At 41.3% G+C, this 1153433-nt stretch overlaps 8 protein-coding genes, 1 long non-coding RNA gene and 4 pseudogenes across 18 annotated transcripts; 7 read left to right on the top strand and 6 right to left on the bottom strand.

The window, feature by feature from the left end:
* The first annotated feature begins 121335 nt into the window (after positions 1 to 121335).
* On the top strand, positions 121336 to 158307 carry VSIG4 (V-set and immunoglobulin domain containing 4). The gene is given in 9 exon segments (XM_081080816.1): positions 121336 to 121523; positions 125488 to 125844; positions 126547 to 126828; positions 150252 to 150314; positions 150850 to 150927; positions 154489 to 154593; positions 157593 to 157614; positions 157930 to 158120; positions 158123 to 158307. Coding segments are annotated over 9 exon segments (1200 nt in total). The 5' UTR covers positions 121336 to 121465; the 3' UTR covers positions 158167 to 158307.
* A 104643-nt stretch (positions 158308 to 262950) lies between these two features.
* MSN (moesin) lies at positions 262951 to 351850 on the bottom strand. The gene is made up of 13 exons (XM_081115217.1): positions 351607 to 351850; positions 292345 to 292428; positions 276978 to 277073; positions 275454 to 275728; positions 273981 to 274064; positions 273166 to 273312; positions 272077 to 272173; positions 271018 to 271181; positions 268938 to 269068; positions 268522 to 268682; positions 266792 to 266884; positions 266215 to 266439; positions 262951 to 265130 (listed from the first exon to the last, which is right to left on the bottom strand). The coding sequence occupies exons 1-13, from the start codon at positions 351616 to 351618 to the stop codon at positions 264966 to 264968; spliced, it is 1734 nt and encodes a 577-aa protein (XP_080971343.1). The 5' UTR covers positions 351619 to 351850; the 3' UTR covers positions 262951 to 264965.
* LOC308511138 (succinate--CoA ligase [ADP-forming] subunit beta, mitochondrial-like) lies at positions 281220 to 283437 on the top strand (annotated as a pseudogene). Its single transcript has 2 exons — positions 281220 to 281397; positions 282222 to 283437. The product of its transcript is annotated as a succinate--CoA ligase [ADP-forming] subunit beta, mitochondrial-like (transcript).
* On the top strand, positions 304956 to 320737 carry LOC308510955 (small ribosomal subunit protein uS5-like; annotated as a pseudogene). Its single transcript has 3 exons — positions 304956 to 304986; positions 310005 to 310122; positions 319971 to 320737. The product of its transcript is annotated as a small ribosomal subunit protein uS5-like (transcript).
* Positions 351851 to 380623: 28773 nt separating the features above from the next.
* Positions 380624 to 410084, bottom strand: LOC308510781 (potassium voltage-gated channel protein egl-36-like). 2 transcript variants are annotated; one of them, XM_081080819.1, is made up of 4 exons: positions 409577 to 409864; positions 409079 to 409299; positions 407960 to 408493; positions 380624 to 381653 (listed from the first exon to the last, which is right to left on the bottom strand). In XM_081080819.1, exons 1-4 carry the CDS (start codon positions 409710 to 409712, stop codon positions 381612 to 381614), a joined length of 933 nt encoding a protein of 310 aa, XP_080936945.1. In that variant the 5' UTR covers positions 409713 to 409864; the 3' UTR covers positions 380624 to 381611. The 2 variants fall into 2 exon arrangements, with proteins under 2 accessions (XP_080936945.1, XP_080936944.1); XM_081080818.1 differs by lacking the exon at positions 380624 to 381653 and adding an exon at positions 390057 to 391048 and having other exon boundaries at positions 409577 to 410084.
* LOC308510954 (voltage-gated potassium channel KCNC1-like) lies at positions 405374 to 407739 on the bottom strand (the record flags this gene model as incomplete). The annotated part of the gene is made up of 1 exon (XM_081081002.1): positions 405374 to 407739. The coding sequence occupies one exon, from the start codon at positions 407737 to 407739 to the stop codon at positions 406900 to 406902; it is 840 nt and encodes a 279-aa protein (XP_080937128.1). The 3' UTR covers positions 405374 to 406899.
* A 29044-nt stretch (positions 410085 to 439128) lies between the features above and the next one.
* LOC308510787 lies at positions 439129 to 446028 on the bottom strand. Its single transcript, XR_013995434.1, has 3 exons — positions 445489 to 446028; positions 440709 to 440913; positions 439129 to 440213 (listed from the first exon to the last, which is right to left on the bottom strand). It is a non-coding gene; the product is annotated as an uncharacterized lncRNA (long non-coding RNA).
* Positions 446029 to 446701: 673 nt separating this feature from the next.
* On the top strand, positions 446702 to 472856 carry LAS1L (LAS1 like ribosome biogenesis factor). Of its 5 annotated transcripts, XM_081080811.1 has the most exons (14): positions 446823 to 447036; positions 447869 to 447994; positions 449192 to 449261; positions 450064 to 450145; positions 451030 to 451311; positions 451591 to 451637; positions 452477 to 452586; positions 454307 to 454392; positions 454747 to 454797; positions 455086 to 455292; positions 455638 to 455785; positions 464626 to 465134; positions 469668 to 469818; positions 472549 to 472856. In XM_081080811.1, exons 1-14 carry the CDS (start codon positions 446846 to 446848, stop codon positions 472670 to 472672), a joined length of 2184 nt encoding a protein of 727 aa, XP_080936937.1. In that variant the 5' UTR covers positions 446823 to 446845; the 3' UTR covers positions 472673 to 472856. The 5 variants fall into 5 exon arrangements, with proteins under 5 accessions (XP_080936935.1, XP_080936936.1, XP_080936937.1 ...); XM_081080809.1 differs by lacking the exon at positions 447869 to 447994 and having other exon boundaries at positions 446702 to 447036; XM_081080812.1 differs by lacking the exon at positions 454747 to 454797.
* An 8979-nt stretch (positions 472857 to 481835) lies between these two features.
* ZC3H12B (zinc finger CCCH-type containing 12B) lies at positions 481836 to 920204 on the bottom strand (the record flags this gene model as incomplete). The annotated part of the gene is made up of 11 exons (XM_081080808.1): positions 919763 to 920204; positions 750911 to 751102; positions 630912 to 631078; positions 601596 to 601757; positions 601167 to 601211; positions 513809 to 513929; positions 503817 to 504580; positions 496499 to 496638; positions 485177 to 485411; positions 484440 to 484546; positions 481836 to 483256 (listed from the first exon to the last, which is right to left on the bottom strand). Exons 7-11 carry the CDS (start codon positions 504425 to 504427, stop codon positions 481836 to 481838), a joined length of 2514 nt encoding a protein of 837 aa, XP_080936934.1. The 5' UTR covers positions 504428 to 504580; positions 513809 to 513929; positions 601167 to 601211; positions 601596 to 601757; positions 630912 to 631078; positions 750911 to 751102; positions 919763 to 920204.
* On the top strand, positions 740206 to 740754 carry LOC308511674 (protein jagunal homolog 1-like; the record flags this gene model as incomplete). Its single annotated transcript, XM_081081636.1, has 1 exon — positions 740206 to 740754. One exon carries the CDS (start codon positions 740206 to 740208, stop codon positions 740752 to 740754), a length of 549 nt encoding a protein of 182 aa, XP_080937762.1.
* Positions 920205 to 933660: 13456 nt separating the features above from the next.
* LOC308511673 (transcription factor BTF3-like) lies at positions 933661 to 934201 on the top strand (annotated as a pseudogene). Its single transcript has one exon. The product of its transcript is annotated as a transcription factor BTF3-like (transcript).
* A 122425-nt stretch (positions 934202 to 1056626) lies between these two features.
* On the bottom strand, positions 1056627 to 1057343 carry LOC308511423 (ATP synthase subunit gamma, mitochondrial-like; annotated as a pseudogene). The gene has a single exon. The product of its transcript is annotated as an ATP synthase subunit gamma, mitochondrial-like (transcript).
* A 2921-nt stretch (positions 1057344 to 1060264) lies between these two features.
* On the top strand, positions 1060265 to 1133307 carry ZC4H2 (zinc finger C4H2-type containing). Its single transcript, XM_081080799.1, has 5 exons — positions 1060265 to 1060421; positions 1127857 to 1128028; positions 1129561 to 1129733; positions 1130579 to 1130741; positions 1131849 to 1133307. Exons 1-5 carry the CDS (start codon positions 1060369 to 1060371, stop codon positions 1131960 to 1131962), a joined length of 675 nt encoding a protein of 224 aa, XP_080936925.1. The 5' UTR covers positions 1060265 to 1060368; the 3' UTR covers positions 1131963 to 1133307.
* The last annotated feature ends 20126 nt before the right edge of the window (positions 1133308 to 1153433 follow it).

Genomic DNA, 1153433 nt, shown 5'->3' with positions numbered 1-1153433 from the left:
CTCCATTTTATTTAATTCTTTCAATGGGGATTTATCCTATTCTTTAATTTGCAGCATATTTCTTTTTCTCACCATTTTGGCTGCCTATCTGTATTTGTTTCTGTGTATTAGGTAAATCTCCTATGTCTCCCACTTTTGGTATGGTGGTTTTATGTATTAGGTGTGTCTTGTGGTGCTCAGTGGAAAAGTCTAACTACCTGAGCTAGGTACTTCAGGAATGCCTCTTGTGTGGCTTATGTAATCACTCTTGTTGTAGTTGAGGTTTTTTTTTTTTTCTTTGTTTTTATTGCTTAAAGTATTACAAAGAGTATTACATATGTGTCCTTTTTTTCCCCCCACCCTTGACAATCCCCTGGTCTCTGCTACCCCCCAGTGTCTTATGTCCATTGGTTATGCTTATATTCATGCATACAAGTCCTTCGGTCGATCTCTTACCCCCATCCCTCCTACCCCTCAACCCTCCCAGGTCTTCTGGCTGCAGTTTGACAATCTGTTTGAGGCAGCTCTGCCTCTGTATCTATTATTGTTCAAAAGTTTATAATGGTCTCTATTATTCATGAATGAGTGAGATCATGTGGTATTTTCCTTTCATTGACTGGCTTATTTCACTTAGCATAATGCTCTCCAGTTTGATCCATGTTGTTGCAAATGGTAAGAGTTCCTTCTTTTTGACAGCAGCATAGTATTCCACCATGTAGAGGTACCACAGTTTTCTAATCCATTCATCTACTGATGGGCACTTGGCTGTTTCCAGATCTTAGCTATAGTGAATTGTGCTGCTATGAACATAGGGGTGCATATATCCTTTCTGATTGGTGTTTCTGGTTTCTTGGGATATATTCCTAGAAGTGGGATCACAGGGTCAAATCAGAGTTCCATTGTTAGTTTTTTGAGGAAACTCCATACTGTCTTTCATAGTGGCTGCACCAGTCTGCATTCCCACCAGCAGTGCACAAGTGTTCCTTTTTCTCCACATCCTCTCCAGCACTTGTCGTTTGTGGATTTGTTGATGATAGTCAGTCTGACAGGTGTGAGATGGTACCTCATTGTTTTTTTGACTTGCATCTCTCAGATGATTAGTGACTTTGAGCATGTTTTCATATGTCTCTTGGCTTTCAGAAAGATCTCTTTTGAAAGGTGTATATTTAGGTCCTTTGCCCATTTTTTCATTGGATTGTTTATCTTCCTTTTGTTAAGTTGTATGAGTTCCCTATAAATTTTGGAGATTAGGCCCTTATCAGATATGACATTGGCAAATACGTTTTCCCACACAGTGGGTTTTCTCGTTGTTTTGTTGATGGTTTCTTTTGCTGTGCAGAAGCTTTTTATTTTGATGTAGTCCCATTTGTTCATTTTCTCTTTAGTTTCAAGTGCCGTAGGAGCTGTATCAGTGAAGAAATTGCTTCGGCATATGTCTGAGATTTTGTTGCCTTTGGATTCTTCTAGAATTTTTATGGTTTCCCGTCTTTCATTTAAATCCTTTATCCATTTTGAGTTTATTTTTGTGTATGGTGTAAGTTGGTGGTCTAGTTTCATTTTCTTGCATATATCTGTCCAATTTTCCCAACACCATTTATTGAAGAGACTATCTTGGCTCCATTCTATGTTCTTGCCTCCTTTGTCAAATATCAATTGAGCATAATATTTCGGGCAGATTTCTGGGCTCTCTATTCTATTCCATTGCTCTATATGCCTGTTCTTGTGCCAGTATCAGGCAGTTTTGAGAACAGTGGCTTTGTAATACAGCTTGATATCTGGTATTGAGATCCCACCTACTTTGTTCTTTCTCAGGATCGCTGCAGCTATTCGGGGTCATTCTTTATTCCAGATGAATTTTTGGAGAGTACGTTCTAGGTCTGTTAAATATGCCATTGGAATTTTAATGGGAAGTGCGTTGAATTTATAGATTGCTTTGGGCAGTATGGACATTTTAATGATGTTGATTCTACCAATCCATGAATACGGTATGTTCATCCATCTGTTTATGTTTTCCTCGATCTCTTTTTTCAACGTCCTGTAGTTTTCTGAGTACACGTCTTTTACCTCTTTAGTTAAGTTTATTCCTAGGTAGCTTAATTTTTTTGGTGCGATGGTAAATGGGATTGTTTTTATAATCTCTCTTTCTGAAAGTTCACTATTGGTGTATAGAAATGCCTCAGAATTCTTCGGGTTAATTTTGTATCCTGCTACATTGCCAAATTCATGTATTAAGTCTAGTAGTTTTTTGATGGAGTCTCTAGGGTTTTGTATGTATAATATCATGTCATCTGCAAATAAGGACAGTTTTACTTCCTCTTTTCCAATTTGGATGCCTTTTATTTCTTCTTCTTGTCTAATTGCAATGGCTAATACTTCCAGTATTATGTTGAACATGAGTGGTGAGAGTGGGCATCCTTGTCTTGTTCCTGTTCTTAGGGGAAATGGTGTTAGTTTTTGTCCATTGAGTATGATGTTGGCTGTGGGCCTGTCATATAGGGCTTTTATTATGTTGAGGTATGATCCATCTACTCCCACCTTGCTGAGAGTTTTTATCAAAAATGGGTGTTGGATTTTGTCAAATGCTTTTTCTGCATCAATTGATATGACCATGAGGTTTTTTTCTTTCAGTTTGTTTATGTGATGTATCATTTTTATTGATTTGCAGATATTGTACCATCCTTGCATCCCTTGGATAAATCCTACTTGGTCATGGTGTATGATCTTTCTGATGTACTGCTGGATCCGATTTGCTAAGATTTTGTTGAGGATTTTGGCATCTATGTTCATGAGGGATATTCGCCTGTAATTCTCTTTCATTTTGTTGTCTTTCCCTTGTGTTGGTATTAGGGTGATGCTGGCTTCATAGAATGAGCTTGGAAGTGTTCCTTCCTCTTGAATTTTTTGTAGTAGTCTGAGGAGGATAGGTTTTAGTTCTTCCTTGAATGTTTGGTAAAACTCCCCTGTGAAGCCGCCTGGGCCTGGGCTTTTGTTTGCTGGAAGCTTTTTGATGACTGCTTCAATTTCTTCCATAGTTATTGGCCTATTGAGATTTGTAGATTCTTACTTATTGAGTTTTGGGAAGTTTTATTTTTCTAGGAATTTGTCCATTTCCTCCAGGTTGTCTAGTGTGTTGGAGTAGAGCTGTCCATAGTATTTTTTAACAATCATTTGTATTTCTTTGGGGTCTGTTGCTATTTTGCCTCTATCATTTCTGACTTTGTTTATTTGGGTCCTCTCTCTTTGCTTCTTGGTGAACCTGGCTAGAGGTTTGTCAATCTTATTTATCCTTTCAGAGAACCAGCTCTTTGTTTCATTGATTTTCTGTATTGTTTTTTTGGTCTTTATGTCATTTATTTCTGCTCTAATCTTTATTATCTCCTTCCTTCTGCTCACTCTGGGGTTTTCTTGTTGCTCTCTTTCTAATTCTTTGAGTTGTAGAGTTGGATGATTTACTACCATTTTTTCTTGTTTTTTGAGATAGGCCTGTAGAGCTATAAACTTCCCTCTCAGAACTGCTTTCATTGTGTCCCATAGGTTTTGGATTGTTGTGTTTTCATTGTCATTAGTTTCCAGGATGTTTTTAATTTCTTCTTTGATCACATTGGTAACCCAATGAATCCTATCTAATAAAAGGGAAACATGGTAATTGGCTTACGACTGCTACCCTTCCCATTGGCTAATCAGGGATATATGCAAATTAACGGCCAGCCAAGATGGCGGCCGGCAGCCAGGCAGCTTGAAACTAGCATGAGGCTTGCTTGCTTCAGTGACGGAGGACTCCAACGTTCCCCGCCTGCTGCTGCAGGCCTCTGCGCTGGCAGTTTGAAACATAGTTACAAAATTAGAAGCTAAAGAAAACCCCAAAACCAGCTTTTAGCCAGCCAGGATCGCAGACCTCGAGTTGATACAGTGTTTCGATTGTAGAACCTTAACAAACCAGATACCTGCTTTCAGGAGCCGAGGCCTAAGAGCTGGAACCTCAGAGCTAAAGCTGGTTCAGAATAAAAAAAGAAAAAAAGAAAAAAAGGATCAGTTGGGAGCTTCAGTCCCAGACTGAAAACAGCCCTCAGCCCCTCAGCCAGACTGGCCAGGCACCCCAGTGGGGACCCCCAACCTGAAGGGTGTGTGACCAGCTGCAAGCAGCCATCATCCCCTCATCCAGGCTGGGCAGGCACCCCAGTGGGGACCCCCACCCTGATCCGGGACACCCTTCAGGGCAAACCAGCCAGCCCCCACCCATGCACCAGGCCTCTATTCTATATAATAAAAGGGTAATATGCCTCCCAGCACCGGGATCAACTTAGCCGCGAGGTCTCCCGGCACCGGGATCAGCATGACAGGGGGAAGCACCCAAACCCCCTGAATGCCCTGTGGCTCTATGTGTGACAGGGTGCAGCGCCCCAACCCCCTCACCCCATGGGCCCTGCTCTGTGTGTGACGGGGTAGAGCCATAACCTCCCCATTGGCCCTTCCCTGAGGGTGAGAGTGGCGGCGCCCCAACCCTCTGAACGGCCCTGCTCTGTGGGTGATAGAGGGCGGTGCCACAACCCCCCCCCCACCCCACGAGCCCTGCTCTGTGTGTGATGAGGTAGAGCCATAACCTCCCCATCAGCCCTTTCCTGAGTGTGACAGTGGCGGCACCCCAACCCCCTGATCAGCCCTGCTCTGTGGGTGATAGAGGGCGGAACCCTAACCCCCTAATCTGCCCTGCTCTGTGTGTGACAGCGGGCAGTGCCCTAACCCCCTGATTGGCCCTTCTCTGTGCATCACAGGGGGTGGCACCGCAACGTCCCCATCGACCCTGCCTTGAGTGTGACAGAGGGCAGTGCCCCAACCCTTCAATCGGCCCTATCCTGAGCGTGACTGAGGGTGGCATCCCAACCTCCCAATCCGCCCTGGTCTGTGCATGACAGGGGTGGCACCCCAATTTCCCAATTGGCCCCACTATGAGCCCGACCAGGGGCTGCACCTAGGGATTGGGCCTGCCATCTGCCACCCGGGAGCAGGCCTAAGCCAGCAGGTCGTTATCTCCCGAGGGGTCCCAGACTGCAAGAGGGCACAGGCCAGGCTGAGGGACCCCCCCTTCGCCCCCGAGTGCACAAATTTTTGTGCACTGGGCCTCTAGTATTTAATAACATGCTATTCAGCTTACAAGTGTTTGAGTATTTTGGACTGTTTTTATTGTAGTTTATTTCTACTATTATGCCATCATGGTCTGAGAAGATGCTTGGTATGATTTCAATCTTCTTGAATTTGGGGAGACTTTGTTTGTGACCCAATATGTGGTCTATTTTTGAATATGTCCCATGAGCCTTTGAGTAGAATGTATAGTCCGTGGCTTTGGGGTGAAGTATTCTGAAGATGTCAATTAAGTCCATCTGATCTAGTGAGTCATTTAGGACTGCTGTTTCTTTGCTGATTGTTTGTCTAGAGGATTTATCCAGTGATGTCAGTGGTATATTAAAGTCTCCTACTATGATTGTATTGTTGTCGATCTCTCCTTTGATATCTTCCAGGAGATTTTTTTAAGTATTTGGATGCTCCTGCATTGGGTGCATATATGTTTACCAGGGTTATATCTTCTTGTTGTATTGATCCCTTTAGTATTAAAAAGTGGCCTTCCTTATCTCTTGTTATGGCCTTCACTTTGAGGTCTATTTTGTCAGATATAAGCATTGCTACCCCAGCTTTCTTTTCCTTTCCATTTGCCGGAAAGATATTTTTCTATCTCTTCCCTTTCAGTCTGTGTGAATCCCTTCTTCTTAGGTGGGTCTCTTGTAGACAGCTAATGTATGGGTCATGTTTTTTTTATCCATTCAGCCACTCAATGTCTTTTGGTTGGAGCATTTAGTCCATTTACATTTAAAGTTATTATTGAAAGGTACTTGTTTGTAGCCATTTCTTTTTTTGTGTGGCTGTTTTTTTTCTGAGCTTTTTATTTCTTCTTTTTACACCAGTTCCTTTAGCATTCCTTGCATTGCTGGCTTGGTGGTGATAAACTCCCTTAGCCTTTTTTTGTCTGTGAAGCTTCTTATTTCCCCTTCAAGTTTGAATGATAGCCTGGCTGGATAGAGTATTCTTGGATTCAGTCCTTTGCTTTGCATCACTTTGTAAATTTTTGTCCATTGTTTTCTGGCCTGATGTGTTTTTGTTGAGAAATCATTTGATAATCTAATGGGAGATCCCTTGTATGTAACTTTCTGTCTCTCTTGCAGCCTGTAAGATTCTCTGTTTGTCCTGAACATTTGCCGTGGTAATTATGATGTGTGTTGGTGTGGGTCTTTTTGGATTCACCTTGTTTGGGACTCTCTGGGCTTGTGTGACTTTTTTCTTCCCCACCTCAGGGAAGTCTTCTGATATTATTTCTTCGAATAGGTTTTCTAATCCTTGTTCATCTTTCTGTTGTTCTGGCACCCCTATTATTCGTATGTTGTTTCGTTTCATGTTGTCCCAAAGCTTCCTTAGGCTCTCCTCCTGTCTTTTAATTTTTTTCTCCAATTGCAGCACAGTTTAGGTGTGTTTTGCTTCCTTGTCTTCTAATTCACTAATTAGTTCCTCCCCTTCTCCTAGTCTACTGTTGATACTTTCAATGGTGTTTTTAATTGCAGCTATATTGGTGTTCATTTCTTCTTAGTTCTTACATAATTTATTGATTTTTTTTCATCTGTTTCTTCTTTCTTCTAGCATAAGTTATTGATTTTTTCATCTGTTTCTTCTTGCTTCTTGCATAGGTAGTTGACTTTTCATCTGTTTCTTCTTGCTTCTTGCAGAAGTTGTTGATTTTTTTTCTCCATCCCGTTTATGCACTCTAGGGCCCTTATTCTGAATTCTTTTTCTGTCATGTTGCATGCCTCTGTATCACTTAGCTGCTTTTCTGGCGAGTTCTCCTTTTCTTTCCTTTGGGGGTTTCTTTGTCTACCCATGTTTGATCTCACTGACATATCTAGATAGTGAGTCATTCAGTGACTGCTCCCTGGGTGGCAGTAGCTCCTTGGGCTGTGGTTGCTTCTCGGACGGTTGCGGTAGCAGCTGCTCTTCAGTTGGCAGCAGCTCCTCTGGTGGGTGCTTCACAGCTGTGGTGGCTCTTCTGGCTAGTGGGGGGAGGCTTCACGTACAGCTGCTGTTCCTCAGACAGAGGGTGTGGTGCTCACGACGCTGCTGTTGCTTGGATCTGTGGCACTGCATGGTCTGGTCAGCTCTTTAGGCTGCCCCCTTTAGGCTCAGTCCTCCGTGATCACAGAACCCAGATCTCAAATCCCCTGGCATCAGGATCTCCTTTCCCCAGTCAGGGGCTGTTCCTGTCCCAAGGGACTTTGCTGTCTGCCACGCGGTCTCCCTCTGACCCTCTGGGCTCAGAGGTCTGGCAAACTTTCCTGCCCAGATCCCTTTTTTTTTTTTTTTTTACCTTTCCAGGGGAGCTCTGCCCTTCCCGGCTGCAAACTGTCTCACCAGCTGAGTAATTTCGCCAATTCGGGGTGGGTGTTATTAGTTTCAGCTGCTTACTCCAATTGCTCCGGGACACGACCTGGGACGAGTCTGCCTATATTGCCACCATCTTGTCTCTCCTTTCGTGTTTTGATTGTTCTTAAGCCATCCATGGATGGGGTTGACCTTCAGGCTGGCTGGCTATGACAATAAACCCTGAGAACTGTATACAAGCTGCTCTGTGGGGGCTGACCACATGAAGCAGAATTTTCTCCAGCAGAGTCTAGTGCCTGACAAGATATCTCTTTGGGTACTACTTATGGAGTTTATTGGGTTGTTATCTGAAGTGGTCTGAAACTTGTCACTGGGTATATTGGTTCTGGGGACTCTTAGGGGGGGACTCTGGTTTAGGTCAATGTCTGATGTTGCCAGTGATTGGCCCTGAGCTACTGGTATAGAGCTACAATGTGATCAACAGTTTGTGACTGCCTCTGCTGGCCTTGGGTGCATGTGTGAGAGCCCCAGCTGTATACCAAGGCCATATTCCACCAGCACTGAGCCTTGGGGAAGGTCAGCAAAGCCCAAGATACCCCAAGATCTGCCTCTACCTACTGGCTGCCTGTTAGGCTAATTCATTGAAAGAGCCCTGGCTTTATGCAAGTTTCATGAGGTAAGTACTCAGTGAGTAACCAGGTAGTGGTGAATGGTGTTCACCAGGTTGATACCAATTGAAACTCAGCACCAATGTTAGTTTTGAAGCCACTCAGCAAGTTTCAGGATACACCAAGGTCAACTGCCTCTTGCTAGGGACCTATGGACATTTGTGTTGGATCATGGTCACAAAGAGTCATCAGTTTAAGGCCAGTGGAGTTCATCAGGCCAAAGCAGACTACGATTGGGCCTTGTGGAGGGAGGGCTTTGCATAGGAATGGTGGCACTTATTCGATGTATGATGGAAAAAAATGGTCCCCACCCTAGAGTCACACAACTCATTCTCTCCACATTTGTTCCTGCTACTCCCTGAGTTTGCCTAAATGTCCTTGAGACCCTTCCAGAAAATCTGCATGGTGGACCTAAGATGGCCACAGCTAGCTGTCTCCTCTGAAGAGTGAATGTTAAGTAGGGTGGGACCAAAGATGTCGGTAAGGTGGGGCTGGTGCACTTCCTAAGTTGATGTATTTTGAAGGAGCATGCTGGGCCCAGGAAAGGTGGTACCTGTCGAAAGTATGGGAGAGGGACATTGCTCAGGGACCTCGGTGGCTGCTGCTTTCTCCAGAGCCACACTACATAGTCTCTCCCTATATGACTCTAGTTGCTCAGAGCCACCTTTCCTCTGCCAGAACCCAGGGTGAGTGGCCACAAATGAGATTTTGTGCATTGGCGCTTTAAGGGGGCACCTGTGTTTCTAGCAGACTCCCATCTCTCCCTGGCAGACAGAATCCCCAGTGAATTTTACATCCAAATGTTATGTGAGTTCTTCTTTCCAGCTCTGGTGCTTTGGACTCAGGAGCCTGGTGTGGGATTGAGCCCCCTCAATCCTCAGGTGGGGATCTTTGCAGCTGAGATATCCTTCCAGGTTGTCAGCTGCCACACATGAGTACAGGCTGACCCTTTTCATGAGGTCAGTCCTTTTTTCATCTCCACCCTTCCTACTAGTGTCAATGTGGCTACTTCTATAAATTCTTGGTTATAACACTTGTGTTCAGGTAGTCTTCAATTGGTTATTCAGATTGGTTGTTCTATAATTTAGTTGTAATTCTGGTTTGCTCCTGGGAGGATGTGAATGTGACTTCCTCCTTCTCAGCTGCCATCTTGGATCTCTTTCTCTAGTATCATGTCCTTCTCAAGACAGTGATCCAATTTTCATTAAAGACAAATCAGTCACTCAGTGCAACAGTATAAAGTACATGCAATCTCTTCCTTCCTCCACTTGCTTTTAATTATTTTTTCCTATTTTTTAGTCTCAAAAGTACTTTGGATAGGACTGAAGAAAAAAGGATATTTCAAAAATAGCTTGTAGAATCTTTAAGGATTAACTTTGTCCTTTCTTTTCTCCTTTTTTATCTGAGAAGCCCAGGAACATCATTTAGAATAGTTAAGGGGACTTGGTAATCCAAGTATATAGCTAATGACTTCCTGAATCTAGCTGAAATGTAGCAAATTTCATGCTATACTTCTGGTTGTACACTGAATCTATACTAACTTTGAAACCTTTACCTATCAGACTTTTTTGGGGGAGGGTACTGAATTATGGTCAACGCATACCAGGACTTAACTCTAATGGATGGCTTATGCTTCTGAGGAAATCTGGATGTTGATTTTTAGACACATATATTTCTAGGATTAGAAAATTACCTGTTAGCCCAAAAGGTAATATTATGGTTAGGGTAGTGAGACATGATTTAGGAAACATTTGCCTTGCATCTCCACTCTCAAATATTATCCATGTTTCCCATAATACCACATATTCACTCTTTGCTTCCCTAACCCTTTGTTCTCTTCTTAAAACAAGAGCCAAACATTTATAGTGCAAATTCCACTCTACATCTTATATCTAAAATTAGCTTTTTAAGTAGGATGAAACTTCCTGCTTGGTACAGAACTGTGGGGGGAAAATGATGTCTTCACTTCCTGAAACTAGGAGGTTGTGTGTGCTTCAGCAGAAATACTACTAAGTTGGAGCCATAAAGGCACTATCGTCAGCAAATCTCTTCCCATGAAAACCCTGAGTGGTATGTGGAGGAGGAGTGTCTGCCTAAGTTTCACCTTCATCAGCAGTGCTTGCATTTGTCGGTTTGCATGCTTTACCATTTTATATTTATGCTGTTCCATTCTACTGGCCAACCCCAATAAGAAAAAGGTCAGATGTGGGCCTTGATAGTTCTTTGCACAAAAATAGTTTCCTGAGAAACACACTCAAAAACTGGTCCTGTGATATTTTTCAGCATTATTTCAAATTTCACTGTAGACCATACAATTAGACCTGTACCAAATGGAACACTAAACAATGAAATGATCTTCATCCTTCAGGGCACTGGAGCTCGTCAGAACCTTAACTGATCATAGGAGCTCTGTCAGTTGTTGATTAATCTTAATAGCTTTAACAATTACTGCCTGAGTTGGCCTCCAAAGCTGAGTTCAAGCTCTGCTAGAATAGATTGAGAATGTTATGAAAAAGACCAAAGGGCTATAAACATCTAGTGCAGGGGTGGGCAACCCCTGGCATGCGTGCCAAACATGGCACACCAGTAACTTTTGCTGGCACGCGAAACCCTCTCTTATAATCTTCCATTTACAATTTTTTTCTTAATATCGACTTTTTTATTTTTCAGATAAATTCAGTGTAGGTGCATCTTAGATAAATAAATAATTTTACATAACAAGTTATCTTAAAGACCATAGACATGGATTGACGAGAGAGGGGAAGAGCAATTACTATGCCTCTGCCTTAACTCTCCCTGCCTTCCTAGATCCGACCAGTGTTTTGGTTTCATCCACATATGCTTGTGAATCTTTGTTCTCAGTGATGGATTTTGTTAAGTCTCATAATAGGAGTAGCCTGACGGATGAAAGTAGTAGCTCGTGCATATCTCTGAACGTCACGAAATATAAACCTGATGTAAAATCTCTGTCACCAGTGATGCAGCAGCAAAAGTCCCACTGATTATATCAAACGGAGTCATAAAGTTTTCTGTCGGACTATCAGTGTACATGTATACATTAAAAAATAAATGTATTTTTCATCATCGTATACTGTGTTTTTGTTGCTCAAATAAATTTTATTATTTCTTCAAGGTTCTTCACATATGTACACCTTAAGAGATATCAAGTAGGCGTAACATGTTCTCAAAAAATTAGGGTTGGCCTGCAGAAGAATTCTGAGTCAGAGATATTGCTGGTTTGGGCATGCACTCACAAAAAGGTTGCCCACTTCTGATCTAGTGGCATCTGGGCCTCCTGAAACAAAATTAAATTATGTTTGAAAGTAATACCACTAATAGTCCTAAAAGTACCTGCTTTTCCTAATGAATGTCACCATAAATGTGCCATATGGTAAAGTCAAAATATGCAACTTTTTTTTTTACACACTGGCAATTGATATGTTTCCCTCCACCCTATCTGAGGATCTCATCTATTTATGAGATTCCCATTGAATGCTGTTCACTGGGAGGAATACAGTCATCTCAAAGTGTAAATTTCATGTATAGAGAATCATAAACAGTAAGTTATTTGAATTAGGTAGCTACATTGTTGCAGTACCTTGTACCTCTCTTTGTTCTGCTTGGGGATAGTGAAGTAACTTATTATCTTTACCTGGCACCACATGAACAAAAATGCATCCGTTAGGCTGAGCACTTTCCTCAGTTGAAGAGTACTTTATTTTCTGAATTCCTAGGATCTAGTCTAGACTAAATTATAAATATGATTACTTACTTTTTCCTCCTTCCTTTCTGGGCCTCTTCAAGTTACAAACTCTGGCATGTTACTTGGAAGAGGTCTACTCTGGCTGAATTATAGCCAGTGAATAATATACTGAAATCTTATAAATAACAGTATTGTCTGGAAGTGAAATATCTGTAACTGGAAAATGCCATATAGTTTGTGGTTTCTTGGTCTAGGACCTGCCACAATTTGTGAGCGTTATTATGTTTGGATCTTTTTCTTAAGATTGACTCTGGTATTAGTCTCAGGGTTGTGTGTCTCTTGGCAGTTACATTGCCATTTTTCCATCCTTCTTGGCAGGAGAGTTTATTAATTTCCCATGCATGCATTTGTCATTTAAGAGATGAGCTGCATATACAATGTATTGAGGCTAAGCTGGTGGAGCAAAAATTATTGCTATGTAGGAATAAAGTAAATTATTACCCTGATCATGTCAGTAGATAAGTCTATTAATTTATTTTTGAGACTTTACTGCATTTATGGCGGTTGTTCAACAAAAAAAGAGGATGATATATGACAACTGACACTGAGTATAATATTAGGCCTGAGTATTCAAAAATATCTGAATTATTATATTGACTTTTTTACCAATTTAGTGTAAATGGTGTTTATGTCTTGGTTTTAGGAACTGAAAATTGAAGAAGCTGTTATAGCTTCCCTGCCCCATAGTAACACCATGACTTATTTGTTATTATGCAGTGTTTGGTGTTTTTAATTGCTCTAACAACTTAAAATTAGTCTCCATAAAAGTAGCTACTGTGTATAATTGTGAAGCTTTAATAATAGTTTTTCATGTTTCCAAAATTCTGCTTCTTTTCACATTATCTTATTTTACACAAAACTATTGTGTAAAATAGTTTTTCTCTATGATAACTAAAAGTTTAACATATAAGTAATTGTATTTTTTTGTGTGTGCATTATTATTATTTTGTTGTTGAAAGTGTTACAAATAGTAGTACATATGTCTCCTTTTTCCGCCATTGACTTCCTCCCGGCCTCCTCTACCCAGCCCCCTCCCCGGCACATGACCTTACCTAGCCCCCAGTGTCGGTGTCTATTGGTTATCCTTATATGCATGCAAATAAGTACTTCGGTTGATCTCTTACCAACCCCCCCAACCCTCCCCTGCCTTCCTGCTGTAGTTTGACAGTCTGTTATATGCTTCTTTGTCTCTGAATCTATTTTTGTTCACCAGTTTATGATGTTTATTATATTAAACAAACGAGTGAGATGATGTGATATTTATCTTTCTCTGACTAGCTTATTTCACTTAGCATAATGCTCTCCAGTTCCATCCATGCTTTTGCAAATGGTAAGAATTCCTTATTTTTTACAGCAGCATAGTATTCCATTGTGTAGATGTACCACAGTTTTTTAATCCACTAATCTGTTGATGGGCATTTAGGCTACTTCCAAATTTTAGCTATTGTAAACTGTGCTGCTATGAACATAGGTGTGCATATATCCTTTCTGATTGGTGTTTCTGATTTCTTGGGATATATACCTAAAAGAGGTATTATCAGGTCAAATGGCAGTTTCATTTTTAATTTTTTTGAGGAGGCACCATACTGTTTTCCACAGTGGCTGCACCAGTCTGCATTCCCACCAGCAATGCACAAGGGTTCCTTTTTCTCCACATCCTGTCCAGCACTTGTCATTTGTTGATTTGTTGATGATAGTCATTCTGACAGGTGTGAGATGGTACCTCATTGTTGTTTGATTTGCATCTCTAGGATAATTAGTGACTTTGAGTATTTTTTCATATGTTTCTGGACCTTCTGTATGTCCTCTTTCAAAAAGTATCTATTTGGGTCCTTTGCCCATTTTTTTTATTATATTGTTTATCTTCCTTTTGTTAAATTGTATGAGTTCCCTGTAAGTGCTGGAGGTTAAACCCTTATCAGAGATAATATTGGCAAATATGTTCTCCCATGCAGTGGGCTTTCTTGTTGTTTTGTTGATGGTATCTTTTGCTGTGCAGAAACTTTTTATTTTGATACTAGAGGCCCATTGCACAAAGAGATTCATGCAATAGGCCTTCCTTCTCCTGGCTTCTGGCACTGGTTTTCCTCTAGCACCCGGGACCCAGGCTTTTGCTCCAGCCTCTGCAGAGAAGCCAAGCCTGGAGGCTTCTCTGCTTCGACCACAGCAGAGAAGGCAAGCCTCTTCAGTCTACAGTCACCAGTCATCTTCAGTCTTCAATCGTCTTCAGTCTTCACTCTGGTGGAGCCTTCAGTCTTTGCTGCGTGCCTGCATATACAAATTAACCGCCATCTTTGTTGGGTTAATTTGCATACTCATCCTGATTTGCTGGTGGGCGTAGCAGAGTGACACAAATCTGCATGTTTTCCTTTTATTAGTGTAGATATTCCCATTTGTTTATTTTTTTGTTTTAATACTTAAAATCTTTATTTGAAAATTTGATTCTTATGGGAAAACAAAACATACCTCAGGTGGACATGAAGCTGATGAAATCCCAGGTCTTTTTACTCCTGATAACTTTCAGGCAGGCATGTCAGAGTGCCTGATAAATTTTGGTGAAGAGGTTCTTTCTGAGAAAGCCCTTTGAGACCACAGCAGTCAGCACACTGTTCTGTTCAAAAGCACAAGCAGAAGCAGATGCTAGAGATCCGTGAGAGCTGCATTCAGGAAGGAATGCTCAGGGGAGTGAGAGACTCTCCTTTCTTTTCAATTACCACTGACAGACGGATGCACAAACATAGTGGACACAGCAGGGGAAGAGCACCTGCCTGTGTTGGTGAGGTTTGCTGATCAAGCTCTTGACCTGAGAGAGGAATCTGTGGGTTTCCTGCTTCTGAAGCTGCTGCCAAAATTTTGGCTATGAAATTTCACACTATGAGACCTGAGAAGTGGGGATTAAACATGGAATATTTTCGTGGCCAGGCTTACATTGTGTCCAGTGGATATCCTTCCAAAATGAAACTTGTTGTTTCTAGACTTTTGGAGAAACATTCTTTCCCAAGCTGTCTACACACTCTGCTCTTTCTATTCTTTATTTTTTTAATCTTTAAATTCTTTATTAGTTAAGGAATTACAAATGTATCCTATTCCCCCCCATTAACGCCCATTCTCTCCCCCCCACTCATGGTCTCATCCCCCTGTTGTCCATGTCCATTGGTTTGGCTTATATGCATGCATACAAGTCCTTTGGTTGTTCTCTTCCCATTACCCACACCCTCCCCTACTTTCCCTCTGGGGATTAATAGTCTGATTATTCTTTCTCTGTCTTTGGATGTATCCCTGTTCATCAGTCTATGTTGTTCTCTATAGTCCACAAATGAGTGAGATCATGTGTTATTTATCTTTCTCTGACTGGCTTATTTCACTTAGCATAATGCTCTCCAGTTCCATCCAAGCTGTTGCAAAAGACAAGAGTTCCTTCTTTTTTACTGCAGCATAGTATTCCATTGTGTAGATGTACCACTGTTTTTTAATCCACTCATCTGCTGATGAGCACTTAGGCTGTTTCCAGATCTTAGCTATGGTGAATTGTGCTGCTATGAACATAGGGGCACAACATATATTCTTTCTGATTGGTGTTTCTGGCTTCTTGGGATATATTCCTAGAAGTTGGATCACAGGGTCAAATGGGAGTTCCATTTTTAACGTTTTGAGGAAGCTCCATACTATTATCCACAGTGGCTTCACCAGTCAGCATTCCCACCAGCAGTGCAGAAGGGTTCCTTTTTCTCCACATCCTCTCCAACACTTGTTGTTTGTTGATTTGTTGATGATAGCCATTCTGACAGGTGTGAGGTGATATCACATAGTCGTTTTGATTTGCATCTCTCCTATAATTAGTGACTTTGAGCATGTTTTCATATGTCTTTTGGCCCTCTGTATGTCCTCTTTCGAAAAGTGTCTATATAGGCCCACTGCCCATTTGTTGATTGGATTGTTTATCTTCCCATTATTAAGTTTCATGAGTTCCTTGTAAATGTTGGAGATTAAACCCTTATCGGTGATATCATTGGCAAATATGTTCTCCCATGCAGTGGGTCTTCTTGTTGTTTTGCTGATGGTTTCCTTTGCTGTGCAAAAGCTTTTTATTTTAATGTAGTCCCATTTGTTTATTTTCTCTTTAGCTTCCATTGCCCTAGGAGCAGTATCACAGAAGAAATTCCTTCGACATATGTTTGCTATTTCGCTGCCTATGGATTCCTCTAGTATTTTTATGGTTTCCCATCTTACGTCTAAGTCTTTTATCCATGCTGAGTTTATTTTTGTGTATGGTGTGAGTTGGTGGTCTAGTTTCAATTTCTGCATGTATCTGTCCAATTTTCCCAACACCATTTATTGAAGAGACTGTCATGACTCCATTGTATGCTCTTGCCTCCTTTGTCAAATATTAATTGGGCATAGTGCTTTGGGTCAATTTCTGGGTTCTCTATTCTATTCCATTGATCTATATGTCTGTTCTTATACCAGTACCAAGCTGTTTTAAGAACAGTGGCTTTGTAATACAGTTTGATATGTTATTGATATCCCACCTACTTTGTTCTTCTTTCTCAGGATTGCTACAGCTATTCGAGGTCTTTTTTTTTTTTTTATTCCAGATGAATTTATGGGCTGTTCATTCTAGATCTGTGAAATATGCCGTTGGTAATTTAATGGGGATTGCATTGAATCTATAGATTGCTTTGGGTAGTATGGACATTTTGATGATGTTGTTTCTACCAATCCATGAACACGGTATGTTCTTCCATCCGTTTATGTCTTCCTCTATCTCTTTTTGCAGTGTCCTGTAGTTTTCAGCATATAACTCTTTTACCTCCTTAGTTAAGTTTATTCCTAGTTATCTTAATTTTTTTGATGCGATGGTAAATGGGATTGCATTTTTAGTCTCCCTTTCTGTAAGTTCACTATTGGTGTAAAGAAATGCCTTAGATTTCTTGGCATTAATTTTGTATCCTGCTATATTGGCAAATTCATTTACTAATTCTAATAATTTTTTGATGGAGTCTTTATGGTTTTCTATGTACAGTATCATGTCATCTGCAAATAAGGACAGTTTTACTTCTTCTTTTCCAATTTGGATGCCTTTTATTTCTTCTTGTCTGATCACAATGGTTAGTACTTCCAGTACTATGTTGAACGGGAGTGGTGAGAGGGGGCATCCCTGTGTTGTTCCTGTTCTTAGGGGAAATGGTTTTAGTTTTTGCCCATTGATTATGATGTTGGCTGTGGGTTTGTCATATATGGCTTTTATGATGTTGAGGTATGATCCTTCTATTCCTACCTTGCTGAGAGTTTTTATCAAGAAAGGGTGTTGAATGTTGTCAAAAGCTTTTTCTGCATCAATTGATATGACTATGTGGTTTTTATCTCTCAATTTGTTTATGTGATGAATCACATTTATTGATTTGCAGATATTGTACTATCCTTGCATCCCTGGGATGAATCGTACTTGGTCATGGTGGATGACCTTTCTGATGTGTTGCTGGATCCGATTTGCTAGAATTTTGTTGAGTATTTTGGCGTCTATGTTCATGAGGGATATTGGCCTATAATTCTCTTTCATTGTGTTGTCTCTATCTGGTTTTGGTATTGGGGTGATGCTGGCTTCATAGAATGAGCTGGGAAGTGTTCCTTCTTCTTGAATTTTTTGGAATAGTCTGAGGAGGATATGTTTTAGTTCTTCCTTGAATGTTTGGTAAAACTCCACTGTGAAGCCGTATGGCCCCAGGCTTTTGTTTGCTTGGAGCTTTTTGATGACTGCTTCAATTTCTTCCATCATTATTGGCCTGTTGAGATTTTTAGAATTCTCTGGATTGAGTTTTGGAAGATTGTATTTTTCCAGGAATATATCCATTTCTTCCAGGTTGTCTGGTTTGTTAGAATAGAGTTGTTTATAGTATTTTTTAACAATTCTTTGAATTTCTGAGGGGTCTGTTGTTACTTTCCCTCTTTCATTTCTGATTTTGTTTTTTGAGTCCTCTCTCTTTGCTTCTTGGTGAGCCTGGCTAGAGGCTCATCAATCTTGTTTATCCTTTCAAAGAACCAGCTCTTGCTTTCATTGATCTTTTGTATTGTTTTTTGGTTTCTATGTCATTTATTTCTGCTCTGATCTTTATTATCTCCTTTCTTCTGCTCACTCTGGGCTTTTTCTGTAGTTCTCTTTCTAATTCTTTGAGTTGTAAAGTTAAATGATTTACTATCATTTTTTTCTTGTTTTTTTAAGTAGGCCTGTAGTGCTATAAACTTCCCTCTCAGGACTGCTTTCATTGTGTTACATAGATTTTGGGTTGTCGTACTGTTATTGTCATTAGTTTCCAGGGTGTTTTTAATTTCTTCTTTGATCTCACTGGTAACCCAATCATTATTTAGTAACATGCTATTCAGCATCCAAGTGTTTGAGTTTTTTGGATTGTTTTTATTGTGCTTTATTTCAAATATTATGCCCTTGTGATCTGAGAAGATGCTTGGTATGATTTCAATCTTCTTTAATTTGGGGAAACTTTGCTTGTGACCCAATATGTTGTCTATTTTTGAAGATGTCCCATGTGCACTTGAGAAGAACGTATATTCCGTGGCTTTGGGGTGAAATGTTCTGAAGATGTCAATTAAGTCCATCTGATCTAGTGAGTCATTTAGGATTGCTGTTTCTTTGATGATTTTTTGTCTAGAGTATTTATCCACTGATGTCAGTGGTGTGTTTAAGTCCCCTACTATGATTGTGTTGTTGTTGATCTCTACCTTGTTATTTTCCAGGAGGTGTTTTGTTTTGTTTTGTTTTTAATTAAATCTTTATTTTTCAGGTTATTACAGTTGTTCCTCTATTTTCCCCCCATTGCTCTCCTCCACCCAGTTCCCACTCCACCCTCTGCCTTTACCCCTCCCACTGTCCTCATCCATAGGTGTACGATTTTTGTCCAGTCTCTTCCTGCACCCCCACACCCATTCCCCCAAGAATTGTCAGTCCACTCCTTTTCCATGCCCCTGGTTCTATCATATTCACCAGTTTACTCTGTTCATCAGATTATTTATTCACTTGATTTTTAGATTCACTTGTTGATAGATATGTATTTGCTGTTCATAATTTGTATCTTTACCTTTTTCTTCTTCCTCTTCTTACAGAATACCTTTCAGCATTTCATATAATGCTGGTTTGGTGGTGATGAACTCCTTTAGCTTTTTCTTATCTGTGAAGCTCTTTATCTGACCTTCAATTCTGAATGATAGCTTTGCTGGGTAAAGTAATCTTCATTGTAGGTTCTTGCTATTCATCACTTTGAATATTTCTTGCCACTCCGTTCTGGCCTGCATTGTTTCTGTTGAGAAATCAGCTGACAGTCGTATGGGTATTCCCTTGTAGGTAACTGACTTTTTTTCTCTTGCTGCTTTTAAGATTCTCTCTTTGTCTTTTGCCCTTGGCATTTTAATTATGATGTGTCTTGGTGTGGCCCTCTTTGGATTCCTTTTTTTGGGGGGCTCTCTGTGCTTCCTGCACTTGTAAGTCTATTTCTTTCACCAGAAAGGGGAAGTTTTCTGTCATTATTTCTTCAAATAGGTTTTCAATACCTTGCTCTCTCTTCTTCTGGCACCCCTAAAATTCGGATGTTGGTACACTTGAAGTTGTCCCAGAGGCTCCTCATGCTATCTTCATATTTTTGTATTCTTTTTTCTTTTTGCTTTTCCAGTTGGGTATTTATTGTTTCTTCGTATTTCAAATCTTTTTCTTGATTCTTGGGATCCTCTTGTCTGCTGTTAGATCTCTGTATATTATTATTTATTTCAGTCAGTGTGTGCTTAATTTCTAGTTGGTCTTTTTTCATATCCTCTAGGGTCTCACTGAATTTATTGGCGGTTTTCAGAAAATTCTTGAAAAACCTTTTAACCGTGGTTTTGAACTCTATATCCAGTCATTTGCTTGCCTCCATTTCTGTCATTTGTGACATGTTTCTTTGTCTCCACAGTTTTTATGCTTCCCTGTGTTGGTAGAGTGGCTTTGTGTGCTAGGTGTCATATAGGGCCCAGTGGCTCAGCCTTTCCAATTACCTGAGGTGGACACTCTTGGTACACCCCTTTGTGGGCTTTGTGCACAGTCATGTTGTAGTCTTGTTGTAGTTAAGCCTTGGTTGTTGTAGTTAGCACTGGGAAGAATTGACCTCCAGGCCAATTGGCTGTGAGAATCAGCTGTGTCTATGGTGGGAGAACTTCTGTGCTGAAGACACCCTTCTTGGGCAAGACTTGCTTCAGTGGGGCTTTGGTGCTCATGAGTCTGCCTCCTGAGTGTGTCTGTTATGGGTCTGAGGAGTTGTATTCTGGATGGTCTCACTCTGACCACTCGGTACACTGGCTCTTGGATCTAAGGAGGTGCTAATTTAGCTTCTGCCTGAGGCTACCCAGCAGGTGCTACAAAGAGATATGTTGATTCCCCTTCCTTTTGGGGGGTTTGGAGGTGCCCAGATGAGGCCAGCTGTGAAGCAATGCAAGCTGCTGTGGGGCCTTGAGCCTTCTCTTGGAAGTTCTGGGTCTGTCTGGCCCAGCTTCAATTTGTTAGGTTATTTCCAGATTGCAAAGGGCCAGCGCATTCATATGCAAAAGCCTCTGCCACAGCCTGGGTGGGTCGGGTTCTCAGGGGATCAGAAGGGTGGAGCAAGCAGCTATGTCTGACCCTCAGCCCTGCCCAAAGGGGCACCGCGTCTCAGTGTCCTGGTAATCGCTGCAAGCATCTCTGAGAAAAAGCCACCCTCAAGTTCCGAGTTCTGCCCACAGCCGAACAGTCCAGTATCTCCCTGTATGAGTCCTGGGTCCCCAGAGACTTCCTGGAACTGGAGTTCAGAGCAGTCGGGAGCTTGTGACTCTCTCCCGATTCAAAAAGAAAGCCGCATCCTCAAGTACCAGCTCCTTTCCACGTGCTCGAGCCTCCATACCTCTGCACTTTACTTCCCCACCTCCTCTGAGTCTCAGTGTGCTTTTCTCTTTCCTTCTAGTTGTAGAATTTCCACTCAGCCAGCCTTCCTGTAGTTCTCTCCAGGAGGTTTTTTATGTATTTGGGTGCTCCTGCATTGGGTGCATATATGTTTACAAGTGTTATATCCTCTCGTTGTATCTATCCCTTTAATATTTTGAAGTGGCCTTCCTTATCTCTTATTAAGGCCTTCACTTTGAGGTCTATTTTGTCAGATATAAGTATTGCTACCCAAGCTTTTTTTTCATTTCCATTTGCCTGAAAGATATTTTTCCATCCCTTCACTTTCAGTCTGTGTGAGTCCCTTCTAATGAGGTGGGTCTCTTGTAGACAGCAAATATATGGGTCATGTTTTTTTATCCATTCAGCCACTTGATGTCTTTTGATTGGAGCATTTAGTCCATTCACATTTAAAGTTATTATTGAAAGGTACATGCTTGGATTCATTTCTATCTTCATGCCTGTGTTCTTTCTTATCTTTATATTTCTTCTTTTTACAGCATTCCTTTTTGCATTTCTTGCAGTGATAAACTCCCTTAGCCTTTTTTTGTCTGCAAAGCTCCTGATTTCCCCTTCAATTTTGATTGATAGTCTTGCTGAATATAGTATTCTTGGATTCAGTCCTGTGCTTTGCAACACTTTGTATACCTCCTTCCATTCCCTTCTAGCTTGTTGTGTTTCTGTTGAGAAATCATTTGATAATCTGATGGGGGATCCTTTGTAGGTAACTCTCTGTTTCTCTCTTGCAGCCTTTAAGATTCTCTCTTTGTCTTGTACATTTGCCATCGTTATTATGATGTGTCTTGGTGTGGGTCTTTTGGGGTTCATCATGCTTGGGACTCTCTGTACTTGTGTAACTTTTTTCTTCCCCATATCTGGGAAGTTTTCTGACATTATTTCTTCAAATAGATTTTCTAATCCTTGCTGCTCTTCTTGTCCTTCTTGCAGCCCTATTATGCGTATGTTACTTCGTTTCATGTTCTCCCAAACCTCCCTTAGGCTCTCCTCCTGCTTTTTAATTTTTTTTCTCCAGTTGCTGTTCAGATTGAGCTTGTTTCTCTGCCTTATCTTCTAATTCACTAATTCGGTCCTCTGCTTCTTCTAGTCTGCTGTTGAAACTTTCCATGGTGTTTTTGATTGTAGCTATATCACTTTTCATTTCTTCCTGATTCTTGCATAGGTTGTTGATTTTCTAGTCCATCCGGTGAATGAATTATACAATCATTATTCTGAATTCTTTTTCTGTCATGTTGCATGCTTCAGCTTCATTAATGTCTTTTCTTGGTGAATCCTCATTGTCTTTCCTCTGGGTGTTGTGTCATCTCTTCATTCTGATTATCTCCCGATGGTTCAAACGTCGAGTTGCGTGGGCCTGGGCCGTGTGCAGTAGGAGCCTCACTCCACCCTAGTGTCACTGAAGAGCTCTGACACTAGGACCTGTGGTTGTGGTGGGTTGGTGGGAACCAGGCTCACTCTGAGTCGGTGTTGCCAGCGCTCAATGTGGCCTCGTGCATGCTCTTAGAATCAGGGACCATGCCTGCACCGTGCTGAAACAGAGACCCCCCTGGAGCGTGTTGAAAATCAGTGCCCCCTCAGGTGCGCCAGGAGTCAGAGTTCCCCAAGAATCGAGTATCAGAGTCTCTATTGCTTTGCTTGACCTCGCATTGAGAATCAGGGTCCCTGTGTGCCCTTGCACCAAGAATTGGAGTCACTGGCTCTTAGTATGAATGCACAGGGAGACAGGGATCTCAGGCGCAGGTGATAAGAAACACAGTCAAGTCACTGGTGCTTGGTGCTGCCTCCTGCCCAGAGAATCGGGGTCCCTGGGCCTCGCGCTACACGGGAAAATTCCTAGTGTTCTCGTGATTGCTCCCAGCCCAGGGCTCCTGGAGCAGGCAGTGTGTGCTGGACCAGTTCCCGGTGTTCGCAATTGCTCCCAGCCCAGGACTCCTGAAGCTGGCACTACACGGGACCTGTTCCAAGGTGCTCACACACTTCCAGGCTAAAGTTCCTATGGCAGCACTGAGGCTAGGGCAAGGGGTGGGTCTATCAGTTACTATGGCTACACCCATGCGCCTGAAGGGAGAGGGATGGGCTCTGTTACTCACGGCTCTGCGGCAGGGATTTCTGAACTTTTGGCATCCTCAGGTCTGTAGCTGTGGTCACAGGTCTCTTTCCCCAGTGGCTGCAGTGTCCTGGTATGCGTCTGAGATCAGACTGGGTGGTGCTGAGTCCAGGATCCTTGTCTCAAGCAGCTCTGTTTCCCAAGATGGCGTGGTCACTGTGCTGGTGCTGGCCGCCCAGGAGTGTCCGTGCAGGGAGCGGGGCTCCGCGGCCTAAGACTGCCCAGTTTGGCAGCCCCTTAGAAGACCAGCAGAATCTAACTGTTCCTAGCTCATACACACACACACCACACACATCCACACACTACTCTATCACTTCCTTGCGCTTTCACACTCTCTCCTTCCCTACCTTCCTGACAGTCGCCATTTTTCTCTTGAGAATCCACTCTGCTATTTCTTGTGCCTGAAATATGTGGTAGACAAAATCGGTGCCTGTTACAGGAGTGTCTGTTGCGTTAGGAACAATTGAGGAAGTTTGTTCTTTTTTTCATTGATCACCACAACTGCCTTTAGAGCTTGACAGTGTCATTTCTGTCCTCTTTCAGAACAATGAAGAAAGAGGTAAAAAACTGAAGGAAATTTGCCATTCTCAGTGGACAGGCAGTCAGGCAGGCACAATGCCTTTGAAATTGTGGTGGAGCTCCTGCAAGTGCTTATTTTCTGTGTAGGTGGTATACATAAGGACACACATAATAGATGGGAAAACTGTATAGGGCCGAGCATTTGCACTCTGCAGTGCAGCAACAGATTTTGATTTCGTTGTTACCGTTGTCATTCTTAAAAATGTTCTACCTTTTAAAAGAGCTTCTGGGAAAAATCTCCAGGGTCAGACCTCTGATGTCTTCTTTGCAGCCAGTAGCTCGACTGCAGTGCTGCATTCGATACATGAAGTGATGGAAGATATTGAAGTTTATCATGAATTTTGGTTTGAGGAAGCCACCAATTTGGTAACCATACTTGCTATTCAGATGAAGCTCCCTGGGAAATTCCGCAGAGCTCAGCAAGGGAACCTGGAGTCTCAGCCGACCTCTGAGAGGTGCTATAAAGAAGCTCTAAGTGTTCCAACAGTGGAACACATTGTTCAGGAACTGAAAGAGATAGTTTCAGAATAGCACCCCAAAGCTCTTAAATGCTGATCTCTGGTCCCCTCTGTCACGGGACGGCTCAAATTCAATACACCGGAGGAGCACCAGGCTGACATGTACAGAAACGACTTACCCAATCCTGATGCACTCTCAGCTGAGCTGCATTGTTGAAGAATCAAGTGGAAACACAGAAGATAAGATATAGAGCTTCCATCCACCATGTATGAAGCCCTCCACCTGCCAGACATCAAGTTTTTTCCTCATGTTTATGCATTGCTAAAGGTCCTACATATTTTCCCTGTGATGAAGGTTGAGAACCAACGCTATGAAAATGGGCGAAAGCGTCCCAAACCACACCTGAGGAACATTTTGACAGACCAAAGGTCAAGTAGCTTAGCTTTGCTTAACATAAATTTTGATGTGAAACATGATTTGGAGTTAATGGTGGACACATACAGCAAACTCTATACAACTAAGTCAGAGCTTCCTACAGATAATTCCGAAAGTGTCAAAAATATCCCAGACACTTTTAAATTGTGTTTTCTCTTATATTTGATATTGAAAAAAATCTAAGAAATTTGAAAACATAGAAAAGCTGTAAGATATAGGTAGGTCAGTTAATCACTGGATATCTTGAGTACATTAGCCATTGATAATCTGCTTAAATGGCCCCTGTGTGAACTCTCATGCTTTGGAGAACTAACTGTTCTTCCAGAGGGTGGCATTGAAAGTGCCACGTTGCACTTCTGCGTGATCTCTGCCGATGGCACTTTGGACTTGTTTTAGTGAAGTCATTGTAGACATAACATTCATTATCACAGTTCTTGGGTATTGAGTTATCACTTCTTTGTAGAAATAAATTTTGAGAAGGTGTGGGAGGAATCTGTTTCACAAAGTTGTGCAATGAAGCTCATGACTAACCTTTGAGTAGCAGGAGTTTTAAATATACTACGAGAAATCTGTAATGAACAGTGAAATTACCAGATAGTGAAAGAAACCTGAGCTTGCCAGACAAGGATTTCGGTGTAGATTTTGTCTTTATTACATGATCTTAAACAAGTTACTGTGAAACATTGAAGGAAGAACCTGCCATTGTTCCACCCACACCTGGGTGTTGCTGTTTACATTTCTTTGCTGAGCCTATATCTTCATAAGCTTTTTAGCAGGAATATGTTGAACACTTCTGTTTCATGGTCAAGACAAGATCAGAGGCCATGGATACTGACAACAGATTGGTTTGTTTCATTCTGTCTTTTTCCATGGTTATATCTACTGCCGCATCTTGATTTATAAGCGAAACCTAGACAACCTACAGAAATGTGTTTTGTAGTTTATGTCTCCTCCTTTGATAGTCATGTATAAAACAAAGTGTCGCCCGGTCGGTTCTGGTCAGTGGGTAGAGCATCAGCCAGGGGACGAAAGGGTCCCGGGGTTCAATTCCAGTCAAGGGTGCAGGCCCGGGTTGTGGGCTCTATCCCCAGTAGGGGGTGTGCAGGAGGCAGTGGATGGGTGATTTTCTCTCATCGTGGATGGTTCTATCACTCTCTCCCTCTCCCTTCCTCTCGGAAATCAACACTTGGGAGAAATTAGACTCAGGGGGTCCCTCCAGGAAAAAAAAAAGGCTAATCTTCTTTGGCAACCTAGCCTGTCCCTGCTATAAAGCAGACGAAGGAGAGGTTTGGCCAGTTCCTGGCACCATGGGGTTGAATGCTACCCACTATGCCTGCAGCTAGACCTGTTTTCCCATTCCTAGGGAAACGAATGGAGAATGAAGCCTTCTTAGATCCGTGTGTCTTTTTCCATTCACATGAGTCCTTATGACTCTCAGGAATGACCCTCCTCAGTTCTAGACTCCCTGCAAACTAGATCACTCTATAATGGCTGCAGAGCCTCAGAGAAAAACATGCTCAAATAGAAAGTCACATCTCCAAAACGGGTGAATAGACTCGTTAGCCCATTGCCAACCCTCGCCAAGCTTCGAGGAATTAAAATAGCACTGTCCTCCTTTGACAATGTGATTGGCACAGGGTCAGAGGTGTGTGGCTCTAGAATCTCAAAGCGCACTACATCCTCTTACCGCCTTAATGCTCCGGTGCAGGGTTGAGCAGAAAGAGGCCATTGTGGAAAAGCACCTAATTCAACAGTGAGGCTGGGGGGGGGGGGGAGGGCGGGGAGCCTACAGGAGAGCAGAACCGGCCTTCGGCCTTGCAAAGTAACCCAAAGTAACCGCCAAAGATGGTCTGAAATGAAAACTCTGTCTCTTAAAAGCACTGGATGGAGGTAGCCATTTCCTAGGCTAGAATCTTCCCCGCCTTGACAAAAGTCCACCTTTACCTTCACTAAGCCAGTCTATTGTCTTTTGCCCAATAGGAGAACTGTATCCTTTGGAATGTCAGGGGCACGCCTGTCTTTCCAGGCCCTTCTGAGCACTACCAGCCTCCTTGTTTTCCTTATCATTGTTGGCTCAAATACACTCACAGGAAGCAAGTCAGCTTTCCCCCTGCCTGCATGATTTCCCCTGCCCCCCTTTCCCTCCCTCCCCACCCCATCCCCTGGCCCCAAGCCCAGAGGTGGTCCAGAGGCCCAGAGGCTCAGTTCAGCACTTAGAAGGAAACCCCTAACCTGAGGGCTGAGAGGAAGGGAGCTCCCATTTGTTTATTGTCTCCTTATTTTCCATTGTCCTAGGAGTTGTGTCAGTAAAGATATGGCTACAACAAATGTCTATTTTGCTGCCTATGACTTCTAAGATTTTTATGGTTTCCCATCTTATGTTTAAGTCTTTTATCCATTTTGAGTTGATTTTTGTGTATGGTGTAAGTTGGTGGTCTAGTTTCATTTTTTTTTTTTTTGCAAGTATCTGTCCAGTTTTCCCAACACTATTTATTGAAGAGACTGTCTTGACTCCATTGTACACTCTTGCCTCCTTTGTCAAATATTAATTGAGCATAATGGCTTGGCTTGATTTCTGTATTCTCTGTTCTGTTCCATTGGCTTTGTTGTATAGCTTGATATCTGGTACTGTGATTTCTCCAACTGTGTTCATCTTTCTCAGGATTGCTGCAGCTATTTAGGGTCTTTTTAAAAATTCCAGATGAATTTTTGGAGAGTTTGTTCTGCTCTTTGAAGTATGCCATTGGTATTTTAATGTTGATTGCATTGAATTTATAGATTGCTTTGGGTAGTATGGACATTTTAATGGTCTTGATTCTACCAATCCATGAACATGGCATATTCTTCCATTTGTTTATGTCTTCTTGTATCTCTTTTGTCAGCATCCTGTAATTTTCTGAGTACAGGTCCTTTACCTCCTTGCTTAAATTTATTCCTAGGTATCTTATTTTATTTGTTGCAATGGTAAATGGGATTGTTTTTTTAGTTTCTCTTTCTGTGAGTTGATTATTGGTGTATAAAAAAGCCATAGAGTTCTGGGTGTTATCTTTGTATCCTGCTACATTGTCAAATTCATTTATTAAGTCTAGTCATTTTTTGATGGAGTCTTTGGGTTTTCTGTGTACAATATCTTGTCATGTGCTAATAATGACAATTTTAATTCTCCTTTTTCCAATTTGGATACTTTTCATTTCTTCTTTTTGTCTGCTCACCATGGCTAGTACCATGTTTAACAGGAGTAGTGAGAGTGGGCATGCCTGTCTTGTTCCTGTCCTTAGGGGAAATGGTTTTAGTTTTTGCCTGTTGAGTATGATGTTGGCTGTAGGTTTGTCATATGTGGCTTTTATTATGTTGAGGTATGGTCCTTGTATTTCCTCCTTGCTGAGAGATTTTATCAAGAAAGGGTGGCCTTAACCGGTTTGGCTCAGTGGATAGAGCATCGGCCTGCAGACTGAAATTCCCAGATTTGATTCTAGTAAAGGGCATGTACCTTGGTTGTGGATACATCCCCAGTGGAGGAGTGCTCAAGGCAGCTGATCGATGTTTCTCTCTCATCGATGTTTCTAACTCTCTATCCCTCTCCCTTCCTCTCTGTAAAAAAATCAATAAAATATATTTAAAAACAAAAATGGTGTTGGATTTTGGCAAATGCTTTTTCTGCATCAGTGGATATGATTATATGGTTTTTATCTCTTAATTTGTTCATGTGGTGTATCATGTTTATTGACTTATGGATATTGTACCATCCTTGCATCCCCAGAATAAATCCCACTTGGTCATGGTGTATGATCTTTCTAATGTAATCCTGGATTCAATTTGCTAGAATTTAGTTGAGAATTTTGGCATCTATGTTCATGAGGGATATTGGCTTGTAATTCTCTTTCTTTGTATTGACTTTTTTTTAAATTGCTTTTTATTGCTTAAAGTATTACAAAGAGTATTACATATATCTCCTTTCCCCCCCCCTTGACATCCCCCTGGCCTCCCCTACCCCCCATTTTTTTGTGTCCATTGGTTATGCTTATATGCATGCATACAAGTCCTTCGGTTGATCTCTTACCCCCCCCCCCCCGCCTCCCTTGAATTGGGATTAGGGTAATGCTGGCTTCATAGAAAGAGCTTGGAAGTGTTCCTTCCTCTTGAATTTTTTGGATTAGACTGTGGAAGATAGGTTTTTTTTTATTTCTTTGTTTTTTTAATTAAATCTTTATTGTTCAGATTATTACATTTGTTCCTCTTTCCCCCCTCCATAACTCCCCTCCTCCCAGTTCCCACCCCACCCTCCGCCCTCACTCCCCACTCACTGTACTCATCCATAGGTAAACGATTTTTGTCCAGTCTCTTCCCTCATGCCACACACCCCTTTCCCGCCCCAAGAATAGTCAGTCCATTCCCTTTCTATGTCCCTGATTCTATTAGAATCGCCAGTTCATTCTGTTCATCAGATTATTTATTCACTTGATTCTTAGATCCACTTGTTGATAGATGTGTATTTGTTGTTCATAATTTTTATATTTACCTTATTCTTCTTCTTCCTCTTCTTAAAGGATACCTTTCAGTATTTCATATAATACTGGTTTGGTGGTGATGAACTCCTTTAGCTTTTCCTTATCTGTGAAGCTCTTTATCTGACCTTCAATTCTGAATGATAGCTTTGCTGGATAAAGTAATCTTGGTTGTAGGTTCTTGGTATTCATCACTTTGAATATTTCTTGTCACTCCCTTCTGGCCTGCAAAGTTTCTGTTGAGAAATCAGCTGACAGTCGTATGGGTATTCCCTTGTAGGTAACTGAGTTTCATTCTCTTGCTGCTTTTAAGATTCTCTCTTTGTCTTTTGCTCTTGGCATTTTAATGATGATGTGTCTTGGTGTGGTCCTCTTTGGATTCCTTTTGTTTGGGGTTCTCTGCGCTTCCTGGACTTGTAAGTCTATTTCTTTCACCAGGTAGGGGAAGTTTTCTGTCATTATTTCTTCAAATAGGTTTTCAATATCTTGGTCTCTCTCTTCTTCTGGCACCCCCATAATTCTGATGTTGGTATGCTTGAAGCTGTCCCAGAGGCTCCTTACACTATCTTCGTATTTTTGGATTCATTTTTCATTTTGCCTTTCCGGTTGGGTGTTTTTACTTCTTCGCATTTCAAATCTTTGACTTGATTCTTGCGCTCCTCAGGTCTGCTGTTGGGAGCCTGTATAATAGTCTTTATTTCAGTCAGTGTATGCTTAGTTTCTAGTTGGTTCTTTATCACAACATCGAGGGTCTCATTAGATTTCTTGAGGATCTCACTATATTTATAGGCAGTCTCACCAGTCTTTTCGAGGGCCTTACTAAATTTATCGGCGGCTTCTAGACAGTTCTTGAGAGACCTTAAAAGTGTGGGTTTGAAGTCTATATCCCCCATTTCTGACATTTGTCCTGTTTCTGTGTCTCCACATTTTTTATGCTTTCTTGGTGCACCCCCTAGTGGTCACTGTGCGCAGTCTTGTTGTAGTTAAGCCTTGATTGTGGTAGGTAATACTGGGGGGTATTTGACCTCCAGGCCAACTGGCTGTGAGAATCAGCTGTGTCTGCAGTGGGAGAACTTCTTTTTTTATTTTTATTTTTTTTTATTTATTGCTTAAAATATTACAAAGGGTATTACATATGTGTCCATTTTATCCCCCAACCCTAGACAGTCCCCTAGCCTCCCCTATACCCTAGTGTCTTATGTCCATTGGTTATGCTTATATGCATGCATACAAGTCCTTTAATTGATCTCTTACCCCCCTACCTCCTGCCCCCCAACCCTCCCCGGCCATCCGGCTGCAGTTTGACAATCTGTTTGAGGCAGCTCTGCCTCTGTATCTATTATTGTTCAAAAGTTTATAATGGTCTCTATTATCCATGAATGAATGAGATCATGTGGTATTTTTCCTTCATTGACTGGCTTATTTCACTTAGCATAATGCTCTCCAGTTCCATCCATGACGTTGCAAATGGTAAGAGTTCCTTCCTTTTTAGAGCAGCATAGTATCCCATCGTGTAGATGTACCACAGTTTTCTAATCCATTCATCTACTGATGGACACTTAGGCTGTTTCCAGATCTTAGCTATGGTGAATTGTGCTGCTATGAACATAGGGGTGCATATATCCTTTCTGACTGGTGTTTCTGGTTTCTTGGGATATATTCCTAGAAGTGGAATCACAAGGTCAAATGGGAGTTCCATTTTCAGTTTTTTAAGGAAACTCCATACTGTCTTCCATAGTGACTTCACCAGTCTGCATTCCCACCAGCAGTGCACAAGTGTTCTTTTTCCTCCACATCCTCTCCACCACTTGTCGTTTGTTGATTTGTTGATGATAGCCAGTCTGACAGGTGTGAGATGGTACCTCATTGTTGTTTTGATTTGCATCTCTTGGATTATTAGTGACTTTGAGCATGTTTTCATATGTCTCTTGGCTTTCTGAATGTCCTCTTTTGAAAGGTGTCTATTTAGGTCCTTTGCCCATTTTTTGATTGGATTGTTTATCTTCGTTTTCTTAAGTTGTATGAGTTCCCTATAAATTTTGGAGACTAGGCCCTTACTCGATATGACATTGGCAAATATGTTTTCCCACACAGTGGGATTTCTCGTTATTTTGTTGATGGTTTCTTTTGCTGTGCAGAAGCTTTTTATTTTGATGTAGTCCCATTTGTTCATTTTCTCTTTAGTTTCAAGTGCCCTAGGAGCTGTATCAGTGAAGAAATTGCTTCGGCATATGTCTGAGATTTTGTTGCCTTTGGATTCTTCTAGAATTTTTATGGTTTCCTGTCGTACATTTAAGTCCTTTATCCATTTTGAGTTTATTTTTGTGTGTGGTGTAAGTTGGTGGTCTAGTTTCATTTTCTTGCATATATCTGTCCAATTTGCAAAACACCATTTATTGCAGAGACTATCTTGGCTCCATTCTATGTTCTTGCCTCCTTTGTCAAATATTAATTGAGCATATTGGTTCGAGCCAATTTCTGGGCTCTCTATTCTATTCCATTGATCTATATGCCTATTCTTGTGCCAGTACCAGGCAGTTTTGAGAACAGTGGCTTTGTAATACAACTTGATATCTGGTATTGAGATCCCACCTACTTTGTTCTTTTTCAGGATTGCTGCAGCTATTCGGGGTCGTTTTTTCATTCCAGATGAATTTTTGGAGAGTTCGTTCTAAATCTCTGAAGTATGCCGTTGCAATTTTAATGGGAAGTGCGTTGAATTTATAGATTGCTTTGGGTAGTATGGACATTTTAATGATGTTGATTCTACCAATCCATGAACATGGTATGTTCTTCCATCTGTTTATGTCTTCCTCTATATCTTTTTTCAACGTCCTGTAGTTTTCTGAGTAGAGGTCTTTTACCTCTTTAGTTAAGTTTATTCCTAGGTAGCTTAATTTTTTTGGTGCGATGGTAAACCGGATTGTTTTTATAATCTCTCTTTCTGAAAGTTCACTATTGGTGTATAGAAATGCCTCAGATTTCTTGGGGTTAATTTTGTATCCTGCTACATTGCCAAATTCATGTATTAAGTCTAGTAGCTTTTTGATGGAGTCTCTAGGGTTTTGTATGTATAATATCATGTCGTCTGCAAATAAGGACAGTTTTACTTCCTCTTTTCCAATTTGGATGCCTTTTATTTCTTCTTCTTGCCGAATTGCAATGGCTAACACTTCCAGTACTCTGTTGAACAGGAGTGGTGAGAGGGGGCATCCCTTTCTTGTACCTGTTCTTAGGGGAAATGGTGTTAGTTTTTGTCCATTGCTTATGATGTTGGCTGTGGGCCTGTCATGTATGGCTTTTATTATGTTGAGGTATGATCCTTCTACTCCCACTTTGCTGAGAGTTTATGTCAAAAATGGGTGTTGAATTTTGTCAAATGCTTTTTCTGCATCTATTGATATGACCATGTGTTTTTTCCTTTCAATTTGTTTATGTGATGTATCACGTTTATTGATTTGAAGATATTGTACCATCCTTGCATTCCTGGGATAAATCCTACTTGGTCATGGTGTATGATCTTTCTGATGTACTGCTGGATCCGATTTGCTAAGATTTTGTTGAGGATTTTGGCATCTATGTTCATGAGGGAGATTGGCCTGTAATTCTCTTTCATTGTGTTGTCTTTACCTGGTTTTGGTATTAGGGTGATGCTGACTTCATAGAATGAGCTTGGAAGTGTTCCTTCCTCTTGAATTTTTTGTAGTAGTCTGAGGAGGATAGGTTTTAGTTCTTCCTTGAATGTTTGGTAAAACTGCCCTGTGAAGCCGCCTGGGCCTGGGCTTTTGTTTGATGCAAGCTTTTTGATGACTGCTTCAACTTCTTCCATAGTTATTGGCCTGTTGAGATTTTTAGATTCTTCCTGATTGAGTTTTCGAATGTTGTATTTTTCTAGGAATTTGTCCATTTCCTCCAGGTTGTCTAGTGTGTTGGAGTAGAGCTGTCCATAGTATTTTTTAACAATCATTTGTATTTCTGTGGGGTCTTTTGTTATTTCGCCTCTATCATTTCTGATTTTGTTTATTTGGGTCCTCTCTCTTTGCTTCTTGGTGAGTCTGGCTAGAGGTTTGTCAATCTTGTTTATCCTTTCAAAGAACCAGCTCTTGGTTTCATTGATTTTCTGTATTGTTTTTTTGGTCTCTATGTTATTTATTTCTACTCTAATCTTTATTATCTCCTTCCTTCTGCTCACTCTGCGCTTTTCTTGTTGCTCTCTTTCTAATTCTTTTAGTTGTAGAGTTAGATGATTTACTACCATTTTTTCTTGTTTTTTGAGATAGGCCTGTAGAGCTATAAACTTCCCTCTCAGGACTGCTTTCATTGTGTCCCATAGGTTTTGGATTGTTGTGTTTTCATTGGCATTAATTTCCAGGATATTTCGAATTTCTTCTTTGATTTCATTGGTAACCCAATCAATATTTAATAGCATGCTATTCAGCTTCCAGGTGTTTGAGTATTTCGGGTTGTTTTTATTGTAGTTATTGCTAATATTATGCCATCGTGGTCTGCCAAGACGCTTTTTATGATTTCAATCTTCTTGAATTTGGGGATACTTTGCTTGTGATCCAATATATGGTCTATTTTTGAATATGACTTATGAGCACATGAGTAGAATGTATATTCCCTGGCTTTGGGGTGAAGTGTTCTGAAGATGTCAATTCAGTCCATCTGATCTAGTGAGTCATTTAGGATTGCTGTTTCTTTGCTGATTGTTTGTCTAGAGGACTTATCCATTGCTTTCAGTGGTGTATTAAAGTCCCCTACTATGATTGTATTGTTGTCGATCTCTCCTTTGATATCTTCCAGGTTTTTTTTTTTTTTTCATTTGGATTATTTCTTTTTTTTTTAATTTATTGCTTAAAGTATTACAAAGGGTATTACATATGTGTCCATTTCATCCCCCAACCCTAGACAGTCCCCTAGCCTCCCCTATCCCCCAATGTCTTAGGTCCACTGGTTATGCTTATATGCATGCATGCAAGTCCTTTAGTTGATCTCTTACCCCCCTACCCCCTGATATCTTCCAGGAGTTTTTTTTATGAATTTGGGTGCTCCTGCATTGGGTGCATATATGTTTAGCAGGGTTATATCTTCTTGTTGTATTGATCCCTTTAGTATTATGAAGTGGCCTTCCTTATCTCTTGTTATGGCCTTCACTTTGAGGTCTATTTTTTCCGATATAAGTATTGCTGCGCCAGCTTTCTTTTCCTTTCCGTTTGCCTGAAAGATATTTTTCCATCCTTTCACTTTCAGTCTGTGTGAGTCCCTTCTATTGAGGTGGGTTTCTTGTATATAGCAGATGTATGGGTCATGTTTTTTTATCCATTCAGCCACTCGATGTCTTTTCTTTGGAGCATTTAGTCCATTTACATTTAAAGTTATTATTGAAAGGTACTTGTTTGTAGTCATTTCTTTTTTTGTGTGGCTGTTTTCTTTCTGAGCTTTTTATTTCTTCTTTTTATACCAGTCCCTTTAGCATTTCTTGCATTGCTGGCTTGGTGGTGATAAACTCCCTTAGCCTTTTTTTTTGTCTGTGAAGCTTCTTATTTCCCCTTCAAGTTTGAATGATAGCCTTGCTGGATAGTGTATTCTTGGATTCAGTCCTTTGCTTTGCATCACTTTGTAAATTTCTGTCCATTCTTTTCTGGCCTGATGTGTTTCTTTTGAGAAATCATTTGATAATCTAATGGGAGATCCCTTGTATGTAACACTCCGTCTCTCTCTTGCAGCTTGTAAGATTCTCTCTTTGTCCTGAACATTTGCCATGGTAATTATGATGTCTCTTGGTGTGGTTCTTTTTGGGTTCACCTTGTTTGGGACTCTCTGGGCTTGTGTGACTTTTTTCTTCCCCACCTCTGGGAAGTTTTCTGATATTATTTCTTCCAATAGGTTTTCTAATCCTTGTTCCTCTTTCTGTTGTTCTGGCACCCCTATTATCCACATGTTGTTTCGTTTCATGTTGTCCCAAAGCTCCCTTAGGCTCTCCTCCTGTCTTTTAATTTTTTTCTCCAATTGCAGTACATTTTGGGTGTGTTTTGCATCCTTGTCTTCTAATTCACTTATTCGGTCCTCCACGTCTCCTAGTCTACTGTTGATACTTACAATGGTGTTTTTTATTGCAGCTATATCACTCTCCATTTCTCTTGGGTCTTACTTAAGTTGTCGATTTTTTCATCTGTTTCTTCTAGCTTCTTCCATATCATATTGATTTTTTCATCTCTTTCTTCTTGCTTCTTGCATAGGTAGTTGACTTTTTAATCTGTTTCATCTTGCTTTTTGTAGAAGTTGTTGATTTTTTCCTCCATCCGGTTTATGCACTCTAGGACCCTTATTCTGAATTCTTTTTTTGTCATGTTGCATGCCTCTGTATTACTTAGCTGCTTTTCTGGAGAGTCCTCCTTCTCTTTCCTTTGGGGGTTTCTTTGTCTACCCATGTTTGATCTCACTGACATATCTAGACGTTGAGTCATTCAGTGGCTGCTCCCTTGGTGGCAGTGACTCCTTGGTCTGTGGTTGTTCTTCAGGCAGTTGCGGTAGCAGCTGCTCCTCAGTTGGCAACAACTCCTCTGGTGGGTGCTGTTCACAGCTCTGGTGGCTCTTCTGGCTGGTGGGGGGAGGCTTCACGTACAGCTGCTGTTCCTTAGCAGAGGGTGTGGTGCTCAGGAGGCTGCTGTTGCTTGGATCTGCTGCGTTGATTTAAAGGCACAAAATACAACACAACAAGGCACCACGTACCAGGCACTAAACACAAATATATTCACGATATTAATAACCCCAAATAAAGGTTACCACCCGAATTAAGAGAATTAGGGGATAAGGAAGAAGGAAGAGAAAAAGATAAAAGAGAAAAAAGAAAAGTAGGGACTGAAAAAAGGAGTGCAACAATGAAATTGGGAAAAAGGAGGGGTGAAAATAAAAGCGAGAAAAGAAAAAAAAAGCGAAAAGAGAGAATGAAGTGGAAGAGGGAAGAGACTTTTTATATGAGGAGAATAATCCTATAGAACAGCCATTAATCCCAACAAATTCCAGCAACAGCTCCCTGGAGATGAATGCAAACTAGAAACAACCAATAATATAACGATGAAAATAGAATGGAGAACACTAATCCCAAAATAAAATAAAAAGGAAATAAAATGGCACTTTAAAAAAAATGGTAAAATGGTAGCAGTAATAATACTGGTTAAAAATAAGAAGGTAGTAATTAAAAGGGTAAAATCAGGTGATGGAAAAAGAAGAAGAAAAAAGAAGGAGAAAAAAAAAGAAAAAAATTGGTTTCTTAGTTAAAAGGTGAAAAAAGAAAAAAAAAATTGCAGTAGTGAAGGTCCTTTGGTTCTTCTATTCTTCAGTGTGGCTCGCCTTAGACCTGCCAGGTATTCAGGAGAGTGTTGAGTTTCCCTGCTATACACTGTTCCTCTGTGTTGTAAACCACAGTCCTTATTTTGAAGCAGACTGCCTTATTTTGTGTTTAACAAAGGGTCAGTTTGTGGGTCAGCCTCTGGGTGGCAGTGTTCTGGGGTTGGCCTCTGAGGCTATAGGGCCTCTCTGTCTAGTGGAAGTTCACTGCCCAGAGCTGGCTGTGTAATAGTTAGTTACCAGCGCTGTGTTGTTGCTGGGATTGAAAATCCCTCTATAGGCCAGACCCTGTTAACTCGCAGGGACTGATCAGGTTATTTTAATCCTTGATCTCGTACAGGGTGGAATCTGGGTGTGGCTGTGCTCCTTGCCTGGGGGTTGGGGGGAGGAGTCTCACTCTCTGGAGAGAATGGCTGCCCCAGTCTTGGGCTCAGGGGTGTCTCAGCACTCAATTCACTGCCACCTTTCCCGGTACCCCTTCTCTCCTCAGTCTCTCCCCAGATTCCACTCCTCCGCACCCTCTCCCTCTCTTCAGCACAGGTGAGTGTCTGTATCCGAAATGTCCCATGAGCAGGATTCAGTGAAAACAAACAATCAAACAAACACCGTCGCGGAAACGGGGAAGGCTTGGTTTCTGTAAGCTCTTCTCTTACCGGGACTGCATGGTCTGGTCAGCTCTTCAGGCTGCCCCCTTTAGGCTCAGTCCTCTGTGATCACAGAACCCAGCTCTTAATTCCCCCGGTGGTGCCAGGAATCCCGTGGTTCTCCTTTCCCCCTCAGGGGCTGTGCCTGTCCCAAGGGACGAGGCTGTCTGCCAAGCGGTCTCCCTCTGACTCTCTTGGCTCAGAGGTCTGGCAAAATTTCCTGCCCAAATCCCTGGTTTTTTTTTTTTTTTTTTTTTTTTACCTTTCCAGTGGAGTTCTGCTCTTCCCGGCTGCAAACCCTCTCACCAGCTGAACAATTTCGCCAATTTGGGGTGGATGTTATTAGTTTCAGCTGCTCACTCCATTTGCTCCCTGCAGTGGGAGAACTTCTGTCCTCTAGGGAGGTGCTAAACTAGCCTTTGCCTGAGGCTATCTGGCAAATACCTCTGTGCAGGGCTTGGGAGGGGCTGGTCCCATGGGATCAACAGGGCGGGTGGAGGGAGCAGTTATGGCTGCTCTCAGTCCCCTCCCCAGAGGCTCTGCTTCTTAGTGTCCCAGCAATTGCTGCATGTACCTTGGAGAGAAAGCTGCCCTGGAGTTCTGACAGATGCCAGACAGTCCCGCTTCTCCCCTTTGAGTCTGGGTCCCTAGAGACTTGCCCGGATCTTGATCTCAGAGTCTGAGACTCCCTCCCAATTGAAACAGACAACTGTGCCTTCAGCTGCCAGCCTGCTCCACAGGCACCTCCATACCTTTGTATTTTACTTCCGCACTGCGCCTGCTCTGAGTCTCGGTATGCTTTTCTCTTTCCTTCTAGTTGTAGAATTTCCCCTCAGCCAGCCTTCCTGTGGTTCTGGGTGATGTCCGTTCCATCTTTTTGTTGTATTTTTGAAGTGGTTGTGTGAGGCAGCAATCTCCGGTGTTTACCTATGTTGCCATCTTGGTTTCCCCGGAAGATAGGTTTAATTTCTTCTTTGAATGTTTGACAAAACTTCCCTGTGAAGCTTTCTGGTCCAATGCTTTTGCTTGTTGGAAGTTTTTTGATTACTGCTTCAATTTCCTCCATAGTTATCAGCCCATTAAGATTTTTTTTATTCTTACTGCTAGAGTATTGGAAGGTTGTGTTTTCTAGGAATATGTCCATTTCTTTTAGGTTGACCAATTTGTTGGAATAGAGTTGCTCTTAATATTTTTTATGATTCTTCGTATTTCTGTGGGGTCTGTTGTTATTTCGCCCTTTCATTTCTGATTTTGTTTATTTGGGTCCTCTCTCTTTGCTTCTTGTTGAATCTGGCTAGAGCAGTGGTTCTCTACCTTCCTAATGCCTCGACCCTTTAATACAGTTCCTCATGTTGTGGTGACCCCCAATTTCATTGTTACAAATTGAACATAATTAAAGAATAGTGATTAATCACAAAAACAATATGTAATTATATATGTGTTTTCTAATGGTCTTAGGCAACCCTTGTGAAAGGGTGGTTCGACCCCCAAAGGATTGTGACCCACAGGTTGAGAACCGCTGGGCTAGAGGCTTATCAATCTTGTTTATCCTTTCAAAGAACCAGTTCTTGGTTTCATTGATCTTTTTTATTGTTGTTGTTGCTTTTTGTTGTGGTTTTTTTGTCTCTATGTCATTTATTTCCACAGTGATCTTTATTATTTCCTTCCTTCTGCTCACTCTGGGCTTTTCTTGCTGCTCTCTTTCTAATTCTTCAAGTTGCAGAGATAGATGATTTATTACAACTTTTTCTTGTTGTTTTTTGTGTTTGTGTCTGTGTGTTTTTGTTTGTTTATTTGTTTGTTTTTGAGGTAGGCCTGTAATGCTATAAAATTCCCTCTTGGGACTGCTTTCACTGTGTCCCATAGATTTTGCATTGTTGTGTTTTCATTGTCATTTGTTTCCAGGATGTTTCTTATTTCTTCTTTGATCACTTTGGTAACCCAGTCATTGTTTAATAGTATGCTATTCAGTCTCCAAGTGCTTGAATTTTTGTGATTGTTTATATTGTAGTTGATTTCTAATTTTATGCCATTGTGATCTGAGAAGATGCTTGATTTGATTTCAATCTTCTTGAATTTGGAGAGACTTTGCCTGTGTCCCAATATGTGGTCTATCATTGAAAATGTCCCATGTGTGCTTCAGAAGAATGTATATTCTGTAGTTTTGGGGTGGATTGTTCTGAAGTTCTCGATTAAGTCCATCTGATCTAGTGAGTCATTAAGAATTGCTGTTTTTTTATTTTTTTTTTTGTCTAGAAGATTTATCTAGTGATGTCAATGGAGTATTAAAGTCTCCTACTGTGATTGTATTTCTGTCAATCTCTCCCTGATATCTTCCAGAAGTGTTTTGTTTATTTGTTTGTTTTTGTATTTGGGTGCTCCTGATTTGGGTGCATATATGTCTACCAGAGTTATATCCTCTTGTATCAATCCCTTTAGAATTATGATGTGGCCTTTCTTGTCCCTTGCTATGGTCTTCACTTTGAGGTGTATTTTGTTAGATATATGTATTGAATTTTATTTTTCATTTTCATTTGCCTGAAAGGTATTTTTCCACCTTTTTATTTTCAGTCTGTGTGAGTCTCTTGTTCTGAGGTGGGTCTCTTGTAGATAGCATATATATATAGATCATGTTTTCTTATCCATTCAGTCACTCAATGTCTTTTGATTGGTGCATTTAATCCATTTACATTTAATGTTATTATTGATAGGTACTTGTTTGTAGTCATTTCTATTCTTTATACCTGTGTTCCTTCCTCCCTTTCTATTTCTTCTTTTTACAGCATTACCTTTATCATTTTTCTGACATATTGCAAGCCTCCATTTAACTTATTTCCTTTTTTGGTGAATCCTCTTTTTCTTTCCTTTGGGGATTGTTTCATTGTCTCCCCATTCTAGCTATCATCAAAAGGTTCAAGCAGTGATTTGTGGGAACTGAGCCATGCACAGAGGGAGCATGGTGCCACCTGAGTGTCACTGAAGAGCTCAGGGACCGAGATGTGTGGCTCCATGTTTGTCAGGAGCTGCATGTGCCGAAAATCAGAGTCCCACATGCCTGCGCTGAGAATCAGATCACAGGTGGTCAGTGTGGCTTCGTGTGTGTACCAAGAACCAGGGTCCCCACATGTGTGCTGAGAATCAGGTTCCCTGCGCATTGAGAATAGTAGTCACTGAAGCTTGGTGTGGCTTCCCATTCCCAACTGGAATCAGTGTCCCTGCATGCACACGCCTAGAAACAGAGTCCCTGCGCGCATATTCCGAGAATCAGAGTCCTCATGTGTACTTGCTGAGAATCGAGAATTGGCATCTTTGGAGCTCAGTGTGGCCTCCTGTGTGCTCCAAGCATCAGAGTATGGTTGCGCGCATGCCGGGGTCCAACCCCAGCAGGTCCAGAGGTTCCCAAAGGCGTAGACGGAGTCAGCGAAGAAGGAATGACACGGAGACAGCGTTCAGTTGATCAGCAGCCTAGCCAGGATCTCCAGCCAAGTTCTGGTCTCAATCTCCAGAGAGGTTCTGCTCTTTATTGTCTTGTTACATCCGTATTTATCCCAGTTGATTTTAATCCTGTCAATTTCTATTACAAAGGTTAGGGCGTTTCTTATCTCCATTCCAGAGAGTAAAGATTATGTAGCTTAAGCATGATTGTTTGTAGTGATTAACTACCCGCCTGGCACTTAGTTAAGGAGTTTAATCCCCTCCCTGACTTCAGGGAAAAATTCCTACCTGGGGAAACAACCTTTCTCAGAGAGGTGACCTTGGTTAAAACACACAGCGCTAAGGGGAGCAAACATATTAAGAACAGTATGCTATATACGCCAGGTCCCTTGAAACATATGCTGTGCAGATGTTTCTTTCCTGCAGCGACTGTGTCAAGCAGCAAGGATGGACCGGCTTCCGGCACGCGCACTGAGGATCAAAGTCACTAGTGCTCAGTGAGGCCTTCAGCTTGTGTGCCAATTATCAAAGTCCCTTGCCTGCTAGGGGGGCAGGGTTGCACAGCCACCCTGTGTCAGTGGCAGGCCCACTCACGCACCACTGGTCGCACAGGCCTTATGATGCAGTGGTGGGCCTGCAGGGAGGAGGATGCACTCTGTGACACACAGAAATATGCAGCCAGGATGTCTGGCATCTCGGTGTCCTTGGGTCTGCAGCTGTGGTAGCAGGTCTTTGTCAAGAGTGGCTTTAGGGTCCCTGTTTGTGTCTGAGGCCAGTCTGGGTGGTGGTGAGGCTAGAATCCTAGTCACAACAGTTCTGCCCTTCAGGAAGGCATGGTTTCTGTGCCAGTGCCAGCCACCTGGGAGTGTTTGAAGCAGCAATGAGGTCTCGCAGTCTTAGACTGCCCGATCCACCAGCCCCTGATAGTTCTGCAGGGTCTAACTGTCTCTAGCTCACACACACACTCATCACACATGTCCACACACACCCCTTTCACTCCCTCTCTCTCTCACACTCTCTTTCGCCCTTCCATTTGCCAGTCACCATCTTCCTTCTCCTCCTAAGTAATTGTATTTATAATTTTACTTTTAGCCAGTCAGTTCTGAACTTCCTACTTTGATAACAAGTGAAAATAAACTACACAATATGAAAGTCAGAGCGAAAATAGATGTAAGATCCATTTCTCTACTTCTTTTTTCTCTTTTTAAAAAAAATATATTTTATTGATTTTTTACAGAGAGGAAGGGAGAGAGATAGAGAGTTGGAAACATCGATGAGAGAGAAACATCGATCAGCTGCCTCCTGCACATCTCCCACTGGGGATGTGCCCGCAACCCAGGTACATGCCCTTGACCGGGATCGAACCCGGGACCTTTCAGTCCGCAGGCCGACGCTCTATCCACTGAGCCAAACTGGTTTCAGCTTCTCTACTTCTTTATATATCTTCTTACATACTACCCAGCTATAAGGAGTTATATTGCACCCATTTCAATGAAGACTGCCATGAAAGTAGGTTAATAGCAGGAAAACCTTTCAGTTAAGTGAATGAAACAGGATAGCTTATGGCATGTCATCTAGATGATCTCACTGTCTTTATCATGCCTTTTTTCCTTTACCTTAATATTTACTAATTACAGAAAATCCCATTCTAAATTAGTAAATATTTTAATACTTTATTATTTTGGTATATGTACAAGATATATCAGAGACCAGCTTAATGAAGTAGAAATTTCTTTGTTCACACATTTGCAAATGGCTACTGATAAAAACAATTGACAAGTTCTTTTAATAAAATTGTTACTTTTCCTGACAATTGTTTTCTTTTAAATTATACAGAAAAGACATTTATTTTATTGTCTGTCTAATTGCAACCTGGAAAATATATAATCAAACTGATTTTACTATGGTTACCATGCTGAATAACAGAACTTTCTTGAGTACTTGTTTCTTGTGGCTAAGGATACTGTGAAAATTATTTAAGGGAATATTTTGTCAGTCAAAAAATATATATGCATTTTAATCACTACCATTAGCACATTACCCATATGGTGGAGCAAATGTCTTTGCTTCTAGGAAGAAAGTGATTTATGACTTTGATCATGTCAGTAAGGTAAACCTGTCAATTCATTTTAAGACTTTAGTGCATTTATGGGGTTACTCAACAAAAAAGAGGATGATATATGACAAATGGCACTAAGTATAATATTATGTCTGGCATTCAAAAATATTTTAATTCTTACCTTGGTTTTTTCACCAATTTTGTTTATGTTTGTTATTTTTAGCATTACTTAATAACTTAGGATATTCAGACCATCTTTTAAACCATACATTTATGGCCACAGGTGGCATTTTAAGGATAACATTTATTTTTAATTTTATTGGGGTGATATTACTCAACATGAACATATAGGTTTCATGTGTGGATTATGAATTTACAAAATATGTATATAGAACATTTGATAAAAGAAGAATTTGTGCATTTTATTTTATTATGAGAGGCCCAGTGGATGAATTTGTGCACAGGTGGTTTCCCTCGACCTGGCTGGTGATCAAGGCCTATTGGGGGGCCAGCTGGCCAGGGGGAGGGGTTGTGGAAGGTTGGCCAGCCAGGCCCCCTCCAATTGGGGCCGATGGGTGGGTTGGCCTGCTGGAGGGAGTGGCCACGAAAGGTTGGCTGTGGGAGAGCACTGACCACCAGGGACCAGCTCCTATGTTCAGCGTCTGCCCACTGGTGGTCAGTGCACATCATAGCGACTGGTCGACCTGTCGTTCCACTCATTCTGGTTGTTCAGTCGTAATGGTCATTTAGGCATATATATATATATATATATATATATATTCCTTAGAAATGTTATTTTTAACATATTTTTATTAATTTCAGAGAGGAAGGGAGAGTGAGAGATAGAAATATCAATGATGAGAGAGAATCATTATTTTTAATGAACTTGGTTATGTTTTTATAATTGTATTTATTGGCATGACATTGGAAGCCACTGAATAGTAGAACATATTTGCCAATGATACATCTGAAAAAGGGTTCATTTCAAAAATATGCAAAGAACTTATACAACACAACACCAAGAAGACAAATAACGCAATTAAAAATTTGGCAAAGGACTTGAATAGACACTTCTACAAAGAAGACATACAGATGGCCAATAGACATATGAAAAAATGTCCAACATCACTGATCATGAGAAAGATGCAAATTAAAACCATAATAATAATCTGTATATTTCAGACTGTGACACGGTTAAGTATCTAAATGGTAATTACACTGTACAAATATTGAGTAGGTAAACAAATTTAAGCTATACAGAGAAACCATGCATTTTGACTAGACTGAGTCAGGTAGTAATTACAACGGAAATTGTTAGAGCAGGGGATCTGCTTTTTAAAATATATTTTTATTGTTGATAGTATTACAGATATCTCCCATTTACACCCCCTTTTTACCCCCTTCCTTCCAGCCCCTACTCTCCCCCAGTTCTTCACTACCTTATTGCCTGTGTCCATGGGCTATGTATATAAGTTCTTTGGTTTATCTCTTCTCAACCCCCAACCCCACATCAATGTATGTCAGTCTGTCCTATGCCTCCATGCTTTGGGTCTTATTTTGTTGGTCAATTCATTTTGTTCATTAGATTCCACAAATAAGTGAGATCATGTGATATTTGTCTTCTTCAGATTGGCTTATTTCACTTAGCATAATATTTTCCAGGCCCATCAATGCTGTCTCAAAGGGTAAGAGATCCATCTTTCTATGTCCACATAGTATTCCATAGAGTAAATGTCCCACATATATTTTTATCATTCATTTATTGATGGTCACTCGAGCTGTTTCTAAATCCTATCTGATGTAAATAATAGTGCTATGAACATAGGGGTGCATATATTCTTTCTGATTTGTATTTTAGGGGTTTTTGGATATATTCTTAGAAGTGGCATTACTTGGTCAAACAGAAGTTTCATTTTTAATTTCTGTTTTACTATAAAAATTTTTAAATGAACTTTTAATTTTTTAATATTTAAAAAATCTTTATTGTTGAAAAGTATTACATAAGTTCTCCTTCTTCCCCCATTGACCTCTTCCAGCCTGTTCCCCCCAGGTCCCCAGAACCCTGTGATCTGTGTCCACAGGTTGACATATATGCATACAAGTGCACTGGTTGATCTCTTCCCAGCCACCCTCCCATGTCTTTCCTCTGGGGTCGGACAGTCTGATCATGCTTCCATGTCTCTGGGTCTATATTTGTTTGTCAGTTTATTTTGTTCATTAGATTCCACATATGAGTGAGATCATGTGATACTTATCTTTCTCTGACTGGCTTGTTTTGCATAGCATAATATTCTCCAGGTCCATCCATGCTGTTACAAATGTCAAGAGTACTTGAGGAAGTTCCTTACTCTTTTCCACAGTGGCTGCACCAGTCTGCATTCGCACCAGCAGTGAATTAGTGTTCCCTTTTCTCCACATCCATGCCAGCATTTGCTGATTTTTTTAATGATAGCCATTCTGACAGGTATGAGCTGATATCTCATTGTGGTTTTAATTTGCATTTCTTTGATGATTAGTGACTTTGACCTTTTTTTTTTTCATATGCCTCTTGGCCATTTGTATGTCCTCTCTGAAGAAATGCCTATTCAGGTCTTCTGCCCATTTTTTAATTACAGTGTTTATCTTTCTTTTGTTGAATTGCATGAGTACTTTATATATTTTAGATATTATCCCCTTACCAGATGTATCATTGACAAATATGTTCTCCCATATAGTGAGCTCCATTTTCATTTAGATGGTGGCTTATTTTTCTGTGCAGAAACTTTTTTTATTTTTATGTAGTCCCATTTGTTTATTTTCTCCTTAGTTCCCTTTGCCCTAGGAGATGTATCCATAAACATATTGCTACATGAGATGTCTGTAATTTTACTGTCTTTGCTCTCCTCTGAGATTTTTTGATGCATCCACTTTTTACAACTGGCTTTATTGAGCTCTTCCTTAACTTACTGTGAATAGCAAGGAAACTTAATTCCTGGCAGGTACTTGAGTTTAATACTGTTCTTACTTGTAGGTTTCTTTCTCCTAGCTTAATAAGGTCTTAATTTTGTTTCTATTTTGAGACAAAGAAAAATAAAATAAAACTTTTCCCATAATTGTTTTCTCCAGCTAGGGAAGATCTAGATGAAACTATTCTTGTTATTAATAGGAAATGTAACTAGAAGCTGATATGCATTGGTTCTTGTTATATTACTTAGTCAAGATGACTGGAAAGAAGTGTTATTTTCTTTCTGCTAGATAGGCTAGGTATGTTTGGTGAGTCTCATCGTTCAGGTCCAAACTTTCAGGTTCAAATCCAATATTTACTATGTTTGTTTTTGTCTTTAAGTTACACATTGGTCAATATTATTTCAAGCTAAATGACAGACAACTGGGCTCACATCCTACAGTTGGATGTCACTGCACAATCAATTGATTCTAAAGAACAGTTAGTACAGAAAACTACAATATTTAAAAATAAATAAAGAGAAATATTCTTCCTTCAGTTTTTTAATCTCTCAATAGATTAAATACTTTTACCCAAAGTATTTAGCTTTATCTCTAAAAATTATTGACTTATAAAGATACCAGTGCTACTCATCACTTTGAATATTTCTTGCCACTCCCTTCTGGCCTGCATAGTTTCTATTGAGAAATCAGCTGACAATCTTATGGGTACTCCCTTGTAGGTAACTAACTGTTTTTCTCTTGCTGCTTTTAAGATTCTCTCTTTGTCTTTTGCTCTTGGCATTTTAATTATGATGTGTCTTGGTGTGGTCCCCTTTGGATTCCTTTTGTTTGGGGTTCTCTGAGCTTGCAGGAAGAGGCTGGAAAAAAATCGTACACCTATGGATGAGGACAGTGGGGGGGGGGGGATAAGGGCAGAGGGTAGGGTGGGAACTGGGTGGAGGGGAGCTATTGGGGGGGGGGAGAGGAACAACTGTAATAACCTGAACAATAAAGATTTAATTTAAGTAAAGATATCAGTGCTTTCTCTTTCTATTTAGAATCTAAGCTTAATAAAAATTGATGGAGAGGTAAGTCCCCTTGAAGTCAATGGGGAAAAAGGTATGAAAGCATACTTGAAGAAGGATCAAAAAATTTATGTTCTAGTCCTAGCCCCACCACTTACTACCTAAATGACTTTGGGTGAGTCATTTAACCTTTTTGAATCTGAGTTTACTCTTGTGCTAAGTACAATAATAACTGCTTTTCTTGCGTAGTAAATTCGTGTGAATATCAAATGAGACAATATATATTAAATGTCCTTGAAAACTACTATATAAACTTAAGAAAAATATATTATGATGTTTCTGAATTTAAGGCAAATCATGAAAAAAATTATCAAAGGAATATACTGTAATTAGTTTCAGTTTTGTGCATGCCATCCAAAGAAGTTCTTTCTTAGAAAGTACCTAAGTCTTGTTGTTTACTAAGTCTAATCCTCCACAGCTTGCCTTAGATTTTTTGGGAAATGTAGATCCTGCAGAGATCTACATTTCAGTGGTTAGTGTTATTCTGAAATCACTGGATATTGAAACAACTACATGAAATATCTTTATTCTTCTGTAAAAATATCAAGAAGTTTGAAATAATGCATACATTAGGGAAAGCTGATGTTAGTTTCTAAGATCAGAGATGAAAGTACATTATTCATGGTTGATATGCCCCTCCAATAGACAGTTTAGAGAGTATAACTCAGAAGAGTAAAAGAATAACACTAATCTTGTGCTGTGATGCACTTGGCAGTATAAGACTTGTGGGTAATACTTTTTTTTAACACCATTTCTACTAAATTATGCATAAAAAAATCACTGTCTTTCTACAGACAAGCAGGTGGCACAATACAATATGAAAAATCCCCTGCTTTCCCTGTTTAATGAGGTGTCATTAGTGACTTTGGAGAAAGATTTCAAAATTATAGTTGCCTGCTTTTGGATATTGATCAATCTATCGAATGTCTTACCAAATTTGCATGACTATGATTATATATCCCTGAATGTGTCTTCTCCCTAGAATATGTTGTAAATCCATTTGAAATATTTAAACCCTAGATATCAGCAAAAACCAGTGGTGGATTCATGCTATTTCTTTAGATGTTTCTCAACCCTGTTGCCTATTTTATTGAAGAGTACACAAAAATTGAGGTTTCTACTTGAATATATTTTGAGCTCTCTCTCTCAAATCTATCTTCCTGATGGAAAGTACACAGGAATCACACTACCTTTGGCTGTCCAGTGTATTTCCCTCCATTTCCTAAATGCTGTAATTAAAAATGTAGTTAAAGTTGTTATTACCTGATACCTAAGCAAGATTTAATATCTAGGATGAAATTCAGACCACACAGAAAAGATGGGGAATACATCACAGTTGGGGGGGGCATAAAAAGGTTTTTTTTAAAGTTCTGAATATTCTTCTAATACCTCATTAATATCTAGGACAGAAATTTGTTCTAAGTACCCCGAAGCATGGCTGTTTTCTAAAGAATTACCAAATCCACGTAGCTTGATTCTTCTTGCAACAAATGAGTTATATCATTCCAGGTTTTTATGGGACAGTTAGATCTGTTTTTGAAAGCATACTGCTTTTTAATATTTAAAAGATAAGACTAAAGTTTTTCTCAAACTTATTAGTACATTTATTTTAGTTTTTATAATTAAATATAGTTTTTTATATATATACAGTTTTTATTTCTTATGGAAAATTTAATTTTCAGTGGGGTGGGGCCTGGGTGGAAGGGGGCAAAGTGGGGGAAAATGGGGAACATCTGTAATACTGTCAACAATTTAAAAAAATAGTCAAAACAGCACTGAACCTGATGTAATCAGTGATGGGCAGTAAAAGAATAAACTAATATTATTTTTTTAAAAAATTTAAAAACCAGCAATGCCATACTGAGTAAAGAAATGACATTAAATGAGCAAATATACTTAAACAATTTATTTTAAAAAGCAAAAGAACTTAATTTTCAACATAAAATTTTAATTTTATGTATCAGTGACTATCTGTTGCTCCAGTCAAAGGGTTTTCTTTAATCAATGCCTTGGATTCCACTTAAAGCCTTGTGGAATATCTTCAAGTCATATTGTAACCAAGTTTTCCCTTAAGCATAAGGAAATCCAAGAACAAGTAGTTTATTAGAAAAGAAAATGACACATTCACAGTCAATAATTTCTCCATTATGTCTCCCATCTCCACAGTATCTAAAGTTCCTTCAAGTACACTCTGATATATATAATTAAGCTTCAGAAATATTGTGATATTTTTCAACAACCTGGAACAATCTCTATATAAACTTATCCTACATCAGCATTCATATTTGTGAAACCAGTGGGAACCACCACACTTAGAATCTAGATGATCTATAGGTTAAAGATAATATTTAAAACATTTTAGTTGTTCAACATGAAATGAAAACTTCAAGCTAAACTTTTAAGAAATCAGTTTGTACCACTTTCTTACCCTTTTATTCTCACCTGCTAAACTGCCCTTATGGATTTACTTATTTTATGTTCCTTTTCTTTTACAAAGTTCTACATGTGCTTTAATAACCTGTCCAGTGAAGTCAATTTCAAAGGAAAAAAAGGTTTTGTCATTGTCTTCAGTCAATATATTGTATAAGGAGCATGTTTGTTTAATTAAATATAATGGTTTACAGAATTTTTAAAATTCAGCCGAAACCGGTTTGGCTCAGTGGATAGAGCGTCGGCCTGCGGACTGAAAGGTTCCAGGTTCGATTCTGGTCAAGGGCATGTACCTGGGTTGCGGGCACATCCCCAGTAGGAGATGTGCAGGAGGCAGCTGATCGATGTTTCTCTCTCATCGATGTTTCTAACTCTCTATCTCTCTCCCTTCCTCTCTGTAAAAAATCAATAAAATATATTTAAAAAAATAAAATAAAATAAAATTCAGAAGGCCAGATTTCATTTTACTTAGGACTGGTGTTTTGATATGTAAGATTGAATCCAGCATATTTTATAAATTGAAAAAAGTGTGTTGTCACTGTAATGTTGTTCCAAATGTTACATAATTAATAAAACATGTAATATGCATTTATATTATCCTTTTCTTTGTGGGAGACTGGGCTCTATGTAAAAAAAAAACCCACAAAACGGTACAGCTTCTAAACATTTGTGCATATAGGTATGAAAGGTGTAAATTATTAGTATATATGAACTTCTATTTGAAGCATTTTATGCTTCAAAAAATGTAGAGTGCCTTTTGATTGTGTGGTTCTATGCAAGTTAAAAGCATTCCAGAGTCATATGAATCACAAAGCAGCATGAGCAAAAGTGAGCTGGATTGATAGACACAGTATACTATGTTAACCAGATAAGTAGACTTGAAGCTTAATTCTTTTTTTAAGGCTTGGTTTTTGAAGGCTGTTAAGACTTTTAAATAAATAACAAGAATTGGAAGTGAATATGGCATAGCTAGGACAGAAATTACAAATAGGAACAAAGAGGTGAATAAGAGGCAAAGTAAAGCAGTATTCCCAAGTCAATAGTTCAGGAGTTTGTATTTTAAAATTATAAGCAATAGGAAGCAACCAAGATGATCCAAGAAGATGAGAGGAAATTGGCATGCTGGTTGTACTTTGGATAGCTTTAAGAATAAAATATTCATAAATCTATTAAATGTTTTCTGTTTTCCCAAGGTCCACTAATAGGTAATGAAATAGCATACTTTTCTGCTAGACTCAAACAAAAGACCAAATAACTGAGCAGTATTAATGTTTACCAAGTAAATGTTAAACTGGGGATATTTTTTATTTGTTTTAGTAAGTTTTTTTTTTCTAAACCTATCACTGCATTGATTTGGAAAACCTATAGAATACAAAACAAACGAACAAACAAACAAAACCACTGTGCTGAATGTTATGAACACCACAACATAATCTGAGAAAATTTTCCTGATACCAGATTACTAAGTGAATTTCAAGAATGTGCACGTTGCTTCTCTTCTCCCTTAAATAGTCGTGATACCTTTTCCAAGCCAGGCAAATGCCCAAATGCTTTCATGGACACTCCTATAACGGCACATATCTGAAAAAGTTTAAATTTGGTCATTAGATAAAATATCAGTTATGTAAAGGGCTGCAACACCCCCCATAATAGAATACCATGTGCCTTATGAAATGTATAATGAAATATATGTGCTTAATGAAGACTTAGAAGCTAACAGCTGCCCTGGGATTGGAAAGCATGAAAAAATTTTCACTCAAACAATGGAAAGTTTTCTAGCAAGTGCCTTCACTTATTTTACTTTGTGCTGAGGGCATTGTCCTTCAGAAATGGGAACTGGTAATTCTAATTTTAGAACAGTGGAAGATCTCTGTTCCCTCTCCTCAAGGGCCTTATCAAGACACAAAATCTTTAGGCAAAAATAAGTCTTTGCTGACTGTTTGACTATTGTGCTATTGACAAAGACAGAGTAAAATGAACAAAGTTGTAAAACGCATCAATTAAAAAGATGATAAACCACCACCTTCTCTTCTATTGCTCTGAGTTCTTTAATTTAACAAATATTAAGTACCTACTGTGTGCCAAGAACTGGAGATAGTGGTGAATAACACAGGACTAAAGACTTCATAGAGTTTAGTCTATTGGCAGCATCATATTAATCACACAAATATGTAATTGTGTTAAATGCAAAGAAGAAAAGTAGAAAATGAAATTTATTTTATTTGTTTACAAAGTTGACTAGAAAATACATTCCTTAAAATAAAATTTTAAGTAACATCAGTTTCCATTAAAGAAATACATTATAAAAGGAAATCATAGACTAGGAAACTTACCAAATAACTGATTAATATTGTTGTATCCCTTTACATAGGTGATAGTATTACATAGTAGTAATATAGGGTCTGCTATGGTGGGAGGGTATTTGGAATATGTTATCTAATTTCAGGACCTTCCCTTACCATTTACTTTATTTACATGCTTTCCCAAATCATAAGACCTCCTTCCATGCCTGGTGAACCCCTGGCTCTACATTTTGATCACATGCCCCCTGAGGATAATACTTAGTTTGATTTCACAGGATAATATTTCTTATGTGTGCCCATAACAAAAAAGGGGAAGAAAGAAGATGGTAATCCATGGAAATCTTGCTAGTTATATCTGTTATCACAGTAACTCAAATAACATTTGGATTTACACAATAATTACTCTACTGCAGTGGTTCTCAACCTTGGCTACACATTGGAATCAATTGGGGAGCTTTACAAGATACCAATATCTAGGACCCACTCCTAAAAATTTCGATTTAATTTGTCTGAGGCAATATCTGGGAATTGGAAGTTTTTAAAGTCCTCCAGATGATTCTAAACTATAATCAAGACTGATAAACACAGGTTTATCTATTTGATTAATTTGACACTATTTGCTTGATAGTGACTTCCTGGATTCATGAAGTTAAGAACCTACCCAGAAGAAATTGGAACCAAACCAACCCTTGAAGATCTTCAACCAGACGCAGCATAGATATATGTCCCAAGATAGAATAAAAAGTATACTTTTCTTCCTAGTACCTAAATATATACAAAATGTTTATTAAGCCTTTAGAAAAAGAAAGTGCTCTTGAATATGCTTTTTTTTACACATTTCTGCAATATATAACTCTCACTTTGAGAGAGTATAACAATTAAATGGAGACGATAGTTGGAAATATCATTAACTGCAAGGCTCTGAAACATTTCCTTGCAATGGCTTCCAAATTGGAGAAGGAAAAGAGCTGTGTTTGAGTTATGAGGTCCATGTATATTGAAGAAAGTAGCATCTACTGTTGGAAACATTGTGCCTCTTCACATGATACAACAGCAATACAGTTCCATTAAGCCAGTTTGACACAGGTAGATGGACATTTACATCTATCTGTTCATGACTCATCCTCAGTAGTATGCCATCCAGGAACAGTGTTACAAAGTAGAATAGTGATAAGTGTTATATTACCATTCTTCAACTAGATGAGAATGACTAAATCAATCAATGAAATGCATTTGTTAGTGACCTCTGCAACTCTGGGCATTCAGTGATTCCTTTTAAGTCTGTCTTGGTTATTTTTTTCACCTGCTCTGTCTGTCCCCCAACTTTACCCTATTGCTACATCTTCCTAGTTGTTCCATTCTCTATGAGGGTGGAGGGCTGATTTCACTATTATGTCATCAAGGAAGTTTCTCCATCTCAGTCAGCACACCCTCTGAGAATGCTTTAATTTCCCAACTTCCCAATCATGAGGTTGACTATCTCAGCTTACTAAAATAGTCATTAGGAAGAAAACATCATAGGGATTCTCAAAATGTGATCAAGGTCATGAAACCATGATCTCCGAAGCATGTTAATGGAACTGGAATTATAGATTATACAGAACAAAAGGCCGGGAAGAATATTAATGGAAGGGGGCATCTTTGCTAGCAGTCATAAGAACTATGCTAAAAAACCAATTTTGTGCTAACACTTTAATGAGATTAAGCTGCTATGGGGAAGATATATTATATTGATATTTAAAGGCACTATTAAAGGTGACATTAAATGACAGAATAAAAGGTGATCTCTCATCTTTTTGCTTCAGCACTATTTATTATAGGTAACATGGCACTTATTTTATGCAGCCTAGAAATCTAGTTAGTTGCTTTGTGTCTAGGTTCCACTCTAGAGTCTGGACTCACTTGCAAGCAATAATATTTTTTACTCAGTTTTGTATTTCTGGCACTAGCTAAGGTTCAAATGCATAATAGGCACTCAGTAACTGAATGAATGAGTACAGGAACAAAATAACAAATTTTAGCAGTGAACAGTTTTAGAGACTGGGCAAGTTTTTTGAGAAAAAAAATGTAGGGTCTTATTTCTTAGAATACATGACCTGCAAGCTTTAGGGACAGGTTTGATACTTATTTGAACACTAGAAAGAAAGAATGAACTACAAGTTCTTAGAATGTTCAGTCATTCATTTAACAAATATTTACTGAGCTCCCTACAGCTTCTAAGCAGTGTTCTAGGTGCTTGTGATATATAAAAAATACATAATATACAAAATTCCTCTATCATGTTGCTCACATTCAAGCAGACAATAAAAATAAGTAAGTTTTATTTGTGTTTCCCACTCTTACCTGCCCTTCGCTATAATATTTAAGTTCAACTTTATGAACTTGGATGATAAAGCCAGATGATGGGGAAGAGTTGGAAGAGTTTTGAAGACTGAGAAAAGATGGTCAACATAGAATGTTTGGTGTAAATTTAAAGATAAATCTGGGATAGCTAAGTCAATGAGAAAAAGCTTTTATTAGTCCAGCTATAAATTACACAAAACCTCAACAAGCAATTTGACTACAAGGATAAAGACAAGAGAGCCACACAATGAGTCACCTGAAAGAAGAGAGATAAAAGAAAGGAAAACTACCTAGTATCTCTAAGTTAAGAATAATATAGGGAAAAGTATGAAAGCAGAGTTAATTTTAGAATTAACATTTACATTTGTCATGTTCATGAGGGAATATTATTTGTGTCCATTTCAGTATTCCTGTTCCAGAAGGACATTGTCAGCTTTTGCCACTTCTGCTTTGCTCCCAAACCAGTGAAATAGAGGAATTTTGTTTGCTCAAGGGTTCTCAATCTCTGTGTCAGTGAAAATCTATGACCTAACAGGACACATAGTTACTCTTGGCTCAATCTGGAAATGCCTCAGAACAAAACATAGGGTGGTCCCACGTCTGCATTACAATCCCTAAAGAAATGATCTAGGTGTGTGAAAAGTGACAGCTGTACAAAGGACTTATGGAATGCACCAGGGAATGTTTGATCACTCTCCACTTGAATTAATCTAGATGTTGTTGTGCAATATGAAGGAGCACAAACTTAGAATCACACAAAACGGTAAGATTCCTGGTTTCACTATGTGTGACTCTGAGCAAATTACTTAACTTCAGAGCCATTATTTCACCTATAGAGTGATGTTAACAATTGACAGAGTTGGGATAATGCATGTAAAAATACTTCAGTTTCCAATAATCTCTAAGAATAGAGAAATAAAGCTTTCCCATCCAGGGAACTCCTATTTAGTATGCATGTTACTAAATATTCTGTTCCCCATAGAAAGGTTTTATACAATTTCTGCTGACCTTGCTTGCTACTATGACAAAGTCATCAAATCATTATCTAAATGTGAATTGTCTATTTTTTAAACTTTATTTTTATTGACACTTTGACAGATGTCCCAATTTCCCCCCTTTGCCCACTTCTACCTGGACCCTGCCCTCCCCCACTTCCCTCTGGCCATCACCACATTGTTGTCTGTACCTATGGTTTAGGCATATATGTTCTTTGACTAATCCCTTCACCTTTCATCTAGAACCCCCTCACCCCTTCCTTTTGACAATGGTCGGTCATTTCCATGTATGCATGTTTCTGTTTCTGGTTTGTTCATCAGTTTATTTTGCTCATAAGATTCCACATATAAGTGATATCATATTGTATTTGCCTTTCTCTGACTGGCTTATTTCACTCAGAATGATAATCTTCAGGTCCATCAATACTGTCACAAAGGGTAAGAGTTTCTTTTTTTACAGCTACATAGTATTCCAGGGTATAGATATACCACAACTTTTTATCTAATGATCTACTGATGGACACTTGGGAGGTTTCCAGATTTTGGCTATTGTGAATTGTGCTGCTACAACATAAGGGTGCATCTATTTTTTAAAATTTGTGTTTCAGAATTCTTAGGATATATTCCAAGAAGTGAGACCTCTGGGGCAAAAGGCAGTTACATTTTTAATGTTTTGAGGAAATGTCACACTGTTTTCCACAGTGTTTACACCAGTTTTCTTCTATGATTTTTATGGTTTTGTGACTTATATTTAAGTCTTTTATCCATTTTGAGTTTATTCTTGTGTATGGTGTAAGTTGGTGGTCTAGTTTCTTTTTTTTTTTTTTGCATGTACCTGTCCAATTTTCCCAACACCATTTATAGAAGAGACTGCCTTCCTCCATTGTATGCTCTTTCCCTCTTTGTCAAATATTAATTGACCATAACGGCATGGGCTTATTTCTCGGCTCTGTTCTGTTCCATTGTTCTATATGCCTGATCTTGTGACAGTACTAGGCTGTTTTGAGTACAGAGGCTTTGTAGTATAGCTTGATATCTGGTATTGTGATTCCTGCAACTTTGTTCTTCTTTCTCAAGATTGCTGCAGCTATTCAGGGTCTTCTTTTAGAGTATTTGTTTAAGATCTGTGAAATATGCCATTGGTGTTTTATTTTATTTTATTTTATTTTTATTTTTTTATTTATTGCTTAAAGTATTACAAAGGGTATTACATATGTGTCCATTTTATCCCCCCGCTCTAGACAGTCCCCTAGCCTCCCCTATCCCCCAGTGTCTTATGTCCATTGGTTATGTTTATATGCATGCATACAAGTCCTTTAGTTGATCTCTTATCCCCCTACCTCCTGCCCCCCAACCCTCCCCGGCCATTCGGCTGCAGTTTGACAATCTGTTTGAGGCAGCTCTGCCTCTGTATCTATTATTGTTAAAAAGTTTATAATGGTCTCTATTATCCGTGAATGAGTGAGATCATGTGGTATTTTTCCTTCATTGACTGGCTTATTTCACTTAGCATAATGCTCTCCAGTTCCATCCATGACGTTGCAAATGGTAAGAGTTCCTTCCTTTTTAGAGCAGCATAGTATGCCATTGGTGTTTAAATAGGGATTGCGTTGAATGTACAGGTTGCATTATGTAGTGGGGACATTTTAACCATGTTAATTCTTCCAATCTATTAGCACAGTATATGCTTCCACTTGTTTATATCTTCCTCTATCTCTTTTTTCAATGTCCTGTAGTTTTCTGAGTATAAGTATTTTACCTCTTTGGTTAAGTTTATTCCTAAGTATCTTAATATTTTTGTTGCAATGGTAAATGAGATTGTTTACTTAGTTTCTCCCTCTGATAGTTCACTATTGGTGTATAAAAATGCCTCCCATCCTGGCCATGTGGTTGGGTGTCATCCCATGCACCAAAAGTTTGCCCATTTGATTCCCAGTCAGGGCACCTGCCCAGGTTGTGGGCTCGAACCCAGGTAAGGGGCGTGCAGGAGGCAGCCAATGGATTTTTCACTCTAACATTGATGTTTCTCTCTACCTCTCTCTTCCTTTCTCTCTAAAATTCAATTTATATACTTTTTTTAAAAAATGCCACCAACTTCTCAATATTAATTTTGTATCCTGCTACTTTGATAATTCATTTATTATATCTAGCAGCTTTGGGGGGAAGTCTTTAGGGTTTTATATATACAACTAGAGGCCCGGTGCACAAAAATTTGTGCACTCGGGAGGGGCGTCCCTCAGCCCGGCCTGTGCCCTCTCACAGTCTGGGACCCCTCAGGGGATGACCACCTGTTGGCTTAGGCCTGCTCCCCGGGGGATTGGGCCTAAGCTGGCAATCAGACATCCCTCTGGAAGTCCAGAAGCCCTCAGGGATGTCCACTTGCCAGCAGGGAGCAGACCTAAGCTGCAGTCAGGCATCCTTAGTGCTGCCGATGAGACAGGAGAGGCTCCCACCACCACCGCTGTACTGGCAGCAGTCAGCCTGGCTTGTGGCTGAGCAGAGCTCCCACTGTGGGAGCGCATTGACCACCAGAGGGCAGCTCCTGCATTGAGCATCTGCCCCCTGGTGGTCAGTGTGTGTCATAGTGACCAGTCATTTCCAGTCTTTCTGCTGTTAGGGTCAGTTTGCATATTACCCTTTTACTATATAGGGTAGAGGCCTGGTGGCCGGGTGGGGGGGCCGGCTGGTTTGCCCTGAAGCGTGTCCCAGATCAGGGTGGGGGTCCCGCTGGGGTGCCTGGCCAGCGTGGGTGAGGGGTTGATGGCTGTTTGCAGCTGGTCACACCCCCTTCAGGGTGGGGGTCCCCACTGGGGTGCCTGGCCATTCTGGGTAAGGGGCTGAGGGCTGTTTTCAGGCTGGCCTCCGACTGAAGCTCCAAGCCTCTCCTTTTTTTTTTTTTAATTCTGGGATTTATTTACCTTCTATAATTGAAACTCTGTTGCCTTCACTGGCGCTCCCAGCTCTGAGGCTGTGGCTGGCTGAAAGCAGGTATCTGGGGTTTGTTTGGCTTCTATAATTGAAACTTTGTTGCTGTCCTGCTCACTCCAGCTCTGAGGCCACAGCTGGCTGAAAGCAGGTATCTAGGGTTTGTTTAGCTTCTATAATTAAAACTTTGTTGCTTTTGGAGCTGTTGCTTTTGGAGCTCAGAGCTGGGCCGCAGCAGGTGGGAACCTTGGCTTCTTCCATCACTGGAGCAAGCAAGCCTTCTGCTCGCTTCAGCTGCGTGACTGCTGGCCGCCATCTTTGTTGGCAGTTAATTTGCATATCTTGCTGATTAGCAAATAATCGCAGTTTTACTTCCTCCTTTCCAATTTGAATGCTTTCTATTTTTTCTTCTTGTCTGATTGCTGTGGCTAGAACTTCTAGTACTATGTTGAATAAGAGTGGTGAAAGTAGACTTCTCTGTCTTTTTCCTGATCTTAGGGAAAATTGTTTAGTTTTTGCCCACTGAGTATGAATTGTGTGGTTTTGTCATATATGGTCTTTATTATGTTAAGGTATGTTTTCTCTATCCCACTTAGCTGAGAGTTCTTATAAAAAATGGGTGCTGGAACCAAGATGGAGGCACAGGTAAAAGTCTGTACTCACCATCAACCACAATCACATCAAAATTACAACTAAAATACAGAACAATTATTATCCAGACCTGCAAGAAAGCACATGAGGAGGAATTGGATTGTCTGGCATCTGGGCAGGAACTTGGGGGTGGCTTTCTCTCAGGTGGAGGTGCTTGCAGGGATCATCGTTTCTATGCTGGAATCTCCCTGGTCATAGGGCTGATGCAGCCATTTCTGTTTGCTCTGCCCTGGTGATTCCCTGAGACCCTGCTTCATCCAATTTACAACCCCACCCAAGGTGCATGCAGTGACTTTTGCATATGAATGGCATGTTCTTGCTCAGGCTAAAATCTCTCAAACAAGCTTCAGCTGGGTCAGGGAGTCCCAAACCTATCAATAAAAGGCCCAAGACCCAGCACCAATACCAGCCTGCCTTCTTTCACAGCTGGGTTTCATCTGGGCACTTCCAAACCCCATACAGAGATAAGGAATCTGAAGATCTCTCTATAGTTCCTGCAGGGTGGCCCCAGGCAGTGGATGACTTTGTACCTCCCTGGAGACCCAAGTGCCAGTGTACCCAGTGGTCAGTGTCAGACCATACAGAGTACAACTCTACACATCTATAAGTGACACATTCAAGGAGTGGACTCATTGAGAACCAAAGCACCTCTTAAGCAAGTCGTTCTCCATAGGATGTCTCCTGCACAGCAGCTCTCCCACTGTAGCCACAGCTGTTCCCCATAGCCAATTTTCCTGGAGGTCAATTCCTCCCAGTGACAACAACAGGAATCAAGTCTCAGCCCACAAAGAGGTGCACCTAGAGTTCTCAGCTTGGGTGACTGGGGAGGCTGAGTCACTGAGTCCTATAGGACACCTACTATATAGAGCCACTCTACCAACTCAAGGAGATATAGCAGCTCTACCAAATACGTAGAAACAAACCTAGGGAAGCAGAAAAAATGCAGAGACAAAGAAACATGTCACAAATGAAAGAAATGGAAGAACAAAAACTACTGGATGTGGAGTTCAAAATCATGGTTACAAGGTTACTCAAGAATTTCTAGAAACCTCCAAGGGACATAGTAAGACTTGTAAGAATCTTAGTGAGAATGAAAAAAAAAAAAAAGGACCAGTCAGAAATTAAGCATATACTGATGAAATAAATAATAATGTACAAGTATTCAACAGTAGAGTACAGGATTCTGAGAATCAAATCAATGATTTGAAATATGATGAAGCAAAAAACACCCAAACAGAAGAGCAAAAAGAAGCAAGAACCCAAAAATACAAAGAGAGTGTAAGGAAAATGGCGACCAGGAGGAAGGTAGGGAGGGAGAGAGTGTGAGAGCGCAAGGAAGTGATAGAGGAGTGTGTGGACGCGTGTGGTGTGTGTGTATGAGCTAGGGACAGTTAGACTCTGCAGGTCTTCTAAGGGGCTGCTAAACCGGGCAGTCTTAGGCGGCGGAGTCCTGCTCCCTGCACGGACACTCCTGGGTGGCCAGTACAGGCACAGTGACTACGCCATCTTGGGAAACAGAGCTGCTTGAAACTAGGATCCTGGCCTCAGCACCACCCAGTCTGATCTCAGATGCATACCAGGACCCTGCAGCCACTGGGGACAGAGACCTGCGACCACAGCTACAGACCTGCGGACACCAAAAGTTCAGAAATCCCCGCAGCAGATCCCTGAGTAACAGAGCCCATACCCCCTTCCCGCAGGCTTGTGGGCAGCACCAGAGTAACTAACTGATAGATCCAGCCCTGGCCGCGGCCTCAGCACTCCAGGAATTTTAGCCTGGAAGTGCGCGAGCACCTTGGAACTGATCCTACTCACACTGCCAGCTTCTGAGCCCTGGGCTGGGAGCAATAGCGTGAACACCTGGAATTTGTCCCGCATATCACAGGCCCAGGAACCCGAATCTCTGGGCAGGAGGCAGCACCAAGCACCAGTGACTTGACTGTGTTTCTTTTCACCTGCGCCTGAGATCCTGATTTCCTGTGCATTCATACTAAGAGCCAGTGACTCCAATTCCTGGTGCAAGGGCACACAGAAACCTGATTCTCAAGGCAAGGTCGCATGAAGCAACAGAGACTCTGATACTGGATTCTGGGGAACTCTGACTCCTGGCGCACGCTAGGGGGCTCTGGTTTTCAACACGCTCCAGGGGGGTCTCTGTTTCAGCACAGTGCAGGCAGGGTCCTTGATTCTAAGGGCGCATATGAGGCCACATTGAGGGCTGACAACACTGACTCTGAGCAAGCCTGGTTCCCACCAACCCACAACAACCACACATCTTAGTGTCAGAGCTCTTCAGGGACAGTAGGGTGGTGGGAGGCTCCCACTGCACATGGCCCAGGCCCACGCAACTCGACTTTTGAACCATCGGGAGATAATCAGAATGAAGAGACGAAACCACACTCAGAGAAAAGACAATGAGGAGTCACCAAGAAAGGACATTAATGAAGTTGAAGCATGCAACATGACAGAAAAAGAATTCAGAATAATGGTTGTACAATTCATTCACCGGATGGATGAGAAAATCAACAACCTATGAAAGAATCAGGAAGAAATGAAAAGTGATATAGCTACAATCAAAAACACCATGGAAAGTTTCAACAGCAGACTAGAAGAAGCAGAGGACCGAATTAGTGAATTAGAAGATAAGGCAGAGAAACAAGCTCAATCTGAACAGCAACTGGAGAAAAAAATTAAAAAGCAGGAGGAGAGCCTACGGGAGCTTTGGGACAACATGAAACGAAGTAACATACGCATAATAGGTCTGCAAGAAGGACAACAAGAGCAGCAAGGATTAGAGAATCTATTTGAAGAAATAATGTCAGAGAACTTCCCAGATATGGGGAAGGAAAAAAGTTACACAAGTACAGAGAGTCCCAGGCAAGATAAACCCCAAAATACCCACACCAAGACACGTCATAATGACGATGGCAAATGTACAAGACAAAGACAGAATCTTAAAGGCTGTAAGAGAGAAAAGGAGAGTTACCTACAAATGATCCCCCATTAGATTATCAAATGATTTCTCAACAGAAACACATCAGGCCAGAAAAGAATGGACATAAATTTACAAACTGATGCAAAGCAAAGGGCTGAATCCAAGAATACTCTATCCAGCTAGGCTATCATTCAGAATTGAAGGGGAAATAAGAAGCTTCAGAGACAAAAAAAAAAAAAAAGGCTAAGGAAGTTTATCACCACCAAACCAGCAATGCAAGAAATGCTAAAGGGACTGGTGTAAAAAGAAGAACTAAAAAGCCCAGAAAGAAAGCAGTCACAAAAAAAAGAAAAAAAAATAGAAATGGCTACAAACAAGTACCTTTCAATAATAACTTTAAATGTAAATGGAGTAAATGGTCGAATCAAAAGACATCAAGTGGCTGAATGGATAAAAAAACATGACCCATATATTTGCTGTCTACAAGATACCCACCTCATTAGAAGGGACTCAGACAGACTGAAAGTGAAGGGATGGAAAAATATCTTTCAGGCAAATGGAAATGAAAAAAAAGCTGGGGTAGCAATACTTACATCAGACAAAACAGACCTCAAAGTGAAGGCCATAACAAGAGATAAGAAAGGCTACTTCATAATACTAAAGAGATCAATACAACAAGAGGATATAAGGCTGATAAACATATATACACCCAATGCAGGAGCACCCACATACATAAGAAAACTCCTGGAAGATATCAGGGGAGAGATCGACAACAATACAATCATAGTAGGGGACTTTTATACACCACTGCCATCACTGGATAATCTGCTAGACAAAACCTCAGCAAAGAAATAGCAATCCTAAATGACTCACTAGATCAGATGGACTTAATTGACATCTTCAGAACCCTTCACCCCAAAGCCACAAAATATATGTTCTTCTCAAGTGCTCATGGGACATCTTCAAAAATAGACCACATATTGGGTCACAAACAAAGTATCCCCAAATTCAAGAAGATTGAAATCATACCAAGCATCTTCTCAGACCACAAGGCCATAATATTAGAAATAAAATACAATAAAAACAACTCAAAATACTCAAACACTTGGAAGATGAATACCACGTTATTAAATATTGATTGGGTTACCAATGAGATCAAAGAAGAAATTTAAAACATCCTGGAAACTAATGACAATGAAAACACAACAATCCAAAACATTTGGGACACAATGAAAGCAGTCCTGAGAGGGAAGTTTATAGGTCTACAGGCCTATCTCAAAAAACAAGAAAAAATGGCAGTAAATCATCTAACTCTACAACTCAAAAATTAGAAAGAGAGCAACAAGAAAAGCCCAGAGTGAGCATAAGGAAGGAGATAATAAAGATTAGAGCAGAAATAAATGACATAGAGACCAAAAAAACAATACAGAAAATCAATGAAACCAAGAGCTGGTTCTTTGAAAGGATAAACAAGATTGACAAACCTCTAGCCAGACTCACCAAGAAGCAAAGAGAGAGGACCCAAATAAACAAAATCAGAAATGATAGAGGCGAAATAACAACAGACCCCACAGAAATACAAATGATTGTTAAAAAATACTATGGACAACTCTACTCCAACAAACTAGACAATCTGGAGGAAATGGACATATTCCTAGAAAAATACGACATTCCATAACTTAATCAGGAAGAATCTAAAAATCTCAATAGGCCAATAACTATAGAAGAAATTGAAGCAGTCATCAAAAAGCTTCAGCAAACAAAAGCCCAGGACCAGACGGCTTCACAGGGGAGTTTTACCAAACATTCAAGGAAGAACTAAAACCTATCCTCCTCAGACTACTAAAAAAAATTCAAGAGGAAGGAACACTTCCAAGCTCATTGTATGAAGCCAGCATTACCCTAATACCAAAACCAGGTAAAGACAACACAATGAAAGAGAATTACAGGCGAATATCCCTCATGAACATAGATGCCAAAATCCTCAACAAAATCTTAGCAAATCAGATCCAGCAGTACATCAGAAAGACCATAGAGCACGACCAAGTAGGATTTATGCAAGGATGGTACAATATCCGCACATCAATAAACGTTATACATCACATAAACAAATTGAAAGAAAAAAACCACATCGTCATATCAATTGATGCAGAAGAAGCGTTTGACATAATTCAACACCCATTTTTGATAAAAACTTTCAGCAAGGTGGGAATTGAAGGATCATACCTCAACATAATAAAAGCCATGTATGACAAACCCACAGCCAACATCATACTCAATGGACAAAAAGTAACACCATTTCCCCTAAGAACAGGAACAAGACAGGGATGCCCCCTCTCACCACTCCTGTTCGACATAGTACTGGAAGTATTAGCCATTGCAATTAGACAGATGACATGATATTATACTTAAAAAACCCTAAAGACTCCATCAATAAACTATTAGACTTAATAAAAGAATTCGGCAATGTAGCAGGATACAAAATTAATGCCAAAAAATCTATGGCATTTCTATACACCAATAGTGAATGTGCAGAAAGAGAGACTAAAAAAGCAATCCCATTTACCATCGCACCAAAAAAATTAAGCTACCTAGGAATAAACTTAACTAAAGAGGCAAAAACCTCTTCTCAGAAAACTACAGGACATTGAAAAAAGAGATAGAGGAAGACATAAACAGATGAAAGAACATACCATGTTCTTAGATTGGTAGAATCAACATCATTAAAATGTCCATACTACCCAAAGCAATCTATAAATTCAACGCACTTCCCATTAAAACACCAATGGCATATTTCACAGATCTAGAACGAACTCTCCAAAAATTCATCTGGAATGAAAAAACGACCCCGAATAGCTGCAGCAATCCTGAAAAAGAACAAAGTAGGTGGGATCTCAATACCAGATATCAAGTTGTATTACAAAGCCACTGTTCTCATAACTGCCTGGTACTGGCACAAGAATAGGCATATAGATCAATGAAATAGAATAGAGAGCCCAGAAATTGGCCCGAACCAATATGCTCAATTAATATTTGACAAAGGAGGCAAGAACATACAATGGAGCCAAGATAGTCTCTTCAAAAAATGGTGTTGGGAAAATTGGACAGATATATGCAAGAAAATGAAACTAGACCACCAACTTACACGATACACAATAATAAACTCAAAATGGATAAAGGACTTAAATGTACGACAGGAAACCATAAAAATTCTAGAAGAATCCAAAGGCAACAAAATCTCAGACATATGCCGAAGCAATTTCTTCACTGATACAGCTCCTAGGGCACTTGAAACTAAAGAGAAAATGAACAAATGGGACTACATCAAAATAAAAAGCTTCTGCACAGCAAAAGAAACCATCAACAAAGCAACAAGAAAACCCACTGTGTGGGAAAACATATTTGCCAATGTCATATCTGATAAGGGCCTAATCTTCAAAATTTATAGGGAACTCATACAACTTAACAAAAGGAAGATAAACAATCCAATCAAAAAATGGGCAAAGGATCTAAATAGACACCTTTCAAAAGAGGACATTCAGAAAGCAAAGAGACATATGAAAACATGCTCAAAGTCACTAATTATCCGAAAGATGCAAATCAAAACAACAATGAGGTACCATCTCACACCTGTCAGACTTGCTATCATCAACAAATCAACAAACGACAAGTGCTGGAGAGGATGTGGAGAAAAAGGAACACTTGTGCACTGCTGGTGGGAATGCAGACTGGTACAGCCACTATGGAAGATAGTATGGAGTTTCCTCAAAAAACTACAAATGGAACTCTCATTTGACCCTGTGATCCCACTTCTAGGAATATATCCCAGGAAACCAGAAACACCAATCAGAAAGGATATATGCATCCATATGTTCATAGCAGCACAATTCACCATAGCTAAGATCTGGAAATAGCCTAAGTGCCCATCTGTGGATGAATGGATTAGAAAACTGTGGTACATCTACACGATGGAATACTATGCTGCTATAAAAAAGAAGAAATTCTTACCATTTGCAACAGCATGGATGGAACTGGAGAGCATTATGCTAAGTGAAATAAGCCAGTCAATGAAGGGAAAATACCACATGATGTCACTCATTTCTGGATAATGAACAAAAATAGATACAGAGGGAGAGTTGCCTCAAACAGACTGTCAAACTACAGCAGGAAGGCTGGGGAGGTTGGGAGGGCAGGAGTGGGGCGGTTAAGAGATCAACCAAAGGACTTGTATGCATGCATATAAGCATAACCAATGGACATAATACACTGGGGGGTAGGGAGGTCAGGTAATTGTCAAGGGCGGGGGATAAAAGGAGACATATGTAATACTCTTTGTAATACTTTAAGCAATAAAAAAATAAATAAATAAAAAGAGAGAGTGTAAGGAACCTCTGTGAAAACTTCAAGCATACTAACATTCACATTATGGGGGTGCCAGAAGGAGAGAGAGAGCAAGCTATTGAAAACCTATTTGAAGAAATTATGACAGACAACTTCCCCTACCTGGTGCAAGAAATAGACTTACAAGTACAGGGAGCACAGAGAGTCCCCAAAAAAAGGAACCCAAAAAGGACTAGACCAAGGCCCATCATACTTAAAATGTCAAGCGATAAAGACAAAGAGAGTATCTTAAAAGCATCAAAATAAAAGCAGCTAGTTACATACAAGGGAAAGCCCATATGACTGTCAGCCAATTTCTCAACAGAAACTATGCAAGGCAGAAGGGAGTGGCAAGAACTATTCCAAGTGATGAATAGCAAGGGACCTACAACCGAAATTACTCTACCCAGCAAAGCTATCATTTAGAATTGAAAGTCAGATAAAGAGCTTCACAGACAAGAAAAAGCTAAAGGAGTTTATCACTTGGGACAGGCACAGTGTCTGACTGTGGAAAGGAGGTCTGCAGGACTCCTGGAGGCAGGGGATTCTGGATCTGGGTCCACAGTCAGGAAAGACTGAACCCAGAGGGGGAAGCTTCAAGGGCTGACCAGACTGCACAGTGCCAGCAGGAGAGGAACTCTCAGAGGCACAGCCTTTCCCCTCTCTGTGGCCTTTGCTTTTCTTCACTGAACCTAGTTCATAGGACCTTTCAGATACAGACACTCACCTGTGGCTAAGGTGTGGGAGAGGGTGCAGACATGTGGAGTCCGGGGAGAGACTGAGGAGAGGAAGGGGTCCAGGAAAAGTGGCATCAAGTCTGGTGTTGAGTCATACCTGAGCCCGGGACCTGGGCAGCCATCTTCTTCTGAAAAGATAGCCCCTCGCTCCAGTTTCCAGGCAACCAATACAGCCACACCCAAATTCCACTCTGAATGGTACAAGGGATTTAAAAAAAATCTGAATAGTCCCTGAGAGACCACAGTGTCTGGCCTAAAGAGAGGCCTTCAGTACCAGCAACAGGAAACTGAGAAACCACAGACAATACAGAAGACTGAGATCTTAAGCCAGCCAAAGGAATGAGACTTCACTTTTTCATTTTTATTTTTTTATTACTATTTTGTTATCTCCTTTTTTTTCTTTTTTTTATTTGTTGCTTTATTTTCTATTTTTATTGCATTATTTTCCCATCATGCTATTTTATTTTTATTTGCTATTTTTTTTATTTTTATACCATTTTTAAATCAATCTTTGTAAATTTATTATTATTATTACTATTGTTATTATTATTGTTTTATTCTTGTTCTCTTTCTTTGTATACACTCATCCCCTTTCTACTTCCTCTATATTGAATTTAGGTCCACCCCATACTCCAATATTCATCCAATTCTTAACCTTATTTTCTGTATATAAGCTCAGCCTCTACAGATTCTGCCCCAACCCTCTTTGCTGGGTGTTTGGTGTTTGTATTTTTTGGGGGGTAGGGGTTATCTATTGGCTCTGTGGTGTTTTCTCCTTTTAAATCCTTTTTCTTTTCTCTCTTATCCTTTTTTCTCTCTTTAAGATCATTTGTGCTCTCTTTTCTCTCCCCTAATTCTCTTTCTTCAGGTGGTCACTTATATCAGGGTTATTGGTGTCATGAGTACATTCGTACTTTGTTCCCTTTGTGTCGTGTCTTGTCAAGGTGAATTTTATTCTGTCTGGCCAATGTGCTAGAGAACGAGCCTCATAACCAGACACACGGAGAGGAAACTCCATCCACGAACAGGTCAATAACACTCCAGACCCATCTACAGAGACAGGAAGAAGACAGCAGTGAGGGAGAGAGTATGACTGAGTGAGGGAGCAAAAGAGGAGTGTGTGGTCATGTGTGTGTGTGTGTGTGTGTGTGTGTGTGTGTGTGTGTGTCACCGTTAGATCCTGCAGGATCTTCGGGGGAAGGCTAACTGGGCTCACCTAACTGGAGCAGCCTCTGCTACCATTGTAAACAGTACCAGGAGGCTGGCTTGTCCTCAGAGGCCTAGCCTTTTTGAAGGGGAGAGCTGTTGTAACTGGGAGCCCAGCCTCACCTCCACCCAGGGTGCCCTCAGATAACACTTGGGACTCTACAGTCACCCCTGCCAGGGACCTGTTACCTTGGCTGTGGTCCAACAGTCACCAAGTCTCCAGCCACCCCTGGTGCAGGCTCCTGTGAGCTCTGAAGTGCACTCCTCTCTGACCCGCCCAACACTTTAGCCCCAGGCACTGCGACCACGTGAACAGCAGAAATGTGAGCAGACCTCTCCTGCCCAAGATGCAACAGCCCTGCGAGCAGCCCACCCCAGGCCTAACAGCAGCAGCCTCATGTGGCCTGCCCCTATCCAAGGAGCAGAAGCTGTGTGAGAAGCCCGCCCCATCAGAGGAACAGCAGCAGCTGTGTGCAACCCGCATCCTACATCTGTCTGAGGAGCAGCAGCTGTGCCAGCAACCTACCCCCATCCTAGGAGCAGCAACTATGTGAGTAGCCTGCCCCAATCCTAGTAACAGCAGTTCCACGAGCAGCCCATACCCATTCAAGGAAGAGCAGTCACCCGAGCAGCCTGTTCCAGTCCAAGGAGCAACAGCCACACACAGCCTGCACCCATCCAACAAGCAGCAGCCAGGGGAACAGCCTTCCCCCATCTGAGGAACAGCAGCTGCACATGCAACTCACTCCTGTTCGAGGAGCAGCAGAAGTGCAAGCAACCTGTCCCCTGTCTGAGGAGCAGCAGCTGCATGAGAAGACCACCCCATACAAGGAGCAGCAGCTGCATGAGCAGCATGCCTTACCAAAGAACAGCAGGAGCGCACAGCCAGCCCCTACCAAGGATCAGCAGCCACATGAGCAGTCCACCCTCCACCAAGGAGCAGCATCGATGTGAGAAGCCTGGCCCCGTCCAAGGAGCAGCAGCCGCGTGCAGTCCACACCCATCAGAAGAGCAACAGCCTCATGATCAGTCAACCCCTGTCCGAGGAACAGCAACTGTGCGAGCAGCCTCCTGCCATGAGCCGGAGGAACCACCAAACTGTGAACAGCACCCAACAGAGGAGCCGCTGCCAACTGTGGAGCAGCTGCTAACGTGATTGCCCAAGAAGCAACCACAGGCTGAAGAGCCACTGCCACCCAAGGAGCAGCCCCTACTTTACTCGACATCAAGATCTTTGGTTAGACCAAAATAGGTAGACAAAGAAACCTCCAAAGGAAATAAAAAGAGGAATCACCAGAAAAGCAGCTAAGTGGAACAGAGACACAAAATATGTTCGAAAAAGAATTCAGAATAAGGGTCATACAGTTCATAAACCAGATGGATGAAAAAAATCAACAACTTATATAAGAATCAAGAAGAAATGAGGAGTGATATAGCTGCAGAAAAAAACCACAAAAAAAAAACCCATGGAAAGTTTCAACAGTAGACTACAAAAAGTTGAGAACCAAATTAGTGAATTAGAAGACAGGGAAACAAAACACACGCAAACTAAACTACAATTGGAGAAAAACATTAAAAGACAGGAGGAGAGCCTAAGGGAGCTATGGGACGACATACAAATAAGTGATGCCAGAACACAGGAAGAGGAACAAGGGTTAGAAAACCTATTTCAAGAAATAATGTCAGAAAACTTCTCTGATTTGGGGAAGAAAAAAGTCACAAAAGCACAGGGAGTCCCAAACAAGATGAACCCGAAAAGACCCGAACCAAGACACATCATAATTACCATGGCAAATGTTCAGGACAAAGAGAATCCTGAAGGCTGTAAGAGAGAGACAGAATGTTACATACAGGGGTCTCCCATTAGATTATCAAATGATTTCTCAACAGAAACACAACAGGCCAGAAAAGAATGGAAGGAAATTTACAAAGTGAAGCAAAGTAAGGGACTGAGTCCAAGAATACTCTACTCAGCAAGGCTATCATTCAAAAATGCAGGGAAAATGAGGAACTTCACAGACAAAGAAAGGCTAAGGGAGTTTATGACTACCAAGCCAACAATGCAAGAAATGCTAAAGGGACTGGTGTAAAAAGAAGAAATAAAAAGGTAAGAAAGAACACAGGCACAAAAAATAAAAATAGCTACAAACAAGTACTTTTCAGTAATAACTTTAAACATAAATGGGCTAAATGGTCCAATCAAAAGACATCGAGTGGCTGAATAGATAAAAAAAAAAAACCCCAAAACAAACAAACAAAAAACAAACAAACAAAAAAACATGACCCATACATTTGCTGTCTACAAGAGACCCACCTCAGAAGAAGGGACTCACACAGATTGAAAGTGAAGGGATGGAAAAATATCTTTCAGGCAAATGGAAATGAAAAAAAAAAAAAGCTGGGATAGCAATACTTATATCTGACAAAATAGACCTCAAAGTGAAGGCCATTACAAGAGATAAAGAAGGCCACTTCATAATACTAAACGGATCAATACAACAAGAAGATATAACCCTGATAAACATATATGCACCCAGTGTAGGAGCACCCAAATATATATATAAAAAAAAAAAAAACTCCTGGAAGATGTCAAGGGAGAGATTGACAACATACAATCATAGAAGGGGACTTAAATACACCACTGACATCACTGGTAAATCCTCTACACAAAAAATCAGCAAAAAATCAGCAATCCTAAATGACTCACTAGATCAGATGGACTTAATTGACATCTTCAGAGCATTTCACCCCAAAGCCGCAGAATATATGGTCTTCTCAAGTGCACATGGGACATATTCAAAAATACACCACATATTCGGTCACAAACAAAGTATCCCCAAATTCAAGAAGATTGAAATCATACCAAGCATCTTCTCAGACCACAAGGCCATAATATTAGAAATAAAATACAATAAAAACAATCCAAAACACTCAAACACTTGGAAACTGAATAGCATGTTATTAAATATTGATTGGATTACCAATGAGATCAAAGAAGAAATTAAAAACATCCTGGAAACTAATGACAATGAAAACAACAATCCAAAACCTATGGGACGCAATGAAGGCAGTCCTGAGAGGGAAGTTTATAGCTCTACAGGCCTACCTAAAAAAGCAACAAAAAGTGGTAGTAAATCATCTAACTCTACAACTCAAAGAATTAGAAAGAGAGCAACAAGAAAAGCCCAAAATGAGCAGAAGGAAGGAGATAATAAAGATTGGAGCAGAAATAAATGACATAGAGACCAAAAAACAAAAACTAAAACAAAAATGTCAATGAAACCAAGAGCTGGTTCTTTGAAAGGATAAACAAGATTGATGAACCTCTAGCAAGGTTCACCAAGAAGCAAAGAGAGAGGACCCAAATAAACAAAACCAGAAATGATAGAGGCAAAATGACAACAGACCCCACAGAAATACAAATTATTATTAAAAAATACTATGAGCAACTCTACTCCAACAAACTAGACAACCTGGAGGAAATGGACATATTCCTAGAAAAATACAACCTTCCAAAACTCAAACAGGAGGAATCTACAAATCTCAATATGCCAATAACTATGGAAGAAATTGTAGCAGTCATCAAAAAGCTTCCAGCAATCAAAAGCCTAGGGCCATAGGCTTCACAGGGGAGTTTTACCAAACATTCAGGGAAGAACTAAAACCTATCCTCCTCAGACTATTCCAAAAAATTCAAGAGGAAGGAACCCTTCCAAGCTCATTCCATGAAGCCAGCATCACCCTAATACCAAAACCAGATAGAGACTACACAGTGAAAGAGAATTATATGCCAATATCCCTCATGAACATAGATGCCAAAATCCTCAACAAAATCTTAGCAAATCGGATCCAGCAGTACATCAGAAAGATCATACACCATGACCAAGTAGGATTTATCCCAGGGATGCAAGGATGGTACAATATCCGCACATCAATAAACGTTATACATCACATAAACAAATTGAGAGATAAAAATCACATAATCATAATAATTGATGGGGAAAAAGCATTTGACAAAATCCAACACCCTTTCTTGATAAAAACTCTCAGCAAGGTGGGAATAGAAGGATAATACCTCAACATAATAAAAGCCATATATGACAAACCCACAGCCAACATCATACTCAATGGGCAAAAACTGAATCCATTTCCCCTAAGAACAGGAACAAGACAGGGATGTCCACTCTCACCACTCCTGTTTGACATAGTACTGGAAGTACTAGCCATTGTGATCAGACAAGAAGAAGAAATAAAAGGCATCCAAATTGGAAAAGAAGTAAAACTGTCCTTATTCACAGATGACATGATACTATACATAGAAAACCTTAAAGATTCCATAAAAGTATTATTAGACTTAAATGAATTTGGTAATGTAGCAGGATACAAAATTAATACCAAGAAATCTATGTCATTTCTATACACTAATAGTGAACTTATAGAGAGACTAAAAATGCAATCCCATTTACCTTCTCACCAAAAATAGTAAGATACCTAGGAATAAACATAACTAAGGAGGTAAAAGACCTATATGCAAGAAACTACAGGACACTGAAAAAAGAGATAGAAGAGGACATAAACAGATGGAAGAACATACCGTGTTCATGGATTGGTAGAATCAACATCATCAAAATATCCATACTACCCAAAGCAATATATAGATTCAAATACCATTAAAATACCAACAGCATATTTCACAGACATAGAAGGACTTTCCTAAAATTCATCTGGGGGAAAACAACAACAACAAAAACAAAAACAAAACCCAAATAGCTGCAGCAATCCTGAGGAAGAACAAAGTATGTGGGATCTCAATACCAGATATGAAGCTGTATTATAAAGCCACTATTCTCAAAACTGCCTGGTACTGCCACAAGAACAGACATATAGATCAATGGAATAGAACAGAGAACCCAGAAATGGACCCAAATCACTATGCTCAATTAATATTCGACAAACGGGGCATGAGCATACAATGGAATCAAGACAGTCTTTTCAATAAATGGTGTTGGGAAAATTGGACAGATATGTGCCAAAAAATGAAACTAGACCACCAAGTCACACCATACACATAAATAAACTCAAAATGTATAAAGGACTTAAAGTTAAGATGGGAAACCATAAAAATACTTGAGGAATCCACAGGCAGCAAAATCTCAGACATATGCCAAAGCAATGTCTTCACTGATACTGCTCCTAGTGCAATGGAAACTAAAGAGAAAATAAACAAATGGAACTACATAAAATAAAAAGCTTCTGCACAGCAAAAGAACCCATCAACAAAACAACAAGAAAGCCCACTGCATGGGAGAACATATTTGCCAATGTTATCACCAATAAAGGTTTAATCTCCAACATTTTTAGGGAACTCATTCAACTTAAAAAAAGATAGATAAAAAACCAAATCAAAAAATGGGAAATGGACTTAAATAAATACTTTTTTAAAGAAGTTATAAGGAAGGCCAAAAGACATATGAAAACATGCTCAAAGTCACTAATCATCCAAGAGATGCAAATCAAAACAACAATGAGGTACCATCTCACACATGCCAGAATGGCCATCTTCAACAAATCAACAAATGACAAGTGCTAGAGGGGATGTGGATAAAAATGGAACCTCATGCACTGCTGGTGGGAATGCACACTGGTGCAGCCACTGTGGAGAACAGTATGGAGTTTCCTCAAAAAACTAAAAATGGAACTTCTATTTGACCCAGTGATCCCACTTCTAGGGATATATTTCAAGAAACTAGAAACACCAATCAGAAAAGACATATGTACCTCTGTGTTCATAGCAGCACAATTTCCCGTACATAAGATTTGGAAACAGACTAAGTGCCCATAAGCAGATGAGTGGATTAAAAAACTGTGGTACATCTACTTATTGGAATACTATGCTGCGGTACAAAATGTAATGGGGCGACCCGCAGAGACGACCACCAGGGGCTCAGGTCAAGATTTAGGAGCCTTTATTAAGCTGGCCAGCAACTACAGTTACAGCACCCTGCTGAAGCAAAGGCTGAACTGCAGTGCTGACTACAGGAGTTACATTTTATTATTAAATTCTGTGCAGGCCCAGAGAAAAATGCGTCTTTCAAATTCTGGGCCCCCAATATGGAGGAAACTCTCTTTATTTATACTTTTTCCAGTCCTTTGCCTCCCAAATTTGAAATGAGACTTCCGGGCCTTCTGAGAAAGAAAGACTGCATGCTGGGAAGGAGCCATGAGACCATATCTCAAGGCCTGGCAACTGTCTGGGTGTCAGCACTGACAACTCTGTCTGGGGCATAGTTTACGGACTCTCTGGAATGGGAGTAGTCTTATTTTCCTTATTATTTAAGACAGAAGCCATACTATCAGGGTTAACATTTCAAATAGCAGTTCGTATATAACATGGATACTTCACAAAAGAAAGAATTCTTACCATTTGCAACAGCATGGATGGGACTGGAGAGCATTATGCTAAGCAAAATAAGCCAGTTGAAGAAAGATAAATATCACATGATCTCATTCATTTGTAGAATATAATGAACAACATAAACTGATGAACAAAAACAGATCCAGAGATAAAGAAGCATCCATCAGACCTTCAAACCGCAGAGGGAAGGTAGGGGAGGGTGGAGGTAAGGGGGAGAGATCAATCAATGGACTTGTATCCATGCATGTAAGCCCAAGCAATGGATACAGACAACATGGGGGTGAGGGCATGAGAGGGGGTTTGGGGATATAATGGCAGAGATAAGGACACATATGTAATACCTTAATCAATAAAGAAATATAAAGAAAAGAAAAGAATAGGAAGAAGAAGGAAAATAAAAAGACAAAAATATGAACAACAAAATAGCAACACATACCTATCATCAATTTAATCCAAAAATTGAAATGAACAAATAATAAATCTAATGAACAGAATAAACTTGTAAATAAAATAGAATCAGTGGCATGAAAATGGAACAGACTAACGATTCTCAGAGGGAAGGTGTTGCGGGGGAAGATTAAACAAAGATCATATATGCATATATGCATTACCTTTGAACACAGACAATAGAGTGGTGCAGCCCTGGGATGGGGCAGGAACTGGGTGGAGGGAGGAAAAAAGAGTGACATCTGTCATAATCTCAACAATAAAGATTTAAAAAAGAAATTAGTGACGAGCACACAGTGCCAAATACAGATGATATATGATAGAACTTGAAACTTATATAATGTGTTAACCAATGTCACCCCAATACATTTAACTTAATTAGAAAATGGGTGCTGGATTTTGTCAAATGCTTTTTCTGCATCTATGGACATAATCATGTCTCTAGGATTTTTTCCTCCATTTCTTTATGTGGTGTATCACATTTATTGACTTGCAAATATTGTACCAATCTTGCCTCCCCAGGATAAATCCCACTTAATCATGGTGTCTGATCCTTTTAGTGTATTGCTGGATTCAGTTTGGTAATATTTTGTTGAGGATTTTACCATCTATATTCATCAGAAATAATGGCCTATAATTTTCTTTCTTTGTAGTGTCTTTATCTGGTTTTGAAATTAGGCTAATGCTGGTCTCCTAAAATGACCTTGGAAGTTTTTCCTCTTTTCAAATTTTTGAAATATTTTGAGACTTATGGGTGTTAATTCCTTCTGGAATGTTTGGCAAAATTCACTTGTGAACCCATTCCCTTTTATTTTGGGGGAATTTTTTAAATTATTGCTTAAATTTAATTCGTTGTAAACTATTCATATTACTTGATTAATTTTATTTAGTTTTGGATGATTGTATGTTTCTAAGAATTTATCCTTTTCTTACAGATTGTCCAATTTGTTGGCATATAATTGTTCATAATATTTTGTTACAATTCTTTGTAATTTTTGGTGTCTTTTGTGTCTTCTTTTCTTTCATTTTATTTATTTATTTATTTATTTATTTGGGCCCTCTCTCTTTTCTTCCTGATGAGTCTGCTTAAATGTTTGTCAATCTTGTTTATGTTTTCAAAGAACCAGGTCTTCATTTCATTGATGTTTAGTATTGTGTTTTTAGACTCTATTTTGTTTATTTCTCCTGTGATCTTTCTTTTTTCCTTCCTCCCACTCATTTTGGGCTTTGTCTGTGTGTGTGTTTCTCCCCAGTTCCTGTAAGTATAAAGTTAGATTGTTTATTTGACATTTTTCTTGTTTAATAAGGTAGGCCTGTAATGCTAATAATTGTCCTCTTAAGACTGCTTTCACTGTATACCATAGGTTTTGGGTTGATGTGTTCTCACTTTCATTTGTTTCAAGGTAGGTAGCTTTTTATTTCTTCCTTGATCTCATTGTTAAGCCAGTCATTGTTTAGTAATAGGATATTTAGCCTATTTTTCTACTTTTTTTTCTGGTTTCAGGAACAATGCAGGAAAATTATTAAAAATTAGAACAGTACAAAGCAGCATAGCTAACATTAGTTGAGCATTTTCATTTTATTGTCAAGAAAACCCCATGAAATATGTACACCTTTTAGCTTTCTCTTACATATAACTACTGAGGCTAGAGAGATAAAATAACTTATATGAGGTCCCATGCCTTAATAAGTAGCTACTGTAGGATTGATGAAATCTTCCTCATTAGGAGAAAATGAAAATCCCCCATAAATTCACCCTATCAATTACAGTTTGTCATTTGCCCTACCAGTGGTTCTCAACCTTCCTAATGCCGCAACCCTTTAATACAGTTCCTCATGTTGTGGCGACCCCCAACCATAAAATTATTTTTGTTGCTACTTCATAACTGTAATTTTGCTACTGTTATGAATCATAATGTAAATATCTGATATGCAGGATGTATTTTCATTGTTCGTGACCCATAGGTTGAGAACCGCTGAGAGTTGTACTATGCATATATTAACTTATTTGTTTATTTTTAAATGGACTCATATTATGCATTCTCTTTAAAAATTGCTTTCATCAAATAAGTATATGTAGTAGACATCTTTCTGTATTTGTACACATTATTTACCCCATTGTTTTCAATAGTTATATTGTATGCTTTTTTTTAGGAAGTTTAAATATTCATTTTTTTTCTCAGTGATATATTTTTACATTTATCTTTGTTATTGAAAGTATTACAGATGTCCGCTCTTTGATCCCTCACTGATCCCTTCTGCTCCATACCTGCTGTCTACCCCCTAGGCCAGGGGTCCTCAAACTTTTTAAACAGGGGGTCAGTTCACTGTCCCTCAGACCGTTGGAGGGCCAGACTATAGTTTAAAAAAAAACTATGAACAAATTCCTATGCACACTGCACATATCTTATTTTGAAGTAAAAAAACAAAACAGGAACAAATACAATATTTGTATTTGCATGTGGCCTGTAGTTTGAGGACCCCTGCCCTAGGCCTTCATTGCACTATTGTTTGTGTCCATGGGTTAAGCATATATGCATATAAACTCTTTGGTTAATTTCTTCCTATAGTATTATTTATTACTAGAAGCCCAGTGCATGAAATTCGTGCATGGGGGGGGGGGTGTCCCTCAACCTGGCCTGTACCCTCTCGTACTCTGGGACCCCTTCAGTGATGTCTGACTGCTGGTTTAGGCCTGATCCTGCAGGGATCCTTGTGGGATTGGGTCTAAACTGGTAGTCGGACATCCCGCCCACAATCCAGGACCACTGGCTCCTAACCGCTCACCTGCCTGACTGCCTGATCTCCCCTAACCACTCTGCCTGCCTCATCACCCCTAACCACTCTGCCTGCCTGCTTGATTACCCCTAACTGCTCACATGCCTGCCTGATTGCCCCTAACCACCTTTGCCTCTGCCCCCACCACCATGGCATCATGTGGAAGGATGTCCAGAATGACATCTGAAAGGTTGTTCGGCTGTCTGGTCTAATTAGCATATTATGCTTTTATTACTATAGATATTGATGAACTAAATAATTCTAAATTATGGTTCAGATTGATGGACATATTCACTTCCATATTGATGGACATTTAGGTTGCTTCTATTTTTTTCTTTATTGTAATCAATGATGAACTAAGCATCCTTGTTTGTATTTCATTGTACACTTGTCTAAATGCTTCTGTAGAAAGAATGATATTCTAAAACTTTAATAGCACAGTAAATCTGTTTATCTTTATAAATATTGTGAAATTGCCTTCTAAAACATTGGCACCAATCTTATACTCTGGTCATCCCCATGAGAGAGTGACTCTCCTCCACTAACAATGGAAGTATCCATTGTTTTCATCTTTCTTCTATTATAAGCAGGGCTTTGTTTATTACCATGTATTTACTAACCAAGTATATTATTTCTTGGGCAGGTTGTCACCTAATTATTGCTCATTTTTATTGATTATTTTAAATTATTTTATTTATTTGTAGATATAATGAATATACAATGAATATTTCATGGTATTTTTAATGCATTCATTTTTTTCTGAATATTAAAATAACCAAACCAGTATTATATGAAATAGATAAAGAGAACATTTTTATAATTACAAAATGGGAGGGGGTTGGGGGACTGGGTGAAAAAGGTAAAGGGGTTAAGAAGTACAAATTGGCAGTAATAGGATAGTCACAGGGATGTAAAGTACAGCATAGGGACTATAGTCAATAATCTATCCTAATATATAAAAAGCCAGGGGCCATCACTACCAAAAAAACCTAGACAGACGATCGAACAGCAGGCTGCATTGGGTGACCAGGCTGGCACGGGGGTTAGTGAGGGATGACCAAATGACTGAACAGCAGGCTGCGTGGGGTGACCAGGCCAGCGGGGAGGGGGGCAGTTGGGAACAACCAGGATGGAGGGGGGGGCAGGTGGAGGCAACCAGGCTGGCAGGAGGGGCAGTTAGGGATGATCAGGCCGGCAGGCAGAGGCAGTTAGGAGTGATCAGACTGGCAGGGAGGGAAGTTAGGGGTGATCAGGCAGTCAGGCGGGTGAGCAGTTAGGAGCCAGCGGTCCCAGATTGTGAGAGGGATGTCCGACTGCTGGTTTAGGCCCAATCCCCCATGGGGTCCTGGATTAGAGAGGGTGCAGGCTGGGCTGAGGGGACTTCTCCCCCCACCCCCCGTGCACGATTTTCATGCACTAGGCATCTAATCTATAATAATAAAAGGGTAATATGCTAATTAGACCATATGTCCTTCCGGACATCATTCTGGACATCCTTCCTGATGAAGCCAGGGCAGGAGGGAAGACAGCCCAGGTCCCAGGTGCCTGCGGCAGCCAGAGGAGGAAAGCCCACATCCCAGATGCTGTAGGAAAGCCTGTGCAAGCAGCTGGGGGAAGGAAGGCCTATTCTTGCATGAATTTTCATGCATCAGGCCTCCAGTATATATATATATATATATATATATATATATATATATATATATACAAAAGCCTAAGTGACCAGCCAACTGGCTGATAGCTATGATGCACACTGACCACCAGGGAGCAGACTCTCAACACAGGAGCTGCAGAGCAACAGCAACTTTGCAGAGTGCCCTCTCGCACTCCGGGACCCCTCAGGGGATGTTGGACTGTTGGTTCCAGCCCAATCCCCACAGGCCAGGCCAAGGGACCCCACCTGCCAGAGGGACCCTCCTCACTCTGCACACACCCTTCAAGCCCTGGCGCTGCACCAGGTGCAGCCGGCCAGGGAGGAGCCGGGGGAGGTTGGCTCTAGGGCATGTCCTGCCCATCTTGCCCAGTCCAGCCCCACTGGCCACCTTCTAATTAATTTACTTTAAATGTGCATGAATCCATGCATTGGGCTTCTAGTATAATAATATTTTCCAACTTTAATTAAAAATAAAAATGATTTAAAAATAAAAATTTATGATTCAGATAAAATAATGAATTTTAATTGTAGAAAAACTGACTTGAAATTTATGGAAAAAAAACAAGTACAAAAGAGAAAATTTAAATTGTTTTTAACCAATTAAAAACAAGTATTAACATTTGATGCTTATTTTCCACATATATAATTATAAAAAGAAAACATGATAATTGAGATAAAGGGAAAATACAGAAAACTTAAAAGAAAAAAATTAAACACAAGTTCATCACGTTTTTAATCTAACTGGGATTATGCATGTATAGTTTCATATTCTTCTTCTTTTTTTTTTATTGCTTAAAGTATTACAAAGGGTATTACATATGTGTCCATTTTATCCCCCCGCCCTAGACAGTCCCCCAGCCTCCCCTATCCCCCAGTGTCTTATGTCCATTGGTTATGCTTATATGCATGCATACAAGTCCTTTGGTTGATCTCTTACCCCCCTACCTCCTGCCCCCCAACCCTCCCCGGCCTTCCCGCTGCAGTTTGACAATCTGTTTGAGGCAGCTCTGCCTCTGTATCTATTATTGTTCAAAAGTTTATAATGGTCTCTATTATCCATAAATGAGTGAGATCATGTGGATTTTTCCTTCATTGACTGGCTTATTTCACTTAGCATAATGCTCTCCAGTTCCATCCATGACGTTGCAAATGGTAAGAGTTCCTTCCTTTTTAGAGCAGCATAGTATTCCATCGTGTAGATGTACCACAGTTTTCTAATCCATTCATCTACTGATGGACACTTAGGCTGTTTCCAAATCTTAGCTATGGTGAATTGTGCTGCTATGAACATAGGGGTGCATATATCTTTTCTGATTGGTGTTTCTGGTTTCTTGGGATATATTCCTAGAAGTGGGATCACTGGGTCAAATGGGAGTTCCATTTTCAGTTTTTTAAGGAAACTCCATACTGTCTTCCATAGTGGCTGCACCAGTCTACATTCCCACCAGCAGTGCACAAGTGTTCCTTTTTCTCCACATCCTCTCCAGCACTTGTCGTTTGTTGATTTGTTGATGATAGCCAGTCTGACAGGTGTGAGATGGTACCTCATTGTTGTTTTGATTTGCATCTCTCGGATGATTAGTGACTTTGAGCATGTTTTCATATGTCTCTTGGCTTTCTGAATGTCCTCTTTTGAAAGGTGTCTATTTAGGTCCTTTGCCCATTTTTTGATTGGATTGTTTATCTTCCTTTTGTTAAGTTGTATGAGTTCCCTATAGATTTTGGAGATTAGGCCCTTATCAGATATGACATTGGCAAATATGTTTTCCCACACAGTGGGTTTTCTCGTTGTTTTGTTGATGGTTTCTTTTGCGGTGCAGAAGCTTTTTATTTTGATGTAGTCCCATTTGTTCATTTTCTCTTTAGTTTCAAGTGCCCTAGGAGCTGTATCAGTGAAGAAATTGCTTCGGCATATGTCTGAGATTGTGTTGCCTTTGGATTCTTCTAGAATTTTTATGGTTTCCTGTCGTACATTTAAGTCCTTTATCCATTTTGAGTTTATTTTTGTGTATGGTGTAAGTTGGTGGTCTAGTTTCATTTTCTTGCATGTATCTGTCCAATTTTCCCAACACCATTTATTGAAGAGACTATCTTGGCTCCATTGTATGTTCTTGCCTCCTTTGTCAAATATTAATTGAGCATATTGGTTCGGATTGATTTCTGGGCTCTCTATTCTATTCCATTGATCTATATGCCTATTCTTGTGCCAGTACCAGGCAGTTTTGAGAACAGTGGCTTTGTAATACAACTTGATATCTGGTATTGAGATCCCACCTACTTTGTTCTTTTTCAGGATTGCTGCAGCTATTGGGGGTCTTTTTTTATTCCAGATGAATTTTTGGAGAGTTCGTTCTAGATCTCTGAAGTATGCCGTTGGTATTTTAATGGGAAGTGCGTTGAATTTATAGATTGCTTTGGGTAGTATGGACATTTTAATGATGTTGATTCTACCAATCCATGAACACGGTATGTTCTTCCATCTGTTTATGTCTTCCTCTATATCTTTTTTCAACGTCCTGTAGTTTTCTGAGTAGAGGTCTTTTACCTCTTTAGTTAAGATTATTCCTAGGTAGCTTAGTTTTTTTGGTGCGATGGTAAACGGGATTGTTTTTATAATCTCTCTTTCTGAAAGTTCACTATTGGTGTATAGAAATGCCTCAGATTTCTTGGGGTTAATTTTGTATCCTGCTACATTGCCAAATTCATGTATTAAGTCTAGTAGTTTTTTGATGGAGTCTCTAGGGTTTTGTATGTATAATATCATGTCGTCTGCAAATAAGGACAGTTTTACTTCCTCTTTTCCAATTTGGATGCCTTTTATTTCTTCTTCTTGCCGAATTGCAATGGCTAACACTTCCAGTACTATGTTGAACAGGAGTGGTGAGAGGGGGCATCCCTGTCTTGTTCCTGTTCTTAGGGGAAATGGTGTAAGTTTTTGTCCATTGAGTATGATGTTGGCTGTGGGCCTGTCATATATGGCTTTTATTATGTTGAGGTATGATCCTTCTACTCCCACCTTGCTGAGAGTTTTTATCAAAAATGGGTGTTGAATTTTGTCAAATGCTTTTTCTGCATCAATTGATATGACCATGTGGGTTTTTTCTTTCAATTTGTTTATGTGATGTATCACGTTTATTGATTTGCGGATATTGTACCATCCTTGCATCCCTGGGATAAATCCTACTTGGTCATGGTGTATGATCTTTCTGATGTACTGCTGAATCCGATTTGCTAAGATTTTGTTGAGGATTTTGGCATCTATGTTCATGAGGGATATTGGCCTGAAATTCTCTTTCATTGTGTTGTCTTTAACTGGTTTTGGTATTAGGGTGATGCTGGCTTCATAGAATGAGCTCGGAAGTGTTCCTTCCTCTTGAATTTTTTGTAGTAGTCTGAGGAGGATAGGTTTTAGTTCTTCCTTGAATGTTTGGTAAAACTCCCCTGTGAAGCCGTCTGGTCCTGGGCTTTTGTTTGCTGGAAGCTTTTTGATGACTGCTTCAATTTCTTCCATAGTTATTGGCCTGTTGAGATTTTTAGATTCTTCCTGATTGAGTTTTGGAATATTGTATTTTTCTAGGAATTTGTCCATTTCCTCCAGGTTGTCTAGTTTGTTGGAGTAGAGCTTTCCATAGTATTTTTTAACAATCATTTGTATTTCTGTGGGGTCTGTTGTTATTTCGCCTCTATCGTTTCTGATTTTGTTTATTTGGGTCCTCTCTCTTTGCTTCTTGGTGAGTCTGGCTAGAGGTTTGTCAATCTTGTTTATCCTTTCGAAGAACCAGCTCTTGGTTTCATTGATTTTCTGTATTATTTTTTTGGTCTCTATGTTATTTATTTCTGCTCTAATCTTTATTATCTCCTTCTTTCTGCTCACTCTGGGCTTTTCTTGTTGCTCTCTTTCTAATTCTCTGAGTTGTAGAGTTAGCTGATTTACTACCATTTTTTCTTGTTTTTTGAGATAGGCCTGTAGAGCTATAAACTTCCCTCTCAGGACTGCTTTCATTGTGTCCCATAGGTTTTGGATTGTTGTGTTTTCATTGTCATTAGTTTCCAGGATGTTTTGAATTTCTTCTTTGATTTCATTGGTAACCCAATCAATATTTAATAGCATGCTATTCAGCTTCCAAGTGTTTGAGTATTTTGGGTTGTTTTTATTGTAGTTTATTTCTAATATTATGCCATTGTGGTCTGAGAAGATGCTTTTTATTATTTCAATCTTCTTGAATTTGGGGATACTTTGCTTGTGACCCAATATATGGTCTATTTTTGAATATGTGTCATGAGCACTTGAGTAGAATGTATATTCCGTGGCACTGGGGTGAAGTGTTCTGAAGATGTCTATTAAGTCCATCTGATCTAGTGAGTCATTTACTATTGCTGTATCTTTGCTGATTGTTTGTCTAGAGGACTTATCCAGTGATGACAGTGGTGTATTAAAGTCCCCTACTATGATTGTATTGTTGTAGATCTCTCCTTTGATATCTTCCAGAAGATTTTTTATGTATTTGGGTGCTCCTGCATTGGGTGCATATATGTTTATCAGGGTTATATCTTCTTGTTGTATTGATCCTTTTAGTATTATGAAGTGGCCTTCCGTATCTCTTGTTATGGCCTTCACTTTGAGGTCTATTTTGTCCGATATAAGTATTGCTACCCCAGCTTTCTTTTCTTTTCCATTAGCCTGAAAGATATTTTTCCATCCCTTCACTTTCAGTCTGTGTGAGTCCCTTCTAATGAGGTGGGTCTCTTGTAGACAGCAAATGTATGGGTCATGATTTTTTATCCATTCAGCCACTCGATATCTTTTGGTTGGAGCATTTAGCCCATTTACATTTAAAGTTATTATTGAAAGGTACTTGTTTGTAGCCATTTCTTTTTTTGTGTGGCTGTTTTCTTTCTGGGATTTTTATTTCTTCTTTTTACACCAGTCCCTTTAGCATTTCTTGCATTGTTGGCTTGGTGGTGATAAACTCCCTTAGCCTTTTTTGGTCTGTGAAGCTTCTTATTTCCCCTTCAATTTTGAATGATAGCCTTGCTGGATAGAGTATTCTTGGATTCAGTCCTTTGCTTTGCATCACTTTGTAAATTTCCGTCCATTCTTTTCTGGCCTGATGTGTTTCTGTTGAGAAATCATTTGATAATCTAATGGGAGATCCCTTGTATGTAACTTTCCGTCTCTCTCTTGCAGCCTGTAAGATTCTCTCTTTGTCCTGAATATTTGCCATGGTAATTATGATGTGTCTTGGTGTGGGTCTTTTCGGGTTCACCTTGTTTGGGACTCTCTGGGCTTGTGTGACTTTTTTCTTCCCCACCTCAGGGAAGTTTTCTGATATTATTTCTTCCAATAGGTTTTCTAATCCTTGTTCCTCTTTCTGTTGTTCTGGCACCCCTATTATTCGTATGTTGTTTCGTTTCATGTTGTCCCAAAGCTCCCTTAGGCTCTCCTCCTGTCTTTTAATTTTTTTCTCCAACTGAAGAACAGTTTGGGTGTGTTTTGCTTCCCTGTCTTCTAATTCACTAATTCGGTCTTCCGCTTCTCCTAGTCTACTGTTGATACTTTCAATGGTGTTCTTTATTGCAGCTATATCGCACTTCATTTCTTCTTGGGTCTTACTTAAGTTGTCGATTTTTTCATCTGTTTCTTCTTGCTTCTTGGATAAGTTGTCGATTTTTTCCTCCATCCGGTGTATGCACTCTAGGACCCTTATTCTGAATTCTTTTTCTGTCATGTTTTATGCCTCTGTATCACTTAGCTGCTTTTCTGGTGAGTCCTCCTTTTCTTTCCTTTGGGGATTTCTTTGTCTACCCATGTTTGATCTCACTGATGTATATAGATATTGAGGCGTTCAGTGGCTGCTCCCTAGGTGGCAGTGGCTCCTCGGGCTGTGGTTGCTCCTTGGGCGGTTGTGGTAGCAGCTGCTCCTCTGTTGTTAGCGGGTCTTCTGATGGGTGCTGTTCACAGCTGTTGTGGCTCTTCTGGCTGGTGGAGGGAGGCTTCACCCACAGCAGCTGTTCCTCAGACAGAGCGTGTGGAGATCAGGAGGCCGCTGTTGCTTGAATCTGCTGCGTTGATTTAAAGGCACAAAATACAACACAACAAGGCACAACATACCAGGCACTTTCTGTGGAAAGAAGCAGAGTTCCTCTGAGTTCACGTAGTCGCGCTCCTTGAGAGCCGTTGTTGCCGGGTTAGTAGCTGGTCTCTGGATGCCGGTGACAGTCACCCAAGATGGCACGGTCTCTGCGGCTGTGCCGGCGCACCTGGAGAGGTTTCAGCCTCAGCCTCTAACCGTTCCCTTTATCTAGGATTTCTCTGTCTTTCCTGGCTGCAGACTGTCTCAGCTGTATCTCCTCTGCTTATTCGGGCTGTATGCTACCCGTTTCAGCTGCCCGCCCTTATCTGCTCCGGGACAAGGCACCGACACGTCTGTCTAAACCTCCTCCATTTTCTTCCTCCCGTTTCCTATTCCTTCTAACCTCCAAGCCTCATTCCAGTTTTTGCCCCACCATAAGCAACTGTCCTTTCTTAAATATTTTAAATTTATTTTAGAGAGAGAGGGAGAGGGAGAAACAGAAACATCAATTGGCTACTTCCTGTACTCTCCCGACTGGGGATTGAGCCCACAACCTGGGCATGTCATATTCTTCTTTATTACTTGACATTGTATTGTAAACTTTTCCCGGGCCATTAAAGATTCTCCAAAACTGTAATGAATTTTTAACAGCTTTATTGAGATGTAATATGCAGACCAAAAATACACCTATTTAAAGATTACAATTCAAAGATTTTTGTGCAACCATCACCATAATCAATTGTATTATTATCTTTTTTATTTATTGATTAAGGTATTACATATGTGTCCTTATCACCCCATTGCCCGCCACCCCCCACTCATACCAAATACTTTCATAACTCCAAAAGAAACCTTGTACCTATCAGCAGTCACTCCTCATTCCCCCTGTCACCCAGCCCTACGCAACAGCTAATCTATTTTCTGATTCTACTAATTTACCTATTTTAAAATGAAATTTTAATGCTGGCTTATTTGTTTCTACCTACCAAGATGATCACAGACACCTTCTTGAAATCCTCAGGGAATGTAAACTTATGCTTAATACAGTAACCATTTTATTATATGGTGTGCTATTACATAGCTTTCGGTATACCATGGGTCAAATCCTGTCCTGTGGCAAAACATCTGCTTATGTCTTAGGGTTGAAGTCTGAAATATGAGGCTATAAATGCTGAAGAGAAAACCATCCATCTACACACAAATGGCCCCACTCCACCCTTAACTTTAACTTGAAATAATCCCCTTAATTGTTCCCAGTTCTTCCTATATAAGACCTACCAAATCTTCAAAGTCTATTTTAAATGCCATCACCTCCTCCTCAGTATCCTCCCTGGCCCTTTGGGGATTTAATCCTTCATTCTCTTATTGTTTTATATTACTTTAAACTCCTAGTTATATTGCCTTCCACATTCATTTTGTGGAAGGTGATATAACAAATACTAAACACATACCAGGCCCTGACCTGGGCTCAGAATTACAGAGATGGACCTCATAGTACAAGATATAGTCTTGAATAGTGGTAGCCAGAACAGGTGCTCATAGGTTCCATTCCCAGCTCCACTTCAAACTAGCTATGGAGCCTAAGGAAAGTTATCTACATTCCCTGAGCCTTACCCTTGACATATGCAAAATGTGAGTAAAATTAGTACCTTTCTCATAGCCTTGTTATAAGGATTAAGTAAAGGAGACAGTTCCTGTAAGTAACACAAACCTGACACAAGTCACTAATAAAACCTTTTGATTAAATGAATTGTAATTAAATTGAAGGTCCATTCAGGAGGTGGTGTAGGGAAAGGCTGGTATCTCCAGCCTGCAAGAGATCTTCTTAGGCATTAGGCAGTGACTCTTGCTTAATTCTCCAAGTTAATGGGGAGAGTGGGTGGGGGTAGGAAACTCATGAAATTTGTACAGTGTGTATATATCACATCCACCCACTCACAGTCACCACAACTGTCTAACTTCCTTTTCTTTGGTCACTTTAAGAACCAGAGTCCAAGAAACTTAGTAAAAAAGCTGGTGGCATACTCTTGCTTCATCTTTTTGTTTGTTTCCCATTATTTGTGCATGTATACAACCAGTGGATACAGTCTTGATCTTCAAGTGCATGCTTTGCTGTTACAGTAGATTGACCAATTATATTGGCTTTATATTTAGAGAGAGAAATCATGGCTCAGTAAAGACAAAACAGCTCTACACTGCCCAAGGGTTTCTTCCAAATACACTTCTTAGGGTGATTGAACAGAATCTGTAGAATTAGGGGATGTATAACATAAGTGGTAGTGTTATATATTTAAAACTAATGTGAGTTCTAGCCCTTCCTCTGACATTGTGTAATCTTGAATAAATTCCATTTTCTTTCAAGGCTTCACTTTTTCACACCTGCACAATTGAGGCAAAGTGGGCCACATCATAATTTCAAAGGGTCCTCTAGGCTTCAACTTCCTATGATTCTAAGTATGGGTCTGGAATTGGTGGCAAACGAGGGATTAGGTTCCTATAGGAACACACACTTCTCCATTCTTGGCTCTCTGCTTTTTTTCCACTCTCCTCTCCTCATGGTATGCCAAGCTTCCATGGCTTGATTGTCAAATATCTCCCTCTTGCAATGATCTCTTTTCTGTGCTTTGGTCCCTACCATATTTCCCTTAGGAAGACATCTCAGTGTGGAAGTCCCATCACTTCTATTCTCAATTGGCTGGTCTCAAAGTATTGCCTGCTAAAAATACCCTCTTCTGCCTGGATGGTGTGGCTAAGTGGTTGAGCATCGACCAATAAACCAAGAGGTCACTGGTTTGATTCCCAGTCAGGTCACATGTCCAGATTGCAGGCTTGATCCTCAGTAGCAGGAGGCAGCCAATTGATGCTTCTCTCTCTCTCATCATTGATGTTTCTATCTCTCTCTCCCTCTCCCTTCATCTCACTGAAATCAATAAAAGCTTATTTTTTAAAAAATTGCCTCATCCATTCAGTGTTTTATGAGTCTTATTTGTGGCCTATTGTTGCCCAGGCTCTCCAACTCTATCACTTGAGCAGTATCTATGCTTTTCATTTAGCCATGATTCATACTGACACATAGCCAAGTCCTAGTCACTCTTCTTTTCCCAATCTCTGGTATTTACTTCTTCTACTATGATTTAACTGCCATGATCCTATATTTCTTCATTTGTTGCCCCTCTAGAGTTTACCATAGATAAGCCAGAAAAATTATATTAAAACACAAGTCAAATAATGTCATTTCTATGTTCAAATTCCTCTAATCATTCCTTATCTCAGAGTAAAAGCTAAAAATTCTTTAAATAATCCTACATGATATATTCCTCTTCAACCATACACTTCCCCATCACATCCTCTACCAACCATGCTCCCTCCTCAGGACCTTTCCACTTACAGATCTTAATTCCTGGAATTATCTTTCCCCAGATATCTCCCAAGCTTGTTCCTTCACTTCATTCAAGTCTCTATTCTATGGATGAAAGGAGCCACATGCTAACCTGACAAGCTCAGGGGAGGCCTGCGTGGCAGTCTTGCAAACTCAGAGACCTAAAATAACCACAAAAGGTGGTCTAAAAATTAAATATTTAACTACAAACAGGTTATGGTGGGTAGTCATGTCCTAGGCCAATATTTTCCCTGACAAAGATCAACTTAGATCTTTATTGAGACCATTTGCCTTTTTGCCTCTAAGATAACATATCTGTGAGATGTCTGGGAAACTTGTAACTTCCTTTTCCCACCCCCCTGGATCCCTCAGGGCACAACAAATGGCACAAGGACATTCCCTCATTGTTATTGTTACCAAGTCAATTGTCAACTGTTAATTATGTTAAATTATCCTGTATCCATCTATGTAAAAGAAGCATATGTCCATCATTTCACTTTTTATCCTATCCCAGAGGTTTCCCCACTTTGCTTTATACCACCTCCTTAATCTATCACCAATTAATTTCTTGTAACTTACCTATGTCCCTTTCCTTTGATTGCTATGTATAAATACAGATGTAACCCTCCATTCTCCAGAGCATTATCTCAATTCATTGAAGTTCTGCTTCCCAGCATATGTCGACAGGTTGGCTCAAATAAATTCACAAAAATTCTTTGCAGGTCTGAATTCTTTTTTTACATTAACATTACTTGGTGTAGTCGTGGCAGGATTCCAGAAAGCTCACCCAGGACTACCTTGTGGACTCGGACTCGGTGCTAGGATCCAGCAAGGGGCCCATTAAGTCCACCGGCTCCCCACCATATCAGGTGAATTTGGGTGAGTTGTCTCTTGGATCCAGGACCTTCCCTTGCTTTGGTAGAGGGTCTGACTTTATTTGAGCTGTATTTTAAAATCCTGGAGGTGGAACTAAGATTAAGGGTTAATAGAACCTAAGGGTTAATAGCCTAAGGCAAGACTGGAGAAAAAATACAAAAAACAAAAAAATGGGTGGCTGGTTTTGATTTCGGCTCTTCAATTGGAATTGCTTTCTGAGAGTCTGAGCAAAACAAAACAAAAACAAACACAACAAAAACAAACAAACAAAAAACCTTCACTGTATAAATGAGAGCTGAACTCATTCAGCTCCGAAGATAAAGGGGCACATCCTCCCTCCTGCCTGATTCTCAGGTGTTCTTAGGTGACTAAGAACCTTTGTGGAGGTGTCCGAGGTCATCTCTCATGACGTGCAGGAACCCCACAGGGAAATTCCAACTCAACTGTAATTAACTGACTGGCTCATCCAGAGGAGCGCCCTGGATCCAGGTAAGCCAGCGCCCTGAGCCCTTTTGTCTGTCTTAGACAGCCAGGAGAGAAACTGAGACATGTAAGAGGGTTGAATTGCAGCATAAGGGGTGAGAGCTTCATGGAGCTCAACCCAGAAGCAGTACACTTTGCAACCCACTATGTAACATACCTAGAAAATTTGCTCAGACTCTGCAGATATTCAATAATAAATTTTAAAAGATGGGAAATTGCACCTCTGAGGTTGCTAAACCCCAAGAATCCCAGCCCCTGTTAACACTCCAGCAGGGTACATGTACAATTCATATGGAATTTCAACTTGCAAGTATCTAAAAAAAATGGGAAAATTTAACTAAAAATGATATCAACTTGAAATGGCCAAAGTGGGGAACTTTTGACACCTCCAAAGTGATTTTTTCTGCGTGCTCAATTATAAAAAGCCGGTTCTAAAATTAAATTAAATGAATGGGAAGCTTATCTTGACTGGAAATTAGAGGCTTCTAGGAGAGGATCGGATAAAATATCTTCCCTACATGAAGTTAATAAGAAAATTTTGGAGACTGTCTCTGAACTAAAGAAGGCTTCTGAAGCAAGTAAGTGCCAAGACCCCATTCCCCTTCCTCCTTCTACTGCTCCTCCACTATACCCTTTGTTCAGACTTGCCCTTCACCTCTCTTCTTCCTTCTTCTATATCTCCTCAACTACCATTCCCTGCTGACCTAGGGAAAAATGAGAATTCAGAGAAAGATAATTCAAGAATTCTAGCAGCTGCTTTCAGGGAAAAGCCTGTCTCAGGTAGAAAGGATGCAGCAATTGTATATGTTCCTTGGACTAGAACAGAATTAAGAAACCTAACTAAAGATTTTTCTGACCCTCTACAGGACCGTGATGGGGTTGCAAAGGAATTTGATTTAACTGTTAGACATATGATCCTGCCTATACTGACCTGTTCCAATTAATACAACTACTGGTTTCTGAAAGCAAAACAACAGAATGGCTGAATAAGGTTCACTGGCATACTCCTTTAGATGATTTTTTAAAACAGAAAGAGACAGACAGAGAAAAATGCAGGGAATTGGCCCACCAGCTTTACCAAGCCATACCTGAAATTTTTCCTCGGAGAATGGACTGGACAAAGATCCAGCAATGTAAAAGAAAGCCTGATGAACCAGTGCTTGATTTCTTTGAACATTTTGAAAAGACTTTCAAACGATATTCAGGTCTGTTGCCAGAAAGTTTCAAGGATCATCAAAATGATCCCTTACTAAATTCAGCATTTTTGGAAAGACTAGATTAGTGGTTCTCAACCTTCTGGCCCTTTAAATACAGTTCCTCATGTTGTGACCCAACCATAAAATTATTTTCATTGCTACTTCATAACTGTAATGTTGCCACTGTTATGAGTCATATGTAAATATCTGATATGCAGGATGGTCTTAGGCGACCCCTGTGAAAGGGTCGTTTGACCGCCAAAGGGGTCGCGACCCACAGGTTGAGAACCACTGGACTAGATAAAGAACTTGTAACTCTGATCAAACAACATAAATTAAACTGGCAGACTACCCATGCTGATTAACTGGCTATTCTGGCTGATCAGCTATCTAAAACTGTCCAAAGGAAAGAAAAAGATAAAGTTACCCAAATTATGAACTTACAGCTTCAACAATTAAGCAACCAAGCCAGTTCTACTTGGAAGTCTCTTAGAAAAGGAGAGAAAGGAGTCTGTTTTTACTACAAAAAGGCAGGCCACCATAAGAAAGATTGTAGAAAACCAAAATGGGATTTACAAAGAGAAAACAGACAGAAGCAAGCATAGGGCTGCTCTGAGGACTATGAGAGGGTACTTCCCCTTCTCCTTACTAATATTTTAGGACAGTGATGGCGAACCTATGACACGCGTGTCAGAGGTGACACACGAACTCATTTTTTTGGTTGATTTTTCTTTGCTAAATGGCATCTACACTAATAAAAGAGAAACATGGTAATTGGTGTACGACTGCTACCCTTTTTATTGGCTAATCAGCGAGATATGCAAATTAACTGTTAGCCAAGATGGCCGCCGGCAGCCAGGCAGCTTGAAACTAACATGAGGCTTGCTTGCCTCAGTGATGGAGGATCGTTGGAGGAAACCAACATTCCCAGCCTGCGGCTACAGGCCTCTGAGCGGGCAGTTTAAGAAACATTGTAACAAATACCGTTGGACTTCAGCCAGCAGATTCGCAACATTGTAAGCAAGGGCCAGAAACCTACTTTCAGCACCAGAGGGAGGCCTAAGAGCAGGAGCCAAGCCTCAAGGTAAAGCTGGCCCAGAATAAAAAAGAAAAAGAAAAAAAGGAGTGGTTGGGAACTTCAGTCACCCCCAGCCTGAAAACAGCCCTCGGCCCCTCACCCAGACTGGCCAGGCACCCCAGTGGGGACCCCCACCCTGATCCAGGACACCCTTCAGGGCAAACCAGCCTGCCCCACCCATGCACCAGGCCTCTATCCTATATAGTAAAAGGGTAATATGCCTCCCAGCACCAGGATCAGCGTGACAGGGGGCAGCGCCCAAACCCCCTGATCGCCCTGCGGCTCTGTCTGTGACAGGGGGTGGGGCCCCAACCCCCTGAGCAGCCCTGCTCTGTGCCTGATAGTGGGGAGCTCCCCAACCCCGCCCCCCACGGGCCCTGCTCTGTGTGTGACGGGGTAGAGCCATAACCTCCCCATCGGCCCTGCCCTGAGTGTGAGAGTGGTGGCGTCCCAACCCCCTGATGGGCCCTGCTCTGTGCATGACAGGGGTGGCGCCGCAACCTCCCCATCGACCCTGCCTTGAGTGTGACAGGGGAAGGTGCCCCAACCCCCCAATTGGCCCTACCCCGAGCATGACTGAGGGTGGCATCACAACCTCCCAATCTGCCCTGCTCTGTGCATGATGGGGCAGCGCCCCAACTCCCCAGTCGGCCCTGCTCTGAGCCCGACCAGGGGCTGCACCTAGGGATTGGGCCTGCCCTCTGCCACCCGGGAGCAGGCCTAAGCCAGCAGATCCTTATCTCCTGAGGAGTCCCAGACTGCGAGAGGGCACAGGCCGGGCTGAGGGACCCCCCTTCCCCCCCCCCCCCCGAGTGCACAAAATTTTGTGCAAAGGGCCTCTAGTTTAAATATATAAAATAAATATCAAAAATATAAATCTTTGTTTTACTATGGATGCAAATATCAAAAAATTTCTATATGTGACATGGCACCAGAGTTAAGTTAGGGTCTTTCTTTCTTTTTTCTTTCTTTCTTTCTTTCTTTCTTTCTTTCTTTCTTTCTTTCTTTCTTTCTTTCTTTCTTTTGGTTTTAAGCTTTTATTTTTTTTTAATTCTTTATTAGTTAAGGTATTACAAGTGTGTCCTCATCCCCCCATTAAACCCCCATATTTGCCCCCCCCAAGCATGCTCTCCCCCACCCTGTTGTCCATGTCCATTGGTTTGGCTTATATGCATGCATACAAGTCCTTTGGTTCATCTCTTCCCCTTGCCCCCTCCCTCCCCTACTTTCCCTCTGGGGATTAAGAGTCTGATCACTGTTTCTCTGTCTTTGGATCTGTCCCTGTTCATCACTCTATGTTGTTCTCTATATTCCACAAATGATTGAAATCATGAGGCATTTATCTTTCTCTGACTGGCTTATTTCACTTAGCATAATGCTCTCCAGTTCCATCCATGCTGTTGCAAAAGGCAAGAGTTCCTTCTTTTTTTACCGCAGCGTAGTATTCCATTGTGTAGATGTACCACTGTTTTTTAATCCACTCATCTGCTGATGGGCACTTAGGCTGTTTCCAAATCTTAGCTATGGTGAATTGTGCTGCTATGAACATAGGAGTGCATATATCCTTTCTGTTTGGCGTTTCTGGCTTCTTAGGACATATTCCTAGAAGTGGGATCGCTGGGTCAAATGGGAGTTCCATTTTTAGTTTTTTGAGGAAGATCCATAATGTTCTCCACAGTGGCTGCACCAGTGTGCATTCCCACCAGCAGTGCAGAAGGGTTCCTTTTTCTCCACATCCTCTCCAACACTTGTTGTTTGTTGATTTCTTGATGATAGCTATTCTGACAGGTGTGAGATGATACCGCATTGTCCTTTTGATTTGCATCTCTTGGATGATTAGTGACTTTGAATATGTTTTCATATGTCTTTTGGCCTTTTGTATGTCCTCTTTTGAAAAGTGTCTATCTAGGTCCGTTGCCCATTTTTTGATTGGATTGTTTATCTTTCTATTGTTAAGTTTCATGAGTTCTTTGTAAATGTTGGAGATTAAACCCTAATTGGTGATATCATTGGCAAATATGTTCTCCCATGAAGTGGGTCGTCTTCTTGTTTTGTGGATGGTTTCCTTTGCTGTCCAAAAACTGTTTATTTTGATGTAGTCCCATTTGTTTATTTTCTCTTTAGTTTCCATTGCCCTAGGACCATTATCAGAGAAGAAATTCCTTCGCCATATGTTTGCGATTTCGCTGCCTGTGGATTCCTCTAGTATTTTTAAGGTTTCCCATCTTACGTTTAAATCTTTTATCCATGTTGAGTTTATTTTTGTGTATGGTGTGAGTTGTTGGTCTAGTTTCATCTTTTTGCATGTATCTGTCCAATTTTCCCAACACCATTTGTTGAAGAGACTGTCTTGACTCCATTGTATGCTCTTGCCTCCTTTGTCGAATACTAATTGGGCATAGTGGTTCGGGTCGATTTCTGGGTTCTCTATTCTATTCCATTGATCTATAAGTCTATTCTTGTGCCAGTACCAAGCTGTTTTAAGTACAGTGGCTTTGTAATAAAGTTTGATATCTGGTATTGAGATCCCACCTACTTTGTTCTTCTTTCTCAGGATTGCTGCAGCTATTCGAGGTCTTTTTTTATTCCAGATGAATTTATGGGCTGTTCATTCTAGATCTGTGAAATATGCCGTTGGTAATTTAATCGGGATTGCATTGAATCTATAGATTGCTTTGGGTAGTATAGACATTCTGACGATGTTGATTCTACTAATCCATGAACACGGTATGTTCCTCCATCTGTTTATGTCTTCCTCTATCTCTTTTTCAGGTGTCCTGTAGTTTTTCAATATAAGCCTTTTACGTCCTTAGTTAAGTTTATTCCTAGGTATCTTAATTTTTTTGATGCGATGGTAAATGGGATTGCTTTTTTAGTCTCACTTTCTGTAAGTTCACTATTGGTGTAAAGAAACGCCATAGACTTTTTGGTATTAATTTTGTATCCTGCTACATTGCCCAATTCATTTATTAAGTCTAATAATTTTTTGATGGAGTCTTTAGGGTTCTCTATGTACAGTATCATGTCATCTGCGAATAAGGACAGTTTTACTTCTTCTTTTCCAATTTGGATGCCTTTTATTTCTACTTCTTGTCTAATCGCAATGGCTAATACTTCCAGTACTATGTTGAACAGGAGTGGTGAGAGTGGGCATCCCTGTGTTGTTCCTGTTCTTAGGGTAAATGGTTTTAGTTTTTGCCCATTGAGTATGATGTTGGTTGTGGCTTTTATTATGTTGAGATATGATCCTTCTATTCCCACCTTGCTGAGAGTTTTAATCAAGAAAGGGTGACGGATTTTGCCAAATGCTTTTTCTGCACCAATTGATATGACTGTGTGATTTTTGTCTCTCAGTTTGTTTATGTGATGTATCACATTTATTGATTTGTGGATATTGTACCATCCTTGCATCCCCAGAATAAATCCCACTTGGTCATAGTGTATGATCTTTCTAATGTATTGCTGAATCTAGTTTGCTAGCATTTTGTTGAGGATTTTAGCATCTATGTTCACCAAGGATATTGGCCTGTAATTATCTTTTTTTGTGGTGTCTTTATCTGGTTTTGGAATTAGGGTAATGCTGGCTTCATAGAAAGAGCTTGAAAGTGTGTCTTCCTCTTAAATATTTTGGAATAGTCTGAGAAGGATAGGTTTTAGTTCTTCCTTGAATGGTTGGTAGAACTCCCTGTAAAGCCATTCGGACCAGGGCTTTCGTTTTCTGGAAGATTTTTGATCGCTGTTTCAATTTCTTTGGTAGTTATTGGCCTAGTCAGGTTTTTTTATTCTTCCTGATTGAGTTTTGGAAGTGTGTATTTTTCTAGGAATGCGTCCATTTCTAGGTTGTCCATTTTTTTGGAATATAGTTGTTCATAGTATTTTTTCATAATCATTTGTATTTCTGTGGGTCGGTTGTTATTTCACCTCTTTCATTTCTGATTTTGTTTATTTGGGTCTTGTCTCTTTGCTTTGTGGTGAGCCTGGCTAGAGGTTCATCAATCTTGTTTTTCCTTTCAAAGAACCAGCGCTTGGTTTTGTTGATCTTTTTTATTTATTTATGTATTTATTTTGGTCTCTATTTTGTTTATCTCGACTCTGATCTTTATTATTTCCTTCCTTCTGCTTTTGCAGGGTTTTTCTTGTCGCTCTCTTTCTAACTCTTTGAGTTGTTGGGTAAGGTAATTTATTACCATTTTTTCTTGTTGGTTTTTTTTTTGTGTGTGTGTGATAGGCTTGTATATCTATGAACTTCCCTCTCAAGACTGCTTTCTCTGTGTCCCATAGATTTTGGATTGTTGTGTTTTCATTGTTGTTTGTTACCATGATGCTTTTTATTTCTTCTTTGATCTCTCTGATAACCCAGTCATTGTTTAATAGGATGTTATTTATCCTCCAGGTGTTTGATATTTTTATTGTTATTATTGTAGTTGATTTCTAATTTTAAGCCTTTGTGATCTGAGAAGATGCTTGGTATGATTCTATCTTCTTGAATTTGAAGAGACTTTCCATGTGACCCAATATATGGTATGTCTTTGAAAATGACCCATATTCACTTGAGAAGAGTGTATATTCTGTGGCTTTGGGGTGAAATGTTCTGAAGATGTCAATTAATTCTATCTGATCTAGTGAGTCATTTAGAATTGCTGTTTCTTTGGTGATTTTTTGTTTAGAGGATTTGTTCACTGGTGATAGTAAGGTATTAAAGTCACCTACAATGACTGTATTGCTGTCAATCTCTCCCTTGATATCCTCCAGAAGTCTTTATGTATTTGGGTGATCCTGTATTCGGTGCATATGTGTTTATCAGAGTTATATCTTATTGTGGGATTGTTCTCTTTAGTATTATGAAGTGGCCTTCCTTATCTCTTGCATGTCCTTCACTTTGAGATCTAATTTGTCATATATAAGTATTGCTACCCAAGCTTTTTTTTTTTTTCATCTTCATTCGCCTGAAAAACCTTTTTCCATCCCTTCACCATCAGTCTGTGTGAGTCCTATCTTCTGAGGTGGGTTTCCTGTAGACAGCAGATATATGAGTCACATTTTCTTATCCACTCAGCTACCCTGTGTCTTTTGATTGGGGCATTTAATCCATTTACATTTAAAGTTTTGATTGATAGGTATGTGTTTGTTGCCATTTTTATTCTTTATTCCTGTGTTCCTTCTTTGCTTCCTATTTCTTCTTTTTATAGCAAACCCTTTAACATTTCTTGCATGGCTGGTTTGGTGGTAATAAACTCCCTTAGTCCTTTTTTGTCTGTGAAGATCCTGATTTCACCCTCAATTTTGATTGATAGTCTTGCTGGGTACAGTATTATTCGATTCAGATCCTTCCTTTGCATGACTTTGTAAATTTCATTCCATTCCCTTCTTGCTTGATGTGTTTCTGTTGAGAAATCAGTTGCTAGTCTGATAGGGGATCCTTTGTATGTAACTTTATGTCTCTCTCTGGCTGCTTTTAAGATTCTTACTTTGTCATTGGTGTTTGCCAATTTAATTTTTATATGCTTTGGTGTTGGTCTTTTGGGGTTCATTTTGTTTGGGATTCTGTGAGCTTCTTGGATGTGTGTGAGTTTTTTCTTCCCTATATCAGGGAAGTTTTCTGTCATTATTTCTTTGTCATCATTTCTTCAAACAGGTTTTCTATTCCTTGCTCAGTTTCCTCTCCTTCTGGCACCCTTATTATGTGGATGTTGTTTCATTTCGTGTTGTCCCAAAGTTCCCTTAGCCTCTCCTCCTGTTTTTAAATTTTTTTTTAGATGCTGCTCTGCTTCAGTATTTTTTCCTACCTTGTCTTCTAGCTCACTGATGCAGTCCTCTGCTTCTTCTAGTCTAATGTTGATGCTTTCTATTGTGTTCTTTATAATAGTGATGTCATTTTTCATTTCTTCTTGGTTCTTCTTCATTTCCTCTTGGTTCTTACACATATTGTTGAATTTGTCTTTTTTTTTCTTTTTAGCAATGATTTCTTTTAATGTATTTTATTGATTTTTTACAGAGAGGAAGGGAGAGGAATAGAGAGTTAGAAACATCAATGAGAGAGAAACATTGATCAGCTTCCCCCTGCACACCCCCTACTGGGGATGTGCCCACACCAAGGTACATGCCCTTGACCGGAATCGAACCCGGGACCCTTGAGTCCTCAGTCCAACGCTCTATCCACTAAGCCAAACCAGTTAGGGCAGCAATGATTTTTTATTTTGACACCAAAGCAAAGGCAAGAAAAGCAAAAATAAAGTCAAATACATGGTGACTGAAAATAACTTGACTTTGAGAGGTGAGCACACAATGCAATATGAAGATCATGTACCATAGATATGTACTCTTGAAACCTACATAATCTTTATTATTATTATTATTATTATTATTATTAGTTAAGGTATTACAAATGTGTCCTCATCCCCCCCATTAACCCCCAACCTCCCCCCTACACACACACTCATGTTCCCATCCCCCTGTTGTCCATGTCCATTGGTTTGGCTTATATACATGTATACAAGTCCTTCGGTTGATCTCTTCCCCTTACCCCCGCTCTCCCCTACTTTCCTTCTGGGGATTGATAGCCTGATCACTGTTTCTCAGTCTTTGGGTCTGTCCCTTTTCATCAGTCTATGTTGTTCTCTATAATCCACAAATGAGTGAGATCATGTGGTATTTATCTTCCAACCTTTTCAGTGACCTTATGACCATTTCTCATTATTTCTCTGACATATTGCTTGCCTCTATTTAGTTTACTTCGTTTTCTGGCAATGCCTCCTTTTCTTTTATATGAGTGCTTTTTCTTTTTCTCCTCATGAACTCTCTTCTCCAGGTGTCTGGTTATGTAGCTCTCTCTACCCTGCATTGATTTGAAGGCACAAAATACAACACAACAAGGCACAATGCACAAGGCACTGAACACAAATGTATTCACGGTACTAATAATCCCAAATAAAGGTGACCACCAGAGAAAAGAGAATTAAGCATAAGAAAAAAAAAGGAGTGCAAAAATGATATTAAGAATAGGGAAAAAATGTAAGAGAGAAAAGAAAGAGAGTAAAAAGATGGGGGCAAAAGCTATTTATATGGGGAGAAAACTCCAATAGAACAACCACTAATCCCAAAAAATGCAAACAACAAACACCCAGAGATGAATGCAAACTACAAACAACAACTAATAACAAGCGAGGAGAGGAAAAACAGAAGCAAAAAACAAACAAATACAAACAAATAAAAATTTAATCAGTCTTACACACAAGCACAATTAAAAAAACTATCTAATTAACAATCAAACAAAAAACAATAGGATAGAGAGAAAGCAAGGCAAAAAAAAAAACCACAAAAAAATGCCAAAAAACAAAAAACCTAGAACACAAAACCAAAGCAAAACAAACAAACTGTAACAACAACAACAAAAAACACACACAAAAAAGGGAAGATAGAAAAAAATGGATAATGAAGAAAGAGAAGAGAGAGTTTTGTATAGACTTAGATCAGCAGATTGGAAATTAGATATGTAAGTAGGATAAATTTTTAATAAGTGGTAAAAAGCAGGAATAGGGAAAATCTAAAGCAGGAATAGAGTAAGAGAAACAGGACAACAAAAGTGGGAAAGTGAGGAAGAGAGTGTTGGCATAATGGTAAAGTTGAGATAGAGTAAAATGATGGCAAAGGAAAAATGAAAATAGAATGTAGAACACTAATCTCAAAATAAAATAAAATAAAGAGAAAATAAAATGACACTTTTTTAAAAAGGTCAAATAGTGGTAGTAATAATACTGATTAAAAATAAAAATATAATAATTAAAAAGGTAAAATCAAGTGAGGAAAAAAGAAAAGAAATAGTTTCTTAAGTAAAAGGTAAAAAAATAAAAATGTGCAATAGTGAAGGTCATTCACTTCCTCTACTGTTCTGTTTGGCACGCCGATTTCCTGACAGGCAGTCAGGACAGTATTAAGTTCCCTGGGTTCCACTGCTCCTCTGTGTTGTAAGCCACATTCTTGATTTTGAAGCAGGCTGTATTTCTTATTTCTTAGACTCCTTTATTTGTGTTTACACAAGAGTCCATTTGTGATTCAACCCGTGGGTGGCAGTGTTTCTGGATTGACCTCTGGAGCTATAAGTCCTCTCTAGCCAGTATTTAGCTTTTGTTTTTCCTGTCACACTATTCTGGTTTGGGAGAATGGACTTCCCCAGAGCTGGTTCTCTGATTGTTACTCCCCACTCTGATCCCCTGGTTCCACAAAAACAACTTTCCCCTGCAGTCTCTTAGAGTGTCCCCAATTGGGTGATCCTATGTACTGGGCTTAGTACTCAAAAGCAAGGATTTAAAGAGAAAAAAGGAGCCAGAGTAAGTGAGCAAATTCGCCAGTTTTACCGTTCAGCACTGCAAAAAACTCTGTGAATTTCTCTGTGCAGTCTTTTTTTCCCCTGGCACTAAGCAGCCAGCACACTGGTAAAATTTCAAGCTGCCTTTCTGAGCTCAGTCCAGCTATTGGTTGATCTTTAGAGTCCCCTTCTGCCAGAAGCCCTGCGGATCCCCTTCCACATTTGTAGATCACGCTAGCCCCAATGGCCGCGGATTTTTTGTGCCGCAGACTTCCTCCAAACCTCTAGATCCCATTGCGTGTTTCTCTCTCCAGCCTGGATCACAGACCTCAACTTTCCTTAGGCAAAATCTGACCTTTCTGTGAGAATGTGCAGGGCTCATCTGAGTCTGCGTATTCACTCTGCTTGAGATCCAGTGTTCCTGGGTTTGCAGCTGATCCCTGAGTATTGTGGTTGTGGAGTCCCTGGATGTATAGGCTTTTGATAACAGCCACTCTCCCCTTCAAGGTGGCAGGTATCTGCGGCAGAGCCGGTGGCTCTGGGAGAGATTTCAGCAGCAGTGGGGGCTGCATAGTCAGGGGAGCCCGGTCTGGCAGTCCCCAACAGTCCTTTGGAGTATAGCTGACCCTCACTCACAAATATACATGCTCCGTACGTCCACACACTCTCCTTTCATTCTCTCACACACTATCCTGCAGTCTGCCTTCCCATCGGCAGCCATCTTCCTACTCTATCTTATTTTTATTTGCTTGCACCTGTTTCTTCCTCACTTCTCTTTTATTCGTCCCATTTTTCTCCTTTCCCAGTTTTAGTTTTTCTCTTTCTTTTTTCCCTTTTCAAAAATGGTTCTTCTTTTTTTTTAAATTAAATCTTTATTGTTCAGATTATTACATTTGTTACTCTTTTTCCCCTCCATAACTCCCCTCCTCCCAGTTCCCGCCCCACCCTCCGCCCTCACTCCCCACCCACTGTCCTCATCCATAGGTGCACGATTTTTATCCAGTCTCTTCCCGCATCTCCCACACCCCTTTCCCCCCCAAGAATAGTAAGTCCATTCCCTTTCTATGTCCCTGATTCTATTATAATCAACAGTTCATTCTGTTCATCAGATTATTTATTCACTTGATTCTTAGATTCACTTGTTGATAGATGCATATTTGTTGTTCATAATTTGTATCTTTACCTTTTTCTTCCTCTTCCTCTTCTTAAAGGATACCTTTCAGCATTTCATATAATCCTGGTTTGGTGGTGATGAACTCCTTTAGCTTTTCCTTATCTGTGAAGCTCTTTATCTGACCTTCAATTCTGAATGATAGCTTTGCTGGATAAAGTAATCTTGGTTGTAGGTTCTTGGTATTCATCACTTTGAATATTTCTTGCCACTCCCTTCTGGCCTGCAAAGTTTCTGTTGAGAAATCAGCTGACAGTCGTATGGGTATTCCCTTGTAGGTAACTGAGTTTCTTTCTCTTGCTGTTTTTAAGATTCTCTCTTTGTCTTTTGCCCTTGGCATTTTAATTATGATGTGTCTTGGTGTGGTCCTCTTTGGATTCCCTTTGTTTGGGGTTCTCCGCGCTTCTTGGACCTGTAAGTCCATTTCTTTCACCAGGTGGGGGACGTTTTCTGTCATTATTTCTTCAAATAGGTTTTCAATATCTTGCTCTCTCTCATCTTCTGGCACCCCTATAATTCTGATGTTGGTACGCTTGAAGCTGTCCTAGAGGCTCCTTACACTATCCTCGCATTTTTGGATTCTTTTTTCATTTTGCTTTTCCGGTTGGGTGTTTTTTGCTTCCTCGCATTTCAAATCATTGACTTGATTCTTGCGCTCCTCTGTTCTGCTGTCGGGAGTCTGTATAATATTTGTTATTTCAGTCCGTGTATGCTTAATTTCTAGTTGGTTCCCCAATATAAGATCGAGGGTCTCATTAGTTTTCTTGTAGATCTCATTAAGTTTATCGGCGGCTTCTAGACAGTTCTTGAGAGACCTTAAAAGTGTGGTTCTGAAATCTATATCCTCCATGGACAATTTTGTCCTGTTTCTTTGTCTCCGCATTTTGTTATGCTTCCTTGGTGCACCCCCTAGTGGTCTTTGTGCGCAGTCTTATAGTTAAACCTTGATGTTGTAGCTAATACCAGGGAGGGTTTGACCTCCAGGCCAAGTGGCTATGAGAATCAGCTGTGTTTGCAGTGAGAGAACTTCTGTCCTCTAGGGAGGTGCTAATCTAGCCTTTGCCTGAGGCTATCCGGCAAATGCCTTTGTGCAGGGCTTGGGCGGGGCGGGTCGCACAGGATCAATAGGGTGGGCCGGAGAGAGCAGTTATGGCGGCTCTCAGTCCTGTCCCCAGGGGCTCTGCCTCTCTGAGTCCCAGCAACGGCTGCAAACCTCGGAGAGAAAGCTGCACTCGCTCTGACCGAAGCCAGACAGTCCCGCTTCTCCCGTTTGAGTCTGGGTCCCTAAAGACTCGCCCATATCTGGAGCTCAGAGTCTGTGACTCCCTCCCGATTGAAAACGCCAACCGTGCCCTCCGCCGCCAGCCTGCTCCGCGCACTCCGCACCTCAGAATTTGACTTCAGCCCTGCGCCTCCTCTGATTGTCCGCATGCATCTCTCTTTCCTCTTAGCTGTAGGACTTCCACTCAGCCAGCGTTCCTGTGGCTCTGGGTGATGTCCCCTCCGTTCCTTGGTTTCACTTTTGAAGTAGTTGTTCAAAGCAGCAAACTCCGGCATTAACCTATGCCGCCATCTTGGTTCTCTGAACATCTCAAAAATGGTTCTTCTTTATCTGCTTCTTTAATATGCTATTATTCTAGTCTCAGATGGTTTATTCATATATCTAATTTTCTCTTCCCTGCTCCTACTCCGTTCCATTACCCCTTCTTTTTCTTCACTACTCAATATTTTTCTCTCTTATTTTGCTCCTTTCTTCTCCTAAATTTTTAATTTGTTTCACTTCCCAAAATTAGGCATATCTGCTCTCTCCTCTATTCTCCTTTTCAAAAAAAAAAAAAAAAGTTTTTGGGTTGTTTTTTTTTATTTTTAATTTTTTTCTTCTTGTCTTCCCATTTCTTTTCTCCCTCACTTATTCTAAACCATGGTCCTTCCCTATTCATCCAATTCCTTAACAATAATGTCTATATTTCAGCTCAGCATCTACAGATTTTTCCCTGCCCTTTTTTCTGGGTGTTTTGTTGTTGTTGTTGTTTTTAAATATGTTTTATTGGTTTTTTACAGAGAGGAAGGGAGAGATATAGAGAGTTAGAAACTTCGATGAGAGAGAAACATCAATCAGCTGCCTCCTGCACATCTCCTACTGGGGATATGCCTGCAACCCAGGTACATGCCCTTGACCGGAATCGAACCTGGGACCTTTCAGTACGCAGGCCAACGCTCTATCCACTGAGCCAAACCGGTTTCGGCTCTGGGTGTTTTTGTTTGTACATTTTGATTTATTTGTTTGTTTTGTTGTGTTTTCTCCCCATATTCTTTATTTCTTTTTCTCACTATCATTCTTGCTGTCTTCTCTTTCCTAATTCTCTTTTCTCTGTTGGGCACTTTTATTGGGGTTATAGGTGTCTTGTGTACATTCGTGTTCTGTTCGTTCTATATCGTGTCATGTTTTATTTTGTGCTGTTCGGTCAGTGCCTCCACAACAGTTGGTATGAGGTGGTAGGGAGCGAGCCACATAACTCTGAAATGCCACAAATGGGACAATAATATTCAAGATCCAACAACATCAGAAGAACCCAAATATCTCAAATAGGGGGCCTCCCTGGAACACCCAGGCCTGTAGATGTGAGAGACTGTACCACAAGGTCCTGCAAAACACATACTACATAAGACCAATTAAAAAAAATTGAGTGGCATAAAAGTTCAATTTAATACATAGAAACAATTACAAAAGGACAGCAAAAATAGTGATAAAAAGGAAAAAAAAGTGAAAGAAAAGGAAGAATCACCAGAAGAGGAGCTAAATTAAATGGAGACAAGCAAATTGTCATGTAAAGAATTCAGAGTAATGGATATAAGAATGCTCACACGTCTAGATGAGAATTTCACCAACATGTTAAAGAATCAAGAGGAAATGAGGAATGGCATAGATGTAATAAAGAACACATTAGAAGGTTTCAACAGTAGATTAGAAGGAACTGAGGATCGAACCAGTGAGTTGGAAGACAAGGTAGAAAAAACGTCCAACTCAAGCAGCAACTGGATAAAAAATAAAAAGCAGGAGGAGAGTTTAAGGGAGCTTTAAGACAAAATGAAATGAAACAACATTCGCATAATAGGGGTGCCAGAAGTAGAGGAAGCCAGTCAGAGAAAGATAAGTATCACATGACTTCACTTTTATGTGGAATCTAATGAACCAAATAAAGTGTTGATCAAAAATAGACCCAGAGTCATAGAAGCATGAACAGACTATTGAACCTCAGAGGGAAGAAAGGGGAGGATGGGTGGGAAGAGATCAACCAATGAACTTGTATGCATATATACATAACTGGTGGACACAGATAATGGGGTGGTGAGGGCCTTATGGCAGAGGGCTGGGGCTGAGGGAGATGGGTGCATGCTGAAACAGGTAAATGGGGGGAAAGGAGGGCCTATGTAATACTTTCAACAATAAAGATTAAAAGAAAAAAATAGAATAGTGTCAACAATAAAAATAAAGTTAATAGAAATAAATTTTAAAAAGATATCTAGGCCCAGCTGGTGTGGCTCAGTTTTTGAGTATTGACCCATGAACCAAGAGGTCACTGTTTTAATTCCCAGTCAGTGCACATGCCCAGGTTGTGGGCTCAATCCTCTGTAGAGGGCGTGCAGGAGGCAGCCAATCAATGATTTTCTCTCATCAATGTTTCTATCTCTCTATCCTTCCTTACTACTGTATATAAATAACCACAATAAATAAGTATGTGTGTGATATTTAATTCATTGTCTCATTTCCAGAAATTGTGACAAGTTGTAAAGGTATTTTAATATTGGTAAAAATATCTTGATTGCTGATGGTAGAAGCATTAATAGTTCCTATCTCTGAAACAGAAATTTATTGAATATTTTCAAGGATAAGTGTTGTTCCTCATGCAGCAATCAAAGTATCATCCTTTGCAGCTTCCACAGATGCCAGAACTGTACTTCTAGAGTGAATACGTTTTTTTAGTTTGATGTGTTTTAATATGTTTGGCAAGGTGGTCACCTCTCATAAAAGATTTTGTACAACAAACAAAACATCAATTGAGTAGTATATTCATTCCAGAAAAGTCAAAAAATAAAATTTAGAAATGTAAAAAGATTACATCTCTGAAGAAAAAAAGAAGTCCCAGCTTATGACATTTGCTAATTTTTGTAGTGTAAATATTTCCATCATGTCCAATTTCAAGCTACCAACATGATGTTACAGAACATGCATTTGGAAATAAATTTGCACAATCAGCTCCCAGAATTCAACTTGGTTCCAGCACCCCATTGGTTGAAATAATCACCTATACAGCCATCTCCCCATCCCCTCCGTATTACCCCTTATAATGACACTCCTAAAGGACCCCTAAGGATCTCCAGAAAATAGTTTTAAAAACTGTAGCTGAATATGACATCTTTAGGATACTGATGGAAACACTGAGGCCCAGAGAAGGGGATGAACCCAGGTCTTCTAATGCCCATGCTAATGACTTTTTTCTTGCATTATGCTTCCAATAGACTAATTATTCTCCTCTTTACCTCTTCCATTTTCCCCACCCTATTCCATTGGTATTATGCCAAGAAATTTGGCCCTAAAAATACTTCTTTCAGCATCAGCATGTCCTAGCTTTACTCTAAAACTTTCTATGGCTCCCTAGACCAAGTTTAGGCACCTTGGCATTGTCTTCAAGACTCTCCACAATCTTGGCAAACTTTCCATCTTTTTACCTTTCTGCAGAAGCACCAAGTGCATGTATAACTGATTTTTGCCCTTTTAACCAGTTTTCTTGCCCATACTACCTCTGTGCTTCTCTCTCTCTCTCTCTCTCTCTCTCTCTCTCTCTCTCTCTCTCTCTCTCCTTTCTTTCCCATTATATTTGCTTATACAATGCTATCCAAACCTTAGGCTCCAGACCACATTCTAGCTTCTCAGGGAAGCCTTCTTAGACCACTAAAGTCCATGGGGTTTGTTGCAATCTTTGTACTCCCATTACATAAATTAGTTTCTCTCTTTCCCTCATTCTCCTGACCCTTAGTGTGTGAGGTTTGTTCTTGTTATTAGCTTTAAAACACATATGCCTAACTTTTTATGTATCTTTGAGTTAATGTTTATATGTGTATATGTGTGTTTATATCAGTATTTATATACATACTAGAGGCCCAATGCATGAAATTCGTACACTCAGTGGGGGGGGGGGGGGTGGCGCTCAGCCCAGCCTGTGCCCTCTCACTGTCTGGGAGCCCTCGGGGGAGCAGGCCTAAGCAGACAGTAGGACATCCTTAGTTCTGCCTCAGAGGCGGGACCACCACTGCACTCACCAGCTGTGAGCCTGGCTCCTGGCTGAGTGGCGTGCCCCTTGTGGGAGTGCACTGACCACCAGGGGCCAGCTCCTGTGTTGAGCGTCTGCCCCCTGGTGGTCAGTGCACGTCATAGGGGCCAGTCATTCCACCGTTCGGTCAATTTTCATATTAACCTTTTATTATATACACTAGTGGCCTGGTGCACGAAATCCATGCACAGTAAAAGGGGATTAATTAGAGGAAATATTTTAATATTGCTACTTGCCCTTTCTCTATAATAGAAGTGTCAGAGATGAAATAAAATTAGTAAAATGTATATGAAAATCTTCCTCCTGTCAGAGTCTGGGGTGCACCACAGGACCCAGAGTCAAGTCCCTGCCCACCCATGTGTGCCTCAAAATAGCGCGAGACCCAGACCCGGCCAGCCCCAACCCCATTGGGCTAGATCTAGATCCAGCCAGTCCCACCCTTGTCATGCCCCGCCAGGCTGGGTTGCAGCCTCAGGTCCCCTGGCCAGGCAACAGGTGGGGGGCACAGCCTGAGGTCTCCTGTCAAGCCCCACCAGGTGGGGGGGCAGCCTGAGGTCCCCCAGCACCAGGGCAGAGGGCATGCCTTGAATTCCCCCGTCAAGCCCCACCAGGTGGGAGATGCAGCCTGAGATTCCCCATGAAACCCCACTGGGCAGGGGGAGCAGCCTCAGGTCCCCTGGCTCAGTGCTGGAAGGGAGGCACAACCTCAGGTTCCCCATTAAGCCCTGCTGGGTGGCGGGGCATGGCCTGAGGTCCCCCGGCCCAGCACCAGGGTGGGAAGCGCACCTTGAGGTGCCCTGTCAAACCCTCCAGGCAGGGGACACAGCCTCAGGTGCCCCAGCCTGGCACCCTGCTGATTGCTCATTAAGGCTTGTTACGGGAACTCGGCCTCTGCTGTGGGCTCAGCCATCTTGTGTTACAGGCCCCCCCCCCCGAGCCTCTGCTGTGGGCACCACCATCTTTGTGGTGGAGTGACAGTCAATTTGCATATTCCCTCTTTATTATATAGGATACTAGAGGCCTGGTGCACGAATTCGTGCACCAGTGGGGTCCCTTGGCCTGGACTGTGGGATTGGGCTGAAACCAATTCTCTGACATCCCCCAAGGGGTCCCAGATTGCAATAAGGTGCATGCCAGGCCGAGGGACCCCACTGGTGCACAATCGGGGACAGGGAGGGATGCAGGAAGTTGGCCAGATGGGGAGGAACCATGGGAGGGCTCCAGGGCATGTCCGGCCTGTCTCACTCAGTCCCAATTGGCCAGACGCCAGCAGCAAGCTAACCTACCTGTTGGAGCATCTCCTCCCTGGTGGTCAGTGCACGTCATAGAGAGCAGTTGAGCAGCCTTAGTGTATCATTAGCATATTGTGCTTTGATTGGTTGAATGGCTGACCGGCTAACTGGACACTTAGCATATTAGGCTTTTATTATATAGTATATGCATGCATTGACTGCTTATGGTCTGCTTGGGTATCTAGATCTGGGTTTCAATGTTTGTTTTTGTGTGTCTATGTGAATGTCTATGTCTATTTGCTTGTCTCTGTACTCTTTTGGATGTCTGTGTGTTGTGTTCTCTATCTCTGAATGCATATTTTGTTTTTTTGTGTTAATGTGTTAATATTTTATGCCTATGGCCATTTTCTGCACATATGTATATCTATATGTATATTTATATGGGACCATACGTACCTGTGCAACTTTATATGTGGTGTTTCTGGGTTTGTTTGTATGCATGTTCGCGAACAGGACCTGTGTGGATTTTCTCTGTACTATTGTTTTCCTCTAGCTTAGTCAAGCACAAGGTACACATGAAAAAAAAAAGGTCTCAGCTAATATTTGCACACTAATGTATTGCCCCAATATGCCCTTTTTCTAGGAAGGTGGGTTATGTGGGTGGAAGTAGGGACAGAGTCAGTAACCTTCGAATACTACCAGACCTCAAAATATATGGGTCGTTTTCTCTGCTGTTCACCCACAATTAGTAAGCTTTTATTACATGCATACCATCATCCCAGGAAGCACTGAGTTTGAAGATAAACAAAAGGTGAACTCTCTGGATTAGAGCAGCTATGCATCTTCCTTTCCTCTACTCTTCAGCCACCTCATCTTTCTTGGTGCAGCTCATGTGTTGCCCTAAGAAGTGGAGGAGAAAGGTTCAGGCTTTGGAAACAAACCAACTTGAATTGGAAATCTCCCTTCTGATACTTATCAGCTGTATGACTATGAACATGTCCCTTGGTGTCTCTAGGCCTCAATTTTCCTCAACCAAAATAAAGAGAAGAGGGATTCATGATGTCTTCTGTACAATGTAAGGACTAAATATAATGTGTCCAGCCCAAAGCAGGAGTTCTATAAACGTTAGTTTTCATTTACTTCCTCTAGGACAGGGGTGGGCAACCCCTGTCATGTGTGCCAAACATGGCACACCAGTAACTTTTGCTGGCACGTGAAACCCTCTCTTATAATCTTCCATTTACAATTTCTGTGAACATTTGAATGACTTAAATGTTAAATTACAAGGAACTGGCAAGACACTTGATGATATGTTTGGTTGCATAAAGGCTTTTGAAAAGAAACTGGAAATCTTTAAAAGGGATGTGGATGGTGAGAGATTTAGATATTTCCCAAACCTCAAGAGGCACATCAAAGACCTCTCAAAAGATGACAGAACAGACTGTCAAAGCCTTCAAACGCTGTTTTTAAACACCATCGAGTCAACTATTGAGCAGTTCTTCTCAAGATTTGCGAAATTCAGAGAACTGGAAGAGACAGCAAAATTCATGAGGTTTCCAGACAGCATGAAACTGGAGGAACTAAACTTACAAATGTTTTCATGGATAGACATGGCTGACTTTAAAATACAGCTGACTGAATTTCAGAGTAGCGCAATTTAGAAGCAGAAATTTATTGACCTTAGAGTTGACTTGGAAAACATTGAAAAAGCGATTTGAGACAGGAGTACCAGAGAGACATGTCAAAAACGAACTATTGAGGACTTGGAATGCCATTCCAGAAAATTTTTTTGTTTAAAAAACTTTGCAACAGCATTACTCTCCATGTTTTCATCCACATAGGCTTGTGAATCTTTGTTCTCAGTGATGAATTTTGTTAAGTCTCATCATAGGAGTAGCCTGACGGATGAAAGTAGTAATTCGTGCATATCTCTGAAGGTCACGAAATATAAACCTGATGTAAAATCTCTGTCATCAGTGATGCAGCAGCAAAAGTCCCACTGATAATATCAAATGGAGTCATAAAGTTTTCTGTGGGACTATCAGTGTACATGTTTACATTAAAAAATAAAATGTATTTTTCATCATCATATACTGTGTTTTTGTTGCTCGAATGAATTTTATTATTTCTTCAAGGTTCTTCACATACGTACACCTTAAGAGATATCAAGTAGGCTTAACATGTTCTCAAAAAATTAAGGTTGGCACGCAGAAGAATTTTGAGTCAGAGATTTTGCTGGTTTCGGCACGCACTCACAAAAAGGTTTCCCATTCCTGCTCTAGGACAAGCATGTCAAACTCGAGACCAGCAACGAATATTTTTGTGGCCCAGCCAATATAATGGTATGTAAGAAACGTTTTAATAAAAATTCATAACTTAATTTTTACAATACCTTGTTATACATAATTATTAATAACGAACTACAACATTCACTAATGACTGATTACTATAATCATGTTGCAGTCATTTCCTTTACATGCCTTATGCACAGGCACACCATTTCTCTCCACTAATACTAGCAGTGAATATTTTAGCAGCCAATTGCCATGTCATTAGTCTTGTACTGACTTGTTTGGTGTGAGCAACGGGAAATATTTCACTTTCAGTGAACAAGAAAAATAGGTTTATTTGCATTATGCTTATTAATTTGTGCAGTTATTCAGTGTCTGGTAAGTTAATGTTCAATAAAGAATATTAATTTTTATTAAATTAATATTCTATTATTCTGTTCTATTATTGTATGTTAACAATAACTCATTTACTTCAGCCCTTTGTATTCAGCATGTATCTATCGAAATAAACCTACATTTCTATGAAAATTGAAGCTTTTGTTTTTTGCAGCCCACATAAACTTAAACCTTGTTTATTTGGCCCATGTTAGCCTTTGAGTTTGACATGTTTGTTCTAGGAAGTCTTTTCACATTGCAACGTTTAAAGCTCAATAATCCTCCTAGTATAAGTGTGCAATGTGTGTGTGTGTGTGTGTGTGTGTGTGCCCATTGGTGTGTCCATATATGTACATCTTAACTCTATATATACTAAAATATCACTAAATCAGGGATCATGTTTAACATTTCTTCTCTCTCCCTTACAACATCCAGAGAAGGGTTGGAAATGCTTTGTAAGTGGTCATTAAAGATATGCAGGAAGCAAAATAGTGTGGTGCTTAACAGTATCATTTGTCGAAAACACATGAATATGGGTTTAGATCTTGTTTAAGCATCTTCTATAGAGGTAAGTGATTTCACTATTATGATATTTACCAGCCTCATTGGGCCTCATCCTCACTTGCAAAATGGTTATTTATTCAATTAATTCATTTTAAAAATTATTGAGTGTCTATTAGATGTCAGGCACTGTTTTAGGCATGGAGGATATAGCAATTAACATGTAATACAAAATTTCCTGCTTGCATGGGCTTACATTCAAGAGTGGAAGACAAACAACAAACAAGTAAACAAGTAAATATACACTATATCAAGTAATGGTGAATTCTACAAAGAAAAAGTAAATCAGTGTAAGGGAGTAAAGAGTGACAGAAAAGACACAACAGTAAATACAATAATAGCCACCTGAGGGGTCATAAATATCAAATGAAATAATCTACACAAAGTGCTCAGTACAGTGCCTGGAAGACTAAAGGATTAAGAAATAGTAAAGCACTGTACATGCAGGAGGATCATGGGAATGGTATCTCCTTGAGGCTGTGTTATAACTCTCTGGGCTATGGTGCAATGGCGTGTTGGTCCATTACCCTGCCAGGTGCACCTCCGAGCAGGCATTAGAGCCCAGTTACATAACTGTTTGGCTCTGGGAACCTGTGTGTTGGGGGTAGCATCTGAATCGACCAAGAGAAGGTGGGAGAGCTCATGGGTGTGAGGCTCAGGTACTGCCAGTTGGGTAGCATGAGTCAGCAGCGGCCAGCTAGAAAATTGATCAGCCTGCTGATGGACCAGCAGAGGAGATGGTACACAACCATTGCTGAGATCCCATCAATGTGGAGGGCCTGCTGCCTTCAAAAATAAAGATTAATTTTTAATTAAAAAAATGATTAATTTAGAAGTTACTCTGCAATATGTTGCCATGAGTAAAGCTCTAAAAGTGAAGAGACCTTGTTTTCATTTGTCACTGGTTTATTTAACTCAAAAATTTATGGATCTTGTCAGCAATGTTCCTGGGGGTATTTTTGGGGTTTTTTTGTTTGTTTTTTTTTTTAAAAAAAATTTTATTTCTTAAAGTATTACAAAGAGTATTACATATGTCTACTTCCCCCCCCCCTTGACATTCCCCCGACCCCTACCCCCCCGGTGTCTTGTGTCCATTGGTTAATCTTATATGCATGCATATAAGTCTTTTGGTTGATCTCTTAATCCCCCCCAAACCCTCCCCAGGCTTCCCACTGTAGTTTGACAGTCTGTTCAATGTTGCTCTGCCTCTGCATCTACCCCTGTTCATCAGTCTATACTGTTCCCCATTATCTGTCCCAACCTCACTGGGGTCGCTTCAGCCTCACCGGAGCTGTTTTAACCTCACTGGGCCGTCCCTACCTCACCGGGGCCGTTTCAACCTCACCGGGGCTGTCCCGACCTCACCGGGGCCGTTGCAACCTAACCAGGACCGTCCTGACCACGCCAGGGTCGTTTCAACCTCACCGGGGCCGTCCCGACCTCACCGAAGCCATTTCAGCTTCACCGGGGCCATTTCAGCTTCACTGGCGCCATTTCAACCTCACCGGGGCCGTCCTGACCTCACCAAGGCTGTTTCAGCCTCACTGGGGCCGTCCCGACCTCATCGGGGCCGTTTCAACCTCACCAGGGCTGTTTCAACCTCACCGGGGCCATGCTGACCTCACCGGGGCCGTTTCAACCTCACCGGGGCCGTCTCGACCTCACCAGGGCCGCTTCAACCTAACCAGGACTGTCCCGACCACACCGGGGCCGTTTCAACCTCAGCGGGGCCGTTTCAACCCCACTGGGGCCGTCCCTACCTCACCGGGGCAGTTTCAACCTCACCAGGGCTGTCCCTACCTCACCGGGGCCGTTTCAACCTCACCGGGGCTCTCCCGGCCTCACCGGGGCCGTTTCAACCTCACCGGGCTGCTTCAACCTCACTGGGGGTATTTTTGATGTAAATAATATTACAACAAAAATGAGAGTATGAAAATGAAGCCTGTATGAAATCACCAATGTCTTAAGTAGAATTGACATGTGTGTGTGTTTTTTTAAATCTAAGGATCATATTTGATGGATAGGGTCTAATCTTAGCAATTCTGGAGCAGTGCTTCAACAGCAAAAAACTGCTGGAGGAACTTTCTGACTAATCAGCAATGGAGGATGCTCTGAATAAGTTAAAGGTTGTGCTCCACAGTTTTGTGTTAACAGGTGACAAATAAAATAAAATACAAACATATATGACATATCAAGATATTCATAGCATTAAAGCCTTCCATGAAAAGATTGTTATTGCAGTTAAAGTTCCAGCAGAACTCAGACTGGACCTTTCAGTTGCCAGAGAACACTCCATCACAGTATGTATAAGGAGCACCAATGGGTCCATCGCTGTCTATTTGTGTGAAGTAGATCCAGATTACTCAAGTAATAAGGTATGTGAAGGTATAGGAACCTCCTCATCTAAAAAATATCCACCCAGAATACCCTGAAAAAAAAAAGGAAATATTGGCCTTGGCCGGTTTTCCTCAGTGCTTAGAGCCTTGGCACACACCAAAGGGTTGCAGGTTCGATTTCTGGTCAAGGGCACAAAACTGGTTTGCAGGTTCAATCCTGTCCCTGGTCAGGGTGCATGTGGGAAGCAATCAATTAATGTGTCTCTCTCACATTTCTCTCTCACATTTCTCTCTCACATTTCTCTCTCTCTCTCTCTCTCTCTCTCTCTCTCTCTCTCTCTCTCCCCGCTCTCCTCTTCCACTCTCTCTAAAAACATCAATGGAAAAAATTTTCCCTGGGTGAGGATTAGCAAAAAGAAAAAAATAAAAATCCTCCACAGCAAAGTGAAGAAGTGCTTGAAGTGAGCAACTGATAGGATTTAAGAATTCATTTAATCAGTGTTTTTGGATATTGTCAGAAATTCTTATCAATGACCTATACATCAAATTTGATTCTCAGAGCAATAAATGACCCATGAATTTCCCTCATTCTCAGTAGCAACATTAAGGCCAGTAGTTTTTTGAGCAATTCACTACTTACATTACTAGAGAGTTATGGTTTTCACATTATAAAACAACTTGTTTTATAATTATTCACTGATTTTTGTCAATGAAATAGACATCATGCCTACTGAAATAACCTCATCACAAAGGGTATCATTAAAACACATGGGCCCACTCTCACCACTCCTGTTCAACATAGTACTAGAAGTAGTACCCATTGCAATCAGACAAGACAAAGAAATAAAAGGCATCCAAATTGGAAAAGAAGAAGTAAAGTTGTCTTTACTCACAGATGACATGATATTGTACATAGAAAACCCTAAAGACCCCATCAAAACATTATTAGACTTAATAAATAAATTCGGCAATGTAGCAGGATACAAAATTAATGCCAAGAAATCTATGGCATTTCTATACACCAATAATGAACTTGCAGAAAGAGAGACTAAAAAGCAATCCCATTTACCATTGCACCAAAATAATTAAGATACCTAGGAATAAACTTAACTATGGAAGTAAAAGACCTATATGTGGAAAACTACAGGACACTGAAAAAGGAGATAGACTAGAGTAAGACATAAACAAATGGAAGAACATATTGTGTTCATGGATTGGTAGAATCAACATCATCAAGATATCCATACTACTCAAAGCAATCTATAGATTCAATGCACTCCCCATTAAAAGACCAACGGCATATTTCACAGACCTAAAAAAAAACTTTCCAAAAATTCATCTGGAATAATAAAAGACCCCGAATAGCTGCAGCAATCCTGAGAAGAAAGACCAAAGTAGTTGGGATCTCAGTACCAGATATCAAGCTATATTAAAAAGCCACTATTCTCAAAACTACCTGGTACTTGCACAAGAACAGACATATAGACCAATGGAATAGAATAGAGAACCCAGAAATTGACCCAAAACATTATGCTCAATTAATATTCGACAAAGGAGGCATGAACATACAATGGAGTCAAGAAAGCCCCTTCAATAAGTGGTGTTGGGAAAACTGGTCAGATACATGCAAAAAAAAAATGAAACTAGACCACCTACTTACACCAGACACAAAAATAAACTCAAAATGGAAAAAGGACTTAAACATAAGATGGGCAACCATAAAAATGCTAGAGGAATCCACAGGCAGCAAAATCTCAGATATATGCCAAAGCAATTTCTTCACTGACACTGCTCCTAGGGCAATGGAAACTAAAGAGAAAATAAATAAATGGAACTACATCAAAATAAAAAGCTTTAGCACAGCAAAGGAAACCATCCACAAAACAACAAGAAAGCCCACTGCATGGGAGAACATATTTGCAAATGTTATCACCAATAAGGGTTTAATCTCCAATATTTATAGGGAACTCATACAACTTAACAAAAGGAAGATAAACATCCCAATCAAAAAAAGGGCTACAGACCTAAATAGATACTTTTCAAAAGAAGACAGAAGAAACACCAAGAGACACATGAAAACATGGTCAAAGTCACTAATCATCCAAGAGATGCAAATCAAAACGACAATGCAGTACCATCTCACACCTGTCAGAATGGCTATCATCAACAAATCAACAAATGGCAAGTGCTGGCGAGGATGTGGAGAAAAAGAACTCTCATACACTGCTGGTTGGAATGCAGACTGGTGCAGCCACTGTGGAGAACAGTATGGAGTTTCCTCAAAAACTAAAAATGGGGAACTCCCATTTGACCCCGTGATCCCACTTCTAGGAATATATCCCAAGAAAACAGAAACACCAATTAGGAAGGATATATGCACCCCTATGTTCATAGGAGCATAATTCACCATAGCTAACATTTGGAAACAGCCTGAGTGCCTATCAGTAGATAAGTGGATTAAAAAACTGTGGTACATCTACACAATGGAATACTATGCTGCAGTAAAAAAGGAGTTCTTACCATTTGCTATAGCATGGGTGGAACTGGAGAGCATTATGCTAAGTGAAATAAGCCAGTCAGAGAAAGAAAAATACCACATGATCTCACTCATTTATGGAATATAATGAACAACATAAACTGAGGAACTAAAACAGATCCAGAGACAGAGAAGCATCGATCAGGCTATCAAAACTCAGAGGGAAGGTACGGGAGTGTGGGGTAAAGGGCGAGAGATCAATCAAAGGAATTATATGCAAGCATTTAGGCCTAATCAATGGGCACAGACAACAGGGGGTGAGGACAGGAGTGGGGGCGATAGAGGGTAATGTGGAGATAACACATATGTAATAACTTAATCAATAAAAAATAAAATACACTTCATTTTCAAAAAAAGGGGGAAAAACAGATGGTCATTCAGTAGATGAATGGATAAAAAAGCTGTGGGACATTTGCACAATGGAATACTAGTAGCTGAAAAAAGAGAGATCTCTTACCCTTTGGGACAGCCGGATGGACATGGAGAATATCATGCTAAGTGAAATAAGCCAATCTGACAAAGACAAATATCACATGATCTCACCTATTTGTGTAATCTAATGAACATAATGAATTGACCAACAAAATAAGACCTGAAGCATGGAAGCATACAACAGACTGACATACCTTGATGTGGGGATGGGAGGATGAGAACAGATAAACCAAAGAACGTGTATATTTATGCATAGTCCATGGACATGAGCAATAGGGGGATGAAGACCTAGGGGGTGGGGGCTTGGAGGAGGGGGATAAAGGGGCGAAGGGAGATATCTATAATAATAATTATATATATATATATATATATATATATATATATATATATATATATATAATTATTATTATATATATATAAGAGACAAACATGCAAATTGACCATACCTTTGCTATGCCTTAAGCCATGCCCACCAGCTAATCAGAGCAACTATATGCAAATTAACCCAGCCAATATGGCGGCTGGTAGCCACAGAGCTGGAGCAAGCAAGAGGCTTGGTTTGCTCCAGTGATGGAGGAAGCCAAGCTTCCCGCCCACCCTGGCCAGCTCTGAGCTCCACTCAAGGCTACAAAGTTTCAATTATAGAAGGTAAATAAATCCCAGAATTAAAAAAAAAAAGAAAAAAAGGACAGGCTGGGAGCTTCCATCACCAGGGGGCTTGGCCAGCCTGAAAACCGCCCTCAGCCCCTCACTCAGACTGGCCAGGCATCCCAGTGGGGACTCCCCACCCTGAAGGGGGTGTGACCAGCCTGCAAACAGCCATCAGCCCCTCACCCAGGCTGGCCAGACATCCCAGTGGAAACCCCGACCCTGAAAGGGGTGTGACCAGCCTGCAAACAGCCCTCAGCCCCTCACCCAGACTGTCCAGGAACCCCAGTGGGGACCCCCAGGCTGAAGGGGGTGTGACCAGCTGCAAACAGCCATCAGCCCCTCACCCAGGCTGGCCAAGCACCCCAGCGGGACCCCCACCCTGATCGGGGACACCCTTCAGGGCAAACCAGCCGGCCCCCACCCATGCACCAGGCCTCTATCCTATATAATAAAAGGGTAGTATGCAAACTGACCCTAACAGCAGAACGACTGGGAATGACTGGTCACTATGACACACACTGACCACCAGGGGGCAGACACTCAATGCAGGAGCTGCCCCCTGGTGGTCAGTGCGATCCCACAGGGGGAGCTCTGCTCAGCCACAAGCCAGGCTGACTGCTGCCAGCACAGCAGTGGTGGCTGGAGCCTCTCCCGCCTCCTCAGCAGCACTAAGGTTGTCTGACTGCAGCTTAGGTCTGCTCCCTGCTGGTAAGTGGACATCCCCCGAGGGCTGCCGGGCTGCCGGGCTGCCAGAGGGATGTCTGACTGCCAGCTTGGCCCGATTCCCCAGGGAGCAGGCCTAAGCCAGCAGGTGGACATCCTCCGAGGGGTCCCAGACTGCAAGAGGGCATAGGCCAGGCTGAGGGACCCCCCTGAGTGCACAAATTATTGTGCACTGGTCCTCTAGTGTATATATATATTCAGGAACTAAAAAAACAACCCCCTCCCAAAAAAAAGGTGGTCAGAGCTGAAATGGACAGTTCTTCATAAACTCTACCCCTTCCTTTAATGATCATAAAAGAAATTGCCTTAACATGGGTCATGTCTGTAATTAGCTATTGTACATTGGTTGGGAGTACACAAGAATCTAAATCTGATGTCTTTGTATATATCTGCATAGCATTTAGATTACTTACAAAATATTTCTAAGGAAAATCTTCCCCATTGCATAATCCAAATACATGTATATATGGAAAGTAACAAATTCTCTAATTTCTGTGATAACTATAACTTATTAGATTCCTCTGAATGAGGGTTAGAGGAGAATTATTTTCCAAGCTTCTACATGTAGAAGTATCATAAATATGCTATACAATTAAAATTAATGGATTTAATTAAAGAATTTCAGTATGATTCTGAATGCTAGACCTGAATTTCAAAATACTTTCAGTTATTGTGTTTCAGCGGACCAGTGGCGTGTCCCAAGCCTTTGGGGGCAAATGTGGAAATGCCCTCAAGTAGTGGCTTAATTGATTGCAAGACAGGAATTCAATCATGGTAAAAATTGGAAACTATTTTAACATTTTTGCCAGCAGATTTTATAATATGTTTCTGTATGTAGCCTTGCTCTTCAATCAAAGTAGTTTACTTATGATGAGTTAGTTGTACCCTGCCCTCTCTCCAGGTCTAGTCCCCCATTTCCAAGTATCTAGCTAGTCCTATCTCACTAGGTAAGTCATTTACCACTCTGAGCCTTGGTTTAATCAATACTTTAGTATTAGACAGTGAGCTCCTTGAAGGAGTTTGTCTTAATCATTGTTGTGCCCAGTGTCTTTGTCCCATGCCTGGTACATAAAAAGTGTTCCATATATGTTTAAACAAATAATAAAAATATTAGCTGTGATTGCTATAGTTGTTATTATATGTATAGTTTGATTTTAAAATATCTGAAGAGATACAAACATCAAGTCTAATAGTGCTCATGTTAAAATTAGGGAAGCTGAGGTTCAGGGAGACTTAACTTGGCCAAAGTCTCAGAATGAAGTAAATGCAGAACCAGGTCTATCTCTGTGCTTCCTGACTTCCCCTTCAGTGCTCTTCTTGCTCAACAGGAAGCCCATTGTAGGACTGGAAGTCTTTGCCAGAAGAATGCTATACATGCTCCCCTGTATATTTATTTATCTTCAGATCTAGGAGGTTCTAACAAGAGGCCAGAGGGTAGTTTTAAACATACAAATCCACCAGGCCAGTGCAAAACTGAGATCAATCTAATGGGGCATGGGCCTTCAGATCTTCATCATGTAGAGCAGGGGTGGGGAATCTTTTTTACCCCAAGGGCCATTTGGATATTTATAACATCATTCGTGGGTCATACAAAATTATCAACTTAAAAATTAGCCTGCTATATTTGGTCAAACATTTAATTAATTCACTCCTAATGCCTTTGCAGGACCAGACCAAATAATTTTCTGGGCCTTATATGGCCCATGGGACAGATGTTCCCTATCCCTGATGTAGAGGGAAAAGTGTGTGTGGGGGGGAGGAGGGGGGCATGAGCGTGTGTGTGTGTGTGTGTGTGTGTGTGTGTGTGTGTGTGTGTAGATATATGGTGGTAGTGGTGTAAGGTATTGGTTGGAAATTACAAAGTTCAAGGTTCCATGAGCAAGGACTCAAGAAGAATGACTAGAAGATCCAGAGAGGTGAACTGAAGGAAGTAACCAAAAAGCAAGGGACAATTAGACAAGGGTGATTGAATCTGGGAATCAGAGGGGACTGACAGAATTCCATGTGATAATGTCAAGGCTTAAAATCCTGGAGCCTCCTCTTAGCCCTTGCAGAGCCCCCAATCATGTGTATATAATCACCCCTTGGCAAGCATATGAAAGAGATAATGTTTCCCTGTGGAGTCTTACTCCACCTTATTGCAAAGCACATCCATCCTCCAATCAAGATGTCTGTTATTCCTCTAATTAAAAAGAAAGGTAAGATTATATGTTACTTAGAAGTCAGTATGAATTTGTTGAATGAATTCCTCCTTTTGACATGGTTTATTTTTGAAGCTTCGTAGACTGTGGGCAGTGCCAAACCTAGATGTAGAGTGCTGGTGGACTTACAGTAACTCTGGAGCCTGTAGAGAAACAATTAAGCTTCCTGGGAGGCTTAATGTCATTCTCTTGCAGTCAGGGATCTGTATTAATGGAAAGTCGTTGAAAAACTCAATCCAATTGACTTAATTTTCCCTTAAAAATAAATAAAAGATCCCTTATGAGTACTATTGGAACCTTTCCCACCAAAGAGATGAAACTGTAAGAGAAAGTGGTTCATAAAGGGTATTGTGCTAAGTAAAATAATTTAGTCAGAGAAAGACAAATATGATTTCACTTATTTGTGGAATCAAAAGAACAAAATAACCAAGCAAACAAAACAGACTCATAGATACAGAGAACAAACTGGTGGTTGCCAGAGGGGAGGAAGGCTGAGGGGCTGGGTGAAAAAATTGATTAAAAAGCATAAATTGGAGTGACAAAATAGTCACAGAGATGAAAATTACATCAGAGGGAATCTATACTAATAAAAGCCTAGATGGCCCTCGCGCCCTCATGCGACATCCTCATGTCATCACAAGATGGCCGCCCCCATGTCGTCACAAGATGACCACCACAAGCTGGCTGGCAAGGGAGGGCAGTTGTGGGTGATCAGGCCATCAGGGAGGGCAGTTGGGGGCGACTGGGCTGTCAGGGGAGGCAGTTGGGGACAAACAGGCCAGCAGGGGAGGTCAGTTGGGTGCGATTAGGCTGGCAGGGGAGCAGTTAGGCATCAATCAGGCTGGCAGGCAGAAGTGGTTAGGGGCAATCAGGCAGGCAGTCAGGCGAGTGGTTAGGAGCCAGCAGTCCCAGATTGGAGAGGGTGCAGGCTGGGCTGAGGGACAATACCTCCCCCCCAGTGCATGAATTTCATGCACTGGGCCTCTAGTATAGTCAATAATAATGTAATAACTATATATGGTATGAAGTGAATACTGGGAATATCAGGGGAGCACTTTTAAAGCATATGACTGTCTAACCATTATGCTGTACACCTGAAAATAATACAAAATAATATTGAATGTAAACTGTATTAGATATAGGGGTATATTCCTCCATGATATCCTTATCTAGCTGAGCAAGCAGGAGTTAACATCATGAGGCTGAATATTGCACCAGCCAGCAAAGTTGATCTCTTTTCCCTAGGCCCACCAGAAAGGTAAATACTCCAATACTGAAGGAAGCAGACTTATCCCAAAGGTCACCCTCAATCTATATTTTTTGTGTCGGAAACCCAGAATAAACACATCCTGGGAACTTTAAGGCCAGAGAGCCCTACTGGCTCCACAGAAGTCAAGTCAATACCCTAGCAGGGAGAGAAATTGCTTCACTCACCATCAAACCTCCAACCCCAGGCAAGGAAGGGAGGGTAATGCTCATGTGACTTGTGCTGAAATAGGGAAGGAAGGGAAATGTGAGATGGGACTGGGAGTCAAGTGAGAGATATAGGGAAGGAAGGGAAGTGAGCAGGCACAGATACTGGCAGCCATCAGGAGTTCGAGCCTCTTTGACAGCAGGAGGCAGGAAGAAAGGACAGAAGTGGCTCTGGCTATGATGGGGCTCTTGCTGGGTCTGCTGTTCCTGGGCCACCTAATGATGGTCACCTATGGTAAGGCAGAAAATTGTGGCCTGGATGCTACTGCTGGCATGGGCAAAAGACTGGGGTGTGGGCGGTAGCATTGAATGCCAACTGAGGAAAGACTATTTCTGCTGAGCAGGAGTTTCTCAGCCAGTACTGCAGACTCTCTCAGCTTTGGTAAGAAGAGAGGGAGGTAGTTGAAGGCTGGTGAAGGATCCAGGAGGTAAAGAAATGGAAAGTATCCACATACTTTTATGGTTCTTGTTTTTATCTCTGGGACATTCAGAAGGTACCTAATGCTTCCCAAATCCCTCCACCGTCTGCTGTCTTTCAACTGAAATTCTACCATTATAACTTCAGGCTTTGATCCCTGTTAATACACATATCTCCCAAAGAAGGAATGTTGTTGAAGAGCTAGATAGGACCTTAAAAGTAATCTTGAGTCATCCTTCACTGTTATCTGTTCACATACTTCCAGTGACTGCTAGTTCACTACTTTTCCAGGCCATCTTGTTTATTCAGGGGAATCTCCAACTGTTAGAAAGTTATTCCTGATATTAAACTAAATCCACTTCCCTGTGACTTCTCTCCAAATGTCCCAGCACTGTTTCTTGGATACACACAGATCATATCTGCTTCCTCTATACTGTGACAGCCCTTAACATTTATGAGAATGAACATCATGTCCCCTTGACCCATCTCTTATTCAAGCTAAACAGCCCCACATCCTTCAACTTGTCTTCACAGAACTTAGTTTCTTACCACCTTCTTGGGTAACTCACTTCCCTGTCAACATGGCCAAGATTGTCTGGGGTAATAATGGGAAATTAATGTTGGACACATATTCCTAAAGAGGTCTGACCATAGCATAGTAGCATTATTTCCTTGGGTCTTCTTCCATCTTTATATCCATGAGAATTGAGATAGTCTGTTAAGAAAATAAGACTGAGTAATAACTAAATGCAACCTATGGTAGGTCAAAGGGGTTCCTGCTGCACCCCTGCTTCTTTCATATTCTTAGATATAAAGGTTGGATGGTATTAGCTTTGTGTCCTTTGTACGGTCAGAAAGAATCCAGCTTACCATAGCTGACTCAGTTAAGGCTATCTTATCCTGGGGCTCTATGATCCATCAAATTCTAGAACTTCAAGCTAGAATTAAGTCACCTAAAAGGGAAAAGCATTGGTGGCAGAATTAATGTTCCTATAAATAGTGTTCTTTCTAGAACTACAATATTTTCATTTTCTAACACCTTTTACAGTGCACTTCCCTACCTTTCTTCAAATGTGTTGGTTTGAGGTGGAACTTATAAAGGCAGGGCTGGGGCTCATGGAAACATTTTTTAAAAGTTAAATTTAAATCATGTGTGGGCATGCACATGAGAGCTCATATGTTTATTGTGTCATCCCCAGACTCTGAGGTCCTCCAAACCTTGGAGCAGGGCTTTCATTTGAGTGTAGGGTTTTACAGTATAAGACCTGAGATTCAGGACATACTGAATGGCCAATAATGCCTTTCTCTCCCTGGATCTTAGCATACCCAGCTCATTTGTACAGTGAGGGGATCATGTTAGCTGGCCTCAAAGGACCCTGCCAACTGGACAGCTCTTTAGGACTATTTGGTTTCACTTCTGAAAAGCCTCTAGAGGCCTGAATCAGCTATTAAGCTTAAGACACATGTTGAAATAATTATAATAAAAGTAAATAATAATATTTGAATTTTATGAACATTATAAAATTTTATAAACATTTATTATCTAAGTTAATACTCTATCTAGGAGGCAACACAAAAAAGGAAGAGTGGCCAGACATAGGAATGTGGGGTTATGGGAAGATCTCACCGTCTGTGTAATGGTAGGAGGAACAAGATTCAAAAAGGGATCCATACTGAGTTCTCTAAAGGGGTCCACATCCAGAAAACTAGGTCTTTCCTTTCTTTAAGGCCATTACACAGGCGCCAGACTTTTTTTCCCTAAGTCCAGGTCCTGGACTAGAATGGGCCCCGTATTCTTCCCTCTTTCTAAAGTTAAACCCTTTTCCAACAAGCCTCTTGAGTCAATGCTCATCCTTGGTATTTCTCTTGAAGGGAGCTAATATTTGAATACAATTCAATTCTTTCCCAAAGGAAAAGAACAAGGCTCTAAAGTTCTAGGAAAATATTTTTAGAAAGTAGCCAACAGATGGGAGAATTCTTTTCCAGGCAGTCAGGGGATATTATCCAATCATAGGATAACATCCCTTTAAGCCATGCCAAGTAGGCCCAGGTAAGGGGGTTGCTGGCTTTAGCCACAACTGAAGCCAGAAACCCCTTAATAAGTTTAATAAGTTAAGAAGGTAAGAAGGCAGTAGCTTCTGAAAGCCTTTATTCTAGGCCTTGAGGCCAAGATCTGTTCCTGCTATCTGTGTCACTTCGGATAATTATCTTTCTCTCTCTGAGCCTCAGCCTTGCCCATATGTACCATGAGGGAATGTGACTAAGTGGTTTATAAAAGCCCTTAGATGTATGCAGTTCTAGAAATCTTTAAAACACTATCTTACCTGGTCTCCCAAGACCTGTTGTACTAAGTACCTAACCATTTGGTGGTTTTCATGGCTCCATAATGTGTAGAGCATCCACTCAAGTGTTGAGGCTTTCCTGAAATAGATTTTCCCTAACCAATCTTCCAGGAAAGTCAGGAGTATTGGTTAATTTGGCCAACAATTCACATTGACTTCCATGCCAGCCCTGTTTTTGGAAGCAGAGGCTACTGTGTGCTTTTTGGCTACCCTACACACAAGGGATGGCCTATTACCTGCCCATAATTTGGTGAGTTCCATCAGGTTGTGAAGGGTGACTTCCTTGCCTGCTCATGCCTTAACTTTTCTTTTAGGTCATTATTAAAGCTGACTATGATCCAATCTAATTGATCTATCCACCTTAGGGAAAACATAGTGAAGATTTCTGTAGGATAAGAATCAAGACCAATATGAGAAGTTTCCCTTGAAACATGGGACAGGATTGGCATTTATCCAACACCTACTGAATGCCAACCACTATTCTAGGTGCTTTAACACCTATGAGCTCATTTTATCTTCATAGTAATCCTCTGTGTAAGGTTTATTATCACCTACGTTTTATGGATAAAGCTCAGACAGGTTTAGCAATTTACCCATGGTCACACAGACAGATATATGGTAGAGCAGACCTTGGATTTATATTGGTGTTATTATTCTTACCCATCATGCAGCCTTTCACTACCCTCCTGAATTTACTAGGCACTCCTACTCAATGTTTTTTTTAGGTTCTCTGAGTACCACAGGGATTGTTGGAATGTGTAAGTCAATGCTATTGAGGTTACCTTCACTTTGTAAATAAAAGTATTTGAGAAATAGTATAAAGTTACCTTTCCTGTGATGCCCTGTGCCTACCATATACTTTCTCTTTATTCTACTACTGAACAAGTAGGAAGAAGAGGAGAAAAGAGCACTAAAAAGAAGGAGGACAAAGAGGGTAAAGATGAAAGGATGGGTGGAAGAAAAGAGAGGGGAAGAAAAAAAGTGAAAATGGAATAACATGAGATTATTAGAAGTCTGGTTATGAACTCTGTCCCATAACCCTATTCTGAGGTGGAAAAGTTATGTTTGACCCAATACTAAAAATGACTTCCAGGACTGGGAAATTGGGACTGGCTGTCCTTGTTCTTGACAGAACAGAGTGATCTATGTGAGAATCCCCAGCAAGTTCCCAGAGAGGATAATGTGAGCCAGGCCTTGCAGTTTCCCCAAGGTTAGAGGGAAGACATACATATGCATAGACAAAGGCATTTTCAGCTGCTCTAGGTGTCCTCAGAGCAGAATTATGCTCTGTTCCCCAGGAGGGGAGTATGAGAATGATTTTAGGAAAAAGGAAGGGAGATTTGGGACAGCTGGAGGAAGATTAATAGAAAAGAGCCACCCTAGCTCCCAAGAGGGTGTGCCATCTATGTCTGTATTTTTTCTCTGTTGCCCATCTTCAGGCCATCCCATCCTTGAAGCACCTGAGAGTGTAACAGGACCTTGGAAAGGGGATGTGAATATTCCTTGCACCTTTGCTCCTCTGAAAGGCTACACTCAAGTCTTGGTAAAGTGGCTGGTACGACGTGACTCAACCCCAATCACCATCTTCCTACGTGACTCCTCTGGAGATCATATCCAGCAAGCAAAGTACCGGGGCCGCCTGCACATTAACCGTGAGGTTCTAGGAGATGTGTCCCTCCAACTAAAGACCCTGGAGATGGATGACCGGAGCCACTACACTTGTGAAGTCACTTGGCAGACTCCTAATGGCAACCAAGTGGTGAGAGATAAGATCATTGAGCTTCGCGTCCAGAAACGTGAGTCACTGAGGGGGTAGGAAAGTACTGATAGACAACGACTCAATAGAGGACTATAATCCTAGGAAACCCTGAGAAACCCAGAGACATTTGTTCTAACCAGAGGGAGTGTACAGGCAAAGTTTCCACAGGAATACTTTCATGGCATAATTTTAAAAATGTTAGGAAGGGTTCTTGGTGTTCAAATCTCTACCCCTTGAGTGTCATAAAAAGTTTTGCATCCATAGCTTTGTTGTCCTCTTTGGGCTCTGGGTCTTAAAACTCATAAAAATGAGGATATCTTATCAGGATATTGGATATTGAATTGATGTTGACAGAGAAGCTCTGGGGACAGGGATGCAAGGGTCAGCTAAGATGAGTTTTGTTGACTTGATAATTTTACAAATATCTCCTGTAATTCAAAGGCTAAATAATCCCAAAACTTCTAGAGCTTAAAAAAAAGCTATATTATCTTTTTACAGTCAGTTGATTTTTAACTCCAGGTAGTCCAAAACCCAGATAATGCAAAACAGTGCCTAATCTTCTAAAGGAAGGTATTTTTATTTACATTGTCCTGTTTGCTTCTTTCTTCCAAAGTCAGGACCCCCTTTTAGTTCCCTTTGCAGATATGTACATATCCCTATACCCTGAAAATATGTTTCAGTTTTGTGTCCCATATTCTTGTAACTTACCAGAGCCTCTTCTCTTGTCTTCCCTTTGCAGTCCCTGTTTCCAAGCCCACAGTGACAACTGGCAATGGCTATGGCTTCACAGTGGTCCAGGGAATGAGTATTAGCCTTCAATGCCAGGCTCAGGGTTCTCCTCCCATCAGTTATGTTTGGTACAAGGAACAGACTAACAACTCAGAACCCATCAAAGTAGCATCCTTGAGTACCTTACTTTTCAAGGCTGCAGTGTTGGCTGATTCAGGCTCCTATTTCTGTACTGCTAAGGGCCGGGTAGGCTCTGAGCAATGCAGCAACATTGTGAAGTTTGTGGTCAAAGGTGAGCAACCCTCTCTCCTGGTGAGCATATCCATGGACAACCTGATTCTAGATACACCTCAGTAGAATGTCTATTCCAGAGAAGAAAGATTGATGTGTGTGTGTGTGTGTGTGTGTGTGTGTGTGTGTGTGTGTGTGTGTGAGGGCGGGGGGCTGGAGCGGTATTGGGTTGTAAGACCACAAAGAAAGAAAAATTTTGGACTGGGGGAAATAGGGCAGGAGATAATACTTGTCCTGCTGTAGGTTAAATAAAGATGGTAAAGGGGAATGTGACATTTACTAGATACGTAGTTTCTTTCAATTTTCCTCCCTTTTCCTAAAGCCAACTATAAGTTCTAGTTCAGGTGTCAATGAAGACTAACTCTGGTTAATCAAGGTCTGGCTATTTCTTACAACATTATCCTGGGAATACTACAAACTGTGTACATAAAGACTGTAGGGCCCTAGTTGGTTTGGCTCAGTGGATAGAACGTTGACCTATGGACTGAAGGGTCCCGGGTTTGATTCCAGTCAAGGGCACATGCCTGGGATGTGGGCTTGATCCCCAGTAGGGGGCATGCAGGAGACAGCCAGTCAATGATTCTCTCTCAATGATATGTGGATATCCCCTCTCATCATTGATGTTTCTATCTCCCTCTCCCTCTCACTTCCTCTCTGAATATATATATATATATATATATATATATATATATATATATATATATATATATATATATTAGACAGGGGTTTAAATGAACAGCTCAGCAATGATATATCTAAATGAGTCTTGCTGCCTTCCAAGAGATTTCTTTGGAAGGGAAGATGTGTTTTCCCACAAGCCTGCCATTGCTCAAAACATTTTGGGAACAAAATGTTTTTAGGGAATTGTCATCAGAACCTCCTAAAAATCACTATCCTCTGAGGATAGCTCTATATAAGGAATGTCATCAAACTTGCTCTCACCAATTGTGTTAGGAGACTGATGTTAGTTTGAGACTCCTGTGTTTGACTGAAAGGATTTGTTTTCCAAGTTGAGTTGTAATAACAATGTGCATGCTGTAGGTTTTGGTCTATTAATTTTGGAGGAAACAAGTGTTGTCTTACTCTGAGATAATTATATGTATACTGGCCCAGTTCTCTGAGATTTTACAATCTGGTCAAGCAGAGAGAGCAGGGAATGTCCAGAAAGTCCAAGACTGTGTAATTTAAAGAGAAACAAGTTGAAATTTTCACCTTTCTGTAAGTTAGTTCCTAACCCATCTGGTTAGGAACTTGATCACAACCAATCAATCTGTATATTTCTTATCATAGTCCATGCTTACAAGCAATAAAGCAATGCTCATGATTTCCTTTACTGACAGATAAAGAAACTGAGGCTCAGAGGAATTACTCTGAACCTTCCAACTTTTCTGCTCACTGATCCAAGCTTCTTTCACTTCAATATTTTTTTTTACCTGCCTCCTTCTCTACTTAAACCTTGTCCCGTGAATCTGTTCCCCTGTTTCATATCTGCCTTGTTTAGCTCTCAGCCCCTCATCCCTCTCCCTCAACCACTGTGCTGTTTCTCAGTTCTGGAATAGACCATGTCTTTGCTCATGCTCTTGGACTACTGAGCTCTACTCACAAAAGAATACAGATAAGCATTACCCCATGTTTGTTTTATGCTCTGTGACATCCAATTATTGTACCCATGCTGTATGCCAATAAATTTGCTCATTTTTGTCCTATTCCTAATATCAGTTATTCATCTTCTCCTTATCTAAGAAGATCAAGGTGAATTTTTTCAACCACCTTCTCTGCCTTAACTTTTCTGTACCCATTACCTCTTGGATTAAAGTAAGATGTGTCATTCTTCTCTCCACAGCAAACTCTCTACTTGAGGTCTTCATTTCAGCAACTCCAACCCACTGTTCCATCCATTATTCTTGACCTAATCCTACTATGTGTGTATATATATGCCTAACATATGTATGTAAGCCTAGTATATATATGTAAATAATATATATCTACACTAATAAAAGAGAAAGATGCAAATTAATCATCACTCCACCACTCTACTACACCCACAAGCCATGCCCACCAGCCAATCAGGAGCAAGTATGCAAATTAACCCAACTAAGATGGCAGCAGCCACGGAGCTGGAGCAAGCAGGAGGCTTGGGTTGCTCCTGGCGATGGAGGAAGCCAAGCTTCCCGCCTGCCTTGGCTGGCCCTGGGCTCTGCTCAAGTCTACAAAGTTTCAATTATAGAAGATAAATAAATCCCAGATACCTGCTTCCAGCTGGCTGTGGCCTCCGCTCAAGGAGGCACTGAAAAAAAAAAAGAAAAAGAAAAAAAGGAGGAGCTGGGAACTTGGGTCACCGGGGACCGTGGCCAGCCTGAAAAGGGCCCTCAGCCCCTCACCCAGGCTGGCCACACCCCCATGGGGGTAAGCAGACCAGCAGGGGGGCCAGTTGGGGGTGAGCAGACCATCAGTGGGTGTCAGTTGGAGGTGATCAGGACAGTGGGGGGGGCAATTTGGAGTGAGCAGGCCAGCAGGGGGCAGTTGGGGGTGAGCAGGCCAGTGGCGAGGGAAGGTGGGGGCGAGAAGGCCAGCATGGGGGGCAGTTGCGGGTGATCAGGCTGTTGGGGGGGGGCATTTGGGGGTGAACAGGCTGGCAGGCAGAGCAGTTAGGGGCAATCAGGCAGGCAGGGAGGCAGGTGAGTGGTTAGGAGCCAGCAGTCCCGGATTGTGAGGGATGTCCGACTGCCGGTTTAGGCCCCATCCCTGTAAACTGGCAGTAGGACATCTTTCAAAGGGTCCCAGATAGAGGGTGCAGGCTTGGCTGAGGGATATCCCCCCTCCCCATGCACAAATGTCGTGCACCTGGCCACTAATATATATATATATATATATATATATATATATATATATATATATATATATATGCTTTTTTTACATTCAATATTATTTTGTATTAGTTAAAACTGCATAGTGGATAAATGATCATATACTAAATGTTTCAAGTGCCCACCTAGCACCACACATAGTTATTATGATATTATTGATTATATTCCCCATTTTGTACTTCACATCCCCATGACTATTTTGTATCTACCAATTAGTACTTCTTAATCCGTTACTGAGCCCACCAAACCTTCCCCCCGCTCTGACAACTATCAGTCTGTTCTCTGTATCTATAAGTCTATTTCCATATTATTTGTTCATTTATTTAGTTATTTAAATTCCACATATAAGTGAAATCATATGGTATTTGTCTTTCTCTGACTTATATTGGCTATTTCAAGTAATGCTGCAGTGAATATAGAGGTGCATGTATACTTTCAAATTAATGTTTTGGGTTTCTTTGGCTCTATAGCCAGAGATGGAATTGCTGGGTCATAAGACAGTTCTATTTTTAGTTTTTTGAGGAACCTCCATATTCTCCATAGCCGCTAAACCAATCTGCATTCCCACCAACAGTGCATGTGGGTTCCCATTTCTCCACATCCTCAACAACACTTCTTGTTTGTTGATTTATGGATGATTGCCATTCTAACAGGAGTGAGGTAATATCTCATTGAAGATTTTTAAATTTTATTTTTGTAAAGAGAGAGGAAGAGAGAAAAACATTGAATTGTTGTACCACTTATTTATGCATTCATTGGTTGATTCTTTTTTAAAAAATATATTTTATTGAATTTTTACAGAGAGAAAGGGAGAGGGGTAGAGAGTTAGAAACATCGATGCGAGAGAAACATCGATCAGCTGCCTCCTGCACACTCCCTACTGGGGATATGCCTGCAACCCAGGTACATGCCCTTTACCAGAATCAAACCTGGGACCCTTGAGTCCGCAGGCCGATGCTCTATCCACTGAGCCAAACCGGTTAGGGCTCATTGGTTGATTCTTATATGTGCCCTGACCAGGTTCATAGGTTGATGACCTCTAAGTTCATAGGTTGATGCTCAACCACTGAGCAACACTGGCTGGTCAGGGGCCTTCATTTTAATTTGCATTCTCTGGTGATTATTGATGTTAAACATCTTTTCATTTATCTACTTGTCATCTGTATATGTCTCTTCAGGTCCTTTGCCCATTTCTTAATTGGATTGTTTGTTTTTTTGGCATTGAGTTATATATGTTTTTTTAAAAAATATATATTTTATTGATTTTTTTACAGAGAGGAAGGGAAAGGGATAAAGAGTTAGAAACATCAATGAGAGAGAAACTTCAATCGGCTACCTCCTGCACACTCCCTACTGGGGATGTGCCCACAACCAAGGTATATACCCTTTACCAGAATTGAATTTGGGACCTTTCAGTCTGCAGGCCAACGCTCTACCCACTGAGCCAAACTGGTCAGGGCAAGTTACATATGCTTTTAATAAATTTAGTTATTATCCAATTATCAGATGTATCATTATGCATATGTTCTTCTATTCAGTAGGTTGTCTTTTCCTTTTTCTAATGGCTTCTTTTGCTGTAAAACTTTTTAGTTTGATATACTCCTGTTTGTTTATTTGTCCTTTGTTTTCTTTGACCAAGGAGATCTATAAGAAAAATAATTGCTGCTTATGTTTTTTTCTAGAAGTTTTATGGTTTCAAGTCTTACATTTTAACTAATACATTTTGAGTTTATTTTTGCTTATGGTGTTAGTGGATATGTTTCTCTCTTTTTTTTGCATTTATTTGTTCAATTTTTCCAACACCACTTATTGAATGGACTATTTACCCCATTGTATGTTCTTGCCTCTTTTGTCATATATTAATTGACTATATAGGCATGGGTCAATCAATACCTATTTCTGGGCTCTCTGTTCTGTTTCATTGATGTATGTGTCTGTTTTTATACCAGCACCATGCTGTGCTGTTTTCTTTACTCTAGCCTTGTAGTGTAGCTTAACATTAGGTATTGTGATACTTCCAACTTTGTCATCCTTTCTCAAGGTTAGTGTGACCATTCAGGGAATATATTAATTCTATGTAAATTTTTGGATTATTTGTGTTATTTCTGTGAAAAATGTCATTGGTGTTTTGATAGGAATTGTGTTGACTCTATAGATTTCCTTGGATAGTATGGACATTTTAACTGTGTTGTATGTGGTTTCTTAATTTTTTTTCTTCAATGTTTTATAACTTTCCAAATACAGGGTTAATTTACACCCTTGTTTAGATTTCTTTCTACATCTTTTTTATGCAATTGTAAATAAGATTGCTTTTAGTTTCTCTTTCTTTTGATTCATTACTGGTTTACAAAAATGCAACCGATTTCTATATAATTATTTTGTACCTTGATACTTAATGAATTCATTTATAAGTTCCAGTACTTTCTTGGTGAAATCTTTAGAGCTCTTAAAATCTATTATCATGTCATCTATAAATAATGGCAGTTTAACTACTTTTTTCCAATTTAGATGGCTTTTATTTATTCTTCTTGTGTGATAGCTATATGTAGGCCTTCCAGTACTATACTGAATAAGATTGATGAAAGTGGACATCTCTGTCTTGTTCCTAATCTTAAGAGAAAGACTTTTAGTTTTTCTCCATTGAGTATGGTGTTACCTGTGGGTTTGTCATAAATAGCCTTTATTATGTTGATGTATGATCCTCTATTCCCATTTTGCTGGAGTTTTATCACAAATAGATGCTGGGTTTTATCAAATGCTTTTCCTGCATCTATTGATATGACCATATGACTTTAATCCTTTATTTCTTTTATGTTGTGTATCATGGCAATTGATTTGTGGATATTGAACCATTTTTGCAGACCAGGAATAATTCCCAGTTGATGATTGTAGTTGATCTTTTTAATGTATTGTTGAATTTGGTTTGTGAATATTTTGTTGAAGATTTTTGAATCTATGTTCATCAAGAACATTGGCCTATAATTTTCTTTCTTTGTAATGTCTTTATCTGGTTTTGGAAGCACAATAATACTGGCCTTGTAAAATAAGTTAGGGGGTACTCCTTCCTCTTGAAATTTTTGGAATACATTGAGACAAATAGGTGTTAGTTCTTTGAATCTTTGATAAAATTCATCTGTGAAACCATCTGGTCCAAGACTTTCATGTATTGATAGGTTTTTTCATTACTGCTTAGATTTTGCTTGTTGTAATTAGTCTGTTCAGATTTTCTATTTATTCTTGATTCAGTCTTGGAAGATTGCATGTTTCTAAGAATTTATTCACTTCTTCCAGGTTGTTCAATTTGTTTGCATATAATTGTTCATAGTATTTTCTTATAATTCCATGTATTTATGTGGTGTCATTTATTTCTTCTCTTTTATTTCTGGTTATATTTATTTGGGTCCTCTCTGTTCTTTTTCTTGATGATTTTCACTAAAGGTTTATCAATCTTGTTTATCTTTCCAAAGAACCAGCTCTTGTTTTCATTGATCATTTGTACTGTTTTTTTAGAATCTATATTATTTGTTTCTGCTGTGATCTTTATTATTTTTTTATTATTTTTATTATTTTTTTCCTTATAGTAACTGGATTTGGTTTGTCCTTTTTCTAGTTCCTTTAGGTGAAAGTTTGGATTGTTTATTTGAGATATTTCTTGTTTCTTGAGGTGGCCTGTATTGCTATTAATTTCCCTCTCAGGATTGCGTTGCTGTATCCCATCGATTTTAAGTTTTCATCTTCATTTGTATCAAAATATCTTTTTATTTCTTTATTGATCTCACTGTAATCCATTCATTGTTTAGTAACATGTTATTTAGCCTGCAGGAGTTAGAGTGTTTTTCAGGGTTTTTTCCTTTTAATTGATTTCAAGTTTCATACCATTGTGGTCAGAGAAGATGCTTGATATGATTTCAATTTTCTTATACTTATTGAGACTTATTTTGTGTCCTAACATGTGCTCTATCCTAGAAAATATTCAATGTGCACTAGAAAAGAATGTATAGTTTACTATTTTAAGATTAAATTCTCTTGAAATAGCTTTTAAATTCAACTGCTCTACTGTATCATTAAGGCCACCATTTCCTTGTTTTTCTCTCTGGAAGATATATCCATTGATTGCAATGTTGTGTTAAAGTCCCCTACTGTGATTGAATTACTGTTGATTTTTCCTTTTATGTCCATCAAGTTTTGCTTTATACATTTAGATGCCCCTGTGTTGGGTGCATAGACTATTACAAGGGTTATATCCCCTTGTTGGATTGAATTTTTATTATTATGTAATCTTGTTCTATGTCTCATATATAGCTTTTGCTTTAAAGTCTGTTTTGTGTGTCATAAATACTGCTATCCTGGTTTTTATTTTTGTTTCCATAAAACATATTTTGCATAACATATCTTTTCATCTCTTTGCTTTGGTATGTATTTTGATCTGAAGTGAGACTTTTCTAGCTAGCATATATGTGAGTCTTCTTTTCTTATCCATTTAGCTACCCATTGTCATTACATTGGAGCATTTATTCCATTTACCTTTTTTAAAATTTTTTTACTGATTAAGTTATTACATATGTGTCCTTATTCCCACATTACCCCCCACCCCTCACTCATACCCTCACACCCCTGTTATCTATGTCCATTGATTAGGCCTATATGCATGCATATAAGTCCTTTGGTTGATCTCTCCCCCTTACTCCCACCCTCCCTTACCTTCCCTCTGAGGTTTGACAGTCTGATCAATGTTTCTCTGTCTGGGGATCTGTTTTTGTTCATCAGTTTATGTTGTTCATTATATTCCACAAATGAGTGAGATCATGTGATATTTATATTTCTCCAACTTGCTTATTTCACTTGGCATAATGCTCTCCAGTTCCATCCATGCTCTTGCAAATGGAAAGAACTCCTTTTTTATTTTAGAGAGAGAATATTTTTTATTTTATTTTTTTAATTAATAAATATTTATTGTTCAGATTATTACAGCTGTTCCTCTTTTTTTCCCCATAGCTCCCCTCCACCTGGTTCCCACCCCACCCCATGCCCTTACCCTCTGCCACTGTCCTCATCCATAGGTGTAAGATTTTTGTCCAGTCTCTTCCCTCACCCCCCACACCTCCTTCCCCCTAAGAATTGTCAGTCCATTCCCTTTCTATGCCCCTGCTTCTATTATAATCACCAGTTTATTCTGACTTAATTTTTAGGTTCACTTGTTGATAGATATTTATTTGCTGTCACTTTGTTGTTTATAATTTTTATCTTTACCTTTTTCTTCTTCTTCCTTTTCTTAAAGAATATCCTTAAGCATTTCATATAATCCTGGTTTGGTGGTGATGAACTCCTTTAGCTTTTTCTTATCTGTGAAGCTCTTTATCTGGCCTTCAATTCTACATGATAGCTTTGCTGGGTAGAGTAATCTTGGTTGTAGGTTCTTGCTATTCATCACTTTGAATATTTCTTGCCACTCCCTTTTGGCCTGCATGGTTTCTGTTGAGAAATCAGGTACTCTTTGTAGGTAACTAACTGTTTTTCTCTTGCTGCTTTTAAGATTCTCTCTTTGTCTTTAGCCCTTGGCATTTCAATTATGATATGTCTTGGTGTGGTCCTCTTTGATTTCCTCTTATTTGGGATTCTCTTCGCTTCCTGGACTTGTAAGTCTAAAATGCAGAGACAAAGAAACATGTCACAAATGAAAGAAATGGAGGAAAGCAAACTAATGGAGGACATAGAGTTCATAACCACAGTTATAAGGCTACTCAAGAATCTTCTACAAACCTCCAAGGAACTTAGTAAGACCTTCAAGGATCATAATGAGAATGCAAAAAAAAAAAATGGAAAAGGACCAGTCAGAAATTAAACATACACTGACTGAAATTAAAAATAATATACAGAGATCCAACAGCAGACTAGAGGATCCCAAGAATCAAGTCAAAGATTTGAAATATGAAGAAGCAAAAAATACCCATCTGGAAAAGCAAAACGAAAAAAGAATCCAAAAATATGAAGATAGTGTAAGGAGCCTCTGGGACAACTTCAAAAGTACCAACATCCGAATTATCGGGGTGCCAGAAGAAGAGAGAGAGCAAGATACTGAAAGCCTATTAGAAAAAATCATGACAGAAAACTTCCCCTACTGATGAAAGAACTCCTTCTTTATTACTGCAGCATAGTATTCCATTGTGTAGATATACCACAGTTTTATAATCCACTCATCTACTGATGGGCACTTAAGCTGTTTCCAAATCTTAGCTATGGTGAATTGTGCTGCTATGAACATAGGGGTGCATATATCCTTTCTGATTAGTGTTTTAAGTTTCTTGGGATATATTCCTACAAGTGGGATCACTGGGTCAAATGGGAGTTCCATTTTTAGTTTTTTGAGGAAACTCATTACTGTTCTCCACAGTGGCTGCACCAGCCTGCATTCCCACCAGCAGTGCATGAGGGTTCCTTTTCCTCCACATCCTTTCCAGCACTTGTCGTTTGTTGATTTGTTGATGATAGCCATTCTGACAGGTGTGAGACGGCACCGCATTGTAGTTTTATTTGCATCTCGTGGATGATTAGTGACTTTGACCACATTTTAATTTCATATGTCTCTTGACATTTCTTCTGTCTTGTGTTGAAAAGTATCTATTTAGGTCCATTGCCCATTTTTTTTATTGAAATATCTTCTTTTTGTTAGGTTGTATGAGTTCCCTGTAAATGTTGGAGATTAAACCCTTATTGGTGATAATATTGGCAAATGTGTTCTCCCATGAAGTGGGCTTTCTTGTTGGTTTGTTGATGGTTTCTTTTGCTGTGCAAAAGCCTTTTTATTTTGATATAGTCCCATTTGTTTATTTTCTCTTTAGTTTCCATTGCCCTAGGAGCAGTATCGGTGAAGAAATTGCTCCTGCAGGAGTTAGAGTGTTTGGCATATGTCTGACATTTTTCTGCCTGTGGATTCCACTACTATTTTTATGGTTGCCCATCTTATGTTTAAGTCCTTTATCCATTTTGAGTTTATTTTTGTGCATGGTGTAAGTTTGTGGTCTAATTTCATTTTTTTGCATGTATCTGTCCAATTTTCCCAACACCATTTATTGAGGAGGCTGTTTTGACTCCATTATATGTTCCTGCCTCCTTTGTCAAATATTAATTGAGCATAGTGGTTTGGGTCAATTTCTGGATCTATTCTATTTCATTGATCTATATATCTGTTCTTGTGACAGTACCAGGCTGTTTTGAGAACAGTGGCTTTGCAATACAGCTTGATATCTGGTTTGGAGATCCCACCAATTTCGTTCTTCTTTCTCAGGATTACTGCAGCTATTTGGGGTCTTTTTTTATTCCAGATGAATTTTTGGAAAGTTCATTCTAAGCCTGTGAAATATGCCACTGGTCTTTTAATGGGGAATGCATTGAATCTATAGATTGCTTTGGGTAGTATGGACATTTTGATGATGTTGATTCTACCAATCCATGACCACGGTATGCTCTTCCATCTGTTTGTCTTCCTCTATCTCTTTTTCCAGTGTCCTGTAGTTTTCCACATACAGGTCATTTACCTCTGTAGTTAAGTTTATTACTAGAAAAAAACCAAGATGGCGGCATAGGTAAACACGGGAGTTAGCTGCCTCGAACAACCACTTCAAAAATACAACTAAAAGATGGAACGGACATCACCCAGAACCACAGGAAAGCTGGTTGAGGGGAAATTCTTCAACTAGAAGGAAAGAGAACAGCATATGAGACTCAGAGGAGGCGCAGTGCGGAAAATAAAAAGGTGCGGAGGTATGCGCAGAGAGGGCTGGTAGCTGAGGGCGCGGTTGTCTGTTTCAATAGGGAGGGAGGCTCAGGCCCTGAGCTCCAGTTCTGGGTGAGTCTCTGGGCACCCAGACTCAAACGGGAGAAGCAGGGCTGTCTAGCATCGGTCGGAACGCTAGGGCAGCTTTCTCTCCGAGGTTTGCAGTGGTTGCTGGGACTCTGAGAGGCAGAGCCTCTGGGGACGGGACTGAGAGCAGCCATAACTGCTCCCTCTGCCTGCCCTGTTTCATCCCGTGTGACCCGCCCTGCCAAAGCCCAGCACAGAGCCATTTGCCGGATAGCCTCAGGCAAAGGCTAGATTAGCACCTCCCTAGAGGACAGAAGTTTTCCCACTGCAGACACAGCTGATTCTCACAGCCAGTTGGCCTGGAGGTCAAATCCCACTAGTATTAACTACAACAATCAAGGCTTAACTACAACAAGACTGCGCACAAAGACCACTAGGGGGTGCACCAAGAAAGCATAAAAAAATGCGGATACAAAGAAGCAGGACAAAACTGTCAATAGAGGATATTGAGTTCAGAACCACACTTTTAAGGTCTCTCAAGAACTGTCTAGAAGCCGCCGATAAAGTTACTGAGATCCTCAAGAAACCTAATGAGACCCTCGATGTTATGATAAAGAACCAACTAGAAATTGAGCATACATGAACTGAAATAACGAATATTATACAGACTCCCAACAGCAGACCAGAGGAGCGCAAGAATAAAGACAAAAATTTGAAATGCGAAGAAGCAAAAAACACCCAACCGGAAAAGCAAAATGAAAAAAGAATCCGAAAATACGAAGATAGTGTAAGGAGCCTCAGGGACAGCTTCAAGCATACCAACATCAGAATTATAGGGGTGCCAGAAGATGAGAGAGAGCAAGACATTGAAAACCTATTTGAAGAAATAATGACAGAAAACTTCCCCTACCTGGTGAAAGAAATAGACTTACAAGTCCAGGATGCACAGAGAACCCCAAACAAAAGGAATCCAAAGAGGACCACACCAAGACAAATCATCATTAAAATGCCAAGAGCAAAAGACAAAGAGAGAATCTTAAAAGCAGCAAGAGAAAGAAACTCAGTTACCTACAAGGGAATACCCATACGACTGTCAGCTGATTTCTCAACAGAAACTTTGCAGGCCAGAAAGGAGTGGCAAGAAATATTCAAAGTGATGAATGCCAAGAACCTACAACCAAGATTACTTTATCCAGCAAAGCTATCATTCAGAATTGAAGGTCAGATAAAGAGCTTCACAGATAAGGAAAAGCTAAAGGAGTTCATCACCACCAAACCAGTATTATATCAAATGCTGAAAGGTATCCTTTAAGAAGAGGAAGAAGAAGAAAAAGGTAACGATACAAATTATGAACAACAAATATGCATCTATCAACAAGTGAATCTAAGAATCAAGTGAATGAATAATCTGATGAACAGAATGAACTGTTGATTATAATAGAATCAGGGACATAGAAAGGGAATGGACTGACTATTCTTGGGGGGGAAAGGGGTGTGGGAGATGCGGGAAGAGACTGGACAAAAATTGTGCACCTAGGGATGAGGACAGTGGGGGGACTTAGGGCAGAGGGTGGGGTGGGAACTGGGTGGAGGGGAGTTATGGGGGCAAAAAAGTGGAACAAATGTAATAATCTGAACAATAAAGATTTACTAAAATAAAAAAAAGAAAAAGAAAAAGAAAAAAAAAGTTTATTCCTCGGTATCTTAATTTTTTTGGTGCAATGGTAAATGGGTTTGGCTTTTTAGCCTCTCTTTCTGTAAGTTCATTATTGGTGTATAAAAATGTCATTAATTTCTTGGCATTAATTTTATATCCTGCTATATTGCCAAATTCATTTATTAAGTCTAATAATTTTTTGATGGAGTCTTTAGGATTTTCTATGTATAGTATCATGTCATCTGCGAATAAGGACAGTTTTACTTCTTCTTTTCCAATTTGGATGCCTTTTATTTCTTCTTCTTGTCTAATCGCAATGGCTAATACTTTCAGTACTATGTTGAACAGGAGTGGTGAGAGTGGGCATCCCTGTGTTGTTCCTGTTCTTAGGGTAAATGGTTTTAGTTTTTGCCCATTGAGTATGATGTTGGTTGTGGCTTTTATTATGTTGAGATATGATCCTTCTATTCCCACCTTGCTGAGAGTTTTAATCAAGAAAGGGTGTCGGATTTTGCCAAATGCTTTTTCTGCATCAATTGATATGACTGTGATTTTTATCTCTCAGTTTGTTTATGTGATGTATCATGTTTATTGATTTGCGGATATTGTACCATCCTTGCATACCCAGGATAAATCCTACTTGGTCATGTTGTATGATCTTTCTGATGTACTGCTGAATCAGATTTGCTAGCATTTTGTTGAGGATTTTGGCATCTATGTTCATGAGGGATATTGGCCTGTAATTCTCTTTCATTGTGTTGTCTTTATCTGGTGTTGGTATGAGGGTGATGCTGGCTTCATAGAATGAGCTTGGAAGTGTTCCTTCCTCTTGAAATTTTTGGAATAGTCTGAGAAGGATAACTTTTAGTTCTTCCTTGAATGTTTGGTAAAACTCCCCATGTGAAGCCATCTGGCCCTGAGTTTTTGTTTGTTGGAAGCTTTTTGATGACTGCTTCAACTTTTTCCATAGTTTTCAGCCTATTGAGATTTTTAGAATCTTCCTGATTGAGTTTTGGAATGTTGTATTTTTCTAGGAATATGTCCATTTCCTCCAGATTGTCTAGTTTGTTAGAATAGAGTTGTCCATAGTACTTTTTTTTTTAACAATCCTATGCATTTCTGTTGGGTCTGTTGTTATTTTGCCTCTTTTATTTCTGATTTTGTTTATTTGGGTCCTCTCTCTTTGCTTCTTGGTGCGCCTGGCTAGAGGTTCATCAATCTTGTTTATCCTTTCAAAGAACCAGCTCTTGGTTTCATTTATTTTATATATATATTTTTTGTTTTGTGGTTTGTTTTGTTTTATTTTGTTTGTTGTTGTTGTTGGTATTTATGGCATTTATTTCCACTTTAATCTTTATAAACTCCTTCCTTCTGCTCACTGTGGTATTTTCTTTTTGCTCTCTTTCTAACTCTTTAAGTAGTAGAGTTGGATAATTTATTACAATTTTTTTCTTGTTTTTTCATGGTAGGCCTGTAGAGCTATACACTTCCCTCTCAGGATTGCATTCAGTGTGCTCCATAGATTTTGGATTCTTGTGTTTTCATTGTTGTTCATTTTCAGGATGCTTTTAATTTCTTCTTTGATTTCCTTGGTAACCCTATCATTATTTAATAACATGGTATTCAGCTTCCAAGTGTTTGAATTTTTTGATTCTTTTTATTGTAGTTTATTTCTGATATTATGCCAATGTGGCCTGAGAAGATGCTTTATATGATTTCAATCTTCTTCAATTTGGAGAGGCTTTGCCTGTGATCCAGTCTGTGGTCAACCTTTGAAAATGTCCCATGTGCACTTGAGAACAACGTATATTCTGTGGATTTGGGGTGAACTGTTCTGAAGATGTCAATTAGATCCATCTGATCTAGTGAGTCATTTAGGATTGCTTTTTCTTTGCTGATTTTTTTTGTCTAGAAGATTTATCCAGTGATGTCAGTGAGGTATTAAGTTCCCCTTACTATGATTGTATTTTTGTTGATCTCTCCCTTGATATCTTCCAGAAGTTTTTTGTTTGTTTGTTTGTTTTGTTTGTTTGTGTGTGTGTTTTGTATTTGGGTGCTCCTGCATTGGGTGCATATATGTTTACCAGAGTTCTATCTTTTTTTGTATTGATCCATTTAGTATTATGAAGTGGCCTTCCTTATCTCCTGTTATGGCCTTCACTTTGAGGTCTGTTTTGTCAGATATAAGTATTGCTACCCCAGGTTTTTTCTTATTTCCATTTGTCTGAAAGATATTTTTTCATCCTTTCACTTTCATTCTATGTGAGTCCCTTTGAGGTGGGTCTCTTGTAAACAGCATATATATGGGTCATGTTTTCTTATCCATTCAGCTCCTCAATGTCTTTTGATTGGAGCATTTAGAGTGTTTACATTTAAAGTTATTATTGATAGTTACTTCTTTGTAGCCATTTTTATTTTTTGTGCCTGTGTTCCTTCTTCCATTTTTATTTATTCTTTTTACACCAGTCCCTTTAGTATTTCTTGCATTGCTGACTTGGTAGTGATAAACTCCCTTGGCTTTTTTTTTTTTTTTTTTGTCTGTAAGCTCCTTATTTCCCCTTCAATTTCTAATGATAGCTTTGCTGGATAGAGTATTCTTAGATTCAGTCCCTTGCTTTGCATCACTTTGTAAATTTCCTTCCATTCCTTTCTGGCCTTATGTGTTTCTGTTGAGAAATCATTTGATAATCAAATGGGAGATCCCTTGTAGGTAACTTTGTGTCTCTCTCTTGCAGTCTTAAAGATTCTCTCTTTGTCCTGAATGCTTGCCATGGTAATTATGATGTGTCTTGGTTTGGATCTTTTTGGATTCATCTTGTTTGGGACTTTCTGTGCTTGTATGACTTTTTTCTTCCCCAAATCATTGAAGTTTTTGGACATTATTTCTTCAAATAGGTTTTCCAAACCTTGTTCCTTTTCTTGTTGTTCTGGCACCCCTATTATTTGTATGTTGCTTTGTTTCATGTTGTCCCAAAGCTCCCTTAGGCTCTCCTCCTGTCTTTTAATTTTTTTTTCTCCAATTGCAGTTCATTTTGGGTGTGTTTTTCTTTCCTGTCTTCTAATTTGCTAATTCGGTCCTCTGCTTCTCCTAGTCTACTGTTGAAACTTTTCATAGTGTTTTTTTAGTGTAGGTATATCACTGTTTATTTCCTCTTGATTCTTACATAAGTTGTTGATTTTTTTCATCCATCTGGTTTATGATCTGTATGACACTTATTCTGAATTCTGTTTCTGACATATTTTTTGCCTCTATTTCACTTATCTACTTTTCTGGCTATTCCTTTTTTCTTTTGGGGGTTTCTTTTTCTCCCCATTTTTGCTGTCACCAAATGATCTAGGTGTTGAGTCACACTGGGGCTGCTCCTCAGACAGCAGCAGCTACTCAGGTGGCAGCTGGTCCAAGGGTGGGCACTGCTCATGCAGCTGCTTGCAGCAGTGATGGCTCCTCTGGCTCGTGGGGGTGGGCTGCTTGCACAGCTGCTGCTCCTCGGACAGTCACTGGCTGCTTGTGCAACTGCTGCTCCTTGGACAAATACAGGTTCTTCTCGGATGTGGGAGGGCTGCCCGTGGCTGCTGCTCCTCAGATGGGGGCAGGCCACTCATGGCTGCTGCTCCTCAGAAGGGAGCTGGATGCTTGCAGGGCTGCTGCTCTTTGGATTGGGCTGATTTCACAGCTGCTGCTCCTCAATCGGGTATAGGCTGTTTGCTTGGCTGCTGCTCATGTGCTCACAGTGTCCAGCGCTAAAGCATCAGGCCAGCTGGAGTGGAGCCCATGGCCAGGGTGGCTCAAATCTTGTTGTCCATGGGACCACAGCCAAGGCAGCAGTTCCCTGTCGGGATTTGCTGTAGAGTTCTAGGTGGTGTCTTGGGCGCCCTGGGTGGAGGTGAGGCTGGGCTCTCAGTCATAGTAGCTCTCCCCTTCAAGATGGCATGGCCTCTGTGGTAGAGCCAGCTGCCCCGGGACTGTTTGCAGTGGTAGCAGAGGCTGTCCGGCTAGAAGAGTCCAGTCCACCAACCACCGCAGGTCCTGTGGGATCTAACTGTCCCTCACTCATGTACACACACAGACACACACACACACACACACACAGCACACATCCCCACACTCCCCTTTCGCTCCCTCATTCATTCACACTCTCTCCCTCACTGCTGTCCTCCTGGCTACCATCTTCCTGCCTCTGTAGTTGGGTCTGGAGTGTTATTGACCCATTCATGGATGGAGTCTCCTCTCTGGGTGTCCAGTTAAGTGACTTGCTCTCTACCATGTTGACCAAACAAGACAAAATCAACTCAACAAGACATGACACAAAGGGAATAAAACACGAATGTACTCACGGCACTGATAACCCCAATATAAGTGACCACCAGGGAAAAGAGAATTAGGGGAGAGAAAAGAGAGCACAAATAATATGGAGGAGAGAAAAAATGGAGGAAGTGGGGATCCGTTTTACAACCTAGTTACCTAAGTCTCAAGGCACCACTTAGTGGATTAGTACCTGGTGCAACCATTTTGTAGCCAGAAGTTGCCAGTGACCTGCGCTATCAGAATTCACACAGCTGCTTCTACCAGGTTGCTCTGCAATGGTGGGGGATGGGAAAAAAGCAAGGGAGCTTTGTGTATTCTGTGTCTTTGCTCTCTCCAGTGGGTTTAATTGCAATAAGTACAGAACACTTAGGCTAAAAGTTTGTTTTGTTTTCCCCAGTGTTTTCATGAGTATTTTACTGTCGGGTGGGCCACAGAGGAATGATGGTCAGGTACATGTGTCTGTAAAATGGTTTGTCTGCTACTGATGAGCTATGGAATGCTGGAAACTTTTGCACTGTCTCCTGCTCCTGACTCTGTGCCAAGGCTCAATATATGATAGTAACTATGGCCTGACTGTTCTCTCACTCTGCTTCTTTGGTTTGCTCAGTAGTTATGGTTTGTACCATGTGTCCACCACCCAAAGTCAAATCTTCTCTTGTCATCTTATATTAGGACCCTCTTCTTCCTCTACCTCTTTCTCTCTAGCAACCACCACACTGCTGTTTGTGTTCACGAATTTCAGTTTTATATCCCACATATGAGCTTTTTATGACTGACTTATTTCACTTAACATAATATTCTCAAGGTCCATCCATTTTGTTGAAAATGGCGTTATTTCATTTTTTCTTATGGATGAGTAGTATTCCATTGTGTATATGTACTACATCTTCTTTATCCAGTCTTCTATTATGGGGCAATAGTTATTTCCAGTCTTGGCCACTGTAAACAATGCTGCAATGAACATAGGAGTGCATATATCTTTGTAAATATTTCTAGTTTTTTGGGTATATGCCCAGTAGTTGGATTGCTGGGTCCTATGGTAGCTCTATTATTAAGTTTTTGAGGAATTGTCAGACTGATTTCCATAGTGATTGTACCAGTCTACATTACCAACAGTAGTGAATGAGGGTTCCTTTTTTTTCCCACAACTGCTGCAACACTTGTTATTGTCATCCTTTATTTTCAATCCATTTTCATTTTTAAATCCTAAATATACATGGCATGTAATTTATGCTCTTGTATTTATTTTCCCAATCTCTGTTTTTAAATTTAAGAGTTTAATCTGTTTACATTTAATGTAATTGTTAATAAGGTACCATTTCTTTGAAATTAGTTAATTTTTATATTTTGTCTTTATTATTCCTCTATTTTTCTTTATTGCTGTCTTTGGTGTTAAATAGATGTTTTCTAGTGTACTTAGTAATTTCTTTTTTGTTTCTCGTACCATATATTTTTAGATATTTTCTTGGTGGCTGCCCTAGGGACTACCATTAATTATTAATGTACTATAATCTAGTTTGGATTATAACAATTTCATTTCCATAGTCCATAAAATTTGTGTGTCTATGTAGCTATATTCTTCGTCTTCTTATGCTGTTATTGGAACAAATTTTATCTTGATACATTGTAATCACATCAGCATAGATTTATAATTATTGCTTTCTGTATTTGTGTTTTAAAGCAGGTAGGAAAAATGTTACAAACAAAAATATATTTATAATTTCTTTGTACTGAATAGTTACCTTTACTAGTGCTTTATTTCTTCATTTTGATTCAAGTAACTATCTAGTACTCTTTCATTTCAGCCTGAATAATTTCCTTTAAAATTTTTCATAAAGCAGATCTGGTGGCATTAAACTCTCCCAGTTATTGTTTATCTTAATATGCTTTAATTTCTTCTTTGGTTTTGAAGGTAGTTTTGATAAATATAAAATTCTTTTTTAAAATATATTTTTATTGATTCCAGAGAGGAAGGGAAAGAGAGAGAGAGATAGGAACATCAATAATTACAGTGAATCATTAATCGGCTGCTTCCTGCATGCCTCCTACTGGGGATCAAGCATGCAACCCAGGCATATGCCCTCACCAGGTATTGAACTATGACCACCTGGTTCATAGCTCAATGCTCAACCACTGAGCAACACCAGCAGAGCTAACTATAAAATTCTTGACTGATAGTTTTTTAATTTTTTTTATTAAAATTTTATTGTTCAGATTATTACATTTGTTCCTCTTTTTCCCCCCATAACTCCCCTCCTCCCAGTTCCCACCCCACCCTCTGCCCTCACTCCCCACCCACTGTCCTCATCCATAGGTGCACCATTTTTGTCCAGTCTCTTCCCGCATCCCCACACCCCTTTCTCCCCCAAGAATAGTCAGTCCATTCCCTTTCTATGTCCCTGATTCTATTATAATCAACAGTTCATTCTGTTCATCAGATTATTTATTCACTTGATTCTTAGATTCACTTGTTGATAGATGTGTATTTGTTGTTCATAATTTGTATCTTTACCTTCTTCTTCTTCCTCTTCTTAAAAGATACCTTTCAGCATTTCATACAATACTGGTTTGGTAGTGATGAACTCCTTTAGCTTTTTCTTATCTGTGAAGCTCTTTATCTGACCTTCAATTCTGAATGATAGTTTTGCTGGATAAAGTAATCTTGGTTTTAGGTTCTTGGTATTCATCACTTTGAATATTTTTGTCACTCCCTTCTGGCCTGCAAAGTTTCTGTTGAGAAATCAGCTGACAGTCGTATGGGTAGTCCCTTGTAGGTAACTGAGTTTCTTTCTCTTGCTGCTTTTAAGATTCTCTCTTTGTCTTTTGCTCTTGGCATTTTAACTATGATGTCTCTTGGTGCGGCCCTCTTTGGATTCCTTTTGTTTGGGGTTCTCTGCGCTTCCTTGACTTGTAAGTCTATTTCTTTCACCAGGTAGGGGAAGTTTTCTGTCATTATTTCTTCAAATAGGTTTTCAATATCTTGCTCTCTCTCTTCTTCTGGCACCCCGATAATTCGGATGGTGGGACGCTTGTAGTTGTCCCAGAGGGTCCTTAGACTATCTTCGTATTTTTGGATTCTTTTTTCATTTTGCTTTTCTGGTTGGGTGTTTTTTGCTTTTTCATATTTCAAATCTTTGACTTGATTCTTGCGATCCTCTGGTCTGCTGTTGGGAGTCTGTATAATATTCTTTATTTCAGTCAGTGTATGCTTAATTTCTAGTTGGTCCTTTATCATAACATCGAGGGTCTCATTAGATTTCTTGAGGGTCTCATCAAGTTTATCGGTTGTTTCTAGAAAATTCTTGAAAAACCTCAAAAGTGTGGTTTTGAACTCTATATCCAGTAGTTTGCTTTCCTCCATTTCTGTCATTTGTGTCCTGTTTCTTTGTCTCAGCATTTTTTATGCTTTGCTGTGTTGATAGAGTGGCTTTCTGTGCTAAGTGTCCTATAGGGCCCAATTGCTCAGCCTCCCCAATTACCTGAGGTAGACACTCTTGGTGAAACCCCTTGTGGGCTTTGTGCACAGTCTTGTTGTAGTTAAGCCTCGATTGTTGTAGGTAACACTGGGAGGATTTGACCTCCAGGCCAATTGGCTGTGAGAATCAGCTGTGTATACAGTGGGAGAACTTCTGTGCTGAAGACACCCTTATGGGGCAAGACTTGCTTCAGTGGGGCTTCGGTGCTCACTGAGTCTGCCCCCTGAGTGTGTCCCTTATGGATCTGCAGAGTTGGAATTGGATGGTCCCACTCTGACCACTGGGTACACTGGCTCTTGGATCTAAGGAGGTGCTAAACTAGCCTCTGCCTGAGGCTACCCAGCAGAAGCCAGTTGTAAAGCAATGCAAGTTGCCCTGGGGCCTTGGGGTAGGTGCAGTTTGTTAAGTAATTTTCAGATTACAAAGGGTCGCGCCTTTCATATGCAAACGCCTCTGTGCACGGCTTGGGCTGGGCGAGGTCCCAGGGGATCAACAGAGCGGGTGGAGCAAGCCCTATGGCTGCTCTCAGTCCTGTCCTCAGAGGCCCCAGCAATCACTGCGTGTGCCTCCAAGAGAAAGTTGCCCTCGAGTTCTGACCGATGCCAGACAGTCCCGTTTCTCCCATAGGAGTCTGGGTCCCCAGAGACTCACCCAGAACTGGAGCTCAGAGCCTGAGACTCCCTCCTGATTGAAAAAGACAATCGTGTCCTCAGCTGCCAGCCCTCTCCGCATGCACCTCCGCACCTTTGTATTTTACTTTCGCACCGCACCTCCTCTGAGTCTCGGTATGCTTTTTTCTTTCCTTCTAGTTGTAGAATTTCCACTCAGCCAGCCTTCCTGTGTTTCTGGATGATGTCCGTTCTGTATTTTAGTTGTATTTTTGAAGTTGTTGTGCGAGGCAGCAATCTCCGGTGTTTACTTATGCCGCCATCTTGGTTTTCTCCCTACTTAACTTTGATAGTTTTTTTTTGTTTCAGTACTTTGAATATGTCATCCTATGAGCAATTAATCTTATTTAGAATCCCTTTATAAAATGACTTGCTTCTCTTTTGCTGCTTTCAATATTTATTCTTTGGTTTGTCTTTTGATTATGTGTCTAGGTGTGTATTCTTTTTTCCTGCCTATAGTTCATTGAGCTTTTTTATTTGCAAATTAAATGTTTTTATAAATTTTTATTTTTGACATTTTAAAAAAATATTATGTCTACCCTTTTTTATCTCCTATTTCTAGAACTCCCATTATTGTATTTTGGTATACTTGATGATTTTCCACAGATCTGTGAGGTGTTGCTCATTTTTCTTTTCTGTCTTTAAATATATTTTTAAATTTTTGACAATATTATAGATGTCTCCCATTCCTCCCCTTCTGTCCCCCTCCATTCAGCCCCTGCTCCAACTCAGGCCTTTGCTACACTACTGTCTGTGTCCATGAGCTATGCATATGTGTATGTAAGTTCTTTGGTTAACTCTTCTCGTCCTCCCACTTGCCCCCCCTCTGAGATCTGTCAGTCTGTTCCATGCATCCATGCCTCTGGACCTATTTTGTTCACCAGTTTATTTTGTTCATTTCTCTTCATTAATTTTTTTTTCTATTCCTTGAAGTGGTTCATTTCGATTGCCATATCTTCAACTTTACTGATTCTTTCTTCTGATTGTTAATATTTGCTCTAGTACAATTTTCTCCCCACTAGTAATTTTTTTTTCCTTTCCACTATTGTGCTTTTCAATTGCAGCATTTCTAGGTGGTTCCTGTTTTATAATTTATGTCTCTTTATTGCTTTCTCTATTTGGTTTGATCTGTTCTCATCCTCTCAGTTCTTTAGACATAGTTCCCTTTACTTTTTAAAACATATTTATAATAATTTAAAATATTTTCCTAGTACATGCAATATCTGTGTTTCCTCAGGGACAGTTTATATTCATTTTTTACCCGTTTATGAGCTATATTCTCCAGTTTCTTTACATATCTCATATTTTGTTTGAAAACTAGACTTTCTAAAGTGGAGACCTTGTAAATATGATTTTTTCTCTCTCTCTTAGCAGGGCTTATTGCTGGCACTGCTTGTTGTACCAGTTGTTGTTTGTTTGTTTCATGACTTTTCTGAATTTATTTTGTATAGTCTATAATATTCTTTGTCATGAGTGTCCACCAAAGTATTTACTAGGTTACCCTAGTATTCAGCTGATTATTGAATAGAGATTTCCTTAAATACCCCAAACCAATAAATCTCCAAGTCTTCATTAAAGGGTTCTATTGCCTTCTAAAATGTCTTAAACATTCACCCAGGAAGTTTATAACATCCCATAGCCTTAATTTCCTGCTTTTCAGATCCTGAAGGCTATACAGAGCTAAAAAAACAAAAAAAACAAAAAAAAACAAAAAACCTATGGCCCTCTCATGTCTTTTGTGAGCATGTACACAGCTCTATGCATTTGTGTAGTCTTCTACATTCCTAGAAAAGAGTCAGGGCTTTGCAAGTCCCTCTGGACATCTCATTCCTTTTAGTTTTTCTTGTTAGGCTCTTGTTTCTGTGAACTGTTATTCATTGCCTTAACCAGCTGTGTGATAAATTCTTCCCCTACCTGGGGAGAGTTTCCACACTGAATGACCAATAAAGGCAAGCCTTTTGAATCAGGTCTTTCAGGAAAGTGCAACACAAGTCAAATAATGACAATTTTATTTGGAATTAAATCTGTTATGCTTACTTCAACACCTGAAATTGGGTTTAATTTCAAGGCTAGTACTGGACTGTTGTGAGGTAATGGGGCTGGAGTAAGTTAAAATACCATGAACTGTGCATGCTTTTAAGAAGACTGGGGTATTTTTCTTCCATAAATGCTCCCTAGGTTGATGCAAACCATTAGGTAATTTCTCAAATTCTGAAAAATAAGATGATTATAAAACTGTGTGTTATTTTATTGCTTTTGTGAATAGGTGAATAGTCAGAGGTCATCACTCTACTATTTCCACTGATATCACCCAGCGCTACCTTCTTTGTGATACTTCTTAAATTTCTCTCAAGAGAATGAACAGCAAAATGTTAGTTCAAAGTTAGTAAAAAAATGTTTTTCTCATACAAGTTGAAAGACACTATGGACTCTAGCTATACCATTCTTGTGTGTCTATGAGCTTGGGGTTAATAATGCTGCCTTAAAATGATTTTAAGTGTAAACAGGTAACATCATTATGAGAGAAGTGTTGAGACAGGTCCAAGTATATACATCACTGACCTTTACTTACTTCCCAATTTTTCTACGTCATTCAACTGTTAACTCAAGGGTATCAGGAACCTTGACTGAGCTCATTTTTCTTTGCAGATTCCTCAAAGCCACATAAAACCAAGAGTGAGGCACCTACAACCATACAATTCCCTTTAGAAAGTAAGTTTTACTAGGGTTATTTTTCACTGATAGAGATCTGAAATGGTGTCATGAAAGCCAAGGGAGAAGGTCCAATGCCATTAGATGGGCAAATAAGAGGTCACTGGGTTCCTCGGAAAGAACATGGTAATAATGTAATTGAAATAAAAGAAAGATAGCAAGGATTTAAGGATTATAAAGAAGTGGAACCATGGATATATATACTTCTCATTGTGAAAACTTTTGAAGCAAAAAGAGGAGAGTTAGAATAATCCCATGGGAAAAGAGAAAACTAATCACTTCTATCCTGCTCCTAATCTCACTTGCTGTGGGACTTTGAATAAGTTGCCTTCCCTCTTTGGGCCTTCTTCCTACTACCAACAGTAATAAACTACGGTAATTCGCCTCATAGTACTAGTAGTCAATGATATGGCCAGAAATTCTGGGAAGTTCAGCACTGATGTCCAGAGAAGGATCCCAAACTTGGCAGTTGCTCTCCACATTAAAGCTCCTGGACATAAAAAGGCCCTCTGATCCTAATGCCCTGTTGTCATAGTAATGCCCACAGTGAACTCAACCTGGGGTTGGACCACTGAAGTGCATCGCCACCTTGGGGAGACCAATGCTGGACCAGGTAAGAGCAATGTCACAACTTCTATCCTTCCATTTTGGCTTTAAACTTTGCAACTAACACTTTTCACAATATACATTATTCTATAGCATTCAACTCTGCAACCAATGCTTTGGTCCAGCTAATGATAAAAAAAACCCTGGAGATGAGGAAGGTAGGTGGGATGAAGAGGGAGAGAGATATATCCAGGGATGAGCAAAGTCAGATGGGGTTAAGGAAATTAGTAGATGTGTTCTTAGCTGATTCACTGTTAATATACTTTACAAACATTTTAAGCAAGAATAGAAATGGGTCCATGACTTCAGCCAGCTCTCCTAGAGATGAACATTGAGCCAGGTAAGGGTAATGGCAGCTCTTCACCAGGGTTCACTAAGCAGCTTGCAACTGACTTCTGATTCCTCCAAAGCAGGGGTCCTCAAACTATGGCCCATGGGCCACATGCAAATACAAATATTGTATTTGTTCCCATTTTGTTTTTTTACTTAAAAATAAGATATGTGCAGTGTGCATAGGAATTTGTTCATAGTTTCTTTTTAAACTATAGTCCGTCCCTCCAACGGTCTGAGGGACAGTGAACTGGCCCCCTGTTTAAAAAGTTTGAGGATCCCTGCTCCAAAGTTTCAAGAATCCCTGAATCATGGTTTCAGAGATCCAAATCCCCATGAGAAGCTCTTTTGTGTTTCACCTGGAGCTGATAGTGAGCTCTTGTGCACTAGTATGACTTGATTGTTAAAATAATAAAATAATTTTATACTAGTTGATAATTTGTTGCTTCCCTTAATGCTGAGCTCCCCATTATCACCTGGGCTGCCCTACTCTATTTCTCAGAACTCTCCAGACCACCTCAGAATCCTTCAACAAAAATCTCAATGCCTAGTATTGCAGGGGATTTCTAAGACTCCAGTTCTATAATAAGCATCTGTTTTGATTCATTGGTGTTAAATAGTTTAATGACTATCACTCATGATATCATCCTCTGGCTGCCTATAATTGATGGTGGACTATTTAATGCTCCTGTACTTCTTCACTCCTGGTTGCAGAGCTTCTTGGATGTCTCTGGACATAGCCCAAACCTATTTGGTTTGCCACCTTTGCATTGCCACCATTGGCTTGAAGGCTTTCATAACTTCATGCCTCTCCCAGAGCAACATCCAAATGGAAAAAGGCGGTTAGAAGACACATTTTAGAGAGTCAGTTTGGGAAAATGAGACAAAAGCCCTGGGAAGAATACACATTCTCAGATGTTGGGTCTATTCCTTATATCCTTTATCAAATTTTTCATTGCTTAAATCTTTCCAAGGGGGAATCCTCCTTTTGTATGTATCAGTTGATAGCTTGGTATCTCTCAGCTCCAACAAGAGTTGTGAGGCAAACAAATACACAGTTTCTAAGACAGAATATTTAAGGGTCTTGTGAAAACAAAGTCAGTTTCAGCAGCAAATTCCAAGGACACTGAGATTCCTTTACCTATTCTTCTTAACCCTTTGATCATGCCCCTAAATTCAGAATATTGTAGCTGCAGTATATTAGACATCATCCAATCTTTTCATTGAAATTATGGGGAAATTAAAACCTAGTCAAGAATTTGACTAAACTTACTACATTTACTTTTCAGTGACTGCTATAAAAATTACCCCAAATTGGTGCTTTAAAATAATACAAATGTATTATCCTACAATTATGGAGATCAGAAGTTTGATACAGTTAGCTAAAAATCAAGGTGCCAGCAGGGCTGTGTTCTTTCTGGAGACTTTGGGGAAGAATCAGTTTATTTGCCTTGTCCAGCTTCTAAAGGCCACCCACATTCCTTGGCTCTTGGTTCCCTCACACTATTTTCAAAAACAGCAATGTTGCATCCTTAAATCTCTCTGACTCTTATTTTACTTTCACTTTTACAAAACCCTTATGATTACATTTAGCCCGCACAGATAATCCAAGATAATATTTTCATCTTAATAGCAACTAATTAGCAACCTTAAATAAATCAGCAACCTTAAATAAATCTGCAACCTTAACTCTCCCTTACAACATAAACTAACATATTGATTCTGGGGATTTGGATGTGAACATCTTTGGAGGATCAATATTCTTACTACCACATCAATACAGCAAATAAATAACAGATCCAGAACTTGAAACCCAATCTAGGTGTTTCCTTCAGCTTGTAGACATGATTGGAATAGGTAACTCAGGGGACTCAGTGGAAATAAAGGGTGTCCCAAAATTCATGCAAGAAGTAATTTTAATAGAAAACACAGGTTTATAATTAAAATTGTAAATTTTTTATTGATTCATAAAGCATACAGTATAGGGTTGTGTATGGAATAGCATATCAAGTAAATGGCCTCCACAGCTCTGCTGGCACATATGCACTTTTTTGTTGAAATTGCCCATGACTGTTTTGCATAAATGTGGCTGAATTTCATTGATACAGCGCTCAATTGCCTCCTTCAAGGCGTGGGTGGTCGTGGGTTTGTTGGCATAAACCTTAGACTTCAAAAAACCACAAAGAAAAAAGTCCAATGGTGTTAAATCGCATGATCTGAGTGGCCAATTCTGATCACCAAAACGGAAAAATTACACGACCAGGAAATGACTCATGAAGTATGGCATGTGGCACCATCTTGTTGAAACCACATGTCGTCCATATCCATATCTTGCAATTTAGGCACAAAAAAGTGGATTATCATGTCGCGATAGTGAGCACCACTAACTGTTATTGCCTGAGCAGCCGCAATTTCAAAGAAGAATGGTCCAATGATGCCTCCAGCCCAAAATCTGCACCAAACAGTGACATGTTGTGGATGCATTTGTTTCTCAACAATCACTAGTGGATTTTCTGAACCCCAAATGCAACAATTTTGTTGATTAACCAAGCCATCAAGGTGAAAATGAGCCTCATCGAAATTCAGCCACATTTATGCAAAACGGTCATGGGCAATTTCAACAAAAGAGTGCGTATGTGCCAGCAAAGCCGTGGAGGCCATTTACCCAATATGCTATTCCATACATAACCCTATACTATATACTTTATGAATCAATAAAAAATTTACAATTTTTAATTATAAACCTGTGTTTTCTATCAAAATTACTTCTTGCATGAATTTTGGGACACCCTTTATGTTTGAAGAAAAATAAACCTGAATTCTTGGCCAGAGAGTGTGAAGGATAGATTTTTGTGGTCAGAAGTAATTGACAAGGATCTCAATAAGGTAGCATTTTTGTGAAGCTGGTAAGTCAGGGTACTACTTTCTCCTCTTTAAGAGAAGGTGAAAACCTTGTGTCTTGACCCCATGGAAAGCATGGAGGATGAGTTAAATGCTGAGGCCTATCAAGCCATCAACCAGTGGGTTTTGAAGAACTTGTTTATACCTGGGGTCTCTAGCCTCTCTCAAGTCATTGTCATGGGCCTGGTATTTTGTTTGTCTTTATGACTAGCTAAGAAATTTAGAAGATGGAAAATGGAAAATAAATAGGTGTGGGCTAATCTGGCCTGATTATTTTGGTCTCTGTTTCTGTAAAAATTTTTAACCAGATACCACTTGGTCTTATTTTGCCTTCTAGGAAAGGGCCTGCCTATCTTTGCCATAATTTTCATCATCATCCTGTGCTGTGTGGTGGTCTTCATCATGACTTATATCATGCTCTCCCGGAAGACATCCCAGCAAGGTGAGTGATGAGTATGACTGGGTGACTCTTGGTCATTCATTCATTTTGGCAGTATAGTTAAGTATAAACTCTGTCACTGTGTTAGGCACCACAAAGAGTTCCCAGCCCAGTTTAAGAGTGAGAGTAGAGGTAAATAAAGTCAGACATGCAAGCTAACACTAATAATACAACTTATAAAAATTAATTTACAAATCTTTGATACCCAGGCTAGTACAGCCATCTCTGTAATGGGTTGTCTAATGATGATACAAGAGAAGGAGAAGTCACAATCTTTGCCCTCAGTTTGCTTACAATTTATTTAGGGGATTTAATATATAAGCATGGAGTTTATCAATAATGATACATAGCAATAAAGGCTATGGAGTGAAAGCCTGAAGTTCAATACAATAGATGCTAAAGGGATCCAGAAGGGAGAAGAGTCAGTTATGGCTAATTAACAGGGACTTTCAGAAGAAGGTGGTACTACTATCAGGCCTTGCAGAATGTAAACAATTTGGAAAGGGGTAGTATTTCAGGAAGAAGGAACTATACGGGTAAAGGTGTAAAGGCTTAAAAAAATAACTGCTAATGAGGTTATCAATAAAGAAAATGTATGTAGCTAAGCAATGGGAAAATACAGGGAAAAGGGAAAGTTAATGACAGGTTAAGGAATTTAGAGTTTCTTCTCTAGGCCTTGCAAATGCATTAAAAGACACCAAATATGTTAAAGCAAAGGGGTGACATGATTAAGGTGCAGTTGTGAGGGGAATTTTACAACTGTGAGCCAACAAAGAGGAAAAAGATTATTTAGATGTTAATTTCTAAGTACAATCTAGCTACACCTCAATACCTGCTGCACTAGCTGTTTTACCTACCATTAGTGTGCCTATTCCAGTGTCGCAGTTCCAAATCCCAAATAGCCTGGTTTCCACTTGGGTCTCTCCAATCAAAGAAGGGAAGGGAGCTTTGAGTATCTCTGTTTTCTAAATCTTAAGTATCAGCTTTGGTCTTGGCCAGTTAGCACGGCTATGAACCATGAGACTAAACTTGGAAGTGGAGATATCTCAAGTAGCCACAAATCCCAAGAGTATTAAAAGTAAAACATTCATTCATAGTCTCAATGAGACTGGTTAAAAATTGTAACCATATCAGGTAGTTTCCCTTCCAAAAATTTTCCAGGTCTCCTCATGGCCCAGGGACTAGAAGTCAAAATGTAACATTTCATTAAAAGGCCCTCTGTAATGTAGCTCTATCTTATCTTCTCTATTCCCACCACTCCCTTACACCAAGGTTAATTTCCAATCACTGAATTCAAACAGGCAAATAGGCTGTATACTTCTCACCTTTATGCATTTTCCCTTCCTGGATTGCCTTCCCCAAATTCCTGATTTTTACCTCTTATACGGGAGATGATCTTGAGGCATCCATTTAATTCAACATGTAGTTAATGGGTATTTAACATGTGCCAGGTGCTGGGCATATAAAATGTAATAGACACAATCCCTGAAGTAAGGGAAGCTATCTGGCCAATGGAGGGGGTAAGGCATGGAAATACAAGGCTCTATCACATGACAAAAGGCTGGCTTCAGCATGCCACTTTTAATTTGTTGTGATGTAATGCATGCATTCCAGGTTGCATCCCTGAAAGATTATAAGCTCCTAGAGGACAATACCAAGAGACATTCATCTTTGTAGCAGGCTATAGATCCTTTAAACCTGCATGGAATATAGATGTTCCCCCTAGGGGGCAATAGTGACCTATCTCAGGACCTTTCCTGGGTGCAGGGTAAGGGTGAGTGCCTTTGGGAATGGCTTAAGCCATGGTTCTTGACAACAGACTAATTCAGCCCCTTTTGTCTAGGCTCTGGTCAGGCTGCCAAGTTTCCCACAAGGACTCCTTAGGGATCTCCAACAAGATTCCTGAGTGGGAAGTGGATTCAATTTCAGTGTCCCTCTCTCCATCACACTAAATAACTGCTCCAGCCTAATGTCCTGAGTCAGAATATGCCAAAGAGGACAGTTACCAACAGTGCTTCCTCTTCCTTTCCCTAAGAATTCTACATTCCTGTGTTTCTTTTTTTAAATTAAGTTTATTAAGATTTCATTGGTCAATATTAATGCATAGGTTATAGGTGTGGGTTTCTTTGTTACAAGATCTGCATTCACACTGTGTGCCCACCATTCAAAGTCAAATATTCTCCTGTCACCATATATTAGGACTCCCTTCTCTCTGGCAACCATCATACTGCTGTTTGTGTTCATGAGTTTAAGTTTTATATTCCACATATGAGTGAAATAATATGGTTCTTAGCTTTTTATGAATGACTTATTTCACTTAGCATAATGTTCTCAAGGTCCATCCATGTTGCTGCAAATGGCACTATTTCATCCTTATGGCTGAGTAGTACTCCATTGTGTATATGTACCACATCTTCTTTATCCACTCCTCTATTGTAAGGACCCTGGTTGTTTCCATATGAACAGCCAATAGATATATGAAAAGATGTTCAACCTCACTGGTAATTAAGGAAATGCAAATCAAAACTACAATGAGATACCACCTCACACCTGCTAGAGTGGCCATTATCAACCAGACAAGCAATAACAAATATTGGAGAGATTGTGACTAAAAGGAAACCCTTATCCACTGCTGGTGGGAATTAGACTGGTACAGCCACTATGGAAAGCAATCTGGTGATGCCTCAAAAAATTGAGAATAGAGCTACCATACGACCCAGCAATCCCTCTCCTGGGTATATACCCAAAAACCTCAAAATCATGTATTCACAAAGATATATGCACCCTTATGTTCATTGCAGCATTATCATGGTGGCCAAGACATACATCCCTGTGTTACAACTCACCTTCCCCATACCTCCCAGTCATTGGAAAGTTGAACTTATTGAGATCCTCCTCTACGTCTCCTCTTCCTTCACCTTTTGACCGATACTCAAGGTCCATACTTGGCCCTTGTTTACATCCCCTGGAGAATTCTGACCTGATTTATCCTTCTTTTCTAGAGCATGTCTATGAAGTGGCCAGGTAAGATAGCCTCTCCTCTTCTATCTTATAACTCTTTCCTTTCCCTCAATTATGTGGGTCAGTGGTATAATAGAAAGGGGGTTTGTCACAGACATAATCCTAAGCCCAAAAGTCTTCAGGGTCAGGGTACAGAGTTTTCCCTTTCTGAAGCACCTCCTGATGCTCTGTTGTGACCCACCAAACACACAAGATAATTCAGGTCCACCAGCACCTGTTCCCAGAAACTCTGGATGACAAGGATTAGGGAAGAAGGGTTGGAAACCAGGGTCCCAGCCTTAAGTCCTTTCTTATGGGTGGTGGGCTCTTGGACCACAGGGTGCATGCCAGGGAGACCAGCAACTCTGGTGAAACCATGAGGTTGGCCATCTGCGAAAGTGGCTGCTCCAGTGAAGAGCCAGCTACCCGGACTCTAGGCAATGACTACTCTGATGAACCCTGCCTGGACCAGGAATACCAGATCATCGCCCAGATAAATGATGACTACACTCAGCTGCTGTCCACAGTTCCCGGGATTATGAGCTCCTGACCATCGAGGGCAAGAGTGTCTGCTAAAACTGCCCTACTAGTTTGCTGACATGATTATCTTTTTGCCCCTGCCTTCTGCATGGTCCCCTTATCTTCCTGGATAGTACAACATGTCTTACCTGCCAACATTCAGATTCCTAAATATGACTGGCTTTGCCTAAGCCCTAAGAAGTTGCCATGTGCACACACGCAATCCTGTTCCTGGGTTGGGCTCTGAGCCCTTCCAGTATCTCTGCCTGCACCTTTTGCTACTTCTCTCCAAGCACCAGAGGGAAGTTCCCATAGCACTAAGACACCAATTAACTTTGGCCTCTTGTCACTGTAAGACCAGAGGGAGGCTCAGTTCTGCCAGCTAAGGGATCAGTTATGTCCATAATCACTTATTTTTTTCCAAGGCCAGAATGTTTTTAATTGAGATTGTCATATAACAGGCCAGGGTTCAGTTCTGTTCTTATGCTGTGAATTTATTACTCTGTATTCTTTTGGTGATTAATAAATATCTAATCATAATAGCAACCTTAGTTGTATTGGTCTTCTCTCAAGGACCTACTGAGAGTGATTAAAGTGAGTCCAGTTGAGAAGGTTAGGGCTCTGGGAGCATAAATAGCACCTTTGGTTTTTGTTTTCCTCCTTCCTACCCATGCCACCCTTACCTCACTTCAGAGGTAGGTCCAGCTAGAACACAATGATTCTTTGGTAAAATAGTACTCATCTGCCTTCCATTATCCCTTTACCAATTGTCCTGCCAGCTCCACCTGGATGACTCTTCCTAGGTCAATTAAAAACCTGAAAAAAAAAATGAGTCCCCCTTTTTATGGCATACAGCAGACTTTTTTTTAATGGTACATGGAAAGTGTAGATAGATTGAGGGAGGTATATGTTAGTCCCATTTGAATAACCTAGTTAATTGAAAGAGAATATTAGATACTCCTGCTTTTTAATCACTCAGCCAATTTACTATGGTAAATCCCATTGGCCACCATTCTCCACAGTCTCCAAGCTTTTCGCCATGTTGCATAGTCTTGCCCGTCTGCTAGCCCTTCTCCATCTCTTCATTTCTCATTTGGAGAGCAGGCTAGCCCTCACTTTTGGTTTTGTGCTGCCTCGTCACAGACAGTGTTCTCAAAGCACTTCTTAATTCACCCTTCCCTTACTCTTTGATCTAACAAGTAACATGTTCTGCGAAGATGTTTCAAAAGGAGCCTTATTCTGTGGACGTAGAGATAAAGGGTTGTCCTTCTTTCCAAAGTATAGATGCACAGCCCTCAAGGTTTCCTACCTCCTGTAATCCTAAAAATTTTGGAATAGTTGTGTTTTTCATCCCTAGCTCCTGGTCCCTTCTTACAATGTGGAGTGGGGCTCAGAGCAAAGAAGTATTTCTCCTCAAATAGGAGTGGAGAATAAGAATGTGTGTGTGTGTGTGTGTGTGTGTGTGTGTGCTCGCGCGCTTGTGCACACATGAATACCTTTAAATCAGTCTCCTCTGAACAGCATGGGGGGATCTGGAGAGTATTATGCTAAGCAAAATAAGCCAATCAGAGAAGACAATATCACACGTTCTCACTTATATGTGGAATTTAATGAACAAAATAAATTGAAGAACAAAATAGATTCAGAGACATGGAAACATGCAATAATCTGAGGATCCTCAGAGGAAAAGGGGGGTGGAGATCAATGAAAGAACTTATATGCATATATGCATAACCAATGGACACAGACAATAGTGGGGTGAAGGCCTGGGAGGGGCTGGAGTGGGGTGGAAGGGTCCAAAAGGGGGAAAAGAGGGGACATCTGTAAAACTTTCAACAATAAAGTTAAATTTTTTAAAAATTAGTTTCCTCTATGAGGACCTGTCTAGGACAAGTCAACACTGCTTTCCCTCCCTCATGTAATTCATGTTAAATCAACTTATCCATTCATCATGGAACCTGACATGTTGCCACTTTTATTTCCAACACAACCTCAACATCAGCTCAGGTTTCAACAGGAGTTCTTCTCCTTTGGGAAGAATATAGAAGTCAAACTAGTACACAAAAGTGAACAAGAAGTCCTCCACTTCACCACCACTAACCTGCCAAGTCCGTGGTAAAAAACTCAGCGTTTTCCTCATCTCCAGATGCTCATGAAAGGAGCAATATTTTCTTCCCCATCATGCTTACAATCCTCTGAAACAGCCTCGCACAGTGGAAACCTCAGCTTCCTTAATTAAACATCTTTGTTTCCAGACCCCCCACAGCCTTTGAAAACAGCCATCATTTATTCTTACTATCTTTAGAGAAAGGAATTACTGAGGTTGAAAAGAGAATCCTTGTTTCATGTGTCTTGATAAAAGGAGCCCCAGATCCAGGCACTACCCCCTCCTTGGACCCCCAAGGATAACTCAGAGTCTCTTGTCTTGGAGAGCTTAGAGATTGTTGATTCTAAATTTCCCATAATACAGATAAGGAAGTGAAGTCCAAAAAGAAAGAGTGACTTATATGAAGTCAAACACATCAAATCAATGGTAGAACAGAGACCAGATTCATGTCTGTGAACTGCTAGGAGAATATATTCATTGCAGCAGAGAAACTTCTGGAGATCATCTGTGTTCCCAAACTGAACATTTCCCCCCACACACATGACAAGCCAGTAAAAGAGTCCTTGGTATAGGGCTACCCCAAAGCTGCAAGATAAGGCTAAACAAAAATGTAATGATAACATAGGATCTATCTTAGGTAGGTGGCTGGTCAGGAGAAAGCAGATGAGTAAAAAAAGGAGACCTCCAGAAGAGAGGGAAAGTATGAATTTCCTCTAGGGCAGCTTCCCAAGTTTTGTTCCATGGAATAGTAGACCCAGGATATGGTCCACAGGAAAAAAAATCACAATCAGATAGGTATGGGAAATGCTTCATTCTATAGCTCCCTCTTGGAAATTTCCAGTGCAATATTAGAATATTAAAGGCTCTATAATATCCTGAAATAAATTACCTGTATAACTTTGTGTTACCAAGTAACTCCCAAAACATATTTGCCCTCTCAACCTACTTTTTAAAAATCTCTTCCCGTAGCCCATCACCCAATTTATCAGGAAGAAATCCCATTCATGTTGGCTATACCTTGCATGCCTTACAGCATTGTGGTGAGCACACTTGAATTTTTTTTTTTTTTCACAAAATGCCTAGGTGGCATGTGTCCCAAAGACCAAAAGCTAATGAACTAGTGGAAAGTCAATCAATCAGTAAAACTTTATTGAATATTTTCTGTAACCAGAGTCCTGTGGGGTAGGAATGGAATGGAGAGACAGCAATCAAGGAAACATGGTCTTGTCATAAACAAAGTAGAGGATTCAAAATATATTCTGAAAAAGATAATTAACAATTTAAGCCGTGTTATTGGGCAGTAGGAGATAAAGGTGTACATAGAAGGACCCAGGCAAGAAGTAATTTGAGAATGAAGGAAAAAAGTATAGATTTATTTTTCAAAAGTCCCTGCAGAAACTTGATTTTGCCTGGACAAGGAAATATGGGAAGAAATTGGATAGGCAGAAATAAATGGGGATGATGTTCTCAGAAGGAGAAAAAGCATGAGGAAAAGGAGAGAGATAGGTAAGGTCAAAGTGCGTTTAGAGCTAAGACTGAGTGTCAGAAAAATGGGCTTCTAAGCCCTGCCATGATGGTTGTGTGAGACTTCTGGTATCCTTGCTGGGATACTCTGGAATGGGGAATGTGAAGAAAAAAAAAATAATGAATCAAGTAGCATTTTCATCCCTGGGCCCTGGATACCTTTACAAGGCTACCTTGCCCCCCTCAGGCTCTCACAATATATGTAGGCACCACCCAGGGCTGTGGCTCTCAAAGCTGTCTGACTTTTCCACTGGAAACCTCAGATACAATGCTTACATTCTCTCAAAGTTACCTTAAAATAACCTGTGAGAGCTTAGTTGGTATTCGTTGTGTGTTATTTTATCCTGCTGATCATCTATTTGTTGTACCCCAACTGCCCTGGCTTGGAGCTGCTAGGCACATGCCTCACTTGGGGTATTTGACAAACTGACACTCTACCACATGGAGTGTCCAACTCAGCTTGTCAAATACACGGAGCGTGGCACTGCAGGAGGCCGAGCCAGGTGCTTCAGTGGGGAGATGAGATCTTCTTGGGAGATGTAGGCCTAGAGGGAAAGAGAGAGAAAAGAGTCACACCGTGGCCTCCAGGGAAACTACACAGGCTCTATGGACTAGCCAAAGCACCATAATAAGGGAAGTGAGCAAAATAGTCATAAGGCTCCTATACAAAAGAGGGTCCCTGCGGGTAGGTAGGGAACTCCTAGTTGAGACTGCAGGTGAGACCTCAGTGCTCAGCTGGGGATTCCTCAGGCCTGAGTCTTATAGCTATGACATTTTAAGGGTCCCAACCCTAGTGGGATCCTCTATGTAGCATAGGGAGAACAATTTCATTAACATCTTGCCTTCCTAACCTCAAGAAGGGACCAGGGCCCTTTCCTTCCTAAATCTCCCAGATAATGTTTTATAGTATTGTCATATAAACTTAAGAACTGAGGCTGAACATGGGCTTAAATCCTGGCTCTGCCATTAATTAGCTGGAAAACTTTGGATAAATCATTTCATCTCTTTTTGCTCCAGCTTTTCACATCCCCAAAATAGGTATAAATATAGTAACCTAATAAATTATAGTGAGAATGAAATGAGATAATGTACATAAAGTTCTTAGCTCATTATTTGATACACCACAAATGCTCAAAGACAATGGTGGTTGTGCTTCCAGAAGGAAATCAAGGGCTAGTGACAATTGATTTAACAAAGTCAAGACAAATGAAATAGAAATTTCTGATAACCTCAGCCTTACCTAACAATGTGTCCTTGTACCATCGGGACTCAAGAATGGCAGCTATAAAAGAAATAGCATCTAGTCTCACCTACTCATGTTATAAATGAGGAAATGAAGGCTCATGTTGAGGAATAAAGTTGCTAAAGGTCATATAAGTTGCTCACAGTTTGGAGTTGTGTCATATATTAACCCATTGTGCCTTCCAACGTTTCTCATCACTTCTCTTACCTTTTTGCTGTACTTATCTCTCTGGGAAAAGGGAGACACATCATCAAGGAAGTCAAAAGACAGACAGCAGTCTTGGCAGTGAGACATTGGAATCTTTCAATCCACAGTCATCTGGGGAACAAGGAAGCTGCCAGGATCATTGTCAGGCCTGGAATTTCTGAAAGAATTCCCTTGGCAACACCTAAATCCTGTTGTTAAACATTCCAAGATGTTTGTGTCAAATTCACCCCCTTCCCAGAAGTGGCAGTTTATCTGTTAGAAAGTAGTTGGCCTATAATGAATATTGACATGAAAAATGGCACAGTAGAAAACTGCCCCATGAGGCCAAGGCAGATGACTTGTCTTTCAGGGAGAAAAAAGTAAGTTGTTTTTTTTTTTATTTTACTATCTTAACTCTTAATTGAATGTATGTTGGTAAGGGGGTGATATGCCCCTCTAATTTACGATCTTGGAGTGACTTCAAACCTCAAAATTTAAAATGTATTTCTCACTCCTTCATTTTTCTCTCTACCTACCCAATCCATCCCAAGCCATCCAGAAATGTGGCTCTTTTAGCCAAAACAAAAATCGTTGTCAAGAGTATGGTAGAGTGAAAAGAGTCAGGCAATCTTGGATTCTAATGCTGCTTTGGGCACCAACTAGCCAATTATGGTATTGAGAAAGTCTTTCTTTGGGCCTCAGATTTCTTCTCAGGAAATGTGGATAAAAAGACTTACCTGGTAGATTTGTGAGGAAAGTGTTCAATGAGCTTTCCAGAGCCTCCCAAAAATTAGTCCACTAGTATGTTGGCTCAGTCCTTGGACCTGTGAGTGGAGACCAGCCAAGGAAGCTGATTAATAAAATTTGCATTCAGGGTGGCAGAGAAGACACAACTTGTGATTTCATCTATCATCACCCTCCGTGGCTACAGCCCCAGTGAGAAGACCTGGATAAACTGGGGGTGTTCACAGCCTCCTGAACATCTTATCTGAGTTCATAAAAAAGGAAAAAAGATATAAGGGTGGTAAAGATTCCTTCTTAGACCACTAGAAGTTGAAGAGCCTTAAAAACCATATTGCCCCCATATGAATGGAAAGGGTTGGTGGCTGAGCTGAAATTAGTATTATTTCCACTCTTGATGTTCTAATGCATGCCTTTCCAATAGAGTGTATACAAGAAAAGCAGGTTCAGTTGAGAAAGGCTGGCCAGACTCATAAGGAGAAGAGGTGGAGATTTACATGAAGCAATATTGAGGAATTCCAAAGGTCTTCTCATGATCCGTCATGCTATATAAAATGTCATCATTTGTCCTATGCTCTACTCTGGAAGGGCTAACACAACAAGCAGCAGGACCTGCCATGAAACTGACTCAGCTGGGCCTTCTCATACTAGGAGCAGTCTGGATTTCTTTCAGATACAGTTCAACACCCTGTTCAGCCTCACCCAGAGATATTTACTCAGCATTACTTTCATGACCTTTCTCAACAGAGGGCTTACAACCATCAAAATACAGGATATAAAAACTAAAAGTGTCTCCAGACAAAATCTATCTCATCCTCCCCCCTCCTCTTCTTTGCAGAATAAGCAAAAAAGTGAGTCATATAATGTAGAAAGGACTTGCTTAAAACTACACAATGGGTAAATGGCACAACCAGGACTGTTACTCAAATATATTGACTCCTGATTCCAGAAAACATTCCACTTCCATGTGTTTATCTCCTAAATAGCATATTTGGGAAGGAAATATTATTCTCCCTTCTCACAGTAGAAGCTCCAGAATAAAAGGCCGATGGTAACCTTCTCCCCCACCCTTAACCCAAGATCCCTGAGGAAGGTTCAAGGAGAATGTGGTGGGCAGGTCTAAGCAATCTTTGCTAGCCATGAACACATTTCTAGCTTGGGAATCCAAACAAAGAGGAAAAATGAATACTATACCTGTTACTGGAGTGGTGCTTTAGTCTCAGAGGAGGCACAGGTTCCCTGGTGATGAGCCAACCTGCAGAGGCCAAAGGGAACTGGGCTTTATGCTGTGAGCAGGAACATCATGTGTTTTGAAGGGCCCTTGGTGTCTTCAAGAGGAAACAGAAATGAGGAAGATAAGGCTGAGGTTAGCCAACGGAAATCTGGGTGCAAAATGACAAAACAGTGCTGTTGTGAAAGGGTCTGCTAGTGCAGCAACAATCCCCACCACCATGCCCCCACCCACTCCCAGGCAACCTCCAAAAGATACTGGCTCTCCAAGCTGCAGAGAGTCAGAGAAAAAAGCCCCTGGCTGCCCTACCTCTGTCTATGGGCCAAGGAGGTTCTCCAGAGCTACTGAGGGAATCCTGAAATTGAGAAATTGAGCCTCTGAAGGATGAGAGAAAATGTCTGATAACAAAAAGAGAATTAGTGGCATAACTGGAATTTGAATCCATTTCTATTAACTCCAAATTGTGTGTTCTCTCACTCTCGGAATGCCTCCTAAACCCAAAATACCCTTTTTACTTCCCCTGGCACAGCTACTCCCCTGGCACAGCTGCATAATTGACAAAGTCCAGTCCAAAATGAAAATAAGGGCTTCTTGTAAAAATAAGGAATTTCAAAATGGCAACAGCAGAACATTAATCCAAATGTGGGGTCTTTCAAAGCATGGGGCCCTATGAAACTTTATAACTCCCATGCTTATGAAACTGGCCCTACTGGCACAGCTCTGACCACAGGCCACATTCTGGCATCCAAGAGCCTTGCAAAAGGAAATAAAGAAATTTATATGTATTAAATAACTTTGTATGTGCTTTACATTTGTTATCCCATTTAATCAACAATCCTGTAATATGATATTTCCATTATCCTTATTTATAGGTGAGGAAGCTGAGGCACATAGAAGTAAAGAGACGTCCTTAAGGATAAAAAACTAGGAAATAATGTAGAAAAAAAGATCCACATGCAGGTCTTTCTGGCTCCAAATATTTGGCTTTTTCTACTCCTCCACATTGGCTATCAGGAGAGGGGAGAAAAGTAGTTAATTTTAAGAAGGAAGAGATGGTGTCAAACCCTTGTCAGACTTTATAGGAGACATGAAAGATATGATAAGGAAGCAAATTGCTTCCTAGCATCTTATTTTGCAATATTTTGGCAGTCCCCATTCATGGTAAGGAAGGTGCTTGATTCCCATTATGCAGTGCTCTATGTCATGAATCTTGATGGCATGGCAGATGAGAAAGGCAATTACTGCAATGCTTTCAGGATATATTTGGGATCACCTTCAACGATTGCAGTGCCCAAGTCCCAGTCATTATTCTATATAGCAAAAGTAGATCCAGAGAATTACTTAAGCCCCAATGAATAATCTATCCAAGCTACATATAGTCTTATAAATCCAGGTTCAAGAGAAAAGACCGTATTCCATGAACCAGGAGTTCTGTGCCTGAGCTCCAGATCTGCTAACTGTGTTCCCTCTCTTAGCCATGGTTTTCCATTTAACCATCAGAAGTTGGACTAGATGATCTTGGTGACCTCTTCAACTCAAACATTCCCTGGTTTCTTTATAAAGTGCTCCATCATTGCCACCCCTCATAGTGAGCTTTCCTGTGAAGGCCTAGAGACTCTAAGGACAGCCTGGGATATGGATTTACTTGTACTCACACTACTTGGCAGTAACTTCTTTCTTTCAGAATAATGTAGTGGCTTAGTCCTCATGACCTGTTCCCACAGATCTTGCATCTAGAAAGATTCAGTTCCTTTTCCTTTTTGGTTTCTGACTAAAGCTTGGAGTGGAAGCAGGATTGCCCTGTGGGCACTTTCTTAGGGAAGGACCCCTTCTCCTTACACACAACATAGTGATTAAGTTTATCTACACACTTTTTCTTATTTTCTCATCTATCAATTAAGGTACTTTATGGTGTGTGTTTTTAATAGGCACCTCTGAAGACACTGTCTTCATCTAAAGTAGTAATTAACAGTGGCCACTTTGGACCCCATAGTAGGACCATAAAAAAGAGCGCATTAGGAGCATGGAGGACCTACAAATCATGCCACCTATGCAGAAGACCTGAATTAGTGCAAAGGGCATTGAGTTCCTTGGAGTTCTTCTTTACCTTAAAACACAAAGCATGCTAGGAAGGGCCATGTGTGTAGCAATAGCACAAGGTACTTTTTTTCAGGTCTGTTGTCCATCCAAAATACAAAAAGTCCTCCCATTTTGGATGTTCTCTGAATTGGCTATGCTTATAATGGGGGATGAGTGAGAAAAAAATTGGATGGGGGGCTCAGGAAAGTAATGCTGAGATCCCGTACTGTAAATACATTCATTTATTAACTTATTGCTAGGATGAAAAGAATGCTAAATTTTGAGTCAGAGACCCTGTGTCTTAGGACCTAGGTTATAGTCTGTGGTTTTTAGACCCAGTTCTGTAACTCACTAAATTCCCTTTAAAAATTATGCACAGCCTGTCTGAGCCTTAGCCATCACATCATATTGAGGGATCCTTGGGCTGGGGGGGAGAGAGACACAAGTATGCACCCAAAGAACTATGACTTTCTACAGTATGAGGAAAGTTATTTGACACAGGTATAAGTGCTATAAAAATGTGGGTAAGGAAAGTGTAACTCTTCCAGGGTAGAGGGCAGAAAGGTGATGGTATTTAGAAAAGTTCTTAGAAAAGTGGATTTTAGCTAGATCTTAAAAAAATGGAGAGAGAAAATAACAATGCTCACTGTCTCTGGAAAGCCTTCTCTGACTATCCCTCTCTCAGCAAAATTAGTTACTCCTTGTTTTGCCCACATTGAGTACTAAAAATATTTCAACTCTGCAAACTTATGTGTCTGTTTCTCACAGGAGACCAAAAACTTCCCAAAGTAGGGGCTGTGTCTGTTCCCTTTCTTTTTTCACAGGGCCAGGAAAAAGTAGTTGCTCCGGACTCTGAGTTGAATAAATGAATGCGTCAGTGCATAAGCAAATGAAGAACTCCTTAGCCCAAGGTCCCCATATTCCTTAGCTTACCTCACCTCTGTGAAGGAAATTAGAAGGCCCCCCTGCAACTCAGTTCATCTTCCTGCTTACCTATCCCCACCTCCTTTTAGAAGTTGGTAAAGAAAAGGCCCCAGGGACAATTGCAAAGCTGAGACCACTTCCTGTGCAAGAGGCTGGTGTCCACATACTCCACCTCAACTCTGGTTATTGCTGTTCTTATGATTGCACTGGGGCTTCCTCTGAAAGGAAACCCAAAGGCTGATGCAATATATAGGGCACTCCCAGGCCTGGGTTGAAGAACTTCATGTACATCTGGGCCTGGAGACAAAGGGTTCACCGTGAGGTTCCCCACAAACCCAGTGATATCGCCAAGGTAGTTAGCAGCAGTTAACCTACCAGCTACAGCTCAACTTTATTCAACAAGAGATTCAGCAAGAGTGTGTTGAGTACCTACTGTCTACAAAGCTTTATGCTTGGCACCAATGGGAAAAATAGATATATAACAGAACAGTAATATACATCTAATAGAAATGTAATACAGCCACATTAAATTTTTGAAAAACAAATAGGTGAAAGTAACTTTGAGAATATATTTTATTTAACACAATGCATCTAAAATGTTATCTTAACCTCTTAGCAATGTAAACATTTTTAATGAGATATTTTACATGCTTTGAAGTATGGTGTCTATTTTATACTTACAGTAAATCAATATTTGGACTAGCCATGTTTCCAGTGTTCAATTGCCACATGTAGCTAATAGCAACCATATTGAACAGCACAGGTATAAGATGTGATCCTTACCCTGGCCAGGTGACTAAGTTTGTTGGAGTGTCATCCCATACATCAAAAGTTTTCAAGTTCAATTCCTGGTCAGAATACATACCTAGGTTGCAGGTTCGATCCCAAGTCAGGATGGTTATGGGAAGCAACTGATCAATGTTTCTCTCTCACATCTCTCTCTCTCTCTCTCTCTCTCTCTCTCTCTCTCTCTCTCTCTCTCTCTTCCTGTCTCTCTAACATCAGTAAGAACATATCCTCAGGTGAGGATAAAAAAATGTGATCTCTGCCCTCAAGGAATTTATAGCCTAGTCCAGGAGCCAGACTAATACATATGTATGTACAAGAAATAAGTACTATAGTGGAACTGCACATATGGAAAAGAGCACTGTATCAAAGTCAGGAGACCTAGGCTACAGTCTTTTCTCTGTCACTGATTCTCTGTGTGACTTTGAATAAATCCCTTTACCTCTATGAGACTCCATATTTCTTTTTTAAAATTTATCTTTACTTTTGAAAGTATTACAGATGTCTTCCTTTATTTCTCCCATTGACTCCCTCCACCCTGCACCTGCCCCCCTCCCCAGGCCTTCACCACACCATTGTCTATGTCCATGGGTTATGCATATATATGCATATAAGTTCTTTGGTTAATCTCTTCATGTCCCCCCTACCTTCCCTCTGAGATCTGTCAGTCTGTTCCATGCTTCCATGTCTCTGCATCTATTTTGTTCATCAGTTTATTTTGTTCACTAGATTCCATGTGAGTGAGATCATGTGATACTTGCTAAATTAAATAAACCAGTCAGGGACTCCATATTTCCATCTCTGCAGTGAGGCTCGACTAGATTTATTTGCTCAACAATTACATGTTAAGTGTTTTCTAAGTATTAAGCATGGTAGGAAGCATTCAGAATACTGAGATGAACAAGACACATAAGATGCCTGCCTTCTTAACACTTACAGTATGGTGGGAATAGGTATTAATTCCAGGTAAATATGACAAAAAATGAGGAAGCACATAGAACTGGGAGAACACATAACAAGGGAACCTAATCTACTAGGCCTGAATATGGTCAAGAAAATATCTCAGAGGAAGTAACATTTGAAGTGTTACTAAAGAATGAGAAGGAGTGAACCAAGCAAATAATTGGTGAAAAGCCATTCCAGGCAGAAGAAACAGCAGGTGTCAGGCTTCAAGATGAGAAGGAATGAGGCCTAGTCCAGGAAGATAAGGAGGTTAGTGTGGCCTGTAATAGACTGAGCTAAGGAAAGAATAGTAGGAGAGGTAAACACTGGGACTTAACTGAGGGAGGCCTTTAGTGCTATATTGAGGGTTTGATACTTATCTAATAAGACATGAGAAGCCAGGGAAAGTACAATGATGCAGTGCCCTTCCATCTCTAAGACAAAGAATTTTGGAGTCTAGGCTATGGAAAGAAAAGTTAATTCCAACTGTTTGGACTAGAAACTTCACAGAAGTGCTAACATTTTAAAAGACCCTTGAAGGATAATAAGATCAGAGAATGGCATTCTAGGTAGAGGGATGAATATGAATAAAAGTACAGAGGTAGGAAAGAACATAATGAATTTGTGTGAATGGAGAGACCACTGATACAACAGGATAATTATAAGCCTAAGCATATCTTTGATATCTATAGATAGTCAAGCACACCAAATGTGTTATTAACGAAACCAGATAAAGACCTTGGACCTACCAAAAGATTCATTTTGTACTATAATGATAATAATAAACACATACTGTGAACTTACTAAGTGTCAGGCATTGTTTCAAGTTCTTTACATGTATTAGTTTATATAATATCTTCATGACAACCTTATGAGGGAGATACTATAATTAGTCCCATTTGGTAAATGAGGAGCTGATGTTCAAGGAATTCATGTCATTTGCCTGCAGTTAAACAGCTAGTAAATGGCAGAGGCAGGAGTCAAATGTCATGGAACAATTTATGAAGGGTAGGGCTTATGAATCAATCTACAAAAATATATAATATTGCTCTAGCTAAAAAAAATACCAAATTCAAGTCAATTATCATCTCAGTCTACAAGGGCAGTTATATCCAGAAAAACCTCAATTAATTTCCAATGTATTGCCATTAGCTAGGCTAAGCTGAAGTGAACTTTTGTTTAGCTTCTTCTACTAAACAATGTAAATAAGGTAGGAGTTCCAGAGAGTTATTAAAGACTAAGAAAAACAAACTGGTTCCACTCTTCACTCCCTATACTTTATTCCCAAAGTCTTTCAGAAGCTTTCATCTATGACAAAAATAACTGAAGTCACCCTAACCAATCATTGTTATCTATTTCCTACAATAGTCCACCTAATCCCCTAGGCAACAGTTTTGAATGTAAAGGGAAGGCAGGAAGGAGGAACCAACTTATGATAGCTCATTGCCTATATTTGGAAGAAACAAAACTGCCTTTCTTTAAAATACATATTCTCTAATTCAGGCTGGAAAGGGTGTCCCTGGAATTATTGATTTGGCATAGCAGACCATTTTCATCTTCCTATTATTTTCTCTGACTAAAGCAAAGGCAAGGATGGTGCATATTGTGGGGACAAAATATAATTTAGGCCAAACCCTTGAGCTTATACCACAACTAAACATCTAGAACTAGGATGCTAGAACTTTGTTTAGCATTGATTTAGGAGGCAATTGATTCCTACATACTTCTCTCTAGGGTTAGTCACCAGGACACTTGCTTAATGTTTCTGTCCTATATTTGCATGTGTCAGTTTCCACAGGCTCATCTAAAAATTGTCAACCATCACAATTTGTGTGGCAATATGTAGTGCAGAATTTCTAATCTTAACTTTTTTTAACCTCAACAGATTTTATGATGTAGATGGCCAAATGTTTCATACTGTTCAAGAGTGTTATGACTAGAATAAGTGAAAAATAAAAATATCAAAGATGCTTCTAGTGGATTCTTGACTGATGACAGGTATTGGTGGTTGTCACATGAGGCCTGTTCTATAGTGACAAAAGCACAGCATGAAATAAAAAAACCTGTATTTGAATTTCAGTTGGACACTTTCTAGCCATGGGGCCTTGAGTAAATTACTAATATTTCTCACTATCTATTTCCCCATCTCAAAATTAAGCTAATAAATAAGTATCTTATGAGATTTCAGGAAAGTGGAATACTTGAAAGCTCCTGTATTTTACCTAATACAAGGTAAAAAGGTTTTTTTTTTAAAAAAAAAAAAAAGCTACATATTGGCACAAGAAGGATTTCTGCTCCTCTATTCCTCTACTCAGTTCTTACAGCATGAGAAGTGGAAAATAGAAAGAAATAAAAAAGCTTTGTTGAGTGCTTGTTATGTGCCACATACTCTCAGGTCTATTATATCACTTATTCCTCTCAACACCCTGTAGAATAAGAATTAGTCTTATTTCACAAATGAGGACACTGAAGCTCAAAGGTATTAATTCCCTTCAAAGTCATATATTTAGTAAGTAGCAGAGCTTAGATTCAGACATTTATTAGTTGTTCCCCTAATAAGGTATGAGAGCAAAGATGTGTTTCAGAACATGAGAGTTCTCTAACTACATATTAGGCCCACTTCTATGACTCATTGATGTTATCAGACATCCAGGAAGCTCCCTAGCTTGCCTCAATGCTTGGCAATGGAGGTAGTAGAAGGGGTACATTACAAGTCTCTCTGGTCAACTCGACTTTCTCCAGGAGATGGTCAGCTCTTGGATACTATGGCATGAATTCCCAGAATCCACAAGTTTTCCCATCTTATTATCTATTAAGAATCAGCAGGGTAAAGAAAGAGGTGCATCTAGAGACCTCTGCACACTGTGTTGATAAGACTAAAAAAATTGAAGTGGGAAAAAAGAGCCAAGAGTTGACTAATGGCTACTATGTCACAGGCATTGTGCTGAATGCTTTAGCACATCATCTCATGTAATCTTCACAACCATTCTAGGAGGTGGAAGTTGTTCTCCGCTTTCAAAAGATGAAAAAAAAAATGAAGTTCAGAAGGCTCAAATGACTTACTTCAAGTCACTCAGTAAGCATATAGTACAAACCAACTTCCCTGCTTTCTTCTGTACATGCCACTAGGAAGAGTCATTTTAGTACTTTCCACTGCATCCAGACTGGACCATACCGGTTTTTATTCCAAAGCAAAGATATACTTGTTTGTAATTTTGAGGGAATTGCAAATATAGAGATTCTCTCACTTCTCATACCATGAGTTATGCTCCTCTGGCAGGAAGTTGATCCTTTCATCTAATCTTACCCATGCCTGTTGTGGTTTAAGTCAACTTCCTCTCCCCTTATCCTACTTATCCTCCAAGCATTCTTCCTTGAGTTGCAATCTGTAGCCTCCAACATTTAGTACATATTTTGAACCTCCCACTTTGACCCCTACACCAAGCAAAGGGGTTTCAGAACTGAGGCTAAGGCCATTCCCATCTCTCCTGCTTCTATTAATCCACTGGCTCTGCTCTCACAAAGTCCATTGATCCAATGGCCTCTTCTTAGATGTCATCCTATTTATTCCTTCATCTGTTGATGTCTCAGCTTGCAGGCATAGTCAAGTCACAACCAAATATCTTTCCAATGCCCACTCAATACAACCTATTAAAAAAGTAGTTTCTAAAGATCACTGCACTGTTTAACCTCCTAATCCACTATAACTTAGCTTTTTATTTGTTCTCTATCTCAATTTCTTCACTGGCCCTGCTATCTGGTGCCACCAAATTACCATGAACTCCTAATCAACAAAGACAAAGCCTCTCTACTAGCTTCATCTCCCTCAATGTCTGCCAAAGATGACTGTCAGCAATTCTTTGTTTCTTAAAACCCTGGTTTAGAGGATACCCTTCACTCTTCAGGCTGAATTCTATCATGAAAAGCCAAACAAGCATGGTTCACATGAGATATAAAGATCAACTCTCTGCCAGACCATCCTAGCTCATAGCAGGGATCATCTTTGTCATTTGTTTCCTTACTGTCTAAAACAGCACCTGATCTAAAGTATTGATCAGTGAAAATTGTTAAATTTGTTTGTCTACAGTCCTCTGATTCACCCATCTTCCTGATCACTCTCCTTGGTGCTCTCTATAAGCTCCTCTTTTTTTTCTGCTTCTTATTACATGTTATTGTTTTCCAGAGCTATTTTGTGTGTATGTGCATATATCTGCATGCTTGTTCAGTCTCTATCTCACATCTCCAGATCAGTAGATTCAATGGAATACTGAACATATACCCCTAAATGTCTAAGTCTTCACATCCTTGACCCTACACCTCAAATAAACCTGCTCATCATCCTAGAGATAATCCATATTTCCATGGAGGTAATCCAAGAGAGGAAGATTAGTCGCCTTTGACCACATTATATATGTTTATTAATATGATTATTACTATAGTAATTAATGTTTCTAATATTAATACTGATTCAAACATTTACTACCTTATAACATGATATTTTATGTCCCTGCATTTGCCTTTTTATAACCTGGAATTGCCTCAAGGACAGGGGTCCCTGTCTAAATTAATTTCTGTATCTCCAGTTTTTGACACAGAGTAAGTTATTGTTTAGAACATGTTAGCTAAATGAGTGAAGAGTAACTAGGTCAGCTCCCAGAATGCCTTTATTTAGAGAGTCAATAATCTTATTCCTAATGATTAAAATAATTTTTAAATGAACATAATGTTTAATTTTCAGTCAATAATATCTTTCTCTTTAAATGTTGGTATTTATTGTCAGGAAGATCTTTTAACAACACAGCTTTGATGGTGTTACTCCACTACTAAAAATGGATCACTGGTTCTCCATTTCACAACGCAAAAAGTCAGTTTCACAGCAAAATGGCCAGTACCCTTTACAACCTGTCCACAACCTACATCTTCATCCTCCACCCATATTATATTACAACTACAACATATGCTATATTCTAGTACACTTCTGATCTTTCCATGTGCCTCTATGTGGACCTGAAAATTTGATTGGTCCCATCACATCTATCCTGCCAAAAGATCTTGTGTTCTTCAGGTCCAGCTCAGTTATCACCTCCTCAGCGAAACCTCTCCTGTACAAATTGTCCTGTACTTTTGTGTACCTAAATTATGGCCTGATCACATTGCATTTAGGTTATATCTGTTTATATGGCTAGAAAGTGAGTTATATCAGGCAGGGGCCTTGATTTACTTGCTTTTGGACTCCTAGAGCCTAAGAAAAGTTCTAGCATGAAACAGTCTTTCTGCAAATTCTTGCTAAATCAAATTAAAATACCTATTGAAAGATTATTTCCATACATATTCAGTCATTAACTCCAGTCTTACCCCAGTCCAAATCTTTTCACATGGCAGAGTCTCTATTTTCTTAGGCTTCATACCTAGCATGCACTAGGGTCTTAGAGAAAGAGCTAGAATCGGCATCTGGCTAGAGGTGAAGATAAAATGGCACAGCAACTGGGTTATTTTCAAAACCTCTACTTCCTTCCCATGGACATACACAGATAAAAGTAGAAAAGAAACACAGTTTCAATCAAGTTTACCTTACTATCACTTTAGGTAAAGAGAATGAGGGAATGAAAATCAGAGAGAAGGAGAAAAGGGTGAGGGTGCTGGAAGGAAAAAATATGTCATATTAAGTTAAAAGGCAAAGCTGTGAATAAACCTCAGTCCCTTGGGCAGTTACTGGAAAAGTAACTAGGTTCAACTGATCTAATAACTATGTTTCTGAGAGTTTACAGAACTCCTTATCATGAATTAGGAGGTAATAGGCAGATTGCAGAATGCAGACACAGAATGTTGTAGGACAAAAGGTAAGGTCCTAAATCCTGGCTTTGCCACTGACCCTCTTTGGGCTTCAGTGTCCCCATCTGTAAAATAATGAGATTGGCTCTATAAATTTACATAGTGAGACAGAAATACCTTTTAAAGATATGTGCTTACTTTTTAAGCAGAGATCTCTCACCCTGGGACACATCCATTTTTGACAAGACACTTGAAGTCTACCTGATCATATTCCTTGAATTCACAGGAAACAGATATAATTAGAGGGTTTTGTTTTATTTCATTTGTTTTTATCTAATTCCAGGGAAAATATAACCCCCAAACAGCTGGAAATGTTCATGTTGGCTGAACAACAATTTCTTACTCAGAAAAATCTATTCTGAGAGCCAAATTAATCATAAAGTTGCTTGATGAGCACACAGAAAGAACAAAAGAGATGAGATGAGCTTAATTAATTCTTCCCTTCCCCATACTTCCTCAACCAAGATGGAGTGAAAAGGAGGTTCAGGGTCACCTATTTTTTGTCTGTTGTACCCTAGACACAGAGTAAGTGAATGACCACATTCAGCTTTTGGTGCTCTTTTCCCCCCATTGTTCATGCAGAACACCAACCCACCCTTCTGCATTGTTTTTGCAGATAAATTAATCCTGTTGCTGAGGCTTCTGTAACTTCTTTAACATTCAGTCAGACCGCTTGAGATTCCACCTTAATTAGATTTATGATTTCTAAGAGAACTTGTTCTTTCCAACTATGATTAGTGTGAGTTATTGTCCCTTTAAGAACTTTTCCAGGTGGCTAATCTGTTATATGATAATTTGTGGGGGGGTGTGAAAACTCAGAGGAACCTTTTACTTTAAGTCGAGAGAAAGGAGCAGGGAGGTCTCACTTTACCCCTACTACTATGCACAAAGAGCTCTGCCTTCTCCTCTGGTAGAAATAATGAATGGGCTTGAGGAGCTCTGAAAGATTCAGTGGATTTGCAGATACCTTTTATTTCTGTTGACATTATTGATTTGAGTAACTTGCTAACTACAGTGCTTGGTTCTTATCAAGGTCAAATACTATTTCATGGGAAAAGACAGAAGTTGCTTCAGTGGTGAGGCAGGAAAAGAATGTTGTCTTTTCCTCCCCCACCCTACTCTTCTCTCCTCACCTTCCCTTCTTCTACTCATCTCTCTCTTATCTGCTCTTCTTTGTTTATCTTTTCTTTCTCTTCTTCTCCTTTACCTTCTCTTATTATCTAGTTCAAGTTGGGATAGATATTAGAACAAGTTTTGGAATAAGCCTGAGCCTGGGGTTATAACTGGATGTAGCCACTATGAGCACTTTGAGTTACAGAGAAAAAGGAGGAAGGGGAGAAAAGAAGGTTAATGGAAGCAAATGGAAATGTATATGAAGGCCCAGGTTCCCTCTAAGGAAATCACATAGACTTGGGGCTTTATAGCTAACCCCATTCCAAGGCCTCTGCCCCAATCAGGGTGAGTTTTATCCACCCGAGACACTGCACTGCAGTTTCTGTTCTTCCTGGAAATGTATGCTGCTAAGAAAAGCTTTGCTAACATCCAATGGCACAACCATACTGTCAAAGGCTCACAAGATGATTTCCCCTCCCCCATCCAAGATGGAGTACCCCATCCACAACTTCTTTCTAGGCAGTGCTGAGAGTCTGGTACATCCATTTAGTTTTTAGTTCAGATGAGACTATTTCAGTCCTACCCTAGTAGATTAGGCCTCAAGTTGATGAGAGATGTACTTATCTATAGGACAGCCTGAGACAAAATCACTTCATCTTCCAAAGCTTCAGCTTTTTAACTCAAAAATGGGGTCATAGATTGAACTAGTTTATCTTTCCAGGCTATAAGAGCCCTCAGGGACCAAATATTCTCAATTCTTTGTTTTACAAATGAAAATTCTGAGACTGAAGAAAATTTTTTTTAAAAAATGGGCAAGGAACAAGCTTGCTCCTGGCACATAGTATACACTCAGTAGATGCCAGTTCCTTTCTGCTCCATTTAAAGAACTCTTAACAGGAATGGATCTAAAAGCAAGGGGATTCATAAGGTTGCATCCAGTGCTATTATTGCATACTACACTGTTTCCAGATGGTTATCAAACCTAGTCAGCTAGACTATTTACACATCTGACTCTTATCTCTGGCCTTTGGACTTACCTTGGCTGGCTCCTTCTCATTCTTTAGTTCTTAGCTTAAAATATCCTCTTAATGGAATGACCTCTCTATGATTTGAATCCTAGCTAAAGTAGTTCTCCTTACCGCTTTTCCCTCATATACTCAGCACCCTACTGGTTTACTTCATAGTACTTCCTATCACTTGGGATAATTTATTGTTTGGTCACTGTACATGTTTATTTCTAGCCATCTTACTGGTTTTGAACACTGTATTTTGTGATTGGAAACTCTGTGAAATAAATGGAAACTGTGTTATATTCATTGATGTATGAGCTAGTGCTTAGCCTAGTATTTGGCATATGGTAGGAGATATTACATAACATTTAGTGGATAAATGACTAGTGCCCCTGATACAACATAAATCAGGATGAGAGAAGTTTATATTACTTGGGTCAATGTTATGATTAGGTTGAAATGGAGAAGTTGAAGGCATGGAAAGTTTAAAGAACTGTTAAGTTGGATGGACATGAGACTCCAGTAAGAGCAGAGCTTAGTATCTGGCCATGGAAAGACCATTAGGTGAGGGAGTTAAACAGTTGAGAATGGGAAAAGTTGCCTTATGGTCCACTTTTCTGGACCTTGACACCTTCAACTGTAAAATAGGTCATAACTGTTGCCCTACCTACCTTATAGGACGGCTGTCAGGTCTGATATAATAATAGTTGTGAAGGAGAAAAGTTTGATGTGGATAGAACTCAAGAGTGAGTGGCTTATCTGCCACCCCTTCTAGCCCAGGGTTGTCCTGAGATGGCCTCTGTAACTGCCTCCCCAGCCTCTAGACTGCAGAGTCATTGTGAAAGAGAAGTCCCTGCAGCAACAGTCTGGACTTCTAGCCCTTACCTCCTCAGTTGCTTAAGAATGACAGTTAGCTTTTGCATCAGTCTGTCTGCACACTCTGTCCCCCACCCCCATACTATCTCCCTAAAGCCTATATGTGGCAATTTCCAGGTTAGCATTTCACCACCACTATGGCAATGTTTTGGTCTCCCAATCTCAGGGACCCCAGGGTGGTGATGGTAAGGGGAAAAACTAGGTTTCCTGGACCCCCTAACATGGCACCTGGTCTTTCTGAGAACACATCTATCAGGCTATCCTGCCCTCCCCTCTGCTACTTATAACTTTGGAGGGGGGGGCGGGTTAGGTTAATTTGACAACTTGGGTTGGTTTGCTTAGGGCCCAGCATTGGAAAGTCAGCTTAGATCAGGTCAGATCCAATAACTGGTAAACATGCTAGAAACCTAGACCGAACTGTACCTAGTTCTACCTCATTCTCATCTCATCAACTTAATCAAAAAAATCGTGTTTATCATGTTAAAAGGTGGGAAATGGGAAGATACTCATCCTTGGCAATGTCTTTTTCCTATTATTTTATTTCATTTATTTGAAAAACACATGACTATTTACCTTAAGTCAGGTCCCTGTGCAATGAGAAATCTAGCCAAATAAACAACGTGTTCCAATTAGGCCAATGTGCTCATCACTATGATATGTCCAAGTATAATATATATATATATATATATATATATATATATATATATATATATATATAGTATGTATAAGCTACAGTGGCAAAACAGAAGTGCTCAACTTTCTGGAGTGGGCAGGAAACATTTAACACAGATCTGAACTGAGACTTTAAGGATAAATCAGATGAGAGTGATAGTTTACAGGTACAGGCAAGAAGAAGCGCACCATAGACATTCTAGAAGAGTATCCTAAAATAATATGTGCAAATATGTGAATATATTACACATACAGGTAAGTGTAGGTGACTAAAATTCTGTGTGTTTTGAGTGCAAGATTTATGTCGAGGAGTAGCAGAAGGTGAAACTGGATAGATGTCCAGGTCCCCATCACTGAGGACCTTGAATGTCAGGCTGAATTTAGAATTTGTGCCCCAAACAATGAAAAGTTATTGAAAAGAATACTAAACTCCATTTAGCATCTCCCCAAAGTATGTCTTTAGAAACACTTTGTATACAAAGTATATTTTCAAAGTAAACTCAGATTTAAACAAGCAGTCTGACAAATGTGCATGTAGTTATGAGAACAACAAGACCAAATTTTTGGAACTGAAGCTATGCTAGGAAATATAAAATCTATGTAAACCATACTTATGATTACCACTGCCTAAAAATATAATTGTATATTTCTGGATCAAAATATATAAATATAGACCAGCTTTATTTTGCATATGTGTTTCTAAAAAGTCAAGAGCCCAAACTTTTTCAAAGAATTGAATAGCAAGGAAAAAGGAGAAAGGAGACAGTTCAGCAGGAAAAGAAAAAGATTAAGCTAGTAAGGCTGCCAAGCAACCCTGAGATTCTAGATCTGCTTGGTGTAAAGGAACTGGAACACAGGGAGAAGAGGTGCAGATACTAGATGGGAATTAATATTTTGGTGCTTACCACCTACATTCTTCACCTCAAAAATATCTCCTTTATCTGTCTCTTTATGCAGTTGTTCTCTAGTTACTTAAAACTAAAAAGTGGATTTGTTTCAGCCCAAGCCCTGAGGAAGAGGGCAATGTTATGAGCTGAATTGTGCCCTCACCATTCATATATTGAAGACCCTGATAATGTGATTGTTTTTGGAGACAGCCTTTAAAGACATGATTGTGTTAAAATGTGACCAACAAGATTGGCCTGGTGTCCTTATAAAAAGAGGAAATTTGTACACAAAAACAGATACCAGGGATGTATGCACCCAGAGGAAAGACCATGTGAGGACACAGTGGAAAGATGGCCGTCTACAAGCCAAACCTGCAGATACCTTAATCTTGAAGTTCTAGTATCCAGAACTGTAAGAAAATGAATGTATTTTTAGAGCCACTTAGTCTGTAATATTTTCTTATGATACCCCAAAAAACTAATACAGCCAGAGACCATTTTTCAGTCCACTGTTCACTGATCCCTCTCTCAAGATACCATGAGTCCCTGGCAAAAGGAGGCCTTCTTAATAGTCTGGAAAGGTCTCTCTCTTCCTCTTTAACCACTATGACCAGGTCACCTCAGGGGCAGCAGAGCCTAAGAAATGAGGCCAGATTTCTTGTCCTCTACTTTAGGTATGGATAAGGTGCCAAGTGATTTTCACTGGCATATTTTGTCCCCAGAAATGGTCAAAGACAGGATAGTGCCTGGCAGGAGCACGATAGGTAGGAGTTCCCAGTAACTTCTAAATAAAGCCAATGGAAAGGTAGAAAATTCCTGGATTTTGAGTCAAGAGACCTTCTGTGTTCTTTTCTGCTAGTAAGTAGTTGTGTAACTCTTCAAAAATTGTTTAGTCACTCTAAACCTTGGCTTTCACATAAATAAACAGGTGATAATGTGTATCTCACTGGTCTATTATAATGACTAAATGGAATGATGTGCAAAAGCTGACTATTATAAATTCTGGAGGAGTTGAACCTGGGATAGTTATTATGAAGGCATGCCAAATCACACAAGAGGCACACCCTTTACCCAATCCTAGCTCCTCTACTTGCTCGTGAAGAAACCAAGTTAGAACAAACTTGATTCTTTTTGGAAACTGACACAAACAGAAACAACAAGAAACATATAAGCTTAGCCCTTTGCAGAAAAAGTTGAGCCTGAAAAAAGAATTTGGACACATATTACTAATGTGACAGGAATCAGATGTGTCCCAAGTCTCCATCAAGGAACAAGGTCATGTTCCAACTCCAATCCCTAGAAAGACATAGCAGGAACGGAATTTGGTATACAAAAAACAGTAACCCACTCAATTATGTTGTAACTTGGATGAAGTTACTGTTATGTTGTCATAACAGAGAAGGTTTGGGGGTGTGGGGAGTCATAGTCTCCATGGAGGCTAAAGAAAGAGGAGACAAAAAAACAAAAGAATGTGTCCATATGGCACTGACACTGTCCAAGGAGAGGGGCCACTGAGTCTATGGTTCAAACTGTGTGCAGAGACAGAAATCTCCCCAAATCTGCAGAGTCCAATTTATCCAGCTACCCTAGCTATAGGGGTATGTCTCAGAAGGGTGTCCAAGCCCATTTGTCTTAATCCTCTGTTCTTCAAAACCCTCTTTTGCACTCTAGTCTGCTGTCCTAATTAGATTCACCCTAGATCAGAGCAACTTGGATAAATAGCAGGTTAGGGTAATTCAGGTTTGTTTATGAAGAATGGAAATTAATTCCTCTGTGCTTGATCAACTCTGGATGAAGCTTCTAATCTTGCCAAGCTAAATTCAGACCCTGAACCCATGGTGACCCCTCTCTGAGGCTCACTCTCTGCCAGGAGTCTCTATTGGTAGTAGCACTTGATTGGTGGGGCCTTCCTTGTATCAGTTCTTTTTTTTTTTAATTTTTTAATTAAATCTTTATTGTTCAGATTATTACATTTGTTCCTCTTTTTTCCCCCCATAACTCCCCTCCTCCCAGTTCCCACCCCACCATCCGCCCTCACTCCCCACCCACTGTCCTCATCCATAGGTGCACGATTTTTGTCCAGTCTCTTCCCGCATCACCCACACCCCTTTCCCCCCCAAGAATAGTCAGTCCATTCCCTTTCTATGTCCCTGATTCTATTATAATCACCAGTTCATTCTGTTCATCGGATTATTTATTCACTTGATTCTTAGATTCACTTGTTGATAGATGCATATTTGTTGTTCATAATTTGTATCTTTACCTTTTTCTTCCTCTTCCTCTTCTTAAAGGATACCTTTCAGCATTTCATATAATCCTGGTTTGGTGGTGATGAACTTCTTTAGCTTTTCCTTATCTGTGAAGCTCTTTATCTGACCTTCAATTCTGAATGATAGCTTTGCTGGATAAAGTAATCTTGGTTGTAGGTTCTTGGTATTCATCACTTTGAATATTTCTTGCCACTCCCTTCTGGCCTGCAAAGTTTCTGTTGAGAAATCAGCTGACAGCCGTATGGGTATTCCCTTGTAGGTAACTGAGTTTCTTTCTCTTGCTGCTTTTAAGATTCTCTCTTTATCTTTTGCTCTTGGCATTTTAATTATGATGTGTCTTGGTGTGGTCCTCTTTGGATTCCTTTTGTTTGGGGTTCTCCGCGCTTCTTGGACCTGTAAGTCCATTTCTTTCACCAGGTGAGGGAAGTTTTCTGTCATTATTTCTTCAAATAGGTTTTCAATATCTTGCTCTCTCTCATCTTCTGGCACCCCTATAATTCTGATGTTGGTACACCTGAAGCTGTCCCAGAGGCTCCTTACACTATCCTCGCATTTTTGGATTCTTTTTTCATTTTGCTTTTCCGGTTGGGTGTTTTTTGCTTCCTCGCATTTCAAATCATTGACTTGATTCTTGCGCTCCTCTGGTCTGCTGTCGGGAGTCTGTATAATATTCTTTATTTCAGTCAGTGTATGCTTAATTTCTAGTTGGTTCCCCAATATAACATCGAGGGTCTCATTAGTTTTCTTGTAGATCTCATTAAGTTTATCGGCGGCTTCTAAACAGTTCTTGAGAGACCTTAAAAGTGTGGTTCTGAACTCTAGATCTTCCATTGACAATTTTGTCCTGTTTCTTTGTCTCCGCATTTTGTTATGCTTCCTTGGTGCACCCCCTAGTGGTCTTTGTTCGTGGTTTTATAGTTAAATCTTGATTGTTGTAGCTAATTCCAGGGAGGGTTTGACCTCCAGGCCAAGTGGCTATGAGAATCAGCTGTGTCTGCAGTGAGAGAACTTCTGTCCTCTAGGGAGGTGCTAATCTGGCGTTTGCCTGAGGCTATCCGGCAAATGCCTCTGTGCAGGGCTTGGGCGGGGCGGGTCGCACAGGATCAACAGGGTGGGCCAGAGAGAGCAGTTATGGCGGCTCTCAGTCCTGTCCCCAGGGGCTCTGCCTCTCTGAGTCCCAGCACCCGCTGCAAAGCTCGGAGAGAAAGCTGCACTCGCTCTGACCGAAGCCAGACAGACCCGCTTCTCCCGTTTGAGTCTGGGTCCCTAAAGACTCGCCCGGATCTGGAGCTCAGAGTCTGCGACTCCCTCCCGATTGAAAACGCCAACGGCGCCCTCCGCCGCCAGCCCGCTCCGTGCACTCCGCACCTCAGAATTTGACTTCAGCGCTGCGCCTCCTCTGAGTGTCCGTATGCGTTTCTCTTTCCTCCTAGTTGTAGGACTTCCATTCAGCCAGCGTTCCAGTGGTTTTGGGTGATGTCCGTTCCGTCTTTTAGTTTCACTTTTGAAGTAGTTGTTCAAAGCAGCAAACTCCGGCGTTAACCTATGCCGCCATCTTGGTTCTCCTCCCTTGTATCAGTTCTTATCTAGTTCTGAATTCTGTCCTCTCTTCCTCTCTTCCTACCAAACTTGCTTAGTGTGCGTGCATGCACACACACACACACACACACATACATACATACACACACTTCCAGGATGGAGGACATGTGGTTTAGAAGCAGCATGTGTTGTATAGCTTAAGAATTTGGGTGGACAGTGAGTTCAGTGTGTTAGTTTTGAGTTGTGGCAGCCAAAAACTAATGCCATTTTTTACTGCATTGACAAATATGCAGTGTCTACAACAAGCATGTCAAACTCAAAGGCTAGCATGGGCCAAATAAACAAGGTTTAAGTTTATATGGGTTGCAAAAGCTTCAATTTTTATAGAAATGTAGGTTTATTTCGATAGACACATGCTGAATACAAAGGGCTAAAATAAATGAGTCATCGTTAACATAAAATAATAGAACATTTTAATAAAAATTAATATTTTTCTTGAACATTAACTTACCAGACACTGAATAACTGCACAAATTAATAAGCATAACACAAATAAACTTATTTTTCTTGTTCTCTGAAAGTGAAATATTTCCTGTTGCGCACACCAAACAAGTCTATCCAAGACTAATGATGTGGCAATCGGATACTAAAATATTCCCTGCTAGTAATAGTGGAGAGAAATGGTGCTCCTGCACATAAGGAGTGTAAAGGAAATGAATGCAACACAATTATAATAATCAGTCATTAGTGAACGTTGTAGTTAGTTATTAATAATTATGTACAACAGGATATTGTAAAAATTAAGTTATAAAATTTTTATTAAAATGTTTCTTACATACCGTTATATTGGCTGGACCGCAAAAATATTCATTGTGGGCTGCATGCGGCCCACAGGCCATGAGTTTGACATGTTTGGTCTAGAACCAGAGAGGTGACAGTCTTGTTCTACTTAGCACTGTTCAAACCAAGGAATGTTTCCTTTATGGCAGGGGTCCTCAAACTTTTTAAACAGGGGGCCAGTTCACTGTCCCTCAGACCATTGGAGGGCCGGACTATAGTTTAAAAAAAAACTATGAACAAATTCCTATGCACACAGCGGCGGCAAAAACACCCGGCGGGCTGGATAAATGTTTTCGGCGGGCCGCATGTGGCCCGCGGGCCGTAGTTTGAGGACCCCTGCTTTATGGGCATCACACTCTGAGAAGGACGTTGATAAACCGGGAACCCACATTTCCCTAGAGATGGCTGTGGGTTCAAGCTTCCCCCTGGAGCAGCCCTAGCCTCCAAGTTCACCACAGCCCAGCCCTGCCCACAGCCTAGCCTCAAGTCATATTGGGACACCCTCATCATCCAGAGAGCCATGAGTCTTGGATAATTTTGGGTTTCATATTCTGCCTCTCAAGCTGTAGGGTCTTAAAATCATGAATCAAAAGTGAAGGTCATTCTATTTTCTTAAAAAGCACCATAAATAGCAACCATTTAAGCCACTGACACTCACCACAGCCTAAACTGTCTTCTGTCTTTGGAAGACTTTTTATATCCAAACATAGCTAAGTCTCTCACACTCAAGCATGGAAAGGATGGAAATGTTCAAAACAGGGGTTATAGAGGTTCAAATAGATCACTTCCCAAAATTCTTTGGAATCATCCTCATATAATTGTTTGGAGCAGTTCTTGCTGGGCATTATGATTTTCCTCATGGTTGTTGGTATCTCTCCAGTGGATCATTGAAGTTTAATGGATCACACTCTGGGCCACACTTTACCCTCCATTTCATGTCTTGAGGTTGGAGGTGGCTTCTCAATGTAGAGCATGACAGAGATTGCAAGCATCCTAGAGCATGATGTTTCTGTCTTTAAAAGGTAGATATGCCAGACCAGTATGGCTCAGTGGTTGAGCATAGACCCATGAACCAGGAGGTCATGGTTCAATTCCTGGTCAGGGCACATGCCCGGATTGCAGGCTTGACCCCCAGTGTGGGGCATGTAGAAGACAGCTGATAAATGATTCTCTCTCACCATTGATATTTCTATCTCTCTCTCTCCCTCTACCTTCTTCTCTCTGAAATCAATAAAAAATAGAAAAAGAAAATTTTAAACAATACAAAAACTTCTGAGGTGCCCTTGTCATTCCTGTCCTTATATTGCCTGTTGATGTGGTTGATGTTGTTCTTGCTCTTATTGATGTTGTTGCTGTGTTATTATAGGTCTTTATATTCTTGCTATTGCTCTGAGTTTTACTTGCTAATATTGTTGGTCTCACTGGTGTTGACAGTGCTATAATGGAGAGCAGAATACTACTGGAATTCCCCAATTTACAGTTTTTCTAATTTCTTCAAAAGATACTTGGTCTATCTATCTATTATATGTTTTTGTGGCTTACCTAGGATTCTGGCAGTGAATTTGTCCAGGGGATACAGAGGATAGTCTCTGCCTCATTGTTAGCTAAAGGTTAATATTGAAATGTCACATCACCCATTCAACCAGTGCTTTTATAGCCAACTTTATTTCATAAAACAATAGCTTCCAAGCAGATTGTGATCCTAAAGCAAACTAGAGACAGCATTAGGAAGTGAATGTCTTCAGGATATGAGAGATTCTCTCCTATTGGTTCTGGCTCTTTGAATGGAAGCAACTGCTACTCACCCTTTTTCTATTTCAGCCTACCCAATGGTTCATCAGCCTGACTACCTCAAGCCTTTTGGTTAAGGTACTTTTATTTAATAACACATAATTATTTGTAACTATATATTTACATGTGTGATCGCTTAATTGTCTCGCCAACTTAGATGATAATAATTTTCATGAGGGCAGGGATTATCTCTCTTTAGTTCAACATAATATATTCTGGAGTCTGGAAGATTTCAGGTATTCAACAAAGAGGTGAATAAAAGAAACAAATGATGCTAATAGAAGTCCACTTGCCTCTTGACATTCAAAGCACTAATATAAGCTCATGCTGTGCATGTTTATTTAATGGTATTTCATTTACAAACATCTAATGTGATTAAAAACAGACAAACCAAAATGGAAAAATTGGCAAAGTATTTAAAGAGGCATTTCACAGAAGGGAAAAAACCAATAGTTGTTACACATATGAAAGGAGGCTTAATTTCACTATTAATCAGGGAAATGAGAATTAAAGCAATAAAAATACTATTTCAGATTAGCAATATTTTAAAGTTAAATAATTTTAAGTTTGGCAAAGGGACTGAAAATAAGTAATCTCAAACACTGCTGGTGAAAACATAAATTAGTCTAGCCATTTTGGAGGCAATTTTTCATCATATACTAAATTTTAAAAATATTCATCCAAATGATATGATTTGCTTTAAAATAATCCAATGTGTATTGGAAGGGGTGGAGTATACATGAAACAAGGTTGGTCATGTCTTGATAATTACTGAAACTAAGTGTTATGCATCCCATGACTTACTAATATCTCTGCTTATACCTATCCTAAAGGAACATTCCTACACAAGTGCACATAGAGACCTTCCAAGCATATCTGTTAGTGTTGTTTGTAAGAGTGGAATTTCAAAACATCTTTAATCTACATCAATAGTGATATAGTTGAATAAAAAAATGGTGCATCAGTACTGCACAATAACATACATCACTTAAACAGAATGAGATATGTCCCATTCACTTAAGCAGAATGAGATATCTAACTCACGTTTTTTAATGTGAAAACAAAATTTCAGATTAATGTGTACAGTATGATACCATTTGTATATAAAATAAACATTATGCATAACATCCAAAACATATATATAAGAAACTCTTCAGAGAGCCACTTCCACCTGTAATGCATACCAAACAATAATAGTGATATTTTTCTGATGAATAAGAAAGAGGACTGAGACTAGGGTAAGGTGGGAATAGAGGTTAAAAAAGACATTAATTTTATGTGTACATTTTATATATTTCAATTTTTACAAGGGGAATATATTAAAATATTTTTGATACCTATCTCAAAATGGCAGCATAGGTAAACACCAGTGTTTGCTGCCTCTCACAAACACATCAAAATTACAACTAAAATAAAGAACAACCAACATTCAGAACCACCTGAAATCTGGCCAAATGGAGTTCCTACAACTAGAAAATAAAGAAAAAAGTACATCAAGACCAGCAAGAGGAGTGGAGGCCCAGAACAGGCTGGCCCAACACCCACACATGATGTTTTTATTAATTAGGAGAGATATATCCACTGCAGAGGCCCCCCCATTGGAAGCAAGTGGTTCAAGCCCCACACCAGAACCCCAGGCCAGGATTCCAGAGCAGGGAAGAGAAGTTCCCGTAACTTTAGGTTGTAAAAAACCAGCAGGGATTGTAGCTAAGTGACACAGAAGTTGCTGGAAACCCAGGCAGTTCCTCTTAAAGGGCATGAATTTACACTCAATCCCCCTAGGCTCCAGCCTGGGGCAGAAACTTCAAAGGAATCTGGGACATTTGAGGAGGAACTGGATTGTCTGGCATCAGGGCAGGAACTCAGGGGCAACTTTCTCCCAGACTGGGGTGCTTGCAAGTGTCAATGTTCATGTGCTGGGACATCCTCAATTGCAGAGCTGACTGGCAGCAATACCTGAGTTTTAATCAGCCTGGCTCACAATGTTTGCTCTGCCTTGGTGATTCCCTGAGACCCTGCCCCATCCACTTTGCAACCCCACCCAAACTGTTTGCAGTAGCTTTTCCATATGAATTGCCTGACCTTGCTCAGTCTTCAGACTTTTGTAAAATCTCTCAAACAAGCAGCAGCTGGTGTCTGTGTGCCCCAAAACTCCCAATCAGAAGAGCAAAAAGAAAAAAAATAACCCCCAAATTAGAAGGTAGTGTAAGGAGTCTCTGGGACAACTTCAAGGATACAAACATTTGCATTATGGGGGCTCCATAAGGAGAAGAGAGAGAGCAAGATCTTGAAAACCTATTTGAAAAAAATAATGACAGAAAACTTCCCCTACCTGGTGAAAGAAATAGACTTACAAGTCCAGGAAACACAGGGAGTCCCAAACAAGAGGAACCCAAAGAGGCCCACACCAAGACACGTCAGAATTAAAATGCCAAGGACTAAAGACAAAGATGAAATCTTAAAAACAGCAAGAGAAAAGCAGTTAGTTACCTGCAAGGAAGCACCCATATGACTGTTAGTTCATTGCTCAACAGAAACTTTGCAGGACAGAAGGGAATGGCAAGAAATATTCAAAGTGATGAATAGCAAGGCCCTCAGGCAAGATTACTCTACCCAGAAAAGTTATCATTTAGAATTGAAAGTCAGATAAAGAACTTCACAGACAAGAAAAAGCTAAAGGAGTTCATCACCACCAAACCAGCATTACATGAAATGTTTAAGAGTTTTCTTGAAGAAGAAGAAGAAGAAGAAGAAGAAGAAGAAGAAGAAGAAGAAGAAGAAGAAGAAGAAATATCAAAATATGAATAATAAAATGGCAATAAAAATCAAAGTAAATGAACAAGGAATCTAATGAACAAAATAAACTGGTGAATAAAATAGAACCAGAGGCATGGGAACATAGAACAGACTGATGAATCTCAGAGGGAAGGTGGGGGATAAAAGATTAACAGAGATTTCACATGCATATGTGCATTACCTATGGACACAGACAATAGGGTGGTGAAGGCCTAGAGCAGGAACAGGGTAGAGGGTGGCATCTGTAATACTCTCAACAATAAAGATTTTTTTAAAATCATTTCATAAAAGCATCCAAATTGGAAAAGAAGAAGTAAAACTGTCCTTATTTGCAGATGACATGATATTATACATAAAAAGCCCTAAAGACTCCATCAAAAACTATTAGACTGAATAAATGAATTTGGCAATGTAGCAGGATGCAAAATTAACGCCAAGAAATCTATGGAATTTCTATACACCAATAGTGAACTTACAGAAAGAGAGACTAAAAAAACAATCCCATTTACCATTGCACCAAAAAAATTAAGATACTTAGGAATAAACTTAACTAAAGAGATAAAAGACCTCTACTCAGAAAACTACGAGACATTGAAAAAAGAGATAGAGGAAGACATAAACAGATGGAAGAACAAACCATGTTCTTGGATTGGTAGAATCAACATCATTAAAATGGCCATACTACCCAAAGCAATCTATAAATTCAACACACTTCCCATTAAATTACCAACAGCATATTTCACAGGCCTAGAACGAACTCTCCAAAAATTCATCTAGAATAAAAAAAGACTCCGAATAGCTGCAATGATCCTGAGAAAGAACAAAGTAGGTGGGATCGCAATACCAGATATCAAACTGTATTACAAAGCCACTGTTCTCAAAACTGCCTGGTACTGGCACAAGAACAGACATATAGATCAATGGAATAGAATAGAGAGCCCAGAAATCTACCCGAACCAATATGCTCAATTAATATTTGACAAAGGAGGCAAGAACATACAATGGAGTCAAGATAGTCTCTTCAATAAATGGTGTTGGGAAAATTGGACAGATATATGCAAAAAAATGAAACTAGACCACCATCTTAAACCATACACAAAAATAAACTCAAAATGAATAAAGGACTTAAACATAAGATGGGCAACCATAAAAATACTAGAAGAATCCAAAGGCAGAAAAATCTCAGACATATATCGATGCAATTTCTTCACTGATACAGCTCCTAGGGCATTGGAAACTAAAGAGAAAGTAAACAAATAAGACTACATCAAAATAAAAAGCTTCTGCACAGCAAAAGACACCATCAACAAAACAACAAGAAAGCCCACTGCATGGGAGAACATATTTGCCAATGTTATCACCAATAAGGGTTTAATCTCCAACATTTATAGGGAACTCATACAACTTAACAAAAGGAAGATAAACAATCCAATCAAAAAATGGGAAAAGGACCTAAATAGACACTTTTCAAAAGAGGACATTCAGAACGCCAAGAGACATATGAAAACATGCTCAAAGTCACTAATCATCCGAGAGATGCAAATCAAAACAACAATGAGGTACCATCTCACACCTGTCAGAATGGCTATCATCAGCACATCAACAAACGACAAGTGCTGGAGAGGATGTGGAGAAAAAGGAACACTCATGCACTGCTGGTGGGAATGCAGACTGGTGCAGCCACTGTGGAGAACAGTATGGAGTTTCCTCAAAAAACTAAAAATGGAACTCCTATTTGACCCCATGATCCCACTTCTAGGAATATATCCCAAGAAACCAGAAACACCAATCAGAAAGGATATATGCACCCCTATGTTCATAGCAGCACAATTCACCATAGCTAAGATCTGGACACAGCCTAAGTGCCCATCAGTAGATGAATGGATTAGAAAACTGTGGTACATCTACATGATGGAATACTATGCTGCTGTAAAAAAGAAGGAATTCTTACCATTTGCAACAGCATGGATGGAACTGGAGAGCATTATGCTAAGTGAAATAAGCCAGTCAATGAAGGAAAAATACCACATGATCTCACTCATTTATGAATAACAAATACCATTATAAACTTATGAACAAAAATAGATACAGAGGCAGAGCAGCCTCGAACAGACTGTCAAGCTACAGTGGGAAGGCCGGGGAGGGTTGGGGGGCAGGCGGAAGGGGGGTAAGAGATCAACCGAAGGACTTGTATGCATGCATATAAGCACAATCAATGGACATAAGACACTGGGGGGTAGGGGAGGCCAGGGGATTGTCAAGGGTGGGGAAAAAAAAGAGACATATGTAATACTCTTTATAATACTTTAAGCAATAAAACAATTTAAAAAAATAAAATAAAAGCATTTCATAACTTGGAAAAATTTTTATATTAAACTAGAGGCCTGGTACACGGATTCAAGCACCACTCCCCTACCGGCCTGATGGCCTCCATCTGTCCTCCCTTGCAGGCCTGGTTACCCCCAACTGCCCTCCCCTGATGGCTTGTTTGCCCCCAACTGCCCTCCTCTGCCAGCCTGATCGCCCACAACTGCCCTCCCCTGCCGGCTATCTTGTGGCAGCCTTTTGTGATGGTCATCTTGTGGTGGCCTGCTTGTGGCGACCATCTTGTGATGACATGAGGTCATTGGGCGAGGGCTCAAGGACCACCTAGGCTTTTATTGGTATCGATATTGCTAAGTGAAAAGAAATAGGTTACATAACAACATAATCACATTACAAGAATAAATATACACACAGAAAAATGTCTGCAGGGATGTACACCAAAATGTTTACATGGTGATCTTAAGGTGGTGGTGGTAAAATTTTAGGTAGTATTTTTTTTTTTTTTGCTTACGTGTATTTTTGAATTTTTCTGTAATAAATATGTAATATTTGTATAATCACATACAAGTAAAAAATAAAGTATAAACATAACTGAATTTTCCTATCTAAACAGCCTTCATTTAAATAAATCCACTGATCCCTGGCCAGTGTGGATCAGTTGGGTGAGCATCTTCCCATGCACCTAAGGGTTGCTTGTTGAATTTCTGATCAGGGCATATGCCCTGGTTGTTGGCTCAGTACCTGGTTGGGGTGGATATAGGAGGCAACAGATCAATGTTTCTCACATCCATATTTCTCTTTCTCTCCATATTTTCCCTTTCTCTCTAAACTCAATGAAAACTTTTTTTTTTAAAAGAGACCAATGAAAACGCATTTTAATATTCCATGCTAACTGTATTCAAATTATTAGCTATCCTGGAGTGTTTAAGGAAAGTTTTTTGGAGAACATAAGACTTTGAATAAACCTCTAAATATATGATTAGATACAGAAAAATACAAAGAAGATGGTGGGGGATAGCAGCATAAACCAAGACATAAAGATTGGAATAAAACTTAAGTATTAGGATAATTGAGTGGAAAAAGGGGTGAAATAAAGTGTTAGGGACCCTGATGCTAAAATTAAAAGCAAGACAAAATGGATGGTGCTTTAGTGTACAGGCTCCAGAATCAGACTACTTGGGTTAAAATCTTGCACTCTTCAAACAGTTTTGTCAATGGCAAAATGGCACCAAATTATTACTGGTGATTAGACCACTGTCCAGCAACTTCGGTAGTTGTGTTCTGGCTAAGAAAGAATTCAAAACCAAGACTCAGATACAAAAGTTTATTTAGAAAGTCCCAGAGGTAGAAGAAGGGAGCCGTGGAAGAAGTGAGCCAGCTTGGCTGCATGGTCTCAGGAAACAAGTTACAGAGTACAGAGCAAACAGAAACTTAGAAGAATGAAAACAAGGACATATGCACCTAGGTGAAGGAGAAGGGGAAAGGCTTGGGCATGCTTCATGGGAGAGAGAGGGGGAGAGAGAGAGATGCTGGGCCCTCTGTCCTGAGGGTTTTTATCCCTTCTCTGAAGATGGGGATTTTAGGGGTGGTCCCAAGGGAGGATCTCAATAGAATATTCATCAGCTTTACCGGTGTGTCCTTTCAGGGTGATGGTGCTAGGGCAGAAGGCCATTAGTCACTGCAACAGGTCCTGATGTCAGCCATGGCTTCACCCCACCTGACCTTGCTGTTTTTCTGGGCCTGGAGCTGAAACACAACTGAGGCCTAGATGATATCTCTAGTTTGACCAAAATTCTGTCTCTGTGGTCAACAGACCTGATACTTTGTTCCTAAGATTATTTAATGCTGGTCAGAACCTCATGGTTTTAACGGTTTAATGCTTAAGGGGGTGGTTGTGCAAGGGCTTGTATGGGAATCTCATTAGGCTTTTCTCTGGCCTCCTCATTCCTCCTCTAACGGGCTATACCACATGACTAGCAACATGGCAGGGGAAGACAGATCAGGGGAGGGTCCAAACCACATGGCTGGCAGTATGAAAGGTCAGGTGCTCTAAACTTCATGACCTGTGACATGCTAAGGAGTCTAAACCACATGACCAGTGATATGCCAGGAAAGAAAAGGTCACCCTGGGGTCAAGGTCCCACCTTACAATTTTCCATTGCTAGGCACCTTAGGTGGCCTTCCATACCCACCTATTATCCTTGCTTTGCTCATGCCTAACTGCCTACTGCAGTTTGACTTTGGACAAATAATTTAACCTCTCTGGGCATCAATTTCTTTATCTGTTAAAAAAAAGGGTAGCCCTGGCCAGGTGGCTCAGTTGGTTGAAGCATCATCTAGAACACCAAAAGATTGCAGGTTCAATTCCCTCTTGGTACACATACCTAGGTTGTGGGTCCCATCCCCAGTCAGGGTGCATACAGAATTGATGTTTCTCCCTCCCTTTCTCTCTCTCTAAAAATCAATAAAAATCGATCCTCAGGTGTGGATTTAAAAATAGAGTAATAATGCTAATGGTGTTTTGTAAAGATCTAAAAGGAATTATAGATAGATTAGATGATAGATAGATAGATAGATAGATAGATAGATAGATAGATAGATAGATAATAGATGATAGTGTCCCAAAAAATGTATACACACTTTAACAGCTGATAGCTCAATTGATGTTTCTCTCCTTTCAGATTTAAGCCATTGGAATTAGTAATTATTCAAAGTGTGTATAGTTTTTGGGGGACAGCCTGAATATATATATATATATATTTGCTTGTTACCGCATAACGTCATGAGGTAGTTTCAGCACAGAAAAGACAAGATCTCTTAGAGAGACAGTAATATACACAGGTATGATAGAAACATAAGAAACACAGGGAAAGAACATTTAGTGAAGAACAGTTGCAGATCCTTAAACCTCATCTTCTGAGGTTGGGAGATACAACGAAAGGCAGTTATCAAAGAGAAGCAGCTAAAGGCATATGAATGTCATTGAACAACTCAGAATGGCAAAGACTGTTTTATCTGGTGGGGGGAAATAAATAAATTCTTTGGTAACATTTCCAGATCCTGGAGCCCTAGGCATAAATGCTGCTAAGCTGGCCTTGTAGTTCAGAAAGGCCTCTCATCCCCTAAAGAGCCCTATTTTGCTGAGTAGAAATGACCTTTGTTAACATTTTGGCTCAAAATGTAAATGTGTCACACTTGTCTGAGCAATGGTTCAGTATGACTCTTCCAGGTTTTAGGACTCTGAGTTGGGAGAAAATGTGCCAGAAATAAAAATTAACTTATGGGGGATTTTTAATGAAAGTGTTAATGAGGGAGAGAACCAAGATGGCGGCATAGGTAAACACCGGAGTTTGCTGCCTCGAACAACCACTTCAAAAATACAACTAAAAGACATAACGGACATCATCCAGAACCACAGGAAAGCTGGCTGAGGGGAAATTCTTCAACTAGAAGGAAAGAGAACAGCATACTGAGAATCAGAGGAGGCGCAGTGCAGAGGTGCGGAGGTGCGCATGGAGCGCGCTGGTGGCTGAGGGTGCAGTTGTCGTTTTCAATCAGGAGGGAAGCTCAGGCTCTGAGCTCCAGTTCTGGGCAAGTCTCTAGGGACCCAGACTCAAACGGGAGAAGCGGGACTGTCTGGCATCGGTCGGAATGTGGGGGCAGCTTTCTCTCCGAGGTTTGCAGCGGTTGCTGGGACTCTGAGAGGCAGAGCCTCTGGAGATGGGACTGAGAGCAGGAGCAGCCATAACTGCCCCCTCCGCCCGCCCTGTTTGATCCCGTGCGACCCGCCCCACCCAAGCCCTGCACAGAGCCATTTGCCGGGTAGCCTCAGGCAAAGGCTAGGTTGGCACCTCCCCAGAGGACAGAAGTTTTCCCACTGCAGACACAGCTGATTTTCACAGCCAGTTGGGCTGGAGGTCAAATGCCCCCAGTATCAACTACAACAATCAAGGCTTAACTACAACAAGACTGCACACAAAGACCACTAGGGGGTGCACCAAGAAAGCATAAAAAATGCGGAGACAAAGAAACAGGACAAAATTGTCCATGGAGGATATAGAGTTCAGAACCACACTTTTAAGGGCTCTCAAGAACTGTCTAGAAGCCGCCGATAAACTTAATGAGATCTGCAAGAAATCTAATGAGACCCTCAATGCTATGATAAAGAACCAACTAGAAACTAAGCATACACCGACTGAAATAAGGAATATTATACAGACTCCCAACAGCAGACAAGAGGAGCACAAGAATCAAGTCAAAGATCTGAAATGTGAAGAAGCAAAAAACACCCAACCAGAAAAGCAAAATGAAAAAAGAATCCGAAAATACTAAGATAGTGTAAGGAGCCTCTGGGACAGCTTCAAGCGTACCAACATCCGAATTATAGGGGTGCCAGAAGATGAGAGAGAGCAAGATATTGAAAACCTATTTGAAGAAATAATGACAGAAAACTTCCCCTACCTGGTGAAAGAAATAGACTTACAAGTCCAGGAAGCGCGGAGAACCCCAAACAAAAGGAATCCAAAGAGGACCACACCAAGACACATCATCATTAAAATGCCAAGAGCAAAAGACAAAGAGAGAATCTTAAAAGCAGCAAGAGAAAGAAACTCAGTTACCTACAAGGGAATACCCATAGACTGTCAGCTGATTTCTCAACAGAAACTTTGCAGGCCAGAAAGGAGTGGCAAGAAATATTCAAAGTGATGAATGCCAAGAACCTACAACCAAGATTACTTTATCCAGCAAAGCTATCATTCAGAATTGAAGGTCAGATAAAGAGCTTCACAAATAAGGAAAAGCTAAAGGAGTTCATCACCACCAAACCAGGATTATATGAAATGCTGAAAGGTATCCTTTAAGAAGAGGAAGAAGAAGAAAAAGGTAAAGATACAAATTATGAACAACAAATATTCATCTATCAACAAGTGAATCTAAGAATCAAGTGAATGAATAATCTGATGAACAGAATGAACTGTTGATTATATTAGAATCAGGGACATAGAAAGGGAATGGACTGACTATTCTTGGGGGGGAAAGGGGTGTGGGAGATGCAGGAAGAGACTGGACAAAAATCGTGCACCTATGGATGAGGACAGTGGGTGGGGAGTGAGGGCGGAGGGTGGGGTGGGAACTGGAAGGAGGGGAGTAATGTGGGGAAAAAAAGAGGAACAAATATAATAATCTGAACAATAAAGATTTAATTATAAAAAATAAAAATAAAAATAAAGACACGGGAGAACACAAAAAATAAAAAAAAAGGAAGTGTTAATGAGTCTTCAAAAAGTTTGAGGCTTTAGTGTTCCTTTGATTACATTTCCTCAGAGGAACTGAATGGATGGCAACATTACTGAACTTGGCTTCCTGCTCTGCATTCTTCCCTTAGCTGAGGTGGGGGGAGGTACATCTCTGAAACGTTGTTTTCTCTTCTGCAAAACAAGGAACTGAGTTCACCTCTTAACTTCCCCCCTTGGGGTGTTGAAGATTGCAATGGTTGTTACAGGATTTTGTTTATGGGAAGTCACATATATGTGGACTTTGGAGGCTAATAATTATTAATACATTCACCCAGATAAAAGATGGAAATCAAATGAGTACTATTTGGAATAAATATGAGAATTCTTATGTGGTTTGAGGCTAATATGTTGTGGCCTGCCTGTTCTCAATGGAACTGCAACTATCTCTGAAAATATTCTGGAGATCAGTGGATAAATATGCTTTGGTGAATAAACATTTTCTTCTCACCAAATCTCTAGGCCTAAAGGTAAAGCAAAAGCCAAAGCAAACAGCACATAGTCTGCATATTGATTTACCTGAGGCTGGTCCAAATGTCTGTATCTGTCTCATTTTTTAGTTACTTTCTCCACATCAACCCTGTCCCCTCAATTTTAATCAACATCAGCAGACCTAGAAGGCAGGAAACCAAAGTTTGGACCCCATTCAACCTGGGTTCACATTATGCATCTGGGCAAGCTTAAAAATAATTTGTTTTGTTATTTTTGACCTGCCTGACAGATAAACTAAATAGCTTAGTTAGTTGAGGGTGGGGGAGTGAGAGAGAGGTAGTGATAGCCTAGATAAATATTTGCTTATAAACTTTGGGAATTGTATAAATAGAGAGACGCTAAAGTCCAAATTACTCTTTCCTGGCACACAAAGGCTGTCACAATATCACAATCTGGATTTGGACCTCAGTCCCTCCTTTGCCCCTTACCCTCTCTCTAAAAATGCCATATCCTTTTTCTCAAATTTATGCCTTAATACTTGCTGGTACCTTGGCCTGAAACCATCTCCCCTTTCCTCCTTCTCTGACAGGTAAATTATCCAATATCCTTGGTGACCCAACAATTTCTGTATGACTCTATCAGTGCTCTAATAACATTGGGTTATATTTATCATGTTTGTCTGTACTGGGAGAGAGATTGGGAGCACCTCCTAAAACCAGATCTATTAATCTCCAGGTCTTAACACCATCTTTGGCACTGAGTAGTCACGTGGTATTTGTGGAAAGAAACAAGGTGAAAGAAAGGAAGTGTAAAGAGAGAAGGGAGGAAGAAAAGCTGCCTGGAAAAAAACAAGAATTTTAAGTCAAGTGATAAGGTTTGAATTAAAATACAGCTAATTTGTAACTGAATGATGTAGAACAAATCACTTCACCTTTCTAAGCCTCAGTTTCCTTATCTGTAATATGGAGCTAATTACTTCTAGTTCTGTCTGCTTCACTCACTCCACCATGAAATAAGGAAGGGGGAGAAAAGAGGAGGTAGAGGTGAAAGAAAAAAGGAGAGACATAAAAATATAACTCTGCCATTTGTGAGGAAGGGGATCAGTTTAAGGTTGTGGTTGTGTACCCCTGGTTGTAGGAAGAACAATAACCACTAGAGAGCAGTATTACATAAGGGAAAATGTTTCCAGTAGCCTAGAAAACAGCCCACAGCTGGATGGGCCAAGTCACAAAAGAGCCCGTACTGCTGGAGGCTCAGTCAGAATTTACAGTTCCCTGTTAAGTTTGGTACATCATATCCCAGGTGATTGACACTACATATATGGGTCACAATTGCCTAGTGTTCACAGCTGGAAAGACTGATATTATTTGTTAGAAATAAGGCCATCTCAATGAGACTGTTGGTACCTATAACTAAATTATGATGTGTTTGAGTTCTCACAATCATGCTAGAATGTTGCTGTTCTGCCCTCTCACAAAAGCGTCCAGGGTGTGTCTTCTTGTCTCTGAGGCTGTCTCACATCACTTCCCAAGCACTCAACCCCTCCTCAGCCCCACTCCCATAATTCTCCCATAAAGCACACCTTATTTTATAGTACTTACCTACTCAGAAAACACCAGTAACTCTTCATTGTCTACAAAAGAAAGTTAAAAAGTCTTAGCCTGGTACTCAAGGCTTACTATAATCTGCTCCCAAAGAACCTTTGCCTGTCTTCCTCCTCATCTTTGCATCAATCTCCATGGTATGGCCAAGTTGAATTTTTCCCTATCTCTGAACATATATACCCCTTCCCTGTATAGTTCTATTGGCTTGACTTGGCTCCCTCCATTGGAATCTTCCACAAGATGAAACTCAATAATCTTTAATGACACAGTTACATAACGCTTTTTTCCATACAAGCTTCCCTAATTCCACTAGCCACAAGTTTCCGAAGCCAGAGACTTCTCTGTGATTTATATAAACTTCTCACTTATATTATATTTGTTTCATTCATTTATTCTTTTGTTTACCATGTATTGATTGAATATTTATCACTTGCCAGGTACCATGTAAAAAGCTCAGAAATGGCCAAGGCTTTACCATGCCCCTTCAGGAACTAAGTGTACACATGGAGAATGGCAGACGTATCATACCCTATTAGTTGTGCATATGTTGTGTGATAATATGGGTACAGGGGTACACAAAAGGACTGAGAAAACTAGGTTAGAGCCAGTCTGGATCGAATGCCAGATAAAAGAGTTAGGATATGAAGACAGAGAATGTTTCTTTGGATTAATGTTTCTCAAATACTTAGCATGTCAACATGTATTTGGCGAATCACTAAATACAATATAAAATGGGTCATTTGAAGGAATTTTTGAGTTGAAGAGAGGGCTGAGGATTTGTGACTTAGGCCAAGGATTCCAGATGAGGTGAGAAGGACAATGACAGTAAACATTCATTTCCCCTACTAGATGTGAAATTGTTTGGAAGCAACAATTATGCCATATTTAATTATACCTCATAGCACCTGTAATAGGGTGTTTATTATTAGAAGTTTATGCATTTGTAGAGTTTCAGTGTTGGAAGGGACCGTAAGGGGATGTATCTAGCACTTGTTCTACAAATGAGGAAAGGAAACTGTAAGAAATGAAGTGATTTGGCTAGAATCATCCAGCTTATTCGTATAAAAGTTAAGACTTGGAACTCAAAGTTCAGTGCTCTTTTAACTCTTTTGCACCTCATATTTCAAAACATTCAATAGTCCTCATTGCAGCTAAGACACTGGAAGTAAAGATCTGAAATATATCTCCAGCATATTGGTTTCAGAAGGAGTGCTAAGGAAGATCCAGATCTCATTGTATACATGGGGAGACTGAGACCCATAGAGGAGAAGTGACTGGCTCAAGATCACAGGTCTGGAGCCAGATCTGGGGCCAGAACTCATTAGATATATTTGTTCAGTATAATTGAACAAATTCCCTCTAATCAAGGCATCACATCTTACATCAGTTAACAAGTGATTACTCTTCACTTTGGAGAATAAACAGGCCCCCAACTGATACCATTTGTCATTTAGTCTTAATCTTGAACATGTATATTTTTTGCAAAAATTTGTTCATAACCTAGAACATTTGCCTTAGCCACAAGCATAATAACCAATGAGCTACTCCAAGGTATATAAATAATTTGTAACTACCCAAAGAAAATTTTCCTTGCTCCCTCTGCTTGGCTCTTCTCTGTCTTCCCTGCTATCACCAAGGGGAAAAAGAAAAGAAAAGATATATAATAATTTCTAGACAGTGGTTTTCATTGTGGAAGTTGAAAGGCTGATTTTTACAAGTTATGGGAGCAGAGGGCATGAAGCTGAGTTGGGCAGAGGGAGAGCAGTTAGGCACCAGGACCTACCAGGCCTGGGTGTTCAGATATTGGGTTGGAGTAGAAATAGAACTGTTTGGAAGAACAGGATTTGGGGCACCAGGTGCTATACAAGGCCCTGAAACTAAAAATACATTTTGGTTTTTAATAAAATCTAAACCAAATTCTCATTACAACTTGACATAAGCACCAAAGGCTGAGTTATTCCAGCCAAGGTAATAACATCTCTCTATGGTCTCTAAAAGTGATTAAAATGTGAGCAAGATTTATAAGAAGGGTCATCCTTATATTGTAGATATGTAGTTCTAAAATCACACAAAGTTTGATTTATAAGCGACCTTGAAAATCCCATTTTATAGGCATAAAGTTGAGGGTCAGAGTGGTGACAAGATGTATCCAAGATCTTACTACTGTGTTGCAGAGAAGATACTAAAAACAGGGTTCTGATTTAAAGCTGAGTGTCCTTCCATAACAACAAATGTTCAACATTCTTGCCTTTACCCTAAACCTTCTGGGTATAGAGACACTTGTGGGTCTGGAAATACCTTACTCTGGCATGTCTTTCCTGTTTTCCTCCCTCTTCTTTTAGATTTCCATATTTGTCTGGTGCAGATGATTATCTTGTTGACTTTCTGGACTTCCCTCATATGCACAGGCATACACATGCACACAAACATATGTGTGGTGATATGAAGGATGGTTTCCAGGTTCATTTAATAAAATAAAATTATATCTTATGGTCTCCAAGTAAGATTTAGGTATTAAATCTATTATGTTCCCTTAGCTCTATGGATAAGGCTTCCTGAGTCACAGGCCTCTTAGTTCGTGGTACAAGGGAGGCAGAGGAAATGAATTGAATGTGACAGCAAGTCGATGAAGTTTTGGGGTCTCTTACCAAGCTCTTATAGCCAGATAGATTATTCTTTTCCCACCAGAAGGACAAAAGTTCAGGTAATTAGGTAGTTAAGTTCAGGGTATTAAATTTCTTATTTATTCTGTGGTGTTAGGCAAGTCATTTAGACTCTCTGAACTTCAGTTTCCATTTCCCACCGATTGTCCTACTGCATCTTCCCAATCATGCTTAAATGTCAGTGCGATGAAACTGAGGCTCAAAGTACCTCAATGATCTTTACACAGATTTGAGCTTCAAGCTAGCCTAAAAGTAAAGATTTGCTAATTAGCTGGTTTATACAGCAAAAAATTAATGAACATGTGTGTATATGTGTGGCTAAGTATGTGTGGCAGTATGGTGACAGGCTTCTGCCCCTATATGTGACTAAGTGTGGGGCCAGTTATAGTGGATGGTTTGGAAGGTTGATGCAGTTGACTCCAGTGACTCGAGATTTTCTATATTTAGATCCTTCATCTTGCCAGGTCCAGGATATCCTTTAGCCACTCACAACCCAGAGTAAGAATCAAGAGAGTCCTCAGAACTGGAAAGGAAAGGCAGGGTGGTTGGGGTGCCTCTAGAGATCTGGAATTCCAGCCCCAAATAATGAGGCCTCTCCAATCCACTGTTCCATAGGTTATAGCATCCATCCTACTTCCCCCCAAGCATTTGAGAAAGAGGTAGGAAACCCTCTGAAGTAGTGGAATAAGATTTGCATAGGGAGGGATCAGGGCACATATCAAAAGTCCACATATTTTTAGCCACTTTAAAGTACATTCTTATACTTTTATTTGAATTATAGCCCCCTAAAGAGGGCATTTTTTATTCTATTTTATTTTGTACTTAAGTAAACTACATATATAGTCAAGTGTGCCAATCAAGTGTACATTTGATGAGTTTTGACCAAAAATATACACATAGGTAATCAACAACAAAATCAAGATATAAAACATTTTCAACATCCCCAGAGGCTCCCTTGATGCATAGAGACAACCCTTATTCTAAATTAAATTACCAGGGATTAGGTTTGCTTATTGTTTATATAACATATGAATATATGTAAAATACCTGTACTTTATATAAATGTAATCATACAACATGTACACTTTTGTGTCTTGTTTCTTTCATTAAGCAGGTTTTTAAAATCATTTCATACTGTTTCATTATATTAGCCATCTATGGTTCTGTAATATTACCATAAAATTAGCAGATTAAAATAAAACACATTTATTATCTCATGATTTATGTGAGTCAGTAGTCTACGCATGAATTTTTTGGGTCCTCTGCATCAAGGTCTCATAAAGCTGAAATCAATATGTTGACCAGGGCTGGCAGCCTCAATTGTGGCTTGACTAGAAAAATATTTACTTCCAAGCTCACATGGTTATTGGCAGCATTAGGTTACTTGCAGGTTGCTAGACCAAGGGCCTTAGTTTATTGCTAGCTATTAGAGGCATATTACTAATGAAGCTCTAACCATACGTTTCTGTTGGTGTCTCTCTAGGAGTAGGAACTCTGGTTTATACAGCACACACAGTTTTAGCTTTAGTAGATACTTATATATTACTAGAGGCCCGGTACACAAAAATTTGTGCACTCAGGGGGGTCCCTCAGCCAGGCCTATGCTCTCTTGCAGTCTGGGACCCCTAGGAGGATGTTCACTTGACGGCTTAGGCCCACTCCCTGGGGGATTGGGCCCAAGCTGGCAGTCAGACATCCCTCTGGTAGCCCGGCAGCCCTCAGGGGATGTCCACTTGCCAGCAGAGAGCAGACCTAAGCTGCAGTCGGACATCCTTAGTGCTGCTGAGGAGGCGGGAGAGGCTCCCACCACCACCACTGTACTGGCAGCAGTCAGCCTGGCTTGTGGCTGAGCAGAGCTCCCCCTGTGGGAGTGCACTGACCACCAGGGGGCAGCTCTTGCATTGAGTGTCTGCCCCCTGGTGGTCAGTGTGTGTCATAGTGACCAGTCATTCCCAGTCGTTCTGCTGTTAGGGTCAGTTTGCATATTACCCTTTTATTATATAGGATAGAGGCCTGGTGTATGGGTGGGGGCCAGCTGGTTTGCCCTGAAGGGTGTCCCGGATCAGGGTGGGGGGTCCCGCTGGGGTGCCTGGCCAGCCTGGGTGAGGGGCTGATGGCTGTTTGCAGCTGGTCACACTCCCTTCAGGGTGGGGGTCCCTGCTGGGGTGCCTGGCCAGCCTTGATGAGGGCTGGTGGCTGTTTGCAGGGTGGTCACACCCCCTTCAGGGTTGGGGTCCCTACTGGAGTGCCTAGCCAGCCTGAGTGAGGGGCTGATGGCTGTTTGCAGGCAGGTCAAGCCCCCCTCCCCAGTGGGGACCTGCACCCCATGGAGATTTGGCCAGCCTGGATGAGGGGCTGATGGGTGTTTTCAGGCTGGCCACACCCCCTTTAGGGTGGAGGGGTCCCCACTGGGGTTTCTGGACAGTCTGGGTGAGGGGCTGAGGGCTGTTTTCAGGCTGGCCAAGCCCCCTCCCCCCCACCCCACCCCAGCGACGGAAGCTCCCAGCCTCTCCTTTTTTTTTTCTGGGATTTATTTACCTTCTATAATTGAAACTTTGTAGCCTTGAGAGGAGCTCAGAGCTGGTCAGGGCAGGTGGGAGGGAACCTTGGCTTCCTCCATCACAGGGGGCAACCCACTCCTACTCACTCCAGCTCCATGTCCACGGCCGGCTGAAAGTAGGTATCTGGGGTTTATTTACCTTCAATAATTGAAACTTTCTTCATCAACAAATCAACAAACGACAAGTGCTGGAGAGGATGTGGAGAAAAAGGAACACTTGTGCACTGCTGGTGGGAATGCAGACTGGTGCAGCCACTATGGAAGACAGTATGGAGTTTCCTTAAAAAACTGAAAATGGAACTCCCATTTGACCCTGTGATCCCACTTCTAGGAATATATCCCAAGAAACCAGAAACACCGATCAGAAAGGATATATGCACCCCTATGTTCATAGCAGCACAATTCACCATAGCTAAGATCTGGAAACAGCCTAAGTGCCCATCAGTAGATGAATGGATTAGAAAACTGTGGTACATCTACACGATGGAATACTATGCTGCTCTAAAAAGGAAGGAACTCTTACCATTTGCAACGTCATGGATGGAACTGGAGAGCATTATGCTAAGTGAAATAAGCCAGTCAATGAAGGAGAAATACCACATGATCTCACTCATTCATGGATAATAGAGACCATTATAAACTTTTGAACAATAATAGATACAGAGGCAGAGCTGCCTCAAACAGATTGTCAAACTGCAGCAGGAAGGACGGGGAGGGTTGGGGGGCAGGAGGTAGGGGGGTAAGAGATCAACTAAAGGACTTGTATGCATGCATATAAGCATAACCAGTGGACATAAGACATTGGGGGATAGGGGAGGCTAGGGGACTGTCTAGGGCGGGGGGGATAAAATGGACACATATGTAATACCCTTTGTAATACTTTAAGCAATAAATTAAAAAAAAAATAATTGAAACTTTGTTGCTTTGAGTGGAGCTCAGAGCCGGGCCCTGGCAGGCGGGAAGCTTGGCTTCCTCCATCATTGGGGCAACCAAGCCTCCTGCTTGCTCCAGCTCCATGGCTGCTGGCCACCATCTTGGTTGGGTTAATTTACATATAGTCGCTCTGATTTGCTGGTGGTCATGGCTTAAGGCATAGTGAAGGTACAGTCAATTTGCATGTTTGTGTTTTATTAGTGTAGATTCTCAATCCTCAATAGGGAGATAGCTAGCACTATATTTTATACATGAAGGATCAGAAGCTTAGAGATAGTAGGAATCACACAAGATAGTAGGAATCATCCAAGTCAAGATTCCAACCAAAGTCTTGCTGGTTCCAAGAACCTTCATACCACAGCAGTATCTCACAAACTTCAGCCATTTATATAATGCCTTCATCATTTCTGCCAGATCCTAAGCAATAATAATCCATAAAGTTACTGTTTTGATCTGATAGCAATTTTTCCTAATACACACACACATACACACCACACACACACACACATACATGATATATATATAAATTAAAAACAGTCATCTATGTACCACCTAAGATTATCTTGCATACCACAGATGAGTGGTGGTTGTACAATTTGGTAAATACTTAAATAGTTGTCTTGCTATATATTGCAGCTTGGAATTGCATTCTTCTTCCAGCACTATGGCCAATTCTCTGTGTCCTTAGACAAGTTCCTTCCCCTTTCTGGGTTCCACTTTCCCTATATATGCAATGACATATTTAGAATGAGTCATTTAGGGTCCCTTTTAGGTCTGCCTTGTGTTCTGTGTCAGAGATAGCAATGCAGATGCAGATGAAAAATTGGTAACATGGGTAATAGGATGGTAATGCTTAAGTTCATCTCTCTCTATCCCTTTCTCCCTCTCTCTCTCTCTCATGCAGTGGCAAAACATTTGCTTTCTGTCATTCACATCTGTGTGCACATTTGCTCTTTTGAACATGGAGCATGCACATACACACACATTTATTTGCTTAGGTCAGTGATGGTGAACCTTTTGAGCTCGGCATGTCAGCATTTTGAAAAACCCGAACTTAACTCTGGTGCCGTGTCACATATAGAAATTTTTTGATATTTGCAACCATAGTAAAACAAAGATGTATATTTTTGATATTTATTTTATATATTTAAATGCCATTTAACAAAGAAAAATCAACCAAAAAATGAGTTCGCGTGTCACCTCTGACATGCGTGTCATAGGTTCACCATCACTGGCTTAGGTAGAGGGGGATTATACATATACTAGAGGCCCATTGCACAAAGAGATTCATGCAATAGGCCTTCCCTTACTTTGGCTGCTGGCACGGGTTTTCCTCCGGCACCCAGGACCCAGGCCTTCGCTCTGGCCGGAGCCTTCAGTCTTCGCTCCACTGCTTCACCCCTCTGTATGCAAATTAACTGCCATCTTTGTTGGGTTAATTTGCATACTCTCCTGATTGGCTGGTGAGTGTACTGGAGGGACAGTTAATTTACATGTTTGTCTATTATTAGGTAAGATGTGGGTGGGTATGAGCATTTCTATTACATGACACTCCTTCCCACCATCCACTACACCTACAATGCTTCCAGTTCCCCAGCTTCACGTGATTTGAGCCTTCTAGCTACTTATATTCAAAGAGTAGAACTATTGTTTGTCTTTTCAGACTCAGGTGGCATCAGTAACTGAGTTGTGTAGCTTAGGAACAGGGGCTATTCCCCCAACTTTCCTGTGAACCTAACTAGTGCTTTTCCCCCAGGGGAGATTCACTAAGGCCCATTCTTTGGGCTTCAGTTGTACCACCAACATGACTCTTAGTAACTCTGCCCCACCAAGGTAAAATCTGGAACAGATTGAGCTGTGTGCCACCACCAACCCTGAAGCATGACCTGCTTCTCCACCTCACAAGAGATCCACTAGCACCATTCTCCTGGAGGCCCAGCCCTGATGAGCTCTGTGTCCTACTGGCAGAATCTGGAACAGACTGATTTGTGTGGCTATAGGGCAGAGGCCATTTTTCCCTCACACACCCTACCAGAATAGGGCCCTCCTTTCACATGGCAAAATATAGGTGTGTGAGCCTGATAAATTCCCTAAGATCCTGCCCCAACACAAAAGTGTATGAACACCCAGGGGGTAGTAGCTAGACTTGGTATATCCAGTGACATTTACTGAGTGGCCTCAGACACAACACTCGCACTGACTTTGAACCTGTATCAATCTGGTGAACACCACTCACAGCCACCTGCTGACTCACTGAGAACCTAACTCATCCAACCTGAGTAGTGTCAAAAGTTCTTTCAGTGAGAGAGCCTAATGGGAAGCTGGCAGGGGAGGCAAGCAGAGGCAAATATATCTCAGAGTGTCTTGAGACTTTTGATAACTTACCCCTGGGCCTGGTGCTAGGAATAGCCAGTTTTGATGCATAGATTGGTCATTCACACATTCCCCCCCATGCCTGGCAAAGGCAGCCACAAACTATGGATCACTTGTAGATCCAAAGAAGTTATCCAGGGCAAGTCACAGGCAGTGACTAACATTGGCCTGCACCAGAGTCTGTCCAAAGAGGCTTAGAACTAATATATCCAGTGGCCAGTTTCAGACAACATTAGAGAAAGGTCCAATTAATTTCAAATGCTGAATAGTCAAGGGAGATCTCAGCAAGCACCAGACTTTTCTGAGGTGAATTCTGCTTAATGTGGTCAGCACCTGCACAGCAGCTCACTTGGTATGGTCAGGGTTGAGCCTTACAGCCAGCCAGCATGAGGATCAATCTCACACATGAAAGGGCCAATACCAATAAAGACTCAATAGAGCACCCACCTCAGGGACTCAAAAAGACTACACCACTGCACCCCACATGACACCAACTACATAAGGCCACCGCACAAGAATGTGAGTCAAAGCAGATCTATGAAATACACATAAACAAACACAAGAGGCAGCCAAAAGAAACATGCCCCAAATGAAAGGACAGGAGAAATGTCCATAAAAATAAATAAATGAAATAGAGGTAAGCAATTGCCAGATATAGAGCTCAAACCAATGGTTATAAAGATGCTCAACAGCATGAAAAAAAGACATAAAAAACATAAAAAATATTCAGTCATAAATGAAGAATACACTGCTAAGAATAAGCCATGGGTGGGATAAAGCAGAGAATCAAATCAGCAATTTGGAAACAAGGTAGAAATAATGCGAAATTAGAGCAGCAAAAAGAAAGAAAAATTTTAAAGAATGAGGTTAATTCAAGGGATCTTTGTGATAACATGAAGAGTAAAAACATCCACATTATAGGGTTATCAGAAGGAGAAGGCATCAAGAATTTATTTAAAGAAATAATAACGAAAAACTTCCTTAACCAGATGAAGAAAAATGACACACAAATCCAGGAAGTACAGAGAATCCCCACAAAAGTGAATCCATAAATGCCCACACTAAACCACATAATTAAAATGGTAAAAATTAAAGGTAAAGAGAGAATTTTAAAAGCAACAAGAGAGGTATTTCTAATGACAGCTGAATAGGCAGACCTTTCTTGCACTTTCTTCCAGGGCCAGACTGGAAATAAAACTAAAGTGGGGAACACACACCCAGAATTACCAACTGAGGTCCAGCTGAGGATAAACTATATCAAAGAAGAACAGAAAACACCTAGAGACCTGTAGGAAGGGTGAGGTCATGAAAGGGGCTGACCTAGCTTCCAGGGTGGCAGGCTGAGAATGAGGAGGGTCTGTTCCCTCAGAATATTGATGCCTATAACCCAGACGGGGCTTCACCTGAGCCCAGAACAGCAGCCCACATAACATCCAGCTTTGAAAGATGGCAAGGCTGCTGAGCACTGGGGAATGTAGAACCAGTGGGAGAGAATGCCTCAGTTTCTGTTTTTGTTTGTTTTTTAAACCAAGAGAATAGGAGTTTTGTTTGCAGCTACTTACCTGAAGCTTTGGTGCAGGAAGGGTGGTGTGGACTCAAGGTGCCTAAGGCGATGCTGGGATGGGAAGCATTGAGGGGAAATGTAGAAGACCACCAGTTAGGAGCCCTGCATTCTGTCATATCCCCTGAAACTGAAACTCCCATTTTTCCTAAGAGGAGCTAGCTGCTCCCAGAAGCCACAGCTCAGAAAAAAGGAAAAAACACACACACACACTCTAGGTGATACAACCCGACACAACCTCAGGAGCCCTGTTTGACACACTCTACATTTTGAACTCTTAAGAGAAGACAAGAGCCAAGGCCAAGCCTATGTGTTTGAATAGCCTCAAGAAGCTTCACTGACTGGATTGAGGGAGGGACTATCAACCCCACTGTCTGGGGAACCTAACTGGTGCTTTCCCTGCATGGTAAAGCTGATAGAAACTCCAGGTTTCCAGCTGGTCCCACTGGACTGCATACGAGGATCTCTGACCAAGAGAGGGCAAAGTAATATTCTGGGCCACTCCCAGAGGAGTATCTCTGGGACAGAGAAACACACTTACACTTTTCCTGAAATCTGAATGGGACCTCTCCCTCACAGGAGAACCAGAGGTCTAGATTCCTGATTCTGCCTAAATCTCTTTCAGAAACATACTTTTGAATGATTAGGATTGACATCTGGCTGGCAGACTAAGGCAGACAGAGGCCAGGGAATCTGGGAAAGTTTGTTGACCCAGCCCAGGACCCCATTCTGCTTTAGAGGGCAAATTGACCCCTCCTGCTTGTAGCCAAGTCCTGTAGAGACAGGCACAAATTGTGGCTCACTTGGAACTCCAAGCAGGTTGTAGAAAGCCAAAAGAGGAAAGTTTCTGACAGTGCTGAGCACCTGAGTACATCCTGGAGAGCCCAGAATTGCCAGACAGAAGAGTCATCCAGTTATCAGAGGAGGATACAAAGGAGAACCCATGAGGCACTAAACATACTTAAACAAACACCACTTCACTTTTTTTTCTTCATTTATTTTTTTTCTCTTTTTCTCTTCACTATCTTTTTTCATTTTTATTTATCTACTTTAATTACCTGTTTTATTGATTTATAATTATTTTACTCTCTATTTTTTATTCACACATCTAATTTCCCTCTTCCCTTTTCCAACTAAATATATTTTTTTCTTTATCTTCTGCTTACTCATATTTTTCCCTTTTCTATTTTGGGTCTATCTGCTTTCTCAATATACCTTTTTAATTTTTTTCTTCCTCCTTTATTTTAAACTGTTTTCCTTCCCGTATTCCCCTAAAACTTTAGTCTCACTTTCTTTCTTTCATCTCTGCCCCTTCATATTCCTTTTAATCCTCAAGCTTTTTTTATTTGAGTTTTTTGTTCCTTTGTTGGTTTTTTTCTCCTTGTATTTTTTATTTATTTCTTTCCTTTTTTCATTATTGCACTCTTTTCTCTTTCATAATGTTCTCTTCTCTGATGGCTGTTTTTTTGTTGTTGTTGTTGCTGTAGGGATCTTGGGTATGTTTTTGTTTTGTTTCTTTGATTATTGTTTTGTTGTGTTGTATTTTGTTCTGTTTGGTCAACACCTCCACAATAGCTCACACAAAGTGGTTGGGGATGAGACACATAGTCAGCCAGCATGAGAGGAGATTGCATTCACAAATGGGAAAACAAAATTCAAGACACAATTATAACAGGAGAACCCAAATAACTCAAGCAGAGGTATTTCTTAGATTAACCATCTCAGATCTAAGAGACAGCACCAGTGGATCCCACAAGACACCTACTACATAAGACCACACCACAAAGTAGGGGAGGCATAGCAGTTTGATCTAATATGTAGAAAAAACATACAAAGGGACAACAAAAATGGTGGGATAAAGAAAAAAAAAGAAAAAAGGGAGGGAATCTCCCAAAAAAAGGGAACTAAATGAAATGGAGACAAGTAATTCCTCAGATAAATAATTCAAAGTAATGACAAATGAACAAATAATGGCAGAAAATGCCCCTACCTAGTGAAGGAAAAAGTCACTCAAGTTCAGAAAACAGAAAATTCCAATCAATATAAACACCAAAAGACTCACACCTAGGCACATATTAATTAAAACGGAAAACATTAAGGACAAAGAAAGAATGGTAAAGGTTGCAAGAAAAAGACAAAAAGTTATCTCTAGAAGAGGTCCCATTAGACAGTCAGCTAATTTCTCAATAGAAACATTTCAAGCCAGAAAAAAGGTGGTATGAAGTATAAAAAGTAATGAAAACAAATGGACTGAACCCAAGACTACTTTACCAGTAAGGCAATTAATAAAAATCAATGGTGAAATAAAGAGCTTCACAGACACATAAAAAGCTAAAAGTGTTTATTACCACCAAACCAACACTGCAAGAAATGCTAATAGAACTGTTCTAAAAAGAAGAAATAGACAGGTAGGAACACAGGCATGAATAATAAAAATGGAACCCTACCTTGTTTTCTCAGTGGATAGAGCATCAGCCTGTGGTTCAAAGGATATTGGGTTTGATTTGGGTCAACAGCACGTACCTTGGTTGCAGGCTCCTCCCAGGCAGAGGCCCTGGTCAGATCTTGTGCATGAGTCAACCAATTGATGTATTTCTCTCACATCAATGTTTCTCTGTCTTTCCCTCTCTCTTCCACTCTTCTTAAAAATCAATGAAAGGAGTCAAGATGGCAGGGTAGAAAGTAATGAGGCAGGACAGCAGTGAGGGAGAGTGTAAGTGAGTGAGGAAGCAAAAAGGGAGTGTGTGGACATGTGGTGTGGTGTGGTGTGTGTGTGTGTGTGTGTGTGTGTGTGTGTCAGTTACATCTTGCAGGAGTCTCAGGGGCTGGCAGACTGGACTCTACTAGATGGGGAGCCCCAGCTAGTGCTGAAAACACTCCCAGGGCAGTCGGCTTTGACACAGAAACCATGCCATCTTGAAGGGGAGAACTGCTGTGACTAGGAGCCCAACCTCACCAATAGCCAGTCTGTCCTCAGACACCATCCTGGACCCTAAAACCACCCTGGCCAAAGACCTACCACTTCACCACAGACCCACAGACACCAGGGCACCAGCCTCTCCTCTCACCAAGCCTGTCATTTCAGCCACAGACCCTGGGTGACTCAGCACCTGTACCCTTCAGTGAGAGCAAACTGGGAAGACAAAGGAACAACTCCCAAAGGAAAGAAAAGAAATCACCAGAAAAGGAACTAAATGAAACAGAGGCATGCAATATGTCAGAAAAAGAAGTCAGAGTAAGCATCAAACAGGTACTAAATCAGCTGGATGAGAAAATCAATAACTTAAGTAAGAATCAAGAGGAAAAAAAGAATGATATAGCTACAATAAAAACACAATAGGAGGTTTCAACAATAGTCTAGAATAAGCTGAGTATCGAGTTACTGAGTTAGAAGACAAGGCAGCAAAACACACCCAATCTGAACAGCAATTGGAGAAAAAAAAAATAGAAAGCAGGAGGAGAGCCTAAGGAAGCTTTGCGACAACATGAACTAAAGAAACATCCATATAATAGGGATGCCGGAAGGACAAGAAGAGGAGCAAGGATTAGAAAACCTACTTGAGGAAATAATGACAGAAAACTTCCCTGATATTGGGAAGAAAAAACTCACACAAGCACAGAGTCCCAAACAAGATGAACACAAAAAGACCCACACCAAGACACATCGTAATTACAATGACAAACGTGAATGACAAAGAGATAATCTTAAAGGCTGCAAGAGAGTTACATACAAGGGATAGCCCATCAGATTATCAAATGATTTCTCAACAGAAACACATCAGGCCAGAAGGGAATGCAATGAAGTATACAAAGTGATGCAAAACAAGGAAGTAAATCCAAGAATACTCTATCCAGCAAGTCTATCATTCAAAATTGAAAGGGAAAGCTGGAGCTTTACAGACAAAGATAGGCTAAGGGAGTTTATCACTACCAAGCCAGCAACACAAGAAATGCTAAAGGGACTGTTGTAAAAAGAATAGAAAAGGAAGAAGGAACACAGGCTTGCGGGAAGATACTGGACAAAAATTGTACACCTATGGATGAGGACAGTGGGTGGGGAGTGAGGGAGAAGGGTGGGGTGGGAACTGGGTGGAGGGGAGTTTTGGGGGGAAAAAAGAGGAACAACTGTAATAATCTGAGCAATAAAGATTTAATTAATCAAAAAAAAGAATAAAAATGGCCACAAACAAGTACCTATCCTATACAATAAGAGAGAAACATGCAAATTAATTGTCCCTCTACTACACTCAAGCCACGCCCACAAGCCATGCCCACCAGCCAATCCAAGTGACTATGCAAATTATCCGACAAAGATGGTGGTTAGTTTGCATATGCAGGTGTCAAGTGCCTCAGGAGGTGATGGCGGCCACGGCTGTGGGCTCCTTGGAACTTTGCCAGCCCCAGGAAGCGTGCCAAGCCATGCCCGCAGGCTCCCAGGACTTTCGCTAGTCGGGGAGCCAAGGACGCCCGTGCCTAGATATGCCTGTGGGCTCCCGGGACTTTCAGCGGTCGGGGAGCCAAGGCTGCCCATGCCTAGCCATGCTTGTGGACTCCCAGGACCTTTCCAGCAGAGAGCAGAAGGTTTGGAGGACTTGGAAGAGCATGAGGATGCTGGACATAGAGCAGAGCGAGAGAGAGGGCGGCTTGGAGGGCACGGCTCCCTCTGTCACCCCAGCTTCCTCATCACAACTGTGGAAACTGACAGTAAGGAGAAGGAAGTCCCACCCCCCACAGAATCAGCCAGAATCAGCCACTGGTCAGACAGCGCTCAGCGGCCTGATAACCAGGTCTCTCGTTCATCTGCATCTCAGACCATGACAGCAGGGAGGTGGGACTATGACTAAAGAACAACTGTTGATACAACGTAGCTCTGCAGCCGAAAGATGCAGGCGTTATCGACAGAAAGTGTCTGCAGAGCAGTGTGAGTCTGATCTTGACAGAAGGCGGCGCCTGAGACAGGATGTATCTAAACACCAGCTACTGGAAAAACGTCACTCTGATGCCAAAAAAGAAATAGTACTATGAAAAAAGAACAGTCTGAGATAAAGAATGACACAACACAAATAAAGAACACATTGGAAGGAATACACAGCAGATTAGGGGAAGCAGAGGATAGAATCAGTAAATTAAAAGACAATTTTGGAAATATCACTCAATCAGAAAAGAAAAAAGAAAAAACAATAAAAAACAGGAGGAAAGCTTAAGGGAGCTGTGGGACAATGTGAAATGCAACAATATTAGAAAGGCAGTTGTGCCAGAAGAGGCAGACAGGAAGAAAGGTATAGAAAAGTTGTTTGAAGAAATAATGGCAGAAAACTTCCCTAACGTCGTAAAGGAAAAAAAAAAAAATCACACAATGGATTACTATGCTGCTGTAAAAAAGAAGGAGTTCTTACCATTTGCAACAGCATGGATGGAACTGGAGAGCCTTATGCTAAGCGAAATAAGCCAATCAGAGAAAGATAAATATCACATGATCTTACTCATTTGTGGAATATAATGAACAACATAAACTGATGAACAAAAACAGATCCAGAGACAGGGAAGCATTGATCAGATTGTCAAACCTCAGAGGGAAGGTAGGGGAGGGTGGGGGTACGGGGGAAAGATCAACCAAAGGACTTGTATGCATGCATATAAGCCTAACCAATGGACACAGGCCAGGGGGGTGAGGGGATAAGTGGGGGGTGGGGGGGCAATGGGGGGAATAAGGACACATATGTAATACCTTAATCAATGAAGAAAAAAAGAATTGCTTTACAACCTAAAAAATAATTACTTTATATATTTAAGTGCTCCTTTTTTATGGGCATAAATGTTTACAAGGCTTATATACTCTTCTTGGCTTGCTCCCTTTATCATTATGTTGTGTCCTTCTTCGTCTCCTACTATAGCCTTTGTTTTAAAGTCTATTGGTCAAATGTAACTATTACTGCCCCAGCTTCTTTTTTCAGTACTATTTGCATAAAATATCTTTTTCTTTTCCTTTCTGCTTTTAGTCTGTCTGTGTCTTTCATTCTGAGATGGCTCTCTTCTAGATAGCATATACATGGGTCTTGTTTTCTTATCCATTCAGCTACCCTATGTCTTTTGATTTGAGCATTTAAGCAATTTTTGTTTAAAATGATTATTGATAGGTACATATTTATTACCATTTTATTCTTTTAACTAAATTCCTGTCTTCTTCTTCTCATTCTTTTCTCCTCCTCCTCCTCCTCCTCCTCCTCCTCCTCCTCCTCCTCCTCCTCCTTCTCCTCCTCCTTCTTCTTTTTCTCCTTCCTCTTTTCCTCCTCCTCCTCCTCCTCCTCCTCCTCCTCCTCCTCCTCCTCCTCCTCCTTCTTCTTCTTCTTCTTCTTCTTCTTCTTCTTCTTCTTCTTCTTCTTCTTCTTCTTCTTCTCCTCCTCCTCCTTCTTCTTCTAGAACACCCTTTAATATTTCCTGTAATACCATCAGGGTGGTAATGAATCCTTTCACTTTCTCTTGTCTGGGAAACTCTTTGTCCTTCAATTTTAAATGATATTCTTGCTAGGTAAAGCAGTCTAGGTCCCCTTTCTTTATCATTTTGCATATATCATGTCAATCCCTCCTCGTCTAAAATGTTTCTGTTGAGAAATCAGATGTCACTCTTTGTGTGGGCCTTTTTGGTTTCATCTTGCCTGGGACTCTCTCCACTTCCTGTACTGATGTGTCTTTTATTTTAAGCAGGTTAGGGAAACTTTCAGTCATTATTTCTTTGATCCCTTGCTCTCTTCTCTTTTTCTGGTGCCACTATGATGCATATGTTATTGTTTCATGTTGTACAAAAGGTCACTTACACTATTATAAATTTCTTTTAATTCTTTTTGCTGCTCTGATTGGGTGTTTTCTGCTGCCTTGTCTTCCAAATTGCTGATTTGATCATCTGCTTCCAACAACCAACTATTTATTCATTCTAGTGTATTCTTCATTTTAGATCTTGTATTCTTCTTTTCTGTTTATTTTATGGCTTTTTTAAATTTTTTTTAAATTAAATCTTTATTGTTCAGATTATTACAATTGTTCCTCTTTTTTTACCCCATAGCTCTCCTCCACCCAGTTCCCACCCCACCCTCTGACTTTACCCACTTCCACTATCCTCATCCATAGGTGTATGATTTTTGTCCAGTCTCTTCCTGCACCAGCACACCCCTTTCCCTCCAAGAATTGTCAGTCCACTCCCTTTCTATGCCTCTGGTTCTATTACATTCACCAGTTTACTCTGTTCATCAGATTATTTATTCACTTGATTCTTAGATTCACTTGTTGATAGATATGTATTTGCTGTTCATAATTTTTATCTTTACCTTTTTCTTCTTCCTCTTCTTAAAGAATACCTTTCAGCATTTCATATAATACTGGTTTGGTGGTGATGAACTCCTTTAGCTTTTCCTTATCTGTGAAGCTCTTTATCTGACCTTCAATTCTGAATGATAGTTTTGCTGGGTAAAGTAATCTTGGTTGTAGGTTCTTGGCATTCATCACTTTGAATATTTCTTGCCACTCCCTTCTGGCCTGCAAAGTTTCTGTTGAGAAATCAGCTGACAGTTGTATGGGTACTCCCTTGTAGGTAACTGACTTTCTTTCTCTTGCTGCTTTTAAGATTCTCTCTTTGTCTTTTGCCCTTGGCATTTTAATTATGATGTGTCTTGATGTGGTCCTCTTTGGATTCCTTTTGTTTGGGGTTCTCTGTGCATCCTGGACTTCTAAGTCTATTTCTTTCACCAGGTAGGGGAAGTTTTCTGTCATTATTTCTTCAAATAGGTTTTCAATATCTTGTGCTCTCTCTTCTGGCACCCCCATAATTCAGAGGTTGGTGTGCTTGAAGTTGTCCCAGAGGCTCCTTACACTATCTTCATATTTTTGGATTCTTTTTTCTTTTTGCTTTGCTGGTTGGGTATTTTTTGCTTCTTCATATTTCAAATCTTTGACTTGATTCTTGGGATCCTCTTGTCTGCTGTTGGATCTCTGTATATTATTCTTTATTTCATTCAGTGTATGCTTAATTTCTAGTTGGACTTTTTTCATATCCTCCAGGGTCTCACTAAATTTATTGGCGGTTTCTAGAAAATTCTTGAAAAACCTTATAAACGTGGTTTTGAACTCTATATCCAGTAGTTTGCTTTCCTCCATTTCTGTCATTTGTGACCTGTTTCTTTGTTTCCACATTTTTTATGCTTCCCTGTGTTGGTAGAGTGCCTTTGTGTGCTAGGTGTCCTATAGAGCCCAGTGGCTCAGCCTCCCCCATTACCTGAAGTGAACACTCTTGGTGCACCCCTTTGTGGGCTTTGTGCACAGTCTTGTTGTAGTTAGGCCTTCATTGTTGTAGGTATCACTGGGAGGAATTGGCCTCCAGGCTAATTGGCTGTGAGAATCAGCTGTGTCTATGGTGGGAGAGCATCTGTGCTGAAGACACCCTTATGGGGCAAGACTTGCTTCAGTGGGGCTTTGGTGCTCACTGAGTCTGCCCCCTGAGTGTGACCCTTATGGATCTGCGGAGTTGGAATTGGATGGTCCTAGTCTGAGCACTGGGTACACTGGCTCTTGGATCTAAGGAGGTGCTAATTTAGCCTCTGCCTGAGGCTACCCAACAGGAGCTAGGAAGAGATCTGAAGATTCCCCTTCCTTGTTTGGGGTTTGGAGGTTCCCAGATGAGGCCCAGCTGTGAAGCAATGCAAGCTGCTGTGGGGCCTTGGGCCTTCTCTTGGAGGTTCTAGGTCTCTCTGGCCAAGCTGCAGTTTGTTAGGTAATTTTCAGATTGCAAAGGGCCAGGGCATTCATATGCAAAAGCCTCTGCTGCAGCTTGGGTGGGTCAGGGTCTCAGGGAATCAACAGGGTAGAGCAAACAGCTATGGCTGATCCTCAGTCCTGCCCTAAGAGGTCCTGTGTCTGTGTCCTGGTAATCACTACAAGCACCTCTGAGAGAAAGCCGCCCTCAAGTTCTGCATTTTGCCCACTGCCAGACAATCCAGTTTCTTTCCGTATGAGTCCTGGTTCCCCAGAGACTTCCTGGAACTGGAGTTGAGAGCAGTCGGGGGCTTGTGACTCCCTCCTGATTAAAAAAGACAGCTGCGTCCTCAGTTGCCAGCCCTTGCTGCGTGCGCCTCCGTACCTCTGCACTTTATTTCCGCACCTCCTCTGAGTCTCAGTGTGCTTTTCTCTTTCCTTCTAGTTGTAGAATTTCCACTCAGCCAGCCTTCCTGTAGTTCTGGATGATGTCCATTTTGTCTTTTAGTTGTATTTTTGAAGTCGTTGTGGGAGGCAGCAATTTCCAGTTTTTAACTATGCCACCATCTTGGTTTCTTGTTATGACTTTTTTTGTTCTTTTTCATGCTGTTGTAGTTATTAAGTTTCTGGAGCATTTAAAAAACATTTTTGAATTCTATATCTAATACATTGCTTGCCTCCATTTCATTTAGTTCTATTTATTGTGATTTTTCCCTGTTCTTTCATTTGGACCATGTTTCTTTGTCTCCCCATTTTGCTTCCTCTTTTTTTATGTATTAGGTTGATCTGCTATGACTCTCAGTCAAGGTAAGGTGGCCTTATATATATTAGGGTCCTTTGGAACCCAGTGGTGAAGTCTTCTTGATCTCTTGAGCTGGTTGCTCTAGGAATGTCCTTTGTTTGGGTTATGTGTCCTTCCTATTTTAACTGAGCCTTGATTGCTATTGGCCCTTTCATGTGTGGGGTCGACACTCAGGCCGGCTGACTATAAGGATGAACCCCGACCACAATGTATGAGCTTCTCTGCCAGTGTGAACACACAAAGTGAAATTCACTTCAGCAGGGTCTGGTGCATGCTGAGTTCTTTGGATTTACCACTTGTGAAGCTAATGGGTTCCTGGTGTGATGTTATCTGAAGCTGGCCACTGGGTGTGTTTGTTCTAGGGCCTTTTCTGAGGAATTCTGGTGAAGGCCAATGTCAGACACTGCCTGTAACTGGCCCTGGACAAACTTTTGGTAGCTATGAAATGCTCCACAGTTTGTGGCTGCCTCCTCTGGGCCTGAGTGTGTGTGGAAAGGACCAAGCCTAGCATTTTCCATCAGCAGACATGGGGGAGGGTAAAAAAAAAAGTCCCAAAGCACCCCAAGATCTGCCTCTGCCTCTGCCTTCCTCTGCCTGCCAGAAGTTTGATAGGCTACGTACCTAAAAGAACTTCTGGCTGTATTCAAATTGCATGGGATATGTTCTCCAGGTATGGGCAAGTTGTGTTCACCAGATTGACATAGGTTCAAACTCAGTGCAAGTGTTGTATCTGAGGCCACTCAGCAAATATCCCAGGGTATTCCAAGTTTGTGTTACTGACTGCAAACTTTTGTTGTGTGGCAGGGCCTCAGGGAGCCAGGGTGAGGCCAGCAAAGTTTATCAGGCCCAATAATACCAATGTTTTTCCATGTGAAGGGAGGGCTCTGCATTGATCAGGTGTAGGAGTTAAAAATAGCCCTTTCCTAGAGACACACTACTCAGTTTGTCCAAGACTCTGCTAGGAGTCTAATCTTAGCAGGGAGGGAAGGTCGACCAAGAGTAGGGAGGATGGGGCTGGTGAATCTTCCATGAGGGAAAGGTGCTGGTCAGGTTTGGAATAAGGTGGGAGAGTGAGCCCTGCAACTCAGTGTGTCCTGCATTTGGGAAAGTGGTGCCCCCCTGAAGCCTAGAGAGTGGGGATAGTGGGTCTCCCACGAGGGGAGGCACCAATCAGGTTCACCACCACACAACTCAATCATTGACACCCTCTCAGCCTGCTCAGAATTCTACACTCTGGCCCAGGCAGGTGTCTGCTTAGGAGGGCCTAAGCTCTGCAGGACTATATGACATGGAGTCCTGAGAGTGGGTCTATTTCATTCCCCCAGGCTGATGCCTTAGGGAAGGAAGTGCTCTACCCAAGAAATATGGCATTTGTAGTGTGGGAGAGGAACTCAGCATAGGGATACTGCCTACTGTCTCATTATCTCTCTTCCCAGAACCATACACCCATTTCTCTTCACATGATTCTAGTTTGCTCTGCCCTTCTTCCACCAAAGCCCAGAGTGAGTGGCTGTGAATGAGATTTTGTTTTAGGCCCTTTAAGAGGGCATTTGTGTCCTGGCTGGGTGGCTCAGTTGGTTGCAGCATCATCTCATTCACCAACAAATTGAGGGTTTGATTCCCAGTCAGGGCATTTACTGAGGTTGTGATATACTGAGGTTGTGAGTTTAATCTCCAGTTGGGTCATATATAAGAAGCAACTGATCTATGTTGATGTTTCTCTATTCTCTCTCTCTCTCTCTCTCTCTCTCTCTCTCTCTCTCTCTCCCCCCTCTCTCTTTCCTTTACTCAATCTAGAAATAATTGAAAACATATCCTCTGGTGAGGATTAAAGGAAAAAAGAGGGTTCCTGTGTCTCTAGCAGACTTCTATCTCTCCCTGTTGTTATAGAATCCTCACTGATTTTCACAGCCAGATGTTATGTGGATGCCTCTTTCTGGCTCTCGTCCTGTGGTCTGGGGAGCCTGTCTTGGGGTTGAGACATGCTTCTCAGGGGAAACCTTTGCAGCTGAGATATCCCTCTGGAATCCCAGCTGCTCTCCCTGGGAATTGGGCCAGCCCCTTTTGCATCCCCTTCTTACCAGTCTCAATGTGTCCTCTTCTGTAAATCCTTGGTTATAAAACTTCTCTTCAGACAGTCTTCAATTGGTTATTCCAGTAGATTGCCAGAATTGATCTATTTGTATTAAATGGTCAAATTTATGGTGTAAGACATCCTATCACTGTGCTGTTCCTCCAGGCGTAGAGTTTCAAACGACTTAGCTTTTACTAACCACATTTCAGAATTCTCATTTGTTGCCTTCAGGCATTTTTTTAGAGTTTATAGTTGTACTTGACAGGGAGAAACAAAGAAAATGTCATTTTGCCTGGTTTATGCCATTTTATTGGGACCAGAAGTCTCAAGAGGGTATTTTTATACTATGTCAAGTAAAGGCATTCTTCCATGTGGAGTTTCCTAGGACTCCATCCCAAAACAGCCATTCTATCATAGCAAGGTTTGAGATAGAAGAAGGTGGGGATATAACAGATACTCCAAAAAAGTGGACTCTGTTGGCTGAATTTTAGACATTTTAATGTGTAATGGACATGTTTGTAAGGCTCTGACGCTGGGTCTATGTTCCCATAGTTTGAGTTACCATTCATACTTGTGAACCTATTCTCCTTTGGAAGAGCCAAAAAGGTTCTCAGCTTTATTTTGTGTCTGCAAGTTTGGGCTCTGGTTTTCCAAACATTACATGGTCTTTAAACTACCAGGCTGGGATTCTAGGTCACTGAATAAAGTGTGGGAAACAGTTACAGACCTACATTTTTCACATGTGGACAACTTGGGGCTAAGAGGCTTTACTTGCAGCTAAGGATATGTTATTTGGCCCAGACATTCCTACTATAAAGCTAGTCCTTCATTCTCCATCTGAGTTTACTATTTTATCTTAAACAAAGCCATGGGATTTTCTGACTGAGAAAGTATTCACAAATCAAAGAGGCTATCTTTCTCAGCCTCTGGGGAAGCTGAGGCATACAGAAGAGAAGAAGCCTACATGAAATAACCCAGTGAAGCAGTGATATAAGATATAAGGTTCCTGACTTTCAACGTCCTTCCAACAGAGTTAAACATTGGTAGCCACAGATTTTTGGTGCTGGATTCAGTTTGAGGAGATTTTATAGTGAATGGACAAACTGGAGTATATCCAAAAGGTAGTGAACAGTCTGTGAAAAGGGCTTCCAATAAGGACCACGAGGAACCTTTGAAAGAACTAAACCTATTTAGTCTAGAGAACAGTTTAGGGACACATTTTCTATGCCTTTAGATATTTAAAGAACTATCATGGGAGAAGAGAGCCAGTTAATAAAGCTAGGGCCTGTGAGTGGAAGCCATCGGAAAATATATTTCAGTTTAACAGAATAAATAAATATGTATTGGGCAGAGTTGTTCAGAGATGAGATGGGCTATCTTAGACAGGAGCAAGCTTCTTGTCACTGGAATGTTACTGGAACTGGAAAACCATTTGTAAGCGCATATAAGCCTAACCAATGGACACAGACAACAGCGGGGTGAGGGCATGAGTGGGAAGTGGCGGGGGGGTGAGGGGATAAGGACACATATGTAATACCTTAATCAATAAAGAAATTTTAAAAAACCATTTGTAAGCATTACAGTAGGAGTAATTCAAGGCTTAAATGGGTGGGGATTGAACCAACAGATCTTTAAGGAGATCTCCAATTATGTGTCTGTGTATCTGTTATCCTGACTAAATTGTCTACTTATGTAATCTGAAGCAAATCATCTGACTATTTGTGATTCTATCCCACCATCCTATTCCCAAAGACAAAGAAGACAACTGCATCAGGAGGAAATAATTAACCATCCCAGAAAGAGAAACATTTTTTTTTCCTACCATACTTCCAAAAAAAAGACATATGTTTATTTTGAGGAATCTGAGTTGTCTTCAAGAACTGATTGAATCTGAGGTCACAACATGAGCCCTGGATTTACTGAAATTTTGGCAGTAGTATATAGACCACAAACAAATGTCACTTTGTGCATGCTTATATCCATACTTCTGGGAATTCAAAGGTGTTTCTATAGAATGCAAAAGCATTCCATAAGGTTGGAGGGGCAGAGGTAGAATGATTCATCCCACTATTGAGACTGGGACATTGATACTCAAAGGACTGGTCAATTCAGGCTTAACATTACATATAATCTCCATTCTAGAATCTGATCCTAGTTTATTTTTGCAATATATCTTCCACTACCTCTTAATCCCCTGCATTTATAATAGTGAAGTGCTCCTTTCTTGACTTCTCCCTCTGCTGGCCTGTACTAAGAGCGGCAGGAGAGCAGAAACCTAAACTTTTTCATCCCTGTATTTCTCCCACAACCTAGCACACAGTGAATACAGCTTTGATTGAATGTCTTGTCTTACTTCAGGAGTTACATTTAGGCATACCCCTGCACACACAGCTTGGTATCATGGCATATTCCTGATCCCCACTGAATTTTGTTATCCTCAGTTCTCCATCCTGATTTCTCCATTCTGTTGAGTGATAAGAGCTAACGCTGAGCTTTACTGAATACTTCCTATTTGCTAGACAGTATTCTGAGTACTTATCATGCAGTAACTCATGATAATCTTCCTCAAATTATCTCCATTTGACATATGAGAAAAATGAGGCACAGAGCGGTGCAATGACTTGTTCAAGGTCATGCAACTAAGAAGCTGGCAGTGTTTATCTTTGAACTGAGGCAACTGGATCCATAAGATACAAAGGCACAAGGGCCTTGGCATGGGAAATATAGGCTGAAGTAGAGAATAAGTTAGTGGAAGTTTTAGAATCCATGTTATAGAGAAAGTTTGGTTTGAACAATGGGGAAACATGGAAAAACAATAAAGCAAGTGCAGTATTTGATCAGATCTCCCTAAACTGACATTTTTAAACATTTATTTTCCAAATCACCCCACCCATGAAATTTTAATACCACAATTTTACTGTTTAACTGTTCATGGACTGTGACCTTTTCTAGGGCCACAAACCAGTGTAATAATTAAATTTCTCCTCCCAAACCCTCAAAAGCCAATTTTCACCTGTTTGGGGACTATGTTGTCCAAGTTGAGAATGCATGCTAACAGGTTGCTACTCAAAGTGTGGTCCTAAATCAATGACATTGGCCTCACTTGGAATTTGATAGAAATGCAGAATCTCAAGCCAATCCCAGACCTAGTGAATGTGAACCCACATTAAAAAAACCTTCCAAGCCCTGATCGGTTTGGTTTAGTGGATAGAGCATTGGCCTGTGGACTGAAGGGTGTCGGGTTCGATTCCGGTCAAGGGCATGTACCTTGGTTGCCAGCACATCCTCAGTGGAGGGTGTGCAGGAGACAGCTGGTCGATGTTTCTCGTCGATGTTTCTAACTCTCTATCCCTCTCCCTTCCTCTCTGTAAAAAATCAATAGACATATATATTTTTTTTAAAAAAAAAAAAAAACCTTCCAAGTGTGCCATATACATTTTAAATTCGAAAAGCACTGCTCTTCAAGGCTTCTCCCCAAAACACAAAGCTGATTATCTCTGGTTAAGATGGTTAGAAGCAGTAGCATCCACATAGACTGAGAAAATCAAGACTGAAGTTAGCAGGTATCTATTCCATACCTTTCCAAGATTTCTTTTAGAGATCCCTTGTGTTAAGCTAAAATTATTCTCATTGTGGCATTTACCCTTGTTTCTGTCCTCTGGGACCAACCAGAATGTACCTACATTCTTTGTTCCATGACTTCTTCAAACTCTAAAGACAGAAGCCATGTCTCCCTCAGTCTTCTTTTCTTCTAAGCTCATTCAGCCACTTTTCATAGGGCATATTTTCTGCTTTTTTCTCCAGACTGCTCACTTTCTTCTGAACATACATTAGTCGGTCTGGGCCACTATTAATGGTATGAGGCCTGGAGCTGGTGTAGGCAGTATCTCAGATATAGACTAAAAAGAAGTAAAGTTGGATCATCACCTCCCTTCATCAATACACTAGACTTTTATTAATTCCCACTATGTTTAAAGTACATCACGCTATTGACTTATATTGAATTTATTATCAAATAAAACCTCTAGAAAGTTTCCACATAAGCAACTTTAAAGTCATATTGATAGCTGTCCTTTAGTTGAGTTATGTTACCTGAGTACAGATCTTGGCATTTATCTACACTGAACTTCACCTTGTTAAACAATTCATGAAAAGATGGTGAAATCCAAGAAATTCAAATTGAAGTAAATTATGTTATTTGGGAAATATTAAATTGGCAAAGAATTTTTTAAATGTTAAAATCCAGTATTTTGGTGGGTACAAGACAACAGGTATTCTGTGGAAGTGAAATTTAGTGCAAACTTTCCAAAGGGCAATTTGGCAAGAAATAACACAAAAAGAGGCTTTTGTAAGGCAACCTTGTTACCCAATAATTCTACTTCTAAGAATATATCCTAAGGAAACAATCAGAATCATATAAGAAATATGTACATAGATGCTTTTTATAACATTGAACAAATGAGAAAAACCTAAATATTCAACAAGAGAACATTGGTTAAATAAAAATAAATAAGTGGACAAGGTAAGTCCACAACATATGTAACCTTTTGTAACTTGGTTAGCAATTATATTAATGTTCCTATTCTATTCTTAGCTCAGTGATGACTTAATAGTGTGAAATAGTTAGCTTGCTGCTGGGGTCTGACTGATTGTGACTGAGCAAGCAGGCCAGACACACCCTGGAACTCTCCCGCAGTCCCTCCCTGGCTGGCCAACCTCCCACATCCCTCCCCAGCCCCGATTGTGCACTGGTGGCATCCCTGGGCCTGGCCTGAGCCCTCTTGCAATTCGGGACCCGTCGGGGGATGTCGAAGAGCTGGTTTCGGCCTGATCCCACAGTCCAAGCCAAGGAACCCCACTGGTGCACATATTTGTGCACCGAGCCTCTAGTCATATATAAAACCATTAAGTACATTTAAAAAGTTTATATTGTTAAATTTTAAAAGTATGTTACAAGATAATATGTACAATTTGTTCTTTATTTTATAAAAAATATATACATATGTGTAAATATATTTAGTTGCATAGAAATTTCTATTAAACTATATGCTTCCCCCAAATTAATAACAATTACCTCTGAATTATGGATGTTATTGTCTGAATGTTTTTGTCCACTCAAAATTTATATGTTGAAGTTCTAATTCACCATATAATTGTTTGTGAAATGGGAATTTTCTGATGTGATCAGATTTAAATGAGGTAAAAACCATAGGGGCCCCATGAAGGAATCAATGCCTTTATACAAAGAGACCAAAGCACTCTCTCCATAATATGAAAACACAGCAGGAAGGTAGCCAACTGCAAGCCAGGGTTCTCACCAGGAACTAAATCTGCCAGAATCTTGATCTTAAACTTCTTAGTCTTCACAAGTGTGAGAAATAAATGTGCTGTTAAAGCCACCCAGTCTCTGGTATTTTCTGATGGAAGTCTGAGATGACAAAGTGAGATTAGGGGTAATTTTTACTTTTATTATTTCTCAGTATTTGCATAATGTTTTTTTTTAATATATTTTATTGATTTTTTACAGAGAGGAAGGGAGAGGGATAGAGAGTTAGAAACATCGATGAGAGAGAAACATTGATTAGCTGCCTCCTACACACCCACTACTAGGGATGTGCCTGCAACCTAGGTACATGCCCTTGACCAGAATCGAACCCGGGACCCTTAAGTTCGCAGGCCGACACTCTATCCACTGAGCCAAACCGGTCAAGGCTGTATAATGTTTTTTAATGAGCATGTATTGAGTTTAATAGTTAATAATTATTTATATTTTAAAACATTTTTAATTCAGGCTACTAACATACCCTGTTGAGATTTTTTTTAGCTCAACTCTGTCATCCAAAACCTGACTCACACTTCCTAGCTTAGATGCCTTGCATCCATGCATCCAATCACCCATTCCCTCATTTAGGCCCCATTTAATACAGTTGACCAGAATATGGGTGAGTAAAGAAACTTGTGGCATACCATTGGAGAGCAGCAGCAATAACATTGTTATGTGATGGGGAAAAATCAGATTGAGAAAAAAGAGACCTTGTTTTCAACCTCCATTATTTGTTAAAATCTCTCTGATTTTAAGCAAATAACTTTTCTCTTCTGGCTCTCTCTTTCCTCATCTGTAAAATGAGCTGAGCAAGAAGTTGGACTAATTTCTAAAGTCTTTCCAAACTCCAAGATATTTTGAATGTGTGCTTCAAGGAAATTGATGGGCTAGGAGATAGAGCTAAGAAAATGATATGCCAAGTGACAGATGGAGAAATGTATAGATGGATTGATATTTACTATATAGTAAGTATAGTAAAATGTTAAAGGTATAATCTAGGTAGGGCATAGAGGTGTTCACTATAAAGTTATTTCAACTTATGTATGATTAGCAAAATAGAGATAGACTCATAGATAGAGAGCAGGCTAACACCTCTCAGGGGATGGGGGGAAGCAAGGGGTCTGGAGAGACTGAGAAAGGAAAAAGAGAGAGAAAGAACCAATGGACATGGACAACGGTGTGGTAAATTGTCCAAGGGTGGAATGTAAGAGGGTATAGGGGGGCTAAATGGTGATGGAATATATAAAATAAAAATTTAAAAAGAAAAATATGAATAGTAAAATTGAGGGTTGAAAATCCAACAGCTGTGAAAAATACAGTTTTATCTGGAAAGTAAAGGAACAAGGAAAAAGACTGAGAACTCTAGGAAAGAAGGAAGATTAGGAGTGTTTTCTGGATCACCTTTGAATGAAACTTAGCAACAATGGGTAAAGAAGTGATTAAAACATTAAACTTACTTCGATTCAACATAAAAATCATTTTAGGGTGCATCTACTGTGTGCCAGGCAAAGTGCTACAATTGATAATCCAATGATGATAAAGATATGTCCCTTGACTTGGAGAAGCTCTAGGTCTAACATGACAAACACATATATAAACAGATAATTTGACTATATTATATAAGCCTAAAAGCAGGAAAATGATTTCAAAATATTACAGTGTTTTCTATTTTATACTCCTGTTGCTGTAATAAAATTAAAATGTCAAAAGAATTATCTATATAAATAGAAATGTAAATGTTCGTTTGTTCAAAATCTTAAATCTCCGAAAGTTCTTCACCGATTGCTTTGAAATTTTGTTACAACGTTGCATTCGAATACCCGCGTGTTTTTATATGCCTATATACCTACTATTATATAGATGTCACACCTGTGACAGGTAAAAACCTGCTTTTTTGAAAAACAGCGCCATCTGTTGGACGTAAAAGCAAAACACGCTATACTAAATATTTTACGATTCCATTTCAATGTTTCTGTTTACAATTATAAATTGTAGATAAAATTAACTACAAATATGCGTGTCCAGCTGCAAAACGACCGATCAGCTGAGATATTCTCACATCAATTGCTGGAAATTGGGAATGGAAAGGTGCCAGTTGATCTGACCTCAGGACGAATTTCATTGCCTCATAACTTATGCAATTTAGTGACGTCAAAAGAAGAATTGGTTGAAAAAGTATTTCCCAGTATTCAAAGCAATTATAAGAATCACGATTGGCTGAGTGAATGAGCTATTCTTGTGGCCAAGAACAAAGATGTCTACAAACTTAACAATATTATTCAGTCTAACATTCAAAGCGAGGCAGTCACATACAAGTCCGTCGACACTGTTGTGGAAGCAGATGAAGTGGTTAATTATCCAACAGAATTTTTGAATTCACTCGATCTGCCAGGGATGCCACCTCACGTAATGCAATTGAAAATCGGCATGCCAATTATCATGTTGCGAAATATCAACCAACCAAAGCTTTGCGATGGCACGTGGCTTGCAGTAAAAAAATTAATGAGCAACGTCATAGAAGCAACAATCTTGACAGGACCTTTCAAAGGTGAAGATGTCCTCATTCCTCGCATTCCTGTGATTCCAATGGATATGCCATTTCAATTTAAGAGATTGCAATTCCCAATTAGATTGGCGTTTTCAATCACCATCAACAAAGCTCAGGGCCAATCTTTGGAATTGTGCGGTTTAGATCTAGACAAGGATTGCTTCTCACATGGACAATTATATGTTGCATGTTCTGGAGTCGGCAAACCAATCTCTATATCTGCACAGACAATGGAACAACAAAAAATATTGTATACCCACAAGCATTGTGAAATTAAACATATTAGAAACGTGTGCTTTCTCTTTTCTTTCTTTTTCATTTAACCAGACTAAGCCACAGCAACGTGTGGCTGGGTACAGCTAATATTACATAAAATTGAGCTCAAACTACAGTAAAATGCTAATTGAAAATGTATTTGCTAGAACTCACAGAAAGGTGTTAATGCTCTCCATAAACCTGCTTAAATTTTCACATGACTTGTCCCATGAGTAACCAGGAAAAATGATTCTAAAGCCACTGATTTTGAAATTCAGTTCATTAAGAGACTCCCCTGACACATGAGCAAAATGAAAACAAGAAAGAAAATATAATTCAGACAATTCTTCAGGTGAAATATGGCTCTCTAAAAACCTTCTTAGGTTTAGAACATAAGACTCCCTAAAACATAGATTTCTTAAAAATATGTTCCATTTTTGTCATTCATTAATAGAAAATAAAAGAATGTGTCACCTGGAGAGTGTTGCTCAGTGATTGAGCATCGACCTATAAACAAGGAGGTTACAATTGGATTCTCAGTCAGGGCCCATGCCCGGGTTGCAGGCTCAGCCCCCAGTAGGGCGTGTGCAGGAGACAGCTGATCAATGATTCTCATCAGCTCGCTCTCTCTCTCTCTCTCTCTCTCTCTCCCTTTCCCTGCCTCTCTGAAATCAATAAAAATATATTTTAAAAATAAAATAATGTGTCGATTAGTAAACATTAACAGTGCTCCTTTGGTGTATTGGCCCATATTATTAACCAAACATGCTTATAAGGTACATATCATCTCTATTTTTTGTTAATCCTCACCTGAAAAAAAACATTGCCTTTCTGTATACTAACAACAAAACTTCAGAAAAAGAAATGAAAAAAAATTCCTTTTGCAATTGCAACCAAAAGAATATAATACCTAAGAATAAACTTAACAAACAATTTGAAAGAACTATGTACTAAAAATTATAAAGCATTATTATAAGAGATTGAAAAAGACACAACAAAATGGAAAAATATCCTGTGCTCATGGATTGGAAGAATCAACATAGTTCAAATGGCCATATTACCCAAAGCAATATACAAATTTAATGCAATCACAGTGTCTTTTTAAAAATAAATCGAATGAGAAATCATCAGATTTGTGTGGAACCACAAAAGACCCCAAATAACCAAAGTAATTCTGAGAACAAAGAACAAAGCTGGTGGTATCATGCTACCTGACTTCAAATTATACTACAGAGCTATGATAATCAAAACAGCATGGTGCCGAAACCGGTTTGGCTCAGTGGATAGAGCGTCTGCCTGCGGACTGAAAGGTCCTAGGTTCGATTCCGGTCAAGGGCATGTACCTGGGTTGCGGGCACATCCCCAGTAGGAGATGTGCAGGAGGCGGCTGATCGATGTTTCTCTCTCATCGATGTTTCTAACTATCTCTCTCCCTTCCTCTCTGTAAAAAATCGATAAAATATATTAAAGAAAAAAACAGCATGGTATTGGCAGAGAAACAGACACACAGATCAATGGAACAGAATAGAGAGCCTAGCCATAAAACCATATGTATATGGACAGATAATTTTCGACAAATGGGCCAGAAATGCACAATGGAGTAAAGATAGTCTCCTCTTTGCTGGGAAAACTGGAAAGTCACATGAAACTGGATTAAAGTTTGTCCCCATGTACAAAAATTAATTCAAAATGGATCAAAGACTTAACTATAAGACCAGAAAAATAAGTTACATGAGAGCATGTGCTGAGGGGTAGGGGAGGCTGGGGGAAGGTCAATTGGGGGAAAAAAGGAGGCATATGTACTACTATTTGTAATACCTTAAGCAATAAAAAAAAAAAAGAAAGAAGAAAGAAAAAATAGGCACCAAACTTATGGACCTAGGTCGTAGAGAACATTTTATGAACTTGACCCCAAAGGCAAGGTAGGTAAAGGCAAAAATAAATGAATGGGACTGTCCAACTGAAGAGCTTCTACACAGCAAAAGAAATAAACAACAAAACAAACAGGCAGCCAACCAGATGGGGATATTTGCAAACAGTACCTCTGACAAAGGTTTAATTTCCAAAATATATAAAGAACTCATAAAAATCAACACCTAACAAACAATCCAATCAAAAAGTGGGCAGACCTGAAAATATACCTCTCCCAAGAATATATGAACAACCAATAGATATGTGAAAAGATGTTCAACCTCACTAGCAATTAGGGAAATGCAAATCAAAACTATACTAAGATACCACCTTATACCTGTTAGAATGGCCATTATCAACAAGACAAGCAATAACAAGTGTTGGAGAGGTTGTGAGAAAAAGGAAACTCTCATTCACTGCTGGTGGGAATGTAGACTGGTACAACCACTATGGAAAGCAGTCTGGTGATTCCTCAAAAAATTAAGAATAGAGCAACTATACTAACCAGAAATTCCTCTTCTAGTTATATACCCAAAAAACTCAAAAACATGTATCTGCCAAGATATATGCATCATTATTCATGGTGGCCAAGACTTGGAAACAACTAAAGTATCTTGCGATAGAGGACTGGATAAAGAAGATATGGTCCACATACACAATGGAATACTACTTGGCCATAAGAAAGGATGAAATAGTGCCATTTGCAACAACATGGATGGATCTGGAGAATATTATGCTAAGTGAAATAAGTCAGACAGAAAAAGCTAAGAACCATACGATTTCACTCATATCTGGGATATAAAGCTGAAACTTGTTAACACAAACAGCAGTGTGATGGTTGACAGAGGGAGGGGTGGAGGGAGAAGGAGCTCCTAATATATGATGACAAGAGAAGATTTGACTTTGGGTGGTGGGCACATGATGCAATATATAGATCGTGTAACACAGAAACCCAAACCTGAAACCTATATGATCATGTCGACTAATGTCACCCCAATAAATTAATTTAAAAAAAAGACTAATAGGTGGGGCAGACATGCAAAACTGGTTAGTGCCATATATCCATGAGGTAGTTAAGAATCAGGAGGGATAATCTTGGCTGTAAGATCTCCCCTGAGGAGTAAATGTTCCCAGCCCCACAACATGCTCCTCAGCATAGACCACCACTGCTGGGAAGGTGATTGCCCACAACATCTGTGAAAATGGGAAGCCCATCCAGGTGAGACAGAGGGCTGCTGGGATCCCAGACATTCTTATTAAAAAGCCTGTGCTCAGACTTACTCATTAATAGATGCACTCACTCTGCATTCCAACACTGAGCTTGAGTAACACCAGTGACATATGGGAAAAAAATAAACTGTCTGGCTTCATGGAGAGGGTTAGAGGGGCAGATCTGTCATCCATTTTGTTCCTCTGTTGTGCCCTCCCCCAACAGAGTTGGCAGGGGCAGGAGAGTGTGAATCATTAAACTTGTCCCACCCAGATTATTTCCTGAGAACTACTCCCAGCCAGCTCACACACAACGGCTGCTACTCACAAGTAGCTGGATTCAGCGCATGCTGTGGATTTCCATAAAATCTGTGAAAATTGTTCAAACCCCATATAATAGTAGCTGGCCTCAGTGTTCCCTGTACCACATGCTTAGCTTCCCCCAGTTGGCCTAGTGGCAGCCAGCCTCCATTCAGAGCATAGTTTCACCCAAACACCTCCAAATCTAGCACAGGCAGGTAACAATAGCAGATTTTTTGTAATTCTCACCAGGTGGCACCAGGCCAGGTCCAGGCAGGGGCTGACCTGGACCTTCTCTAGAGACCTTCCAAGTGGCCCCAGAACCAACACACCCAGTGACTGGCTTCAAACCATACCAGAGGACCACTTAATTAGCTCCAAAAATGACACACCCAAAGGGTGGACTCAGTAGATGCCAGAGCCCTGAGCTTGCAAACCCCACTCCATTGCATTAGCCCACACACAACAGCTTGTCCACTGTATTCACCCTTAGTTCTCACATGCAGTCAGCCTGAGGGTCAATTTTACCTTCTGACGTGCCAACATTAATCAAGGCTCAACTACAACAGTAACACAAACACAACCCACACAATGGATACCCCCATAGAACACACAGCTTTGATGACCAGGACACTGCACCATTGGAAACCATAGGGCACCTACTAATTAAGACTGCTTTACCGAGAGAGAAACCAAGATGGCGGTATAGGTAAACACCGGAGTTTACTGACTCAAACAACCACTTCAAAAATACAACTAAAAGACAGAACAGACATCATCCAGAACCACAGGAAGGCTGGCTGAATGGAAGTTCTACAACTAGGAGGAAAGAGAAAGCATACCGAGACTCAGAGGAGGCACAGTGCTGAAGTAAAATATTAAGGTGCGGAATGCGTGCAGAGTGGGCTGGCAGCTGAGGGCGTGGTTGTTGTTTCCAATCGGGAGGGAGTCGCAGGCTCTGAGCTCCAGTTCCGGGTGAGCCTCTAGGGACCCAGACTCATGCGGGAGAAGCGGGACTGTCTGGCACCACTCAAAACCCTAGGGCAGCTTTCACTCTGTGGGGCTTGCATCGATTACTGGGACACTGAGGAGTAGAGCCTCTGAGAGCAGCCATAATTGCTAACCTCGTCCTGTTGATCCTGTGGGACCCACCCGACCCAAGCCCTGCAGCGAGGCTTTTGCTGGATAGCCTCAGGCAAAGGCTAGATTAGCACCTCCCTAGAGATCCAAGAGCCAGGAAGTCCAGAGGTCAGAGTGGGACCACCCAGTTTGCAGCTCCGTGGAACCATAAAAGACATACTCAGGGGGCAGACTCAGTGAGCACCAAAGCCCCATCGAAGCAAGTCTAGCCCCAGAGGGGTGTCTCCAGCACAGAAGTTCTCCCACTGCAGACACAGCTGATTCTCACAGCCAATTGGCCTGGAGATCAATTCCTCACAGTGATAACTACAACAATCAAGGCTTAATTACAACAAGACTATACACAAAGCCCACAAGGGGGTGCACCAAGAGTGTCTACCTCAGGTAATTGGGACACTTAGCACAGAAAGGCACTCTATCGATACAGCGAAGCATAAAAAGTGCTGAGACAAAGAAACAGGACACAAACGACAGAATTGGAGGAAAGCAAACTGTTGGATATAGAGTTCAAAACCACACTTTTAAGGTCTTTAAAGAACTGTCTAGAAGCCGCCGATAAATTTAATAAGGCCCTCGAAAAGACTGGTGAGACCGCCGATAAATGTAGTGAGATCCTCAAGAAATCTAATGAGACCCTCGATGTCGTGATAAAGGACCAACTAGAAATTAAGCATACACTGACTGAAATAAAGAACATTATACAGACTCTCAACAGCAGACCAGAGGATCGCAAGAATCAAGTCAAAGATTTGAAATATGAAGAAGCAAAAAACACCCAACCGGAAAAGCAAAATGAAAAAAGAATCCAAAAATATGAAGATAGTGTAAGTAGCCTCTGGGACAGCTTCAAGTGCACCAACATCCTAATTATAGGGGTGCCAGAAGAAGAGAGAGAGCAAGATATTGAAAACCTATTTGAAGAAATAATGACAGAAAACTTCCCCTTCCTGGTGAAGGAAATAGACTTACAAGTCCAGGAAGTGCAGAGAACCCCAAACAAAAGGAATCCAAAGAGGACCACACCAAGACACATCATAATTAAAATGCCAAGAGCAAAAGACAAAGAGAGAATCCTAAAAGCAGCAAGAGAAAGAAACTCAGTTACCTACAAGAGAATACCCATATGACTGTCAGCTGATTTCTCAACAGAAACTTTGCAGGCCAGAAGGGAGTGGCAAGAAATATTCAAAGTGATGAATACCAAGAACCTACAACCAAGACTACTTTATCCAGCAAAGCTATCACTCAGAAGTGAAGGCCAGATAAAGAGCTTCACAGATAAGGAAAAGCTAAAGGAGTTCATCACCACCAAATCAGTATTATATGAAATGCTGAAAGGTATCCTTTAAGAAGAGGAAGAAGAAAAAGGTAAAGATAAAAATTATGAACAACAAATATGCATCTATCAACAAGTGAATCTAAAAATCAAGGGAATAAATAATCTGATGAACAGTATGAACTGGCGATTGTAATAGAATCGGGGACATAGAAAGGGAATGGATTGACTATTCTTGGGGGGGAAAGTGGTGTGGGGTGAGGGAAGAGATTGGACAAAAATCGTGCACCTATGGATGAGGACAGTGGGTGGGGAGTGAGGGCAGAGGGTGGGGTGGGAACTGGGTGGAGGGGAGTTATGGTGGGGAAAAAGAGTAACTAATGTAATATTCTGAAAAATAAAGATTTAATTGAAAAAAAAAGACTGCTTTACCAAGAGTGGAAGATATAGCAGAACTATCTAATACATAGAAATAAACACAGGGAGGCAGCCAAATGAGGAGACAAAAAACATGTCCCAATTGAAAGAACAGGACAAACTTCAAAAAAAGAACAAAAGAAAATGGAGGCAAGCAATCTACCAGATGCAGAGTTCAAAACACTGGTTAAAAGGAAATTTAACCACCAACTTACACCGTACACAAGAGTAAAGTCAGAATGGATAAAATACTTAAATGTAAGTCACAAAACCATAAAAATCCTAGAAGAAACCATAGGTAGCAAAATCTCAAAAATATCTCGCAGCAATATGTTTATGGATACATCTCCTAGGAGAAAATAAACAAATGGGATTACATCAAAATAAAAAGCTTCTGCACAGCAAAAGAAACCATCAGCAAAATGAAAAGAGAACGTGCTGTATGAGAGAACATATTTGGCAATGTTACATCTGATTGATTGTTAATATCCAAAATATATAACAAACACATACAACTTAACAAAATGAAGATAAACAATCCAATTAAAAAATGGAAAAAAAGATCTAAATAGACACTTCTCCAAAGTAGACATAAGATGGCCAAGAGACATATGAAAAAATGCCCAAAGTCACTCATCATCAGAGAAATGCAAATTAAAATGACAATGAGGTATCACCTTACACCTGTCAGAATGGCTATCATCAACAAATCAAGAAACAAGTGCTGGTGAGGATGCGGAGAAAAAGGAAGCCTCGTGCATTGCTGGTGGCAATGCAGACTGGTGCAGCCATTTTGGAAAACAGTATGGAGTTCCTCAAAAAATTAAAAATGGAACTCCCATTTGACCCAGGAATTCCACTTCTAGGAATATATCCCAAGAAATCAAAACACCAATCAGAAAAGACATATGTACTCCTATGTTCATAGCAGCGCAATTTACAATAGGTAAGATTTGGAAACAGCCTAAGTGCCCATCAGCAGATGAGTGGATTGAAAAACTGTGGTACATCTACAAAATGGAATACTATGCTGCTGTAAAAAAGAAAGAACTCTTACTATTCACAACAGCATGTATGGAACTGGAGAGCATTATGCTAAGCAAAATAATCCAGTCAGAGAAAGAAAAATATCACATGATCTCACTCATTTGTGGAATATACTGAACAACAGAGAAGCATCGAAAAGACCATCAAACTTCAGAGGGAAGGTAGGGAAGAGTGTGGGAGGGGGAGTAAAAGATCAACCAAAGGACTTGTATGCATGCATATAAGCATAACTAATGGACACAGACACTAGGGGGTGAGGGCATGTGCTGGGGAGGTTGCCAGGGAGAGGTCAATGGGGGAAAAAGGAGACATATGTAATACTATATGTAATACTTTAAACAATAAAGAACTTTTTAAAAATTACATACGTAACTGCCATTGACCCAGTGATTCCACTGCTGGGAATACATTGTAGGAAACCCAAAACACCAATAAGAAAGAACGTATACACCCCTATTCACAGCAGCACAATTTACAATAGCTAAGATCTGGAAACAGTCCAAGTGCCCATCAGTACATGAGAGGATAAAATAACTGTGGTACATTTACACCTATGCAGCAGTAAAAAAGAAGGATCCCTTTGAGATAGCATGGAGGGACCTGGAGAGTATTATGCTGAGTGAAATAAGCCAGTTAGAGAAAGATAAGTATCACATGACCTCACTCATATGTGGAATCTAATGAACAAAATAGATCCAGAGACATAGAAGCATGAGTCAGAATGTCAAATCTTAGAGGGAAAATGTGTGGGTGGATGGGAAGAGATAAACCAAAGAACTTGTATGCATATATGCATAACCCATGGACAGAGGCAATAGTGTGGTAAAGGCTTGGGGCTGGGACCCAGGGTGAGCTAGATGGTGTCAATGGAGAAAAAAGGGAGGGCATCTGTAATATTTTCCAAAATAAAAATGTAAAAAAACTAGAAAAAGTACAAATAATGCCTGGCCAGTATTGCTCAGTGGTTGAGTGTTGACCTACGAACCAGAAGGTTATGGTTCAATTCCAGGTTAGGGCACATGCCTGTGTTGTGGGCTGGATCCCCAGTTGGGGGCATGCAGAAGGCAGTTGATCAATTATTCCCTCCCATCATTGATGTTTCTCTCTCTCTCTCCATCTCCCTTCCTCTCTGAAATCAATAAAAAAATATTTAAAAAAAAAACAAACAAGGATCAAAGTCAGTAGAAGGAACAAAATAATAAAATTAAATAAGAACTAAACAAAATAATGAACAAATAAAGAATAGAAAACATTTCTGCTACAAATAGTATTAAAGGTTTGAAAACTTTATTAAAATTGGCAAGCCTCATGCTAGACTAACTACAGAAATAAGAGAAAAAACTCAAACAAAATCAGAAATGAAAAAGAAGTTATAAGAGACATCACAGAAATACAAAGGACTATGCAAGAGTGCTACAAAAGGCAATATGCCAATAAATTCAGTAACCTATAAGAAATGACTGAGCTCTTAGGAAAATAAGGTCTTCCTTAGATTGAATAATGAAGAATTAGAAAATCTAAATATAACCATAAACAGTAAGAAAATTGAAACAGTCATTAAACATGTCCCCAAAAGTAGAAGTCCTGGACCAGCTGCCTTCACTAATGAATTCTACCAAATATTCAAAGATTTAATACTCTTTGAGATAGCCTGGCAGGACCTGCAAATTGAAGACTTTCTCAAACTCTTCCAAACAAGTGAAAAAGCAATAATTCCTAATTTCATGAAGCCAACGTTATTCTGATACCTAAACGGCAAGGACAAGGACAGCATAAAAAAGATAATTACAAACCAAAATCTCTGATGAATATAGAGGCAAATATTCTAAATAAAATGCTTGCAAATCGAATTCTACAATACATTAAAAGATAATACATCATAATCAAGTGGGTTCATTCCTAGGTCACAAGCATGGTTATAAATATGCAAATTGATCAATGTAATATGCCACATTAACAAAAAAAGAATAAAAATTATATGATCCTGTCAATAGATACAGAAAAAGCATTTGACAAGATATAACATTCATTTATAATTAAAACACTCAATAAAATGCGTATGGAAGGAAAGTAACTCAACATAATAAAGGTTGTATAAGACAAACCCTTAGCTAATATCATGCTCAATGGTGAAGAACTGAAAGCCTTTTCTCTAAGGTGAGGAACAGGACAAGGGTGCCTACCCTCACCACTGTTATTCAACATGGTACTGGAACTGCTACCTAGAGCAAAAAGGCAAAAAGAAATGATACATTTTTTCAACATTAGGAATGAAGAAATGATACATTCCACATCCTATTAATAAAAGGCTAATATGCAAATCAACCAAATGGAGGACTAACCGGTCGCTATGATGTGCACTGACCACCAGGGAGCAGACGCTCAAAGCAGGATCTGCCCCCTGGTGATCAGTGTGCTCCCACAGTGGGAGCGCTGCTCAGCCAGAAGCCAGGCTCATGGCTGGCAAGCACAGCGGTGGTGGCGAGAGCCTCTCCTGCCTCCAAGGCAGCACTAAGGATGTCTGACTGCAGCTTAGGCCCACTTGCAGTCGAACATCCCCAAGGGCTCCCGGACTGCAAGAGGGTGTAGGCCAGGCTGAGAGAACCACAAGTGCACAATTTTTGTGCATCGGGCTTGTAAAATTGTCACTTTTTTTTAGATGACATGATTGTGTATATAAAAAACCACAAAGACTACACTAAGAAAACTACTAAAAACTAAAGGTGCATGGATTACCAAATTACAAAGCCACTGTTCTCAAAACTGCCTGGTACTGGCACAAGATCAGACATATAGATCAATGGAATAGAATATAGAACCCAGAAATCTACCCGAACCAATATGCTCAATTAATATTTGACAAAGGAGACAAGAGCATACAATGGAGTCAATACAGTCTCTTCAATAATTGGTGTTGGGAAAATTGGACAGATACATGCAAAAAAAGAAACTAGATCACCAACTTACACTATACACAAAAATAAACACAAAATGGATAAAGGACTTAAATGTATGACAGGAAACTATAAAAATACTGGAGGAATCCAAAGGCAGCAAAATCTCAGACATATGCTGAAGCAATCTCTTCACCGATACAGCTCCTAGGGCATTGGAAACTAAAGAGAAAATAAACAAATAAGACTACATCAAAATAAAAAGCTTCTGCACAGCAAAAGACACCATCAACAAAACAACAAGAAAGCCCACTGCATGGGAGAACATATTTGCCAATGTTATCACCAATAAGGGTTTAATCTCCAACATTTATAGGGAACTCATACAACTCAACAAAAGGAAGATAAACAATCCAATCAAAAAATGGGAAAAGGACCTAAATAGACACTTTTCAAAAGAGGACATTCAGAAAGCCAAGAGACATATGAAAACATGCTCAAAGTCACTAATCATCCAAGAGATGCAAATCAAAACAACAATGACGTACCATCTCACACCTTTCAGAATGGCTATCATCAACAAATCAAAAAATGATAAGTGCTGGAGAGGATGCGGAGAAAAAAGAACACTCGTGCACTGCTGGTGGTAATGCAGACTGGTGCAGCCACTGTGGAGAACAGTATGGAGTTTCCTCAAAAAGTTAAAAATGGAACTCCCATTTGACCCAGTGATCCCACTTCTAGGAATATATCCCAAGAAACCAGAAACCCCAATCAGAAAGGATATATGCACCCCTATGTTCATAGCAGCACAATTTACCATAGCTAAGATCTGGAAACAGCCTAAGTGCCCATCAGCAGATGAATGGATTAGAAAACTGTGGTACATCTACACGATGGAATACTATGCTGCTGTAAAAAAGAAGGAATTCTTACCATTTGCAATGGCATGGATGGAACTGGAGAGCATTATGCTAAGTGAAATAAGCCAGTCAGTGAAAGAAAAATACCACATGATCTCACTCATTTATGGATAGTAAAGACCATTGTAAACTGATGAACAAAAATAGATACAGAGGCAGAGCAGCATCGAACAGACTGTCAAAGTACAGCAGGAAGGCTGGGGAGGGTTGGGAGGCGGGAGGGGGAGTAAGAGATCAACCAAAGGACTTGTATGCATGCATATAAGCATAACCAATGGACACAAGACACTGGGGGGGGGGGGGTTAGGGAAGGCCGTAGGAATGTCAAGGGGGAAAAAAAGGAGACATATGTAATACTCTTTGTAATACTTTAAGCAATAAAATAAAATTTTTAAAAAGAAGAATAAAACACTCATGGACACACACAACAATATGATGATTATCAAAGGGAAAAGGGGTGGGGAGATAGAAGAGGGTATAGGGGGATAAATTGTGATGGAAGAAAATATGATTTGGGGCAGTGAACACACAATTCATTATACCGATGATGTAAACCTGAAACATATATAATTTTATTAACCAATGTCACCCCAATCCTATATAATAAAAGCCCAGTGACCGAACAGCAGAACAACCAGAACAACCACTTGACCAGTCGCTTTTACATGAAATGACCACCAGGGAGCAGACGCTCAACACGGGAGCTGCCCCCTGGTGGTCAGTGCACTCCCACAGCTGGAGTGCTGCCCAGCTAGAAGTCGGGCTCCTCTCTCACCTCCACTGCAGTGCTAAGGAGCAGCAAGCCAAGTGGTAAGGAGCGAGCAGGTGGGCGGTTAAGAGAAAGGGGTCCCGGATTGTGAGAGGGCACAGGCCAGGCTGAGGGACACCCCCTCCCTGCACGAATTTTGTGCATCGGACCTCTAGTAAATTCAATAAAAATATATATGCATACTAAAAGAAATAAATATAGTAAAGTTGCAGGATACAACACCAATGTACAAAAATCATTTGTGCTCCTATATACTAACAAATAAATATCACGAAAAAAAATGAAGAAAACAATCTCATTTGTAATTTTAAGAAAAAGAATAAAATACCTAGAAATAAACTTAGCAAGGGATGTGAAGGGCCTGTGCACTGAAAACTGTAAGAGGTTGAAAGAAATTGAAGGCCTGAAAAATGAAAAGATACTTCATGTTCATGGATTAAAAGAAACACCATAGTTAAAATGGCCATATTACATCAAGCCATATACAGATTTAATGAAATACCCACCAAAATCCAAATGGCATTTTTAAAGAAGCAATAATCCCAAACAATTAAAGAAACAATAATTCCTAACTAATCCTATCTAATAAAAGACCAAAAGGGTAATTAACTGTACCTCCGCTATGCTTCCCACTGGCTAATCAGCGAGATATGGAAATCAACTGCCAACCAAGATGGCAGCCGGAAGCCATGCAGCTGAAGCGAGCAGGAGGCTTGCTTGCTCCAGTGATGGAAGAAGCCAAGGTTCCCCGACTGCCACGGCCTGCTCTAAGCTCCGAAAGCAACAGCTCCAAAAGCAACAAAGTTTCAATTATAGAAGCCAAACAAACCCCAGATACCAATTTCAGCCAACCGCAGCCTCAGAGCTGGGAGCACCAATGAAGGCAACAGAGTTTTAATTATAGAAGGTAAAAAAAAAATCCCAGAATAAAAAAAAAAGAAAAAAAGGAGAGGCTGGGAGCTTCAGTCACAGGCCAGCCTGAAAACGGCCCTCAGCCTCTCACCTAGACTGGCCAGGCACCCCAGTGGGGACCCTCCCCCCACCCTAAAGGGGATATAGCCAGCCTGCAAACAGCCATCAGCTCCTCACCCAGGCTGGCCAGGCACCCAAGCAGGACCCCCACCCTGATCGGGGACACCCTTCAGGGCAAACCAGCCAGCCCCCACCCGTGTACCAGGCCTCTATTCTATATAGTCAAAGGGTAATATGCAAACTGACCCTAACAGCAGAACGACTGGGAATGACTGGTCATTATGACACACACTGACCACCAGGGAGCAGACGCTCAATGCAGGAGCTGCCCCCTGGTGGTCAGTGTGCTCCCACAGGGGGAGCTCTGCTCAGCCACAAGCCAGGCTGACTGCTGCCAGTAGAGCGGTGGTGGTGGGAGCCTCTCCCACCTCCTCAGCAACACTAAGGATGTCCGACTGCAGTTTAGGTCTGCTCCCTGCTGGCAAGTGGACATCCCCTGAGGGCTGCAGGGCTGCCAGAGGGATGTCTGATTGTCAACTTAGGCCCAATCCCCCGGGAAGCAGGCCTAAGCCAGCAGGTGGTCATCCCCCAAGGGGTCCCAGACTGCGAGAGGGCACAGGCCGGGCTGAGGGATGCCCCCCCCCCCCCCACCGAGTGCACAAATTTTTGGGCACTGGGCCTCTAGTTGAAGATATAAAACAAAACAAAAAATCATTAAATTTGTATGGAACCACAAAAGATCTTGAATAGCCAAAGCAATCCTGAGAAAAAAAGAAAAAAACTGGAGCTATCACACTCCCTAAGTTCAAATTATATTATAAAGCTACAATAATCAAGAGAGTATGGTGTTGGAAGAAAAACAGATGCATACACCAAGGAACAGAATTGAGAGCCCAGAAAGAAACCCACCGGCATATGGATAACTAATTTTCAACAAAGGAGCCAAAAACATACAATGTAGAAAAGATTATATATATATATATATATATATATATATATATATATATATATATATATAATGCCTAAGTGACTGGACAACCGGCCAACTGGCCAGTAGCTATAACACACACTGTCCACGGGGGCAGGGGGCAGACGCTCAACGCAGGAGCAGAAACCACAGGCATGGAAACATGGAACAGACTGATGAATCTCAGAGGGAAGGGGGAAGGGGGAGGGTGGGAAGAGATTAACCAAAATTAACCAAAGATCTTATATGCATACTAGAGGCCTGATGCACAGATTCATGCACTAGTGGGGCTCCTTGTTCTCGCCTGTGGGGATAGGGCCAAAACCAGCTCTCTGACATACCCTGAGGGATCCTGGATTGCAAGGGGGTGCAGGCCAGGCCAAGGGACCCCACCAGTGCACCGGGCCTCTAGTTATTCAATAAATGATGTTGGGAAAATTGGAAAGTCACATTCAAAAGTATAAAACTACACTTCTATTTGACACCATACCCAAAAATTTACTCAAAATGAATAAAAGACATATATATATATATATATATATATATATATATATATATATATATGATCTGAAACAATATAACACATATAAAATATGGATACTAAACTTATGGACCTTGGTCTACAAGTGATTTTATGAACTTGACCCCAAAGGCAGGGGAGTAAAAGCAAAAAATAAATGAATGGGACTATATCAACCAGAAAAAGAAACCATCAACAAAACAAAAAGGCAACCAACTGAATGGCAGAATATATTGGCAAATTATACTCCTGAAAAGGAGTTAATATCTAAATTACATATATAAAGAACTAATACAACTTTATAGCAAAGCACAACCAATCCTATTAAAAATGGCCACACGATTTGAATAGACACTTTTCCCAAGAACACATACAAATAGCCAACAGGTTATGAAAGGATGCTCAACTTAACTAGGTATAAGAGAAATGCAAATCAAAACCACAATGAGATATCACTGAACACCTGTTAGAATGACTATTATGATGAATAGGTCAAGGAATAACGTGTTGGAGAGAATGTGGAGAAAAGGAAACCCTCATACACTGTTGGTGGGAATGTAAATTGGTAAAGCCACTATGAAAAACAATATGGAGGTTCCTCAAAAATTAAGAATAGTGCTACCATATTACCAGTAATCCTTCTTTTGGGCATTTACCCCCCAAAATTGAAAACATTTATTTGCAAAGATATACACACCCCTATGTTCATTATTAAGAGTGGCCAAGACATGGAACTAACCTGTGTCCTTTGATAAATGATTGGATAAAAAAGATGTGGTACATACCTACAATGGAATACTCCTCAATTATAAGAAAGGATGAAACGCAGCCTTTTGCAACAACATGGAGAGTATCATGCTAAGCATAATAAGTTAGACAGAAAAGGATAAGAACTATATGATTTACTCATATGTGGCATATAAAACAGAAATCAACATGAACAAACACAGAGACACAGACAACAGAAGGATGGTTACCAGAGGGAAAAGGGGGAGGGTGGAGAAAGAGTAGGGAAAAGGGCAACAAATATCGGGTGAAAGAGGAAGATTAGACTTTGGGTGGTGATCACAAAATGCAATATACAGATGATATATCATAGAATTGTACACTTGGAACCTATATGATTTTATTAATCGATGTCACCCAAATAAATTTGATTTTAAAGAATAACTGAAGTAAAAGTTCATTAAAGTGCGTAACACTGAATGTAAACTGGCAATAAAAGAGTAAGAAACTTTAAAATACGCTGATATATATTATTTAACCCAAAGAACTGTGAGAACTAGATAAAGAAGAAAAATAATCAGTCTCAGGAAAAATTGAGACACCATTAAGCCACCACTTACATTTAATGAGAGTACCAAAAAGAAAAGAGAGAGAAAAGAGCCAAAAAAAAATCTTTAAAGAAATAACAACAAAAATTTACAAATTTTTATGATAAAGGAATAATCTATGCCTCTATCAATGTCAACAAACTCTAGGAAGGATAAATGCACACACACACACACACACACACACACACACACACCATTGTAAAAATGCTGAAAGACAAAGATAAAATCTTGAAAGCAGCAATGTGAAATCTACTTGTCACATATAAAGGAAACTTAATACAGTTAACAGCTTACCTCTCATCAGACACAATAGAGGCTAGAAGGTACTAGGATGGCACATCCAAAGTGCTGCTAAATTTTTTTTAATTGTCAACCAAGAATCTTATATCTTGTAAAACTATCAAAAATTAATGTTGGCAAGGAATTGAAGCAACAGGAATTCTCATACATTGCAGGTAGGAATGCAAAGTGGCCCAGCCACTTTGGAAGACAGTTTGGCAGTCTCCTAAAATTAAACATAATCTTACCATATCTAGCAATAGCACTCCTTGGTATTTACTGAAGGAGTTGAAAACCTATCTCTACACAAAAACCTGCACACAAATGTTTATAGCAGTTGTATTCATACTAATTACCAAGTCTTGGAAGCAACCAAGATGTACTTCAGTAAGTGAAGTGAATTAATAAATAAACTGTGGTACAACCAGATAATGGAATAATGTTTGGCACTTAAAAGAAATGAGCTATTGCCCTGGCCAGTTTGGATGAAGGGTTGTGGGTTCAATTCCTGGTCAAAGGCACATTGCAGGCTCAATCCCCGGCTCCAGTCGGGGCATGTGCAGGAGGCAACCAATCGATGTGTTTCTCCCACATTGATGTCTTTCTCACTCTCTCCCCCTCTCCTCCATTCCTCTTCACTCTCTCTTAAAAAAAAAATCAATGGAAAAAAAAATATCCTAAGGTGAGAATTTTTTTTAAAAAAGAAAGAAATGAGTTACCAAGCAATGAAAAAACACAAATAAGCCTTAAATTCATATTAGTAAGTGAAAGAAGACAATCTGAAAAGGCTACATACTGTATAATTTCAACTATATGACATTCTGGAAGAGGCAAAACTACGGCGACAATAAAATGATCAATGGTATCCAAGAGCGAGACAAGGTAATAATGAATAGGCAAACCATAGAAGATTTGTAGGGCAGTGAAAAATGCTCTGTATGATAAGAATGGATACATGCTGCTATACTTTGGTCTAAAATCATAGAATGTAAAACATTAAGAGTGTATTCCAGGGTAAACAAAGTACTTTGAGTGATAATGATGTGTAAATGTAGATTTATTCTTGGTAAATAATAGAACATTCTGGTGAGTGATATTGATAATGAGAGAGGTTATGCATGTGTGGGACAGGGGTTTATTAGAAATCTCTGTATCTTTCAGACAATCCTATATAATAAAGAGGTAATATGCCAATTGACTGTTATGCCCTTGCACAAGATGGCCACCCCCATGTGGTCAAAGATGGCTGCCCCCTGTTGTCACAAGATGGCCTGCAGGGGAGGGCAGTTGGGGGTGACCAGTACAGCAGGGGAGGGCAGTTGGGGGTGACCAGGCCAGCAGGGGAGGGCAGTTAGGGGCAATTGGGCTGGCAGAGGAGGGCAGTTGGGGGGGGACCAGGCCTGTAGGGAGGGCAGTTGGGGGCAACCAGGCCTGCAGGGGAGGGCAGTTGGGGGCAACTGGGTCTGCAGTGGAGAGCAGTTGGGGATGATCAGGCCAGCAGGGGAGGGCAGCTGGGGGCAAACGGGCCAGCAGGGGAGGGCAGTTGGTGGTGATCGGGCTGGCAGGGGAGCAGTTAGGTGTCGATCAGGGTGGCAGGCAGAAGTGGTTAGGGGCAATCAGGCAGGCAGACGAGTGGTTGGGAGCAAGCAGTCCCAGATTGGGATCGGGCCTAAACCGGCAGTCAGACATCCCCCAAGGGGTCCCAGATTGGAGAGGGTGCAGGCTGGGCTGAGGGACACCTCCTCCCAGTGCATGAATTTCATGCACTGGGCCTCTAGTTTTGTCATAAAGCTACAAGTGCTCTAAAAAATAAAATATTTTTAAAGAGGTGAAATAAAGATATCCTCCTATAAATAAAAACTTAAAAAACGTATACTAGATGGGTTTGTCTCACAAGAAATACTAAAGAAAGTTCTCCATGCTGAAAGAAAATGACTCCAGACAGTAAACAAAGGCCACTAAATGTAACATCAGTCATGAACTGGAGTCAGGAGAGGAGCATACAATATAGTACAGGAGGGAGAAGGGGAGGACAGGCAGAAAACTCCTGAAGAAAAGTGAAACTGAAGCTGGTCCTAGAATATTACTTGTTGGAATTGATGGGGTTCAGGACATGCTATCCCAAAATATGGTGCCATGGCATATTAGATATATTAAACTGAAAGGATTTTTTAAATTTATTTATTGATTAAGGCATTGCATATGTGTCCTTATCCCCCCACCTTTCCCCTCATGCCCTCACCTCCCTGTTGTCTGTGTCCATTTGTTAGGCTTATATGAATGCATACAAGTCCTTTGATTGATCTCTCTCCCTTATCCCCACCTTCCCCTACCTTTCCTCTGAGGTTTGACAGTCTGATCAATGCTTCTCTGTCACTAGATCTGTTTTTGTTCATCAGTTTATGTTGTTCATTATATTCCATAAATGAGTGAGATCATGTGATATTTATCTTTCTCTGACTGGCTTATTTCACTTAGCATAATGCTCTCCAGTTCCATCCATGCTGTTGCAAATGGAATTTTTTTAAATGGCAGATGCAGAAAATTCACTCTGATCTCCTGCTTCTTCCCTGAAGCAAGTCATAAAACTCCCAAGTAAAAGGTACCCTCCTTGTATCAGAGGGAAGGAAGACAGTCTTATCACCAGAGACAGGGAATTTGGGGCCTGGAAATCTGTATAAACAAACCTTGTTAAACTCACCCTTGTCTTCTTAGTTACTTCCTCACCATTCACTACCCCTAGCTGAACCCCTTTGTCAATTCTTCACAAATTTACTGTTTCTTTGTCTAAAAAATAAAAAAAGCTTTCTGCTTTGGTCACTTCTTCAGGTCTTCATTCTCTTGTTAAGACTCCCATGTAAATCTAAAAAATTAATAAATTGGTATGCCTTTCTCCTGTTAATCTGTCAGTTTAATTTTTAGAACCATCCAGGAACCCTTATAGGGTCAGGTAAAACTTTTTTCCCCCACTAGAATTCAGAAAGAAAAGGGGAGATCATCCCAAGTAGAAAAAGCCACATTCCCAGTGAGGAGTCATACAGTTATTCAACAAACACTGAGTACCTACTATGTGCCAGGTAATATCAAAGGATACAGATGTGAACAAGAGCCTCTGCCTTTGTGAATCTCATATTCTAGTTGGACAAGACAGGTAGTAAACTAACAATCAAGAATTAAATTAGATCATTTCAGTTAGTAAGATATGAAAAAATTAAAACAGCATAAATGAGATAGAGAATGGGTTCAAATCATGGCTCAGCCACTTGTGGCTGTGCAACTTTAGGAAAATTGCTTAACTTCTCTGTACCTTAGTTTCCTTCTTCATCTATATGGGTAAAAATATTTACTTTATAGTAGCACTAGAGGACCAGTGCACAAATTCGTGCATGGGTGGGGTCCCTTGGCCTGGCCTGTAGCAATCGGGGCCAATTGGGGCTGTCTTGCCCAGTCGCGATCAGGGCTGATCAGGGCTGATCAGGGCTGGCCAGCTTGGGGGAGGGACCGCGGGAGATTGGCCAGCCGCGGGAGGTTGGCTGTGGGAGTGCCCTGACCACCAGGGGGCAGCTTCTGCATTGAGCTTCTGCCCCTGGTGGTCAGTGACCATCATAGTGACTGGTTGACCAGTCATTCCGTCGACTGGGCATTATGGTCACTTAGGCTTTTATATATATAGATAGTGAGGATGATTTAATATATAAAGATCTAACAACAGTATCTGGCACACTAGAAGCCATAGTATGAGTTCCTATAGGTGTGTATGTGTGTGTTGGGAGGTAGAAACTACTTTAGATAGGGTGGTAAGGGAAGGCCTCTATGAGTTGGGACCCGAATGATGAGGAGCCAGTCATTGGAATTCTTCTAGAAAGACCATTCCAGATAGACAGTGGGACAATTAAAGGTCCTGTTACCAGATGAGCATAGGATATTAATGGAACAGATATAAGAACCAGGACAGGCATGATAGAAAAATCTGAGGAAAGAAAAGGGTGTAGGGTTTTCTGGTAGGTGACTGGAAGCAAAGGGTAGAAAGACAAATTGGCAATCTAGTTAGCAGAACATGGCAATGGTCCCAGCATCAGAAGAGGAGTAAGTATATGTGGCATTAAAAAGTTATTTAGGGACTAGAATAGGAGGCAGAAGGATTGGGAACAGGGACAGAGCAAAGAGAGGAAATTGCCAAGGAAAATATACAGGTTTTTATTTTGGGAAAAAGAGTGCTGAGTGAAAGGTGGACATAGGAGGATGAGTAGAGTAGAATGTAAATAGAGAGGATATATTTGATTATTAGACTTTATGACTTTGAGACACCAAGAAATATTCAAATTTTGCCTCCATCACTCCAAGCTGTGTAACCTTGGACAAGTTACTTAATCTCTCTATGCCTTGAATTTCTCATCCTATATAATAAAAGGCTAATATGCAAACTGACTGAATGGCAGAACGACCGGTCGCTATGATGTGCACTGACCACCAGGGGGCAGATACTCTATGCAGGAGCTGCCCCTAGTGGTCAGTGCACTCCCACAGTGGGAGTGCCACTCAGCCAGAAGCCGGGTTCACGGCTAGTGAGCGCAGTGGCGGTGGCAGGAGCCTTTCCCCTCTCCGTGGCAGGCAGACATTCCCTGAGGGGTCCTGGATGTGAGAGGGCGCAGACTGGACTGAAGGGCCCCCCACCCCCCAGTGCACAAATGTCATGCACCAGGCCTCCAGTCTGTAATAATTGCCCTTGACTCAGAGATGTTGTGAAGATAACATGAGGTAATAACCGTAAAGTCACGGAATAGTGTCTGGCATAGAGTAAGCACTTAGTAAATGTTACTTATAATTTTTATTGCAAAGGCATGTAGATATTAGCAAGTCTGAGATGTTAAGGAACTGGAAAGTTTCTACTATACCTGGAATGTAAAGTGCATGGGATACACAGATGATAAATAGTGAAAGAAAAGACAAGTCAAGTTATGAAGAGTCATAAATGCTTTTTAGGTTCAAGAAGGGAATGGGTGTTCTCAGAGAGCAACAAATTTGGAGGCCTCCATTTCAACTCTAGAAAGGAATCTGGAAGTTGTGTTGTCTGTTTCCATAGGATCTTGACTAAAAACTTCAAAAATCGTCACCTGTGCAAATACATGAAAGGTGGGAATGGAACTTTCTTTAGGAAGAGGATAGGAAGCAAAGAATCTGAGACACTAAGAGTGCCCCATGGTAGACTGTGTATTGGTCTGAGGCAGAGGTAGGAAACAGTTCATGGTCAAGTCCTGCCATTGTGACTGTGGACAAGTGCCTTTGATTCTTGGGCCTCAATGTCTCACTCTATTAAATGAGGAGGAAGGATTAAAACCAGGAATCTCTTCTAGTGCTTCCTGTTAAGTCCTTTTAATTAAGGAATATAGGAAAGCAGATAAGGGAGCACTACTCCTGGATAGCAGAGAAGGCCCATAGAAAAATCAGGAAGCAAGCTCTAGACCCACATCTGCCCAACTGATTGTGTAACCTTAGACAAGTCCCTTCTTTCTCTGAGACTCCATCTGTACCAGGAAAGTGTTGGTCTACTCTATACTCTAGAGCAGTGGCTTTCCAAGTGTGGTCCATGGAACAGAAGCATCAGTAGCCCCTGGGAACTTGTTAGGCAAATTCTCAGGCTCTACTTCAGCCAACTAAATCAGAGGCTTTGGAGGTGGAGCCCAGTAATCTGTTTTAAGAAGTTTTCTTCTTCTTTTTTTTATTGTTTAAAGTATTACAAATAGTAGTACCTATGTCTCCTTTTTTTCCCAATTGACCTTCCCCCAGCCTCCCCTACCCTCTGGCACATGCCCTCAGCCCCCTCCCAGTGTCTTGCATCCATTGGTTATCCTTATATGCATGCATACAAGTCCTTTGGTGTAACCGAAGGACTTGTTTTAAGAAGTTTTAATCACAGTTCACTGGCAGAGAGCGCAGTGAGAAGCAAAGTGCAGCCTTCTCCTCTGGGCTCCTTCGGGGTCCTCCAGGCCCCTCCAGGGCCTTCCTACCTGGCCAGCGAGTGAATTGGGGGTCCGGGGATGGGCAGCGGGCTCTGTCTTGCAGACCCAGAGCCCTTCCTGCGGTTCCCCACTAGCCAGGCCCATTCTTGGAAGCAGCAGCAAACCTCTCTCCCCACCCCCACCTCCATCTCTGTGATCTGATGACTGTGGCCTCCCCCAGGCGCATCCTGTGGACTGCAGGGTCTCTAGGCCTAACCTTCCGGGGCCTAAGTGGAGCCTCTGCCAAGCTACCATGACAAGTCCCAGGACAAGACCAGCTGCTTAGGCTGCGCTACCTTGAGCATCGGGTGGGCGTTGTGGGGCGAGAAGAATGGTAGCGGCTGGGATGTGCAGAGGGAGGCCTTGAGGGCCTCGGGCGGGTCTGTGTGGACACAGCTCCCACCCTCAGGGCTTGAAGCAGTGGGGATGGGTGCCTGGGTGACTCCTCCATTCCGGTTGGAGGAGACCTGACCTTGTCCTGACCATGATGGACAAAGGACTTAATGGGCAGAAAGTGAGTGGACCTCCATCCACTGGCAGGTGGTCTTCGTTCTACTGTAAACCTTGGTTTCAGAAGAGAAATGGCAGAAGCACATGCCACATTGGCTAATAGGAAGTGCCCACCACCCTTTGTGAAGATTTACTGACCCTTTATAGGCGCCTGTGTATATAATATGAAAAAGTTGCTCTCAACTTTCCCCCTAACCTTCCAAAGGAGAACTTTGCTACATCCAGGCCTTCCAGATGTAAAGAGGTTGCTGACATATGATAAAGTAGAGTTAGGAAATCACACGTCTTGCAAACGCCCATTTAAAACAAAAAAAGCAAAAGAAGTGTCTTCTGGAAATGACTTTGAGATGGAATTGTCAGACTACCTCTAGAAACGTCATGCAATGTCAGGAATGACACGCATCCACATTTGCCCTGTGGGTTAGAGGTCATGAAGGAGACCTTAAGAAGGAAGAAAAGATGGTTCGATGCCAGACTGGTCATATTTAGAAGACATTTTCATATTATAGCCATTGTTTTATGTGTGCACTTTATTCCTCACTATTGTATAATAGCTGACAATGCTAAGTACTTTTTAAAAATATCTTTCTATATTTTCTGAAGTGCCTCATAAAAGTAGAGGTTGTAAAAAAAGACATTTTAGTCAATATCTTGTTAAAATTCGTATCAAACACTGTTATTTTGGGAATGGCCAAACCACCTCTTTGACAGTACACATTTGTGCACTGGTTCAAGGGAGAAGGAAGTGCAAAGAGCTGGATGCCAGTGTGTTTCAAGATGAGGCAGATTAACCATTGTCCTTTATGCTCATGCATTGTGTTTTACTTATGGACAAATGAGTCCTAATTTTTACAACATCTAATCTTTCTAGATGTTAAAGAGGTTGCCAGTGTATGACAGAAATAGAGTTAGTAAACTAATGCATTTTGTACATTTGTGTTAAAATTTCTAGGAAAAGATTGTCTTCTGAATATTTGAGCATTATAGCCTACATAGTTGGTGGAGGAGGGAAAGAAGGGAAAGATAGTCTTAGGCTACAATATCCATATTTCAAAGACACTTTCAGATTATAACTGTTAAATATGTGCAGTTTATTCAAAACTGTTGTATATATAGTGGACAAATTAAGTCCTTTTTTGAAAGATCTGGTCCATCTAATGTTTAGAAGTGCCCAACGTATGTTAAATTAGAGGTACTAAAATATCACTTTTGTAAATATATTTTTACTAAAATTCATAGGAAATATTATCTTTTGGGAATGGAATTGTTAACCCACCTCTGTGAGCAATATATTATAGTCTATACTTGTTCAATAGTTTGGAGGAAGTGGGAGAGAAAGAATTTCCAAAGGTAATATGTTAGTGTGTTTATATTTGCACATTTTCAGATAAAACCATTTTTATATGTTATGTGCCTTTTGTTTTGCTGTGTATATAATGGACAAATAAGTCCTAAAATTGCAATATCTAGTCTTTAGATGTTAGAGAGGTTGCCAGTACATGAAAAAGTAGTTAGTAAAATTATCATATTGTGTACACTTTGTGTTGAAATTCATAGGAAAGCTTGTCTTGTATAAATGCCTTGGATATGAATTTGTTCAACCACCTCTAAATATTACACACACCTTTATTTGTCCACTGGATTGGTGGTGAAGAGAAGGGAGTGAGAGGGAATGGTTCAGGCCAACATGGTCATATTTAGAAGATTCCTCAGATTATAACCATTGTTAGTATGTGCAATTTTTACAGTGTTGTGCACATAGTGGACAAGTAAGTTCTTTCTTTAACATGCATGCTTTTAAATTGTGGAGTGTATATTTACATATGTTTAGAATATCTGAAAAGATATATAAAACTATGTATAATTATTTTCAATTTATTATGACAAGTAAGTTCTTATATGAAATATCTAGTCTTTCTAGACATTTAGAAGTGCTTGATGTACTTAAAAGTAGTAGTAGAATAATGCTTCTTGTAAATAGCTTTTAAAACCTAATAGAAAATATTGTCCTTAGAAATGGAATTGTTGGATTCTGTCGAGAGAACCAAGATGGAGGCATAGGTAAATGCTGAAGTTTGCTGCCTCAAACAACCACTTCAAAAATACAACTAAAAGACAGAATGGACATCATCCAGAACCACAGGAAAACTGGCTGAGTGGAAGTTCTACAACTAGAAGGAAGGAGAAAAGCATACCGAGACTCAGAGGAAGCACAGTGTGGAAAATACAAAGGTGTGGAGGTGCATGCGGAGCAGGCTGGGGGCTGAGGGCGCGGTTGTCTTTTCCAATTGGAAGGGAGTCTCAGACTCTGAACTCCAGGTCCGGGCGAGTATCTAGGGACCAAGACTCAAATGGGAGAAGCGGGACTGTCTGGCTTCGGTAGGAACTCGGAACTCGAAGACAGCTTTCTCTCCGAGGTTTGCAGCAGTTGCTGGGACTCTGAGAGGCAGAGCCCCCGGGGACGGGACTGAGAGCAGCCATAACTGCTCGCTCCGTCTGCCCTGTAGATCCCCTGGGACCCGCCCCAACCAAGCCCTACACAGAGCCATTGGCCGGATAGCCTCAGGCAAAGGCTAGATTAGCACCTCCCTAGAGGACAGAAGTTCTCTCACTGCAGACACAGCTGATTCTCACAGCCACTTGGCCTGGAGCTCAAATCCCCTCTAGTATTACCTACAACCATCAAGGCTTAACTACAATAAGACTGCGCACAAAGACCACTAGGGGGTGCACCAAGAAAACATAAAAAAAACGCAGAGACAAAAAAACAGGACGCAAATGTCAGAAATGGAAGCTATAGACCTCAAAACCACACTTTTAAGGTCTTTCAATAATTTTCTAAAAACTGCCGATAAATGTAGTGAGATCCTCAGGAAATCTAATGAGACCCTTGATGTTGTGATAAAGAACCAACTAGAAATTAAGCATACACTGACTGAAATAAAGAATATTATACAGACTCCCAACAGCAGACCAGAGGAGCGCAAGAATCAAGTCAAAGATTTGAAATGCGAAGAAGTAAAAAACACCCAACTGAAAAAGCAAAATGAAAAAAGAATCCGAAAATACGAAGATAGTGTAAGGAGCCTCTGGGACAGCTTCAAGCGTACCAACATCAGAATTATAGGGGTGCCAGAAGATGAGAGAGAGCAAGATATTAAAAACCTATTTGAAGAAATAATGACAGAAAACTTCCCTCACCTGGTGAAAGAAATGGACTTACAGGTCCAAGAAGCGCGGAGAACCCCAAACAAAAGGAATCCAAAGAGGAACACACCAAGACACATCATAATTAAAATGCCAAGAGCAAAAGACAAAGAGAGAATCTTAAAAGCAACAAGAGAAAGAAACTTAGTTACCTACAAGGGAATACCCATACGACTGTCAGCTGATTTCTCAACAGAAACTTTGCATGCCAGAAGGGAGTGACAAGAAATATTCAAAGTGATGAATACCAAGAACCTACAACCAAGATTACTTTATCCAGCAAAGCTATCATTCAGAATTGAAGGTCAGATAAAGAGCTTCAAAGATAAGGAAAAGCTAAAGGAGTTCATCACCACCAAACCAGTATTATATGAAATGCTGAAAGGTATCCTTTAAGAAGAGGAAGAAGAAGAAAAAGGTAAAGATACAAATTATGAACAACAAATATGCATTTATCAACAAGTGAATAAATAATCCGATGAACAGAATAAACTGGTGATTATAATAGAATCAGGGACATAGAAAGGGAATGGACTGACTATTCTTGGGGGGGAAAGAAGTTGGGAGATGCGGGAAGAGACTGGACAAAACTCGTGCACCTATGGATGAGGACAGTGGGTGTGGAGTGAGGGCGGAGGGTGGGGTGGGAACTGGGAGGAGGGGAGTTATGGGGGGAAAAAAGGGGAACAAATGTAATAATCTGAACTATAAAGATTTAATTTTTTAAAAAAAGAAATGGAATTGTTAAACCAACTCTCCGAACAGTGAACTCTATCCACTGTTCACTACTAGGTTGAGGGAGGTGGGAGGGAAGACATTGCAAAAAGATGTTTTGCTAGTGTGTAATAGAAAAAATTTACCTTATCCTTTGCCACCCTATATGTTAAATGCATTTCATTTAACTTTACTGTATATATCATGACTATCCTGGACAAATACATCCTAATTTTATATTATCTAGTCTCTAGATATTAAAGAGGTTGCCAATGTATGACAAAAGTAGAGTTAGTAAACTGGCACATTTTGTACACTTTGTGTTAAAATTCATCGAAAGACTGTCTTCTGAAAAGGACTTTGGAAATCAAATTGTGAAATCTAAGTGGCACATGTGCTTATTCAACCCATTGAGTTGATGGTGGTCAGGAGGAATTGAGAGAAATGAAGGCTTCCAGACTAGACTGTTCCTATATGGAAGACACTTCCAGATATAACCATTGTTACATGTGGTCAATTTATTCAACACTACTGTGTATATAGTGGACAAACTTAAGTCCTTATTTGAAACATCTAGTCTCTCTAGATGTTTAGAAGTGCACAAAGTATGTTAAAAGTAGAGGTAGTAAAATAACATATTTTGTAGATATCCTCTTGTTAAAATTCATTTCAAATACTATGTTTTGGAAATGGGATGATCAAACCACCTCTCTGAGCAGTACCCATTATTATATTTGTACTGGTTCAGGAAGGAAGGAGAAGAAAGGGCAAAGGGCTTTATACAAGTATGTTTATAGTTAGGCACGATTAACCATCTTCACTTGTGCCTGTGCATAGTGTTTTACTTAACGATGTATATATTGTATGTAAAGGACAAACTGTTCTAATTTACAACATCTGGTCTTTCTAGATGTTACAGTGTATGACAGAGTAGTAAGTGAACAAATACATAGTATATAGTTTGTGTTAAATTACTAAGAAGGACTGTTCTGAAAACATGAGAAGTAAAATTGTTAAAATCCCTTTAAGCATTACAGATGGTTATTGTACTGTCCACTGCGTTGATAGAGATGAGAAGGGGAAGGGTTCTAGGCCAGAAAGTTCCTTCCTATTCAGAAGACATTTTCAGATTATAGCCTCTATGTGCAGTTCAATCAAACTTAAATCCTTATTTGAGATGGCTAGTCTTTGAAAGTGCACAACGTATGTTAAAAGAGTTAAAGTGACACCCTTTAAGTATTTTTTCTGTTAATTCATAGGAATGGTGGTATTTGAGGAAAGGAATTGTTGAATTTGATGTCTTGGAGAGTATGCTGACAGTTCACAAGGGAAGGGGAGGGAAGAAAGTACAGAAAAAAGGGTTCTGTGCCCATGAGTCTTTAGAGAAATTAAAATTAGCTAATCATTGTTACATATGTGCATGTTAGTTAATATTGCTATGTATTCAAGGATAAACAAGTCTTTTAATGCCCGAAGTATATTAAAAGTAGAGGCAGTAAAGTAATCTATAATAATAAAAGCTAATATGCTAATTAGACTGGACGTCCTTTCAGACGACCTTCCAGACGAAGCTGGGGCTGTGAGGGAAGCCCAGGTCCAGGGTGCCAGAGGGAAGCCGGTGTGGCAGCCGGGGGCAGGAAGGCCTACTCTTGTACGAATTTTGTTCATCAGGCCTCTGGTCCCTTTATAAAAGCCCTCTTGTTAGTTTTTAGAAAGGACTGTTTTCTGGGAGTGTCTTTGTCAATCCACCTCTTGGAGCCAGGTGTTCTGTCACTGAAGTGGTGAAGGAGGGAGAAGAGGAAGGGTGAAGGGAAGGGCTCTTTGCTAATATCTCCATACCTAGAAGAATGTTTTAGGTTATAACTATAGGTCTATATGCATTTTTATAAAATTCCTGTGTTTATTGTAGACAAGGTTCTTTCTTTATTTTGCAACTTTGGAGCTTTTTAGATGTCCTGAGGTGACAATGTCTGATAAAAAGTAGAGCTAGTGAATTAACCAATTTGTAAATATTTTTTTGTTATAATTGTTAGAAAAGAGGCATCTTGGACATAGAGTTGTCGAACCATCTCAGAAATGGACATCAGGATTTGTTCATGCAAGGGGTGTGAGTGGATGTGTTCATATTCACATTGTGGTGATAACCACTGATGTGCATGCATCTCTTTGGGCTGTTCTATGGGAATATGTTGTTAAGCACTTCAGTCAAAACTTGCTTTCCTGCTAATATTTTAAATTATAAATCATAATTCTCTTATAGAAGCATTATACTTTGTGTACTCTTGCTTTGGGTCTCATTTATAATGAAATATTAAGAGAATCCAGTATTTTATTATTCTTTTTTTAAATTTCTTTCTTTTTTGGACTTTTTTTTATTGATTAAGTTATTACGTATGTGTCCTTATCCCCACATTACACTCCATCCCCCCCACTCATGTCCTCACCCCCCTGTTGTCTGTGCCTATTGGTTAGGCCTATATGCTTGCATATAAGTCCTTTGGTTGATCTCTCCCCCTTACTCCCACCCTCCCCTACCTTCCCTCTGAGGTTTGACGGTCTGATCGATGCTTCTCTGTCTCTGGATCTGTTTTTGTTTATCAGTTTATGTTGTTCATTATATTGCATAAATGAGTGAGACCATGTGATATTTATCTTTCTCTGACTGACTTATTTCACTTAGCATAATGCTCTCCAGTTCCATCCATGCTGTTGCAAATAGTAAGAACTCCCTTCTTTTTTACAGCAGCGTAGTATTCCATTGTGTAGATGTACCACAGTTTTTTAATCCACTCATCTACTGATGGGCACTTAGGCTGTTTCCAAATCTTAGCTATGGTGAATTGTGCTGCTATGAACATAAGGGTGCATATATTCTTTCTGATTGGTATTTCTAGTTTCTTGGGATATATTCCTAGAAGTGGAATCACTGGGTCAAATGGGAGTTCCATTTTTAGTTTTTTGAGGAAACCCTATACCAGTGATGGCGAACCTATGACACGCGTGTCAGAGGTGACATACGAACTCATTTTTTTGGTTGATTTTTCTTTGTTAAATGGCATTTAATTATATAAAATAATTATCAAAAATATAAGTCTTTGTTTTACTATGGTTGCAAATATCAAAAAATTTCTATATGTGACACGGTACCAGAGTTAAGTTAGGGTTTTTCAAAATGCTGACATGCCGAGCTCAAAAGGTTCGCCATCACTGCTCTATACTGTTCTCCACAGTGGCTGCACCAGTCTGCATTCCCACCAGCAGTGCACGAGGGTTCCTTTTTCTCCATATCCTCGCCAGCACTTGTCCTTTGTTGATTTGTGGGAATGCAGTATTTTAATTGTAACTTTGTGAATATCTTTTATCTAGAGGTCTGTTGCTATTTTTGTCCTTTATGAAATTTTTGTCACCAAGGAAGGCAGGATTACATTTTCTTCCAGATTGAGTTGGTGTAGGATATTCTCATACCTTTGGGACTTTGAAATGGTAAATATTCATGATGTGTGAGAAAGCATGATACATAACTGTGCCATCTTTACATAAAAATGGAAGCTTAGTTGTGTAGATACACAGGACTTAGAAGGACACGCCAGACTGCAAACTGCTTGTGATTATGGATGGCTTTGTCTTTGCTTGTGTTTTTCAGTTTCCTATATATGCACATGTTAACTTTGAAAAACTAAATGTTACTTTAAAGTCTAAAAAAACAGAATTTTTAATCAGTAATTCTGATACACACTAAAATTTGAGAAGCAATGTTCTAGATATTTTCAAACTTTTGCAGTGAGGGAGCCACCTGTTTTTTCTTTCCTTATTTGAGTTGTAAGTTACATACAATGGGATGTTTTTTACAAGTTTATATCTTGTAACCCCCACACAAACCAAGGCTATTTTCAAGACCCCAGAAGATTGTCTTATATCCATTTCCTGTCCATTCCTCCCACCGCAGCTCCAGACACCATGTCTGCTCTAGAATTCTATATAACTGTAATTATACAATGTTCTCTTTTGTGTCTGCCCTTTTTTGTACAATCTAATGTGTTGAGATTCACTCATATCATTGTTGTATGCATCAGTAGTTCATTTACTTTTATTGCTGAGCAATATAGCATTGTATGAATATACTGTAGTTTTGTCCATTTTCTAGTTGATGGGTATTTTGTTGTTCCCAGATTGGAACTACTGCAAATAGTACTGCTATTTCCCTTGGTGCACAGAAGCACTCATTGCTCTTGGATATATATTTAGGAGCACCTCCCCCTTTTTAATTAAATATATTTTATTTTTAGATCATTATAGATTCATATGAATTTATAATAAAAAAGAGAGATCTCATGTACCTTTTACTCGGTTTCCCCCAATGGTAACATCTTGCAAACTATACTCCAATATCACAACCAGATAATTAACATTGATACAGTCAAGATAAGAATATCACTGCAAGGAACCCTCATATTAGTCTTATAGCCACACCTACTTTCCACACCTCACCCCCTTTCCTTAACTACTCACAACCTGTCCTATTCTCCATCTTTATAACACTGTCATTTCAAAAATGGAGAATTCTGAGAAGTGGATAACAATGTTGTAGTGGCTTAAAAGAACACATATTTATTTATTACCTAGAAGTCAGATAGAAGTCTAAATTAGGCTTAAATTCAGCTTAAACAAAAATTTTGGCAGTACTGTGTTCCTTCTGGAGATTCTAGGGGAGAATGCTTTTCCCAGTTTGTAAAGGCTACTTGCATTCTTGTTTTATGTCCTCATCCTTCATCTTCAAAGCTAGCAGCATAGCATCTTCAAATCTTATTCTGACCCTCTCTCATCATTTAAGGACCCCTGTGATTGCAATAGGCCAGGGGTGGGCAACCTTTTTGTGAGTGTGTGCCAAAACCAGCAAAATCTCTGACTCAAAATTCTTTTGCGTGCCAACCCTAATTTTTTTGAGAACATGTTACGCCTACTTGATATCTCTTAAGGTGTACGTATGTGAAGAACCTTGAAGAAATAATATTCATTCGAGCAACAAAAACACAGTATATGATGAAAATTACATTTATTTTTTAATGTATACATGTACACTGATAGTCCGACAGAAAACTTTATGACTCCGTTTGATAATATCAGTGGGACTTTTGCTGCCGAGGGAAACAGAAATTTATCCCCCTTTTGTTAGTACTGGTGGGCAAAGCGAGAGAAAAGGTTTCATTTTTACAGAGTGAAATTTTGAATAAGTAAGTGAGGCGGTTGTCTTGTCAATGAAAACCCGTTGCAGCTGAGGCTGAAACCAAAACACTGGTTGTATCTAGGAAGGTAGGGAGAGTTAAGGCAGAGGCATAGAAATTGCTCTTCCCCTCTCTTGTCAATCCATGTCTATGGTCTTTAAGATAACTTGTTATGTAAAATTATTTATCTAAGATATACCTACACTGAATTTATCTGAAAAATAAAGTCGATATTAAGAAAAAAATTGTAAATGAAAGATTATAAGAGAGGGTTTCACGTGCCAGCAAAAGTTACTGGCGTGCCATGTTTGGCACACATGCTAGGGGTTGCCCACCCCGGCAAGAGACCCACTTGGATAATCCAGCATCATCTCCCTCTCCCTATCTTAAAATCCTTAATCACATCCCCAAATCCCTCTTGTCACATAAAGTAATGTATTCACAAGTTCCATTATTAGAACATGGATACCTTTGTGGAGCCATTATCCTGCTTCTCACATCCATCTTCCTGGAAGCAGAAAGTCCCTCTGTCTTCTTTAAAAAATAATTAATTACAGATATATAGCCCCACATACAAAGCATACAAAAGACATCCTCTGGTTGAAGTTGGAGGGGACTTAAAGCTTCTTCATTCCACAATACAACAAAAGTTGGGACCATAATTAGCAGAAATTCCTAAGCCCCTCTCCTATACAGTGGGGCATTGACTTACGAGTTTAATTTGTTCCGTGACAGAGTTCGTAACTCAAATTACTCGTATGTCAAAGGAAAAAGTGAACGAGTGAGACACGTGATGCTGGGCTGATGTTGTGGCATTCACGTTGGCTTTTGCTGCGCCAACTAGCGGTGGGGTATCTGAAGCTGGCTCGTAACCTGAATTTTAGCTCGCAACTCAAAGAAAAAATCGGCCGAGAGATGGCTCGTATTTCAAAAAACTTGTTAGTCGGGACACTCGTAACTCAAGGCCCCATTGTACTTATGTTATAGAGCCCTAGAATTCTATTTGCTACCTTAAAATTGAAGTATATCCTATTCCCAGTGCATGCCCATCTTCTGTTGGGAATGGTAGGGAGAAAATACAGCATAGTGGTTAAGAGCACAGGTTTATGAACTAGACTGCCTGTGTTCATCTCCTGACTCTACTATTTCTAATCTCTGTAACCTTGGACAAATTAATTCATCTTATTGGGCCTCAGTTTCTCCATCTGTAAAATGGGATAAAATACTCTATGTTCAGAGCAGTGGGTCCCAAGTTTTTCTGCACCTTGTAACTATCAAATACTATACTGAAGCATGATTATAATTTGATCTGAGGACATGATCTGGGCTTTGGGATCTTTAAAATTCTAATGTGCAATCAAGTTTGGAACCTCTGCCTTAAAAGGTTATTATAAGAATTTAGGCTCAAAGAATATGTAATTCACTTTTCCTTGCAAGTACTGGCCTACCAAAAGGGCTGGTGAGAGAGTGTGCCAGGTTCAAAATGTCCTGGAAGGCTTATATGAGTCTCAATTTCCTCATCTTCAAAATCAGGATAAACATATATAGGCAACAAAGTTGACATGTTTTATAAACCATAAACACTGCCTAGCAGCTTTTGTACATACATAACAACCCACCCTCACTTTATACCCCACTCTACACCACCTTTTGCAACATGGCTCAACGTAATTTATCTGACCTTCACTGGCACTTCAATAAATGAAGGTAGTAGAAGGTCAGCAAGCCTAGAGGCCTTGCTGACAAGGAGGCAAGACAGGGCTTGACCACAGGAATAGTAGTTCAGAGATAAAAACCACCCCTCAAAACAGCCCCAAAGCCCCAAAACTAAGCGAGCCCAAGAAACATTACATTGACCATGTGCAGGGTCCACCTACACTGGAAAAGTTGGCCTGGAGCTATGAAAAGGACAGGCTATTAAGCTAGACCAGCCGTGGGCAAACTACGGCCCACGGGCCGGATCCGGCCCGTTTGAAATGAATAAAACTAAAAAAAAAAAAAAAAAAAAAGACCGTACCCTTTTATGTAATGATGTTTACTTTGAATTTATATTAGTTCATACAAACACTCCATCCATGCTTTTGTTCCAGCCCTCTGGTCCAGTTTAAGAACCCATTGTGGCCCTCGAGTCAAAAAGTTTGCCCACCCCTGAGCTAGACAGTTTTGTGCTCTTGGGCAGTAATTCTACTTCACAGCCATTTGTTACTCTATAAAATGAGGATAGTCATATCCATTCCCCATAGGACTAAAGTGAGAATGAAATGAGACCAGAGATTGTGGTCTAAAGAGTGAAAATTATAGTGAAGTGTCTTATAGTCACCCACTCAGGCTAGAAAGAAACATCAAGTCACAGTGAAGTCTTCCTAAATTTTATTGGCAATGAAATAGAACATGGATTGAGCATAAACCCCTCCAAAAAAAAAAAAAAAAAAACACAACAATTTTTAAAAACCTCAAAAATACATACCCAAAAACCTGAATACAAAATCTAACTTTTCTCCCCAGCCTCCCTGGGGGTGCGTTACTGATCTTAAGGCAGCTAGATTGCCCCACAATTACAGGTTTAAATTTAGCCAATCTACGGCATATTACCAAGAAAGTGTCAATATAATTCACAGCAATGCACATAAAACTCCCCAAGATCAGGCGGAAGTAGGGAAAAGGGGGGAGGGATCAAAGCCATGGGTTCTGGGCTAAGGACACTGCATGCAGGGACAGTATGCCCCTTGTGGACTGAACTCTGGGGAGAAGGCAAAAAAAGGAGAAATAAAACCAAATGCCAAGTACTTTAAGAATGGATTGTATGACCTACAGTGACAGGTGATATCACTAATACTGAAAGCTCCTTACATTAATGTTTCTGGCAAAATATTCTTTTATAATATAGTATATGCTTCCCAGACGTGGGAGTGGTAAGGGAATTTGGCCAAAATGACTGCTCCGACCTTCAAAGGATTCACTAGCAAGACATGCAGAAATTAATATTGAGTTAGATGTCACTAGAATGTATAATAGTGGTAGAAAAAAAAAGAACACTCATGAAACAGAGAGAAGGAAGTGGCTACTCCTGAGTTGAGAGTCAGGGGTAGGACTGTGAAAGGGACCAGGCCAGAGCCCCCAATAGTTCTCTGATTTACAGCTCCAAGGGTCAGCACAACTGGTGGCAAGATCTGGGTTAGAGGTTTGTTAAACATAGGCAGGTCCCAGTCACCAGCTTGGAGGTAGGTGACAGGAAGGGGCTATTAGGCACATGATGGAGTCAAGTAAACTGGGGTTCAGGCCATGGACTTCTCTTACCACACTCAGCTTCTTCTATCCACTCACCAATTGAACCAATTGGCATCAGCATCCTGGGCTCACCATACCAAGGTCTGGATGCCCCTGAAGCAGAAGCTGTGGCCCAGGTAGCCCTGATAAGAGAAGTTGCCTGGGATACATGGCAGGGAAAATATGGAAGCCAGGTGTGAATATTTCCTCCCTCTGGCAAGTCCTAGATAGGGCTGGAGTTTTTGGGTAACCACCCCTACTGTTCTAGCAGGAAGGGATTTGAATGAGGAGGAAATCCCAAGAAGGGAGGAGGAACCCAGAATAATAAGGGATACTTGGGCCCATAGGGATAACTTGAAACAAGGGTAGGCTCCCATATGATATTGGGGAAAGGATCTTCTACCCAGCCTTGCCTGGACTGAATGGCAAATAGCCTTCTAAGATGTTAGTAAAGTCTCTTGAAGGCACTGTCTTCCCCATCTCAACCTGGGGAAAAACTGAGTCCCTGAAGTCAAGGACAAGGCTTATTGGGACTGAGTTTATAACAGGCCCAATCTGGGAGGTAGAGAGAATAACTGAACATCTTTACAGCCTCCAATCATTATAAAGCCTAAATAATTCTAGAAGGAATGGACAATTGACATCCTAGAGCATATAGCCAGGGTCCTGCCTCTTTCCCAAAACCCTGTGATGCTCCAATTCATCAAATCACAGGACCCTGAAGAGGAAGGGAGTGGTGGGAGCTAGTTTTCAACCTACTCAACACTTGACACCTACAGAACAACAGTAAAAGTAGGGAAATTTCCCAAATCAAGTGGGAAGTGCCTCTGAGCTGTAGAAGTGGTCTGTTTTAACAAGATAGATTGAATGGGACAGAGAGGGAAAAGAGTGTCCCATTGGCACCAAGGTGAGCTATTTCTCTGTCCAGGGAAATGAGTGAGGGTTGAGGGGCTCGGTTTCATTCCATGGCTACAGTGAACACTTAGCATGACTCCAGGGCTGCTCTAGTTAGTGGCTCCAGCACAGTGTGAGTTAGGCGAGAGTATAGGAGTCTGAGGGCAAAGAAGAAGGGAGGAGGGGTCCCTAGAGGCTAGGTGCCCATTACATGGACTCAAACTCATCTATGCGCTGCTTGGTGTTGCCCTGCCGGATCTGGCGCAGGGTCTTGTATTTGTCTCGGCCCAGTCGCATGTTCTCAGCATGGATCATGTCATTGGCTGTCTTCTTGGACTCATCGAGGGCATTGGCCAGCTCTGAAGTGAGGGCCTGTGAGGATGCATGGGAATGAGAGGTTAATGGATCCCTTTAATTTTACCTCCCTTTATTTAACCAGTTTTTCCCCTCTTCCCACTCCTCTCTCCCCATTGCTTCCTCCCTCTATCTTCCTCCCCCTCTCTCCTGTCTTCCTTCCTCTTCCTTGCTTTTTACACACACACACACACACACACACACACACATTTTTTAAGAGCCTTTTCTAGTCCTATTAGGATTGCAGTAGTGCGAGAATAAAAAGGAAAAACAACAACACAAACTTATGGGACCAATTGCAATTGATGACAAATATTCCCTGAGAGTAGAACAATGTACCAAAGATTCAGGTAGAAATTGTGTCAGTTAAGTACTTCTTCAATATAAGAGGTAAACAGAGTATAGGTGGAGGGTTAGGAGAAACAAGAGGCCACTCAGGGTCTGATTAATAAATAAAGAGGTGGCCCTGGCTGGCAGCTCAGCCTGTGCACTGGAAGGTCATGGGTTTGGTTCCTGGTCAAGTGTATGTACCTGGGTTGCAGGTGTTCAATCCCCAACCCAGGTCAGGCTGCATGTGGAAGACAACCAATTGATGTTTCTCTCCCTCTCCCGTCTCCCTTCTTTTTTTTTTATCCTCACCAGAGGACATTTTTTTTTCATTGATTTTTTTTTTAAGAGAGAGTGGAAAGGGATAAAGAGAGAGAAACATCAATGTGAGAGAGACACATCAACTGATTGTCTCCTACACCTGACCAGGGACAGGGATTGAACAGCAACCCAGGTACATGCCCTTGACTGGGAATCAAACCTGCTCTAACCACTAAGCAACTGGCCAAGGCCCCCCTTCCCGTCCATTCTCTCTAGAAATCAATGGAAAAAATATCCTCACTCCTCAGGTGAGGATTATAAATAAATAAACAAACAAACAAACAAGAGGTACCTCTCATTGAGGCCCTTACTTGGGAAAGGCTCAGGCTCCCATACATCCTTGAGACAGGCTGCTCCACCTACCCCAACCCTCCCTGCCATGAAGATCTAGGGAAGACCATGGGCTACTAAATCAATGCACAGTCTCCTTGACTCTTTGGCCCTGCCTAGATACCTTCAGGTGCTTCTGCACACGCTCATTCTTCTCTGCTTCAGTGGTACGTTCCTCCTCACTGCGGTCCTTGGCCATGGCGTCAGCTCGCAGGTCAGCACTGGCTTCTGCCCCATTCTCATCCTGCTCATCCTGATCATTTTCGGCAGGCTCTGCCACATGAGGAGTACTCATGGCAGTCTTCAGCTCGGCGCGGGTCTTCTCCAAGTCTTCTTGTACCATCTGAGCCTGTACAATAACAGAGGGAGAGATGGACAAGCAATCAGAACAAGCTAACTCACAGAATCCTATGCATGCCTAGAATGGCCCAGCAGAAGACAAGCATCAGGTAGACCAAGTCATTTCGTCTGCTTAATCCTTAGTTTCCTAAACTATATAATAGGAGCTATTGTACCAATTTCCCTAGAGCATTGAAAAATTTTGGGAAGTTGAGAAAGCCTTGAGCTCCTTCTCCCATAATACCTGCTGTCAAGGAAGGCTTGAAATGGGAAGGAACCCAAACCTAAGGAATCTATGGAACTGGAATCTATGCATGTAGTACCCCTTCCCACAATGCTTTGCTCTGGGCACTCTGTCTTACCTTCTGCTGCCATTCTACAGCCTCACTTTCTTTCTTCTGTCGGGCCATCTCCAGCTGGGAGATCCGAGCTGTCAACTCTGCCATTTCCAAGGCCTATGGATAAATTGGAAGCTTGTGAGAGCTCAGCTTTCTGGTCCTCAGGGCCCAGGTCCCTTCAACCCCAGTTCTCCTGGGGAATCAATGGGGACCCTGCTGCTCCCCCTGGACTTGCTTGCTGTCCTGGAGGTTTATTTTAACACTCATTCTCCAGGAATCCCAGAAGACCACTCCTATTCTCAATCTACTATAGCATTCTAATAACTTCAAATCATTTCATTATAAATCAGAGTTCCCAACTTAGAGTACAGACCCCCTGAAAACAAATAGCATATCATCTGTCTCTTCCTCACCTTTCCAGCTCTCCCTCCCTTCTCATCCCTCAGACCTCCCCCTCTCAGTATTACCCACAGTGCATTAGAGATCATTGTGTCACTGCCTGAAGTGGCAGACCCTTTCTTGTTATCCTAGAATGCTTAGGGTTCCACTAAGACTCTTCCTAGGTCAAGTATAGGAAAGACACTCAAATATCACAAGGTAATCTGAATAAGGGGAAAAGCTTATGCATAACCTCACACCTTGAGCAAATCTAGAGAAAGCTTCCCCCTGAGAATTAGGTCTTAGTTTCCTGCATTCCCACTGCAAATAGCACAGTGAACAACATATACAAGGAATTTGGGTCACAGATTGCTAACTTCTGAGTCACAGAACCCTGAAAATTATTAGTAAAGTATTGATGCTCACCTTCCCCTCCTGAAAAAAAATGTATAGGCACATATGATTTTAGGGAGCAGACCCTTCAGAGAGGCCAAAAATGGTTCTCATTGTTAATCACACTGTATGACCTTTGGGAAGTCTCCTAAACCTCTCTGAGCCCTAATTTCCTTATCTGGACATATATTCCAACATGGGTTAATGCCATGGAGATTTCTGGAAGAGGAGTAAGAAAATAAGAGGGAGCCCTAACCAGTTTGGCTCAGTGGATAGAGCATTGGCCTGCGGACTGTGCCTTGGTTGCGGGCACAACCCCAGTAGGGGGTGTGCAGGAGGCAGCTGATTGCTGTTTTTCTCTCATCGATGTTTCTGGCTCTCTATCCCTCTCCCTCTCTGTAAAAAAATCAATAAAATATATTTTTTTTAAAAAAAAAGAAAAGAAGAGGGAGCCCTAGCCGGTTTGGCTTAGTGGATAGAGCATCAGTCTGTGGAGTGAAGGGTCCTGGGTTCGATTCTAGTCAAGGGCACATGCCTAGGTTGCGGGCTCGGTCCCCAGTGGGGGACGTGCAGGAGGCAGCCAATCAATGATTCCCTCTCATATTTGATATTTCTATCTCTCTCTTCCTCTCCCTTCCTCTCTGAAATCAATAAAAAAATATTTTAAAAAAAAGGAAAAAGGGAAAGTTGTAACACACATTAGGTAGTCAAGTGGGAATCCCTTCTTCTTCCTCTCTTTCCTTTGTCAATTCATCAGCTCAGATCCCCAAGGGCTAAGAAAATAGAATAAAAGTAAGGATTAGTTAGGGAAGACTGCTTGCAAAGGTTTCTGGTCCACACCAGTGACTTAGCTTGCTTCTGAATTAACTATTTGCTTGAGGCCCTGCTGGAAAGAGCCCTACAGGCAGATGTAAATGTGAATAGGTAGTCAGAGAGGTAAGAAAACTCAGGTCCTTCAATCCCAGCCCATTTTTTAGTTTTACCAGTTGCTCCTGGGTCTTCTTCTGGTCTCGAGAAGCCTGCAGCAGAGCCAGCTTGGCCTCTTCAGCATCTTGACGCTCTTTGGCCAGTTTTTCAGCCTCACTCTGGGCACGTTTCCGCTCCTGTTCAAGTTCCAGAGCCCTACGGGTCTGTTCTTCCAGTTCTTGGAAGAGAAAATGGGGGAAAGGAGGTGAAGAGTGCAGAGATGAGAGACACCTAGCTTCTTTCTTAGAAATGTTTCATACCAGGGTACAGCTGGCAGAAAGTTCTGGATACTCTTTTCCTATCCCATACTTTATCTATTCTGTAGCCATATGTGGATTATGTGGCCTGAATCTGCAGCTCAGGCAGAAGGGTCTCCAGCTCATAGAGTTAGGCTCTGGAAAAACCTACTCTCCAAGGTGACACCAAGTCTTACCTTGCTGAGCCTTCTTAGTCTGTTCCTCAATCTGCTTCAGCTTCTCCATCAGTTCCTCCTTCTCTCGTTCAATCTTTTCCTTCTCCTTTTCTGCCATCTCACGCTTCTTCTTCTCATTTTCCAGCAGAGCACTAGGAAAGGAGAAAGAAGGGATTAAACAGGATAGCAAGGTCACAAGGATGCATTGGGATCCCCAAGGTTCCCAGGCCTTGGACCCTCAGTCCCCACCCATTTAACTGGGGATTGAACCTACAACCTGGGGCTGTGCCCTTGACCAGAATCAAACTTGTGACCCTTCAGTCCACAGGTTGAGGCTCTATCCACTGAGACAAACCGGCTAGGGCAGCCGTGGGCAAACTACGGCCCGCGGGCCAGATCCGGCCCGTTTGAAATGAATAAAACGAAGAAAAAAAAAAAAGACCGTACCCTTTTATGTAATGATGTTTACTTTGAATTTATATTAGTTCACACAAACACTCCATCCATGCTTTTGTTCCGGCCCTCCGGTCCAGTTTAAGAACCCATTGTGGCCCTCGAGTCAAAAAGTTTGCCCACCCCTGGCTAGGGAGTCAGCAATTTTTTAAAGAATAAATGTGAACCTTGGTGTTTAACTTCTCATACATGGTGTCATTTTCCAGCCTACTGGATTAGAAGCCTCCTGAAGTTCCAAGCTCTTTTTTCATGAAATGTATAGGAAGTAGAGAAACTGGAACTCACATACATTGCTGGTGGGAATGTAAAATGGTTCACCTATGATCTTAATTTTTAAATAACTTAATAAGGTGATATTAACATAAAATAAAATTAACCATTTAAAAGCAAACAATTCTGTGTCATTTAGTACTTTTATAATGGTATATAATTACTACCTCTATCTAGTTCCAAAATATTTTCATCACCCCAAAGTGAAAACCCACACCTATTAAGTAGTTTTTCCCCATTTCCTCTCCCCAAGACCCTGAACACCACCTGCATTCTGTGTCTATAGATTTAATTATTTTGGATATTTCATATAAATTGAATCATACAAAATGTGACTTTTTGTGTCTGGTTTCTTCCACCTAGCATGGTTTAGAGGTTCATCTATATTTATAGTTTCTATCAGTACTTCATGCCTTTTTATGGCTGAATTATATTCCATTGTATGGGTATATAATTTATTCATTCATCCACTGATAGACATTTGGGCTGTTTTCTCCTTATGGCTAGTGTAAATAATACTACTATGAACATGTGTACATATTGTTGTTTGAAAACCTGTTTTGTATTCTTTTGAATAGGAGTGGAATTATGGGATTATATAGACATTCTATGTTTAACTTATTGAGAAATCACCAAATCTTTTTTCATATCAGCTGAACCATTTTACATTCCCACCAGCAATGTATATGAGTTCCAATTTCTCTACTTCCGTGCCAGCAGCTATTATCTTCTGTTTTTATTATATCCATATTAGTGAGTATGAAGTGGTACCTCACTGTGGTTTTGATTTACGATTCCCTAATGATTAAAGATGTTTTCATGTGCCTGTTGGCCATTTTCATATCTTCATTGGAGAAATGATTACCTAGAATCTCAAGATGCAGATTCTGAATCAATAGGTATGGGATAAAGTCTCAGATTCTACCTTTCTAACAAGTTCCCAAGTTGATGCTGATGGTGCCTCTACCAAATTCCGCTCAAAAAACCCCTATATAGTCTAGGTTTAAATGTGTATAGAGCCTTCTGCTATTGTCACTTTACTGATCAGATAGCCTGAAACAACCCAGAGTTTGCCTAGAAGAGCAATGGCATGAGGATCATAGATAATGGGGGACTATGAAATGACTCTCCTTCCTATGAGCCTCTGAAATCCTAATTCTGATGCCTGCTTCTTGGAGGGGGTGTCATCATTGTACAATAGAGTGTGCTCTCGTTCTCTCTCTCTCTCTCTCTCTCTCTCTCTCTCTCTCTCTCTCTCTGCCCTCCTCCAGTTCCAGGATGACTTCATGTCTGTCCTGCTTTTAGCAGACTAGACTTGGCAATTTAGATAGGTTTCTTTGGCCTGGTCCTGGTCCCACTCCATCTCCACATCACTTACCGCTCCATCTGCTTCTGGTGCTTCTCCTCCCGGGCCTGTGCCTTCATCTGCTGCACCTCAATGGTGTCTGGCTTGCGACGGCGCATGTACAGCTCATGGTTCCCCATGCACAGGGCCAAGATCCGTTTATTAATCCGCAGCCGGGGAGCATAGAAGACAAAGTCCTGGTGGGAAACCAGAAATTAGAAAAAGTTTGGAGGGATAGATAAAGGTGAACTTCTCTAAGTCCAAAAGCACTGGAAAGATAATTAACTAAATGTTACATTACATATGATGATGCTAATTATCAGAATGGTGAAATTACTTGCCCAGGGTCAAAAGGCAGTTTAGTGGCAGACCCAGAACTACAACCCAGGCTTGACTCTGAAATCAGTGCTCTTTGAACTAAGCACAATTTCTTTCAAACTATACATCCTAAAATACCCTCAATCTAGTTGTAAGTCAGGAATTGATTTTATCTTCTAATTTAGGGATCCTTCTTGGTCTCAGAGGCCTCTCTTTGAGGCCCAATAATCCCTTCAAAATACACTGATGAGTGTAGTAATGTATGGGTGGCTGGACTGTTTACAGTTGTGAGTACACAAAACAAAGAGTTTATTCTTGAATTGTTATGAATTATTGTATTATTTTTCATAGGAACAACTGTAAACCTACTTTTGCCACCTATATATCAACAGTTTCCACTTTCTGGGGCCTAGAGGCTTTAAAAGATAAGATAGGCTATACTCTTTGTTTCCACCCAGAGCCCCGGGGCAGCAGAAGACAGTGTCTAAGAGGCAGCACTTAGACTGCCTGTGGCTCTCCCTCACCCATGTTTCTCCTGCAACATAGGCAGCAGGATGGCACAAGGCACAGAATGCCTCCTAACCATTTCTTGGCATCAACATCCCTTTCCATCACCAACCTCCTTTTGTGCCTCCTGTACACACACACACACACATACACACACACACACACACACACACCCCAGAAAGGGAGAGGGAAACTATAATTACATGATTACTTCTAGCATTATCCCTTGGCAAGTACGTGTCTTGGCCAGTTGGAGGAATCACTTACCGGGGCTTTTTTGTCAATGGGCTTAATGACAAATTTCTTGTCATTGAAAGAGATGTTCCTGATTTCACTCCAAGGGAAGCCTATCTTGGGAGTCAGTCTGTAGAAATGGAGACCAAGAACATCAGGACAAGGGCAAAACAAGAAGGACATAGAGGGTTGGTGCCTTGCCAACTTCTCCTTTCAGGAGGTAGGTTCATTGCCTGCTCAGCCAATGTCATGACATGCCACCAGGTCAGTTTGTCAGCACTGAGGCTGCACAAAGGACCTCCCAATACTACAACCAACACATTACTCTTTGTCCCAATCTCTCATATTTGTTTTATTATATGTGTTGTGTGGCATGGACCTTGTAATAGAATCCCCACTCCTATTTAACTGGGACTCTTCCATCCAGGTTGTAAAAGTTGGGGAGAAAGTAAATAATGAGATCCAAGATTCAGAAGTTACGTGGAACAATAATCTATTGATCTCCATCCTCAACAAGAACAGACCACAGGAGAAAAAATAAGCAAATAAGACAAGGTTGTAGCGAGAGAGTTTATAGGCCAAAAGGCACTTACTCATTATATAGGGATTAGATTAATTATAAATCCTGACAAAGTAGGTTCTAGGCCAGTGTTGTCCAACAGAAATATAATAAGAGCCATAGGTTCTGGTAGCCACTTAAAAATCGGTAAAAATAAACCGGTGAAATTAACTGTTATAACAGTTAATTTAACTCAGTATATCCAAAATACTATCATTTACAAATGCAAAGCAATATTTCAAAAAATATTAATGAGACATTTTACATTCTGTTTTTTATACTAAGTCTTCAAAGTTTGGTGTGTAGTTTATATTTACAGCACATCTCAATTCAGAGTAGTCACATTTCAAATGCTCAGTAGCCACATGTAGTCACAGTGAATAGTGCAAGTCTAGTCAATGCAAGATTTAAAGGCCTGAGGGAGGTTATGCAATTATCTGGGCTGGTCTAAACTAGGTAGAAAAAGAACTATCCAGGTGGGCCCTAGAAGGTACAGTCTTACTCTCTGGTGAGCTCTAAATGCCAGAGTGGTCCAAATAATCTAAGAGACTTCTGAGATATACCTGTCATTCTGCTCATAGATGTTGAGACCCAGAGCATCCACTCCCAGCCACAGCTCTGAGCCTTTCTTGTTTTTGATGCTGAAGTAGTTCACACCATACATCTCCAGGTCCTGAGCAATCTTCAGATACTCCAGGACAGCATCCTCCCTAAACAACAGAGTGGGAGGTTACAGAGGGAAGCCTGTGAATCAGGCCTAGGGAGAGAGAAAGCCTATCTGCTCTGCATTTTTGACAAGTATCTTGCCAATAGGGATGCAAAAGGGGATGGAAGGTTAGCAGATGATGGTAAACAGAACACAACATGAAGCCTGAGGTCTGAAGTTCCCAAGGGGAAATAATGATAGGCTGAACCTTGCATGTTAGCTGCCATAGAATCTTCTTTTACAGGCATGTTCTCAGGAGAGCCCAGATGGAATGCTGATGGCAAAACAACAAGATTTGTTCCTCAACTAGAGAGCCTCCAAGTGGTTTGCCATGAAAGAGCTCATTCCCTGTTTCTTTTTTGGGGAGGAGCCCCTAGTGGCCCACATGCTCCCTAAGGACCCCAGGGGCCCCTCCATTTCTTTATGGTCAAAACTATTTGGGCTATCAGTTGCTATCATTCACAAAATAATATAACTTTATACTATAGCTTTATACTGGTTCTGATTAGCCTTCTATATATTTCTAAATTACCCTGTACACTGCATTTCTCTCTTTCAATCTCTCTCTCCCCAACAGCCTCCAGTGTTCCCCCAGTTTTCTGCCTCTTATGCCCCCAGAGCCATTCTCCCTGCAGGGGCAGTGGAAGCTCACAGTTGCTAGGTCAGGCTTACCTGAGCATGCCCCGATGCTCCTCATGCCACACCTGGATCCGTTCCTCCCACTGGTCCTTGTTGAGCTTGTGTTGCTCCAGGACCCTGGAAAGAAAATGGGTATTGAGTAGTTTAAAGCACAAAGCCCAAATTACAGGTGTTAAGGAACGCCCACTTATCTCTCCAAGGGTTTAATGTAAAGGGGTTGTAGAGTCAGCCCACTGAGGTCACACTGAAAGGAGACTGAAATTACAGCAGGAGGTATTAATTAGACATAAGGAACTGCCTGAGAGGTAGAAAAGATACGAGAATGAGGGACTAAGAAAAACAATTCGAACGCTTTCCTTCATACCTTTAACAGAAAATCCAATAATGTGCTGTGTTCCCCAAGCAGAGCAGTAATGTATCAAGAATCTGTGCTGGTTTGTGGGGCTTAAAGTAGGGATGGGCCTCACAGAGGCCTGCACACTCTCTTCTAGATCCTTGTGGAACCAGTAGTGTGTTTGTGAGAATATTGCTCAGGGATTTGATCACAGCCTGTGGCTTTAGAACAGAGAACTAAGCTCAAATGGCTTTGAAAAAAACTAACAGGCTCAACCTCTCAAATCTACTAGATCATAAACAAGGTTTGTTTCAAACACCATTTCAGACATCATGGCAGCGACTCATGGAGTCGCTGGGCACACAGGTGTAGTCCCAGGGCACAAGCAATATCCCTAATACCTTCAGGTAAGTTGTACATATGCCACAGTTCCAATGTGGTGGAGGCTCCCAGAATGAAGCAGAATTTTTACTTCCAATCCCAAAAAGCCTATGAAAATGGTAATTGAATACAGTGGGGGGAAATCCAGGGTTAAATATTCAAGAGACTAGGATTCTAGGTCCAGCTCTGCCTCAAATGAGTTGTGAGATATTGAGCAAGTCAGAGCAAGTACCTCTGCACCTGTTTCCTTAACCAGGAAATAAGGATAATGCCTAACTTATTTTGTATATTGTTGTGATGCTAAAACAAACATAATGAATTTTTAGATCATTCAACTGTGAAGTTTACAAAAGCAAAAAGCTCTGGACACTGATTATCAATATTAAAGGACTGCTTGAGCTACCATATCCCTGGCTTGCATAGTTCTCTCTCTCCCCCTATGAACCTGATATAAGAGGTCTAAATCAGTGAAAAGGATTGAGAAAAATGGAACCAAGGACAATAGAAAATCAATCCATCTCTGGTTCTCAATAAAAGAACCAGTTTCCAGGGTAATGAAGTTCTGTAATCAGGCAAATGGAATTGGGGGAGCTTTTTATTTTGCGAGCCCAAGAAATAACAACAGGGCATGGTGCTATAAGCAAATGTCTCTCTCTGACTACCATAATGTCATGGTCTTCAGACAGACCCTAGGTGGGAGGAACAGATCTGACAACCCCTGTGTAATAGGAATTGGTCAGCCTTAGGCCACAGGCCCTCTGGCCAGGGCAGATAGCCAGTCACAACCTTACCTCTGTGGAAGCAACTTGTCCCCTGCCAAGTAACCAGACTTGTGAACTTCCTTATTGAAGTCACCATACTTGGATTGGACAGCATAGGAGGCCAGCAGCACGGCAGTCTCAGGTGGGCAGTAAATATCATCATTGAGAATGCCCTCCTTTACTTGCAGGAAGAACAGGCGCTGTGTGATATCCTGGATCAATTCTTCAGATACATCCTCAGGGTAGAATTTGGCCCGGAACTTGAAGAGCAGGGGGCTTTCCTTCCGCACATCCTGGGCAGTCACCTGGGAGCAGCAAGGAGTTACGGGTTCTCAAAAAAAATAGACTAGAGTGGCTTTAGGGTGGGGAGAAGACACTGAAAGGTCATAAATTTGGGTAATCCCAAAGAGCCAGAGGGAAACTCTCCTGGTAATTCAGAAAAGAGACACATTATTTTCATTGGGGAAACAATCCCATGTCCACAATTGCTTTCTGATGAGGATTTGTACCTGAAATAAAGATGGTCAAGGGGGGGGATAGAGCGGTCTGGAGGGGGTCAATGGGGGGAAAGGGGGGCATATGTAATACTTTCAACAATAAAGAATTATTTTTTTAAAAAGATGGTCATAAGTCCCAAAGCCACCATCATCTGACAATATATCCAACTGCATGCAAATTCTAAAAGGATACCTAAGAAAGCACCTCTTTTAAGGCTCCCCCAACTCCATAAATTAGCAAACGAAAGACCAGGATACATGACTAAGGCCTGGGAATTGGCTAGGTAAGAGAACAAATTAGGTTGCCTTTTAAAGCCTGAAATTGGCTCCCAAGGATTCTACAATTGTCCAACAAAAGTCTCCACTCTTTGGGAAAACAAAACACTGCTAGCCAAAAGTTGAGGCACCTACCTCCTAGATACAATCAGACAAACAATTCACAGGACAGAATGTAGACCTCCAAAGACAAAGACAGACTGTTTGAGGATACTGAGTTGAATAATTGCCACGTTCCTGCAGAGATGCTACTTAGAGGTAGAGAGCAGATCATCCCATTTGGAGATCAACTGAGATAGAAAATGAAGAAAGCACATCTATATGGAGTTAAGGCATCAGTTGACAGGTTTGAAAAGAGACAAGATAGGTTATGAGACCTTTGAGATTCCAGTTCAAGAGTATATGACTCTCTTTTTAACAAATTCCTAAACCCCTTGACTTTGAAAACAAAAATGGATACCAATCTCCTCTTGAGGAACCGCTATGGTTAAGGTCTAAAAACAAGTCAAAATTCAAGACAGAGCTTCCAGTAGGAAGGGAAAGATACCTTCCTCCTTGGACCCTGGCCATTCTTGCTATGAGAAATTATAGTGAAAGCAGAACAAGATTACCTTAGCTAAATCTTCTTTCTGCCCTTATTCTGATCCTGTGGTCAACAGACTTCCCAGTGGAAAACACAGACCTAGGTGTCCTGGATTTGCCAGCTAGCACATGTTACCCCCCCCTGAGCAAGATCTGGAAAGGAATGAATTCCAAACCCAAGAGTGGGGTAAGCAGTTACCTTCTTATTGAGTTTCAGCCAAGTGGAGAAACCCTTAGTGTCCTGGTATTGCAGACCAAAGAACCAAACTTCCCTCAGGCCAATAGTTTTCACCACCTGGAAGAGAAAACAAAACAACCACCGATTGAATGCCTAGCCTGTACCAGACACAGAGGACACAAAAATGGAGCTCATTTGGTCCCTAACCTTAGAGAACATAAGGTGCCCAGGGTCTGGAAAGAAAATACACTTGAGCAACAGTCAAGAAGTGAGGTTAGCATCTCTTTGCCCAAAGTACTTCGGAGGTAGGGAATGGATCTATTATGAGTACTACCACACCCCAATAACTTTATATATATTATCCCTTTAATTTTCCCAAGAGCCCTCTGATAAGATTATAATTAGGCCCATTTTACAAATAGTGAAAGTAAAGTTCAGAAAAGTAAAGGTTCGGTTAGTCAGTAGCAGAGTCAGATGTTTGACTCCAAACCTATTCAAATCTAGTGCTTTCTGTTACTTCCCTCCCTCTATTATGCCATGCAGCTTTCCACTCCCAAAATGGATTAAAAACTGAAGGTAGAGATTGTTGGCTTAACTCCTGCATCTTGTTCCCAAGTTGCTCTTTTATCATTAGCAACTAGAAATAACGCCCACACCCTTCAGACTGAGTCCCATTTACAGTGCCCTAAGAAAGAACACCTGAGGAGACAAAGCAGGGACTGTGATATCTATACACCCAAAAGTTGTGCTGTGTCTGGGGGCTGAGATGCTTCTTTCCAGCCCTGATTAGAGCCCAGCCATGATTTACATTACCACTCACACAGTTTAAGAGTGGGACTGAGGGTGGAAACAGGGTGAGTACCTCAATATAATAGCTGAGGAACACCCTGATGTTCTGGGCCTCTGGGCTGAGCAGTGGGAAGGAAAGGGAAGTCAGCCAGGAGAATACATGTGAGATCTATTTTCAAGTCCCTGATATTAGCATGTTAATGGTTCTGGCAGGCAGCTGCACACCAGCATGCCTATCACTGGGGGTGAAGGCAATGAAGCTGAGCCACATCCTAATGAGGTCTTGCTGGCATCCGGCAGTTTTCTTTATTTTTTTTAATTTTTTTTATTTTTGGCAAGGACAGGGGAAGGGTTGAAAGCAGTAGAGGTGGAAGGGTGAGATGAAAAAACTTACTTGGAGATACAAACAGGGAACAAGGACACAGTGTTGCTGATGTTCTTCCCTATGAATAAATCACTATTTCCCCCTCAAAACACACACATACACCTCCACTGTATCCACAAAGTTTCTACTATGCCTCCAAATCCAGGTCCCCCAGTCACTCTCAGATCTTACAATCTACAGCTTCAGAGGCCCCAAGGAAAAAGTAGCTCATATGTATTAAGTACCTATTATGTGCCACTTAAAAACCCTGCAATAGCTATTATCTCCATTTTATAAATGAGGAAGCTAAGATTTAGAGGCAATCTTTCTAAAACCGTAGAGCCTAGACTAGAATCCTGATGTGTATGACTCTAAAACCTATACCATTCTTCTCTACTATGCTTTCTCTTTTAAATATGTGTGTGCGTGTGTGTGTGTGTATATATATATATATATATATATATATATATATATATATATATATTATTGATTTTAGAGAGGAAGGGAGAGGGAGAGATATATAGAAACATCAATGATGAGAAAGAATCATTGATCGGCTGCCTTCTACACTCCCCCTACTGGGGATCCAACCCGAAACCTGGGCATGTGCTCAGACAGGGAATGGAACCTTGACCTCCTGGTTCATAGGTTGACACTCAACCACTGAACAACACCTCCTAGCTCTACTATGCTTTCTCTTAATGCCAAAGGCTCATAGGAACTTAGGAGCCCTAGGGTTCTCAAGTGACTGCTTTATCTCTCTTTTAGTCCATATATCCCAGCCAGATAATGAAATTTGACCACCTCTGTGTATAGATATGATTTCTGGCTTTCCCACCAGGCTCAGTCAACAACCACTTTGGAGAAAAGCCACATTCCCATGTCATCAACCTTCACTGTTCACTGGGGCAGTGAAAGTTGATGATCTTACCTTTCGTATCTTAAATCAGATGTCAGAAAACCTGAAAATCTCACTTGTGTCTCCACTTTGCTGTGTGATCTCAAGTCAGCGCATTTCCTTCTTTCCTTCTCTAGCCTCAGCTTCCCAATCAATCCTGCTTCCCCATCTACAAGTTGTGTGGCTTAAATGGCCTCTTTCTTCTCTTGAGCTTTATCATTCTACTAGGAGCCCAGCAGAGCGCCCTGGCCCACGCATCTGCAGCCTGGCCTTGACACCCAAACCTGTCTGCAGAGCTCCAGCGCGCCTGGCCCAGCCCCCAAACCCTCTGGCCGCTTCGAGCCCCGCCCTCAGTCCCTCTAGTGGCCTCGGGCTGGTCCCACCTTCTCTGGGTGCCTCCCCGCTTTTGCCTGTCTCTACAGCAATGTGGCGGCTCCGCCCCTTCATGGCGCTGGAGGAGAGCATGGAAGCCTCCCGCCTGCTGCGCGCTGTGCTCCTTCCCCTGGCAGGTGGGCCACGCGGCACTCAGAGTGTGAGTGGTGGGTGGCAAAGGACTTGTGGTGGGGGGTTGGGCTCTCACCCCTGCCCTCCCTGGCACGGGATGGTCCCGCCTCCTCCTGGCGCCTCCCTGCTTCCACCCTATCTGGTCTCCGGAGCAATGCCCCAGCTAATATGCTAATGACCTGGTCTTTACCCCTTATGGTGTATCAACCATTCATTAGCGTATTAGCTCTTTATTAGTATAGATTAATCAGGTTTTCATAAATGACTAAGAAATACAATCCCATTTACCTCTTGCTGACTTGTGTAACTAGGGACATGTTTAGAAAAGATAAATTGGGGGTAGGGGGTATAAGGCAAGATCAAAAGACTTGCAGGATTCAATGGCAAGGATTCAATTCTAAGTCAATAAGCAGTAAGAACTGCCATCAGGTTTTAGATGGAGAATACAAAATGTTCATGTTGAAATGTGACATTGGCTTTTTATTTTTGCAGAGGATAGAGGGATAGTGTGTGGACAGGAAAGATTGTTTAAAGCACCTCTTATCTCATCCTAGGTATAATAGGGATCAATTAATAATTCCAATTATTTTCCACATGGTTGCAGAAGAATAGTGTGTCCAGATACAATCAGTGAGAAGTAAGTTCCAAGGAACAATTCAGCCCCAGGAGAGAAAGAGACCTACCAAAAATGCTGAAGATCAACAAATAGGGCCAGGATACTAGGTGGGGGGAGCAGGGAGAAGACATGGAACAGAGCAGCAACTGGCCTTTGCCTGTGTCAATAGCCCCATTGTAGAGGCTCAGAGACCCCAGAATTAAAAGGGAGTTCGGCAGGTACAGACAACACAACTAGTCCCAGGAGTGAACTCTTTAGCCTCTTTTTGCACCATGTTGTCTGGTTCACTAGTGAGATGGGTAAAACTGTGATGAGAGGCAGATTATGGGTGCCCAAATAGTTCCAGGATCGGCAGTATCTCTGAGGAAAAGTTGGACAAATAACTAAAGTGCTATAAAAGAGACATGTGTACTACTATTTGTAATACTTTAAACAAGAAAATTAAAAAAAAGAACGCACCTAGAATAGTCCAAAAACAAAATAGATTTCAGAATCAGTAGAGAATTTTTAATCTATGTAAGCAGTGTCTTCCCTTATGAACACAGAGAAATGAGATGTATATAAATTTTCTACTTCTTTAGGCTCCAGTGCTTGAAGAGATGAGCAATGTCTCTCAACCTACTGAAGTTCCAAAGTGAGGTAGTAAGGCGGGGGGGGGGGGGGCAGGAAATATGGTCTTAAATCATAATTAAGGCTAAAAAAAAATAACAAAAGTATAAAACAGATGACCCTTGGACCGCAGGCTATAAGGAAATCTCAAGACTTGGAAATGAGGCCAAGCTTTGCTTGCTTTCAGGTGAGATGCCCACTTCAGAGGAAAGAGAAACCTCATTTCCTAGTGGGAGATCATATCTAGATCCTGGTTCCAGGAATAATATCTGTAACTAGGATCCTACCCTTCTACTATGAGAAGTGGCTCCACCCCTGAGGAAAAAAATTCTTTCTTGGCTCCCTTTGACCCCAGACTGCCAGCTTATCTGGCCTGAGCTAGTATTTCTCAAAGATGCCATGCAATAAAGCTTTAAGCAGCATTAAAATAAAGGATGCTAGCTGTGTCTGTGCAGGCGCGAGGGGTCAGGGTCGGACTCAGAAATGGCAGCCTCCATATTCTCCAGCCAGCTGATGGCTGACACCACCCTTAGGAGCCACCCGCCCTGGATGGTGCTGCGGGCCGCCGCTCAGGTTCTGGGAAGTTCTAGATTGTTTAACAACCATGGACTCCAAGTACAGCAACAACAACAAAGGAATTTCTCACTACATGAATATATGAGTACTAGTGGCCCGGTACATGAAATTCATGCACATTAAAAGGGAATTAATTAGAGGAAATATTTTAATATTGCTATTTGCCCTTTCTCTATAATAGAAGTGTCAGAGATGAAAGAAAATTAGTAAAATGTATATGAAAATCTTCCTCCTGTCAGAGTCTGGGGCACACCACAGGACCCAGAATCAAGTCCCTGCCCACCCACGTGCAACTCAAAATTGTGTGAGACTTGCCCTGACCGGTTTGGCTCAGTGGATAGAGTGTCAGCCTGCAGACTCAAGGGTCCCAGGTTCGATTCCAGTCAAGGGCATGTACCTTGGTTGCGGGCACATATCCAGTGGGGAGTGTGCAAGAGGCAGCTGATCGATGTTTCTCTCTCATCGATGTTTCTAACTCTCTATCCCTCTCCCTTCCTCTCTGTAAAAAATCAATAAAATATATTTTTTAAAAAATTGCATGAGGCCCAGAACCAGCTAGCCCCACCCCCACTGGCTGAGATCCAAACCCGCTGGCCCCACCCCGTGAAGACCCACCGGATAGGGGGGCACAGCCTCAGGTCCCCCATCAAGCCCCACTGGGTGGGAGGCATGGCCTCAGGTCCCCCGGCCCAGGGTGGGGGGCGCGGCCTCAGGTCCCCATCAAGCCCTGCCCGGTGGGGGGCGTGGTCTCAGGTCCCCCAGCCTGGACCAGTGCCACACCACCTCAGGTCCCTGTTGATCGCTCATTATGGCTTGTTATGGGAACCCCACCTCTGCTGTGGGCACAGCCATCTTGTGGCAGTGTGAGGGAGTGAGGGTCAATTTGCATATTACCTCTTTATTATATAGAATGGAATTTTTGCAAGAAGCTGGAATCGCTATTCCCAAAGGACATGTGGCTAAGTCACCAGATGAAGCTTATGCAATTGCCAAAAAATTAGTTTCAAAAGATGTTGTGATAAAGGCACAGGTTTTAGCTGGTGGTAGAGGAAAAGAAACATTGAAAGTGGTTTCAAAGGAGGAGTGAAGATAGTTTTCTCTCCAGAAGAAGCAAAAGCTGTTTCCTCACAAATGATTGGGAAAAAGTTATTTACCAAGCAAACAGGAGAAAAGGGCAGAATTTGCAATCAAGTGTTGGTTTGTGAGCAAAGATATCCCAGGAGAGAATACTACATACTTTGCAATAACAATGGAAAGGTCATTTCAAGGTCCTGTATTAATAGGAAGTTCTCAAGGTGGTGTCAACATTGAAGATGTTCCTGCAGAGACACCTGAAGTCATAGTTAAAGAACCTATTGATATTGTAGAAGGCATCAAAAAGGAACCAGCTTACCAGCTTGCACAGAAGATGGGATTTGCACCTAATGTAGTGGATTCTGCAGCAGAAAACATGGTCCAGCTTTACAACCTTTTTCTGAAATATGATGTAACCATGGTAGAAATAAATCCTATGGTAGAGGATTCAGATGGAGCTGTGCTGTGTATGGATGCGAAGATCAATTTTGATTCTAATTCAGCTTATCGCCAGAAGAAAATCTTTGATCTCCAGGACTGGACTCAGGAAGATGAAAGGGACAAAGATGCAGCTAAGGCAGATATCAACTACATTGGCTTAGATGGGAATATAGGCTGTCTAGTAAATGGTGCTGGTTTGGCTATGGCCACAATGGATATAATAAACCGTAATGGAGGGATTCCAGCCAACTTTCTTGATGTTGGTGGTGGTGCCACAGTCCATCAAGTAACAAAACCATTTAAGCTTATCACTTCAGACAAAAAGGTACCAGCTATGGTGGTCAACATTTTTGGAGAAATCATGAGGTATGATGTTATTGCACAGGGTATAGTCATGGCAGTAAAAGATTTGGAAATTAAAATACCTATTGTGGTACGGTTACAAGGTACACAAGTGGATGATGCTAGGGCACTGATAACTGACAGTGGACTTAAAATTCTTGCTTGTGATGACTTGGATGAAGCTGCTAAAATGGTTGTAAAGCTCTCTAAAATACTGAACTTAGCCAAACAAGCCCAGGTGGATGTGAAATTTCAGTTGCCAATCTGATCTGAGAATCCAGTGGATGGCTGAAGGTTTTAAATGTTCTATAATCATTAAAAATTCTGTGTTCTGTATTATTGTTGTTCCTTTTCTCATTAATGGGTGAAAATTATAATTGCCATATAGGCATAAAAACTTTTAAATCCATTTGATCTGCATTTAATTCTATTGAGAATGGGCTGTTTGTATAAAGAATGTGTAATGCAGTTATCTAGTTTCTTTTGTTGCAGCCTCCTTTTTCACTTTTACAAAATGCCATTTCCAATATGCCAGTTTATTTTTGTTGGATATAACATTCTTCATTAATATGAGTCCTATGAATAAAATAAATCTGAAGATAAAGCTTTATTCTTTAGTGTTAGAAATAGTATATCTAATAACTAGCCTTATTAGTAGAGCAATGTATTAAAACAATGTTTTATATAAGAAGTGTTTATTTTCAACACCAAATTCCTAACTAAATATATCAATCACTATTTATAAACAAAGCTTTCAAACACTCCTCAGAATATTCTTTTAAATATTTCAGTGAAGTAACTTAATTATTTGAACATTATCTTAATTGTTACAAAACACCGATAACTGCAAGTCTTCATGATCCTGTGGTATTGAGAAGAACCTGTAGGGTTTCACCAAATAAAGGCATATATACTAAGGACTTGTCATACTAAATTAACAATGTCAATTTAAGTTAATAAAAATCTGGATAATGTTAATAAATAATGGATTAATGTTTTCTTTTTTAAGTAAACATAGTAGAAGGAAGGTGTTGTGTTTATTATTGCACCAAACACCTCTAGGAACTGATTTGTAGATCATGTATTGAAGCATGACATTACCTTACATATTATTAAGCTGCCTGTGGATATCTCACTTGAATTCTGTTTATGTGTGCCATCTCGTACCTTCTCCAAAGATAACACTTTGTTCTTTGTGTCTCTATGTGTGTGTGTATAATCTTTTTTCACTGCATAAAACAGTGATAACTATTAATAGTGTTAATACTATGTGATATTAATAGTGTATATACCATGGAAGGAAATATCAGCCAAGAAGTAGACTATGAATGCAGTAGTGATGAATTTGAGAACTTTTGATCAGATATACATACTGTGAGAGGTATCATACATAGCATAGTGATTATGAGCACAGAATTTGAAAGTAGACCATCTGGCTTGAATCTTGGCTCCACTGCTTACTAGCTATATGAATTTGAGCAAGTTTCTAAATTTCAGTGTACCTCTGTTTCCTTAGCTCCTTTCTCATTCTCTAAAATTATTTAATGGGGGAGAGGGAGAGAAAATTATTTGAGAGAACATATAAAATATATACTCAAACCATCTACATGAATATCACTATCTGTCCAAGTTGATCATTTATTTACCTACCTACCTATCTTCCCTGCCATATGAAAGACTAAATGGAACCACACACAAAAAAGTAAATAAATAAAGGATGCACATACCCAGGGACCAAAAGGAGGGAGCAAAGCAGGGGATGATATAAATAGATGGTTGCAAGCCAGAATTTCTTTAAAGCCTCAGGTTTAGTCATAATCATTTGTTGTAAATTTTACAGTCTACTGTTTAAATAATGATGTTTTAAAAATGAAATAGATAGCATCTATAAGTACAATTGCTGCTCCCAGATACTAAATCCCATTCATCCCACAGCAATGTGTACCTCCTAGATTCTGACACATATACTATAGGGACTAGGGTTTCAGTTTGTAAGACACGGGTTGTGGATTATATTCAGCCCTACAATACAAATCCCTCAAAGAGACTCTGGAGTACTATAGCAGTGGTCGGCAAACTGCGGCCCCTTGAGTGTGGCTCTTCCACAAAATACCACGAGCGGGCGCGCATGTACAGTGCGATTGAAACTTCGTGGCCACACTCAAGGGGCCAAAGAGCCGCATGTGGTTCGAGAGCCGCAGTTTGCCGACCACTGTACTATAGGGTTCAAGCAGCATAAACTGGAAAACTGGGACCCAGTGAGGGGAAGAGATTTTACCTCTGAGAAAATCTTCCCTAATTACCTGAAGTATTTGGATGTAAGAAAGAACCCCCTTTTGCCTATCTTTCTTATGTGAAGGCTGCCTATATCTGAGGTCTGTGGAGGAAAGGGGAGATCAGGTCAGTTCTGAAGCCCAGAGCACCTCCTCCCCATATACCCAATGCATCTATCTAATTAAACAAATTAGTGACAGAATCAGCCACTTCAGAAGCCCAGAGCAGGGTCAGAAAGCAAGGCTGAAGCTTCAAGAGGAAAGGTGTGTGAAGAATTATTTGTAAAACTGCGTCAATGCCCAAACACCTGAAGCCCATTGAGATCCCATTACAGGCTTGGCAGCAGCTACATCAGCCACCCACCTAAAAGCAAATCAATGCACAACTGTAAAGTTCCAGGAGGGGTTACTGCCATTAACTTATGCTACTCCACACTGCCTGTGCTCAAATGGCTACCTGCTCTATACCACAAAACATACTCAGCTAGAGTTCTAAGTTTAGGGACCAAACTTTCCTCCCCTCACAATGGGAACAGGCAAAGAAAAAGGAGGCCACAGAGGACACAGTTGACAAAAGGCACTGGGAAACTGAAAATGGTATGTGGCTTGATTCAAGGCATTATACTACTTCCTAGCTATCCGACCTTAAACAGGCCTTCCCCCCCCCCCCTAAGCCTCAGTTACTTATCTAAAAGATGGAGACATTACAATTGTAATAATAGATATCCATTATTTTATAAAATAAAATGCAAGAAAAAAAAGAAAGGGCTGCTGCCTTCAATGCAGAGTCCACAAATCTTAATGACTTTACTGAGTCAGAAAAGCTACCTGGTTTCATGGCTCTCTTATCTGAACTTCCAGGGCAATTTTCACCTACTTATTTAGCCCTGAATAAGAATAACCAACATTAGAATGCCTGCTATGCACCAGGTACTTTGCTTATTTGGGGATTAAATAAACCACAAAAATATCTGAGATTAGTGTGATTACCATTTTACTGAGGAAAGTAAAGTCCTAAGGGGTTAAATGAGCCATCCAAGTTCACACAGCTAAATAGAGCAGCAATTTTCAACCAGTGTGCTGCAAGAATTTTTAAAACATGCAAACCTGACTGGTCAGGGGCACTGACCGCTTTTCCCTTAGATTGTCAAATTTTAAAACATGACAACAGCCAACACAACAATAGCCATCTCGTGTGAATGAATCAAAGCTATACCTATTTTTGCCCTAGCTGGTTTGGCTCAGTGGATAAAACATCAGCCTGTAGATTGAAAGATGCAGGTTCGATTCTGGTCAAGGGCACATGCCTGGGTTTCAGGCTCAATCCCCAGTAAGGGCGTGCAGGAAGCAGCCAGTCAATGATTCTTTCTCATAATTGGTGTTTCTATTTCCCTCTCCCTCTCTCTTCTTCCCTGAAATCAATAAAAATATATTTAAAAACAAAACAACAAGAAACTACACCTATTCTTTTTTTGTCAGATTGGCAAAAATATGTGTGTGTGGGGGGGGTTAATTTTTTTTTTGCTGTGCTGCAGAATTTTAGTAATGAGTTAATGTGTGCCTGAGATGAAAAAGGTTGAAAATCACTGAAATAAGAACAGAATTTGAACCCAAGGCCAACAGTGAATCCCATGCTCTATACACCATCTCTATATACAACCTGAGCTCCAAAAGTGTTTCCTTCATTCTAAGTGGGGCAGAGTTACATTTATTTCCCTTAAGGGCAGAGATAGTGTTTGATGGGTGTAGAGATCTTTCCTGATACACAGTAGACTTTCAGTCATTATTGAGTAAGCCAATGAATAGATGAATGAATGTATGCTCTGAGGTCTCACCTCTCTTCAAGAGCTTATAATCTTGAGGGAAGGGGGTAGGTAAAGTTAGACTAGAGGCCCAGCTGGTGTGGCTCCATGGTTGAGCTTCGATCTATGAACCAGGAGGTCATGGTTTGATTCCCGGTGAGGGCACATGCCCAGGTTGCGGGCTTGATCCCTGGTAGGGGGACATGCAGAAAGCGAGATCAATGGTTCTCTCTCATCATTGATGTTTCTATCTCTCTCTCCCTTTCCCTTCCTCTCTGAAACAAATTATATATATGACAATTGCATTCTTAAAAAAAAAAAAAAAGTTAGACTAGTGGTAGAGCTAGAGCCCCTGGCTGGGAAGGAGCCAAGCAGAGGTTTCTCAAAGTGGAATTCATGGTAGCGGCACTGCCCCCTAGTGTCACCGAGGTAATCAAGAACCATCTGAAGAACTCTAGGCTTTAGACAGGGAGTTAAGTGACAGAATGCTGTTGTAAAACATGTTCTCTCCCCTTCTTACCTGTGAGAAAAAACAAAGGTAAAGTGGAGGAACTATGAACCTCAATACCATTTCTCAGCAGTCCTTGGGCCTCCTCAAGGTAGGGCTTCCCATAATTGCCTGTTGTTTATTGCTGGTACCAACAAGGTGCTTCCTCTCCAGTTGGCTTCCTCTCTGATCATCAGCTAGATAATCGCTTGGTTCCAGGATGGCCCTAGAGCTTTTGTCAACCCTCCCAAGGGTCCAACTCCTTCCTCCTAGGCCCAGTTCCATAGGGAGAGCCTCCTTGAATGATAGGTCTCAAGGCCAGACAGAATGAATTTCCGTATGCCTCATCAATTTAGTGGGAAGAGAGTATACCCCTAATAGCCTATGAACACATACTTCTGTGGATTCCTGCCTAGACTTGCCTTGGCCCCAAAGGTGTCAGATGCTCAATTCCTTCTCTGAGTTCAAATCTTTCTCCTGGAAGATTTTTTAAATAGATTTTATAGAGAGGAAGAGAGGGAGAGAGAGAGAGAGAGAGAGAGAGAGAGAGAGAGAGAGAGAGAGAGAGAGAGAAGAGAGAGAAACACCAATCAGTTGCTTATGTACCCTAAGGGAATCATACCCACCACATTTTGGTGTATGGGGCAACACTTCAACCAACTGAGCCACATCAGCCAGGGTTTCCTTGTAGTTTTCACCTATGGACTTCCTTCTGATCTCACAGAACGACTGCCCCTCTCCTTCCTAAGAGAGATCCTCAGAGACCCCAACAAGAGAATACATCTTCTCTTGATTGTTCTCCAAGCCACACAGCCTCATTTACCCTAAGCAGAGTAGTGTAGTGAGGAAAAGTTTAAATATTGCAGTCAAGTCTTTATTTTTGGAACTCCATATAACAACTTATAGACTAAATAACATAGAGCGTGTTCTTCACTTATCTTAGGGAAGATCATGGTGAGAATTAAAGCAGTTAGCCAGGGCTACTCCATAATAGGTGCTCAGTAAATGACATTTCTCAAAACATCACTGATCTTCCAGATGGGAAGTCATAAACTTCTTGGTTTTCTGCCTTTCCTTTCCTCAACCAGTATGAAAGACTCAAGTCTCTCAAAGGCTTTCTTTGGGAAGTAGTATCTTTCAGAACTAGCATATCAATCTGGCCAGGGCTCCTTACCAGCTGGGCTTCCCTCAGAACCACACCTACAGTACACAAACCAAACCAACACTACTTGTAAACAAAGAATTGCTGGTCTTGTAGCTTTCTGAAATTAATAAACTTTTTTGCTTAAGGATTTTCCTGCCCTAGGCTCTAAATTATGCCTTTCTCACCCTCCACAACTATCTTCCCTCCAATGCAAATGAACAAAGCCTCCAGTGCTGAGGGCAGGCAATGGCTTGAGAAGGGTAGGGTATAAAACCAGGGCTCTGGGAAGAAGTCTGGGTAAAGTCTGAAGAAGCCTCTGGTTCCCAGCTACACCATAAAATCCACACTGACTGATACTCTCCCCTCTATAGCAGCTGCTCAGATTGATATTGCTTTCTGAAGCAAAGGTCCAAACAGCCTTCTAGTGTATGGACACTTTCTCCCTTTTGTTCCAGAGACATTAAGAAGCCTGTCCAGGAAGAAATATTCCACATTCCAGGTAACTTCCCCTCTCCCCACACATATGCCAACTGCTAAGCATACTCAAGCGAGGCATTCCCCTCTTTTTTTATAGAAAGGGGCCATATGAACTCCAAACAGTGGGTTAGAAATGGAAAAGATATGGAATGCAGAAACAAATGCTGGAGATAAATTTCTGAAGGATAACCAGACTTGAGAGATCAGTTAGACATTGTACAGATGGGTAAACTGAGGCCCAAAGAAGGAAGAGGTTTGTGTAAGGTATCAGGAGAACTAGCAGTAGAGCCAGCCTTAGGGCCCAATATTTCTAACTTTCTATCCAGTGCCCTTTCAATTTCACCAGATTGTTCCTTTAAAAGTCCTCCAATATAAAACCTTCATATAAGGGGAGAACGAAAAGCTTTAACATAATCAAAATGCATTCAGTCATTCCAGACTAGCACTGTAATCACTTGTAAGCTATGTGAATGTCAGCATATTACTTTAATTGTAGTAAATGTGTGTTTAAATGTTCCTCTGACTAGTTTGTAATTTTACAAATTAAATATTAATGATGACCCTTCACTATTCAAAACAAAACTCCAAAGAAGAAGCAAATTACAGCTAAATTCAAAGTTATATACTCTGAGGATCTTCAAGCCCCAACTCTATGTGATTAACAAGACAAGAAGTTTCATGGCATTTGGGAGTTATCATTTATTACATCTCTGCTAATCCTTGCTGGGTTAGTTCAGCTCGTTAGAGCACCATCCCGATACACCAAGGCTGCAGGTTCAATCCCCAGCCAGGGCACATACAAGAATCAACCAATGAATACATAAATAAATAGAACAACAAATCAATGTGTCTCTCCCTTCCTCTCTCACTCTCTCTTCCCTATTTGTATTTCCTTATTGTTTTTCTCAGCTATTTCTAATTTATCCTTTTGAATTTTATGTATCATTATAAACTACTATAACAAATTTTTGGCTAACAAGTGAGATATAAATAATATACTCTTTTCATAACCTCAAAAAGCCTTTTAGTTAGGTATTAGACCACCTTTTTTGGGGGGGGGGGGCGATGAAAATACCAACCAGGAGAGGTTCAATAATTTCCACAAGGCCTAGCTAGGAAAATGAAGATTCTGTTTCTTCATCTGTAAAATGGGGCCAGTACTAATTTCTATACTCAAGGGCTTTGTGATAGTCAAATGATATAGTATACAAAATGTCTATCACAGTACCTGGCATAAAGTAAGCCCTGAACAAACGTTATCTTTCATCTGTATTCATCATAAACAATAATTTTTTTCAGTCTACCATGTGACATCAGGGACTTGAAGGGGCATGCCCAACCAAGGTTTCCTCAGATTTCCAGCCATCCCTTCCTTCCTTTTACAAGGAGAGCTTGGTAGAAAACAGCCCCTTACCATCACTATCCTCTCCTTGTCTTTCCCTTCACCACTCAGAGATATCATAGGAATAGACTCATCTCATTTAAATATAACATATTTTGTCTTTCTTCTTTACCTTCCCAACTCTAGGGAAGTTCTCAGACTATAGAGGGACTCTGAGGGCAAAGGAAAAGGGGAAACAAGAGTGCTTGGAAAATGCATCAAGGTAATATATAATCCTAACATCCTGGACAATGTCAGACCACCACCTTACCAGAGGCTGGTGAAGAAAAGGAATAAAAGCTTATCTAGAAGAATCCCAGCCACTGGAAATGGGAACCACATTTTCAGTCCTGAAAGTCTGGTCACAGATGAGACATTTCCCTTGGTCCTTGGAGAGTCTTTGAATGTTGAAAAATTCTGTGGCCCCCACCTGGCTGTTATATAGTATATCCCTTCTGATAATGATGATTTTCAGCAAAGGGATACCACTTGGATTGGAAACAGGAATAACCACATCAATATCATCTCCATGGCAAAACTACAGGAGATGAAACACCCTCCTATTGCATTCATCATCTTCAAGAGTGTTATAAATCCCAATATTCCTTTGAGAGAAATGTACATAGAGCATACAACCTCAGCGATAATAAGTTAGTTTCTGTGTACAAGGAAACAACAATGAATATGTGACAGAAGCCATGTGGTGCAGTACCAAGACTGTGGGGTTTAATCCCAGCCAGATACCAGCTGGATGCAATTAAGTTATTTAATTTCTTAGCCTCATCATTAAAATGGAGAACAGATCACTTACATTCTTCAGAGTGTGCTAACATATTTATTTTCTTAATTTCATTTTTCAATTGTAGTTTACATTCAATATTATTTTGTATTAGTTTCAGTTGTATGACATAGTGGTTAGATAATTATATACTTTACAAAATGTTCCCTTGATATTTCAAGTTCCCACCTACCTACCTGGCAACACATATAGTTAATACAATAATACTGACTATATTTCCCATGCTGTACTTTACATCCCTGTGACTATTTTGTAACTACCAATTTTTTTAAATATATTTCTTTATTGATTTCAGAGAGGAAGGAAGAGGGAGAGAGAGAAACATCAATGATGAGAGAGAATCACCGATTGGCTGCCCCCTGCACGCTCCCCACTGAGGATCGAGCCCACAACCCAGGTATGTGCCCTTGGCCAGAACTGAACCCGGGACCCTTCAGTCCGCAGGCCAACGCTCTATTCACTGAGCCAGACCAGCTAGGGCCAAATTTCTACTTTATCCCTTCACCTTTTTCACCCAGTACCTGCCCCCAAACCATCTTCCCTCATTTTTAGAGCATCTAGCACAGAATAATACCCCACTTGCTTCTCCATTCTGCCATGTTCATGATCAAGGATAGAATTAATCGGAGCCATCCAAGGTGCAGGTTGGCAAAGTTAAACTTTTTCTTCTTATTATTAAGGCCAGGGTTAGCCTTTGTCTTGACCTATCTTAGAGGAGTGAGTAGGAAAAGAAATTCTCAAGAAGCAGGCATTGTGGTGGGAGCAATTAAGAGAAGTGAAAGAGGCTTAAGGGCAATAGGTTCATCCCTTACCTGGTCAAACAACTGCTTGCCGGTGGTATTGGGCTGGATGGCAAACTCCAGTTCTGCATCCATGGTGGTCACACGTACATTGATCTAGGATGAATCAAAGGAGGCAAGTTAGTTGTCTGGGTCTGTGCTCAGCAGAGCCTGGGACAAGTGTATCTGCTCAACCACAGAAGAGGGAACTAGGTGCTAAGAACCTGAGCAATGTATTTTACTTGAAATATGTTTTTATTGATTTTTAGAAAGAGAGAGGAAAGAAGAGAAAGATCGATGAGAGAGGAACATCATTAATCGGCTGCCTCCTTCATGCCCCCTACTGGGGATTGATCTCGCAACCCTAGCATATGCCCTGACCAGGAATTGAACCAATGACCTCTTGGTTCTTGGGTCAACACTCAACCACTGGCTACACCAGCCAGGCAGAACCTGAGCAATTTAGATATTGGTGGCAAGGAAGGGAGAATATTGGAGGAAACAAACAATAACACAGCCCCTGCTTCCAACCAGCTTACTACTAAAGACAAAACAACATAGCAACAGAGCAATGCTTACCAAGGGGCAAACAAATTTACAGCTTACTATCAAGAGGAAGCAAGTGCTGACTGTGTTTCTTCCAGGAAGCCTTCCCAACCTACTCTAGCCAGCACCTACTCTAGTCTGCAGCATCCTCTTTACACCTCTGATTTACAGCCTGGATTTTCTGAAGCATTGGTCTTTGCAACACGAAATTAAGGACAGGATAAAGAACACTGCATTCCAAGCCTAGCACTACAACTGACTTAATCTATAACCTTGCATATATCTTATGCCTTTCCTGGACTTTAGTTCCCCTCATCTGTTCTAGGGCATACATGGAGATAAAGATCAGTCACAAAAACTAGGCGATATCCAAGGACCATTTTGGTACTGATACTAATTTGCATTGTTAATACTTCTTGTATTTATGTCTCACTGGTCTCCTTAGGTGCAAGACAGGAAAGAAGCCTCAGCAGAGGTAGGTATATTAAAGAGGTGCTACCAAAGCCAAGTCAGCAGACAGAAAAGGAACAGAGAGAGGCCCAGATTATAAAAACAAAAACAGGCAGCCATTCGCAGGATTTCATAGTGAAAAGAATTCTAGGGGCAAAAGAAGCAGGTTTAGAGAATCTTAGGAATAAAGAGGGTCCATGGGGGAAGAATGCATAGGTGAGGGCTTGGAGCCACCAAAAGGCATACATTCACAGAGAATAGAAAAGTGCCACAGGATAAAAGGAGAGGAAGACATACTTTCACAGAGAATAGAGAAATGTTGACAAATACTGGAAAGAGGGAAACATGTTCACAGGAGATAGAGAAATGTTGCAAAATAAGGGGGAGAGAAAGAGGAGAGTACTACATGGGTTTTGGACTTTGAAGCTGATATTCTGCAAAAGAGTGACCAATTAGAAAAGCACAAAGTCATAAAATGGGGAAAGGGTCCAATTAGAAGGGAACATGAAGAGGCAAAGAACTACAGCAATTATAAACCTTAGAAAAAGGGGCTTAGTTGGTTACCCCCTTGGGAACCCTTCCCTGCGTGGGAGTCTGTATTTGCTTCCAATAAATTTCCACCCTTTTACTAACAAGTCCTTTTAATCCGCAAATTTTATTCTTCAAACTTCATGAGGCTAACCTACAAGGAGAGATCCACTCCCCAACTTCCACGTTTCAATAGGCGTTAGCAAAAGTACCCTCCACCTTTATGAATAGATCTCTTAGCCCAAGTCAATGATAGCTGAAATTTCATCAGTACAGATTTGTTCCTTTGGCTGAAAACTTGGTAGTTTTCAGGTGGTAATAATAGTAATAGCAACAATAAGTAGCAGCTTTCATGTATGAAGACTTACTAGTCACTATGCACTTCATATACACCACCCAATTTAGTATCAACAATCACCCTGCCCTGATTGATTTGGCTCAGTGGATAGAGCGTCAGCCTACGGACTGAAGGGTCCCGGGTTCGATTCCAGTCAAGTGCATGTACCTTGGTTGCGGGCACATCCCCAGTTGGAGGTGTGCAGGAGACAGCTGATCGATGTTTCTCTCTCATCAATGTTTCTAACTCATCGATGTTTCTAACTCTCTATCCCTCTCCCTTCCTCTCTGTAAAAAAGTAAATAAAATATATTTTAAAAACAAACAAAAAAACAATCACCCTGTGTAGTAGAAAGTATCATCTCCACATTGAGGATGAAGAAGTAGATATTTGTCTAAAGTCACATTACTAGTGAGGAAGACATGGTTTGAATTTAGATCGAGGTCCAAACCTCAACTTTAAGCCAATATGCTACACACTTCTTATATAAAAATGTAAAATGTCTCTCACTAAAAGAAATCAAAGATCTTTTTAAAATTGTTGGACATTTTACTTAAGTACTCTATATGGCACAACCACAAGATAGCTTGTTATCCTATCTAATAAAGACAGAATGTGCAAATTGACCATCACTTCACGACAAAGATGGTGGCGCCCACAGCCAATAAGGAATATGTAAATTGATGCGACAAAGATGGTGGCGGCTGGGCCAGGACTCTCCGGGCCTCTGAGCAATGCGCGAAGGCGGAAGGCGGCTCCGGGCCAGAGCGAAGGCAGAAAGGCGGCTCCAGGCCAGAGTGAAGGAAGAAAGGCGGCTCTAAGGCAGTGCCAACAGCCAGGGGAAGGAAGGCCTATTCTTGCACAAATCTTTGTGTATAGGGCCTCTAGTATAATCTTATAAAATGTTTATGAAGAGTATTTTATACCCAGAGAAAATACCTCAGTAATATGAAGTGAGGAAGAGTAAGTACCAAGATTGCATGAGCTCAATTTTGTAAAAACTAAGCATAGAGAGATGATTGGAATCATGTCCAAGTGTTAGTTAGGCTTGGTTTTAGGATGGTGATCTTATGAGTGTGTTCTACATTTTCTAGGATGCTGACTTACTGTTTATACTATTGGGGTGGGGAGAGACTAAAAGTAGAATTGTCAAATATGCAAATCCCCATGGAATGGGTAACACATTAAGCCTTATCAGTCTTTGACACCTCTAAGTCTTTCCTGAGCCCAGGGGTCAGTTAGTGGGGGAAGTGGAGGCCAGACAGCCATTTTTCTAGCTAAACAATTCAATGAGGACTAGGCCTGGGGAACAACTTTGTAAATAAATCTCACCAGGGAGCCAGGGAGGAAATCTATTTCAGGAATGACAATGGGACAGGAAAGGCCCTGAAGGCAGGAACAAGTTAAGGCAAGTACCCTAGTGGGAGGCAATGGGCAAGGTTAGCCACCTAGACTCAGTGTTACCCTAGGCTTCTTGCCAATCCAGTGACCTCCTTAGAATAGGGCCTCATAAGGTAGGGGGAATGAGGCCCAATGTGCTGAAATTTGGCCTCAACATCTAGCCTCAAATCACCATTGAGCTGGGTCAGGAGAGACCTCAAAACACCAATGATTGAGGGAATAGGAAAAAGCAGAAATGGGAGAGTGAGTCTTTTAGTACACTAGACTTCATTCTCACCTCAAGGTTTCTGTCTTACTTAGAGTTACCACTCCAATACCCAAGGCTATGTTAACACACAAGATGTTGGCTAAGTGAACAATACTAAGAAAGGGGATATAAGAGACACATATAGCATAGCATACAGATTCAGAAGTGGGAACATTTTACATCTTGACCTTTTTTGTGACATGGGCCATTTTTGGCAGTATGGTGAATTCTATGGAACCCTTTTCAGAATATTTGTAAATACATGAAATAAAGTATATAAAAAGAAGCCAATTATATTGAAATAGTTATCAAAACTTACTATGTGCTTTATTATAATTTTAAGTAATTACCTAGGACTTGACCTTATTAGTTATTACTGCTATAATTTCAACTTTGTGTTGAGCATGTTATGCCCAGGTTTCAAGAACCCCCAAAGATCCACCAGGGAGCACCAAATCCGATGCAAAAGCAGAGAGTCTTTAATACAAGCTCGCTTGGTCCCCCCACCCCCGCCTCCATTACTGGATGCAAGAGAGAGCCCCGAGTTCCAAGAAAACAAAGGTTATATAGGGCTAGTTATTTGGGTGGGCTTAGGGGGTGACGTGGGTTACAGAGATTGGTCATTTAGGTCAGGGTTTTTCATCAGGGTCTTACAGCACAAAGGTCAGGAAGTGACCAGCACATTCTGAGGCTTGGGCCGTCCCCCACTATAGCCTTATCAGGACCTTAGCTGCATTCCTGGAGCTTCATTGGTCCACTCAGGTGGTGGTTGGGGGAGTTAGGTCAATACCGGCATTCTTGTGGTCACTCAGAAAAGGAGGGGGCTTGGGCTGAGGGCCCAGCCCTACAAGGCAAGATAGGGGAGAGGGAGGAGAGTATGTTTCTGCTTTGTCCTTTCAGAGCATACATAATATTTTGAGAAAGCTACAATAACTAAATTGTGATATAAAAGTATCTTTGATTTCCATTGGTGACAAAGTCACAGATATTGCCATTACTACTTTTTTTGTCCTACATTCACAATTGAAAGAAGGACTACATTTCATCAGTGAGAAGTTATTGAAAACCAATATGTAATTTTTCTCCTTCCAAATCAGATACATCTGATAAGAGGTTAATATCCTTCACACTTCATATTATATCCATGGATCTCATGGAGACCCAAGGATCCCAGGTTAAAGAGCTTCCTATAAATTTTCGTTTACCCAGTATTAATGGAACCCTATGTTTAAGGAACTATGAGTTAGAATAGAGGTGTAGGACCAATTCCTGACCCCAACACACTTACTGAATAATAGAAAACTGTTATATAAAAGAAAAACATCCTGAGAAGTGCTGTAGTAGAACAGAAAAAACCTTTTGTGGAAATAAAATACCACAGTTCAGTGGTATTTGTGCTGATCTCTAAGGATAAGATGGATTTTGGAAAAGGGAGACTGTGGGAATGGGGGTAAGAGTACCCAAATGTCCTAGGTAGAGATGTGTGATGCCCCAGAGGAGGCAGAGATGCAATGGCCTGCATAGAAGCAGACATGCAGGCCTACTCCAGGGTGAATGAGGCTGACAGAGTGAAGAGTAGGCAAGAAACTGGGAAGGTAAGTAGGTGGAGGGCCTTAAAGTCTATACTAGAAAGCTTGGCCTTAATCATGTTAGCAAAGGCCAGGCAGCCTGGAGGTCCTGAGCAGAGTGGGGCCAAATCTGAACAGGATTTTTTGGAAGAAAGCACCAAGGGAAGAAACTGAGGAAAGGGATGGGACTTCAGGGCCACATTCCATAGCCGATGAGTTCTCTTTAATAAACACTATTGGAGCCGTAGCCGGTTTGGCTCAGTCGATAGAGCGTCGGCCTGCAGACTGAAAGGTCGCAGGTTCGATTCCGGTCAAGGGCATGTACCTTGGTTGCGGGCACATCCCCAGTAGGAGGCGTGCAGGAGGCAGCTGATCGATGTTTCTCTCTCATCGATGTTTCTAACTCTCTATCTCTCTCCCTTCCTCTCTGTAAAAAATCAATAAAATATATTAAAAATAAAAATAAAAAAAATAAACCCTATCGGGAAGGTTTTTTCAAAGTAAATAAGCCAGTGTCTCTTGCATATCATGTCAGTCAGGGGTTATGTCAATTTAGTATCTTCAGGGCTTAGCCCATAGGCCCAAATATTGAACAAAAATATTTGTTAAAGAAAAGAGATTAAGAAGTACAAATTGGCAGTTACAAAATAGCCACGGGGATGTAAAGTACAACAAAGGGAATGAATTCTCTTTAATAAATGGTGTTGGGAAATTTGGACAGGTATATGAAAAAAAAAAAATGAAACTAGACCACCAATGACACCATACTCAAGAATAAACTCAAGATGGATAAAAGACTTAAATGTAAGTTGTGAAATCATAAAAATCCTAGAAGAAACCATCTCAGACATCTCTCATAGCAATGGTTGCTGATACTTCTCCTAGGGCAAGGGAAACTAAGGAAAAAAATAAACAAATGGGACTACATCAAAATAAAAATCTTCTACAAAGCAAAAGAAACCATCAACAAAACAACAAGAAAGCCCACTGCATGCGAGAACATATTTGCCAATGATACATCTGATAAGGGGTTAATATCCAAAATATGTAAGGAACTCATACAATTTAACAAAGTAAGACAAACAATCCAATTAAAAAATGGGCAGAGGACCTAAATAGACACTTCACCAAAGTAGACATACAGATGGCCAAGAGACATGAAAAAATGCTCAAAGTCACTAACCATCAGAGAGATGCAAATTAAAATGACAATGAGGATCACCTCACACATGTCAGAATGGCTACTATCAACAAATGACAAGTGCTGGCGAGGATGTGGAGAAAAGGGAACCCTAGTACACTGCTGATGGGAATGCAGATTGGCACAGCCACTATGTAAAACAGTATGGAGTTTGCTCAAAATATTAAACATGGAGGAGAAACCAAGATGCCATAGGTAAACACGTGAAATTGCTGCCTTGCACAACCACTTCAAAAATACAAATAAAGACAAAACCGACATCATGCAGAACCACAGAAAGGCTGGCTGAGTGGAAATTCTACAACTAGAAGGAAAGAGAAAAGCACACTGAGAGTCAGAGGAGGTGCGGAAGTGAAGTGTAGAGGTACAGAGGCGCACAAGGAAAGGGCTGGCAACTGAGGACACGGTTGTCTTTTTCAATTGGGAGGGAGACACAGCTCCCAACTGCTCTGAACTCCAGTTCTGGGCGAGTCTCTGAGGACCCAAACTCTACAAGGAGAAACTGGACTGTCTGGCATCGGTCGGAACTCGAAGGCGGCTTTCTCTCAGAGGTGCTTGCAGCGATTACCTTGGGACACTGAAACCCGGGCCTTCTTAGAGCAGGACTGAGGATCAGCCATAGTTGTTTGCTCCGCCCTGTTTATTCCCTGAGACCCTGCCCCACCCAAGCTGTGCGCAGAGGCTTTTGCATATGAATATCCTGGCCCTTTGCAATCTAAAATTACCTTAACAAACTGCAGCTGGGTCAGAGAGACCCAGAACATCCAAAAGAAGGCCCAAGGACCTACAGCAGCTTGCATTGCTTCACATCTGGGCCTCATCTGGGAACCTCCAAATCCCAAACAAAGAAGAGGAATCTGCAGATCTCTCCGTAGCTCCTGCTGGGTAGCCTCAGGCAGAGGCTAAATTAGCAACTCCTTAGAGATCCAAGAGCCAGTGTACCCAGTGGTCAGAGTGGGACCATCCAGATTACAACTCTTCAGATCCATAAGGGACACACTCAGGGGGCAGTCTCAGTGAGCACCAAAGCCCCACTGAAGCAAGTCTTGCCCCTTAAGGGTGTCTCCAGCACAGAAGTTCTCCCACCATAGACACAGCTGATTCTCACAGCCAATTGGCCTGGAGGTCAATTCCTCTCACTGGTACCAACTACAATCAAGGCTTAACTACAACAAGACTGTGCACACAGCCCACAAAGGGGTGCACCAAGAGTGTCCACCTCAGGTAAGTGGGGAGGCTGAGCTACTGGGCCCTATAGGACACCTAGCACACAAAGCCACCCTATCAACACAGAGAAGCAGCCAAAATGCAGAGACAAAGAAACAGGTCACAAATGACAGAAATGGAGGAAAGCAAACTACTGGATATAGAGTTCAAAACCACACTTATAAGGTTTTTCAAGAATTTTCTAGAAACCGCCGATAAATTTAGTGAGACCCTCAATAAATCTAGTGAGACCCTCGAGGATATGAAAAAGGACCAAATAGAAATTAAGCATACACTGACTTAAATAAAGAATATTATACAGACTCCCAACAGCAGACTAGAGGATTGCAAGAATCAGGTCAATGATTTGAAATACGAAGAAGCAAAAAACACCCAACCAGAAAAGCAAAAAGAAAAAAGAATCCAAAAATATAAAGATAGTGTAAGGAGCCTCTGGGACAACTTCAAGCATACCAACATCCGAATTATAGGGGTGCCAGAAGATGAGAGAGAGCAAGATATTGAAAACCTATTTGAAGAAATAATGACAGAAAACTTCCCCTTCCTGGTGAAAGAAATAGACTTACAAGTCCAGGAAGAGCAAAGAACTCCAAACAAAAGGAATCCAAAGAGGACCACACCAAGGCACATCATAATTAAAATGCCAAGAGCAAAAGACAAAGAGAGAATCTTAAAAGCAGCAAGAGAAAGAAACTCAGTTACCTACAAGGGAATACCCATAAAATTGTCAGCTGATTTCTTAACAGAAACTACACAGGTCAGAAAGGAGTGGCAAGAAATATTCAAAGTGATGAATACCAAGAACCTACAACCAAGATTACCCAGCAAAGCTATCATTCAGAATTGAAGGTCAGATAAAGAGCTTCACAGATAAGAAAAAGCTAAAGGAGTTCATCACCACCAAACCAGTATTATATGAAATGCTGAAAGGTATCCTTTAAGAAGAGGAAGAGGAAGAAAAAGGTAAAGATACAAATTATGAACAAGTACATATCTATCAACAAGTGAATCTAAAAATCAAGTGAATCTAAAAATCAAGTGAATAAAAAAATCTGATGAACAGAATAAACTGGTGAATATAATAGAATCAGGAGCATAGAAAGGGAGTGGACTGACAATTCTCGGGGGGAAAGGGGTGTGGGGGGTGCAGGAAGAGACTGGACAAAAATCGTAAACCTATGGATGAGGACAGTGTAGGGGGGTAAGGGCAGAGGGTGGGGTGGGAACTGGGTGGAGGGGAGCTATTGTGGAAAAAAAGAGGAACAACTGTAATAATCTGAACAATAAAGATTTAATTAAAAATAAAATTAAATTAAATTTAAAAAACCAAAACACACACACACAAAAAGAAAAATTAAACATGGAGCTTCCATTTGACCCAGTGATCCCACTTCTAGGAATATATGCTAAGAAGCCTGAAACACTAATTAGAAAGAATATATTTATCCTTATGTTCCTAGCAGCGCAATTTACAATAGCTAAGATTTGGAAACAGCCCAAGTGTTCATCAGTAGATGAGTGGAGAAAAAGCTGTGGTACATTTACACAATGGAATACTATGCAGCTATAAAAAAGAAGGATCTCTTATCCCAAGAGACTTTGAGACAGCATGGAGGAACGTGGACAGTATTATGTTAAGTGAAATAAGCCAGTCAGAGAAAGACAACTATCACATGATCTCACTCATATGTGGACTTTATTGAACAAAATAAACCAATGAACAAAATAGATCCAGAGATATAGAAGCATAGAACAGACTAATGAATCTCAGAGAGAAGGCAGGGGTGGGTGGGTGGAGAGAGATTAACCAAAGAACTAGAAACTACTTTCCCAGAATTCCTGCTCAGGGTTTTTGCCATTCCACTGTGGCTACTCCTACAGAGAGGTTTCCTGAATTTCACTGTGAAGACAAATAATCTTACACTAAAAAAAAAAAAAAAAAAAAAAAAACAGAAAGAAAAGCAAACACAAAGGGACTTCTATTATTGCCTCCAGTTAACTCAAAAGAAAATGTGAGTCATGAGGACAGGATCATGGGTCTGTGCTCCCTGGTTTTCTGTATGTCAGAGGTAAGGAGAGTGAGGGTAATAATATAACTGGAGCCTGAAGGTGATAGGGCAGAAGTTTTGATCAAAGAAGATCCCTTGTTCTCCGTTAAACTAATCTTCCTTAGACTAAGCTGCAGGCCACACAAGGCCCACTAGATGCTCACCCTAGTGGGTACCTACTAACCTTTTGGGTCTGGCCTCTGTAACCTCAAGAAGAGAGTTGGGAAGCAAAAACCTGAAAATAAAGCCTCTGAAGTCAGCAGAAGTTTTCAGCAGCCCCTCAGCTAGTTAAGAGTAGAGGGTGTGGACATAGTGGGGTAGCATTTCAAGATAGTCTCCAGCAGAGAGCTTAATCCCTGCCTTAAACCTGTCCCTGGAGACCTAGCCATAGACTGTGGTTAAAGACTTTCTCTGGAGGAAACCAAGATGGCGGCATAGGTAAATACCGGAGTTAGCTGCCTCGAACAACCACTTCAAAAATACAACTAAAAGACGGAACGAACATCGCCCAGAACCACAGGAAGACTGGCTGAGGGGAAACTCTTCAACTAGAAGGAAAGAGAACAGCATATGAGACTCAGAGGAGGCGCAGTGCGGAAAATACAAAGGTGCGGAGGTACGCACAGAGCGGGCTGGTAGCTAAGGACGCGGTTGTCATTTTCAATTGGGAGGGAGTCTCAGATTCTGAGCTCCAGTTCTGGGCGAGTCGCTAGGGACCCAGACTCAAACGGGAGAAGCGGGACTATCTGGCATCAGTCGGAACGCGAGGGCAGCTTTCTCTCCGAGGTTTGCAGCGGTTGCTGGGACTGTGAGAGGCAGAGCCTCTGGGGACAGGACTGAGAGCAGCCATAACTGCTCCCTCCACCTGCTCTATTGATCACGTGCCACCCGCCCTGCCCAAGCCCTGCGCAGAGCCATTTGCCAGATAGCCTCAGGCAAAGGCTAGATTAGCACCTCCCTAGAGGACAAAAGTTTTCCCACTGCAGACACAGCTGATTCTCACAGCCAGTTGGCCTGGAGGTCAAATCCCCCTAGTATTAACTACAACAATCAAGGCTTAACTACAATAAGACTGCGCACAAAGACCACTAGGGGGTGCACCAAGAAAGCATAAAAAATGCGGAGACAAAGAAACAGGACAAAACTGTCAATGGAGGATATTAAGTTCAGAACCACACTTTTTTTTTAAAAATATATTTTATTGATTTTTTACAGAGAAGAAGGGAGAGGGACAGAAAGTCAGAAACATCGATGAGAGAGATTGATCAGCTGCCTCCTGCATGCCCCCCAGTGGGGACGCGCCCGCAACCAAGGCACATGTCCCTGACCAGAATCAAACCCGGGACCCTTGAGTCCGCAGGCCGATGCTCTATCCACTGAGCCAAACTGGTTCGGCCAGAACCACACTTTTAAGGTCTCTCAAGAACTGTCTAGAAGCCGCCAATAAAGTTATTGAGATCTACAAGAAATCTAATGAGACCCTCGATGTTATGATAAAAAACCAACTAGAAATTAAGCATACACTGACTGAAATAAAGAATATTATACAGACTCCCAACAGCAGACCAGAGGAGCGCAAGAATCAAGTCAAAGATTTGAAATGCGAAGAAGCAAACAACACCCAACCGGAAAAGCAAAATGAAAAAAGAATCCAAAAATACGAAGACAGTGTAAGGAGCTTCTGGGACAGCTTCAAGCGTACCAACATCAGAATTATAGGGGTGCCAGAAGATGAGAGAGAGCAAGATATTGAAAACCTATTTGAAGAAATAATGACAGAAAACTTCCCCTTCCTGGTGAAAGAAATAGACTTACAAGTCCAGGAAGTGCAGAGAACCCCAAACAAAAGGAATCCAAAGAGGAACACACCAAGACACATCATCATTAAAATGCCAAGAGCAAAAGACAAAGAGAGAATCTTAAAAGCAGCAAGAGAAAGAAACTCAGTTACCTACAAGGGAATACCCATACGACTGTCAGCTGATTTCTCAACAGAAACTTTGCAGGCCAGAAGGGAGTGGCAAGAAATATTCAAAGTGATGAATACCAAGAACCTACAACCAAGATTACTTTATCCAGCAAAACTATCATTCAGAATTGAAGGTCAGATAAAGAGCTTCAAAGATAAGGAAAAGCTAAAGGAGTTCATCACCACCAAATCAGTATTATATGAAATGCTGAAAGGTATCCTTTAAGAAGAGGAAGAAGAAGAAAAAGGTAAAGATACTAATTATGAACAACAAATATGCATCTATCAACAAGTGAATCTAAAAATCAAGTGAATAAATAATCTGATGAACAGAATGAACTGGTGATTATAATAGAATCAGGGACATAGAAAGGGAATGGACTCACTATTCTTGTGGGGGAAAGGGGTGTGGGAGATGCGGGAAGAGACTGGACAAAAATGGTGCACCTATGGATGAGGACAGTGGGGGGGTGGGTAAGGGCAGAGGGTGGGGTGGGAACTGGGTGGAGGGAAGCTATGGGGGGAAAAAAGAGGAACAAATGTAATAATCTGAACAATAAAGATTTAATTAAAAAAGAGAAAAAAAAGACTTTCTCTGGAGAACATTAGGGGTTTAAGAAACAAACAAACAAAAAGTCTGCGTGTGGTTGTGGGGGTTGCACCCTCTCAAACACAGTTAGCCCCCCACCCCCAGCCCAAGAACAATAAATCCACTGTTACTTATTAAACAATTGAACAAAGACACTTCCCACACCAAGCCCTTCACTGGACTAACAAGTCCATCTCAGTGATTTACCATCCAAAGTTCTCAACAAACTGGGATCTCTCTTGTGTCCCCAGTTTGCTGGCCTAAGAAACAAAAATAATCAGGCCAGATGCTACTGCTGCCTTGGCTGCAGTAGCTGGGGTACTTTGGTCCATGGGCCTGGACAGCTTCAAATAATGGACCCTCTTTTTCCCTAGAGTTAAGAACACCCAAATGAGCAGTACCTAGGCCATGGTAAAAAGATCAGGGCAATGTTTCCCCTCATTTGCTCCATGTCACTGAACATCAGAATGACTCTTTCCTGGAAAAGAGTTTGGGAAAGAAGACAGAGGAGAAAGGAGAGGGAGAGCGGAATAATGACAAGTAACCTGCCTGAAGCACGAACCTGTAAGCCAGAGAGAATTGGCATTACTGGTGTCACTTCATGGGTGAGGAAACTGAAGTATATAGAAGCAGGTGACATAAGGATGGTAATGAACACTACTGAATACCAACTATGTGCTAAGCCCCATCACCCACTTTCTGAATATCACTGAAGTTACATTTACTCAGCCAGCAAGTAGTAAAGATGAAGATGGGTCTTCTGGACATTCAGCTCCTTCCATGACTACACCCACCTCTCTGGTCGTGTGGATTTCACTGCTTCCTTCAGATACCACCTTGGCAGCTATTTTGGCCAAGGTCCAAACACTTTGATATAGGAAGCCTGGGCACATCTGGGAAGCACTGCTTGGAAGACCCCTCACTAAAGCAGAGCTTCTGAGTCAGCCCAGTTGGATCTGAGCTCAATGACCTCACACCCGCCCCATCTGCCACCTCCTCATTCTCCCTGAGTGTCCACCAGCTCTGAGCTTTCAGTGGAGCTGCTGGTATAGAGAAAGCAAAGGTAAGTGGGGTAGAGGGGGCAGGAGCAGGACAAGCCCTACCAGGGCAATCCCAAAACTTCAGTCTCTTCACTGGACAGAGAATAGACACCGCAGTGTCATCCAAATTAGCTATCCCAATTATTTATACTCCAGCAGCCACCATTTCCTGCTACCAGAACTGGATCAGGGCAGGGCCTGGTCTGTCATGCCTCTTGGGATGACTGCCCTGCTTCAAGCAGCTGTTTTCCATAAGGGGGAAAACAAGGGATGCTTTGAATCTCTAGCCTAGGAAACATTCTCCCCCTCCCCCTTCTCCTCCTCCTCCACTGACTCATTCACTTCCCAACAATTTAGCCTCTTCCTTTTGACTTGGAAGTGGTACCTTGTACAACAGTTATATGTTCTGACCTCTTCCTAACCACTTCCAGACCCTTACAATTAGCAAGATCTGCCTGGGGTTAATTCATCCTAGGCCTGTGCCTTTTCCCAGTTATTTCTAAAAAATAGAACCACACCCAACCCATGTACACCCATACCTTAATGGGTCAGCAATATCTTCAACCACTCCAACTGCTGCAAAGGGCATGGGAGACAAGGGTCCCCTTTCACTTGCTTTAGCCCAGTCCTGCCCTCCAAAAGCTCTCCAAAAATCATTTCAACTTGGAGGCAAAGGCATATTGGAAACTGAGTGTTACTCCTCCAATTACCATATATTTAAAGGAGTAATTCCAAACATAACTATTCCCTCTTAGAAATGAGATCATCACTACCTTGTCATTGTGGGAGGAGAGCCCAGGGCATAGGCCAAAGCTGTAAAGGTCAGAAACAGTGAGGTTACCTTAGCAAGTCATATCTTCCCCCTTAAACCAACCTTAATCGAATGGTATAAATCTCAGATCGAGGCAGGTTCCCACTCTTCCTGTCAACACCTGAAGGTCAGGGAGGAAACTAGCTCCTCATCATTTGTACCTAACTCCAGGACTTAACTTTCAAAATCAGCTCAGCCAAACCGTACCCAGGGGCAAACAGCATCCAGAGTCCTCCCCCTCCTCCCCCCACCCCAGCTCATCTTTCCTTTCTAGGCACAGGGGCTGTCCCACCACCTCCTTAGTACAGTCATTCCTCCTCTTTACATTTCCTCACCATTTTAATCCACTCATCCTAGACTCTCATCTGGTTCCTCCAGAATAACACCCTTCTGAACATCTCATCTCTATTCTCCAAGAAAATAAACAGTCCAGAATCCCAAACTGTCAGATCTGAAGTTACCTCTCCTAGATCATTTGATTCAAACTGCAATATACTACAAAAGAAACTGAGGTCCAGAGAAAGATAGGCACTAGCCTAAGGTAACAAAGCTCCGATGTAGTGTGAGAGCAGGGACGAAAAACTTGGCTCTTGATCGACTGGCCTATTTAATAAGTCATAAAATCACCCTGGCAATTAGAAAACAGTAGACATTTCAGGCTACCTACTGTTGATGTGGAAAGACTATGTGGAAGTGTCTGGATCAGCATGCTTCCATGAAAAACTCCAAACTAACACTACTTGGAAATCTAGACTTCAACAAAGAGCAGTCCTAACTATCAGGCTCTGAGACATTCACCACCACCCATTCTAGGGAGACTAAACCTTTTATGACAACATAGAAGGAAACTCAAACATCTCTTGTTTCTAGGACAGCTTCTTTTGCCAAAACTTGGGTAGCAACTCATTAGAAAGGTCCAAGGCATAGCTAAGACCTAAGTTGGAGGTTAGGGAAGGTGGGGCTGGAGTGAGAAAAGGGGGCACAGCAGGGAAAGAGGCAGGAAATTTGAGGAATAAATTTATATCCAGGTAGCCAAGAACAACAAATTCTTCAAATCCCATAAAAATTTGAAGCTGCTGAAATAAAAGGGAAGAGGGCCTATCATTAAAGTAAGTCTCCCAAATGAGTAAAACCTCTCAGGGGCCACACCCAGCTGGGCTTCAGTTTCAGTTTCCTGCTTGACCTAGCTTCCTGCTTGCAAGTTACACAGGAAGTATTTATAGACTAGAAAGAGACCATTTATAGCTGCCCGAAGATGCCAGAGCACCAGTAGAGGGCTCTATTCTCTCTGCTCAGTAACACACCACAGCAATCTCCAGCATCACAGCTCTGAAGCACACTGGAGTTGATCTATGCCTTGGCTTGGGTTCCACCCACTGTTCATGGAACTTATACCCTGTCCTGTGTTCCTGGGTGTTAAAATTGCTGAAGCCATGGTCAGTCAAGTATGCAGGGGCAGGGGGAGGCTTCCAGATCAAGTCAAGAAGTTCTGTGTTCAGTCCCAGAACTAGGCTAAGGCCAGCTTTCTGCAAACCTTGCTGGTCAGCCAACAGCCAAACACAGTATCTGAGGAACCCACAAAATTGGAGCTCTCATCCTAGAAATAATGATCTCTACTCTTTGAGGAGCAAAATATGTTATAGTAGAAAGAAGCTTCGGAGCCTCTTTGAATTTCTTTCTGAAACACTGTTTCCTAATCTATAAAATGGGTCTAAGAATATCAACCTTACGATAGGGCTATTATGAAATTTAAGTTAGAAATAATAGACATAGCCCTATATGGTTTGGCTCAGTGGATAGAGCGTTGGCCTGGGGACTGAAGGGTCCCGGGTTCGATTCTGGTCAAGGGCACATGCCTGGGTTGTAGGCTCAATCCCCAGTCTCTCATCATTGATGTTTCTATCTCTCTCTCCCTCTCCCTTCCTCTCTGAAATCAATAAAAATATATTTTAAAAATAATAATAGACATGAAGGTACTTGGCATATCATAAGTAGAATGTGATTATTACTAACCCTTCATTTTTCAGCCATATTATTATAAATATCCTACTTCTCAGGAGTGATTTTAAGCAAAAACTTGTTCTACTGCAGAGGGGACTAAGGGCTGTCCAAGAAGACCTCCAGAGAGCCCTTCTCGCATAAAGGACTCATTCACTTTGAGGGCAAACTCTAAGATGTAATTGGAATTCTAGTTGCACATCAAATAGACATACACATACAGTATTCTTTTCTATTAGATAATCATTTTATAAAAGTTTTTAATTCTTTATTGTTGAAAGTATTACATATGCCCCCCTTTCCCCTCATTGACCTCTCCCAGCCTGTTCCAGCCCTCCATTGAGAGGGATTGGAATTTCCCCTAAGAAGCAGAGCCCTGAGGGGAGACAACACAATGGAGCACCTAGGCTACTTTGTCTTTTTTCAAAGCTGCCTTATCTTCTTTCCTTATTCTTGGCTCTGCCTTGCATTTTCTCTAACCCTACACAAATCCCCACCCTCTCAACACAACCCACCAGGACCTCCAGTCTCCTTCAGCTGGTATCCAGAAAAATAACAAACTGGGTATGCAAACTGGTTCATTAGATTCACCTGAGAAAATTTTAAAAATACAGATCCCTTGGCCTTACTCACAGATTCTGATTTATTATATAAGAAGCAGGGCCCAGGCATCAGAAGTTAAGAGCCTCAGATAATTCTAAGATCCAGCCAGATTTGGGAACCTCTAGCACAGAATATAGCTCTGTGAACCAACCAGCCTCTTATGGGCTGGTATTCATATGGCTGAAGGAATTCTTGTTGGAAGAGAAACACAGAAAGTAGAGAGCAATTGTGGAGATATTTGGGCTGTTGGGCCTGGAAAAACAGCTCTCCAAAGTTAAACATAGTCAATCTCGACAAAAGATCATGAATGCAATCAGTTCTGCTACTTTCCCCAAACCCCTCTGGAATCTTGTCCCCCTATTTGTAAAGTGGGGCAAGGATTATCTTTCTCCCTCTCTACCTAGTATCATCACTCCCACCACCACAGATATTGCTGTACACTAAAACAATGTCTCTGTTGTAGGAGAAACATAACTTTGTATTCGGAAAACACGGGTGTGAGGTCCAGCTTCACCAATAACAACCTCTCGACCTTCCCATCTGTAAAATGGGCATAATGATGCTAACCTGGCAGAATGTTGTACAGTGCTAATGGACTGTTTCCCAAACATAAGAATCATTTGGAGTACTAATTTAAAAATCCAGATTCCTGAACCCCCTCCAAACTTACTGAAATAGGCTTTCCAGAGAAGCTTGGGAACTAGTAGTTTTTCCCCAAGTGATTCTTATCCTCTGAGAAGTTTAAAGAAATATCACCTAGCACAGATGTTGCTGAGATGAGATAAGGGGTAGGACCAGAGGTCTCGTCCTCTAAAATGTTTTCTGGCCTGCAAATCCTCATTACAGGGACCTTGAGATTAGGAATGCGCTCTGCAAGCGGAGAGGGAGGAGAAAACTTCGGAATTCCAATCAGAAAGCTAAGTGCTTTCAGGAATGGTCAAACCCTCAGGACGCTGTCCAGAGCCTTCCAATACCCTCCCATGTACTTAAGAATCAGACAGCTGGAGGAAACAGCCAGTATAGATACCTCAGAAGCCAAACATATTGATCAAAATGTTCTACTTAGGGCCTCAACCAAAGCCATCTTGAGTTTTCTGCCCATTAAACACTTCACATTCACTCTTTCACAGGTGAACTTTCAGGCAAGGAACAGATTTTAAATGCCACTTTCCCTTTCCTGGATGCTTTTGGGAACTTGGGGAAGAGACATGGTGAGAGGGTCCTGCATTTGCATACTGATGTGAGCAGGTGGGGTGGGGATGATGGTGGGAGTCCAAGATAGATGTGATTAATAATGATGCACTGGAACCAGCTTACACTGGAGCTGATCACATGCATCTCTTCACAACTCCTCCTTCAAAGATGTATTGGTAGCTTGAAATACTCCATGATGAGAGTATTAACGCCACGGAATCAGTAAACCATGGCTTCACCAGAGTTTATTGTTAAATATTTACCAGCATAAGAGACATATGTGGGGTAAACATTGTAATGAAAAAACTGAGTCTCAATAAAGAGAAGCAACTGCCATCTTCTAGTTGCACGACCTTGGCCAAGAGCCAGGTCTGTCTTTCTAGCAACAAATCTCTGGTTCTCTGTATCAGTTCTCCAGGGGATTAGGAAGCCCCTCTTGTCAAGGAAAAAGTGGCTGACCCAAAGGGATCCTCCATCAACTAAAGGCAAAACAAGGGTACCTGGTATGCCTGGTGTACTACCAAGGAAAGGTGGGGGTAAAGAGCCCTGAACTAAACATGAAGGCAACATCCCCACCAGAGGAGAGAGGCTAGAGTGGGGCAAGGAATGGTTTGGAAAGCCTCAATGGAAATCATAGCACATCCTTAAGGTCTTTTCACAAATATGTGACAGAGCCCTAGCCAGTTTGACTCAGTGGATAGAGCGTCGGCCTGCTGATTGAAGGTCTCGGGTTCAGTTCCAGTCAAGGGCACGTGCCTCGGTTGCAGGCTCTTCCCCTCAGCTTCTAAAGGCCCTTTCAGCATTGCAATTCCAAGAAAAGGGAGCCCGGCAATTCCCATGGTGGGGAACTGTGAAGAGAGACCAACACAAGCAAAGCCCCAGGCCTAAACCCCGGAGAGCCCCACAGCCTCTGGTGACTGAACTCAACTCTTTAGGGGCTCGTGGAAGAGGCAACCAATCAATGTGTTTCTCTCACACTGACATTTCTCTGTTTTTCCCTATCACTCTAAAAATCAATGGAAAAATATCTTGGGTGAGGATTAAAAACAAAACAAAAAACAAATATGTGACAGAGATTGTGGGTTCTGGAAGGAAGCCCTGGAACACTTCATGACCTAGATCTCTTTAAGTCTCAGTTTCTCTAGAAGTAAATGGGAGTAACAATGCTTACCTCACCAAATTGTGAGGACGACCTTAGTTTTACTTATAGGAAAGGACCTAGCTTGGCACTTAGCATGTTTTAGATGTTTGATAAATTTTTGTTCCTTTCTCCTGCAACCTCATTATCCAACTCAGATGCTTACAGAGCCTCTGGTTTGTCCTTATATAAAAATAATCCTAGCCTCATGTGCACTGTTCTTTATAATTTAAAAGGTATTTGTTCATACGTGTTCTCTCACTAAATTCAACTCTGTATGGAAGGCAAGGCAGAGATAAGCACCATTTTATAAAAAGGTTAAATAGAGGCTCAATGAGGTAAACAGCAAATTTCTCAAGTATAAAGGAGACAACAAGACTAGAATCCAGGTCTCCCCAGCTACTAGTACACTGTTGTTTGCCTTTCCAAGTTCCTTTATTAAGGTTACAAGAGGGTTCTTCCGAAGGCTTACCTATTATTTATTTTATCCAAGAAATCTAGTGGCCTCTGGCTTTTAGCTCTGTTTCAGGGTAGCATTAGAGGGTCTCTCCTTGGGATGGGAGATCAGGCAGCACAGGGTGGGAATAGTCTTTCTTGTGGTGGAGGGAGCCACAGCATTAGCTGAGAACAACCAGCCAAGAAACAGTAGGCTATAAATTTTTTCTGGTTTGGTCCCAGTCAGCTAGTTCAGAGTGTCCCCAACTATTGACTTGCTCAATGGTCTTAAATTTTATTACTTTTCCAGCAGCTCCTTGCCTCTTCACTCTCCAAAAACAAACAAACAAAAACAAACAAACAAACAACAAAAAAAAACTTGCAAGACACTTCAAAACATGGAGTACATAAAAGTAGAACTGTTCTGTTTGAAGGAGGGACTGCAGCTCCTGGGGTAGTTCTGCCAAATACAGTTTGCAAATCAGCTTGGGGGAAGGGGAAAGTTCCAGGTCTAAATTTCCAGAATTCTACTTATCTAATTCTGCTACTGATTCCTTATAGGGCCTCTGTTTCCCCATTTGTAATCTGAGATGGTTGTACCAATCAGCTTCTAAAGGCCCTTTCAGCATTGTGATTCCAGGAAAAAGGAGCCTGGAAATTCCCATCGTGGGGAACTGTGAAGAGAGACCAACACAAGCAAAGCCTCAGCCCTAAACCCCGGAGAGCCCCACAGCCTCTGGTGACGGAACTCAACTCTTCAGGCAGTTACTCAACTACTGGGCAAATGGTGTCTGGGCGGGTGGGCAGACAGGCAGGAAGACGGGCGCCACACCCTCCCTTGCACAGGAAGCCAGCTACATCCTCTTTTCCCCCACCCCAGGCAGAACATCTCCAAAGGTCCCCAGCAGAAGTAGTGGGGGCAGGGAGAAGAAGAGGATGGGGCTGAAAGGAAACTGAACATGCAAATCACCTCAGTGTGCTAGGAAGCCATCTGAGGGGGAGAGGAATGCCTAGGGCCCTGGGAAAGAGCAACAAAGTAGCCCCATTCTATACTGGGGCCCAGCTCCCTCTACAAAACCTAGTCAAAATGGCTATGGCTTCAGGAGTCATAAGGCATAGGCTGGTACAGTGGGTACTGGACCCACTCACTCACTCCTTGCACTGAGTTTCTCTAGTCTGAAGAGCTGAGTCTCATTTATAGGTACTTACAGTTCTTTCTTAGGGTAAGAACACAGACATGCCGTGGGTGGGGTGGGTGTATACATGAGTGAACACTAGAAAATACAGGGACTCTTCATGTCTCTCAAAGCCAAGGAGGCAGGCACCAATTCACATGGCCACACCACCAGCCAATTTTCCCGTACCCGCCCCCATACCCTGTGACTGGGGCCCAGCCCTCCCCACATCCTGTTCTCAAAGAACACATGATTGCCTGGGGAAAGATATTGTCATTTACCACACTTCCCCTCCCTGAAGGAGGCTTTGGTTGACTGAGGAGGGGGCTGGAGTTCTTTAGGCTGAATAATCTGCAGTAAATCTCCCAGTTTCACAGACAGGGACAGGAAGGGTAACCAGTTAACACTCAGAGCACCTTTCACAATCTGAGGATCCCTGCATAGAGACAGAGGGTGATGGTCCAAAGTATTTCTGGAAAAATGAATCTTCTGGAAAAACACAAATTGGCAACTTGTCCTACATTTGGAAACTGGAAGACAACATGCCAATGCTCTTCCTTGATTAATGAAGCAGAAGATGCAAAAATACAATAAACTTATTTTTTGAAGGTTCCCAGGTCCTGGCCGGTTTCTCAGTGGTTAGAACATCGGCCTGCAGACCAAAAAGTCGTAGGTTTGATTCCAGAGTCAAGGGCACGTATCTGTACCTCGGTTGCAGGTTCCCAAGCCCCAGTTGGGACACGTGCAGGAGACGACCAATTAATGTGTCTCTCTGATGTTGATGTTTCTCTTTCCCCCTGCTCCCTCCCTTCCAATCTCTCTAGAAATCAATGGAAAAATATCCTCAGATGAGGATTAAAAAAAAAAGGTTCCCACCATCACAAGTCTCACTACGCATGGTTTTTAAATGCCAGTGTCAGCATTTCTGTTAAAGAAGCATGATTTTCAGAGTTTTAATGGGCTTAGAGTGACTTTGGCTACTTGGAAAAAGAAAATGACATCAATCCCATATGAACAGCTCCCACAGAAAAATCAGAGAAAGGGATGGTGAGGTGGTACCACAGCCTGAGCCCACTCATTGTTCAGTTTCCCTTCACTCCTCTTTGAAGAGCTGACTCTCTGGCTCCCTTTTGTCTCACCTTCCCAAACTATAAGCAGCTGGTCATTCATCTGAATATGCCTGAACGTTCATGAATATTCAGGGGGGGGGTCTCCTAAGTCATCCATGGTGAGAAGTCAGAAGGAAGATGCCTCACTAAGTGCAGACCTTCAATGCAGCATGATACTTGACTAGGCTTGTATAGAGGACCTTGGCCGACCACCCTGAAACAGGATGACTCCAGTCCCGCTCAGCCTGTTGCTCCCCCACACCTAATCTTGCAGTCCAATCTAACTCTTGGCCCCATCAATGACAATCTTTATTACATAGGCCTTAACAAAATACCGACAATTAGCAACTGCCTCTGGTGGACGTGCTGAAGACTGAAAGCGTGGCCTTATAACTGCCCTAAGTATTTCTGTTTATAGCTACTAATTCAAGTTTTCATTTTGTCATGATCATCTTTCCTAGAAACAGAGGTATAGAGAGCCCAAATAATGCCTGTGAGCTCTGTGGGTCCATGATTGTTTTGGAGAAGTCCTAGGGTAGAGCAGTAAGAGAACAGGGACATGATACACAGCTTAATAGTTTTGGTCCCTAAGTAGATTGCTATAACTTCTCTAAAAAAATGGATTTGCATATTTTGAGTTGATGAAGCCACACCTTACCCTTCCAGCCACAAGCTAAGTTACCAATTTACTAAGACTGGCAAAAATTTCCCGGTCAGTGTGGCTTAGTGGCTGAGCATCGACCTATGAACCAGAAGGTCACAATTCGATTCCCAGCCAGGGCAAATGCCCAGGGTTTCGGGCTCGATCCCTGATGTGGGGCATGCAGGAGGCAGTAGATCAATGATTCTCTCTCATCATTGATGTTTCTATCTCTCTCTTCCTCTCCTTTCCACCATAAACACAATTTTTACACCCCATAATGCTGAGGTGAGCATGCATGAAACCACTCACACCCCCACACACATACACATATCTAATAGCAGCAGGAAAGATGCACACCAGATCTCAGCAGCCTCCCTAATGGCCCAGGCAACAGATATTGCTCCATAATCTAAAACAAGCCCTACAATTTTACCTACAATTCTAGTAAGGCCTAGAAAAGAAAATAGGGCCACCTCTTACCTACCTTATGTGCTTTACAAAGTATCTGCATCCCTGACACAGTCACATAAAAATATACACACATGCTGGTTCATATACCACCAAGCTATCAGACACCCAATATAGAGCAGGCCTTGAGATGATTCTAATCCTTACACATGCACATGTGTAAAAGTGAGAATATTTTTTGTTTGGAGGGGCAACAAGCAGACAAATGAATGGGGAATTAACCATTCCATACAGCAAGGGCCATGAGAGAGGTACTCAGAGGAAACTGGAAACATAAAGGGGGTCCCAGGCAATAATGAAAAAGACAGAAAGGCAGAAGGTTTCTAGAGCAGTGGTTCTCAACCTTCCTAATGCCACGACCCTTTAATACAGTTCCTCATGTTGTGGTGACCCCCAATTTCATTGTTACAAATTGAACATAATTAAAGCATAGTGATTAATCACAAAAACAATATGTAATTATATATGTGTTTTCCGATGGTCTTAGGTGACCCCTGTGAAAGGGTCGTTCGACCTCCAAAGGGGTCGCGACCCACAGGTTGAGAACCGCTGTTCTACAGTAAGAACTGACCTATCCTGAAGGATAAGATTTATACAAAAAAAAAAAAAGGTATTAAAGGGAAAGGGAAGCTCATGGTGCTCAGGGAGGAGAAATAGCATGTACAAAGATTCAGAGGCATTCACAATGCATGCCCCCCCAAATGCCATAGGGAAATATAGAGTATGCAAAAACCCTCCCAAAGGCACACAATTAAGAATCAAAGCTTTTTTCCCAGCTCCCTAACCCTTTTCTCAGAGTCTATCAGAAGAGAATAAAGTTGAGACCTTTCTGTCATCATAGTATCAGGCACTAGCTCAGATATGGGGAAGAGGTGTGTCACAGATAGAGACAGAAGACCAAGCCTGACAAGGTGGTCTAATGTACAAGATATAGGTAGGAAGCTGGTTGTTTTACAAAGAGCCACTGAGGCACCAGCTTACCTTAATGGGCACTCCCTACTCTAGCTCCCACAAAGCTTGGAAGAACCATTCTCCAGACTTTAAGGGAAGTCTATCACAATCTACTTTCAGTCCATATGGAAAACCTGTCTACCTACAGATAGACCGAGAAGAGTGACCAGACTAAGAGAGCTCCTCTGACCCACACCCATCACACACACACACACACACACACACACACACACACACACACACACACAGAGGAAGTGAAAACTACCAGCACAGCAAGGGCTTGGGGTGGTTCTCAGCCAGTGCTGCCTGGCTTCTGCAAAGGGGCATGATTTCACAAATTATTTTGCCCTCTTGAGTAAAAGTTCCTCTAATCATTTTCTCCTCTGCACATCCTCTATTCTTCACACACCATAACCATTTTGTCTAACCCAGGGCTCATATACCTCTTTTCCTTTTCCCCATTCCCTCATCTTAGGACTTTCAAGGCTCCTCAGAGCTGGGGTTCCTCTTCAAAAAACAACAAGAGAGAGAGAGAAAGAGAGAGAGAGAGAGAGAGAGAGAGAGAGAGAGAGAGAGAGAGAGAGAAGAAATTCTCAGACTATTTCTCCCTAATTAACTGCAGCGGAAGGCACAGTGAGGTTCGCTACAAACTAAGCCAGTCATTGGCATCACTGTTTCAAATATCTGTTTCCTCATCTGTTAAAAAATCATACAGAGCCGAAACCGGTTTGGCTCAGTGAATAGAGCGTCAGCCTGTGGACTCAAGGGTCCCAGGTTCGATTCCGGTCAAGGGCATGTACCTGGGTTGTGGGCACATCCCCAGTGGGAGATGTGCAGGAGGCAGCTGATAGATGTTTCTCTCTCATCGATGTTTCTAACTCTCTATCTCTCTCCCTTCCTCTCTGTAAAAAATCAATAAAATATATATTTTAAAAAAATCATACAGAGATAGTGCAATATAAGGAGCACACTTACAAATTAGAGGCAAAACCTAACTATGGTCCTAAAATGCTTTGATTTAAAATACTTAGAGGGGGAAAATATGATGAAAAAAATTAAGAGAAATTGGGGCATTTATCAAGCACCCTCATTCAATATGCCAGGTACCCTTCGAGGTGTACTTTCACAATCATGAGCTCTTTTCTCTCTCATAAATCCCAAAAAAGTGAGTATCATTATTATCCCTATTTTAAAGATGGAAAACTAAGGTTCAAAAAGATTAAATGCCTTACCCAAGGTCATGAAGCTATAAATAATGGTTTAAAATAATCTATATATATAAAAAGCCAGTAACCATAATGGCCATAACAACCTAATGACCTTAATGACCAGTCACTATGACACCCACTGTGGCCAGCAAACTGCCCAATCAGGGGGTGGGGCCAGCTGGCCAACCTTGCAGCCCCTCCTCCCTGCCCGCCTGCCCCTGATCGGACTCTCCCACCCCCCCCCACCCCATCAAGAGCAGGCCAGCCCGCCAAACACCCACTCTTCCCCCCAGCCAGCCCCACCCCCACATAGGCCAGGGGTGGGCAAACTTTTTGACTCGAGGGCCACAATGGGTTCTTAAACTAGACCTGAGGGCCGGAACAAAAGCATGGATGGAGTGTTTGTGTGAGCTAATATAAATTCAAAGTAAACATCATTACATAAAAGGGTACTGTCTTTTTTTTTTTTAGTTTTATTCATTTCAAACGGGCCAGAAACAGCCCGCGGGCCGTAGTTTGCCCATGGCTGACATAGGCCCACAGGCCCACAGCCCCTCTCCTTGACTGGCCTAATGGGGGAAGGGCTGGGTGGCCAACCTCTTGAAGCCCCTCCCCCTGGCCACCACACCCCTGATCCCACCCCCCACCCCAATAGGGGGCGGGGCTGGCCAGCCAACCTCCTGCAGCCCCTCCCCCCAGTTGACCATGCCCCCTGATCAGCCCACAGTCCCTCCCCCATCCAGCCCACCCCTGATCGCCCCACCCCCACCCCAATAGGGGGCAGAGCCAGCCGGCCAATCTCCTGCAGCCCCTCCCCCCACCCGGCCTCACCCCAGATCAGCCCCCTACCCCAATCAGGGCCAGGGCCAGCCAGCCAACCACCCATGGCCCCTCCCCCAGGCCGCTGCCCCCCCCATCAGTACCCCCCACCCCATTCGGGGGCAGGGCCAGCCAGCCCACTGCCTACAGCCCTTCCCCATGGCCGGCCCCACCCCCAACCAGCCTCCCAACACCAATTGGAGTTGGGGCCCGCCAGCCAATCGCCCGTGGCCCCTTCCCCCAGCAGGCCCGGCCCTGATCAGGCAGGCCAGCCAGCCAACCTCCCACCATCTCCTCCTCCCCACAGGCCCAGCCCTGATATGCCCTGATTGGGGCCGGGCCGGCTGGACCCCACCCATGCACGAATTCATGCACTGGGCCTCTAGTTGTACATAACTGGCCTACTTCATTTATCTCATGGCTACTACTGTCCTTCCTCTCAAGTCATCCTGATCAATGCTGACTAGATTCCCACCCCAAAAAGTCACAGGAAAACCTAAGGCAACTCTATTTGGAATGCTCACCATTAATTGTCACCTTAAAACTATTTAAGCTAATCTTACACACTGACTATCCACAAATAATGCTTCAGTCCTTAAGGGTCAGAAATATTTGAGTATATTCAACAAGTCATCAAGTCTTTTACATGGTTGGGAGCAGAGGTACAAGGCTTTGTGGACATTAGGGAAGGGAATAGGAGGAACAGTCCTGGTGAGTTCTGTTTATTCCCTGTGTCTTGGTTACCCCAGGTCAGAAAGGTCAATGGTTGAGTCTCCCAGACCTAGTAGCCTGAAGTTAGGTGGTCATCCACTATCCTAGGTATGTTTGGGGAAGGGTAGGCATTGCAAAAAGAAGAGAAGGCATTCCAGAGCAGATTTCCTACAATTCCTCTTAGATCCCTATCTTTCCAGGAGAGTGACTCAGACTTGGCATGACACTCTCTTGATTCCAATATTCCCAAAGACTTGGCATGAATAGGCATAGGTGCCTGAAAAGGCATGCATCCACACAAACACACATCTAAAATACCCCCCTTTCCAAACACTGAGTGTAAGGGCTACAGATTGAGCTGGGAATGCCTTCCTGTCTGGGTAAGTTTATCGCTAGAACTATGCTATAGTATCACCCCCCCCCCCCCCCCCGCCACTCCAAACAGTCTCAGTATCTTGCTCCAAAAGTACCCAGGATTCCTCCTGTTCAGGCATGGTGTCACAAGAACACAAAGGAGGGACCTTCTCAAAAAGCCAGGTTTGATTTTGGGAGGTTCAGCAAAGCCAGGGATGAGGTGTGGGGGGAGGAACAAGAAGAGCTAGCCTCAGCTCTAGAATCCCCTGGTGAATACAGCTTTGGACTGTTGTATTTTTGTTTTCAAATCTCCCTAATTACTATCAACAGCAGCTGCATACTTATCAGATTTGGGGCTGTCGGAGATGAAAAGCTAATCTTACAGAGGAAGAGTGAGCTAGAGAAAAGCATCATCCATCAGGTTCTTTCCACTCCAAGAATACAATTCTAATTCTAACCCCCAGTGACTATGACTCTAAATGTACATGAGGAGAAAGAGTGGTTTGGTTAGCTAGTAACCAACATGGAAGGGAATGAATACAAGCAGCTCAATCATAAATTAGAATTCAAAGGCCTAGCATGTGCCTGGCTCAGAAAAGAGGTGACTATTAAGGAGTTATGAGTTTGTAAGAAATTGGTATATAATAAGTTGGGAATATAAAGACTACCAGAGGTTAAACTCTTTCTGTGTGCTACATATGATCTCTGTTGCATATTCCTCTTTTTTTCTTTAAGAAATGCTTTTTAAAATTTGACTGTTCTAATACTTTCAACCATAAAGATTTAAAAAAATAAAAAAATGTGACTGTTCCAAGAAAACACCAATGGTAGATGACACTGATGCTGCTAGAGGGCCTGGAAGCCTGATAGGCCCTGCTGTGGCTTCCATAGAGGATTTGGCAGCCACATCTGGGGCCGAGGTTGGGGCCAGGACAAGGATTTGGAGCTCACAGAGGCAAGGCAGAGAATAAGGAGTGGATCCCCATCATTAAGCTGGGCCACCTTATCAAAGACATGAATATCAAGTCTCTGCAGGAAACTTATCTCTTCTCCCTCCCTGCCTATCAAAGAATCTGAGATCATTAAATTTTTTCCTGGGGGCATTGAAATTATACCAGCATAAATCCACACTGGCCAGAGGTCCCAGTTTAAGACATTTGTAATCATGGGCAACTATAATGGACACATCCATCTGGGTGTTAAGTACTCCAAGGAGATAGTTACTGCCATCCTTGGAGCCATCATCCTGGCCACACCTTCCATCGTCCCTGTCTCTGTGCAGCAGGACTATTGTGGGAAAAAGATCCACAAACCCCACACCATCCTTTGCAAGGTGACTGGCTGCTGTGGTTCTATGCCAGTATGCCTCATCCCAGCCCCCGGGGCACTGACACTGTCTCGGCCCCCGTGCCCAAGAAGCTGCTGCTGATGGCTGGTATTGATGACTGCTACACCTCATCCAGAGGCAGCACTGCCATCCTGGGCAATTTCCCCAAAGACACCTTTGGTGCCATCTCCAAGACCTACAGTTCTCATCCCAACCTCTGGAAAAAGACCATGCTCACCTAGTCTCCCTACCAGGAATTCACTGACCATCTTATGAAGACTCACACCAGTTTCTGCAGAGGACCCAGGTTCCAGCTGTGGCAACTACATAATCTTATACAATAAAAATAAAAATAAAGTGAATTAAGCCCATTTGAAAAAATATGAAACTTATTCTTACAATGCATACAAAAACAGGTCTAGGAAGAAAGTTTTCCAATTGCTAGACTAGACCAAATATTGGCAGCCTAGTAACTCTACTCACTCTCTGCAAGGCCTCAAACAGACATTCTACTTTCCATAGAAGCAAGGGTCTTATCTGAAAGTTAGCCAGATAACTGGCCCAGACAATCATACATAGTAGCCTTGTCCCTACCTAAGTAAAGGCATTGGTGGGGAAAGTGAGTGAAAAGCTTAGACCACTAGACATCTTCTCCAAAGACTCCTTCACATACCAGAAGGCCCTGTGCCAAGCTGATCCCCTCAATACTAGGCCCCAGGCCAAGGGCTGACCTCTAGGCCTCTGGCTCCAACCTCTGGCCTTGAAGAGCAAGAGGCACACACTAAGAAGAAAAAAATCAAAAGAAAACCATCCCAGCTAGCCTATTAAGGGTTTAGGAAATAAAGGGATGGACAGATATGGCTTGTGGCCCACTCTATACCCTTAAAAGGGTTTGTAGAATAAAAGGAAACCAAGTTAGAGATGCAAAACTCAGTGGTAGGGAGAGCAGAGAATAAAACTAATGCCAATCATAAAGCTCTAAGGTTAAAGGCCTCTATTAATAGCCAAAACTGCACATAAGCCTTTCTCTCCGCTGGACTAGGTCTAGGATCCTCAGGGTCCAGTTAGCACTTCTCTCATAAGGAAGTGATAAGAAAAAAACAAACATTCAGGAATGCCCACCTTCTAACCTTCCACACCAGACCCCTGCTCCTCATACTTTCCCCTATTGTAGAAAAAAATAAAAGGAAAACACGTACATGTGAAAGTATGTGTACCCTAAAAGTCAACTACTACCTAAGAGGTATGAGCTTCTGGATACAAGGCACGGATGGCCAATGCTCACATGCAGCCCTTTCCTCCTCATTAGCTTCCAGATTCTTCCCCCTGAAGATAGACAGCCTCTAGGAAATTTAGTCTGACTCAAGGGGAGGGTACAGGAGAAAAAATGCCTTCAAACCAATTCATCAGCTACTGAGCACCTACAAACTGTGGGGCAGGGCATTGGGCACTGAGAATAAAGAGATTATAACAAGCCCTTACTTCAAGGGGTTCCCCCCCATCTAGTAGTGAAAAGATGTAATTATTGGATCCCACAGAATGCAGTGTGTGCCAAATCTACCCTAAAACTCCAAGTCACCCTTCTCCCCAAATAAAAATTTCTTTTGGAGGCTGGTAGGAGAAAGAAACCAAGATGTGCCCGGCTGGCGTGGCTCAGTGTTTGAGCGTCAACCTATGAACCAAGAGGTCACGGTTCAATTCCCGGTCAGGGCACATACCCGGGTTGCAGGATCAATCCCCAGTGTGGTGTGTGCAGGAGGCAGCTGATCAATGATTCTCTCTCATCATTGATGTTTCTTTCTCCCTCTCCCTTCCTCTCTGAAATTAATAAACATATATTGGGGATGAGGGGACAATTGGGAGATAAAGACACATTTGTAATACCTTAATCAATAAAAATTTAAAATATATATAGAGAGAGAGATAGATAGATAGATAGATAAAAAAGGGAGATGGTAAATAAATAAATAAATAAAGTTCAAGTCAAGGAGTCACTTAAAAAAGAAAATAAAACAAGATATCCTCCTGGTGCCTCCTGGTTCTGCGCATTAAGCATGTTCTTATGCCTCTGGGAGGACTTAGAACAAAGTCTTTTTTCCTACCATAGAAGGAGCTTATTCTCTAATTGGGGTGCCACATATAAAACAGTGGGGTGGGGGCAGTAAAACAGTGGGGAAATAATTAAAAACCACATTGTGATATGTGCCAGGGCTTGTGGGAGAGCTTGGTGTACTGTGAAAAAAGTATAGAAGCAATAGGGGCTGGGCCTAGTCAGATGCAAAGTCCATCCAACTGAAGCAGGAAGCAGAGAACAAACAGTCTTCATTTCCCAAGCATCTTGCCTTGAATACAGAGCAGCATCCCAGCAAAGCACTTCATATAGAGCTGAGGAACGCCATTATTAGGTCCTTGGGATCTTATTCACCAACTCCCTGTAATGTTTCCACTAAGTGAATGACTTGTTGACCACAGCATTACTCACTTCCCATCCTGTCCTATCTCTCCCCCCACCACCACCTCTGGTCTGCACATGCCCAGACAGTGAATTTATGCTCTAAAGCAGCGGTTCTCAACCTGTGGGTCGTGACCCCTTTGGTGATTGAACGACCCTTTCACAGGGGTCGCCTAAGACCATCCTGCATATCAGATATTTACATTACGATTCATAACAGTAGCAACATTACAGTTATGAAGTAGCAACGAAAATAATTTTATGGTTGGGTCACAACATGAGGAACTGCATGTAAAGGGCCAGAAGGTTGAAAACCACTGCTCTAAAGAGAGGAGCTTACCTCCTTAAGTCCAGTTAGTTACTTTGAACCCTACCCCTTCCTCCAGCACTTGGTGGGGGGGATGCATAGCTCATCTAAGCCCAATGACCAAGTTTAAAGGCTGCCCAATTGCGTTGTCAAGGCCATCATTACCTCCAGCTATGACAGTGAAGTAGAAAGAGCCTTAGATAGAGACTCAGCTGAGCTCAGCTGTAACCATGGGCATAGGCCTCCTCTTTCTCAGACTCAGTTTTCTCGGATGTAATATGGAGAGGCTTCGATTAGGAATGTAGTTATCAATCCTGGCCCAACATCAGAATACCCTAGGGCAGTGGTTCTCAACCTCCCTGATGCTACGACCCTTTAATACAGTTCCTCATGTTATGGTGACCCCCAACCATAAAATTATTTTCGTTGCTACTTCATAACTGTAATTTTGCTTCTGTTATGAATCATAATGTAAATATTTTATATGCAGGATGTATTTTCATTGTTACAAATTGAACATAATTAAAGCATAGTGATTAATCACAAAAACAATATGTAATTATTTATGTGTTTTCCAATGGTCTTAGGAGATCCCTGTGAAAGGGTCGTTCGACCCTCAAAGGGGTCACGACCCACAGGTTGAGAACCGCTGCCCTAGGGGAATACTTTAAAAAATACTGATGTCCAAAGCCAGAACAATTAATTAGAGTCTACCTGTGCTTCCACAAGCTGGCTAAGACCAACTGCATAGGCAAGCTGGACTTCCCCCGTAGATGACAAGCCTAGGAGCTTAGCTGAATCAATGCAAAACTCAGCCCCCTATTATAAGAAAGGCAGCTTTAACAGTTAAACTCGACCTTTATTTACTCTTGCCTACAGGGTCACTAGAGTCATAAGTTCCAATTTCCTCCTTTTCTCAATATTGCTTCAAATGCACAAGAAACAAAATATATTAGCACTAGTAAATTCAGTTTCAAATGCTTTGACATCAAGCAAGCTTTATGACTTTTCCCTCTTCTAAAGGACCAGGCTTATTGGCCATTCTGAACTGTGTCTATCCCTTTGCCATATCTGATCTCTATGGCCCAACTATAAGGATCTCACACCCTACACAGAGAGGATGGTGACAAGGAAAAACTGCCCTTCCTGCTTCCATAGCCTTTGGCTGCTCTAGCGACAAATTCCCATGTGACTTTGTCACATTCCTGAGGGCTTAGCAACTACTTATGACCAGAGACTATCTGGCCAGGAACTACACTTAAACTATCTATCTCATGATGTCATCCTATTGCCTATTTCTGGTGGGTTCCCTAAGAACTATCTTCCAGAGTACCTCTTCCCTCATTACCCAAGTCAGGCCTGGACTGACTCTCGCCACCCTCACTTGCATATCCCTCCACCCAGTTATGCTCCTGAACATTCCAAGGCTCTGTCTCCCCTTCAAAAGCCAGACATAACTGACAACTCCCAACCTCTTAGAGCTGGTGGAGTTGCCATTTGGCTCAGTTCCCCACAGAATGAGAACATTTGTGAGATATACACCACTACCTCCTACCCAAGGTGGGGCAGACCAGCCTCCATTGTTGGGGGAATGTAACATTTCTGAATAAATCACAGACTCTCAGAGCAGTAATGGCCCTCAGAGATTAGCCAAGCCAATTCCTTAAAGAATAGACCATGGTTGCAAAAGTGGCAAGGGTTTGGCCAATATTGCCCTGGAAAGCTAGCAGCAGAGCCCAGACTAAACTCCTGCTCTTAAACATCAGAAGAGTGCTCTTTCCATGATTCTCCAATACCTCCTCCACTCAACAACAAGTTTGGACTAATGCTCATGCTCCCACCAAGGTACAAACAAGACCCTACATTAGCTAGATCTAAGTAATACCCAAACAATTCTCACTTCCTAACAAGCGACATTTATGTGTCCAGGAGCAAAGCAAAGCCAAGTAAGTTATTGGCTCAACCAGGTGGAAAGCTCATCTGGCCTTGAAGGCAGTGGTCTGACCCCAGCAAGAAGGGTCAGCTTCAACACAAGAGTCAGACCAGGCCCCAAACAGGCAAAACACAAACATGACACCCACACACAGCCTCAACTACTAAAATTCTACCTAAACTATATTCTTGACTCATGATATTTTTGAAGAAAACTAAAAGGAATTTGTGAAGAAAACTTAAAGGAGGTTGGGAAACTATTGGAACAGTAGAAAGGACAAATGTTTAAAGCTTAAATATCCCTTCTAGCCTCAGAATCCTGGACTAATAAGTCTAGACCAGCCGTGGGCAAACTACGGCCCGCAGGCCGGATCTGGCCCGTTTGAAATGAATAAAACTAAAAAAAAAAAAAAAGACTGTACCCTTTTATGTAATGATGTTTACTTTGAATTTATATTAGTTCACACAAACACTCCATCCATGCTTTTGTTCCGGCCCTCCGGTCCAGTTTAAGAACCCATTGTGGTCCTCGAGTCAAAAAGTTTGCCCACCCCTGGTCTAGACCTTAAGTCCAGGCCTTTGTGAAACAACACATCTCCTTTCTAAACCCCACTCTATGCAGAGTCTAAAACCAAAGTATTCTGTTTCCCACTCAAATACCATATCCCCTTTTTATTGGCTGAGCAATTTTTGCAGAGTCACTTAATTTCTTTGAGTCTCAGTTTCCCCATATTAAAAAATGGGTAATAATTCCTAACCTGCCAACTGGAGTTAATTAATATCAAATGACACAATAGTAGGGGTAAAAGGGCTTTGACAACTATAGTGAATATCACAAATGTAGAGAATTATCTGTGTTAGGGATTTTTTTTTGTCCTCACATGGGGTGAGAAAAGCTAGAAACACTGGGAAATCATAGCAATGTCAGCCAATCTGCAAAGCGATTCCTTCAATTCACATCGAACAGGGCTGTTTTAAACAGAGAACTACTTGGAAAGCAGGAAGCCATCCCCAAAACCAGCGGTTCTCAACCTGTGGGTCACGACCCCTTTGGGGGTCAAATGACCCTTTCACAGGGGTCGCCTAAGACCATCAGAAAACACATATATAATTACATATTGTTTTTGTGATTAATCACTATGCTTTAATTATGTTCAATTTGTAACAATGAAATTGGGGGTCACCACAACATGAGGAACTGTATTAAAGGGTTGCAGCATTAGGATGGTTGAAAACCACTGCCCTAAACTTATACTTCCCTCCTAGCTTCCTAATCTTAGCATCCCCTTTTCTGGGCTGTTCAACAGAAGAACATGTCCAGAGAGGTATCTAATAGCTCTTTCAATATTTATTCAGTCTTGGCTCTTCCTGACAAAAGCTGAATCCCAATGGAGTCAGGGGAAGAGTAAACTGTTCAAACCCTCCCTGGAATAGTACTCCATATAGAGCAATCTCATACATGGGCTTTTCTGCCTCCACTCTTTGAAGGGTTGACTCTCTCCCACTCCCAGTCTCATAAATTTGTTACCCCTGCCTGAGTTTACACATAGAGGGATGATCAGCGGGGGTATAAAGAAGCTATCACTTTCTTTGTTCCAGAGGCCAAAGTTCACCATTTCCTTCTGGTTAAGGTCAATTATCCACATCACTTACTGACAACTCAGCTGTAGCAATATACCCACTTTAATTTGCAAACATCTTCTCTAATAAAGAAGGAATATGCAAATTGACCGTCGTGCTGTAACAAGATGGTTGCACCCACAGCAGAGGCAGGGATCCCGTAACACAAGATGGCTGCACCCACAGAGGAGGCTGAGTTCCCGTAATGAGCCTTAACAAGCAATCAGCAGGGACCTGAAGCTACATGGTACTGGGCCAGGGCAGGGGACCTGATGCTGTGCCCCCTGCCCCAGCACCGGGCCGTGGGACCTGAGGCCATGCCACCCGCCTGGCGGGGCTTGACAGGGGACCTCAGGCTGCACCCCCAACCAGCAGGGCTTGATGGGGGACCTCAAGGCATGTCCCCCGCCCCGGGCTGGGAGACCTGAGGCCGCGCCCCCTGCCCCGGTGCCAGCCTGGGGAACCTCAGGCTGCGCCCCCTGCCTGCAGAGCTTGATGGGGGACTTCAGGCCACACCCCCTGCCCACAGGGCTTGATGGGAGACCTCAAGGCACACCCCCCACCCCAGCCCAGGCCGAGGTACCTGAGGCCGTGCCCCCCACCCAGTGGGGCTTGATGGGGGCGGGGCTGGCCGGGTCTGGATCTAACCCAATGGGGGTGAGGCCAGCTGGGTCTGGGTTTCATGCGATTTCAAGGCGCACATGGGTGGGTGGGGACTTGACTCTGGTTCCTGTGGTGTGCCCCAGACTCTGACAGGAGGAAGATTTTTATATACATTTTACTAAATTTCTTTCATCTCTGAAACTTCTATTATAGAGAAAGGGCAAATAGCAATATTAAAATATCTCCTCTAATTAATTCCCTTTTAATGTGCATTAATTTTGTGCATTGGGTCACTAGTTTAGAAATATTTATCTAACTAATTATTATTTGGACTATGAGAAAACAAAGGAAATTTGCATTCCCTGGACTCATATGGCTTAGAACAGGCTGTCCACTGGTAGTTGAGAGTAAAGAAAATTTTGTTATAGATAGTTGAAAGCTGCTAATATGACAATGCATAATTGATCCCAAATTGTCTATAAATGAGCTATTCCACAGAAGTGAACTTTTCCTGATAACTAAATCTTACTCTTTTTAAGAATCATTTCTATCCTTAATGTTGAGGTGGAAGTCTTTCATCCACTGACACACTCTATTGGCTTCATCAACAGAGGCTATTAAAACATGATTTAAGCTTCTCTGAGCACCTGAATACTATATATTTAATTTTCTACAGAACTAACATTTGAGGGCTTTACAATGTTCTCTTATACAAGTTTCCCACCAACTCTGAGGTCAGCAGTATCATCTCCCCTTTACCAATAAAGAACAGGAGGCTCAGGAAGATTAAGGGACTTCCCTAATGTCACAGAGCCCATCAGCATTAAAACACAGAACTTCTTAGAAGCCTAGTCTAAACTAAATATGGAGATACTTTGGATACAAGCCTTCTGAAGTAGCCCAATATAAAGCATGAACCTACAATCAAGATTACTCTACCCAGCAAAGCTGTCATTTAGAATCAAAGGACAGATAAAGAGCTTCCCACTGAGGTTTGTCAGTCTGATTGATGCTTCTCTGTTTCTGGATCTGTTTTTGTTTATCAGTTTATGTTGTTCATTATATTCCAAAAATGAGTGAGATCATGTGATATTAACCTCAGAGGGAAGGTAGGGGAGAGATCAACCAAAGGACTTATATGCAAGTATATAGGCCTAACCAATGGACGCAGACAACAGGGGGGTGAAGGCATGAGAGGGGGGGATGAGGAGTAATGTGGTGATAAGGACATATATGTAATAACTTAATCAATAAAGAAATTTTAAAAATAAATAAATAAATAAATAAATAAATAAATAAATAAATAGCTTCCCAGACAATAACCAGTATTATATGAAATGTTAAAGGGTCTTCTTTAAGAAGACAAAAAAAAAGGATCAAAACTATGAATAATAAAATAGCAATAAACACATATCTATCAACAATTAAATCTAAAAAAACAAATAAATGAACGAACAGAACAGAAACAGACTCATAGATACAGGGAACAGACTGTTGGTAGCCAGATAAAAGGAGGGTTGGTGGGCTGCATGTAAAAGGTGAAAGGATTAAGAAGTACAAATTGGCCCAGCTGGTGGCTCAGTGGTTGAGCTTCAACCCATGAACCAGGAAGTCATGGTTCGATTTCCAGTCAGGACACATGCCCGGTTGCCAGCTTGATCCCCAGCAGATCAATGATTCCCTCTCATCACTGTTGTTTCTATCTCTTACTCCCTCTCCCTTCCTCTCTGAAATCAATTTTAAAAAACACACATTTTTTTAAAGTACAAATTAGTTGTTACAGAATAATCATGGGGATGTAAAGTCACAGCATAGGGAATATAGCCAACAATATTCTAATAACTATGTATGGTCTCAGATGGGTATGAGATTTATTGGGATGATCACTTAATGACATAATGTCTACTCACTAGGATGTACATCCTGAAACTAATATAACATTGTATGTCAACTGTAATTGAAAGTAGAAATTATTTTCCAAAATGAATGTCAACCTGGCCAGTGTGGCTCAGTTAGTTGGAGCATTATCCCCTGTGCCAAAGGGTCACGAGTTCAATTCCCAGTCAGGGCACATGCCCAGGTTGTAGGTTCAATCCCCAGTCAGCATACATGCTAGAGACAACCGATTGATGTTTCTCTCTCACATCAATGTTTTTCTCACATCAATGAGCTCTCTCTCTCTCTCTCTCTCTCTCTCTCTCTCTCTCACTCTCCCCTCTCTTTCTAAAAAAAAGAATGTCTTTGCTTTTTGGGGTCTGATCTCAGAGCCTTTCTCTCCCTGCCCCATAAGGATTCAGAAAGCTTCAATCGCTCAAAATCTGTTTGTCTGAAGCTTCTTGTTTGTCTAAAGGGGAAGGCAATAACACATGAGTGGCCAGTAGGCCTGGGCAGAGTCAAGGTCAATCTCTGGTGGTGGGAGGCTCCAGGATTAAAGGCTGGGCAAGCAAAAGCTCTGCTCCACCCACTGTGAAAATCTGAGAACTAAAAAGACAAGAGAAGGGTGGGGCATGCCATAAGTGAGCAGAAGAGAGCCTGCATTACTGGTTCTGCTTCTCCTTGCCTGGACTGGCTCTTTCAACACAATCAATATCCTCAATCTATCAAGCATCTAAGGAGCAGCCACTAGGCTAGATTTTTTCTTCATAATATATTGTATGGTTATTTGTATGTCACAAGTTTCTATCGTCCTCAACTGTTCAACTGGATGGCTCAGCTATAGCTGAGTGTTTTGCAATATTCTACTTTCCTGCCACCTGTACTAGATCCCTGCTGAGTATGGTAGGGGAAGGAATATAATCCAGCTTCAATACTCTTCTTTGGGGAAGACTGGAAAGCTTCTTTCTCTAACCTCAGAGAGCTATGACAGCCAGAGATCTTTTGAGATCTCAGTCAGGTACTGTTTGGATCCCAAACTGGCAAAACCACAGAAGAGGGAGGAAGCCACGTTAAGCACAAAAAAGTGGTATACCTTACTGCCAATTACTCCACTAAGATCTTTTAGGCCATCCATGGGCAAACTACGGCCCGCGGGCCGGATCCGGACTGTTTGAAATGAATAAAACTAAAAAAAAAAAAAAAAAGACCGTACCCTTTTATGTAATGATGTTTACTTTGAATTTATATTAGTTCACACAAACACTCCATCCATGCTTTTGTTCCGGCCCTCGGGTCCAGTTTAAGAACCCATTGTGGCCCTCGAGTCAAAAAGTTTGCCCACCCCTGTTTTAGGCACAGTGAATTCAAAGTAATCTCTAGATGTGGGCCTACTGAGCTTAGAAAGGGAAGCAGCTTTCATCCTACCATGCTTTATCCCAACAGAAGGGTCACGACTCCCACCTTCTCCAGAAAGGCTTCTCTTTCAGGGAGGCAAGCACCTATAACGTCTTCTTTATTTTCCACTCGATGAAGAATATGGGCCCTTTTCATTAAGTGTTCCACTCATTTCCTAATTTGCTTATTGTTCCATATAGGCATTAAAATCTGATTTGACATGAAAAGATGGCCACCACACAGTAGAAAAAAAACAGTTTCAGAACACTATGGATTTGTCTGTTATGTGTGTTTAAAGTTATCTATATATATTCTATATATATATAAAAGCCTAAGCAACCAGATGACTGGATGGTAGCTATGATGTGCACTGACCACCAGGGGGCAGATGCTCAACACAGGAGCTGCCCCATGGTGGTCAGTGGCACTCCCAGAGCAGGAGCGCTGCTCAGCACCAGACGCTGGGCTCACAGCTGGCGAGCATAGCTGTGGAGGCCTGAGCCTCTCCCAAGGACACTCCCCCTGTGCGTCCTGGCAGCCGAGGGCAGCAGGCACAGCAGGGCTGGGATGAGCAAGAGCAGCATGGCGCCCAGCCCGGGCGCAGGCTCCTCCTTGGCTGACTGCTGTTTCCCACACTACTTCATGCTGTGTGGGATCAATGTGAACAGTGGGCTGGAGCCCGACGAGCTGGCAGGTAAGGGTGGGCTGCAGCGGCACAGAGGTCCACCAATCCTCACAGGCCAGGCCAAGGGACCACACCGGTGCACGAGGGCCTCTGGTATGTGTATAAATGCATTTAAAAAGAAGTTCAGTCCAGCCAGCCTGGCTCAGTCTATGAACCAGGAGGCCGAGGTTCAATTCCTGGTCAGGGCACATGCTTGGGTTGTGGGCTCAATCTCCAGTAGGGGGCGTGCAGGAGGCAGCTGATCAATGATTCTCTCTCATCACTGATGTTTCCATCTCTCTCCCCATCTCCCTTCCTCTCTGAAATCAATAAAAAATAAAATAAAAAAGAAGTTCACCATAGAGGGGATAAATGATGATGGGGGAAAAATTAAATTCAATTTCATTTAAAAATAAAAAGTTTACATAACTGGTTAATAATGATGATTCTCTCTGGAGAATAGAGTCACAAGCAGAAGAAAAGGTATTTTATATTTTCCAGTGCTGTTTCATTTATTACAGCAAATATGTATTTGTTCCATAATGAAAAAAATTACAAGTCAAAAATTGTAAAATAAAGTCTGCCTGTATTTCAGTCTGCCCTACCAAACAGCATAGACTACCTACTAACATTCCTTGTATGGTGTCTAACTCAGCACTGTAATAACAGGAAAAATATCCTTTAAAGACAAGATGACCATCACAGGTAATATAGTCAATAATATTCTTTTTTGTGTGTGTGTGAAATAATGTTTACTGAGCACTTATCTGAGAGGCTGGCACATCTGAGAACACAACTGATTATCTAGGCAAGTAGCTATGGTATACTATAGTCAATAATATTCTAATAAGTATGTATGGTGCCAGGTGGGTGCTAGGGAGTTTATTTCTTAAGTTATATAAATGTCTAACCACTATGTTGTACACATGAAACTAATATAATACTGAATGTCAACTGTAATTCAAAAATAAAAATAAACCATTTATAAATAAATTAAAATAAATACAGACAAAATGACCTTCAGAGGCTTTTGCTATTTTAGAGCACAGAACCCATCTAGTAGGCCTGAAACCTATACCTCTCAAATGCTGACCACACCTCTCTCTCAGAAATGGGTGGGAGGAAGAGTACCTCCTATTGCTCCCAAAATTAGCCTACTTTGACTAAAACATGCCCAAATCTTCAAAGATGTGCAGCTATGGGTCCTAAGGCAACCTGGGTGACAGTAGAATAGCAACAACCGCAGGAAAACACAGCTGCTGAGTGCCCCAGCCTGAGATCTACAGGACTTAACCTGCTGTCCTCCCCTGATCTGTGCCTGGACCTGCCCATCCCTGAGCACAGTAGCCAACTCAATCCCTAAACCTCGGGAGCACAGAACTCTCAAGATTATGTTACACAAAGCAGCCCTACCTCCTGGCCATGCCACAATGAGGGCATATACCAAAAAAATTGAAAACTGGGTAATGCTTCAAATATGCATTCTAGGGACAAACTCTAGGTTGATTCACAAAGGCAGACAGAAATGCTTGCACAGCTGCCTATTAGAATCCACTGAATGTTTGACTCCAATATTGCTCCTTGGCTTAAACACTACTGTATTGTGTGAAGACATGGGAAAAGGGACTGGAAACTGGCTGTGAACAAGCTGGACACTTACAGGTAAACAAGCTTTCCAAGGTGCATAAGAGAGACAACTCCTCCCCATTCCTTGGCACTACTCAACTCCCTTCTGCCAGGGACCAGCTGGGTCCACATTAAGTAATTTCAAGTGGGCCACTAGAATTGTTGTTTGGCTTTCTAAAGACCTAGCCAAAGGAATCTGTTAAAGACAATTCCAACTTGGCAACAATAGCTATTAATGTATCTATTCAACAAATATTTGTTGAACACCTCTTCTACACTCGGCACTGTACTAGGTACATAGAGAACAATGGGTAGTAAGAAATCATCCCTGTTCTCATGAAGCTTATATTCTTAGTCGGCTAGACTGATAGAATGAAAAGCATACACACTTGAGTCTTGAAGCCAGGACCTGCTTCTGCCCCTGACTCACTAAGTGATCTTAAGCCAGTCCCTTCCCCTGGTTGTGTCTTATAGTTCACTAACAGATCTTCCATAGATTCAGGTAATTTGTTTCCTTTATATAAGATAAAATCTTTGTGTGAACTACACATTTTCAAATGGCTAGGACAGCAGCAAGAAACCATGGGTAGTATGTGGAGAAAAAACACCTGTGATGGAGGGGAATCTTCATCCTAAGACCTTGAATCTGGCTTGGATGTTCCCTATAAGCTGTTTTCCCAACACAGGTGGGATGGGTTGGCCTAGACACAGAGACATGTCCTTCTAACAGTGCTTGGTAGATTTGGGGCCAGAAGGCATGAAAAGTGCCCCGTTTCACTGCAATTTCTAGAAATACTTCCACCTCAACCAAAAGGAATGTTAGGAAACATTCATTTGATGCTAAAGAGCTGAGAGCACCTCCCTCCCCACGTATTTGTGGCCATTCTTGAGGACTGTGCTGGGACCAGTTGGAGCCATGTTGCTCAGATCAGTGAGGAGATGGGACTTCCTTGGATACCTCCCATTGAAAGCACCATGCTGTGGGGCACCTACAGGAATGCTTTCTCCAGGAAACCATAGCATTTGGCATTCAGGGCTCAGAGGCTTGATAGTAAACAAACATAAAACAGAACTCTAAGAGGCCAACTGGAACAAAAATTCTGGAGTATCCTTCCTCCCTTGTGCCCCACACCTAACAGAGCACTTTCAGATGTATTATGTCTTGATCTTTACCATAATCATAAGAAGTAGGATGCTATTACTCTTTCCATTTCACAGATGGGAAACTTGATATGTGGAATGGTTCAAGAAATTTTCTCTGGTGGGTCAAGGCCAGCAAGACTCTCTCAGGCCTTTCCTCCCTCTAGATGCTAAGGCACTCTTCACTTCTCCAAGATGTATTTTCTCTATTACTAGTACCTAGTATGTCCTACCAGGTGCTCATCCAACATGGTTGAATCCCTTATATATATATTACTGCTATTTCTCTCTCTCCATATCTGTCACCGATTATATAATCTTCAAAAGTCTGCCCATCCCTAACCACTTCTATCTGGACAACAACCCCTTCTTGGGGTGCGGGGTGGGTGGGAGTAGGAACTTTCAAATACCCAAGTTTACTGAAGGAGAAATCCTGGGAGACCAGATGGCTGCAATACCACTTGTTAAGTACGATAACAGAAATTCTTAAAAAATACACAGGCAGCCCGGCTGGCATGGCTCAGTAGTTGAGTGTCAACCTATGAACCAGAAGGTCGAGGTTCAATTCCTGGTCAGGGCACATGCCCAGGTTGCAGGCTCAATCCCTAGTGTGGGACATGCAGGAGTCAGCTGATCAATGATTCTCCCTCATCCTTCCTCTGAAATCAATAAAAATATATTGGGGGGTGGGGGGTGGGGTAAGACATCAGTCAAAGGACTTGTATGCATGCATATAAGCATAACCAATGGACATAAGACACTGGGGGGTAGGGGAGGCCAGGGGATTGTCAAAGGCGGGGGAAAAAAGGACACATATGTAATACCCTTTGTAATACTTTAAGCAATAAAACAATAAAAAAAGAAAAAAATATATTTTTTTAAAAAATTTAGCAAAATACGAGTCACACAGATGATGGTATAACTAAAACTATCTGGGAGTATTAAAGAAAGCTTCCAATGCAGGTGACATAGAGTAGGGGAGGTAAAGAAGAGACACTTAATATTTCAAGCTGAAAGAAAAAGCATATGCTAGAGCCAAAAGATATAAGAGGTATGGCTTACTTGGGGAAACTTGATCCCATAAAGATACAGCATAGCATACATGTGAGAAGTAGGAACTGAGTCTGGATAAGGAGCTAGGCTAAAGCCAGGTATCAAAGGGTTCTTCCTGTGTACCATACTAAGGGTTTTAGATTTTCTCTTCCTCACATTCACTGCAAGGTTATAAATAACGGCATGCTGGGAGTAATATAAATTTCCCACTAACAGGGAATGATAAAGTAAATTATGACAGCCACTGGATGGAATTTTGTGAAGCCATTAAAATGTTCATTTTAAAAAACTAAATAGCATTTACCTAAGTTTTCATTGATATATTAAGTAGGGATAAAGAGGTAGGATTTTTTTTTTATGTACACCATGATTGCACTATGGAAAATTAAGGTATATTTATGAGATATGATAAGAAATACACATAAATAATAATTGTGTCGACTGTGATGGCACAACGGTTGAGCATTGACCTATGAACCAGGGGGTCACTGGTTCAATTCCTTAGATTGAGCCTGGGTTGCAGGAGGCAGCCAGTCAATGATTTTCTCTCATCATTGATGTTTCTCTCTCTCCCTCTCCCTTCTTCTCTGAAATCAATAAAAACATATTTTAAAAAATAATAATTGCTATGCTTATAAAAGAGTTTTTCTATTTGATAAATTTTGTCATATGCCATGTTGGGTTTTACAAAAGGGTGAAATATAAACCCAAAGAATTCTTCTTCCATTTGACTCCTCTTCCCATCTCCCCACCTCTCCCCTCCACTTGCTTGCCTACTCTCCCTCGATAACAATCATTCTAGTCTACCACCTACAACTGGAATCCTTAACCCATGCAAGGTCCCTAGAAATGAAATGCCATCAAGGTAGTTGTTCCAAGCAGCAAGCTCCTGCATGGCCCAAAAGCTGTTCCAGCTCAATGCTAGGGAAGAATCTCCCATTCAAAAACATTACCCAGCTCTATCCAAATAAGCCCTCTCGCTGAATACTGGCCTAGAAACTTTTTCCTAAGAAAGGAAGACAGGTGCCAAGAAGACTTTACCTTGGCTCTCCTTCCAGGGAGCTCAGGGGAGATAAAGATCATGTTTCTGGCCAACCATTAGGTGGCTGAGACACAGCCTGGGATTCTTGATTCACAAGCAAGCACTGTACAAAATGTCACTAAGGAGGAAGAAGAAGGGTGAAAACAGATCCAGCCAAGGGTACACCATGTCTAAGAATGTGCTTATGCACCATCAGACCAGCAGGCCCTCACAGAAATTTCTCTCCTTAGATCTCTAAGTCTAACTTAAAAAGAAGTCCTATTCAGCCCAGCCAGCATGGTGGCTCAGTGATTGAGCGTTAACCTATGAACCAGGAGATCACAGTTCGATTCCAAGTTGGGACACATGCTCGGGTTGCGGGCTCGATCCCCAGTATGGGGCACGCAGGAGGCAGCTGATCAATGGTACTCTCTCATCACTGATGTTTCTATCTCTCTCTCTCCCTCTCCCTTCCTCTCTGACATCAATAAAAAATATTTTTTAAAAAGTAAGTCATATTCACAAAATACAGGATCATTTGAAGGCTGAACTAGGTATGTGGCATCTCCCTCACTAGAAATCCCTCCCCTTCACTCCACCCAAGCCCACATATCCCCATCCAAGGGCAACACAGGCATCAGTGACTCAGACAGAGGAAGGAAAAGAGAAGCTTAGCAATTTAAGACTCAGCCAAAAGCAATTTAATAGCGCTAAGGAGATGAATGTTGTGGGGGAAGGAGGTAGAGGAAGTCAAATATCATTTGCATTCAGTTTCGGTTTGTTTCTTGGTCTCCTCCTTCCTTGCTAAAGCAGTGACCAACCCACCCAAGGGTCTTCTATTCTTCCTGGAGTTACCAATGACCAAAAATAGCCAGCAATTGTGGTTTGCCGGCTCGACCCTAAGGCCCCACCCAAAATACTCAGTCAACAGTTGCCTCTCCAAGCCAGGATGCCCACAGTGAGCTCATCAGTAGGTGGATCCAATACCTCTAAGCAGAGCTCACTGAAATAGAGAGGGATACTCACACATTGATAGCTGGGGAGGAGAGGAGGGAATGATACACCCAATGCCATTCTAAAGAGGAGAGGGCAAATTCTCCAAAAGTTCACTTCTCTCTCTTCTGTTACACCCTTTCCAAGAACCCCTTATGACCAGCCATGGGCAAACTACGGCCGGTTTGAAATGAATAAAACTAAAACAAAAAAAGACCGTACCCTTTTATGTAATGATGTTTACTTTGATTTTATATTAGTTCACACAAACACTCCATCCATGCTTTTGTTCCGGCCCTCCGGTCCAATTTAAGAACCCAAGTCAAAAAGTTTGCCCACCCCTGCCTTATGACCTTCTTAAAGACTGGGCACAAATAATCAGGAAGTCAGAAAAGGCCAATGTTCTCATTTTAAAGAAAGCAAAGGCCCACAAAAGTGACTTGCCCAAGGCCACACAGGCAGAGACTAAAAACCAGATATCCTGATTTGGTGGTCCACTATTCTTTTTATTATAACATTTCTACTAGACAGCATTTTAAAAGTCCAGACAAGTGCCCCAAACTGTGTCAAAATCTCAGCCCAGCCATGGTGGCTCAGTAGTTGAACATCAACCTATGAACCAGTAGGTCATCATTCGATTCCCAGTCGTGGTATATGCCCAGGTTGCAGGCTCGATCCACAGTAGAGGGTGTGCAGGAGGCAGCCAATCAATGATTCTCTCTCATCATTAATGTTTCTATCTCTCTCTCCCTTCCTCTGAAATCAATAAAGATAGCCCAGCCAGTGTGGCTCAGTGATTGAGCATTGACCTCTGAAGCAAGAGATCTCTAGTTCAATTCCTGGTCAGGGTGAATGCCCAGGTTGCAGGCTCAATCCCTAGTGGGGGGCATTCAGGAGACAGTTAATCAATGATTCACTCTCATCATTGATGTTTCTCTCTCCTTCTCCCTTCCTCTCTCTGAAATCAATAAAAAATATATATACTAGAGGCCCAGTGCATGAAATTCACACACAGGTAGGGTCCCTAGGCCTGGCCTGCGATCAGAGCCGATCTTCCCCAGCTGCTGGCTGCCAGCTCCACCCTCTTCCATGAATGCATGGCCTGGTGCCAGCCGCATCCTCTGCCACCCACCCCCGATTCCCCATTCCCCATTGGGCGATTGGAGCCTACCAGCCAGAGGAGGAACCAAGAGGATTGGGCAATTGGGGCCTGGGGACAGCTCCAGTGTTGAGCGTCTGCCCTCTGGTGGTCAGTGCACATCATAGCTACCAGTCATTCTGTAGTCCGGTCAATTTGCATACTATGCTTTTATATATAGATAGATATGAAATCAATAAAGATAGATATATATAAAAACTCAGCTCTTCCAACCTAGGGCTAAACAGTTTAGCACTAGGGATGGGAGGCAGAGGGACTTTGGATCAAGCCCACTCAGAAAAGGCAAGTGAGAAGCCTAGGTGTACAAAAGGCACACACAAAGAACTTACCAACCAAAAGGCTTTACGTACTCCAAAGGCATAGTTTCTGTTGCTAAGAGCTTCTGCCCCACCCCGCCCTGCCCCACACTCTGAACTTTTTCAGGCCGAGCAAAATTACTCCTAGGCTATCAGAGATCTAGCTAAGAAGCCAGAGTGGAGTGACCAAGCAGGGTTAAGAGGGCAAGTAAAAATAAGAAATTGGGGTATCCCAGCCAGTGTATCTCAGTGGTTGAGGGTGAACTTATGAACTGGGAGGTCATAGTTTGATTCCCAGACTCAGGGTTGCAGTAGGAGGTGTGCGGGAGGCAGCCAGATCAATGATTCTCTCTCATCATTGATGTTTCTATCTCTCTCTTCCCCTCCCTTCCTCTCTGAAATCAATATAAATATGTTTTAAAAATATAAAGCAGGGTAAAGAAATCACTCATTCCAAAGCTTGCCCATCTTACTCTCTCTTCTCCCACTCATCCCTCAGCCCCATCAGAATCTCACCTCCTGCTCTAAACAGGCCCTAAACAAGGAGAAAAGTTTGCAGGTGACACTATATAAACTTGAGGAAAGCATTCCCTGTACCAAAGGAGAACAGAGGACTAGTTGAGATGGCGAAGGGCATTTGAGGGGGGAGAAAATAGCCAAATAAGGCATACTTAACTGGTAAGAAATCATCAGGAAAGGTTCCAGAAGCTGACGTAGCTGGGAGGAAGCCTTTAGTCATTGGTTTCCTCTGGCAAATGGCCTAAGGCCAGGAGACAAACTCCCAACCTTAGGAAAAGGCCCAGGCTATGGCACAGAGAAAGGTAACTAGGCTAGATTTTTCCCAGGCAAACTATATGCCCTGCTGGAACAGCTCTCCAAGTACCAGCGGAGAGGTGCAGTGTAACCCTGAAGCAAAACGGCAAATTCTCACCAAGCATATGTATGGCCCAGGTGCCAAGAGAAGTAAAGCACCTAGAGAAGGGGGCTTTCCTCTACTATGGGTACATATTTCTGATACTGTTTATATTTTCATGTAGAGAAAAAAATAAAAGGCAAAGAGGTTAAGTGACTTTTGTTCTCAGCAAGGAAACTGCTATGAGTTTGTCAGTCTCCCAGGAGTATCTACAAGGAGGTCTGGAGAGGAATGTAGCTCACTTAAAACCCTTGAAGATAGCAAAGATTGTACAACTTAGCTACTGACACCCAAATTGGCTGTTACCTTGACCCCCACCCTCCAACTCCATACCACAAATTAGTCAACCCCAGTTAAAGATTACAACAGGTAAAAGCCTCTGGCTGTACTTCATCTAAACTTCAGGCTGAGATTTCTGAAAAAAGGATTGGGGGGTTGGGGAGATTAGACCATGATAGTAAGGTCAGGAATCTTATCTAAACACACTTCACCAGAGAAAAATGAGCCTTAATCCTTCCCAGGTATTTAAGGGAGGTCAGGACTAAGGAGAATGAAATGCTGACAAAGCCTAATAGACATGCCTTGCTCCCCCTCCCAGGCCCTGGACCCCGTGACCTCCCAAATATATATCCAGGAAAGGATTCCTCAGGATTATACTTTGTTTTGTATCACCAAATGCCCACATCTCAACTTTTCTTTCATTAGACCCTGATTGATAGATATCCTAGCCATACAACTTATCTATCAAATTCCCAAAGTAGAAAGGTCATCGGGGATGAAAAGAAACTTCAATCTTCAAAGTCACCAATCACAGGAGCTACCTGACAAAACATTACTATAAAGCAAGCACAGTGGTAGGTCACCATACCAGTGGCCTAGAAGCTATCTCACTCAACACTTACCTTATGCCACAAGAAGCCCATTGAAAAGGGCATCAAATCTAATTCTGTCATCAGGCACAGCCAACAAACTGTGCCTTGAAAGTAACCCAAGTTTAATGTCCAGATGCTATAGATAGGCCCTAGCCAGAAAATGCTATACTTCTTAACTTATCACAATCACACACTAAGAAATCCTCCCCTCATTTCCATCCTATCCCAAATACCTATCTCACAGCAAAGACATTAGGAGAACTGAAAGCTGTTTTTAAGTTGTGGACCTAGAGAGTAATCACTAAGCTCTATTCCAGCGGTTCTCAACCTGGGGGTCGAACGACCCTTTCACAGGGGTTGCCTAAGACCATCGGAAAACACATATATAATTACATATTGTTTTTGTGATTAATCACTATGTTTTAAGTATGTTCAATTTGTAACAATGAAATTGGGGGTCACCACAACATGAGGAACTGTATTAAAGGGTCGCGGCATTAGGAAGGTTGAGAACCACTGCGTCTATTCCTTGGTTTAGCTCACATGGGAACATGAAGGAAGAAGTCTCTCACATACCTACTGGGGCAACAAAGATAACAAAATTTGTTTTATTTAACTCGTCCAATTCTGGGAAACCCAAGGTACAGATAGTCTCCCCCAACAAAACCCTTCAGAAGATTTGCCAGTTGAGACAGGATTGTTCGTTCCACCTGACCCCAGCACCAGTAATCTGGTCTATGCTCACGTGTACTCTGTGGTTCCCTTGAAACAATCAGCACCACAAGCCTTCCTGTATTTCCGACAAACTCACTTTCAAGAGAGCACTGGCCTAGGACCACCTGGTTTATGCCCACACACCAAAATCACATCACTCTCCCACCCAGAATGGCCACTGCCCACAAGTGTACACATAGTTCAAGGTCCTGTTCCTGTCCCAGTAAACCCCCTTCTTCTCAAAATCTTTAGAAAATGACATTTAATGTGTATAGATTTTTCAAACTGTTTTTAAGTGAGTGAGCCCTAATATCCAATTAAATAGGGGATCTCCAAAGGCAGCACTGTATCCTCCATTCATTTATCCATACTCCTTATAGTAAATAGTACCTAGTAACCACTCAATAAATGGTGAGAATGCAGCTGCCTGCCTTCTTTTTTACCCATCCTACATAGGAAAGGGTTGGGCATATAGAAGTTTCATAAATAATTATCATAGCTAACATTTGCATAGCACTTATTAGATGCTAGGCACAGTTCTAAGCACTTTACATGAATTGCCTCACTTAATCCTTGCAACAAGCCTGGGATAGGTACTATTATCTTCACTTTACAGTTGAGGAAAATGAGGCACAGAAGTTAAGTAACTTGCTCAAGGCTACACACCTAGTTAGTCAGAGCTTAGATTTGAGCCCAAGCAATCTGGTTCCAGAGTTTGTGCTTTTCACCACTACTTTATGCTCCCTTTCTATAAAGGCCTGAAAAAAAAAACATTTTTGGCCAGCTACCTGCCCAAAGCTTAGTCTATAACACCTAAAGGTGACTAGTGAGGGTTGAGCCAGGAAACTGCAGTCTGTACTCAAATGGTTGCTACAGCAGCAAATATTGTCACCAAAGTGGAAAGGAAAGTACCATAAAATCCTCCTCACCCAAGAACAGCTCAGGCTGGAGTACTGAGTGAGAATACAGAGGTCAGAGCTCAAAATTTTAAATAGCAGAGAGAAAGCGGGGAATTTGGGTGAGGGGCAGGAAGGAAGAGAAAAAAAGTCATTCTGAGGCCCCAGAAGAACTGAGTCACCCACTGACTAAAACCTGCTGCAGCAGAAGCTATTTAGGGGAACTCCATTGCAATCATCTTGTTAAAATAATCACCACAGAGCCAATTCTGTGGAAGTCTTTGTCCCCTGGGTGAAAAGAATCATTCTTCCAAGAGAGGCAAATCTAGTCAGAGACCACTGATTTGGGAATCAGGAAAGCCAACTTCTCCTACCCAAACTATTACCAATTTTATGTGATCTCAAGCAAGCTGGGTGGCCCCCTTAGATAGGAATATGGGAAATAAACAACTGAACACTATAAAGACTCTTAGGACAGTGATACCCTGTCTCAAGCAGGAAACTGTGGTTAGTCTCTTCTCCTTACCTCCCTTCAGTGCACATATCCACCTTCCACCACCCTGCATAGTCAAAGCAGAACACTTACCTTCTGGCAAGTGCATAGTTGGAGCCTGAACCATCCTATATAATAAAAGCCTAATATGCTAAGTGTCAGATCATCCATTCAACCAATCAAATCATAATATGCTAATGATATGCTAAGGCCACTCAACCGCTCCCTATGACGTGCACTGACCACCAGGGAGCAGACACTCCGACTGGTAGGTTAGCTTGCTGGTGGGGTCCGGCTGATCGGGACTGAGCAAGACGGGCTGGACATGCTCTGGAGCCCTCCTGCGGTCCCTCCTAGACTGGCCAACCTCCAGTATCCCTCCCTGCCCCGATCGTGCACCAGTGGGGTCCCTCAGCTTGACCTGCACCCTCTTGCAATCTGGGCTGAGGGTGAGTGCATGAATTTCGTGCATTGAGCCTCTAGTTTCCATATAAAGTAACCTGAGGTCAGTTCTACACATTCAGAAGAACTTGTTCTTCTCTTCCTAAGACCATAATACCACTATAGTCAAGTCACCCTCAGCACAGAGGAAGAAACATTGAGCACCCTGCAGGGAGTGCCATGCATTCAAAGTTCCTCTCCTATACCACGTGTCAGACAAGTTGGATTTTAGTCCCAGCCCTATTACCAGTTTAATCAAATCACTTCTCTTTTCTGGGCTTTGGTGTCCCCATCAGAAACATAAAGGTTGAACTAAAATTTTGAATACCAGTTCAGTTGCTCTGTGGTTCAAAACACTCCTGTGAGAAACCTAGAGCATCCAGAACAATGGCTAAAAGGAAGCTTAAGGCTAAGAACCATATGATTTCACTCATATGTGGGATTTAAAACTGAAACCCATAGACACATAAAACAGTATGGTGGTTACCAGAGGGAAGGTGATGCGAGGGGGGGGGGGGGTCTAGTAAAGGGTAAAGGGGTCAAATATATGGTGACAGAATATATGACTTTGGGTGGTGGGCACACAATGAAATATACGTATCATGTATTATAGAAATGTATATTTGAAACCTATATAATGTTATTAACCAATGTCACCCTGACAAGTTTAATAAAAAATAAAAGAAGGCTTAAGAGTGAGAAAGATCTTGGTCATCCTAAGTACAGATGCATTTGAAATGCTGTACCCCAGAAAAGCTAGCCCTCAGCTCACTGGTGGTAGATACCTCAGGAGGTCGGTTTATGCCCACCAGCTTATTAATGTCTAACAATATATAAAGCTACCACATTCAGGAGGTTAAAAGGAAATTTGAAATATAACTTAGTAGTTTCCTGACCTGTCAGCAGAACTACCAGTGATCTATGCTACCTACAGGCAATAAGAAGAAAAGGAGGGAAACGCATTAAGTTTTCAATATTTGTCTGAGGCTCTTCAGTCAACGCACAGCCTTCATAGTATTAGCTCATTGGTTTCTTTCTTGTTCCTCAGTGTTCTTGTCAGAACTACTAATGAAATAAACCAACTCTCTAGCTAGAAACTCTCCATCCTGAACTCAGTACCCAGGAAGAAACAGCATTCTGGAAGTGTAAGGGGACAAGAATATATATTTTAGCAAGTGCTGTTCAACTATGTATTGCCAGCATACACTGCCTGGTACATAGAAGACACTCAAATTTTGAGGAAAGACTGTCTCAAGCACATAGTACTGAAAGGGTCCCTGGAGTGTATCTATTACTAGTACAGTTCCCTCATGATAAGCTGGAGAGACTGAGAGCCTAAAGCAGGGACTTGTTTAAAGGACCACTTATTTGGATCTATTTACTGAAGACAGGGAAGAAGTTCTTCTTCCATAGAAAAAAAAGAAAAATTATCAGGTCAGTATTACTTGCCATTTCTTAATACCCACCTTCGAAATCAATGGAGTCCTGAGCTAATCCTCCAAGTACCACAAATAAAAACCTGGTATTAAAGTTTTTCAGCTCTAGGGTAAAGGACTTAAATATATGACGGGAAACCATAAAAATACTAGAAGAATCCAAAGGCAACAAAATCTCAGACATATGCCGAAGCAATTTCTTCACCGATACAGATCCTAGGGCATGGGAAGCTAAAGAGAAAATAAACAAATAAGACTACATCAAAATAAAAAGTTTCTGCACAGCAAAAGAAACCATCAACAAAACAACAAGAAAGCCCACTACATGGGAGAACATATTTGCCAATGCTATCACTGATAAGGGTTTAACCTCCAACATTTATAAGGAACTCATACAACTCAACAAAAGGAAGATAAACAATCCAATCAAAAAATGGGCAAAGGACCTAAATAGACACCTTTCAAAAGAGGACATTCAGAAAGCCAAGAGACATATGAAAACATGCTCAAAGTCACTAATCATCCGAGAGATGCAAATCAAAACAACAATGAGGTACCATCTCACACCTGTCAGAATGGCTATCATCAACAAATCAACAAACGACAAGTGCTGGAGAGGATGTGGAGAAAAAGGAACACTTGTGCACTGCTGGTGGGAATACAGACTGGTGCAGCCACTATGGAAGACAGTATGGAGTTTCCTCAAAAAACTGAAAATGGAACTCCCATTTGACCCTGTGATACCACTTCTAGGAATATATCCCAAGAAACCAGAAACACCGATCAGAAAGGATATATGCACCCCTATGTTCATAGCAGCACAATTCACCATAGCTAAGATCTGGAAACAGCCTAAGTGCCCATTTGTAGATGAATGGATTAGAAAGCTGTGGTACATCTACACGATGGAATATTATGCTGCTGTGAAAAAGAAGGAACTCTTACCATTTGCAACAGCATGGATGGAACTGGAGAGCATTATGCTAAGTGAAATAAGCCAGTCAATGAAGGAAAAATACCACATGATCTCACTCATTTATGGATAATAAAGACCATTATAAACTTACGAACAAAAATAGATACAGAGGCAGAGCTGCCTCGAACAGACTGTCAAACTACAGCAGGAAGGCCGGGGACGGGGGGGGGGGGGGGGGGGCGGTAAGAGATCAACCGAAGGACTTGTATGCATGCATATAAGCATAACCAATGGACATAAGACACTGGGGGGTAGGGGAGGCCAGGGGATTGTCAAGGGCGGGGGAAAAAAAAAGGAGACATATGTAATACTCTTTGTAATACTTTAAGCAATAAAAAAAAAATTAAAAAAAAATTAAGTTTTTCAGCTCTATCAAGCATGAAGTGGGAGGAGGGATGAACAGCAAATCCAGTCAATCATGACAAGAGCACCTCTTTCACTTGACCAGTAGATTTCCCCAAAAGAGACCACCCTTTATTTTGGGGTTTTTTCCCTATGGGTATACAACAGTAGGGTGGAGTAGCAGGGAGAAAAGACTGTGAGTTGTGAAAGACATACATGATAAACTCAGTTCTATCTTTGAAATATCAGAAACAGACTGTTCTAAACCAGTAATGATGCCAATTTTCAGTAACTCTAGTCATGAAATGCCCAACCCTAGTAATGTTGGTATACCAGATCTCCCCTCTGGAGACCTTAGGCTAGAAATTCCAGTGAGGGGGACTCTCAGGAAAATACCAAGGGATCTGAAAACACTGTTACCAAGCAACACTATTAGAACAGAGATCAGAATATATGTAGCCGGTCATCTTATCTCATCTCATCCAGAGAAAATTGCATTTGGAGTCAGGGATATAGACCAGATGACCTCTAAATGTTCCTTCCAACTCAGTCTCCTGAGAAGAGGAAGAGAGATAATAGTAAGGACACCCACAAGCCCAGCCAGAGTGGCTCAGTTGGTTGAACATTATCCTGTGCACCAGAGGGGGTTGTGGGTTCAATCCTGATCACGGATAAGTACAGAAGGCAACTGATTTCTCTCTCCCTCCCTCTCCCTCCCTCCCTCCCTCCCTCCCTCCCTCCCTCCCCCTCCCTCACTCCCTCTCCTCCCCCTCCCTCCCTCCCTCCCACTCCCTCTCCTTTCCTCCCTCCCACTCCCTCTCTATCCCTAAGCATATCCTTGGGTGAGGATTAAAAAAGAACATGCTATTAAAACAAGCTATTGTTAGGCAGCTAGAGAATAATGGAAAGTTAGCATACTAATAGTCACCCACTCACAGGCTCTTCCCCTCTCCAAGCCTAACATGAAAGAGTATAGACTATTTGGTGCCTTCAAGGGTCCCCTAAAGGCTCTCCTACCCCAACATCCCCTCTGTGCCCAGAAGGCTATTCAAGAAGAAGCCTAAAGGAAATCTCTAAGATGGTCCCCACTCTGTCTCTATCACCTATGTTTTCACAAAGGGCCTAGTAAACTGGAAAAGCAAAGAAGTGGATAGATGCAGGATCCAAAAAGTCACCCTTCTCTCACATAACCTCCATTCCTGATCTGTTGCCCAGCCCTAAAGTCTGCAGGCAAGGCTAGTTCAAGGGTTAAAAGACTGATATTTTTTCCTCCTATTCACCAAGTACCACTTTAGTGCCACTCGAGTGGCTCAAGCAATGCTAGGAATGGCAGGAGAATAAACAGTCCACACAGCCCTTGTTAAAGTTTAGCTGAATGCAGACCCAGAAGCCTTCAAATACTTCAAGGAGCTGGGCTTTATGTCTGCTGACATGGATGGTCCTATCAATGAACACTTGATTACCTTTCCCCTGACCTTTTTAGCTAGGGTTAAAAAACCAGCAAACTGAAGAAGTTTTACCAAGACTGACCCTCTAAAGAAGAGGAAGAGAGAGAAAAGTAAGAACTTTTCTCTTAAAACAAGCTAGTGTTATAGACAGCTAGAGAATAATGGAGAGTTAACAGACTACTGGTAAAAACTACCTCTGCCACTCACTCCCAGAGCAATCTTCCCCTCTCCAAGCCTAACATAAGAGAGTATAGATTAGTCGGTCCTGGCTTTGCTACTGACATGCTGCATCATTCTAGCTTAGCCCCTCCCTATCTGAAGGTCTCAGTTTACCCATCTACACAATGAGAAGAATTGGACTTGACAGTTGTAAAGAACCTTTTCCACTCTAGCAAACCAAAAATTCAAGAACACCTTGAAAATTCAAAACTCTTTTTAGAGAATCCAAGAATATCCCAAAGACTTTGTGATCTAAAAACAGCCCTGGCTGGTTTGGCTCAATGGATTGAGCATTGGCCTGTGGACTGAAGGGTCCTGGGTTCAATTCCGGTCAAGGGCGCATGCCTGGTTGGTTGTGGGCTCGATCCCCAGTAGGGGGAGTACAGGAGGCATCTGGTCAATGATTCTCTCTCACCATTGATGTTTCTATCTCTCCCTCTCCTTTCCTCTCTGAAATTAATAAAAACATATTCTTAAAAAAAAGACTGTGATCTAAAAACAGCTAAAGAGGGTAAGAAGAGAGAAAAAGGGTTGGTTGTTTGTTTTTGGTTTGGTTTTGTGTTTTGTTTGGGTTTTTTTTTTTTTTGCACCTTTCTTATCCTCACCAGAAAGTGTTGAGAGCACTTTAAGTTTTCCATTCTGGCTACTAAAGCAGACCCAGGAAATTGGCAACTAAAAGCAGAATCCAAGAATTGGCAGGGAGAGGGTGCAGAGGGGCATGTTTTAACAGATTTAAGGGAGGCTGGGCTGACTGTAGGAGACAGTTGGCTGCAAAAGTTAAACCAACTCTGGACAGACTGTAGACATGGTTCATATGAATGAATGGATTTGATTTTTCCACTATCCTTCCCTATCTGTCATACTCCAGAAATAGCCTAAAGTATTTGGGTGAGGGGCAAGAAGGAAGAGAAAGAGACCACTGCAACTAATGAAGAAGGAGCTGAGAACAGGAGAATTTTCTACCCTCATTAAAGCCACTAGTATCACTTCTCAGACTTTTGGCTAAGATCAAGTGTAGGTATCTGTTTTTGTAAGTTTAACATTAAAGCTACTAGCTGGTACAGAGAACTAGAGTGTGCCCCTGGACACCTCAACATTGAGATGAGGAATGAGAAAACAGGAGGCACCTTCTGATACCCCCAACTCTCACCAGGAGACCACACAAATGCCAACATTGATTACTTTGCCCAAATTATTCACTCCCTTTTATCTGAGGACCAGGAAGGCCTGAAAAAAGGTGGCAATTTTCTTTGGGAAAGAGAGGGGACTCAACTTCAAGAACCTAATCATTGAGTCAGAATAGAGGGTCAGTGTGATGAGCATCACAAAGCCTGGACCCCAAGGTAGGTTCTTTCCTGTAGACCTAAATAACCTCATTAGTTGAGAGAGATAGAGATGATAGATAGATAGATAGATAGATAGATAGATAGATATCAGATAGATAGTTGCGGAGATCCCTTTCAAGTTAAGAGTCTATGGTCTTAACAGGCATGATATAGTTGTTTCTCCTAGAAGTTGACCATTCCTTGAGCAAAACAGAAAACAGTATGGAAAATTATCCAAATCATCCAGTCCATCAAAATTCAGCCCTCTCCTTCTAACCTGATTCAAGTTTTAGTCAATCTGCATAAAAATACTTTCAGTATTCAGGTATATTCAGTACTCTAAGCTTGACCTCAAACAGCTCCTATTCATCCTTCTCCACACCCAGGAAAAGGATAACCATGCCATTTTCTTTGCCACTTTTGACTAAGGATGGAATGGTTAAAGGCCACTTTGAGACAATTTCTAGACCCATCAAATTGTGTTTAAATGTAAGATATTTCAGAATTAAAAATGAGAAATGTCCCTAGCTGTTTTGGCCCAGTGGATAGAGCATCAGCCTGCGGACTGAAGGGTCCCAGGTTCGATTCCGGTCAAGGGCAGGTGCTAGGGTTGCAGGCTCGATCCCCAGTAGGGGATGTACAGGAGACAGCTGATCTATGAGAAATGCCTCTAGAGAAGAAAGGTTAATGGGACAATCTATTCTCAGAGATCCACCCACCTATTTAGGCAAAGCCACACCTTAAAAGGAGTCAAGGAGTCAACCACAGAGAGATAAACCTAAGGAGAAACTCCTGGAAGGTTCTTTATAATCCTGTCTTGGCAGAGACAGTGGTATATTTTCCCCTCTCTTTTCAAAACCATTCTTTCACTTTGTGTGTGGTGGGGAGGGCAAGTGTGAAAAAGCCCAATGTCATAAAACCACAAGCAATTTAAGAGAGAGAGATAGCAGAACTGTGGTAGGCAATTAGACAGACATGATCAGAGCAAGGATGGTGGGCTAGGTACATTAAATTACCAGAGTGAAGAGCCCTGGATGGTTAGCAACAGGCAACTGTAGGGTGGGACCTCATCCCCAGGGTGACCTTTCCTCCCCTAGCATATCACTGGTCATTAGGTTTGGACTCCCTGACCTTTCCTCCCTAGAGATAACATCTAGGCCTCAGTTGTATTTCATCTCCAGGCCCAGAAAAGCAATAAACCAGCCAAGGCTGACCTCAGGACCTGCCCTGGTGCCCACCAATCAATCAGCGGAGACCTAGATCCTGAAAGGACACACCTGGAAAACTGCTGAATATTCTATTGAAATCTTCCCCTGGGACCTCCCCTAAAATCTCTATCCTTAACCCCCCTCCTCGCCCCCCCCCACCCCGTGTGGGGTGTGGGATGTGGGATGGAGGACCTAGTAGCTCTCTGTCTGGGGAGCACACCCACACCTTTGCCTTTGCCCCTGCCTTTGCCTTCCCCCTCCCCATCCCCCAGGTGCATCGCCTTTACCTTCCTCACTTCTAAGCTCCAAGGGCCCTTCCTTTGCCTCTATAACTTGTTTCCTAAGCCTATGTCTTCTATGAATTACTTCTTCTACTTCTGTGATTTTATAAATAAATGGTCTCATAGTTTGAGTCTTGACTCTGAATACTTTCTTAGCCAGAACTCAAGTACTGAGGAGGTTACTGAAACCAGGTCTGCTCTGACCCCACTGGTCTAACACCTGGTGCCATTCCTGCTGCCACCAACAGAACCACATACTTGTTGAAAACTTAGTGTTTTTGAAGGACGGGGTTTAGTAAGGGCAAGAATGACTTGGCAGTAAGTCTGGAATACAGCAACGTGGCAACCAAAGCTCAGCACACACCAAAGAGCTATGCTCCCCCCAGCCCCTCTCATCCAGAGACCCTCAGCCATTCTCAAGGCTACTAGTCACTATCTCAGCTCTACAAAGATCAGGCAGTCCTAGGGAGAGGGTTCCAGGAGAACTGCATAGCCTAGGCCAGCCCAACAATCTGCTCAGCCTAAGGGACTCAAACTAGGGTGGTCACCAGGCCTTCCTGGGCAAGGGAAGGGCCCCAGCAGCCATTTGTCATGACTTGCACAAAAGCAAGCAGGGCTCATTATTCAGGCACACTCCTCATCTGCCCCTCCCTCCTGGGCATCCGGCCCCCTTAGGCCCCACTCCCAAGAGGCTTCAGTTCTTCTCATAATAGCCAGTGGGGTGGAGACCAGATCCTAGAAGCTGCCACCACTCTAGAAAGGTGTGACCCCACAGGAGGGAATCTACACAGAACAGTCCAGAGGGGAAAGGAAGAGATAGAGAGCCATTAAATAATGGGAAGGGCAGGGATTTGGCGAGGAGGAAGAAAGCAGTCTTCTCCCCTAGGAATAGGGCAGACCTCCAGCCCTCAGACTGGTGCCTAGTGAAGTGTTATGACTACTGCGTAAAAGCAAGCAGCCTCCGAGAGTTCCTCCACAACTCTATCCTCCCCTACTAGTGGGAAACAGCTGAGGCTGCCTGGGAGTCTATGGGAAAGATGAGTCCCGGTGCGGGGATCCACCCTTAACATCTCCCTCCTCCTTGCTTCTCGGTTCCCAGGGCCCCTCCTAGACAGTGGCAGCCTCGCCCAGAAGGTCCAATTCCTGGACTGGGGGACATGTTCTCTGCACCAGTCTTCTTCCCCACTCCCACGGCCTGTCAGGGACAAAAGGAGAACTTGAGCCCCCAGGAAGCATCCCAGACGCAGGGAACTGGAGTCTGAAAAACAGGCCAGCCCCGCCCAGTCCACGTTTCTAGTCCGGGACCACCTCACCCCCCACCCCCACACGAGGGCGCGACATACTAGGTCTCCACTCCCACCCCTCCCAACCCCAGGCCTTGGTTGAGGGCGCGGCATCCTGAGCGGGCGGGTGGCTGGCCAACCCCCCAAGCCATCATCTAGGGGCTACAAAGGTCAGCTAGAGCCTCTGGGGCCAGCAGCGCCCACCCCCTGCACTCACCGTCTTGGGCATGGTGACGGCAAAGGCGGCGGAGTTGGCAAAGTTTGCTGGGAGCTGTCGGGCAGCGTTGAACACGCAGTACACAGGGCTCGGACTCCGGGGACTGGGGACTCGGATTGGGTCCCTCGCTAGCCTCGGGGCAACTGCTCAGCTTCCTGCTAACGGGCCACGACTTCACAAACCCCACCCAGGAAAGAGCCGCCCCCGTCGTGCCGCCCGCTCCTTTATGTGACCGGGCTTCCGTGCTGCTCCCCGCCCTCTAGCCCGCCTCCCTGCCGGCCGCCGGCCTGGCCCCGCCCAGCCCAACGCCCTAGCGGGCCACACCGACCACTGGGAGGCCAGACTGGGCTTGGGCTTCCCAAGGGGGGTGCCCATCCCCCACCCAGCTCCACCCTGCTCCTCTCCTACCCCCTTCTCAACCCTTAGCCTCACGTTTTCGTATTGGAGACATCCAAAGGAGGTCCCAAGACTGGGCGGCACCCTGGCAGAGATTTCAGCAGCCCCTGACTACAACTTTCCACTGGTGGTGATCTCACTACCTATCAAAATTACTTGTTCCCTTTCTAGACAGCTCTGACTTCGAAATTTCTTCCTGTGTGCATCTGAACTCCTTTTCTCTGTGTCCTCTGCCTGCAGATCTTACATCTGCTCCCTGGGGCCACACAAATTTCCTTTTGTCCCTAACAACTCTTCAGAGATCTGAAAAACCCATGTCCCTCTGAAAGTTTTTTTTTTCTCCTGGCTAAACTGCCTCAGCTCCTCCAACAGTTCATCCATTCTCTTCTGTAGGACTCTATATCTCTTTTTCCCACCATATTTCCTCCTCATCCTTGCTCAATCCTCATTTTATTCAGAATTGGGATTCTCCCAATACCTGTCCTCTACTACTTCCTTTCCTTCAAATCCCAGTCTCCACCTTCTTCAAATCAATATCCTGACCCTTTAGCCTGTCCCCCAACACATTTACCTATTTACATGATTCACTTTCTGTTAAGGCTATAATTCCCCAAGGTTAGAGGCACTCCTAGTTCACTCCCTTGAAATGTATCTGCCAGCACCCTCTCTACTTGTCAAGATCACAGAATCCCAGGACAGCAGTTTCAGACTGTAGCAGTTAACTGGTTGTCTGAGGTTTAGTTTGAAAGTGACTGGCCATGGTCCTTTTTTCTGCTATCCACTGGCAACTGTTCTGAGTATCCTTTGTGAAGTAGAGCACTACATACCTCAAGGATGATGAGTCAACTTGAGGCAATGGAAAGGATATTTGAGAGGTGTGGTCAGGACACCTGGCTTCTAGTCATAGCTTTGACATTAAATGACTGTATAGCCTTAGTCCCTTCACTTCTCTGGGCTTGAGTTTCCCCTTCAAGCCCAGAGAGGAAAGGGCTAGACTCCTGGGTTTCCAAGGTCCTTTCCCACTCTGACAGTATAAAATTATGAGAAAGGGAATAGAGTCCCTAGGAAAAACAGATGAGTTTAGCAGGGTTGCTTAAAGACTTGCCTTACATTTGCACTCAGCAATCAGTAGTCCTATTCCCTGCTTCTCTGATCCCCAGTGCCCATGAGTCAATGTGCCTCAGTTTCTCTCCTAGATGTCAAGATTCATTGATATGTGCTACATTCCATTTCCTTGAGTTGAGCAGTTGACTTGAGGAAGAGCAGCACTCTTCAGAAAGCCTCAATAACAGGGGTAGCAACGGCAGCCAATCACATTCTTTAGCATTACCATGGCCCTTTTCTCCCAGAAGTTCAAAGAACTCACTGATTCCCTCATTTTCTCCTAGAGCCCACAAGGTCCTGGAACTATGCTAAGTGCCTAAAGGGTGAGGGGAAGTTGATTAGACTCCAACTTTCATTATCCATTCTGGAAAGTGGAAACTCCCTGTGTGTCATTCCCCATGTCCCATGACAACCCCCCCCAATGAGAGAGAGAGAGAAAGAGAGAGAGAGAGAGAGATGGTTAAGGAGTGCCAAGCAGCTGAACACACTACTGAAAGGAGAAGGGGCACTAGAACTCAATTGGGTTATAGGAGGTCAGATGGTGGGGAAGCTAATGAAGTTGATGGAAAGAGGGACTGAGAGAGAAGGATGGGTTTAGCACTCTGGGGAGGAAAAGGGTAGGATTGGAAGAAAATCATAGACTATCAAAGATTGTTTAGTCCAGCCTCCATTAAGGTCAAGGGAACTGAAGATCAGAAACAGGAAAGGATTTACCAATGTGGAGAATGGATTCAGGGGGTAATAGAGAATACAAAGAGTTCAGTGAAGCTATTGAAATAATACAAAAAATTTTGAAGGCTAGAATCAGGGAAGTAGTGCCTCCCCCTCTCACTTCACCAGACAGAAGCTAGTTATGGTGATTATGGTCAAGTAGCTGGATATTGCTTGAAGGTTAGACTTGAAACACTCTGGCTAGGAGGGATCCATCTCAGAACATAAGCATTTAGGAGTTTGTTCTCTTGTTTTTCAAGATGGCCAGGGAACACACCTTTGTTTCCTACCTCTTTTTTAAAACACTTCATGCCTATATGGCCAGAACCTCTGATCTCTACCCACCTCACTGCTTACCATGATCTCATGTGAAGTGAGAGTTAGCCCAGTCTTCCTAGGACCACAGTAATCCCTACAATTAGATTTAGATATGATGAGATATATGACTGTGTTTGTAGAGACAAAACATGGGATTAAGGGCTAAATACCCCACATATGTCTGCTACCCTCGGTGAGGGAAGTAAGAGGTTTGAAGACACTTGAGTTTTCAGAAGAGCTGAATTTAGAATGGTCAAGGAACAACAGACAAATATTTTTTAAGCAGTAAAGCTAGATGAGGGCCAGTATGAGCAGATAGTGGTACAGAGACATTCTGGAGCTGGATTCCAAGGAAGCTGGGGGCATCTAAATCAGGGATTAGGAAATGCAAAAGGAGAAGATTTTACATAAATTTTAGGGGCAGGCATGGGGTCCAGGTTAAAGAGCTCAGAATTCCTAGGGGGCTGAGACTTTCCTGGAGCTGCAGCAACTTTGAGTGTCAAAGTCAAAGGAATACCAAGCAGGAAATGCAGAAGGCTGATTTATGTGAAAGCCTATGTCAAACTCAAGAGAGAAATTGGATTGAACTTGTAATCCTCCAACCCAAAACTTAAGTTCACTACAATAAAGAAGCTTCTGCTTTCTAAATGGCGTTCCTCCTTCAGAGGACCCAATAGTTAAGAAGAGGCAATACTTGAGAGATATTGGGTAGGAAACAGTTCTGAATCCCAGAGATACTTTGGATAAAGAAGCACCTGCCCCCAAACCATTGGACGGTAACAATTTTTTAAATCATATTTTAATTTTCAATTACAGTTGACATACAATATTATATTAGTTTCAGGTGTACACCCCAGTGATTAGACATTATATAACTTATGAAGCAATCAAGAGAGAAACATCCATGTGAGAGACAAACATCTATGTGAGAGACAAACATCAGTTAGTTGCCTTCCATACATGCCCTGACTAGGGGCTGAACACACAATCCAGAGATGTCAATTGAACGGGAATCAAACTGGAAACATTTTGGTGCACGGGAGGATGCTCAACCAATGAGCCATGCTGGCTGAGCATTGATATTTTTTTAAGAGAGTTGAAAGGAAGGGAAGGCGGGGGAGAGAGAAAAAAAATCGATGGGAGAGAGACACATCAACTGGTTGCCTCCTGCATGTGCCCCCACCAGGGCCAGGAATCAAACTTACAGTTATGTGCCCTGGATGGAGAATTGAACTTTAAACCCTTCAGTGTGCTGCCCTAGCCCGTTTGGCTCAGTAGATAGAGCATCAGCCTGCGGATAGAAGGGTTCCGGGTTCGATTCTGGTCAAGGGCACATGCCTGGGTTGTGAGCGCGATCCCCAGTAAGAGGCATGCAGGACGCAACCAATTGGTGAGTCTCTCTCATCATTGATGTTTCTGTCTCTCTCTCTCCCTCTCCCTTCCTCTCTGAAATCAATAAAGATATACATTTTTAAAAATAAAATAAAATAAACCCTTCAGTGTGCAGACCAACACTCTAACCACTGAGCTACACTTCTCAGGGCCCAATTTGTACTTCTTAATCCCTTCACCTTGTTCATCTAACCCCCTCCTCCCTCCCATCTGGCAACCAACAAAATGTTCTCTGTATCTATGAGTCTGTTTCTGTTCTACTTGTTCATTTATTTTATTTTTTAGATTTAATTGTTGATAGATATGTATTTATTACCATTTTATTGTTCATATGTTTGATCCTTTTTCTCTTTGCTTTTTAAAAAATTTTTCCCCTTTATTGAGTTTTAGAAAGAGAGGATGGAAGAGAGATAGAGGGATAGAAACATCAGTGAAAGAAACATCATCCATAGGCTGCCTCCTGCATGCCCCCAACTGGGGATGGAATCTGCAACCCAGGCATGTACCCTGACTGGGAACTAGTGACCTCCTGGTTCATGGGTTGACAACCATTGTGCCACACCAGCCAGACTTTTCTTCTTTTTAAAGAAGACACTTTAACAGTCCAGGTAATACTGGTTTGGTGGGGGTGAACTACTTTCTATTTTTCTTGTCTGGGAAGCTCTTTAATCTGTCCTTCGATTCTAAATGATAGCTTTTCTAGGTATAGGAATCTTGGTTGTAGGTCCCTGCTTTTCATCACTTTGAATATTTCTTGCCAATCTCTTCTGGCCTACGAAGTTTCTCCTGAAAAATCAGCTGACAGTCTTATGGGTGCTCCCTTGTAGGTAACTAACTGCTTTTCTTTTGCTGATTTTAAGATTCTCTCTTTCTTTAACCTTTTGCATTTTAATTATGTGTCTTGGTGTGAGCCTCTTTGGGATTATCTTGCTTGAGACTCTCTGAACTTCCTGGACTTGTATGTCTATTTCCTTCACCAGGATAGGAAAGTTTTCAGACTTTTTTTTTTTTATGACTAAGGTAAAGATATCAGAGAAGAAGAGTCCTGGATACCCACATAAAGCCTCAGGGGCAGAGGTTGGATGAGTTTGTTTTTTTTGTGTTTTTTTTTTAATATATTTTATTGATTTTTTACAGAGAGGAAGGGAGAGGGATAGAGAGTTAGAAACACCGATGAGAGAGAAACATCGATCAGCTGCCTCCTGCACATCTCCCACTGGGGATGTGCCCGCAACCCAGGTACATGCCCTTGACCGGAATCGAATCTGGGACCTTTCAGTCCACAGGCCGACGCTCTATCCACTGAGCCAAACCGGTTTTGGCAGACATTATTTTTTTAAATAGGTTTTCTTTTTGTTTTGTTTTGTTTCATTAATCATCACACAAGGATATTTTTCCATTGATTTTTAGGGACAGTGGAAGAAAGAGGGAAAGACAGAGAGAAACATCAATGTGAGAGAAACACATCTATTGGTTGCCTCCTGCATGAGCCTTGACCAGGGCCCAGGCTGAGGAGGAATCTGCAACCAAGGTACATGCCCTTGACCAGAATCAAATTCAGGACCCTTTGGTCCACAGGCTGATGCTCTATCCACTGAGCCAAACCAGATAGGGCTTAAAATAGGTTTTCAATTTCTTGCTCTTTCCCTTCTTCTTCCAGCACCCCCATGATGTGAATGTTGGTATACTTGAAGTTGTCTCAGAGGCTCCTTACACTATCCTCATTTTTTGAATTCTTATTTCTTTCTGTGGTTCTTATTGGGTGTTCTTGCTTCCTTATATTCCAAATCGCTGATTTGATTCTTGGCTTCATCTGCTCTACTGTTGATTCCCTGTTAATTATTCTTCATTTCAGTTACTATATCTTTCATTTATGACTGGCCCATTTCTATGCTGTTGAAGTTCTCACTATATATCCAGTATTTACTTCTTTTTCTAAAGTTTAGTTCTTTCGTTTGGGATATATATCTCTGTGTTCTCATTTTGGCAGCCTCCCTGGGTTTTTTTCTATGTATTAGATAGAGTTTCTATGTTTCTTGGTTTGGTAGAGTGGCCTAATGTAGTAGGTGTCCTGTAGGATCCAGTGGCACAGCCTCCCCTTTCACCCAAGCTGGGCACTCCAGGTGCACCACCCTCTCTGTGGGATGTGTACAACCTCCTGTTATAGTTGAGCCTTGATTGCTGTTGACACATCAATGGGAGAGATTTATTCCCAGGCTGTTTGGCTGCGAGGACTGACTATGAGCACTAATCACCATGATGGATCAGCTGTGCAGGGGATGACTTATTTCAGCAGGACTCTAGTGCCCATTCAGTCCATCCCTTGAATATGTCACTTTTGGAGGACCTTGGGTGGTGCTACAATGTGGTCTAAAGCTGTCCACCAGGTGCAATGACTCTGGAGCCTTCTGGGAGGTGCAAACCAAGGTCAGCTACCACCTGTGTTCTGCCCAGAGTCACCTGGCATTAGCTACAAAGTGATCTTCAGATGCTTTCTACTTGGGCTGGGCTTAGAGGTGTCCAGGAAAGGCCAAGCTGTGAACCATGGCTAGCTGCCACTGGTGCCAGGCCTGGGACAACTTAGTGAGAGGTACAGGGCATGCCAATGTCAGATGCTGCTTGTTTGAGAGATTTTAGAAAAGTCTGAAGCATGAGACAACACAGGCCATGCATATGGAAAAACCTCTGGAAACATCTTGAGTGGTCCCAAAAGTTGGTGGGCTAGGGTCTCAGGAAATCACCAAGGTGGGGCAAACAGTGATAGCCAGGTTGATGGGGACTCAGGTATGGTTATGTGGGGAAGGGAACAATGGCCTCTGCCAGCACTTCTTTCTGGGAGAAAGCTGCCCCTTCAGCTCTTGTCCTGATGCCAGACACTTCAGTTTCTCCCGGTGTATCCCTGGTGCCTTTTGAGCTGCTTCCTCAGCGCTGGAACTCAGAGGGAGTGAGGCTGATTATGTCTGTACTGGGACCTTTAAGAGGAACTACTTGTGACTCTAGCAGCCTCCATTTCCTTCAGCCTCAATCCACACTGGTTTTTACAGCCAGAAGTTATGGGAACTTCTCTTTCCAGAACTGGAACTCTGGGCTGGGGGTCCTGGTGTGGGGCTGGACCCTTTGCTCCTCAGGGGAGACCTCCTGGATGGTAACAGTTGATAGTTTATCACTCAAACTTTCTGAGGGCTTCTATTCATTTCCATCACTATTGGAAAGCCCTACTTTAAATTAGACCTCTTCTGCTTCACTCAGTACAATTGCTCTTAAATGATGCTTGGGGAAGAATTAACTAAGCTTCTGATGTTATTCTTCTTCATTCTCAGAAGAGAAATGTGGTGAGAGAGGAGAACAAACATTAGCTCTGAGGCCTTCTCTCTCTCTTCCTTCCCCCAGGTCAGTAGCCCAAGCACTAGGCTAACTGTTGCCTTTTCACAAACAAGAGAACAGGCAGAAGAATATATCACTTTCTCCCTCAGGCAAAGAGGTCTTCTTGGTATAACCCTCAGCAGTAGGGAAATCTTGATTTTAATCATCTTCAATCTTCCACCCATTTCTTGGAAATAAAAGCTAATTTGAATGAAAGAGCAAAAGATACAACAGCATCTATCATGTGCTGAGCACTGATGAGGCCATTTAAAATTTTAACAAGAATATTTAGAGGTGTGAATGAGGAAATTGAGTCTCTGAAGAGTAAAGTGACTTATCCAAAAGTCACATGGTTTGTTGATTTTGGGGCAGGGATTTGGACCTGTGACCAGCAACCCGAGAAAGGAGATGCATTTTTAAGATTCATACCACCCTTGCACCTCAATGGTCAGACTAGACAGCTCGAGATATCAGGTAGCTAATAATAAACAGCAGTGATACGGCAATGTCAAGTACCTGGGAATATTTATTATTAATCATACTAATGGGCCACCGTGAGAAGAAAGAGTTTCTCTCTGACTTTTCCTCTAATAGGGCTGGAAGCTTTTCAAGAGCTTCTCCCAGCCAGCCAATATCAATTCAATTTGAGCCAGTGTCCTCTTGCAACATGAAATTAGCCCTGCAGAGAAGGTCCCCAGTTTCCCAGTAGAGTCCCCAGCCCTGCCCCCTGTGACCAGTGACCAGAGACCACTCATATGTCTGCCTGTGGGGTGCAGAGAAAGAACAGCCCCCTCAGACTATATGGCCCTTCCATGAATGGCTCACAGTTCAAACTTGATGCACCTAGAAGAAACTATCCATCTTCCACCCACCCATGCCTCTATCAGTGACCAGGTGCCTGGTTCTATGTGAGGTTCTGCAAGGGGTATTCACCCTCTTCCTCCCCAAGAGCTCTCCTTCCCAGTGGCTCTGTCTGCTCGTTGTTTTGCTGTTAACACCGTCCTTTGTGTGAACCATGTCATCATCTTTAACTCTCCCCTGACTCCTGCCAGATGATCATCAAGCCCTGCTCTCTGTCTATTTGTCCTCACAGCTTCTCTCCCTTCCACTTCCACTGCCAGTGCCCTCCGTCAGCCCTCACCAACTCTCCCTGGTTTCCCTGCCTCCAGGCTGTCTAATCCAGGCCATCCTCCATGTGGCCATCCTCCACACAGGCACCATAATGATCTTCAAAAACGCAGCCTTCACCTGTGCTCAGTCATCAGGTGACCTTTTCCACCCAACACACACACTTAACCTTTGCAGCCTGTTCTCGCGCAGCTCCTCAGCACAGCCCTTCCCCTTTGAACCAGGCTTGTCTCCCCACATGCACACAGCACAGTGTGCTCACTTTTGTCTCTGCATGAAGTCCTCCCTTGATCTCTCCTGCAGTCCTTGTGCTTTCATCCTCCCCCAAGCTCCAGTAGTGCCAGAGATCCGCAGTGCTCATCTGGCATCCCTTCCACATCCTGATTTGTCTTGTCAACTGCTGCTTTTTTTTTTTCTTTTAGCCATTCCAAGCTGGCTGTAGTTGTTCCCACAGAGGGATCACACTTTTGTTCCACTCAGAAGGAGCCCAGCACACTTCCAGGCATATTTTTGGAGTTCAGGACAGATTGCTTAGATAGACCAGAAGATATGTCATTCTCATGCCCTGTCTGTAGGTATATCTACTTGTATTTTGTCCAGATTCTCTAAGGCCCCAAGTTCCCCCTTTATACTGCCTCAATTTCTCCTGTTAGGAGATAAAACCAACAAATGAAACAGAGCCTCCTACTCCTATATTCTTATTTCTTCTCCCCCCAGTGTCTTCCTGGGCCCAGATGAGCCTCTCTTGGACTATATGTTTTCTGTATGCTCCCATGCCTGCCTGTTTATGTGTCCATTTGCATATATATGTGTGCGTGGGCCTAATGTTTATTTCTAAGATATTGATATATAGATTCATCAACCTAAAACAATTTTTCACATTTCTTAACCCCTAATCACTGACCAGAAAATATTAGAACATTCTTTTATCTAAGAAATGCAGGTCTCAAATATTTCCAACTATATTTTGAGAGTCCTTCCATTCCTTCCCACTTCCCAAAGACACTTTGCTTATGTTCAACAAAGCCATATGTGAACTTATAGGTGAGAACCCATGTGCGGATTTGTTTCAATGGGGAAAATTCATGGCCTTCTACCATTACTATGTGCCCCTCAGTACTAGCCACATAATATGTTCCTGCACCTCACCAGTGGCTCCAGAGGATTGCTAATGGGTAGTATAATGACTTGGGAGAAAGAGGAGCCATTCTCCACTTTCCCTTATCCACATATTACTCCCAAACCCCTCATACTCAATTTTTCCAAGGCTTTGGGTTTAGGGCCAAGAGGGCTGGCTCAACTTTCCTCAGGTAAACATCAGGAGATGAGGGAGAAATGTGCTGCCAGATGACTAGATCCAAAGATATCTAGCCAATTACTCTGAGTGTCAAAATGTTTGAGAGAAGAAAGAGAGCCCTATGTTTAATTCATAGAAACACCCAATCATAGACCTGGCTAGGTGGCTCAGTTGGTTGGAGCATCGTCCCATACCTCAAAAGGTTGTGAGTTCAATCCCCAGTCAGGGTGTATATGGGAGGCAACTGATTGATGTTTCTCTCTCACATCAATGTCTCTCTCTCTCTCTCTCTCTCTCTCTCTCTCTCTCTCTCTCTCTCTCTGGTTCTCAACCTTCTGGCCCTTGAAATACAGTTCCTCATGTTGTGACCCAACCATAAAATTATTTTCGTTGCTACTTCATAACGGTAATGTTGCTACTGTTATGAATCGTAATGTAAATATCTGATATGCAGGATGGTCTTAGGCGACCCCTGTGAAAGAGTCGTTCGACCTCCAAAGGGGTGGAAACCCACAGGTTGAGAACCACTGACCTAACTCCACAATCTTTCATACAGTAGACCTATCTCTTTTTTCAATTACAATTGACATACATTACATTAGTTTCAGATGTACAACATAGTGACAGTGACAGTGGATCTATCTATGTCTTCCCTTAGACCATTTCCTGAGCATTTCACCTTTTTTCAGCTAAAGTAATACATTCAGCGTTTTAGCAACCCTTTTTTTCTCCTAGTGAAAGGGATCAGTAAATTGAGTAGAAAGATCACAGTACTTGGCATCCCAGTCTAAGTTTAAGTGCTCACTGGGCAACTATGGACAGTGTAACCTTTGATACTCTCTCCCAGTCCACAGCTAGTCCCAATTCTCCTTTTAAATGAAGCTCAATTTCTCTAGTGAGGCTGGTGTCTTCATTGCCCATGTCCACCCCCATCCTACCACACACACACACACACACACACACACACACACACACACTCAACAGCATTAACTACAGTCAACAGCCAATATTTATTGAGTGCTTATTATGTGTCAGGCAACTTTCTATTGTGCATTAATATCTCTCTTAGTCCTCAGAATAATTTCAAATCATGGATAGTATTATATCCGCATTGTAGATGAGGAAGCTGAAGTTGAGAGAGATTAAGTAACTTGCTCAAAGTAATTGATATCTGAAGATGGCTAGATATGAGCCCAGATGCTCTGATGCAGGACCCACACTTTTAACCACTACACTCACTTAGTTACTCTATATTTACATACACACACACATAAACACACACCCTTCACATTAACACCTTAGAGACTTTCTCTCGCTACTCCTTCCTCCTAGAAAGTGAGGATAGGTGGGAGGAAAAATGATGCATCAGACAGAAGGAACAGGATCTACAAAGTCAAGGAAGCAATAGAGATCCCAGAAATTTAGAGACCTGTGATGAGGCTAGAGCACAAGGTCATGTGGCAAAGAGTTTCTACCTCACAGATGCCTCTAATTCAACATATTTAAAAACCTTTTGATCTTCTCCCTCAAACCTGTCCTCACATCTCCTTCTTCCCCACCCCTTCATTTTAGTCCATTTCCAAATCCTACCAATAGATTTCCTAAATAGCTCTCAAATCTGCCCACTTCTCTCCATTCCTATTGTCACTACCCTGGTCCCAGCCTAGTAGAATGGACAACTGAGCCAAGTTTCTATATGATCTTCCCACATCGTTTCTGTATCTTCTCTAATCTATTCTCCACAAAGCAGACAGAGGAATCTTTTCAATATGGAAAACTAATCATATCACTCACCAGCTTAAAAGTCTTTGATGACTTTTTCCCTTTGCTCTTATCATGCAGAATAGAATCTTTGTCAGGACCTTTAAAAGCTGGGTATGGTCTGGCTCCTGCCTATCTCTCCAGCCTCTCAAACCAATTCTCCCTGTTACTTTTCCTCCCAGCTACATTGGCCTACTTTCTGTTTCTGAAATGTATCATGCTTGTCCAATCCATCCCATACAAAGACTGTTGAATATTATTTATTCTGCAGGGGCTACATGCTTCCCATGCCTACAATTTACCTAGTTAACACAAACCCAATTCTTCCTTTAGATCAAATGTTAATTCTTATAGAATTTTCTAAAACTTGGGCCCCCTACCGTATGTCCTCAAAGAACTAGCCAACCTTCCTCTAGAGCAGTGGTTCTCAACCTTCCTAATGCTGTGACCTTTTAATACAGTTCCTCATGTTGTGGTGACCCTCAACCATAAAATTGTTTTCGTTGCTACTTCATAACTGTAATTTTGCTACTGTTATGAATCATAATGTAAATATCTGATATGCAGGATGTATTTTCATTGTTACAAATTGAACATAATTAAAGCATAGTGATTAACCACAAAAACAATATGTAATTATATATGTTTTCCGATGGTCTTAGGCGACACCTATTAAAGGGTCGTTCGACCAGCAAAGGGGTCGCGACCCACAGGTTGAGAACCGATGCTCTAGAGCAATAACCACAATTTACAAGTATATATTTACAAATTTGAGTCTTAGGTTGATTAATATTTGTCGCCCCACATAGATCATAAGCTCCATAAGGGCAGGAACAGTGTCCATTTTTAAAAAATATATTTTTATTGATTTCAGAGAGGAAGGTAAAGGGAGAGAGCGATAGAAACAATCATGAGAGAGAATCATTGATCAGCTGCCTCTTGCATGCCCACTACTGGGGATCAAGCCTGCAACTGGAGCATGTGCCCATGATCAGAATCGAACCTGGGACCCTTCAGTCCACAGGCCGACGCTCTATCCACTGAGCCTAACCAGCTAGGCCCAGGGTTTATTTTTTTATCACTATTAAATGCCAGTACTTAGAATGGTGTTTATCACATTGTATAGTTGGTACTCAATAAGTATGAATAAGTGAGAGGTGACAAGTTCACAAAGGGTCCCCCACCTCACTCTTGGAATCTTTGATATTATCTTCAGGGAAATGAGGATCTGCTGGTGGTTTTAAAGCAAGGGAGTGATTGGATCAGGTTTTGCTTTTAGAAATGATAATGATTGGAAAGAATAAGATAAAATGTGGGGTATAGAACTCAGTTTAAAAGCCGTTGTAATAGTTCAGGCAAAAACAAATGATCTGAGATAACTCAGCACAAAAATGCAGTACAATTATATGAATGAATGAATGAATGAATGAATAAATAAAATTTTAAACCAGGATGACAGACATCAGTATCAAGAAGTCAAAACTAAGGAACCCTTTTGAGAAAGGAAGAGGGGATAAGTTGGAATAGAGTGCAGATATGGAAGCTACTAGGCCTCACACAGTTGAACTGTGAATTTGACTCTGATCATCTTGGAGTTTGTGTGAAAAGGGAGACATGATCAGTCACATAGTTTTTGTTGTTGTTGTTTTTCAATATATATTTTTATTTATTTCAGAGAAGAAGGGTGAGGGAGAGAGAGATAGAAACATCAACGATGAGAGAGTGTCATTGATCGGCTGCCTCCTGCATGCCCCCTACTGGGGATGGAGCCCTCAACCAGGGCATGCGCTCTTGACCAGAATCAAACCTGGGACCCTTCAGTCTGCAGGCTGACACTCCATCCACTGAGTATGACCAGCTAAGGCCAGTTACAATAGTTTTCACTATAGAAAAGAAAAGGCGAGAAAGGAAGATGGTGGCCAGCAAGACAACAGGGAGAAAGAGAGTGTGAGAGAGTGAGGGAGCAAAAGGGGAGTGTGTGGATGTGTGGGGTGTGTGTGTGTGTGAGGGACAGTTATATCCTGCAAGACTTTCTGGGGCTGGTGGACCCGGCTCTCTGGGCTCTCATTGATGGGGCACCCCCTGTTACCACTGTAAGCACTCTCCTGTGGCACTGGCACAGAAACCATGCCATCTTGAAGGGCAGAGCTGCTGTGACTAGGAACCCAGCCTCACCACCACCCAGATTGGCCTCAGATGAAAACTGAGACCCTATAGCAATGGTTCTCAACCTTCTGGCCCTTTAAATACAGTTCCTCATGTTGTGACCCAACCATAAAATTATTTTTGTTGCTACTTCATAACTGTAATGTTGCTACTGTTATGAATCATAATGTAAATATCTGATATGCAGAATGGTCTTAGGCGACCCCTGTGAAAGGGTCGTTCAATCGCCAAAGGGGTCGCGACCCACAGGTTGAGAACCGCTGCCCTGAGAACATGCTACCACAGCTGCAGACCCACGAACACTGAGACTCAAGCCACTCTGGTCTCAGGCTCCTGTGAGTCCCAGAGGGTGCTCCCCTCCTGCCTAGCTGCCACCAGGGCATAGATCCCAGGCATCCCAAAACACCCCTGACTGTTGGTAGGTGTGACTCCTACCGGCCCCTAACTGTCAGTGTGCGACTCCCATAGGACTGTGGTGGCTGTGATCTCCCAGGTACCTGAGCCAGCCCTGACTGTCAGTGCATGGGGCTCCCGCCAGCGACGCTTCCTGGGCACCTGAGCCAGCACTGACTGTTTACCCATGTGCCCATGCATGGCTCTCACCAGCTGTACCTCCCAGGCACACAAGTTGGCCCTGACTGTTGGCATCCATGGCTCCCACCAGCCACATCTCACTGACACCCCAGCTGGCCCCTGGCTATCATTGGCTGTGTCTCCTGGGCACCTGAGCCAGCCCCTGACTCGCAGCACCCGCTTGCAGGGTTCCACTGACCTGTATGGCCAGGCCACCCAACACCCTGAGCCCGCCCTTGACTGTCAGGGTGTGCTACACTCCCACCAAGCCCTCTTCACAGCTCAGGCCCTCACACAACTCAACGACAGCAAAATGGGGAGACAAAAAGCAATCCCCAAAGGAAAGAAAAGGAGGAATCACTCCCCCCACCCACAACCACAAAAAAAGGGGGGGGGGACTAAATGAAAAAGACATGCGATATGTCAGAAAAAGAATTCAGAATAATGGTCATACAGTTTAGATACCGGATGGACGAGAAAATCAACAACCTATGTAAGAATCAAGAAGAAATCAAAAGTGATATAGCTACAATAAAACACATTATGGAAGGTTTCAACAGTAGACTAAGAGAAGCAGAGGACCGAATTTGTGATCTAGAAGAGAGGGTAGCGAAACAAGCCCAATCTGAACAGCAACTGGAGAAAAAAAAATTAGAAAGCAGAAGGAGAGCCTAAGGGAGCTTTGGGACAACATGAAACAAAGTAACATACATATAATACAGGCGCCAGAAGGACAAGAAGGGCAGCAAGGATTAGAGAAACTATTTGAAGAAATAATGAAAGAAAACTTCCCTGATATGGGGAAGAAAAAAAGTGACACAAGCACAGAGAGTCCCAAATAATTTGAACCCCAAAAGACCCACCCCAAGACATGCCATAATTACAATGGCAAACATTGATGACAAAGAGAGAATCTTAGGGCTGCAAGAGAGAGACAGAGAATTACCTACAAAGGATCTCCCATTAGATTATCAAATGATTTCTCAACAGAAACACTTCAAGCCAGAAGGGAATGGAATGAAGTATACAAAGTAATGCAAAGCAAGGGACTGAATCCAAGAATACTCTATCCAGCAAGGCTATCATTCAAAATTGAAGGGGAAATCAGGAGCATCACAGGCAAAAAAAGGCTAAGGGAGTTTATCAATACCAAGCCAGCAATGCAAGAAATGCTAAAGGGACTGGTGTAAAAAGAAGAAATAAAAAGAGAAGAAGGAACAGAGGCACAAAAATTAAAAATGGCTACAAAGAAGTACCTATCAATAATAACTTTAAACATAAATGGACTAAATGCTCCAATCAAAAGACATTGAGTGGCTGAATGGATAAAAAAATGACCCATATATATGATGTCTACAAGAGACCTACCTCAGAACAAGGGACTCACACAGAATGAAAGTGATGGGATGGAAAAATATCTTTTAGGTAAATGAAAATGAAAAGAAAGCTGGGGTACAACACTTATATCTGAAAAAAAAGACTTCACAGTGAAGGCTATAACAAGAGATAAGGAAGGCCACTTCATAATACTAAAGGGATCAATACAACCAGAAGATATAACTATGGTAAACATTTATGCACCCAATGCAGGAGCACCAAAATGTGTACACACACACACACACACACACACACACATAAAAAAATAAATAATAAATAAATAAAAAAACTTCTGGAAGAAATCAAGGGAGAGATTTACAACAACACATCATAGTAGGGGACTTTAATACCCCACTGACATCACTGGATAAATCCTCTAGACCCGTGGTCGGCAAAATGCAGCTCGCGAGCCACATGTGGCTCTTTGGCCCCTTGAGTGTGGCTCTTCCTAAGCCTTAGGAGTACCCTAATTAAGTTAATAACACTGTACCTACCTATATAGTTTAAGTTTAAAAAATTTGGCTCTCAAAAGAAATTTCAATCTTTGTACTGTTTTCTTTTTTTGTTTGTTTGTTTTAATATTTTTTTTGTGTTTTTTTGTTTTTTGTTTTTTAATTAAATCTTTATTGTTCAGATTATTATATTTGTTCTTCTTTCTCTCCCCCATAACTCCCCTCCTCCCAGTTCCCGCCCCACCCTCCGCCCTCACTCCCCACCCACTGTCCTCATCCATAGGTGCACGATTTTTGTCCAGTCTCTTCCCGCATCTCCCACACCCCTTTCCCCCGCAAGAATAGTCAGTCCATTCCCTTTCTATGTCCCTGATTCTATTATAATCAACAGTTCATTCTCTTCATCAGATTATTTATTCACTTGATTCTTAGATTCACTTGTTGATAGATGCATATTTGTTGTTCATAATTTGTATCTTTACCTTTTTCTTCCTCTTCTTCTTCTTAAAGGATACCTTTCAGCATTTCATATAATCCTGGTTTGGTGGTGATGAACTCCTTTAGCTTTTCCTTATCTGTGAAGCTCTTTATCTGACCTTCCATTCTGAATGATAGCTTTGCTGGATAAAGTAATCTTGGTTGTAGGTTCTTGGTATTCATCACTTTGAATATTTCTTGCCACTCCCTTCTGGCCTGCAAAGTTTCTGTTGAGAAATCAGCTGACAGTCGTATGGGTATTCCCTTGTAGGTAACTGAGTTTCTTTCTCTTGCTGCTTTTAAGATTCTCTCTTTGTCTTTTGCTCTTGGCATTTTAATTATGATGTGTCTTGGTGTGGTCCTCTTTGGATTCCTTTTGTTTGGGGTTCTCTGCGCTTCTTGGACCTGTAAGTCTATTTCTTTCACCAGGTGGGGGAAGTTTTCTGTCATTATTTCTTCAAATAGGTTTTCAATATCTTGGTCTCTCTCAAATCTGGCACCCCTATAATTCGGATGTTGGTACGCTTGAAGCTGTCCCAGAGGCTCCTTACACTATCTTTGTATTTTCGGATTCTTTTTTCATTTTGCTTTTCCAGTTGGGTGTTTTTTGCTTCTTCGCATTTCAAATCTTTGACTTGATTCTTGCGCTCCTCTGGTCTGCTGTTGGGAGTCTGTATAGTAGTCTTTATTTCAGTCGGTGTATGCTTAATTTCTAGTTGGTTCTTTATCACAACATCAAGGGTCTCATTAAATTTCTCGAAGATCTCATTAAGTTTATCGGCGGCTTCTAGACAGTTCTTGAGAGACCTTAAAAGTGTGGTTCTGAAATCTATATCTTCCATTGACAATTTTGTCCTGTTTCTTTGTCTCCGCATTTTGTTATACTTTCTTGGTGCACCCCCTAGTGGTCTTTGTGCGCAGTCTTGTAGTTAAGCCTTGATTGTTGTAGCTAATACTAGGGGGGGATTTGACCTCCAGGCCAAGTGGCTGTGAGAATCAGCTGTGTCTGCAGTGAGAGAACTTCTGTCCTCTAGGCAGGTGCTAATCTGGTGTTTGCCTGAGGCTATCTGGCAAATGCCTCTGTGCAGGGCTTGGGCGGGGCGGGTGGGTCACACGGGATCAACAGGGTGGGCCGGAGAGAGCAGTTATGGCTGCTCTCAGTCCTGTTCCCAGGGGCTCTGCCTCTCTGAGTCCCAGCAACCGCTGCAAACCTTGGAGAGAAAGCTACACTCACTCCGACCGAAGCCAGACAATCCCGTTTCTCCTGTTTGAGTCAGGGTCCCTAAAGACTCGCCCAGATCTGGAGCTCAGAGTCTGCGACTCCCTCCCGATTGAAAATGACAACTGCGCCCTCAGCCACCAGCCCGCTCTGCATGCACTCCGCACCTCAGCATTTGACTTCAGCACTGCTCCTCCTCTGAGTGTCGGTATGCGTTTCTCTTTCTTCCTAGTTGTAGGACTTCCACTCAGCCAGCGTTCCTGTGGTTCTGGGTGATGTCCATTCCATCTTTTAGTTTCACTTTTGAAGTGGTTGTTCGAGGCAGCAAACTCCAGCGTTCACCTATGCAGCCATCTTGGTTCTCTCTGTGTTAATATATTTTTATTTATTTCAGAGAGGAAGGGAGAGGGAAAGAGAGAGAAACATCAATGATGTGAGAGAATCATTGATCAGCTGCCTCCTGCACACCCCCTACTGGGGATCAAGCCCGCAACCCGGGCATATGCCCTTAACCGGAATCGAACCTGGGACCCTTCAGTCTGCAGGCCGACGCTCTAGCCACTGAGCTAAACCAGCCAGGGCTCAATTGTTGTACTCTTGATATTTCGCTCTGTTGACTAATGAGTTTGCCAACCACTGCTCTAGACAAAAAATCAGCAAAGAAACAGTAATCCTAAATGACTCATTAGATCAGATGGACCTAATCAAAATCTTCAGAACATTTCACCACAAAGCTACAGAATATACATTCTTCTCAAGTGCACACGGGACATTTTCAAAGATAGACCACATATTGGGGCCCAGGCAAAGTCTCTCCAAATTCAAAAATATTGAAATCATATCAAGCATCTTCTCAGACCACAGTGGCATAATATTAGAAATGAACTACAATAAAAACAATAAAAAAATTCATACACTTGGAGGCTCAATAGCACACTATTAAACAATGATTGAATTACCAAAGACATCAAAGAAGAAATTAAAAACATCCTGGAAAAGAGTGACAATGAAAACACAACAATCCAAAACCTATGAGACACAGTAAAAGCAGTCCTAAGAGGGAAGTTCGTAGCTCTACAGGCCTACCTCAAAAACAAAAACAAACAAACAAAAACACACACAAAAAAAATAACCAATAAAAATGGTAATAAAGTGTGATATCTAACTCTAGAACTTAAAGAATTAAAAAAGAGAGCAACAGCCGAAACCGGTTTGGCTCAGTGGATAGAGCGTCGGCCTGCGGACTGAAAGGTCCCAGGTTCGATTCCGGTCAAGGGCATGTACCTGGGTTGCGGGCACATCCCCAGTAGGAGATGTGCAGGAGGCGGCTGATCGATGTTTCTCTCCCATCGATGTTTCTAACTATCTCTCTCTCCTTTCCTCTCTGTAAAAAATCAATAAAATATATTAAAAAAAAAAGAGAGCAACAGAAAAAGCCCAGAGGGAGCAAAAGGAAGGAGATAATAAAGATCCAAGCAGAAATAAATGACATAGAGACCAAAAATACAATACAAAATATCAATGAAACCAAGAGCTGGTTCTTTGAAAGGATAAACAAGATTGATGAACCTCTAGCCAGGCTCACCAAGAAACAAAAAGAGAGGATCCAAATAAACAAAATCAGAAATGAAAGAGGTAAAATAACAATAGGACCCACAGAAATACAAAGGATTATTAAAAAAATACTATAAACAACTCTATACCAATAAACTAAACAACCTAGAGGAAATGGACATATTCCTAGAAAATATGACCTTCCAAAACTCAACCAAGAAGAATCAAAAAAACTCAACAGGTCGATAATTAAGGAGGAAATTGAAGCAGTTATCAAAAAACTTCCAGAAAACAAAAGCCTGGGGCCAGACAGCTTCACATGGGAGTTTTACCAAACATTCAAAGAAAAAATAAAACATATCCTTCTTAGACTATTCCAAAAAAATTCAAGAGGAAGGCACATTTCCAAGATCTTTCTATGAAGCCAGCATTACCCTAATTCCAAAACGAGATAAAGACAACGCAAATAAAGAGAACTACAAGCCAATATCCCTGATGAAAATAAATGCTAAAATCCTCAACAAAATTCTAGCAAATCGGATCCAGCATTACATTAGAAAGATCATACACCATTTACCAAGTGGGATTTACTAGTATTCCAGGGATGCAAGGCTGATACAATATCCGCAATCCATAAATGTGATACACCACATAAACAAATTGAGACACAAAAATCACATAATCTTATCAATTGATGCAGAAAAGGCATTTGACAAAATCCAACACCCTTTCCTGATAAAAACTCTCAGCAAAATGGGAATAGAGGGATCATACCTCAACATAATAAAAGCCTTATATGGCAAACCTACAGCCAACATTATACTCAATGGGCAAAACTTAAAATCATTTCCACTAAGAAAAGGAACAAGACAGGGATGCCTACTTTCACCACTCATGTTCGACATAGTACTGGAAGTGCTAGCCATAGTGATCAGACAAGAAGAAGAAATAAAAGGTGTCCAAATTGGAAAAGAAGAAGTGAAATTGTCATTATTTGCAGATGGCATGATATTGTACATAGAAAACCCTAAAGACTTCATCAAAAAACTACTAGAATTAATAAATAAATTTGGCAATATAGCAGGATAGAAAATTAACACCCAGAAATCTATGGCTTTTTTATACACCAATAATGAACTCATGGAAAGAGAAACTAAAAAAAAAAAAAATTCCATTGCAACAAAAATTAAGATACCTAGGAATAAATTTAACCAAGGAGGTAAAGGACCTTTACTCAGAAAATTACAGGACGCTGAAAAAAGAGATAGAGGAAGACATAAACAAATGGAGGAATATACCGTGTTCATGGATCGGTAGAATCAACATCATTAAAATATCCATACCACCCAAGGCAATCTATACATTCAATGCAATCCCCAATAAAATACCAATGGCATACTTCAAAGACCTAGAACAAACTCTCCAAAAATTCATCGGGAACAAAAAAAGACCCTGAATAGATGCAGCAATCTTGAGAAAGAATAACAAAGTTGGAGGGATCACAATCCCAGATATCAAGCTATACTACAAAACCACTATTCTCAAAACTGCCTGGTACTGGCACAAGAACAGACATACAGACCAATAGAACAGAACAGAGAACCCAAAAATTGATCCGAGCCATTATGTTCAGTTAATATTTGACAGAAGAGGAAAGAGCATACAATGGAGTCAAGACAGTCTCTTCAATAAATGGTGTTGGGAAAACTGGTCAGATACATGCAAAAAAAAAAAATGAAACTACACCACCAACTTACACCATGAACAAAAATAAACTCAAAATGGATGAAGGATTTAAACATAAGATGGGAAACCATAAAAATCTTAGAAGAAGCCATAGGCATCAAAATAGCAGGCATTTGTCATAGCAATATCTTTACTGACACAACTCCTAGGGCTATGGAAATGAAGGAGAAAATAAACAAATGGGACTACACCAAAATAAAAAGCTTCTGCACAGCAAAAGAAACCATCAACAAAACAACAAGAAAGGGGAGAAACTAAGATGGCGGCATAGATAAACACCAGGAAATAGTCGCCTCCCACAGCAATTGAAAATTATCCCAAAGGACAGAGCAAACATCGTCCAGAAAAACAGGAAGGCTGGCTGAGTGTAATTTCTACAACTAGAAGACAAGAAAAGCACGCTGAGAGCCAGAGGAGCTGCGGAGGCTGAGTGCAGAGGTACGGCGGCGGCTCGCGCGCTCGGAAAGGGGGTGGCACCTGAGGACGCTGTCTTTTTGAATCACAAGCTCCCGACTGCTCTGATCTCCAGTTCTGGGAAGTCTCTGGGGACCCAGGACACATACGGGGAGAGGCTGCTCTCTCAGGCGGCAGCGGGCGAACTTGAGGGCGGATTTCCCTCAGAGGTGCTTGCAGCCATTACCGGGGTGCGGAGAATCAGCCATTGCTTCTTTCTCCGGCCTTTTGACTCCCTGAGACCCCGCCCCACCCAGGCTGCGGCAGAGGCTTTTGCATGTGAATGCCCCGGCCCTTTGCAACCTGATAATTACCTAACTGAAGCTGGGCAGGCCAGACCCGGAACTTCCAAGAGAAGGCCCAAGGCCCAGCAGCGGCTTGCATTGCTTCACAGCTGAGCCTCTTCGTGGCCCGGCTGTGAGGCCTCAGGCAGGGGCTGAATTAGCACCTCCTTAGATCCAGGAGCCACTGTACCCAGTGGTCAGAGGGGGACCATTCTCCCACTTCAGACACAGCTGCTTCCCACAGCCAATTGGCCTGGAGGTCAATTCCTCCCAGTGATCCTACATCAACCAAGGCACCAAGAGTGCACCAAGAGTGTCCACCCCAGGTAACTGGGGAGGCTGAGCCACTGGGCCCTACAGGACACCTGGCGCGCAGGGCCACTCTATCAACACAGGGAAGCAGCCAAAATGCGGAGACAGAGAAACAGGTCACAATTGTCAGAAATGGAGGAGGACAGACGACTGGATATAGAGTTCAAGGCCACGTTTATAAGGTTTGTCAAGAATTTTATGGAAACCGCCGATAAATTTAATGAATCCCTCAAGGAGTATAGTGAGACCATGGAGGACATGAAAAAGGACCAACTAGAAATTAAGCATACACTGACTGAAATAAAGAATATTTTACAGAGATCCAACAGCAGACAAGAGGATCCCAAGAATCAAGTCAAAGATTTGAAATACAAAGAAACAAAAAATACCCAACCGAAAAAGAAAAAAGAAAAGAGATTCAAAAAGTATGAAGATAGTGTAAGGAACCTCTGGGACAACTTCAAACGTACCAACATCAGAATTATAGGGGTACCAGAAGGAGAGAGAGGGCAAGATATTGAAAACCTTTTTGAAGAAATAATGACAGAAAACTTCCCCCACCTGGTGAAAGAAATGGACCTACAAGTCCAAGAAGCGCAGAGAACCCCAAACAAAAAGAATCCAAAGAGGACCACACCAAGACACATCATCATTAAAATGCCAAGAGCAAAAGATAAAGAGAGAATCTTAAAAGCAGCAAGAGAAAGACAGTCAGTTACCTACAAAGGCGTACCCATCTGACTGTCAGCTGATTTCTCAACAGAAACCATGCAGGCCAGAAGAGAGTGGCAAGAAATATTCAAAGAGATGAATAGCAAGAGCCTGCAACCAAGATTACTTTATCCAGCAAAGCTATCATTCAGAATGGAAGGTCAGATAAAGAGCTTCACGGATAAGAAAAAGCTAAAGGAGTTCATCACCACCAAACCAGCATTATATGAAATGCTGAAAGGTATTCTTTAAGAAGAGGAAGAAGAAAAAGGAACTCTTACCATTTGCCACAGCATCGATGGAACTGGAGAGCGGATAAATACCACAAGATCTCACTTATTTGTGGAATATAATGAACAACATAAACTGATGAACAAGGACTGAGCCAGAGACGGAGAGGCTTTGATTGGACTGTCGGGCCTTGGAGGGAAGGTAGGGGAGGGTGGGGGCAAGGGGGAAGGATCAACCAAAGGACTTATATGCAAGCATATAGGACTAACCAATGGACACGGACAACGGGGGGGGTGAGGGGATGAGCGGGGGGGGGTAGAGGGTACACATATGTAATATCTTAATCAATAAAAAATATTAAAAAAAAGAAGAAGATAATGTTACAAAAATAAATTAAAAATAAATTTATAAAAGAGAAAAACAACAACAACAACAACAACAACAAAAAACAACAACAAGAAAGCCCACTGCATGGGAGAACATATTTGCCAATGTTATCTCTGATAAGGGTTTAATCTCCAAAATTTACAGAGAACTCATACAACTTAACAAAAGGAAGATAAACAGTCCAATTAAAATGGGCAAAGAACCTAAACAGACACTTTTTGAAAGAGGACATACAGAAGGTCTAGAGACATATGAAAACATGGTCAAAGTCACTAATCATTTGAGAGATGCAAATCAAAACAACAATGAGGTATCACCTCACACATGCCAGAATGGCTATCATCAACAAATCAACTAACGGCAAGTGGATGCAGAGAAAAAGGAACCCTGGTGCACTGCTGGTGGGAATGCAGACTGGTGCAGCCACTGTGGAGAACAGTATGGCGTTTCTTCAAAAAATTAAAAATGGAACTTCCATTTGACCCAGTAATCCCACTTCTAGGAATATATTCCAAGAAACCAGAAACACCTACCAGAAAGGATATATGCGCCCCTATGTTTAGAGAAGCACAATTTACAATAGCTAAGATTTGGAATCAGCCTAAGTGTCCATCAGCAGATGAGTGGATTAAAAAACTGTGTTATACCTACACAATGGAATACTATGCTGTTGTAAAAAAGAAGGAATTCTTACCATTTGCAATAGCATGGATGGAACTGGAGAGCATTATGCTAAGCGAAATAAGCCAGTCGGAGAAAGATAAATATCACATGATCTCACTCATTTGTAGACTTTAAAGAACATAAACTGATGAACAAAGATAGAACCAGAGTCATAGAAGCATTGAACAAACTGTTCAACCTATGTGGGAAGGCAGGGGATGAGGGGTTAAGAGATCAGCCAAAGGACTTGTATGCATGCATATTAGCATAACCAATGGACACAGACGGGGGGCGGGCAGGAGGGGAGGTGAGGGCATGTGCTGGTGGGTGGGGGTGGGCAGGGAGAGGTCAAGGGGGGAAAAAGAGACATATATAATACTTTAAACGGTAAAGAATTTAAATTAAAAAAGGAAAAGGCATATTCATTATTTAGTTCTGTACTAGAATGGTAATAATAATAATAACAACAACAATAATAATAATAATGGCAGCCCTGGCTGGGTATCTCAGTTGGTTAGAGCTTTTTCTCAATATGCCAAGGTTACAGATTCCAATCCTGGTCAGGGCACATACAAGAAATAGCCAATGAATGCATAAATAAGTAGAATAACAAATCTCTCTCTCTCTCTCTCTCTCTCTCTCTCTCTCTCTCTCTCTCTCTCTCTCTCTCTCCATCCCTCCCTCTCCCAAATCAAATAAAAAAGAAGAAGAGGATAAATTAGAGACAGATTAATGAAGTAGAATTGCTAGGACTTAGTAATTACAAGCCCTAGAAGAAGTCCAGTTTGTAGGGCAAGAAGAATATGATGGTGTTTTTAGACATGGTGAGTCTGAGGTACCCATGAACCATCCAAGCTGAAAGGCCCAGGAAGCAGTTGAGCAGTCTCATCTCAACATCCCAGCTCACATTCCCTGACCTCCCTCATCCCACCATGTGTTTCCTCTATGTTGGAACTACACCTAATCATCCCCAGGTAACTCCAAAGTTCTGTTCCTTCGAACCTATTATTTCATCAGTTTTGTAATCCTTCTCTACCTGACCAACTCCTATTCATTTCTCACAAGCCAAGTCAAATGTCATTTTCTTTTCTTTTAAAATATATTTTTATTGATTTCAGAGAGGAAGGAAGAGGGAGAGAGAGATAGAAACATCCATGATGAGAGAGAATCATGGTGAATCGGCTGCCTCCTGCAAGTCCCTCACTGGGGATCAAGCCCACAACCGGGACATATGTCCTTGACTGGAATCGAATTCAGTTCCCAGGCCGATGCTCTATCCACTGAGCCAAACTGGCTAGGGCTCAAATGTCATTTTCTATGGGAAGCTTTCCCACCCCCACAGGCAGTCCCTTCTTTCTCTGTTCTCCCACAATGCTTTTGACACTCAACTCTCCCACTATCCTATAATTACTTTTGTCTGCCTTCTCTATTAGACTGTCAGCTAATGAGCATGCAACAGGGAATCTTCATGGAGGATAAAGGGAACACTGTGTTATGGAGACCTGAGTGTAGGAAGGGTAATTACATGAAACCCAGAAGACATATGGGGAAACTTCCCTTATACAGATGGGAACAAGAGCCAAAAATGAGAGGTTGGGGGATGCAATGCCAGGGCACAGCACCTTCTAGGGTTAGAGAGGCTGCCTGGGCCCATGGCCCCAGAGCAACCTGGGAGGCACACTTTGGGAGGAATGGCCTGAAGGCCTGCCAGCCTGGGCCCAGAGTCAACCTGTCTCAGCCTCTACTTAGATCAGACAGGGGAGGGTGGGGCTAAACCTCCACACAGGAGCTGGGCTTCCCAGTGGTGAGTCAGGGCTAGGTGTCAGCTCTATTACTCAGCATCTTGGGCCAGAAAAGTGAGTGTTAGTTTTGTTCTGAGATTGAGGATAACTCTAATTTTTGCACTTTTTTTGTTAATCCCTCTTTATTTGCCCTGCAGTTATAACTCGTTAAAGAAGTTAACTATCTGATTCAAGCTTAAAACATTTCCATTGTATTCTGACACCTACAGGCTAAAGTCCAGACTCTTTAGCAGAACATATATGACCACCCTCATCTGTTCAGCTACTCATCACCCTGCTCTCTAGTCATACCAAACACTAGATTGAACTGTACAGTTTCCTGACTCCTCTGGGCCATCGGACATGCTGTTTTCACTGCCTAAAATGTCCTTCTCCTGGTGGATTCCTCCTGTTTACCTGAAAAACTACTACTATCCTAATATCAGCTTACCTCACCTGAGAGGTCCTCCCTGACCATTGCCACTTTCCCAGCTGAATTTGGTTCCTCTACCCTGAGCTCCCACAGTCCCTTGAGCTTCCTTTTTTCTTTATACTTGGTGTTAGAGAAATTAAATACAATGCCCCCCATTGAGTAAAAAAGGGGGAGGGATTAAGATGTACAAATTGCCAGTTATAAAAACAATCATGGGGATGTAAAGAACAGCATGGGGAATATAGTCAATAGTATTGTAATAACTAGACTTACTGGGGTGATAACTTCATAAATTATATAAATGTCTAATGACTATGTTATATACCTGAAACTAAGATAATATTGTATGTCAACTGTAAATAAAAATAATTTCTTTAAAAAAATACAATGCCTCCCAAAAGGACATTTGGACTTATGGGAGTCAGGGAGGTAGTTGGACAATGTATTTAACTCTGGAATAAAGGGGCTGACCATCAAGGTGTGCTGAGTTTTAGTCACAGCTCTGCTTCTAATGACCCTATAATCTTAGGTTGGTTATTTTACCTTACTAGGCCTCCATCTCTATATCTGTTTGAGCATTTAAAGGCTATCCCTGTTTTAAGAAGAGAAAACTGAGAGAGAAAAATGTGGATGTCTCAATCAGTGCTCAAATGACTTAAAGTTTGCCCTAGCTTGTTTTGCTCAGTGGATAGAACATCAGCCTCCAGACTGAAGGGTCCCAGGTTCAATTCCAGTCAAGGGCATATGCCCAGGTTGCGGGCTCGATCCCCAGCACTGGGCATGCAGGAGGCAGCCAATCAATGATTCTCTCTCATCATTGATGTTTCTGTCTCTCCCTCTCGCTTCCTCTCTGAAATCAATAAAAATATATTTTTTTAAAATGACTTAGGATTAAGTACTTGCAGTAATCCTGTGTAGAGAGACAAATTTTTCCAGTTTGCCTGGGATGTGGGACTTTCATTTTTAAAACCAGAAAAGTTCCAGGCACACCAGAAAGTTTGACTATCTACACAAAAAACTAGCTCTCCTTCCCTTAAATACCTTTGAGGCAAGAGGGTATAACTGGGGAGCAGTAGGGTAGCACCGTCCTTTCCCCATGGTACTGACCTACTGGGGACTAGGAGATGAATCTAATTTTCCCCCAAGCAGTATTACATCTGACTGAGTCTCTCTTGGCTTAGCTGCACATTAGAATCATTGGGGAAGATTTGCAAAAATAACTATGTCTGGACCCCACCCTAGACTAATTAAATTAGAATCTTCGGGCTTGAGTGAAGTCTGGGCATCAGTATTTTTAAAAGCTTTCTGGGTAATTCTAATGTGCAGCCAGGCCTAGGAACTACTGAGTCTAGCTGTTCTAAGCTTTAACCACAGAGTAAGTTGGGCCCCTGGATAGAAAAATTTCTCTCCCATAGCCTCCTCCCTTCTTCTGCCTTGCTCAGCCTCCCAGGATATAAAACTTCCTCTAGACACTAAGAGGCCCTCTGCAGAATGCAGAAGCCCTTCCACACCCCTCCCTTTTTCCTGGCAGCTTAAGGTGATCCCCTTCCCGGAATTATTGGAATTTTTGCAAAGGAATGTTGGAAATCATTCAAGATTCAAAGGACAAAGCACTAATGGTGAACAATCAGACATTGGGGAGGTCTCTTAAAACAGGGAGATGGGCCCTAACCGGCTTGGCTCAGTGGATAGAGCGTCAGCCTGCGGATTCTAAGGGTCCCAGGTTCGATTCTGGCCAAGGGCATGTACCTTGGTTGCTGGCACATCCCCAGTAGGGAGTGTGTAGGAGGCAGCTGATCGATGTTTCTTTTTTTTTTAATTAAATCTTTATTGTTCAGATTATTACATTTGTTCCTCTTTTTTTCCCCCCCATAACTCCCCTCCTCCCAGATCCCGCCCCACCCTGCACCCTCACTCCCCACCCACTGTCCTCATCCATAGGTGCACGATTTTTGTCCAGTCTCTTCCCGCATCTCCCACACCCCTTTCCCCCCCAAGAATAGTCAGTCCATTCCCTTTCTATGTCCCTGATTCTATTATAATCAACAGTTCATTCTGTTCATCAGATTATTTATTCACTTGATTCTTAGATTCACTTGTTGATAGATGCATATTTGTTGTTCATAATTTGTATCTTTACCTTTTTCTTCCTCTTCCTCTTCTTAAAGGATACCTTTCAGCATTTCATATAATCCTGGTTTGGTGGTGATGAACTCCATTAGCTTTTCCTTATCTGTGAAGCTCTTTATCTGACCTTCAATTCTGAATGATAGCTTTGCTGGATAAAGTAATCTTGGTTGTAGGTTCTTGGTATTCATCACTTTGAATATTTCTTGCCACTCCCTTCTGGCCTGCAAAGTTTCTGTTGAGAAATCAGCTGACAGTCGTATGGGTATTCCCTTGTAGGTAACTGAGTTTCTTTCTCTTGCTGTTTTTAAGATTCTCTCTTTATCTTTTGCTCTTGGCATTTTAATGATGATGTGTCTTGGTGTGGTCCTCTTTGGATTCCTTTTGTTTGGGGTTCTCCGTGCTTCTTGGACCTGTAAGTCCATTTCTTTCACCAGGTGGGGGAAGTTTTCTGTCATTATTTCTTCAAATAGGTTTTCAATATCTTGCTCTCTCTCATCTTCTGGCACCCCTATAATTCGGATGTTGGTACGCTTGAAGCTGTCCCAGAGGCTCCTTACACTATCCTCGCATTTTTGGATTCTTTTTTCATTTTGCTTTTCCGGTTGGGTGTTTTTTGCTTCCTCGCATTTCAAATCATTGACTTGATTCTTGCGCTCCTCTGGTCTGCTGTCGGGAGTCTGTATATTATCCTTTATTTCAGTCAGTGTATGCTTAATTTCTAGTTGGTTCCCCAATATAAGATCGAGGGTCTCATTAGTTTTCTTGTAGATCTCATTAAGTTTATCGGCGGCTTCCAAACAGTTCTTGAGAGACCTTAAAAGTGTGGTTCTGAAATCTATATCTTCCATTGACAATTTTGTCCTGTTTCTTTGTCTCCGCATTTTGTTATGCTTTCTTGGTGCACCCCCTAGTGGTCTTTGTGCGCAGTCTTATAGTTAAATCTTGATTGTTGTAGCTAATTCCAGGGAGGGTTTGACCTCCAGGCCAAGTGGCTATGAGAATCAGCTGTGTCTGCAGTGAGAGAACTTCTGTCCTCTAGGGAGGTGCTAATCTAACCTTTGCCTGAGGCTATCAGGCAAATGCCTCTGTGCAGGGCTTGGGCGGGGCGGGGCGGGTCGCACAGGATCAACAGGGTGGGCCAGAGAGAGCAGTTATGGTGGCTCTCAGTCCTGTCCCCAGGGGCTCTGCCTCTCTGAGTCCCAGCAACAGCTGCAAACCTTGGAGAGAAAGCTACACTCGCTCTGACTGAAGCCAGACAATCCCGCTTCTCCCGTTTGAGTCAGGGTCCCTAAAGACTCGCCTGTATCTGGAGTTCAGAGTCTACGACTACCTCCCGATTGAAAACGCCAACCGCGCCCTCCGCGCCAGCCTGCTCCACCCACTCCACACCTCAGAATTTGACTTCAGCACTGTGCCTCCTCTGAGTGTCCGTATGCGTTTCTCTTTCCTCCTAGTTGTAGGACTTCCACTCAGCCAGCGTTCCTGTGGTTCTGGGTGATGTCCGTTCCGTTTTTTGGTTTCACTTTTGAAGTAGTTGTTCAAAGCAGCAAACTCCGGCGTTAACCTATGCCGCCGTCTTGGTTCTCTCAGATCGATGTTTCTAACTCTCTATCCTTTTCCTTTTCTCTCTGTAAAAAAAATCAATAAAATATATTTTTTAAAAAAACACAAAACAAAAAAAACCCAGGGAGATGGGTTGGTCTAGTGCCCTTGTAATAACACCACCTAGGTAACAGCCTACCTATTCAGCCTAATAGTAGAGCCAATTTAAACTCTGTGACCCAAAAGAAGGGAAGAGTTATGGGAGTTTCAGTCTCCTTGCTGGAAGTCCTACAGTTTCCACAGGTAGGATGCTCTGGGAGAATGGAGAGGCCAGGCAAGGGAAGGGAAATCTCTCCGAGGGGATGGGGTTGGGACATCAGGCTGATTGTGGTCTTTTTTTTTTTTTTCATTGTCTTTACTTGAACTCACTGTATATCTCACTGGGCTTTATTCCCATGGGACACTATTCTTGCCTTTCCCATTGGCCCCAGGCAGGCAGTACAGATCCACAACATTTGTCAAGTCTGAGGCTCTCAAAAACTAGAAGGGAACTGATTTGGAGGCAATCTGACTCCCTAACCCTCGCCTTACATACCTCTAGTGGTGAGAAGCTCACTCTCCATACCTAGCTAGACAGCCTACTCACTCACAAGAGAGCTAGAGAATTTGAAGAGCTTCTTTTATTTAATCCCAAATCTGTTTCCCTGTAATTTTTGACATTTCTAGCTTCAGCTCTTTCAACTGTTTCCCTGACTTGGGCCAATTCTCTCCTAGCCTACTTACTTCCTTCTGGAGAGATTCCAATTTGTCATTTGTCTGTGTGCCTGTTAACATGACATGCTGAAGCTTGAACCTGGAGAATTCTGCTGAATATAAAGATGAACTTCTTCTAGAAATGATATTTATATTAATACTAGAAGCCCCATGCATGAAATCCATGCACAGGGGCAGGGGGGTCTCCTCAGCCCAGCCTGCACCCTCTCCTATCAGGGACCCCTTGGGGGATGTTCGACTGCTGGTTTAGGTCCCTGTGGGATCACAATCCTGGGCCACTGGCTCCTAATCGCTCACCTGCCTGCCTGGTCACCCCTAACTGTCCCACACTGCCAGCCAGGTTGCCCCCAACTGCCCCACCCTGCTGGCCTGGTCGATCCTAACTCCCCGCTTTCCCCCCCCCCCCCGCTGGCCTGGTCACCCCCAACTGCTCCCCCATCAGCTTAATCACCCTTAACTGCCCCCCTGCCAGCCTGGTTGCCCCTCACAGCCCCCCCACTGGCCTGGTCACCCTACACAGCCTGCTGTTCAGTCATTTGGTCATCCCTGGTCGTAGGCAGCCATCTTGTGAGGGCATGAGAGTTAATTTGTATATTACCTCTTTATTATATAGGATAGTCCAGAATATCTCACACCCCATAATTTACACTCTCTACTGATTTATAATCTGCTTGTTTCACTCAATATTTCTCATGGGCTTCTTTTTTTTTAAGTTTTTTGTTTTTCTTTCTCATGGGCATCTTTGTATGTCAGCTAATATAAGTCTATTTCACCACTTTAAGTGGCTGCATAGTGTTTCATTGCATGGAGGTACCATATTTAATTAACAATTCTGCTACTGAAGGATACTGGGGTTGCTTTCAATTTTGTACTAACAAACAGCATTGTAATGAATAACCTTATGCATATATATCTACACACTGGTCCATAATTATTCCTCAGTAGATCAAAAGGTAAGCAAATTTTAAATTTTGATACATATTGCCAAATAACCTTCAGAGATATTATTCTAACTCTATTTCCATGAGCAATGCATGCAAGTATTTTTTATCCCACCAATACTAGGTATCAGTCATTTTAATCTTTACCAATGTGCTACAGCACACAAAAATCCCCTTTGTCTTTATTTTTATTTATTTAGTTAATAATGAGATTGATTCATGTCCTTTGTTCAAGTTTTCTTCTTCTTATTGACATATAAAACTTATTTATACTTTAAATATATCAGTCTCTCATATGTCAAATATCTTGCAAATATTTCTCCAGTTTGTCCTTTGTTGTCATTTAATTTTTACAAAAAATTATTTTAATTTTATTGTCAACTTTACCAACATTCATTTGTTATTTATCTTGTCCTGCCAAGGTTATGAAAATATTACTCCATATTTACTTTTATACATTTAGGCCCTCATTCCAGCTCCTGTATCTTTCCTTCTCCATCCTCTGCCCTTCATCAGAACTCACAATCTGGTACCCATGTTCCTCTTCTTCCTTCTAGGTGACTACTGGATTAAAGCTCATAAACTGGGATATGCCAACAGCTGCTTATATGTTCCCAGGCTCACAAGAATGCTGTTATGACATGTTGATAGGGAATTCTTGTAGGTAAGTATTACCTTACAGGAGTACTTCTCTAAGGGTGTCATTTTGAATACTCAGATAGGTAGGTGAAGAAAATTATTTGGAGGCAGCAGGATCAGGGAGGTAGATGGTATAGTGAAAAGAGTAACAAAATTAAAGTTAGACAAACCTGCATTTTGGATCCCAGAATTAGCTGTGTTGTGATCAATTATATTTCTCTCTTAGACCCAATTTTCTCATCCATAAAATGAGGAGACCACCATGTGTTCTTTATAGTTATCACCTGTTTTGCCATCTGTGTCCTGCCCCTCTAGTCTCGTTCACCACTGCGCTGCCACTATCTAGCACAACACCTAACAAACAGTAGGTGCTCAGTAAATGTTCATTACCTGAATGAATGTGCACATAATAGAGAGGCTGGCAAACAGTAGGCAGTATGTACAGTGGTTCCTGAGCTCTTCTTCCTTCTCAGAATCCACTCAGAGCATGCCCAGGCTTCAGCTGCCCTTATGGAAGAAAGCTCTTATATTTCTCCTCCCTCCAACCTCAGACAGTAGGAGACTGCTTCCTTCTCCATGATTAAGAAGCTAAAGTCTCTAAAATCCCCAAAGCTAAGGAGGAGCTGGGGACAAAGGAGGACTGCTCTCTATTTCCCTCAGTGGGGCAGGGCATGCTGCCAAAGAGGTATCAGTCTTCTCTGAAGGTAGTATACCACACCCATATGCTGGTTTAGGAGCCAGGAGCCATGGAATTAATAACCTTCTTACTTCCTACACAAAGAGTGATCTTCTAATCTGGGAGAGTAAGATTAGGAAATCGGTTTTGCCACTTATTTATCCTTTAACCTTTGAAAATTCACTTTCACTTCTCTGGGTATATGAAAAAATGGAGTGCATAATACTTGCCCTATTTCCCTCATGAGGAGCAAATGAGGTAACTAGAGTTCCACATATTTGCTGTAGCACTTTTTGCATACAAAGTTATTTCGTTGCATCTTCACCACAACTATATGTGGTGAGTATCATTATGCCTGTGTTACAGGATATGAAACTAAGATGCAGAAGGGTGAAGTAATTTGTCCAAGATCACACAGCTAAGAAGTGGTAGAATTGAATTCAAATTCAGATATGTTGAATTACAACTGCTCCTACTGAATGCCAGGCACTATGCTAGGCACTAAGGATACCATCATCAATAAGTCCTGGTTTTTCAGGGTATTTACAGTTTAGTAGGGGAGGCAGATGTGTAAATAGATGATGAAGGCACAGGGTGATAAAGTATAATGGTAGAGAGACTATGTGAGACTGAAGGAGGGGTATCAATCTTGTAGAAGCAGAAAAAATTTCACAGAAAGATAGAGCTTGAGCTGAGACATGAAAAGTGAGCAGCAGTTCTCCACATAGATCAGGAAAGGGAAACTCATGCCAGGCAGAGGGAACAGCATTACAGAAGCCAGAAATGTGAGAGTATACTTCAACTATTAAAAAAACAAAAACAAAAAAAACTTGCAGCCCGGCCTGTGTGGTTCAGTGGTTGAGCATCAACCAATGAACCAGGAGGTCACAGTTAAATTCCTGGTCAGAGCACATTCCCAGGTTGTGGATTCTATCTTCAGTAGGGGGCATGCAGAAGGCAGCCAATCAATGATTTTCTCTCATCGTTGATGTTTCTATCTCTCTCTCTTCTCCCTTGCTCTCTCTCTATAATCAATAAAAATATGTTTTTTAAAAACCTGCAGCAATGAAAACCTTTTGGTGCCAAAGAAAGAACAAACAAATCAGTTGGTCAGAATAGAGTGTAGACACAGTCTCAAATACATAGGAGAATTTATAGTTATCACCTATTACATTTCATTCAATGAATATTTTTGTTGAAAATCTATTATATGATAGGTGCTTTATTAGGTACTGGGGATACAGCTGTGGTGAAAAAAAATCACTGTCCTGATAGAACTTACATTCTAGTAAGAGAGACAAACAATAAATAAATAAGTCAGTATAATATGTAGTAATTAGATGGTGATAAGTGCTAAATAATAAAGCAGGGAAATAAATAGGAGATGTGGGGGCAGCTGAAAATTTAGATAAGGGAAGTCAGGGAAGGCCTCACTGAGAAGACCACAATTAAGTAGCAACCTGAATAAACTGAAGGAACAAACAAGATATCTGGGAAAGATAGAAGGATTAGCAAGGGCAAAAGTTTTGAGGTGGGAGCTCATAGGTCCTAGAAACAACGTGGATCAGAATGAGAAATTAAGAATAACAGGGAAGTAGGTTCAGAGAGGTAGGAGGTGGTTACCTTTGGGTGGGGGTAACTATGTTTTTTTAATTTTTACCCATAGACATGCATTAACTTTTTTTTTTTTGGGGGGGGGGGGAGAGTGGGAGAGAAAGAGAGAAAGAGAGAGAGAAGAGATGGCAGACAGTTTTGAAGTTTCCAAAGGGAATCACTCACTACAAAAGAAGAATTTGGAAAGGTAAGCGAGGACTAAATCACAAACAGTCTTAGGCTTGTGTGATAGGCTAACGGGTTTTGAATTTTATCGAATAGGTACTGGAAAGCTCTTGAAGGCTCTAAGCAGGAGTGACAGTCAGAGCTGGTTCTCCACTCCAAAATATGCTATGTTTCTCTGGCCAATATGAAGTCTAGATTGCCCAAAGAAGGTCTGGAAGCAGAATAACCAAGCTATTGCAGCAATCCATCCCAGAAATTGCAAACTAGGGCAGAGGTGAAGGGAATGAATCTGAGTCTTTTTTTTTTGCCTGCTTTTTTGTGTTGTGTTTTGTTTTTTTGTTGTTTTTTTTTGAGAGATATCAATAGCGCCCCCTCGAGTCTTCCACACATATAAGTATTGAGGGAGTAAAACCAGCTGATCTCTAGGATCAGCTAAGACACTTTGGGGTCTTGGAATTTGAGGTACTTTATTCACCTCCTTCCTGTACTCGGCTGGCTCATCATCTTCTACCGCTACTACCTTCTCCCTCCAAGTGCCCCAATATTGGGCAGTGTTACTATTGTTTTCTGAGGGCTTGTGGAAGCTCAGGCAGGCCTTAGTTCTTCTATCTTGTATCCTCTAGTATCCCAGGCTGAATGGAGCGGGTAGAAGCCTTCTGGGATATTTTGAAAGCTTCCAAAAATAGCCTCAAGGCCTCAGTCAGAGAGCTCAGGACATTGACTGAACATTGGAACTCACAGTCTTTGCCAAGTTCCCACTCCAGGCCCCATCCTCTTACTGAATAAGCCAGTTTTCCCTCCTTCCTTAGCTGTCTCCTTGGAAGTCCCCACCCAACCTTGAAAAGTTTAAATTTAGCCCTAAGTCTTCATCCCTAACTCCTCTGAAGAAAGAGCCCAGGATATTCCAGTTTATCCTTTCTAAAAGTCCTTGTGGGCTTTGAGATGGGAAAGAAAATAAGACAAAGACAGGAAGAGGTTGAGACCAAGATACACACTCACAGAGGCCAAGAAGCTAGAGGCACTGGGATATGAGGAAAGACAGGATGACAAAAAGAGAAGCAGAAAGGATGAGATTAAACAAGAAACAATCTGAGAGTCTGGGGCAAAGGAGAAAAACAGATAGAAATGAATAGAGAGGGCAAGAAAAAAGCAAAGTGGAAGAATGAAAACGATATGTAGAATCAGAGGCAGGAAGAGTGGGAGCCAGAGAAAAGAGAAGGAGCATAACTTCCTTGTCCTGTCCTTAAACCCCTGCATCAAGCCAACATTCTGTGGCTAGAGGCCTTTTGAACTTAGTCTTGGAGGTATTCCTTATGGAACCCAATACCTCAGGGGTGGGAGTTGACAGGGCCCCCTAGAGGCCACAACAGACAGAGAGATCAAAGAAAATGTGGCAGTGAGATCAAGCAGCCCTCATATTTGCACAGTGCTGTCATCAGAAACTCACACTCACAATGTACTGCAGATAGGCCAATAAATAGTCACCCTCAATACAAATGCACAAAATGGCTCCCAATATGGGAACTGTTTTCTAGTTGATATTTTAAAAGACTTCAAATCAGTCATTATAAGAGATATCAGAATATTAATAAACTTCTTTATATTGAGTTCAATGGCTTATTTTTTTAATGTTTTCAATTGATTTTAGAGAGAGAGGACAGGAGAGAGAGATAGATACACCAATGAGAGGGAAACATCAGCATTGATTGGCTGCCTCCTGCATGCCCCCACCAGAGACCAAGCCCACAACCCAAGCATGTGTCTTGACCAGGAATCAAACCAGTGACCTCCTGATGCATGGGTCGATGCTCAACTACTGAGTCACACTGGCCAGGCTCAATGGCTTATTATTGTTTTTATTTTGAATTATATATGGGCAGGGAAACCACAATTTGTCCATCATTTAGGGCCTTTAAAAGTCTTCACCTTACCTGTCACCATGGTACTGGGTGTTAGTGTAGGGTAATGGGAAGGACATGCTCCCCTTCTGGGCCTGTTTGGATACCTCGTTGACTGCCTCATCTCAGTTATCTTTACCCAGGGTTTCTGGATAAGAACTAGAAATTTTTTAGCAAAAACCTCTCATTTGGGGATTGTAAGGATGGGGTCAGGAGGGGGCGGGGGGAAGAGAAAGTAAAGACGTTTAGCCAAGAAGGTGCAGAAGAAGTAAAGCATAGAACCACATAGGTTTAAGGCCCAACACTGACCTTGAAATGTGTGACCTTGGGTAGTGACTTCACCTTTCTGAAATTCAACTTTCTTCTTAGTAAAATGGAACTAATACTCATTGTGCTAGAGTTCTCATGAGATTATCAGGAGAATAAACCATTAGAAACTACAAGTGTGAGAAGGGTTCCTATTATTACAAATAGCTTTAGGGAATATTAGACCATCTCCTGGTACAAATGAGGCAACCAAGGCTCTCTGAATTTCTTTTTTTTTAATTCTTTATTTATTTTTTTAATTAAATCTTTATTGTTCAGATTATTACATTTGTTCCTCTTTTTCCCCCCATAACTCCCCTCCACCCAGTTCCCACCCCACCCTCCTCCCTCACTCCCCACACACTGTCCTCATCCATAGGTGCACGATTTTTGTCCAGTCTCTTCCCGAATCCCCCTCACCCCTTTCCCCCCCAAGAATAGCCAGTCCATTCCCTTTCTATGCCCCTGATTCTATTATAATCACCAGTTCATTCTGTTCATCAGATTATTCACTTGATTTTCAGGTTCACTTGTTGATAGATGTGTATTTGTTGTTCATAATTTGTATCTTTACCTTCTTCTTCTTCTTCCTCTTCTTAAAGGATACCTTTCAGCATTTCATATAATACTGGTTTGGTGGTGATGAACTCCTTTAGCTTTTTCTTATCTGTGAAGCTCTTTATCTGACCTTCAATTCTGAATGATAGCTTTGCTGGATAAAGTAATCTTGGTTGTAGGTTCTTGGCATTCATCACTTTGAATATGTCTTGCCACTCCCTTCTGGCCTGCAAAGTTTCTGTTGAGAAATCAGCTGACAGTCGTATGGGCACTCCCTTGTAGGTAACTGAGTTTCTTTCTCTTGCTGCTTTTAAGATTCTCTCTTTGTCTTTTGCTCTTAGCATTTTAATTATGATGTGTCTTGGTGTGGTCCTCTTTGGATTCCTTTTGTTTGGGGTTCTCTGCGCTTCCTGGACTTGTAAGTCTATTTCTTTCACCAGGTAGGGGAAGTTTTCTGTCATTATTTCTTCAAATAGGTTTTCAATATCTTGGTCTCTCTCTTCTTCTGGCACCCCTATAATTTGGATGTTGGTACGCTTGAAGCTGTCCCAGAGGCTCCTTACACTATCTTTGTATTTTCGGATTCTTTTTTCATTTTGCTTTTCTGGTTGGGTGTTTTTTGCTTCTTCGTATTTCAAATCATTGACTTGATTCTTGTGATCCTCTGGTCTGCTGTTGGGAGTCTGTATAGTAGTCTTTATTTCAGTCGGTGTATGCTTAATTTTTAGTTGGTCCTTTATCACAACCTCGAGGGTCTCATTAGATTTCTTATAGATCTCATTAAGTTTATCGGCAGTTTCTAGAAAATTCTTGAAAAACCTTAAAAGTGTGGTTTTGAACTCTATATCCAGTAGTTTGCTTTCCTCCCTTTCTGTCATTTGTGTCCTTTTTCTTTGTCTCTGCATTTTTTTATGCTTCCCTGTATTGATAAAGTGGTATTGATAAAGTGGTTTTCTGTGCTAAGTGTCCTCTAGGGCCCAGTGGTTCAGCCTCCCCAATTACCTGAGGAGGACACTCTTGGTGCACCCCCTTGTGGTCTTTGTGCACAGTTGTAGTTAAGCCTTGATTGTTGTAGGTATCACTGGGAGGAATTGACCTCCAGGTCAATTGGCTGTGAGAATCAGCTGTGTCTGCAGTGGGAGAACTTCTGTGCTGGAGACACCCCTCTGGGGCAAGACTTGCTTCAGTGGGGCTTTGGTGCTCACTGAGTCTGCCCCCGAGTGTGTCCTTTATGCTTCCATGGAGCTGCAAACTGGATGGTCCCACTCTGACCTCTGGGTGGCTCTTGGCTCCTGGATCTCTAGGGAGGTGCTAGTTTAGCCTTTGCCTGAGGCTTTCCAGCAAAAGCCTCCCTGCAGGGCTTGGGCGGAGGGGGTCCCACGGGATCAACAGGTGGGGCTAGCAGTTAAGGCTGCTCTCAGTCCTGCCCTCAGAGGCTCTGCTCCTCAGTGTCTCGGTAATCACTGCAAGCCCCTCAGAGAGAAAGCTGCCCTCGAGTTCCGACCAATGCCAGACAGCCCCCCTTCTCCCGTATGAGTCTGGGTCCCTAGAGACTCACCCAGAACTGGAGCTCAGAGCCTGAGACTCCCTTCTGATTGAAAAAGACAACCGCGCCCTCAGCCTCCAGCCCGCTCCACATGCACCTCCACACCTTAGTATTTTACCTTCGCGCTGCACCTCCTCTGAGTTTCGGTATGCTTTTCTCTTTCCTTCTAGTTGTAGACTTTCCACTCAGCCAGCCTTCCTGTGGTTCTGGGTGATGTCCGTTCCGTCTTTTAGTTGTGTTTTTGAAGTGGTTGTTCGAGGCAGCAAACTCCGGTGTTTACCTATGCCGCCATCTTAGTTTCTCCCCCCTCTGAATTTCACTAGGGTAGTAACAGGAAGACAGAGCAAGAAAGACAGAGAAAGGACTGGGGAAAAACAGAGTAAACTGGAATAAGTAGTTAAAGAATGAAAATCTGAGTTTTTTGTCTTAATAAAAACTAAGCTGTAATTAATTGTTTGTGGCCATGCTTGGGCTTTGTCCAGTGATGGCTTAGGGAAGAATTGTAAATGTGTTCAATATGTAAAAAAGCTTTTATAACAGAAACCCTTGAAAGGGGAGCATGGCCAGTCCACCAGGGATCCAGGAAGTAGACACCTTCTTGCCAGTGGGAGTCTGGGCAGGAAGTCCTAGGAGCTGAGAGCCACCATGAAAGTCTCCAACCTGGCAAAATGTAACTCTTAGGGATTCTGTGGCTCCCCAGTGCCTGTAATGTTGATTCTGAACTACTTTTTGTAGTACGTAAATCCTGGCTTAATCCTTCACCACCTTCTTCCTAGCCTCATCTCTGGCTCTTTTCCATCCCTATCTCCCTGACCTATAGTCATATTAAATGCTGGCCACCACACCCTACATGTATGTACTCTCTGCCTAAAATGTATCCATGGCACCCTTCCCTAAGTTGATTAATTAAAGCAACTTGTTCTTGTAGGCTTAGCTAAAGATTACTTTCCTTGGGAAATCTTTCCTGGTCATTCTCCATCCCCCATATGGGGATCCCATCATTTCTGGTTCATGCCTCCTCCGTTTAGCAACCTAGATTGACATTATTTGTTTTCATGTCTTTGTCTTCCATAAAATAATGAATATTATGAGAATGAAGAGCATATTATCTCCATTTTTTGTAATAATAATTATAGCTGACATTTATCTAACTACTAGAGGCCTGTTGCATGAAGAGATTCGTGCAATAGGCCTGCCCTTCCCCTGGCTGCCGGCACCGGTTTTCCTCCAGCACTCGGGACCCAGGCCTTCGCTCCAGCTGGAGCCTTCAGTCTTCGCTCTGCCGCTTCACCCCTACATATGCAAATTAACCACCATCTTTTCTGGGTTAATTTGCATACTCTCCTGATTGGCTGGTGAGTGTAGTGGAGGGATGGTTAATTTACATGTTTTTCCATTATTAGGTAAGATACCAGACACTTTACACACATGAACTCTCTCACATGAACCCCATTAAGGTGGACACTATAAAATAGCTCAGGTCATACAATGAGATATCACTATTAACCCCAGAATGTATACAATAAAATACAGTACAACACCAAATGCTGATAATGATATGAAGAAACTGAATCACTCATATACACATTGCTGGTGGCAATGCAAAAAGGCATAGCTCTCAGAATGTTGGGCAGTTTTTTGTTAAACTAACAATGCAACTACCATATAACCCACCAATTGAACTCTTGTGCATTTAACCCAGACAAATGAAAATTTCTGCCCACACAAAAACCTGTACATGAATGTTAATAATAGTTTAATTCATAATAGCCCCAAACCAGAAACTATTCAAATGTCCTTCAATGGGTGAATGGTTAAACAAAATGTGGCATATCATAGAATGAACTAGTACTCTGCAATAAAAAGGGAATAAAGTATTAATACAACAGTTTAGATGGACCCCAAAAGAATTATGCTGAATTTTAAAAGTCAATCTCAAAAGTTATCCCCCAAAATTTGAAAATATTTATTCACAAAGACATATGCATTCCTATGTTCATTGCAGCATTATTCACAGTGTCCAAGACATGGAAACAGCCAAAGTTTCCTTCAATAGATGATTGCATAAAAAATACATGGTACATATATACAATGGAATACTACCCAGCTATAAGAAAATATAAAATACTGCCATTTACGACAACATGGATGGATGTTTAGAATATCATGCTAACCTAAATAAGTCAGACAGAAAAAGTTAAGAACCATACGATTTCACTCACATGTGTAATATAAAACTGAAAGCAACAAATTATCAAACAAGAAAAACAAACATATATAATCTTTTTAACCAATGTCACCCCAATAAATGTAATAAAAAAGATAACCCACACATTGTACAATTTACTCCATGTTTCTCTTGCACACCTTACCTATAACATCTCCCTCAGACATATTGTCTATATTCCTTGAATATCACACAGAAACTGACATGCACATCTAGACAGATTACAAAGACAATGACACAACTCCTCCTCCCCTGACTTCACACACATACACATGTGCCTGCACAGACTGTGAATATGATAAGCTATGCCTCCTATCCATCCCCTACTCACCCACCCCTGTATGAACATGCTTCTCAGAAATACATGGTAACAATGTTCTGGCAACAAATCTAATCTGAGATTCTTCATTCTGCCACATTCCACTCCATATCTACTCCCCTCCCAGACCTGCTCTGATTCTATGCCACGTTGTCTTCATTTCACCCACATACAAACACCACACACAGTCTCATTATCACTTACAAGCCCAGCCCAGGCCATACCCAGGAATTGCCGATTTCATCTCCTATCCTTTGTCTGTCTCCTCTATCCTGTGGCATTTGCAGTCATTTAGCAGAAGGTGGGTGTGCAAAAAAAGCTCTGCCATGGATCTCAGGGAAGGCCAGTTTGGTAGAACTAAGTCTACTTCTCCCTGTCTTTGCACTTTGGCCCCATTTCAGTGTTGTAGTCTTTCCCCTGCACATGCTTTTATGGTGGGAAAGGGTGAACCACAGAATCATCTCTTCTGCCTCCTAACTTCCACATACTCTGCTCAGAGTAGGGAGGAATGGGAGAAGAAGGTTTATATAAAGGCATGGAGGCAGATTTTCTCCAGGAGCCCAAGATTTAGAATGACAATTGAGTACTTGCTCTATAGCTACCACTGTCCTCCCTCTTCCTAGAGGTAACCCCCAGTGCCCTATTCCATGATCCCTTGGGTACCAGGGTCTTTCTTTATTACCAATGTGTGCTCAGGTAACTCTCTCCGTGATCCTTTGACTCTCTTTCTCCCATCTGTCAAATAGAAACTAATTATAATGTCTACACTATCACTATGAGAGATGGAGAGTGCAACAGGGGCCATATCAGGCCTGGTCTAGGCTGAGAGCATTCTATGTGTCTGCATTTTCTCAAGGTCTTTCTCAGGGTTAGGGTCATACAGATGTTTCTGTGTATCATTTTAGGTCCAGAAGTGAGGTGTCAAAAGTATTGTGTTGTGGTGTGATGAGTAAGCTAGCAGGCTTTGTGGTCAAACTGCCTGCATTTGATGCCTTAAGACAAGTTGCTAAATCTTTCTGACCTCAGTTACTCTGTCCTAGATATGGGGTTAATGGTGGTATCTCTTTCACAGGATTAAATGAGAGGATGCAAAAGTCCTTGATTCACTGAAAATACTCAATAGATGTTTGTTGAATAAATAAGTAAACTCAGTAATACAGTTCTATACAGGATCAAAAACACAGATCCAATAAATATCAAATATAATACCTGCCACTCACTGTGTATCCCACTGAAATGTAAACTCCATGAGAGCAAAGGTTTTGTCTGTTTTGAATGAATAAGCAAGTGAGTGAACACTATATTTCAGGCACTACGTTAGAAATGTAGAATAGAGTTCTAAGACAGATAATATCTATCATTGTGAAGCTTAAAATATAATAATTAAGTTGATAATCACTCTAATAATTGAACTTGGGGTGAATGCTGTGGGGGAAAAAAGAGGGAAGGGTGCTTTAAGAGTGGCATACAAAAGGAATTTCTTAGTTTGGGAGGTTAGAGGGAATCTCTTAGAGCCAATGCCCAGCTGAGACATCAGGTGACAAGCAAAGAGAAAATGTAGCAATGAACTTTAGACTGAACCTCAGGGAAGGACAGTTTGGTAGAGCTAACTCTCTACCAAAGAGACTCTTTAAAGATAAAAAAAATAAGCATGGCTGGATTGAGGTGAGAAAGGAAATGAATAGTAGTAAGTGGGACTGGAGAGACTAGCAGGGGACTGATCATGTAGAGCCTTATGGGCTATTATAAAGAATTTGGCTCGTGGTCCTCATGTGATGAGAAGCCTTTATAGGGTTTGAGTAGGGTAATTACATGATCTATGTTTTACAAAAAAATCTCGCTTCCTAGTATAGAATGGGTTGTAAAGGTCAGGGGTAGAAGCAGGGAGACCTATTAGGAGGCTAGGGCAGTTGTACAGGTAAGAGATAATGACCTAATTGGTGGGAAATAAATGAGAAGTGATGCGGATATATTAGAGATATATTCTGAGTGTAGCAAGACTTGCTGATAGACTGGATGGCTATGGGATGATAAAGAGGAAACAAAGACAACTCTTAGGTTTCTGACTTGCCTCCTGGATATATAGTGATGTCATCTTTCTTTGCTGGAAAGATTATGGAGGAACAAGGTTTGGGGTGGAAGGAAACAAAAGTTCTGTTTTAGTTGTCTTTGGTTTACCAGTGACACATCCAAATGGAGATGTCAAACTTTAGTCTGAAGCACAGAAGAGAAGCTAGGGCATCTTGAATAGAATTTTTTAAGTCCTGAATATCCTGGGGGACCCAGGGCTAATTATGAGCAGAAAAGAAACATGAACTTTCGTTTTAATATTATCATTCTGGATGTTGAGTTGAAAATTGACTATAAGGAGGAAAGGATGGAAACAGGAAGACCAGAAAAGAGGCTACTTCAGTCATACAGGCCAAAAAGTATCCTAGCTTAGACCAGAGCAGTGGTGGTGGAGATGGGGAAAAGAGGTCAGGTTCAGGATATATTTTGGAAAAAGAGTCATTAGTCCTTGATAATAGATTATATATGTGAGGCAATGGAGATGGAAAGGTCAGAGATAACCCCCAGGTTTGGGGTTTGTCCAATTGTGTTGATGGTGGAGCCATAGTCTGAGTTAGAGACCACTGGGGAAGAGCAGGTTTGAGAGAAACCAGGAAAGTTTCCCCAATAGGGGAAAAGATTCAGTCCTTGCTCCTTTTACTTCTTGCTTATCTGCATCAATCTTCAAAAGGAGCCTATATATTCTACATTAAATTCCACCATCAGAGAATCTCTCCTTCATGTTGATGCATAGTGTTTTCTGACCTCTGTTAACAACACACATGTACCTGGGAGATCACAATCTATTTCTGTGACTTTAATTACAATTATTATTCTGATTACTTCCAACAGTTCTATCTCTAGCCCTGTACTCTCCTCTGAGCTCCAAACTCACATGGTCAACCATCTACTTGGTAGCTTACCCTGGAAGTCCCACATGTACCACAACCCTACCATGCACCAAAGCAATGTTTTCATATTGCTTCCTGTATATCTGTTCCTCTTCTCCAGTGTCCCCTGACCAAGGAACACATACTGATCTTTGATTGCTCTTAGCCGCCACACCTAACACAACACTGAGCCCCACAGATGCTAACTTATGCACAGTATAGAGTAATGGTTAAGAGATTGGATTCTGAAACCAGCTTTCATAAACCTCTGATTTATATCCTGGGTCTAAAATTTACTAGTCATTTAAACTTTCTGTGCCTCAGTGCCTTCCCCTGCAAAATGGGAATGACGATAATAGCATCTATGCCTACTTCATAAGGTTGTTGTGAGGATCAAATGAATGTATCCAGGTAGAACACTTAGAACAGTTACCTAGCACATAGTATTTATTACCTATTAGCTATCTATGAAAATGATGATGATGATGATGATGATGATAACAATCTCTCAAGTATATCCCCTTCTGTCCTTACTGATGGTGACTGCCATAGTGTAGACTCCCATCTTGCATAAATGTCAAGAGCTTTCTAACTTAGCTGAATTTGAACATAACATATATGTTGTGCATTGTGTGGGGCACTGTCATGACACAACAGTTTATTAAATATGATTCTTATCTTCCTAGAGTCTGGAGAAACAATATAGCCCATAGCTTCTCTATCCAATATGGTAGCCACTAGGTTCAAGTGGCTATTAAACTTTAACTTTAGATTCATTAAAATGAAATCATTAAAAAGTAAGTTCCTTAGTCACACTAAACCCCATTTCAAGTGCTCATCAGTTTAGAGTCAGGTTACTTATATTTATATCCTGGATCTGTCACTTACAGCTGTGTGACCTTAGCCAAATAACATAGGCCATCTTTTAATCTATTAAATGAGCCTACTGATAGTACTTACCTTAAAGAATTTCTGTAAAGATGAAATGAGTTAATACGTGTGGATGCATGTGTGCACACACTTCCCTGCCCCCTGTCACTCAGAGAAAAATAACATTACCAGTTGATAAATCTTTAGGGCTCAGGGTTTGGTTCAACAGTTGGTGTTATGTGATTTCAACATGGTACACTGAAACCATCACTGGGCTAGGATTCTGGAGAATCTTCCTTCTAGTTGTAGTTGTGGTTCTAGCCATAACTCTGGAATTCATTTTTTGTGCAACCTTGGGTACATTGTTTCCCCTCACTTGCCTCAGTAGGGTGATTGCACTGCTCTCGATTATGTCTCTGCCCTACCAGTTGCAGTACTCTTTAAGGGAAAAGCTCCTATTACAGATGTCAGTAAGAAGATAAATAGAAAAGGACATGGCACATCTGAAGGATAGTTATTAGAGATGCCATTTATCAACTGCTAACTCTGCACTGGGCACCATACATACATTATTTCGTTTAATGTTCACAACAGCCCTATAAGATAGTCATTATCGCCGAAAACGGTTTGGCTCAGTGGATAGAGCGTCGGCCTGCGGACTGAAGGGTCCCAGGTTCGATTCCGGTCGGGGGCATGTGCCTGGGTTGCGGGCATATCCCCAGTGGGAGATGTGCAGGAGGCAGCTGATCGATGTTTCTCTCTCATCGATGTTTCTAGCTCTCTGTCTCTCTCCCTTCCTCTCTGTAAAAAATCAATAAAATATATTAAAAAAAAAGATAGTCATTATCCTCATTTAGCCAATTAAAACAAAAGTGAAGCTAGAGAAGTAGGGATTTGGGAAGGCAAAGCCACTGCCCACTTTCAGACAGCCAATAGTGAGTGCTAGGGTAGGCATTCAAACCCAGTTCTGCTTGGCACCGAGATCACATTCTGAGCCACCCTGTAATGCTACCTAGGAGTCTTGATGGAAGAGAGTGGGGCTGGAGAGGTAGATCAGTCACTCCAGTATAAGTATGAAGGAGGCATTGGAGGGGGAAAGACTGGAAACATGGAAACCCATTAAGAGACTGTTATACAGGTAGCAAATAAAGAGGGTCCTGAACTGAGGCAATAACCTTGGAGATAAAGACAACAGAACAGATGAAGGACATCCCACTGCCACTTTATCACTCTATTGTCAATTTCTTAAGGGTAAGAACTATCTTTTTCATTTTTGTATCCCACCACTGCCTATATTATCTACCTATACAAACACATACACAGTACTATACAACACTTTGCACAAAAATCCATTGTTGATTAACAGGATTCAAATACATTGCATTCATAATACCTAGTGACTGATTTGATCTAAGGAGAAGACCAAAATGGCTTTCAGGTTTAGAACTTCATGTATTTTTGTTTTTTTAAATATATTTTTATTGATTTCAGAGAGGAAGGGAGAGGGAGAGATAGAAACATCAACGATGAGAGAATCATTGATCGGCTGCCTCCTGCATGTCCCCAACTTGGGATTGAGGCCACAAACTGGGCATGTGCCCTTGACTGGATTTGAACCTAGAACCCTTTAGTCTGCAGGCCGAAGCTCTATCCATGGAGCTAAACCAGCTATGTCTAGAACTTCAGTCTTAATGAGAATTCTAAAGTTGCTTTCCATGGAACTGTAGTGCTCAAAGCATCTCCTAACTACCTTTCTTTCCCTACCCTAAGGTTTTACCTAGGCAATGCCCCAGCTAGAGTAAAGCTGGCCTTTCCTACCAATCATCTAGCCCTCTGGGCTGGGAAGGAGGCTGTTTCTCCTGGGGGCCTCCCTTCCGCTTTCCCTGGCCTGGGCAGTGAGTCTCTCTTCATAGTATTTGAATCAGAGGAAACAGATAGACTGAGGAAGTGAAGAAAAAAAACAGGCCGCCTGGGCTCTGCTAGCCAATGTAAACACTCAGTGGTTTCCTGTTGTTGCAGCCCAAAGCGTCCCATGACATCATTCCTGGCCTTTCCAGAACACACTTGTTTAGCCCAGCCTGCCAACATGCCCAAGGCTGAGTGGCAGTTGCCCTCAGGGTTAGATCCTCCGGAACTGGAGAATTTCTCCCAGCCAACCATTCCCCACCTGCCCAGCCAGTCAGTTAGGCCTTTCTAGCCCTATAAGGCATTGGAGGCTGCATGCTGGACATGCCGTCCCACTTCCCAGAGGCGCAGTGGCTTATGGGCCAGAGCAAGATTTCCCAAACCGGAAAAGTTATTTTACTTCTTTTAACAGAGATTTTGAGTCAGAAGAGGAGGAGTATATGACATAGCGTCCGAGACAAGCTATAACTAATTCCTCCCCACCCAATAGCATACAGATTTTTGTCAGTGTTGGTCACAAATTCCTAGAAATAGCACTGTAAGGGCACTTTCAAGACCTAATGGCCTAATCTTTCCATGGTGTAGATGAGAGCAGTGAGGCTTAGAGAGGAGAAAGGGACTGGTCCCAGTCACCCAACTGGTCAATGCAGCATAAGCCATCCACTGTTAGAGGTCTGAACCTGAGCTATATTGAGACAGAATAATATAGTTGCAAGTGCTTTTAACGGGAAATTCAGAACCAAAAGTCAAGCTATAATTCTCTTTGAGAGCTTGGGTAAATTCCTCTTTTTCTTTGGACCTTGGCTTAGACAGCCATAATTCAATTAAAGGCAACAAATATTTATTGAGAACCTACTGTGCTTGGTAGAGCTGGTGGCTTCTGGGAATTAGAAGAAAACATGGTGAGAACACGCCCCATTTCACAGATTGGAATGGAAAGAAAATGAAAGAGAAGGGCCTGAATTCTGTAGGAGACCTAAAGACAGTATGGAACCCATACCTCTGTCTCTAGGCAGAATTAAACCATAATAAGGGGTCTGAGTTTCTTCAGGGCTGCAACTTCCTTCCCATTCCCTTTACAAGGCAGCAGAGAGCTCTTATTGGGACAGAGTTTTGTTTGCAAAAGAATTTCCAAATTCTGGTCTCATTTAGCTGGATAGATTTGCATGGAGAGGTGGTGGGGTTCTAAATTACTGTCTGGAAAATCAAGCCAAATGCATTATGGTAATTTCTGCAGTCAGCAGTAATTGGATTTCAGCCATAGCTGTGTCATGGAGTACAGGGAATTTGAAATAACTCTGTTAACCAATCAAGTAGAATTCAGAGACACATTTAGGGAGAATATGCCTATTCCTGTACCCAAAGATGCACAAGGCAATGTGAAGTCATTCTGTTAGCCAATCAATTTAACCACAGCATGGATTAGATGAAACACACAGAGATAATATAGATGCATTTAGATCCATACGCAGATGCAGGAGGCTGCACACACACACTGAGAAACACAAAGTAACACACATACACACACTCAAGAGCCATTGATATACACACGGAAGACACACACACACACACACACACACACACACACACACACACACACTCCAACCAGAAGAGAAGAAGATAGCTATTTATTTGGGAGTTCTGGGGCAGGGGGGTGGTCTACTTTCTGACTCCCTGCTCATCTTTCTCCTTCCTCCTCCCAATTGTCCTAATTCAAATACTATAGTGTATGGTTTTCTATAGAAGCTTTAGAAAACCACACTGCACTCCACTACATCCATACCCACTCCCACTTCACCACATCAGACTCCTGTTACCTATTTGTTGTCTGGACTATAGCAAAAAGTATCGATCAGGGCTTCCTGATGTCAATATCTTTTCACTAATCCATCTTCCATGAGGCTGCCTGCTAGATGGAAACATTCCAGAGCTCAGCGCTGTTCTTGCTTTGTCCCTGCTCAAAATCCTTTCTTTCCTTTCCACTGTCAGCACAAGCCAACCCAGATACCTGGCATTCATGGGGTAAATAATACCAGGGGTTCCTTGCCCCTGTTTATGTCCTCTGCCCTCTCCCTACCCATGCCCACCCTATGCTTTCCTGCACCCTGTGCTATTCCCTTGAGCTAGAACCACTCCCTTTCCACCTATCAATATCCTACCCACTTTAAATTTAACTAGGTTGTTTGAATTTCTTTAGAAGGATGACTACATCTTTAACATTTAAAAAATTTTAATGTTCTTATCCTTCAAGGCCCAACCCTAAAGTTACCTCCTCCATGAAGCCTACCTTTAATCTATTAAAAGCACTATATTAGAGAACTGAACTTACACCATTCAGCCTTCACAGGTGTGTGTGTCTTGGTGCACAAAGGAGAGTTGATGGAGGATAAAATGAAACTTCTGATGCTAGTGCCTCCTCTGGGGCAGACAATGGACTGGCACTCTTCTTGTGTTACTGCATTGGTCATAGTCCTGCAAAGACAGACTTACAAATCCCAGGCCTCTGAAGTCTCAGGCCAGCCTCTTTTGAGCTATCTCATTCTAGTCATGGACTTGAGTCCTGGCACTGCCACTAGCTTTTGTGTGACTATGAGCAAGTCTCAACCCCTTTCTGGCCTTGATTTTTTCAAGGATCCTTCCAGTTCTGGATTTTATTATTGTAAGATGAAGGGTTTTATGTAGCTATTCCCATGATACATCTGGTAATAAGTATTTCCACTATCATTATCGTTCTCTCTCTCTCTCTCTCTCTCTCTCTCTCTCTCTCTCTCTCTCTCTCCCCTCTTTCTTTGTTTCCTTCTCTCTTCTGTCTCTCTGTCTGTCTTTCTGTCTCTTCCTGTCTCTCCTAGTCTGTCTCTCTTCCTTTTCCTTTCAACCTCTCTCTCTTCTACATCTCTCTGCCTCTGATTCTATCTCACTCTCTCTGCCCCACCCCAGCCCTAGAGTGTGAATCTGGCTGAATAGCTTCCAACCCAAAATAGCTCCAGTGCTTTCTAAGTGTTGTTGTTGAGTAGAGGTAGAAATGATATTCCTTTGAGGGTCTTGGGAAGATCAACCATCCCCCACCTCTCCCCTCAGAAAGGGCTCGCAGAGCTAAGGAGGAAGGCAGCAGGATGAAGGATCTCATAACAAGGCCAACTGGTTCCTACCCTCCAGCTTTTCACCCAAAGAGAGGACATTGCTCACAGATCACAAAGGTTCTCCGTTTCCTAGATGATCTGAGCCAGAGATTCTTAACCACCATATACTCATTTTTTCAACTCCTCTGACTCATCATTTTACAGATGTGAAAACAGGCTCACAGACAGGAAAGGAATTGCTCACCATTACACAGTCAAGTTATGGAAGAACTGGAACTAGAATGCTGGTCTTTTGACTCATAATAAAGTGCTCTGAGAAGACTATAAAACTCAGCACCATCAGTTGAAAGGAACCTTTCATGAGCATTTTTCTAGGAGAAGAGAAGACTGAGGATTACTGATGGGTGAGTTGGAGACTCCATAGATATCCAGATTGAGAACACTCAAGGACAGGATTCAGGTCTCCTTCATCTCCAATGGAAGCCCAATAGAGTGTCTCAATGCAGCTCAATGATGAATAAATGAGGGAGAGAGCCTCCATCAGGTCACTTGAGGGACACTGATGCTTTCTCTGGGGTTCTGGGTATTTATATGCCACACTCCAGAAGCCTTGAAATCAAAGGATGAAGGGATTTAATCTTAGTGTGTTGTTAACTTGCTCAGTCAAGAGTCCCTGCATCACCAACACCCATAAATCCGTTTCTTCTTTATAAAAGTATTAATGATATATGCTTCATCTGGCTCCCTGGAGCTTGGAGCAGTTTCAATTAAAATAAAGGATAGGAAAGAGCTTTGACAAAAACAAGGCAGCCTTCTGCAAATGTGATGGCTGGGTGCTATGGTGATGTCCCAGCTAGCAATTATGTTCTCAGCGACTGTGGGCACCCAGTGAGTCATCCTCTCACTCTCAAAGCCAGAGGATTTGAAAGGGGAGAAATGAGGTGAGCCTTTTGTTGAGTTTTTATTTCTGTGAAGGGAGGCCAGAACAGGAGTGCACAGAGCCACCTCCTACACATACACACACACATACACACACACACACACACACACACACACACACTGTGCCCCAAATTCCAGCCTCCTTAGAGCTAAACAGCCAGCTTTAGTAAGGACTTCAACCCTCCTCTGATATTTAATTCTGAGATACCAAGTCCCCAAGCTATTGGGGTTTCTTAGAGATGGGAAGTTAGAATCCTAAAATTTTATTCAGTCCCAGTTTTACATTCAGCCTTGGTCTCTATTTCTGATTGTAACTAATTTACTCTGCAACTTCAGGCAAATTGCATTTCCTCTCTGAGCCCGTTACATCTTCAATATACAGAATGATTTAGATGCCTAACATTATCTTTCAGGACTCCCAGATTTAGAATACTTGGGTTTGAGTTCTAGCTCTGTCACAACTGTATGACCTTAGACAAGTTTTGTCCTGGGCCTCAGTTTCTGCTACTATAAAATGAGGTATTTGCATTAGATGCTTAGCACTGTGTTTCAAGAGTTTTGGACGGAGATTCAGGAAATCTGACTTCTAGCTCTAACACCACTGAATAAATCATTGTCTGAGTTTAGACTAGTCTCTTCCTTTTTCTGGGCCTCAATTTCCCTATCTGTGTCATGAGGGAATCCAACTTTGAGTTATTTAAACACACCCTCTGATTCTAACAGCCTCTGGTTCTAGAATTTTACAGGCACTGAAAAAGGAAGTGAAGGGAGGGGAAGCCACACCCAGAATAATTTCTCATAAACTAGCAGTGGTTGCCCTCTATAGGTCTGACCTGAAAGTGCAGGCCCAACTAGACAGTAGTTGCTGAGGCAACTGCTGAAGAGCTGAGGCAAAAGTGGAACAAAGAGGGACAACTAGATGTTTCACCAGATAGGGCCAGACACATAGACTAGCATTGGCACACAGATTTCCCGGCCCTGTCCTAATAAGAGGGGTCCAGATAGTAGTGTGTACTGGGATATTGCACTTTCCTTCCTAGTCATCAGTAAGTAACACGAGACTTCCCAGGCCTATATAGAGCTCATGGTCAGTGGGGTCTCTGCCACAGGTAAAGTAAGTAAAAGAATCTTTTTTACTTTATTGAATAATTTGCCTACACATTTGAGGGGATGTGCATGAATGTTTGAAGATGGAGTGTGATTGTGCTCTGAAGGTGAGTATGAGAATGGGTTATTTGCATGGCTGAGAAGTTTTAACATGTGAGGCAAAGAACTCTTCATAATATATGGAAGAAGCTACTCAAATTAAAGTGTTTTTCAGCATCCTCATCTACTCCCTACTCTCCTTGGAGTAGAAGCAGTTCATTCCTGGCCAAAAGACCTAGGATAACCTTAGTGTAGAAATGACAACCTAAATCATGAGGAGATTAAATACTGGGGAAAACTCAGCATTCAGGAAATGTCCTAAAGTCTAGGGGATTTGTTAATTTAGTCTTGGAGTATCACTAAATTTGGTATAATCTGTGGACTCATTCTTGCAGAGCATTATGTGCTAGAGGCTTAGGAGAGATGTAAATATAGGGTTTTGTTATATAAATAGGCATATACTAAGCCTTTCATCACTGTCATTCCATAATGATTCATTATAGAAGGACTAGTCAGGCCATGAAAATCTATACTCCCCTATCCCTTCTCCTCTTCTTGGGTTAAAATGTCTGACCATCCAACCCATATGCAAAGGGAAAAACTGTTCCTTATTGTGTGACAAAGATGGTTGCAGTTCTAGTTCTGCTCCTGATTCACTGTGTAACCAAGGCCTAGTCCCAGCCTTTCTCTGGGCCTTAGTGTCCCTACCTGAAACAAAACGGGGTTGGACTTGATGAATTCCCAGGCTTTTCCCAGCCCTGACATTCATTCTACCTGTTTTTTTGTTTTGTTTTGTTTTGTTTTTAATAGAACACTTTCCCTATTATCCCTTCTAGTGTTACTTACAGGCTTATTTTTTAAAATATGTTTTTATTGATTTCTGAGAGGCAGAGAGAGGGAGAGGAAGAGAGAAACATCAATGATGAGAGAGATTCATTTATCAATCACCCCCTGCATGCCCCTTACTGGGGACTGAGCCTGCAAACTGGGCATGTGCCCTGACCAGGAATCAAACCGTGACCTCCTGGTTCATAGGTCAACACTAAACCACCAAGACACACCTGTTGGGCTTCTTTCAGTGTTTCTTAAATGGAAACTTCTCCCCACATAAGCTCCTACTTCCGATAAGTGCCCAAGTTTTCCACTATCATGCCCTAAACGGGACAGCAAGTCTTTTATTTTACTTCCTCAATTTCTGGGCCTGACCCCTTCCCCACCCCACCTTGTTCCCACCAAAAACAAAAAGTTATTCTCTCATCAAGGTGTGTAATAATAGTTTATTCTGAGGAACAGATACAATAAAGATAGCAAATTGTTTTTATCCTATCAAATAATTTGCCTACACATCTTGTCATTAGTTTACTACACCAACCCTATCCCTGCTCATGTCCATAAGCTTCTACCCCCAAAATCACAGATAAACCCTGGAATGAAGAGTTCAAAGGATATTTTATTTAAAAGTTTTGTAAACAGAATTATGCTCACAGCTTCAGCAACAGTGAGAGTTCAATTAAACCTCCCTGCTCAGCTCAGTTGCCTGGAGCACTTCCTCAGACACCCCAGAAGCTTGAAGTCAGACCTGAGGAGGTCCTTTCTCTCCCTCCTGGAAGCCAGTTTCAGGAGAGGAACGTGGTTGTTGGCACCACAAGAAAAGCCAGGAGTGAAGAGCATACAGGTAGTAGAAAAAGGAGGACACGAGGTGGAAAGGAGGGAATAATCAATAGCAGCAAGGGTTGGAGGTAGACCCATTGTGGGTACTGAAAAGTGTTTGGAAATTTTAAAACGAATTTTAAATGAGTATATCCAAAAATATATTTTTAAAAATCTGTAAGTGGAAATCACTTGCCTTTTGTTGCCAACAAATTCAGTTTCCTCGATCCCACTTATGCAATGTGCAGCAATAATATTTCATGTCTATTAGTGATTACATATTGTTATTGTATCTGAGATAGCATGGTTAGTATTGACTAATATATTGTGGTTAATGATGGTTAATACTATATCTAAAATACTATGAAAAAAATATCACTGAGATGGGAAAAGAGGGAAGGAGTGGGGAAAAATATAATGGGATAATGAGGAGGCCATGGAGTTAGAGTGCTTTCCTGGGTTCAGACCTGGCTGATCCACATCTGTTCGGAGTTTATGAGAAGCTCCGAAGGCCTCCTTATGGCTCTAAGGAGCATTTGTCCCATAGCCAGTATGGGGATCAATGCTATAATCTGGCTATGCCTGGGCACTGCTGATACTGATTGCCATCAATACTCATAACCAGTTGCTGTCAGATATCCACTGACAGTTGCTATTAACACCCACAGCCAATCACCATTGATATCCATAGGAGACTGATGTTAATATCTTATTACTATTATCATTCAAAAGTCCCCCATCTAAACTATGGTCTAGTTGGGGGGAAGGGAGAAAAGGAGAAAGGGATGGGAGTGGGGAACTGGGTGAGAGAGGGTTATAGCACCAATCCAGGAAGAACTATCATCTATAATTCCTGGTCACTTCGGGGTTAAGAGAAAGGCCTAGGGTGGGACAGGGGGAAGCTGAGGCCTAGCTGGCCTTGCCCCTAAGCCCCTTCCTTCAGAATGCACACCTGATAATGGGGAGTCTACCCTTCAAGCTAACGTTAGCTAATACTGACTAGCAAAGATTGCCATGACCTGGGGCTTCTCTTGAAGGATTCTTTGCCAAATCCAGGTTTAGAAATCCTTATCTTGTAACCAAAAACTGGCAAGAGGAAGGTAGCGATGGTGGGGTCCACCCCTCTTGCCAGTGGGCCCATTACAGGATGCCATTAGGCCTCAGTTTCTGGTGGGCCAGAGCTACAGCATAATAGCGTTGGAAACGGACAAGGAGCACAGGTACCAGCAAGACACCAGTGCACATGCCCATCGTGGCTGTGACAGCAGCAGTGAGCTGGCCCAGAGAAGAGAGGGGATAGACGTCTCCATAGCCAACAGTGGTAAGAGTTATGACAGTCCACCAGAGACATGTAAAGATGTCTCCAAAATGGGGCTCACCCTGACCTGGGGTGGACATGCCCAAGAGCTCCCCATAGAGGAAGAGAAAGCCAAAGAATAAGATCTCAGCTACCCAAATCAGGAGAAAAGCACACACCTCCTTCCAAGAAGAATGAAGGGTGTGAACCAGGACTCTCATGGCCAGGGACTTTTCAAGGAAGCCCAGGAGACGAACCAGCTTCAAGACATAGAGAGAACGAATGGCCCCAAGTGTTAGGCTGAGACGGGGTTGCTGTTCAGCCTTGTCACCCACCACCAATTCCACCAGCACAGGGAAAAGGCAGAAAATATCGGCTAGATTGAGAGGGCTACACAGGAAGCGCACCTTATCAGGGCAGGAAATGGCCCGGGCAAAGAGCTCAGTTCCAAACCAAAGGGCACAGAGCAGTTCCAGGTAGAGTAGGTGGGGAGCACGGCGGTAAACAAGACCATTGTTCTGCTGCTGCTGATGGTTTCCCCCAACCCCTACCCCATGTCCCACAGGAGTGAAGTTGGCAGAGAAGTAATCCAGCTGGACCTCCGTCTCCTGGAAGAAGATGACCAGAGCACACACGGCAAAGAGTGTGGAGATCAGGGAAAGGCACTGGGGGAAAAGAGGCATGTCAGAAGTACCCCCATTTACAGTTATCCCCACTTCTCTAACTGGACCCCACCCACCCTTCTTTGCCTCCCCTTTTTAGGAATCCCCTCAAATTGTCCTGGGTGTTTGTAGGTTCAGGGCCCAAGCACTGTGCCAAGTGTGTGGCCATTGTGGCATCTTGGCAGGGCCCTTTGGGAGTAAGAGTGTTTAACATGGCATTACAACACTGTTAATAAGTTACCTTGGCCCCTAAGGAAGATTGGGGTTGGTCAAGAAGCACCCAGAGCCATGGCTTCCAAGCATTCCGCAGTCCCTGGCCTCCAATGGGGTTCAGCAAAAGGCGTTCATCCATGTGGGCATTCTCACAGACCTCCCAAGACAGAAAGTCCTGGGTTTGGGTCTCCTTGCCACTCAGCTTGAGCCAGCAGCAAGGTGCCAGCGGTGCTTCTGCCAGGCCCCAGTAAGCCAACTCCTCCTCTAGGACATCCCGACAAACGTTGGCAGGGCAGTGCAGCTGCCGAGTACGGTAGTAACCCAGCACGTAGCCAAAGAGTTCAGGATTTCGGTCAAAGAAAAACTCTCGAACTGGTGGGCCCTGAGCAGCTGGGGTGCCAGGTGGTGGTGGCTCGGTCAGCTTGTAGAGACGGGTGCCTGGAAAGGCCCGCACAGTGCTGATGTAGGTCTCATGGCGCATGCCCCCCACGTTCAGGATCAGTTTATCATCCAAGCCCTCCATGGCAAACTGTGAGCCTGCTTCTCGGCTGGCTCGGATCCGCTGGCAAGAGGAGGGATGACAGGGGTTAGGACAAGGCTTAGCCAGGGCAGGGAGAGAACTGAGGACCACAGAAGTGATGTGGCAGCCCAGATACCCAAGGGAGGCTACCCTAGGCTAGGAGCTAGAGGTGTGTCTTCCTCCTAGGTCTTCGAGAATCAGGAGGACAGCCAACTCTCAGGTGTAGTCACAGTGACTAGCCAGAGCCTCTCCTGGGCCCAGCAATTCCAGGAGAAAAAACAGCCTAACCTGGATACAGATGTCTTTCAGGGGCTCTTAGGAGATGCCTGGTGACTCTGAGAGAACAATTGTGTCATGGTATACAGCAGAGGAGTCACAGACAGGCAATGACAGACTAAATGGTCAAGATGGGGACAGGGACGTCTTTTAATCCTCTAACACTTTGAAAACTTGGGGTGGGGGAGAGATGGGGGAGGGTGAAAAGAGAAGCTGCCAAGGGAGGCTAAGTGCAGGAAATGGAGTGAAGATGGGAGTGACAGAGGAAGCTGGAGGGCCTTAGAGATCCCTTTGCCTCCACAAGGAGTAGGAAGTGCCTGACTTCAGAAACTGGCTGGGGGGTCGGCAGACCTGACAACGATGATTTTTGACTCCGACTTCCCTGGCACCTGGTCCTGGGCACTCAGCAGCAGCAGCAACTGCATCAACTGCACCAACAGCACCAACAGCACCAAAAGCACCAGCAGTACCAGCAGCAGCAGCAGCAGCAGCAGCAGCAGCAGCAGCAGCAGCATCCGTTGGTCTCTCTACTGGGCGCCCTAAAATTGCTTTGGGCTTAATGAGCTCCTTGCCTGGGAACAAAAAGGGGCAAGAAGAGAGTGGGGGCAGAGGAGAGAGAGAGGGTGGTAGAAGCACAGAAAGGCAAACCAGGGTGGTCAAAACACCTACCCAGATCAACATTTCAGTGTCCCATACCCCCTAACCAGCAGCCTGTTGGGGCATCCCATGTTTGTCCCTGAGGGCAAAAAAGGATGAGGGCACAGGCAGCCACCTCCAGTCTGAGAACATCACACCTCACACACCCACCTCCCATTCCTTTCACCTCTCAGTCAGTCCTTCCTTACTCACTTGGTTGTTTTGCATGATCCACGAACACTGGCAGTGAAGGGACCAGCGGCTGGCTGGGCAGGGGGGCTGGAGACGGTGGGGTGGGTGGTGTGGCCAGCATTGCTGCTGCCTCCGGAGTTCTTGACTGCTCCTGCATGGAGAGATCTCAGAGGCCTCAGGACCAGGGTGTGCTCATGGAAGAGCTGGCAAGGAGCTGGGGCTTTCCAGGAGCCTCCCGTTCCTGCTGTGGCCAGAGGAGCAAGGGCTGAGAGGCAACAATCCGATTCAGGGCTATATGTGTTCCTGCCTGCTTGTTTAGGAAGGGCTTCCTGGCCCCCAGCCTGTAGGGAATCAGACAAGAGACCCTGGCCAACTTTGCTGCTCCTCCTTCCTCCCCCAGCTTAGTTCCAGCCCAGAGCAGAGGGAGGGGAGGAGGCAGCTGGAAGAAAAACAGGAAGTTAGGTAGTCAGGCTCCAGCCAAGAAGCCACATCACAGGACCAGTTAATATTTCGAACAACTCCCCCCCCCCCCCCCCGCCCATCCCCACTCTAATTCCCCACCTTCCCCCCAGCTCCTCTACAATCCTCTCATCAGAAGCCTGAAAAGGAGGAAGGGGAGTGGGGGAGGGGGAAGTGAGGAAGATAGCTTGGGAGGCCAGATGTGCTCTTGGCTGTATCTAGCTGTTTCTACCCACTCATTTTTTTCTTTTTCTTTCTCCCTGCCGCCCCTCCGCGCCCCCCCGCCCTCCCGCTGCCGCACTCATTTTTCTTCCCTTTTCTCCAGAGGCCTTGGTGCCAAGGATGGGAGTAGGAATCGGAGAAGGACAGGGGCAGGGGAACAAGCAGCCTCAGAGAAAAGCCTGCTTGCTCATGATCTATGCCAGAATTGGCAGCATCCCCGGCCCCTTGAGATAAGCCACATTCCTTCCTCCCCCTCTTTCTCATTCCCTCCTCCACCTCTGCCTCCAGGACCCCTTCCTGGGAATTAGGCCAGTCTCCTATTTTTCCACTGATGAGAGTTTGCTAATCAAGTACCCAGAAGATCCTAAATTCCAAGATAGCCCCACCCCCACCTCTTGGCCCAACTCCGAAAATGCCTCTCTTTCATCACCAGACCCTAAATTTCTAGGAAGAATATAGATTCCTACCACAATTTAACATACTCCCTAGCTCTTCCTTTTCAGTCCATCTCTCAGAGCCAGGGTCAGTTGGATTGAGTTTCAAGACATGCAAACAGGCTCCTGGCTACTCTCTTCCCTCTTAATCACTGCCTTGCTGTGGGGCTGGTGGAGGGGAAGGTCCCTTCAGTGGTGGTGAGAATGGGGGGAGGAGTGGGTTGTGGTGACAAACACAGCTGTGGCAGTCCTTAACTCCATTGTCTATTCTTACATCAGCCAAGGAGGGCAGGCAATGACGGGCACTTCAGCACTTTCCAAGTGAGAAGGGTTCAGGCAACAGTTAGTTTTCTCTCTCACTTCCCCACCCCCTTTCCCTCCTGTGTCCTGCCCCTCATCCATATTAGCCCTTCTTGAATCCCTAAAATAACCAGTCTATTTCATGACTGTCCTATCCCTTCCAGCTATCTATTAGCTACTTATTCTTCCACATCCATCTCCAGTGTCACTTCTTTGGGAGAACCTTCTTTGAATTCTTCTCCCCAAAACAAGGTCCTGTCCTCTACATTCTCACAACTTGCTTTGAGGTTTTTAGTCTAGAGCACTGTTCTTACTAAAACATTATTGTGCATGCATCCATTTCCCCACTGTATTAGTTTTCTAATTGTTGCTATAACAAATTTCTACACATTCAGTGGCTCAAAATAACATAAATGTGTTATTATCTTTCAGCTATGAAGGTCAGAAGGCTAACACAGGTCTCACTGAGCTAAAATCAAAGTATTGTCAGGACTCCATTTTTTTTTCTGGAGGTTCTACGGGAGAATCTGTTTTGTTGATTTTTCTAGCTTCTACAAGCTGCTTAACATTCTTTTGCTCTTAGTCCTCTTCCTCCATCTTCAAAGCTAGTAACAATGGATTGAGTCCTTCTCACACCTCACCACTCTGACCATCTCTTCTGCCTCCCACCTCTTCCACTTATTAAGACCCTTGTGATGACATTTGTGCCACCCAGATAATCCAGGAAAATACTCCCAAACTGCATACATGAACCCATCCCCTTACCTTTCCTTAAGCCATTCCTTCTGTCAAGAATGTCTTCCTTTCCTCCCCCCTTATGCCCTCTCTTTTTCCAGAATACACACACACACACACACACACACACACACACACACACAATTTCAAAGCCCAGCTAAAATGTTTCTTCTTCTGTGAGACCTTCCTTACCATTCTACAGTCCTCCTTACCATTCTATAAGAATTTATTCCTCCTCCCTCTCCACCTCCCCAGCAGTTTATAGTTCTATTTAGCATAGACTCCATTCTCCCTTATGTGCTGGTTGTTTGTTTACTTCTTAGCTTCTCCACCTCTGGGGTGTATTCATCTTGGTGTCCCACCTACAATCCACTCTATTTCCACCCACCACTGCAGCCTTACCTCCATCACACGGTACCTGGAACCAGTCACTGTTTACCCAGCAAATGAATGGTTCACTCATCTTTTCCCTGGTACAATGGAAGGCTCAGGATAAATCTTGGTCCATGTGTTGGAAAGTCTTTCCGCTTCCATAACCCACGTCCTCCTCATCCCCAACTTCATACACAAACCTTGGGCCTTGTGTGTTTTTCTATATTCATCCCGAAAGTCCAAAATTGCACCATTCAGATGACTGTTGTGGTACACTCACCTACTTGCTTCCCAAGTCACAAAATGAAGGACTGAAAGTCACAATGGGCATGATATTTTCCCAATCACCCTCATCATATTAGTAACCAAGTCAGAAGTAAATCGCTGAAAAGTTTCCAGTGTTTTCAGTTTGCTTTGTACCCAGCCACCACCCATGAGCCTTGCACAGAAAAGTGGATAAATGGTGCCACACAGTGGCTAAGAGGCTTAGCTTCACCTACTGGCCTTGTTCCTAGAAAGTGGAATTCCCACCACACCCTGGCTCCCTTTCCCCCCTGAAGGATGAGGGGACAGGGAAGCTACCCTCCAGGAATAATCCATAGGATATCCGTATAGCCACTCTTTCTGTAGGCAGAAAACAGGACCCAGATATATTATAACACATCTTCACCAAGAAAGTTTGAAGAGTGTAGATAACAGACAGCTTGGGAGCCAGAGAGTTCAGTTTCTTAAAGGGACTTGGAAGAGGGGATTCAGACCTTCCTTCTCTGAACCAGCTCTGAAAGCTGTTCCCTGGGCCTGACACAGTCCCCTCTATTTAGAATATGCAGATCTGAAGACCCAGGGTACAGAGCTAGAGAGGACATTCCCAGATTCTTTCAATAGGGGTTTTAACAAGTTAGTTTGGAGGTTAAAAAGCTGGGCCTTTCTCCCTTTGGACACAAAACTGCACCCTAGTTGATCTCCCAAAGCCTTCTTAGTCAAGTTCCTAATAGAAATCATCTACATTGTAGGTCAGAGGAAAGGAAGGTTTAATTTCAGGCAGAAAAGGGAAAGGGAGGCAGGTTTTGTGTCATTTGCCAAGAGCTGACAGCATTCTTCATCTGGGAATGGAGATTCTTGGAAGTTTAAGAAATAAGAAGCTCCCTGGGGCTGCATCTAGGCCAAGTCCAGCTGCTTGGCCCCACCAATAAGCCATCATCCTTGACCTCCAGCTGGCCTATAGCTGGATGCCTGCGTAGAAAGAGGAGGTGGTGAGGAGTTGGACTGCCAGGAAAATAAGGCCTGGCCCTAGCCCGGTTCCAGAATGAAATTGGGGGCAGATGACTATAAATCAGGCAGAGGCCCAACAACAAATCAGGCAGGAGTCCTCTTTCTTCATTCCTCTCCCAACTGAGTTTAGAGTTCCAGGAATCTGTCCAAAGGATAGGGCCCTGAATAAGCTGGTTGCTGGCAGGCTGGGGACGAAATGCCTCCTTAGAAAGCTGGGTAAGGGAAGAAAGAATGATAATGAGATGGAAAATGGAAAGCACTGAAGGGTGACGGGGGCTTACACATGGGGCTGAAGCACATTTTGTGAACTGGGGTGGAAGTTAGGCAGCCAAATTATGTTTAAATGAAATGATCTTGAAAATTGGCTTTCTGGTTGGCTTGGAACTCCTACAAACAGAGCAAGACACCCTATCCCAAGCCAAGGTCTCAAACCACAATTTCCTCTTCCATCTACCTCTATCCTCAGGCCCAGAGCACATGATGCCATTCTCCCCTAGAGTTGTCCCTCCACTCCAGAGGGATGCTGATTTTGAAGTTGGTATGATTCTAACACTCATTTGTCTAAGCCCTTTAAATCCATGGAGTATTCCATATACTTCAACTACCTTTCTTTTACTTTTCTTTTTTTAAAATATATTTTATTGATTTTTTTACAGAGCAGAAGGAAGAGAGATAGAGAGTCAGAAACATCGATGAGAGAGAAACATCGATCAGCCACCTCCTGCACATCCCCTACTGGGGATGTGCCCGCAACCCAGGTACATGCCCTTGACCAGATTCAAACCTGGGACCTTTCAGTCCGCAGGCCGACGCTCTATCCACTGAGCCAAACCGGTTTCGGCCTTCAACTACCTTTCAACACCTAGCACTCAATTACAACACAGGGACAATCTGGTTATGACAGGTTACCACTCAAATGGCCATCGAATTAGCACCCCATAGCTCTGTGATGTTGGAAGGACAGGGAGAGTGATCTCCATTTTACAGATGAGGATATTGAAACTCAGAGAGATGAAGTTAATTGACTCAACCTCAGTGCTGGAGGGCTCTAAAACCACTCTAGTCAAAATCACCTTTTGCCGGAAACTCCCAGCCCCCAGTCCCCAACCCCCATTAACACTCCTGCAGAAAGCTTGTATGTGCAAGTACTTACAGAAATGGGAAGATTTAACTAGAAATGATATCAACTTAAGATGGCAAAATGGAGCCAGCTCTAAAATTAAAATGAATGAATAGGAAGCTTGTCTTGATTGGAAATTAGAAACTTCTGGGAGGTACACAGATAAATTCTATTTTCTAGAAGAAGTTAGTAAGAATTTTTAGAGCCTGTCTCTGAACTAAGGAAGGCTTCTGAAGCTGCTCAATGCCAACACCTCACCTTTCCCTCTGCCCCAACTGTCCTTCAGTACCCTTTACTTCATTGTCCAAATTACACTCCTTTTCTCCTCCCTCTTCTCTTTCTTCTCTCACCTCCTCCACCACAGCTCCCTACTAACCTAGGGCAGTGGTCAGCAAACTGCGGCTCGCGAGCCACATGCGGCTCTTTGGCACCTTGAGTGTGGCTCTTCCACAAAACACCACGTGCGGGCGCGCATGTACAGTGGGATTGAAACTTAGTGGCCCATGCGCAGAAGTTGGTATTTTGTGGAAAAGCCACACTCAAGGGGCCAAAGAGCCGCATGTGGCTCACGAGCTGCAGTTTGCCAACCACTGATAGGGGATACTCAGAATGGAAAATCAGATCAGAGTAGACTAGAAAAAATATTTGGGTAGCTTCCTTTGGAGAAAAGTCAGTATCAGACAGAGAGGAACCAGTGATTGTATACATTCCTTGGACTAAAACAGAATTAAGAAATCTACCTAAATATTTCCCCAACTTTTTACAGAACCCTGATGGGTAACAAAGGAATTAAATTTAACTGTTAGAACATGTAATCCTTGCTATTCCAATCTATTCCAATTGATATACCTACTAGCTTCTGGGAGCAAAATAACATAATTTAAGTATAGGATTGCTCTAAGGACTATGAGAGAGTGTTTCCCCTTTTTACTAATAGTTTAGGAGTAATTGAAAAAGGGGAAATTACTAAGACCCTTGTAGATACCGGGGCTACTTTATCTGTTCTTGATTACAGCCAATGAAGTTGCAAACATTTTTTTCAAGAAACAAAATCACCTTTTGATGCTCAATTCTCAACTCTTTCTACTCCCTAATGCCCATGTCCAATGACTGAGTAGCAGCAGTACTTGAACACTTCCATCTACTTGGAAATCACTATGATCTGAGACAGGCTTTGTCTAAAGCCCACATCCTATTAGGTATGGAGCCTGAAATAGGAATCTAGGGTTTAGGCTGAGCTTAGAGAAGAACTGGGATGCTTGCTATTTCCAAGTTGGAAGCTTTTATGTGGCTTTAGCTGTTTTGTATCAGACATCCTCTTATGTCGTAGAAAAATTAAGACTCAAGAGAGGAGAAGAGCAAGACCACCTAAGAAAAAGAAGGAAATAACTAATGGGGGAGTGCTGAAAATAAGAGTGTATTTTAGAAAAGCATCTGGGCCAGAATCAAGATGGGAGGTCTGGGGTGAGGCTGGGATGGGAGGGAAAGAGGAAGCATAGCAAACTCCATGGAACTCAGGAGACTTGAAAGGTTTCTAGCTAGCCTGGGATTGAGTTTGGGTGCTGGTCAGAGGTGACAGCATGGCATATGATTCCAATTTGGGATTCTACATCAGTTGGATATTTTGTAAAGACCATTTGGGGTAGCAGTTGACACACTGCAAATGAGCATCTCCTCATCCTTTGTCACAATGTCAAAGACTGAAATAAAAAAGAAGAATCCAGCTCCCTCCAGCTCTGAACTAGTTTTAGAGTTGGGACTGGGGATGGAGGGCATCCAGAACCTGAGAAGCTAGCCTTAGAAATAATTTAATCAGTTATTATATAAGTAATAGTCAGCATACATAAAACTACTATCAATAGGAAAACTGGGGCCCAGGGAGCAGTTACTGTCCATATAACATTAAAATTGAGCAGACCATTTGTTCAGTTTTGGTCAACTTAATGCACCTGATTAATTCAGTGGAAAACAATTAGCCAGTAGAGCTTCTTGGTATGAAGATGACCAAATACATTTTCTCCCACTGAAGTTTTTGCTTTCCCAGCCCTTATTTTTGATTCACGAAAAATTTACGTCTGGGTCTGACTTGGTGTTCTAGTGTTTTCACCTCACTTGAATGCTCAGAGCACAGAGGACAGAGGCACTCCTATGCCTATCCTATGCCAGGCCTGAACCCCACTTCCATGCAAGAACAGGAGCCTATGGGAAAGATTTTCTCTCTCTCTCTCTCTCTCTCTCTCTCTCTCTCTCTCTCTCTCTTTCTCTCTCTCTCTTTCTCTCTCTCTCTCTTCCTCCCTCCCTCCCCTTACCTACCTCATTAACTCTCCCTCCCTCCCTGCTTACCTCTACCTCCTTACCTCTCTCCCAGGAGCCTAGGGAGGGTTCCGGACTTCTAACCCAGGGCCCAGCCCTGAATATACTGCTTCCCCTCTCCTAGCAGGGACTTCATCTTATCCAGACCACACATTCACTCCTTTTGGCAGGAGACCCAAGGAAGCAGTGGGAAGGGATACAATTTTTCTTTCCCTCTCTGGACTTAAGGAAACATTTGGTGAGAGGAGAGCCATTTCCATGCTGAGGAAAGCCATCTTCTAGTTGCTTACATTACCGCCTCTTGAAAAACATATCCTGGTGAGGAGGCCTTTGTTAACTTTAAAGGAATAAAGGGATTTTTTAAGGAGCAAGGATGGGGAAATGAAATGAAAGAAAGGGAAGAGAAAATGGTGGCCGAATAGGCAGACCTGTCGGGTATCTCGTTCCAGGTCCAGACTGGAAATACAACTAAATTGGAGAAAATTCACCTGGAGTTACCAACTGAGGTCCAGCTGAGGAGGTGACTTATAACAAGGAAGGGCAGAAAACACCTGGAGACTAGTAGGAAGGATGAGGTTTCGAAAGGAGGGAAGCTGGAGAGGAGGGAATACTGCACTATAGGGAGAACTGTTCCCTCAGAAAATAGAGGCCTTCCCATCAGCAGATGATTGGATTAAAAAGCTGTGGTACATCTACACAAAGGAATACTACGCTGCTGTAAAAAAGAAAGAAATCTTACCATTCGTAACAGCATGGATGGAACTGCAGAGCATTATGCTAAGTGAAATAAGCCAGTCAGTGAAAGAAAAATACCACATGATCTCACTCATTTGTGGAATATAAAGAACATTATAAACTGATGAAAAAAATAGATACAGAGGCAAAAAAGCATTGAGCAGACTGTCAAACTACAGCAGGAAGGCTGGGGAAGGTAGTGGGGGAGATAAGAGATCAACTGAAGGAGTTGTATGCATGCATATAAGCATAACCAATGTACTCAAGACACTGGGGGGAGGGGGGTCAGGGCATGTGCCAGGGGGTGGGGGTATGGGAGGCCGGGGGAAGGTCAATGGGGAAAAATAGGAGACATATGTACTACTATTTGTAGTACTTTAAACAAGAAAATAAAATTTAAAAAAATATTTGGTACATCTACACAATGGAATACTACGTTGCTGTAAAAAAAGTAGGAACTCTTACCATTTGCAACAGCATGGATGGACCTGGAGAGCATTATGCTAAGCAAAATAAACCAGTCAGGGAAAGATAAATATCACATGATCTCACTCATTTGTGGACTATAATGAACAACATAAACTGATGAACTAAAATAGATCCGGAGATACAGAAGCATCAAACAGACCAGTGAGCCTCAGAGGAAAGGCAGGGGAGGGGGGTGGGGAAAGAGGTCAACCAAAGGACTTGTATGCATGCATTTAAGCATAACCAAAGGACACAGAAAGTAGGGGGGCAGGGACATGTGCTGTTGGGGGGAGCACCTGGGGAGAGGTCGGGGGGGGGGGAAAGGAGACATATGTAATACTTTCAACAATAAAGAATTCAATTTTTTTTTAAAAAAGAATGTTACAAGTGGGTACCTCCTTAGGAGTAAACCTGGCAGTCTTGCTGCTTGCACTTTTTAAATTATTAACTATGTGCACATATTGTTTTAATTTTTTTATAAAATGTAATTTAAAAATTGCTTTTATCCATTACAAAAATTTTAGAAAGTGAATACTGTCACACCAAAGTGTTTCAGTGATTATTTTTGCCACTTCCACTAGTTAGGGCTAAAGTCTAAGGGTGAATATATGTTGGTCAAAGCCCAAATTATATATTTTCTTGTCATGGCAAATGAGTATAATTTAGCAGGGACCAGAGACAGAGCACTGTACCTCATATCTTTTATGGATGTATTTTTAAAAGCAAGAAAGTCTTATTTTTCTGGATTCTCACCCATGGTGGCAGAAATGCACAAAGGTTCTAGTTGCTCTATGTGATTCTACTCTTTATAGTGAGGGGGTGTCTCTGAAAGAGATATCTTCCCTCATCCAGATGGCACCCAAATACCTCAAAGATGCTGCCTAGCATCTCAGCAGCCATGTGAACATTACAGATCAAGCAGTTCTGATTTTAAAGTCTCCCAAACCACCTTCGTCCCAGCAAGTCTTGCTCATAATCGCTATCTTCATCTCTGACTGGCTACCACTGTGATGCAGATTCATATTCTCTCTCTCTCTCTCTCTCTCTCTCTCTCTCTCTCTCTCTCTCTCTCTCTCTCTCTCTCTCTCTTACTGCAGCTTTTCAGAAGAACACTGTTAAACAGCCCTAGGACTGTTGAGTCAGTGAAGCTGACTTCACCCGTCAACCCATCACCCAGGTCCTGCTAAATCCTGAGGTTGGGGATCAAGAGCCTGCCCTGAAACTGATATAGTAGGCAGTAAGACAGACATAAGGAGAGTAGGAACAATAGGCCAGGTACAAAAGGTCACCAGGGTGGAAAAGCCCTATGTACTTGGAAAATAAGTATGGTAGTGTGGGAACTTGCCTCAGGGTGACCTTTCCTACCCAAGCATATTGCAGGTCATGTGGGTTTAGAACCCCTGACCTTTCATAGTTCTGGTCATGCAGTTCAGACCCTCCCCTGACCTTTTCTCCCCTGGCATGTAGCTAGTTATGTGATAGACCCCCTAGAGGAGGAACAAATTGGCCAGATAATAGCCTCATATGCCTCTCAAACAAGCCTTTGCACAACCACTCCCTTAAGCATTAAGCCCTCAGGACAATGAGGACCTGGCCTGCATAAAATAATCTTATAAACAAAGCCTTGAGTTTGTCGACCAAAGAGACACAGTTTTGGTCAAACTAAAGATAACACTTAGGCCTCAGTTTTGTTTTAGCTCCAGACCCAAAAACGCAGCAAAATTAGAAGTGACTCTATGGCTGACATCAGGACCAGCTGCAATGACTAATGACCCCATACTCCAGCATCAACCAATCAGTAGAAACCATGACCCTAAAAGAACTCACATGGAAAGCTGAATATTCTATTGAAATCCTCCCCTGAGGCCTCCCCTAAAATCCTTGCCTTTGGAACACAGATAAAACCCCTTAAGATGAAGGACCCAACGTACTTTTTTAAAAATATATTTTATTGATTTTTTTACACAGAGGAAGGGAGAGGGATAGAAAGTTAGAAACATCCATGAGAGAGAAACATCGATCAGCTGCCTCCTGCACACTCCCTACTGGGTATATGCACGCAACCAAGGTACATGCCCTTGAGTCCGCAGGTCGACACTCTATCCATTGAGCCAAGCCGGTTAGGGCAAGGACTCAATGTACTTTCTCTTGAGCATGCCCATGTCTTTCCCCACCTGCTTCTTTTCTGGCTCTCTCTCTCTCTCTCTCTCTCTCTCTCTCTCTCTCTCTCTCTCTCCTCTCCCTCTCGCTCTCCCTCTCTCTGTTCTCCTCCTCTTCCCCCTCTCCCTCTCCCTCCCCCTCTCTCTTTCCAGTGCCTTTCTTTCCTTTTCTTTCCCCAAGGAGCATCCTTTGCTTTCTTTCTCCTAAGCTCCAAAAACCCTTCTTTAGCCTCTGCAACTTGCTTCCGGAATCCACACAGCCTACCTGGCTCACTTCTTCCATGGCTCACTTCTACTGTGGTAGGCAGTTAGACAGACATGAGCAGAGGAAGGACAATGCGCCAGGTACAGAAGGTCACCAGGTGAAAAGCCCCAGGTATTTCTTTTTTGTTATGGGGTGGGTCCACAACATTAGTAACAAAGAAACAGAATTTCCAGAGGATGAGGCCCAGAAATCAGGATTTTTAAAAGATTCCCAGGTGATTCTAATGTGCAGCCAAGGTTGAGAACTACTGCCCTAGAGATAACATTTAGGCCTCAGTTGTATTTCAGCTCCAGGCCCAGATAAGCAACAAAACCAGCCACAGCTGACGTCAAGACGAGCAGCATACCACCTGTCCAGGTGCCCACCAATCAATCAGTGGAGACTTAGACTCTGAAAGGACACACCTGGAAAACTGCTGAATATTCTATTGAGATCTTCCTCTGGGACCTCCCCTAAAATCTCCACCCTTAAAACCCTTAGGATGGAGAATCCATGGGGCTCTTCCTCCCAAGAGCAAGCCAGTGCCTTTTCCTTTCTCCTTCCCTCTCCCCCCAGGTGTGTTACCATTAGCTTCCTCACTCCCAAACTCCAAGGGACCTTCCTTTACCTCTATAACTTGTTTCCTAAGCCCATTTCTTCTAGGAATTACTTTTTCTATCTCTGTGATTTACCAAATAAATGTTCCCTTATAGCAGGGGTGGGCAACCTTTTTGTGAGTGCATGCCAAAACCAGCAAAATCTCGGACTCAAAATTCTTCTGCGTGCCAACCCTAATTTTTTGAGAACATGTTACACCTACTTGATATCTCTTAAGGTGTACGTATGTGAAGAACTTTGAAGAAATAATAAAATTCATTTGAGTGACAAAAACACAGTGTATGATGATGAAAAATATATTTATTTTTTAATGTATACGTGCTATGTAAAATTATTTATTTATCTAAGATGCACCTACACTGAATTTATCTGAAAAGTAAAAAAAAATTGTAATATTAAGAAAAAAATTGTAAATGGAAGATTATAAGAGAGGGTTTTGCGTGCCAGGAAAAGTTACTGGCGTGCCATATTTGGCACATGTGTCAGGGGTTGCCCACCCCTGCCTTATAGTTTGAGTCTTGGCTCTGAATTATTTCCTAGCCAGAACTCAATTACCAAGGTTGCTGAACCCAGGTCTGGTCTGACCCCACCAGTCTAACACCCAGTGCCATTCCCGCTGCCTACAATAGTACTTCTATAACTTTCTAAATAAACATTTGCTTGTATTGGAGTTCCTAGACTCTGAATTATTTTTCTTAGCCAAACCCAAGGACTGAGATCTAACATCTGGTACAATTTGCCTTTAACAAAATATCTCATTATCCTCTCGTGGGCTGAGTTCTAATGAAGGAGCTCCCACCCTAAGTAAAAATTTTGCCCCCACCTTTCCTCCACCACACTGCCTACCCAGAGATGGGGGTGATACAGGGTTCCGGAGTTAAGGAGTTGCCTTCAGTCAAGTGACAAGAAAGAGGGAGAGGAATGATTCCTCTAATTTAATGATTACTGTCCAAATTTCTTTCGGCTTCACCACAAAGGCTTTTGCAATTGAACAGTCCAACCCCTTGTATAGGAAGAGTCAAGAGAGTGAGGCCCACCAAGGGGAAGGATTGGTGAGGAAGTAGTTAAGCCCAGTCTGGAATCTTAAACTGTTACTGCACCCTGATGGTGTAGACAAAAAAAAAACCCACTCCTTCCAGGACATATAGACAGGTGTCTTCCTCAGGGAGCCCAGAGAACATGCCCCACACAGCCACCAGCTACCTTGTCTTGGTGAACGTCGTACTATATTTAAGAGGAGAGACAAGGTTTTCAGCCTTAGAGTGGCAGGGTTTTTAAGACCCTACAATTGAGCTCTGTGTGATTTCCTTAGAGAAACCAAAAGTGAATATTTGGAGAGGACGTCACCACTCCTGTGTGTGGGGAAATTAGACAATGGAGGTAGGCATTATATACTTGGGACTGATATCCAGGTGGTACACATAGGTAGAGATGTACAGGTTGTTAAAAATATTAAAAAGCATCTGTACGTATTGGTATCATCCTTCACTCCCACAACCTTCACCCTGATTTCTTTTGGGGGATACACCCCACTCAGAACTCCCCACACAATCTAGCAACCAAAAAGTAAATGCCTAGTATAGCAGAGGGCCTCTAAGACTCTGCTCTAGCACTAGGGCCTCCAAAGTTTTAGGCTGGTCAGAGTCCCTGCCAAGTGTTAAATATTTTATATATCATTTTAAATTATCTCCATTTATTCTGGATGAAAACCAAGGTTCAGAGAGGTGAAATGACTTGGCCAAGATCACACAGCTAGTGTTATGGGCTGAATTATGTCCCGCCAAAATTCATATGTTAAAATTGAAATATCCAGTACCCCAGGAAGTCAGAATATTTGGAGAGGTAATTAAGTTAAAATGAGGTGGTAAGGGTGGGCCCTGATCTAATCTAATTGGTGTCCTTATAAGAGGAAACCTGAACACACAGGGATGCATATGCACAGAGAAAAAACCATGTAAGCACCCATGGTGGCCATCTGCAAGCCAAGGAGAGAGGCTTCAGAAGAAACCAAACTTCAGGACTTCTAACCTTCAGACCATTGTTTAAGCCACCTAGCCTGTGGTGTTTTGTTATGGAAGCCCTTAGGTGTTACAGACTTTTGATTCCCAATATGAAGTGGGCATAATGCAGTTCGAACAAGAGCCCACATAGTTAAAGATGACAAAGGCCCTCGTTTTTCTTGAGCCATATTTAAGAGAGTACCTTTTGACACCTTAATTCCCTTATCCTTGAGCATGCAAGCTAAAAATTTACAATGATGTTTTTGCCCTTTACTCAAATTCTTCCCCATTATAACCTGGCTGATTAAAGATATCCCCCTCCACTTAACGCTCAGGAGTCCAAAACTGGCATGGGCTTTGTATGTTTTGAACTTCTCACCTTACCAGTGAATTTCCACTTTTCCTTTTTCACTTCATTTTTCATTCAGGTGAATCTTCTCCTCCAGTCCCTGTTCATGGCACAAGATGCCAAAACCTTCAGGGTGGGGTTCAGGATCTGAAGGAGGGGCCGACACACAAATGAAAATGCTATATAAGAAATATGAATTTAGAAGGCATGGGGGCCAGGTGGAGACCTCTTTCTTGAAGAAGCACACACACACACACACACACACACACACACACCCAGACTAGGTCCCGTCTGCTTTTTATTCAGTTTTAGATACACATCTTGCCCTCTAGCAATGCATACAGGCATATCAAAGGTAAAGTTTGATAAACAGTAAAAGGATTATCAGGTTAGCGAATTTCCTTGAGCCACCACTATCTCAACAATTGGTGCTTAGTGTCAGCCCTGCTAACGTCCAAGGTCCATCAGCCTTCTGTGTTTCTTGGTGCACTGACAGTATTGGCAAGTGGTGGCTTTCCGCAGTCATCTCATCCCTCTTACATATATTGTTTTCTCTCATGGGCTATCTAATGTAGCCATGAGGACTCGGAGTGCTAGGTAACCAACTTTTAATGTGTGTGGCCTTGAACAAGTCAATTTTTATTTTATTTTGTTTTAAATATATTTTATTGATATTTTACAGAGAGGGAGGGAGAGGGATAGAGAGTTAGAAACATCGATGAGAGAGAAACATCGATCAGCTGCCTCCTGCACACTCCCCACTGGGGATGTGCCTGCAACCAAGGTACATGCCCTTGACCAGAATCGAACCTGGGACCCTTGAGTCCACAGGCCGATGCTCTATCCACTCAGCCAAACCGGTTAGGGCGAACAAGTCAATTTTAAAATTATAGTTAGAATTTCCTATGGTGCGCCTGCATGTCATGAGGGATACCCCTTGATACCTCCCTAAAGATTCTTAGTCACCTAAGAATACCCAAAAATCGAGATGGAGGGAGGAAGTGTCCCTTATCTTTGGAGATGAAAGAGTTCAGGCTCTCATTTATTCAGCAAAAACGTTGTGTTCAGACTCTCAGAAAGCAACTCCAATTGAAAAGCTAATGATAAAAACCAGCCAGCCATTTTTTTTCTCTTATCCTGAGTTCTTAACTCTCATCTTTAGCCTGGGTTCTCTCAACTCTGAACCTTTAGCTCCACCTTAAGGATTAAAACACAAAGAACAGCTCAAATAAATTTGGGCCTCTTACCTTAAAACAGAAAGGTCCAGAATTCCGAGAAAAATTCACCCAAGTTCACCAGATGCAAATCAAGGAGCCAGAGTGAGGCACAATGGGTCCCTGCTGGTACCAAGCACAAGTTTGGCTCTGCAAGGTGGTCCTGGGTGGGCTTCTTCAGAATCCTGCTGACTATGCCAAGAAAATGTTGACATAAGAAGTGTCAAGCCCTGACTGGTTTGGCTCAGTGGATAGAGCGTTGGCCTGTGGACTGAAGGGTCCCAGGTTCAATTCTGGTCAAGGGCACCAAAAAAAAAAGAGTCAAAACTGTAAGAATTTCTATGAGTTTATTTGAGCCAAACTAATGACAATTGCTGGGAATCAAAATCTCAATGGATTGAGAAGATGCTCCAGAGAATGGTAGTTTTGCACCTTATTTTATACATTACAAGCAAAGGGGGAGGCAAAAAGGACTTACATAAAATCCGTTGGTGATAAATTAGGGAGGTGGGAGAAAGCAAAGGAGAAAAATCTCTGCATTAAATAAAAAATAAAACAGATACTTCTTTTACATTAGTAGGTATAAGATAGTTAACAGTTAACAATACAATAACAATGACAATGAGGGGTTTTGTATTCTGTTCTGGTGGGAGATTGTGCCCTGAGGGGTCTGGAAAAAGAAAATTACAGTGACACTCTTATGTTATCATAGATGAAAAAAAAAAAGTAGGCAGAAACAATTAAAGGTTGACCTTTTTCAGGGAATATTCTAGCCTAGGACAATGACTACATACCACAAACTGCTTTTAGTTAGGAAGTTTTCATTTTAGACCATCCAATGTGGTTACTTTTGGTCTCTGAGTTTGTAAGGCCCACGCAGGCTTCCCCTGAGCTTGTCAGGTTTGCTATGTGGCTCTTTTTTCATTCACAATGGTAAATAATGCTAATATTTTATTTTAATACTAGAGGCCCAGTGCATGAATTCATTCACAGGTGGGGTCCGGCCAGCCCGGCCCCAATTGGGGCAGATTGGAGCCAGCCCTGTTGAAAGGAGGAGATGGTGGGAGGTGGGCTGGGCCAGCTGGGGAGAGGGGCCATGGGAGATTGGCTGGTGGGCCCCACCTCCAATTGGGGTGGGGGGCCAATCGGGGGTCAGCAGCCAGGGAAGGGGCCATAGGAGGTTGGCCTGTCAGCCCCACCCCTGATTGGTGTGGGGGTGCCAATCAGGGGCAGAGCTAGCTGGGGGGAGGGGCTCTGGGCTGATCAGGGTGGTGGGGATGGCCATGGGTAGGGGCTGTGGGCAGTGGGCCAGCTGGCCCCGCCCCTGAATGGGGTATGGGGGCTGATCGTGATCAGCAGCCTGGGGGAGGGTCCGTGAGTTGATTGGGGTGGTGGGAGCTGATCTGGGGTGGTGCTGGGCAGGGAGAAGGGCTACAGAAGGTTGGCCAGTTGGCCCCGCCCCCTATTGGGGTAGTGGGGGGTGATAAGGGGTAGGGCCAGCCAGGGGGAAGGACCGAGGGAGGTTGGCCAACCAGCCCCACCCCCCGATTGGGCAGGTTTGCTGGCTTCAGTGGGCATCATAGCAACGGGTTGTTCTGATTATTAAGGCGTTCTGGTTGCTGGCTATATATATATCTTCTAATCTAATAAAAGAGAAACATGGTAATTGGCATACGACTGCTACCCTTCCCATTGGCTAATCAGGGAGATATGCAAATTAACTGTCAGCCAAGATGGCGGCCAGCAGCCAGGCAGCTTGAAACTAACATGAGGCTTGCTTGCTTCAGTGACGGAGGATTCCAACGTTCCCCGCCTGCCTTGCCGGCCTCTGAGCCTGCAGTTTGAAACATTTTAACAAATATAGAAGCTAAAAAAAACCCAGAAACCAGCTTTCAGCAAGCTGGGATCTCAGAGCTGGAGTCAGAGCTGGAGTTATACATTGTTTCGATTACCTACTTTCAGCAGCGGAAGCCTAAGAGCTGGAGCCTCAGAGCTAAAGCTGGCCCAGAATTAAAAAAAAAAGAAAGAAAAAAAGGAGTGGTTGGGAGCTTCCATCACCCACCAGCCTGAAAACAGCCCTCAGCCCCTCACCCAGACTGGCCAGGCACCCCAGTGGGGACCCCCACCCTGAAGGGTGTGTGATCAGCTGCAAACAGCCCTCAGCCCCTCACCCAGACTGGCCAGGCACCCCAGTAGGGACCCCAACCCTGAAGGGTGTGTGACCAGCTGCAAACAGCCCTCAGCCCCTCATCACCCAGGCTGGCCAGGCACCCCAGTGGGGAACCCCACCCTGATCCAGAACACCCTTCAGGGCAAACCAGCCAGCCCCACCCATGCACCAGGCCTCTATCCTATATAGTAAAAGGGTAATATGCCTCCCAGCACCGGGATCAACGGAGCCGAGAGGCCTCCTGGCACCGGGATCAGCGTGACAGGGGGCAGCGCCCAAACCCCCTGATCACCCTGCGGCTCTGTGTGTGACAGGGGGTGGGGCCACAACCTCCCTATCCGCCCTGCTCTGTTCGTGACAGGGGAAGGCGCCCCAACCTCCTGATCAGCCCTGCTCTGTGCCTGATACGGGGGAGCTCCCCAACCTCTGATCACCCTGCAGCTCTGTGTGTGACAGGGTGTGGTGCCCCAACCCCCTGATTGGCCCTGCTCTGTGTGTGACAGGGTGCGGCGCCCCAATGCACTCCCCCCCCACGGGCCCTGCTCTGTGTGTGACAGGGTAGAGCCATAACCTCCCCATCGGCCCTGCCCTGAGTGTGAGAGTGGCGGCTCCCCAACCCCCTGATCGGCTCTGCTCTGTGGGTGATAGAGGGCGGCCCCCCAACCCCCTGACCCGCCCTGCTCTGTGTGTGACAGGGGGCGGTGCCCCAACTCCCCTATCAGCCCTATTCTCTGAGTGACAGGGGGCAGTGCCCCAACCCCCAGATTGGCCCTGCTCTGTGCGTGATAGGGGGTGGTGCCGCAACCTCCCCATCGACCCTGCCTTGAGTGTGACAGGGGGCGGTGCCCCAACCCCCCAATCGGCCCTACCCTGAGCATGACTGGGGGTGGCATCACAACCTCCCGATCCGCCCTGCTCTGTGCATGATAGGGCGCGGCGCCCCAACTCCCCAATTGGCCCTGCTCTGAGCCCAACCAGGGGCTGCACCTAGGAATTGGGCCTGCCCTCTGCCACCCAGGAGCAGGCCTAAGCCAGCAGGGCGTTATCTCCCGAGGGGTCCCAGACTGCGAGACGGCACAGGCCAGGCTGAGGGGCCCCCCCTTCCCCTGAGTGCACAAATTTTTGTGCACCGGGCCTCTAGTGTATATATATATATATATATATATATATATATATATATATATATATGTATATATATTAAACAGAATATTTTGGAGAAGTTCTTCATGAATCCTTAAGCTAAAACAAAATGTTTTAAGGAAACCTAGGACTTGCCACAGAATAGCTCCTCCAACTCTCCCTCAGACCTTCCCTGCTTATTTAGTAGTTTGTCCCCAGGGTGTTTGTAACTTAAAGGGCACTTTATAAGTATCTGTGGAATTACTGAATGAATCAATATGCCCCACTTATATGTCTGTACTTGAAAAGTTTACAGGAATTTTAAATCTTCACAGTAGCCCTGTAAAATTACAATTATCTATATATATAGAAGCCTAAGCGACCATCACAACCAAATGGATGACCAAACAGGCTACGTGGGGGGACTAGGCCAGTAGGGGGGTTAGTGAGGGACGACCAAACAACTGAGCAACAGGCTGCATGGGGCAACCAGGCCGGCAGGGGAGTCAGTGAGGGGCAACCAGGCTGACAGAGGGGGGCAGTGAGGGGTGAACAGGCCTGCAGGAGGGGCAGTGGGAGGCAACAAGGCCAGCATAGGGGGCAGTTGGGGGCAACCAGGCTGGCAAGGGGACAGTAAGGGGCAACCAGGCCAGTGGAGTGGGAAGTTAGGGGTGACCAGGCCGGGGGGGGAGGTAGTTGGGGGCGACTAGGCTGGCAGGGGGGCCAGTTAGGGGCAATCAGGCAGGCAGGCAGGCAGGTGAGTAGTTAGGAACCAGTGGTCCTGGATTGTGAGAGGGATGTTAGACTGCCAGCCTAAATCAGATTGGAGAGGGTGCAGGCTGGGCTGAGGCCGCCCCCCGCCCCAGCTCATGCACTGGGCCTCTAGTCTTTAGATATTAGGAAAGCAAAACTAGTTAAATTTTGATTCACTCTTCCTTCATGCCTCTCACGGTAGAACAAGAGGTAACCTGCCTGTGTTTTGGAACTAGGTCTGTCCAATGGTATTAACTTGGGCAAATCACTGATCCTCTGTTTCCTCTGCTGTAAAATGGGGATGAAGCTTTTCTGCCCAGGATAGTTGTGGAGATCAAGAGAGGTATGTGAGAATGTACTGTGTAAACAGCTAAAGCAGTGTACATATATGAAAATTATAATATGCTTATAAACTCATACATATTGTTATCATGTAGAGAGGGCAATTGGGAGATTTTAAACTGCATAGCACAGTAGGTAAGAGAGAAGGCTCTGGAATCACACTGCCTGGGTTTGAAGCCCACTGTTGAGACTTGCTGTGTGATTTTGGCAAAATTGTATAACTGCTTTAGCCTCATTTTTCTATTTGTAAAATGGTTATAATTATAGTCCCTACCTCATAGTGTTGTTAGGAATAAATGGTAACCTATATAATAACTAGAAGCCCAGTGCACGAATTCGTGCATGGATGGGGATTGGCCAGCCCCCCCCCCCCCCAATCAGCGCTGATTGGGCCTGGCCAGCTGGGGAAGAGGGGCCCCAGGCGGTTGGCCGGCTGGCCCCACCCCCTGGTTGAACTCCTGGTCGAAGGGACAATTTGCATATTAGGCTTTTATTATATAGGATATCTAACTTCTTAAGTGCCAGGCACTTGTGCTCAGCACTTACTTTTCTCAAGCTACAAATCAGAAAAATTGAGAGAGGTTAAGTCACTTGCCCAAGGTCACACAACTAACAAGTGACAGAGCTGGATTCCAGTCCAGACCATCTGGCTCCAGAGCCCAAGCTCTTTTTAAAAAATATTTTTATTTATCTCAGAGAGGAAGGGAGAGAAATAGAGAGATAGAAACATTAATGATGAGAATCATTGATTGATTGTCTCCTGCACACCTCACACTGGGGATTGAGCCCACAACCCGGGCATGTGCCTTAACTGGAAATTGAACCCTAATCTTTTGGTTCATAGGTCGACGCTCAACCACTGAGCCATGCTATTTTTTATTTTTATGAGTTTATTTGAGCCAAATTGACAACATTTTCAGATCTCAAATGCTCTCTCAAGCCCAAGCTCTTATCATAATAATTTATAAAGGGGCAGAGTCCCAGCGGAGCTAAACTCAGAGACTAGAATGTGTCTGTGTCGATATAAGAAATGTCCAAACCTGTAGAGAATTCTTATGAAAATTTGTTTGAGCCAAACTGACATATGCCAGGAAGCAAGATCTCAAATCTCCAGAGAATGACAGTTTTGCAATTTATTTTATGCATTTGAGGTTACATATGGAACTAGGGTAGTTCAGTCATTGCCTTGGCCTTCCACAGATGGTTGGTATGCTTCACCCATTCCCCCTCACTAATTCTCCCCCTCCACAACACTCACCTGCTGGCAGGATGGCCAACAAGCAGGTCTACTACTCAGACAAATACTTCAAAGAGCACTATGAGTAATGGCATGTCATGTTACCCAGATAACTTTCCAAACAAGTACCCCAAACCCATCCAATGTGAAAAGAGGAATGGAGGAGACTTGGTGTCCAACAGAGTCTATGCTGGGTTCATTAGGTGATTAATGAGCCAGAACCACATATCCTTTTATTATAAGAGCTTTTCCAAAAGATCAACAAAAATGAAGTATATCTGGGGATCGTCAATTAAATCTTTTTCAAATTTAATGTATGTGTGTATATAAGGCAGTTTTCAGTGAATACTGGAAAAATGTACAAATCATTCTTCCATACCTATGCTTGAGCTTTCTTCACAGCAACAGAAACTCAATTAAATGCAACTGCAAGTAGGTTATTTTAAGATGCTTAAGATGAAATTTCTTCTAGTTACTTTTTCTCTTAATATAAGTGGCTGTTTGACTTTACCTGTTACTGTTTTTATTTTTTATTTTTTTTGGCAAGGGGAGAGTGTGAACACAGCCCCCCACTACTACAAATTATATAGTCGAGTTTCCCACATTTGGGGAAATCACAGGGGTCAGCACATCCGAGTACAATGGATAAGCCTCACCCTGCGAAAACCACCTTCCTGATCAGGCTTTCTCCCCTGCCAGGTAAGGATTCCCTGTTATTTTTGTTAAATAAAGTTTGTATGCTGCATTTTTAAAAAAGTATGAAACTAAGGAAGGTTACATGAAAGAGAAAGAAAGCTAGGCAGGGTTTGGATTACAGGATATTTCACAAGATTATGTGCTCCCTTGAGAGTGATTAGGGTTTATTCAAAGGTATGTTAACCTAGATTCACAAACAACAGACAAGTCTTGCTGCTCAAGGCAAAGATAAGCCTTTTAGTAAAGAAGTTATTTTATGTGAAATACTTTGCCATGAGGTAGTTGGTAAGAGCAGTTGGCAGTTCTTCATACCTGCTTAATGGTACCTCTCTCTCTTTACGTTTGTATTGAATGCTTAGGATGAGGACTATTCCTTCACCTACACCTCTTCTTGGTAGGAAGAGATAGCATCCACTTTCTCTAATTCTTGGGGATCAATACTCTGGCCTTGATCTTGGTTGTCACGGTGATAAGGCAGCCTTATTGCCTCTCTTCTTATGCCTAAAACCTACCCTGGTGCCATGTAAACTGGATCTGACAGGAAAGAGAAGTGAAGCATGGAGTCTGGGAAGTAGTTGCCTGTGACTGTAAAAATGTAGACAGACAAGAAACATTCATGTTTTTTAAATGTGAATATGACTAAAGACGCGAGGCCTGTCCGCTGCTGTGGCCTTCGGTGTGGTTGTGCGTAGGTGTGCACACTTGTACTAACAGTCCCCTAAATTGGTATGTGTTAAACCTCATTTATAAAAGCTTAAAAAATAAAAATGAAATAAATTTTAAAAAGAAGTTATTATACATATACCTGGGCCATGACTACCTATCATGACCTGCCCAGTTAAGAAATTATGATCAGATCACCCTGTGAGGTAACTTTCCATAGACCCCTCTTTCTCATCACCAAAGGATGACAAAATTTTAATGCTGACAGAGACCTCAGGAACTTTGTGGGTCAGTCAGTTCTTGCATTATACAGAGACACAAACTGACCCCCCAAAAGGCAAAGTGGCTTACCCAAAGACATGCAGCAATTGGGAGACGGAGCTAGGTTCCATCTCTGTTCTATTGACTCCCAAGCCCATGCTTTTTGTACCCTGTCAGCCTTTTCTCCCAACCCTCAAGCCCAGTGGGGGTACAGAGGTGTTTGAAGGGTGCAATAGGTTGTAGTCTCTCAACTCTTTACCTGAATATTCACTTTCCACTGGAACACCTATTACCGAGTCATGTCCAGCCGGCTGCTTATGTGCTGCTACAATAGGTGCACATTACCTGACACCCTCACAGTACATGCAAAGGTTAACCTAAAAAAAATACTAGAATTGTAACATGAGCCTTGGGCAATGGGGGTGGAGAGGAACAGGCTGCCAGCAGACAGAGAAGGATCTCAAGGCTCCTGGAGACTTGCAGGATGAGGCATTCTACAAATTCTCAGGACCAGTAAGATGCCAGCCCTTTTCAATTGATCAGGCCACTACCATACACAAAAACACCAAGTGGGTAGGCAGCACTCTGGCTGAGGAAAAATTGGGTGCACAGACCTAGAGAAGAGGCCCCCACCAAAATGCAAAGAGAATGCAGTCACAAGTCCAATTTTTAGGGGCAATGGGCAATGTCAGAAGCCCTAGATTTGATTATCCACCCCTGACCTCGGCACCACAGACATGCTATATGACCTCACGCAAGCTAATTAACCCATGTGAGCCATGTATATAACTGATCTGTAAAATAGATTGATAATGATCTTCCTCCCAGAGCTAGAGGGAGTATTAAACCAGATAATGCCTATAAATACCTTTAAAAACCATAAAGTTTTCTATAAAACCAAAGACACAATGCTGATGAAACATGTCAATTTCAGGTTAAACACACACACACACACACACACACACACACACACCAAATTTCAGATTCTATTTTCTCAAGAAATCATTTCAACTCTGCCTGCAAGTTTGAAGTTCCCAAAGGGAAGCAGGGTGGTGAGAGAAAAGCAGTAAGAGAAGTAGGGTGACCAAAACTTCTGGTCTGCCCAGTCTGAGGGGCGTACCTAGGACTCAGGAATTTCAAAGCTAAAACTAGAAAAATCCCTGGGAAACTAGGACAAGTTGGTTTGTCACCATAGAAAGAACCCTGGCCGGAAAGTCAGGAAGAAAAAAGGGGCTGAACATCTGAATTCCCACTCTGTGCTAGGTATTGTCTTGGCATTGTTCCTCGGGTTCAGATCTCTGCTCTGACATTAACTTACCTTAGACAAGTGTCTGGGTCTCAGATGGGATAAAACCTCTAAAGTGCATCCAAATTTGAACATTCTGGGAGTTCTTTTCTTCAAACTCAGGTGGCATTTGAGACCCAGAAAGGTAAATCATCACACCCAGCAGACTGGAGGCAGGTGAGTATGGCCATGCATCTCCAACCCCCACTCCTGACACATCCCACTCACCCTTCTTTAAGGACTTTCTGGTAGAGCTGTACTCTTGCTGGAGTTCTGTCATCTCAATTGTCTCCATGAGCATCTGCAGGGACATTTCATGAATCTGTAAAAATATACTTACATCTCAGGGATCAAGGTAGGCTAGAAATGTCCTCACAGGTATGTGGGTCAGCTTCTGAAGTAGTTGGAACCTGGGCTTGATGTATGGGGGAGAGGAGGCTTCTTTTGAGTCCTAGTTTAACTCAACTGATGAGAGAGAGAGAGAGAGAGAGAGAGAGAGAGAGAGAGAGAGAGAGAGATCAATCTGTTGTTCCACCCATTTATACACCCATTGTCCTATTCCTGTATGTGCCCTGACTGGAGAGCAAACCTGACATATCTGGACAATGCTCTAACAAACTGAACTACCTGGCCAGGCCTCTGGATTATTTTCTTAGCTGAACTCAAGGCCCAATGTCTAATACCTGATGCTGTTTCACCATTAACACTGCCATTTAGTTATTGCTGTTTTGGACTCAGGCAAATTCCTTGTAAGTCTTTGAGTTTCAATTTCTTCCTCAGTAAAATTAAAGGAATGACAATCTATTAGCCTTGAAGTATAGTTGTGGGCAACAGATGTGTAGTAGACATGGATTTTGTAAGCTCTCAAGGTCTCTACATATGTTTGCCATTTATTAACTTCTCCCTCCTAAGTCAATTGAATAGAACACATTAAGTGTCCACTATGTGCCAGGCACTGTGGGGACTACAAAAGTGAATAAGACAGGATCCCTGAAGACAAAGACAAACATTGTTAAGTTAAAATAGCAGAACTATGAATAATTGTTCTTTTCGCTATTTTTCACACTTTTTTCTGTAATGACATTGTTATTTTTCATAAACAAATGATAAGCTAATATTAATTGAATATCTACTATGTGCCAAACACTATGTTGGACAATTTGCATACTTTATCTTATTTAATCCTTGTGACAATTCTATACCCCTTCCATAGGATTATCACAAGGATTAAATAAAATTTTTACAAATAATTTATATCATTTTACAATTACAGATACTGGGTTCAAGAGATTAAGCCACTTGTTGAAGGTCATACAGCCAATAAAGGAGTAGTAGAGCCAGAGTTTCAATCCAGATCTCTCTGATTCCAAAGCCAAACCCACTCTTCAGGAGTTGCCACTTCGAGACTGAACTAAAATGTATGACACACCATGAGACTATGTTAAGTTTCAGAATAAAGATGGAAAATTTTGTGTGCATAGAGAGGACCAAGAAGTAAACTCCAATGGTGTGTGTGTGGGGGGGAGTGTCTGCGTGTGTGTGTGTAGGGGGAAGCTTCTCAAATAGCTTGGAAGCAAAACTTCTTACAAAAAAACAGCAACAATGGGACTCTGGGCATACAGATGATGATTTAAGGAGAGAGCTAGATGCTTTAACAATAAAATATAGCTTGAATGCTCAGTCCTTAGTATCTGGGTATTCATTTGTTATTTAATTACTCCATGAGCATTGTTCTAATGTAAGTTTAATGCTGGTCCCTGAGGGATCAGAAATAATTAAGACAGTTTTTTTAATCTCATTTAAGTCCAGATGGAAAGTCACATGACATAAACAGATAATTATAAAACAATAAAAAAAGCAGAGATTGAGATATTAGCAAAGTGGGCAAGGGCATTTAATAGCTATGCTTTCCTTTAGTCTAGCCACAGTCCAAACTGGTTTTGGAGTACAAAAGAGAATGGGGCTTATGGAGATGGTGTACTGCTTCCCATGCAAGTGGCTGCAACAGACCTAGAGGTCCCGGTGCTTTTAGCAGAACACCAGGACCCATAACAATGATGTTGTCTGGCCAGAATGGCTGTGTTTGAGCATCAACCTATGAACCAGGAGGTCATGGTTCGATTCCCACTCAAGGCATATGCCCCGGGGTAGTGGGCTCAATCCCCAGTAGGGAGCTTGCAGGAGGCAGCCGATCAATGATTTTCATCATTGATGTTTCTATCTCTTTCTTCCCCTTCTTCCCTCTCTGAAATCAATACAAATATATTTTTTATAAAAAGAATCCACGCACTACCAGCTGGCCCTAGACAGACCTCCTCAGGGCTAAGTCCCCTTTCCAATAACATACTCAAGGGCAATACCTCCAAAAGGAGCCAAGACAATCTTGTAGATGCATCTTCCTGGGACTCCCCCTTTTCTCATTATCTTCAATTACCCTTGAAGATGATTTTGCCAATGTAGAGTAGTATACTCTTAGAAGGCCCACTTTATGCTTCTCGACATCCACAAGAATGTCTCCAGCTCTCGATTCCAAAACCGCTCTCAAGATGGGCCGCATCTTGCACTGTGGAGCTCATAGGAGTGAACGAACTGTTGATGCAATCGACCCAAAGCTCTCATTTTATAGATAACAGAAATCCAGATAAGGGTCTGGCTCATTGCCTTGGGGAGGAAGAGACAGAAACACTAGGGTATCCTGCCACCTAGTGCATATGTCATGTCACTGCATTCTCTGGAATCTGAGACTAGTAGGCCAAGCAGGCCCTTCCACTTTGGTGCTAGATACAAACCAATACACCACCTCACCCAGCAGGCTCTTTTAATACCCTGGAATTTGAGGATACTGAGGCAGATGTTAGGGTATGGAGGTGGAGGAGTATTAGAAAGGAAGGAAGCTATAGACTTTCCCTCCCCCCTATTTTTGTTATCCTCACCTGAGGATATTTTTTTTCCCCATTACTTTTCAGAGAGAGTGGAAGGGAAGGAGGGAGAGGGAGAGACAGAGAGATAAACATTGATGTGAAAGAGACACATTGACTGGTGCCTCTCACACGTGCCCCAACGAGGGGTGGGAGTGAACCCACAAGCAAGATATGTGCCCTTGACCAGGACTTGAATCTGAGACCCTTTGGTGTGTAGGCCGATGCTCTAATCACTGAGCCACAGCCACCAGGGCCCTCTCTCCCTTTTGACATATCTTTTTCAATGTGGTCCTAGGCTGTTGACTCTCTCACCTCAACCCCATTTCCTGGCTTCACTATTTAGCTCCCATTCCCCTAATGCCCTTGACTTTGGTCAATTTGTTCTTTCTAAAGCTCCTGTTAAACAGAAAATTATAGGCCCCAAATGGTATCACTTGTACTAAAGCCTATGATACCAAACCTAGACTTAATACTTGACCTAACTGAAGTTTTTATCTGTTAGGGTGTGAAAGAATTCACAACTATAAGAAGAGATGCAGAGAGGAAGTTTATTTTACTTTCCAAGGGAGGAAAGGGCCAGTGTATTGCTAGTCAATACAGGGCTGGAAACAAAGAGGTGGCCTGTTCTTTTAAATAGTGGCTGTTGCCAAGCAACAAGGAAAGGAAGGGATTTGGGTTGTGTTGAACAGATACCAAGGGCTGTCTTGAAAAGTTACAGTTTGTTTGCTTTCCAGGATACAGTCCAGCAGAGGTCCTAGGGCGATGTCTTATCAGTATTTTTCCCAAGCCTGTAAAATGTGCTTAGAGCAATAGTTATGAAGAGTTCAAAAGAGGCTTGTTTGAAGGGGAGGGGGGGGGCGGGGGGGGTGCTTTCTATTAGCTAGAGACTCCTTGGTGAGAATTATCCCTGAGTTGTGAAAACAGCAGGGAGGAAAGGAATGCAAGAATGTAGCCTTGAGCCCAGGCAGTGTGGCTCAGTGGTTGATCATTGACCTATGAACCAGGAGGTCGAAGTTTGATTCCTGATCTGGGCACATGCTTGGGTTGTGGGCTTGGTCCCCAGAAGGGGGCATGCATGAGGCAGCCAATCAATGACTCTCTCATCATTGATGTTTCTGTCTCTCCCTCTCCCTTCCTCTCTGAAATCAATAAAAATAATGTAGTCTTGACAGAATGTAGCCTTGACAGTAGCTTATCTTGTCCTACAGTTTGAACAGAGAAGCCAAAAATCTTGGGGTTTAATTACTAGGTGCTTCTCATAAATTGTGGAAGGCCACAGCAAAGAAAAAGAAAGGCCGTTTTCCTGTCCTTATGTGACCAAAACCAGAAGTGTAAAATCTTAACCAACCAGTCTGGAATTTTCTGGTCAACACCAAAGGTATAATCTATCACATGGGCCCTTTCCACTTCTCCCTCCCAAAGAAAAAAGAAGCATTCTGCATGATCAAACCCTTGCTGTTCCCTTCCTCCCAAGGTGAAGTCCCGGTCTAAAAATAATCCTTTATTTTATTTTGTTAATAACTCTCCTGCCACATACTTCTTCCTATAGAAACCTTCCATTTAGTACAGGTGTGAGGAATGTCCAGCCTGCAAGCCATATAAGGCCCGAGAAATCATTTGGTCTGGTCCTACCAAGGCACTAGGGGTGAGTTAACTAAACGTTTGACCAAATATAGCAGGCTAATTTTAACTTGATAATTTTATATGGCTTGAGAATGATGTTATAAATATCCAAATGGCCCTTGGTAGAAAAAGGTTCCCCACCCTTGATTTAGTACAATACCTTTAGAGAGCACTTTTAATTGCTAGCTGGGATTGTGGACAAAAAAGGGGCCAAATACTAAACCTAGCAAGCTCAGAAGAGGCCTGCATGGTGGCTTTACAAACGCAGAGACCAAAAGTAACCACATAGGATGTTCTGAAATTTAAACTTCTTAACTAAAAGGTAGTCATGGTGCATAGTTGTCCTTGACTTGTAGCTTCCTTGACAAAGGTCAATCTTTACCTTAACTGAGCCTGTCTATAGTCTTTTTGCATCTAAGATAAGATAACTTTGGAATGTCAGGGTAATTTCCTTTTTCCAGGCCCTTTATGCATCCTCCTTTGATTGTAATGTATGAAATAAGGTGCAAACTGCCATTCTCTGGCGCAATTTCTCAATAAATTGAGATTTTGCTTCCCGGCAATTGTCATCAGTTTGGCTTAAATAAACTCATAAACATTCTTACAGGTTTGGAAATTTCAAGTTGACAGGATGTTGTTCAATGCATGAATTATATTTTTAAATATATTTTTATTGATTTCAGAGAGGAAAGGAGAGGGAGAAAAAGACAGAAATATCAATGATGAGAGAGAATCACTGATCGGCTGCCTCCTGCATGCCCCACACTAGGGATTGAGCCCACAGCCTGGGCATTTGCCCTGATCAGGAATCAAACCATGACCTCCTGGTTCATGGGTTGATGTTCAACCACTGAGCCATGCCAGCCAGGCTGATTCAGGAATTATTTAATAAAGCCAATTAGATCTTCAAATTTACTCAATGGATTTTTGTCTTTAACACAACTAAACCTCAAAGCAAATGAATTAATCCTAAATGTAACCTTTTCTACACCCAAGCTAGCCCTTACATATACTTCGGTTACCTGCCAGGCCTAATAAGCATCTGAGTTTGGTACCCCACTTTACCCTGATCCCTTATTCCCTAAGGCAGGTAGTCTAATTGAGTATTCCAGACGTGTAAATCCTGCTTACAGAGAAAACACCTAGTTTAGTATATAGAGTGGTTCTTGAAAGGTTGTCCCTAAATCAATAATGTCACCACTTGTTAGAAATGCAAAATATCAGGCCCCACCCCAGACCTACAGTGTTAAAGACCATGGGGGTGAAACCCAGTAATCTTGGTTTTAACTTTTAACCAGTACCCCTGGTAATTCTGCTATAAGCTAAACTTGGAGACATTCTCTCCTGTACCTGTAGGCTAGCTTACAAAGAAGCCAAATCATATCATTTTAGGAATACTAGGAAGTATGTCTATTACCAGACTGCTTCCATGTCAGGAGCTGGCCATGACCTTTGTTAACATAAAAAAACAACAACCATTGAAACCTGTAAAGAATGTTTGTGAGTTTATTTGAGCCAAACTGTCGACTATGCCGGCAAGCAGAACCTCAAAGAATTGAGATAATGCTCCAGAGAATGGAAGGTTACATCTGTATTTATACATTGCAATCAAAGGAAGGGACGTAGGTGGGTTACACGAAATTCAGTGGTGATAGATTAGAGAGGCGGGGGAAACCCCTGGGATTGGATAAAAAGTAAAATAATGGACACATACTTAGGTGGGTGCAGGAACAATTAACATGATAATGAAGGAATTTGTGGTATTGTTATGGACCAACATTTGCGAGAATAAGACCACCAACTCCAATTAGGTCTTAGCAGCAAGCGAAGATTTATTGAAAGCTGGCCAGCGACTGCCACAGGTGCCTCCATAGGAAGCCCCACCCTGCTGCAGCCCCGAGCCTTTCTCTTGGAGCCTGTTTAAGGGTGTTAATCATCAATGGAAACCGGTGTGGTGTCACACCTGGCTGGAGCATTTAACCACAACCTATTCCTTTAACAAGCTCAATGGAAATTGGTGTCACACCTGGCTGGAGCATGTCCGGGCCTCCAAGAAGTACAGATTAACATCAAGTTCCTGATACATAGGGTACAAAGAAGTTACAAAATTTTCTTTACATCAATTAAAGGTTACATATCTATACCCATTTCACTATATGACGCTAAGCGTGTATGCCCATCACATTATCTGTCCTGGCGCCCAGTACATTTGGTTGTGCCCCAAGGGGTCCAGAAAAAGGGAAGTTACAAGTTACCCAGACACTTAAAGGGTATGTTATCATAGATGCAAAAAGACAGATAGGCTCAGTTAAGGTAAAGGTCGACCTTGTCAGTGAAGATACTGGCCTAGGACGTAACTGCCCACCATAACTGCTTTTAGTTAAAGTTTAATTACAGACCATCCTTTGTGGTTATTTTAGGTTTCTGAGTTTGCAAGACTGCCATGCAGGCCTCCCCTGAGCTTGTCAGGTTAGCAGGTGGCCCCTTTCGTCCACACCTTGCAAGGTCCGGGACCTTTGGTGTCAGGCGACCTCCAGGTTCTTGACTTAAGCAGGAAAAATTTTAAGGATGAGTCTGAGTGAGAAAAAAAGCAAGTTTTATTCAAGTAGAGAAAAAGAAAGAGGTCAGGGAGGACATAAGCTGTGAAAGAAGCAAATAGTATGCACTTGAATGGATGTGGGCCATCTCACAAGTGAGTTGTGCACGTGGTCAGTTAATACTTAGGATTTTACGTGCTTCCAAGAGGGGGTTGTCTCTAAGCTTGGCCCCAAATTCTGACTGCCTTCTGGTTGGGAGGGGGTCTTGTTCCTAATATGGTCTGTTCCACAGCTGTCATGGTGTTCAAACCCCTGAGCCCCACCCACTTCTACTTGTGGTGTCAGTTTTCATTACAATGATGCATCGTTCTCTGGTTACTTTCACCTCTATCTTGGATTAGTCTGGCTCTAATTGTGTTTTTTTTTTTAATCTACCATCCTGAATATGGTGATTGAAACCATCTGTTTTTAGGTATCTTCAGTTAGGGAGGACAGGGTCTCATGATTTATTAGCTGGCTTTTAATTACTCACCTGTTGTGGTTGTTTGTTCAGCCATTTGTCTCTGTGTCCTCCTTCCACTTGCCAGGGAATTTTCCTAGTTTTTTACTAATCTGCCTCAGGACCACCTGAGAGCAGTTGCACTTTGTACAACTTTCTGTATGTAGATGTGAATGGTGCCATGTAGATTTGTGCAGTGTAGAAATCTACACTACTAGTAAGGAGGTGGTTTTTCTTCCTACCATGAAAAGAAGTTAACAAATAAAAACCAAGTAAAGAATTCCACATTTCTTGTTAGTTGTCACAATGATGTCCTGGAGCTTGTTTATACAAGTTGGAGCCAATTGTGTACATCTCTTCCCAACTCTGCATTCAGTGATTTCACATTGGTAGCTTGAAATTAGCTATGAAGAAAGTATTTAAAGCATGGAAATCAACAAACAGTACATGTCAGGGTTTGTTTGTTTTTATCTAGAATCTGTCTCCCCTTCCTAGCAGGGCTACCAGGGACAGCTGTGTGAGTTACTTACTGCAGTACTGCTTCTCCAGCAAATCTGTACAAGAATGTTCTTGCATCATAGTTCTTAGTGGCAAAAAGTTGGTAACAAAGTGAATGACCAGTTGTGGGAACCTAATCAGAATATGTAACAAGACAACAGCACACAGAACCTAGACACAGAACCTACACAGAACCTAGAGACAGAACCTAGAGAGAGAACATGGCAAAAGATCCTGGACAGAAACTGGCAACAGAACCTAGAGACACAGAACCTAGAGACAGAACCTAGTGAGAGAACCTGGCTACAGAACCTGGATAGAACATAGCAAGAGAACCTGACTAGAACCTGGTGACAGAACCTGGCTAGAGAACCTGGCGACAGAACTTGGCTGGAGAACCTAGACACAGAACCTGGCTGAAGAACCCGGCTACAGAACCTGGCGACCAAAACTGGCTGGAGATCCTAACCAGAACTTTGCTGGAGATCCTGACCAGAACTTGGCTGAAGATCCTGGCTAGGCTGCTGATCAACTGAACGCTGTCTCCGTGTCATTCCTTCTTCGCTGACTCCGTCCACACCTTTGGGGACCCCTGGACCTGCTGGGGTTGGACCCCAGCACTTTTGGTGCACAGTACAATGCTCTACATTGGCCAGGACAGAACAGTGTTTTTTGTTTGTTTTTCTGGGGGTTTTTACCCCTCTAAACTTTGAGGTCCTCCTCTGCACAATAACAGTGCTTGCCTGCTTGGGTAATAAGGGACAAAGGAGGTTTGGGATGTAAATGTGGAGAAATATGACATCATTAACATACTGCTATTGTTGAGATGCAGCTTCAGTTTCATTGGCAGCTACCATGTGACTCAATGGAGACTTGGCCACAATGTAGAAAAAGCTGCTGATTGTATCTATTTAGGTTTACTGTTTCCAGTAAGGCTGAGGTTATGCACAGTAGCAATTTTTATTGGCATCCTTGGCTTCAGCTAGGGAGGGAGGGAAGCCAGAACAGTGTTTTGTGAACTGCAGGTTGCAACACAATAGTTATTTGGGAAATCTTTTAGGGTGACTGATGAGAGACAAATCTGGATATCTCTCCAGCTTCATTTCATTCTCTTTTTCAATAGCTTAGCTGAGAGTTGGCTATGCTATACTGAGCCAGCTGTGGAAAGACAAGTCCTTTGGCTAATGTCAGCATTTCTGACAAGCAAGATTCTTCCTAGGGCCCTGGGTATGCAGACTTTGGACCTGATCATGCACACTCCCTCACATTGTTCCTGATATGAGAAATCATTGATACATTTCTTGTTACTTAGAGAAACTATGTATCAACTTATCCCTTTTCCCAGTGTGTACACAGAGTTCCTGTTCTCTTTTAGTGCTAGCTGTGGAACAGTCAGCCTGCTGTCCAAGCAGCTCCTCTTTGCTGGGACTTTGGCTTTAGTGCACACAGAACAACTGTGACTGCTTATGCCATGGAACAAGGAGAGATTGGGACTCTGCTCTGCTACTTCTCGGCTTGCTTGTAAGTTTTCCCTCGATAAACCCCATATTGTAATTGCACCCTGCCGCATGTGGAAAGCTGGATCCCCAAATATTACCAACATAGCTTGTTGATAAGAACAAGCTGTGTTTCTTGCTTACTGGGTAAAGGAGAATATCATCTTTGCAAAGCTTCAGCCATGGTGTCTCAGAGGGAGGGAAAGCAAGGTTAGAATTTGAGAATTGGAAGTTTGGTTCGAGATAGGTGTTTCAATGGAAAGACTTGATTAGAATTAGGCAAGGATCATAATACAACAGTCCAGCATTGGTGGAAATAGCTTGCTGTTTTTGAAGTGAGGGATTTAAAGAATTCTAGGGCATTTCAAAACCTCTGTTGATGCTTTCCACTGAAGAGTTAGTTGTTGGGTTTTTTAGGGTGTTCTGGTAATGAACCATTTCCCTGAGCAGGGAGTCCTGGAAAAGTAAAGTCATGCTGATGAAGACAGTGAAATAGCAAAATCATATTAGTGTATATGGTAAGGCATGTTTTCAGTTCTCCATGACCAGGCTAAGTATGGGGATAGAAGGTTTTGTTTCTCAAGTGCTAATGGCATATATCCATGACCCCCTTCCATGATGGTGATGGCCACCATTAAAAAAACAACTAAATAAACTAGAGTTGAATTGCATGCAGTAAGTATTGTTTTGTGGAAATTTTATTTCAGTTAGACATATGTACACGTGAAATGAATAATGAAATAGAAAGTATTTCTTACAATGTGTCTGAATCCAGAAATGTGCGAAATCTACTGCCTTAGAGAAATGCCGATAGACCCCTTAGAGCAGGGGTGGGCAAACTTTTTGACTCGAGGGCCACAATGGGTTCTTAACCTGGACCGGAGGGCCGGAACAAAAGCATGGATGGAGTGTTTGTGTGAACTAATATAAATTCAAAGTAAACATCATTACATAAAAGGGTACGGTCTTTTTTTTTTTTAGTTTTATTCTTTTCAAATGGGCCGTAGTTTGCTCACGGCTGCCTTAGAGGAAAGATCCCCTGTCACAGCTGGAAAAGACAAGAAACAGATTCTCCTTTAGAGCAGCTAGAGGGACTATATCCCTGCCAGCACCTTGATTTTAGCCAAATAATACAGAGTTTGGACTTCTGACTTCCAGAAATGTGAGATTCTGAAGGTGAAAGGGTATCTGGTTTCTGGCAGATACCTGGCTAACTCGTTGGCATGATTACTCAGAAGAGAGTAACCGCCATTCAAGAACCATGGACAGACTACATTTTAGGAGAATCTAGCTGAAGAAGTACATATAGAGAATAGATTGGAATTTGTTGCTGCAAAGTGAAAAAAAAGAGCCTACTTACAGCAGTGATATTCAGATTGCTAACAATAGTTCTCTCTCCAATATTAGATTGGAAAAAAACTTCTGTGAGGATTGGGACAGAGTCCTGAACACATTTTAGCCAACCTGTAAAATCAGAAGGTGTACATAAAATTGCTTCCTCTCAGAACTGCAGAATTTCAAGGAATTATTTAGAAAAACTAAGTATACCTTTGTGGATGGTGAAACCAACATAGCAGTGGAATGCTGGCAGAATAAAATCCTTACAACTTTCAGCTATGAAAGAGAACCTAGATTACCCATCCTAAACCCTTCATTGTACAGATGAGAAAACCCAGCAGATTTTTCAACTCAACTTTGGATAGATACATACTAGTGGCCTGGTGTACAAAATTCATGCATGGGGGTTGGGGGTGGGGAGTCCCTCAGCCCAGCCTGCACCCTCTCCAATCTTGGACCCGGCAGTCAGACATCCCTCTCACAATCTGGGACCACTGGCTCCTAACCCCTCCCCTGCTGGCCTGATCACCCCCAACTGCCCTCCCTTGCTGGCCAGATCACCCCGAAGGCTTTTATTAGTATAGATATGACCCTTCACAGAAAATTTCACTAACCCTGCTTTACAATAAGGGCTTGACGATTGAATCATTGGGGCCAGACACTAAGATTTCCTTTCTTTGAATAGTGGAGGGAATAATTATCTTGTCTTTAAGTTGCCCTGAACATCAAATGAGATAATGACTTAGAAAAGTATAAAGGCACCATATAAAGACAACTGTCTTTTTCATGTACTGAAAAGACAATAAAGGGATAAAATGAAAAACACTATTTTAATCTCCCCCTTCCTTCCTTTACAGCCTTTATTTAAACTTTGAAATTTATAAAAATTTCACTCCTATTTTCATTTATTTACATTCAATATTATTTTGTATTAGTTTCAGGTTTTATATTAGTTACAGAATAGTGGTTAGGCAATCATATACTTTACAAAGTGTTCCCCGATATTTCCAGTACCCACCTGGCTTCATACTGTCATTACACTATTGACTCTATTCCCTATTTAAGTGACAATAGGTTTACAGGTTCCTTCCAATCTTTCTTTTGTGTTGCTCGTCCTTCCTTTTCTTTCTCATGTCTTCCCTCATTTTCTTTATATAGTATCTCAATTGGCCCTCAAAGCTCAGTGAAGGCACTGGGACACGCTTAACCCATTTTACAGACCAGGAAACTGAGGCCAATTCCAGTTGCCTATGGAACTAGACTCAGTGCAGGGAGCCCTCGCAGCCATGCCCTCTGCCTTTCCTAAGGGGCTGCTGGGGGACAAACAGAACAAACCTCCCCATGAGGCTTCTGAGCCTCGTTCTCAAGCACCTCTTCATCACGGATGCTCCACATTCTGTCCTCTCCCGCGCCCCCTCCTCGCCCCCATTCATTACCGCCCACCCCTCTTCTGGGGAGCAGGTGGTAGTCTTCACACTCACCTCGCAGGCACCGGGCCTCAGTGGGGCGGGGCGGGGCGGGCTCGGGCTTGCTTTTGGGCCTAGGCGGGAGCCGGCGTCCCAGTCTCTCCAGTGTCCAGGCCGAGGCGAGGCCCGGTTAGCGCCCGGAGCTTCACCGAACCGCCGCAGTGGGGTACCCGGCAGTGCGGGCCCCTGCACTGAGGTGGCGCCGCCCCATAACCCCCGCCTCAGGGCTGCGGGTCCGCGCCACTCCCCCCGGGCATCTTTCCATGCCGGCAGTCATCGCCTCTTGTTTCCCGGGTCTTGGGGCCACTGCAGAACCTCGCTCTCCTCGGGCAAGGCAGATCCCCGCCCGCAGGCCCCCTGTCCCGGCCCCAGTCCCCTTCGGTGCACCCCGCCTCGGTGCCGCTCTAGGCCCCTTGGGCCCCCCGCCTCCTGGCCGGCCTCTTCCAGGAAGCCGCGGCTCTCACCCAGGAGCTGCCCCTCAGGCGGAGGCCTGTCCTCGCGCCTGCAGACCCCCTGACCGCGGCTCCTGACCAGCCGCTTTGCCAAAGCTTCCTCTTCCTTCAGGCCTCTCCTCAGACCCCCGGGAGCTTGGCTCCTGCAGCCCCCGCTCCGCTCTCCCACGCAGCTCGCCTGTCAGGACGCTGCCAGGGCGCCTTGCTGCGGGCAGCGCGGTCCTGGTGCAGGGGGTGGGGGTGTGGGGAGCAGCTCCAGCAAAATAGTAAACCACAGGTTGGCTTTGGGATTGGCTGCGGGCCACGGGGGAATCTGCCTGGGCAGGACGAAATGGCGCTTATACCGGAGTGCCACTCCGGCCCTACAGCCACGCCCACCCGTGAACGGTTGTCCCCTTACGGGCCTAATTTGCATATTACCTCTTTATATATTAAGATTAGATATTCTGTAGTTTTGCTTCATAAGCACATTTCCAGTTCATGGGACAGTCACAATTCCTCTCTTTCCCGCAAGGGGGCGCAAACTAAAATTCTCCCTGCATTCCAGACTTCTGTCCGGATCTGGGATGGAGAGACCTGTTAGCAACCAGGAAATCAGCGGAACCTAGAGGCCGAAGGCTTGTTGTTGGTACAGCTACTTTGAGAAAGAACACTTCCGGCTGACGAAGACATACCCTCAATTTGTGGTTCAGCTGGTCCCCAGCTCTCACGTTCCGATTTGTCACGCTAAAGCTGGGAGGAGGGCTTGCGTTGGAGGTCACACTGTCCCATTGGCTGCTGGCGCGGTGGCGGTTTGAAGTGAGGCTAGCGTGTTGAGCTGAAGTTTCTGAGGAGTGTCGTGGCCCAAGGCTCAGCGTTTAGCCGAGTGTATGGGGGGAATCCAGGACCAGGGCCGGGTCAGGTCTGGGCCTTCCGGGGGGATGGATCTGGTGTGGAGTGCGTGGTGTGGGAAGTTCGTCAAAGATAAAGGCTTGTCGCCCCTCTGGGCCCAGCGCATCGTAGTCGCCTGGCTCAGTAAGGCCGAGTGGGATCAGGTGACGGTGTATCTGTTCTGTGATGACCATAAATTGCAGCGGTACGCGCTGAACCGCATCACAGCATGGAGGAGCAGGTAAGGCAACCTGCCTGCATGCTGCTGGCACCTTCCTTTGTGGAATTCCTATAAGGCCCTATTTTCCCTATGAGTGGCTTGGGCTTTGCTTCTCTCAAGTGCCTGGGGGAAAGTCGCAGCCAAGCTCTTGCACTAATCCTATTTGAGGAAAGAAAGGGGTGTTGCCTCAGCAACCTTCTTGTTAAATCTGCGACCTTTTACCTTTCTCTCCTCATCTTGGGGAGGGTGCCAGAGAGCCAGGGCTTAAGGAGTAGGTTAGTATCCTAGGGTGTATTTCCGATTTGAACTAGGTAGGTTCCGGGAGAGCTTGCCTGCAAAACCATTTTTGAATGGGGCGCCTCAGTCCAGTTGGTAAGATTTATTTGGAACCAGACAAGGTATAAAAGTCTCAAGGAAATAAGAGTCTTCTCTAGCAGAATGAGTTGAGGGTTTAAGGGGAAAGAAGGGGTTGTGTCCATGCTGAATTGTTGGTTGATTGCATAGCAGTTAGATGTTGTCTGTGTAACCTAGCCAACCTCTCATTCCCTGTATATTATTGGATCCCAGGGTCATTACCCTTCCTCTTCCCACCGTCTTGATTTATGTCTGTTCATGTACACTTGAGCCAGTATATGCAAGGATGGGCAAAAGTAGATTTACAGTTATAATACAAATAAATACAGTAATAAATAATTAATAATACAGGAATAAACTGTGGTTTGGATACTCAGAATGTAAACCTACTTTTGCACATCCCTGTATTTGGAATAATCTACAGCAACCTAGGTTCTGAGGTGGAGGGTGGACCAGTGTTAAGGGACCTTTATGATGGTGCTGGACTGTGGCTCTTTAGGTTAGGCAACGAACTGCCCCTGGCAGTGGCTTCTACTGCTGACCTGGTACGCTGTAAGCTCTTGGATGTAACTGGTGGCTTGGGCACTGATGAACTTAGACTGCTCTATGGCATGGCATTGGTCAGGTAAGACCTACATGGGTAGGGGTGGAGGGTGGTTTGGGGGCAGAGATGGGGTGGGGTAGCATGTGACAAACAAATCTTGGCTTCAGGTGATACCTGAAGGAAAAAGCCCTGTGTGTCCATGTGTATGGGTCACCCTGTGATTGCTTGACTTGACAGATTTTGTTATTCCCTGTCAGCACACATTCCTTTTTTTCTTCTCCTGAGAGCCTTCTCTCTTCCATTTTTCTTTCCTTCTCTTTCTTAGAATGTGGGGTAGTTCAGACTAGTGATCCCTGTAGGTCTCTTCCAGCTTTGACAGGTTGATTTCTTTCTTTCCTCTTTAAGTCTTTCACCCAGAGGAACTTTTCTGAATGGTTCAGTGTCCTGGCCATGATTTAATGTTGATTCTCCAACCCTACCTCATCTATACCTAGCACTACCCTTTACCTTTCTCTGAAAGATTTCTGAGTTGTGGAAGTGGAGACATGGGCTGGGAGTTCCTGACTTACAGAGTGACTCAGAGTGGTTCTAGCTGTCTCATGAACATTGCGGAAAAGGCTGCTACTGAGTTTTCTCATCTCAAAGATTTTGCTCATCTCATCCTATTTCCCTTGTCTGACTTGAGGTCATTCCTAGCTCTTCGTACCTTCTCCATTGTTTAGCTGTGCTCCCCATATCATTTGACCTACTCTCTTTTTTAAAAATTTTAGTTTTATTGATTTCAGAGAGGAAGGGAGAAGGAGAGAGAGATAGAAACATCAATGATGAGAGAGAATCATCGATCTGCTACATCCTGCACGCTCCCTATTGGGGATCGAGTACATGCCTCGGAATCAAACTGTGACCTCCTGGTTCATAGGTTGACACTCAACCACTGAGCCACACCAGCCGGGCAGTCCTTTGTTCTAACACTTAAAACCTAGAATGTTCTAGCATAAACATGTTATATTATGTCATGACTATTTATCCTAGACTGAACTCTTCCAGTGTCTTATTCGTCTATATGGCCTTAGTACAGGGCAGACTCTCAGTAAATGTTGGACTGTACGGAACCATCCTTGCTCTGGCTGACACCAACCATAAGAACAGGACAGAACAGTCAGTGGAAAGGTTGTGGAAATGCAAGCTGTCAGTAATTCAGCAAGGTGTTTTGAAGCCCTACTGGTTTGAGTAAAACAGTTACTTGGGCTGTGCCACTCATTTCTCCCCTAACCCCAGGTTTGTGAATCTTATCTCGGAGAGGAAGACAAAGTCTGTCAGGCTCCCCCTCAGGTTCCTGGCTCAGGAGGTGCGTATGATAAAGTGGTCTTGCTCAATTCTCTCTCCCCAGGAGAGCTCAGTAAATGGGGCATGGGGTGATGTGGGCACACAGTAAGGCTAGTTCATTCCATCACTGCCAGCCAAGCCAGGCAAGAACCCCAGAGACTCAGCCTTCAGCTTGAAAGAAGCCAACTTCCTCCCTTATTTATGAGTGCTATCTTCAGTGGGCTTGGCCTTCCCATCTTTCTGGGAGTAGCCCAGTGAAGCCAAGGTGCCCAAATGGAATGCATTACTGGGTGGGGCCAGGAAAGAGGTTGCCATCACAGCACCTGCCCTCTGGGAGCTGACAATTTGAGGGAGAAGATAAGCTCAGCCAGGCAGCATGAAAATACCAGGGATTCCTGCCCTGAGTATGTGAGGTACGTAGAGGGCAGGAGGATTCTCAGCCATCAAGTGAAACTTCCTGGAGGAAGGGTGGGAGGGAGGTAGGAAGGTAAGGGTACCCGGGGAGAGAGACTGGTACAGGCAAGAGAGAGGAAGTCTGGAGAAGGTGGTTTTTGATGCTCATTTATAGGAATCTCTTTGTTGGAGGAATGTGGTTGGTGGTTGGGGGATGCAAGTATCGTTTTATTTTCTAGTTTACCTCCTCAGAACGGTAAAAAGAATCAGGAGACCTGGTTTATCATCTTGGCTCTGCCAGAAAGACTGAAACCTCCTACCTCAGTTTCTCTATCTGTAAAATGGGGGGAGGCCAAGCTAATTAATTTCTGTGGTCTCCTCCAGCTTTAACATTTTCTAATTTCTGCACTTACACCCTCCCTCACAATCAGGTGAACATCCCGGATTGGATTGTTGAACTTCGCCATGAGTTGACCCACAAGAAAATGCCTCATATAAATGACTGCCGTAGAGGTGAATCCCTAAGGAATGTCTATCATGAGCCCGGGATCCTGGGTTGGGTGGCACTGGGGGGAGAGGGAGAGGGAGAGAGAGAGGGAGAGGAAGAGGGAGAGGGAGAGGGAGAGGGAGAGGGAGAGGGAGAGGGAGAGGGAGAGGGAGAGGGAGAGGGAGAGGGAGGGGGAGGGAGGTCTTCACCTGGGGTCAGAGCCGGGACTAAGGTGAGGCAAGTGAGGCACTCATCTTGGGTGCAAACTTGAAAAGCTCAGTAATCATGATAGATAACATTTCAATGTGGAAAAACCCATAATGAACAAAATGCCAACATTTTAAAATGAAGACAGGATTAGTGTTATTGAATTATTCTTTTGCTTCAGACTCCAATATGGGTTGGCAGAGCACTGTTCTGATCTGAATTGAGTTTTTCTGGCTTCCCCTTAAATTTTATGCCTGAGGAGGAGGTGAATGGGAGTGGGTTGAGAGGTGTGAGCCATCAAGTGTAGGAACTCAGCAGTTCTTTGGACACTCCATTCCAAGTAAGAACCCCTGATTCAGCCTAGCCCCTTCATGTTGGGGAAACTTGGCCAAGGCCATGTAACTACCTAGTAGGCTGTTCCTGTTCTCCCACTTGATAGCCCTGCGCCATTTTTGGCTTCCTGTATGTAAATCTGGTATTAGTTTTTTTTCTAGGAAAGGTGATAGTAAGCAGGAGAAAGCAAAGGACGGGGATTACTGAGAGGAAGAAGGTCTGCTTCTGGATGTTTAAGATTTGTGCCTTCTTGGAGCCAAACCTTTTCTATTTGGCCTTCCCATAGTGCTTGCAAAATGAGCTGGGGGCCTGCTAGGAACTTTCATGTGGCTGCTCCTAGGGCACTGCCTTCCTTCCTCCCCTCTTTTAGGTTGCTATTTTGTTCTGGATTGGCTCCAGAAAACCTACTGGTGCCGCCAACTGGAGAACAGCCTGAGAGAGACCTGGGAGTTGGAGGAGGACAAGGAAGAGACAGATGAAGACAACCAAGAGGAATCAAAGACCATTGTTGATGACATCACAGAACAGAAACCAACGCCTATGGATGAAGAGAAAGGTGCAGAGCTGGATGTCAGGGCTGATGGAAACAGCACAGGTGACAAAGAGATTGATGCACATTGGGAGAAGGCTCAGAGACATAAAGAGCTGTATGGTAAGTTTCCTTAGGTGAGGCAGAGAGGGATCCATGAACCTGGAAGACTCAGGTGTAGGGTTAATACTGGTTATTTTCCATGCTCAGCATTTCGTCTGGGGTTGTGGTGAGTCTTAGCTTAAAAGAATTGTAGACACAAACCATCTTCCTTGAGTCCTGTAAGGTAGGAGAGGCAAGAATTCTAGTTACTCAACAAATGATGTGAGAAAGGCTCAGAATCCCCTATCAGTAGAAGGTGCTAGGCTGGCTGTCCTATCTGTTTCCCTCTTTTGTTTTCAGAAAGAGCCCGAGAACTACTGGTATCATATGAAGAGGAGCAGTTTAAGGTAAGAAAGTGCCCTTGACTTGGCATATTTTCACCTGCCCCAGCCACTTCTTCCCTTTTGCCAGCTACCTGAGAGAAGTCCTGAGAAAGAATTTGAAAGAAAAATGGCAAAGCTTGAGGGAACTTCTTGGTAAGAGAGTGGGTGACTAGGAAGGAGACAAGAGGAGCAGAGTCCAGTTGGCTGACCCCCCACACCGATGGAAGGGAGCAGATGATGGAAGTTTGTGGATAATCTATCTGTCCCACTGAGTGGTAGGGAGCAATTGGGCATAGGTGATTGCATAGCCCTGCAGTACTGCAACTGATCAGCAGATGGTGCCCAAGAACTTTACTAGATCTGGTAAGCTTGAGGGGTGCTGTTTTTTAGCAGGAAGGGAGGTAGCTTAGAAATCATTTAGCTTAACCCTGCCTTTCCTCCGATGAAGAAATTGAATCCATGGATAAGTGGATTGACCCAAGGTCACATGCAGTTAGCGATGGAACCAGGATTAGAATTTGTGTCTCCAGATTACCTTTCTTCCATTGATTTCCCTCACCCCTTGGCCCAACTCCAGCCAAATGCCCCTAATGAACAACTCAGTATTAGGGTATATGGTGATTGGGAGCCACAGGGAATTCAGGGGTGGGAGGAGGAGGAGGAAGGGGAGAATATCTGGTACTTGAGGTTCAGGATATTTTTAGTTTCAGGTCCCATAGAGGAGAGGTAAGCCCATTCCTGTATGTCCTGCCCTGGCCCCTTAAGGAAAGTGCTGAAAGGTCTTATGGGAAGGGATCTTGGAGGGGTTGGGGGCGGGTTGCCTGGCTAACCCAGCCTTCTGATAGGACCCTCTTTGCTGGCAGGTACTGGAGAAATTTAGGTATTTACCTCAGGCTGTTAAGGTGTGGAATCAACTGCCCCCGCCTGTAGACTGTATCCTGGCAGAACTCAAAGGCATTACATGCGAGAACAGGTGTGTAATTAAGTAATCAGGGGCTGCCTACTCTCTAGGGTAGAGTGTAGCAGCCTCACTGAAATGAGTTTCTGTATCTCGGCTTGCCAACCTCTGCTATAGGAAATCTCAGTGATAATTCTGATTCCCCATAGGGTGACCCTGCATTCTGCATGACCCTTTTTCTTCTGCCCTGGCAGCTACTAAATCACTTAAGTGGCCAGAGGCAGGAGGTCTACTGTTATCCATCTCCTAGCTAGGTCTGCCTTCTTTGTCCAGTGGTTGTGGAGCTCTTGGCAACTAGGAAAAGGCCTTAATCCTTACCATTTTGCTGCCTAGCCCTTGTCCAAATTTGAGGTAAAAGATATATGATGGGCATTGCTGGTCTTTTCTTTTGAAATTCTATCAGAGTATCAGCAGCCCCTGGATAGTTGTGGTTGGGGAAACAGGAGGGGCCTTCCCAGGGCCTGGCTCATCAAAAGACTAAGTCCTTCCCTATTCAGTATGGCCACCTACTCCCCCTGCCCCAGTAGTGTTCAGACAGTGTCTATCCATTTCTCTCCTTCCTAGCTCTTGGGGGCTTGCTACCTAAATTTAACTAGAAAGAAGTTTGGGTAACTTTCCACTGAGAACCTGTGGAAGAAGTGCTATACCTTCCCAGCTAGAGAGACAAATGAATCTGGGATGGAGCAGAGAAGGTAGGAAGGTGGTATGTAAGTGGCAGAGTAGGCCTGGGTGGGATCCTGCAGTGAAGGTTGGGGTTGCCCTTGGAGTCTTCTTCACTTCCAGGATACTGCTAGGTCCAAACATGTTTAATCAATGTTTGCTCAGCCTGGGCTTCTTGGCCCCCTCAGCAGTTGCGAAATCTATCCTTGTGCCACTATACAGTAGTATCTGCCTGGTTGTGCTGTGTAGACAGCTGGTATAGGCTGCTTTACACGCTCTTCCTGAATAATGACCTGAGGAGATCGGAGATGGATGGAAAGACAGACAACTATTTCCTTCTTTAGCCTGGTGGAGGGTGGGATCTGAGCATGACAACTCTCCAGGTATTGAGACACTTTGGGAACTCTTGTTTCCCCTCTAGGCCTGTTCAGCTAGTAGAGCCTCTCTTGGGAAACTGCTAGCTCTGGAGGAGATCGCTGGCTAGTGCTGGTTTCAGCTGGAGCTAGATAGGGGTGAGGAATTACTCCTACTGCCTACACTTTCAACCTCTATAACTTAGCTCTGGGTTCTTGGGGCCCTAGGAATAAGGATCATATTCAGTCTAGCAATGAAGTCCCCAAAGTTTCTGCTTCTAGGATCTGAAAGAGAGCAACTCGGGAGAAGTGGAGAGGTAGGAGACTGGAGCACTGTCCAGAGACACAGTCTGAACAGGAACTAACATGTGAAATCCCTTGACCCTTTTACTCCAGATGTTTAACTCCTCTGTGGACCTTAGACTTTTCTCCATCTGTGCTTTCAGGCTTGTTCAGTCGCTGCTGCCCTTATTATTGGCCTTAGGTCAGCATGTGCTTGGTAAACACTTGTTCAAAACCCACTGATCTCAGTCTCTGGCCCAGCCCCTACCCCAGGAGGCTGAAGCCTGAGATCCAACTGTCAACTATCTCCCCCACCCCCCCATGCTGCTTTAGCCACTTGAGCCAGAGGCATTAGCTAGCTGCTTTGGGAGTAGATAGGGGGTAGGAGAGGGTTATCTGCCTGGCTTCAGTTTGTTTAATTGAGTGTCATCTTTCTCCAGGGAAGCTGTGCTGGATGCTTTTCTAGATGATGGCTTTCTCATCCCCACATTTGAGCAGTTGGCAGCTTTGCAGATAGAGTATGAAGGTAGGGTCTTGGGGGCTCACTACTGCCTAGGGACCTGTGTTTTTTGGGTAGTAACATCAGGGGTGGGCTGGGTGGCCCTGGGCTGGGGGTGAAAGGTTGTTTCCTGCCATTCCATAGCCTCTGGAAGCCCCACTGGGCTGAGCAGAACAGGTAGCCTCACTTATAAGCCCTTATAGGGCTTTTCTTAGGTGGTCTGGAATTGTGTGGGGTGAGGTGTGGTTGGGTTGGGTTGGGGGGATCTCAATGCCATTATTGTACTGTGTTAATTGTGATTTAGCCACTTGCTAGAGAGCTAGAACAGCAGAACTGGAAGGGCCTTGTGAGGTCATCTAGTTCAACATCCTCATGTTACAGATGGGCAGACTGAGGTCCCGAGAGGGGAAGGTACTGACCCAGAGTCACACAGTGAGTTATTGACAGAGCTGAAGCTAGAACCAGAGCTCTTCTTCTTTTATACTGTTTTGAGTCAGTTGTTCCTTGTCTGATACTAACTAGTTTCTCTCCCTGCTGCTCTGCTCTTCTCTTTCCTCCTGTTCTGCAATGGCATCTCTGTTTTTGTTGGTGGTGGGGCCCCCTCTCTTTTTCCTCTCTCTCCTACCCTTCCTTCTCTTCTTCCCTCTACCTCCCCCCTTCCTGTCTCCCTTTGCACCCCCACCTCTGCTTTCTCTTTCAATGCGTGACCCTTACAACCAGAAAACGTGGACTTCAATGATATCCTGGTACCAAAGCCGTTCTCTCAATTCTGGCAGCCTCTGCTCAGGGGCCTGCACTCCCAGACCTTCACGCAGGCCCTGCTAGAGAGGATGTTCTCCGAACTGCCAGCCTTGGGGAACAGTGGGATCCGGCCCACCTACATCCTCAGATGGACGGTTGAACTGATCGTGGCTAACACCAAGACTGGTGAGGGAGACTAGTCCTAGCCCCAGGGCCTAACCCACCCCTGACAAGAGTATCTGCTACTGTTCTCAGCACTGCTAAATAGCACCAGGTGGACACATCCTTTGTTAGAGGCTTAAGTTTTTCTAAGAGGGCCTTGCGGCAATAGTGGACAAATCTCCCTTCACCTATTTTCTTCTCAGAGACAACTAAACTGAGCTGGAAGCAAAGAGCCTCCTGAATGCTTTGAGCAGTATAGAGTGGGCAGTCTGGGGGTGGGGTGGGGAGGACAAAGTCAAGCTTTTTAAAGTTTAAGGTTGGATAGGGGCTTACTGGTTCCTTCTTCTCAGGTCCTCTCTTCTCTCTTAGGACGGAATGCCCGCCGATTTTCTGCAGTCCAGTGGGAAGCAAGAAAGAGCTGGCGGTTATTCAACTGCTCTGCAACCCTTGACTGGCCCTGGGTGGTTGAGTCCTGCTTGGGTTCACCTTGCTGGGCCAGCCCCCATCTCCTCCAGCTGTAAGTCTCTTGAATTCCATCTGTTAAGAGGGTGAGGCACTGCAGGCCTCAGGGCCTCACAACCTTAGAATGGCAGAGTCAGACCAGCCCTTGCAAGGATACCTAGTCCCATCTCCCTCCTACTAATTGATGGGAGAACTGAGTCCCAGTTTGGAGAGGAGTAGGGTATTCTTGTCTAAGGTCACACAGTTAGGACCTGGCTGAGTCCAATATAAGAATGGATGAGACAACCCCCTTAGAGTGGTTAGCCAGTGGCCTGTACAGAGTAAGTGTACAATAAATGGTAGCTGTTGTTTATTATTGAACCCATTCTTCTGACTCTAAGCTTAGTGCTGTCTCCTCTATTGTTTTCCCAAAGTATACCTCCCATAGGTGCCCTGCAACCTTCAGTGGCTCTGTATTGCCTTCCTGATGACATCTAGGTTTCTTAGATGACGTTCAAAGATCTTTCTGCCCCAACCTATCATGGTAACCCCACCTCATGTGATTCCCCTTTACCCATTCACCCTGGGGACTATAGTCAAACTGGATATTGTACTGGTTCCTATAAACACCTGTGGTTGTCTCTCTTCCCTTTTCTCTGTCGCTTCCTCACCCTGAGCCATTTCCCTCACACTCATGGGAGGCTTTAGCACCTGATTCTCTTCCTTCTTTCTGGAGCAATATCTGTTTCATTTGTGTCACCCATCAGACTCTCTGCAGCTCCTCAACTCCAGTGATCTTCATTCTCCATGACACTCAGCAACCCATTTCCATCACTCAGAGCTGTTCAGTCTCTGAAAGCTGACATCACAGTATCCCAGTCAGTGACCACCACCTCATGTCCTTATTTCTGGCCCTCATCCTCGCATTCCATGGCATCTGCTCTTTGCCTGCATCCAACCTCCATCCCTCCATTTCCTACCTCCCTTGACCTTGCTTCCCCTCAATCCTGTGTTGATCACTTCAGCTATTCATCAGCACTCTTGGCTCTGCTCATTCTTTGGTGTATCTGACTTGCAAACCTCCAAGCTGGAATTGATATCCACTCTGCTTCACTCACTCCTCAGCCCAGGGAGCTGAGCTCTGCTGGAGAAAACCACATAGCCCTGCAGATTGCTACCACTGCAGAGGTATGATTTTTTTAATCTCAGGCCAAACCTCAGTTCTGCTTATCTGAACTTGTATTTGTTTTCTGCCCAATTTTCTCTTTCCTGACTGTTTTAAATCCTTACCATTCACCTCAGGCCCCTCCCCCTTTCACCCTACCTTCCTTGACCACATGGAGGCATCCTTCAGGGCCCCCTCGACCAAGGTCTAGTCCTCGTGAACTGATCTTGGGCTACACTCAACCTACCTGCCAGTTCCAGGATGAGGTGGCCTTCCCCTGCCTCAGAGTGTGCCCCTCCATGTGTGCTTTGGAGCCACCTCTGCCAGCATCGTTGGGTCCTCATCCCAGTCTCTCCCTTGCTCTGTTGGCTCTTGTTCTTCAACCTATAATTGTGCCTGAGTGTTTCTCATCTTAAAAGAAAACAATAACAACTCAAGCAAAACCTCCATTTGACCCTGCATCCCTCTGTTGGGTTATCACCAGCTTGTCACTCCTTCCTCTCCTGTCAGAACATCTCAAAAGAATAGTCTGCATTAAACAAATCTTGATTTCCTTACTGTCCTCTTACTCTTCAACCAGTCACAATTGGGCTTTCACCCCCAGAGCTTCTTTGACCTCCTAATTACCAAATCCAGTGGGCCCTTGTTCCTTGCTGTGTCTGCTGCATTGATGCTGTTTACCAGTCCCTCCTTGAAATGCCTGTGCTTTTTTGCTAGTTCCTATAAAGTTCCGAGGCCCAAATCTTTGTCTAGCCCAGGCCTTTCACCCAAGGTTCAACCTCCTGTATTTGACAGCATGTCAGACATTTCCCCATGGATGGCCCACAGGCACCTTACTCTGACCAAAAGAAAATTGATCATCTCACTCCCTACCCCAACCCCAAAGGGGTCTTCCTTTTCTGCTCCCTACCTCACTTGGTACCAGCACTATCTACCCTGTCATGTTGACTCTTAAGTACTTCCCAAATCTGAGATTTTGTGTTGCCATGTCTCTTTCTCCTAATGTCTCTTTCCCTCTATCAGACTATGCCTTTCAAGGGCAAGGGCTCTGCATTAGCCATCTGTGCCCCAGCACACCACACAAATCTAGGCCCCAAATAGGTCTTAGTAAATGTTGCTGAACTAAGCTATACTTTGCTGACTTTGCCAACAGTGCTATCTTTTGTGGGAGATAACTCCATGCCTGGGAAATGAGTGAAGTGGGAATCTGGATGCCAAGACCCTCTTAGCCCCCTGATGCCCCCAATAGACTCAAAAAGTCTTTTGTTTTGTTAATTTTCACTGTAGGATATTTTTTCCATAAATTTTTTTTTAGACAGAGTGGAAGGGATGGGGAAAGACAGAGAGAGAAACATCAATGTAAGAGAGACACACTGATTAGTTGCCCCCTGCACATGCCTCAACCAGGGCTGGGAATCAAGCCTGCAACTGAGATACATGCCCTTGGCCAGAATTGAACCCTGAACCCTTCATTCCACGAGCCAATGCTCTATTCACTGAGCCAAACTGACTAGGGCCAGAGAGTCTTTCTTGAGCTCTGTTTCCTTTTGGGGCTCAGTAGTTGCTTTTATTATTGCTAGAGGCCCGGTGCACAAAAATTTGTGCACGCGGGGGGGGGGGAGGGGTGGTCCCCTCAGCCCGGCCTGTGCCCTCTCGCAGTCTGGGACCCCTCAGGGGATGTCCACCTGCTGGCTTAGGCCTGCTCCCTGGGGGGATTGGGCCTAAGCTGGCAGTCAGACATTGCTCTGGCAACCCGGGAGCCCTCAGGGGATGTCCACTTGCCAGCGGGGAGCAGACCTAAGCTGCAGTCGGACATCCTTAGCGCTACTGAGGGTGCGGGAGAGGCTTCCACCACCACCGCTGTACTGGCAGCCATTAGCCTGGCTTGTGGCTGAGCAGAGCTCCCCCTGTGGGAGTGCACTGACCACCAGTGGACAGCTCCTGCATTGAGCGTCTGCCCCCTGGTGGTCAGTGTGTATCATAGTGACCAGTCATTCCCAGTCGTTCTGCTGTTAGGATCCATTTGCATATTTCCTTTTATTATATAGGATAGAGACCTGGTGCACGGTTGGTGGCCGGCTGGTTTGTTCTGAAGGGTGTCCCTGATCAAGGTGGGGGTCCCGCTGGGGTGCCTGGCCAGCCTGGGTGAGGGGCTGATGGCTTTTTGCAGGTTGGCCACAGCCCCTTCAGGGCTGGGGTGCCTGGCCAGCCTGGGTGAGGGGCTGATGGCTCTTTGCAGGCTGGCCACAGCCCCCAGCCACCTAAGCTCCCAGTGGAGGCTGGCTGGAAGCCGGTATTTGGGATTTATTTATCTTCTATAATTGAAACTTTGTTGCCCTAAGCGGAGCCCACAGCTGGCCAAGCTTGGCTTCCTCCATCGCCGGGACAACCAAGCCTCCTGCTTGCTCCAGCTTCGTGGCTGCTGGCCGCCATCTTGGTTGGGTTAATTTGCAGATAGGCATTCTGATTCGGTGGTGGGCATGGCTTGTGAGTGTAGCAAAGGTATGGTCAATTTGCATGTTTCTCTTTTATTAGATAAGACTAGAGGCCCGGTGCACAAAAATTTGTGCACTGGCCGGGGGGGCGGGGTGGTGTCCCTCAGCCCCACTTGTGTCCTCCCACAGTCTGGTACTCCTCGGGAGATAACGACCTGCTGGCTTAGGCCCGCTCTCGGGTGGCAGAGGGCAGGCCCAGTCCCTAGGTGCAGCCCCTGGTCGGGCTCAGAGCAGGGCCGATTGGGGGGTTGGGGCACTGCCCCCTGTCACACTCAAGGCAGGGTTGATGGGGAGGTTGCGGCGCCACCCCCTGTCACACACAGAGCAGGGCCAATCAGGGGGTTGGGGAGCTCCCCCCTGTCATGCACAGAGCAGGGCCGATCAGGGATTTGGGGAGCTCCCCCCTGTCACGCACAGAGTAGGGCCGATAGGGGAGTTGGGGCACCGCCCCCTGTCACACACAGAGCAGGGTTGATCGGGGGGTTGGGGCGCCGCCCCTGTCACCCACAGAGCAGGGCCGATCAGGGGGTTGGGGCACTCCCCCCTGTCACACTCAGGGCAGGGCCGATGGAGAGGTTGCGGCTCCACCCCGTCACACACAGAGCAGGGCCCATGGGGGGGTTGGGGCGCTGCACCCTGTCACACACAGAGCAGGGCCGATCAGGGGATTGGGGAGCTCCCCCCTATCAGGCACAGAGCAGGGCCGATCAGGGGGTTGGGGCTCCTTCCCCTGTCATGAACAGAGCAGGGTGGATAGGGAGGTTGTGGCCCTGCCCCCTGTCCCACACAGAGCCGCAGGGCAATCAGGGGGTTTGGGCGCTGCCCCCTGTCACGCTGCTCCAGGGGCCAGGAGGCCTTGCGGCTCCGCTGATCCCAGTGCTGGGAGGCCTCGCGGCTCCGCTTGACACCAGGGCAGTGAGGCCTCGCTGCTCAGTTGATCCCAGTGCTAGGAGGCCTCACAGCTCCGCTTGACACAGGGGCAGTGAGGCCTCACTGCTCCGCTGATCCCGGTGCTGGGAGGCCTCGCGGCTCCACTGATCCTGGTGCTGGGAGGCCTCGCGGCTCCGCCGATCCCGGTGCCAGGAGGCGTCGCGGCTCCGCTGATCCCGGGTTCGGGAGGCATTGTGGCTCCACTGATCCCGGGTTCAGGAGGCCTCGCGGCTCCGCTGATCCCAGTGCTGGGAGGCATCTTACCCTTTTACTATATAGGAGAGAGGCCTGGTGCACGGGTGGGGGCCGGCTGGTTTGCCCTGAAGGGTGTCCTGGATCAGGGTGGGGGTCCCGCTTGGGTGCCTGGCCAGCCTTGCTGAGGGGCTGATGGCTGTTTGCAGCTGGTCGCACCCCCTTCAGAGTGGGGGTCCCCACTGAGGTGCCTGGCTAGCCTGGATGAGGGGCTGATGGCTGTTTGCAGCTGGTCGCACCCCCTTCAGGGTGGGCGTCCCACTTGGGTGCCTGGCCAGCCTGGGTGAAGGGATGATGGCTGTTTGCAGCTGGTCACACCCCCTTCAGGGAGGGGGTCCCCACTGGGGTGCCTGGCCAGACTGGGTGAGGGGCTGAAGGCCGTTTTCAGGCTGGCAGGCGACTGAAGCTCCCAACCTCTCCTTTTTTTTTTTTTTCTGTTAATAAAACCTTTATTAGGAACTGGTCTTATTGAATATATGCAAAGAAAGGTATTGCCATGACTTATTTAGCATTGCCAGATTTCGGAGGAATTACATAAGGAGAAAAACATACTGATCTACTCTAAGATTTTCTGACTTTCCTTGCCAATTCCTTTTCATGGATTTTTCAGAGTTATAACAAAACAGTAATTGTTGGCATTAAACTTTCTTTCTACGCATAACCATGCCTTAGACCTTCTATTCTAAACAGGCCTTTTCCAGCTTACTACCCCTGACATGGGCATGGTCACGCAGGCCTGTAAGCAATACACAGGCTGCCAACTGTCAACTGTCTTTCAGCAGTGACCAAAACCTGATGGGCACCCTTCCCTGCCCAGTTGGGCACCTGCCCTCTTGGCAGCTAGATACCCTTTACTTTGGGGGGTTCTTCTTTTTTTTCTTTTTCTCTTTTATTCTGGGATTTATTTACCTTCTATGGCTGCCAGTGGAGCTGAGAGCCGGCTCCAGCTTGAGGCTTCGGCTGCTAAAAGCATGAATCTAGGGTTTGTTTGTTTGGCTTCTATAATTGAAACACTGTTGCAACTCCAGCTCAGCCGGCTGACTGAAAGCATGGGGTTTGTTTAGGTTCTATAATTGCAACATAGTTGCTTAGAGTGCAAGCTCAGAGGCCAGCAAAGCAGGCGGGGAACCTTGGCTTCCTCCATCTCTGGCACAAGCAAGCCTCCTGTTCGCTTCAGCTGCCTGGCTGCCAGCCGCCATCTTGGTTGGCAGTTAATTTGCATATCACCCTGATTAGCCAATGGGAAGTGTGTTAGAGGTACGGTTAATTACCATGTTTGTCTATTATTAGATAGGATAAGTAGTAGCTTATAAGAGAAAAAAAAAAAGCCTGTATAGAAAGTCAGCCAGGGCCAGACCTGTAGGAGATGGGACTGAACCAAAGAGCCAAATCTCCAGATATGTGAGCTCCAGACTGGAAGTGATATGGATGGGTGGGAAACTGGGAGGAGAACCAAAAAGGCCTAGAAGCATCAGGAAAGCATCACAGATGAGGCGTTGGAGCAATTTGAGCACAGAAAAGAATAAAAGAAGTTTCAAAGCCAGAAGGAACACAGCATGTGTATGTAATGGAGGGAGGCTGTGAAAAGAGTAGCATGGAAAGGTTTGAATAGGTGACCTTCAAGGTACTTTTCAATCCTAACTGCCTGCAGAGTGGAAGCTGCTGGTCTGGGAAAAGTCTGGACCATAGAGATCTCCCAACCAAAACATACACATGCCAACAGTAATAGTGGCTCACTTAGGTGTGGTTTCTTGTGCAGAGGTCCTGCTTTTCCCAGTTAATTAATGAATGTAGTCCAAGTCACCTCATTACACAGATCGGGAAACAGGATTTACCTAGATGTTATGCTACAAGTCAGTAGCAAGTCTGCAAGTCAGAGCTGAGGCCAAAATCCAGATACACTGTCTTTATTCCTGTGCTCTTTCTACAGTGTTCCGTTAGATAGCAATATTGCAAAAAAGCATGTTATTCGATACATAAAAAAATTTGGCTTTTGTTTTCCCCAGAGGAAAAATAAAAGATACCAGTGGCAATTAGTTGTCAGGCATGGTGCTGTGTTTTTTGTAAAAGTTACTTCATTTGACATAGCAGTCTTTGAAGGTGGAGGTATAATATCCTTATTTCACAGATAACAAAGACATTGAGGCTCTGAGGAGCAAAATGACTTATCCAAAGTCACATGGCTTGTTGATTTTGGGGCAGATATTTGGACACATGTCTCATGAGTCCAAAGTCCACCATCTTTCCACCAACCTGACCTGTGACTGGCAAACCCGAGAAAGGAGATGCATTTTAAGATTCATACCACCCTTGCACCTCTGTGGTCAGACTAGACAGCTCGAGATATCAGGTAGCTTATAATAAACAGCAGTGATACAGCAATGTCAAGTACCTGGAAATGTTTATTATTAATCATACTAATGGGCCACCGTGAGAAGAAAGAGTTTCTCTCTGACTTTTCCTCTAATAGGGCTGGAAGCTTTTTAAGAGCTTCCCCCAGCCAGCCAATATCAATTCAATTTGAGCCAGTGTCCCCTTACAACATGAAATTAGCCCTGCAGAGAAGGTCCCCAGTTTCCCAGTAGAGTCACTAGCCTCCAGCCCTGCCCTCTGTGACCAGTGACCAGAGACCACTCATATGTCTGCCTGTGGGGTTCAGAGAAAGAACAGCCCCCCCCCCCAGACTATATGGCCCTTCCATGAATGGCTCACAGTTCAAACTTGATGCACCTAGAAGAAACTATCCATCTTCCACCCACCCATGCCTCCATCAGTGACCAGGTGCCTGGTTCTATGTGAGGTTCTGCAAGGGGTGCTCACCCTCTTCCTCCCCAAGAGCTCTCCTTCCCAGTGGCTCTGTCTGCTCATTGTTTTGCTGTTAACACCATCCTTTGTGTGAACCATGTCATCATCTTTAACTCTCCCCTGACTCCTGCCAGATGATCATCAAGCCCTGCTCTCTGTCTATTTGTCCTCACAGCTTCTCTCCCTCCCACTTCCACTGCCAGTGCCCTCTGTCAGCCCTCACCAACTCTCCCTGATTTCCCTGCCTCCAGGCTTTCTAATCCAGGCCATCCTCCATGTGGCCATCCTCCACACAGGCACCATAGTGATCTTCAAAAACGCAGCCTTCACCTGTGCTCAGTCATCAGGTGACCTTTTCCACCCAACACACACACTTAACCTTTGCAGCCTGTTCTCGCGCAGCTCCTCAGCACAGCCCTTCCCCTTTGAACCAGGCTTGTCTCCCCACATGCACACAGCACAGTGTGCTCACTTTTGTCTCTGCATGAAGTCCTCCCTTGATCTCTCCTGCAGTCCTTGTGCTTTCATCCTCCCCCAAGCTCCAGTAGTGCCAGAGATCCGCAGTGCTCATCTGGCATCCCTTCCATTCCTGATTTGTCTTGTCAACTGCTGCTTTTTTTTTTCTTTTTAGCCATTACAAGCTGGCTGTAGTTGTTCCCACAGAGGGATCACACTTTTGTTCCACTCAGAAGGAGCCCAGCACACTTACAGGCATATTTTTGGATTTCAGGACAGATTGCTTAGATAGACCAGAAGATATGTCATTCTTATGTCCAGGCCTATAGGCCTATTGGCTAGTTTGTATATTTACATAGCATTTTTTTAAAAGCATATTTTATTGATTTTTTATAGAGAGGAAGGGAGAGGGATAGAAAGTTAGAAACATCGATGAGAGAGAAACATCAATCAGCTGCCTCCTGCACACCTCCTACTGGAGATGTGCCCGCAACCAAGGTACATGCCCTTGACCGGAATTGAACCTTGGACCTTTCAGTCCGTAAGTTATTGCATGCCCACTATGTGCCAAGCACTGTGCCAGGCATTCTATCAGTCAGGTGCCATTATTGTCCTCATTTTACTGAGAATGGAAGTGAGCCACACAGATGAATCACAGATCTTGTTCAGGGTCCATAGTCTTGTTTTCGCTCTATTACACTGCCTTTTAGATGCAAATGTGGAAGCTCAGAGACAAGTTCAAACTCTGGAGTAGTGGGTATGTAGTGACTTGAGGTTCTGAATCATTTTTATCCCATCCCTTCCTTTGCTTAGTATCTTCAAAGCCATGGGGCAGGTCCTGCCAGATGAGGATCAGAAGAAGCTGCTGCATATCTGTTCCATTTATACCCAGAATGGAAAAAACAGCCTGGTGGAGGATGGCTCAGAGGCCTCCCCTATTGGAAAGTCTGCATACACACTGGACAGCCTGTATTGGAGCCTCAAACCCTCTGGCCCCAACTCCAGGCCTGAAGGAGAAGCCCAGCAGCAGGAGGAGAAGGGAAACCTTAATGATGTCAAGGAAGATGAGATGGAGGAGAATGAGGTCTTAGAAGACCAGATAGAAGAGGAGGAAGAGGAAAATGATTACCAAGAGAAGTGGGAGGAGGAGGAGGAGGAGGAAGATGACGACGATGATGAAGATGAGGAAGATGAGGAAGAGGAAGACAGAATGGAGTTTGGTACTTTCTCTTTGGAGGAAGAGTCCCCCACTGTCGAGAATGCCAGGCTCCTGGCTCAGAAAAGAGGAGCTCTGCAGGGTTCTGCATGGCAAGTTAGCTCGGGTAAGAAGCCTGATATACACTTTGTCCCCACACCCATCTGTTCTCTCAGGCTGCCTCTTGAGGCTTTTCTCCATCTTAGAGAAGAAATGGAAAGTAGCAGAAGGTAGCTTGTGTGAGGCAAGCCTTGGAGGCAGCCTAGTATATAGTTGACAGCTGGCTTCCCTCCCCCTTAGGACAGTATGTAGGTGCCAGGTACCTAAGTCCTGTCATGTTGCCAGCTACTTCATGCAAAGAGCACATTCAGAGGGGATGGTATGGGTATGGCCCTGTGCAGCAAAACATAGAGGAGAAAGTGAGAGGTAGAGGGTAGATATATGTCTGATTCTGCATGTGTTTTTCACGTCATGCAGTAGTGTAGGGACAGAGAGACAAAGGAGTGCTTTTTGTGTATATGGGAATGTGTATGTACACATGGAGGCTGGATGGTGATGAGACAGGATTTTGCTGTGTGTATGAGAAAGGAGGAACCCAGAGGCATTAAGTCAGGAAGTAGAAGTAAGATCAGAATAGTGAAATAAGGAGTGACATGGTTTTTAGATGAGTACACAAGCTAGTTAAACAAAACATGGAAAAGGCAGGGAGAATTGTGTGATAAAGTGGGGGAACATGAATCTGTTTCTCCTGAAGGTGGTGTTTTGAGTGCCCTCATTTAGGTTAGGGAGCAGGAATCTTAAAGCAGGGAGATCCCAAAGGAATGAACAGTCTGGTGTGTGTGTGGGCATGTGTGTATGCATACATACATAGATGTGGGACAAAGTCTTGTTATGGAGACTGAGGGAGGGAGGGAAAACAACTGGGACTGGGGTGGTGTAGGGTGGGCATGGTGGGAAACAACAGGGAGAGAGAGGGGAGGCAGTGAAGAAACGTAGGGGAAAAGTGGAACCTTTGCCCTAGTGTGGACGTGCATGGAAGGGCTGGGGCATAAAGGCTTTGAATGGTAGGGGTGAAAGAATATGTTTATGTCTATGTGTGTGTGAATGGCTGTGTGCCTGCATGTGCTGGACAAACCAAGGCAGAGTGACAGAAATATCTCAGGGGAAGGAGGTCTGTGTTTGTGGGTCTTTGTAAATATCAAAAGTGAGGAGAATTGAAGCAGGAAGTGTGTGTGTGTGTGTGTGTGTGTGTGTGTGTGTGTGTGTGTGTGAAAGGCTGTGAAAAGAGATCATATGCTTCTGTGTATATATGCACACATAGTCATGCATGTTTTTGGAAGAGGAGGCAGGGTTGCCAGGAGGTATCTGTATGAGGCAGAGAAGTGGCAGCAATGAGGTGGAGTATATGGAAAGGCATGAGAACAGGCAGTGAGACAGCCATCCAGAGATCACCTGTGTATGTTCATGCTGTCACTGAAGGAATATGTGTAAGGGTGTTAGACTACAGAGGCAGGGGTAGTGACGTAGACATGGTTGCGGATGTTAGTGATGGGGAGGAAGGATCGTCATGTCAATGACATGGGGGTAGGGTCCCTGTATACAAAGGTATCTTTGTATGCATAGGGCAATGTAGGGCATCAAGACAGGCATAACTTCCTTCCTGAAAAAGAGCCAGGGGTGGGGAAATAGGCAGGCAGGGGAATAGCCCTTTCTGAGGGGCTTCTTTGGGTAACATAAAAGGCTAGTCCAGCCCCGCCTGTATAGCTCAGTGGTTGAGTGTCAACCCATGCACCAAGAGGTCACCAGTTTGCTTTCTGCTCAGGGCACATACCCAGGTTGTGGGCTCAATCCCCAGCAGGGGGCGTGCTGGAGGCAGCCAATCAATCAATGTTACTATTTCTCTTTCATGGATGTTTCTATCTTTCTCTTCCTCTCCCTACCTCTCTCCCTAAAACAGGGGTCCTCAAACTTTTTAAACAGGGGGCCAGTTCACTGTCCCTCAGACCGTTGGAGGGCCGGACTATAGTTTAAAAAAAAAAAACTATGAACAAATTCCTATGCACACAGCGGCGGCAAAAACACCCGGCAGGCCGGATAAATGTTTTCGGTGGGCCGCATGTGGCCCGTGGGCCATAGTTTGAGGACCCCTGCTCTAAAATCTAAAATCAATAAAAATACAAATTTTAGAAAAAGCTAGTCCAGGGTTGGTACTTTCCAGAATGTTAGGAGCATTGTGACAGGGAAAATTCTTTGGGTACCAGGGAAACCCAGAAGGCAGAAACTGGATCTACTTGGAGAAGCTCACTATTAAAAGCTTCGCTTGAAAACACTGGATGTACTGATAAAGGGTGTCCCAAAATTCACGCAAGAAGTAATTTTGATAGAAAACACAGGTTTATAATTAAAAATTGTAATTTTTTTATTGATTCATAAAGTATACAGTATAGGGTTATGTATAGAATAGCAAAATGGATTATCATGTCGCGATAGCGAGCACCATTAACTGTTATTGCCTGAGCAGCCGCATCGAAGCAGTTTTTGAGAGTGTTGCTAAGAGTCCAGGGACATCAAATTCAGCACCGTGGTCAAGAATTGGACATTTTGCCGAAACCGGTTTGGCTCAGTGGATAGAGCGTCGGCCTGCGGACTGAAAGGTCCCAGGTTCGATTCCGGTCAAGGGCATGTACCTTGGTTGCGGGCATATCCCCAGTGGGGGATGTGCAGGAGGCAGCTGATCGATGTTTCTCTCTCATCGATGTTTCTAACTCTCTATCTCTCTCCCTTCCTCTCTGTAAAAAATCAATAAAATATATTTAAAAAAAAAAAGAATTGGACATTTTGAGAAGCTCTCTACAGCGTATTCTCACGAAAGATTTGCATCTTCATGCTTAAAAAGTTCAATTGACTCAAAAACTGAAGCCCACTGACCACGCACAGCGAATAGAGTTCGTTGAATGGATTATGGAACAACAACAAGTGGATGCTGATTTTTCGAACAAAATCATCTTCAGTGATGAGGCTCATTTTCATCTTGATGGCTTGGTTAATCAACAAAATTGTCGCATTTGGGGTTCAGAAAATCCATGAGTGATTGTTGAGAAACAAATGCATCCACAGCGTGTCACTGTTTGGTGCGGATTTTGGGCTGGAGGCATCATCGGACCATTCTTCAAAAATGCGGCTGCTCAGGCAATAACAGTTAATGGTGCTCGCTATCGCGACATGATAATCCAGTTTGCTATTCCATACATAACCCTATACTGTATACTTTATGAATCAATAAAAAATTTACAATTTTTAATTATAAACCTGTGTTTTCTATCAAAATTACTTCTTGCGTGAATTTTCGGACACCCTTTATAAGGATGGGGACAGGGATTTAGTATAATATTATGTAGAGGGTATGTAAGTGATAGAGCAGAGTGGGTGGAGAGAGCCTGACATAGTCCATTTTCTGTGGAGTATGTGGAGTAGGGGAGGTAAGTAATAGTTTGTGAACATGGAAAGGCTAGAACATTAAAACTTTTCCCTCTCACTTTTGCCATTGCTTGCTCTATGTGCATACACATGTGGGGATTGCAGTGACATTAAGATTTTTGGGTTGTGCCCGGCAGGTGTGGCTCAGTGGTTGAGTGTTGACCTATGAACCAGGAGGACATGGTTCAATTCCCAGTCAGGCCACATGCCCGGGTTGCAGACTCGATCCCCAGTGGGGGCGTGCAGGAGGCAGCCAATCAATGTTTCTTATCGATGTTTCTATCTCTCCCTCTCCCTTCCTCTCTCTAAAATCAATAAAAACCTATAAAAAATCTTTTTTAAAAATATTCTGGGTTGTGTGCCTGTGCATGAGAGGTGTAGGAGGCAGGGAGTGAAACAGAACATTTGTTGAACAGAGGACTTGGTCTGGGTATTTGTGTGTACTTAGGTGGTGGTGGGGGCTGGGATATGCAGTGAGACAGCCCTTCCCTAGAGACGGGGTGTTCTTTGTGTGTGCAGCTGGGGGAAGTAAGATCTTACAGGGAGCAGGGGGAGCATAATATCTCTGAGAGGGAGTCCATGCTGAGGTGGTGTGTAAATGTCACAAGGCAAGGCCTAAGAAGTGGTGTGGCCTTCAAGCAGGTCAGGGAGTTTGTGTGTACATATGTAGGAAATCCAGATCATTCAGATGCTCTGAGGTGTCTGTGGGTTTGGGGAGGAGATGTGGCGGAAATTCTGGGGCATCTAGACTCCAGGATTTGTGTGTGTGTGAAAATAGGGGTGAGGATGAGAGGTTTACATAGTGATATAGCCAGATCTGAAGATGTTGTGTGTAGGAACATTCCTGGGGATGTGAGCGAAGAGTGGAGAGGAACAAAAGTGTCTGTAGTTATGTGCATGTTGTGTGGGTGGCAGGGGTCGGTGGAGGTGATGTGTGTGTGTGTGAACACAAAGAGGAAGAAGGACCCTAAAGGGTGTATGGGGGAGTGTGGAAGGGGTGGGAGGTGCTAAAGTGGAGAGGAGCTCAGGAGAAGTGATGCAGAAAGGAATGAGGCTAGAGATACACAGAGCCTATGCTGAGTGGACTCACTGAGATGGGTGGGTAGATTGGGGAGGTAGGCCTGTGCACCAGTCTGAGAACGAACTAATCAACCTGCACTTGTCTCCTCCCTTTGCTCCATAGAAGATGTGCAGTGGGGCATCTTCCCCATCGGCCGAATGCCAGGTCAGACTGAGGACCCAGCAGAGCTTATGCTGGAGAATTATGACACCATGTATCTTTTGGACCAGCCTGTGCTAGAGCAGCGGCTGGAACCTCCAACATGCAAGATAGGGTAAGTGTCCATAACAGCAGGATTTCTCACCCCTTTGTCTCCTGCAAGCGGGAGACAGGAAGAAGGGAGGGAGAAGACACAAAGTGGGGTGAGTGGGAAGGTACCTGTCCCCAGTCAGGGCCTAAATGAATTAAATATAGTTCCAGTCTCTGCCTGGGCCATTGTAAGGGCTCCCAGCCCCCAGTGAGGGAAGCTAGTGAATCAGCCACATAGAACTGGCTTGGCTCCTCTCTCAGATTGCATCAAATTTTTGTCCATATGTAAATGTGTGCGTGTGTGCGCACACACGAGCATTTTGGGAAGAGAGAGTTCTGAAGCTTTCAACAGATTCTCTAAAGCAAGCATGTCAAACTCAAAGGCTACACGGGCCAAATAAACAAGGTTTAAGTTTATGTGGGCTGCAAAAAAACAAAAGCTTCAATTTTCATAGAAACATAGGTTAATTGATTTATTTTTATTTATTTTTTAAAAATATATTTTATTGATTTTTTACAGAGAGAAAGGGAGAGGGATAGAGAGTTAGAAACATTGATGAGAAAGAAACATCGATCAGCTGCTTCCTGCACACTCCCCACTGGGGATGTGCCCGCAACCAGGGTACATGTCCTTGACCGGAATCGAACCTGGAACCCTTCAGTCTGCAGGCCGATGTTCTATCCACTGAGCCAAACCGGTTATGGCAAAACATAGGTTTACTTTGATAGAGACATGAATACAAAGACTGAAATAATTGAGTAATTGTTAACATAAAATAACATTTTAATAAAAATTAATATTTTTTCTTGAACATTAACTTAACAGACACTGAATAGCTGCAAAAATTAAAAAGCATAACATTAATATTTCTCCTGTTCTCTGAAAGCAAATTATTTCCTGTTGCGCACACCAAACAAGTCAGTACAAGACTAATGGCATGGCAATCAGCTGCTAAAATATTCGCTGCTAGTATTAGTGAGAGACATGGTGAGCCTGCGCATAAGGCATGTAAAGGAAATGAATGCAACATAATTATAGTAATCAGTCATTAACAAACATTGTAGTTCGTTATTAATAATATATAACAGGATATTGTAAAAATTAAGTTACGAAATTTTTATTAAAACGTTTCTTACATAACATTATATTGGATGGGCCACAAAAATACTCGTTGTGGGCCACATTGCGGGCCACGAGTTTGACATGCTTGCTCTAAAGTGTCAACCACTCCCAAAAGGTCAAGAATGGATACTCCAATCCAATTTCCTCATGTTCTGAGGAGAACACTAAGGCCCAGAAAGGGGAAGGGATTTGTCCAAAGGTGCACAGAGTAATCAGTAGACCTCCCCACACTGTACAGGTATCTTGGTAGCAAGGCCTGCACAGAGCTTCATGCTCTCCCTCGAGACTCACCTCTGTATCACAGGTGTGGGAACTCTTGGGTCATCAGGGAGGCAGGAACACGCAGCCCTTACTGAGGGGCTCTGCTGGTGGTCACACAAAGAAGCCCATCCCATGGGCTTGTATATTCCAGAATGCAGGGCCATTGTGACTGGGGGATTCCTGTGAGTACCAGAGAGAGACCTTTGTGGGCCCCTGAAACTAAGACTCTATTTTTGTGTTGCCTGCCCACTCCCTGGGAGATGAGCCCCTCTTCCTCTAGACATTTGGGGAGAGGGCTATAGAACTCAGAGGCCAGTAGCCAGCCAGGCCCAAGGCAGTGCCATGAACTCACTGTCCATGGCTAGGAGACAGCAGGCTTCTTGGAAAGAGTGGAGGAGGCAGCTGGGGAAGCCACATAGTGTGTAGCTGAGAGTGGGGTCCACACGTCGGAGAGAGATCTCCTCTCCCCTTGGGTAATACTGGCTTGATGAACACCAGGGTACTAAAGGTGAAGTGTGGGAAGGTAGAACTAATTCCAGAAGGAAGCTAATTTGGGCCAGCTCCCACACCCCCTATAGTAGGGAGGCTTCTTCCATTGTACCAGGTTTTCCCCCCTGACTTGGCTTTGTGGCTTAGGCAAGTCCCTTTTCATTTCTGGGCCTCAATTCCCTTGTCTGTAAATTGGTGGGTAATGGGGGGGGGGGGATGGGACTAAATCATCTGTAACTTTTTTTTAGATGCTCTAGTGTAACCATGGATCTGCCTGAGGAGAGGATGATGGTTTTGCTCTCAACTGTCCTCATCTACCTGGAAGGTCCTTTGACCTGCAGGAAGCAGGGGAAGCCAGAGTTTCTGAGCAGGGCCAGGGAAGGGGAGGGTGCAGTATCTCCCTAAAGCAATGTTAAAATCCTGGCTTGGGAGCTGGGCCTAGTCCTATAGCTTATACCTGGCCTTGGGCCCCTTAATTAGCTGTTGGGGTAGGAGGGAACAAGCCTAGGGTTCTCTGGGCCTCCAAGCTATAGAGCCTTGGAAGAGGCCTGTTATGGTAGGCACTTTTAATATCTTCCTGTGGGTGGGGTAGTGCTGGTCCCCCATCCCACCTCACCCCAAATATCTCTGCTTTAATCTAGTTTATATACTGGGGCTCTGCATAAAATTTCATTTGAAAAGTTCTGTTCCTCCCTTTCCTCAAGTGAGGGGAGGACAGAGCCACTTCTGGGGGTTATCTGAAGTGGTTTAGATTTGCTCTAGTCTCTTCTTTGTAAATCCAGGCAGGATGGTGGGCCACTCCCATAGATACACAATCAAGCACCCTTAGGCCTTCCAGAGCCTAGAGCTGCCTCCTTCCCTGACTGTGCCACCTCTTCGTAGCACCCTGGGCCTGAGCTGTGGCATCGGTAGTAGCAACTGTAGCAACGGCAGCAACAACTTGGAGGGCCTTCTCTGGAGCCAAGGTCAGCTGCACAGGCTCAAAACTGGTCTGCAGCTCTTCTGATGTCCACCCCAGTACCACCTCTGTTGGGGCAGGAGCCCACCCCTCAGTGCACCTGATGTTCCATGAAACAACCTGGGAGACAGTCCTTGGCAGCTACATCAGCTCAGCGTTTACCACAATGTCATTTTGATTGTTTTTGCTTTTGTTTTGTTGTCTTTTGAAAAACAATAAACAGGCAACTGTTGTTTTTGTGTTTATGAGATGAGAGATATGTGCTGGGGCAGACCAATGTAGTTTTCCCTTTATTCTGTGGGCTCCAGAGAAGGCGGGATCATAATGGGGCTTTGAGCAGGAGCTGGGTCCTGGGGCCCCTTGGACCCATCACCCCTGATTGTTTCTATCACAAGGCTCCATTCATACCTTCTTCCTGACTCAAATCATTTTTGCTCTCAGTTGTAGGCCCCAGAAGAGAGGCATTGCTGGACATACAGGCCAGCCAGCATCAGGGAAATCTGCTCAGAACCTCCCAGACAGCAGGAAGACCCAACCTTACTGATGTTACCCAGCAGGCTTCTGATTCATTTCCCTGCCTGCCCTCACTGGGGACCAAACAGCAGTTAAAAGTGAGAGTAACCTTTTTTCGTTACTTTCCCACTCCTTTGGCCTAGAAAATATAGAATGAACTTCCTTGTGGTGGGCACTGAGAGACAGGGATGAATAAACCATGTTCTCACTCCTTAGAGCCCTCTTCCCAGTAAGAAAGAACAGTCACCAATAAGTGCCATAAGGGATTGTGGTATGCTACCACAAGTTCTTTGTTTTTCTCAGGGTGAAATTTCCAGGGTGGTGGTTGACTGAGGTTAAGTCTAGCTATAGTATCTCCAGCCCCAACTCTGGGGAGAGTAATTAACTGTGTGAGACAGTGAGCATCTCTGTGGGGCCAAGTTTGGGCCCTGAGAAGGGGAGCAAGGGACGGAACCAGGCAACTCTCCAGTCAAGAAGCTGGTCCAAGAAGTGGCTGAGCCAAGGAACGATGGAGAAGGATTATGCTATGAAAATGCCAAGGAGGGCCCTAGCTGGTTTGGCTCAGTGGTTAGAGTGTTGGCCTGCGGACTGCAGGGTCCCGGGTTCAATTTTGGTCAAGGGCACACACCCAGTTGCGGGCTCAATCCCCAGTGGGGGGCATGCAGGAGGCAGCCAATCAATGATTCTCTCTCATCAGTGATGTTTCTTTCTTTCTCCTCCTTTCCTCTATGAAATCAATTTAAAAAAATGCCAAGGAGGAATTTAATGAAAATGTTATGCTAGAGCCCTCTGTCAAGGGTTTTAACTTGTTAGGACCTCTAGGGACTGCTCAACACCTTTTAAAGGATATCCTGAATGTCTTTGTTGCTATGTATATATAATTTTTCTAGGGCTGACCCACAGATCAAATACAATTATTAAAGGGGTCCATGAGGTCAGCAGCCCAACGGGGTTAAGATTTCCTGTGCTGTGTGGACCTAAGCATGAAGCACAGGCCAAGCAGTCTCCTGCACTGATTACTGTCAGTTTTTCTCTTAATCTTCCCTCTCCTGCCACAATGACAAATGCTGTCTTTTTGCATCCTGAAATGTCAGAGCTGCAGGAGCCCTCAAGCATCTAGGCCATATTTGGTCAAGAGACTTGCAAAAGTACTCTGGGAGATAGCTCAGCACCTGCTCCACGAGAAGGTGGTGCTGCAAGTTCTTCTTTTCCCTCCACCACTTCTCTAAAGCAGCCTGAATTTTATCTACTATGTATGTATTGGTATTCTACATAGGATTTTTAAATTTTTTGTAAAATGGGTTTGGTGGCTAAAAAGTTGGGAAATCATAGTTTTTTTCCTTTACTGATTTGAGAGAGAGAGAAACATTAGTTTGTTGTTCTACTAATTTATGCATTGAGAGAAAGAGACATCGATTTGTTTTCCACTTATTTATGCATTCATTGGGTGATTCTTGTATGGGCCCTGACTGGGTATTGGACCCAAAAACTTGGTGTATTGAGATAAAGCTCTAACCAACTGAGCTACCTGGCCAGGGCCTGGAGATCATAGTTTTAATCTAGACCCCTCATTGAGACACTGAGGCAAACAAAAAGGGAAGGAATTAGCCTAAGGGCACAGAACAATTTAATAGCTTGGTATAGATCCACATTTCTTGCAAAATCAGCATCACCTGGGTACTTGTTAGAAATATAAATGTTTAACCCCACTTCTAACCAGAATCAGAAAGGTTGAGATGGGCAGCAATCTAGTTTAACAAGCCCTTCACATGACTCTGATGCATGGTAAAGTTTGAGATGCACTGAGTAGAAAGCTACCCAAAGACCTATGTTCCAGGCAAGTTCTATCACTTAATGAGAACAACCCGGGGCAAATAATGCTACAGTTTCTTCATATGTAGAAGGAGAATACTGTTTGCCTCACAGGCTTGTTGCAAGGATCAAAAAAGATAACATGAAAGTGCTCTATAAAGCTTATGATATAAAGCTTTGTATATATGAATGATATGTATTCATACCAGAGTTGGTGGGTCTTGATCTCAGGACTCAGGTCTTCATATATCCTTGGACAAAGTGCTTTCTCCTGGCCTTCAAAGACTGACCTAAAGATGAGGGGCAGGCTACTGAGCTCATTTTTAGTCCAGGTCAAAGGAGAGTAAGAGACAAGGGTCATTGTTGGCTGAAATCCTCCTAAAACCTGGGATATGTGGAGCCAGGTTCCTGGGTGGGCTGCTTCAGATAGCAGGGATGGGGTTAAGTGTGGGGAAGGACCAGCCAGGAAGGACATTAGCCCAATGTCCTTGGACCTCTTCCTTCTGACTAGAGATTGGTTAGAAAGTCTTTCAGCTACACACATTTAACAGGGAACAGAGTTGGGAGTCAAGGAAAGGGAGCATAGATTATATTATTTAACAACAGTAATTGAGATTCACTCTTTCATGATTCCTGCCCCCAAGGAACTTCCTGTTTTGTGGGGGAGTCTGCTGTGCCAACACAATTATAAGAGAGTGACATGTACTAAAATAGAGGTATTGTTCAAGATACTTGCAAGGCCCACTGGAGGGAGGACTAACAATATCTGGACAAGGAGGTGGGACAGCTTAATAGAGGAGGTGACGTTAGCAGTGTGTCTTCAAAGTCAATAGAGTACTAGTCACAACGAGGATTAGAAAGAAGGCAAAAGTCTGGAGGGGATAAGAAAGAGCATGGCATGTTGGGGCACCTGTGAAGGGTTCAGGATGATTGGAACATGCGTTATATGAAGAAAATGTAGGTCCTGAGTCCAGAGAGGTAAGCTACATACAATGGGTTATGGTCAGACTAGTTGATTTTCCACCTATGATTAGAGAGAGGCATTGAACACTGAATTGTTCCTTCCTGAAATTCTATTTTTATTACTTCCCCTACCCTCATGCTGCTACTGCCCTCCAAGAAAGTCTTTTTTTTAGAAAATTAAATGTATTAGCCCTGGCCAAGTAACTCAGTTGGTTAGAGCATCGTTCCATAAACCAAGGTTGCAGGTTTGATCCCTTGTCTGGGCACATACAAGAATCAACCAATGAATGCATAAATAAGTGGAACAAATCTCTCATCAATAAAAAATTAAATGTATTAGGATAACATCAGTTAATGACATTATATGAGTTTCAGGTGTACAATCCTATAACAATGAAAGTCTTTATTAATTTATTACTCTAAGTGTACTTCATTCCCTCAATAGAGTGCAAGTTCCAGAAAACAGGAACTGTTTCCTCCTCTTCATTTCTCTCTAGCCCAATATAGGCCAGGCCCCTATTTGGTACTCAGTAAGACCTTGTCATAAGTATGCCTGAGAAATGTGTGAGAAGGCAGCAAGGGTAAGGACACAGAGAAGAGGATGGGGAGAGATGAGCACTCTTAATCTCAAGAAGGATGATGAAAGAAAAAAAAAAAAAGATATTCTCAGATTCACGAATAGCCCCTCTCAAAGGCTTCTAGGCTGAGTGCTGCAGCTGTGGCCACCTCTGCCTTTATAATGAGACTGGCCTGTAGTGGCAGGGCTGGGCTGAGTAGGAGGCTCCAGAGAGGACTGAGGGAAGAGCAGACACCCCTGTGATAAAGGGCTCACTGGCCTGGAGCAATGAGGCCAGGGTTTCATTCATGGCTTTGCCACTAACTCCCTGTTCAGCTTTGGTCAAATTACTTCATTTTTTGGAATCTCAGTTCCCACACCTATAACCTGATAGAGTTGATGCTGCTGAGTACTCCCCGAGTGACTTTTCTGTGAAGTATAGAGTGCCAGGAGGCTTCTAGCTCTAAGGCCCAGCAGATGATGCCTCTGTGACACTGAGGCTATTCAGGGGATAAACTATAGGTTCTTTACAGAAATAAGCCTCAAATCTGAGTTCTCCACCTTGTTATGAACCACCAGTGGATGCCTTGCCCCACTCAAGCCTGAGGGAATCTCCAGTTGACTGGCATTTAGAGCTGTGTTAGTAGACAAAAACTGCTACTGTGATAAAATTCAGTTGAACTCATTTGGGAAGATCCCCCTCCTTATAGCTTATGTCAAGATGTCAGTTCCAAGGACAGAAATTTAATCATTTTAGGAGCAAACCAGAGTGTGTATATATGTAGGTGTGGTATGACTTTTGGTGTTGTTCTTAAAGAAACAAAGCCATTACTGGTTAGTAGACAAATAGTTTATGCAGTAAATAAGTGTAGTTACAGTTCATTGTTGTCAAGTATACACCATTTTCCATCACTATTATAGGCGAAACAAATTAAAACCTCATAGTCATAGACATTCATGCTAGTAAGTACATATTGCAAAGCATTGCACATGCATTATAGAGTCAGACAAAATGGGGTAGAATATGTTTTCACTCACCTCTGGTTAGCTTTGTATATTTTGTCATTGAGACTTACATTGTGTTTGGGTCAAACAAAAAACCCAAAGAGATTTTATAAAAGTTTACAACCATTAAACAGTATTGTTTAATCCTACAAATAGATAAAGCAAACTACTATAGCTCAATGATTCACAAACCAGGATGGAAAATAGTCAATCTGCCTATATATATAGCTAGCTACAATATAATAGATAGTGAACATTCTGAGTCTTTTCAAAGGCATTGACTACTTTAGACAAGCAGGTTCCCAAAATATACTGGTTTGGTTTACAATGAGAACTAACGTCATTTCATTTGAAGACTATATACTCCTCAGTGTCAGAACTGAGGAGAAGCAAACTAGGGGAAGGCAGAGAAGGGTTAGCAGGAGACCTGAGCAGGACTCTTTGGACAGCTTAACATTACTTTCCCTGTGTAGTTCCAGACCTGGTTCACAGAGTAAAACAAAGTGTATTAAAATTGGCCCTCAGCCCTGGCCAGTGTGGCTCAGTTGGTTGGAGCATCTCCCTGTGCCCCAAAGGGTCATGGGTTTGATTCCCGGTCAGGACACATACCCAGGTTTCAGTTTCAAGCCCCGGTCGGGGCATGTATGGGAGGCAACTAATAGATGTTTCTCTCTCACAACAATATCTCTCTCTCTCTCTCTCTCTCTCTCTCTCTCTCTCTCTCTCTCTCATCTAATTATCTATCTCTCTATCTCTCAAATTAATAAAAACAGATCCTCAAGAAAGAAAGAAAGAAAGAAAGAAAGAAAGAAAGAAAGAAAGAAAGAAAGAAAGAAAGAGAAAGAAAGAGAGAAAGAAAGAAAGAGAAAGAAGGAAGAAATTGGCCCTCAAAAGGGGCATTTGTATAGCATAAATAGAATGGTATCTCAAATTAATTTTTTTATATTAGAAGAAAACCCAGTGTCAAAGGTTAATGGGTATCAATGTTTGAATATTGTATAAAGACAATTTATTCTAAAATAGAAAAAGTGGGATTTAGAAGTATTTTCCTGGAAACTAGCAGAGAGAGGGAGAGAGAGAGGGACAGAAATAATTACTTAGAAGAAAAGTTTGTAGGCCATTTCCATAAGGCATCTGTCATTCTCCCTTCCATACCTTGCACCTTAAGAGAGAGTGTAGTGGCTGTATGCTACCTTTGAAAAGGTTCCCTGGATTGAACATGCCACTCCAGAGTCACACTTCCTCAGGTTGAAATAAAACATAACAACAACAAAATCTACAAAATCTAAGGTCTGAACAAGCATAGACTTTCCATGAGTTCAGAAACTCAGAGGAAGAATTAAAATTGCAAAGCACCTCTTGCAAAATGTACTACTGCTTGAAAACCACACAAAACACTGTGCAGTAACCCCTGCTGAGTGCTTTGAGGTAAATATCCTGAAGAACACCCACTTAGGTCCACGAAGGAAGCTTGATTTCATTATCAAGGAAGCCAAGGGGGTTCCAATGCTTCTTTGAATTTGCTGTTTTATAATTACAGACACAATGGAAACATCAAGAAGTGTGTAGGCCTCAATGTAAAGAAAATGTTTCTCTAATAACTTCACTAAGAAACAAGCTGGATTTATGCATTCATAATTGTATAGCTCTACTTACCAATTCTTGCAAATGATTCACTAATACTGACACTTGGTATAAAAAATTCCTTTTGCAAGGACATATTAAATTTAATAGGCTAAGGAGAATTTATTGCAATATAATGCTTGAAACTGTATATACAATGTGCACATAGTAATAAAGAGGCCTTGAAAAACTGTCTTTGTCTATGAACTACTACTGCCCTTTGGAAATAAAAGCTCTCTCATGTCTCCTGGGCTACTTCCCTGTGACACACAGTGCCACAAACATCATGGTGAAAGTCAGTACCAAATCTAGTTTAAGATGAGTTTTGTACATGTGTTACTATACAATCAGGAAAAAAAGAGATACAATTTGTATCAACAAAAGGTCATTTCTGGTTATTTTAGGCATTGCTCCTAGCAGCTTTGGTTCATACACATTTTATGAGAAGAGAATGATAATTGTTTTTAGGAAATAAATACATATTCTGCCTTAAAAATATTTCCTGCATTGGGAGGAGCTTATACTTTTTTTATTACTAAACGAACATGTTCAAGATGAATTGCAGCTGACAAGATTAATCTTGTGCTTCCTGGTAAATTGTGCAGGTAGTGGACACTGTGGTGCCATTGATGATTTTGGTAGGAAGATGAATTTACCGGCACAAAGGCAATAGAGTTCTCTAAAATTGTCAAATACCCTGATTTAGACAGGACAGATTTAGAAGGTGCAAGAAGTTGAAAGTATGAAATGGTGGTTGTGTGAAGTAGGAAGCACTTCAGTGGCAGCTGTTACTCTCTATAGACCTACATGGCAGAAAATACTTTTACACCTCAATATGCTGGGGAATGGAAAAATCAGAGGGTAGGACATGAATGTGAAGCTATGGTTAACAGAAGGGAAACATTGGTTTATACATTTTTGATCAACTAGGACAGTTATGGAGAGCCAATAAAGAGCATGCAAGCCATTATCAAACCACCAGAAACAACCCTGACTACAGCCTCACATTCGGAGTGTTTCAGAGTAAGAAACATTTATAGGCAGTGTCACACCTTCTCATGAAGAAACAAAAGGCCAAGGCCAGGCCTTCTTAACTTTTATGAAAAAACGACCATAGAAATTATTAAGATCCAGCTCATGAAATAGTGAGCTAGTCATGGTTCAAAATGCTGAACTATACAATAGATTCAAAAAGGGGGTTCATTTAGTGCAGCTTTAAAAAAAGAAAAACTAAAAATGCCTCTTTTAGAGGCATTTAGCTATAAAGGTTCCCACCCTGAGCAAGATAACAAGTTGTGCAAATGATGCCACTCAACCCAAAGTCCTGCCTTCTTTAGTAATGCATCTAAGAATTATCTAAGGGCAAGTTTTCTCTCTTGGCATGTATTTGAAGTGCATAACTGAGCCAGATATTAGAAAAGATGTAGCATTCCTTTTGGAAGCTACTTTTTCTATCTAGAAAATCCCCTGGTTGTGTTTCTTAAAGAAATTCTGCTCCACCAATGTTCAACTTCATTGCCCAAAGAGTGGACAATAGGAGAAAGTGGATTACATGGCTGTGCACTGTCCTCCATTACATTTTATTCTGTGATGTTGAATACTGCATAGATCAGAAGTCCAAAGCTCATCCATTAGACCCTTCTTGAGTGCAGCTTTTGTGTTCATCATTTAATGCCACATGAGTTTGGCCATCTTTCTGGTAGTAAATTCCTTAGCCCTGGTCAAACTCTTTTGTGCTTGTCTAGCACACACTTACTATGCTTGAAACTTGAGCTTATCAATCAGCTATTCTGCAGAAGATGGCAGCAATCTGATCCCTAAATTGCTTAGGTGAAGAGATTTAAAAGCTAACAACTCTTAATAAATGTTGATAAGTAAAAAAGTGCAAAGGAAATAGTTTGCTCTGTTGCCTAAGAAAGCAGTGTTCAAATATTAGCATGTAATTTCACTTTAAAAGTGAGTTGAAACTATGAAATGTGACATAAAATTATCAATTCAGATTTGTGATCTGTTTAGCTATAGACTAAGGACTGTGCAGAGCCTGTCTTATCACTATATAAAAAGTGATACAGAGATACACACACATTTCAAACTAAATGCATACAGTCATACATGCAATATAATTCCTAGCAGTAGATTTGAAATATAGCTCTAGAAGCTTTGATGTGACTCTATAGCTTGGTTAATAAAGACATTAAATGGTCAGATATCCATGCAATAAAGTATGCATTTGTTTTTAAATAGCTTTAAATATTCCTATTAAAAATTCTAAAAGGTTAATTCAACATATGACCTGATCTTGATGTTCTCTAAATTAGACATATCATCAATACTTTGTAATATAAAATGTGTAACTATGACAACATTCATAATGGAATCTCTTGGGGTTTCTTATACTTGGGTCTCTCCCCCTAGGTTTTGTCCTTCATTACCTGCATAATGCAGTGCAAAAGGGTATGAGACTTGGAATCAGAGGACTTGGGTGTGAGTCCTGACTTGGTAATTTGCTAGCAGTGTGACCTTAGCAAATAATTTAATCTCAATGAGCTTCAGTTTCCTTGTCTAGCAAACAACACACTAGTAAAACTTACCTCACAGGGTTGTTATGTGCTTCAATGACGTTAACAGTCTGTAACTTTTAAAGCGCAACACACAATTATTAGTTACTGTTATCATAGTATTAATGCATTATTAGTATTAATATTCATGTTTGTATAAAGGAATAGATACTATGTCATGTCAACGTGCAGCCCTAAGCTTAGAAACAATCAAGGCTGCCAGCTGCTGGGCATCTGCTGTGTGAGGATTCTTCTCCATCACTGCAAGGACGATGTTGGAAGGGAAAATATTGCAGAGGTTCTTGTAGGTCTGATACTGGTGCTCTGGGATCATATGCTCCCTGGAATCATTGCACATTCCGACCCAAGGATTCCTCCAAAGCTGCTCCATCTTTTCAGGTACGCTCCGTACCATCACTGGTTCATAGCATGGTTGCATGAGGTTGTTACTCAAGGGATAGGAATGGTAGCCATAGGAGTCAGTTGTACAAGGCAGTGGGTCCCAGCTAGCATGTTGTTCCCGGCACAGAGGAGGCCGTCTTTGCCTCATGGGGTTGCTCTCATAGAGGCGGGAGTCAGAAATGCTGTCCATCCGAGTCATCACCAGGGCACGTCCTGGCTGGGAAGTTGCCCCAGGATGGATATTGTGAGGCATGGGGTAGTCTCCAGGACAGCTGAAGCGTGCTCCAGTTGCTGGGTGCTGGGCATGCAGAACTAAGTGGGGGACTGACTGCTTGTGAGGGGCTTGCTTAGAATCCTCTGGGCCATAGCTCTGCGCTCGCATTAAGGCTTCATGGTAACCATGAGGAAAAGGCTGAAGACGGTTTTGAGATGCTGAGCGATGCAGCTTCAAACTGCCTTCAGGATGGGCATCAGCTACAGCCAAGTACAGGTTGTTGTAAGAGGAATAGTTGTCATTCCTGGTATGGCTCATACGGCTGTCTGGACAGAGGTTGGGATTCCTGGCATACACCCCCGAGTCTGCTTCAGCCATGTAGTACTCTCGATTATGCATGCTGTTGATGTTCATTTTGGAGAAGTCACCTAACATTGAATAGTAGCCATGGTCCCCCAAGGACTCAAACTTTGGGTATTGCTCGGCATAACTAATAGGGGTCCCATGGCTGTTGGTAACCAGGATGGGGGGATACTGCATGCTGGCCATGTGCTCCAATGAGGACTTCTGGTGGGGGAAATGAGAGGATCCTGGCACTGGGCTACTGGCCGAACGGGTGTTGAGTGCACCCACTGCATGGCTTTTGGGGGGTGGGATTGTAGGGACACTTAGGGCGGTCACAAGTGAAGGTACAGAACTGGCCTCCGGCTTACGGGAAATGGACAGCCATTCCTCAGGTTCCACAGCCACTGACCGGATGCTGGGATCTGATTGGCGCTTAGGAGCCACACGCTTGACTTCTGAGGTTATCTCACTTTTGGCATTAGACAACCCTGTGCCACATTTGGCCAGGGTGCCTTCGCTCATAGTTTTCACTGTGGATAGTTTGGCACTGATGCGGAGCTCATCAGCCACCGAACGCTGGGGTTGGTTGGCCCGCTCCGGATGGTAGTATTTGCACTTGTGGCCGTAGGTGCATTTTTTGCCTGAAAAATAATGCCTTGGGGTAAGACCTCTTTCATAGTGGTGTGACTCTCTGTGCCAGAAACTGTCGTAACAATCTGGTCATTCAGGTTAGAGTTTTACTGTTTGGGGTTAAGGCAAAAAAGTAACTTTCCATAAAGATGAGAGACAGACAACACCAAGGAGGCATCACACACTGTGAGGGGAGAGAGAAGAAGAAGAAAGCTGGGGAGGAAACTGCAGTGTGAAAGCTAGGAGCTAAGCAGTTGAACAGCTTTTATTTTCCTATAATTCACAACTTTGCCTAGAGATAACCCGTGTGCTGAAGTGGTGTAGAGCAGCAGCAGGCAGTATAGTGCAATGCAAAGAGCACAGGCTTGGAGGCCAGTCAGAGCTAAGTTTCAATTCCAGCTATGTCACTTACTAGCCATGTGACCTTGGGGAGTGACTACTTCCTGAGCCTCAGTTTCCTCTTCTGTAAACAAGGTTTGCAATTATTCCTATATTATAGGGTTGTTGTAAAGATTAAATGAAGATAATGAACATGAAAATACTCTATGATTTAAATAAATGTTAATTGAGGACAAAAACCCAGATGTCCAAAAACCAATAATTACCCCCAAAAGACTGAACATCCAAAGTAGCCTCAGACCAGGCAACCCATGTTGCACTGTTAGGCTCACAAACTTTGTAACAGAGGGACTTGGGTAAGATCATTAAAGTACTCTATAAAACTGTATTTTTAAAAAGTAAATGAAACCAAAGTTTAGAAGCAAATTGGAAAGTACAGATCTGAAGAGAAGGGTATTTGTTAGTTGACAGAGGGTGCAATCACCTGCCTGAGAGACATCTTTCTTGGGGCAAAACCCAATTTAGCATTATCCTTTCTGCTTCTATAGGCCCTGTGGGGTTCTGCGTTTCCCTGCCCCAGCAACACTGCTCAGAACAGAGGCAGCTAGAACACAAATAACAACTAATTTTAACAAGTAACAACTAATCTTTTCAATTCTGGTTACCCTTTTCTCATGCAGTTTCTAGGATGTTTCTTTAAATACCTAAATGAAAACACACGAAGACAAGACTTTAACTCACAGAAAGTAGACAAGCCAGAATTTTCCATTTGACAGGGAAATCTTGAAGATAAAGTATTCTGAGTCCTTATGCTTTCCTTAGTACAGAACTCAGTTTTGCACATAAGGTACTCACCATAAGGGCATGGTTGCTTCTTGTGTTCAGGAACAACAGGTCTCTTTCTTAAGAAATTTTCAAGGCTTGGACCATGGCGTCCTAAAGGATCATCTGGAGGCATAAATCTGAAAGCAAGCAAGAGATAAATGTCTTCCCTTCTGTTCCCAGTACCACTTATCATAAGTGTATGCCTTAATTACCTCTTGCCTCTACTATTGTCACAGCCTCATAATTGCCCTTCCTGTCTCAAGTCTATCTTTTGCTAAGCCAGCATTTTTTTCTCCCTGTTTCCCCTTGATCACAAAAAATGAATGATTTTTCCTGTGCATAATTCTTCCATGGACTATATGTCCCAGCCAAACTAGCATACCTGCGGTTTTCCTCAACATGTAACCCACTTCCACACCTTTATAGCTTTATTCATGATGTCTTCTTTACCTGTAATGCCCAGCAGCCCCCTTTCCTCTATTTGTAAACTTCAACTCAAATGTCATCTTCTCTGTGAAGCCTTTTCCTATTGTTTCACATAGATAAAGCAATTTAAAAATTGTAACTATAGCACTTATCACACCATACTATGGTTGTCTCTTCTTAAGGGTAAGTCTTGTTTCTTCCACCATTTTATCCCCATGGCAGCCAGCATAACGCACAGTACACAGTAAGTGTTCAGGAAATGTTTACTGACGTGAAATGAGACCTATTCCTAGTGGTAACTTGGATTTAGGCTATTCAAAGTCTACAGGAAAGAAACTTACTTGTCATTCACAAAAGAATACATCAGCAATCGCTCTTCTATAAACTTCTTCCATTCTGGCTTTTCGACTTGAAGGTCTCGATAGTTATCGTTGGATACAATGATGCCATCAGAATCAAAAGCCAGTTTGACTATGAACCGGTCATCGTAGCAGACAACTCTCCTGCCTTGGACCCTTCGGGATGGTGTGAAGACAAGAATCTTCTCCTTCTCTAGTTTTCGTAGGATATCTTGATCTGTCAAAATATGGATTTTATGCCACAGAACAGAAATTATCTTTGGAAATTAACAACATTATGAATTGATAAATTGGTACTAGATGAATATATTATTTTCCCTTAGAGAGAAAGTGGCCTCTATTCCTGGCTATGGCACCAATTTGGATTGTGACCTTAGACAAGTCACCTTCCCTTTTGGATTTCAGCTTTCTTTTAGATAAAATGAAGGAATTGGAGCCTTGGCCGGTGTGGCTCAGGTGGTTGGAGAGTTGTCCCGTAAACCGAAAGGTTGCAGATTAGATTCCCAGTCAGAGCACATACCTTGATTGCGGGTTCAATCTGTGGTTGGGGAACATATGGGAGACAACTAATCAATATTTCTCTCTCACATTAATTTCTCTCTCTCTCTCTCTCTCTCTCTCTCTCTCTCTCTCTCTCTCCCTCTCTCTCTCTAAAAAGAAAAAATCAATAAAAACGTATCTTCGGGTGAGGAAAAAAAATGAGGGAACTGAATTCAATGACAACTAAGTTTTAAACCTACCATGAAGAGTGAGAAATATCACTGATATTCTAGAATTCATGCAGCTAAAAACTGAAGCACCAACCCGGCCGGTGGGCTCAGTGGTTGAGGGTCAACCTATGAACCAAGAGGTCACAGTTCAATTCCCAGTTAGGGCACATGCCTGGCTTGTGGGTTCAATTCCCAGTGTGAGGCATGCAGGAGGCAGCTGATCAATGATTCTCAACATTGATGTTTCTATTTCTCTCTCCCTCTCCCTTCTTCTCTGAAATAAATAAAATTATATTTAAAAACAAAACTAAAATACCAGTTTTTAGCTGCTGAAGAAAATAGGGCAGTATACTGAGGATGTGTTTGCCACTAGGAGAATAAAGCATCACTCCTAGGGACTTCTGTTTTTACCTTCTGCCTAAAGGAAGGCCACAGTTAAGGGAAAACATCAAGCTGTGGTATGTTAGTACTGCCCCTCGTTCCTTTTGGCCTCTTTATTGTTGAGAAAAGGAAGGTTGTGTACGAGTAGGGCCAGGATCCACTCTCAGACTGAGTCTGGGAGCCTGTTCAGCCGCTGGTAGACAGCTACAACAGCCATTTGTCACATCAGCCAATAGCTGATACTCAGAGGACTGGGGTCTATATGCTCTAAAATATAAAGAGCTAGCTTCACATATTGTTGTTAGTGAATACAGTGAGCTTCCTGCCATTAGGGCTGCATATGATTTTTTTGGATTTTTGGCAGTTTTGCCTTCATGGGCCATTATTCCATAAAGATATATTAAAAACTAGTGGCCTGGTGCACAAAATTCGTGCACATTAAAAGGGGATTCAGTAGAGGAAATATTTTAATATTTCTATTTGCCCTTTCTCTATAATAGAAGTGTCAGAGATGAAAGAAAATTAGTAAAATGTATATGAAAATCTTCCTCCTGTCAGAGTCTGGGGTGCGCCATGGGACCCAGAGTCAAGTCCCCACCCATCCACGGCACCTCAAAATCGTGTGACACCCAGACTCAGCTAGCCCCACCCCCATTGGGCGAGATCCAGACCCGGCCAGCCCCACCCTTGTGAAGCCCCTCTGGGCAGGGAGGCGCAGCTTCAGGTCCCCCAGCACACCCTCAGGTCCCCTGGCCTGGCCCCAGGGTGGGCAGTAAGGCCTCAGGTCCCATGGCCCAGCGCCAGGGTGGGGATCATGGTCTGAGGTCCTTTGGCCCAGTGTCAGGTGGGGAGCATGGCCTGAGGTACACCATCAAGCCCCGCTGGACATGGCCTGAGATCCCCCGTCAAGCCGCACTAGGTGGGGGGCATGGCCTGAGGTCCCCTGTCAAGCCCCGCTGGGCAGGGGGCATGGTCTGAGATCCCCCACCAAGTCCTGCTGGGTGGGGGCCGCAGCCTCAGGGCCCCCTTCAAGCCCTGCCTGGTGGGGGGCACAGCCTTAGGTCCTCTGTCAAGCCCCGCTGGGCGGCAGGTGCAGCCTCAGGTTCCCCCGGCACCGGGTTGGGGGTGGTGTGGCCTGAGGTCCCCGTCAAGCCCTGCCTGGTGGGGGGCGCAGCCTGAGGTCCCCTGTCAATCCCACTGGGCGGGGGGAGCGGCCTGAGGTCACTCGGCCTGGTGCTGGGGCGGGGGTGCAGCCTGAGGTCCCCTGCCCCAGCCCAGCGCCATGCAGCCTCAGGTCCCTGCTGATTGCTCATTAAGGCTCGTTACAGGAATATGGCCTGTGCTGTGGGCACAGCCATCTTTGTGACAGCATGATGGTCAATTTGCATATTCCATCGTTATTAGATAAGACTAGAGGCCTGGTGGACAAATTCATACACAGGTGGGGTCCCTCGGGGTGGCCTGTGGGGATCAGGCCCCAGCTCGCGCCCCCAGCTTTGCAGTCCCAAAGCCCCGCCTGGCACCCCGCCATGGCCTGGCACTGCCCCCTCACCTGCTCCACCATCCCACCGTGGTCCTGCTTTCATCAGGGCCCACCAGGGCTGGCAGACCTCCACTGCCGCCCACTGCCAGTGCAGACACCCACCATGGTCCGCACTGCCCCCTGGTGGTCAGCGCACGTCATAGCGAGCAGTCGAACTCTCGGTCAAACAATTTGCATATTAGGCTTTTATTATATAGGACTAGAGGCCCAGTGCACAAAAATTTGTGCACTCGGGGGGGGGGGTCACTCAGCCCAGCCTATGCCCTCTCGCAGTCTGGGACCCCTCGAGGAATGTCCACCTGCTGGCTTAGGCCCGCTCCCCAGGGGTTTGGGCCTAACCTGGCAGTCAGACATCCCTCTGGCAGCCCGGGAGCCCTCGGGGGATGTCCATTTGCCAGCGGGGAGCAGGCCTAAGCTGCAGTCGGACATCATTAGCGCTGCTGAGGAGGTGGGAGAGGCTCCTGACACCATCGCTGTGCTGGCAGCCATCAGCCTGGCTTGTGGCTGAGCAGAGCTCTCCCTGTGGGAGTGCACTGACCACCAGGGGGAAGCTCCTGCATTGAGCGTCTGCCCTCAGGTGGTCAATGTGTGTCATAGTGACCAGTCATTCCCAGTCGTTCCGCTGTTAGGGTCAATTTGCATATTGCCCTTTTATTATATAGGATAGAGGCCTGGTGCATGGTTTGGGGCCAGCTGGTTTGCCCTGAAGGGTGTTCTGGATCAGGGTCCTGCTGGGGTGCCTGGCCAGCCTGGGTGAGGGGCTGAGGGTCATTTTCAGGCTGGCCACACCCCCTTTGGGGTAGAGGTCCTCACTGGGGTGTCTGGCCAGCCTGGGTGAGGGGATGGCTGTTTGCAGTTTGGCCAAGCCCCCCGGGGGACCCTCACCCCATGGGGGTTTGGCCAGCCTGGGTGAGGGGCTGAGGGCTGTTTGCAGGCTGGTCAAGCCCCCCCAGTAGGGACCCTCACCCTATGGGGATGTGGCCAGCCTGGGTGAGGGGCTGTGGGCTGTTTTCAGGCTGACCACAGACCCTTCAGGGTGCGGGGTTGGGGGGCCTACTGGGGTGCCTGTCCAGCATGGGTGAGGGGCTGAAGGATGTTTTCAGGCTGGCCATATCCACGGGCTGGAAGCAGGTGTCTGGAATTTCTTTATCTTCTATAATTGAAACTTTGTAGCCTTGAGCAGAGCCAAGGTCCTGGAAGCCTGGGTTGCCCCTGGCAACCTAGGCTCCCAGCCCCACCTTGATCAGAGGACACGGCAGCTGGAAGCAGATATTTGGCATTTATTTATCTTCTATAATTGAAACTTTGTAACCTTGAGCATAGCTCAGGGCAGGTAGGGCAGGCAGGAAGCTTGGCTTCCTCCATTGCCAGGGCAACACAAACCTCCTGCTCGCTTCAGCTCCATGGCCACCACCATCTTAGTTGGGTTAATTTGCATATTAGCGCCTGATTGGATGGTGGGTGTGGCTTGTGGATGTAGTGGAGGTATGGTCAATTTGCATGTTTCTCTTTTATTAGATTAGATTATACTTTACAACTGCACTGGTATAGGCACAAATAATCTAGTTAGATATATTATTATTTAATTATCATTATATCCAATTTTTTCTTCCTGATGCTAAAAAGAAAATAAATTAAAGCATTTTTGCCAAGCCAGAGTGGCTCGGTTGGTTGAGCATTGTTCAGTGCACTGAAAGGTTGCCGATTCAATTCCCGGTCAGGGCACATACCTGGGTTGCAGGTTGGATCCCAGTTAGGGCACACACAGAAGGCAACCAATCAAGTTTCTCTCTCTCTCTCTCTACCACCCCCCTCCCCCCACATGTCCTCAAGTGAGGATGTAAAAATAATTTAAAAAATAAAAAATATTGAAACATTTCTGTGGGACCCTAAAATTATCATCATGGGCCTTGGGCCCTTGGACTACTATGTCTTGTGGATAAGTTGACTCTGACTGCCATGAGACTTCTCCCTCTCTCTTTTCTACCCCTTAATTTCAAATGCCACAATCACTTCTCTGGTACAGAATGAGATTCATTTTCTACCAGTTTCTTTAGTCTTTTAGGAAGCAGTCATATTCATAACCAAATTCAACCTCCTTTAGTCTGTAGTCTATGGTAAAATAGAAAAGCACACCTTTTTTTAAACTGTGAGCTTGATTCTTTGTTGAATTGAAGGTGTCTCTATTTAACTGTTGTATGGAACAACAGAATGATAGTTTTACTTGGAAAAATATTCCTTTTTTATCACAAGAAAAATGATTTTAAAAATAATAATGTTACATGCAATAAATATTAATATTTCAAAAAACTATTTTAAATATATTACATGCAATAAATAATATTTCAAGAAAAAAAGATTTTAAATATAATAATATAACCAAAACTGTACTTCCATAGTATAATATCACAAAAGTTGTAGGAAATATTAAAAATCTGAAAATATCAGGGTTACTTCAATTATATTCTAAAATATCTTTTTCCTCTGGCTCTATTTTTGTTCATCAGTTTATGTTGTTCATTACAGTCCACAAATGAGATCATGTGGTATTTATCTTTCTCTGACTGGCTTATTTTGCTTAGCATAATGCTCTCCAGGTTGATCCACGCTGTTGCAAATGGTAAGAGTTTCTTTTTTTTTACAGCAGCATAGTATTCCATTGTATAGATGTACCAAAGTTTTTTAATCCACTCATCTGCTGATGGGCAGGCACTTAGGCTGATTCCAAATCTTACCTATTGTAAAGTGTGCTGCTACGAAACAGAGGGGTGCATATATCCTTTCTGACTGGTGTTTCTGATTTCTTGGGATATATTCCTAGAAGTGGGATTACTGGGTCAAATGGGAGTTCCATTTTTAATTTTTTGAGGAAACTCCATATTGTTCTCCACAGTGGCTGCACCAGCCTGCATTTCCACCAGCAGTGCAAGAGGGTTCCTTTTTCGCCTCATCCTTCCCAGCACTTGTCGTTTGTTGATTTGTTGATGATAGCCATTATGACAGGTGTGAGATGGTACTTCATTGTCATTTTGATTTGCATCTCCCAGATGATGAGTGGCTTTGACCATGTTTTCATATGTCTCTTGGCCATCTGTATGTCCTCTTTTAAAAAGTGTCTATTTAGGTCCTTTGCCCATTGTTTGATGGATTGTTTGCCTTCCTTTTGTTAAGTTATATGAGTTCCCTGTAAATTTTGGAGGTGAAACCCTTATTGGATGTAACATTGGCAAGTATGTTCTCCCATGAAGTGGGCTTTCTTGTTTTGTTAATGGTTTCTTTTGCTGTGCAAAAGCTTTTTATTTGGATGTAGTCCCATTTGTTTATTTTATCCTTAGTTTCCATTGTCCCAAGAGCTGTATCAGTAAAGATATTGCTATGACATATCTCTGATATTTGCTGCCTATGGATTCTTCTAAGCTTTTTATGGTTTCTCATATTATGTTTAAGTCTTTTATCCATATTGAGTTTATTTTTGTGTATGGTGTACGTTGGTGATCTAGTTTCAGTGTTTTTTTTATGTATCTGTCCAATTTTCCCAACACCATTTATTGAAGAGACTGTCTTCACTCCATTGTATGCTCTTGCCTCCTCTTTCAAATATTAATTGAGTATAATGGCTTGTGTCGATTTATGGGTTCTCTGTTCTGTTCCATTGGCCTATATGTCTGTTATTGTGCCAGTAGCAGGCAGTTTTGAGAACAGTGGCTTTGTACTATAGCTTGATATCTGTATTGTGATCCCTCCAACTTTGTTCTTCTTTCTCAGGATTGCTGTGGCTATTCAAGGTCTTTATAAATGCAATATGAATTATTGGAGAGTTTGTTCTAGGGATTTAATTAAATCTATAGATTGCTTTGAGTAATATGGACATTTTAATGATGTTGATTCTACCAATCCATGGACATGGTACATTTTTTTCATTTTTTAATATCTTCCTCTATGTCTTTTTTCAACATCCTGTAGTTGTCTGAGTACAGGTTTTTTTTACCTTCTTTTTTAATTTTATGTATTTTTTATTGATTAAGATATTACAAATGTGTCCTTAGCCCCCACTGTCTCCTCATCCCCCCAGTCTTGCCCTCACCCTCACCCCCTATTGTCTGCATCTATCACTTAGGCTTATATGCAAGCATACAAGTCCTTTGGTTGATCTCTCTCTCTTACCCCCACCCTCCCCTAACTTCCCTCTGCAGTTTGAGCATCTGATCAATGCTTCTCTGTCTCTGGATCTGTTTTTGTTCATCAGTTTCTGTTGTTCATTATATTACATAAATAAGTGAGAACATGTGATATTTATCTTACTCTGACTGGCTTATTTCACTTAGCATAATGCTCTCCAGTTCCATTCATGCTGTTGCAAATGGTAAGAATTCCTCCTTTTATACTGAAGCGATGTATTCCATTGTGTAGATATACCACAGTTTTTTAATCCACTCATCTGCTGATGGGTACTTAGGCTGATTCCAAATCTTAGCTATGGTGAATTGTGCCACTATGAGCACAGGGGTGCATATATCCTTTCTGATTGGTGTTTCTGTTTTCTTGGGATATATTCCTAGAAGTGGGATCACTGGGTCAAATGGAAGTTTCATTTTTAGTTTTTTGAGGAAACTCCATACTGTGCTCCACAGTGGCTGCACCAGTCTGCATTACCACCAGCAGTGCACGAGAGTTCCTTTTTCTCCACATCCTCCGAGATCAGACGAGATTGGGCGCGTTCAGGGTGGTATGGCCGTAGACTCCACATCCTCACCAGCACTTGTCGTTTGTTGATTTGTCAATGATAGCCATTCTGACAGGTATGAGATGGTACCACATTGTCGATTTGATTTGCATCTCTCAGATAATTAGTGACTTTGCTGGGTAGTGGTGATGTACTCCTTTAGCCTTTTTTTGTCTGAGAAGCTCTTTATTTGACCATCTATTTTGAATGATAGCCTTGCTGGATATAGTAATCTTGGTCTCAGATCCTTGCTTTCCACTACCTTGAGTACTTCATACCATTCCCTTCTGGACTGTAGAATTTCTAATGAGAAATCAGGTGTCAGCCTTATGGGAACTCCTTTGTAGGAACAGTTTTCTTTTCTCTTACTGCCATTAAGATTCTCTCTTCGTCTTTAATTTTTGGCATTTTAATTATGATGTGTCTGGGTGTGAGCCTGTTTGTGTTCTTCTTGTTTGGGTTTCTCTGTGCCTCCTGAACTTGTGTGACTTTTTCCTGTACCAGGTTAGGGAAGTTTTCTGCCATTATTTCTTCAAATACCTTCTCTATGCCATTCTCCCTTTCTGCCTCTTGTGGAACACCTGCTATTCCAATATTGTTATGTTTCACATTTCACATTGTGCCACAGCTCCGTTAAGCTGTCCTCCTGTTTTTTAACTGTTTTTTTCTTTTTGGTTTTCTGATTGAGTGGTATTTTCAACTCTGTCTTCCAATTCACTGTTTGATCCTCAGCTTCCCCTAATCTGCTGTGTATTCCTTCCAATGTGTTTTTTATTTGTGTTATGTCATTCTTTATCTCAGACTGTTCTTTTTTCATAGTTACCATGTCTTTTTTCATACTGTTGAGCATCTTTACCATCATTACTCTGAATTCTGCTTCAGATAAATTTCTTCTCCATGCTTTATTTATCTCTTCTTCTGGAGAATTCTCTAGTTCTTTCATTTGGGGGTTGTTTCTTTGTCTCCTCATTTTGGCTTTCTATTTGGGTTTGTGACTATGTATTAGGTAGATCTTCTAACCTCTCAATCTCTAGTGCAGGACAGTGTTAAAGGCTGTTTCTGACTAATTAGATCAGGGAAAGACCCAAAGCCTCCAGAGATTGCCTTTGCCTACAGCAGTGGTTCTCAACCTTACTAATGCCACGACCCTTTAATATAGTTCCTCATGTTGTGGTGACCCCCAACCATAAAATTATTTTCGTTGCTACTTCATAACTGTAATTTTGCTACTGTTATGAATCGTAATGTAAATATCTGATATGCAGGATGTATTTAGGCGACCCCTGTGAAAGGGTTGTTTGACCTCCAAAGGGGTGGTGACCCACAGGTTGAGAACTGCTGGCCTACAGACTGTTAGGATTCTGACTTGAATTGTCCTCCAGGCAATCGTCCTCAGGTGTGGTGAGAATTTTCTTTCAACGGGTTGGGGCAGTTTCTTCTTCCTGGAGGCTAATTGTTATTTTTAATCTCTTAAATAGCCTCAGGGTAAGGTGTTTTCCAATAGGGTGTGTCAACTGTCTTCCCCCCAGGCAAGGCAAATGCCTATGTGGAAAGATGTTCTCTGCTGTGTGAAGGAATGACTCAGCCCAGGAAACTAGGGGTGTCTTCCTTCTGAGCTCTATCCCGAGTCTCCAGTCCTGGCTTCTGCTCTCACAGCTCCAGTCCACTTCACCCTCCCTTTGCTGGAGCACATGGTGGGTGGCTCCACAGGGAATTTTGTGTGTTGGTCCTTTAAGAGGGTGCCTGAATTTTCAGCTATTATTCTCTGGCAGACAGCACCCCACTGCTTTTCACAGCCAGATGTTATGTGGGTACCTCCTTTTGGTGTTCTCAGTTAGGGGGCCCAGCTTTGGGATTAGATCCTAAAATTCTTTTTTTTTTAAAATTTATCGCTTAAAGTATTACAAAGCGTATTACATATGTGTCCATTTATCCCCCCGCCCTAGACAGTCCCCTAGCCTCCCCTATCCCCCAATGTCTTATGTCCACTGGTTATGCTTATATGCATGCATACAAGTCCTTTAGTTGATCTCTTACCCCCCTACCTCCTGCCCCCCAACCCTCCCCGGCCTTCCCGCTGCAGTTTGACAATCTGTTTGGGGCAGCTCTGCCTCTGTATCTATTATTGTTCAAAAGTTTATAATGGTCTCTATTATCTATGAATGAGCGAGATCATGTGGTATTTTTCCTTCATTGACTGGCTTATTTCACTTAGCATAATGCTCTCCAGTTCCATCCATGCCGTTGCAAATGGTAAGAGTTCCTTCCTTTTTAGAGCAGCATAGTATTCCATCGTGTAGATGTACCACCGTTTTCTAATCCATTCATCTACTGATGGGCACTTAGGCTGTTTTCCGATCTTAGCTATGGTGAATTGTGCTGCTATGAACATAGGGGTGCATATATCCTTTCTGATTGGTGTTTCTGGTTTCTTGGGATATATTCCTAGAAGTGGGATCACAGGGTCAAATGGGAGTTCCATTTTCAGTTTTTTGAGGAAACTCCATACTGTCTTCCATAGTGGCTGCACCAGTCTGCATTCCCATCAGCAGTGCACAAGTGTTCCTTTTTCTCCACATCCTCTCCAGCACTTGTCGTTTGTTGATTTGTTGATGATAGCCAGTCTGACAGGTGTGAGATGGTACCTCATTGTTGTTTTGATTTGCATCTCTCAGATGATTAGTGACTTTGAGCATGTTTTCATATGTCTCTTGGCTTTCTGAATGTCCTCTTTTGAAAGGTGTCTATTTAGGTCCTTTGCCCATTTTTTGATTGGATTGTTTATCTTCCTTTTGTTGAGTTGTATGAGTTCCCTATAAATTTTGGAGATTAGGCCCTTATCAGATATGACATTGGCAAATATGTTTTCCCACACAGTGGGTTTTCTCGTTGTTTTGTTGATGGTTTCTTTTGCTGTGCAGAAGCTTTTTATTTTGATGTAGTCCCATTTGTTCATTTTCTCTTTAATTCAAGTGCCCTAGGAGCTGTATCAGTGAAGAAATTGCTTCGGCATATGTCTGAGATTTTGTTGCCTTTGGATTCTTCTAGAATTTTTATGGTTTCCTGTAATACATTTAAGTCCTTTATCCATTTTGAGTTTATTTTTGTGTATGGTGTAAGTTGGTGGTCTAGTTTCATTTTCTTGCATATATCTGTCCAATTTTCCCAACACCATTTATTGAAGAGACTATCTTGGCTCCATAATATGTTCTTGCCTCCTTTGACAAATATTAATTGAGCATATTGGTTCGGGCCGATTTCTGGGCTCTCTATTCTATTCCATTAGATCCTAAAATTCTTAATGGCAATTCCCCACAGCTGAGATATCTCTCTGGGACTTCAGTTGCTGTCTGTGGGTGCCTGGCTGGCCCTTTCAGGCCTCTGTTCCTCCTTCTAGTCTCTATGCCAGCAGTTCTCAACCTGTGGGTCGCGACCCCTTTGGGGGTCGAACGACCCTTTCACAGGGGTCACCTAAGACCATTGGAAAACACATATATAATTACATATTGTTTTTGTGATTAATCACTATGCTTTAATTATGTTCAATTTGTAACAATGAAATTGGGGGTCACCACAACATGAGGAACTGTATTAAAGGGTCACGGCATTAGGAAGGTTGAGAACCACTGCTCTATGCGGTCTCCACTTTTGGTCCTCAGGTATCAAACTCTCCTGCAAGTTTTCTGTTGACTATTCAGGAAGTTTTTCTGTATTTTAATTGTAATACCAGTTTGTTCCTGGGAGCATGTCTGTGCAACATCCACTTACTCTGCTGCCATTTTTAATCTCTGGAAAAATATTCTTAAAATATAGTTAATAAAATAAATTTTAAAGTATACTTAATAAACTTATAAAAATAATTATCTAAATTGAGATCATCAACATCTCTCCAAACTATCTTGCTAGTTTGCTCTGGATGAGAAAAAATGTCTTATTTAAAATCATACCTGTAATTAGTGCATCAGGTCGGGATTGCTCCTTTCTCCATGCAGGCACAAATACAGTAATATCTTTATGGCCTTTATCTAGAAACCAATCCACAGCTAGTTGTATTCCTCTGCAAGAGAACTCTTCTTTATTCCCATGGCTTTAGAAAGACAAAGAGTAAGAGGAGAGGACTGACAACAGGTAGGAAAGGAATGCTCCAAACAGACTTTTTCTTAGTAGCAAGATATTAACATTTTCATACTTGATAATGCCAAAAATGTATTTTTAAAAAGAGGGAATAACATTTTTTTATTCAATCATTACAAACTTTGCCATTATTATTATACCTTCATTCAAGGTCACAGATGGTTAAAAACAACTCCCAATTTATTAATGATAGGTTATTTCCTATTACTACTTCAATTTTCTCCTCTTTCTGTTCCTATTATAACCTTTTTTTAAAAAAAATATACTTTATTGATTTTTTACAGAGAGGAAGGGAGAGGGATAGAGAGCTAGAAACATCGATGAGAGAGAAACACCGATCAGCTGCCTCCTGCACACCTCCTACTAAGGATATGCCCGCAACCAAGGTACATGCCCTTGACCGGAATCGAACCCGGGACCTTTCAGTCTGCAGGCAGACGCTCTATCCACTGAGCCAAACCGGTTAGGGCTATAACCTTCTTTTCAAAGACTTGGATATTATCAACAGATGAAAAATAAGAGGTGTCAGACATCTAGTTATATTATAAAGCCACTGTTCTCAAAACTGCCTGGTACTGGCACAAGAACAGATATATAGACCAATGGAACAGAACAGAGAACTCAGAAATCAACCCAAGCCACTATGCTCAATCCATATTTGACAAAGGAGGACAAGAGAGCCCACTGCATGGGAGAATATATTTGCCAATGTTACATCTGATAAGGGTTTAATCTCTAAAATTTATAGGGAACTCATACAACTTAACAAAAGGAAGGCAAACAATCCAATCAAAAAATGGGCAAAGGACTTAAATAAACACTTCTTGAAAGTGGACATACAGAAGGCCAACAGACATATGAAAAAATACTCAAAGTCACCAATTATCCGAGTGATGAAAATCAAAACAACAATGAGGCAGCACCTCACACCAGTTAGAATGGCTATCACCAACAAACCAACAAACGACAGTGCTGGTGGGGATGTGTAGAAAAAGGAACCTTCATACAGTCCTGGTGGGTGCCTGTATGAATGCAGACTGGTGCAGCCACTGTGGAAAACAGTATGGAGTTTCCGCAAAAAATTAAAAATGGAACTCCCATTTGACCCAGTAATCCCACTTCTCAGACTATATCCCAAAAAATCAGAAACACCAATCAGAAAGAACATATGCACCCCTAATGTTAATAGCAGCACAATTTACAGTAGCTAAGATTTGGAAACAGCTTAAGTGCCCATCAGCAGACGAGTAGATTAAAAACCTTTGCTACATCTATACAATGGAATATTACACTGCTGTAAAAAAGAAAGAACTCTTACCATTTGCAATAGCATGGATGGTCATGGAGATTATGCTAAGTAAAATAAGCCAGTCAGAGAAAGATAAGTATCACAGGATCTCACCCATTTGTGGAATATAATGAACAACATAAACTGATGATCAAAAATAGATTCAGAGACATAGAATCATCAGACAGTCACACCTCAGAGGGAAGGCAGGGGAGGGTGAGTGGGGGATATATGGGGTGTAAGAGATCAACCAAGGAACTTATATGCATATAAGCATAACCAATGGACACAGACAATGGGGCGGTGAAGGCTGGAGCTGGTTGGTGGGTGCAGGATGGGAGAGGACAATGGGGGGAAAGGGGGACATATATAATATATACATTTTTAATTTATTATTTTTATTTTTTTAATTTAATTTTTTTTATTGATTAAGTTATTACATATGTGTCCTTATCCCCAAATTATCCCCCATCCTCCCCCCTCATGCCCTCACCCCCCTATTGTCTGTGTCCATTGGTTAGGTCTATATGCACACATACAAGTCCTTTGGTTGATCTCTCCCCCTTACCCTCCCCTACCTTCCCTCTGAGGTTTGATGGTCTGTTCGATGTTTCTCTGTCTCTGGATTTGTTTTTGTTCATAGTTTATGTTGTTCATAAACTATGAACAACATATTCCATAAATGAGTGAGATCATGTGATATTTATCTTTCTCTGACTGGCTTATTTCACTTAGTGTAATGCTCTCCAGTTTCATCCATGCTGTTGCAAATGGCAAGAACTCCTTTTTTACCAGAGCATAGTATTCCACTATGTAGATGTACCACAGTTTTTTAAAAACATATATTTTTTACTGATTTTTTACAGAGATGAAGGGAGAGGGATAGAGAGTTAGAAACATTGATGAGAGAGAAACATCGATTAGCTGCCTCCTGCACACTTCCCACTGGGTATGTGCCTGCAACCAAGGTACATGCTCTTGACCGGAATCGAACCTGGGATCCTTGAGTCCATAGGCCGATGCTCTATCCACTGAGCCAAACCAGTTAGGGATGTACCACAGTTTTTAATCTACTCATCTACTGATGGGCATTTAGGCTGTTTCCAAATCTGAGAGATGCAAATCAAAATGACAATGCAGTACCACCTCACACCTGTCAGACTGGCTATCATCAACAAATCAACGAATGCCAAGTGCTGGGAAGGATGCAGAGAAAAAGGAACCCTCAAGCACTGTTGGTGGGAATGCAGACTGGTGCAGTCACTGTGGAGAACAGTATGGAGTTTCCTCAAAAAACTAAAAATGGACTCCCATTTGACCCAGTGATCCCACTTCTAGGAATATATCCCAAGAAACTAGAAACACCAATTAGAAAGGATATATGCATCCCTATGTTCATAGTGGGACATATGTAATATTTTTAACAATAAAGAATTTTTTAAAAATTAAAAATAAAGATGAAGAGATATTGCAAAAGATTTAGATAAAGTTTATATGAAGGATCAGTTGGAGATGAATCTTAAGTAGATATATTAAGCTTTAAAAAAAACATTGACAGCAAAAATGACACACATAAATGCTGACTGAAAATAGTTATCACATTTAATTAAATATAATACTCCAACAAAATCACATTTTTGAAAATTTTGATATGAGAAATGCTTACAATATAATAATAAAAGAGAAAATAAAAGATACAGACTAGTATATATAATCCCAATTTTGTAAAAAACAGTCTATGTATCCTATATAATAAAGATGTAATATGCAAATGAACACTTATGCCCTCACAAGATGGCTACCTATGACCAGGCCGGCAGGGGGGTTAGTGAGGGACGACCAAATGAATGAACTGCAGGCTGCATGGGGTGACCAGGCCGGTGGGGGAGCTCTGAGGGGTGACCAGGCCAGCAGGGGGGGCAGTTGGGAGCAACCAGGCTGGAAGGGAGGGGGCAGTTGGAGGCGATCTGGCTAGCAGCGGGGGACAGTTAGGGGCAATCAGGCTGGCAGGGGGGGCAGTTATGGGTGACCAGGCAGGCAGGTAAGTGAGCGATTAAGAGCCAGTGGTCCAGGATTGTGAGAGGGATCAGGCCTAAACTGGCAGTCAGACATGCCCTGAAGGCTCCCAGATTGGAGAGGGTGCAGGCTGGGCTGAGGGGACCGACCCCCCTGCATAAATTTTGTGTACTGGACCTCTAGTAACCTTATAAAATAAAGGGTGTCCCAAAATTCACGCAAGATGTAATTTTGATAGAAAACACAGGTTTATAATTAAAAATTGTAAATTTTTTATTGATTCATAAAGTATACAGTATAGGGTTATGTATGGAATAGCATATCGGGTAAATGGCCTCCACGGCTTTGCTGGCACATACACACTCTTTTGTTGAAATTTTCCATGACCGTTTTGCATAAATGTGGCTGAATTTTAATGAGGCTCATTTTCATCTTGATGGCTTGGTTAATCAACACAATTGTCGCATTTGGGGTTCAGAAAATCCACGAGTGATTGTTGAGAAACAAATGCATCCACAACATGTCACTGTTTGGTGCGGATTTTGGGTTGGAGGCATCATCGGACCATTCTTCGAAAATGCGGCTGCTCAGGCAATAACAGTTAATGGTGCTCACTATCGGGCCATGATAATCCAGTTTTTTGTGCCTAAATTGCAAGATATGGATGTGGATGACATGTAGTTTCAACAAGATGGTGCCACATGCCATACAGCCCAAGAATCAATTCAATTACTGCACGAGTCATTTCCTGGTCGTGTAATTTCCCATTCTGGTGATCAGAACTGGCCGCCCAGATCATGCGATTTAACACAGTTGGACTTTTTTCTTTGGGGTTTTTGAAGTCTAAGGGTTATACCAACAGGCCCACGACCACCCATGCCTTGAAGGAGGAAATTGAGCGTTGTAGCAATGAAATTCAGCCACATTTATGCAAAAATGGTCATGAAAAATTTCAACAAAAGAGTGTGTATGTGCCAGAAAAGCTGTGGAGGCCATTTACCTGATATTCTATTCCATACATAACCCTGTACTGTATACTTTATAAATCAATAAAAATTTACAATTTTTAATTATAAATCTGTTTTTTCTATCAAAATTACTTCTTGCGTGAATTTTGGGACACCCTTTACTAAAAAGTAGATATATTGAAATACTAATAAAAATTGTTATTCTGTGTGCGATGGTTCTAAGTGATTTATTTTCTTTCTCTAATTCTCAAATTCCTTCAAAATTAAGTATTTCTTTTAAAATTAGGTCATGATACAAAAATAGAAGACATTGTATCACAATTATTTGTAGGAACAAACACTGTCAAAATTAATTTGATTGGAAATTTGAAGAGGGAAAATTATCAGATGAATTGAAAAAAAAATTTTTTTTGTAATAATCTTAAAAAAACTCACAAATGGTGTACTAGTTTGGCTGTGAAAATTCTGATTTCTTAGCATGGAATCTGGTACTCTGGCATATACATAAACCACAATAAATTACAGTAAGTTTAAACAGCTTGGATGCTAAAAACAAGTTCGTTTACATGTAGCAATTCCATTGCAATAACTGATATTACCTGTGGAACAAGGCTACCCAGAAGAAAAGAAACATTTTGCTACAAGGCTAATTAAGATAATGTGATGGGTGCTCTCTTTAGATTTCTCACTTTCTCACTGATAATCACTCAACTACAAGAGAAATTAGCTGTAATTATCTTGGGTGAATTCATACATATTCTCAGGGGCCCCATTAATATATGTACTTCAAGAGTTTCCAGTCTGATCATTTTTGAGGTACATGACAAAAATTTATTAAATGTCCTAACAAGGACATTTCCAAACATGTTAATCATGTTTAAATATCCAGTAAGTACTATAAAGCAATTCTACTACTCTACTAAAAGTCGAAGCACTTAAGGTAAAAGAAAGAAAACATATTTAACTGCCAATATACTCCAAGGTAGGCTTAGGGACAGCTACCACTGATTGCTTCTAAAAAGTTGAACTATGGGTAAATTGGGCAAGCCCATGGGTCTTAAATAGTTATTATATTGGCTTATAAGGACGATGTCCAGTTGTGATTTTTCCCACTGCTATAATACTGGTAAGTGTAAGAATAACTTGAACTCTAAAAAAATCATCATTATTTCTATTAAAGGAGAAATTTGGAGAAATGGGATGGAATTTCATTTTATTTGGTTTTTCAGTGCTATAAAGTGTGCCATCTCAAAAACAGTCTACTGCACGCCCCCTACTAGCTATAGCAAGTGACCTCAAGGAAGTCACTTAACTTTGCTGAACTCTAGTTTTGTCATCTGTAAAATAAAGTTGCTGTGAGGATTAAATAGAACTATATATTAAAGTGTACCTTCAGTTAGTCTGTTAAGCAACTCCTGAATACAGCAATGGTATTGTTCATAAGAGTTGCCCTTATTCCTGCTCCCTCATATCTCTGTGGGAGCATCCAGTACTATGCAATGTGATGTGGGGAAAACAAGGGAGGCATAAAACAATAGTGGGCATAGAAATCAGCATAATTTACATGGAGATTGTTAAAGAGACTTATGTAAATGTGGGAGAGATAAAATCAAATGGGAAGAAAAGGTCATATCACAGAATAAAAAATTTATTCTGATTGTGTACAGTCTAAGTATCCCACTGAGCTCATCAAGCAATGGTGGACTCAATAGAAAGTTGGCTCCTGATCACTGGGAATGTTTAATCCAAACTTGGATGACAACTCATTTGAGAAACAGAAGAAGGAATTTCTAAGGCTCTCTGACATAAAATAAAAAATTATACCAGGGAGTATAGAATGAAGCATGAAGGAATTCTTGTTTGTGTATTACTTTCCTACTGCTGATGTAATATTTAGTGGCTTAAAATCACACCAATTTATTCTCTTATATTTCAGGAAGTCAGAAGTTTAAAATTAGAGTGTTGGCAAGGCTGTGTTCTTTCTGCAGATTTCAGGGGAGAATTCATTTCTTAGCCTTTTCAGCTTCTGAAAGTTGCCCACATTTCTTGGCTTATGGCCCCTTTTTTACATAACTTTATACTATTCTTTCTGTCATTACATTTCCTACCATTTATTCTATTCCTGCTGTCTCCCTCACTCTTATAAGGACCCTTGTGATTATACTGATGCCACCTTGATAATCCAGGATAATATCCCACACCTCAAGATCCTTAACTCAACCATATCTGCAAAGCCCCTTTTACCATGTAAAATAACAGATTCACCGATTCCAGGGATTAGGATGCAGACATCTTTAGGGAGATATTATTCAGCCTACCATAAGTACAACAACTCAGAGACTATCATTGGGGCCAGAAAAGTCAGAACATTGTTTGAGGAGGTGGTACAACATGTAGGGTATGAAGATAAGGAGGAGGTCATCCTAGGTTGGGAAGAAAAGATCATATCACAAAATCAGGCAAAGGGATCCAAATTTGGTAGAATGGCAATCAGGAGTTACTGTAAGTTCCCAAGTATGCACTCAAGTCACATTATAAAAGCAACATTTTCAGGATGATTGGTCCAGCCAAGTACAAGTGGCAGAGGGGACTCCAAGAAAAACAAAGGCTAAATGGTTATGTCTTCTCTGAAGCATCACTGGTGTCTAAGCTGCTTTCAGCATACCTGAAAAAAAATTGGCAACTATTTCAAAAGAGAAAGAAAAGGACAGGGCAGAAACATTTTAGCCTCTGTCCACTTAGAGGAGCACAAGCTACAGACAATAACCAAGGGCCTCTCATAGTCTTTGGCAAAGGAAGACAATTTCTATGAGCTCAGGGCACTTTTAAAGAAAGATAGAGAAAATATACCAGTCTTACCTCATTGCCACATTACTTCCATCAATGACAACTGGCCTCAAATTGTCACTGCTGTCTATTTCATCTTCAAGAGACAGTTCAGGGCTTGCAATCTCTCTGGAGCTGGGCCCCCGGGGCACTAACAGACTCAAGTTGACCTGCCCTTCTGAATCACCTTTGTTCCCAAGTCTGACAAGCTCTGCCAATACATCATTAATAAGTGATTCTGGGCCCAGCTTGTTCAGCACTGATTGAATCTGTTCCTCTGCATAGCCCAGCTTTAGAGCAAAATCCACCTTGGCTTGGTACTCTTTTTCCAAGTCAACCTTCCCATCCTGTAGAATGCTGCTCTGGGAGAAGCTTGGACGATCTAGGCAGGGTGATCTACAAAGCTGGCGGTGTGGCTTGAAGGGAATCTCCTTTTTCTTCAACTGAACAACTCCAGGTTGACAGCTATTGTCACTGCTGTTGCTGCTCTTAAGGCTCATCTGTTCAGGGTCACTCTCAGAGCTCATACACTCTTCAGAATCAGCATTGCCCTGTTCTGTGCTGTCTTGGTTAGGTTGCTGCTTCTCTTCTTTGGAGGCACTCTTCTTCATTTTTGGTGTTTCCACTGCAGCTGTGGCCGTCATCCCGTTTAGTGGGTCTGAGATCTAGTCAACTCTTTTTCTTTTTAGCCTGCTTGGAATCCACATAGAGTGGCATTTCTTTGTGGTACAGTGTGGTAGTAGTGGTGGTGCAAAAGTTTGTCTGTTTGGTTTGGTATGTTCAGATGTTACCAATCCCTGCAAATGAACACACATATCACAATCATATTTAGTAAAATTCTGGAAAAGCATTTTAGAATATAGTGATTTCTTCTTAAGAACAGCTTATCACAACTTAGAGAAACAGAAACACGGTGCTTCCACAGGGTGCAAATATATATATATATCGTTCAAAGGACTCTCTCTCTCTTCCTTTATGCCAAGTAAGTTGTCTAGATCCCACACCAGCTCCTTCTTTAAAAAAATAAAACACAACTTTTTTTTTGTTAATCCTCACCCAAGGCCATTTTTCCATTGATTTTTAGAGAGTGGAAGGGAGGGGGAGAAACACAGAGAGAGAAACATTGATGTGAGAGATACACATTGATTGGTTGCCTCCCGCACATGCCCTGATGGCCGATTGCAACTTAGGTACGTGCCCTTGACTGGAATCAAACCCATGACTCTTCAGTTCATGGGCTGATGCTCTAACCACTGAGAAAACTAGCCAGGGCCACCAGATCCTTCTTGCTATAGTTGAGCTCCACTCTTGAAGAGTACAACTTTTCCAGCACTACTCTATGCAAAATATCAGGGACCTCATCTACTAGGGAAATTAGAAAACCATTAAAATTGTTTTCAAGCCATTGAAACAGGCTAGAAGGGTAACAAATAGAGGGGTGTGCTCCAGATAAGGAAAGAGGCTTGTGCACAATCATGAATTATATCTACAGCCTCTTTTATTTGTTGTAATTGTTTTTATTATATTGCAAAAGAAAGAAAATTGACTCAACTTGCATGAAAAACTAGAACATTTAAAAATATATAAATTACAGAAGAGAATCAGGGACAATTTTATTTCTAAATTTCTCTCAACTACCTGGTAGGTTTGAGTTCTAACCTGGCCAGAGTCTTTCCTTCAATTTGAGCCTCACTTTTCTCTTATGTAAAGTGAGGCTATTGGTAGTTACCTCACAGGGTAAAGATTACATACAATGAGTAAGAAAAGTGTTTAGAAAAGTGAACAGAGCATAGTAGGTTCTCAAATTATGTAAAGGGTGCAATAAACACCACTAGGGGTTCAGTTAAAAAAAGAAGATGACTAACCATAATGGAAGGCTATAGACCTGTGAGCACTGACAAGCTCTTCAGATAGCAGTTGTGCTCACTAATCTAAAACTAGACTATCTATATAATCAGCGTACTAGGGTAATCCAGTTACACTTCAATCTTATTTATACAAACAAGAAGAAAAGTTACCAATAGTTCTAAGAATAGTATGGACAACTACATGCTTATTTAGAAGAGTCACACTTGAAAACATCATGCACACGGAATTGACATCTGATAACTGACATTCAGACAGCATATAATAACTCCTCTAATGATTATACTAGTACTTATGACTTCAATATTTTCATTTTATGAATTAGCCAACACAGATACCCATTTCACTTAGATTATTCCCTTTATAAGTTCCACATTAACTATCTGACTTACATTTTTATTCTCTTTAAAATAATTTCTAGGACATTGAGATTTCTGTCCCTGCATTTTCTTGCTTGTTATTTTATTTTATTTTTTTAATCTTTATTGTTCAGATTATTACAGTTGTTCCTTTTTTCCCCCCATAGCTCCCCTCAACCCGGTTCCCACCCCACCCTCTTCCCTTACCCTCCCCCCCCCACGGTCCTCATCCATAGGTGTACGATTTTTGTCCAGTCTCGTCCCGCACCCCCCACACTCCTTCCCCCCCAAGAGTAGTCAGTCCATTCCCTTTCTATGCCCCTGATTCTATTATATTCACCAGTTTATTCTGTTCATCAGATTATTTATTTACTTGATTTTTAGATTCACTTGTTGATAGATGTGTATTTGTTGTTCATAATTTGTATCTTTACCTTTTTCTTCTTCTTCCTCTTCTTAAAGGATACCTTTCAGCATTTCATATAATATTGGTTTGGTGGTGATGAACTCCTTTGGCTATTTCTTATCTGTGAAACTCTTTATCTGACCTTCAATTCTGAATGATAGCTTTGCTGGATAAAGTAATCTTGGTTGTAGGTTCTTGGTATTCATCACTTTGAATATTTCTTACCACTCCCTTCTGGCCTGCATAGTTTCTGTTGAGAAATCAGCTGAAAGTCGTATGGGTACTCCCTTGTTGGTAACTGACTGTTTTTCTCTTGCTGCTTTTAAGATTCTCTCTTTGTCTTTTGCTCTTGGCATTTTAATTATGATGTGTCTTGGTGTGGTCCTCTTTGGATTCCTTTTGTTTGAGGTTCTCTGTGCTTCTTGGACTTGTAAGTCTTTCTTTCACCAGGTAGGGGAAGTTTTCTGTCATTATTTCTTCAAATAGGTTTTCAATATCTTGCTCTCTCTCTTCTTCTGGCACCCCTATAATTTGGATGTTGGTACGCTTGAAGTAGTCCCAGAGGCTCCTTACACTATCTTCATATTTTTGGATTCTTTTTTCTTTTTGTTTTTCCAGTTGGGTGTTTTTTGCTTTTTCATGTTTCAAATCTTTGACTTGATTCTTGTGATCCTCTAGTCTGCTGTTGGAACTCTGTATAATATTATTTATTTCAGTCAGTGTATACTTAATTTCTACTTGGTCCTTTTTCATAACCTCGAGGGTCTCACTAGATTTCTGGAGGGTCTCACTAAATTTATTGGTGGTTTCTAGAAAATTCTTGAAAAACCTTGGAAATGTGGTTTTGAACTCTATATCCAGTAGTTTGCTTTCCTCCATTTCTGTCATTTGTGACCTGTTTCTTTGTCTCCACATTTTTTATGCTTCCCTGTGTTGATAGAGTGGCTTTCTGTGCTAGGTGTCCTATAGGGCCCAGTGGCTCAGCCTCCCCAATTACCTCAGGTGGACACTCTTGGTGCATCACTTTGTGGGCCTTGTGCACAGTCTTGTTGTAGTTAAACCTTGATTGTTGTAGGTATCACTGGGAGGAATTGATCTCTAGGCCAATAGGCTGTGAGAATCAGCTGTGTCTGCAGTGGGAGAACTTCTGTCCTGGAGACACCCTTCTGGGGCAAGACTTGCTTCAGTGGGGCTTTGGTGCTCACTGAGTCTGCCCCCTGAGTGTGTACCTTATGAATCTGAGGAGTTGTAATCTGGATGGTCCCACTTTGACCACTGGGTACACTGGCTCTTGTATCTCTAAGGAGGTGCTAATTTAGCCTCTGCCTGAGGCTACCCAGCAGGAGCCCAGCTGTGAAGCAATGAAAGTTGCTGTGGGGCCTTGGGCCTTCTTTTGGATGTTCTGGGTTTCTCTGACCCAGCTGCAGTTTGTTAGGTAATTTTCAGATTGCAAAGGGCCAGGCCTTTCACATGCAAAAGCCTCTGTGCACAGCTTGGATGGGGCATGGTCTCAGGGGATCAACCAGGTGGAGCAAGCAGCTATGGCTGCTCCTCAGTCCTACCCTAGCCCTGCTTCTCAGTTTCCCCGTAATCGCTGCAAGTACCTCTGAGAGAAAGCTGACCTCGAGTTCTGACCGATGCCAGACAGTCCAGTTTCTCCTGTATGAGTCTGGGTCCCCAGAGAATCACCCAGAACTGGAGTTCAGAGCAGTCAGGAGCTTGAGACTCCCTCCCGATTGGAAAAGACAACTGTGTCCTCAGCTGCTAGCCCTTTCTGCGTGCACCTCCATACCTCTGCACTTTACTTCCACACTGCACCTCCTCTGAGTCTCAGTGTGCTTTCCTCTTTCCTTCTAGTTGTAGAATTTCCACTCAGCAAGCCTTCCTGTGGTTCTGGATGATGTCTGTTTTGTCTTTTAGTTGTCTTTTTGAAGTGGTTGTGCGAGGCAGCAATTTCAGGTGTTTACCTCCACCGTCATATTGGTTTCTCTTCCTTCTGTCCCTGCATTTATTCAAAGCTCCAAAGTCACTTAAAACAAGTGTTTAGGTCCCGGCCAGTGTTGCTCATTGGTTAGAACATTCGCCTGTACGCCAAAGGATCGTGGGTTCTATTCCCAGTCAAGGGCACATATCTGTGATGCAAGTTTGTTCCCCAGCCCCGGTAGGGGCAAGTGCGGAAGGCAACCAATTGATGTTTCTCTCTAGAAACAATCTCTCTCTCTCCTTCTCTCCCTTCCACTCTCTCTAAAATAATCAATGGGACAAAAACTAACACCATTTCCCCTAAGAACAGGAACAAGACAGGGATGCCCCCTCTCACCACTCCTGTTCAACATAGTACTGGAAGTGTTAGCCATTGCAATTAGGCAAGAAGAAGAAATAAAAGGCATCCAAATTGGAAAAGAAGAAGTAAAAGTGTCCTTATTTGCAGACGACATGATATTATACATACAAAACCCTAGAGACTCCATCAAAAAGCTACTAGACTTAACACATGAATTTGGCAATGTAGCAGGATACAAAATTAACCCCAAGAAATCTGAGACATTTCTATACACCAATAATGAACTTTCAGAAAGAGAGATTATAAAAACAATCCCGTTTACCATCGCACCAAAAAAATTAAGCTACCTAGGAATAAACTTAACTAAAGAGGTAAAAGACCTCTACTCAGAAAACTACAGGAAGTTGAAAAAGATATAGAGGAAGACATAAACAGATGGAAGAACATACCATGTTCATGGATTGGTAGAATCAACATCATTAAAATGTCCATACTACCCAAAGCAATCTATAAATTCAACGCACTTCCCATTAAAATACCAACGGCATACTTCAGAGATCTAGAACGAACTCTCCAAAAATTCATCTGGAATAAAAAAAGACCCCGAATAGCTGCAGCAATCCTGAAAAAGAACAAAGTAGGTGGGATCTCAATACCAGATATCAAGATGTATTACAAAGCCACTGTTCTCAAAACTGCCTGGTACTGGCACAAGAATAAGCATATAGATCAATGGAATAGAATAGAGAGCCCAGAAATCGGCCCGAACCAATATGGTCAATTAATATTTGACAAAGGAGGCAAGAACATACAATGGAGCCAAGATAGTCTCTTCAATAAATGGTGTTGGGAAAATTGGACAGATATATGCAAGAAAATGAAACTAGACCACCAACTTACACCATACACAAAAATAAACTCAAAATGGATAAAGGACTTAAATGTACGGTGGGAAACCATAAAAATTCTAGAAGAATCCAAAGGCAACAAAATCTCAGACATATGCCGAAGCAATTTCTTCACTGATACAGCTCTTAGGGCACTTGAAACTAAAGAGAAAATGAACAAATGGGACTACATCAAAATAAAAAGCTTCTGCACAGCCAAAGAAACCATCAACAAAACAACAAGAAAACCCACTGTGTGGGAAAACATATTTGCCAATGTCATATCTGATAAGGGCCTAATCTCCAAAATTCATAGGGAACTCATGCAACTTAACAAAAGGAAGATAAACAATCCAATCAAAAATGGGCAAAGGACCTAAATAGACACCTTTCAAAAGAGGACATTCAGAAAGCCAAGAGATATATGAAAACATGCTCAAAGTCACTAATCATCCGAGAGATGCAAATCAAAACAACAATGAGGTACCATCTCACACCTGTCAGAATGGCTATCATCAACAAATCAACAAACAACAAGTGCTGGAGAGGATGTGGAGAAAAAGGAACCCTTCTGCACTGCTGGTGGGAATGCAGACTGGTGCAGCCACTGTGGAGAACAGTATGGAGCTACCTCAGAAGACTAAAAATGGAACTCCCATTTGACCCTGTGATCCCACTCCTAGGAATATATCCCAAGAAACCAGAAACGCCAATTAGAAAGGATATTTGCACCCCTATGTTCATAGCAGCACAATTCACCATAGCTAAGATTTGGAAACAGCCTAAGTGCCCATCAGCAGATGAGTGGATTAGAAAACTGTGGTACATATACACAATGGAATACTATGCTGCGGTAAAAAAAAAGGAACTCTTGCCTTTTGCAACAGCATGGATGGAACTGGAGAGCATTATGCTAAGTGAAATAAGCCAGTCAGAGAAAGATAAATACCACATGATCTCACTCATTTGTGGATTATAGAGAACAACATAGACTGATGAAAAAGGACAGACCCAAAGACTGAGAAAAAGCGATCAGGCTATCAATCCCCAGAAGGAAAGTAGGGGAGGGCGGGGGTAAGGGGAAGAGATCAACAGAAGGACTTGTATACATGTATATAAGCCAAACCAATGGACATGGACAACGGGGGGATGGGAGCATGAGTTTGTGCGTGGTGGGGAGGTTGGGGGTTAAAGGGGGTGATGAGGACACATTTGTAATACCTTAACTAATAATAAAAAAAAATAAAAAATAAAAATAAAAAAGAAATTAAAAAAAAAAGAAAGAAAACCCACTGTGTGGGAAAACATATTTGCCAATGTCATATCTGATAAGGGCCTAATCTCCAAAATTCATAGGGAACTCATGCAACTTAACAAAAGGAAGATAAACAATCCAATCAAAAATGGGCAAAGGACCTAAATAGACACCTTTCAAAAGAGGACATTCAGAAAGCCAAGAGACATATGAAAACATGCTCAAAGTCACTAATCATCCGAGAGATGCAAATCAAAACAACAATGAGGTACCATCTCACACCTGTCAGACTGGTTATCAACAAACGACAAGTGCTGGAGAGGATGTGGAGAAAAAGGAACACTCGTGCACTGCTGGAGGGAATGCAGACTGGTGCAGCCACTATGGAAGACAGTATGGAGTTTCCTCAAAAACTACATATGGAACTCCCATTTGACCCTGTGATCCCTCTTCTAGGAATATATCACAAGAAACCAGAAACACCAATCAGAAAGGATATATGCACCCCTATGTTCATAGCAGCACAATTCACCATAGCTAAGATCTGGAAACAGCCTAAGTGCCCATCAGTAGATGAATGGATTAGAAAACGGTGGTACATCTACACGATGGAATACTATGCTGCTCTAAAAAGGAAGGAACTCTTACCATTTGCAACGGCATGGATGGAACTGGAGAGCATTATGCTAAGTGAAATAAGCCAGTCAATGAAGGAAAAATACCACATGATCTCACTCATTCATGGATAATAGAGACCATTATAAACTTTTGAACAATAATAGATACAGAGGCAGAGCTGCCTCAAACAGATTGTCAAACTGCAGCGGGAAGGCCGGGGAGGGTTGGGGGGCAGGAGGTAGGGGGGTAAGAGATCAACCAAAGGACTTGTATGCATGCATATAAGCATAACCAATGGACATAAGACACTGGTTGATAGGGGAGGCTAGGGGACTGTCTAGGGCGGTGGGGGGGGGGAAATGGACACATATGTAATACCCTTTGTATTACTTTAAGCAATAAAAAAACAATCAATAAATAAAAATATCCTTGGGTGAGAAAAAACAACAACAACAACAAACAAACAACTGTTTATAAGACTAAATATATATTTTCTTGACAAATGAGAGGTACCTGTAAAAGACATGTTTGAATTCTCTTAGCTAATGGAGCATAGAATGTTTTTCTCCTTCTCTACTACCTGTCCAAATTCACATTGGTGTGAAGACATTTACCATGTTCACATAGACATACAATAGCAAATTTAAACTCAGGAAAATCCCACAACATAGTAAATCCTCATTGAAATTACTAGTTATTATTATGAAATTTTCCTACTCAGTATCCTAAAGAAGAAAAATAAATGACTTAGCAGACATAAACATGGATTTACTATTCAAAGTCTTTAGCAATATAATTTTAAAGTTATTTTTGTCTGTCCTAGAACCTTTGTAGGTGTGTAGGTGTCATGTATATTTTGTTCTTGTTTTGTTTCACAATGCAAACCTCTTGAGGTAAAGATTGCAGGAATATCTTTTTTATGCAAAAGAACAACATATATGCATACCCAATGGATAAAAAAAGTAGTTTTGTGAAGGTCAAGGGAGAGTGAGGCAGGGATGAGTCAAGGTTGGAAAAGGGGGAAAGGGGGACACATGCAATAATGTCAACATTAAAAATATTTTTAAAGTCACTTTATTTTATTATTTTTTTAAATTCCTACCAAAGGATTTTTTCCTTTGATTTTTAGAGAGAGTGGATTTTTTTTGGAGGGGGGGCGGGGGGAGAAAGAGAGAAACATTGATGTGAGAGAGACACATCAATTGGTTGCCTCCCACATGCAGGATCAAACTTGCAACCCAAATACGTACCCTTGACTGGGAATTGAACCTGCAACCCTGATGTGCTCAGGCCATTGCTAACCACTGAGATTTCTAGCCAGGGCAACATTTTAAAAAATTAATTAAAAAATTCCCTTTGGCATTTCTTGTAGTGCCCGGCTTTTGCTTCTCTGGGGAAATCTTGTTCTCACCTTCAGTTCTGAATGGTGGCCTTTCTGGTTGGAGTATTTTTGGTTGTAGGTTTTTGTCTTTCATCATGTTGGATATATTGTGCTACTCCAAAAAACAAACACCACCAACAACAAAAAACAAATGAAACAAGAACAGCCATGACTGCCAGACACTATGACAAGTTCTGGATATAGGAAAAAGAAATGAAAACTGATCATGTCCTCAAAGAACTTAAAAAGTAATTAAAAAAATGGCTAGAAGGGGCCCTAGAAAGTTCTGAAACACAATTATGTTCAACTATAGTCCAAACTGTGACACTTTTAGGAATGAAAGGAGGAGTATTAATTATTATGTCAGAACACTAGTCAAACCTGAGGTCTGGTCACTCCTTCAAGTTACTTGAAAATTTCCATTGAAATACAGAACAGGAAATGTTCAATTATGTCAGTGGGGTTGTAGATTGGAGTAGTGGGGTATAGAATGGGATAAGAATGTTATCCCTGCACCATAGCAGCACAACACAGCACTTGTCTGAGACTTGAGAAAAAGCCTTCCAGGAAGATGCACTCTGAAGGTTGCAGCTCTGTGCAGCACTCCAATACCTCTGTGAGACTAAGCTTAGTATGTCAAGGAGTGGTGGTTGAACATATTAGGAAAAAAATTCAGGAATGATATAATATTGAAGTTATTTTTTGACTTATTAATTATCAGAAAACATGTCAGGGGCTGAAGATATAAAAACAGACAGTCCTGGATTTCAAAGTGCTTATAGTGGTGGTGGTAAGGAGTGAAGCCAGAAAATAATAAAATAATTGCATAATTAACAATTACAAACTGTTAAAAGTGATTAAGAGGCAGAGAAAGACAAATACTGCATTTCACTTGTATGTGAAATCTAAAGAACAAAACAAAACAAAACAAAACAAAAACAGACTCAGAGAGCCTGGCGGTGGGGGCACCTTCGGAGGCAGAGCAGCAGCCGCGAGCGCGCTGACAGTGAGTGGAGGGCGTGGACGGATGAAGAGCGGGCATTCGGATGGCCGGGTCACAGCAGTTTCCACGATGAGCTGGGGCACGGAGCTGAGGGAACAGCAACATCCTGATCACCACATCCTCTGTCTGAGGAACAGCAGCTGTGTGTGAAGCCTCCCCCCACCAGCCAGAGGAGCCACCACAACTGTGAACATCACCCACCAGAGGAGCTGCTACCAACTGAGGAGCAGCTGCTACCACAACTGCCTGAGGAGCAACCACAGCCCGAGGAGCCACTGCCACCCAAGGAGCAGCCACTGAATGACTCAACATCTAGATATGGCAGTGCGACCAAACATGGGTAGACAAAGAAACCCCCAAAGGAAAAAAAAGGAGAACTCACCAGAAAAGCAGCTAAGTGATACAGAGGCATGCAACATGACAGAAAAAGAATTCAGATTAAGGGTCCTAGAGTGCATAAACCAGATGGAGGAAAATATCAACAACTTATGCAAGAAGCAAGAAGAAACAGAAGAAAAAATCAATAAATTATGTAAGGATCAAGAAGAAATGAAGAGTGATATAGCTGCAATAAAAAACACCATTGAAAGTTTCAACAGTAGACTACGAGAAACTGAGGACCAAATTAGCGAATTAGAAGAAAGGGAAACAAAACACATGGAAATTGAACAGCAGTGGGAGAAAAAAATTAAAAGACAGGAGGAGAGCCTAAGGGAGCTATGGGACAACATGAAACAAAACAACATATGAATAATAGGGGTGCCAAAACAACAGAAAGAGGAACAAGGGTTAGAGAACCTATTTGAAGAAAAATATCAGAAAACTACCCAGAGGTGGGGAAGAAAAAAATCACACAAGCACAGAGAGGCGCAAAAAAAGTGAACCCGAAGAGACCCACACCAAGACACATCATAATTACAATGGCAAATGTGCAGGACAAAGAGAGAATCTTAAAGGCTGCAATAGAGAGACAGAAAGTTACATTCAAGGGATCCCCCATAAGATTATGAAAAGATTTCTCAACAGAAACACATCAGGCCAGAAAAGAATGGACAGAAATTTACAAAGTGATGCAAAGCAAAGGACTGAATCCAAGAATACTCTACCCAGCAAGGCTATCATTCAAAATTGAAGGGGAAATAAGCTTCACAGACAAAAAAAGGCTAAGGGAGTTTATCACCACCAAGCCAGCAATGCAAGGAATGCTAAAGGGACTGGTGTAAAAAGAAGAAATAAAAAGCTCAGAAAGAAAACAGCCACACAAAAAAAGAAATGGCTACAAACAAGTACCTTTCAATAATAACTTTAAACGTAAATGGACTAAATGCTCCAACCAAAACACATAGAGTTGCTAAATGGATAAAAAAAACATGACCCATACATTTGCTGTCTACAAGAGACCTACCTCAGAAGAAGGGATTCACACAGACTGAAAGTGAAGGGATGGAAAAATATCTTTCAGGCAAATGGAAATGAAAAGAAAGCTGGGGTAGCAATACTTATATCGGACAAAATAGACCTCAAAGTGAAGGCCATAACAAGAGATAAGGAAGGCCACTTCATAATACTAACGGGATCAATACAACAAGAGGATATAACCCTGATAAACATATATGCACCCAATGCAGGAGCACCCAAATTCATAAAAAAACTCCTGGAAGATATCAAAGGAGAGATCTACAACAATACAATCATAGTAGGGGACTTTAATACACCACTGACATCACTGGATAAATCCACTAGACGAAAAATCAGCAAGGAAAAAGAAATCCTAAAGGACTCACTAGATCAGATGGACTTCATTGACATCTTCAGAGCACTTCACCCCAAAGCCATGGAATATACATTCTTCTCAAGGGCTCATGGGACATATTCAAAAATAGACCACATATTGGGTCACAAACAAATTCTCCCCAAATTCAAGAAGATTGAAATCATACCAAGCATCTTCCTAGACCACAAGGCCATAATATTGGAAATAAACTAAAATAAAACAACTCAAAATACTCAAACACTTGGAAGCTGAATAGCATGTTATTAAATATTGATTGTGTTACAAATGATATCAAAGAAGAAATTAAAAACATCCTGGAAACTAATGACAATGAAAACACAACAATCCAAAACCTATGGGACACAATGAAAGCAATCCTGAGAGGGAAGTTTATAGCTCTACAGGCCTATCTCACAAAACAAGAAAAAATGATAGTAAATCATCTAACTCTACAACTCAAAGAATTAGAAAGAGAACAACAAGAAAAGCCCAGAGTGAGCAGAAGGAAGGCGATAATAAAGATTAGAGCAGAAATAAATGACAGAGACCAAAAAAAAAAAATACATAAAATCAATGAAACCAAGAGCTGGTTCTTTGAAAGGATAAACAAGATTGATGAACCTCTAGCCAGGCTCACCAAGAAGCAAAGAGAGAGGACCCAAATAAACAAAATCAAAAATGAAAGAGGCGAAATAACAACAGACCCCACAGAAATACAAATGATTGTTAAACAATACTATGGACAACTCTACTCCAACAAATTAGACAACCTGGAGGAAATGGACATATTCCTAGAAAAACACAACATTCCAAAACTCAATCAGGAAGAATCTAAAAATCTCAACAGGCCAATAACTATGGAAGAAATTGAAGCAGTCATCAAAAAGCTTCCAGCAAACAAAAGCCCAGGACCAGACGGCTTCACATGGGAGTTTTACCAAACATTCAAGGAAGAACTAAAACCGATTCTGCTCAGGCTACTACAAAAGATCCAAGAGGAAGGAACACATCCAAGAGGAAGGAACACTTCCAAGCTCATTCTATGAAACCAGCATCACCCTAATACCAAAACCAGGTAAAGACAACACAATGAAAGAGAATTACAGGCCAATATCCCTCATGAACATAGATGCTAATATCCTCAACAAAATCTGAGCAAATCGGATCCAGCAGTACATCAGAGAGATCATAAACCATGACCAAGTAGGATTCATCCCAGGGATGCAAGGAAGATACAATATCCAAAAATCAGTAAACGTGATACATCACATAAACAAATTGAAAGAAAAAACCACATAGTCATATCAATTCATGCAGAAAAAGCATTTGAAAAAATTCAACACCCATTTTTGATAAAAACTCTCAGCAAGGTGGGAATAGAAGGATCATACCTCAACATAATAAAAGCCATATATGACAAACCCACAGCCAACATCATACTCAATGGGCAAAAACTAACACCATTTCCCCTAAGACCAGGAACAAGACAGGGATGCCCACTCTCACCACTCCTGTTTGATATAGTACTGGAAGTATTAGCCATTGCAATTAGACAAGAAGAACAAATAAAAGGCATCCAAATTGGAAAAGAAGAAGTAAAAGTGTCCTTATTTGCAGATGACATGATATTATACATAAAAACCCCTAAAGACTCCATCAAAAATTTATTAGACTTAATAAATGAATTCGGCAATGTAGCAGTATACAAAATTAATGCCAAGGAATCTATGGCAATTCAATACACCAATAGTGAACTTTCAGAAAGAGAGAATAAAAAAACAATCCCATTTACCATCGCACCAAAAAAATTAAGCTACCTAGGAATAAACTTAACTAAGGAGGTAAAAGACCTCTATTCAGAAAACTACAGGATGTTGAAAAAAGAGATAGAGGAAGAAATAAACAGATGGAAGAACATACCATGTTCTTGGATTGGTAGAATCAACGTCATTAAAATGTCCATACTACCCAAAGCAATCTATAAATTCAACAGACTTCCCATTTAAATACCAACGGCATATTTCACAGGCCCAGAACGAATTCTTCAAAAATTCATCTGGAATAAAAAAAGTCCCCGAATAGATGCAGTGATCCTGAGAAAGAACAAAGTAGGTGGGATCTCAATACCAGATATCAAGCTGTATTACAAAGCCACTCTTCTCAAAGCTGCCTGGTATTGGTACAAGAACACACATATAGATCAATGGAATGGAATAGAGAGACCAGAAATCGGCCCGAACCAATATGGTCAATTAATATTTGACAAAGGAGGCAAGAACATACAATGGAGTCAAGATAGTCTCTTCAATAAATGGTTTTGGGAAAATTGGACAGATGCATGCAAGAAAATGAAACTAGACCACCAACTTACACCATACACAAAAATAAACTCAAAATGGATAAAGGACTTAAATGTACGGTGGGAAACCATAAAAATACTAGAAGAATCCAAAGGCAACAAAATCTCAGACATATGCCGTAGCAATTTCTTCACCGATACAGCTCCTAGGGCATTGGAAACTAAAGAGAAAATAAACAAAAGGGACTACATCAAAATAAAAAGCTTCTGCACAGCCATGGAAACCATCAACAAAACAACAAGAAAGCCCACTGCGATGGAAAACATATTTGCCAATGTTATATCTGATAAGGGCCTAATCTCCAAAATTTATAGGGAACTCATGCAACTTAACAAAAGGAAGATAAACAATCCAATCAAAAATGGGCAAAGGACCTAAATAGACATCTTTCAAAGAGGACATTCAGAAAGCCAAGAGACATATGAAAACATGCTCAAAGTCACTAATCATCCGAGAGATGCAAATCAAAACAACAATGAGGTACCATCTCACACCTGTCAGACTGGCTATCATCAACAAATCAACAAACGACAAGTGCTGGAGAGGATGTGGAGAAAAAGGAACACTTGTGCACTGCTGGTGGGAATGCAGACTGGTGCAGCCACTATGGAAGACAGTATGGAGTTTCCTCAAAAAACTAAAAATGGAACTCCCATTTGACCCTGTGATCCCTCTTCTAGGAATATATCCCAAGAAACCAGAAACACCAATCAGAAAGGATATATGCACCCCTATGTTCATAGCAGCACAATTCACCATAGCTAAGATCTGGAAACAGCCTAAGTGCCCATCAGTAGATGAATGGATTAGAAAACTGTGGTACATCTACATGATGGAATACTATGCTGCTGTAAAAAAGAAGGAACTGTTACCATTTGCAACGGCATGGATGGAACAGGAGAGCATTGTGCTTAAGTGAAATAAGCCAGTCAATGAGGAAAAAACACCACATGATCTCACTCATTCATGTATGATAAAGAGCATTATAAACTTATGAACAAAAATAGATACAAAGGCAGAGCTGCCTTGAACAGACTGTCAAACTACAGCGGGAAGGCCGGGGAGGGTTGAGGGGCGGGCGGGGGTGGGGAGGGAGGTAGGAGATCAACTGAAGGACTTGTATGTATGCATGTAAGCATAACCAATGGACATAAGACACTGGGGGGTAGGCGAGGCCGGGGATTGTTAAGGGCGGGGAAAAAAGGAGACATATATAATACTCTTTGTAATACTTTAAGCAATAAAACAATTAAAAAAACAAAAACAAAACAGACTCAGAGAAACTGATAACAAACTGAGAATTCCCAGAGGAGAGGAGGGTGGTGGATGAGTGAAAAAAGGTGAAGGGGAATATAGTCAATAATAGTGTGATAACTTTGCAAGGTGACAGATGTTTACTAGACTCAATGTGTTGATCACATCATAGGGTATATAAATGTCTAATCAATATGTTAGACATTTGAAATTAACGTACACCTGAAATTAATATAATACTATAGGCCTGATGCACAAAATTCATGCAAGGGTTGGCCCTCGCAGCCCTGGCTGCCCCAGCTCTTGCAGCCCAGACCGTTGCAGCCCCAGCTGCCTTGGTCCTCATGGCCCCTGCTGCCTCGTGGCCTGGCTGCCTCGTAGCCCCATCCACCGGTTGTTCTGGAAGGTCATTCTGCTGTCTGGTCTAATTAGCATATTAACTCTTTATTATATAATACTAGAAGCCCCGTGCACAAAAATTTGAACACTGGCGGGGGCCGGGGGGGGGGGGAGGTGCGGCTCAGCCCAACCTGTGCCCTCTCACAGTCAGGGACCCATCGGGAGATAACCACCTGCTGGCTTAGGCCCGCTCCCCTGGTGGCAGATGGCACCCCCAATCCTGTGGTGTCTGCTCTGTCTCCCCTGGTCACAGATGGCAGGCCCGGATCCTGCAGTGGGGCAGGTGGCGGCTTGGGATCGCGCTGAGGTCCCTGTGGATGTTCAGGCTTTGAAAGTGTAGGTTTTCTTTCTTGGTTTTGTTTTTACTTCTTGAAATTGAAATGTGTTAAAAAAAAATTTTTCTGCACCTTTTCGGGTCTCAGGGACCCCGCCATGCACCAGCTGTCCTTTCCCAGCTCGGTGCTCCTCTGAGCTTTTCACGGAGGGGCAACCTTTTAGGTTGTGTGGTGTGTAGAGAAGACCGGCTTTCTGAAAGCGAGTGTTTGATTTGGGGATTTGTGGTCTGGCTCAGGAGCCCCCAGGGCCCACTCAGAACAGTGGGGGCAGCCACAGTGAGTGACCAAAGAAACCAGAGAAAAGTTAGGAGACAATAAACGGTTCGATTTCTAATTCTGCACATTGCAGGAGCCAAGGTGCGCCCGGGATTTTCCAGGGAGAGAGTGAGTGTCCACTGCCCCTCACACAGCAGGCCACTTGGAGTGTGACTTTTGCCAGCAAGGGCGTGGACACAGCCGCCTGGGCCTTGTTCCTGCCTTTGCAGATGCATGTGTGTGTGTGTGTGTGGAGTGGGGAGAAGCAATTAGGACCAGGAGGCAGGTGCATGCTCTGGGGGCCATGAGGTCAGCGAGGCCTAGGTGCACCGGACACGCAGGCGCCGCAGCCCAGCTGTTGGGGCCAGCAGGGAGCCGCGGTGGCCACCTGCCCCAGGGTATCTGGGAGCCAGCGCTGCTCTGCGGCACTCTGCTTTCCCCACCCTAGGAGGTGCTGTTTGTCAAACTAGGCTGCCTTGGCAGGAGGTGCCTGCATGTTCTCACCGGGAGAATTGTTCCTTTTGCAGTCTTTGGATCTGGGCTCAGGAACCTTAGCCTCACAGAATGGTGGGGAGGGGGCAGGGAGGGTGGTGTGTGTGTGCAAAGAAAAGCGGTCTGGGACCCAACAGTGTCTGCATTTTACCTGTGAGTCCTGCCAGGCCTCCCACCTTCCAGGGCAGGAGAGAGGAGGCCGCTGGTGCTCCCCATGCATTTGGGGTGCGGTGCCCAGTTACTTGCCTCTCAGTGCCAGCAGGATTCTGGCCTGGCTTGGGTTCAGTCACCACATGCCTCCGGAGGGCCCCTTGGCCACCGTCTTGGAGCAGAGAGCGAAGGCGCCTTCCCTGGGCCTGACAAACCCACCCGAATGTGGCCTCCCAACCTTTGTGCGAAACTTCACAGGTTGGGGTGGCCCTTGCTTGCCCGGCCCACAGTCAGCATAACCCCCGTGATACAAGGCAAAGCCCAGGAACACTTGGGGCCCCGTCACTGACCTGGGGCGGGCAGGGTTTGCCAGTGTGTGGCTGTTCCACCCTCTCCTGCAATTCACTGCACTTTCCAGGTGCCTCCTCCTGGGATTTCCCTCTTCTCAGGCTCTCCTGGCTCCTACGGCCTCCTTCCCTCCAGGGCCCGAGGTCCGTCTGGCTAAGGGTTTGGGGTTCTTCCTCTGGCCTCCCCTGTGCTTGGCGCCAGCCCTGACCCCAAGCGGGAGCCAGGCTGGAGGCCGGTAGCCTCGAGGTATGAGCGTGACCCCCCACGAGGAGGATGTGGGGGCGGGCCACACCTGCAGCTCCGCACTGGCCACGAGAGTGTGAACTGCCAGCCTTAGGCACATTGGCTCGCACCAGTTCCAAGCACTCCGAGTGGCCTGGCCGCGCAGCCTGGGCCTGAAGCCACCAGCCCTTGGAGGGCCCCTCACCTGTCCGCACCCACACACCCCTGGCCCGGGCTTCTCCTCACCAGAAATGCACTTTATTACACTTTGGAAGGCTAGTAGGACGCTCGCAGACTCCTCGGGCTTTGCTGCGAGCAGGAAGGGGCGTCCAGGAGTGGGCTCCCTGTCTCCGGTGGGAGGGCGAGGGCGAGGGCGAGGGGATCGGCACTGCTTGCCTTCGCCCCAGCCCCCGCTTGCCCCCAGTCGCACACGGGAGTGGGCCCTGTGTCTCTGGTGGGTGGTGAGGGCTCCAGGGAGGCGATCAGCGATTGCTTTGCCTGAGCCCCCGCCCCCAGGTCGCACATGGGGGCCTGGATGGTGGCTTGCTCTGTCCTAACCTGCCTGCAGTATGTAAATTAGCCGCCATCTTTGTTGGTGGTTAACCGCCATCTTGGCTGGTGATTAATTTGCATATCTCACTGATTAGCCAATGGGAAGGGTAGCGAAGTTATAGTTAATTACCATGTTTTTCTATTATTAGATAGGATAGGATTGTATGTCAACTATAGGGAGCTATGAGTTGAGTCTTAAAGGAAAGGGCAACAATTTTTAAAATTATAAGCATATGATGATTAATATGATATTGTGCTTTAGTCGAAACCTCATGGCTAATATTACTGGTAAGCAGTGATAGATAAAAACATTGAGGATAACTACAAGAAAGTAGTTACTTTTGCCCCAAAATGAAGTTAATGGGAAGAAAGTTTCAAATATAATGTTCTAGCACAATCATGGCGAACCTTTTGAACTCAGCATGTCAGCATTTTGAAAAACTCTAACTTAACTCTGGTGCCATGTCACATTTAGAAATTTTTTGATATTTGCAACCATAGTAAAACAAAGATTTATATTTTTGATATTTATTTTATATATTTAAATGCCAGTTAACAAAGAAAAATCAACCAAAAAAATGAGTTTGCGTGTCACCTCTGACACGCGTGTCATGGGTTCACCATCACTGTTCTAGCATGTACTTATGACAGGTGTTGAAAGAGTTTTTATCTTTCATTGTTATTGATTGAAAAAAATCACAAATGAATGAACTGATGACTGGAATACTTTGGAAAATCACATTAGTCAGATGAAATTATAGGACCGATGTAATTTGTTTAAAGAAAGCCATGTATTATAGGTACAAAACTTGCCTATAATTTGTTTACAAATATGATTAAGCAAATGATTGCAAACTTGCACTTGAATCTAAAATAGCAGAGAAACCTATGCAGGGAAAAGCTACCAATTGTGACCTCAAGAAATTTTCATCAAGAAAAAAAGAAAACAAAACAAATCAAAATCTTCTTATTACCATTCATTCTTCCTCCAATCCCATCATTCTTTTATGAAATAAAATTAATCTATTTTTTATATGCACAGAAAAATCTTCTAAGATCAATCTTTAGGTGCTACTACACATGTTACTTTATTTTTTAAATTTATTTTTAATATATTTTTATTGATTTCAGAGAGGAAGGGAGAGAGCTAGAGAGATAGAAACATCAATGATGAGAGAGAACCATTGATCAGTTGCCTCCTGCACACCCAGGCATGTGCCCTTGACCAGAATTGAACCCACAACTCTTCAGTCTGCAGGCCAACACTCTATCCACTGAGCCAAGCCGGCTAGGGCTTACTTTATTATTTTTTATTTTTTTCAAAAACATTTTTATTGATTTCAGAGAGGAAGGGAAAGGGAAGAGAGAAATAGAAACAGCAATGATGAGACTCATTGATTATGAGTCCTGTATGCCCGACACTGGGGACCGAGCAGGCAACCTGGGCATGTGCCCTTGACTGGAATCGAACCCAGGGACCCTTCAGTACACAGGCTAACGCTCTATCCAGTGAGCCAAACCAGCTAGAGCTACTTCCCCTTTTTCTTTTCAACAGGCTTTTAAAAGAGTGTAACCATGTGATCCAGAGAACAGGCATCATTTGACCCTAAAGGTCCTGTGTGTGGAGAGGGCACAGGACCCAGTGTAGCAGCATGTGGTGGTCCGTTCTTGCCCTGGGCCCGGCCCAGCGCAGTTCCTTAAATCCAGGTACAACCACACTCAGCATGGCTGGGTGTTGCCTGCCCTGAAGGTCCCTGCTCTTTTGGGGTCTGCAAATACCCTGCTCTTGGCCCCTCACTGCCTGTGGGGATGCAGGCATGTGGAGTCTGTGGCACCCCAGAACCTGCACCCAGTGAGGCATCCTCACCTTTTCCCTCTGCGGCAGGAGGAACCTTCCATTCTGGGCCCCAAGAATCAGCAGGGGGCTGAGGAGCGGGAGCTTGAAGAGGAGCAGCAGGGGCAGCTGACTGCAGTCCAGGAGGCCCTGATGCAGGACCCCGCATGCCTGGGGGCGCTCCTGTGAGTCTGGGCCTAGCAGTGGGTTTCCTTCCTCAGGCAGCAGGACCAGCTCAAACATGAGGTGGCACTGCACAAGCTAAGGAAGTTCTGGACCACCAGCTGGGAGGCCCTGCTGCAGGACCCCGCATGCTTGGGGGCGCCCCATGACCAACTGACAGGGCAGGACGAGGCCCTCATGAACCAGCACAGCCACCCGAGACGCTGCTGCGTGGGTCCCTAGACATGGAGAGAGCCAGGCGGTCAGGCTGAGGTGAATGGCTGCCACTGGCGGGGTGATTGGTGGGCTCCCCAGGGCTCCTGTCCCCCCTTCATTGTGGCCTGTCATGTTTCCCTTGGACCGGCTGCTTCACAGGGACTGGAACGGACCCTGGGGACACATGGGGGGGGGGAGAAGGACTGGAGTCTGGGGCTGGAGGAGACCCCTGCCCATCCCCGCCTCCCTCAGCTCTGCAGAGAAGCTGCTCACAGAGGCTGTGCAGGTTCCTGTGAGTCCAGGCCTAACGGGTGGGTTTCCCTCCTCAGGCAGCAGGACCAGCTCCAACAGGAGGCGGCGCTGCACGAGCTAAGGAAGCTCTTGACTGCCAGCCAGGAGGCCCTGCTGCAGGACCCCGCATGCTTGGGGGCGCCCCATGACCACCTGTCTGGGCAGGATGAGGCCCTCATGGGCCAGCACAGCCACCTGAGACGCTGCTGCATTGGTCCCTAGAGATGGAGAGCCAGGTGGTCAGGCTGAGGTGAGTACCAGCCATTGGCGGGGTGACTGGTGGGGTCCCCAGGGCTCCTGTCACCCCTTCACTGTGGCCCGTTGTGTTTCCCTTGGACCCAATGCTTCACAGGGACTGGAAGGAGCCCTAGGGAATGGTCAGGTGGGAGGAGGGACACTTGGCTCTGGGGCTGGAGGAGACCCCTGCCCATCCCTGCCTCCCTCAGTTCTGCAGAGAAGCTGCTCACAGAGGCTGTGCAGGCTCCTAGCGGGTGGTTTCCCTCCTCAGGCAGCAGGACCAGCTCCAATAAGAGGCAGCGCTGTAGGAGCAGGAGGCCAAGGCCCTGGCCACCCAGGAGAACGAGAGGCTGCTGTAGGAGGTAGACAGGTAACTGCCTCCGCCCCTGCAGGGCAGCTTATTAATGAGATAGTTTACATTGTTTAAGTCCTCAGAATCTGTTGTATATGTTGCACTAATGGCGCGTTTCAGCTCAGAATGGCTGTGCGTTCAGTGCTCAGTGGCCACACGTGGTAGTGGCTGCCTGATTGCAAAGTGCACTTGGCCACCCCCATGTCATTGGCTGTGTTGGTCCTTCCAACTGGTGTAGATCACACCGAAATGGCCATCTTTATGATGTGGCCTTTTTCTTCTTTTAGGAGCAGATTCCCAGCAGTGGAGTCACAGGGGCATGTGGTGTGTGAGACATTGCTGATCTGGGTTTTAGGTGCTCACCCATGTGAGGCAGACCTTGGAGGAAGAAAAACGTAAGTTCAGGAGCCAGATCAAGATGTTGGCCAAGCAGAACCGGAGACTTCTAGAAGAGAGTGTGGAGAACAAGGCTCGGTGCATGTAAGGGGCGGGGGCTGACCGACACCTGTCCACACAAGGCTCCTGGCTTCCAGCTCCACACCCAGGCCTCGACATTCTGGGCAGAGAACCCCCTGATGCACTCGTGTCCCAAGGGCAAGGGACAGACCATCACCCAGTGCATCCTTCTTTTGTTTCTTGGAATGGTTCTAGCTTTCTGCAAGGAGGGGTGTTTGGCTTTTGTTGGCTTTTCAAAGACAGTGCCCATTTACAGACAATTCTTAATCTTCTTTTGGAATTAAGTTCAATTTAAAAACATGACAGAGATACCTAGGGAAGGAATTCAGATCGCAGGCTCAGCCCTTTGTGTCTGATTTCCCCTTAATGGGCTGGAGAGAGGGTTGTGGGTGCATTGTGGTTGTCCTCCCTCTGACAACAGGACACAGACCTGTGAGGCACACAGAACCAATGACCCAATGGCCAGGAGCCAGGAGGTGTGATGGGATGTGAGCAGAGCTGTGTGCACACCAGGTAAGTGTTGAGGAGCTCCATGGAGGCATAAAAGGCAGCATGGTGGTGGGAGTTAGAATTCTGCTGCTAACAAGGCTAGCCAGTGGGGCAGAAGGTGGGGGAGGTGAAGTTGGAGCGTGTTGTGGTCCGTGTGCAGGGAAGTGCCAGCAGTGGCAGAAGGGAAGGCTGGCATAGGCGGTGCTCAGCTGTGGAGGACATCCATGCCCCGCTAATGATTTGGATTCACTGGAAGTGTTTAAGAAATGCTGGTCAACAAGTCTGAGGGAGCTGCCAGAAATGAGGCAGGAGGAAGAGACTTGGTGCTGAAAATCTTGTGGTTTGGATGTCAAGTAATCCAAGATGCACCTGGTGGGTCCAGGGTGGTCTTCACCCCTCGGTGTTGTGCTGCTGGACTGTCCTTGCTTGTGATAGGGACTGGCTGGCCATGAGGGACAGAGAGACATGGTCACAGTGACCACAGGGGCACTGGCCCAGCCCCCGGGGGTCACGGTGCTGCTTCACTGTTCTCCCGGACTCTTCTGCTCATCTACAAGTGGCTCACCACCTACCAAGAATGGTCTACATGGAAAACCACACTACAGTTTTGGTGTAGAAATGACTGTGGCCTGAAATTTGCTCTATAATGCAGCTGGTAAAAATTACCAACAGAGGTCAGGCAGGTGCTAACTAGAAGAGCAGAGCCTGGTACACAGGAGGATGATCTGATGATGGTTTCACATTAGACAGTGTCTGCAGGAGGCCAGGGAGTTGGCAGGCTTCCTGAGTCTGCTCCTAGTGGAGTCGTCCCCAGCACGGGGAAGGTTGCATGGCCTGCCATCCGTGATTTTGTGTGCCTAGGGGTGGGAGGGTCGGTCAGAGCCAGACAGGAAAGCACTGTAGCACAAGGCCAAGCAGCAGGGCTGTGGGAGAACACCACAGACTAGAAGACCAGATGCTGAGCCAAGGGTGCTGGGAGCAGAGCAAGGTCAGTGGTCAGGGGCCCAGCTGTTTGTGAACCATCACTGTTCACGGGCTGCTTACTTCATGGTGAGCTCTCAGAAAAGCCCTCGTATTAGGTGGGACCTCATGAGCCTCATGGCTGAAGGAGCCTGAGCAGCTGCCTCAATCCAGCAGAAAACCAGGGTCTGACTTGTCTAGGCCCACGCATTTCTGAGCTGAGGTTCAGACGGTTCAAGGTTTGTTCTGAGATGGTGTACAGCCTGACCCTCGATGCTTCAGCAGGTCTTGTCGACATTTAGGGTTCCCAGACCCACGTCATGTCCTTCCATCCCCATATTGCCAACTCCATAATCATGACAGTCATGAGCACCGTGATGTCTGAATCCCAGAAAAATGCCGGCCTTTCTCAGCCAGGTCCCAGCCTGGGCCAGTGAGTCAATTTACGTTTTCTATTGTAAAAACAAGACTGTTTTTTCTTTTGCCTCTGTTTATAGAGATAAGTTCAATGCCTTACATACAATAAAGGAAGAAGAGGAGTACACAATTATGAATCAATACAAGTCCCAGGATCCTATTCCCAAGAAGTGAGTTGATGCAAGCAGCAGTAACTTAAACACAGAACAGGAAGCTTGCATTTTCATGAGTGGGGAAAGTTGTAGCATCTAGAGCAGTGAGCAGTTTGTTGGGCCTGCATCTTCTACTCGATGGCAGGTCCCTTCCAGCACTGAAAGAATTTAGAGTTTCTTTCCATCCTGCCCTCAGGGTTCTCCTGTGGGGGATGGCAAAAGCCAGCTGGCCATGAGCCTGTTTAAGGGGACAGAGAGTCTGTGGTTTAGAGCCACTAAAGAAGGAGTATCAGGTTTTGTCTCAAGGTTTCAGGACCTAGAAAACCATGTATTTGTTTGGGAAGGAAGCTTGAGCCAGACACCTGGACCAGCACTCATAGTCTTCAACCGCAGGAACCTTGGTCTTCCCTACATTCTTCACTGGAGTCACTGGACCCCAGGGTGGTTCACAAACACGATCCCTTCTCCAGAGATCAGCAGCCCCAGTGGTGGGCTGGTTCAGTCCCTGAGACTTCCGACCTCTGTCCTGCAGTGCTTCCCCTTGGCTGGGGCCTGAGCCCCAGGTGCTGGGCCTTCAGATTGTCCGGTCCCAGCCCAGCCTTGAGGTCAAATCACCATGAATCCTGCAAGGACTCTCTGCTGAAATCACAGAACCACAGAATTTCTGACCCCCCATATGTCCCTTCTGTTGACAGGGAAATTGAGGCATCAATGAGGAAAGGAAACAAATTGAGTAAGCACAGTGCTGCTCCGTGGCAGAGCCAGGATTAGAACCCAGATGAGGTCCTTCTTGTGACATTAGAATGCCTCCATTTCTGGTTAGCTGCAATGTATTACCCTTTATATTCACTGTTTTCATTTGCTTATTTTTACTTTTTTTAAACCTCATACGAGAATATTTTTTGAGAAATATAGACTTCTTCTCATGTGCTAAGTAACGCATTGGCACAAGGGTGCCACCACATTCATTAAATGGAGTCAGAGCATAAATGATTCACTGAGTCTTGATTCTGGTTTTGCCGTGGGTAATGTTTCCATCACTCCTGGGCTGGAGAGGATTCTGATTTTCCAAGCACATTTAGCTAATGTGGTGTCATTTGTTATTGTGTGGTTTTGTTTTGTTTTGTTTTTCCTTCCTGTCTTGGGTTATCCGGGGATAACAATTTAGCAACTGGGTGCAAAGAGAGTCACTTTTGGAGAAGCAAAAGCAAGGGCAAGGACAAGTCTCCTGTAGCGTGCCCAGTTCTGTCTAAACGTCTACGATTCTGGTCTTACACTGACATGCCACCCTCTCCTAACTAGCCTCTCATTTTTTTTTTTACACTAAGGGTTTCTGAACCTTTCCCTTTATTAGTGTCTTCACCAAATACCGTCCTTCATGTCTGAAATAAAAAAACAAAGCAAGCAGAAAAAACAGTACGTAAAAGAAAAAAACCCTGTACCTAAAGGCCAGATGACACAGAGTGGAAGCCTCCTTCTGACCCCAAGTTGAAGTAGCCTATGTGGGTTCTGATTTCAAAAGAGATGAGTTGTCACAGCCTCTGGGCCATACTCCAGCACAGCTCAGTTTTATAGGAGCCTTGGGATGCACACACAGGTCCTTGGGCCAAAATGTCCCTGCTCAGTAAGTCCCCTGCCTGTTTCCCCCTCTCGAGAACCTGCAGGCATGAAGGTCATGCCCGTGTTCAGTGCAGAACTCATTGGCTCTCACTATGCTTTATCACATGTGGGGCCTCTGTTGGAAGATTTTTTTCTTAGCCTCAGCTGGAAGATTTTTTTCTTAAGAGTTATTTTTGAGCAGCTAAATTAAAAACTGCTGCCCAATTCCAAGTTCATTGTCAGAGCACAGAATTGTTGGCTTTTGCAGGTAAGTCCCTTTTTAGATATGTGTTATGTTTTGAAGTATTTCTTGCTCCACTCAAGCATTTTGAATAATTGGATAGAGGTTGCCGAGCCAGGATTCAGCCCAGAGTGACATTAGGGCCATGCTAAGGTTGTGCAACATCTTGGATGCTGCTGTGAGAGCATCAGTGGACAGACAGAACATCAGCTCACAGTCATGTCAGAGCTGGGAGCACAGGTCCACAGAGGCCTTGAGCTACTGCCTTGTTTTGTCTTCAGCCGTCCTTGTACCATTGCTCTGATTTTGCTATGCTTATATCACCTCTGTGATTACTTACATCTTTTCCCTCAAATGGGCTCACCATTTCCATTTGCCTTTCTTTTAAAAGGAAAGGTTATTATTGGTCCTGTAAATGGCAAAGCGGTATCACCATAAAAACAAGGTTCCCATAAAAGTAAATGCGTGACCATTACACTGTCCTATTTGGTGGATGCGGCACTTACTTGATCTCATGCACCTGCTCTGATTCCTGGGCTGCCCAGTCCTGGCCTGCCCTCCACCGGTTGCTGGAAACTCGCGCTCTCTCTGCCTTTGCTGCTGTCTGCAAATCTCCATCTCTCTGCTCCTTATGCTGAGTTCATACAGTGGATGCTTGTCTGGTTCATTGCACCAGACTTAAAGTTAAATTTCCCTTGATTTCAAGTCATAAGATGTGGGTGCTTCAAACTGCATGGTGAGTGCAGACATTGAGTGGCTGAGGGGTAGGAGGGTCAGGTCCTAGGAGAGTGTGGGAGGGGCAGGAATCCCAACAGTGGGCATGGCTCTGGGCCCACAGTCCTCAGGTGGCCTGGAGCCAGACACTGTGCAAAACAGCCTTGTCCTAATGCTCCTAGAACTCCAATCACATGCATTTTTCATTTGTATAGGTGGTCCAAAATTCACCCAAGACTTGCAATTGAATTCAATTGCAAATGTTGCGTGAATTTTGGGACACCCTATATTTGGAGAGCCCATCCCCTGTCTTACTATGAGGTAGTTCAAGTTCTTTCAGGGGTTTTTCCCTAATTTTTCTTCAATTACCTTTGACAAGAGTATATGTTCATGGTAGAAGATTCAGAGATTGCAGAAAAGCACAAAATACAAGTAACAATGATTTTGCAGTCAAAATCACCATGCAGAGATGAGGGTTTTCTCCCAGTTGCTCAGGACTCACCCCCGTGAGCCATAGTTAGAGCAAGGGCTGGCCTCCCAGGGCCTCCAGCTCAGGTCTGCAGCCAGGGGCTCCCATTCAGACCACAGCCTGTGAGGTATGCAGCCCCGCTTTCTTCCCTGGGCTCCGTGTTCCCTGCTGCCTCTGCTTCTAGGCCTTGGTGTTATCGCCCCACCTTGGCATGGGATGTTGCAGCCCCATTTGTCACTGTCCTTCTCTGCCCCAGGCTCTGGGGACCTAATACCAAAGGGAGGGGCCCCCCATAGAGGCAGCCTTGACCACACAGGTGCCTCTGCTGACCCAGCCACCAAGCCCTAGCCATCCTTACCAAGGGCGCTGTGTGTTGGGGTGATGCTAGGCTATGAACAGGTCGAGTAGGAGCGGAAATTTTGGTCCTGGACACGTGGCCTACACAGGGGACATCTGAGGGAGGCGAGTAGGGAAAGGGAGGGCTCTCCAAGGACACTCCTGCCCTCATGCCTGCCTTTCAGTTCTTCCTCTCTTCTCTGTAGGACACTCCCCCAGTTTCCGGGATGACGTGCTAATGACCTCTTCAGGAAGACCACGATCTCCTAATAATCAGAGGCCAGCCAGGCCTACCTGCCAGGAGAGAAGGGGCCAGGATGCCCTCCAGCTTGGTGCCCCCTCAGGATGACTGTCAATACCTCTGAGGGGAAGCTGTCTGTAAAATTCGTGACTCCAGACACTTTCTGCACTTTGTGAAACAATGGGTGTTAGGGATGCTCGAGGAGTTCATTGCTCAGGACTCTCCACACAGCTCAGCACTGGCAGCTGCAGCACAGATGACAAGAGGGTGGGTGAATCAGCAGAGTCCATGGACTGGAGATGCTACAAGTGTAAAAATTTCCAGCATCACATCACAGAAGTCTCTGAGTCTCATCAAGGAACCCCCACTCCTGATAGAAGGCGATGGCCATGTCCTCAAAGTTCATATCTGTTCTGGACACTGCGACCTGGGCTGCGGGACCTGAGTGGCACTTGCACCCAAGGCTGGAGGGTTCAATGGGGTGAGACTGAGTGGACTCTGTCAGCGGAGAGGAGTCTGGGTGGCACGGAGATGCCAATCCTCGGTGTTGGGGCTCAACAGGCTCAGACCCACCCTTAGCAGCGGGGACACTGCCTCCCAAACCTCCTCCTACTCGCACCCAACGCCCAACGGGAGTGCTGAACCCTGTAGGTCTGTTAACGGAAGCCAAAACTTCCCCCAGGAGGAGCATACCGGAAGCTACTTTATTTTTTTAATCAAAATCTGCAGGGGAAAAACACCTTGCATGGAAACAGAAACACCCGATATGTCTACTGAGCCAAAACCACTGGAAATGTAAAAAAAATAAATAAAAATCCAATAGTAATGTAGGACAGAGCTACATCAATAATAGAATAGAGAGTTCCATCAAGATGCCAGTGTAGGTAAACATGGGACTTGCCACCTTCCACAACCACATCAAAATTACAACTAAAATACAGAACAACCATCATTCAGAGCCACCAGAAATCTGGCTGACTGGAAGTCCTACAACTAAGGACATCCAGTCTGGTAGGAAAGGTGAAGACACAGGGCAGAATCTCTGAACCAGCTGGTCCCACAGCCACATGTGTTTTAAAATCAGGAGGGATATCTTGGCTGTGAAGGTTTCCTTGAGGAATGGGGGGGGGCGGGGATCCCAGCCCCACACTAGGCTCCCAAGCCCAGGGTTCCAGTACTGGGAAGAGAAGTCCTCACATCTTGTGGCTGTAAAAACCAGCAAGGATTGTGGCTGAGTGACAGAGGCTGCTGGAGTCCCAGGCAGTTCCTCTTAAAGGGCCTGCACACAGACTTACTTGGACTCACTCCCTCTGAGCTCCAGCGCTAGTGCAGCAGCTTGAAAGGAACCTGGGATATTGGGGGAGGAACTAACTTGCCTGGAATCAGGGCAAGAGTTGGAGGGGCAGCTTTCTCTAAGACAGAAATGCTGGCAGAGTTCATTGTTTCTTTGCTGAGCCCTCACTGTGACACAGCTGGCAGACAGGGCAGCATATATGAATCTCTATCAATCTGGATCACACTTTTTGCCCCACCCTAGTGATTCCCTGAGACCCTACCTCTTGCTATTTTCAGGCTCATCCAAGCCATTTCCAGTGGCTTTTCCATACAACTGACCTCTTTTGCCTCATGCTTTGGACTTTCCTAAAGTCTTTCAAACAAGCAGCACCTGGCCTCAGCATGCCCTGTACTTCTTCGTCTTTTTTTTTCTTTTTTTTAAAATATATTTTATTGATTTTTTTTACAGACAGGAAGGGAGAGGGATAGAGAGTTAGAAACATCGATGAGAATAACAGCAACAACACAGAGCAGGGTAACGATTAAAGAAACAGCTCTGGATAGTTGACCTCCCCAAACCAGTTTTAAGTGGGATAGAGAAGCCGTATAGCCTCAGAGGCCAACCCCAGAACACTGCCACCCAGAGGCTGAGCGACAAACTGCTTCTTTGCTAAACACAAAATAAGGCAGTCTGGGAAACAAATACAGCCTGCTTTAAAATATGGACTGTGGTTTACAACACAGAGGAACAGTGTATCGCAGGGAAATTCAACACTCTCCTGAATACCTGGCAGGACTAAGGTGAGCCAGACTGACGAGTAGAAGAACCGAAGGACCTTCACTACTGCAAATTTTTTTTTCTTTTTCACCGTTTAACTAAGAAACCAATTTTTTTTCTTCTTTTTCCATCACCTAATTTTACCCTTTTAATTACTACATTCTTATTTTTAACCAGTATTATTACTGCTACCATTTTACCATTTTTTAAAGTGCCATTTAATTTTCTCTTTATTTTATTTTGGGATTAGTGCTCTCCATTCTATTTTCATTGTTCCTTTAGCAACAATTTTCCCTACCTCAATTTTACCTCTATGCTAAAACCCTCTCCCTCACTTTTCCCCTTTTGTTGTCCTGTTTCTCTTACCCTATTCCTGCTTTAGATTTTCCCTATTCCTTCTGTTTACCTCCTGTCAAAATTTCACCCTACTTATATATCCTATTTCCAATCCACTGCTCTAAATATTTATACACATACCCCTTATCTTTCTTCACTATCCAAAATTTTTTTATTTATTTTTATTTTTATTTTTTCTTCTTTTACCTTTCTATTATTTTGTGCTGTTTGCTTGATTGTTGAGTATATTGTTTTTTTGTTGTTGTTGCTTGTTTTTTTCTGTGTGTCTGTGTGTGTGTGTGTGTTTTCAGACTGGTTGTGAGGCTGTTTTGCTTTTTCTTTTTATTTTTTCCTGCTGGTTTTTCACCTCCCTCCACCCATCCCCCCCAGTTATTTTTGTGCTTATGTTTTCCCTTCCCTCTCATGATATTATTGGTTGTTTCTAGTTTGCATTCATCTCCAGGGAGCTGTTGCTGAAATTTGTTGGGATTAGTGGCGGTTCTATAGGAGTTTTCTCATCATAAAAATAGTCTCTTCCCCTCTTCCACTTCATTCTCTCTTTTCGCTCTTTTTTTTCCTTTTCTTTTCTCTCCTTTATTTTCACCCCTCCTTTTTCCCAATTTCATTTTTGCACTCCTTTTTTTGGTCCCTACTTTTCTCTTCTTTTCTTTTTTTCTCTTTTCTCTTTTTCTCTTCTTTCTTCCTTATCCCCTAATTCTCTTAATTCAGGTGGTCACCTTTATTTGGGGTTATTAATATCGTGAATATATTTGTGTTTAGTGCCTGGTACGTGGTTCTTTGTTGTGTTGTATTTTGTGCCTTTAAATCAACACAGCAGATCCAAGCAACAGCAGCCTCCTGAGCACCACACCCTCTGTCTGAGGAAGAGCAGCTGTACGTGAAACCTCCCCCCACCAGCCAGAAGAGCCACCACAGCTGTGAACAGCACCCACCAGAGGAGCTGCTGCCAACTGAGGAGCAGCTGCTACCGCAACCGCCCGAAAAGCAACCACAGACCAAGGAGGCACTGCCACTCAGGGAGCAGCCACTGAATGACTCAACGTCTACATATGTCAGTGAGATCAAACATGGGTAGACAAAGAAACCCCCAAAGGAAAGAAAAAGAGGACTCGCCAGAAGAGCAGCTAAGTGATACAGAGGCATGCAACATGACAGAAAAAGAATTCAGAATAAGGTTCCTAGAGTGCATAAACTGGATGGAGGAAAAAATCAATAACATATGCAAGAAGCTAGAAGAAACAGATGAAAAAATCAACAACTTAAGTAAGACCCAAGAAGAAATGAAGAGCGATATAGCTGCAATAAAAAACACTATTGAAAGTATCAACAGTAGACTAGGAGAAGCGGAGGACGAATCAGTGAATTAGAAGAAAAGGAAGCAAAACACACCCAAACGGTACTGCAATTGGAGAAAAAAATTAAAAGACAGGAGGAGAGCCTAAGGGAGCTTTGGGACAACATGAAACAAAACATAAAAATAATTGGGGAGCCAGAACAACAGAAAGAGGAACAAGGATTAGAAAACCTATTCGAAGAAATAATATCTGAAAACTTCGCAGAGGTGGGGAAGAAAAAAGTCACACAAGCCCAGAGAGTCCCAAACAAGGTGAACCGGAAAAAACCCACACCGAGACACATCATAATTACCATGGCAAATGTTCAGGACAAAGAGAGAAACTTACAGGCTGCAAGAGAGAGACGAAAAGTTACATACAAAGGATATCCCACTAAATTATCAAATGATATCTCAACAGAAACACATCAGGCCAGAAAAGAATGGACGGAAATTTACAAAGTGATGCAAAGCAAAGTACTGAATCCAAGAATACTCTATCCAGCAAGGCTATCATTCAAAATTGAAGGGGAAATAAGAAGCTTCACAGACAAAAAAAGGCTAAGGGAGTTTATCACCACCAAGCCAGCAATGGAAGAAATGCTAAAGGGATTGTTATATAAAGAAGAAATAAAAAGCTCAGAAAGAAAAAAGCCACACAAAAAAAGAAATGGCTACAAACAAGTACCTCTCAATAATAACTTTAAACATAAACGGACTAAATGCTCCAACCAAAAGACATGGAGTGGCTGAATGGATAAAAAAACATGACCCATACATCTGCTGTCTACAAGATACTCACCTCATTAGAAGGGACTCACACGGACTGAAAGTGAAGGGATGGAAAAATATCTTTCAAGCAAATGGAAAGGAAAAGAAAGCTGGGGTAGCAATACTTATATTGGACAAAATAGACCTCAAAGTGAAGGCCATAACAAGAAATAAGGAAGGCACTTCATAATACTAAAGGGATCAATACAACAAGAAGATAAAACTCTGGTAAACATATGCACCCAATGCAGGAGCACCCAAATTCATAAAAAAACTCCTAGAAGATATCAAAGGAGAGATCGACAACAATACAATCATAGTAGGGGACTTTAATACACCACTGACATCACTGGATAAGTCCTCTAGACAAACAATCGGCAAAGAAACAGCAATACTAAATGACTCACTAGATCAGATGGACTTCATTGACATCTTCAGAACACTTCACCCCAATTCCACAGAATATACATTGCACTCTGATGCACATGGGACATATTCAAAAATAGACGACATATTGGGTCACAAGAAAAGTCTCCCCAAATTCAAGAAGATTGAAATCATAAAAAGCATCTTCTCCAACCACGATGGCATAATATTAGAAATAAAGTACAATAAAAACAACCCCAAATACTCGAACACTTGGAAGCTGAATAGCATGTTATTACATTTTGATTGGGTTAACAATGAGATCAAAGAAGAAATAAAAAACATCCTGGAAACTAATGACAATGAAAACACAACAATCCAAAACCTATGGGACACAATTAAAGCCGTCCTGAGAGGGAAGTTTATAGCTCTACAGGCCTATCTCAACAAACAAGAAAAAATGGTAGTAAATCAGCTAACTCTACAACTCAAAGAATTAGAAAGAGAACAACAAGAAAAGCCCAGAGTGAGCAGAAGGAAGGAGATAATAAAGATTAGAGCAGAAATAAATGACATAGAGACCAAAAAAACAATACAGAAAATCAATGAAACCAAGAGCTGGTTCTTCGAAAGGATAAACAAGATTGACAAACCTCTAGCCAGACTCACCAAGAAGCAAAGAGAGAGGACCCAAATAAACAAAATCAGAAATGAAAGAGGCGAAATAACAACAGACCCCACAGAAATACAAATGTTTGTTAAAAAATACTATGGACAGATTCCAAGAAAAATACAACATTCCAAAACTCAATCAGGAAGAATCCAAAAATCTCAATAGGCCAATAAATATGGAAGAAAGTGAAGCAGTCATCAAAAAGCTTCCAGCAAACAAAAGCCCAGGACCAGACGGCTTCACAGGGGAGTTTTACCAAACATTCAAGGAAGAACTAAAACCTATCCTCCTCAGACTACTACAAAAAATTCAAGAGGAAGGAACACTTCCAAGCTCATTCTATGAAGCCAGCATCACCCTAATACCAAAACCAGGTAAAGACAACACAATGAAAGAGAATTACAGGCCAATATCCCTCATGAACATAGATGCCAAAATCCTCAACAAAATATTAGCAAATCGGATCCAGCAGTACATCAGAAAGATCATACACCATGACCAAGTAGGATTTATCCCAGGGATGCAAGGATGGTACAATATCCGCAAATCAATGAACGTGATACATCACATAAACAAATTGAAAGAAAAAAACCACATGGTCATATCAATTGATGCAGAAAAACCATTGGACAAAATCCAACACCCATTTTTGATAAAAACTCTCCACAAGGCGGGAGTAGAAGGATCATACCTCCACATAATAAAAGCCATATATGACAGGCCCACAGCCAACATCATACTCAATGGACAAAAACTAAAACCATTTTCTCTAAGAACAGGAACAAGACAGGGATGCCCACTCTCACCACTCCTGTTCAACATAGTACTGGAAGTATTAGCCATCGCAATTAGGCAAGAAGAAGAAATAAAAGGCATCCAAATTGGAAAAGAGGAAGTAAAACTGTCCTTATATGCAGACGACATGATATTATATATACAAAACCCTAGAGACTCCATCAAAAAGCTACTGGAGACTAGAAAATGGTGACCAGCAGGAAGGTAGGGAGGGAGAGAGTGTGAGAGCGCAAGGAAGTGATAGAAGAGTGTGTGGACGCGTGTGGTGTGTGTGTAAGAGCTAGGGACAGATTTTGCAGGTCTTCTAAGGGGCTGCTAAACTGGGCAGTCTTAGGCGGCGGTGTCCCGCTCCCTGCGCAGACACTTCTGGGCGGCCAGCACAGGCACGGCGACCACGCCATCTTGGGAAACATAGCTGCTTGAGACTAGGATCCTGGCCTCAGCACCACCCAGTCTGATCTCAGACGCATACCAGGACCCTGCAGCCACTGGGGACAGAGACCTGCGACCACAGCTACAGACCTGCAGACACCAAAAGTTCAGAAATCCCAGCGGCAGATCCATGAGTAATAGAGGCCATCCCCCCTTCCAGCAGGCTTGGGGGCAGCACCAGAGTAACTAACTGATAGACCCACCCCTTGCCGGGGCCTCAGTGCTCCAGGAACTTTAGCCTGGAAGTGTGAGAGCACCTTGGAACTGATCCTGCCTAGGGCCAGCTTCTGAGCCCTGGGCTGGGAGCAATCGCGCAAAGACCGGGAATTTGTCCTGCATATCACAGGCCCAGGGACCCGGGTTCTCTGGGCAGGAGGCAGCACCAATCACCAGTGACTTGAGTGTGTTTCTTATCACCTGCGCCTGAGATCCTGATTCCCTGTGCATTCATACTAAGAGCCAGTGACTCCAATTCCTGGTTCAAGGGCACACAGGGACCCTGATTCTCAAGGCAAGGTCGCGCGAAGCAACAGACTCTGATACTGGATTCTGGGGAACTCTGACTCCTGGCGCATGCTAGGGGGCTCTGGTTTTCAACATGCTTCAGGGGGGTCTCTGTTTCAGCACAGTGCAGGCAGGGTCCCTGATTCTAAGGGCGCGTACGAGGCCACATTGAGCGCTGACAGCACTGACTATGAGCCAGCCTGGTTCCCACCAACCCACAACAAGCACACATCTTAGTGTCAGAGCTCTTCAGTGACAGTAGGGTGGTGGGAGGCTCCCACTGCACATGGCCTAGGCCCACGCAACTTGACGTTTGAACCATCGGGAGATAATTAGAATGAAGAGAGGAAACAACACCCAGAGGAAAGACAATGAGGAGTCACCAAGAAAGGACATTAATGAAGTTGAAGCATGCAACATGACAGAAAAAGAATTCAGAATAATGGTTGTACAATTCATTCACCGGATGGATGAGAAAATCAACAACCTATGCAAGAATCAGGAAGAAATGAAAAATGATATAGCTACAATCAAAAACACCATGGAAAGTTTCAACAGCAGACTAGAAGAAGCAGAGGACCGAATTAGTGAATTAGAAGATAAGGCAGAGAAACAAGCTCAATCTGAACAGCAACAGGAGAAAAAAATTAAAAAGCAGGAGGAGAGCCTAAGGGAGCTTAGGGACAACATGAAATGAAGTAACATACCCATAATAGGGCTGCAGGAAGGACAAGAAGAGCAGCAAGGATTAGAAAATCTATTTGAAGAAATAATGTCAGAAAACTTCCCAGATATGGGGAAGAAAAAAGTTACACAAGTACAGAGAGTTCCAGGCAAGATGAACCCCAAAAGACCCACACCAAGACACGTCATAATAACGATGGCAAATGTACAAGACAAAGAGAGAATCTTAAAGGCTGCAAGAGAGAAACAGAGAGTTACCTACAAAGGATCCCCCATCAGATTATCAAATGATTTCTCAACAGAAACACATCAGGCTAGAAAAGAATGGACAGAAATTTACAAAGTGATGCAAAGCAAAGGACTGAATCCAAGAATACTCTATCCAGCAAGGCTATCATTCAAAATTGAAGGGGAAATAAGAAGCTTCACAGACAAAAAAAGGCTAAGGGAGTTTATCACCACCAAGCCAGCAATGCAAGAAATGCTAAAGGGACTGGTGTAAAAAGAAGAACTAAAAAGCCCAGAAAGAAAACAGCCACAAGAAAAAAAGAAATGGCGACAAACAAGTACCTTTCAATAATAACTTTAAATGTAAATGGACTAAATGCTCCAACAAAAAGACATGGAGTGGCTGAATGGATAAAAAAACATGACCCATATATTTGCTGTCTACAAGAGACCCACCTCATTAGAAGGGACTCACACAGACTGAAAGCGAAGGGATGGAAAAACATCTTTCTGGCAAATGGAAAGGAAAAGAAAGCTGGGGTAGCAATACTTATATCGGACAAAATAGACCTCAAAGTGAAGGCCATAACAAGAGATAAAGAAGGCTACTTCATAAAACTAAAGGGATCAATACAACAAGAGGATATAACCCTGATAAACATATATGCACCCAATGCAGGAGCACCCATATACATAAGGAAACTCCTGGAAGATATCAGGGGAGAGATCGACAACAATACAATCATAGTAGGGGACTTTAATACACCACTGACATCACTGGATAAATCCACTAGACAAAAACTCAGCAAAGAAACAGCAATCCTAAATGACTCACTAGATCAGATGGACTTCATTGACATCTTCAGAACACTTCACCCCAAAGCCACAAAATATACTTTCTTCTCAAGTGCTCATGGTACATCTTCAAAAATAAACCACATATTGGGTCACAAACATATTCTCCCCAAATTCAAAAAGATTGAAATCATACCAAGCATCTTCTCAGACCACAAGGCCATAATATTGGAAATAAACTACAATAAAAACAACTCAAAATACTCAAACACTTGGAAGATGAATAGCACGTTATTAAATATTGATTCGGTTACCAATGAGATCAAAGAAGAAATTAAAAACATCCTGGAAAATAATGACAATGAAAACACAACAATCCAAAACCTTTGGGACGCAATGAAAGCAGTCCTGAGAGGGAAGTTTATAGCTCTACAGACCTATCTCAACAAACAAGAAAAAATGGTAGTAAATCATCTAACTCTACAACTCAAAGAATTAGAAAGAGAGCAACAAGAAAAGCCCAGAGTGAGCAGAAGGAAGGAGATAATAAAGATTAGAGCAGAAATAAATGACATAGAGACCAAAAAAACAATACTGAAAATCAATGAAACAAAGAACTGGTTCTTTGAAAGCATAAACAAGATTGATAGACCTCTGCCAGGCTTACCAAGAAGAAAAGGGAAAGGACCCAAATCAACAACATCAGAAATGATAGAGGCGAAATAACAACAGATCCCAAAGAAATACAAATGATTGTTAAAAAAATACCATGGACAGCTCTACTCCAACAAACTAGACAACCTGGAGGAAATGGACATATTCCTAGAAAAATACAACATTCCAAAACTCAATCAGGAAGAATCTAAAAAACTCAACAGGCCAATAACTATGGAAGAAATTGAAGCAGTCATCAAAAAGCTTCCAGCAAACAAAAGCCCAGGACCAGACGGCTTCACAGGGGAGTTTTACCAAACATTCAAGGAAGAACTAAAACCTATCCTCCTCAGACTACTACAAAAAATCCAAGAGGAAGGAACACTTCCAAGCTCATTCTATGAAGCCAGCATCACCCTAATACCAAAACCAGGTAAAGACAACACAATGAAAGAGAATTACAGGCCAATATCCCTCATGAACATAGATGCCAAAATCCTCAACAAAATATTAGCAAATCGGATCCAGCAGTACATCAGAAAGATCATACACCACGACGAAGTAGGATTTATCCCAGGGGTGTAAGGATGGTACAATATCCGCAAATCAATGAACGTGATACATCACATAAAGAAATTGAAAGAAAAAAACCACATAGTCATATCAATTGATACAGAAAAAGCGTTTGACAAAATTCAACACCCATTTTTGATAAAAACTCTCAGCAAGGTGGGAATTGAAGGATCATACCTCAACATAATAAAAGCCATATATTACAAACCCACAGCCAACATCATACTCAGTGGAGAAAAACTAACACCATTTGCCCTAAGACCAGGAACAAGACAGGGATGCCCACTCTCACCACTCCTGTTCGATATAGTACTGGAAGTATTAGCCATTGCAATTAGACAAGAACAACAAATAAAAGGCATACAAATTGGAAAAGAAGAAGTGAAAGTGTCCTTTGCAGATGACATGATATTATACTTAAAAAACCCTATAGACTCCATCAATAAACTATTAGACTTGATAAAAGAATTCGGCAATGTAGCAGGATTCAAAAGTAACGCCAAGAAATCTGTGACATTTCTATACACCAATAGTGAATGTGCAGAAAGAGAGACTAAAAAAGCAATCACATTTACCATCGCAGCAAAAAAAATTAAGCTACCTAGGAATAAACTTAACTAAAGAGGTAAAAGACCTCTACTCAGAAAACTACAGGAAGTTGAAAAAAGAGATAGAGGAAGAAATAAACAGATTGAAGAACATACCATGTTCTTGGATTGGTAGAATCAACATCATTAAAATGTCCATACTACCCAAAGCAATCTATAAATTCAACACACTGCCCATTAAAATACCAACGGCATATTTCACAGGCCTAGAACGAATTCTCCAAAAATTCATCTGGAATAAAAAAAGTCTCCGAATAGATGCAGTGATCCTGAGAAAGAACAAAGTAGGTGGGATCTCAATACCAGATATCAAGCTGTATTACAAAGCCACTGTTCTCAAAACTGCCTGGTACTGGCACAAGAACAGGCATATAGATCAATGGAATAGAATAGAGAGCCCATAAATTGGCCCGAACCTATATGCTCAATTAATATTTGACAAAGGAGGCAAGAACATACAATGGAGTCAAGATAGTCTCTGCAATAAATGGTGTTTTGCAAATTGGACAGATATGCAAGAAAATGAAACTAGACCACCAACTTACACCACACACAAAAATAAACTCAAAATGGATAAAGGACTTAAATGTACGACAGGAAGCCATAAAAATTCTAGAAGAATCCAAATGCAACAAAATCTCAGACATATGCCGAAGCAATTTCTTCACTGATACAGCTCCTAGGGCACTTGAATTAAAGAGAAAATGAACAAATGGGACTACATCAAGATAAAAAGCTTCTGCACAGCCAAAGAAACCATCAACAAAAGAATGAGAAAACCCACTGCGATGGAAAACATATTTGCCAATGTCATATCTGATAAGGGCCTAATCTCCAAAATTTATAGGGAACTCATACAACTTAACAAAAGGAAGATAAACAATCCAATAAAAAAATGGGCAAAGGACCTAAATAGACACCTTTCAAAAGAGGACATTCAGAAAGCCAAGAGACATATGAAAACATGCTCAAAGTCACTAATCATCTGAGAGATGCAAATCAAAACAACAATGAGGTACCATCTTACACCTGTCAGACTGGCTATCATCAACAAATCAGCAAACGACAAGTGCTGGAGAGGATGTGGAGAAAAAGGAACACTTGTGCACTGCTGGTGGGAATGCAGACTGGTGCAGCCACTATGGAAGACAGTATGGAGTTTCCTCAAAAAACTTCAAATGGAACTCCCATTTGACCCTGTGATCCCACTTCTAGGAATATATCCCAAGAAACCAGAAACACCAATCAGAAAGGATATATGCACCCCTATGTTCATAGCAGCACAATTCACCATAGCTAAGATCTAGAAACAGCCTAAGTGCCCATCTGCAGATGAATGGATTAGAAAACGGTGGTACAGCTACACGATGGAATACTATGCTGCTCTAAAAAGGAAGGAACTCTTACCATTTGCAACGTCATGGATGGAACTGGAGAGCATTATGCTAAGTGAAATAAGCCAGTCAATGAAGGAAAAATACCACATGATCTCACTCATTCATGGATAATAGAGACCATTATAACTTTTGAACAATAATAGATACAGAGGCAGAACAGCCTCAAACAGATTGTCAAACTGCAGCCGGAAGGCCCGGGAGGGGTGGGGGTCAGGAGGGAGGGGGGTAAGAGATCAACCAAAGGACTTGTATGCATGCATATAAGCATAACCAATGGACATAAGACACTGGGGGGTAGGGGAGGCCAGGGGTTTGTCAAGGGCGGGGGAAAAAACGGGACACATATGTAATACCCTTTGTAATACTGTAAGCAATAAAAAAAAGAAAAAAAGAAAGAAACATCGATGAGAGGGAAACATTGATCAGCTACCTCTTGCACACCCCCTACTGGGGATATGCCTGCAACCAAGGTACATGCCCTTGACCAGAATCAAACCTGGGACTCTTGAGTCCGCAGGCCGACGTTCTATCCACTGAGCCAACCCGGTTAGGGCGATGCCCTTTACTTCTTAATTAGTGGCCCCAGGCCTGGTACTTGCCTTGGTTCATTGCTTGGCCTCTTCCAAGCCCAACACAAGTAACAGCCATCTCCAGAATGCTTTGTAGCTCATGCTGGGCACTGGGCAGTGTATAGGCAGTGGTTAACTTTGCACCTCCAGGGAGGTGCAAGTGCACCTGGTGGTCAGCTTTGACCATGCAATTACAACCTTACCACATCCATGAGTCACACACTCAAGGGGAAAACTTGGTGAACACCAAAGCCCCACTGAAGCAAGTCCTACTCCATAGGGGTGTGTCCTGCACAGCAGGTCTTCTGCTGTAGTGGCAGCTGATCCTCCTAACTGATTGGCCTGGTGGTCAATACCTCTCAGCAATGTCAATATCAAGAAAGACTCAACTACAGTTGTACAGTGCACACAGCTCCCGCAGGGTTGCACCTGGAGTGCCCAGCCCAGGTGACTGGAGAGGCTGAGCCACTAGGCCCTACATGACATCTATTACAAAAGGCCACACCACCAATTCCAAGAGACATAGCAGCTCTACCTAATGCACAGAAACAAATGCAGGGAAGTAGCCAAAATGCGGATACAAAGAAATATGTCACAAATGAATGAATAGAAGAAATATCCAGAAAAAGAACTAAATGAATTGGAAGCAAACATACTACTAGATATGGAGTTCAAAACAATGGTTATAAGGATGCTCAAGGAACTTAGTGAGGAGTTCAAGGAACTTAGTGAGTACATCAACAACATAAAAAGGACCAGTCAGAAATGAAGGCTACACTAACTGAAATGAAGAATATTTATAGGGAACCAACAATAGCGGCCACTAAGAATCAAATCAGTGATTTGGAATATGAGGAAGCAAAACACACCCAATCAGAAGAGCAAAAAGAAAAAAATAATTAAAAAATATGAAGATAGTGTAAGGATCCTCTGGGACAACTTCAAGCCTGCTAACATTTGTACTATGAGGGTGCTGGAAGGAGAATAGAGGAAACAAGATATTGAGAACATATTTGAAAAAAATAATGACAGAAAAATTCTCTTACCTGGTGAAAGAAATAGACATACAACTCCAGGAAGCACAGAGAGTCCCAAACAAGATAAACCCAAAGAGGCCCACACCAAGACACATCATAATTAAAATGCCAAAGGTTAAAGACAAAGAAAGAATCTTAAGAGCAGCAAGAGAAAAGCAGTTAGTTACTTATAAGGGAGCACCATAGGACTGTCAGAACTGATTTCTCAACAGAAACTTTGCAGGCAAGAAGGGAGTGGCAAGAAATATTCAAAGTGATGAAAAGCAATGACCTACAACTAAGATTACTCTACCCAGCAGAGCTATCATTTAGAATTGAAGGTTAGATAGAGATTCCCAGACAAGAAAAAGCTAAAGGAGTATTACATGAAATGTTAAAGGGTCTTCTTTGATAAGAAGAAGAAAAAAATATCAAGGATAGGAGAAATAAAATGGTAATAAATACATATCTATCAACAATTGAATCTAAAAATAAAAATAAACAACCAGGCAAAACAATAACAGACTTATAGGCACAGAGAACATTTTGATGGTTGACAGATGGGAGGAGGGTTGGGGGAATGGGTGAAAAATGTGAAGGGATTTAGAAGTACAAATTAGTCATAGCCCATAGACACAGACAATAGACAGGTGAAGGCCTGGGATGGGGTGGGAGATGGGTGGAGGGGGAAAGTAAGGGACATCCATAATACTCTCAACAATAAAAAACATTAAAAAAAACAGAATAGTAAATTCTCAATTATCTACATATGGTTAAACCACTTTATTATTTGTGGAATTGTTAAATCTCAAGCTGTGCTGTATAAAGGAGTGTTTTGAGAAAGACTTAGAAATACCTATTTAGACAACTGCCCTTCCCTTTCCCTTTTAGCATTTTTTTTTCATAACAGGCATCCTCAAAGAAAATATGTGTATAGTCTGGCCAGTGTGGCTCAGTGGTTGAGTGCGGATCTATGAACCAGGAGGTCACAGTTTGATTCCCAGTCAGAGCACATGCCCGAGTTGTGGGCTCAATCCCCAGTAGGGGGTGTGCAGGAGGCAGCCTATCAATGATTCTCTCTCATTATTGATGTTTCTATCTCTCTTTCCCTCTCTGAAATCAATAAAAATATACTTAAAAAATAAAATATGTGAATAAAATTATCTACTAAGTGGAATTTTTAGTGGGGCCCAGGTAAATGAGAAGGGACTATAGTTTAGTCATCATGAGAACATTAAGCTCTTTTCTTAGTTTCTACTTTTTGAACTGTACCATTTTTAAGGAATTGGCTTTAAAGAGAACAAATCTAAATCTGTATTGTATTATGAAACTTTAGGAAGAGTAATAACATATAATTTCCGTTTGCATTGCATATTAGAGTTACCTAAGTACTTTCACATACACACTTTCAATCAACAGGGCCACATTATTACTTATACAACCCAGATTTGGGTTATTAACTTATATAGCCCACCTTTAATTCCTCATGTCAAGGACATCTTTGGAATAAGTTACACAAATCCCAGGGAGAAACAAAGTGTAAGTTTTTTTAATGCTTGGGAAGCAAAGGGACGTGAAACATTTACTGATTCTAAAAATGTAAAGAGTTCACATGAAGGTTAATTGAGATAATCCAAAATCCAAAATCTTTCACCTTGGCCAGTGTGGCTCAGTTGATTGATCATCACCCTGTGCACCGAAAAGTCACCTGTTAGATTCCCAGTCAGGGCACATACCCAGGTTGCAGGTTAGGGTGCCTGCGGGAGGCAACTGATTGATGTTTCTCTCTCACATTGATTCTCTCCTATGTCTCTCTCTCTCTCTCTCAAAAATCAATAAAAATATATTTAAAAATAAATAAAATAAAATGTGTTTCCATTTTTATTTATATTAAATTAATTACATACAGCAATTATATCATAAAGGAGATAAAGACTTGCTTCACTGCTCCCTCAATCTCCAATTACAACCACTAATTCACACACTCTTAAATGGCTTATAGGTAGGTAACACTTAGCAAAGAAATAAGTATAAGATATAGCAAAGAAATAAGTACAAGAAATAGCAAAGAAATAAGTACAAGAAATAGCATATTTTCTATGGTTTGTGAAAATGAGATTTTCCTCAAGCATTAAGAATATGCTTGGTGGACTGTCTGTTTTTATACTACCCTCTAAAATAAAATTGGATTTTTCTTTTTTTCTTTGCATTTTTTTGTCTTCCGTGTATTCTCAATATGATGTGTGTCACAGCAAAAATTGTCGCCACAAGCCCAGCCGGCGTGGCTCAATGGTTGAGCATCGACCTATGAATCAGGAGTTCACGGTTCCATTCCCAGTCAGGGCACATGCCCTGGTTGCGGCTCATTCCTCTGCGGGGGGATGGGGGGAGGGCTGCAGTAAGCAGCCAATCAATTATTCTCTCTCATCATTGATGTTTCTATTTCTCTCCCTCTCCCTTCCTCTCTGAAATCAATAAAAATATATATAAAAAAATTGTCACCACAAGAACTAAGCACAACTAAACTTACTTAAAATTTCATAGCTTTGTGTGATTAGAAGGCTTCAATTCTTGTCCCTTGCCCCACATCAAATGTTGATGTTTTAGACAAAATTTTGACAGGAAAATAATAGGCTGTTGATTTTCATTATTCATTCATCCTTTTAGGATTTCAAACATAATAGACACACAGTGATTTGATTTTAAGATTCCTAGGTTTTAACCTGGGGTTCATTTTCCTGCTACCTTCTACCACCATTTATCCCATTGGGAAGGACTTATGTCCATAGCACATCTAAAACACCTTGCATTACACCCACATTCTGTTGTCAAAACTAATTAAAACCACATTGGTAAATGTAACCTTAATTTGTACTGGATTCCATCTCCCACACAAAGCATTTGTAGTGTTTAATGTTCTAGGAGGACAAGAAAGCTGTAGTTTACATACTAGTTACTTCTTGCTATATAAAGAAAGTCTGGAAAAAATCAGCTTAAATTCATGTAGGAAAGCTGCATTATACACTACAGGAGATGGTCTCTTTTAGAGTAACTGTGCAGTGAATGTGTGTTCTCTAGTCACTCCAGTGATGCCTGGGGAGTGGTTATTAAAGTGGCTCCAACTTCCATGACTCATATGTGAAGTTCCTGATTTTTCTTTTGCTCTCTTCTCTCCTCTTTTACCTCTCCCTTTTTTTCTCCCCCATCTCCATTCTCTTTCTTTCTTTTTTAAAAATATATTTTTACTAGAGGCCCAGTGCATGAATCCATGCACTGGTGGGGTCCTTTGGGGTGGCCTGCGGGGATCAGGCCAAAACCCACAGTCCAACACTGCCTGCAACTCCTACCTGCTGCTCCCACTCAACCCAGCCCTACTGCGCTGCTGCAGGCTCATGCCCAATCAGTCCTGATCAGGAGAGGCTTGCGCTGTCACAGCAGCGCTTGCCAGCAGTGAGCTCTGTGTCTGGCGCCCTCCCGAGGGGAGTGGCCTGAGGGATGAGCAGAAACCAGCTCTCCTACATCCCCCGAGGGGTCCAGGATTGTGAGAGGAAGCAGATCAGGCCGAGGGACCCCATTGGTGCATGATCAGGGCCAGAAAGGGACCACGGGATAGGGTCTTGGCTGGACCCCAGAAGCAAGCTAACCTACCAGTTGGAGCATCTGCTCCCTGGTGGTCAGTGCATGTCATAGCGAGCAGTTGAACAGCCTTAGCATATCATTAGCATATTATGCCTTGATTGGTTGAACAGTTGACCAGTCACTGGATGACCGGACACTTAGCATATTAGGCTTTTATTATATAGGGTTTATTTCAGAGAGGAAGGGAGAGGGAGAGAGAGATAGAAACATCAATGAGGAGAGAGAATAATTGATGGGCTGCCTCCTGCACCGCCCCCCACTGGGGATCCAGCCTGCAACTGGGCATGTGCCCTTGACCAGAATAAAACCTGGGACCCTTCAGTCTGCAGGCTGATGCTCTGTCCACTGAGCCAAACCAGCTAGGGCCTCTCTCTTTCTCTTTATGCTACATACTCCTACTCCTAAGACTCTTGGTCAAAAGCTGTAGGGAAATGTGGCTATGCCATTCTATACTTCCAGTAAATTGAAAAAAAAATAGTGCCTATTTTATAACTTTAACAGCAATAAAAGTGTTTTAAATATTACATTCAGTTAATAATACTGAGCTTGATCTTTTTTTATTCTCTCCAATTCAATTGCTTTGAAAAATGAATGGACTAGAGCCGTGGTTGGCAAACTGTGGCTTGCGAGCCACATGCGGCTCTTTGGCCCCTTGAGTGTGGCTCTTCCTAAGCCTTAGGAGTACCCTAATTAAGTTAATATCAATGTACCTACCTATATAGTTTAAGTTTAAAAAATTTTGCTCTCAAAAGAAATTTCAATCGTTGTACTGTTGATATTTGGCTCTGTTGACTAATGAGTTTGACGACCACTGGATTAGAGTATATTCTGTTGTTTTTTTCTTCATGTGCAAATAATTAGACTAAAATGAGAAAGGACTGAATAGTCAGGACAGTTCTGAGGGATGGATGTAGTATTGCAGCCATGATGTTGTCAACTTAAGTCTGGTTATCCCCAAAGATCCTCAAGAAGAAATCTGAAATGTATTGATAGGCAAATTGAAATAGAAGGGAAAGGTGGGAGGTGAAACAGATATTATTAGACTCTCCTAAGTCTTAATTCTCCTTATTTAAACCAGTACATTGCTTGGCCGGCGTGGCTCAGCAGCTGAGCATTGACCTATGAACCAGGAGGTTATGGTTCGATTCCCAGTGAGGGCACATGCCCAGGTTGCAGGTTCGATCCCCAGTGTGGGGTGTGCAAGAGACAGCTAATCAATTATTCTCTCTCATAATTGATGTTTCTCTCTCTCTCCTTCTCCCTTCCTCTATGAAATCAATAAAATATATTAAAAAATAAAACAATACACTATTTGTTTTTACTTCCTCAGACAGTTATATGCTGTTGTTTTCAACAGCTTTGTTCAATCTCAGCAGCACTACACTTCTGTGGTCAGTGAAGGTCATAAGAAATAGTTTTAAAAATGGAATGAAGAATCTGGTGTTCTATTCCAGTCAAGGGCACGTACCTCAGTTGCAGGCTTCTTCTCCCCTGCCTGGACCCTGGTAAGGGCTCATGCAGGAGGCAACCAATTGATGTGTTTCTCTCACATCAGTATTTCTTTATGTCTTTCCCTCTCTCTCCCACTCTCTCTAAGATTCAATGGAAAAATATCCTTGGGTAAGGATTGAAAAAAAAGAAATAGTTTTAAAAACATTTCAGAGGCTTTCAGAATAAGGAATATGTAATAATGCAATATATGTTATACTAAATGTGTCAACCATGTTATGCTAGAGATACCCTCCTGCCTGCCCCATCAGCCTAGCTTGTTGGTGATCCTTGAAGGTTCCAATCGGGAATAGGTGAGTCAAATAATAGTGAGGAACTTTCTGTATTTGGAGTTGGAGTCAGGAGATATGGGTTCAAATCTTCCTTTTACCACTTACAAGAGCTGTGTGACTCTATGCAGGCATGTCACCTATGAGTCTGTTTTCTTATCTGTCTGCGGAGAGGACTGGTGTGAGAAACAAGAAAATGTATGATACAATCTACATATATATATATATATATATATATATATATATATATATTAAGAATCAATATGCAAATGAGGTCAAGACTCCCTCATGGTCATGACCAGCTCCAGAGTAGGGGCTGGGCTCTGCCCGAGCCTGAGAGATCAACACAGAGGGGTGCCTGCTCCGAGCCTCTGTGGGGTGGGTGGGGGCAGACCCCCAGCGGACACACACACACACACACGGGGTGCCTGCTCCCAGACTCTGACATGGCTAGAGGCAGGCCCCCAGTGGACACACACACACACACACACACACACACACACACACACAGTGCCTGCTCCAAGCCTCCGTGGCCAGACTGTGGGGAGTGGGCCTAAGCCATCAGTAGGACATCCCCTAAGGGCTCCTGGACTGTTAGAAGGGGCAGGCTGGGCAGAGGGACCCCCAACCTCAGTGCACGAATTTTGTGCACCAGGCCTCTAGTTATGTTATAAGTTGTAAAATTGTATACATTGCTACTATTGGTTACAGCAGAGAGAGGTGGAACTGTTTAATAAGCAGTGACAACTATAGTACAATGAGAGTCAGTAGATTTAAGTGCTAGTCCCAACTCTACTGTGACTAATTATGGGATTGTGGGAAAATTATAATATCTCTCTGAGCCATAGTTTTCTCACCTGTAAAGTGAGAACAATGATGGCACCTTTTCTTAAGGGTTTGTAAAGATTAAATGCAAAACCTTTGAAAGCTGTTTATAAGCTGTAAAGTTCTCTACCAGTTGTCCATCTGACCTATTTTCATACCCCAGTCATAGTAGGTTGCTTCGCAATCAACTATACTGTAGAAGCATGTCAAAGCAGTATTTCTCTTAAGCTTGTACTCATCACTTATCCAGACATTACCACTAGGATGATATCCAAAAGCTGCCCTTCCACATTATAAAATCACTGTGCCAATTTGTATCTTTGAAGTTAGGAAGTTCTAATTTTTCACTCCTTCTCTGAAAACTATGTGCTCAGAACTGCTTCAAGTATTGAGGGTTCTTAACCTGATAATCCTTTTACTGTTTACCAAACTTTACTTTTGATATGCCTGTATGCATCCCTAAACGGCAAATGTGTATTCAAGTAAATAAAAGCTGACAGGTCAAGGGTTTTGGGGAACTTCTCCACTAGAGGGAAGTTTCCACCTGGCTCCCCCATGCCTTCTAAATTCATATTTCTTGTCTAGTGTTTTCATTTGTGCATGGCCCCCTTTTCAGATCCTGAACCCTAGCTGTAAATGGATGTGGCAATTATTTCTTCAAATAGGTTTTCAATATCTTGCTCTCTCTCATCTCCTTCTGGCACCCCATAATATGAATGTTGGTATGCTTGAAGTTGTCCCAGAGGCTCCTTATACTACCTTCATATTTTTGGATTTTTTTTCTTTTTGTTCTTCTAATTGGTGTTTTCTTCCTCATATTTCACATCATTGATTTGATTCTCAGACTCCTTTGTTGCTGAATCCCTGTAAATTATTCTTTGTTTCAATTAGTATATGCTTAATTTCTGACTGGTCATTCTTCATGTCTTTGATGTTCTCACTAAGATCCTTGAAAGTCTCATGAAGATACTTGAATAACTTTATAACCATGGTTTTGAACTCTGTATCCAAAACTTTGCTTGCTTACATTTCTTCCATTGTGACATGTTTCTTTGTCTCCCCATTTTTGCTGCTTCCTTGTGTTTGTTTCTATGTATTAGGTAGAGCTGCTATCTTTCTTGGAATTGGTAAAGTGGCCTTGTATAGTAGGCGTCTTGTAGGGCCCAGTGGCTCAGCCTCCCCAGTTACCTGAGCTGGGCACTATAGGTGCCCCCCTGTGTGGGCTGTGTGCACAGTCTTGTTGTAGTTGAGCCTTGATTACTGTTGGCATCACTGGGAGGACTTGACCTCCAGGCCAATTGGCTGTGAGGGCCAGCTACTTCTACAATGAAAGAGCTGCTGTGTAGGAGACACCCTTATGGAGCAGGACTTGTTTCAGTGGGGCTTTGGTGCTCACTGAATCTGCCCTTTGAGTGTATCCCTTATAGATGGGTAGAGTTGTAATCTACTATGGTTTGAAGCTGTCCACCGGGTGTGCTGCCTCTGGGCCTCCAGGGAGGCTCAAAGTTAGCCACTATTTGGGGCCACCCTGCAGGAGCTATTTGCATTTGGCTTGGAGGTGCCCAGGCAAGGCCTAGCTGTGAAGCAAGGTAGGCCTGTGCTAGTGCCAGCTCATGGGTCTCTTATTGATAGCTTTGGGACATGCTGCCCCAGCTATGGCTTGAGAGATTTTAGCAAAGTCTGAAACCTGAGTATAGACCATTCATATGCAAAATCCACTGCAAACAGATTAGGTGGGGCTGCAAATTGCATGGGGAGGGGTCTCAGGGAATCACCAGGGTGGAGCAAACATATATGGCTGTCAGACAGCCCTGCAACAGGGTAAGTCCCAGCATGGGAACAATGACCCTTGCGAGCACCTCAGTCTGGGAGAAAGCCACCCCCCAAGTTACTGCCCGAATGCCAGACAACCTAGTTCCTCCTTTTCTGTGTCTGAGTCCCTCAGAGCCTCACCCTGGCATTGGAGTTCGGAGGAAGCAAGACCTTGTAAGTTCAGTTCATGCACTGGTCTTTTAAAAGGAACACCTAAAAAAAAAATAAAAGGAACACCTGCATCTCCAGCAGCCTCCATGCCACTGAGCCCCAATCCCCATTGGTTTTTACAGCCTATAATTATGGGTAATTCTCTTCCCAGATCTGGGAGCCTTGGCTCAGGGTCTGGTGTGGGGTTGGGACCCCTTGATCCTCACAGGGGGCATCTGCAGAGACCATCTCCCTTCTGATTAAAAAAATGGCACACATGGGTGTGGGTCCAGCCCATTCTGCACCTACGCACCTCCTTACAGTCTCAATGTGCTCTCTTCTTTACTTCTCTAGTTGTAGGACTTCCATTCAGCCAGATTTCAGTTGGTTCTGAATGATGATTATTCTGTATTTTGATGTGGTTGTAGGAGGTGGTGAGTACAGGCAATTACTTATGCCACAATCTTGGTTCCCTTAACCCTGACTTTTAAATAAATGATGAAGAGTTGGGTTAAAATTATTTATTTTGAGTCACTTATTATCTAAGGGGGATTTTCATAAACCTATATATATAATTGATTTTGTACTTCAGTGAACATTACTAGTTTTTTTGGAAAGCATCTTTTTCATAGTAGAGATTAAAAATAATAAAAAATGTATAGCAATAACTCTCCCAATGTCTAAACGTTTATGTAGTTACTATACCATGAAAACTTTTGATAGTTACATGACTTTTTAAATTTTTTATTGTTGACACTATTACAGATGTCCTCGTTCCACCTTTCCTTGCCCACCTGCCTCCCATTCTCACCCTCCCTTTCCCTCTGGCCATCACCACTGCTGTGTGTCTGTGTGTCATGAATATATATTCTTTAGCTAATCTCTTCATCTTCACTCAGTCACCCTTCCCTATACCCTCAAAACTCTGTCAGACTATTCCATGTATCCATGCCTCTGTTTCTATTTTGTTTCTGTCAGTTTATTTATTTTTTTCATTAGATTCCACGTATAAGTGAGATCATACGGTATTAGTTTTTCTCTGACTGGATTATTTCACTTAGCATAATAATCTCCAAGTCCATCCATGTTGTCGTAAAAGGTAAAAGTTCCTTCTTTTTTACACCCACATAATATTCCATTGTGTAAATGTACCACAGCTTTTTTTTTTTTTTATCCCACTCATCTACTGAAGGGCACGTGCACTGTTTCTAGATCTTGGCTATTGTAAATAGTGCTGCTATGAAAATGGGGGTGCATATATACTTTGTGATTGGTGTTTTGAGATTCTTAGGATATATTCCCAAAAGTGGGACTGCTAGGTCAAAAGGCAATTCCATTTTTAATTTTTTGAGGACACTCCATACTGTTTTCCATAATGGCTGCACCAGTCTGCATTCCCACCAACAGTGTAGTATGGTTCCCTTTTCTTCACATCCTCACCAGCACTTGTTGTTTGTTGATTTATCAATGATAGTCATTCTGGCAGGTGTGAGTTAATATCTCAATATTGTTTTAGTTTTTATCTCTCTGATGATTAGTGACAATGAAGATTTTTTCATTTGTCTATTGGCCATCTGTATGTCTTCTTTGGAGGAGTGTCTATTCAGGTACTTTGCCCATTTTAATTGGATTATTTGTGCTCCTGGTGTTAAGTTGTATAAGTTCTTTATATATTTTGGAAACTAACCCTTTATCAGATATATCATTGGCAAATATGTTCTCCCATACAGTGGGTTCCCTTTCCATTTTGTTGATGGTTTCTTTTGCTGTGCAGAAGATTTTAGTTTGATGTAGTCCCATTTGTTTATTTTTTCCCTTTGTTTCTTGTGCCCTAGGAGATATATTGGCAAAAATATTGCTACAAGAGATGGCTGAGACTTTACTGCCTATGTTTTATTCAAGGATTTTTTTTTAAATCCTCACCCAAGGATATTTTTCTATTGATTTTTAGAGAGTGTAAGAGAGACGGAAAGACAGAGATAAATATTGATATGAGAGAAATACATCAATTGGTTGCCTCCTGCATGACCCCTGTTCAGAGTCTAGGTCAGGAAGGAGCCAACAACTGAGGTATGTGCCCTTGACTGAAATTGAACCTGGGACCCTTTGGTCCACGGGCCCACACTCTATCCACTGGGCAAAACTGGCTAGGGCACTTCTAGAATTTTTATGGCTTTACAACTTAAATATAAATCTTTTTTTAATCCATTTTGAGTTTATTCTTGTGTATAGTATAATTTAGTGGTCTAGTTTCTTTCTTTCTTTCTTTCTTTTTTTTTTTTTTGCATATACCTGTCCAATTTTCCCAAGATCATTTATTGAAAAGACGGTCTTTACTACATTGTATGCTCTAGTGTCCTTTGTCAAATTGACCATAAAATTATGGATTGATTTCTGGGGTCTCTGTTCTGTTCCATTGATCTATATGCCTGTTCTTGTGCCGGTCCCAGGCTGTTTTTATTACAGTGTCTTTGCCATATAACTTGATATCTGGTATTGTGATACCTCCAATTTTGTTCTTGCTCAAGATTGCTGAGGCTGTTAAGGGTCTTTTTTGGTTCCATATACATTTTTGGAATTTTGTTCCATATCTGTGAAATACGCCATTGATATTTTATAGGAATTGTGCTGAATCTATAGATTGCTTTGAGTAGTATGGATATTTTAATGATGTTAATTTTTCCAATCCATGAACATGGTATATGCTTCCAGTTATTTATAATTTCCCAATTTCTTTCTTCAATGTTTTATAGTTTTCTGTGTCCTATAGTTTGCTGAGTACAGGTCTTTTACCTTGTTGGTTAAATGTATTGCTGTTTACCTTACTTTGTTGTTACTGTTGCAATAGTAAATGGGATAGTTTTCCTAGTTTCTCTTTGTGATAGTTCATTATAAATGTATAAAGACACCAATTTCTGAATATTAATTTTGAACTTTGTCAAATTCATTTATTAGATCTAGTAGTTTTTTGTTGGAGACTTTTAAAAATAATTCTTTATTGTTGAACGTATTACATATGTCCCACTTTTACCCCATTGACCCCCTCCAGCCTGCCCCCATCCCCCACCCTGCACCAGACCTTCAGCACCCTATTGTCCGTGGGTTATGCATATATGCATACAAGGTCTTTGGTTGATTACCACCCACCCACCCTCCCCGCCTTCTGAGATTCTTCACTCTGTCCCATGCTTAGAGTCTCTGGATCCACTCCATTCATCAGTTTATTTTGTTAATTAGATTCTACATATGAGTGAAATCATGTGATACTTGTCTTCTTCTGACTGACTTATTTCACTTAGCATGATATTCTCCAGGTCCTTCCACACTGTCTCAAAGGGTAAGAGATTCTTCTTTTAACTGCTGCATAGTATTCCATGGTATAAATGTACCACAGTATTTTTATCCACTCATCTGCTGATGGGCGCTTGGGCTGTTTCCAGATCTTAGCTATTGTAAAATTATGCTGCTATGAATATAGGGGTGCTTACATTCTTTCTGATTGGTGCTTCGGGTTTCTTTCATATTTTTTTACATGCAATAAACATTAATATTTCAAGAAAAATGTGTTTAAATATAATAATATTAACCAAACTGAACTAACATAGTATAATATGTCAAAAGTTGTGGGAAATATTAAAAATCTGTGAATAACAGAATTACTTCTATTATATTCTAAAATATTTTTCTTCTCGGACTTTATTTTTATTCATCAGTTTATGTTGATCGTTATATTCCTCAAATGAGTGAGATCATGTGATATTTATCTTCCTCTGACTGGCTTATTTTGCTTAGTTTATGCTCTCCAGCTCCATCCATGCTGTTGCAAATGGTAGGAGGTTCTTCCTTTTTACTGTGGCATAGTATTCTATTGCATAGATGTGCCAAAGTTTTTTAATCCACTCATATGCTGATGGGCACTTAGGCTGATTCCAAATCTTAGCTAGTATAAACTGTACTGCTATGAACATAGGGATGCATATATCCTTTCTGATTGGTGTTTATGGTTTCTTGGGATATATTCCTAGAAGTGGGATCACTGGGTCAAACGGAAGTTCCATTTTTAGTTTTTTGAGGAAACTCCATACTGTTTTCCATAGTGGCTGCACCAGTCTGCATTCCCACCAGCAGTGCACAAATGTTCCCTTTTCTCCGCATCCTCGCCAGCGTTTGTCATTTGTTGATTTGTTGATGATAGCCATTCTGACAGGTGTGAGATGGCACCTCATTTTCGTTTTGATTTCCGTCCCTCGGATGATTAGTGACTTTGAGCATGTTTTCATATGTCTCTTGGCCATCCTTATGTCTTCTTTAGAAAAGTATCTATTTAGATCCATTGCTCATTTTTTTGATTGGGTTGTTTGTCTTCCTTTTGTTAAGTTACATGAGTTCCCTGTAAATGTTGGAGATTAAACCCTAATTTGAGACATCATTGGCAAATATGTTCTCCCATGCAGTGGGTTTTATTGTTGTTTTGTTGATGGTTTCTTTTGCTGTGCAGAAGCTTTTTATTTTTATGTAGTCCCATTTGTTTATTTTCCCTTTAGTTTCCATTGCCCTAGGTCAGTGATGGCGAACCTATAACATGCGTGTCAGAGGTGACACACGAACTAATTTTTTGGTTGATTTTTCTTTGTTAAATGGCATTTAAATATATAAAATAAATATCAAAAATATAAGTCTTTGTTTTACTATGGTTGCAAGTATAAAAAAAATTTCTATATGTGACATGGCACCAGAGGTAAGTTAGGGTTTTTCAAAATGCTGACATGCCGAGCTCAAAAGGTTCACTATCACTGTCCAATGTCCTAGGGCCTAGGAGGTGTGTTGGTGGAGATATTGCTTCACCATATATATGAGATTTTGCTGCCTGTGGATTCCTCTAATATTTTTATGGTTTCCCATCTTATGTTTATTTATTTTTTTTAATTTTATTAAATCTTTATTGTTCAGATTATTACACTTGTTCCTCTTTTTTCCCCCCATAGCTCCCCTCCACCCAGTTCCCACCCCACCCTCTGCCCTTACCCCCAACTGTCCTCGTCCATAGGTGAACAATTTTTTGTCCAGTCTCTTCCCGCATCTCCCACACCCCTTCCCCCCCGCCAAGAATAGTCAGTCCATTCCCTTTCTATGTCCCTGATTCTATTATAATCACCAGTTCATTCTGTTCATCAGATTATTTATTCACTTGATTCTTAGATCCACTTGTTGATAGATGTGTATTTGTTGTTCATAATTTTTATATTTACCTTTTTCTTCTTCTTCCTCTTCTTAAAGGATACCTTTCAGCATTTCAGATAATACTGGTTTGGTGGTGATGGACTCCTTTAGCTTTTCCTTATCTGTGAAGCTCTTTATCTGACCTTCAATTCTGAATGATAGCTTTGCTGGATAAAGTAATCTTGGTGGTAGGTTCTTGGTATTCATCACTTTGAATATTTCTTGCCACTCCCTTCTGGCTTGCAAAGTTTCTGTTGAGAAATCAGCTGACAGTCGTATGGGTACTCCCTTGTAGGTAACTGAGTTTCTTTCTCTTGCTGCTTTTAAGATTCTCTCTTAGTCTTTTGCTCTTGGCATTTTAATTATGATGTGTCTTGGTGTGGTCCTCTTTGGATTCCTTTTGTTTGGGGTTCTCCGCGCTTCCTGGACTTGTAAGTCTATTTCTTTCATCAGGTAGGGGAAGTTTTCTGTCATTATTTCTTCAAATAGGTTTTCAATATCTTGCTATCTCTCTTCTTCTGGCAACCCTATAATTGTGATGTTGGTACGCTTGAAGCTGTCCCAGAGGCTCCTTACACTATCTTTGTATTTTCTGATTCTTTTTTCATTTTGCTTTTCCGGTTGGGTGTTTTTTGCTTCTTCGCATTTCACATCTTTGCCTTGATTCTTGCACTCCTCTGGTCTGCTGTTGGAAGTCTGTATAATATTTGTTATTTCAGTCCATGTATGCTTAATTTCTAGTTGGTTCTTTATCATAACATATAGGGTCTCACTAGATTTCTTGTAGATCTCAATAACTTTATCGGCAGCTTCTAGACAGTTCTTGAGAGACCTTAAAAGTGTGGTTCTGGGTGCTCGCTTCGGCAGCACATATACTAAAAAAGTGTGGTTCTGGGAGAACCAAGATGGCGGCATAGGTTAACGCCCGAGTTTGCTGCCTTGCACAACTACTTCAAAAGTGAAACTAAAAAACGGAACGGACATCACCCAGAAACACAGGAACACTGGCTGAGTGGAAGTCCTACAACTAGGAGGAAAGAGAAATGCATACGGACACTCAGAGGAGGCGCAGTGCTGAAGTCAAATTCTGAGGTGTGGAGTGGGCGGAGCAGGCTGGTGGCGGAGGGTGCGGTTGGTGTTTTCAATCGGGAGGGAGTCGCAGACTCTGAGCTCCAGATACAGGCAAGTCTTTAGGGACCCAGACTCAAACGGGAGAAGCGGGACTGTCTGGCTTCGGTCAGAGCGAGTGTAGCTTTCTCTCCGAGGTTTGCAGCAGGTGCTGGGACTCAGAGAGGCAGAGCCCCTGGGGACAGGACTGAGAGCCGCCATAACTGCTCTCTCTGGCCCACCCTGTTGATCCTGTGTGACCCACCCGCCCCGCCCAAGCCCTGCACAGAGGCATTTGCCGGATAGCCTCAGGCAAATGCCAGATTAGCACCTCCCTAGAGGACAGAAGTTCTCTCACTGCAGACACAGCTGATTCTCATAGCCACTTGGCCTGGAGGTCAAACCCTCCCTGGTATTAGCTACAACAATCAAGGTTTAACTATAAGACTGCGCACAAAGACCACTAGGGGGTGCACCAAGGAAGCATAACAAAATGAGGAGACAAAGAAACAGGACAAAATTGTCAATGGAAGATATAGAGTTCAGAACCACACTTTTCAGGTCTCTCAAGAACTGTTTAGAAGCCGCCGATAAACTTAATGAGATCTACAAGAAAACTAATGAGACCCTCGATGTTATATTGGGGAACCAACTAGAAATTAAGCATACACGGACTGAAATAACGAAGATTATACATACTCCCGACAGCAGACCAGAGGAGCACAAGAATCAAGTCAATGATTTGAAATGCGAGGAAGCAAAAAACACCCAACCGGAAAAGCAAAATGAAAAAAGAATCCAAAAATGCGAGGATAGTGTAAGGAGCCTCTGGGACAGCTTCAAGCGTACTAACATCAGAATTATAGGGGTGCCAGAAGATGAGAGAAAGCAAGATATTGAAAACCTATTTGAAGAAATAATGACAGAAAACTTCCCCCACCTGGTGAAAGAAATGGACTTACAGGTCCAAGAAGCGCGGAGAACCCCAAACAAAAGGAATCCAAAGAGGAACACACCAAGACACATCATAATTAAAATGCCAAGAGCAAAAGATAAAGAGAGAATCTTAAAAGCAGCAAGAGAAAGAAACTCAGTTACCTACAAGGGAATACCCATACGACTGTCAGCTGATTTCTCAACAGAAACTTTGCAAGCCAGAAGGGAGTGGCAAGAAATATTCAAAGTGATGAATACCAAGAACCTACCACCAAGATTACTTTATCCAGCAAAGCTATCATTCAGAATTGAAGGTCAGATAAAGAGCTTCACAGATAAGGAAAAGCTAAAGGAGTTCATCACCACCAAACCAGTATTATATGAAATGCTGAAAGGTATCCTTTAAGAAGAGGAAGAGGAAGAAAAAGGTAAAGATACAAATTATGAACAACAAATATGCATCTATCAACAAGTGAATCTAAGAATCAAGTGAATAAATAATCTGATGAACAGAATGAACTGGTGATTATAATAGAATCAGGGACATAGAAAGGGAATGGACTGACTATTCTTGTGTGGGGGGGAAGGGGTGTGGGAGATGCGGGAAGAGACTGGACAAAAATCGTGCACCTATGGATGAGGACAGTGGGTGGGGTGTGAGGGCGGAGGGTGGGGGGGGGAACTGGGAGGAGGGGAGTTATGAGGGGGGAAAAAGAGGAGCAAATGTAATAATCTGAACAATAAAGATTTAATTAAAAAAAATGTGGTTCTGAACTCAATATCCTCCATTGACAGTTTTGTCCTGTTTCTTTGTCTCCTCATTTTTAATGCTTTCTTGGTGCACCCCCTAGTGGTCTTTGTGTGCAGTCTTGTTGTAGTTAAGCCTTGATTGTTGTAGTTAATACTAGGGGATTTGACCTCCAGGCCAACTGGCTGTGAGAATCAGCTGTGTTTGCAGTGGGAAAACTTCTGTCCTTTAGGGAGGTGCTAATCTAGCCTTTGCCTGAGGCTATCTGGCAAATGGCTCTGCGCAGGGCTTGGGCGGGGTGGGTCGCACGGGATCAACAGAGCGAGTGGAGGGAGCAGTTATGGCTGCTCTCAGTCCCGTCCCCAGAGGCTCTGCCTCTCAGAGTCCCAGCAGCCACTGCAAACTTCGGAGAGAAAGCTGCCCTCGCGTTCTGACCGATGCCAGACAGTCCCGCTTCTCCCGTTTGAGTCTGGGTCCCTAGAAACTCGTCCAGAACTGGAGCTCAGAATCTGAGACTCCCTCCCAATTGAAAGCGACAACCGTGCCCTCAGCTACCAGCCCACTCCGCACATACCTCCACACCTCTGTATTTTCCGCACTGCGCCTCCTCTGAGTCTCGTATGCTGTTCTCTTTCCTTCTAATTGAAGAATTTCCCCTCAGCCAGTCTTCCTGTGGTTCTGGGCGATGTCCGTTCTGTCTTTTAGTTGTATTTTTGAAGTGGTTGCTCGAGGCAGCTAACTCCACTGTTTACCTATGCCGCCATCTTGGTTGTCACATGTGATGGTTTCCCATCTTACGTTTAAATCCTTTATCCATTTTGAATTTATTTTTGTGTATGGTGAAAGTTGGTGATCTAGTTTAATTTTTTTGCATGTGTCTGACCAAGTTTCCCAGCACCATTTATCGGAGAGACTGTCTTGACTCCATTGTATGTTCTTGCCTCCTTTATCAAATATTAACTGAGCATAGTGGGTTGGGTGGATTTCTGGGTTCTATAGTCTATTCCATTGGTCTATATGTCTGTTCTTGTGCCAGTATCAGGCAGTTTTGAGAACAGTGGCTTTGTAATACATCTTGATATCTGGTATTGAGATCCCTCCTACTTTGTTCTTCTTTCTCAGGATCGCTGCAGCTATTCGGGTTTTTTTGTTTGTTTGTTTGTTTGTTTTTTGTTTTTTTAAATTCCAGAAGAATTTTTGGAGAGTTGTTTCTAGATCTGTGAAATATGCTGTTGGTATTTTAATAGGGAGAGCATTGAATTTATAAATTGCTTTGAGTAGTATGGACATTATAATGATATTGATTCTACCAATCCATGAAAACGGTATGTTCTTCCATCTGTTTATGTCTTCCTCTCTCTCTATTTTCAACGTCCTGTGGTTTTCTGAGTAGAGGTCTTTTACTTCCTTAGTTAAGTTTATTCCTAGGTATCTTTTTCTAAAAAATATATTTTATTGATTTTTTTACAGAGAGGAATGGAGAGAGATAGAGAGTTAGAAACATCGATGAGAGAGAAACATCGATCAGCTGCCTCCTGCACATTTCATACTGGGGATGTGCCTGCAACCCAGGTACATGCCCTTGACCAGAATCGAACCTGGTCCGCAGGCCAACGCTGTATCCACTGAGGCAAACCGGTTTTGGCTATTCCTAGGTATCTTAAATTTTTTTTTTTGTGCAATGGTAAATGGGATTGTTTTTTTAATTTCTCTTTCTGTACGTTCACTATTGGTATATAAAAATGCCATAGATTTCTTGGCATTAATATTGTAACCTGCTACATTGCCAAATTCATGTATTAAGTCTAGTACTTTTTGATGGAGTCTTTTTTTTTAATTGCTTAAAGTATTACAAAGGGTATTACATATGTGTCCATTTTATCTCCCTGCCCTAGACAGTCCCCTAGCCTCCCCTATCCCCCAGTGTCTTATGTCCATTGGTTATGCTTATATGCATGCATACAAGTCCTTTAGTTGATCTCTTACCCCCCTACCTCCGGCCCCCCAACCCTCCCCGGCCTTCCCGCTGCAGTTTGACAATCTGTTTGAGGCAGCTCTGCCTCTGTATCTATTATTGTTCAAAAGTTTATAGTGGTCTCAATTATCCATGAATGAGTGAGATCATGTGGTATTTTTCCTTCATTGACTGGCTTATTTCACTTAGCATAATGCTCTCCAGTTTCATCCATGACGTTGCAAAAGGTAAGAGTTCCTTCCTTTTTAGAGCAGCATAGTATTCCATCGTGTAGATGTACCACCGTTTTCTAATCCATTCACCTACAGATGGGCACTGAGGCTGTTTCCAGATCTTAGCTATGGTGAATTGTGCTGCTATAAACATATGGGTGCATATATCCTTTCTGATTGGTGTTTCTGGTTTCCTGGGATATATTCCTAGAAAGGGTACAGGGTCAAATGTTAGTTCCATTTGAAGTTTTTTGAGGAAACTCCATACTGTCTTCCATAGTGGCTGCACCAGTCTGCATTCCCACCAGCAGTGCACAAGTGTTCCTTTTTCTCCACATCCTCTCCAGCACTTGTCGTTTGCTGATTTGTTGATGATAGCCAGTCTGACAGGTGTGAGATGGTACCTCATTGTTGTTTTGATTTGCATCTCTCAGATGATTAGTGACTTTGAGCATGTTTTCATATGTCTCTTGGCTTTCTGAATGTCCTCTTTTGAAAGGTGTCTATTTAGGTCCTTTGCCCATTTTTTGATTGGATTGTTTATCTTCCTTTTGTTAAGTTGTATGAGTTCCCTATAAATTTTGGAGATTAGGCCCTTATCAGATATGACATTGGCAAATATGTTTTCCCACACAGTGGGTTTTCTTGTTGTTTTGTTGATGGTTTCTTTGGCTGTGCAGAAGCTTTTTATTTTGATGTAGTCCCATTTGTTCATTTTCTCTTTAGTTTCAAGTGCCCTAGGAGCTGTATCAGTGAAGAAATTGCTTCGACATATGTCTGAGATTTTGTTGCCTTTGGATTCTTCTAGAATTTTTATGGTTTCCTGTCGTACATTTAAGTCCTTTATCCAGTTTGAGTTTATTTTTGTGTATGGTGTAAGTTGGTGGTCTAGTTTCATTTTCTTGCATATACCTGTCCAATTTTCCCAACACCATTTATTGAAGAGACTATCTTGGCTCCATTGTATGTTCTTGCCTCCTTTGTCAAATATTAATTGACCATATTGGTTCGGGCCGATTTCTGGGCTCTCTATTCTATTCCATTGATCTATATGCCTATTCTTCTGCCAGTACCAGGCAGTTTTGAGAACAGTGGCTTTGTAATACAACTTGATATCTGGTATTGAGATCCCACCTACTTTGGTCTTTTTCAGGATTGCTGTAGTTATTCGGGGTCTTTTTTTATTCCAGATGAATTTTTGGAGAGTTCGTTCTAGATCTCTGAAGTATGCCGTTGGTATTTTAATGGGAAGTGCGTTTAATTTATAGATTGCTTTGGGTAGTATGGACATTTTAATGATGTTGATTCTACCAATCCATGAACACGGTATGTTCTTCCATTTGTTTATGTCTTCCTCTATATCTTTTTTCAACGTCCTGTAGTTTTCTGAGTAGAGGTCTTTTACCTCTTTAGTTAAGTTTATTCCTAGGTAGCTTAATTTTTTTGGTGCGATGGTAAACGGGATTGATTTTATAATCTCTCTTTCTGAAAGTTCACTATTGGTGTATAGAAATGAATCAGATTTCTTGGGGTTAATTTTGTATCCTGCTACATTGCCAAATTCATGTATTAAGTCTAGTAGCTTTTTGATGGAGTCTCTAGGGTTTTGTATATATAATATCATGTCGTCTGCAAATAAGGACAGTTTTACTTCCTCTTTTCCAATTTGGATGCCTTTTATTTCTTCTTTATGCCGAATTGCAATGGCTAACACTTCCAGTACTATGTTGAACAGGAGTGGTGAGAGGGGGCATCCCTGTCTCGTTCCTGTTCTTAGGGGAAATGGTGTTAGTTTTTGTCCATTGAGTATGATGTTGGCTGTGGGCCTGTCATATATGGCTTTTATTATGTTGAGGTATGATCCTTCTACTCCCACCTTGCTGAGAGTTTTTTATCAAAAATGGGTGTTGAATTTTGTCAAATGCTTTTTCTGCATCAATTGATATGACCATGTGGTTTTTTTCTTTCAATTTGTTTATGTGATATATCACGTTTATTGATTTGCAGATATTGTACCATCCTTGCATCCCTGGGATAAATCCTACTTGGTCATGGTTTATGATCTTTCTGATGTACTGCTGGATCCGATTTGCTAATATTTTGTTGAGGATTTTGGCATCTATGTTCATGAGGGATATTGGCCTGTAATTCTCTTTCATTGTGTTGTCTTTACCTGGTTTTGGTATTAGGGTGATGCTGGCTTCATAGAATGAGCTTGGAAGTGTTCCTTCCTCTTGAATTTTTTGTAGTAGTCTGAGGAGGATAGGTTTTAGTTCTTCCTTGAATGTTTGGTAAAACTCCCCTGTGAAGCCGTCTGGTCCTGGGCTTTTGTTTGATGGAAGCTTCTTGATGACTGCTTCAATTTCTTCCATAGTTATTGGCCTGTTGAGATTTTTAGATTCTTCCTGATTGAGTTTTGGAATGTTGTATTTTTCTAGGAATTTGTCCATTTCCTCCAGGTTGTCTAGTTTGTTGGAGTAGAGCTGTCCATAGTATTTTTTAACAATCATTTGTATTTCTGTGGGGTCTGTTGTTATTTCGTCTCTATCGTTTCTGATTTTGATTATTTGGGTCCTCTCTCTTTGCTTCTTGGTGAGTCTGGCTAGAGGTTTGTCAATCTTGTTTATCCTTTCAAAGAACCAGCTCTTGGTTTCATTGATTTTCTGTATTGTTTTTTTGGTCTCTATGTCATTTTTTCTGCTATAATCTTTATTATCTCCTTCCTTCTGCTCACTCTGGGCTTTTGTTGTTGCTCTCTTTCTAATTCTTTGAGTTGTAGAGTTAGATGATTTACTACCATTTTTTCTTGTTTGTTGAGATAGGCCTGTAGAGCTATAAACTTCCCTCTCAGGACTGCTTTCATTGTGTCCCATAGGTTTTGGATTGTTGTGTTTTCATTGTCATTAGTTTCCAGGATGTTTTTTATTTCTTCTTTGATTTCATTTGTAACCCAATCAATATTTTATAGCATGCTATTCAGCTTCCAGGTGTTTGAGTATTTTGGGTTGTTTTTATTGTACTTTATTTCTAATATTATGCCATTGTGGTCTGCGAAGACGCTTTTTATGATTTCAATCTTCTTGAATTTGGGGAGACTTTTCTTGTGACCCAATATATGGTCTATTTTTGAATATGTGTCATGAGCACTTGAGTAGAATGTGTATTCTGTGGCTTTGGGGTGAAGTATTCTGAAGATGTCTATTAAGTCCATCTGATCTAGTGAGTCATTTAGGATTGCTGTATCTTTGCTGATTGTTTTTCTAGAGGACTTATCCAGTGCTGTCAGTGGTGTATTAAAGTCCCCTACTAGGATTGTATTGTTGTTGATCTCTCCTTTGATATCTTCCAGGATTTTTTTTATGAATTTGGGTGCTCCTGCATTGTGTGCATATATGTTTATCAGGGCTATATCTTCTTGTTGTATTGATCCCTTTAGTATTATGAAGTGGCCCTCCTTATCTCTTGTTATGGCCTTCACTTTGAGGTCTATTTTGTCCGATATAAGTATTGCTACCCCAACTTTCTTTTCACTTCCTTTTGCCTGAAAGATATTTTTCCATCCTTTCACTTTCATTCCGTGTGAGTCCCTTCTAATAAGGTGGGTTTCTTGTAGACAGCAGATGTATGGGTCATGTTTTTTTAATCCATTCAGCCACTCCATGTCTTTTGGTTGGCGCATTTAGTCCGTTTACGTTTAAAGTTATTATTGAAAGGTACTTGTTTGTAGCCATTTCTGTTTTTGTGTGGTTGTTTTCTCTCTGAGCTTTTTATTATTTTTATACCAGTCCCTTTAGCATTCCTTGCATTGCTGGCTTTGTGGTGATAAACTCCCTTAGCCTTTTTTTGTCTGTGAAGCTTCTTATTTCCCCTTCAAGTTTGAATGATAGCCTTGCTGGATAGAGTATTCTTGGATTCAGTCCTTTGCTTTGCATCACTTTGTAAATTTCTGTCCATTCTTTTCTAGCCTGATCTGTTTCTGTTGAGAAATCATTTGACAATCTAATGGGAGATCCCTTGTATGTAACTTTCCGTCTCTCTCTTGCAGCCTCTAAGATTCTCTCTTTGTCCTGAACATTTGCTATGGTAATTATGATGTGTCTTGGTGTGGGTCTTTTCGGGTTCACCTTGTTTGGGACTCTCTGGGCTTGTGTGACTTTTTTCTTCCCCACCTCAGGGAAGTTTTTTGATATTATTTCTTCTAATAGGTTTTCTAATCCTTGTTCCTCTTTCTGTTGTTCTGGTACCCCTATTATTCGTATGTTGTTTCGTTTCATGTTGCCCTAAAGCTCCCTTAGGCTCTCCTCCTGTCTTTTAAATTTTTTCTCCAATTGCAGTACAGTTTGGGTGTGTTTTGCTTCCTTTCTCCTAATTCACTAATTCGGTCCTCCGCTTCTCCTAGTCTACTGTTGATACTTTCAATGGAGTTTTTCATTGCAGCTATATCACTCTTCATTTCTTCTTGGGTCTTACTTAAGTTGTTGATTTTTTCATCTGTTTCTTCTAGCTTCTTCCATATGTTATCGATTTTTTCATCGGTTTCTTCTTGCTTCTTGCAGAGGTTGTCTATTTTTTCTTCCATCCGGTTTATGCACTCTAGGACCCTTATTCTGAATTCTTTTTCTGTCATGTTGCATGCCTCTGTATTACTTAGCTGCTTTTCTGGAGAGTCCTCCTTCTCTTTCCTTTGGGGGTTTCTTTGTCTACCCATGTTTGATCTCACTGACATATCTAGACGTTGAGTCGTTCAGTGGTTGCTCCCTTGGTGGCAGTGACTCCTTGATCTGTGGTTGCTCTTCGGCGGTTGCGGTAGCAGCTGCTCCTCAGTTGGCAGCAGCTCCTCTGGTGGGTGCTGTTCACAGCTGTGGTGGCTCTTCTGGCTGGTGGGGCGAGGTTTCACGTACAGCTGCTGTTCCTCAGTAGAGGGTGTGGTGCTCAAGAGGTTGCTGTAGCTTGGATCTTTCCAGGGGAGTTCTGCTCTTCCTGGCTGCAAACCGTCTCACCAGCTGAGCAATTTCGCCAATTCAGTGTAGGTGCTGTTAGTTTCAGCTGCTCTGTCCATTTGCTCCGGGACACGACCTGGGACACATCTGCCTATATAACCGCCATCTTCCTTCTCCCCTTTATGGAGTCTTTAGGGTTTTCTATATACAGTATCATGTCATCTGTGAATAATGACAATTTTATTTCTTTTCCAATTTGGATGCCTTTTATTTCTTCTTGTCTGATTGCTATGACTAGTACTCCTAGTACTATGTTGAACAGGGGTGGTGATAGCGGGCATCCCTGTTTTGTTCCTGTTCTTAAGGGAAATGGTTTTAGTTTTTGCCCATTGAGTATGATGTTGGCTGTAGGTTTGTCATATAAGGGTTTTATTATGTTGAGGTATGATCCTTCTATTTGCACTTTGCTGAGTGTTTTTATCAGAAAACGGTGCCAGACTTTATCAAATGCCTTTTCTGCATCAATTGATATTATTATGTGATTTTTGTCTCTCAATTTGTTTATATGATGTCTCATGTTTATTGATTTGCGGATATTGTACCAGACTTGTATCCCTAGAATAAATCCCACTTGGTCATTGTGTATAATTTTTCTAATGTAATGCTGGATCTGGTCTGCTAGGATTTTGTTGAGGATTTTAGCATGTATGTTCATCAGGGATATTGGCCTATAATTCTCTTTCTTTGTGATGTCTTTATCTGGTTTTGGGATTAGGGTAATGCTGGCTTCATAGAAAGAGCTTGGAAGTGTGCCTTCCTCTTGAATTTTTTGGAATAGTCTGAGAAGGATTGGTTTTAGTTCTCCTTTGAATGTTCAGTAAAACTCCCCTGTGAAGCCATCTGGTCCAGGGCTTTTGTTTGCTGGAAGCTTTTTGATAATTGTTTCAATTTCATCAATAGTTATTGGCCTATTCAAGTTTTTTGATTCTTCCTGATTGAGTTTGGAACTTTGTATTTTTCTAGGAATGTGTTCATTTCATCGAGGTTGTCCAGTTTTCTGGAGTAGAGTTATTCGTAGCATTTTTTTTTTAACAGTCATTTGTATATCAGGACGGTCAGTTGTTACTTCACCTCTTTCATTTCTGATTTTGTTTATTTGGGTCCTCTCTCTTTGTTTCTTGGTGAGGCTGGCAAGAGGTTCATCAATCTTGTTTATCCTTTCAAAGAACTAGCTGTTGGTTTCATTGATTTTTTGTATTTTTTTTTTGTTCTCTGTCATTATTTCTGCTCTGATCTTTATTATTTCCTTCCTTCTGGATACTGTGGGCTTTTCTTCTTGCTATCTTTCTAATTCTTTAAGTTGTAAGGTTAGATAATTTAATACAATTTTTTCTTGTTCTTTGAGGTAGGCCTGTAGATCTATGAACTTCCTTCTCAGGACTGCTTTCTTTTTTTTTTAATTAAATCTTTATTGTTCAGATTATTACATTTGTTCCTCTTTTTTTCCCCCCCATAACTCCCCTCCTCCCAGTTCCCGCCCCACCCTCCGCCCTCACTCCCCACCCACTGTCCTCATCCATAGGTGCACGATTTTTGTCCAGTCTCTTCCCGCATCTCCCACACCCCTTCCCCCCCACACAAGAATAGTCAGTCCATTCCCTTTCTATGTCCCTGATTCTATTATAATCACCAGTTCATTCTGTTCATCAGATTATTTATTCACTTGATTCTTAGATTCACTTGTTGATAGATGCATATTTGTTGTTCATAATTTGTATCTTTACCTTTTTCTTCTTCTTCCTCTTCTTAAAGGATACCTTTCAGCATTTGATATAATACTGGTTTGGTGGTGATGAACTCCTTTAGCTTTTCCTTATCTGTGAAGCTCTTTATCTGACCTTCAATTCTGAATGATAGCTTTGCTGGATAAAGTAATCTTGGTGGTAGGTTCTTGGTATTCATCACTTTGAATATTTCTTGCCACTCCCTTCTGGCTTGCAAAGTTTCTGTTGAGAAATCAGCTGACAGTCGTATGGGTATTCCCTTGTAGGTAACTGAGTTTCTTTCTCTTGCTGTTTTTAAGATTCTCTCTTTATCTTTTGCTCTTGGCATTTTAATGATGATGTGTCTTGGTGTGGTCCTCTTTGGATTCCTTTTGTTTGGGGTTCTCCGCACTTCTTGGACCTGTAAGTCCATTTCTTTCACCAGGTGGGGGAAGTTTTCTGTCATTATTTCTTCAAATAGGTTTTCAATATCTTGCTCTCTCTCATCTTCTGGCACCCCTATAATTCTGATGTTGGTACGCTTGAAGCTGTCCCAGAGGCTCCTTACACTATCCTCGCATTTTTGGATTCTTTTTTCATTTTGCTTTTCCGGTTGGGTGTTTTTTGCTTCCTCGCATTTCAAATCATTGACTTGATTCTTGTGCTCCTCTGGTCTGCTGTCGGGAGTATGTATAATCTTCGTTATTTCAGTCCGTGTATGCTTAATTTCTAGTTGGTTCCCCAATATAACATCGAGGGTCTCATTAGTTTTCTTGTAGATCTCATTAAGTTTATCGGCGGCTTCTAAACAGTTCTTGAGAGACCTGAAAAGTGTGGTTCTGAACTCTATATCTTCCATTGACAATTTTGTCCTGTTTCTTTGTCTCCTCATTTTGTTATGCTTCCTTGGTGCACCCCCTAGTGGTCTTTGTGCGCAGTCTTATAGTTAAACCTTGATTGTTGTAGCTAATACCAGGGAGGGTTTGACCTCCAGGCCAAGTGGCTATGAGAATCAGCTGTGTCTGCAGTGAGAGAACTTCTGTCCTCTAGGGAGGTGCTAATCTGGCATTTGCCTGAGGCTATCCGGCAAATGCCTCTGTGCAGGGCTTGGGCGGGGCGGGTCGCACAGGATCAACAGGGTGGGCCAGAGAGAGCAGTTATGGCGGCTCTCAGTCCTGTCCCCAGGGGCTCTGCCTCTCTGAGTCCCAGCACCTGCTGCAAACCTCGGAGAGAAAGCTACACTCGCTCTGACCGAAGCCAGACAGTCCCGCTTCTCCCGTTTGAGTCTGGGTCCCTAAAGACTTGCCTGTATCTGGAGCTCAGAGTCTGCGACTCCCTCCCGATTGAAAACGCCAACCGCACCCTCCGCCACCAGCCTGCTCCGCCCACTCCACACCTCAGAATTTGACTTCAGCACTGCGCCTCCTCTGAGTGTCCGTATGCATTTCTCTTTCCTCCTAGTTGTAGGACTTCCACTCAGCCAGCGTTCCTGTGGTTCTGGGTGATGTCCGTTCCGTTTTTTAGTTTCACTTTTGAAGTAGTTGTGCAAGGCAGCAAACTCGGGCGTTAACCTATGCCACCATCTTGGTTCTCCCTCAGGACTGCTTTCATTGTGTCCCATAGATTTTGGACTGTTGTGTTTTCATTGTCATTTGTTTCCAGGATACTTTTTATTTCTTCTTTGATCTCTTTGGTAACCCAATCATTGCTATATGAACCCAATCATTGCTATATGATCTCTTTGGTAACCCAAGCATGCTATTTAGCCTCCAAGTGTTTGATTTTTTTGTTTTTCTTGTAGTTATTTCTAGTTTTATGCCAATTTGATCTGAGAAGATGCTTGTTATGATTTCTATCTTGAATTGGAATAGTCTTTGCCTATGTCCTAATATGTGGTCTATCTTTGAAAATGTCCCATGTGCAGTGGAGAAGAATGCATATTCTGTGGCTTTGGGGTGAAATATTCTGAAGATGTCAATTTAGTCCATCTGATCTAGTGAGTCATTTAGGATTGCTGTTTCTTTGCTGATTTTTTGTTTAGAGGATTTATCCAGTGGTGTCAGTTGGATATTAAAGTCCCCCACTATGAGTGTATTGTTATTGATCTCTCCCGTAATATCTTCCAGAAGTTCTTTTATGATTTGGGTGCTTCTGTATTGGGTGCATATATGTTTACCAGAATTATATCTTCTTGTTGAATTGCTTCCTTTAGTATTATGCAGTGGCCTTCCTTATCTCTTGTTATGGCCTTTACTTTGAGGTCTATTTTGTCAGTTATAATTATTGCAACCCCAGCTTTTTTCTCATTTCAATTTTCCTGAATATTTTTTCTATCCTTTTACTGTCAGTCTGTGTGAATCCTTTGTTCTGAGGTGTGTCTCTTGCAGACAGCAAATATATGGATCATGTTTTCTTATTCATTCTGCTACCCTATGTCTTTTGATTGGTGCATTTAATCCATTTACGTTTAATGTTATTATTTATAAGTACTTGTTTGTTGTCCATTTGTGTTCCATTTTTATTCTTAATGTTTGTGTTTCTTCTTGCCTTTCTGTTTCTTAGTTTTACAGCAGTCCCTTATAGCATTTCTTGCATTGCTGGCTTGGTAGTAATAAACTCTCTCAGCCTTTTTTTTGTCTGTGAAGCTCCTGATTCCACCTTCAATTTTGAATGAAAACCTTGCTGGGTATAGTATTCTTGGATTCCGTCCCTTTTTTTGCATCACTTTGTGTATTTCCTTCCATTCCCTTCTGGCCTGGTGTGTTTCTGTTGAGAAGTCAGCTGATATTCTAATAGGAGCTCCCTTGTAAGTAACTTTCTGTCTCTCTCTGTCAGCCTTTAAGATTCTTACTTTGTTGTTGGTGTTTGCCAATTTAATTATGAAGTGTCTTGGTGTTGGTCTCTTGGAGTATATCTTGGTTGGGACTCTATGTGCTTCTTGGACTTGCATAGTTTTTTTCTTGCCAATATCAGGGAAGTTTTCTGTCATTATTTCTTCAAACAGGTTTTCTATTCTTTGCTTCTCTTCCTCTCCTTCTGGTACCCCTATTATTCAAATATTATTCCGTTTTGTGTTGTCCCAAAGCTCTCTTAGGCTCTCCTCTTGCTTTTTGAATCTTCTTTCCAGTTGCTGTTGTGTTTGTGTGTTTTTCCTACCTTGTCCTCTAATTCGCTGATGTTGTCCTCAGCCTCTTGTAGTCTACTATTTAAGCCTTCCATTGTGTTCTTTATTAGAAGCCTTTTATTTTGATGTAGTCCCATTTGTTTATTTTCTCTTTAGTTTCCATTGTCCTAAGAGCTGTATTTTTAAAGATATTGCTATGACATATATTGGCAATTTTGCCACCTATGGATTCTTCTAAAATATTTGTGGTTTCCCATCTTACATTTAGGTCCTTTATCCATTTTGAGTTTGTTTTTGTGTATGGTGTAAGTTAGTGGTCTATTCTAATTTTTTTAAAATATATTTTGTTTTTTTTACAGAGAGGAAGGGAGACGGATAGAGAGCTAGAAACATCGATGAAAGAGAAACATCGATCAGCTGCCTCCTGCACACCCCCCCACTGGGGATGTGCCTGCAACCAAGATACATGCCCTTGACTGGAATTGAACCTGGGACTCTTGAGTCCGCAGTCTGATGCTCTATCCAATGAGCCAAACCAGTCAGGGCTATTCTAATTTTTTGTTGCATGTATCTGACCAATTTTCTCAACACCATTTATTGAAGAGACTGTCTTGACTCCATTGTATGCTCTTTCCTCCTTTGTCAAATATTAATTGAGCATAATGGCTTAGTTTAATTTCTGGGTTCTCTGTTCTGTTCCATTGGTTTATATGTCTGTTCTTTTGCCAGTACCAGGCAGTTTTGAGAACAGTGGCTTTGTAATATAGCTTGATATCTGGTATTGTGCTCCCTCCAACTTTATACTTCTTTCTCAGGATTGCTATGGCTATTCAGGGTCTTTTTTTATGCCATATGATTTTTTTGAAAGTTTGTTCTAGGTCTGCGAAATATGCCATATGTATCTTAATGGTGATTGCATTGAATCTATAAATTGCTTTGGATATTATGAATAGTTTAATGATGTTGTTTCTACCAATACATGAACATGGTATATTCTTCCATTTGTTTATGTCCTCCTCTAGCTCTTTTTTTCAACATACTGTAGCTTTTCCAGTAAAGTCCTTTAACCTCCTTTATGAAGTTTATTCCTAGGTCTCTTAAATTTTTTGTTGCAATGGTAAATGGGATTTTTTTTTAGTTTCTCTTTCTGTGAGTTTATTATTGACTAGAGGCCTGGTGCACAAAAATTTGTGCACTTGAGGGGGGGTCCCTCAACCCAGCCTGCCCCCTATCACATACTGGGAGCCCTCAGGGTTGTCCTACTGACGGCTTAGGCCCACTCCCTGCTCCCCTGGGGGAGCGGGCCTAAGCCACAGTGTGGCCTCCCTTTGTGGGAGGTGAACGAGCTGATCAGGGGAAGGCACCAGCCCCATCACCCCGCTTTTGCAGCCACTGCCAGTCACCGTAGCCACCAAGGTGTTTTCATCAACATGGACTCCAATCCCTTCACCATGAAAAAATGACAACTTTCTTTAGGCATTTTCAAGATGTGTCTTTCATAGGATATGACATTTCTTTCTTTCTTTCTTTTTTTTATCCTCACCTGAGGATATGTTTCCATTGATTTTTAGAGAATATGGAAGAGAAAGGAAAAGACAGAGAGAAACATCAAAATGAGAGGAACACTTTATTGGTTGCCTCCTGCATGAGCCCTGACCTGGGCCTGGGCCAGGGAGGAGCCTGCAACCTAGGTACATGCCCTTAGTCAGAATTGAACCCAGATCCTGCGTTGGGCAGGCCGAGGCATTATCCACTGAGCAAAACCAGCTAGGGCAGGATATGACATTTCTTAGCCCTCCAGCAGTGGACCTTCCTTTTTTTTCCCCCAGGAGTGTGGTAAAAAACCCTAGATAACCTTATTGGATTCTTATTACCCAAGTTACTAAGAATATTACCAGTGGCATACAGGGAGCTTAGCCAATGAGCAGTCAGAAAAGGTGGTTCCTCTGTAGTTCACACCAATTGCTGGCTCAGCCCCTGGCCAGGCCTAACACCTCTGGCCAAGACATTAGGCCTGGGCAGGGGACGCCCAGCTCCCCGCCATTGCCAGCTCTGCCCCTGCTCCCCGCCATCGCCGGCTTCACCCCTGCCCAGGCCTAATGCCTCTGACCAAGGCGTTAGGCCTGGGCAAGGGGACCTCCAGCTCCCAGTCATCAATGGCTCCGCCCCTGTTTCCCGTGATTGCTGGCTCAGCCCCTGCTCCCCGCCATCACCGGCTCCTTCCCTGCTCCCCGCCATCGCTGGCTCCCTCCCTGCTCCTCGCATCGCCGGCTCTGCCCCTGCCCAGGCCTAAGGCCTCGCTCCCCACGATTGCTGGCATTGCTTCTGCCTAGGCCTAAGGCCTCTGACTGAGGCCTTAGGCCTGGGCAGGGGACCGCCAGCTCCCCACGATTGCCAGCATCGCCCCTGCCCAGGCCTAACACCTGTGGCCGAGTTGTTAGGCCTGGGAAGGGGACCCCCCAGCTCCTGCAATCTTCGGATCCACCCCTGCTCCCCGTGATCACTGGCTTTGCCCCTGCTACCCGCCATCACAGGCTCTGCCACTGCCCAGGCCTAATGCCTCTGACCAAGGCATTAGGCCTGGGCAGGTGACCCCCAGCTCCCCATGATCGCCAGCTCCACCCCTGCCCAGGCCTAACATCTGTGGCCAAGTTGTTAGGCCTGGGCAGGGGACCTCCAGCGCCCCATCATTGCTGGCTCTGCCCCTGCTCCCTGTGATTGCTGGCTCTGCCCCTGCTCCCCACCATCACTGGCTTCCTCCCTGCTCCCCGCCATCGCTGGCTCCACCCCTGCTCCCCATGATCGCCAGCTCCACCCCTGCCCAGGCCTAACACCTGTGGCCGAGGCATTAGGCCTGGGCAGGGGATCCCCAACTCCACCCCTGCTCCCCATGATCACTGGCTCCCTCTCTGCTCCCCACCATTGCCGTATCTGCCTCTGCTCCCTGTGATCGCTGGCTCCACCCCTGCCCAGGCCTAGCTCCTCAAGGCATTAGGCCTGGGCAGGGGACCCCTCAGCTCTGATTGCAGGCTCCGATTGCCGCTGGGCGCCTGCTTATGCAAATTAGCCGCCATCTTTGTTTGGTTAATTTGCATACTCATCCGATTGGCTGGTGGGCATAGTGAAGGTATGGTCAATTTGCATGTTTGTCTATTATTAGGTAAGGTGTATAAAGAAGCCATAGATTTCTGGTTGTTATTTTGTATTCCACTACATTGCTGAATTCATTTATTAAGTCTAGTAGTTTTATGATGGAGTCTTTAGGGTTTTCTATGTACAATACACTGATGACAAATTTCTTCTTTTCCAATTTTAATGCCTTTCATTTCATCTTGTCTGATCACTGTAGCTAGCACTTCCAGTACTATGTTGAACAGGGGTGGTGAAAGTGGGCATCCCTGTCTTGTTCCAGTTCTTAGGAGAGATGGATTTAGTTTTTGTCCATTGAGTGTGATGTTGGGTGTAGGTTTGTCATACATGGCCTTTATCATGTTGAGATATCCTCCCTCTATTGCCACTTTGCTGAAAGTTTTTTTTATCAAAAATGGGTGTTGAATTTAGTCGAGTGCTTTCTCTGTGTCTATTGATATGATCATGTGATTGTTGTCTTTCAATTTGTTTATGTGATGTGTCATGTTTACTGATTTGGAAATATTGTACCAGCCTTGCCACCTTGGAATAAATTCCACTTGATCATGGTGTATGAACTTTTTAATATATTGCTGGATGTGATTTGCTAAAATTTTGTTGAAAATTTTAGCATCTATGTTCATCAGGGATATTAGCCTGTAATTCTCTTTCTTTGTAGTGTCTTTATCTGGTTTTGGAATTAGAATAATGCTGGCCTCATAAAAAGTGTCTGGAAATGTTCCTTCCTCTTGAATTTTCTGAAATAGTTTGAGGAGGATAGGTTTTCGTTCTTTGAATGGTGAAACTCTTAGTGAAGCTGTCTGGCTTTCGTTTGGTGAAAGTTTTTTGATTACTGCTTCTATTTCATCAGTTGTTATTGACCTATTCAGGTTTTCTGATTCCTCCTGATTCAGTTATATTTTTCTAGGAACTTGTCTAGTTCATCCACATTGCCTAGCTTGTTGGCATATAATTGTTCATAGTATTTTCTTATAATTCTTTGTATTTCTGTAGTGTCAGTGGTTACTTGTCCTTTTTTATTTCTGATTTTATTTTTTTGTGTCCTCTCTGTTTGTTTCTTGATGAGTCTGGCTAATGATTTATCAATTTTATTTATCCTTTCAAATAACCAGCCCTTGGTTTCATTGATATTTTTTATATTGTTTTTAGTCTCTATGTTATTTATTTCAACTCAAATCATTATTTCCTTCTTTCTACTTACTCTGGACTTTTCTTGTTGTTCTCTTTCTAGTTCTTTAAGTTGTGGGGTTAAATAGTTTATTGCTGATTTTTTTGTTTGTTTGTTTTTTGAGGTATGCCTATGAATTTCCCTCTCAGGACTGCTTTTGCTTTGTTTCAGAGATTTTGTACTGTTGTGTGTTCATTTTCATTTGTTTCCAGGAAGTTTTTGATTTCTTTCTTGATCTCATTGGTAACCCATTCATTGTTTAATGAAATGCTATTTAGCCTCCCTGTGTTGGAAGGTTCTTGGGTGTTTTTACTGTAGTTGATTTGTAATTTTGTTCCACTGTAATCTGAGAAGATGCTTGATATGATTTCAACCTTCTTTAACTTGTAGAGACTTGTATTGTGTCCTAACATGTGGTCTATCTTTGTGAATGATCCATGTGCACTTGAGAATGTATATCCTGCTCCGTTGGGGTCAAATGTTCTATAAATGTCAATTAAATCTGTCTGATCCAGTGTGTTCTTCAGAGTCTCTGTTTCCTTGTTACGTTTTTGTCTGTAAGAACTATCCAGTGAAGTCAGAGGAGTGTTAAAGGCCCCTACTATGACTGTACTGTTGTCAATCTCTCCGTTAAAGTTCTCTAGAAGATTTTTATATATTTAGGTGCTCCTATATTGGGTGCATATATGTTTACCAGGGTTATACCCTCTTGTTGGATTGATCCCTTTAGTATTATGTAGTGACCTTTGTTGTCTCTTGTGATGGCCTTCATTTTAAAGTATATTTTGTCAGATTTGCATGGAACATTTTTTTCCCCATCCCCTCACTCTCATCCTCTGTGTGTCTTTTTTTTATGGTGGGTCTCCTGTAGACAGCATATAGTTGGGTCATGTTTTGTATCCATTCAGCTCCCCTTTGCCTTTTGATTGGAGCATTTAATCTATTTACATTTAGGGTTATTATTGATAGGTACTTATTTATTGCTATTTTAATTCTGTATGACTAGGTTTCTCTCTCTGTTTCTTCTTCTCATTACAACAATCCCTTTACCATTTCTTGTAATGCTGGTTTGGTAGTCATGCACTCTTTTAGCTTTTTTTTTTTTTTTTTTTTTTTTTTTTTTGGTCTGAGAAGCTCTTTGACCATCTTCTTTGAATAATAGTCTTGCTGGATATAGTAATCTTGGTCTCAGATCCTTGCTTTCTATTACCTTGAGTACTTCATGCCATTCCCTTCTGGACTGTAGAGTTTCTGATGAGAAATCAGGTGTCAGCCTTATGGGAACTCATTTGTAGGTAACAGTTTTCTTTTACTGCTTTTAAGATTCTATCTCCATCTTTAATTTTGGGCATTTTAATTATGAAGTGTCTGGGGTGTGGGCCTGTTTGTGTTCTTCTTGTTTGGGGTTCTCTGTGCCTCCTGAACTTGTGTGACTTTTTCCTGTACCAGGTTAAAGAAGTTTCTGCCATTATTTCTTCAAACACCTTCTCTATGCTGTTCTCCCTTTCTGCCTCTTCTGGAACACCTGCTATTCTAATATTATTTAATTTCACATTGTCCCACAGATCCCTAAAGCGGTCCTCTGCTTTTAATTGTTTTTTTCTTTTTGGTTTTCTGATTGAGTGATATTTTCAACTCCTCAGCTTCCCCTAATCTGCTGTGTATTCCTTCCAATGTGTTCTTTATTTGTGTTATGTCATTCTTTATCTCAGACTGTTGTTTTTTCATAGTTACTATATCTTTTCTCATGCTGTTGAGCACCTTTTCTTTTTCTTTTTTTTATTTTTTATATTAAATCTTTATTGTTCAGATTATTACATTTGTTCCTCTTTTTTCCCCCATAACTCCCCTCCTCCCAGTTCCCGCCCAACCCTCTGCCCTCACTCCCCACCCACAGTCCTCATCCATAGGTGCACGATATTTGTCCAGTCTCTTCCCGCATCTCCCACACCCCTTTCCCCCCCAAGAATAGTCAGTCCATTCCCTTTCTATGTCCCTGATTCTATTATGATCACCAGATTATTTATTTACTTGATTCTTAGATTCATTTGTTGATAGATGCATGTTTGTTGTTCGTAATTTGTATCTTTACCTTTTTCTTCTTCTTCCTCTTCTTAAAGGATACCTTTTAGCATTTCATATAATCCTGGTTTGGTGGTGATGAACTCCTTTAGCTTTTCCTTATCTGTGAAGCTCTTTATCTGACCTTCAGTTCTGAATGATAGCTTTGCTGGATAAAGTAATCTTGGTTGTAGGTTCTTGGTATTCATCACTTTGAATATTTCTTGCCATTCCCTTCTGGCCTGCAAAGTTTCTGTTGAGAAATCAGCTGACAGTCGTATGGGTATTCCCTTGTAGGTAACTGAGTTTCTTTCTCTTGCTGCTTTTAAGATACTCTCTTTGACTTTTGCTCTTGGCATTTTAATTATGATGTGTCTTGGTGTGGTCCTCTTAGGATTCCTTTTGTTTGGGGTTCTCTGCACTTCCTGGACCTGTAAGTCTATTTCTTTCACCAGGTGGGGGAAGTTTTCTGTCATTATTTCTTCAAATAGGTTTTCAATATCTTGCTCTCTCTCATCTTCTGGCACCCCTATAATTCTGATGTTGGTACGCTTGAAGCTGTCCCAGAGGCTCCTTACACTATCTTCGTATTTTCGGATTCTTTTTTCATTTTGCTTTTCTGGTTGGGTGTTTTTTGCTTCTTCGCATTTCAAATCTTTGCCTTGATTCTTGCGCTCCTCTGGGCTGCTGTTGGGAGTCTGTATAGTATTCTTTATTTCAGTCAGTGTATGCTTAATTTCTAGTTGGTTCTTTATCATAACATTGAGGGTCTCATTCGATTTCTTGAGGATCTCACTACATTTATCAGTGGCTTCTAAACAGTTCTTAAGAGACCTTAAAAGTGTGGTTCTGAACTCAATATCCTCCATTGACAGTTTTGTCCTGTTTCTTTGTCTCCGCATTTTTTATGCTTTCTTGGTGCACCCCCTAGTGGTCTTTGTGCGCAGTCTTGTTGTAGTTAAGCCTTGATTGTTGTCGGCAACACCGGGGGTGATTTGACCTCCAGGCTAACTGGCTATGAGAGTCGCTGTGTCTGCAGTGGGAGAGCCTCTGTGCTTTATCTCTAGGGCTGTGCTAATCTAGCGTTTGTCTGAGGCTATCCGGCAAATGGCTCTGCGCAGGGCTTGGGCAGGCAGGTCCCGCAGGGCTTGGGCGGGGCGGGTCCCCAGTGATCTACAGGGCGGGCCAGAGTGAGCAGTTATGGCTGCTCTCAGTTCCGTCCCTAGGGGCTCTGCCTCACAGAGTCCCAGCAACCGCTGCAAACCTCGGAGAGAAAACTGCCTTCAAGTTCCGACCAAAGCCAGACAATCCCGCTTTTCCCGTTTGAGTCTGGGTCCCTAGAGACTTTTTGCCCACTGAGTATGATGTTGGCTATGGGTTTATCATATATGTCCTTTATTACTTTGAGGTATGTTCCCTCTATTCCCACTTTGCTGAGAATTTTTATCATGAATGGATGCTGGATTTTGTTGAATGTTTTTCTGCATCTATTGATATGATCATGTGATATTTTTTGTTTTTAAACTTTTAAAATGTTTATTTTATTTTTTCCCTCTATGCCTTCTTCCATCTCCACCCACCCCTTCCTGTGTGTTTTTTTTTTGATGGTTGCTATTTTGTCATCAAACTTCTCCCTTTGTTCATGCACTGTTTTCCTACCTTTGTTTAGTTGTTTGTATATTTTGTCTTATAGTTCACTAAACTTTCTGAAGAGGATAATTCTGAATTCTTTATCTGAAAGCTCATAGATCTCCATTTCTTTAAGGCCGATTATTGCAGCTTTATTAGTTTCCTTTGGTGGTATAATGTATACCTAATTTTTTGGTCCTTGATTCTTTAGGTTGGTATTTGCACATTTGAGTAATGGGCCTACTTTCCCTGACTCTACAGGTTGGTTTTGGCAGAGACAGTTCTTCACCAGTCAGCTCAGTCTGGGTTTCTGTGTGTGTCTACTAGTAATTTCTTTGGAAAGGTGGTGCCTGGTATTATAGTCTATATTTGAGTGAGCCAACTTTTTGAGCTTTAAGGGCAATGACTAGATGAAAGTAGTTGGATAGATCTGCCAGCTTGGTTACCTAATCAGTAGAGATTATAGGATGGGTTTCAAGGTTGCCTGAATTCTCTGATCAGGTTTACTAGATAGTCAAAACTGAACATTATATTCAGTAATAGATGGGACTATTAATTAACTTCTCTGCCCTGGAAAGACAGCAGGCCACGGTCCAGAGACTATGATAGCTTGTTGTTTGGGGGCCTGAATCAGGCCTGAGTGTGCACTGAATTCCCTGGTCAAATGAGACCACTGATTTTGCACTCCAGTTGAGGGAAACAATTGGCTGTGCTCTCTGTTCAAGTGCAACTGTTCATATGACTGCTGAATGAGCTACACAGCTTATTATGTGATCTAATTGGATTCCCTGGTTGGACATGCTGAAGACTCTATTTAGCAATGAGCAGGGCTATTAATTATATTCCCTGCCTGAGTACAGCAGGAGAAGTTCTAAAACCCATAAAGCTGTTTGTTGTTTTAATTCAGACCAACCTGTACACCAAGTTCCTTGGCTATTGGTAAAAAGGGCTATTGGCTTTGATCTGCAAACTGTCAGCTGTATCTTGTTCAAGAGCCACTGAGCTGCACATAAATTCTCTCCAGCACTTATCAGATAGGGCCAGAAGACTCTCTCCATAGCAGGTGGTGCTATGCCTCAGCCTCATTCCCTGGAATGGGAGAAGGGGTGCTCCAGGCTACTCTCAATTTCCCAAACATGATTTCTAGTTGGGAGGGGGTAGTAGCTACCCTCAGCCTTGGCTATAAATTAACTGCTTTGTGTAATCAATTCTGCCCACACATCTATGGGCTTGAATGCCACTGGGCCAAACAACTTCTAGGAATTGTCAACAACACTTCTGGTCAAATGGGCATGAAAGGCACTTTCCACAGCAGGTGGTGATGTGACTCAGCACTTGCCTGGGCATGACCAAACTAGTCTCTAGTGATAGGAAATCAGACATATATGCACCCCACCAAGTTCTGCAGTCAGAGTATGCTGTCTTGGTTTTATAGACAAGCAAAGCTGCTGGTGGTATTGCTGCTTAAGATTTGCCATGATCCATGTGCTGGTTGTAGCAAGGTCTGTCACAGTCAGATTTTCAGTGGCTGGACCCTATAGGGTCCCCTACAGTCCTATTGGTAGAAGATCAGTGTGGAGGTTCCTACAAAGCAACCCACAATGCTGGGAAAGACTGCTTGCTTCCTCCCCTTCCCCTGCGTTCTCCTTTCCCACTAGAGTAGTGGTTCTCAACCTTGGCTGCACATTAGAATCACCTGGGAATCTTTTTAAAATCCTGATTTCTGGGTCTCATCCTCTGGAAATCCTGTTTCTTTGTTACTAATGTTGTGGCCCCACCCCATAGCAAAGAAACAGAATTTCTGGAGGATGAGGCCCAGAAATCAGGATTTTAAAAAGATTCCCAGGTGATTCTAATGTGCAGCCAAGGTTGAGAACCACTGCACTAGAGCAGTGATTGGCAAACTGCGGCTCGCGAGCCACATGCAGCTCTTTGGCCCCTTGAGTGTGGCTCTTCCACAAAATACCACTTGTGGGCGCACACGTACAGTGCAATTGAAACTTCGGCCCATGCACAGAAGTCGGTATTTTGTGGAAGAGCCACACTCAAGGGGCCAAAGAGCCGCATGTGGCTCGCGAGCCGCAGTTTGCCGACCGCTGCACTAGAGGAACCAAAGGCTCAGCACTCAGAGACATCTCTGTGTGGTGTTGCACTGTCCTGGGGGAGGAGCAAGGCAGTGAAAATGTAGATGTTTCTTACCCTTCAAATGAAGTCTGTCTTGGTTTCAGTTGTGCAGGTGGGTGATTCAACCTCACCCCTTGTTCTAGGATTCTCTCAGTGGAGTTTTATTCTTGAATATATGTTAGCTGTTCTTGTGAGGGGGAGTGAAGTCAGAAATGACCTATGTCACCACCTTGGAGACACCATTCTGAGCTTCAATTTTAACGTATGTAAAGTGGGAATAATACTTTCTGGTCATGATAAAGATTAAATAAGACAATAAATGCAACTTATTTTGTAAATTACAGATCAGTTTAAAAGTCCAATAAATATTTATGAAGTACTTGTAGGCCAGGTATTAATTATGATACAGCAATATATAAGTAGTCCCTGACCTCAAAGAGTTTATAAAATGAATAAATCATACTAAGTTATATGGCATAGTGGAAAGAACACAGGCACTATAGGTAGAAACCTATGTTCATGTCTTAGCACTGCTACGTCTCAGATAAAGAATCTTATTTTTTTAAAAATTTCATGCCTGGCCAGTGTGGCTCAGGGTTGAGCATAGACCTATGAACCAGGGTGTCATGGTTTGATTCCTGGTTGGGGCACATGCCCAGGGTTGTGGGCTCGATGCAAAGTGGGGGGCATGCGAGACAGCCGATCAATGATTCTATCTCATCATTGATGTCTCTAGCTCCCTGTACCTCTCTTCCTTCTTATGTGAAATAAATAAAAATGTGTTTTTTTAAAATCTCATTTTTTACATTTTATTTCTTATTTTTAAATCCTTATTGTTGAAAGAATTACATATGTCTCCTTTCCTCCAACCCCATTGACCCCTTCTAGCCTGCCGCTGCCCCCCCACCCCGCCCCATCCCAGGCAGTCACCACACTATTGTCTGTGTCCATGGGTTATGCATATTTGCATACAAGTTCATTGGTTGACCACTTTCAACTCCCCCACCTTCCCCCACCTTCTGTCTGAGATTCTTCAATCTGTACTATGCCTTTGGATCTATTTTGATCATCAGTTTATTTTGTTCATTAGATTCCAAATATGACTGAGATAATGTGCTACTTGTTTTTCTCTGACAGGCTTATTTCACTTAGCATAATAATCTCCAGATCCCTCCATGCAGTCTCAAAGGGTAAGAGATCCTTCTGTTTTACTGCTGCATAATATTCCATCATATACATGTACCACAGCATTTTTATCCACTCATCTACTGATGAGTACTTTGGCTCTTTCCAGATATTAGCTATTGTAAATTGTGCTGCTATGAACATAAGGATACATATATTCTTTCTGATTGGTGTTTCAGGTTTCTTAGGAGATATTCCAAGAAGTGGGATCACTGGGTCAAATGGCAGTTCCATATTTAATTTTTTGATGAAACTCCATACTGTTTCCAATAATGGCTGCATCAGACTGAAATCCCACCAACAGTGTACTAGGGTTCCCTTTTCTCCATCCTTGCCAGCACTTGTCATTTGTTGATTTGCTGTCGGTAGCCATTCTGACAGGTGTAAGGTGATACCTCATTCTTGTCTTAATTTGTATCTCCCTGATGATCAGTGACTTTTAGCATTTTTTCAAATGTCTCTTGGCCATCTGTATGTCCACTTTGGAGAAGTGTCTATTTAGGTCCTTTGCCCATTTTTTAATTGGATTGTCTTCCTTTTGCTAAGATATATGAGTTCCTTATATAAATTGGATATTAACCTTTTATCGCATTTATCATTCCTGAATATGTTCTCCCATACAGTAGGCTCCCTTTTCGTTTTCTTGATGGTTTATTTTGCAGTGTAGAAGCTTTTTATTTTGGTGTAGTCCCATTTCTTTATTGTCTCCTTACCTTCCTTTGCCCTAGGACAGTGGTCGGCAAACTGCGGCTCACGAGCCACATGCGGCTCTTTGGCCCCTTAAGTGTGGCTCTTCCACAAAATACCGACTTCTGCGCATGGGCCACGAAGTTTAAATCGCACTGTACGTGCGCGCCCACACGTGGTATTTTGTGGAAGAGCCACACACAAGGGGCCAAAGAGCCGCATGTGGCTCACGAGCCACAGTTTGCCGACCACTGCCCTAGGAGATGTACCAGTAAACATATTGCTACGAGAGATAGCATAGATTTTGCTGCCTATGGTTTCTTCTAGGATTTTTATAATTTAAGTCTTTTGTCTATTTTGAGTTTATTCCCATGTATGGTGTAAATTGGTGATCGAGTTTTATTTTTTTTTTTATTAATTAAATCTTTATTGTTCAGATTATTACATTTGTTCCTCTTTTTTACCCCCATAACTCCCCTCCACCCCGTTCCCACCCCACCCTCCTCCCTCACTCCCCACCCACTGTCCTCATCCATAGGTGCACGATTTTTGTCCAGTCTCTTCCCGCATCCCCCTCACCCCTTTCCCCCCGAAGAATAGTCAGTCCATTCCCTTTCTATGTCCCTGATTCTATTATAATCACCAGTTCATTCTGTTCATCAGATTATTTATTCACTTGATTTTCAGATTCACTTGCTGATAGATGTGTATTTGTTGTTCATAATTTGTATCTTTACCTTTTTCTTCTTCTTCCTCTTCTTAAAGGATACCTTTCAGCATTTCATATAATACTGGTTTGGTGGTGAACTCCTTTAGCTTTTTCTTATCTGTGAAGCTCTTTATCTGACCTTCAATTCTGAATGATAGCTTTGCTGGATAAAGTAATCTTGGTTGTAGATTCTTGGCATTCATCACTTTGAATATTTCTTGCCATTCCCTTCTGGCCTGCAAAGTTTCTGTTGAGAAATCAGCTGACGGTCGTATGGATACTCCCTTGTAGGTAACTGAGTTTCTTTCTCTTGCTGTTTTTAAGATTCTCTCTTTGTCTTTTGCTCTTGGCATTTTAATTATGATGTGTCTTGGTGTGGTCCTCTTTGAATTCCTCCTTTTTGGGGTTCGCTGCGCTTCCTGGACTTGTAAGTCTATTTCTTTCACCAGGTAGGGAAAGTTTTCTGTCATTATTTCTTCAAATAGGTTTTCAATATCTTGCTCTCTCTCTTCTTCTGGCACCCCTATAATTCTGATGTTGGTACGCTTGAAGCTTTCCCAGAGGCTCCTTACACTATCTTCATATTTTTGGATTCTTTTTTCATTTTGCTTTTCCGGTTGGGTATTTTTTGCTTCTTCGTATTTCAAATCATTGACTTGATTCTTGCAATCCTCTAGTCTGCTGTTGGGAGTCTGTATAATAGTCTTTATTTCAGTGTATGCTTAATTTCTAGTTGGTCCTTTATCACAACCTCGAGGGTCTCATTAGATTTCTTGTAGGTCTCATTAAGTTTATCGGCAGTTTCTAGAAAATTCCTGAAAAACCTTAAAAGTGTGGTTTTGAACTCTATATCCAGTAGTTTGCTTTCCTCCATTTCTGTCATTTGTGTCCTTTTTCTTTGTCTCCGCATTTTTTATGCTTCCCTGTGTTGATAAAGTGGTTTTCTGTGCTAAGTGTCCTCTAGGGCCCAGTGGTTCAGCCTCCCCAATTACCTGAGGAGTACACTCTTGGTGCACCCCCTTGTAGGCTTTGTGCACAGTCTTGTTGTAGTTAAGCCTTGATTGTTGTAGGTATCACTGGGAGGAATTGACCTCCAGGCCAATTGGCTGTGAGAATCATCTGTGTCTGCAGTGGGAGAAGTTCTGTGCTGGAGACACCCCTCCAGGGCAAGACTTGCTTCAATGGGGCTTTGGTGCTCACTGAGTCTGCCCCCTGAGTGTGTCCTTTATGGTTCCATGGAGCTGCAAACTGGATGGTCCCACTCTGACCTCTGGGTACATTGGCTCCTGGATCTCTAGGGAGGTGCTAATCTAGCCTCTGCCTGAGGCTATCCAGCAAAAGCCTCCCTGCAGGGCTTGGGCGGGGTGGGGCCCACAGGATCAACAGGGCGGGGCTAGCAGTTATGGCTGCTCTCAGAGGCTCTGTTTCTCAGTGTCCCGGTAATCGCTGCAAGCCCCTCTGAGAGAAAGCTGCCCTTGAGTTCCGACTGATGCCAGACAGTCCCGCTTCTCCCATATGAGTCTGGGCCCCCAGAGACTCGCCCAGAACTGGAGCTCAGAGCCTGAGACTCCATCCTGATTGAAAACAACAACCACGCCCTCAGCCGCCAGCCTGCTCTGTGTACGCCTCTGTACCTTAGTATTTTATTTCTGCGCTGCGCCTCTTCTGAGTCTCGGTATGCTTTTCTCTTTCCTTCTAGTTGTAGAATTTCCACTCAGCCAGCTTTCCTGTGGTTCTGGATGTTGTCCGTTCCATCTTTTAGTTGTATTTTTGAAGTGGTTGCTTGAGGCAGTGAACTCCGGTGTTTACCTATGCCGCCATCTTGGTTTCTCTCTCTAATTTCATTTTTTTTTTGCATGTATCTGTACAATTTTCCCAACACCGTTTATTGAAGAGACTGTCTTGACTCCATTGTACGTTCTTGTTTCCTTTCTCAAATATTAATTGAGCATAATGGCTTGGGTCAATTTCTGGGTTCTCTGTTCTGCTCCATTGATTTGTATGCCTGCTCTTGTGCCAGTATCAGGCTGTTTTGATTACGGTGGCTTTGTAGTATAATTTGATATCTGGTATTGCATTCCTCCAACTTTGTTTTTCTTTCTCAATGTTGCTCTGGCTATTTGGGGTCTTTTTTGGTTAAATATAAATTTTTAGAGCATTTGTTCTAGATTTGTGAAATATGCTACTGGTTATTTTAATAGGGATTGCATTGAACATGTAGGTTGCTGTGGGTAGTATGAACGTTTTAATGATGTTAATTCTAACAATTCATAAACAAGGTATATTCTTCCATTTGTTTATGTCTTCCTCTATTTCTTTTTCCAACATCCTGTAGTTTTCTGAGTACAGGTCTTTTGCCTCCTTGGTTAAGTTTATTCCTAAGTATCTTAATTTTTTGTTGCAATGTTAAATGGGATTGTTTGTTTAGCTTCTTGTTCTGAGAATTCATTATTGGTGTATAAAGAAGCCATTGAATTTGGGTGTTGATTTTGTATCCTGCTACCTTGCCAAATTAATTTACTAAATCTAGTAGTTTTTTTTATGGAGTCTTTAAGGTTTTCTATGTACAATATAATGACATTAGCAAATAATGACAGTTTTACTTCCTCCTTTCCAATTTGGGTGCAGTTTATTTATTCTTCTTTAAAAATATATTTTTATTGACTTCAGATAGGAAGGAAGAGGGACAGATAGAAGCATCAATGATGAGAGAGAATCATTGATTGGCTGCCTCCTGCATGCCCCCTACTGGAGGTCGACCCCACAATTCAGGCATGAGTCCTTGACTGGAATCGAAACTGGAACCCTTTAGTCTATAGGCCGAGGCTCTATCCACTGAGCCAAACCAGCTAGGGCTATTTCTTCTTCTTGTCTGACCACTTTGGCTACTTCCAGTACTATGTTGAAGAAGAGTAGTGATAGTGAATATCCCTGACTTGTTCCTGTTCTCAGAGAAAAGAATTTTTGTTATTGGCCATTGAGAATGATGTTGGCTATGGGTTTGTCATATATGGCCTTCATTATGTTGAGATATGATCCCTCTATTGCCACTTTGCTGAGAGTTTTTAACAAAAGTGTGGGTTCGATTTTGTCAAATGCATTTTCTGCATCTATTGATATGACCATGTGATTTTTGTCTATCAATTTGTTTATATGATGTATCATGTTTATTGATTTGAAAATATTGTACCAGGCTTGAATCTCCATAATAAATCCCACTTGATCATGCGATATGATCTTTTTAACATATTGCTGGATCCGATTTGCTAATATTTTGTTTAGGACTTTAGTACCTATGTTCATCAGAGATATTGGCCTATATTTCTCTTTCTTTGTAGTATCTTTTTCTGGTTTTGGAATTAGAATAATGCTGGCCTCATAAAAAGAGTTTTTAAATGTTCCTTCCTCTTGGATTTTTTGGTATAGTTTGATGAGGATAGGTGTTAGTTCTTTGAATGTTTGGTGTAACTCCCATGTGAAGCCATCTGGACAAGGGCTTTTGTTTGCTGGAGTGTTTTGATTACTGCTTCTATTTCATCAGTTGTTTTTGGCACAAGTTTTCTGATTCTCCCTGATTCAGTTTTATAATACTGTATTTTTGTAGAAATTTACCATTTCATCCACATTGTCCAGCTTGTTGGCATATTGTTGTTACAGTAGTTTCTTACAATTCTTCATATTTCTGTAGTAACAGTTGTTACTTCACCACTTTCGTTTCTGATTTTATTTATTTGGTTCTTTTCTCTTTTTTTCTTGTTGAGGCATCCTAACAGTGCATTAATCTTGTTTATCTTTTCAAATAACCAGCTCTTGGTTTCATTGATTTTTTGTAATTTTTTTTAGTCTCCAGGTCATTTATTTTTGCTTTAATCTTTATTACTTCCTTTCTTCTACTTACTCTGTGCTTTTCTTATTGTTCTCTTTGTAATTCTTTGTGTTGTAGGGTTAAATAGTTTATCATATTTTCATATCCATTCAGTCCCCTTATGTCTTTTGATTGGAATATTTAATCCATTTTACATTTAAGTTTATTATTGTTGGTATTTATTTACTGCCATTTTATTTTCTTTATGCCCATGATCCCCTCCCTCTCTTCTTCTTCTTAAAGCAGTCTCTTTAATATTTCTTGCATTGCTGATTTGGTAGCAATGCACTCCTTTTACCATTTGTTTGTTTGTTTGTTTTTGTCTAGAAAGCTTTTTATTTCACTTTCAATTTTAAATGATAGCTTTGCTGGATACAGCAGTATTAGATTTAGGTCCTTCGTCTTCTTTATTTTGAGTACTTCATTCTACTCCCTTTGGGCTTGAAGTGTTTCTCTTGATAAGTCAGTAGGTAATTTTTTTCCACTATGGCTGCCTTTAAGATTCTTTCCTTGCCTTTCACATTTACCATTTTAATTATGATGTGTCTAGGTGTGGATTTCTTTGGGTTCATCTTGATTGGGACTTTCTGTGCCTCCCAATCTTGTGTGACATTTTCCTTCTCCAGGTTGATGAATTTTCTGTCATTATTTCTTTAAACAGGTTCTCTGTTCCTTGCTCATCCTCTTCCCCTTCTGGTATTCCCATTAAGCGGATGTTGTTACCGTTCATATTGTCCAAGGGCTCCTTTAAGCAATGCTCCTGCTTTTTACTTCTTTTATCTATTTGCTGCTCTAATTGGGTATTTATTTCTACCTTGTCTTCCAAATCATTGATTCTGTATTCTGTTTCATCCAATCTACTTTAAAACCTTCCACTGTATTTTTCCTTACTTGATTTACATTTTTATTTTTATTTTTAATTTTTTTTCTTTATTGATTAAGGTATTACATATGTGTCCTTATTCCCCCATGGCCTCTCCACCCCCCACTCATACCCTCACCCCCCTATTCATGATGTCAGATATATCATTCTTTATTTCTGCATGGTTCTTGTTCATGGTCTCTATTGCCCTTTTTAAGCTGTTGTAATCTGCGCTAAGTTCCTTAAGCATCTTTATAACTATTGCTTTGAACTCTATGTCTGATAGGTTGCTTGCATCCATTTCATTTCATTCTTTTTCTGGAGATTCCTTCTTTTCTCTTACTTGGGGGTTGTTTCCTTGTATTTCCATTTTATCTATATCTTTTTATTTGCTTCTATGTATTAGATAGAACTTCTATGCCTCCCATTTATGTGGGATGGCCTTATGTAGAAACTGCCTTGAGGGGTCCAGTGGTGTAGTCTTGTTGTTAACCTGAGCTGGATGCTCTAGAAATGCCCTGTGTTTGCATTGTTTAGGCTCTCTTATAATTGGGACTTGATTGTTGATGTCCTGATTGTGGGAGGGATCTCCCTACCAACTCACTGCTAGGGAGGTTCAACCCCAATATTGTCATGCTAGCTTTCCAGTGCTCGAGGACTCCTTAGTCAAGAGGATGGGTCTGACTTGAGTCTCACACCTTGATGGACCCTGTTCTGAGCTGTACTTCCTTCCCCCAAAGATCTGGTCCCACAGTTGTCAGCTGCAGTTGCTTGGGGTGCCACTGGCTTTTGCCTCGCTAAGCAGTCTGGGATAGTATCTGCGGCAGGGAACCAAACTGCTGTTTTTGACTTATTAGATCATGCAAAGACTCAAAGCCTCCAGATAAATGCATCTTCCTGCAGACTGATTGGATTCAGTCTAGAGTAGCCTCAGGCAATCATCCACAAGTGGAGCGAGAGGTTTTCCAACAGGGTGGGGCAATTGCTTCTGCCTGGAGGCTAATTGTTATTCCCAGTCTCTTAATGCATGGGCCTCAGAAACTCTATAGGATGAGGAAAAGAATTTTCCAATAGTGTGGGTCAACTATCTTCCCCCCATCCCCCCCAGTAAAAATCGCCTGGATAGCAAAGGTTTGCCTGAGAAAGATGACCTCCACATCATGAGCTAATGACTCACACAGGAAACTGAGGTGCCTGCTTTCTGAGCTCTAACCCCAGAGTCCCCAGCCCTGGCTTATATTTATACAGCTCCTGTCCACTCTGCACTCCCTCTGCCAGAGTCCAAGTTGAGTGGTTGCACTCAAAATATTGTGTTGGCCCTTTAAGAGGGTGCCTGCATCTCCAGCTGTCTCTCCCTGACAGACAGCAACCCTGCTGTTTTTCATAGCCAGATGTTATGTGGTCACCTTTCTCAGCTCTAGTACTCTCTGCTGGGGGGCTCAGCTTGGATATTATACCACAGAGTTTTCATTGGCAACCCCCCACAGCTGAGATATCTCTCCAGAACCTCCCAAATATCTCTGTGGGAACCAGCCAGCCCTTTCCCACCTCTGCCCTTTCTGCCAGTCACTATGTTGTCTCCACTTTCTGTTTTTGGTTATCATAGTTCTCTCCAGCTAGTCTTCAATTGATTATTCAGGGTGTTCTTGTTGTTGTTGTTGTTGTTGTTTTGTTTTGTTTTTGTTTTTGAATTTTAGTTGTAATTCCAGTTTGGTCCTGAGAGCATGTTTGTCAAATTGTTTAGTATTAATTTTTCTTGTTTTTTTGAGGTAGGCCTGTAGTGCTTTGAACTTCCCTCTCAGGTGTGCTTTTGCTGTGTCTCATAGATTTGGGTTGTATGTTCATTTTCATTTTTTTCTAGGAAGTTTTTTGATATCTTTCTTGACCTCATTGGTAACCCATTGTTTTATAACATGCTATTTAGCCTCTGTCTGTTTTAATGTTTTAGGGTGTTTTCTTGTAGTTGATTTCTAATTTTATGCCATTATGATCTGAGAAGATGCTTGATATGAATTCAATCTTCCTGAACTTGTAGGGATTTAGCTTGTTTCCTAAAATGTGGTCTATCTTTGGAAATGTCCTATGTGCACTTGAGAATAATGTATATTCTGTAGCTTTGGGGTGAAATGTTCTGAAAATGTCACTGAATTTCATCTGATCTAGTGTTTAGTTTAGGGTCACTGTTTTCTTGTTGATTTTTTTGTCTGGAAGACCTATCCAGTGATGTCAGTGGGGTGTTAAAGTCCTGTACTATGATTGTGTTGTTGTTGATCTCTCCCTTGACACTAACCGAAAGTTTTTTCATATATTTTTATGGTCCTGTACTGGGTGTATATATGTTTACTAGAGTTACATTTTGTTGTATTGATTCCTTTAGTATTTTGAAGTGGCCTTCATTATCTCTTGTGATGGCCTTCACTGTATAGTTTATTTTTTAAGATGACTATTGCTACTCCTGTTTTGTTTTGTTTTTCATTTCCATTTGCCTGCAACTTTTTTCCCCCATCCCTTCCTTTTAAGCCCGTGTGTGTCCTTGTTTCGGAGGTGGGTCTCTTGTAGACAACATATATATGGGTGATGTGTTCTTACCCATTCAGTTAGTCTATGTCTTTTTATTGGAGCATTTAATCAATCTATGTTTAAGTACCTATTAATAGGTACTTGTTTGTTGCCATTTTTATTCTTTTTTTATTTTATGGTTTAAAGTATTACAAATAGTAGTACATATATCTCCCTTTTCCCCATTGACCTGCCCCCAGCATCCCTATCCCCCAGCACATGCCCTCACCCCCACCAGTGTCTTGTGCCCATTGGTTATGCTTATATGCATGCATACAAGTCCTTCAGGTAATCTCTTACCCCCCGCAATCTTCCCTTGCTGTCCCACTGTAGTTTGACAGCCTGTTTGATGCTTCTTTGACTCTGTATTTATTTTTGTTCATCAATTTATAATGTTTTTTTATATTCCATAAATGAGTGAGATCATATGGTATAAATCTTAGAAGAAGCTATAGGCAGTAAAATAGCAGACATTTGCCATAGCAATATTTTTACCAATATAGCTCCTAGGGCAAGGGAAACTAAGGAGAAAATAAACAAATGGGACTACATCAAAATAAAAAGCTTCTGCACAGCAAAAGAAACCATCAGCAGAACAACAAGAAAACCCACTGCATGGGAGAACATAATTGCCAATGTTATCTCTGATAATGGTTTAACCTCCAACATCTACAGGGGACTCATACAACTTAACAAAAGGAAGATAAACAATCCAATTAAAAAATGGGCAAAGAGCCTACATAGACACTTTTTAAAAGAGCACATACAGAAAGCCAAGAGACATATGAAAACATGCTCAAAGTCACTAATCATTGGAGAGATGAAAATCAAAACAACAATGAGGTACCATTTTTATTTTTTTAAATGTATTTTATTCATTTCAGAAAGGAAGAGAGAGAGATAAAAATATCAATTATGAGAGAGAATCATTGATTGGCTGCCTCCTGCATGCCCCTCACTGGGGATTGAGCGCAAAACCTGGGCTTGTGCCCTAACTGTGAATAGAACCATGACCTCCTGGTTCATAAGTTAATGCTCAACCACTGAGCCATGCCGGCCGGGCAGCATTTTTATTCTTTATGCCTGTGATCTTTCCTCTCTTTCTATTTCTTCTTTTTACAATAATCCCTTCAGCATTTTTTGCATTGCTATTTTGGTGGTAATAAACATCTTTAGCCTTTTTTTGTCTGTGAAACTCCTAATTTCACCTTCAGTTTTGAAGAATAGCCTTGCTGGATAGAGGAGTCTTGGCTACAGTCCCTTGGCATTTTTATACACCAAAAATAAACTCTCAGAACAAGAAAACTTAAAAAATCCAATTTCCATTGCAACAAAAAATTAAGGTACTTAGGAATCAACTTAACCAAGTAGGCAAAAGACTTGTGCTAGGAAAACTACAAGATGTTGAAAAAAGAGATACAGGGTGATATAAACAAGTGGAAGAATATACCATGTTCATGGACTGGTAGAATCAACAGCATTAAAATATTCATACTGAAGAATACCAGGTGAGGAGAACCAAGATGGCGGCATAGGTTAACGCCGGAGTTTGCTGCTTTGAACAACTACTTCAAAAGTGAAACTAAAAGACAGAACGGACATCACCCAAAACCACTGGAACGCTGGCTGAATGGAAGTCCTACAACTAGGAGGAAAGAGAAACGCATACGGACACTCAGAGGAGGCGCAGTGCTGAAGTCAAATTCTGAGGTGCGGATTGCGCGCGCGGAGCGGGCTGGCGGCGGAGGGCGCAGTTGGCATTTTCAATCGGGAGGGAGTCACAGACTCTGAGCTCCAGATCCGGGCGAGTCTTTAGGGACCCAGACTCAAACAGGAGAAGCGGGACTGCCTGGCTTCGGTCAGAGCGAGTGCAGCTTTCTCTCCGAGCTTTGCAGCGGGTGCTGGGACTCAGAGAGGCAGAGCCCCTGGGGAGAGGACTGAGAGACGCCATAACTGCTCTCTCTCCGGCCCACCCTATTGATACTGTGCGACCCGCCCCGCCCAAGCCCTGCACAGAGGCATTTGCCGGATAGCCTCAGGCAAAGGCTAGATTAGCACCTCCCTAGAGGACAGAAGTTCTCTCACTGCTGACACAGCTGATTCTCATAGCCACTTGGCCTGGAGGTCAAACCCTCCCTGGAATTAGCTACAAGATTTAACTATAAGACTGCGCACAAAGACCACTAGGGGGTGCACCAAGGAAGCATAACAAAATGCGGAGACAAAGAAACAGGACAAAATTGTCAATGGAAGATCTAGAGTTCAGAACCACACTTTTAAGGTCTCCCAAGAACTGTTTAGAAGCCGCCGATAAACTTAATGAGATCTACAAGAAAACTAATGAGACCCTCGATGTTATATTGGGGAATCAACTAGAAATTAAGCATACACTGACTGAAATAAAGAATATTATACAGACTCCCGACAGCAGAACAGAGGAGCGCAAGAATCAAGTCAATGATTTGAAATGCGAGGAAGCAAAAAACACCCAACCGGAAAAGCAAAATGAAAAAAGAATCCAAAAATGCGAGGATAGTGTAAGGAGCCTCTGGGACAGCTTCAGGCGTACCAACATCAGAATTATAGGGGTGCCAGAAGATGAGAGAGAGCAAGATATTAAAAACCTATTTGAAGAAATAATGACAGAAAACTTCCCCCACCTGGTGAAAGAAATAGACTTACAGGTCCAGGAAGCGCAGAGAACCCCAAACAAAAGGAATCCAAAGAGGACCACACCAAGACACATCATAATTAAAATGCCAAGAGCAAAAGACAAAGAGAAAATCCTAAAAGCAGCAAGAGAAAGAAACTCAGTTACCTACAAGGGAATACCCATACGACTGTCAGCTGATTTCTCAACAGAAACTTTGCAGGCCAGAAGGGAGTGGCAAGAAATATTCAAAGTGATGAATACCAAGAACCTACAACCAAGATTACTTTATCCAGCAAAGCTATCATTCAGAATTGAAGGTCAGATAAAGAGCTTCACAGATAAGGAAAAGCTAAAGGAGTTCATCACCACCAAATCAGGATTATATGAAATGCTGAAAGGTATCCTTTAAGAAGAGGAAGAGGAAGAAAAAGGTAAAGATACAAATTATGAACAACAAATATGCATCTATCAACAAGTGAATCTAAGAATCAAGTGAATAAATAATCTGATGAACAGAATGAACTGGTGATTATAATAGAATGAGGGACATAGAAAGGGAATGGACTGACTATTCTTGGGGGGGAAAGGGGTGTCGGAGATGCGGGAAGAGACTGGACAAAAATCGTGCACCTATGGATGAGGACAGTGGGTGGGGAGTGATTGCGGAGGGTGGGGCGGGAACTGGGAGGAGGGGAGTTATGGGGGGAAAAAAGAGGAACAAATGTAATAATCTGAACAATAAAGATTTAATTAAAAAAAAATAAAATAAAATATTCATACTACCCGAAGCAATCTATAAATTCAATGCAATCCATATTAAAATATCAATGGCATATTTCACAGACCTAGAATAAAAATTCCAAAAATTTATGTTTAACCATAAAAGATCCCGAATAGCTGTAGCAATCTTGAGAAAGAATAACAAAGTTGGAGGAATGACAATACCAGATATCAAGTTATAATATAAAGCCACTGTAATCAAAACAGGCTGGTTCTGGCACAAGAACAGGCATATAGATCAATGGAATGGAACAGAGAACCCAGAAATTGACCCAAGCCATTATGCTCAATTAATATTTGACAAAGGAGGCAAGAGCATACAATAAAGTCAAGACAGTCTCTTCAATAAATGGTGTTGGGAAAATTGAGCAGATAAATAGAAAATGAAACTAGGTCACCAGTTTACAACATACACAATAATAAAATAAAAATGGATGAAAGATATAAATGTAAATCATGAAACCATAAAAATATTAGAAGAAACCACAGGCAGCAAAATCCCAGACATCTCTCATAGATATATGTTTGCCGATACATCTCATAGGGCAGAGGAAACTGAAGAGAAAAGGAAGAAATGGGACTACATCAAAATATAAAGCTTCTGCACAGCAAAAGAAACCATCAACAAAATAACAAGGGAGCCTATTGCATGGGAGAACATATTTTCCAATGATATATCTGATAGGGGGTTAATCTCCAAAATAGATTGGGAACTTATACAACGTAACAAAAGGACAAAACAATCCAATAAAAAAAATAGGCAAAGGATCTAAATAGATACTTCTTGAAAGTGGACATACAGAAGGCTAAGAGGCTATATGAAAAAAATGATCAATGCCACTAATCATCTGAGAGATTAAAATCAAAACGAAAATGAGGTACCACCTCACACCTGTCAGAACCACAATCAACGAATCAACAAAAGACAAGTGTTGTCAAGGAGAAAAGCGAACCCTCGTGCACTGTTGGAAATGCAGACTGGTGCAGCCTCCTTTGAAAACAGTATGGAGTTTCCTCAAAACATTAAAAATGTAACTGCCATTTGACCCAGTGATCCCACTTCTAGGAATGTATCCTAAGAAATTGAAAAGAACAATCAGAAAGGATATATGCTTCCCTATGTTCATAGCGGCAAAACTTACAATAGATAAGATTTGGAAACAGCCTAAGTGCCCATCAGTAGATGAGTGTGGAAAAGAAACCTATGATACATCTACACAATGGAATACTATGCAGCTATAAAAAAGAAAGAATTCTTACCATTTGCAACAGAATGGGTGGACCTGGCAAGTATTATGCTTAATGAGGATATTTTTTTCCATTGATTTTTAGAGAGAGTGGAAGGGAGAGGGAGAGACAGAAAGAAATACAGATGTGAGAGAGACACATAGATTGGCTGCCTCCTGCATGCCCCCAACCAGGGCCAGGAGCTTGCAACCAAGGTATGTGCCCTTGACCGGAATCAAACCTGTGACCCTGCAGTCCACAGGCTGATACTCTATCCACTGAGCAAAACCAGCTAGGGCCACAAGATTTTTAAATATTTACTCCCACTTCATCAATTGTTTATCTTTCATTTTATTAGTGGATAATTTTGAACCACAAAAGTTTTTAATTCTGATGCAGTTCAATTTATCTATTATTGTTTGTTCCTTGTGCTTTGTGTCATATTTTAATATTCATTGTCAAAATTCCTACATCATGAAGATTTATCCTTAATGTTTCTTCTATGGTTTTTTAATGTTTTACTCTTATGTATGTTTTTAATCCATTTTTAGTTATTTTTTTTTGTATATGGTGTGAGGCAAGGGTCCAATTGAATTCCCTTGTATATGAATATCCAGTTTTGCCAGTACTCTTTTTGGAAAAGACTATAATTTTCTTCACTAACTGTCTTGGCACCCTCATCACAAATCAGTTGGCTATAAAATGCCTGGGTTTTTTTTTCTAGACACTCAATTCTAATACATTTATCTATATGCATAACTTTTTGTCAGTCACACACTGTCTTGATTATTGTTACCACTTGAATATTTTAAGTTCTGAAAACAGGAAGAGTTAAATCTCCCAATTTAGTCTTTCTCAAGAATATTTAGGCTATTCTACATCTCTTGCAGTTCCATATGAATTATAGATTTACCTACTATGTTTCTAAAAAGAAGCCAGTTGGGATACTTGTAGGGATTACATTGAATCTGTAGATCAGTTAAGACTTAGCAATGTCAAGTCTTCTGATTCATAAACATGGGATATTTTAACATTTATATAGATCTTTAATTTCTTTTGACAATGTGTTGTATTTTTTCAGGTTATAAATTGTACACTACTTTTGTTAATTTATTCCTACATATTTAACTCTTTTTGATGCTGTTGTGAATGAAATTGTTATGGTAATTCATTTTATGATTTTTATTGAAATTATATTGGAATACATTTGATTTTTGTATATTGAATTTGTATTCTGCAATCTTACTGAACTTGTTTTTTAAAAAATCTTTATTGTTGAGAGTATTATAGATGTTTCTTACCCCCCGCCCTATTGTTCCCCTCTACTTGGTTCCTGCCCTATCCCAAGCCTTCACTACCCTATTTTCTGTGTCCATAGGTAATGCATATAGGCATATAAATTCTTTGGTTAATCTCTTCCCACCCCCCACTACCACCTTCCCTTTGAGATTCCTGAACTTGTTTGTTAGTCCTGATACATTTTTAGTGGATTCCTTATAATTTTTTATGTATAAAATCACATCACCTCTGAATAGAATAGTTTCGTTCTTCTTTCCAATATGGATTCATTGTGTTTATTTTTCTTTCCTAGTTGTCTGGCTAAAACCTCAAGCACAATATTGAATGGAAAGGGTAAGAGCAGACATTCTTGTCCTGTTCCCAATTTTAGCGGGAAAGCATCCAATGTTTCACCATTACATACAATATTAGCTAGGGTTTTTAATGCTATGTATCAGATTGAGGAGTCTTTCTTTAATTCCAAATTTGCTGAGTGCTTTTATCAAGAAAGGGTATTTTATTTTGTCAAAAGCTTTTTCTTTGTCTATTGAGATAATTATGTGCTTTTATTTTTATTTTATTGATATTGTATAACATTAATTGATTTGGTATGTAAACCCTGTATCCTGGGGATAAATCCCAATTAATCATTATATATAACTAGAGGCCCAGTGCACAAAATCTGTGCACTCGGGGAGGGGCGGGGGGGAAATCCCCCTGCCTAGCCTGTGCCCTCTCACAGTGTGGGAGCTCCACAATCCATCGCTGCAAAGAGGTAGGCCCCACCCATCCATATGGGGCTTCTTGATGGATTGCCCCAAAGAGGTAAGCCAGAGCCAGGAGTCCCTCCTCTGCACCGTGCGGAGCTTCGGGAACCCCAGGCCTCTCTGTGCAGAGCTGCTGGGCTCTGCCTTCTCCGTGCTGTGCACGCAGCATCAAGTCTCCACCCACCCGCGCACACCCGCTGCACACACAGCCTCCTGGTGATGGATTGTGACAGTGTGAGGGCACTATGGAGTGACAGTGTGAGGGTGTGATGGCCATTTGCATATTAGCTCTTTACTATATAGGATTCTTTTAAGATGTTTCTGAATTTTGTTTGCTAGTATTTTTTTTAAATATATTTTATTGATTTTTCACAGAGAGGAAGGGAAAGAGAGAGAAAGTTAGAAACATCGATGAGAGAGAAACATCGATCAGCTGCCTCCTGCACATCTCCCACTGGAGATGTGCCCGCAACCCAGGTACATGCCCTTGACCAGAATCGAACCTGGGACCTTTCAGTCCGCAGGCCGATGCTCTATCCACTGAGCCAAACCGGTTTCGGCTGTTTGCTAGTATTTTATTGAGGACTTTTGTCTCCATATTCATAAGAGATATTGGCCTGTATTTTTTATTTCCTGTGATGTTTTGTTCAATTTTGGTATCAGGGTAATATTGGCCTTGTATAATGGGATGGAAACTTTCCTCTCAACTTCTTTTTTTTTTTGGAAGAGTTTGTAAAGAATTAGTACTGTCCTGGCTGGGTAGCTCAGTTGGTTAGAGTGTCATCCCAATATGCCAAATTTGTGGGTTTGATGCTTGATATTTGTTCTTACCATAGCAGGCCTCTTCTTATCTGTCTTACCCTCCTGGTTCCCTTCTCTGTGTTTGCTGGCCTACATTCTAGGCCAGTGATGGCCAACCTATGACACGCATGTCAGAGGTGACACGTGAACTCATTTTTTTGGTTGATTTTTCTTTGTTACATGGCATTTAAATATATAAAATAAATAGCGGAAATATAAATCTTTGTTTTACTATGGTTGCAAATATCAAAAAATTTCTATATGTGACATGGCACCAGAGTTAAGTTAGGGTTTTTCAAAATGCTGACATGCTGAGCTCAAAAGGTTCGCCATCACTGTTCTAGGCTGTATTTTCAATAGATCTACAAATGTCCTTACAATTCTCTTTTACCAACCTCCACTCTTGTTGAGAACACCCTTAGGTGTAAACTTCTCCAGGAATAAAAAAACTCAGGTTGAGAAGCTAGATACATACACAGTTCCCCTGGGTCACTGCAGGCCATACTCCTTGTAGAACTTCCTGTAAGAAAGACATCCAAACTTTATTAGCATTAGCAGTTTCTTTCACCTACAGAAACCACAAAACCCCCTAATGCTTCTATACGTCGAACTCCCCCCTCCTTCACTGTGTAGATTTCACTGTTGCATGGAACCACCTCTAGCTCTTCTTACACAGTCCTTCTTGCCCTACACTCCAATTATTCAGTGACAACACAGAAGAGCTAATGGGGATAGAAGAGGCAAAGAGATAAAGGGAAGAAAGACTTAAGGCTCCTGGACTGATCTCTACATTCCTCTCAAAGTCTCATCCTGCTCCTATAATGAATTTCTCAAACATTTGGGCTGGCTGATTCTCTGGAATGAAGATAACATTCACTTATCCCGCCAAGAATTCTGGCCTCACCTTTCACACTTATTGGATGCTTTGGAATAGAGACTCTTATACTCTGCCTCTTTCTTGTAGCTGTTGGAAGCTGGTAATCTTCAAAACCTCCAAAAGAGCAGAATGCTTGCTTCATGCAGGATGGGCAATTGAGAAGGGGTATCGCTTTATTCCATAGTGGGTCTGAAAAGAAAGAATCTGGGAAAAATGAAAGGAACAGAGGTTTTGTGTATAGAAGACCTAGGTAAAATGTCTACCACTGCCACTTACAGTTGGATGACTTGGAACATCATTTACTCTATCTTATTTATAGGGGTTACTATACACTAATAATCCCTATCATTCATTCCTCACAAAATGGTTTGAAGCTCAGATGAATTATCTATAATAATAAAAGCGTAATATGCTGATTAGACTGGACGTCCTTCTAGATGAAGCCGGGGTTGCGAGGCAAGCCCGGGTCCCAGGTGCCTGCTGGTGTCCGGAAGGAAGCCTGGGTCCCGGGTGACACAGGGAAGCCGGTGCCAGCAGCTGGGCAGTGGTTCTCAACCTTCCTAATGCCACAACCCTTTAATACAGTTCCTCATGTTGTGATGACCCCCAACCATAAAATTGTTTTTGTTGCTACTTCATAACTGTAATTTTGCTATTGTTATGAATTGTAATATGCAGGATGTATTTTCATTGTTACAAATTGAACATAATTAAAGCACAGTGATTAATCACAAAAACAATATGTAATTATTTATTGTGAAACATTTATTTCTAATTACAAATAAATGAAATTTTGTCTTGAAGCATGGTGTAGCATGGGTAACAGTCTTAATATAGCAACAGTAAACTACATTGCTACATTTTGCAACAGTATGTGTAAAAAGCCAATAGGGGTCAGTCTTTGCAAGTGGAAAACGAAGATCATCTTCCACAACAAGTCTATTTCTGTATTTATTTATTTATTTTTAATTAAATCTTTATTGTTCAGATTATTACATTTGTTCCTCTTTTTTCCCCCCATAACTCCCCTCCTCCCAGTTCCCGCCCCACCCTCCGCCCTCACTCCGCACCCACTGTCCTCATCCATAGGTGCACGATTTTTGTCCAGTCTCTTCTCGCATCTCCCACACCCCTTTCCCCCCCAAGACTAGTCAGTCCATTCCCTTTCTATGTCCCTGATTCTATTATGATCACCAGATTATTTTTTCACTTGATTCTTAGATTCACTTGTGGATAGATGCATGTTTGTTGTTCATAATTTGTATCTTTACCTTTTTCTTCTTCTTCCTCTTCTCAAAGGATAACTTTCAGCATTTCATATAATACTGGTTTGGTGGTGATGAACTCCTTTAGCTTTTCCTTATCTGTGAAGCTCTTTATCTGACCTTCAGTTCTGAATGATAGCTTTGCTGGATAAAGTAATCTTGGTTGTAGGTTCTTGGTATTCATCACTTTGAATATTTCTTGCCATTCCCTTCTGGCCTGCAAAGTTTCTGTTGAGAAATCAGCTGACAGTCGTATGGGTATTCCCTTGTAGGTAACTGAGTTTCTTTCTCTTGCTGCTTTTAGGATTTTCTCTTTGTCTTTTGCTCTTGGCATTTTAATTATGATGTGTCTTGGTGTGGTCCTCTTTGGATTCCTTTTGTTTGGGGTTCTCTGCGCTTCCTGGACCTGTAAGTCTATTTCTTTCACCAGGTGGGGGAAGTTTTCTGTCATTATTTCTTCAAATAGGTTTTCAATATCTTGCTCTCTCTCATCTTGTGGCACCCCTATAATTCTGATGTTGGTACGCTTGAAGCTGTCCCAGAGGCTCCTTACACTATCTTCGTATTTTTGGATTCTTTTTTCATTTTGCTTTTCCAGTTGGGTGTTTTTTGCTTCTTCGCATTTCGAATCTTTGACTTGATTCTTGCGCTCCTCTGGTCTGCTGTTGGGTGTCTGTACAATATTCTTTATTTCAGTCAGTGTATGCTTAATTTCTAGTTGGTTCTTTATCACAATATCTAGGGTCTCATTAGATTTCTTGAGGATCTCACTACATTTATTGGCGGTCTCACCAGTCTTTTCGAGGGCCTTACTAAGTTTATCGGCAGCTTCTAGACCAGCCGTGGGCAAACTACGGCCCGCGGGCCGGATCCGGCCCGTTTGAAATGAATAAAACTATTGAAAAAAAAGACCGTACCCTTTTATGTAATGATGTTTACTTTGAATTTATATTAGTTCACACAAACACTCCATCCATGCTTTTGTTCCGGCCCTCCAGTCCAGTTTAAGAACCCATTGTGGCCCTCGAACCAAAAAGTTTGCCCACCCCTGTTCTAGACAGTTCTTGAGAGACCTTAAAAGTGTGGTTTTGAGCTCTATATCTTCCATTTCTGACATTTGCGTCCTGTTTCTTTGTCTCCGCATTTTTTTTATCTTTTCTTGGTGCACCCCCTAGTGGTCTTTGTGCGCAGTCTTGTTGTAGTTAAGCCTTGATTGTTGTTGGCAATACCGGGAGTGATTTAACCTCCAGGCTAACTGGCTCTTATGAGAGTCATCTGTGTCTGCAGTGGGAGAGCTTCTGTCTACTTCTGTATTTATACTTGATAACCAACAAGCTGGAAAACCCTGTTTCACAAAGATATGTTGTTGGAAATGGAAGAAGAAGGCGCAACACAGTCTCAGACAGAACAGGATATGACTGCAAACACTTGATCCAGAATTTTGTAACTGGCATTGTAGAGAAATCAGTTCTTGCTGCATCGTTGTTAATAAGTTCAATGAACTCCTTTTGTGCTGTCTCAGGAACATCTTCAACTTGGACTGTGAATGGGCTTCTGGCAAGTGCAAATGGGGTGTCAGGTAGATTTGGAAAGTACGATGAAATTTTGTCTGCAAGCATGCGCAAGTGTTCTTTCACAGAAATTATCATCGTAATCCTTTTGTCTGGTTCAATGTCATGTTCCTCAAAGAAAGCAGATAAGGTAGGCAACATGTAAATTTTATTTTCATCCAATTTTTTTTTTTTTTTTGCCAAAGCTGAAGTTTCAGTTGGAATAATCGGATCTTTTCAGACAAATCAAGGCATGTTGCATTTGGTCCTTGCAATGATAAATTTAACTCATCAAGATGGCAAATGTGTCAACCAAGTAAGTTATTTTCTGCAGTTCACTTTTATTTCTGAAAAGTGCTTTGAACTGTTCTTTCTGATTAAAAAACGTTTTGAGTTCATCACGAAGCTCAAAAACACGTTTTAAAATTTTTCCTCTCGACAACCATCTCACTTCAGTGTGAAATAGCAGAGCATTGTTCGGCACATCTAACTCATTGCACAGTTGCGAAAACAGTCGACTGTTTAAAGTGCTCGCCTTTACAAAATTGACACAACTTATGATGCTTTTCATTACTTCTTGTAACTCTTGTGGCAGGGTCTTCATTGCTAATATTTGCTGATGAATCATACAGTGAGTTCTGATGACTTTTGATGACTCATTCAGTACCAAATGTTGAAATCCAAGAGATCTTATGCTCTTTCAGAAATGAACCAACTGTGTCAAATACATCATGTGCAGTAGTTGTCATTTCAAGAGGTTTGCAAAAAAGAAACTCATCTTTAAAGTCGCCATCATTAATATACCTCACATAAACCAGTAACTGTGAACAGTTTGCAACATCTGTAGATTCAGCAAGCTGGATACTAAATATTGGAAGTGGAACAGATTTAATTTCCTGGATTACCTGATCAAGAATATCAGCAGACATGTCATCTATTCTTCTGCGGACAGTGTCGTTAGGGAAGGAAATTGCACTCAATTTCGTAACAAATTTGTCTCCAATCATAACTCGAACAATGTCTTTGGCCACTGGCAACAGTAAATCCTCAGCAATGGGGTGAGGTTTCATAGCGGCAATTCTGAGTGCCACCAAATATGAAGCTTCAACGGCTGCTACGTTTTGTTTGTGGTACTTGCCACCATTGTCAAGTCTGGCTTTCTTGAGTCCATCAGCTTTGCTTCTAAAATAGTTGGTATCCTTGTCGGCAAAGATCGGATGCTTGCTATCAAAATGGCGTTTTAGTTTGTTCAGCTTCATAGATTCAGCTGATAGAACTTCACAACAAATAACACATTGTGGTTTCTCAATTCCTGCTGTAATTATTGAGGTAAAACCATACTGTAAAAAATCCTCACTATATTTTCTTTTCTTAACGTTCTTCTCTACATGATCCATTGTCATGGGATGGTTTGCTAATGAAAATAATATATAACAATAGCTTTAATAATAAAAAAGATGATACATAGCATAGTTTCAATACAGTTCATTAAGGTTTCCTATGATTTACCATTCTCTGTGTTGTTTTTTTTTTACATACCTGTTACTATCACAAGGGGGCAGTATTCACATCAACCACAGCTGAATATAAAAAGATCAATCAGTATCCAGATTAAGTTCCCATGGTACAGATAATATTTTTTTTGCAGTAGTTGATGATTTTACAGTACATGATTTTACATTTACCCAGTAATTATAATTCATGAAGTGTCGTTTTACCTCCAATACTGCTGCTTTCAACACAGTAGCTGCTTTTAACAGAGTAGCTGCTTTTAACACAGCAGCTGCTTTCTACACAGTAGCTGCTCTCTATACATGTGTGACTGGTCCGCATAACTACATTATGGCGCCAACCCTGTCACATACACCTGTATTTGTACGGGGTGTATGTGATGGGGTTGGCGCGATGATGTCATCATGCCAGGTACTCATGTGGGCATATCTGCATGTGGGCGGACCCCCCTGGAGACGGATAGAGGAGCGGTGTCTCGGTTCCTAAGACCATCGAAAATATGTGTTTTCCGATGGTCTTAGGAGACCCCTGTGAAAGGGTCATTCAACCTCCAAAGGGAACGTGACCCACAGGTTGAGAACCGCTGAGCTTGGGGAAGGAAGGCTTACTCTTGCAAGAATTTCGTGCATAGGGCCTTTAGTATATATATAATCAATCTGCATCTATGAGATTTTGTGTTTTTCTGCTTAATCCCATCACCTTTTACATCCTGCTCCCCTCTCCACTCTGACAACTGAGTCTGTTCCATGTATCCATACCTCTGTTTCTATTTTGTTCGTCAGTTTATTTATTTTTTTTGTTGTGTTTACTGTTGCCATTTTTAAAAATATATTTTTTATTATTGATTGTATTACAGATATCTCCCATTTCCCGCACCCCTTCCCTCTCCTCCTCCCAGCCCCTCCCCACTCCCAGGTCTTTATTACACTATTGCCCTGTTAATGGGCTATGCATATCCTATATAATAAAAGGCTAATATGCAAATTGACTGAATGGCAGAATGACCAGTTGCTATGACACACACTTACAAAGGACAGACACTCAACACAGGAGCTGCCTCTTGGTGGTCAGTGTGCTCCCACAGGGGGGGCACCACTCAGCCAGAAACCAGGCTCACAGCTGGCAAGTACAGCAGTGGTGGCTGAAGCCTCTCCCACCTCTGTGACAGCGCTAAGGATGTCCGACTGACATCCCCGAGTGCTCCCGGACTATGAGAGGGCATAGGCCGGGCTTAGGGACCCCCTCTCTGAGCGCACGAATTTCGTGCACTGGGCCTCTACTAAGTATGTAAGTTCTTTGGTTTCTCTCTTCTTGTCTCCCCAACCCATATCAAGGTATGTTCTATGCCTCTATGCTTCAAGTGTTATTTTGTTGGCCAATTCATTTTGTTAATTAGATTCCACAAATAAGTGAGATAATGTGATATTTGTCTTTCTCAGTTTGGCTTATGTCACTTCACATAATATTTTCCAAGTCTATCCATGCTATCCCAAAGGGTAAGCGATCCCTCTTTTTTACAGTTGCATAGTATTCTATAGTGTTAATATCCAACAGCTTTTTTATCCATTCATCTACTGATGGGCACTTAGACTGTTTCCAAACCTTAGCTATTATTTTTTTAAAAAAATATCTTTATTGTTGAAAGTATTACCTATGTTCCCTTTTCCTCCCATTGAGCCCCTCCAGCCTGTCCCTGACCCCCACTTCAGGACTTCACCACCCTATTGTCTGTGTCCATAGGTTATGAATATATGCATACAAGTTCTTTTGTTTCCCCCCTCCCATGCCCCCCTCTGAGATTCTGCACTCTGTTACATGCTTCCATGTCTCTGGATCCACCCCGTTCATCAGTTTATTTTGGTAATTAGATTCCACATATGAGTGAGATCATGTGATACTTGTCTTTCTCTGACTGGCTTATTTTGCTTAGCATAATACTCTCTAGGTCCCTCGATGTTGTCTCAAAGTGTAAGAGATTCTTTTTTACTACTGCCCAGTATTCAAAGGTATAAATGTACCACAGTATTTTTATTGATTTGTCTATTGCTGGGCACTTGGGCTGTTTCCAAATACTAGTTATTGTAAATAATGCTGTTATGAACATAGGGGTGCATACATTCTTTCTGATAGGTGTTTCAGGTTTCTTAGGATATATTCCCAAAAGTGGTATTGCTGGGTCAAATGGAAGTTCCATTTTTAATTTTTTGAGGAATCTCCATACTGTTTTCCATAGTGGCTGCACCAATCTGCATTTCTACCAGCAGTAAACTAGAGTTCCCTTTTCTTCACATCCTCGTCAGCATTTGCTGTTTGTTGACTTTTTGATGGTAGCCATTCTGACAGGTGTGAGGTGATAATCTCATTGTGGTTTCAATTTTTATTTCTCTGATGATTAGTGCCTTTGAGCATTTTTTATGTCTCTTGACCATTCATATGTCCTCTTTGGAGAAATGTCTATTTAGGTCTTCTTCTTCTTCTTTTTTTAATTCTTTATTGTTTAAAGTAGTACATGAGTCTCCCTTCCCGCCCCCCCCCCATTGAAATAAGCCAGTCAGAGAAAGATAAATGTCACATGATCTCACTTATTTGTAGGTCTTCTTCTTCTTTTTAAAAAAATATATTTTATTGATTTTTTACAGAGAGGAAGGGAGAGGGATAGTTAGAAACATCGATCAGAGGGAAACATCGATCAGCTGCCTCCTGCACACTCCCTACTGGGTATGTGCCTGCAACCAATGTACATGCCCTGAACCGGAATCGAACCTGGGACCCTTGAGTCCGGAGGCCGATGCTCTATCCACTGAGCTAAACCGGTTAGGGCTTCTTCTTATTTTTTAATTGGATTGTTTGCCTTCCTTTTGTGTTATTGGCCTACTCAGGTGTTCTTTATATATTTTGAATATTAACCCCTGCTTAGATGTATCATTGGCAAATATATTCTCCCATCCAGTGGGTTCCCTTTTCATTTTGATAGTGGTTTCTTTTGCTTTTCAGAAACATTTTATTTTGATGTAGTTCCATTTGTTTATTTTCTCCTTAGTTTCTTTTGCCCTAGGAGATGTATCAGTAAACATATTGCTATGTGACATGTCTGATATTTTACTTCCTATGTTCTCCTCTAAAATTTTTCTGGTTTCATGACTTACATTTAAGTCTTTTATACACCTTGAGTTTATTCTTGTTTATGGTGTAAGTTGGTGGTCTAGTTTCATCTTTTTGCATGAATCTGTCCAGTTTTTCCAGCACCATTTGTTGAAGAGACTGTCTTTATTCTATTATATGTCCTTGCCTCCTATGTCAAATATTAATTGACCATAATGGTTTGTCAGTTTCTGGGGTTTCTGTTCTGATCCATTGATCTATATGCCTGTTCTCGTGCCAGTACCAAGATGTTTTGTTTATAATGGCTTTAAAGTATAGTTTGATATCTGGTATTGTGATACCTCTTCCTTCGTTCTTCTTTCTCAAGATTGCTACAGCTATTTGGGGTCTTTTATGGTTCCATGTAAATTTTTGGAGTTCTAGCTCTGTGAAGAATTGCATTGGTATTTTACTAGGGATTATGTTAAATCTGTAGATTGCTTTGGGTAATATGGACATTTTAATGATGTTAATTTGACAATCCTTGGACATAGTATCCTCTTCCATTTGTTCGTATCTTCCCTTATTTTTTTTTCAATGTCCTATAGTTTCCCAAGTATAGGTCTTTTACCTCCTTGATTAAATTTATTCCTAGGTATATTTTGTTATTGATGTTGTTGTTGTTGCAATGGTAAATGGGATTGCTTTTTTAGCTTCTCTTTCTGAGAGTTCATTACAGGTGTATAAAAATGCCATCAATTTGTGCATGTTGATTTTGTAGCCCAATACCTTGCCAGATTCATCTATTAAGTCTAAACTCCTGTCTTTCGGGTTTTGATGTACAATATCATGTCATCTGTGAATAATGACAGTTTTATTTCCTCCTTCTAATTTGTATGCCTTTTATCTCTTCATGTTGTCTGGTTGCTGTGGCTAGGACTTCCAGTACTGTATTGAATAAGAGTGGTGAAAGTAGACATTATTTCCTTGTTCATATTCTTGAGGGAAATTCTTTTAGTTTTTGCCCATTGAGTATGATGTTGGCTGTAGGTTTGTGATATATGGCCTTTATTATGTTGAGGTATGGTCCCTCTATTTCCACTTTACTGAGAGTTTTTATCAAAACAGGACTGGATTTTATCAAATGCTTTTTCTGCATCAATTGATATTATCATGTGATTTTTGTCTTTCAATTTGTTAATGCAATGTATCACATTTATTGATTTGCAAATACTGTACCAGCCTTGCATCCCCGGAATAAATCCCACTTGGTCATGGTGAATGATCTTTATATATTGATTTCAGAGAGAAGGGAGAGGGAAAGAGAAATAGAAACATCAATGATAAGAGAAAATCATTGATTGGCTGCCTCCTGCACACCCCCTACTGGGAATCAAGCCTGAAACCAGGCATGTGTTCTCATTGGCAACCCCCCAGAGCTGAGATACCTCTCCAGAACCAGCCAGGTATCTCTCTTTCATGCCTCCGCCCTTCCTGCCAGTCACTGTGTTGTCTCCCTTGGTTATCTTTCTGTCCTTGGTTATCATAGTTTTCTCCAGCTAGTCTTCAGTTGATTATTCAGGATGTTTTCTGGTTTTTGTATTTTAGTTGTAATTCCAGTTTGGTCCTGGGAACACGACAGGTGGAGGTGGACCTCAGAGTGCCTCAGACTGACTACAGCTACAACAGGATGCTGAGAGCCAAACCTGGACAGCTCCTGACATTGGCCGATACAAAAGTTCCTCTTGGGAGGCCCGTAATCAGTATAAAAAACAGTGAGCCTCAGACAATATAATCTGCCTTGTTGAACTTTACTTGGCTGTTTTTTTTTTTCTTTTTTCAATATTTTCCTTATTGAAAATATTTTTCAATATTTTCCCCTTTTTATTGCTTAGGTATTATTATTGCTAATATTTTTTCTCATTTCTCTCTTGTTTCTTTCATATCTCTTATTGGCTTCCATTCTTTTCTTACTCTATCTTTTTTTCTTTCCATTCTTTCTTTCCCTTTGTCTTTCTTCCTCTTCTTTTTACTTTGCATATTTTTTCTTTCTTTATCTGCCTTCAAGTATTTTTTTACATTTTAATTTTCCTACTCTCTGCTCTTATTTTTTGCTCTCCACTTTTCCCTTCAGAATATTTTTTCTGACCTTTTTCTTTTCCAGTATTCTCTTTATTTTTTATTTTACTGTTAGTATTATTATCTTTTTCTCTCTTTCATTTTTGTTCTTGTTCTCTTATCCCTTTCCTAATTCTCTTTTCTTTTGTGGTTGTTTTTACCGTTGTTGTCAGGATCTATTGTATGCTTTTGTATGTTTCCTGCTTGTTTGGTTTTGTTTGTTTTGCCCTGTCACCACCTGTACAGCAGCTTGCATAACGTAGTTATGGCTGAGCCTTACAGTTACCAATCTGAGAGGAGAGCCCACCCACAAATGGGAAAACAATAATCAAGATCCAATTAAAACAGGATAATCCAAATAACCCACAAAAGTGTCACTCCTAGAGTATCTAGCTCAGTAATTCAAGGAGACTTCACCACTGGGTGTCACAGGACATTTACTACAAAAGCCCACACCACGAAAAATGAGTCATAAATATAGCCACAAACACAAAGAAACAACTGAAATGGGGAGACAAATAAATTAAGAGAAGAAAAACTGCCTGAAAACAACCTAACTGCGATGGATGTAAGCAAATGATCATGCATAGAATTCAGAGTAATGGTTATAAAGATGCTCAAGGAACTTAGTGAGAACTACTATATCACCATGAAAAAGGACACAAAAAGCATGAATAAGAAACAGGCAGAGATGAAGAATACTATATCTGACATCAAGAATATGCTGTAAGGAATTGAAAACAGGCTTGATGAACCAGAGGAACGAATAAGTGAATTAGAAGATAAGGTAGAAAATATCAACATAATCAGAGAAGCAAAACAACAAAAACAACACTTAAAAAGCATGAGGAGAGTTTAAGGGAACTTTGAAATGGAACAATATCTGCATCATAGGGGTAGCAGAGAGCGAAAAAAGTGATCAAGAGATAAAGTGTTTGAAGAAATAATGACAGAAAACTTCCCTAACCTGGTGAAGGAAACAGTCATATAATTTCAAGGAGCAAAGAGGGTACCAATCAAGATGAGCCCAAGGAGGCCACAAAACACATCATATTTAAAATGAAAAATGTTAAAGACAAAGAGAATCTTAAGGGCAGTAAAAGAGAGAAAGACAGTTATCTACAAGGAAGCTCCCATACAGCTGTTAGCTGATTTCTCAACAGAAATACCATACCCCAGAAAGAAATGGCATGAAATATTTATTTTTTATTTTTATTTTTTGGCATAAAATATTTAAAGTAGTAAAAATGATCTACAACCAAGACTACTCTATCCAGCAGGGCTATCATTCAGAATTGAAGGTGAAATAAAGAGTTGCACAGACAAAAAAAGCTAAAGGTGTTTATTGCCACCAAACCTGAAATGCAAGAAATGTTAAAGAGACTGCTGTAAGAAGAAATAGAGTGAAATAGCCATAAAGAATAAAAATGGCAATAAATGTGTACCTATCAATAATAAACTTAAAAGTAAATGGATTAAATGCTCTAATCAAAAGATATAGGGTAGCTGAATAGATAAGAAATCATGACACATATATGTGATGTCTACAAGAGACCCACCATAGTACAAAAGACTCATGAAGCATGAAAGTGAAGGAAAAGAAAAAAAATTCCTTGCAAATGGAAACAAAAATAAAGCAGGTGCATCAATACTTATATCTGACAAAAGAGACTTCAAAGCAAAGGCATAAAAAAACACAAAGAAGGCCACGATATAATACTAAAGGGATCAATCCAAGAAGGGAATGTTACCCTAGTAAATATATATGCACTCAATATATGAGCATCTAAATATACAAAAAAGCTCTATGTGGGCTTTCAGGGAGAGGTTGACAGCAATACAGTCATAGTAGGGTACATTAACAGCCCACTGACGTCACTGGATAGATCTTTCAGACAAAAAAAATCAAAGAAGAAACAGTGATCTTAACTGATATACTAGATCAAATGGATTTAATTGACATTTACAAAAAATTTCACCCCAAAGCTACAAAATACACATTCTTCTTAAGGGCACAAGGGACATTCTCAAAGAAAAACCACATATCAGACATAAAATACTTCTCTACAAGATCAAGAAGATTGAAATCATATCAAGCATCATCTCAGATCACAGTGGCATGAAACTAGAAATTAATTACAATAAAAACACTCAGGAGACCCAAGATGGCAGGATCAGTAAGCACCTATATTTGTTGCCTTTCACAACCACATCAAAATTACAACTAAAAGGCAGAATAATTATCACCCAGAACCATGGAAAAGCTGGCTGTGTGGAAGTTCCACAACTAGAAAGGTGAATAAAACGCATTGAGACTGGTAGGAGGTGTGTGCGGAATGGGCTGGCACCCGGGTGTGCTGCTTTTTTAATCGGGAGGGAGATACAAGCTCCAGCTTGCTCTGAACTCCAGTTCTGGGTGAGACTCTGGGGGACCCAGGCACATACGGGGAGAAACTTGACTGTCTGGCATAGGGACAGGAACACGAGGGTGGCTTGCTTTCAGAGGTGCTCACAGTGATCATTATTCCTGTGTGGGTACACAGGGATGTGGAGACCTCTCTGGTGCAGGGCTGATTGGCAGCCATTGCTATTTGCTCCACCCTGGTGATTCCCTGAGACCCAATCCCACCCAATTTACAACCCCACCCAAGCTGTGTTCAGTGGCTTTTGGATATGAATGTCCTTTCTCAGCCTAAAACCTGTCAAACAGGCAGCACCAGCAGCAGCTTGCCTTGCTACACAGCTGGGCCTTGTCTGAGCACTTCCAAACTCGATATAAAGAGGAGGAATCTGCAGATAACTCTATAGTTCCTGCTGGGTGGCTCCAGGCAGTGGCTTACTTTGTACCTCCTTGGAGATCCAAGAGCCAGTGTACCCAGTGATCAGTGTGAGACCATACTGGATTACAACTCTTCACATCCATAAGAGATGCACTCAGGGGCAGACTCAGTGAGCACAAAGTCCTGCCAAATAAGGGTGTCTCCTGCACAGCAGCTCTTCCAGTGTAGACACAGCTGGTCCTAACAGCCAATTGGCCTGGAGGTCAATTCCTCTCAGTGATACCAACAGCAATCAAGGCTTAACTACAACAAGACTGTGCACACAGTCCACAAAGGGTTGCACCAAGAGTGTCCACCTCAGGTGACTGGGGAGACTGAGCCACTGGGCCATATAGGACACCTACCACACAAGGCCACTCTATCAACTCAAGGAGACTTAGCAGCTATCCAATACATAGAAACAAACACAGGGAAGCAGCCAAAATGCAGAGATAAAGAAACATGTCACAAAGGAAAGAAATTAATGAAAGCAAAATACTGAATATAGAGTTCAAAACCACAGTTATAAGGTTACTCAAGAATCTTTTAGAAACCTCTGAGGAACTTAGAGAGACCTTTAAGGATCTTAGTGAGAATACAAAAAAAAGGGGGGGGGGAGGACCAGTCAGAAATTAAGCATACACTAACAAAAATAAAGAATAATATACAGAGATTCAACAGTAGACTAGAGGATCCCAAGAATCAAGTCAAAGATTTGAAATATGAGGAAGCATAAAACACCCAACCAGAAGAGCAAAAAGAAAAAAGAATCCAAAAATATGAAGATAGTGTAAGGAGCCTCTGGGACAACTTCAAGCATACCAACATCTGAGTTATGGGGGTGCCAGAAGAAGAGAGAGACCAAGATATTGAAAACCTATTTGAAGAAATAATGATAGAAAACTTCCCCTACCTGGTGAAAGAAATAGACTTACACATCCAAGAAGCTCAGAGAACCCCAAACAAGAGGAATCCAAAGAGGACCACACCAAGACACATCATAATTGAAATGCCAAGGGCTAAAGACAAAGAGAATCTTAAAAGCAGCAAGAGAAAAACAGTTACCTACAAGGGAGTACCCATATGACTATCAGCTGATTTCTCAACAGAAACTATGCAGACCAGAAGGAAGTGGCAAGAAATATTCAAAGTGATGAATAGCAAGAACCTACAACCAAGATTACTCTACCCAGCAAAGCTATCATTTAGAATTGAAGGCAAGAAAAAGCTAAAGGAGTTCATCACCGCCAAGCCAGTATTATATGAAATGCTGAAGGGTATTCTTTAAGAAAAGGAAGAAGAAGAAAAAGGTAAATATAAAAAATTATGAACAACAAAGTGACAACAAATACATATCTATCAACAAGTTAATCTAAAAATCAAATGAACAAAAATTCTGATGAACAGAACAAACTGGTGAATGTAATAGAATCAGCGGCATGGAAAGGGAGTGGACTGACAGTTCTCGGGAAGAGGGAGTATAGGGGGAGCAGGAAAACATTGGACAAAAATCTTACACCTATGGATGAGGACAGTGTTGGTGGGCGAAGGCCTGGGGTTGGGTGGGAACTGGTTGGAGGGGAGCTATTGGGTGGGTGGGGGTGAAGGAACATCTGTAATAATCTGAACAATAAAGCTTAAAAAACACTCAAAAACATTAAAACACATGGGGTCTAAATAGCATGTTATTAAATAATGAGTGGTTTAACAATGAAATCAAGGAAGAAATAAAAAACTTCCTAGAAAGAAATGAAAATGAACATATAACAAACTGAAATCTGTGTGACAGAGTGAAGTAGTTCGGACATGGAAGTTCATACTACTACAGGCTTACATCAAGAATTAAGAAAAATCTCTAATAAACTATTTAACCTTACAACTAAAGGAATTAGAAGGAGAAAAACAAGAAAAGCCCACAGTAGGTAGAAGGAAAGAAATAATAAAATCAGAGTGTAAATAAATGACATAGAGACTAAAAATACACAGACAAAATCAATGAAACCAATAGCTGTTTCTTTGAAAAGATAAACAAGATTGATGAACCTTAGCCAGACTCATCAAGAAATAAAAGGAAAGGACGCAAATAAATAATATCAGAAATGAAAGTGAAGTAACAACTGAGACCACAGAAATACAAAAGATTGTAAAAAAAAATACTATGAACAATTAACAATTCGGGCAATATGGGAGAAATGGACAAATTCCTAGAAACATACAATCTTCCAAAGCTCACTCAAAAGGAATCAGAAAATCTGAATAAACCAATAACAACTAATGAAATTGAATCAGTAATAATAATTTAAAAAAACTTCCAGAAAAGTAGCCCTGGATCAGATGGCTTCACAGAGGAGTTTTACCAAGCATTCAATGAAGAACTAATATCTATCCTCCACAAATTATTCCAAAAATTGAAGAGGAAGGAACACTTCCAATCCCTTTTTGTGAGGCCACCATTATCTGAATTCCAAAACCAGATAAAGACACTTCAAAGATAGAAAATTACAGGCCGATATCCCTGATGAACATAGATGATAAAATCCTCAACAAAATATTAACAAATTGGTTCAACAAAAATTCAAAGGATCATACACCATGACCAAGTGGGATTTATTCCAGGGATACTAGGCTAGTAGAATATTTGCAAATCAATTAATGTGATACATCACATTAAAAAAAATGAAAGATAAAAACCACATGGTCATATCAATAGATGCAGAAAAAGCTTGTGACAAACCCAGCACCCATTTTTGATAAAAATTCAGCAAAATGGGAACAGAAGGATAATAACTCAAAATAATAAAGGCCATATACTACAATCCTAAAACCAACATCATACTCAAGAGGCAAAACTAACAGCATTTCCCTTAAGAATAGGAACAAGGAAGGCATCTCTGCTTTCACCACTCTTATTCACCATATTCTTAGAAGTCCTGTCTACAGAAATCTGACAAGAAGTAAAAATAAAAGGCATCAATATTGGAAAGGAAGTAAAACAGTCATTATTTGCAGATGATATGATATTATACATGGAAAACACTACAGAATCTACCAAAAGAAACTAGAGTTAATGAATAAATTTAGCAAATTAGGAGGATACAAAATTGACATTTAGAAATTGATGGCATTTTTAAACACCAATAATAATCTCTCTGAAATAGGAACTAAAAAATAAAATCTCTTTTATCACTGCAACAACAACAAAAAATAAGATACCGAGGAATAAACTTAACCAACGAGGTAAAATACCTGTACTTGGAAAACTATGGGACTTTGCAAAAAGAAATAGAAGAAAATACAAACAAGTGGAAGCATATATCATGTTCACGGATTGAAAGAATTAACATCATTAAAATGTTTATACTACTAAAGCAATATATACTTTCAACCCATTCCCTATTAAAATACCAATGGCACATTTCACAGATCTAGAATAAATAATCCAAAAATTTATGTGGAACAAAAAAGACCCCCAAAAGCCACAGCAATCTTGAAAAAGTAGAAAGTTGGAGGGATCACAATACCAGATATCAAATTATACTATAAAGCTATTGTAATTAAAACAGTTTGGTACTTGCACAACAATAGGCATATATTAGTAGATCAATGGAACAGAACAGAGAACCAAGAAATCGACCCAAGCTATTACACTCAATATTTGATAAAGGAGGCAAGAACATAAAATAAAGACAGTCTTCAATAAATGGTGTTGGGAAAATTGGAAAGGTATAGGCAAAAAATGAAAGTAGACCACCAACTTATACCATATACAAGAATAAACTCAAATTGGATAAACACTTTAATTGCAAGGCATTAAACCATAAAAATATTAAAGGAAATCATAGGCAGCAAAGTCTTAGACATCTCATGTAGCAGAATTTTCACAGATACACCTCCTAGGGCCGTGGTTGGCAAACTGTGGCTCGCGAGCCACATGCAGCTCTTTGGCCCCTTGAGTGTGGCTCTTCCTAAGCCTTAGGAGTACCCTAATTAAGTTAATAACAATGTACCTACCTATATAGTTTAAGTTTAAAAAATTTGGCTCTCAAAAGAAATTTCAATCGTTGTACTGTTGATATTTGGCTCTGTTGACTAAAGAGTTTGATGACCACTGTCCTAGGGCAAGAGAAACAAAAGAAAAATAAACAAATGGGACTATCTATATATATAAAAAGCCAGTGACCAGAACACCATAATGACCAGAATGACTGGTCGCTGTGACGCCCACTGTGGCCAGTGAACCAGCCTGATCAGGAGTGTGGCCAGCTGGCCAACCTCCCGAGGCCCCTTCTCCCAGCATCGGGTGGGATGGCTGGCCAACTCCCTCAGGGCCCTTTCCCCCAGCTGGCCCCACCCCCAATTGGCCCGCCCCACCCCGATCAGCCTGCAGTCTCTACCCTGGCTGGCCCTGCCCCAGATCGCACCCCCCATCCCAATAGGGGTTGGAGCTGGCTGGCCAACCTCCTGCAGGCCCTCCCCCTACCTGGCCCCACCCCTGATGGGCCTCCACCACCTCAATCAGCCCACAGTCTCTCCCTCCAGCCATCTTGCCCCCAATCACCCCCCCCACTTTGATCAGGGGTAGGGGTGGCTGGCCAACCACCCATGGCCCCTCCACCAGGTTGCTGGTCCCCAGTTGGCCCTCCCACCCCATTCTGGGGTGGCGCCGGCCAGCCCACTGTGCACAGCCGCTCCCCATGACCCACCCCACCCCCCATCAGACCCCACCACTTTGATCAGCCTACGGTCCCTCTCTGCAGCCAGCTCCACTCCCAATTGGGCCTCCTGACACCAATCAGGGGTGGGGCTGGCTGGCCAATCTCCCATGGCCCCTTCCCCAGATGTTGACCCCCAATCAGCCCACCCCACCCCATTCAAGGGTGGGGCCAGCCAGCCCACAGCCCACAGCTCCTCCCCATGGCCAACCCTGCTACCAATCTGCCCTCCCACCCCAATCAGGGGCAAGGCCCACCAGCCAATCACCTGCGGCCCCTCTCCCCAGCTGGCCCAGCCCTGATCGAGGCCCCAATCAGGGTGGGTCAGCTGGCCAACTTCCGCCATCTCCTCCTCCTGACAGGCCTGGCCCTGATCAACCCCGATTGGGGCCAGGCCAGCCAGACCTCAGCCATGCATAAATTTGTGCACTGGGCCTCTAGTATCAAACTAAAAAGGTTCTGCACAGGAAAGGAAACCATGCTCAAAATACAAAGGGTACTCTTGCCAGTATGGCTCAATGGATCAAGCTATGGCCCATGCACTGAAGGTTCTTGGGTTTGATTCCCAGTCAAGGGCATGTACCTGGGATGCAGGTTTGATCCCTGGCCCTGGCCAGGGCACGGGTTGGAGGCAACCAGTGGATGTGCTCTCACATCTATGCTTCTCTCTCTCTTTCTCTTTCTCCCTCTCTCTCTCTTCCTCTCCCCCCTCCCCAATCTCGCTAAACAAAATTAATAGAAAAGATATCCTCAGGTGAGGACTAATGAAAAAAATGCAAAGGGTACACACTGTATGTTAGAAAAATTTTGGAAAAGGGGTTAATTTTCAAAATACATAAAGAATTCATACAACTCAACAAAAGGAAAACAAACAATCCAATTAAAAATGAGCAAAGGACCTAAATAGACACTTCTCTAAGGAAGACATGAAGACAGCCAAGACATATGAAAAAGTGCTCAAGGTCACCAATCATCAGAGAGATGAAAAGTAGAACAACAATGAGTTATTAATTCACACTTGCTAGAATGGCTACCATCAATAAATCAACAAATGACAAGTGTTGATGAGGATGTGAAGAAAAGGGAACCCTAGTAGACTGCTGTTGAAAATGCAGACTGGTGCAGCCACTATGGAAAACAGTATGGAGTTTCCTCAAAAAATTAAAAATGGAATTCCCATTTGATCCAGTGATCCCACTTCTAGGTATATATCTTAAGAATCCTGAAATACCAATAAGAATATATGCAACCCTATATGTACAGCAGCACTATTTATAATAACTAAGATCTTGAAACAGCCCAAGTACCCATAAGTACATGAGAAGATAAAAAAGCTGCAGTACATTTACACAATGGAATATTATCCTATATAATAAAGAACTAATATGCAAATGGGCATCACGCCCTCACGCCCTTGTGTCCTCACACCGGGGCTGGGGGACCTGAGGCCAGGCTGGGGAACCTGAGGCTGTGTCCCCCCAACCTGAGGGGCTTGATGGGGATGAAGCCAGCCAGATCTGGCTCTCACACAATTTTGAGGCCTGCGTGGGTGGGCGGGGACTTGACTCTGGGTCACACGACACATCCCAGACTCTGACAGGAGGGAGATTTTCATGTACATTTTACTAATTTTCTTTCATCTCTCACACTTCTATTATAGAAAAAGGGAAAATAACAATATTAAAATATTTCCTCTAATTAATTCCCTTTTAATGTGCACAAATTTTGTGCACTGGGCCACTAGTCTATATATATAAAAGTCAAGCGACCAGAACGATGGAATGACTGGAACAACCAGAATGACCAGTTGCTATGATCCACACTGTGGAGGCCAACTCGCACCCCCAACCTTCCAAAACCCCTCCCCCTGGCTGGCCTGGCCCACAATCAACACTCCCTGATTGGGGGTGGGGCTGGCCGGCCAACTTCCCATGGCACCTCCCCCAATTGGTCCCACCCCTGATTGCCTCCCCCCACTCTGATTGGGTGCGGGGCTGGCCGGCCAACCTCCTGTGTCCCCTCCCCCCATTGGCCCAGCCTGATCGGTTTCCATAGGGGCGGGCTGGCAGGACCACACCCATGCATGAATTCATGCACCAGGCCTCTAGTGTAGGTATAAGACAGAAGGATCTCTAACTCTTTGGGGCAGAATTAGACAGACCTGGAGAGTGTTATGCTAAGTGAAATAAGCCAGTCAGGGAAAGACAAGTACCACTTGATTTCACTCATATGTGGAATCTAACGAACAAAATAAGCTGATGAACAAAACAGGTCCAGAGGCATGGAAGCATGGTACAGACTGATGGATCACAGAAAGAATGGGTGTGGTGAGGGGAAATATTTTTTTAACTTTTTTTTATTGCTTAAAATATTACAAAGAGTAGTACATTTGTCTCCTTTTTTTCCCCTTGACCTTCCTCCAGCATCCCCAACCCCCCCGCCCCCGCAGTGTCTTGTGTCCATTGGTTATGCTTATATGCATGCATACAGGTCCTTTGGTTGATCTCTTACCCCCCAAATCCTCCCCAGCCTTCCTGCTGTAGTTTGACAGTCTGTTTAATGCTGCTCTGCCTCTGTATCTATATTTGTTCATCAGTTTATGATGGTCTTTATTATCCATAAATGAGTGAGATCATGTGCTATTTTTCTTTCACTGACTGGCTTATTTCACTTCACATAATGCTCTCCAGTTCCATCCACGCTGTTGCAAATGGTAAGAATTCCTTCTTTTTTTACAGCAGCATAGTATTCCATTGTGTAGCTGTACCAGTTTTCTAATCCATTCATCAGCTGATGGGTATCTAGGCTGTTTCTAAATCTTAGCTATGATAAATTGTGCTGCTATAAACATAGGGGTGCATATATCCTTCCTGATTGCTGTTTCTGGTTTCTTGGGATATATTCCTAGAAGTGGAATCACTGGGTCAAATGGGAGTTCCATTTTTAACTTTTTGAGGAAACTCCATACTGTCTTCCATAGTGGCTGCACCAGTCTGCATTCCCACCAGCAGTGCACGAGTGTTCCTTTTTCTCTGCATCCTCTCCAGCACTTGTCTTTTGTTGATTTGTTGATGATAGCCATTCTGACAGGTGTGAGATGATACCTCATTGTTGTTTTGATTTGCATCTCTCAGATGATTAGTGACTTGGAGCATGTTTTCATATGTCTCTTGGCTTTCTGAATGTCGTCTTTTGAAAAGTGTCTATTTAGGTCCTTTGCCCATTTTTTGATTGGATTGTTTATCTTCCTTTTGTTAAGTTGTATGAGTTCCCTATAAATTTTGAAGATCAAACCCTTATCGGTGATAACATTGGCAAATATGTTCTCCCATGCAATGGGCTTTCTTGTTGTTTTTTTGATGGTTTCTTTTGCTGTTCAGAAGCTTTTTATTTTTCTGTAGTCCCATTTGTTTATTTACTCTTTAGTTTCCAATGCCCTAGGAGATGTTTCAGTGAAGAAATAGCTTTGGCATATGTCTGAGATTTTGTTGTCTTTGGATTCCTTTAGTATTTTTACGGTTTCTCATCTTACATTTAAGTCCTTTATCCATTTTGAATTTATTTTTGTGTGTGGTGTAAGTTGGTGGTCTAGTTTCATTTTTTTGCAAGTATCTGGCCAATTTTCCCAGCACCATTTATTGAAGAAACTGTTTTTTACTCCATTCTATGCTCTTGCCTCCTGTGTCAAATATTGCTTGAGCATATTGGTTTGGGTCGATTTCTGGATTCTCTATTCTATTCCATTGAGCTATATGTCTGTTCATGTGCCAGTACCAGGCATTCTTGAGAACAGTGGCTTTGTAATACAGCTTGCTATCAGGTATTGCGGTCCACCTACTTTGTTCTTCTTTCTCAGGATTGCTGCAGCTATTTGGGGTCTTTTTTTCATTCCAGCTGAATTTTTGTAGAGTTCGTTCTAGGTCTGCGAAATATGTTGTTGGTATTTTAATGGAGAGTGCATTGAATTTATAGATTGCTGTGGGTAGTACGCACATTTTAATGATGCTGATTCTACCAATCCATGAACATGGTATGTTCTTCCGTCTATTTATGTCTTCCTCTATCTCTTTTTTCAATGTCCTATAGTTTTCTGAGTAGAGGTCTTTTACCTCTTTAGTTAAGTTTATTCCTAGGTATCTTAATTTTTTTGGTGTGATGGTAAATGGGATTTCTTTTTTAGTCTCTTTTTCTGTAAGTTCATTATTGGTGTATAGAAATGCCATAGGGAGAAACTAAGATGGCGGCATAGATAAACACCGGGAAATAGTCGCCTCACACAACAATTGAAAAATATCCCAAAGGACGGAGCAAACATCGTCCAGAACAACAGGAAGGCTGGCTGAGTGTAATTTCTACAACTAGAAGAAAAGAAAAGCACGCTGAGAGCCAGAGGAGCTGTGGAGGTGAAGTGCAGAGGTACAACAGCGGCTCGCGCGCGCGGAAAGTGGGTGGCACCTGAGGACGCGGCTGTCTTTTTGAATCACAAGCTCCCGACTGCTCTGAACTCCAGTTCCGGGAAGTCTGTGGGGACCCAGGACTCATACGGGGAGAAGCTGGTCGGTCAGGCGGCAGCGGGTGAACTTGAGGGCGGCTTTCCCTCAGAGGTGCTTGCAGCCGTTACCTGGACACTGAGATGCACGACTCCGGGCGAGGAGAATCACCATAGCTGCTCTCTCCGCCCTTTGACTCCCTGAGACCCCGCCCCACCCAGGCTGCGGCAGAGGCTTTTGCATGTGAATGTACCTAACTACAGCCCAGCCAGGCAGACCCGGAACTTCCAAGAGAAGGCCCAAGGCCCGCAGCGGCTTGCATTGTTTCACAGCTGAGCCTCTTCGTGGTTCCTGCTGTGTGGCCTCAGGCAGGGGCTGAATTAGCACCTCCTTAGATCCAAGAGCCACTGTACCCAGTGGTCAGAGGAGGACCATTCTCCCACTTCAGACACAGCTGATTCCCATAGCCAATTGGCCTGGAGGTCAATTCCTCCCAGTGATCCTACAACAACCAAGGCATCAAGAGTGCACCAAGAGTGTCCACCCCAGGTAACTGGGGAGGCTGAGCCACTGGGCCCTATAGGACACCTAGCGCGCAGGGCCACTCTATCAACACAGGGAAGCAGCCAAAATGCGGAGACAAAGAAACAGGTCACAAATGGCAGAAACGGAGGAAAGCAAACGACTGGATATAGAGTTCAAGGCCACGTTTATAAGGTTTGTCAAGAATTTTATGGAAACCGCCGATAAATTTAATGAATCCCTCAAGGAGTATAGTGAGACCATGGAGGACATGAAAAAGGACCAACTAGAAATTAAGCATACACTGACTGAAATAAAGAATAATTTACAGAGATCCAACAGCAGACAAGAGGATCCCAAGAATCAAGTCAAAGATTTGAAATACAAAGAAACAAAAAATACCCAACCGAAAAAGAAAAAAGAAAAGAGATTCAAAAAATATGAAGATAGTGTAAGGAACCTCTGGGACAACTTCAAGCATACCAACATCAGAATTATAGGGGTACCAGAAGGAGAGAGAGGGCAAGATATTGAAAACATTTTTGAAGAAATAATGACAGAAAACTTCCCCCACCTGGTGAAAGAAATGGACCTACAAGTCCAGGAAGCGCAGAGAACCCCAAACAAAAGGAATCCAAAGAGGACCACATCAAGACACATCATAATTAAAATGCCAAGAGCAAAAGATAAAGAGAGAATCTTAAAAGCAGCAAGAGAAAGACAGTCAGTTACCTACAAGGGAGTACCCATTCGACTGTCAGCTGATTTCTCAACAGAAACCATGCAGGCCAGAAGAGAGTGGCAAGAAATATTCAAAGTGATGAATGCCAAGAACCTGCAACCAAGATTACTTTATCCAGCAAAGCTATCATTCAGAATAGAAGGTCAGATAAAGAGCTTCACGGATAAGAAAAAGCTAAAGGAGTTCATCACCACCAAACCAGCATTATATGAAATGCTGAAAGGTATTCTTTAAGAAGAGGAAGAAGAAAAAGGAACTCTTACCATTTGTCACAGCATGGATGGAACTGGAGAGCGGATAAATACCACAGGATCTCACTCATTTGTGGAATATAATGAATAACATAAACTGATGAACAAGGACTGATCCAGAGACGGAGAGGCATTGATTGGACTGTCGGGCCTTGGAGGGAAGGTAAGGGAGGGTGGGGGCAAGGGGGAAAGATCAACCAAAGGACTTATATGCAAGCATATAGGCCTAACCAATGGACACGGACAACAGGGGGGTGAGGGGATGATCGGGGTGGGGGGTAGAGGGTACACATATGTAATATCTTAATCAATAAAAAATATAAAAAAATAATAATATAAAAACTTAAAATAAAAAAAAAGAAATGCCATAGATTTCTTGGCATTAATTTTGTATCCTGCTACATTGCCAAATTCATTTATTAAGTCCAATAGTTTTTTGATGGAGTCTTTAGGGTTTTTTATGTACAATATCATGTCATCTGCAAATAAGGATTGTTTTACTTTTTCATTTCCAATTTGGCTGCTTTTTATTTCTTCTTCTTGTCTAATCGCAATGGCTAATACTTCCAGTACTATGTCGAACAGGAGTGGTGAGAGTGGGCATACCTGTCTTGTTCCTGTTCTTAGGGGAAATGGTTTTAGTTTCTGCCCATTGAGTATGATGTTGGCTGTGGGTTTGTCATATATGGCTTTTATTATATTGAAGTATGATCCCTTTATTCCCACATTGTTGAGAGTTTTTATCAAAAATGGGTGTTGGATTTTGTCAAATGATTTTTCTGCATCAATTGATATGACTATGTGGTTTTTATATCTCAATTTGCTTATGTGATGTATTACGTTTATTGATTTGCGGATATTGTACCATCCTTGAATCCCTGGGATAAATCTTACTTGGTCATGGTGTATGATCTTTCTGATGTACTGCTGGTTCCAATTTGCTAGGATTTTGTTGAGGATTTTGGCATCTATGTTCATGAGGGATATTGGCCTGTAATTCTCTTTCATTGTGTTGTCTCTATCTGGTTTTGGTATTAGGGTGATGCTGGCTTCATAGAATGAGCTTGGAAGTGTTCCTTCCTCTTGCATTTTTTGGAATAGTCTGAGGAGCATAGGTTTTAGTTCTTCCTTGAATGTTTGGTAAAACTCCCCTGTGAAGCCGTCTGGCCTCGGGCTTTTGTTTGATGGAAGCTTTTTGATGACTGCTTCAATTTCTTCCATAGTTATTGGCCTATTGAGATTTTTAGATTCTTCCTGATTAAGTTTTGGAAGGTTGTATTTTTCTATGAATATGTCCATTTCCTCCAGGTTGTCTAGTTTGTTGGAGTAGAGTTGTTCATAGTATTTTTTTAACAATCCATTGTGTTTCTGTGGGGTCTGTTGTTATTTCTCCTCTTTCATTTTTGATTTTGTTTATTTGGGTCCTCTCTCTTTGTTTCTTGGTGAGCCTGGCTAGAGGTTCATCAATCTTGTTTATCCTTTCAAAGAACCAGCTCTTGGTTTTGTTGATCTTTTGTATTTTTTTTTTTTTTGGTCTCTATGTCTTTTTTCTCTGCTCTGATCTTTATTGTTTCCTTCCTTTTGCTTACAGTGGGCTTTTCTTGTTACTCTCTTTCTAATCTTTGAGTAGTAGAGTTATGTAATTTATTATCATTGATTCTTGATTTTGCAGTAGCCTTGTAGAGCTATGAACTTCCCTCTCAAGACTGCTTTCGCTGTGTCCCATAGGTTTTGGATTGTTGTGTTTTTATTGTCGTTTGTTGCCATGATGTTTTTTCTTCTTCTTTGATCTCTCTGGTAACCCAGTCATTGTTTAATAGCATGCTATTTAGTCTCCATGTGTTTGATTTTTCTGGATTGTTTTTGTTGTAGTTGATTTCCAGTTTTATGCCATTGTGATCTGAGAAGATGCTTGATATGATTCCTATCTTCTTGAATTTGAATAGTCTTTGCCTGGGGCCCAATATATGGTCTATCTTTGAAAATGATCCATGTGCACTTGAGAAGAATGTATATTCTGTGGCTTTTGGGGAGAAATGTTCCAAAGATGTAAATTAATTCCATCTCATCTAGTGAGTCATTTAGGATTGATGTTTCTTCGATAATTTTTTGTTTAGAGGATTTGTCCAATGGTGATAGTGGGGTATTAAAGTCCCGTAGTATGATTGTATTGCTGTCAATCTCTCCCTTGAACTCCTCCAGAAGTTTTCTTATGTATTTGGGTGTTCCTGTATTGAGTGCATATGTGTTTACCAGAGTTATTTCTTCTTGTTGGATTGCTCCCTTTAGAATTATGAAGTGGCCTTCCTTGTCTCTTTTTATGTCCTTCACTTTGAGATATAATTTGTTAGATATAAGTATTGCTACCCCAGTTTTTTTTTCATTTCCATTCGCCTGAAAAACCTTTTTCCATCCCTTCACCATCAGTCTCTGTGTGTCTTTTTTTCTGAGGTGGGTTTCCTGTAGACAGCAGATATATGGGTCATGTTTTCTTATCCACTAAGTTACCCTATGTCTTTTGACTGGGGCATTTAATCCATTTACATTTAAAGTTATTATTGATAGGTACTTGTTTGTTGCCATTTTTATTCTTTACCCCTGTGTTCCTTCTTCATTTCCTATTTTTTCCTTTTACAGTAGACCCTTTAGCATTTATTGCATTTCTGGTTTTGTGTAATAAACTCCCTTAGTTCTTTTTTGTCTGTGAAGCTCCTGATTTCACCCTCAATTTTGATCGATAACCTTGCTGGGTACAGTATTCTCGGATTCAGACCCTTCCTTTGCATGACTTTGTATATTTCATTCCATTCCCTTCTTGCCTGATGTGTTTCTGTTGAGAAATTGGTTGCTAGTCTGATGGGGGATCCTTTGTAGGTAACTTTCTGTCTCTTTCTGGCTGCTTTTAAGATTCTTGCTTTGTTGTTGGTGTTTGCCAATTTAATTATAATGTGCCTTGGCGTTGGTCTTTTGGGGTTCATTTTGTTTTGGACTCTGTGAGCTTCTTGGATTTGTGTGAGTTTTTTTCTTCCCTATATCAGGGAAGTTTTCTGTCATTTTTTCAAACAGGTTTTCTATTCCTTGCTCAGTTTCCCCTCCTTCTGGTGCCCCTATTATGCGGATGTTGTTTCATTTCATGTTGTCCCAAAGTTCTCTTAGGCTCTCTTCCTGCTTTCTAATTTTTTTTCCTGGAAGCTGCTCTGCTTGGGTATTTTTTTTCCCTTGTCTTCTAGCTCACTGATGTGGTCCTCTGCTTCTTCTAGTCTACAGTTGATGCTTTCTATTGAGTTCTTTATAGCAGTGATGTCATTTTTCATTTCTTCTTGGTTCTTACACATATTGTTGAATTTGTCTTCCATTCTTTTCATCCACCTTATGACCATTTCTCTGAATTCTTTCTCTGACAGGTTGCTTGCCTCCATTGCCTCCATTTCGTTTACTTCCTTTTCTAGTGATGCCTGTTTTTCTTTCATATGCAGACTGTTTCTTTGTCTCCCCATGATCTCTCTTCTCCAGATGTTTGGTTATGTAGTTCTCTCTCTGCTGCGTTGATTTAAAGGCACAAAATACAACACCACAAGGCACAACGCACGAGGCAATGAACACACATGTATTCATGATACTAATAACCCCAAATAAAGGTGACCACAAGAGCAAAAAGAATTAGGGGACAAGGAAGAAAAAAGAGAAAAAGAAAAAAAAGGAGTGCAAAAATGAAATTGGGAATAGAAAAAAAAAGTAAGAGAGAAAAGAAAGAGAATGAAATAGAAGAGGGGAAGAAACTGTTTATATGGGGAGAAAACTCCAATAGAACAGCTATTAACCCCAACAAATTCCAGCAACAGATACCTAGAGATGAATGTAAGTACAAACAACAACTAATATCAAGCAAGGTGAGGGAAAACAGAAGCAAAGAAATAACTGGGGGAAAAAGAAACCAACAAAAAAATAAAAAGGAAAAGCAAAACAATCTCACAAACAAGCATAAAAAAATACCAATATAATCAACAATCAAGCAAACAACAAAACGACAGAGAGAAAAAAATTTGGATAGTGAAGAAAGAGAAGAGAGAGGTGTATATGGACTTAGAGCAGGGGATTGGAAATTAGATATATAAGTAGGGTGAAATTTTAATGGGGGGTAAAAAGAAGGAATAGGGAAAATCCGAAGCAGGAATAGGGTAAGAGAAACATAACAACAAAAGGGGAAAAGTGAGGAAGAGAGTTTTGGAATAAAGGTAAAGTTGAGATAGAGTAAAATGATGCTAAAGGTAAGATTAAAATAGAATGTAGAACACTAATCCCAAAACAAAATAAAGAGAAAATAAAATGACACTTTACAAAAAGGTAAAATGGTAGTAGTACTAATACTGTTTAAAAATAAAAATGTAGTAATTTAAAAGGTAAAATCAGGTGATGAAAAAGGAAAAAATTTAGTTTCTTAAGTAAAAGGTGAAAAAAATAAAAATGTGCAGCAGTGAAAGTCCTTCACTTCCTCTACTCTCCTGTTTGGCATGCCTTAGTCCTGTCAGGTATTCTGGAGAGTGTTGAAGCTCCCTGCGATACACTGTTCCTCCGTGTTGTAAACCACAGTCCTGATTTTAAAGCAGGCAGTATTTGTTTCCCAGACTGCCTTTATTTGTATTTACAGAAGAGTCAGTTTGTGGTTCAGCCCCTGGGTGGCAGTTTTTCTGGATTGACCTCTCAGGCTATAAGTCCTCTCTAGCCAGTATTTAGGTTTTGTTTTCCCTGTTGCACTCAATACTGGTTTGGGAGAGTCGACAGCCCCAGAGCTGCTTCCTTGATCGTTACTCTCTGCTCTGATTCCCAGGTTCCACAAAAATAACTTTCTCCTGCAGTCTCTGTGAGTGACCCCAATTGGGCGATCCTATGTATTGGGTTTAATAATCAAACACAAAGATTTAACGAGGAAAAAAAAGAGCCTGAGTAGGTGCTTGAGCTCGCAACCTCCACCATCCAGCTCTGTGCACAATTCTCCCAAAGTCTCTTCCGCACGTCCTCTCTCCCCTGACACTAAGCAGCCAGCACACTGGCAAAATCCGAGGCTGCCTTCTTGCACCCAGTCCAGCTATGGGCTGATTTTTAGAGTTCCCTTCTGCCAGCAGCCCTGCGGGTCCCCTTCCACACTCCTGGATCACTCTGGCTCCAACGGCCGCGGACTTTTTGTGGCGCAGACTCCCCCCACACACGTTCCTCTCTCCAACCTGAATTACAAACCGTACCTTTAGGTGAAATCTGACCTTTCTGTGAGGAGGAGCAGGGCTCATCTGAGTCCACGTATTCGCGCTGCTTGAGATCCGGCGTTCCTGGGTTTGTAGCTAGTCCCTGGGTGCCATGGTTGAAGGGTCTCTGGATGTATACGCTTCCGATATCAGCCACTCAAGATGGCGCAGTCTCCGCGGCTGAGCCAGCCACTCTGGGAGATATTTCAGCAGCAGTGGAGGCTGCTTGGTTAGGGGAGCCCGATCCGGCAGTCTCCAACAGTCCCCTTTCTCTGGGAGTTCTCTGCCTTTCCCGGCTGCAAACTGTCTCCCAGCTGAATCTCCTCTGTCAATTCGAGCTGGATGTTACTCGTTTCAGCTGCTCACCCTATCTGCTCCGGGACAAGGCACGGGACACGTCCGTCTATACTGCCACCATTTTGTCTCCTCTCGGTGGGGGGAAATATTAACCAAAGAGCTTACATGCAGATATGCATAACCCATGTACACAGACAACAGTGTCGTGAAGGCCTAGTGGGGTGGAACCAGGTGGAATAGGGCAATGGGGAAAAATGGAGGGCATCTGTAATATTTTCAACAATAAATAGAAGTAAAAAGCAAAAAGAAGATAATATTAGCTGTGTACTTCAGATTTTCACAATTGCTTTGATAGCTCAATTTTTCTGAAAGCTTAATTTTTTAATAAAAGTAGCCTCAGCTGTTTATATTACACAGAAAATGATAATCTCACTGAAATCTACTCTCTCTGATTCTCTGATGCACACACAGACCCCCTTAATACCAATTACCACCAAGCCGTGGCCAGTGTGGCTCAGTTGGTTGAGTGTTGTCCTATGCACGGACAGGATTCCAGTTGTATTCCTAGTCTGGGCAAATAACTAGATTGTGGTTCAATACCTGGTTGGAATATGTGTGAGAGAGAGCCAATTGATGTTTCTCTCTCTCTCTCTCTCTCTCTCTCTCTCTCTCTCTCTCTCTCTCTCTCCCTCTCTCTAAAGTCAATAAAAACATATTTTAAAAAATAACTACCAAAATACTCACTTCTTAAGAACTTAGACATTTCCAACTTCTGGCACAGCTCCTCAGCAAGCTCAATATTTTTTGAAGGCCTGTGATCCACATCTGTATTTCTTTCTGATGTAGCTTATCCATCACATCATGGCTTTTATCCTCTGTTGTTGAGGCAGAAATGTCCAAGAATTCAGAGCCTTGGGAAAGGGAAATTACAACAGAGTTGCATGAGCCAAAGGTAAACCTTCCTCCGAAATACCTTTTATCCATTTAAAGTTCAGTACTGTAGTCAGGGCAGCAAGAGATTTGGATCTCAAAGGTTGATGGTTCATTTCAATAATTTTGCAAACCTAGATACTGACACTCAGCATCTTCCACAGGCCTAAGAGAACTTATGTTGTAACTATAGAAATGATTGAGTATAAAAAAACAGTAATTGAATTATATACATTTTTGAAAAAAGATAAACACACAGGAGCAGCGAATTTAAGAACTACTTTATCTAGATTTTCATTAAGTAGCAGAATGTTTCCTGATAGATCCTATGTAAAATTTGCAGATTAGTTATGACTATTTCTTATTGTTGATCTTCTATGCAAAACAAAATAATATCTAGACTTAAAGGTACACCCTTCATAATGAATATTAATTTCTTAATTACTTGTATTAAATTTCATCTGTAGGAGAATTTTTTATCCTTTGGTTCCTTCATGGTCCAATTAACTAAAAAGTCATACACACAGTTTACAAAGTTGACAGAAATGAGAACACTTAGATAAGACTAGCTTTGAACATTTTAGCCATTTTCTTCTAAATTACTCCAAGATAAATTAATGAACAATCTTTTAGGAAATTTTAAAATGCTAAATCATTAACTGATAACCAATTACCTTTTCCTATTTTGAAATGGTTCAAAACATGTTTGCAATCAAAGAGTCAGAGCATCCAATCATGGTCCAGGAGTAAAATATGAACTAACAAAGTGTTGTGGAGTTTTTTTAAATTCTTTCTTGTTTAAAGCATTAAATAAATCTCCTTTTAAGCCCACTGACCTCTCCCCAGCTGCTCCCACCCCCAGCCCATGCCCTCATCCCCTGAGTGTCAGTGTCCATGGGTTAGGCATATATGCATATTACAAGTCCTTTCGTTGATCTCTTACCCCCCCAACCCCCCCCCCGACCCCCCACCCCGCTCCTGCCTTCCCTCTGAGGTTGGATGGTCTGCTTGATGCTTCTATGTCTCTGGATCTATTTTTGTTCATCAGCTTATGTTGGTCATTACATTCCACAAATGAGTGAGATCATGTGATATTTACCTTTCCCTGACTGGCTTATTTTGCTTAGTATAATGCTCTCCAGGTCAATCCATGCTGTTGCATATGGTAAGAGTTCCTTCTTTTTCTTTTTTTACGGCAGCATAGTATTCCATTGTGTAGATGTACCACAGTTTTCTAATCCACTCATCTGCTGATGGGTACTTAGGCTGTTTCCAAATCTTAGCTATGGTTAATTGTGCTGCTATGAACATAGGGGTGCATATATCCTTTCTGATTGGTGTTTCTGATTTCTTGTGATATATTCCTAGAAGTGGGATTACTGGTTCAAATGGGAGTTCCATTTTTAATTTTTTGAGGAAACTCCATACTGTTTTCCACAGTGGCTGCATCAGTCTGCTTTCCCACCAGCAGTGCAAGAGGGTTCCTTGTTCCCCACATCCTCTCCAATATTTGTCGTTTGTTGATTATAGCCATTCTGATAGGTGAGATGGTATCTCATTATGATTTTGACTTCCATCTCTCAGATGGTTAGTGACTATGAGCATCATTTCATATGCCTCTTGGCCTTCTGTATGTCCTCTTTCGAAAGTGTTCATTTAGGTCCTTTGTCCATTTTTGATTGGTTTGTTTATCTTTCTTTTGTTAAGTTGTATGAGTTCCCTATAAATTTTGGAGATTAAACCCTATGGGATGTAACATTAGTAAATATGTTCTCCCATGCAGTAGGCTCTCTTGTTGTTTTTTTGATGGTTTCTTTTGCTGTGAAGAAGCTTTTTCTGTTGATGTAGTACCATTTATTTTCTCCTTAGTTTCCATTGCCCTAGGCGCTGTATCGGTAAAGATATTGCTATGCCATATGTCTGCTATTTTGCTGCCTATGGATTCTTCTAAGATTTTTATGATTTCTTGTCTTACATTTAAGTCCTTTATCTATTTTTTCTTTTAAGTTTTTATTATCTAAATACACCGCAATAGAGCAAATGTCTCTGAAAATATCACAAATAATAGATTTTTTTCTTCATTCAGCAAATTAGAAGTAGAGGAAAATTTCTACACAGTAGCTGCTATGAGCCTGTTTTTTTTTCAATATTTTTTCCATTTTTTTGTTCTTTTTCTTCACCATGGGAGTAGCAACATTAGGATGAAAACACTTATATGCATACATACATTGTATTTTACAGAGATACAATAAAAGTGTTTGTGATAGGATATCACAAAATCCACATCTCGTTCCTTTATCTCATGTTCAGTTTTGATTGAAACACATTCCCTTACAACACTTAAATATACAAAGAGCAAATAGAATGTTGTTAAGGTAAAGCACAGGGTACAAACTCTGGCCAGTGCCCTGCTAATTGTTAATGAGGTTAGAAAGCAGATTTGAATGTTTCTTTTAATTATATGTTGATTCTTGTGCTAGGACAAGGCAGTTTTGAGGACAGTGGCATTGTAATATTCCTTAATGTCCGGTATTGTGATCCCTCCAATTTTGTCTTCCTTCTCAAGATTGCTGTTGCTATTTGGGGTCTTTTTTTATTCCATATGAATTTTTGGAGACTTTGTTCTAGGTCTGTGAAATAAAGCACTGGTATTTTTATAAAAATATATATTTTATTGATTTTTTACAGAGAGAAAGGGAGAGGGATAGAGAGTTAGGAACATCAATGAGAGAGAGAAACATCGATCAGCTGCCTCCTGCACACTCCCCACTAGGTATGTGCCTGCAACCAAGGTACATGTCCTTGACCGGGGTTGAACCTGGGACCCTTCATTCCACAGGCCAACGCTCTATCCACGGAGCCAAACCAGTTAGGGCAACCACTGGTATTTTAATGGGGTTTGCATGGAATCCATAGATTGCCTATGGGTAGTATGGATATTTTAATGATTTTGATTCTACTAATCCATGAGCATGGTATATTCTTCCATTTGTTTATGTCTTCCTCTATCTCTTTTTTCAATGTCTTGTAGTTTTTTGAGTATAGGTCTTTTAACTCCTTTGTTAAGTTTATTCCTAGGTATCTTAATTTTTGTTGTTGCAATGGTAAATGGGATTTTTTTAAAGTTTCTCTTTCTGTGAGTTCATTATTGGTGTATAAAAATGTCATAGATTTCTGGGAATTAATTTTGTATCCTTCTACATCACCCAATTCATTTATTAAGTCTAGTTTTTTATAGAGTTTTTAGGGTTTACTGTGTACAATATCATGTCATCTGCAAATGATTTAGATGTCTTTTATTTCTTCTTCTTGTCTGATCACTATGGCTAGCACTTCCAGCTCTATGTCAAACAGGAGTGGTGAAAGTGGACATCCCTGTCTTACTCTTGTTCTCAGGGTAAATGTTTTTAGTTTCTACCTATTGAGTATGATGCTGTTTGTAGGTTTGTCATATAAGGCTCTTATTGTATTGAGGTATGATCCATCTATTCCAACTTTGCTGAGCATTTTTATCAAGAAAGGGTATTGGATTTTGTCAAATGCTTTTTCTGCATCAATTGATATGATTATGTGATTTTTGTATCTCAATTTGTTTATGTGATGTATAAAGTTTATTGATTTGTGGATATTGAACCAGTCTTGCATCCCTGGAATATGTCCCACTTGGTCATGATGTATGAACTTTCTAATGTAATGATGGATCCAATTTGCTAGAATTTTGTTGAGGATTTTTAGCATCTATGTTCATCAGAGATATTGGCTTGCAATTCTCTTTCCTAGTAGTGTCTTTATCTGGTTTTGGGATTAGGGTGATGCTGGCTTCATAGAATGTGCTTGGAAGTGTTCCTTCCTCTTGAATTTTTTGGAATAGTCTGAGGAGTGTAGGTTTTTAATTCTTCTTTGAATGTTTGGTAAAACTCCCCTGTGAAGCCATCCAGCCCAGGGCTTTTGTTTGCTGGAAGTTTTTTGATTATTGCTTAAATTTCTTCGGTAGTTATTGGCCTATTCAGGTTTTTTGATTCTTCTTGGTTGCGTTTTGGAAGATTGTATTTTTCTAGGAATCTTTCCATTTCTTCTACGTTGTCAATTTTGTTGGAATAGAGTTGTTCATAGTATTTTTTTTTTTTTTTTTACAATTCTTAGTATTTCTGTGGGGGCTATTGCTACTTCACCTCTTTCATTTCTAAATTTGTTTATTTGGGCCTTCTCTTTGCTTCTGGTGAGCCTGGCTAAAGGCTCATCAATCTTGATTATCCTTTCAAAGAACTAGCTCTTGGTTTTATTGATCTTTTGTATTTTTTTTTGTCTCTAGGTCATTTATTTCTGCTCTGATCTTTATTATCTCCTATCTTCTGCTCACTCTGGGCTATTCTTTTTGCTCTCTTTCTAATTTTTTAAGTTTTATTTTTTTTAATTTATTGCTTAAAGTATTACAAAGGGTATTACATATGTGTCCATTTTATCCCCCCGCCCTAGACAGTCCCCTAGCCTCCCCTATCCCCCAGTGTCTTATGTGCATTGGTTATGCTTATATGCATGCATACAAGTCCTTTAGTTGATCTCTTACCCCCCTACTTCCTGCCCCCCAACCCTCCCTGGCCTTCCCGCTGGAGTTTGATAATCTGTTTGAGGCAGCTCTGCCTCTGTATCTATTATTGTTCAAAAGTTTATAATGGTCTCTATTATCCATGAATGAGTGAGATCATGTGGTATTTTTCCTTCATTGACTGGCTTATTTCACTTAGCATAATGCTCTCCAGTTCCATAAATGCTGTTGCAAACGGTAAGAGTTCCTTCTTTTTTACAGCAGCATAGTATTCCACCATGTAGATGTACCACTGTTTTCTAATCTATTAATCTACAGATGGGCACTTAGGCTGTTTCCAGATCTTAGCTATGGTGAATTGTGCTGCTATGAACATAGGGGTGCATATATCCTTTCTGATTGGTGTTTCTGGTTTCTTGGAATATATTCCTAGAAGTGGGATCACAGGGTCAAATGGGAGTTCCATTTGAAGTTTTTTAAGGAAACTCCATACTGTCTTCAATAGTGGCTGCACCAGTCTGCATTCCCACCAGCAGTGCACACGTGTTCCTATTTCTCCACATCCTCTCCAGCACTTGTCGTTTGTTGATTTGTTGATGATAGCCAGTCTGACAGGTGTGAGATGGTACCTCATTGTTGTTTTGATTTGCATCTCTCAGATGATTAGTGACTTTGAGCATGTTTTCATATGTCTCTTGGCTTTCTGAATGTCCTCTTTTGAAAGGTGTCTATTTAGGTCCTTTGCCCATTTTTTGATTGGATTGTTTATCTTCCTTTTGTTGAGTTGTATGAGTTCCCCATAAATTTTGGAGATTAGGCCCTTATCAGATATGACATTGGCAAATATGTTTTCCCACACAGTGGGTTTTCTCGTTGTTTAGTTGATGGTTTCTTTTGCTGTGCAGAAGCTTTTTATTTTGATGTAGTCCCATTTGTTCATTTTCTCTTTAGTTTCAAGTGCCCTAGGAGCTGTATCAGTGAAGAAATTGCTACGGCATATGTCTGAGATTTTGTTGCCTTTGAATTCTTCTAGAATTTTTATGGTTTCCTGTCGTACATTTAAGTCCTTTATCCATTTTGAGTTTATTTTTGTGTATGGTGTAAGTTGGTGGTCTAGTTTCATTTTCTTGCATATATCTGTCCAATTTTCCCAACACCATTTATTGAAGAGACTATCTTGGCTCCATTGTGTGTTCTTGCCTCCTTTGTCAAATATCAATTGAGCATATTGGTTCGGGCCGATTTCTGGGCTCTCTATTCTATTCCATTGATCTATATGCCTATTCTTCTGCCAGTACCAGGCAGTTTTGAGAACAGTGGCTTTATAATACAACTTGATATCTGGTATTGAGATCCCACCTACTTTGGTCTTTTTCAGGATTGCTGCAGCTATTCGGGGTCTTTTTTTATTCCAGATGAATTTTTGGAGAGTTCGTTCTAGATCTCTGAAGTAAGCCATTGGTATTTTAATGGGAAGTGCGTTGAATTTATAGATTGCTTTGGGTAGTATGGACATTTTAATGATGTTGATTCTACCAATCCATGAACACGGTATGTTCTTCCATCTGTTTATGTCTTCCTCTATATCTTTTTTCAACGTCCTGTAGTTTTCTGAGTAGAGGTCTTTTACCTCTTTAGTTAAGTTTATTCCTAGGTAGCTTAATTTTTTTGGTGCGATGGTAAACGGGGTTGTTTTTATAATCTCTCTTTCTGAAAGTTCACTATTGGTGTATAGAAATGCCTCAGATTTCTTGGGGTTAATTTTGTATCCTGCTACATTGCCAAATTCATGTATTAAGTCTAGTAGCTTTTTGATGGAGTCTCTAGGGTTTTGTATGTATAATATCATGTCATCTGCAAATAAGGACAGTTTTACTTCCTCTTTTCCAATTTGGATGCCTTTTATTTCTTCTTCTTGCCGAATTGCAATGGCTAACACTTCCAGTATTATGTTGAACAGGAGTGGTGAGAGTGGGCATCCCTGTCTTGTTCCTGTTCTTAGGGGAAATGGTGTTAGTTTTTGTCCATTGAGTATGATGTTGGCTGTGGGCCTGTCATATATGGCTTTTATTATGTTGAGGTATGATCCTTCTACTCCCGCATTACTGAGAGTTTTTATCAAAAATGGGTGTTGAATTTTTTCAAATGCTTTTTCTGCATCAATTGATATGACCATGTGGTATTTTTCTTTCAATTTGTTTATGTGATGTATCACGTTTATTGATTTGCAGATATTGTACCATCCTTGCATCCCTGGGATAAATCCTACTTGGTCATGGTGTATGATCTTTCTGATGTACTGCTGGATCCGATTTGCTAAGATTTTGTTGAGGATTTTGGCATCTATGTTCATGAGGGATATTGGCCTGTAATTCTCTTTCATTGTGTTGTCTTTACCTGGTTTTGGTATTATGGTGATGCTGGCTTCATAGAATGAGCTTGGAAGTGTTTCTTCCTCTTGGATTTTTTGTAGTAGTCTGAGGAGGATAGGTTTTAGTTCTTCCTTGAATGTTTGGTAAAACTCCCCTGTGAAGCCGTCTGGTCCTGGGCTTTTGTTTGATGGAAGCTTTTTGATGACTGCTTCAATTTCTTCCATAATTATTGCCCTGTTGATGTTTTTAGATTTTTCCTGATTGAGTTTTGGAATGTTGTATTTTTCTAGGAATTTGTCCATTTCCTCCATGTTGTCTAGTTTGTTGGAGTAGAGCTGTCCATAGTATTTTTTAACAATCATTTGTATTTCTGTGGGGTCTGCTGTTATTTCGCCTCTATCGTTTCTGATTTTCTTTATTTGGGTCCTCTCTCTTTGCTTCTTGGTGAGTCTGGCTAGAGGTTTGTCAATCTTGTTTATCCTTTCAAAGAACCAGGTCTTGGTTTCATTGATTTTCTGTATTGTTTTTTTGGTCTCTATGTCATTTTTTCTGCTATAATCTTTATTATCTCCTTCCTTCTGCTCACTCTGGGCTTTTCTTGTTGCTCTCTAATTCTTTGAGTTGTAGAGTTAGATGATTTACTACCATTTTTTCTTGTTTGTTGAGATAGGCCTGTAGAGCTATAAACTTCCCTCTCAGGACTGCTTTCATTGTGTCCCATAGGTTTTGGATTGTTGTGTTTTCATTGTCATTAGTTTCCAGGATGTTTTTTATTTCTTCTTTGATATCATTGGTAACCCAATCAATATTTAATAGCATGCTATTCAGCTTCCAGGTGTTTGAGTATTTTGGGTTGTTTTTATTGTAGTTTATTTCTAATATTATGCCATCGTGGTCTGCGAAGACGCTTTTTATGATTTCAATCTTCTTGAATTTGGGGATACTTTGCTTGTGACCCAATATATGGTCTATTTTTGAATATGTCTTATGAGCACTTGAGTAGAATGTATATTCCGTGGCATTGGGGTGAAGTGTTCTGAAGATGTCTATTAAGTCCATCTGATCTAGTGAGTCATTTAGGATTGCTGTTTCTTTGCTGATTCTTTGTCTAGAGGACTTATCCAGTGCTGTCAGTGGTGTATTAAAGTCCCCTACTATGATTGTATTGTTGTCGATCTCTCCTTTGATATCTTCCAGGAGTTTTTTTATGAATTTGGGCGCTCCTGCATTGGGTGCATATATGTTTAACAGGGTTATATCTTCTTGTTGTATTGATCTCTTTAGTATTATGAAGTGGCCTTCCTTATCTCTTGTTATGGCCTTCACTTTGAGGTCTATTTTGTCCGATATAAGTATTGCTACCCCAGCTTTCTTTTCATTTCCATTTGCCTGAAAGATATTTTTCCATCCTTTCACTTCCAGTCTGTGTGAGTCCCTTCTAATGAGGTGGGTTTCTTGTAGACAGCAGATGTATGGGTCATGTTTTTTTATCTATTCAGCCACTCGATGTCAGTTGGTTGGAGCATTTAGTCCATTTACGTTTAATGTTATTATTGAAAGGTATTTGTTTGTAGCCATTTCTTTTTCTGTGTGGCTGTTTTCTTTCTGAGCTTTTTATTTCTTATTTTTATATCAGTCCCTTTAACATTCCTGCATTGCTGGCTTGGTGGTGATAAACTCCCTTAGCCTTTTTTTGTCTGTGAAGCTTCTTATTTCCCCTTCAAGTTTGAATGATAGCCTTGCTGGATAGAGTATTCTTGGATTCAGTCCTTTGCTTTGCATCACTTTGTAAATTTCTGTCCATTCTTTTCTGGCCTGATGTGTTTCTGTTGAGAAATCATTTGATAATCTAATGCGAGATCCCTTGTATGTAACTTTCCGTCTCTCTCTTGCAGCCTGTAAGATTCTCTCTTTGTCCTGAACATTTGCTATGGTAATTATGATGCGCCTTGGTGTGGGTCTTTTCGGGTTCACCTTGTTTGGGACTCTCTGGGCTTGTGTGACTTTTTTCTTCCCCACCTCAGGGAAGTTTTCTGATATTATTTCTCCTAATATGTTTTCTAATCCTTGTTCATCCCTCTGTTGTTCTGGTACCCCTATTATTCATATGTTGTTTTGTTTCATGTTGTCCCAAAGCTCCCTTAGGCTCTCCTCCTGTCTTTTAAATTTTTTCTCCAATTGCAGTACATTTTGGGTGTGTCTTGTTTCCTTGTCTTCTAATTCACCAATTCGGTCCTCCGCTTCTCCTAGTCTACTGTTGATACTTTCAATGGAGTTTTTCATTGCAGCGATATCACTCTTCATTTCTTCTTGGGTCTTACTTAAGTTGTTGATATTTCCATCTGTTTCTTCTTGCTTCTTGCAGAGGTTGTCGATTTTTTCATATATCCGGTTTATGCACTCTAGGACCCTTATTCTGAATTCTTTTTCTGTCATGTTGCATGCCTCTGTATTACTTAGCTGCTTTTCTGGAGAGTCCTCCTTCTCTTTCCTTTGGGGGTTTCTTTGTCTACCCATGTTTGATCTCACTGACATATCTAGACGTTGAGTCGTTCAGTGGTTGCTCCCTTGGTGGCAGTGACTCCTTGGGCTGTGGTTGTTCTTTGGGTGGTTGTGGTAGCAGCTGCTCTTCAGTTGGCAGCAGCTCCTCTGGTGGGTGCTGTTCACAGCTGTGGTGGCTTTCTGGCTGGAAGGGGGAGGTTTCACGTACAGCTGCTGTTCCTCAGCAGAGGGTGTGGTGCTCAGGAGGTTGCTGTTGCTTGGATCTGCTGCATTGATTTAAAGGCACAAAATACAACACAACCAGGCACCACGTACCAGGCACTATACACAAATATATTCGTGATATTAATAACCCCAAATAAAGGTGACCACCCAAATTAAGAGAATTAGGGGATAAGGAAGAGGAAAGAGAAAAAGATAAAAGAGAAAAAAGAAAAGAAATGTAGGAACCAAAAAAAGGAGTGCAAAAATGAAATTGGGAAAAAGGAGGGCGGAAAATAAAAGCGAGAAAAGAAAGGAAAAGAAAAAAAAAGAACAAAAAGAGAGAATGAAGTGGAAGAGGGGAAGAGACTTTTTATATGAGGAGAATACTCCTATAGAACCCCCACTAATCCCAATAAATTCCAGCAACAGCTCCTTGGAGATGAATGCAAACTAGAAACAACCAATAATATAACGATGAAAATAGAATGGAGAACACTAATCCCAAAATAATATTAAGAGTAAATAAAATGGCACTTTAAAAAATGGTAAAATGGTAGCAGTAATAATACTGGTTAAAAATAAGAAGGTAGTAATTAAAAGGGTAAAATCAGGTGATGGAAAAAGAAGGAGAAAAAAAGAAGAAAGAAAAAAAAGAAAAAAATTGGTTTCTTAGTTAAAAGGTGAAAAAAGAAAAAAAAAAATTGCAGTAGTGAAGGTCCTTCGGTTCTTCTATTCTTCAGTGTGGCTCGCCTTAGATCTGCCAGGTATTCAGGAGAGTGTTGAGTTTCCCTGCGATACACTGTTCCTCTGTGTTGTAAACCACAGTCCTTATTTTAAAGCAAGCCACATTTGTTTCCCAGACTGCCTTATTTTGTGTTTAGCAAAGAGTCAGTTTGTGGGTCAGCCTCTGGGTGGCAGTGTTCTGGGGTTGGCCTCTGAGGCTATAGGGCCTCTCTGTCCAGTGGAAGTTCACTGCCCAGAGCTGGCTGTGTAATAGTTAGTTACTGGCGCTGTGTTGTTGCTGGGATTGAAAATCCCTCTATAGGCCAGACCCTGTTAACTCCCAGGGACTGATCAGGTTATTTTAATCCTTGATTTTGTACAGGGTGGAATCTGGGTGTGGCTGTGCTCCTTGCCTGGGGGCTGGGGGGAGGAGTCTCACTCTCTGTAGAGAATGGCTGCCCTAGTCCTGGGCTCAGGGGTGTCTCAGCACTCAATTCGCTGCCACCTCTCCCGGCCCCCCTTCTCTCCTCAGTCTCTCCCCAGATTCCACTCCTCCACACACTCTCCCTCTCTTCATCACAGGTGAGTGTCTGTATCCGAAATGTCCCATGAACAACATTCAGTGAAAACAAACAAACAAACACCGGCCGCGGAAACGGGGAAGGCTTGCTTTCTGTAAGCTTCTTCTCTTACCGGGACTGCATCGTCTGGTCAGCTCTTCAGACTGCCCCCTTTAGGCTCAGTCCTCCGGTGATCACAGAACCCAGCTCTCAATTCCCCAGGCGGCGCCAGGAATCCCGCGGTTCTCCTTTCCCCAGTCAGGGGCTGTGCCTGTCCCAAGGGACGAGGCTGTCTGCCACGCGGTCTCCCTCCGACTCTCTGGGCTCAGAGGTCTGGCAAACTTTCCTGCCCAAATCCCTGGTTTTTTTACCTTTCCAGGGGAGTTCTGCTCTTCCCGGCTGCAAACCATCTCACCAGCTGAGCAATTTCGCCCATTCTGGGTGGGTGTTATTAGTTTCAGCTGTTCACTCCATTTGATTGGGACACGACCTGGGACGCGTCTGCCTATATCGCCGCCATCTTCCGTCCTCTCTAATTTTTTAAGTTTTAGACTTAGACAATTTATTACCAGTTTTTGTCTTTTTTTTTTCTTTTTCTTTTCTTTTTTTTTTTTTTTTTTGAGTTAAGCCTATAATCCTATGAACTTCCCTGGCAGGACTGCTTTCACTGTGTCAATAGATTTTGGATTGTGGTGTTTTCATTGTCATTTGTTTCCAGGATATTTTGTATTTCTTCTTTGATCTCTTTGGTAACCTAATCATCATTTAATAACATGCTATTTAGCCTCCAAGTGTTTGAATTTTTTGATTGGTTTTGTTTATTTCTAATATTATGCCATTGTGATCTGAGAAGATGCTTGATATAATTTCAATCTTCTTGAATTTGAATAGACTTTGTCTCTGTCCCAATATGTGGTCTATCTTTGAAAATGTCCCATGTGGACTTGAGAAGAATGTATATTCTATAGCTTTGGGGTGAATTGTTCTAATGATGTCAATTAAGTCAATCAGATCCAGTGAGTAATTTAAGATTGCTGTTTCCTTGTTAATTTTTTGTCTAGGTGATTTATCCAGTGATTTCTATGGGGTATTAAAGTCTCCTACTATGATTTTATTGCTGTCGATCTCTCCCATGATATTGTCCAGAAGTTGTTTTTTTTTTTTAAATATATTTGGGTGCTCCTGCATTGGGTGTATATATGTTTACCAGAGTTCTATGATCTTGTTTTATCAATCCCTTTAGTATTATGAAGTGGCCTTCCTTACCTTCTGTTGTGTCCTTCACTTTGAGGTCTATTTTGTCAGGTTTAAGTATTGCTACCCCAGCTTTTTTTTTCCTTTTTTTTTCCATCCCTTCACTTTCAGTCTGTGTGAGTCCCTTGTTCTGAGGTGGGTCTCTTATAGACAGCATATACTAGTATATGGGTCATGTTTTCTTATCCATTCAGCCACTCTATGTCTGTTGATTTGAGTATTTAATCCATTTACATTTAAGGTTATTATTGATAGGTACTTGTTTGTAGCCATTTTTATTCTTTATGCCTATGTTCCTTCTTCCCTTTCTATTTCTTCTTTTTACAACAGTCCCTTTAGCATTTATTGCATTGTTGACTTGGTAGTGATAAACTCCCTTAGCCTTTTTTTGTCTGAGAAGCTCCTGGTTTCCCCTTAAAGCTATTGAATTATAGCCTTGCTGGATAGTGTATTCTTGGATTCAGTCCCTTGCTTTGCATTACTTTGTATACTTCATTCTATTCCCTTCTGGCCTGATGTGTTTCTGTTGAGAAATCATTTGATAATTGAATAGGAGATCCTTTGTAGGGAACTCTCTTTCTCTCTCTTCCAGCCTTTAAAATTCTCTCTTTATTGTTAATGTTTCCCAGTGTAATTAACATGTGTTTTGGTGTGGGTCTTTTTGGGTTCATCTTGTTTGGGAGTCTATGTGCTTGTGTGACTTTCCCCCCAAATCAGGGGAGTTTTCTGTCACTGTATCTTCAAATAGGTTTTCTAATCCTTGCTCCTCTTCTTGTCCTTCTGGCACCACTATTATATGGATGTTACCACATTTCATGCTGCCCCAAAGCTCCCTTAGGTTCTTCTCCTGCTTTCTAATTTTTTTCTCTAATTGCTGTTCAGATTGGGTGTGTTTTCTGCACTGTCTTCTAACTCACTAATTCTGTCCTGTATTTCTAGTTTACTGTTGAAACCTTCCATTCTATTTTTCATTGTATCTATATAATTTTTTATTTCCTCTTGATTCTTACATAAGTTTTTGATTTTCTCATCTATCCAGTTTAGGGACTGTTTGACTGTTACTCTGAATTATTTTTCTGATATATTGCAGGCCTCCATTTCATTTATTTCCTTTTTGGGGGTGATTCCTCCTTTTCTTTACTTGGGGTGCTGTTCTTTGTCTCTTCATTTTAGCTATCTCTTTCTGGCTCTGGTCTCTGCTTCGGGTTTGAGAGGTTGTAGACCCTATCAGGGCAATGATCTGTAAATTGATAGCCCAAAGGCTGGATCTGCCTTGAGTCTCATGTCTTTATTGTCTCTGCTCTGAGTTGTGTCCCCTTCTCACATGGATCTAGTCCCTCTGTTGTCTGATTCAGATACTCAGGGTGGTGGAAGCATGTGCACAGTTCCTCTGGTGTGTGACTCCCTTTGAGGCCCCAGAGCCCTCTGGCAGGCAATTCACTGTGTGGCCTCAGCACATGTGGCAGGGTGGTGTCCTAGGTCCCTCTGGCAGTGTACTTGCAGTGCGGTCCTGTGGCCCCTGGCTGGGAACACCAGCTTTCTCTGGGTTACCCCAGCAGTGTTCTCCTATGGCTCAGAGTGAGGCACATACTTGGTTGCTCCAGGCAGCCCATATAGGACTCACCCAGGTGCTGGGGAGAAGCAGGTGCAGGTTTCTCTGGGTCGCATTAGTCAGAGCTCCCCTGTGGCCTGAGTGGGGCCATGCTAGGTTACTCCAGGTTGCCCAGGCAATAAGGCCCTGGGCTCAGGGTGGAGTTAGTATGGGTTGCTCTGGGTTGTATAATCCTCACTTTCTTGTAGCTTGGAGTGAGGTGTGCACTGGATTGCTCCAGTTCACCCCTCCCCAGTGTGTGGTAGGGGTGGGTTGCTCTGAGTCTCACGATCTGCACTCTGTGTCTTGGAGTCAGGCACATGCTGGGTTGCTCCTGGTATCTCTGGCAGCATGTCCCTGGGTTTGGGGCGGAGCAGGTACCAATTACTCTTGGCTGCATAGTCAAAGCTCTTCTGTGGCCCTGAGTGAGGTGACCACTGGGTTGCTCTCGGTCGCCCCTCCTGAGGCTCTGGGTGAAGTGGGCATGAGTTGCTCTGGGTCACACAGTCTGTGCTCTCCTGTGGTTTGGAGTGGGGCATGTCCTGGGTTGTTCTGGGTCACCCCAGTAGCAGGTCCTGGGGCTCAGGGTGGAGTAGGCGCCAGGTGAATCCTGGCTAGGATAGCAGCTCTGGGGCCCAGGGAAGTGGTGGGGCACAGGGTTCCCCCTGGCTTGCACACACTGCGGGATTCTGGAACCAGATCCTAGGATGCTGGGTCCCAGTGGGCTGGTGAGGGGGCCTGGTGCAGGAGGTCACCCTGACAAGCCCCCCTGCAGACATCTGGGAGCCTTCCAGGAGGTACTGCACCATTCACTGCCAGGGCAAGGTTGTGGTTCCACAATGGCTGGCCAGTAACATTCTCTAGGTATCCTCTGCCCTTCCTTATTGAAAATTGTCTCCTGAGTTGTGTCTAATTTGTTAATTCAGGGTGGATATTCTCTGATTTAGTTGCTTTTTGGCCTGGCCCCAGGAGGAAGTGTGCGACACTTCTGCCTATTCGGCCCCTATTTTGTCTCAGAGTTTTTTTCATTATCACCACATCCTAGCCTTGGGTATTTTCCCATGCCCTTTATATTACTTTTAGTAGTGTGGTGACTATATTTTCCAAACTCCAAATTAGGTCATAAGATCTGATAAAATAAATTTTTGTGTTGCTTCTTGGTGCCAGATACAATCCAGGAGTTTTACCTTAGATATTTTTTTTTTTTAAAAAAAGAAACTTCTGGAATACTGATGGTTTGTAAGGATAATAAAAGAGAATGTTTGAAATTAAGAATGTCTTGGAAAATTTTGTCACTGTATGAGTAGGACATTGAATCAGTGATACTGGATAGGTGAAAAAAATCTATTAAAAGTCAAGACAGGAAAAACTGGCAATAGTATTTAACCTTAAACCATTAGAGAATATATTTCACAGTTCATTTAGACATATATAAGTTTCAAGAAAATGGCATATAGCTTTGTGTAAATACACCTATGACCTTCTATTAGATGTGAAACAAGTTTAAGAGTGAGATACTAGGTGGGATCTCAATACCAGATATCAAGCTGTATTACAAAGCCACTGTTATCAAAACTGCCTGGTACTGGCACAAGAACAGACATATAGATCAATGGAATAGAATAGAGAGCCCAGAAATCGGCCCAAACCAATATGCTCAATTAATATTTGACAAAGGAGGCAAGAACACACAATGGAGTCAAGATAGTCTCCTCAATAAATGGTGTTGGGAAAATTGGACAGATACATGCAAAAAAATAAAACTAGACCACCAACTTACACCACACACAAAAATAAACTCAAAATGGATAAAGGACTTAAATATAAGACAGGAAATCATAAAAGTACTAGAGGAATCCAAAGACAACAAAATATCAGACATCTGCCAAAGCAATTTCTTCACCAATACTACTCCTAGGGCATTGGAAACTAAAGAGAAAATATACAAATGGGACTACATCAAAATAAAAAGCTTCTGCACAGCAAAAGAAACCATCAACAAAACAACAAGAAAGCCCACTGCATGGGAGAGCATATTTGCCAATGTTATCACCGATAAGGATTTAATCTCCAACATTTATAGGTAACTAATACAACTTTAAAAAAGGAAGATAAACAATCCAATCAAAAAATGGGCAGAGGACCTAAATAGAATCTTTTCAAAAGATGACATTCAGAAAGCCAACAGACATATGAAAACATGCTCAAAGTCACTAATCATCCAAGAGATGCAAATCAAAACAACAATGAGGTATCATCTCACACCTATCAGAATGGCTATCATCAATAAATCAACAAATGACAAGTGCTGGAGAGGATGTGGAGAAAAGGGAACACGTGTGTACTGCTGGTGGGAATGCAGACTGGTGCAGCCACTATGGAAGACAGTATGGAGTTTCCTCAAAAAGTTAAAAATGGAGCTCCCATTTGACCCAGTGATTCCACTTCTAGGAATATATCCCAAGAAACCAGAAACACCAATCAGAAAGGATATATGCATCCCTATGTTCATAGCAGCACAATTTATCATCGCGAAGATCTGGAAACAGCCTAAGTGCCCATCTGCAGATGAATGGATTAGAAAACTGTGGTACATCTACACAATTGAATACTATGCTGTTGTAAAAAAGAAGGAATTCTTACCATTTGCAACAGCATGGATGGAACTGGAGAGCATTATGCTAAGTGAAATAAGCCAGTCAATGAAGGAAAAATACCACATGATCTCACTCATTTATGGATAATAAAGACCATTATAAACTTATGAACAAAAATAGATACAGGGGAAGAGCAGCATTGAACAGACTGTCAAAGTACAGCGGGAAGGCTGGGGAGGGTTGGGGGGCGGGAGTGGGTGGGTAAGAGATCAACCGAAGGACTTTATGCATGCATATAAGCATAACCAATGGACATAAGACACTGGGGGGTAGTGGAGGTCGGGGGAATGTCAAAGAGGGGGCGGGAGGAGACATATGTAATACTCTTTGTAATACTTTAAGCAATAAAACAAAATTTAAAAAAAAGAGTGAGATACCATTCTGGAGTTGATACCATATGTATATATTATCAGAATATTAGGGTTACTGCTCAAGCTGGTATCTGTGAGAAAATATAGGGCTTTCCCCAAAAATGTATACACATACTTTGAATAATTACAAATGCAGTGTTTATTAAAATACATTTCATTTTCAAAATTGAGCTATCAGCTATTACAGTATGCATATATTTTTGGTATACCCATTAGGTGTCCCATGAGGCACTGGCATCTGAGCTGGCCATTCCAGTAAGTATCTTGTTAGTTGTAGCCCCTGTTGCCACAGGTATCATGATTAAAGGGTAAGTCTTATTTACTCACATCCCCATCTGATTCTACCATTTTAGTGACTTACAGATACAATAATAGAATATTTGTGAGCAGCCAAAAAAATGCTTATAATGTGCCTCTGAAGTCTAGAAAGAGACTAAGAAGAATGTTCTCAATAGCATTCATTCTGTTAAACTAAGCTTCCTGAGGACAAGATGAGTCTTATTCACCTAAGTCTTCTGTGCAAAGTTTCACACATAGTAGATGCTCCACAAATATGTTAAATAGCTTATAAGATCATCAGGGAAGAAAGCATTTTCCTGACTTTCCAAGTTTTTCTTCTTATCTTTATCAGTGAGTAGCAGCTATTTCCTTGAGTTGACTGCCATCTCATAGGCAAGCAGGATAGAAAGCAATGTTTTGAAGTAGCAGATAAAATTATTCAAATAATTTTGCAAATGTGAATATATGACTTAGAGGAGCTGCTGCTCACCTATACACTTTCTTGTGTGCCCAAGATGAAGGAGCTAGGTGGTCATTATCTTTCCAAGTTCCACCTATGAAACTCATGATCCTTAAAAGAAGCAGTAGTATCTTGCAAGTTGGCTATTTAGGCTACTTTTTTGTAAAGGGGTAAGAAGAAGCACAATTGATGACTTAACTACGTCTCCCTCAAAATGAAATCTTTCTAGAATACAGAGGTAGTGAAGAGGTTTAAGAAAGTGTATCAGTCTTCACTAGCTTTCCAGACATCTAATCTTCACAATAGTCTGACTGGACAGAAAAAAAGAAAGAGAGAGAAAAGTAAATTAAAATAAACATGACCTAGCAATAGTAAAGAACAAATACATATACAACAGGATCACAAGATTTTTCTAAGTTTCACAAGCAAGTTAAATGTCTACCTTATCAGGACAGATAACCATCATAAGGAAGAAACAAATGTATTGGAAGAAACCAAATCTATAAACTTGTTTCTTATTTCTACCAGTTTGCAAAAATAATCATTCTCACTTTATAGCTAATAAATCAGAAACCATTTTCTTTGGACCAATGAGAAAAAGTACCCTTTCTCTTGCAAATACACTGAATGGCCATATTATTATGACTGGCCAGATTATTATGACCACCTCATCAGTACTTTGTTGGGCCACCTTTTGCCTTCAATCCAGTGGTGATTCTTCTTGGCATTGACTCCACCAGATGTTGAAAGGTGATGCGAGGAATCTGACACCATGCCTGATAAATAGCGCTGTCCAGTTCTGTGAGATTTGATGGTTGTGGAACCAGCTGCCTGATGGCTCTTTTAAGTTCGTCCCACAAATGCTCAATTGGATTGAGATCTGGTGATTGTGGGGGCCACCTAAGCAAGGTAAAGTCTCCCTCATGTTCTTGAAACCACTCCTGCCCAATATGAGCATCATGGCATGGCACATTGTCTTGTTGGAAGAAGCCATCTCCATTGGGATATGCCATCAACATGATAGGATGAACTTGATCAACAATGATGTTGTGCTATTCAGACGTTTATAATGATCTGGTCCTCTAGCAACTTCAGCGGGAAATTATAGCTAATTTGCCTACAAACATCAGGTGGTCATAATAATCTGGCCACTCAGTGTATATTCCAAGAAATATATCTCTACAATAGACATTTCACATATAGTAATTCATTAATAAAGGTTAAGCCAATAAGAGCCAAAGAGATCTAAATCAAGACTATTAAGTAGTCTAATGCTGTGTTCTAGATGATTGACTTAGTTTTTTTATTTTCTTTGGTGGAATTAGCTTCATATAGTTTTGTTTTATGTTCCTACACAAATATTGCTTCAAGAAGGTCACAACAAAACAGAGAGAAGAAATCTGTACAATTTATGTGTGTAAGTTTTTTTACAACAAAGGTATGCTCCAATCTTAAGACTTTATTTTAGTTTGGCCATGTAAGAGTAACAAATGGACTGGATATATTAGTGCTCCAAATCTCTTATTGGAATCCAGAAGCCACGCAATAGAATTCAAAAGCAGAGCATAAATGTTGTTGACTAGAGGCCTGGTGCATGAAATTCATGCACTTGGTGGTGGTGGTGGGGGGGTTCCCTCAGCCCAGCCTGTGCCCTCTCACAGTTTGGGAGTCCTTGGGGGATGTCTGACTGATGGTGAGTGGGCCTAAGCCGGCAATCAGACATCCTTAGCGCTGCCACAGAGGCTGCACTCACCAGCCGTGAGCCCAACTCAAGGCTTCTGGCTGAGTGGCACTCCCCAATGGGAGTGCACTGACCACGAGGGGACAGCTCCTGCATTGAGTGTCTGCCCCCTGGTAGTCAGTGCATGTCATAGCAACTAGTCATTCCACTGTTGGGTCGATTTGCATATTAGCCTTTTATTATATAGGACTAGAGGCTCAGTGCATGAAATTCATGCCCTGCCTGCACCCTCTCACAATTCAGGACCCCTCGGGGGATCGGGCCCAAACCAGCAGTTGGACACCCCTCTCACAATCCGGGACCACTGGCTCCTAACCTCTCACCTGCCTGCCTTCCTGATCAGCCCTAACCACTTGCCTGCCTGCCTGATCAGCCCTAACCACTTGCCTGCCTGATTGCCCCTAACCACTCTGCTTGCCTGCCTGATCACCCCTTACTGCTCACCTGCCTGCCTGATCATCCCTAACTGCCTCTGCCTGTCTGCCTGATTGCCCCTAACCACTCTGCCTGCCTGCCTCATTGCCCTTAACCACTCTACCTGCCTGCCTCGTTGCCCCAACCACTCACCTGCCTGCCTGATCACCCCTAAGTACTCTGCCTGCCTGCCTGATCACCCCTAGCCACTCGTCTGCCTGCTTGATTGTCCCTAACTGCTTACCTGCCTGCCTGATTGCCCCTAACCACTGCTGCCTCAGCCCCCACCGCTGCAGCTTTGTCTAGAAGGACATGTGGAATGATGTCCGGAAGGGTTGTTCAACTGTCCGGTCTAATTAGCATATTATGCTTTTATTATTATAGATGTGCTAAAAAGGGAATAGCCATGATGATATTTTTGTTATCTCTTATTATACACAGATCAACTTCCTAAGAATGTCAAAATGTATCAATCATTACTTAGGACTTGAAGGAGCTCTCAGGCTATAACTTTCTTTATTTTAATCATTTTTTAGAATTTTATTAATTTTTAGAGAGAGGAGGAGAGTGAGAGAGAAACATCAATGTAAGAAACATTGATTTGATGCCTCCCACATGCACCCCTGACTGGGGATTGAACCCAAAACATGGGTATGTGCTGAGATCCGGGAACTGAACCCACCACCTTTTTGGTGCATGGGATGATGCTCAACCAACTAAGCCACACCAGCCAGGTCTGTAACCTTATTTATTATGAGAAAAATATCAGAACAAAGAAATTCAAACTCCAGAGGTATATGTTCATAATTTGATTGGAAAAATAAATTAAAAGGCCAATAAAATATCATGCAAATGATAGTTTACCAAACAATTCTATATATTTACTTCATTTGAGATTTAGAACCAACATGAAATAAACAAGGTAAATATTATTTCCTTATTACCTAAAATGAGGAAACTGAGGCCCTCAAATATTATGTGGCTTATTCCATGTCATGAAAGTCTACACTGGTGGAGCTAGAACTGGAATACAGATCTTCTGACCACTAGCACATTTTTTTCCACCTTCTACCACTGCTGAGTAGTGTTACACTGTATATATATATATATATATATATATATATATATACTGTTTGTTTATTCATTCACCTGTCTATGAACCTTCAGGTTATTCAAAGTTTTACAAATAAAACTGCTATAAATATTATATACAAATTTGTGTATGGATATATACTTTCATTTCTCTTATTGAAATAACTATAAGTGGAAAGATTGGTTCATATGTAGTTATATACTTCACTTTTTAAGGAGATGCCAAATTGTTTTCCAAAGTAGTTGCATCAATTACATCCTTACCAGCAGTGCTTGCAGGAGTTCTAGTTTTCCTACATCCTTATTAACATTTTTTACAGCAAGGCTTTTTAAAAATTTCAGTCATTCTAATAGGTATGCATTAGTAACTCATTGTGTTATTAATTTGCATTTCTCTAATGATTAATGATATTGAACAGCTTTTCCTGTGCTTATTTACAATTTCTGTCTCTTTTATGATGGCAAGCATCTATTTAAATATTTTGCCCTTTTAAAAAAAGTGGGCGTTTTTTTCATATGAGTGAGCTTTTATTTATTTTGAAGAAAGAAAAAAGTCATACTTTGGTTCAAAGATTTTACAAACTAGTGAACTGTGACTCTATTACTTATGGATAATAGCAACTATGTAGTAGAATCTCAATTTGTACATGAGGAAATAAAATTATAATAATAAAAGCAAACCAAATATTGTCTTAAAAACAAAAATAAAAACTCAATGTGAATAGCAGCTTTTGGCTTGTGTCTAAAAATAGTTATGTTCATATGGTAATTGTCTTTCTCTAACACATATATAGAATCTAAAGAACAATATAAATGAAAAAACAAAGCAGAAACAGATTCATAGATACAGAAAACAGACTGATGGTTGCCAGAGTGGTGTGGGGTTTCTATACTTCTTTATATACTTAACTAGAGGCCCGGTGCACAAACATTTGTGCACTCGCGGGGCGGGGGGGTCCCTCAGCCCGGCCTGTGCCCTCTCACAGTCTGAGACCCCTCGGGGGATGACCATCTGCTGGCTTAGGCCTGCTCCCTGAGGGATTGGGCCTAAGATGGCAATCAGACATCCCTCCGGCAGCCCGGCAGCCCTCGTGGGATGTCCACTTGCCAGCGGGGAGCAGACCTAGGCTGCAGTCAGACATCCTTAGTGCTGCTGAGGAGGCAGGAGAGGCTCCCACCACCACCGCTGTACTGGCAGCCATCAGCCTGGCTTGTGGCTGAGCAGAGCTCCCCCATGTGGGAGTGCACTGACCACCAGAGGGTAGCTCCTGCATTGAGCGTCTGCCCCCTGGTGGTCAGTGTGTGTCATAGTGACCAGTCATTCCCAGTCTTTCTGCTGTTAGGGTCAGTTTGCATATTACCTTTTTACTATATAGGATAGAGGCCTGGTGCACGGGTGGGGGCTGGCTGATTTGCCCTGAAGGGTGTCCCGGATCAGGGTGGGGGTCCCGCTGGGGTGCCTGGCCAGCCTGGGTGAAGGGCTGATGGCTATTTGCAGCTAGTCACACCCTCTTCAGGGTGGGGGTTCCCACTGGGGTGCCTGGCCAGCCTGGATGAGTGGCTGATGGCTGTTTTCAGGCTGGCCACATCCCCTTTAGGGTGAGGGTCCCCACTGGGGTGCCTGGCCAGACTGGGTGAGGGGCTGAGGGCCATTTTCAGACTGGCCGGCGACTGAAGCTCCCAACCTCTCCTTTTTTTCTTTTTATTCTGGGATTTATTTACCTTCTATAATTGAAACTTCCTTGCTGTCACTGGAGTTGAGAGCTGGCTCCAGCTCCGTGGCCACTGCCGGCTGAAAGCAGGTATCTGGGGTTTGTTTAGCTTCTATAATTGAACCATTGTTGCTTTCGGGCTCAGAGCCGGGCCGCAGCAGGCGGGGAACCTTGGCTTCCTCCATCACTGGAGCAAGCAAACCTACTGCTCGCTTCAGTTGCATGGCTGCCGGCCGCCATCTTGGTTGGCGGTTAATTTGCATATCACCCTGATTAGCCAATGGGAAGCATATCGAAAGTACAGTCAATTACCCTTTTTGTCTTTTATTAGATCGGATATTCAAGTTATTTACCAGATATGTGATTTGTAAATATTTTCCCCCAGACTGTGGTTTATCTTTCAATCCATTGACAGTGTCTTTTAAAATTTTTTATTTTTCAATTACAGTTTACATTCTATATTATTTTGTATTGCATTCAGGTGTACAGCATAGTAGTTAAACAGTTACTTTAAAAATTGTTTACCCGGATAAGTCTAGTATCCACCTGACACCATACATAGTTATTACAGTAGTATTGACTATGTTCCCTGTGCTCTACTTTATATCCCCACAACAATTTTGTAACTACCAATCTGCACTTTTTAATCCCTTTACCTTTTCCACCCAATCCCCCAAATCCTCTTCAATCTGGCAACCATCATTCTGTTCTCCATATCAACAACTCTGTTTTAATTTTGTTTGTTCATTTATTTTGTTCTTTAGATTCCACAAATAAGTGAAATCATATGGTATTTGTCATCCTCTGACCTATTCCATTTAGCACAATATTTTCTAGGTCTATCCATGCTGTCACAAATAGTAAAATTTAATTCTTTTTTATAGCTGAGTAATATTTCATTATGAATATGCACCACAGCTTTTTCATACACTAGTCTATTGATGGGCACTTGGGTTGCTCCCATATCGTGGCTATTGTAAATAATGCTGTAATGAACATAGTGGTGCATATATTCTTTCAAATCTGTGTTTTAGAGTTCTTTGAATATGTACCCAGAAGTGGAACTATTAGTTGAAAAGACAATTGCATTTTTAATATTTTGAGGAAACTTCTTACTGTTTTCCATAGTGACTACATCAATCTATATTGCCACCAACAGTGCATGAGGGTTCGTTTCTCTCTGCATTTTCACCAAAACTTGTTTGCTGATTTATTTCTTATTATTTATTTATTTTATTGATTTCGAGATGAGGAGAGGGAGAGATGGATAGAAACATCAAAGATGAGAGAGAATCATTGATCAGGTGCCTCCTGCACGCCACCTATTAGGGATCGAGCCTGTAACCTGGGCATGTGTCCTCACTGGGAACCTCAGTGCTCAACCACTGAGCCACATGGCTAGGCTGTTTGTGGGTTTATTGATGATAGCCATTCTGACAGGTTTGAAGTTATACCTCATTGTAGTTTTTAATTTGCATACCTCTGATGATTAGTGATGTTGAGCATCTTTTCATATGTCGATTGGCCATCTGTATGTCCTTTTTGGAGAAGAGGCTATTCAAGTCCTCTGCCATTTTCTATTTCTATTTTTATTGCTGACAAATTACAGATGTCTTCTTTTCCTACCCCCTTTGGCCACTTGCACCCAGCTTCTGCACCGCACCCCCACACACACTTCCTCTGGCCATCACCACGCTGTTGTCTGTGTCTATGGGTTATGCATACATGTTCTTTGTCTAAACTCTTCAGCTTCTTTCATCCAGTCCCTACCTCCCTCCTCCCCTCTAACAACTATCAGTCTGTTCCATGTATCCATGAATCGGTTTCTATTTTATCTATCAGTTTATTTTATTTACTAGATTCCACATATAAGAAAGGTTATATGGTATTTGTATTTCTATGACTGGCTTATTTCACTTAGCATAATAATCTCCCGGTCCATCCACGCTGTCAGAAAAGGTATTGCTTGGGAGATTTTTCTTGGTGTTAAGTTGTATGTGCTCTTTATGAAGTTTGGATATTAACCCCTTATGTATCATTAGCGACTATGTTCTTCCATTCAGTAGGTTGTGTTTTCATTTTTTTTGATGGTTTCCTTTGGTGCCAAAACCTGTTTAGTTTGATGTAGTCCCATTTATTAATTTTGTTCTTTTGTTTCCCTTGCTTGAGGAGATATATCATAAAAAATGTTGCTAAGAGAAACGTCAGAGATTTTACTGCCTGTTTTCTTCTAGGGTTTTTATGGTATGAAATTTTACATTTAAGTTTATTCCATTTTGATAGACTGTCTTTTGAAGAGCAGAAGTTCTTAATTTTAATGAAGTCCAATTTATCAATTTTTTTAATAGATTGAGCTTTTGGTGTTGATTCTGAGAAATCTTTGCTTAACCAAAGGTCTCAAAGATTTTCTCCTCTGTTTTCTTGTTAAAGTATTATAGTTTTTGACTTTATATATAATACATTTTTTAATCTTTATTGTTGAGATTATTACAGATGTCCCCCTTTTTTCTCCCATTGCCCCCCTCCACTGGTTCTACCCTGCCCCAGGCCTTTATCATCCTATTGTCTGGGTCCATAGTTAATACATATATGCATATAAGTTCTTTGGTTAATCTCTTCCTGCCTCCCTTCCTTCTTCCTCTTCCCTCTGAGATTCATCAGTCTGTTCCATGTTTCCATTCCTTTGCTTCTACTTTATTCATCAGTTTATTTTGTTCATTAGATTCCTTGTTTATTTTGATTTTTAGATTCAATCACTGATAGGTATGTATTTATTGTCATTTTATTGTTCATATTTCCTCCTCCTCCTCCTCCTCCTGACCTCCTTTAGCTTTTTCTTGTCTCTGAAGCTCTTTATCTGACCTTTAATTCTAAATGATAGCTTTGCTGGGTAGAGTAATCTTGGTTGTAAGTCCTTGCTATTCATTACTTTGAATATTTCTTGCCACTCCCTTCTTCCCTCAAAGTTTCTGTTAACACATTGTATGCGGGAAACGTATTTATACGTTTTACGTATTTATATGTTCTACCAGTGTAGGAGAGCGCGGGACATGTATTAATACGTTTTTTATAGACTAGCAGTAGAATGCGGGTAACGTATAAATACGTAAACTAAAGTTATCGTAATTTTACTGAACGTTGCCATTTGCAAAAAAAATTAGCAAAAATGGCCCATGCCACCTGTTAGCGTGCGATAAAAACTACCCGCAAACAATGTGTTAAGAAATCAGCTGACAATAGTATGGGTACTCCCTTGTAGGTAACTAACTGCTTTTCTCTTGCTGCTTTTAAGATTCTCTCTTTGTCTTTTAACCTTTGGCATTTTAATTATGATGTGTCTTGGTGTGGGCCTCTTTGGGTTTCTCTTATTTGGGACTCTCTGTACTTCCTGGACTTGTAAGTCTATTTCTTTCACCAGATAGGGGAAGTTTTCTGTTCAAATAAGTTTTCAATATCTTGCTCCCTTTCTACTACTACTGGCACCCTCATGATGTGAATGTTGGTATGCCTGAAGTTGTTGCATAGACTCCTTACACTATCTTCATATTTTTGAATTCTTTTTTCTTTTTGCAATTCTGATGGGGTGATTTTTTTTTCTTTCGCATATTCTAAATCACTGATTTGATTCTCAGTATCCTCTACTCTACTGTTGAAGCCCTATAAATTATTCTTTATTTCAGTTAGTGTATGCTTAATTTCTGACTGGTACTTTTTCATATCTTTGATGTTCTCACTAAGTTCTTGAAATTTTCACTAAGATCCTTGAAATTCTAAGTCCCTTAAAGTGCTCAATAAGATCCTCTGTATCTAGTAGTTTGTTTGCTTCCATTTAATTTAGGTCTTTTTCTAGATATTTCTTCTGTTCTTTTATTTGTGACATATTTCTTTGTCTCCACATTTTGGTTGCTCCCCTGTGCTTGTTTCTATGTTGTTGCTTTTTTGTTTCTATGTATTATGTAGAGCTCCTATGTCTCCTAGAATTGGTAGAGTGGTCTTGTGTAGTAGGTGTCCTCTAGGGCCCAGTGGCTCAGCCTCCCCAATCACCTGAGCTGGATATTCTAGGTGTGCCACCGTGAGGGCTGTGCACACAGTCTTATTGTAGTTGAGCCTTGATTGCTGTTAGCATCACTGGGAGGAATTGAACCTCAGGCCAATTCGTTGTGATGATCAGTTGAAATTACAGCAGAAGAGCTGCTATGCAGGAGACACCCCTAAGGAGCAGGACTTGCGTCAGTGGCACTTTGGTGCTCACCAAGTCTGCCCCTTGAGTCTGTCGCTCATGGGTGTGTAAAGTTGTAAAGTGGTGTGGTCTGAATATGTCCACTGGGTGCACTGGCTCTGGGGTCTCCTGGGAGGTGCAGTCAGATATTGCCTGGGGCCACCCACCAGGAGCTACAGAGTGATCTGCAGATAGATGATACTTGTGTTGGGCTTGGAAGTGCCCACGCGAGGCCAAGTTGTGTAGCAAGGCAGGCTGCTGCTAGTGCCAGATCTTGGGCCTCTTATTGATAGGTATGGGCCACACTGATGCCAGCTGTTGCTTTTTTGAGAAATTTAAGGAAAGTCTGAAGCCTGAGCCAGGACAGGTCATTCATATGGAAAAGCCATAGCAACAGCTTGGGTGGGCCTGTAAATTGGATGGGGTGGGGTCTCAGGGAATCACCAGGGTGGAGTGAACAGTGTGAGCCAGGTTGATGGAGACTCAGATATGGCTGCCAGTCAGCTTTTTATTGGGGAAGGTCTCAGCATAAGAACAATGAACTCTGTGAGCATCCCTGTCTGGGAGAAAGCCAACCCTGAGTTCTTGCCCTGATCCCAGACAATCCAGTTCCTCTCCATATGTCCCTGGAACCTCCTAAGCTGCTACTCCAGTGCTGGAGCTCAGAGAAAGTCTGAATAAGTCCATGTACTGGCCCTTTAAGAAGAACTGCCTGGGATTTCAGCAGCCTCTGTGTCACTCAGGTACAATTCATGCCGATTTTTACAGCCTGAAGTTAAGTGTGAGTTCTCTTTCTGGCCCTGGAATCCTGGACTGAGGGGTCTTGTGTGGGGCAGGGACCCCTTGCTCCTCATGGAAGGCCTCTGCAATTAAAAAACAACAACCACACACTACACGTGGTGTTGGACAAGCCTGCTCTCCGCCTCTGCCCCTCCTACCAGTCTCAATGTGCTTTCTTCTTTATTCTCTAGTTATAAGACTTCCATTTATCCAGACTTCAGGCAGTTCTTAATGATGGTTGTTCTGTATTTTAGTTGTAATTTTGATGGATTGTGGGAGGCGGCAAGTACCAGCATTTAGTTATGTGGCCATCTTGGTTCTCTGACATATGATCCATTTTTTAGTTAATTTTTGTTTAGTGTGTGAGGTAAAGGTTAGTGGTCAAGGATCTTCTCTTTTTTTCATGTCGATGTCCGATTATTCAGCACCCCTTGTTGAGAGGTTGTCTTTTTCCCATTAAGTAGAATTTGCATCTTTATAATAAATAAATTGACGATATATATGTGGGTCTATTTCTTGACTCTCTAATCTGTCCCATTGTTTTATATATCTATACTTTCACCAGTATCACACTGTTTTCTTTACTGAAGCTTTATACTAAGCCTTGAAATAATGTAATGAGTCATCAGCTTTTAATGTTCTTTTCAAATCTATTTATATTGATATATGTGAATATATTTTGTCCTTCTATCCTTTGCATATAGCAAATTTTATTTAATCATTCTCTTACTGATTGTTTTATAGTATTCCTTGATGGGTTTTTAAATAGGAGCTCATAAACACTTCCAAATAAACCTGTTCTTTCAAGTATCCAATTGAATGAATTAACCTCAAGAGGTTTTATTTTTTTAGTTCTTTTATATTTTCAAATTACTTACCAAACTGCTAGGCATATAATAGGAACTTCATTAAAACTTCTTGAATAAATAGATACATGAAATAAAAATTAAAGAGACATGTATGGTGCAGTTCCTCTTAGGAATATGTACACAGAAGCAGATTTGGAACATCTTGTGACTTACATTGAAAAATAAATCTGGTGTACTGAATAGAGTTTAATTTTAAATGACATTAATTCAATTCTACTATTTCAGTTATGTAGCAATGGCAAGTTATTTAACTTTCTGAGCCTTAGCTTTTCCCTTTGTGATATGAAGAGAATCAGAGATGGTTAATGTGTTGACTCAGGTAGTTAAATGGTACAAATATGAGATGCTAAATCACTAGAAATATAATGAAGCAGATACAATTATATCCTCTGAACTCTCTTGTAAGAAAGAGTATCATATAAGAGCCTGAAAAAAAAAATAAGCTATTTAATGGTGGTTGTGGGTCTCAAAGGACATACTTATATGGTTGATAAACTGTCTTCTAAGGAAAGGGGATTCTTCTGGTTTTAGGGTCAGATCTTAAGTGCCTAAAAGTAATTGAGTTCTAAAATTCATGCTATGTATGCTCCGTGAAGATAGGGAGTTGTGCTTGGAACAGTAGTTGGCCCATAGTATTCAATATATAATTGAACAAATGAATAAATTCATGGTGCCAGCAGTCCTTCTCTTCCCCCCATATAGCTTTCCATTGAATATTTAAAAATCAATTTGAAGGTATGCCTGTTATTAAGCTACTTAAGTTACTCATACATCTCCATCTGAACTTGGAGCTAAAAATACTTATCTCACAGGACTCTTGAGAATATAAAATATATAATATGTAAAAAAGTGTCTGGCTTAGTTCCTAATACATTGTAGACACTCAATAAATGTTAGTTGTCTTCCTTCCTGTGCTAGAAGAAACATTTATTTAGTTCTGAAGCAAGGACAGACATTTCCCTACTCTGGATCCTGACAGATATTATACCTGCACCCTCATTCCAATCCCTAGAAAATCTTGCAGGAGTAACAGCATTTTGAAAACAGCATTTTCCCTGTTTCAAGCAGGGACAGTGATTACTTGATTATTTCTGAATAATTCCTTATTTCTACTCTCAGTCTCCCAGAACACTGAAACTGCATGAATTTGCACCAATTTTAAAGTAGTCTTTGGCTAGTTCCATAGGATATTTGTTCTGTGGTGTTACAGGTAATGTATATATAGATATTTAGCAAAAATGAGTCCCAATGTTTTCATTCATTATTAACTATTTACTTGTCCCCAGTCTTAATAACTAGATTCTTTTCCATAATCATATGATATATTTCCAAAATACTTGCCAAAGTAATTTATGAAGATACAGCAATGTAGAAATTGAAGAACAGACCATAGTAACTCCTGATAGTTAGCAATTATTTACAAATAATCTTGAACCTAATTACTCAGAAGGGACACAAACTAGGAAAAACTGATTGACAACTAACTCTTTATGGAAAGTACCACTGGATTTAATGGTCACTTGCAAATCCCACAAAAAAAAAGAGCAGGAATCATCTTGAACTGAACCCATGTTCAAATGACAGCTCATGGAACATGAAGTATGAACTCTATCTCCAACTGACTGAAATTACTTACAAAGCCTTTTAGTTTAACCACACAGAATCTGGGCTTTTGCTTTGAAACTAACCAGCATGCAGAACTATAAACAACAGCTTATATGAATAGATAAGAAAACTATATTTTAAGGAGAGACATTATTTTACAAAATGGAACTTTAAAACCAGAATGTTTTATGAAATAATAAAGGAACTTGCCTTATATTTAACTCTAGAGGAATCTGTGATTTAAAAATATGTTTTTAAGAAGCTTAGCCGTGGCCAGTTTGGCTCAGTGGATAGAGCGTCGGCCTGCGGACTGAAGGGTCCCGGGTTCGGTTCTGGTCAGGGGCATGTGCCTTGGTTACGGGCGCATCCCCAGTGGGGGATGCGCAGGAGGCAGCTGATCGATGTTTCTCTCTCATCGATGTTTCTAACTCTCTGTCCCTCTCCCTTCCTCTCTGTGAGAAATCAATAAAATATATTTTTTTTAAAAAAGAAGCTTAAATAGCTTTTTATTGGTTAGTATACTACTTCAGGACAATATGGAGACTTATTTGAAAAACAGGCTCATCTGAATGTTTACTCTACCTATAATAACTATTCCTGCATTCTCACTTTAGTGGGAAAGAACTTATTAACTTACTAATAAATATAGTTTATTGCATATTTATCATATAATCTTCCATAAGTCTCAATTGCTATGCTGAGCTAAGAAATCAGTTGTTATTTTAGATGAATATTAGCAACATACAACTAGATTTGCTGTGGTACATGGTGTTTATTTCTAAGTATTCTTTGTTGCAGTGATAAACTGCAGGTGAAAAGGAAACAATACCACAATAGTATAAATGCACTAAGAATTACATTTGTTTAGGTCTAATAAGCATGATTGACAAAATTGGTAAGAGGACTTCACTCTTATTAGTAATTAGGGGAAAGAAAGAAGCTCTTTTTAAAATTAAATTTACTGGAGTGACATTGGTGAATAAGATTATATAGATCTCAAGTGTATAATTCTGATACATCATCTGTATATTGCATTGTGTGCCCACCATCTAAAGTCGAATTTTTTTCTGTCACCATATATTTGACCCCCTTTACCCTTTATTACCCATCATTCCCCTTCCATCTGGTAACCACCATATGTGGGATATAAAGCTGAAAACACTACATAAATAAACAAAACAAACAAACCTCATAGACACAGACAAGAAGCTCTTTTAATAGAAAGAAAGAAGCACTGTATTCACCAAGGGATAATAATTATTCTGTTGGTTAACTGTTGGTTAAAAAAGGGAAGTATAAAAGTCAATTGAATAAGATGTGGAAAGATTTTTAATATAAATATTAATATTTACATTTTATTTCAAACTTTGAATATTTTTATTTTCCATGTTTTATTATAAATGACGTGCATTGTCATTTATAAATATACATAAAATAAATAAATATTATGGTATATATTGGACATTTTTTCTAGAATTTTCATGTTAACAAATTTATTGAGATATCCTTAATACATAAAAATTGTATAGGTTTATTCCACTATTTGTGAAAACATGGATGAACTTAGAGGACATTATGCTAAATGGAATAATCCAGACACAGAAAGACAAATACTGCATGATCTCACTTATATGTGGAATCTAATATAGTCAAACTCAAAAAAATAAAAATAAAAAAATAAAAAATAATCAAACTCGAGGGGAGCAGATGGCAGCCAAATAGCCAAACCTTTCTTGCACCACTTCCCAGGGCCAGACTGGAAATATAACTAAAACGGGGAACATTAACCCAGAATTACCAACTGAAATCTAGCTGAGGAGTAGACTTATATTGAGAAGGACAGAAAACACCTGAAGACTGGTAGGAAAGGTAAGGTCACCAGAGGGGCTGACACAGCTTCCAGGGGCAGCAGGCCTGCAGGCCAAGAGTGAGGAGGGAGCCCCAGCTGCAGGAGGGTCTGTTCCTTCAGAAGATAGAGGCTTGGAACCCAGGCTGGGCTCCATGGCCCAGAGTACCAGAGGCCAGATCAATGACCCACATAACATCCAGTCATGAAAGGTGGCAGGGCTGTTGGCCACCAGGAAATCTGGAGCCAGTCAGAGTTACAGCCGTAGTTTTGTGTGTGTGTGTGTGTGTGTGTGTGTGTGTGTGTGTGTGTGTGTGTGTTTAAACACAGGTACTTTGGTGGAGGAAGAGTGGTGCAGACTGCAGGTGCCTGAGGAGAGGTTGGATAGGAAGCATTGTGGGGAGACATGGAAAAGATGTGTCAGGGAGACCTGCATTTGATCACACAACCCCTCTCCAACACACACACACACACACACACACACACACACACACACACAACAGCTATTTATTTATTTATTTTTTGCCGAGAGGCTCAGGCCCATTCCAGAAACCACAGCTCAGTAAAAGGAAAAACCCTACCCTAGGTAATACAGCCCACCCTAACCTCAGGAGCTTTGCCTGCCACACCCTGCACCTCTACCTTTTCAGAGGAGACAGAAGCAGAGCCCAAGCCTACAGGTTTGAACAATCTCAGGAAGTGTGAGTCACTCGCATGGTTTGGGGCCAACTGCCCCACTAACCTGGGAACCTGATTGGTGCTTCCCCTTCATAGGAGAGCTCATGAAAACTCCAGGTTTTCAGCTGATCCCCCTTGACTACATCTCTGCCCAGCTAAGGGCAGGAAAATATTCTTGGGCACTCTCAGAAGAGAAGCTCTGGGACAAGAAAACACACCCATCACTTTCCCTGAAATCTGAAAAGCACCTTCCCCTCATGGGAGACCCAGATGTCTAGACTCCTGATTTCACCTAAAGCCCTTTCAGAAGGAGACTTTTTGAATGATTAAGATTGGCTCAGTAGAGAGAGCGTCGGCCTGCGGACTGAAGGGTCCCGGGTTCGATTCCGGTCAAGGGCATGTACCTTGGTTGCAGGCACATCCCCAGTGGGGGGTGTGCAGAAGGCAGCTGATTGATGTTTCTCTCATCGATGCTTCTAACTCTCTATCCTTTCCGTTACTCTCTGTAAAAAAATCAATAAAATATATATATATATTAAAAAAAAAAAAAAGATTGATAGCTGGCTGGCAGGTGAAGGCAGGCAGAGGCGGATCCCAGGGAACCTGGGAAATGTTGCTGACACATCACTGTGCCCCGTGCTACTAAAAAACTGGCCTTAGAGTGTAGGTTGGCATCTCAGGCATGCAACCAAGTGGAAAAAGACACAAATTGTGGACTACCACAAATTGTGGACTGCCACAAATTGTGGACTGCTTGCTGCTTCAAACAAGTTGCTGAGAGACAAAAGAGGACAGTTTCTGACAGTGGTTAGCACCTAAGTACCTCCAGGGAAGTCCAGAATTGGCAGACGAAAGAGTCAGCCTCAGTCATGAAAATAGCAGAATCCAAAGGGAGCTCCCAGGAGGCACTAAACTTTGCTGAGACGAACATCACTTTAGATTTTTTCTTCATCCTCCATATTTTTCTTCTTTACTAATTTGTTATTATTTTAATCTCTCTTTTTTTTTCATAGATCTAATTTTCTCTTCACTTTTCTTATCCTATTTTTCATCTTTCTCCTGTTTTTCTTTTCTTCATTTTCCCTGTTATTTTTATCCTATCTGCTTTCTCCTTTTAATAATTATTTTCCTCTCTTTCATTTTATACCATTTTCTATCCCCTATTCTTTTTTTTCTTTTAATTAAATCTTTATTGTTCAGATTATTACATTTGTTCCTCTTTTTTCCCCCCCATAACTCCCCTCCTCCCAGTTCCCGCCCCACCCTCCGCCCTCACTCCCCACCCACTGTCCTCATCCATAGGTGCACGATTTTTGTCCAGTCTCTTCCCGCATCTCCCCCACCCCTTTCCCCACCAAGAATAGTCAGTCCATCCCCTTTCTATGTCCCTGATTCTATTATAATCACCAGTTCATTCTGTTCATCAGATTATTTATTCACTTGATTCTTAGATTCACTTGTTGATAGATGCATATTTGTTGTTCATAATTTGTATCTTTACCTTTTTCTTCCTCTTCCTCTTCTTAAAGGATACCTTTCAGCATTTCATATAATCCTGATTTGGTGGTGATGAACTCCTTTAGCTTTTCCTTATCTGTGAAGCTCTTTATCTGACCTTCAATTCTGAATGATAGCTTTGCTGGATAAAGTAATCTTGGTTGTAGGTTCTTGGTATTCATCACTTTGAATATTTCTTGCCACTCCCTTCTGGCCTGCAAAGTTTCTGTTGAGAAATCAGCTGACAGTCGTATGGGTATTCCCTTGTAGGTAACTGAGTTTCTTTCTCTTGCTGCTTTTAAGATTCTCTCTTTATCTTTTGCTCTTGGCATTTTAATTATGATGTGTCTTGGTGTGGTCCTCTTTGGATTCCTTTTGTTTGGGGTTCTCCGCGCTTCTTGGACCTGTAAGTCCATTTCTTTCACCAGGTGGGGGAAGTTTTCTGTCATTATTTCTTCAAATAGGTTTTCAATATCTTGCTCTCTCTCATCTTCTGGCACCCCTATAATTCTGATGTTGGTACGCTTGAAGCTGTCCCAGAGGCTCCTTACACTATCCTCGCATTTTTGGATTCTTTTTTCTTTTTGCTTTTCCGGTTGGGTGTTTTTTGCTTCCTCGCATTTCAAATCATTGACTTGATTCTTGCGCTCCTCTGGTCTGCTGTCGGGAGTCTGTATAATATTCATTATTTCAGTCCGTGTATGCTTAACATCTAAGTGGTTCCCCAATATAAGATCGAGGGTCTCATTAGTTTTCTTGTAGATCTCATTAAGTTTATCGGCGGCTTCTAAACAGTTCTTGAGAGACCTTGAAAGTGTGGTTCTGAACTCTATATCTTCCATTGACAATTTTGTCCTGTTTCTTTGTCTCCGCATTTTGTTATGCTTCCTTAGTGCACCCCCTAGTGGTCTTTGTGCACAGTCTTATAAACCTTGATTGTTGTAGCTAATACCAGGGAGGGTTTGACCTCCAGGCCAAGTGGCTATGAGAATCAGCTGTGTCTGCAGTGAGAGAACTTCTGTCCTCTAGGGAGGTGCTAATCTGGCGTTTGCCTGAGGCTATCCGGCAAATGCCTCTGTGCAGGGCTTGGGCGGGGCGGGTCTCACAGGATCAATAGTGTGGGCCGGAGAGAGCAGTTATGGCGGCTCTCAGTCCTGTCCCCAGGGGCTCTGCCTCTCTGAGTCCCAGCAACGGCTGCAAACCTCGGAGAGAAAGCTGCACTCGCTCTGACTTAAGCCAGACAGTCCCACTTCTCCCGTTTGAGTCTGGGTCCCTAAAGACTCGCCTGTATCTGGAGCTCAGAGTCTGCGACTCCCTCCCGATTGAAAACGCCAACCGCGCCCTCCGTCGCCAGCCTGCTCCGCGCACTCCACACCTCAGAATTTGACTTCAGCACTGCGCCTCCTCTGAGTGTCCGTATGCGTTTCTCTTTCCTCCTAGTTGTAGGACTTCCACTCAGCCAGCGTTCCTGTGGTTCTGGGTGATGTCCCTTCCGTTTTTTGGTTTCACTTTTGAAGTAGTTGTGCAAGGCAGCAAACTCCGGCGTTAACCTATGCCGCCATCTTGGTTCTCCCAGGAAATAATCCACCCTGTCCCCTATTCTTTATTCTTATTTTCTTTCCTCTCTTCCCTCTCATGTTCCTTTTTCACACCTCTTTTTTTCTCCTCATAGTTTCTTTTCTTTTCTTCTATTATTGTTCTTTTTGCTCCTTCCAAATTATCTCTTCTTGTATGTTTGATTTTGTAGTTTTTTTAGGAGTATTGTGTATGTTTTTTTTATTTGTTTCTTGTTTTATTTTGTTCATCCAGGATTGCACAACAGCTTGAATGACATGGTCAGGGGTGAGCCAAATAGTCAACCAGCCTGTAGGAGATTCCTTTCATGGACAGGACAACAGCGTTCAGGACCCAATAACAATAGGAGAGCCCAACAAACTCACATAAGGGACATTCCTGGAGTACCCAGATAGGAGCATCTAAGAGACTGAATCACTGGATCCCACAAAACAGTTACTACATAAGGCCACCCCATAAATACTGGGAGGCATGGAAATTTGCTTTAATACATAGAAACAAGTACAAAGAAACAGCAAAAAAATGGGGAGCCAAAAAGCAATCCCCAAATGAAAGAAAAGGATTAAACTCCAGAAAGAGCTAAAAGAAATTAAGGAAAGCAATTTATCAGATATTGAGTTCAACAAAATGGTTATAAGGATGCTCAAAGAACTTAGTGAGAATTCCAAGAAACTTTGTGTGAACTATAACATCATGGCACAAGATATAGAAATGATGAATAAGAATCAGATGGAAATGAAGAATAACATATCTGACATCAAGAATATTCTGGGAGACCAGGTGGGTGGGTAAGAGGAAGAAGGTGGTCCAGATTTATGCCAGAGAAGAAATGCCTTAAACCACATGGTAGGAAGTTCAGTTGGACTTTCTAGAACAGTGATGGCGAACCTATGACACCTGAACTCATATTTTTGGTTGATTTTTCTTTGTTAAATGGCATTTAAATATATAAAATAAATATCAAAAATATAAGTCTTGGACGGAGAAAAGGGCGGAGGTATAAATGGACGTGTCTTGTGCCTTGTCCTGGAGCAGATAAGGGTGAGCAGCTGAAACGGGTAACATACAGCCCGAATAGGCAGAGGATATTCAGCTGAGAGACACTCTGCAGCCGGGAAAGACAGAGAACTCCCAGAAAAAAAAAAAAGGACGGTTGGAGACTGCGGCTGAAACCTCTCCCAGTGCGCCAGCTCAGCAGCAGAGACTGCGCCATCTTGAGTGGCTGTTACCAGCATCCAGAGATCAGCTACTAACCTGGAAACAAGGGATCTCAAGCAGCGTGACTGCGTGAACTCAGACGAGCACTGCTTCTTCTCACGGAAAGGTTAGACTTCCCCTAAAGGTGTGATTTGCAATTCAGGTTGGAGAGAGGACCGCGCGCGTGTGGGGCGAAAACTGCGCCCCACAGAGTCCGCAGCCGTTGGGACCAGCGTGACCCACGAGTGGGGAAGGGGCCCCACAGGGCTGCTGGCAGAAGGGAACACTAAAAATAAGCCCATAGCTGGACTGGATGTAAAAAAGCAGCCTCGGATTTTGCCAGTGTGTCGGCTGCTTGGTGCCAGGGGCGAGTGGGCGCGCAGAGACTGCGTGCAGACCTGGAAGGTGGAGGCTTGCGAATTCGCACAACGTATAAGGCTCTTGTTGTTAGAGTTCCCCTTAGATCTGTGCGTTTGATTATTAAACCCAGTGCATGGGATTCCCCAGTTGGGGTCATTTGCAGAGCCTGTAGGGGAAAGTTCTTTTTGGGAAGCCTGTGAAACAGAGCGGGGAGTAACGATTAAAGAACCAGCTCTGGGCAGTGGACTTTCCCAAACCAGTTTCAAATACCATAGAGAAAAGAAACCTACTAATAGAGAGGACTTATAGCCTCGGAGGTCAATCCAGACACACTGCCACCCAGAGGCAGAGCCACGAACTGTCTCTTCTGTAAATACAAATAAAGGCAGTCTGGTAAACAAATACAACCTGCCTTAAAATCAGGACTGTGGTTTACGGCACGGAGGGACAGTGTATCGCAGAGAAATTCAACACTCTCCTGAATGCCTGGCAGGACTAAGGCGTGCCAAAAAAAAGAGTAGAATATCTGAAGCACCTTCCCTACTGCACATTTTTATCTTTTTTTTTTAATTCTTTTTTCACCATTTCATTAAGAACCTATTTTATTATTTTTTTTAATTTTTTTTTCATCACCTGATTTTACCTTTATAATTACTACATTTTTTTTAACCGGTATTATTGCTATCATTTTACCATTTTTTCAAGTGTCATTTTATTTTTTTTATTTTTCTTTATTTTATTTTGGGTTTAGTGTTCTACACTCTATTTTCGTAGTTCTTTAGCATCATTTCTCTCTATCTCACCTTTACCCTTAAGCCAAAATTCTCTTCCTCACTTTTCCCCTTTCATTGTCCTGTTTCTCTTACCCTATTCCTGCTTTAGATTTTCCCTATTCCTTCTTTTTTACCCACTGTCTAAATTTCACCCTACTTATATATCTAATTTCCAATCCCTTGCTCTAAATCCATATACACCTCTCTCTTATCTTTCTTCACTATCCAATTTTTTTTCTCTCTCTCTGTCGTTTTGCTAGTGTTTGCTTGATTTTGAGTATATTGAGGTTTTTTTATGCTTGTCTGGGAGATTGTTTTGTTTTTCATTTTCATTTTTCTGTTTTGCTTATTTTTTCTTTCTCTGGTTATTTTTGTGCTTCTGTTTTCCCTTGCCTTGCTTGATATTAGTGGTTGTTTGAAGTTTGCATTAATCTCCAGGGATCTGCTGCTGGAATTCATTGGGATTAGTTGCGGTTCTATTATAGTTTTCTCCCCAAATAGCCTCTTCCCCACCTCTATTTCATTCTCTCTATTACTTTTTTTCCCTTTTTTCTTCTCTCCCTTTTCCCAATCTCATTTCTGCACTCCGTTTTGTTTTCTCTTTTTTCTTCTTTATCCCCAAATTCTCTTCACTCAGGTGGTCACCTTTATTTGGGGTTATTAATATCATGAATACATTTATGTTCAGTGCCTTGTATGTTGTGCCTTGTTGTGTTGTATTTTGTGCCTTTAAATCAACACAGCAGAGAGAGAACTACATAACCAAACACCTAGAGAAGAGAGATCATTGTGAAACAAAGAACCAACCCACATATGAAAGAAAAACAGGCATCATCAGAAAAGGAAGTAAACGAAATGGAGGCAATGGAGGCAAGCAACCTGTCAGAGAAAGAATTCAGAGAAATGGCCATAAGGTGGATGAAAAGAATGGAAGACAAATTCAATAATATGTGTAGGAACCAAGAGGAAATGAAGAAAAACCAAGAAGAAATGAAAAATGACATCACTGCTATAAAGAACTCAATAGAAAGCATGAACAGTAGACTAGAAGAAGCAGAGGACCGCATCAGCGAGCTAGAAGACAAGGTAGGAAAAAATACCCAAACAGAACAGCTTCTAGAAAAAAAAAATTAAAAAGCAGGAGAGCCTAAGAGAACTCTGGGATAATGCTAAACGAAACAACATCTGAATAACAGGGGTGCCAGAAGGAGAGGAAACTGAGCAAGGAATAGAAAACCTGTTTGAAAAAATAGTAACAGAAAATTTCCCTGATATAGGTAAGAAAAAACTCACACAAATCCAAGAAGCTCACAGAGTCCCAAACAAAATGAACCTGAAAAGACCGATGCCAAGGCACATAATAATTAAATTGGCAAACACCAACGACAAAGCAAGAATCTTAAAAGCAGCCAGAGAGAGACAGAAATTTACCTACAAAGGATCCCCCATCAGACTAGCAACCGATTTCTCAACAGAAACACATCAGGTAAGAAGGGAATACAATGAAATATACAAAGTCATGCAAAGGAAGGGTCTGAATCCAAGAATACTATACCCAGCGAGGCTATCAATCAAAATTGAGGGTCAAATCAGGAGCTTCACAGACAAAAATGGTCTACAGGAGTTTATTACAACCAAACCAGCAATGCAAGAAATGCTAAAGGGTCTGCTTTAAATAGAAAAAATAGGAAACAAAGAAAGAACGCAGCGGTAAAGAACAAAAATGGCGACTAACAAGTTTCTATCAATAATAACTTTAAATGTAAATGGATTAAATGCCCCAGTCAAAAGGCATAGGGTAAATAAGTGGATAAGAAAACATGACCCATATATCTCCTGTCTACAGGAAACCCACCTCAGAAAAAAGATGCACACAGACTGATGGTAAAGGGATGGAAAAAGGTTTTTCAGGCCAATGGAAGTGAAAAAAAAGCTGGGGTAGCAATACTTATATCTGACAAATTTGATCTCAAAGTGAAGGACATAAAAAGAGATAAAGAAGGCCAATTCATAATACTAAAGGGAGCAGTCCAACAAGAAGAAATAACTCCAGTAAATATATATGCACCCAATATAGGAGCACCCAAATACGTAAGAAATCTTCTGGAGGAGATCAAGGGAGAGATTGACAGCAATACAATCATAGTAGAGGACCTTAACACCCCATTATCACCACTGGACAAATCCTCTAAACAGAAACTCAGCAAAGAAACATCAATCCTAAATGACTCACTAGATCAGATGGAATTAATTGACATCTTCAGAACATTTCACCCCAAAGCCACAGAATATACATTCTCCTCAAGAGCACATTTGTCATCTTCAAAGATAGACCATATATTGGGTCACAGACAAAGTCTCTTCAAATTCAAGAAAATTGAAATCATATCAAGCATCTTCTCAGACCACAAAGGCATAAAACTGGAAATCAACTACAACAAAAACAATCCAGAAAAATCAAACACATGGAGACTAAATAGCATGCTATTGTACAACGACTGGGTTACCAGTGAGATCAAAGAAGAAATAAAAAACATCATGGCAACAAACGACAATGAAAACACAACAATTAAAAACCTATGGGACACAGCGAAAGCAGTCTTGAGAGGGAAGTTCATAGCTGTACAAGCCTACTGCAAGAAACAAGAAACAATGAGAATACATGACCTAACTCTACAACTTGAAGAGTTAGAAAGAGAGCAACAAAAAAAGCCCACTGTAAGCAGAAGGAAGGAAATAAAAAAGATCAGAGCAGAGATAAACGACATAGAGACCAAAAAAAAAAAAAATACAAAAGATCAACAAAACCAAGAGATGGTTCTTTGAAAGGATAAATAAGATTGATACACTTCTAGAGAGGCTCACCAAGAAACAAACAGAGAGGACCCAAATAAACAAAATCAGAAATGAAAGAGGAGAAAAAACAACAGACCCCATAGAAATACAAAGGATTGTTAGAAAATACTATGAACAACTCTACTGCAACACACTAGACAACGTGGAGGAAATGGACATATTCCTAGAAAAATACATCCTTCCAAAACATAATCAGGAAGAATCTAAAAATCTCAATAGGCCAATAACTATGGAGGAAATTGAAGCAGTCATCAAAAAGCTTCCAGAAAACAAAAGCCCGGGGCCAGACGGCTTCACAGGGGAGTTTTACCAAACATTCAAGGAAGACCTAAAACCTATCCTCCTCAGACTATTCAAAAGATCTAAGAGGAAGGAACACTTCCAAGCTCATTCTATGAAGCCAGCATCACCCTAATACCAAAACCAGGTAAAGACAACACAATGAAAGAGAATTACAGGCCAATATCCCTCATGAACATAGATGCCAAAATCCTCAACAAAATCCTAGCAAATCGGATCCAGCAGTACATCAAAAAGATCATACACCATTACCAAGTAGGATTTATCCCAGGGATGCAAGGATGGTACAATATCTGCAAATCAATAAATATGATAAATCACATAAACAAATCGAGAGACAAAAATCACATAATCATAATAATTGATGGGGAAAAAGCATTTGAAAAAATTCAACACCCTTTCTTGATAAAAACTCTCAGCAAGATAGGAATTGAGGGATCATACCTCAACATAATAAAAGCGACATATGACAAACCCACAGCCAACATCATACTCAATGGGCAAAAACTAAAACAATTCCCCCTAAAAACAGGAACAAGACAGGGATGCCCCCTCTCACCACTCCTGTTCAAGATAGTACTGGAAGTACTAGCCGTTGCGATCAGACAAGAAGAAGAAATAAAAGGCATCCAGATTGGAAAAGAAGAAGTAAAACTGTCCTTATTTGCAGATGACATGATAGTGTACATAGAGAACCCTAAAGACTCCATCAAAAAATTATTAGACTTAATAAATGAAGTCAGCACTGTAGCAGGATACAAAATTAATGCTAAGAAATCCATGGCATTTCGTTACACCAATAGTGAACTTACAGAAAGTGAAACTACAAAAGCAATCCCATTTACCATTGCACCAAAAAAATTAAAATACCTAGGAATAAACTTGACTAAGGAGGTAAAAGACTTATATGCCAAAAACTACAGGACACTGAAAAAAGAGATAGAGGAAGACATAAACAGATGGAAGGACATACCGTGTTCATGGATTGGTAGAATCAACATCATCAAAATGTCCATACTACCCAAAGCAATTTATAGATTCAATGCAATCCCCATTAAATTACCAACGGCATATTTCACAAATCTAGAACGAACATTCCAAATATTCATCTAGAATAAAAAAAGATCCCTAATAGCTGCAGCAATCCTGAGAAAGAAGAACAAAGTAGGTGGGATCTCAATACCAGATATCAAACTGTATTACAAAGCCACTGTTCTTAAAACAGCTTGGTACTGGCACAAGAACAGACAAATAGATCAATGGAATAGAATAGAGAACCCAGAAATAGACCCAAACCACTATGCCCAATTAATATTCGACAATGGAGGCAAGAGCATACAATGGAGTCAAAACAGTCTCTTCAATAAATGGTGTTGGGAAAATTGGACAGATACTTGCAAAAAGATGAAACTAGACCACCAACTCACACCATACACAAAAATAAACTCAAAATGGATGAAAGACTTAAACATAAGACGACAAACCATAAAAATAATAGAGGAATACACAGGCAGCGAAATTGCAACCATATGCCAACGGAATTTCTTCTCTGATAATGCTCCTAGGGCAATGGAAACTAAAGAGAAAATAAACAAATGGGACTACATCAAAATAAAAAGCTTTTGCACAGCAAAGGAAACCATCAACAAAACAACAAGAAGACCCACTACATGGGAGAACATATTTGCCAATGATACCACTGATAAGGGTTTAATTTCCAACATTTACAGGGATCTCATGAAACTTAACAAAAGGAAGATAAACAATCCAATAAAATAATGGGCAATGGACCTAGATAGACACTTCTCGAAAGAGGACATACAGAAGGCCGAACGACATACGAAAACATGCTCAAAGTCACTAATTATTCAAGAGATGCAAATCAAAACGACAATGCATTATCATCTCACACCTGTCAGAATGGCTATCATCAACAAATCAACAAAAAACAAGTGTTGGAGAGGATGTGGAGAAAAAGGAACCCTTCTGCACTGCTGATGGGAATGCAGACTGGTGCAGCCACTGTGGAGAACAGTATGGAGCTACCTCAAAAAACTAAAAATGGAACTCCCATTTGACCCAGTGATCCCACTCCTAGGAATATATCCCAAGAGACCAGAAATGCCAATCAGAAAGGATATATGCACCCCTATGTTCATAGCAGCACAATTCACCATAGCTAAGATTTGGAAACAGCTTAAGTGCCCATCAACAGATGAGTGGATTAGAAAACTGTGGTACATCTACACAATGGAATACTATGCTTTGGTAAAAAAAGAAAAAAGGAACTCTTACCTTTTGCAACAGCATGGATGGAACTGGAGAGCATTATGCTAAGTGAAATAAGCCAGTCAGAGAAAGATAAATACCACATGATCTCACTCATTTGTGGATTATAGAAAACAACATAGACTGATGAAAAGAGACAGATCCAAAGACTGAGAAACAGTGATCAGGCTATCAATCCTTAGAAGGAAAGTAGGGGAGGGCGGAGGTAAGGGAAAGAGATCAACCGAAGGACTTGTATACATGTATATAAGCCCAACCAATGGACATGGACAACAGGGGGATGGGAGCATGAGTGTGCAGGGTGCGGGGGGGGGGGAGGTTGGGGGATAATGGGGGGATGAGGACACATTTGTAATACCTTAACTAATAATAATTTTAAAAAAAGAAAAAAAAAGAATATTCTGGGAGAAATCAAAAGTAGATGACAAGTGCAGAAGATCAAATCAGTGCCAACAAATTAGAGCAGCAAAAAGAAAAAAATAATTAAAAATCAGGATGATAGTTTCAGGGTATTGTGGGACAACATGAAATGTAACAATATCCACATTATAGGGGTGTCAGAAGGAGAAAAAACTGAAAAAGGAATAGAGAACCTGTTTGAAGAAATAATGACAGAAAGAGTGTTTGACCCTAGTGAAGGAAAAATCACACAAGTTCTGGAAACACAGCGAGCTACAATCAAGATGATCCCAAGGAGACCCACTGCAAGACACATCACAATCAAAATGTCAAACATTAAAGATAAAGAAATAATCTTAAAGGCAGCAAGAGAGAGAGAAATTTACCTACAAAGGAGTTCCCACTAGAATGTCAGCTGACTTCTCAAGAAAAACACCAGGTCAGAAAAGAATGGCATGAAATACTCCAAGTAATTAAAGCAAGTGCCTAAATCTAAGACTACTGTATCCAGTGAGGATATATGCACCCCTATGTTCATAGCGGAATAATTCACCATAGCTAAGATTTGGAAACAGCTTAAGTGCCCATCAGCAGATGAGTGGGTTAAAAAACTGTGGTACATCTACACAATGGAATACTACACTGTGGTAAAAAAGAAGAAATTCTTACCATTTGCAACAGCATGGATGGAACTGGTTAGCATTACGCTAAGTGAAACAAGCCATTCAGAGAAAGATAAATAACACATGATCTCACTCATTTATGGAATATAATGAACAACATAAACTGATGAACAAAAATAGATCCAGAGACAGAGAAGCATTGATCAGACTGTCAAACCTCAGAGGGAAGGTAGGGGAAGGTGGAGGTAAGGAGGAGAAATAACCAAAGGATTTGTTTGCATGCATATAATCCTATCCAATGGACACAGACAACAGGGGGGTGAGGGCATGAGTGGGGAGGTGGGGAGGTAATAGGGGTATAAGGACACATATGTAATACCGTAATCAATAAAGAAATTAAAAAAATTGAAGTTGGAAATAAAGAGCTTCCAGACAAAAGGGCTAAAGGAGTACATTACCACCAATCCAGCATTTCAGGGTATGTTAAATGGGGGCTTTAAGGAAAGGAAGGAAATGAGAGAGAATAACATAGATATAAAAATGGCAATTAAATAGGCCGATAACTATGGAGGAAATTGAAGCAGTCATCAAAAAGCTTCCAGCAAACAAAAGCCCAGGCCAGACGCCTTCACAGGGGAGTTTTACTAAACATTCAAAGAAGAACTAAAACCTATCCTCCTCAACTATTCCAAAAAATTCAAGAGAAAGGAACACTTCCAAGCTCATTCTATGAAGCCAACATTACCCTATACCAAAACCAGGTAAAGACAACACAATGAAAGAGAATTATAGGCCAATATCCCTCATAAACATAGATGCTAAAATCCTCAACAAAATTCTAGCAAATCTGATCCAGTATTACATCAGAAAGATCATACAACATGACCAAGTAGCCTTTATCCTGGGGATGCAAGGATATTTGCAAATCAATAAACATGACACATTGCATAAATAAACTGAAAGATAAAAATCACATATCAATGGATGCAGAAAAAGCATTTTAAAAAATCCAACACCTTTCTTGATAAAAACCCTCAGCAAAGTGGGAATAGAGGGATCGTACCTCAACATGATAAAAGCCTTATAAGACAAACCTACAGCCAACATCATGGGCAACAACTCAGTGGGCAAAAACTAAAACCATTTCTGCTAAGAACAGGAATAAGACAGGGATGCCCAATTTCACCACTCCTGTTTGACATAGTACTGGAAGTGCTAGCTATAGCAATCAAAAAAGAAGAAGAAATAAAAAGTGTCCAAATTGAAAAAGAAGACGTAAAACTGTCATTATTCGCAGATGACATGATATTGTACATAGAAAACCTTAAAGACTGCATCAAAAATTATTATACTTAATGAATGAATTCAGCAAACTAGCCGGACACAAAATTAATGCCAAGAAATCTATGGCATTTTTATACACCAATAGTGAAATTACAGAGAGAGAGAGACTAAAAAAAGAATCTCATTTACCATCACACCAAAATAATTAAGATACCTTGGAATAAAGGAGATAAAAGACTTATACTCGGAAAATTACAGGACACTGAAAAAAGAGCTAGAGGAAGACATAAACAGATGGAAGGACATACCGTGTTCATGGATTGGTAGAATCAACATCATTAAAATGTCCATACTACCCAAAGCAATCTATAAATTCAATGCATACCCCATTAAAATACCAATGGCATATTTTACAGATCTAGAAAGAACTCTCCAAAAATTCATCTGGAATAAAAACTACCCCGAATAGCTGAAGTGATCCTGAGAAAGAAGAACAAAGTAGAAGGTATCTCAATACCAGATATAAAGATGAATTATAAAGCCACTGTTCTCAAAACTGCCTGGTACTGGCACAAGAACAGACATATAGACCAATGGAATAGACTAGAGAACCCAGAAATTGACTCAAACCACTACGCTCAATTAATACATGAGAAAAGAGGCAAGAACATACAATGGAGTCAAGACAGTCTCTTCAATAAATAGTGTTGGGAAAATTGGACAGATACATGCAAAAAAAATTAAACTAGACCACCAACTTACACCATACACAAAAATAAACTCAAAATGGATAAGGGACTTAAATGTAAGATGGGAAACCATAAAAATACTAAAGGAATCCACAGGCAGCAAAATCTCAGACATATGCCAAAGCAACATCTTCAATGATACAGCTCTTGGGGCAGTGGAAAGTAAAGAGAAAATAAACAAATGGGACTATATCAAAATAAAAATCTTCTGTACAACAAAAGAAAACATCAACAAAACAACAAGAAAGCCCACTGCATGGGAGAACATATTTGCCAATGTTATCTCCAATAAAGGTTTAATTTCCAACATTTACAGGGAACTCATACAACTTAAAAAAAGAAAGATAAATAATCCAATCAAAAAAGGGGCAACGGACTTACATTGATACTTTTCGAAAGAGGATATAAGGAAGGCCAAGAGACCTATAAAAACATGCTCAAAGTCACTAATCATCTGAGAGATGCGAATCAAAACAACAATGAGGTACCATTTCACACCTGTCAGAATGGCTATCATCAACAAATGACAAGGGCTGGCAATAATGAGGACAAAAAGGAATCCTCGTGCACTGCTGGTGAAATGCAGTCTGGTGCAGCCACTGTGGAGAACAGTATGGAGTTTCCTCAAAAAACTAAAAATGGAACTCCCATTTGACCCAGTGATCACACTTCTAAGAATATATCTCAAGAAACTAGAAACACCAATCAGAAAGGATATATGTACCCCTATGTTCATAGCAGCAGAATTTACCATAGCTAAGATTTGGAAATAGCCTAAGTGCCTATCAGCTGATGAGTGGATTAAAAAACTGTGGTACATCTACACATTGGAATACTACGCTGCGGTAAAAAAGAAGAAATTCTTACCATTTGCAACAGCATGGATGGAACTGGTTAGCATTACGCTAAGTGAAATAAGCCATTCAGAGAAAGATAAATAACACATGATCTCACTCATTTATGGAATATAATGAACAACATGAACTGATGAACAAAAATAGATCCAGAGACAGAGAAGCATCGATCAGACCATTAAACCTCAGAGGGAAGGTAGAGGAGGGTGGGGGTAAGGGGAAGAGATCAACCAAAGGACTTGTATGCATGCATATAAGCCTAACCAATGGACACAGACACCAGGGGAGTGAGGGCATTGGTGGGGGAGTTGAGGGTCAATAGTGTGATAAGGACACATATGCAATACCTTAATCAATAAAGAATAAATGGCAATAAATAAGTACCAATCAATAATAATCTTTAATAAAAATGCATTAAATGCAGTAATCAAAAGGCATAAATTAGCTAAATGGATAAGGAAACATGATCTATATGTATTCTGTCTACAAGAGACCCACCTCAGAACAAATAATTCATGCACTGAAAGTGAAGGGATGGAAAAAATAATTTCCATGCAAAACAAAATAAAAGAAAAACAGGTTGCAATACTTACATCTGATAAAATAGACTTCAAAGCAAGGGCCATAAAAAGAGACAAAGAAGACCACTATATAATACAAAAAGGATGAATACAACAGGAGGATATAACCCTGGTGAACATATATGCACCCAATATAGGAGCACTGATATATATATCTCTTGAAGGACTTTTAGGGAGAGATCTACAGTAATATATTCATAGTAGGGGAGTTTAAAACCCCACTGATATCACTGGATAAGTATTCTAGATAAAAAATCAACAAAGAAACAGAAAATTAAAAAACACACAATAACAGGTGGATTTAACTAACATTTACAGAACATTCCACCCTAAATCTGCAGAATATACATTCTTCTCCAGTGCACACAAAACATTCTCAAATATACACCACATGTTAGGACACAAAATTAGTCTCTATAAGTTCAAGAGGACTGAAATTATATCAAGCATCCCTTCATATCACATGAAACTAGAAATCAAATACAATAAAACCACTCAAAAACATTCAAACACATGGAGGCTAAATAGCATGTTATAAATAATGAATGGGTTAGCAATGAAATCAAGGAAGAAATAAAGAACTTCCTGGAAAAAAAAAACACACAAAAACACAAAACACAACAAACAAAAATCTATCGGACACAGCAAAAGCATTCCTGAGAGGGAAGTTCATAGCATTACAGTCTTCAAGATACAAGACAAAGGTCTAATAAATGATTTACTGGTACAACTAAAAAAAAAATTAGAAAGAGAAGAATAAGAAATGCCCAGGGTAAGTAGAAGGAAGCAAATAATATAGATCAGAGTGGACATAAGTGAAATAGTGATCAACAAAAGAGAGAAAAAAAGAAACAGTGCAATAGATTAATGGAACCAAGAGCTGGTTCTTTGAAAAGATAAATAAGATTAATGAACCTTTAACCAGACTCATCAAGAAACAAAGAGAGAGGATCCAAATAAATAAAACCAGAAATAAAAGCAGTGAAGTAAACACTAACACCACAGAAATACAAAGGAGTGTAATAAAATACTATGAACAACTATATGCCAACAAGCTAGACAACAATGGATGAATGGAAAAATTCCTAGAAAAATACAATCTTCCAAAACTGAGGAAGAATCAGAAAATCTGAATAGGCCAATAACAACTGATAAAATTGAAACAGTAATAAAAAAAAAAACTCCCTGGAAACAAAGCCCTGGTCCAGATGACTTCAGAGGAGAGTGTTATCAAACATTCAAAGAACTAACACCTGTCCTCCTCAATTTATTCCAAAAAATCCAAGAGGAAAGAAACTTCCAACCTCTTTTTTTTTTTTTTTTTTTTTTTTTTACAATACAACAATGTCCTAATCCCAAAACCAGATAAAGACACTACAAATAAAGAGAATTGCAGGCCAATATTATGGTGAACACAGATGCTAAAATCCTCAACAATGTTTTAGCAAATCAGATCTATCAGTAATTTCAAAAAATCATATACCATGATCAGGTGGGATTTATTCCAGGGCTAAAATCTCATGATTGTTTCAATAGACACAGAAAGAGCATTCAACAAAATCCAATGCTCGTTTTTTTATAAAAAATATCAGCGAAGTGGGAATAGAAAGATCATGCCTCAACATAATAAAGGACATATATGCCAAACCTTCAGCCAACATCAAAATCAGTGGGCGAAATCTAAAAACATACCCCATAAGAACAGGAACAAGACAAGGATGTCTGTTTTCACTACTCTTATTCAACATAGTACTGGAAGTCTTGGCCACAGTGATCAGGAAAGAAGAAAAAATAAAAGGCAAACAAATTGGAATATAGAAAGTAAAATTGTCATTATTTGCATATGACATAATATTGTACATTGTAAACTTTAAGGACTCCATGAAAACACTACTAGATTTAATAAGTGAACTCCGTGCCCAGCAGATGTGGTTAAGTGGTTGAGCATTGACCTAGGAATGAGGAGGTCATGGTTCAATTTCCAGTTGGTGCACATGCTCGGGTTGTAAGCTGGATCCCCAGTAGGGTGCATATTGGAGGCAGCTGATAGATAAGTCTCTCTCATCATTGATGATTCTATCTCTCCTCCTTTCTTCACAGAAATCAATACAAATATAAAAAAATGAATGAATTCAGCACTGTAGCAGGATACAAATTGAACACCCAGAAATTGATGTCATTTTTATACAGCGATAATGATCTCTAAGAACAAGAAACTAAAAAAAAAATACCATTTACCTTTGCAACAAAAAAGTTAATATACTTTGGAATAAACTTAAAGAAGTAAAAGACCTGGATGTCTTAAAAATGATAGCAGAATAAGTGGAAGCTACACAGATATTCTTCTACAACCAAACTGGAAATGCAACTAAAATACAGAAAGACCACCCTGAAAAGTCAAATGAACACTAGCTGGAGAGGACCCTGATAACCAAGGACAGAAAGTGGAGACTACATAGAGACTGGTAGGAAGTGTGAAAGCACAAAAGGACTGGCCAGACACACATAGACAGCAGCTGAAAGTCTAGAGGGTCATCTCAGCTATGGGGGATTTCCACTGAGAACTCTTGGGTCTAAACCCCAAGCTGGGCTCCCCAGCCCAGAGAACTAGAACCGAGAAAGGTGCCCACAGCACATTTGGCTGGGAAAAGCAACAGGGTTACTGTATGCCAGCCAGAAAAAGGTAGGGAATGCAGGCACCCACTTAAAAAGACGACACACAAAATTTCATGTGCAGCCACTCACCTTGGGCTCTAGCAGAGGGATGGCAGAGTGGACTGAAGCTGTGTGAGGAGAATCAAGGGTTGGAGGCTCTGGGGTTGGAGTGAAGATGGCAGCCACCCTGGTTCCTGTGCTGCTGACTCATTTTGTCACACTGCAGAGGACATCTTTCTCCATGGACTTTTGTTATCCAGGTCATTTTTGCCTGGTGGGAAGGCTGTTTTCCTACCCTTTTGGAATATCTCTTACCCTACCCTGTGATTGATATCCTGAGGCTAATCAAGCCTAAATAAAATCAGACTGCAGGCATAGGCAGGTCTGTGGAGGCTTTGAGCCTTTGCCAGATCTAATTAGTCAAAAACAGCATTTGACACTGTCCTTCACCAGAGATTGGGAGGGATAGCAGATCTACCTAATAGGTGGCCAAAATGGGGAGACAAAACACACACACACACACACACACACACACACACACACACACACAAAATCCTCAAATGAAAGAACAAGAAAATTCTCCAGAAGAACACTAAACAAAGTGGAAATAAGAAATTTATTAGACAGCCAGTTCAGAATAATGAAGGCAAAGATGGTCAACAGCATGAGAAAAGATATACTAATTATGAAGAATGACATAGCACTAATAAAGAACACAGTGGAAGGAATACACAGCAGATTAAAGGAAGCTGAGGATCAGATCAATGAATTACAAGATAGGGTAGAAAAAAAAATCACACAATCAGAGAACCAAAAAAAAATCCCATAATTAATAAACAGAAGGACAGCTAAAGGGAGTTGTGGGAAAACATGAAAAATAACAATATTTGCATAATAGGTGTGCTAGAAGGAGAAGAAAGTGAGCAAGGGATAGAGAATTTGAAGAAATAATGGCAGAAAACTTCCCTAACCTGGTGAAGAAAAAAGTCACACAAGTCCAGGAAGCATGGAGAGTACCAAGCAAGAAGAACCCAAACAGGCCCATGCCCAAACACAACATAATTAAAAAGCCAAAAATTAAAGACAAAGAGAGAATATTAAAGGCAGCAAGAGAAGACCAATTTGTTACCTATAAAAGAGCTCCCATAAGGCTGTCAGCTGATTTCTCATCAGAAACTCTATAGAACAGAAGGGAATGGCATGAAGCATTCAAAGCACTGAAAAGCAAGACTATGAAACCAAGACTACTATAATCAGGAAGGCTATCATTCAAAACACATGGTGAGCCCTAGCTGGTCTTGCTCAGTGGATAGAGCCTCAGCCTGCGGACAGAAGGTTCCTGGGTTCAATTCCAGCCAAAGGTATGTACCTCAGTTGTAGGCTCCTTCCTGGGCCTGAACCTGGCTAGGCAACTAATCGATGTGTTTCTCTCACATCAGTGTTTCTCTCTGTCTTTCCCTCTCTCTTCCACTCTTTCTAAAAATCAATGGAAAAATATCCTCAGGTGAGGATAACAAAAAGAAACAAACAAAAAGAACACATGGTGAAATAAAGAGCTTCCCAGACAAAAAAAGGGCTGAGTTTATCACCACCAAACCAGCACTACAAGAAATGCTAAAGGGACTACTGTAATGAGAACAGGAAATATATAAAGAAAGAAATGTAGACATAAAAAAATTAAAATGATAATAAATAAGTACCTATAAATAATAACCTTAAATGTAAATGGATACAATGCTCCAATCAAAAGACATAGGGTAGCTGAATGAATACAAAAAACATGACCCTCTATGTTGTCTACAAGAGACCCACCAAAGAACAAAAGACGCACACAGATGAGAGTGAAGAGATGGAAAAAATTTTCCATGAAAATGAAAACAAAAATAAACGGGTAGCAATACCCATATCTGACAAAATAGACTTCAAAATGAAGGCTATCACAACAGACAACAAAGGTCACTACATACTATCAAAGGGATCATTCCAAAAAGAGGAAATAACCCTGCCAAACATATATACATCCAATATAGGAGCACCTAAATATATAAAAAAAACTTCTAGAGGACTTTAAGGGAGAGATTGATCTCAGTACAGTCATAGTAGGGGACTTTAACACCTCACTGACTTAACTGGATAGATATTCCAGACAACAAATTAACAAGGAGCCTTAGACATTTTTGCTCAGCAGATAGAGCATCAGGTTGTGGACTGAAGGGTTCTGGGTTCGCATGCAATCAAGGGCATGTAACTTGGTTTCAGGCTCAATCTGCCACTGGTTAGGGTGCATGCAGGAGGTAATCAATCGATGTATCTCACATCGATGTTATCTCTCTGTCTCTCCCTTTCTCTTTCTAAAAAAAAAAACTTAACAAGGAAACAGTGACTCTAAATGACACTGGATCAGATGGATTTAATTGACATTTATAGATCATTTCACCCCAAAATTATAGAATATACATTCTTCTCAAGTGCACATTTGTCATTCACAAAGATAGACCAGATGTCCGGAGAAAAAAAACAAGTCTCTATAAGTTCAAGAAGATTGATATATCAAGCATCTTCTCAGATCAGAGTGGAATGAAATTAGAAATCAACTATAGTAAAAGAACTGAAAAATATTTAAACAAATGGAAGCTAAATACCATGTTATTAAACAATGACTAGATTAACAATTAGATCAAGAAAGAAATCAAAAACTTCCTGAGGAAAAAAAATGGAAATGAACACACAAGAAGCCAAAATCTCTGGGACACAGCAAAAGCAGTCCTGAGAGGGAAGTTCATAACACTACAGGCCCACTTCAAAAACCAAGAAAAGTTAATAATAGTAAACTATTTAATCCTAAAACTTAAAGAATAAGGAAGAGAACAACAAAAAAGCCCAAAGTAAGTAGAAGGAATGAAATAATAAAGATCTGAGCAAAAATAAAAGGTATAGAAACTAAACAAAAAAACAAAAAAAACAAAAAAAAACCCACAAACAAAAACAATAACAAAGATCAATGAAACCAAGAGCTGGTTCTTAGAAAAGATAAATAAGATTGATGAACCTTTCGCCTCAGCCATCAAGAAACAAGAGAGATGACCCAAATAAATAAAATCTGAAATGAAAGTGGTGAAGTAACAACTGACACCACAGAAATACCAAGAAGTGTAAGAAAATACTATGAATACAAGCTGGACAATGTGGATGAAAGTACAAATTCCTAGAAAAATTCAATCTTGTAAACCTGAATCAGGAAGCATCAGAAAACCTGAATATGCCAATAACAACTAATGAAATAGAAGCAGTAATAATAATTTAAAAAAACTCTCAGCAAACAAAAGCCCTCATCTGGATGGCTTCACAGGAGAGATTTACCAAACATTCAAAGAAGAACTAACGCTTACACTCTTAAAACTATTCCAAAAAAATCCAAGAGAAAGGAACACTTCCAAGGTCTTTTTATGAGACCAGCTTTATTCTAATTCCAAAACCAGATAAAGACACTACAAAGAAAATTACAGGCCAATATCCCTGATGAACATCAATGCTAAAATCATCAACAAAATATTACAAATTGGATCCAGCAATATATTAAAAAGATCATACAACATGACCAAGTGTGATTCATTCCAGGGATGCAAGGCTGGTACAATATTTGCAATTCAATAGACATGATACATCACATAAACAAATTGAAAGACAAAAATCACATGATCATATCAATAGATGCAGAAAAATATTCTATAAAATCTAATACCCATTTTAAATAAAAACTCTCAGCAAAGTGGAAATATAGGGAGCATATCTCAACATAATAAAGGCCATATATGACAAACCTACAGGGAACATCATACTCTATGGGTAAATCTAAAACCATTTCTCCTAAGAACATCAATAAGACAGGGATGCCTTCTTTCACCTCTCTTATTCAACATAGTAATGGAAGTCCTTGCCACAGTGATCAGACAAAGAGAAGAAATAAAAGGCATCCAAATGCGAAAGGAGGAAGCAAAACACTCATTATTTGCAGATGACATAATCTTGTACATAGAAAACCCTAAAGATTCCACCAAAAAACTACTTGACTTAATAAATAAACTTGTCAATGTAGCAGGATACAAAATCAACACCCAAAATTCAATGGTTTCTTTTTATACAACAATAATGAATCCTCAGAAAGAGAAACTTAAAGAACAATCCCATTTATGACAGCAATAAAAAAATTAAGATACTTAGGAATAAACATAATAAAGGAAGTAAAAGACTTGTACTTCAAAAACTACAGGGTGTTGAAAAAAGAAATAGAGGAAGATACAAACAAGTGGAAGAATATACTGTGTTCATGGATTGGTAGAATTAACATTATTAAAATGTACATATTACCCAAGGAAATCTACAGATTCAATGCAATCCCTATTAAAATACCAACAATATATTTCACAGATCTAGAACAAATACTCCAAAAACTTAAATGAAACAAAAAAAGACTTCAAATTGCTGCAGGAATGTTGAGAAAGAAGAACAAAGTTGGAGGAATCACAATAACAGATACCAAGTTATACTACAAAGCACCATAATCAAAACAACCTGGTACTGGCACAAGAACAGGCATATAGATCAATGGGATAGAACAGAGACCTCAGAAATTGACCCATGCTATGGTACTCAATTAATATTTAACAAAAGAGGCAAAAACATACAATGGAGTTATGACAGTATTTTCAATAAATTGTGTTGGGAAATTTGGACAGATACATGCAAAAAAATCAAACTATACCACCAACTTACACCATACACAAGAATAAACTCAAATTGGATGAAATACTTGAATGTAAGTTGTGAAATCATAAGAATCCTCGAAGAAAATTTGGGCCGCAAAATATCATACATCTCACAGAACATAATTTTCTCTGATACATTGCATAGGGAAGAGAAAACAAATGAAAAAATAAACAAATGGACTACATCAAACTAAAAAGCTTCTGCACAGTAAAAGAAACCACCATCAAAATGAAAAGGGAACACACTGTATGGGAGAATATATTTGCCAATGATACATCTGATAAGGTCTTAATTTCCAAAATATATAAAGTGCTCATACAATTCAACAAAAGGAAGACAAACAACCCAATTAAAAAATAGGCAGAGGACTTGAATGGACACTTCTCCAAAGAGGACATACAAATGGCCAAAAGACATATGAAAAGATGTTCAGTGTTACTAATCATCAGAGAGATACAAACTAAAATGACAACCATGTACCACCTCACACCTGCCAGAATGGCCATCATCAATAAATCAACAAAAAACATATGCTGGACAGATGTGGAGAAAAATGGACCCTAGTACTATTGGTGGGAGTGCAGACTGGTACAACCACTATGGAAAACAGTGTGGAGCTTCATAAAAAAATAAAAAATGGAGCTGCCATTTTACCCAGCGATCCCACTTCTATTAGAAAAAAATATAAGCACTCCTATATTCATAGCAGCACAATTTACAATAGCTAAAATTTGGAAATAGCCCAAGTGCCCATCAACAGATGAGTGGATAAAAAAGTGTTACATGCCATGGAATACTATGCAGTAGTAAAAAAGATTTCTTACACTTTAAGACAGCATGAAGTGACCTAGAGAGTATTATGCTATGCAAAATACTCAGTAAACCACTCAGAGAAAGACAAGTATCATATGATCACACTTATATATGGAAACTAATGAACAAAATTAACTGATAAACAAAAAAGATCCAGAGACATTAAAGTATGCAACAGACTAGTATTCAGCAGAAGGCCTGGGGGGGGGGGTAGCCGAAACTGATTAACCAATAAACTTATATGCTTATATGCATATCCCATGGACAGACAATAGTGTGAGGGAAAGCCTGGGTAGGGGAAGGGAGCAGGATGAGGGGGTCAATTGCGGGGGGCGGGGGGGAGGTGGACATCTGTAATACTTTCAACAATAAATATCAATAAAAATCTAATAAATTAAACTTTATAGAATAAAAACAACTTCAAAATGACAGTTTTTCTCAGTGGATAAAGCATTGGCCCGCAGATTGAAGCGTCCAGGGTTTGATTCTGGTCAAGGGCATGTGCCTGGGTTGAAGGCTCGATCTCCTTCATGGCCCTGGTTGGGGCAAGTGGGGTGGCAACCAATTGATGTGTCTTTCATCCTTCTTTCCACTCTCTATAAAAATCAATGGAAAAATATCCTCGGACTGGTTTGGCTCAGGGGATAGAATGTCAGCCTGTGGATTGAAAGGTCCCAGGTTCGATTCTGGTCAAGGGCATGTACCTTGGTTGCGGGCATATCCCTAGTAGGAGGTATGCAGGAGGCAGCTTATTGATGTTTCCCTCTCATTGATGCTTGTATGAGCACTTTACATAACTTTCTATCCCTCTCCCTTCCTCTCTGTAAAAAAATCAATAAAATATATTTTATTAAAAAAAATCTTTTTCCAAAGGAACCAAGATGGTGGCATAAGGTAAACACCAATATGTGCTGCCTCTCACAACCACATCAAAACTACAACTAAAAGACAAAATGGCTATCATCCAGAACCACAGGAAAGCTGGCTGAGTGGAAGTTCTACAACTAGAAGGAAAGAAAAAAGGCCATTGAGACTGAGTAGGAGGTGCAGAGGCACCAAGAGCGGAGGTAAGGAGGCGTGCGAAATGGGCTGGCAACTGGGTGTGCTATTTTTTTCAATCAGAAGGGAGATACAAGCTCCCAACTGCTCTGAACTTCAGTTTTCAGCAAGACCCTGGGGACCCAGACTCCTACAGGGAGAAACTGGACTGTCTGGAATCAGGTTGGAAAGTGAGGATGGCTTTCTCACAGAGGTGCCTGCAGTGGTCATTATTCCTGCACAGGGGCATGGGATGTGGAGACTCAGAGATGTAGAGACGTGGAGATGGCCGACTGGCAGCCATAGCTGTTTGCTCCACCCTGGTGATTCCCTGAGAACCCACCCCACCCAATTTACAACCCCACCCAAGCTGTGCACAGCAGCTTTTGCATATGAATGGCCTGTCCTTTCGCAGCCTAATCTAACAAACTGCAGCTGGGTTAGAGAGCTCCAAAACTTCCAAACCCTAAAAAAAGAGGAGAAATATGCAGATCTCATTGTAGCTCCTGCTGGGTGGTCTCAGGCAGTGGCTGACTTTGCACTTCCTTGGAGATCCAGGGGCCAGATACCAGATTTCAACTCCTCACAACCATAAGTGACACACTCAAGAGGCAGACTCAGTGAACACCAAAGCCCCACTAAAGCAAGTCCTGCACAATAAGGGTGTCTCCAGCACAGCAGTTCTTCTATTATAGACACAGCAGGTCTCACAGCCAATTGGCCTGGAGGTCAATTCCTCCCAATGATAACAACAGAAATTAAGGCTTAACTACAACAAGACTATGCACCCAGCCTGCAAATGGGTGCACCAAGAGTGTCCACCTCAGGTGATTGGGGAGGCTGAGCCACTGGGTCCTTTAAGACACCTACCACACAAGGCCTCTATATCAACACAGGGAAGCGGCCAAAATGGAACATGTCATGAATGAAAGAAATGGAGGAAAGCAAACTACTGGATATAGAGTTCAAAACTACAGTTACAAGGTTACTCAACAATCTTATAGAAACTTCCCAGGAACTTAGTGAGACCTCCAAGAAAATTAGTGAGACCTTCAAGGATCTTAATGAAAATGCCAAAAAAAAAATAACTTTTGGAAAACGACCAGTCAGAAATTAAGCATATACTGTCTGAAATAAAGGATATTATACAGAAATTCAATAGTAGACTAGAGGATCCCAAGAATCAAATCAAAGATTTGAAATACCAAGAAGCAAAAAACACCCAACCAGAAGAACAAAAAGAAAAAAGAATCCAAAGATATAAAATAGTGTAAGGAGCTCTGGGACAACTTCAAGCATACCAACATCTGAATTATGGGGGTGCCAGAAGAAGAGAGAGAGAGAGCAAGATATTGAAAACCTATTTGAATAAATAATGATAGAAAACTTCCCCTACCTGGTGAAAGAAATAGACTTATAAGTCCAGGAAGGGCAGAGAATCCCAAACAGGAGGAAGACAAAGAGGATCACACCAAGACACATCATAATTAAAATGCCAAGGGCAAAAGACAAAGAGAGAATCTTAAAAGCAGCAAGAGAAAAACGGTTAGTTACCTACAAGGGAGTACCCATATGACTGTCACCTGACTTCTCAACAGAAACCATGCAGGCCAGAAGGGAGTGGCAAGAAATATTCAAAGTGATGAATAGCAAGAACCTATAACCAAGATTACTCTACCCAGTAAAGCTAGCATTTAGAATTGGAGGTCAGATAAAGAGCTTCACAGACAAGAAAAAGCTAAAGGAGTTCATCACCACCAAACCAGTATTATATGAAATGCTGAAGGGTATTCTTTAATAATAGGAAGAAGAAAAAGGTAAAGATAAAAATTATGAACAACAAAGTGACAACAAATGCATATCTATCAACGAGTGAATCTAAAAATCAAGTCAATAAAAATCTGATGAACAGAATAAAGTGGTAAATATAATAGAAAAGAGGGGATAGAAAAGGAGTGGACTGACAATTCTCGGGGGGCAGGGGGTGTAGGAAGAGCAGGAAAAGATTGGACCAAAATCTTACACCTATGGATGAGGTGAGTGGCGGGGGGTCAGGGCATGAGGTGAGGTGGAAAACAGGTGGACGGAAGCTATGGGGGGAAAAAAGGAACATCTGTAATAATCTGACCAATAAAGATTTCTTTAAAAAAAATACAGACCAGCCCTGGTCTGTTCAGTGGTTAGAGCACCAGCCCCAACACTGAAGGGTCACATGTTCGATTACCAGCCCTAGTCAGGTAGAGTGTGGGGATGTATCTCCAAAAAAAAAAAAAACTCTTTCTTATTTCCTTTCTGTTAAGATACTGAAATTATGTACTAATTAGGAAATCTCTGGTCCTTTCATTTTTGTAATTTTTCAGATCTGGAAGGGAGTTTAAATGATTTAGTTCCGGTGAACCCAGGACACCAGATCTCAAGCAGCATGAATGCACACACGCGAATGAGCCCTGCACCTTCTCACGGAAAGGTCATATTTTGCCTAACAAAAGGAGAGAGAGCGCTATATAACCAGACCCCTGAAGAGAGATCATGGGTAGACAGAGAAACAGCCCACATGTGAAAGAAAAGGAGGCATCACCAGAAAAGAAGTAAACAAAGTGGAGGCAAGCAATACGTCAGAGAAAGAATTCAGAGAAATGGTCATAAGGTCACTGAAAAGAATGGAAGACAAATTCAACAATATGTGTAAAAACCAAGAGGAAATGAAGAACCAAGAAGAAATGAAAAATGACATCGCTGCTATAAAGAACTCAACTGAAAGCATCAACAATAGACTAGAAGAAGCAGAGGACCGCATCAGACAGCTAGAAAACAAGGTAGGAAAAAATACCCAAGCAGAGCAGCATCTAGAAAACAAAAACTTAAAAAACAGGAGGAGAGCCTAAGGGAAGTTTGGGACAACACGAAAAAAAACAAAACATCCACATAATAGGGGTGCCAGAAGGAGAGGAAACTGAGCAAGGAATAGAAAACCAGTTTGAAAAAGTAATGAGAAAAAACTTCCCTGCTATGGAAAGAAAAAACTCACACAAATCCAAGAAGTGTACAGTGCACCAAACAAAATGAACCTCAAAAGACTGACGCCAAGGCACATTGTTATTAAATTGCCAAACAACAATGACAAACTAAGACTATTAAAAGCAGCCAGAGAGAGACAGAGTGTTACCTACAAAGGATCTCCCATCAGACTCACGACTGATTCCTCAACAGAAACACATAAGGCCAGAAGGGAATAGAATGAAATATACAAAGTCATGCAAAGCAAGGGTTTGAATCCAAGAATACTGTACCCAGCAAGGCTATCAATCAAAATTGAGGGTGAAATCAGGAGCTTCAAAGACAAAAAAAGGACTAAGGGAGTTTATTACCACAAAACCAACAATGCAAGAAATGCTAAAGGGTCTGCTGTAAAAAGAAGAAATATGAAATGAAGAAGGAACACAAGCGTAAAGAATAAAAATGGCGACAAGCAAGTGCCTAATGATAACTTTAAATGTAAATGGATTCAATGCTCCACTCAAAAGACATAGGGTAGCTGAATGGATAAGAAAACATGACACAGTATAAAAAAGAAGGGAGAAACCAAGATGGCGGCATAGGTAAACACCAGAAATTGCTGCCTCGCACAACCACTTCAAAAATACAACTATAAGACAAAACGGACATCATCTAGAACCACAGGATGGCTGGCTGAGTGGAAATTCTACAACTAGAAGGAAGGAGAAAAGCACACTGAGACTCAGAGGAGGTGCGGAAGTAAAGTGCAGAGGTACGGAGGGGCAAGCAGAAAGGGCTGGCAACTGAGGACGTGGTTGTCTTTTTCAATCAGGAGGGAGTTTCAAGCTCCTGTCTGTTCTGAACTCCAGTTCCGGGTGAGTCTCTGGGGACCCAGACTCATACGGGGAGAAACTGGAGTCTGGCATCAGGTGGAACACGAGGGCGGCTTTCTCTCAGAGGTGGTTGCAGTGATTACAGGGACACTGAGAAGTGGGGCCTCTTAGGATAGGACTGAGGATCAGCAATAGCTGCTTGCTCCACCCTGTTGATTCCCTGAGACCCCGCACCACCCAAGCTATGCCCAGAGGCTTTTGCATATGAAAGGCCTGGCCCTTCACAATCTGAAAATTACCTAACAAACTGCATCTGGGTCAGAGAGACCCAGAACTTCGAAAAGAAGGCCTAAGGCCCTACAGCAGCTTGCATTGCTTCATAGCTTGGCCTCATCTGGGCACCTCCAAACCCCCAAGAAATAAGAGGAATCTGCAGATCTCTCCATAGCTCCTGATGGGTAGCCTCAGGCAGAGGCTAAATTATCACCTCTTTAGAGATCCAAGAACCAGTGTACCCAGTAGTCAGAGTGGGACCATCCAGATTACAATTCCTCAGATCCATAAGGGACACACTCATGGGGCAGTCTCAGTGAGCACCAAAGCCCCACTGAAGCAAGTCTTGCCCCATAAGTGTGTCTCCAGAACAGAAGTTCTCCCACCATAGACACAGCTGATTCTCACAGCCAATTGGCCTGGAGGTCAATTCCTCCCACTGATACCAACTACAATCAAGGCTTAACTACAACAAGACTGTGCACACAGCCCACAAAGGGGTGCACCAAGAGTGTGCACCTCAGGTAAGTGGGGAGGCTGAGCTACTGGGCCCTATAGGACACCTAGCACACAAAGCCACCCTATCAACACAGAGAAGCAGCCAAAATGCAGAGACAAAAAAACAGGTCACAAATGACAGAAATGGAAGAAAGCAAACTATTGGATATAGGGTTCAAAACCACACTTTTAAGGTTTTTCAAGAATTTTCTAGAAACCGCCGATAAACTTAATGAGACCCTCAAGAAATCTAGTGAGACCCTCGATGTTGTGATAAAGGACCAACTAGAAATTAAACATACACTGACTGAAATAAAGAATATTATACAGACTCCCAACAGCAGACCAGAGGATCGCAAGAATCAAGTCAAAGATTTGAAATACGAAGAAGCAAAAAACCACCCAACTGGAAAAACAAAATAAAAAAAGAATCCAAAAATATGAAGATAGTGTAAGGAGCCTCTGGGACATCTTCAAGTGTACCAACATTCGAATTATAGGGGTGCCAGAAGAAGAGAGAGAGCAAGGTATTGAAAACCTATTTGAAGAAATAATGATAGAAAACTTCCCCTACCTGGTCAAAGAAATAGAATTACAAGTCCAGGAAGCGCAGAGAACCACAAACAAAAGGAATCAAAAGAGGACCACACCAAGACACATCATAATTAAAATGCCGAGAGCCAAAGACAAGGAGAGAATCTTATAAGTAGCAATAGAAAAACAGTCAGTTACCTACAAGGGAGTACCCATACGACTGTCAGCTGATTTCTCAACAGAAACCATGCAGGCCAGAAGGGAGTGGCAAGAAATATTCAAAGTGATGAATACCAAGGACCTACAACCAAGATTACTTTATCCAGCAAAGCTATCATTCAGAATTGAAGGTCGGATAAAGAGCTTACAGATAAGAAAAAGCTAAAGGAGTTCATCACCACCAAACCAGTATTATCTCAAATACTGAAAGGTATCCTTTAAGAAGAGGAAGAAGTAGAAAAAGGTAAAGATACAAATTATGAACAACAAATACACATCTATCAACAAGTGAATCTAAAAATCAAGTGAATAAATAATCTGGTGAACAGAATGAACTGGTGATTATAATAGAATTAGGGACATAGAAAGGGAATGGACTGACTATTCTTGGGGGGGTAGGAGTGTGGGGGGTGCAGGAAGAGATTGGACAATAATCGTGCACCTATGGATGAGGACAGTGGGTGGGGAATGAGGGCGGAGGGTGGAGTGGGAACTGGGTGGAGGGGAGTTATGGGGGAAAAAGAGGAACCGATGTAATAATCTGAACAATAAAGATTTAATTTAAAAGAAAAGAATAGATCAATCTATAGACAATTGGTGGGGTGGCGGGGAGGGATTAGAGAGCAACCAAAGGACTGTATGCATGCATATTAGCATAACCAATGGACATAGACACTGGGGTGGTGGGGGCTTGCCCAGGGTGGGAATCCCTGGGTGGGAGGGTCAATTGGGGAAAAAGGAGACATATGTAAAACTTTAGACAATAAAAATAATAATAATTAAAAAACAAAAACAAAACATGACCCATATATCTGCTGTCTACAGGAAACCCACCTCAGAAAAAAAGGACTCATACAAACTGATGGTGAAGGGATGGAAAAAGGTTTTTCAGGCGATGGAAATGAAAAAAAAAGCTTGGGTAGCAATACTTATATCTGACAAATTAGATCTCAAAGTGAAGGACATAACAAGAGATAAGGAAGGCCACTTCATAATACTAAAGGGAAAAATCCAACAAGAAGAAATAATTCTGGTAAATATATATGCATCCAATACAAGAGCACCCAAATACATAGAAAAAACCTCTAGAAGACTCTCAACCTGTGGGTCGTGAACAATGAAAATACATCCTGCATATCAGATATTTATATTATGATTCATTACAGTAGCAAAATTACAGTTATGAAGTATCAAAGAAAATAATTTTATGGTTGGGGGTCACCAAACATGAGGAACTGTATTAAAGGCTCGAGGCATTAGGAAGGTTGCGAACCAATGCTCTAGAGGATATCAAGAGAGAGATTGACAGCAATACAGTCAAATTAGGGGACTTTAATACCTCACTATCAACATTGGACAAATCCTCTAAACAAAGAATCAGCAAAGAAAAATCAATTCTAAATGATTCACTAGATCAGGTGGAATCAATTGACATCTTCAGAACATTTCACCCCAAATTCATAGAATGTACATTTTTCTCAAGTGCACATGGGTCATTTTAAAAGATAGACCATATATTGGGTCACAGGCAAAGTCTTTTCAGATTAAAGAAGACAGAAATCATATCAAGCATCTTCTCAGATCACAATGGCATAAAACTAGAAATCAACTACAATAAAAAAATCAACCACCTGGAGGCTAAATGGCATGCTATTAAACAATGGCTGGGTTATAAGAGAGATCAAAGAAGAAATAAAAAGTATCATGGCAACAAACGACAATGAAAACACAATAATCCAAAAACTATGGGACACAGTGAAAGCAGTCTTGAGAGGGGCTTTCATAGCTCTACAAGCCTACCGCAAAAAACAAGAAACAATGGTAATAAATTACCTAACCTTACAACTCAAAGTGTTAGAGAGCAAGAAGAAAAGCCCATTGTAAGCAAAAGGAGGAAATAATAAAGATCAGAGCAGAGATAAACAAAATAGAGACAAAAAAAATACAAAAGATCAACAAAACCAAGAGCTGGTTCTTTGAAAGGATAAATAAGATTGATGAACCTCTACCCAGGCACACCAAGAAACAAAGAGAGAGGACCCAAATCAACAAAATCAGAAATGAAAGAGGTGAAATAACAACCAATCCCACAGAAATACAAATAATTATGAAAAATACTATGAACAACTCTATTCCAACAAAAAGGACAACCTCGATGAAATGGACATGCTCTTAGAAAAATAACCTCCCAGACTCAGGGGCTGAGATACAAGACACAAAGAGACAATAATAAGTGTATTTAGAAACACAGTGAAAATTCATCTGGAATAAAAAGAATAAAAGAAAGAAAGAAAAATAACCTCCCAAAACTCAACCAAGAAGACTCAAAAACCTGAATAGGCCAGTAACTACTGAAGAAATTGAAACAGTGATCAAAATCTTCCAGCAAACAAAAGCTCTGGTCCGAACAGCTTTACAGGGGAATTATACCAAGCATTCAAAGAAGAAATGAAACCTATCCTCCTGAGACTATTGCAAAAAATTCACAAGGAAGGCACACTTCCAAGATCTTTCTACAAAGCCAGCATTACTCTAATCCTAAAACCAGATAAAGACACCACAAAAAAAGAGAACTACAGCCCAATATTCTTCATGAACATAGATGCTAAAATCCTCAACAAAGTTCTAGCAAATCAGATTCAGCAATACGTTAGAAAGATCATAAACCATGACCAAGTGGGATTTATTCCAGGGATGCAAGAATGGTACAATATCTGCAAATCAATAAATGTGATACATCGCATAAATATACTGAGAGACAAAAATCACTTAATCATATCAATTGATGCAGAAAAAGCATTTGACAAAATCCAATACCCTTTCTTGATAAAAACTCTCAGCAAAGTGGAAATAGAGGGATCATACCTCAACATAATAAAAGCCATATATGACAAACCCATAGCCAACATCATACTCAATGGGCAAAAACTAAAACCATTTCCCCTAAGAGCAGGAACAAGACAAGGATGCCACTTTCATCACTCCTGTTTGACATAGTATCAGAAGTACTAGCCATATCAATCAGACAAGAAGAAGAAATAAAAGGCATCCAGATTGGAAAAGAAGTAAGTGTCCTTATTTGCAGATGAGATGACACAATTCATAGAAAAGCCAGACTCCATCAAAAAACTACTAGACCTTATAAATGAATTTGTCAACGTAGCAGGATACAAAATTAACACCCAAAAATCTATGGCCTTTTTATACACCAATAATGAACTCACAGAAAGAGAAATGAAAAAAAAAACAATCCCACTTACCATTGCACCAAAAAAAATTAAGATACCTAGGAATAAACTTAACCAAGGACGTAAAAGGCCTGTACTCGGAAAACTATAGGACATTGAAAGAAGAGATAGAGGAAGACATAAACAAATGGGAGAAATACCATTTTCATGGATTGGTAGAATCTACATCATTAAAATGTTCATACTACCTAAAGCAATCTATAGATTCAACGCAATGCTTATTAAAATACCAATGTCATATTTCAAAGATCTAGAACAAACTCTCCAAAAATTCACCTGGAATAAAAAAAGACTACAAATAGCCACAGCTTTCCTGAGAAAAAAGAACAAAGTTGGAGGGTTCACAATACCAGACATCAAATTATATTACCAAGCTACGGTTCTCAAAACAGCCTGGTACTGGCACAAGAACAGACATATAGACCAATGGAACAGAATAGAGGACACAGAAATTGACCCAAGCCATTATACTCAAGTAATATTTGACAAAGGAGGCAAGAGCATACAATGGAGTCAAAACAGCCTCTTTAATAAATGATGCAGGGAAATTTGGTTAGATATATGCAGAAAAATGAAACTAGATTACCAACTTATACCATACACAAAAACAAACTCAAAATGGCTAAAGGACTTGAATATAAGACAGAAAACCATAAAAATCCTACAAAACTCCATAGGCAGCAAAATTGCAGACATAGACGTATGTTGTAGCAATATTTTTACAGACACAGATCCTAGGGCAAGAGAGACTAACAATAAAATAAACAAATGGGACTATAACAAAATAAAAAGCTTCTTCAAAGCAAAAGAAACCATCAACAAAAAAACAAGAAAGCCCACTGCATGGTTTACTCTCCAACATTTACAAGGAACTCATACAACTTAACCAAAGGAAGATAAACAATCCAATCAAAAAATGGGCAAAGGGAAAAAGGAAGATGGCGGCGATATAGGCAGATGCATCCCAGGTCGTCTCCCGGAGCAAATGGAGTAAGCAGCTGAAACTAATAACATCCACCCCAAATTGGCGAAACTACTCAGCTGGTGAGACGGTCTGCAGCCGGGAAGGGCAGAGCTCCCCTGGAAAGGTAAAAAACCAGGGATCTGGGCAGGAAAGTTTGCCAGACCTCTGAGCCCAGAGGGATAGAGGGAGACCACGTGGCAGACAGCCTCGTCCCTTGGGACAGGCACAGCCCCTGACTGGGGAAAGGAGATCCGCGGGATTCCTGGCGCTGCCTGGGGATTTGAGAGCTGGGTTCTGTGATCACAGAGGACTGAGCCTAAATGGGGCAGCCTGAAGAGCTGACCAGAGAATGCAGTGCCGGTAATAGAAGAGCTTGTAAGAAAGTCAGCCTTCCCTGTTTCCGCGGCCAGCGTTTGCTTGTTTATTTTCACTGAATCCTGTTCATAAGACATCTCAGATACAGACACTCACGTGTGCTGAAGAGAGGGAGAAGGTGCGAATGAGTGGAATCTGGGGAGAGACTGAGGAGAGAGGGGGGCTGGGAGAGGTGGCAGCAAATTGAGTGCTAAGACACCCCTGGGCCCAGGATCGGGGCAGCCATTCTCTCCGGAGGGTGGGACTCCCCTACATAGCCCCCAGGCAAGGAGCACAGCCACACCCAGATTCCACCCTGAAGGAGATCAAGGATTAAAATAATCTGATCAATCCCTGGGAGTTAACAGGGTCTGGCCTATAGAGGGATTTTCAATCCCAGCAACAACACAGAGAAGGGTAACGATTAAAGAAACAGCTCTGGATAGTTGACCTCCCCAAAACAGTTTTAAGTGCAATAATGAAGCCGTATAGCCTCAGAGGCCAACCCCAGAACACTGCCACCCAGAGGCTGAGCCACAAACTGATTCTTTGCTAAACACAAAATAAGGCAGTCTGGGAAACAAATACGGCCTGCTTTAAAATGAGGACTGTGGTTTACAAAACAGAGGAACAGGGTATCGCAGGGAAATTCAACACTCACCTGAATACCTGGCAGGACTAAGGCGAGCCAGACTGACGAGTAGAAGAACCGAAGGACCTTCACTTCTGCAATTTTTTTTTCTTTTTCACCTTTTAACTAAGAAACCAATTTTTTTTCTTCTTTTTCCATCACCTGATTTTACCCTTTTAATTATTACATTCTTATTTTTAACCAGTATTATTACTGCTACCATTTTACCATTTTTTAAAAGTGCCATTTATTTTCTCTTTATTTTATTTTGGGATTAGTGTTCTCCATTCTATTTTCATCATCCCTTTAGCAACAATTTTCCCTACCTCAATTTTACCTCAATGCTAAAACCCTCTCCCTCACTTTTCCCCTTTTGTTGTCCTGTTTCTCTTATCCTATTCCTGCTTTAGATTTTCCCTATTCCTTCTGTTTACCTCCTGTCAAAATTTCACCCCACTTATATATCCTATTTCCAATCCACTGCACTAAATCTTTATACACATACCCCTTATCTTTTTTCACTATCCAAAATTTTTCTTCCTTTATCTTTCTATTGTTTTGTTGCTGTTTGCTTGATTGTTGAGTATATAGTTTTTTTGTGGTTGTTGCTTGTTTTTTTTGTGTGTGTGTGTCTGTGTGTGTGTGTCTGTGTGTGTGTGTGTGTGTTTTAGGACTGGTTGTGAGGCTGTTTTGCTTTTTCTTTTTATTTTTTCCTGCTGGTTTTTCCCCTCCCTCCACCCATCCCCCCGCCCCGGTAATTTTTGTGCTTCTGTTTTCCCTTGCCTCTCTTGACATTATTGGTTGTTTCTAGTTTGAATTCATCTCCAGGGATCACTTGCTGGAATTTCTTGGGATTAGTGACGGTTCTATAGGAGTTTTCTCCGCATATAAATAGTCTCTTCCACTCTTCCACTTCATTCTCTCTTTTTGCGCTTTTTTTTCTTTTCTTTTCTCTCTTTTATTTTCCCCTCTCCTTTTTCCCAATTTCATTTCTGCACTCCTTTTTTTTGGTCCCTACATTTCTTTTCTTTTTTGTCTTTTATCTTTTTCTCTTCTTTCTTCCTTATCCCCTAATTCTCTTAATTCGGGTGGTCACCTTTATTTGGGGTTAATATCGTGAATATATTTGTGTTTAGTGCCTGGTATGTGGTGCCTTGTTGTGTTGTATTTTGTGCCTTTAAATCAACGCAGCAAATCCAAGCAACAGCAGCCTCCTGAGCACCACACCCTCTGTCTGAGGAACAGCAGCTGTACGTGAAACCTCCCCCCACCAGCCAGAATAGCCACCACACCTGTGAAGAGCACCCACCAGAGGAGCTGCTGCCAGCCTAGGAGAAGCTGCTACCTCAACCGACCGAAGAGAAACCACAGCCCAAGGAGGCACTGCCACCCAGGGAGCAGCCACTGAATGATTCAACGTCTAGATATGTCAGTGAGATCAAACATGGGTAGACAAAGAAACCCCCAAAGGAAAGAAAAAGAGGACTCGCCAGAAGAGCAGCTAAATGATACAGAGGAATGCAACATGACAGAAAAAGAATTCAGAATAAGGGTCCTAGAGGGCATAAACCAGACGGAGGAAAAAGTCAACAACTTATGCAAGAAGCTAGAAGAAACAGATGAAAAAGTCAACTATGTATGCAAGAAGCAAGAAGAATCAGATGAAAAAATCAATAACATATGGAAGAAGCTAGAAGAAACAGATGAAAAAATCAACAACGTAAGACCCAAGAAGAAATGAAGAGTGATATAGCTGCAATAAAACACACCATTGAAAGTATCAACAGTAGACTAGGAGAAGCGGAGTACCGAATTAGTGAATTAGAAGACAAGGAAGCAAAACACACCCAAAATGTACTGCAATTGGAGAAAAAATTTAAAAGACAGGAGGAGAGCCTAAGGGAACTTTGGGACAACATGAAACGAAGCAACATACGAATAATAGGGGTGCCAGAACAACAGAAAGATGAACATGGATTAGAAAACCTACTCGAAGAAATAATATCAGAAAACTTCCCTGAGGTGGGGAAGAAAAAAGTCACACAAGCCCAGAGAGTCCCAAACAAGGTGAACCTGAAAAGACCCACACCAAGACACATCAAAATTACCATGCAAATGTTCAGGACAAAGAGAGAATCTTAGAGGCTGCAAGAGAGAGACGGAAAGTTACATACAAGGGATCTCCCATTAGATTGTCAAATGATTTCTCAACAGAAACACATCAGGCTAGAAAAGAATGGACAGAAATTTACAAAGTGATGCAAAGCAAAGGACTGAATCCAAGAATACTCTATCCAGCAAGGCTATCATTCAAACTTGAAGGGGAAATAAGAAGCTTCACAGACAAAAAAAGGCTAAGGGAGTTTATCACCACCAAGCCAGCAATGCAAGAAATGCTAATGGGATTGGTGAAAAAAGAAGAAATAAAAATCTCAGAAAGAAAACAGCCACACAAAAAAAGAAATGGCTACAAACAGGTACCTTTCAATAATAACTTTAAATGTAAATGGACTAAATGCTCCAACAAAAAGACATGGAGTGGCTGAATGGATAAAAAAACATGACCCATACATCTGCTGTCTACAAGAGACCAACCTCATTAGAAGGGATTCACACAGACTGAAAGTGAAGGGATGGAAAAATATATTTCAGGAAAATGGAAAAGAAAAGAAAGCTGGGGTAGCAATACTTATATCGGACAAAATAGACCTCAAAGTGAAGGCCATAACAAGAGATAAGGAAGGCCACTTCATAATACTAAAGGGATCAATACAACAAGATGATATAACTCTGGTAAACATATATGCACCCAATGCAGGAGCACCCAAGTTCATAAAAAAACTCCTGGAAGATATCAAAGGAGAGATTGACAACAATACAATCATAGTAGGGGACTTTAATACACCACTGACATCACTGGATAAGTCCTCTAGACAAACAATCAGCAGGGAAACAGCATTCCTAAATGACTCACTAGATCAGATGGACTTAATAGACACCTTCAGAACACTTCACCCCAAAGCCACGGAATATACATTCCACTCTGATGCTCATGGGACGTATTCAAAAATAGACCACATATTGGGTCACAAGCACAGTCTCCCCAAATTCAAGAAGATTGAAATCATAAAAAGCATCTTCACAGACCACGATGGCATAATATTAGAAATAAACTACAATAAAAACAACCAAAAATACTCAAACACCTGGAAGCTGAATAGCATGCTATTAAATATTGATTGGGTTACCAATGAGATCAAAGAAGAAATTAAAAACATCCTGGAAACTAATGACAATGAAAACACAACAATCCAAAACCTATGGGACACAATGAAAGCAGTCTTGAGAGGGAAGTTTATAGCTCTACAGGCCTATCTCAAAAAACAAGAAAACATGGTAGTAAATCATCTAACTCTACAACTCAAAGAATTAGAAAGAGAGCAACAAGAAAACCCCAGAGTGAACAGAAGGAAGGAAATAATAAAGATTATAGCAGAAATAAATGACATAGAGACCAAAAAAACAATACAGAAAATCAATGAAACCAAGAGCTGGTTCTTTGAAAGGATAAACAAGATTGACAAACCTCTAGCCAGACTCACCAAGAAGCAAAGAGAGAGGACCCAAATAAACAAAATCAGAAACGATAGAGGCGAAATAACAACAGACCCCACAGAAATACAAATGATCATTAAAAAATACTATGGACAGCTCTACTCCAACAAACTAGACAACCTGGAGGAAATGGACAAATTCCTAGAAAAATACAACATTCCAAAACTCAATCAGGAAGAATCTAAAAATCTCAACAGGCCAATAACTATGGAAGAAATTGAAGCAGTCATCAAGAAGCTTCCATCAAACAAAAGCCCAGGACCAGACGGCTTCACAGGGGAGTTTTACCAAACATTCAAGGAAGAACTAAAACCTATCCTCCTCAGACTACTACAAAAAATTCAAGAGGAAGGAACACTTCCAAGCTCATTCTATGAAGCCAGCATCACCCTAATACCAAAACCAGGTAAAGACAACACAATGAAAGAGAACTACAGGCCAATATCCCTCATGAACATAGATGCCAAAATCCTCAACAAAATCTTAGCAAATCGGATCCAGCAGTACATCAGAAAGATCATACACCATGACCAAGTAGGATTTATCCCAGGGATGCAAGGATGGTACAATATCCGCAAATCAATAAACGTGATACATCACATAAACAAACTGAAAGAAAAAAACCACATGGTCATATCAATTGATGCAGAAAAAGCATTTGACAAAATTCAACACCCATTTTTGATAAAAACTCTCATCAAGGTGGGAGTAGAAGGATCATACCTCAACATAATAAAAGCCATATATGACAGGCCCACAGCCAACATCATACTCAATGGGCAAAAACTAACACCATTTCCCCTAAGAACAGGAACAAGACAGGGATGCCCCCTCTCACCACTCCTGTTCAACATAGTACTGGAAGTGTTAGCCATTGCAATTCGGCAAGAAGAAGAAATAAAAGGCATCCAAATTGGAAAAGAGGAAGTAAAACTGTCCTTATTTGCAGACGACATGATATTATACATACAAAACCCCAGAGACTCCATCCAAAAGCTACTAGACTTAATACATGAATTTGGCAATGTAGCAGGATACAAAATTAACCCCAAGAAATCGGAGGCATTTCTATACACCAGTAGTGAACTTTCAGAAAGCGAGATTATAAAAGCAATACCGTTTACCATTGCACCAAAAAAATTAAGCTACCTAGGAATCAACTTAACTAAAGAGGTAAAAGACCTCTACTCAGAAAACTACAGGACGTTGAAAAAAGATATAGAGGAAGACATAAACAGATGGAAGAACATACCGTGTTCCTGGATTGGTAGAATCAACATCATTAAAATGTCCATACTACCCAAAGCAATCTATAAATTCAACGCACTTCCCATTAAAATACCAACGGCATACTTCAAAGATCTAGAACGAACTCTCCAAAAATTCATCTGGAATAAAAAAAGACCCCGAATAGCTGCAGCAATCCTGAAAAAGAACAAAGTAGGTGGGATCTCAATACCAGATATCAAGTTGTATTACAAAGCCACTGTTCTCAAAACTGCCTGGTACTGGCACAAGAATAGGCATATAGATCAATGGAATAGAATAGAGAGCCCAGAAATCGGCCCGAACCAATATGCTCAATTAATATTTGACAAAGGAGGCAAGAACATACAATGGAGCCAAGATAGTCTCTTCAATAAATGGTGTTGGGAAAATTGGACAGATATATGCAAGAAAATGAAACTAGACCACCAACTTACACCATACACAAAAATAAACTCAAAATGGATAAAGGACTTAAATGTATGACAGGAAACCATAAAAATTCTAGAAGAATCCAAAGGCAACAAAATCTCAGACATATGCCGAAGCAATTTCTTCACTGACACAGCTCCTAGGGCACTTGAAACTAAAGAGAAAATAAACAAATGGGACTTCATCAAAATAAAAAGCTTCTGCACAGCCAAAGAAACCATCAACAAAACAACAAGAAAACCCACTGTGTGGGAAAACATATTTGCCAATGTCATATCTGATAAGGGCCTAATCTCCAAAATTTATAGGGAACTCATACAACTCAACAAAAGGAAGATAAACAATCCAATCAAAAAGTGGGCAAAGGACCTAAATAGACACCTTTCAAAAGAGGACATTCAGAAAGCCAAGAGACATATGAAAACATGCTCAAAGTCACTAATCATCCGAGAGATGCAAATCAAAACAACAATGAGGTATCATCTCACACCTGTCAGACTGGCTATCATCAACAAATCAACAAACGACAAGTGCTGGAGAGGATGTGGAGAAAAAGGATCACTTGTGCACTGCTGGTGGGAATGCAGACTGGTGCAGCCACTATGGAAGACAGTATGGAGTTTCCTTAAAAAACTGAAAATGGAACTCCCATTTGACCCTGTGATCCCACTTCTAGGAATATATCCCAAGAAACCAGAAACACCAATCAGAAAGGATATATGCACCCCTATGTTCATAGCAGCACAATTCACCATAGCTAAGATCTGGAAACAGCCTAAGTGCCCATCAGTAGATGAATGGATTAGAAAACTGTGGTACATCTACACGATGGAATACTATGCTGCTGTAAAAAGGAAGGAACTCTTACCATTTGCAACGTCATGGATGGAACTGGAGAGCATTATGCTAAGTGAAATAAGCCAGTCAATGAAGGAAAAATACCACATGATCTCACTCATTCATGGATAATAGAGACCATTATAAACTTTTGAACAATAATAGATACAGAGGCAGAGCAGCCTCAAACAGATTGTCAAACTGCAGCAGGAAGGCCGGGGAGGGTTGGGGGGCAGGAGGTAGGGGGGTAAGAGATCAACTAAAGGACTTGTATGCATGCATATAAGCATAACCAATGGACATAAGACACTGGGGGATAGGGGAGGCTAGGGGATTGTCTAGGGCGGGGTGATAAAATGGACACATATGTAATACCCGTTGTAATACTTTAAGCAATAAAAAAAAAAAAAAAAAAACAAAAAAAAAAAAAAAAGAAAACTGTGGTATATCTACACGATGGAATACTATGCTGCTCTAAAAAGGAAGGAACTCTTACCATTTGCAACGGCATGGATGGAATTGGAGAGCATTATGCTAAGTGAAATAAGCCAGTCAATGAAGGAAAAATACCACATGATCTCACTCATTCATGGATAATAGAGACCATTATAAACTTTTGAACAATAATAGATACAGAGGCAGAGCAGCCTCAAACAGACTGTCAAACTGCAGCGGGAAGGCCGGGGAGGGGTGGGGGGCAGGATGGAGGGGGGTAAGAGTTTAACCAAAGGACTTGTATGCATGCATATAAGCATAACCAATGGACATAAGACAGTGGGTGGTAGGGGAGGCCAGGGGATTGTCAAGGGCGGGGGGGGGGGGAAAGGGACACATATGTAATACCCTCTGTAAGACTGTAAGCAATAAAAATAAAAATAAAAAAAATAAAAAAATGGGTAAAGGACCTATATAGATACTTTTCAAAAGAGGACATTCAGAAAGCCAAGAGACACATGAAAACATGCTCAAAGTCACTAACCATCTGAGAAATGCAAATCAAAACAACAATGAGGTACCACCTCACACCTGTCAGAATGGCTATCATAAACAAATGAACAAATGACAAGTGCTGGATAGGATGCGGAGAAAAAGGCACCCTCCTTCACTGCTGGTGGGAATGCAGACTGGTCCAGCCATTGTGGAAAACAGTATGGCGTTTCCTCTAAAATTTAAAAATGGAACTACCATTTGACCCAGTAATACCACTTCTAGGAATATATCCCAAGAAAACAGAAACACCAATCAGAGAGGATATATCCATCCCTATGTTCATAGCAGCACAGGTTACAATAGCTAAGATTTGGAAACAGCCTAAATGCCCATCATCAGATGAGTGGATTATAAAACTATGGTACATCTATACAGTGGAATACTATGCTGCTATAAAAAAGAAGGAATTCTTACCATTTGCAGCAGTATGGGTGGAAGTGGAGAGCATTATGCTAAGTGAAATAAGCCAGGCAGTGAATGAAAAATACCACATGATCTCACTCATTTATGGATAATAAAGAACATTATAACCTGATGAACAAAAAGATAGATACAGAGGCAGAGAAACATTGAACAGACTGTCAAGTTACAGTGGGCAGAGCGAGGTGTGTTGGCATGTGGGGAGGTAAGATTTCAACTGGAGGACTTGTATGCACGCATATAAGCATAACCAATGGACACAAGACACTGGGGCAGTGGGGTGAGGGCATGTGCCTGGGGGTACGGGAGGCCAGGGGAAGGTCAATGGGGAAAGAAAGGAGACATATGTACTACTATTTGTAATACTTTAAACAATAAAATAAAAATAAATAAATACATAAAATAAAATTTAAAAAAAATAATCTAGTTCCATCTCTTCATTTTCCAGATGAGGAAACGGAGTGACTTGGCCAAAGGCCTCATGGTTGTTTATGGTAATACTTAATTCCAAATTTTTCAATAGATGACACTTCCTCTAATTTTAATTCTCTATTTCCTTTACCTATACATAAAATTTTTAAAATAATATTTTCTAACAATTATCTCAAATTTCTCCTAAATTATAAAACTGGTGGAGAGTTGAGTCTCAAGTACCGTTGAGGGGAGAAATTTTTTTTTTTATTCTAGGCACTTGTTCTAATTATTTAAGCTAAAATCTTGAATCAAAAAGGGCAATTCATCAGGTTACCTCTAGTTTTAAGTAAAAACTGAGATTTTTAAGTACTAAAGCATCAATGTTAAATGTACTGAGGGGTTATAGAAATTGACACAAAAATATGGTATTTTTAGAGCCCGCTAATACTCTTCTCCAAAATAATTTTATTTTTTATATATTTTAACTTCCCAATTCATACATCTAATCTACACTACTCTCCTCCACTTGATAAATACATATATTTACTTTTAAATGCTACAGATTCATTGAATTCAACATTTCTAATAACATTCACTAAAACTTGTTCCTTCACTTGTATTCCTCTATCTTGGTTAAGAGCATTACTGCTCATGTAAGTAGTGGGTAGTCAGAAACTGGAAAGAATCACCCCAAACTTTTCAAACTTCCACATTCAACTAATTTCTAAAGCCTCTAGACTCTATTTCTTTAACAGCTTTTTGTCTGTGCTTTTCTTTACTGCATCAGTTCTCTTCTTGCTATCTCTCACCAGGATAATTGCAATAATTTCATAACTATTCTCTAACTTTGTCTCCTTTGTATTCATTCTCAATTCTGCTGAGAATAATTGCTAAAATAATTCTAATGGTGTGAATCCTTGCTTACACTCTTCAATAGCTTCTCAGAGTTCTACAATAACTCTTCAATACATTCACCATTTGTTTTAGTTTGTCGCCAGAAACACCAGAGACTATATTCTATCCTCTTTTTCAAACACCTAACTTAAAAAATGACCACAGTCTCTGAGTATTAATGCTGTGGGGAATGAACTTAATCTAACCTTACTAAGGCATTTTGAAGGATGTGACTATTTACATGTGCTAGGTGTACTCTCAGGGAAAATTGCAAGAGGTACTGGTAAGGAATTATGAAGAATCAAATGTCAGAGTAAGCCTGACAAGAATTATAAAAAAAAAAACACAACCACAACATCAAAGTAAACTCAATACAACTACTAATGCATATTCAATATCTTCTGTTTACTAAAAGTAAGATGTTGTATAAAAATTGTAGCTTTAATTTCATATGATTAGATATGAAAATCCACTACAACTTTGTAGCCACTTGCTGGCACCTGTGTGCATTTAGTGTATTTTTTCCTCAATAACAAAATTAGCCACTTCTATATTGATGAACTGGCATGTTATGCTGTGCCTCATTATTTTTCCCCCAATAATGGCCACTGCTTCCACACTCCATCATTACAACTCCACATATGCTCATAGGGGTGTTGCTGTTGCAGAATTCCTACTTTATAGATCCTATTTACAAAACTCTATATTATACCCCACAGTGAATTGTTATAACCAGAATTCCCATAGCTAGGAATAGCAACTCTAAGATGGGGTTAACTCTGTTAACAAACTTGTGCAGATGTACAAAAACCAAAGAGTCACAAGCTATGTAGTAAATGATTTATAATAATTTAATGTTAATTTTAGAGAAAAAAGACAGATAGTACCTGGATGCTGAGCATGATAGAGATAAAAGGAGTTATAGGGCTTATATGCTTAGACAGAAAGTCCTGGAAGAATGTTACTGACTTAGCCATTATTAGAAATGTCTTTGTGAAAAACATATGGTCAACAGACATGTGAAAAAATGTTCAACATCACTAATCATCAGGCAAATGAAAACCAAAACCACAATATGATGTCACTTCACACCTGTCAGAATAGCTATTATCAAAAAGTCAACAAATAAAAAGTGTTGGTGAGGATGAGGAGAAATGGGAACCCTCATATACTGTTTTTGGGAGTATAAAATGGTGCAGCCACTTAAAAAGCAGTATGGAGGTTCCTCAAAAAATTAAAAAATAGAACTATCATATGACCCAGAAATTCCATTATTAGGCATTTATCTAAAGAAAATGATAACACTAATTTAAAAAGAGACATGCGTCCCTATGTTTATTTCAGCTTTATTTATAACTAGAGGTCTGGTGCATGAAATTTGTGCACAGGTGGGGGGTCCCTAGGTCTGGCCAGTGATCAGGGCGGATCAGGGCCTCTGGCTGTTGGCTGGAGCCTTCCCTTCCCTGGCCCCTCTCCCCTGCTGACCCTGCTTTCCTGCTGGCCTCCAGCTGTTGGCCAGGGCCTGCGGTACAGGGGAGGGATCATGGGAGGTTGGCTGTGGGAGCGCACTGACCACCAGGGGGCAGGCTCCTTCATTGAGCATCTTCCCCTTGGTGGTCAGTGCACATCATAGCGACAGGTCATTCCAGCATTCTGGTCACTTAGGCATATATATATATATATATATATATATATATATATATATATATATATATATTAGAGGCCTGGTGCATGAAATTCGTGCACTTGTGGGGGAGGGGGTCCCTCAGCCCGGCCAATGCCCTCTTGCAGTCCGGGAGCCCCTGATTGATTGCTCTGCTGGCTGGTGGCCTGGACCTCCCTCTGCAGGGCGATCATGGGTTAATGGCGGGGCCCCCAACCAATCACATTGCACCTGTCTTGGCTGGCCTGGTGCCAGTGGGTGTCATAGCGTGGTTGTCCAGATGGTCATTCCACTGTTCAGCCATTCAGCTGATTTGCATATTATGCTTTTATTATTTAGATAGATAGATAGATAGATAGATAGATGGATAGATAGATATAGATACAGATATTCAAGACATAGAAGAAACCTAGGTATCCATCAATAGATGAATGGAGAAAGGATATGTGATATACAGTTATAAAATAGAATATTATTCATCCATAAAAATAATAAAATCTTGCCTTTTGTGACAATATGGATGAACCTACAGATTATGTTAAATGTAATAAGTCAGAGAGAAAGCCATGAGTAGAACAAAATGCTGAGTCCCATAAGTCCTTCTAATGAATCTCTGTAAGAATTCACTGATATATGGAGTCTAAAAAACAAAGGAACAAACAAAAACAAAAACAGAAACAGACTCATAGATAAAGAGAACAAACTGGTGTTTGCCAGAGAGGAGGGTGGGGAATGGGCGAAAAGAGTGAAGGGAAATGTGAGGTATAAACATATAGTTATAAAATAAATATGTTACAGGTATGTAATATATAGCACAGAAATATAGTTAATATTATCATAATAACTTTGTATGGTGACAGATGGTTACCAGACTATGGTGATCACATTGTAGGGTATATAAATATAGAATCAGCCTAGCTGGTTTGGCTCAGTGGATAGAACATTGGCCTGTGGACTGAAGGGTCCTGGGTTGGATTCCAGTCAAGGGCACATACCTGGGTTGCAGGCTCAATCCCCAGTAGGGGGAGTGTAGGAAGCAGCCAACCAATGATTCTCTTTCATCATTGATGTTTCTATCTCTTTCTCCCTCTCGCTTCCTCTCTGAAATCAATGAAAATATATTTAAAAATAAATAAAAATATAAATATAGAATCAATATGTTGTACACCTGAAACTAATACAATATTGTATGTCATCTGTACTTTAATAAAAATAGTGTTTATTGGCTTGGGACGTGGGTACTTGGGTATTCACTTTATTGTCATTTTTAGACTGCATTTAAATATTTTCATAGTTTTTTATGTATGCCACACTTCACAATTTAAAAATAGAAACTTTAGAAGAGGTCAGATTTTAGGAATGGCTTGAATGAATAAAGTCGCAGGTTAGTCTGGGGGAGGTATATTGATGGTAGTACATATGCTCCCCAGGGCAAAAATATCACACGTGTTGGCTGGATTTTAATTGCTGAGGGAGAGTGGAATCTTTTTGATCCCCTCATAGTAGGGAGGGAGCATAAGAAAGCCTACAGGCAGATTCCTCCAGACTCTTGCTTGCATCATTTCCCCTTATAATACAGCAGTTTTATTGCACTTCTATAATAAATTTTAGCCATGGTAGAACTAAATGCTGAGTTCCATAAGGCCGTCTAATGAATTGCTGAAACTGGATGGTCTTGGGGACCCCTTACACACCTTCTCTTAAAAACTCTTCAATAATGTACAGCAAGATAACTAACATTTAGCTATTTCGTAGCATATTGGGAAACAGGGGTACATATATCTTTTTGAATGAGTGTTTTCATTTTATTTGGATGAATGCCCAGAAGTGGAATAACCTCATCATATGGTAGTTCTATTTTTAATTTTAGAAAAAAACAATACAAAATTATCTGAGATTAAGTGCAAAGAAATAAAATCACACCAACTAGCTAAGACCACCATTAAAACAAACATTTACCAAAACAAATAAAAGAGATTTAGAAATTCTCTAAGTATTTATATGTTTACTAAATATTTTATCATTTATAAAATATTGCTTTATAGCAATACTAGAGGCCCAGTGCACAAAAATTTGTGCACTCGGGGGAGAGGGGGGGGGTTCCTCAGCCCGGCCTGTGCCCTCTCGCAGTCTGGGACCCCTCGGGAAATAACGACCTGCTGGCTTAGGCCTGCTCCCGGGTGGCAGAGGGCAGGTCCAATCCCTAGGTGCAGCCCCTGGTCGGGCTCAGAGCAGGGCTGATTGGGGAGTTGGGGCGCCGCCCCCTGTCATGCACAGAGCAGGGAGATTGGGAGGTTGTGATGCCACCCTCAGTCACGATCAGGGTAGGGCCGACTGGGGGGTTGGGGCACCGTCCCCTGTCACACTCAAGGCAGGGTCGATGGGGAGGATGTGGCGCCACCCCGTCACTCACAGAGCAGGGCCAATCAGGGGGTTGGGCACTGCCCCCTGTCACTCACAGAGCAGGGCCCATCAGGGGGGTTGGGGCTCTGTACCCTGTCATGCACAGAGCAGGGCCCATCAGGGGGTTGGGGCACCGCCCTCTATCACCCACAGAGCAGAGCCGATAAGGGGTTTGGGGCGCCGACACTCTCACACTCAGGGCAGGGCCGATGGGGAGGTTATGGCTCTACCCCATCACACAGAGAGCAGGGCCCGTGGGGGGGGGGGTTGGGGAGATCCCCCCTATCACGCACAGAGCAGGGCTGATCAGGGGGTTGGGGCTCCTTCCCCTGTCACGAACAGAGCAGGGCGGATAGGGAGGTTGTGGCCCTACCCCCTGTCACACACAGAGCCGCAGGGCGATCAGGGGGTTGGGGCGCTGCCCCCTGTCACACACAGAGCAGGGCCGATCAGGGGGTTGGGGCGCCGCACCCTGTCACACACAGAGCCGCAGGGCGATCAGGGGGTTTGGGCGCTGGCCCCTGTCATGCTGATCCCGGTGCCGGGAGGCCTCATGGCTCCGCTGATCCTGGTGCTGGGAGGCATATTACCCTTTTACTATATAGGGTAGAGGCCTGGTGCATGGTTGGGTGCCAGCTGGTTTGCCCTGAAGGGTGTCCTGGATCAGGGTGGGGGTCCCCACTGGGGTGCCTGGCCAGCCTGGGTGAGGGGATGATGGCTGTTTGCAGCTGGTCATACACCCTTCAGGATGGGGGTCCCTACTAGGGTGCCTGGCCAGTCTGGGTGAGGGGCTGAGGGCTGTTTTCAGGCTGTGGGTGACTGAAGCTCCCAACTTCTCCTTTTTTTCTTTTTTTTTTATTTTATTCTGGGCCAGCTTTAGCTTGAGGCTTGGCTCCAGCTCTTAGGCCTCGGCTGAAAGTAGGTTTCTGGCCTTTGCTTACAATGTTGCAAATCTGCTGGCTGAAGTCTGGCGGTATTTGTTACAGAGTTTCTTAAACTGCCTGCTCAGAGGCCTGCAGCCGCAGGCGGGGAATGTTGGTTTCCTCCAACGATCCTCCGTCACTGAGGCAACCAAGCCTCATGTTAGTTTCAAGCTGCCTGGCTGCCGGCCGCCATCTTGGCTGACAGTTAATTTGCATATCTCGCTGATGAGCCAATGAAAAGGGTAGCGGTCGTACGCCAATTACCATGTTTCTCTTTTATTAGGGTAGATTACATCTAATTAGTTTTTAAGAAATAATTAAATGCCATTTTACAATGATTAATATTTTTTAAAATAGCTGCTTCGCTTCCCACGCCCAGCTCAGATTGGGACCCAGGTAAAGACAGAGACTGGCTGACAGCAGCTGCCCTCTCACTGCAACAAGACTTGTTTCCCATTTCTACCTTGGACCACAGGGAAAGGGGCCTTCTTCCCTTTCTTCTCCCTCTTTTTTCTAAACACTTCCATGCCTTGTAGTTCTTTTGCTTTCTCTTATTTTTCTCTCTACTTCCCTCCATCTTCCATATCAGCCGACCCATAGGGCACAGCTTACTCCGCCTCGGACACCAACACCACCATCAAGCACGGCCCTGACGGACCCTTTGATGCAGCCCTTCATTCAACTCGCTGACGCTTCGGGAAGCCCATCGCCAGTGACGCTGCCCACTAGCCAGACCAACAAAGACAATCAAACCAACAACTTGAGGACTCTGACATCCCTGACTGAAGATGCCGGCAACCTTCTACAGGAACGGGGCTCCTTGTGCGCTCCATCCACTATGTTTATAGCTATGCTCACTGTCATTGCTTGCCAGTCTTCTTCCGAGTCTTAAACGGCCCAGTCTGAGAGGTGGCCACTGATGTGCATGCACTATCATTTAAAAATAAAAAAGGGGTAATTTGCCGGAAGCCGGTCTATCCTTGCTGCTTGACACAGTCACTGCAGGAAAGAAACATCTGCACAGCATATGTTTCAAGGGACCTGGCGTATATAGCATACTGTTCATAATATGTTTGCTCCCCTTAGTGCCATGTGTTTTAACCAAGGTCACCTCTCCGAGAAAGGTTGTTTCCCCAGGTAGGGATTTTTCCCTGAAGTTAGGGAGGGGATAAAACCCCTTAACTAAATGCCAGGTGGGTAGTTAATCATTTTAACTACAAACAATCACACTTAAACTACATAATCTTTACTCCCTGGAATGGAGATAAGAAATGCCCTAACCTTTGCAATAGAAATTGACAGGATTAAAATCAACTGGTATAAATACAGATGTAACAAGACAATAAACACCAGAACTTGGCTAGAGATCCTGGCTAGGCTGCTGATCAACTGAACACTGTCTCCGTGTCATTCTTTCTTCGCTCACTCCGTCCACACCTTTGGGGACCCCTGGACCTGCTGGAGTTGGACCCCAGCATCGCATATAAGCATAACCAATGGACATAAGACACTGGGGGGTAGGGGAGGCCAGGGGATTGTCAAGGGCGGGGGAAAAAAAGGACACATATGTAATACCCTTTGTAATACTTTAAGCAATAAAACAAAAACAAACAAACAAAAATCAATAAAATATATTTTAAAATAAAAAAAAAAACATAACAGGCCTTAAGTTTCCTAAACGTAATAACATATATTTTATGCTTTTCCAAAGATGAAGTTATAATGCTTTTGAACTTACATACAAGATAACTGAATTACTATAAGGAATTTATTACCATTATACAAATGATTAAATCAATTTGATGAACATGAACATGTTCCACTCAACTCTTCATTCAAGGGAAATACTGCCAGAAGGCGTTCAGTTATCTTACAACCTCAAGTTGCAGTTTGGGATCCACCACAGCATTTATTTAAGCTGAAACCATGTTATTTTCTGGAAGCCCTAGCCAATAATTCAGCATAGTCAAGGAGGTAGGGTCTGGCCATTTTCTGCCTAATGCAGGACTCATTTAATTGGAAAGTTTTGCACTGCTGCTCCTCAATTGGCTGAGACATTCCTCAGAGCTATATCATAATCTGAGATACTTCTCATCCAATTATCCCTCCTTCCTCACTCTCCCTGCAGAGATGTTAAACTTTCATTGTGGTCTAAAGGTTTTTCCTGTCTGTACCTGCTTAATGGGAGTGCAAATATTCCATAGGCATCACCTCCAAAAATCTCTGGCATTTCTAAATTCATCTTCTGTCTGCTGCCCTAAGGTTCTGAATTGACTCAGATGGTGTCATAAGGGGTCTGAGAAATCAGGAAGATGTGGTTTGGAATGGAATATTTCATAGACCTAGATCCTAAACAAACTCTCCAAAAATTCATATGGAATAAAAAAAGACCCCAAGTAGCCACAGCAATCCTGAGAAAGAAGAACATTGTTGGAGGGATCACAATACCAGATATCAAGCTATATTACAATGGCACTGTTCTCAAAACTGCCTGTTACTGTCACAAGCACAGACATATAGACCAATGGAACAGAACAGAGAACCCAGAAATCGACCCAAGGCATTATGCTCAATTAATATTTGACAAAAGAGGCAAGAGCATACAATGGAGTCAAGACAGTCTCTTCTATAAATGATGTTGGGAAAATTAGATAGATACGTGCAAAAAGAAAATAAAATAAAACTAGACCACCAACTTACACCGTAAACAAAAATAAACTCAAAATGGATAAAGGACTTAAATGTAAGACAGGAAACCATAAAAATACTAGAGGAATCCAAAGGCAACAGAATCTCAGACATATGCCGAAGCAATTTCTTCACTGATACAGCTCCTAGGGCATTGGAAACTAAAGAGAAAATAAACAAATGGGACTACATCAAAATAAAAAGCTTCTGCACACCAAAAGAAACCATCAACAGAATAACAAGAAAGCCCACTTCATGGGAGATCATATTTGCCAATGTTATCTCTGATAAGGGTTTAATTTCCAAAATTTATAGGGAAGTCACACAACTTAACAAAAGGAAGATTAACAATCCAATAAAAAAAAATGTTCAAAGGACCTAAATAGACACTTTTCGAAAGAGGACATACTGAAGGCCAAGAGACATATGAAAACATGTTCAAAGTCACTAATCATCTGAAAGATGCAAATCAAAAACAATTATGGTATCATCTCACACCTATCAGAATGGCTATCATCAACATTCAACAAAGGAAAGGATGGGGAGAAAAGCAAGCCCTCTTGCACTGCTGGTGGGAATGCAGACTCTTGTAGCCACTGTGGAAAACAGTATGGCATTTCCTCAAAAAATAAAAATGGAACTCCCACTTGATGCAGTAATACCACTTCTAGGAATATATCCCAAGAAAACAGAAACACCATTTAGAAAGGATATATGCACCCCTATGCTCATAGCAGCACAATTTACAATAGCTAAGATTTGGAAAGAGCATAAGTGCCCATCAGCAGATGAGTGGATTAAAATACTGTGGTACATCTACACAGTGGAATACTATGCTGCTTTAAAAAAGAAGGAATTCTTACCATTTGCAACAGCATGGATGGAACTGGAGAGCATTATGCCAAGCTAAATAAGCCAGTCAGAGAAAGATAAACATCACATGATCTCACTCATTTGTGGAATATAATGAACATCATAAACTGATGAACAACAATAGATACAGAGAGAAAGAAGCATCAAACAGGCTGTCAAACCTCAGCAGGAAGGTAGAGGAGGGTTGGGGTGGAGGTAAGAGATCAGCCAAATGAGTTGTATACATGCATATAAGCATAACCAACGGACATAGTCACTAGGGGGTTGAGGGCATGTGCTGGATAGGTGAGGGAGGCCAGGGGGTGGTCAATTGGGGAAAAAGGAGTCATATGTTCTGTTATTAGTAATACTTTAAACATTTTAAAAAAGAAATAGACAGATCTAATATAAAAATAAATAAATCGCTGCCAGTTCTGTATTATAAAAGACCTCAGACAGAGTAAAACAAAAGCCTGTTAATTATTCTCAATTAACTAGCATTAACCAAAGGGCTAACAAAAATCCCTCAGCCTCTTTGGAAGGCTCATGGAAGCTTTGTTTAAGCATACCAACATTATCCCAGATTCAGAATTGGGACAACTAATTTTAAAGGACAAATTTATCACTCAGGCTATCCCAGATATCAGGAGGTCTCAAGAATTGGTTGGCTAGTGGTCCCAAAAGTACTTTAGAACATCTCCTGAAAGTTACCACCTCTGTATTCTATAATAAAGACCAAAATGAGGAATAAGGAGAAACAGGGGAAGCCAGGCCAAAAACAAGGCTCTTTTTGCCAAGCTTCAGCAAGGCAAAGGCCAGAGTCAGAGCCCGGAGGCGAACGGTCAGTCCCAGTCACCTGCTACAACTGTAGACAGGTTGGACTTACCCACCAGAGTTGCCCCAAGGGGCATGGTGGCTCCAAAAACCCTGTTCTGCCTGTCAAGGACCACTGGAAGTAGGACTGACCCTGGAGACGGGGGTCCCTTGAGGAAGTATTGGCAACCACCTGACCCAACAAGATGACAGGTCTTGGGGTTTCACAACCTAGTTCTTCAAAGGACTGCCATCTCCATCCAGGAAACCCGGGTAAGCCTGACAATGGGGGGCAAGGAAATTAATTTCTTCCCCCTGGAGCCACCTTCTCGGTACTCCTCCCAAACCCTGGTAAATCATCCTCAGAGGCTGTAGCTGTTACAGGCATGCCTGGGAAGCCAATAAGGAAATATTTTTCTTAGCCTTTAGGGTGCAGCTAGGGTAAGTTTGAAGTATAGTAACATCCATCTTGGGTAAAAACTGCTGTTTAAAATTTTAACCCTGCTACTCTGTAAACATTTGCTTGCTTAAATAATAGGGAAAATAAGACTACTCCCCACTCCAGAGAGGCCATAAAATATGCCCCAGACAGAGTTGTCAGTGCTGGCACCAGGCCAGGCCTTGAGATATGGTCTCACAGCCCTGTCCCAGCAAATAGGACTTTTTCTCAGAAGGTCTGGAAGTCTCATTCCAAATTTGGAAAACAAAGAGCTGAAAAAATAATTGAAAAGACTTCCACCATACTGGGCTCCAGAATTTGAGAAGCAAGAGTTCCTCTGGGCTTGCTAGCGCTAATGAAAATGAACAGGACTTCAAATAAATTTGGCTTATTGATTAAGGCATCTTCTGATTTACAATATAACATTTGGGGGCTCTCCCGGGACAGTGCTTACCAGCACTCTGTCTCAGACGCTGAGGGCTGACGACCTCCCCTGGCCTGGCTGCCGGCCCCCAGGTAAGGTCCCCAGGGAAGGCGCCTCCTGGAAAGCTTCTAGGGCCCCGGACACACCCCTTGGTGGTTCTAGAAGCCAAATGGAGGATGCCTGCCATGCCTTACATTCTATCGGAGTCAGAAAAAAAAAAAAGCAACAACAATAAACCTCCCGAGGGCGAGTAAATCTGATTAAGTGAATTCAAGTTCATTTTCCTGTTTGTTTGTGTGTGTGACCAGTCATTTTGTTACTGTGAAGAAGGAATGGACTCAGTCGTAACTTCTCCGGTAGATTCTCACCGAGATGTTGGTTGAGAATCCTGTTCTTGGGGTGTGGGTTCAGGGAGGGCCCCCACGTCTGTTTCTGTTAGGCCTACAAGTCTGTTTTTGTTAGGGGAGTTGGGCAGGAATCCGGCTGTTTAACTTCGAGCATATGTCTGCTGAAGTGCAGTCCAAGTTCAAGCCTGCCTTTGTGGGTAGGGGAGGTGGCTTGGACTGACTGGTATGTAAATGTCCTGTGTTTTGTGTGCTTTTGTTATCTGTGAGAGATGTCTGGCTAAAAACATAAGAATATTTGTTAAATGTCTTTGTCTCTGTTTAATTTGTTTAGGGCAAGCAAGCCCTGCTTTGGTGGGGGGATTTTGCTGTGTTGGGTTAAATTCTAATAAGTACCGCACACTAACCGATTGCGCCACTGGAGCTCCAATTAAATTCTAAATTCTAAGGTTAATTTAAAGGTACAAAATTTGTAAAGCTGGCTAAGTTCCAAACTACTTTCAAGGAAAAGCAAGAAAAGAAGTGTAAAGTTATAAAAATGTCAAAGAGAAGTTCAAGACAAAGGGCTAATTTATTGCTAGCCTGTTAGTTACTGGCTTCCTGCCAGAAGAGGGGGAGAAGGGGAAAGATAAAAAACTAAAGGAGAAAAAAAGGAGCTGAGTTTCACTGCCTGGAGACAAAGGATGCGGTGGGGGGAATAGAGTGGATAGAAGGACAAAGGCAAAGGGCTATTCGGAGAAGCGAGGGTCTGGTTGCAGGGTGCATTTCTCTGGTCAGTGTGGGGGTCCCTGCCACAGTCGCTGGCTAGAGGCAGAAGCAAGCACCTTTCCCAGTGGGAAGAGAGAGAGGGGGAGTGATTTAGGAGTCGGCTATGGCTGTCTGGAAAAGGAGAGCCTTTGTTTAAGGCTTGCTGCTGGTTCAGGGGACCCTAAGATCCAGAACCTAAAGGGTTAAAGAAAATAAAGCAGGGCAGTAGGAGGAGTCAAAAGCAGACCAGACCCTTATCAGCAAAGCTGCTTGAAGCCAGAAAAAAAAAAAATTCAATAAAAACCTATCTTTCCCTACTCTCTTCACTGATGCCCCCATTGGCCTCAGCCCACCTGCAGAAGTACAGAAAAGCTGTTAAAAGAAGCTCAGAATATTTATGTACATAAAACAAGAAAGAGAAAAAACTGAAACATTAACTGCTAGACAAGTTTTAACTTACCTGCTCTTAGTTTTATTATAGGAGGAAAGGTCTCTTATATGGTGTTAAAGGTATATTTTCTTGAAAGTAAAAGTACATTTAAAGTATGTTCATAAATGTTAATCTAAGAAATACTGGCTGTTTAATTCTGGTAATTATTAAAAATTAAAGTTTCTAAGAGTAAAGAATTCTAATACATTTTAAAGAAAAAAAGGGACAGCGGACTCTCATAGCCAGTTAGCCTGGAGGTCAAATCACCCCCGGTATTGCCAACAACAATCCAGGCTTAACTAAAACAAGACTGTGCACAAAGACCACTAGGGGGTGCACCAAGAAAGCATAAAAAATGCGGAGACAAAGAAACAGGACAAAACTGTCAATGGAGGATATTGAGTTCAGAACCACACTTTTAAGGTCTCTTAAGAACTGTCTAGAAGCCGCCAATAAATGTAATGAGTTCTGCAAGAAATCTAATGAGACCCTTGATGTTATGATAAAGAACCAACTAGAAATTAAGCATACACGGACTGAAATAACGAATACTATACAGACTCCCAACAGCAGAACAGAGGAGCGCAAGAATCAAGGCAAAGATTTGAAATGCAAAGAAGCAAAAAACACCCAACCAGAAAAGCAAAATGAAAAAAGAATCCGAAAATACGAAGATAGTGTGAGGAGCCTCTGGGACAGCTTCAAGCGTACCAACATCAGAATTATAGGGGTGCCAGAAGATGAGAGAGACCAAGATATTGAAAACCTATTTGAAGAAATAATGACAGAAAACTTCCCCTACCTGGTGAAAGAAATGGACTTACAGGTCCAGGAAGCGCAGAGAACCCCAAACAAAAGGAATCCAAAGAGGACCACAACAAGACACATCATAATTAAAATGCCAAGAGCAAAAGACAAAGAGAGAATCTTAAAAGCAGCAAGAGAAAGAAACTCAGTTACCTACAAGGGAATACCCATACGACTGTCAGCTGATTTCTCAACAGAAACTTTGCAGGCCAGAAGGGAATGGCAAGAAATATTCAAAGTGATGAATACCAAGAACCTACAACCAAGATTACTTTATCCAGCAAAGCTATCATTCAGAACTGAAGGTCTGATAAAGAGCTTCACAGATAAGGAAAAGCTAAAGGAGTTCATCACCACCAAACCAGTATTATATGAACTGCTGAAAGGTATCCTTTAAGAAGAGGAAGAAGAAGAAAAAGGTACAGATACAAATTATGAACAACAAACATGCATCTATCAACATGTGAACATAATAGAATCAGGGACATAGAAAGGGAATGGACTGACTATTCTTGGGGGGGAAAGGGGTATGGGAGATGCGGGAAGAGACTGGACAAAAATCGTGCACCTATGGATGAGGACAGTGGGTGGGGAGTGAGGGCGGAGGGTGGGGCGGGAACTGGGAGGAGGGGAGTTATGGGGGGAAAAAAGAGGAACAAATGTAATAATCTGAACAATAAAGATTTAATTTAAAAAAAAAAAGAAAAGTTACGATGCACAAACTTGCTTTCAGTAAAGTGCTTCTGTTGAAATTACTGATTGCAGTGAAAATAAATATGCTCTTCAAAGGAAAATAAAAAGGAAAGAATATTAAAGTTGAGATACTTAATATAAGGACTGAGGCATGATTATGCATTTTTTAAGACACCTAGTTGGGAGCGGGCAGAGGGGGGCCAGATGCCCTGTTCTTACTTACAGAGAAGCCTGTGGGAAAGGTCAAGGTTCCTGCCAGGAAAGCTATGTGCAAACATATCTCTCCCTACAGCCCTGGCTGTGTTTTGCTCACCACTAGGAATCAAGCAGTGATGATAAACAGGCCCTGTAACTGATAAAAAAGGGTTAACAGGAGAGGGTAAAGGAAAGGCACTTTCCATAGACCTAAGAGCCTTCAGGATTTTCAGAGGCTCCTAGAGAGGAGGAGTATGACTGAGAGACTAGCAGAGACCCCGTTAGGTTAGGAGGACTGGAGGCTGCATATTGAACTTATAGACTGCAGTTTGCTAGGCAGAGGTCCAAGCCCAGTTGTGTAGGGGTTAAGCTGCCTGTATATAACAAAACAACTTTCTCCTGTGCCAAAATACATTTTAGGGAAATTGGACAGACTGTGTTTATGGCTAGAAAGAAGAACCGACTGCCACGCACAGTCCTGACAGTGGCCTGCAGAAAACTGTATAATAGACTTAGATAATGCCTGCGTCTTCATGGACATAACTCCAGAAAGACAATGACAATTTTGCTTTGTGTAGGAAGGTAAAAAAAATAGACTTTAGTCACCTCCCTGAGATGTTGGTATAGCCCTACCATGTGTCATGTTTGTTAGCAGAAAATTTGGCTGCCTGAAGTAGCCACAGTGCACATATTATACCTCATTATGTTAATATGTTAATTACCTTTAATTCTCTTACAGATTTCAATGCAGTTGCCAAAAGGGCAGGTGCCCAAATAGGCAAGGAAAAATACCCAACAGATTTTGGTCTCTATTGAAAGACCGTTGGCAGCCTGTGTACTGCCTTGCAGGCCTGTGTGACCACGCCCATGTCAGGGGTGGCACAAACCTCAACGTTAGGAAAGTGGGGGAAGCCTGTATGGAACAGAGGGGAATGGTAAGTACCAGCCATCTGTCATAGGAATTACAGACCCTGTGAGGTCCTGTAACATGTGAGACCCTGTAAAGGGATAAAGCTCCCTTAGTCTGTTCTGAGAGGGCATGTCACCCCTCCCAGAGACCATCTGTAGTTTAAGGACAAGTGAAGTAAGGGGAACCCTACTACAGGGACAGCTGTGACTATCTATTTGAATATAGACACATTGTAAATTTCTTCATGCCATTTGAAGACAGTTACTGTTTTGTTATAATACATTTAGAAAAATATCACTCTGAAGAGTTCATGAAAAGGACTGGCAAGGAAAATCAGAAGATCTTAAAGCAAGTCAGTATATTTTTCTCCTTATATAATTCCTCTGAAATTTAGCAATGCTTAAAAAATCATGGCAATACATTTCTTTGCATAAACTCAATAATACTGGTTTCCAATAGTGGTTTTATTGACCAAAAACTTTGACGGAAGTATCATGTTTAAAGAGCCCTGTCTGAACTCTGAAGACTTGAAGCCAATAAGAATGCCATGGAGAAAGACTGGTATCCTGCTTGGTAGCCCTGAAAATAGCTGACGCTGGAGTGTCAGGCCCATACCCTACCATCACTGGTGGTTGGTCAGAGTAGAAGGGGGCAATAAGAGCGCCTCTGCATCCCTGCAGAACCCCCACACACTCTGGGCTGCAAGGAGTAGGAGGGCTACTGAGATGGGCCTGAAAGCCTAGAGCGTGGGCTCAGGTAGAGCCACTGCAGGTGAGGAATTCACCTAACCCAGCAGATACTGCAGGCAGACCTGACAGCAGCTAGATAGCTTAGCTTTCTGGCCTTACGAGGCACATTAAGATTGTGTGTCATGAAATTCTGGCAAAGGTAGTCAGTTACCATTCTTGTTATGTTTATGCAAACAATCAGGACAAATTGAATACAATAGATGGATTGGTCTTGATTTGGCTCTTTTAATAAACATGGAGGTAATTTTAAGGAGAAAAATTCTATTTCAATAGAAGTTATTAAAACTGAAATTCTTTCTTTCCCTTCCACCAGACCATTTGCTGTTAACTCTTGCTATTCTAAGTGCTCAATAATATTAAGTTTTATAATACAGTTTGTCTTTCCCTAACTGATTTGGCTCAGTGGATAGAGCATCGGCCTGCGGACTCAAGGGTCCCAGGTTCGATTCCAGTCAAGGGCATGTACCTTGGTTGGGGGCACATCCCTAGTGGGGAGTGTGCAGGAGGCAGCTGATCGATGTTTCTCTCTCATCGATGTTTCTAACTCTCTATCCCTCTCCCTTCCTCTCTGTAAAAAATCAATAAAATATATTTTTTGAAAAATAAATAAATATAATACTGTTTGTCTCCAGGTCACAAGCCCATCTCCTTCTGTGCCCAGGCCTCTTGGTCCCTCTGACAGACAGACAGGATCTCTTGGCTCTGAAAAGAAAACTCCATCCCTTTCAGCATGGAAGTAGCTAGAAGAGCCCACCGACGTCCATTTTCCCTAAAAGAATTCAGAGCCAGGATCCTTGAGGGAATATATTAGGCAGTTAGACAGACATGAGTAGAGCAAGGACGATGGGCCAACTAGCACTACCAGATGTAACTAAGTCTTTCCACCTCTATGTATGTAAGACAAGGGAACTCTCCAGAAGCAAGAGGGAACAAGGCCGCAGACAAAGCGACCCAGGGAGGTTGCCCTAAAACCAGTGGGGCCTCTACAGATTCTAGTGATTCTTCCAGACCCTGACCTACCCACCTTACCAGCTTACATGGAAACCCAATCTAGAAAAGCTGAAATCCATAACCAATCTTTACTTGAGTTCTTACAGGCTTTACAGTCCACCCAGAAAGCAGTCCAGGAGCATGTCCGAGACACTCTGCCTATACCAACTTTTGATCCAGTCCATCCCTTTCGCCCTGGTGACTCTGTTTAAAGAAGTATGTCACCCAAGGACTGAATCCTACCTGGAAAGGACCACACACCATCATCCTGACTACCCCTCTGGCAGTCAAGGTCGACGGGATCCTGATGTGGTTTCATCACACCTGGCTTAAGGAAGCCCAGGCAGAATAGAGAATCCAGGACTCCTTGGAACCCTTTGAAGATTACTCCTGGCCCTCATCCGGGCCTTTATGAACTGGCTTACTGACTTTATTCTGCAGAAAATTAAGATTATAGTCCTCAGGGGTCAATATAACTCCTTCCCTGACAATGACCAAGAGTCAATGATTTGACTCATGTACATAAAACCAGTGGGGAATGACGTATAGTAACCTCCATCTTGGGTAAAAACTTCTGTTTAAAATTTTAACTTTGCTACTCTGTAAACATTTGCTTGCTTAAATAATAGGGAAAATAAGACTACTCCCCACTCCAGAGAGGCCATAAAATATGCCCCAGACAGAGTTGTCAGTGCTGGCACCAGGCCAGGCCTTGAGATATGGTCTCACAGCCCTGTCCCAGCAAATAGGACTTTTTCTCAGAAGGTCCGGAAGTCTCATTCCAAATTTGGAAAACAAAGAGCTGAAAAACATATAAATTGAAAAGACTTCCACCATATTGGGCCCCAGAATTTGTGAAGCAAGAGTTCCTCTGGGCCTGCTAGCATTAGCGAAAATGAACAGGACTTCAAATAAATTTGGCTTATTGATTAAGGCATCTTCTGATTTACAATGTAACAAGTTGTTCTTTTACCCTGCCTTCCTGATCCTGAGGAAACCCTCATACCCAAATCAGAGACCGTATCCTCTCAACCCTGAGGCTCTAGGAGGACTCAATATCTGAATAGACAATGTATTTCAGAAGCCCAAGATTTATTGAAACCTTGTCATGGTCTTTGCAGTACTCCCATCTTAAGGGTTTAAGAGTCAAATGAGAAAGAAGGACTAGCTCAGGACTTGTAACTAATAAAAAGGCAGTAATTCCTATCCAACCAATTGTCCCTAGCCCTCATACCTTACTTGCCCAGACTCCAGAGGACACAAAGTGGTTTATAGTAGCAGATCTCAAGGATGCCTTTTTCTGTATACCCTTACACCCTAACTCACAGTTCCTTTTCATCTTTAAAAGATCCCAATAATCAAAGCCGTCAGCTAACATAAACAATACTGCCCCAGAGCTTTCTGGAATAGCTCTCATTTATTTGGGCAGGCCTTTGAACAACTCAAAAGGCCCTTTTACAGGCACCGTCTTTAAGTCTCCCCACAGATCAGCAGCATCGACTCCTAAATCCATCTGTCTCGAGTGAGCCTTGAATGCCAGCACAGGAGGAGGATGGAGCTGCATTGTCATCAACCAAATCACCAGATTTCTACTCGTACGAGCTTCTAGAGGACCCGAAACTTCTCTTTCGAAGGAATCCTGAAGAGTCAATAAGTACAAAATAAGTAACATACTCTGATATTTCTAGATAATCAGTCATTTCATAAGTGTCACCTAAACCCTAGGCTAGTACCTGGAGGAGAACTTCACTGTTCTTATTGGAATGCAGAAATACCACAAGATACTCCTACTTATAGCACCTCTCTGTAACCCTGGTATAGTAAATTTCTCAAGCCATACTGGCTCTCCCAGTCCCTGAGTACTAGGTGTGTTACAAGCAGCCCAATTCAGGGTACAGTTTACGCTAAATTAGATCACTGTCAGAGACACTTAGAGCCTTAGGAGTGTGAAGGAAAACCCCTATTCTGTAAAAATACTGTTTGGAATTCTCTGCTATTCTTTGGACGGCCTCTTATTCTGAAAAAGTAACTTTGCTTTCTAGCCTGCTTGAATAGTGGGGGAGATAAACTTAGCTCTCTGACCTTGTAGGCCAGAGACTAGATGCATCCAATGCCATGCCAGGTGCATTTTTTAATTGGATAGAACTGTATAGTTTTCAAGGCCACCGCCAGCAAGCACACAAAGGGCTGGCTGGCTCTTCTATAAAAAGGGAAGTTCTGCTTGTAACTTTGCTTAGATTTGGATTCATTTCCCTGAGCCCGCCGTGGTGAATAAAGTGTAACTCCAAACTCTCAGAGCGCTGTTTGGTTCTGGTCCGGTTTTTCTGTAACAGGAGTAGCAGCCTTAATTACAGCTATTAAAGAATTATTACCAACAACAACAACCAGACCAGGACCGCTTCTCAAGTCTATAATTCTTTTTTTTTTTAATATATTTTATTGATTTTTTACAGAGAGGAAGGGAGAGAGATAGAGAGTTAGAAACATCGATGAGAGAGAAACATCGATCAGCTGCCTCCTGCACATCTCCCACTGGGGATATGCCCGCAACCCAGGTACATGCCCTTGACCGGAATCGAACCTGGGACCTTTCAGTTCGCAGGCCGACGCTCTATCCACTGAGCCAAACCGGTTTCGGCTCAAGTCTATAATTCTTATTTACAGAAAGACCCTCAATCAAACAGGGGGAAGTCTGTGCCATTTAGCTCTTCTTGCTGCAAGCAGCTTAGCTAAAGGAAAACCTCAAAGTATATAATACCATCTCTATTAGCTAGCTCCCCTTCTCAAACCTTGGTTTATACTGTTTTATTATTACTCATCTTTAACCATTACTTGTTTAACCTTCGGTATGCTTCATATCCTCCCATTTAGAAGCCCTAAAGCTACAAGAGTCCTCTGCATGGAACTGCAGATGAAGGCCGCTACATCCATCATCTGGACCTTTAGTTAGCTTACTTCCGATGGGACCTTAACTGCCACTTCCAAACTATGACCCATTTGCCAGCAGGAAGCAAGCAGACAGACCAGTGTCCACTGTCCCTAATGGCATTTGTGGTTTCCTAATTGGAGTGGGGGGGACCTGAAACAGGAGTTATTAGGGGTAAAAAAAGACAGGTTTAGGAAATTTTAGAAAGTTTAAAAATTAAGGGGACCATGGAAGAAGCACAGGGCTTCAGAGCAGCAGAAGGTACATTTCCATAGAATGAGGGAGCTGGAAACAGCAGAAGATCTGTATGTTAGGTTAGGTGGCTCAGGAGGTGGCGCAAGAAATAGAGTCCAGTGAATCAGAAAAGAAACGAAAGGAAAAGGTTTATTCTGCGTCCCGGGAGACCCACGTACCCCAAGGACAGGGCACGTGGATTCACGCCAACAGGGAGGGGGGCGCTTTTTTTATACTGAGGTTGGGTGAGGGGCGGGGACATGAGCTGAGGAATTCTCTGCTGCAGGGAATGGGCGGAATATTCAGGAGAAGTTCTTATCTGTGTGGGGGTATGTGAATTCAGGGAGAAGAAGCTGGTATCTGTGTCTGGCATGTTGATCTGTGAGAAATTCCAGGGGAAGTTCATTATCTCATCACATGCCTGCATGCATCCGAACCTGGGCTCTCTCCGACCTAACACTATATTTACAAAATAAAGGGAAGGAAACCCCTCATTCAAAGGGAAAAGAAAGCCCAAAGGGAATAAGAAAACAATAAGGAAGGAGGAGAGGAAAACCTCACATGTCCCATGTGAGGTTCCACCTTTGATCTCAGGAGTTACTATAGTAACCAGTTTAAGGGAATAGTGACCAATCAGAGGGGATATAAAGGCACAAAGATCTGCAGACTTTATAAACCATGGAGACAGGAACTCTGTGGGACTCTTTCCCTGTCCCCACGTGAGAGTATGTGCTGTGAGATTCTTTCTCCTCCCCATGTAGGGGAGTCTGTACTTGTTCTTCAATAAATTTCCACCTTTGTTGTACCATCTTCCGTCCGTGGACTCATTCTTCAACTCTGAAGGACAAAGAGCCTGAGGAAGCCATTCTGCCCAGGGGAATGCCACGTGTTCCAGTCTAAAAACCCCACTTCATAATCTTATGGAATCTGTGGGCCAAATTTTGGATGAGGGACTAAAGAGACATTAAGTAAGTGTATGCAATTATTTCTTCAAAATTCATATGAGTGAATAAAATGCTATTTATTATTAGCTTTTTAACCCTCAGGTGGTTGCTTTTGGGGTCCCTGGAGAACCATTGATGGAATAAGGGGCCTAATGCTTAGAGAGGAAGGTCTGGCATTAAAAGGAAAAAGTCTGACGGGGTGAACAGAGGGATGGGGGAGGTAGGGGGTTTAAAGAGGAACATATCAAATAATTCAAGGGATTTGAAGGAAGATCCAAGGTGGTAAAAAGAGGAAGGAGGAGCAGAAGTAATGGAAAAGGAGAGGTCATAAATGAGCCAGTTTGGGAAGACCTAAAATTTCTTCAAAAAGCCATTAAAATACCAAATTATCTTTAAGCATCTAGTCAGCTGGAGTTGAAAAAGGGGGATCCCAGTAGACTAAAAGGTATCCATGGGAGGAGCAGGATCAAGTAGAGAAAGGTAGCCTGTTTCACACATAACCCTGACTGGAAGCCAAAGGGTTTATTCTGTGCATTTTCCCTTAGGGAGCCACAAGAATGGCTCTGAACAATCCCTATACAAGGAGTTCTGAATAACAAAGAGGCCTCACAAAAATGCCAAGTATTTCCTGCTCAAGTGTATGAGTGTAAATCTCCTCTTGAAAGAGCAAAGAAGACCTCCTTTGAGGATAATTCTTACTCAAAACAGAAAAGAAGCAGGCATGTTCTGAGAACTTACCATGAGAAAAGGAAGGTGCCAAAGTAACAACAGCACAAAAAGAACATACAAAGAGATCTCTGCAGAGGAGTATTCTAAATATCAAAGAACTAAAGTTTAATCAAATGAGATTTCAATGAGAACCCCCCTGTGGTATCTTTGAAACAAAGAAGTCTGGAATTGTAATCCAGCCTCAGGAGTATACACAGAATCCTGAGAATCAAAATAGGTCCTTACCATGCTTCAACGGACTGGCATCAGAGCGATGGATAGTAGTCTAACTCACAAATGGACCCCTGGTCAATCAGTCAAAAGTAAAGACAAAGGCTTCAAAGGTGTATATCTAGGGTCTGGGGTGAGAGACCTAGAAGTCTAATGATAAATCTGATCCTATCCCAGTTATGGCATTAGAATTCTTAAGAAGAAATTACTCTGACACTTGTTAAAGATTTTATTCAAGACTACTACAATAGGAGAAAGACTATTGTATCAAGGGTAAGCACACACAAAAAAAGTGATTAGATATAAAGGGTGGGGATTAAGAAACTGGACTGGATATCAAGGGTGGGGTAGATTCTATAAACTGGCTTAGCAGATCTTTGGAGCTGAATTGTGTACCCACAAAATTCATATGTTGAAGTTCTAAACTCAAATATGTCAGATTATGACTATTTTTGGATATAGGGTCTTTAAAGAGGTATTCACATTAAAAAGAGGTCATTAGGGTATGCCTTTAATCCAATATGACTGGTGTCTTTATAAGAAGAAATTGGGACACAGACATATACAGTTGAAGGCCATGTGACAACACAGGGAGAATATGACCATATACAAGCCAAGGAGAGAGACCTCAGAAGAAATAAACCTAATCCCCTAACCCTAACCCTAACCCTGGGAAACTGACCTTTAGATCATTTTGCAACTGACATTCCCTTTCACTTAAACCACATTCCATTTGCTAAGATCAGTAACTTTCCTCTCTGGACTTGCCCAGGATCCAGACCCACCCAGATAATTCCCAGCCAAAAAAGCCCACATAGAGTTCTTTAAAATATCTGATTCCCCAGTCCCTGGGTGCGGGTACCATTTTGGGGCTCAGCCCATCTGGTTTCCAGATGACTGTTAGGTCGGAGAGAGCCCAGGATCGATACATGCAGACATGACAAGATAATGGACTTCCCCTGGAATTTCTCACAGATCAAGGTGCCAGACACAGATACCAGCTTCTCCCTGAATTCACATACCCCCACACAGATAAGATCTTCATCCTGAATATTCCGCCCATTCCCTGCAGCAGAGAATTCCTCAGTTCATGTCCCCGCCCCTCACCCAACCGCAGTATAAAAAAAGCGCCCCCCTCCCTGTTGGCGTGAATCCACGTGCCCTGTCCTTGGGGTACGTGGGTCTCCCGGGGACGCAGAATAAACCTTTTCCTTTCCTTTCTTTTCTGATTCACTGGACTCTATTTCTTGCGCTGCCTCCTGAGCCACCTAACCTAACAATGACCTAATAAATTTATAATTATTTACCACTTTTGGCCTCCTGTGTTCCTCCTTCAGCGACCCTAACATTTGGTGCTGAAAACCAGGAGGGTTCCACAGGGAAGGGGAGCCATCGCCCCTGCTTTGATTACACTGAGTTTGCTTCTTGGAGAGCAATAGGCAGCAGCAGTTCGTCCTGGGATTACCTCCAAATCCTACTTGGGTGACACAATTTAGAGCCTCAATTAGGCCTCTCTACCTTGGACCCTCATGAACTAGCAAGGAGGACCCTGGATCAGGAGCCTCTCCTTCTCCATTGCTGACCCTCCATCCCACACTGGCCAATCTTCTCTATGTGAGAGACATTCCACAATTTCCCTTGTCTTGAGTCTTCTGTCCACTTACTCTCACTGACTTCTCAAAAGTCCTCTCTTCTCAAAAGTCCTAGCACTGGGCCAGAAGAATCCTTGGCCGTTTGGCCTTGGGTCCTTTTGGACTGGGGACATCCAATCCAGAGGGTCACCCCTTGTTTCTCATAGACTTGTGGTCTGTTGCTCATCCTTCCTCTCTTGTGGGCCATACTTTTCTCCTTAACATGGGGAACACTCCCACTGCACCCCCTAAAACAAACCCTCTTGGCTGTCTCCTTAAAAATGTTGACCACCTTAGACTCACAGGGGAGATCAGGCCGAAGCGCCTCACTTTCCTTTGCAACAGTTTGGCCACAATATAAACTAGATAATGAGTCTCAATGGCCTCAAAAGGGCAATTTTGATTTTAACACATTGCTCAATTTATTTATTTATTTTTATTTTTTAAATATATTTTATTGATTTTTTACAGAGAGGAAGGGAGAGGGCTAGAGAGAAACATTGATGAAAGAGAAACATCGATCAGCTGCCTCCTGCACGCCCCCTACTGGGGATGTGCCCGCAACCAAGGTACATGCCCTTGACCAGAATCGAACCTGGGACCCTTCAGTCTGCAGGCCAATGCTCTATCCACTGAGCCAAACCAGTTAGGGCACATTGCTCAATTTAGATAATTGCTGTCACCACAAAGGAAAAGGGTCAGAGATTCCCTACCTCTAGGCCTTTCTCACCCTATGGTCTTCACCCTCTCTCTGTCATTCCTGCTCTACCTGTCAAATACGTCTCCTTCACGAAAAACATCATACCACTAACACTTCTGATTCTGAACCAGCAGACCACCAACCTCCACCCCCTTACATGCCCCCTCCCTCACCTGCAGTAGATTTCCAAAACCCAGACCCTCCTAACCAGCAACCACCTTCTCCCCCAGTGTCTGAGAGCCTAAATCCCGAGAATGTGAGTTCCAGTGCAGCCTTTTCCTCATCTAATACTCACTATTGGGCCACCCATTCTACCCCTGGTAGCAGGAACTGAGGGGATTATCTGGGTACACATCACATTTTCCATGTCTTACCTTGCACAGATTGAGAGGCATCTTGGGTATTTTTCCAATGACCCGACCACCTTTACTAAGGAATTTGAGTATCTGACCCAGTCCTATGACCTGAGCTGGCACAACATCTATGTCATTCTGTCCTCCTCTCTAACTCCAGAGGAGAAGGAGCTCATCTGGCTAGCAGCTCAGGACCATGCTGATGCCCTCCATAGACAGGACATGGCAGCAAACCCAATTGGCACTGACGTAGTCCCCCAAATTGACCCAATATGGGATTATCAGGTTAATTCTCCAGGGCGCTGGCTCTGTAGCTGTACAACCACCAGTTTCATTGCTGGACTCAAAAAGACTGCCCATAAGGTGGTTTACTATGACAAACTTAATGAAATTATTCAGGGCCCTGACAAAAACCTAGCTCTCTCTCTCTCTCTCCTCAAAGAGGCCTTACGGAAATTTACTACCTTAAACCCCACCTTCTCAGATGGAACCCTTCTTCTGAACATCCATTTTATATCCCAATCAGCACCCAATATACACCGCAAACTTTAAAAAATAGACACAGATCCACAAACCTCTCAAAAAGACCTCATTAACCTGGCCTCAAGGTCTTTAGTAATAGAGATGAAGACGCCCAAATCCAAAATCAAAAGCAAGATCAGGCGAAGGCTGAGGCCCAGAAGGAGGCCTTTTAACTCCTAGCCACCATTCTCATGAACCCTAAACAAAGTGGCAGTCCTCCAGCAAAGGGTAAGTAAGGAGGTAAGCCTTCTCTGAGCCCATGCTTCAAATGCAACAAGGAAGGACACTAGGCCAAGTCCTCTGCAAACCCAAGACCCCCTCCTGGGCCCTGAACAAGGTGCAGAAGGGAAGGCCACTGGAAATCAGACTGTAGTCTGGCCCCTCCAGGTTGGACCTCAGACAGTCTAGCAAGGCCATCCTCTAGATCCAGTTTGGAGCTCCTAGACCTCCTAGGACTGGCCACCAAAGACGGAAACTGCCCAGGCTCTGACACAGCCCCACAGACTCACATCATCAGGACATAACCTCAGGTAATGATTGTGGTGGCAGGTAAACCAATTTTCTTTTAATTGACATTGGGGCCACTTATTCTGCCCTTCCCAAATTTCCTTGACCCTTCCTCAGTATCTATTATGGGAGTTGACAGATTAGTCTCACAGCCATTAGCCATATCACCTCTACACTGCATCTTACTAAATAAATACCCCCTTTATCCACTCTTTTCTCATTCTACTTTGGTGCCTGACTAGGGCTACTGAGCATAACTCATAAAGCCTAGTTGTCCCAAACCATAGTCACTTACCTCACTTTCACTCTAACTCACAGAGCCAAGCCATTACTTTAGACCATAAATGCCTTATCTCCTCCATGACTGTCCCCTCCTCGAGACAAGAAATACTCTCCTTTCTTGGGCTCTCTGGGTACTTTTGCCCCTGGTTTCCCAACTTTAGTCTTCTCCCAACACCCCTCTATGATGCGGCGAAGGGACCACTCACTGAGCCTTTAGATCCCAAGGGTAGTATTCTCACCCCCTTTAATGCTCTGAAAACTGCTTTTACCTCAGCGCCTTCTCACCCCTCTTCCCAAAGAACAACTTAATTTACTGCAAAACTTTTCTTCCCCTGATTTTGGGGGAAAATGCTTACATAACAGTCCTGCTACTATCAGAACTCATTATCACCCAAACCTTAGCATGTTATCTCTAAGGAAAAATGTGGCAGTTTTATATTCAAGTGGCTGAAGGTCTAGAACCTGTAGGGCCTGCTCTCCAGCCCCCTCCACCTTTTCTACAGCTTCATATGTATATACATAATTTTCCAAAGTCTTTGGTAACTTAAAAGCTTTGGAGCATTGCTGGCTTAAATGATAAACATCTAGATATTTTAAAACAACATAAAATACCGAAACATTGGCTGCTAAACAAGTTTTAAATTTGCCAGCTCTTAGCTTTTATTACAGAAAGTCTATAAAGTGGATTTGAAATTATAGATGTAATGTCTTGCACTTCTCAAAGTTATATTTTCTTGAAAGTAAGATTATGTATAAAATATGTTCATATAATTGGTCAAGATGGCGGCCAGCAGGACAGCAGTGAGGGAGCGAGTGTGAGTGAGTGAGGAAGTAAAAGGTCAGTGCATGGACATGTGTGGAGTGTGTGTGTGTGTGTGTATGTGTGTGTGTGTGTGAAAGTTAGATCCTGCAGGAATCTCGGGTGCTGGCAGGCTGGGCTCTCCTAGATGGGGAGCCCCTGATACCATTGCAAGCACTCCTGGGGTGGCTGGTTCTGGCACAGAAACTACATCATCTTGAAGGGGAGAGCTGCTATGACTAGGAGCACAGGTTCAACACCACCCAGACTGGCCTCAGACACTGTCCCAGACACTACAGCCACTATGACCAGAGACCTGTAACCTCATCTGCAGACCCACAGATGCCAGGACTCCAGCCTACCCAGCTGCAGACTCCTGTGAGTCCCGGAGTGCGTAACCCTCCTGCCATACCTGCCGCATCAGTTATAAGCCCCACACTACCTGGTGCCTGGGCCCTCCAGAAAGTCCCAGAATGAAAAACCCTCCTGCCAAGCCCACCACTTCAGTCACAGCCACACAATACTCAGCAAGTCTTGGAGTGCACGACCCTCTTACCAAGCCTGCCACTTCAGCCACATGCCCTGTGCTACACAGCGCCTGGGTTCTCCAAGGAGTCTTGGAGTGCACAACCCTCCCATCAAGCCCACAACTTCAGCCACAGGCCCCATGCGATTTGGCACCTAGACCCTTCAGTGAGAGCAAAAATAGACAAATAAATAAGCCTAAAAGAAAAGGAAAGGAGAAATCACCAGAAAAGCTAAATGAAACAGAGGCATGCGATATGTCAGAAAAAATTCACAGTAAGGGTCATACAGTTCCTAAATCGGCTAGATGAGAAAATCAACAACTTATGTAAGAATCAAGAAGAAATGAAGAATGATGTAGCTACAATAAAAAAAAAACACACAATGGAAGGCATCAACAGTAGACCAGAAGAAGTGGAGGACCAGATCAATGAGATAGAACAGTAGTCACCAATCAGTGGTCCGTGTACCACTGGTGGCCCATGAGGTCCCAAAGTTTGGAGACCATTGGTTTAAGAAAACCTTCAGAGCAGTGGTCACCAACCACTGGTGGTCCATAAGGTCCAAAAGGTTGGCGACCACTGAGCTAGAAGGTAGGGTAGACAAAAGGACCCAAGCTGAACAACACATGGAGAAAAAAATTAGAAAGCAGAAGGAAAGCTTAAGGGAGCTTTGGGACAACATGAAACAAAGTAACATCTATATAATAGGGGTGCCAGAAGAACAAGAAGAGGAGTAAGGATTAGAAAAACTTTTTGAAGAAATGCAGACAGAAAACTTCACTGATTTGGGAAAGAAAAGGGTCACACAAGCAGAGAGTTCCAAACAAGAGGAATCCCCAAAGACCCACACCAAGACACATTGTAATTATACAGGCAAAATGTTAATGACAAATAGAGAATCTAAAAGGCTGCAAGAGAGAGATAGAGAATTGCCGACAAGGGATCTCTTATTAAATTATCAAATGATTTATCAACAGAAACACATCAGGCCAGAAGGTAATGAAGTATACAAAGTGATGCAAAGCAAGGGAATGAATCCCAAAATACTCTATCCAGCAAGGCTATAATTCAAAATTGAAGGAGAAATCAGGAGCTTTGCAGACAAAAAAAAGTTTAAGGGAGTTTATCAATACCAAACCAGAAATGCTAAAGGGACTATTGTAAAAAGAAGAAATAGAAAGTGGAGAAGGAACTCAGGCATAAAGAATAAGAATGGCTATGAACAAGTACCTATCAATAATAACCTTAAATGTAAATGAATTAAATGCTTTAATCAAAAGATATCGAGTGGCTGAATAGATAAGAAACATGAGCCATATATATGCTGTCTACAAGAGACTCACCTCAGAACAAGGAACTCACACAGACTAAAAGTGAAGGAATGGAAAAATACTTTTCAGTAAAATGGAAATGAAAAAAGAAAAAAAAACTGGAGTAGCAATACTTATATCTGATGAAATAGACCTCAACGTGAAGGCCATAACAAGCAATAAGGAGGGTCACTTCATAATACTAAAGGGAATGATTCAACAAGAGGATATAACTCTGTAAAACATATACTAGTATGTACCCAATGCAGGAGCACCCAAATATTTTTAAAAAAACACCAAAAAAACAACAAAAAAAAAACTTCTGGAAGATATCAAGGGAAAGATTGACAGCTATACAATCATAGTAGGGGACTTTAATACTCCATTGATATCATTGGATAAATCCCCTAGACAAAAAAATCAACAAAGAAACAGCAATCCTAAATGACTCACTAGATCAGATGGAATTAATTGACATCTTCAGAACATTTCACCCCAAAGCTATGGAATATGCATTCTTCTCAAGTGCACAGGGGACATTTTCAAAGAACCACATATTAGGTCATAGGCAAAGACTCTTCAGATTCAAAAAGACTGAAATCATATCAAGAATCTTCTCAGATGACAATGGCATAATATTAGAAATCAACTACAACAAAAACAATTAAAAATTCAAACAATTGGAGGTTAAATAGCATGTTAGTAAACAATGATTGGGATATCAAAGAAATTAAAGGAGAAATAAAAAAAAATCCTGGAAAGAAATGAAAATGAAAACACAACAAGCTAAATTCTATGGGACACAGTGAAAGCAATCTGGAGAAGGAAGTCCATAGCATTACAGGCTTAACTCAAAAAAGAAGAAAAAGTGGTAATAAATTATCTAACTCTACAACTTAAATAATTAAAAAGAGAGCAACAAGAAAAGCACAGAGTGAGCAGAAGGAAGGAAATAATAAAGATCAGAGTGGAGAGAAAAAGATGGCGGCTGGCAGGACGGAGGTGAGGGATAGGAAGTGAGTGAGTGAGGGGATGAAAACACAGTGTGTGGTGTGTGTGTGAGTGAGGGAGGGACAGTTAAATCCGGCAGGAGCAGCAGAAGCTGGCAGGCCAGGCTCTCTTGGACAGGGAGAGACTACCACCACTTTGGGCACACCCCAGACTGTGGGACTTGGGCACGGAGCCCACAACATCTTGAAGGGGAAAGCGGCCTCTTCTAGAACTCATCAGCACCACCACCCAGACAGGCCTTGGACACTGCCTGCAAACCAGCAGCCACTCCAGCCAAAATCCTGCTGCCCCACACACAGACCCACGAACCCTGGGACTTCCATCTCCAAAGGCGCACCACTCCCACAGAAGTAAGTGCAACTTCCCCCCTCACCAGTGGCAGAACTCTGGACGCCACATTCGTGTTTCCAACATTCATGCATTTCCAACATTCCTGCATTTCCAGCGCACAGATTTCCAGGGCACACCACTCCATAGGCAGCTCTTGGATGCTGCTGTGAACTCCTGCTGGGTATGATTTTGAACAGACAAGGGTGTGCTGCCCCGCAGTAGAAATTCTGAATTCCCTCATCCTGAAGAACTTCCCACAGACAACCCAGCTACACATCTTTAGAGCCAGGGCCCCTCAGAGTACGACAGCAAACTCACTGCCACAGTTATGCATTTCCAACAAGCAGGCACCCAGAGCCCTTCTATCCACAGGGCGCTCATGGGAGCCGCTGCAAGCTCTCACTAGGTGTGATCTTGGACAAACAGGGATGAACTTCCCCCGGCAGTAGAAATTCTGAGTTCACTCACGCTGGATACCTGCCCAAAGACTCCTCAATTATGTGGCTTCTGGGCCAGGGCCCTTCAGAGTGCTTCAGTATGCCACACTGGCAAACACACCAATGGTGCCCCTGTAAGCTGCCACTGGGAGCGCGCACCTATCCACCATAGGTACAGCAGTAAAAACTGAGTCTGCCCACCCCACAGCTGAAGAACACTGGACACTACAGTTGCACACTCTTCCAGTGCCACTGTGAGTCCACCTGGGCACCTGCGACTTCAACCAAGGTTGTAAGACAGCAAAAATTGGGACACCCCCTCCACAGCTGCTCCTGACTTTTAGACACCGCAGTTGCACATTTCCAGCTCACAAGCCTACATCAAGAGAACACAAATAGCTCAAGTAGGGAGCTACACTAGATTACCAAGCCCAGGAGACCTGAGAGATCACACCAGTAGCACCATCCCCAAAAGAACCTGGGTAGCAAAGCAATTGGATCTACAATTAAAACATTACAGCAAAACATGGGAAGACAAAAAAGCAATCCCCAAAGGAAAGAAAAAGAAAAATCACCAGAAAGGGAGTTAAATGAAACTGAGGCTAGCGACATATCAGAGAAAGAATTCAGAGTAATGTTTATAAGGATGCTCAAAAGGCTGGATGGCAAATACACACAACTCAATGACAAAAACACCACTCACTGAGAATTATAAGGAGCTGAATAAGAATGTCACCAACATGAAAAGGAACCAAGAGGAGATGAAGAATGACATAGTTGCAATAAAGAACAAAATGGGAGGCTTAAATAGTAGACTACAAGAGGCTGAGGACTGCATCAGTGAATTAGAAGACAAGGTAGGAAAAAACAGACAAACACAGCAGCAACTGGAAAGATTTAAAAAGCAAGAAGAGAGCCTAAGGGAGCTTTGGGACAACACAAAACAAAACAATATTCACATAAGAGGGATACCAGAAGGATAGGAAGAGAAGAAAGGAATAGAAAACCTGTTTGGCCAAAACCGGTTTGGCTCAGTGGATAGAGCGTCGGCTTGCGGACTGAAAGGTCCCAGGTTCGATTCCGGTCAAGGGCATGTACCTGGGTTGCGGGCACATCTCCAGTAGGAGATGTGCAGGAGGCAGCTGATCGATGTTTCTCTCTCATCGATGTTTCTGACTCTCTATCTCTCTCCCTTCCTCTCTGTAAAAAATCAATAAAATATATTTAAAAAAAAAAAAGAAAACCTGTTTGAAGAAATTATGACAGAAAACTTGATATTGGCAAGAAAAATACTATGCAAGTGCAAGAAGTACATACAGTCCCAACCAAGATGAACCCCAAAAGACAGACACCAAGACACATCATAATTAAATTGGCAAACATCAACGACAAAGTAAGAATCTTAAAGGCTGCCAGAGAGAGACAGAGAGTTACTTACAAGGGAGCACATATTAGAATATAAACTGAGTTTTCAACAGAAACACACCAGGTCAGAAGGTAATGGAATGAAATATACAAAGTAATGCAAAGCAAGGGACTGAATCCAAGAATGCTATGCCCAGCAAGGCTATCATTCAAAATTGAAGGTGGAATCAGGAGCTTCACAGATAAAAAAGGGCTAAGAGAGTTTATTACTACCAAGCCAGCAATGCAAGAAATGTTAAAGGGACTGCTGTAAAAAGAAGAAACAAAAACATTAAGAATAAAAATGATGACAAACAAGCACTTATCAATAATAACATTAAATGTAAATGGAATAAATGCTCTAGTCAAAAGACAGAGGGTAGATGAATGGATAAGAAAACATGAACCATATATTTGATGTCTACAAGAAACCCACCTCAGAACAAAAGATTCCCACAGACTGAGACTGAAGGGATGGAAAAAAAATTCAGGCAAACGGAAATGAGAAAAAAGCTGGGGTTGCAATACTTATATCTGACAAAATAGACCTCAAAGTAAAGGCCATAACAAGAGATAAGGAAGGCCATTGCATAATACTAAAGGGAGCAATTCAAGAAGAAGATATAATTCGGGTAAACATATATGCACCCAATACAGGAGCACCCAAATACATAAATGGACTTCTGGAAGATATCAAGGGAGAGATCGATAGCAATACAATCATAGTGGGGGACTTTAATACCCCACTGACACCACTGGATAAATCCTCTAAATAAAACATCAGCAAAGAAACAGCAATCCTAAATGACTCACTAGATCAGAGGGAATTAATTGACATCTTCAGAATATTTCACCCCAAAGCTACAGAATATACATTCTTCTCAAGTGCACATGGAACATTTTCAAAAATAGACTACATATTTGGTCACAAGCAAAGTCTCCCCAAACTCAAGGAGATTGAAATCATATGAAGCATATTCACAGACCACAATGGCATAAAACTAGAAATCAACTACAATAAAACAATGAAAAAAATCAAACACCTGGGGGCTAAATAGCATGCTATAAACAATGATTGGGTTACCAAAGAGATCAACGAAGAACTAAAAAGCATCCTGGAAACAAATGACAATGAAAACACAATAATCCAAAATCTATGGGACACAATGAAAGCATTCCTGAGAGGGAAGTTCATAGTTCTGCAGGCCTACCTCAAAAAAGCAAGAAAAACTGGTAATAAATTATCTAACCTTGCAACTTAAAGAATTAGAAAGGGAGCAACCAAAAAAAGCCCACAGTATCCAGAAGGAAGTAAATAATAAAGATCAGAACAGAAATAAACAACATAGTGACCAAAAAAACAATAAAAAAGAACAGTGAAACCAAGAGCTCGTTCTTTGAAAGGATAAATAAAATTGATGAACCTGTAGCCAGGCTCACCAAGAAGCCAAGAGAGAGGACCCAAATAAACAAAATCAGAAATGAAAGAGGTGAAGTAACAACTGACCTTACTGATATACAAAGGATTGTCAAAAAATACTATGAGAGAGGGGCCGGAAGTTGTTTGCACAGACCCGTGTGACGGCTGGGGTTCCAGAGCTGAGACTACGTGAGGAGGGTCTGCAGGAGGCAGGGGAGCTGCAGGAACGACTCTGGGGTTTGAGGCAGGGCCAGGCCAATGGCGTCTCAGGCAGGCCCATGGGCTGCCGGCACTGACAGCAGTGACTTTCAGCACCGGGAGTGCGTCGCCATGCACTACCAGATGAGTGTGACCCTCAAGTATGAAATCAAGAAGCTGATCTACGTGCATCTGGTCCTATGGCTGCTGCTGGTTGCCAAGATAAGTGTGGGACACCTGAGGGTCTTGTCACATGATCAGGTGGCCATGCCCTATCAGGGGGAGTACCCATATTTGCTGAGTATTGTGCCCTCCCTCTTGGGTCTCCTCTCCTTCCCCCGCAACAACATTAGCTACCTGGTGCTCTCCATGATCAGCATGGGGCTCTTTTCCATCGCCCCCCTCATTTACAGCAACATGGAGATGTTCCCTGCCGCACAGCAGCTCTATCACCATGGCAAGGCCTACCGCTTCCTCTTTGGGTTTTCAGCCATCTCTGTCATGTACCTGGTGTTGGTGCTGGCAGTTCAAGTGCATGCCTGGCAGTTACACTACAGCAAGAAGCTCCTAGACTCTTGGTTCACCAGTACACAGGAGAAGAGTAAATGAAGCCTGCAGGATGGACTGATCCCTGGGGTGAATCCTAGCCCTCCCGTGGAGAAGAATGAGAGGGTAGAAGAGCTGTTCTAAAATCTCTGTTGTAATTTTGGCAGCTGTGACGTTGACAACTGGTGCAAACTAAGCCCAAATTCTGGAAAGCTGCTATTGTTGATAAGGGGTTAATCTCCAACATTTACAGGTAACTCATGCAACGTAACAAAAGGAAGACAAACAACCCAATCAAAAAATGAGCAACGGATCTAAATAAATACTTTTCAAAAGAAGACATAAGGAAGGCCAAGAGACATATGAAAACATGCTCAACGTCACTAATCATCCGATAGATGCAAATCGAAATGACAATGAGGTACCATCTCACACCTGTCAGAATGGCTACCATCAACAAATCCACAAATGACAAATGCTGGCGAGGATGCAGAGAAAAAGGAACACTTATGCATTGCTGGTGGGAATGCAGACTGGTGCAGCCACTGTGGAGAACAGTATGTAGTTTCCTCAAAAAACTAAAAATGGAACACCCATTTGATCCTGTGATCTCACTTCTAGGACTATATATCCCAAGAAACCAGAAACACCAATCAGAAAGGATATATGCACCCCTACGCTCATAACAGCACAATTTACAACAGCTAAGATTTGGAATCAGCCTAAGTGCCCATCAGCAGATGAGTGGATTAAAAAACTTTGGCACATCTATGCAATGGAATACTATGCCGTAGTCAAAAGGAAGGAACTCCTACCATTTGCAACAGCATGGATGGAGCTGGAGAGCATTATGCTAAGTGAAATAAAGTTAGTCAGCGAAAGATAAATATCACATGATCTCACTCATTTGTGGATTATAATGAACAATATAAACCGATGAACAAAAACGGATCTAGAGACAGAGAAGCATCGATCAGATGCTCAAACCTCAGAGGGAAGGTAGGGGAGGGTGGGTGTAAGGGGGAGAGATCAACCAAAGGACTTGTATGCATGCAGATAAGCATAAGCGATGGACGCAGACAACAGTAGGTGAGGGTGAGGGTGAGGGCAAGACTAGGGTGATAAGGGGACAATGGGTGGATAAAGACACATTTGTAAAACCTAATCAATAAATATTTTAAAAAGAAAAAAAGATCAGAGTGGAAATAAATGACAACAGACTCCACAGAAATACAAAGGATTGGAAGAAAATTACATTCCAACAAACTGGTCAAACTGGAAGAAATGGACTATTCCTAGAAAAACGCGACCTTCCAAAACTCAATCAGGAAGAATCAAAATATTTGAATAGACCAATAACTATGGAGGAAATTGAAGCAGTAATAAAAAAAAATTCCAGCAAACAAGTGCCCTGGGTCAGACTGCTTCATAGGGGAGTTTTATCAAACATTCAAAGAAGAACTAAAACCTACCCTCCTCAAATTATTCCAAAAACTTCATGATGATGGAACACTTCCAAGCTCTTTCTATGAAGCCAGCATTACCCTAATCCCAAAACCAGATAAAGACAATATAAAGAGAATTACAGGCCAATATCCCTCATGAACATAGTTGCTAAAATTCTCAATAAAATTCTAGCAAATCGGATCTAGCATTACATTAGAAAGATCATACACCACGAACAAGTGTGATTTATTCCAGGGATGCAAGACAAAAATCACATAATCATAACTGATGCAGAACAAGCATGACAAAATCCAACACACTTTCTTTATAAAAACTCTCAGCGAAGTAGGAACAGAGGAATCATACCTCAACATAATAAAAGCCTTATATGTCAAACCTACAGACAACATCATACTCAATGGGCAAAAACTAAAACCATTTACCCTAAGAACAGGAACAAGACATGGATGTCCATTTTAACCACTCCTAATTGACATAGAACTGGAAGTGCTAGCCATAGCAATCAGACAAGAAGGAGAAATAAAAGGCATCCAAATTGGAAAGAAGTAAAACTGTCATTATTTGCAGATGATATGATATTGTGCATTGAAAATCCTAAAGACTCTATCAAAAAACTACTAGACCTAATACATGAATTTGGCAATGCAGCAGGACACAAAATTAACACTCAGAAATCTATGTTTTTATATGCACCAATAACGAGTTCACAGAAAGAGAATCCCCTTTACCATTGCAACAAAAAATTAAGATAGTCAAGAATAAACTTAACTAAGGAGGTAAAAGACCGGTATTTGGAAAACTACAGGACACTGAAAAAAGAAATAAAGGAAGACATAAACAAATGGAAGACCATACCGTGTTCATGGATTGGTAGAATCAACATCATTAAAATGTCCATAATACCCAAAGCAATCTATAGATTCAATGTAATCCCCATTAAAATACCAATGACATATTTTATAGACCTAGAACAAACTCCAAAAATTAATTTGGGATGAAAAAAGATCCTGAATAGCCACAGCAATCCTGAGAAGAAAAAACAAAGTGGGAGGGATCTCAATACCAGATATCAAGGACTTAACATAAGTCGGGAAACCATAAAAATCTTAGAGGAATCCACAGGCAGCAAAATATCAAACATATGGAGAAACTAAGATGGCGGCATAGATAAACACCGGGAAATAGTCGCCTCCCACAACAATTGAAAATTAGCCCAAAGGACGGAGCAAACATCGTCCAAAACAACAGGAAGGCTGGCTGAGTGTAATTTCTACAACTAGAAGAAAAGAAAAGCACGCTGAGAGCCAGAGGAGCTGCGGAGGCTGAGTGCAGAGGTACGCAGCGGCTCGCGCGCGCGGAAAGGGGGTGGCACCTGAGGACGCGGCTGTCTTTTTGAATCACAAGCTCCCGACTGCTCTGATCTCCGGTTCCGGGAAGTCTCTGGGGACCCAGGTCTCATACGGGGAGAGGCTGCTCTCTCAGGCGGCAGCGGGCGAACTTGGGGGCAGATTTCCCTCGGAGGTGCTTGCAGCCATTGCCGGGACACTGAGACACGCGACTCCGGGCGTGGAGAATCAGCCATAGCTTCTTTCTCCGCCCTTTTGCCTCCCTGAGACCCCGCCCCACCCGGGCTGCGGCAGAGGCTTTTGCATGTGAATGCCCCAGAACTTTGCAACCTGATAATTACCTAACTGCAGCCGGGCCAGCCAGACCCGGAACTTCCAAGAGAAGGCCCAAGGCCCCGCAGCGGCTTGCATTGCTTCACAGCTGAGCCTCTTCGCGGCTCCGGCTGTGTGGCCTCAGGCAGGGGCTGAATTAGCACCTCCTTAGATCCAGGAGCCACTGTACCCAGTGGTCAGAGGGGGACCATTCTCCCACTTCAGACACAGCTGCTTCCCACAGCCAATTGGCCTGGAGGTCAATTCCTCCCAGTGATCCTACAACAAGCGAGGCACCAAGAGTGCACCAAGAGTGTCCACCCCGGGTAACTGGGGAGGCTGAGCCACTGGGCCCTACAGGACACTTGGCGCGCAGGCCACTCTATCAACACAGGGAAGCAGCCAAAATGCGGAGACAAAGAAACAGGTCACAATTGGCAGAAACGGAGGAGGCCAGACGACTGGATATAGAGTTCAAGGCCACGTTTATAAGGTTTGTCAAGAATTTTATGGAAACCGCCGATAAATTTAATGAATCCCTCAAGGAGTATGGTGAGACCATGGAGGTCATGAAAAAGGACCAATTAGAAATTATGCATACACTGACTGAAATAAAGAATACTTTACAGAGATCCAACAGCAGACAAGAGGATCCCAAGAATCAAGTCAAAGATTTGAAATGCAAAGAAACAAAAAATACCCAACCGAAAAAGAAAAAAGAAAAGAGATTCAAAAAATATGAAGATAGTGTAAGGAACCTCTGGGACAACTTCAAGCGTACCAACATCAGAATTATAGGGGTACCAGAAGGAGAGAGAGGGCAAGATATTGAAAACCTTTTTGAAGAAATAATGACAGAAAACTTCCCCCACCTGGTGAAAGAAATGGACTTACAAGTCCAGGAAGCGCAGAGAACCCCAAACAAAAGGAATCCAAAGAGGACCACACCAAGACACATCATAATTAAAATGCCAAGAGCAAAAGATAAAGAGAGAATCTTAAAAGCAGCAAGAGAAAGACAGTCAGTTACCTACAAGGGAGTACCCATCCGACTGTCAGCTGATTTCTCAACAGAAACCATGCAGGCCAGAAGAGAGTGGCAAGAAATATTCAAAGAGATGAATAGCAAGAACCTGCAACCAAGATTACTTTATCCAGCAAAGCTATCATTCAGAATGGAAGGTCAGATAAAGAGCTTCACGGATAAGAATAAGCTAAAGGAGTTCATCACCACCAAACCAGCATTATATGAAAAGCTGAAAGGTATTCTTTAAGAAGAGGAAGAAGAAAAAGGAACTCTTACCATTTGCCACAGCATGGATGGAACTGGAGAGCGGATAAATACCACAAAATCTCACTTATTTGTGGAATATAATGAATAACATAAACTGATGAACAAGGACTGATCCAGAGACGGAGAGGCATTGATTGGACTGTCGGGCCTTGGAGGGAAGGTAGGGGAGGGTGGGGTCAAGGGGGAAAGATCAACCAAAGGACTTATATGCAAGCATATAGGCCTAACCAATGGACACGGACAACGGGGGGGGTGAGGGGATGAGCGGGGAGAGGGGGGGTAGAGGGTACACATATGTAATATCTTAATCAATAAAAAATATTAAAAAAAAAATATCAAACATATGTCGTAGCAATGTCTTTACTTGTACAGCTCCTAGGGCAGTGATGGCGAACCTATGACATGCGTGTCAGAGGTGACAAGTGAATTCATTTTTTTGGTTAATTTTTCTTTGTTAAATGGCATGTAAATATATAAAATAAATATCAAAAATATAAGTCTTTGTTTTACTATGGTTGCAAATAGCAAAAAATTTCTATATGTGACACGGCACCAGGGTTAAGTTAGGATTTTTCAAAATGCTGACATGCCGAGCTCAAAAGGTTCGCCATCACTGTCCTAGGGCAATGGAGACTAAGGAAAAACTAAACAAATGGGACTACCTCAAAATAAAGAGCTTCTGCACAGAAAAAGAAACAATAAACAGCCGAAACCGGTTTGGCTCAGTGGATAGAGCATCAGCCTATGGACTGAAAGGTCCCAGGTTCGATTCCGGTTAAGGGCATGTACCTGGGTTGTGGGCATATCCCCAGTAGGAGATGTGCAGGAGGCAGCTGATCGATGTTTCTCTCTCATCGATGTTTCTAACTCTCTATCTCTCTCCCTTCCTCTCTGTAAAACAATCAATAAAATATATTTTAAAAAAAGAAAGAAAAAAGAAACAATAAAAAAAACAACAAGAAAGCCCACGGCGTGAGAGAACACATTTTCCAATGTTATATCTGATTAGGGCCTGCTCTAAAAAATTTATAGGGAATTCAAACATGTTAAAAAAAGGAAGATAAACAATCCAATCAAAAAATGGGCAAAGGACCTAAATAGACACTTTTCGAAAGTGGACATACAAAAGGCCAAGAGACATATGAAAACATGCTCAATGTCACTAATCATATGAGAGGTGCGATCAAAACAATAATGAGATACCATCTCACACCTGTCTGAATGGCTATCATCAACAACACAACAAATGACAAGTGCTGGAGAGGATGTGGAGAAAAAGAAACCCTCTTGCACTGCTGGTGGCAATGCAGACTGGTGCAGCCACTGTGGAACACAGTATGGAATTACCTCAAAAAACTAAAAATGGAACTCCCATTTGACCCAATAATCCCACTTCTAGGAATATATTCCAAGAAAACATAAACACCAGTCAGAAAGGATATTTGCACCCCCATGTTCATAGCAGCACAATTTACAATAGCTAAGATTTGGAAACAGCCTAAGTGTCCATCAGCAGAACAGTGGATTAGAAAACTGTGGTACATCTACACAATGGAATACTACGCTGCTCTGAAAAGAAGGAAATTCTTACCACTTGCAACAGCATGAATGGACCTGGAGAGCATTACGCTGAGCGAAATTAGCCAATCATTCACAGATCTAGAATGAACTTCCAAAAATTCATCTGGAATAAAAAAAGACCCCGAATTGCTGCAGCGATCCTGAGAAAGAAGAACAAAGTAGGTGGGATCTCAATACTAGATATCAAGCTGTATTACAAAGCCACTGTTCTCAAAACTGCCTGGTACTGGCACAAGAACAGACATATAGATCAGTGAAATAGAATAGAGAACCCAGAAATTGACCCGAACCAATATGCTCAATTAATATTTGACAAAGGAGGCAAGAACATATAATGGAGTCAAGACAGTCTCTTCAATAAATGGTGTTGGGAAAATTGGACAGATACATGCAAAAAAAATGAAACTAGACCACCAACTTACACCATACACAAAAATAAACTCAAAATAGATAAAGGACCTAAATGTAAGACAGGAAACCATATAAATACTAGAGGAATCCAAAGGCAACAAAATCTCAGACATATGCTGAAGCAATTTCTTCACTGATACTGCTCCTAGAGCATTGGAAACTAAAGAGAAAACAAACAAATGGGACTACATCAAAATAAAAACTTCTGCACAAAAAAAGAAACTATCAAAAAACAACAGAAAGCCCACTGCATGGGAGAACATATTTCCCAATGTTATCACCGATAAGGGTTTAATCTCCAACATTTATAGGGAACTCATACAACTTAACAAAAGGAAGATAAACAATCCAATCAAAAAATGGGCAAAGGACATAAATAGACACTTTTCAAAAGAGGACATTCAGAAAGCCAAGAGACACATGAAAACATGATCAAAGTCACTAATCATTGGAGAGATCCAACTCAAAACAACAGTGAGGTATCATCTCACACCTGTCAGAATGGCTATCATCAACAAATCCACAGAAGACAAGTGCTGGAGAGGATGCAGAGAAAAGGGAACACTCGTGCACTGCTGGAGGGAATGCAGACTGGTGCAGCCACTATGGAAGATAGTATGGAGTTTCCTCAAAAAGTTAAAAATGGAACTCCCATTTGACCCAGTGATCCCACTTCTAGGAATATATCCCAAGAAACCAGAAACACTAATCAGAAAGGATATATGCATCCTTATGTTCATAGCAGCACAATTTACCATAGTGAAGATCTGGATACAGCCTAAGTGCCCATCAGCAGATGAATGGATTAGAAAACGGTGGTACATCTACACAATGGAATACTATGCTGCTACAAAAAGGATGGAATTCTTACAATTTGCAACAGCATGGATGGAACTGGAGAGCATTATGCTAAGTGAAATAAGCCAGTCAATGGAAGAAAAATACCTCATGATCTCACTCATTTATGGATAATAAAGACCATTATATACTGTTGAACAAAAATAGATACAGAGGCAGAGCAGCATCAAACAGACTGTCAAACTACAGCAGGAAGGCCGGGGAGGGTTGGGGGGTGGGAGGAGGGGTAAGATATCAACTGAAGGACTTGTATGCATGCATATAAGCATAATCAATGGACACAAGACACTGAGGGGTAGGGGAGGCCAGGGGAATGTCAAGGGGAAAAAAAGGAGACATATGTAATACTCTTTGTAATACTTTAAGCAATAAAAAAATAAAAATAAATTTAAAAAGAAATTAATTCAGAAAGCCAAGAGACATATGAAAACATGCTCAAAGTCACTAATCATTCGAGAGATGCAAATCAAAACAACAATGAGGTACCATCTCACACCTGTCAGACTGGCTATCATCAACAAATCAACAAACGACAAGTGCTGGAGAGGATGTGGAGAAAAAGGAACACTTGTGCACTGCTGGTGGGAATGCAGACTGGTGCAGCCACTATGGAAGACAGTATGGAGTTTCCTCAAAAAACTAAAAATGGAACTCCCATTTGACCCTGTGATCCCACTTCTAGGAATATATCCCAAGAAACAGAAACACCAATCAGAAAGGATATATGCACCTCTATGTTCATAGCAGCACAATTCACCATAGCTAAGATCTGGAAACAGCCAAAGTGCCCATCAGTAGATGAATGGATTAGAAAACTGTGGTACATCTACACTATGGAATACTATGCTGCTCTAAAAAGGAAGGAACTCTTACCATTTGCAACAGCATGGATGGAACTGGAGAGCATTATGCTAAGTGAAATAAGCCAGTCAATGAAGGAAAAATACCTCATGATCTCACTCACTCATGGATAATAGAGACCATTATAAACTTTTGAACAATAATAGATACAGAGGCAGAGCTTCCTCAAACAGATTGTCAAACTGCAGCGGGAAGGCCGGGGAGGGTTGGGGGGCAGGAGGTAGGGGGGTAAGAGATCAACCAAAGGACTTGTATGCATGCATATAAGCATAACCAATGGACATAAGACACTGGGGGGTAGGGGAGGCTAGGGGACTGTTTAGGGCGGGGGGGAAAAATGGACACATATGTAATACCCTTTGTAATACTTTAAGCAATAAAAAAAATAAAAAAATAAATTAGCCAGAGAAAGATAAATATCACATGATCTCATTCATTTGTGAAATATAACAACATAAACTGATGAAAAATAATTGAACTAGAGTCATAGAAGCATTGAACAGACTGTATAACCTATGAGGGAAGACAGGGGGTGAGGTGTAAGAGATCAACAAAAGGACTTCTATTCATGCATATGAGCATAACCAATGGACGCAGACAGGGAAGGTGAGTGCATGTGCTGGGGGTTGTGATTGGCTGGGGAGAGGTCAGTGGGGGGGAAAAGGAGACTTATGTAATACTTTAAACAATAAAGAATTTATTCTTTTTTTTAAAAAGAGCTTCCACACAGCAAAAGTAACCATCAATACAACAATAAGAGAGCCCACTGTATGGGAGACACATATTTGGCAATGATATATCTGATAAAGCATTAATATCCAAAATATATAAGGAACTCATACAACTTAACAAAAGGAAGACGAACAATCCAATTAAAAAATGGGCAAAGTACCTAAATAGACAGCTATCCAAAGAGGACATACAGATGTCCAAGAGATATGAAAAAGTGCTCAAATCACTAATCATCTAAGAGATGCAAATCAAAATGACAATGAGGTACCATCTCACACCTGTCAGAATGTCTACCATCAACACATCATTTGGGAAGAGCCCAGGAGATCTATCTCAGTGCAGTGGCGGATGCAATGGCGTGAGCTCACTCCGCCTGTACAAGCTTCCTTGGCACACCAGGAAGTGGCAACGCCCGCCTGAGCAAGCCTCCTAGAGCCACTACACAGTACCCTGATCTTTCCTACCTTTGGCTGCCCTAAGGATTGTGTAAACTTCTGATTGGTCCAAAATGTTATATATACTGCTGCACTTATACAATAAAGTTAGATCTGCGTCACTGAACCTGGTCTCCGGAGTCTTGCATGCCTCATTAGGGCTCTGTCGTCCTCACCCCTGAGGGACCCCCTGCTTCAACATCAACAAATGACAAATGCTGGTGAGGATGTGGAGAAAAGGGAACCCTAGGACACTGGTAGTGGGAATGATGACTGGTGTAGCCATTATAGAAAACAGCATGGAATTTCCTCAAAAAATTAAATATGGATCTGCCATTTGACCCAGTGATCCTACTTCTATGAATATATCCCAAGAAACCCGAAGCACCAATCAGATAGAATGTATGCACCCCTATGTTCATAGAAGCACAATTTACAATAGCTAAAGTGCCTGCCTATCAGTAGATGAGTGGATAAAAAAAGCTGTGGTACATTTATATCATGGAATACTATGCAGCAGTAAAAACAAACAATCTGCTATCCTTTGAGACAGCATGGAGTGCCTGGAGAGTATTATGCTTAGTGAAATAAGTCAGTCTGAGAAAGACAAGTATCACATGATTGCACTCATATGTGGAATCTAAGTAACAAAATAAACTGATGAACACAGTGGATCCAGAGACTCGAAGCATGGAACAGAGTATAGAATCTCAAAAGGAATGGGGAGGGTGGGTGGGTAGGAGGTAATCAACCAAAGACCTTGTAAGCATATATACATAACCCATGGGCACAGACAATAGGGTGTTGAAGGCCTGGAGCATTGTGGAGGACATCAATGGTGGAAAAGGAGGGATATATGTAACCCTTTCAACAATAAAGAATAATTAATTACAAAAAGGAATAAAAAAGAAATGGCCTGGTACCTTGCTTGGTCAGTGGGTCATGGCAATCTTTCAAGGCAAGTAAGGAATGAAAGTTGCTTTCTGGAGAGATGGCAAGGAATGAACTTCAAGACATTCGGGAACTTCAAGAATGTGAAGAATTCACCCAAGTATACAGGTACTACAGGAAAGCCTGGTGGCAGTTAGGTGGCTCAGCTTCTTTGCCTTGAAGGGCTAAATAAAGATCAATAAATAAAGATCATAAGATTCCAGCAAAGCAGGTTTTTAAAAGCCTATATAATCAATTGATATTCTTATTGTATTCATGCAAACAACCAGATCACACTGTAACTATACTTAGTGCAGTGAATAAATCAGTCTTAATTTGGCTCCTTAATAAAAATAAGGATGATTTTTGCGGGAAGCCACCACTTTCCCAATATTGTCATAGAGTGCACCAAGGAACAGGGAAGGCCTATGGACCTTGGGCATTAGCAGGGCTGTGTTGAGATAGTGGTGGCTCAAGGCAATTCCCTAACCTGATAATCCTTTTACTATTTATCAAACTTTACCTTTGGTTGATACTGCCTGTATGAATTGCTAAAGGGCAAATGTGTATTCAAGTGAATAAAAGCATACAGGATCCAGTTTCGGTGTGCTCTTCACAAAAGAGACACCCCTGGCCCCCAATGCCTTCTAAATTCATATTTCTTGTATAGCATTTTCAGTTGTGCATTGGACCCTCCTTCAGATCCTAAACCCTAGCCATGCAGGTTGTGGCAATCTGGTGCCCAAATAGGAATCTAGAGGAGAAGATTCGTCTGAGCAAACAATGAAGTGAAAAAGGAAAAGTGGAAATTCACCGGAAAGGTGGGAAGTTCACTGCACACAAAGCCCACACCAGCTTTAGAGTCGGAGTCACGACCATAGTGGACGAGGAATGTTTTGATTCAGCAGGTTATAATGGGGAAGAATTTGAGTAAAAGGCAAAAATATCATTGTAAATTTTTAGTTTGCATGCTCAAGGATAAAAGAATTAAGGTGTCAAAAGGTACTCTCTTAAATCAGGCTCAAGGAAAATGAGTGTCCTTGTTATTAAGTCGGAGAGAGCCCAGGATCGGATACATGCAGACATGTGATGAGATAATGGAGTCTCCCTGGCATTTCTAACAGATCAGCGTGCCAGACAGAGATACTGGCTTCTCCCTGAATCAACAGGACCCCCACACAGATACTGACTCCTTCCTGAATATCCCTGCTGACCCCCTGCAGCAGAAACTTCCTCAGCTGAATACCTCAGCTCATGTCCCCGCCCCTCACCCAACCGCAGTATATAAAAATCATCCCCCTCCCTGTTGGCGCAAATCCATGTGCCCTGTCTTTGGGGTTCGTGGGTTGCCCAGGGATGCGATAAACCTTTCCTTTTCTTTCTTTTCTGATTCACTCGACTCTTTATTTCTTACGCTGCCTCCTGAGCCACCTAACCTAACACTTGTCATCTGTAACTATGTGGGCTCTTGTTTGAACTGCATTATATCCACTTCGTGTTGAGGATCAAAAGTCTGTAACACCTAAGGCCCCAGATCCTCCACCTCTAGTGTGGGAAGGCTCAACAGCTAGAGAAAATGGGGCTATCAGTTCTTTACAAAAGGACTCTTTAATGCTGTGTCTGAAAATTACCATATGATGCCTTGGGACTGGCAGATTTTAGCTAAAATGACTTTAAATGCCAATCAATGCTATGGAGAGCAGAGTAAGATAAGATTTGTGAACAAGAGAGTGAGATGTAGGCTGCATTCTGTCTGTAAGTCCCAGGCAATGTAAAATACCTGAAAGGTCCATGAGAAGAACTCTAATTTATTAAGTCTTGTCTATATGTTATGCGCACTTGTAAATATCATATATATGAGTGTCTGTTAATTGTTGTTTTATCTGTCTTTGTTGTTTGGATTAATTTGTTTATTGTTACTCTATTAAGCATGCCTTTAATTTAATTTAATAGAAAAGAAACAGTATATGGCCAGGTCATTACTAAATTTCCCCAGAGCAAACAGAATGTGGGGATGGGAAGAATGAATATGAGCGGTACATGTGGCTGATAACACAGGTCCTAGGAAAATTCCCTAGACAAAGGGAGGTAACTAAAAAAGGCCCCAGTCCAGTAATTACTAGGTCTCTTGGTGATCCTGTAAAATGGATGCCCACTTGTAGGAGTGTTATTAAAAGTCTCATTTTAACCATGTTTTTATTTTCCAGTCCATCATTTGAAATTTGGATAGATGAGACATTTCTCACAATTTAGGGATGCATCTAGGATTTCTATACCCATGAAGAGAAAAAGGCTAGCTTAAGAGAAAGCGCGCCCCACCTGATTTTGGGTGGCCTCTTGACCTAAGCCCCAGCTCTTCATGGATGCTATAGAATAGGCCCCAGACTGTTTTTCTTTAAAAGATGACAAAAATGGGCTGGGTTTGGGAAACAAGATTAGTGTTTCCATAATAATGGGTAGTTCTTGAATAATGACCACATTCCAAGGTTGCCTCACAGGTTTGGGGGAACTCCTGTTTTTATAAAGGAAAATAAAATAAAATAATACTTTAACATTAAAGCCACTGAAAGCCAGCGTGTTATCTCTGTTACAGAATTTGCCAAGGAAAATGCCTTGGATAGTAATAATTGACTTTAAAATCTCAAAGTTGTTAAGGCAAAATATCCTATATAATAAAGCAGCAATATGCAAATTGACTGTCACACCCTGGCACAAAGGTGGCAGCCCCCATGTGGTTGCAAGATGGCTGCCACAAAATGGCCAGCAGGGGAGGGCAATTGGGGGAGACCGAGCCTGCAGGGGAGGGAGGGCAGTTGGAGTGGACCAGGCCTTCAGGGGAGGGCAGTTAGGAGTGACTGGGCTGGCAGGGGAGGGCAGTTGGGGAGGACCAGGCCTGCAGGGGAGTGCAGTTAGGGGTGACCAGGCCGGCAGGGGAGGGCAATTAGGGGTGACTGGGCTGGCAGGGGAGGGCAGTTGGGGAGGACTGGGGTAGCAGGGGAGGGCAGTTGGGGGTGAACAGGTTAGCAGGGGAGGGCAGTTGGGGGTAATTGGGCCAGCTGGGGAGCACTTAGGCATCGATCAGGTGGCAGGGGAGTGGTTAGCAGGTGATCAGGCTGGCAGGCAGAAGTGGTTAAGGGCAATCAGGCAGGCAGGCAGGCGAGCGGTTGGGAGACAGCAGTTCCAGATTATGAGAGGAATGTCCCACAGGGATTGGGCCTAAACCAGCAGTTGGACATCCCCTGAGGGGTCTCAGATTGGAGAGGGTGCAGGCTGGGCTGAGGGGTTACCCCCCCCCCAGTGCACAAATTTCATGCACTGGGCCTCTAGTACATAACTAAAATGAAAGGTATATGGTAAATCGTTTTCAGTGGTAATTATTTATGCCTAAACATAGTTTTCCAAAGTCTTTGGTAACTTAAAACTTTGGAGTTTGCTGAATTAAATAATAAACTATTTTAAATAGGTATTTTAAAATGACAAAATACTGAAATATTAATCTGAGTTTGCCTCATATGAAAAATCTAGAAGATAGATTTGAATCTATGAATTGAATATGTCTTGTATTTTTATTTGAAATATATCCTTAAAAATATAAATATATTACTAATCTAAGAAATGCTAAGTATTTAATTTGCCACCTAAAATTTGAGGCTTCTAAGAGTTAAAAGTTCAAACTAAATTGGGAGAGAGTATATAATTATGATAACAGAATGCATAAAGTATGGAAATTCATTTTTAAGAAAAATAATTTTTGTATTTCTCTGGAGAAATGAGTAGTTCAAAATATATTGTAGTCCTTATGTATACTACGTGTGGTAACATTTCAACCTAGGATATAATATTTTATTGGCCTGATTGAAAAAGAGGATTAATTCTATAGTCTGAACCAAATTTTTAATATTAAAACCAGTTTAAATTTAATTAATGTCTTTTAGAATAATTACAAAAAGCGTGTTGATAAATGTCAATCTAAGAAATGCTGGCTGTTTAATTTTTGGTTATCATTGAAAATTAAGGTTTCTAAGAGTGAAGAATTCTAATACAGTTTAAAGAAAAAAAAGAAAATGTCTGTACAAGTTGCTGAAGGTATGGCAGAAAGAAAGAATATTAGAGTGGAAATAATGGAAGGTCTAAGGCATGGTTATGCATTTTTGAAGGACATAGAAAGAAGGTTTGAAGGCTAATTTGAAAGAGTGAAATATGTGAAGGTTACGTATGTGATAGAAGTAAAAGAGAAATGTTGAAAGAGAGAAATGAGTTCTAAAGTTAACTATTTGCAAGAGTTGTAAAAAGGTCATAACATCTCAAGGAAGTTTAAACAAGGGCTAGACCACTATCCTTATCTCCCCTGCCCAGAACAAAGTAAATGGTTAATACAGAAAGGGAGGGCAGGACAAGGTTGCTGAATACTTCTTAAGCAAAACCAGAATATTCAGCAGCAAAATTTCAAAACAGGAGCATATATAATGCTTCAGACCCCCACCCAGCCTGCTCTTCAGATTGGCCGGGGGGTGGGGCAGCATGTGTACTTCATAGATCAAATGTATAGGTTTGCTTACTTTGCTTTTTCAATAAAGATGCCTACTTTAATTACTTAATAAGTTAGCTTTCCACAATATAATCAAGGTCTCATATAAACTCATTTATATGAGAAGCCAATGTTTTATGAGCAATTGTTTCTAGCAAAGTACAAAGTAAAATTTGCATACATATGCAAATAAGCACTAGCCAAAAAGAATACTGTTTAGAAGTAAATTTAAGCTTAATAATAAAGAGAAATTTAAAAATCTCTTCCACTACTATTTACAAAGTAAACTAAAAATTATTATTCGAGCATTAAATATCACTGTTAATGAAACACCATAAGAAAAAGAAAGTTATAATTTTACTTGAAATGTATGCATTGCAGTATTGGCCAGCATGCCTCTCTCCTACTCATTTTTCTGAAAAGCAACCAAGTTCTTTGTTCTGTTTAAAAGAAAGTAAAAGTCTTTAATGTAGCGATTAATGGCAAGCACACAGGAAAAACAGACTTTAGAAATGCTTACCCAATTAGAAAACAAAATCCTTAAATGGGGCTTAAAAGTTGCTCCAAAAAAGGTACAGAAAGAAATGCCCTTCAAATATCTAGACCAGGGGTCCTCAAACTTTTTAAACAGGGGGCCAGTTCACTGTCCCTCAGACCGTTGGAAGGCCGGACTATAGTTTAAAAAAAAACTATAAACAAATTCCTATGCACACTGCACATATCTTATTTTGAAATAAAAAAACAAAACAGGAACAAATACAATATTTGTATTTGCATGTGGCCCGCGGGCTGTAGTTTGAGGACCCCTGATCTAGACACTGTAATTAAAATCAATGCATTACGCCTCAGATGGTAAAAATACAAAAAGATTGCCTTAAGACCTTAAATGACTTTTAGAAATTATTAGAGAACATTAATTAAGACCTTATCTAAAAATCTCTATGGGAAAAATGACAAATTTATTCAATATTCTTACAGAATCCTAAGGAATCTTTTATTAATTGTATGCAAAGACCTACCGAATCATTTTCTAATTTTGTGGTTCACCTCACTCGAGCAGTGAGATAGCAAATACAGTATGTAACAGCAGGGAAGGCAGTTGGGGGTGAAATCAGGCTGGCAGGGGAGGGCAGTTAGGGGCAATCAGGCAGGCAGGCAGAGGCAGATAGGGGCGATTAGGCAGGCAGGCAGGTAAACGGTTAGGAGCCAGTGGTCCCAGATTGTGAGAGGGATGTCCCACTGCTGGACATCCCCCAAGGGGTCCCTGATTGGAGAGGGTGCAGGCTGGGCTGAGGGAATCCCTGTCCCCTGTGCATGAATTTCATGCACCAGGCTATATATATATATATATATATATATATATATATATATGCCAAGTGGTTTGGAGCTATCTAGGAAAACCTACCTTCCCTAAACGAAGGACACTTAAGAGTAAATAATTTGCATTTTTGCCTCCCCGAACAAAGGGTAAATAGCTCATGTTAATGTACTCAAGGAAACTGATTGATGAGGACAATAAGACATTTGGGGGGGGGGGGTGGTGCTAGCAGCCTGATTCTGTATCCCTAATGCACATTCCTGTTAGCCTACTGCCCCTTCCTTAATTATCTGGTCTTGCAAGACCTGTTTACCTAAATACTCCCATTTTACAGAGGCCATAAGCCATGAACAATACACAACCCCTGGAGAGGGTTATCAGTGCTGGTGCCAGGCCAGGCCTTTAGGTGTGGTCTCACAGCCTCTATCCCAACAAACAGGGCTTTTTGCAAAGTCTGTGAAAGGTCTGGAAGTCTGATCTTATTTGGGGGACAAAGAAACCAAAGGGTATAAAGAGAAAACTTCCTCCATATTGGCTCACTCAGGATTTGGAGAACTGACCCCTGAGTCACTGTACCAGCGCATGTGAAACATCTGAAAATAAATGGGTTTTTCCTGTATCTCCAGGTACTCCTGCATATTTTTCAGTTGCCCGGTAAAGTCTGTAACATAAAAATGGTTTCCCTGACTGAGAACACGCAGCCACAGTTGTCCTCTTGAGGCACCGTAGGCGGGAGGGCCCACTCGACCAAGCCCCTGATGACGGGAAGGCATACCTACAGTGATTACTGGGTCCCAGTCCTCATTGGGACCAGATAATCGGGGGTCCTGCTGGTGCTCCAATGGACTCCAAGGAGGACAGGAAAGCCCTATTCTGGAACCAGACATCTGACTGGTGAGTTTTCCCCTGGGGGACCAGTTCGAGTTTAAGCCTGCCTTTAGGGGTAGAAGAAGTAGCTAATCACTACTTAGGCAAATTATTTGTCTCAGTTCAGGACTTTCCGTGGGTGGAAGTCAAAACTCTGACTGACTGGTGTGTGAATGTGAGTGTGAGAGCCTGTGTGAAGCGAAAGCTACCTTGTGTTGTCCTGTGTCTCTGTTAACTAGGAGAGGATTACATGGTCTAACTGCAAAAATGGGAAGTAGCTCCTCTAAACCTGATGCATTAGAATGTATGCTAAAAAATTTTAAGAAGGGCCCAGACTGCTGCCTGCAATGCAGATGTCTCTCCATGAAATCAGGGGCCTCCAGCTTATGGCCGAGGATGGGAAACATGAGAGTGTTTGTTGATGTTTTGTGTCCCTTTGTTTTTAATTTGTTTAAAGATGGGGCAAGTCCTGCTTTGGAGGAAGCCTAGTTGTGTGTGGTAAGGCTGAACATGTGACAGAGATTGCAGGATGTCCCAGCGGCTGCCAAGAATCCTTATTCTTGGGAATTCATCTTGCTCTTTCTGTCAGGGTATTAGCCTGCCAGAAACTTTTAGCTAGTGAGATTTCTGTCTGTAGGTCTGTGATGCAATTTTGGCTAACTTTTAGGGGCTTTAATTTGCTCTTCCCTGATTTATGACTTTGCTATGCTGGGTTAAATTTTTAAGATTCTAAAGTTAATTTAAAAGTGTAAAATTTGTGAAGGTTGCAACCCAGGGAAGTTAAAACAAAGGCAAGCTAATCCCAAATCTAACAAACCATTATCTTCCCCACCTGAGGCAAAGTGGGAAGGGGAAAGAACAGGGCAAAAAAGGAGAGCAATTTTACTCTGAGAAAAAGCCGAGGTTTCAGTTTCCAGGCCAGACAGAATGAGAGGTGGTACTTACCAAACTCAGCAGGGCAGAGAAATTTGCAAAACCCCACCCAGCATCACGTCCATTAAACATCCAGTTGTTATCATTGGTATTAACTGGTACAGGACCTGGACAGGACTGGAATGGGACCAGGAGGGGAATCAGGTGGCCAGCGCCTGCTTCTGATGTCACAAACCTGCGCAGGCCAGTCGAGGTGGAACTGAGGCTGGCTATGAAGCAGTCACAACTTTGTGGCTTCTGTGCCCTTGAGGGTAGGGCAGCAAAGATATTGGCTGGTGGTAGCCAAATTGAACATAATTAATTCTGTGGTCAAGAACAAATCTTTAATGTTACAACTGGTTTAAGTTTTAATAATATTTAAATTGGGTATATTTGACAGCTTTTCCGAATGTAATATTTTGAGAATTTAACTGAGAGATAGCTTTGTGACATCTCAAGGGCCCTGAGGTGACACAAAGATCTACTCTCTCCCTAAAAATAAATATTTTTGAACTAAATTAGACCAATACAATATATTTGAAATTGCATAAGGAAATAAGCTATGCAGACTGGGTTGGGTAACAACATTAATGCTTCTATGATAATGGGCGGTTCTTGCTGGGGGGGGGGGGGGCATACGACTCCCAGCCAGATTAGCATGTCCTTTCCTTGAACAGAAAAGGCAATCATAGTTATTGGTCAAGAAAATGCTTTAGGTAATAATTGGCTTTAAAATCTCAAAGTTGTTAAGATATAATAAATAGATATAACTAAAATGAAGAATTTGGATAAAGTCTTTTTTTTATTTTATTGATTTTTTACAGAGAGGAAGGGAGAGGGATAGAGAGTTAGAAACATCAATGAGAGAAACATTTATCAGCTGCCTCATGCACACTCCCTACTGGGGATGTGCCCGCAACGAAGGTACATGCCCTTGACCGGAATTGAACCTGGGACCCTTCAGTCCACAGGCTGATGCTCTATCCACTGAGCTAAACCAGTCAGGGCTTGGATAAAGTCTTTTCTGTAATAATTACAAATATGTTAATAATGAAAGTCCAGTCACTCAAGAGGAGACTGACTGTGCTCTCTGTTGGAGGAAGGGGCCAGCCTGAAAAGGAAAAAAAAAAGCCTGAAAGAGAACAAGGGCATACAGAAATGAAATGCTATGGCTATCTGGGAAAGGGAGCATCTGGCTGGCCCTGGTGTGCTTCCAGCTGTGGACGAAAGGGGCCACACGCTGACCTGACAAGCTCAGGGAAGGCCTGCATGGCAGCCTAGCAGACTCAGAGACCTAAAGTAACCACAAAGGATGGTCTGAAATTAAACTTTGACTAAAAGCAGTTATGGTGGGCAGTTATGTCCTAGGCCGGTATCTTCACTGACAAGATCAACTTTGATCCTAACTGAGCCCATTTGCCTTTTTGCCTCTAAGATAACATTCCTTTGAAGTGTCTGGGTAACTTGTAACTTACCTTTTTCTGGAGCCCCTGGGGCATAACCAAAGTTCTGGGCGCCAGGGCAGATACTACAAGTTCCTTCATTATCATGTTGATTGATCCTGCACCCACCTAAGTATGTGTCCATCATTTTACTTTTTATCCTATCACAGAGGTCCCCCCCCCCCCCCCCGCTTCGCTTAATCCCACCTCCTTAAATCTGTCACCAATGAATTTCATGTATAAATATGAATGTAACTCTGCCATTCTCCGGAGCACTATCTCAATTCATTGAGGTTCTGCTTCCCGGCATATGTCGACAGTCTGACTCAAAGAAACTCACAAAAATTCTTTACAGGTTTCAATGGTTTTTTACGTTAACAAGCAGATGTAAGATTTCCAAACCCGGGAGCCCTAGTGGGAATCAGAATCTAAGTAAAGCCTTAAATATTCAGCAAAGCAAAGAAGAAGGGCCTTCTGAATTTACCAAGACTAAAAGATCAAATGAGAAAGTACTCTCGGCCAGACTCTGGGGACCTGTTGGGACAAGAAATATTATAATTTACATTTTGTCACCAATAGTTGCCCTGACATCTCAAGAAAACTGCAAAGTTAAAGAATTGGAAGGATAGAAGTACAGAAAAGCAGTTAAAAGAAGCTCAGAAAAATCTATGTACATAAAAATAAGAAAGGCAAAACAGAAAACTAACATAATGTTCACAATTATAGAACAAGTGGCCTAGGGAAGGTCTGGCCTGGAGGGCCAGAAACAGAAGCCACAGCAGTAACCTTAGCATGTTATCTCTAAGGAAAAAATGTAACACTTTAAATCCAAGCTGCTAGAGGCTGAGAACAGGTTCCCTTCTCCCCCTCCCCCTGCCCCCCGCCACCCTTTTCTCCAGCCTCATATGCCTATACATAATTTTCCAAAGTTTTGGTAACTTAAAGGCTTTAGAGCATTGCAGGGTTAAATTATAAATATCTAAGTATTTTAAACTAACATAAAAAACTGAAACATTGATTGCGAGACATGTTTTAATTCACCTGTTAGCTTTTATTACAGGTGGTCTCTTCTACTTTGTTGAAGGTATATTTTCTTGAAAGTAAGAGTACATTTAAAGTGTGTTCATAAATATTAATCTAAGAAATGCTGGCTGTTTACTTTTTGGTAATCATTGAAAATTTAAGGTTTCTAAGAATGAAGAATTCTAATACATTTAAAAAAAGAAAGAAAAGGTCTGTACATGTTGCTAATGGTATGACAGAAAGAAAGAATATTAGAGTAGAAATACTTAATGGAAGGACTGAAGCACGTTATGCATTTTGAAGGAAAAAGAAGGTGGTTTCTAGAAGTTATAAAAATATTTCTGAAAGTTGTAAGAATGCCCGTGGAAGTTATAGGAAATTTGTAGAAAGAAATGTTAAAAGGAAATTGATTAAATGATACAGGCCAGTAAGCCAGGACAAGCAGAACAGGGAAATAGAGATATTAAAACAGCAGTTTGCAACCATCTAGAAAACGCTGTCCTCCCTAAACCAAGGACACTTAAAAGTCAATGATTTGCATCTTGCCTCCCTAAGCAAAGGGTAAATAGCATATGCCAAAGTACTCAGGGGGACTGATGGGAGAAATCCAATTAGTATCATTTGCTGTCCACACCCAAGGACAAATGAAGTTAGAAAATAAGCCTTATTTTGATTAGTTCTTTTCTAGTAAAATAATTGTTATATTAATCAGGTATTTAATAAAAAAATATCATCTTTTAATCATAGGAACTGAAGTTTGCTAGCCTATGTTCCCATCTAATACACTTTAATATTTAATCTTTTGGTAAAATCAAGTTTAACAATCTTTCAAGGGTTTGAACTAAAAAAAATAAACACATAACAAAAAACTTTCTCTTGATCTAGTATTGGCTATAGATCATCCCAACAGGTTCTGAAATGCCTCGAATGTTTGTTTTCTCTCTCATGAAGGAAAGTTTTATACTGAAGGCACATAGGAACCTTTGTCAAATACAGTTATAACTAATGTTATTAGTTATAATCCTATCTAATAAAAGAGAAACATGGTAATTAGCCGTACGACCGCTACCCTTCCCATTGGCTAATCAGGGCAATATGCAAATTAACTGCCAGCCAAGATGGGTCAACCACCAATAAAGATGGTGGTTAATTTGCATACGTAGCTGCAATGCTGGGAGGTGAAAGGGGAAGGACTGAAGAATGGTGATCGGCAACTCAGGTGGCAGGCAAGAGCTGGGGGGTGGGCAAAGGCCGCCTTCAGCTGGTGATCGCCATCAGAAAGCCAGTTGGGGTTGCTGGCTGGCCTGTGCCCAGCGATCACCATAGCGATCGGAGGGTGGGAGGGCCGGGGCACAGGCCAGGCCACAACCCCTGATGCCCCCGGGGCCAGGGTTGCCGGCTGGCCTGTGACCAGCCATCGCCATGGCGATCCGAGGGCAGGAGGGCCTGCGCCCCGCTATTGGAGGGCCTGCGCCCCGCTATTGGAGGGCGGGAGGGCTGAGGCGCAGGCCAGTGGGCAACCCCGACCCCCTAGAAGCGGCCTGCCCGCGCCCCTGTGCAGCCGCAGAAACCGCCTGCCCGCTCCCCTGTGCGGCAGCAGAAGCTGACAGCCGAGCCCGTGTGCAGCCTCTGAAGCCGCCTTCCCACAGCTTGTGCAGCCACAAAAGCCGCCTGCCGCTGCCTGTGACCTGATCCGGTCCCAGGTTGCAGGCCCGCGCCTGTGTGCGGCTGCAGAAGCCAAAAGCCCGTGCCTGTGTGCAGCCGCAGAAGCCACCTGCCTGCCGCATCCCACTATGATCCACTGAGTTATGAGGCCAGAGAGCAAAGAGAACTTCCACCCCTGAGTCAAAGTGGGGAGCGGAGGACACGGCCTCCCCTTCTAAAGTAGCCAAAGGACAGGACCTAACCTAAGCCACATCCTCTGAGACAGCCTGGCAGGCACCACTGACCCTCTCTGCAGGCCAGGCCCCCCTCCCCCTTCCCCTGTCCCTGCACAGCTCCCATAGCTCCCCACTGGCTGAGTCAGGCACAACAGGTTTGCAGCCACAGGGGCGATTTAGCAACTAATGAAAAATGCGAGAACGAACAAATGAAGCAGCTACTGCAGTGGGGAAAAGACGTGCATCAAATTCGTTGTCTCTGAGAAACTGAGGCAGCCAGCACAGGCCCCTGCACAGGATGAAGCTTCTGCTTCTAAAGAAATGTCCTGGGGTTAGAGGTGAGGGGGTGCTGCCTTTCCCCTCTCGGAGCTCTCGGAGGAGTCTGTGCTCCCCCTCCTGGTATTCTTAACACCCAGAGACCCCTCCCCAGTCCAGGCAGGAATGTTCCACGCTGACCGCCTCCAGAAAGCAGAGAACAAAGAGGCACTTCTTGACTTCAAGCTTCTAAACCAGTGGTTCTCAACCTTGGCTGCACATTAGAATCACCTGGGAATCTTTTTAAAATCCTGATTTCTGGGCCTCATCCTCTGGAAATTCTGTTTCTTTGTTATGGGGTGGGGCCACAACATTAGTAACAAAGAAACAGAATTTCCGGAGGATGAGGCCCAGAAATCAGGATTTTGAAAAGATTCCCAGGTGATTCTAATGTGCAGCCAAGGTTGAGAACCACTGCTCTAAACAGACTTGACCACTGCGGGCAAAGACCTGCAGGTGAGAGGGGACAGGTTCTGGGTGTTGAGGTCCAGAGCGTGGAAGTCCTCCTGGGGGAGCAGTGGATCTGGAAGCCTGTGTGCTGGGTCAGAGACACGCCTGCCTCCCACCCTCCCCTGCCCTGCACATAGACGTGCCTGGACTGGGGTGAGGAGGAGAAGGAGAACTAGAGGGAAGGAACGCTGAGTGTTGGTTGACGGCCATGTAAAAAGGACTGTGACCCTCCCCTCCCGCTGAGTCACTCCCTAAGGCAGCAGGAGACGGAGGGTCTGAGAGCAGCCACACAGCTTTGTGGCCGTGACCAAGGCACCAAGATGGTGTCCGTGCAACAGGGCTGAGGAGGTGTCAGAGGACCTCACCCCAGAAAACCCAATAGCTCTTTGTGTGAGAGAGAGAAGGTGGCAGGGAGGGAGGGAGAGAGCACATTGGACTCCAGAGGCCTCCAGGCCCAGATGAGGAGAATATACCAGGGATCAGCATGGACTTGAGCTCTGAGGTGAGGGTCAAGGGCAGCTGGTGGGGGCAGCCCAGACAGAAGGCTGAGGTCCAGACGTCCTGACCTGCTCGGCTCTCTGGCACCTCCGCCTGCGACACACACTGTCTGACATGGAAGCACAACTCCAGAGAACGGGGTGGGGAACCTAAGTTAAATAATATTTTGTTTTTGTTTTTTCACTTGGCAGAATGGGGGCTGAAGTTGAAGTTAGGTTTGGTTACTAAACAATAAGGAAAGCAACATTTCTCGCACACCCGACTGTGTGGTCTGAGTTTGCTGCTGCCTATAAACCGAGAAAAAGTTGTAAAATGAAGTACTAACCTCTAGGGTTTAGGTCAGACCGAGGAGTAGTGCCACTCAGCCAGAAGCTGGCTCATGGCTGGCCAGTGCAGTGATGGTGGCAGGAGCTTCTCCCACCTCCATGGCAGCACTAAGAATGTCCAACTACCAGTTTAGGCCTGACCCTTGGGGGCCTAAGCCTTTAGTCAGACATCCTCCAAGGGCTCCCTGGCTGCCAGAAGGATGTCTGACTGCAAGCTTAAGCCTGATCCCCCAGGGAGTGGGCCTAAGTCAACAGGTGGATGTCCCCCAAGGGGTCCTGGACTGCAAATGGGCGTAGGCTGGGCTGAGGGACGCACCCTTCCCTCCCGCCCCGCCCCCCCCCCCGGAGTGCACAAATTTTGTGCACCGGGCCTCTAGTATTATAAAATGTTGGGTTTTACAGAAAGGACAACATTCCATATCATCTGCATTATGATGAAATCCATAAATGTGTCATTTTCAATTTCTTGTCATTTGGAGACAGTTACTGTTTTGTTATAATGCATTTGGAAAATATTACATCTTTTGAAGAGTCAATGGGAAGGGCTGGCAAGGAAAATCAGAAGATCTTAAAGTAAGTTAGTGTATTTTTCTTCCTATATGATCCCTCTGAAATTTGGCAATACTTAATGAATGAATCATGGCAATGCATTTCTTTGCATAAACTCAATAAGACTGGTTTCCAATAGTGGTTTTATTGACCAAAAACTTTGACTGGAGTGTCATGTTTTAAAGAGCCCTGTCTGGACTCTGAAGACTTGAAGCCAATAAGAGTGCCATGGAGAAAGCCTGGTATCTTGCTTGGTAGCCCTGAAAATAGCTGACACTGGAGCGTCAGGCCCATACCCTGCCATCATTGGCAGTTGGACAGAATGGAAGGGGAGCAACGAGGGTGCCTTTGCATCCCTGCGGAACCACCATGCACTCTAGGCCGTGATGAGTAGGAGAGCTGCTGAAATGGGCCTTGAAGCCTAGGGCCTGGGCCCGGGTGGAGCCACTGCAGGTGAGGAATTCACCTAACCCGGCAGATACTGCAGGCAGGACTGACAACAGCTGGATGGGTTGGTTTCCCTGCCCTATGGGGCACACTGAGACTCAATCATGAAATTCCAGCAAAGGTGGCCAGTTACCATTCTTGTGTTTATGCAAACAATCAGGCCAAATTGAATGCAATAGATAAGTTGGTCTTAATTTGGCTCTTTAATAAACATAAGGGTGATTTTAAGGAGAAAAATTCTATTTCAATAGGAGTTATTAGAACTAAAATGTTTTCTTTCCCTTCCACCAGACCATTTGTCATAACTCTTGCTGTTCTAATTGCTCAATAATACTAAATTTTATAATACAGTTTGTCTCTGCCAGGTCACAAGCCCACCTCCTTCTGTGCCTAGGCCTCATCGCCCCTCTGACAGAAATCAAGGATCTCTTGGCTCTGAAAGAAAACTTTGTCCCTCCTCATCATGGAAGTAGTCAGAGGAGCCCACTGCCATCCATTTTCCGTGAAAGAATTCATAAGCAGGATCCTTGAGGGGATAGGTTAGGCAGTTAGACAGAAATAAGCAGAGCAAGGACGATGGGCCAACTGGAGAAGAAATAGATGGGACTCTGAGATGTGCTTCTCACCACTCCAACTGCTCTGAAGCCAGAAATGAAGAAACCTGTGTAGACTCCCTCTCCCTTCTTCTAAGAAAGCCAACAGGTTTAGAACAGCTAATAGAAATAAAATCAGTAGGCCCTGAAGCCCCAGATGTTACTCCAGACCAGGTCTCTTGACTGCCATCACAATTCCTTGGGTGATAAAGATGAAAAAAAGACTCGAGCTGCTGAATACCCTACTCCCTAGCTTTGAGTCTTCTATTGAATACCCAAGGCTGAAAATCAGCTTGAGGATCAAGGGGGGGGGGATGATGAGGAAAATAAGACATTTGGGGAGGGGGGGGGCGGTGCTGGCAGCCTGACTCTGTATCCCTAAGGCACATTCTTGTTAGCCTATAGTCTAGTCAATGCCCCTTCCTTAATTATCTGGTCTTGCAAGACCTGTTTACCTAAATATTCCCATTTTACAGAGGCCATGAACTATGAACAATACACAACCCCTGAGGGGGTTATCAGTGCTGGCACCAGGCTAGGCCTTTAGGTGTGGTCTCACAGCCCCCATCCCAACACACTGGGCTTTTTGAAAAGCCCGCAAAAGGTCCGGAAGTCTGATCCTTATTAGGGGAACAAAGAAACCAAAGGGTATAAAGAGAAAGCTTTCTCCATATTGGCTCACTCAGGATTTGGAGAACTGACCCCTGAGTCACTGTACCAGCGCATGTGAAACATCTGAAAATAAATGGGTTTTTCCTATACCTCTGGGTACTCTTGCGTATTTTTCAGTCACCTAGTAAATTCTGTAACATGATAGCAGAAATCTAATTAGTGTCATTTGCTGTCCACAACCCAAGGACAAATGAAGTTAAAAAATAAACCTTATTTCAAACTAATTTAAATTGGCAAGTTGAAATAAGTGAATATTCAGGGGAACTTAGTTGTCACCTACTAAAAAACAAGTTACTACGGAAAGCTGGGGAGGGTTGAGGGGTGTGGGGGAGAGGGTAAGAGACCAACCGAAGGACTTGTATGCATGCATATAGGCATAACCAATGGACATAAGACACTGGGGGGTAGGGGAGGCCTGGGGATTGTTAAGGGCGGGGAAAAAAGGAGACATATTTAATACTCTTTATAATACTTTAAGCAATAAAACAATTAAAAAATAAAAAACAAGTTACTACAATTTTTATATTACGCCCCTATTATTTGTACCAAAAATACTAGACAGGAACCTATTCCTGGAGAATTAACTGTTTTTACTGGTGGTTCATCTAATGCTAAAGCTGCTTATCATACAGTAAATTCAGACTGAGTCATCCAGACCAGTCACAATTCTGTGCAAAGAATTGAATTAGAAGCTATCAAGGCTGCATTGCAGGATTTCCAAAAGCCTCTTAATATTATTTCTGATTCTGCCTATACTACTGGCCTGGTAAACAGAATTGAGACTGCTCGATTAAAATGGCTTAGTGACCAAAGTCTATTTATACTATTTAAACAGATATAGCAAATTGTACAGCAAAGACAATATCCCTTTTATATTACTCATATCAGGGCTCATACCACCCTGCCTGGTCCTTTAACAAAAGGAAATGCATACTTTAATACAAAAGGCACATTACGGGAATACAATTCCCAAGGATAGGCAATTATAGAACACCAACATCAGTGGCTAAAATCCCAACTTTAAAAACAAAAGGGGGAATAGTGATGCTGGAGAAATCTCCTGTAGGTAAACTACATCAAGCCTTAATTACTTTAAATTTTTTCACTTGTAATGCTGATGGCAAGACACCTATGGAATTACACTGGTATCAGAATAAACCAAAGGAAAATTTTTTGGTTAGATGGAAAGATCCTGAGTCTGGTTTATGGAAGGGTCCCTTTGTTAACCTTTGGTTGAGGATATACTTGTGTATTTCCAGAAAACTCCTCCAAGCCTGTGTGGATTCCTGCAAGGAACATTAAATTTCAACATGGATCAGAGAGAGGAACTGATCAGATTAATGAGGACCTTGCACCTGGAGCCTCACCCTGTTCCTGTGGCTGCAGACAATTGACTATTCCAGCCACAGATAGCAGTAGCCCCAAGCAACACTCTGAAGATAAGGAATGGGAGGAGAATGAGACAGAGGAGAAACAGTCCAGAGATCACCTGGGGGATGATAAAGAAGCCTTGCCATGCTAGCAGCCATCAGTTGTGCAATGGTGCAGGTTTCCCTGGACAAAACCAGAGAAGGTTTGACCTACATTGTCATTGCCCACCATTTGTCCACCATCCAGAACTCGAATATCATTGCTGTCATGTCACAGGGGCCAGTGATTGAGAAGGGGACCCATAAAGAACTGATAGCCCAGAAAGGAGCCTACTACAAACTAGTTCCTTAGATGCTTGGCAGCAGTTTAAAAAGGACATGAAAGAACTCAGTCCTTTTCATTGGATCTCCCTACATTTGACTCTTAGCATAACCACTATTATCTCTCATTCTCGTTCTTATATGTTTATTTCTCCTCTGTAGATGAGGAATGAAGAGTCTTTTTTAAAAATATATTTTATTGATTTTTTACAGAGAGGAAGGGAGAGGGATAGAGAGCCAGAAACATCGATGAGAGAGAAACACCGATCAGCTGCCTCCTTCACACTTCCCACTGGGGATGTGCCCGCAACCAAGGTACATGCCCTTGACTGGAATCGAACCTGGGACCCTCGAGTCCGCAGGCCGACGTTCTATCCACTGAGCCAAACCAGTCAGGGCAGGAATGAAGAGTCTTAAAAGGACTCAAGCCCTACAGACAGCATACACTTTTCAATATTTATTAAGAAAGAAAAAGGGGGAGATGCGGTAAGCCACCACTTTCCCAATCCTATCTAATAAAGCAGTAGTATGCAAATTGACTATCACTCCAACACACAAGATGGCCGCCCCATGTGGTCAAAGATAGCCGCCCTCATGTGGACACAAGATGGCCACCACAAGATGGCCAGCAGGGGAGGGCAGTTGGGGGTGACCAAGCCTACAGGGGAGGGCAGTTGGGGGAACCAGGCCTGCAGGGGAGGGCAGTTGGGGGAACCAGGCCTGCAGGGGAGGGCAGTTGGGAGGGACCAGGACTGAAAGGGAGGGCAGTTGGGGGAGACCCAGGCCTGCAGGGGAAGGCAGTTAGGGATGACCAGGCTGGCAGGGGAGTGCAGATAGGGGCAATTGGGACAGCAGGGGAGGGCAGTTAGGGGCAACCAGGCTGGCAAAGAAGGGAAGTTAGGGGTAACCAGGCCAGCAGGGGAGGTGAGTTAGGGGCAATTGGGCTAGCAGGGGAGCAGTTAGACACCAATCAGGCTGGCTGGCAGGGGAGTGGTTGGAGGTGATCAGACTGGCAGGCAGAAGCAGTTAGGGGCAATCAGGCAGGCAGGCAAGCGGTTGGGAGCCAGCAGTCCTGGGTTGTGAGAGGGATGTCCGACTGCCAGTTTAGGCCCGATCTCACTGGCTGTTGGACATCCCTCAAGGGGTCCCTGATTGGAGAGGATGCAGGCTGGGTTGAGGGACACACACTGCCCCCCCCCCCCCCCGCACGAATTTCATGTACCGGGCCTCTAGTACTGTCATAAGAGTGCACCAAGGAACTCAGAAGGCCAATGGACCTTGGGTGTTAGCAGGGCTGTGTTGAGATAGTGGTGCTCAAGGCAATTCCCTATCCTGATAATCCTTTACTGTATACCAAACTTTATCTTTGATTGACATGCCTGTACACATTGTTAAAGGAAAAATGTGTATTCAAGTGAATAAAAGCAGATGGGACCCAGTTTCGGTGTGCTCTTCACAAAAGAAACACCCCTGGCCCCCAATGCCTTCTAAATTCATTTTTCTTGTATAGCATTTTCATTTGTGTGTCAGCCCCTCCTTCAGATCCTGAAACCTAGCTGTGCAGGTTGCGGCAATTTTAGGGGGAAAATGTGTTTCAATAGATTCCATATACTCATTTGTGGATGTTAGACTCTAGTTCTGTTCATTATCTTCAAAGTTTTATTTTTCACCCATGAGTTAAATTAAACTAAATGCTGAATTTTTTTTCTAGTTTTCTTAAATATTTAGCTACAACCCTCTAAACTAATGTCTCTTTCCTTCCACCAGACCATTTGTCATAATTCTTGTTGTTTTAGCTTTCCCCCCAATAATACTAAATTTTATAAAATGGTTTGTTTCCACAAAGTTACAAGCCCTACTTGTACTCAGGAAATACCACCCCTAGACACCATCACAACCTTCTTTTCTGCCCAGGTCTCATCGTCCTTCTGACAGGGTGAAAGTATTTTTGGCTCTGAAGAAAAAATGTTGACCCCTTTCAGCAGGAAGCAGTCACAGAGAAGAGACTCTGAGCCAAAAATCCTTGAGGGGTGGGGGGGGCTGCAGACCCCCAGGGCAAGGACAATGGGCCAGGTACAGAATCTCACCAGAGCAGAAAGCTCTGGATGTCTAGAAAGGGACAAAACTGGAAAAACAAGAATCTTGATCCCAGGGTAACCTATCCTCCCCTTTCATATCACTAGTAAGGCAATTTAGATCCCATGAACTTTTCCTCCCTAAAGATAACATCTAGGCTTCAGTTATATTTCAGCTTCAGACCCAGAAAAGCATCAATACCACATAAGTGACACCAAGGGTGCCTCAGGACCAGCTTTTACCTCCCAAGTCACTCAGCAGGTTTTCTCAGCCTTGGGTATGACATACAAACTCCAACTGGCATAGTAATTAAACACTGACTATAATTAATGATTTGGTATGTGCTAGGGATTTTTTCTACATCCCTTCTTTTTTTCCCTCACCAGAGGATATTTTCCCATTGATGTTTAGAGAGAGGGAAAGACAGAGAGAAATATCAATGTGAGAGGAACACATTGATTGGTTGCCTCCCGCACATGCCCTGACAAGGGACCTGGCTGGGGAGGAGCCTGCAACTGAGATATGTGCCCTTGACCATAATCAAACCCTTCAGTCCCCATGCCAACACTCCATCTACTGAGCCAAACTGTCTAGGGCTCTACATCCCTTCTTAGCAGGAGACAGAGTTCTACTCAAAACAAGGATAATCAAATGGATGGAGACCTGTACTCTAGTCCACAGGTCACCAACTGGTGGTCCGCAGACCACTGGTGGTCCGTGAGGTCTGAAAGGTTGGCGACTGCTGCGAGTCTAGTCTATCTCTCACCCAACATAGACATAGCCCCCCAATAATCAGTCTTTACCTGTCCCCATAACCCATCATATCTGACACAAAAGGGCAGTCAGATAATCCCTTTCCCCATAACCCTAGGTATCTCAGCAGGTGTTTGGGACTGGCATATGGGACTCAACCACTGTTCTATCATATTTTGAACTCCTATCTCAGAAACTACAAGAAAGCCTAGATGACATTGCAAAAAGTTTAGTTCAAGCCGAAACCGGTTTGGCTCAGTGGATGGAGCGTCGGCCTGCGGACTGAAAGGTCCCAGGTTCGATTCCGGTCAAGGGCATGTACCTGGGTTGCGGGCACATCCCCAGTAGGGGGTGTGCAAGATGCAGCTGATCGATGTTTCTCTCTCATCGATGTTTCTAACTCTCTATCTCTCTCCCTTCCTCTCTGTAAAAAATCAATAAAAAAATATATTTAAAAAAAAAAAAAGTTTAGTTCAAATACAGGATCAGATAGATTCACTAGCAGCTGTCACTCTCCAAAACTGGAGGACTAGACCTCCTAACAATGGAGAAAGGGAGTCTATGCCTCTTTCTGGATGAAGAATATTGTTTTTATGTCAATCAGTCTATCCTAGTTAGGGATGCCACCCAAAAATTAACAGAAAAGGGCACAAAGATTAGAGAATGTCAATCAAATTCATGGGACTACTGGCTAAAGAATATAAATTGGTATACCTAGCTACTTCTCTCCATAGGATCATTAACATTCCTATTCCTCGTTGTTTTTGGCCCATGTATTCTGTGTCATTTTTCATATTTCCTTCAGGACCACTTTTGAGGCTTCACCAACCAGTCTTTTGGGGAAATCATGTTGCTGCAACTCCTCGCTCCAACCACGAAGAATCAATACAGTGTTCCAGCTGACTACAATAAAAGTCCATTCCCTTATGATCTTGATGTCCTCTCTCCGCAGGAGATAACTATGGAAGAAGTGACCTCCGTCCCTATTCCATAAATAAAAAGGCCGGAATGTTAAGTCTGATTGAATAATCAAATTGATATCCCATCCCCTAGGAAACTGACCTTTAGATCATTTTGCAACCGACATTCCCTTTAACTTAGGCCACATTCTATTTGCCAAGACCAGTAACTTTCCCCTCCGGACTTGCCAAGGATCCAGACTCGTCCAGAGAATTCTCTGCCAAAAAAAAGCCCACCTAGAGTCCTTTAAAATCTCTGACTCCCCAGTCCCTGACAGTGGCGCTATTTTGGGGCACAGCCCATCTGGTTTTTAGATGACCTAATAAATTTATAATTCTTTAACACTTTCAGCCTCATGTGTACCTCCTTCAGTGACCCTAACAGTAAGGACCTGCTTCTTGGCTTGTAGACAGCTATTTTCTCACCATATTCTTATATGGTGACACAGAGAGATCATCTTTCTTATGTCTCATCTTATAAAGGCACCAGCCACATTCATGAAGGCTGCATTTTCATGAACTATTTGGGAGATCCCTACCCAAATACCATTACATTGAAAATTATGGCTTCAACATATGAATTTTGAGGGAACACAATCATGTAGTGTTACAGTTAAGCCCCTCTTGTACTGGGGAAATGGAACCAACTGTGGTCAAGGGTAGTATAGGCAACGGGGCAAGTTAATATTAGTAGTCGGGGCAATGGGGCAAGTTGATATTATTAGCTAGGGAAATGGGGCAAGTTTATATTAGTAGCTAGAGCAACTGGGCAAGTTGATTAATGAATACCTTGGTAACGGGGCAGTGTTGATTAATGTATCCCAGGTAACTTTGTGTGTGTTTAGCCAACCGTTATATGGTTTTTGGGAATAAAAGGCTGGCCTGGAACCAGGGTCGGGGCTGTTGTAGGAGAACACGCCTATGGCAGTCGCTGGCCAGCTTTCAATAAATCCTCACTTGCTGCTTAAGACCTAATTGGAGTTGGTGGTCTTACTCTCACGAACATTGGTCCATAACAGTAGTCCATAGGATTTCATTCCTGACTCCTTCTCACACGTTCTCACATGAAAAATTCACCAATTCCATCTCAACAGCTATAAATGTTTTTTTTTTTAATATATTTTATTGATTTTTTACAGAGAGGAAGGGAGAGAGATAGAGAGTTAGAAACATCGATGAGAGAGAAACATCGACCAGCTGCCTCCTGCACATCTCCCACTGGGGATATGCCCGCAACCCAGGTACATGCCCTTGACCGGAATCGAACCTGGGACCTTTCAGTCCGCAGGCCGACGCTCTATCCACTGAGCCAAACCGGTTTCGGCAGCCCTAAATGTTTTAACTCATTCCAACATCAACTCTAAAGTCCCAATTCCAAAATCTTATTTACATCAGACATTGATGAAGCTTGAGGTATGATTCATCCTGAGGCAAAATTCCTTTCCAGCTGTGAACCTGTGAAACCAAGTTATGTGCTCCCAAAATATAGTGGTGGGGCAGGCATAGGTTAGACATTCTCATTCCAAGAGGCATAGGAGAGAAGAAAGAAATGACAGATTAAAAACAAGTCCAAAAGTTAGCAAGACAAATCCTTTTAGATCAGTGGTTCGCAACCTTCCTAATGCTGAGACCCTTTAATACAGTTCCTCATGTTGTGGTGACCCCAACCATAAAATTATTTTCGTTGCTACCTCATAACTGTAATTTTGCTACTGTTATGAATCGTAATGTAAATATCTGATATGCAGGATGTATTGAGGCGACCCCTGTGAAAGGGTCGTTCGACCCCCATAGGGGTCGCGACCCACAGGTTGAGAACCGCTGCTTTAGATCTTTAGATCTTCAGGCATGAGAATATTTATTTGGCTCAATGCTCTGCCTTCTAGGCCCATTGGAATGGCAATGTCACCGTAAAGTCCCAGCTTAACTAAAAGGATAAAATTAAAAATTAAGAATAGATATGTAGAAGTTTGAGTATTAACTGTAAGTTTCTCTCTTTTTTTAATTTTCGAGGATGTTTATTAAAGCTGGGGACAGTGAAACAAGGAAGGACTTAGGACAGTGGTCGGCAAACTCATTAGTCAACAGAGCCAAATATCAACAGTACAACGATTGAAATTTCTTTTGAGAGCCAAATTTTTTAAACTTAAACTATATAGGTAGGTACATTGTTATTAACTTAATTAGGGTACTCCTAAGGCTTAGGAAGAGCCACACTCAAGGAGCCCAAGAGCCGCATGTGGCTCGCAAGCCATAGTTTGCCGACCATGGGCCTAGGATAACAGGAAAGGGACTAGGTCAGGAAATGAGCCTAGGAAGTTTTGTGGTTCCTTGAAATGAAATCTCAGTTAATAATCAGCTTTTTCAAACAAGAGCTAGTTCCCCAAAATATAAGAACAGATAACAATGCTAAAATTGAATGATTTAAAGATAGGAATTCTTCTAATGTTAGAGCCTTAAACTATTGATTTAATTGTTTTGCAAGAATGTAGTTGTTTTCAAGGAATCTAGATGTGGACAAAAAAGGGGACACATATTAAACGTGACAAGCTCAGAGGAGGCTGGCATGGCAGGCCTTATAAAGTCAGAGACCTGAAGTTACCACATAGGATGGTCAGAAATTAAAACTTTCTAACTAAAATCGAGTCATGGCGGGTAGTCATGTCCTAGGCTGGTATCTTCCCTGACAAAGGGCAATCTTTACTATTGTCTTTTTGTATCTACTATAACAAACCTTTGGAATGTTGGGGTAATTTCCTTTTTTTTTTCTGACCCCTTACTGCATCAGAGCAGAGACCACAAAACCCCTCACTGTTATTGTTATCCTGTTGTTAACTGCTAACTACCCTATACCCACCAATGTAAAAGACATATGTGTCTATTCTTTTTACTTTTTATCCAATCCCAGAAATTTCCCCACTTTGCTTTCCTCCACCTCCTTAATCTATCACCAATGGATTTCATGTAACCCCTTATGCTTCCTCCTTTGATTGTACATAATATGTAAAATAAGGTGAAAAACTGCCATTCTCTGGTGCATTTTCTCCATCTCTTGAGATTTTGCTTCCTGGCAATTGTCATCAGTTTGGCTCAAATAAACTCATACAAATTCTCTATGGGTTTAAACATTTCTTATGGTGACAGAGATAGCATGGGGAAAAGACCTCAGGCTACAAGAAATTCACAATAACAGAAGATGACTCCTTAGATACCATGGCAACTCAGAAGAACTGAGGTAAAAGTCCTATAAAACTGCCCTCTACCCCAAATCATTAATTTCCTTTATCAGATTTAGAATCACTTATGTGGTAGGCAGTAACACAGACATGAGCAGACCAAGGATGATAAGCCAGGTACAGAAGGTCAATTGGGTGGAAAGCCCTGGGTGCCTAGCAATGGACAGAACTGGAAAAATAATACCCCCCCCCCCAAGGGTAACCTTTCCTTCTCTAGCATGTCATGTGGTTTAGACCTCCTAGCAATCCCCTTTTAATATCATAATTTTGTCTGTGCAAGAACCAGGAACACAAGAATATCATTTTGTGTAAAATTTGAAAGCCATCGATCACATAGTGGAAGATATCCATGCTGTAGGGCACAATCCATAGACATTGTTAATTACTTTGTCAGGTAAATTTTATTGGTTAATTGTATTAGATTTAAAATATGCTTTTGTATACATTTGGACTCAGAGTCTCAGGAATTGTTCACCTTTGAATGGGAGGTTCCAGAAACTCAAAACAAAACAAATATTGCCAGACCATCCTTCCCTAATGCTTTAAAATTTCTCCTAATTTTTTTACATTTAAAACTTATTTTAAAAATTTTCAATCAAATATTATTTTCAATATTATATTGTATTGGTTTGAAAGGTACAGCATAGTGATTAAACAATCATATACTTTAAAAAGTGTTCTTCCTGTTATTTCCAGTACCCACCAGGCACCAAACATAGTTATGACAATATTATTGACTATATTCCTTATGTCGTATTTTACATCCCTATGACTATTCTTTAACTACCAATTTGTACTTGTTAAACCCTGAACCTCTTTCATCTAGTCCCCCAACCTCCACCCCCTCTGGCAAACATCAATCAGGTCTCAGTGTCCATGAGTCTGTTTCAATTTTGTTTGCTCCTTTGTTTTGTTTGGTGGATTCCACATATAAGTGAAATCATATAGTTTTTGTCTTTCTCTAATTGACTTATTTCACTAAGCATAATACCCTCTAGGTCCATCCATATGGTCCTAAATGATAACATTTCATGCTTTTATAGCTAATATTCCATTGTGTGTGTGTGTGTGTGTATATATATATATATATATATATATATATATATATATATATATATATATATATAGCAGCTTTTTCATCAACTCATCTATTGAAGGACACATGAGTTGCTTTCATATCTTTGCTATTGAAAATAATGCTGCAGAAATAAGCCAGCCAGAGAAAGATAAATATCACATGATCTCACTCATTTGTGGAATATAATGAACAATATAAACTGATGAACTAAAATAGATCCAGAGACACAGAAGCATCAAACAGACCTTCGAGCCTCAGAGGAAAGGCAGGGGAGGGTGGGTAAGAGATCAACCAAAGGAATTGTATGCATGTATATAAGCATAACCAAAGAACACAAACAGTAGGGGGGCGGGAGGGACATGTGCTGGGGTGGGGGGGAGCAGGTGGGGAGAGGTCAATGGTGGAAAAAGGAGACATATGTAATACTTTCAACAATAAAGAATTTTTTTTAAAAAAAGAAAAGAACGCTGTAATAAACATAGGGGTGCATATATTCTTTAGAATTCGTGTTTTGGGTTTCTTCAGATAAGTACTCAGAAATGGAATCGCTGGATCATAAGGAAATTCTAATTTTAATTATTTGAGAAACCTGCATACCGTTTTCCACTGTAGCTGCACCAATCTGCATTCCCACCAACAGTGCACAAGGGGTCCTTTTTCACTACATCCTCACCAACACTTGTTTGTTGATGTATTGATGATAACCATTCTGACAGGTGTAAGGTGGTATGTCATTTGGGTTTTAGTTTGCATTTCTCTAATGATTAGTGATGCTGATCATCTTTCCATATGTATATTTGCCACATGTATGTCCTTTTTGGAGAACTTTCTATTCAGGTCCTTTGCCCATTTTTTAACTGAATTATTTCCTTGGTGTTGAGTTGTCTGAGTTCATCATAAATCATGGATATTAACCCCTTATCAGATGCATCACTGGTGAATAAGTTCTCACATTCAATAGATTGTCTTTTCATTTTTTTTTTATTAATTAAATCTTCATTGTTCAGATTATTACATTTGTTCCTCTTTTTCCCTCCCATAACTCCCCTCCACCCAGTTCCCACCCCACACTCCTCCCTCACTCCCCACCGACTGTCCTCATCCATAGGTGCACGATTTTTGTCCAGTCACTTCCTGCATCCCCCACACCCCTTTCCCCCCCAAGAATAGTCAGTCCATTCACTTTCTATGTCCCTGATCCTATCTAATAAAAGAGAAACATGGTAATTAGCATACGACCGCTACCCTTCCCATTGGCTAATCAGGGCGATATGCAAATTAACTGCCAGCCAAGATGGCGGCTGGCAGCCAGGCAGCTTGAAACTAACATGAGGCTTGCTTGCTTCAGTGACAGAGGACTCCAACGTTCCCCTCCTGTTGCTGCCGGCCTCTGAGCTGCAACTCTAAGCAACTATGTTACAAATATAGAAGCTAAACAAAACCCCAGAAACCTGCTTTAGTCCCCGGGCTTCAGCCAGCAGGATCGCAACATTGTTTCAAATACAGAAGGTAAACAAAGGCCAGAAACCTGCTTTCAGCAGCGGAGGCCTAAGAGTTGGAGCCTCAGAGCTAAAGCTGGCCCAGAAGAAAAAAAGAAAAAAAGAAAAAAAGGAGCGGTTGGGAGCTTCAGTCACCCGCCAGCCTGAAAACAGCCCTCAGCCCCTCACCCAGGCTGGCCAGGCACCCCAGTGGGGACCCCCGTCAGGGCAAACCAGCCAGCCCCCACCCGTGCACCAGGCCTCTATATAGTAAAAGGGTAATATGTCTCCCAGCACCTGGATCAGCATGACAGGGGGCAGCGCCCAAACCCCCTGATCGCCCTGCGGCTCTGTGTGTGACAGCGGGCGGTGCCACAACCTCCCTATCCGCCCTGCTCTGTTCCTGACAGGGGAAGGCGCCCCAACCCCCTGATCAGCCCTGCTCTGTGCCTGATAGGGGGGAACTCCCCAACCCCGATTGCCCTGGGCACTGTGTGTGACAGGCTGCAGTGAACCAACCCCCTGATCAGCCCTGCTCTGTGTGTGACAGGGTGCGGCGCCCCAACATCCCCACCCCACGGGCCCTGCTCTGTGTGTGACGGGGTAGAGCCATAACCTCCCCATCGGCCCTGCCCTGAGTGTGACAGGGTGCGGTGCCCCAACCCCCTGATCCGCCCTGCTCTGTGTGTGACAGGAGGTGGTGCCCCAACTCCCCTATCAGCCCTACTCTGTGCGTGACAGGGGGGGAGCTCCCCAACCCCCTGATCGACCCTGCTCTGTGCGTGAGAGGGTACGGAGTCCCACCCCCCTGATGGGCCCTGCTCTATGAGTGACAGGGGTCAGCGCCCCAACCCTGATTGGCCCTGCTCTGTGCGTGACAGGGGGTGGTGCCGCAACCTGCCCATCGACCCTGCCTTGAGTGTGACAGGGAGCGGTGCCCCAACCCCCCAATCAGCCCTACCCTGAGCGTGACTGAGGGTGGCATTGCAACCTCCCGATCTGCCCTGCTCTGTGCATGACAGGGGCGGTGCCACAACACCCCAATCAGCCCTGCTCTGAGCCTGACCAGGGACTGTACCTAGGGATTGGGCCTGCCCTCTGCCACCCAGGAGAAGGCCTAAGCCAGCAGGTCGTTATCTCCCGAGGGTTCCCAGACTGCGAGAGGGCACAGGCTGGGCTGACGGAACCCCTCTTCCCCCCGAGTGCACAAATTTTTGTGCACCGGGCCTCTAGTTCTATTATAATAACCAGTTCATTCTGTTCATCAGATTATTTATTCACTTGATTTTTAGATTCACTTGTTGATAGATGTGTATTGTTCATAATTTGTATCTTCACCTTTCTCTTCTTCTTCCTCTTCTTAAAGGATACCTTTCAGCAGTTCATATAATACTGGTTTGGTGGTGATGAACTTCTTTAGCTTTTTCTTATCTGTGAAGCTCTTTATCTGACCTTCAATTCTGAATGACAGCTTTGCTGGTTAAAGTAATCTTGGTTGTAGGTCCTTGGTATTCATCACTTTGAATATTTCTTGCCACTCCCTTCTGGCCGGCAAAGTTTCTGTTGAGAAATCAGCTGACAGTTGTATGGGTACTCCCTTGTAGGTAACTGAGTTTCTTTCTCTTGCTGCTTTTAGGATTTTCTCTTTGTCTTTTGCTCTTGGCATTTTAATTATGATGTGTCTTGGTGTGGTCCTCTTTGGATTCTTTTTGTTTGGGGTTCTCTGTGCTTCCTGGACTTGTAAGTCTATTTCTTTCACCAGGTAGGGGAAGTTTTCTGTCATTATTTCTTCAAATAGGTTTTCAATATCTTGCTCTCTCTCTTCTTCTGGCACCTCTATAATTCGGATGTTGGTACGCTTGAAGCTTTCCCAGAGGCTCCTTACACTATCTTCGTATTTTTGGATTCTTTTTTTATTTTGCTTTTCTGGTTGGGTGTTTTTTGCTTCTTCATATTACAAATCGTTGACTTGATTCTTGCAATCCTCTAGTCTGCTGTTGGGAGTCTGTATAATATTCTTTATTTCAGTCAGTATAATATTCTTAATTTCTAGTTGGTCCTTTATCACAACCTCGAGGGTCTCATTAGATTTCTTGTAGGTCTCATTAAGTTTATCGGCAGTTTCTAGAAAATTCTTGAAAAACCTTAAAAGTGTGGTTTTGAACTCTATATCCAGTAGTTTGCTTTCCTCCATTTCTGTCATTTGTGTCCTTTTTCTTTGTCTCCGCATTGTTTATGCTTCCCTGTGTTGATAAAGTGGATTTCTGTGCTAAGTGTGCTCTAGGGCACAGTGGTTCAGCCTCCCCAATTATCTGAAGAGGACACTCTTCGTCCACCTTCTTGTGGTCTTTGTGCACAGTCTTGTAGTTAAGCCTTGATTGTTGTAGGTATCACTGGGAGGAATTGACCTGCAGGCCAATTGGCTGTGAGAATCATCTGTGTCTGCAGTGGGAGAACTTCTGTGCTGGAGACACCCCTCTGGGGCAAGACTTGCTTCAATGGGGCTTTGTTGCTCACTGAGTCTGCCCCCTGAGTGTGTCCTTTATGGTTCCACGGAGCTGCAAACTGGATGGTCTCACTCTGACCTCTGGGTTTCCTGGCTCCTGGCTCTCTAGGGAGGTGCTAATCTAGCCTTTGCCTGAGGCTATCCTGCAAAAGCCTCCCTGCAGGGCTTGGGCGGGGCGGGTCCCACGGGATCAACAGGGTGGGGCTAGCAGTTATGGCTGCTCTCAGTCCTGCCCTCAGAGGCCCCAGCAATCACTGTGAGCACCTCCCAGAGAAAGCTGCCCTCAAGGTCCGACTGATGCCAGACAGTCCAGTTTCTCCCTGTATGAGTCTGGGTCCCTAGAGACTTGCCCGGAACTGGAGCTCAGAGCTTGAGAATCCCTCCTGATTGAAAAAGACAATAGTGTCCTCAGCCACCAGCCCTCTCCGTATGCAACTCTGTACCTTAGTATTTTACTTCTGCACTGCGCCTCCTCTGAGTCTCGGTATGCTTTTCTCTTTCCTTCTAGTTGTAGAATTTCCACTCAACCAGCCTTCCTGTGGTTCTGGATGATGTCTGTTCCGTCTTTTAGTTGTATTTTTGAAGTGGTTGTTCGAGGCAGCGAACTCCAGTGTTTACCTATGCCGCCATCTTGGTTTCTCCCCTTTTCTTTTTGTTGATGGTTTCTTCTGCTGTGCAAAAACATTTTAACTTGATGTATTCCCATTTATTTTTTGTTTCCCTTGCCCTAGAAGATATATTAAAAATTCCTAAGAAAAATGTCTGAGATTTTACTGCTTATGATTTTTTCTAGGATTTTTATGGCTTTTCAAGTCTCACATTTAATTCTTTAACCTATTTTAAGTTTATTCTGGTATATTTTGTAAGAAGGTGGTCTAGTTTCATATTCTTTTTACAGGTATATGTCCAATTTTCACAACACTGTGTACTGAATGAACTATGTTTAGTATATATATATATATATATATATATATATATATATATATATATATGGTTCAGGTTCAAGTTTGGGTTATAGGGTTAGAGTCAAGGTTAGTGTCCTTTGTCATATATTAATTGGCAAAATAGGCATGGGTTTATTTATGAGTGCTCTATTCTGTTCCATTGATCTATATGTCTGTTTTCATTCCAGAACCATACTGTTTTGATTACAATAGCCTTGTAGTATACTTTTATATCAGGTAGAGTGATAGCTCCAACTTTCTTCTTTTTTCTCAAGACTGCTGTTACTATTTGTGGTCGTTTATGGTTCCATATAAAATTTTGTATTATTTGTTCTAGTTCTGTGAAATATGCTATTGGTATTTGGATAGGAATTGCATTGAATCTATAGATTGCTTTGGATAGTATGGATATTTTAATAATGTTAATTATTCCTATCCATAAGCAGATTATATGGTTCCATTTATTTGTGTCTTCTTTAATTTCTTTATTCTATATATAATAATTTTCCATCTATAGGAATTTTACCTTCTTGGTTAAATTTATTCCTAGGTATTTTATTTATTTAATACAATTGTACTAGTAAATGGGATTGTTTTCTTAGTTTCTCTTTCTGATCATTATTGATGCTTAAAAATCAACTGATCACCTATGTTCATTACAGCATTATTGATAATATCCCAGATTTGGAAACAGCCCAAGAGTCCATAAGTAAATGAGTGGATATAAAAGTTGTGGTACATTTACACAATGAAATACTAATTGGCCATAAAAAAGGAAGAAATTTTACCTTTTGTATGAATGGACCTTGAGAACATTATGTTAAGTGAAATAAGCCAGTCAGAGAAAGACAAGTGCCATATGATTTCACTCATATGTGGAATCTAAAGAAAAAAATGAACTAACACACATGATAGAGACAGACGTAAAGAGTGCAGGCTGAGAGCTGTGGGGGTAAGAAGCTGCATGGAGAGGTGAAGGTATTGAGAAAAAGAAAATAAAAAATTCATGGACAAGGACAACAGTGTTGTGATTTCCAGGGGAAGTGGGGACAGGGGAAATGGAGAAGGGTATAGGGGGATAAATGGTGATGTATGGAGACTTGACTTGGGGTGGTGAGCACACAATACATTGTACAGATGCTGTGCTGTAGAATTGTGCACCTGAAACTGGTATAGTCTTATTAACCAGTGTCACTCCAATAAATTCAATTCAAAGAAAAAATAAATATTTTTTTTAAAAAAATTAAAAATACAACTGATTTCTGAATATTTTTTATCCTGCTACTTAAATTCATGTACCAGTTCTAGAATTTTTTGGTGAAATCTTTAGGGTTCCCTATATATAGTACCATGCCATCTCAAATAATACAGTTTTATTTCTTCCTTTCCAAGAAGAATGCCTTTTATTTCTACTTATCTGATTGCTGTGAGGAGGACTTCCAGTACTATGTTGAATTAATAGTGAATGTGGACATCCTTATCTTGTTCCTGATCTTAAGGGAAACACTTTATTTTTTTGCATTGATTATGTTGTTGCCTGTAAGTTTGTCATACATGGCCTTTTTTTTAATTGTTTTATTGCTTAAAGTATTACAAAGGGTATTACATATGTGTCCTTTTTTTCCCCCTGCCCTTGACAATCCCCTGGCCTCCCCTATCCCCCACTGTCTTATGTCCATTGGTTATGCTTATATGCATGCATACAAGCCCTTCGGTTGATCTCTTATGCCCCTCCCTCCTTTATTATGTTGAGATATATTCCCACTGTTCTCACTTAACTGAGAGGTGTTTTTTTTTAAATCATAAATTGGTCTGGATTTTATCAAATATTTTTTCTGCCTCTATTGATATCATCATATGATTTCCATTTTTAATTTTATTGATGTGGTGTACCATGTTGATTGGTTTGCAAATATTGTAAGAAAATTGAATCACACAAATAAATTCTATTTTATCATTGTGTATGATCTTTTTAATGTACTAGTATTGATGAATTTCGTTTGATAATATTTTGTTGAGAATTTTTACATCTATGTACATCAGGAATATTGGCATATATTTTATTTGTAATAACTTCATCAGGTTTTGAAATTAGTATAATGCTAGCCTCATAAAATGAGCTTCCCTCCTTTTAAATTTTTTGGAATAGTTTGAGAAGGATGGCTGTTAGTTCTTCTTTGAAATTTTTATATCATTTACCTCTGAACCATCTAGTCTCAGACTTTAGTATGTTAGGAGTATTTTTTTTATTATTATGACATCAATTATATTACTTGTAATCCTTTTGTTCAGATTTTTTGTATCTTCTTGATTTGATTTTGGAAGATTGTATATTTCTAGGAAATTATCAATTTTTTCAGATTTTTCAGTTTGTTGGCATATTGTTGTTCATAATAATTTTCTTATAGTCCTTTGTATTTCTGTGGTGTCAGCTGTTACTTCTCTCTCTTTTTTTCTTGATGAGTCTGGTTTAACGTTTATCAATCTTATTTATATATATGTTTAATCCTCACCTGAGAATATTTTTTCCATTGCTTTTCAGAGAGAGTGCAAGGAGGGAGGGAGAGAGGGAGGAAGGGGGAGGAGGGACAGAGAAAGAGAAACATCAAGAGACACACATGAGAGACACACATCAACTGGTTGCCTCCCACACATTGCCCCAACTTGGGCTGGAGAACAAACTGCAACCCAGGTACAGACCCTTGACTGGGAATCAAACCCACAACTCTTCGATCTTCAGGCCAACACTCTAACTACTGAGCCAAACCAGCCAGGGCTATCTTTTTATCTTTACAAAGAACTTGCTCTTGGTTTCACTGATATTTTGTATTTTTTTTTAGACACTATTTCATTTATTTCAGCTTCTACTTTTATTAGTTCATTTCTTTTACTCACTTTGAACTTTGTTTATTATTTCTGTAGCTCCTTTAGGTGTAAGATTCAATTGTTTATTTGAGATTTTTCATGTTGCTTGTAAGAGGCCTGTAATACTATGTATTTGCCACTTAGGATTGCTTTAACTGTGTCCCACAGATTTTAGGTTGTTGTGTTTTCATTTTCATTTGTCTCAAGATAACTTTTAATTTCTTTGATCACATTATTAACCCATATGCTGTTTAGAAACATGTTATTTAGCCTCCATGTGTTTGTGTGTTTTTAAGGGTTTTTTCTTGTAATTGATTTGTAGTTTCATTCCATTGTAGTCAGAGAAGATGCTTGATATGTTTTCAATCTTAAATTTATTGAGACTTGTTTTGGTTTTGCTTCCTAACATGTGGTCTGTCCTAGACAATAGACAGTGTGTATTCTGCTGCTTTTATGTGAAATGCTATGAAAATATCAATTAAATCCATCTGGTCTAGTGTGTCATTTAAGGGTGTTATTTCCTTGTTGATTTTCTGTCTGGAAAATCTATCCAGTGATGTAAATAGGGTGTTAAAAATCCTCTACTATTACTGTCTTACTGTTGATCTCTCCCTTTATATTTAGGTGCTCCTATGTTGGGTGCATTAATCTTTACAAGGGTTATATAATCTTGTTGGATTAATCTCTTTATAATGATGTAATATACTACTTTGTCTCTTATAGTCTTCTTAAATTTTTATTTATTTTTTATATACTTTTTATTGATTTCAGAGAGGAAGAGAGAGAGAAAGAGAGAGAGAGAGAGAGAGAGAGAGAGAGAGAGAGAGAGAGAGAGAGAGAGAGAAACATCAATGTGTAGAGAGAATCACTGATCAGCTTCCCCCTGCATGTCCCACAATGGGAATAAGCTCACAATGTGAGCATGTGCCCGGACTGGGAATTGAACCCTGACCTCCTGGTTCATAGGTTGATGCTCAACCACTGAGTCACACCAGCCTAGCAATAGCCCTATTTTAAAAAGTCTACTTTGTCTGATATAAGTACCGCTACCCAGCTTTCTGTTCATTTTCATTTGCATGAAATATCTTTGTCCATCCTTTTACTTTCAGTCTGTGTGTGCCTTTCATTCTGTGGTAGGTCTGTTGTAAATAGTATATATATGTGGCTTGCTTCTTATCTATTTGGGCACTTTATGTCTTTTGATTGGAGTGTTTGAGCCATTTATATTTAAAGCGATTATTGACAGGTATGTAGTTATTGCTGTTTTATTCTTTTTTTTTTTTTGCAAATTCTAACTCCACAATTTATTAATTTTACAGTTGGTGAGCCACATAGCATCTTTAATCCTCAGTTTTATCATCTGTAAAATGGTCGTTATAGTGCCTAATTCACACAGGTGTGAAGATTAAGTGTGAATGTAAAGAGCTTGGTTTGGCGCTGTGCCTGGGACCCCCCTCACACCCACACTGGTTATCATTTCTCTCACTCTTACTGAAAAATGGACCATGTTACCAGGCCTGAAAAACACACTCAAATGGGAAAAGAATGTTTTCCGTGCCATCGTATATCTGCAGAGGGGCTTGCTCTCCTCGTCCCTCAGAAAGAACCTTCGGCTCTCCACAACCCCTTCGCTACAGCCTTCCACCTAATCTCTCTCTGTGAGAAAAATCTAGAACTCTGATTTTTTCCTACATAACAATAGATTTTGCATGTGGCCATATTCTCATTCCTGGGGAATCTCCTATGAAGGATGAGATGAGAAGATGAGGAGAAACCAGCAATGGAGACTGGGAATGTGTGACTGATCTAGTGGGAGAGAAACTAGGAGAGTGCCTTACCCTAAAGGCCACACAGCATCTCAAGACGAAGGAAACCATCAGTTGGGCCAAATGCTCTAACAGGCTAGGCAAGACCAGGACCTGGAATTGACGATCAAATTTCACAAAGTGGAGGTCATTAGTAACCTTGGCAAAATAAATTATTTATTTATTTATTTATTTATTTATTTATTTAATTTTTTTTTATTGATTAAGATATTACATATGTGTACCCTCTACCCCCTCCCCCCCCCGCTCATCCCTTCACCCCCCCGGTGTCCGTGTCCATTGGTTAGGCCTATATGCTTGCATATAAGTCCTTTGGTTGATCCTTCCCCTTTGCCCCCACCCTCCCCTACCTTCCCTCCAAGGCCCGACAGTCCAATCAAAGCCTCTCCGTCTCTGGATCAGTCCTTGTTCATCAGTTTATGTTGTTCATTATATTCCACAAATAAGTGAGATCTTGTGGTATTTATCCGCTCTCCAGTTCCATCCATGCTGTGGCAAATGGTAAGAGTTCCTTTTTCTTCTTCCTCTTCTTAAAGAATACCTTTCAGCATTTCATATAATGCTGGTTTGGTGGTTATGAACTCCTTTAGCTTTTTCTTATCTGTGAAGCTCTTTATCTGACCTTCCATTCTGAATGATAGCTTTGCTGGATAAAGTAATCTTGGTTGCAGGTTCTTGCTATTCATCTCTTTGAATATTTCTTGCCACTCTCTTCTGGCCTGCATGGTTTCTGTTGAGAAATCAGCTGACAGTCATATGGGTACTCCCTTGTAGGTAACTGACTGTCTTTTTCTTGCTGCTTTTAAGATTCTCTCTTTATCTTTTGCTCTTGGCATTTTAATTATGATGTGTCTTGGTGTGGTCCTCTTTGGATTCCTTTTGTTTGGGATTCTCTGCGCTTCCTGGACTTGTAAGTCCATTTCTTTCACCAGGTGGGGGAAGTTTTCTGTCATTATTTCTTCAAAAAGGTTTTCAATATCTTGCCCTCTCTCTCCTTCTGGTACCCCTATAATTCTGATGTTGGTACGCTTGAAGTTGTCCCAGAGGTTCCTTACACTATCTTCATATTTTTTGAATCTCTTTTCTTTTTTCTTTTTCGGTTGGGTATTTTTTGTTTCTTTGTATTTCAAATCTTTGACTTGATTCTTGGGATCCTCTTGTCTGCTGTTGGATCTCTGTAAATTATTCTTTATTTTAGTCAGTGTATGCTTAATTTCTAGTTGGTCCTTTTTCATGTCCTCCATGGTCTCACTATACTCCTTGAGGGATTCATTAAATTTATCGGCGGTTTCCATAAAATTCTTGACAAACCTTATAAACGTGGCCTTGAACTCTATATCCAGTCATCTGCCCTCCTCCGTTTCTGCCAATTGTGACCTGTTTCTTTGTCTCCGCATTTTGGCTGCTTCCCTGTGTTGATAGAGTGGCCTGCGCGCCAGGTGTCCTGTAGGGCCCAGTGGCTCAGCTTCCCCAGTTACCTGGGGTGGACACTCTTGGTGCACTCTTGGTGCCTTGGTTGTTGTAGGATCACTGGGAGGAATTGACCTCCAGGCCAATTGGCTGTGGGAAGCAGCTGTGTCTGAAGTGGGAGAATGGTCCCCCTCTGACCACTGGGTACAGTGGCTCCTGGATCTAAGGAGGTGCTAATTCAGCCCCTGCCTGAGGCCACACAGCCAGAGCCGCGAAGAGGCTCAGCTGTGAAGCAATGCAAGCCGCTGCGGGGCCTTGGGCCTTCTCTTGGAAGTTCCGGGTCTGCTTGGCTGGGTTGTAGTTAGGTACATTCACATGCAAAAGCCTCTGCTGCAGCCTGGGTGGGGCGGGGTCTCAGGGAGTCAAAAGGGCGGAGAAAGAAGCTATGGCTGATTCTCCACGCCCGGAGTCGCGCGTCTCAGTGTCCCGGTAACGGCTGCAAGCACCTCTGAGGGAAATCCGCCCTCAAGTTCGCCCGCTGCCGCCTGACAGAGCAGCCTCTCCCCGTATGAGTCCTGGGTCCCCAGAGACTTCCCGGAACTGGAGTTCAGAGCAGTCGGGAGCTTGTGATTCAAAAAGACAGCCGCGTCCTCAGGTGCCACCCCCTTTCCGCGCGCGCGAGCCACCGCCGTACCTCTGCACTCAGCCTCCGCAGCTCCTCTGGCTCTCAGCGTGATTTTCTTTTCTTCTAGTTGTAGAAATTACACTCAGCCAGCCTTCCTGTTGTTTTGGACGATGTTTGCTCCGTCCTTTGGGATAATTTTCAATTGTTGTGGGAGGCGACTATTTCCCAGTGTTTATCTATGCCGCCATCTTAGTTTCTCGCTGTTTTATTCTTTATAACTACGTTTCTCTCTCTTTTTTTTCTTTCTCCATCTTAAAGAAGATCTTCAACATTTCTTGTAATTCTGGTTTGGTTGTGGTGAACTCTGTTAACTTTTTCTTGTTTGGAAAGCTCTTTATTTCTCCATCAATTTGAAATGATAGCCTTGCTGGGTAGAGTAGTCTTGGTTGTAGATCCCTTCTTTTAATAATTTTGAATATTTCATGACAATTCCTTCTGACTTGAAATGTTTCTGTTGAGAAATGAGCTGACAGTCTTATGGGTGCTCCCTTGTAGGTAACTGTCTCCTTCTTGCTGCTTTTAAAATTCTTTCTCTGTCTTTAACCTTTGACATTTTAATTATAATAAACCATGATGTGGGCCTCTTTGGGTTCATCTTGCTTGGGACTGTCTGTGCATCCTGGACTTGCATGGCTTGTTCCTTCATCAGGTTAGAGATGTTTTCAGTCATTATTTTTTCAAATAGGTTCTCAATTCCTTACTCTCTCTCTTCTCCTCTGGTACCCCTATGGTGTCGATATTTTGATGTTTTTTGTTGTGTCGGAGGTACCTTAGGCTATTTTCATTTAAAAAAAAATGGTTTGTTCTTTTTGCTGCTCTGATTGGGTATGTTCTGTGACCATGTCTTTCAAATAAATGATTAGAGCCTCTGCTTCATCTAACCTATTGTTGATACTTTCTAGTGCATTCTTCATTTCAGATATTGTGTTTTTAATTTCTGACTGATTCTTTTTATGTTGTCTTTATGCTTACTATCTCATTGTTTAACTTCTCAGCGAGTCCATCCATTTTCCCCTAAGTCCTTGAGTATCTCTATAACCATTGTTTTGATCTCTGTATGTGGTGGATTTCTTGTCTCCATTTCATTTAGTTATTTTTTTCTGGGGATGTCTCCTGTTATTTCATTTGGGGCATGTTTCTTTATCTCTCCATTTTGGCTGCCTCTCTATATTTGCTTCTGTGTGTTAGGTAGATCTGCTATGTCTCCCAGTCTTCATTGGGTTATGTAGTAGGTATCCTGTGGGGCTCAGTAGTACAATCTCTGATATCACCTGAGGAAGAAGCTCCAGGAATGTCCCTTGTATTGGTTATGTGAATCATCCTGTTGTAGTTGATTATTGATTGTTCCTGCACCCTTCAAGCATGGAAGGGGCCAAAGTGCCCACCAAGGCTAAATTACACAATCAACAAACCTCTTAGAAGGTCAGCAAAAGGCCCAAGGAACCCCAAGATATGTCTCTGCCTGCCTCAACCCGCTGGCTGCCTATTAGGCTCAGTCACTGAAAGAGTACACACATTGCATGAAGTAGTTTCTCAATGAGTTACCAAGAGGGGCAAGTGGTGTTTAACAGATTGATACAGCCTCAAACTCAGTGTCAGTGTTGAGTCTGGAGCCACTCCGCAAAAGTCCCAGGGCACACCAATGCCAGGCACCTGGGTATCTCTAGAGGTTTGTGTTAAGGTGCAGTCTTAGGGAGTTTTCATGGTGAGGTCAGCAAATTTCATCAAGCCCAAATAGGCCCAAATTTGGCCATGTGAAGAAAGGGTTCTGCACAAGAACATTAGCATCAGTCAGGCATGCGAGTGAAAATTGGCCCTCACTCTAGAGCCACACAGCTCTGTCTGTTCTGGTTTCTGGCCAGACCACTTCAAGATTCCTAACTCAGCATGGCAAGACCACTTGGAGTCAGGAGGTTGGGACTAGTGGATCTCTTTTAGGGTACAGCTCTGGTTAGGTGCCGGGAGCCGATCCATCCTTGCTGCTTGACACAGTCGCTGCAGGGAAGAAACATCTGCATAGCATATGTTTCAAGGGACCTGGTGTATATGGCATACTGTTCTTAATATGTTTGCTCACTATCTTGGTGCTATGTGTTTTAACCAAGGTCACCTCTCCGAGAAAGGTTGTTTCCCCAGGTAGGGATTTTTCCCTGAAGTTAGGGAGGGAATAAAACCCCTTAACTAAGTGCTAGGCGGGTAGTTAATCACTTTAACTACGAACAATCATGCTTAAGCTACATAATCTTTACTCTCTGGAATGGAGATAAGAAACGCCCTAACCTTTAGAATAGAGATTGATAGGATTGGAATCAACTGGTATAAATACAGATGTAACAAGACAACAGGACACAGAACACAGAGACAGAACCTAGACACAGAACCTATACAGAACCTAGAGACAGAAGAACTTCGCTGGAGAGAACATGGCAAAAGATCCTGGTCAGAAACTGGCCACAGAACCTAGAGACAGAACCTAGCGAGAGAACCTGGCTGAAGAACCTAGAGACAGAACCTGGCTACAGAACCTGGATAGAACATGGCAAGAGAACCTGACTAGAACCTGGTGACTGAACCTGGCTGGAGAACCTGGACAAAACCTAGAGACAGAACCTAGCAAGAGAACATGGACACAGAACCTGGCTGGAGATCCTAACCAGAACTTGGCTAGAGATCCTGGCTAGGCTGCTGATCAACTGAACGCTGCCTCTGTGTCGTTCCTTCTTCGCTGACTCCGTCCACACCTTTGGGGACCCCTGGACTTGCTGTGGTTGGACCCCAGCAGTTAGGCTTTGAGGAAGTGGGGGGGGATTGCCCCATACTCCTGAGCTGCACAATTCTATTTCTGACACCCCCTTGGTTTGCTCAGACCTCTACAACAGGGGTCCAACAACTGACTCCTCCAAAGGGTGTGGGCTTGGCAGGGTAAGTAAACAGGGAGTTGGGAGAGTGGGACTACTGAATTCCCCCAGGCTGATGACATATGGAGGAAAGTGCTCAACCCCAGAAAGATGGTGTCTCTAGGTGGTGTCAAATAGGGACTCAGCCCACGGACCCTGGAGGTTGTCCCTTCAGCTCTCTACACGGAGCCACAAAACCCTTTCTCTCCTCACATGATGCCAGTTTGCTCTGATTTGTCCTCTCCCTTCAAATGTGGTTCATGGCTGGGGACAAGATTTTGTGCAATAGCCCTTTAATATGGCAACAGAGTTCCTAGCAGAGTCCCATATCTCCCTGGCAGACAGAAAATCCCTGCTGATTTTCACAGCCAGATACTATGTGGATGCCTCCTTCTGGCTCTGGTATCCTGGGCTATGAAGTCCAGCATGGGTTTGAGATCCCATACTACTCAGCAGGGACCTTTAAAGCTGAGATAGTTCTCCAGATTCTCAGCCATCACTGGCAGGTGCTAGGCCAGCATTTTTCACGTCTCTGTCCTTCCTTCCAGTCTCAATGTCACTTCTTCTGTAAATCCTTGGTTATAAGACTTTTGTTCAGCTAGTATTCAGTTGGTTAATCTGTTGATTGTTCTATATTTTAGTTGTAATCCCAGCTAACTTCTTCCTACTCTGCCACCATGTTGGATTTTCTACGTTCTTACAATTTTTGAAGAGTTCTTGGCCAGAGACTTATGAGACCTCCAATTAGAAGAGGGGATCCCACTCTACTATGTAGATGACATCATGATTGACAGCAAAACAAAGGAAATCTCTGATAAAAACACAATAGTGACTTTAAATTTCCTGGCTTCATAAGGCTATATAGTCTCAGAGATGAAGGACCAGATTTCTCCACCATTGGGTTTTGAGCTTTCTAATGAACTAAGAGATCTATTCCCTGATAGGAGGGAGGCATTAGCCAGAGTAGCCATACTTACTAAAACAAGCAAACAAACAAAACAAAAACAAACACGACAACCAAAAAAATAGCTATGAGGATTTTGAAAAATGGCTGGGTTTTGTCAAATTTAGATTCCAAGTTTTGGTCTGAGATCCAAACCCCTTTATGAAGCTCTTAAAGGGGAACCCAAGGAATATTTGGACTGGACTGGAGAATGCTATAAGGAATTCTATACTATCAAGAAACAATTATTTACTGCTCCAACTCTCAGTCTTCCAGGTATAAGAAAGCCATTGTACTGGAAAGTCAAGGAAACAATCTTGGAGTTTTAATGTAGACTCTGGAAAACATCAGGCATCAGTTGCATTCTTTTCTAAATAATCCTATATAATAAAGAGGTACTTTGCAAATTAACTCTCACACCCTCACAAGATGGCTGCCTACGACCAGGCCGGCAGGGGGGTTAGTGAGGGATGACCAAACAACTGAACAAGCAGGCTGCATGAGGTGACCAGGCAAGCGGGGGAGGGGGGAAGTAGTTGGGAGTTACCAGACCAGCAGTGGGGCAGTAAGAGGAGACCAGGCTGGTGGGGGGGCAGTTAGGGGCAACCAGGCTGGCAGGGGGGGGCATTTGGGGAAGATTAGGCTGGCAGGGGGGGCAGTAAGGGGCAACTAGGCCAGCGGGGGTGCAGTTGGGGGCAACCAGGTCGGCAGAGGGGGGAAGTTAGCAGCGACCAGGCCAGCAGGGGGTGCAGTTAGGGGCGATCAGGCCAGCACACAGAAGCAGTGAGGGGCAGTCAGGACAGAATGGGGGGCAGTTAGGGGCAACCAGGTTGGCAGGAAGGTGAGCAATTAGGAGCCAGTGGTCTGGGATTGTGAAAGGGATGTGTGACTGCTGGGTTAGGCCAGATTCCTGGGATTGGACCTAAACCGGCAGTGGGACATCCCCCAAGGGGTCCTGGATTGGAGAGGGTGCAGGCTGGGCTGAGGGGAACTTCCCCCGCTCCCCGCTGTGCATGAATTTCATGTACCGGGCCTCTAGTTCGATATAATAACTAAGGGATGGCTAACATGTTTGAAAGTAGTTGTTGCTAATTTTGACTTATTACAAGAAGCTGAAAAGTTGAACCTGGGATAACCAACCACAGTGTACACTCTGCATTGTGTATTTACCTTACTAGAACAAAAAGGGGGTGGGTACTGTTTAATAGCAGGTTGAATAGGTAAATACCAAGCCATCTTGTTGGACAATCCTACTGTAACTTTAAAAGCTATTTCTAATTTAAATCCTGCCACAGATTATTGAACAAGTGTACTCTAGCAGATCTGATTTAATCAACCAGCCTTTGTCAGGTCCTAATTTGGAGTTGTTCACTCATGAGAACAGCTTCATGAATCAAGGACAACAAAGAGCTGGGTATGCCATGGTAACCCTCAGGAAGAACTAGAAGGAGTGGCTCATCCACCAGGTACCTTTGCCTAGAAAACAGAATTCATTGCTCTTAATAGAGCCCTTCACTTAGGTAACAACAAAAAAGCAAATATTTACACCAATTCTAAATGTTGCTAGTGTGGTTCATGCCCAAGGAACCATTTGGAAAGAAACAGTACTGTTAACTGCAGGGAATAAAGGGATTAAACATGTCCAAGAAATACTGAATTTATTAGAAGCTGTAATGAAACCAAAAGAACTGGCAATAATTCACTGCCCAGGGCATTAGAAGCCAGAATGTACACTCTCCCAGAAGAACAATCAGGCTTATAAGGCTGCCAAACTAGCAGCCAGGACTAAAACCCCAAAGTATCAAATAATAGCTCTAATTCTGAAAGTAAATTTGACAAAATATCATATGCAATATTCCCATGAAGATTTAAAGAGAGCCAAAAAGTGGTGATTTAACCAAAAGCCTGATATTAAAACTGGGTACATATCCAATGAGCAGGGGAAAGTTTTTATCTATGAACACCTCATAGAAGATACATCCACCATCAAAGTATACATTATGGAAGAGATGCCACTCTATAATGGATCCTACAGTTTGTAGCAAGAAAAAAATATGCAAAGATCTATACAGAAAAATAATAGATATGTACCATTTGTGCTTGAAATAATCCAAAACTAGAACCTCCACTCCCAACAAGATTTCAACTCAGAGGAGTAGAACCAGGGGAAGATTGACAGATTGACTTTACAACTCCTAATGCAACAGGTAACTTTGGATACCTGCTTGTATTTTTGGATACCTTCACAGATTGGGTTGAAGTTTTCCCTTGGTGATCAGAGAAAACCTCCAATGTAACTAAAGCCCTTTTCAAGGAAATTGTACCTAGGTTCATATCAGGATTTCTCTAAAAATTTAAATATCAACTGGAAAGTACGTGCTTCATGGAAACCACAATCAACTGGAAAAACTGAAAAAAATGAACCATATTTTAAAAAGGACTTTAGGTGAAATTTGCCAAGAGGCAAATTTAGCTTGGGATAAAGTATCACTCATTGCTTTATTGAGGATAAGGGTGGCCCCTTGAAGTAGGCATGTTTTACTCCTATATGAAATTTTATATGGGAGACACTTCCCATAGACTCCAGGTAAGAGATATTGATGAGGTACACATAGAAGAGTTGGACTGTTAAATATGTTCAATCATTAGGAAACACTTTAACTGTTATTCATAAGTTTCCTTCCAGCAGGTTACCATACCCAACAGATGTGACTTTATACCACATATGACACGAGTCCAAAAGATTGGGTACTACTGAAATCCTGGAGAAATCAATACCTTGAAGACCAATTATAGCCCCATTGAATAGGACCATACAAGTTGCTTCTAGTCACCCATTTTCCAGTGAAACTTTGAGCAGTCAAGCTGTGGGTTCACCACACCCAAGTGAACCAAATACCATCAGACTCTCCAATAGAAAATAGACACTGGAAATACTCCACCTGGATCAGTGAGCCTCTAAAATACTCTTTTGGAAGAATAAACTAAAACTACTCTTTTGGAAGACTAAACTAAGGGAATCCACAGTTAAGTAGAGCTCAATGCATGATTCCTGTGGATTTTTATACCTTCTTTTTGCTTTTAGTCTTCTAATTTTCTTTTTTATTACAATATAATAAACTCCTCCCAGAGGAATTGAATAATTATTTTTGTACTTATAATATTACAAGGTTATAGAATACTTGTTTTAGTTATTTTTCTTACTTTTTAAGGTGTTTCCAACTTGTTGGCTTGGAAAAAACACCTTAGTTATCTCAAAGTGTAACCAATGGTGGAAATCTGAGTTATTGTTGTATTTGCCATATGATTCCACAAACAACTCAAGATAAATATATAACCTTAGTAGTACCAGTAATTAATTTTAATGCTGTACCAGATACTGTAAATTATTATAACCTCTTCCCCTTAAATTTTACTACCTTCCAAGTGCAATTAATCTTCAAGGATATCTTCACACAATGCTTTAACCTAGCTGAAGTATTATCTATTGCAGGACAATTAACTGTGGGCTCTCCATGATCTCTCCACTACCTAGTTAACAGATGTCATACTCAAAATCCTGCCAAATATACTACAGACAAATTTGTTAAAACAACAAAAAAATGATACCTATCTACGCCCAAAAGTCCAAAAAGTTGTATATCATGTAAATGGACCTTGGAAATCCTGCAATAATTTTCCTCCATGGTTTGACAATGTCATTTCTACTTTCCATAAAAATGGGAAAATAAATGAAACTACTCTTGGGAAAATAACATGTTCCTCCAGCATACAGATTCATGTATGGAGTAACCCTCAGACATGGGGTTGGGCACATAATTGTTTGGATAGCTGGTAAATTGAAGGCTCATGTTTACTAAAACACTTTATAACACTTATTTTCCTGCTCAAGAGAAAGCATCGTGGCCTTACCTCCAATAGCGCTTCCATTTAAAAGAGAAATGTTACTTGGACATGAGCACAGCGCAGGGCAATGTACATTTGGCATCTTCATACCAAGTGCAGAAGTCTATGTCAATAGAGGCGTAATTTGCATACTTTGTCACTATTGGGCAAGTTGCTGAGGATACTGTCAAGAGCCTTGCTGCCCAACAAACTTCCTTGAATTTTCTAGCCTGGGGTATTCTCGACACTAAAATATACATTGATTACGTACTGGCAAAATAAGGGGGAATATAACACACTGTACCTACATTAATACTTCTAGAGAAGTTGAAACTTGATAAGGCAGAATTACCCAGCAGGCTACCTGGTTACAGGATGTAAGAATAGAAGAGCCATTACATGATCCTTTTTCCTGGTTACCTTCTGGAATAGGGGAATTCTTTTGTTTGATTATTACAATAATGCATTTTAATGAGAGTTTTTATAATATTACGTCTCCTAATCTTTAAAGGCTGTGTGCTTCTAACTAAATATTTCATCTCTGGAACTAAAACCAGGGCTGTCAAAGAGGAAATAAACATTATGATAATGCAGAAATCCCATGTTAAACCAAGAAATAAGGAATATTTTCAAATAAAACCTAAGCAGTTTTATCTCTCTAATCCTGGTCTTTGCCCCTTACCAGCAGACTTCTAGCTAGAATGATCATCACACCATATCCCTCAAGAATGAGGAATGAACAAAATACAGTGGTGACTAAAGCCACGGCTTAACTAATAGAGTGGTGAAAACTTGTAGGAGGTGTAGGGGTTGGGTGGTGGAGTGTAAAGGGGGGGGGGAAATAGGAGACATCTGTAATACTGTCAACAATAAAAAAAATATATTTTTAAAAGAATAAAATTTAAAGTTAAAGATACAAATGTAGGAACTTGAGTATTAACTGTAGTTAAGTTTTGTGGTTTCTTGAAATGAAATCTCAGCCAGCAATCTTTTTCGAACATTAGCCAGTTCTTAAAAATTTAGTATAGAAAACAATGTTATACTAATGTGACTTAAAGACAGATTTTAATAGCATTAGAGACTAAAGATGTTGATTTAGTTTTGCAGGAATCAAGAAACTAACTGAATCTAGAGATAACATGGGATAAAGACCTACGTTTACAATAACGGGAGAAAACTCCTTAGATACCATGGCAACACAGAAGAATTGAAGCAAGAGTACTGCAAAACTGTCCTGTACCATAAATCACTAATTTCCTTTATCAGCTTTAGAATCATTTAGTTCTTCTCCCTTTGCATATAAAGCCCCCTTTCAAACCCTTCAGAAAGACAAATTTGGGCTTTCTCCCCATGTTCTAGTTTGGTTGCCTTTAAAAAATAAACCCTTTACTTATTGCATACTCACTGCTTTAGTGATTGGTCTTAATGCCCATTGGGCATATAAACTTGAGTTCCACTACCACCCTCATGGGCACCACCCACACCATGGTTCTCTGCAGGGGCCCCATCCATGAACAACTCTGCCAGGCAGGAGTCATGCCCCCAGGGCTCTGCTGGATAGGGGTCTCACACCCATGGTTTTGGTTGGAGGCTGTCTGACCTGCTGAAACTAAGGTAATGGCCCTAAAGATCTCCAAATCACCTTCAGGGTCATTCTCTTATATTGAAGAACAGTGCTGCTCCCAACTGAATAGCTTTATGGTCCAGTACTGTAAAGTCTAAGAAGTTCAACAGTTTCCCTTCGTTTAATCCTGTCTGTCATTTCAGGTCAAAGTGTCAGTGTTCCTGCTGGTATGGCTGATAAGGTCCCTGGTTCATTGCCATACTAATCTCTTTATCAAATGGTATGTTAGCCCCACACTTGGTGTTCTCTTCAGAACATGCTTTCTCATTTTTTGCAATATGGACAGGGTGAGAATTTTCCAAATCTTTAAATTATGGTTCATTATTGCTTAATAATTCCTTCTTCACTTCATTTCTCTCTTACATTTTACTATAAGTAGTCAGGGAAAACTGAACTGTCCTTCAACACTTTGCTTAGAAATCTCCTCAGCTAAATATCCAATTCATTGCTCCCAAATTCCACCTTCTATAAAACACTATAACATGAACAAAATTTAGAGAAGTTATTTGATACTTTATAACAAGCATTGCCTTTTCTCCATTGTTCAATAACATATTCCTAATTTCTATCTGAGACCTCATCAGAATGGCCTTTATTGTCCATATTTCTACCATTCTCTACATGATTATTTATGTATTCTTAAGAAAATAGAACCTTTCTCTCCAGGTCTTTTTCCTCTCTGAGTTCTCACCAGAATTGCCTTTAGCATTCCTTCATGGCAATATTGGCTTTTTCTAGAATGTGCCTCAAAATTCTTCCAGCCCTAACCCATTATTTAGTTTCAAAGCTGCTTCCACATTTTAGATATTTTTACAGCAGCAACCCACTTTTTTTTACTAATTTCCATCTCGATCAGGTTGGACTACTATTACAAAAATACCATAGACTGAGTGGCTTCAGAGACATACATTTTTCCCCCCTGAAGTTCATGCCTGCCCTGAGGGAAAAATGTATTTTCAACTGCAGGTTTCCTGATCCCTAATTGCCAGCTGGTGATGTAAATTGTGAGATTACATGTGCAAACCTGGCCATGAACTTCACTTGCGCCCCATCCTCACCCTGCATAAGTGGCTGTGTTTGTGCTTCAGGATAAGCCTCTTTTTCTTGACAATTCAGAACATTCAAGATTTAGTTAAAAATAAACAAACACAAGGGCTCTTAAAACCATCATTTTAAAAAATAGCTAAAATTATTGTTCCAGTTGACTGGTGGTTAACTAGTTGGTTAACTAGAAGACTATTGTAATCATTATTTTACATTCATGTAGCATATCACATATGTTATCTGTGAGATAATACATATTACATATTCATATAACATATGATTAAATAATGTCACACATGTTAGGTGTACAATATTGTTAAAGTAATAGAGTGTGTACAATATATTCAAGTACTGAAGTATAACTATAGCATTAATTAATTAATTTAGTGTTAAAATAATACAATGTCATTAAAGTAATACAGTGAACTGATGAGAGATCTAATTTTAGGATGGACTTAACATTTATTTCCTGATTCAACTGCAATTTTGGGAAAGTGATAGTGAACCACTCCTCATTGACTACATTTCAGTGCATAAAGAGACATAAATTTTTTTCACAGTTCTGGAGGCTGTAAAGTCCCAATGAAGGTGGCAGAAGATCTTGTGTCTGGTGAAGGCCTGCTTCTCTCATTGTATCCCCCCATGACAGAGGGGAGCAGAGCAGAGAGGGGAGGGGAGGAGAAAGGAAGGAAGGGGAGGGGAGGGGAGGGGAGGGGAAAGGAGGGGAGGGGAGGGGAGGGGAGGGGAGGGGAAAGGAGGGGAGGGGAGGGGAGGGGAGGGGAAAGGAAGGGAGGGGAGGGGAGGGGAAAAGTGGAGAGGGGAGGGGAGAGAGAAGGAGAACTTTCTGGTATCTCTTCTTATAGAGGCACTAATACCATCCATGCTCATGACCTAATTACCTCTAAAGGGCTCCATATACAGGATGGGGCCAACATAGGTTTACAGTTGTGAGTACCAGGAACAAAGAGTTTATTCTTCTGTTATTTTTTATTATTGCATTATTTTCAATATGAACAACCGTTACATAATAAAGTAGGTTTTCTGAATGGGTATATTAAAAAAATTGACAAATTAGTTAGTTTGCTTGTTTTAACTTATGTAGACATGATTGTGTAATTAAAATTAAGCATGCATAAAAAGTTTAATTTCACAGAAAAGTTTTCTATATGTATTACAATAATTTTAAATTTTACAATAATTTTAAATTTATACTGAATAGGTCTAGTCAATGCATGCATTCATATCACCACGAGTAAACAAATGCACACGATTGGGGCATGGTTTAGCACACCTCAGAACATCTTTTGTTTCCTTTGCCCGAGAAGATATATCAGAAAAAAATATTGCTATGAGAAATGTCTGAGATTTTATTACCTATTTTTTTCTAAGACTTTTATGGTTTGGAGTATAACATTGAAGGCTTTAACCCATTCTGAGTTTATTGTGGTGTATGGTATAAGAAGGGGGTCTAATTTCATTTCTTTGCATGTCATCTGTCTAATTTTCCCAACACTGTTTAGTGAATAAACTATCTTTACCCCATTGTATGTTCTTTCCTCCTTTGTCAAATATTAATTGACTATTAAAACATGGGTTTATTTCTGGGTTCTATATTCTGTTCCATTTATCTATATATCTGGGGTTGTTTTATGCCAGTATCATGCTGTTTTAATTACTATGACCTTATAGTATTGTTTGATATCACGTAGCATGATACCTCCAATTTTGTTCTTTCTCAAGATTGCTGTGACTATTCAGGATCTTTTGTGGTTCCATATAACATTTTGGAATATTAGTTCTAGTTCTGTTAAATACATTATTGGTGCCCTAGCTGGTTTGACTCAGTGGATAGAGCATCGGCTGTGGATGGAAAGATCCCAGGGTCGATTCCAGTCAAGGGCACATGCCCAGGTTGCAGGCTCGATTCCCAGTGGGGGACATGCAGGAGGCAGCCAATCAATGATTTTCTCTCATCATGGATGTTTTTCTCTCTCTCTCTCCCTCTCTCTTCCTCTCTGAAATCAATAAAAATATATTTTAAAAAATACATTATTGGTATCTTGATAGGATTGTGATGAATCTATAGATTGCTCTGGGTAGTATGGACATTTTAATTATTTAAATTCTTCCTACCCATGAACAGGATATATGCTTCCAATTATTTGTATCTTCTCTAATTTCTTCAATGTCTTCTAATTTTCTGAGTACACGTTTTTTACATCCTTGGTTAAATTTATTCCTAGGTGTTTTTTTTTTTTTTTTTGATGCAATTGTATGTGGGATTGTTTTCTTAGTTTTTATTTCTGGTAGTTCATTATTGGTTTATAACAATGCAACTGATTTCTAGATATTTATTTTGTATCCTGCTACTTTACTAAATTCATTTATCAGTTCTAGTAGTTTTTGGTGGAATCTTTAAGGTTCTCTATATACAGTAGCACATCATCTTCAAATAATGGGTTTAGCTTCTTTTTAACTTGGATGCCTTTTATTTTTTTCTTCTTGTCTGATTGCTATGACTAGGACTTCCAGTACAATGACAAATAAGAGTGGTAAAAGTGGACATTGCTGCCTTGTTCCTGATTTTAAGGGAAAAGCTTTTAGTTTTTGCCCATTGAGTATGATGTTGGCTATGGCTTTTATTATATTGAGGTATGTTCCCTGTATTCCTACTTTGCTCAGAGTTTGTTTTTTTGTTTTGTTTTGTTTTGTTTTTTGAGCCTTGTGTATCAGCATTTGCTCAGAGTTTTTTTTAAAATCATAAATGGTGCCTCATTTTATCAAATGCTTTTTCTACATCTATTGATATGATCATGTGGTTTTTATTTTTCATTTTGTTTATGTGGTATATCATCTTTACTGATTTGCTGATATTGTTCCAAACTTGCATCCCCACAATAAATCCCACTTATGGTGTAGGATCCTTTTCATGTATTGCTGGACCTGATTGCTAATAAATTATACACTTTAAATACAAACAGTTTATTGCTTGTCAATTTTACCTAAAGTTGAGAACAAGCCAGTGATGTATATTCTCACCCCTTTTTCCTATATCATGCGGGGGATCCTAACACCTCCAATAAGACAAGAAAAATAAATAAATGGCATACAGATTGGAAATAAATAAATACGACTTTTTCTATCCTGACAGCTTTGAAAATTGCAAAGAATAATACTAGAACTAATAAACAATTGTATTAAAGTCACAGGATACAAGAGCTATATACAAAATATTTATTTTTATATTTCCACATACTAGCAATGAACCAGTAAAATATTAAATACAAACAAAACAGTACCATTTACAATAGCTCCAAAATTCATAAAATAGTTACTTACAAATCTAACAAAAAAAGTGCAAAATCAGTATACTAAGAATTACAAAACACTGATAAAAGAAATCAAAGAGGTCTAAATAAATGGAGAGATACAACATTTTCATGGATTATAAACCTGAGTATTGTTAAGATGTCAATTCTCTCCAAAATTATTTATAGATTTAATACAATGCCAATCAAAATCCCAGTAGAACTGTTTATAGAAATTCACAAATACATTTGAAAATAAGTATGTAAAAGGAAAAAAGCTAACAGAGTCTAAACAAATTTTTAAAAGACTAGGAAGTTGGAGAACTCACACTATCTCATGTCAAAACATAATGTAAAGCTTCAATAGTCAAGACAATGTAGTATTATTAAAAAGATAAGACACATTGGATAATGAAAATAATAGAGTTCAGAAATAATTTCATGCATATAGAGTATCCCCAAAAATGTATACACACTTTTTAAAATACTTTTTACAAATTCATTTCAGAGAAGGAGAGAGAGATTGAAACATCAATGATGAGAGAGAATCACTGATCGGCTTTCTACTGCACGCCCCTGGTTGGGGACCACACCCGCAATTCAGGCATGTGCCCTTGACTGGAATTGAACCTGGGACCCTTCAGTCCACAGGCTGACACTCTATCCACTGAGCCAACCGACTAGGACTGTATACACACTTTAACAGCTGATAGCTCAAATTTGAAAATGAAATGTATTTTAATAAACACTGCCTTTCTAATTGTTCAAAGTGTATGCATATATATTTTCTGGGAAACACCCTATATATGTCCAAGTGAAGTTTGACAGCAATTCAATTAAATGACAAAATATATGTGTTTTTTGAAAGTTGTAGAAAAACTGGACATCCATATGTAAAAAATGAACCTCAACCCATATAAATGGACCTCATATCATATAAATAAATTAACTCAAAGTAAGTCATATCTAAATATAAAACCCGAAATTCTAGAATTTCTGGAAGAAAGCAAAGGAGAATAATTTTAGTGACCTCAGATAGGGCAAAAATATCTTAAATGCAACATAACAGACAAATCATAAAATAAAAAATTGATAAATGAAACTCCATCAAAATATTGTTTTTTTGCTACTTGAAAGACACTTTATAAAATTAAATAATACTAACTGAAGACTGGGGGAAAGATTTGAAAACATATTTGATAAAGGACTTGTGTGTCAGTGGTCCTTAAAACCACCCTGAGCCTAGATGGTTTGGATCAGTGGATAGAGCACTGGCCTGCAGACTTAAGGGTCCCAGATTAAATTCTGATCAAGGGCATATGCCCAGGTTGCGGGCTCGATTCCCAGCATGCAGAAAACAGCTGATCAATGATTCTCTCTCATCATTGAAGTTTCTATCTCTCTCTTCTTCTCCCTTCCTCTCTGAAATCAATCCTATATAATAAAGAGGGAATATGCAAATTAACCCTCATGCCCTCACAAGATGGCTGCCAATGACCAGGACAGCAGGGCATTAGTGAAGGATGACCAAATGACTAAACAAGCAGGGTGCATGGGGCGACCAGGCTGGCAGGGGGGTTAGTAAGGGACAACCAAACAACTGAACAGCAGGCTGTGTGGGGTGACCAGGCCAGCAGGGGGGGCAGTTGGGGGCAATTAGGCTGGCGGGGGGGGGGGGGGGCAGTGAGGGGCGACCAGGCCAGCAGGGGGAGGCAGTTAGGGGCAACCAGGCTGGCAGGGGGGGCAGTTAGGGGTGATCAGGCCTGCATGCAAAGGCAGTGAGAGGCGATCAGGCCGGCGGTGGGGGGGAGGGCAGTTAGGGGCGACCAGGCAGGCAGGCAGGTGAGCAATTAGGAGCCTGTGGTCCAGGATTGTGAGAGGGATGTCCCAGGGATCAGGCCTAAACTGGCAGTCGGACATCTGAGGGGTCCTGGATTGGAGAGGGTGCAGGCTGGGCTGAGGGGATTCTCCCCTGTGCACAAATTTTGTGCACTGGGCCTCTAATAAAAATATATTTGAAAACAAAAACAAAGCAACCATGCTGATATTTGGTGATTCTTGAGGAGGACTCATAGTGCTCAGCATATAGTTATATTCACATCTTTGACTTATCACAGTGAAAGGATAGAGAGCAAAAACAACAAAGAAAAATGTGAGTGGGACAAAGTCTAAGGCAAATGAAGTGCAAGCATCCAAAAATTCTCTCTCGCCAGAACCGGTTTGGCTCAGTGGATAGAGCGTCGGCCTGTGGACTCAAGGGTCCCGGATTCAATTCTGGTCAAGGGCATGTACCTTGGTTGCGGGCACATCCCCAGTGGGGGGCGTGCAGGAGGCAGCTGATCGATGTTTCTCTCTCATCAATGTTTTTGGCTATCACTCGTCTTTCCTCTCTGTAAAAAATCAATAAAATATATTAAAAAAAAACACAAAAATTCTCCCTCAGCGATGTCCCATTTAATTCCTCTAGCAACAAGATATGACAACACATGGGAAATGTTGTCTACGAGGTATGCTCATTGAGACTTGGTGCCAATTTTGCAGGTTTCTGGATGGTGGAAGTGAGAAGGAGCTGATTACATAATTCCAGACTCCCACAAGGAAAGCAGGTATTCAACATAAGCCATATTGTATCTACAGTTTAGACACAGTGAGTCATTGCTATAAGGAGATGATGGGAATCCTTCCTAGTTCCTAGATAGCAGTCTCTGGGTTACTATGATAATTCTTTTCTACACAACTTATATGTGGAATATATAAAGTACTTTTTAAAAAATCTCTTTATTGATTAAGGTATTACATATGTGTCCTTATCCCCCCATTGCTCCCCACCTCCCACTCATGCCCTCACCCCTATGGTGTCTGTGTCCATTGGTTATGCTTATATGAATGCCTACAAGTCCTTTGGTTGACCTCTACCCCTTCCCTCCACCTCCCCCTGCCTTCCCTCTGAGGTTTGATGGTCTGATCGATGCTACTCTGTCTCTGGATCTGTTTTTGTTCATTAGTTTATGTTGTTCATTATATTCCACAAATGAGTGAGATCATGTGATATTGATTTTTCTCCGATTAACTTATTTTGTTTAGCATAATGCTCTCCACGTCCATCCATGCTGTTGCAAATGGTAGGAGTTCCTTTTTTTTTTTTTTTTTAACAGCAGTGTAATATTCCGTTGTATAGATGTAGCACTGTTTTTTAATCCACTCATCTGCTGATGGGCACTTAGGCTGTTTCCAAATCTTAGCTATTGTAAATTTTGCTGCTATGAACATAGGGGTGCATATATTCTTTCTGATTGGTGTTTCTAGTTTCTTGGGATATATTCCTAGAAATGGGATCACTGGGTCAAATGGGAGTTCCATTTTTAGTTTTTTGAGGAAACTGCAAGGATGATACAATATCTGCAAATCAATAAATGTGATACGTCACATAAACAAATTGAGAGATAAAAATCACATAATCATATAATTTGATGCAGAAAAAGCATTTGACAAAATCCAATACCCTTTCTTGATAAAAACCCTCAGCAAAGTGGGACGAGAGGGATCATACCTCAACATAATAAAAGCCTTATATGACAAACCTACAGACAACATCATACTCAATGGGCAAAAACTAAAACCATTTCACCTAAGAACAGGAACAAGACAGGAATGCCCACTTTCACCACCCTTGTTCAACATAGTACTGGAAGTGCTAGCCATAGCAATTAGACAAGAAAAAGAAATAAAAGGTTTCCAAACTGGAAAAGAAGTAAGTGTCATTATTCGCAGATGACATGATACTGTACATAGAAAAGCCTAAATACTCCATCAAAAAATTATTAGACTTAATAAATGAATTTGGCAATGTAAAGCACTTTTTGAAACTCAATATGAAAACAATCTAATACAAAATGGGGACAAGATTTAAACAGACACTTTACCAAAAAAGATATAAGGATAGTATACAAAAATGCTCAAAATAATTTGGGAACTTGTAAATTAATATCACACACCCAGATGGCTTCAATGGTAAATCCCACCAAATGTTTTAGAAAGAAATATTATTAAATCTACACAAACTTTTACAAAATTGAAGAGAAGGATATGTTTCCTAACTAATTCTATAAGGCATAAATTGCTACTTAACACTTAGTAAAGTCTCAATAAAGGCTACAAGTTGTTAATATAAAAAAGTAAGGATTCAACACCTTTTCCTCTATTTAATTTAACTAACAATTGTTGAAAAATTCTCACTTTTCATCCAATTACTTGTGAGGCAGTTTCCCACTACTTTTTCATAAATTAAACACATACATATTTACTTACAAAGAAAAATATGTATTTATGTATAGCATATATGCCAATAGAATGTAGGCTCCATGTGAGCAAAGATTTTGTTGTGTCCATTGCTGTGTCATTAGCACCTTAAATGTTGGTGCCATGGTAAGCACTGAATAAATATTTGGTGAGTTGTTATACGAGGGTTTCTTCCTGGGCTAAATATCCTATCCATTGATTAACCTGTCAGTTCTTACTCTAGTACTACATTATTTTAAATAGTCTAGCTTTAAAATTCATTTTAATATCTGATCATCGAAGTTCCCATCATTATTCTTTTTTTTTTCAAAATGTTCTTGCCCAATCCTGCTTATTTATTCTCACAAACAGAATGTTAGAACAATTTTGTCAAGTTCTGAAAATATTTTTAAATATGTTTTTCATTATTAAATGTTAAGTCATGTTAAGAATTTCAAAACAGGCAAAAATAAAAGTATAATAGGCACTCTACTTACTAGGAGGTCAGATTTCAGGAAACTGTAAACAGTAAGGAGAAAAACACCTCTATTTAAGCCACTGAGATAGCAATTCTAATAACACAGCTTTATAACAAAATCAGGTATTATGGTACAAGAATGATAAAGTGGGATTTTTCATCATTCATTACTCAAACATTTGTGGTAACTATTAGAAAGTATCTAAGATCTATTTAAGGAACTACTATAAACCTGGAAAAACATGAGCATAACTGACAAATGTGCCCTATGTTGGGAAACAAAACTTGCCTTAACAAATTTAAGAAAATTGAAATAATAACAAACATATTCTACGACCACAATGCTTTGAAATTAGAAATCAACTGCAAAAAAGGAAACAGAAAACACACACACACACACACACACACACACACACGTGGAGTTTAAACAACATGCTACTGAAAAATGACAGGGTCAAAAAAGAAAGGAGAGATCAAAAGATACATGCCAGCCCTTGTTTGTTGATTTATTGATGGTAGCCATTCTGGCAGGTGTGAGGTGATACCTCATTGTAGTTTTCTTTAATGTTTTATTGATCTTTAGAGATAGAGGAAGTGAGAAGGATAGAGATAGAAACATTGATGAGAAACATCATTGATCTGCTGCCTCCTGCATGACCCCTATTGGGGATCAAGCCCCAAACCCAGGCATGCGCCCTGAATGGGAATCAAACCAATGACCTCTTGGTTCATGGGTCCATGCTCAGCCAATAAGGCATACCAGCTGGGTTCATTGTAGTTTTAATTTGCATCTCTATGATGATTAGTGATGTTGAGCATTTTTTCATATGTCCTCTTTGGAGAAGTATCTATTCAGGTCCTTTGCCCATATTTTAAATGGATTTTTTTGTAATCCTAATGCTGAGTTGTGTTGTTTATATATTTTGGAAAATAACCCTTTATCAGATGTATATGGGCAAATAGGTGCTCCTATACAGTGGGTTCCCTGTTCATTTTGTTGATGGCTTCTTTTGTTGTGGGAAAGCATTTTAGTTAGATGTAGTCCCATCTGTTTATTTTTTCCTTTGTTTCTCTTTCCCTAGCCATGGTCGGCAAACTGCAGCTCGCGAGCCACATGCGGCTCTTTGGCCCCTTGAGTGTGGTTCTTCTTAAGCCTAAGGAGTACCCTAATTAAGTTAATAACAATGTACCTACCTATGTAATTTAAGTTTAAAAAATTTGGCTCTCAAAAGAAATTTCAATCATTGCACTGTTGATATTTGGCTCTGTTGACCAATGAGTTTGCCAACCACTGCAGGGGATGTATCCTTACACATATTACTATGAGAAATGTCTGAGCTTTTTCTGCCTATGATTTCTCCCAGGTTTTTTATGGTTTCACAACTTACATTGAAGTCTTTTATCCATTTTTAGTTTATTCTTGTGTATGGTGTAAGTTGGTAGTCTAGTTTCTTTTCTTCTTCTTCTTCTTCTTCTTCTTCTTCTTCTTCTTCTTCTTCTTCTTCTTCTTCTTCTTCTTCTTCCTCTTCTCCTCCTCCTCCTCCTCCTCCTCCTCCTCCTCCTCCTCCTCCTCCTCCTCCTCCTCCTCCTCCTCCTTCTTCTTTTTTGCATAGACCTGTCCTATTTCCCCAACACTATTATTGAAGAGACTTTCTTTATTTTATGCTCTTGCCTCCTTTGTCAAATATTAATTGACCATAATGGTGGGGGTCAATTTCTGAAGTGTCTGTTCTCTTCCATTGCTCTATATGTCTGTTCTCATGCTGTACCAGGATTTTATTATTATTATTATTACAGTAGCTTTGTAGTATAACTTGATATCTGGTATTGTGATCCCTCCAACTTTGTTCTTCTTTCTCAAGATTGCTGTAGTTATTTGTGGTCTTTTTTGGTTCCATATACATTTTTGGAGTATTTGTTCTAGATCTGTAAATATGCCTTTGGTATTTTAATAGGGATTGCACTGAATCAATAGATTGCTTTGGGTATAATGGACATTTTAATTATGTTAATTCTTGTAATACATGAACGCAATATATGGTTCCACTTATTTGAAACTTCCTCTATTTCTTCTTTCAATGTCGTATAGTTTTCCAAGCACAGGTGTTTTAACTAATTGGTTAAGTTTATTCCGACGTATCTTATTTTGTTGTTGTTGCAATGATAAATGTGTGTGTGTTTTTTTTTTAGTGTTTCTGAGAGTTCATTATTGGTGTATAAAAAATGTCATTGATTTCTGGATGTTAGTTTTGTATTAGGTTTGGGGGGCGAGTCTTTAGGTTTCTATGTACAATATCATGTCATCTGCTAATAATAACAGATTAACTTACTCCTTTCCAACTTGAATGCCTTTTTCTTTTTGTCTCATTGTTGTAGCTAGGATTTTCTGTAGTATGCTGAATAAGAGTGATGAAAATGGACATCCTATCTTGTTCCTGATTTTAAGGGAAACACTTTCAGTTTTTGCCAATTGAATATGATGTTGACTGTAGGTTTGTCATATATGGCCTTTATTATGTTGAGGTATGATCCTTCTATTTGCACTTTGCTGAGATTTTTTTAAATCATAAATGAGTGTTGGATTTTGTTTAATGCTTTTTCTGCATCTATTGACATGATCATATGATTTTTATCTTTCAGTTTGTCTACGTAATATATCATATTTATTGATTTGTGAACATTGTTCCAGTCTTGTGTCTCCAGAATAAATCCCACTTGGTCCTGGTGTATGATGTTTGTAATACATTGTTGGGTCTAATTTGCTAATATTTTGTTGCAGATTTTAACATCTATGTTCACCAGGAATACTGAGCTGTATTTTCTTTGTATGTGGTGTTTTTATCTGGTTTTGGAATTAGGATAATGGTGGCCTTGTAAAAAGAGCTTGGAAGTGTTCCTTTCTATTGAATTTTTTTGGAATAGTTTGAGGAGGACAGCTGTCAGTTCTTTGAATGTCTGTTAAAAATTCACCCATGAAGCCATCCATTGTAGGACTTTCGTTTGCTGGAAGTTTATTATTATTATTATTATTATTATTGCTTCAATTTCATTCATTGTTATTGGTCTATTCAGGTTTTCTGATTCTAATTCAGTTTTAAGGTTATATGTTTCTAGGAATTTGTCCATTTTGCCCAGGTTGTGCAACATATAAATATGTAGTTGTTCATACTATTTACTTACAGTCTTGTATATATTCTGTGAAGTCAGTTATTTTGTGTTTTTAGAAATTTGTCCATCCGCCTATGTTGTCCAGTTTGTTGGTAGATAGTTGTTCACAGTATTTCCTTACAATCCTTTGTATTTCTGTAAGGTTACTTGTTACTTCACCTATTTCATTTATTTTATTTTATTTATTTGGGTCCTCTCTCTTTGTTGATGAATCTAGCTAGTGGTTCATCAATGTTGTTTATCTTTTCAAAGAACCAGCTCTTGGTTTCATTGATCTTTCATCTTGCTTTTTTAGTCTCTATGTCATTTATTTCTGCTCTGGTCATTATTTCCTTCCTTCTATTTACTCTGGGCATTGCTTCTTGTTCTCTTTCTAATTCTTTCAGTGGAAGCATTAGATTATTTGAGCTTTTCCTTATTTCTTGAGGTAGGCCTGTAATGCTGTGAACTTTCCTCTCAGGACTGCATTCACTGTGTCCCATATATTTTGGGTTGTTGTGCACTCATTTTTTTTTTTTGTTTCTAGAAAATTTTTAATTAATTTCTTGATTTCATTGGTAACCAATTCATTGTATGATAAAATGCTATTTAGCCTCCATGTATTTGAATGTTTTTCAGTTTTTTATAGTGATTGTCAAAATTATCTTTTATCTCTTTGATAGATATTATTCTCCCCTAAACAATCTTCTCTTTAACTAGAAATGTATGCATTTTCCCACTCTATGGTGCTTTTTAAAATCAGTTTTCTATACACCATTAGAAAATCAAAACAATCTCTAAACACCTTTTTGGTTTAGAATTTAACAGTATAATTTTTCAGTCATCCAGAGTGTGTTAACCTGAAGCCTGCAAGCCTTGATGTTGATACAAATAAAACCTGAGCCACAACCACAATTATCTTCTTTCTAGCTTTCTTCCATTGTCTAATAACATGATCACCAAAGATAATGTTAGTCAGCTTAATGAACACTTGAACAGGTTGGAGAACAAAGGGTAAGACAAAACAGAAGTGTGATAGTGGTGTATAGAAGTTACTATGAAACTGTTGAAAACTAAGAAAGATGACCAGATTTGGGGGGTGGGGGGATGTTAACTCTTTTCTTGATGCAGCTAGTTCTCTATTAAAGAAAAACAATAGCAATTAGAGTTATGTATATTGTTCTATTGATGGCAGTGGGAAAGATAGAAATAGCAATTATTTGGGAAACCTATGCCAAGTTACCCAAGTTGCTAGAAAACTTCTTTGTATGGGAAAATGGCCTTCCCTGGACAATATATTCTGGACTGGTTTGATTCCAGAATGTGTGCCTTTCTCTGCAGTTGTATTGAATTTTAATCTTTTTAAGTGTACTCTCTAGTATCAATTTTGGGAATCAGAATAGATCAAGGCTCTGGTTAGGTGGAGGTGCTTTATTAGCATTCATTGCTCTGTTGGCATCTCTCCAGTCACAGATTAGTGAATAAGCTGTATGGGCAAACAATGCAAGTATTCCAGTGCTTTGGTTATCAAGAATTATGCAATATAAACACCTTGTTGATTCTACTTCCAGCTCCGGATTCATAATATTTAGCACATGGTTATTTATGTAGCCTTACCTGGACACTTTCAAAATCTTTATTGTAATAAGTACCACATTCCCTCATTAGATTCTGTTAAGCAAATTCTTCCTACTTTAGTTCATCTCCTGCATCGTGACTATCTAGAACAGCGGTTCTCAACCTGTGGGTCGCGACCCCTTTGGCAGTCGAACGACCCTTTCACAGGGGTCGCCTAAGACCATCCTGCATATCAAATATTTACATTATGATTCATAACAGTAGCAACATTACAGTTATGAAGTAGCAACGAAAATAATTTTATGGTTGGGTCACAACATGAGGAACTGTATTTAAAGGGCCAGAAGGTTGAGGACCACTGATCTAGAAGTATTTAGAAATATCTGCTGAGTTATGTCCTACCTTACTAATGGCCCAAATAAACTAATTGAAATAATTGTAAAAACAAGAGTTTTGCCACAGATTATAAAACTTATAGGAGCTATTGATTTTCCAACTGTGACTTCTGCCTTAAAAGTCATAGGAAATACTATCTCTGGGACAAATGAATAAACTTAGGTTGTAGGAGACAGTGAAGCATTTTCAGTATTCCAAGTCTGTTAAATAAGACCAAAATTAACATTTTGGACAATGTAAAAAATCACAGCCTCCTGTCAGAAACACATAAAGCAAGTCTCTCTCTCTTTTTTAATAATGGACAACTTGTACTTCTTTATTTTTAAATTAATCTGTATTGTTGAAAGTATTACATATGTCCTTTTTGGTGTTTTTCCCATAGACCCCCTCCACCTTGCACTCAACCCTCCCAGGCCTTCACCACTCTACTGTCTGTGTCCATGGGCTATGCATATATGTATGTAAATTCTCCAGGTAATCACTCCCCACCCACCCATCCACCCACCCTCTGAAATTCGTCAGTCTGTTCCATGCTTCTATTTTTCTGAATATTTTGTTCATCAGTTTATTTTGTTCATTAGATTCCACATATGAGTGAGAAAGAAAGAACTCTTACCACTTCCAACACCATTTTTTTTATTATATCCATTCCTTGTTGACCTGTTGACTTCTTGAATGCAGATACACAAAGATGTACGGTTAGTCATTAACCATAGAAGTGAAAAAACAATTGAACAGATTGTTACTATACCCATGTGGCATGAAAGAACCAATAATGAATTTTTAAACCACAAAATATATCATGATTGTCCTGGTTATTCAGGACATATCTTTATGGCTCCCAATAAACTACCTTAAACTAAAAAAAATTCTTAGTATAGTGATTAGAAAGTGTGGAGACCTGGACAAAATTGAATCTCTTCAAAATTGTGAAAATAAGTTTGTGTACAAAATTATTATGCTTGGCTGAGAAAAATTTCTCTGTAGAGGAAGAAAGAGTATCACACCAAAATCTATCTCTGATGGCTACAGTTCAGAATTGTACTCTTGGAACTTTCAGTTTTAGATTTTATAGCTGAAGTCATTTGTTACATACTATGTTATGTATAAGTTTGTTTTATGGTTTCTTTAGATATACTTTTTTAGATGTGTTTTGTAATGCAGCACTTTTTACAGTCCTAACTTAGACATACTATTTAAAATCTCTTTCTCTTTCTAATAGGATTCTTATTTCTATGTGTAATTTGAACTAGTGAACTCTGCAGTATCCTGGAAATAAAAACTAAGTCCCACCCTTTTCTTTACATAAAACAGCAACATTTGTCAAAGGCAGACACTGTTACAAAGGGTTTGGGTTTCATAGTCAAGGAGCAGGTGGAAAGGATCTCCTGGCTTGTAGATTGGTGTGTGACCACCCAGTGCTCAACGGCAGGGCTGAGGGAGAGGCCCGGGTCTCTGGGTGGGAAGGCTGAGCAACACTGGCAGGGAGGAGCCTAGGGGCCCTGAGGGTCTGCTTTTCTATATGAACCTTGAAACTTCAGACAGATGCCGGGCCCCTGCTCCATGGAGGGAGCTTTAGGGCAGGAGTGTGGCTTTGGGAGGACTGTGGCCTTCACCACAGTCCCCTCCTTCACCTACACACACACACACACACACACACACACACACACACACACACAATGGCCCTTTGAAGGGAACAGAACTCATTGCAAGGGGGAAGAGAACTTGGAGCAAGGAGTGGTGGTTCTGAGAAAAGGAAATTATTAAGTAAAACAAAACAAAACAAAACAAAACAGTCCAGATTCATTTATTAAATAAAAGCATATTTATTCAAAATGTAATATGTATCAATCACAGCTCTAAGTGACAGACATACACAGGCAAACAAAATAGGTGTGCCCTCACATTCTAAAGCTTACTGTCTAATGGGGAAGACAGGGCATAAGCAGATAATCTCACAAATAAATATAAAATTATAAATTGTGGTAAGTACTTTGAGGGAAAAGTAAAGGAAAATTAGATTAGATGAGAAGGAAGTGACATATAAGCAAAGAGTGAGGGATGCATAGGAGTTAAGGAAAAAACTAGATTTGAGAAACTGACAGAAAGATGAAGTGGCTGAACCATAGTGGACAAGGAGAAGAATAAGACTATAGGAAAGTCTATAATGGTTGGCACAGAGCCGATCATAGATGTTCTTGTAAAATATGTTACAATTTTGAATTTTAACCTAAGTGCAATAGAAATCTACTGAAACATTTTAACCAGGACCTTGGCCAGGTAGCTTAGTTGGTTAGAGCATCACCCCAACACACCAAGGTTGCAGGTTCAATCCTTGGTCAAAGCATCGAACCAAGAATCAACCAATGAATGCATAAATAAGTGGAACAATAAGTCAATGTTTCTCTCTCTCAAATTAATAAATGAAAATAAAAATAATTTCACGGGGGAGTAACATGACCAGAGATGTATTTTTAAAAGACAGCTGCTTTATAGAGACTGGATCAGAATGGGGGAAAGGAAAAAGAAGTCATTGTCCTATAGCTCATTGTTTTCCTTGATATCTCAGCAATATGAAAATTAACATGTAAACTCAATATTTAATCTCAGTCCAAGATTCTCTGCTCAATTTATATGTTACTGCTTAAAAGGTCCTGGCATCTACTACCATTGTCTCTGACCCAGTTTACTAGTCTACCGATTCCATTCATCATAAGATCCACCTTCTACAGTATCTCACAGATTCAGTCGGTTGAGGTCTCTTACCTAGCAAGATTTGGAGTTCAGTTCATCTACTTGCTTCCTGTGAAACCTACAACATGCCAATAAATATTTCTGAGCTCGTTTCCTCATAATATTTATGATGTTGCTCTAAAGATTAAATGAGATAACTTATGTCAGAGGGTTTTGCAAATTACAAAACACTGTACATGAGTTCACTTATGTTGCCATTTTCATCATAATTTTGTTGTTAGAGACAGAAGGGGGTTCAAAATACAAAATAATTATAAGACATGGTCTATGTTATCAAGAAGTATGCAATAGGGATATCCTATCTAATAAAGGTGGAATATGCTAATTGACCCTCATACCATCACAAAAGATGGCAACACCCCAGCCAATAAGGAGATAATATGCTAACTGACTGCCACACCCTCAAAGATGGAGGCGCCCACAACCACAAGATGGCCAGCGGGGGAGGGCAGTTGTGGGCGATCAGGCCAGCAGGGAAGGGCAGTTAGGGGTGACCAGGCCAGCAGGGGAGAGCAGTTGGGGGTGACCAGACCTGCAGGGGAGGGCAGTTGGGGGGGACCAGGCCAGCAAAGGAGGGCAGTTGGGGGCAACTGGACCAGCAGGGAAGGGCAGTTGGAGATGATCGAGCTGGCAGGGGAGCAGGCTGGTAGGGAAGTGGTTAGGGGGTGATCAGGCTGGCAGGCAGAAGCTGTTAGGGGCAATCAGGCAGGCAGGCAGGCAAGTGGTTGGGAGCCAGCAGTCCTGGATTGTGAGAGGGATGTCTGACTGCCGGTTTAGGTCCGATCCCACAGGGGTGCCAGACTGGAGAGGGTGCAGGCTGGGCTGAGTGACACCCCCAATCCCCCGCCCAGTACACGAATTTCATGCACCGGGCCTCTAGTATTAAGATAATGTCTTAAACAAGTAAATGCTAAAATGCTTGATGCTATCAGAGGAAAGGAGAGGGAGATGACTAATATTCATTTAAGGCCTACTGTGTGCCCCTGTGTTGAGTGCTTGACATATGATATATCATATATATATATATCATATATATATCTACACTAATAAAAGAGAAAAATGGTAATTGGCGTACGGCGCTACCCTTTTCATTGGCTAATCAGGGCTATATGCAAATTAACTGCCAACTAAGATTGGCAGTTAACTGCCAACAAGATGGAGGTTAATTTGCATATGTAGGCACAATGCAGGGAGGCAAAAGGGAAAGCAGGAAGAAGCCCCCTGCCACTGACAGTGATCGGAAACCCAGGGGGGAGCTAAGAGCTGGGGGGCAGGGCAAAGGCGGCCCTGGGGCTGCCTTTGCCCTGCCCCCCAGCCATGATTGGAGAATCAGGTGCCTTTTCCACCCTGGCCAGTGATAGCAGGAAGTAGGGGTGGAGACAGCGATGGGAGCTGGGCACGGTCGAAGCTGGCAGTCCCGGGAGCTAGGGGTCCCTTGCCTGGGCCTAAAGTGAAGCCCACGATCGCGGGGCCGCTACAGCTGTGGTCCCCGCTGCCTGGGCCGGACGCCTAGGCCAGAGGCGTTAGGCCTGGGCAGGGGCGGAGCCTGCAACCGCAGGGAGCTGGGGGTCCCCTGCCCAGGCCTGACACCTCGTCTGGAGGCCTCAGGCCTGGTCAAGGGGCCGATCCGGTGATTGGTGATCGGAGGGTGATGAGGGTCAACTCCTCTGGCCGAGGCATCAGGCCTGGGTGGGGGGTGGAGCTGGGGATTGGGGGGATATGATGGTCCCCTTGCCCAGGCCTGAAGCCTGGGTCAGAGGCGTCAGGCTTGGGCGGGGGGTGGAACAAGCGATCAGAGGGAGATGGGGGTCCCCTGCCCAGGCATGATTCCTGGGCCAGAGGCCTCAGGCCTGGGTGGGGGCCAGAGCCAGTGATCGGGGGAGATGGGGGTCCCCTGTCCAAGCCTGACACCTCTGGCGGAGGCGTCAGGCCTGGGCAAGGGGCCGATCAGGCGATCGGAGGGTGATGGGGGTCCCCTGCCCAGGCCTGATGCCTGGGCTAGCGGCATCAGGCCTGGGCTGGGGGCAGAACCAGTGATGGGGGGAAATGAGGGTCCCCTGCCCAGGCCTGACACCTCTGTCAGAGGCATCAGGCCTGGGCAAGGGACCGATCCTGCGATTGTAGGGTGATGGGGGTCAACGCCTGAGGGCTCCCAGTATGTGAGAGAGGGCAGGCTGGGCTGAAGGACACTGCCCCCCGCCCCACACCCAGTGCACGAATTTCGTGCACCGGACCCTAGTATATATATATACTAGTATAAATATATATATATATATATATTTAATTCTTTGTTGTTTAAATTATTACATGAGTCTCCTTTTTCCCCCATTGACCTCTTCCTGGCTACTCCCACCCCTCAGCACATGCCCTACTCATCTACTCTCCATGTCCATTGGTTCAGCTCCTATGCATGCATACAAGTCCTTTGGTTGATCTCTTACCCCCTCAAACCCTACCTTCCCTCATAGGCTGGACAGTCTGTTCAATGCTTCTATGTCTCTGGGATCTATTTTTGTTCATCAGTTTATGTTGTTCATTATATTCCACAAATAAGTGAGATCATGTGATATTTATCTTTCTCTGACTGGCTTATTTTGCTGAGCATGATGCTCTCCAGTTCCACCCATGCTGTTGCAAATGTTCAGAATTCCTTCTTTTTTAAAGCAGGGTAGTATTCCATGGTGTAGATGTATCACAGTTCTAATCCACTCAACTGCTGATGGGCACTTAGGCTGTTTCCAAATCTTAGTTATTGTAAATTGTACTGCTATGAACATAGGGGTGTAAATATCCTTTCTGATTGATGTTTCTGTTTCCTTGAGATATATTCCTAGAAGTGGGATCACTGAGTCAAATGGGAGTTCCACTTTTAATTTTTTGAGGAAACTCCATACTGTTTTCCAAAATGGCTGTACCAGTCTGCATTCACACCAGCAGTGCAAGAGGGTTCCTTTTTCTCTGCATCCTCAATAACACTTGCTGTTTGTTGATTTGTTGATGATAGCCATTCTGACAGATGTGAGATGATATCTCATTGTTGTTTTGATTTGCATCTTTCAGATGCTTAGTGACCTTTAGCATGTTTTCATAGGTCTCTTGGCCTTCTGTATGTCCTCTTTTGAAAAGTGTCTGTTTCGGTCCTTTTCCCATTTTTTGACTAGATTGTTTATCTTCCCTTTGTTAAGTTGTATGAGTTCTCTATAAATTTTGGAGATTAAGCCCTTATCGAAGATAACATTGGCAAATATGTTCTCCTATGAAGTGGACTTCATTGTTATTGTGCTGATGGTTTCTTTTGTTGTGCAGAAGATTTTAATTTTGATGTAGTCCCAATTATTTTTCTCCTTATTTTACACTGCCTTAGGAGCTGTGTCAGTAAAGATATTGCTACCACATATGTCTGTTATTATGCTGCCTATACTTTCTTCTAAGATTTTTATGGTTTCCCATTTTACGTTTAAGTCCTTTATCCACTTTGAGTTTATTTTTGTGTATGGTGTAAGTTAGTGTTCCAGTTTCATTTCTTTGCTTGTATCTGTCCAATTTTCCCAACAGCATTTATTGAAGAGACTGTCTTGACTCCATTGTATGCTCTTGCCTCCTTTGTCAAATATTAACTGAGCATAATGGCTTGGGTCAATTTCTGGGTTCTCTGTTTTGTTCCATTGGTCTATTTATCTGTTCTTGTGCCAGTACCAGGCAGTTTTCAGTACAGTGAATTTGTAATATAGCTTGATATCTGGTACTGTGATCCCTCCAACTTTGTTGTTCTTTCTCAAGACTGATGCAGCTATTCGGGGTCTTGTTTTTTTTATTCCAGATGAATTTTTGGAAAGTTTGTTCTAGGTCTTTGAAATATGCCATTGGTATTTTAATGGGGATTGCATTGAATCTATAGATTTCTTTGGGTACTATGGACATTTTAATGATGTTGATTCTACTGATCCATGAACAGGGTATAGTCTTTCATTTGTTTATGTCTTTCTCTATTACTTTTTTTAGTGTCTTGTAATTTTCTGAGTACATGTTCTTTACCTCCTTGGTTAAGTTTATTCCTAGGTATCTTAATTTTTTGTTGTTGTTGCAATGGTAAATGGGATATATATATATTCTAATAAAAGACAAACATGCAAATTGACCATACCTTTGCTATGCCTTAAGCCATGCACACCAGCCAATCAGAGCGACTATATGCAAATTAACCCAACCAAGATGGCAGCCGGCAGCCACGGAGCTGAAGCAAGCAGGAGGCTTGGTTGCTCCCGTGATAGAGGAAGCCAAGCTTCCTGCCTGCCACGGACATCTCTGAGCTCCACTCAAGGCAACAAAGTTTCAATTATAGAAGATAAATAAACCCCAGATACCTGCTTTCAGCCGGCCGTGGCCACAGAACTGGAGCGAGCAGGAGGCTTGGGTTGCCCCTGGCGATGGAGGAAGCCAAGCTTCCCACCTGCCCTGGCCAGCTCTGAGCTCCACTCAAGGCTACAAAGTTTCAATTATAGAAGGTAAATAAATCTCAGAATAAAAAAAGAAAGAAAAAAGGAGAGGCTGGGAGCTTCCATCGCCGGAGGGCTTGGCCAGCCTGAAAACGGCCCTCAGCCCCTCACCCAGACTGGCCAGGCACCCTAGTGGGGAACCCCCACCCTAAAGGGGGTGTGGCCAGCCTGAAAACAGCCATCAGCCCCTCACCCGGGCTGGCCAAACATCCATGGCATGAGGATCCCCACTGGGGACGGGGGGCTTGACCAGCCTGCAAACAGCCACCAGCCCCTCACCCAGGCTGGCCAGGCACCCCAGTGGGGAACCCCACCCTGAAGGGGATGTGACCAGCTGCAAACAGCCATCAGCCCCTCACCCAGGCTGGCCAGGCACCCCAGCGGGACCCCCACCCTGATCCTGGAAACCCTTCAGGGCAAACCAGCTGGCCCCCACCCATGCACCAGGCCTCTATCCTATATAATAAAAGGGTAATATGCAAACTGGCCCTAACAGCAGAACGACTGGGAATGACTGGTCACTAGGACACATACTGACCACCAGGGGGTAGACGCTCAATGCAGGAGCTGCCCCCTGGTGGTCAGTGCGCTCCCACAGGGGGAACTTTGCTCAGCCACAAGCCAGGCTGATGGCTGCAAGTACAGCGGTGGTGGTGGGAGCCTTTCCCACCTCCTCAGCAGTGCTAAGGATGTCCGACTGCAGCTTAGGCCTGCTCTCCGCTGGCAAGTGGACATCCCCCAAGGGCTCCCGGGCTGCCAGAGGGATGTCTGATTGCCATCTTAGGCCCAATCCCCCGGGGATTGAGCCTAAGCCAGCAAGAGGTCATCCCCCGTGGGGTCCCAGACTGTGAGAGGGCACAGGCTCAGCTGAGGAACTCCCCCCCACCCGAGTGCACAAATTTTTGTGCACTGGGCCTCTAATATATATATATATATATATATATATATATATATATATATATATATATATATATATATAAATTTCTCTTTCTGTGAGTTCATTATTGGTGTATAAAAAAAACCTAGATTTCTAGGTGTTAATTTTGTATCCTGCTACATTGCCAAATTCACTTATTAAGTCTAGTAGTTTTTTGATGGCGTCTTTAGAGTTTTCCATGTGCAATATCATGTCATCTGCAAATAAGGACAGTTTTACTTCTTCTTTTCCAATTTGGATGACTTTTATTTCTTCTTCTTAACTGATCGCTATGGTTAGCACTTCCAGTACTATGTTGAACAGGAATGGTGAAGTGGGTATTGCTATCTTGTTCCTGTTCTTAGGGGAAATGGTTTTAGCTTTTGCCCATTGAGTATGATGCTGTCTGTAGGTTTGTCATATAAGGCTTTTATTATGTTGAGGTATGATTCCTCTACTCCCACTTTGTTGAGGGTTTTTATCAGGAAAGGGTGTTGGATTTTGTCAATTGTTTTTTCTGCATCAATTATTATGATTATGTGATTTTTGTCTCTCAATTTGTTTATGTGATGTATCACATTTATTGATTTGCGGATATTGTACCAGCCTTGCATCCCTGGAATAAATCCCACTAGTTTATGGTTTATAATCTGTCTAATGTAATGCTGGATCTGATTTGCTGCAATTTTGTTGAGGATTTTAGCATTTATGTACATGAGGGATATTGGCCTGTAATTCTCTTTCATTGTGTTGTCTTTATCTGGTTTTGGGATTAGGGTGATGCTGGCTTTATAGAAAGAGCTCGGAAGTGTGCCTCCTCCTGAGTTTTTTGGAATACTCTGAGAAGTATAGGTTTTTAGTTCTTTTCTGAATGTTTAGTAAAACTCCCCTGTGAAGTCATCCAGTCCAGGGCTTGTGTTTGCTGGAAGTCTTTTTTTTTTTTAATTTTGTTACTGTTTCAATTTCATCAGTAGTTATAGGCCTATTCAGGTTTTTTTTATTCTTCCTGATTGAATTTTGGAAGATTGTATCTTTCTAGGAATATGTCCAATTTCATCAAGGTTGTCCAGTTTGTTGGAGTAGAGTTGGTCATAGTATTTTTCTACAGTCCTTTGTATTTCTGTGGGGTCAATTTTTATTTTACCTCTTTCATTTCTGATTTTATTTTGGTCCTCTTTCGTTGTTTTTTGGTGAGCCTGGCTAGATGTTCATCAATCTTTGTCATCCTTTCAAAGAACTAGATCTTGGTTTTATTGATCTTTTGTATTATTTTTTGGTCTCTATGTCATTTATTTCTGCTCTCATCTTTATTATTTCCTTCCTTATGGATACTGTGGGCTTTTCTTGTTGCTCTCTTTCTAATTCTTTAAGTTGCAAGGTTAGATAATTTATTACTATTTTTTCTTGTTTTTTGAGGTGGGCCTGTAGGACTATGAACTTCCCTGTCAAGACTGACATATATTATATTAACAGGAACTCAAAACAGGGAAAGGTCAACCTTGCCTGGGCTTCAAAATATTCTGGGTAGTAGTTTTACTTCCTATTGTAATACTTCTTAGAGGTTGATTTTAAAACTCCCTTTCACAACACCTTCATTAACCCACAGATTGCATCCATTTCTACTTTAAAATATAATAGTGATCATCAGGGGAAAACATCCTCAAATTCCTTCTCCTAACTGCCAACGTATCTATAAATATTCATTTATTTAATCAAAAAGTATGCATTTACTTTTGATTCAGGCACTTAGGATTCAACATTAAACAATATAGACAAGGCTCTTATATATTCTAGTAGAAGAGGTGGATAATTAACAAATATACCTGGAACTGTAAAGATATGTCTCTCTTTACCACCTTCATTTCCATAAGGAAAAGATATGTATGTCCTCCTCAATAAGGCTAATTTCAAATGTGATCTTGGTTCCACACACATAACACTGTTCTCTATCAATGACTTACTCCCTCTAGTATCTTTCATTTTTTCTTACTCAACCAGCTCCTCTTCCTCAGCCTATAACATGTCCAAGTCTTCCCCAATATAAAAGTTTCCCATTGATATTGCCTCCTCCAAATACTATTATTCCACCTCCCTTCTATGATTCATTACAAAACGTCCTGAAATTGTTTTTCTACATTGACAGTATCATTATTTTTTTAAAATACATTTTATTGATTTTTTACAGAGAGGAAGGGAGAGGGATAGAGAGTTAGAAACATCGTCGAGAGAGAAACATCGATCAGCTGCCTCCTGCACACTCCCTACTGGGGATGTGCCCACAACCAAGGTACATGCCTTTGACCGGAATCGAACCTGGGACCCTTCAGTCCACAGGCCGACGCTCTATCCACCGAGCCAAACCGGTCAACAGTATTATTTTTTAATTATCATTTATTTGTCTCAAACTACTCAATTTGGCTTCTACTACCATTTTCCCACTGATATTGTGTTTATTAAGGCTATCAGATTACCATTTCATTAGGATACAAATAATAAACAAGACAAATCAGTAAATACATAATATGTCAGAGAGATTCAAGGACTAAAGGGATAGAGAATGCTGAAGGGCAGGTTTGCAGTTTTAAATCAAGCACATAATTATAAAGTCCCCTAATATTTCTATATCTGCGCCCATCCTTACCATATTCTTTCCCACACAGGAGAAAAAGATGACCCTCTTAGGATATAAGGTCCACTCTTCTACTTCTGAATACTTGTTTCCAATATCCTTTAAGGATTTTGCTCTATCAGTTAACTTTTGTTTTTCCTTTTCCCCCATTTTTTTCTCTATTTGGGAAGCAGTTTGGATTAACAATTATGTGTATAGGTTAAATAATCAGACTGTTCAGGTTCAAATCCTTACTCTACTACTTATCATTTGTGCAATCTCAGAAATGTCACTTTATGTTTATCACTCTCATAAAGTTGTTGTAATGATTAAATGAGATAATATATGCCCAGAACTTAGCAGAGTTCCTAACATAGATTAAGTATTCAGTGAGAGAGTGAGAGAGAACAAACCTCTCCAACCTCTGAATCCTACCTACATTCATTATTTTTCCCCATGCATAGCTATGTTTCTTCAAAGAGTCTACTTTCACAAGTCTCTACTTTCTCACCTCCCATTCGTATTTTAAATACATGCAATCTGGAAATCTCTAAAACTTCTTCATAGGAGATCTAATCCACACCAATAGCTTCCAATCTCACCTCTACTCTGCCAACTCTCAAATATTTTTATTTCTCTTATCTTATTTTCTCCTCTAATAGATTCATATGTCAAATTGTCTACTGGAAAGCTCTACCTGAATAATAATAGATGTAATTTAACCTTTTATCATTCAAGCCCCTACAAATCTTATCTCTTATGGTCTTTACCATTTTGGGCTGCTATAACAAAATAACAGAGACTGGGTGGCTTATAAACAACAGACATTAATTTCTCACAGTTTCTGGAGGTTGAGAAGTCCAGGATAATGGGGCTGACAGATTAAGTGTCTGGTGAGGGCTTAATTCCTGGGTGATGTTTCTTTTTTTTCCACTGTAATTTCACATGGCAGAAGGAGAGGTCTAGCTCTCTGAGGTCTCTTTTATATAGGCAGTAATCTCAATTATGAAGGCTCTGGCTTCATGACCTAATCAACCCCCAAAAGCTTCAACTCCTAACACGATCACCTTGAGGGTTAGGATTTTAACATGTAAATTTTGAGGGGATACAAACATTCACACCATAGCATTTAATATACACTTCTGTTTACTCTACCAAATTATTCTTCCTACCATTCTCAATGCCTTTTTCTCAGTCTTACCCCATGTCTTTGTTCATGATCTTTCTTCCCAGACTACTCTCCTACTGCCTATCAAATTTTCTAGATCACTGTTTCTCAAAATTTAATGTGCACCCCAACCACCTAGGGATATTTTCAATATCCAAATCAGGAAACTGAGTGTTGGGCCAAAGAATATGCATTTCTTTTCCCCACAATTTTATTGAAAAACTAGTGGCCCAGTGCATGGATTCATGCACATTGAAAGTAAATTAATTAGAAGGTGGCTGGCCAGGCAGGACTAGGTGAGACGGGCAGGACACCAACCTCCCGTGATCCCTCCCCAACCAGCCATATTTGGGGTGGTGCCATGGACATCTTCAGAGTGAGCAGGGTCCCTCTGACAGGTCGGGTCCCTCACCTGACCTGTGGGGATTGGACTGACACTGGCAGTCTGACATCCCCCAAGGGATCCCAGAGTGTGAGAGGGCACTGCAAAGTTGCTGTCGCTCGGCAGCTCCTACATTGAGTATCTGCCCCCTGGTGGCCATTGTGTGTCACAGCTACCAGCCAGTTGGCCAGTCGGCTGGTCTGCCAGTCGCTTAGACTTTCATATATATAGATTAGAGGCCTGGTGCATGAAAATTCATGCATTGGAGGCGGGGGTCCCTCAGCCCAGCCTGCCCCCTCTCACAGTCTGGGAGCCCTCAGGGGTGGGAGGCGACCTGACGATCAGGAGATGGTGACACCCCATCACACCTATGCTGCTGCCACTGCCGGCAGCGCAAACCTTGGCTGGCCCTGGTTACCTGAGCCTCGGGCGGCACTGGGCAGCTGGGCAGCTGGGCAGCTGCAATCTGAGGCTTGCCTGTGCTTCGGGCCAGACCTGAGCGGCTGGGCAGCCAACATCTGAGGCTTGCTTGTACCTCAGGTGTTGGCAGAGCAACCACCATCCAAGGCTTGCCTGTGCCTTGGGCTGGCCCTGGGCAGCTGGGGGTCTAAGGGGACTGGGGGACTCCAGAGGCAGGTGCCTGGGTGGGGCTGAGGGGACTGGGCCCTTCTATCTTGTGGCTGTGGGTGCTGCCATCTTTGAGGGCAGGGCAGCCAATTAGCATATTCCCACCTTATTGGCTGTGGGCGCTGCCATCTTTGAGGGTGGGGCATCAATTAGCATATTCCCTCCTTATTGGCTGTGGGCATTGCCATCTTTGTGATGGTGTGAGGGTCAATTAGCATATTCCATCTTCATTAGATAGGATAACTGTCATACAGCACTGTATAATTTTAAAGTGTATCACATGTTGATTTGATTTACATGCATTGTGAAATGATTGCCACAATAGATTCAGTTAACATCCATCTTCTCATATAGATACAATGAAAAGAAAAAAGAAGTCCAATGTGCTATCCATTGAGCAACAGAGTCAGGTATCCTCATTCACTGCTGATGGGAATATACACTGGTATAGCCACTATAGAAAACAAGTATGGATTTTCCTCAAAAATATTAAGACGAGAGGATCAGAAGATGGTGGCTGGCAGGACAGAGGTGAGGGAGAGGGTGTGAGTGAGTGATGGGGTGAAAGGAGAGTGTATGGTTGTATGTGGTGTGTGTGTGAGTTAGGGACAGTTAAATCCGGCAGGAGTATCAGAGGCTGGCAGACCAGGCTCTCCTGGACAGGGAGCACCTACCACTGCTGCAGGCATGCCCCAGGCTATATGACTCGGGCACAGAGCCCACACCATCTTGAAGGGGAGAGTGGCTTCTTCTAGGAACTCATCAGCACCACCACTCAGACTGGCCTTGGACACTGCCCGCAACCCTGCAGCCACTCCAGCCAAAATCCTGCTGCCCTGTCTGAAGACCTACAGGCCCTAGGATGTCCACCTCCAAGGGTGCACAGCTCCTGCAGCAGTAAGTGTGATTTCTCCCTCCCTGGATGCCAACCTTCAGACACCTCAGTCACACCTTCCCAGTGCACAGGCCTCTTGAGCTCACTGCCTTCTGTGAGACCCAGCTGGGCACAGTCGTATCCAAACAAAGGCTCACGGCCCTGGCAACAGAAATTTGGTCTTCCCCCTCCCTGCCTGCCTGCACACAGACACTACAGTCATGTGGCTTCAGCACGAGGGCCTCTCTTAGTGTGACACCCTGGCAAATGGCTCCAGGTACCTCTGTGAGCCACTGCTGGGTGCACGCAAATCCAACCAAAGATGCAAGGCCCCGGCAGCAAAAACTGAGTCTTCTTCCTCCCCAGCTCTCGACCGCCAGACACCACAGTCACGCCTTTCCAGTGCGTAGGCCTCCTGAGCTGCACCACCCCAACAGGTGGCTCTTGGATGTCTCTGTGAGCCCCTGTTGGACACACACAAATTCAACCAAGGGTGCAAGACAGCAAAATTTGGGACTTCTCCCTCCCCTGCTGCTGATCTCCAGACACCACAGTTATGCCTTTCCAGCACACAGGCCTCCTGAGCCTGCTGCCCCTACAGGTAGCTTCTGGGTGCTCTTTGAGCCCCAGCTGGGCACACTCACATTCAAACAAGGGTGCATGGCCCCGGCAGTAGAAATTCAGACTTTCCCCTTCCAGACTGCCTGGTCACAGACACTATGGCCATGTGGTTTCAGCACACAGGGCCCCTGAGGCCGCCGTCTCAGCAGGCAACTCTCAGGTACCTCTGTGAGCCATGACTAGGCACACTCATATCCAACCTAGGGCGCAAGGCCTTGGCAGCAGAAACTCAGACTCCCACCTCCTCGGCTGCCGACCTCTGGTCAGAGCAGCCACACGGATCCAGCATGAAAGTCCCCTGAGCCAGCTGCCCTGGCAGGCACCCCACAGGTACCTCTCTGAGCCGATGCAAGGCACAACCCTGGTGGATGGCATCCAGTCCCCGCAGTAGCGCCGCTCTAGCACACGGGCCCTCTGAGCCCACTGCTCTAGCAGACAGCTCTGGGGTGCCTCTGTAAGCAGCCTGTGGGCATGGGGATCCAACCAATAGCACTCATCTTTCAAAGCAGAAACTGGGACTTCTCCCTCCATGAGGCCAGTGGCACATACTCCTGGCAGACCGCTCCTGGGCCTCTCAGTGTGCCTCTTCAACCAAGGGTGCATGGCTCCCTCAGAAGGACCCACGACATCGCCCTCCTGGACACCTTGGTGAGTTACTGAAGACTCACCTCCCTGGACAAAGTCACATTGTTTCAGCCACAGATTCTGAGATTCCCACATCCCCAGCTGCTGGCTCCTGAACCCCCTTGTGATTCAGGGACAATTCAGAGAGGAAAATCACTTTGGCCAGAACCCCACTGCCTCAACCATAGACAAAGAGAAACCAGCCCCACACTGTCACAAGCTCTGGGACCCTCGTAGTTAGTTTCAGAGTGACACTACTCCAGCAAGAGTCATACAACACAGGCCAAAGTCACAATATGAGAGCCTAAGGCCCCGAGACTCCTTCCTCCTAGGCCGTGGACTCTGGGAACCCACAGTGAGCACATACCAGTGAGAGCTCAGGAAACCCTTTCCACAAGAGCTGGAAGCATGATCACACCCAAAATAGCTTGCACAATGAAGTCGGGGGTGAGGCGCATTGCCAATCTGTGACGAGACTTCATCCATGAATAACAAACTAACATTCAAGACCCAAATACATCAAAAGAACCCAAATAGCTCAAGTATGGAGCTCTGCTAGATCACAAATCCCAGGAGACCTGAGTCACTACACCACTGGGTCCCAAAAATAAACAACTACATAGCACCACCCCCAAAAGAACCAGGGTAGCAAAGCACTTGTATCTAAGACATAGAAACAATTAAAATGTTACAGTAAAAAATGAGGAGAGAAAAAAACAATCCCCAAAGGAAAGAAAAAGAGGAATCATTAGAAAGAGAATTAAGTGAGAAACTAAGATGGCGGCATAGATAAACACCGGGAAATAGTCGCCTCCCACAACAATTGAAAATTATCCTAAAGGACGGAGCAAACATCGTCCAAAACAACAGGAAGGCTGGCTGAGTGTAATTTCTACAACTAGAAGAAAAGAAAAGCACGCTGAGAGCCAGAGGAGCTGCGGAGGCTGAGTGCAGAGGTACGCAGCGGCTCGCGCGCGCGGAAAGGGGGTGGCACCTGAGGACGCGGCTGTCTTTTTGAATCACAAGCTCCCGGCTGCTCTGAACTCCGGTTCCGGGAAGTCTCTGGGGACCCAGGTCTCATACGGGGAGAGGCGGCTCTCTCAGGCGGCAGCTGGCGAACTTGAGGGCCGCTTTCCCTCAGAGGTGCTTGCAGCCGTTACCGGGACACTGAGACGCGCGACTCCGGGCGCGGAGAATCAGCCATTGCTTCTTTCTACGCCCTTTGACTACCTGAGACCACGCCCCACCCGGGCTGCGGCAGAGGCTTTTGCATGTGAATGCCCCAGAACTTTGCAACCTGATAATTACCTAACTGCAGCCGGGCCAGCCAGACCCGGAACTTCCAAGAGAAGGCCCAAGGCCCCGCAGCGGCTTGCATTGCTTCACAGCTGAGCCTCTTCTTAGTTCCTGCTGTGTGGCCTCAGGCAGGGGCTGAATTAGCACCTCCTTAGATCCAGGAGCCACTGTACCCAGTGGTCAGAGGGGGACCATTCTCCCACTTCAGACACAGCTGCTTCCCACAGCCAATTGGCCTGGAGGTCAATTCCTCTCAGTGATCCTACAACTAGCGAGGCACCAAGAGTGCACCAAGAGTGTCCACCCCAGGTAACTGGGGAGGCTGAGCCACTGGGCCCTACAGGACACCTGGCGCGCAGGCCACTCTATCAACACAGGGAAGCAGCCAAAATGCGGAGACAAAGAAACAGGTCACAATTGGCAGAAACGGAGGAGGCCAGACGACTGGATTTAGAGTTCAAGGCCACGTTTATAAGGTTTGTCAAGAATTTTATGGAAACCGCCGATAAATTTAATGAATCCCTCAAGGAATATGGTGAGACCATGGAGGTCATGCAAAAGGACCAATTAGAAATTATGCATACACTGACTGAAATAAAGAATACTTTACAGAGATCCAACAGCAGACAAGAGGATCCCAAGAATCAAGTCAAAGATTTGAAATGCAAAGAAACAAAAAATACCCAACCGAAAAAGATAAAAGAAAAGAGATTCAAAAAATATGAAGATAGTGTAAGGAACCTCTGGGACAACTTCAAGCGTACCAACATCAGAATTATAGGGGTACCAGAAGGAGAGAGAGGGCAAGATATTGAAAACCTTTTTGAAGAAATAATGACAGAAAACTTCCCCCACCTGGTGAAAGAAATGGACTTACAAGTCCAGGAAGCGCAGAGAACCCCAAACAAAAGGAATCCAAAGAGGACCACACCAAGACACATCATAATTAAAATGCCAAGAGCAAAAGATAAAGAGAGAATCTTAAAAGCAGCAAGAGAAAGACAGTCAGTTACCTACAAGGGAGTACCCATCCGACTGTCAGCTGATTTCTCAACAGAAACCATGCAGGCCAGAAGAGAGTGGCAAGAAATATTCAAAGAGATGAATAGCAAGAACCTGCAACCAAGATTACTTTATCCAGCAAAGCTATCATTCAGAATGGAAGGTCAGATAAAGAGCTTCACGGATAAGAAAAAGCTAAAGGAGTTCATCACCACCAAACCAGCATTATATGAAATGCTGAAAGGTATTCTTTAAGAAGAGGAAGAAGAAAAAGGAACTCTTACCATTTGCCACAGCATGGATGGAACTGGAGAGCGGATAAATACCACAAGCTCTCACTTATTTGTGGAATATAATGAACAACATAAACTGATGAACAAGGACTGATCCAGAGACGGAGAGGCATTGATTGGACTGTCGGGCCTTGGAGGGAAGGTAGGGGAGGGTGGGGGCAAGGGGGAAAGATCAACCAAAGGACTTATATGCAAGCATATAGGCCTAACCAATGGACACGGACAACGGGGGGGTGAGGGGGTGAGCGGGGAGAGGGGGGGTAGAGGGTACACATATGTAATATCTTAATCAATAAAAAATATTTTAAAAAAAAAGAGAATTAAGTGACATGGGGGCAAGTAACATGTCAGAGAAAGAACTCAGAGTAATGGTTATAAGGATGCTCAAATGGCTGAATGACAAATACACACAACTCAATGAGAATTATAAAGGGCTGACTGAGAATGTCACCAACAAAAAAAAGGAAGCAGGAGGAAATGAAAAATAACATAGCTACAACAAGGAACACAATGGTAGACTAGAAGAGGCTGAGGACTACATCAGTGAATTAGAAGCCAACGTAGGAAAAAATGCACAAACACAGCAGGAACTGGAAAGAAAACTTAAAAAGCAGGAGGAGAGCCCAAGGGGGCTTTGGGACAACAGGAAATGAAACAACATCCGCATAATAGGCATAGCAGAAGGAGAGTAGGCAGAGCAAGTATCAGAAAACCTGTTTGAGGAAATAATGACAGAAAACTTCCCTGATGTTGGCAAGAAAAAAACCACACAAGTCCAAGAAGCACATAGAGTCCCAAGCGAGATGAACCCAAAAAGACCAACACAAAGCTACATCATAATTAAACTGGCAAACATCAACAGCTAAGTAAGAATCTTAAAGGCTGCCAGAGATAGACAGACAGTTACCTACAAGGGCTCTCCCATTAGAATATCAACTAATTCTCAACAGAAACACACCAGACCAGAAGGGAATGGAATGAAATATACAAAGTCATGCAAAGAAAGGGACTGAATCCAAGAATATTATATCCAGCAAGGCAATCATTCAAAATTGAAGGGGGAATCAGGAGCGTAACAGGAAAAAAAGGACCAAGAGAGTTTATTACCACCAAGCCAGCAATGCAAGAAATGCAAAAGGGACTGCTGTAAAAAGAAATAGAAAGGCAAGAAGGAACACAAGCATAAAAAATAAAAACGGTGACAAACAAGTACTTATCACTAATAACATTAAACGTAAATGGATAAAATGCACCAATCAAAAGACAAAGGTTACCTGAATGGATAAGAAAATATGACCCATATATTCGCTGTCTGCAAGGGACCCACTTCAGAACAAGGGATTCACACAGACTGATAGTGAAGGGATGGAAAAATATTTTTCAGGCAAATGGAAATGAGAATAAACCTGGTGTAGCAATACTTATATCCCACAAAATAGACCTCAGAGTGAAGGCCATAACAATGATAAGGAGGGCCACTTCATAATACTAAAGGGAGCAATTCAACAAGAAGATATAACTCTGGTAAAAATATATGCACTCAATACAGGAGCACCCAAATACAGAAAAAATCTTCTGGAAGATATCAAGGGAGAGATTGATAGCAATACAATCATAGTAGGGGACTTTAATACCCCACTGAAAGCACTGGACAAATCTTCTAAACAAAAATTCAGCAAAGAAAGAGCAATCCTAAATGACTCACTAGACCAGATAGATGTAATTGAGATCTTCAGTAAATTTCACCCCAAAGCTACAGAATATACATTCTTCTCAAGTGCACATGGGACATTTTCAAAGATAGACCACATATTAGGACATAGGCAAAGTCTCTTCAAATTCAAGAAGATAGAAATCATACAAAACATCTTCCCAGATCACAATGGCATAAAATTAGAAGTCAACTACATTAAAAACAATGAAAAAAAAAGCAAACACTTGGAGGCTATATAGCAGGGGTCCTCAAACTTTTTAAACAGGGGGCCAGTTCACTGTCCCTCAGACCGTTGGAGGGCCGGACTATAGTTTAAAAAAAAAACTATGAACAAATTCCTATGCACACTGCACATATCTTATTTTGAAGTAAAAAAACAAATGTTTTTAGTGGGCCGCATGTGGCCGGCGGGCCGTAGTTTGAGGACCCCTGCTATATAGTATGCTATTAAACAATGATTGGGTTACCAAAGAGATCAAAGAAGAAATAAAAAGCTTCCTGGAACACAAGAAGATGGCTGCTGATGGGAAGGCAGACTGTAAGATAGTGTGTGAGTGAGAGAATGAAAGGAGAGGGTGTAGAAGTATGGAGAGTGTAAATTTGTTGGTGAGCGATAGATATACTCCAGGGGACTGTTGGAGACTGCGGATCAGACTCCCCTAACCGGGCAGCCTCCATTGCTGCTGAAATCTCTCCTGGAGTGGCCAGCTCTGGTGCAGAGACCGTGCCATCTTGAAGGGGAAAGTGGCTGTTATTGGAAGCATATCCATCCAAGAACCCTCCACAGAACCCAGGGACCAGTTATGAACCAGGAAATACCAGATCTCAAGCAGCACGAATACACGGACTTGGACAAGCCCCGCTCCTCCTCACAGAAAAGTCAGATTTCACCTAGGGAAAGGTGAGGTCTGCAATCCAGGTTGGAGAGAGGAATGCGTGCAGGGGAAGTCTGCGCCCCACAAAGTCTGCTGCCATTGGGGCCAGCGTGAAACTGAGAGTGTGGAAGGGGATCCACAAGGTTGATGGCAGGAGGGAACTGTAAAAATCAGCCCATAGCAGGAGTGGGCGCAAAAAGGCAGCCTCAGATTTTACCAGTGTGCCAGCTGCTTAGTGCCAGGGGAAAAGGAACCTGCAGAACAGAATTGCGTGCAGAGCTGGATGGTAAAAGTTGTGAGCTCACGCACCTACTCTGGCTCTTTTTTTTCTCTTTAAATCCTTGCCTTTGATTACTAAACCCAATACATAGGATCACCCAATTGGGGACACTCACAGAGACTGCAGGGGAAAGTTGTTTTTGTGGAACCTGGGGATCAAAGCAGGGAGTAATGATCAGGGAACCAGCTCTGGGGCAGTCCATTCTCTCAAACCAGTATTAAGTGCAACAGGGAAAACAAAACCTAAATACTGGCTAGAGAGGACTTATAGCTCTGGAGGTCAATCCAGAAACACTGCCACCCAGGGGCTGAATCACAAATTGACTCTTCCTTAAACAAATAAAGGCACTCTGGGAAACAAAGAAATACTGCCTGCTTTAAAATCAGGACTGTGGTTTACAACACGGAGGAGCAGTGTATCTCAGGGAACTTTAATACTATCCTGACTACCTGACAGGAAAAAAGCATGCCAAAGAGAAGAGTATAGGAAGTGAATGACCTTCGCTACTACATATTTTTATTTTTTCACCTTTTACTTAAGAAACTATTTTTTTATTTTTTTCCTCACTTGATTTAACCTTTTTAATTATTAAATTTTTATTTTTCATTAGTATTATTACTACTACTATTGTAACTTTTTAAAAAAGTGTCATTTTATTTTCTCTTTATTTTATTTTGGGATTACTGTTCTACATTCTATTTTCATTTTTCCTTTAGCATCATTTTACCCTATCTCAACTTTACCTTTATGCCAATACACCATACCTCACTTTTCCCCTTTTGTTGTCCAGTTCACTTACTCTATTCCTGTGTTAGATTTTCCATATTCTTAATTTTTACCACCTGTTAAAAATTCATCCTACTTATAAATCCAATTTCTGATCCCCTGCTCCAAGTCCATACACTCCGCTCCCTTTGCCTTCTTACTATCAAAATTTTTTTCTCTCTTCACCTTTTTTTTCTATTGTTGTTATTATTATTTTGTTTTGGTTTTGTGTACTTTGTATTTTTGTTTTATCTTGTTTTGTTTTGCCTTGCTTTCTCTCTGTCCTATTGTTCTTGTTTGCTGGATTGTTGATTAGGTTGTTGTTGTTTTTTTTGCCTTGTTTGTGAGACTGTTTCCTTTTTTTTGTTTGATTTTTGTCTTTATTTTTTGCTTCTGTTTTTCCTCTCCTTGCTTGTTATTAGTTGTTGTTTGTAGTTTGCATTCACCTCTGGGTGTTTGTAGTTTGCATTTTTTGGGATTAGTTGTTGTTCTACTGGAGTTATCTCCCCATATAAATAGTCCCCCCCCCCTTCTTTTTTATTCTCTTTCTTCACGTGCTTACTATTTTTCCTTTTCTCAATATCATTTTTGCATTTTTTTCTTTTCTTATCCACTAATTCTCTTTTCTCGGGTGGTCACATTTATTTGGGGTTATTAGTATTGTGAATACATTTCTGTTCAGTGCCTCATGCGCTGTGCCTTGTTGTGTTGTATTTTATGCCTTTAAATCAACACAGGATAGAGAGAGAGAGCTATATAACCAGACACCTGGAGAAGAGAGATCATGGGGAGACAAAGAAACAGCCCACAAATGAAAGAAAAGGAGGCATCACCAGAAAAGGAAGTAAACGAAAAGGAAACAAGCAATATGTCAGAGAAAGTATTCAGAGAAATGGTCATAAGGTGGCTGAAAAGAATGGAAGACAAATTCAACAATATGTGTAAGAACCAAGAGGAAATGAAGAAAAACCAAGAAGAAATGAAAAATGGCAACACTGCTATAAAGAACTCAATAGAAAGCATCAACAGTAGACTAGAAGAAGCAGAGAACCACATCAGTGAGCTAGAAGACAAGGTAGGAAAAAATACCCAAGCAGAGCATCATCCAGAAAAAAAAACACTTAAAATACAGGAGGAGAGCCTAAGGGAAATTTGGGACAACACAAAATGAAATAACATACACATATAGGAGTGCCAGAAGGAGAAGAAAATGAGCAAGGAATAGAAAACATGTTTAAAGAAATAATGACAGAAAACTTCCCTGATATAGGGAAGAAAATACACACAAATCCATGAAGCTCACAGAGTCCCAAACAAAACGAACCCCAAAAGAACGTTGCCAAGGCACATTATAATTAAATTGCCAAACACCACCAACAAAGTGAAAATCTTAAATGTGGCCAGAGAGAGAGAGAAAGTTACCAACAAAGGACCCCCATCAGATTGGTGACTGAATTCTCAACACATCAGGCCAGAAGGGAATGGAATGAAACATACAAAGTCATGGAAAGGAAGGGTCTGAATCCAAGAATACTGTGCCCAGCAAGGCTATCAATCAAAATTGAGGGTGAAATCAGGAGCTTCACTCACAAAAAAGGACTAAGGGAGTTTATGACCACCAAACCAGCAATGCAAGAAATGCTAAAGGGTCTGCTGTAAAAAGAAGAAATAGGAAACGAAGAAGGAACACAGGCATAAAGAATAAAAATGGCGAAAAACAAGTAGCTATCAATAATAACGTTAAATGTTAATGGATTAAATGGCCCAATTAAAATAAATAGGGTAGCTTAGTGGATAAGAAAACATGACGCATATATCTGCTGTCTACAGGAACCCCACCTCAGAAAAAAGGACTCACACAGACTGATGGTGAAATGATAGAAAAATATTTTTCAGGCGAATGGAAATGAAAAAAAAGCTGGGGTAACAATACTAATATCTGACAAATTAGATCTCAAAGTGAAGGACATAACAAGAGATAAGGAAGGCCACTTCATAATACTAAAGGGAGCAATCCTACAAGAAGAAATAACTCTGGTAAACATATACGCACCCAATACAGGAGCACCCAAATACATTAAAAAAAAACCTTCTAGAGGATATAAAGGGAGAGATCAATAACAATATAGTCATAGTAGGGGACTTTAATATCCCACTATCACCATTGGACAAATCCTCTAAACAAAAAATCAACAAAAAACATCAATCCTAAATGATGCACCAGATCAAATGGAATTAATTGACATCTTCAGAACATTTCACCCCAAAGCCACAGAATATATATTCTTCTCAAGTGCACATGGCTCATTTTCAAAGATAGACCATATATTGGGTCACAGGAAAAGTCTCTTCAGATTCAAGAAGATAGAAATCACAATAAGCACAATCTCAAATCACAATGGCATAAAACTAAAAATCAACTACAATAAAAACAATTGAAAAAATCAAAACACCTGGAGGCTAAATAGCATGCCATTAAAAAATGACAGGGTTAACAGAGAAATAAAAGAAGAAATAAAAAGCATCATGGCAATGAACGACAATAAAAAAACAACAATCCAAAATCTATGGGACACAGTGAAAGGAGTCTTGAGAGGGAAGTTCACATGGTTATAGGCCTGCCTCAAAAAACAATAAACAATGGTAATAAATTATCTAACAATACAACTCAAAGAGTTAGAAAGGGAGCAACAAGAAAATCCCAGCGTAAGCAGAAGGAAGGAAATAATAAATATCAGAGTGGAGAACAACGACATAGAGAACAAACAAACAATACAAAAGATCCACGAAACCAAGAGCTGGTTCTTTGAAAGGATAAACAAGATTGATGAACCTCTAGCCAGGCTCACCAAGAAGCAAAGAGAGAGGACCCAAATAAACAAAATCAGAAATGAAAGAGGTGAAATAACAACCAATCCCACAGAAATACAAACTATTATGAAAAAATACCATGAAAAACTCTATTCCAACAAAACTGACAACGTAGATGAAATGGACATATTCTAGAAAAATATAAGCTCACAAAACTCAACCAAGAAGAGTCAAAAAAACTGAATAGGTTGATAACTACTGAAGAAATTGAAACAGCGATCAAAAATCTTCCAGCAAACAAAAGTCCTGGTCCGGATGTCTTTATAGGGGAGTTCTACCAAGCATTCAAAGAAGAAGTAAAACCTATCCTCAGAATATTTCAAAAAATCAAGAGGAAGGCACACTTCCAAGCTCTTTCTCTGAAGCCAGCATTACCCTAATCCCAAAACCAGATAAAGACAACACAAAAAAAGAGAACTACAGCCCAATATCCTTGATGAACATAGATACTAAAATCCCCAACAAAATCTTAGCAAATCGGATTCACCAATACATTAGAAAGATCATATACCATGACCAAGTGGGATTTATTTCAAGGATGCAAGGACGGTTCAATATCCACAAATCAATAAATATGATACATCACATAAACAAACTATGAGACAAAAATCACATAATCACATCATTCGATGCAGGAAAAGCATTTGACAAAATCCAACACCCTTTCTTGATAAAAACTCTCAGCAAAGTGGGAATAGAGGGATCACATAATAAAAGCCTTATACGACAAACCTACAGCAAACATCATACTCAATGGGCAAAAACTAACACCATTTCCCCTAAGAACAGGAACAAGACAAGGATGCCGACTTTCACCACTCCTTTTTGACATAGTACTAGAAGTACTAGCCATTGTGATCAGAGAAGAAGAAAAAAATAAAAGGCATCGAAATTGGTAAAGGAGAAGAAAAACAGCCCTTATTGGCAGACGACATGATATTATACATACAAAACCCCAAAGACTCCATCAAAAAATTACTAGACCTAATAAATGAATTTGGCAATGTAGCAGGATACAAAATTAACACCCAGAAATCTATGGCCTTTTTATACACCAATAATGAACTCACAGAAAGAGAAATGAAAAAAAACAATCCAATTTATCATTGCACCAAAAAAATTAAGATATCTAGGAATAAACTTAACCAAGGACATAAGAGACCTGTACTCATAAAACTGTAGAACATTGAAAAAAAAAAAGATAGAGGAAGACATAAACAAATGGAAGAACATCCCATGTTCATGGATTGGTAGAATCAACATCATTAAAATGTCCATTCTACCTAAATCTATAGATTCAATGCAATACGTATTAAAATACCAATGGCATATTGCAAAGATATAGAACAAACTCTCCAAAAATTCATCTGGAATAAAAAAAGACCCTGAGAGTTTGCAGCTCCGTGGAACCATAAAAGACACACTCAGGGGGCAGACTCAGTGAGCACCAAAGCCCCATCAAAGCAAGGCTAGCCCCAGAGGGGTGTCTCCAGCACAGAAGTTCTCCCACTGCAGACACAGCTGATTCTCACAGCCAATTGGCCTGGAGGTCAATTCCTCACAGTGATAACTACAACAATCAAGACTGTGCACAAAGCCCACAAGGGGGGTGCACCAAGAGTGTCTACCTCAGATAATTGGGACACTTAGCACAGAAAGGCACTCTATTGACACAGCGAAGCATAAAAAATGCCGAGACAAAGAAACAGGACACAAACGACAGAATTGGAGGAAAGCAAATTCCTGGATATAGAGTTCAAAACCACACTTTTAAGGTCTTCAAAGAACTGTCTAGAAGCCGCTGATAAATTTAAAAAGGCCCTCGAAAAGACTTGTGAGACCGCCGATATATATAGTGAGATCTTCAAGAAGACTGGCGAGACCGCCGATAAATGTAGTGAGATCTTCAAGAAGACTGGTGAAACCCTCGATGTTGTGATAAAGAACCAACTAGAAATTAAGCATACACTGACTGAAATAAAGAATATTATACAGACTCCCAACAGCAGACCAGAGGATCGCAAGAATCAAGTCAAAGATTTGAAATATGAAGAAGCAAAAAACACCCAACCGGAAAAGCAAAATGAAAAAAGAATCCAAAAATATGAAGATAGTGTAAGGAGCCTCTGGGACAGCTTCAAGCGTACCAAAATCCGAATTATGGGGGTGCCAGAAGAAGAGAGAGAGCAAGATATTGAAAACCTATTTGAAGAAATAATCACAGAAAACTTCCCCTACCTGGTCAAAGAAATAGACTTACAAGTCCAGGAAGCGCAGAGAACCCCAAACAAAAGGAATCCAAAGAGGAACACACCAAGACACATCATCATTAAAATGCCGAGAACAAAAGACAAAGAGAGAATCTTAAAAACAGCAAGAGAAAGAAACTCAGTTACCTACAAGGGAATACCCATACGAATGTCAGCTGATTTCTCAACAGAAACTTTGCCGGCCAGAAGGGAGTGGCAAGAAATATTCAAAGTGATGAATACCAAGGACCTACAACCAAGACTACTTTATCCAGCAAAGCTATCATTCAGAAGTGAAGGCCATATAAAGAGCTTCACAGATAAGAAAAAGCTAAAGGAGTTCATCACCACCAAACCAGTATTATATGAAATGCTGAAAGGTATCCTTTAAGAAGAGGAAGAAGAAGAAAAAGGTAAAGATACAAATTATGAACAACAAATACACATCTATCAACAAGTGAATCTAAAAATCAAGTGAATAAATAATCTGATGAACAGTAAAAAAATAAAAATAAAAAAAAAGACCCTGAATAACCACAGCTATCCTGAGAAAGAAGAACAAAGTTGGAGGGATCACAATACCAGACATCAAACTACAGTGGGGCCTTGACTTACAGTGTCCCGACTAATGAGTTTTTTGAGATACCAGCTGTCTCTCAGCTGATTTCTTCCATTGAGTTGATAGAGTAATTTGAGTTTACGAGCTCCTTAACAAGCTCCTTAACGAGCTTGGTCCCAGAACGAGTTAAACTCGTAAGTCAAGGCCCCACTGTATATTAGTAAGCCACGGTTCTCAAAACTGCCTAGAACTGGCACAAGAACAGACATATGGACCAATAGAACAGAAGAGAGGACACAGAAATTGACCCAAGCCATTATACTCAATTAATATTCTACAAAGGAGGCAAGAGCATACAATGGAGTCAAGACAGTCTCTTCAATAAATGGTTCAGGGAAATTTGGTCAGATACATGCAAAAAAAAAATGAAACTATATCACCAACTTACACCATACACAAAAACAAACTCAAAATGGATAAAGGACTTGAATGTAAGATGGGAAACGATAAAAATCCTACAAGACTCCATAGGCAGCTAAATTGCAGACATATGTCGTAGCAATATGCTTACAGACACAGATCCTAGGGCAAAAGAGACTAAGGAGAAAATAAACAAATGGGACTATATCAAAATAAAAAGCTTCTGCACAGCAAAAGAAACCATCAACAAAATAACAGAAAAGCCCACGGCACGGGAGAACATATTTGCCAATGTTATCTCCGATAAGGATTTAATCTCCAACATTTACAGGGAACTCATACAACTCAACAAAAGGAAAATAAACAATCCAATCAAAATTGGGCAAAGGACCTAAATAGAATCTTTTCAAAAGAGGACACTCAGAAAGCCAAGAGACCCATGAAAACATGCTCAAAGTCACTAATCATCCGAGAGATGCAAATCAAAATGACAATGAGGTACTACCTCACACCTGTTAGAATGGCTATCATCAACAAATGAACAAATGACAAGTGCTGGAGAGGATGTGGAGGAAAAGGCACCCTCCTTAACTGCTGTTGGGAATGCAGGCTGGTGCAGCCATTGTGGAAAACAGTATGGCGCTTCCTCTAAAATTTAAAAATGGAACTGCCATTTGACCCAGTAATACCACTTCTAGGACTATATCCCAAGAAAACAGAAACACCAATCAGAAAGGATATATGCACCCCTATGTTCATAGCAGAACAATTTACAATAGCCAAGATTTGGAAACAGCCAAAATGCCCATCAAGAGATGAGTGGATTATAAAACTATGGTACATCTACACAATGGAATACTATGCTGCTATAAAAAAGAAGGAATTATTACCATTTGCAGCAGCATGGATGGAACTTGAGAGCATTATGCTAAGTGAAATAAGCCAGTTGGAGAAAGATAAATATCACATGATCTTAATCCTATGTGGGTATAATGATCACCATAATTTGATGAACAAAAATAGATCCAGAGACAAATGGCAGGGGAAATGTAGGGTTAGAGAGCAACCAAATGACTTGTATGCATGCATATTAACATAACCAATGTTCACAGACACTGGGGTGGTGGGCACTTGCCTTGGGTGGGAATGCTGTTGGGGGTCAATCGGGGAAAAAGGAGAGATATGTAAAACCTTACACAATAAATTAAAAAGAGCATGGAGTTTCCTCAAACACTTAAAAATGGAGCTGCCTTTTGACCCAGCAATCCCCCTTCTGGGAATATATCTTAAGAATCCCCAAACAGTCCTAACCAGTTTGGGTCAGTGGATAGAGCGTCAGCCTGTGGACTGAAAGGTCCCAGGTTTGATTCCAGTCAAGGGCTTGTACCTTGGTTGCGGGCACATCCCCAGTAGGGGGTGTGCAGGAGGCAGCTGATCGATGTTTCTCTCTCACTGATGTTCCCAACTCTCTATCCCTTTCCCTTCCTCTCTGTATAACATCAATAAAATATATTATAAAAAAAGAATCCCAAAACACGAATCAGAAAGAATATATACACCCCTATGTTCATAGTAGCATTATTTCCAATATCTAAGATCTGTATACATCAATAGTTCCCATGAATAGGACCCATGAATGGATAAAAAAGCTGTGGTAAATTTACACAATGGAATGCTAGGTGGCTGTAAAAAAGGAGTTCTTACTCTTTGAGACAGCATGGATGGACTGGGAGACTCTTATGCTAAGTGAAATAAGCCAGTCAGATAAAGATAAATATCACATGATCTCACTCATTTATGGAATATAATGAACAACATAAATTGATGAACAAAAACAGATCCAGAGACAGAGACGCATTGATCAGACCGTCAAACCTCAGAGGGAAGGTAGGGGAGGGTGGGGGTAAGGGCGAGAGATCAACCAAAGGACTTACATGCAAGCGTATAGGCCTAAGCAATGGACACAGACAACAGGGGGGTGAGGTCATGAGTGGGAGTGTTGGGGGGTAATGTGGGGATAAGGACACATATGTAATAACTTAATAAAGAAATTTTAAGAAAGAAACAATGACCTATTGGTGCATGGGTTGAAACAATCACTGAGCCACACTGGCCAGGCTAAAATTTCATTTCTTTATGAAAATATCCTACTGCCTCAATTGTGTTTTTGCTCTCTGAAGTCAAAAGCAGTACCTTATATAATTTTTATATCCCTTACCTCATTGTTTTTTAAACTACAGAGCAAAACCAATAAAATCAATATAGTGGGTCGTAACCAGCATTAAAAAAAATAAAATAGGTAACATCAGAGAACGTTGTACATAATAAGGATAAAGTGCTAATTATCAATTCTTTTCATTCTTCTTCAATTGCTCATTTTAGTTAGCTCCTCCTGAGCATGAAGACCAGCAGCATGCAGCACCTTCCCATAGTAACCTTTTCCCTAACATCCTTTTAAGTGTGGAGTGCCACCAGTGTGCATCCTCCCTATGATAGGCTTACCTAAGAACCCAAAACATTTTTCCAACATATGTTGCTGGGTTGGCACTTTCCTACAGATTTTTTTTTTCTGTTATGTCCTCAGGCAGCTTTGTCCTGAATTTTAAGGTACTACACCTCCTCATGGACGACTTCCCTAGCATTCCAGAGAATAATTTCTTTGGCTTCCCTTGAGAAATCTCGGCTTCCAACTGTGGCCCTGAGCTAAGTTATCCACCATCCAGTGAGCCATAGTCATGCCCTATCCAACAAAATCTTGTTATCTCTGTCCACGGGCAGGAGAAAGGAGGGTCGTTCAGATTATGTCCCTCCTTGGTTGCTGCAACTCAGTCCTAAAGGTTGTAACTTCTCCCTATATCTGCTTATTCCTATATTCATAAGCACTATCTTTATCCCTTGCTGCCTATTAACCACTACAATCCCTGTTATAATTAATAATTATTTATACTAAACTTCCCTGTTCATATTTCTGGTTTCTGTCTTTTGATTGGGTACTGACTGACAAAACAAGTACTGTTTTGTGAAACTTTGGTTTCAGTTGTGTGTATGTACTAGGTCATGATCATTAAATCCATTTAGAAAGTTCTACCTCATGTATAATAAGAACTCAAACAAAATGAAAACAGGCTATAAAGTTGATTTAAGAAGGCTAGGCATTTCTCAAAAGCAAAATTTTGACAAAATAATTTAAAAGGATCCTGATAAGAAGTAAAAGCAGGTTTAAATAAGCCATTATGACCAAGCCAATAGCTCTTTCATCTCTTTAATTAAGTTATATTTGAGAAAATGTACAAAAGATGAAAGAGGAGGCATTTCGCAAATAATGATAATACAAAACCACAGCACAATAACTCTAAGAATTGTATTAGGAAGACTAAAGCCCAGAGTAAAATAAAGGTTAGAGAAATACTAACAAAATGCAACATGGTTTATGAAAGGTAGGATCAGAACAAATAAAAACATGTAAAATGGATTAACTCTTTTGGGTATACATTATCATATTATCAGATAAGAAAGCAGAACTCTTATTTTGTTCCATTTTCTCTTTGAAGATATATAATTATAAAGCTAGGTAGGGTAGAATAACATGGTTAAGAGAAAATTGAAGTGCATTATGATAAGTGAAGAAAAGATATGATACATTATCATCTATGGTAAGAGAACATACAAGATGTTTTAAATAAATCAAGCTTTCAACAACAGATATATTATAAACTGAGAAACTGAAAGAAACTGCTACTAGTTTGAAAATAGGAGTGCTGGGACACCAGATATCAGGTTTTCTGGTTTTCTGAAAGGGAGGAAAGGTAAAAAAAAAATAATATAAGCTCAGAATGGTGAAAGTAGTACAAAGTGCCAGTAAAATTCTAGAATGAATTATAAAATAAATGGTATATGAATAATCTAGAAATGAAATTGGTGTTTAATAGTAGCAAGCACTAATCCAATATATCTACTATTCCCAAATTAAACTCTATTGGTTGGGTTCTTACACTGAAAGATAAAATGCATGATGGAGTTATGGTGTATTTTGTTCAGTTAAGTATAACATAAATTTCTTATGATACGCCAAAGTTAGAGCAAGTGGGTATATTTGTAATTGATAGAATTCAAAGTAAAGGACAGGATACATGAATTGATATTAAGTTGGAAAAAAGTACCTAGGTGCCGGGAGCTGGTCCATGCTTGCTGTTTCAAGGGACCTGGCATATATGGCATACTGTTCTTAATATGTTTGCTCACCTTCTTGGCACTATGTGTTTTAACCAAGGTCTCTGAGAAAGGTTGAATCCCCAGGTAGGGATTTTCCCCTGAAGTTAGGGAGGGAATAAAACCCCTCAACTAAGTGCCAGGCGGGTAATTAATCACTTTAACTACGAACAATCATGCTTAAGCTACATAATCTTTACTCCCTGGAATGGAGATAAGAAACGCCCTAACCTTTGTAATAGAGATTGATAGGATGGAATCAACTGGTATAAATACAGATGTAACAAGACAGCAAGACTCAGAACTTAGAAGACAGAGCTTAGAACACAGAACTAAGAAGACAGAACCTACACAGAACCTACAGACAGAAGAACTTCACTGGAGAGAACATGGCAAAAGATCCTGGACTGAACCTGACTACAGAAATTGGCAAGAGAACCTGACTAGAACCTGGTGACTGAACCTGGCTGGAGTACCTGGACAGAACCTGGCTGGAGAACCTAGTGAGGGAACATGGCTACAGAACCTGGCTGGAGAACCTGGAGAACATGGACACAGAACCTGGCTGGAGAACCTAGCAAGAGAACATGGACACAGAACCTGGCTGGAGATCCTAAGCAGAACTTCGCTGGAGATCCAGACCAGAACTTGGCTGGAGATCCTGGCTGGAGATCATGGCTAGGCCTCTGATCAACTGAACGCTGTCTCCATGTCATTCTTTCTTCGCCGACTCCGTCTACGCCTTTGGGAACCCCTGGACCTGCTGGGGTTGGACCCCGGCACCTAGGTACACATCAGTAAAAGCTCTATTCTTGGTCTTTTCTCTTCAACAATTTTAATAAAAATTTATGGACAGAGAAGGGATGCTTATTAAATCTGGTTTAGATAGTTAGAAGGATCCATAAGGCGATATGGCATAATACAATGGTTCTCAATATTGTTGATCTCTGGAATACTTTACATTCTTTAAAAGTTTAGAGGACCTCAGGACATTTTTTATGTGGATTATATCAATATTAAATACTAGAGGCCTGGTGCATGAATCATGCACATTTAAAGGAAATTAATTAGATGAAATATTTTAATTTTGCTATTATAAAAGAAAGTAATACTACACTTTCTCTATAATATAAGTGTCAACCAAATTCACGATCGACAATGACAGATGGAAACACATGCGTGTGATTGGCGCCAGTGAGAGCTTTATAAATATAAACTTGCTTAATTAGAACTGCTTTCTGATTTAGCTAAAATTTTTCCAGCCCAGTGAAGCACCCTAACTTCTCTTTCAGGTAATTGTCAGCAACACAGAAGTAAATATCAACATGAAGCAGATTATTATTATAGATCACGCAGGGAGAACAAAGGATAAAATAGTTAACTTCAGCAGTGTTTTACTATATTCTGCACAGTGAAGAAACCTGAAATCATTTTCAAGGTTCACAATTTCTTACTTCTTTTCAGTCAGGTCAAGTTTCTAAGCTTTCTAAATCTCCATTTTCTGGCTAATGAAAAGAAAACAGGATTCCACCGAGTCTCCTATCTACCTACTCCAGGACTTATGTGAGGATCAAATGACATGAGGCACAAGAAAATGCTTCACAGACATTTGGTTAAAGTGTAAAATATTTCCACCTCGCTATAAAGCAAGTTGTGTTCCTGGGCTGAAGAAACTCCAAGGAGGCTAGTCGCTAGGGAGAGGAAGCCGGGCATTGCTATGTGACATCATTACCCGGTGCCCACAGTCTTTTTTCTTACCTAAGCAATCCCACTACTCAAATCTATCCTGTACAAACTGGTGTTCATCTCTGACATCAGAGGTGATATATTCCACAAAACGTCATGACAGTTCCATGCAGTAGCTTTTTTTTTTTTAAAAAAAAAAAATATTTACTGTTTAGATTATTACAGGTGTTCCTCTCCACCACCCATAGCTCCCCTCCACCTGGTTCCCACCCCATCTGATGCCCTTACCTCCACCACTGTACTCATCCATAGGTGTAAGATTTTTGTCCAATCTCTTCCTGCAGCCCTCACACCTTCTCCCCACCAAGAATTGTCAGTCCACTCCCTTTCTATGCCCCTGCTTCTATTATATTCACCAGTTTGTTTCTGTTCATCAGATTTTTTTATTGACTTAATTTTTAGATTCACTCATTGATAGATATGTATTTGTTGTCACTTTGTTGATCATAATTTTTATCTTTACCTTTTACTTCTTCTTCCTCTTCTTAAAGAATACCCTTCAGCATTTCATATAATACTGGTTTGGTGGTAATGAACCCCTTTAGCTTTTCCTTATCTGTGAAACTCTTCATCTGACCTTCAATTCTATATGATAGCTTTTCTGGGTAGAGTAATCTTGCTTGTAGGTTCTTGCTATTCATCACTTTGAATATTTCTTGCCACTCCCTTCTGGCCTGCATGGTTTCTGTTGAGAAATCAACTGACAGTCATATGGGTACTCCCTTGTAGGTAACTGACTGTTTTTCTCTTGCTGCTTTTAAGATTCTCTGTCTTTTGCCCTTGGCATTTTAATTATGATGTGTCTTGGTGTGGTCCTCTTTGGATTCCTCTTATTTTGGGGTTCTCTGCACTTCCTGGACTTATAAGTCTATTTCTTTCATCAGGTAGGGGAAGTTTTCTGTCATTATTTCTTCAAATTGCTTTTAAATATCTTGCTCTCTCTCATCTTCTGGCACCCCCATAATTCGGATGTTGGTACATTTGAAGTTGTCCCAGAGGCTCCTTACACTATCTTCATATTTTTGGATTCTTTTTTCTTTTTCCTTTTCAGGATGGGTGTTTTTTGCTTCCTCATAATTCAAATCTTTGACTTGATTTGTGGGATCCTCTAGTCTGCTGTTGGATCTCTGTATCATTATTCTTAATTTTAGTTAGTGTATGCTTAATTTCTGACTGGTCCTTTTCCATTTTTTCGGCATTCTCATTAAGATACTTGAAGGTCTCACTAAGTTCCTCGGAGGTTTGGAGAAGATTCTTGAGTAACCTTATAACTGTGGTTTTGAACTCTATATCCAGTAGTTTGCTTTCCTCCATTTCTTTCATTTGTGACATGTTTCTCTGTCTCCGCATTCTGGCTGTTTCCCTGTGTTGATAGAGTGGCTTTGTGTGGTAGGTGTACTATTGGCCCAGTGGCTCAGCCTCCCAAATCACCTGAGGTGGACTCTCTTGGTGCACCCCATTGTGGGCTGGTTGCAGTCTTTTTTTTTTTAATTAAATCTTTATTGTTCAGGTTATTACATTTGTTCCTCTTTTTTCCCCCCATAACTCCCCTCCTCCCAGTTCCCGCCCCACCCTCCGCCCTCACTCCCCACCCACTGTCCTAATCCATAGGTGCACGATTTTTGTCCAGTCTCTTCCCGCATCTCCCACACCCCTTTCCCCCCCAAGAATAGTCAGTCCATTCCCTTTCTATGTCCCTGATTCTATTATGATCACCAGATTATTTATTCACTTGATTCTTAGATTCACTTGTTGATAGATGCATATTTGTTGTTCATAATTTGTATCTTTACCTTTTTCTTCCTCTTCCTCTTCTTAAAGGATACCTTTCAGCATTTCATATAATACTGGTTTGGTGGTGATGAACTCCTTTAGCTTTTCCTTATCTGTGAAGCTCTTTATCTGACCTTCAGTTCTGAATGATAGCTTTGCTGGATAAAGTAATCTTGGTTGTAGGTTCTTGGTATTCATCACTTTGAATATTTCTTGCCATTCCCTTCTGGCCTGCAAAGTTTCTGTTGAGAAATCAGCTGACAGTCGTATGGGTATTCCCTTGTAGGTAACTGAGTTTCTTTCTCTTGCTGCTTTTAAGATTCTCTCTTTGTCTTTTGCTCTTGGCATTTTAATTATGATGTGTCTTGGTGTGTTCCTCTTTGGATTCCTTTTGTTTGGGGTTCTCTGTGCTTCCTGGACCTGTAAGTCTATTTCTTTCACCAGGTGGGGGAAGTTTTCTGTCATTATTTCTTCAAAGAGGTTTTCAATATCTTGGTCTCTCTCATCTTCTGGCACCCCTATAATTCTGATGTTGGTATGCTTGAAGCTGTCCCAGAGGCTCCTTACACTATCTTCGTATTTTCGGATTCTTTTTTCATTTTGCTTTTCCAGTTGGGTGTTTTTTGCTTCTTTGTGTTTTGAATCTTTGACTTGATTCTTGCGCTCCTCTGGTCTGCTGTTGGGTGTCTGTATAATATTCTTTATTTCAGTCAGTGTATGCTTAATTTCTAGTTGGTTCTTTATCATAACATCGAGGGTCTCATTAGATTTCTTGAGGATCTCACTACATTTACCGGCGGTCTCACCAGTCTTTTCAAGGGCCTTACTAAGTTTATCGGCAGCTTCTAGACAGTTCTTGAAAGACCTTAAAAGTGTTGTTTTGAGCTCTATATCTTTTCTGACCTTTGCGTCCTGTTTCTTTGTCTCCGCATTTTTTTGTCTTTTCTTGGTGCACCCCCTAGTGGTCTTTGTGCGCAGTCTTGTAGTTAAGCCTTGATTGTTGTCGGTAATACCAGGGGTGATTTGACCTCCAGGCTAACTGGCTATCCCCTATAATTCTGATGTTGGTACGCTTGAAGCTGTCCCAGAGGCTCCTTACACTATCTTCGTATTTTCAGATTCATTTTTCATTTTGCTTTTCTGGTTCGGTGTTTTTTGCTTCTTTGCATTTCAAGTCTTTGCCTTGATTCTTGCAATCCTGTGGTCTGCTGTTGGGAGTCTGTATAGTATTCGTTATTTCAGTCCATGTATGCTTAATTTCTAGTTGGTTCTTTATCATAACATCGAGGGTCTCATTCGATTTCTTGAATATCTCACTACATTTATCAGCGGCTTCTAGACAGTTCTTAAGAGACCTTAAAAGTGTGGTTCTGAACTCAATATCCTCCATTGACAGTTTTGTCCTGTTTCTTTGTCTCCGCATTTTTTATGCTTTCTTGGTGCACCCCCTAGTGGTCTTTGTGTGCAGTCTTGTTGTAGTTAAGCCTTGATTGTTGTAGTTAATACTAGGGGGATTTGACCTCCAGGCCAACTGGCTGTGAGAATCAGCTGTGTCTGCAGTGGGAAAACTTCTGTCCTCTAGGGAGGTGCTAATCTAGCCTTTGCCTGAGGCTATCCGGCAAATGGCTCTGTGCAGGGCTTGGGCGGGGCGGGTCCCCGGGGATCTACAGGGCGGGCCGGAGCGAGCAGTTATGGCTGCTCTCTGTTCCGTCCCTAGGGGCTCTGCCTCACAGAGTACCAGCAACTGCTGCAAACCTCGGAGAGAAAGCTGCCTTCGAGTACCCACCGAAGCCAGACAGTCCCGCTTCTCCCGTTTGAGCCTGGGTCCCTAGAGACTCACCCGGATCTGGAGCTCAGAGTCTGAAACTCCCTCCCGATTGAAAACAACAACCGCGCCCTTCGCCGCCAGCCCGCTCCGTGTGCACTCCGCACCTTAGTATTTCACTTCAGCACTGCGCCTCCTCTGAGTCTGGGTATGATATTCTCTTTCCTCCTAGTTGTAGAATTTCCACTCAGCCAGCCTTCCTGTGGTTCTGGATGATGTCCGTTCCGTCTTTTAGTTGTTTTTTGAAGTGGTTGTTTGAGGCAGCAATCTCCGGCATTAACCTATGCCGCCATCTTGGTTTCTCTGGTTGCATAGTCTTGATTGCTGTTGGTATCCCTGGAAGGAAATGACCTCCAGGACAATTGACTGTGAGGGCCCGCTGTGTCTATAGTGGGAGAACTGCTGTGCTGGAGACACCCTTATGGGGCAGGACTTGCTTGAGTGGGGCTTTGGTGCTCACTGAGCCTGCCTCTTAAGTGTGTCACTTATGGGTGTGAGGAGTTGAAATCTGGTATCTGACCACTGGGTACACTGGCTCCTGGATCTCCAAGGAGGCACAAAGTCAGCTACTGTGTGAGTCCACCCAGCAGGAGCTACAACGAGATCTGCAGATTTATCCTTTTTGTTTGGGGTTTGGAAGTTTTGGAGCTCTCTGACCCAGCTGCAGTTTTTTAGGTTAGTTTGTGAAAGGATAGGCGATTCATTTGTGCTGCTGTGCACAGCTTGGGTGGGGTTGTAAATTGGGTAGGGCAGGGTCTCAGAGAATCACCAGGGTGGAGCAAAACAGCGATGGCTGTCCATCACCTGTCTCCGAGTCTCAGGGTCTCCGCATCTCGGTGTTTCCATGTCCCTGAGTCCCGTGCCCCCACAGTAACAATGATCCCTGTGAGCAGCTCTGCGAGAAAGCCACCCTTGCTTTCCGACCTGCTGCCAGACAGTCCAGTTTCTCCCTGTAGGAGTCTGTATCCCCAGAGTCTCACTGGAAACGAGTTCAGTGCAGTCGGGAGCTTGTATCTCCCTTCCGATTGGAAAAAAACTGCACACCCAGTTGCAGCCCATTTGGCGTGCCTCTGTACCTCTGCTCTTGGCACCTCCGCACCTCCTACCCAGTCTAAATGCGCTTTGTTCTTTCCTTCTAGTTGTAGAACTTCCACTCATCCAGCTTTCCCATGGTTCTGGATGATAGCCGTTTTGTCTTTTAGTTGTAGTTTTAATGTGGTTGTGGGGGCGGCACGTACAGGTATATACCTTATGCCGCCATCTTGGTTCCTCAGGACTCTGAATTTTTTTTTGTGTGTGTGATTTATCACTATGCTTTAATTATGTTCAATTTGTAACAATGAAATTGGGGGTCACCACAACATGAGGAACTGTATTAAAGGGTCGCGGTACTGGGGTCCAACCCCAGCAGGTCCAGGGGTCCCCAAAGGTGTGGACGGAGTCGGCGAAGAAGGAATGACATGGAGACAGTGTTCAGTTGATCAGCAGCCTAGCCAGGATCTCTAGCCAAGTTCTGGTCAGGATCTCCAGCGAAGTTCTGGTTAGGCTCTCCAGCCAGGTTCTGTGTCCATGTTCTCTTGCTAGGTTCTCCAGCTTCTCCAGCCAGGTTCTGTAGCCATGTTCCCTCGCTAGGTTCTCCAGCCAGGTTCTGTCCAGGATCTTCAGCCAGGTTCAGTCACCAGGTTCTAGTCAGGTTCTCTTGCCATGTTCTATCCAGGTTCTGTAGCCAGGTTCTGTCTCTAGGTTCTGTGGCCAGTTTCTGTCCAGGATCTTTTGCCATGTTCTCTCGCTAGGTTCTGTCTCTAGGTTCTATCTCCAGTTTCTGTCCATGATCTTTTGCCATGTTCTCTCCAGCGAAGTTCTTCTGTCTCTAGGTTCTGTGTAGGTTCTGTGTCTAGGTTCTGTGTCCTGTTGTCTTGTTACATCTGTATTTATACCAGTTGATTCCAATCCTATCAATCTCTATTCCAAAGGTTAGGGCATTTCTTATCTTCATTCCTGGGAGTAAAGATTATGTAGCTTAAGCATGATTGTTCGTAGTTAAAGTGATTAATTACCCGCCTGGCACTTAGTTAAGAGGTTTTATTCCCTCCCTAACTTCAGGGGAAAATCCCTACCTGGGGATTCAACCTTTCTCAGAGAGGTGACCTTGGTTAAAACACATAGTTCCAAGAAGGTGAGCAAACATATTAAGAACAGTATGCCATATATGCCAGGTCCCTTGAAACAGCAAGGATGGACCGGCTCCCGGCATCGCGGCATTAGGAAGGTTGAGAACCACTGGATTAGAGAGACACATTGATTGTTTCCTCCCACATACACCCTGACCAGGACCAGAGATCAATCCACAACCAGTACGTGCCTTTGACTGGAATCGAACCCAGTACTCTTCAGTCTGCAGGTTGACGCTCTACCCACTGAGCCAAACAAGCTAGGGCTGCAATGAGTTCTTAATAACTTCTCAGTCTTAGATATTTTTTGCATGTTTGACTCACTAGACCTTCTGTTATAGGATGAGCTCCAAGAAAAGAAACTGGAACCTTTACCCAGCTTGCCTATGGGAGATGAGCCATATCTGTAACCCAGGGACAGGCTGAGCTGCACTACTTACTCAGGACAAGAAATGATTTACAAAGGTACAGTGCAATAACTCAACTCAGCCTGAAGACCCGGGGATATTAGTTTGAGCAGGATTTGTGTTCCCTTTCCCTAATGTTTCTTATTGGCACCTAAGACTCCTGGTTGGTCTAGAACAGGCCCACAAAATCATTTGGTGGTGAGTTAAATGTTTGACCAAATATAGCAGGCTAATTTTAACCCCCTTTGCGGTCGTATTAAATTTGGACATGGGTGTTGTACTGGTCGGAATTAATTTCCATTGAAAGAGCACTGATACATAACATGTAAGATTATGAAGGATAAACAAGATTTATTAATTCTTTTTGGAACTACGTCACTACTAGTAGAATCACTACAAACGTTATCACTTTCTACGTCAGAGTCAGTATTCAAGGTGCCAAAATAAAACTCTTCATTGTTACTTTCAGATTCGCAGTACACTTCTTTCGGTAACTTTCTTTTTGCCATTTTGGAGTATTATTTTAAAATATCTTAACAAGCGAGAATGCCTAATTACAGTTAAACATAATTTGTAAAGCTTTATTTGAAATTCTGTGAAGTATCTCTGAAGCTTGTCGATTTCTTCAGTCTCAAAAGGCGACTGACTCGCCATGGTGTTTTGCATGGTGAGTTTGGAACGACCGCGTTTGTTTATATTGAGTTTCGATATCTCCGATTTCTCGGGGCAATGTTTTGGTTCATGACAAGGTCGCTTAGACACTTAAGAGCTTTCAGAGAAATTATGAACTGATACATGAATGAATAGAGTTAAGATTCGTACGGTTCCTTGCTGTGGTGGCTGAGAGCAGACATCCGACCAGAACGGTAAAAAAGCTTTGCTGGCTGAGAGTAGACAAACGACCGCAAAGGGTTAAAGTTGATAATTTTGTATGGACTGCAAATGATAGAAATACTCAAATGCCCTTGGCAAAAAAAAAAATAAAAAATAAAAAAATAAAAGGTTCCCCACCCCTGGTCAGAAGCAGGCAAGTCATTGAAGCTAATTACTTTTATGCCTTTTGTGTGTACACAGGCATTATCTGGAATGGAACATGTATGGCGGAAAGTGCACACTGTCTGGGTGAACATAGGTGGTCTTCATGCTGCAGTTTACCTTCTGAACCATACACCTAAAGCTTAAAGAGGAACTTCTAAGTGCAAAGAATGATTAATAGTATTTGTGCTTCCTGACACTGGAAATGCCAGAAATTTCTTGCTTTAAAATAGTATTTAATATTAACAAAAGTAGTTTGCTGTTTAAGTTGGTCTAAAGCTCTCCACCCAGTTTAGCAGGTGTGAATGTAATGTCATGGAATTGAAAGTCTTATGAGAGAAGAACATTTCTTCCTTTGCAGCTGCTGTGAAGAGGTAGCTGGGCAATTGGTACTTTTCCTAAAATGCACTTGAGATTTGGGTTTACATTTTATTTTCAGGCTTTGTACCAGTTCCTGTTGTCCACTATAGCCACCCTGAGTTCCTTGTTGTTTTCTCTTGGGTCACTATTCATATTTAGATGCTTTTCCAGCTAGCAGAGGCTCTCTGAGGAGGACTCTGAATTTTTTAATGAATGTATTTAAAGTAACAATAATAAATCAATTACATACTAACATAAATAATATAGTTTTATTTTAAAACTACTTTTAACAACCCTTTATAAAATAATGAGAAAAGTACAATTGTTTTATACTTTTGCAAATATCTTTAATGTATGGCTTAATAGAAGACACCTGGATTCTCATATCTGCTTCTTCATTTAAATGTGCCGTAAGGTTGCAGAGTAGGTGGAAGCTACACTCACCCACTCCCAGCCCCAAACCAGATTTACAGCTAAATTATACAGCAATGAACCTGAATAAACAACTGAAGGCTAGTTGGATTGAAAACCTAACCAAGGATTTACAGAAGAAGCTACATAGGCTGCTAAGAAGGGAGGAGGTGGCGGGGAGGGTCAATTGGGGAAAAAGGAGACATATGTAAAACTTTAGACAATCTACACTAATAAAAGAGAAAAATGGTAATTGGCATATGGCGCTACCCTTTTCATTGGCTAATCAGGGCTATATGCAAATTAACTGCCAACTAAGATTGGCAGTTAACTGCCAACAAGATGGCGGTTAATTTGCATATCTAGGCACAATGCAGGGAGGCGAAAGGGAAAGCAGCAAGAAGCCCCCTGCCACTGACAGTGATCTGAAACCTAGGGGGGAGCTAAGAGCTGGGGGGGGGGCAGGGCAAAGGCGACCCTGGGGCCCCCAGACATGATCGGAGAATCAGGTGCCTTTTCCGCCCTGGCCAGTGATAGCAGGAAGTAGGGGTGGAGCCAGCGATGGGAGCTGGGCATGGTTGAAGCTGGCAGTCCTGGGAGCTATGGGTCCCTTGCCTGGGCCTAAAGAGAAGCCCATGATTGCGGGGCCGCTGCAGCTGTGGGTCCCCGCTGCCCGGGCCGGACGCCTCAGCCAGAGGCGTCCTGCAGGGGCAGGGGCGGAGCCCGCACGATCGCGGCGCCCCCCCCCCCGCCACTGCAGGTCCCTGCTGACCGGGCCGGAGGCCTAGGCCAGAGGCGTTAGGCCTGGGCAGGGGCGGAGCCTGCAACCGCGGGGAGCTGGGGGTCTCCTGCCCAGGCCTGACACCTCTGCCGGAGGCCTCAAGCCTGGTCAAGGGGCCGATCCGGTGATTGGTGATCGGAGGGTGATGAGGGTCAACTCCTCTGGCCGAGGCATCAGGCCTGGGCGGGGGGCTGGGGGTCCCCTGCCCAGGCCTGATGCCTGGGTCAGAGGCATCAGGCCTGGGTGGGGGGTGGAGCTGGGGATTGGGGGGATATGATGGTCCCCTTGCCCAGGCCTGAAGCCTGGGTCAGAGGCGTCAGGCTTGGGCGGGGGGTGGAGCAAGCGATCAGAGGGAGATGGGGGTCCCCTGCCCAGGCATGATTCCTGGGCCAGAGGCCTCAGGCCTGGGTGGGGGCCAGAGCCAGTGATCGGGGGGAGATGGGGGTCCCCTGTCCAAGCCTGACACCTCTGGCGGAGGCGTCAGGCCTGGGCAAGGGGCCAATCCTGCAATTGGAGGGTGATGGGGGTCAACGCCTGAGGGCTTCCAGTATGTGAGAGGGGGCAGGCTGGGCTAAGGGACACTCCCCCCACACACACACACACCCAGTGCACGAATTTCGTGCACCGGGCCCCTAGTCTATATTATAAAAGGCCTGTGGCCCTAATGCCATAACGACCAAAGACTGGCACGGGTGGGCAGGGCTATGAGTGCGGCGAGACATGCGCAGGTGGGCGGGGCCATGCAATTTCACGCACTGAGCTTCTAGTAAATAAATAATAAAAAAGAAAAACAAAAAGAAGGGAGGAGATGTGGAAAGGGCTAGCCCCTGCACTTTGGGCTGAGAAGCCAAAGATATAGTAGCTGCAAAACCACCTTCCCCCAGGAGTGTGAGGTATCAACCCCACACAGGGATCCACAACCCAGAGCAACAGAGACAGAAAGAGGAGCTGCATACAAAGAAAGAAAAACAAACAAACAAACAAAATAAGAAGGAGCTGCATAAAATCAGGTGGTGAAAATTAGTGGGGATTCAGTTCACTTGGGAGACCCAGACACGACCTTCTCAGGGATGAGCACCCCTATTGTTTCAGCACCAGTCTGGAGAGTATACTGCTTGGTCTCTGACTGCTGGTGAGGCCACTCTGCTGTACTGGATTCCTGCAGAGGGGTTTGCTGGCTGCACACAGTAGTGCCTTTCGGGGCCCTCTTTTCTGGGAAGGCTCTTGCCGAAGGATCAGACAGTGATTAAACTGTGTAGCTTAGGAAAGAGTGCCGATCTTCCCAAACTCAAGCACACAACAAGTGCCCCTCCCCTTATGTGTTCAATCAATCACTTGGTCAACCATGTCCTGCTGGATTCAGCTGAGCAGGGGGATCAGAGTGACATTTAGAGCTGGGATTTTGGGACCATGTTACCCAGGTCAGCTTTTGTCTAGGAACCAGGTGAGTGGGTGCTGGAGAGTGTGGCTACATTGTGGGGGGATGAGCCACTCCTACCTCCAGGGGAGCTCAGCGTGCACTATCTTGGGAAGATGAAGAAGTGCCTGAACCCCTGTTGTAGTCTTGGGCACCACCCCAATGGGAGACTATTTGGATCAACTCTGCCAAGTCCTGGATGCTCCATCTCACTGGGCTCAGGTATGTTGGGGAAAGAATTTCAGAGCTGGGACATCCAAAGTATAAGTCCCTCAGAGGCTATTGTCCAGAACTGGGATGAAATGCATAACCCCCTCTTGCAGACCACTCTGGCATCACTCTCAAGGGGAGACTCTTTTGATCTGTCCCACTGAGCCTAGGGCAGGTGATTACTGCTGCAGAGGGGACAGGGGGCTTCACCCAAAATGAATCTGCAGTGATCCCCTCTAGGAGGAACTAGAGTTGGAGACTCTGGCAGAGACTGCGTGATTTGGTTTTGAAGTAGAGGCAAGTTTACCCCGCTCTACTAAACACACAACCTGAGAAAGTGGCTGTGGTTTCCAACCAGCCTAAACTCACTCTTTCTTCGGAAGGCTCTGAAGGAAGTCCAGGCAACCTCCAGAGGGGAAGGTGGAGTAGCTGAGAGGTAGAGGTGGAACTGAGTGAGACTCAGTTCTTTTAGAGATCTGCTCCCAGAGCTCAAGATAGATGGGCACCTCCCCCACATACTCAGGTAGCCCAAGGACAGTTACACAGAACGTCTGACAGCAACCAGTATCTGAAACCCACCCAAGTGAATCCAGAACCAAAAAAAAAAAACAATGGTGGAGTTCAGACAACATCAGAGCTTAACCCAACTAATCACACAAGTGGAATACCCAAAAGTATATTCTGGCAGGCACCAGACACTGCTGGAATAAGGCCATGCACAGCATCTCATACATGGTGATCGAGGTTTATCCTTATAGTCAGCCATCCTAAAAGGTTAACCACACCCACAAAAGGGCTAACAGCATTCAAGACTCAAATACAACAGGAGATTTCACATAACCCACAAAATACATTCCTGGAGCATAGAACACAGGTGATTTGGAAGACTATGCCACTGAGACCAACAAGACACCTTCATCATAAAGTCGTCATGACAAGTTTGGGAGTCAAAACAGATCTACCTAATACACAGAGACAAAATGGGGAGACAAAGAAATGTGCCCAAATGAAACAACAAAGAATAATATAAGCAACCAAAATACCCAATGCAGAGTTTAAATTAATGGTTATAAGGACGTTGAAGAACATTAGGGGGGAAATGGATGATCTCTGTGAGTACTTAAAAAAAAAGACAGAGTAAGCATTAAAAAAGACATGGAAATCATAAATAAATCAAGTAAGAAATGAATACAATATTAGAAATTAAGAATACACTAGAAAAAATGAAAAGCAAGTTAGATGAAACAGAGGATAGAATCAGTGATGTAAAGGATAAGATAATAGGTAGGCACTCAAGCAGAACATCAAAAAAATTTTTTTTTAAATGAGGAAACTCTAAGAGACCTCTCAGACAACATCAACCGCATAGGGTTACTGGAAAGAGAAGAAAATAAGCAAGGGACAGAGAATCTGTTTGAAGAAACAATGACAGAAAACTTCCCATACCTGGGAAAAAGTCACACAAGTTCACAAGCAAAGAGAGTCCCAAGCAAGATAAACCCAGAGACCCATACTAAGACATATCATAATTAAAATGGCAAACATTAAAACAAAGAGGAAATCTTAAGCGCAGCAAGAGAGAGACAGTCGATTACCTACACAGGAGTTCCAATAAGGCTGTCTGCGGATTTCTCAAAAGGAACACTTCAGGACAGAAGGGAATGGTATGAAGTGTAAAAAGTAATGAAAAACAAGGATCTGAATCAAAGACTACTCTATCCAGAAAGGCTATTATTCAAAACTAGAGGCCCAGTGCACAGATTCGTGTACTGGTGGGGTCCCTCGGCCAGGCCAGCGGGGATCAGGCCGAAACCAGCTCTCTGACATCCCCTGAGGGGTCCTGGATTGCGAGAGGGCAGTTCTCGGGCAACGCATTCCAGAATTGGGCTCCCTCCTCTCTGGTTCTGGGTTCGTCACCCAAGAACCACAGCTGCCAAGTCACCACAGCTCAGCAGCTCCTGCACTGAGCGTCTTCCCCCTGGTGGTCAGTGTGCATCATAGCTACCAGTCAGAGTGTCTGCCCCTGGTAGTCATTGTGTGTCATAGCTACCAGTCGGATGGTCAAACGGTTGGACGGTCACTTAGGCTTTTATATATAGAGATTGAAGGTGAAATAAAGAGCTTCTCAGACAAAAAAAAAAAGACTAAAGGAATTTGTTACCACCAAACCAACCTTTCAAGAAATGTTAAAGGGCCTGCTGTAAGAAGAAGCAAAGAAAGGAACATAGGCATATAGAAAAATATGGCAGTAAATAAATACCTATCCTATATGATAAAAGCCCAGCGACCAAATGGCGGAAGGCTGGAACGACCGATAGAGCAGTCCATATGACATGCACTGACCACCAAGGGGCAGACATCAAGGGGCCCCCTGGTGGTCAGTGCACTCCCTCTGTGGAGTGCTGCTCAGCCAGAAGCCGGGCTCATGGCTGGCGAGTGCAGTGGTGGTGGCGGGAGCCTCTCCTGCCTCCACGACAGCACTAAGGAGCACTGAGTCGAGTGGTAAGGAGCAGCAAGCAGGCAGGCAGTAAGGAGCAAGGGGTCCCAGACTGCGAGAGGGATGTCCGATTGCTCGCTTAGGCCTAATCCCCGAGGGGTCCTGGACTGCAAGAGGGCACACACCGGGCTGAGGGACCTGGGGCACGAATTTTGTGCACCGAGCCTCTAGTCAATAATAACCTTAAATGTAAATAGATTAAATGCTTCTACCAAAAGACACAGGGTAGCTGAATGAATTAGAAAACATGACCCATATATATGCTGTTTACAAGAGACCCATCTCAGAATAAAAGATTATCACAGGATGAAAATGAAGGGAGGGAAAATTTTTCCATGCAAAAGGAATGAAAAAAAGCAGGTGTAGCAATCTATATATATATAAAAGCCTAAGCAACCATTCAACTGGTAGGTATGACGAGCAATGACCACCAGGGGCAGATGCTCAATGCATGGGCATGGAAACATGGAACAGACTGATGAATCTAAGAGTGAAAGGGGGAGGTGGATGGGAAGAGATTAACCAAAGATTTTATATGCATACTAGAAGCCTGGTGCATGGGTTCATGCACCAGTGGGGTCCCTCGGCCTGGCCTGTGGGTATTAGGCTGCCACTGGCAGTCCAACATCCCCCGAGGGGTCCTGGATTGTAAGAGGGTGCAGCTAGGCTGAGGGACCCCACCAGTGCGTGAATTCATGGCACCAGGCATCTAGTACTTATATTAGACAAAATAGACTTCAAAACAAATGCCATAAAAAAGACAAAGAAGATCACTACATAATACTAAAGGGATCTATAAAACAAGATAAAACCTTTTTTAACCTACATGCACCCAATAGAGGAACACCTAAAAACATAAAAAAAACATTTGGAGGACTGTAAGGGAGAGATAGACAATAGATTCATAGAAGGGACTTTAACATCCCACCAACATCAGACAAAAAGATCATCAAGGAAACAGACACCTTAAACAACACGATGGATCAGATAGATTTAACTGATATTTCCAGAGCATTTCATCCCAAAACTGAAAAATATACTTTCTTCTCAAGTACACATGGAACATTCACAAAATTTAGACCAAATGTTAGAAAACAAAGTGAGCTTTAACAAGTTCAAAAAGATTGAAATCATATCCAGGATCTTCTCAGATCACAATGGCATGAAATTAGAAATCAACTACACTAAAAAAACTCTAAAACGTTAAAACATGTGGAAGTTAAATAACATCTCATTAAACATTGAATGGGTTACCAATGAGATCCAGGGAGAAATAAAAAAAAAAAACAAAACTTGCTGTTAACAAATGAAACGGAACACATAGCAAAATCTATGGGACACAGTAAAAGCAGTCCTGACAGGGAAGTTCATAGCATAACTTCATAGTTATAAGGACTACCTCAGGAAGCAAGAAAAATTATTAATAAACTATCTAACCATAAAACTTAAATTAGAAAGAAATGAACAACATAAACTGATGAACAAAAATAGACATAGAAGCATTGAACAGACCATCGAACCTAAGAAGGAAGGTGGGAGGGGGTGTAAGAGATCAACCATGCTTTGCATGCATCAGCATAACCAATGGACACAGACAGTAGGGGGATGAGGTCATGTGCTGGGGGTAGGAGTGGCTTGGGAAAGGTCATGAGTGGGGAGGTGACTTATGTAATACTTTAAACAATAAAGAATTTAAATTTATAAAAAAAGAATTAGAAAGAGAACAAGAAAAGCCCTGAGTATGTAGAAGGAAACAATAAAGATAAGAGTGGAAATAAATGACATAGAGACTAAAAAGAAAATACAAAAGATCAATAAAACCAAGAGCTGGTTCTTGGAAAAGATAAACAAGATTGATGAACCTTTAGCCAGATTCAACAAGAAACAAAGAGAGAAGACCCAAATAAATAAAATCTGAAATGAACGAGGTTAAGTAACAACTGACATCACAGAACTACAAAGGATTGTAAGAAATGGATATGACAACTAAGTGACAACAAATTGGACAACTTGGGCAAAATAGACAAGTTCCTGGAAACAGTCTTCCAAAACTCAATCAGGAAGAACCAGAAAATCTGAATAGACAACTAACAACTAAAAAAATTGAAGAAGTTATCAAATAAACAAACAATACCCCAGCAAACAAAAGCCCTGGATAACATGGCATCACTGGCAAGTTTTACCAAACATTTGAAGAACACTTATCCTACTCAAACTATTCCAAAACACTCAAGAAAAATAAATACTTTCAAGCTCTTTTTATGAGGCCAGAATTATCCTAATTCCAAAAACCAGATAAAGATAATACAAAGAAAGAAAATTATAGGTCAATATCCCTGATGAACATAGATGCTAAAATCTTCAACAAAATATTAGCAAATGGCATCCGACAATACATTTAAAAAATCAGCTAGCTGGTGTGGCAAAGTGGTTGGGTGTCAACTTATGAACCAGGAGGTCACGGTTCAACTCCCAGAAAAAGGAACATACCCAGGTTGTGGGCTTGATCCTGAGTAGGGGGTGTTTCCATCTTTCTCTCCCTTTCTACTCCTCTCTCCGGAATCAATAAAAACATATTTTAAAAGATCACACACAATGACCAAATGGGAATTATACTCTGGATGCAAGGCTTTTACAATATTCACAAATCAATATGTGTGGTAGAGCACATACACAACATGGAAAAAAATCTCATGATCATATGAATAGCGATAGAAAAAGCATTTGACAAAATTCAGTACCCATTCACGATAAAAACTCTCAGCAAAGTGGGAATAGAGGGAACATATCTCAATAAAATAAAGGCCATATAAGACAATCCAACAGCTAACATACTCAATGGGTGAAAACTAAAAACAAAACAAAACAAAAAACCCTTCCTTTAAATTAGGAACAAGATAGGAATGTCCACTTTCACCACTCTTATTCAACACAGTAATGGAAGTCCTAGCCACAGTGGTAAAACAAGAAGAATAAATAAAAGGCATCAAAATTGGAAAGGAGGAAGTAACGCTGTCATTATTCACAGATGACATGATATTGTACAAAGAAAACCCTAAAGACTCCATCAAAAAAGTACCAGACTTAATAAATGAATTTGGCAAAGTAGCAGGATTCAAAATGAACATCCAGAAATTGATGGCATTTTTATACACCAATAGTGAACTCTTACAGAAACTAAAAAAAAAATGCCATGAACCACTGTAATAACAAAACAAAAAATAAGATACCTAGGATAAACGTAGGCAAAAATTAAAAGAACTGTACTTGGAAAACTATAGGGCATTGAAAAAAGAAATAGAGTAAGATACAAACAAGTGGAGGCAAATACTGTATTAATGGTTTGGAAGAATTAGCATCATGAAATGTCCATATTACCCAAAGCAATCCATGGATTCAATGCAATCCCTTTCAAAATATCTGTATGGGACCAAAAAAGACTCCAAATAGCCTCCGCATTCTTTTTTTTTTTTTTTTTTAAATATATTTTATTGATTTTTTACAGAGAGGAAGGGAGAGAGATAGAGAGTTAGAAACATCGATGGGAGAGAAACATCGATCAGCTGCCTCCTGCACATCTCCTACTGGGGATATGCCCGCAACCCAGGTACATGCCCTTGACCGGAATCGAACCTGGGACCTTTCAGTCCGCAGGCCGACGCTCTATCCACCGAGCCAAACCGGTTTCGGCAACCTCCGCATTCTTGAGAAAGAAAACAGAGTTGGAGGGATCAAAATACCCGATATCAAACTATATTACAAAGTCATTGTAATCCAAACAGCCTGATACTGGCAAAAGAACAGGAATATAGATCAATGGAACAGAACAGACACCCCAGAAATCAAACAATGCCATTATGGTCAATTAATATTTGACAAAGGAGGCAAGAATATACAATGGAGTAAAGGCAGTCTCTTCAATGAATGGTATTGGTAAAATTGAACAGGTACATGTAAAAAAATGAAACTAGACCACCAACTTACACCACACATAAGATTAAGCTAAAAATGGATAAAAAACTTAAATGTAAATTGCAAAACCAAAATATCCTAGACCTAGAAGAAAACATAAGCACTAAAATTTCAGATGTCACGTAGCAGTATTTCCAAAAATACACCCCCTGGGGCAAGAGAAACTAAATAAAAAATAAACAAATGGGACTACATCAAACTAAAAAGCTCCTGCACAGCAAAATAAACCATCAATAACATGAAAAAGGACTCTATTGTATGGGAGGACATATTAACCGATGATACATCTGATGAGGGGTTAATTTCCAAAATATATAAACAAGTCATAAAACTGAACACCAGGAAGACAAACAATACAACTTAAAAAAATGGGCAAAGACCTGAATGGACACTTCTCCAAATAGTACATACAGATGGCCAATAGAAATAAGAAAAAATGCTCAACATCACTGATCATTAGAGAAATAGAATTAAACTACAATGAGGTATCACCTCACACCTGACAGAATGGCATAAATAAATCAACAAATGACAAATGCTGTCAAGGATATGGAGAAAAAAGCAACCTGGTGGTGGTGGAGCCACTGTGGAAACAGTATGGAGTTTCCTCAAAGAATAAAATATGGAACTGCCATTTGACCCAGTAATCCCACTTCTAGGAATATATCCTAAGAATCCCGAAATACCAATCAGAAAGAATATATGCACCCCTATGTTCATGGTAGCATTATTTCCAATAGCTAAGATCTTGAAACAGCTGAAGTGCCCATCAGTAGATAAGTGGATAAAAAAAAACTGGTACATTTACACAATGGAATACTATGCAGCTGTAAAAGAGGATACCTTTTTTTGCGAAAGCACAAATGGACCTAGAGATTATATGCAAGCAAAATAAGCCTGTCAGAGAAAGACAAATATAACATGGTATCACTTATTTATGGAATATAATGAACAAAATAAACTTACAAAAAGGTCCAGAGGCATGGATTCATGGAATAGACTGGCAGATCTCAAGGGGAGGGATGTGGGGGGATGGCAAGAGATTAAGCAAAGATCATATATGCATATATGCAGAGCCCATTGCAGACAGTAATGTGGTGAAGGCCTGGGATAGGGCAAGGGCTGGTTGGAGGGGTTCAAAGAGTATGGGAGGATGGGGGACATGCATCATAAGTTAACAGAAAAATTCCCGCCAAAAAATAGAGAAAAAGAAGGCAACAACAAGTGCTGGTGAAAATGTGAAGAAAGGGGAAACATTGTGAACTGTTAGTGAGGATGAAGACTGGGGTAGCCACAGTGGAAAATAGTATAGTGTTTTCTCACAAAATAAAAAAAAAATGGAACTGAATTTTGTCTCTGTATCCTACTTCTGGAAACATATCCTAAAAACCCCAAAACACTAATGTGAAAGAATATATGCACCCATCTGTTCATTACAGCATTATTTACAATAGCCAAGATTTGGATATAGCCTCAACCATCCTATATAATAAAAGGCAAATATGCAAATTGTCCCCTCAACCAGGAGTTTGGGAGTTCAACCAGGGGCGGGGCTGGCCGGCCACCCACCCATGGCCCCTCCCGTGCCATGCATGAATTCATGCACGGGGCCTCTAGTCATAAATAAGGGGATAAAAAAGTATTGGTTCATTTATACAGTGAAATATTAGTCAGTAGTTTTAAAAAAGGAAATCTTACCTTTTGTGACAACATGCATGGAATTGGAGATTATTATGGTAACTAAAATAAGCTAGACAGAGAAAAATACCATATGATATCATTTTTAGGTGGAATACAATGGAAAAAAAAAACCTAACAAAATAGAGCCAGAGGCATGGATACATGGAACAGACTAACAGCTGTCAGAAGGGAGGGGGGAATAGAGACTGGATGAAAGATGGTGAAGGGAATAGCATGTATGTATATACATATATAACACATAGACACAGGCAACAGTGTGATGATAGCCAGAAGGAAATGGGGGTAGGGCCTAAGTGGAGGTGGATAATCAAGGGGAAAATGGGGCTGGAAGAAACTTTGCTTCGGGTAGTGGGTGTACAACACAGAGTGCAGATGATGCTTTGTTGAGTTGTATACTTGAAATTTGTATGGTTTTGCAAACCAATGTCACCACAATAAATTAAATTAAATTAATTAAATTAAAAAAAAACTTTTCTAAAATTTAAAAATTTGGTGCAAAATATTTGGGTTGAAGTTTAAGGAGAAAATTGCTGTCTCACACAGATACTTGGACACAGGTGAGATATTTAATATCCTTTTTACATTGGATTTATTTCATACTATATCAAAACTCAAGAAATGATAGCTTCTTTTGTTAATGAGAGCATATGGAGAGATTATATAAGCGTTAGGAGTTACCTTTATGTTTTTAATTTATTTATTTACTAGAGGCTCAGTCCCTGAGCCTGTCCTGTGCCCTCTCCCAATCCGGGATCCCTCAGGGGATGTCAGAATGCCAATTTTGGCCTGATCCCTGAGGGATGTAGTAGTGTGTGAAGTGGCAGGTGGCCCAGGGGTGCTGTGCTGCTCCCGCTCATCCGGGCCCCACTGCACCTGCAGCTGCCACTGCTGGGTAAGCTCACTGAGCACACTGACCACCAGGGGGCAGCTCCTGCATTAAGCGTCTGCCCCCTGGTGGTCAGTGCATGTCATAGTGACCAGACAAATGGTTGACCAGTCGAACGGTTGACCTGTCGCTTAGGGTTTTATATATAGAGATTTTTTTAAAAAATATTTTTATTGATTTCAGAGACGAAGAGGGAGGGAGAGAGAGATAGAAACATCTATGATGAGAATCATGGATCGGCTGCCTCCTCCATGCCCCCTACTGGGGATCAAAGTTGCAATCCGGGCATGTGCCCTTGACTGGAATCAAACCCAGGGTCCTTCAGTCTGCAGGCCGATGCTCTATCCACTGAGCCAAACTGGCTAGGGCTATGTTTTTAGTTTTGTTTTTTTTTTTTTAAAGTATAGTTGGTATACAGTCTTACCATGGCTGTATTAGTTTCAGGTGTACAATATAGTGATTTGACATTTTTATACTTTACAATGTGATCACCTCACTAATTCTAGTAATCATCTATCACCTTGTAAATTTATCACAATATGATTGACTAAATGCCCCTTCCCCTTTCACCCATCTCCCTACACTCTTCTTTCTGGCAACCATACCTTTGTTTCTGTTTCTATTAGTCTGTTTTTGTTTTGTTTGTGTGTGCTGTTTTCTTTTTACTTTTCAAGATTCCACATATAAGTGAAACCATGTATTTGTCTTTCTCAGCCTGACTTGTTTAACTTGGCATAAGACCCTTTAGATACATCCATGTTGTCCACAAATGACAATATTTCATTACTTTTTATTGTTGTGTAAAATGCCATTGTGTAAACATGCCACATCTTCTTTATCCATTCACCTATCAATGGACCTCTAGGTTGTTTCCACATCTTGGTTATCGTAAATAATGCTGCAATAAACATAGAGGTGCATATATCTTTTCAAATTAGTGTTCTCAGTTTCTTTGGAGAAGTACCCAGAAGTACAATTGCTGTATCATATGGTGTATCTATTTTTGGTGGGTTGTTTTTTTTTTTTTTTTTTTTTGAGAAATCTCCGTACTGTTTTCCATAGGGGCAGCACCAGTTTGTAGTCCTACTAACAGAGCACAAGGACTCCATTTTTCCATCATACTCATAAACACATGTTATCTATATATATAAAAGCCTAAGAGACCAAACAACTGAACGACCGAATGGTCGACCAGTTGCTATGATGTGCACTGACTACCAGGGGGCAGATGCTCAATGCAGGAACTGCCCCTTGGTGGTCAGTGCGCTCCCACAGCCAACCTCCCACGGCCAGCCAACCTCCTGTGGTCCCTCCCCCCTGCTGGCCAACCACCTGTGGCACCTCCTCCCAGCCAGCTGGTCCCGATGGCCCCATCAGAACCTTCTGTGGCCCCTCCCCCTCTGCCGGCTTATTTCACTTAGCATAATCCTCTCTAGGTCCCTCCATGGTGTCTCAAATGGTAAGATATAATTCTTTTATACAGCTGCATAGTATTCCATGTAATAAATGTACTATCATGTTATCTGTAAATAATGAGTTTTACTCGGTTCTGATTTTGATGCATTTATGTTTTCTTCTTTTCTGATCGCCGTGGCTAGGAATTCCAGTACTATGTTGAATAAAAGTAGTGAAAGAAGACCTACCTGTCTTGTTCCTGTTGTTAGGGTAAATGGTTTTAATTTTTTCCCACTGAGTACACTGTTGGCTGTAGGTTTATCATATATGGGCTTTATTATGTTGACATATGATCCCTCTATTCCCACTTTGCAGAGAGTTTTTATAAAAAAGGGGAGTTGGGCCAAACCAGCTTGGCTCAGTGGATAGAGCGTCGGCCTGTGGACTGAGGGGTCCCAGGTTCGATTCTGTTCAAGGGCATGTACCTTGGTTGTGGGCACATCCCCAGTGGGGGGCGTGCAGGAGGCAGCTGATCGATTTTTCTCTCTCATGGATGTTTCTAACTCTCTATCCCTCTCCCTCTCTGTAAAAAATCAATAAAATATATTTTTAAAAAATGGGGGGGTGGATTTTGTCAAATGCTTTTTCTGCATCTATTGATATGATCATGTGATTTTTGTCTTTCAATTTGCTTACATTGTATATCATGTTAATTGATTTGCAAATATTGTACCAGCCTTGCATCCCTGGAATAAATCCCACTTGATCATGTTGTATAATCTTTTTAACATATTGCTGTTCCATCCTCTTGGATGTTTTTTAAATAGTTTGAGGATAGGTGTTAGGTCTTTAAATGTTTGGTAAAACTCCCCTGTGAGCCACTGAGATGAAGGCTTTTGCTTGAGAGTAGTTTTTGTTTGTTTATTTGTTTGTTTGTTTAAATTACTGTTTCAAGTTCATCTGTTATTATTGGCCTTTTCAGGCTTTGTGGTTCTTCTTGATTCAATTTTTGAATGCTGTATTTTTCTAAGAATTTGTCTATTTCATCCAAATTGTTCATCTTGTTGACACAGATTTGTTCATAGTATTTTCTTTTTTAATATAAATCTTTATTGTTGAAAGTATTACATATGTCACCTTTTTTGCCCCATTTCCATCTCCTACCACCTCCCCTCCACCAAGCCTTCACAACTGTACTGTCTGTGTCTATAGTTATGCATATATGCATATGAGTTCATTGGTTGATCTCCCCCCCCTTCTACTCTCCTGTGCCTTCCCCCTCCGAGGTTTGACAGTCTGTTCATTTTCTAAAATTTCTCAAACAAGATGCAGTTGGCATCAGCATTCCCATACCCTATCAATAAGGGGCCCAAGATCTGGCACTAGCACCAGCTGTCTGGCTTCACAGCTTGGCCTCGACTGGGCACTTCCAAGCCTCATAAGTAGCAGCCAACTACAGATTTCTCTATAGCTCCTGCTGGGTGGCCCCAGGCAGTGACTGACTTTGCACCTTCTAGGAGGCCCGAGAGCCAGTTGTATACCCAGGGTACAGCTTCAGGCCATACCAGATTACAACTCTATACATCCACAAGCAACACACTCGAGATGCAGGCTCAGTGAGCACCAACACCCCATTGAAGCAAGTCCTGCTCCACAGGGGTGTTTCCTAAACATCAGCTCTTCCACTGTATTCACAGCTGGTCCTCACAGCCAATTAGCCTGAAGGTCAACTCCTCACAGTGACACCAACAGCAATCAAGGCTCAACTACAACAAGACTGGCACACAACTCACACAGGGGCACACCTAGAGTTCCCAGCTCAGGTGAATGGGGAGGCTGAACAATTGGGCCCTAAGGACATCTATTACACAAGCCCACTCTACCATTTCCAGGAAACATAGCAGCTCTACATAACACATAGAAACAAACACAGGGAAGCAGCCAAAATGTGCCAGAAACAAAGAAATATGTCACGAATGAAAGAACAGAAGAACTATCAAGAAAAAGAATTAAACGAAATGGAAGCAAACAAACTACTGGATACAGAGTTCAAAACAATGCTTATAAAGTTGCTCAAGGATGTGAATGAGAGCTTCAAGGGACTGAATGAGACTTTCAAGGGACTTAATGAGACTTTAAAGGATCTTAGTGAGAATTTCAAAGACACGAAAAAGGACTAAGCATACACTAACTGAAATAAAGAATAATTTACAGGGATTAAACATTAGAGTATAGGATTTTGAGAATCAAATCAACAATTTGGAATAAATACCCAACCAGAAAAGCAAAAAGAAAAAAAGAATTAAAAAATATGAAGATAGTGTAAGGAACCTCTGGGACAACTTCAAGCATACAAACAGTCACATCATGGGAGTGCCAGAAGAAGAGAGAGAGAGCAAGATATTGAAAACCTATTTGAAGAAATAATGACAGAAAACTTCCCCTACCTGGTGAAAGAAATAGACTTACAAATCTGGGAAGCACAGAGCATCCCAAAAAAGAGGAACCCAAAGAGACCCATACCAAGACACATCATAATTAAAATGTCAAGGTTAAAGACAAAGAGGAAATCTTAAAAAGAGAAAAACAGTTAGCTAACTACAAAGGAGCACCCATACGACTGTAAGCTGATTTCTCAACAGAAACTTTGCAGGCCAGAAGGGAGTGGCAAGAAATATTAAAAGTGATGAAAAGCAAGGACCTACAACCAAGATTACTCTACCTAGCAAAGTTATCATTTAGAATTGAAGGACAGATAAACAGCTTCACAGATAAGAAAAAGCTAAAATAGAGAAACTAAGATGGCGGCATAGATAAACACCGGGAAATTGCTGCCTCCCAAAACAACTTCAAAAATATAACACAAAGACAAAACGGACATCATCCAGAACTACAGGAAGGCTGGCTGAGTGGAAATTCTACAACTAGAAGGAAAGAAAAGCACACTAAGAGCCAGAGGAGCTGCGGAAGTAAAGTGCAGAGGTACGGAGGCACGCACGCGCGGAAAGGGGCTGGCACCTGAGGACGCGGCTGTCTTTCTGAATCCGGAGGGAGTCACAAGCTCCCGACTGCTCTGAACTCCGGTTCCAGGAAGTCTCTGGGGATCCAGGACTCATACGGGGAGAAACTGGACTGTCTGGCAGCAGGCAGAACTCTGAACTTGAGGGTGGCTTTCCCTCAGAGGTACTTGCAGCAAGTACCAGGACACTGAGATGCGTGGCCCCTTAGGGCAGGGCTGAGAATCCGCCATAGCTGCTTGCTCTGCCCTTTGATTCCCTGAGACCCTGCCCCACCCAGGCTGCGGCAGAGGCTTTTGCATATGAATGCCCCAGCCCTTTGCAACCTGAAAATTACCTAACTGCAGCAGGACCAGACAGACCCAGAACTTCCAAGAGAAGGCCCAAGGCCCCACAGCAGCTTGCATTGCTTCACAACTGGGACTCATCAGGGCACCTCCAAACTCCAAAAAAGGAAGGGGAATCTGCAGTTCTCTTCGTAGCTCCTGCTGTGTAACCTCAGGCAGAGGCTAAATTAGCACCTCCTTAGATCCAAGAGCCAGTGTACCCAGTGGTCAGAGGGGGACCATCCAGATTACAACTCCTCAGATCCATAAGGGACACACTCAGGGTGCAGACTCAGTGAGCACCAAAGCCCCACTGAAGCAAGTATTGCCCCAGAAGGGTGTCTTCAGCACAGAAGTTCACCCACTGCAGACACAGCTGATTCTCACTGCCAATTGGCCTGGAGGTCAATTCCTCCCAGTGATCCTACAACAATCAAGGCATAACTACAATAAGACTGTGCAAAAAGCCCACAAGGGGGTACACCAAGAGTGTCCACCTCAGGTAACTGGGGAGGCTGAGCCACTGGGCCCTAAAGGACACCTCACACACAAAACCACTCTACCAACACAGGGAAGCATAAAAAATGCAGAGACAAAGAAACAGGTCACAAGTGACAGAAATGGAGGAAAGCAAATGACTGGATATAGAGTTCAAGGCCACGTTTATAAGGTTTTTCAAGAATTTTATGGAAACCGCCGAGAAATTTAGTGAGACCCTGGAGGATATGAAAAAAGACCAACTAGAATTTAAGCATACACTGACTGAAATAAAGAATAATATACAGAGATCCAACAGCAGACAAGAGGATCCCAAGAATCAAGTCAAAGATTTGAAATACAAAGAAACAAAAAAATACCCAGCCGAAAAAGAAAAAAGAAAAAAGATTCCAAAAATATGAAGATAGTGTAAGGAGCCTCTGGGACAACTTTAAGCATACCAACATCAGAATTATAGGGGTACCAGAAGAAGAGAGAGGGCAAGATATTGAAAACCTATTTGAAGAAATAATGACAGAAAACTTCCCCTACCTGGTCAAAGAAATAGACTTACCAGTCCAGGAAGTGAAGAGAACCCCAAACAAAAGGAACCCAAAGAGGACCGCACCAAGACACATCATAATTAAAATGCCAAGAGCAAAAGACAAAGAGAGAATCTTAAAAGCAGCAAGAAAAAGACAGTCAGTTACCTACAAGGGAGTACCCATACAACTCTCAGCTGATTTCTCAACAGAAACCAAGCAGGCCAGAAGAGAGTGGCAAGAAATATTCAAAGTGATGAATGCCAAGAACCTACAACCAAGATTACTTTATCCAGCAAAGCTATCATTCAGAATAGAAGATCAGATAAAGAGCTTCACAGATAAGAAAAAGCTAAAGGAGTTCTTCACCACCAAACCAGCATTATATGAAATGCTGAAAGGTATTCTTTAAGAAGAGCAAGAAGAAAAAGGAACTCTTACCATTTGCCACAGCATGGATGGAACTGGAGAGCAGATAAATACCACATGATCTCACTCATTTGTGGAATATAATGAACAACATAAACTGATGAACAAGGACTGATCTAGAGACGGAGAGGCATTGATTGGACTGTCGGGCCTTGGAGGGAAGGTAGGGGAGGGTGGGGGTAAGGGGGAAAGATCAACCAAAGGACTTATATGCAAGCATATAGGCCTTACCAATGTACACGGACAACGGGGGGGTGAGGGCATGAGCAGGGCGGGGGGGTAGAGGGTAACGTGGGGATAAGGACACATATGTAATATCTTAATCAATAAAAATATATTAAAAAAAAGAAAAAGCTAAAGTAGTTCATCACCATCAAACTAGTATTACATGAAATGTTGAAGGGTATTCTTTAAGAAGAGGAAGAGGAAGAAGAAGGAGGAAGAGAAGAAATGAATAAAATGCCAATAAATACATATCCATCAACTGTGGGAAGCCGCCCATTGTCTTCACTAGCAAAAAAGTGCAAACAAGGATCCTGGAACACTGGTGAATCTTGAACCCATGGCAATGGCCAGAGTTATGCACCGATTGTCTAGTCCTGACAACGGGGGCTCAAGCTAATTTCCTGACCAAATAGTCTCAGAGTAGATCCTTCTAATATTTACTGACCTTTAAGATAATCTGTTTGTTATCGCAATTACCTGTCTGACTAAGAGCTAGATGTGTATCCAAAGTTGAATAAAAGGCTGGTGAGGTCTGGGCACCAATGGAAGTCCTTCCCCTTGAGTTGGGTTTGCCCACCTGGCCCCCTAATATTTCCAAATTATTTGTCTTGTCTCTTTCATTTGTGTGCGGCCCCTTCTCCAGATCCTGAATCCTGGACCACGAGGGACATGGGGGAACATACACATTACACAATCAACAATTACATCTAAAAATCAAAATAAATGAGTAATCTAATGAACAAAACAAACTAATGATTAAAATAGAACCAGAGGCATGGAAACATGGAACAGAATGACAAATCTCAGAGGGAAGGGGCGGGGGCAGAAAGAGATTAACCAAAGGTCTATTATACATATATGCATTACCTATAGACACAAACAATAGGGTGGTGAAGATCTGGGGCAGGGAGGGAACCTGGTATAGGAGGGTAATGGAGGGGAAAAGGGGGCTATCTATAATACTCTCAACAAGAAAGATTTTTAAGATAAAATAAAATTAAAAAGAGACAATGAAATATATATATTTCATTCTCTCTCTCTCTCTCTCTCTCTCTCTCTCTCTCTATATATATATATATATATATATGCAGCAGACATGTGAGCAGCCTGCTCCTGTCTAAGGAGCAGTAGCCAAGAGAGCAGCCTGCCCCAGGCTGAAGAGCAGGAACCCCACATGGCCTGCCCCTGTCCAAGGAGCAGCAGTTGGGTGAGTGGCCTACTCCCATGTCCGAGGAGCAGCAACCACGCAAGAAGCCTGCCCCCATCTGCGGAGCAGAAGCCGCACAAGCAGCTCGCCCATGACTCAGAAGTGGCAGCCCTGCGCAGCCCACCATCATCCGAGGAGCAGCAGCTGCACACAGCCTGCACCCTGCACCCATCTGAGGAGCAGCAGCTGCGCAAGCAACCAGCCCCTGTCCGAGTGGCAGCAGCCATATGAGCAGCCTGCCCCCATCTGAGGAGCAGCAGTTGTGTGAGCAGCTCGCCCCTGTCTGAGGAGCAGCAGCTCTGTGAGCAGCCAGCCCTCCTTCGAGGAGCAGCAGGAGCCCAAGGAGCCAGCCCAGATCCGAGGAGCAACAGCCACAAAAGCAGACTGCCCATGTCTGAGGAGCAGCAGCCACGCAAGCAGCCTGCCCCCATCCAAGGATCAACAGCCACACCCAGCCAGCCCACATCCAAGAAGCAGAAACCTCATGACCAGCCCACCCCCATCTGAGGAGCAGCAGCTGTGCAAGCAGCCTCCACCCAACAGCCAGAGGAGCCAACACTGCTGTGAATAACACTGACCAGAGGAGCCGCTGGCAACTGAGGAGCAGCCACTTCCGCGACTATCCAAGGAGCAACCGCAGCCTGAGTATCCATTGCCACCCAAGGAGCAGCCCCTGCATGACTCAACATCTAGATCCATCAGTGAGATTAAAAATGGCCAGACAAAGAAACACCCAAAGGAAAGTAAAGGAGGAATCACCAGAAAAGCAGCTAAGTGAAACAGAGGCATGCAGTACGTCAAAAAAGAATTCAGACTAAGGGTCATACAGTTCATAAACCAGATGGATGAAAATAGCAACAACTTATATAAGAATCAAATGAAGAGTGATATAACTGCAATAAAAAAAAACACCACAGAAAGTTTCAACAGTAGACTAGGAGAAGCAAAGGACCGAATTAGCAAATTAGAAAACAGGGAAGCAAAATAGACCAACACTGAACTACAATTGGAGCAAAAAATTAAAAGACAGAAGAGCCTAAAGGAGCTTTGGAACAACATGAAACGAAGCAACATATGAATAATATGGGTGCCAGAACAACAGGAAGAGGAACAAGAGTTAGAAAACCTATTTGAAGAAATAATGTCAGAAAACTTCCCTGATGTGGGGAAGAAAAAAGTCACACAAGCACAGAGAGTCTCAAACGAGATGAACCCGAAAAAACCCACACCAAGACATATCATAATTACAATGGCAAATGTTCAGGACAGAGAGAGAATCTTAAAGGCTGCAAGAGAGAGACAAGAAAGTTACATACAAGGGATCTCCCATTAGAACATCAAATGATTTATCAACAGAAACACATCAGGTCAGAAAAGAATGGAAGGAAATTTACAAAGTGATGTAAAGCAAGGGACTCAATCTAAGAATACCCTATCCAGCAAGGCGATCATTCAAAATTGAAGGGGAAATAAGGAGCTTCACAGACAAAAAAAAAAAAAAAAGGCTAAGGGAGTTTATCACTACCAAGCCAGCAATACAAGAAATGCTAAAGGGACTGGTGTAAAAAGAAGAAATACAAAAGGAAGAAGGAACACAGGCAAAAAAAAAAATGGCTACAAACGAGTACCTATCAAAAATAACTTTAACCCTTTTTGGTCAAACGTCGAGGTTGACTCGACAGACCAGGCGCTAGGAGCAGGTCCAACGTTGAGGCTGAGGTCGACACCGCAAACCGGTTCAACATTCAATCCCGTCAATTAATTTGGACCAGACTGAATTCCAAAAATAAAATTGGACCACAAAGGGTTAAAACAAAATGGACTAAATGCTCCAATAAAAAGTAATTGAGTGTCTGAATGGATAAAAAACAAAACAAAAAAACAAAACAAACTAAAACAAACAAAAAAAACATGACCCATATATATGCTGTCTACAAGAGACCCACCTCATAACAAGGGACTCACACAGACTGAAAGTGTTGGGATGGAAAAATATCTTTCAGGCAAATGGAAATGAAAAAAAAAAAAAAGCTGGGATAGCAATACTTATATCTGACAAAATAGAACTCAAAGTGAAGGCTATAACAAGAGATAAGGAAGGCCACTTCATAATACTAAAGGGATCAATACAACAAGAGGATATAACCCTAATAAACATATATGCAGCCAATGCAGGAGCACCCAAATACATTAAAAAAAAACTCCTGGATGATATCAGGGAGAGTTACACAACAATACAATCATAGTAGGGGACTTTAATATCCCACTGAAAGCACTGCATAAATCCTCTAGACAAAAAATCAGCAAAGAAACAGCAATCCTAAATGACTCGCAAGATCAGATGGATTTAATTGATATATTCAGAACATTTCACCCCAAAGCCACAGAATATACATTCTTCTCAAGTGCACATGGAACATTTTCAAAAATAGACCACATATTGGGTCACAAGCAAAGTCTCCCCAAACTCAAGGAGATTGAAATCATATCAAGCATATTCACAGACCACAATGGCATAATATTAGAAATATACTATAATAAACACAATCCAAAAAATTCAAAAACCTGGGGGCTAAATAGCATGCTATTAAACAATGATTGGGTTACCAAAGAGATCAAAGAAGAAATTAAAAACATCCTGGAAACAAATAACAATAAAAACACAACAATCCAAAATCTATGGGACACAATGAAAGCAGTCCAGAGAGAGCAGTTTATACCTCTACAGGACTACCTCAAACAAACAAGAAAAATGAGAGTAAATCATCTAACTCTACAATTCAAAGAATTAGAAAGAGAGCAACAAGAAAAACCCAGAGTGAGCAGAAGGAAGGAGATAATAAAGATCAGAGCAGAAATAAATGACATAGAGACAAAAAAAAAATACAAAAGATCAATAAAACCAAGAACTGATTCTTTGAAAGGCTAAACAAGATTGATGAACCTCTATCCAGGCTTACCAAGAAGCAAAGAGAGAAGACCCAAATTAACAAAATCAGAAATGAAAGAGGCAAAATAACAACAGACCAAACAGAAATACAAAGGATTGTTAAAAAATACTATGAACAACTCTATTCCAACAAACTAGACAACATGGAGGAAACGGACATATTCCTAGAAAAATACAACCTTCCAAAACTCAATCAGGAAGAATCCAAAAATCTCAATAGGTCAATAATTATGGAAGAAATTGAAGCAGTAATCAATAAGCTTCCAGCAAACAAAATGCCGGGGCCAGATGGCTTCACAGGGGACTTTTACTAAGCAGTCAAGGAAGAACTAAAAGCTGTCCTCTTCAGACTATTCCAAAAAATTCAAGAGGAAGGAACACTTCCAAGCTCATTCTATGAAGTCAGCATCACACTAATACCAAAATCAGATAAAGACAACACAATGAAAGAGAATTATAGGCCAATATCCCTGATGAACATAGATGCCAAAATCCTCAACAAAATTCTAGCAAATCAGATCCAGCAATACATCAGAAAGATCATACACCAGGACCAAATAAGATTTATCCCAGGGATGCAAGGATGGTATATCTGCAAATCAATAAACGTGATACATCACATAAACAAACTGAGAGAAAAAAAAACACATAGTCATATCAATTGATACAGAAAAAGCATTTGACAAAATCCAACACCCATTTTTGATAAAAGCTCTCAGCAAGGTGGGAATAGAAGGATCATACCTCAACATAATAAAAGCCATATATGACAAACCCACAGCCAACATCATACTCAATGGGCAAAAACTAAAACCATTTCCCTTAAGAACAGGAACAAGACAGGGATGCCCATTCTCACCACTCCTGTTCGACATAGTACTGGAAGTATTAGCCATTGTGATTAGACAAGAAGAAATAAAAGGCATCCAAATTGGAAAAGAAGTAGTAAAACTGTCCTTATTCACAGATAACATGATACTGTACATAGAAAACCCTACAGATTCCATCAAAAAAATTATTAGACTTAATAAATGAATTTGGCAATGTAGCAGGATACAAAATTAACACTAAGAAATCTAGGGCATTTTTATACACCTATAATGAACTTACAGAAAGAGAGACTAAAAAAGCAATCCCATTTATCATCATACGAAAAAAATTACTTCATAGGAATAAACTTAACTAAGGAGGTAAAAACCTATATGCGGAAAACTACAGGACACTGAAAAAATAGATAGAGGAAGACATAAACAGATGGAGGAAAATACCGTGTTCATGGATTGGTAGAATAAACATCATTAAAATGTCCACACTACCCAAAGAAATCTATAGATTCAATGCACTCCCCATTAAAATACCAACGGCAGGGGAAGGTCAAGGGGAGCAAAAAAAAAAGGGAAAAAAAAGGAGACATATGTAATACTCTTTGTAATACTTTAAGCAATAAAAATTAATAAAATAAAATACCAACGGTATATTTCACAGACCTAGAATAAACTTTAAAAAATTCATCTGGAATAAAAAAAAAGGCCCCGAATAGCTGCAGCAATCCTGAGAAAGAAGAACAAATAAGTGAGATCTAAATACCAGAAATCAAGCTGTATTACAAAGCCACTGCTCTCAAAACTGCCTGGTACTGGTACAAGAACAGACACATAGATCAATGGAATAGAATAGAGAACCCAGAAATCAACCCAAACCACCATGCTCAATTAATATTTGACAAAGGAGGCATGAACATACAATGGAATCAAGACAGTCTCTTCAATAAATGGTGTTGGGAAAATTGGACAGATACATGCAAAAAAATGAAACTAGACCACTACCTTACACCATACACAAAAATAAACTCAAAATGGATAAAGGACCTAAATGTAAGATGGGAAACCATAAAAATACTAGAGGAATCCCAGGCAGCAAAATCTTAGACATATGCTGAAGTAATTTCTTCACCGATACAGCTCCTAGGGCAATGGAAACTAAAGAGAAAATAAACAAATGGGACTACCTCAAAATAAAAAGCTTCTGCACAGCAAAAGAAACCATCAACGAAACAACAAGAAAGGCCCCTGCATGGGAGAACATATTTGCCAATGTTATCACTGATAAGGAATTAATCTCCAACATTTACAGGGAACTCATACAACTTAACAAAAGGAAGACAAACAACCCAATCAAAAAATAGGCAACAATCCTAAATAGATATTTTTTGAAAGAAGACTGGAGGAGGGCCAAGAGACATATGAAAACATGCTCAAAGTCACTAATTATCCAAGAGATGCAAATCAAAATGAAAATGCGGTACCATCTCACACCTGTCAGAATGGCTATCATCAACAAATCAACAAAGGACAACTGCTGGTGAGGAGGCAGATTAAAAGGAACCCTCGTGCACTGCTGGTAGGAATGTAGACTGGTACAGCCACTGTAGAGAACAGTATGCAGTTTCATCAAAAAACAAAAATGGAACTCCCATTTGACCCAGTGATCCCACTTCTAGGAATATATCCCAAGAAACTAGAAACACCAATCAGAAAGGATATATGCACCCCTATGTTCATAGCAGCACAATTCACCATAGCTAAGATTTGGAAACATCTTAAGTGCCCATCAGCAGATGAGTGGATTAAAAAACTGTGGTACATCCACACAATGGAATACTACTCTGCAGTAAAAAAAGAAGGAATTCTTACCATTTGCAGCAGCATGGATGGAACCAGAGAGCATTATGCTAAGCGAAATAAGCCAGTCAGAGAAAGATAAATATCACATGATCTCACTCACTTATGGAATATAATGAACAACATAAACTGATGAACAAAAACAGATCTAGAGACAGAGAAACATTGATCAGACCGTCAAACCTCAGGGAGAAGGTAGGGGAGGGGAGGGATAAAGGGGAGGGATCAACCAAATGACTTGTATGCAGGCATATAAACCTAACCAATGGATACAGACAACAGGAGGGTGAGGGCATGAATGGGGGGTGGGGGGTATGGACACATATCTAATACCTTAATCAATAAAGAAATTTTTAAAAAATAGCTAATGTCTATTATATTTACTACTACAGGCCCAGTGCATGAAATTCATGCATTTGTAGGTCCCTCAGCCCGGCCTGCACCCTCTCACAGTCCACGAGCCCTTGGGGAGCAGGCCTAAGTCATCAGTTGGATATCCTTAGTGCTGTCGTGGAGGCAGGAGAGGCTCCCTCTCCTGCTGCTGTGCTGGCCAGCTATAAACCGGCTCAGGGAGCTGGCTGAGCAGCGCTACCCCTATGGGAGTGCACTGACCACCAGGAGGACAGCTCCTGTGTTGAGCGTCTGCCCCCTGGTGGTCAGTGCGCATCATAGCATCTGGTCATTCTGCTGTTCAGTCCATTTGCATATCAGCCTTTAAATATATAGGATATATCCCAGGCCCTGTTTTAAATAAATTACTAACTTTATTTGATTTTTTTCAACAATTCTGAGGTAGATACTATTTCTTATTTTTTCTAATTTTCCAAGTACAAATTTTCTGGCAACCTGCTAAAAATCGTATATGTAGCAAACTATTAGGCTACATTCAATTGTGTTTGGAGCCCAAATCACCACACTCTATTGTTTTATCTAAGGCAGTAGGGAATGGAATAATCATTTCAAGAGGTGAGAAAAAATTTTATTGTATAACTAAAAGGTTGTCAGGCAGAAGATGAATTAGAGTTATTCTGTGTCATTATATAAATCAAGACCAAGACTAAGGGTTGAAAATTACACCATTTGAAGGAGTTTGATAGATTTATTTTGAATATGCTTTGTGATATTGTTAGTCTTCCACTAATTGAAATGATTAAGTAGGATCTAAATACCTTTTCAAACTGTTCTAGAAGCTAGATACAGTGCTGAGGACTACAACATTCTAAGAAAAGCTCACTATTACAGTCATGGTAGAAAGTAGGCCTATGTACTTTGCAAAAGCCCCTCCAGTGAAAATCTTCCATCACAACCCCTGAGGGCACTTTTCTTACCTACCTCTTGAAAATCACTATCATAGACACTTTCTAAAGAGAGATTATAAGATTCAGCAGTAATTTGTAAATGTTAATGAATGTTCATTTTATCCATCACACTGGCAAATTAAAAACTATTAATGTTAATTTTATCTAGCATCCACAGGTTAATTCAAACCTTGCCCCTATTACTAACTCTATAATATACGTGTAATCTGGAGGCCACAGATTATATTAAGACAATGGTCTCCAAACATTTTCAATCATGAGCCAAAAAGCAAATACAATTTACATCACTACTAAGTGCAAGACTTTCATAAATAATATTTACCCTGACATACACTCTGATATTTTCTATTCTCATTTATTTCATTTTTAACTATTGCTTATCATAACTCATAAAATTAATTCCACGAGTCCACCAATGGTTTTCAACTTACAATATAAATCTTTGAGCTATGACTAGTATTTACCTACTGTTTCCCAAGTATTTATGAAGTTTTCTACTGCTGTATATTCACTGATTTTTAACAAAAGGTTTTCTGTACTCTCAATTCCTTGATTAACTTCTTCACCTACAGTAATCTCTTCCTCCACTTTACCTCAGTTACCTTGACTCACGGTCAGATCCTATACCTTTATCTATAACTGTACAACTTCTAAAATGCCATTTGCAAGCATACTACTCTTTGACCATCACCTTAATCTTTTCTGACTGTCAAGAAAACCACTCTTCCTAACATTCTTTGATTGCACATCCAACCAATTCGCCCCACCACTCCTGGCTCTCCATTGTCCCCTGGATTCTTTATGCAGCTTAGATCCCACAGTCCATCACCATAATCACCTCTTGTATATACCCCCTCTACTCCATTTCCATTGTCTCTCTTTGTCATACTTTTTTGGTAAACTGACAACACTATTTAAAATCAAATACTCCTTCACTCTTCTCACATAATTCAGTCCTAAAGCCATATAGTGGAATATAGCAAGAGCAAAGAAGGTGTCAAGAGTCGAGGAGATCAGTTATAGTAGTTTGGATGGCGTGTCAGGAATCCAAGAGGGTGAGAAGCACATCCACCAAGAGGGCATCCTGATATGGGGTGTCAGAGCCCAAGGATGTTGAGGAGGGGTGTCTGTCTGTGAAGTGGTGTCCATATGTTGGGGGGGAGGAGGAGTGACCTATAATGGGGATTCAGAGCCTGAGCAAGATTATAAGATAATTCCCATGAGGAAGAGTGTGGTGGTAGAAATGTGAGATTGGTTACAAGGTAATTGTAACTGAGATATGGTAATATGAAGATTATTGGTGAATTTAGTGAGAGATTTTATTGGAGGCCTGAGATTAAAAGAATTGATTGAGGTGGGTGCAGGAGAATGACAGGCAAGGAAGTAGATACAGGGAGAATATAATTCTTTGGAGGAGTTTTGTATAACGTGGGAATTAAGAAATCTACATTAGCTGTAGTTTTTGTTTCTTTATTTAAACATATTTTTATTGATTTCAAAGAGGAAGGGAGAGGAAGAGAGAGATGAAACATCAATGATGAGAGAGAATAATTGGCTGCCTCCTGCATGCCCCCCCTCTTACTGGAGATTGAGCCCCCAACCATGGCATGTGCCCTGACTGGAAATCAACTGTGACCTCTTGGTTCACAGGTTGATTCTCAACCACAGAGCCACACTGGCTGGGCTTTTCCCACCCTTTTTAATGGGAGGTAGTATAGTAAATACTCAAAGAAGTAAATACTCAAAGAAGTAAATATATTAAGGTAATGGAAGCCAGGCTTCTTAATATCACAAAGGTAGAAAAATAACATAAATCCTGTGGTATTAAATTTGTTTTAGAATTCATGAGTTTTTTTTAATATTTGTAGTATATGTAGAAATTAATACAGATGCAAGTAATTGTGTAATCTCAAAGTGCTAACATCATAAAGTCAAAGACTCAGGATCTGTTCAAGACTGTAGAAGACTAACGATACACATAAATGCAACATATTATTCTGAACTGGATGTTTTGTCATAAAGATTAATATTGAGAAAACTGGTGGAACATAAATGAGTTCTAAGGATATGACCATAGTGCTGCATCATTGTTATTTCTTTTTATTTTGCTGGATGCTTTGCGGTCATGTAGGAAAACGTTCTTGTTTGTAGGAAACATACATTAAAGTATTCAAATGTGATGTGATATCAGGTCAGCAACTTTCAAATTGTAGTTTTAAAAACTTCTTTGTACTAAATATCCAACTTTTCTCTAAATCTATTAGTATTTTCAAAATTTTGAGAATGAAAATAAAACCCATATACCAATGCCGATCTTGTTTCACTTTAAGTTTATAAACCACAATCAGTGCTGTCCAACAGTCCTACTCTATTTCCCTAGTTGGTTCACTCTCACTTGTTGAGATTGCTGTCTCACATTTCTTCTATCCTCAAATCTTCAAAACTTCTTTCCCCTTCTCCCTCTAAGCTGATAACTTTGTTTCTATTTCAGAAAAAAAAAGCTATCAAAAAAGAATGCCCCTATCCTTTCACCACAAGTTCTCCACCCTACCTGTAACTGTACTGATATATTCTACCTCCCTACCTGTTAGAATATGTAAATTATTCCTGCTCTCAAGACCAACCCCTTCCTTACACAGTGGATCCCATTCTTCTTGTTCTTGTTATCAGCAATATTTTCCTCTCTATTAAATAATTCCCACCAGCATGCAAACATACTATACTACCTCCCATTAAAAAGGGTGGGAAAAGCCCAGCCAGTGTGGCTCTGTGGTTGAGAATCAACCTGTGAACCAAGAGGTCACAGTTGATTTCCAGTCAGGGCACATGCCATGGTTGGGGGCTCAATCTCCAGTAAGAGGGGGGGCATGCAGGAGGCAGCCAATTATTCTCTCTCATCATTGATGTTTCATCTCTCTCTTCCTCTCCCTTCCTCTTTGAAATCAATAAAAATATGTTTAAATAAAGAAACAAAAACTACAGCTAATGTAGATTTCTTAATTCCCACGTTATACAAAACTCCTCCAAAGAATTATATTCTCCCTGTATCTACTTCCTTGCCTGTCATTCTCCTGCACCCACCTCAATCAATTCTTTTAATCTCAGGCCTCCAATAAAATCTCTCACTAAATTCACCAATAATCTTCATATTACCATATCTCAGTTATCATCTCGATGTCTCACCAGCATTTGTGATAATTGATCACTTCCTCTTTCTGGAAACAATTGTTTCACCTGGTTTTCATGACACAACTGTCCTTATTTTTCTCCGACCACACAGGCTGCTCTTTCTGTATCTTTTACTAGATTCTTTTTTTTTTTTACATATATTTTATTGATTTTTCACAGAGAAGAAGAGAGAGGGATAGAGAGTTAGAAACATCGATGAGAGAGAAACATCGATGAGCTGCCTCTTGCACATCTCCTGCTGGGGATGTGCCCGCAACCAAGGTACATGCCCTTGGCCGTAATCGAACCTGGGACCTTTTAGTCCGCAGGCCGATGCTCTATCCACTGAGCCAAACCAGTCAGGGCTACTAGATTCTTTACTTCACTAACACTAAAAATTGGAATGTGCCAGAACTGGTCCTTATACTCTTTCTCTTCCCTATATACACTCATTCCCTAAGTGCTTTTAGAGTTTTAAATACCAGTATTATGGTTTTTAAATATCATTTCTAATGACTACCAAATTTATATCTCTGAAATAAAAATTTACAAATCCAATTAGTGTTCTAGACATTGTCACTTGGATATCTCAAATTTAATATATCTACCACAGAACTCTTAATTCCAATCCCTAGTCTCACTAAATCTGGCCCTCCTTCCTCAGTAGACAGGGCTACCATTCATTTTATTTCATAGGCCAAAATCCTTGGAAACACCTTGATTCCTTTTCTCTCACACCCCAAACACAATCCATCAGCAAATCTTGTTAGTTTAAAAGTATAGCCAGAATCTCTGGAACAAGATGGTATAGACTCACTGAAACTGGTTTGGCTCAGTGGATAGAGCGTCGGCCTGCGGACTGAAAGGTCCCAGGTTCGATTCCAGTCAAGGGCATGTACCTGGGTTGCGGGCACATCCCCGGTGGGGGATGTGCAGGAGGCGGCTGGTCGATGTTTCTCTCTCATCGATGTTTCTGACTCTCTATCTCTCTCCCTTCCTCTCTGTAAAAAATCAATAAAATATATTAAAAAAAAAAGATGGTATAGACTCACTTTTCCCTGTTCTTCTCTCTAAGTATAACTAAATACTGTGGAAATGATTAACAGTCAAGATAAAATAATTCTATAATGTGGAAAGAAAGTGGATAGGATAAGGACTTTGAGATTTGAGGAATAACAATGCTGTGAGTTCCCTGAATTGTCTTTTTATCTCCTAAATATCCCAGACTGGGCACCAGAAGGCCTGCAATTCAGAACTGCCATTAGGCATAGGGGGAAAAAAGTAAAGATAACTTTCTTTTCTTAAAAGGGCCAAAGATTTTTTGCTCTTGTGAGAAAAGGGAATCACAACAGACACCTAGTGAGGTCTCCTGCTCCACAACCAGGTAACTAGAGTATAATGAAATCAATATAGAGAGGTAACTGCAAAGGCCCTGGCAGGTCCAATCCTCATTCTACAACCAGAATATGAGCATGTGGGCTGATTTACCTACAATAGAAGCTTCAAAATCTCAGTGGTTCATCCCACCACCTACTTCACAAAGAGGACACTGGTGGCCCACAGTGGCAGTAGCAAAACCCAAATAGGCCAATCCAACTCCAGCTCAACACTGGTGGCACTACAGGCTGTCCTGCCTGCAATGGTAGCAGTAAAACACTTGGCCAATCCAATTCCTCTTCCACACCTGGATATCACCATCTCCCAGTTTTCTATCCATTGGCATGAGAAGACCCAATTATAGTTCCTTCTGCCCCAACCCCTGCAGGAGAAGGTGGCCCAAATACACCAGGTGGCCTAGGAAAGAATTTTATGCTCTGGCAAGTGGCACCAACAGGAGCTGCATCAGCATGAGAAGAACAAAACAGATGATAATACCATTGAAATTACTAAAAACAAAATGTCACAGGACTGAAAGGCCACAAAGGTAGGCAAAAACCTACATTCTAAATCTAAATAGGATGACTGTCTGCTAAAATATAAGATTTAAATAGGATCAAAAGACTACTAAAATAGTAACCAAAATGCCCAGGGTGCAATAAAAAAAATCACTTCTCATGCCAAGAATCAGGAAAGTCACAATTTGAATGAAAAGAAACAATTAACTGACACCAGTAGCAAGATGACATAGTTTTTGGAGTTATCTGACAATTTTAAAGCTGCTATCATAAAAATGTCTCAACAAACAATTAAAACTTTTTAAAACAAATATGAAAATAGAAAATCTCAGTAAAGGAAAAGGACTTATTTATAAAAATAACCAAAAGGAAATTACAGAAATGAAAAAAAATACACAGGTCAATTAAAAAAATTTAGATGGATTAAATATAAAACTAGAGATCACAAAGAATAGAATCAGTGAACCTGAGCAAAACTGAACAAAGAGAGAAAACAGAATGGGGAAAACAGAGGCTTAGAAATCTATGAAACAATAACACAAGTTCTAAAATTTATATCAACAGAGGCCCAGAAGAAGATGAAAAAGAATGTGGGACTAAAAAGGTAGTTGGAAAAGAAAGAAAAACAGATGGAAGAAACAGAAAACAAATAATGAAACAAAGACTTTTGATGTCATAAAGATTACAGAATAGAAAATGCCAGGAGAACCAAGATGGCGGCATAGGTTAACGCCGGAGTTTGCTGCCTTGAACAACTACTTCAAAAGCGAAACTAAAAAACGGAACAGACATCACCCAGAACCACGGGAACGCTGGCTGAGTGGAAGTCCTACAACTAGGAGGAAAGAGAAACGCATACAGACACTCAGAGGAGGTGCAGTGCTGAAGTTAAATTCTGAGGTGCGGAGTGCGCGGAGCGGGCTGGCGGTGGAGGGCGTGGTTGGCGTTTTTAATCGGGAGGGAGTCACAGACTCTGAGCTCCAGATACAGGCGAGTCTTTAGGGACCCAGACTCAAACGGGAGAAGCGGGACTGTCTGGCTTCGGTCAGAGCAAGTGCAGCTTTCTCTCCGAGGTTTGCAGTGGTTGCTGGGACTCAGAGAGGCAGAGCCACTGGGGACAGGACTTAGAGCCGCCATAACTGCTCTCTCCAGCCCACCCTGTTGATCCTGTGTGACCCGCCCTGCCCAAGCCCTGCACAGAGGCATTTGCCGGATAGCCTCAGGCAAACACCAGATTAGCACCTCCCTAGAGGACAGAAGTTCTCTCACTGCTGACACAGCTGATTCTCATAACCACTTGGCCTGGAGGTCAAACCCTCCCTGGTATTAGCTACAACAATCAAGGTTTAACTATAAGACTGCACACAAAGACCACTAGGGGGTGCACCAAGGAAGCATAACAAAATGCGGAGACAAAGAAACAGGACAAAATTGTCAATGGAAGATATAGAGTTCAGAACCACACTTTCAAGGTCTCTCAAGAACTGTTTAGAAGCCGCCGATAAACTTAATGAGATCTACAAGAAAACTAATGAGACCCTCGATCTTATATTGGGGAACCAACTAGAAATTAAGCATACACGGACTGAAATAACGAATATTATACAGACTCCCGACAGCAGACCAGAGGAGCGCAAGAATCAAGTCAATGATTTGAAATGCGAGGAAGCAAAAAACACCCAACCGGAAAAGCAAAATGAAAAAAGAATCCAAAAATGCGAGGATAGTGTAAGGAGCCTCTGGGACAGCTTCAAGCGTACCAACATCAGAATTATAGGGGTGCCAGAAGATGAGAGAGAGCAAGATATTGAAAACCTCTTTGAAGAAATAATGACAGAAAACTTCCCCCACCTGGTGAAAGAAATGGACTTACAGGTCCAAGAAGCGCGGAGAACCCCAAACAAAAGGAATCCAAAGAGGACCACACCAAGACACATCATAATTAAAATGCCAAGAGCAAAAGATAAAGAGAGAATCTTAAAAACAGCAAGAGAAAGAAACTCAGTTACCTACAAGGGAATACCTATACGACTGTCAGCTGATTTCTCAACAGAAACTTTGCAGGCCAGAAGGGAGTGGCAAGAAATATACAAAGTGATGAATACCAAGAACCTACAACCAAGATTACTTTATCCAGCAAAGCTATCATTCAGAACTGAAGGTCAGATAAAGTGCTTCACAGATAAGGAAAAGCTAAAGGAGTTCATCACCACCAAACCAGGATTATATGAAATGCTGAAAGGTATCCTTTAAGAAGAGGAAGAGGAAGAAAAAGGTAAAGATACAAATTATGAACAACAAATATGCATCTATAAACAAGTGAATCTAAGAATCAAGTGAATAAATAATCTGATGAACAGAATGAACTGGTGATTATAATAGAATCAGGGACATAGAAAGGGAATGGACTGACTATTCTTGGGGGGAAAGGGGTGTGGGAGATGTGGGAAGAGACTGGACAAAAATCGTGTACTTATGGATGAGGACAGTGGGTGGGGAGTGAGGGCGGAGGGTGGGGCGGGAACTGGGAGGAGGGGAGTTATGGGGGAAAAAAGAGGAACAAATGTAATAATCTGAACAATAAAGATTTAATTTTAAAAAAAGAGAAGAAATGCAAGCTCAATAATAAATGATTATTGATTGATTTATAAATAAAAAAAAAAGAAAATCTCAGACCCCCTGAAGTTCAGAGGCATCCATTCAAAAATACATAGATCAAATACTCTTTATGAGAATTCCAGAAAAGTGAAAAAAGCTTATTTGGAGAAATAATAGCAAATATCCCAAATCTAAGGAATAAAATGGACATCTACATTCAGAAGCTCAAGGAATTCTAATTATGATGAATCCAAAGTAATTCATACTGAGACATGTTATAATCAAACTATCTAATGTCAAAATAACAAAGAGATTTTGAAACTACCAAGAGAAAAGAGACTTTTCAGATAAAGGGAGCACTCATAAGACTCAATGGATTTGTGAGCAGAATCCTTGCTGAAAAAGACAGTGGGATGATATAGTCAAAGTGATGAACAGAAAAAACTGCCAACCATGAATACTATTTCTGGAAAAATTGTCCTTCAAACAGGAGGAATAAATAAAGACTTTCATGGATAAACAAAGACTGAGGTGTTCATTAACACTAGACCTGTCTTAGAAGAAATACTAAAAACAGTCCTTCAATATGAAATGCAAGATGCTAGAAAGCAATATAAAAGCATATGAAAGTATAAAGTTCACTGATAAAGGGAAATATATAGACAAAAAAGAATACTATAATACTTTAATGGTGATGTGTAAATCACTTAATACAGGTATAGAATTTAAAAAACCGAAGTATAAAACTGTAGCTATAAAATGTTAATGAATACAGAATATAAATTATATTATTTGCAATATCAATAACATAAAGTGTGGGGGATAAAAGGTAAAAGAGTTTTGTATGCAATTGCAATTAATTTGTTATTGGTTTAACAATAACAAATAGATTGTTATAACTATAAGATGCTTTATATAATCTGTGGAAGTTGTGCTAGCCACATCCTGCTTGGCTTGGGTTCAGGACCTGGAGAAGGGCTTCACACAAATGACGAGACTAGAGAAGAAATATGAATTTGGAAATAGGGGGCCAGGTGGAGAGCCCAACTCTAGTGGGCTTCACTGGTGCCCAGGCCCTGCCAACCTTTTATTCAATTTTAGATACACATATTGCCCTTAGTCAGGCAGGCAATTCTGGTAGCAGACAGATGATCTTAAAGGTCAGTACATATTAATAAAGATTTACTTTGAAACTATTAGATCAGGAAATTGCTTGAGCCACCATTGTCTTGACAGAACAATCAGTGCATAGCTTTTAGCCCTTGCCAAAGCTCAAGGTCCATCAGCCTTCTGGGTTCCTTGTTTGCACTTTCCTGATCATATAGACCAGTGGTCAGCAAACTGCAGCTCACAAGCCACATGCGGCTCTTTGGCCCCTTGAGTGTGGCTCTTCCACAAAATACCACATGCGGGCGTGCATGTACAGTGCAATTGAAACTTCGTGGCACATGCGCAGAAGTCGGTATTTTGTGGAAGAGTCACACTCAAGGGGCCAAAGAGCCGCATGTGGCTTGCGAGCCGCAGTTTGCAGACCACTGGTATAGACAATGGGTAGCTTCCAGCATTTCCTCCTTTTCATGTCCTTACTAAATCTTGTAAAGTGAATGCCGCCTGAAGGGTTTGAGTCCTTTTAAGACTCTTCATTCGGTATCTGTAGACTAGAAATAAACATATAGAACAAGAATGAGACAGGCAATAGTGGTTATGCTGAGAGGCAAATGTAAGGAGATCCAGTGGAAGGGGTTAAATTCTTTCATGTCCTTTTTAAATTGTTGCCAGGCATCTAAGGAATTAGTTTGTAAGTTTGCCTGGGATAATTGTACAATATGCTGTTGTAATTCTAAAATATCAAGGGTTGTGTTACCTTACCACAAGCACCAAGGTGATTTTTCATTGATTCCCAAGGGTGTAAGGTACTATTATAGGGAATGGGGGTAACACAAATCTGGGAAAAATTATGACACTGCAAAGATATTCTTTGCTCTAAGCTATGGATTTTATCACCCATCCACAAGACTGTAGACTTAGTGCTGATAATTCTATCTCAAACTGGCTGTCAATTCTTTTCTGTATAGAGGTCTTAGTTACATTTTCCTTAACTTGTTGTACAAACTGAGAAGTTTGAACAGTTTGTACCATGGATGAAGCAGCAATGCCCACGAAAGTAAGTAACATTACGAGGGCAAAAATTCCTGTAATTAACATTTCAAGAAATCTTTTTTGTCATTTTAAGATTTTTACCAGATCATGTAACAGTTGGTAGGTTTGATGAGATTCCCAAGGCTCAGTTAGGTTAGTAGGAACCCAAGCGAAAGCCAGTTGTTTTAAAATCATGAGGGAATCCTTTTGGAATGTCGAATTAATACAGTGGGATAATGTGCAGCCTGTGCATGACACCTCATACAGATGGCTTGTAGCATTAAGGCACATCTGGATGGGGCCTGAAAGGAGTATAAACAGATCAAACACACAGGTGGTGGCAAATACTGTCCTATTGGGAGTTCCCCATAAGGTACGAATGGAATTATCTGAGCTATAGTTAAAACTATACCATTTAATAGGTGCAAATGCAGCAGCTAATTTCCATTGCGTATTTTTTAGGGGTCAATTGTCATGTTGTAAGTGAGACCCAACAAATCCTCCTCCATGCCATGAGATGGAGTGATTAGCTTCAACATATAGATAGGATGCGGGCCCTTTCCATTTTAGGGTGCGATTGTTACTATACACAGACCCATAGGGGCTCCAATCCACAAAGGAAAAACTGTTATTAAGTTTGCTGCTGGTGGGGTGGTCACTATAACAGTCTTGCCAATTAATTTCTTCCTTGGTGGGGTGCCATTCATAAAACTTTTTACATAATGGCTTAGTGGGTGGGTGTCTTAGTAAAGTTACATTTTCTGTACCTCTCCCCGGAACAAGTAGTGATAGTAGATGTATTTGGGCTTTTGCTTCCCCCTCCTTTGGTGTCCATGCTAGCCAGAAGCCTCTTTCATTCTACACACAAAGGAGCAGTAGTTTGATTCTGTGTCACACAAAAGGGAAGATGAGTGGCGACACCGGTGTAATTATACTTTGCCCATATACTTCCTTGTTCTACCTGTGGTCTTCCTGGATGGCCAAGGTGTTTGGTATTACTGGTGACTACATTAGGTGGGGGAATCAGCCCACATAAGTGATCTTACCCATGTAGGGTCAGGAACGTAAGTCCAAAATACTTCCCCATTTGCCTCTGGTAGTATTACCGCACAGCTGATGACTGCTAGCATGGCAAGAAAGACATTCTCAAGCGTCCTTGGGGTGTGTTTCCTCACAAATTCACTAAGCTTTCTGGATGTCTTTTACACCACGCCCCAGGTCATCTCCAGGCTGTTTGTTGTCCGCCTAGTTCTCCTCCCACTCCTTATCTTCAGTGGGTTGCTTGGGGCTGCTGCTATCTGTGGCTGGGGTAGTCAATTGTCTGCAGCTGCAAAGTGTGGCTCCAGGTGCAAGGTCCTCATTAACCTGACCAGTTCCTCCCTTGGATCCATGTTGAAGTTTAATATTTCTTGCAGGAATTCCATAAACCAGACTCGGAATCTTTCCATTTAACCAGATCATTTTCCTTTGGCTTATTTTAACACAGTGGTTCTCAACCTTCCTAATGCTACGACCCTTTAATACAGTTCCTCATGTTGTGGTGACCCCCAACCATAAAATTATTTTCATTGCTACTTCATAACTGTAATTTTGCTACTGTTATGAATTATAATGTAAATATCTGATATGCAGGATGTATTTTCATTGTTACAAATTGAACATAATTAAAGCATAGTGATTAATCACAAAACAATATGTAATTATATATGTGTTTTCCGATGGTTTTAAGCGACCCCTGTGAAAGGGTCATTCGACCCCCAAAAGGGTCGCCACCCACAGGTTGAGAACCGCTGTTCTAACACCAGTGTATTTCCATGGGTGTCTTGCCATCGGCATCACAAGTGAAAAAATTTAAAATAATTAAGGCTTAGTGTAGTCTACTTACAGGCAATATCTCCATATTCCCCCTTTTTTGTTTTAAATAATATTAAGAGGCTTTTGGAAATCCTACAGTGTGCCGATTCTCCACTTTTTACAAAATTGCTGGAAATGACAGCTTGTGTCACTGAGTCATTTTAATTGAGTAACAAATTTGTCATTTCTTCCATAGAGATTATTAGATAATGTCTTAACCAACTAATGTCCTTTAATAACGTCTAAAAAGTTATTTAAGGTTTTAAGGCAATTCTTTCTACTTTCTAAGGCCTAATATATTGACTTTCAATTACAGTTTCTAAGTATTTGAGGGGCATTTCCCTGTATTTCCTCCCAGAATGACCTTTAAACTATATTTAGGGAGCCTCTTTTAAAATCTTTTTTCTTTCTTTTAAACAGAGTAACAACTTTGTAGCTTTTCAGATGTTAGCCAATACTGCTATGCATATATTTTAAGTAACTCTCTTTATACTTATGGTGTCTCATTAATAGTGAGATTTAATGCTTGAACAATAATTTTTAGTTTACTTTATGAATTGTAGCAGAAGAGATTTTAAATTTCTCCATTTTATTGAGCTTAAAATTTACTTTTAAACAGCATTCTTTTTGGCTAGTGCTCATTTGCATATGTAACTTGATAAGGGTAGTGGTCTAGTCTTTGTTTAAACTTCCCTGAGATTTTTTGACACTTTTACAACTTTTGCAAATAGTTAACTTTAGAATTTATTTCTCTCTTTCAAAATTCCCTTTTTCCTTTTCATTATATACATAACCTTCACAAATTTTATACTTTTAAATTACCCTTCAAACCTTTTTATGTCCTTTAAAAATGCATTTTTACTCTAATATCCTTTCTTTCTGTCATTAACTTGTATATACCATTAGCTATTTGTATAAAACTTTTTCCTCCTTTTCCTTTAAAATGTATGTCCTGCCTTCTATTATTAAAACTATACAATATTTAAACCATAATTTTCCAATGATAATTAAAAGTAAACAGCCAGCATTTTTTAGATTGACATTTATCAACACATATTTTGTAATTATTCTGAAAGACATAAATTAAATTTAAACCAGTTTTTATATTAAAAATTTGGTTCAGACCATAGAATTAATCTCCCTTTTTTAATTAGGCCAATAAAATATTATATCCTATGTTGAAATTTTACTACATGTAGTACACATGAGGACTACGATATATTTTGAACTACTAATTTTTCCAGAGAAAATATAAGAATTATTTTTCTTAAAATTGATTTTCTATACTTTCTGCATTTTTTTTTTTTATCACAACCATATAACTTCATTTGAACTTTAAACTTTTAGAAGCCTCAAATTTTAGGTGGCAAGTTAAATACTTAGCATTTCTCAAATTAGTAATACTTTTACATTTTTAAGGATATATTTCAAATAAAATACAAGGCATATTTAATTAATAGATTCAATTCTATCCTCTAGATTTTTTTATATGAGGCAAACTCAGATTAATATTTCAGTATTTTTGTCATTTTAAAATACCTAGATATTTAATAATTTTTATTACTTAATTCAGTAATGTTCTAAAGTTTTAAGTTACCAAAGACTTTGGAAAACTATGTTTCTGGCAAAAAGGCAAGGGGAGGAAAGAGCAGGCCTGCTTGAATTTTAAAACCACCACATTCTTCCTTAGAGATAATACCTAAGGTTGCTGCTGCCACCAGTTCTCCGCTTTTACAGGGAGAAGAGCGACTGGCTGTTTCCTTTAACAGGCAGCCCTCTCCTGAGCGACTGGAACCTCATCATTAATATATTTATAATTATTACTGGAAAGCTTCACTACAAATTCTTCATTTTAGTTACATCTATTTATTTATGTTTTAACAATTTTGAGATTTTAAAGCCAATTACTATCCAAGGCATTTTCTTTTGGCAAATTTTGTAACAGAGATAACATTGACTTTCAGTGTCTTTAATGTTAAAGTATTATTTTATTTTTATTTTATAAAAACAGGAGTGCCCCCAAGATTTGGGAGGCAACCTTGGAATGCAGTACATTATTCAAAAATTACCATTATTATATTAATTCTATTGCCCAAACAGCCTGTATATTTTCCTTGTGTCATTTTTTGCCATCTTTTAAAGAAAAAACAGTCTTGGGTTTAGTCTATAACATCCTTGAAGAGATTGAGGCTCAGCCAAGAGCCACCCAAAATCGGGCTGGGTGCCTTTCTCTTAAGCCAACCTTTTTCTCTTCACGAGTACAGAAATCCCAGACGCACCCCTAAATTCCGCCAAATTTTAAATGACAGACTGGGAAATAAAAAACATGGTGAAAATGAGACTTCTAATAACACCCTCGAGTGGGTGTCCATTTTACAGGATCACCAAAATACCTAGTAATTTTTAAATTACTTCCCATTGTCTGGATTTTCTTAAAACCTGTGTTATCAGTCACGTGTACCATTCATATTCTCTCTCCCCATTCCCACATTCTGTTTGCTCTGGGAAAATTTAGTAATGGCCTGGCCATCTACTGCTTCTTTTCTATTAAATTAAAGTCATGCTTAATATACTAACAACAAACAATACACATAGACAAGTGCCCAGTTCACAGACTTTTTCATACACTGCTCTCCATGGCATTGACTGGTATCCAAAGTTATTTTTGCTAAAATCTGCCTGTCCCATTTTCTATAGCTATTGAGCCTTTTCACAATGGAGGCAAAATGCTCGCACCTTTCCCTTGAGTGCCACCTTGTGTCCTTTTTGGTTGCCTACATTATTTTTTTAAGTGTCCTGTTTTTCCACAAAGTCTAATTTGCTCATAAGCTTGTTGCGCATAATGTAGCTGATTCTGCAAGTCCCTGCTTATTATTTGATTTGGGAAATGTGGGTCAGCTACCTGTATAATAGGAAAACCAAGTCTCTCCTCTATCATCATGTCCTTTAATCCTTCTCAGATAGCTCTTTGCACAGGTGATTGTATTAGGAGCGAATTAAATGTTTCAGGATCAGGACATGGAGGTGAAGGGGGGCATAAAGACCACTCTTCCAATTTTTTCTTTCTGCTCCTCGTCTCCTTAGGAGATAGAGGGTGCAAGGGGAGGAGGTTTATCCTCTTTTGCCACTCTAAAAGGTTCTAGCAAATGCAATACTATGTTCCACAAGGAACAAACAATTCAGAGGCAAATTTTTCCCCTGCTGCTGAGCTTTTTTCAAGTTCTGACCCACTCTTTCCCAACATTCAACATCTAATGTACCCTCTTCAGGAAACCAAGGATTATGTTCTATAATAATATGCAAAAACTGTAAAAGAATACCTTCTGACACTTTAATTCCTTTATCCTTGAGCACACAAGCCAAAAGTCTACAATAAGTTTCTTTCTTTTTAACTGAATTCTGCCCCATTAGCCTGGCTAAAAAAGATGTTCCCACCATACTTATAGATCTCGATTTCTGAAGCTGGTGTGGGTTTTGTATGTGGTGAATTTTCCCCCACCTTTCTGGTGATGTTTTCCCCACCTATCTGGTGCATTTTCCCCACCTATCTGGTGAACTTTGTTTTTCGCTCTAGCCAGCCGTGGGCAAACTACAGCCCGCGGGCTGGATCCGGCCCGTTTGAAATGAATAAAACTATTGAAAAAAAAGACCATACCCTTTTATGTAATGATGTTTACTTTGAATTTATATTAGTTCACACAAACACTCCATCCATGCTCTTGTTCCGGCCCTCCTGTCCAGTTTAAGAACCCATTGTGGCCCTCCAGTCAAAAAGTTTGCCCACCCCTGCAGTCTAGACCAATACCACATGCGGGCACGCACGTATAGTGCAATTGAAACTTTGTGGCCCATGCGCAGAAGTTGGTATTTTGTGGAAGAGCCACACTCAAGGGGCCAAAGAGCCGCATGTGGCTCGCGAGCTGCAGTTTGCCGACCACTGCTCTAGGCGAATCTTCTTCTCCAGATGTCTGTCGTTCAAGGCACCAGATGTGGAAGTTGTGCTAGCCACATCCTGCTTGGCTTGGGTTCAGGACCTGGAGAAGGGCTTCACACAAATGACGAGACTAGAGAAGAAATGTGAATTTGGAAATAGGGGGCCAAGTGGAGAGCCCAACTCTAGTGGGCTTCACTGGTGCCCAGGCCCTGCCAACCTTTTATTCAATTTTAGATACACATATTGCCCTTAGTCAGGCAGGCAATTCTGGTAGCAGACAGATGATCTTAAAGGTCAGTACATATTAATAAAGATTTACTTTGAAACTATTAGGTCAGGAAATTGCTTGAGCCACCATCGTCTTGACAGAACAATCAGTGCATAGCTTTTAGCCCTTGCCAAAGCTCAAGGTCCATCAGCCTTCTGGGTTCCTTGTTTGCACTTTCCTGATAGTATACACAATGGATAGCTTCCAGCAATAATCTTAATGGTGATCACAAAAAAGTACCTACAAAAGATATAAAATCAGAAAAAGTGAAAGCGTGTTACTACAAAAATATGAAGGAAAACATCAAAAGTGGTAAGGGATAAAAAACTACAAAATAGACAGAAAACAACAAAATAGCAGTTGTAAGTCCTTTTCTGTCAGTAATTATTTTAAATGTAAATAGATTTTACTCGCCAATGAAAATACATAGATTGCTGACTGAATTTTTAAAAATCCAACTATATGCTGTCTATAAGAAAATCATTTTAGATTTAAGGACACACATACTCTGAAACTGAAAGGACAGAATAAAATATTCTATGATAATGAAAAGAAGGAGTGGTCATATTCATATTAAACAAAATAGATTTAAGTCAATAACTGCCACAGAAACAAAGAAAGACATTTATAATAATAAAAATCAATTGAACAGGAATGTATACCAATTATAAATACATATGCACTCAACATCAGATAATCCAAATATATGAATCAAGCATTGAGCACTAAAGGCAGAAATAGAGAGCAACACAACAATAGTAGGAGATTTCAAAACCCCAAGTTCAATAATGGATAGAACATCCATACAGAATATCAATAAGAAAGCAGAGAACTTGCACACTATAAACCATTTTAGAATATTATGGACCTGACGGGACAGTGGAGTATTTATTTTTCATAAGTGCACATGGAACATTCTCTGGGATAAATCACTGCACATCACAAAATGATTCTTAAGAAATGTAAGAATTAAGAAGACTGAAATCATACCAAGTATCTAGTCTGACCTCAATGGAATGAAATTAGAGATGAATAGCAAAACGAAAATTGGAAAATTCTCAAATATGTGGATATTAAACAATACATTCTTGAAAAACCAATGTGTCAATGAATATATCAAAAGGTAAATAAAAGCATCATAGTGGCATTAGGCATTCCTTTTTTTGTTCTCCTTTTTAAGCAATGAATTAGACACCCATCCACGAACAAAAGTACCACTGTGAAATCTAACACTATATACCAAGGGGCCAGGGGCCCAAGAGAAGTCTTGCCCACCAGTGCATGTGACAACAGGCAGACAGATCTCAGTACAGACTTTGGAAACTGTGGAGCCAGCAAACCTGCCCAGACCAATCAGGAACAAACCCTGGAGAATGCTGACCTTGACAGATTCCCACACATGATTTGCAGAATTCCATCTTTCCTGAGGGGAGATTCCAGGATGGCATTGGAAAAAACACACAAGTTTGGTTGCAGCAGAAGCAGTGGTAAAATAAATTTTCCCAGTACCATCCCCCTATCAAGGATATACTGCACAGGGCTAATCTATTAACGGCAGTGACTTCTCCCTCTGGGGAGAAAGAAAGCAGTGAGTGAGTGCCTCATAACCCCAGTTGTGCAAGATGCATCTGGTGAAGCCTGTTTTTCTTCAGAGCCCCAAGAATATTGAGATGAGACCTCTATTACTGGCGGGAGACAGGATATTGGGGAAGAAGCAAGTAAGAATAGAATTATATACTTGAAACCTATATAATTATATTAAAAAATGTCACCCCAATAAATTTAATAAAATATAAATAAAAATAGACCTCTGAGATTGAAAAAAAAGTTTTCCAAAGAGTGATAAAGGGATTGCACTCAGCAGGAAGTCCATCCATAAACCTTTGTGATTACTACACCTAAGGGTCCCAGGTCACTCCCCACACCATAAGTAATAAACCCACACCTCCTTCCACTCTGAAACTGGACCCTTGTTTGCACTTCTGTGTGCAGCACAGGATAAAGAGCTCCAGTAGACAGAGAAGCCTCAGTCTCTGGGCAAGGTAAAAAGCACAAACTTGAGCTATAGAGTTACCTTCTAAAAAACAAAGAGAATTCTAGTAGTCAACCCGGTGAGTTGTCAGAACCAGAGAAGACATAAAAGATTGATAATTCTGCCAGGAGAGAGAGCAAGAACAGTGAAGCAGGTGTAATGATACAGAGACAGAGAAAACACCAGATAATAATATCATCAAATAGAACGCTCCATCCAAAGATAACCAGCAAATATTTAAGGAGATGTGTACTGATTCAAATCCAAAAGCAACAATATACAAAATGACAAGAAATGTGAAAAATCAAGGAAATATACCATCACAAAAAGAAAATAATAATTTTCTAATAAATGGGCTCAAAGGCACATAATTTTGTGCCTTTGAATTTAAAATTACTATTTTGAAGAAATTCAATGAGCTGCAAGAAAATTCAGAAGAAATTCAATGAGCTACAAGAAAAGTCAGAAAAAATTCAATGAAATATTGAAATGTTTACCAAATAGGCAGAAGTCATAAGAAAACATAAATTATGGAGCTGATGAATGCAATGAATGAAATATAAAATGCAACAGGTAGTATCTGCTGTAAAGTAGAGCAAATGGAAGATAGAATATATGAGTTGTACATGGTATTGGACACTGATTCATCTCTGACTCCTAGGGGCCCTATGAATAAGTGATTTCCACAATATCCTGTCCTAAATTTTGAAATAACCTAGTTAAAAGTGAACCAAAAAGAAGAACAAAAAAGAGCAAAGAAAGCCTACATTACATATGGGATTCAAATAAAAAAATATATATTTAAAAAATTAGGAATCCTATGGAGAAGAAAAGGAGACGGAAGATGAAAATATAATTAAAGAACTAATAGCTGAGAACTTCCTAAACCTGGAGAGAGAACTGGACATCCAAATACATGAAGCTAATAGGTCACCCTATTATCTAAATACAAAATATCTCTAACACATAAACCTGAAAAATAAAAGTTAAAGAAATCATTCTGAAAGCAGTTAATCAAAAAAAAAAAAAGAAAAAAAAAAAAAAGGATGGTAAGCTACAAAGGAATCCCCGTTAGGCTAGTAATGGATTTGCAGCAGAAACTTTCAGGCCAGAAGAGATTAAAACGTCATATTCAAAGTGTTGAAAGACGAAAATTGGCAGCCAATAATACTCTATCCAGAAAAGTTATCTTTCAGATATGAAGTATAAATAAAGACTTTCATAGACAAAAGCGAAAGAGTTTATCACCACTAGACTTGCTTTGGAACAAATACTTAAAGTAAGTTGTTCAAGCTAAAAGTAAAAATACTAGTTAGTGGGATGTAAACATAAAAAAGTATACCACACACTAGCAGAGTTGAATATAGAGTCAAAATTATACAACTATACATGTGAAATAGGATGGTGTGTTTACCACTTGACTATAGTATAAAGGTCAAAGGGAAAAGAGTATCTACTTATATAAAAACCCTGGGAGGTGTTCATCATGACCAGAACTGCGACCAAGCAGAAGGAAGTCAGTCCTGAAGGGGTTGTCTTGGCAACGGCTGCGCCCTCCCCAAAGCTGTTTCCTGGAGCTGTTTCCTGTAAGGGCGGGGTTTGAGGCAGGAACCCACCCTGGGAGCTTGGAGGCATATCTTTATAAAGTATGCCGCGCCAGCACAACCAGGGGTGAACATGAGTCAGGGCGGATGAAAGGCTTAGAAAAGACAGACAAGAGAATGAAAGCCAGGTCTCGGTGGGACGATGCTTCTCTGAGAGACAGCGACCACACCCACAGCCATGCCTTTATTTTATAGCAGATGCTACGAGGCAAAGTAAGGGCATGACCAAGATGTTTACAACATTCTCCTGGGTTTCGATCCTACTCAACTACATGCACCTGAACTCTATCAAGCCTACATCACTCAGGCACGTGGGGCCACGTGTTCGGACCATAGGTTCAAGCTTACAACACAGCTGTTGGCTATAATTGTGCTGGGAGGGCCGTGCCCTCCAAGCTGGGACTTGCACATAGCAGTGAGAGGACTGTGCCCTCTCATCAGTCCAAGGCTTGAACCTGTCCAAAGCACTGTAGTGGCTCCCCACAATAAAGTTTTAATTCTGTTTCTTTTTTTCTTTTTTTCCATAATTTCATAGCTGTTTGAACCTGTTTTCAGTGTATTTACACTTCCCGTTTTATTTATATTTATTTTTATTTTTTATTGTTTTATTGCTTAAAGTATTACAAAGAGTATTATATATGTGTCCTTTTTTTTCCCACACCCTTGACAATCCCCTGGCCTCCCCTACTCTCCAGGGTCTTATGTCCATTGGTTATGCTTATATGCATGCATACAAGTCCTTTGGTTGATCTCTTACCCCCCTCCCTCCTGCCCCCCAACCCTCACTGGCCTTCCCGCTGCAGTTTGACAATCAGTTTGAGGCAGCTCTGCCTCTGTATCTATTATTGTTCAAACGTTTATAATGGTCTTTATTATCCATGAATGAGTGAGATCATGTGGTATTTTTCCTTCATTGACTGGCTTATTTCACTTAGCATAATGCTCTCCAGTTCCATCCATGCTGCTGCAAATGGTAAGAGTTCCTTCTTTTTTACAGCAGCATAGTATTCCATCGTGTAGATGTACCACAGGTTTCTAATTAATCCATTCAGCTACTGATTAGTAATTCTGTTTCTTTGTTACTAATGTTGTGGCCCCACCCCATAACAAAGAAACAATTTCCAGAGGATGAGGCCCAGGAATCAGGATTTTAAAAAGATTCCCAGGTGATTCTAATGTGCAGCCAAGATTGAGAACCACTGCTATAGATAATATTAAAAATATATCTAAACATGCAATTTTTTGTCCAAAAAATGAGCATGTTCAAAAATTAAATGAAGAAAATTTGGATATACTCGATGGAGATTTTCACACATATTTGAGTGATGATTCCATTGATTCCAAAGATGATGCTGAAAAGGAAAATTTTCCCATCGAATTTCTTTTTTTAAAAAAAATTAAATCTTTATTGTTCAGATTATTACAGTTGTTCCTCTTTTTCCCCCCATAGCTCCCCTCCACCCTGTTCCCACCCCACCCTCTGCCTTTACACCCCACACTGTCCTCATCCATAGGTGTACGATTTTTGTCCAGTCTCTTCCCGCACCCCCACACCCCTTTCCCCCGGAGAATTGTCAGTCCACTCCCTTTCTATGCCCCTGATTCTATTATATTCACCAATTTATTCTGTTCATCAGATTTTTTATTCACTTGATTTTTAGATTCATTTGTTGATAGATGTGTATTAGTTGTTCATAATTTTTATCTTTACCTTTTTCTTCTTCTTCCTCTTCTTAAAGGATACCTTTCAGCATTTCATATAATACTGGTTTGGTGGTGATGAACTCCTTTAGCTTTTTCTTGTCTGTGAAGCTCTTTATCTGACCTTCAATTATGAATGATAGCTTCGTTGGGTAAAGTAATCTTGGCTGTAGGTTCTTGGTATTCATCACTTTGAATATTTCTTGCCACTCCCTTCTGGCCTGCATAGTTTCTGTTGAGAAATTAGCTGACAGTCGTATGGGTACTCCCTTGTTGTTAACTAACTGCTTTTCTCTTGCTGCTTTTAAGATTCTCTCTTTGTCTTTTGCTCTTGGCATTTTAATTATGATGTGTCTTGGTGTGGTCCTCTTTGGATTCCTTTTGTTTGGGGTTCTCTGTGCTTCCTGGACTTGTAAGTCTATTTTTTTCACCAGGTAGGGGAAGTTTTCTGTCATTATTTCTTCAAATAGGTTTTCAATATCTTGCTCTCCCTCTTCTTTTGGCACCCCTATAATTCGGATGTTGGTTCACTTGAAGTTGTCCCAGAGGCTTCTTACACTATCTTCATATTTTTGGATTCTTTTTGCTTCTTGCTTTTCTGGTTGGGTATTTTTTACTTCTTGGTATTTCAAATCTTTGACTTGATACTTGCAATCCTCTAGTTTGCTGTTGGATCTCTGTATAATATTCTTTATTTCAGTCAGTGTATGCTTAATTTCTAGTTGGTTTTTTTTTCATATCCTCATGGGTCTCACTAGATTGACAGAGAGTCTCACTAAATTTATTGGCAGTTTCTAGAAAATTCTTGAAAAACCTTATAACAGTGGTTTTGAACTCTATATCCAGTAGTTTGTTTTCTTCCATTTCTGTCATTTGTGACCTGTTTGTCTCCACATTTTGGCTGCTTCCCTGTGTTGATAGAGTGGCTTTCTGTGCTAGGTGTCCTATAGAGCCCAGTGGCTCAGCCTCCCCAATTACCTGAGGTGGACACTCTTGGTGCACCCCTTTGTGGGCTGTGTGCACAGTCTTGTTGTAGTTAAGCCTTGATTGTAGTTGGTATCACTGGGAGGAATTGACCTCCAGGCCAATTGGCAGTGAGAATCAGCTGTGTCTGCAGTGGGAGAACTTCTGTGCTGGAGACACCCTTCTGGGGAAAGACTTGCTTCAGTGGGGCTTTGGTGCTCACTGAGTCTGCCCCCTGAGTATGTCCCTTATGGATTTGAGGAGTTGTAATCTGGATGGTCCCACTCTGACCACTAGGTACACTGGCTCTTGGATCTCTAAGGAGGTGCTAATTTAGCCTCTGCCTGAGGCTACCCAGCAGGAGCTATGAAGAGATCTGCAGGTTCCTCTTCGTTTGGGAATTGGAGGTGCCCAGATGAGGCCCTGCTGTGAAGCAATGCAAGCTGCTGTGGGTCCTTGGGCCTTCTTTTGGATGTTCTGGGTCTCTCTGACCCCACTGCAGTTTGTTAGGTAATTTTGGATTGCAAAGGGCCAGGTCATTCATATACAAAAGCCTCTGGGCACAGCTTGGACGGGGCGGGGTCTCAGGGAATCAACAGGGCAGAGCAAACAGCTATGGCTGATCCTCAGCCCTGACCTAAGAGGCCCTGGGTCTCAGTGTCCTGCAGTAATTGCTGCAAGCACCTCTGAGAGAAAGCTGCCCTCGAGTTCCACCTGATGCCAGACAGTCCAGTTTCTCCCCATATGAGTCTGGGTCCCCAGAGACTCGCCCAGAACTGGAGTTCAGAGCGGGAGCATGTGTCACCCTCCCAACTGAAAAAGACAACCTCGTCCTCAGTTGCCAGCCCTTTATGTGCATGCCTCCGTTCCTCTGCACTTTACTTCCACAGCTCCACTGAGTCTCAGTGTGCTTTTCTCTTTCCTTCTAATTGTAGAATTTCCACTCAGCCAGCCTTCCTGTGGTTCTGGATGATGTCTGTTTTGTCTTTTAGTTGTATTTTTGAACTGGTTGTGCGAGGCAGCAATTTCAGGTGTTTACCTATGCCACTATTTTGGTTTCTCCCCGACACTGAATTTCTTAATAGTATTACTCCTTCAGAAATGTCGTGTCATATATTAAAATTGAAAGTGGGTGCAATCATCATGCTATTGAGAAATCTCAATAGTAAATGGGGTCTTTGTAATGGTACCAGATTTATTATCAAAAGATTATGACCTAACAATATCGAAGCTGAAGTATGAACAGGATCTGCAGAGGGAGAGGCTGTTCTGATTCTAAGAATTAATTTGTCCCCATCTGTCACTGGCCTCCCATTTAAATTGATTCGACGACGGTTTCCCGTGATGCCAGCATTTGTGATGACTATTAATAAATCACAAAGACAAACTCTAGACAAAGTAGGCATATTCGTACCTGAACCCGCTTTTGCACATGGTCAGTTATATGTTGCTTTCTCTCGAGTTTGAAGAGCATGTGATGTTACAGTTAAAGTTCTAAGTACTTCATCACAAGGGAAATTAGTCAAGCACTCTGAAAGTGTTTTCACTATTAATGTGGTGTACAGGGAGATATTAGAATAAGTTTAATCACTTTATCAGTCATTGTTTGCATCACTGTTGTTTTCATATCATGTTTTTGTTGTTTTCATATCATGTTTTTGTCATTTTTATATCATGCCTCTGTTGTTGTTATATCCTTTTGTTACTGTTTATTTATTAATAAATTTATATATTATTTTCATATACATTTTACTAATTTCCTTTCATCTCTCACACTTCTATTATAGAGAAACGGCAAATAGCAATATTAAAATATCTCTGCTAATTAATTCCCTTTTTAAAAAAAATATATTTTATTGAATTTTTACAGAGAGGAAGGGAGAGGGATAGAGAGTTAGAAACATCGATGAGAGAGAAACATCCATCAGCTGCCTCCTGCACACTCACCACTGGAAATGTGCCCACAACCAAGGTACATGCCCTTGACCAGAATCGAACCTGGGACCCTTGAGTCTGCAAGCCGATGCTCTATCCACTGAGCCAAAATGGTTAGGGAAATTAATTCCCTTTTAATGTGCATGAATTTCGTGCACTGGGCTACTAGTTAAAAATCATTATAACCCTGGCTGGTGTGGTTCAGTTGGTTGGAGTGTCATCCTGTACACCAAAAGGTGGCAGGTTTGATTCCCACTCAGGGCACATACCAAAGTGGCGGGTTCAATCCTTGGTTGGAACACATATGTGAGGTTGCCGATTGATGTCTCTTACATCGATGTTTCTCTCTATCTCGCTCCCTATCTTGGAGAGATCAATTAAATTTTTTAAAAAAATACTAAGTATAGACACTATAATGTGTTGATAAGTAAACAATATAAAAAAGGTAAATAGGGCATCAGAAATATAAAAATAGGGAGTAAAAGAGTGAAGCTTTTGTACATGATAAAGTCAGGTTACTACCAGCTTAAAATGGGCTACTTTATCTATGAGATGTTTCTCTAAGCCTCATGATAACTAAAAAGCAAAAACCTAGAGCAGGTGCACTGCACATAAAGATAGGAGAAAGAGAGCACACTGCTATGGAAAATCACCAATTTATAAAAATAGAAACAGATACCTAGGAATAACTTAACTAAAGACGTAAAAGACCTGTAATCAGAAAACTACAGGACATTAAAAAAAGAGATAGAGGAAGACAAAAACAAATGGAAGAAAATACCATGTTCATGGATTGGTAGAATCAACATCATTAAAATGTCTATACAACCCAAAGCAATCTATAGATTCAATGCAATCCCCATTAAAATACCAATGGCATATTTCAAAGATCTAGAAGAAATTCTCCAAAAATTCATCTGAAATAAAAAAGACACCGAATAGCCACAGCAATCTGAAAAGGAAGAACAAAGTTGAAGGGATCACAGTGCCAGGTACCAAGCTGTATTACCAAGCCATGGTTCTCAAAACTGCCTGGTACTGGCACAAGAACAGACATATAGACCAATGGAACAGAACAGAGAACCCAGAAATCGACCCAAGCCATTATGCTCAATTAATATTTGACAAAAGAGGCAAGAGCATACAATGGAGTCAAGACAGTCTCTTCAATAAATGGTGCTGGGAAATTTGGTCATATACATGCAAAAAAAATGAAACTAGATCATCAACTTACACCATACACAAAAACAAACTCAAAGTGGCTAAAGGACTTAAATGTAAGGTAGGAAAACATAAAAATACTACAAGACTCCATAAGCAGCAAAATAGCAGACATATGTCATAGCAATATCTTTACAGACACAGCTCCTAGGGCAATGGAGACTAGGGAGAAAATAAACAAATGGGACTACATCAAAATAAAAGTGGCACAAAAAAGCTCAAAGTGATAGGGGTGGAAAAGGATATTTTATGTATGTGGAAAACAAAAGAAAGTAGGGACAGCTATACTTATATTTGACAAAATAGACTTTAAGACAAAAACAGTAACATGAGACAAAAAAGTCATTATATAATGACAAATGGGTCAATTCATCAATCCTATCTAATAAAAAAGTAATATGCAAATTAACCATATGGAGGGAGGGGCCAGGGTGTGGGATGCTGGGCTCCTGATTGCCTCTGGCAATGCAAGTCCAGTGTCCTGCGTGTCCGGGTGCACGGAGGGAGGGGCCTCTGGTCAGAGACTGGTGCACGGGACGCTGGAGTTGTTGCAGGCCGGGCTGAGGGACATCCCCCCACCCCCCGTGCATGGATTTCGTGCACCGGGCCTCTAGTAATATATAACAACTGTAAATAGATATGCACACAACATTACAAGCACCTAAATATATTAAGCAAATATTACCAGATATAAAGGAAAAGGTAGAAAACACTGTAACAGCAGGCAACTTCAAGAGCCTACCGACAGCAATGAATAGATCATCAACAAGGAAACAATGGACTTGATACATTAGACCAAATGGCCCTAACAGAAATTTGTAGAATACTGTATCCATCAGGAGAAGAATACACATTTTTCTCAAGAGCATACAGAACATTATCTAGCATATCTACATGATAGGACACAAAACAAGTCACAGAAAATTTAAGAAGATACAAAACAAGTATCTTTTCTCTCCACAATGTATAAAACTAGAATTCAATAAGAGAAAAAGCTGGGGAATATACAAATATGTGTAAATTAAACACACATCTGAACAATCAATGGGTCTAGGGAAAAAATCAAAAGTAAAAAATCTCAAAACAAATTAAAATGAAAAGACAACACATCAAACCTATGTGATGCTGTAAAAACAGTTTTGAGAGGTAAGTTTATAGTGATCAATGCCTTCAGTAAGAAAATGGCAATATCCCAAGTGTACAACCTAATTTTACACTTCAAGAAACTAGAAAAAGAAACTAAGCTCAAAGCAAAAGGAAATAAGAACCCAGAAAAACAATAGGAAAAAAAATCAACAAAAATAAGAGCTGGATTTTTGAAAAAATAAAATTGACAAACAAGCTAGGCTAACTAAGAAAAAAAAGAGGGAATATTCACATAAATAAAATAAAAATCAAAGAGGAGATACTATAACTATTAACAAAATAGGAATATAAGAGATTACTATGAACAATATATGCCAACAAACTGGATAACATTGGAAGAAATGGATCTAGAAATGGATAACCTACCAAGACTGATTCAGGAAAAAATAGAAAATGTGAACAAACCAATATTGAGGGAAGAGATATTGTAATAAGTTTACACAGTGAAAGATGATTACTAGAATTAGTGTGGTGACCACTAATTGTATGGTATAAAAACGTCAAATCAGTATATTGTACACCTGAAACTAATATAACCAATATAAGACTACATAACAACTGTATTTAAGTGAAAATAAATTTAAAAAAATTTCTCCATACAGAAAAGCACAGGGACAGATGGCATAACTGCTGGATTCTACTAAATATTTTAAGAAAAATTAATACCAATCCTTCTTAAACTTTTCCAAAAATTGAAGATAAGGAAACACTAATTTCTTTTACAAAGCCAGAAATACCCTGTTACCAAGGACAGATTAGGACTCTACAAGAAAATGAAACGTATAGCCCAACATCCCTGATAATATAAACATAAAAATTCTCAACAATATATTAGCAAACTGACCTCAACAACATATCAAAAGAATTATCAATCATGACCAAACTGAAAGCTTTAATTCTAAGATCAGAAACAAGGCAATGATGCCCACTTTCACCTCTTCTATTCCATATACAACTGAAGATTATTGCTAGGTAGAGCAATTAGACAAGTAAGAAAATAAAAAAGCATCTCAATCAGAACAGAAGTAGTAAAATTATCTGTTCATAAATGGTGTGATCTTATATATAGAAAATCCTAAAGATCACACACACGTGTGCGTGCGCGCGCGTGCACACACACACACACACACACACAATTACCTGTTAGAACAAATAAATAAATTCAGTACAATTCAGGACACAAAATCAACATATAAAAATCAGCTGTATTTCTATACACCAACAATGAACAAATTGATAGAAAATTAAGATCACAATTGCAATAGCATCAAAAATTTTTTTAAAATTAGGAATAAACTTAATCAAGGAGGCTAAAGACTTGTACATAAAAGAAAACCATAAAACATTTCTGGAAGAAACTTAAGATGACACAAATAATTGGAAAGACATCCTACGATCATCTATCAGAAGACTTGATATTATTAAAATTTCTGTCCTACCCAAAGCAAGATACAGATTCAGTGCAATCCCTATCAAAATCCCATTTTGATACTGTATTATAGTAATGCACCATAATATTGGGGAAGGCCAGGTAAATGATACACATGATCTCCCTGTACTTTTATTACAACTTCCTATGAATCTAAAATTATTTCAAAAATTATATATGTGTGTGTATTTATGTATATGAATATACTTCAGATCTATCTATTCAGAATCTACTTTTCACTTCCCCAACTACTATGACCCTAATATAACTACTTTCTCTCACCTAGATTACTATAACATTCTTCCTGCTTCTTCTCTTTCCCTCTTGAAGTTTATTCTCCACACAGCAGACAGAATACTCTCTTTACATATGTCAAATCAAGTTCCTATTCTCCCACCCTCCCAATGCTTTTTCATCACACAGAGTAAAACCCCAAACCCATGTTTTATCTTAAAAGGCCTACATGATTTGGCCTCTGAATACATCTCTGACACTTGCTACCTATCTCCCTCTCTCTCTACATTTTATAGTTACACTAGAGGCCTCGTGCATGAAATTCATGCATGGGGGCGGGGGATGTCCCTCAGCCCAGCCTCACCCTCTCCAATCTGGGACCCCTGTGGGATCGGGCCTAAACTAGCATTTGGACATCCCTCTCATAATCCGGGACTGCTGGCTCCTAACCACTCGCCTGTCTGACTGATAGCCCCCTAACTGCTCCCCTGCTGGCATGATTGATGCCTAACTGCTCCCCTGCCAGCATGATCATCCCCAACTGCCTTTCCCTGTGGGGCTGAAGGGACTGGGGACTCCAGCTGAATGAGGCGGGTCTGAGGAGACTGAGGGACTGAGGCTGGATGAGGCGGGGCTGAGGGGACTGGGGGACTGAGACTGGATGAGGCAGGGCTGAGGGGACTGGGCACCGCCATCTTGTGGCTGTGGGCACCGCCATCTTATGAGGATGTGGCAATCAATTGGCATATTCCCTCTTTATTAGATAGGATTGGCCTTCTTGCTGTTTTTGAACATGCCAAGAAGGTCACCACCTCAAGGCCTTTGCACATTCTCTTCTCTCAACCTGAAATGCTCTTCCTCTAGATATTCATATGTCCTGCTGTCTTGCTTCATTCAGGTCTCTGCTCACTGTTACCTCATCAGAGACACCTTCCCTGACTACTGTAATCTAAAATAGCACTACTTGGCCCTAGCTCAGTGGATAGAGTGTCTAACTGCAGACTGAAGGGTCCCAGGTTCGATTCCAGTTAAGGGCACATTCTCAGGTTGTGGGCTCGATCCCCAGTAGGGGGCATGCAGGAGGCAGCCAATCAATGATTCTCATCATTGATGTTTCTATCTCTCTCTCACTCTCCCTTCCTCTCTGAAATTATATATATATATATATATATATATATATATATATATATATATATATATATTTAAAAAATAAAGAAATAAAATAGCACTTCTTGCTATTCTTTATCCTCTCAGCTTATCAGCCTCATATCCCTTATCATTAACTAACAATATATATTATATACTAGAGGCCCGGTGCACGAATTCATGCATGAGTGGGGTCCGGCCGGCCCTGCCCCCATCAGGCCAATTGGACAGCCATAGTGCACGTCATAGTGACCGGTCATTTCAGCAGCTTGGCTTTTATATATATAGATAGTTTGTTCACTGCCTGCATCATCCTCTGAAATGCAAACTCCATGAGTGCAGGAACTGTGTTTTGTTCACCATTGTATACCCAGTGCCTAAAGCAGGGCTGGGTACATAGCACTCAATAAATAAATGTTAAACAAAAACATAGATCAAAAGGGGGATAACAGATTTGGTTTCTAATCTAGGTTTCACAGTAGCCAAAATGTCATATTTATATGATTGCTTCTTTAAGCCTAACAGCGTTAAATCATATAGTCCAATTATTTGTTGGCTCTTCAAAATCACCTTCTGTTTCTATATATCTTTCCTTTTTTATTTATTTTTATTTTTTTTTACTTTATTGCGGCGACATTGGTTACTATCATATAGGTTTCAAGTGTGGGTTTCTATGTTACATGATCTGTAAATTGCACTGTGTACCACCACCCAAAGTCAAATCTCCTGTCACTATATATTAGGACCCCCTTTTATTTCTTTTTTAAAGTTACTTTTGAAAACATGGACTTCTGATGTCCATTGTAATGATATGGGAGAGTGATTTTGCTTTTCCTCTATATTTGCTTTGTTAGATAAAAATATTCACCGAAAATTAGCTTATATTGTATAGGTCTCTTTTAAAGTGTGTTAACATTTTATTAGATACTCTGGTTACTTAGCTGCTAGCGGTTAGGAAAAACTAAAAACCATAAAGTTAGGATTCCAGTTATAGCTCTTCATGTGACCTTCGATAATTTTTAAAATCATTTCTGGGCCTCAGATTTCTTCTCCTTAATATAAGGAAACTATATAATATGATATCTAATGTTCATTCTTGTTCTATGAACGAAGCAAATATATATTTTTATTATACTCCATGGGAGGCACCATTTGAAATTTTGTTCATCCAACACCTCCCTTTCTGTAGGAACTGTATGTTCCCACATTTAGGATTGGGGCCAAGTTGCTATATTTATACCACGTAATCTTGCCTTTCCAGCCATAGATTATTAGATACTGGATTGATATATGATCCAAACTGAGTCCATCAGAATTGGGATTCAGAAATGTTAATAAGTCTGCTGATTGCCAGAATTTAGAATATGAAAACTTGGGAGCTCTAGGATAGGCCATGTTTGGCTATGTGCTGAGGGAGTAAGAAGAATAAAGCAGGCAAGATGAAAGGAACTGAGATAAACCGGAGATCTTTGGCCCCATGGATTGGGGGTGGGGAAAAGAGGTAGGAAAGCTCCTTTAGCCATTGACAGCTTTTCATTCCTAGTTATACTTTCTCCTGTGCCTGCACTATACTTTGTCCCATTGGAATTCATGAGGACTTCTTGTACCCTTAAGAAGTAGACCTTTATTATTTGCAACCAAAAACCCCTGATCAAGAAAGACACAAATGGGTCAATGGTCAACAAACAAAATTATGCACAAATTAATGCTCTAGACATCTTATGCAAAGCATCCTTACCCCAGTTTCATTACATACTTGAATTAATCCTTAGTTAATTAGAAAATTCATTAACCAAGATATTTTATTCAATACCCTTTAGTTAACTGAGTCGCTGATACTACCTGGATTAGAAACATTCATTTTCAAATGTAAATACAAAAACTCCCTTCCAAAATCAAATTATTAAAAACATTTTTTCTAAGCATCTGCCCTGCTCTGTTAGAACAGACTACTAAGAATTAAACAAATTTCACTAATTCCTATTCTTCGTTGGATATTTAGCTGTGAGAAAGTGTTACACAAACACTCATTCTCTATTCCTCTCATTCATAATGGTAAAAAGGTTGGGAGATGAAGAGAATTCTAATTAGTTAAAAAATCCCACAGGTCTAAAATTTTTATGTTGTTGTTTTTTTGTTTTTTGTTTTTTTAGGGAAGGAGAAAGATATAGAAACATCAATGATGAGAGAGAATCATCAATCGGTTGCCTCCTGCACAGCCCTGGAAGCATGGTAGCAATCATCTCGGGTAAAAATTGCTGTTTAATATTGTAACCCTGCTGTTCTGGCTTCTGTAATTATTTGCTTGCTAAAATAATAGAGAAGTTATTTTGATTTTCTGAACTTATATAAATCATCCCATTAGACAGAATACCCCATTGGTTGTGGTTTTACTGGTCTTTCAAAACACATTCCTCTATACCTGGAGACCAGGACAGCACAATTGCTTTAATTGCTTCAGTGGCTCTTGATTCAGTGGCTCCAAGACCTGAAATTATAATTAATCTTTGTAGGTAACTAACTTGCTCAATTTAGCTTCTGTAACAAACTGCTTTTGCAAATCAGCTTCCTCATTCCAAACCTAGAGATGTAATCAATACCTTTATAATATTTGCCTATATAAATCTGATGTTTCTGTCACTCAGCACTGCGAGATTTGGAACCACATCTCCCTTGCAGTCACCGGCTTTATTGATTAAATGACTCATTGATTTGATTTTGCATCCTGCGTGTTACTCGCGGGGTACATTACAACACCCCTACTAGATTAAGCCCACAACCCAGGCATGTGGCCTGACCTGGAATCAAACTGTGACCCCCCTGGTTCATGGGTCGATGCTTAATCACTGGGCCACACTAGCCGGGATAAAATTTTATTATAGTTAATCCAATGACCTCTGCTCCTGCTCCTATGATCTAAGGTCTGTAAGTGAAAAGCAATGAGTTACACAGTAAAGGCAAATTATCATTACTATAAAAGGCATGAAGCAAAAAACTAGCTTTTCTCCCCTCCCAAAAGAATATCAATACTAATAATAAGCTTCCAGCAACCCTATTATTAGGTGTAGTTGTGCCGTATCCTGGTTTACTTTGACATTCATTTCAGTTAGTAGAATTTCATTCCATAACACCAGAAATGCTGGTTTTTAGAGCTTATTAATCATATAAATAGAACAAATCTGTATCAATATGCATGCCTGCATTTTATGGTTATTAATTTAGAATTGGAGAGGGCTGTCTAAACTTTTACTAGTTTCAGAGCTGTTGCAACATCATTAACATATTAAGAGTTCTAGGTATAACTTTTAATGGACATTTTACTTTCTTACTCTGTTGAATTGATAAGAATTTGCAAGTGCACAGAATTTACATGCAAATAATATTGCTACTATAGTTTTTTAAATGTCTGAAAGCAGTACACCATAACTATTGCCCAATTTTGCTTAAACTATTAACTCATGTTCAAATCTCTTTTCTTGTAAACAGCCCAATGTAATTAATATCCTAATTCTCATATACTCAATAGAGCACTTAGAAGATGTTTTTAAAACCTAGATGGTTCTTACCTTCACCCCTCCCAGCACTAACTTTAATTCAATGTCAGTGCTTTTATCAGTAAAGAAGCTGCAATATTCCTAACTTCTGGTAGGACTCTAGTTTGCTTCTCTCATGGAGTGTAATCTATGAACAGCATGGAGTAGACATCCTACTGAAGGTATTTTTAGCATAAATATTATGACCAGGCAATAACAAATTTTTGATAGTGGGGTCTGAATTAAGGAAATTTTATTGTACTGTAATTTGGACACCACTGATTCAGAATTTGTGATAATTCAGATAGGGGCTGAGATTAAATTGACTTAAGTATTATTTAGGAACAAAGAGTTTACTAAGCTAATGAATAGTGTCAACAAGATAGTAGAGAAGATATTGAAAGTACTTAAATGAAAAACATGCTTCCAAGCATCTTTTAATACTCTAGAAAAATTTTTACATATAATTCATTGATACACTAACTACAAATCATTCTCATCTATTTATTCAACCAAGTACCCTAAGAGTAATTAATACTTTGTTAACCTAGTTTTAGTTACTACATATGCAAGGAACCCATGAAAACTGCAGTTCATAAAAAATATTCTAAAGTCAAAAACTTCAACCATTTTAGAACTATTCTACCAAAGTTATTGTAAATTTAGAAAAAATTGAAATAAAATCTAACACCTATTTTTTCCTTATACCCCTACCTTTTCTCTTCTTTTATGGCATTACAGGTATCCATACCAATTTGGCAGTAATACTGATGAGCAAAATCTGTGAAGGCAATTTGGGCTAGTCCAGGCCAACACTGCCCACCCCTCCCCCCACACCCAAACCTGCATTCTGATGCATATGCTTGCTAGCCTATAATTAAGCCCCAACCTGTTTCCCTGAATGCTGATCTTGCATGTGCCATAAAAGCCCCCATAGGAGATTAACTTCTGGAGCCAGCCAGTCCTTGATCATAATCTCCCTTCCCCCTTACAACCATCCTAGGGGCTGCAAAAGCCCACAAAAAGCAGACAAAGAAACTTAGGGTTACATAAACAGACCCCCACTGCATTGGGCTGCTCAGCTTTGGGATCTGATTCCCCTGAGCCACGCATCGGTGCTCCTGCAATAAAATATTTTTTTCTGAATCTTCCAAGTGCCTGGTTGTGTGTACTCCAGTGGCCTGGTAATTTCTGCAACAAAACAACCCAGTTAAGAATAGCCTTTCCCATTCGACCAAGTGATCCCACTTCTAGAAATATATCCCAAGAAGCCAGAAACACCAATCAGAAAGGATATATGCATCCCTATGTTCATAGCAGCACAATTCACCATAGCTAAGATTTGGAAACAGCCTAAGTGCCCAACAGCAGATGAGTGGATTAAAAAACTGTGGTACATCTACACAATGTAATGCTACACTGCGGTAAAAAAGAAGGAACTCTTGCCATTTGCAACAGCATGGATGGAATTGGAGAGCATTATGCTAAGTGAAATAAGCCAGTCAGAGAAAGATAAATACCACATGATCTCACTCATTTGTGGAATATAGAGAACAACATAGACTGATGAACAGGGACAGATCCAAAGACAGAGAAACAGAGATCAGACTATCAATCCCCAGAGGGAAAGTAGGGGAGGGTGGGGGTAAGGGGAAGAGATCAACTAAAGGACTTGTATGCATGCATATAAGCCAAACCAATGGACAAGGACAACAGGGGGATGAGAGCATGAGTGTGTGTGGGGGGGAGTTGGAGGTTAATGGGGGGATGAGGACACATTTGTAATACCTTAACCAATAAAGAAATTAAAGATTAAAAAAAAAAAAGAATAGCCTTGTCCTAACAGGTTTGGCTCAGTGGATAAAGTGTCGGCCTGTGGACTGAAGGGTCCCAGGTTCGATTCCGGTCAAGGGCATGTACCTTGGTTGTGGGCACATCCCCAGCAGGGGGTGTGCAGGAGGCAGCTGATTGATGTTTGTCTCTCATCAATGTTTCTAACTCTCTATCCCTCTCCCTTCCTCTCTGTAAAAAAAATCAATAAAATATGTATTTTTTAAAAAGACTCATGAAGTTGAGTACATTAAAAAAGAAAAAAAAAGAATAGCCTTGACAGTACACAGGAAGAGAAACAAGAAAAGCATCTGTGTGCACAAAGATTAAACTAAAACTCAACAAGAACAGTTAAATGAATTAGCATATAATACATGCCCGGCTCTTCAAAGGACAAGGAACAACTAATAAGTAATATGAAACTGCCTTATGTATAACCTGTGGAATCAAACTTACTACATACATCACACTCATATGTCAACTAGTTTTCAATTTGGAAGATAAGTAAATGTTGTTCCAAGTGGATGATAAGAAATGTCACAGAAGGTAAAAAGAATGCTTTGAATTCGTCAGATGAAAGATGTATAAAAATGAAGTACAGCAATAAGGCAGAATGGAAAAAGAGAGAAGATACACCTTTTTTATTCTAAAATGCAAAAACTAGGTATAAATATATAACGTTTATATGGTAAAAAGTAATGAAGAACTCTGAATTGCTCTAAATGAAATGATTCCTACTTTTATACTAAAAGTACCCAACTTCTGACATTATATTTCATACAATAAAGAAAATAATTGTTTTTGAAGTGAAAATCCAGTGATTCAAAAACTGCCTGAATTAGACACAGAACTTGAACTAGTCTTCTTCTTACTAGTACTTCCAGTCAAATCACCCTGTTTCAAATGCAGTTTATTTTACATGGATCCAGATTTTTAGACTATAATGGAAAATCTTTCCTGAATAACTTTTTAAAAATATAAACCTATTTTGTAAAACTCATTTAGGGGCCACAAAAAGTAGTTCAGAAGTGACAGTAAGAACAAACCAATATTCACAGTGCTTAGGAGAAGTGGAAATGAGATATAGAAAGTGAATATAATAATAAAGAGCTATGTAATTCTAGGCTGTGAAAGGTTATAGATATTAATACTTAATGTATAATGGTTTTAGGAAGATTGTCAGAAAATGTGCATTTTCTTCATCATTAATCATGTCAAAATTCAATTTCAACTTTTCAGTTAATATCTATTGCATTTTAAAAATGGCTACAACAAGTTTCTATTTCAAGAACAAAATCTCACCAGCAAATCCCTGAGGTACATCTGTCATCTATATATATAAAAGGCTAATATGCAAAGTGTCCCCTCGGGAGTTCGACCGGGAGACTGGGAGTTTGATTGCTCACTATGACATGCACTGACCACCAGGGGGTAGTGCGGAATGATGAAAGGCCCTGGCCGGCAGCTGGGAAAGGAAGGCCCCGGCCAGCAGCCGGAAGGCCCCAATAAACCCTGATTGCCAGCCAGGCCTAGGGACCCTACCCATGCACAAATTTTGTGCACCAGGCCTCTAGCTAGGAAAATGAGAATGAATCAGATCACGGGGAAACTTTTGGGTGCCAACAGTCCAAAGAAAGTTAACAATTCATAGTATAAGATGACATTAAGAGAATGATAATTGTGTTTGAAACTTCTTATGAATATTAGTTTACAACTTATATATGAAGGTTTTGTTTTATTTTGTTTGTAGGTATTAAACTTTAAGGAATTCTCCTCTCTACTTTTATTCCTACATTGAATAGGCTGTGGGTATTTTTCACTTAATGTAAAAGGTTATGTTTTAGGAAAATACACTCCAAAAAGAATTGTTAGATGAAAGCCATTTTCCCCATAAGCTTCCATAATAAAATTTAGAGATGTGCTCAGCTGGAAAGTTTTCAATTCATTGACATAATAAAGATGATCCTTAAGAATATGATAACACATTTAAAACTACATATTTAAAGAAAATTACAACTTATAGATACATCGTCGGTATTCAGTGTAAAGTTGCTCTACCTCTAGACTCAGTAATACGGTAAAAATATTTAGAGTTATCTACTATATAGTAACAGAAACAGACAATCCCTTACTTTATTTCACATGCTGCCACCACTGAAATTTATCAATTTACCTATTGTGTGTACCTGCCTTAAACCATCATAGTACTCAGAAGTTGACATGTTACTTTTAATTTTCTCAGCAGTTTGCCCATTATTTGAATTCACCAATGCTCTTTCAAAAAATCTTCCCTTTTGATACCAGCATAAGCAGCTAAATAAGAACACAAATGTGCAATACTTGCTTAGTAAAGAAGATTAACCCCAATGCTCTCTGAAAATATTTTGCTTTCTGTTAGTTGGTAAATGTCCAGCAATGATAAAATATTCATTGACTGTATCTGCGTGGACTATTCTTTTTCTAAATAGTAACTACTTTATATAACTCATAGCTTATGTCCTAAGTAGAGGATGCTTAAAACAAGAATTATATTTGTTGAAACTATTAGCTACTTCAAATTAAAGTTTATTAGTAATAACTATAATCAGAGAAGAGTATTACTGGCAGCAAAAGATACCAATGAAAGGTATAAGATGGTGTATAGAACCCTCAAAAATGTCAAGTCTGGGCATATTGTATCTTAGAGTAAATCTGTGAATTAAATCAATATTTCTTTATATATTTTTTAATAATTTTTATTTACTGGTGCCCTTGACTGGAATCGAACCTGGGGCCCTTCAGTCCGCAGGCCAACACTCTATCCACTGAGCCAAACTGGTCAGGGCTCTTTATATTTTTAATTGTAATATGTGAATTTCTGTTGGTGGCACAACTCTCTTTTGATGTAATAATTATAGTGTGTTATATATATATATATATACACACACACACACACACACACACACACACTTTAGATAGATAGATAGATAGATAGATAGATAGATAGATAGATATACACAAACATCAACTTACAATTTTTGACTAAAACCCAGAAAACTATTGGTCATGTAACTAATTCTCAACACAACAAAAATTTATTGGAAAAGCAGTTAAATAAGTTTTGCAGAGGTTTGTAATTACAGATTAAACATGAATGTTAGTTGCCAATTATTAACACATGCATTATTAATGACATTACTAAAATTTTGACAGACATCAATGTGCAGGACTCTGATATACTCCCTTTATTTTCAGAAAATAATAAAAATAGTAGGACTAATTAGTAGTACTAAAACTAAGTTATATACTTTAATGGACCAAAATTCATGTTGCTCAAAGGATATCCCTAATTTACTTTATCAAGAGGTACTCGTTGAAGCATATTAATAATCTAAAGTTGTAATAATAAACTTAGATTATAACTGTACAAAACAGATTATAACTGTCTTAGGAAACTGAAAAAAATGAACATGTTATAAAAATGTATGAACTTAATACTTTATATCTGCTTAGAAAATATTTTCATCTGCCTCAGGAAATAAGATGATTATTTTAAATCTGACTTCTATAATATGTACATTTGAAAAGTTATTTATATTAAATTTTTTAGTTTAATATGTAATTTATCATAAAAAATCTATGCCCACTAATTATATAAGGAATTCATTGTCACTGACATTCCCCTCCCCTTTAGGTTTATCCAGGAGAGTAATATTCACAAAGATTAGAAAATCAAATTCCTTAGTTCATACCACGCTAAACTCCCCTCTTCCAACAAAGACTAAACTTCTATCAAAAACTGAATCAAGTCTGACTTTCTCTATAAAGACTTTCCAAACAACCAACAGCCTTCAAAGATATTTTACTCTTAATTATTTTAGTTCTAATTCTGTACAACTCTGTTCCAATCATTGACCATGATGTCTTATATATGCATTTTCTTTCTCCAATGGGTAAGCAATTTAACTCTGGGGACTTGTATCTGTTCTATTCTCCATAGTACCAAATATATTAATGGGCACTTGGAGAAGATAGAAGATACAAACATGTTGAAATCAATTTTTTTTTTAAAAGACTAACTCATCCCAGAGTTTACTGGTCAAGTGCCTTGATTGCACTTGCAAATATAACTATTAATATTATCTTATAATGTGGTTATGACACTCTAAGTAAATGCGCCTTCATAGCCATACTCATTACAACAGAATTCTAACTTGGATCCAAATTACTTCTTGGTTCTAAAAGTATGTTAAAATGAACAGCAAGGACCCAAATGGTACATCGTTATTTCATATTAGAGGCCCGGTGCATGAATTCGTGCACAGGTGGGATCCGGCCAGCCTGCCCAGACGGGCCGCCAGAGGAGAGAGGACACAGGAGGTTGGGCAGCCGGCCCCGCCCCCTGGTCGAACTTCCAGTCAACGTGACAATTTGCATATTAGCCTTTTATTATATAGGATAATTCAGACTTGAATTCATCAGCAGCTTTTCCTAAACAAAACAAAAAAATCTTTAACTTTGGAAATCTAGCAACTAGGATCATGTCAATTTGCCAGTTCACAAAACAATACCTGCTGAAGTCCAAGATTATTATGCAGTGATACCAGAATTACATGGTGCTTTAAACCATACCAAAGAGAACCTCAAACATTATGAAAATTGTCAAAATAAAACATTTTACCCAAAGCAATCAGGGAATTGTTGGTCTTGACTTATTCACTAGGTAAAATTATCTGATCACAAATGACATCGATATCCTTTTTAAAGATCTTTAGTTTAAAAGCATTTACCTAAAACTAAATTTAGCTTTTCCGTTACTGCACTTCTTTCCTTTTCAATAAAAGAAAACTAAAATGGCTTATAAACCAGCACGAAGGGAAGTCAAATAAAATAAGGAACCCATCCTTCATTGTCTGTTCACAGAAGTACCTTACAATCAAAATTACTAATTAATCTAAATTCAGTCAACTTCTAAAGAGGGGTCAACTGTTAATTGTAAGTTTTTCAACCATTTTCTTTATTGAAACAATTTCACTCCTCAAAGATAATATCGCTAATTTTTAAAAAGTGCCTTACAACTTTAGATTTTCATCTAATTACCCTATCCAAAATATCACTTCAGGTCCCTCATGCCATTTTTTTTTTTTTTGAGTAACTATTCTCAACTGCCGGCTACCCCAGAAAGAACAGGTAGATCATAACATATCCTCGCTTTTATTAGGAACATTTCATGTTTCATTATATTTATTTTAAAAGATGTGTCATTCTGGATGAAGAGTAGTTAGTTCATAAAATCTGTTTCCCCTGTTACCAATCAGCTACTCTTTGTCTACTTCAAGTTTGATGTCAATTTGGAAGTCAAGTGGAGTGGAGTGTTTTGCTGGTTTGTTTTATTTGTATTATTATCATCATCATTATTTAAGTACTGTTTTCCTAATTCTTATCTGTCAGGAGTCAGAAAAAAGCCAGGCACACGACTTTCAGAAGCTCTTGGTACACAAATAGCAAGAAACCTGAAACTAAGGGGCCACACCAGCTGCCAGTTCAAGCCTGGAGATATGGAGCAACAGCAACCTGAGAATCCACTCTTGAGAAGCCTCTGGTCAGACTGAGCCTCCAGAGAGCGAGAGCGAGGAAAAAGGTGTGAGTGAGCTCGGCACTGGGAAAATCTTTCCCCAATTCAGGGGCCAGGCTACAGGATTGTACACAGAATTAACAGCATCTATGGCATATAAGAAACAGAGCCAGGCCTTAAACACCGACCCCGCATTCCTGGACGCCAGGGTTGAGACCAGAGACCGGTGGTTTTGAGAAGGAAAACTACCTCAAAGGTAATAGGGAGCCCCGAACAGATGCAGGAGAGGCGTCAGAAGCTTCTGCAGGAAAAAGCAGCGCTTTGGTAGCCTCCCAGGGCCCCGAAGGTCAGAAACGTACTCCAGCACCGAGCGAGTGCAGTGCCACTACTCACCCCTACTCTCCTATGGTCCCCGTCGTGGCCCTCCTGGACTCAGCCCCCGCAGGGGAGCACCTCCCCCGCCCGCCGCCAGGGGTGGTCTTAGCGGGCGAGAGGAGGCGGTAGCGCAGATGTCCGTGAGTGCGGGCCAGAGAAGCCCACCAAGAAGAGCTGGGTGCAAGGGAGGCAGTCTGGTGCCTTGCGCTCCCTAGCGCCGCCAACTTCACCACCATCGACGTGGAAGGGTGAGGGGAGGCAAAGAGGGGAGGCCCTCGCCCAGTGGCCCGGACCCTCCCGGAGTACTAGGCCCAAGCTCGGGCGGGACCGCCGCCCCCGCTCCCCTCAGCGACGCGACCCCCAGGCTTGATTCCAGTCCCTCAGCCCCCGCGGCCACAGAGCAGCGGTGGCTCCCTCTGGGTCCGCTGTCACAGCTGCATCCTCGTGCTCCTCCTCCTCTGGCGCCGCTGCCTACACACAGCCCAGCGCCTTTAGAGCCGCGGCGCCCTGACTGTCGTTGCCTAGCAACCACGCGCATGCGCCCCATCCACCGCTGGCGCGTCTGTAGGAACTCAGTCCTTCTCCTATTAAAGTGCGCAAAGGCCTCTCCTTCTTGGAGCCTGGATGGAACTTCGTCAAAGTAGGAGTGAGGTGGGGAGAGGTATAGGATGCTTTTCGATCAGAAGAGGCCATAGGACTTAGGACCTTCTCTTGCCCCCTTGACAGGCACCTCTGTGGTAGAAAGTGACAGTCCCAACAATCTCAACATATTGTTTAGTCTTTACTACTCCACTCCAATCCATCTTTCACGTGGGCTTCCAGAGGAATGTTTTAAATAACTTCTCTGCCCATGTCACTCGTCTGCATAACTCCTAGGTCAAAGGATAATCCACTTAATAGGGCCTAACAGTTCTTGACTACTACAACAGCATCCTCAATGGTCTCCTTGCCTTTAGACTTGTCTCCCTGCAATCTGTTCTCATACTTTTACCAGAATGATCTTTGTGAACCATAAATCTCCTGCTCTCACTTCCTTCTGGTTTAGAGAATGGGATTTTGAGTCAGAGCCAATTTTGAATTTCTGCCCCATCACTGAGTAGCTGTTTCCTTGAACTAGGATGCTTAACCTCTATTAATTGGTTTCATCTGTAAAACGGAAATAATTATAACACCTATACAACAATTATGTGGAATAAATTAAACAATGCACTTAACATACATAACTTACTCTGGCACAAAGTAAGCATTCAGTGAAAATTACAGGTGTTTTCAGTAGACCTTATTGCTTATAAAAAGGGATAAAGTATAAACTCCCTAGGTTAGCATTAGAAGTCCTCTAAAGTTTTGCCTATATTTATCTAGCCCAAGCTCCTTTCCACTCCCACTGGAGCACCCAGCCATAGACCAGTCCTTGCAATTTTTGAAATACATCTATATCTATAAAATACTTAGATATATTTCCCCAAGGTTCATCTGGGGAAGAAATTTATGTAAAGTATCCAATGATCCTTCCCAAATTACACATTAATTTTAAAACATTGACACTGAGAAATGACATGTAGGTAGTAACTGTTCACAGTAATTGTGAGGTTTTCTGGAGGTTTATTTACTTGATCATTTTTGGAATTGGGCTTAGAGTTCCTATAATATGTAATGAGAAAAATGACAGCAATTTTGAACTTAATACAACGCATAAAATGACAGCAAGTTTGAATTTAATATAATATGTAAACATATTTACAAACATCATGTGCCCTGTTACATTTTACTTAATAAAAGGTTTAAACATGTTAGGAAGTGGAAACATAGCTGTACCATGTGTAAAAAATCTGAGAGGCCCAAGATCAATTGCTAAAGAAACATTAGTGGAGAACTCAAGTGGAATGTAAGACTAAAATGAAATTTTATGAAAAATAGACAGCCAGAAAATATTGAAGAAAAAGAACAATTGAAAATATGAAAAGAATGAATTATACTAAGACTAATTAAACAAAAGTGCCAAATGGAAATAATCAACAAACTGTAATCAACAGCGAGAATCATCACATAAGAAATATATATTATAACTGAATATAGCAGTGAGTTTGAAAAGAGTTCTTTTTTCTTTTCTTTCTTTATTGATTAAGGTATTACATATGCTTCCTTATCCCCCCATACCACCCCAACCCTCCAACTCATGCCCTTACCTCCCTGTTGTCTGTGTCCATTGGTTAGGCTTATATGCATGCATACAAGTCCTTTGGTTGATCTCTCCCCCTTACCCCCACCCTCCCCTACCTTCCCTCTGAGGTTTGACTGTCTGATCAATGTGTCTCTGTATCTGGATCTGTTTTTGTTCATCAATTTATGTTGTTCATTACATTCCATAAATGAGTGATATCATGTGATATTTATCTTTCTCTGACTGGCTTAGTTCAATTAGCATAATGCAGTCCAGTTCCATCCATGCTGTTGCAAATGGTAAGAATTCCTTCATTTTTACAGCAGCGTAGTATTCCATTGTGTAGATGTACCACAGTTTTTTAATCCACTCATCTGCTGATGGGCACTTAGGATGTTTCCAAATCTTAGCTATTGTAAATTGTGCTGCTATGAACATGGAGGTGCATATATCCTTTCTGATTGGTGTTTCTAGTTTCTTGGTATATAAACCTAGAAGTTGGATCACTGGGTCAAATGGGAGTTCCATTTTTAGTTTTTTGAGGAAACTCCATACTGTTCTCCACAGTGGGTGCACCAGTCTGCATGCCCACCAGCAGTGCAGAGGGTTCCTTTTCCTCTGCCTCCTCGCCAGCAGTTGTTATTTGTTGATTTGTTGATGATAGCCATTCCGAGAGGTGTGAGATGGTGCCTCATGGTCGATTTGATTTGCATCTCTCAGATGATTAGTGACTTTGAGCATCTACACTAATAAAAGACAAACATGCAAATTGACCTTACCTTTGCTATGCCTTAAGCCATGCCCACCAGCCAATCAGAGCAACCATATGCAAATTAACACAACCAAGATAGCAGCAGGCAGCCATGGAGCTGGAGCAAGCAGGAAGCTTGGTTGCCCCAATGATAGAGGAAGCCAAACTTCCCGCCTTCTGCAGCCCAGCTCTGAGCTCCACTCAAAGCAACAAAGTTTCAATTATAGAAGGTAAATAAACCCCAGATACCTGCTTTCATCAGGGCCTTGGCCACAGAGCTGGAGCGAGTAGGAGGCTGGGTTGCCTCTGGCAATGGAGGAAGCCAAGCTTCCCTCCTGCCCGCCCTGGCCAGCTCTGAGCTGCTCTCAAGGCTACAAAGTTTCAATTATAGAAGGTAAATAAATCCCAGAATTAAAAAAAATAAGAAAAAAAGGAGAGGCTTGGAGCTTCTGTTGCTGCGGGGGCTTGGCTAGCCTGAAAATGGCCATCAACCCCTCACCCAGACTAGCCAGGCACCCCAGTGGGGACCCCCCACCCTAAAGGGGGTGTGGCCAGCCTGAAAACAGCCATCAGCCCCTCACCCAGGCTGGCCAAACCTCCATGGGGTGAGGGTCCCCACTGGGTGGGGCTTGACCAGCCTGCAAACAGCCATAAGCTCCTCACCCAGGCTGCCCAGGCACCCCAGTGGGGACCCCCAACCTGAAGGGGGTGTGACCAGCTGAAAACAGCCATCAGCCCCTCACCCAGGCTGGCCAGGCACCCCACTGGGACCCCCAACCTGAAGGGGGTGTGCACAGTCTGAAAATTTCCCTCAGCCCCTCACCCAGACTGGCCAGACACCCCAGCGGGACCTGTACCCTGATCTGAGACACCCTTCAGGGCAAACCAGCCAGCCCCCACCCATGCACCAGGCCTCTATCCTATGTAATAAAAGGGTAATAGGAAAACTGACAAACTGATTGGGTTGTTTATCTAATTTTTGTTATGTTGTATGAGTTCCCTGTAATAGTACTAGATTTCTGGGCATTAATTTTGTATCCTGCTACATTGCCAAATTCATTTATTAGGTCTAGTAGTTTTTTGATGGAGTCTTTGGGGTTTTCTATGTATAGTATCAGGTCATCTGCAAATAAGAATTGTTTTACTTCTTCTTTTCCAATTTGGATGCCTTTAATTTCTTCCTCTTATCTGATTGCTATGGCTAATACTTCTAGTACTATGTCAAACTTCTAGTACTAAGGCAAACTGACCCTAATAGCAAAACCACTGGGAATGACTGGTCACTATGACATATACTGACCACCAGGGGACAGACGCTCAATGCAGGAGCTGCCCCCTGGTGGTCAGTGTGCTCTCACAGGGGGAGCTCTGCTCAGCCACAAGCTAGGCTGCCGGCTGCCAGTACAGCAGTGGTGGCGGGAGCCTCTCCCGCCTCCTCAGCAGCACTAAGGATGTCATACTGCTGCTTTGGCCTGCTCCCCACTGGCAAGTGGACATCCCCAGGGCTCCCAGGCTGCCAGAGGAATGTCTGATTGCCAGCTTAGGCACAATCCCCTGGGGAGCGAGCCTAAGCCAGTAGATGGTCAATGCCCGAAGGGTCCCAGACTGTGAGAGGGCACAGGCCAGGCTGAGGGACGCCCCCCCCCGCCCCCCAAGTGCACAAATTTTTGTGCATGGGGACTCTAGTGTTTTCATATGTCTCTTGGCTTTCCTGATGTCTTCTTTCAAAAAGTATCTACATAGGTTCCTTGCCCATTTTTTGATTGGGTTGTTTATCTAATTTTTGTTATGTTGTATGAGTTCCCTGTAAATGTCGGAGATTAAAACCTTATCAGTGATAACATTGGCAAATATGTTCTCCCATGCAGTGGGCTTTCTTGTTGTTTTGTTGATGATTTCTTTTGCTGTGCAGAAGTTTTTTATTTTGATGTAGTCCGATTTGTTTATTTTCTCTTTAGTTTCCATTGCCCTAGGAGGGGTATCGGTGAAGAAATTGCTTCAGCGTATGTCTAAGATTTTGCTGCCTATGGATTCCTCTAGTATTTTTATGGTTTCCCATCTTATATTTAGATCCTTTATCCATTTTGAGTTTATTTTTGTGTATGGTGTGAGTTGGTGGTCTAGTTTCATCTTTTTGCATGTATCTGTCCAATTTTCCTAACACCATTTCTTAAAGAGACTGTCTTGACTCCATTGTATGCTCTTGTCTTTTTTGTCAAATATTAATTGAGCACAGTGGTTTGGGTCAATTTCTGGGTTCTCTATTCTATTCCATTGATCTATATATCTGTTCTTGTGCCAGTACCAGGCAGTTTTGAGAACAGTTGCTTTGTAATACAGCTTGATATCTGGTATTGAGATCCCTCTTACTTTGCTCTTCTCTCTCAGGATTGCTGCAGCGATTCGAAGTCTTTTTATATTCTAGATGAATTTTTGGAGAGGTCATTCTAAGTCTGTGAAATACGCCATTGGTATTTTAATGGGGAGTGCATGGAATCTATAGATTGCTTTAGGTAGTATGGACATTTTGATGATGTTGATTCTATCAATCCATGAACAAGAGATGTTCTTCCATTTGTTTATGTCTTCCTCTATCTCTTTTTTCAATGTCCTGTAGTTTTCGGAGTACAGGTCTTTTACATCCTGGGTTAAGTTTATTGCTAGGTATCTTAGTTTTTATTGGTGCAATGGTAAATGGGATTTTTTTTATATTTCTCTCTTTTTTTCCTCTCTCTTTTTTTTTGAATGATATAGAAGACATTTTATTTTTTTAATTAAATCTTTATTGTTCAGATTATTACATTTGTTCCTCTTTTTTCCCCCCCATAACTCCCCTCCTCCCAGTTCCCGCCCCACCCTCCGCCCTCACTCCCCACCCACTGTCCTCATCCATAGGTGCACGATTTTTGTCCAGTCTCTTCCCCCATCTCCCACACCCCTTTCCCCCCAAGAATAGTCAGTCCATTCCCTTTCTATATCCCTGATTCTATTATAATCACCAGTTAATTCTGTTCATCAGATTATTGATTCACTTGATTATTAGATTCACTTGTTGATAGATGCATATTTGTTGTTCATAATTTGTATCTTTACCTTTTTCTTCCTCTTCCTCTTCTTAAAGGATACCTTTCAGCATTTCATATAATCCTGGTTTGGTGGTGATGAACTCCTTTAGCTTTTCCTTATCTGTGAAGCTCTTTATTTGACCATCAATTCTGAATGATAGCTTTGCTGGATAAAGTAATCTTGGTTGTAGGTTCTTGGTATTCATCATTTTGAATATTTCTTGCCACTCCCTTCTGGCCTGCAAAGTTTCTGTTGAGAAATCAGCTGACAGTCGTATGGGTATTCCCTTGTAGGTAACTGAGTTTCTTTCTCTTGCTGTTTTTAAGATTCTCTCTTAATCTTTTGCTCTTGGCATTTTAATTATGATGTGTCTTGGTGTGGTCCTCTTTGGATTCCTTTTGTTTGGGGTTCTCCGAGCTTCTTGGACCTATAAGTCCATTTCTTTCACCAGGTGAGGGAAGTTTTCTGTCATTATTTCTTCAAATAGGTTTTCAATATCTTGCTCTCTCTCATCTTCTGGCACCCCTATAATTCTGATGTTGGTACGCTTGAAGCTGTCCCAGAGGCTCCTTACACTATCCTCGCATTTTTGGATTCTTTTTTCATTTTGCTTTTCCGATTGGGTGTTTTTTGCTTCCTCGCATTTCAAATCATTGACTTGATTCTTGCGCTCCTCTGGTCTGCTGTCGGGAGTCTGTATAATATTCGTTATTTCAGTCCGTGTATGCTTAATTTCTAGTTGGTTCCCCAATATAAGATCGAGGGTCTCATTAGTTTTCTTGTAGATCTCATTAAGTTTATCGGCGGCTTCTAAACAGTTCTTGAGAGACCTTAAAAGTGTGGTTCTGAACTCTATATCTTCCATTGACAATTTTGTCCTGTTTCTTTGTCTCCGCATTTTGTTATGCTTCCTTGGTGCACCCCCTAGTGGTCTTTGTGCACAGTCTTATAGTTAAACTTTGATTGTTGTAGCTAATACCAGGGAGGGTTTGACCTCCAGGCCAAGTGGCTATGAGAATCAGCTGTGTCTGCAGTGAGAGAACTTCTGTCCTCTAGGGAGGTGCTAATCTAGCCTTTGCCTGAGGCTATCCGGCAAATGCCTCTGTGCAGGGCTTGGGCAGGGCGGGTCGCACAGGATCAACAGGGTGGGCCGGAGAGAGCAGTTATGGCGGCTCTCAGTCCTTTACCCAGGGGCTTTCCCTCTCTGAGTCCCCGCACCTGCTGCAAACCTCGGAGAGAAAGCTGCACTTGCTCTGACCGAAGCCAGACAGTCCTGCTACTCCCGTTTGAGTCTGGGTCCCTAAATACTCGCCTATATCTGGAGCTCAGAGTCTGCGACTCCCTCCCGATTGAAAATGCCAACCGCGCCCTCCGCCTCCATCCCTCTCCGCGCACTCCACACCTCAGAATTTGACTTCAGCACTGCGCCTCCTCTGAGTGTCTGTATGTGTTTCTCTTTCCTCCTAGTTGTAGGACTTCCACTCAGCCAGCGTTCCTGTGGTTCTGGGTGATGTCTGTTCCGTCTTTTAGTTTCACTTTTTTTTTTTTTTTTTTAAATATATTTTATTGATTTTTTACAGAGAGAAAGGGAGAGAGACAGAGAGTCAGAAACATCGATGAGCTGCCTCCTGCACACCCCCCACTGAGGATGTGCCCGCAACCCAGGTACATGCCCTTGACCGGAATCGAACCCGGGACCCTTCAGCCCGCAGGCCGACGCTCTATCCACTGAGCCAAACCGGCCTCGGCTAGTTTCACTTTTGAAGTAGTTGTTCAAGGCAGCAAACTCCAGAGTTAACCTATGACGCCATCTTGGTTCTCTCTCCACCCTCTGTGTCTTTTTGGGCAAACTGTGTAACCTCTCTGCACATTGGTTTACTTGTTTGTAAAATGGGAACAGACACCAGTATTTCAATGGGAACTATGGGCCTGCTTTTGGCTAACGAGATGGTCAATGTCCAGTTCCATATTTGTCACTGCTAGTCGTAACAAGTTATGCAAGTGTGCATCAGTTAGTCTAGATCTGGTTGGAGATTTCAGATGTTTCCTTATTTCTCTTTCTGTGAGTTCATTATTGGTGTATAAAAAGGCCATAGATTTCTAGGCATTAATTTTGTATCCTGCTACATTGCCAAATTCATTTATTAGGTCTAGTAGTTTTTTGATGGAGTCTTTGGGGTTTTCTATGTATAGTATCAGGTCATCTGCAAATAAGGATTGTTTTACTTCTTCTTTTCCAATTTGGATGCCTTTAATTTCTTCCTCTTATCTGATTGCTATGGCTAATACTTCTAGTACTATGTCAAACAGGAGTGGTGATAGTGGGCATCCTTGTCTTGTTCCTGCTCTTAGGGGAAATGGATTTAGTTTTTGCCCATTGAATGTGATGTTAGTTGTAGGTTTTTCATATAGGGCTTTTATTATGTTGAGGTATGATCCCTCTATTCCCAATTTGCTGAGGATTTTTATCAAGAAAGGGTGTTGGATTTTGTCAAATGCTTTCTCTTCATCAATTGATATGGTTATGTGATTTTTGTCTCTCAGTTTGTTTATGTGATATATCACATTTATTGATTTGTGGATATTGTACCGTCCTTGCATTCCTGGAATAAATCCCACTTGATCATGGTGTATGATTTTTCTAATGTATTGCTGAATCTGATTTGCTAGAATTTTGTTGAGGATTTTAGCATCTATGTTCATCAAAGATATTGGCCTGTAGTTCTCTTTTATTGTGGTGTCTTTATCTGGTTTTGGAATTAGGGTAATGCTGGCTTCATAGAAAGAGCTTGGAAGTTTTCCTTCCTCTTGAATTTTTTGGAATAGTCTGAGTAGGATAGGTTTAAGTTCTTCTTTGGATGCTTGGTAGAACTCCCCTGTAATGCCTTTTGGACCAGGGCTTTTGTTTGTTGGAGGAGTTTTGATTGCTGTTTCAATGTCTTCGGTAGTTATTGGCCTATTCAGGTTTTTGATTCTTCTTGGTTGAGTTTTGGCAGATTGTATTTTTCTAAGAATATGTCCATTTCGTCTAGTTTTTCCTTTTTGTTGCAATAGAGATGTTCATAGTATTTGTTTATAATTGTTTGTATTTCGGTGGGATCGGTTGTTATTTCACCTCTTTCATTTCTGGTTTTGTTTATTTGGGTCCTCTCTCTTTGCTTCTTGGAGAGCCTGGCTAGAGGTTCATCAATCTTGTTTGTCCTTTCAAAGAACCAGCTCTTGGTTTTGTTGATCTTTTGTATTGTTTTTTTTTGGTCTCTATGTAATTTATCTCTGCTCTGATCTTTATTATTTCCTTCCTTCTGCTTATGTTTGGCTTTTTTTGTTGCTCTCTTTCTAACTCTTTGAGTTGTAGGGTTAGGTAATATATGACCATTGTTTCTTGTTTTTTTGTGGTAGTCTTGTAGAGCTATGAACTTCCCCCTCAAGACTGCTTTCACTGTGTCCCATAGATTTTGGATTGCTGTATCTTTATTGTCGTTTTTTGCCATTATATTTTATTTCTTCTTTGATCTCTCTGGTAAGTCAGTCATTGTTTAATGGCATGCTATTTAGCCTCCAGGTAATTGTTTTTTTATTGTTTTTATTGGAGTTGATTTCTAGTTTTATGCCATTGTGGTCTGAGATGGTGCTTGATATGATTTCAATCTTCTTGAATTTGAAGAGACTTTTCCTGTGACCCAATATATGGTCTATCTTTGAAAATGAGCCATGTGCACTTGAGAAGAATGTATATTTTGTGGCTTTGGGGTGAAATGTTCTGAAGATGTCAATTAATTCCATCTGACCTAGTGCATCATTTAGCATTGATGTTTCTTTGCTGATTTTTTTGTTTAGAGAATTTGTCCAATGGTGATAGTGTGGTATTAAAGTCCACTACTATGACTGTATTGCTAGCAATCTCTCACTTGATATAATGCAAAAGATTTTTTATGTATTTTGGTGCTCCTATATTGGGTGCATTTATTTTTACCAGAATCATTTCTTCTTGTTGGTTTGCTCCCTTTAGTATTATGAAGTGGCCTTCCTTATCTCTTGTTATGTTCTTCACTTTGTGATCTAATTTGTCCGATATAAGTATTACTACCCCATCTTTTTTTTTTTCATTTTCATTCACCTGAAAAATCTTTTTACATCCCTTCACCATCAGTCTGTGTGAGTCCTTTTTTTGAGGTGGGTTTCCTGTAGACAGCAGATATATGGGTCATGTTTCCCCCTCAGCTACCATATGACTTTTGATTGGGGCATTTAATCCATTTACATTTAAAGTTATTATTGAGAGATACTTGTTTGTCACCATTTTTATTTTTACACCTGTGTTCCTTCTTCACTTCCTATTTCTTCTTCTATCAGCCAACCCTTTAGCATTTCTTGCATTGCTGGTTTGGTGGTAATAAACTCCCTTAGTCCTTATTTGTCTGTGAAACTCCTGATTTCACCCTCAGTTTTGATTGATAGCCTTGCTGGGTACAGTATTCTTGGATTCAGACCCTTACTTTGCATGACTTCGTATATTTCATTCCATTCCCATCTTGCCTGATGTGTTTCTGTTGAGAAATCAGTCGCTATTCTTTGTAGGTAACTTTCTGTCTATCTCTGGCCGCTTATCAGATTTTTAGTTTGTCATTGGTGTTTGCCAATTTAATTATAATGTGCCTTGGCATCGGTCTTTTGGGGTTCATTTTGTTTGGGACTCTGTGAGCTTCTTGGATTTGTGTGAGTTTTTTCTTTCCTATATCAGGGAAGTTTTCTGTCATTATTTCTTCAAACAGGTTTTCTATTCCTTCCTCAGTTACCTCTCCTTCTGATACCCCTACTATGTGGATGTTGTTTTGTTTCCTGTTTTCCCAAAGTTCCCTTAGGCTCTCCTCCTGTTTTTTAAGTGTTTTTTCTGGATGCTGCTCTGCTTGGGCATGTTTTCCTACCTGTTTACTAGCTCACTGATGCAGTCCTCTGCTTCTTCTAGTCTACTGTTGATGCTTTCCATTGAGTTCTTTATAGCAGCGATGTCATTTTGCATTTCTTCTTGGTTCTTCCTCATTTCCTCTTGGTTCTTACAGATATTGTTGAATTTGTCTTCCATTCTTTTCAGCCACCTTATGACCATTTCTCTGAATTCTTTCTCTGACATATTGCTTGCCTCCTTTTCGTTTACTTTCTTTTATGGTGATGCCTCCTTTTCTTTCATTTGCAGGCTGTTTCTTTGTCTCCCCATGGTCTCTTTTCTCCACGTGTCTGGTTACTTAACTCTCTCTCTCCTGCATTGATTTAAAGACATAAAATACAACACAACAAGGCACAATGCACAGGGCACTGAATACAACTGTATTCCCTATACTAATAACCCCAAATAAAGGTGACTACCCTAGAATATAGAATTAGGGGGTAAGACAGTGATGGCAAACCTATGACACGCGTGTCAGAGGTGACATGCTAACTCATTTTTTTGGTTGATTTTTCTTTGTGAAATGGCCTTTAAATATATAAAATAAATATCAAAAATATAAGTATTTGTTTTTCTATGGTTGCAAATATCAAAAAATTCTACATGTGACATGGCACCAGAGTTAAGTTAGGGTTTTTTCAAAATGCTGATACACTGAGCTCAAAAGGTTCGCCATCACTGGGATAAGAAAAGAAAAAAAAGTGCAGAAATGATATTGAGAAAAGGAGAAAAAGTAAGTGAGAGAAGAGAGAGAATTAAAAAGAATGGGGGGGAACTATTTATATGGGGAGAAAACTCCAGTAGAACAACTAATCCCCCCAAAATGCCAACAACAAACATCCAGAGATGATTGCAAACTACAAGCAACAACTAATAACAAGCAAGGAGAGGAAAAACAGAAGCAATAAAATAAAGAGAAAAATAAAACAAAAAATGGAAACAATCTCACAAACAAGCAAAAAAACCTCCAAAACAACCTAATCAACAATCCAGCAAACAAGAACAATAGGACAGAGAGAAAGCAAGGCAAAACTAAACAAAGTTAAAAAAAAATAAAACATAGTACAAAAAAACAAAACAAAAAATAATAAAAACAGGAAAAATGAAACAAAAAATGGAAGCTAAAAACAATTTTGATAGTGAAGAAGGCAAAGAGAGAGGTGTGTATGGACTTGCAGCAGGGGATTGGAAATTAGATTTATAAGTAGGATGATTTTTTATCATGTGGTAAAAAGAAGGAATAGGGAAAATCTAACGCAGGAATAGAGTAAGAGAACAGGGCAACAAAAGGGTAAAAGTGAGGGATGGAGTGTTGGCATAAAGGTACAGTTGAGATAATGTAAAAAGATGCTAAAGGAAAAATGAAAATAGAGTGCAGAACATTAATCCCAAAATAAAATAAAGAGAAAATAAAATGACACTTTCAAAAAAGGTTACAGTAGTAGTAGTAGTACTAATTAAAAATAAAAATATAATAATTAAAAGGGTAAAATCAAGTGAGAAAAAAAGAAAAAAAATAGTTTCTTAAGTAAAAGGTGAAAAAAATGTGCAGTAGTGAAGATCAGTCACTTCTTCTACTCTTCTGTTTAGCATGCCTTTTTCCTGTCAGGTATTCACGAGAGTATTGAAGTTCCCTGAGATACATTGCTTCTCTTGTTGTAAACCACAGTCCTGATTTTAAAGCAGGCAGTATTTCTTTGTTTCCCAGACTGCCTTTATTTGAATTTACAGAAGAGTCAATTTGTGATTCAGCCCCCGGGTGGCAGTGTTTCTGGATTGACCTCCAGGGCTATAAGTCCTCTCTAGCCAGTATTTAGGTTTTGTTTTCCCTGTTGCACTTAATACTGGTTTGGGAGAATCGACTGTCCCAGAGCTGGTTCCTTGATCGTTACTCTCTGCTCTGATTCCCAGGTTCCACACAAAAACTTTCCCCTGCAGTCTCTGTGAGTGCCTCCAATTGGGTGATCCTGTGTATTGGGTTTAATAATCAAAAGCAAGAATTTAAAGAGAAAAAAAAAGCCAGAGTAAATGTGCAAGCTCACAACCTCCACCGTCCAGATCTGTGCTCAATCTCTTCCACACGACCTCTCCCCCCTGGTACTAAGCAGCCATCACACTGGCAAAATCCAAGGCTGCCTTTTTGCGCCCAGTCCAGCTATGGGCTTATTTTTAGAGTTCCTTTCTGCCAGCAGCCCTGCAGATCCCCTTCCACACTTGCCCATCACGCTGGCCCCAATGGCAGCGGACTTTGTGGGTACAGACTCCCCCTGCGTGCGTTCTTCTCTCCAACCTGGATTACAAACCACACCTTTATCTATGTGAAATCTGACCTTTCTGTGAGGAGGAGCAGGGCTCGTCTGAGTCCACATATTCACGCTGTTTGAGATCCAGTGTTCCTGGGTTCGTAGCTGGTCCCTGGGTGCCATGGTTGCAGGGTCCCTGGATGTAAACACTTCTGACAACAGCCCCTCTCCCCCTTCAAGATCTGAACTGTATGACCCTTATCCTGAATTCTTTTTCTGATATATTGCATGCCTCCATTTCACTTAACTGCTTTTCTGGCGATTCCTCCTTTTGTTTCCTTTGAGGGTTTTTTTGTCTACCCATTTTTGTTCTCACTGATAGATATAGATGTTGAGTTGTGCAGGGGCTACTCCTCTGGGCTCAGTCTTTCGTGACTGTGGACCCAGATCTAGAATCCCCTGCCACCAGCAGTCCTGCAGACCTCCTTTCCATAGTCAGATGCTGTGCTTGTCCCAAGGGACACGGCTCAGTGCCGTGCAGTTTTCCTCTGACCCCCTGGGCTCAGCAGAGGTCTGGAAGATCCCTTCAGCCCCAATCCTTGATTTTACTTTTATTCAGGTGTCCTCTACTTTTCCCAGCTGCAAATGTCTCACCAGCTGAGTCTTCTTCACCAATTCATGGTGGATTTTATTCATTTCAGCTGTTCATTCAGCTGCTCCTGCTTGCTACCCCATTTACTCTCCAACAAGATGAAAGAGACTATACTGAACTAGGAGAAGCTCACCAAACAGCAGAAACAAGTGTGCATTGGTGGTAAAGGAACTGCTCCTAGAAAGAAGATGAAAGTGGTTCACAGAACAGTTATAGCAGATGATAAAAACTTCAGTTTTCTTTAAAGAAGTTAGAGGTAAACAATATCTCTGGTATAGGAGAGGTAAATAAGTTCCAGGAAATAGTGATCCACTTTTAACAACCCTAAAGTTCAGGCATCTCTGGCAGCAAACACTTTCACCATTACAGCCATGCTGTGACAAAGCAGCTGACAGAAATGCTATCCAGCTTGGTTCAGATAGTCTGACTAGTTTAAGGAGACTGGCGAAGCTTTGCCCAACAAAATCTGTAGATGGAAAAACACCATTTGCTACTGGAGAAGATGATGATAATGAAGTTCCAGATCTTGTGGAGAATTTTGGTGAAGCTTCCAAGGATGAGCAAACTGAATTCAGTAAACTTCTACAGAAAGTTAACTTGAAGAAGTTACTAGGATCTGCTATTTTATATTATGACTAGAGGCTTGGTGCACAAAATTCGTGCAATGGGGGGGGGTGTCCCTCAGCCCAGCTTGCACCCTTTCCAATCTGGGACCCCTTGGGGGGTGTCTGACTGCTGGCAGTCGGACATCCCTCTCGCAATCCAGGACTGCTGGCTCCCAACCACTCGCCTGCCTGCCTGCCTGATTGCCCCTAACCACTCCCCTGCCAGCCTGGTTGATGCCTAACTGCTCCCCTGCCAGCCCAATTGCCCCCAACTGCCCTCCCCTTCTGGCCCAGTCCCCCCCAACTGCCCTCCCCTGCCAGCCCAGTCACCCCTAACTGCCCTCCCCTGCTGGCCTGGTAGCCCCTAACTGCCTTCCCCTGCCGACCTGGTTGCCCTAACTGCCCTCCCCTGAATGCCTGGTCGCCCACAACTGCCCTCCCCTGCAGGCCTGGTTGCCCACAACTGCCCTCCCCTGCCGGCCATCTTGTGGTGGCCATCTTGGGACCACATGGGGTGGCCGTCTTGTGAAAGGGCATGATGGTCAATTTGCATATTACCTCTTTGTTATATAGGATTGCTTTTTCAAATTTTCTTTATGGATCTGATAAAATCTAGATCTCAATTTTTTTTAAGCACAAGCCCCTTGACACTGCAGCTCTTTTCTGTTTTTGCTTATATACAAATCATTTTTTGCAGATAATTAAGCTGAACAAGCCTGCAAATAAAGCTTGAAACAAAGATTTATTAAGTTCTTTGCCTAGTAAAAAAATGAACAAAACTCTTCTTTTCTCCCCCAAAGACACCTTGAATCTCCTTGAAAGACACCTAGATTACACCTAGAAATGAGCTCTCACATTAACTCTGTAGATACATATTTACTTTTCAAAGGAAGATATGGCTCATGGCCTTGGAAACATGTTGACATTATAAAACTGGACACTAAGTACTTTTAGTGCCTGCAGAGATTTATCTACAGTCCAAAATTTAAAGAAACTATTTGGGCCTATTTTATCCCCCAAGAAGATACTCTAAGAAGTAAAAGAGAGAAAAATATTATCTTCTTTACTCATTTTTATTTACCTCTACAGTTTAGTGAGATCTTAAAAAAAAACAACCCAACTTTGTGGACCTTGTAGATAATTAAGAAATCTTTCTTAAATAAGTAAGGACATGATAGAAGGTTTTGGCATTTCTCTGTGTACTAACAAATGAGTAAGAGTTTTCCAGAAAGGGAAAAGAATGTCCACACAAAGGAAAAAGTATGTTCAAAGGTCCAGAAAGTGTGAAAGTCCATGGTATACTAAGTGAAAGTAGAAACATTTGACTTATACATACTACACTTGTACTTAGGGGCTGTGAAGCATAAAGGGATATTGGAGTTGAGTACAGAAAAATAGATTGGAGAAAGATTGTGAAATGCTCTAAATGTCATCCCAAAGAGTTTGTAAAAAGTCTATCTATATCTAATGTCTAAAATAAGGCATTATACTACTACTTGTTTTGTGGTCAGGGAGAAATATTACACAGTACCTCAGTCCCAAAGAGCTTATAATCTGATGGATGCAAGAAGACAAAATAAATAAAATACCATAAGTTGACAGATGTTTTTGAGGAGGAGGAAATAGCATTGTAGATAGACTTTGGATAAAGTTTCTGAGAAAGCTTCTCAGATGATTTCATCTTGACCTATAATGTAAACTTTCTCCAAAATTGGAGATGTTCCTGGAATTCCAAACACTTGGAACCTATGTATCCATATGCTGTAGTTCTTCCCTACTTTGTTTTCTGTTTCCATTCTGGCTCTTCTGAAGAAAATCACTGTGACCTTTAATGCAAATTGATATCACCACAGATTTAGTTTCTCATCTCACCACTTGGCATCACTTGGCAATCCTTTCACTTTTTCTTGGTCAGTTCCTCTCGAATTCTTTTCAACTATTATTCCAAGCCTTATCTATTCTCCACTCTAATGACTTCAATACCCAGCCTTCACACTCATTACCCAACTGATTACTTCATCACCTACCTTCTTTTAAAAAATTGAAGCTATGAGGCATTTTTCTCACCTACAATCTGCATCTGCTCCAATATTATACTTTAATCCCCTCATTCCCCTCAACCTATAAGCATATTCAAAACTCTTCCATCCTTACCCTGACAGGTTTGGCTCAGTGGATAGAGCATCAGCCTGCGGACTGAAAGGTCCCAGGTTTGATTCTGGTCAAGGGCATGTACCTTAGTTGAGGGCACATCCCTGGTAGGAGGTGTGCAGGAGGCAGCTTATCGATGTTTCTCTCTCATCGATGTTTCTAACTCTCTATCTCTCTCCCTTTCTCTCTATAAAAAATCAATAAAATATATTTTAAAAAAGCTATTCCACCCTTAAAACAAAAACACTTTTCTTTTATCATGGAGCCTCCTCTAGTTTTCTTCAGTGTATCCTGTTACCCTCTTGCGTTACCATAAAACCAGAGGTCTCAAAAATTGTTATCTACATTTACTGCTTGTATTCCTTCACTTCCCTTCACTTCTATTCCTTTCAACCACTGTAATAGGAATTTCACCTGCACCTCTCCACTGAAACCTCTTTTGTTAGGAACACCAATTACTGACAAACGTCTCTATGCAATAGGCACTTTTAAGCCCCTTTCTTAATAGACCTTACTGCAACATGTTAGTGTTGATTACCTTGGTATGCTTGAAAATCTCTACTTACTTGAATTCCAGACCCATTCTACTTTTTCTATTCCTTCTGCTTTCTTTTTTATTTATGAAACTTTTATGGATTTCTCTTTTTTCCCTACCTCTTAAATGTTTCTGCTATCCCATGCTTCGGCTCATGGCCTATTTCTTTTGTTCTACACCCCACACTCTATTACCTATTCCTGGATGATTTTCAAATCTATATTGCTAGTTTAGACCTCCTTCATTATAACTAGATCAGTAGGTCAAACTGCCCACTAGACATCCTCATCTGGATTCTCTCCAAACAATTCAAATTCTTTTTGTGCATAACTGAACCCATCATCATCCCACGCCAATGTGTTTGTCTTCCTTGTTAAGGAAGATTGGGGGGGGAAATCACCAAAGAAAGACCCGGTTATCATCACAAAATAATTTCATCTTCTTATAGAAATGATAAAATGACTAGATTATGACCACTTAATGTGAGTTATGCCAAGACTGATGTACCAATTCCTAAAAAATAGGCTACATATATGCACCAAGGAGAAATAAGTTGTATAAATTGAATGGAAGCTCCATGAGGACAGAGATTTTTGTCTATTTTATTCACTGCTGTATCTATAGTGCTTGGAATAGTACCATGCACATATTAAGCCCTAAATAAATGAATTAATTTGTAGATTCCCTCCTTAAAGAGCCTTCATTTAGAAAGTCTGTTACATTGTAACAAAATATATACCTTTATATTCATATATATATAGTTGAGGGAAGAATGTATCCTTTTTGTATCTGTAATGAGGGGAAAGGAAATTGTAACTGCATTTCACCCAGATTTCTGCCCATGGAAAACAGAGAAAAAGGTTCAGGAGGGGATAAAAACACTTCATATATCACTTGAAACAGTCCTTCCTTAGAAATGTGGAATCTACAGTAACAGATTTCGGCCTGCTCTGGCTGCTTTTTTATGCCGAGTATTGTACACTTCAGAACTGTAGGCAGCAGCCATTTTTATACCATATGGTCTGGGAAAGAGAAAAAAACTGGTCTGCTATGAAAGATGAAGCAGACACATAGAAGAGATGCAGAGATGAGAAACAGAGACTCCAGATAGCAGTTAAGTCCTTAGCTCCAACATATTCCTTTTTTTTTTAAATTAAATCTTTATTGTTCAGATTATTACATTTGTTCCTCTTTTTTCCCCCCATAACTCCCCTCCTCCCAGTTCCCGCCCCACCCTCCGCCCTCACTCCCCACCCACTGTCCTCATCCATAGGTGCACGATTTTTGTCCAGTCTCTTCCCGCATCTCCCACACCCCTTTTCCCCCCAAGAATAGTTAGTCCATTCCCTTTCTATGTCCCTGATTCTATTATAATCACCAGTTCATTCTGTTCATCGGATTATTTATTCACTTGATTCTTAGATTCACTTGTTGATAGATGCATATTTGTTGTTCATAATTTGTATCTTTACCTTTTTCTTCCTCTTCCTCTTCTTAAAGGATACCTTTCAGCATTTCATATAATCCTGGTTTGGTGGTGATGAACTCCTTTAGCTTTTCCTTATCTGTGAAGCTCTTGATCTGACCTTCAATTCTGAATGATAGCTTTGCTGGATAAAGTAATCTTGGTTGTAGGTTCTTGGTATTCATCACTTTGAATATTTCTTGCCACTCCCTTCTGGCCTGCAAAGTTTCTGTTGAGAAATCAGCTGACAGTCGTATGGGTATTCCCTTGTCGGTAACTGAGATTCTTTCTCTTGCTGTTTTTAAGATTCTCTCTTTATCTTTTGCTCTTGGCATTTTAATTATGATGTGTCTTGGTGTGGTCCTCTTTGGATTCCTTTTGTTTGGGGTTCTCCGAGCTTCTTGGACCTGTAAGTCCATTTCTTTCACCAGGTGGGGGAAGTTTTCTGTCATTATTTCTTCAAATAGGTTTTCAATATCTTGGTCTCTCTCATCTTCTGGCACCCCTATAATTCTGATGTTGGTACGCTTGAAGCTGTCCCAGAGGCTCCTTACACTATCCTCGCACTTTTGGGTTCTTTTTTCATTTTGCTTTTCCAGTTGGGTGTTCTTTGCTTCCTCGCATTTCAAATCATTGACTTGATTCTTGCGCTCCTCTGGTCTGCTGTCGGGAGTCTGTATAATATTCGTTATTTCAGTCCGTGTATGCTTAATTTCTAGTTGGTTCCCCAATATAAGATCGAGGGTCTCATTAGTTTTCTTGTAGATCTCATTAAGTTTATCGGCGGCTTCTAAACAGTTCTTGAGAGACCTTGAAAGTGTGGTTCTGAACTCTATATCTTCCATTGACAATTTTGTCCTGTTTCTTTGTCTCCGCATTTTGTTATGCTTTCTTGGTGCACCCCCTAGTGGTCTTTGTTCACAGTCTTATAGTTAAATCTTGATTGTTGTAGCTAATACCAGGGAGGGTTTGACCTCCAGGCCAAGTGGCTATGAGAATCAGCTGTGTCAGCAGTGAGAGAACTTCTGCCCTCTAGGGAGGTGCTAATCTAGCCTTTGCCTGAGGCTATCCGGCAAATGCCTCTGTGCAGGGCTTGGGCGGGGCGGGTCGCACAGGATCAACAGGGTGGGGCGGAGAGAGCAGTTATGGCGGCTCTCAGTCCTGTCCCCAGGGGCTCTGCCTCTCTGAGTCCCAGCAACCGCTGCAAACCTCGGAGAGAAAGCTGCACTTGCTCTGACCGAAGCCAGACAGTCCCGCTTCTCCCGTTTGAGTCTGGGTCCCTAAAGACTCGCCTGTATCTGGAGCTCAGAATCTGCGACTCCCTCCCGATTGAAAACGCCAACCGCACCCTCCGCCACCAGCCCGCTCCGAGCACTCCGCACCTCAGAATTTGACTTCAGCACTGTGCCTCCTCTGAGTGTCTGTATGCGTTTCTCTTTCCTCCTAGTTGTAGGACTTCCACTCAGCCAGCGTCCTGTGGTTCTGGGTGATGTCCGTTCCGTCTTTTAGTTTCACTTTTGAAGTAGTTGTTCAAAGCAGCAAACTCCGGCTTTAACCTATGCCGCCATCTTGGTTCTCCTCCAACGTATTCCTTAAAGCCCCCCTGACTTATTGTTCTTGGGTTTTATAAGATACTCTACCTCGTGCTAAGTTTCTTTTGTTGACCAAGGTAGTTAAAATTGAATTTCTCTTCTTTGAAAAAAACAACAACAAACCACCATGTTGTCCTCTCATATCATACTATTTAACACTCCTGTGTCTTTCCTAACTCTTTTCCATTTAACTGGAAAAGTATAGCTCTTCCCCACCCCCAACAATTTTGTCTCAATAATTTCTATTTCGGCACAGAAAGTGGAATTCAGGTCCTCTACCTGAATCAAGAAGGTACCTGTCGTTTTACCCCACACTAACTCTTAAAAAAATAAACAAACAAAAAACAAAACAAAACAAAAACCACACCAAACACAGTAGTACTGATATCATAGCTGTGAGCCCTGAGGGGAAAAAAGACACCTACAATGAAGGGCTCCTCGTGGCTAAATGGGCTCAAATTTCTTAAAATTTTGTTTTCTTTATTGATTAAGGTATTACATATGTGTCCTTATCCCACCATTGCTCCCCTACCCCTCAGCTCGTGCCCTTCCCCTGCTAGTGTCTGTGTCCATTGGTTAGGCTTATATGCATGCATACAAGTCCTTTGGTTGATCTCTCCCCCTTATCCCCACCCTCCCCTACCTACCCTCTGAGGTTTGATGGTCTGATTGATGCTTCTCTGTCTCTGGATCTGTTTTTGTTCATCAGTTCATGTTGTTAAGTTTATTCCATAAATGAGTGAGATCATGTGATATTTATCTTTCTCTGACTGACCTATTTTGCTTAGCATAATGCTCTCCAGGTCCATCCATGCTGATAAAAATGGTAGGAGTTTATTCCTTTTTATAGAAGCACTAGAGGCCCAGTGCACAAACATTTGTGCACTCGGGGGGGGGGGTGGTCCCTCAGCTCGACCTATGCCCTCTTGCAGTCTGGGATCTCTCTGGGGATGTCCACCTGCAGGCGTAGGCCCACTCCCCAGGGGATCGGGCCTAAGCTGGCAGTCAGACATCCCTCTGGAATCCTGGGAGCCCTTAGAGGATGTCCACTTGCCAGCAAGGAGCAGGCCTAAGCTGCAGTTGGACATCCTTAGTGCTGCTGAGAAGGCAGGAGAGTCTCCCACCACCACCGCTGTGCTGGCAGCTGGCAGCCTGGCTTGTGGCTGAGCAGAGCTCCCCTTGTGGGAGCGCACTGACCACCAGGGGGCAGCTCCTGCATTGAGTGTGGTGGTGAGTGTGTGTCTTAGTGACCAGTCATTCCCAGTGGTTCTGCTATTAGGGTCAGTTTGCATATTACCCTTTTATTATATAGGATAGAGGCCTGGTGCATGGGTGGGGGCTGGCTGGTATGCCCTGAGTGTGTCCCGGATCAGGGTGGGGGCCTTGCAGGGGTTCCTGGTCAGCCTGGGTGAGGGGCTGATGGCCGTTTTCAGGCTGGCCACACCCGTGGGCTGGAATCAGGTATCTGGGATTTATTTAACTTCGATAATTGAAACTTTGTAGCCTTAAGCGGAGCCCAGGTTGGGTTTCCCCTGGCAACCGAGGCTCCCAGCCCCTCCTTGAGCAGAGGCCACACCAGCTGGAAGCAGGTATTTGGGATTTATTTATCTTCTATAATTGAAACTTTGTAGCCTTGAGTGGAACTCAGGGCCAGCCAGGGCAGGCGGGAAGTTTGGCTTCCTCCATCGCCTGGGCAACCAAGCATCCGGCTCGCTCCAGTTCCCTGGCTGCAGCTATCTTTGTGACGGACTGAGAGAGTGAGGAGTGATGGTTAATTTGCATATTATTCTTTTACTAGATAGTTCTAGTAGCCCGGTGCACGAAATTCATGCACTGGGTTGGGGGGGGGGGTGAGGGGCCCTTCAGTCTGGCCTTCACCCTCTCCAATCTGAGACCCATCAGGGAACGTCCAACTGCCTGTTTGTGCCCACACTTTTAACAGATAACAGCTCCATTGTTGTTTCTTTCTTATGCTTAAAACCATTGGAATTAGTAGGTATTCAAAGTGTGTATACATTTTGAGGGGACACCCTGTATATCTCTAGTCAGAAGTGAAAGAAACCAACAGCAGATTTGGAACCCCCAGACAGGGAACCTCACTCACTCCCCACATGTCTCCCCACTTCACTTTCCACCTTTTTGGGCAGCAGGAGAATCAACGTTTTCTCTCATTAATTCAGAAAAGCACGTCCTGTCACCCACTGCCTGGCAGGAGTGCGCTAGGCCCCAAGCAAGCGAGGCTCAGTCAGGGCAGCCTTCGCTCATGGGTTCTGGCACCCAAAGTGCACATTCCTCCTCTACAGTTGCCCTGACTCTCCCACTGTTTCACTGAGAGGACGGAATTCCTCTCCACCTCTGGGTTCTTGATCTTGAACACTGACCCGCTGACCCGAAGGCACCTCAGCAAGGGCTGCCCGAGCCCACCAGGTGTGTCTGTCTGCATCTGCTCCCGCCTCAGCACCTGCATTAACCCCTTAGAGGTGATCTCGTAGCTGCACTGGCCTCCGTGGGAACAGGGCATCACCACTCCGCCCTCTCACTGTCATCTCACAGACACCCATCCTCAGCACCCAGGACACCCAGACACTCTCCAAAGGACGTGAGCGCATCAGAGGGGATGTGTGCACATCCTGTGGGGGTGTTAGGCATGCTGGGTTGATGGAAGTGCGGTGGAGAGGCGGGGGGAACTTGTGCACGCCTTGGTTTGCAACTGTTGCAGGCACAGGAGGTTGACAGTGTGCTGGGGGATGTTCGCACGCCAGGGGGGAAGTGCACACTGGAGGCCTCTGGCTTTGCAGATCCGCAAACCCCTGTGGTGCGGCCAGGAGGACGTCAGTCTGGTCTGCCACGGTGGCTGTCCCTGAGATCCTGCACCTTCTGGGCCAGGAGGTGGATCTTGCGCAGCCACTCCTGGGCACTGATGGCCTGCAGGCGCTACTTCAGCTCAACCTGCAGGCTATGCTTGGTGTGCTCACAGCTGTCACCACTGCCATGTGGGGAGTACAGGCTGCCCTCCGTCAGCCTGCCTCCCCTGTCCAGAGGCTCTCTGCGCTGCTCACCTGCCCAGAGTGACTGGGGCTGGGCGGAAGCCAGGCATCCTGCCCTGTCCTACCCAACCCCAGCCGATCCGCCCCTGTGTGAGCTGCCGCCCCGCAGGGAAGGGTCACAGATCCAGATCCTGGGACCGCAGACAGCCTCAAGCAGTGCCCCCCGCTTGGCAGTGTCACAGATCCGGGTCCCGGACAGCAGACAGCCTCCCACACTACCCCCCACCCGGCAGGGTCACAGATCCGGTACCAGACCGCGGACAGCCTTGCCCACTGCTGCCCGCCTTCAGTATGCAAAATAGCCACCATCTTGTTGCTTCAGGGTGGGGGTCCCCACTGGGGTGCTTGGCCAGACTGGATGAGGGGATGATGGCTGTTTGCATCTGGTCACACCCCCTTCAGGGTGGGGGTCCCCACTGGGGTGCCTGGCCAGTCTGGGTGAGGGGCTGAGGGCTGTTTTCAGGCTGGCGGGTGACTAAAGCTCCCAACCTCTCCTTTTTTTCTTTTTGTTTTTAATTCTGGGATTTATTTACCTTCTATGGCTGTCACTGGAGCTGAGAGCTGGCTTTAGCACTGAGGCCCGGCTGCAGCTCTGAGACCTTGGCTGCTGAAAGCAGGTATCTGCGTTTGTTCTATAATTGAAACAATGTTGCGGTCCTGCTGGCTGAAGCCCAGCTGGCTGAAAGCAGGTTTCTGGGGATTGCTTAGCTTCTATACTTGCAACATTGTTTCTTAGACTGCAGCTCAGAGGCCAGCGGCAGGCGGGCAACCTTGGCTTCCTCCTTCACTGGAGCAAGCAAGCCTCCTGTTTGCTTCAGCTGCCTGGCTGCCGGCCGCCATCTTGGTTGGCAGTTAATTTGCATATCGCCCTGATTAGCCAATGGGAAGCGTGTCAGAGGTACAGTTAATTACCATGTTTGTCTATTATTAGATAGGATAGTATTCCATTGTGTAGGTGTACTACAGTTTTCTAATCCACTCATCTGCTGATGGGCACTTAGGCTGTTTCCAAATCTTAGCTATTGTAAATTGTGCTACTATGTACAAGGGGCTACATATATCCTTTCTGATTGGTGTTTCTAGTTACTTGGGATATATTCCTAGAAGTGGGATCCCTGGGGCAAATGAGAGTTCCATTTTTAACTTTTAGAGGAAACATCATACTGTTTACCACAGTGGCTGCACCAGTTTCAGTCCCACTGGCAGTGCACGAGGGTTCCTTTTGCTCCAAATCCTCACCAGCACTTGTCATTTGTTGATTTGTTGATGATAGCCATTCTAGCAGGTGTTATATGGGACCTCATTGTGGTTTTGATTTGTATATCTAGGATGATTAGTGACTTAGGGCATGTTTTCATATGTTCTCTTGGCCTTTGATATGTCCTCTTTTGAAAACTATCTATTTAGATCCATTGCCAATTTTTTTGATTGGATTGTTTATCTGCCTTTTGTTAAGTTTTATGAGTTCCCTGTAAACGTTGAAGATTAAACCCTTATCAGAGATAACATTAGTATATATGTTCTACCATGTGGCTTTCCTGTTGTTTTGTTGATGGTTTCTATTGCTGTTCAGAAGCTTTTTATTTTGATGTAGTCCCATTTATTTATTTTCTTTTAAGTTTCCATAGCCCTAGGACAGTAATGGTGAACCTTTTGAGCTCGGCGTGTCAGCATTTTGAAAAACCTTAACTCTGGTGTTGTGTCACATATAGAAATTTTTTGATATTTGCAACCATAGTAAAACAAAGATTTATATTTTTGATATTTATTTTATATATTTAAATGCCATTTAACAAAGAAAAATCAACCAAAAAAATGAGTTCACATGTCACCTCTGACACGCGTGTCATAGGTTCGCCATCACTGCCCTAGGAGCTGTATCGGTGAAGATATTACTTTGGCATATGTCTGAGATTTTGCTGCCTGTGGATTCCTCAAAGATTTTTACATGTAAGTCCTTTATCCATTTTGAGTTTATTTTTGTGTATATTGTAAGTTGGTGGCCTAGTTTCATTTTTTTTGCATGTATCTGTCCAATATATCCAGCACCATTTATGGAAGAGACAGTCTTGACTCCATTGTATGCTCTTGCCTCCTTTGTCAAATATTAATTGGGCATAGTGGTTTGGGTCGATTTCTGGGTTCTCTGTTCTATTCCATTGGTCTATATGTCTGTTCTTGTGCCAGTACCAGGCAGTTTTGAAAACAGTAGCTTTGTAATATAGCTTGATATCTGGTATTGAGCTCCCACCTACTTTGTTCTTCTTTCTCAGGATTGCTGCAGTGATTTGGGGTCTTTTTTTAATCCAGATGAATTTTTGGAAAGTTGGTTCTAGGTCTGTGAAATATGCCCTTGGTATTTTAATGGGGAGTGCACTGAATCTATAGATTGGTTTGGGTAGTATGGACATTTTGATGATGTTGATTCTACCAATCCATGAACATGGTATATTCTTCCATCTGTTCATGTCTTCCTGTATCTTTTTTATCAGTGTTCTGTAGTTTTTTGAGTACAGATCTTTTACCTCCTTAATTAAGTTTATTCATAGGTATCTTAATTGTCTTAGTGCATTGGTAAATACGATTGTTTTTTAAAATCTCTCTTTCTGTAAGTTCACTATTGGTGTATACAGATGCCATAGGTATCTGGGCGTTAATTATTTATCCTGCTACATTGTCACATTCATTTATTAAGTCTAATATTTTTTTGATGGAGTCTTTAGGGTTTTCTTTGTACAGTATCATGTCATCTGAGAATAATGACAGTTTTACTTATTCTTTTCTAATTTGGATACCTTTTATTTCTTCTTCTTGTCTAATTGCTATGGCTAGCACTTGTAGTGCTATGTCAAACAGAAATGGTGAAAGTGGGCATCCCTGTCTTGTTCCTGTTCTTTGGTGAAATGATTTTAGTTTTTCCCCATTGAATATGATGTTGGCTGTAGGCTTGTCATATAAGGATTTTATTATGTTGAGGTATGATCCCTCTATTCTCACTTTGCTGAGGGTTTTTATCAAGATAGGATGTTGGATTTTCTCAAATGCTTTTTCTGCTTCAATTGATATGAGTATGTGATTTCTGTCTCTCAATTCATTTATGTGATGTATCATGTTTATAGGTTTGCAGACATTGTACCACCCTTGTATCCCCAGGAGAAATCCTACTTGGTCATGGTGTGTGATATTTCTGATGGAATGCTGGATCCAATTTGCTAGAATCTTGTTAAGGATTTTGGCATCTATGTGCATGAGGGATATTGTCCTGTAATTCTCTTTCTTTGTGTTGTCTTTATCCGGTTTTGGAATTAGGGTAATGCTGCCTTCATGGAAAGAGCTTGGAAGTTTTCCTTCCTCTTGAATTTTTTAGAATAGTCTGAGGAGGATAGGTTTTAGTTCTTAGTTGAATGTTTGGTAAAACTTCCCTGTGAAGCCATCTGGCCCCCAGCTTTTGTTTGCTGGAAGTTTTTTGATTACTGTTTCAATTTTCTTCATAGTTATTGGCCCATTGAGATTTTTAGATTCTCCCTGATTGAGTTTTGGAAGGTCATACTGTTTCTAGGAATATGTCCATTTCCTCTAGGTTGCCTAGTTTGTTGGAATACAGTTATTCATAGTACTTTTAAACAATCCTTTGTATTTCTGTGGTTTCTGTTGTTATTTCGGCTCTTTCATTTCTGATTTTGTTTATTTGGGTCCTCTCTCTTTGCTTCTTGGTGAGCCTGGCTAGAGGTTCATCAATATTGTTTATCCTTTCAAAGAACCCGCTCTTGGTTTCATTGATCTTTTGTATTGTTTTTTTGTTGTTCTCTATGTCTTTTACTTCTGCTCTGATTTTTATTATCTCCTTCCTTCTGCTCACTCTGGGTTTTTCTTGTTGCTCTCTTTATAATTCTTTAAGTTGTAGAGTTAGATAATATATTACCATTTTTTCTTGTTTTATTGAGATAGGCCTTTTGAGCTATAAACTTCCCTCTCAGGACTGCTTTCACTGTGTCCCATAGATTTTGGATTGTTGTGTTTTCATTGTAATTCCTTTCCAGGATGTTTTTAATTTCTTCTTTGATCTCTTTGGTAACCCAATCATTGTTTAATAGCATGCTATTCACCTTTGAAGTGTTTGTGTTTTTTTGATTATTTTTATTGTAGTTTATTTCTAATATTATGCCATTGTGGTCTGAGAAGAGGCTTGATATGATTTCAATATTCTTGAATTTGTAGAGACTTTGCCTGTTACCCATTATGTGGTCTATCTTTGAAAATGCCCCATGTGCACTTGAGAAGAATGTATAGTCCATGGCATTAGGTTGAAATGTTCTGAAGATGTCAATTAAGTACATCTGATCTAGTGAGTCATTTAGGATTGCTGTTTCTTTGCTGATTTTTTGTCTAGAGGATTTATGCAGTGATGGCAGTGGTGTATTAGAGTCTGCTACAATGATTGTATTGTTGTTGATCTCTCTCTTAATATCTTCCAGCAGTTTTTTTTTTAATGTATTTGGGTGCTCCTCTATCGGGTGCATATAATTTTACCAGAGTTATGTCCTTTTCTTGAATTTCTCCCTTCAGTATTATGAAGTGGCCCTCCTTCTGTCTTGTTATGGCCTTCACTTTGAAGTCTATTTTTCCAGATGTAATTATTGCTACCCCAGATTTTTTTTCTCATTTCTATTTGCCTGAAATATATTTTTTCATCCCTTCACTTTCTATCTGTGTGAGTCCTCTTGTAGACAGCATATATAAGGGTCATGTTTTTTGTTTAATTCATTCAGCCACTCGATGTCTTTTGATTGGAGTGTTTAGTCTGATTATATTTAAAATTATTATTGATAGCTACTTGTTTATAGCTATTTTTATTTTTTGTGCCTGTGTTCCTTCTTCCCTTTAAATTTCTTCTTTTTACACCAATCCCTTTAGCATTTCTTGCATTACTGGCTTGGTAGTGATAAACTCCCTTAGCCTTTTTTTGTCTTGAAGCTCCTTATTACTCCTTCAATTTTGAATGATAGCCTTGCTGGATAGAATATTCTTGGATTGAGTCCCTTGCTTTACATCACTTTGTATACTTCCTTCCATTCTTTTCTGACCTGATGCATTTCTATTGAGAAATCATTTGATAATCTAATGGGAGATCCCTTGTATGTGACTTTCTATCTCTCTCGAAGCCTTTAAGATTCGCTCTTTGTTTTGAACATTGGCCATCATAATTACAATGTGTCTTGGCGTGGATTTTTTCAGGTTCATTTTGTGTGGGACTCTCTGTGCTTGTGTGACTTTTTTCTTCCCCACATCAGGGAAATTTTCTTACATTATTTCTTCAAATAGGTTTTCTAACCCTTGTTCCTCTTCCTGTTGTTATGGTACCTCATTATTTGTATGGTGCTTTGTTTCATGTCGTCCAAATGCTCCCTTAGGCTCTCCTCCTGTCTTTTAACTTTTTTCTCAAATTGCAGTTCCATTGGTGTGTGTTTTGCTGCCATGTATTCTAATTCAGTAATTCAGTCCTCTGCTTCTCCTAGTCTACTGTTGAAATGTTCCATAGTGTTTTTTGTTGTAGCTATATTACTCTTTATTTTCTCTTGATTTACATAAGTTGTTCATTTTTTTATTGTTTTATTGCTTAAAGTATTACAAAGGGTATTACATATGTGTCCCTTTTTCCCCCCGCCCTTGACAATCCCCTGGCCTCCCCTACCGCTCAGTGTCTGATGTCCATTGGTTATGCTTATATGCATGCATACAAGTCCTTCGGTTGATCTCTTACCCACCCCCCCTCCTGCCCCCAACCCTCCCTGGCCTTCCTGCTGCAGTTTGAAAATCAGTTTGAGGCAGCTCTGCCTCTGTATCTACTATTGTTCATAAGTTTATAATGGTCTTTATTATCCCTGAATGAGTGAGATCATGTGGTAGTTTTCCTTCATTGACTGGCTTATTTCACTTAGCATAATGCTCTCCAGTTCCATTCATGCCGTTGCAAATGGTAAGAGTTCATTCTTTTCGACAGGAGCATAGTATTCCATCGTGTAGATGTACCACGGTTTTCTAATCCACTCATCTACTGATGGGCACTTAGGCTATTTCCAGATCTTAGCTACGGTGAATTGTGCTGCTATGAACATATGGGTGCACATATCCTTTCTGATTGGTGTTTCTGGTTTCTTGGAATATATTCTAGAAGTGGGATCACAGGGTGAAATGGGAGTTCCATTTTTAGTTTTTTGAGGAAACTCCATACTGTCTTCCATAGTGGCTGCACCAGTCTGCATTCCCACCAGCAGTGCACAAGTGTTCCTTTTTCTCCACATCCTCTCTAGCACTTGTCGTTTGTTGATTTGTTGATGATAGCCAGTCTGACAGGTGTGAGATGGTACCTCATTGTTGTGTTGATTTGCATCTCTCGGATGATTAGTGACTTTGAGCATGTTTTCATATGTCTCTTGGCTTTCTGAATGTCCTCTTTTGAAAGGTGTCTATTTAGGTCCTTAGCCCAATTTTTGATTGTATTGTTTATCTTCCTTATGTTAAGTTGTATGAGTTCCCTATAAATTTTGGAGATTAGGCCATTATCAGATATGACGTTGGCACATATGTTTTCCCACGCAGTGGGCTTTCTCGTTGTTTTGCTGATGGTTTCTTTTGCTGTGCAGAAGCTTTTTATTTTGTAGTCCCATTTGTTTATTTTCTCTTTAGTTTCCAATGCCCTAGGAGCTGTATCAGTGAAGAAATTGCTTTGGCATATGTCTGAGATTTTGTTGCCTTTGGATTCTTCTAGAATTTTTATGGTTTCCTGTTGTACATTTAAGTCCTTTATCCATTTTGAGTTTATTCTTTTGTATGGTGTAAGTTGGTGGTCTAGTTTCATTTTCTTGCATATATCTGTCCAATTTTCCCAACACCAATTATTGAAGAGGCTACCTTGGCTCCATTGTATACTCTTGCCTCCTTTGTCAAATATTAATTGAGCATATTGGTTCGGGCTGATTTCTGGGCTCTCTATTCTATTCCATTGATCTATATGTCCTTGTGCCAGTACCAGGCAGTTTTGAGAGCAGTGGCTTTGTAATACAGCTTGAAATTTGGTATTGAGGTCCCACCTACTTTCTTCTTTCTCAGGATCGCTGCAGCTATTCAGGGTCTTTTTTTTATTCCAGATGAATTTTTGGAGAGGTCGTTCTAGATCTGTGAAGTATGGCGTTGGTATTTTAATGGGAAGTGCGTTGAATTTATAGATTGCTTTGGGTAGTATGGACATTTTAATGATGTTGATTCTACCAATCCATGAACACAGTATGTTCTTCTATTTGTTTATGTCTTCCTCTATCTCTTTTTGCAACGTTCTGCAGTTTTCTGAGTAGAGGTCTTTTACCTCTTTAGTTAAGTTTATTGCTAGGTAGCTTAATTTTTTTTGGTGCGATGGTAAATGGGATTGTTTTTATAATCTATCTTTCTGAAAGTTCACTATTGGTGTATAGAAATGCTTCGGACTTCTTGGGGTTAATGTTGTAACCTGCTACATTGCCAAATTCATGTATTAAGTCTAGTAGTTTTTTGATGGAATCTCTAGGGTTTTGTATGTATAATATCATGTCATCTGCAAATAAGGACAGTTTTACTTCCTCTTTTCCATTTTGGATGCCTTTTATCTCTTCTTCTTGTCTAATTGCAATGGCTAATACTTCCAGTACTATGTTGCACAGGAGTGGTGAGAGTGGGCATCCCACTCTTGTTCCTGTTCTTAGGAGAAATCGTGTTAGTTTTTGTCCATTGAGTATGATGTTGGCTGTGGGCCTGTCATATATGGCTTTTATTATGTTGAGGTATGATCCTTCTACTCCCGCCTTACTGACAGTTTTTATCAAAAATGGGTGTTGAATTTTGTCAAATGCTTTTTCTGCATCAATTGATATGACCATGTGGTATTTTTCTTTCAATTTGTTTATGTGATGTATCACGTTTATTGATTTGCGGATATTGTACCATCCTTGCATCCCTGGGATAAATCCTACTTGGTCATGGTGTATGATCTTTCTGATGTATTGCTGGATCCGATTTGCTAAGATTTTGTTGAGGATTTTGGCATCTATGTTCATGAGGGATATTGGCCTGTAATTCTCTTTCATTGTGTTGTCTTTACCTGGTTTTGGTATTACGGTGATGCTGGCTTCATAGAATGAGCTTGGAAGTGTTCCTTCCTCTTGGATTTTTTGTAGTAGTCTGAGGAGGATAGGTTTTAGTTCTTCCTTAAGTGTTTGGTAAAACGCCCCTGTGAAGCCATCTGGTCCTGGCCTTTTGTTTGCTGGAAGCTTTTTGATGACTGCTTCAATTTCTTCCATAGTTATTGACCTATTGAGATTTTTAGATTCTTCCTGGTTGAGTTTTGGAATGTTGTATTTTTCTAGGAATATGTCCATTTCCTCCAGGTTGTCTAGTTTGTTGGAGTAGAGTTGTCCATAGTATTGTTTAACAATCATTTGTATTTCTGTGGGGTCTGTTGTTATTTCGCCTCTATCGTTTCTGATTTTGTTTATTTGGGTCCTCTCTCTTTGCTTCTTGGTGAGCCTGGCTAGAGGTTCATCAATGTTGTTTATCCTTTCAAAGAACCAGCTCTTGGCTTTATAGATTTTCTGTATTGTCTTTTTGGTCTCTATGTCATTTATTTCTGCTCTAATCTTTATTATCTCCTTCCTTCTGCTCACTCTGGGGTTTTCTTGTTGCTCTCCTTCTAATTCTTTGAGTTGTAGATTTAGATGATTTACTACCATTTTTTCTTGTTTTTTGAGATAGGCCTTTTGAGCTATCAACTTCCCCCTCAGGACTGCTTTCATTGTGTCCCAAAGGTTTTGGATTGTTGTGTTTTCATTGTCATTAGTTTCCAGGATGTTTTTAATTTCTTCTTGATCTCATTGGTAACCCAATCAATATTTAATTACATGCTATTCAGCTTCCAAGTGTTTGAGTATTTTGGGTTGTTTTTATTGCAGTTTATTTCTAATATTATGCCCTTTTGGTCTTAGAAGATGCTTGGTATAATTTCAATCTTCTTGAATTTAGGGAGACTTTGCTTGTGGCCCAATATGTGGTCTATTTTTGAATATGTCCCATGAGCATCTGAGCGGAATGTATATTCTGTGGCTTTGGGGTGAAGTGTTCTGAAGATGTCAATTAAGTCCAACTGACCTAGTGAGTCATTTAGGATTGCTGTTTCTTTGCTGATTGTTTGTCTAGAGGATTTATCCAGTGATGTCAGTGGTGTATTGATGTCCCCTACTATGATTGTATTGTTGTTGATCTCTCCTTTGATATCTTCCAGGAGTTTTTTTTATGTGTTTGGGTGCTCCTGCATTGGGTGCGTATGTTTACCGGGGTTATATCTTCTTGTTGTATTGATCCCTTTAATATTATGAAGTGGCCTTCCTTATCTCTTGTTATGGCCTTCAGTTTGAGGTCTATTTTGTCCCATATAAGTATTGCTACCCCAGCTTTCTTTTCTTTTCCATTAGCCTGAAAGATATTTTTCCATCCCTTCACTTTCAGTCTGTGTGAGTCCCTTGTAATGATGTGGGTCTCTTGTAGACAGCAAATGTATGGGGCATGATTTTTTATCTATTCAGCCACTCGATGTCTTTTGGTTGGAGCATTTAGTCCGATTAAATTTAAAGTTATTATTGAAAGGTACTTGTTTGTAGCCATTTCTTTTTTGTGTGTGTGGCTGTTTTCTTTCTGAGCTTTTAATTTGTTGTGTTTACACCAGTCCCTTTAGCATTTCTTTCATTTCTGGCTTGGTGGTGATAAACTCCCTTAGCCTGTTTTTGTCTGTGAAGCTTCTTATTTCCCCTTCAGTTTTGAATTATAGCCTGGCTGGATAGAGTATTCTTGGATTCAGTCCTTTGCTTTGCATCACTTTGTAAATTTCCATCCATTCTTTTCTGGCCTGATGTGTTTCTGTTGAGAAATCATTTGATAATCTATTGGGAGAGCCCTTGTATGTACCTTTCCGTCTCTCTCTTGCAGCCTGTAAGATTCTCTCTTTGTCCTGAACATTTGCCATGGTAATTATGATGTGTCTTGGTGTGGGTCTTTTCGGGTTCTCCTTGTTTGGGCTCTCTGAGCTTGTGTGACTTTTTTCTTCCCCACCTCAGGGAAGTTTTCTGATATTATTTCTTCGAATAGGTTTTCTAATCCTTGTTCCTCTTTGCGTTGTTCTGGCACCCCTATTATTTGTATGTTGTTTTGTTTCATGTTGTCCCAAAGCTCCCTTAGGTTCTCCTCCTGTCTTTTAATTTTTTTCTCCAATTGCAGTACAGTTTGGGTGTGTTTTGCTTCCTTGTCTTCTAATTCACTAATTCGGTCCTCTACTTCTCCTAGTCTACTATTGATACTTTCAATGGTGTTTTTTATTGCAGCTATATTGCTCTTCATTTCTTCTTGGGTCTTACTTAAGTTGTTGATTTTTTTCATCTGTTTCTTCTTGCTTCTTGTATAGGTTGTTGATTTTTTCCTCCATCTGGTTTATGCACTCTAGGGCCCTTCTTCTGAATTCTTTTTCTGTCATGTTGCATGCCTCTGTATCACTTAGTTGCTTTTCTGGCGAGTCCTCCTTTTTTTCCTTTTGGGGTTTCTTTGTCTACCCATGTTTCATCTTACCGACATATATAGATATTGAGTCGTTCAGTGGCTGTTCCTTGGGTGGCAGTGGCTCCTCAGGCTGTGGTTGCTCCTTGAGGTGTTGTGGTAGCTTCTGCTCCTCCGTTGGTAGCAGGTTCTCTGGTGGGTGCTGTTCACAGCTGTCGTGGCTCTTCTGGCTGGTGGAGGGAGGCTTCACACACAGCAACTGTTCCTCAGACAGAGCGTGTGGTGATCAGGTGGCCACTGTTGCTTGGATCTGCTGCGTTGATTTAAAAGCACATAATACAGCACAACAAGGCACCACATACCAGGCACTGAACACAAATGTATTTATGGTATTAATAACCCAAAATAAAGGTGGCCACCTGAGCTAAGAGATTTGGGGGATAAGGAAGAAAGAAGAGAAAAAGATAGAAGAGAAATCAGAAAAAAAAGTAAGAGAGAAAAGGGAATGAAGTAGAAGAGGGGAGGAGACTATTTATATGAGGAGAAAACTCTAATAGAACTGCCACTAATCCCAACAAATTCCAGCATCGGATCCCTGGAAATGAATACAAACTACAAACAACCAATAATATGAAGCGAGGCAAGGGAAAACAGAAGCACAAAAATAACTGGGGGTGGGGGTACGGGTTGAAAACAGAAAAATAAAAATAAAAAGCAGAACAACCTCACAAACAATCCTTAAAAAAATCCCAATATACTCAACAATCAAGCAAACAACAACAAAACAATAGAGAGAGAAAAGAAGAAAAAAAAATTTGGATGGTGAAGAAAGATACGGGAGATGTGTATAAGGATTTAGAGCAGGTTATTGGAAATAGGATATATAAGTAGGGTGAAATTTTGACAGGGGGTAAAAAGAATAGGGAAAATCTAAAGGAAGAATAGGGTAAGAGAAACAGGAGAGCAAAAAGGGAAAAGGGGGGAAGAGGGTTTTAGCACAGAGGCAAAATTGAGATAGAGAAAAATGATGCTAAAGGAATGATGAGAATAGAATGGAGAACACTAGTCCTGAAATAAAATAAAGAGAAAATAAAATGACACTTAAAAAAATGGTAAAATGGTAGCAGTAATAATACTGGTTAAAAATAAAAATGTAGTAATTAAAAGGGTAAAATCAGGTGATGAAAAAAGAAAAATAATGGTTTCTTAGTTTAAAGGTGAAAAATAATAAAAAAAAATAATAATTAAAAATGTGCAGTAATGAAGGTGCTTCAGATCCTCTACTCTTCTTTTTTGGCACGCCAGGTATTCAGGAGAATGTTGAATTTCCCTCTGATACACTGTTCCTCCGTGTTATAAGCCATAGTCCTGATTTTAAGGCAGGCCGTATTGGTTTCTCAGACAGCCTTTATCTGTGTTTACAGAAGAGTCAGTTCTTGGCTCTGCCTCTGTGTGGCAGTGTGTCTGGATTGACCTCCGAGGTTATCAGTCCTCTCTGTCCAGGAGTTCTCTATTGTACCTGAAACTGGCTTGGGAAAGACCTCCTCCAAGAGCTTGTCCCCCAGTCGTCACTCCTCCTCTGTTTCCCAGGCTCCCCCAAAACAACCTTCCCCTATAGGCTCTGCGAGTGACCCCAACTGGGTAATCCGATGCACTGGGTTCAACAATCAAATGCACAGATTTAAGAGGAAATGTAAAAACAAGAGCCTGGGAAGCTGTGCGAACTCGCAGGGCTCCACCTTCCAGATCTGCGCGGAGTCTCTGCATGCGCTCTGGCCCCTGGCACCAAGTAGCCGGCAGACTGGCAAAATCTGAGGCTGCCCGTTTGCATCCAGTCCAACTATGGGCTTATTTATAGCGTTCCCTTCTGCCAGCAGCCCTGGGGGAGCCCTTCCACACTCGTGGGTCACGCTGGCCCCAACGGCCCTGGACTCTGTGGGGCGCAGCTTTCCCCCCATTGCGCGTTCCACTTTCCAACCTAAATTGCAAACCGCACCTTTGGGGGAAGTCTAACCTTTCTGTGGGGAGAAGCAGGGCTCCTCTGAGTTCACGTAGTTGCGCTGCTTGAAAGCTCTTGCTTCTGGGTTAGTAGCTGATCTCTGGATGCCGGTAACAGCCACTCAAGATTGCACGGTCTCTGTGGCTGAGCCGGCGCACCGGGAGAGGTTTCAGCCTCAATCTCTAACCGTCCCCTTTTTCTAGGAGTTCTCTGTCTTTCCTGGCTGCAGACTGTCTCTCAGCTGAATCTCTTCTGCTTATTCGGGCTGTATATTACCCGTTTTAGCTGCTTGCCCTTATCTGCTCCGGGACAAGGCACCGACATGTCTGTCTAAACCTCCACCATTTTTTTCCTCTAAGTTGTTGATTTTCTCATCCATCCGGTTTATGAACTGTATGACCCTTATTCTGAATTCTTTTTCTGACATATTTCATGACTCCATTTCACTTAGATCTTATCTGGTGGTTCCCCCTTTGCTTTCCTTTTGGGGTTTCTTTGTCTCCCCATTTTTTATCTCACCGAAGGATGTAGGTGTTGAGTCATGTGCGAGCTGCTCTTTGGGTGGCAGCAGCTACTCGGGCAGTGGCTGCTCCTTGGGTGATCATGGTGGTGGCTGTTCCTCAGTTGCCAGCGGCTCCTCAGATGGGCGCTGCTTGCATGGCTGTTCCCAGTAGTGTTGTCCCCTCTGGCTGCTGCTCCCAAAACAGGGGTGGGCTTCTCGCAACTTCTGCTCCTCAGATGGGGGCAGGTTGCTTGTGGAGCTGCTGCTCCTGAGGTGTGGGTGAGCTGCCTGTGGCTGCTGCTTCTCAGATGGCAGCAGGCTGCTTGTGGCTGCTGCTCCTCGGATGGGGGCAGGCAGCATGTGGGTGCTGCTCCTTGGATGTGGGAGGGCTGTGTGCAACTGCTGTTCCTCAGACAGGGGTGGGTTCTCACATGGCTACTGTTCGTATGGTTGCTGCACCTGGACTAAAGCAGTGGTCTGGCTGGAGGGGAGCATGCTTTGGAATTCACAGGAGCCTGTGGTCTCAGAGGCTGGAGTTTTGGTGCCTGTGGGACCACAGTCGAGGCAGCAGGTCCCTAGTGGGGGTATTGTATGGTCCTGGGTGGTGTCTGAGGGCACCTTGGGTGGAGGTGACACTGGGCTCCCAGTCACAGCAGTTCTCCCCTTCAAGAATGAGCTCAAATTTTTAAAAACAATGCTAGCAGCCATTTCTTCACAGGAGCTTCTCACATTTTGCACTTCATGGATAAGCCTCTGTGCTGAACTGCCTGCCTCTCTGATGAACTACCTACTTACACCTGAGTTAGTCCTTATAATGGTTTTCTGGAATCATATTTCAACCAATAGGACTGAGGCTTCCTCCATCCAATCAGAGGTATGGCAGCTTCAAACAATCAAAGCAGTTTTATTCTAATAAATCAGAACAGTGCTTTTGTACCAATCAAACAGTGGGGATTTGGTGTCCCTATTTTCATGAGGATGGACTAACTAGGAACCAGGGACGGGGACATTTGTACATAGGAGCCAGTTCCCCTCTGGTTCAGAGAACACGCATTCCACTAAGACTGCAGACTGAAGACAGCGTTTCTCCTGCTAGAGCACCTTAGATGTCTTCTGAAAGCAGAGGGAAGCAAAGCAGACCATCTCAGAGCAGAGAAGCCTAGCTTAAGAGGGGCCTGGCCCTAAAGCAGAGAGAAACATACCATCTCAGAGCTGAGCAGAGTAAAGCTGCCTAGCTGAAGAGGGGCCAGGCCCCAGAGCCACCTGGCAATGAGGCAGCCTTATAGCTGGGCTGTTTTGATAGCCATGCTGTATCACTGTTGAGATATTTGCACTGAGTAAAGTTTCCTTGTTCAGTCCACCCCAAATTAAGGATTCCTGTTGGAATTGAATTATTTCAAACAATAGGTTGGCATAGGTCAGATGACAGGACTCTGATTGGGTCAGATTTAATAACAGGTGGATCATTGCAAAAGAGTTCCATGTCCATTTATGGCATTTCATTTCCTATTCCTCCTCTGTCTCTGTTGTGAATATTGTAAGCGATTCAGAGACTACCTTATAGCAATTCCAGCTATGCTGTGATTCTCTCTCTCTCTTTCACACACACATCTCTCTCCACCCTTATTTCCCTCTCCCACTGTCACTCTTCCCTCTCCCCTCACACCCTTCCTCCCTCCCCCTATCTCTCTATGAATACTGGCATTCAGATTCCTATGATTTGTGACTGGCCAGAGAACAGTACAATTTGTTAAGCTTGGGAACAGAAGTACCATTAGATAACCTCACTTAGGTTTTTTTTTTTTCCAAATGAATAATATATATTTTAAATTCTATCTTTATTGTTGAAAGTTTTACAGGTGTCCCCTTTTCTCCCCACTTACCCCCTCCTGCATGCAACCCTCCCCACTGTCCAAGGTCTTCACCACGACTGTCTGTATCCATGGGTCATGCATATATGCATAACATTCCCCAGTTAATCTCTCCTCATCCACCCACTCACCTCTGCCTTCCTTCTGACATTCCACAATGTTCCATGCTTCTATGTACCTGGATCTACTTTGTTCATCATTTTTTTTGTTCATTAGATCCCACATATGAGTGAGATCATGTAATTCTGATCTTACTTACTCTGATTGGCTGATTTCACTTAGCGAAATACTATCCAGGTCCCTCCATGCTGTCTCAAAGGGTAAGAGATCTTTCTTTTTTACTGCTGCATGGTATACCAAGGTATAAATGTATAACAGCTTTTTATATCCACTCACCTACTGATGGGCACTTGGGCTGTTTCCAGATCTTAGCTATTGTAAACTGAACTTCTATGAAGATAAGGGTGCATATATTCTATCTGATTGGTGTTTCAGGTTTCTTAGGATATATTCCTAGAAGTAAGATCACTAGGTCAAATGGCAGTTCCATATTTAACTTATTGAGGAAACTCCATACTGCTTTCCATAATGGCTGCACCAGCCAGCATTCCCACCTGCAATGTACTAGGGTTCCCTTTTCTCCACATACTCGCCAGCACTTGTTGTTTGTTGATTTGTTGATGATAGCCATTCTGACAGATGTGAGATGGTACTTCATTGTCATTTTGATTTGCATCTCTCGGATGATTAGTGACTTTGAGCATGTTTTCATATGTCTCGTGGCCTGCTATATGTCCACTTTCGAAAAGTGCCTATTTAAGTCTTTTGCCCATTTTTAATTGCATTGTCTAGTTTCTTTTTGTTGAGTTGTATGAGTTCCCTATAAATTTTGGAGATTAAACCCTTATCGGATATAACATTAACAAATATGTTCTCCCATGCAGTGCAGTGGGCTTTCTTGTTGTTTTGTTGATGGTTTCTTTTGCTGTACAAAGCTTTTTATATTAATATAGTCCCATTTGTTTATTTTCTTCTTTGTTTCCATTATCTAGGAGCTGTATTGCTAAAGATATTGCTACGAGATTTGTCTGATATTTTGCTGCCTATGGATCCTTCTAAGATTTCTATGGTTTCCCATCTTACGTTTAAGTCCTTTATGCATTTTGAGTTTATTTTTGTGTATTATGTAAGTTGGTGGTTTAGTTTCATTTCTTTTTGTATGTATCTGTCCAATTTTCTCAACATCATTTATTGAGGAGACTGTCTTAACTCCATTGTATGCTCTTGCCTCCTTTATCAAATATTATTTGAACATAATGGCTTGGGTTGATTTCTGGGTTCTCTGTTCTGTTCCATTGGTCTGTATGTCTGTTTTTGTGCCACTACCAGGCAGTTTTGAGAACAGTGGCTTTATAGTATAGCTTGCTATCTGGTATTGTGATTCCCTCCAAATTTGTTCTTCTTTCTCAGGGTTGCTGCGGCTGTTTGTTTTTTGTTTTTATTTATTCCATATACATTTTTGGAGAGTTTGTTCTAGGTCTGTGAAATATGCCAGTGGTATTTTAGTGAAAATTGCATTGAATCTATAGATTGCTTTGGTAGTATGGACATTTTAATGATGTTGATTTTACCAATCCATGAACATGGTATATTCTTCCATTTGTTTATGTCTTCCTCTATCTCTTTTTTTAATGTCCTGTAGTTTTCTGAGTACAGGTCTTTTACTTCCTTAGTTAAGTTTATTCCTCTGTATCTTAAATTTTTTTTTGTAGAGATGGTAAATGGGATTTTTTTTTTTTTTTTAGTTTCTCTTCTGTGAGTTCATTATTGGTGTATAAAAAAGCCATAGATTTCTGTGTGTTAATTTTGTATCTTGCTACATTGCCCAATTAATTTATTAAGCCTAGTAGTTTTTTTTATGGAGTCTTTCGGGTTTTCTATGTACAATATCATGTCATCTGTGAATAATGACACTTTTACTTCTTCTTTTCCAATTTGGATATCTTTTATTTCTTCTTCTTGTCTGATCACTATGGCTAGCACTTCCAGTACTATGTCAAACAGGAGTGGTGAAAGTGGGCATCCCTGTCTTGCTCCTGTTCTTAGAGGGAATGATTTTAGTTTTTGTCCATTGTGTATGATGTTGGCTGTAGGTTTGTCATGAGGATTTTATTATGTTGATGTATGATCTCTCTATTCCCACTTTGTTGAGAATTTTTATCAAAAAAGGGTGTTGGATTTTGTCAAATGCTTTTTCTGCATCAGTGATATGATTAGGTGATTTTGTTTCTCAATTTATTTATGAGATGTATAACGTTTATTGATTTGAGGATATTGTAACAGCCTTGCGTCCCTGGAATAAATACCTCTTGGTTTTGGTGTAGATCTTTCTAATGTAATACTGGATTCAATTTGCTGGAATTTTGTTGAGGATTTTAGTATCAATGTTCATCAGGGATATTGGCCTGTTTTGGGTTTAGGGTAATGCTGCCTTCATAGACAAAGCTTGGAAGTCTGCCTTCCTGTTGAATTTTTTGAACAGTCTAAGGAGGATAGGTTTTAGCACTTCCTTGATTGTTTGGTAAAAGTCTTCTGTGAAGCTGTTCAGACCAGGGCTTTTGTTTGCTAGAAATTTTTTGATTACTGCTTTAATTTCTTTGGCAGTTATCAGCCTATACAGATTTTTTAGCTTTTTTGTGATTTAGTTTTTAAGCTTGTATTTTTCTAGTAATATGTCCATTTTATCTAGTTTGTCCAGTTTGTTGCAGTAGAGTTGTTTATAGTATACTTTTTTTGTTTTACAAACCTTTGTATGATTGTGTGGTCAGTTGTTACTTCACCTCATTCATTTCTGATTTTGTTTATTTGGGTCCCCCCTCTTTGTTTCTTGGTGAGCCCGGGTAGAGGTTCATCAATCTTGTTTATCCTTTCAAAGAACCAGCTCTTGGTTTCATTGATCTTTTGGTCTCTATTTCATTTATTGCCACTCTGATCTTTATTATTTCCTTCCTTTCCATTTTCTTTGGGCTTTTATTCTTGTTATCTTTCTAACTCTTTAAGTTGTAGGGTTAGATAATTTATTAGCCGTTTTGTTGTTTTTTGAGGTAGGCCTGTAGAACTATGAATTTACCTCTTAGGAATGCTTTCACTGTGTCTCATAGATTTCATTATTGCTTGTTTGCAGGATGCTTTTTATTTCTCTTTTGATCTCTTTGGTAAACCAATCATTGCTTAATAACATGCTATTTAGCCTCCAAGTATTTGATTTTTTATTGCTTTTAGTGTAGTTGATTTATAACTTTATGCCATTGTGATCTGAGAAGATGCTTGATATTATTACAATCTTCTTGTATTTGTAGAGGCTTAGCATGTGTTCTAATATGTGGTCTATCTTTGAAAATGTCCCATGTGCCCTTGATAAGTATATGTATTCCGTTGCTTTCAGGTGAAATGTTCTGAAGATGTCAATTAACTTCACCTGATCTAGTGAGTTGTTTAGGATTGCTGTTTCATTTTTATTTCTCTGCTGGCGTGGTGGTAATAAACTCCTTTAGCTTTTTTTTGTCTTAAAGATTTATCCAGTGATGTCAATGTGGTATTAAAATCTCCCATGTATTGCTGTCAATTTTCCCCTTGATATCTTCCAGTAGATTTTTTATGTATTTGGGTGCTCCTGTATTGGGTGCATATATGTTTACCAGAGTAAATGCAATTTATCCTCTTGTTTTATAAACCCCTTTAAAATTATGAAGTGGCCTTCCTTATATCTTATTATGGCCTTCACTTTGAGGTTTATTTTGTCTGAGATAAGTATTGCTACCTTAGCCTTTTTTTAAAATGTCCTTTTGCCTGAAGAAATTTTTCATCTTTTCACTTTCAGTGCGTGTGAGTCTTTGTTCTGAGGTGGGTCGCTTGTAGATAGCATATATATAGGTCATGTTTTCTTGTCCATTCAGCCACCCTATGTCTTTTGATTCAAACATTTAATCCATTTATGTTTAAGGTTATTATTGATAGGTACTGTTTCTTGCCATTTTTATTCTTGATGCCTGTGTTCCTTCTTCTTTTTCTGTTTCTTCTTTTCAGAACAGTCCCTTTAGGAATTCTTGCATTGCTGGCTTGGTGGTAATAAACTCCATTATCCATTTTATTTTTCTTCAACACTCTTGATTTCACTTTTAATTTTGATTGATATCCTTCCTGGATAGAGGATGATTGGATTCAGTCCTTTGCTTTGCATCACTTTGTATACTTCACTTCATTCCCTTCTGCCTTGATGTGTTTCTGTTGAGAAATCATTTGATTTTCTAATGGGAGATCACTTGTAGGTAACTTTCTGTCTCTCTCTTGTAGCCCTTAAGATTATTTCTTTGTCGTTAATGTTTGTCATTGTATTTATGACATGTGTTGGTGTGGGTCTTTTGGGGTTCATCTTGTTTAGGACTCTCTGCTTGTGCGAATTTTTTCTTCCTTAAGTCAGGAAAGTTTTCTGTCATTATTTCTTCAAATAGCTTTTTTATTACTCTTTTTGACCTTCTGGCACCCTTATTATGTGAATGTTGCTCTGTTTCATGTTGTCCCAAAGCTCTTTAAACTCTCTTAGTTTTTATTTTTTTTTTCCAATTCCTATTCAGATTGGGTTTTTTTGTATGCTGTCTTCTAACTCTCTGATTTGGTCCTCCCTTCTAGTCTACTGTTGAAACCTTCCATTGTGTTCTTTATTGCAGCTATATCATTCTTCATTTACCCTTCATTCTTACATATCTTGGTTGAATTTCTCATTCTGACATTTGAGCCTCTTTATAACCATTACTCTAAATTCTTTCTGTGACATATTGCTTGCTTCTATTTTGTTTAGTTCATGTTTTGGCAATTCCTCCTTTTCTTTTCTTTCAGGATCATTTCTTTGTCTCCTCATTTTTGCTGTCTCTTTCTGGCCCTGGGAACCCTGCTTTGGGTTTGTGAGTTCGAAGCCCTTTATCGGTCCAATGGTCTGGAAATCTTTAGCCCAGTATTTGGGTCTCCCTTCAGTCTCATGCATTTATTGTCTCTGTTCTGAGTTGTATCCCCTTTTCCCACAAATCTGTCCCCAATAATGACAGTTTTACGTCCTCCTTACCAAATTGGATGACATTATTTTTTTTCTTGGAGCTATATAACTCTTTATTTCTTCTTGATTCTTACATAAGTTGTTGATTTTTTTATCCATCCTGTTTATGAACTGTATGACCCTTATTCTGAATTCTTTTTCTGACAAGTTGCATGCCTCTGTTTCACTTAGCTGCTTTTCTGGCGATTCCTCCTTTTCTTTCCTTTGGGAGTTTCTTTTTCTCCCCATTTTTGTTCTAACCAAAGGATCTAGGTGTTGAGTCATGCAGGGGCCGCTCCTCAGGCAGTTGTGGCAGCAGCTCCTCCTCAGTTGGTGGTGACTCCTCTGTTGGTGGGCACTGCTCACAGCAGTGATGGATCCTCTGGCTAGTGGGGGCAGGCTGCTCATGCATTTGCTCCTTCTTGGACAGGGGCAGGCTGCTGTTCCTCAGGCCAGCACAGGCTGTGCAGGGCTGCCACTTCTCGGGTGTGGGTGGGCCTCTCACAGGTCTCCTGATCCTCAGACAGGGGCAGGCCACGTGAGGCTGCTGCTCCTCAGACTGGGGCGGGATGCTCACAGGGCTTCTGCTTCTCAGACAGGATGCTTGTGGGGCTGCTGATCCTCAGATGGGGGTGGGCTGCTCACATGGTTGCTGCTCCAGGGATGGGGGCATGCTTCTTGCAGAGCTGCTGCTCCTCAGACAGGGGAAGACTGCTCACATGGCTGCTGCTCCTCAAATGGGTGTGGGCTGCTTGCGTGGCTGCTGCTCCTCAGGTGGGGGCAGACTGTGTGGGACTGCTGGTCCTCGGACATCGGCGGGTTGTGCATGGGGCTACTGCTCCTTGGACAGGGACAGGTCATGTGAGGCTTCTGCTCCTCAGACAGGGGCGGGATGCTTATGTGGCTGCTGCTCACGTGGTTGCAGTGCACTGGGCTAAAGAGTTGGGCCGGCCAGAGGGGAGCATACTTCAGAAGTCACAGGAGCCCATGGCCTTGAAAGATGGAGTCTTGGTAACTGTGGGACCACAGCCGATGCAGCAGGTGCCTGGCAGAGGTGGCTACAGAGTCCCACATGTTATCTGAGGGCACTCTGGGTGAAGGTGAAGCTGGGCTCCCAGTCACAGCAGCTCTCCCCTTCTAAAAGGCACAACCTCTTCAGAAGAGCCGGCCGCTCCAGAACTGTTTGCAACAATAGCAGAGGCTGTCTGGTTAGGTGAGCCCAGTCATCCTTCCTCCGTAGGTCCTGTGGGATCTGTCACACACACACACACACACACACACATCATGACCACACACCCCTCCTTTATCCTCACTCACTCACACTCTCTCCCTCACTGCCACCTTCTTCCTGCCTCTGTAGTTGGATCTGGAGTGTTATTGACCCGTTCATGGATTGAGTCTCCTCTTTGGGTGTCTGGTTATGTGGCTCACTCTCTACCATACTGGTGAAACAGGATAAAATTCACCTCGATCAGACATGACACAAAGGGAACAAAACATGAATGTACTCATGACACTGATAACCCCAATATAAGTGACCACCGGAGAAAAGAGAATTAGGGGAGAGAAAAGAAAGCACAAATGATATCAAATAGAGAAAAAATGGTATGAGAGAAAAGGAAAAGATGAAAAAGGGAAAAAATATATATATGGAGAAAACACCAGAGAACAAACAGATAAACCAACACATACAAACACCAAATACCAAGCAAAGTGGGTGGGGGAGAATATTATATACAGAAAGTAAGGTGTAGGAATTGGATGAATATGGGGAGGACCTCAGTTCAGTATAGAGGAAGTAGAAAATGAATGAATGGATGAGAAGAAAGAGAGAGGGAAAAAATAATAAAAAACTTAAAAAAATTAATTAAAAAATAGGATAAAGTAAAAATATTAGAATGATGAAAAATAATGTGAAAATAAATAGAAAATAAAGAAACAAATGAAAAAAGAAAAATAAAGAAAGAAAAAAAGAGATAACAAAATAATAATAATAAAATAAAAATGAGGGCTGGTATAATATCCCACTCTTCTGAACTGTCTGCTGCTTCTCTGTTTCCTGTTGCTGGGACTTAAGGCCTTTCTTTAGGCCAGTCCCTGTGGGCTCTCAGGGACCATTCAACTATTTTTGTGTCCTTTGTACCACTCAGGGTAAAGTCTGTGTGTGGTTTTATTGGATGCCTAGAGACTGCAGAGAGGGGCTATCTCTTTAGGAGAAAATGGCTGCGTAGGTCCAGCATGTCAGGTATGACTCAGTGCCAGACTGGAGGCCACTTATCCCCAACCCTCTCCTCTCCCCAGCCTCTCCCCAAACTCCACAAGTCTGCACCTCCACCTGCACCTCAGCCACAGGTGAGTGTCTGTATTTGAAAGGTCCTATGAACTAGGTTTAGTGACCAAAATCAAAGACCAAAAAGAGGGGAAAGAGCTGCGTCACTGTGAGCCCCTCTCCCTCTGTCACTGCGCAGCCTGGGCAGCCATCAAGGCTGGTCCTTGTGGGATCAATCTCGCGTGGCTTTGGACCCAGATCTAGAAACCACTGCCACTAGCAGTCCTGCGAACCTCCTTTCCACAGTCAGATGCTACACCTATCCCAAGGGACACGGCCTTGGTGCTTTGCGGTTTCTCTCTGACCCTCTGGGCTTGGAGGTCTTCCAGTTCTCTCCAGCCCAGATACCTGATTTTACCATTCTCCAGGTGTTCTCTGCCCAGCTGCAAATTGTCTCACCAGCTGTATCTACTTTGCCAATTCAGGGTAGATGTTATTTGATTTAGTTGCTCATTCTATTTGCTCTGGGACAAGGCTTGGGACACATCCGTCTATTCCGCTGCCATTTTGTCTCTCTATGTCATATATTTCTACTCTTATCTTTGTTATTTCCTTCCTTCTACTTACTCTGGGCTTTTCTTGTTCTCTTTCTAATTCTTTTAGTTGTAGCATTAGATAAGTTATTAAATTTTTTTCTTGTTTTCTCAGATAGGCCTATAGTGCTATAAACTTCCCTCTCGGGAATGCTTTTGTTTTTTTCCCAGAGACTTGGGGTTGCTGTGTGTTCATTTGCTTCCGGGAAATTTTTAATTTCTTTCTTGATCTCTTTGGTAACACATTCATCTATATATATGAAAAGCTAAACTATCATCTGACTGTCTGACTGGCTAGTAGTTATGACGCTCACTGACCACCAGGGGGCAGACGTTCAACATAGGAGCTGCCAAGGTGCTGTGACTTGGCAGCAGTGGTTCTTGGGTGACACACCCTGGAACCAGAGAGGAGGGAGCCCTGATTCCAGGATGCATCACCCAAGAACCACCTTCTCACAATCTGGGACCCCTCAGGGGATGTAAGAGAGACAGTATTGACCTGATCCCAATAGGCCAGTCTGAGGGACCCCACCTACCAGAGGGACCCCACTCACTTTGCAGATGCCCTTCGATCTGCGGCACCTCCCCAGGTGCAGGCAGCCAGGGAGGGAACACAGAGTTTGGCTCTAGAGCATATCCAGCCTGTCTCGCCCAGTCCCAGGCTGCCGGTACCCTCTAATTAATTTCTTTTCAATGTGCATAAATCTGTGCGCCAGGCCACTAGTTGTTTAATAAGATGCTATTAAGCCTCCGTGTGTTTGAATTTTTTGAGTGTTTTTATTGTAGTTGATTTCTAATTCCAGGCCATTGTGATCTGAGAAAATGTTTGATACAATTTCATACTTCATGAACTTGTAGAGACTTAGTTTGTGACCTAACATGTAGTCTATCTTTGAAAATGTCTCATGTGCACTTGAGAAGAATGTATATTATGTAACTTTGGGATGAAACGTTCTGTAAATATCAATTAATTCCATCTGATATAGTGTGCCATTTATGATTGGAGTTTCCTTATTGATTTTTTGTTTAGAAGATCTATCCATTGATGCCAGTGGGGTGTTAAAGTCCCCTATTATGATTGTATTACCATCCATCTCTCTTGCAATCTTCAGAAGTTTTTTGAAAAATATATTTGAATGCTCCTGTATTGGGTGCATATATGTTTACCAGAGTTATATCCTCTTATTGTATTGATCCATTTAGTATTATGAAGTAGCCTTCATTGTATCTATAATGGCCTTCATATTGCAGTTTATTTTGTCACATATAATTATTGCTCCCCTGGCTTTTTGTTTTTTGGGTTTGTTTTGTTTTTCACTTGCATTTGCCTGGAAAAAATTTTTTCCATCCCTTCACTTTCAGTCTTTTAATGTTTTTTTAATAAATTTTATTGTTGAAAGAATCACATATGTCCCCCTTTCCCCCCCATTAACCCCCTTCAGCCTGTCTGCACCCCTTCCCCAGGCCTTAACCACATATTGTCTGTGTCCATGGGTTATACATATATGCATACAAGATTTTGGTTGATTACCTCCCACCCAGCCATCCTCCCCCACCACCTTACCTCTGAGTTCTGCACTCTGTTCCATTCTTCCATGTCTCTGGTTCCACTCCATTCATTAGTTTATTTTGTTACTTAGAGCCCACATATGAGTGAGATCATGTGATACCTGTCTTTCTCTGACTGACTTATTTCACTTAGCATGATACTCTCCATGCTGTATCAAAAGGTAAACAAGGAGAGACAAAATGGTGGTGGAATAAACAGACATGTCCCAAGCCTTGTTCTGGAGCAAATAGAATGAGCAACTAAATCAAATAACATCCACCCTGAATTGGCGAAGTAGAAAGAGCTGGTGAGACAATTCACAGCCAGGAAGGGCAGAGGACACCTGGAGAACAGGAAAATCAGGGATCTGGGCTGGAGAGAACTGGGAGACCTCCAAGCCCAGAGGGTCAGAGGGAAACCGCACAGCACCGAGGCCATGTCCCTTGGGACAGGCATAGTGTCTGACTGTGAAAAGGAGGTCTGCAGGACTGCTGGTGGCAGGAGATTCTAGATCTGGATCCAAAGCCACAAGAGACTGAGCCCAGATGGGGCAATCTGGATGGCTGCCCAAGACACGCCATGCCCTGGGGAAAGAGGGGCTCACTGTGGCGCAGATCTTTCCCCAATTTATGGCCATTGCTTTTGTTCACTGAACCTAGTTCATAGGATCTTTCAAATACAGACGCTCACCCGTGGCTGAGGTGCAGGTGGAGGTGAGGACGGGTAGAGTCTGGGGAGAGGCAAGGGAGAGAAGAGGGTCCAGGAGAGGTGGCAGTGAGTCTGGCGCTGAATCATACCTGATGTGTGGGACCTAGACAGCCATTTTATCCTGAAGATATAACCTCTTCCTGCAGGACCAGGTAACCATTACAGCCACACCAGGATTATACCCTGAGTGGCACAAAGGATAAAAAAAATCTGAATAGTCCCTGAGAATCCACAAGGACTAGCCTAAAGAGAGGCCTTCAGTCCCACAAACAGGAAACTGAGAAGCAGCAGACAGTACAGAAGAGTGGGATCTTAAACCAGCCAAAAGAATGACACTTCACTTTTTCATTTTTATTTTATTTTTATTTTGTTATCTTTAATCTTTATTTTCTTTTTTTGTTTGTTTCTTTACTTTCTATTTCTTTTTGGATTATTTTTTCATCATTCTATTTTATTTTTTATCCTATTTTTTAATCAATATTTTACATTTTTTATTATTATTTTTTCTTCTCTTTCTCTTCTCATCCACTCGTCCTCTTTCTACTTTCTCTATATTGAACTGAGGTCATCCCCATATTCATCCAATTCTCTTTTTTTAATTAAATCTTTATTGTTCAGATTATTACAGTTGTTCCTCTTTTTCCCCCCCCATAGCTCTCCTCCACCCAGTTCTCACCCCACCTGCTGCCCTTACCCCTGCCACTGTCCTCATCCATTGGTGTATGATTTTTGTCCAGTCTCTTCCCGTACCCCCACACCCCTTCCCCCCTGAGAATTGTCAGTCTACTCCCTTTCTATGTCCCTGATTCTATTATATTCACCAGTTTATTCTGTTCATCAAATTATTTATCTTCTTAAAGGATACCTTTCAGCATTTCATATAATACTGGTTTGGTGGTGATGAACACCTTTGGCTTTTCCTTATCTGTGAAGCTCTTTATCTGACCTTCAATTCTGAATGATAGCTTTGCTGGGTAAAGTAATCTTGGTTGTGGGTTCTTGCTATTCATCATTTTGAATATTTCTTGCCACTCCTTTCTGGCCTGCATGGTTTCTGTTGAGAAATCAGCTGACAGTCATATGGGTACTCTCTTGTAGGTAACTAACTGTTTTTCTCTTGCTGCTTTTAAGATTCTCTCTTTGTCTTTTGCTCTTGGTATTTTAATTATGATGTGTCTTGTTGTGGTCCTCTTTGGATTCCTTTTGTTTGGGGTTCTCTGCGCTTCCTGGACTTGTAAGTCTATTTCTTTCACCAGGTAAGGGAAGTTTTCTGTCATTATTTCTTCAAATAGGATTTGAATATCTTGCTCTCTCTTTTCTTCAGGCACCCCTATAATTTGGATGTTGATATGCTTGAAGTTGTCCCAGAGGCTCCTTACACTATCTTCATATTTTTGGATTCTTTTTTCTTTTTGTTTTTCTGGTTGGGTGTTTTTTGCTTCTTTATATTTCAAATCTTTGACTTGATTTTTGCGATCCTCTAGTGTGCTATTGGAACTCTGTATAATATTCTTTATTTCAGTCAGTGTATACTTAATTTCTAGTTGGTCCTTTTTCATAACCTAGAGGGTCTCACTAGATTTCTTGAAAGTCTCACTAAAGTTCTTGAAAAACCTTCTAAGTGTGGTTTTTAACTCTATATCCAGTAGTTTGCTTTCCTCCATTTCTGTCATTTGTGGCCTGTTTCTTTGTCTCCGTATTTTGGCTACTTCCCTGTGTTGATAGAGTGGCTTTCTGTGCTAGGTGTCCTATAGAGCCCAGTGGCTCAGCCTCCCCCATTACCTGAGGTGGACACTCTTGGTATACCCCTTTGTGAGCTTTGTGCACAGTCTTGTTGTATTTAAGCCTTGATTGTTGTAGGTATCACTGGGAGGAATTGACCTCCAGGCCAATTGGCTGTGGGAATCAGCTGTGTATACAGTGGGAGAACTTCTGTGCTAGAGACACCCTCCTGGGGCAAGACTTGCTTCAGTGAGGCTTTGGTGCTCACTGAGTCTGCCCCCTGAGTGTGTCCCTTATGGATCTGAGGGGTTGTAATATGGATGGGTACACTGGCTCTTGGATCTCTAAGGAGGTGCTAATTTAGCCTCTTCCTGAGGCTACCCAGAAGGAGCTACAGAGAAATCTACAGATTTTTTTCTTTGTTTGGAGTTTGGAAGTGCCCAGATGAGGCCCAGCTGTGAAGCAATGCAAGCTGCTGTGGGGACTTGGGCCTTCTTTTTGGATGTTCTGGGTCTCTCTGACCCAGCTGCAGTTAGTTAGGTAATTTTAGATTGCAAAGGGCCAGGGCATTCATATGCAAAAGCCTCTGGGCACAGCTTGGGTGGGGCGGGGTCTCAGGGAATCAACAGGGCAGAGCAAACAGCTATGGCTGATCCTCAGCCCTACCCTAAGAGGCCCCGGGTCTCACTGTTCTGCCGTAATCACTGCAAGCACCTCTGAGAGAAAGCTGCCCTCGAGTTCTGTTTGATTCCAGACAGTCCAGTTTCTCCCCATATGAGTCTGGGTCCCCAGAGACTCACCCAGAACTGGAGTTCGGAGCAGTCGGGAACTTGAGACTCCCTCCTGATTGAAAAAGACAGCTGCATCCTCAGTTGCGAGCCCTTTCTGTGCATGCCTCCGTACCACTGCATTTTACTTCCTCACCTCCTCTGAGTCTCAGTGTGCTTTTCTCTTTCCTTCTAGTTGTAGAATTTCCACTCCTGTGGTTCTGGATGATGTCCATTTTGTCTTTTAGTTGTTTTATTGAAGTGGTTGTACGAGGCAGCAATTTCCGGTGTTTACCTATGCCGCCATCTTGGTTTTTCCCTCATTCAATTCTTAACCTTACTTTCTGTATATAAGATTCTGCCCCCACCCACTCTACTGGGAATTTGGTATTTGTATGTATCAGTTTATGTTTCTTCTCTGTATATATATATATATATATATATATATATATATATATATATATATATATATATATATGAGTTGCCAGATTATTATGACCACCTGACATTTGTGGCAAATTAGCTATAATTTCTCACTGAAGTTGCTAGAGGGCCAGACTATTATAAATAGGAAAGCAGGTTGTTTATCACAACAGTAGAAGTGATTTTTTTTTTCCTGAAGATATGAGTAAACAATGTGATTTAACAGCCTTCGAACGTTGGATATATTTGAACGTGAGTGTTCAGATTATTATGACCACCCCATCAGTACTTCATTGGGCCACGTTTTGCCTTCAATACTGCAGCGATTCTTCTTGGCATTGACTCCACCAGATGTTGAAAGGTGATGTGAGGAATCTGACACCATGCTTGATGAACAGCACTTTCCAGTTCTGTGAGATTTGATGGTTATGGAACCAGCTGCCTGATGGCTCTTTTAACTTCGTCTCACAAATGCTCAATTGGATTAAGATCTGGTGATTGTGGGGGCCACCTAAGCAAGGTAAAGTCTCCCTCATGTTCTTGAAACCACTCCTGCACAATACGAGCACCATGGCATGGCTCATTGTCTTGTTGGAAGAAGCCATCTCCATTGGGATAAGCCATCAACATGATAGGATAAACTTGATCAGCAACAATACTTAGGTATGTTGTGCTATTCAGACGTTATTCCACATGAATTAAACGGCCCAAATCATGCCAGGAAAACATGCCCCAAACCATAACACTGCCTCCACCAGCTTGAAGGTTTGTACTCATGCATGTGGGGTGCATGTTTTCATGCTGTTTCTGCCAAATTCCCTTTATGCCATCTGCATGATGCAACTGGAAACGTGATTCATCAGACCACATGACATTTTTTCCAGTGCTCAACTATCCAATCCTTGTGTTCCTGTGCAAATTGGAGACATTTTATCTTGGTAACTGAAGACAGCAAAGGTGTTCGAACAGGCATTCAACTTCCATATCCCATATGATGAAGGGTTCTGCTAAGAGAGAATATTAAAAGCAGCAAGAGAAAAACAGTTAGTTACCTTCAAGGGACTGCCCATATGACTGTCAGCTGATTTCTCAACAGAAACCATTTAGGCCAGAAGGGAGTGGCAAGAAATATTCAAAATGATGAATAGCAAGAACCCACAACCAAGATAACTTTACCCAGCAAAGCTATCATTCAGAATTGAAGGTCAGATAAAGAGCTTCACAGATAAGGAAAAGCTAAAGGAGTTCATCACCACCAAACCAGTATTATATGAAATGCTGAAAGGTATCCTTTAAGAAGATAAATAATTTGATGAACAGAATAAACTGGTGAATATAATAGAATCAGGGACATAGAAAGGGAGTAGACTGACAATTCTCAGGGGGGAAGGGGTGTGGGGGTACGGGAAGAGACTGGACAAAAATCATACACCAATGGATGAGGACAGTGGCAGGGGTAAGGGCAGCAGGTGGGGTGAGAACTGGGTGGAGGAGAGCTATGGGGGGGAAAAAAGAGGAACAACTGTAATAATCTGAACAATAAAGATTTAATTAAAAAAAGAGAATTGGATGAATATGGGGATGACCTCAGTTCAATATAGAGAAAGTAGAAAGAGGACGAGTGGATGAGAAGAGAAAGAGAAGAAAAAATAATAATAAAAAATGTAAAATATTGATTAAAAAATAGGATAAAAAATAAAATAGAATGATGAAAAAATAATCCAAAAAGAAATAGAAAGTAAAGAAACAAACAAAAAAAGAAAATAAAGATTAAAGATAACAAAATAAAAATAAAATAAAAATGAAAAAGTGAAGTGTCATTCTTTTGGCTGGTTTAAGATCCCACTCTTCTGTACTGTCTGCTGCTTCTCAGTTTCCTGTTTGTGGGACTGGAGGCCTCTCTTTAGGCTAGTCCTTGTGGATTCTCAGGGACTATTCAGATTTTTTTGTATCCTTTGTGCCACTCAGGGAATAGTCCTGGTGTGGCTGTATTGGTTACCTGGTCCTTCAGGGATGGGCTATCTCTTCAGGATAAAATGGCTGTCTAGGTCCCACACATCAGGTATGACTCAGCGCCAGACTCACGGCCATCTCTCCCGGACCCTCTTCTCCCCCCAGCCTCTACCCAGCCTGATCCCATCTGAGGAGCAGCAGCCACACAAGCAGCCTGCCCCTGTCCAAGGAGCAGCAGCACATGAGCAGCCTGACCACATCCCAGGAGCAGCAGCCACGTGAGCAGCCCGGCTCCATCCGAGGAGCAGCAGCCCAGTGAGCAGTCCACCCCTGTTCGAGGAGAAGTAGTGGTGCACAGCTTGCTCCCATCATAGAGCAGCAGCACGTTCCAGTCCAACGACCAACATTTGCACAAGCAGCTTGCCCCCACCAGCCAGAGGAGCCAAATCTGCTGTGAACAACACTCACCAGAGGAGCTTCTGCTAACAGAGCAGCCACTGCCATGACTGTTCGAGGAGCAGCCACCACCAGAGGAGCCACTGCCAACCAAGGAGAAGCCCCTGCAAAACCCAGCACCGAGATCCTTTTGTGAGAACAAAAATGGGTAGACAAAGAAACCCCCAAACGAAAGAAACAGAGGATTTCCAGAAAAGCAGCTATGTGAAATGGAGGCATGCAATATGTCAGAAAAAATTCAGAATAAGTGTCATACAGTTCAGAACCGGATGGATGAAAAAAATCAACTAATTATGTAAGAGTCAAGAAGAAAAAAAGAGTGATATAGCTGCAATAAAAATCACCATGCAAAGTTTCAATAGTAGACTAGGAGAAATGGAGGAACGAATTAGTGAATAAGAAGACAGACTAGCAAAACACACCCAATGTAACTGCAATTGGAGAAAAAAATTAAAAGAGAAGAAGAGCCTAAAGGAGCTTTGGGACAACAATAAAAAAAAAAAGTACCACACGAATAATAAGGGTGCCAGAACGACAGGAAGAGTAACAGGGTGACAAAACCTATTTGAAGAAATAACATCAGAAAAATTCCCTGATATAGGGAAGAAAAAAGTCAGATAAACACAGAGAGTCCCAAACAAGATGAAACTGAAAAGACCCACACCAAGACACATCGTAATTATGATGCCAAACTTCAAAAACAATGAGCGAATCTTAAAGGCTACAAGAGATAGACAGAAAGTTATGTACAAGGGATCTCCCAATAGATTATCAAATGATTTCTCAAGAGAAACACAACAGGCCAGAACAGAATGGAAGGAAGTATACAAAGTGATGCAAAGCAAGGGACTGAATTTAAAAATACTCTATCCAGCCGAAACCGGTTTGGCTCAGTGGATAGAGCGTCGGCCTGCAGACTGAAGGGTCCCGGGTTCGAGTCCGGTAAAGGGCATGTACCTGGGTTGCGGGCATATCCCCAGTGGGAGATGTGCAGGAGGCAGCTGATCGATGTTTCTCTCTCATCGATGTTTCTAACTATCTCTCTCCCTTCCTCTCTGTAAAAAATCAATAAAATATATTTTAAAAAAAATAAAAATAAAAATACTCTATCCAACAAGGCTATCATTCAAAATTGAAGGGGAAATAAAGAGCTTCACAGACGAAAAAAAAAAAAAAAGGCTAAGGGAGTTTATCACTACCAAACCAGCAATGCCAGAGATGCTAAAGGGACTGGTGTAAAAAGAAGGAATAAAAAGGGAAGAGGGAACACAGGCACAAAAAATAAAAATGGCTATAAACAAGTAGCTATCAATAATAACTTTAAACATAATCAGGCTAAATGCTCCAATCAAAAGACATTGAGTGGTTGAATGCATAAAAAAATATGACCCATATATATGCTGTCTACAAGAGACCCATCTTAGAACAAGGGACTCACACGGACTGAAAGTGGAAGGATGAAAAAATATCTTTCAGGTAAATGGAAATGAAAAAAAGCTGGGGAAGCAATACTAATATTTGACAATATAGACCCCAAAGTGAAGGCCATAAAAAGAAATAAGGAAGGCCACTTCATAGTACTAAAGGGATTGATACAACGAGAGGATATAACCCTGATAAACATATATGCACCCAATGTAGGAGCACCAAAATACATGAAAAATTTCCTGGCAGATATCAAGGGAGAGATAGACAACAATATAACCATAGTAGGAGACTTTATTACACCACTGACATCACGTGATAAATTGTCTAGACAAAAAGTTAGCAAAGGAACAGCAATTCTATATGACTCACTAGATTATATGGACTTAATTGACATCATCAGAACATATCATCCCAAAGCCATGGAATATACGTTCTTCTCAAGTTCACATGAGATATTTTCAAAGATAGACCACATATGGGGTCACAGGCAAGGTCTCTCCAAATCAAGAATATTGAAATCATATCAAGCATCTTCTCAGACTACAATGGCATAACATTAGAAATAAACTACAATAAAAACAATCTAAAAAATTCAAACACTTGGAAGCTGAATAGCATGCTATTAAACAATGATTGGGCTAACGAAAAGATTAAAGAAGAAATTAAAAACCTTCTGGAAACAATTGACAATGTAAACAAAACAATCAAAAATCTATGGGACACAATGAAAGAAGTCCTGAGAAGAAATTTTATAGTTCTACAGGCCTACCTCAGAAAACAAGAAAAAATGGTAGTAAATCATTTAACTGTACTACTTAAAGAATTATATAGAGAGCAACACAAAAAGCCCAGAGTGAGCAAAAGGAAGAAGATAATAAAGATCAAAGCAGAAATAAATGACATAGAGACCAAAAAAGCCAATACAAAAGATCAATGAAACCAAGAGCTGGTTCTTTGAAAGGATAAACAAGATTGACAAACCTCTAGCCAGGCTCACCAAGAAGCAAAGAGAGAGGACCCAAATAAACAAAATCAGAAACGATAGAGGCGAAATAACAACAGAGCCCACAGAAATACAAAAAATTGTTAAAAAAAAATACCATGAACAACTCTATGCCAACAAACTAGACAACCTGGAGGAAATGGATATATTCCTAGAAAAATACAACCTTCTAAAACTCAATGAGAAAGAATCTAAAAATCTCAATAGGTAGTTCACTATGGAAGAAATTAAAGCATTCATCAAAAAGCTTTCAGCAAACAAAAGCCCAGTGCCAGACTGCTTCACAGGGGAGTTTTACTAAGCAGTTAAGGAAGAACTAAAACTTATCTTCCTCAGGATATTCCAAAAAATTCAAGAGGAAGGAACACTTCCAAGCTCATTCTATGTAGTCAGCATCACCCTAATACAAAAACCAGATAAAGACAACACAATGAAAAAGAATTTCAGGCCAATATCCCTCATGAACATAGATGCCAAAATCCTTAACACAATTCTAGCAACTCCAGCATTTCATCAGAAAGATCATACACCAGGACCAAGTAGGATTTATCCTGGGGATGAAAGCATGGTACAATATATGCAAATGAATAAACATGAGACATCACATAAATAAATTGATAGACAAAAATTACATATCAATTAATGCAGAAAAAGCATTTGACAAAATCCAACACCCTTTCTTGATAAAAAAAAAAATACCCTCAGCAAAGTGGGAATAGAGGGATCATACCTTAACATAGCAAAGGCTTTATATGACAAACCTACAGCCAACATCATACTCAATGTGCAAAAACTAAAATCATTTCACCTATGAACAGGTATGAGACAAGGATGCCCACTTTCACCACTTCTGTTTGAGATAGAACTAGAACAAGAAGAAGAAATAAAAGGTATACAAATTGGAAAAGAAGACATAAAACTGTCATTATTCGCAGATGACATGATACTGTACATAAAAAACCCTAAAGATTCCATTAAAAAAATATTAACCATAATAAATGAATTCGGCAATGTAGCAAGATACAAAATTAATGCCAAGAAATTTATGGCATTTCTATACACCAATAGGGAACTTACAGAAAGAGAGACAAAAAATCAATCCCATTTACCATCGCACCAAAAAAAAACTAAGATACCTAGGAATAAACTTAACCAAGAGGTAAAAGACGTATACACAGAAAACAACAGGACATTGAAAAAAGAGATAGAGGAAGACATAAACTGATGGAAGAATATACCATGTTCATGGATTGGTAGAATCAACATCATCAAAATGTCCATACTACCTAAAGAAATCTATAGATTCAATGCACTCCCTATTAAAATACCAATGGCATATTTCACAGACCTAGAATGAACTCTCCAAAAATTCATCTGGAACAAGAATAGCTGCAGCAATCCTGAGAAAGAAGAACAAAGTAGGAGGGATCTCAATACCATATATCAAGCTGTATTACAAAGCCACTGTTCTCAAAACTGACTGGTATTAGCACAAGAACAGACATATAGATCAATATGGAATAGAATAGAATAGAATAGAATGGAATGGAATGGAATAATCCAGAAATCGACCCAAAACATTATGCTCAATTAATATTTGACAAAGGAGGCAAGAACATACAATGAAGTCAAGACAGTCTCTTCCATAAGTGCCCATTGGCAGATGAGTGGCATATAAACCATGGTATATTTATGGTTTGGGGGAAATTGGACGGATACCTGCAAAAAAATCCGAAACTAGACCACCAACTCACATCATACACAAAAATAAACTCAAAATGGATAAAGGACTTAAACATAAGACAGGAAACCATAAAAATACTAGAGGAGTCCACAGGCAGCAAAATCTCAAACATATGCCAGAGCAATTTCTTCACCGATACAGCTCCTAGAGCAATGGAAACTAAAGAGAAAATAAACAAATGGGAGTACATCAAAATAAAAAGTTTCTGTATAGAAAAAAAATCATCAAAAAAACAACATGAAAGCCACTGAAAGGGAGAACATATTGGCCGATGTTATCACCGATAAGGGTTTAATCTCCAACATTTACAGGGAACTCATACAACCTAACAAAAGAAGATAAACAACCCAATTAAAAAATGGGCAATGGACCTAAATACATACTTTTCTAAAGAAGACATAAGGAAGGCCAAGAGATATATGAAAACATGCTCAAAGTCACTAATCATCTGAGAGATGCAAATTAAAACGACAACGTGGTACCATCTCACACTTGTCAGAATGGCTATCATCTACAAATCAACAAACAACAAGTGCTGGAGAGGATGCAGAGAAAAAGGAACCCTCTGCACTGCTGGTGGGAATGCAGACTGGTGCAGCCAGTGTGGAGAACAGCATGGAGTTTCCTCAAAAACTAAAAATGGAACTCCCATTTGACCCATGATCCCACTTCTAGAAATATATGCCAAGAAACCAGAAACACCAATCAGAAAGGATATATGCACCCCTATGTTCATAGCAGCACAATTTACCATTGCTATGGTTTGGAAACAACCTAAGTGCCCATTGGCAGATGAGTGGCATATAAATCATGGTACATCTACACAATGTAATACTATGCTGCTGTAAAAAAGAAGGAATTCTTACCATTTGCAACGGCATGGATGGAACTGGAGAGCATTATGCTAAGTGAAATAAGCCAGTCAGGGAAATATAAATATCACATGATCTCACTCATTTGTGGAATATAATCAACAACATAAACTGATGCACAAAAACAGATCCAGAGACAGAGACGCATAGATCAGACTGTCAAATCTCAGAGTGAAAGTAGAGGGGGGGTGGGGGTGAGGGGGAGAGATCATATAAGCCTAACTAATGGACACAGACATCAAGAGGGTGAGGGCATGAGTGGAGAGGTGGGGGAGCAATGGGGGGATAAGGAGACATATGAAATACCTTAATGAATAAAGAAAAGAAAGAAAAAAATAAAAGTTAAGAGATTCTTCTCTTTCACTGCTGCATACTATTCCATGGTATAAATGTACCACAGCATTTTTATCCACTCATCTACTCATTGGCACTTGGGCCATTTCCACATCTTAGCAATTGTAAATTGTGCTACTATGAACATAGGGGTGCATACATTCTTTCTGACTGGTGCTTCAGGTTTCTTGGGATATATTCCTAGAAGTGGGATCACTGGGTCAAATGGCAGTTCCATATTTAGGTTTTTGATGAAACTCCATACTGTTTTTCATAATGGCTGCACCAGTCTACATTCCCACCTGCAGTATACTAGGGTTCCCTTTTGGCCACATCCTCACCAGAACTTGTCATTTGTTGATTTATTGATGGTAGCCATTCTGAAGGTGTGAGGTGATACCTCATTGACATTTTGATTTGCAACTCTCTGATGATCAGTGACTTTGGGAATTTTTTCGTATGTCTCTTGTCCGTCTGTATGTCCATTTTGGGGAAAGGTCTGTATCCGTTTTTGCCCATTTTTTAATTGGATTATTTGTCTTCCTTTGTTAAGTTGTATGATTTCCTTATATATTTTGAATATTAACATTTTATCTGTTGTATTATTGCCAAATATGTTCTCCCATGCACTGGCCTCCCTTTTCATTTTGTTGATGGTTTCTTTTGCTGTGCAGAAGCTTTTTATTCTGATGTAGTTCCATTTGTTTATTTTTCTTTAGTTTCCTTTGCTCTAACAGTGGTCGGCAAACTCATTAGTCAACAGAGCCAAATATCAACAGTACAATGATTGAAATTTCTTTTGAGAGCCAAATTTTTTAAACTTAAACTATATAGGTAGGTACATTGTTATTAACTTAATTAGGGTACTCCTAAGACTTAGGAAGAGCCACACTCAAGGGGCCAAAGAGCTGCATGTGGATCGCGAGCCGCAGTTTGCCGACCACGGCTCTAGGAGATGTATTAGTAAACATATTGCTATGAGAAATGTCTGAGATTTTTCTACCTATGGTTTCTTCAATAATTTTTATGGTTTCATGATTTACATTTAAGTCTTTTATCCATTTGGAGTTTATTCTTGTGTGTGATGTAAGTTGGTGGTCTAGTTTCATTTTTTGCATGTCCAATTTTCCCAATAACACTTATTGAAGAGACTGTGTTTACTCAATTATATGATTTGGTGAATGTAGACTGCAGAGATAGATGCACTTCTACTGAAGCTAGATTGGAAGGCAGAGTCCTAAATGAGAAAGAAAATTTCTCCTTATGGCCAGCCAGGATGGACCCTGTAGATAGAAAAAAAATGGGGTGTACATGTTTTTATGCAATGATTAACAAGACAGCATCTTGCTCTCTCATACTCCCCAGCCTACCTTTTCTCTCACTTGGAGCTGAATAGTGTTATAGTTCTCCAAGGCAGGTCACATCCTGCTCTGGCAGGAAAATTTAGATGGTAGAAGAAAATCTCTGTTATTTATTACCATAGCTTGGGAAATTCAAAAGCTAATGTAAAACAATGCTGCCATGAATCTATTTGGTAAGTGCCAATAGTATCAACACAGAGCTAATACATATTTAATATTCCACAAAGCTCTTAGAAAATAAATATGGGCCACTGGAAGAGAAACCAAGATGGCGGCATAGGTAAATACCTGACATTGCTGCCTCACACAACCACTTAAAAAAATACAACTAAAAGACAAAACAGACATCATCCAGAACCACAGGAAGGCTGGCTGAGTGGAAATTCTACAACTAGAAGGAAAGAGAAAAACACACTGAGACTCAGATGCGGTGCGGAAGTAAAATGCAGAGGTACGGAGGCACATGCAGAAAGGGGTGGCAACTGAAGACGTGGCTGTCTTTTTCAATTGGGAGGAAGACACTGGTCCTAACTGCTCTGAAGTCCAGTTCCGGATGCATCTTTGGGGACCCAGACTCATATGGGGAGAAACTGGACTGTCTGGCATCAGGCAGAACTCGAGGGCAGCTTTTTCTCAGAGATGCTTGCAGCGATTACCATGGGACACTGAGACCCTGGGCTTCTTAGGGCAGGGCTGGGGATCAGCCATACCTGTTTGCTCCGCCCTGTTGATTCCCCAAGACCCTGCCCCACCCAAGCTGTGTGCAGAGGCTTTTGCATATGAAAGGGCCTGGCTCTTTGCAATCTAAAATTACCTAACAAACTGCAGCTGGGTCAGAGAGAACCAGAACATCCAAAAGAAGGCCCAAGGCCCCACAGCAGCTTGCATTGCTTCACATCTGGGCCTCATCTGGTCACCTCCAAATCCCAAACAAAGAAGAGGAATCTGCCAAAACCGGTTTGGCTCAGTGGATAGAGCGTTGGCTTGCGGACTGAAAGGCCCCAGGTTCGATTCCGGTCAAGGGCATGTACCTGGGTTGCGGTCACATCCCCAGTAGGAGATGTGCAGGAGGCAGCTGACCGATGTTTCTCTCTCACCGATGTTTCTAACTCTCTATCTCTCTCCCTTCCTCTCTGTAAAAAATCAATAAAACATATTTAAAAAAAAAGAAGAAGAGGAATCTGCAGATCTCTCTGTAGCTCCTGCTGGGTAGCCTCCAGCAGAGGCTAAATTCGCACCTCTTAGAGATCCAAGAGCTAGTGTACCTAGTGGTCAGAGTGGGACCATCCAGATTACAACCCCTCAGATCCATAAGGTACACACTCAGGAAGCAGACTCAGTGAGCACCAAAGCCTCACTGAAGCAAGTCTTGCCCCAGAAGGGTGTCTTCAGCACAGAAGTTCTCCCACTGTATACGCAGCTGATTCTCACAGCCAATTGGCCTGGAGGTCAATTCCTCCCAGTGATACCTACAACAATCAAGGCTTAAATACAACAAGACTGTGCACAAAGCTCACAAAGGGGTATACCAAGAGTGTCCACCTCAGGTAATTGGGGAGGCTGAGCCACTGGGCTCTATAGGACACCTAGCACAGAAAGCCACTCTTTCAACACAGGGAAGCAGCCAAAATGCAGAGACAAAGAAACAGGTTGCAAATGACAGAAATGGAGGAAAGCGAACTACTGGATATAGAGTTCAAAACCACTCTTTTAAGGTTTTTCAAGAATTTTCTAGAAAACGCCAATAAATTTAGTGAGACCCTCGTTAAATCTAGTGAGACCCTCAAGGTTATGAAAAAGGACCAACTAGAAATTAAGCATACACTGACTGAAATAAAGAATAATATACAGAGATCCAACAGCAGACTAGAGGATCACAAGAATCAAGTCAAAGATTTGAAATACCAAGAAGCAAAAAACATCCAACCGAAAAAACAAAAAGAAAAAAGAATCCCAAAATATGAAGATAGTGTAAGGAGCCTCTGGTACAACTTCAAGCATACCAACATCCTAATTATGGGGGTGCCAGAAGAAGAGAGAGAGCAAGATATTGAAAACCTATTTGAAGAAATAATGACAGAAAACTTCCCCTACCTGGTGAAAGAAATAGACTTACAAGTCCAGGAAGTGCAGAGAACCCCAAACAAAAGGAATCCAAAGAGGACCACACCAAGACACATCATAATTAAAATGCCAAGAGCAAAATACAAAGAGAGAGCCCTGACCCGTTTGGCTCAGTGGATGGAGGGTCGGCCTGTAGACTGATAGGTCCCAGGTTCGATTCCAGTAAAGGGCATGTGCCTTGGTTGCGGGCACATCCCCAGTCGGGAGTGTACAGGAGGCAGCTGATCAATGTTTCTCTCTCATTGATGTTTCTGGCACTCTGTCCCTCTCCCTTCCTCTCTGTGAAAAATCAAGGGAATATATTTGAAAAAAAAAAAAAAAAGACAAAGAGAGAACCTTAAAAGCAGCAAGAGAAAAACAGTTAGTTACCTACAAGGGAGGACCCATACTACTGTCAGCTGATTTCTCAATAGAAACCATGCAGGCCAGAAGGGAGTGGCAAGAAGTATTCAAAATGATGAATAGCAAGAACCTGCAACCAAGATTACTTTACCCAGCAAAGCTATCATTCAGAATTGAAGGTCAGATAAAGAGCTTCACAGATAAGAAAAAGCTAAAGGAGTTCATCACCACCAAACCAGTATTATATGAAATGCTGAAAGGTATCCCTTAAGAAGAGGAAGAAGAAGAAAAGGGTGAAGATAAAAATTATGAGCAACAAATATATATCTATCAACAAATGAATCTAAAAATTAAGTGAATAAATAATCTGATGAACAGAATAAACTGGTGAATATAATAGAATCAGGGGCATAGAAAGGGAGTGGACTGACAATTCTCAGGGGGGAAGGGGTGTGGGGGTACAGGAAGAGACTGGAAAACAATCGTCCACCTATGGATGAGGACAGTGGGGGGGGTAAGGGCAGAGCGTAGGGTAGGAATCGAGTGGAGGGGAGCTATAGGGGGAAAAAAGAGGAACAACTGTAATTATCTGAACAATAATGATTTAATTTAAAAAAATAAAAGCTGCCACTGGAGGAAAAAAAAGAGAATAAATATGGAAGCTCACTTTACCTCTTGATAATTTTGCAGTTGAATTTTATTTAAGAGGTTATAGACACTGCCGTTTTAGTTCAAATTGACAGGCATATAGATAAAGCTAGAAACAAGATTTTGGCTCTTTTTTTTCTGTTCACCCTATGTCCTTCTTCCCCAAGCAATAGGGTTGGTAACAGTAACATGGGGACATTATTTTTACTCTGGATTGTCATAATCACTTAGCTGTATATTTTATGAGTGTGGTACTGAAACTTGAGAAAGGGAAGACCCAAGGGAGACTTGAAGTTGCATAAAAGTGTTAGAAGAGTTACAATGCCAGTGAAATGTAGCCAAATCTGTAGCTGCTAAAGGAAACCATACATCACCCTGGCATCTGCATGACACCTCCTCTGGCCAAGGAAAAGACACATAACACATTAGGGAGGACATCATGTTTGGCTTTTATTTCTACAAAAGAAGCAGGTTTCCATATGGGATCTCTGTCATTGCAAAAACATTATTTGAGGGTTTTCATATTGTTCAAATGGAAGACAAATTGCTGATTGAATGTTACACTATCCAGACTATGCTGCCACATTGTACTTATTGAACAAGGTTGGGGAACTGTAGATAAACATCATTTGAGATAGGAAATAAAATAGTGGGTTTTATTTTTGGCTTGCTGTGCAGCTTTGGTCATGGGAGGATATATTTAAAAAATGATGTATTTCAAAGAGATGGTATCACAAAAGGAGGATCATAACTTTCATGATATACTCATGGCTCTTCTCCCACAAGTGGGATGATTATCATCCAAGCTGATCATCATCATCATGACTGTTGAGCCCAAAGAGTTAAGAGAGAACAAGTGTTTCCTGTTCCTCTACTCACATGAGAAAAATCTCTAACAGATGGTTTCTACACATTTTCCTTTTCTTTTCTTCCCTCTTCCTAAACAATATGGAACACCAAACTGATTAATCAGATGGAAAGACACTGCCTGGATCACATTTACTGATGAGCTGAGACGTGGTTTCATTAGACTAAAGACAGACAGCTGGGCATGGCCTAGTTCTAGGCTGTTCCTCTTTTTATTCTTGTGGCATTATCAAAGTTCTTTTCCTTCATCTAAGGTTCCCGTGCCCTGCAGGCAATAAAATGGTGGTAATGTTTTTATTCATGCTGAGTTGGGGAGGTAGCAGCCTCTATTAGGCCTCAAGTCTGTGCCATGAACTTCAAATTAGGTTTCCCAGAACTCTGTCTTGGATATATTGGGCCCAGGACCAACTAATAAAAACATAGTGCTCTATTTACCATTTTGATTGTTCTTCTTTCAGGGAACAGTTGAGGAGTAGAATAAGCAGAATTTAGGCAATCTGGGGATTCTAGCCAATACCAATACCAACATAATCTCTTCACCGATACTATTTATGTTCTAACTTTGTTGTATCAAGTATGTATGGGATTATATACCCAGAAACTTTCTCTAAGAATTCTGCTCCTCTTGTCTTATTCTTCTACCCCCCATATACAAGGTTACAACAAGTGCTGCCATGTTATTACAACATAATCATGACCAGTAAGCATAGTTGATTGAACCAGGGGTGAGCACAATATTTCAGGTGGACCTTTTCCCTGGGTTAAGAAAAAAGAACCAGCTACATCTGTCCCTTTTATTATCAGAGCAGAAGGTTTCCTTTGAACTCCCCAAAAATGATTTACCTTCATGATTATTGGTCAAAACTGGGTGCATGACCATGACTTTAAGGACACTGGGAAAGTGAGTGTCTTGCCTGAGTAACATTGCTTCCCAAAACAAATTTAGTATTCTGTTGGCAAGAAAAAAAATGAGGAATAGGTATTGGGAAAGCAATTAACAAGGACTGCCACACTTATTTTTTCATAAAGAGGGAGAGAGAGGCATAGAAACAGAGAGAGGTGAGAGAGAGAGAGGGAGAGAGAGAGAGAGAGAGAGAGAGAGAGAGAGAGAGAGAGAGAGAGAGAGAGAAAGAGAGAGAAACATCTATGTGAGAGAGACATTGACCAGTTGCCTCTTGTACTCACCCTAAATAGGGACTGAAACACAACCTATGTATGTGCCTTGACCAGGAATCAAACCCACAACCTTTTAGTGTACGGGCCAACACTACAGCCAACTAAGCCATAGCAGCCAGGACAGTAATTCATTTATTTATAAATACAATGCAAAAACAAATTTGCTAAATATAAAACTAAGTTCTTTGCAAAGAAAGTGATCCATTTAGGAAGGGAACTGTTTGGCAGCACATCTTTTATGGGTTGGGTAGGCAAGCTAGTAGGGAGGATCCAGGAAGGACAGAAGTGCTCTAGATAATAAAGGAGCAAGTGTTGGAAACTATAGGAGCAATCTTGGAAGGAGGGAGATAAGAGAAGAGATGAGAGGAGGAGAAAGAAGGTGGTGGAAAGCCACATGGTTTGTATTATGAGCTTCCCCTGTTATATCCAAATCTTCAATAAAGTATAGAACTCATGAAAGGATTTTGAGAATAGATTTCTTGTGAAAACTGGGGAAGGATTGAGCTCTGTGTATAAATTTTATTGAGTAAAAACTCAGACAGCATGTGTAGATACAGGAGCCATAGGCCACAGCCCCAAGAAAACAAGAAGGTATAAGCCCAACAGATGAGCAAAGAAATCATAAGGAGAGCCAAGAGTTCATATATCATGGAATGACAAAGGAAAAAAACAAGTATTACAAGATCTCTGAGAAATAAGGCATGCCCAGCCAATATCTGAGTTATATGTGTTTCTTGTCTTCACTAAATGATGAGCTCCTTGAGAACTGGAATAGCATCTTATTTATCATTGCAACCATTGCATGCCAGCACTTAGCACATTTCCAGAACATAGTGGATAGTCTATAAATATTTCTTGAATTAAATTGAACTGATATGCCCTATATTATAATCTTCAATACACTGATCTTAACTCCTTTAGTGAATTGGAATCTCCATTGAGAGTGTGTCTGATGGGAGTCAGGAGCAGACTGGGAGAGGTTAATGGGGGGAAAAGGAGACATATGTAATACTTTAAACAATAAAGAATTTACATTTTTAAAAAGTGTGTCTGATCACTTTTCCAAAGATGACATATAGATGGCCAATATACATGAGAAAAATGCTCAACATCACTAATCAGAGTGATGCAAATTAAAACCACAATGATATATCACCTAGCACCTGCCAGAAGGGTTATCACCAATAAATCAACAAACAACAAGTGCTGGCGAGGATGTGGAGAAAAATGAACCCTGGTACACTGTTGGTGGGAATGCAGACTGGTGAAGCCACTGTGGAAAATAGTATGGAGTTTCCTCAAAAATTAAAAAATGGAATTGCCTTTTGATCCAGTGATCCCACTTCTGTGAATATATACTAAGAAACCCGAAACACTAATTCAAAAGAATATATGCACTACTGTGTTCATAGCAGCATGATTTATAAATGCCAAGATCTGGAAATAGCCCAAGTGCCCAGCAATAGATGAGTAGATAAAAAAAGTAGTGGTACATTTACACAATGGAATACCACTTTGCCAAAAAAAATAAATAAATAAAAGAGCCTGGCTGGGCATGATCAGTGGTTGAGCATCATCCTATGAACCAATAGGTCATGGTTTGATTCCTGGTCATGGCACAGGCCTGGGTTGTGGGCTCGATCCTAAGTGGGGGATGTGCAGGAGGCAGTAAATCAATGATTCTCTCTTATCATTGATGTTTCTATCTCTCTCCCCCTCTCCCTTCCTCTCTGAAATCAATACAAATTTTTTGTTTTGTAGGACTTTATTTTTTTTTATTTTTTTTTTAGTTTTATTGCTTAAAGTATTACAAAGGGTATTACATATGTCTCCTTCCTCCCCCCCCCGACAATCCCCTGGCCTCCCCTACCCCCCAGTGTCTTATGTCCATTGGTTATGCTTATATGCATGCATATAAGTCCTTCGGTTGAACTCTTACCCCCCCTTCTGCCCCCCTACCCTCCCCGGCCTTCCAGCTGCAGTTTGACAGTCTGTTTGAGGCAGCTCTGCTTCTGTATCTATTTTTGTTCATAAGTTTATAATGGTCTTTATTATTCATGAATGAGTGAGATCATGTGGTATTTTTCCTTCATTGACTGGCTTATTTCACTTAGCATAATGCTCTCCAGTTCCATCCATGCCGTTGCAAATGGTAAGAGTTCCTTCTTTTTTACAGCAGCATAGTATTCCATCGTGTAGATGTACCACAGTTTTCTAATCCATTCATCTACTGATGGGCACTTAGGCTTTTTCCAGATCTTAGCTATGGTGAATTGTGCTGCTATGAACATAGGGGTGCATATATCCTTTCTGATTGGTGTTTCTGGTTTCTTGGGATATATTCCTAGAAGTGGGATCACAGGTTCAAATGGGAGTTCCATTTTTAGTTTTTTGAGGAAACTCCATACTGTCTTCCGTAGTGGCTGCACCAGTCTGCATTGCCACCAGCAGTGCACGAGTGTTCCTTTTTCTCCACATCCTCTCTAGCACTTGTCGTTCGTTGATTTGTTAATATATTTTTAAAAAATCTTACCTTTAGCAACAGCATTGATGGATCTGAAGATTATTATGCTAAATGAAATAAACCTGTTAAAGAAAGACAAATACCATTATGATATCACTTTTATGTGGAATCTAATGAACAAAAAAGGTGACGAAATACCAGAGGACAAAATGGCGGCAGAATAGATGGATGTGTCCCAAGCCTTGTCCAGGAGCAGATAGTATGAGCAGCTGAAATGAATAACATCAATCCTGAATGGCGAAGGAGACTCAGCTGGTGAGACAATTTGCAGCCAGGAAAGTCAGAGGACCCCTGGAGAAAGGTAAAATCAAGGATCTGGGCTGTAGAGAACTGCCAGACCTCCAAGCACAGAGGGTCAGAGGGAAACCTTATGGCGCCAAGCCACATCCGTTAGAAAAGGCACAGAGTCTGACTGTGGAAAGGAGGTCTACAGGACTGCTGGGAGCAGGGGATTCTAGATCTGGGTCCATAGTCATGAAAGAAGGGCTGCCCAGACCATGCAGTGTCATGAGGAGAGGGGCTCGCAGAGGCACAGCTCTTTCCATTCTCTGTGGCCATTGATTTCCTTCACTGAACCTAGTTCATAGGACCTTTTGGATACAGACACTCACTGAGGGCTGAGTTGCAGGAGAAGGTGTGGACTTGTGGAGTCTGGGTAGAGGCTGGGGAGAGGAAAGGGTCCAGAAGAAGTGGCAGTGAGTCTGGCACTGAGTTATACCTGATGCTCGGGACCTGGGCAGCCATTTTCTCCTGAAGAGACAGCCCCTCCCTCCAGTCTCCAGGCAACCAAATGTAGCCCGAGGAGCCACTGCCACCCAAGGAGCAACCCCTGCATGACCTGATTTCTAGATCTCTTGATCAGAACAAAAATGGGTAGACAAAGAAACCCCCCCCCAAAAAGAAAAGGAGGAATCGGCAGAAAAGCAGCTAAGCAAAACAGAGGCATACAATATGTCAGAAAAAGAATTCAGAATAAGGGCCATACAGCTCATAAAGTGAATGGATGAAAAAATCAACAACTTATGTAAGAATCAAGAAGAAATGAAGAGTGATATAGCTGCAATAAAAAACACCATGGAGGGGAGAGGAAGATGGCTGCTGACAGGAAGGCAGACTGCAAGATAGTGTGACAGGGAAAGAACGAAAGCAGAACGTGTGGACAGAGGGGAGTGTATATTTGCGGGTTGGGACAGCTATACTCCTAGAGACTGTTGGGGACTGCTGGACCTGGCTCCCCTGAACAGGACAGCCTCCAATGCTGCTGAAATCACTCCTGGAGCAACCAGCTCTGCTGTGGAGACTGTGCCATCTTGAAGGGGAGACTGGCTATTATCAGAAAGCTATACATCCCAGAATCTACAACAACAACACCCAGGAACAGCTGCAAGCCCAGGAACACCAAATCTCTAGCAGCAGGAATATGCAGACTCAGATGAGCTCTGCACCTTCTCAAGGAAAGGAGAGAGAGCTACAAAACAAGACACCCTGAGAAAAGAGATCATGGGGAGACAAAGAAACAGATCGCATACAAAAGAAAAGGGGTCATCACCAGAAAAGGAAGTAAATAAAGTGGAGGCAAGCAATATGTCAGAGAAAGAATTCATAGAAATGGCCATAAGGTGGCTGAAAAGAATGGGAGACAAATTCAACAATATGTGTAAAAACCAAGAGGAAATGAAGAAGAACCAGGAAGAAATGAAAAATGACATTGCTGCTATAAGGAACTCAATAGAAAGCATCAACAGTAGACTAGAAGAAGCAGAGGACCGCATAAGTGAGCTAGAAGACAAGGTAGGAAAAAATACCCAGCAGAGCAGCATCTAGAAAAAAAAAAAACTTAAAAAATAAGAGGAGAGCCTAAGGGAACTTTGGGACAACACAAAATGAAACAACATCCGCATAATAGGAGTGCCAGAAGGAGAGGAAACTGAGCAAGGACTAGAAAACCTGTCTGAAGAAATAATGACAGAAAACTTCCCTGATATAGGGAAGAAAAAACTCACACAAATCCAAGAAGCTCACAGAGTCCCAAACAAAATGAACCACAAAAAACGACTCCAAGGCACATTATAATTAAATTGGCAAACACCAATGAAAAAGTAAGAATCTTAAAAGCGGCCAGAGAGAGACAGAAAGTTACCTACAAAGGATCCCCCAACAGACTGGTGACTGATTTCTCAACAGAAACACATCATCCCAGAAGGGAATGGAATGGAATATACAAAGTCATGCAAAGGAAGGTTCTGAATCCAAGAATACTGCACCCAGTAAGGCTACCAATAAAAACTGAGAGTGAAATCAGGAGCTTCACAGACAAAAAAGGACTAAGGGAGTTTATTACCACCAAACCAGCAATGCAGGAAATGATAAAGGGTCAGCTGTAAAAAGAAGAAATAGGAAGCAAAGAAGGAACACAGACGTAAAGAATAAAAATGGCGACAAACAAGTACCTACCAATAATAACTTTAAATGTAAATGGATTAAATGCTCCAATCAAAAGATACAGGGTAGCTGAGTGTATAAGAAAATGTGACCCCATATCTGCTGTCGACAGGAAATCCATCTCAGAAAAAAGGACTCTCACAGAGTGATGGTGAAGGGATATAAAAAGGTTTTTCAGGTGAATGGAAATGAAAAAAAAAGCTGGGGTAGCAATAATTATATCAGACAAGTTAGATCTCAAAGTGAAGGCCATAACAAGAGATAAGGAAGGCCACTTCATAATAATAAAGGGAGCAATCCAACAAAAATAAATTACTCTGGTAAACATATATGCACCCAATACAGGAGCATCCAAATACGTAAAAACAAAACAAAACAAAAATCACTTTTGGAGGATATCAAGGGAGAGATTGACAGCAATACAGTCATAGTAAGGGACTTTAATACCCCACTATCACCATTGGATAAATCCTCCAAACAAAAACTCAGCAAAGAAACATCAATCCTAAATGACTCCCTAGATAAGATGGAATTAATTGGCATCTTCAGAACATTTCACCCCAAAACCACAGAACATACACTCTTCTCAAGTGCACATGAGACATTTTCAAAGATAGACCACATATTAGAACACAGACAAAGTCTCTTTAAATTCAAGTGGATAGAAATCGTATCAAGCAGCTTCTTAGATCACAATAGAATAAAACTAGAAATCAACTCCAATAAAAACAATTAAAAAAATCAAACACCTGGAGGCTAAATGGCATGCTATTAAACAATGACTGACTTACCAGAGAGATCAAAGAAGAAATAAAAAGTATCATGGGAACAAATGACAATAAAAATACAGCAATCCAAAATCTATGGGACACAGTGAAAGCAGTCTTGAGAGGGAAGTTCATAGCTCTACAAGACTACCACAAAAAACAAGAAACAATAGTCATATATTACCTATCCCTACAACTCAAAGAGTTAGAAAGAGAGCAACAAAAAAAGCCAAGCATAAGCAGAAGGAAGGAAATAATAAAGATCAGAGCAGAGATAAATTACATAGAGACCAAAAAAAATACAAAAGATCAACAAAACCAAGAGCTGGTTCTTTGAAAGGACAAACAAGATTGATGAACCTCTAGCCAGGCTCTCCAAGAAGCAAAGAGAGAGGACCCAAATAAACAAAACCAGAAATGAAAGAGGTGAAATAACAACCGAACCCACCGAAATACAAACAATTATAAACAAATACTATGAACAACTCTATTGCAACAAAAAGAAAAAACTAGATGAAATGGACATATTCTTAGAAAAATACAAGCTCCCAAAATTCAACCAAGAAGAATCAAAAACCTGAATAGGCCAATAACTACTGAAGACATTGAAACAGCGATCAAACTCTTCCAGCAAACAAAAGCCCTGGTCCAGAAGGCATTACAGAGGAGTTCTACCAAGCATCCAAAGAAGAACTAAAACCTATCCTACTCAGACTATTCCAAAAAATTCAAGAGGAAGGCACACTTCCAAGCTCTTTCTATGAAGCCAGCATTACCCTAATTCCAAAGCCAGATAAAGACACCACAATAAAAGAGAACTACAGGCCAATATCTTTGATGAACATAGATGCTAAAATCCTCAACAAAATTCTAGCAAATCAGATTCAGCAATACATTAGAAAGATCATACACCATGATCAAGTGGGATTTATTCCAGGAATGCAAGGACGGTACAATATCCACAAATCAATAAATGTGATACATCACATAAACAAACTGAGAGACAAAAATCACATAACCATATCAATTGATGCAGAAAAAGCATTTGACAAAATCCAACACCCTTTCTTGATAAAAATCCTCAGCAAAGTGGGAATAGAGGGATCATACCTCAACATAATAAAAGCCCTTTATGACAAACCCACAACCAACATCACACTCAATGGGCAAAACCTAAAACCATTTCCCCTAAGAGCAGGAACAAGACAAGGATGCCCACTTTCACCACTCCTGTTTGACGTAGTACTAGAAGTACTAGCCATAGTGATCGGATAAGAAAAAGAAATTAAAGGCATCCAAATTGGAAAAGAAGAAGGAAAACTGTCCTTATTTGCAGATGACCTGATACTATACATAGAAAACCCCAAAGACTTCATCAAAAACCTACTAGACCTAATAAATGAATTTGGCAATGTAGTAGGATACAAAATTAATGCCCAGAAAGCTATGGCCTTTTTATACACCATTAATGAACTCACAGAAAGAGAAATGAAAAAAAAAATCCCATTTACCATTGCACCAAAAAAATTAAGATACCTAGCAATTAAACTTAACCAAGGACGTAAAAGACCTGTACTCCGAAAACTATAGGACATTGAAAAAAGAGATAGAGGAAGACGTAAACAAATGGAAGAACATCCCTTTTTCATGGATTGGTAGAATCAACATCATCAAAATGTCCATACTACCTAAAGCAATCTAAACAACATAAATGATGAACAAAAACAGTTCCAGAGACAGAGAAGCATTGATCAGGCCTTCAAATCTCATAGGGAAAATAGGGGAGGTGTGGGTAAGGGAGAGAGATCAACCAAAGGACTTGTATGCATATATATATAAGCCTAAGCCTAAGCAATGGACACAGACAACAGGGGGCTAAGGGCATGAGTGGGGCATGGGGGGAGCATTGGGGGGATAAGGACCAATATAACCCCAATAAATGCAATTAAAAAATAACAGAATTCAAAATCATATGTACTAAAATCTCAATTGAATGTTAAAAGTAGATGAATAGGGAGGAAAATAAGCCACATAATTTATAATAATTATCTCTAGGAATGGAGGATTTTTCTGTTCTTTTTAAAAATTTTCTGCATTCTTAAATGTTTTATATGAATATTCATTTATATAGTAATAAGAATAGATTTTATTTAAACAGAAATAAAAGAGTGTGTCTGATTCATTTTTTTATTGAGTAGGTGCCTTGAACATACTAGGTGCTTAAAGGGCCAATTTTCAGAGCCCTACCTTCATGGGGAGGTATAAACTCTCCAGTACTCTGAGTCCCATTTATAGGGTGAAGGGTCTGATATGTTGGCAGCTCATTTCCCTTAGGCCAATATAAAATGAATTTTCATTTCCAAACTAATATTAAATGATGGCAGGAGAAAATAGCACAGATACATGATGTGTAGCAGAGGAACAGCAGCTTGGGATTTCAATTTGCCACCAGCGATCTACAACGTAGACAGTTAAGCAGAAAACCAAGATTTGTCAGTCTATGGCATTACTCACAATTAGAAATCATAGTTCATTTATTATAAGTATACCTGGGTACAGAAAAAAATATTGGAATGATAGGACATATAATGTTGAGTGTGAAAATCATTACAAAGTGAAATGGGTGGTTTTTTTTCTTCTTTATTCTTTCATGCAATTAGTAAACTGTATAATATGTTCATAAAAACTCTTTAAAATAAAATACATGGCATGAGTGGGGGGCGGGGGGCAATGGGGGGGGGGAAAGGACACATCTATAATACCTTAATCAATAAAGAAATTAAAAAATAATTAAAAAATAAAATAAAAGACATGGAAACAACCAAATTGTCCTGTGATAGAGGACTGGATAAAGAAGATGTGTTATATATACACAATGGAATACTACTCAACCATAAGAATGACATACTGCCATTTGAAACAACATGAATGGACCTTGTGAATATTATGCTAAGTGAAAAAAGTCCTTCAGAAAAGGTTAAGAACCATATGATTTTACTCATATGTAGGATATAAAATTGAAATTTATGAACACAACAGAATTGCAGCGGTTGTGTTCCCCAGAAGGAAAGGGATGGGAGAAGATTGTAATGGCGATGGGAGAAGATTTGACTTTGGTTCGTGGGCACACAGTGCAAAATACAGATCTTATAACATTGAAACCCACACCTGAAACCTATGTTATGATATTAAGAAAATATAAAGTTACAGTAGGAGCTTGACTTAAAACTGGTAAACTTTGGACCAAATTCAATCTAAAAATTATAATAATAAAATAAAATAAATACAGTTCATTTTTGTCACCAAGAATAGAATTGATATTTATTAAATGCCTATTATGTGTCAAGCACTATACTCGGCACTTTATAAATGTCATATCATTTAATCCTTGGTAATGCCTTATTCAGCTAATTTTATGGATGATATAACTGAGTTCTAGAGAAGCAAAGATATTTCCTCCAGATTGCAGACAGAAAATTCAAGTGTAAAGATTTAAACCCAGTTTTTTCTAGAGGTCTTGGTGAAAAAGGATTTCTGGGTCCCATCCCCAGAGATTCTGATTAAGTAAGTTTAGTGTTGGGCTGGGAGTTTTCATTCTAACATATTCTCAGATTATGTTGACCCTGCTTTTCTTGGAATCACACCATCCATGAAAACCATGCTTCAGGTAATCTAAGTATTATGGAAGCTGTAACTCATCTAGTCTTCAGCTTTCAAATCAATGGAGTAAGGTACAATGATATGTCATAAATGAATGACAGCTGTGGAGAGGTATTGAATATCTTTTGTCCTCAGAAAGGGACTTGGAGTAACTGGTCACCTTGGGCCACAAGCAGCCTTGCCTTGTTGTTTATCTACAGTGTGCTATAAAAATGTTTTCTGGAATGTAAAAAATGGTAGAAAGCACTGATCTGGTTCAATTGCTATTATGATGCCTGAATCCCTTCCACAAAATCTCTAACAGGTGGTTTTATAGCTCTAGCTCGAATACTTCAGAGATGTGGAACTAATTTACCTATTTTTTATTTAGTGCCACTTTTAGAATTCTCTAACTTAAATATTAGCAAGTGGTTCCTCTACACAAGCAGACAGCAAGAAGTTTGCTGCTCTGGAGATTTCTATTATTTCCTTGCTTATCATTTTTTAGTTGTGAAAATAATTGCCTGCAAAATCTAGTAGCTTAAGATAGCTCACATTTGCCCTAACCGGTTTGGCTTAGTGGAGAGAGCGTCAGCCTGTGGACTCAAGGGTCCCAGGTTTGATTCCGATCAAGGGCATGTACCTTGGTTGCGGGCACATCCCCAGTAGGGGGTGTGCAGGAGGCAGCTGATTGATGTCTCTCTCTCATCAATGTTTCTAACTCTCTATCCCTCTCCCTAGCTCTCTGAAAAAAATCAATAAAATATATTTTTTTAAAAAAAGATAGCTCACATTTTTAATCTCACAGTTTGTGAGGTCAGGAATCCAGGCATAGCTTTATTGGATCCACTACTTTAGGGTCTCTCACAGGCAATTAATTGCTAAGGTATTGGCTGGGCTGTAGTCATCTCAAAGCTCGAATTTGAAAACATCTACCTTCAAGTTCACAAGGTAGTTGGCAGAATTCAATTACTTGTGGATTTTTGCACTGGGAATGAGTCTCGGTCTCTTGCTAGCTATTGGCCAGAGGCTGCTCTTAGTTCCTTGCTACATGAGTCACTTCAACATGTCAGCATGTTTCATCAAAGCTGCAAGCTAAGGAGTAGATAGGGTCTGTAAGCAAGTGGGAAGCCACAATATTTTGTAAACTAATTTTGAAAGAGACATCCCATGACTTTCACCATATTCTATTCATCAGAAGCAAATCACTTGGCCAAGTCCACATTCAAGGGAAGGGGACTACACAAGGAAATGGATGCTAGGAGGCAGGGTTCATTGGAGGTCCTCTTAGAAGCCTACTTACTACAGAGACCCTTCTATATTCCTTTTTAGAGAAGCTATTCTAGTCACAGCCCCACTAAAGTAGCCTTTATCACTATGTTTCCTCATTTCCATGGATTGGACAGTGACTTATATTAGAATGAACCGAGACTGGGTTGTCTGCTATAGGGAGCTGAGCTGGCAGGTCCTTAGAGATCTTTAGTTACCAATATAGTATCAATTTTCATATTCTTTCTTGCTAGCTCACTTTCCCTGCCCACTTTGTAGCTGGTGGAGGCTATAAGACTTATTTCTGGCCCATGAAATGTAAGGGAAAATTTAATAAGCATTTCTGGGAATGCTTTGCTGGTCAGTATTTTCTTCTATCCCTTTTCTCCTTTTTTTTCTGCTATGATCATGGCTATGATGGCTGGACTTCAATCAGCTACCTTACAACCATGTGAGGAAGGTAACTGAAATATTGGCTCTAACATCATTGAACTACTCTATAAGTACCAATAGTCTCCTACATCTAGACTTATTAAATGAGAAAAAACGTATTTAAGTAACTGCAGTTGTATTTCCTGTTTAATGCTGTGGAAAGCATGCATACCTGGTGCAGTAATGTAGACTGGAGGGCTGAAACTTCCTTTTTTGAGTTTGAGGATGAAGTCTTTTATTATTATTATTATTATTATTATTATTATTATTAAATCATTCTTTATTATTGAAAGTATTACATATGTCCCCCTTTTTCCCCATTGACTCCCTCCAGCTTGCTCTCCCATCCTACCCCAGGCCTTCAGCACTCTATTATCTGTGTCTATGGGTTATGCATCTATGCATACAAGGTTTTTGGCTGATTACCTCCCACCCACCCACCCTCTCCTGCCTTCCCTCTGAGATTCTGAACTCTGAAACTTCCATTTTTTTATACCCATGATTGGCTCTGATAAATTGATGATTGGCTCTGATAAATAAGAAGATGAAGCTAGTCTTCAAAGTAGGATTGTTGAATATGTTTAGAGATGAATGGTAAGATATTATACAGTTCAAGAAACAGTGAGTGAGGGCCAAAGGTATAATGTGTTTTCAGTTCCCTGAGGCATGATTGAGTTCCTCTAATTGGATTCCACAAAATTCTCTAATATATCATTACAATAACCTCCTTTTTACTTGAGTTAATTTCTGTAACTGGCAACCAAATATACCTTGCATAAACACTTGAATTAATTTGGAAAAGCAGAATACTGAAATATTGCAATTAATCTAATGTACTTAATTTCCCAATGGTTTTTATAGCTTTAGAGCCAAATGTGGCTCCACAAAGCCATAATATCACCAGAAGCCTCTCAAAATGGCATACTTTATCTCCTCCAACAGGGAATTCTTCAGCCCCAACAGAACATCCAGCTCCTTAATGTCCATCTGTAGATCTCAATTTGCATCCTTGATCTGTAGGGGTGCCACTTTTTTTTTATACTTCTCCTAATCTGATTGTCAGACAAAGACCATAAACTGAATTCTGGGAGAATACCTTCACTGCTTCACACCTCATACAAATAACAGGGCTAGGTCCCAGATCTCTCCCTGTCTCAGCTTGCTAAATCCAGCTGATTGTCTCACTGTACTAGGAATCAGATGAGAAGAACTGAACTAAGAGAAAGAATTGAGCAAAGGGGAACAAGTTGTAACACAATGAGAAGAGAGCATGGGCTTTCGAGTTAGACAGACTCAAATCCAAGCTCAGCCACTTCTTAGCTGGGACACTCTAAACAAGTAACTCACCCCTTTGATCCTCACATTCCTCAACCAGAATATAAAGATAATAATACCTACCATGGGATAACAGTGATAATTAAAATTGGCAATATTTGTGAAAAGCAGTTTGCCTTATTTGATGACTGGCATAATCAGGTGCTCTTTTAGTGGAAAATTTATCTAAAGCTTAAAGGAAAAAGACTGCTTATGCTGTTTTTTTTTTTCTTCCTAGTGAACTCTTATCCAACTCTCAAGACCTAACTCAAATCCATTTTTTTTTCTGAAAGTCTCAGCCCTTAAGTTAGAAAAACACTAATTTACCAAAGAGGTAATCTAAACTATTAAATTGTTCTAAATGTATGTGATTGGACTAAATTAGGTACTGTTTAAATGATTGAAATATTAATTTGAAAATAGTAACTATATAAATTCTGTATTTGTGCAAAATAATATTTTATTTTCTATCAAGTATATTTTATTCACATTAACATTAAATTACTCATTTTAATAAATATATCTAAGGAAATAAAAATCTAAAAGATGTCAAGAAGTGAACATGTGATATTTACCATAATTACATGAAATGATTTTATGTGGCTAAAAATAAATATTTTGGAACAATTATTGCTGACATACCATCTCTGAAAGACTACATAGAGATTCTCTGAGCTCCAGCAAGGAGAAGAGAGATTTGGAAAGGAAAACAAGCTAGTTCATGAGATTTCTTAGGAGGCAACCCATGCTCTAAGCCTATCTATCTCCTACCAAGGGTGAACTTCAATAAGACTGGAACCTACAAAAATATTTGGAATAAAAAACAGAGGATACTAGACAAACAATCAGCAAAGATACAGCAATACTAAATGACTCACTAGATCAGATGGACTTAATAGACATCTTCAGAACACTTCACCCCAGTGCCACGGAATATACATTCTACTCAAGTGCTCATGACACATATTCAAAAATAGACCATATATTGGGTCACAAGCAAAGTATCCCCAAATTCAAGAAGATTGAAATCATAAAAAGCGTCTTCGCAGACCAGGATGGCATAATATTAGAAATAAACTACAATAAAAACAACCCAAAATACTCAAACACCTGGAAGCTGAATAGCATGCTATTAAATATTGATTGGGTTACCAATGAAATCAAAGAAGAAATTCAAAACATGCTGGAAACTAATGACAATGAAAACACAACAATCCAAAACCTATGGGACACAATGAAAGCAGTCCTGAGAGGGAAGTTTATAGCTCTACAGGCCTATCTCAAAAAACAAGAAAAAATGGTAGTAAATCAGCTAAATCTACAACTCAAAGAATTAGAAGGAGAGCAACAAGAAAACCCCAGAGTGAGCAGAAGGAAGGAGATAATAAAGATTAGAGCAGAAATAAATGACATAGAGACCAAAAAGACAATACAGAAAATCTATAAAGCCAAGAGCTGGTTCTTTGAAAGGATAAACAACATTGATGAACCTCTAGCCAGGCTCACCAAGAAGCAAAGAGAGAGGACCCAAATAAACAAAATCAGAAACGATAGAGGCGAAATAACAACAGACCCCACAGAAATACAAATGATTGTTAAACAATACTATGGACAGCTCTACTCCAACAAACTAGACAACCTGGAGGAAATGGACATATTCCTAGAAAAATACAACATTCCAAAACTCAATCAGGAAGAATCTAAAAATCTCAACAGGCCAATGAATATGGAAGGAATGGAAGCAGTCATCAAAAAGCTTCCAGCAAACAAAAGCCCAGGACCAGACGGCTTCACAGGGGAGTTTTACCAAACATACAAGGAAGAACTAAAACCTATCCTCATCAGACTACTACAAAAAATTCAAGAGGAAGGAACACTTCCAAGCTCATTCTATGAAGCCAGCATCACCCTAATACCAAAACCAGGTAAAGACAACACAATGAAAGAGAATTACAGGCCAATATCCCTCATGAACATAGATGCCAAAATCCTCAACAAAATCTTAGCAAATCGGATTCAGCAGTACATCAGAAAGATCATACACCATGACCAAGTAGGATTTATCCCAGGGATGCAAGGATGGAACAATATCCGAAAATCAATAAACGTGATACATCACATAAACAAATTGAAAGAAAAAAACCACATGGTCATATCAATTGATGAAGAAAAAGCATTTGACAAAATTCAACACCCATTTTGATAAAAAGTCTCAGCAAGGTGGGAGTAGAAGGATCATAACTCAACATAATAAAAGCCATATATGACAGGCCCACAGCCAACATCGTACTCAATGGACAAAAACTTACACCATTTCCCCTAAGAACAGGAACAAGACAGGGATGCCCCCTCTCACCACTCCTGTTCAACATAGTATTTGAAGTGTTAGCCATTGCAATTCGGCAAGAAGAAGAAATAAAAGGCATTCAAATTGGAAAAGAGGAAGTAAAACTGTCCTTATTTGCAGACGACATGATATTATACATACAAAACCCTAGAGACTCCATCAAAAAGCTACTAGACTTAATACATGAATTTGGCAATGTAGCAGGATACAAAATTAACCCCAAGAAATCTGAGGCATTTCTATACACCAATAGTGAACTTTCAGAAAGAGAGATTATAAAAACAATCCCGTTTACCATCGCACCAAAAAAACTAAGCTACCTAGGAATAATCTTAACTAAAGAGGTAAAAGACCTCTACTCAGAAAACTACAGGACGTTGAAAAAAGATATAGAGGAAGACATAAACAGATGGAAGAACATACCGTGTTCATGGATTGGTAGAACCAACATCATTAAAATGTCCATACTACCCAAAGCAATCTATAAATTCAACGCACTTCCCATTAAAATACCAATGGCATACTTCAGAGATCAAGAACGAACTCTCCAAAAACTCATCTGGAATAAAAAAAGACCCCAAATAGCTGCAGCAATCCTGAAAAAGAACAAAGTAGGTGGGATCTCAATACCAGATATCAAGTTGTATTACAAAGCCACTGTTCTCAAAACTGCCTGGTACTGGCACAAGAATAGGCATATAGATCAATGGAATAGAATAGAGAGCCCAGAAATCGGCCCGAACCAATATGCTCAATTAATATTTGACAAAGGAGGCAAGAACATACAATGGAGCCAAGATAGTCTCTTTAATAAATGGTGTTGGGAAAATTGGACAGATATATGCAAGAAAATGAAACTAGACCACCAACTTACACCATACACAAAAATAAACTCAAAATGGATAAAGGACTTAAATGTACGACAGGAAACCATAAAAATTCTAGAAGAATCCAAAGGCAACAAAATCTCAGACATATGCCGAAGCAATTTCTTCACTGATACAGCTCCTAGGGCACTTGAAACTAAAGAGAAAATGAACAAATGGGACTACATCAAAATAAAAAGCTTCTGCACAGCAAAAGAAAACATCAACAAAACAACGAGAAAACCCACTGTGTGGGAAAACATATTTGCCAATGTCGTATCTGATAAGGGCCTAATCTCCAAAATTTATAGGGAACTCATACAACTTAACAAAAGGAAGATAAACAATCCAATCAAAAAATGGGTAAAGGACCTAAATAGACACCTTTCAAAAGAGGACATTCAGAAAGCCAAGAGACATATGAAAACATGCTCAAAGTCACTAATCATCCGAGAGATGCAAATCAAAACAACAATGAGGTACCATCTCACACCTGTCAGACTGGCTGTCATCAACAAATCAACAAACGACAAGTGCTGGAGAGGATGTGGAGAAAAAGGAACACTCGTGCACTGCTGGTGGGAATGCAGACTGGTGCAGCCACTATGGAAGACAGTATGGAGTTTCCTCAAAAAACTAAAAATGGAACTCCCATTTGAACCTGTGATCCCACTTCTAGGAATATATCCCAAGAAACCAGAAACACCAATCAGAAAAGATATATGCACCCCTATGTTCATAGCAGCACAATTCACCATAGCTAAGATCTGGAAACAGCCTAAGTGTCCATCAGTAGATGAATGGATTAGAAAACTGTGGTACATCTACACGATGGAATACTATGCTGCTCTAAAAAGGAAGGAACTCTTACCATTTGCAATGTCATGGATGGAACTGGAGAGCATTATGCTAAGTGAAATAAGCCAGTCAATGAAGGAAACATACCACATGATCTCACTCATTCATGGATAATAGAGACCATTATAAACTTTTGAACAATAGTAGATACAGAGGCAGAGCTGCCTCAAACAGATTGTCAAACTGCAGCGGGAAGGCCGGGGAGGGTTGGGGGGCAGGAGGTAGGGGGGTAAGAGATCAACTTAAGGACTTGTATGCATGCATATAAGCATAACCAATGGACATAAGACACTGGGGGATAGGGGAGGCTGGGGGACTGTCTAGGGCGGGGGGATAAAATGGACACATATGTAATACCCTTTGTAATACTTTAAGCAATAAAAAAAAATAAAAAATAAAAAAAATAAAAAATAAAAAGAAAAAAAGAAAAAAGAAAAAAAATACAGGGGTGGACAAAAGTAAGTTAATAACTAAATAATACAATAATAAATAAATAAATAAATAAATAAATAAATAAATAAATAAAACAAAAATAAATGCTGTTTTGTGTATTTAAAATTGTAAATCTACTTTTGCATACCCCAGTAGACTTTAAAACAAAGGATGTAATAAGAGAAAAAGAAGTACACTACATAGTGATAAATGGATCAATCCAACAAAAGGATATAACCTTATAAACACTTATGTACCCAACAGAGGAGCACTGAAATATATAAAGCTAACCTTGATGGACATGAAGAGAGAGATTGAGAGTAATACAGTAATAGGAGGGGATTGTACCCCCCCCCCCATTGATATCAATAGATAGATCTTTCAGACTGAAAATCAGCAAGGAAACATTGGCCTTACATAACACACTAGATCAGATGGATTTAATTGATATTATCAGAGCATTTTAACCCAAAGCAATAAATATACATTTTTTAAGTACACATGGGACATTCTCTAGGACACAACATGACTCTTAATAAATTTAAGAAGATTTAAATCATATGAAGCATGGAATGAAAGTAGAAATTAATTAGAAGAAACAAACTGAAAACACACACAAACACGAGGAGGCTAAATAACATGTTACTATAGAAATGAATTGGTTAACAATGAGATAAAATAAGTAATCAAAAGTTATCTTGAGACAAATGAAAATAAAAACACAACCCTAAATCTATGTGACATGCCAAAAGCAGTGCTAAGAGGGAGATTCATAGCAATATATTTCTACCTCAAAAAGAAAGGAAAATCCTATCTCATAAAAGAGAAACATGGTAATTAGCCGTACCTCTGCTACCCTTCCCATTGGCTAATCACGGTGATATGCAAATTAACTGCCAGCCAAAATGGCGGCCAGCACCCAAGCAGCTTGAAGCGAACATGAGGCTTGCTTGCTTCAGTTACTGAGGACTCCAACGTTCCCCGCCTGCCTTGCCGGCCTATGAGCTTGCTGTTTGAAACATTGTTACAAATATAGAAGCTAAACAAAACCCCAGAAACCTGCTTTCAGCAGGGCGGGATCTCAGAGCTGGAGTTGAAACAGTGTTTCGATTCTAGAACTCAAACAAACCAGATACCTGCTTTCAGCAGCCGAGGTCTAAGAGCTGGAGCCAAGCCTGAGAGCTAAAGCTGTCCCAGAATAAAAAAGAAAAAGAAAAAAAGGAGAGGTTGGGAGCTTCAGTCACCCGCCAGCCTGAAAACAGCCCTCAGCCACTCACCCAGACTGGCCAGGCACCCCAGTGGGGACCCCCACCCTGAAGGGTGTGTGACCAGCTGCAAACAGCCATCATCCCCTCATCCAAGCTGGCCAGGCACCCCAGTGGCGACCCCCACCCTGATCCAGGACACCCTTCAGGGCAAACCAGCCAGCCCCCACCCGTGCACCAGGCCTCTATCCTATATAGTAAAAGGGTAATATGCCTCCCAGCACCGTGATCAGCAGAGCCGCAAGGCCTTCCAGCACCGGGATCAGCGTGACAGGGGGCAGCGCCCAAACCCCCTGATCGCCCTGTGGCTCTGTGTGTGACAGGGGGTGGGGCCACAACCTCCTTATCGGCCCTTCTCTGTTCATGACAGGGGAAGGCGCCCCAACCCCCTGATCAGCCCTGCTCTGTGCCTGATAGGGTGAGCTCCCTAACCTCCTGATTGCCCTGCAGCTCTGTGTGTGACAGGGTGCGGAGCCCCAACCCCCTGATCGGCCCTGCTCTGTGTGTGATGGGGTAGAGCCATAACCTCCCTGTTGGCCCTGCCCTGAGTGTGAGAGTGGCAGGGCCCCAACCCCCTGATCAGCCCTGCTCTGTGTGTGACAGGGGGGAGCTCCCAAACCCCCTGATGGGCCCTGCTCTGTGAGTGACAGGGGGTGGCGCCGCAACTGCCCCATCAACCCTGCCTTGAGTGTGACAGGGGGCGGTGCCCCAATCCCCCAATCGGCCCTACCCTGAGTGTGACTGAGGGTGACATTGCAACCTCCCATATCCACCCTGCTCTGTGCATGACAGGGGCCGGCGCCCCAACTCCCCAATCAGCCCTGCTCTGAGCCCGACCAGGGGCTGCACCTAGGGATTGGGCCTGCCCTCTGCCACCCAGGAGCAGGCTTAAGCCAGCAGGTCGTTATCTCCCGAGGGGTCCCAGACTGCGAGAGGGCACAGGCTGGGCTGAGGGACGCCCCCCCCCCCCCGAGTGCACAAATTTTTGTGCACCGGGCCTCTAATTTCAAATAAAGAATTTAACCTTACACTTAAAGGAACTAGAAAAAAGAACAACAAACAAAGTCCAAAATAAGTAGAAGGAAGGAAATAATAAACATCAGAGTGGAGATAAATGAAATAGAGACTAAAAAGTAAATACAGAATGTCAATGAAACTAAGATCTGGTTCTTTGAAAATATAAACAAGATGGATAAACCTTTAAGCAAACCCGTCAAAATAAGAAAAAAGGAGAGAGGACCCAAATGAGTAAAATCAGAAATGAAAAAGGAGATGTAACAAGTGATGCCACAAAATTACAAAGGATCATAACAAAATATTACAAATAACTATATTCCAAAAAATTGGGCAGCCTGAGAACTATACAATCTTTAAAAATTGAATTAGGATAAACAAAATATGAACAGACTGATTACACCTAGTGAATTTGAAGCAGTAATAAAAAAAACTGCCAGGAAACAAAAGTATTAGACAGATGACTTCACAGGTGAATTTTATGAAACATTCAAGGAAGAACTAACATCTAGTCTTCTCAAATTATTCCAAAAAATTCAAGAAGGAAGACTTCCAAGCTCTTTTGGAATTATCTTAATTCCAAAACGACACAAACATACTACAAAGAAAGAAAATTATAGGCCAATATTCCTGATGAATATAGAAGCAAAAATCCTCAACAAAATATTAGCAAACTGAACCCAGCAATGCATTAAAATGATCATATAATATAATCAAGTGGAATTTATTCCTGTGACGCAAGGTTGGTACAATATTCACAAATCAATCAATATGATACACCATATAAACAAAATGAAGGAGAAAAATCACATATCAATAGATGCAAAAAAAGCATTTGACAAAATCCATCACTCATTTATGATAAAAACTCTGAGCAAAGTGAGAATAGAGGGAACATATCTCAATATAATAAAGGCCACATATGACAAGCCCACCGCTAAAATCATACTCAATGGGGAAAAAGTAAAAGCTTTTCCCTTATGATTAGGAACAAGAAAGGCATGTTTGCTGCCAGCATTCTTATCTAACATAGCACTGGAAGTTCTAGCCACATCAATCAGACAAGAAGAAGAAATAAAAGGCATTCAAATTGGAAAGAAATAAGGACGGTGGGTCCGTTGGCGATGTCTGGCTGCAGCAGCACCAACTCTGTTCCACTTGTTCTGCCAGTTGAGCAGAAGCAGGGGCCAGCTTCCTCTTCACTGCACCCAGTGAATGTTTGCCTGGAAGACTGAGGGGAAGCTCAAAGTAACCCAAAACCTCAAAGAAAACTTTCCTGGAGCTACAATTATTAAAGTCACTGACATTTCAGGAGGCTGTGGGGGCAATGTATGAAATCTAAATCCAGTCAGAAGAATTTAAGAAGATGACAGTCCAGCAGTAACAGATGGTAAATCAGGCATTAAAAGAAAAAAATGAAAGTAATACACAGATTGCGGATATGTACCTCTGTCCCAAAACACTGACCATGCCCCGGCTGCATAGATGCTGAGGCATTTGCCAAAAAATTATCTATTTTTTTCATAGATATTTCCATATTATAATTATACAAGAATATGTTATCTATTTAGTTGTTAATTAAAGGCAACAGACAACTGAAAAAAATGGAAATAAATAAGTAAAACTGTCATTATTTGCAGATGATATGTCATTGTACATAGAGAACCCTAAAGATTCCATCAAAAAGCTCCAAAAACTGTTAAATAAATTCAATAAAATAGCAGGATAAAAAAAGTAATATTCAGAAATTGGATGCATTTTTTAAAATATATTTTTATTGATTTCAGAGAAGAAGGGAGAGGGAGAGAGAGATAGAAACATCAGTGATGAGAGAGAATCATTTATCAGCTGCCTCCTGCACATTCCTTACTGGGGAAAGAGCCCACAACCCAAGAATGTGCCCTGACTGAGAATCATACCGTGACCTATTGGTTTGTATATCAATGCTCAACCACTAAGCCACACTAGCCAGGTTAGAAATTAGTCGCATTTTTTTACAGCAATAATGAACTACCATAAAGGGAAACTAAGAAAACAGTGTTATTTATAATTGTGTGGAAAAAAAAACTAGGAATATTTTTATCTTTTTATTTTTTTAATCTTTATTGTTCAGATTATTACAGTTGTTCCTCTTTTCCCTCCCATAGCTCTCCTCAACCCAGTTCCCACCCCACTCTCTGCCCTTAGCATCCCCCACTGTCCTCATCCATAGGTGTACGATTTTTGTCCAGTCTCTTCCCGCAACCCCACACCCCCTTCCCCCTGAGAATAGTCAGTCCACTCCCTATCTATGCCCCTGATTCTATTATATTCACCAGTTTATTCTGTTCATCAGATTATTTATTCACTTGATTTTTAGATTCACTTGTTGATAGATGTGTAGTTGTTGCTCATAATTTGTATCTTTACCTTTTTCTTCTTCTTCCTTTTCTTAAAGAATACCCTTCAGCATTTCATATAATACTGGATTGGCGGCGATGAACTCCTTTAGCTTTTTCTTGCCTGTGAAGCTCTTTATCTGACCTTCAATTCTAAATGATAGCTTTGCTGGGTAAAGTAATCTTGGTTTTAGGTTCTTGGTATTCATCACTTTGAATATTTCTTTCCACTTCCTTCTAGTCTGCATAGTTTCTGTTGAGAAATCAGCTGACAGTCATATGGGTACTCTCTTGTAGGTAACTAACTGTTTTTCTCTTGCTGCTTTTAAGATTCTCTCTTTGTCTTTTGCTCTTGGTATTTTAATTATGATGTGTCTTGTTGTGGTCCTCTTTGGATTCCTTTTGTTTGGGGTTCTCTGCGCTTCCTGGACTTGTAAGTCTATTTCTTTCACCAGGTAGGGGAAGTTTTCTGTCATTATTTCTTCAAATAGGTTTTCAATATCTTGCTCTCTCTTTTCTTCTGGAACCCCTATATTTGGATGTTGATATGCTTGAAGTTGTCCCAGAGGCTCCTTACACTATCTTCATATTTTTGGATTCTTTTTTTCTTTTTGTTTTTCTGGTTGGGTGTTTTTTGCTTCTTCGTATTTCAAATCTTAGACTTAATTTTTGCGATCCCCTAGTCTGCTATTGGAACTCTGTATAATATTCTTTATTTCAGTCAGTGTATGCTTAATTTCTAGTTGGTCCTTTTTCATAACCTCGAGGGTCTCACTAGATTTCTTGAAAGTCTCACTAAAGTTCTTGAAAAACCTTCTAAGTGTGGTTTTTAACTCTATATCCAGTAGTTTGCTTTCCTCCATTTCTGTCATTTCTGACCTGTTTCTTTGTCTCCTCATTTTTTATGCTTCCCTGTGTTGATAAAGTGGCTTTCTGTGCTAGGTGTCTTATAGGTCCCAGTGGTTCAGCCTCCCCAATTACCTGAGGTGGACACTCTTGGTGCACCCTTTTGTGGGCTTTGGGCACAGTCTTGTTGTGGTTAAGCCTTGATTGCACTGGGAGAAATTGACCTTCAGGCCAATTGGCTGTCACAGTCAGCTGTGTCTACCGTGGGAGAACTTCTGTGCTGGAGACACCCTTATGGGGCAAGACTTGCTTCAGTGGGGCTTTGGTGCTCACTGAGTCTGCCCCCTTATGGATCTGAGGAGTTGTAATCTGGATGGTACCAGTCTGAGCACTGGGTACACTGGCTCTTGGATATCTAAGGAGGTGCTAATTTAGCTTCTGCCTGAGGCTACCCAGCAAGAACTTCAGAGAGATCTGAAGATTCCTCTTCTTTGTTTGGGATTTGGAGGTGCCCAGATGAGGCCCAGCTGTGAAGCAATGCAAGCTGATATGGGGCCTTGGGCCTTCTTTTGGAAGTTCTGTGTCTCTCTGACCCAGCTTCAGTTTGTTAGATAATTTTCAGATTGCAAAGGGCCAGGCCTTTCATATGCAAAAGCCTCTGCACACAGCTTGGGTGGGGTGGGGTCTCAGGGGATCAACAGGGCGGAGCAAGCACCTATGGCTGCTCCTCAGTCCTACCCTAAGAGGCCCCGCGTCTCATTGTCTCAGAAATCACTGCAAGCACCTCTGAGAGAAAGCTGCCCTCAAGTTCCAACCAATGCCAGACAGTCCAGTTTCTCCCCGTATGAGTCTGGGTCCCCAGAGACTTGCCCGGAACTGGAGTTCAGAGCAGTCGGGAGCTTGAGACTCCCTCCCAATTGAAAAAGACAACCATGTCCTCATTTGCCAGCCCTTTCCATGTGCGCCATGTCATCAGTTGCCAGCCCTTTCCTCGTGTGCCTCCGTACCTCTGCACTTTACTTCCGCACCTCCTCTGAGTCTCAGTGTGCTTTTCTCTTTCCTTCTAGTTGTAGAATTTCCACTCAGCCAGCCTTCCTGTGGTTCTGGATGATGTCTGTTTTGTCTTTTAGTTGTATTTTTTTAAGTGGTTGTGTGAGGCAGCAATTTCAGGTATTTACCTATGCCACCATATTGGTTTCTCCCTAGGAATATATTTAATGAAATAGGTAAAAGATCTGTACTCAGAAAATTATAAGATCCTGAAGAAAGAAATGGAAGAAGATACAAATAAATGGAAATATATATTCTTCATGGATAAGAATTAACGTAAGTAAAATGTCTATACTACCCAAAGTGATCTACAGATTTAATGCAATTCCTATCAAGATACCAATGGTGTATTTTACAGAATTATAAAAAATAATTCCAAAATATTTATTGAACCACAAAAGAATGAAAATAGCCTCAGCCATCTTGAAAAAGAAGAACAAAGTTGGAGGAATCATGCTACCTGATATCAAACAATACTTCAAGGCCATAGTAATCAAAACAGCATGGTATTGGCATAAAAACTGATATATAGATTAATGGAACAGAATAAAGAAACCAGAAATAAATCCACACCTATATGTATGTCCTTGCTTCCTTTGTCAAATATTAATTGATCATATAGGTGTGGATTGGGCCTAAACTGGCAGTCGGACATCCCCCGAGGGGTCCTGGATTAGAGAGTGTGCAGGCTGGGCTGAGGGCTTGCCCCTCATGCACAAATTCCGTGCACCTTGCCTCTAGTTATTTATAATAGCCAAGATATGGAAACAACCCTAGTGTCCAGCAACAGACAAGTGGATAAAAAGTGTCTGTAGATATGTGCAGTGGATATTACTAGGTCATTAAAAAGAATGAAATCTTACCATTTATGACAGTATGGATGGACCTAGAGGGTATTATTCAGTGAAATGAGTCATTCATAAAAAGACAAACACTATATGATCTCACTTATATGTGGAATCTAAAGAACAAAGTAAGCAAACAAACAAAATTAAAACAGACTCAGACATAGAGAGTGGACTGGTGGTTGCCAGAGTGCATGAGGGTTTGGAGGACTGGGAGACAGAGGTGAAAGGGTTAAGAAGTACAAATTAGTAGCTACAAAATAGCCATGGTTATATAAATTACAGCATAAGAAATCTATATATATAAAAGGGTAAGTGACCAACCATACGTCCATCCGACTGACCAACCAACTGGCAGGCACATATGACATGCACTGGCAATCTATATACATAAAGAGCCAGTGGCCATTGCAACTGAACGGACAACCGAACAGGCTGAGTGGAGCGACAAGGCCAGCAGGGGAGTTAGTGAAGGACGACCAAAGGACTGAGCAGCAGGCTGCATGGGGTGACTAGGCCGGCAGGGGGGTTAATGAGGAGTGACCAAATTACCAAATAGCAGGCTGTGTGGGGTGACCAGGCTGGCAGGGGGAGCAGTGAGTGGGACCAGGCCAGCAGAGGGGGCAGTTGGGCCCAACTAAGCTGTCAGGGGGGGCTGTGAGGGACGACCAAGCTGGCAAGAGGGGGAAGTTGGGGGCGACCAAGCTAGTAGTGGGGGCAGTTGGGGGTAACCAGGCCAGCAGTGGGGGCAGTTGGGGGTGACCATGCCAGCAGAGGAGGGCAGAGGGGCGACCAGGCAAGCTCGGGGACAGTAAGGGGTGACCATGCTGGTGGGGGGGATGTTAGGGGAGACCAGGCCGGTGGGGGGGGGCAGTTGGGGGCATACAGGCTGACAGGCAGAGGGGGTTAGGGGTGATCAGGCTGGCAGGGGGGGGCAGTAGGGGCAATCAGGCAGGCAGGCAGGTGAGCAGTTAGGAGCCAGTGGTCCCAGATTGTGAGAGGGATGTCTGACTGCCAGTTTAGGCCTGATCCTCAGGCAGTTGGACATCCCCCGAGGGGTCCCGGATTAGAAAGGGTGCAGGCTGGGCTGAGGGGACCCTCCTCCCTGTGAACAAATTTCGTGCACTGGGCCTCTTGTTTCAAAATAAACATTGACTCTCACATGCATGATACATATAAAGCTCTCCCTGGTGCCAATCGCACACGTGTGTTTTGATCTGTCATTGTCGATTGTGAATTTGGTTGACACTTCTATTATATAGAAAGGGCTAATAGCGATATTAAAATATTTCTTCTAATGAATTTCCTTTCAATTTGCACGAATCTGTGCACTGGGCCACTAGTATAATCAATCATATGGTGACAACTATGTATGGTTCCAGTTGAGTACTAGAAATATCAGGGCTAACACTTTGTAAAGTATATCTAACCATTATGCTGTACACCTGAAACCAATGCAAAATAATATTGAAAGTAAACTGTTACTGAAAAGTAAAAATTGAGGTTAGAAAAATGTGGTGTAGAAATATACACTGGAACATTATTCAGCCTTATAAAAGAAGGAAACCTTTTCATTGTGACAGCATGAATAAATCTGGAGGGCTTATACTAACTGGAATAAACTAGAAATATAAAAATAAATACTGCATGATATCACTTATATGTGGAATCTAAATAAAACATCAGGCACATAGAAACAGAGACTAGAATAATTGTTGCTTGGGACTTGGGGTGAGGGATATAGGGAATGGCTGATTAAAGGAACAAACTTTCAGCTACAAAATGAATAAGGCCTGGTGACTATAGTTGCTGATACTGTGCCATTTAAGGGAACTTTTTTAAGAGAGTACAACTTGTGTTTCCATAAAAAAATATGTATGGTGATGGGTATGTTAAGTAAATTGATGGTGGGCATTCGTTCACAACATATATATATATATATATATATATATATATATATATATATATATTTCAAATTACTAGGTTGTACACTTTAAATATCTGACAATATTATCTGTCAATTAAAGCTTAAAAAGAAATGATATATCCACATGGAGCCAAACTGTCTCCACAAATAACTTTCAAATTATAGTAATATAAAAATAACTTCACAATGAAAAAAAAGAATAAGCTGTTTATTCTATAGGATCTCTTATAGGTGACCAATTGCTTCTCTCTTGCTGTTGTCAAATTTCTCTCTTTGTCTTTGTCTATTGCCAGTTTGATTAAAAAGTGTCTGATTGTGGGTTGCATGCACATTATCCTACTTGGAATTCCCCAATTATATTGGCTATATAGAATTATGTTTTTCATCACATTTGAGAAGTTTTTAGCCATTATTTCATCAAATATACTTTTCCCCCTTTGTCTCTCTCTCCTCCTATTGTGATTCTAATAAGATGTCTTAAAGAAATGGCTAAAACAAGTACCTTTCAATAATAACGTTCAACGTAAACGGACTAAATGCTCCAACCAAAAGACATCAAGTGGCTGAATGAATAAAAAAACATGACCCATATATTTGCTGTCTACAAGAGACGCACCTCAGAAGAAGGGACTCAGACTGAAAGTGAAGGGATGGAAAAATATCTTTCAGGCAAATGGAAATGAAAAAAAGCTGGGGTAGCAATACTTATATGAGACAAAATAGACCTCAAAGTGAAGGCCATAACAAGAGATAAGGAAGGCCACTTCATAATACTAAAGGGATCAATACAACAAGAAGATATAACCCTGATAAACATATATGCATCCAATGCAGGAGCACCCAAATACATAAAAAAAACCCCTGGAAGATTGTCGTAAGTGTTTCCCTCCACGTCCTGCGTGGTTCAGGGTTCGGGTCTGGAAGAGGAGCCGCACAACAAATGAAATAGAAAAGACACGAGAATAATTTGAGAATATTGGGGGACCAGGCGGGCAAGTCCAACTCAAGAGGAAGGACTTCCACTGTGCTCAGGCCTCACCAAGCTTTTTATAGTGAGGGGTAAACAAGGCAGTGGTTACCAAAGTTACACTTTTCTTGTGAGTTTCACTTGTTTACATCATGGTTATACTTCCTGCACTTCCTCAGCCCCTTAGCTTCCCAGATAAGATCTAGGGAGTGTTATAAGGTCAAGCCTAATTAAGCTAAGAGGATTGTGCCCTCTAAGCTAGGACTTGTTTGTGACTTTGCCAGTAGGTCAGTCCGAGGCTTAACCCTATATTAGTTTCCCACATTTCCCCCCTTTTTTTATTATTAAGCTCCTATAACTTACACATCAAGAACAAAACTCTGGCTATTAAAACAATAACAATGCCAATCCGTAACCCAAAACATTTTAAAACTTAAGCATAACATTTCAAGGACAAAAAATGTTTTAAGTCCCAATTTCAATGTCCAACAGTTCTGAGTCCAAGTTTCAATGTCCAACAGCTCCTTATGTGTACATGTCAGCAATGATATTTCAGTTCTGGATGGTGGACAAATGGTGGCAATGCAGGTCCCACCCTCTCTGGTTTGATCCTGGGCAACCTTCAGTGACGCACAGCTGCTGACTTCTAGCATGGCAAAGCGTCGTCAGCATCTCCATCTCTGAACGGTCTCTCCTCTTGTCTTCATGACTGGAGCATTCCTGAGAATTCCTCTCTGTTGTAGCAATCCACGTGGTCTTGAAGTTGTTTTCTGAAAATATACAAACATATTCTCGACCGAAGGTTAATAAAGACATTTTTACTTAGGGTACTTTTTATATTTGCCCAAATGATTTTCCTTTGGCTTGTTTTGACACCATGTGTGTTTTCCTGGGTGTCTCACTATTAGCATTATAAATGAAAAATTTTTTCTAGATTTAATTTAGTTACAGGATATTTTTCCTTACATGGTATTCTTCCACTATCCCCCCTTTTTTGACTTAATTATTAGAAGGCTGTTTGGAAAATTTATAATGCAGTCTAGATAACTCTAAGTTTTAATTTTTTGCATACAAAAAAAAATGAACCTGAACATGCTTTAGGTTTATAGCATGTTTACCATGAACATTTTTGTTAATACTTTTTGAATAATTACTTATTTCAAGTTAGCCAAATTTAATTAATTTGAAAACTATTTTGCTGTCAAATTTAATATTTTAATAATCTTAATTTACACTGTAAATATTAATTGAAAGGATCACTTTACATCCTTGTGAAGGCTCTGAGCATTCCTGTTGTTAGGCTAGATTTAGACATAGAGTGTGTTAGCCAAGCCTCCGTTTTTCTGGGTACTGATTTCAGCTGGACCAAATCTCTTCTATTTGGTTCCTGATCTGGGCTGGGCATGGGAAGCAAGAAGCAGCCATGGGGACAGGAGACCTTCCTCAGAAGGGCCGAGTGTTCAAGCCCATGCACCGTTCAATCCCGTGCACCATTGGGGGGGGGTGAGGATCTGTGCCCCACCTTTGTTGCACCCCAAGTTTTCTCCTACTGGCCCCCAGCTGTGCCTGTCTTAGGTCGTCCCACCCTGTGGGATCTTACCCGTCATTGACTACCAGCTATCTCTGGGCCAAGTAGGGTGATGTGAGGTTCAGTTCTGTCTCCTTGATAGTCTATGTCCCTCTGGCCTCCATGCCCAGCAACGGCCTTTGGGTCCCCTCGCCTGCTGGCGGGGCCCCGGCATTGATCATAGGGAACCCAGGTTTCTTCTCCAGAGAGGGCCCAGCTTACGCCATTGGGCAAGAGACAGATCCATGGTACCAGCTTTTCATGATCCCAGCTTGAACAGAGAGCTCAGGTAACAGCTGTAGGCAATTGGATTCCTCTTGGCAAAAAAAGTCAAGATAGGTCAATACAGAATGCTTAAGTGCCTTCCCCAGGAGGCCCTCCACACAGTGGAAAGGAATAAATCCCTTCATGTAAAACATTCAAATTCATTTGCAAATTTGTTTGGGATAAATGTACAATAATGACATTGTAGAATAATATCATGTAAGGATATTCTTTTTTCTAGGCCATGGCAATTCAATTTTAAACTGGCTGTTAATTTCTTTTTGTATAGACAAGCTCTTAGTTACATTTTCCTTGACCTGTTGTATGAAATGAGAGGTCTGAACAGTCTGTACCATAGATGAAACAGCAATGCCCACAGAAGTAAGTAACGTTATGAGGGCAAAGATTCCTGCAATTAACATTCCAAAAAATCTTTTTTGTCTTTTTAAGATTTTTTACTAGATCATGCAATAGTTCGTAGGTTTGATGAGATTCCCATGGTTCGGTTAAGTTAGTGGGAACCCAAGCAAAAGCTGGTTGTTTTAAAATCATGAGTAAGTTTTTTTGAACAGTAGAATTGATACAACGGGATAATGTACAAGCTGTGCATGACACCTCATACAGATGGCTTGTAACATCAAGATGCATCTGAATGGGGCCTGATCAGAGCACAAACAGATCAAACACACAGGCACTAGCAAACACTGTCTTATTGAGAGTTCCTCGTAAAGCAAAAATGGAACTATTTGAGCTATAATTGAAACTATACCATTGTATAGGTGCAAGCGCAGCAGCTAATTTCCACTGCGTACTTTGTAGAGGCCGGTTGTCATGTTGTAATTGAGGCCCAACAAAGTCTCCTCCATGAGATGGAGTGATTTTCTCCAACTTATAGAAAGGATGCATCCCCTTTCCATTTAGGGGTGCGGTTGTTACTATAGAGAGAACCATAAGGGCTCCAGTCTATAAAGAAAAAAAAATTATTAAGTTTGCTGGTGGTAGGATAATTACTATAACAGTCTTGCCAATTAACTTCTTCCTCAGTGGGATTCCATACATAAGACCATTGACGTAAAGGCTTAGTGGGGGGGGGGGGGGAGGAGGGGGTGCCTTAGCACACTTATATTTTCTGCACCTTTCCCCAGAGCAAGTAGAGATAATACATGTACTTGAGCCGTTTCTTCCCCGTTCTTTGGGGTCCAGGCTGGCCAAAAACTTCTCTTTAATTTTACACACAAGAGCAGTGGCTTGATTTAGAGTCATACAAAAGAGAAGCTGGGTGGCAACAACTGTGTAATAATACCTTGTCCATATGCTTCCTTGCCCCACCTGTGGTCTTCCTAGAAGGATCAGCCCACGCAAGGGTTCTTACTCATGAAGGGTCAAGAGTATAAGTCTGAAATACTTAGACATTTGCCCTAGGTAATATTACCGTGCAGATGATTACTGCTAGCATGGCAAGAAAGACGTTCTCTGTACAGTCTTCTTTACCATGCCTCAGGTGGTCTCCAGGCTGTTTGTTGTCTGACTCGTCCTCCTCCTGCTGGGTTAGACTTGGAGAACTTGAATTTAAAAAGAAATCTTTTTCTTTTACACTAAGTAACCTACAGGGTTACTTCCTGGATGTTGACTGATAGTGCCGCAAGGCCATGTATTACAAGTCAAAATCATTAAACATTCATTGTGACTGTACTTTCAGATTTGGTATTTTAACATCAAATCATTAGAGTATCCTATAAATATTAGTGGAAAATATTTCAAAATTTTAAAATTTCTCCTTTTTATTAAATTTAAGATAATATGTTTAAACAGCATTCCCTTTCGGCTTATTCGCATATACAGAAGGATCATGGGAAGCCTTCGGTAACCTTTTTTAGAAGAATTTTACTTTACTAGGATTCAATTGCTTACAAAGATACTGGCTTCTTATAGTAGGTACAGTTAGTAAATTTAGTAAAGTTTTATGTCTGATTCACAAGGTGCAAATGCTGTCCCACCTGCAGCCTAATTTAAAATGCAGCGGCAAGGAGCTTTTGCTATTTTAAATTACATCTTATAATTCTGCTGCATTTTAAGAAATATCAAACAAAATAACTTGATTTGCCCTTTCTTAGAGGCAAAAACTTAAAATATATTTATTAATTTATATTTGATAAAGCCTTCCCTGTGATTTCAAGTATATTAAATTGGCTTTATTAAAAAATCTTTTAAGAAGAGGAAATAAACTTTTGAAAACATTCCAGGGCCCATGAAATGTCCCAAAGTCATTCCTTGGTTATGGTTTTGAAATCCAACTTGAAAGACCATCAAATATATATGTGTATATATGATTTAAAGATTATATACCTTTTATAATTATTAAGAGATATCAATTAAATTAAAACTGATCTTAGCATATAAAAATTTTGGTTGGGATCACAGAATTTACCCTCTTCTTTTCAATTAGACAAATGTTGAAATTTTACTATAATTATATGATTTCTCCCAATTTATTTAACCAGAACTTTAAATTCTTAGCTGGCAAGTTAAATATTTAGCATTTCTCAATCAATAACATTTTTAAGAATAAACTTCAAAAATGCAAGACATAATCAACCAACAGATTTAATTCTGTCCTCTAGATTTTTCATGAGGCAGATTTAGCAATTTAGCAAACTCCCAAAGCCCTAGGCTGCCATTGCTCCCAAGGATGGGAAACTGGGAAGCAAGCCTGTCTTTAGAAGTTGCCACTGGCAGGAAATTTTTGGTCTACCTGCTTGTTCTGTTGGGGGAAGGGAGGCTAGCCCTTCCTCCATTAGAAATTACCTTGGGAAGCCAGCCTTAATTAAAGAGCGTAACCGTCCTTTACCTGGGCTACTTAGATTTTTATAATTAATATAGTTCAATAATTCTTGAGATTCAAATCCAAATTATTATTTTAAGGCATACTCTTTAGCAAATTTTTGTAACAGAGACAATTTTACTAAATTTTCTTTTAGAGGTCTTAAAATTAGCTTTTTGAACAGGCTTCATTAATATTTAAAAACTGTTCTTTATTATGGAAATATACCAATCTTGTTGCTAGAATCTAGCCAGCATCTTTTTTTTTTTGGGTAAAATTTGCCATTTTTCTTGGGAAATAATCAGTCTTGGGTTTTATTCTGTACATTTGGGAAGAGATTTCAGCTCAAAACTCTATCTAAATGTCCAAAATCGGACGATGCGCGCCTTAGTTCCAAGCCAGTTTCTCTTTACACGTGCACAGAAATCCCAGACGCATTTTTTTTTTAAATTTTGTAAAACTTTTCAATCACGAGAAGAGTTTCAATTAGAATACTTGGGGAGGAGGCATCCATATTGGATCGCCATGTGCTCCCTTCTTCGCTTTCCCCACATCCTGCTTTGGGGGAAGTTTCAGCAAATGACTCAGATGGCATATTTTTCCCAAAGTCATGCTTAATAGAAAAAGACATTTTAAATTTTTTCCTTTTTCGCTTTCCAAAGTTATGGCTAGCACCCAAGGTTATCTTGGCCAAACTTTGCACTTCCCAACATGTTCTCCGGTAATTTTTAAACAATACATTAAGTAATCTCATTGTGGGAGAGCTTTTAGCTCTGCCCTCTCCTGCCACCTTTGAATCTCTCCACACCAGAGGTGGATTCGGTAGCGGAATTTCATTTCTTATTACAGATTTTAGATTCCAAATACAAATTAAGATTTTAATTTGAACAAGAAACCACATTAAGATGACCATGGCACTCTTTTTTCTTTCAGCCTGATTTAAAAAAGTACCTTTTAATATTCCAATTTCTTTATAATTTGGCCTTTTTGCACAGGTGATTCTATTAACGGAGAAGTAAACATTTCAGGATTAGGACATGGAGGTGGAGGGAGCCATGAAAGCCATTCCTCCCATTTTTTTCTTTTCTTTCTGCTCCTCTTTAGGAGTGGAGGGTGCAAGGGGAGGAGATTTATCCTCCTTGGCCTCTCTTAAAGGCTCTAGTAAATGAAATACTGTGTTTCACAAGGAAAAACAGTTTTTGGAGGCAAGTTTTTCCCTGCTGCTGACCTTTTTTCAAGTTCTAACCTTTTTGCAAGCATTCAATATCTAATGTACCTTTTTCAAGAAAACAAAAGTTATGATCTGTAACAACATGCAAAAACTATAAGAGATTACCTTCTGAAACTTTTAACTCCTTAAACATGCAACTCAAAAGTCTATAATAAAGTTTCTTACTTTTTAAAAGCCGAATCTATCTTTTTAAAGCCGAATCCTGCCCCGTTAGCCTGGTTGAGAAAACGTTCCCACACCGCCTACAGCTCCGGACTACTGTAGCTGATTGTGGCCGTTTGTGTGCGGTGAAATAACCCCTCACCTTTACGGTGAATTTTCCTACCTTTACGGTGAATTCTTTGTTCCTCACTTTTGCCTTCACTTCCAGAGTCCCTGTTCGGGTGCCAGATGTCGTAAGTGTTTCCCTCCACGTCCTGCGTGGTTCAGGGTTCGGGTCTGGAAGAGGAGCCGCACAACAAATGAAATAGAAAAGACACGAGAATAATTTGAGAATATTGGGGGACCAGGCGGGCAAGTCCAACTCAAGAGGAAGGACTTCCACTGTGCTCAGGCCTCACCAAGCTTTTTATAGTGAGGGGTAAACAAGGCAGTGGTTACCAAAGTTACACTTTTCTTGTGAGTTTCACTTGTTTACATCATGGTTATACTTCCTGCACTTCCTCAGCCCCTTAGCTTCCCAGATAAGATCTAGGGAGTGTTATAAGGTCAAGCCTAATTAAGCTAAGAGGATTGTGCCCTCTAAGCTAGGACTTGTTTGTGACTTTGCCAGTAGGTCAGTCCGAGGCTTAACCCTATATTAGTTTCCCACAGAAGATATCAAAGGAGAGATCAACAACAATACAATCATAGTAGGGGACTTTAATACACCACTGACATCACTGCATAAATCCTCTAAACAAACAATCAGCAAAGAAACAGCAATCCTAAATGACTCACTAGATCAGATGGACTTAATTGACATCTTCAGAACACTTCACCCCAAAGCCACGGAATATACATTCTTCTTAAGGACTCATGGAATATATTCAAAAATAGACCACATATTGGGTCACAAACAAAGTCTACCCAAATTCAAGAAGATTGAAATCATACCAAGCATCTTCTCAGACCACAAGGGCATAATATTATAAATCAACTACAATAAAAACAACCCAAATACTCAAACACTTGGAAGCTGAATAGCTTGTTATTAAATACTGATTGGGTTACCAATGAGATCAAAGAAGAAATTAAAAACATCCTGGAAACGAATGACAATGAAAACACAACAATCCAAAATCTCTGGGACACAATGAAAGAAATCCTGAAAACTCCATAAAAAAACTCTTAGATTTAATAAATGAATTAGGCAATGTAGCAGTATACAAAATTAAAGCCAAGAAATCTATGGCATTTCTATACACCAATAGTGAACTTTCAGAAAGAGAGACTTATGAAACAATCCCATTTACCATCGCACCAAAAAAATTAAGCTACCTAGGAATAAACTGAACTAAGGAGGTAAAAGACCTCTACTCAGAAAACTACAGGACGTTGATAAAAGATATAGAGGAAGACATAAAGAGATGGAAGAACATACCATGTTCTTGGATTGGTAGAATCAACATCATTAAAATGTCCATACTACCCAAAGCAATCTATAAATTCAACGCACTTCCCATTAAAATACCAACGGCATATTTCACAGGCCTAGAATGAACTCTCCAAAAATTCATCTGGAATAAAAAAAAGACCCCAAATAGCTGCAGCGATCCTGAGAAAGAACAAATTAGGTGGGATCTCAATACCAGATATCAAACTGTATTACAAAGCCACTGTTCTCAGAACTGCCTGGTAATGGCACAAGAACAGACATATCGATCAATGGAATAGAATAGAGAGCCCAGATATCAGCCCGAACCAATATGCTCAATTAATATTTGACAAAGGAGGCAAGAACATACAATGGGGTCAAGATAGTCTCTTCAATAAATGGTGTTGGGAAAATTGGACGGATACATGCAAGAAAATGAAACTAGACCACCAACTTACACCATACACAAAAATAAACTCAAAATGGACAAAGGACTTAAATGTACAGTGGGAAACCATACAAATACTAGAAGAATCCAAAGGCAACAAAATCTCAGACATATGCCAAAGCAATTTCTTCACTGATACAGCTCCTAGGGCATTGGAAACTAAAGAGAAAATAAACAAATGGGACTACAAAATAAAAAGCTTCTGCACAGCAAAAGAAACCATCAGCAAAACAACAAGAAAGCCCACTGCGTGGGAGAAGATATTGCCAATGTTATATCTGATAAGGGCCTCATCTCCAAAATTTATAGGGAACTCATACAACTTAACAAAAGGAAGATAAACAATCCAATCAAAAAATGGGCAAAGGACCTAAATAGACACCTTTCAAAAGAGGACATTCAGAAAGCCAAGAGACATATGAAAACTTGCTCAAAGTCACTAATCATCCAAGAGATGCAAATCAAAACAACAATGAGGTACCATCTCACACCTGTCAGATTGGCTATCATCAACAAATCTACAAATGACAAGTGCTGGAGAGGATGTGGAGAAAAAGGAACACTCGTGCACTGCTGGTGGGAATGCAGACTGGTGCAGCCACTATGGAAGACAGTATGTAGTTTCCTCAAAAAACTAAAAATGGAACTTCCATTTGACCCTGTGATATCACTTCTAGGAATATATGCCAGGAAACCAGAAACACCAATCAGAAAGGATATATGCACCCCTATTTTCATAGTAGCACAATTCACCATAGCTAAGATCTGGAAACAGCCTAAGTGCCCATCAGTAGATGAATGGATTAGAAAACCGTGGTACATCTACACAAGGGAATACTATGCTGCTGTAGAAAAGAAGGAACTCTTACCATTTGCAATGGCATGGATGGAACTGGAGAGCATTATGCTAAGTGAAATAAGCCAGTCAGTGAAGGAAAAATACCACATGATCTCACTCATTCATGGATAATAAAGACCATTATAAACTTATGAACAAAAATAGATACAGAGGCAGAGCTTCCTCGAACAGACTGTCAAACTACAGCGGGAAAGTAGGGGAGGGTTGAGGGGCGGGGGGGGGGGTAAGAGATCAACCGAAGGATTTGTATGCATGCATATAAGCATAACCAATGGACATAAGACACTGGGGGGTAGGGAAGGCCGAGGGATTGTTAAGGGCAGGAAAAAAAGGAGATATATGTAATACTCTTTGTAATACTTTAAGCAATAAAACAATATAAAGAAAAAAAGGATGCCTGGTGGTCTGCTTAATGGTATATTTTTCATTCTTTTTGTATGCTTCTCCGACTGGTTACTTCAATATTGATAGTGTTCATACATCATTTTCCTGATTGGTGATCTTTAGTTCTTTATCCATGGTTTCCTTTATTTGAGTATATTTAATACAGTTCTTTTAAAGTCTTTGTTTCGTAAGTTCAGTGCCTTGGCTTGCACAGGGATGGTTTTTGTAAAATTATTTTGTTTTATTTACTTTTCTTTTTTATTGCATTTATTGGGGTGACATTGATTATTAAAATTATATAGGTTTCAGGTGTATAATTCTATAACACATAATCTGCATATTGAATTATGTGTTCACCACCCCAAGTCAAGTCTCCTTGCATCACCTTTTATGCTCCTATTCTACCTCTTCCACCCACCTTTCCTTCTGGTAATCATCCTACTGTTGGGTCTGTCTATAAGATTGGGCCTGTTTTCTTGTTTTTTTGTATGCCTTATGATTTGTTGTTGTTGTTGAAAAGTGAACATTTAAATATTATAACATGGTAATTCTTAAAATATGATTATCATTATTCCCCAGGGTTTGCTCTATGTCTTTCTTAAAACTGTCATAGTCTGTCTAGTGACTTTGCCTGACTATTTTTGCAGATATGTATTTCTTCTTGTGCGTGGCCACTGAAGCTTAAGTTTCTTAGTTTTTTTTCTGCCTAGTGTGAACATATTTCTGAAAATGTCAGGAGCTAAGCAAGCAAACAAACAAACTGAAAACACTCATGTCTTCTGTTTTTGCAGATTGGCTGTGTGCTGGGCCCTTTCTTCAACACATAGGCTGCACTTTTTAAGCCAGGGGTCCTCAAACTACGGCCCGTGGGCCATATGCAAATACAAATATTGTATTTGCTCCCGTTTTGTTTTTTTTTTTTACTTCAAAATAAGATATGTGCAGTGTGCATAGGAATTTGTTCATAGTTTTTTTTTAAACTATAGTCCGGCCCTCCAATGGTCTGAGGGACAGTGAACTGGCCCCCTGTTTAAAAAATTTGAGGACCCCTGCTTTAAGCATTGAGACTAGGGCAGCAGTGGGCAAACTACAGCCCGTGGGCCGGATCCAGCCCATTTGAAATGAATAAAACTAAAAAAAAAAAAAAAAGACCGTACCCTTTTATGTAATGATGTTTACTTTGAATTAGTTCTCACAAACACTCCATCCATGCTTTTGTTCCGGCCCTCCGGTCCAGTTTAAGAACCCATTGTGGCACTCGAGTCAAAAAGTTTGCCCACCCCTGGACTAGGGATTAGTCCAAGGTGAAAGATTGAGGACTTTTCAAGTTTTTTCTTAGCATGCATCATGGCCTATTTACATGTGTGGCTTTCTAAATTCCTTCACATATACAGGTACTTTTTAATGCCCTAAATGCCCATGGAAACTCTTCCAGTCATTTCTCCAAGGAGTCAGGATGCCTATTGCATATCTCAGTAGTCTTTTGCCCAAGCCATCTGCTGGTTGTTCATTAGCCTATCTTACAATATTTACAAGCAATGCCCAGCAGAATCCCAAGTTAGGCAAAGCAGAAATGAACACCTCAAATCCGTCTGTAAGTTAGCCTCTAAAGATATTAGAAGGATCCTATATAATAATTTGCAAATAATGTCTGTGGTGCTTCTTCTGGAACCAGGGACCAGGATCCCACTCTGCAAATCGAGTTGCTGTCTTCAAGACTATTGCCAAGCTGGGTAGGATGTGGGGCAAGGGAATGTAAGAACTCCACAAAGTTTCCTACAAGAATTTCTCATGAGAATTTCTTATTACTCAGCCATAATAAAAGATGAAATATTGCCATTTGCAACTACATTGATGTATCTTGAGAATATCATGCTAAGAAAAATAAGTCTGATAGGAAAAAGTCAAGAACCATATGATTTCACTCATACTTGTTATATAAAACTGAAAGTAACAAATGAACAAACAAAAACTCAGTCACAGATAACAGTGTGGTGGTCACCAGAGAGAAGTGGGTGGAGGTAGTAAAGGGTAAATGGGGTCATATACATGGTGATAGAAGGAGATTGACTTTAGTTGGTGGGCACACAATTCAATACACAGATGATGTATCACAGAACCATACACTTGGAACCTATATGATCATATTAACCAATCTTACCCCAATTAATTTAATTAAGAAAAAATAGTTTCTTGATTGAAATTATCTTTGTTGCTTTAAATCTATGACTCTTTTCCAGAGTTCTGACAAAGTTGGTTCTATATGTTTTTGCATGTTTTTCAACGTTTCTTTAAGGAAGGGTATGGGAATGAGTTCGCCTACTCTGCCATTTTCTTGATTGTCACCTAGAATCATTTTTTTTTAAGGACATGGGCATTCTGAGAAACTGATTTTCTCTCCCCCCCCCCCCCATGAATCCTATGAAAAGCCTGATTGATTTTGAAATATCATTTTGCTTTGGCTGCTATGAAACACAGAGATAGATTTGTGACTATCACTAGCAATTATGCAGTAATTTATTTTTCATCCCTATCACTGGCATTGTCTTATTTTATGCACTTATTTTCTATTTGTTCATATCTCTTCTTTCATTTTACCATTTTTTCAATGTGTATATCTCTGTAAACTTCTTGAATTTCTTTTTGTAGAAGGAAGTGTGATATAAAAATGGGGACATAATTAACTTTCAATATTTTCATTTACTACTTGGCCACCTTAAACATGGGAAAAAAATTATCTTAAGTATCTGTTGCAATCCTGTTGCTTTAACACTATATCATTGCTACAGTGAAAAAAACAAGCAGATGACAAAAAACATGCCACATTTATTAATGCATTAGAGGCCAAGTGCACAAAAATTTGTGCACTCAGGGGGGTCCCTCAGCCCAGCCTGTGCCCTCTTGCAGTCTGGGACCCTTCGGGGGATGTCCACCTGCTGGCTTAGGCCTGCTCCCAGGGGGATCAGGCTTAAGCTGGCAGTCAAACATCCCTCTAGCAGCCCGGGAACCCTTGGGGGATGTCCACTTGCCAGCGGGGAACAGGCCTAAGCTGCAGTTGGACATCCTTAGCACTGCTGAGGAGATGGGAGAGGCTCCCGCCACCACCGCTGTGCTGGCAGCTGGCAGCTGGCAGCCTGGCTTGTGGCTGAGCAGAGCTCCCCTTGTGGGAGCGCACTGACCACCAGGGGGCAGCTCCTGCATCGAGCTTATGCCCCCTGGTGGTCAGTGTGTGTCATAGTGATCAGTCATTCCCAGGCATTCTGCTATTAGGGTCAATTTGCATATTACCCTTTTATTATATAGGATAGAGGCCTGGTGCACGGGTGGGGGCCAGCTGGTTTGTCCTTCAGGGTGTCCTGGATCAGGGTGGGGGTCCCGCTGGGGTGCCTGGCCAGCCTGGGTGAGGGGCTTAGGGCCGTTTTCAGGCTGGCCACACCCCCTGGTGACCCAAGCTCCCAGCCTCTCCTTTTTTTTTTTTCCAGGGCAGCCTGGAAGCAGGTATCTGGGATTTATTTATCTTCTATAATTGAAACTTTGTAGCCTTGAGTGGAGCCCAGGTCTGGCCAGGGCAGGTGGGAAGCTTGGCTTCCTCCATCGCTGGGGGCAACCCAAGCCTCCTGCTCACTCCAGCTCCATGGCCTTCGCCCTCTTATTTGGGTTAATTTGCATACCTGCTCCTGATTGGCTGGTGGGCGTGGCTTGTAGGTGTAGCAGAGTGGCAGAGTGATGGAGTGATGGTTAATTTGTATGTTTCTCTTTTATTAGTGTAGACTAGGGGCCCGGTGCACGAAATACGTGCACTGGCGGGGGGAGTGTCCCTCAGCCCAGCCTGCCCCCTCTCACATACTGGGAGCCTTCAGGGGATGTCCTATTGATGGCTTAGGCCCGCTCCCAGCTCCCCTTGGGGAGCGGGCCTAAGCCGCAGTCTGGCCTCCCTTTGTGGGAGGTGACCAGGCTGATCAGGGGAAGGCACCAGCCCCATCACCCCGCTGCTGCAGCCCCTGCCAGTCACCGCAGCCAGCAAGGTTTTTTCATCAACACGTACTCCAGTCCCATCACCATGTAAAAATGACAACTTTTTTAGGCATTTTCAAGATGTGTCTTTCATATAATAATAATTTCTTTATTATTTTTCTATCCTCACCTGAGGATATGTTTCCATTGATTTTTAGAGAATGTGAAAGAGAAAGGGAAAGACAGAGAGAAACATCAAAATGAGAAGAACACTTTGATTGGTTGCCACCTGTATGAGCCCTGACCTGGGCCCCGGCCAGGGAGGAGCCTGCAACCTAGGTACATGCCCTTGGTCAGAATTGAACCCAGACCCTGCCATCGGCAGGCCAAGGCATTATCCACTGAGCCAAACCGGTTAGGGCAGGATATGACATTTCTTAGCCCTCCAGCAGCGGACCTTCGTTTTTTTCACCAGGAGTGTGGTGAAAAACCCTAGATCACCGTTTTGGATTCTTATTACCCAAGTTACTAAGAATATTACCAGTGGCATACAGGGAGCTTAACCAATGAGTGGTCAGAAAAGGTGCTTCCTCTGTAGTTCACACCAATCTGCGGCTTGGCACCCCACCCACCCCCACCCCAGGCTTGACGCCTCTGGCCAAGGGGTCAGGCCTGGGCAGGGGAACCGCTTCTCCCCCAATCACGGGCTCCACCCTTGCCCAGGCCTGACCCCTTGGCCAGAGGCATTGACCCCCATCACCCTCTGATTGCCAGATTGGCCCCTTGCCCAGGCCTGATGCCTCCACCAGAGGTGTAAGGCCTGGGCAGGGGACCCCCATCTCCCTCCCTCCCATAGCTGGCTCTGCCCCCCGCCCAGTCCTGATGCCTCTGGCCCAGGTATCAGGCCTGAGCAGGGGACCTGCACACCCCTCCGATTGGTGGCTCCACCCCCCGCCCAGGCCTGACGCCTGGGCCAAAGGCGTTGACCCCCATCACCCTATAATTGCAGGATCGGCCCCTTGCCCAGGCCTGATGCCTCTGCCAGAGGCATCAGGCCTGGGCAGGGGACCCTAATTTCCCCCCATCACTGGCTCTGCCCCTCGCCCAGGCCTGATGCCTCTGGCCCAGGCGTCAGGCCTGGGCAGGGGACCCACAGACCCCTCCGATTGCCGGCTCCACCCCTGGCCCAGGCTTGATGCCTCTGGCCCAGGATTCAGGCCTGGGCAGGGGACCACCAGCCCCCTCCGATTGCTGGCTCCGCCCCCCACCCAGGCCTGATGCCTCAGCCAGAGGAGTTGACCCTCATCACCCTCCGATCCCCGGATCGGCCCCTTGCCCAGGCCTGAGGCCTCCAGCAGAGGTGTCAAGCCTGGGCAGGGGACCCCAAGCTCCCACCATCCCCGGCTCTGCCCCTGCTACCCACAATCTCTGGCACTGCCCCTGCCCAGACCGAAGGCCTCTGGTGGAGGCATTAGTCCTGGGTTGTTGGGTAGGAGACCCCCAGCTCCCCGCGATCTCCTGCTCTGCCCCGGCCTAGACCTAATGCCTCTGGCCAAGGCATTAGGCCTGGGTAGGGGACCCCCAGCTGCCCAGGATTGCTGACTCCACCCTGCGATGACTGGTTCAGCCCCTGCCCAGGCCTAATGCCTCTGGCCAAGGCATTAAGCCTGGGAAGGGGACCCCCAGCTGCTCACGATTGCTGACTCTGCCCCTGCCCAGGCCTAAGGCCTCTGGCCGAGGCATTAGGTCTGGGCAGGGGACCCCCAGCTCCCCATGGTTGCAGGCTCTGCCCCTGCACAGGCCTAATGCCTCTGGCCAAGGCATTAGGCCTGGGAAGGGGACCCCCAGCTGCTCACGATTGCTGACTCTGCCCCTGCCCAGGCCTAGAGCCTCTAGCCAAGGCGTTGGGTCTGTGCAGGGGACACCCAGCTCCCCAGATTGAAGGCTCCACCCCTGCCCAGGCCCAATGTCTTTGGCCAAGGCTTTAGGCCTGGGCAAGGGACCCCTAGCTCCCTGGACTGCCGGCTCCACCCCTGTCCAACTCCCATTGGGCTCCACCCCTGCTTCCCGTGATCACTGGTCGGGGGTGGCAAAGGCACCCTGTTCTCTGATCACGGCTGGGGGGCAGGGCAAAGGTGGCCCCCAGGGCCGCCTTTGCCCTGCCCCCAGCTCTTAGCTCCCCTCTGGGTTTCGGATCACCATCAGTGGCAGGGGGCTTCTTCCGTCCTTTCCCTTTCGCCTCCCAGCATTGTGCCTACATATACAAATTAACCGCCATCTTTGTTGGCGGTACGCTAATTACCATGTTTCTCTATTATTAGATAGGATGATTGTAAAATGGGTTCCTGAACCTGCTTTCAACCATGAAATATAAAAGATGAAGGTAAACTCAACAAATCAGGAATCCAAAAGAGTACAAAGTTTTTGTGTTTTTTTTTTTAATTGTTGACAGTATTACAGATATCCAGTATTTCCCACACCTTTTGCCTGCTTCCCCCCAACCCCTGTTCAACCCCAGGCCTTCACCACACTATTATTTGTGCCAATGGGCTATGCATATGTGTTCTTTGGTTAGTCTCTTCCCATCCCCCACAAGCCCCTCTCCTCAGAGATCTGTTAGTCTGTTCCATGCATCCAGTCCAGTGGACCTATTTTTTTCATCACTTTATTTTGTTCATTAGATTCCACATGTAAGTGAGATCATTTGATATTTTTCTTTCTCTGACTGGCTTATTTCACTTAGCATAACAATCTTCAGGTCCATCAGTGCTGTCACAAAGGGTAACAGATCCTCCTTTTTTTCAGCCACATAGTATTCCATTGTGTAAATGTACCACAGTTTTTTATCCACTCATCTATTGATGGGGACTTGGGCTGATTCCAGATCTTAACTATTATAAATAATGCGGCTATGAACAAAAGGCTGCATTGATGTTTCGGGTTTCTTAGGATATATTCCTAGAAGTGGAATTTCTGTTTCAAAAGGCAGTTCCATTTTTAATTTTTTGAGGAAACTCTATACTGTTTCCCACAGTGGATGCAACAGTCTGCATTCCCACCAGCAGTGTACTGGGTTTCATTTTTTTCCACAATCTCACCAGTATTTGCTGCTCTTTGTTGGTTGTTTGACGGTAGCCATTCTGATAGGTGTGTAGTGGTATCTCATTATAATTTTAATTCTATCTGTCTGATGATTAGTGACATTGAGTACTTTTTCATATGTCTCTTGGCCATTTGTACGTCCTCTTTGGAGAAGTGTCTATTCAGATCCTTTGCTCATTTTTAGAAAGCTCTGTATGCGAAGGAACCGCTGAGCTAAAGCCAAACATGCCCATTTTTAAATTGTATTGTTTGTCTTCCCTGGTGTTGAGTTGTTAATTCTTCCAATCCATGATCACAGTATATGCTTCCACTTGTTTATATCTTCCTCTATTTGTTTTCAATGTCCTATATTTTTTGAGAACAGTTTTTTTTTTTAACTTCGTGATTAAATTTATTCCTAGGTGTTTTTTTTCTTGTTGCAATGGTAAATGGGAATTTTTTTTGGGGGGGGGGGGATGGGCGGGGATGAATACTTGCAAACCTATTTACTATGCATTTTCACACAATGTGTATGAACCTGTGCAAATAGAACACATATCTGTTTTGTGGTTCTTTTACATAGTAAGATAATACTGCATATAATATTCTGCTTCTTGCTTTCTTCACTCATCAATATGTCTTGAAATCTTTTCTATGACATTCTTCATCTATTTAACTTATTCTTGTAAAGTGTCATATAGTTTTCCATATTTGGGATGTATACAAATTTATCTAAGGATTTGCTTACTGATAGACATTTCATTGCTTCTACTTTTTTATTTATTAACAATATTATAGTTAATACCTTTTATTTGTATATTTTTATGCATGTGCAAATATTGCTCTTGGGTAACTACCAAGAAATGAAATTATATAATGGAAGGGTTTTTAATTTTAACAAATGCTGCCAGATTGCCTTCAAAATGTATATACTAATTTATATTTCCACTGATGGTACTCTGAAATCAAATACAGGATTGATGTCCTCATGAAAATGTACCTGCCTTGATTTTCCACCTGGCTGCTAACAGTTAACCTAATAAACCAACTTACTCATTAGTGACTAATGGTAGCAATTTATACCTACAAGGGAAGACATTTTTGGTCAAATGGATTCTCAAATTCTTCTCAGTAGGCAGTTACTGTCTTTATCTCTGAGTTGGTCCAATGCTGGTTATTCTCCAGTAACATAATCCTCTAACATTCATATTTGTATCCTGGATTTTGCACTTTTTTTCATACATTTTAGGCTTTTACACAGATTCCATAAATAAATTACCTAAAGTTTCTCAGAGAAAGGGGAAGTTGCAATATTGTTTGCTAAAATAAAAATATATATGGTCTACAAAAAATATTTTCATGTCTTAACATTCTCTACTTGGATTTAATGTTTTTCAGAGAGTATGAAGGCTTTATTTCAATGTAAAGAATTGCCAAAAATCTTCAGCAGCAGAACATGGGACCCATATTATACATTACTATATTGCTGCTGAAAAAATATTATGGAACTATGCTCCATCTGGTATAGATTTCTTCACTGAAAAACCTTTAACAGCAGCTGGATGGTAATGATTTGCTGATTGAATCATTTATGATTAAATAAAGATAACTGAAACTTTTTAGAACCAAACTATTCTTTCAGGGATTTAGTCATCTTATACTTAAAAGATTCTGATAAAATCAAGGTAGAGAATTAATTATATCAATAATTGGGAAAATTTGAACCTAAGGATCATTGCCACACAAAATTTTTCTCTAAATGTCTTGCCAGCCAGTGCAAAGGAGAGCAAACTGCTCATAGGTTTCCTAGCACTGAGTGTTAAAATGGATTTGTTTTATAATTATGAGACATTTAACAGCATAGTGGATAATGTTATCAATAGCAATTTTACAAAAATTCAAGAGCATTCCTCATGAGTAATTTATATTTTCTTGCTAAGTTCTGAAGGGAATTAAATCATTTCCTGTAGCATCCTTATATTATATTATATAAATACTAGGGGCCCAGTGCACGAAATTCGTGCACTGTGTGTGTGTGGGGGGGGAGAGTGTCCCTCAGCCCAGCCTGCCCCCTCTCACATACTGGGAGCCCTCAGGCATTGACCCCCATCACCCTCCGATCGCCTGATCGGCCCCTTTCCCAGGCCTGACGCCTCCGCCAGAGGTGTCAGGCTTGGACAGGGGACCCCCATCTCCCCCCGGTCACTGGCTCTGGCCCCCGCCCAGGCCTGAGGCCTCTGGCCCAGGAATCATGCCTGGGCAAGGGGACCATCATATCCCCCCAATCTCACATACTGGGAGCCCTCAGGCATTGACCCCCATCACCCTCCGATCGCCTGATCGGCCCCTTTCCCAGGCCTGACGCCTCCGCCAGAGGTGTCAGGCTTGGACAGGGGACCCCCATCTCCCTCTGATCGCTTGCTCCACCCCCCGCCCAAGCCTGATGCCTCTGACCCAGGCTTCAGGCCTGGGCAAGGGGACCATCATATCCCCCCAATCTCCGGCTCTGCCCCCCACCCAGGCCTGATGCCTCGGACAGAGGAGTTGACCCTCATCACCCTCCGATCACCAATCACCGGATCGGCCCCTTGACCAGGCCTAAGGCCTCCGGCAGAGGTGTCAGGCCTGGGCAGGGGACCCCCAGCTCCCCGCAGTTGCAGGCTCCGCCCCTGGCCTAGGCTTCCGGCCCGGGCAGCGGGGACCTGCAGTGGCAGCGGGGGGCGCCGCGATCGTGGGCTTCGCTTTAGGCCCAGGCAAGGGACCCCTAGCTCCTGGGACTGCCAGCTTCGACCGTGCCCAGATCCCATCGCTGGCTCCACCCCTACTTCCTGCTATCACTGGCCAGGGAGGCAAAAGTGCCTGATTCTCTGATCATGGCTGGGGGGCAGGGAAAAGGCGCACCCAGGGCTGCCTTTGCCCTGCCCCCCAGCTCTTAGCTCCCCCCTGGGTTTCAGATCACTGTCAGTGGCAGGGGGCTTCTTCCTGCTTTCCCTTTCGCCTCCCTTCATTGTGCCTACATATGCAAATTAGCCGCCATCTTGTTGGCAGTTAACTGCCTATCTTAGTTGGCAGTTAATTTGCATATAGCCCTGATTAGCCAATGAAAAAGCTATCGCCGTACACCAATTACCATTTTCCTCTTTTATTAGTGTAGATTTTTACTCAATAATATTTAAGACTATATTACCAATTGCTATGTTAATTACCAAAAGCTAAGACTGAAATACATTACTGCAGCATTAGCATTTAAAAGTGCATAAAAAATTTTTCTGATAGCCCAATTGTTAAATATATTTACCAATTTGAAGATTTCAGGAGTTTTAATCCTTCTGGTCTATTAAAGTTATGTCAGAAAATATCAAGTTCTAAAATCACCAAAAATAATGTTTTCCATAGTATTTATTTTTCTCCAGTTCACACCAAAAATAAAATTGAGAAAACTAAAAATGCAATATCAAAATAATATTTTCTCTTCTTACATTTTAAGCTCATCAACAAATTATTCAACCTTTTTAATGAAAATTTTGTATTAATTGTGAGAAGGGTATCTGGGCTAAGAGCAAAAACCAGGTTCCGAGTTAGGTCTGACACTCATTTTATATTGACTAAAGTAAGGATGATTGATAGATCCTTTGATTTGCTTTGTTTTCCTGGCAAAGCAATACTATGAGGTCTTAACAATGCAAGTCACCAGTTCATTGCTAGAGACCATTTATTTCTAGCAGACTCCATTTTATTTTATCATCTACTAGAGGCCTGGTGCACAAAATTTGTGCACTCGGAGGGGGGTGTCCATCAACCCTGCCTGTGCCATCTTGCAGTCTGGGACCCTTCGGGGGATGCCCACTTGCCAGCGGGGAACAGGCCTAAGCTGCAGTTCAACATCCTTAGTGCTGCTAAGGAGATGGGAGAGGCTCCCACCACCACTGCTGTACTGGCAGCCATCAGCCTGGCTTGTGACTGAGCAGAGCTCCCCCTGTGGGAGTGCACTGACCACCAGGGGGCAGCTCCTGCATTGAGTGTCTGCCCCCTGGTGGTCAGTGTGTGTCATAATGACCAGTCATTCCCAGTGGTTCTACTGTTAGGGATAATTTGCATATTTCCCTTTTATTATATAGGATAGAGGCCTGGTGCATGAGTGGGGGCTGGCTGGTTTTCCCTGAAGTGTGTCCCGGATCAGGGTGGGGGTCCCCCTGGGTGACTGGCCAGCCTGGGTGAAGGGCTGAGGGAAGTTTTCAGACTGTCCACACCTCCTTCAGGTTGGGGGTCCCCGCTGGAGTGCCTGGCCAACCTGGGTGAGGGACTGAGGGCCATTTTTAGGATGGCCACACCCCCTTCAGGGAGGGGGGTCCTGCTTGGGTGCCTTGCCAGCCTGGGTGAGGGGCTGATGGCTATTTTCAGGCTGGGCAAGCTCTCCAGAGGAGACCCTGACCCCATGAGGGTGGGGCCAGCCTGAGTGAGGGGCTGATGGATGTTTGCAGACTGTCCACAGCCCCTTCAGTGTGGGAGTCCCCCTGGGGTGCCTGACCAGCCTGGCTGAGGGGCTGATGGCTATTTGCAGGCTGGCCACTGCCCCCAGCCACCCACGTTCCCAGTGGAGGCTGGCTGGAAGCAGGTATCTGGGGTTTGTTTATCTTCTATAATTGAAACTTTGTTGCCTTGAGTGGAGCTCATAGCCGGCCAGGGCCTGGGGGAAGCTTGACTTCCTCCATTGCTGGGGCAACCAAGCCTCCTGCTTGCTCCGGCTCTGTGGCTGCCAGGCGCCATCTTAGTTGGGTTAGTTTGCATATACTTGCTCTGATTGGCTGGTGGGTGTGGCTTGTGGTGTAGCAAAGGTACGGTCAATTAGCATCTTTGTCTTTTATTAGTGTAGATAATAAATAAAAGCATAATATGCTAATTAGACCGGATGTCCTTCCTTCTGGACAAAGCCGTAGTAGTCCGGGGCCTCAGCAGAGGCACCAGAGGCCCCTGGCCACTGCAGGAGCTGGCAGGGGCGGGGTCCAAGGCCCTAAAACGAATTTTGTAGTAGAATAAAAAAATAAGAATGAAATCTCTCATCTTAATATTCTCACATCTCTGCACATACTTGTTTTATTTTTTTTTACATTTTAAAAACTAGTATTTATTGTTTTCATATTATAAAATTAAATAATGATTATTTTAGAAAATTTAGACCCAACAAAAGAGAAGAAAGTACAAATCTTAACATTTTAGTACATTTCAGGGTTTTCGGGAGGTTTTATTTTTGTTTGTTTTTTAGATTTCACATGGGCTTTACTGCATCATCTTTTTTTTTTTATTGAATAAGGTATTACAAATGTGTCCTTATCCCCCCAATGTCCTCTCATCCCCCCAATCCTGCCCTCACCCTCACCCCCTGTTGTCTACATCCATCACTTATGCTTATATTAGTGTACAAGTCCTTTGGTGGATTTTTTCCCCCTCACCCCTACCCTCCCCTGCTTTCCCTCTGAGTTTTGAGCATCTGATTGATGCTTCTCTGTCTCTACATTTGTTTTTGTTCATCGGTTTACGTTGTTCACTATAATCCACAAATGAGTGAAAGCATGTGATATTTATCTTTCTCTGACTGACTTATTTCACTTAGCATAATGCTCTCCAGCTCCATCCATGCTACTGTAAATGGTAGGAGTTCCTTCCTTTTTATAGCTGCATAGTATTCCATTGTGTAGGTGTGCCAAAATTTGTAATCCATTCATCTGCTGATGGGCACTTAGGCTGATTCCAAATCTTAGCTATTGTAAATTGTGCTGCTATGAACATAGGGATGCATATATCCTTTCTGATTGGTGTTTCTGGTTTCTTGGAATATATTCCTAGAAGTGGGATCACTGAGTCAAATGGAAGTTCCATTTTTAGCTTTTTGAGGAAACTCCATACTGTTCTCCACAGTGGCTGCACCACTTTGCATTCCCACCAGCAGTGAACGAGGGTTCCCTTTTATCCACATCCTCGCCAACATGTCATTTGTTTATTTGTTGATGATAGCCATTCTGACAGGTGTGAGGTGGTACCACATTGTCATTTTGATTTGCATCTCTCAGATGATTAGTGACTTGGAGCATGTTTTCATATGTCTCTCAGCCTTATGTATATCCTCTTTCAAAAAGTGTCTATTAGGTCCTCTGCCCATTTTTTGATTGGGTTGTTTATCTTCCTTTTGTTAAGTTGTATGAGTTCCCTATAAATGTTGGAGATTAAACCCTTATCGGAGATATAATTGGCAAATATGTTCTCCCATGCAGGGGGCTTTCTTGTTGTTTTGTTGATGGTTTCTTTTGCTGTGCAGAAGCTTTTTATTTTGATGTAGTCCTATTTGTTTATTTTCTCTTTCGTTTCCATCACCCTAGGAGCTGTATTGGTGAAGACATTGCTTCGGCATATGTCTGAGATTTTGCTGCCTGTGGATTCCTCTAAGATTTTTATAGTTTCCCATCTTACATTTAAGTCCTTTGTCCATTTTGAGTTTATTTTTGTGTATGGTAGAAGTTGGTCGTGGACTTGCTAGCCCTGGGGGCTGGGTCTGCCTTGAGTTTAACACCCTTTTTGTACTCTGCCTTGAGTTGTACCCCCTTCTCTCACAGTTCTACCTCCTCAATTATCTGTTTCTTGGGGTTGGTGGAGGCGGGTGCACAGTACCCCTAGTGAGCGACTCTCTGTGAGAGCCCAGAGCCTTCTGGCATGCAGTTGGCTGTGCTCCTCCAGCCCCTAAGGCAGGATGGTATCCTAAGTCCCTCTGGCAGTGCACTTGCAGCGTGGACCTTTGACCTGTGATTTGGCACATCAAGTTGCACCAGCAGCTCTGACCTTGCTGTAGATAGGGTGTGTGCCAGGTGACAGCTCTATCTGTGCTGGTGTCAGAGCACCCACCAGCTCAAGGTTCTTTCTCAGCCAGATGTGTTGCACACACTGGGCTGCAGCTCTGTATGTGCCAGAGTGGGGTGTGCCCCAGACAAAGGGTCTGTTTGTGGTGGTGGTGGAGCCGCTCTGTCTTTGTCGGGGTGGGGGGCACTCGCCCTTGAGGGCTCAGTCTACTGGGGAACAGGCTCAGTCTGTGCCGGGGGCTGGGTACTTGTCCTATGAGGGCTCTTCCTATGCTGGTGGCTGGCCGCGCTCAGTCTGTGCCAGAGGTGGGATGCTCGCCCTGCAAGGGCTCTGCCTAAGCTGGAAGCTGAGGGCAAAGCTGGTGGCAGAGCGCACTCAGGCTGTGCCAGAGGCAGAGCATTTGCCCTTAGCAGGCTTTGCCTACGTTGGTGGAGGAGAGCAAGGCTGGTGGCCCAGCGTGCTCAGTCTGTGCAAGGAGCGGTTCCTTTGTCCTGTGAGAGTTCTGCCTGGGCTGGTGGCAGAATGAGCTCTGTGTAAGGGGCTGGTCACTCGCTCTTCTCTGTGAGAGCTTTGGCTGAGTTGGAAGTAGCGCCCAAAGCTGGTGGTGGAGTGCGCTCAGTCTGCACAAGGGGCTGGGCCCTCGCCCTGGGAGGGCTCTGTCTAAGCTGGCAGCAGAGCATGCTCAGTCAGTCAGTGATGGGGTGCTCACCTGGCTACGGTTCCCTCTGGGCAGGGGTGTAGGACACACCAGGTTGAGGTTCTGTATTGGTATCAGTGATAGAGCGGAGAGTGGGGGAGCCGTAGCTTGCACCCACAGCAAGAGGGCCTGAAGCATGGGATCCTGGGACGCTGGGTTTGGGCTCTGGCTAGGAGGCTCAGCTCTGGAAGTCTGTCTGATGCACTTCCACTGAAGACGTCTGGGACCCACGTCGCGGTACCGCGTCCCTCACTGAAGGGGCATGGTGGTGGTTTCACTCGGGTTATGGCTGGCAAAAGCCTCCCTGCCCAGGTCTCGGGCTGCTGCCTGAGGTCAGTCCAGATGTTGATGGGGCAGCACTCCTGGCCTTCTTTGCTCCCCTCTACAAGATGGCGTGCTTTCTGCGCCAAAGCCCATCCCGCGTGGGGGTGCTTGCGGCGGTAACAAGGGCTCCCCGTCCAGGTGAGCCCAATCTGCCAGTCCCTGGTACTCCTGAGATATCTATCTGTCCCTCACTCACCCACGCACACACCACGCATTTCCACATACCCTCCTCTCGCTTCTTTACTCTGTCACACACTCTCCCTGCTGTCCTGTTGGTCACCATCTTCCAATGGGAATTTTTTTTTTTTTTTTAGTTTCTCTTTCTGAGAGTTCATTATTGGTAAATAAAAATGACATCGATTTCTGGAGGTTATTTTTGTATCCTGCTGCTTTGCTGGATTCATTTATTAAATCTAGTTGTTGTGGGGTTTTTTTGTTTTTTTGGGGTTTTTTTTGTAGAATCTTTAGGGTTTTCTACATACAATATCATGTCTTCTGGAATAATGACAATTTCACTTCCTCCTTTCCAATATGGATACATTTCATGCTTTCTTCTTGTTGGACCGCTGTGGCTAGGGCTTCCAATACTATGTTGAATAAGAGTAGAGAAAGTGGACATCCCTGTTTTGTTCCTGATGTTAAGAGAAATGCTTTTACTTTTTGCCCATTAAGTATGATGTTGGCTGTAGGTTTGTCACATATGGCCTTCACTGTGTTGAGTTATGATCCTCTATTCCCACCTTACTGAGTTTTTACCAAAAATGGGTACTGAATTTTGTCAAATGCATTTTCTGCATCTATTGATATGATCATGTGAATTTTATCCTTCAGTTTGTGTGATGTATCACATTTATTGATTTCTGAATATTGTACCAGCCTTGCATCCCCAGAATAAATCCCACTTGGTCATGGTGTTTGATCATTTTAATGTATTGCTGGTATGATTTACTAATATTTTGTTGAGGATTTTACCATCTATGTTCATCAGTGATATTGGCCTGTAATTTTTTTTTTATTTGTAGTGCCTTTTATCTGTCTTTGAAATTAAGGTAATGCTGGTCTCATGGAAAGAGCTTGGAAGTCTTTGTCTTAAATTATTTTGGAATAGTTTGAGGAGGATAGGTGTTAGTTCTGTTTTGAATGTTTGGTACACCTTGCCTATATAGCCATCCAGTTGAGGAATTTTGTTTGCTGGGTTTTTTTTGAATACTTCTTCAATTTAATTAGTTCTTATTGGTCTTTTCAAGTTTTCTGATTCTTCCTGTTTGAGTTTTAGAATATTATGTGTTTGTAGGAATTTGGCCATTTTGCCCAGGTTGTCAAATTTCTTGTCATATAGTTGTTCATAGTATTTTCTTACAATCCTTTCTTTTTTATTGATACTAGTTGTTACATCTCCTTTTTTCATTTCTTATTTAATTTATTTTGGTCCCCTTCTTTTGTTTCTTGGTGAGTCTGGCTAAAGATTCATCAATCTTGTTTTCTTTTCAAAGAACCAAATCTCTCGGTTTCATTGATTTTTTTTTTTTTTGTCTCTATGCCACTTATTTCCACTCTGATCTTTCTGATTTTCTTCATTCTACTTATTGTGGGTTGTTCTTTTTCTAGTTCTTTAAGTTGTATGGTTAAACTGTTTATCTGGATTTTTTCTTGTTTCTTGAGTTAGGCCTGTAATGCTATGAACTTCCCTCTCAGAACTGCCTTCACTCTGTCCCATAGATTTTGGGTTGTTGTGTGTTCAGTTTTATTTGTTTACAGGAAGTTATTTTTTATTTCTTCCTTGGCCTCATTGGTAACCTATTTATTGTTTAATAACATGCTAGTTAGCCTCCATGTGTTTTAATGTTTTTGAGTGTTTTTATGAGAGCTGATTTCTAGTTTCATGCCACTGTGATAAAAAATATTCTTAATATGATTTTAGTCTTCTTGAACTTGTAAAGACTTATTTTGTGTCCTAAGATGTGGTCTATCTTTGAGAGAGTTCCATGTGCACTTGAGAAGAATGTATATTCTGTATCTTTGTGACAAAATGTTCTGTAAATACCAATTAAGTCGAACTGATCTAGTGTGAGGTTTAAGATTAATCTTTTCTTGTTGATTTTTTTGTCTGGAAGATCTATCCAGTGAAGTCAGTGGGGTTTTAAAATCCAATACTATGGAGAGAAACTAAGATGGCGGCATAGGGAAACACCGAAATTGCTGCCTCCTACAACAACTTCAAAAACACAATAAAAAGACAAAACGGACATCATCCAGAACTACAGGAAGGCTGGCAGAGTGGAAATTCTACAACTAGAAGGAAAGAGAAAAGCAAATTGAGGGTCAGGAGCTGCAGAAGTAAAGTACAAAGGTACGGAGGCTCGAGCGTGCATGGAAATGGGCTGGTACCTGAGGACCCGGCTGTCTTTTTGAATCGGGAGGGAGTCACAAGCTCCCGACTGCTCTGAACTCCAGTTCCGGGAAGTCTCTGGGGACCCAGGACTCATACGGGGAGAAACTGGACTGTCTGGCAGAGGGCAGAACTTGGAACTCGAGGGCGGCTTTCCCTCAGAGGTGCTTGCAGCAATTAAATTATCAGGACACTGAGATGCGCGGCCCCTTAGGGCAGGGCTAAGAATCCGCCATAGCTGCTTGCTCCGCCCTTTGATTCCCTGAGACCCTGCCCCACCCAGGCTGCAGCAGAGGCTTTTGCATATGAATGCCCTGGCCCTTTGCAACCTGAAAATTACCTAACAAACTGCAGCTGGGCAACAGACACAGAACTTCCAAGAGAAGGCCCAAGGCCCCACAGCAGCTTGCATTGCTTCACAGCTGGGCCTCATCAGGGCACCTCCAAACTCCAAAAATGGAAGGGGAATCTGCAGTTCTCTTCATAGCTCCTGCTGGGTAACCTCCAAGAGCCAGTGTACCCAGTGGTCAGAGGGGGACCATCCGGATTACAACTCCTCAGATCTATAACGGACACACTCAGGAAGTAGACTCAGTGAGCACCAAAGCCCCACTGAAGCAAGTCTTGCCCCAGAAGGGTGTCTTCAGCACAGAAGTTCTCCCACTGTATACACAGCTGATTCTCACTGCCAATTGGCCTGGAGGTCAATTCCTCCCAGTGATACCTACAACAATCAAGGCATAACTACAACAAGACTGTGCACAAAGCCCACAAGGGGGTACACCAAGAGTGTCCACCTCAGGTAACGGGGGAGGCTGAGCCACTGGGCCCTACAGGACACCTAGCACACAAAACCACTCTACCAACACAGGGAAGAAAAAAAAAATGCGGAGACAAAGAAACAGGTCACAAATGACAGAAATGGAGGAAAGCAAATGACTGGATATAGAGTTCAAAACCACGTTTATAAGGTTTTTTAAGAATTTTATGGAAACCGCCAATAAATTTAGTGAGACCCTGGAGGATATGAAAAAAGACCAACTAGAATTTAAGCATACATGACTGAAATAAAGAATAATATACAGAGATCCAACAGCAGACAAGAGGATCCCAAGAATCAAGTCAAAGATTTAAAATACAAAGAAACAAAAAATACCCAACCAAAAAAGAAAAAAGAATCCAAAAATATGAAGAAAGTGTAAGGAGCCTCTGGGACAACTTCAAGCATACCAACATCAGAATTACAAGGGTACCAGAAGAAGAGAGAGGGCAAGATATTGAAAACCTATTTGAAGAAATAATGACAGAAAACTTCCCCTACCTGGTGAAAGAAATAGACTTACAAGTCCAGGAAGCACAGAGAACCCCAAACAAAAGAAACCCAAAGAGGACCACACCAAGACACATCATAATTAAAATGCCAAGAGCAAAAGACAAAGAGAGAATCTTAAAAGCAGCAAGAGAAAGACAGTCAGTTACCTACAAGGGAGTACCCATACGACTGTCAGCTGATTTCTCAACAGAAACCATGCAGGCCAGAAGAGAGTGGCAAGAAATATTCAAAATGATGAATAGCAAGAACCTACAACCAAGATTACTGTATCCAGCAAAGCTATCCTTCAGAATAGAAGGTCAGATAAAGAGCTTCACAGATAAGAAAAAGCTAAAGGAGTTCATCACCACCAAACCAGCATTATATGAAATGCTGAAAGGTATTCTTTAAGAAGAGGAAGAAGAAAAAGGAACTCTTAACATTTGCCACAGCATGGATGGAACTGGAGAGCGGATAAATACCACATGATCTCACTCATTTTTGGAATATAATGAACAACATAAACTGATGAACAAGGACTGACCCAGAGACGGAGAGGCATTGATTGGACTGTCGGGCCTTGGAGGGAAGGTAGGGGAGGGTGGGGGTAAGGGGGAAAGATCAACCAAAGGACTTATATGCAAGCATATAGGCCTAACCAGTGGATATGGACAACGGGGGGGGGGGGTGAGGGCATGACCGGGGGTGGGTGGCGTAGGGGGTAACATGGGGATAAGGACACATATGTAATATCTTAATCAATAAAAAATATATTTAAAAAAATCCACTACTATGACTTTATTGGTGTTGATCTCTCCCTTAAAGTTTTCCAGGAGTTTTTATAAATTTTTATTTCGGTGCTCCTACATTCTGTATGTGTGTGTGTGTGTGTGTGTGTGTGTGTGTGTGTGTGTGTGTGTGTATATATATATATATATATATATATATATATATATATATATATATTTACTGAGGTTATATTTTCTCATTTGATAGATCCCTTTAGTATTATGTAGTGACCTTCTTTGTCTCTTTTATGGCCTTTGTTTTGAAATCTATTTTGTCATATATAAGTATTGCAACCCCAGCTTTTTTTGGTTTCCATTTACATGGAAATTTCCCCCTTTCCTTTCCTTTCATCCTGAATGAATTTTTGTTCTGAGGTGGGTCTCTTATAGATAGCATATATATGGGTCATGTTTTCTTATCCATTCAGCTATCCTGTGTTTTTTATTGGAGCATTTAATCCACTTACATTTAAGGTTATTATTGATAGGTACTGACCTATTTCCCTTTCTATTATTTATGCCTATCTTATCCTCTCTCTGTTTCTTCTTTTTCTTACAGTAGTCCCTTTAACATATTTTGTGATGCTGCTTTGGTGGTTATAAACTCCTTTATCCAGTCTTTTTGTCCGGGAGGCTCTTGATTTTACCTTTATTTTTGAATGATAGCCTTGTTTTTCATTGCTCTGAATACTTCTTGCCATTCCCTTTTGGCCTGTACTGTTTCTGTTGAGAAATCAGCTGACAGCCTTACAGGAGCTCCCTTGTTATTAACTGACTGTATCCTCTGCTGGGCCTGGGTGCACACTAAGTTGTTCACTAAGGCTGGCTTTTATGCACTGTGTCTGTGGATGGGTGACTGTAAGTCTCAAAGTATCCACAGATCTGCCTCTGTCTATAGGCTATTAGGCTTAGTCACTGAAAGAGCCACTGGCTGTGCTCCTCAGCTGGTCATATGCAGGAGGCCGCCCATTGTCTTCACTAGCAGAGAAGTGCAAACAAGGATCCCGGAATGCTGGTGACCCTTGAACCCATGGCAAGGGCCTGAGTTATGCACCAATTGTCTAGTCCTGACAATGGGGGCTCAAGCTATTTCTTGATCAAATAGTCTCATTGTAAATCCTCCTAATATTTACTGACCTTTAAGATAGACTGTCTGTTACTGCAATTACCTGCCTGACTAAGGGTTTTATGCTTAACCAAAGTTGAATAAAAGGCTGGCGAGGCCTGGGCACCAGTGGAAGTCTTTCCCCTTGAGTTGGACTTGCCCACCTGGCCCCCCAATATTTCCAAATTATCTCTTGTCTCTTCTCTTTGATTTGTGTGCGGCTCCTCTTCCAGATCCTGAACCCTGAACCAAGCGGGACATGGGAGAACAAACATACACAGTCATAAGCTCCACATGGTAGGACAACAGGGTTTCTAGTGTGTGGGGATATTACTTCCCCCCAGGCTGATGCCTCATGAAGGGGAATGCTCTGCAGGAGTAAGATGGCCTCTGTAGTGTGGGGGAATGACTCAACACAGGGATCCTGGCAGCTGACCCTTCAGCTCTCTACCCAGAGCCACCAACCCCAGATTCTCCTCCCGTGACTCTAGTTTTCTCTGCCTTCCATTGCCAGAGCCCAGGTTGAGTGGCTGAGAATAAAATTTTGTGCATTGACCCTTTAAATGGGTGCTTGTGTCTCTAGCCATCTCTCTCTGGCAGGCAGAGACACTGCTGCTTTTCAGTCAGATGCGATGTGGGCATCTTTCTCCATTCTGGTGCTCTAGGCTGGGGAGCCTGGCTTGGAGTTTAGACCCCAGATTTCTCAGTGGGGAAACCTCCAGAGCTAAGACATCCCTCCAAAACTTCAGCTGCTGCCCACAGAAGACTAGCCAGCCCTCTGTGTCTCTGCACTTCCTACCAGTCTTGATGTGCCTCCTGTAAGTCCTTGGTTTTAAAGCTTCTCTCAATTTAGTCTTCAGTTGGTTATTCAGGATAATTTTTCTTTTTAAATGTATTGGGGTGACATTGGCCAACATTAACATATAGGTTTCTTGTGTGGGTTTCTATGTTATAAGATCTGTATATTGCACTGTGTCCACCAACCAAAGTCAAATCTTCTCCTGTCACCATATATTAGGACCCTCTTTCCCCCCAACCCCCTTCCCTCTGGCAACCATCACACTGCTGTTTGTGTTCATGAGTTTCAGTTTTATATCTCACATATGAGTGAGATCATATGGTTCTTAGATTTTTTTGATGAATTTATTTCACTTAGCATAATATCCTCAAAGTCCATCTATGTTGTTGCAAATGACACCATTTCATCTTTTCTTATAGCTGAGTAGTATTCCATTGTGTATATGTACCACATCTTCTTTATCCAGTCTTCTATTGCAGGGCACTTTGGTTATTTCTTGGCCACCATGAGTAATGCTGAAATGAACATAGGGGTGCATATATCTTTGCAAATAAATGATTTCATGGTTTTTGGGTGTATACCCAGGAGAAGGATTGCTGGGTCATATAGTAGCTCTACTCTTATTTTTTTTTTTTTTGAGGAATTGCCAGACTTATTTCCATGGTGGTTGTACAAGTCTACATTCCCATCAGCAGTGAATGAGGGTTCCCTTTTTTTTATGACCTATCCAACACTTGTTATTGCTTGTCTTGTTGATAATGGCTACTCCAGCAGGTGTGAGGTGGTAACTCATTTTAGTTTTGATTTGCATTTCCCTAATTGCTAGTGAGGTTGAACATCTTTCCATATATCTATTGGCTGTTAATGTCTTCTTGGGAGAGGTGTATTTTCAGGTCCTCTGTCTATCTTTTGATTGGGATGTTTGTTTAGTGTTGAGTTTCATTAGTTCTTTATATATTTTTGAAATTAAATTTTTGTGGGATCTACTATTTGCAAATATCATCTCCCATCGGGTTGGTTGCCTCTTTGTTTTGTTGTCAGTTTCTTTTTCTAACAAGAAAAGATGATTTTTAGTTCGATATAGTCCCATTTCTTTATTTTTGCCTTTCCTTTCCTTGCCTTTGAGGTCAAGTTTATAAAATGTTCTCTACAACCAAGATACCTATATTTTCTTGTATGTACCTTACTATTTCCAGTCTTATATTTAGGTCTTTGATCCATTTTGAATTAATTTATGTACATGGGGAAAAACTGTAACCCAGTTTCACTCATTTGCATGAGAATTTCCACTTTTCCCAGCAGCATTTATTGAAGAGACTATCTTTATTCCATTGTGTGTTTCTGGTTCCTTCGTCAAAAATTATCTGTCCATATACATGTGGCTTTATAGTTGGGCTCTCCATTCTGTTTCATTGATCTGTGTGTCTGTTTCTCTGCCAATACCATGCTTAGTTTTGATTATCATAGCTCTGTAGTGTGAATGATCCCATGTCCCGCATGATTCAGGGTTCAGGCTCTGGAAGAGGGGCCGCACGCAAATGAAAGAGACAAGAAATAATAATTTGGAAATATTGGGGGCCATGCAGGCAAGCCCAATGCAAGAGAAAGGACTTCCCTGGTGCCCAGGCCTCGCCCACCTTTTATTAAATTTTGGATACACATCTAGCTCTTAGACAGGTAATTGTGGTAACAGTCAGACTATCTTAAAGGTCAGTAAATATTAGAAAGATTTACTCTGAGACTATATGATCAGGAAATAACTTGAGCCCTCATTGTCTGGACTAAACAATCGGTGCATAACTCAGGCCCTTGCCATGGGTTCAAGGTTCACCAGTGTTCCAGGATCCTTGTTTACACTTATCTGATAGTGAAGACAATGGGTGGCTTCCTGCACTGTAGTATAATTTGAAGTTAGGTAGTGTGATAAACTTCAGCTTCATTTTTATTTTTAGATTGCTTTGGCTGTTCATGGTCTTTTGTGGTTCTATACAAATCTGATGCTTTCTCATTCTATTTCTTAAAAAAATGGGATTTTGATGGAGATTGCTATATATATATATATATATATATATATATATATATATATATATATATATTAGAGGCCCGGTGCACAAAAATTTGTGCACTCGGGGGGAAGAGGAGGACGCTCAGCCCGGCGTGCCCTCTCGCAGTCTGGGACCCCTCAGGAGATAACGACCTGCTTGCTTAGGCCTGCTCCCGGGTGGCAGAGGGCAGGCCCAATCCCTAGGTGCAGGCCCTGGTCGGGCTCAGAGCAGGGCTGATTGGGGAGTTGGGGTGCCGCCCTTGTCATGCACAGAGCAGGGAGGATCGGGAGGTTGCGATGCCACCATCAGTCATGCTCAGGGTAGGGCCGATTGGGGGGTTGGGGCACCGCCCCCTGTCACACTCAAGGCAGGGTCAATGGGCAGGTCGTGGCGCCACCCGCTGTCACGCACAGAGCAGGGACCATCGAGGGGTTGGGGAGCTCCCTCTCTCACGCACAGAGTAGGGCCAATAGGGGAGTCGGGACACCGCCCCCTGTCACACACAGAGCAGGGTCGGATCAGGGGGTTGGGGCACCGCCACTGTCACACTCAGGGCAGGGCCAATGGTGAGGTTATGGCTCTACCCCGTCACACACAGAGCAGGGCCGATCAGAGGGTTGGGGCGCCGCACCCTGTCACACACAGAGCCGCAGGGCGATCAGGGGGTTGGGGAGCTCCCCCCTATCAGGCACAGAGCATGGCTGATAAGGGGTTTGGGGCGCCTTCCCCTGTCATGAACAGAGCAGGGCAGATAGGGAGGTCGTGGCCCCGCCCCCTGTCACACACAGAGTCTCAGGGTGATCAGGGGGTTTGGGCACTGCCCCCTGTCACGCTGGTCCTGGTGCCGGGGGGCCTCGCGGCTCCACTGATCCTGGTGCTGGGAGGCATATTACCCTTTTACTATATAGGATTGAGGCCTGGTGCATGGTTGGGGGCCGGCTGATTTGCCATGAAGGGTGTCCTGGATCAGGGTGGGGGTCCCCACTGGGGTGCCTGGCCAGCCTGGGTGAGGGGATGATGGCTGTTTGCAGCTGGTCACACACCCTTCAGGGTGGGGGTCCCCACTGGGGGTCTGGCCAGTCTGGGTGAGGGGCTGAGGGCTGTTTTCAGGCTGGCGGTGACTGAAGCTCCCAACCGCTCCTTTTTTTCTTTTTTTTTTTTTTTTATTCTGGGTCAGCTTTAGCTCTGAGGCTCCAGCTCTTAGGCCTCCGCTGCTGAAAGCAGGCTTCTGGCCTTTGTTTACCTTCTTTTTTTAAAAAAAATATATTTTATTAATTTTTTACAGAGAGGAAGGGAGAGAGATAGAGAGTTAGAAACATCGATGAGAGAGAAACATCGATCAGCTGCCTCCTGCATATCCCCTACTGGGGATATGCCCACAACCCAGGTACATGCCCTTGACAGGAATCGAACCCGGGACCTTTCAGTCCGCAGGCTGATGCTCTATCCACTGAGCCAAACCGGTTTTGGCTATTTACCTCTGTATTTGAAACAAAGTTGCGATCCTGCTAGCTGAAGCCTGGCGACTAAAGCAGGTTTCTGGGTTTTGTTTAGCTTCTATATTTGTAACATAGTCGCTTAAAGTTGCAGCTCAGAGGCCGGCAGCGGCAGGCAGGTGGGGAACGTTGGAGTCCTCTGTCACTGAAGCAAGCATGCCTCATGTTCGCTTCCAGCTGCCTGGCTGCCGGCTGCCGGCTGCCATCTTGGCTGTCAGTTAATTTGCATATCGCCCTGATTAGCCAATGGGAAGGGTAGTGGTCGTATGCTAATTACCATGTTTCTCTTTTATTAGATAGGATATATATATATTGCTTTGGGTAATATTACCATTTAAACTATGTTGATTTTTCTAGTCCATGAGCATGGGATATTTTTCCATCTTGTTATATCTTTGTCAATCTCTTATAATAATGCTTTGGAATTTTTAGTATATACGTTTTCACATTCTTTGTTAAGTTTATTCCCATGTACTTTATTCTTTTGGTTGCAATAGGAATTGCTTTTGTTTTGTTTTGTTTTTTTTCATTTCTTTTTCTCAAGTTTTGTTGTTACTATACAGGAAGACAATGGAATTTTGTACATTGGTTTTATATCCTGCAACTTGACTGCATTTTCTTATTGTTTCTAATTGTTTTTTGGTGGAGTCTTTAGATTTTTCTATATTTAGAATCATGTCATCCACAAAAAGTGACAGTTTTATGTTTTCCTTCCATATCTGAATGACTTTTATTTTTTTCTCTTGCCTTAGGAACATGAAAATAAATATGAGCAGGATCCTGGCTTTGCCATTTAGTAAGTGTCCTTGTGTAAATTTATTTGACCTATTTGCACTTTAGATTCCTTATCTGTACAATGGGATTTGAACTAATAACTTTAGAAGTTTGAGGGTTCTTTATGTATTCTAGATAATAGTACTTTGTTAAACATGGGGCTTTCAAAACTTTTATCACAGCTGTATCTTACCTTTTCATCTTCTTTCACAGAGCAAACATTTTAAATTTTGATAAAGACCAATTTATCAATTTCTCCTTTTATGGATTACGCCTTTGATGTTCATCTAAGAGTTACTTGATCCTGAAGATTTTCTTTAGCTTTTTTCTATAAAATTTGAATAGTTTTATATTTTATATTTAAACTTATTATCAATTTTAAGATAACTTTTGCATAAGATAATGATGCGTAAGTCAAGATTAATTTTCTTTGCCAATGGATATCTACTTACTCCAGCATCATTTATTGAAAAGACCATACTTCCTACATTGAATTGCTTTTGCCCCTTTACCAAAAATCAGTTAGGCAGATTTGTGTGGGTGTATTTCCAGGCTTTCTATTCTATTTCATTGATCCATGTGTCAACCCCCCCCCCCCACCCACCATACCACACACTCTTGATTACTGTAGCTAACTAATAAGTGTTGAAATAGGTTACAGTGATTCTTCCCAATTTATTCTTCTCTTCTAATTTATGTTTAACTATTCCAATTCCTTTGCCTTTCCATTTCAAGTTTAGAATTATCTTGTCTCTAGCTACCAAAAATCTTTCTGAATTTTGATATCAATTGCTTTAAATCTATATATCAATTGGGGAGAAATGACATTTTGTCCCAGTTCTGATTTGTAGAGAACGCCTGGAAAAGGCCCCTGAGCTGATTGTCATCTGAATCCAGCGGTGTCTGGAAGAGCCATGTCCTGGAAATATACCCTGCCAGAGGTAGGTGTGTTGTCAACCTGACCTTCAGCTCAGGTGCCAGGGGGTGGGTTTCATTATCTAAATCCAGCCAAGCACCAGGAATAAACAGGATTATCCAGGTCCACCCAGAAGTGATGATTACAAAGAAGTCACAAGAATGCACATAATCTCCTTTGTCTTGGTCTTTAGTAAAACTTCCTGGTATTTTTCTGTATAAAATAAACGTGCTATAATGGCTCTGGGTCACTGTCTTTCCATCAGAGGACAGCTGTCCTACCTGGACCCAGCTTTTTCCTTCTATCTCTGTGTCTGTCTCTTTCTTTCATTTTCTCAATCCCTAGCCACCCCTACTCAGGAACCAGACTGCTCTCTAGCCACACTGGACACGAAAAAGAGAGAAATATATTTATACTGATTATTAGACTCCTGCCTTGTTCCCTATGCCTTGATTTGCTGCCTAGGTCACCAAGTCCTCTAAAACAGAAAACTTTTTTTTTATCTCACGGACAGCCCATCTACCTTCCTCCATTGCTTCCATTTCAGAGACTATCTGCAGTCTGGTGCCCTGACTTTTCTGTACAGACACTTTTCTGTACAGACAAACCATCTTGGAGCCAGCTGCCTGCTCTCTTCTTCCAAACATGGACTCCCGTGGCGCCTACTTTCTCTGTATATCCTAGCTCTTGGGATATTCATGTTAATTCATGTCACACTCCAATTGATTCTCTGGTTTGTAGCTTGTCAGTTAATGTACCTAGTATGGCCTTCTATCTGGGCCCCAGTCTTCTCTAAGCAGTCACCTAACTCCAATGTGAATATTTGATAGCAAAGAAATCAGGGGAATGTTTGCCTTTAGATTCTACCCCCTGTAGCCTCTACTTCTAACTAGGCCATGCTTTCAAATATGATAGGGCTTCCAGCTTGGTACTGGACAATTTATAGACTACAAAGACACCATGGCGAAGTTGTTGTTGACAAATATAAAGGTTAAGCATCTTTGTCTTAATGGCACTCATTTCCTTGTTACATTTCTTTAGTCTTTTGCCAAGTCCTGCTTGCATTGATCCTCAGTTTCTCTGTCCTAAAATAAAGAAAGGTGGAACTAAATTACTAGTTTTCAGGTAAAATTTAGGCAACAAAGCATTATGTTGACAAATCTCTTTCATGAGAACCTGAAATGTAAAAATGATACCATTGGAACTATTGTTTAAGCAGGAATGGGAATGGCTCCCATTCACTCTGAAATTTTAGGCCTCTGTCAAACTCAGTTTGAAAATCATTGATCTGCCTGACTTCTGAAAGGCCTGTTTCCACCACCGATATTCACTAACCTTTGTAGCGCTAAATAGAACAAGGAAGTAAGAGGGTCAAAAGGAGAAAGGTTGGGTTAGTCTTTATTTAAGATGTTGGAGGATCACAGGCTTTAAGAATTTGCATGCCTTTGCCTGCCACAGGAAACCTGATTTAATTCAAGCTTTCCAATGGTACTTGCAACAGACTCAGGTCTGGTAATACGTGTCTGGGAAACCCTTCCTGATGCTCCTATTTGGAGTTCCTTAGTTCTTTCTATGTGATCCCAGTACATGGTATTCACCCTGGCATTTTAACACAGTTCACAATATATTGCTTTTTTTTTTTTTAATTTACTAGTGAAGTATGGTAGCAACCATCAGGTAGAAACTGTAGTTTAACTCTAACCCTGCTGTTTGTCTTAACAATAGAAAAATTACTTTGATTTTCTGAATTGTATAAATCATCCCATTAGCTTGAATGACTATCCCATTGATTGTTATCATACTGGTCTTAGAGAGCACATTCTTCTGTACCTGGGAAACAGGACAGCACAATTACCCTAAATTGTTTTAGTGGCCACAGGTGGTGCGTTCCAGCTGACTTAGTGGTCCCGAGACCAGGACAGCACAATTAATCTAAATTGTCCTGACAACTCAGTGGTCGGGAGACCCGAGGGCTCTAGATAATATGTTTGGGTCTCAGTGATCCGGAGACCCAAAACTGTAATTTAGATAACATGCCTAAGTTTAACCCAGGTTACCCAAGGGCTCTAGATAATGTATTTCTGTCAATTCAGTGACCCCGAGACCCGAAACTGTAATTAACATGCTTACTTCTGCTTCTGTAATCTGCTTTTTTGTGAGCCAGGTGCCTTATTCCAAACCCTGGGATGTAATCAATACCTTTGTAATTTTTGCCTATATAAGTCTGGTTTTGCCACCAGACTATCCCTATGAGATTTTGGAATGCCCCCTCATAGTCCCGGATTGCAATAAATGTGACTCTTTTTTTTTAAATATATTTTATTGACTTTTTTACAGAGAGGAAGGCAGAGAGATAGAGAGTTAGAGACATCGATGAGAGGGAGAGACATCGATCAGCTGCCTCCTGCACACTCCCTACTGAGGATGTGCCCGCAACCAAGGTACATGCCCTTGACCGGAATCGAACCTGGGACCTTTCAATCCGCAGGCCAACGCTCTATCCACTGAGCCAAACCGGTTTCGGCAAATGTGACTCTTTAATTCGACTTCTTGAGGCGTCCTTCTGTGATTCGCGGGGTACATTACAACACTAGCTCATCTCCAATTAGGCTATGAACTTTCTGAAAGCCAGAACTGTTCTTATTTCTCTGGACCTCCAGCCCCTAGAACAACATTCAAAATAGAGAGGTTATTCAAGAAGCATGTATTAAATTATGGATCAGGAAGAAATCATTTCTTGAATTCCTTTATCCTTTGAATCCCCCCCCCCACCCCCCGCCGCCCAGAAGAAACCAAAATCCTTTCTCAAAAAGCTTATGTAAACTTTAAGAGGGACAAAACTATTTTAATTAAATGTTTGAATAGTGTTGAGTAGAACTGGTATGTTAATTTTTATTTAATTTATGATAGTTGAGATATATTTTATGTTCTAATATGCTATATGTAGAATGTGTCTGACACTATTTGATTATTATGAATAGCAGACCATGCAATCAACATGGGCATTTATGGGACTGGAAGTATAATTTTCCTATTTTTAAATGATGTCAGAGTTTTAAATGTTTGTATCTTCAATTTCATGACAGAATTATTACCTTACAATTATCTGATATTTTTATTTTAGGCAGATAGGCACAATTTTCCCTATCAATTCTTAGGATATGAGGATAATGGGAATCTGCCTGGTGGGGTAATTAGGCTGCCAGCGGTGGAAAAAGGAAGTAATAAGAAAGTTTATTGAAGAATATCCATCTTAATAATAAAAATAGTAAATATTATTTTTGTAGTGCTTACTATGCCAGCAACTAAAACTGGTTTTAAGCCTGTTATAAATACTAAATTTAATTTTTATTGCAACCTTAATAGTTATAAATCTTCCCCATATTGAATATGAAAACATTAAAACTCAGAGAATGGAAGTTATTTGTATGTGAGTGAAACAGCTAAAAGAACTGGAGCCCAGCCATGAACCCAGGTAGCCTGACTGCAGAGTCTGGGTGCCTTACCACTCTGCATATTGCCAGTCTGGAGCAGTCAAGCTGGGCAATTATAGGGAGTCTGCAGAGTGGGGCAAAAGTAAGTTTACAGTTCTGACTACATGAAATAGAGTTTATTCTTGTGTTATTATTTGTTAATTATTGTATTATTTTCAATCCAAACAACTGTAAACCTATTTTTGCCCCACCCTGTACACTACAATGAGATTTGGAAGGCTCATGGAAGGGACATTTGCCTTTCTACTCATCTCTCAATTCATTGCTGATGCCTGATATTACATTCAATAAAGTTTATTCTTTTGACTTAAGATTTGGTCCACTGTTTATAATGCAACCAAACCCTGGGTAAGAAAATTCCAAGTCATGGGAGTTACTTATATTTTTCCAGTCTGTTTTCATTTTTATTTTATGAATGTCACTTTTCATTGTACAGTTTCAATCTTTATATAGTTTGATCTGTCCATATTTTCATTTGGGGTTATCTGTCACCATGACTTTACAAGTTATTATTCTTTTAAACCTCTAATATAATTAAAGCTGTTTTTGCTCTGGATTCAGGGGAGACAATGGCTCCAACCATCACATCATATGTTGTCCTATCCAATTTTTGATTATGTTTTGATTTTTTAATTTTATGTTATTGTTTAAAGAATTACAAATAGTAGTACATATGTCTACTTTTTTTCCTTATTGACCTCCCCCAGGCCTCCCCTCCCCCACCCCTCCCCCACCGGCACATGTCCTCACCCCCCCACCCAGTGTCTTGCGTCCATTGGTTATACTTATATGCATGCATACAAGTCCTTTGGTTGATCTCTTACCTTCCCCCCCACAACCCTCCCCAGCCTTCCCACTGTAGTTTGACAGTCTTTTCAATGCTTCTTTGCCTCTGTATCTATTTTTGTTCATCAGTTTATAATGTTCTTTATATTCCACAAATGAGTGAGATCATGTGGTATTCATTTGACAAAGGAGGCAAGAGCATACATTGGAGTCGAGACAGTCTCTTCAATAAATGGTGTTGGGAAAATTGGACAAATACTTGCAAAAAAATGAAACTAGACCACCAACTTACACCATACACAAAAATAAACTCAAAATGGATAAAAGACTTAAACGTAAGATGGGAAACCATAAAAATCTTAGAAGAAGCCATAGGCCCCAAAATAGCAGACATTTGTCACAGCAATATCTCCACCAATACAGCTCCTAGGGTGATGGAAACTAAGGAGAAAAGAAACAAATGGACTACATCAAAATAAAAAGCTTCTGCATAGCAAAAGAAACCATCAACAAAACAACAAGAAAGCCTACTGCATGGGAGAACATATTTGCCAATGTTATCTCTGATAAAGGTTTAAGCTCCAAAATTTACAGGGAACTCATACAACTTAACAAAAGGAAGATAAACAATCCAATCAAAAAATGGGCAAAGCACCTAAATAGACACTTTTTGAAAGAGGACATACAGAAAGGCAAGAGACATATGAAAACATGCTCAAAGTCACTAATCATCCGAGAGATGCAAATCAAAACAACAATGAGGTCCCATCTCACACCTGTCAGAATGGCTATCATCAACAAATCAACAAACAACAAGTGCTGGAGAAGATGCAGAGAAAAAGGAACTGAGACCCAGTTTCTTCAGGGTTTGGCTGGTTAATGGTGCAGCCAATCAGTTCCTCAATACAGCTCTCCTGCTTCCTTGGCCTGCCTATTTATGGAAGCTGAATCATACAGATGTACAAAACCTGAAAACAATTATTTAAGGAATAAATACCACAAAAACAGTTTTTTTCACATGATTTCACCTCTCCTGGTCAGAATGCAAGTGCTGTGGGAACCAGCATATAAGGAGAAAGTTCAAGGAAATGAGAAATTGAATGCATCCTTTAGAAGAGGATAAATAAGAAAAGACAAAGGCAGATGGGTTTAATGACACAAATCTACTGGGGCTTGGGAAGATGGATGACACAGAAATACAAACCAGAGAGAGCCCTAGGTTCAATCTTGTTTGGCTTAGAAAAAGGTGTTTTAAAGCAAGTAACCTCTGCTGATATTTTAAGTTCCAGGAGACAATAGGGAGTCCATCCTATAATTTCAGATGAGAAATCTGAGGTTTAGTAGGGGAAGGGACTTTCCCAAAGATAGACAGGGAGGCAGTGTCAGTGCTCGGATTTTAATCCAAGGTCTTGGGCTCAGCAGTCAGTGTGTGTTCTCCTCCCTTATGGGCTGGAGGAAGTTGGTGAATGTTTACTAAGAAAATTCAATAGGTATACACTAGGCTACTTTTATAATAGAGTTTTCACAATAGGGTTTACACACTTGGGGTGGGCTCTTTTACTCTGCCAGCTCTTCTCTATCCCCAGAACTCAGCAATGGAGTATCTAGGTCAGTGATATTGGATAGATGTGGAAGGATAGAAGAGCTAGAAAGTTCATTGACACAAAGCCATAAAAAGCAAGAATCACAGCTGAAACATTGTTTGAAAACACCTAGCACAATCCAGATAGGCAGATACAAATTATATGCTAATCATCCACAATTCCCATCTACTAAGGGAATCTTTGGTAAAGTTTCTATTACTCCTCCCTGGCACTATAAGAATTACTGGCCAGATTAAATGAAGGGTTATTGAACATGGAAGTTTCTGGATTAGTGTGAAAATGGGATTAAATGTCTCTGCCCCTAATTTACTGGTTGGCCACAGGCAGGCCAATTACCATTTCTGATCTTCAGTTTTTCCATGCACTACAGAGGGGGGGGGGGGGGGGGCGGGGTCCTAACTCCAACATTCTATGATTTTCTTCCAGTCTCTCCTGTCTCACTAAATGGCACTAACCTATTGCTGAAGCCAAAAATCCAGGAGTCATTTGAGATTCCCTGTTGGCAAACTAAGCATATCAGTTCTGCATCCAATACTATATTTCCAATCAGTCTATTTTTTCTCTCATACCCACTGGCACTACTTTAATCCAAGCCACCATCATCTATTTCCTAGATAACTGCAATAGCCTCCTTACTGGTTTACTTGCTTCCATTCTTGCCCCAGTACAATGTATTCCCCTCACAGAAGTCAGAATGATCTTTTAAATCTAGATCCTGTTAAAACCCTCAGTGGCTTCCAATTGTAATTATAATAAAATCCAAACTTCTCATCATGGTTTACTAAGACATTATTATCTCTTCCTACCTCCTCAATCTACTACTGCTCCCCTCAATCAGCCAGAGGGTTGCCTACTTTCTATCATAGGCCGAGCATATTCCTGTTTCAGGATCACTGCACTGCCTATTCCCTCTGCTTGGAATATCATTGCATGGCTGACTCCTCTTCAGGTCTCTACTTCAGTGTCTTCTCTAAAGAGAATTCTTTCCTGACCATCCTATCTAAAACACTCTCCCTTCTGCCAACACTCTATTCCATTATTCTCTTTTAGTTAGTTTATTGGCCTTATATCTACCCAAATTATCATATTTGTTTGTTTATTTTTTCTTTTCTGTGATTATTATCTGGCTCCTTCCACTAGAAAGTAAATTTCACAAGGACAGTAATCTTAGGGAAGCAATAAAACATAGTGGCTAAGAGCATGTCTTCCAGTGTCCGACTGCCTGAATTTAAATCCCAGTTCTGCCATTTATTAGCTGAATGACTTTGGGAAAATTACTTATCTTCTCTATGTCTTCACTTTTCTGTAAAATGGAGATAATAATAGTAATACTTCATAGAGTCATTACAAGGATTAAACTGACTTAATACATACAAAGCACTATATTCCCAGTACCTAGAAGAGTCTCTGGCATGTCTTAGATGCCAAAGAAATATCTGATGGCTGACTGCATGAAAGTATCCTTGATGCCACCTGCTCCTTCCCTTTTGTCCTGCCTAGTTCCTCTGCTTGGAATATCAGGACTCCTCCTGGAAGCATTTCCCTGACTGTCCCAGGCCCACTTCCCAGGACTAAGTTGGTTCTCCTATTATGTGTGCTCACAGAACCTAGACTTCCTCGAATCCCTAATCGCTGGCTATAGCTATATGTTAATGTGTCTGATCTTTGTATCAACTGGCCTCTCCAACTAAACTGCAAGTTTGGTGAGGGCAGGCTCTGTTTGTCATATCTACTATGGGATCTCTGCTATCTAGCTTAGTGCCTGACATAATATATACACAATAAATATTTCTTGGCTGAATGGCCCGAAAACATTGGCTCATTTTTCTCTTAGAAATGCTAATTAAGAAACCTAACTTGAGAAATTTAGTATTTTGCAAGCAATTCAGATCGAAAGCTGTTGCAGCTCTGCTTCCTCTCTTAGTTCAGTTTATTATTTAAACACGGTGATATATATATATAAATTCAAACATTCTGGCCTCTACTCTTTAAATCTTAATCTATTCCTTGAGAGTATCATGTCCACAAGAAACTGGTTGTCTTCCTCTTCGCTAATTCCTTCCATTATAATAGTATTCACCCGAACATAGCCTGCCATCCTTACCTGTTTCTTAGCAACATGGACAATGTTGATCTCTATAGGAATAAGATTTTTATTACCACTTCAAATCAGTCAGTTTTTCTAATAAAATAATGCATTAGAACTTCTTAGTAGCACAACTCCTAAATATTCTCTCACCTACTACAGACTTCTGATCTATTGAAAGTTATTGAATACTTACTATGAGAAGGATGCCATCATGGCTTGAATATATTATTTTAAGCATTGCTTTAGGAGAAGGGGCCAAGGCAATGGTTTCCTTTTATTCCCCATCTCTTTTTTTCTTATTGTAAGTTGCTTATTGTAAGATAATTTACAAATATCTTTCTGTCTTCAGTAATTGAAATAATGAACCAATAATTTATTCCAACCAGGACAACAGTAAACTAAAATCAAAATTATCTGCCTGAATTTTATTTCTTTATCTCTTGTCTGAGGATGAAAATTGATTTTCATTAATTCAGACCTGTAGCAATAGAGATGTTTTCAATCAACTCTTTTGTGCTGACAGCGTGGCGGGTGCAGCTGAAAGTCAAAGTCAATTTTTCAATCATCTCAGAATGTTGGCCAGACTGTATTCCTCGTAATTTTGTAGCATGTCAGCATCAATGTCATCGTGGATACTCGTGCTTTCAGCACTTGCAATAGTATTAAGAGAAAAGATAAGCTTTTCTTCTGTCTTGTGAGAGATGACAGACTCAGCTTGATTACAGATGATAGCTCCTTCCTCAAATTCATATCTAAAATGTAATAATTCTAGGGCAATAATTGATACACCTACAAAACTAGGGGGGTTTCTTCCCACTCTTGGACTGTCACCAGAAACTAGTCAGAAGTATACCTCTAATTTTATCACCAATTCCAACATCTTTCCTGGCTGCTGTGAGCATAGCCACTTCACTTTTCATCTGTTTAGCAACTAAGGACTAGTTAGTGCCACAAAGCCCTCCATCTGAGGACACACCAATAAGGAGATGTTTCTTCTTGTGTTCAGGGACCTTAATATCAGCTTTTTTATACAGAGCCGAAGATCCTGTTCCATACACTTGAGCTGGTTTCATCTTCCTCTCAGCTCAAGCTGCTGCCCCTATTTTAATATATTTAGTAATTTTCTAGATGTTTTTGATTGACTTTAGTCACCTGGTAATATCTTTCAAAGTTTCCATATTTTGAACTTGCAGCTGCATGGCCCAGGGCAAGACCCCAGTGAAGCCCTCCTCAGAAAACACAGTGGTACTGGCCCTGCTAAAGGTTGGTTTCAGTTATTCCCCTCTCATTATTTGGAATATTTTCCTTCCTGTTATTGTTAGCCTGGTTTCTTACAACTCAGCAAGGACAAGGTAACACTGTTATTAAAGAGGTCAAGGAGCCAAGACAAAACCATGGAAGCTAAGAGGCTTATGAACATTTTCCTTAATTGGACATCTTAATTGTTACAAATAGCACAAACCTTCCTCAAAGGCCCCTTTTGCTACATTAACTGTCATCTCTCTTTAATGTCCATGGGACATAACTTGGCCCTTGACAGGTTCCATGTATTGGAGTGCACCATCTGGATGAAGTAGTAAAAGCATTTGGATTCCATGGAGGCAGTAGCAGACTGATACAGGCTGTGCGGAGCTATGAAAAGAGCAAAGGGCTCTGAGTCAGGAGTCCTGATTCTGTATCAAACATGCTGGGTGACTCTGAATAAGTCCTTTCCTTCTTTTTGCCTGTTTCCCCAACTGTGAAATAGGGTTTTTGGTGAGGCTTAAAAGACAATATTATTTGCCAAATTACTCTTATAATCAGATTGTAAAGCTATCAACATTTAAATTTAAACAGATACAAAGCCACATCTAGACCCTTGCCAGGCATGTGAACTTAGTGTTAGGTAAAGATTCTAAGAGGAAGTAAATAGTAGAAGAAGAGACATCAGTTCTAAAACCTTAAAGGCCATTCCTAAATTGCTTCCCACACATCTCCAAACATACCCTCTATTTCCCCTCAAACCAAAGTTAACTCATATTGTAAAGCAATTTATATTTGACATAAATATATACATCTAAGAGCTCATTTTACTTTTAGTCTCCATATTTTTTTTCATATATATTCATTTTCTTAATCTGCAAGTAACTTTGTTCAATTTGGGCCCAGGCTTTAGCTTTGTAACTTACTATATGGCTTTGGCCAAGCCACTTTCTGAGCCAATTTTCTTTCTTGTAAAAAGGAATGAATCTACTTATCCCCTTAAGGGTGGTTGTGAGGATGAAATGAGGGTCTATACCAGGGGTGGGCAAACTTTTTGACTCGAGGGCCACAATGGGTTCTTAAACTGGACCGGAGGGCCGGAACAAAAGCATGGATGGAGTGTTTGTGTGAACTAATATAAATTCAAAGTAAACATCATTACATAAAAGGGTACAGTCTTTTTTTTTTTAGTTTTATTCATTTCAAACGGGCCGGATCCAGCCCGCAGGCCGTAGTTTGCCCACGGCTGCTCTATACATTCAGCTCTCAGCACAGTGGCTGATACATGCCAGGCACTTACACAGACTTGTTCCCTACCCCTCCTTTTATAGGATAGGTCTGGGGCCTGTTCTTGGCTCTGGACTCCATGGTTAGGGTAGTTTAGATCCACAGTCTTTATGACAACCCAACTCAATAGTCTTCAAATGATTACTAGTAGCACAAGGATCTTAAAGCCCAATAGGAAATTATTAAACTAGAAACCAGGGAGAATTTCCTCATTGTGAAAGTTATCATGTCTGAGATCCAAAGAAAAGAAGGGCTTCAATTCCACTCCTAGAAAGCTCTTAAAATCATTGTGGACACTCAGAATGTCCTGAGACTCATGTTCCACTAATTTTTCTCCAGCACCATCGGAAGAAACTGAGGCCCAGAAAATAAGTGCAAGCTCAATCAGAGAAAGTTTCCACTCATCTTTAATTGGGAGTGAGTCAGAATTCTTCTTTTGTCCAAAGCCTAGCTCCCTGGGCCTGTGCGTGCTCTCATCTTCTCTAAATCATTCTCCATTTTGCCTCTAGAGTCACCTCCCTAAGACATCCCTCCAAACTTAGCACTTCTCTTTGGAAACATTAAATAACTTGGCATTATTTGACATGCAGTAAGCAATTAATAAATGTGTATTGGAGGAATGTGCGCCTTATAGGATTAAGTCTAAACTCTTTATTATGACATTCAAATTCTTTTACAATCTAGCTCTAACCTACCTTTTCTAGATATATCTCCCACTTCTCTTTCCCACCTGAACACACCATATATGAACCTTATGCTCCAGATGCCTTGGGCAACTTGTCCTTTCCTTTCTGTATGTGTTAAGTTCTCTTCCAGGAAGTTCATCCTCCCCAATTGTCTGGCAAATTCACAGCCACTTTTTGAGACCTATTTGCATATTCTTTCTTCAGGTTACACCTTATTAATTCCTATATTATGCCAGCACAGTGCAATGTAGTTAATGAGTTACCTTTCTGTCTCTCCTGCTCCTCAAAGGCAATGACTTGCTTTTATTTATCTTCACCTCCCTCACTGTCTCCCCCCAAATCTGAGCTCAGTAACTGTCTAATGGAGGTAGGGCCAGAAGAAACAGTCACCTCTCCAAGCCCCAGCTTTAGCAGCCACCTCCCCCCCCCCCCCCACATTCCCCCCTCACTTCATATGCATCTGAATACCAAACGCACTTGTTCCGAGGCAGCGGACTAAACACTTCTCAAAGTGAATCCCCAAGCAGGGTTTCTCTCCAGCCCAGGTGTTCACTAATTAGCAACTTCTGATATCCTTTCCTAGGTAAGTAGACGTGAGGGCCCCAGGAGGGGTGTATATCTCTCATCTTTCCTGTTGCTGCCTTCTGGGATAATTTTTCCTCATAATTTTTCCGCGGACGGGACAAATATCACCATTCCTTTGCACTCTTCACAACCTTTGGCATAATTATCTGTGACAAATTGATTTAAAGTGCGTTTGCAGGAAGAAAAATAGGCGTATGTCGCTTGGCTTTCTGGGATTTGTAGTCCTGCAGGCTCCCAGTCTGCCTGACTGGCCCTGGAGCTGCGACTACAGCTCCCAAGGCCTTCTTCAAGTCCCTACTGCACAGACTCAGAGCCCCATGCCGGGAGGAGGTGGTTACTTTGTGTCTATTGTATCCCTGGATGTGTGTGTTTGTACATTTTTCGGGACGTGAAATTGAAAGTAAAAAGCATGGCAGATGAGCAAGAAATAATGTGCAAATTGGAAAGCATTAAAGAGATCAGGTAAGTGGAACGTTGTAGCGCCTCCAAGCCCCCTTGTAGCCCCCCTCCCCATTCCCTTCCTGAGGTAGAAGGCTGAATTACCTTGTAAAGTATCTATTGTTGGGCTACTTGCTGAGGGGGGCGGGGGTGGCAAAGGAACCCGTACACCAGGAATTTCAAGGATGGGTAGGAGGTTGGGAGAGTTGAGACAGATTATATATAGTGAGAAAGACGGAGAAACAGAGTCACTGACGGAGAGAGACCTCACCAGATGTGGCCACCAGATGTGGCAGAGAAAGCCAGATGGGGATTACGGCGGTGTGGTGAGGTGGAGGGGAGGTGTTTATCCAAGACAGTTTATTCATGGGTTGGGAGTTGAGAGGTGGCATTCTTGGACCCATTATTTTTTTCAGTGTTTGTTGGCTCCAAGGTGTATTAGGCTCCTTGATCTTCAGGTGTCGAGATTTTTTTCAGTCTCCCATTCAACTTCAGGATTTGGAGCTCGGGTGAGCATTTTGAGAGCAAAGTCTAGTGCGTTGGGGCTGGTGGCTGCTGCCATGGACTACCGGCTGGGAGTGCTGAGGAATCCCAGCAGGCCAGGATTGGGAGGATGGCGAACACTGGCTCCCGCGTGTATATTTGCTTTCCACTCATTCACCACTTTCTTCCCCTCTTATCCCGTGCTCTGCAAAGGGGATAGGAGCAATGGAGACTGGGGAGGAGGTTCTGCATCACTTAGTACGATCACAGCAGCTGCTCTTAGGTGCCAGAGGTGAAGGGCAAGCAGGCAAAATGAGAGTTGCCTGGTGCTTCCCCCTCCCTACCGCTCTTTCCCTCTGGGAGTGGCTTTGGCTAGGCGACGAGTTGTCCTTGCTCAGAATACAATAGCGCCCAGCAAGTGGACTGCCTGGGCCAGCACCAGGCATTCAATCACCTGCCCTCCTCTGCCAGAGCACTGCCCCCTCCAGCCTCCACCCTAATTTTGAGGGTGACATAGGTCCAGCTGTCTCCCTTTAGTGTTTTCCAGGAACCTAGAGAGAAAGAGGGGGGGATATAAAATGTGTCAATTTAATAAATAAGACTTAGGAAGAGATTTAAATTTACCTTTGGAGTCAATACCTAGAATGAGACTCCCACTTTATGGGGATGCACCTTGACTTTTTTATCATTTGGAGGGGTTATATGCATCTTTACTTCTGCAAGGGAGTAAAAGGAAGGGAAATATTATTTATTGAACCCATGGTGGGCCAAGCCCTTTTACCTACTATTGCTTCTTTCAGCAAGAGACCTGAGAGCTTCCTACACCTCCTTTACAACTGGGAAAATAGAAGCTCAGAAAATTTAAATAACTTTTCCAGAGCCAAACAACTTGAAATGCTAGATTTTGACAGGAACCCAGTCAATATGCATGCAGAGGCTCGGGTCTTCCCATTCTATCCCGTAGCATAGAGGGTCTTAGAAGGGATGGAGAGGTGACATGTTCCATTTTTTTTCCTGCAAAAGCACCAGGAGATAGGGAGTGAGATAACTTGGTGCAGGAAAAAGCCCGCTGTCATAATAACAATGTAGCTAATCAGAAGCTTAGGTATGCAAGTGTAGAGCCTAAACTTTTACTAGATTTTAAAGAAGCCCCTGCCCAACTCCAAGAGAAGGAACAGTTGGGAGCAAGGAAAAGTGATCCCTCACGGTGAAAATCAAATGGGGGTGTATGACTTCTACCCTCACCAGTTTTAACCAGTAATTTCTACCACTACTAGGTAGTATGAGATTATCAAAGGCCTAGAGAAAGGGTTGAACTCCTGTCCCCAACCAGCAATAAACATGAAACCCCTACCCAACCTGGATGTCAGCCAGAGACTCAGTGGAGAACCTAGACATCTACTGGCTCCTTTCTCTTCAAAATGACATGTAAAAGAAGGCCTGCAAAAAAAAAAATTTTTAAAAGAGATCCAGAGTGTTCAAATTTAATTTTTTAAAAAAATCACATGCCATATCCAGGTTATCAACTTAAATGACAAGAGAAAATAAACATGCCAGCAATGAGATGGCATAGATGTTAGAATTATATGGCAAGAAATTAAAGCAGCCAACTTAAAAAGCTTTAATGAGCAATTGTAATTACACCCCTGAAACAAATGATAAAATAGAAAATCTCATCATACAAGTAGAAAATCTCAACAAAGAAATAACATAAAGACGAATCATATAGAAATATGAGAACTGAAAAAATACAGTAGCCAAAAAAGACCTTTAAAAACTCTAAAATATTTTAATTAGATTTATTAAGGTGACAATAATTAATACATTTATATGGGTTTTAAGTATACATTTCTATGATACATGATCTGAATATTGCATTGTGTGCACACCACCCAAAGTCAAGTCATCTTCCGTTACCATATATTTGACCCCCTTTACCTGTTACTCATTCCCACTCCCTTCCCTCTGGTAACCACAATACTGATGTCTGAATGTTTGTTTTTTTTTGTTTTTATTGTTTATTTGTTGCTTTCAGTTTCATATCCCACATATGAGTGAAATCATATGGTTCTTTTTCTGTCTGACTTATTTCACTTAGCATGATATTTTCAAGGTCCATCCAAGTTGTTGCAAAAGGCAGTATTTCATCTTTTCTTGGGTCAAGTAGTATTCCATTGTCTAAAATCTTGCTCAATAGAAAGATGGGGGAAACATAAAAGGATCAGACAGCTTAAACAAAAAAAAAACACAATAAAAATCACCCAAGCTGAACAACAAAGGGAAATTATATGCCCCTCTCCCCAAAAAAGAAGATTAAAAAAAAAGCATTGAGCAGAGCCTCCAAATCTGTGGGACTATTTATATTCATGTTAATAGTTACATTTATGTTAACATTCATGTCAACAGTCTCAGAAAGAGAGAAGAAAGAGTTCAGGACTAGAAAAGTACTTAAAGAAAGAGTGGATAAAAGCTTCCCAAATTGAGCCAAGGACAGAAACCTCCAGTTTCAAGAAGCTAAACAGACACCATCAAGATAAACTCAGAGAAATTCACATAAAACACATCCTAGTCAACCTTCTGAAAACAGACGGCAAAGAAAAGATCTGGAAAGCAGTCCAGGAAAAACACCTTGCCTATAACTTTAGAGGAAAAATAAATAGAATAACAGCAGGTTTCTCATCAGATGAAGCCCTAGTGTGAAGAGGAACAATATTTTTCAAGTGCTGAAGGAAAAGAATCATCAACCTAGAATTCTTTGTCCAGTGATAATATCTTTAAAGAATAGAGATAGTCAGACATTCTTAGGTGAAAGGAAATGGAATTTATCAGTAGGAAGTCTACCCTATAAGAATGACTAAAAATTATTTTTAAAAAATTATTTTATTTTTAAATTGATTTCAGAGAGGAAGGAAAAGGGAGAGAGAGATAGAAAATGAATGATGAGAGAGAATCATTGATTGGCTGCCTCCTACATGCCCCCTACTGGGGATTGAGCCCACAACCTGGACATATGCCCTTGACTGGAATCAAACCTTGGATCCTTCAGTCCTCAGGCCGATGATCTATCCACTGAGCCAAACTGGCTAGGGCTACAGTAAGTTCTTGGAAGACAACACAGTAGGCAAAAACATGAGTAAATACAACAGAATATAATTTCCTTTAAAGTTCTCTTTGAGGATTGGATCAAAATTTATCACAGTTTCATGTTCTCAATGTATGTAGAGGAAATATTTAAGACATATATAAACAGTGTAAAGGGATTTAAAAGGGAGATAAGGCTTCTATATTTCACTTGAACTGGTAAAATGACATCAGAAGACTGATAAATTATCTATATAAACGGAATATGCTGCTGGGGTCCAACCCCAGCAGGTCCAGGGGTTCCCAAAGGTGTAGACGGAGTTGACGAAGAAGGAATGACATGGAGACAGCGTTCAGTTGATCAGCAGCCTAGCCAGGATCTCTAGGCAGGATCTCCAGCCAGGACCTCCAGCCAAGTTCTGGTCTGGATCTCCAGCCAAGTTCTGTTCAGGATCTCCAGCGAAGTTCTGTCACCAGGTTCTCTAGCCAGGTTCTCCAGCCAGGTTCTATCCAGGTTCTCCTGCCAAGTTCTGTTGCCAGGTTCTGTCCAGGTTCTGTTGCCAGGTTCAGTCACCAGGTTCTAGTCAGGTTCTCTTGCCATGTTCTATCCAGGTTCTGTAGCCAGGTTCTGTCTCTAGGTTCTTCAGCCAGGTTCTCTCGCTAGGTTCTGTCTCTAGGTTCTGTGGCCAGTTTCTGTCCAGGATCTTTTGCCATGTTCTGTCTCTAGGTTCTGTGTCTAGGTTCTGTGTCTAGGTTCTGTGTCCTGTTGTCTTGTTACATCTGTATTTATACCAGTTGATTCCAATCCTATCAATCTCTATTCCAAAGGTTAGGGTGTTTCTTATCTCCATTCCAGGGAGTAAAGATTATGTAGCTTAAGCATGATTGTTCGTAGTTAAAGTGATTAATTACCCTCCTGGCACTTAGTTAAGGGGTTTTATTCCCTCCCTAACTTCAGGGGAAAATCCCTACCTGGGGAAACAACCTTTCTCAGAGAGGTGACCTTGGTTAAAACACATAGTGCCAAGAAGGTGAGCAAACATATTAAGAACAGTATGCCATATATACCAGGTCCCTTGAAACAGCAAGGATGGACCGGCTCCTGGCAAATTCCCCCTTTTTTATTTTTTAAAAGCAAGCATTAAAAAGAAAAACCCCAAATGCTCTCTTGTATCCATTTTAAGAGTAGGATTGGCGCTTTCCGCTATTACCTGAGTCCTGATCTATCACCCCAGGGAGAGCTTGCCAATCCTGCACTTTCCCGGGGTGGAAAGGCTGCAGTGGGGTTAAGGATAAGGCTCCTTGGGCCTACCTCCTCCCATGCCTTTACATTTACCTTTCCTTCCTCAGAAAAGCATGGGCATACTTCTTGTATAAAACATTCCGTCTGACTGGGCGTAACCTTAACTCCTCTGCTAGCAAGCATATGTGTTAAAAGATCAATACGGAGTCTTCTTTCTTTGGACTCAGTATGGCACATCTTCTCAATCTAAGTTCTGTACTATCTACCTTCTTACCCTACTTATCCTCTGTAGGGGGGTTTGCAGCACCCTGGTGGAGTCCTATCCGTCCCGAATGTGGGGGTTCTCAATGGGGGGGGCTTACCTAGGGGAATCCTGTTCCAGGGGTTCCCAAAGGTGTGGACGGTGTCGGCGAAGACTATCCACCCTCTTCCTACGGTGGAGTCCTATCCATCCCGAGAGTGGGGCTTACCTAGGGGTCCCTGTTCAGGCACCATATGCTGGGGTCCAACCTCAACAGGTCCAGGGGTCCCCAAAGGTGTGGACGGAGTCGGCAAAGAAGGAATGACACGAAGACAGCGTTCAGTTGATCAGCAGCCTAGCCAGGATCTCTAGCCAGGATCTGGTTAGGATCTCCACCCAAGTTCTGTCTAGGATCTCCAGCCAAGTTCTGTGTCTAGGTTCTCTAGCCATGTTCTCTCGCTAGGTTCTCTCTAGTTTCTGTGGCCAGTTTCTGTCAAGGATCTTTTGCCATGTTCTGTCTCTAGGTTCTGTGTCTAGGTTCTGTGTCCTGTTGTCTTGTTACATCTGTATTTATACCAGTTGATTCCAATCCTATCAATCTCTATTCCAAAGGTTAGGGTGTTTCTTATCGCCATTCCAGGGAGTAAAGATTATGTAGCTTAAGCATGATTGTTCGTAGTTAAAGTGATTAATTACCCGCCTGGCACTTAGTTAAGGGGTTTTATTCCCTCCCTAACTTCAGGGGAAAATCCCTACCTGGGGAAACAACCTTTCTCAGAGAGGTGACCTTGGTTAAAACACATAGTGCCAAGAAGGTGAGCAAACATATTAATAACAGTATGCCATATATGCCAGGTTCCTTGAAACAGCAAAGATAGACCGGCCTAATTAGCTGAGTGTCACGTCCGCTCAGGAGGAGCTGCACAGGCAGATGGACAGGAGGGGACTGTGTACCGCCCCCACCCCAGCAGCCGCAGGGAGACTGGGGCTGGGGCAGGCCAGAATGGAGACACAACACAGGGAGGGGCTGGGGCTGGGGGCAGGCCGGAGCAGAGATACAACACACAGGAGCACCTGCCCCCACCCCAGTGGACACAACCACGTGGGGGTGTGCTCCGAGTGGCCACGCAGCTCGGAGCATGTCCCTACCCCAGCCGACACAATGTGGTGGCAGGTGCTATGCGGGTCAGGTGCGGGTCTGGCCCCCCGTGGGGTGCCTCCTCGTGAGATTTCAATCACGCACTGGGCCTCTAGTGTATATCCTATCTAATAAAAGAGAAAAATGGTAATTAGCGTACGACCGCTACCCTTCCCATTGGCTAATCAGTGATATATGCAAATTAACTGCAAGCCAAGATGGCGGCCGGCAGCCAGGCAGCTTGAAACTAACATGAGGCTTGCTTGCTTCAGTGACGGAGGACTCCAACATTCCCCGCCTGCCTTGCCGGCCTCTGAGCTTGTAGTTTAAGAAACATTGTAACAAATATAGAAGTTAAACAAAACCCCAGAAACCTGCTTTCAGCAAGCCCGGGATCTCAGAGCTGGAGTTATACATTGTTTTGATTATAGAACCCAAACAAACCAGATACCTTTTTCAGCAGCAGAGGCCTCAGAGCTGGAGCCAGAGCTAAAGCTGGCCCAGAATAAACAAAACAAAAAGGAAAAAAGGAGCAGTTGGGAGCTTCAGTCGGCCTGAAAACAGCCCTCAGCCCCTCACCCAGGCTGGAGCACCCCAGTGGGGACCCCCATCCTGATCCAGGACACCCTTCAGGGCAAAGCAGCTGGCCCCCACCTGTGCACCAGGCCTCTATCCTATATAGTAAAAGGGTAATATGCCTCCCAGCACTGGGATAGGCAGAGCCACGAGGCCTCCCAGCACCAGGATCAGCGGAGCCGAGAGGCCTCCCGGCACCGGGATCAGTGTGACGGGGCAGCGCCCAAACCCCCTGATCACCCTGTGGCTCTGTGTGTGACAGGGGGCGGGGCCACAACTTCCCTATCGGCCCTGCTCTGTTTGTGACAGGGGAAGGCGCCCCAACCCCCTGATCAGCCCTGCTCTGTGCCTGATAGGGGGGAGCTCCCCAACACCCTGATCGCCCTGCGGCTCTATGTGTGACAGGCTGAGGCACCTCAACCCCCTGATCGGACCTGCTCTGTGTGTGACAGGGTGTGGCGCCCCAACCCCCTCCCCGCCACGGGCCCTGCTCTGTGTGTGACTGGGTAGAGCCATAACCTCCCCATTGGCCCTACCCTGAGTGTGAGAGTGGCGGCGCCCCAACCACCTGATTGGCCCTGCTCTGTGGGTGATAGAGGGTGGCGCCCCAACCCCCCCCCCCCCATGGGCCCTGCTCTGTGTGTGATGGGGTAGAGCCATAACCTCCCCATTGGCCCTGCCCTGAGTGTGACAGTGGCGGCGCCCCAACCCCCTGATTGGCCCTGCTCTGTGGGTGATAGAGCGCGGCACCCCAACCCCCTGATCTGCCCTGCCCTGAGTGTGACAGGGGCTGGTGCCCCAAATCCCCTATCAGCCCTGCTCTGTGCATGACAGGGGGGAGCTCCCCAACCCCCTGATTGGCCCTGCCCTAACGTGATAGGGTACGGAGCCCCAACCCCCCTGATGGGCCTTGCTCTGTGCGTGACAGGGGGTGGCGCCGCAACCTCCCCATCGACCCTGCCTTGAGTGTGACAGGGGGCCGTGCCCCAACCCCCCAATCGGCCCTACCCTGAGCATGACTGAGGGTGGCATTGCAACCTCCCAGTCTGCCCTGCTCTGTGCATGACAGGGGAAGGCGCCCCAACTCCCCAGTTGGCCCTGCTCTGAGCCCGACCAGGGGCTGCACCTAGGGATTGGGCCTGCCCTCTGCCACCTGGGAGCAGGCCTAAGCCAGCAGATCTTTATCTCCCGAGTGGTCCCAGACTGCGAGAGGGCACAGGCCGGGCTGAGGGACCCTCCCTCCCCTTCGAGTGCACAAATTTTTGTGCACCGGGCCTCTAGTCTATACTAATAAAAGGGTAATATGCTAATTAGACTGGGAGACCTTCCAGATGTTCTTCTGGACGAAGTCATGGTGGCGGGGCCAAGGTAGAGGCGGTTAGAGGCCAAGAGGGGAGGGCAGTTGTGGGTGATCAGGCTGGTGGGGGGCGGGGCCGTTGGGGGTAAGCAGACCAGCAGGGGGGCCAGTTGGGGACAAGCAGGCCATCAGTGGGGGTCAGTTGGAGGTGATCAGGACAGCAGGGGGGCAGTTTGGAGTGAGCAGGCCAGCAGGGGGACAGTTGGGGCTGAGCGGGACAGTTGGGGATGAGCAGGCCATTTGGAAGGGAAGGTAGGGGCGAGCAGGCCAGCAGGGGGGGCAGTTTGGCGTGATCAGGCTGGCAGGGGGGCATTTGGGGGCAAGCAGGCTGGCAGCAAGGGTTGGGGGCAGTTGGGAGCAAGCAGACCGGCAGGCAGAGTGGTTAGAGGCAATCAGGCAGGCAGGCAGGCAGGTGAGTGGTTAGGAGCCAGCAGTCCTGGGTTGCGAGAGGGATGTCCGACTGCCGGTTTAGGCCCGATCCCTGTAAACTGGCAGTAGGACATCCTTCAAGGGGTCCCAAATTGGAGAGGGTGCAGGCCAGGCTGAGGAACATACCCTCCCCCGTGCACGAATTTCGTGCACCGGGTCACTAGTATAATATAATACAGAAAACACTAAAAAGGCTATACAGAAATGGAATTTGAAAAAATGTACAAGTAACCCACATAAAAGCAGGACAAAGAAACTGAAAAACTAAAAACAACAAACAGGTAACAAAAAACACAGCAGACTTAGACATAATTGATAATTATGTGGAATAGAAATGGCCTAAATATACCAATTAAAAGACAGAGTGGACTTAAAAAACATGACCCACCTATATGCTGTCTACAGTAAATTTACTTCAAATATAGTGACCAACTAGGTTGAGAGTAAAAAGAATAGAAAAAAGGTGCCAGGCAAACAGTAATCAGAAGAAAGCAGGAGCAGCTATATTAGTATCAGATAAAGCAGATTTCAAATCAAAGAAAACACCCAGGGACAAAGTCAGACATGACATAATCAGAAAGGGTCAATCCACCAAGAAGACTTAAAATTTCTAGATGTGTGTGCACCAAAAGTGATTTAAATTATTCTTCTTTTGACAATTTTACAGTAATATACAAAGGTTACACCACTGGGTTTAAGAATTTGGAATGAGGAAAGTATTACATATATGTACTTGATGTACACATATGGACAGGTAAACATGCATGGGAGGTTGAAAGAAGGAAGAAGCAAAGGAAGGGTAGAAGATCTGGAGAAAGGAGGTAACATTTGTTGGATAGTTACTAATTTCAAAGCTCTTGGCTCATTTAATACTTAATCTTTCTAATGGAAATTTGGGGTAGAAATTATCCCCATTTTACAGATAAAAGATACTGAGGCCATAGAGGTTAGCTAATATCTTTGGTAACACATAAAGGAAAGAGAAAATATATCTTCGTATTCTCATGGCATACACATTTCAACAAATGCTAATAATCTGATTAACCATGATTCACAGTTCTTCAACTATTCTATCATTAAATCCCTTCAAGGTATGAACAGAGCCACCTATTTCTGTTAAAAAATAATAGTAATGATATTTCTAGGCAGAAGTAGCAGGGATAATGGCAACATCACCTAAATACCTGATTAAGTCAAACTGAGAGCCAACCCCGCCCCTCCCCAGCATAGGCCATGAAATATATACATTCATACTTAGTTTTCACATACACCAGTGGCAGAATTTAAAGTGGGAAATGTCTCAGGAGTGGATTCTCCCACTACTGACCATTCCCCACTCCTGACTCTGACCACATGCCCAACCCAACCACACTCCAACACTATGCTCCAGATCTTATACCACAAATTCCACACTGGTCTATTTTGCCCATACATTCCTTAAACTTTCAAGTGGTGATGAAGGTGCATTGGATATGTGGAAAGGGGAAGAAAAGAATGAAACAAAAAGAGGAAAATGGAAAAGAGGAGAATCCATGAGGCAGAGAAAATACAGCCACCCCTAGATGAACTAGAGCCCTTTACTAGCTCCCCAAATGCATACTAATATCTCTTTTAACATGCACATGACATCCATGCACACACATTGTACACACCCATGTCCCTATTCATACACAATGAACTTTGTTCACTTAAGAAAGGAAAAACTCATTTTGGAAGTAAATATTATGGTGTTAAATAGGTCCTCCCAAGTGTAAGTTTCTATCCTGTGTGTTCTGTTTTTACTACAGATTCTCTTGGGTGATCTCTTATACTCCCATGGATTCAATTATCCCTCAGTTCCCAAATCTCTACCCCCTACCTTCCTTCCAAGCTTTAGCCCAATACATCCCACAGCCTATTGGTCTTGTCCACCTTGTTGTTCCACAGACACAACTTGAATTAGCTAACTCTTCGGACTTTATCTCTTCCTGGTCCAATCCAGCTCCTCCACCTAATCTCTGGTTTAATGCTATCATTCTCTGCACAGTTCCCTCAGATTGAGACATGAATGTCAATGTTGATTACCCTTTCTTTTTATAACTCACCTCTTGATCACTTACTAAGTCCTACTCTTTCTACCTTCAACATCTAACTCAAATTCCTGTCCCACTCTCCATTCCATATTCACTCTCCATCTCCATACTCATCTCCTTCATCATGGCTATCCTGGATATTTGTAATGCTGTATCCATTTCCTCCTATAGAATTATATTTTTGTCTTTGCTCTCCCCTACCCCAACCCCCCCCCCCCATCTTCAATGCCATCTACAGTGATGTGAGAACAAACTTCCTAAAGCAGTGATGTTATTTTGTTCCTCAAACATATTCACTGACTTTCAATTGTCTATAGCAGTATTTTTCAAAACACAGGTTATAAACCATTAGCATATCATGAAATGAATTAATCAGTTGCTAGTAGCATTTGTAAAAAATATTATTTTGCGGTTCCTCAAAAAAAAATTAAGAATAGAGCTGCCATATGACCTAGCAATCCCTTTCTGGGTATATAACCAAGAAAACTCAAAAACATTTATTTGCAAAGATATATGCACCCCTATGTTCATTGGAGCATTATTCATGGTGGCCAAGACATGGAGACAACCAAAGTGTCCTTCAATAGAGGATTGGATAAAGTAGTATTCATTATGGAATACTACTCAGCCATAATGAAGATGAAATACTGTCATTTGCAACAACATGGATGGACCTTGAAAATATCATGCTAAGCAAAATAAGTCAGAAAAAGCTAAGACCCATATGATTTCATTCATATCTATATATATAAAAGCCTAGGTGACCATCCAACCGTCTGACTTGTAGCTATGATGTGCACTAACCATCTGCGGGCAGACACTCAACACAGGAGCTGCTGAGCTGCGGTGACTTGGCAGCTGCGGTTCTCGGCTGATGCACCCGGAACCAGAGAGGAGGGAGCCTGATTCCAGGGTGGGTCACCCGTGAACCACCCTCTCTCAATCTGAGACCCCTCAGGGGATGTTGAAGAGCCAGCTTCAGCCCAATCCCCGCAGGCCAGGCCAAGGGACCCCACCGGTGCCCGAATCCATGCACTGGGCCTCTAGTGTGGGATATAAAACCGAAACTCATAGATACAGACAAAAGTGTGGTAGTTATTAGAAGGAAGGGTTGGGGTAGGAAAGGGTAAAGGGTGACACATATATGGTGATGGAAGATGATTTGACTTTTGGTGGTGGGCACACAATGCAATATACAGATCATGTATCACCTATACGATCTTTTTAGCCAATGTCACCCCAATAACTTTAATAAAAAATAAAAGAATAAGAGAAATATTAGCAAACATTGCATAAGAAATAGTAGGTATTTTTTGTGGAAACTTTTGTTTCTGTTTTATATCTATGTATGTGTGTATTGGGTTACAATGTGAAATTCATTTCTCACTGTAGGTCATTTTTTGCTGTGTCTATTGGACAGGCACTATAATTGTTGCCATGGTATTCATGCCCCTTTCCCCCACAAGTCTGTCCCAGACAAAACTTTCTGATCTTATCTGCTGCTGCTATCTTTTATTCACACAGAAGTTCCTGTTTCATACATTTCCCTCTCTTCCTTCCTTCCTTCCTTCCTTCCTTCCTTCCTTCCTTCCTTCCTTCCTTCCTTCCTTCCTCCCTTCCTTCCTTCATCTGTCCGTCATTGCTGTAGCAGCTTCAGCAGGCTCCTCTCTCAGCTGGCTTGAGTGCTCACTCAAGAGCAAATCACAGAACAGCTGAGACCTCTGGGACTTAGGGATAAGTAGTTTAAGCCAATCAATGCTGGCTACTGAAGAGGGAATGGAAAGGAATTGGCATTTGGTAGTGAGCTATGTAAGAAAGTCTTCAGGGTGGACTGTTCTAAGAAACCTGCTGTCTTGACAGTAGCTTGCTTTCCCAGATAAGCAAATAGCTATTAAATAGAAGAACACTTGGTATTTAGGCAGTGATCTCACCAGATTAGAGGAGGAAGGAAAAGCTGGGTTTTTCTTCATTCAGTGACATTTACCAAGCACCTGCTCTAGGCCATACACAGGGCTGGGATATTCTGTGAAAGCCAGTAAAATGGATTAGGCCTGTTCTCAAGGATCTTAGAATTAAGGTGAATATCTCTGATCTCTCCTCTGAGTTCCAGACTCACATATCCAACTTCCCACTTAACCAATCCCACTGGGTGTATAGCTGTCATCTCAAACAGGCCCCAAGAAAACTCTCAATTCCACTCCACCCCCAAACATTCTCCTTTTCTAGTCTTCCCCAGCACTAGTAAATGTCCCCCCATCCAAAAATCTGGAATCATTGTTCATATCTCCCTCTCCTGACCCTGTGCATGTGAAACATTAGCACAGTGGTTATTAAACCTGAGTCTTCATTAGGCTTCACCTGGAGGGCTGTTAAAACATAGATTGCTGGGTTTCATGTTGAGTCTCTGGTTCATTAGATCTGAAGTGGGACCTAAGAATTTGCATTTCTAACAGTTCCTAAGCAATGCTTTTGCTGCTGGTCCAGGGACCACACTTGGAAAACCATTGCATTAGTAAGAACTGGGTTTTTGCATACATAATATATTCTGGATCTGTCCACTTCTCACCATTCCCTTAGCTGATCAATAAATCTGAGAAATTTTCCAGACATCTCTACTAGCTAGTGTTTTCACTTGATCTGCCCATCCTCGAGTCCTACATGTCCCAGCTGTCTTACCTTGCTTATTGAGTGAGGGTTGGGGTTAAGTTACCTCTGAAGCTGGGTGACAGATGAGCCTGCCAAATTTGCCCCAGGAATGGATGATCCATTGCCCCAAAACCTCTTCTCCTCTTCACCCTTCCTCCACATTAGCCAGCAAAGGGCCATTGGAAAGAAGTTAGCCACTTGACTGTTTTTGTTTTGGACCAGGACTCTGTCTGAAAACTGTGGCCCTTGTGATTGTGGGAAACCCTAAATATTCTGTGGTTTTCCTGGGATTCTGTGGCCACACCACCTACACTTTTACCTTTTGGGAAGATTTAATTAAGAAGTTCTCCACATAAAGTCAGTCCTTTGATAACATGGATGATTTCCTCACTTGTAGGACTGAGCATTCCATAGATTTCATCTCATGAAGTCATCTAACAACTCTGCAAGGCTACACTGAGTCCCAATCCTCAGGCAGCGCTTCTAAGGTTCTAAGAAGTTCCATCATGTGCCCCTGTTCACCTTAAAATTAGTGATTGACCCAAAACAAGACTTTGCCTTATTGGTTTGTTTTCCATGGCTTGGAATCCAGTGTATGAGGAAAGCTCCTTACTATGTTGGAAAAATAATCAGGCTCAGCACACTGGATTTTCCACTTGGCTTTGCAATCTTGGACAACTCATTTGACTTCGCCTAGCCTGAAAAATTTCATCTGTAAAAATAAAGTTAAATATACCTTATTCATATGGTTATGAATAGGAATAAATTAGCATGTAAAGTGTCTAGCACAGTTGCTGGAACCCTCAAATAATATCTTATTATTATTACTAGAGGCCCGATGCACAAAAATTTGTGCAAGAGTAGGCCTTCCTTCCCCTGGCTACCAGCACTGGCTTCCCTCTGGCACCCAGGACCCAGGCTTCCCTTCTCCGGCTGCCAGCAGGCACCTGGAACCCAGGCTGGCTTCCCCCGGGCTGCCTGCAGGCACCCAGGACCTGGGCTTCCCCCTGGCCCCGGCTTCATCAGGAAGGACTTCTGGAATGACGTCTGGACGATGTCTGGTCTAATTAGCATATTACCCTTTTATTAGTATAGATTATTATTATTATTAAATAAAGCCTTTTAAAAGTATTATTGTAAGTAGTACAGATGTCCCATTTTCCCCCAATTGACCCTCTCCTCCCAACTCCCACCCCAGCCCCAGGGCTTCACCACACTATTGTCTGTGTCCATGTGTTATGCATATATGCATATAAGTTATTTGGTTAATCTCTTTCCATCCCCCTCCCTCTGAGACTCATCAGTCTGTTGCATGCTTCCATGTCTCTGGATCATCAGATTCCACATGTACTTGAGGTGATATGGGTTTGTCTTTCTCTGATTGGCTTATTTCACTTAATGTCCAGCTCCCTCCTTGTTGTCTCAAAGGGTAATAGATCCTTCTTTTTTCACAGCTGCACAGTATTCCATTGTGAAATGTACCACTTTCTTAACCCAATTCTTTCCCAGTTTTTGGCACTTGTAGACTCTTAGCGAAAGTTAAATGAATGAATGAAATCTCCCCCCACACACCCATGGTGATGTCTCTTTCTCTGAGTCTACTAAAATTACAATCAGTATCTGAGATTTACTACCTATTTTCATTCATTTTTGTCCTCCAAATGTAATTTTTGATCCCCACTGATGACCAAATCAGTGTGATACATGACATGGAATTTACAGAGAGAAATATGATATAGTGCCAGTATCTAAAAGGCTCTTGTGTTTATAATCATCTGGGTTTCAATTTGCTTTATGTGTAAGTCTTTACATTTAGAGGACTCAGTTGACCATATCTGCTTCCTTTTCGGCTAGTTCCTTTCCCTTTCTGGACATTTGTTTCTTCATCTCTGAAATGAAGAGGATGGATTTGTTTGAAAGCTTGCAAATAATTTTCTGAGGAGCCCTGGGAGTGCCAGGGAGGTATGTCAACGTGAACTCTGGTAGAGTTAGCTAGGGTAGGATTTGAAGAGAGAATAAGGACTCTGGGGGTCCCACTTCCACTTCAACTTTAACAGTTATGATTTGGTCTGTTTTCTGCATTGGATCACAATCAATTATTTTTATTTGAAGGAAGGGGTCTTCTCATTGTTAGGGTTGCCAAAGGAGGAACACATGAGGCCAAAGGGGTAAAGAATTATAAATTTATGAGATCATCTGGATATCAGATGGGCTGAGCCCCAAAATGGCCCAGCACTCAGGGAAGGGGAGTCAGAGGTTTTAAAGGACTCTAGGTGGGCTTTTTCAGCAGGGAACTCTCTGAGTGGGTCCGGATCCTGGGAAAGTCCAGAGGAGAAAGATAATAGTACTAGCAAGTGGAATGTGGTCTAAGTGAAAGGGAATGCCCATTAAAATGGTCTAAAGGTCAGTTCCCAGGGGAGGGAGTATCAATTCAATTACTTGATCAGACCTAGCACTCATGGGTCACACACAGGATCCATTACACTGTTGGGTAAATGGTGCTTAGTTAATAATTTTTTTTTTTGGTCTGCTTGATTCATGGAAAATGTACAGAGAAGGAAGTTAGTGTGTGTGTGTGTGTGTGTGTGTGTGTGTGTGTGTGTGCATGCGCGCGCGTCTGGTATGATTCCCACTCTGTAGATTTCAGAAAGGAAGGGCCTTTTACTTAGATTTAATCTTAACCCAAATTACCCAGTTGCCGGATAGAGGGTGGACGGATAAGGATTAGATACTAAGCCTGAAAAGCACAGTAAAGACAATCATCCAAAAGGGCAATGAGTTCCCATTTCTTTTTTCATTATTAACACTCTTCTCATTCTTCTTGGGGACCTCAATTGACTAACTCAGTTAGAAATCTATTTTCTTATTTCCTCTACACAAGCCTTTTGGCAAGTCATTCATTTATTGTCCTGGTAAGACAGGGATAGAGGAGTAGAAAGGGCTTAGAATGTGGGTTCAGATGATGATATGGGTTTAGATTTAATTCTGTGTATAGTAAGAAGCCATTAGAGGATATATTTTAACAGCTTAATTGAGTTATAATTTACATACCATAGAAACCATCCATTTTATCTGTGCAATTCGATGACTTTTAGTAAATTTACAGTTTTACAACTAAACACAATACAATTTTAGAACATTTCTATCTCCCCAACAAAGCCCTTATGCCCAGTTTCAGAAATCTCTTATATACCCACAGCCCCAGGCAACCAGTAATATAGTTTCTGCCTCTACAGATTTGTCTTTTCAGGATAATTGCATATAACTTAGCATATTTTTTGAAGCTCATACACATTGTAACATGTATCAGTATTTCTTTTTTTAATTTATTTTTAATTAGTATTATTTATTGGGGTGACATTGGTTATTAAAATTATGCAGGTTTCAGGTGCACAATTCCACAACACATTATCTGTACACCATATTGTGTGTTCACCACTGAAAGTGAAGTCTCTTTCTGTACCATTTAACCCCCTTTATTCTCTTCTACCTCCCCCACTTCCATTTCCCTCTGGTAATCATCATACTGTTGTCTCACTATGAGTTTGGGGGTACTTTTTTGCTTCCCTTCACCTTTTTCACCCAGCCTCCCAAACCCCCTCCACTCTGATAACTGTCAGTCTGTTTTTTCTGTATCTATCAGTGAGTTTCTATATTGTTTGTTCCATGGTATGGGTATACCACATATTTATTCACTCACCAGTTTACAACCATTTGAGATGTTTCCGCCTTTTGGTTCTTATGGATAACTAGAGGCCCGATGCACGAAATTCGTGCAAGGGGCTCATCCCTCACAGCCCCTCGCAGCCTCTGCCGGCCCTTGCAGCCCCGGTTTCATCTGGAAGGTCGTCCGGACAGTCGTTCTGCTGTTTGGTCTAATTAGCATATTAGCTCTTTATTATATAGGATGCTGCTCTAAACATTTGCTTGTAAGTCTTTGATGGTAAAATGTATTCATTTCTCTTGGGTAGATTATCTTTTTTTAATGAAATGTTTATTGTTGAAAGTATTGCATATGCCCCCATTTTTCCCCAACTGACCCCCTCTAGTCTGCCCCCACCCCCTGCCCCAGGCTCTCACCTCTTCATTATCTGTGTGAATGGGCCATGCATATATGCATACAAGGTCCTTGGTTGATTACCTCTCACTCACCCACACTCGCTCACCTTCCCTCCGAGATTCTGCACTCTGTTCCATGCGTCCATGTCTTTGGATCCACTCTGTTCATCAGATTATTTTGTAACTTTGATTTCACTTATGAGTGAGATCATGTGATACTTGTCTTGCTCTGACTGACTTATTTCACTTAGCATGATATTCTCCAAGTCCCTCCATGATGTCTCAAAGAGTAAGAGATTCTTCTTTTTTACTGCTGCATACTATTCTATGGTATTAATGTACCATAGCTTTTTTTATCCACTCATCTACTGATGGGCATTTGGGCTGTTTCCAGATCTTAGCTATTGTAAATTGTGCTGCTATGAACATAGGGATGCATACATTCTTTCTGATTGTCATTTTGGGTTTCGTAGGATATATTCCTAGAAGTGGGATCACTGGGTCAGATGGTAGTTCCATATTTAATTTTTTGAGGAAACTCTATACTGTTTTCCATAATGGCTGCACCAGTCTACGTTCCCACCAGCAGTGCACTAGGGCTCCCTTTTGGCTACATCCTTGCCAGCACTTGTCATTTGTTGACTTGTTGATGGTAGGTAGCCATTCTGACAGGTGTTTGGTGATACCTCATTGTCATTTTAATTTTCATCTTTCTGATGATCAGAAACTTTAAGCATTTTTTTCATATGTCTCTTGGCCATTTGCATTCCACTTTGGAGAAGTGTCTATTTAGGTCCTTTGCCCATTTTTTAATTGGGTTGTTTGTCTTCTTCTGCTAAGTTGTATGAGTTCCTGATATGTTTTGGATATTAACCATTTATCAGATGTATAATGGCCAAATATTTTCTTCCATGCAGTGGGCTCTCTTTTCATTTTGTTGATGGCTTCTTTTGTGGTGTGGAAGCTTTTTATTTTTATGTAGTACCATTTCTTAAAATTTCTCCTTAGTTTCCTTTGCCCTAGGAGATGTATCTGTAAATGTATTGCGACAAGAGATGTCTGAGATTTTGCTGCATATGGTTTCTTCTAAGATTTTTATGGTTTCACGACTTACTTTTAACTTTTATATCTTGAGTTTATTCTTATGTATGGTGTAAGTTGGTGGTCTAGTTTCATTGTTTTGTATGTATCTGTTCGATTTTCCCAACACCATTTATTGAAGAGACTGTCTTGACTCCATTGTATGCTCTTGCCTCCTTTGTCAAATATTAATTGAGTATAATGGATTAGGTCGATTTGTGGGGTCTCTGTTCTGTCCCATTGACCTATATGCCTGTTCTTGTGCCAGTACCAGGCTGTTTTGATTACAGTGGCTTTGTACTATAACTTGAAATCTGGTACTGTGATTCCTCCAACTTTCCATCTTTCTCAAGATTGCTGTGGCTATTTGGGGTCTCTTCTGGTTCCATATACATTTCTGGAAAATTTGTTCTAGATCTGTGAAATATGCTGTTGGTATTTTAATAGGGGTTGCATTGAATCTTTAGATTGCCTTCGGTAGTATGGACATTTTAATGATGTTGATTCTACCAGTCCCTGAACACAGTACAGTCTTCTACTTGTTTATAGCTTCTTCTATCTCTTTTTTCAATGTCCTGTAGTTTTCCCAGTACAGGTCTTTTGCCTCTTTGGTTTAGTCCTAAATATTTTATTTTATTTTTTTTTTTTGTTGCAATGGTAAATGGGGTTTCTTGTTTAGTTTCTCTTTCTGAGAATTCATTATTGGTGTATAAAAATGCCATCAATTTTTGGGTGTTGATTTTGTATCCTGCTACATTGCCAGATTCATTTATTAAATTTAGTAGTTTTTTGGTGTAGTCTTTAGGGTTTTCTATGTATAATATCATGTCATCTGTGAATAATGAGAGTTTTACTTCTGCCTTTCCAATTTAGATGCCTTTTATTTCTTCTTCTTGTCTGATCGCTATGGCTAGCACTTCTAGTACTGTGTTGAATAAGAGTGGTGAAAGTGGACATCCCTGTCTTGTTCCTGTTGTTGGGGGAAATGGTTTTAGTATTTGCCCATTGAGTATGATGTTTGCTATAGGTTTATCATATATGGCCTTTATGATGTTGAGATATGCTCCTTCTATTCCCACTTTGTTGAGGATTTTTATCAAAAATGGGTGTTGGATTTTGTCAAATGCTTTTCCTGCATCTATTGATATGATCATGTGATTTTTGTCTTTCAATTTGTTTATATGATGTATCATGGTTATTGATTTGTGAATATTGTACCATCCCTGCATCCCTGGAATAAATCCCACTTAGTCATGGTGTATAATATATTGCTGGATCTGATTTGCTAGTATTTTGTTGAGGATTTTAGCATCTATGTTCATCAGGGATATCGGCCTATAATTCTCTTTCTTTGTAGTACCTTTTTCTGCTTTTGGAATTAGGGTAATGCTGGCCTGATAAAAAGAGCTTGGAAGTGTTCCTTCCTCTTGGATTTTTTGGAGTAGTTTGAGGAAATAGGTGCTGTTTCTTCTTTGAATGTTTGGTAAAACTCACCTGTGAAGCTGTCCAGACCCAGGATTTTGTTACTGCTTCTATTTCATAAGTTGTTATTGGCCTATTCAGGTTTTCTAATTCTTCCTGATTCAGTTTTTGGAGATTGTATTTTTCTAGGAATTTGTCCATTTCATCCACATTTTCCAGCTTGTTGGCATGTAGTTGTTCATAGTATTTCCTTACAATCCTTTGTATTTCTGTGGTGTCATTGGTTACTTCTACACTTTTTGATTTTGATTTTATTTATTTTGGTCTTGATGTGTCTGGCTAACGGTTCATCAATTTTGTTTATCTTTTCAAAGAACCAGCTCTTTATGTCATAGATTTTTTTTTTTTTTGTCTCCATGTCATTTATTTCTGCCCTAATCTTATTTCCTTCCTTTTACTTACTTTGGGCTTTTCTTATTTCTCTCTTTCTTGTTCTATAAGTTGTAGGGTTAAATAGTTTATTGTTGATTTCTCTTTTTTTTTTTTTTTTTTTTTTGAGATAGGCCTATAGTGCTATGAACTTCCCTTTAAGGCAGTGGTTCTCAACTTTCCTAATGCCACAACCCTTTAATACAGTTCCTCATGTTGTGGTGACCTCCAACCATAAAATTATTTTTGTTGCTACTTCATAACTGTAATTTTGCTACTGTTATGAATCGTAATGTAAATATATGATATGCAAGATGTATTTACATTGTTCGCGACCCACAGGTTGAGAACCGTTGTTCTAAGGACTTCTTTTGCTGTGTCCCAGAGATTTTGGGTTGTTGTGTGTTCATTTTCATTTGTTTCAAGGAAGTCTTTCTATTTTTTTTCTTGATCTTGTTGGTAATCCATTCATTGTTTAATAACATGCTATTTAGTCTCCATGTGTTGGAATGTTTTTTGGGTGTTTTTACTGTAGTTGATTTCTAATTTCATTCCACTGTGATCTGAGAAAATGCTTGATATGATTTTAATCTTCTTGAACTTGTAGAGGCTTGTTTTGTGTCCTAGCATGTGTTCTTTGTGAATGATCCATGTGCCCTTGAGAAGAATGTATATTCTGCAACTTTGGGGTGAAGTGTACCATAAATGTCAATTAAATCCATCTAATATAGTGTGTCCTTTAGAGTCACTCTTTCCTTGTTAAGTTTTTGCCTGGAATATCTATCCAGTGAAGTCAGCTGGGTGTTAAAGTCCCTTACTATGACTGTATTATTATCTATCTCTCCCTTAAAGTCCTCTAGAAGTATGTGTGTATATATGTATATATCTATATCTATATATCTATATAGATAGATATATATATCTATATATCTATATTTATAGATATAGATATATAGATATAGATATATACATATATACACACATACATACTTAGGTGCTCCTATATTGGGTGTATATATGATTACCAGGGTTATATCCTCTTCTTGGATCAATCCCTTTAGTATTATGTAGTGACCTTTGTTGTCTCTTGTGATGGCCTTCATTTTGAAGTCTCTTTTTCTCGGATTTGAGTATTTGCTACTCCACCTTTTTTTTTTTCTTTTGCATTTGCATGGAAAATTTTTTCCATCCCTTCACTGTCATCTTGTGTGTGTCTTTTGTTCTCAGGTGGGTCTCTTGTAGACAGCATATAGTTAGGTCATATATTTGTATCCATTCAGCTACCCTATGCCTTTTTATTGAAGCACTTAATCCATTTACTTTTAAGGTTATTATTGATGGGTACTTATATATTTCCATTTTAATTCTGTATGGATAGGTTTCTCTATTCTCATTACAGAAATCCCTTTAACATTTCTCATAATGCTATGAACTTTCCTCTCAGGACTTCTTCTGCTGTGTCCCAGAGATTTGGGGATGTTGTGTGTTAATTTTCATTTGTTTCAAGGAAGTTTTTAAATTTTTTGTTGGTGTTGATGTATTCCTTTAGCCTTTTTTTCCACCCCCACCGGGGAACTCTTTATTTGACCTTCTATTTTGAATGATAACATTGCTGGATATAACAATCTTGGTTTCAGATTCTTATTTTCCATTATCTTGAGTACTTCATGCTATACCCTCTGGCCTGTAGAATTTCTGATGAGAAATCAGGTGTCAGCCTTATGGGTGCTCCTTTATAGGTAACAGTTTGCTTGTCTCCTTTTCCCTTTAAGATTCTCTCTTTGTCTTTACTTTTTGCCATTTTAATTATGATGTTTGGGTTCTTCTTGCTTGGGATTCTCTGTGCCTCCTGGACTTGTGTGATTTTTTTCCTTTACCAGGTTAGGGATGTTTTCCGCCATTATTTTTTCAAATACGTTTTCTATCCCTTTCTGCCTCTTGTGGCACACCTGCTATTCTAATATTGTTATGTTTTACATTGTTCTACAGCTCCCTGAAGCGCTCCTCCTGTTTTTTTAATTGTTTTTTTCTTTTTGGTTCTCTGATTGAGTGATATTTTCAACCTTGTTTTCTAATTCACTGATTCGATCCTCAGCCTCCCCTAATCTGTTGTGTATTCCTCCCAATGTGTTCTTCATTTGTGCTATGTCATTCTTTATTTCTGTTTTAATAGTTTCTATGTCTTTTCTCATGCTGTTGAGCATATTTACCATCATTATTCTGAACTCTGTTCAGATAAATTTCTTATCTTAGTTTCATTTATCTCTTCTTCTAGAGAGTTCTCTTGTTCTTTCATTTGGAGGCTGTTTCTTTGTCTCCTCATTTTGGTTGCCTATTTGGGTTTGTGACTATGTATTAGGTAGATCTGCTACACCTCTCAATCGCTAGTGCAGGACAGTGTCAAACACTGTTTCTGACTAATTAGATTGGGCAAAGATTCAAAGCCTCTAGAGCAGTGGTTCTCAACCTTCCTAATGCTGTGACCCTTTAATACAGCTCCTCATGTTGTGGTGACCCCCAACCATAAAATTATTTTCATTGCTACTTCATAACTGTAATTTTGCTACTGTTATGAATCATAATGTAAATATCTGATATGCAGGATGTATTTTCATTGTTACAAATTGAACATAATTAAAGCACAGTGATTAATGACAAAAACAATATGTAATTATATATGTGTTTTCCGATGGTCTTAGGCGACCCCTGTGAAAGGGTTGTTCAACTCCCAAAGGGGTTGTGACCCACAGGTTGGCGACCCATAGGTTGAGAACTGCTGCTCTAGAGGCTGCCTATGTCTATAGGCTGATAAAATTTTGTCTTTGATTGACTTCAGGCAGTAGTCCACAGATGTGGCAAGAGTTTTCTTTTTCAACAGGGTTGGGCAATTGCTTCTTCCTGGAAACTAATTGTTATTCTCAGTCTCTTAATGGGCCTGAGCAACTCCACACCGGGAGGCAAGGTGTTTTCCAACAGGGTGGATCAACTGTCTTTCCCCCAGGCAAGGTTGACTGTATAGCAGATGTCTGCATGAGAAAGATGACCTATGCAGTGTGAGGGAATGACTCATCACAGGAAACTGGGTGTCTGCCTTCTGAGTTCTAACCCCAGAGACCCCTGATCCTGGCTTATGCTCATACAGCTCCAGTCCACTCTTCCTTCCCTCTGCTGGGGCACAAGGTTGGTAGCTTGACAGGGAATTTTGTGCATTGGTCCTTTAAGAGGGTGCCTGAATTTCTAGCAGCTTCTCCCTGGCAGACAGCAACCCTGCTGCTTTTCACAGCCAGATGCCATGTGGGTACCCTTGTCAGTTCAGGTGCTCTCTGCTGGGAGGCCCAGCATGGGGATTAGATCCCTGAGTTCTCAATAGCAACCCCTCACAGCTGAGATCTCTCTGGAACTTCAGTTGCTTTCTGTGTGGGCTCGGCCAGCCCTTTTGCACCTCCTCCCCTCCTACCAGTTTCTATGCGGTCTCCACTTTTGGTCCTCAGTTATCAGGGTTCTCTCCAGTGAGTCCTCTGTTGATTTCAGGAAGTTTTTCTGTATTTTAGTTGTAATTTCAGTTTAGTCCTGGGACCATGGCCTTGCAGCATCTACTTACTCAGCCACCATTTTTAATCTCCCTGGATAGATTCTTAAGAGCAAAATTTCTGGGTCATATAACAAACATGCATATATCTTTTTAAGATACTGCAAAACTCCCCTGGCTGGTTTGGCTCAGTGGGTGGAGCATGGGCCTGCAGACTAAAGGGTCCTGCATTCAATTCTGGTCAAGGGCACATGCCTGGATTGTGGACTCGATCCCCAGTAGGGGGGCATGTAGGAGGTTGCTGATCAGTGATTCTCTCTCATCATTGATGTTTCCATCTTTCTCTCCCTCGCCCTTCCTCTCTGAAGTCAATATATATATATATATATATATATTTTTTTTTTCAAATGATACTGCAAAACTTTTCTCCAAAATCATAGTGCCAATTTCCATCCCCAGAAGCAAAATATGAAGGTATGTTTCTCTACATTTTCAACAACACTTGTTATTGTGTCTAAAAAGGTCATTTTAGCCATCCCAATTATGAAATGGTAGTTCTTAGTAGTTCATTGTATTTTTATCTAGCATTTCCCTAATGACTAAAATTCTGAGCATCTTCTTTATGGGTTTATTTGCACCCATATTTCTTCTTTGGTGAAGTGTCTATTTAAGCCTTTTCTTCATTTATCAATTGTGTAATCAACTGAGTAATCTTTATATATTCAGGATACAAGTCCCTCATCAGATACATGCTTTGGCAAGATGTTCTCCCAGTCTGGAATTTTTAGCTACTTGAAGTAGCCATATAGTCTGCTGATTCTGATTTTTAAAAAGTCTATTTTTCTCTACATATATAATTTCTGAAATTTTCTATTGCAATGTCTTCATATTCATTAGTCTTTTCTCCTTTATTGTCTTAATTGGTTAATGCAGTTTTCATCTCTCAATATTTTATTTGGGTCTTTTTCATTTCTACCAGGTGTGGCCAATATTTTCTCAAGCTTTGTGAATATATGAAATACATCTATAGTAACTGTTAGTGTCCTTAGGTTCTAATTCTTCCACCATGTGTCAATGTAAAAAACATTCAAACCTGTAGAGAATTTTTGTTTATTTGATCCAAACTGTCAACAATTGCTTGGAAGCAAAATCTCAACAGATTGAAATAATGCTTCAGAGAATGGTAGTTTTGCACCTTATTTTATATTACACTCAAAAGAGAAGACATAAGTGGATTACATGAAATCCATTGGTGATAGATTAGGGAGGTGGGAGAAAGCAAAGTGGGGAAACCTCTGGGATTGGATAAAAAGTAAAATGATAGACATGATACATCTTTTACATAGTTGGATATAGGATAGTTAACAGTCAACAATTAACACTTAATAACAACAACAATGAGGGGATTTATGGTCTCTGATCTGGTGTGGTTATGCCCTGAGGGGTCTTTAGAAAGGGAAGTTACTTTGACATTCTAAAGATATGTTACCATAGATGCAAAAGACTATGGACAGGTTCAGTTAAGGTAAAGATTGACTTTTGTCAAGAAAGATTCTAGCCTAGGACATGACTACCCACCGTGACCTGCTTTTAGCTAAAAAATTTCAATTTCAGACCATCCTATGTGGTTGTTGTAGGCGGTGGGAACAGCACTAGGTGTTAGACCCATGGGGTCAGACTGGATCTGGGTTCAGCAACCTCAGTATTTGGGTTCTGGCTAGGAAAGAATTCAGAGCCAAGACCCAAACTATAAGGGAACATTTATTTGGTAAATCACAGAGGTAGAAAAAGTAATTCCTAGAAGAAATGGGTTTAGGAAACAAGTTATGAAGGTAAAAGAGCTTGGGAGTGAGGAAGCTAATGGTAATATACCTGGGGAGAGGGCCGAGGAGGGGAAAGGGAAAGGCATGCCCCTGGGAGGGAGAGCCCTCTGGGTCCTACTCCTAAGTGTTTTATGGGTGGAGATTTTAGGGAAGGTCCCAGGGGATGATCTCAATAGAATATTCAGCAGCTTTTCAAGTGTGACCTTTCATGGTTGTGGTCTCCACTGATTGGTTGGTGGGCACCGGGGCAAGGGGTCATTAATCAGTGTAGCTAGTCCTGAGGTCAGCATTGTCTGGTTTTATTGCTTTTCTGGACCTGGAGCTGAAATACAACTGAGGTTAGATGTTATCTCTAGGGAGGAAAGGTCAGGGCATCCAAACCACATGACCATCCATATGCTAGCAGAGAAAGGTCACCCTAGGGGCAAAGTCCCACTGTATAATTGTTCGTTGCTAGGCACCCAGTTCTTTCCACCTTGTTGACCTTCTGTACCTAGCCCATGGTCCTCACTCTGCTCATGTCTGTCCTACCACAGTTACTTTAGGTCTCTGAGTTTGTAAGGCAGCCATGCAGCCCTCCCCTGAGCTTGTAACGATTAGTATGTGGCCCCTTTTTGTCCACATTTGTCATCTCTATGTTATTTTTATGATTTTCCATGTTAGATATTGCATTTTTCCTGCTTAATTGCACACCTAACAAGGTTTGGTTGGATGCTAGACATTGTGAATTTTACCTTGTTGATTTTTCATATTTTTACATTCTTATAAAAGTTCTTGAGCTTTCTTCTGGCATGTCATTATGACACTTGACATCAGTTCTATCCTTCTGGACTGTGATTTTCAGCTTAGTTAATGGGACCATTGCAGGATTTAGTGTAGGGCTCATTTTCACAAGTAGTAATGTAAAACATTTTCTTTGTACTTTAATGCTTTGTGAATTGTGAACTTTTCACCTTGGCTGTTTAGAATAGTCACTATTCCCAGCCATGTGTGGGCTCTGAGCACTGTTCCTTCTAATCCTTTTTAGTGGTTCTTTCCTTAGCCTCAGGTAGTTTCCTTATACACATATGCTGATCAATACTTATGTATTTGAGGAGGATCCTCTGAAGCTTATAATACCTTTCTCCACAGGTCTTCCCTCTCCAAAACTTTTTCCAGCAAACTCCAGATGCCTTGGCTTCTCCAGACTCATGGCTCCATTTCCTCAATTGAGGTAGACTGCCAGGCTGGGTCTGAGTTCCTCATCCCTGCCCTGCAACCTAGAATATTTAGGCAGAAAGATAGGGTAATCTTTGGGCTTGTCTAAGCTTTGTCATCTCTCAGAAATCACTGAGTTTACTTGCCTGGTGTCTAATGACTTGAGCATTGTTGTTTCATATATTGTGTCTGGCATTTTTGTTTGTTTGCTTTGTTTTAGTTATTTTGTATGAGAAGGTATGTCTGGTCCCTGTTACTCTGTCTTGACTAGAAGTGGAAGTCAATGTTATTCCCCAAATATAGTTTTAAAATATCAGGTTTCACCATTTAAGACACACACATTTTATATTATACAAATCTAATGTCATGAAGTGTCTGAAGTATAATGCTACCTTTCTATCCCTATTGGCCAAGAGGTAATTGTGTTGTTATCATTACATGAGTACATATGAACTTGACCATGGCTGTTCATATTATCATCCTTTTAACTGACTTATTTTCATGATTGTCACTGTATGTGTTTAATTTAATTGTCATCTAAAATATCTTCAAAAAGATTTCATCATGGTTCTCCCTTGAAATAAAAAGTTATTGTGTAGGAGGAATGAATCAGACTACAAACTTCAGATAAAAATAGTGTCCTAAATAAGTCTATAAGAGCTCTTTTAACAAGAACTAAAATCGACATTTAAATAACAGGAAAAGGTTTTGTCATAATATAATTGGTAGCATATTTTCTTAGTTGTATGTAAAATAATGTGTACCTTATGTTCAGTAACATCTTCAATTCAATTTAATAAAATAAGCAATTAGTCAGGATATTAGTAAAGTTAATCCAACTGGGTTCCAAAATAACAGTGATTAAAACAAGAAAGATAATTTTTCTCTCACATTATCAGGAAAAAGTTACTTACAGTTTATGTGGTTACTCAATGTTGGGGACTCAGGCTCTTTTTATCTTGTTGCTTCATCATGTACAGGGTATTGCCCTCATCTACATGGCTCAAGATGGCTCAATGTTATATACACATTTTAGGCAGCTGGAAGGAGGCAAAAGGGAAGTAAATGGCATGCTTCTTCTTTTAGAGTTATAGCCTACAAGTTGCACATATCACATGGCCACAGATAGCTGCTAAGTAGATGGCAAAAATATAGTTCTTATTCCAGGCCCAGATATAAAGCAGAGGTTCTCTTACTATCAAAATAGAGGTAAATGAATTTTGAGAGACAAGAGGCATTTGTGTTCTGTGTGACCCTATGGTTTTCAAGTTATTGAGCTGTGTGTAAATAGAGTGAATATCTAGAGAATTAGTGAGAGATCTATGACTCAATTGTTCAAAGAAGGCCTAATTGAATACTTGGCAGTGATGTTATAGAAGGTACTTACATAGTGGTTGGAGAAGGAACAGTAGATGCCTTCAAAGGTCCTTCCCAGACTGGAGATTCACATGTGCTCAGGTCCTACCCACATTGGACTTGGAGTCTCTGGAACAACTTGGTGCATATTAATCACTTGGCTGCTGTCAGTGCCCAGAATTGCTCCATATTTGACTTCACTGCAAATAAATACAGACCTTTAGATAAAGTTCTCACTTAACCACCAGAGATCATAGATGTGGTGTTGGGGCCAGAGCTGCAATAGTCAAAACTCTTAATCAGACCTTGATGGTGATTGGGTAGAAATACTAAGTGAGTTGGCCAGAGGTTGTCTAAGAGAGAAATGAGACCAGCTCAGAATGCGTTCTGTTACAGGTGTCCTATTGGTGGATCCCCCAAGCTTCCTTATTGCTCCTGCTTTCTGAGTACAAACACAGATACAGGAGCTCACATAATCACTGTAGGAGTGTAAACTGGTGCAGCCCTCCTGCAGAGCAAATTGGTACTGCTTACATGAAATAAAAATAGACATTACTTGTGTTTCAGAATTTCCACTCTTGGGATACATCTCCTTAAATTTACTCAGAAAGACACAAGGATATACATTGTAGTGTTATTTGTGGAGGAGAGAATTGAAAGCATAGTGAGAGTCTATCCTTGGAAAAGTAGACAGGTAAAATGTGGTGGATGGCCACATTTAGAAACAAGGAATCCTGGATATTAACAGAGTGCTGCTTGAAAAAAAATTTTAAAAATTATACACACACACACACACACACACATATACTAGGTGTACTAGTTAATAATGGCAGATTTTGTAATCAAAGAAAACACAATAATTTCAAGAGAAACATCAAAAGTGCTTTATTCAAAGTAATGCCCATTGTTAGCTACACATTTTACCCATTTTTCAGGTAATTTGTGGTTACAATCCCAATAGAACTTTTCTTGTTTTGAGGCAAACCATTCAGAGACCCAATTTTCCACTTCTTTGTACGTTTTGAAGTGCTGCTCAGAAAGTGCATGTGCCATTGATCAGAACAAGTGGTAATCTGAAGGAGCACGGTCTGGTGGATACAGAGGGTGTGTTAATACTTCCCAGGCAAGATCTTTTAACGTGTCTTTAACTGGTTTTGAAGTGTGTCATGGTGCATCATCATGAAGCAAAATTACTTTGCCGTGTCATCTGGCACATTCTGGTCATTTCACAATCAAAGCGTGGTTCAAATTGATTATTTGTTGTTGGTATAATAATGGTTTCACCTGGTTTTAGAAGCGCATAATACACCAAACCTTCCTGATCCCACCAAACACAGAGCATTGTCTTCTTTCCGAAGCTATTTGGCCTTGCAGTTGATGTTGATGGTTGACCTGGATCAACTCATGATTTTGTGCATTTGGGATTCTCAAAATAAATCCACTTTTCATTGCCAGTCACAATTCGATGCAAAAAAGACTTTCTTTTGTGCCATTGAAGTGACATTTTACTGATGACTTTTCGGTTTTCGATTTGTCTTTCATTCAGTTGATGTGGAACCCATTTTCCTTCCTTTAAAATCTTTCCCATTGTTTGTAAACAATTGGAAGTTGTTTGCTGAGCAACGTTAATCTTTCTACAAGTTGTTTTTGAGTTTGACACACATCTTCATCCAATAATGCTTGTAATTGTTGGTCTTCAAACTTTTTCCTGGTTTATCTGGACGTTCTTTATATTTCACATCGAAATCATCACTTTTAAAGCATTTAAACCAGCATTCAAAAGTATCTTGAGATGGGGCATGTTCTCCATAAGCTTCTCAAAGTATACGCTAACTTTTTCTTCAAAATAAAGTAATAAATTAAAACTTCCTGCAAATGTTCTTTTTTTTTTTGGCATGAAATTCGAGTAAAAATATCTATACACATCAAAAGGACATGACACATGATTTTTCAAGTCCTAAAAGAACAGCATTATATGTGGCAAAAATATCCATGAAGAATAAAGCAGAAATTAAGACATTCTCAGATGAAGGAAAACTAAGAGAATTTGTCACCAGCAGGTGTACCCTAAAATAATAGCTAAAGGAATTTTTCTGAAAAGAAAACAAACAATAAAACAAGCAAGCCTGGGATATGAGGAAGGAAGAGGGGATCCACGATGGACAGCAGAGAGAGAGAGAGTATGAGTGAGTGAGTGAGAGCAAAAGAGGAGGGCATGGGCGTGTGGGGTGTGTGTGTATGTGTGAGTGAGGGACAGTTATATTCCACGGGACTGTTGGGGACTGGTGGACCAGGCTCCCCTAGCTGGGCAACCTCTACTACCGCTGAAATCTCTCCTGGGGTGGCCATCTCTGCTGCAGAGACTGTGCCATCTTGAAGGGGAGAGCGGCTGTGACTGGGAGCCCACCGTCACCTCCACCCTGGGAGACCTCGGACACCACCCAGAACCCTACAGCCATACTGGCCAGGGACCAGCTGCCATGGCTGCAAACCCACGAATACTGAGATTCCAGCCTCCCCGGCCATGGGCTCCTGAAAAGTTTGTCCAGGGGGAGACAAAATGGTGGCCAAATAGGTGGACAGGCCTGGCGCCTTCTCACGGAGCAGATAGAAGAAACAGCTGAATTGAATAACATCCACCCAGAATTGGTGAATTAAACACAGCTGGAGAGAATCCCTGGACAGAAAAGTCAGAGCTAGCCAGGGAACCAGTAGGATCAGAGATCTGGGCTGAAGGGAGAAATGCATGCAGCCTGGAATGCGCTGAACCAACACCACATCCCTTGAGGACAAGTGTAGCACTTGACTGGAAGTTGACCACAGGGCTGCTGGCAGTGGGGGACTCTAGATCTAAGCCCACAGCCATGAGAGGCTGTGCCCAGAAAGGCAGCCTGAAGTTCTGCACTGGCTGTGCAGTGCTGAGGGGAGAGAATCATGCAGCGGCAGGGCTACTCTGCCTTTATAATCTTGCTTTTACTCGCTAAACCCAGAACCTTTCAATTATAAACATTCACCATGGCTGCAGTGCAGGGGAAGGTGGCTTTGTGGAAACTGGGGAACAAAATAGGGAGAGGCAATCAGGAAGCCAGCTCTGGGACAGTCCAATCCCTCCAAGCCTGAACAGACATTTTTCTCCTGAAGACCAGGCCCCTCCTAGCAGCGCAGCTGCATCTAGCCTTGAGCTTGCCAGGGAAACAAAGATTTGAAATATCCCCAGGGAACCCTTGAGGACTGTGTTGAGGGGCCCTTTGGTCCCGAAAACTAATACTAATACAGAAACACCTCCACCTAAAGGCAGTGTCAGAAATAGACACTTGTGTAAATACAGCTGAAAGCAGGCAGAGTGATCCCGCCTGCCTGACACCAGGGCTGTGGCATCTGACACAGAGGAGCAGTGGATCGCTGGGAGCTTCAACATGGTGCTGACTATCTAGCACAGCCGTGGGCAAACTACTGCCCGCGGGCCAGATCCGGCCCATCTGAAATGAATAAAACTAAAAAAAAAAAAAGACCGTACGCTTGTATGTAATGATGTTTACTTTGAATTTATATTAGTTCACACAAACACTCCATCCATGCTTTTGTTCCGGCCCTCCGGTCCAGTTTAAGAACCCACTCTGGCCCTCGAGTCAAAAAGTTTGCCCACCCCTGATAGCAGGAAGCTGAGACGTGGCAGACAGAACAGTGGAGAGGTGTTTTAGACCAGCCCCCATGGGACATTAAATACTCAGCTGAAGTGAACAAACTTCACTACTTCACTTTTTTTATCTTTTACTTAAGAAACTAATTTTTTTCTTTATTTTATTTTTATTATTTTTATTTATTATTATTTTTTAACCTTTTTTTGTTTTGTTTTGGGTTAGTGTTCTACATTCTGCATTGAGCGTTTGCCCCCTGGTGGTTGGTGCACATCATAGCTACCAGATGGTTGGCCGGTCAGATGGTCACTTAGGCTTTTATACATAGAGATTCTTTTTATTAGTCTTTTACATTCTATTTTTCTTTTTCTTTTATTATTATTATTTATCATTATTTTACTCTACCTCATTTTTTTCCTTTATGCCAACCCTTTCTTCCTCATTTCCCCCCATTTCATCCTGTTTCTCTTCTCCTATTCCTATTTTAGTTTTTCTCTCTTCTTTCACTTACTCCTGGCTAAAAATTGATCTTCTTTATCTGCTTTATTGACTATTGATGCATTACTATTATAGAAGTCTCTGTTGGCTTACTCATATATCTAATGTCCCCTCCCCTGCTCCAAGTCCATGCACCCTTATTTTTTCTTTCTTCACTAGCCAATTTTTTTCTTGTTGTTTTGCTTATTTGATAGGTTGTTTGGGTTTTTTGTTTTTGTTTTTTTATACTTTTGTTTTTCCTCTTCTTGCTTGTTCTCTTCTTCTACTAATAGCTTAATAAGTTTCACTCACCAAACTCAGGCCTAGCTGCTGCCTACTCTATTCTCCTTTTCCAAAATTACATGAATATACAGATAGATTAAAGAAAAGGGAATATATATATATATATATATATATGTAAATTTATATATAGCTTTTGAATATATATTTTATTACTATTATTTTTAAATTCTTATTATTTATTATTATTATATTTAATAGAGTATTTTGTTTTTTACTTTTCCTTTTTTAAAATTTTGTTTTAATGCTTAAAGTATTAAAAAGAGTATTACATGTCTCCTTCCCCCCCCCCCCCCTGACATTCCCCCGGCCTCCCCTACTCCCCAGTGTCTTATGTCCATTGGTTATGCTTATATGCATGCATACAAGTCCTTCGGTTGATCTCTTACTCCCCCTGCTGCCCAACTCTCCCCAGCCTTCCTGCTGTAGTTTGACAGTCTGTTCGATGTTGCTCTGCTTCTGTATCTATTTTTGTTCATCAGTTTATAATGGTCTTTATTATCCATAAATGAGTGAAATCATGTGGTATTTTTCTTTCATTGACTGGCTTATTTCACTTAGCATAATGTGCTCCAGTTCCATCCATGCTGTTGCAAATGGTAAGAATTCCTTCTTTTTTACGGCAGCATAGTATTCCATCCTGTAGATGTACCACAGTTTTCTAATCCATTAATCTGCTGATGGGCACTTAGGATGTTTCCAGATCTTCACTATGGTAAATTGTGCTGCTATGAACATAGGGATGCATATATCCTTTCCTATTGGTATTTCTGGTTTCTTGGGATATAGTCCTAGAAGTGGGATCACTGGGTCAAATGAAGTTCCATTTTTAACTTTTTGAGGAAACTCCATACTGTCTTCCATAGTGGCTCCACCAGTCTGCATTCCCACCAGCAGTGCACAAGTGTCCCTTTTTCGCCGCATCCTCTCCAGCACTTCTCATTTGTTGATTTGTTGATAGCCACTCTGACAGGTGTGAGGTGATACCTCATTGTTGTTTTGATTTGCATCTCTTGGATGATTACTGACTTTGAGCATGTTTTCATATGTCTCTTGGCTTTCTGAATGTCCTCTTTTGAAAAGTGTCTATTTAGGTCTTTTGCCCATTTTTTGATTGGATTGTTTATCTTCCTTTTGTTAAGTTGTATGAGTTCCCTATAAATGTTGGAGATTAAACCCTTATCAGTGATAACATTGGGAAATATGTTCTCCCATGAAGTCTGCTTTCTTGTTGTTTTGTTGATGGTTTCTTTTGCTGTGCAGAAGCTTTTTATTTTGCTGTAGTCCCATTTGTTTATTTTCTCTTTAGTTTCTAATGCCCTAGGAGCTGTATCAGTGAAGAAATTGCTTTGGCATATGTCTGAGATTTTGTTGCTTTTGGATTCCTCTAGTATTTTTATGGTTTCCTGTCTTACATTTAAGTCCTTTATCCATTTTAAGTTTATTTTTGTGTATGGTGTAAGTTGGTGGTCTAGTTTCATTTTTTTGCATGTATCTGTCCAATTTTCACAACACCGTTTATTGAAGAGACTGTCTTGACTATATTGTATGTTCTTTCCTTCTTTGTAAAATATTAATTGAGCATATTGGTTCGGGTTGATTTCTGGATTCTCTATTCTATTCCATTGATCTATATATATGTTCTTGTGCCAGTACCTGGCAGTTTTGAGAACAGTGGCTTTGTAATACAGCTTGATATCAGGTATTGAGATCTACCTACTTTGTTGTTCTCTCTCAGGATCGCTGCATCTATTCGGGGTCTTTTTTTCATTCCAGATGAATTTTTGGAGAGTTCGTTCTAGGTCTGTGAAATATGCCATTGGTATTTTAATGGGAAGTGCGTTGAATTTATAGATTGCTTTGGGTAGTATGGACATTTTAATGATGGTGATTCTACCAATCCATGAACATGGTATGTTCTTCCATTTTTTTTATATCTTCCTCTATCTATTTTTTCAGTGTCCTGTAGTTTCCCACATACGGGCCTTTACCTCCTTAGTTAAGTTTATTCCTAGGAAGTAATTTTTTTCGTATGATGATAAATGGGATTGCTTTTTTAGTCTCGCTTTCTGTAAGTTCACTATAGGTATATAAAAATGCCCTAGATTTCTTAGTGTTAATTTTGTATCCTGCTACATTGCCGAATTCTTTTATTAAGTCTAATAATTTTTTTGATGGAGTCTGTAGGGTTTTCTATGTACATTATCATGTTATCTGTGAATAAGGACAGTTTTACTTCTTCTTTTCCAATTTGGATGCCTTTTATTTCTTCTTGTTTAATCACAATGGCTAATATTTCCAGTACTATGTCAAACAAAAGTGGTGAGAGTGGGCATCCCCTGTCTTGTTCCTGTTCTTAAGGGAAATGGTTTTAGTTTCTGCCCATTGAGTATGATGTTGGCTGTGGGTTTGTCATATATGGCTTTTATTATGTTGAGGTATGATCCTTCTACTCCCACCTTGCTGAGAGCTTTTATCAAAAATGGGTGTTGGATTTTTTCAAATGCTTTTTCTTCATCAATTGATATGACTATGTGGTTTTTTTCTCTCAATTTGTTTATGTGATGTATCACGTTTATTGATTTGTGGATATTGTACCATCCTTGCATCCTTTGGATAAATCCTACTTGGTCATGGTGTATGATCTTTCTGATGTACTGCTGGATTCTATTTGCTAAGATTTTGTTGATGATTTTTCATCTATGTTCATGAGGGATATTGGCCTGTAATTCTCTTTCATTGTGGTTTTTTATTTTTCTTATACACTCATTCTCTTTCTGTCTCCTCTATATTGAATCGTTGCCATTCCCCTACTCACTCAATTCCTGTACCTTACCTTCTGGAAATAAGCACTTCCTCTTCAGATTCAGCTCCCCTCATTTTTTTCTGGGGGTTTGCTGTTTGCATTTTTTGGTTTAGTTGTTGGTTTTGTGGAGTTTTCTTCCCATATACGTATATATTTTTTTCTCTTTCTTTCCTCTTCTTTTTTCTTCTTTTCGTTACCTCTCTTACCTTTTTTTCTTTTCTCAATATCATTTTTGTGCTCTTTTCTCTCCCCTAATTATGTTTTCTTTGGTGGTCACCTTTATTTGGGATAATCAGTGTTGTAAATACATTCATGTTGTGTTTCCTCTTGGTCTTGTCTTGGTGAATTGTATTTTGTGCCTTTTGGACAATGTGGTAGAGAGTGACCCACATAACCAGACACCCTGAGAGGAGTGAAAATGTGGAGACAAAGAAACAGCCCCATATGAAAGAAAAGGAGGAATCACTTGAAAAGGAAGTAGACGCAATGGAGGCAATCATTTTCTCAGAGGAAGAATTCAAAGCAATGGTCATAAGGATGCTGAAAAGGATGGAAGACAAATTCAACAACATGTGTCAGAATCAAGTGAAAATGAAGAACCAAGAAGAAATAGCTGCAATAAGGAACACAATAGAAAGCATCAACATTAGACTAGAAGAAACTGAGAACCACATCATCAAGCTAGAAGACCAGGTAGGAAAAAACACCCAAGCAGAGCAGAAACTTAAAAAAATCTAAAAAAATGGAGAAAAGCCTAAGGCAGTGGTCGGCAAACTGCGGCTCGCGAGCCACATGCGGCTCTTTGGCCCCTTGAGTGTGGCTCTTCCTAAGCCTAGGAGTACCCTAATTAAGTTAATAACAATGTACCTACCTATATAGCTTAAGTTTAAAAAATTTGGATCTTAAAAGAAATTTCAATTGTTGTACTGTTGATATTTGGCTCTGTTGACTAATGAGTTTGCTGACCACTGGCCTAAGGGAACTTTGGGACAACAGAAAACAAAACAACATCTGCCTAATATAGGTGCCAGAAGGAAAGGAAACTGAGCAAGGAATAGAAAACCTGTTTGAAGAAATAATGACAGAAAACTTACCTGATATTGGGAAGACAAAACTCACATGAGTCCAAAAAGCTCACAGAGTACCAAACATGATGAACCTAAAAAGACTGACACCAACACGCATCATAATTAAATTGGCAAACACCAATGAGAAAGTAAGAATTTTAAAAGGCTGCCAAAGAGAGACAGAAAGTTACCTACAAGGGATCTCCCATTAAAATGAAAATATTCTATACTGCAAAAGAAACCATCAACAAAACAAGAAAGCCCACTGCATGGGAGAACATATTTGCCAATGTTATCACTGATAAGGGTTTAATCGCCAACATTTACAGGGAACTCATGCAATTTAACAAAAGAAAGATAAACAACCCAATCAAATAATGGGCAACGGACCTAAATAAATACTTTTCCAAAGAAGACCAAAGGAAGGCCAAGAAACATATGAAAACATGCTCAAAGTCACTAATCATCTGAGAGATGCAAAGTGAAACAACAGTGAGGTACCACCTCACACTTGGCAGAATGGCTATCATCAACAAATCAATAAATGGCACATACTGGCGAGGATGCAGAGAAAAAGGAACCCTCCTTCACTGCTGGTGGGTATGCAGACTGGTGCAGCCACTGTGGAGAACAATATGGAGTGTCCTGAAGAAACTAAAAATGGAACCCCATTTGGCTCAGTGATCCCACTTCTAGGAATATATCCCAAGAAACTAGAAATACCAGTCAGAAAGGATATATGCACCCCTACGTTCATAGCAGCACAATTTACAATAGCTAAGATTTGGAAACATAAGTGCCCGTCAGCAGATTAGTGGATTAAAAAACCTTAGTACATATACACAATGTAATACTGTGCTGCAGTAAAAAAGAAGGAATTCTTACCATTTGCAACAGCATTGATGGAACTGGAGAACATTGTGCTAAGCGAAATAAGCCAGTCAGAGAAAGATAAATATCACATGATCTCATTTATTTGTGGAATATAATGAACAACATAAACTGATGAACAAAAACAGATCCAGAGACAGAAGCATTGATCAGACCATCAAACCTCAGCGGGAAGGTAGGGCAGGGCAGGGGTAAGGAGAAGAGATCAACCAAAGGAATTGTATGCATACATATAAGCATAAACAATGGACACCGATGCCAGGGGGGTGAGGGCATGAGTGGGGAGGGTGGGGGGACAATGGAGGGATAAGGTCACATATGTAATACCTTAATCAATAAAGAAAAAAAAGAATGGTAGCACATTGTGATAATTAAAGAAGAAATTTTGATTTAAAAAAAATTGAAGGTGTAATCAGGAGTTTCACTGACAAAAAAAGGTTTAAGGGAGTTTATTACCACCGCACCAGCAATGCAAGAAATGCTAAAGGCGCTGCTGTAAAAAGAAGAAATAGGAACGGAAGAAGGAACACAGGCGTAAAGAATAAAAGTGTTGACAAACAAATACATATAAATAATTACCTTAAATTTAAATATATTAAATGCTCCAACCAAAAGACATAGGGTAGCTGAATGGATAAGAAAAACATGACCCATATATCTGCTGTCTGCAAGAGACCCACCTCAGAATAATAGACTCATACAGACTGCTATTGAAGAATGGAAAAGAAATTTTCAGGGGAATGGAAATAAAAAAAACAAACATCTAGGATAGCAATACTTATATCTGACAAATTAGACCTCAAAGTAAAGGCCATAACAAAGATATAAGGAAGGCTACTTTGTAATACTAAAGGGAGCAATTCACAAGAGGATATAACTCAGGCAAACATATATGCACTCAATGCAGGAGCATCCAAATACATAAAAAAACTTTTGAAAGATATCACGGAAGAGATCGATAGCAACACAGGCATAGTAGGGGATTTTATTACCCCACTGACATCACTGGATAAATCCTCTAGACAAAAACATCAGCAAAGAAACAGCAATCCTAAATTACTCACTAGATCACATGGAATTAATTGACATATTCAGAACATTTCACCCGAAGCTACAGAATATACATTCTTCTACAGTGCACACAAGACATTTTGAAAGATAGACCACATATAGGGGCACAGGCAAAGTCTCTTTAAATTCAAGAAGATAGAAATCATATCAAGTATCTTCTCAGACCACAATAGCATGAAATTAAAAATCAACTACAGTAAAAACAATGAAAAAAATCAAACACTTTGAGGGTATATAGCATGCTATTAAACAATGATTGGGTTACCAGAAAAATCAAAGAAAAAATAAAAAGCATCCTTGTAAGAAATGACAATGAAAACACAACAATCCAAAATATATGGGACACAGAGAAAGTAGTCTTGAGAGGGAATTTCATAGCTTTACAGGCCTACCTCAAAAAGCAGAAAAATGGTAATAAATGAACCCTACAACTCAAAGAATTAGAAAGAGAGCAACAAGAAAAGCCAAGCCCTAACTGGTTTGGCTCAATGGATAGAGCGTCGGCCTGCAGACTCAAGGGTCCCTGGTTCAATTCCGGTCAAGGGCATGTACCTTGGTTGCAGGCACATACCCAGTAGGGAGTGTGCAGGAGGCAGCTGATCGATGTTTCTCTCTCATCGATGTTTCTAACTATCCCTCTCCCTTCCTCTCTGTAAGAAATCAATAATATATATATATATATATATATATATATATATATATATATGAAAAGAAAAGCCGGAAGTAAACAGAAGGAAGGAAATAATAAAGATCAGAGTGGAAATAAATACCATAGAGACCAAAGAAACAATACAAAAGATCAATAAAACCAAGGCTAGTTCTTTGAAAGGATAAACACGATTGATTAACCTCCTAGCCAGGCTCATCAGGAAAGAAAGACAGAGGACTCAATTAAACAAAATCAGAAATGAAAGAGGCGAAATAACAACAGACCCCACAGAAATACAACTTATTGTTAAAAAATACTATGAACAACTCTATTCCAACAAACAGGGAAACCTAAACAAAATGCACATATTCTTAGAAAAATACAAGCTTTTTTTTGTATTTTTCTCAAATACAAAATTACCCCACTGACGTTACTGGATGTTACCCCACTGACATCACCTGATTGAGTTTCTCAAAACTCAATCAGGAAGAATCAAATAATCTAAATAGACCAATCAGTACTGAAGAAATTGAAACAATAATGAAAACACTTCCAGCAAACAAAAGCCCCTTTCCAGACGACTTTACTGGGGAGTTCTACCAAGCATTCAAAGAAGAACTAAAACCTATCCTCCTCATGCTATTCTAAAAAATTCAAGAGGAAGGCACACTTCCATGCTCTTTCTATGATGCCAGTTTTACTCTACTTCCAAAACCAGATAAAGACACCACAGTAAAAGAACTACAGGCCAATATCCCTGATAAAATCTTCAACAAAATTCTAGCAAATTGGATCCAGCATTACATTAGAAAGATCATACACCATGACCAAGTGGGATTTATTCCAGGGATGCAAAGATGGTACAATATCTACAAATCAATAAACACGATACATCACATAAACAAATTGAGAGAGAAAAATCACATAATCATATCAAGTGATGCAGAAAATTCATTTCACAAAATCTAACACCCTTTCTTGATAAAATCTCTCAGTGAAGCGGGAATATAGGAATGATTCCTCAGCATAATAAAAGCCTTATATGACAAATCTACAGCCAACATCATATTCAATGGGCAAAAACTAAATCCATGTCCCCAAAAAACAGGAAGAAGACAGGGGTGCCCACTTTCACCACTGCTGTTCGATATAGTACTGGAAGTGCTAGCCATAGCACTCAGACAAGAAGAAATAAAAAGCATCCAAATTGGAAAAGAAGTAAAACTGATTAATATTTGACAAAGGAGGCAAGAGCATGCAATAGAGTCAAGGCAGTCTCTTCAGTAAATGGTGTTGGGATATTTGGTCAGATACATGCAAAAAAAATGAAACTAGATCACCTACTTACACTGTTCACAAAAACAAACTCAAAATGGTTAAAAGACTTAAATGTAAGGTGGGAAACCATAAACATCTTAGAAGACTCCATAGGCAGCAAAATATTAGACATATGTCATAGCAATAACTTTACTGATATAGCTCCTAGTGTAATGGAAACTAAGGAGAAAGTAAACAAATGGGACTCCATGAAAATAAAATGCTTCTGCATAGCAAAAGAAACCATCAATAAAACAACAAGGAAGCCCATTGCACGAGAGAACATATTTGCCAATGCTATCTCCGATAAGGGTTTAATCTCCAAAATTTACAGAGAACTCATACAACTTAACAAAACAAAGATAAAGAATCCAATCAAAAACTGGGCAAAGGACCTAAATAGACACTTTTTGAAAGAAGACATACAGAAGGCGGAGAGACATATGAAAACATGCTCAAAGTCACTAATCATCTGAGAGTTGCAAATCAAAACCACAATGTCGTCCCATGTCACACCTGTCAGAATGGCTATCATTAACAAATCAACAAACAAGTTCTGGAGAGGATGCTGAGAAAAAAGAACCCTTGTGCACTGCTGGAGGGAATGCAGACCGGTGCAGTCACTGTGGAAAACAGTGTGGAGTTTCCTCAAAAAATGCATGTGAGTGGATTAAAATCTGTGGCACATCTACACAGTGGAATACTATGCTGCTATAGAAAAGAAGGAACTTTTACTATTTGCAACAGTATGGATGAAACTGAACAGCATTATGCTAAGAAAAATAAGCCAGTTGGAGAAAGATAAATATCACATGATTTCACTCATATGTGGGATATAATGATCAACATAAACTGATAAACAAAAATCGATCTAGAGACAAGGTGGAACTGAACAGTCCTTCCAACTTTGGGGAGAAGACAGGGAAAGGGTTGGGGGGTTGGAGATTAACCAAAGGACTTGTATGCATGCATATTAGCATGACCAATGGAGCCAGACACTGGGGTGGTGGGGGCTTGCCCTCAGGGGTGGGAGTGGTCAGTGTGGGGTTTAATTGGGAAAAAAGGTGTCTTGTAATCTTTAAACAATCAAAAAAAAAAGGAGAAGGAAGGAAGAAAAGCCAACATAAAATTAAAATTACGATTATAATACAGTATATTTTCTTCTGTTTAGTTTTCTAAAGCATTTCTGATATATATATATATAAAAGCCTAAGCAATCGTTTGACCATTCAACTGTTTGAATGGTAGCTTTGACATGCACTGACCACCAGGGGACATACATGGAAACATGGAATATTCTGATGAATCTCAGAAGGAAGGGGGAGGGGGGAGGGTGAGAAGAGATTAACCAAAGATCTTATATGCATACTAGAGGCCTGGTGCACAGATTTGTGCACTGGTGGGGTCCCTCGGCCTGGTCTGTGGGGATCAGGCTGAAACTGGCAGTCTGACATCCCTGAGGGGTCCTGGATTGTGAGAGGGTGCAGGCCAGGCTGAAGGACCCCACCGGTACATGAATCCATGCACCGGGCCTCTAGGTAAAAATAAATTAATAACTAAGATGGACTAACTGGGCCTAAATTTTTCTAAAATTTAGTCCCTTAACATGGTACAATTTTACAGATATAATATACATGAAAAGATGTTTGGGGTCCTTAATAATATTTAAGGATACAATGGGGCCTGAAGGCTTATCAATAATATAGTGCTGTCCAGAATAGTTCTCAATGAATGTAGAAATATTTTAGATAGTTATATTATAAATGGTGGAATGTAAAGGAGCATAAACAGAGGTCATGTTTCTACTCTTCACTCACACTAATAAAATTATAACACAATAGACTATGATAAATTGTGAAAGATAATACCTAGAGCAACCACTAAAACTATAGACAGAGAAACAGTTAAAACACTGTATGTAGATTAAATGTAATTCTAAAAAATATATATTTGATTAACCACAGAAAGACAGCAAAAAGAAAACAAAATCAAATAAGAAAGAGATAAAATAGTAAACCAATAAACTAGTACACTTCAACCCTCCCTAACTTACTGATATGTACACTAAATATAAATGGCTTAAATACTACCATTAAAATACTGAGTACCCAAGAGGATTAAAGAAATATGACCCATGTATGTGCTTTCAACAAGAAACTCTCTTCAAATATAAAAATATGTTGGTGGGAATGCAGATTGGTGCAGCTACTGGTACATAAAAAAAAATAGACCTGGCTTATGACCGAGCAATTTCACATCTGGGATTTTATCGGTACCACCAAAAGGCCACAAAACTTTGGAAGGAGTGCCCGTAGGGAGCACATTGTTTTCTTCCTACTGGCTTTCCACTCTCTGGTTGTCAGGTCCCTCCTAGCCATTACCAATTACTCAAGTTTGGCATCTCCTTTCTTCTGTCTCAGTAGCTGGCTTTCTCCTCCATCACATCGGGGCATCTGTTCCTCACCCTAGACTCTGGTCTCTAACCTCAGCTTAATTCTGTATATAGTCTCTCTCTCCTTTCTCCATATTGCCTGTGGCTCCTGCGTCAAGAGGTAGCCTTCAATGGCACAAAATCACAGAATTATGTGGGTAGGATCATGGGAGAAATTTGTCTGTCTAAATTCAAAAAAATCTTTTCATGTTATTATATTGTTTTTACCAAAGAAAAAGGTAAAAACATAGATGTTATTATCCCACTTGTAAAGAAGAAAATAACTTTGCCAAGACCAGGTATTAATTTGCACAAGACCACAGAGGTGTAGTAAAGGGGATGTTGGGATTTAAACCCAGGGGTCTCTAACACCACCCATTATTACACACTGCCTGAGTGGGGTTACCCAAGCTAAAGAGCATGAACATCTTGAGGGTTCTTCATATACCTATTTAACTGCCTTACAGAGGGATGATACTGATTTTGCAATGGTCAATTAATTAACTAGTTAGACCTTTTCCTATATGGATTTCTACACTCCTCCTCTAGACTACATGAAGAACAATCTGAAATTTGTTTATCTGCACCCCAATTTACAGATGGGAAAACTGAGTTTCAGAGCAATACAGTATCTCACCCTAAGTCATACAGCCAGGTTGTGGCAGTGCTCAGGCTAGAACTTATATCTGCAGGCAGAGAGCCATATTGTGAAAGAAACATGGGTTTTATATTCAGACCTGAGTGTAAATCCTGGTTCTACTCCTGAATAGATATTTTCCCTTGGAAAATAACAACAACAACTATATGTATAGTTTAACTATACTTATTGAGTACCTATTAAGTATCAATTATAGAGAATTTAAATACACATGAATTCAACAAATATTTATAAAACATCTATCATGTCAAGCACTGCACTAGGTGCTACAGATAGACCACAGAACAGGATAGTCTGTAAACAGGAAGTTTCATCCAATGAGTAAAGTAGATCATGAACACACTGTTATATAGAGAACTATGTAATGAGTAGTAGGGATGAAATGCAGAATGCAACAGGACACGACAAAAGGGATCTTACACAGTCCAAGGAACATCATAGAGTAAAGGGGGCAGTCAGTGGAACTTTCCCTGAGAACTTGAGGATGTGACATTATGCTAAATCCTGGAGAATGAGCAGGAGGTAGCTGGTAAATGCAGGCAGACATAGAGGAGAGTTGTGCAGGCAGAGAGAATAATCTAAAGAATGGCCCTAGAACAGAAAATAATATGGCACATTAGAGGAACTGAATACAGGTCAGTGTGGTTGGAGCATATACTGCAAGAGGGAGGAGGTTTGACATGAATCTAAGGAGGTTGCCAGAACACAGCCTGGAGAGAGGGATAAGGATTTAGAATTTTCAGCATCAGGAGAATGACATAATCTGATTATCTCCACTTATTCCAGCTCTCTCACTTCACTTCCTCATTTGTAACACAGGGATAAGAATAGAATTGTTGTGGCAGAATGCACGGGAGAACAATCAGCCAGCACTCTGAGGGAGGAAAGTTTAACCTTTATTTCACAGATCTGCTCGTCCAGAGGAATTCTGGATCCAAAGCCTGAACTGAACTCATGGGGAGGCTCTGACCTATATATCTCCTCCTGTGGCAGGCTCCTGAGGGTTCCTGCAGCTCTACCCAAGTCAGCTGTGGCGGAGCCCTGGGGTTAGGCTCTGCAGCTCTGCCCAAGTCAGAGTGGAGAAGTAAGACTACAGTTTTAACTAGATACTGAACTAGGTTGCAAGCCCCACCCCCATTTTCCTTTTCATTTCCCGCTCTTGTTCCACAAGCTATTCTTAGTCTTGGAGATTACAAAAGACTCAGGAATTGGGGATAAGGTTGACAACTGCTCTAGCTACTTCCTGCTGAAGGGGGGCGATGAAAAAGGGGTTCACTATCCCGAGTCTTCACCATCTTCCCCAAGGGAGTCATCGGGCAGAGAAGTTCTCTCCTGGTACCAGTCTGAGCTTTTGTTGACACTTGTATGAAAAACTGTTAGAAAAAAAACCAAAACCTGTAATTATTCAGATAGGAGGGGATAAGGAGATTCAGGTCGGACAGGGAGTGGTTCAGGTCAGAGGTCACCTTCCAATCTGGATGCTGATTGTACAGCTGGTGGGCTGCTTTTACCCAGGAGTGGTGGATCCAGGTGTTCAGTCCTGCAACTTTGAGAGCTGAGGGGGTGGTTAGTACGACTGGATAAGGTCCCTTTCAGGTTGGCTTAAGGGGTTCCTTTTTTCAATCTTTCACCCAAACCTGGTCCTCAGGCTTGTGGGGGTGCACAGCTGTTCCTAGAGATATGGGAAATCTATCAGTAACCCATCTGTGGACTTCAAGGATAGTTTTCCCAAGTCCTTGTAGCTGTTTCTGAATTTCTAAGTTCCCTATTTCCCCCAAATCTCCCTTTGGCCGAATTAAGGGAGGCGTTCTGCCATATAGAATTTCAAATGGAGAGAACTCTAGCCTGGCTCTCGGGGCACAGTGCACCCATAGGAGCACAAGTGGTAAGATATCTGTCCAGGGTAAGTTCATCTCCTAGCATAACTTAGACATAGTCTGCTTGAGAGTCCAGTTCATGCATTCTACTGTCCCTGAACTCTGGGGTCTGTAGGCTGTATGTAAGTTCCACTTAATTCCTAAGGCCTTAGCTACTTGCTGTACTACCTCAGCTATAAAGGCTGGGTCATTATCTGACCCTATGGTTAATGACATTCCATACCACAGAATTATGTCCTTCAGTAACACCTTAGTGACTTCTCTTGCCTTCTCTGTGCAGGTAGGATATGTCTCAACCCAGACTAAAAAGGTGCAGACAAAAGCTAAGAGATATTTATTTCCTCTACTAGGCCCTATTTCTGTAAAGTCTACTTCTAGATATTCAAAGGGAGCCTGTCCACAGTGCTGAATTTCTATCGGTCCTACTGGACCCTGTCTTGCATTGTTCGGTGCATAGAGGAGGCAGCCCTGAGAGACTGAGGCACATAAGGAGGGGAGATGGGCAATTAGATAGCATCTGCTTAACAAAGCTTCTAGAGCTGTGTTCATTAAATGGGAAAGTTCATGCTGCTGGAGGACTACTCTATGAGCTAACTGTTCTGGAACTTAGGCCCTATGATCTGGGAATATCCACCAACTTTCTTTCATCCTTTTACCCCCTTCTCATTGGGCCCATCCTTCTTCTTGAGGGGTGTATTTCGGAGGTTCAGGTAATTCAGGAACCAGCATGATCCACGATGGCACCACCCACTCCTTAGCAGCTAGCCTTGCCACTGCGTCTGCACAACGGTTCCCTTCTGACACTGAGTCTTTTCCTCACTGATGTCCTTTACAATGGATGACTGCTATTTCCTTGGGCTCCCAGACTGCTTCTAATAACTTCAAGATCTCATTCTGATTTTTTATTTCTTTTCAGGAGCCCTATTTCCTTTTATATGACCCCATGGATATGCAGGGTAGTGAAGGCATTGAGCGAGTCAGTGTAGTTCTAAGGCTCTGACTAGGGCCCAAAGTTCTGCCCTTTGCACTGACCATCCTTCAGGCAGGGCCTGTGCCTCTATTATTTCAATTTAATACTGCTGCATATCCGGCTCATCTTTTTCCTTTTTCTAGGACTAAGTCCGGATTCTGTAGAAGCTTGTCTGTTAGATCTGGCCGATTGGAGTAAACCTCCTCTAGGACTTCTAGGTAATCATGCTCATGGGTTCCCTCTTATTGAGTCATCTGAGCATGAGTCAGCCAATGTTGCCCCTTAGTTTCCATTAGGGTGACAACTGCATGAGGTGCTTTAACAGTTCTTAGAGTGAGCTTGTCTGCCTCTTTTACTAATAAGGCTGTGGCTGCAAGGGCCCTGAAACATGGCGACCACCTGGAGGCAACTGGGTTAATCTGTTTGGAGAGGTAGGCTACTGGCCTCTGCCAGGGTCCCAAATCCTGAGTCAGAACTCCTTGGGCTACCCAGTTGTTCTCATGAATGAAAAGGTTAAAGTCCTGTGTCACATCTGGGAGCCCTAGGGCCGGCGCCTTAGTGAGCTTTGTCTTTATGGTCGCAAAAGCTTTTTCCTGTTCAGGACTCCAGTTAATGGGTGCCTTTTCCTCTCCTTTTAAGGCTTCATAGAGGGTCTTAGCTAGATCTGAGAATCCTGGGATCCAAATTCAACAGAACTCTGCTTCCCCTAGGAATTCCCGAATCTGTTGCTGGGTGCTGGGGACTGGTATGGCACATACTGCCTGTTTTCTTTCAGTCCCTAGTATTCATTTCTCTTGGGTAATTTGGAAAACTAGATATTTGAGTTCCCTCTGACAGATTTGAGCCTTCCTTTTGGACACCTGGTAACCTGTTTCACTTAAGAGGCTTAGAAGGGTTTGTATTCCTTCCCAACACTGAGTTCGCGTGGAGCTAGCCAGTAGGAGGTCGTCTACATATTGGAGTAGAACACACCCCATGTCCTGTCGTGCAAATTTGGACAAATCTGCTACTAGTGCACCATTAAAAAGAGTTGGGTCATTCTTGAACCCTTGTGGCAGTCTAGTCCAAGTGAACTGTTCCTTAGCCCCTGTCATTGGGTTTTCCCACTCAAAGGCAAATAGGGGCTGACAGGAGGATGCCAGCTGAAGGCAGAAAAAGGCACCTTTTAGATCTAGACATGTAAACCATTCCGCTTCTGATGGAATGAGTTCCAGGAGGGTGTATGGATTCGGCAGCACCAAATGCAGGGTTATAATGATCTCATTAACAGCCCACAGGTAAAAGGTTGCCGGAATTTCATCAGGCCTCTGTATCAACCATGAAGTTCACAGTCTGGTCCCTGATTTTCATTTTGACCATGGGCTCATGGGGGCCAAGTTGGAAAGAGCCCAGTCTGTCCTGGTTGGAGTCGGCTGCTGCCAGTCCGATGAGGTCTGCCTCAGGCAGCTCTGGCTGATAGCGGCTGAGTGGTTTGCGGATGGCCGTGCCTGCTTCTTCTGGTGGCTCAGACATTCATTCTTCCAGTGTCCTAATTCTTTACAATAGGCACAGTGGTCCCGTTTAAGATCCATCCTTCCTTTTCCTGACTTGGCTCCTTGCTATCTCCTTTTCCTTTTCTGGGAGCTAGCTTCTATAATAGCTGCAGCAATCAGAGTTGCTTTCCTTTTTAGTTTCTCCTCAGCCTTTTTTTTAGCTGCATTGTCCTGATTAATGAAAACCTTGTTTGCTATTTCTAGTAGCTCAATTGCATTCTTTCCTGCAAATCCTTCAAGCTTCTGTAGCTTTCTCCTTATGTCTGGCTGAGCCTGACTAATGAAGGCTGCATTGACCATAGTTTGATTCTCTGAGGCCTCTGGGTCAAAGGGAGTATAAACTTAATATGCTTCACAGAGTCTCTCATAAAAGGCTTCCAGACTTTCATCAGGCCTCTGGAAAACCTCAGAGGTGTTGGCCATATTAATGGGCTTCTTGGCTCCAGCCTGGAGCCCCTGGAGGAAGGCCAGCCAATATCTCTAATCTGGCCCTCCTGTCCTACAAATTCAGGCCCCATCTTTTGCCCATTTTTTAATTGGATTGTCTCTCTTCCTTTTGTTAAGTTGTATGAGTTCCTTATAAATTTTGGATATTGATCAGATGTATCATTGGCAAACATGTTCTCCCATACAGTGGGTTCTCTTTTCATTTTGTTGATGGTTTCTTTCGCTGTGCAGAAGCTTTTGATTTTAATGTAGTCCCATTTGTTAACTTTTTTCTTTGTTTCCCTTGCCCTAGGTGATGTATTGCAAACATTGCTATGAGAGATGTCTGAGATTTTGCTACAGTTTTCTCTAGGATTTTTATGGTTTCACGACTCATATTTAAGTCTTAAATCCATTTTGAGTTTATTCTTGTGTATGGCGTAAGTTGGTAGTCTAGTTTCATTTATTTGCATGTACCTGTCCAATTTTCCCAACACCATTTATTGAAGAGACTGTCTTGACTCCATTGCATGCTCTTGCCTTTTTCTCAAATATTAATTGAGTGTAATGTCTTGGATCAATAGCCCAAGTGCCCATCAATAGATGAATGGATAAAAAAAACTGTGGTACATTTACAACACGGAATACTATGCCACAATAAAAAAGAAGAATCTCTTACCCTCTAAGACACCCTGGAGGGACCTAAAGAGTATTATGCTAAACAAAATAAGCCAGTCAGAGAAAGACAATTATCACATGATCTCACTCATATGTTGAATCTAAAGAACAAAATAAACTGATGAACAAAAATAAATCCAGAGACACGTAAACATGGAATAGTCTGATGAATTGCAGAGGATGGCGAGGTGGGTTGGAAGAGAGTAACCAAATAATTTATATGCATAAATGTGTATATGCATAACCCATAGACACAGACAATGTTGTGGTGAGGGTCTGGGGCAGGGTGTGGGGTGGGGGGAAAGGTTGAAGGGGTCATTGAGAGAGAGGGGTTCATATGTAATACTTTCAACAATAAAAGTATATTTTAAAAAATATTTCTGGTATTTTTATGGGAATTTCATTAAATTTGTGTATCAACTTGGGAAGATTGACATCTTTACTATAATGAGTTTTCCAAACCATGAATAAAGTGTATTTATTTATTTATTTATTTATTTAGATCCCCTTTGATTTTTTGTATTAGCATTTTGTGGTTTTCAGCATAAAAGTCCTGTACTTGTTTTGTTAAATCTTTGTTACACTTAGGTATTTCTGGTTTTTATGTGATTGTACATGATTTTGTATTTTTCATTATAATTTCCACATGTTTATTATTATTTTTTAAAGATTCATATTTATTTCAAATACAAACAGCTGAATTTCTCAGGTCTAGATTTTGACATGCTGACACTATTTTTGTTACAGATTTACTACCTTGGCCATAAGGCCAATGACAACAAATGTATTTTCACTCATATCCCCATAGCCTTTCAGACAGTAACATATGTATATGTGGACCAATTTTTAGGTCACCACTTTTTTTTTTTTTTATGAAGGAAAAAGGGAGTGGAACTCAAATAAAAAAGAAACCTTTCAGGAGGCAAAAATCCTTTCTTCCAGCAACCTTATTGCTAGCTTTTGTTGTTGTTAATCCTCACCTGAGTATATTTTTTCCATGTGAGAAAGATATATTAATTGGTTGCCTCCTGCATGCTTGGGATCTAGCTTGCAACTGAGGGACATGTCCTTGACCAGAATCGAACCCACACCATTCAATCTGTGGCCGATGCTGTAACCACTGATCCAAACTGGCTAGGGCATTCTTTACAGACTCACTTATTAGGTCTAGGAATGGGATTTTTGTTTTTAGTTTTGTTTAGGATTTATTGGGATTTCCTACATAGAGTATAATTGATCTAAAAACAGTTACACTTTTATTTGTTTTCCATTTGTATGCTTCATATTTTCTTTCTTGCCTATTTGTCGTGCCTAAAATATCTAGTGCTATATTGACTAGCAGTGCTGAGCATGAGTGTCCTTGCCTTATTCCTGATCTTATTCCTGGGATGGAATTCATTCTTTCACAATTAAGTGTAATATTAGCTACTGGAGGGTTTTTGTAGATGCACTTCATCAAGTTGAGAAAGTTCTCCCCATTTCTAGTTTTAAAAGATATTTTATCATAGATATGTGTTGAACTTTGTCAAATGTTCTATGTATACTAGAGGCCCGGTGCATGAAATTCATGCAGGGGAGGGGGTTCCCCTCAGCCCAGCCTGCACCCTCTCCAATCCGGGACCCTGGGATTGGGCCTAAACTGGCAATCAGACATCCCTCTCACAATCCAGGACCACTGGCTCCTAACTCCTCACCTGCCTGATTGCCCCTAACTGACCCTCCTGCTGGCCTGGTCACCCCCAACTGCCCCCCCCTCCTGATCTAGTCGCCCCCAATTGTTCCATCCCCACTGGCCTGGTCACCCCCACCTGCCTTCCCCCCCGTGGGCCTGGTCGTCCCCACCTGCTCCCCCCCCTCCTCGTGGGCCTTGTCGCCCCACACAGCCTGCTGCTCATTTGTTTAGTCACCCCTCACTAACCCCACTGCGGGCCTGATCGCCCCACGCAGCTTGTTCAGTCATCCATTTGGTTGTGATGGTCACTTAGGCTTTTATATATATAGATAAGTTGACACAATATTGTGATTTTTGACTATAGCCTTATATGATATGTAGCATCAATATATTTTTGAAAAATAAACCAGCCTTGCATGTCTGGAATAAAGCCCATTTGGTCATGGTGTATAATTTTTTGTATATATAGCTGAATTCGATTTGCTAATATTTTGATAAAAAAATTTTATGCTTGGAGAGAAACCAAGATGGTGGCATAGGTAAACACTGGAAATTGCTGCCCCCCACAACCACTTCAAACATACAACTAAAAGACAAAACGGACATCATCCAGAACCACAGGAAGGCTGAGTGAGTGGAAATTCTACAACTAGAAGGAAAGAGAAAAGCACACTGAGACTCAGAGGAGGTGCGGAAGTAAAGTGCAGTATGGAGGGCTGGCAACTGAGGACATGGTTGTCTTCTTCAATTGGGAGGGTGTCTTAAGCTCCCTACTGCTCTGACCTCCAATTCTGGGCAAGGCACTGGGGACCCAGACTCATACGGGGAGAAACTGGACTGTCTGGCAGCAGACAGAACTCTAGGGCAGCTTTCTCTCAGAGGTGCTTGTAGCTATTACTGGGAGACTGAGACACGGGGCCTCTTAGGGTAGGACTGAGGATCTGCCATAGCTGTTTGCTCCTCCCTGTTGATACCCTGAGACCTTGCCCCACTCAAGCTTTCCCAAGGCTTTTGCATATGAAAGGCCTGGCCCTTTGCAATCTGAAAATTACCTAACAAACTGCAGCTGGGTTAGAGAGACCCAGAACTTCCAAAAGAAGGCCCAAGGCCCCACAGCAGCTTGCATTGCTTCACAGCTGCGCCTCATCTGGGTGCCTCCAAATCCCAAACAAAGAAGTGGAATCTGCAGAACTCGCCATAGCTCCTGCTGGGTAGCCTCAGGCAGGGGCTAAATTAGCACCTCCTTAGAGATCCAAGAGCCAGTGTACCCAGTGGTCAGAGTGGGACCATCCAGATTACAACTCCTCAGATCCATAAGGGACACACTCAGGGGGCAGACTTAGTGAGCACCAAAGCCCCACTGAAGCAAGTCTTTCCCCAGAAGGGTGTCTCCAGCACAGAAGTTCTCCCACTGTAGTCACAGCTGATTCTCACAGCCAATTGGCCTGGAGGTCAATTCCTCCCAGTGATACCTACAACAATCAAGGCTTAACTACAACAAGACTGTGCACAAAGCCCACAAAGGGGTGCACCAAGAGTGTCCACCTCAGGTAATTGGGGAGGCTGAGCCACTGGGCCCTATAGGACACCTAGCACAGAAAGCCACTCTATCAACATAGGCAAGCATAAAAAATGCAGAGACAACAAAACAGGTCAGAAATGACAGAAATGGAGGAAAGCAAACTACTGGATATAGAGTTCAAAACCACACTTTTAAGGTTTTTCAAGAATTTTCTAGAAACCGCCGATAAATTTAGTGAGACCCTCATTAAATCTGGTGAGACCCTCGAGGATATGAAAAAGGACCAACTAGAAATTAAGCATACACTGACTGAAATAAAGAATATTATACAGAGTTCCAACAGGTGACTAGAGGATCAGAAGAATCAAGTAAACAATTTGAAATACGAAGAAGCAAAAAAACACCCAACCGGAAAAACAAAAAGAAAAAAGAATCCCAAAATATGAAGATAGTGTAAGGAGCCTCTGGGACAGCTTCAGGCGTACCAACATCCGAATTATGGGGGTGCCAGAAGAAGAGATAGAGCAAGATATTGAAAACCTATTTGAAGAAATAACGACAGAAAACTTCCCCCACCTGGTGAAAGAAATAGACTTACAAGACCAGGAAGCGCAGAGAACCCCAAACAAAAGGAATCCAAAGAGGACCACAACAAGACACATCATAATTAAAATGCCAAGAGCAAAATTCAAAGAGAGAATCTTAAAAGCAGCAAGAGAAAAACAGTTAGTTTCCTACAAGGGATTACCCATATGGCTGTCACCTGATTTCTCAACAGAAACTATGCAGGCCAAAAGGGAGTGGCAAGAAACATTCAAAGTGATGAATAGCAAGACCCTACAACCAAGATTACTTTACCCAGCAAAGCTATGATTCAGAATTGAATGTCAGATAAAGAGCTTCACAGATAAGGAAAAGCTAAAGGAGTTCATCACCACCAAACCAGTATTATATGAAATGCTGAAAGGTATCCTTTAATAAGAGGAAGAAGAAGAAAAAGGTAAAGATACAAATTATGAACAACAAATACACATCTATCAACAAGTGAATCTAAAAATCAAGTGAATAAATAATCTGAAGAACAGAATAAACTGGTGAATATAATAGAATCAGGGGCATAGAAAGGGAGTGGACTGACTATTCTTGGGGGGGGGAAAGGGAGGTGGGGGTGCGGGAAGAGACTGGACAAGAATCGTACACCTATGGATGAGGACAGTGGGGGGGCGGGTAAGGGCAGAGGGTGGGGTAGGAACTGGGTGGAGGAGAGCTATGGGGGGGAAAGAAGAACAACTGTAATAATCTGAACAATAAAGATATAATTTAAAAAATGTTATGCTCATATTCACAAGAAATATTAGTTGTAGTTTTCTTGTACTGTCTTTGCCTCGAATTGGTATCAGAGTATTAAGGGCTTCATAAATGAACTGGGAAGTTTTCTTTCCACTTCTACTTTCTGGAGAGATTGTTAAGAATTAGTGTTAATTATTTTTTTAACTACTTGGTAGAATTCTGCAGTGAAGATTTTGGATTTGGGAATTATTAAATTTTAAATTTAATTTTCTAAACAGTTACAGGGTTATTCTAATTACTATTTGATGCTGGGTGAGTTGTGGTACTTTGAGTTTTTTTGAGAATCAGTCTATTCCATGAAATTTGTCCAATTATGTGAATAGAGTTCTTCATAGTACTCCCTTGCTATCCTTTGGAAGTCCATGAAGGCTGTAATGATTATCCTCTGTTTCACTCCTGATGTCAGTAATTTGTGTCTTTTGTTTATCCTCTTAGTTAACAGTGTTGCTAGAGGTTTTGCAATTTTATAAAATTTTCAAATAGTCTCCTTTTTGTTTCATTGATTTCTCTATTGTTTTTGTTTTTAATTTCACTGATTTCTGCTTTTATTTGTAGTATTTCCTGTTTTCTACTTGTTTTGGGTTTATTTTATCTTTTTCTAGTTTCTTGAGTTGTGAACTTAGATTATTAATTTGAGGCATTTTCTATGGTCTATTGTAAATATTTAGGTCTAAAAGTTTCCTTCCTATCACTGCTTTTGTGGAATCTCACAAATTTTGAATATGTTGTATTTTCACATTCATGCAGTTTAATGTATTATTTCCATTGAGACTTTATCTTTGAAACATACATTGTTTCAGATATATGTTGTTTATTGTTCAAATGTTTGTATATTTTTTCTGATTTCTTTTTTTTAATTAAATCTTTATTGTTCAGATTATTACATTTTTTCCTCTTTTTTCCCCCCATAACTCCCCTCCTCCCAGTTCCTGCCCCACCCTCCACCCTCACTCCCCACCCACTCATCCTCATCCATAGGTGCACGATTTTTGTCCAGTCTCTTCCCGCATCTCCCGCACCCCTTTCCCCACTAAGAATAGTCAGTCCATTCCCTTTCTATGTCCCTGATTCTATTATGATCACCAGATTATTTGTTCACTTGATTCTTAGATTCACTTGTTGATAGATGCATGTTTGTTGTTCATAATTTGTATCTTTACCTTTTTCTTCTTCTTCCTCTTCTTAAAGGATACCTTTCAGCATTTCATATAATACTGGTTTGGTGGTGATGAACTCCTTTAGCTTTTCCTTATCTGTGAAGCTCTTTATCTGACCTTCAGTTCTGAATGATAGCTTTGCTGCATAAAGTAATCTTGGTTGTAGGTTCTTGGTATTCATCACTTTGAATATTTCTTGCCATTCCTTTCTGGCCTGCAAAGTTTCTGTTGAGAAATCAGCTGACAGTTGTATGGGTATTCCCTTGTAGGTAACTGAGTTTCTTTCTCTTGCTGCTTTTAGGATTTTCTCTTTGTCTTTTGCTCTTGGCATTTTAATTATGATGTGTCTTGTTGTGGTCCTCTTTGGATTCCTTTTGTTTGGGGTTCTCTGTGCTGCCTGGACCTGTAAGTCTATTTCTTTCACCAGGTGGGGGAAGTTTTCTGTCATTATTTCTTCAAATAGGTTTTCAATATCTTGGTCTGTCCCAGAGGCTCCTTACACTATCTTCGTATTTTCGGATTCTTTTTTCATTTTGCTTTTCCAGTTGGGTGTTTTTTGCTTCTTCGCATTTCAAATCTTTGACTTGATTCTTGCACTCCTCTGGTCTGCTGTTGGGAGTCTGTATAGTATTCTTTATTTCAGTCAGTGTATGCTTGATTTCTAGTTGGTTCTTTATCATAACATCGAGGGTCTCATTAGATTTCTTGTAGATCTCATTAAGTTTATCGGCAGCTTCTAGACAGTTCTTGAGAGACCTTAAAAGTGTGGTTCTGAACTCTATATCTTCCATTGACAATTTTGTCCTGTTTCTTTGTCTCCGCATTTTTTTTAATGCTTTCTTGGTGCACCCCCTAGTGGTCTTTGTGCACAGTCTTGTTGTAGTTAAGCCTTGATTGTTGTAGTTAATACTGGGGGGATTTGACCTCCAGGCCAACTGGCTGTGAGAGTCAGCTGTGTCTGCAGTGGGAAAACTTCTGTCCTCTGGGGAGGTGCTAATCTAGCCTTTGCCTGAGGCTATCTGGCAAATGGCTCTGTGCAGGGCTTGGGCGGGGCGGGTCGCATGGGATCAAACAGGGCAGGCTGAGCGTGCAGTTATGGCTGCTCTCAGTTCTGTCCCTAGGGGCTCTGTCTCATAGAGTCCCAGCAACCGCTGCAAACCTCAGAGAGAAAGCTGCCTTCGAGTTCCGACCGAAGCCAGACAGTCCTGCTTCTCCCGTTTGAGTCTGGGTTCCTAGAGACTCGCCCGGATCTGGAGCTCAGAGTCTGAAACTCCCTCCTGATTGAAAACAACAACCGCGCCCTCTGCCTCCAGCCCACTCTGCACGCACTCCGCACCTGAGTATTTCACTTCAGCCCTGCGCCTCCTCTCAGTCTGGGTATGATATTCTCTTTCCTCCTAGTTGTAAAATTTCCACTCAGCCAGCCTTCCTGCGGTTCTGGATGATGTCCGTTCCGTCTTTTAGGTGTACCCTTGAATTGGTTGTTCGAGGCAGCAATCTCCGGTGTTAACCTATGCTGCCATCTTGGTTCTCCTGATTTCTTAATTTTAATATTGATTTTATTAATGTCAGAGGACACAATTTGTATTTCCATTATTTTAATTTGTTGAGAATTATTTTGTATCCCAGGATATGGTCTATCTATTTTGGTATATGTTCCATGGGCTCTTGAAAAGCATATGCATCCTGCTATTGGGTATAGTGTTACATCAATGTTAATTAGATCTTGTTATTGATGGAGTTATGGAGATCTATACCCTTACTGGTTTTCTGTATAGTTATATAAAATGATAGAAGCATGTTAAAGACTCCAACTATAATTGTGTATTTGTCTATTCATTCAGTTCTATCAGATTTTCTTTACACTTTGCAGTTCTATTGTTTTGTGTATACCCATTTAGGATTACTAGGTCCTCATGGTGGATTGACACTTGTAATTGTGTAATGTACCTCCCTGCACTTAGTAATAGTCTTTTTTTAAAGATTCTCTTTCTTTTTTTAAAAAAAAATATTTTTACTGATTTCAGAGAGTAAGGGAGAGGGGAGAGAGAGAGAGAAGCATTAATGATGTGAAAGAGTCACTGATCGGCTGCCACCTTCACACCCCCTACTGGAAATCCAGCCCACAACCCAGGCATGTGCCCTTGACCCCAATCAAACCCAGGACCCTTCAGTTTGCAGGCCCACGCTCTATTCACTAAGCCAAACCAGCTAGGGAAGTAATTGTCTTTTTTAAATTTATTTTTTAAAAAATCTTTATTGTTGAAAGTATTACATATATCCCCCTTTTTCCATGAATGACCTCTCCCAGCCCGCCCATTCCTCCCAACCCGGGCCTTTGCCCCACTATTCTCTGTGTCCATGGGTTGTGCTTATATACATACAAGTTCATTAACTGATCTCTTCCCACCCACTGACCCTCCCCGGCCTTCCTGCTGTAGTTTGACAGTCTGTTCGAGGCAGCTTTGCCTCTGGATCTATTTTTGTTCATCAGATTATTTTGTTCATTATATACCACAAATGAGTGAGATCATGTGATACTTATCATTCCCTGGCTTATTTCGCTTAGCATAATGCTCTCCAGGTCCATCCATACTGTTACAAATGGTAAGAGTTCTTTCTTTTTTACAGTTGCCTAGTATTCCATGGTGTAGATATACCAAAGCATTTTTCTCCACTCATCTGCTGATGGGCACTTAGGCTCTTTCCAAAACTTAGCTATTGCAAATTGTGCTATGAACACAGGGGTGCATATATTCTGTCTAATTGGTGTTCTTAGTTTCTTGGGATATATTCCTAGAAGTGGAATCACTGGGTGAAATGGGAGTTCCATTTTTAATTTTTTGAGGAAACACCTTACTGTTTTCCACAGAGGCTACCCCAGTCTTCATTCCCACCAGCAGTATATAAGGGTTCCCCTTTCTGCAAATCCTCTTCAACACATGCTAGTTTCTTGATTTATTGATGGTAGCCATTCTGACAGGTATTGTGATTCCTCCAACTTTATTCTTTTTTCTCAAGATTGTTGCACCTATTTGGGGTCTTTTATGGGTCCATATAAATTTTTGGAGTGGTGTTTGTTCTAGTCTGTGAAATATGCCATTGGTATTTTCACAGGGATACATTGAACCTAGATTGGTTTGGGTAGTAGGGACATTTTAATGATGTTTATTCTACCAACCCATAAACATGGTATATTCTTCCACTGGTTTATATCTTCCTCTATCTCTTTTTTTAACGCCTGTAGTATTCAGAGTACAGGTCATTTATCTCCTTGGTTATGTTTATTCACAAGTATCTTAATTTTTTGTTGCAATGGAAATGGTATTTTTTTTTTTTTTAGTTTCTTTTTCTGTGAGTTCAATATTGGTGTATAAAAATGCCATAGATTTCTTCGTGTTAATTCTGTATCTTGCTACATTGCCGAATTCATTTATGAAATATAGTAGTTTTTTTTTTTATGGAGTCTTTAGGGTTTTCTATATACAATATCATGCCATCTGCAAATAATGACAGTTTTACTTCCTCTTTTCCAATTTGGATGCCTTTCATTTCTTCTTGTCTTATTGCTATGACTAGCACTTTCAGTACTATGTTGAACAGGAGTGGTGAAAGTGGGCATCCCTGTATTAGGGGAAATGGATTTAGTTTTTGCCCATTGAGTATGATTTTGTCTGTAGGCTAGTCGTATTAAGCTTTTATTATGTTAAGGTATAATACCTCTATTCCCAATTTTCTGAGCGTTTTTATCAGAAAAGGGTGTTGGACTTTGTCAAATGCCTTTCTACATCAATATGATCATGTGATTTTTGTCTTACAATCTGTTAATGTGCTGAATCACATTTATGGATTTGTGGATATTGTACCGGCCTTGCATCCTTGGAACAAACCCCACATGGTCATGTTGTATGATCTTTTTAATGTATTGCTGGATCAGATTTGCTAATATTTGGTTGAATATTTTAGCATCTGTGTCCATCAGGGATATTGGCCTGTAATTCTCTTTCTCAGTCTATTTATCTGATTTGGGCATTAGGGCAATGCTGACCTCATAGAAAGAGCTTGGAAGTGTTCCTCTTGAATATTTTGGAATATTTTGAGGAAGATAGGTGCTAGTTTTTCTTTGAATGTTTGGTAAAACTCCCCTGTGAAGCCTTCCATACCAGGACATTTGTTTGCGGGACATTTTAAAATTACTGCTTCAATTTCATCAGCAGTTATCAACCTCTTCAGGTTTTCTGGTTCTTCTTGATTGAGTTTTGGAAGATTCCATTTTTCTAGGAGTATGTCCATTTGGTCAAGGTTGTCCAATTTGTTGGAATAGAGTTGTTCATAGTATTCTTTTAAATGACCCTTTGTATTTCTGTGGGGTCAGTTGTTACTTTACATCTTTCATTTCTGATTTTGTTTATTTGGGTCCTTCCTCTTTGTTTCTTGGTAGTCTGGCTAGAGGTTCATCAATCTTGTTTATCCTTTCAAAGAACCAGCTCTTTGTTTTATTGATCTTTTGTATTATTTCTGTGTATCTCTATGTCATTTATTTCCACTCTGAACTTTATTATTACCTTCATTCTACTTATTCTGGGCTATCCCTTTTGCTCTCTAATTCTTTATGATGTAGAATTAGAGCCCCAGACCATTTTGCTCAGTGGATAGAGCATTGGCCTGTGGATTGAGGGATCCCGGGTTCTGTTTTGGTCAAGGGCACATGCTTCAGGTGCGGGTGCAATCCACAGTGGGGGTCGTGAAGGAGGGAGCCAATGAATGATTATCTCTCATCATTGATGTTTTGATCTCTCTCTCTCCCTTCCTGCTGTAATTTGACAGTTTGTTTGATGCTTCTCTGCCTCTGTATCTACTTTTTTGTTCATCAGTTTGTAATGGTCTTTATTATCCATAAATGAGTGAGATCATGTGGTATTTTTCTTTCACTGACTGGTTTATTTCACTTAGCATAATGCTGTCCAGTTCCAACCATGCTGCAGCAAATGGTAAGCATTCTTTCTTTTTTATAGCAGCATAGTGTTCCTTTGTGTAACCCAGTCATTGTTTAATAGCATGCTATTTTGTTTGATTTTTTTACTGTTTTTATTGCAGTTTATTTCTAGTTTTATGCCATTGTGATCTGAGAATATGCTTGATATGATTTCTATCTTCTTGAATTTGAAGAGACTTTTCCTGTGTCCCAATATATGGTCTATCTTTGAAAATGATCCATGTGTACTTGAGAAGAATGTATATTGTGTGGCTTTGGGGTGAAATGTTCTGAAAATGTCAATTATTTCTATCTGGTCTAGTGAGTCATTTAGGATTGATGTTTCTTTGCTGATTTTTTGTTTAGAGAATTTTTCCAATGGTGATAGTGGGGTATTAAAGTCCTCTACTATGCTGTCAACCCCTCCCTTGATATCCTGCAGAAGTTTTTTTTTTACGTATTTGGGTGCTCCTGTATTGAGTGCGTATGTGTTTACCAGAGTCATTTCTTCTTGTTGGATTGCTCCCTTTATTATTTTGAAGTGGCCTTCCTTATCTCTTATGTCCTTCACTTTGAGATCTAATTTGTCCGATATAAGTATTGCTACCCCAGCTTTTTTTTCATTTTCATTCACCTGAAAAACCCTTTCCGATCCCTTCACCATAAGTCTGTGTGAGTCCTTTTTTCTGAGGTGGGTTTCCTGTAGACAGCAGATATATGGATCATGTTTTCTTATCCACTCAGCTATCCTGTCTTTTGATAAGGGCATTTAATCCATTTACATTTAAAGTTTTTATTGATAGTACCTCTTTGTCACCATTTTTTTTCTTTACACCTGTGTTCCTTCTTCACTTCCTATTTCTTCTTTTTACAGCAGACCCTTTAGCATTTCTTGCATTGCTGGTTTGGTGATAATAAACTCCCTTAGTCCTTTTTTGTCTGTGAAGCTCCTGATTTCCCCCTCAATTTTGATTGATAGCCTTGCTGGGTACAGTATTCTTGGATTCAGACCCTTCCTTTGCATGACTTTGTATATTCCATTCTATTCCCTTCTTGCCTGATGTGTTTCTGTTGAGAAATCAGTCGCCAGTCTGATGGTGGATCCCTTGTAGGTAACTCTCTGTCTCTCTCTGGCCACTTTTAATATTCTTACTTTGTTGTTGGTGTTTGCCAATTTAATTATAGTGTGCCTTGGCATTGGTTTTTGTGGTTCATTTTGTTTGGGACTCTGTGAGCTTCTTGCATTTGTGTGAGTTTTTTCTTCCCTATATCAGGAAAGTTTTCTGTCATTATTTCTTCAAACAGGTTTTCTATTCCTTGCTCAGTTTCCTCTCCTTCTGGCCCCTCTATTATGTGGATGTTGTTTCATTTCGTGTTGTCCCAAAATTTCCTTAGGCTCGCCTCCTTTTTTTTAAGTGTTTTTTTCTAGATCCTGCTCAGTTTGGGTATTTTTTTCTACCTTGTCATCTAGGTCACTGATGCGGTACTCTCTTCTTCTAGTCTACTGTTGATGCTTTCTATTGAGTTTTATATAGCAGTGATGCCATTTTTCATTTCTACTTGGTTCTTCTTCATTTCCTCTTGGTTCTTACACATAATGTTGAATTTGTCTTCCATTCTTTTCAGTGACCTTATGATCATTTCTCTGAATTCTTTCTCTGACATATTGCTTGCCTCCATTTTGTTTACTTCCTTTTCTGGTGATGCCTCCTTTTCTTTCATATGCGAGCTGTTTCTTTGTCTCCCCATGATTTCTCTTCTCTGGGTGTCTGGTTATATAGTTCTCTTTCTCTTTTTCCTAGGCAAAATCTGACCTTTCCATGAGAGGGTGTAGAGCTCCTCCGAGTCTGCATATTCGCGCTGCTTGAGATCCAGTGTTGCTGGGTTTGCAGCTGTTCCCTGCGTGTTGTTGTTGTATATTCCCGTGATGTATAGGTTTCCGATAACAGCCACTCTCCCCTTAAAGATGGCATGGTCTCCTGGCCTCTAATTCATTTTATTTGTCATGTCTTTATCTGGTTTGGGGATAATTAGGGTAATGTTCTTTCTGCATTTTTTCGAATAATTTGGGAAGGATAACTGTTAGTTCTTCTTTTAATGTTTGGTAAAACTCTCGTGTGAAGCCATCCAGACCCAAACTTTTGTTTGCTGAGAGATTTTTTTTTATTACTGCTTCGATTTCATCAGTAGTTTTCAGTCTATTCAGGTTTTCTGATTCTTGCTGATTGAGTTTTGGAAAGTTGTATTTTTTTTTTTTAGGAATATGTCCATTTTGTCAAGGTTGTTCAGTTTATTGGAGTAGAGTTATTCATAGTATATTTTTATGCTCCCTTGTATGTCTGTGGCGTCATTTGTTACTTCACCTCTTTCCTTTCTGATTTTGTTTATTTGGGTCCTCTCCATTTCTTAGTGAGTCTGACAAGAGATTCATCAATTTTGTTTATCCTTTCAAAGAACCAGCTATTGGTTTTATTGATCTTTTGTATTGTTTTTTTGGTCTCTATGTCATTTATTTCTGCTCTGAGCGTTATTAATTCCTTCCTTCTATTTACTCTGGGTTTTTCTTGTTGCTCTCTTTCTAATTCTTTAAGTTGTAGGGTTAGATAACTTATTACAAGTGTTTCTACTTTTTTGAGATAAGCCTGTATTGTTATGAACTTCCCTCTCAGCATTGCTTACACTGTGTCCCATAGATTTGGGGTTGTTGTGCTTTTATTTTCATTTCTTTCCAGGGTACTTTTTATTTCTTCTCTGATCTCTTTGGTAACCCATTCATTGTTTAATAGCATGCTATTTAGCCTCCATATAGTTGATTGCTTATGATTGTTTTTATTGTAGTTGATTTCTAATTTTATTCCATTGTGATCTGAGAAGATGTTTTATATGATTTCAGTCTTCTTGAACTTGCAGAGACTTATTCTATGTCTTAACATGAGGGCTATCTTTGAAAATGTCCCATGTACATTTGGGAAGAATGTATATTCTCTAGCTTTGGGGTGGAATGTCCTGAAGATGCCAGTTTGTTCCATCTGTTCTATAATGTCCTTTAGGGTGGCTGTTTTCTTGTTGTTGTTTTTTAGAATATTTATCCAGTGGTGTCAGTGGGGTATTAAAGTCCCCAAATCTGATTCTATTGCTTTTGATCTTTCTCTTGATATCCTTCAGAAGTATTTTTTATACATAGATGCTCCTGTATTGGGTGCATATATATTTACCAGAGTTATAGCCTCTTGTTGTATTGATCCCTTTAGTATTATGAAGTGGCCTTCCTTATCTCTTCTTATGGCCTTCATCTTGAGTTCTATTTTGTCAGATATAAGTATTGCTACCCCAGCTTTTTATTATTTCCATTTTCCTGAAAAAAAATTTTCCATCCCTTCACTTTCAGTCTGTGTGAGTCCTTTGTTCCAAGGTGAGTCTCTTGTAGACACCATATGTATGGGTCATGTTTTCTTATCCACTCAGCTACCCTATGTCTTTTGATTGGAGCATTTAACCACTTACCTTTAAGACTTTTATTGTTAGGTACTTGTTTGTTGCCATTTTTTTCTTTATGCCCATGTTTCTACCCCTCTTTCTATTTTTTCTTCTTACAACAGCCCCTTTCGTATTTCTTCAATTCTGTTTTTGTGGTAATAAACTCCTTTAGCCTTTTTTAGTTTGTGAAGCTTCTGATTTCACCTTCAATTTTGAATGATAACTTTGCTGCATAGAGTAGTCTGAGATTCAGCCTCTTGTTTTTCATTACTTTGTGTACTTCCTGCCACTCCCTTCTGGCCTGATGTGTTTCTGTTGTGAAATCAGCTGGTAGTCTAATGAGAGATCCCTTGTAGGTATCTCTCTCTCTCTCTCTCTTTCTCTCTCTCTCTGCCTTTAAGATTCTTTCTTTGTCTTTAACGTTTGCCATTTTAATTATGATGTATCTTGGTGTGGGTCTTTTTGAGATTTATCTTGTTTGGGACTCTCTGTGCTTCCTGGATTTGTGTGACTTTTTTCTTCTCCAAGTCAGGGAAGTTTTCTGTCATTATTTCTTCAAACAGGTTTTCTTTCCCTTGCTCAGCTTCCTCTTGTTTATCACCCCTATTATGAGGATGTTGCTTGGTTTCACGTTATCTTCAAGCTCCCTTAAACTCTCCTCCTTCTGTTTACTTGGTTTTTTCCAAATTGCTGCTCTGAATGGGTGTTTTTTACTACCTCGTCTTCTATCTGGGTGATTCATCCTCAGCTTCTTCTAGTCTACTGTTGGAACCTTCCAGTGTGTTCTTTATTGCAGCTGTCATTCTTCATTTCCTCTTGATTCCTATTCATGTTGGTATATTTCTTATCCAGCTTTTTATAATTCTCATTGAGTTGCTTTTAATTCTCAGTCAGATGCTTGAGCATCCTTATAACCATTACACTGAATTCTTAATGGGACAAATTCCTTTCCTCATTGCCTCCCCATTTTTGTTGTCCCTTTGTATTTGTTTCTATATCTTAGATCAACCTATTATGCTACCCAACTTTTCTGAGGGTGACCCTATATAGTCTGTGTTTTGTGGGACCCAGTGGTACAGTCTCTCAGATCTCTTGACCTGGGTGTTCTAAGAAAACCCCCTATTTGAGTTATTTGGGTTGTCCTGATGTAGTTAAGTCTTTAATGTTATTGTCCCGTTTATGGATGGAGTCGCCTCATAGGTTGTCTAACTATGTGGCTCACTCCCAACCACATTGTGGAAGCTGTTGTGGATGTGCTGCTTGCTGCTTCAGGCGATCCACAGATCCAGCGATCCACCACTTGTGTCTGTCTCCACAGGCCTTGGCCACAAGCAGGAGGGCTCAATCTGCTCTCTAAAGTAGACTTGTTAGCCACATGGGGCCCAGGGCTGGTTCAGCATATTTACCCTGGCTCCCCACACTTTGCCTCTGCCTGCCTTTGCCTGTCTGCAGCTTGTCAATCTTAATCACTCAAAAGTCTGTTTCTGGCAGGGCTTTTGCCTGGGTAGGTGTCATTTAGCTTTCAGGGAATGTGGTGGGTGTGTTTTCCTGTTCCACTTCATTATTGATGTCCTGTTTGTGGCAAGGATCTCCCCTCCAACTTGTTGCCAGTGAGGTTGGACCTCACTGGATTTTGCCCTGATGTTGAATCTGGTCCCTTGGTGTGTCTATCCTGGACCTCTGGGAGCCTCTGTGGTGCAAGTCAGTGTGAATCACTGTCCCTTTCTGGCCCTGGACAACCATATTCAGGTCTGAGAGGTTGAAGCCTCTGGTAGTACAGTGGTCAGGAACTCCTTAGCCCAGAAACTGGGTCTGCCTTGAGTCTCACACCTCGATTGTCTGTTCTGAGTTGTACTCCTTTTCCCCACAGATCTGGTCCCACAAGTGTCAGCTGCAGACAGTCTGGGTTGGTGGGGGCGCCACAGTCCCTCTGGTGTGCAACTAGCTGTGAGGTCCCAGAGCCCACTGACGTGGGACTCACTGTGTGGTCCCGGAGCCACAGTGGGGTTGCTTGCAAGGTCCTGTTAGTGTGCAACTCACTTTGCGGTCCCGGCTCCCATGGTGAGGGTTGCCTCCAATATTCTGCTGGCATGAGACTCACTGCTTGGTCCCAGAGTCAGCAGCAGGGGTCACCTGCGAAGTCCCTCTAGCATGTGATTCACTGCGTGGTCCTGGAGCCTGCAGCAGGGGTGGTGTGCGAGTCACTGCGGGGGTCCTGGAGTGTGTGGCAGGGATGGTATGCAAGTCACTGCAGGGTCCCGGTGCCAGCAGCGGCTGTCCCTTGTGAGGTCCCACTGGTTTTCGGTTCACTGCGCGGGTATGGGGTGGTTTACAAGCCCAGTCTGTGTGGTGGCTAGGCTGCGCTTCTAGCCACTGTTGCTCTCCCCTTAAAGATATCTTAGTAATTTTCTTTCCTCGAAAGTCAACTTACTTAGATACTAATCTATCCATTCCTGGGTTTCCTTTTATTAATGTTTCCATAGGATAACTTCTTTCATTCTTGTACTTTATTTTTTTCCTTTTCATTGAATTTATTGGGGTGACACTGGGTTAACAAAATTGTACAGGTTTCAAATGCACAATTTCACAACACATCATCTGTACCCTGTATTGTGTTTTCACCACCCGTCAAGTCTCTTTCCATCACCATTTATCCCCATTCCTCCTCCACCTCCCCCATCTCCCTGCTTCCCCCAGCAATCACAACACTATTGCCTGTGTCCATGAGGTTTTTTTCCTTTTTTGCTCAATCATTCCACCAACCCACCCCCACCCCTGACAGCTGTCAGCTTACTCTCTATGAGTCTCTCTCTATTTTGCTTGTTAGTTCATTTTGTTCATTAGATTCCACATATGAGTAAAATTATATGGTACTTGTCAATGCTCTTACCCATGCTGTCCCAAAAGATAAGATTTCCTTTTCCTACGGCTGAGTAGTATTCCATTTGTTATCCAATCATCTACTGATGGACACTTGGGCTGCTTCCAAATCTTGGCTATTGTAAATAATGCTGCAGTGTAGCCCTTTCATGTAGGTGTGTTTCTAATAGTGTTAAAGATCCTTAAAACTGTACCCCTGTTAGTTCCTTTTCTTATTTAGTCATATGCATATATTTTAGCATAATTTTCATTGAGTATCATATCTTCAATATTTTTCACGTCACAAGTTTTCATAATGATTTCTTTTAATGGCTGTCAAATATTCCAATTTGACCTTAGCCAGTTTGGCTCAGTGGACAAAGCACTGGCCTGTGGACTGAAGGGTCCCAGCTTCAATTTTGGTCAAGGGCACATACTCAGGTTGTGGGCTTAATCCCCAGTGGGGCATGCAAGAGGCAGCCAAGCAATCATACTCTTTCATCATTGATATTTCTCTCTTTTTCTCCCTCTTCCTTCCTCTCTGAGATCAATAAAAATATATATATTTTTTAAATTCCAATTTTGCCCATAGCCCAGAAAGCACATTCCTGCGTATTAACTTTTTTGCTTCCTTGAATTATTTTCTTAGAATAAGTTTTCAGGTGTGGGATTACTGAGTCAGAGGGTATGCAATTGGAATATAACAATCAAAAACAGGTTTTATTTTTCTAAGAAAAGAAATGAACTACAATTCTTTTTGTCTTGTTTTTCTGGAACTGATGAGTGGACCTATGCTGCTCAATTTGAGAGTCATTAACCACATGTGGCTGTTTAAATTTAAAGTTTGATAAATTCAAATTCAAAATTTAGTTCCTTCATTGCACTAGCCACATTTCAAATGCTCAATAACTACATGTGTCTAGTGGTTACTGTATTGAAAAGTATAGATACAGAACATTTCAATCATTGTAGAATATTTATTGTACAATGATGCTCTGGAGTTTCTCGAGAAGTCATGGTTGGCATCTTGGGTGGGAGGTAAAACCTGTCCCATGTTCGCAAATGCCCCATAAAGTAGCAAAATTATATCCATTTGAGACCCACTGAGCTTTTATCTCAAAAGAGAGAATCTCCTAACTTTTTTTTTTTTTAAATATATTTTATTGATTTTTTACAGAGAGGAAGGGAGAGAGAGATAGAGAGTTAGAAACATCGATGAGAGAGAAATATCGATCAGCTGCCTCCTGCACATCTCCCACTGGGGATATGCCCGCAACCCAGGTACATGCCCTTGACCGGAATCGAACCTGGGACCTTTCAGTCCACAGGCCGACGCTCTATCCACTGAGCCAAACCGGTTTCGGCTCCTAACTTTTTTGAGATGGCTTCAGGTTGCCTCCGCTTGAAGAGAAGGACACTTAGAAAGATTGCTCTGGCTCAGAGCATAACTCTCATTTTCCTCTCTTCTGGTCTGTATCCTGATTTTGGGGAATTGCAGGAATAAGACCCTGCAGATGGAGAAGATCAAGGCCCGTTTGAAGGCTGAGTTTGAGGCCCTTGAATCAGAAGAGAGACACCTGAAGGAATATAAGCAGGAAATGGACCTCCTGCTACAAGAGAAGATGGCCCATGTGGAGGAACTCAGACTGATCCATGCTGACATCAATGTGGTATGTGACTGGTTGCTTCTGGGCCCTTTGAGAAATAGGTAATAGTGAGTGCTGTAGCCTCTCCTTAAGATGTGGCTATGGCCAACTTGGGTGAGTAGGCTTTGGGCTGTGGTGGAGTGGAAGAATCCAGGAATTCTGAGATCTAGCCTGGCTTTGTCACTCTATCACTGGACAAGTCCCTTCTTCTTCCTGGTCCTTATTTTCCCTCTCTGTACTATAAGAGGAATTCAGTCAAGGAATTCATCTGAGGTATAATTCAGCTCTGATGTGCTTATTATTGGAGTCTGGGAGTTAGGAGCTAGCCTTGGTGAAAAGCAGAGCAGGCAGTTAACTCTGGAGTCTAGCCTAAAGGGCTCCAAACTTCTGTAATTAAGCCAAAAAAAATCTCCTCTGCCAGCCTGCCAAAGTGGGGCCCCATTAGAGTATCTTTTTTGGAGATTCTTGGAACATGGTGAATAAACTGTGCTATCATGGTAAGTTTCTATTTGGAATTACTCAAGCAGAGTCTGAATCATCACCTGTCTGGGCCGCAATATTGATGATTCCTTCACTAGGAGAGATACTGGAGGTGTTGACCTGTAAGGTCCTTTCCAACTCTTAGAGCCTATGACAATGAGAAGCCTTAAAAATTAATTATATTTAAAGAAGTTTCTATTCTTGGGAAACTCGCTTCTGTGGTAATACTTATTCCTTGATTTTTCTGAATGCAATTGAAACAGTAGGTATTCAAAATTTTTTGTCAAAAAATCACATTATTCCAGGGTCTCATGAGGAGTTGGTAGTTCTGCTGCCAGCTAACCCAAGAATACAGAGTCAATGAAATAAACAAGATATTAGCCACAGAGGGGCTAAGAATCTAGGTGAGTAGATCTCAAACTCGAATATCCATCAGGCACCTGAGAGCCTGCTAAAGCAGATTGTTGGACTCCACCCTAAAGTTTCTGATTTTGTATGCCTGAGGTGGTGCTTGAAAATTTGCATTCCTAATGAGTTCCCAGGTGATGCTGATGCTTATGCTGCTAATTTGGTAATCACATTTTGAGAACCATTAATTTAGGGGAAAGGCCACTGGCCTGGGAGGCAGAAGCCAAGAATTTTTATCTTGGCTTTCCCCCTAAGAAGTATTTCCCTGAGGAAGTTTCTTCTCTCTGAGACAATTCCCTGATCTGTAAAATAGTGATGAGGTACACTGAATGAGCTCTAAAGGCCATTCCAGTTCTAAAATGCTGTATTTGAATAATAGCTACTATTTACTGAGCCTTTACTCTGTGTTAGCCCCTGTACTGAAAGCTTTATATAAATTCAATGATTGAATCCTTATGAAGATTATATGAAGTAGGCACTAATATTATCACCATTATACAGATGAAGATACTGAGGCTTGACAAGAGTCACATTGAATACATAGCAGATTGAGGACTTGACCATATATTGGTCTTGCTCTGGAGTCTATGCTATTATCTACTCATCTATCCAGCGTCATGGAGAATCTTGGGGTATTTTCTCTGTGCCTACCTAACTCTGTGTTCCAGATGGAAAATACCATCAAACAGTCTGAGAATGACCTAAACAAGCTACTAGAGTCTACTCGCCGGCTACATGATGAGTATAAGCCACTGAAGGAACATGTGGATGCCCTGCGTATGACTCTGGGCCTGCAGAGGCTTCCTGACCTATGTGAAGAGGAGGAGAAGCTGTCCTTGGAGTAAGCAGCCTTCCCCCCGTCCTGAAACATATACAAACGACACACACGCACACACACACACACACACACACACACACACACGGCATGGTCTGAAAGTCAGTCCTGACCCCAGGCCTGTCTGTGGCTGACTCATTGCATGACCTTGGGCATGTTGCTGTGCTGGACTGTTACAACAAAAGAAGGATGATTAGGCTAGAATTACTAGATGATATTTAAAATTCTTTGTGCAATTTTAACAATACAAAGCTATGTTTATGGTGTGTGTGTGTGTGTGTGTGTGTGTGTGTGTGTGTCTATGACTCTTAAGAGGTTATTTCCCAAGTCAAGGTTGAGAAGGGTGTTCAAAAACCTTCGAAAAATACAGAAGACTGAGCTTTCATGGTCTCTAGGGGCTAGTCTGGAACTTCATCTTACGATCCAGGGGCTCACGTTACAGAGGGACAGAGTTCAGTTTAGTAGAAGGAAACATACTTCCTTAAGGTAGAGCAGGTTGCCTGTGGAAGTGGTCAGTTTCTTATTCCTAGAGGTATGCCAGAAAAGGCCTGAGGACACAATAGAAATACTACAAAATAACATGAGATAAGAATAAGTGAATGCCCTTTGAGGACTTTGCTGACCCTGGGATTTATTTATTTTCTGGGTCTGTCAGAGCAAGGAGCAAGAGCTAACCTTCCCAATAGATAATGGGTCTGGTACCCAGGGAGAACTTTTTGCTGGGGAGGGTGCAGGAACTTTCTGTAGTGAGCCACAGCCCAACCTCTTTGGGTCTATGGCATGAATTCTTTTAGAGGGACGAGCTTCTCATATTTTCAGAATGATCTAGCTAATGTCTCTCATCTCCAAAGTTACTTTGAGAAGCAGAAAGCAGAGTGGCAGACGGAGCCTCAGGAGCCTCCCATCCCTGAATCCCTGGCCGCTGCAGCCGCTGCTGCCCAACAACTTCAAGTGGCTAGGAAGCAGGACACCCGGCAGACAGCCACCTTCAGGCAGCAGCCCCCACCCATGAAGGTAAGTGAGCTAGGTAGGGGCTGTGGAAGAAGTGATTTATCCTTAAGCAGCCTTGGAGTATTGGCTTTACTTATTTGGGGCCTTTCTAAAACAGCATTTGTTTGGGATACAGAAGAAGGGGAGTGTGGTGTGTATGCTGGAATGGAACTGTTTGTTTTATTTCCTCACATTCTGAGAGGAGTTAGAATGCAAGGAGATTGGCAGGCTCTGCTAAACTATAATTTTTTAAAAATGATAAAAGCATGACTGGTACAAATATATAGTAAGCATGTATCTTTAATGACAGAGCCTATAGGATTACAAAGCTGGTTCCAAGATCATTTGAGGAATAATTATATAATCAGGGAAGGAAGGGAATGCTGAAATAAATTTGCAAAGTTAAACACAGAATTGGTTTATGTTCTATAGGGCAATAAAACTGTAACATTTGTGATTATATTTTCTTCAGAACGTAAATAATCTGCATCTCTATTAGACAAAAACCTTTTATAATTTATCAGCATAAGTCACAGTTTGAACACTGATCAATATTAAATAGTAAAAAAAATAGTAAATAGTTGAACAGAGAGTAGGGGTTAGCAAACTAGAGCCCACAGCCAAGTCTGAACTGTTTCTTGTTTTTATAAATAAAGTTTTATTGGACTACATGCATGCCTATTGATATATTGCCTGTAGATTCTTTCATGTAAAACAGAGAGTATTCAGTAGTCACACCTAAGAGTATATGACCTGAAAAGTCTAAAATATTTACTATTTTGGCCTTTACAGAAAATGTTTACTAATACCTGATTAAGAGAATTGATTCTTGAGTGGGCCTGTTACACCATGCTCCAGTATAATCTAAATGGATACACAGTTCTCATTTTGTCTTATTTCTGAGTTTTGAACAGTTTTCTTCAATACCAGTTTTTGACCCTCACTCCCTTTTATCCTTTACATCCCTTACATCCAGCACTAATCTCTGTTCTTGGGTTTCACTCACTGATTACTGCTCCTTCCTGTTGGGAAAAATCACAACTGTTTTTTGGAACGCTGGGAATCAAAAGGCTGAACCACAGCCTAGAAGAATCTGACCACTAACGTTCTTTGTCCTGTGTACCCCACCAGGCCTGCTTGTCATGTCATCAGCAAATTCACCGGAATGCACCTATATGCCCTCTGTGCAAAGCGAAGAGTCGGTCCCGGAACCCCAAGAAGCCAAAACGGAAGCAGGATGAATGAAGAGAGGGAGAATAAATAGAGCTCTGCTGCTCATAACCCCTCCCCTTGGCCAGAGATGATGTCCTGATGTGAAACAACCCTTCCCCACCTCTACCAAGTCTCCTGTTTAATGTAATGGAAGCACAACCCCTCTCTCACTTTTCTGGTATTTCTTTCTGCTCTCAGCTTCCTCTTTCAGGAAGAGATGTGGTTCAGGTGCTAATAACAGTATGTCTGATAATCCCTTCTCTCACACTCACATTTCAAGCCCTGCTCTTGTTTGGAGCTAAGGATAGGGCAGAAGGCCCAGATGTGATTCTCTGTCTCTTCTATCTGAAGGCTGGGACCTAAAATTTGAGGGCTGGGGGAGTCCCATATCTTGTTTCATGTAAAGTGTGCCCCCTGTCTGTACTTTTGCCTTAGGCTTTGAAGGGACAACAGTTTTCTTGGTGGACTTTCCAAAAGGCTTGGTGCATATATCTTCCCAACCCTCATCTTATCGTCAAGGCCCAGACGTAATTTGGAGAAGCCCTCTTTTTTATATTAATTTTGAAGGCCTGGCTGTTATTATAGAGTTCACCATCACACTGCACCCCTAGTCTTCTAGATATACAAAAGTTCTCAGGTACTAGGCTATGTGTCTGGGGATCCTGAGATCTGCAGGCCTTTCTCCCATAGTCCTACTTTTCACAAGTCTATAGTAGAAGTTCCCCACAGTGAAATCAGGAAACTGGAGCTATATCCACTTCATAAGTCCTGCCTAACTTGCCACCTAAGTCATTGGGCTAAGGCTCTGCTAGAGGCTTAGATGGGCTCCAGGCTGACAACTGTGTTGCCTTTTGTTCAAAACCATTACCCTGGCACTTACTCAATGATATATCTTAGAGGTGACAGTGAGATTCAAGTGAGTGGCAATTACTTTACACATGTGAGTGGGTGGGACTTCTACATTCATCTTTCCTTCCCTTGGGTCTTTCTTCCTCTATCAGGCAGCCTCAGCTCAAGTCAGCTGCTGGCTACCCTCTTTCCTGTGGATTGTGCAGGTAGCCTCCCCTCCCTAAAGAAAAGGCACCAGGGTCCCCAAGCCCTACAACTCTCTACTCCACCAAAGCCAGATCTCTAATAAAGTCACTCTCAGACTTAAGAGACAGGGTTGGGGGTTGCCTAACTGAAAAAGTTTTATCTCCAGGTCTCAGTCCCTGGTCGGGAAGGAGAGATATTTTTCTTTCCTTCTTTCCTTACTCAACTGCAGTTTTAAGTTTCCACAGTGTCTGTGTGTTCAAAATATAAGAGATTCCTCTGCTCTTTGAAAGTAAGAGTGTATGTCTATACAAATCCTTTTAAATAAACATAAGTTCATTGGAGTAAATGCTGACTGAGTGCCTGTAAGTACCAGGAAGATGTAAAGACCTTTCCCCTTCTGGGTAGCTCTTCTTCACTCTTATTCACCCTATCCTACAAATGAGAAAATCTAGCACACCACTGCACAACAATTTATTTTGCTATTATAATAATTTACATTTATTCAGTACTTACTCTGTGCTAGGTCTCTATATAAGATGCCTTATATAAATGATTGCATTTAATATGAAAAACACCTTTCAAGCTAAGTATTCTTATTGACATTTTTCAAAAAGGTAAACTGAAGTTTAAGAGGTTAAATAATTTGTCCATAGTTAACAAATCACTAGTAAGAGAAGTTTCAGGATTTAAACCCAGATTTATCTGGTTTCAGAGACCATTTTTTTCTTCTACTTTTTGTCCATAATCCTTTATTCTCCCTTTTGGGATGGCATGATAATAGGAGTAGTTGAAATAACTATGAACTAGAAATCAGGGACTAGGAATCTAATGACTATTGCAGGAATATAAAGGCCTGGTCCTTTGTAGAGATACAAGCTAGGCAATAACTCTAAAGGGCCATTCCATCTTCAGAGCTCTTCATAGTGAGTACTGAGGTTTCTAGTAAGACTGCATTGCAGTTCAATAGCTCCCTCAGTCCAATTCTGCCTCATTCTCTTCCCTTCTACAAGTGTTGATTCCAAGGGCTCTCTAATTAATATGCTGAACATTAAACTGTCATAGTGCTTCCCAGAAGCCCAACAGCTGACAAAAACTTCTGTGTGCCTTGGTGTCCTCAAATGGAAAATGGGGGGGGGGAATAATAGTACCTACTTCTGGAGCAATTGTGAGCAATGCCAGGCACATGGTAAGTACTCAATAAGAATGAATTTTCTTTTTCTCCTTGTGCCTCCAGCACCAGGTAGATTGGATGAGCAGTCAAAATACATACTATTTGTTATCTGGTATTACTCTATCACCCCAGATTTTGTTTAGCCACAAGCCTGCTTTTGAGGTGGCTCAGGCTCACTCTGGGCAAAGGGAGGACTATCTAGGAAGGGGCAAAGCCAGGAGCAGACTCAGGTTTATCTGCCCCTATAGCTTGTGTTCCTTCTGCCTAAGTGCAGTGCTACAATTAAGTCACAGACATGGTTACAAAAGAATAAAGAAGGGAAGAGAAAGAACAAAAATAGAGTGAAAGAAGACAAGTGGAATGGAGGAGAGAGAGAAGGAGAGTAAGTGCAATTGTCATATTGGTAAAGTGCTTTACACTTAAAGCACCTTCTTCAACATTCTTATTTGATGCTCACATTAATAACCCCAATACTGTTAGTAATGCATGCATTATTATAATCCACACTTTATAGATGAGGGAACTGAATTTCCCAAGGGCTCATGGCAAGTTAAGATAAATGCCACAATTGGAAACCAAGCCTTGTAATCTGAGAACAACTCAGTCTGGGGCCTTCTTCTCTGACACGATGGGAATGAATTGTATGCATGTTCTGTGCTAAAAGTTGCTTTTACACTGATGATAGTTCACTCCATAGGGGAAGACCAAGAACTTTAGCAATTATGCTTTAAAGTCCAGTTCCCTATTACTCTTATGCCCTCAGCTTTCCATTAGCAACTAACAGCATTTTTACAATGATCAACATCTTCCAATGTGACCTCTGGAAAGGCTGTTAACTCAGGGCCAGGTAGTATTAGGTTAGTTACTTAACCTTTCTGCGTTTCCTTATATGTGAGGCAGAAATAGTAGTTCTCGCCTCATAGCATTGTTGCAAAGATTTAAGTAAATCAATACATGTAAAGTGCCTAGAAAAGCACCCAAAAAGCATTCAGTAAATGGAAGTTATGAGAAAGAAAATTCTAAAAATTATCACTGGCTTTCTGGGTTGTTGATAATGATGAGACGAAAGAGGAAAGAGGAGGAGGAGAAGAAAGGAGGATAGAAAGGGAGGATAAGGGGGAAGCAGGGAAGAGAGGGTACAATAGGAAAGGGATTGCCCCATATAGTGCCTCCCATAAAAGGAAATCTGTTAGCTGAGTGTCATGGTTCCTTTCCAGGAGCTTGATGAGACTCTCAGGCTTTGTTTCCACCTGCCATTAAGTCTATTTAATGATTGTAAAAGACTCAGGTCCTTCCTGGAGACTAAGCAGAAACCCCTTTTTTCTACATTATTTTCTGCTTGTGGCTGGGGTGTAATGACCATTCCTAAACAAGAATTCCCCATAAGGTGGTCTAGGCTCATGTGCACTTCAGTGGTTTCTGTGTGGCAAAATACAGGGAAATAACACTCTCCCAGAAACCAGTTGTTCCTGGGTTGAAATTCCAAATATTTTATTTATAAGTAGTGCATTCTTAAGCAAGTTATCAAACTTCTTTGACCTCAACATTTCTCATCTGAGAGCTAGAGAGAATGAATACCCACAGTGTGGGGTCTCAGTGACAATTTTACAAATGAAGGAAAGGGTCAGCATTTAATGGATGCCCATAATTTAGAGGGCACTGTGCTTAGTGCTTGCACATACTTTATCACATATGGGAAGCAACATAGTTTAGTAGCTAAGAGCATGGATACTAAAGTCAGAGTATCTGGGTTCATCTCTCAGCAATGTGATTTGCTAATTGTGAACCTTGGTGAGCTCATTAACTACTTGAACTTTATCTATACAATGGCAGTTATAAAAGAATTTACTTCATGGATTGTTATGAAGATTAAATGAGATAACATTTATAAAGTGCACATAGAAAGTATTATTTGAGTGTTTGATAAACAAAGTAAGTAATTCAAATCTTCCTAGCAACACTTGGTGATCAACTTAGAGATGAGGAAATTGCAGGTACAGCCTGAGGGTCAACAGCAACCAAGTCTCAATTATAACAGGAGGGCTCACATAATTCACATAAGGAACACTCCTGGAGCACCCAGCTCAGGTGATCAGGGAGAATGTGCTAATGAGCCCCACAGGACACCACCTACATAAGGCCACCTTAGTACAACTTGGAGACAGAGCAGATACGTCTAATATATAGATACAAACACACAGAGAAAGTCAAATAGGGAGAAAAAGGAACATGCCCTAATGAGAGAAGAAGAGAAATCTCCAGAAAAAGATCTAAATGAAATAGAGGCAAGCAATCTACCAGATACAGAGTTCACAGCAATGGTTATAAGGATGCTCAAGGACTTAGGAAAAGAATGGATGAGCTCAGAGAAAACTTCAACAAAGACATAGTAAGCTAAAAAAAAGGAACATAGAAACCATAAAAATGAACCAGTCAGAAATAAAGAATACAATATCTAAATGAAGTATACACTAGAAGACACTAGAAGGAAAGAGGTTGGATGAAGCAGAGGGCCCAATCAGCAATTTGAAAGACAAGGTAGCAGAAAATACCCAAGCAGAGCAGCAAAAATAAAAGAATTTTTTTTAATTTATTGCTTAAAGTATTACAAAGGGTATTACATATGTGTCCATTTTATCCCCCCGCCCTAGACAGTCCCCTAGCCTCCCCTAAGAATTTTTTAAAATGAGGATAGTTAAGGAACCTCTGGAACAACATCAAGTGCAGCAACATCCTTATCACAGAAATACCAGAATGAGGATAGCAAGGAATTAAAAACCTTTTTAAAGAAATAATGACTGAAATATTCCCTAATCTGGTGAAGGCAAAAAGGCACCCAAGTCCAGGGAGCACAGAGTTCCAAACAAGATGAACCAAAAGAGGCCTACACCAAGTCATATCATAATTAAAATGCCAAAGGTTAAAGACAAAAGGAGTATTTTAAAAGAAGCAAGAGAAAGACAATTACCTACAAAGGAGCTAAGACTGCCAGCTGATATTTCAACAGAAACATTTCAGGCGAGAATTGATTGTCACAATATATTCAGAGTGATGACAAGCGAGGACCTACAACCAAAAGTACTCTACGTAACAAGGCTGTCACTGAAAATTGAAAGAGAAATATAAAGCTTCCCAGCAAGAAAAAGCTAAATGAGTTCGTCACCACCAAACCAGTATTATGAGAAATGTTAAAGGAACTTCTTTAAGAAGAAAGAAAAAATAAGAAAAATAAAAATTAATAATAAAATGGCAATAACTACATATCAATAATCACTGTAAATGTAAATGCCTTAAATGCTCCAATAAAAAGATATAGGAAAGATAAATGGATAAGAAAACAAGGAACATAAAAAAAGAAACATATGTGTTGTCTACAAGAGACCCACTTCAGATCAAAAGACATATAGGCTGAAAGTAAAGGGATGGGGAAATTTTTCATGCAAATGAAAACCAAAAACAAAGTTGGGGTAGAAATAATCTATATATCTGGAAAAACCCTGTTGATTGTCCTGTAGATGTGGTTCCTAGTCCTCTGGATTTAGGAGGCAGTGTAGACCTTTTGGAAGACAGGGAGACAGCTTAGGTTATTCTGGATGTTGTAATTCTAGTTCATCTTCTACTCCCTGTCTCTCCCACTGTCTAGGTAAATAATGGCAGCAATAAAAAGACAGATGTGTGGGCTCATAGAGTAGTGAAAAATTGGCATCTGTGAGAAAGATATTTTTCTAAGTATAGAGTCTTGTTATTGGTGCTGTGATTTCTATTCAGTCTCAATCTGTTTCTCTTGTGCTTCCTATTTCTAGTAGAAAAGCTGACTGTGTTCCTCTATTGATGCAGTAAAGCACTTAAAAACTTACATGATATATACTCTACTTCAATAAAATTTTTATAAAAATAATACTCAGCCATTAAGGAAATGCAAATCAAAATCACAATGAGACACCATGTCACACACATGAGGATGTCTATCATCAAAAAGAAAACTAATAACAAGTTGGGGGGAATCTAGAAAAACTAGAACCCTCATGTACTGCTGGTGGATATGTTCAATGATATGGCTACTTTGGAAACAGTCTGACAACTCCTCAAAAGGTTAATCATAAAATTACCATATCACCCTGCAATTCCACTCCTAAATACATATCCAAGATAAATGAAAACGTTTGTCCACACAAAAACTTATACATGAATGTTTATTGTAGCATTATTCACAATAGCCAAAAAGTAGAAACAACCCATATTGCCCATCTGCGGGTGTATGGGTAAAGAAAAGGTTGTATTATCCACACAATAGGATATTATTCAGGTATAAAAAGTAATAAAGTACAGATACATGCTACAACATGAATGAACCTTGAAATTACTATGTTAAATGAACCATACAGCATTTTGTATCTACATTGAACCTGATATAAAAGGAGACATATTTTATGATTCCATTTATATGAAATGTCCATAATATGAAAATTCATAAGGACAGAAAGATTAGTGGTTATTAGGATTTGGAAGGAGGGAGGAGGAGTGGAAAATAACTACTAATGTGTATGCTATTTATTTTTAAAAATTTTTTTTTTTATTGATTAAGGTATTACATATGTGTCCTTATTGGCCCATTGCCCCCCCCCCCTCCGCACCCCCCTATTGTCTGTGTTCACTGGTTAGGCTTATATGCATGCATACAAGTCCTTTGGTTGATCTCTCTCCCTTACCCCCACTCTCCCCTACCTTCCCTCTGAGGTTTGATGGTCTGATTGATGCTTCTCTGTCTTTGGATCTGTTTTTGTTCATCAGTTTATGTTGTTCATTATAGTCTATAAATGAGTGAGATCAAGTGTATGTTATTTCTTTATAGGGTTCTGGAATTGGATAGCAGTTCTGGTTGCACAATCTTGTGGATATACACTGAACTATACACTACTAAATGGTGGATTGTTGATACATGAATTATATTTCAATAGAGCTGTTACCAGAAATTTATTTAAAAGTTTGGATAGCAATACTTACAGTAGACATAATAGACTTTAAAACAAAAGCCACGATAAGAGACCAAAAGGACATTACATAATGATAAAGGGATCAATCCAACAAGAGGATATAGCGCTTGTAAACATGTATCCACCCAACAAAGGAATACACACACACACACACACACACACACACACACACACAGAGGATGACAGTAATCCAATCTTAGAAGGGAATTTTAACACACAATTTACATCAACAGATAGATCTTTCAGACAGAAAATAAATACTAAAACAGCAACCTTCATTGACCATCTGGATTTAATTGGTATTTTTAGAGCATTTTACCTCCAAAGCAGCAGAATATACATTCTTTTCAAGTGCATATGGAACATTTTCCAAGAAAAGCCACAGGCTAGGCCACAGAACAAGTCTCAATAAATTTAAATGATTGAAATCTATCAAGCAGTCTCTCCTACCATAATGGTATGAGACTAGGAATCAATTGTAAGTAAAAATAATGGAAAAACACATAAACACATAAAGGCTAAACAATGTTATTAAACAATGAATGGGTTAACAATGATATGAAGGAAAAAATTAAGAAATACTTTGAGATAAGTGAAAATGTAAACACAACATCCCAAAAGCCATGGGACACAGAAATAGCAGTTATAAGTTGGAAATTCATAATAATACAAGCTTACATCAAGAAGCAAGAAATAGACATTGAGTGGCTGATTGGATAAAAAAACATGACCCATATATATGCCGTCTACAAGAAAACCATCTCAGAACAAGGGACTCACACAGACTGAGAGTGAAGGGTTGGAAAAATATCTTTCAGGCAAATGGAAATGAAAAAAAAAGCTGGGGTAGCAATACTTATATTAGAAAAAATAAAGCTCAAAGTGAAGGCCATAACAAGAGATAAGGAAGGCCACTTCATAATACTAAAGGTATCGATACAACAAGAGGATATAACCCTGATAAACATATATGAACCCAATGCAGAAGCACCCAAATACATAAAAAAAAAAAAACTCTTGGAAGATATCAAGGGAGAGATAAACAATAATACGATCATAGTAGGGGACTTTAATACACCACTGACATCACTGGATAAATCCTCTAGACAAAAAATCAGCAAAGAAACAGCAATCCTAAATGACTCACTAGATCAGATGGACTTAATTGACATCTTCAGAACATTTCACCCCAAAGCCGTGGAATATATGTTCTTCTCAATTGCACAGGGGACATTTTCAAAAACAGAACACATATTGGGTCACAAGCAAAGTCTCCCCAAATTCAAGAAGATTGAAATCATCCCAAGCATCTTCTCAGACCACAATGGCATAACAGTAGAAATAAACTAAAATAAAAACAACCCAAAATACTCATACACTTGGAAGCTGAATAGCATGTTATTAAATATTGATTGGGTTACCAATGAGATCAAAGAAGAAATTAAAAACATCCTGGAAACTAATGAAAATGAAAACACAACAATCCAAAACCTACAGGACACAGTGAAAGCAGTCCTGAGAGGGAAGTTTAAAGCTCTACAGACTTACCTCAAAAAACAAGAAAAAATTGTAGTAAATCATCTAACTCTACAACTCAAAGTATTAAAAACAGAGCAACAAGAAAAGCCCAGAGTGAGCAGAAGAAAGGAGATAATAAAGATCAGAGCAGCAGAAGAAGAACAGATGGCGGCGGTATAGGCAGACGCGTCCCAGCTTGTGTCCCGGAGCAAATGGAGTGAGCAGCTGAAACTAGTAACATTCACCCCGAATTGGCGAAATTGCTCAGCTGGTGAGACAGTTTGCAGCCGGGAAGACCAGAACTCCTCTGGAAAGAAACACATCAGGCCAGAAAAGAATGGACAGAAATTTACAAAGTGATGCAAAGCAAAGGTCTGAATCCAAGAATACTCTATCCAGCAAGGCTATCATTCAAACTTGAAGGGGAAATAAGAAGCTTCACAGACAAAAAAGGCTAAGGGAGTTTATCACCACCAAGCCAGCAATGCAAGGAATGCTAAAGGGACTGGTATAAAAATAAGAAATAAAAAGCAAAGAAAGAAAACAGCCACACAAAAACAGAAATGGCTACAAACAAGTACCTTTCAATAATAACTTTAAACGTAAACGGACTAAATGCTCCAAACAAAAGACATCGAGTGGCTGAATGGATAAAAAAACATGACCCATACATCTGCTGTCTACAAGAAACCCACCTCATTAGAAGGGACTCACACAGACTGAAAGTGAAAGGATGGGAAAATATCTTTCAGGCAAATGGAAAGGAAAAGAAAGCTGGGGTAGCAATACTTATATCGAACAAAATAGACCTCAAAGTGAAGGCCATAACAAGAGATACGGAAGGCCACTTCATAATACTAAAGGGATCAATACAACAAGAAGATATAACTCTGGTAAACATATATGCACCCAATGCAGGAGCACCCAAATTCATAAAAAAACTCCTGGAAGATATCAAAGGAGAGATCGACAACAATACAATCATAGTCGGGGACTTTAATACACCACTGACAACACTGGATAAATCCTCTAGACAAACAATCAGCAAAGAAACAGCAATCCTAAATGACTCACTAGATCAGATGGACTTAACAGACATCTTCAGAACACTTCACCCCAAAGCCAGGGAATATACATTCTACTCAAATGCTCATAAGACATATTCAAAAATAGACCATATATTGGGTCACAAGCAAAGTATCCCCAAATTCAAGAAGATTGAAATCATAAAAAGCGTTGTCGCAGACCACGATGGCATAATATTAGAAATAAACTACAATAAAAACAACCCAAAATACTCAAACACCTGGAAGCTGAATAGCATGCTATTAAATATTGATTGGGTTACCAATGAAATCAAAGAAGAAATTCAAAACATCCTGGAAACTAATGACAATGAAAACACAACAATCCAAAACCTATGGGACACAATGAAAGCAGCCCTGAGAGGGAAGTTTATAGCTCTACAGGCCTATCTCAAAAAACAAGAAAAAATGGTAGTAAATCAGCTAACTCTACAACTCAAAGAATTAGAAAGAGAGCAACAAGAAAACCCCAGAGTGAGCAGAAGGAAGGAGATAATAAAGATTAGAGCAGAAATAAATGACATAGACACCAAAAAAACAATACAGAAAATCAATGAAACCAAGAGCTGGTTCTTTAAAAGGATAAACAAGATTGACAAACCTCTAGCCAGACTCACCAAGAAGCAAAGAGAGAGGACCCAAATAAACAAAATCAGAAACGATAGAGGCGAAATAACAACAGACCCCACAGAAATACAAATGATTTTTAAAAAATACTATGGACAGCTCTACTCCAACAAACTAGACAACCTGGAGGAAATGGACAAATTCCTAGAAAAATACAACATTCCAAAACTCAATCAGGAAGAATCTAAAAATCTCAACAGGCCAATAACTATGGAAGAAATTGAAGCAGTCATCAAAAAGCTTCCAGCAAACAAAAGCCCAGGACCAGACGGCTTCACAGGGGAGTTTTACCAAACATTCAAGGAAGAACTAAAACCTATCCTCCTCAGACTACTACAAAAAATTCAAGAGGAAGGAACACTTCCAAGCTCATTCTATGAAGCCAGCATCACCCTAATACCAAAACCAGGTAAAGACAACACAATGAAAGAGAATTTCAGGCCAATATCCCTCATGAACATAGATGCCAAAATCCTCAACAAAATCTTAGCAAATCGGATCCAGCAGTACATCAGAAAGATCATACACCATGACCAAGTAGGATTTATCCCAGGGATGCAAGGATGGTACAATATCCGAAAATCAATAAACGTGATACATCACATAAACAAATTGAAAGAAAAAAACCACATGGTCATATCAATTGATGCAGAAAAAGCATTTGACAAAATTCAACACCCATTTTTGATAAAAACTCTCAGCAAGGTGGGAGTAGAAGGATCATACCTCAACATAATAAAAGCCATATATGACAGGCCCACAGCCAACATCATACTCAATGGACAAAAACTAACACCGTTTCCCCTAAGAACAGGAACAAGACAGGGATGCCCCCTCTCACCACTCCTGTTCAACATAGTACTGGAAGTGTTAGCCATTTCAATTCGGCAAGAAGAAGAAATAAAAGGCATTCAAATTGGAAAAGAGGAAGTAAAACTGTCCTTATTTGCAGACGACATGATATTATACATACAGAACCCTAGAGACTCCATCAAAAAGCTACTAGACTTAATACATGAATTTGGCAATGTAGCAGGATACAAAATTAACCCCAAGAAATCTGAGGCATTTCTATACACCAATAGTGAACTTTCAGAAAGAGAGATTATAAAAACAATCCCATTTACCATCGCACCAAAAAAATTAAGCTACCTAGGAATAAACTTAACAAAAGAGGTAAAAGACCTCTACTCAGAAAACTACAGGACGTTGAAAAAAGATATAGAGGAAGACATAAACAGATGGAAGAACATACCGTGTTCATGGATTGGTAGAATCAACATCATTAAAATGGCCATACTACCCAAAGCAATCTATAAATTCAACGAACTTCCCATTAAAATACCAATGGCATACTTCAGAGATCTAGAACGAACTCTCCAAAAATTCATCTGGAATAAAAAAAGACCTCGAATAGCTACAGCAATCCTGAAAAAGACCAAAGTAGGTGGGATCTCAATACCAGATATTAAGTTGTATTACAAAGCCACTGTTCTCAAAACTGCCTGGTACTGGCACAAGAATAGGCATATAGATCAATGGAATAGAATAGAGAGCCCAGAAATCGGCCCGAACCAATATGCTCAATTAATAATTGACAAAGGAGGCAAGAACATACAATGGAGCCAAGATAGTCCCTGCAATAAATGTTGTTGGGAAAATTGGACAGATATATGCAAGAAAATGAAACCAGACCACCAACTTACACCATACACAAAAATAAACTCAAAATGGATAAAGGACTTAAATGTACGACAGGAAACCATAATAATTCTAGAAGAATCCAAAGGCAACAAAATCTCAGACATATGCCAAAGCAATTTCTTCACGGATACAGCTCCTAGGGCACTTGAAACTAAAGAGAAAATGAACAAATGGGACTACATCAAAATAAAAAGCTTCTGCACAGCAAAAGAAACCATCAACAAAACAACGAGAAACCCACTGTGTGGAAAAACATATTTGCCAATGTCATATCTGATAAGGGCCTAATCTCCAAAATTTATAGGGAACTCATACAACGCAACAAAAGGAAGATAAACAATCCAATCAAAAAATGGGCAAAGGACCTAAATAGACACCTTTCAAAAGAGGACATTCAGAAAGCCAAGAGACATATGAAAACATGCTCAAAGTCACTAATCATCCGAGAGATGCAAATCAACACAACAATGAGGTACCATCTCACACCTGTCAGACTGGCTATCATCAACAAATCAACAAACGACAAGTGCTGGAGAGGATGTGGAGAAAAAGGAACACTTGTGCACTGCTGGTGGGAATGCAGACTGGTGCAGCCACTATGGAAGACAGTATGGAGTTTCCTTAAAAAACTGAAAATGGAACTCCCATTTGACCCTGTGATCCCACTCCTAGGAATATATCCCAAGAAACCAGAAACACCAATCAGAAAGGATATATGCACCCCTATGTTCATAGCAGCACAATTCACCATAGCTAAGATCTGGAAACAGCCTAAGTGCCCATCAGTAGATGAATGGATTAGAAAACCGTGGTACATCTACACGATGGAATACTATGCTGCTGTAAAAAGGAAGGAACTCTTACCATTTGCAACGTCATGGATGGAGCTGGAGAGCATTATGCTAAGTGAAATAAGCCAGTCAATGAAGGAGAAATACCACATGATCTCACTCATTCATGGATAATAGAGACCATTATAAACTTTTGAACAATAATAGATACAGAGGCAGAGCTGCCTCAAACAGATTGTCAAACTGCAACGGGAAGGCCGGGGAGGGTTGGGGGGCAGGAGGTAGGGGGGTAAGAGATCAACTAAAGGACTTGTATGCATGCATATAAGCATAACCAGTGGACATAAGACATTGGGGGATAGGGGAGGCTAGGGGACTGTCTAGGGTGGGGGGATAAAATGGACACATATGTAATACCCTTTGTAATACTTTAAGCAATAAATTAAAAAAAAAAGAAGAAAAAAAAAAGATCAGAGCAGAAATAAATGACATAGAGAACAAAAAAAAACAATACAAAAGATCAATGAAACCAAGAGCTGGTTCTTTAAAAGGATAAACAAGATTGATGAACCTCTAGCCAGGCTCACCAAGAAGCAAAGAGAGAGGACCCAAATAAACAAAATCAGAAATGATAGAGGCGAAATAACAACCGACCCCACAGAAATACAAATTATTTTAAAAAATACTATGAACAACTCTACTCCAACAAACTAGACCACCTGAATAAAATGAGCATATTCCTAGAAAAATACAACCTTCCAAAACTCAATCAGGAAGAATCTAAAAATCTCTATAGGCCCTAACCGGTTTGGCTCAGTGGCTAGAGCTTCGGCCTGCAGACTAAGGGGTCCCGAGTTCAATTCCGGTCAAGGGCATGTACCTTGGTTGCTTGGCACATCCCCAGTGGGTGGCGTGCAGGAGGCGGCTGATCAATGTTTCTCTCTCATCGATGTTTCTAACTCTCTATCCCTCTCCTTTCCTCTCTGTAAAAATCAATAAAATATATTTAAAAAAAAATCTCAATAGGTCAATAACTATGGAAGAAATTGAAGCAGTAATCAAAAAGCTCCCAGCAAACAAAAGCCCAGGGCCAGACGGCTTCACAGGGGCGTTTTACCAAACGTTCAAGGAAGAACTAAAACCTATCCTCCTCAGACTATTCCAAAAAATTCAAGAGGAAGGAACACTTCCAAGCTCATTCTATGAAGCCAGCATCACCCTAATACCAAAACCAGGTAAAGACAACACAATGAAAGAGAATTTCAGGCCAATATCCCTCATGAACATAGATGCCAAAATCCTCAACAAAATCCTAGCAAATCAGATCCAGCAGTACATAAGAAAGATCATACACCATGACCAAGTAGGATTTATCCCAGGGATGCAAGGATGGTACAATATCTTCAAATCAATAAACGTGATACATCACATAAACAAATTGAGAGAAAAAAAACACATAGTCATATCAATTGATGCAGAAAAAGCATTTGACAAAATCCAACACCCATTTTTTATAAAAACTCTCTCGGCAAGATGGGAATAGAAAGATCATACCTCAACACAATAAAAGCCATATATGACAAACCCACAGCCAACATCATACTCAATGGGCAAAAACTAAAACCTTTTCCCCTATGAACAGGAACAAGACAGGGATGCTCACTCTCACCACTCCTATTTGACGTAGTACTGGAAGTATTAGCCATTGTGATTAGACAAGTAGAAGAAATAAAAGGCATCCAAATTGGAAAAGAAGAAGTAAAACTGTCCTTATTCGCAGATGACATGATATTGTAGATAAAAAACCCTAAAGACCTCATCAAAAAACTATTAGACTTAATGAATGAATTCGGCAATGTAGCAGGATACAAAATTAACGCCAAGAAATATATGGCATTTCTATACACCAATAGTGAACTTACAGAAAGAGAGACTAAAGAAACAATCCCATTTACCATCGCATTAAAAAATTTAAGATACTTAGGAATAAACTTAACTAAAGAGGTAAAAGACTTCCACTCAGAAAACTGCAGGACATTGAAAAAGACATACAGGAAGACATAAACAGATGAAAAAACATACCAGGTTCATGGATTGGTCGAATCAACATCATTAAAATGTCCATACTACCCAAAGCAATCTATAAATTCAACGCACTCCCCATTAAATTACCAATGGCATATTTCACAGACCTAGAACGAACTCTCCAAAAATTCATCTGGAATAAAAAAAGACCCCAAATCACTGCAGCAATCCTGAGAAAGAAGAACAAAGTAGGTGGGATCTCAGTACCAGATATCAAGCTGTATTACAAAACCACTGTTCTCAAAACTGCCTGGTCCTGGCACAAGAACAGACATATAGATCAATGGAATAGAATAGAAAACCCAGAAATCGACCTGAACCACTATGTTCAATTAATATTTGACAAAGGAGACAAGAACATACAATGGAGTCAAGACAGTCTCTTCAATAAATGGTGTTGGGAAAATTGGACAGATACATGCAAAAAATGAGCCCAGCTGGTATTGCTCAGTAGTTGAGTGTGGACTTATGAACCAGGAGGTCACAGTTTGACTCCTGGTTGAGACAAATGCCTGGGTTGTGGGCTTGATGTGCAGGAGGCAGCCAATCAATGATACTCTCTCATCACTGATGTTTCTGTATCTCTCTTCCCCTCTCCCTTCCTCTCTGAAATCAATAAAAATATATTTAAAAAGAAAAAATAGGACCCACATAAATAAAATAAAAAACAGAAGAGAACTAACAACTGACACCACAGAAATATTAAGGATTATAAAAATATACTATGAACAATTATATCCCATCAAATTGAACAATGTGGAAGAAAATAATAAATTCCTAGAAACATACAGTCTTCCCAGACTGAATAAGAAGAAACAGAAAATCTGAACAGACCAATTACAACAAATGAAATTTAAGGAGTAATTTAAAAAATCCCAACAGAACAAAACTACTTTAGAGAACAGATTGCACTCCCCCTGCTTGCAGCCAAGACCTGTGGAGACAGACACAAATGGTGCAATAGATCAATGAAACCAAGAGCAGGTTGCTGAAAGCAAAAGGAGGATAGTTCCTGACAGTGGTTAGAAACTAAGTACCTCACAGGAAGCTCATAATTGGCAGACAGAACAGAATAGTAGAATCCAAAGGAAGCCCCCAGGGGGCACTAAATTCTGCTGAAACAAACACAACTTAACTTTTTTCTTCTTTCTTCCCCTTTTTTCTCTCCTTTTTATCCTTTTTAAATTTATGTTCTTTATCTATCTGCTTAATTTACCTGTTATTGTTCTAGTCTCTGTTGTTTCATTTATATATCTGACTAGAGGCCTGGTGCACAAACTTCATTCATGGGGGTGTCCCTCAGCCTGGTCTGCACCCTCTTTCAATCTGGGACCCCTCAGATAGGATCCCTAGGCCTGGCTGGAAATCAAGGCCTATTGGGGCTTTCTTTCCCCCAGCTGCCGGCAGCTGGCCCTGCCCCCACCATTGCCACTGCTTGCCCCCTCCCCCACCACTGGTCGCCTCCCTCTGTGAGTGACAGGCATGGGATGCAATCACTTGGCTGGCCTGGGCCTCCCTCTGTGGGACAATTGATTGTGGGGCCCCAAGATCAATCACCCTGCAGAGGGAGTCCCTGCCCACCAGTTGCAGCGCTGCCAGCTGACCAGGGCTCTGCAATCAATCACTGTGCAGAGGGTGGCCTGGGCCTCCTGCTCTGTGGGGATTGATCATGGAGCCCCCACATCAATCGCCCTGTAGAGCCTCTTTCTGCAGGGTGATCATGGGGCAATGGTGCCCCCCCCCCCACGACCAATCACATTGCACATGCCTTGGCTGGCCTGGCATCAGTGCATGTCATAGCATGGTCATCCAGAAGGTCATCTGGATGGTCGTTTTGCTGTTCGGTCATTTGGTCCATTTGCATATTACGCTTTTATTATTATAGACTATAGACCCAGTGTATGAATTCATGCATGGGTGAGGTCTGGCCAGCCCACCCTGATTGGGCCGATTGGGCTGGGCCAGCTGGGTGGAGGGGCTGCGGGCGGTTGGCCAGCCCCACTCCCTGGTTGAACTCCCAGTTGAACTCCCAGTTGAGGGGACAATTTGCATATTAGGCTTTTATTATATAGGATTTCCTCTTCCCTTTTCCTACTCATGTTTTTTTTTCTTTTTTTCACTGCTCAATTTTTTTTCTCTTTTCTTTCTCTCCTGCTTTCTCATCTTTTTTTTTTTCTTATTTTAGGTCAATCAACTTTCTCCTCTATTTAGCTTTTTTCAATTTTTTTCCCTTTTCTTTTCATTTAATTGTTTTCTCCCTCTTTTATTTCAAACCATTTTCCTTCATGTAGTCCCCTAATTCTTTATTCTTATTTTCTTTATTTCAGTTCTGCATCTACACATTCCTTACCCCCATTTTTGTTGTTTTGTGCTTTTTTTGTTTGTTTGTTTTCTCCTCATATTTTTACTACCTTTTTTTCTATAATTCTTGCTCTATTTTCTTTTTTATAATTCTATCTTTTCTGGTGGTTGCTTTTGTTGGTGATATAGGGGTATTATGTATGTTTTCATTTTATTTCTTTTGTTTTATGTTTTGTTCTGTTGCATTTTGATCTTTTTGGTCAGTACTGCCACAACAGCTCGCACAATGTGGTCAAGGATGAGCAACATAGTCAGCCAGCCTTAGAGGAGACTCCATTCGCAAGTGAAACAATAATATTCAAGACTCAGCTACAATAGGAGAACCCAAATAACACCAAGTAATGGGCTCTCCTAGAGCACCCAGCTCAGGAGATCTAAGAGACTACAGCATTGGGTCCCACAAAACACTTACTACATAAGACCACCCAACAAAATCTGGGAGGCATGGCAGTTTGATCTACTATATAGAAACAAAAACAATGGGACAGCAAAAATGGGAAGACAAAGAAAAAAAACCCAAATAAAAGAAAAGGTGGATTTACCAGAAAGGAACTAAATTAAATGCAGGTAAACAATTTGTCAGATAAAGAATTCAGAATACATATGTAATACACTTTGTAATAATTTAAGCAATAAAACAAAACAAAACAAAAGAATTCAGAATAATGGTAATAAGGGTGGTCTAACAATTCAGTGAGAACTATGAACAAATTAAGAATTATATTGGTCTTAATAAGAGCTCCACCAACATGAAAAAAGAGCTTGAAACAATAAAGAAGAATCAATTTGAAATGAGGAATGATATAGCTGATATAAGGAATACCCTAGAAAGATTCAAATGTAGACTAGAAAAAGCTGAGGACTGAATCAGTGAATTAGAAGACAAGGTAGGAAAAACACCCATTCAGATCAGCAAATGGGGAAAAAAATTAAAAAGCATGCTTTCAGGGCTTTGAGACAACATGAAATGTAACACATTTGCATTATGAGGGTATCATAAAGAGCAGAATCTGAGAAAGGAATAGAGAACCTATTTGAAGAAATAATAGCAGAAAATTCCCTTAACTGGGTGAAGAAAAAAGTAACTCAAGTTCAGGAAACACAGAGTTCCAATCAATATGAACCTCAAAGACCCACACCTAGGCACATATTAATTAAAATTGCAAACATTAAAGACAAAGGAAGAATCTTAAAGGGGGGGGGGGAGAGAGAGAGAGAGAGAGAGAGAGAGAGAGAGAGAGTTATCTACAAGGGCGACTATCAACTGAATTCTCAATAAAAAAATTTCAGGCCAGAAGGCAATGGTATGAAGTATACAAAGTAATGAAAATGGAGGGACTGAACCCAAGACTACTCTAACCAACAAGCCTATCATTCAAAATTGAAGGTGAAATAAAGAGCTTCTCAGACAAAAAAGGCTAAAATAGTTTATTACCACCAAACCAAAACTGCAAGAAATGCTACAAGGTCTGATGAAAGAAGAAATAGAAAGACAAGAACACAGGCATAAATAATAATAATGGAATGGGGGGATAAGGACACATATGTAATACCTTAATCAATAAAGGGAAGAAAAAGAATAAGAATGGAAATAAATAAGTACCTATCAATAATAACCTAAAATGTAAATGGCTTAGATACTCTAATCAAAAAACATAGGGTAGCCAAATGGATAAAAAGACATGACCCATATATATGCTTTCTGTAAGAGACCCACCTCAGAACGAAGGACTCACATAGAATGAAAGTGAAGAGATAGAAAAATTGCCAGGCAAATGGGAATGCAAAAAAATAAAAAGCTAAGTTAGAAAAATTTATATCTGACAAAATAGACTTCAAAGTGAAAGCCAAAACAAAAGATAATGAAGGACAATTCATAATACTAAAGAGATCAATACAACAAGAGGATATAACTCTTATAAACATATATGCACCCAATACAGGAGCATCCAAATATATATTTTTTTTTTAAAAAAATAACTCCTTGAGGATATCAAGTGCGAGATGGACAGCAATACAATCATAGTAGGGTAATTTAATACCCCACTGACATCATTAGATAAATCTTCTCGATAAAAAAATAAATCAACAAGGAAACAACAATTCTAAACAATATACTAGATCAGATGGAATTAATTGGCATTTTCAGAACATTTTATCCCAAAGCTACAGATTATACAGTCTTCTAAAGTGCACATGGACATTTCCAAAGATAGACCACATTTTAGGGCACAAGTTAAGTCTCTATAAGTTCAAGAAGATTGAAATCATATCAAGCATCTTCTCAGATCACAATGGCATGAAATTAGAAATCAATTACAATAAAAGCACTTGAAAACATTCAAACACATGGAGGCCAAATTGCATGTTATTAAACAATGAATGGATTACCAAAGAGATGAGAGAAGAAATAAAATATAGCATGGAAACAAATGAAAATGAACATACAGCAACACAAATATCTAGGGGACACAGTGAAAGCAGTCCTGAGAGGGAAGTTCAAAGCATTACAGGCCTACCTCAAAAACAAACAAACAAGAAAACCCTTTTATAACTTATCTAACACTACAACTTAAAGAATTAGAGAGAGAACAACAAGAAAAGCCTAGAGTAAGTAGAAACAAGGAAATGATAAAGGTTAGAGCAGAAATAAATGACATAGAGACTAAAAAGAATGCAAAAGATTAATAAAACCAAGAGTTTGTTGTTTGAAAAGATAAACAGGATTGATGAACCTCTAGCCAGACTCATGAAGAAACAAAGAGAATGGGCCCAAATAAACAAAATCAGAAATGAAAGAGGTGTAATAACAACGGACCTCACAGAAATACAAGGGATTGTGAAAACAAAGCAAGCAAACAAACAAACAAACAACAACAACAACAACAAAAAGCAAAACAAAAAACTCTGAACAACTCTATTCCAACAAACTGGACAACCTTGATGAAATGGACATATTCCTAGAAAAATACAATATTCTAAAACTCAATCAGAGGAAGGATCAGAAAATCTGAATAGGCTAATAACTACTGATAAAATTGAAGCAGTGCTAAAAAATAAACTGCCAGCAAACAAAAATCTGATCCAGAAGGCTTCACATGGGGAGTTTAACCAAACATTCAAGGAAGAACTAATGCATGTACTCAAACTATTTTTAAAAATTCAAAAGGAAGGAACATGTCCAACCTTTTTCTATGAAGCCAGCATTGCATTAATTCCAAAACCAGATAAAAACACTACAAAGAAAGAGAATTACAGGTCAATATCCCTGATGAACATAGATGCTAAAATCCTCAACAACATATTAGCAGATAGGACCCTTTAAAAAGATTATACACCATGACCAAGTGGGATTTATTCTGGGAAGCAAGGTTGATATAATATTTGCAAATCAATAAAGGTGATGCAGCACATAAACAGATTGCAAGACAAAAATCACATGATCATATCAAATTGATGCAAGAAAAGCATTCAATAAAATGCAACACCCTATTTTGATAAAAATTCTCAGCCAAGTGGGAATAGAGGGATCATACCTCAACTGAATAAAGGCCATGTATGACAAACCTAAAGACAACATAATACTCAATGGGCAAAAACTAAAACCATTTTACCTAAGAACAGGAACAAGACAGGGATGCCCACTTTCACCACTCCTGTTCGACATAGTACTAGAAGTCCCAGCCATAATGATCAGACAAGAAAAAAACATAAAAGCATCCAAATTGGAAAAGTAGAAGTAAAACTGCCATTATTTGCTGATGACATGATACTGTACATAGAAAACCCTAAAGACTCCATCAAAAAACTACTAGATTTAATAATGCTTTGTAGTTTTCTGTTTATAGGTATTTCACAGCCTTTAAGGTTTATTTCACTGCCATAATGTTCCTCACTTGTTTCACATATTCCCTGTAGCATTTTAAAAATAATTAGATGTCATAATTATTTTTTGACATCTAAAGGAAGGGAGAGGGAAAAAGAAAAACATTAATGATGAGAGAGAATCATGAATCGGCTGCCTCCTGCATGCCCCCTACTGGGGATGGAGCCAGTAACCCTAGCATGTGCCCTGACCTGGAATAGAACTGTGACCTCCTACTTCATGGGTCAATGCTCAACCACTGAGCCAC

Source organism: Myotis nattereri (genome assembly GCF_964212035.1).
Source record: "Myotis nattereri genome assembly, chromosome: X".
Taxonomy (NCBI): Eukaryota; Metazoa; Chordata; class Mammalia; order Chiroptera; family Vespertilionidae; genus Myotis; species Myotis nattereri.
Note: the sequence above shows the minus strand (reverse complement) of the source record. Positions and strands in the feature narration are given on the sequence as shown.

Bases quoted from the DNA above. Each gene is read 5' to 3' on its own strand.
- MSN (XM_081115217.1), bottom strand. The intron at 272,174-273,165 runs GTATATCTCAGA...CCATTTCTACAG, and splicing joins ATCTATGAGCAGAATGACAG to ACTGACTCCCAAGATAGGCT. The intron at 265,131-266,214 runs GTATCTAGGCAG...GCATCCTCACAG, and splicing joins GTGTGCAGAAGCACCTGAAG to GCCCTCACTTCAGAGCTGGC.
- LOC308510781 (XM_081080818.1), bottom strand. From the start codon at position 409,712: ATGCAGGAGCAGTCAAGAACTCCGGAGGCAGCAGCAATGCTGGCCACA. The intron at 408,494-409,078 runs GTCTGCCGACCC...TCCTCTTGCCAG, and splicing joins TCAAAAATCATCGTTGTCAG to CGGATCCGAGCCAGCCGAGA. The intron at 391,049-407,959 runs GTAACTTATTAA...GTTTTTCCCCAG, and splicing joins AATCTTCCTTAGGGGCCAAG to TCCTTTCTCTGTCTTTCTTG.
- LAS1L (XM_081080811.1), top strand. From the start codon at position 446,846: ATGGATCTGGTGTGGAGTGCGTGGTGTGGGAAGTTCGTCAAAGATAAA. The intron at 447,995-449,191 runs GTAAGACCTACA...CCCTAACCCCAG, and splicing joins TATGGCATGGCATTGGTCAG to GTTTGTGAATCTTATCTCGG. The intron at 450,146-451,029 runs GTGAATCCCTAA...CCCCTCTTTTAG, and splicing joins TATAAATGACTGCCGTAGAG to GTTGCTATTTTGTTCTGGAT.
- ZC4H2 (XM_081080799.1), top strand. From the start codon at position 1,060,369: ATGGCAGATGAGCAAGAAATAATGTGCAAATTGGAAAGCATTAAAGAG. The intron at 1,128,029-1,129,560 runs GTATGTGACTGG...TCTGTGTTCCAG, and splicing joins TCCATGCTGACATCAATGTG to ATGGAAAATACCATCAAACA. The intron at 1,129,734-1,130,578 runs GTAAGCAGCCTT...TCATCTCCAAAG, and splicing joins GAGGAGAAGCTGTCCTTGGA to TTACTTTGAGAAGCAGAAAG.